The sequence below is a fragment of the Ambystoma mexicanum genome, chromosome 2p, assembly GCF_040938575.1.
Source record: "Ambystoma mexicanum isolate Mex_15411 chromosome 2p, UKY_AmexF1_1, whole genome shotgun sequence".
Lineage (NCBI taxonomy): Eukaryota > Metazoa > Chordata > Amphibia > Caudata > Ambystomatidae > Ambystoma > Ambystoma mexicanum.
The window spans coordinates 196,945,805-197,824,398 of NC_090923.1; the positions used below are offsets into that span (position 1 = coordinate 196,945,805).

At 46.6% G+C, this 878,594-nt stretch overlaps 1 protein-coding gene across 6 annotated transcripts; it reads left to right on the plus strand.

Annotated features, from left to right (window-relative positions):
* The first annotated feature begins 227,653 nt into the window (after positions 1-227,653).
* LOC138566340 (protein SSUH2 homolog) lies at positions 227,654-848,647 on the plus strand. Of its 6 annotated transcripts, none has more exons than XM_069643482.1 (14): positions 227,654-227,691; positions 501,361-501,428; positions 572,366-572,476; positions 614,949-615,030; positions 633,394-633,450; positions 642,992-643,121; positions 661,802-661,862; positions 668,988-669,112; positions 669,433-669,495; positions 739,733-739,812; positions 786,383-786,475; positions 788,692-788,797; positions 805,528-805,635; positions 829,854-832,840. In XM_069643482.1, exons 1-14 carry the CDS (start codon positions 227,669-227,671, stop codon positions 829,992-829,994), a joined length of 1,248 nt encoding a protein of 415 aa, XP_069499583.1. In that variant the 5' UTR covers positions 227,654-227,668; the 3' UTR covers positions 829,995-832,840. The 6 variants fall into 6 exon arrangements, with proteins under 6 accessions (XP_069499583.1, XP_069499584.1, XP_069499586.1 ...); XM_069643483.1 differs by lacking the exon at positions 227,654-227,691 and adding an exon at positions 238,819-238,868; XM_069643486.1 differs by lacking the exons at positions 227,654-227,691; positions 829,854-832,840 and adding exons at positions 249,878-249,997; positions 848,252-848,647.
* Positions 848,648-878,594: the final 29,947 nt, after the last annotated feature.

Genomic DNA, 878,594 nt, shown 5'->3' on the forward strand with positions numbered 1-878,594 from the left:
GCTCATGGTATAAGGCCATGGCTAGTGGTCCATTTATATGTTGGAATATATGGTGGGCACAGACAAAGATTGTGGCCTGTATTGTGCTCCAGTGCATGATTAGTGCCTAATCAATGTATATAATATACAGTGGACACGGTTGAAAGCTCTATCCACTGGTAAAGGACAAATATTTGGTTGGTAACCTGTTTGTGTTTTCAGTGCACATGGTTAAAGGTTGTGACCACGGTCCATAGCTGAAGGCCATGACTAGTACTAATTCACGTGTTAAAATATTTGGCCATTCACACTGTCCGTGGCTGAAGGCCATGCTTGATGCCAGTTAATGTTGTAATGCTATTAATGATGTCATCTGTGATGTTGTCATGATGGTCATAGGCTGCGCAGCAGAGGCATAAAGGTAAGGTGGCTTTAGTTGAATTTCAGGGGTTGTGTTGCATTAGGTTCTCACTCTAATGTCCCTGCAACAAGTGTTTTCCTTGAATTTCAAGTGTTTTGTTATTCCATAGATTTTTAGAATGCTTCCAGAACACTAGCATGGTCTTCAGCCATGGTCATTGGGCACTGCCTTTGCCTGTACCCACTTTACATTTTAAAACACCACTAACCATGGCTTTAGGATTGCAGGCTTTGAGAACTCGATGTTTTTAGGCAATGCGCAGAGAGTTTACATTATTTTCCATGGAGTGCACACTTTGGGCAAGCAGCATGCTCCAAGCGGTACACCCCTTTTCAGTGCCATCATTTTGGCTCAGGCTGATTTGACGCAGACATTCCGCTGCAGTGCCCATTTTGACACGCCCTTTTCGCCGTGAAAGCCATTCCGGCGCTGTTATTTTGGTTCAAGGGATGGTTGGACTTAGCTGGCATTGCAGTCCCGTCTAAATGCCCTCATGCCAAATTAGATGACAGGAATGTACTGCAATGAACCTAGTCACCTCCCAGTTGTGCTGCTTCTCTTTTAATTACATTTAAAAAAACCTACAACTTTGAGCCTTGGTCTACCAGCGTTTAAGGTTTAGCATTTAACCACTAGGCCTCAATTGCTTGGTACTTCATGGGGCATACATTTCCTACTTCGCCTATAATTTAATGTTCAATGATAAAAGGCTAGGTATGAAACTTGTGAAAATCCAAACAATAACCTCATTGTAGCATCATGGTTAAGTGCTGCGTCTCAAACCCCTTCAGGCCAGGCTTCAACGATTTTCAGCTTAAATGTGATTCTTTTTTTTTCTTATTTTATTTTTTTTTCCTGTTTTTTATGTTGCCCAGAGATGGTGTAGTCTTAATGTATGTGCAGTGTAAGGTGGAATGTGTGGTGTGAGGGTATGCATGTCATCTGAGAGGGTGTGCATGCAGTGTGTGTGTGTGTGTACATGGTGTGAAATTGTTGGAGGAATTGTGCATTCAGTGTGCATTTGCTCCGTGAAGGCTGTGCACCAGGACCCCAACCGGCCCATAAAGCTGGGCATTGTGCAATGGCACATTAAGATGGAATGGCAGCACCCGTGAGATGGATGGGGATGCAGATTCGTACTCTAGCATCAAATCAATAATGACAACTCAATAGTTTGGCAAAGGGAGTCCGTTTAATGACGAGTACAAAAAACCATGAGTTTCATGAATATCAGCGGTTGCTTGATCTTCCTTCTCGCTTCACAACTCCAACGAACTTCATAAAAAAACACAATTTATACTAAAAACTCATCACGGACGTATAATGCTTAAAATGTTGCATGCAATTCTATTGGTTCTAGGACAGTAACTGTAGTATATGTAACGGAGTGAGGGGATTGGGTAAACATTGTCGGATGGGGCATCTAAGCCATACCTTAAAAATGGCTACTGTAGACGTCCCATTGGTTCTACTAACTATAGGACACTAGATTACTTGGTCCACTATGATTGGGTTGGCACCAACCCCACTCATACTTTTCCACTTTGCCTATCAGCATGCAGAATGATTGACCAGGTGCAGGGTGCTTGTCGGCTCCCCCGGCCTTCACCCACTTATTGCTACAAAATATCAATATGGTGGTCATGTGGCAATTATTTCATTGTGGTTGGCCTTCAGACTGCATCGCTGTCTGGAGAAAGTTGATAGCTTTGCATGGCCCTCGCTGGTCACGTGATTCAGACACTGATTTCTGCCTCATTCTTCATGTAATTTATGTATTTGATGTTCGTTTTGCCCACCACCTGCCTTCTGCTTCTTATCTTGACCTTTTTGAGCAGGATATTCTGTTCTTTGCTTCATTAATTGTAGCTACTGTAAGTCTATTTCAGCTGAATGAGTATGAAACTCCTCATGCGGCCTCCAGTAACCTTTGGTTGATTCTTCCTTGTGCATAGTGAAAGTATGTCACAATCACACCTATTAGGGGAGTGAGTTTGACACCCTCTCCCGAACCACAGAAGCCAAATGAATCGACCCCTCCCATCGTGGTTGGCACAGGACACCATGCGGCAGCCAATGGGAGGGGGGGGGAGAGGGATTAGGGAGAGGTTGTGGATAGGGTAGGGGAATTGGGAACACCAGAAAAAGGAGTAGGGAGCACCTAGGTTGGATAGGAATGGGGAAGCACATGGTCAAAATCTAACCTACAAACCTCTAACACACAAATCCACACTTCCTTGCACTCTGGCGAGGCACATGAACCTACCCCCACACTGTTCCTGACTGATGTGGTTAGGTACACCTTAATACATGTACCACAGTTGATGACAGAGCGCACTAGACTTTCAAGCAAAATGCAACAAACAAGAGAATAATATCCCTGCATGAACAAACACACACATGAACCCTTTCTGGGCAAAGCAACAGAAGCACATTAACGTACATGAAGGTTAGCACACAGTAGACAGTCCCAGTTTACAGCACTAGAACCCATGCCCAACACTTGTTTCCTGTTCACTAAGATACTTATTCTCTTAGCTCCGAATTGTTTGCAATTCTAGTCATGTCAAGTTAATGCCCCTTATGAAAGAACAATCAAATTTTCCCATCCGGACTCAAAAGCGTTTTTCTTAGCATGTGTGATCCGATAGAAGGAAAAACTTGTTTTTTACAAACACATGCCGTGGTAATTGATTCCCCAACACTCTGGCAATGAGAGAACACTAGTAGGTCATAAATCAGTGCCCGCTCCCCGTAGTACTTAGCTTTAGTCCGGGAGCCCCTTGGGACTACCCGGACGAAGAAAGCGCTGCATCAAAGAAGACAGTCTGGCAGCGTGTCCCCTCAGACCTGCGTGTTCCTCTGGGTCATTAAATTGTCCAGCCGTCGGGCAGCGAAACCTCCTCCGTCCTCCAAGTCAAAATAATCTGCACCTGTCTTGCGCCGTTGCTGACTGATGAGCCTTACTGATTGCAATCAGCTGGCAGCGCGTGCGAAGACAGGACTACAAAAACGCCCAGGGGCTGCTGGGAGTTGAAGTCTCTGCCCCTGTAGCTGCCCAACCGTGTTCGCCTCATGTACTGCAGCACCCCACGTCTACCCCATCCTTTATTACTGACAGTATACTTGTATAACGTGCTTATTTTGAGGTAGATATGTATAGGTGGCGCTTGCCGCAATGTATCTTACTACTAAGCATAGCAAGCCTCACAATTTTCTTAGCTTTCTTGCGGTTCCCAGCATATGTACATGCGTAAACTAACTGAATATCTTCGCTGTGCTCATAGCATAAGCTTTTTACGTTTGACATCGTCCTTTCACTTCAGGTTCGCGATTTCCCTTATCCATGGTGTTTCGTCTCTTTTCGTCATTCACAGGTCGTCATATCTTCTACATGCAAGTCAGTCTGGGTTCTTGCGATGTCACCATTCATCTTCCATTGGGACCTTTTTTGGTTTCTTCAGGGACTGTACTCAGACGATCTTCATTCTGTTTCATTTGTTGATATGGTTTTCTCAATGGATACCTTACTGTCCAGGTTTTCTTGGGTGCAAGTACCTCAATGGGTGTGGTTTTTCTAATTGGTATTGGACAGAGCCCCACTGTGGCTCTCTGCTCATTTATTTGCTCCTCATACATCACATACTTCAGCATGGACGTTCCTGGTACTTCAAAATGGATGGTTTGCCTGCAGGCTGTACTTGGGACCTCCGCTACACTCCCCACCCCCTCTGGGTGATTCATCGACCACTTTCATTTCTTCTTTTGTATCCATCTTCTTTGGATCTTCTGTGTTCATTTTCACTTCACCTTCTGGGTCAATTTTTTTCTTTATCTTCTGGGTCTATACAAGACGGTCTAAAGAAATCTCTTTGGGGTCCATATTTGTATGACTCCTTTTAGACTTCCTGCTGTTCTTCCATGCTCATCTTTGTTCCATGTCATTAGTTGACACTGTCCATCTGGGCTATTATAGATCTTCCCACATCATTTCTATGCTTCCTGGGATATCAAAACTTTGTTACTTCTGATGCATGAATGCTGACCTTCACAAAGTCTCTTAAGTGAGGTCTTTGGGTTTCCATCCTGGTTAGACATCAGTCATGATCTTCATCCCTATGGCTTTTTTTTCTGCAGTCTTCTGACACTGAGATATTATCTTGATGACACACAATCAGAGCAATATAATCACTAGTAGGGCTCCTAGGAATTTGAATGTCTGCCATCCATTGCGGAACCCATGCGACTAGTGATCCAAACCAGCGGTTGTCATCCACTTCGTCAGTTTCATCAATAATTTGAGTCTGTAGGTTCGGCAGCATACCTATGGCCTCCGTTAGGGTTCCATTTTCTTCATCGTGAGAAGGTATACATGTGCAACATAATTCTCTGATTAGTGGTTTTGGCTGTGATCATGTCAAGGACATCTCTTTTGGAGAGTCATTAGTCGTATCGCTCTTAACTCTTCCCTGATTGCGTTGAATCCTTTTATGGTCGCGTTGATGGTCTGCAGCAACTCCCATCTGGTTATCTGCAACAATTTAGTATTTGCTCCAACTTGAATTCTTGGCATGAAGATTGTTGTGAACACTGAGGAAGTCTGACTAAACAACCTATGTTCATAAGGGATAGCATCAAAAACTTCTATGGATTTGGCAGAAAAGTAATTATCTCGCTATATTTGATTTATCTGTTCCACAGATCTCTTCTTACTCAGGTGAGCATCTGCTTTTGGGGAACTGTCAATATTCAGGTCACTTTTCTGAATCTCCAATGCTGGAACATAGACATTCACTATTGTGCATATACCTGCCCAGTTTCTCGGCAGCCTTCACTAGTTCAGCTGTCTTCATTTGGCCTTTAGCTTCACTTACAGTAGAGCTTCTCATTGTTGGCTGTCCAGCCTTCTCTTCTTTCACAGTAACCTTTCATTCTTACTCTGCCGACCCTGTCTCCGGCTTTTCAATTTGTTGGTTGCCATAAGTGTGTGTGTCATTGCTAATCACATCCATCTCAAGTTCACTCAACCCGCCATCAGACCTTCTAGGGACTGGAATGACTATATAGGGTCTGGATGCCTTTGTGGGCTTCATGTGTGCATCATTAGGTGGGTGCACTGGAATCGGAACACTTTGTGCACCAATAAAAAATGCAGTTCTAATTGCCAGTGACAGTAAAACAATGATGAATACAATGCAGAGGTACATGATACCCCTATAGGGTTCACAATCTTACATCTAAGTATCTTAATCGATGGATTTGATATGATCACTTCATAAGCAGAAGCTCTCTAAGATGTCAATGTGCCCTTTGGTTTCTCTAGAATAGCAAATAGCATATGCTCGATGTACAACGTCATGGAGCATCCCATCACAATAGTTGTAGCCTTCTCTATGGTGAACGCTCCAGCAGCTAAACTTTGTTCGCAGGGGAAGTGCCTCTCATCACTCGGTCCAAATTCCCACTAGTATGCCAGGGGCTTGTTCTCCAATGTGGTTCTCTGTGTGAGCACTGCCGTCATAACGCTGCCATTGGTTTGTGAAAACAAGTGGAATTCCTCTGCATAATTGGAAATCCCTAAAACTGGTGCTGTGCAAATGGCTCTCTTGAGTTCTGTAAACCCTTTCTCCATGGTCTGTCCATTCAATTTTTCCTTTAGTCACTTGTGCCTTCTTTAGAGCTTGTAACAAGGGCTTGGTATATGAGCTGTAGTCAATGACCCAAGCTCTGACATAATTGCAAAGAACTAAAAAGCTCTGCATCTGCTTTATCATGTGTGGCTTAGCTGTGTTCAGTATGGCTTCAGCCCTTTCAAAGGTAACCCTTTTCCCCCTCATGCGAGATCCGTTGGCCTATGTACAGCACTTCTTGCTGACAATATTGTAACTTTTCTTTGTCAACTTTATATCCTTTCTCAGCCAATATGGTCAACAGCTGGACAGAATCTCATCTGTATCCTTAATCTGTAGTGCTGCAAATCAGGATGTCATGCACATATTGCAAGACAACACTCTCTAATGCAATATTGGTTAAGTCCATCTGCAGGACTCTGTTAAAAATTAAAGGCGACTCACAATACCCCTGGGGTAACCTCAAGCTTTTCAGACGCATCTGTCTGAATGTAAATGACGTCAAATCTTGAGTCTGGGTGAAATGGGATTGAGAAAAATGCATTTTCAAGTCCATCACTGTGAAATAATTTGCCTCAACAGGTATATTGCATAGGATTGTGGCTGGGTTAGGGACTAAAGGGAACTCTGCCTCTATACAAAGAACCTTCCTTTGATTTTTTTGATAGGGTAAACTGTGGTATTGCATGATGACTGACGTCACCAAGATGCCCTGTTCCATCATAGGCAAAATTGTCTTGCAAATTCCTTCAGCTGCTTCCCTAGACATAGGATACTGTCGTACTTTGGGTAGAATTGCTCCTGGCTTCAACTTAATCCTTACTTCTCTGACTCCTTTCAACAAGCCGGTCCATACTGAGACAGGCAGCTGGGCCATGTCGTCCTCAAAATATTCAGGACAAGTCTGTGCCAACATCATTCTCTGAGGCACTTCTCTTGATCAGTCTCACCCAAAAAGTGAGATTTACCTGAACTGTTTTGTCGCCATCTGCTTGCTCGTCAAACAGATCATCAGTCAATCTGTATCCTTCAGTGACGATTACTGTGCACCATTGTTGGCCTTCGTCATCGCAACCATCGGCCAAAGCCGTTTTCCCCTTGCACTATAGCTGTGTGTATTGTCAAGGGAAATACTTGTCCCTTCTCCACGTGCATAGGTATTCTTGGCCTAAATAGAAATGCATCTGGGGTCCTCATAGTTTTGTCTGCGAGGCCTGGTAGCCCTGCCATTAGTACGCGTACTTCATATGCAAATGCTTTAATGGGATAGCTCTCATAGCTGTGTGTCTCGCGTATGCTGTAATCATCTCGCATACGTGCATTCCTGGAGTTGAACATATGCCCTTCTCTGTGAACGAGATTGACATGTTTAACTTTAGTATTCGGCCTTGTCCCAAGATATTTACCTCAGTTTGTCTAGAGTATAGCAGTGGTACATTCATATCACATTCTCCTATAGAGACTGGCAGTGTATCTGTAAAAGGAACACTACTTGTAGGTCCTGTGAAGCCCTGAGTATTTAAAGCATCGGCGGACAAGGAAATTTTGCCTTCACGTATACACGAGCATGTTGCACCTGTGTCAACTAAGTAACATTCTTTATCCCCTATAACGGCATCCACCCTTGGTTCCTGGTGAGGGTCTGGTGTCACTGATAGGATAGAACTCATCAGGGTTCCCAGTGAGCTGTCCTAGCCCATATACAACTTTGTCCCATTTTGTGTGAATTAACTTCCTCCATCACCAGTGTTGGCTCTTATTCCAGAGTTCGCAGCCTGTCCTGCACTTACTGTCTGTGACAGTTGCATCGGCGACTCTTGAGACTGTCCTTGTGTTAAACTCAAGTTCTGAGGTTGCAAGCTTTGCTGTGTTCCTGGCGTTTGCTGCTGCACCGTGTGATTTTTGTGCAACTCCATTTCCTCCCTGCTGTAAAAACACGGGCGGATTCACAATACCTGCTCCTGTTCCTTGGTCGTTTTGCACCATGCCTTGGCTTCTGCATTTGTGTGCTCGATGCCCTGTGATCCCACACGTTCAACATATTGGCGGTGGTCTGATTAATTGCCCGTTTGACATATCTTGATTGCCATTTTGCATGTTTTCAAAACCTCCCTGATTACTCTGCCATCCTCTTCCTCTAAATCCTCTCCCTTTGGGGTAAAACCCATTATTGCCCTGCTGTGGATTAATGACCTGCTGTGCGTTTGACACTACTTTGTTGGTGATCATTGCCTCTTCAATGGCATATTTTGACAATTTTTTCTCCACTAATTTTGCCTCTTCGGCTTTTCGTGCAGCCTCTTTTTTGTGATTCTTTTCCTTCAGCAGTCTGCAATAGTGCGCTATGGTGAACTGTATTTCAGACCACAGTTTGGCCTCGATTCCCACCAAAATTCTTGAGCTGTTTCTGTACCTGATCTAGCAGCCTTTGGCATAATATATGGTAAAACACGGTTATGGAATTCCCCCAAGATTCATGAGTCTCGAGCACCCATGCGTCTTGGAAATTCTGAATGTAAAGCAAAAGCTCCTCTGACTTTCATTTTATGCGTCATTATAGCTCCCATGTCGGAAAAATCTGGGTATAGCAATCGTAATGCTTTCCATACCACGGCTCTGCAGTTGTTGAATGATGATCCGTTGTGCGCTGTATTAACTGTAGTCAAGCCAGGGTAACCTGCACATGTCCACACATCGTCGGCTCTATCACGGAGTACAGCGATTTAAAAAAACCTTTGATGTCCCCTATAGCTAACTTGTTCCCTCCCGTCATTTTTCTCTAGCTCATGTATCCTTTTCTGGCTCCCGATGTCAACATTGGAAGCTTATTTTTCAGGTTTTCCAGATTCATGTGTGGCCATGGAATACTCATCGTTTTTCTGTCTAGTGCAGGAGTAATATTTCCACATCGTCGCCTACCTGGCAATGTCCTTAGTCGGCTCACATAGGGTGCTGGAGACACCCCCCCTCTGACCGTAAAATACTTCATATCGGTCCGACTGTATGGCTGACTCAGATGCCCTAGGTGCAGATCCACTAGAATCTAACCATTTTATCCCTTTTTCCCCCTCCAGAGAAGCGTTTTTTGCGTCTTCCCTCTTCCTCCTTTTCCTCTTGTTCCTCTCTTTCGGAGTCTGATACAGTCTGTGCCGAACTCGTGCCTATTGTCAACCTGTCTAGGGACAGTTCCCTATTTCTACTACTTCGGGAGTGGTCCTCAGTGTCCTACAACTGAGTGCTTTCCAGACGCTCGTCGTCGTCCCCCCCCTTCCCTTGGGGTACTTGTTCTAGTCCCATTTCATCATATATTCTATCGATCGTCTCTCCGATGCTTCAGGTATTGAAGTGATCCCCGATATTTGCCCTAGACATGCCTGGTACTAGATCGTACTCTGGGAAATAATTATTTGCTGTCTTCCCAATCTACTACTGGGTTGGGTTTCTTAACCTCTCTTTCCAGATATTCAAGATCGTGTGCTCTGTCTTCGCTTGTGTTCTATGTCATCATCGAATTCTCTGCGCTTGCTTCCTCTCTAACCCTATCTTTTTCCTGTTCCTTTGCATCTTTACCCTTCATATTTCCTCATCCCTTCGTCTCTTTATTTTCTCCCGTATCTTTTGCTCTTTTATTCTCTGCTCCTGCCTGTTCTGATCATTAGCCACTCTGCTTATGATCGCGTTCTCTTGCTCTTCACGATATAACTGCTCTCGTCTCGGCATATCTCTTTTCCTGAGCCTTTCGTCTCTCAATCCTTTTTCGTTTTCCTTCTCCTTTCTCTGTAAATCGTCTAGCTACCCTTTTTAGTTTCACGTCGTCGATGCCTTTACTATCAGATTTCAATAAAATCTGACCACCTATCCATTCATTCTGTGTGAGTGCTATCTCATCAGTTCTATCCTCATTTCCTTTCCATCTTTTGCCCTCTCTCTCTCTGTATCGAGAGATGTACTTGCTTGTGCCTCGTCTATCCTCTCGTTCTTGCGTCTCTCCGTGTCTCGCGGGACCTTGGAGGTGATATCTCTCTTTGTCTGGATTTTCGTCACTACTTTGCGTAGTTGACTCAAATGCCGGGTTGCTACAGCCTGTGGCTGCTTTAAGTTCCTTTAGCGAGTATAATCTTTCGTCTTTACTGACATTGCTTTTCATTTCAGATAGGGCGGGTGGTGCAGAAGGAGTCTCCCCCCCCCCCCCCTCTGTGCATACATTAAGTATCCAATCTAACGGCGGCTCCTCTGCCTTATCCTCTTGATACATCTTCCAAAGCTCTAAACTAGCTAGGCATTTGTCCAACTTCTTGCCAGTGTATGTGGCATGCAAATATGTCATCATGTGCTGCAGGACCATCTTAGACAGCGATCCACCCTGGGGCCATGGCATAAACATTTTGTTTGTGGTTCCTTTAACCCATTCTGCAGTGTACTTTTTCAGCTTGGGTGCGTGTTTTGGCAACTGCTTGCATAAGTGTTTTAATGGTGTCATGACTTCCATGCTTAAATCTGTTCACCTTCTCTTTATATAAAACTTGGTATGCCTTTCAGTTTCTTTAAACAACTTCAACAATATGAGCGAACACCAATCGTTGTAAGCTCCAATCCTGTTATTTCCTCAAAAAAATTAGACTTTCTTATTTGAACCATCAATTCGTATTCTACACTGTCTCAGCTAAATGATCGCATAATTTTTATGCTAATTTTCCAAAGGAAAAATGTCATTCTATGACGTCTTAAACACATAAGACAGACCTTGACAGACTAGACAAACACCAGCCGGCTACACAAATCTCTACCCCTAAATTATACCCCGACATGGGATGTAAGCCCATCCCTTTCGAGAAAAGCGTCTTTAACCGCTTCGGTTTCCTAGTTGTTCCTATTTTTTTTCAGGACTTTGGATGCAGGCTTCTTCTAACCGCTATATTAACTGTAGGAATTTGGGCGTATCCTCTTTGTCACCGCGTCTCCTGCCGTTCACCCGATCAGCTGCTTGTAGAAGTGGGAAAGGGTTTTGTGGGGGAAAACACAGGTTCCTTCAGACCTGGACCAGCAGTTTTTTTTTCTTCTAGCCACGGGGAGCTTCATGGTCTACTTAGTCGGATGGCAAAGGACTTGTGATATTGCTGAGGACCTAGAGTTACTATGTCGACGGTCAATGGGTGTCTTGTCTAATCGATAAACCATCCGCTGCTACCAAGTGTGTACCAGGACCCCAACGGGCCTATAAAGTTGGGGATTGTCCAATGGCACTTAAGATGGACTAGCAGCACCCGCGAGATGGATGGGGGTGCAGATTTGTACTCTAGCATCAAATCAATAATGACAACTCAATAGTTTGGCAAAGGTAGTCCGTTTAATGATGAGTACAAAAAACATGGAGTTTCATGAATATCAGCGGCTGCTTGATCTTCCTTCTCGCTTCACAACTCCAATGAACTTCAGAAAAAAGACATCATTTATACTAAAAACTCGTCATCACTGACGTATAATGCTTAAAATGTTGCATGCAATTCTATTGCTTCTAGGAAGGTAACTTTAGTATAGGTGCTATATCTGTATATGGTAACGGAGTGAGGGTATTGGGTAAACGTTGTCAGGTGGGGCATCTAAGCCCTACCTTAAACATGGCTACTGTAGACATCACTAAAAGTATGACGTCCCATTGGTTCTAACTATAGGACCCTAGATTACTTGGTCCACTATGATTGGGTTGGCACCAACCCCACTCATACTTTTCCACATGCCTAGCAGCATGCAGAATGGTCGGCCAGGTGCAGGTTGCTTGTCAGCTCCCCCGGCCTTCCTCCGATTATTGCTATAATTGATCATCACTGCGGTGGTCGTGTCAATTATTTCATTGTGGTTGGCCTTGAGACTGCATCTCTGTCTGGAGAAAGTTCTGATATCTTTGCATGTTCCACTGCCATGCGTAGGTGTGAAAGTCCTCTTTCTCCTTGCTCGACTGGTCACGTGATTCAGACACTGTTAAATCGCCTCATTCTTCATGTAATTGATATATTTGATTTTCGTTTTGCCCACCACCTGTCTTCTGCTTCTTATCTTGACCTTTCTGAGCATGATTTTCTGTTCTTTGCTTCATTAATTGTAGCTACTGTAAGTCTATTTCAGCTGATAAGACCTTTGCTTTTTGTCACGATGTCTCGGCTGAGTTTCGCTTTTGCCTTGTATTCTTAATTTGTTAAATATGAAGCTCTCCTCATGCGGCCTCCAGTAATCTTTGGTTGATTCTGCCTTGTGCATAGTGGAAGTATACTTATATAACGTGCTTATTTTGAGGTAGATATGTATAGGTGGCGCTTGCTGCAATCTATCTTACTACTTAGCATAGCAAGCCTCATGATTTTCTTAGCTTTCTTGCTGTTCCAAGCATATGTACCTGCGTAAACTAACTGAATATCTTCACCGTGCTCATGGCATAAGCTTTTTATATTTGACATCATCCTTTCACTTCAGGTTCGCAATGTCCCTGTACTACCTGTACCTGTCCCCCTCTCCATGTCCCGGTGACCTATCCCCAAACCCTCCAACAACATAAACGTGTCCATGGTGTTTCGTCTCTTTTCGTCATTGGCAGGTCCTCGTAGTTTCTACATGTGATCAGTCTGGGTTCTTGCAACGTAACCGTTCGTCTTCCATTAGGACCTTTTTTGCTTCTTCAGGGACTGTACTCGGACGATCTTCATTCTGTTTCATTTGTTGATATGGTTTTCTCAATGGATACATTACTGTCCAGGTTTTCTTAGGTGCAAGTACCTCAATGGGTGCAGTTCTTCTAATTGGTACTGGACAGAGCCCCACTGCGGCTCTCTGCTGGTTTATTTGCTCCTCGTATGTCACATACTTCAGCGTGAACATTCCTGGTACTTCGAAATGGACGGTTGGTGTGCGGGCTGTACTTGGTACCTCCGCTACAAGGCAGGTTAGTGTGTGCTCTATTCTCAAAACGGTTCTGAAACACAGGTAGGGATAAACAGACTTCTTGCTCTGTGAACATATATTTTCTATATACAAAAAGAAAGTCCTATTTTCTATTAGGTGTCACCTTTCACTCTTCCCACATCAAGTGGAACATCTTGATGATTATCACAAATTTTATTAGTCATAAATCAACAAATTTCATAAAATCATAAATGATCATAGTCTATAAAACAAATACAATATACTAAAAAAACAACACAAGTAGAAACACCATGAGTGAGTCGCAATACAGTAGTTCTTGAAGGATCAAAAATGTGTAACCAAATAACACTTTAATTCCAATCCCTCACTAATTTCAGCTTGTTTCTTATTGATATGTCTCAAAAAACCCAACTTGCACAAGTTGAGTACTAATAGGGTGTCATTTTCTTTAACGGGGTACTCTCCCCAACTAAAGAAGATTTTTAATTTCGGCACAAGACGCACTCCCCTGATGAATGTCCTACATTGTTGTACATAAAGGACAGAAACTTGTACAAGTCGTTTTTTTTTTTTAGACATACCAATAAGAAACAAGCTGAAATTAGTGAGGCATTGGAATTAGTGTTATTTGGTTACACATTTTTGATCCTTCAAGAACTACTGTATTGCAACTCACTCATGGTGTTTCTACTTGTGGTGTTCTTTAGTATATTATGTGTTTTATAAACTATGATCATTTTTATGATTGTTGTATGAAATTTGTTGATTTATGACTAATAAAATTTGTGATAATCATTAAGATGTTGCACTTGATGTGGGAAGAGTGAAAGGTGACACCTAATAGAAAATAGGACTTTCTTTTTGTATATAGAAAAAGGGTTAGTGTGTGCACCAGTGTTTTTTTGTGAGCATTGTGACACGTTGAGTTTGAGTTTTGCGTTTGTGTGTATGTCGCTTTGTAATTCGGAAGATGCCCATCCAGTTCTTGTGTTTTTTGTTGCATTTTGTGACTTGTAGTGTTTTGTCCATCAAGTGTCCTGTACTAAAATTCCCAAAATGCAAAGTAAAAAGGAAATCTGAATGATCATCTTCCAAATAACAAGGGACGTGTGGCATATAACAATATATACAAGACAAGTAACATGGCTATATTATTTTCTCCTGAACCTGTTTGGATTGAATGGCAATAGGTGAGATGAAAGTCACTAAAGGAGGTATGTAGTGTAGAATCGGAGGGGGTGGGGGGAGTTTAAAAAAAAATGTCAGCTGGTGAAAATGAAAATAAGGGGCTGGAGAGGATTGATGTCTACTTGCTCTCACCATTTTCAAAGTCTAAAAGTAGCGCAATATATTAAGGGTATAATGGGACTATGTGGCAAGCCCCCCTCCCCCCACCTCCCCCCCCTGGAGCTGCAAAGAAAGTCTGGTTTGCGCTGGCTCACATGCAATGGAAGACGCAAAACTATTTATTAACCCAATGGTAGTGCAGCTCAAAAGACCTTCTTAAAATAATACAGCGATTGGGTGAACATTTCTAAGGAGGCCACATGGATCAAAGGCATTCCTGTAAAAGTAGATAGTCCAGAATACAGAGGGATTACCAAAATCTACTTTTTTTTAAAATAATGTAATAAGTTCTTGATCCCTGGTTTGACAGTGTTCAAGGATGAGCATTCAACCACTATGATACAATGGCTTAGTGCTTCAAGGTGCATACATTTCTTTCTTGTCCTGCAATGTAATTTGTCCAATTGTAAAAGGACAAGAACGAAACGTGTGAGAATTCAAACAATAATGTCATTGTAGAATAATGTTTAAGTGCTGTATCTCTAACTCCTGCAGGCCAGGGTTCTAGAATGCAGCGTTCACCATTAATGGGTTTTTATTTCGTTTTTTCAGTTTTATAAAGTTGCAAAGAGACTGTTATGTTCCATTCTGTATTATAAAGTTGCAGTAAATGTTTTTCATGTTTAATCCATATTAAAAAATGCAAATTGCCTGCAGGTTTATGCCAATTGCAACCTCTTGCACAAAAACAACCTTGTGGAGAGAGGTACAAAATCCAAAGTGTCTACTGCTATGTGCAGCTACAATTTCAACCTCACGCCAAACATCCTTTCTCCGGGAGGTCGTTCTAATGGCTGTTTGGTCACCCATCCATACAGTAACTGGGACTGACCCTGCTTAGTTTCAAAGCATGGAAACTGCTTTCCCGTTCCTCTAAGTGGTCTTGTAAGTTTGGCTCATTTATCTGGCATCATGGTCTGAGGAGGCTGGCCCCTTCGGCACTATGAAACTACGCAGAGTCTGTCCTTGTTACTGCATGGATGGGAGATCTGGATGGTAATAGACTCACTGGCCACGGCCAGTGATTTTTCACCCCAGTCACTATAGCTGTACAAATCTTTCAAAAATATAAATTTAAAAAATGAACTACACATACCAGCAGTTATCCATAGTCCTTTGTATCCTTTATCTGTCTGTGCATATCGGCGAACAACCAGAAAGAAATGCCCCTCCTGCACCTCGCCAAGTCTTTCCCCCTTCCTCCCCCCCCATCTGTCCCAGCTCTTCCCACTCCCCAGATGGCCTTCTCCCCTGCCCTCTCCCCACAACACACCCTGTTTCTGTGACGGTTTGCTTTCAGATGTCCGCTATCTGCGGCTATAGCCGAGGCTATGGAAAGCTTTGTGCTGCAAACTCTGCCCCCCCTTCAACTCCAAAATTTAACTTGGTGCCCTCTCACCCCCACCTCTAGCATGATGGTTTTTCCATGATTTTTAACCTGCAAAAACCTTTTTACTGCACTTCATTTCTCCATATCTTCGACTATAGCTGCAAATAGTTTTTGTTCTGGGATGAATACATGGTGCAAATCTAACTTGTTTTCCAATCACAATCTCTAGTCTATAACATACACAACCCTTCTCTAAATCATTCTGTAGTAGCTACTTCAAGAATTTAATTCCCATTCATCAAATTGTAATGATTGCCAAGATAAGGATGTAATGTTTCTGATCACTTCTAAAGTCATGAAAAGCTTACATTTTCAAATTGTCACTCTTAAGGGTTGGCATAACATGCTGAATTAATGGTTGACGTTCACACATGTTCCTTCTCTAATGAAAGCTTAATGGGTGTATAAACGTGCCATTACTCTACTGAGATTCTTCACTTTAGTTGATTACTTAGTTTGTTCCTATTGAGTAGGAGAGGGTGCTGTTTCGCTACTAGAATAACTGGGCTCCCTGTCTTTAGGGGCACTTAACAGAATCCAAACCACCTCTGTGTGTTGTAAAGACAAGACCCCATGTCTTCCCAGAAAGCCCTTCTCTGCTTCACCTCTGCTCTGCTGAGTACCCATACATATTTTTCACTACTCTACACTGAAATCTATGCTGCCTCCTTGACCTAAGTGAGACTTCACTCGTCACAAACTCCTTAGTCCACTAGTTTTCTAAAAACGTAATCTGTAAAATGCATAACGCCATAATCGCTCTTGAGCTTGATTTCTAAAATCAACCCGGGGAGTGGTGGGGCGAGATTTGAGGTGCCACCTTCATAATTAATAGGGAGTCTTAAGAGTTTAGCAAAAACCCAATAAAAGGCATGCTGGAAGAGTAGTCCAGGTTTAATCTTGGGAGTGGTCTCAATGATTTCACACAACACAATAATTCAGCTTGGACCGTTTGTGTAAAAATACAATTCTTTATTAGGCCTTCAAGGACACACTAAGAAATAAAACTAGCCGGTAGAATTTCACAACCATATATAGCCGGTCAAGTGGCACAGCGAGTAGAGCGCTCGCTTTGACACCCGTGCAGAGCCTGCTAAGGCAGGTTCGAATCCCGGCGGGGCCAATGAGGGTTCGTAGCGCTATATAAATGCCAAATTATTATTATTATATCACAAATACCTACATTCACCAATAGGTTCACTTGCTCCTCAATTATTAAACCAGGTAAGTATTCCAATGTGGCTAAAATGAATGCAACCAACACAATCTCAATTCTTTCACTTAAAGGTGTTCTCTCTGGAATAGTACTGGCCCAATGAATAGGGCATGTATTTTTGAGCATATATCGAACAAATTATTTTTCCAATGAAGTCTTAACTTTGATTTTCTGACCTTTTTAGACATAACTTCACTGGTTGTAAACCACCATCTTGGGGATACTTACCTGATCAATCTCCCCAAGTTCAAGCGCCTTGGCGGCAGTAAATCTGATGTCTACATATGTTCTGCCTCTTGTCATGACATTGGTGCACAGCTTAGCCAAATGTCTGCTTTCATCAACTATGCAATCATGTTACCCAATGCAAAATGCAGAACATGCACATACAGTAAATGTTTACCAGCTTTTCACAAATTGTTAACTTGCACTTTTCGATAATTACTCGTAGTTTGGAATATGCAAAGTCTTATTTCTTAATGCGATGGAAACAGTTAAATTCATCCAACAGATCCTCTCGCACATAATCATTGAAAGAACAGATCAAGCCATTGTACTATACTTATCATTCATATAGTGACTTTTACTATTGTTAGTCTCAATGCTCTAGTAGTGGGAACGCCCTTGGTGAACCAAAGTCCAGAGTGTTGTAGGTAATGGAGTAAGATTAGAATGCATGTGTGCATTTGGAGAAATTAGGCTTGGTGCGGCTGGCCATCCTCCGGAAGATAGCAACTGTTAGAAGGGAATTAGCACATTTCTGAGAATTCTCCCAACCTTAGGGACCCCCATCTCTTTTGCTGGACTTCAGGACTTTTAATTTCTAACCTGGAGAGAGAGACCTTTTTCCCCACTCTCTCATGTATTCTTCTTTTGACTTTGGAGTCTGACAAACTGCATAGGCATCATCTTTGCATTGACATACAGCACCTTCGGTGCAGTGGCACAGGGAAGTCTTAGATTTCCCAAAGGTTCAAATACCTTCTCTTGGTGCAACTGTTTCCAAAAGCAGTGAAGTGAAATTGACTTTACTTATATTTTGTAACTTTCTAGACCCAGCACACACTCTTACAATAGAGTGCTGGAGGGTATCCCCTTTCTCTAGTTTCTCATGTATCATTTTTGTTACCCTTTCTACAATTAATGGCTTGTGGCAGTGGTTTACTCTTTACTACCATTGTGTGTGTGTGTATTACTGTGGGCTGTGTTCGCAGCCGCAGTAAGGCACCCATGGGTGCCCATTTCATCAAAATGGCCCTGGTCTTCTTTTTTCACCATTTCTTGGCAGAAAGGTCCTTGAGATTTACTCTGCGCACCAAACCAGCTTTGGTCCCTTTGTTCGTTTTGCCTTTGGCAGGATTCATGAGTGAACCATGCCTCTGGCTCCAGTATGTCTGGCAGGGACAGGAAGTAGGTGCCCAAAACTCGCTGTTCTTAAAGGATAGTTCCGGGACTTTTTTTTTATTGTCCCTACGGGTCGGCCATGTGTTTGTAAGCATAAATCGGTAGATCGTAGGAAACTTTCCTATGGACCTTACCCGACTTTTCGCCCATTATCGCACTCGAAATCAGCCTCCATTTTCTGATAATCCTATCATTTCGCCCCATCGACCTGGCTCACCTGCCTTTGCGGCACTAAATCAAATCCCCCGCCCCTGAAACAGACTTTATCAAAACATTCATATTCCCCGCCTCTATCCGGGACGTGACTGAGCTGCGTAGGCAAACGCGCCCAGGCGTCTTCTACGCGACTCCACACAGACCCCGGAAATCAACACAGATCAGCTCACAATACAGCGCGCCACAATTCGGAATATGAAACTGTACTTTGAAATCAAACCGCAAGATTGTAAATGTGGTAAAGTACATTTATTTGACATCAAATGTTTAGAGAATATTCAGCGATTTGCATTTTTATTTGCTCACGTTCCAAAAAGTTCGTATTGAGGAACGCGATGGTCCTTTGCTGTACACAGGGTCTTAGAGCATCTCACAATACAGCGCCACAATTCGGAATGTGAAACCGTGGTTTAAAAGCAAACGGCAAGATTGTACATTTGGCAAAGTACGTTTATTGGACATCAAATGTTTAGAGAATATTCAGCGATTTGCATTTTTCTTTGCTCTCGATCCAAATTAGTTCGTCTTGAGGGAAGCGATGTTCGTGTGCAGTACACAGGGTGTTGGTTTACGATAAAAATAAGCTCTTCGGTCGCACTGATAATCGCATGGCTGTTCCAACAACGAGGCACTAGGCCACCACAACGGTAGGTATGTTGCATCTAACCGTTAGTACCGCGTAAGGGCATACTTGTACTTGGCGATCGTCCCATAAAATGGTCAGGGTGGTAACGTTGTTCACGCGGAGAAGCAACTGGCGGCTGTAGAAGCCGTCCGCCGGTGTCTGGTACTCGTGACACAGACAGTAGTGAATGATGTACCTAAAAACATAAAAAATGAAATTAGTCTCACCATCAGATCCTTATTAAAATTATTCATTTCATAGCGAGGACAGCGCTACTGGGTGTACACAAGTGTTTAAAGGCGTGGCGAGGCATGGAGGGGGGGGGAGTGGAGTACAAGGTAAGTAGCATAAAATAATAAATAAATAGGGCCAGCTGGTGGCAAGTGCAAGGTAAGTGCAGAACAAGTGCTGGGAAGGGGGGGCTGTAGGATACTGAGACAGTCCCCCAGTGCAGGGGTTGACAGGGAGGCAGTGCAGGTGGAGAGTGGAAGGGCCCAGGACTGAGGTCGCAGACAGTGGACCAGTTGTAGCAGGGGAGAGGGAGGGAGAGAGAAAGCAGAAGCAAAGAGGAAGGTTTTGAGGTGCTTCAGTAAAAGCAGATGTTTCTCCTCAAGATAGTGCGCGGTAGAAAACAATATGCCACATAGAACGAACAAGTACAACTGAACCCGTCTTTAAAGCCACTGTATAGTAATGAAATTGCGGTATAAACTCATCAAAAGTTACTTACATTATATTTGCATTTTCCATTGTGTCTCTGTGTAGGGCAGACCCGAAACACCACTCCTTCTTTGCCGACGTTACTTCTTCTAATGAACGTGGCTCATCGTTTCGTTTCTGAAATTTTATTCATTATCTTTTCTTAGTCTTTCAGGATGGTCCCGGCCTGTCAAGGTCAAATCACAATAGAACCTTATATTGGGTCGTGGGCCGTTCCGCCACCCGAGCAAAACATCAAAGCAGCTGACCTTCACTTTGAGCGAGCACACATTTCTAGTTAGCTGCAGTTAGTTTTAGGGACATCTTGTCTGCGTGCCTTTTTTTTTATTGTCCCTATGGGTCGGCCATGTGTTTGTAATACGGAAACATTCTATAATTTTTGTAAAAATGATTTATATTACTGTTTGGTTTAATTGCAATGGGCCTGCAACATGAGGAGACTCGAGAGAACAGACAATCAAATTACAATCATTTAAACCGTGATGTGTATTTCTCAATGAGCTCTGCTTTAGGTGGACATGGAACAGAGGCAATGTTGGGTGGCAATGCAGTTGTCCCCTGCATAGGTTCGTTCACCACTCCATGTATGTGCCTATCGAGGACATCTACGATAAGTCTCTCAATAAACTCATATTGCATATCCTCAAACACTGGTTTGATCACCCATTGTTTACTTCTTTTAGTGAAGGCCTTATTGTAGCGAAGCGTCCCTAAAGTTCCGGTCGTCCTACTTTGTTGACGGCCAACATTATGGTTATGTGCCAAGACCGCTAAAAGAGTCCGATTTATCATGCCTTCCATGCCAAAATGCAATCTTTTGGGCCTGTACTTGAGGCACATATTGTGGAACACCTCCAAATCTCCTGTGTGGCAGAATTCGGTGAGTCCCCTCAAAGCTTTTGTTATAGTTTTATCAAATACAATCTTTTCAATGGCTTTGTGAGTGGGTGATGAAGGAATCAACCACTTCTTCTTCCGTGCCTCCTCTGTGGACAAATGGCCATGTTCACATTTGTGGAAATGTTCATTTGTCGACCATCGATGTACGTTGCTACAGTGCAACATTACTGACCGCCATTTTTCCAGTAGAATTTCCAACGACCCTTCACATGTTTTTGAGCTCCACCAAAGATGGTTGCTGATTGACTTGGACCACTGTGAAATACCTTGCAATTCTTTTTTTTTACCTGCAGCCGACAATTTTTTATTGATTGATTTTGCAAGATGCCAAACGTCAAATTGGTGATTTATATTTTTGTACTCTTCTCTCATTGTCTTGGCAATTGAAACGTGTCTGTCCGTGGCTATCAGGTCGATCACCATTCCCCGCGATTGTAGTTCTTGCAATGATGCTACAAAGCCAACTTTCTCCATGGCCACTGAGGATGTACTTTGTGACACCTGCACGACCACCGAACTCACAATTTTCTTACTTTCCATGTCCTGAAAGTGGTAGGTGCAGTACTTGGCTGAAAATCCTGGGCTGTCGCACTGTCCATCACCGGCTAGCCTGAAGCGTTTGCCCGCGAATGTACTTTCCATTGACATTTTTTCCATTCTCCAAGCTTCGCTGATGGCTGGAAATAGATAATCGGTTTGGTATTTGTAGAACTGACTTTTCGCAATGAAATGGATTCCCACAAACTGAAAGAAATACTGTAACTTTTTAAAACTTGAACCACTAAAAAGTGCGGCCGCTGCACAAAGTAGATTGCCTGCTGGCAGTTGCCCCAGCATGGGTTGTGCAGACCATGCGAACGGATGATATTGTGTACAGGTGGCATGTATTTTAAGGTTAGTGCCTCGAATTGCACGAGTCACATTAATCAATGGCTCCCCACATACTTCCCCACCAACCCAATGCCCACATTTCATCATCATAATAATATCCATCAAACAGCTATCGAATACAATGAATTTGGCCTCTTTCCTTATACTGTCACTCTGCATCCCAGCTGGTTCGGCCTGTAACGTTGAGGACATGTCACTCGCATGAAAGGTACAATCTCTGATATCGTCTTCCGCTATGCTGAGTGATATTGATGGTGTTTCATTGTCGTCCACTTCATTCTCTTCCATTGCAACATCTGTTCCTTGTCCGGAGATGGGAGAAAAAAACAATGTCTTCAACTTTCGCGCGCTCTTATTTTTTGCGGGTGTGGATTCTGTGAATTGATCTCCGACTGCATCCAAACTACCAGGAGGACATTCACTATCAATGGCTGGTGGTGGTATAGCTCCGTTGTCAATCACTTCATATTCTTCCCATTGGCACGATGCATCTCCAGTCTCAAGTCCCTGCCAAAAGGTTTGACAAGCAACATCTCTCGTTCGCTTCACTGTCTGTGTAGATCTAGTTCTTACACCCACTCGCAACTAGAGGACAGATTAGAAAAGGGATGTTCAGTTTAAACACAACTTACAGTATTGAACTATTGACAGTGAAAGACAACATAATATAGTGAACAGGACACTAACCTTCTTTTGCTTTCTTTTCTTTGAAACTTTCTTGCCTCGAACTTCAACATCTGGACGCTGTTGCTCCGACTCGTGTGTGCATGTCTCCACTTCCTCTCGCGCTGCAACGACTATATTTTCATGATAAGCACATCCATCACTCACTGAGGCTCCATCGACTCCCTGAAACATAGAACTTTCATTAGTATGTATAATAATATTGAAAACACAAAATGTACTTGGGGACCAATACCCATACGTACATCTCAATAGCAAAACACGAATGAACGCATTGTGTAGAACATTCAAACGACAATAGTTCACGCATTGTTGATCTAGTTAGATTGAACTGTCAAGATCCATACCTCGGGCTCCGCATAGACTTCCATTGATGATATTATTGAAGATGACGCTTCAGCAACTCCCTGAAACACAGTAATTGCATTAGTATGGTTTTCTATTTTGTTTAAAAGAACATAAACTTTCTGCAGGTGTCAACGGCTCATCTAAATAGACCTGCACAAATGATCAGTTGTCTAAAATAAATAATGGATATCTAAATATGATTCGATTTGCTCCATCGTTGGAAGTGTCACCACCCAGAGATCTGCATCAACTACTAGGGGTGATGTTCTTGTTGAAGAAGCTCCGTCAGCTCCCTGAAACATAGTACTTGCGTTAATAAAGAAGGAAGTATAGCGGATGTAATCACGTCATTTGATCTCGCATGATTGATCTGTCAGTATCCATACCTCGAAATGCATAAGAACATCAAGGGACGCTGTAACTGCGGTGCACACTTCTGCAAGCTGTTGCGCCGACCCGTAACTGCATGCTCCCCCTTCTTCTTGGACTAATGCTCCATCGACTCCCTGAAACATAGGACTTTCATTAGTAATGAACACAATATTGAAAAAAGAAGACACATAGGAGGGCGACGACAGAAGGACATACCAATGGCTAAAAACGAAAGAAACATTGTGTGTAACAATCACGCTACAAGAATGCAAGATCTGATGATCTCCATCGATGGAACTGTCCGGAAACGTACCTCGAGCATCTGAGTGACATCTACGGTTGTCGTCAATGCGTTGGACTCCTCAGCATCTCCCTGAAAGACAGTACTTGCATTATTTTGGATAACAATAATTATAACTGAAAACAAAGACTAGAGGACGAGTACTGTGGTGTACCATTAGGTAAAATAATTACACGATCAATTAAAACTATTGATTTACATGCCTAAAACAAGTCAGTGTCAGAGTAGCTAAGTAAGATTACCCGATAGGCGCTTGAAGTGGCTGATGACTGCAATAACGACACGGATGGAGAATCTTCCGCCTTCATATTGAGTGGATACATAAATGGGGAAATTATTGTTAGCTAATGCTACACACTACCGCAAGGCCGAGAGACAAATACGTAAACTTGACTCACCAGTGGAGGGATGTGGACGAATAGAGTGGGAATAGCGGTTGAGAGCAATTTTCGCCTCGCTCGCGGTGTTTTCTTCTTTATTAGCAATGATGTGGAGTACATGTCTGGGCTAAAGTGCCTGCTGCAGATGCGGTATCGATCACCCCTCTTGTCCGCAAAGACTTCTAGGACTCTACTTTCTAGCTCAGAGGCTGGATATCCGCAATATCGGACCCATTCTCTTATCTGATCTATTGTCTTAGGGAAAACATGCATTATAGTATCTTCAGATTTGTTATGGGTCTTCGAAGGGCAACCGCCAATGGAACAGGCAGGCATTATGGAAAGTTCTGAAAAGTAAAGATCAACAATTCTCTATGAATACCAATGTGTTAAAACATTAAATGACACATAAAAGGTTCAATGCAAGGTCCGTTTTGGTTCTTGGAACTATACACGTTATTCACATGCGGATAAGTATTTCAATAACTTTCAAAAAATAGAAAAAGTAATTTGACTAAACTCAGAACATGTGACTAGTTCCTTGCATGTACTGTCGTGAACGAAAAGAAAACATGGATGCAATTTGATGACTACTAGCAAATAGATATAAATTAAAAAATTGGACGCAAAATGATTATGGTACACGGACTTACCTTGACGAACAAACAGTTAGATGCAGGGATCAGAGTAGTTTCTTGTCGTAGAACAGGGAGCAGTTCACAGGTTGCAAACTGACGAGTATGCTCAAAGTGGTCACGGAAGTTCACAGAGACGAAGAGCAGATAACCAGCACCTTCACGGGTTGACTAGCAAAGCGCAAAGAAGTTCTCATTAGAAATATGAAGTGGGTTATAAAGAATTCGAAACAGGGGTGTGTTTGTGAATGAATGACGTGTATATGTCGTGGCATTATGCGGATTGCAGGGGGGCGTCCAGCGTGAGGGGGGATGCTTGGCAGGAGACACGGGGTCTGGAGGTAGACATGGGAACAACAACCCATGCTCTATAGACCACTTTGAAGTGTACATGGTCTTTGGCACCTCTTGGCCTTTATCGCTCCCTGACAGCTCCACTTGCCAGCAGCGCAAGTACCCTGGTGCGAACTGCCTTTGATAGGGCGGGGGGTGGATCGGGGCGGTGGTCGTGCAGACAAGACACAGGAAGACTTGTGAATGGAGACACACTTATGTGGATTGCAGGGGGGCGTCCATCGTGAGGGGGATGCTTGGCAGGAGACACGGGGTCTGGAGGTAGACATGGGAACAACAACCCATGCTCTATAGACCACTTTGAAGTGTACATGGTCTTTGGCACCTCTTGGCCTTTATCGCTCCCTGACAGCTCCACTTGCCAGCAGCGCAAGACCCTGGTGCGAACTGCCTTTGATAGGGCGGGGGGTGGATCGGGGCGGTGGTCGTGCAGACAAGACACAGGAAGACTTGTGAATGGAGACACACTTATGTGGATTGCAGGGGGGCGTCCATCGTGAGGGGGATGCTTGGCAGGAGACACGGGGTCTGGAGGTAGACATGGGAACAACAACCCATGCTCTATAGACCACTTTGAAGTGTACATGGTCTTTGGCACCTCTTGGCCTTTATCGCTCCCTGACAGCTCCACTTGCCAGCAGCGCAAGTACCCCGGTGCGAACTGCCTTTGATAGGGCGGGGGGTGGATTGGGGCGGTGGTCGTGCAGACAAGACCCGTTTGCCGCAGGGCCTCACCAAGGAGAGGCCATCTAACTGAATGTAAGAGGATGGCTGCAGGATCTACTACATGGAAGGCAGGGGGGTGAGTTTATAAATACCTCACCCTCCCAGGAGAATATATGGCGGTCATCTCTGTACCCGGTGCCCAAAAAGAGGATTTATTATGATCAACCATATTTATTATTTACCTATAACCATGTTTTGTATCAATAAAATCCAACAGCTTTTTATTGCCAACGCTTGATGCCAACCCACAAAATAATATATGTATGACTGCTGCATATATGGGTTCAACGGTTATGTGGATTGAAGGTGTGCGGCCAGCGTGAGGGAGGATGCTGGCCGGAGACATGTGGTGTGACAAGACAAGGCACTGGAAGGCTATTCAACGGAGACACACTAGATTCATTTAAAAAATCAAAACAACCATTGTTAAAATATATGTTGGGCTTTATTTTAGATTTTAATTAAACATAAATAATAAACATTACACATTGTAAAGTTGAGGTTGCAGCACATCGAGGGAAAATCCGCGGTATTGTCCACTGTCACTGGGGAAATGTTGTCTAATGGCAAGTACCGCACAGGCAGGTATTACTCTCCGAACGCGGTGTCCGAGCCTCCCGTGAAGCCACCAAGTGAAGCAACGATAGGCCACCAGCCTGTACCACTTGTGAAAAAAAAAGATGCAAACTGTATTAAACTGACCAAACTTTCTTATCAATGTCGATTCAGGTAACACATGTCATTTTTCTTAGAAAAAAATTATATCTAGAAAATGCACTATATGGAACCAATTTACATGCGTTCGAATGATATGTAAATGTAATTTTATATGTGGGAGACGACCATGAAATAGTGGTGGCATCACTGACATCACAAACAGAGTATACTTACTCGTTACTCGGATTACGCGGACGAACAGTGCCACGAAGTTCGTGCATAAGCACCATCATCATCCTCAACACTGTCCGTGAGAGGCAGGCTTCCCTGAACTCTGGCAGCTCGGTGATGCATTGCGGACTTTGCTCGCCTTCCTGCAGACTTTGCTCGCTTTCCGAAATGTAGGCCAAGCACCCGGAATTTTCACGGCAGCAGCAGTTCTCCTCCTCAGTTGGCATTAGCTCGCACCGATTGCACGTGCACCAGGTGGAGACGCCGTCCATGCGACATGGTCCAGGCTCTTCATCCGTTGACTGGTCCTCCCAACTGCCGTCCGAATCCCCATCGTTTTCGCGTGCTTGCCTTTCCAGTAGTTCCTCCTCGGTGTACTCGGGCTCGTACATATACGGCATTATTGTGGCCATTGTGCGGTAAAGATAGTAAAATAATTTACAGAGATGGTACAGGTGTTCACACGGGCTACAAGCGGCGAAGGTAGCTGACCAGAGCACTGAAACGAGTCACAGAATACTCAAAGTAACACAGAGAGAGGAATGGAATCGAAAATCTGCTGCTGTATGTTGTGAAACGGTCTGTTTATACTTATTGGGGAAAGAGGCGTCCTGCCATTTCCATGGCAACACGTCAATAGCTGAGGCACAGCGATTGTTGACACGAGACGTGCTTGAAATGGGCAGTACGCGTCTGCTGATGTCAGGCTCAGGGGCGGGGGATTTGATTTAGTGCCGCAAAGGCAGGTGAGCCAGGTCGATGGGGCGAAATGATAGGATTATCACAAAATGGAGGCTGATTTCGAGTGCGATAATGGGCGAAAAGTCGGGTAAGGTCCATAGGAAAGTTTCCTACGATCTACCGATTTATGCTTACAAACACATGGCCGACCCGTAGGGACAATAAAAAAAAAGTCCCGGAACTATCCTTTAATCCCCTTGATTACAGGAATGCACCTGTAGGTGATTGGCTGGCTGTCTGGCAAGGACAGCCACCCTGCTGTGTGATTGACAGCTAGGCTGGAATAAATGGGAGAAACCTGCATAAAAGGTGAGGTTTTTTGGCTTGGAAGGCCGAGTCGACCACTGGACGAAGGAATCCGAAGAAGAACTTAGAAGCAACGCTAGCTGCAACTCCTGCACAGTTGGTTTGCCAGGTGAAGCCCTGCTGCTGTGCTGAAGCTCCAAATTCGTTTCGACTAGAGCTGCCCTGCAAGGACGACTTCTCCCCTTGGGTTGGTGGGACCGATCAACCCCAAGTGATCTCGTTTGGACATCTTCTCCGAGATGGCTGCACTTCCACTGCTGAAACCGAAGTGCCAGGGAGAGGAACGCCAAACAGAGTGGATTGCTTTTAAGCCGGACCCAAGCGGCAGGAAGATCCTCTGGACTTCCCTGAAGCAGGACTGACCAAGCCTGAGCCACCTCAACAGAGTGCTGGACCCCAGATGTGAGGTAAGTCTGAAATGGTATCTGATAACCACAGTGTTGCTATTTGCTGTCAGACGCGAGGATCTGAAACTGTGAAGTGCCGATGAGTTAAAGTTTGCCCATTGCAGCTGCTGACCTTTCTATTGCCGTGCAGGAGTCCCCAGACATCCTCCCTCTTGTCCCCATGATTGAGGCCCAGGAACACCAGGATCTGCATGGCTGTATAGGAACAGAAGCCAGCTGGAGCCTTTTCTTCTAACCAAAGGTACTGTAAACCTAAGAGGACTTAACTTTTGTTGTGCAGCTTTAGTTGCTCTCAGTTGAGACTTGTCTTGGTTGCCCTTGCAGAGTTGCTTAGAGCTTTGCCCCTCACAAGCCTCCCATCTTGTGGTCCTTCAAGTGAATCTTAATTCTACAAACTTTTCTAAAAACATTGTGCAAGACTTTTACTTGCCTGCAAAGAAGATTGTCGCCTCATTTTAGACTTTGCTCAACTAACATTGGCTGTCCTGGCTTCCTGAGAGACTCTTCTTACCTCTGACTCTGTCCCTTTACCTTCCCCCTAGGAAAGGCTTACATTTTCTTGACATTGGAAGGTTTTAAAAGTACTTACCTTTTTATGAATTATTTGTTAACCTTTGTTTTATTCATCAATCTAACCTTTGCACCCAACTCAGCATTGCTCTAAATGTGCCAGTGATAAATCTGTGTCCACAGTGTCCTAGATATTTGTCACCTGAGGCTGTAGGAAGTGTGTGTGTGTGCGCGCGCCATCCCCAATGGGTTATCTGATTTAGAGAAAGTGCTTTTTGAAGTGTATTATGATTGTTACATGTTTTGCTCCCTTCTGAAGAAGGCTTATTTAACGGACTGTTAAATAAATTAATACTTGTTTAATCAAGAAACCTTGAGTGTAAGTGCTTATTTGAATAACTGTCACTGTGAAACTGTGTCGCAACACTACTGCTCGCATTGGCCCCTCTTGAGCCAAGCCTGGCTGCTCAGCCACACTACCAACCTGTTTAGTACAGACTTATACCAAAGGTTGGGTTCCTATTGCCAGGAGATCAAGGTTGCTGTAGTCTTCCAAAGGATACTGCACACAGTCTTGCCTAACCGCAACCCATGCGGTCAGGCAAGTGGATAGGTGCTGAGAAGAGTTGGATGATGTGAGTGCTGGAGACTCACTGTGTTCAGCGTGCCCAAATTTGTCATAGGTCTTAACTTCATGGAAGCTGTAGTAATCCTGTTTAGGTCAACTGTCACGTTCCAATCAATCTTTCTGATTCCGTCCTTCAATGTTTTCAACCTGCAAGTGTACTATGCAAGTGTTCTATAAATCTATGGAGTTCCATTATCCACTTTCTAAGCACAGTGCGTTTCATTTGGGAGAAAAAAGGTTTTCACATCTGCAATAAAACTTTGCTCTCCTCATGTCCTCATTGAAGAAATGCTGGCATTTTTGTCCAGATGGCTAGCGCTACAAATGGGCACATTGGTTTGGTGCGACTGTACCAGAATATCGAGATTATTCCGTTCATGATGGTGCTGCTACAGTTTTCTGAAGAACCCATCCACGGGCAGATGGTTGCCATGACATACACACATCTTTGATGGTATTATGTAGATGTAAGAAAGGAAAAATATATTTTAGGTCCCATTGTCTAAATAACGCTTCTAACTACATTTAAATAAAACGCAACTTTTTATGTTATATTTTAATTTTTTAAATGCTGTCTTTGCATCAACTTGAAGATGAATGTGGCACATTGTTTCGCTTCATGCACACATTTACATAAATATTTTTATACCGAAAACATTACTCGCAGGCATTGCTGAGTTTCCATTCTCGCAATGAAAAATGCAGGTTGTTCTCTTTCGACAGCTCTTCTGAATAGAAACTTGAATTTTGGCCTTTCTGTTTCTTTCAACTTCACCTTATCTTTTCCTTCAGCTTAGTTAATATATTTTCTCTTTGGAATAGTCACTATGAGGGAGCTAGGGCCAATTCGCAATGAGCGTCTTCTTTGAGTGTTCACAATTCCAAGGTCCCCTGGTCGTTAGGTTTCGCCTTTACTGCTGAAATTTGACTTGCATAAAAAAATAAGTGCGTTTTCCCTCTTCACAGAACATATTTAGTTCAAACGTTACTATTAATATTCATGTTCTTAATCAAACCATGTTAAATTATTAGCAAGACTACATTCACATGTGAGTTATTGCTGGTCTACCACTTTTAAATTACTTTTAATAACTCTCTAAAGAGAGCAAGCACAGAGCAGAAGGGGTATGCACTTCAGGGCTCAGACCTCGAGACCAATATAACGAGGCTGTTGAACCAGCGCTGCCCAACGCCTTTCAAAGCGGCTTGTTTGGGACCGAGTGTTGCCATCATCCTGCATGGGAGGCAGAGGCCAGGTGTGGGGCTTCTGTTATAGCTGGTAGGAGGGTAGGCTGCTGGGTATGGCAATCTTGTTGTTAAGGTGCAGGATGCCAGCAATATAGTTTGTGCTTTGGGAAGTGGGGGGGGTGGTACAGGATGCCAGCTATGTAGATTGTGCTATGGAGAACAGGATGCCAGCTATGGGATTGTCCTTGTGGGTGGACTGACCGTTAGTTATGGGTCTTGTGCTCTGGGTAGGTGTTTGGCCATTTGGGTTTGGATGTGTGGGGCTGTAACCTACATTTCTGTTGCTTGTGTAATCTGCTTAGATCACATGCTATGCACATGCTATGCATAGGCCGACATCTAGTGGAAGCTGCATAGTATTACAGTTGTAGTTTTCGAAATTCGAAAAGGGATGTCGACAGGGCGTGCCAGTAATACTATCCCTAGTTTGACGTCTGCTGTACCCATGATCCCTCCTGCATCGAGATCCCTCTGATGGGATTCTTTTCTGCCATCATGAGCGGTCGCGTATAAGCAGAGTGAATTTTTGGCCATGGCTTATGCCATTGATTTACAGTGTTTAATATTAGTTCATCTTTCTGTCCTTTATCAACGCCATGCATAGACGCGTCACTCGATGCAGCAAATACTTGAAGAAAGGACAGGACTGACCGTCAAACGGAGATCTCGACGGAACCTCCTCGCCTCAGAAGGCCCACTGGGCATAGGCCTTACAGTAGGGAGAGTGGGGCGTGGTCATAACATGCATTTTCCCACCCCTTCCCTGGGTGACACGGCTGCCTACTCCCAATATGGAACGTACGCCATTTAAATTCTGCCCGTCCTGCAGTAAAAAGTACACGTGGGTCGACGAGCACAGGGTGTGTAACCTTTGCTTGAATCGGGACCACAATGAGGCTCATTGTTGGGCCTGTAAACTGCTCCAACCCAAGACCCTCAAAGATAGAAAGACGAAACGTTGGGCCCATGACGCCATGCAGGCTGAGGCCGCCATGGATGTCGAAGTGGCTTCCAGCGATGGGGAACCTCTGCGTTTCCAAGAGCAAGCCCCTGACCCTAGCAGACAGGCCGGTGGTACTGTTGTTGGGATGACACCCGGGGCGGCAAAGTCACCATATTCCTCACCCCTCCACCACTCCCCCACAACAAGCACATACCCCGTAGCGATGTGAATGTTGCCCTTGGACGTCAGCTCTCGAGCTGACGTCTAAGGGCAAATCTTTGGATTCACGGTTATCTGGGCACCCCGAGCGGCTGCCTCATGACAAGCCTGCTAAACCAAAAGATGCTGGACATAAAACTCCCTCTCCCGGGCCTTCGAACGCTGCGCAAGCTGTTCCCGAAGTCGAAACTCGACCCACACCCGGGGGAAAGCCCAGGGAGTCGGGACTGACCCGTTCAGTGGAGAAACATGTCCCCAAGGCCCCTACTACGGTCTCTAGCTCTAAAAGGTCAGCTTCTAAGAGCAAAGATCATAGGGAGAGACATAAATCCAGGGATTTCTAACACAGACCAGCAATATAAAAGGCACAAACCTAGGGAAGAGCCGGAACCTGATAGGAATCCTACACAGGACATCCCTGATCTTATCATAGAGGAGGATGAGCCTGATCATGTCTTAGAGGAGGAGTTATACAGTAGCCTACCTCTCCCCTCTACCCCTGCCTCTGCTGAACAGGGGATAATCCCTAGGTAGGTAAACTGGTCTGCCCAGGTTATAGATAGGATAATGAAACGTATGAACTTTCTTGCAAATCTTTTCAAAGAACACCCACAGGCTCGTCAAAGCCTAGCAAACACGCTCCCACTGCCCAGGCGTCAGGCTCTAAGGCTTCACCTGTGGCCTCAGTCCTGTTTGTCTACACACCTGTCAGGAAAGAGCTCTCACCCCCACCCCCAGTGGAACTGTAAGAAGAACCAGTCCACATGGCACCATGCTTCTCCACTGGCCGTAGGAGCTGATGAGTACCCAGACGAAAATACCTAATATGATGTCAGGGTTGTCGATGTCGGTGAAGGGTATGATCAGGGTGACACTGAGTCAGTAATCTTTGCCATGGACTCTCCAGTCCTGCAAGACTCTCCCTTGCACGATTCCCTGGTAGACAACCAGACCTTGTTTAACAACCTACTTCTTAGAGCTGCTGAACATTTTGGTATCGAGACACAGGAAATCTAGCAAGATGAGGGTTTCGCTGACATCTTGGGAGACAAAAAAACCAGCAACTCAATTTATCCCCTTACTCGAGTCGGTACAGAGAAGGATTCAACCTTCTCTAGAAATGCCTAATCAGACTAGGGCGGTAAACCCTAGAAGCGAAAAAATGCTTCTCCGCCCTGTACCTTCTGACCCTTTTGTATAGGAGCCAACTTAAACTAGACTCTCTAGTAATTACCACTACCCGGAAGAGAGCGGGTACACCCTTAGCCGCCTCCGAAGCTCTTCTGGACAAGGAGAGTAAAAAACTACATACAATGGGAAGAAAAATATAATCTTCAGCGGCTTATCGGGCACAAATTGCTAATAACCTCACCTTGTTAGCAAGCTATGACTGTACTAAGTGGGAATCAGCGCTGGAACCACTCCAATCTAAGCTCTCCCTTGTGGCTGCTGAAGGCAGAGCAACGGCAAGCGTCCTACTCGAGAACAATTTCGATGCATTAGATGACGCTGGACGTGTTATTGCTGAGGCCACCATCCTCAAATGCCATGCCTGGCTTAGACAGTCTGTATTCAAATTAGAGACGCAGGCTACCCTGCTCAACATGCCTGTTGAGCCTAATGTTTTATTTGGAAAGGCAGTTGAGAACGTGCTGAAGTCCGCCAAGGACGAATACGAAACCCTCAAGTCCCTTGGCCAACAAACGAACGAGCCAAAGAAGAGGCAATAATTTCCGTCGTTTTCGTGGACAAAATGCACAGAGGCACCGTCTATAGTCAAAGCCAGGGTTCCTCATCAAACAATAACCAACCAGTATCCCAGTGTTATCCCAGGGGCCAGTGCTGAGGTCACGGAAAGGGGAGAGGTTCCTCCACCAGAGGTGGAGGAGCACCCTCCAAGCAATGACGCTCCACCGTTACTAGTCCCCTCCCGTGCCTCCCCAGTTGGGGGACGAATTTCACACTTCACCCACGCATGGGAGGGGATAACATCAGACAAGTGGGTGTTATCAACGGTAGCGGGAAGTTACTGCATAGAACTCCAGGGAATCCCATCAAACCTTCCCCACGCCAGAAAAGACCATCAAGAGAGGAACCTCTCATTTTCGTGGAGGAAGTAAAAGCTCTACTCCTCAAGGACACCATCAAAATCATGCCCTACAACGAGGTAAACATGGTATTTATTCAACATACTTCCTTGTTCCAAAGAAAGATCTGACCTTGCTCCTGGTATTAGATCTAAGCCCTGCAAACAAATTTGTCAAGCCACAAAAATTCTGCATGTCGACGCTACAGGAAGTAATCTCTCTGTTAAAATGGGGGGATTACATGGCAACATTGGACATGAAAGATGCTTATTTAATATTTCAATGTTCCCAGTGCACAGAACATTCTTGCGCTTCAAAGTAGCAGACCAGCACTACCAGTTCAAAGTGCTGCCCTTTGGGCTAGCCTCGGCTCCAAGGATGTTCACCAAGGTAATGGCAGTGGTGGCGGTGCATCTTTGCAGGGTGGCAATCCCAGTGTACCCCTACCTGATCATGGGAGAATCCTACCATCTTTGCAAGGTAAACGCGCAAAGAACCATAGCCCTTCTCTTTAAATTGGGCTTCTCAATAAATGAGAAAAAGTCAAGTCTGGTACCAAACACATCAAAACAGTTCCTATGAGCTGTGTTAAATACAAAGACAGACTTAGCCTTCCCCATCCATGGAAAGAGTACAAAACATGCTTTGGCAAATACCCCAGTATCAAGCCTGTCTCCAGATAAGTGTACGCAAAGCTTGTGTCTGCTAGGCATGATGGCATTGGGAATTTACCTGGTCCCCCATGCGTGCCTGCAACCAATGTAGGAATGGTTGGCGAAACGATGGTCTCAGGCAAGTGGTCCATGGGACGATCTAGTGGTTGTTTCGCCTACACTGGTTCAAAACCTACACTGGTGGTCAAGGGAAAATCTGCTCAAGGGGAAACCTTTCCATGAACCAGAAGCGCAAGAGGTCATCAGAACAGACGCGTCACTTTCCGGGTCGGGCCCCAATACCATTACCATCACCACACAGCACACAGCCTTTGTTCATAAGTTACTGCACAGAACCACATCAACCTGCTAGAGTTATTGCCGATCTTCAAAGCACTGCAAGCTTTCGAGAACCACTTAACAAATCAGTCAGTACAAGTCCTGACAGACAGCACCACTGCAATGTTCTATGTCAACAAACCGGAAGGTACACACTCTCCAAATCTGTCCAAACTGGCTCAGAGTATATGGAGGTGGGCACTCAAACAAGGGATGTCCCTGTCCTCTCAACATGTTCCACGGGTACTCCACACTCTAGCGGCGCGGACTCTCTCAGCAGAGATCCTCTGCCAGAAGAACATGAGTGGCAACTACACACGGACGTGGAAGACCACATCTTCTCTCTATGGGGCTACCCCTCCCTAGACTTCTTCGCTACAAGAGAAAACGAGCAATGCCCAGACTTGGTGCCCAGGTTCCCCCAACTAGACTCCAAGAGGAACACCCTATGGATGAGCTGGTCAGGGAAATTTGCTTACACTGCCTCCTAGCACTCCCCCCCCCCCCGACTCCATTAATCAGCAGAATAGTGAACAAGATATACAGGGGGTCAGATAACTCATCCTAGCTGCTCCTATGTGGGTGAAACAACTGTGGTATCCACATCTGCGCAAGCTGGCGATGTGCGATCCTGTACCAGGTCAACCTGTTGACTCAACTGGGGTGGACAGCGATACACACACAACCTCACTCTTTGAACTTGGCAGCATGGCTCCTGAAGTCATAGAGTTCGGAAACCTCAATTTTCCACAGCGGTGTATGAATATCCTTAAGGAAGCACTGAAACCAAACACCAGACACGATTATTTCCTCAAGTGGAAGAGATTAGTCATTTGGCGCCAATCTAAACAAATCAACCCAATAAAATGTAATCCATCACACATTCTAACATACATGCTCCACTTGTTGGTTTCAGGGTTGGTCTTTACTTCTTTAAAAGTCTACCTAGCAGCTTTGGAAAGTGCCAGTCATTAAAGCATTAATGGAGGGAGTAAAGAGGCTACGCCCTCCAATCTCTAATCCCCCGCAAGGCTGGGATCTCAATGTAGTGCTAGCAAAACTCATGGGCCCTCCTTTCGAGCCTTTGCATCAAGCTACTTTTAAACACATTACCTATAAAACTTCCTTCTTAGTGTCTATTGCCTCCATAAGAATAGTCAGCAAACTTCAAGCCTTGTCGGTGCAGGACCCTGTTTTTATCATCCATAAAGACAAATTGGTTTTACGGACTCGCCCTAGGTTCTCCTCTAAATTCATTTCCAAGTTCCATGTAAACCAATCAATTGAGCTTTCGGCCTTCTTTCAGAAGCCAACTCGCTCAGCTGAGGTCAAACTCCACACACTAGATGTGAGGTGGGCGGTTCTCTGCTACGTAGATAAAACAAAACTGCTTAGGAAGACTGATCAACTGTTTGTCTCCATGGCTACAGGCAGACAAGGAGAGCACGTTTCCAAAAGAGCAATTTCCAGATGGATGGTCAAATGTATACAATTATGCTATTCATTTTCAAACAAGACACTGCCTTCTACATCAAGAGCCCACTCCACATGGGGCACTGGAGCTACTTTGGCCTTTATTTCAAGCGTCCCCTTAGACAGCATTTGCAAAGCAGCTACATGGAGCTCAGTTCACACCTTCACTCAGCACTACTGCATTGACACACATTCCAAGACAGATACTCTGGTAGGACAAGCGGTTCTAAAACATCTATTTGCCGCTACTCCTTCTCACAACCCACCACCTTCTCATAACACTGCTCGCTAATCTGTGCATTGCATGTGATCTAAGCAGATTGCACAAGCAACAGAAGGAATACATTACTCACCGTAATCGTATTTCTGGTGCTTGTATCTGCTTAGATTCACATGCGCCCACCCTTCCTTCCCCTGAGAGAAGGTGCATAGATGTTATGAGCTTCTACATATCTGCTTGGATACAACTTTACTCATATAACACCTCATGTCAGAAGAAAAACAATCTGAGGGACCTCGGCGAGTGATGGATCATGGGTACAGCGGATGGCACACTAGGGATAGTATTACTGGCACGCCCTGTAGACATCCCTTTTTGAATTTTGAAAACTGTATTACTCCGCAGCTTCCACTAGATGTCGGCCTATGCATAGCATGTGATGCAAGCTCCAGAAATACGATTACAGTGAGTAATGTATTCCATTTTGACTCCACCAACAATAAAATGGCGTAATTGGGGCATTTGAGGCTGCACTTGGGATATTATAGCAGGCACACCATTACATATTGTTAAAAGACACAATACTTCAGACAACCAAGGGCAGACATACAGACTGAGGGTGGGGACGCCGGATATATCGAGTTACTGTGTTGTACAAAAATGTGCGTAGATCCAGAGCGATGTAGACGGCTGCATAGAGTGCGGGATAAAGATTTAGACAAGTATGCACAGATGTATACAGAGAAATAGAGGGTTATCGTGATGCATACAGGGAGATGAATAAATGGAATGGATAGTGATTAATGGATAGATTAAGATGCATGCAGTTAGATTTGCAGGGGGGATGAATAGAGGGCAATAGTGTAAAAAGATCTGCATTGAATAAAAATGCTAACTTAAGACACGTGGGGTGGCTTGTGCACAGCAGTTTAAGAATAAACACACATGCAACCAAATATGTAATGTTTTCCAGTCCCCAAAACCAAAGTTGACCAAGGCTGAGAAACATTGTAAGTACCAGATAATAGCCTACAACTTTTGTTAAAATGATGTGTCTAATTTGAGGAGAAGAAAAAAAATGTGCTGCTGTTTTTCTTATACAGGCAGTCAGGTTAAGGAAACCTATGGATGTTGAGAATATGAACTGTTGATCGGTGGGTAGGGCGAATTGAAAAGTCAATGCAATATGAACTCCGCTGTTCTATAAAAATGGGCAAACTTAAACACTGCAATTGTGATTGAAACCAACTTTAAATGGAACCAGCACTGAATTTTAAATTAAGGGAATCCTTTCAACTCACAAAGATCCCAACCCCAGCATACAGGATGGGAGGACAGATGAGTTTGCTTCCCAAGCTAACAAATTCACCTGCCCACTGCAGAGAAGGATCCTCTTTCAAACGGACAAAGCAAACCAGACTACGCTATAAAGTGTTGAGTTTTATTACTTGCCATGTATGTATGTTGAGGAGCAGCGCAAACTATTTAAATTCTGATTAATCCATGGTCTTTCTCTGTCAAATCTATTAACACCATCTTGCAGGATTTCCTGAATGGAAGAATGTAACACTTGACAGGACTAGAGGTCTGGAAACTTCTCAAGAGCAGTCTGGACAGAAATCGTAAAACCCCCAAGAACTGCAAATTACAAGGGATGTTACCATGTCCAGGACCCTGTAGCTGCTCGGCATTAACAGATACCAGACAGAGAAACCAAAGCAGCAAAGAGATTTTATATATTAAAAGCTGTGGGATTCAACATTTTGTCTTGTTGCAAGATGATTTATTTAGGGCTACCAAAAAGGATTGTGCTATTGTGAGTTTTAATTATGGCAATTGGTGAATTTGTATTTTGAGGCATAGAAATGGTGCACGCCAGGGAATTCTCATAGCATCCATAGGGTTGAGCCTGTCTAGTTGAGATGGGAAAATAATTTTAATATAAATGCAGAAGTGAGCTAAATGGAAAATATCCATAACTCAAAATTATTTGTGCTATGATAAAACTTGAATCAATTGATTACTTCTGGAGAGGAACTGGGTGGGCACATTATTAAAGTGGTGACATAGGTGGAATTTAATGTTTCAAGTTTCAAAGTGCGACTCACTTTAAGGGCAGAAACCTCCGAGATGACACCCTATTAACTGGAAGGAAACCTTGGTGTAGACTCCCATTGACTGCCACCTTCATTAATATGCCCAATACTGCGAGTCTACTGTGATGTCAATTTTGAATACTGTCCAATCACATACATTGACCATTTAGATTAGGGAAAGTTGAGGTTTTCTGTTCTAAAAAAGGTCAAACGCATGCGACATGCACTCATGTAAACTTAATGAAGAAACTCACTCACTGATGGGGAAGGAGGATTAATAACCAGAAGAAAATAGAATAGATTGCTCTCTTTTTGGGCCCATTTTGGCTTATCCCCAGAGCCCCGAAAGTGAATCCAAACCTTCTCACTGGAAGAGAAAGCAGACAGGCTGTAGAGAAAAGCTAGACCCCATCTTACTGACTGATGCTCCCCTGTTCCTGGAGGGGGAGAATGAAAGCGGTCGTTAAGATGGTGCTACCTGTCTTACTCAACCAAAGGAAGTCCTGATGCGACTATTATCTAAAAGGGATACTAAGAAGGGAATTAGATTAAATCCATGCCCTGCTTTCTGTTAGTACTGAGGGCGTGGAAATATATAAATCGTGAATCCTGAGAAGTTGGAGAACATTTCAGAAGTGTATGTGCTTCTGGAATGATATATTGGATTAGGCTCCATGGAGTGTACAGTGAGATTCACCTAATCCTCTTCTTTGACATCTAGCACAGAAGAACTATTAACAGGGTTCGAAAAGGTCATCTTAATGTGTGCATACCAAGAAAAAAAGAAGATAATTGAAGTTTTTCCTGGGTATACCATCAAGCAGAATATTAATGTGGGGTTGCTCAAGCGAGAAGAGAGAGGGTGATTATTTGCTATCATTTCTTTCCACTGTTCCAAGTGACCATTGAAAGGGAGAAGGGTACATTTTACACAGTATAGAAACATCACTGAAGGGACTTTTGCCATTACTGTGAAACATTTTCTTTTTTACAACCCTTTCACATACCCACAGGTCCAATAGTTGTTAAAATTGAGTTGAAACTCTACACCTCTATTGGACAAAAGGGAGGTGGTATCTATTTTGAATAAAGGGGAAGTAGCGAGAATTGGATATGCAGGGATATTTTAAATCATGTTTTTTTCACAAATGAGTTTCCTACTGGATCCTCGTGCACGTGTGCTCAGGGTGCATCAAATGTAGATATGCCCATGGTGATGTGCAGTTTACAAAAGCCTATCTCAAAAACGGTACCATTGGAAACTGAAGTGACTAGTGTTGATTAAGATGTTTTAGAGTCCAACTGGTGTGGGGCTTTACAAGACTTATCTGCTTGGTATTGGTGACCCAACTTTTAACATAGGCCTGTACTACACAATTCGTAGAGTGGCTGAACAGCCAGGCTTATCTTAGAAGGGGTACTGGGATTTATTTGTATATAAAGAATGCAAATGAATTGCACTAAATATGCAACAACTAATAGTAACATCCAGTAGAATTTCAGAATCAAGTTATTGAAGCAGCAATAATGCAGGTGAGTAATTTATTTTTGTACTGAAACTTTTCCAGCACAAAGTGACCTCAAGGTCGGTAGTAGCACTTGTGGTTCACCATACAAAATTGAGTTTGGAGGGGTCAGGGGGGGAGTGTTAGAGTAGAATAGAACACTGTAACAAGTCTTTTCTCCCAGAGCAATGTGGGAAGTAGTATTCCCATCAATAAGCATGTAAAACGATGAAAACCTTTATAGGGAACAAGTACTGCCAAAGCCAGTAGGGTTCAGAAGGGATGCCTTTAGTGAGCCAGGACTGCCAAAGTCAATGTGACAGTTCTAGTTCTGATGCCATCTTCTTAGAAAAAGTCATTTGAACAGTCAATAGTTAATTGAAGAAAAATCCAGGCTCTCAAAAGAGCCTACCTGATGTGCACAAGCTGTTAGGCCTGCACAAGTGAATAGAAGTAATTCAAAAGGATAGGAAGAAGCACTCCCCCAAGCTAGGAAGCACTAGATTTGGCTAAATGTGGTTCACGCGAAAGCCTCACAGTACCTTCGAGTTGAAGAGATGTTCCAGCTGACTTCCTTCCTGGACCTTGGTCATGGTGACGAAAGGGAGGTGGTTTACTGAGCTTCTGCATCAGCACTCTCGAGAGGGACTCTGCAGCAATGGATTGCGTTCATTTCAGCTGGGGTTTTGGAACCTTTTTCTCTGCGCCAAAGAACGAATATCCCTGGTCAGAATTTCCTCGTCTCCCGGTCCTGAACTCTGGTGAGGGGAGTCTGGACAAAGATTTCCTGCTTCTATAGACTCGCACTGATGCTTGCAAACTTTCTGCTTGATTCGTCCTTCGGAAGACGTTGCACTCGTCGATGGTCCAGGTATCCTGGGTTACAGCCCAGGAAAGTCGCAGCAACACAGTGGTTGGCCCAGAACAAAGCAGGTATTGAGTCTAGTTGGTCCCACCAGCCTAAGGAGTCCTCCTTTGCAGAGCTTCCCCGTCAATGGGACATGGTCAGCACAGCTGCAAGGCTTCAACGTTGCCTTCAAGTCCTGGTAGGTGCTGCTGGCTTCTGTGTTTTTCTCTTTGTATTTAATGTGCCAGTGGTCAACTATGCCTGTAGTCCCAAAACCCTTGCCTTATGTGCGAAATTGCATTCATTCACAGCACCAACCTGTTAATCTCACAGGGCAAGGTTGTTCTCTAGTATAGCCGACCGCCCAGTTGCCCAGGCATGCCTACAAAGGCCAGTGAAGGTTTGGGGCCTCCTCTCTCACGTCCTGCCTTCCCAGACACAATGGAGCCTGGGCAGGCTTCAGGGCTGAAGCCCGCCAAAGGAAAAACACACAATGGACTCCAACCTGATCTAAACAACAGAGTAAAAGACCAGAAAGAACTAACAAGAAATGTCAAAAAAGAAGTCTACAGCCATTGTGGTAAAATGGTCATCTTTGGGTGCTGTACTGCAGCTGAGAAATCAGCCTGCAGATACATTGCACAAAAGTAACTAAAAAGAAACCACTGCCACCAGCCAGTTAGTGTAATAAAACGTTATGTGAGAAGTGGGACAAGGAGTTATGTAATCCCCCAGCACTCCACATAAGGTGGTGTGTGCTGGACCCACAAAGGGAAAAGGTAAGTAAGACCAACATTGTCTTATTATTCTTGGAGACTGTAATTCACACAAGAAAATGTATTTAAACATTTAGGGGAGTTCAAGGGACTCCTCTGCGGCACTGCATACAGGGTGCTGTGTGTCACTATATTAAAAGTGGATGCCTATGGAGTTTACCAGACTCATTAAAACCAAAGGAACACAAAATCTTAGTCGGAGGGAAAAGTCATGAGTGGGTTGCAAAAATGGCCCGCTCACTCAGGAGGTTAAAATCAAAAAGGTCCCGTTTATTTATATTTGGTTAAAAACTATACACCTTCTCTGCAACCCTGTGTGTTTCTTGTCCCTAAAGGAGGGGGAAGCTGCAAGGAATCCATTCCACTACATGTGGGGTCCCAGAAGCAAAAAAATAACTTTATTAAATAAAGGAGAATTGTGTATACCTGGTTCGAGGTGGGTGGAAAATTCCCCTTGGAGATCGCACAGTTAAAATATCCTAGACTAGAGGAATGCATTTATTGATGTATAAAGGTATATAGATGGAGATGGCTTTGTAGATTGATAAAGAGAGAGTAACATGATAGAGATATGGATACACCGAGATGAATGCATAGATGGGGATGTACATAGATGTATAGTATGACAATTGAGTAAATATGAGCGATGCATTGAGGGTGCTGGATCTGGACCTGCATAGAAATGGATATAAATATATATTTCTGAGGTTTATGGATCTGCTTAGGTCACATGCTATGCATAGGCCGATATCTAGTGGTAGTAACGAAGCATAACATGATTTGTTTTCGAAACTCTAAGGGATGTCGACTGGGCGTGTCAATAATACAATCCCTAGTGTGACGTCTGTTGTACCCATGGTCCTTCATGCGTCAGGGTCCCTCAGATTGTTTTTTCCACCATTGTGGTCAGTCAATGGTTTGCAGAGTTCAGGCTAATGCCTTTTGATTAGATGAAGTTTAATTTGAGACTTAATTGCAATTCTTTCTACAACTGCCCATTGCCCGCCGCACTACCAACTGCTTCGGCGGCCTTGAATGGACGGCTACATCGTCAATGCTCAACTACCTCGATGAATGAAGTCTGCGGCCTACACGGGCCTTGGCCCTTCACAATAGGGAGAGTTGGGGATGGGGTCATACACTTTATGCCACACTAAACACATACCCCCACAGCCATTCAGAGCCATGCAGTGTTCAAGGAGGGGTCCACTACGTCCTCCCTGTTCTCTGGGGCATTGCATTCGCTGCACGACAGGTCTCAAACAGGTGCTGAAATCAATTTGAACTAACTGCTAAAAGGCCACGTTTGGATGCTACAGAGCTGATCACTTCCACTCAAACCCAGGCCACCTCACAGTACCGTGACCCTTTGCAGGATCTTTATATTATAGAGCCTTCTTGTTCTCAGGATCCTGGATCTCACAGAGATCAAGGGGACCAGTATGGCCAGGACAAATTATATAACTGAAGATGAGGACATCTCTGTCATCCAGTCACCAGACCATCAAGATCAGCCAGTGGCTGACTCCAGTTGAGAATCTGCTCTAGTATAATGAGCTACTTCTCTGGGCCACCCAACATTTTACAATTGACACTCTGGAAGCCCAAGTTGACAAGGATTTTGTGGAGGACATCCTTGGAGACAGGAAATCTGCCACACACTTTCTCCCTCTCCTACAATCTATCAAAAGGCATATTCAGCTTGCTCTTCTTACACCAAACCTTACAAGAGCGGTCAACCCCTGCATCGAGAAGCTATTCAGGCCAGCCCCCCCCCCCCAACCCGCTGGACATCAGAGGTCAGCTTAAACCAGATTCTGTGGCTGTCACCACTATAAGGAAAAGGTGGGCACACCTCTAGCCTCTGCGGAGGCCCCGCCCAATAAAGCAAAACAATCGTTACCTTTGGCGCAAAGTGGCTTTGTCCGCTGCCTAGCAAACTAGAATAGCCAACAATACCACCCTCCTGTCTAGCTATGGTTGCCATAAGTGGGACGAGCTGGAGCAACAAATTGAGTCAGTCCCCGATTTGCTAGCAAAGGAGAAATGCTGTCCTGAGACGATCAGACTGACCTATCGGATCCCCTTTTATACAATTGGTCCCCCTCAGCCATGCTCAGCCCAATTCCAGTTCATAGGCAATGAAAGACTTTCGAATGTGCACGGAATTCCACTTAATTCCACAAGATGTTTTTGTTTGTGGTTTGGAGTAACATGGTCACTTGAGGAGGATGTTGGATATATTGAAAGAGGGAAGCCTGACGATTGCTAGAGAAAAGCGTACCTTCAGGTAGAGCTAGGTGACCTATTTGGGTCAGATTTCTGGAGCGGGAGTAAGGCCCAAATGTCACACTGTGGAAGTGATCGGGGGCGTGTTTTGTCCCAAAAGCAAAAATTGCTGTCTTCTTTCCTGCACCTTGTGGACATTTATAGTAAATTCACTGAAAAATTATCTGACAAGACTAAGAACATGAGGAAACTCACCAAGTAGGGTACATTGTTTTGATGGGATGGTGCATGTTCCAATTAATTTGAAACAGTCAAACAATGCATTGTCAATGCTCCTGCGATATCAGGCTTTGTGGAAGAGCGGAAAACCATTATTTATGTGGACGCTAGTGACACTGGGTCGGGGGCTGTTTTGATGCAAGAATTGTGTGGAGAGTTGTTGACCTGTGCGTTTGCGTCCAGAACTTTTAAGGAGGCGGAAGTGAGATATTCAGTAGTGGAAAAAGTAGCTTTGGCATGTGTCTGGACTGTTAACATTTTCAAGAACATCAACTGATTCTTCAAGAAGAAAACCAAGCCGTTCTTTTTCTAAATGTTGTATTTTTTTTTATTGAATCAGCTGATATAAATCAACTTTATAATAAATCAAACAACTTTTAATAACATACGTGATGATATTTAAAAACACAATAAGGCCATTTCATTGAAATCACAGAATAGGAAAAAAGAAAAATCTATTCCAGTGATAGTAAAATAAGAATTCAATTGAACTTCATTCATGCTGATCTACATATTTGCTGCAATGGCTCCAAAGCCCATGATTGCATTCTTCCAAGAACAAACATTGATTGTTCACTGTCCCCTTCATCACAGTTCATGTGTGTTGGGAACCGACAACTTAGCACCACTTTATTGCTTAAAGGTCCTATGCAGCCTCAAAGTCAGAGTTGTTAAGCAATAGATTGGGCTTGGGGCATGACCTCTAGAGACTAGGATATGTTACAGAAATATGGTCACTTATTAAAGCAGATGAGCACAATCCTCAAGTTTCAAGCATTCTAGAATCTAGTTTAAGGGAGGTCATATGACCATAACATTTTAGCTGCCAGAGTAATTCCGGAGATAGATAGCTTCATATTTATGAACATGAATTGTGTAATATTGTATACGATTCGCTGTTACCTTCCCGCACTCAATCACTAAATGATACAAAGTTTCTGGTTGATCTTTACAGAATCAACAAAAATTATCTTGAGTCTGAATGCATTTCATCTGGCTTGAATATCTTTTGTTGGCCATAGATTGAATCTCACTCTCTTGAAGTTCAAACAGTGTGATAAGGAGGGTGATCGCTGTACACCTAATTCTGGCCAACTGAATCTCGTGTGCAAAAGTATTATTCTCAAAATCTCAATGCCGTTCTTCAAAAAGGAGAAGTAGAACTGGTCCTCCTCCAGAGGTAAACCAGGGTATTTATTCAACTTACTTGTTCCCAAAAAGGATTTAACGATGTGCCCTGAGTTAGACCTTTGTCAACCGCAAATGTTATGAATGACTATCCTTCAGGAGGTAATCTTGCTTTTAAAATGGGGGGGGGGTGGATTGCCTGGCAACACTGGATATGAATGATACGTACTTTCATATTACAATGTTGCCAGCCCACTGAATTTAGCTTGGGCTCAAAGTCGGCACAACTCATTAGCAGTACAAAGTGCTTCCCTTTGGCATATCATCACTGCAGTGGGTAAGTCGTCACACTGGCAGTTGTGCACACAGTTCATGCCAGTATACCCTTATCTCGACTGGCAAATAACAGGAGAGACACCAACAGTGTCAACCACGCACCCAAGAAACCATCAACCCGCTTTTCTATCTTGGTTTCTCAATCAACGTGAAAACATCAATTATCTTTCCAAGACAAACAAACGTTTCTTGGGGTCCAAATTCAAACAAAAGACTCTTTAGTCATACCCTCCAACTAAAAATCCCAGCAGCAAGAGCACAATGCCTCACGCACTTATTGTTGTGCACCACAAGAGGAAGATTTCGAGGGAAGAGCGCTACCTTGAGATGGATGTCCAAAAAGACTTTTCCATATGAAGATAACTATATCAAGATTCAAGAAATGAGGGATGATTACTGGAAAAAAGAATAGGCCATCGAATACATAAGAGGGTTCACAAAAAGGATAAAAAGAGGGTGGTGACTCAAAAGGAGTTGGCATGTCCCAAAAATGGACAAGTAGAAATAGGAGGAGAACAAGGTTGCTGGGAAAGACCACAGTTGCTGGTGTTCTTGGCAAATATACAAAGCTGATGGATGGAAATGAGGAGTGGTGGGGAGCAAGGCACATGCGCTTGATAGGCAGAATCCTGTGCAGTTCCCTTGGGGAACACTGCAAGAAGATTAAGACTACAGGAGTAAGCAATAAACCCATTTGGTAGCAGTCTGTACCACCCAGATTTACCTGGTAGCTGTGGCTGAGCAGTCAGACCTCTCTCAAGAAGAGTAGGGCAGTATACAGAGGATACACAATAGGGCTAAAACCACATTAGAGCAAGCAAACACTGACCAGAGCTTTGTATCAAAAGTATATAATTATTTATTTAACACAAACGTAAAGAAATACACTAGCACTATAAACCAAACCAAATTCAAACAGTCAGAAAAGTACAAACACCTCCCTTAAGAATTATTAGACAAGTCTAAGTCAAAACACCACTATTGTCAAAACAGATGTGAGTGTGTAACTTAGATGGCACTCCAATAAGTAAGTAAAAGGGAGAGAAAAAGGCAGGTCCTAAAAATAAAACAGTTCCCAACACTTTTATAAGACCAAAACAAGTTAGTGAAGGCAGAGTCTACTGTAGAGCCAAAGTTCATAGGCCAGACCCACTTTAAATGGAGCAAGGTGAAATGTGCCCAAGATCACACAGTTTAGAAATGCATTTAAGTCTTTGTAAAAATGTTCAAAAGAGGTTGGGTTGAAAGTAAAGTTAGGCCTGGGGGCCAACCCAGTTGGAAAGCCAAGGATTTAAGGGTCACCTTTAGCAAACCGTAGAAAGGGAGGCCAAATGGAACACAGTACCTTTTTACAGTTGAGGAAGCTTCAGCGGTGGAAGTTGTTCCTGGCAGCGGGTGCAGTTCGTGGTTTTGACCAGGGGAAGAGAGGATCTCGTTGAGGAGGAAACTTGGAGTCGTTGCACTGCCCAGGGAAGAGACCAGCTGCGGAGTTCGTCGGTTACAAGGTGCGTTCCTTTTATTCGCGGTCACAGTGGTGAAGCTTGGCTATCCGACCGCCGGGGTGCTTGGCACGGGCAATTCGACCAGGAGACGTCCTGGAAGGCGAAAATGGCGAACTGGTTGATCCCACCAGCTCAGAGGAAGAAGACTCTTTCAGCAGAAGATCTTCTCTTGTCGTCGGAGAAAGTGGTGAGGTCGTTGCAGATGGCTCAGCTTCTCCCCTCTTTGGATTTCTTAGGTCCTGTGGCGACTTCTGAAGTTCCAGTCCCAAAAGCCCTGCTTTTATGCAGAAAACCCCACATTCAACAGCCTAGCTGTCACTCGTACATGTTAAGTGGTGAGCCGGGCGGCTCTCCACTGGGCCAATCGGAACAGAGTGCGACTTGAGTTGCTAAGGCAACACAGTCTAGGGTGCCCATTCCCCCACCCACACATCCTCTGGAACCCAGAGAGAGTGGCACCAGTTGGAGAGCTTCTGTGGAGAAGCCCGCCAAAAAGTGGAACAAAGGGCTGACCTTGGTTGGAGTTACAGAGACGGACACGAACACCATTTTAGAAAAGGGTTCTGGCAAAAAGACCCAACCGGTGATTTTATATTAAATAAATAAACCAGCGGTATCTTTGACATTGCACCAAAAAGTGGTGCGTTTAAAATCAATGGGAAAATCCCATAGGAAATATTCTGGTGGAATATTTTGCGTGGTAACCAGTGCCACCAGCCAGAAACTCGACAAGGGAGGACTGGACAGTGCCCCCTTGGAAACAGACCCAGGGGCAATCGAATGAACCCTTTCCAGTACTTCCACAATATGATGGACTAGTAAAGTCAATGGTGACTTTACATGCCCTGGGAGATAGTAGTGATTCGGCAGGACGAAAGGAAGCGAACGTTCTTGCCCAATACTAGAATTTCTACTTTTCTTCTCCCTCCGCGAGCACCGCACTGGGCATGGAGATAGACGGCAGTTAGATTCCACATTTTGAAATCTGCGGTCTACAGTTCCCCGCGTTCGGCAGCAGAGTTGAAGCTGCAGTCAGTAGCAGTCCACCCTGAGTCCAGAGTCTCTCTACAGTGGCAGTCACCAGCATTTTCAGTGTGTGAGTGGGAGGTGCAAAAAACCCCACCACAACCGCGGAGCGGCCGCGGAGTTCGGCAGCAGAGTTGAAGCTGCAGTCAGTAGCAGTCCGTGGGCAGGACGAGCAGCCCAGCAGAATGGACCCCAAACCACCGGTGGGCCGGGAAGAAGAACGAAGACAGACAAGGAGTGTAAGTATTTCATTAAGCAAATTAGAGCCAGCTAGAAGTGCCTTATCCCGAGGCTGTCCGCCACACACTCTATTTCTCACCAAAGATTCTGGACTCAATCGTCATTCTAACCCGTCTGGTAATACCTTGGCGGCAGACAATTCATTCATACAACTCAGGTCCCCTACCTCAGCTAAAAAGCTTACTTTTGTGCAAACAACCTCACCTGGACCTGACGCCGGCAGCACCGGCGCAGAAATGGCATCGGTGGAAGTTCTTGCCCTTGCCCTTGCAGGGTCTCCGGCTTCTCCAGGCGTCAGAGCGGAGTGTCTGCAGCCATCTATGCCTGCGGAGACACTCATGTCCGGCTCGCCCCCAGTGCAGTCGGCCGAAGGGCGGAATGCGAGGGACTCGCAGGCCGGGTTGGGTCGCGCTGCAGAGGAAATGGACGATTGCCTTCGGAGTGGTGCGGGGGTTCCACTCGTTGAGCCCCGGCTGGGTCTCGAGGAGACGAGAGCTTCGACGGTGGAGGTGGTTTCCCCCGTGGCCGGCGCACCGCCGACGAGCTCGTTGGTGGAGCTGCGGGCGCGGGACACGGAGGAGGAGCCAAACTCTTCATCGGAGCGGCGGCGGATCGCTGTGCTTTTCCACGCCGCGGAAAACGACGCCCCGTTCCTAGGGGAAGGAGGAGTCAATACCCACTCAAATGAAGTGGAAAAAGAAAGAGAAAGAGAGAGAAAAAAAAACAAAAGGAAATTAATGGGTCAGCGCAGGAAGGGCGAAAGCCTTGCTCTCTGAACTTGGAGCCAAACATCCAAATAGATGACTCCATTGTCGAAATGAACACCACATAGGACTCTACCTCCTCCATTGCGACCCCTCCGCCAAAGAAAAAAATCATCAAAGGAAAGCAAGGGCCAAAAGTGCCTATTTCTGCAGCGCAAAGAAAATCAAAAAGCTTGCAGCAAAATGCACAAAAACAAAAATTCTGCAATACAAAAAAGAAATTGCCTGCTCTAAAGACTATGTCGAAAGCAGTGCTCTGCAACTCAGCCAAGGAAAAAGGAAATACGATGTCCTAAAAGAACTTACAGATGCAGAGATATTGGAAGTGTCTTGTGAGCATCTAACAGAACCATCTCAGAATGAGGAGGATTCGACTGGATTCAACAATTACAACAAAGTCCTTGGACCGTTTAATTTTTCAAGTGAGGTTGAGGTCCCCTTGATGGCCGTGTGCTCGATTACCTTACCGGCCCCGGCAAGTCCAGTACCTAAAGAAAACCGCAAGGCTGACACCAACGACAAAACCTGTGGTCCGGTATGCCTAACTGTTCTACCACAAAGCCCGTTACCATCATCCACTTCAACAATATTGCTGAATCCGCGATCCCTTTTGCCAAACACGGCTCACTCGGAAAGCGAGATGGATCCAGAAAACCCAATAGATCTTCAAAACGGATCCCCACTTCAAGGATTTGCATTGAGAAACCAGACCAGTTCCCCAAGAACCTGTTCCCCAAATCAAGGACATGAAGCCCTAACACCTAAGGCTTCGAGTTGGAAAGAGGGGAAAAAGAGTCAGAAGAATATCCCTCTGCTTCCACTATCTCCTCCTTTAGCAACATCAAGGAGGAAAAGTAAATCAGGAGACCAGCCTCAACAAGAAACTCAGAAAGATTTGCCTTCTAAGCGGCTGGACTTAGCAACGCTGATGTCAGCAATCACTATTGCCCTTGCCCCGTTTGGCAAACTTTACGAGGCAGTAAGTGACTCATTAAAAGACCACACTACTCTTTTAGCAATGATCCATACAAAATTGATTTACCTGGAAGGGTATATCGCAGCAAAGGAAAAATTGGACTCAGAACTCTTTAATAAAATCCTGCTGACATCCTCTAAAACGATCACGACGCCACAACAACCAAGACAGAGACCGATTGAAATTAAAGACTCTACAGACCAAGGATCTCAAACCGGACCTGTACTTCAGATGACGCACCTTCCTGAGGCCAAACCTCCTGCGTCCCAGTCCAAACACAAAAAGAACACGTCTTTCTTTCCGATGGCGGATACAACTAAGCCAACTTTGTCGACAAAAGAGGGGAGGGGTCTTTCCTCTATTCAACCACTGCCCAAAGAAGGTTCTGCTAAAACGCACATCCCTAAAAAACCTATGAATAGCCCGAATAGCCCGACTCGCCTGACAAAAAGGAGGGATTCAACAAAGGTCCTGGTACACAGAGAAAAAAATATAGACTCTCGAGAAGAAGAGTCCACTACCCCGAAATCACTTTTAACGGAACCTGTGACGCGGCCTAAAAATAACCACCTTAAGGCCAAAGAACATCCATTTCGAAATACGGTTTCTGAAAACCCAGAAACTCTACCCAATCAAAGAAAGTCCCCAATTACAACGGAAGATTTTATGAGAGAAGACCTTATCATGAATCTCTCCACCCATTCATCACTGATAAGGGATGAGGGACCACAAAACTGGTCACAGGAAAAACAGGTTCGGTCACCTGAAAAGAACAACCCTCCCTCTCCCCTACCGCCAAAACGAAGAAGACGGAGTGATACTTGTTTTGAAGACTCTGAGGATAATTCGAGAAGACTCCCAAGAGGGCCGAAGGCAGGCGGTCAAGTTTCATCCCCAATAAAACAGCGTCGGAAAGAACTAGATTTCAAGGACGACAACTATCGCAACTCATACAGGAGAAGATCTTCAACTAGTCCCAGAAGACACCGCACTTCGAAAAAACAAAACAGCCCAACTAGACAAAAAGTCTTTTCAAGAGTCCATAGAACTGAAAAAATACTCCCTCCATCGACAATCTTCAAAATTGAACAAATCCCGCAAAACTCAGAAAAAACGATACTGAACAGAGGCACAATCTTAAAAATTCTGAAGCATTCGAAATTCTTAAAACATCTAACAACGGCAGATTTAACCCTAGTGGAACCCTACCATAACGGAAACAAAGCTAAGGCTTTTTTTCATGTTAAACAGCAAGCGGCAAGGAGATGCAACAGTGACGATTCAAGCGATCTCCGCAAATGCGGGTACATCATAACGGAATGGTTAAGCACAGCAGACAAAGAAACCAAGCTTGGGCAGCACCGACGACACATTCAAGGCGAATCAGAAAGAGAACGAAATAGAAGTACCGACGACTACAGCAAACCTTCAGGTCAAGAGACACTCTTCAGATTAAATAATAATAAAAAGGGGGGAGGCACAAATGAGAAAACAAACCAAACATCTGCGACAGTAGCACGTGAAAAAAGAGTAGAAGACTACACAAGCACAATGCCAAAAGATTCATCGGCGATATCAAGATCTGAGAAACACATGACAACTGAAAAACCAAGGTCAAGGCCCCTCCAAGCAGAAAACTCCAAATTATCATTTGCCCCTATAAAACAACTGCTTGCGTGGCTTCCTCAGGCATCAAAGCCATCAATGAAAAAATAGCAATTATCACCAGTGGGTCCGAGAAATAACGACTCCATCTCTCACCGACTCACGAGAGACTCACAAGCCTCAACGCCCGATGAACGCTCTGATATTACGTTGATGTCCTGGAACACAAGAGGATTTAGCCACCTTACAAAACCTGGGGAGGTAAACCTTGCGGACTATGACATTATCACCCTGCAAGAAACATGGCTTACAGAAAAACCGGGTATCGACGGATTCTCAGTCATGGTAGCACCAGCGAGAAAGGGTCGTGTGGGACGCCCTTCTTCCGGTCTGCTGATAGCAGTACGGAACGGAGTAGGTCTCACAATTAAGAAGCGTCTGGGTGCCACTCAAAATCATCTAGCCGTGCTTGTTGAATGGTCAAAATCCTCGGTAAATAAAAACAGGAAAAAAAAAGAGACACAGTGGCTCGCTATTATCACGACGTACTGGAATCCACAGGCCATTACAGACGAGAAATTTCTGAACATCATTGAAGATGAGATAGATGGAATCTTAACAACTCAAGAAGACCCGCTGATCATAATAACGGGAGACCTGAACGCAAGATGCCCAAGAAAGGGCCAAGGCATCACCTCCACAAAAGAAAAAATCAGGACAGACTCTCGAGGCGATAAATGGCAGCAATTGATGAACACCAGAAACCTGCATAACATCGAGGAAGCACTCCTCCCAATGAACCCGATTCCATCATGGGAAAGAGGCACGCAAAAGGGGACAATAGACTACATTTTCTCTTCAGAGGGCCTGTTAGCCCGGTTGACCTCGTTTGAAACTTTGCGCTCTGGGGCAAGCGACCATAACATCTTAAAAACCAGCTGGCCATCCAAACGAGACGCTAGCCTCTTTCTATCAGAAGTCTCGGAACCTACCCTGCAAGGAAACCGACTCAAACTCACGAGCGAAAGGATCATAGAATTGACGGAGGCGTATGAAAGGCAGCAATACAGAGAAGTGAATCCTCTAAACCACCTAGCGGACTATCAACCGCTGCTAATTCCTTATTACTCTAAAACTCAACCAAAAAGAACTGCAATTAACCCCTTGCATGAGTACAACCGAGAACTGGTTCTTAAAAGACGAGAGCTCCGAAAATTGAAAAGACAGGCGACAACCTTAAGAACGCCCGACGCTGTGAAACTTTATAGCCAAGAACAAAAAACTTACAAAGCCTGGCTACGATTCCATCGATTCGCCTTCTACCAAAAAGACGCCGAAGAAATGCTCAAGAAATTAGCAGATAAAAATTCGGGAGCGTTTTGGCAACTGATAAACAAAAACGACGGTTCCAAAATGTCATCCACAACCTCTAACTGTGTTGGAGAGGCGGCATGGATATCCCACTTCTCGTCCATTTTTCAACCCCCTGAGATGAACGTGATGAACAGATTATCACCAGCTACAAACAGCGTCTGGGAGGATTTTTCTGACATTAACGACATCGGGCTAGCCATAAAAAGGTTAAAACCATCTAGAGCCCCGGGCCCCGACGGAATTACTAACATCGACCTAAAAAAGCATCCCGATGAATGGGCCTCGTTTATCAGCAAAGTGTTTAAGAACTGCACTCTGTCTAGATCAATTCCGGAGTCCTGGTCTACTTCAGTGGTGGCCCCGATATACAAGAAAGGGGATAGGTCGGCCCCGGTCAACTATCGCCCAATTGCACTGTTGGATACTATTGGAAAGATCTACGGGTCGCTTTTACAAAAAAGCTTTCAATCATGGTCAAAATCGGCAGAATGTCATGACCCCTTCCAAGCGGGTTTTACCAAAAACTGCGGAACCCAAGTCAACATATTGACTCTCAGTATTTTGAAGAGCAAAGTCATCGAAGGGTCCGGAAAGATCTTTTTAGCCTTCATAGACCTTACCCAAGCTTTCGACCAAGTTGATCGCGAGCTGTTATGGACCAAACTTTCTGCCTGGAACTGTCCGCAATCATTATTGGCACCGATCAAAGCACTACATACAGCAACTTCTATGAGAGTAAAATTGAATCGTCAAGGCTTACTGTCTGAAGCTATATCGACCTCCAGAGGGGTGAAGCAAGGCTGTCCCCTTGCCCCGGCCCTATTTATCTCCTTTCTGGGCGACTTCAAAGAAAGCGCAAGCCAAACAAGATCTTTTCCACCTAAAATCGGGCAAACACCTTTAGCCAGACTTCTCTACGCCGATGACATCATTCTTCTCGATCAAACTGAAATTGGCCTACAAAGGCAACTCAATAACTTGTCTTCGTATATTTTCACCAACAACTTGGAAATCAATAAGGAGAAGACAAAAATTTTGATAATAGAAAAATGCCAGGGGAAGAAACAAAGAAAAAAACCAAGCTGGTTCATTGACAAAGTACCTTTGGAGACCATCAAAACCTATAAGTACCTCGGCGTAACAATTGATAGCTCCAAATCTGAACTCGCCATGCAGCATCATCTGTGGGATAAAACCCGAAAACTAACAACTCAGGCAAGGATCATTGATAGGAAGTTTGGACGCTTCTCGTTGATGCCGGTGCTCAAATTCTACAAAGGTAAGGTAATCCCTTGCCTGGTCTACGGAGCCGACGCCCTTCCCAACCTCCCGATGGATTTATGGGGAAAAATGGAGGGGTATTTTTGGCGGAAGGTCCTTAATCTTCCAAACTCGACACCAATTGCAGGTATCAGAAGGGAGTTAGGTCTTCGATCGCTGAAAGCAGCTAAAGAGGCGGGTGAAATGTCACTATTCAGGAAAATACTTATGCCCGAATCACCTCCGCTATACAATCTGCTAAATACAGAAATGAGCAATAACACCTGTAAGATGTTGACGACATGGACGTCCAAACAAAGAGCTATTCTTGAGAAGATTGCATGCACAGAAGAAACATTGATTGGTAACCCAGTCAAAGTAAAAAAAAAAATGGACCAAGAGGACTGGATTGAAACCCACACTATGGCCGAAAAGATCAAACTTCTAAAACATCTCCCGTCTCTACCTAAAAAACTGGATGCGATCCCTGAAATAATCAAAAGATTTCCAGACAGAGCTCTCCGCTCAACCTTTTTAACGGCAAGATTAAACCTCTTGCCGACAAACGAAATTCGGTCCATAAGAGGCCTTTCGGACTCAAACCTCTGTCGACTGTGCAATTCACAATCAGAAAAGGAGACTGTGAAACATCTTCTTATGAGTTGCCCCAAGACTTTCAAATGGAGAAGAGCGTTTGTAGGTCCTCTATTGAAACCCTTTGCACAGTCAGAAAAGGAGACTGTGAAACATCTTCTTATGAGTTGCCCCAAGACTTTCAAATGGAGAAGAGCGTTTGTAGGTCCTCTATTGAAACCCTTTGCACAGTACGACGAAGACGTGTGGTGGTCCCGTTTAATAAGTGGTTCACGGACCACGTGGTCTATTGCAACAGCCAAAATTCTCAACGCAGCGTTGGAAGAATGCGCTAAGAAAGATGTGGCCATGTGAAAATGTGAAGATGTGAAAAAAATGAAATTAAACGTAGTAACAATATTGCAAAATCATAAAAATGATAAAAGCAATAATAAAATTAAAAAAAAAAAAAAAAAAGATAGTAGTCAGTCCCAGGGTATGGAGTCTATGTTTGGGGGTCACTATGACACCCCTGTGTTACTGCACTGAGGGTGCTGTGTAACACATACACAAAACAGATGATACCCTATGTAGTAAAAAAAAAACATAGCCCATAACACACAAAGTCAGACATTCCTCAAATCATGCCTAAGAGTGGGAGGAAAAGAGTCTCACTCTTAGCAGGAGAAAAAAACAAACCCCAAAAATCCAGCAAAGCTTCTGGGGGACTCACTAGGTTTGGGAAATTAGCCTTATAAGAGAATTCTCCCTAACAAGGCACATGTGCTCTTAACAGTTCCAGTTCAAGTAGTACAAGAGGAAAACAAATTCCTAAAAGAATGGAAAGTGCAAAATTACTAACATGAGTAGAGAACAAGGCTGGGCCAATGCCCATGGTACCGATCAAAGGAGCAGCATTCTGCTTCCAGAATGATGGTACAGAAAAGGTTGGAGAAAACAAGGAATGTAAGCAGACAGTGAAAGTTCCGGGTATGAAGGTTGGAACGGGAGTATTGATGGACCACTATTGGGCCTGCGGATGAAAAGCATGCGTGAAATTGCCAATTAACTGGGAGGGGGTGCTCACTGGTGCATCCAAACACACCAGCACTGGTAGTATCCCAGAAAGTTATCAAAGTAGACAGATTCCCCAAAATGGACTCTAACAAGAGAAAGAAGTGATCTGTAGAGCTGACCAGAGAAGAGGGGGGAAACTATGTATCGTCAACAATGTGGGACTCCCTCGATGCAATACCTCCAGAGCATAAACTGTTTAGCAGAACAGAACTATTCTTTGCATCCAATCGTTCCAGCACAAATGTAAATTTTCTCCAGATATCGAGGTGGGAGCAGATGCAGACAATAAATTTGACGGTCAAGGTGTTCAATGTAATCAAAGAATTGCTTCGGATAGCTAGTGCTAACATCTGGCGAGATGTAAGGAAGCAATACCAGGGGTGCAAGAGTCATAAAAATAACAGTTTTATTGCTTTTCTGAAGGTTATGTGCGAGTCAATACTAATGTGAGTGGCTAGAGAATTCCTGTGTGATGCGGCCATGGTAGGGAAGCTAGTGCCGCTTGCATAAACTGAGTCTTAGGAATGGACATTTTATTGGTGTAGGCCAGTCCAACGGGCCTGGCTAAGGTTGGCTTAGCTATTCCTTGCACCAAATAGGGTGTGCCAGGTCATAGACGCATTTGTGTGAGGGCAAGGGTTTTAAAGACAATCCTCTCTAACAGGGAGCCAGTAAACCTGCATCCTAACCTCAGAGATGTGGTCCCTTTTGAAGATACTGGTGTTAGCCCTAAGGGCATTATTTTGTATCATTTGGATTTTAGAGATATATGTATCTATAATGACAATGGCCTACAAATAGGGCATTACAGTAATCCAATCTTGATCCAATTATTGCTCTTGCAATGGTAAGGCAATACTTTTGAGATATAAAGGGTCTGGCTGAATAAGCAATTTGGAGTTGTATGCTGAGGAGGAGGCAATGGCATTGACCTGTCTGTTCATATTAAGGTTAGTGTCCAAATAGACACCCAGGCTCTTGACTGTTTGGGATAAATTGATGGGTATGTTGTCAATAGTGAAGGAAGTGTATTGTTTGTCCAGTTTACCCAGGGCGGCTGGGGATCCAATTAACAGAGGTTTGGTTTTCTCACTGTTGAGGCACAACCAGTTTTCTGCCATCCAGGTTTGGATAGTTGAGTATATGGAGTTGTGAGTGTTCATGTCAGACTTGTAATCGCCAGAAAGGGGGATAAGCACCTGGGTGTCATTAGCATAATTGGTGTATGAGATGCCCAGTGTGCCAAGTTAGTTGAACAATGGCCTTGTGAATAGGTTATGGAGAGTAGGCAAAATGCACAAGCTCCTGTGGGACTCCACATTTAATGTGACTTGGATGGGCACCGGCTGAGTCAGAGAAGACTTCCATAGCCCTTTCCTGAAGAAACAAGGTGATCCAAGCACAGGGCTTTGGGGGAGAAGTTTACGGAGAGATGATGGCAAAGCGTTTTATGAGCCACCAGATCAAATTCTGTGGATAAATCAAGGAGCAAACGGAGCGTAGGTTTGCCTGCGTCTCTAAGGTCATCCATTTGATTTTTAAGTTCTAATGCAGTTTCGGTGCCGTGTCCTGAACGGAAACCAGATTGCCGGAGGCCGAGAAGACTTATTTTCAAGGAATTTCTGGACTTGCAGGTAAGCTGCTTTGTCCAGGATTTTTTGTAAGAAAGGGACAGTAGTATTGGGTCTGTAGTTCCCTGGGACTGTTGGGTCAAGGGAGGGTTTCTTAAGGAGCGGGCGTACCCAAGAATCCTTAAGGCCAGTCGGGACATAGCCTTTATTAATGCATCCTTCCAGTCTGGCCATGAGGAAAGGGGCAAGAGACGGGGCACAGTCTTTAATGAGCTGAGTCTGGCAGGCATCCCTTTTACAGTAGGTTGGTTTAATGGATTTGAGAAGGGCAATGACTTCAGGTTCACTCATATCCTTGAAATCAAATGGCTGGGATTCACCAGAATTGGTTGCAACGGGCGGGTTGCTATGAAGGTTGGCTAATTGATGAGTAAGTGCCTGCTGATGAGCTAAGATTTTAGTTTGCAGAGTATTAAGTTTCTTGAGCAAAGCAGATTGAATGTCGTTACACCACTTTTCATCTTTCAAGAGTGTTGGATGCGGGTTGAAGGATTTTCCAGCTCGCTAAAGATGAAAACAATGTCTTTAGTCCCCGATGTTGAATTAGCTATCCTTGTATTGAAGGAAGCGGTTTTGCCCTTGATTATAGCAATTTTATATTCTTTAGAAATAGTCTTAAAGGCTCCCTTTAGAAGTGTCATCAGGATTTGCTTTCCATCATGCAAGATTCTATGGACACCTAGGAGGAGTGACAAAGATTTGGCTCCCAAAGCTGAACGTGAACAAAGCTGGAGGTGTGGTCGACAAGTCGACCAGAGAGTGGGGATTGAAGAGAGGGGTCCCTGGAATGGCCCTGATGACCCCTATTTGAATGTCCACTCGCAATATGAGGAATGAAAGATGTAACTTGCTGTTTATACCAATGTATCAAAGATATGATGAGCCTCCTAGTAAAAGGAAACCAGAGCAGACAAACAAAACCAGAGAGTACCGCCAGTGCAGTGCAGGAGTCCCCGACGGCCTCTCTCTTGTCCCCACGACTGAGACTCCGGAACAGCGAGATCTGCAGGAACTGCCAGGAACGGACGTCTTCAGCTGTATCTTTTTCTTCATTGTAAGGTACTGTGAAACCGAGAGAACTTACCTCTCACTGCGAAAGTGCATGAAACTTTGGCAACTTGCAGGTCTAGTCAGCTTGTGACCCAACATATGAATCTTTCTTTTACGAACTACTTCCGAGAACTTTGGCAAAGACTTTTCCGTTTAACTCCCAGAACTGCTTTATCCTATGCAAGACTTTAACCCATTGACTTTGGCCTAACATAAAGCATTGAATCAACTCCACTGGGGAACGTAAACTATTTGCACTGCTTAAGAGTAACTGTAATATTTGTTTTATTAACTTATGCCTTTTTGCTCCTACTTCAAATGCTCTGAATGCCATTGCTCTTCCTTCAAAGTAGTTTAAATGCCTCAGGACCTGATATTGCAAAGTACTGAAGTATATTTTTGTGTGATATAGATTGCCTCCTTCTAGTGAATGTTTTATAACTGACTGTGAAATAAATGAATACGTGTTTTACAAAGAAACCTTGAGTATAAGAGTCTATTTGAATACTTGTAATTATAGACCTCTGTGTAACATCCTTACAGATCACATTCCCTCTTGAGATGAGCCTGGCTGCTCCGCAGTGCTACCACACAACTGTGTAGTACGGACTTATACCAAAGGTTGGTTTTGCTTACACCTGTAGTCCTAGTTGTGTGTAGTGGCCCCAAAGGGTACTGCATACGAACTTTGCCTAACAGTATGCCACAGCAACAGGTCATTGAGCGGTACAATTGGAACCTCTGTCAACACACCCAGCATAGTGACTCCAAGCAGATGAGTGTTCGAGCCGGCCATTACAAGCAAAGCAATACTAATGAGAAAACAACCTGTGCCAGTAAAAAGGTCTTGGCAGACATCAGACTCCAAGGTGATGCGGTTATCTTGACTGCCAACGCGAGGACACTGCTAAGAACACCGTAAACACTTCATGTTTAATCATGGGCGGAATAAAATGCATGCCACCTATGTACTTATTGATTCGCAGTGTTTTCCCAGGCTGGTGTGGCCTAGACTGAATGGGCAAACCGCCCTCACAATTACTTCGAATCAGTCCCTAATAAAGGCAATTTTTTTTATAAGTCCGGAACCCTTCACAGAATTATCAAGGCCATCTACGTGCTTATGCTTCTGAATGGAGACTAAATAGACCTCGGATGCCTGGCTTGAGCACATGGTCGCAGGGTTTTTTTTTGTGTAAAGGTACTTAATGCTGTGGAGCGGAAAGAGGAACCATTTCACTGAAGCCAGAGGACCTCATGTGGCTGTCTGACCTGGCACTTGCAGCTGCAGCCTCTCGTAGTGAAGCCGCAGCTCAGGAGCTTGCAACTCAGGTAAAATGCATGTCGCGTTCACCATGCATTTGATGTTTAGTACATAGAAGAAACAAATTGGCTTTTATGTTTTTTTAAACAGTTGAGAAATTATGTCAGCAGCCCCATGCTACCTAAAACATTCCCTTCCAGTTATCTTCATGGCCTCAGTGAAAACTCGGATCACAACGTAAAGGATTGGCAAAGTCTATCCTTTTTTTTCTGTCACATGCCAAGTGCTTTTCCACATGCTCCCATAATGCCATTGTACGCCTGGCACAATCACCATACCTTAAGCAGTCACAGCATCAGGGCCTTTCAACTTTCATCATTATCATTACCTTTTTCAAATGAAAGGGGCCTTGAGCCTCAGGGGGTCCCCCAACAACTGCCTCCCCATGCTGCCAGTCAACGCTGTAATATATTTTATTTCTCTATTATTGTTCTAGGGCTTAAAATGAGCGCTTTGCGGCACTCATTACAAGCTGCATTTTCTCTTCCCATGGAATATACCAAAGTGTTTCATTGCCTTCTAGCACTGGTCCCTCCACATCAGCCACTTGTGGACAATGCAGGGTTTAGAGCTCTTCAGTAGGCATTTTGTGTTAAAGCTCCCCGACAGCAGTGTCAATAAGTTACTTTTTTAACACATAGGGCTCATTACAAGTGTGGTGGAGCAGTAAAAAATTGGCAGTAACGGAATTACTGCTACATTTGCCACACCGCCATACTAAGAGTATAGCCCTGGAGTGGGGGATGTACCTCCAGCATCATGCAGTAGGAAAATCCTCCCACTTTCTGCTGAAAAGCGCCAACATCGGTGGAATTACTGCAGTAGTAATTCCGCCGGAGGTAATTCCACCAAAAATGCCTCCTAGAGTCCAAAGGACTCTATAAAATGGGGATTAACTCGCCCACCAACACTTGTAATTTGGTGGTAATTCTGCTGGATCAAGTAACGGTACTTCCGTTGGGCGGTATTCCGGTATAGACTGTCACCTAGTAGCTAAAGTATACTTTTTCTATTGAATTTGTATTCCCATCTAGGTATTTATCGTGTGCCCTAGTTACAACATTTGTAACATAACATTTTTATCATTTTTGGGGGAGGGGGCGCCAATGATGCTTCTCGCCTGGGTGCAATCTGCTGTAAAACCGGCCATGGCACTGTCTGTCTTCTTAACAGGTCGCCTACACAAGTTAAAACAAAGGCAGCACCAGCCACGGCCTCTCTCAATCCATGATTAGACGACCTGACATACCCCTTTTTGCTTCTCACCTCTTACTACTTTATTGCACTCGCGCCCTCTTGAGGGAGAACCTGTCTTAAAAAAATAAATTAAAAAAAAAAAGCCGCGTAGCACAGCTACAAGCTTAAAAGCAGTGGAGACCGTCATGTTTAGCGGATCATCCAGGTGCTGCTTGATGCATGTTTTTTTTTTTTTTCTCCACTCATACTCATTGGTTTGTTAATGGGCGCATCCTAATCATGCATTAAATAATGTAAATATTTTTTTGTTTTGATCTCACTTCATTATGACTTTCAAACTCATGCAATTGCTGCACTTTTCTGTGAGTTACCGCTCTACCATGTGCACATCACGCCTTAAGTAGAGTTTGCAATACTGTTTGTAATCACACCTGGTTGACCCTGCGTAGGTCCCTTTTTGGTATTTTTGGATACGCTGAGGGTTTTCTTATTACTGGCCAAACAACCTTGTTCACAGTGCATGCGGTAAAAAACGCATATCCTGGTGTTTGTGAGTAAAACTCTGCCTTCTATTGAAGCATAGATGGCAAGGATTGCGAGCCTAGAAGTGCAAGTGTTTTGTTTACTCGCACGTAAAAATATTTGCCTAAAATTGATTGGGCCTCATTACAATACCAGCAGTAGCTGTGCCGGTATCATTCTTTTCCCGACGCCCAGGACTGGGCAATAACCAGGTCATTACGGCCATAGGGCTCAATCAGGAGGCGGGATGCACTGGCACCATTCAGAATGTTGCCGGTGCATCCAGCATGCTCTGCACGCGGGTGCCGGTCCGCCCAGCAGGCACCCGTGAGCAGAACTCCTAGTTTGCCGGAACGCTACCAGCAACCTTACCGGTAGAGTTGTTACTGTACCGGCAAACTTGGAATGAGGCCCATTGTCTTTTGTGTGTTTGCCTTGTTTGTTTATACCGGTTAGTACCCAACACGTACAATGATTTTGCAAATAATTCTAATCATGGGGGGTTTGCCACGGGATACCCGGTCACCTTTCGGCAGTGCCATGCTGGGCTGCATTAGCCTCACTAAGAAAGCTGCCAGGCCAAACTACTTGTAATCCCATTAGAAGTACTGTCTGGCTGCGTCACATCATGTGTGTTTGAAGTATCACTGGGCTGAATGAACATCATGTCTCAAACTGCCTCCAGCAAGCGGCATCCTATTACGACCATTAGTAGCTCTGCTCACCTTGAGTGTATACGTTTTCGCCAATTCACAAGTGACTTTATCAGTGTCGCCAATCATGAGCCAATGCTATCATTACACATCACTGATCTGCTAGGTGTGCATATCTGTGCTGTCCATATAGCTGGCTAATAAATATTTGTTCAGATGCTTGTTAATCTGTTTAGAATCACATGCTGTGCATATGGTCTGACATCCAGTGGTAACCGCGGAGTATTGCATCTTGTCTTTTCGGGGACCGAAAGGGGACGTCGGCATAGGCGCATCTGTAACACTATCCCTATCGTGACGTGTAGTGTACCCAAAATCCCTCACGTGCCGAGATCCCTCAGTGTTTTTTTTCTGTCCAGATAACTGGTCGCCCTATTGCGTGGCAAACAAGGTTTGCCTTCTTTGTTCACTGTCTTTTGGCGGGCTTCTGCCAAAAAGCCCTCCTCTGGGCGCCTGGGTGTCTAGGTGGGCTGAATGTGAGGGAGGGGTGTAGTCACCCCCTGTACAGAGTATCCTAGGAAACCCAAGTCGCACTTTGCCATGATTGGCTGAGATGGTTGTCCGCCAGGTGTGTGAATGGGGGATTTTCGCATAAAAGGCAGGACTCTTGGGCTAGAAGTCAGTCGCCTCTGGAACTACAAGGAACTGAAGAGAAGCGGAGAAGACGGCTGCTGAAACTACCCCGTCCCAGTGAAGCCCTGCTGCAGTCCTGAGCTATCTACCCTTCGACCAGAGAAGATCCAGTCCAGAGTCTTCTTTCCTTAAGCCTGGTGGGGTCAACCAGCTCATCTTCCTCAGAGGATCCTCTTCATGGTCAAAATCACTGCACACTGCAGTAGTGGTCCGGATAGCCATTCGAAGAACCTCGCCTGTTTTTAAAGGAGCGCACCTTTTATTCACTGTCGCGGCTGCTGGCTTCATCCCTGAGTGGTGCAGACCCCTCCAGACGTCCTTCTCGTCTCCACGACCGAAGCACCAGGAACCGTGGGTCTGCAGGAAACTACCAGGAACAACTGCCGTGGCACCAGCTTCTTCCTTGAATAAGGTACTGTGTTCTGCGGTGGGGAGTCATAATGTCGAAAAATAAATGTCGACAGACAAATGTCGACAAAATAATGTCGAAAAAAAAAATGTCGACTTTCGTTTTTTTTAATTATATATTTATTTTAGGGGTTCGGGAGTAAAAAAAAAGGGAAAAATTAAAAAAAAATTTAAAAAAAGGGGGACTGGGGGGGAACCCCCCCATTTCGAAAAAAAATGCATTGAAAAAAAAGTCAACATTTTTTTTTTCGACATTTTTTTTTCGACTTTTTGACTGTCGACATTTTTGTTGTCGACATTATGACTATAAACCGTGTTCTGCTTAGAGGAACTAGGGTGAATCCCTTTTCTCCTCCTCCAAGGCTTGCCCTGGTCTTCCTTCCCTCTTATAACTTTTGTTTCCTCCGACAATAGCCAAGTACTCCTGGCAACGTTGAATCTTGAACTGTCTGACTGTGTGATCCTCGACAACAGGAACCCGGTTCCACTTGACACTGGCTCCAGCCTATTGACTTTTGTATTTCTGTCAGCGAGTGTTCTCTGATTCTGTCTGCCTTGACAAAAGTATTGCCTATGATTTTTGCCCCCAACTCTCTCTGGTTAGCCCAGGTGCTAAGTGTGTTTTTGCCCCGGTAACATTTCTTACCGCGGATACGCGTTTCTTTAATACGACGAGCTGTCAAAAAGTGATTGCATATGTATTCCCGGTAACGTCTTTTGTTTCACAACACCGGTCCGCCAAAACATAAGGTACTTACCTTGAGTTATTCTGTGCCAAGAGAATTGGTTTTTGTAGTGTATTTTACGTGTGGTTTTGAATTTATAGAAGTGTTGTGTTTTCCAATGGTTTAAAAATAAATGTACTTATATATTTTTACCTGAAACCTTGAGTCAGTGTTTGCTTGAGTCACAGTAATTGTGGTCCCCTTTGTGTAATCTCTGCTACTGCTCATATACTCTTGAGATAAACCTGACTGCTCAGCTCCTGCTACCACTTTAACATAGTAGTTCAGGCTTGTACCAAAGGTGAACTTGTATTACCACTTGTAGTCCTAATTGTGTGTAGTGGTCCCTAAGTGCACTGCACAGGATTCTGCTTAACATCAGGTAAACAAGGGTATCTATTCAGTGTACTTCCTTGTACCCAAAAAGGACCTCACCATGCGCCATGTGTTAGACTTGCGCCAAGCGAACAAATTTGTCAAACCTCAAAGGTTTTGTATGGTAACCCTACAGGAAGTAATCCCACTGTTGAAATAGGGGGATTACATGGCGGCTTTGGACATGGAAGATGCATACTTTCATTTTTCAATGTTGCCAGCGCACAGAAAATATCTAAGGTTCATGATAGAGGACCGGCACTATCAAGGCAGTAGCAGCACACCTGTGCAGACTATCCGTCCCCATTTACCCTTCGCTCAACGACTGGTTTATAACAGGGGACTCTTATAAAACATGCCTAGGGAATACTCGGAGGACAATAGACCTCCTGTTCAGTCTGGGATTCTCCATCAACTAGAAGAAATCCAGCTTAGACCCCAATCAAGTCAAGTAGTTTCTAGGGGTCCTGATTTGGACAAAGGATGGCCTAGTCTTCCTCTCCAAAGAGAGGGTTCCGAACATGCTTTCTCAGATCCCTCAATAAGTAGCCAGTCGGGAAGTGACAGTACGCAGGGCCATGCGCTTGCTAGGTATGATAGCGTCATGCATTTACTTAGTTCGCCACGCGTGGCTGCGCATGCGTCCCATGCAAGAGTGGCTCAACAGCCAGTGGTGTCAGGCCAGAGGACAATAGGAAGATCTGTTGTCTCTCCAGCCCTCGTTCTCTCTCTGCAGTGGTGGTCGAGGGAAAACCTCTTGAAGGGGAAGACCTTCACCACCCCTGCAGTGGAAGCCACTCTCACGACAGACGCATCTCTCATGGGGTTGGGGGGCTCACCTACTTCAGCAGACAGCGCATGGAGTGTGGTCCCCACAGGTAGCATCCAACCATATAAATCTGTTAGAACTATTAGCGGTATTCAAAGCACTGAAGGCCTTTCAGACAGAGCTACAAGGGAAAACAGTGCTGGTCCTGACAGACGGCACCACAGCCATGTATTACCTAAACAAACGGGGCAAACACTCTCCAGGGTTATCCAAGCTGTCCCAAAACATTTGGATGTGGGCTCTCAAACCCAAGATGTTCCTGTTGTCCCAACCCATTCCAGGGGAACTCAATCTTCTAGTGGACGTGCTCAGCAGAGATTTCCCACTGCCCATAGAATACGAATGGCATCTACACAAAGACATCGTCTTCAATGTCTTCACAGAATGGGGCTTCCCAGAGATCCATGTGTTCGCAACTCAGAACGCCCAATGCCAAGACTACGCCTCCAGGTATCCTCAGAACCGCTCCAAGGGGAACGGACTGGATAGCATGGTCAGGGAAATTTGTCTATGCGTTTCCCCCCTGACTCCACTACTCAACAAGAACCAGTCACCATGATATTGGTGGCCCCATGTCCTTCTCCCCCCCCCTCACCCCCGTGAGACTACCCTGCCCACACATGTCTCAGGACAGGGGGGAGACACTACACCATGCCCGCAAACTCCGAACTTAGCAGCCTGGCTCCTGAGGTCATTGGACACCTTCAACTCCCTCAGAGATGCATGGACATACTCGGGGGAAGCTAGAAAACCTAATACTCGTTATTGCTAATCCAGTAAGTTGAAACGCTTTGTCATCTGCTGTAATACAAGTTGAAACGCTTTGTCATCTGCTGTAATACCAAGGGTGTCAATCCCATTGACTGCTCGCCTACACACATTGTGTTGTACCCAACTCATTTGTTAGACTCTGGACTGGTTTTTAATTCCCTAAAGGTACATCTAGCTGCTCTCTCAGCCTACACTACATCACAACAGAAAGTGTTGTGGTGGAAGATGCCTGTTATCAAGGCTTTTATGGAAGTGGTTAAGAGAATTCACCCCCGCCCCCATTTCTAACCCAGCTCCCGGATGGGATCTAAATGTGGTTTTAACCAGACACATGGGGTCCCCCTTTGAGCCAATGCTTAAAGCAAGTCTAAAAGACCTTACTTACAAGACGGCCTTCCTTGTAGCTATCACTTCTATTAGAAGGGTTAGCGAACTACAGGCCCTTTCAGTTCTAGACCCTTTTACAGTCCACAGGGATAAGGTGGTTATGCACACACATCCCAGATGTGTGCCTAAATTCATCTTGAAGTTCCATGTGAACCAGTCAAACTACCCACTTTCTTCCAGAATCCCACTAGCATGGCCGAAAGAAGCCTCCACACACTAGATGTGCGCAGGGCAGTCATGTTTTACCTGGAAAGAACGAAACCACTGAGGAAGACATTTTTTCTTTTCAGTAGCAGCTGGTAGAGAAGGGCATCCTGTCTCTAAATCGGCTATCTCAAGGTGGATTGTCAAATGCATCACACTGTTATACTCTTGCTAAGAGAGAACTGCTCTTCAAGCCTAGAGCACACACTACTCGGGGCACTGGGGTTCATAGCATTCATTGCAAATGTTCCCCTTGAGTCCATTTGCAAAGCGGCAACCTGGAGTTCTGTACATACCTTTACAAAACTCTATTGCCTAGACACTCATTCTAGATCTGATTCTCAGGTGGGACAAGCAGTATTAAGACATCTTTTCACTACTGTTCCTTCTCATAACCCACCACCAACTCTGGGTACTGCTCGCTAGTCTACGCACAGCATGTGAATTTAAGCAGATACAATCGTCAGAAATGCTTTTACGGTGAGTAATGCATGTCTTGGGGCATGTTTTTTCTTTTTGTGCATTTTTTACTTTCATTTACAAAACCTTTTGCACATTTATAAAATACATGTTAAAAAGACATTAATTAGTATAAAAAACATACCTAAAACTATAACAATCCATGCCAACATATCCAAATATACTAAATATCAAGGATATAAAAATATACAAGTCCAAAAGATAAAGAATATACATAATATCCCAATATACAAACCAAAATATGCAGTCCATTGCCGTTTATATACATCAGATTCCCAATTTCTTTACCATTTCCTTCCATATACAAAAGGCAGCGTTTGTAACCACATCTGATTGCGCACCATATAAAGTTGACCAGAAATGATTCTTCTGGATATTTTCAATTTTCCTACCACAAATGTGCATACCCTTTCGTATGAAATGTAACCAAGTAAGGGCAAGCTGTCAACACATGAGGTTTCTACCTCGCCATGACAGTCTGCAAAGCTTATCACTTCACCTGCAGATTCTTTACTTTGCCACGTTTCTATACATTCTTTTGTTGGGAGAAGGTTTAGTCTCAGGTACAGGATAAACCACTTCAATTCAATGGAGTAGATTTTGATCAGATAACTACAACACTTATAATAATAAGCAAAACTTTGGTAAGAAAATTCTTTATCATGTTTTTATGTAGTATATCAATGTTCAAAGATCTGTCCCATATTTTTGTCTTTGCATTTACTAGTTGTCCCATTTGCAACCCATTGTACAAGGATGTAAGCTCTACATACTGATCACCACTGGCTCAATCTTCATTCTCTTGGCATCTATTGGACACCACCAGCTGTCATGATCCTGCATCCTCAAACAGACAGAGGTCACAATTGCAAAACTGCTACATAGTGTGATGCATGGATCACAGGAGCAGTCGCTAGTGTCAAGGGGGTGGCCAACAACTACCCCTTGTCTCTGGTGACTCAACACATGTAGTGAAAGCAGTACAATGTATCTTCTTTCACTTGGCAAATGGTGTGTGCCTGCTCGGTGCAGGATCAAACCTGCCAATCCTTTGTGCCATTGCATTCACTCCAAAAAATGGTTACTCACATTTCCAATATGCAAGCCAAAGTCATTCGCCGAATATGCTTGAATACAGCCGATTCATAACATCTGCAGACACTTCGCCAGATGGCCTTTGGTATCAAGAAAAGGGATCAGAGGGCCATTATTTTATCAGGGCACAAGGCATTTACAAGTTGGTACAAAATTGTGACAATCGTATTGACGGGGAGTTTGACCAGATCATTGAGTGGGAGGTTGGGGCAGGAACATTTCTTTATTCAAAGCGACATAGGAGCTTGTTCATCACAATACTTTATTGGGATTTTGAGGGTGTTGCATTGGCTAGATGTCAAAGCCTGAAAGGTCCAACAAGTGTGAAGTTATACTACCAAATAACCAGGGGAAACCTAGGCAAGGATTTCAGGAAAGCCCAGGGACAGAATGGAATTGGTCACAGCAAACATCTTGGGAAGATGGCAAAAATGTAGAAGAGCATTTCAAATAGAGCAACAAGGGACACTTGGAGTATTTCAACTTAATGGTTGTTCAGAACATTTGCATTTTGTCAGAGTGAGCATTTGCATATTGTCAGGATTGACTGTATTTTCAAAGTGAGTGCCCTGTTCAGTACAGAGCTCGATTTCGACCTGGATGACATGTTCAGCATGTTGTCATTTTCTGTATAGAGGCAATTTCATCTTGGGCACCAGGTAGTTAGAACTTGGGCAGTCAGGCAGAATACCTTAGAGACCTCCTCAGACCGAGTTAAGAATGAGCAGAAAAATGAGAAGCATAATATAAAAGAACTCTGTAGACTCAAACGAAGTTCTCTTCTGTTTGGCGAACCTTAATTCAAGGACATTGAGTGAATGGAAGGTCAGCAAGCAGGGGCTCGCTCACGAGGGTGAAGTGGATCTTGGGACGGCTTCCTCAAACCTGATCTTGGGTAGAGGCATTTTGATATGGTTGCCTACCCGCCTTCAGCCAGCGCTGCGTGCAAACGCCTTTGTTTAGAAGATTTGCTCAGATTGAACATCTCTAGCGTCAACTGGTTTGGTTACACACCCATCTGCTCATTGCCTCATGGACCTGACTCAGATGTTTCAGAGTAGAAGAGGCTGAGAACTATAACGTAGGGAAAGATACATAGAAAGGGACACAGTGCGAAGAGAGAGACAAAAAGAACGGGACTACATCAATGGAGAACTACACAAAGAGAGAGGGATGCAAAGTGATAACATTAGAAATGGGGTGGGTAACCCTGGCAGCACGTGACATTTTTGGGCCCTGCCGGTGCTGAGCCCCACCCACTTATCAACTCCGTTTTTTTCTATTTCAACCACCGAGTACTGTGAGAGGAGGAGGTGTGGGGACGTCGGTTACCATTTCTTCTCAAATCGCTGCTGCTTTAGCTTGGGGATAACTTTTGCGACTGCATTTAAGAGATTTTGCAATCCACCTGTGTGAAAGTCTGAAAGTGTTAAAATTATCAATTCAGCCCTTCCTGTTTTGGGCAGTTAGCACATGTCTCTTTTCTGAACTAGAATGACCCTATTTTGAGCATCCTGGTGGCAGGAAGGATGCAGCGCTCTAGCGTTTTTCATAATGACACCGCTTCGTTCCGGTGCCTGGCGCTTCTAAGCACTGTAATAATGCCTGGTTGTATTGCTCACTGTTACGGTACGCAATTTGTCGACCTGGGAAGAATCGGAGGCTGAGTTGGCCCTGGTGCAGTGCTGGCTAACCTCGTTAAAGGCGTTCGACTCAATCGTGAGCTATTTCCCAAAACATGTCGGCGTGAATGTCATCACCCAGTACTGATTATGCTCTACTGAAATTTCCTTTAAAAAAACAAGCATTGGCAATGCCAATAGTTTGGGCGTTTACCGTCCTTCTTTGCATTATGCATTTATAGGCACCAGGCTGCAAAGAGGAGAGCCCAACGTTTGAAAGGAGGAAGTGATAAGGGGTGCAAATTAGGTTCTAACTTTAAAGTAACAAATCAAGCTAAATGAATTGCTTCCAATTCATAAAAAACGGTATATATCTACTGCCAACATTCAAAGCTACCAACTGATGCAGGCTTTAACACAGTTTGCATGTATAGGCACGAGGGTGCAAGGAGGAGAGTACAACGTTTCAAACGAGGATGTCATGAGGGGAGCAGGTGTGCAATAGGATGAGAAGGGGACGAAAGCAAGGGAGGGAGCTACAGATGAAGGGTGCCATAATAAGGAAGAGGAAATATGAGCGAGAAACAGTGGTAGCGATGGGGCAAGAAATAAAGCAAGTGTGAGAGAGGGGATAAGGTGGGTGGGAGAATAGAAGGGGTAAGGTGGGTGAGGGGAATGAAGAAGTAGGGTGGGTGGAGAAATAAAGTGTGGAAGGTGAGTGGGGCTAGCGATACGGGGCAGGAGCGTGGTGGGTGTAAGGAGGAGTAGGGTTGAGTATTGAAAGAGGGGGTTGGATGGGTGGCGGTAGAGAGACTGGGTAGGCTGTGTTGGGATAGAGGGACGGGCTAGAGTGGGTGGATGGGTTAGAACGGCGCAGTAGAGTGGGGGTAGAGAGGGTGAGGGCAGGGTAGGTGGGCGTAGAGAATTGTAAACTAGGTGGGTGGGGATAGAGTTGGGTTTTAGAGAGTTGAGTAGGGTGGGGGTAGAGATAGTGGGGTAGGATGGGCACTATTTTAGAGATAGTGGGGTTGGGTGAGGTGAGTGGGGGTAAGGTGAATGAGGATACAGAGAGTGGGGTTTGGTGGGTGTCGCGAGATTGGGGATAGGGTGGGGGTAGAGAGTGCAGTTTGGTGGGTGTAGAGAGATTGGAGGTAGGGTGAGGGTACAGGGAGTGGGAGGTAGGGTGGGTATGAGAAGAGGGAGCTGGGGGTAGTGTGGGTGGGAGTAAAGGGAGTGGGGTGTGGGGTAGTGAGAATGGGTGTAGAGAGTGGGGGCTCATCCTTTGTTTTATAGGCGCTGTTGGGTAAGAAGTAATGTAGTAACACTGTGTAAGACTACACAACACGTATCTGCTTGGTATTGGGTAACCCACCTTTTGGTATAGGCCTGTACTATGCAAGTTTGTAGTGTGACTGAGCGGCCAGGCCTATCTCAAGAGGGGTAAATGTGAGCTGTAGAGCTATAGCAATAAAATTCACAAATACAAGTAGCCAAGTAACACTTGCGCTCAAGTTTTCAGTTATAAATAGATATTTATTGAACATACATTTTTAAAGAAGCGTTCTTTAAAAAGGGCAAGGTAGGTCACAATCAAATATAATTTCAAATACTTTTCCAGAATCAGCACAAGTTAGTGGATACTCTTTAGAGATGCTTTTTACACACGTCCTACACCCGGAGGGGTCTTCATTCACAAGGACAGTAATGGCATTTATATATCACTAGTTATACTTTGCAGATTCTGAGGTTGTATAAAGGACAGGTTAAAGGAAGGAACAGGTTCTCTGGGCATGCAAGTATACTTCAATCTTCCCATGAAGTCTAGACCAGCCTTTACCAGCAATAACAGTTTATGACAAGTTACCACCTATGAGGGACAGAAATATTAAAGTCAGTGGACTAGAAGAGTCTGCATGGAACCAGGACGGCCAAAGTCAATTGGAGCAGTCACTTCATAGATCAAAAAAAAAGTCTTGCACAAAGTTGGAGAGTTTTGTAGAAATCACTTGTAGGGTCATAAGCTGTTAAACCTGTGAAAAGCAGAGTTGGAATCAACTTTAAGGTTAAGCCAATACAAGTCTCAACTGAGAAAAACAGCTCAAAAAGACACAGGGGTAAATATCCCAAGTCTAAACAGTACCTCTGCTTTGAAGAGAGGGGTCCATCTAGATTCTGTCATGTTGCAGTGGTGCAGATCCTGGGTTCCTGAGCCTCGGTCATGGGGACAAGAGGGAGGACATCTGGAGGACTCCTGCGGCAGCAATTTGGAGGTAGTCGGCAGCAATGGGCTCTTTTCGGATCAACATCACTTTTGCAGTTTCAGCGCTCGGTAAACCTTACGACTGCGGATCTGGGATACTGGTCGGGTTTCCTTCACTCCATGGCTCCTGCACTCTGGTGAGGGGACTCGAGCTCTGGTCGTCCTGCTTCTGGAGGGTCCTTAGACTCCTGGAGTTTCTGGCTGGATTGCAGAAGTTTCACTCGACTATGGATTTCTCGACGCCTGGCACTCGATTCTTGCAGCAGCGAAGAAGTACAGCCAAGCAGGGAAGATTGTCCAGTGGAGTTCATCTCAGGCTTAGTTGGTCCCACGAACCCAAGGGAAGAAGTCTGTCGGGGTGATTTCCCGGGGGCCGGCAGAGCCATCCGCTGACATCCGGGGCTGGGGAGCCCCCAACTCCTCCCACGTCCCAAAAGGAGTATGAGGCACACACCAGAGCAAGGTAGTTACTGCTGTTCATTATAGTAATGGCAGGGATTATTCTCAGCCCGTATGCATCCGGAGAGACTCTCAGCATTTGTGGGGCTCACAGGCCCTTTTTTACTGTAGTATGACGCGCTACTTGCGTCACCTGGGATAATTGTCCCAAAACCTAACGCCACTTTGGGTTGGCTCCCAGAGTGGTAGGGTCAGTATAGTTACCTATAGAAGAAAGGATTATTGGACAAGGACAGGTCAGGTGGTACACTTGGGTTGTCCCTAACAGTTGCTATACCAAATTGGTTACATGGAGACACTTGGTGATTGGCATTAGCATGAGCCCCTCATATTCTAATTGGTTCACCCGCGAGCCCCCAAGTCTGGGACCATCGTTGTTCCCAGCTCGCAGTATACCTGGTGCTGGCAATAATGTGCAACTGTGTGTCAGTGCTGGACAATGGACAGGTCTGGCTAGTGGCTGATGTGCATGTCTTTCCCATCGCTGTAGGTGTCCAACTTGTCACTTCATTGTTGCAAATCGTGTCCCAGACGTGGGACCCCAGTGACTTTCTGTCTCGCGAGCTTGGCATTTTGTCAGCTCGGCTTGGTCACGTGTGGAGAGACAGTGGCTGGAGCAGAATTATGAGCATTTGATTTGTATTTCGGCTGTGAGGAGCATTCAGCGTTGGCAGGTGTAACCTTGGCGCAGGGAGAGTGGCATGTGAATGGCAACATTGCGGCCTTGGCTGTGAGCTCTCGTTGGGGCTCGTTCTGCATGATCAGCGCTTTGCATTTTCGTCTGAGAGGATTTTCGTCTGAGCGGCTCCTGCCTGGAGACTCTTGCTTTGCGGCCTACCTTGGCCTAGTTTCTGGGTGGCGGTACATAATCCATAATATGGGGGTCGTGAGGGTGAAAGAGCGTCGCAAGCAACAGTAGATATATAGGGTGACGTCTTTACAGGGATAGGTAGCAAGAAAGCATCTGCCAGCATATATACACAAGCTCTTCAGGCGTCTTGCGTTTCTGCAGTGCTGTAGGAGGCCTATGTAAAAAATAACAATGATGCGTGTCTGTGGGTGTATCGGTCCTCTGTGTCATAGCACTGGGTATGTTCTTCATGTGGTTTGGTATGTGAGTGACCAGTGTGCATGGTGGCACGTGTGTTCTTGTCTGTTGGCTATGTCGTCATTGCATCTCTAACTATGATGGCGTTTGTGACTGTTGTCTAATCAAGTTGGTCCATGGGACTGACGTCGGCAGTTCCCGGACGTGGTAGTGGGCAGGCTCCCCGGGCGTGTGGGCTGCGGACACAGGGGACCTTTCTGTCTGGTGATGAAGTGAAGGGGCTGAACTCCTCTCACAGGGGGTGCTTGGGTCTTGATGTCCTGGGCCATGGTTTGGATGAGAATGGGGGGAAGTTGTTTTCCCATTTTCCCACTTCAGTCCCCCCTCTGGTCGAGATGTCGACCATGAAATTATCCACTCTTATCTCCGCGTACTCTCCATACGTTCGTTATTCCTGCCAGGTGTCCGTACTGGTTCACGTGATCTTCAAATGACCAGTACATGTATACGCATCCACCGCCAGGCTTGCAGTAGACCCACTTTCCAACATAATTCTTCGGGTACCTTGGGTCCCTACCTTCACTGATTATGGATCTAAGTCTGCTTCCATTATCTCATAGCGTAACCGTTCTCGTTCCTTTATGATGATGCCTGTGTGTTTGCCGTCTTCAGCCGGCATTAGGGCGTGCATGCCGATCATTTCCATCATCTCATCAGTAGTGTGCGCTGACCTTGCTTTCCATAACCTCATTCCCAACAGGGCAGCCATTCCCAATATTATGCATCCTGCTATAATTTTAAGACCATCTGACAGCCACGATGGCATCCATGACCACAAGTAGGAAAACCAGCTACCATCTTTATTCACTCCCTTTGCTGCTTCTTCCATCTTAGCAAGTTGTGATACTGCCTCCGAAAGCATGCCATTGTCTGCGTCGTTGGCCGGAATGAATGTGCTAAACGAGCTCCCAATTTTCGTACAAACTCCTCCTTCCATTGCTGTTAGGATTTCCAGCACAAATCTGTTCTGGAGTGCCACCATTCGTACTGCCCTCAGTTCTACCTTTATTGCATTGAATCCATTGACGGTGGAGTTGATTGTCATCATTAGTTCCCATCTGGTAATCTGGAGCCACTTCGCATTTGCATATGCCTGCATCCCTGGATATATTATGGAGTAGAAGAACATTTCTGCTCTGCTGAATGATCTGTGTTCTGGTGGGATGTCACTAAGAGCCGTTTCTGATCTTCCCCACAGGTAGTTCCCCGTCAGTGTTTCTCCTTGCCTCTTCACTCTCAACAGGCTTGCCGTGTTGTTCCTTTCCCTTCCTCCTCCTATCTTCACTGACCTTTTCTTCCTTTTGTTCCCCTTGTCCATCTTAGGGAAGTTCCCCAGGTTTACATGTTTCTGCGGTACTACCAGGGAGGGTACATTGATGTGTACCATAGTGCATATTCCATTCCATGATGGTGGCAAGCTGTGGTATGCTTTTTCTCCGCAGGCCCAATAGTGGTCCATCAGAACTGCTGTACCGGCACCCACCTCAGCTATCATTATTGTTCTTTTGCAGTCGCTGTTTCTTCCAACATCGACATTCCCATCGTGTTGATAACATAGTGTAGGTGCAGTTAGTGGAAGTATTGTTATTGGTTCCTTGTCCTTCTCTAGCCAGGTTACTAGTGCTGTGCTCCTTGTCCATCCATTGTAACATTTGTTGTTCTCTTCAGTTACTGTTACTACTGTTGCCTTTGTCAATGTTACCATATTGCTTCCCACAACCCCATCTACCCATCCTTCTTTCGTGTATACCTTTCCATATATTATCATTGGTCATTCCCAGCACCCTGGTATTCCAGGAGCTTCTCTTGCGTGCCATTCACATGGTAGGTAGTTCAATGTTACTTTGTTTCTCCTTTATCAGGTCCATCTGTCACATATTGGAGCCCTTGTGTATGCTGCCAGTAGTTGTCGTACATGGGTAGTGTTTTGATGAAGTTATTTTCATATGGGTACGTGTCCCTCGATTTCCATTTCAGCGTTGATAGTCTCCCTTGGAATCGTCCTCGTGTTTGGAACAAGGTCAGGTATAACAGGCACTCCGCTGATGTTGCAGGTGCCTCAGTCGCCACAAATGTTCTGGATGCGCTCATGGCATATGGGATCAATGAGCACACATAGCAGTTGTCCCCTTACCAATTTTGGACATTTGTTGGTACCACATTTTATTTGGGGCTTGTGCGGACTCTGTAAGGTATGTGTCTATTCGGTTGTTATCAATAGAAGCACTACGTTTATCACTCTTCCTGTTCTCTCTTGGGGTACTTGTCCCACCTGACACCATACCTGTTGCAGCCGTGGTGGGGGGGGTCTGTTAGTAGAGGGTGATGCCATAACATAGGAAGCATAGTGTGCTTGCCAGACAGTGGCAGCAAGTAGACCAGTGATGAAAACATATTGCTGTCATCTTTATTACAATGACTAATATCACTGGCATAGTTCTCTTATCTTTGCTGAGGTCTTGCAGCTTCTTTACCTTTGATGATATAGATGCCTGCCTGAACATTTCTCAAAATATGCGTTATTTTGTTAGTGTTTTTTCAAGCTCTCCCTATCATATAATCGTTCAAAGCCCAGGCGAAAAGCTGTTCCCATGCTTTCCTTAGGGTCCTATCCCTTGAGGCTGGTAAGTGCTCGTGGAGATGTGGGAAGGATTGCTCTATTATCAAAATGAACGTGTTGTAATACACATGTAATCTTCTTTTCTTTAAGTATTTGGGTCTTTTTATAACATACACAAATTGGTGTGACAATGCTTCTGGGGTGTTGTCATCCGTGGGCAGCATTTACCTCTGGGCACTGACATATGCGTTAGTAACTTAAATTCACTTCTTTCTATATATATATATATATATATCAGTACTGTGCGGTACCTGCATGTGCGAGACAAAAAGGAGAAAAGAACATGCCCGTGTCTACACATTGTGGTGTAAATTTGCATATTATTGGACAATTTCTTTATTAGGGATTGGCTGGGGGGCTGTTTGCTTTAGTCTGGGATCTCGTGACCATGGGGTGGGTATGGGTGATTGTTCACTTATGTCTTTAGGGGGGTTTGGTGTCTGGGCTGTGTCGCTATTGTCGTTGGTTGTCGTTGCTGGTGTGTTGCCCCTTCCGTCGACGCAAGGGGGGGGGCATGTGCTTTGTAGGGCTTGATGTCATGCAGGTGGGATCAAATGTTCTTGTCCCTCAGCTTTACAGCTCTGGGAGCTGTATTTTCCACTTGGTGGGGCCCAGTGAACCGGGGGCTGTTCCACCAGTGGTTAAAGTTCCTCAAAAGAAGTTGTCCCCCTCTTTTACTGTCCACTGTGCGGCTTGTTCCTGTTCTTCATTTGCTTTTTCTTCTTGTTGGGTGTTCTTCGACCCTGCCCGCGTTCGTTCAATCTGTTGAGAGATAAAGGCGACACTAGTAACCAAGGAAGAGACATATTCGTTCATTTTTTCACCAAAAACATGTTGCTAGGCATGGCAATCTGTTATAGCTCTTGATGGTGGTGTGAGTGGAAGGTGCATTTGGCATCCGGTCACCACCTCGTGGGGTGTGAGGTGGTGGTCCGACCCTGGCCTATTCCTTAATTCAAAAAGAGCCAAGGGGAGGCAGTAAAGCCAATTCTTTTTGGTTGTTTGCTGAATCTTTGCTATCTCTTCTTTTAGGAGGCCGTTGAGGCGTTCGCAGACGCCGTTTGCTTGTGCGTGGTACGCGCATGCAAACTTATGCTTTATACCAAGGAGGGCAGTTATGTGTTGGAACATTTAATTGGCAAAGCGTGGGCTGTTATCAGACCGCAACACTTCGCATACCCCCTAAACCCCCCACCTCGGGAACACCTCCCTTACCACGAACTTCACTGCTCTGAAGGCGTCTGCATGGGAGCATGGACCGGCCTCGAAAATAGGCATACTACTACAATCGTGTATCTGTATCCTTGACATACATTGATCATGTCAACATAGTCAATATGTAGGTGCAGAAAGGGCCCTTCTGGCCGGGGTATAGTACCTTTGATCACTTTCAGCGTGTGACCGCCCGTAAATTGTTGACAAGTGAGACAATTGCTAATAAAGTTTGCAACGTGTGAATTTAGCTCGGGACAGAACCGCGCCTCTTTTATTTGTGCTGCAATCACCTCTTTTCCTGTGTGTGCGGGGTGGTGTAGTTGTGCCAAAGCTGTTTTCAATAAGGCTAGGGGCATCATTATTTTGCCTGTATTATTCTGTCGCCATAATGCGTCTGTGGGAGACATGGTGCATCCTCTTTTGACCCATAGTTCTTTTTCTGCCACAGGTGCTGCTGCCTGTAGTTCCATTGAGTTTCAGGGATGTGTGTGTACCCATCCTTTATCAACATCTGTCTTGCCCCCGCCCCCTCTTATCTTTTTGTTTTTCTGGGAGGGTCCAAATCTCACCAAAATACGCAGCATATTTAGCATGTGCGTCTGCTTTTTAGTTGCCCTTCGAAATTGGACACTTTACCAGGGCTATTTCTCTAAGGTCTTCAATTACTTCAATTAGTTCAGCAAGTAGTGGAGCATGCTGCACCGGGGTGCTGTCTGCTCTTCTGAACCCTCATCGTTGCCACTTAATTAACCCTGAGTGCACTGTTGATGTGACGTATGTACTGTCAGAATATATTGTTACCCTTTTGTCATACTTTTCCTTTAGTGCCAAAATCGGGGCCGCTAGCTCTGCTGCTTGTGCTGAATAGTGTTGTGGTAAATGTACGCACTTTACTGGGACGTATGTCCAATCGTCCCTCAGTCGTACCACTGCTGCACCTGTTCTTCTTACCCCATCACTCTGATCAATTGCTGAGGACCCATCAATGTACATTACCTCTCCCCCATCTAGGGCATTTTCCTCAACTTTCCTTGTGCTTGAGTAAATTTCAATGGCCTGTGTGCAATCATGGGTGTAGGTGCCATCTTCTACTACCTCTGCAATAAATCTTGCTGGATTTACATTACTGCACTTCACAATTTTCAATTCTGGTCTGGATATAATAATTTCATAGCCTGTTGCCCTCTGAGTGGTCAATGTGGATTTGGGTTTATTTAATATTGCAAAGAGGGTGTGTTCCACATAGTGTGGTTGGGCGCCCATTGTTATTGATGATGATTTTTTACTGCAAATGCTGCTGCTGCTGGGCTCTGTTCGCACGAGAAGTGACGCATCATTACAGGATCTAGATGGCCACTGTAAAATGCTACTGGTTTGTGTCCCATGCTAGTTTTCTTGTGTCAGTACTGCTTTCATTATTGTTGAGTCACAATGTGAAAATATGTAGAATGGCTCTCCATAGTTTGGGGTTGCTAGTACTGGTGCAGTGGAGATGGCATGTTTTAGTTCACTGAAAGCCTCTCATTTCCTTTGTCCATCTCAACTTCTTCTCCACCCTCTGTGCTTCTCGGAGGGCCTCAAGCAGTGGTCCTATGTATGTGCTGTAGTCGAAAACCCATGCCCTGCAGTAGTTGCATAGACCCAAAAACTGCTGCAATTCTCTCACTGTCTGTGGCTGCAGTGTTTGTTATGGCCTGCACTCTTTGTGGTGCAATGTTCCTCCCTTTTTGTGAAATCAGTTGGCCTATGTACAGTACCTGTTCTTGGCAGTATTGCAATTTCTCCTTGTCTACTTTGTACGCTTTCCCGGCTAGTACTGTGAGCATCTTTACAGAGTCTTTTCTGCACTTTTCCTCTGTGATGCTGCAGATGATGTCATCTACATATTGCAGCAGTGTGCTTTCCATTTCAATGTTACTCAAATCCATTTGGATCACTCTGTTAAAGATGGATGCTGATTCGCAATACCCCTGTGGTAGCATTGTGTGTTTCCATTTTGTGTTGTGGTATATGAAGCTGGTCAGGTTTTGTGAGTCAGGTTGTAGGGGTATCGAGAAAAATGTGTTTTTGAGGTCAATCACAGTGAACCGGGATGCCTCTGCTGGTATCCCGCATAGTATAGTGGCTGGATTTTTTTTCGATAGGGTATTCTGCTTCTACAATGCGGTTGAGGGGTCTTAGATCTTGGATGAAATGCCAGGACCCGTCCTTTGCTTTGCGCACAGGGTACACAGCAGTGTTGCATGGGGACTAGGTTGGTACTAGTATACCTCTATCTATTAGTGCTGTTATTGTTTAATATATCCCCTCACCTGCTTCCTTTGCTAGTGGGTATTGCTTTTCTCTTGGCAGCATTGCTCCTTTTTTCAATTTTATTTTTACTCCTCCAATGCTTTTTATGCATCCTACGTCGTATGGACTGGTGGTCCGTAGAGATGCTGGTACTGCTGCTAGGTCATCCTCGTAAAATGGCACTGTTGTAGTGGCAGGTGCCTATACTGCCATTGCGATATTTTGTGCTACTTCTTTGTATGTCCCTCTCAACCAAATGTTAACGCTCATCTCAAACACCATCTCACCCTCTCCATTATTGTCGGAGAACAGCTACTCATCTGATACCTGTGTTAATCGGTATCCCTCAGCTAGTGCTATTACTTCTCTCCATGCTATCCCGTCCCTGGGCATGCACTGCAATGTAGTCTACTGTTGCCACAATACTCTCAATGCTCACTGGCATCATGGCCCCCTTCCTTTTCACTGGCTGGTGTTTCAGGTCTGAAAAGGTAAGCTGTTGGTCTCCTCCAAATTTTTCCTTCAATTCCTGGTAGCCATGCTATTGCCATTTCTGTTCCATACTGGAGTTGTCTCCATCTACTGGTTCTGCCCTGGCCACTGTTTTGCCACAATAAGCCTGCAGTATTTGTCGTGCTGTGAGCATGTTAATGCCAGGTGTGGAGCAAATCATCCCCTTCTCGGTAAAGGAGCTGGTCATATCCAGTCTGCTCATAATGTCTCTCCCTAGTATGTTTACTGGTGATTGCTTTGAATATAGCAGTGGGAGAGAAATATCGTGATCTCCTATAGATAAGGAGAAGTTATCAGAGAAAGGAACCATGTTACGCTCACCTGGCTCCCTCAGGGGCGTCGGTCGGACCCGGACAGCTGCGGTCTCCACCCACGTGATGCGTAGTGCAGCGATGACTGACTGTATCTGCCCTCCTAATCTTGTCTGCTTAACCCGTAGAAATATTCTCCTGCAAGTGGAGAGATGGATTTAGCCACTTGTGGATTCAAGTGATGGCACCCCCACAGTCCTCCCCAACTAATCACCTCCGAAATGCCCTCACAGCAATCTCGCCTTATATTCTTGAAAGATGAGCTCTCCATCCTGCGTGGATTTGCAGGGGTGCGTCGATTCCAGTTACTTCACTGGTTTGAAGGCTCGGGAGAGTTCCAGAGAGTATTGACTCTGAGGTTCCTGGTGAGGACCAGTAAGTATTAAGTTCATAGAGTTCAATATGTCCGATGTTCACTCTTGTTCCCCCCTTCCTTTCTTGTCTTGCAGCTGGCTCGTGAACAGATGCTCTTGTGGCAGCTGGTGGCGCTTAGGTAAGAGTCTGTATTACCCGACGCTGTCCGGTAAATGTTGCACGAGGAAAACTTGTTATTTTGTCTCTTTGCAGATGCGGCACGTGAAAATATTGAGTCACAAAAGGATGCCTCCGGTGGTAAATCGGGTAAGTCTATGGTGGTAAGAATTATATTTGTTGGTGCCCTCGGCTCACCTTGTGGTTTTGTTTTGTCTCCTAGGTGCCGAAGTTCGGCGAAGAACTGATGGAGGCATCGCTGACGCGAAGGATGCTGTGAAGACTGGTGAGTATGGCGCGGCGCTGCAGCTGGAGGTGCAGCGCATGTAGAAATGATGTTCTTTACAGGTCCGGAGACAAGATGGATCCAGAATCAATAGAAATAAGTTTGTTTTCTAACCTTGTCCCTTTCTTTCCTCTTTGTTTTAGGAGCTCCGGATTCAAGGCGGGCGTGGCAGAAGACTGGATGCAGGCTGCAGGCACGGTGAGTGTTACGCTGCTGGATGCAGAATAACACAAAGCGTGTGTTGCTGGTCGGGTGTGGTTTAAATAGCCTCAAAAGTAGTCGCAGGTAAGAAGTACCTAGAACCACACCCGAGTAAAAAATAGTCCCTTTCAGGCTTCATGTTGGATTGGAGTCATTTGCAGCATGGTCTGCCTGAGGTAAGTAATGACTATGAGCCTGGTGCCTTCGGCGCCAGGACTGATTCCTACTATGAGCCTGGCGCCTAAGGCACCAGGACTGAACCCAAATAGCCACTAGCTGGGGCTGCTGAGGTTTTATTAGATGTCTATATGCCTGCTCCCGGGGCTGATGGGCTTGGTCCGGATGCCTGGGGGTAGGCATCATGACAAACCAACCCTCTAGCCCCAGAGAATCCTTGAGTGTTCATAGCCTCTCCTGACAATTTAAACTTTCCCTCCCTTATGCAAGACCTAGTTGGTCCTGTGTCAACTAGAAAGGACATTTATTTGTCACCTATCGCCACCTGTATGCGTGGTTCCTCCGCAGTGTTAGGTGTTACTGATAGGATGGGACACATCAAGGACATCTGTGGGCTGTCCTATTGTGGGTAGAGTGACTGTCCACTCCCTGTGTAAGGGTTGTGACCCAATATTGTCACCCTCCCCAGCTGTGTGTTTTACACGTGTGTCAATCGATATTGTATTTGTGTGAGCTGCTGCGCTGTTTGGACCTGTTGTTGTTGTGTTGCAATCGCCTGCTGTTGTGGTTGGTGTTGTGTCTGTTGCTATGATGGTGTGTATGTTTGTATTTATAGCTGTGGTTGCTGTTGTGTTTGCTGTGCCTGTTGTTGTGGTTGTTGTATCTGTGGTTGTTGTATGTACCCCTGAAGTTGCGGCTGGGGCTGTTGCAGTGGTGCTTGTGGTTGTGGCAGTGGTCCATGTGTTTCTTGCTGTTGTTGGTAAAATTGCTGTTCCCCAATACGCCCTTGCTGTCCTTGCTCTCCCCAACCTGCTTGTCCCGGCCTCATTCTGCATGTGCGTGACATGTATCCTACCACTCCACATATCCAGCATATTGGTGGTTCCCGGGCTTGCCATGGGTATCCCCCTGTGTTATCTGAGTACCCCTGCTGTCCAGATTGGTTGTAACCCTGGAACGCTCCCCCTTTTTGTTGTGCATTTGTGCCAAATCCTCTCCCTCTCATTTGTCCGCCCCTCCCTCTGTAGTTGTTTGAGTATCCATTCCCCATTTGCATATAACACCCTCCCGCGTGTGCTGTGTATTATGGGGTGAAGGCATCTGTTGTGTCATAATTTGTGCTTGCTGTAACGGTGCTATCTGTTGTTGTGTTGCGTCTTGTGTTACAGTGACTTGTGTGGGCATGGGTGCTGTTATCAGTGCCCCTTCCATGGCATATTTAGATAGTTTCTTTTGGACCAATTTTGCTTCCTCTGTCTATCTTCCTCCTTTTTATTTCATCTTTTCTTGCCACCTCCTGCAGTAGTGCACTATTGTCAGTTGTATTTCTGGCCAAGCCTTTGCTTCCATTCCCACTAATTTCTTCAACTGCCTTTGTACTTCCTCCGGGAGCCCTTGTATTAGTATGTGGTAGAATATTGCTAGTGTCTTGTCCCACGTTTCTAGGCGCCACTTCTCCTGGATCCCCTGGATGTAAACAACAGGGTCCTCATTCTCGCGCATCTTGCGAGATGTTATTGCTCCTATGTCTGAGGTGTCTGGGTACTGGACCTGCCATAGAGCGTGCTTGCAGTTAGCAAATGGTGCTCCATCATGTGACCAGTCGTATACTGTTACCCCTGGGAATCCTGCATTCCTCCAGATGTCGTCTGCAGCATTCCCCAGGATTGAAATTAGTAACCCCTTTACATCACCCACTGCTAACTTTTGACCCGCAGTGTGTTTTTCCATTTCATATATCCATTTCCCAGCTCCTCCACTCAGAGATGGAAGTCTGCATTTAATATATTCTTTATCTGCATGTTTCCATGGGACATATTGTGGCCTTGATTCCCCCCCCCTCTCTCACTTCCCCTGGCGTTCGCCTGTGTGAGGACATGGTGTATTCATCACCTTCCATGCTAGGTAACTCCGCTATGCTGTCAATATTACAGTATTTCGCGCTATCACTTCCCATGCTCTTCCTTCCTCTCCCGTTACCCTCCTGTCCCATCATGGGTGTGTCTGCTCGCTCTTCCTGCCGGCGTCCTGGGAGGTCCCTAAGTCTGTTGACATATGGGGTGTGTACAGGTGTTGGTGTTAATGGTCGTGTTGTTCTATTCACTTCTCTCCTTCTCATTTCCTCTGTGTGGTGTTCCCTCCGCGTCTCACATACCCATGGTGACTCGCAGTTAGTGCGCGTTATGTATAGTTTATCTAAACTTTCTCTTTTTCTATCTCTTCTATCTTCGCAGGACCCTTCTTCCTTGCTGCAAAATGTATCTTGCAATGTCGATCTCCACTCTGTGCGTTCCCCCCCCCACTGTCACTGTCCTTAAATCTATTCGGCTATGTCTGTGTACTCACCTCCTTTGGCCGCAGCCCCCTGTGTTGATATTGTCACAACCTCCTTATCCTGGCGGGTGTACTTTTTCGCTCCATGCTCCACTCTCCTCTCTCCCTGTTCCTCATTTTTCTTATGTACTACCTCGCCACGTATTTCCATCTTTTTCCTGCAAAGTTCTTCCATTACTTCTTTGCTCACCTTTGCCAGTATCCTCTCCTCTCCTTCCTTTCTCCCCCGTATTTCGCCTTCCCTTTTTAATATGCTCTCTATTACCTTTCCCTCTTCATATTTCTGCGCACTTTCTGATATAATCTTCTTTTTCCACAGTCCCATTTCCCTGTCATTTTCTTCCCGCTCCTCCTCTTCCTTTCTCACCTCCCGTTGCTCCATGCGTGCCACTCTTTCAGCTATTGCCTGTATGCACGCTTCTTCCTTCTTCCTTTCTTCTGCCTGTTCCTTCATTCTCGACTCCTCTTCCTTATTTGCTTTCCTCTCTTCCTTTCTTTCCCGTGTTTCCTGCTCGAACTGCCTAATCAGTGCGCTTCGTACTTCCCTCAATTCTGCCAACTTTTCCTCCAGCATCTCTTCCTCTTTTTGTGAAAGTCGCCCTTCTCTCTCTTTACTTACCTCGCGCCTTGTCTGTACCTGGTCTATCTCTTCCCTTCTTACCTTCCTCACTGCGTCTTCCTCTTCCCCCGTTAGTGTCCCCCGGAGTTTCAGAAGCACCTGTGCTGCTATCCATTCATCTGGCCCTATGTTTGCGAATTCTCTCGGGACCCTCTTCCCACCCCCCCGTGCCTGCCTGCAATTTGCTTATATCTGCCAGGCCCGTTGTTACCACCCCCTTTTAGCAGCTGTAGAGGAGGTCCCAGACATGGCCTGCACCCCTTCCCCTCTTTTTGAGGTACCAGGAGCGTACTCGCCAAGGTATGTGACGTATGAAGAGCAAATTAACCTACAAAGAGCTGCACTGGGACTCTGCCCAGTAAACATCAGAAGATCCATACCGGTTGAAGCACCCATAACGAGACAACCCTGGGCATCACGGTGCCCTATCAGACAGCCATACCAGCCGCTGATACGAAATGAGGAATACCTACATACGGTCCACAAAGAGACCCCAAAAGCCTTAATGGAAGGCCAGTGGAAATGACACAAGGGCCTGAACAGACTCGTGAATGAACAAAAGCGGCTATCGAAGACAAGCACGCCAGTGCGAGTAACTACGAAAATAAATGTAATGGACACAGAGAAGAGAAAATCTTAAAACTTAAGGAAACGGTGCTACGAGACAGGATGGAAGCAACCGACCCGTTAAACGTGTGCAAATAGGCTTCAAACACAAGATGCTAAGAAATCGATATTGCTCGCAATGCTTAGTAGAAGATAGAGCGGCAAGCGCCACCCATATATCTACCTCAATAAGGCACATTATACACGTGCGACTCCATTTTGTAAAAGCAGGAATGTACCCAGGTGGCCAGAGGCCTGACAGGCCAAGTTTTGTAACCCAGCCAAAGGCAAGAGAAGGAGCGGAATCGCAACTCAACAAAGAGCGGCTCATGCCTAGGGAATTGAGGTCAACCAGAGAAGGGGAGGAGAGCGTCAGCTAACAAGACTCAAACTTCAGAGCATACCAGCCTGTCTCATGAAGGTCACGATAAGGGGGGACCATGCAGGTGGCGAGGCTGAAACAGAATTAAATGCACTAAAAGTTGGAAACTGAAGCAGATTCATGGTGAACTAACACGTGACCAGCCAGGCGCGAAGAAGTACCACCACCTGATGTCATCCAGGACCCGAGTATGCGATAACTTTTCCCGATAAGAGACTACAGTTTCGAGGCCATCCTTAGCCAACTAATTGACATATCACCCTAAAACACTGATTGATGGAAGGGAGGCAGGGTGAAACTTGGGACACCAGGCACAGGGGTGTCCATTCTGCATGCTGCTAATTAAAAGTGGAAATATATGTCTAAGGGCGTAACTTGCCCAATCACAATGGATCAAGTTATCTGGAGTCCTATAGATACTGTAACCAATAGGACGTCGTAGTTGTAGTGACATCTATCATGCGTGATGTACAGGGATGGGCGTAGACGCCCATCCGATAAGAATGATCCAATCTGCATGCCCTATTATCATATAAAGATATAACACCTATACTTAAGTTACCTTTCCTGACCAATTATATTGCATGATGATTTTTTGTAGAATTAGACGTCAGTGAGGATGAGTTTTGCCTATTACAATGACTGTTCGACTAAAGTTTGAGGAAGTCGGAGCGAGACAGTTGATCGCAATGCTGCTGATTTCCATTTGTTTCTCTGTTTGATGTACTTGTCATTAAACGGACTTCCGTTTTGCCAACTTATTGAGTCCTCATTATTGAGTCGTGTTGTAGTAAGTGAATCCTGCACCCGCCTTCCTCACATGGTGCACCTATCTTGTCTTACAAGTTCTAGAGGGTGAGTGCTGACCTATGGGCCCGTCAGTGATTTCCTCTCATCTGGAACACAACTATCTGTTGGTGCGTATGGTGGAGGGCTGTATGCAGGGTTTGAGTACCCCTCAGCGGCCGTTAGTTGTTGTTGGGCAGCTTCTCTTTGTTCTGTTATTGGATACAATCCGCCCTCCTCCTTCTTTACTACCTTAGCCATTTGCACGTCCCCGCCCCTTCCTTTTTCACCCTTGCCACTGCTACCGCAAATGATCCTCCTGCCTCCTCCTCACTTTCTTTCTTGGGATTTTGTGTGTCGTACCCCCACCCCCTCCTTTCACCTTCTCCTCTTTTACCTCCTTCTCTTCCCTTGTCCCCTTCTCCTCTTTTACCCCCTGTACTACGAACATTCCCTGCGCTCCCTGTGTACCTCCCTGGAACATCTTCCAAAGATCGAAAACCTCTAAATAGTTTGCTAACTTTTCCCCTTTGTAGGTATTATGTAGGTATGTCAGTAGGTAGTGTTGGGTAAACGTGTCGAAGTTGCTGTTGGGCGGCCATGGTACCCTTATTTTGTTGTCTGTTCCTTGTGTCCATTCGATGCTGTACTTTATAATTTTCTCTTTATGCGGTGACAATGTCATGCAGATGTGTTGGAGTGGTGTAGTTAAAGTGCTTGCTCTGAGCCCCAACCCTGCTCCTACCCCCGACCCATAGTATGTTGCCATGTTACAATTTCACCTTTCTCAACATCAACCTTTTACCTGGCCCCGTACGCTGGGGACTTCCGACAGTCCCCTGAAAAGAAAGGCAATTTCAATGTTAAAGTGCTTGCTCTTGCTCTCCTTCCTTCCTGATCTTACAACTATGGCTCCCTTCGGCCGTGGTACACGAAGCCCTCTGTGGCTGCGTGCCCTGTGTGGCGTGCCTCTGACCTGCCCCCCCCCACCTTCCTGTGCTGCCTTTACTTGGCACACCTTCAACTTAGCTCCTCCTCCCCGTCCTCACTGTCTGCTCAGTCCCCTCCCTCTTCTTGGCAACCCCCTTGTCGAGTGAGGCCGGCGTTCTCCATGCATGGCCACCTCTCCTCCTCCCCATCGAGCGCGGCCGGCGCTATCTGTGCACGACTGCATCTCCCCCTTCGCCTCTACCACTTCATACTGCTCTCGACTACCCTTGGATGAACACGAGATGGTCATTGTGTCCTATGCAAGCGCTATGGGTGACGTCACCAACCTCTACAAGATATCACAAGTGCGTACAATTTTATAACCAATGAACGCGCGCTATCCTTGACACTTTTATTCCCTGTTAACCCCACAGCTGTATTCCCACTACCTCTGCAGTGGAGTAATCAACAATCAATTACTTATTATAATCGGACTGCGCACGCTGTGTCGCCTTGCGTGTGATACGCCCCCTCTCCAGGAGAGCTTAACCAACCAATTATCTTCCGCACTCGGAAACTATCTAGCTACCTCCTGTGGGAAAACATCTACCCACCGAGCTAAAACGCTCAACTAGTTGGGATCCTCATCTACTCAGTGATCTATAACGTCAATTCATAGGAAAGCCACACCCCCCTATACAGGTGTCTGCGATCTAGACCAATCCGCACGATTTGCCCATCACACGTGGGCGCTCGAAGCTGCACCCAATCCACTTCGTGGCACTGTAGCGGACGGTCCTCGTGCCTGTCCCGCTACACCTTACACATCTACCGCCGCTTATTAACCGAAATCAGTTTCCACACACTAACAACCACCTGCCACCCTCGTTACAATTCCTCCCCCCCTCCTGCACAACATTACATTGATGGTTGGGTGTGCAATACTCACATCAAGTCCTCATTATCTGGGGCCGCTCGACTACGGGCACCCCTCCAAAAGCGGCTCGCCACCTCCCCTCGTCTGGACGAAGTCTGGACACTCGCCAACCGCGGGCGGGATACTTCTTAAGTCGGCTCCCGACGGCCAATGTCCGGATTGCTACAGTTGCTACACCAAATTGGTTACAAGGAGACACTTGGTGATTGGCTAGCTAAAATGGCACCAGTTATGAGCCCCTTGTATTCTGATTGGTTCACCAGCGAGCCCCAAGCCTGGGACCATTGTTGTTCCCAGCTTGCGGTGTACCTGGTGCTGGCAACAATGTGCAACTATGTGTTAGTGGTGGACAATGGACAGGTCTGGCTAGTGGCTGATGTGCATGTCTTTCCCATCGCTGTAGGTGTCCAACTTGTCACTTCGTTGTTGCAAATTGTGTCCCAGGCGTGGGACGCTGGCGACTTTCTGTCTCGCGAGCTTGGCATCTTGTCAGCTCGGCTTGGTCATGTGTGGAGAGGCCGTGGCTAGAGCAGAATTATGAGCATTTGATTGTATTTCGGCTCTGAGGAGCATTCAGCGTTGGCAGGTGTAACCTTGGCACGGGGAGCGCAGCATGTAAATGGCAGCATTGCGGCCTTGGCTGTGAGCTCTCGTTGGGGAACTTTCTGCGTGATCAGCGCTTTGCATTTTCGTCAGAGGATTTTCATCTGAGCGGCTCCTGCCTGGAGACTCTTGCTTTGCGGCCTACCTTGGCCTAGTTTCTGGGTGGTGGTACATAATCCATAATATGGGGGTCGTGAGGGTGAAAGAGTGTCACAAGCAGCAGTAGATATATAGGGTGACGTCTTTACAGGGATAGGTAGCGAGAAAGCATCTGCAAGCATATATACACAAGCTCTTTAGGCGACTTGCGTTTCTGCAGTGCTGTAGGAGTCCTACGTGAAAAATAATAACGATGCGTGTCTGTTGGTGTATCGGTCCTCTGTGTCATAGCACTGGGTATGTTCTTCGTGTGGGTTGGTATGTGAGTGACCAGTATGCATGGTGGCATGTGTGTTCTTGTCTGTCGGCTATGTCGTCATGGCATCTCTAACATTGATGGCGTTTGTGACTGTTGTCTAATCGAGTTGGTCCATGGGAATGACGTCGGCGGTTCCCGTACGTGGTAGTGGGCAGGCTCCCCAGGTATGTGGGGCGCGGACACAGGGGACCTGTCCGTGTGGTGATGAACTGAAGGGGTCGAACTCCTCTTGCGGGGGCTGCTTGGGTCTTGATGTCCTGGGCCATGGTTTTGATGAGAATGGGAGGAGGGTGTTTTCCAATTTTCCCACTTCAAGTCGTCCCTTCCGGAGCTTCTCTTGTCGGTCAGAAAAAGGAGTTTCAGCACAACAGCAGGGTTTACCAGGTATCTCAAAGGTCCAGGAGGATGCACCAAGCTTCGTTCACGGTTTCTTCGTTGGGTGTTTCTCCCAGTGGTCAACTTTGACTCTAGTCCGAAAACCCTTGCCTTTTAAGCAGGTTTCTCCCATTCATGCACAGCCAAGGCTGTCAATCTCACAGCAGGGTGGAAGGACAGCCAGCCAATCGGGACTGGTTGCAGTCAGGCATTCCTAGAGACAAAGGACAGGGGAGTTCCGGGAACCTCCTTCCCATCCTGCCTTTCCACACACACTGGAGCCAGAGGCTGGCTTCAGGGCTGAAGGCCGCCAAAGGCAAAACAAACAAATTGCAAATGGCAAACAAAGAAGACCGGGCCATTTTGACAAAATGGTCACCAATGGGTGCTATACTGCAGCTGAGTATTCAGCATGCGGTAGAAATGCACAATGGTAGGAAAACTAAACCACTGCCACCAGTAGTAGTGAGGGTAACGTAAAAAATGTTACATAAGAATGTAGGATAAGGGGCTACTAGGTAACCCCCCAGTGCTCCACATGAGATGGTGTGTGCTAGACCCACAAAGAAAAAAGATAAGTTAAGTCAATTTCACTTCACTGTTCTTGGGAACAGTAGTTCACACAAGAAAAGTTATTTTAATCTTATGAGAAATCTAAAGGATTTCTCTGTGACAGAGCACTAGAGGTTTGTTTATTTATAGTGCACGCCAGACCCGGAGGTATCAGGGCACAGAAACAAGGATAAAAGTTACATAATGTGACATACAGAATTTACAACGTTTACATATTACATACTTATTGCGTAAAGAGCATAGTTATATTAAAGAGCATAGCCTAGCATAGGTGGTAAAGTACACAGCTAGTAAAAATGACAGTGTGGGCGATATGGCAAATGACTAAAATATAGTGATCTCTATAGATGAAGATCAAGGGTCTGTTGGAGTGAGGGAGAAGTCAATGAGGAGAGGTCAGTTGGCCTTCTCTCTTTAGTCTGAGTTTTGTAGATAATTCAATTTAAGCCAGTTGATAATGCTGCACCTAAAGTGTTGATATGCTTGCTTTTTCCTTAGGCCTGGTGGCAGGGAGTTTCATAGTTGGGAAACTTTGGCAGGGAATCTATTTCCGCCAATGGTAGTTCGTTTGAATGGAGGAACTGTCAGACAGTTGATGTAGATTGTTCTGGTAGGTCGGCGTGTCGGTCTTTTGTTTAACCTCTCAGTGAGGTAAAGAGGTGCTGCGTTATTAAGTGATTTGAACGTTAAGGAGGCAGTTTTGAGTTTAATTTTGTCAAGGGTAGTTAGCCAGTTATTGTTTCTCCTCACTGTGGAGATGTCGGCGTTTTGTGATATTCCTAACGCCACTCTCAAGGCATTTTGGAGCATTTGAATTTTCTTTGTGATATACTTGTTAGCTCCAATGTAGCACGCATTTCAATAATCGAGCTTGGATAGTGCAAGTGCTCTTGCCAGAGTGGTGCAGCTACTTGCTGAGAGGAAGGGTTTAGATTATCTAATCAGTTTACATGTGTAGGCTGTGGCGGAGGCCATGGCATTTACTTGTTTTGTCAGGGTGAGACCAGAGTCTTTACCTCCTCCATCGCGTTGCCGTCTATGTTGAAGGAGGTATATTTATGGCCGAGTTTGTTAATATTAGGTGGGGTCCCCAGGATGATGAGCTGTCTTATCATCATTCAGTCATAGGCTGTGAAGTGCCATCCATGCCTGGATGATGAGGTATATCTTATTCACCAAGGCCAAATTCTGGTTTTAATCCCCTATAAGTGGGATGAGAATATGGGTGTCATCTGCATAGTTAGTGTGGATGACACCAAGAAAATCCAGATCATCAAAGAGGGGCTTGGTGAATATAATTAAACAGAGTAGGGGAGACGCAAGAGCCTTGGGGAGCACTAAATGAAATGGGGAGGGGATCAGCTGCTTCTGATGTGGAGAAGACTCTCCTTGTTCTTTCGCTCAACAAAGATTGAATCCATGCTATGGCGTGTTGTGAGAAGTGTGCCGCTGATACTAGGTGGTTACAGAGAACAGTGTGGACCACCAGGTCGAACGCTGCTGAGATCTAGGAGGATTAATAAGGCACATTTACTCTGATCGCTCAACACATCAACTTGGGCCTTGAGGTCAATGAGTGCCGTTTCTGTCCCATGCTGAGGTCTGAAGCCTGATTGCCGGGTACCTAGAAATTTGTTCTGTTCCAAGAAGCTCTGAATCTGTAAATACGCCACCCTGTCTAATATCTTAAGGAGGAATGGCACTGTTGTAATTGGTCTATAATTAGTGGGTATAGCAGGGTCGAGAGTTTTTCTTCAGAAGAGGGAGTACCCAGGATTCCTTAAGATTGCTTGGGTAAATGATACCTGAGGTAAATGATGCTTTAATAAGCTTAGCGATAAAGGGTGAGCGCTCTCTTGTGGCACATTTTATAAATCGGGCAGGACATTGGTCTCCTCATCAATTGGAAGGTTTGAGAGAGAGTATTCTTTTTTCAACTTCTAATATTATAATTTTGGTGGAATTGAAACGGAGGTCTGGTTTAGAAGAGTTCAGTACATTTCTAGGTTGTGTAGTGGATGTTGGTACGTTTCATTTGTTTGTGCAATTTTTACTTGGAGGGTGGTAATTTTTATCAGTGGGTGCTTTCTGTATACCAGAGCACCATGTCTTATGTTTGACGCAGTTATCAGGTACAGGGATGGGGTTTTACAATTCCTTTAGTATGATGAATAGTTCCTTGGTACCTGATTTAGCCTGTAGTATCCTATTGTCAAAGCTTTCTTTTTTTGCTCGTTGTATTTCATTTTTGTATTTGGGTGCTGTCACCATACAAAAGGTAGATACCTATGGGGTTTGTCAGACTCCAAAAACAGTGGAAACACATAATCCAAATCAGGTCTAAATACATGAGAGAGTGAGAAAAAAAGTCTCACCCACACCAGGGTTACAATTTAAAAGTCCTGAAGTCCAGCAAATGAGCTGGGTGTCTCTAAGGTTGAAGGGAATTTACGCAGAAATGAGAATTCCTTCTACGAGGCGCCATATAACTGCTCCATAAATAAATAGTATCTAAAAAAAAATGATAATAATAATAATAATAATAATCATAAATCCAAGCACCAAATCTCAGCCAAGTTAAATGCTTCTCACGCAGTTACTGCCGAGCGAACTGCTGCTCCTCGTGCAAACCTCCTGTTCTTGCCATCGTGACCGGTATTATACCTCTGCCTACATTTTTTCACACGGCCTCCCAAGCACGTAATGCCATACAAAACAACTTGCAGTTGTAACCATCACCAGCAATCCCATCCTTAGCGAGCAGCCCTCCTCCTTCCCTATGAATCCTCAAACCTGTGTCAACTTAATAAACTAAACACAAGAGGAAGGGTTTTTTATGTGAGCCCTGGAGTGTGGTGTGTGGCCCATTTAACTGTGGAAAGAGGGGTGTAGTGGCCACTACAAGTGTATCTAAAGGTTACTATAATTTCTTAAAGCATACTATTTTGAACATTCAAGTCTTTAAGTCGAATGAATCAACAATGTAAAAAGAGATTTCAGGTGCTAGAAAGTGGATCGTTTCTAGACCATAAGAGACTCAATACTATGACACACACAAAAGGCCCGATGTTGCCATCAGGGAAACCTTCCTGCACTCCTAATAGGGGGTGAACCCTGTTTGACAGTAAATTGAAATGGTTTTGAAAATAATTCACATCAATTCCAAATGAAAATAAAACAGGCTTGTGACGCCCAATAGTACCTTGATGATTCATACAAAAGTAATACTAATGTTCAGAGAGTAAGTAAGACAATGGGCCTCATCACAACTTGTCCGGTCCGGGCTGTGGTGATTCAGCGGCGGCGGAAATAAAGTTTCCGCGTCCGCAAGGTTGCGGAAAGACCAGCAGATTACGTGCTGTCAGTCGCGTGCACCACACGGACGCGGAAATGGTGTAACCGTCGCCACGGAAATACCCATGGAAATGGGCATAGCGGCGCCACAAGCAGCGAAAAACCGTGTCTGCCACCGTCGCCATGGACACGGAACCGTAAATACCATGATCTCCCAAACAGGAAACAGAGAGGCGGCCATCATATAAAGCACAATCCATTGCCATCCAGAGTCAGCACAAGCAGGATCCACACTGTGGGAAGCCCAAAAGGACCACCAGCATGTCTGCCAGGATTCCAGCACAGAGGCAACGGAAACAGCGCTCCAGAGAGGCGGAGCTAACTGTTTTGTTTGAACACATAGTGGAGCATGCTGAGATGCTGTTCAGTGCCGATCAACAGCGTGCTACACAGCAGCGCAGGAAGGAAGTGTGGGCGGAAGCAGCACGCAAGTGCACTGCTATGGCCGTGACTGTGAGGAGTGTAAAAGACTGCCACAAGAGGTGGGACGACCTCAGGCTGAGGGTGCAAACCTGATCTCCACACACCGCCAACACAGCGGTGGGACAGGTGGAGGGCCCCCTTCACCACTGAGGCTGCAAACATGGGAGGAGCACTGCAGCAGTGTCCACCACCATGAGGGCATCCATGGAATCGGGGATGCTGAGGCAGGAGTGAGCCCACCTGCAGATGCTGGTAAGTGCACAAATATGAATGCCATATGAGTACATGTTGGGGCCAGGAGTGGGCCAAAGGACCCATTAACAACTCCCCCAGCCAGTGCATGAGTGGCCAAAAGGACCCAATAACAACCCCCACCCCAGCCAGTGCATGAGTGGCCCAAAGGACCCAATAACAACCCCCCCCCAGCCAGTGCATGAGTGGTCCAAAGGACCCAATAACAACCCCCCCCCCCCCAGCCAGTGCATGAGTGTCCCAAAGGACCCAATAAACCCCCCAGCCAGTGCATGAGTGGCCCAAAGAACCCAATAACAACCCCCCCAGCCAATGCATGAGTGGCCCAAAGGACACAATCATGATCCAGATGATGAACCATATCACTACAATACATGCCTGACGTCAGGCATATGCATGTAAATTCTACTTTTAACTGATCAACCTGTATGATTATGTGATGCACCCATCAGGCACCACCATTCAACTAATTGCATGCCCTCTGTGTCCCCACAGCTGTATCAAGTGACAGTGATACTGCACAACAGCCCAGGCAATCGACTCATGCACATGTGCAAGCCAGTGCCCCTGCCCAGGAGGATGCTGCCAGCAGTTCGGCATCTCTGTCCCCAGTAGCATCTGCAACACATGAGACGGCCACCATCACCATCACCAACATCTCCCACGCTGCCTGATGCAACACAGGTACCACGGGCACCCATTGTGCCAATACAACCCACCACAGAAAGCATCTGCACTGAAGAGGAGGCAGCATGTAGCAACAACAGTGTCCTGGCAGTGCAGTCTGATGCAGGGCCACAGGGGGAGGTGCCCACCCTGGATGACTTGGAATCGTTCCATCGGCTGGAGTTCAGCCCCACATCACTCCACAGTCCTATGAGGTCACCTACCCCCTCAATGGCAGAGCTAAATTCCAGCATGCAGCGGATGGAGGAGCAGCAGGCTACCCTCACCCAGCTGGTGGAAAGGCAGCTTGAGGAATCCAGGCTGCAGAGAGAGTGCTACAACACATCAATACGTCGCTTCTCAAGGTCCATTGGGCGCTTTGCCAGCACTATAGTGACCCTGGCACGCCATGTGCGGGAGGGCAATGACAACACTTCGAGGATTCTTGAGTCCATGTTGATTGGCCAACAGGCAAATCTTGCACATTTGCCACCTATTCCAGATTCTGTGACATACACTACTACCACACCATCCAGCTCCACCACTGCCAGTCCACGGAGGCGCTCGAGTCGGCTAACGGGGCTCTCGAGCAAGGATGCACAAGCGCAGAAGCGCACACGGAAATGATGGGATGTGTGTCGGGCACTGCAGAACACATGGGGACTAGAAGGGTGTGAGGGGGTGGGTATGTTTGGGTGGTGGGGGAGGTCCATTAGGGGGTTTGTGTATTGGGGCCTGGTTGGGGGAGGGTATATTTGGGTGGTGGGTGGTCACGGGTGTACAGCTTCCCTAACCATTGCACCTCCTTCCTTGTTGTGATTTCATGAATATATCATCATTTGAAAAAAAAAACAACATTCATGAGTGGACATCCATCATTTCATTGGCAGTACAACAACTCATTTACTGGCATCACCATATCCATGCAATGCTGTGAATGTGCAGTCTCTCAAAAGTAAATGCGAATCAGTGCATCCCGTGCTTGTTGTCCATCTAGTGGACCCCCACAAGGAGGTTGAGCCATCCCCATCTCAGTCTCTGTCTCCATCCCCATCTTCATCATCTGCGTCTGGGGGCATTGGAATGTTCCTGTGCAGGCACAGATTGTGCAGCATGGCACAAACGAGCGTAATTTTTCCCGTCTTCACTGGGCTGTACAGCAGTGATCCGCCAGATCTGCTCAAACAGCGGAACCGGGTCTGCAATAGTCCAAATGTCCTCTCAATCATGCCACGTGTGCAGACATGTGCCCTGTTGTACGCCTCTTCATGCCTGTTCCTTAGCCTCCGTACAGGCGTCATCAGCCTTGTCGTGAGTGCATATCCAGCATTACCTACATGGGATGTAGATGTGGGGGACATATCAGTGTTTGTAGTATCATGTCTTCATCAGATGCAGTGCAATCTTGTGTCATTGTTCATTCATGCATATGTGGCATGCAGTGGTTGGACCGGTGGGTGGTTCTGTTCTTTGGTCATCGTAGAAGACGTTGGCAACTGGACATTGACCAACGCATTTGTGTGCATGTGTACTCTGCCCTGCGGGTGACATTGGCTTGTAAGTATGGCATTGTACAGTGATGTGCACACATGGCAGAGTCAGTCCACTGTGATGATGTAGTCGATGCAGGACGTCTCATGTACAGGCATCATGTGCATTGGGAGGGCAGTGTTGCATATTGTGGGTGGGGGTTTTCAGTGGCTCCAGGTGGAGGTGCCAGCTGCAGTTCAGGCTGTGTGTGTCATGTGGCAGGGTGTGTACGGGGACACTGTGGCAACCTGTCATGTGTTGCTTTGTGATGTTTGGGTTCTGCTGTCTATTCTGTTGATGGGCGGGGGGGTGATGCATGTGCACTCGCAGCGGCATACTCACATTGCTCATTGCCCTGGACACACACACACCACTTCCACAGGGCCAGTGCATTGGCAGCTGTACACCCCCCTGCCCCCCCCCCCAATAGCCATGTGCTTTGTCCAGCATAGCGTTCCATGTACCGTGGCAATGTGGAATTCCGCAGTACCATTGAGTCATGTGTTGAGCCCGGGAAACGTGTGCAGCAACTTGTGTGGCATCACATACCATCTGTACATTCAGTGAGTGGTACTGTTTCCTATTGCGGAACACCATCTCGATTGCACGTGGTACTGTCAGCTCAATGTGAGTGCAGTCGACTGCACCTATGCAATTTGGCATGCCTGCAATGGCATGGAAGGCCAACTTGGTGGAAATTACCTGGGGGAGGGTACGGGGTAGGGCAATCTGTTCAGACACATGGCGCAACAGGGCATCCAGTACTTGTACCATTATTTTGGAGAAACAGGGTTGTGATAGGCCGTGCAGCTCACCAACTGTGTGTTGATAGGTACTGGTGCCAAGAAAAGGCAGTACAGACACAACCTTCAGGACGGGGGGATGGCGGTGGGGGTGTCTATGTGGCTGCTGATGTTGTCCTCTATCATGGCGGTGATGTACAGGATTGTTGGGCGGTCCCGCCGGTATAATGTGTGGATCTGTCCTGGGGTAAGGTTACAGGGTGAGGCCCTGATCCGTGGTATTGCAGGCTGCCTGTGGGGTGGTGCCGGCTGGACAATGGGGTTTGCCATGGGTACAGGGTTAGCTGGTTGCCGCCTGCGCCTCCTATGCCACCGCCTCCTCCTCTGCAACATTACTGCCATCATGTGCAGTGCAGCCTGTTGGATGAGTAGGCCCAGTCCCATTGCTACTAGAGCTTCTGCCTGCATGGTTCTGTTTTGAGTTGGCCTGGGTGTAGCCCTTTTGTAGGCTCCCAGTGGCCTGCTGCGTCCAGCTGGGCTGATTTGGTGCATCTATGCCCTGATTCAGGTCACCAGGCACTGTTTAATGTCATGTTCGCGGTGGCGGCTGTTCTGCCACTGTGATCACGGTTTTAACACCATGTTTCTGGCGGTGTTTCTATGTCCGCGCTACTTGTGATGCTCGCAGTGTTTATTATTATAGTAACGGAGGAGTTTCCGTGCAGGCGGAGTTTACGGGAGCTTAAACTCCGTGGTGGCGGTTGAAGGTGGTGCTATTCCCGGGTCCGCAGGTCATGATTAGGCAGACGCGGAAACGGTGCCGGTATGGTTATACCAGTAGCGTTAAGTCCGGACCGGTGTACTTGTAATGAGGCCCAATGTATCTCCAATTTAATTGAGTTGGGACAAAAAAGGGATATTGTCCTGCACTATTGTTTAAATACATTATTGCAAAATGAATTCAAAGTAACAATTCAAAAACGATTGTTTTTTAAAACAAAAAAACAACTATTAGCAGAAATCACAGAAGACCGATTTCCTTGATGTACAGAGTTGTATATATCCTCTCACCAAAATAATTGACTTGTAGATGTAATAGAACAATGTGTCAACATTTCATAATTTCTTGCCAACATTGTAAATCAAGTTTCAGAGAAAACAACTCATTAAATGTCCACTTAAACTAAAAATGTTGTTAGACAACTAAAGCCGACACTTTTCAAACTGATTGTTCATCCTCACGGCATTCAAGCTAAATGTTCATAATCTGTTTGTTTTTCCTGTAAAAATAACAGGAATGTATATCAGTGCTAATTAATCAAGCAAGTTTGTGTAACCAATTAAATTCAGGGGCGGCCTATATCCAAAAGCGTGGCACTGAACTTTGTCTTTACATAAATGTTTCTTGTGCACCAACCTGTGGGAGAAGCTGTGTGAGAACTATGGGCCCATTGCCCCTTTAAGAAACTCATCAATGAAAGGGGCTCTGCTGGCACGTGAGGGGCAGTGCAGCAGAGCCGGGGAAGTGGCAACTCGTGTCTGTCGTTATTGGTTTCGGTTAGCCGTGTGAACACGGCCTATTGTCGCAGCCCCGGCCTGGGTGCCCCCAGAGCCGAGGATACCATCAGCTGAGTGCCCCCAGCCACGGTATGTCTGTCCGTTGTTGTGGACGCGGCAGGGTACCCCCTGCGTTCCACTCACTGCGAGCCTGCAGTGTACATTGGTAAGCCGGGTGCGGCCCGCCCTGGTGACTGGTGGCGGGCCGCTAACATGAGAGGTCAGGAGAACCAGTGGGCATGGCAGAGCCCATTCACCGAGGATCCCAGCCGTGCCGGAAGCTCTGCAAACACTTGTCAAGCGAGAAGGCTATGTTAGTCCTCAGTTGTAACCTGTGCTTCATGCCATAACCATGGGATTTGAAAAATTGCCATGGGTGTTATTATTGTTCACTGTCAAAGCTGATGAAGATGGCACCTTAAAATAACACGGCTTATGCTCCCCCTGTTGTGGCCTGCTTCCGGTCTCCGGGGCAGCCCACAGATGTTGTCGGGATCACCCGACAAGACAGATGCGAATCAAGGGTAGGGGTCCACCCTACGGCGCCCGGACCACTGGACGCGGTCTCACCAGTGCGGGGGGGGGGGTCACCCCCGGTTCTCAGCAGCCGTGGCTCCGAGGGCACTCGGGCCGCACTGCACACAAGGCCACTACCATGTGGCAGTTCCACAACACAAAAAGGCAGAGGCACGAGTTGCCACTTCCTGGGGCTCTGCTGCTCTGCCCTCGCAGCGCCAGCAGGTCCCCTTTTATTAAGTGAGCGTCATGACATAGTCATGACGCTCATGTCCGTACAAACACTAGACCACCACACAACATCCCTCCTTTATTATAACCAAACAAAATCACAAACCCCCCCCCCCGCAAACATCAACCACTTTACTGGGTTCCACTTGGTGCCTTCTAGTCCACGCACCAACTGTGCCACTACATCATCACAGCAAACATTGGGTGCATTCCAGTCCGCGCACCACCGAAACTACTAAAACCTCAAACATTTTAACACTGCAAAACCGAAACCGGTGTGTTCCAGTACGCACACCACGGGGCCCGACGACGGGCTCCTCTGACTTAGAAGATCCCGGGATCAAACTAGCCACCAGCGCCGCTGCAGGACAAGAATATATTCTCTTCATATTCCTCCTCCCCTATATCATAGGGTACTTCTCGAGGCCCTTCCACCACCTGGACCGCCGCCACCTTGGGGGTCCTTCTCCCCTTTTCCACATTCCCCCCTGATGCCCCCATCATGCTGGCTGAGGCTGGGGTGAGGCACACCTGTGCGAAATGGTCTCCTTTCCCGCACCTTCCACAGATCTGTCCTATCGCCGGGCAGTCCTGCGGGTGTGGAAGATCCCACCCACACTGATGGCATAGGTGTCTCTCCTCGGCCAGTCTCCCCTCCTCATCACTCTCCCTCCTGGCCACCTGCCGACAGCGGCCACCTCCTCAACCTTCACTCGCTGCATGGGAACCTCCATCTTGAGGTGGGGTCTAGAGGAGTCCATGACCGAGGCCCGCACCTCCGCCAGTTCCTGGGCCCGGCCAAGCTCTAATATTCAATCGAGGGTCAGCGCTGGGTCCCTCAGAACCTGCTTGCGCAGCTTGGTGGAGCTGCAGCTGTAGATGATCTGCGCCCGGATCTCTTCCTCCTCGAAATTCCCCAGGGCACAGGACAGTGAAATTCCACGCAGCTTCCCGTGGAATGCATCGAGGCTTTCCCCTTCCTCCTGCCTCAAACACCTCATCCTGAACCGTTCATAGTCCCTGTTGACCATGGGTCTGAAGTACTCATTCAGGGCTGTGATGCCTGCGTCGTAGGATTGATATTGGGGCCTTAATGTCTTGAACAGCCTCTGAATGGCCAGTCCGGCAGAGTACAGGAGTGTTGGGCGTTTGGCTGCTTCTTTGATATCCATTGCAGCGAAATACAACTCCAGGTTTTCCACCCAGGCCACCCACCGGGCCCCCAGACTTGCAGGCGCACCCAGGACATCGAAATGGGGTATTGGTGCCAGCTGACCCTGACATATCCCCTTGTCGTCCGACATGCTGACTATTGTTGGGGATGCCAGCCGCAATCACAGGTGTTGAGGGGTGCCTGCAGTTACTGGGCCTCGGGTAGCTTGACCACCTTGTGGGGAGGTCTCTTGGCAGCACCCAAACGCTCCCGGGGTAGTCGATTCCCTCTCTGGGGGTGTCGACGTTGGCAGACCGGGGCATCCCACTGCAATATATACCGCTCTGGACACCCACTTTCTTAGCACTGATGGCCACACCCTTTTTCCCGCCCCTTGGTTGATTCCAACAGGGCCTCCCAGTTTCCCTTGCCAGGGGAGCACGAGCACTCCAGGTGGAGTCGCAACCCCTAGGGCCCGGTTGGGTACAACTGTGGGGGTTAGATGACACCCCTCCTTCAGGCAGTTTATTTTATGTCCAGTCCTTGATCTCCACCCAGATGCAGCCCGGGGCTCAAGGGGTTCCCTCTTCTCACCCGCTGCTGGCGAACTCCGACAACTGGGTTCCGCCCCTTTCCTTTGTCCTCAGGGCCAGGCCAGCACTGGGGCCACACTCCTTTCCTTCGATGGACTGCCCCCGGGGTCGCTAGGGCCACGCCCCCTTCTTTGTCGGGCCGCCGCTGGGCCACACCCCTTTTCGGGGCAACCTCTGGTGTCCTCTCCACCCGAGGATTTGCTGTTAATATATATATATATATTTTTTTTTCTCACACAGAAATGTTTTCACCCTTCGGCTGCCTGGGGCTCAGCGGATGCGCTTCCCGCTCTGATGGAGGACACCGCTGCTGGCCGGATTTCCAGGCCCCGCCCCCTTCCTTTGTTCTAGGGCCTGGGCCTCCACGCGGCACACGCCGCAGTCCGAACCTCCCCGGCTCAGCGGATCAGTGCCCCCCCTCCGGGCAGGGCGGCCGCTCCACCTCAACGCCACCGCGGGCACAAGGCGACCCGTGTGGCAACACCCCCACAGGTCCCTGGGCCCCCACAATGCTGCCGCCACCACGTGGTTCTCCCCACACAGCCGCCATCTGCAGACACGTGCACAGATCCTTCTGTCTGCCCGCCGCGACTGTCAGCGGGCCGGCGCAACCCCTTCGTCGCCAGTGTTGTGAGCTGCCTCCAGTCTCCGGGGCAGCCCACAGATGTTGTTGGGATCACCCGACAAGACAGATACGCTGGTGGGCAACTGGCGAATCAAGGGTAGGGGTGCACCCTACGGCGCCCGGACCACTGGCTGCGGTCTCACCAGTACGGGGGGGTCACCCCCGGTTCTCAGCAGCCGCAGCTCCGAGGGCACTCGGGCCGCGCGGCACACAAGGCCACGACCACGTGCCAGTTCCACAACACAAAAAGGCACAGACACGAGTTGCCACTTCCTGGGTCTCTGCTGCTCTGCCCTCACAGTGCCAGCAGGGCCCCTTTTATTAAGTGAGCGTCATGACACAGTCATGACGCTCACGTCCATACAAACACTAGACCACCACACAACACCCACCCCCCCAAATAAAATGGCATGAAAGACCCAGATCCCTCGAGGGTGTGCAACCCCTCTCCCATGCAGGGCTCGATCCCAATGAACGATAGTTCAGACATGTTCCTCTAAACCCGGATAACGCACCATTATCCCCTTTGCACGTTTTTAAACCGACTTCCTTATGCAGTTGAAACGAGGGTTTACAGGCTTGTCGTTCTTTGTTTCACTACACTCGTCACATGTGGATGTGCCAACATTATCCATTCAGGAGCCGCTAGTCTAGTCCTGGTTTTAACTTTTCATTCTGGGACTTGTAGTCTCAGAAATTTAAATGAGTAAATCCAAAACTGCAAGTCCCAGGATGTAACGTTAAAACGAGGTCTCTGCTAGCAAGCCCCTTCTCAATGTAATGTGTTGGTGGCATGCAGACAATCATTACTATAGTGAATCATTATTTGACCCCTTGCCCCCACCTGCAGTATTCTCACGTATAGCTATCTTGAATGCGCCACCTGTTTATCTCATTTGTTTATAAAAACGCAGATTTAAATTCTTTTCAACTGAGAACATTTCATAAATATACCTAATGTTCTGAGTTTGCGGCTGAACGCCTCGCTAGAACATACTGTGTATGTGTAGTTCACCAAAAGCCCCATTTGATGCAAGTCAAGGAATAATTACTGCAAATCCAAAAATGCCATCCCGTGTTTCGCTTTGTATCTTGAGGAAGTAAGAATACGGTTTATGGTGTTGTGACCCTCCCACGTCTGTTGGCCTTTTTATGTGCTCTCTCCCTCCCATGTGTATTGCCCTTTTAACATGAGCCATGAATGTATCAGGGCCCAGGCTAATAAAAGGGGCCCCTGCAGGAACGTGTGGCAGAACGGCTGTAGACTCCCAAAGAAGAATGCCCGAGTCCTCTCTCGTTTAGGCCTGCAGGCCCACACCGGGAGAGCACGGGCCTACAGGCCATGCTGCCATGGGGCCCTCTTGCCATCAAGGTGTCTTGCCAGGAGGTGGCAATGGTCTGCATGTGCTGGGTGGGGCTTGCCCGGCAATCTTGTGCTGGGTCGGATTGGCCCGTCGGCTTTTCGGCACATGGCCGGACCGAAATCGTCCCTGGAGAATGGGGGCTGGTTTCTGGCCATGCCTGGGCCAGTTTGGAAAAAAAAGAATAGAAATTAAAAAAAAATCTATTTTTTTTTTCTTTTCAAAAAGCCTTTCATACTTAGATTGATAAATGAGTACCAACACAGGTTGGGTGATATTGCATGTATATTTGTTCTATAAAAAAAGAGTTTAAGCGTAAGTGCTATACAATAACATATTATCATTTGGCCTGGGACGTCTGCTTGGATTCACAATAATTTAGTCTACTTAGGGACAATGCTATTTGATGCCAATTCCTGTTTTGTCAAGGGGTGAAAGGTCATGTTTCATCGCTTCCTGGGATGTCACTTTGGGGTGGGGTCAAATGGCATCACTTCCGGTGATGTCATCAGAGGTCAAGGGTTATGAGGCGAGGGGTGGGCCACTTTTATTTTGGTGACCAGGCCTATTTCTTGTCCCAGTCTGACCCTGATCTTGTGAGGCACTGGGCCTCTGCGGTTGCTGGTGTCCCACAGCCCCCACAGGGGCCGGCATGGTGCCAATGGCTGGACCCCAGGGTTAGACTGGGCCATAAAATGGCCCTGGCATCAATGAAAAAGTGGCCCATAGGTGCAAATGGCTATTCATTCCTTTTGTGACATAGTTTAAATAAGTACCCAAGTGGGTGTTTTTTAAATAATATGTGATGTAAATTGTGCATTTTAAAGACTATTTATTCAGCAACACTGGTCAAAACTACTAACTGCATAGTGAACTAGCTCATCAAACTGGCCCACATTAGCATTTTGCGTTTTTGGTTCAGCCACGGGCCTATTGCCCTATTGGCCAGTCCGAGCCTGCTGGCCTCCCACAACACCGTTTAACCAAAATAAGAAATATTTTGGATGGCAGCTGCTTGTAAAATGAGCTCAGCACACCTATTTCCTTAGTCATGACAAGCTAGCGGTCCTTCATACGATTCTTCTTCCCCCGCATTAGAAGCGCTCATTGTGGAAAACATGGTTGGGGGCAGGCAAAAATCATTCATTCATTTTCATTACATTTCAAACGTGCTGCCAATGCATAGGGAACAAGGACGCATAACGTTTTACCGATTAACTAGCAGCTTTTGACCACAATCACCTATAAGTGTCTGAATGTTGCCATTGAAGGAGGAATGGAATGGAAATTACAATTGGCGCCCGCCTCTCACGTTCCCCTAAATCGGAGGGTGATCTCGGAGGGTGATCAGGGTAATGCAAAGGTGTATAATTAAACGTAAGTAAATGCGTTCTGCCCAGGCACAAAATATTTTTTTCCTCAATTTCCCGGTTCACAGAATGATCTTGCCCCAGGTAGTTATTTACTATAGAGGAAAAGGAGGGGAGCAAGATTTCAAAAAGGTTGCAGAGAAATGCTAAGCACCAGCAGCCAAGCTCAGCTCTCCTCTGTGTTGCAGGGTACCCTCACACACACACACACACACACACACACACACACATCCCACCCCTCTTGGTCAAGACAACCTGCGCTTCTACTGCCTCAGACTGCTCGACAATAGTATACAACTACACAAAGCACACCACACTTCCATTTAATAACCCTGCCATTGGATCGTGTAGCAGCCGAATGACAGGAAATGACGAGGACTCGCAGGCCTCCAGGCAAGGCCCATCAACTCTACAACAACCTTTTCACAACTACGTTCAGACTCCCCTCTGTTAGGGTGGGGAGCAGTGGCGTAACACAAGATGTGGGGGCCCCCTGCGAGCCATGCTGAGGGGGCCCCCCACCTCAGCAACAAATCAAGGGTCGCACCACACTCTGGGCCGGCCTAGATTATCACACTTGCGCAATACGCACAAACGTGCTGCTGAACGGATATGCTGCACACTGCACTAGGAGAAAGATATAAATATGTGTTTCAATATAACATACAGCACACTGTCTGAGAAAAATTGGCTAAAAAGCCAGAGCGTTTGCAATTGTTTTGTAGGGTAACACCAATCCAATAGATGCAAGTGACCAACAGTGCACAGGAACATTAATTCTTTGCTATTAAAAATTCCATGCCACAATGAAAACATGTCCAACTGGCTGCACAATGTAGACATGTAATAACAATATAGTAAAGCTTGCCAGGCCACATATAGACATATCTAGACTGGTTGCACCAAAATGGCAGTCGAAGCAATAACACTCATCAGGAATAGAACACACATTCAAGCCTGTGCCTCTGTGGCCTCTAACAACACGGCCAAACTTTGAAATCTGAAAAGAACTGGTCAATCCTGTTGAGGTCTTTACGTCTCCTGTTCCCTCCCAGGCCCTCTGTATGGCTCTGTCATCTCACTTCTACGCTAAAACTCAGGACATCCTGTCCTCCATCTCCTCTTCCTCTCCCTCTCTCGGCCCCCCCTTTTGCCATCTCTACCTCTCTTCCTCCTTCCTCCCCTTTCTCTCTGACAACACCTGACGAGGTTTCTAGACAAGTCCGATCTATGAAAGTGTGATCCAAACAGGTGCTCTCCTGCTCCACCAGAACCATGAAGAACCATATTGACACCCTCGCTCCAGCCTTGACCGATTTCTGTAATCACTCTTTCCCCTCTCCCGTTAAGCACTCCCTTATGCACCCACTCCTCAAGAAGCTTTCTGCTGATCCTGCCTGCCCGGCACACTATCGCCCAATCACCATCACCCCTTTCCTGGGCAAACTGTTGGAAAAGCTGGCCATCTCCCAGCTTACTCTCCACACGGAATCTGTTGGTTGTCTCCATGACCATCAGTCTGGCTTCAGAGCTGCCAGAGACACGGAAACTGCTCTCCTGAACACCTGTAAAGATCTGCTCTCTAACCTTGATTCCAGCATTCCTTCTGTCCTCATCCTCCTTGATCTTTCCTGTGCTTTCAACACAGTCAACCATGCCATCCTGATCAATCCTGATCAATCGACTCCATGACAACCTGGGCATCCCGGATCATGCCCTTGAGTGGCTGACCTCCTCCCTCTTGGACTGCCCCTCCCAGATCCAACTTGGTCCCTTTCTCCCCGCTCCATCCTCTCACTCTGGTTTTTCAACCTCTATGTGGGCCCTTTGATCCACCTGATCTCTACATTCTCCTCTAACCTTCAGTGCTATACGGATGACACTCCGCTTTCCTTCAGGCTCCCCTCAGTTTTCTCTCATCTCTCGCTCATTCCCGTCTGTCTATCTGCGATTTAGGATTGGTGTGCCTCCAACAATCTCTGCCTTAATGTCAGTAAGATGGAGATCCTTCTCATTTGGACTCCTGCCCCTGCTTTCCCCCTCTCACTCTGGCAGCCCACCTTGGGCCATCTTCCTTCGCCTTCCTGTGAGGCAAACTACACTGGTGTCATCTTTAACTCCACTCTCTCTTTCTCTCCTCACATCTCGGACGTCGCCATGAAGTCCCACTACCAGCTGCTCCTCCTCAAAGGGACTCTTCCCTTTCTCACTTTCCCCCAGAAGCTCACTATCTGCAGAGCCCTGGTTCTCTCTAGGCTGGACTACTGCAACAGCCTCTTTCTCAATCTGCCTTCCTCTACTATCCAGCCCCTGCAACTAATCCAGAACAGGACTGCAAGACTTATCCTTGGCCTCAAGCACAGGGATTGTATCTCTCCAGCCCTGAAATCTCTCCACTGGCTCCCAGATTGCTGCAAGTATCAAGTTCAAGACCCTTTGTATTGTCCATAAGGCTTTCTGGGCCCGGGGCCCGCACTACATCCAACGTTCTCTTCCAAAATATCTTCCTTCTCAAGCCCTTCGCTCAGCTACCTACAACTCTCTAAGGGTTAGACGCTTCTCCAGGAAAAGAGTGGGGGCACCTCTCCTCTACAGGTGCCACCCTCTGTAATAGCCTCCCTGCCCCTCTCAAGCTTTAGCAGACCACCTGAAGTTCTGGAAGCAGCTCAAAACGTTCCTCTTCTCCTCCGCTTTCTCTCGCTCCCTCCCCTGCTGGCCTACCTGACTTACCTGTCTGCTGTACCGACTGGTTGCTTGGCTACCCTCAGAGTCTCACTGAGTCGAGACTTTCTTGATCAGTCACCCTTGCGCTGCCTCTGGTTCTACCATGCACTTAGGGGCTGTAACTGTAACCCTACAGTCCCTTGTTCTCCTTGCACTACCCAGAGCTGTGCTGCCCTGACCGCACTTACTCAGAGCATTGCTGCCTTTTTTTCCCCTCCCCTCTCCCTTGCACTTCCCCCGTACCTTTTCCCTTGCGCTTTGCGTTATCGCACTTGCACGTTCTGAATGACACAAGGCCTAGTAAGATCGTTTGTCTTGTCCTGCCTCTATCTTCCATCCCTTGTCTTGTCGCACATAGAAACACTTGTGTGCAGGTGCGTTATAAATTACTTATATCATATCATTTGATCAGAGATGCCCAGAAAAATATACAATGCTGCAGTAAGAAATGGCTGACTGGCAGCACCCAAATGGCAGTCTAGCCAGGTAATTCACTTAGCAGGACTGCTTTATCATAAATGCCCCATTAAAAAAAGTCATACCAAACTGAGGAATGACTAGACTAGCTGCACCAAAATGCCTCTCTAGCCACTAATACCACATATCATGCCTGCTTAGCCTGGACATGGACCGCCATTATAATTTGTTGTATCGTGCCCCCCACACATCCCCTCTCCCTCCCACCCCAACCTCCAAAATCAGCTCCTTGGCCCAGAATTACCTCCACGTCCCTCACCTTGCCCCAGAGTTTACGGTTGAGGCTCCTTGCCTCATAGGTAAGTACTGGGATGAGGAAGAGTTGGACTAGGAGTAATGACGATTACAGGTAGCTAAATCAAACATTACCTCCATGTACCTCTACCTCATCCCAGTACTTGTGTATGAGGCAGAGTGCCTTATACACAAGTACTGTCTCATACACACTGGGATGAGGAAGAATAGGGCTAGGAGTATTGAAGATTACCTATAAGTAATCCAGGCATTAAACACAAGTATTGGTGCAACACCATTGAGTTGACTGGGATTCAGCACCCCCCCACCTGCCTCCCTTAAAATGTTGGGCTATGTTGACTAGACCTGGCTGACATTCAGAGCAGTTGCCAGACAGAAAATTACACAGATGTTAAACGGCACCTGGGTTTCTCTGTTAACAAGAACCCACTAATTACTAACATAAAGCAATTCACTGTTAGTACCTGCATTCAAATGCCACATTTTTTAGGCAATTGAAATTGTGATGTGGGTTTCATAGTTGCATGCCAGGGGAGTTGTTGGAAGGGTAGAGAGGGAACAGGAGACCACTCATTCTCACAGCAGTCCATAAGTGGGTGCTTTAAACCTTAAAGGAGAGCGTTAACTGCTTGTAACATTGAAGCTGCACTAGAATAGTCTCATAAAAATGCATAAAGAAATTAGATGACACAAACAAATAAGTTTTCCCCTCCCCACCGCCCCTGGAGTTGGCACCCCTCCCAACATTTGAAGGGTTATCCCCCGAAATATAGGTTTTGTTGCGCCCTGAACGCAAGCACCATTCACCATTCACCGTATACACACACCCATCCATCCATACATTTAAGTGTGCACCCTTTCACCATACAGGCACACCCAGGCAGCCACCCATATCATTACGTGTGCACCCTTTCACCATACACTCACACAAGCAGCCACCTATATATTTACGTGTGCACCCTTTCACCAGGCAGCCACCTATACATTTAAGTGTGCACCCTTTAACCATACATTCGCACAGGCAGCCAACTATACATTTAAGTGTGAACGCTTTCAACATACACTCACACACGCACACATCATGGGGTTGAGGGGAGCCCAAACGCTTAAAAAAGAAATTGGGCCTCATTACAACTATGCCGGACTGTAAATAAATGGTGCTGGTAAGCTCACCGGCACCGTTGTTTCCGGGCCGGCAGATTACAGCTCTGTGGGCGGTTGCCGTCCTGCCTGGCAGGTCCGACCTGCCGGGCAGCACGGCACCCACCGGCATGGATTTCACGGAAGCACTGGCACCGTTATTAACAGTGCTGGTGCTTCTGTGGTCCCCATTCCCATAGAGTCCGATAGAACTTTATGGAAATGGGGACTTACCATTTGCCGGCACCTGACTTCCCAGACCGCCGGGGTTGTAATCCCCGGTTTTACCCGTAAGTCGGGTGCGTGGGCCCTGTTATGCCAGTGCAGGAGGAGGTGGTCATGGACATCACACCAGCCCCCTGAGGTGCTAAGGGACACAAGCACCTCGCAGGCCCAGTGCCTCCCGGGATTGCTGGTGGGACACCCAGTCTTGGAGGGGCAGGGCAAGCCTTGCCAGCGCATGCGGGCCCTGGCTGCCATCCTGGCAGGGGGGCCCATGGCATCCTGGCCTGCAGGCCCTGCTTACACAGGGTGGGCCTGCAGGCCAATAAGAGACACACTCGGATCATTCCATTTGGGAGTCTGCAGCAGTTCTGTTGCACATGCCTGCAGGGCTCCCTTTTATTAGCTTGGGCCATGACTCAGTCATGGCCCATCTTAAAAGGGCAATGCACATGGGAGGGACACATCCCCTTAAAGGGGCAACACCCATGGGAGGGCCACTCTGTAACATCCCTTCTTTTTCATAAGGAACAAACAAGTGTGACCACAACATATCTGATTTCCCCCTCCCCGTTACAGAGCAACATTACTTCAGAGTAGTGGGATCAACTTCAAACAAGATGTGCTACTAACAAACATATGGTCTCACATTATTTTATACATATCATATACAGACCCATCACCCTCAGGTGACGGTCACAGGGGGCAAGCCTGTGATGCTGGAAATGCATCGGAGGGACAGGGCCTCTGTATCCTTGTCCTTTACTGTTTTTATCGTGTTCTGTCGTGTTTTCCGTGCAGGAGTTTGTGTGGGTCTCCTGGCGGTGCAGCTCTCTCTTGGTTTGGTGAACAGACCCATGGGATAACCTTACGGCACCCATGGGTAGGGGTGCAACTCCGTGCCCCTAGTGTATGTTTTTGGGCACCTGTGGGTGGCCCACAGAGCAGGGTACAGGCTGTTGGCAGCTCCGTGCTGAAATGACTGGTGCCCTGAGTGTCCTCCATTTTAGGATGCCCAGGTCCTGTCATTGGAACCTGTAGATTCCTGATGGCGACAAAATGGCCCCCATGGTCACTTGCCTTCCATCATCTGTTACCATGATCTTCCCGAAGTCCCGGGAAGCCCTGACACTATCCCTTCACCCTGACTGGCTGTTGGGTGGAAGTTCCATATATGGTAGTGTGGGGAAGTGCCGACCAGACTGGCTGGAGCCTTCTCAACGACCGTATGTTATGGGTACGCCTGTGGGTGGGACCTGGGTGAATGGAGTGTGTGACGAGTACGCATTCTATTTTGTGGGTGTCTAGTAACTGGTGGTTGACACAATGACTGAGACGGCCCTGCCCGAAACCGGTATGAATGCAGTATGAAGTGTTGAATGGCTCAGTACTTGTCCCAATACACATAACTTGTTGCGAGTGTCTGGAGGGAAGTGAATGGCCTGAATGCAGTGTGTGCCTGTTTGGTTGTCTGCCTGCATGAATGCCTTTCGTAGTGATTGGATGCTTCAGTGTGACACAGCAGAATGAATGGGAGATCAACAGTATATCTGGGGACCTCTCACTGCTAGGAATCGTGTTCAGAAGTGTTCAGAGCTGAAGTCCAAACTACGAAGAGTAACTGGAGTGAAACTGACGCTTGACCTTGAAGCCCTGCTGGAAGAGAAGAATTGCTGTTGCTCTCCTTCGCAATCTGAAAGCTGCTGTGTCTCCAAGGACTGACCCAGAGAGAACCTGGTAAGGCGCGCCCTTGTCCCAAGCTACGAGGGACCATCGTGCACAGCTGATCTTTGCCTAAGCTCCCTGGTAGACAGACCTTCTACAGGCTGCCGACCCGATGCGGGGACTGCTGCGGAACTCCAAAGAGAAGCACCCGGACTGTTGTCCGCCACTGTCGATGACCGCCATCGCCGACTGGAGCCACCATGCCCCCTTTTTTGCCTAAGAACTTCATTGATCCAATGACGCTCTCATCCGCATCGTCGCCGCTGTATCCTGCTGGAGAAGGCCTGAATGGCGACGCGCCGAGGAGCATCCACCGGTGGGTTTCCCGCCACCCAAAGACCACAGAGACGCTGACGACTCGATGCCCTTCCTGGCCACAGTTCTTCAAACTCTTTGCGGTCCAGAACTATCGACACCGAGGTGCCCCGCACGTCTCTTCCTTGTAGGACATTTACGCTTCTGCGTCAATGAGCACCACTAGGAATGACGCGGCCACTTCACTGTCGTAGCTCGACCTGTTCCCCATCGGACGTTAAATGACCCGTGACTCCTTGTCACGCTCACCTGATTCCCACGGAGGCGCAGGTCTGGCTTCGAGTGCTGATGCTTCTTCAATGGTGAAGCGTAGGACTCTGATGATGGACAGGAAAGGGCCCCTCTACTCTGGCTTTTCTGGCTCGCAGGAATATTCCCCTTAGGGTCTGGAAGGATGAGTTCTCCATCCTGCTTCTGATGCAGGGGCGCGTTGAAACCCAGTTACTTCACTGGATTGAGGTTTGATGGGAGTTCAAAATAAGCTTGACTATTCAGGTGAGGCGCTGTAAGAGTTCTGTTGCAAGTTCAAAAGTTCAAGCTTAATAATAATGTTCATTTGTCTTATTGCAGCAAGCGCTAATGCTTATGTCTTTTTCCCCATAGGGGCCGGGGTCCGGAATGCCAGGAAGCGGCAGGACCCGAAATGAAATGGGAATGACCCAACAGGTAAGTCTTAGAAGGAAACTGAGCTTTTTCTATTTCCCTTCCTTCTCTCACCTTGTTTTCTTGTCTTTTCTCTCTAGGCTCTGGGAAGTGGGTGCGGATCCGGATGATCGCTGCTGAAGATGGAGGCGCCCAGGAAAGGTGAGTGAAATGCAGCGCTGCAGCGATCGAAGCGAAATGCTTTTAAAATGAGGTCTTCCCTTTCAGGATCGTCGGTGTGATGTCTCCGTGATGCAGCGTTAGCAGGTAAGGTCTTCTTTCTCTCCCCAATTCTCTCTTATCTCCCTTTGCAGGCGACCCAGGATGCTGACAGGCTTGGCTGAAGTCCAGATGCAGGAGCTGACACGGTGAGCGTCCAGCTGCGAGGAGCAGAACAACGCGAAGCGTAAGTTGCTGATCGGGCGTGGTTTAAATAGCTTTGGAAGAAGTTCCAGGTATGTATCCTTCCACCGATCAGGTATGTATCCTTCCCTGACCACACCCAGGTGGAAAGTAGTCCCACAGGTAAAGTAGTTCCATTCAGGCCTCAAGAGGGCCTGGATGTAGCAGCATGGTCTGCATCAGGTAAGTGCACATTAAAACACTTGAACACATGTCTAGCTTTATGAGCCTGGCGCCTAAGGCGCCAGGACAGGGGTCCAACATGAGCCTGGCGCCAGGACTGTGTCCAAAGGGCCCCAGCTTGGGCCCACTGGCACGTCCCTGGGGGGGGAATGATGCCTGCCTCTGGGGTTGCTGGGTCGGACCTGGCTCCTTGGAGGTAGGCATCATGACACTCCTGCCTGAAAGGGAGGACACTCAAGAAAGGCCGTTGATTCCCCGACAAGGAACGCTACATCGCCAGGTACTTTGGAGTTGCAGAACTATTGGAAAGTCTAGTGTGAACTATATATGGACTGGGCTTGTGATACATCTTTGCTTTACAGGTTGCCCAGGTGGGGGGGATCTCCACACAGAACTGTGCCTAGGTAAAAGGGGCCAGTATTCTGCCAATTGCTCAACCATCTTGCTTTCCTTCCTCTCTCTACTGCTGGTTTCTTCTTTATTCTGATCTGTGTGTCATTCTAACCGTATGCACTTTAATGAGATCTAATAACGTTAGTGGTACCACTTTAGAACTGTATATATTGACCATTGCTGGTTTTTGGAGTACACAGTGAGTTATCGTGATATTGTATATACCTTTGAATATTAATTATATAAAGGCTGTGTTGTAACCGATACAGTGTGGGGACATTCCTTTGTGGGTGCTTGGGGACTACACTGTACTTAAGAACCAGCCCGCATCACCTCCTGAGAAGCTAGGCCTTGATCACTCGATCACGCACTAATAATAGAGAATATTGGCTGGGGTTCTCTGTGCCTCTCCTCTACCATATAGAGAGGGGAAGTACAGACGCCCCCCACCGGCGTCTTTACAAAGCCCATGATGGACGGTTGGCAGTTGGACTGTAAGTTACAAAGCATTTATTAAGCTGGGGCATGGAATTGCCACCATTGCACGACGCTCACGGATGGCCACTGGTACCATATAGAGCGCCCCTCCCACCTGCTGGAGCACAGGTTCACATCACTGTCCTTTACTGAGACCACTTTAAGCATGTAAATACTATGCAGGTTCACAGCATCAAACGCATGTTTACTGGGTCCCCTTAAAGCAATGGCAGGATTGCATGAGACCAGTTCACCCTCCATCCGCGTCCGTTCAGGAGTCACTTCCCCAGATCCAGGTCCATTGATGGTATAGTTCAATACCGGCAAAGCCCTACCTGGCATGTGCCAGTGGCCACATTGGCATAGTCCCTTGATGTTGAGGGCAGGGCTGCAAGATGCAGCTCGCTGGGCGTCCAGGCTGCTCCACGTACTGCTTACAGGGTACGGAGTGACGGGACATCTCTTACCCCCTTTTTTGGCAATGTTCCTCCAGTCAGGAGTATCTTTCCTTGAGGGGGGGCACAGGAGGGCGCACAAGCACTCGTAATGAGCTGCAACTCATTTCTTGGCCATCGCCCTGGTTTTTAGAGTTGGGTCCAGGACTGCATGGTTTGGTTGGTCGGACGCAAGTCTAGTTCGGCTCAGGGGGCTGCAGGTATCGCCCCCAAGCCCACATTGCCTGGTCATCAGATGGCATGGCATGCCGGGTGACACTATCGGCAGGCAGCCTGGGTGTCATCAGTGGCAGGCAGTCGGGGCCACTAGCTCCCTGGTCCTCAGACGGTACTGTAGGAGACGTTATAGGCATGGTATCGAGGCCACTTGTAGGGCAGGCAGGGTGGCTTATGTGGCAGGGGAACCTCCATGGCAGGGTGTCCTGTTGTCACCATGCCGGGAGATGAGATTGCTTCCAGTCTTGTTGGCCTTGCCTTTCGACTGCTGGTGCAGTGCACAGGTTCTTGTCCGGCTGGCACTGCGGGACTGGACTGGCATCCCAGGTGTGTGGTGTGGTTCAGTCTCTTGAATCACCTGGCCGTGCAGAGCACCTCTTCTCCCGTGCTTGAGGGTCTTCCCCTTGTCCAGTTCATTGCATGCAGTGTCTCAGGCATGTCACTGTTGGTGAGGCATACAGTGTGCAGAGCGCAGGATGATCACATCCCCTGAGCTTAGAGTTCAGATGAGCATGAAGGTGGATGTCCTGTATCAGAGTTAGTGGAGCCATTGTTGGTGCCTGCACAGTATTTCTGCTCTGTTGTGTGTGGTGACATGGACCACTTTATTATTCACTTTCCTTGCTTCCACCACCTGATTGCTCGGGTTCATTATAATGTGCCTCCCTTGTTGGTGCCTGCGGAGCAAACATGCCTCTTGCCTTCTGCTCTGGTTTGAAACACATTGTTTTCTGCCAGTAGATTGGTTCACTTCTGGTCAGTATCTGGACTGCTGTTAGGCTGGCAGTTGTTGCCCCTTCTCTGTGCGAACCTTCGGGAGTACAGGGGGAGCTGCGTTCCTCTGTGTATACTCACAGCCCCAGACAAACAGAGCTGCTTTTCACAGCAGGGCTTGGATTTCCAAAGGGGCCCATTTTCTTCCTTTACATCAGCTCCTGCAGGGATCATAAGTATATCAGATCCCGTCTCTTGGCCCTGGCCTCTTCTAACGGGCGTGTAACAACAAACAGGGTTACGTTGTTGCAGAACAAACAAAGGAGGGCACGGACAAGCCGTTGGTTTCCTTTTAACCGTTAAAGGGGTCAGACGTAATAGCACAAAAACAACGGTTTTATAGGAAAATATGTTTATTACTCAGAGTATCTGAAGCAAAAAACTGGAAGTTCATATCCTCGAACTCAAGTGCAAGGGGTGACAAAAGGGTGGCAAATCCAATGGGGTTGGTACATCGCTGTCCAGAACTGGAGATTAGATTCTGTAGCTGTGTGATGGTAATCTGACCTGGAGAAGGTCAACTGTTCGTATTCTGTTATCCTGTGTTGTTATTTTAATGATTCCCGTAGGTCACAGAGAATTAGGAATACTTGAGGTTCAACAATTGGAAATGCACAAATAAAAATAGCCAAAGGGCCAAAATGGTGAGGGAAGGCTCTTATAAAAATTGCACACTCTTTCCATCTGGGTGTGCGTAGGAACGGTTGTTCTCTCGCAATATCTTATTCCTTTCCGTGGAGATATTTGGTGCAGGACATGAGAGCCCTCATGACCTGTGGGGTCGACCGGTTTCAATGGCACTCATATTTGGGGCCATCTTCGTCAGGACCGTGATTCCAAGAGAGGGGGGATCAATCCGAAAAGTTTCAGAATTGTCTGAAACAGGGACAGGTTCCTCCTGTAGGGATACAGAAAGAGGGGAGGGGGGAAGAAGAAAGAATACAGGGGCTTGAAACATATGGCCTTGAGGAGAAGTATGGACTAAAACTTACCCCATGAGTAAGAGGATCAATGTGGATGAGAATTGCAATCTAATTGCAGTGAAAAATACAGGACTATTACTGGTGCCTGATCACCAGTGTCTGTTCATGCCTCATCGGAAAAGGGGGGGGGGAGTGGGAGGAGTGGTGGGGTGAGGTGACAAGGTCACAATGTGGAGCGTGCTAAGTGGCAATGTGAAAAAGGTGAAGGGAGCCGTGGGTACCTCTATTCACAGACTGTGTGCTGGAGGGGGTCTGTCACAGGCTAGCTGGTAACTCTGGAAGACAGGAAGGAAGGGCTATAAGCAAACAGGCTTGTAACACAGTTAGGCATGCAACTGAAATGCAGGCTGCTCTGTGGGGCTGGGGAGGCAGCAAGGGCAGTACCTGTTCTGCGTCTTCGAGGGAGGCGTCTGCATCGTTCGGTGAAGCCGCTCGGAATGAGCGCGATGCCGAAGAAAGGCCAAGCGCCTATAAAAACAAGGCTGCAGCGCGCGCCCGCCTAGCGTCAAGGTGACGTCGGCGGGCGTCTAGGCAACGTCCTGTGAAGTGCGGTATAGGTCCACACAGGGAAAACGTGCCCGAGCGCCCATAAAGGGAACATAAAAACACGTGTGGACAGCTGGGGGATTGTAGAGCTAAGTGGAGCTCGGAGGCTAAAAAGTGCCGAAGGAGGGGCATAACTTCTAATAGTGTGGGGAAAAAGGGGGGGGGAGGGGGTAAGGTGTGGGGAAAAGAAAGGAAAGAAAAAGGGGGGTGGAAGGGGAGGGAGGACAAGAGGGGGAGCCCAAGGAGTCAGAGAACTATGTCTGTGTCAATGCAGTGGGGAGGTGGGTCCCGGGAATAGAAGGGAGGCTCGCTCATGGGGGATGGTCACACAGTGGGAGGATCCAGTGAGGAAAGATGGTCACTTGGAAAAAAGGGGAGAGAAGGGCCAAGAGGCAAAGGGCAAATGGAGGGAGGACCGGACCAATGCTAGCAGCCGAGCGGCCTATGTTAGCACCGCTAGGTCGTGCCACTGGATATTTTCATTCAGTCCTTTGGAGCATGTGTTGAGCCTGTAGATCCACTGCTGTTCCCTTCTGAACAGAATGTTGTTGAAGTTACCCCCTCTCACAGGAGGTGTGACCCTTTCTATGATGGTCCATTTAAAAGAGTCTGCAGTATGTCCTTCGGTTACAAAATGTTGGACTAGGGGAGCAGTAAGTTTGTTGGTGCGGATGCATGACCGATGTTCGACCATACGTGTGCGGACTATCCTGGTTGTCATGCCAATATACTTAAGATCACAGGGGCATGTGATCATATAGATAACTCCTTTGGAGTTGCAATTAGTCAATGTCATTTGCCTCCATGGTGTCTGCCATCCTATGTCGATCTCTGTGGTGCGTGATGTCTGGGGGCACATAGAGCAATTGCCACAGGGGGCATGTCCTCTTGGTGGAGCTGTGTCCCAGAGAGTACGTTGGCTAGATCCTGTGATCGGGATATTGTGTGTTAGAGTTTTTACCACTTTATCTCGCAAATTTGATCGTCTTTTAAGAGCAAACCGTGGAACCGGGATGGTGGTATGCCCTGTGTTCAAGATCAGCCATAAAGTCTTGACTTCTTTCTTGATCTTGTTAAGGAGGGGCGAGTAACTAAATACTGCTGTAATTCCTGTAGTGATGGCTGGTTTTGTATGTTGTTGAAGGGTTACGGATCTAGGGATATTTCTAGCTCTTTTGTAAGTGTCCCTAATGATTTTCTGAGGGTACCCCCTGTCTGCCAGTTGTTCTCGTAGGAGGCTAGACTGTATGGTATAGGTGGGGGTCTGACTGCACAGCCTGCGGTATCGCAGGAATTGTCCGAAAGGGAGATTGTCTCTGAGTGTTTTTGGGTTGTAACTAGAATAGCATAGAAGGGAGTTTCTGTCGGTGGACTTTCTGTAGACACTTGAGACTAGTCTGCCGTTGTTAGTGGAGATTGCAAGGTCCAGAAAATGAGCAGAGTGTTTCTCTTTGTCTAGTGTGAACTGAGTGAGTTGAGCCAGGCATGGAAAGAAGCAAGGTCCTGTTCGGTCCCTTTAAAGATTATGAAAATGTCGTCTATGCATCTACGCCATATGCCTAGATTGGCAAGAAAAGGGTTGGTAGTAGGGTAGATATGTTGTTGTTCAAAGAGGTCGACATAGAGGTTGGCAAGGCTGGGGGCAAAAGTGGCTCCCATCGCGGTGCCTGATACCTGTTGGTAGAAGGTATTTTGGAATAAAAAATAGTTCTTGGTCAGTGCGATCTCTGCCAGTTGATAGATGAAGGTTGGTGACACACCATGTAGTTCAATCCCAGAATGTAATAGTCTGTACAGCATATTCAAGGTTTCTTGTTGGGGGATCCGAGTGTACAGAGACTCAATGTCAATAGTGACAAGCCATTCTTGTTGTGGATCGTACTGCAGGGTATCAAGTAGATTCAGCATATTGGTGGAGTCTTTGACATAGCTCGTCATTTTGGGAATTTGGTCCTTTATAAAAAAAGTCTACAAATTGAGAGAGGGGTTCCAAAATGGAACCAATGCCGGACACTATAGGGCATCCTGGTGGGGGAACAATGCCCTTGTGGATCTTAGGTAGGGCATACATCGCCGGAATGCGGGGATGAGGCGGGGACAGAAAAGCTGCCTCACGGGTGCTGATGTATCCTTCAGCCTCGGCTTCATAGATGATTGGAGCTATTATTTCTTGAAGAGCAGGTGTAGGGTCCGTGCGAAGCATTTTATAGCTGGTATTATCGCTCAGAAGGTTATTGACCATGTTGATATAATTAGTGGTGTCCATAATGACAATGGCTCCCCCCTTGTCGGCCGGTTTTATGGTAATGGCTGTATTTTTAGCTAGATCGGAAAGTGCTGTCAGTTGGGGTTTTGTGCAGTTGTTATTGATGAATGGAATGCTCCGCTCGAGCTCTGAGATTTTCTTAAGTAATGCTTGTTCAAAGGTGACTGATTCTGGAGTGTTCATACAGTGTGGAGGAAAAAACTGTGAAGGTGGGCGTAAGCCCGTCGCATCAGTGGTCTCGATTGTCTCATTGGTGAAGTACTGTTTCAGTCTTATTTTCCGCATCAGTTGTGTACATTCGACCCTCGTTTGGAACGGGTCGTACCGTGCTGTAGGGATGAAGGATAGACCCTTTTGCAGAATTTCTTGTTCAGCTGTAGTCAGTTTATGTGTCGACTGGTTGACGATCAATGAGGGAGCAGTGCTGGTATGTTTCCTTGGCCTCTGCTGCGGGTAACTACCGTAGGCGGCGGATGGTTCTGCCATCGTGCTCCGTGTTGTCCTCTCCCTCCTGGGCCTAAAAAAGGAACCGCAGGAGGGGTGCCTGGGTTGGGTCCGCTGAATTGTACGCGCCTCTTGTTCCAGTTGGCGTTACCCGAGCTATTGCTCGAGTTACTGCTCGAGCTGTTCCAGGAATGGTTAGCGTTGCCGCGTTGAAGGTTTTGGAAACGTAGCTGAGCGGCGTCCCGTCTGGATTGTTTTGCCTCTTCTGTGAAGTATTCTTCCCCTACGTAGGGGTACACTTTCACATGCATGAATGCTGCAAGGTCTTTTTTTAGTTTGATAATCTTTCTGCTGAGGTTGTTGTCCTTGAATTCTTTAAGTGTGGTGTCCAGCAGACTGAGTTTAGCTGTATAAATATCGATGGCTATTTTGGTTTTCAGATGGTCACTTTTCTCATTCAGCTCTCTTACTAGGTTGTCTGTGATTGTTTTGGCGGTATTGATGATAAGTACCAACCAGTCGCGTGTGCACTTGTTGGCGATGAAAGACCAGTCTTTTCTAAATTGCAAGTTGTCCAGAAAGATACGTGGTTCGATACGAATGATAAGACCGTTAGGTGCTGCATGTGCCCTTAGGTACTCTGTCATCAAAGCTCCATGCAATTCAGTGCGGATGATTTTCTTTCTCAAGATTTCAATCTCGTGCCATTCATCGTTGTTACTGATGTTCTGTGAGGTGAGATCGATACCTAGCAATGAGGGGTTGGCTAGGATCCCATCGACTAGTTCTTCTGCGAAGGCAAGGAAATGTCCATCGGCCATTGGGCTAAGGGGTGTGGGAAGGGGGGGGGGGGAGGAGGGGTGTTTGATGAGAGCAGAAACTCCAAAGGCGTAGGTGTAACAACTGGAAAGAGGGAGGGTGGCCTTCCTCTTATTAAATATGAGTAAATCTAACCCAGCAACCGGACCGGTTGCGCGAAGAGAATGTAACAACAAACAGGGTTACGTTGTTGTAGAAAAAACAAAGGAGGGCACGGACAAGCCGTTGGTTTCCTTTTAACCGTTAAAGGGGTCAGACGTAATAGCACAAAAACAACGGTTTTATAGGAAAATATGTTTAATTACTCAGAGTATCTGAAGCAAAAAACTGGAAGTTCATATCCTCGAACTCAAGTGCAAGGGGTGACAAAGGGGTGGCAAATCCAATGGGGTTGGTACATCGCTGTCCAGAACTGGAGATTAGATTCTGTAGCTGTGTGATGGTAATCTGACCTGGAGAAGGTCAACTGTTCGTATTCTGTTATCCTGTGTTGTTATTTTAATGATTCCCGTAGGTCACAGAGAATTAGGAATACTTGAGGTTCAACAATTGGAAATGCACAAATAAAAATAGCCAAAGGGCCAAAATGGTGAGGGAAGGCTCTTATAAAAATTGCACACTCTTTCCATCTGGGTGTGCGTAGGAACGGTTGTTCTGTCGCAATATCTTATTCCTTTCCGTGGAGATATTTGGTGCAGGACATGAGAGCCCTCATGACCTGTGGGGTCGACTGGTTTCAATGGCACTCATATTTGGGGCCATCTTCATCAGGACCGTGATTCCAAGAGAGGGGGGATCAATCCGAAAAGTTTCAGAATTGTCTGAAACGGGGACAGGTTCCTCCTGTAGGGATACAGAAAGAGGGGAGGGGGGAAGAAGAAAGAATGCAGGGGCTTGAAACATATGAAAGAGTGTGCAATTTTTATAAGAGCCTTCCCTCACCATTTTGGCCCTTTGGCTATTTTTTTCTCTTCTAACGGGCACCATTCTACTAACTTCATTCGCTCCTGACTGGCGCACAATATCTATTTCCCCACCAGGCCTGGGATCATGCTGAGGATTCTGACTATTTCTTCTGCTCTGACTGGAGCAGTGTGCCGGTGCTCCAGACAGGAGCGTCCCCGCCATTACACTGCTGCAGGGCCAGGGCTCATGCTGGGTGTCGGGTGGCCTCACCACGTAGGACCTGGTTGCTGCCTGTGAGGAAACCCACCTCCAGTCGTTCGCTTTGGACAGGAGCATGTCATCTAGTTCACCGCCGGGCCCGGGATCAGCGCGGGGGCCCTAGCGAGTCTTCTTATCAGCTCTGGCATATGCGCCGGGGGCTGCAGACGCAACACAGGCACTTCTCGTTGCTGGGGGCAGATGCCACCGGGGGATATTGGCTGGATCCTCTCCTGTCCTACGCTCCCAACTGGATCGCTTCTTTTGCTCAATCGCCAGGTCCAGGATCACTGTGGGGGCCCGGCAGTTCGAATTACCGCAGCGGTGGATGCCGCAGGGGGCTGCAGGCTGGATCCTACCCGGGCCGCACAAGCACCCTCCTCGCAGAGGGCCGCGGCTGGGGAGGACTCACAGCAAAGGGTGCCTCTTCTTTTTGCCTCTCACCTGGGTGCTGGGCTGCACCACTTGGCACAGCAGTCCTGTTGCCCTGGGCGAGAGACATTGTTCCTTTTGCGGCTAAGGCCGCTTCATGCCTTCTCCCCTATGGGCAGGGTGGACACCCTTTCTTCACGGCAGCGGACGCTTCATTTCTTCCAGCGGGGCTTTGTTTTCTCTCTGCGACAGCGGCTGCACCATTTTGCTCCCTCCTGCGGCTCTGGACGTTGCAGGGGGATTTTGCAGGCTGGCTCCCGCTTCTTGAGCACGGCAGGGGCTGCCACCTATACTCTTCTTTCTCTGTGGACGGACATCCACCCAGTCTCTCTCCATGCGGGAAGCGCTGCTCCAGTTGCGGCTGCTGCCTATCTTTTACACAGGGTGCACACTTCTTTTCTTTCCGGAGAGATGCTACAGGCCGTGCCTCACCGCAGGGTGGCCCGGGCCTACACAGCGACACGGGCAGTGAGGCGCTGGCCGATCCTGACCTGTGGTGGGGTCGGGCACTCTTCCCGCTCTCCCTCTTTCCTCTCACCAGCACAAGCTTTCTTACCGTATGCACTTTAATGAGAGCTAATAACGTTAGTGGTACCACTTTAGAACTGTATATATTTACCATTGCTGATTTCTGGAGTACAAAGTGAGTTATCGTGATATTGTATATACCTTTGAATATTAATTATATAAAGACTGTGTTGTAACCGATAGTGTGTGGACATTCCATTGTGGGTGCTTGGGAACTACACTGTACTTAAGAACCAGCCCGTATCACCTCCTGAGAAGCTAGGCCTTGATCACTCGATCACGCACCAATAATAGAGAATCTTGGCTGGGGTTCTCTGTGCCTCTGTTTGTTTGTTTGTTTGTTTTATTCACTTTTTATGCGCGCCAGACCCAAGGGTAGCAGGGCGCAGTGGCAAGAAAATGCAAAGCTTACAAGTTACATCGAAGCATAGCGTACAATATAAAATACAGTGAATACAAAGTATACGGATTTGAGAAAGGTCAATCCAATTACAGGTAACATCCTAGCAAATGTACAGTAGAGAAAACTGTGAAGTCATGGGGCACAAGTATTTACAAAATATAAGTGGGACACAGATAGTACAATATATACAAGGTTCGAGTGCGGGCAATCGGGTTGAAGGTGACAACAGTCGAGTGAGATCAGCTGAGGTTAGTCGAGGTGAGGAGTTGGATGACATTTTTTCTAAAATGAGGGTAGGGCCTCTCCTCTACCATATAGAGAGTCCTCTCACCAGCACAAGGGAGGGCCGGGAAAGTGCCTCGCGGGGGCCATCGTCTCCTTTCCTTGTATTTGAGAGAGATGAGGAGTTCCTCATCACCAATGTTACGGGGGGCTGGTCATGGACATGGCACCAGCCCCCTGAGGTACTTTAAGACACCAGCACCTTAGAGGCCCAGTGCCTCAAGGGAGTGCTGGGGACACAGTCTTGGAGGGGCAGAGCACGCCTTGCGAGCTCATGCAGGCTCTGGATGCCTTCCTGGCAGGGGCTCCCCATGACACCCTTGCCTGCAGGCCCGGCTTACACAGGGTGGGATTGCTGGCCAATAAGAGACACACTCGGATCATTCCATTTCAGAGTCTGCAGCCGTTCTGTTGCACGTGCCTGCAGGGCTCCCTTTTATTCACTTGGGCTATGACTCAGTCATGGCCCATCTTAAAAGGCCAATGCACATGGGAGGGACACATCCCCTTAAAGGGGCAACACACATGGGAGGGCCACTCTGTAACACACTGAACACCTGAGATGGAAGCAGCTAATGGCGGACTTGCAGTCATCTCCTCTCTAAAATACACTCTGCCACTGCTCTGAACTCATTAAAGCATGTCAAATGGATAAAAAACAAGGCCAAGGAAATGGAGAAACACGAGACCCAGCTGGTGCTTCGGTCATTTCATGGCCAAGTGTGGGCAAGTTGCCATGCCAACGCCATTCACTTCTCCTGAAATACCCTTTTCATATCCAGTATCAATGTTTTTGGTGGTATTTTGGTGGTTGCACCACCAAAATGCAACAAAACGACTATAGTTCGTTACCTAAAGGAAAACTAGAAATATGACTGAATACGATACATTCATGTGACATGCAGCCACCTGAGCACAGTGGTCAAGGTGCGCGAAAATAAGTAGTGGAACTGTGCTCTCTGCTGACCCACCCAGCTCCCCACAAACACTATCGCGACACCCCCTCCCACGCGCAATTCAAACCCCATACCTTGCCTCCATTCCACCCCACCACTGTGTAAAGGATGAAAGAAACGCTGTGAAAGAAAATATAAAATACATTTTAAACAACCCCATTACCTTTTATTTATTGTCCGGCCACAGCACGCAGCTTTATGCAACCTACCCTTTTAATCACCCACCGTTCTGGACTCTTATGGGGCATACTAAAGATTAATACCACACCTCCCACCTACATATTAACTGCCGCGCCTGCAGTATTTTCACCTTAAACCAGTCATATTATTGCGGGAGCAGGGTTATGATGGGGCTTGGGAATGGGCTTTGTTCCAAGCAGGCCACTGAAATAATATCAACCCAGCAGTTCTACGATCCAGTAGGATCCAGTGCCTGCTGTTTAAGGTAATTTAGTACAAGTTTCAATTTGGCCCTACATGTGTATTTTAAACGAAACCCTTCCGGAACCGTTTCTTTTTAAAATAAAATTTTTTGGAACTGTAAAACTTAATTTAAAAAAGTAAAAGAGCACCGCTCCCAACCTTTCCCGCCCACTCTGCGACTACTGCCTAAGAGCTCTGTGTGCCCTCTTTGCCTCCAGCAGATTAGTTTGAACTTTTATTTAACACACTTTTGGTATCAGACAAGAAATATGAATTCAGACTTAATAGATCCGTATCAATAAAATCAATTGGGAAGAAACAAGAAAAAAATAAGCAACTGCTTTCAAATCAGCTAACCATGAAAATCATATTGGAATCAATTGTAGGGATACTTGGTGGTGGCTGTAACAATTAACTTTCTATGCTGGGGCAGGGAGACTCGGCTTGAGCTCAGAATAATCTTGCCAAATTATTTCTATTTACCCCACAACCTGTGAGCAGACAGTCATTACTTTGCTTCATTCAGGAATATGGACTCCATTTCAGGTCACTCAGTCAGAGGGCTCTGATGCGTCATGTGTTGATAGGGATATTCCCAATCAAATTTTCTTTTCTTCATTATGGCCATTATTTCCACGCTTGATTTCACACAATTCCCGTTTCAATTTCATGTTCAAAATTGAGAAAGGTCCTGTACGAGGGAGTAAAATAGTGGTATCCAGGTGCTCGCTGAGATGATCCTTCGGGACGATAGCCAGATGTTCTTTCTTGAGTATGACCTCCCGTTCTGGGGCCATATCATCAGGGCGTTATATTTGAAATCGTGATAGATGGCAAGTTGAGCTTTCAGATCCGAGACCCCCCAGGTTTCTCGGCTGCAACCATGGCACCTGTGTCACGGGACAATAAGGTGGTTTACGGTTACTCTGCAGATGGAATGGTAACATAATAGCATAGGAAAAACAATTTAAAGGTCAGGCTGCCAGCTACTAGCCATACAGAAAGTCACCCACCTCCTCACCATTTCTTACTTGCCAAGAGTCCATTATCACTAGCCAATGTTGAGTTGGAATTCTGAGGCTTTATTGGAGGGATTATTATTCTTGTTAGTTTTCCCCATGCATGCTATCCTCACTGGATAGTTTACCTAGCTCGCTCCTAAGCCTGTCGATCAGAGGTGTTGCTACGTCTGGAAAAGTTCTGAGGCTACAATGTTTGAATTGTCGGGACCCAGGGCTAGCGGGCATTTTTGTTTTACCCCCTGAGCTTTTATCTGGGGCTACAACCAAGAGACCCAGCGCTATAGCCCCCGTAGCCTCCCCACCCCCTCCATCAACGCCTCTGCTGTCAATTAACTTTCGTGGACCATGCACTAAAATCTCAAGCTCTAAATATGTCAAGGTGGGTGGCGCAGCCACCTTTCAGGGCTAGACTGGTAGTGGGGCTTTTACTTGGATGCCCCCAAGATTTCCTTCTGTTAAGGACCTGACCTTTTCATCATAGCTATAATGTCGAATATTGGGTTCGTTTATACAAGGATTAGTTGGGTTTATTTTCTGTTCAAAATCTGCAGATGCCATGTCTGGGTGCACAGGTCAATGGGAGGATCCACCAAATCTTTCCATGAATTGCAGCAGGCTGCATTGACTAAGTAGCCCAGGTAGCGATGATCAGGGCTAATTGACTGAACACAGGATACTCTCGGGAGGATAGCCCAGCAGCTACGTGCTCGCCTTGCAAGCAAGATGACACTGAGCAACCATGGTTTGATCCCCGGGTCCGCGCTTAGAAACCTCTGGGTATTAAGCGCATAATAAATAACCTATCATATCATAGCTTAAGCCCGCTTGCGTGCTGGAATTGATGTATTCAGTCTCGTCTTTGTCTGCTTCGATTCACTTCTGTATCATTGACCTTCCAGACCAATGCAAGTCAATCGAATAGTTATTGCATGCATTTTCTCCAATAACGAGAGTGGGTCTGCATGATGAAACCTAGCAGGAATCTTCATTTTGAGATCAACCTCATTCTGAATTCTCGTTGGCCTCTTTTATTCAAGTGTGTGCCCCTGCATTCATCTTAGTATTGGATGTTATTTGAATTTCTGGACTTGGACCATTTTCTCTGTTAATTGACAGGCATGTTTTTGGCTCCTGGTTCCTTTTAGTAAGCAATATATCTGGCGTGAAGATTCTGAGGGCAGAATTCTCCCACTAAGGCCTTCAATCTTAGAGGTAAGGCTAAGGGGCACTATCCTAAGTAACATTAATTGCAGATACCACAAAAGATATGATATGTCATTTATAACGCGCCCGTACACAAGTGTTTCTTGGTGCGACAAGACAAGGGAGGGGAGACGGAGGGTGGACAAGACAAACGATTTTACTAGGCCTTGTGTCATTCAGATTGTGTATGTGCGAGAACGAGAAGTGCAAGGGGAAAGGGCGGGGGGAAGTGCAAGGGAGAGTGGAGGGGAACAGGGGAACAATGTTCTGAGTAAGTGCAGGCAGGGCGGCTCTGGGTAGTGCACAGAGCACAAGGGACTGTAGGGTTACAGTTACAGCCCCTAATTGCATGGTAGGCCCAGAGGCGGTGCAAGGGTGACTGATCAAAAATGAACCTGGTACCCGGTGATACTCTGAGGGAAGCCAAGCAACCAGTCGGAACAGCAGACTGATAGGTCAGCAGAGGAGGGACAGAGAGAAAGCAGAGAAGAGGAACGTTTTGAGCTGCTTCCGGAACATCAGGTGGTCCAGCTCTAGTTTGAGAGGGCAAGGGAGACCAGTCCAGAGGGAGGCACCTTCATAGGAGAGAGATCTACCCGCCACTCTGCCTGGAGAAGCGTTTAACCCTTGGAGAGTTGGAGGTAGCTGAGCAAAGGGCTTGAGAAGAAAGGTATTTCAGAAGAGAGTGTGGGATGTAGTGCGGGCTCCGGACCCAGAAAGTGAGGTTCCAATACATCTGAACTACAAAACTGCAATGTTCAGGCAGTGGGTCTGTATCACTGTTCTCATCTGTTCCTGGTATGGGCATTGTGGAAGCAGTGTTTGCCTTTTTATCCCTTGAATGGCTCTCAAGGCACCAAACAATTAAGTAGCTCCTCCCACATTTTTCCACTCTTTTCTGAGATTGTCCAATGAATATTTTGAAAGCATAGAGAGATGTCTTTCTGTCGTGGAGTTATTGCAACAATTGCTCACCCAACATGAAAGCACTGACTAACCAAAGAAAATTAGAAAGAACTCCTTTTAGGTGAACACCTGATGCTCAAATGCAATCCTTCCCTAAATATTATAACATACACCTCGAAAGTTGTAATTTGTTTCTCAGAACCTCAATCTCAAAAGAGAGACACCTAGGGAAGAAGAAAGGATAATGGACAATAACTATATGGTGGTGCGCAAGACAACTTAGATCTGACAAAGATGGCAGGCATGTGGGGTGGGTATATGTAGCAGAATAGGACAAACTCCTGGAAAATATCTGGTTACGAGAATACACTGTGAGAATACAGCAGTCAAAACACAAAGCAGTAGGGCATACTGCAATGTAATGCAAAGGGAATACTAGTATCTTGCTGAATATCAGAGTAGTATACCCTATTCCATGTGCATAATTTTGTTAAAAAAAAGTAATATTTGCAATGCTAAAATATTAGGGTCCATTAAAGTTATCTGATTGTGTATAAGCAAATTAAAAAGGGTTCATACTCTAGATAGTTGAGCAACAATCAATGTTTGAGATATAAGGATTTTTATAGTGATCAATGTGGGGGTCGGAAATGTGAGACGCATGGGTAAAGTTTTCCCAAGGTTTGCCATTTATATAAAGTAAAAAGGGTTCTAATAAACGCCTCACTTTCCCTAATCTAACAGAATGTGCCCCGCCTAGCAAACTAAAAGAAAAGTAAACCGACGTTGTGTCCAAAATCCTTCTAGCCCTCACACTAATGCATACAATCAAATTATACAAGGAAAATATGGCTTGCCTATGATTCAACAAAAAAAGACAGTTTAGCAATTCAAACTTAAATATATCTTAGAAACATTCACTGTGACCAGGGTTGTATGCCTGTGATGATGGAAATTCATCGGAGGGACAGGGCCTCTGAATCCTTGTCCTTTACTGTTTTTATCGTGTGTTCTGTCATGTTTTCTGCACAGGAGTTCATGTGGGACTCCTGGCGGTGCAGCTCTCTCCTTTGGTTTGGTGTAAAGACCCATTGGATACCCTTATGGCACCCATGGGTGGGGGTACAACCCTGTGCCCCTAGTGTGTTTTTGGACACGTCTGTGGCCCACAGCCAGGTTACGGCTGTAGGCAGCTTTGTGCTGAATTGACAGGTGCCCTGAGCGTCCTCCATTTTGGGATGCCCAGGCCCCGTCATTGGAATCAGTAGATTCCTGATGGAAACAAGATGGCACCCGTGGCCTCTTGCCTTCCATTGCCAGTTAACTTGTTTTCCCAAAGAAGAAATAACACATGTCCTTTTTGCCACAACTGGCTCATCGGTCAAACACAACATCTTCCACAATATCCCTTTTCACGGATGCTTGACTTTCTTTGAACACACAAGTACCAAAACTTAAATGCAGTTGTTCTGTTATCATAGAAAACTCTTGTCAAAATAACACGCTATTCTTTTTCAATACTTCATGAAAATAACATTCTTTCATCAGAAAGTACACAACTTGTTTCATTGATGCTATGATTTGTCAACATTGAATAAAGCATACATGTTCTCTTCATGCAACAAAGGTTCCTTCTACAACTCTTTCTGCTGGAAGATTAACAAATCACCAACTTCTTTTCTGGTCCATTCACCTGCCAGGACTAACTACTATAAGCCCTTTACTGGTATACTCGCCTGCCAGGAAGAGAATTGCTACCGCTAACTTACAACTTGTTGGTTTGGTTACAGTATTCCCCACACCAGTCTTCTGATGTGGTTTCACGGATTCTAGACTGCTGGCAATGCAAGATACAAGCTTTTCCAGAACTATATCTCTTAGAATGGAACTTATGCCTTGGTTGTATTATTAAGTGTATCATAACGGGCTGCTGTTGCGTGCACGACAAGATGGCAGTCGCTGTGTGAGCTCTGTGTGAGATGTGGGGTTCCTGACAAAACAATAGCATCTACCTAGGTGTGCTTGGCGTGGAAAACTGTGAGCAGCTGGGCAAAGGGTGTGGGCATAACTACCCTTGATGGTGAGCTGATTGCTTAGATATCTGAAGAGAAATCAAGTTGGTAAGTGCAGCGGCCCACACCGAGCAGTCCTACAGTGTGACGCACTGTTACGCAGTAGGAGACATCCCCTGCCGGGGAGGAACCTGCGGCAGATATCTGGTGGAGCACCGCTGCCAAAGACACTTGCGGGCTGGCGAACCGGGGCCGTGAGGAGGACAGGGTTGCTGGACTGCCCCCTGGATGGCTGGAAATTGCCGTCTGCTGAGGCAACACCCGCCGTGTTGTGGACAATCTGGGTGAGGGGGGGGTGTCACCTTACCCCGGCTGCGAATGTTCTGTGGCGGGTCACTGCGACTCCTGCCACATTTGTGAAATAGTTTGCTGGCTCCCCTGGTGCTGAGAATACTCTTCAGTGGGCCGTGGCAGCGCCAAATGCACCACCGACATATTGAAAGGAGGAGGAGCCTGCAGGCTTGGCCTGGCTAGGAAAACACCACACAGGGCTGTGTAAGTGTTCACTGTATTGCAGTAATCCTGTGTAAGGGAGAAGGTTGCTGGCACACCCCAAATCTGAGAACTGACCGCAGCGGGCAGTGATAATGTCCACTGCTTTGCAGGAGCACCATGTGAGAGGAGGTAAGTTGGATGAAGGTTGGCCCGACTGGTGCAGCTGGTTCATCGGCGGCCCGCCGTTGCAGTGCAAGGCAGTGATCTGTGTCTACAATCTGCGAGAGTGGGCTGTGGTGCTAGATAAACAGGAACAGTGAAGGTGATGGCATCAGCGGACCTCGAGATGGAATCCGGGGCTCCTTCCCATTGAGGCCACACTGGCAGATGATGAAGCAGGTGGGCTCTAACCCACGTTCTACAGACAAGGAAGTCTGCACTAACTGTTGTATGTCTGCCCCACCCCCCGCTTTGTTTAACACTGCTCTCTCCAGTGGTCAGTAACTGTGCCCACACCTAGACGCTGAGGTGGGGGGAGAAGGGGTTGCTGAATGTTATTGCTCCCATGCTGAGGATGATTAAGGCTGACTACTTAACAGTAACTCATCGTACAATCAAGTAGGAGGAAGACTGGTTGTCGCAGTGGGCAGCCCGAGACCCCACTGCTCTGGGATATCTAGTGAGTGGCGCCGGCTCCCCCTAGGTGGAAGAGCAACGCGCCCATTTCATCTGGGGATGTGTGGGTTTTGGCTGGGTGGTGTGGATTGAGCGGGAAGCATCATCAGGTCAGTCTGCCGCCTGCTTGGCTCATTCCTCCCCTAGCTGCCATTGTTGGGGCACATTTAGAAAGTGGCAACGTGCAGGCCTGATGACCACACGACCAAGGGCTTCCGTAAAACCCCAAATTAGCAGGGTCGTATTGATAGGGACTGGTTCTTGTGACATGCATAAAAAAGGCATGCAAGCACAGCAGGTGAACGGTTGTTAAGCCGCAGTGGGCTTTTGCGCTGGAGCCTGTGACAGTCAGAGTTCTTGGGGTGGCACACCGCTAATTAGATCTTCCCAAGGACATTGATCCTGTTGAGCTGTAAATTGGGGAGACAGACTGAAATACATAACACTATGCCTAAGGGTGCTGGCCACAAGAAGAGTGGTACGATGGACAACTTTACCAGCCCCACATCTAGGCAAGCGAAGCAGGTGGGCGAGGAGGCAAGCAATGCGGGGGCAGGTGGAAGTGGCGCCACTGGCGGAGCCCATGGGTCTACAGGGAGTCACAGCCACTATGCAGCGGGGATTTGCTTCCATCAACACCAAGTTAGATGGAATTACCATCAATGTCACCACAATCCATGCTCAGCTAGAAAAGGCCACCCAACGAATTACAGTGATGTAGACGTGGATCAGCCCAGCGGTGGATGCAATAACAGCACTGCAAGGAACGGTGACTGCTATGGCGAAAGACCTGGGCAGTGTCAAATTGAAGAGTGAGGATCTGGAGGGGAGATCAAGGCGCAACAATGTTCGCATCATAGGGGTCCCGGAAGATGCTCTGAAAGGACCTATGGAGACGGCAACAGAAGAACTACTGGGAGATCTGTTGGGGTATCCTGGCTGGTACCAAATGTTTGTAGTAGAGTGAGCCCACAGAGCGTTGATGGCGAAGCCCAAATCGGGTGCATTCCCGTGACCAATAATTGCACGCCTCATGAACTACCACAAAGGCTGCACGAGAGAAACAGGAGTTAAAGATAGGCTCCAGCGTGGTCTGTATATTCCCAGACTACACATTGGCAGTGCAACAGGAGAAACACTCATTTGCAGGAGTCAAAAAGCTACTGAGAGAACGCAAAATCCTGTACACCATGTTGTACCCTGCCAGGCTGCATCTACAATACAACAATAAGACTTATTTCTTCACATTCCCAGAGGAGGTGGCATGGTTTGTAGAGGCAAACATACCTCTGCTGGAAGGGCAAATATTGGTGGCAACTTGATTTCTGAAACTACCAGTGTTCCACACCCCTACTATATAAAATTGGATGTGTTTATGATAACGTATATTGAATCAATATGGTTATGGCTCTAATCTAGCCAAGGCGAGAATGCAGGAACAGGGATTTCCACTCACCGTGGAAGCAGTCGCCTCAATGCGAGTGCATGTTGTTGTTGGACATGGTTGGTTGTGGGAGAGTTCGGGTAAAGAGCACAGCATAGTGGAGGTTTGGGTACAGCAATTACAAAAAGCACAGATTAAGCATTGCATATTGTGGTTTGATCAAGAGTTGGCACATAGCAGAGTGAAGGACTGGAAATGCATAGAGTGATGGCAAGTCATGACCTGACTGATGTTAAGCGATTGAGCTGGAATGTGCGGGGTTTGGGCATCCCTATGAAGATGCGTAAAGTGATATTTGATGTTGTATGTAAATAGACAAGGTGCTAAGGTTCTATTTTTACAAGAAAAAGACCAGCTGCAATATCAGGCACGCAAGGTGGCCCCAAGTTGGGGAAGGGGGGGGATCAGCGTTATTACACTTCATATTCTACAAGAGCACATGGGGGTCATGATCCTGGTGCACCGGCCGCTGCCATTCACGCACTACGTGACTGAGTGTGACGACGCTGGCTGGTTTGTGATTGTTCATGGGGAAACTGGGTAGTGCGGAAATACTCGTGATAAACATATATGTCCCTAACGTAGATGACCTGGAATTCTATGAGGCCTTATTTCAAAATTGTGCTAGGTATTCCACTGCATTAGTAATTTTTGGCAGTGATTTCAACACAATACTTGATGTACAACATGACCGCACACCCACCACACCCCGAACCCTAACAAATGCAGCACACAATATACACACGCACATCGAAGACCTAGGGCTGAAGGATGTATGGCGCACACTGCAAGGCACGCAGGGCTTGTTCACGTTTAAACTCCTCAGTGCATGACATGCACTCGTGTATCGATTATTGGCTGACATCCCATAGCTTAGTAAATTGGGTGAATGAATGTTGCATACTGCCCAGAAGTCCGATCACTCCCCAGTGTTGCTCTCATTGAGCATTCCAGGAGACGCACTCCAGCAACCACAGTCTTCTGAGCTAGCATGGCACAGCATATAGATAGTTATTTTGAAAACGAGGAAACAGTGGATACACAGGCTATCCTCTGGCAAACATTTAAGTTGTATATGAGAGGGGTTGCAATGTCAACTGAATTTGGGGTATTGCGCGACATCAGGAAGGAATTAAAGAGGTGCAAGGAAGTATTGGTGAACCTGCAGACAGAATATGTTGAGAACCCTTCTCTGCACATTAGCAAAGAAATTAAGGCACAGTTAGACAGATATTGGGATGCAGCTACTTAGATAAGCCAGCAGCAGCGCGCCGGTATGGGGAGCAGGAGATGCCGAGGAAGCTCCTGGCACAGATAGTTTGCTGCGAAAGGGGTAGTACAAACATTCCGTGCATAACCAGAGCAGATGGAACGGTGGTCAACCGACCTGAAAAGGTGAGCAAGGTGTTTGATGTCTATGGGAGCCTGTACTCACCACAGAATGTGGCTACAGGAGATGAAATTGATGAGAATTTAGCCAGGATACCTAAGACGCTTCTTTTGGCAGAAGCTTGGAACGTGCTGAAGGAACCAATAACGCTGAGTGAAATCAAGGCAGCAATCAAAGGTCTTCAAGTTAGGAAAGCCCCAGGTTCAGATTGTCTAGGTGCAGAGTATTACAAAGAATGTATAGATGTGTTATCTCCCAGACTGTGATTGGTGTAGGTGGAGGCACTGGAGTCTGGTATCCTGCCAGAGTCGATGCGCGAAGCGATAATAACCCTGTTATTAAAGCCCCAGAAGACTGTGGGCCGTACCGTCCACTGTCCCTCATAAACACTGATGCCAAAGTATTTGCAAAAATACTAGCTTCTAGGCTCAATCCGTTAATGCCCCACATGGTGCACAAGGACCAGGCAGGGTTTGTACAGGGAAGATGGACAGCATCCAATATTCGTGGGTTATATAAGGTAATGGTGCAAATTCCACAGGATGTCGAGGGGATCGCTGTATCCCTAGACATGCAGAAAGCATTCAAAACAGTATATTGACCCTTCTTGTTTAGGGTCCTCCATAATTATGAGTTTGGACCGAATTTTGTAAAATGGGTGCCAATTTTATACTCGCAACCATATGCCAGGGTGTTCGTGAATGGGATGCGGTCATCGATAATAGCACTAGCAGGAGGTACTAGGTAGGGATGCCACCTATTGCCTTTGCTGTTTGCTCTGGTTATAGAGCCCCTGGCAGATTTTACGAGGTCTCAACATTCCCATACCGGCATTAATATCGCTGGGCAGATAGAGCTAATAACGTTGTATGCTGATGACCTCATGATGTATGTAAGATATCCTGTGAAATATTTGCAAAGGATATTGGATGCAGTTCATGAGCTCAGGAAATATTCCTGACTACGCCTGAATAGTAACAAGTCGGAGGTCTTCCCACTAACGGATAGTACACCTGAACCTAGAAACCTGTTCAGGTTGAGATGGACATCCCAATATATAAAATACCTCTGGGTCGAGATGGCCCGGTCAGCAACCCTTGTTCGGTCTCTCCACTATAGCCCGGTGTTCCAGGCAATGTGCTGAAATTGGAGCAGCAGAATCAGCTCCCCATTTTTTTGGTGGGATGTGTGGCTCTAATAACAATGATTATTTTGCCAACACTTTTTTACCTTTTTAGTAAAGTGCCGGTATGGCCTGGCAGAACCTCACATTGCTGTATGAGCAAGGAGGGCTGGTAGCCCCAGACTTCGAGCTATATTACTTAGCCGCTCAGGCTTTTATGCAGCACACTGGGTGGAGGTGGGTCCCCATGCATTCTATGTAGAACTGGAAAAGCGGGGGAGGGCAAAAGCAACTCTGCTGCACAATCTCGCTGTAGAAACGGAGGGGGGGAATGTGAACCAGCTTGATCCTGTATTAGTCACTCAGGAAGCATGGTCGAGACGGATTAAGCATCCCAGGAATACTGGATTGTATAGTCAGGCCATGCCAATTTGGGGAGCGCCCTTCTTGGGCCTGGCGAGGGACGTACTGCTGGCGATGCACTGGCGCAAGGTGGGCATATTGAATATGAGCGATTGGTTTCATGAAGGAGTTTTTGTAACCTGGGACATGATCAAGGAGCATGTAGGCGACGCCCCATTCAGGAAGCTTCAATGGTCGTAGGCTTTGCTCAGCTGTGGAATGAACATGGTTTGATTTTCCGCAGGAGCCATCTTCCTATCAAAGTCTTGATTACGTACTGTTCCCAGGGATAATAAAGTCTACTTCAGCAATATAAAGATTAGCACAAATATCCAGGGGAGCGCAAACACTGGATGTTAAAAAGGGTTGGGAAAGGGACTTGGATATCTCCTTCACTGAAGCACACTGGCTACAAATATGCAGGCTGACGAAGCAGATATCGTTCAACTCCAGGTGCAGGCTGATACACTATAAGATCCTGAGCAGAGTACACATTACCCCAGTCCGGCCCAAAGAAAATGTATCCCAATTCCAGGGGGCTATGCCCCAGATGTATTCAGGGTGATGCTGATATAATACATATGTTGGGGGCATGCAGGGTTTTGTCAAAATATTGGGAAGGGGTATGTCGAACGCTAGAGGAGATGGTGGACCAGCCCATAGAGTGCGATTGTACGGCATGTATATTGAGATACGTACATACTATTAATCCGATGAAGCGTAAATTGATAAATATTGGTCTGTTGTTGGCTAAAAGAGCTATATTGATGGGGTGGAAGAGTAAAATGAGCCCCACAATTGATGACTGGTTGGAAGACATGGTTTAGGCAAATGATAAGGCGGAATTATACACAAGCTTGCTAACTCCGGCAACCCAACCAAGAGATATATGGGAGGCTTTCGACAATATCTGATGAACAGAAGTGTAGAGTGAGAAGAAGAAGAAGAAGAAGAAGAAGCAAGTGTACTGTGTAAAATGAAATGGTTTATGTATGGACCTGCTCTCAATAATGCTATTGTAATGACTCTCTGTGCTATGTACTCTATGCAAAAGTATGGTTCTACAATGCAATGTCTCTGCAAGTTAAATAGTTTTTTTTTTTAAAGTGTCTATCATAACCGTTTGGCTGGTGGTAATGCTGGATATGAACCTTTGCCAGGGTTTGCCCTGATTTGCTAGACTTGTACTTTCTTGGTGATAGGCAATGGTAGTTATAAACTTCTCCCACTGGTACTTTGCCCAAAGTCTCTTGACAGCCTCTTGGCTGTAGGCAATACTGGTTCTCACCTTACTGGTTATCACCTTTCCCTTTGTAGTGTTTGTACAAAGTTTTACACCAGCCTTTTGGCTGCAGGCAATACTGCAGGCAATGCTGCTTCCAACTTTTCCTCTCTGGGGGTTTGCTGAAAGACTTTCTTCTTTGCCACTTATCTTCATTTGTTTTTATTAATTGTTAATATGTTCTGCTTGGATTCAATAAGTTCAAAAATATTGGTTCTGACAACTTTCTTTCATGGAACGCCCCAGTGTCAGTACTCACTCTCTGAACACTCAGTTTTTCATGGCGGCGGCTCCCTTTAGGTTTCCCATGGGGTGCTTCGGACGTCACTCAGTTCCTTCTACCACCACGCGGAACCTCACGTAGGGTTACGTGGTGGTCTCCGGGAGCAATAGAATCTCTGTTCTTCTGCTTCCCCAGTCTGCTTCATGTTGCTTCTGTAACACTTATTCCTTACAGCTGGGCTTCTCTTTAGTATGACGTCGTCTGCTGCGCATACTCTGCATTTTTTTCGGATTTTCACCAGTTTGGGTGACTTCTGCTGGCGGGCTTCTCTACTTGGCTGCATCTGCACTGTGGATGGCTTGTGCTTTCTCTGTTACGCCTCCCACATGGATCCTCACTGCTTCTTCCTCTGCTTAAACTTCATTACAACACAGCTATGACCTCTTCAGCTGGCTTTTTTCCTGAGCTTTAAGGGGGTAATTCATAGAATTCAGCGCACAAGTGGCGCACGCGGCTGGCGCACAGTGTGCGCGTGCGAATCCCTGCGCCAGCCGCGTGCACTAAAATACATTTCCGCGCACAGCGTATTCATGGATTCCAGCCACCAAAACCAGCCGTGGCGCACAGTGGCACAGCGACCCTGCAGCAGCGCCAGTTACGCCCCCAAGAACGCCCCTTGCGCAGGGAAAAGCCATCAAAATCCCCAATCCAGCGCAAAGGGCTGCGCTAACCCTGTACCAGCACGGCAAGCAGGCTACGAGTATCACTGGGGTGCGCGGGAAGTTTCACACGCGATTTCAGCAGGGTACGTGTATTTCAGGGGTGCGCGGGAAGTTCCACACGCAATTTCAGCAGGGTACGTGTATTTCAGGGGTGCGCGGGAAGTTCCACACGCAAATTCAGCAGGGTACGTGTATTTCAGGAGTGCGCGGGAAGTTCCACACGCGATTGGCCCTGTGCGAGCGGGGTACGTGTATTTCAGGGGTGCGCGGGAAGTTCCACACGCGATTGGCCCTGTGCGAGCAGGGTACGTGTATTACTGGGGTGCGCGAGAAGTTTCACACGCAATTTCAGCAGGGTACGTGTATTTCAGGGGTTCTGGGGAGTACTACACGTGAATTGGCCGTGTGGGTCCTCACAGGTGTTCGCTCTACAACCTCCATGGCCCTTGCAGGCAGCCCACACCACGGGGGACTACCCTGCACCCCTGCTCATGTCACGCAGGCAGCCCATCCACCATGGGCATGCCCCCCAGCCAAGCCACATGTCACCTTGCACTACTGATCAACAATGCATGTCTCCCAGCACCCCCACGCCCCAGCAGTGCAGGGCACCCTCCACCAGGCCCCCACCCCCCACCAGTCAGGGGCACCCTCCACCAGGCCCCCACTCCTGTCTCCCTGCACCCCCACCCCCCACCAGTCAGGGGCACCCTCCACCAGGCCCCCGCACATGTCTCCCAGCACCCCCACCCCCAGCAGTGCAGGGCACCTTCCACCAGGCCCCCACCCCCCACCAGTCAGGGGCACCCTCCACCAGGCTCCCACTCCTGTCTCCCTGCACCCCCACCCCCCCCACCAGTCAGGGGCACCCTCCACCAGGCCCCCACACATGTCTCCCAGCACCCCCAACCCCCAGCAATGCAGGGCACCCTCCACCAGGCCCCCACCCCCCCACCAGTCAGGGGCACCCTCCACCAGGCCCCCACTCCTGTCCCCCTGCACCCCCACCCCCCAGCATTGCGAGGCACCTGCCAGCAGGCCCCCACTCATGTCCCACTCATGTTCCCCTGCACACCCACCCCCAGCACTGTGGGGCACCTGCCAGCAGGCCTCCACTCATGTCCCACTCATGTCCCCCTGCACCCCCACCCCCCAGCACTGTGGGGCACCTGCCAGCAGGCCCCCACTCATGTCCCACTCATGTTCCCCTGCACCCGCACCCCCCAGCATTGCGAGGCACCTGCCAGCAGGCCCCCACTCATGTCCCACTCATGTTCCCCTGCACCCCCACCCCCCAGCACTGTGGGGCACCTGCCAGCAGGCCCCAACTCATGTTCCCCAGCCAGCATGTCATCACAATCTAGATCCCTGCTCCCTATGGTCAGCCTCCAAATGCAAAACACCCACCCGAGTATTGCATCCACCCACTTAGAAATGGCAATAACATGATAGAACACCAATTGCAAGTTTGGAAACGAACACATGTCCCTCACATACACCCAATGGGTGTCAGTGAATCTCAAAACCCATATCATGATATGCATGAAACCAATGAGATGATACTACACATTGAAGTTTGATCAAAAAATATGTATTAAAGGAAGCATGAATGGAATCAAAAATAAACAAACAGAAATGGGAATGTAAAAAAATAAAAAGAAGCATGTCCGTGAAAAAATGCAAAACCAAAAATCATAATCCAAAGGAATGGTGTCCAAAGTCACAGTCCACAAAAGAAAATCCAGTGGGAAATTATAATTGAAAGCCATTGCTCCATGGGTAAATTGTAAAATGAAAAGAAAATCCAACAGTGAACTATGTACAGATGAACAAGCCAGGGTCCATGATCCCAACAAAAGAAATGAAACCTATCTAACAACACTACCTAATAAAAAAAAAACTATATACAAAAATGTGGCCCATTGTCCAAAAGGTCCAAAAACAAAGGAAACCTAACACTAACTACATAACTATTTACAAGGGCAGCGGGCTAGTCCAACGGCTCACTGGATGTTGTCATGGGCCAGGGCATCATCGAACTCCTGTTCAATGGCTTGGAGGCGGGCATGTTCCCTGGCCCCGAGGTCTCGCAGGGATAAAGCAGTGTCCAGCTCCAACTCCCTGCGAAGAACCTCGAGGCACTCAGCCCGCCTCAGCGCCCTCCGCATGGAGTTCTCCACCCTGACCATTGTGAGCCGTTCCTCCTCTGCCCGCTGCCGCTCCGCACCTATCTGCTAGCCCAACCACTCCCACACGGAAGCCACTCCCATTCCAGGGTTCTCCTGCCCTCCGGCCGATGCCTGCACCCCTGATGTTGATGGCCCCGAGCCATGATGCCTCCCACGTCGAGCCTGCCGCTGCCTCCGACGCAACTGCCTGTGCCAGCACGACGGCATCCAGGCTGATGGAATCCACCGACGCCGTTGTGCACGTGCCCTGCCCGATGATACCGTCACATCCTCCATCTGCTGGGGTCCAGTTGCTGGTGTGTCCACCCCTGCTGGACCTCCGACTCCCGGACGGGCCTGGGATGGGGCATCCCTGCTGGTGCATGGTGGTGCAGTCACAGTGTCAGGGACAGTGACATGCACAGGCCCCTCCACGGCGACCTGTGCTGCCTCCTGCCCCTGCCCCTGGACTGCAACACTTGCACCAGCAGGGATGCCCCCACCAGGCCCCATGTGCGCCTCAGTAGCGGCCTCCTCCTCCTCTGTGGAAACCACCAACCTGGATGGCTCCACCCCGTCTTCCGCCGTTGCAAGCCCCTGTGGGGGCTCACCCACCCCTTCCGCTGCAGCCGTGGGGGCATCCCCGCCGCTTTGCTCCACAGCGCCGTCTCCGCCCTCTTCTTCACGTGGCGCTGTGTAGAGGGAGACATAGAACACAAGCATCAGGGTACTGTACAATGGTCCCCTAGACAGGAAGCAATAACAGATGAGTGGCACTGTCAAAGATCACTTCCATCATGTCCATCCACAACACATCGGTCAGTGCAGGTAAAACACATGTGGTAACAGGCATGGCGCATGCTATGGACATTAGCATACATGTCCAAGGGATTCTTGAAACATACAATGTTGTTTTGGAACTCACATGCATCATGGGCCATGCCTATAACATGCACACACTTCACCCTAGTTTCATCCATCTGGCCTCGTACACCACAGACACAGTGGGTACAAGGATGACTAGGCTGCATCAGTGAACCTGAACATTGCGACAGACATGTGTCATGCATCCCTGGCATTCCCAAGTCACAGACACGCAGGTCAGACACACAGACATGGACAGCATACATATACATGGCATCAGAACCCATCCCTCACCCCCACCCATGTCCAGGAACAGAGACTGGCATGTTTTCATGTGGCCATTCCGCATAGGGCAACCCATGTTGCATTTGAACACATGCACCAACCGTGTGGTTCACACATTACTGGTCTCACATGCATGACGTCCCTGCACACACACATGCATACATGGCCTATGTCACACATACAGGCAAGTATCAGACAACCAGCACACTGCGACATGCCCTGTCTCACACAGCAATGCTTGGCCACTTACCGCTCAACTCCAGACGGGTCTGCCTCTCAAGGATCTGGGCGTGGAGCGCTGGGCCTACGCGTTCCAGGACCCTCATCTGTATGGTACTCATGCGGCCCTGGCCCCCCTCCACGAGGCGCCGGGCCTTCAAGAGGGTCCTGGACCTGCAGTCATCCCAGCGCTTCTTGACATGTTGGTAGTCGCGGACTGCCACCCCCTCCGCGTTGATGGCAGTCACGATGTCCGTCCAGATCCGAGTCCGTCCTTCCTTGTTGGCGCGCTTACTTCCGAAGAGGGCATCATACTGCCCCAGGACTTGCTCCACCAGGACACCAACTTCGGTGGCAGTGAAGCTGATGCCCCTCTGCCTCTCTGGCCGGGGGTTGCCAGTGGTGCCAGATGTTGAAGTGCCCGACATGGCAACCCCAGAGGCAGGAGTGGGTGGGCAACTGGGTCCTGGGGCTGGGCTGTGGAGCGATGGTATCCCAGTCGGGAGTCTTCTGTTCCAGCAGGGGTGGACACAGCAAATGGACCCCTGCAGATGGCTGATGTGCAGGCACCAAATGGCAGGGCATGGTGGCAGCAGGCAGGCAGGCAGGCAGCAGCAGATGGCTCGTGGGAGGCTGCTCGGGGCTCTGGGGGGCAGTAATTCGGCCTTTTGGGCAGGAGCGTGGTCTTCCGTGTGCTTACACGTGGCCAGCTTGATACGGAGTGATTTGGCACGTGAAAATCTTGCACGTCTGCGTGTAAATCGAGGAAAGGCCCTTAGCGCGTAAGCGTGTCAGCACGCATACGTGATTTCATTGGACCAAAGGCCCTTAGCGCATAAGCGCGTCAGCACGCATACGCGATTTCATTGGACCAAAGGCCCTTAGTGCGTAAGCGCGTCTGTGACGTTTCGCGCACAGGCGTTTCCCTGGCAGCGCTTGTAGATCCCATGTGCCTTTACATTGCTCTGTACGTGCTTTTCGTGGGGTGCGGTGCGTGTGTTTTCCAGCCGTTGGGGTTCACACGCTATTACTTCACATCGGGTGTTGGCTACGCGTTCTTCTACACGCAAGGCAGACGGTGAGTGGTAGCCCGCTCCCCCAGGCCCGATCGCGTGAAAAACTTTACGCGAACCCCTGTAATACACGTAGCCCACTCCCCCAGGCCCGATCGCATGAAAAACTTCACGCGAACCCCAGGCACAATAGCAGTATGGGACATTCATCATTGCTGTATATTGGCGCTTTTGTGATGCGCAGGGACGCTACCGCCTGCCTTTGTGTGGCGGACGTGTTTAGGCCTGTGCGTGTCTTTGGCCGTGCGCGGCTTTGCCCTATTCGATTCCATGAATACGTGTGGTTCGCGTGTGTGTGGGCGTTCCGTCTGCTTCCCAGCAGTACATCCCAGTTACGCCCTTATTTTCGCGCGTTGTTCCCCATTCCGCGCGTTACGCCCCGTGTTCCGCCCCCTTTTTGGTGTGTGCGGCGAGGTTGTGCGCTTTCACTGTGCGCGTCGCGCACGCCGTTCGGGATGTTTCAGTGACGCGTGCGCCATGCACGGGTATGGCGCACATCCCGAGGAAAACACGCGCAGGGACTTCCATGAATCGCACGAGAGCGTGCGCCTGTTTTTTCGCGCTTGCGCCTGCTTGCGCATAGATTTTCGGCGCACGTTTGTTCCATGAATCGGCCCCTAAATATCTTGCTCAGCTGCTCTAATTGGCAATGACTAGACCGCACCTTTGATACTCGCAATTCTGAGTTCTTCTTCTTTGCCCCAGTCTTTCTGGTATTCTGGGAATTGGAGTTCTTAAGAGAATTAGTGATATTAAATTGTTCTTTTATATTCAATGACATTAGCATTTTCTATAGATTGAAAGTTACCAGAAAAGGGGGGATCGGGTTAGAGACTGCAATTTCACATTAGAGGGAGAGATTCGCCTTAGGGTAGAATCATGAAATTCAAATGGTTTTCTCTTGAATTACTGAGCGCCTAAATTACCACCTTGACTCTGTTTAACTGGTTCTTTATAACGGGTTTCTGGAACCTTGATGTCATGTTTGAAGAATTGGAGCATTGATAATATGCTATTCAATATCTGGGAATTATTTCCTCCTCATCTTCAGAAGATGAATACCACGTCTCTCCTAGTGGAGTCACCACTTCTCCTGAATATCCGTCTCCTCCCATGGTATCCCTCCCTCTGATACCACCCCCAGGGTTAGGATCAGGTAGCGGCTGCCTTCCCCACATCAATGAAAACACTTATCCTAACTGTATACTAAAATGTGATGCCCATGAGCCAACACGTGTGTTTCGACCTTGTTTCGGTCCTTATCAAGGTGGGCCTGCAACACCTAGTGAGCTTAAGTTGTTATCCTGCAATGTGGCAGGGTTGCCGGGGCTTTTGTCAGATATGGAGTGGGTAAGATTTGGTCACTCCTTTAATCTTGTCTGCTTGCCAGAAACTTGGGCTGTGACTGATCTTGAACTACAGGGTTTTAATTCTTTCTCTATTCCTTCAATAAAAGGTGCAGGAGGCAGACCCAAGGGTGGTCTAATAATCCTGGTGAGTCCATAACTTAATATTGATTTTAAAATGATCTGAACAGAATCTGATGATCTCCAGTGTTTGGAAGCTGTTCTCTTGAGTGGGAGGTTTGTTTTGTTTTAACATCTTCAATAGAGCTTGTGGCCCTGCTCCCCTTGAAAGCATTAAGGAAATGGTTGTCATTATTAAAGAATATGAAAGTAAGAATTGCATTGTCCCCTTAATCCTGGTAATGGGAGATTGTATCTCCAGTTTGAACGTATTGATGATTTAATTGGGTTTTGGGATGACAAGGACACTTCCTATGGGATACTACCTTTGGAGTCAGAAAAGTCTCCTAGGCTTCAACAGTATGCCATTGAGGCTGCTAAATTGTTGTATGAGGTTAGTTGGGTTTATAATGGCAGAATCTCCCCTGATAGGCCGGCAGCATATACATTTGCTGGGCACCACGGGAGCTCGACGATCGACTATGTTATGATTAGTATGCAAGACTGGGATAGTTTGTGTAGCCTGGAGGTACTTGAGCATGGGGATAGTGACCATAAGCCTCTAAGTGGTTTTCTGCACTATCAGTGGAGGGGACCGCACAATGACCCCCTGGAAGAGATGGCTACTCAGGTGGATATTAAGGGGCATGCAAGAAAAGTTGTGAAATGGTGTTCTATTGATCTGTGTGTTGCAAAACCAAACATCTATACAAACATTGAGCTATTTTCTGCAGGCATTTATATGGCTTCTGTCTTGGATTCTCACATCCTAGAGCTATTTAATAATGGTGAGGGCTTTGTATCCCTTCTTTACCAAACCAATCCGGAATATCAGAAATGCTGCCCTAGGAAATAGGGGTGGGTTTGATGAGGACTGTCGGTCTGTTAGATCTGAATTATTAACCAATTTGAGGAGCCCAACTGAGACTAATAAAGTCTGCATAAGTACTTTGAGAGCAAGATATAAGTTAGTCCTAAAAATGAAGAAAGCAGAGTATGCCAAAAATAAGTGGGATGTTCTGGCTAGTTGTTGTTTCGGGGGGGGGAGGGGAGGATCAAGTGAGCTTTTCGAAGCTGATCACTGGAAAAGGTCTGAACCTCTGGAGCCAATATGTTGTTGTATATCACCTGACTCATGTTTCCTCCATTTTAGGGCCTGTACAAAACCTCTTGCCCAGAACTGAATATGGATGTTTACCTTAATTATTCAATGGATACCCCCCTGAATCCTAATCAAAACAGTTGAGGAAAATCTTTCTCTTCGTGTTGGGAAAGCCCCAGGTCCAGACACAATACCTATTGATCTAGTGAAGGATGAAATTGGTATTTGGGCCCCTCTGTCGGCTTGGGTGTTTGATGCTGTTTCTATAACGAGTAATGTACCGAAATCATGGCACAAGGCAGTTATTATTCCTATTTTTAAGAAGGGGCACAAGAAGGTAACTGGTAATTATAGACCCACATCATTGTTGGATGTCATGGGCAAAGTGTACGCTACAGTTTTGACGACTCGCTTGCAGCAGTGGGTAGCTGAATCAATCATCTTTAAGCTGGTTTTCAGTGTGGCGTCAGCTCGGTTGACCAGTGTTCCCGGTTAGGACTGATCCTGGCAAAGTATGTTCCTTTAATGCACACCAAGGTTTATGCAACATTTTGTAGATTTACAAACTGCATTTGACTCTGTTTCTCGAGTTAAATGATGGTCCATTTTGAAAAGTAAAGGAGTCCCGGGCCATCTGCTAGCCTGTATTCAAGCACTGTATACCTCCAATAGCGCTTTGATCAGATGGGGACTGACGCAGGGGAAGGACCACAGCATTCTTTGAGGTTGAAAGTGGGGTGCACCAGGACTGTGTGCTGGCCCCCTTCTTATTCTGTCTATATATTGATGTGATTATAGAGGATTTATTGTTGCGTTGTCTTGGTCCTCCCAAATTGGGTGGTGCCCGGTTGCCTGTGTTGTTTTATGCTGATGACGCTGTGATCCTGTCAACCTCACCAATGGGTCTGAGGAATAACATGGCAGTCTTTCATGACAAATGTAAGGAACTTGACCTTGTCTTAAACACTCAAAAGACCAAGCTGATGGTGTTTGGCAATAGGGCAAGCAAGAAAACCAAGCTGAAGGTTTCAGCAGAAGGGAGCCTTCTAGAACAAGTTAGCTCCTATGAATATTTAGGGGTTAAATTGTCTGATGACATGTCATGGACGGCCCAACAACTCAAAGCCACTGTGACACTCGAAAAATACAGTGGGGGTACCTCCCGATTCTTTTGCAGTCATGGTAGAGAAGCAATTTCCACAGCATTCCAGCTATATAAAATGTAGGGCTTATATACGGCCATGTACGGGGCAGAGCTATGGGCCCACTGTAAGACTCCCTCTCTAAGTATAACTGAGAATAGTGTTTTGAGAGCCTTACCGATGCAACCCCGTGGAGCGCTGATGGCTATCCTTAGTTGGGAATGCGATTTTCTGCCTATGTCGCAGGTTTTAGCAAACAAACTTCTTATATATTGGATCAGGATTTGGAGTGCCCCCAAGTTGGTTAAATACAGAGAAGCCTTGAGTAATCTGCTGAATATGTCTGGTTCTGGCTCGATCCCCTGGTTCAAGTTTGTCAGTTCCAGGCTCATTGAGTTGGACCTAGCGCATATATGGCTAAACCCTGTAGTAAGGGTACTGGGGGCTAAGGCAGTGGTGAAAACGGCTTCTAATGAGGCTACGATCATTAGGATGAGGCAGGCCTGTAAGAACGGGCCGTCTGTTTTACCATTATAAACAGAATCTGGGTTATGAAATGTATCTTGCCTGTTTTAGTCTGGGTTATTGCGCTTTTTATACAGTGACGCACCCATATTCTGAGATTACTCATTTACCTCCTAATGGAAGCAAGATAATGTGCATTATGTCCGGCTTATAATGCTACCGAGGAAAGTACACGTATTGTCCTCCCGAGGTATGCCGACTTGAGGATTTGTTAATTAATCCTGCTTTTTAACTGAAAAATGTCAGACTGCCTCGTCCTGCTGTGGATCTTTGTATAAACACTGTCGACCTAGATTCTGTTTATTTTGTTTTGGAAATGTGTGTATCAGGCATGAATGAAACTATTTATAGTCTGATTAGTCAAATTTTATCATGGACTTTTATGCAGCATTCGTTTTTAATGTATGATGAAATGTTTTATCTTTTTGTTTTTCTCAAGTACTTTTAATGCTTTAACTGTTGTATTTGTTGTTTATGTTGTGCTTTTATGGTTTTAATGCCATATAAAGCTTTGTATACACACACCTAGTGATTACTACTGTGTAACAAAATATCTATATTTCTCTAGAAGTGTCTATTTCAAGTGGTGAAAGAAACCACGACACCCATTAAACCTGATGTAGTGGTTCCTAAAGAAAGAATGGCCTTTATTTAGGAAACCGCCTCATCAGGTTTAGTGTTAGTGATTTCTTCCACCACTCGAAATAGAGAAATGTATTGTTTATTGAACAAACATACAACTACTAAACTTTGTACAGGAAAGAAAACTGTTAGCTATTTTGTTACACAGTGGTAATCACTAGGTGTTGCAAGTACAGCCTTAATAAGGACAGAAACAAGGTCTAAACACGTGTCGGCTGATGGGCATTAAATCTTTAGTATACAGTTAAGATAAGCGTTTTTATTGACAATAAAAATCCTTATCTCAAATTGATTCTTGCTCTTCTATCTATAGCATGAACACTGTTTAAACTACTCATACACAATCCTATAACTCTAATTGACCCAAGTGTAGGAACATTGCAAAAATCACTTTATTTAAATATATTAAAAATAGAAAACCGGTTTGATGTAAAAGTAAGATTTAACCACAGATTTTAGTTGAGTGAGTAGAGGTTTTTTCTTCCCAATAAGAAAGATTTTTTCCTCTACAATAATATGATTAATAGTCACAACCTTAATTGGTTGAGTACTAAGAATACATTGGGCCTCATTACAACCTTGGTGCTAAGTGCACCAACTTTACCACCATGGTGTAAACTCCGTTTACACCATGGTGGATGGCGGATTTACCGCCCCATTCCAAGGTGAGTGGGGCGGTAAATCCCCATTTCCCATTTTCCCTTCCCCATTCCCATTTTTGCCCCATAGGGCATAATGGGAGTGGGGAAGGCGCTAATTACGCGTAATTAGCACCATAGCAGGTTAGTGCCATGGATTTTAACGCCTGCTAAAAGCAGGCGTTAAAATCAGAATCAGGCGTTAAGGGTTAACGGTGGCGTTAACCCTTAACGCCTGAGTTGTAATGAGGCCCATTCAGTATTCATACAGTACTATCATGAAGGAAAAAACGTTACTTCTGTTTTTTATACTTCTTTTGAGACATATATTCAATTTTCATTTAGTAAGCTCACAGAATGGAGGAAAAAATGAAAAAGTTATGTAAGACATTTTGACAACCTTAGTTTGGTTTGTGAATTCTTTATATTTGATTGTTTTGCACATTCTGCAGCAGCCTCTAACCAAGAAGGGCAGGAGCCCTCTCTCACCAGCCTGCCGCACCGAGGACGACAGGAACCACAAGGATCAGGAGCTCCGCTCCTTCTACCGGTCTCCTTTTCACGAGCCCAGGTGAAGCATCCACGCCCATCCGACTCCTGTTTTCATTAATTTTCTCATTTTGCCCTTGAAACATTTCTCCACTCTCACGGAGCAGCGTGGAGTCTGCGGCATGGGCAAAATGGCCGCCACAACAATGCTAAAATGTTGCTAGGCAACCCGTTCCTTGTCCCCTCTCTGATTGGCCCTGTGACCAGCATCTGTGCCACGACCCCACCGGAAGCCGAGAGCCGGCAAAGCAAGGGTTTGGCCTGTCTGCGCCTGTCTTTAGCCGGTCCGTGCAGTGTGCTGTGCCCAGACCTCTGGGCCGTGTAAGCCATCCCCAGCACAACACAAACTCTTCCACTTCCACCAGCTCACAGCTGCTGGAACATTTTCGAACGTTTTGCAGCCACGACAACTCAAAAGAAAACTAAGGAACCGCCCCCTCTGACCTAATCCTATTACTATCTCTGATTCTTTAACCTCGCATGTGGGGTTTGCAATAGTCTGCCTAACTGTCCCTTTCTGATCGATGCCTTATTAGTTTGGACTAATCTCTCCTTGAAGCCCTTCCGGTCATCTAAATGTTTTGCCTGCAGCTGCAGTGATTATTGAAATGTTTAATGGTATGTATACACTGTTGGTACGTATATAACTGCTGTCATGTGTAGCATTTTGCGACGACCTTATGTACAACGACTTGAATGATCTATCACCCATTCTGTATATGCAATGTATATCACCTTAACATGTCTCAACTATAGTGTGACAGTACATCCAAACTGCTTTCACTTTTTGTGCAGGCATTATACCCATTAGTGCAACTACCTGCCTAGCAAGTGTTTAGCTCCTGCTATACACAATGTCCCTTGCAACTAAACATTTATAGCAATCACCAACTCCTCCAAGCCTACACACACCACCCGCTGCAAAGCACTCAGTATCACTACTGTGACTGTGAGCAGTATGCAAGGCACCCTACCTGCATTGCAACAACCACTCACTATGCAAATCTGTTTTATCTTAATCATGTTCCGTATTGTATTATACAAGATAGTGTACTATGCCTTGGTAACCACTATGTAGCCAACAAAAATGGCCTTTCTAAACTTGCCTGCTCTCGGCATCACCCTATCACGTGCCCTACACCATTCATGCCTTCCATGCCACCATTTCCACTAGACACCAACCACTCTCACACAACCAGCTTAAATGACTTCACCTACGACACTAAAATATGCACCAAGCCACACATAACGGAGCATGCTCGGCTCCACTCTAACACTGGAAACAACCTTTCTCATCCCATCTCAGGCATGACCAGGGGTCACCGCCTAAGATCTCGCACACTATGTCATGCTCATGACACCATACCCAATCCTAATCATGGCACACCTATATTCGTACCCACTGCAATTAAGCTGCAAGTAGGCACACCTACCACCTACCCTGACATAACAGAGCGAAACCACAGAATAGGCACCAGACTTCCCATGAACATTAACCCACCAGTCAAACTCAACACTAAGACCACCAGTAAACTGCACATAGTTTCCAACAATCCCAATCACATGCGCAAAAACTCCCACTCTAATATTACAAAGAACCTAGTTGACAACAGCCCTAGCCACATCCAGAAGGGTACCCAAAAACACCCCATAAAAGGGGCACTACTAAATGTCCGGTCCCTTGTTGCCCACGCAACTGAAATCGCAGATGTCACATTGACGAACAACTTTGACATCCTGGCCGTTACAGAAACCTGGCTGCATGACGCAGCTGGTCCGTCTCTAACCTTAGCTGTCCCCGACAACTACTCCATCCTCAGAGCTGACAGACCCAACGCTTGAGGAGGAGGAACAGCTATCATCTACCCTAGGCATGAGACTAGCCACCTATTCTCCTCTGGCATCCTGTGAACTCCTCTCAGTCAAGCTCCAAACGTCCCCTAAAAATACTATCACTATCCTCCTAATATATAGGCCTCCCGGATCTTTCAAAGAAGACATTACGTCACTATTAACTGAGAATACTAAACCCATGGCGCAAAACATTATCCTAGGTAACTTCAACCTTAGCTATAATGACCCCAATGACTTTCCAGCCACCTCCTTAGCCAATGCACAAGGTTTCATACAAATAAGTACCCAACCCACTCATGAAAAAGGCAGGATAATTGATTGGGTAGCAGACCTCAACTGCAATGTTACCCTAACCGACTCCTCACCACTTTTATGGACTGATCATCATCTCCTATCCCTAGAAGTCAATGTCAATAACTCGGAGCCAAAGAAGCCCGCTACTGCACTACCTTGTCTGACCAGGATAAAACGCAATATCACAGCTAAAGCTATAATGCCTTTGGTAGTCCCCATACTCAATGCACTACCTGCCACAAATGAACTGAATCTGTTGGTTGACACCTATAATGACTCCATGACCAAAGCTATAGACATCATTGCCCCGCTAAAACTGCGCAAAGGCAAACCCAGATCACATCTGAACTCCTGGTTCACCCCTGAACTTAAACTATTACGTACAGAAAAAAGAAAACTTGAGACACTCTGAGAAATGACCCCCTCTACAGAAAATAAAGTTACCCTTACCAACATCACCGCCACATATAAAAGCGAGATAATCTGCACCAAAAAAGAAACCTTCAAGGTCTGAATCAACCAGGCAGGATACAGCACTCGAGAATTATTTAACATCTTAAAAGAATTAGAAAACCCTAATCCACCTGTAGATACCTGCACTAAGGATAAACCTTGGTGCACTAGCATTCAAAATGCTCTCTCCAACAAAAACACCGGACTCCAGGCCAAAATAGCTGACAAACGGCTCCAACTTACCTACGACAATCTCACCAGTCCAATCTTGCCATTGACCGCACACCTTAACTCAAGTTTCAAATTCAACAATGTATCCATAACTGAGATACAAACAATCATAGCATCACGGAAACCATCTAACTGTAAAGGTAACAGTTGCACAGCTCAGATCATAAAAGATGCAGCCAGAGATTTATCTCCTTTTATTACCAAACTAATAATCACTTCATTTGCCAGCAACTCAGTCCCAAGTAACCTGAAACAATCATGGGTTCTCCCATTACTCAAGAAACAAACATTAGACCCGTCTATACTTATCAATTAAAGACCGATCACCATTGTCCCTTTCTTACTGAAAATCTTAGAGTTGCATACTTGCAAATTCAAGACTATCTAGAGACAAACCTACTACTAGGAACACGTCAATCTAGCTTTAGACCCCAACATGGAACGGAGACCACCTCTGTTTACCTTAAAAGCCAGATCGACGAAATAAAAGACAAAGGCAGAGTTGCCATCCTACTTCTCTTAGACTTATCGGCAGCCTTTGATCTGGTTGACCATCTATTCTTATGCAACCACATGTCATCGCCAGCACACTTCTCTAACTCCGCTGTCACGTGGATTCAATCTTTCCTCGCAAACAGAACCATGCGCGTCTTCTCACCCACATGTGTGGCCAATCCAATCCCCATCACCTGCGGGGTGTCCCACAAGGCTCCTGCGTATCGGCCACTTGGTACAATATCTTTTAAAAGCCCCTATTCGACAAACTGGACCGTATGGGTGTCACCTACACCAACTATGCAGATGACACCCAGATACTCCTAACATTATCTGGCACCTATGACTTAGACGTTCGCCAGATTAACAAAGTCTACACCATCATTCAGGCATGGATGGCCACTCATGGCCTCTGCCTGAATGATAAGACTGAGCCGCTCCTAGTCGGCTCAACCAACAACCTTCTGAAACTTAGTCCCAACTACAGTAGCATCCGCATTGATGGGAACAACATACCCATTGCCAAAGATGTAAAAACTCTTGGTTTCTACCTTGATGCCAATACCAATCTAACCAAACCGGTAAATATGACTGCCTCAGCCACTGCCTACACTGGCAAGCTGATCAGGGCTTGCAGACCCCCTACTGTCTCCCAGCAGTTGCCTCATACTGGCCAGAGCATTCATGCAGTCCAAATTGGACTACTGCAATGGCCTATACTTAGGCGCCAACAAATCCATAATTAACAAACTGCAGGTTCTGCAAAATAACGCGCTCAGAGCTGCATTAAACATATCCAGAAGAGAGCACATCTTGGCAACGAGAAAGCTTTGCAAATAGCTTTCCATACAAGAAAGAATTGACTTAAAAACCATCTGCCTCACCTACAAAAGCTCTGAACCACCAAGCCCCACCATACCTCACGGACAAATTCACTCTCAAATTGTCAGCCAGAATAACAAGATCTAATAACACTTCTCGCCTGGTGGTGCCAGATACAACCTAAAAAGAGCTGGCAGAACCAGTTTCCCGGTTCTAGCCGCTCAATTATGGAACACACTTCCACAGGACATCAAAACCATTCAAACCTTTGAAAAATTCAGAAGTCGTGTTATCACATGGTTACTGAATCAAAACTAACACCACTTACCTTACACCTGACAGTACTCTGTTCTCCCATTCCCTAATGCATATATCTTTCCCCCTGTTTCGTATCACATACTGTTCTTGTTTCGTATCACATACTGTTCTATGCTCCCCACCTACCTTTGCCTTTCCTTTGTTATTTGAACTCATTATCTGTAATCTGTCTGTATAACTGTATCATATAACCACTTTCTTTACCTTAAGTGCCCAGATACCCCTGGGTCAGGCGTGCTATAGAAATAAAATAAACAAACAAACATTGTTTAATTCTTTAATTTATTTTTACTAAATATATAACAAAGGAAATATAGTCACTGTGGCATAACAAAGCCCTTTAAGTGAACACGAAAACCGTGTTGTCCTTTGTCCGAATGGCCTGTCAGCTGTGCATACCGAATTCCCTGGTTTGTGCTGCAGCTACCCAAATAACAGTATTAGGACCCTGGGGTGAAGGGGGCCCCAAGTATGGCAAACATTGTTGTAAAATGCATAGCAAGAGCACAGGGTTTAATGTCAATGAAATGGACAATAAATGTAAATGTTCTTCCCAGTCCACATTGCCATTCATTGTAATTCAAGGAGGAAGGCCCCAATGCATCGAGCTGTAGCACCCGCTGAGATTGCCCGGCTCACAAGCCACTATCGTGGTCTGTGCAGAACAGCATGTCTCCCAGTTCAGCTGCATAGTTTCTAGCGCCGCTCAGAATGACTTGCTTTCACCATTGAGAGAAAATAGTGTCTTTACATCTTAGTCGTGTTTAGCCTTTAAATTGTGTTCTGACATCCAGCGGCTGAGCTTGCCGGTTTCAGTTTTGGCAACCAATCAGGTGGTGATCTGTATCCTGAGGCTAGTGAGAGCCGCCATGTCGAAATGGAGGAGACGGTGTCAGCAGTCTAAGAAATGCTGTACTTAAGCCATGCCATAATTTGTCTCACAGCGCCAAACCACAGTTTGGTTGGTTTCTTCTACGAAATGTGTTTATTTTATAGCGATACAAACGTTTTAGGAAAGTTGTCTTGGACAGGATCGAAAATTTCAAAAGTTCATGTGCAGCAAACGACAGGTAGGACCGACCCCCCTCTTTATTTGCATGTGTATTAGTATCACCATTACATCACATAAAAGATCCTTGTTGGGATTATGGAAAGTAATTTTACAAGAAGTACAGCTAGAGACAAATCAACTAGGAAGATATGCAGTACCTGAATGTTGTAGGCAAGCCCCCCTAGACGCCCACAGCAGAAATAATATAACCCACTATGGGGAAAAAGGCCCAATACACCTGTTGCAAGGATAACACGTTTTATTTCCACAAAAATGGATGCGCCAACAAAGAATTCTGTTGCTGCCAAATGTTCTGCCAAAATCTGCATGAACAGAACCATATGAGGTTAGAGTACGTCATTACATACAGTGAAAACCCACATGCTGGCTGGTGAGACCCTATACATGGACAGCCTGCTCCATACGGGATGCCAGGCCATTGGGCCCAGCCCTGTCCGTCCATCTTCTTCAAAAGGCCCAAGTATGAGTGCCAGATGAACTAGGCATTGAGCCTCTAAAATTGGTAAATCTTGTGATAGTAATACCTTGGGTGCCACCAACGCGTGTGGCATCAACACACATAACCACTTCCATTCACCCTCTTTCTCCCTTCTGTTAGGCAGAATCCTGTGCAGTTCCCTTAGGGAGCACTACAGAAGATTAAGACTACAGGTATGAGCAATAAATCCCCTTTGGTATCAGTCCATACTACAAAGATTTAGTTGGTAGCTGTGGCTAAGCAGTCAGACTTATCTCAATAGGGAGATGAGCAGTATTCAGTGTTTACACAACAGGGCTATAATACCATGTTACAAGGAAACGCTGACCAAAGCTTTGTATTAAAAAGAATATATATATTTATTTTGCACACTCCTAAGTTAACACATTAATCACAGTTATTAAAGCAAATTAAAATCAATCAAGAAAAGTATACACAACTCCCTAGTTAAATTGTAGACAAGTTTGAGCAAGAGTGAAAACTGAGCAAAACGGCACAGTGAAAACCAAACACAAATGGCACTCTAGCAATTTCTCACAAGGGAGGGAAAGCACAAGTTATGCAGGAATATATTCTTAGACACCCTAGCAACACTTCCCATAAGTTTGTGAACAAGTTTAGGCAAGGCAGTACTTTAGCATGTATAATACTTAAATGAAAACCGAGCAAAATGGCACTTCACAAGTTTTAAAAGTGGAAAGGAAAAGGTGGTTATAAGAATTGGGTGCATCAACACAGTTCTAGTTGAGAAGCAATCTAGAGAAGGCAGTTCTAACAAATTCAGCCAGAGTCAATAGGCCTGTGCCAGATTCAGTGGTACAGGGCAAAGAGCCCAGGAGCAAAACATTTTCTTGTAGCTGCAGTCAAGTCTTTGTTAAACGATTCGAAAAGGTGGATGCAGAAGGTGAAAGACAATGTTAGAGGATCGGGGCGGCCAACCCAACAGGTAGGTAAAGGATTTAATACCCCTTTAGCACTACCACGCGAAAAGGAAGGCCTAGCGGAACAAAGTACCTTGAAATGTAGAAGAGGCTCCTGTGGTGGCGGTTGTTCCTGGCAGTTCCTGCAGTTTGGGAGATCTAGCAGAGGAAGAGAGACTCTCGTCGTGGATGAAGGTTCGAGTTACTGCACTGCCCAGAGATGAAACCAGCCGCGGTGCTGCCAAACGAATAAAAGGTACGCGCCTTTAAATCGTGGTCCGGGTGGACGGGTGCCTGGCTATCCAGTCTCCGAGTGCAGGGCACTGGCGTTTCGACCAAGGCAGGTCCAGGAAGACGACTGGCAAACTGGTTGGCCCCACCAGCTCAAGGGAAGAAGGCTCTTGCAGATGAAGATCTTCTCTCGTTGTGTGGAGAAAAGTGGTGAGATGCTGCAGCAGGGCTTCACCGGTGGTTCAGTCGTTGCAGATGTCTTTGGCTTCTCGCCTCTTCGGCTTCTTGGTTCCAGTGGCGACGTCTTGCTCTTCCAGTCCTCAGGAACGTGTCTTTATGCGAAAAGATCCCCATTCATACAGCCTAGCTGTCACTCACACAGTGGAGTGGTCATCCTGGCGGGAGACCCTCCAGCCTATCAGGGCAGAGTGCGACATGGGTTGCTGAGGCAACCCTGTCCAGGGATCCTACTCCCCCTCCCACATAATGGATCCACCCCAGTCTCAGTGGCGCCGAAAGGAGGGCTTCTTGGCAGAAGCCCGCCAAAAGGACGAACAAAGGATCCCCAACCTGGGTTAGGAGTTTAGAGAAAGACACGAGAAAGAATTTATATAAAAGTTCTGGCAAATAAAACCTACCGGAGTAAAGTTAATTTAAAAATAAACCAGCAGTATGTTAGAGGCTGTCAGTAAATGTGGTAGCCTCGAACAATGGGAAAATTCCATAGGGAAATATTTGCGGTCAAATATTTTTGGTAGTAACCACTGCCACCAGCCAGAAACTTTTGAGAGAGGGACTGTACGGTACCCTCTCGAAAATGAACATGAGGGAAAAACTATTAACCCCTGCCAGTACCTCCATAGTAAGATGGGTTCTACTGGTTCTTGTTCCTAAAGATTGACAATTAAAGTCAATGGGGACTTTACATGCCCTGGGAGACAGTAGTCAGTCCCAGGGAATGGAGTCTATGTTTGGGGGTCGCTACGACACCCCTGTGTCACTGCACGGAGGGTGCTGTGTAACACATGTGGATAAACATGGTTCCTATGGGGGGTGAGATAAACCCCATAGACATTAAACACAAAAAATAGCCTAGAACACACATAGCAACTATGCCTAAGAGTGGGAAAAAGAGTCACACTCTTAGCAGGAGAAAAAAACAAACCCTTCAAATCCAGCAAAGCTGCTGGGGAACTCTATAGGTAAGGGAAATTAGCCATAGAATGAGAATTCTCCCTAACACCTACTGAGCTCATGTCTGCGTACCAACTGTTCAACAGCTCTGGATGATGCACGTCTTCTATTGTATCTAAACCAAGTCCACGGTATTCATCATACTTGGGCCTTTTGAGTTGCCACTTCCTACATGCTAAAGCTATGCTGTGTACTTTATCAACAATGCCAACATATTCATATTAATTTAGTTTATTTACACCACTGTTACCTTTTAACCTGGTCACTAACATGGGGATACGTGGCCACAGTGTTGTGTTGAAATAAATGGGGACACATTTGGGGCTTTACCACTGGGAATTTAAATGCTTGATAGACCCATTACTTGTGGCATTTGTTATATTCCCCCACTCCTTTTTATATGTTGATTCCATATAAAAATATATCCCCATTAGATGCCTAATCCGAACCTTGATATAGTAAAAAAAATAGTGAATAATCCAGCAATGTAATGCAGAGCACATAAATAAGAGTAGGAAAACCTTGGAACGGGTATTGATTGATATTTTATTTCTATCGCGCTCGTACACAAGTGTTTCAGAGCGCGACAAGGCAAGGGAGGGGAACAGGGCAGAACAAAACGGCGATCTTACTAGGCCCAGTGACATTGAGAACGCGCAAGTGCATGGGAGAGGGGGGAGGGGAAAAGTGCATGGAAGGGGGAGAGGTGGAAAGTGTGAAGCAGAGGAGAAACAGATACATAACAATAAATAAATATTAAAGGCAACAAACAGTGGTAATGCAGCCAGCAATTTGCAAGTGCTAGGTTTAAGGCAGCAGACAGGGTAGGTCTGATAAGTGCAGGAAGAAAAAGGGGGTGCTGTATGGGTACAGATACAGACCCCAGTGCAAGGGGTGGCCCGGAGGCACTGCTGGAGGGTGGCAGGATGAGAAGGTACCTGGGCTCAAAAGACAGAGGGTGGCCAGGTGCACGGTGCCAAGAGAGAACAGATCAGCAGGGGAGAGGGGGAGTGAAGGCAGAAGAAAAGAGGAAGGTCTTGAGGTGCTTCCGGAACCGGAGATGGTTCTCCTCAAGTTTTAGAGTGGCAGTGAGGCTGTTCCAGAGGGAGGCCCCAGCTGATGACAGAGATCTACCCCTAGCTCGTTTCTTAGAAAAACGGCTGACCCTGAGTGAGTTGGAGGTAGAGGAGCGAAGAGCTCGAGAGGGGAGGTATTTGCGGAGGGATAGTTGAAGGTATTTTGGACCCAGGCCCCAGAAAGCCTTGCGGACAATGCAGAGGGTTTTGAATTTAATCCTTGCATCCACTGGAGAGATTTCAGAGCTGGAGAGATACGATCCCAGGGCTTGAGGTCAAGGACAAGTCTTGCAGTCCTGTTCTGGATTAGTTGCAGAGGGCGGAGAGTAGAGGCAGGTAGATTTAGAAAGAGGCTGTTACAATAGTCCAAGCTAGAGAGAACCAGAGCTTGAGATACCATGAGCTTCTGGGTGAAGGAGAGGGAAGGCAGAGTACCTCTGAGGAGGTGCAGTCAGAAATGTGACTTTTTAGAGACCTCAAAAATGTGGGCGGAGAAGGAAAGGGTGGAGTCAAATATGACCCCGGGGTTCTTAGCCTCGCAGGTGGGGGTAGGAGGAGGGCCAAGGGAGGCCGGCCAGTATCATAAACAGTATTCTTCCTAATGTGCATTGAATAGTTGGAGTCCATCACAAGAATCTCCTGTAAAGGAACTGTAACACAAAAGAACAAAGTGAGAGTGAGAGATGTGATAGGATAAAGTATGGAGAAGTGCGAGAATGCACTTCTTCTGCAAAAGCAATGCGTAGCAGCGTTGTTTAATTTGTACCTGGGTAGTTAGTAGCTGGGGACATCGGGCAATGTTTGTTTTAATCTGTTCCAACCGGGTGTATGGGTAATTTAACTTTCTACTTCATGCTCAGGCTGGGGTGCTTTGCGGATATCAGAAAGGTGTAACCAGTAACGCAGTTCCTTCACCTTTACAGCAAGGGGAGTGAAGTAGATAACTTGAAAAGGAATGTTATATGTGTATCCTGGCTACTGGCGGACAAAGTTTTTAATATAGGTCCCGTCACCGGAGAACAGTTGCACAGGGGTGGGTGACATTGCTTGCAAGTCTGTTGCAGCGCTGGTTGCTTCCTCTGTGTAAAGACTGGAGGAGGGGGGGGGTCTGTACTTCTGCTCTCTATATGGCAGAGGAGAGGCACAGAGGACCCCAGCCAAGATTGTCTATAGGGTAATGCTGGTCAAGCAATCAAGGCCTAGCTTCTCAGGTGGTGATGCAGGCTGGTCCTTAAGTACTTAAGTACAGTGTAGTCCCCAAGCACCCCACAAAGGAATGCCCACACACTGTATTAGTTAAAACACAGTCTTTATATAATTAATTTCAAGGTTATATACAATCACAATAACTCACTTTGTGCTTAGTTAATCTATAATGTCAAATATATACAGTTCTAAGTGGTACCACAATTATTATCAGAGCTCATTAAAATGCATCAACTATACTCTGGTCAAATGTCACACAGATCACTCAATAAAGGAAACCAACAATAGAAATAGGAGGAAAACAGTTGGTTAGAACAATTGGCAGAATACTGGCCCCTACCAACTAGGCACAATTCTGTGTGGAGATCCCCCCACTTGGGCAACCTGTAAATAAAGATATATCGTAGCCCAGTCCATATATTGTTCTAGAAGTCTTATTTCCTTTTAAACTACACCCCAATGTACCTGGAATAGCAGAGTTCATCGTCTGGTCGTTGACGGATCCTTCTTGAGCGGCTCCCTCTAAGACAGGAGCCACAGATCGTCGAGATCCCACGAGGAAAAGGGTTGAACGACAACCGTGAGGTGGCAGCTTCGTTCCTAGCAGTGCGTGTCGACGACGGAGAGTTGGCGTCCTGCAAGGAAGAGGCATGCGGGCACCTCAGTCACGATAGTTCAGGACCGCAAAGTGGTTGAACAACGTTTGCCCATCAAGGGCATCGGGTCGTTGGCGACTCTGCGGTCTTCAGGTGGTGGGAAACCCACTGGCGGATGCTCCTCTGCGCGTCAGCGGCCTAGACTTTCTCCGGCGGGACAAAGCGGTCAACGGTGCAGACGAGAGCGTCCTTGGATCAAATGTTACTTAGGCAAAGGGAGCACAGCGGCTCCGGTCAGCGACGGCGGTCTTCGACAGTGATGGACAACAGTGTCTGGGCGCTTCTCCTTGTGATTCAGCGGCGGTCCCCGTCTCCAGTCGGCAGCCTTTCATAGGTCTGTCTACTAGGGAGCACTGGCAAAGATTAGAAGTGCACGATGGTCCCTCATAGCTTGGGAAGAGGGCGCCTAACCAGGTCCTCTCTGGGTCAGTCCTTGGAGACACAGCAGCTTTCAGATCGAAGTAGAGCAGCAGCAAGACTTCTCTTCTAGCAGGGCTTCAAGGTTAAGCTTCAGTTTCAACTCCAATTTCTCTTCAGTATCTGAACATGAATTCTAGCAGTGAGAGTCCCCCAGATATACTAGTTGATCTCCCATTCATTCTGCTGGGTCACACTCAGGCAACCAAACTGTCAGAAGGGCATTCATGCAGGCAGGCAGCCAATCATGTGCATAGTGCATTCAGGCCATTCACTTCTCTCCAGACACTCACAAAAAGTTATGTGTATTGGGACAAGTACCCAGCCATTCAACACCCCACACTGCATTCATACCAGTTTCAGGCAGGGCTGTCTCAGTCATTGTGTCAAACACCAGAAACTAGACATCCCCAACAAGAAGTGCATATTCGTCACACACTCTATTCACCCAGGCCCCACCCACAGGGCGTACCCACAACATACAGTTGTTGGGAAGGCTCCAGCCAGTCTGGTCGGCACTTCCCCCACACTACCATATATGGAACTTCCACCCAACAGCCAGTCTGGGTGAAGGGGCAGAGTGTGGGCTTCCCGGAACTTTGGGAAGATCAAGGTAACAGGCGATGGAAGGCAAGAGGCCATGCGGGCCATCTTGTCTCCATCATGAATCTACCGATTCCAATGACAGGGCCTGGGCATCCCAAAAAACGAGGACACTCAGGGCACCAGTCAATTCAGCCCAGAGCTGCCACCAGCTCGTACCCTGCTCTGTGGGCCACACACAGGTGCCTAAAAACATACACTAGGGGCACAGGGTTGTACCCCCACCCATGGGTGCCATAAGGGTATCCCATGGATCTGTACACCAAACCAAAAGAGAGCTGCACCGCCAGGAGTACCACATGAACTGCTGCTCAGAAAACACGACAGAACACACGATAAAAAGCAGTAAAGGACAAGGATATGGAGGCCCTGTCCCTCCGATGCATCTCCAGCATCACACTCTGTCCGGGGCGCCGAAATCTGAGACAAATTTGATGGCCTTTGTTAGAGAGGACAGGTAGCTACTAAAGATGGATGCTGCCCTGTGAGCGTCTGACTCTCACCTAACAGGAGCGAGCAGCCAATGCATGCATTGCCCTGTTACCACCTCATGGGAAGATAATTGGTGGTCTTTGCAGGGATGTGTACGCCAACTGAATAATTTAAGTTTTTCTTTAATGTTGTGCAGCGTTTCAACAGCCTGCTTATCAACAGGTCATTGATCTGTTCCACAATGTCATTGGCCAGAGGATGGTACATCCGATGCTTAATGCCCAGTAATGCTGAAATGTCCATAAAAAGTTCATTGAAGAAATGCGTGCCATTATCTGACCTCAATACATTGCACACACCCCATCGAGCAAAAACTTTAAGCACTAAAGATTTTGCTGCACACTTTGCATCTGGATGCGCGCATGGTCCCACCTCCACCCATCATGAGAAGGGATACACATCCACAATGAGGTATCGCGATCCATTGCATCTCCCCCCCCCATACCCGCATATTCAATATGCAGTTCGCGGAACAGCCCAATATGGCGGGGCAAAGTACCTCTGATAGTTCTTATTGTGAGGCATGTATTGTAGCTCTGGCATGTAGGTTGGTGACGAACCATCCTCCTGTATGTCTGCTGCGATGTGCTGTTGTCGGGGGGAAATTCTGCCGGGGTCGGCCGGGCCGTCCGCAGACCTCCAGGCAGGGAGGCCCCAACTCCTCCCGTGTGTATCCCAGATAAGATGAGATAGAGTATGAGACGCACACAAGGAGCAAGGTGACTCTGCTGTTTATTAGACAAAACGGCAGGGATGGGTCAAGGAGCGCACGCGTTCGTCCTGACACACACACAATTGTGGGGCTCGCAGGCCCTTTTTACTGTACTATGACGCGCTACTTGCGTCACTTCAGAAAGTTAACAAAAAACCTATTGCCACTCTTAATTGGATGTTCGAGTGGTAGGATTAGTATAGCACACATATAGAGAAAGATATTAGTGGATAAGGTGTAGTCAGGTGGTATATCTGGGTTGTCCCTACAATAAGATACATGAAAATTGTTACATGAAGGCTCCTGAGGATTGGCTAAATGTGCTGGCGTCAGTGATAAGAGCCCCAAGTTCTGATTGGTGCACCCGTGAGCTCCCCAGCCTGGGACCACCGTCGTTCCCAGCTCTCGGTGTACCTGTAAGTTGCAACAATGTTTCACTATGGGTACATGCAGACAATGTGAGGACTTATTCATAGCTAGACGGGGTACCGTTCCCACCGTTGCAAATGTCCATTGAGCCTTTCAAGTGTATCTGCCAGTGTCTCGTAGCGAGGGATCCAGACGCCTCTGTTCTCCAGGGTTTGGCATCTCGTCAGGTTCGGCTTGATCACGTGGGGAGGGACCGTGAAAGAGGCATAATTCTGCACAATTAATATTGTTTTTCTACTGTGCGTCTGGTTTAATTTGTCGGTGTGACTTTAACGTTGGTGCGCGGAGTGCGAGATTGCAACATCGTGCCTTTGATGAGTTGCTCTTGGAACGTGGGTTTGCAACATTGCGACCTTGGCTGGTTGCTTTGCCAAGCTCATTCTGTAGGATCAGCAACTGACTTTTGTTTTGTTGATGTCCACGGGAGCTCTTGTTTGAGGCCTACTTTGGCCCGGTGCATAAGTTGTTCGTTTGGTGCACAGGTGCTTTAGGTTATAGGAGCATGTAATTCCATAATCGGTATTGTCTTTATCATATTTCTCATTGTTGTACCTGGTTTCAAAGAGAAGCGTGAGCAAGCTAATAAAAGTTCATGACGCGTCTTGCGTTTCTGCATTCTGAAAGCCTATATGAAAATAATAAAGATGCACGTCCGTGAATATGCCTGTCGCCTACGTCATAGCACTGAGTATATTCTTCGTGTAGGTTGGTGTGGGAATGTCCAGTGTATATTTGTACAGATGTGCTTCCCGTTGTCTAGGTCGTCATGGCATCTCTAACGACGTGTAGATTTTAGTCTAGTTGATCCGTGCCGCAGGTGTCGGCATGGCCAGTGCGGGCTGCTGGGCAAGCAGATGGACACATCCGTATGTTCCTGTACCAGGGTACCTGGTCGTCTGGTAAATGGGCAAACTCTTCTCGTGGCGGGTGTTTGGGTCGTGACCCTCTAGGCCAAGCGCGAGAGGTGAAGGACGGGAGCCTGGTTTTCCATTCTCCCACTTCAGTCCCCCCTCTGGTCGACTTGTCGACCACAAACATATCCTTCTCGTTATCTCCTCTTACTCGCCATATCTTGGTTATTCCTCCGAGATGTCCATAGTGGTTTACATGATCTTCAAATGACCAATACATATATTCACAGGTACCCCCAGGAGTACAATATACCCATCTTCCTATGTAGCTCCTGGGGTTTCTTGGGTTCTCGGTCTTTACTGACGGTGGGTCTAGATGGTTGGTAATTATTTGGGTGCGCAGCTTCTCCCTTTCCTGTATAATTACACCTGTATGCTGGCCGTCATCTGCTGGCATCAAGGGGTGCATTCCCACCATTTCCAGCAATTCGTCAGTATTGCGTGCCTTTCGTGCCTTCCAAAATCTAATTATGATCAGGGTAGCTCCAGCCAATATGGTGCAGCCCACTATTATTTTCAGTCCATCTGACAGCCAAGATGGCATCCATGACCATAATAGTGAAAACCAGCTCTCATCCTTGTTCACACCATTGCTTTCATCCGTCATTTTAGAGTGCATTTGGGCTAATTGTGAAACAGCTTCTGTCAGTGTACCATTGTCAGCATCATTGGCAGGTATGAACGTGCAGCATGATTGTCCTATCTTTGCACAAACTCCTCCTTCCATTGCTGTGAGAAGGTCCAATACATATCTGTTCTGTAGTGCTACCATCCTTACAGCTCGCAGCTCTTCTTTTATTGCGTTGAACCCATTTACTGTAGAATTGATGGTCATCATTAGTTCCCATCTAGTTATTTGGAGCCATTTTGCGTTTGCGTAAGCCTGTAATCCCGGGTGTATTATTGAGGAGAAGAACATTGCTGCTCTGCTGAATAGTCTGTGTTCTGGCGGTATTGATGTTAGTGCCGTTTCCGACCTTCCCCATAGGTAATTTCCTGTCAGCGGCTCTCCTTGTCTTTTTCTTCTAGTTAGGACAGTGTCATTGCTGTTGGTCCTGTTCCTTTGCTCCTCCTGGAGTGGTGCAGATCTCTTTCTTCTCTTATCCCCCTCATTCATTCTGGGAAATTTCGCCACATCGACGTGCTTCTTAGGTACCACTAGTGATGGTACATTGACGTGTACCATTGTGCACACACCATTCCACAGGGGAGGCAGTGTATGGTATGCCTTTTCTCCACAGGCCCAATAATGATCCATTATTACTGCTGTTCCTGCTCCCCCCTCAGGTAACTCCGTCACACTTGCGCAATTGGTGTTATATCCTACGTCCACCTCTCCTTTATGTTGGTAACATACCTTGGGCGCAGTCAACGGTAGTATCGTTATTGGGTCATCATCTTCTTCTACCCATGTGAGCATTGGTACATACTTGATCCACGTCGTCCAACATCGGTGATTGTGTGTCTCGATGGTTGAGATAGTTTCTTTTGTTACCATGTTGCTGCCAATCACTCCTATCTCCCAGCTGTTATCCAGATACACCTTTCCCGTTATCGTCAGTAGCGGCCTCTCCCAGCATCCTTGTTTACCCGGAATTTCAGTGGCGTACCAATCACATGGTAGATACTTCAGTGTTACTTTCTGTGTTTCTCCTTTTGCAGGGCCACTTGTTATATATTTGAATGCTTCAGCATGTAAACTGGTCTTGTGATAACTCAGGTAGGTCTTGAGGAAGTTGTTTTCATATGGGTATGAGTCTCGTGTTTTCCATGTCATGTGCACTACAGTTCCTTGAAATCTTCCTTTCGTCTGGAACAGTGCCAAGTATATTATGCACTGTGCTACCTTCTCATTTATTTCTGTAGCAACAAATGTTCGTGACGCACTCATGGCGTATGGTATTAATGAGCAGACGTAGCAGCTATCCTCAGTTGTCTGCTTACCAATGCGGGTCATGTGTTGGTACCATATATTGTTTGTGACGTGTGCTGAATCTTGTACATAATTATCAATACCTTTATTGTCTGAGTATGTGCTGCGTTTAACTCTATTTTTCTTTGGTGTAATGTTACTACTACCACCTGACGTAACACCTGTTGCAGCAAGGAACGGGGGTACATTAGGTTTGGGTGCAGCAACAAAATTGATAGCACAGCTATACTGCCATACAGAAGCAGCCACAAATCCGGTGATTATCAAAATCCCTATTATTTTTATTACAATTGCTAATCTCACCGGCATTTTGCTCCTACCTTGCTGCAGTCCTGGCAGCTTATTCTTGCGACGTTAAAGTTGCCCGCCTAAAAATTCTCAGAAATGCTCGTTTTAAATGTTAGTTTTGTTTTGTTTAAGCTCTCCCTATCAAATAGTCATTCAGTGCCCAGGCGAAGAGCTGCTCCCACGCTACTCTAAGTGATTGGTCTCTTAAGACCGGCAAGTATGGGCGGAGGTGGGGCATGTGATATTCTATGGCCAGGAGGAAGGCTGTGTAGTAAACACGTACCCTTCTTCTTTTTAGGTATGTTGGCCTTTTTATTTCGTATACAAATTGGTGTGACAATTCTTCTGGGTAGTTATCGTTTGGGAGTACCATCTACGCCTGGACAGTGGACGTTGTTAGTTATTTTTCTACTTAACAATACAATAATACGCAGTTCCTGTATGTGCGAGAGAGAAAGAGAACATTCACGTGTTTACATGTGTATTTGTGCGACCAAGTTCTTTTAGTTTATGTTACAACTGTCCTGGGGGGGGGATGGCGTAATTATTTTTATTCTTTGAACGTGTGACCATGGGGTGGGCAGTGCAGTGACCACCCCTTTCTTCGTCAGTTATAGTCTCTGGGGTGTCTGGGTAGTGGGAAGGTAAGGGAACAATTGGGTCGTTATCTGTGGTAGAACTTCCTTCCGCTGTCAGGGATGTTGTTGCTGTTGTTCCAATGGACCTGTCGTTGGCGCTGGGGCGGGTCTGCAGTTTGTATATCTTTACATCGTGTAGGTGGTTCCAAGCACGCTTATCCTTTAGTTTTACTGCTCTTGTTGATACGTCTTCTACCAGATGTGGACCGGTGAACCTTTTATTGTTCCATCTTCTATTGAAATTACGAAGTAGCACGTGGTCACCTTTGGCAATTTTGCACAAGTTCTCTTTTTCCAATTCTGTACTGGCGCCTTCTTCTTTATCTCTGGTGGACCCGCCCCGTGTGCGCTCGAGCTGTTGAGACACAAACACAACACTAGTAATCAAAGATGACACATATTGATACATTTCATCACCTAGTATATTCGCTGAACTTTCGTGGTCAGTGAATGCCCTTGACGTTGGCGTTAGAGGAAGGCGCATTTGACGTCCAGTAACCACCTCATGTGGAGTGAGGTGGTGGTCGGACCCTGGCCTGTTCCTCAGCTCAAACAATGCTAACGGAAGGCAATACAACCAACTTTTCTTTGTTGTTTGTTGTATCTTTGCAATTGCCTCCTTCAATAAGCCATTTAGGCGTTCACATACGCCATTAGCCTGTGGGTGATATGCACATGCAAATTTGTGCTTTATGCTTAGCAGGGCTGTGATATGTTGGAACATTTCGTTTGCGAAATGTGGGCCATTATCTGATCTTAATACTTCGCACACTCCCCACCTGGGGAAGACCTCTCTTACTATGAATTTGGCTGCTCTAAATGCATCTGGGTGTGAACAGGGCCCTGCTTCAATCCACCTAGAAAATGGGCATACTACTACAATCATGTATCTATTACCTTGACATAGGTTGATCATATCAACATAGTCAATGTGGAGGTGCCGAAAGGGTCCTTCTGGCCGGGGTATGGTACCTCTTATTACTTTTAGGGTGTGACCGGCCGTAAACTGTTGGCATGTGAGACAATTGCTGATAAAATTTGAAACATGAGAATTTAACTCGGGACAGAACCAATCATCTCTAATTCGTGCTGCAATTATTTCCTTGCCTGTATGGGCTGGGTGATGTAATTGGCTCAGGGCGGTATTTAAAAGTGCCAATGGTATTACAACTTTCCCAGTACCACTCTGGCGCCATAGTGCGTCGGTTGGTGACATTGTACATCCTCTTTTTACCCATATTTCCTTTTCGGCCATTGGTGCTGCTGCTTGTAATTCCATAATCTGTGTGGCTGGGAGATGGGTATACCCTTCTCTTATTAACATCTCCCTAGCCATTCCCCTCCCTCTCCCTCTCTGTGAGTCTGTGGGGTCCCATATCTCACCAAAGTATGCAGCATATTTCGCATGTGCGTCTGCTGCTGCATTCCCTTTTGAGACATGGTCTTCACCATTGGTGTGTGCGGTGCATTTTACTAGGGCTAGCTCTTGGGGGTCGTTTATTACTTCAATTAATTCAGCCAACAAGAGGGCATGTTGCACTGGAGTGCCGTCAGCTCTCCTAAACCCTCTTCTCCTCCATTTTGTTAACCCTGAGTGGACAGTGGATGTAACATATGCACTGTCGGAATATATTGTTACACGTTTGTTAAAACTTTCTTTCAATGCCAATATTAGTGCAACTAGTTCAGCGGCTTGAGCAGAGTAATGCTGTGGTAACTGTACACATTTCATAGCCACACACACCGGAGCCTCCATCATTTTTACCACTGCTGCCCCAGTTCTCCTTATCCCATCTCCTTGATCAATAGTTGATGACCCATCAATAAACAAAAGCTCACCTCCCTCTAGTGCATTCTCTTCAACTTTTCTAGTACATGAATACATTTCATTTAGTTGGGTGCAGTCGTGGGCGTAATCTCCCTCCTCAATTATTTCTGCTAGAAATCTTGCAGGGTTAACAGTGCTACATCTAACAATCGCTAGTTCAGCCCTAGACAAAATGATCTCATAACCTGAAGCCCTTTGTGTCGTTAGTGTGGACTTGGGTTTATTCAATATTGCAAATAATGCATGTTCCACAAACAGTGTAGTTGGACACCCCATGGTTATTGCTGATGCCTTTTCTACTGCAAAAGCAGCTGCAGCGAGGCCTTGTTCGCAAGGGAAGTGGCCTAACATCACGGGATCTAAGTGACCGCTATAAAACGCTACTGGTTTATAGCCCATGCTTGTTTTTTGGGCCAATACTGCTTTCATTACTGCTGAGTCGCAATGTGAAAATATAAAAAATCGTCGCTCATAGTCTGGGGTTGCCAGTACTGGAGCTGTTGATATCGCGTCCTTTAATTCGTCAAATGCCTCCCTCATTTCCATAGTCCACCCCAACCTTTTCTCCCCTTTATTTGCTTCCTTCAACCCCTCAAGCAGGGGTCCTATGTATGAGCTGTAATCAAACACCCATGCTCTACAGTAATTACATAGCCCCAAAAATTGCTGCAGTTCTCTCACAGTCTGTGGTATGGGAGTGCTTGATATGGCCTGTGCTCTTTGTGGTGCAATATTTCTTCCATGTTGGGATATCAGTTGGCCAATGTACAGTACCTGTTCCTGACAGTATTGTATTTTTTCCATGTCTACTTTATACCCTTTTTCAGCCAATATAGTCAACATTTTTAGAGAATCATCTCTGCATTTATTTTCATTTGTACTGCAAATTATTATGTCATCCACATATTGTAACACTGTGCTTTCCACCTCAACGTTACCCAAATCCATCTGTATAACTCTATTGAAAATTGAGGGTGATTCACAATACCCTTGTGGTAACCTGGTATGTTTCCATTTAGTATTTCGGTAAGTGAAACTTGTTAGATCTTGTGAGTCGGGGTGTAGTGGTATTGAGAAAAAAGCATTCTTAAGATCTATTACTGTAAATCGTGATGCCTCTGCTGGGATGCCACACAATATTGTGTTTGCTGTTACTGGATATTCTGCTTCCACTATGTTGTTCAAGGGCCTTAGGTCCTGTATGAAGCGCCAAGACCCCCCTTTAGCCTTGCGCACTGGGTACACAGCCGTGTTACATGGTGATTCTGAGGGGACCAATATGCCATTGTTTATAAGGGCCGTTATAGTTTCATATATGCCCTCATCTGCCTCTTTCGACAATGGGTACTGTTTTACTCTTGGTAGTATTGCACCTTTTTTCAATTTTATCCGTACACCCCCTATGCTTTTAATGCATCCTACGTCATAAGGGCTAATGGTCCATAATGATTTGGGCACCTTTGCCATATCCTCCTTAAAGAAGGGGACTGGGGTGCATGCAGGTGCCTCAAGTGCCATAGCAATTTTCTGCGCTATATGTTTGTGAGCCACTCGTAACCATATTTCTACACTCATCATGAACACCATTTCCCCCTCCTCTTTTTCTTCTGAAAACAGTTCCTCATCTGACACCTGGGTCAACCTACATCCTTCTGCTAGTGCAATCACTGCCCTCCATGCTCTTCCTTCTTTGTCTTGGGCGTGCACAGCAATATACTCAGCTGTTGTAATAATGCTTTCAATGTCTATTGCAAACACTTTTCCTTCCTGTTCATTAACAGGTGTTTCTGGTCGGAACAGGTAAGCTGCTGGCCTCCTCCATATTTTACCTTCTATCCCTGGCATCCATGCAATTGCCATGTCTGTCCCATACTGGAATATCGCGCCATCTATTGGTTCCGCCCTAATCGCTGTCTGCCCACAGTATGCTTGCATAATCTGTCGCGCTGCTAGCATGTTAATCCCAGGAGTAGAGCAAATTATACCATCCTCTGTAAAGGAGATTGTCATATTTAACCTATTCATTATGTCCCTCCCCAGTATATTTACTGGTGAGGCACTATAATACAATAGTGGAACTGACAGATCGTAATCTCCGATAGATAAGGGAACGTTATCAGTAAAAGGAACCAATCCTTTAGCCCCAGAAAATCCTTGGGTGTTCATGGCTTCGCCTGACATCTTAAATTTACCTTCCCTTATGCAAGACCGGGTTGCCCCGGTGTCAACAAGGAAAGATAATTTTTTGTCACCTATCGTTACCTCTATGCGTGGCTCCTCCGCACTATTAGGTGTTATTGACAGGATGGGACACACCAAGGCCGTCTGTGGGCTGTCCTATTGGGGGTACAATGATTGGCCATTTCCTGTGTAAGGGTTGTGTCCCAATACTGTCACCCTACCCAATTGTGTTTGTTCATTTTGGGGTTGTTGTGTTGTCACTATTTGTTGTTGTGGCAGTGGCTGTTGTTGTGTTAATTGCTGTTGCTGCAGTGGCTGTTGTTGTGTTAATTGCTGTTGCTGCAGTGGCTGTTGTTCTTGCGATGGCCTAGGTTGTGCCTGCTCATTCCATGCTGGTGTCCCTGGCCTGACCCTACACGTGCGTGACATGTGTCCTAGTATTCCACAACTCCAACACACGGGTGGTTCTCTGTTTTGCCATGGAAAGCTCCCTGTGTTGTCCTGGTATACCTGTTGCCCTGTGGGGTATGAACTTCCAACTCCCCCCACCTGCTGTTGGGTATTATATCCGTATCCTCTCCCTCTCATAAATCCACCTCTCCCTCTATTATACCCATAATACCCAGCTCCTTGCATCTGGTACCCTCCTCCCACGTTTTGTGCTTGTAATTGTAGTGGCGGCATTTGCTGTATTATACTTTGTCGAGGTGCTATTAGAGCTGGGTCTTGTGCAGCCACTATTTGCGTGGGGCTTTGGGCCACTGTTGTGGGCGCAGTTATTAGTGCCCCCTCCATTGTATATTTAGTTAATTTTTTCTGTACTAGTTTGGCCTCTTCCGTTTTCCTGTCCTCTTCCTTTTGTTTCATTTTTCCTTGCCATATCCTGCAGTGATGTACTATTGTCAGCTGTATTTCAGGCCATGGTTTTACTTCCATTCCCACTACTTTCTTTAGTTGTTTCTGTACTCCTTCTGGGAGCCCCTGTACTAGTATATGATAAAATATGGCTGGTGTTTTATCCCATTGTTCTCTCGTTTCCATGCGCCACTTTTCTTGAATATCCTGTATATAATCAACGGGATCTTCATTCTCACGCATCTTACGGGAAGTGATTGCTCCTATATCTGATGTGTCTGGGTACTGTACTCTCAGTGCCTGCCATAGCGCATGTCTGCAGTTTGCAAATGGCGCCCCATCATGCGATGTGTTTGTTATTGTTATCCCATGGAATCCCGCTCTCTTCCAAATGTCGTCCGCTCTATCTCCTAATATTGATATTAACAGGCCTTTCACATCTCCTACTGCTAGTTTCTGCCCTGCGGTGTGTTTTTCCATTTCATATATCCACTTACCCGCACCTCCACTTAGTGATGGGAGCCTACATTTTATATTTTCTTTATCCGTATGCTTCCATGGTACATACTGCGGCCTAACCCCTCCTCTCTCCAGCAGTGGCATTAAGTTGTGTCCTAAATCACCCTTTATGTTCCATAATATTGAGTCCTCACACCCCTCCTCCTCCCCTATTTCCCTTACCACATCAAATCCTTCCTTGCTACCCCTCCTCCTACCTACCTCTCCTTCCCTTCCCCTTTTTTCGTCATCCTCTGTGCTTAATATGGGTATGCTTATCTGTCTGTCTTGCCTGCGGCTAGGGAGGTCTCTAAGCCGGCACGCATAGGGAGTCACTTCGTCCATGAATGGCGCAAGCTTTATTTTGCGCAGCGTGCGTGTGGTCGTTGAACATGTAGGGTGCGATGGGGGAGGGCGTGATGGAGATGGCGATGGTGTGGTTTCATGGGTTTGTTTTTCCACTAGTTTTTGCACCCTCTCCTCACCTTGTTCCAGCTCCTCCCTTCTCTTACGGATCCATGGCGAGTCTATATTGGTTCTAGTGAGGTACAGCTTATCTAAGCTTTCCCTTTCACTCTTTCTTCCTACCCTTTCTACTCCTTCTTCCTCCTCACTGCAAAAATCATTCATAGATGTTATCCCCCACTCTGTTCTTTTCCCTTTTACTGTTACTGTTTCTAAGTCTATTCGCTCCATTTCTCCTCTTCCTTTGTTATCAACTGTTCCCCCGGGTGTTGATGTTGTCGCTACTTCTCTACTTCTATATACATCCCCCCATTTTTCACTCTCCTTATTTCTCCCTCCTCTTTCCCCATCACTCCTCTCCTCCATTTCCCTACTATTTTCCTCCCTTTTCCTTTTTAATTCCTCCATCATTTCGTTGCTCATCTGTTCCAATATTCTTTCATCTTCTTTCTTTCTTTCCCATTTCACCCTTTCTCTTTCTATTGCTTTCTCTTCTTCATATTTCTTAGCTGCCTCTGATACTACCCTCCTCCTCCATATTTCCAATTCCCTTTCCTTTTCCTCTTCTTCCTTCTTTTTTTCTCTCAATACTACTCTTGACACCCTTTCTGCTGCTACTCTTACCCTTCCATCTTCTATCCTTTGCTCCTCATTTTGTTCCCTTAATTTGTCCAATTCGTTTTTACCCTCTTTCCTTTTCCTCACTCTCTCCTTTTCCCCCCTCTCAAGCTGTGTTAGTAATTCATTCTGCTCATCCCTTAGTTTTGCCAATTTTTCCTCCAAAATCTCTTCTCTTTGTGTTAGTAGCTCCTCCCCCTTCATCTCACTCTCCCTTCTACTATCCTCGCCTGTTCTCTTTACAGCCTCCCTTTCTTCTCCCGTTAGTGAACCCCGTAATTTTAATAATATCTGTGCAGCTACCCACTCATCATGTCCTATCTCTACAATCTGTTCTTCTCCAATCCTCCCCTCCCCCACTATCTTCCTGTGAGCCACATATGGTGGAGGGCTGTAAGCCGGGTTCGAGTATCCTTCAGCCGCCCTTAACTGTCCTTCCATTTCTCCTAGTTCTCTTAAAGGGTACAACCCTTCTCTCTCAGTTTTCACTCCCGGTGTTATGGGTATCTCGTTGCTCGGTTCCTTTTTTATGTCTTTTAAAGTGTCAATCTTTTCTCTTCCCTCTCCTTCATTTTCCTCATTCTTTCTCCTTTCACACTCCTTTCCCCCATCCGTTCCCTCCTTTGTAATCTCCTTTACTTCCGGTGTTTCTCCCACAGAGAACATTCCATTTGGTCCTGGTCGGGATCCCTGGAACATCCTCCATAAGTTAAACACCTCCATATGGCTCGCCAACTTCTTCCCCTTGTATGTATTATGCAGATGGTTTAGCAATGAATGTTGGGCATATGGATCGAAACTACCATTGGGCGGCCATGGTGTTAACATTTTGTTATCCGTCCCCTGGGTCCACTCTATGCTGTACTTAATTAATTTCTCCCTATGGGGTGGCAGTGTTGTGCATATGTGTTGTAGTGGGGTAGTGAGGGTGTTCCCCCACCCTCCTGGCCCTTTCCCAGATGACATACTTGTGCCCTACTTGTTACTCCTCCTTTCGTTATCAGTTTACAATTTACAACCTTATATTGTTTACCTGGCCCCGTAAGTGTGGGGACTTACGACAATCCTTAAAAAAAAAAAATAATAAAAAAAAACAAGAAATAATAAAACACAAATATATATATATATGTATAATTTTGTATTGTATATTCCTTCCCCTATGGCCCCCTGCGGCCGAAGCGCACGCAGCCCCCTGTGGCTGCGTACCCCTTACGACGATCTTATACAGTCGTCCTTATTCCTCGTTCTCCTCCCCCTTTTACATTTGCCGTGGCTGGCGTTCTCCGTGCTCAGCCACGCCCCTCTCCCCTTCTCCTCTTCCAATCCACTCGTTTATTGTTTATCTTCTTATCCACTCCCTCATCATTTTTCTCTTCCCCACCGCCTTCAAAACTCAATCTTCCTTGTGCTCGTGATATCCTATAAAATCCCTACTGGTGACGTTACCGATGTCTCTACGCTACTAGTACAATCTCATTATTAGTTTCAAAATACACTTGCAATTTATCCCCGCTAACCCTACAGCTGTCTTCCTGTCTCTCCTGGAACAAGGTAATCTCATCAATAATATAATTGGACTGCACACGCTGCGTCGCCTCGCGTGTGATACGCCCCTCAACAGGAGGGCTTAACCAGCCAACTATCTTCCGTATTTGGCAACTATGCAACTAGCTACCCCCTACAGGGAAACGTCATCTACCTATCGAGTTTCTTGCTCGAACAATAGGAAACCTCATCTACCTATCGAGTTCTTGCTCGATCAATAGGAAACCTCATCTACCTATCGAGTTTCTTGCTCGAACAATAGGAAACCTCATCTACCTATCGAGTTTCTTGCTCGAACAATAGGGAACCTCATCTACTCATTGATCAATAAATGCCAAATCGTAGGAAACCACACACGCCCACCCCTACACGTTAGTCGCGATTTAGGCCAATTAGTGTCTACGAGCGACCACACGTGATGTTTTCGTGCTCCGCCCCCCTCTTTCACGTCACTGCTCTCGCACTCTTTTCACTCCCTTTCATTCCATTGCCAACACTATATTGTCAACCCTTCGCCGCGCACCTGTGCAACACCTCCCTCCTCCCTTATTTAATTCCTCCCCCCTCCCTCACAATTTCGCATTGCTCGTTGTGTGTGCCATGCTCACCAAGTTCTCTCGATGCAGGGCCGCTCGACTGCGTGCACCCCTCCAAGCGGCTCGCCACCTCCCCTCGTCTGGACCACGTCTGGACACTCGCCAACCGCGGGCGGGATACTTCTCAACCGGCTCCCGAGGGCCAATATCCGGATTGCGCTGTCCGGTCTTCTCGCAGCTCCGCGATGGTCCTGTAGTCCTCAGAAGGGGGCAACGGCAGAGGGGGCCGCGCCGCCGGGCCTCCTCGCAACGGGAGTGCCTGGAAAAAGTAAAAATAAAAGTCGATCTTAAACAGATCTCAGCAGTGCCTCCAACTTGTCGGGGGGAAATTCTGCCGGGGTCGGCCGGGCCGTCCGCAGACCTCCAGGCAGGGAGGCCCCAACTCCTCCCGTGTGTATCCCAGATAAGATGAGATAGAGTATGAGACGCACACAAGGAGCAAGGTGACTCTGCTGTTTATTAGACAAAACGGCAGGGATGGGTCAAGGAGCGCACGCGTTCGTCCTGACACACACACAATTGTGGGGCTCGCAGGCCCTTTTTACTGTACTATGACGCGCTACTTGCGTCACTTCAGAAAGTTAACAAAAAACCTATTGCCACTCTTAATTGGATGTTCGAGTGGTAGGATTAGTATAGCACACATATAGAGAAAGATATTAGTGGATAAGGTGTAGTCAGGTGGTATATCTGGGTTGTCCCTACAATAAGATACATGAAAATTGTTACATGAAGGCTCCTGAGGATTGGCTAAATGTGCTGGCGTCAGTGATAAGAGCCCCAAGTTCTGATTGGTGCACCCGTGAGCTCCCCAGCCTGGGACCACCGTCGTTCCCAGCTCTCGGTGTACCTGTAAGTTGCAACAATGTTTCACTATGGGTACATGCAGACAATGTGAGGACTTATTCATAGCTAGACGGGGTACCGTTCCCACCGTTGCAAATGTCCATTGAGCCTTTCAAGTGTATCTGCCAGTGTCTCGTAGCGAGGGATCCAGACGCCTCTGTTCTCCAGGGTTTGGCATCTCGTCAGGTTCGGCTTGATCACGTGGGGAGGGACCGTGAAAGAGGCATAATTCTGCACAATTAATATTGTTTTTCTACTGTGCGTCTGGTTTAATTTGTCGGTGTGACTTTAACGTTGGTGCGCGGAGTGCGAGATTGCAACATCGTGCCTTTGATGAGTTGCTCTTGGAACGTGGGTTTGCAACATTGCGACCTTGGCTGGTTGCTTTGCCAAGCTCATTCTGTAGGATCAGCAACTGACTTTTGTTTTGTTGATGTCCACGGGAGCTCTTGTTTGAGGCCTACTTTGGCCCGGTGCATAAGTTGTTCGTTTGGTGCACAGGTGCTTTAGGTTATAGGAGCATGTAATTCCATAATCGGTATTGTCTTTATCATATTTCTCATCGTTGTACCTGGTTTCAAAGAGAAGCGTGAGCAAGCTAATAAAAGTTCATGACGCGTCTTGCGTTTCTGCATTCTGAAAGCCTATATGAAAATAATAAAGATGCACGTCCGTGAATATGCCTGTCGCCTACGTCATAGCACTGAGTATATTCTTCGTGTAGGTTGGTGTGGGAATGTCCAGTGTATATTTGTACAGATGTGCTTCCCGTTGTCTAGGTCGTCATGGCATCTCTAACGACGTGTAGATTTTAGTCTAGTTGATCCGTGCCGCAGGTGTCGGCATGGCCAGTGCGGGCTGCTGGGCAAGCAGATGGACACATCCGTATGTTCCTGTACCAGGGTACCTGGTCGTCTGGTAAATGGGCAAACTCTTCTCGTGGCGGGTGTTTGGGTCGTGACCCTCTAGGCCAAGCGCGAGAGGTGAAGGACGGGAGCCTGGTTTTCCATTCTCCCACTTCACTGTTTAAAAACATGAGATGGATTATGCAACTGGTTGAATGAGACCAGTAATAGAATGTGTGGCATAACTGCTTACCTAATATTTATTGCCTTCTGTTGGGGAGGAGCTAGTGCCTTGGCTAGCGCCTTCCTGCACCCCCCAAGCGCTTTACAATTAGGCATGACTTCTCTAAGCACTATAGCACTGAGAATTATTTTCATGCAAAAATAATCACACACAGGCGTGGCCGGGCACTAAATGAAAATAGTTTATATTTAAATTTAAGGTGCAAATAACTATTAGTTGAATGAATTTGTAAAAATATTACATTGTATTTAGTTTTGTCAGAGCACGGTAAAGAACTCTGTTCCAAAAGGAATGCAGCATGTGCTAAAAATAGACTACAGGCATTGGTGGGGCTCGGCTAGCTCTGGCAGAACACACGAAGTGGCTGAGCAGTTGTTTCTGTCCATCAAAAACGCATGAAGACTAAAAACGTCAATGCACAACATACAGAGTACTATGGAAAACAGGGTTTTAAGCGTAATTACTGGACCAGATAAAATGTAAGTATATTGAGTGAAGTGTTGAGAGTATGGCGGGAAGGTGGGTTTATATATAAATGTTTATAACATAGCAAATGATAAACAGGAGCTACAATGTATTCTTGCCTGGGCAGTTTTGGATGAGCTATGCCAGTATCTAATAACCAAGTTGAACAGTATAGGCATCTTCTTGACATCAGTCTTGAGGAGCCAGCCACAGAAGAAGGACAAAATGCTGGTCCTGGAGCAGAGGCCTTTGCCTTCCCATCCTCATTTCTTTTTCAGATTAAATTGGTATCCTTGCAAGATAGACTCTTAGCCTTAACTCTGATATTTTGGGCACCGAAAGATAAGTAACCACCACTAGAGAAGGTTATGTTAGTGCATTAACGATTCTGTCCAATAATGCAGCATGTTGAACTGGAGATCCATCAGCTCTCCTGAACCCCCGCCTCTTCCATCGTGCAAGGTCTGCTTGCACTGTGGTGGTAACATACGCTGAATCTGAGTAAATGGTCACACAGAACCCCTAGGACACTTGCTTCAATAAGCGCTATGAGCACTGCTGCTTGTGCTGAAACATACATTGGTAATCTTTTCTGCACTAGCGTTTCATACTCTCCATCCACCAGGCGGATCACTGCTGCACCAGTGTTGCTGCAAGCCTGTGGCCCTCATTCCGAGATAGGAGGTAAGTTCTGTCCATTACTGGCATAGCACAAATAGTGTGTCCGAGCTGGCAATAGACTGCTAAAAGCGCACTATTACGAGTTCGCGGGCACAAGCTTTGCGCCATGCCGGTAAAGACCCTAGCGGCATGCCACAAAAACAGCTGGAAAACCCTCTACCGGCATGACCTGCACCGTAGCAAACACTCCCGCCTTATAGCAACGCGGCATTAGCGGTGATTGTAAATAGCGGTCACTGTTATTTATGGTCACCGTTAAAATGTGGAACGGAAACAGCGTCATCGCGCAGGAACTGGAAGGAGCACGGCGGCCATCTTTAAACACAATCCATTGCCCCCCCTGGCACACTTTCGACATACCGGGAAGATACCATCATCAAGGAGAATGCCCAAACCGCCAAGAAAGGGAGCTGCCCGCCTCCGAAAGGAGAGGTTCAGCCCTGACGAACTCCAAATGCTGGTGGATACCCTCCCCGAGCATGCTGACACTGTTTTCAGCAATGACAAGCGGAGGGTGGCAGTGATTTAAAAAAAAAAGAGAGATCTGGGCTCTAGTGGCGCAGAAGGTGAGCACCGTGGGCAACACCCCCCGCACCACAAAGGATTGCAAAAAAAGGTGGGATGACCTGCGGCTGAGGGTGCGGAGCATCCTCTCTGCTAATAGAAGCCAGGCCCTGGAGACAGGAGGAGGCTGATGGAAGTGAGTGTCCAAAGTCAATACTGCCAACGCCAATGTTTTGAAAGTCACTGCTAAGGTCTGGCCAAGTATGGTCGGCCACACCCCCACCCCTTTAAATCAGGCTGAAACAAGTGAGACCCAGGCTAGTGCCAGGTGCGAGGCCGTAACCTATATGACACATACCACACAAAGTGGCCCATTCCATGAGGCACACAGGGCAGTCGATGGAAACAGTGTGCATGTGAGCCAGCACAGTATCCGGCCAACATGAGTGACACAGACATATGCATGCATTTACCACCCAAGCTTAGAATTATGTGCCGTTCTCCACCCAAATGCCGATAACCCACTAATATCTGATTGTGATATTGTAGCCATGTCCAAATGCTGGCGCTCAAATCATCACTCATGCCGTCCCTCTCTTCCACCCCCACAGTCAGCGAGCATGACAGCGAGGAGCAGGCAAGCAACCGGCCCAGCACCTCCAGGGGCCAAAGCAGGGGCCGCCATCTACCTGCGAGAAAGAGAACACCTGGAGGCACACCACCGGCTCCAGCAAGGCCTGTGGAGGGTGCACCACCCCCACCCCACCCTGCACTGGCGGCAGACACATACCCTACGCCGCACTCTGAGGAGTCAACTGTGTCTGGGGAGGTTGCAGCCACGGCCCCCCTCGATGTTGCCGACAGCCCCATATCGATATGCAGAGCGACTGAGGATGACACATATGAAGTTGTCCACACCCCTGATGCCCAAACCAACCCCCAGGTCTCCTATAGTGACTCGGGTGAGAGTGACACACCTGAGCTTACTGGGCAAGGAGCAACACAGGGACATGCCAGTCCTGTGGCCAGTTCCTTTCGGAATCGCTGGAAACACATGTGAGCCCGAGTCCCAGCAGGGCCACAACATCAGCCATTGATGCAGAGTGGGCTGAGCAGCTCACAGGCCTGATCAGTGACTTCATGCAGGACAATCAGCAGGCCAGGGAGGAGTGGCGGGATGAACTGAGGGCACTGTGCCAGGTCATTATGGACAGCACCAACCGGCTCTGTGAGGTCCTTGGCCGGATAGCAGATGCTCTGGGCGCTGCACATCCTGCACAACAGCGCCAGCATGAGGACACACCATCTGCATGCTCCTCCACCCAGACTAACCCGCTCCGTCGGTCCCAACGTACAATGCGCCGCCAGGACATGCCTCCCCCTGGCTCTGGGAGCGCACAGTGACAATGCTGCCATCCACATGTGGCCTATGTGGTCCTTATGGGACTAGTGTGGGGTTGTTGTAGTGGGAGGGGGGGGTCAGGGTGTGTTTGGGAGTTCTAGTGGGAGGGGGAGGGGGTGAGGGTGTGTTTGGGAGTTGTGGTGGGAGGGGTAGGGGGAGGATGATGGAGGGTTTGTTTTTCACGTTTAAATCTTCAATTTTAATACACCGGTTTTCATCTAAAAAAAACAGAGTGGACATTCATCATTGCACATGTGTGATTTAATATTGCACAGTGCATAGTGTACATGTATCCCCACACCCAGTGCCCGATGTCCTGACATCCTCACACCCTATACTGACTTGTGTGTCAGAAATATTGTCCAATCAATGATTGCCGCACGGCACGTCCCTCCTGTGCATCAGCACCGTGATGCATTCTTGCCACTTCTTCCTCCTCCCCTTCATCATCATCAGGTGGTAGCTGCTCCATGTCAGGGGGCAGTGGCACGTTCAGACGGATGCACATATTGTGCAGCATTACACATGCTATGGTGATCTTGGACACCTTCTCATGGCTGTAGATGAGTGCCCCAACCGACCGGCTGAGGAAACGAAATCGTGCCTTCAACAGGCCAAACGTCTGCTCAATCACCACACTAGTACGGGTATGGGAACGATTTTAGTCCTCCTCGTGCCTGTTCTGTGGGTTTCGGACATTGGTCATGAGCCACGGCTTCAAGGGATAGCCACCATCACCTGCATGAGAGGGGAATGAAGGTAAGTGTTTGTACATTCATGGTGGACAACTGTACTAGTCTAACATGGTAGCAGGTGATCTATGCCCATACACGCATGTCCCTGGATGCATTGACCCCATTTCTGGCCCGCTATGTGTCCTGTGCAATGGAATGATGGAGGGGGTAGCTTCTTCAAGATGGGTTATGGTGTGCACTCACATCTTGTTGCACGTGCATTGTATATGCATGCAGCAGTGTTGCACTAAATTCATTGATGTGTTGTGTTCTGTGAGATTTGGTGGCAGGGAGTGTTGGCTGTAGTCAATAGCATATTCGTCATTCTGCACTGATCAGTACCATGGTGACTTGCAGCACTCCTATGGGTGTGCGGAACCAGTGACACGCTGTGGTAGCCCTGTTAAGCTCACTTCAATGCACTCCCAGGGATGACTGTCCTGTGTGGTGATATGCAGGAGGCTGCGACATAGTGCATATGCTTAGTGCAGGATGCCCTTATGGGGTGTGAGCGCCACCAATGAGTGGCACATGTGTTGTGGGATGTGGCCTGGTCACCTGCTAGTCATGTAGTGTTAGATGTTGGCTTTATTTCATCACTGTGTGATTCTGTAGTCATGTGCCGTATCACTTGCTTTGGGGCACAGTGTTTGGTGAGGTGCACATTGTGCACTGGCGTCAACATTCCCACACAGGTGGAGTATGCATCTCCCCCCCTTCCCACCCGGGTGGAGTATGCATCTCCCCCCCTTCCCACCCAGGTGGAGTATGCATCCCCCCTTCCCACCCAGGTGGAGTATGCATCTCCCCTGCCCACCATTCCCACCCAGGTAGAGTATGCATCTCCCCCCCTTCCCAACCAGGTGGAGTATGCTGCCACCCACCTCACAACCCAGATGCACTGCCATGGCCTAGTCAGGCAACTCACCAAGCAGCCAGGCATGTCGTCCAGCATGTCGCTCCATATAGTGTGGTAGCGTGGAGTTCCACAGGTCCAAGGAGTCATGAGTTGATCCTGGATATCGGGCACAGCAATGTGTGATGATCTTACTGGCATTACATACCATCTGCACGTTGATGGAGTGGTATTGCTTGCGGTTGCGATACGCCACCTCCATGGCATGCGGGACCACCAACTCCACGTGGGTGCAGTCGAGAGCACCTATGCAATTTGGCATGGTTGCCAGTGCATGGAAGTCAACTTTTGTATCGAATATCTCCTGGGGAGTCCGTGGTAGGGATATGTAGTCCCTTGTGTGCTTGAGGAGGGCATCCAGCACTTGGGTCAGTATCCGGGAAAATAAGGGTTGTGATATGCCATGCATGTGCCCCACTGTGTGCTGGTAGGTGCCTGTGGCAAGGAAGTGGAGCACAGACACTACCTTCAGTAGAGGGGGGATGGCGGTGCATATTTCTATGAGGCTCACTATGTCGTCATGTATCAGGTCCACTATGGTGGTGATGGTTTCCCGGTCAAGCCGGTACAGGGTGTGAATCTGCTCTGGTGTTAGGTTGAAGGGGTTGGCTCTGATGCAAGGGATTGGGGCCTGCCAGCGTGGTAATGGTGCCTGCACCGGTAGGGCATGCTGGGCCTGTCTCACCCTCCTTCTCCTCCTGTGTATCCTCTGTGGTGGGGGCTGTGGTTGTTGTTGTTGTTGTTGCTGTTGTTGTTGCTGCCTTGCAAGCAGGGCCTCCAGCTCCAGTAATGCTACTACTATTGGTATCATCTTGGTGTGGGAGGGGGTGTGGTGTGTGGGTGTGCTGCTTTTGTGCTGTGCCAGACTCCATTGCCTCCACCTGTGCTGATGGTGTGCACCTGTGGCTCTTGGAAACACTGCTCAGGGTTCTTAACACCTTCTCGGAGATGCCAGTATTTACTCCATGCCGGTAAGGTACTTTTCGGCCTTCAGTAGGCCGTTATTTGCATGTCTGCATGACTTGTGATCAGGTCCTGTTTATGGCATGCCGGTAATGCCGGCATGGTGTGTGGTGCGCGCGCGCCTGAATCGCTATTTATGGCGTTGTAAAATACGATACCGTAATTAGCGGTCTGGTTGGTCAGAATTGCCCGTAGGGGTAAGCGATGCCGGTAATCCTTTACCGGCATCGTTCTTACCTTGCCTCCAACCTCGGAATGACCCCCTGTGTCTTGATCGATTATTGCTGAACCATCAACAAAAAGGACCTCCCTCCCTCCAGCAGTTTATCATGTGTTTTTGTAATAGCATCTTACGCTCCTTCAAATGTTACACAGTCGTGATTTGCGGAGTCCTCGTCTGGGCACATTTCTGTCAGAAAGGTAGCCGGGTTTACTGTTTTGCATCGAACAATGTGAATGCTTGTGCTTGATAAGATAACCTTGTATGCAGATGCTCACTACATGGTCAGAGTGGATTTTCAACGCGCTAGAATTGAAAAAACTGCATGCTCAACGTACAATGTTACGGAGCATCTCATAACGATGGTAGAACATTTTTCAATTGCAAATGTAGCAGCAGCAAGTGCTTGTTCACATGTAAAATGGCCCTGCATTATGTAATCTAGCATACCACTGTAATAGGCCTGTGGCTTATAGCCAATGGAGCATTTTTGTGTCAGGACCGCGGTCATCAGCTGCACATTGCACATTGGAGTGGGAAAATAAATAGAACTCTTGTGTGTAATCTGGGGTTGCTAGCACTGGCATGGTCGATATGACCTATTTGATACCATTGAAATTTGTGAGCATGTCCGCCGTCCATTGTATTTTGGTGTCCGTCTTTTGTGCTTCCTTGAGGGCAAGTAGAAGGGGCCTGATGTATGCTGCATAATCAAGTATCCATGCCCTGCAATAATTGCAGAGATCCAAACATTTCTGCAATTCCTTCACTGTTTTAGACTGTAGGGTGGCATGCACAGAGGTGTTGCGATCAGAGACAATTATTTTGCCATTCACAGAGATCCGCTTACCCAAATGCAGTACTCCATTGTCGACCAAGATCTGCAGGAGTGTTTTGGAGTCTTTTCTGCACTGATTGTCACAGAATTCCCCCTTTCTCACCTGGGATCAATCCTTGCAGGATTTCTTGGAAGGAGTCTTCTTGCGCACGGATCGGGTTTTGTACAAGCCCACGTGGGCCTCCTCCGACTCCAGCGTGCGTTCAGCGTTCCAGGATACTCGGATGCTCAGGAAGTCCAGGAAGCGAGGAAGAGTACACGAAGATGGTACACGAAATCCGGGAAGCAAGGTAGAGAGAATAGGGAGGAAGGGAAAGGGAATTTAGAGGGTCCAGGAACCAGGAACAGGAGAATAGTTCAGCGAACTACGGCGCACACGTCTAGTCACTACCTGCGATAGCGTTGAGACGCGCGGGGGCGTGGTCTATTTGTAGAATGAGCTACGTCCGATGTGGAAGCTGGTGCAAAGCGTACCACGTTAGACGGCCATGTTGGGAGTACCAAAGAGTGCAAGCCCCTTTGTGACAAGGACCAGGAAGTCCAAAAGGGACACGTTCTGTGGATCATGACACTGATAATCAGTGACACTGGACACCAGTAAATCATCAACATATTATATAATAGTACTGGGACCTGGATATTTCCTAAATCAGCATGTAGTATCCTCTTAAAAATGCTTGGGGACTCGCAGTACCCTTGGAGCAGTCTTGTGTGTTCAAAACGCATCCCTCCATGTGTAAACGCAGTGAGGTACTGCGAGTCGGGGTACAAGGAAACAGAAAAGAAGGTATTCTTAAGATCTACCACAGTAAAGTGGGTTGCCTCTTTGCGGATGTTGCAAAGTATTGTTGCACGGTTCGGGAGCACTGGAAATTCTGTCTGTACGATGTCATTAAGAGGGCGCAAATCTGAAATCAACCTCCAGCTTCCCCCTTTAGCTTTCTTTATCAGATATATAGCTGTGTTACACGGAGAGGTGGATGGTAAAATGATCCCACGATTCAATAGGGCAACGATAGTGTCTCATATGCCCTCCTGTCTCGATAAAGGGTACTGTCTCACGAGGGGCAGCATGGCACCTGGCTTAAGTGTAATTTGTACTGGGGTCACTCCTTGTAGAAGCCCTATGTCATGTGCATTCGTTGTCCAGGGCCTTTCGGGAACATCCTCTAAGACTGTGTTAGTAAAATGTGGTGGGGCTATGAGAACCATTAAAGGGCATTGAACTTTTCAATACTACACCATAATGTCAAAAGGGATGGAAATCCCTAGCACAAGCTTGCCATCTTCTGGCTGGCCCTCAAACAAGTCTGCATCAGTAACTGTCTCTAAAAGGCACAGTTGGGTCAATACATCACACTGTGCGCCATTCGCACCCTTCTGAATCAGTCCATTTTACAACAATCCTCACAGCTGATACCACCAGGCCTTGTAAATCCATAGACCGTATTGTTCCTGCAACCAATTCAGGTGTTACCACAGGCCAGAAAATAAAGTCAGATGGCACTTGCCAACAAGCATTACCAATTTGGGGCACTGCCTCAAGGAGCACTGTTATGCCATACACAAGCATTTCCGGGTCCATGGGAATACTGCGAACCACGGCCTCTCCTCCCAGGCATCTATGATGATCATTGCTCTTATGGCACACATACCCATGGTGGCACTCTGTGAAGGAGATTGTCATGTTCAGTTTGCTCAACAGATCTCGGCCCAATAAAGAGTCCTAGGAGCTTTCGGAATACAGCAGGGGTGCATGTATCACCTTCCCTCCTATTTTAATATCCACTTCTTTTGTGTAGGGAACCATCGTGACACCCCAAAGAAGTGCGCCGTGTCAAGAATTTCACCTGATAGTGTTTTGCTCCCTCGCTGATCTCACCGGTTCCTTGTGAGGGTGGACGGTCATGGACAGGACTGGGCACGCAAGAGTTCTCTGTGGGCTGTCCTAGTCAGGGTATGTGTTGGTGCCAGGAAATGTGAAAGGGATGTTCCCCACCATGCTCACCCCTCGGTAGAGTATGACGGTGCCATTTGGCACTGCATCGGTCGTTGACCTGGTTCTTGTATCATCTGCAGGTTCTGTCCCTGCGCACATGGGGGTCGTGGCAGCAGTTAGGTGCCTGCCTGATGTATGTCATATGGTATTGAGGTTAGCCTTGCGAGCTGTACCTGCGGTTGGGAGTGGGTTGGTGGATAATAATTGGTATACCATCTGTAACCCACCCCCTGTCGGCTTCTGCATTCGCCAAGTCCCCACTTCCCACAGTGCCAACATTGCGAAGGACCCATGCCTGCGCCCGAAGTCCCATACCTCCAAATCCCGCCTTCCTCTTCAGGGCCCCCCTCTCCCATGCTACTGGCCTCCTTGCTGCCACTCTGGGAAAGGATACTGAGGTGCACCTCCCCACTGTCGTCCTAGCCAAAACGCTGCTATCCTCAACTCCAGAGGTGCTGATGTTTGCTCTGACCCCTCCATGTGTGTATTTGACAGTAACACCCCTTCAACTGCCATTTCTGCTGTACCAGTTTCGCATCCTCAGCCTGCAGCCTTTGGTCCGCTTCCTTTTCATGCTCCTTTTTTCTCTTAAAATGATGTATGATTATAGTTGGAATCTCAGCCCAGCCCTTCGCTTCAATGCCCATTATTTTGTCAAGCACCTACTACACTTCCTTGGGTAATCCTCCTTTAATAACGAAACAGAAAAGAGGAACTGATCTGTCTTACTGGTACCCCGTCTCTGCGCGTCACATCTCCTGAACCTTAATAATGTACTGCACAGGGTCTTAATCATCCCCCATGGTATACTGCATAATAGACTGCAAGTCTTCCAGTTTTACAGTTTTACTCCTGGGTATCCTGCTTTAACCCACACATCTCCGGCCTGATCCCCCACAATTGCGACATACGCTTTTCTTTCATGTCCCCTCACTGCTAAGGGAATCCCTGCCATCTGTTTTTCAAAGGTGTAGATCCATTTTCCGGCCCCAGAAGTAACGGGTTACTTTTGCCCGAGTTTGGTGACCAGCGGACCATGACAGGAATGAGTCCGCCGCGGATTGAAGAGCCTGTGTACTGTGAGGAAAATGGCGCCTACCAAGTACTACCGTGACAGCACTGCGCCTGCCTACCTGTACCATCGGGCCGGCGCCCAGCAGATCAGGAGGACTGGAGGCACGACAGCGGAGCTGCGGGCCGAACCCGTGTGCAGATCAGAGGAGGAAGACTGCTCTGTAGGGGCCAAGAAGATCGAAGCGACCTGCGATGCCGGCAGATCCCAGCGGACCGGCGACCCCGGGTCCCCATACACAGACCGCCCCCGAGCAGGTGGTGGTCGGCCAGGGGGCTGAGGTGCTGTGCCCAGGAGACGCGGGCCGAGGCTGGACGTGTGCCTGCCCCGAGAGCAGCGAGACGCGGACTGAGAGAGGGGAGACCCTCACTCCGCGCGACTGGAGGCCCTGGGTGAAGAACGAGCCCTGGAACCATACTTGGGGCCATAGACTGGTGTGTCCCACGCAAGGTGAGGTGCGGGCAAGGGGAGCGAACCAGCAAGGCAGGGCTGAACACCCCTGAGCGCCAAGGGCCGGGCTGCCTTTCCCCCGGGTGTCCCAGCCCTCCCGGCAGAGGTGAGGGACAACTTGACAACGGCCAGAGAAAGGACCTTGGTGATGCACGCATAGCGTGGGCGAGAGCATAAATCCAACCCCAGTAAGGCGCAGCCCGCCCTGAAACCCCGGGGTGAGGGGCGAGCCCAAGCAAACGAGGCCCCACGCCAGCGAGGACTGGAAACTCCCTCACATTCCTGTGGGGGCTGCAGGCCATAAAATAAAGGGAAGGACTGCGCCGTGGCAGGGCAGCCAACTGCGCCTAAGAGCCCGGCTGCCTAGCGCACACTAAGTGAAACTTGAACTTTTTGCCCAAGTGGAGCCTAACCGCCTGGCTGGTCACCGCAGGCCCATGATACCGCCCCAAATCACCCCGGCATGAACGTATTAAGCAACTCTGGGTGTCCCAGACCCAGAGCGTCCTCAGCTTCGTGCCAGCAACAACCATAACCCATCACACAGTCGATGGGCTGCGCACTGCCCGTGGGGCACACATAGCCCCCTCCTAGAACCGAAGTGCCCCTCGCCACATGGTCGGAATGTCCTCAAAGGGGGCGAAGGTGAAACAGAAGCAGACCACTATGGAAACTTACGCAGCTGGAGGATCCGCGAAGCCCGACACCTGCCCCAGGGGCACTGCAACAGCGCTCCCAGAGCCTCCTGCAAAGAAGGTAGAACCAGGCAACTCACAGATCCTAGAAGCCATACAAGTGCTCCAAGCGAAAATGGAGAGCAAAATAGACTCAGTGGCCATAGACTTGAGCCTACTCCGACAGGACGTTTGCAACATTGCTGGCAGGACTGAAGTACTCGAAACCCAGGTTCAGGAAAACACAGAGACCAAAACGCAGCTCCTAAAGGATGTTGATGAACTGGCGCAAAGGGTAAAACACCTTGAAGAAAGAGATGAAGAAGCTGAAGGGTGAGTACGCCGGAACAACATTAGAATTCTAGGCCTACCAGAGGGCATCGAGAGAACCGACCCTACAAACTATGTAGAAAACCTCCTAATACAAGAAATAGGCGCAGAGAAACTCTCACAAGGCTTCACCATCGAGCAAGCCCACCGATCCCTCACTAAGAAGCCTCCCCCGGGATCCCCGCACAGGCTGGTAATAGCAAAAGTGCTCAATTACAAAGACAGGGAGACAATTTTGGCTTTCTCAAGATCAGGAGGCCAGATCCAAAGAGATTCTGCGAAGATCGCTCTCTACCCTGACTATACCTTCCAGGTCCAAATGAAAAGAGCCCAATTCATCTATTCGAAAGCAAGATTGAAGAAAGCAGGCCTGCGCTACATGCTTCTATACCCTGCGCGTTTGAAGGTGCTACACAACAACAAAGCACTCTTGTTCGACACGCCGGCTGAGGCCAGGGACTAGATGGATAGGGAACTGCTTCCAGATCTCGACAAAACTGAGCGAAAGCAGCGCTGAACCTCACCCAGAACGACCACTCAAAAGGCTAACATCCGGCACTGAACACACAAACAGGCAACACTACCACTCGAGAGCAGCAAGATTGATCATCCTCAGGAGCCGAGCCGAGAGGGGACTGCTCCCGACGAGTAAACATCTGTAGCGGAACTTTCCGCCCCCAGTAGTTCTCACTTTTTTCTCTTTTTTGGGTTTGGTAAACCCGCCGGAAGGGCACCACGAGATCACTCCTTGATCGAATGGAGCGGAAACGGCAAAGTCACAGCGGGGGAAACCCCAATGGACAGTTTTGTTTACAGGGGACTATACAGTTGAGGGAGGGAGGGAACATGGGTGTTGGGGTTAAAGTTCTTTCTTTTAGGGGACAGACAAGACCACTAAGAACGTCAAAAACCACCAAGGCCAGAAGAGATGCCCCCAGAGGGGTCACCCTTGCGTTCACTTGGACAATCAAAACACATGGCTGACAAGATTAGAATTATGTCATTGAATGTCAGGGGAATGAACAGCTTTGTCAAACAACGCCGCATCCACGCTCTAATCAAAAGGAGCAAGGTCGGAATCGCTTTGCTACAGGAGACACATTTGGATGCGGGCAAGCTAGATACACTAGCCAAGTCCTGGAGAGGGACCCTGGTAGGCTCCACTTATTCCACTTATGCTAGAGTGATCTGGCTTGCTCTCACTATCCCCTTTAAACTAATAAACACAAAAACAGCCAATGAAGGCAGGATAGCCCTGGTTCATGGCACCATTGAAGGCAGGGAAATCTGCCTAATCAACACTTACGCTCCCAATCATGACGCCACGACCTATTTCCGCTCACTACACAGACGACTCAGCACTTACAGAGAAAACACCCTAATCTGGGTGGGGGTCACAACTGCACCCTGGATCCCCATACTGATAGATCGGACAATAAACCCATTCGCCCATCCCCGCCTGCAAAAATATTACATACCCTGATGCAACAACTAGGGCTGGCAGACCTTTGGCGCAAACAATACCCGGAAACACAGGAGTATTCCTTCTACTCCTCCCCCATGCTGTCTATACTAGGTTAGACTACATATTAGTTAGTGAGGAACGGCTAGCGCTGTTCGAGGATGCACATTACATAGCCAGAGTATTATCCGACCACTCCCCGCTGGTAAACAACTGGGTGGTGTTCCCACCCAGACCCCCTGTGCTCACGTGGAGGCTAAGAAGTGAAGCATTGCTAGATGCAGCTTTTCGCGAACAGATCAGAAGCAGCACACTCGACTTCTGGCAGGTAAACGAAAATAGTGTGCAGCACATAGGCACGGTGTGGGAGGCCTACAAAGTTGTCATGAGGGGCCAAATGCTGGCAACCATAGGGGGAACCCGGAGATCCATAGTAACCTCACTTGTAAACACAGAAAAAGAGTTCGCTGAATTGGAAGAGAGTGCCACCTTAGAGTCAGAACACATACAAAAGATGGTCGAGCTTAGACAAACTTGCTTAACTTACTGGGACAAGCTGGGGAAGCTCAGCTATATGAAACACATTGAGAGAAACCATGCCCTTGGTGACAAACCAGGGAAACTATCAGCATGGCTCTACAAACGGGAAATCCCCAGGACCCCTATCTGCCACGTCCGTGTGCCGGACGGCACTGCAGTACACACGCAGCTAGGTATAAACTTGGTGTTTGCCGGGTTTTACCAGGAACTGTACGCCAGCAGCCCATCTCCTACTGCCGTTGAAATTGATGACATCCTAGACATTATCAAACTACCCAAATTGGACGCACAGCTGGCCAAAGCCCTGGACGAACCAATTACCCCGGAGGAGGTGATGGTCACTATCAGGTCCTTATCATCTGGGAAAGCCCCAGGTAGTGACGGGCTCCCGGGGGAGTTTTATAAAGCATATGAGGACGTTCTGACACCTCTTCTAGCCTGAGTGTTCAATGAAGCATATGAAATGGGCACACTCCCAGACACCATGAAGGAAGCCATTATCATCCCCCTATTGAAACCAGGCAAGGATGAGAAAGAGTGTGGCTCATATAGGTCCCTGTCCATGTTGAACTCAGATAACAAGATCCTAACGGCATTACTAGCAAGGAGACTGCATAGAGCAGTCCCCCTTCTGATCCATCAGGACCAAACGGGCTATGTGCCTGGGCGATCCATCACGGAGAACCTACGTAGATTACATCATGTTATTTACAACACCAATGGCAGACCCGAGAAATGCGCAGTGGCGTCTTTAGATGCCACTAAGGCTTTCGACTCAGTCAGGTGGGAATGCCTATATGCGACCATGATGAAAACGGGGATAGGCCCGGCCTTCTTAAAGTGGACCAAACTCATACACCCCACGGCCAGAGTGCGCACGAACAATACATTCTCCGACAAATGGCACCTTCACAGGGGCACACGTCAGGGCTGTCCACTCTCCCCCATGCTGTACATCTTGGCAGTTGAACCTGTAGTGGCATACCTGCACCAGGAGTATGGTGACGGGCGCATAGTGATTGATGGGGTGACACACCTGGTGTCGATGTACGCCGATGACACACTCCTGTACCTAAACAACCCAGAACACATACTACTGTATATCCTGGAGATGATGGAGGGGTTTCACAGATACACAGAGATCCAAATTAACAATGAAAAATCATGCCTCTACCCCCTGGCCAGGGATACCCCAGACAGACTCCCTCCAATGGCCTTCCAATGGACAACCACATCTTTCAAATACTTGGGGATCACTATTCACCAGGACCCCATTATGGAATACACTTTAAACACAGTTAGAGCCAAGGAAAATCTAGAAAAGTCAAGGGTCTTTTGCGGAAAATTGCTGCTTTCTGTGGCGGGAAGAGCTGGACTCTTGAAAATGGTGGCGCTCCCCCGACTCCTGCATCATTTTACCAACGTTCCTTTCAACATTCCCCCACGTTTTTTTGCAGACCTAAACAAGCTCTGCAGGAGATTTCATTGGCAAGGAGGCAGACACAGAGTCGCGCTGGAAGTGCTACAAAGGCCCTACGACAGGGGAGGACTAAAAATCCCCAACTTTGAACTGTACTACTTTGCAGCCCAATTAAAACACATCATACAATGGATGGCTGATGAGACCACATTTGATACCCGACTTCTACAACCAACCGTCTCCCATATGCTACTTAGAGACTTATTCTGGGTCCCAGCGGATGTGACCCGGAACAGCCCCTACCTGGTGAAGCTGGGAATACTGATCTGGAAACGGGCCTGCAAGGTAGCGAAGATGGAAGACCCATACTCCACGCAGATCCCTATAGCGGCCATCATGGCGGGCAGGCCATGGGGTCAGAATGAGGTACGGCGAAGGTGGGAACCCTGCAGAGTGGCCACCCTGGGGGACTTGGTGGATGACCAAGGGATCCTAACATTCAAAGAGCTACAGGCAACCTCGGGGCTGCCATCGGGACAGTTCCTGCTTCCTGCTCCATGGAGCTTTGGTGCGTAGGCTCATAGACCAGTGGCCGGGTGAGGTAAGCTTAGAAACTGGGTATGAGATCATCGAAAATATGCTGACTGCAGCCGAAGGGGGACACGAAACCTCAAGGCTTTACGACACATTACTGAACAGCACAACTAATATAGACCTCAAGAGCAAAGTGAAGGGGGAACAAGAATGGAAAAAGGAAAAAGACTGGGAACACATCGCTCACTATACAAAAAAGTTTCCAGGAATGCCCGACTGCAACTCATACAATTCTACGTTCTTAATAGAGCGTACCTTACGCCAGAAGTGATCTCCAAATTCAAAGGGCGAGAATCATCGAATGCCCTAAGTGCCGCAAACCCCGCGCGGGAATGACGCACATATTTTGGGGATGCCAGGTGATACAAACATTTTGGGCACAGATTGCTGCAAAAGTGGCTGATGCAGACATTGAACTGGAAGTGCAAACACCTGCGGCATGCATCCTGGCAGTTACAAAAGAGGCAAAAAGAACAAACCCCTTAACAAACTTAAAGACTTGATGTACATCCTGGCAAAGAGATGCATTGCTTTGGGGTGGAAGAGTGCTAGGGATCCAAGCATAGCACTGTGGTGGGAGGACATTCACAAATGGGTGACAGCAGAAACCGGGGCATTGTAGAATGCGCTGCGTTAACAGAAACTGGACCCCAGTGAGGACTTACACCAATGGGTGGTCCTCACGGTGCCGTTACTAAGCCCCAAGGAGAAAGAAGATATTTCTAATGACGTGGGTATCTCATGATGGCAGTCTGGTGTGAGAAGAACTGATGTACAGAGAGTGGTCTTGGGGGGGGTGGGATGAGGGGTAAGAAGTCACAAGTGCAATTTATGAAACGCTATTATATTGTTGTTCCTTTGCAGTTTATGTTGAATAAAACCTAATAAATGTATATTTTTTAAAAAGGTTACGGAAAGTGAGGAGTTTTTCTCATCTTTTTATTATTTAATAAAAATTGCTATTTTTGAGAAACCTCTACCCACTTGTCCGCCTTGCATATGTGACCCCTCACATAACACACTGCAGATTCCACAAACAGACACATGCGCACTGAAACCGATGCAGGCAGGCCCAAGGGTGCTGAGGGTTGCAACTATAAAAGGGACATTCTGTTTTGACTCTAAGTGGGTGATAAGTTGGAGAGTGAAACATGGATTTTGCCCAAGGAGGGAGGATGTTGTGGAGAAGTAGAGAGGGAGGGGGCAGTGGAGTGGTAGAGGGAGGATGCTGAGGAAAAGTGGAGAGAAGAGCCAGAGGAGGAGCCAGCCAGGTGGAGGTTAGAATAGAGGAAGAAACATCAGGGAGGAGAGCAAGAGAAGGAGAATTGAGAAGGGGAGTTGGAAGTAACATTAGAGGGAAGTGAAAGAGTGAGGGAGATGGAAGGAACATCAGGAATTGGGAAGGTCAAGAACACATTGTGGGGGGAATACAGCAACATCAGGGATGAGGTTGGAGAGACTAAGAAAGATGAAGGAGGACAGCATATTGAGGAGAAGGTAAGGGGGAATCTTGGGGTGAAAGAGGAGAACGTTCATGAGCCAGGCCAAGAAAGTATTCAGAAGGAGGTGGAAACAGAAAAAGGGTGACAGAAGGCACTCTGGAGGCTGTGAGTGAGCAGAAGGTAAGCCAAAGGTCTCAACTGACGTAGGTGACTTCAACCAGTGGCTCAACAAAAGCCAGGACAAAGAGGCAGTTGCTTTAGTAGCCGGTGTGAACAACCTTGACTACTCTGTCGTTAACAGCGACCCAACCTCAGTGAAGGGTAACATTCTCGACTGGGTTGTGATTAGAAATTTAACAGCCCAGATAATTAACACTACTCCCTGCAACCCGTCGGACCATTTCATTATTGACTTCCACATTCAATTTCACGGTCCCCCAGCTAAAACCAATAATCTTTCTAGAAAGGTTGCCAGCTGTAACTAGAACAGAGTACATTCCGTCGACCTACAGGATTGTATGGACCACATCCTGGAGAATGATGACCCCCCACCCCCGAAACTATAATTAACATGTTTGAGTCTACACTTAGTTTTGGTCCTCATAGGGGAAAGCCTGTTAATCAGACAACTGTCAGGGACAACTTGAGCTGTCATAAATGTTTTACTGCAGACCTCAACTCTCTGAAAAAAAGAGAAAAGGAGGGCCGAATCTATTTGGCTCAAGCAGCAGTCTGAAACTAATAAGAGCAAATGGAAAGAATTTGAAACAATTTACAAATCCGCTATTGTTGACGCTAAAAAAAACTTTTTAACCAGCAATTATTTCAATTTCTAAAATCCCTGGATAACCCAGAAGCATTATGATCAGATTTCACCCCCTCTAACCAAGACTGTACAAGAGAAAACTAGGATATTTCCCCGTAGCAGGCAGGGGCGTGGTGGAAGGGTTAGAGAGCTCCGTGATAAGGTTCCTCTTAATCTTTTCCCGGGCTTTTTATACCTTTACCTTGAAAACCAATTGGGCAATTTTTCTCTTCTCTGCTATTACCCCCGAAATAATTAAAATCTTGGCCAACATACAGCCCTCTTTGTGCCCAAGTAACATATATCCACCCAAATTAATTCTCACGAACAAGGAGTATTTGCTCCTTTTGTTTGTTTTGTCAACTCCTCATTTAAATGGAAGCTGGTACCGACATCCATCAAGCGGTCTCTGTCACTTCCTTGGTGAAGAATCCTGGCCTGAACCCTATTGATACCAACAACTTAAGACCCATCACAAATTGTAACTAGATCTTGGACATGGATACAACCACCCAATATCAAGTATTTATTGCAGACGCAGGAATCCTACACTCAACACATTCAGATTTTAGAGCTTGTCACAGTACTGAGGCGGCCCTTATTGATTTACACTCACATGTTTGAAATTACTGACAAGGGCAAAGCAGGTCTTCTGGTCCTGTTGGACCTGTCAGGCGCTTTTGATCTTTTGGATCACAAACGCCTCTTTTCCACCCTCAGAAATGTAGGGCAATGCTGTGAAGACTCTATTACCTGGTTCCAGTCATTCCTGGCCCAATAAGTTTCTAGAGTATGTTTGGGCAAAGCCACGCCACCCCTTCACTCATTACCTTTGGTGTTCATCAGGGGGCTTGTATATCCCCATTTCTCTTTAACCTGTACATAAGACATCTCTGTGAAGCTCTGGAAAAAAACATTATTTTTTACAAACTACGCTGACGACACCCAGCTTGTCCTCAAACTGTCAGGATCCTATAAACTAGACTCTACAAATCTTCAACACACTTACGCCCAGATTGAGTATTGGATGAACCATTACTAGCTGTGCCTTAATGGCAATAAGACTGAACTCCTGATCTTTGGTACCCCTTACGCCAGAAGTAACCTGCAACCTATCGGTCCTTTGTCATCCAAAACTGTACTATCCCCGTCGTGGAAAATGTAAAGACTCTAGAGTCCTATCGGAACTAGGCTCTTAACACTGACACTAATGTTAGCCAGATCTACAGATCCTGCTCATATCATCTCTTCCTGCTCAGGAATATTCACCCAATTCTTTCAGAGACTAACTGTGCCATTATCGTTCGTGCCACCATTCTTTCACGCCTTGATTACTGAAAGGCACTGCTGTTTGGACTCGCAAGAATAATCTGGCTAATTTGCAATCACTCGGAATGATGTTGTATGTACCATCAAAGGTAAATCTAGGAAAGACCACATTTCTAGCAGCCGGAAATCCCTTCACTCGCTGCCCGTCTCTGCACGTATACAATTTAAAGCAGCCTCGCTGGTCCACAAATGTCTCTACAGGCATGTTCTCACATATTTTAAGAATATGTTGACTCCTTTTCTCCCTGTAAGAGCTCTTCACTCTTCTAACCAGGCACTAGTGACTCAACCCACCTTCAAACGTTTCAATGGCTGGGGGAAATCGTTCCCAGTCACCTCAGCCCGACTGCAGAATTCACCTCCGACCTTGAGAACTGAAACTAATCTATTCAGCTTTCATTGTCAAGTAAAACTCATCTATTTGAGTAATCTTGTCTTGACCATGGATCATCGTGCTGAACTGTCCTGTCTTTCTGTTTGTCGTATTGTTATTGTTTTCCCTCTCGCAGCACCCTGATGCCTGCGGGCTTCAGCTCTATAGAAATAAATAAACACAATATATAAATAAGCCTGGTTGGGATGGATGTAGGTGGATGTGGTGTGGTCTTGAGGGGGAAAGGTGTAGGAGTAACATCCTCCATCCAGAGACCGGCAAAGTTGTAAGCTACTACCGAGCACTAAAAGTAGCATGTCATCTCAATATTTTACATATAGACAGCACATTGACTTTCGGTGAGTAAGAAACAATTTGTCAATTATCATCAGTTTATTGCTTGTGTTGAATGCAGAGGTGCAGGAGCATCAGTGCAGGGCAGTGGTTGCAGAAGGGAAGAGAAGCTTGAAAAGCACTAAGTTTCACACAAAGATAATCAGCAGGACTCCTGGACCCTGCAGGAGCAACTGATATTAAGGTAAAATAAAAAAAAGGTTAAACTGGTCTTGAGTATCATTGATATACTCATTGTGCATGGCTCTGCAACAGAAGAGGGGAGGGGTTGTTAGTGGGGTAGCAACAAAGTCAGTTGTGAAAGTCATGTTGCATGCTGATATTTATTTATTTTAACATTTGTAGAGCACGCCAAACCATTAGGCATTAGGGCACTGGTTACATGAATATAAAACAGTATAGTACAACAATGGTCGGAGACAACAACAGAAGACCTTTATGTGGGGGAAGTGGGGACAGTCGTCAAGAGGGTGAGATGATCTTGGCGAGGGGCATCCTGTCTGCACAACAATGTCTTCAGGTGTTTGCGGAAAACCCAATATGATTGATCAGCTCTACGTTTGTGAGGGAGGGCATTCCAGTGTTCCGTGTCGATGGCCGGGAAGCTTGCATCTCCCGCTCTTTCAAGTCTGTATTTAGTGGTTATCAGGCGATTAGTGTAGAAAGACCATGTGGGTCTTGCTGATTGAGCCTTCAGTATTTTTTGTGTGAGTTATCTGGGTGCTGTGTTGGCTATGCATTTATGCGTTATGGCAAGAGTTTTGAATACAATGCACTGCCGAATGGTTAGCCAGTGTGCATTTCGCCTGGCCGCCGGAATATGTTCACGCCTGGGGATGTTCAGTGATGCACTGAGCGCGTTATTTTGAATGATGTGTAGTTTGCTGAGATTTCAGACAGACGTGCCTGCAAATCGAGCATTACAATATTCCAGTCTAGACTCTATGAGCACCCTTGCAATCATGAGGCAACTGTCTGGAGATAGAAACGGCCTGCAGGAATCGATCAGTTTTGTGGTATATGCCACGGATGAGGCAATTGTGTTGACCTGCCTATTCAAAGACAAGGTGGCATCTAGGTACACACCTGGAGTTTTTACCACCCTGAATACAGAGATAGACATTCCATCAATGTGAAGGCCTTGTAGTTAGGGTCATGTTTGTTGAGCGTAGTCTGGGAACCTGTTAGGAGGATTTTGTTTTTTCGTCATTAAGGCAAAGCATGTTGGATGCCATCCAGGCTTGCATCGTGAGGTAGATAGAGTTCAGGGCAATGGGTTCAGTAGTGTAGTTGTCTGTGATAGGAATGAGTATTTGTGTGTCGTCTACGTAGTTTGTGTATGAGATCCCACGGTTATCTCGAATGTCAAATAGAGGTTTTGTGAAAATATTATATAATGTCATTGAGACACAGGAGCCTTGGCGGACTCTGCATGAGATCGGAGTGGGTGGTGCTGAGGCTAGGTCAGAGGAGATTCTGAATGATCTGTTTGATAGGAAAGAGGAGATCCAGGAAGAGGCTTGTTCTGAGAATTACACCACTGATGTGAGATGTTGACAGAGTATATTGTGATCTATGAGGTCAAAGGCTGCTGACAAGTCCAATAGTAGTAGGAGGGATACGTTGCTAGACGTTTTGGCCTTGTCAATCTGGTTTTTAAGATCCAGAAGTGAGGATCCTATACAGTGGCCTGGTCTGAACCCTGATTGTCTAAGGACTAAGAGGCTATTGGTTGATAGGAAGGATTGAATTTGGATTTAAGCCGCTTTGCCTAGTATTTTAAGTAGAAACACAACAGTGGTGATTGGGCGGTAGTTGGTAGGGATATCTGGGTCTAGGAATGTTTTTTGTAGGAATTGAGGTTGGTGGGGACGTCACAGGAAGTGTAAGAGACATGGATCACTGAGGTAATGAATGGAGCCAGTGCTGGGGCTCAGTCCTTAATCACTGTAGCTGGGCAGATGTCTCCCTGGCATATAGAGGGTTTAAGGCCTTTGATAATGGTCAAGGTTTCAGATTCTGAGACTGGCTTTAAATGGAGCTCCCTGGTGGCAGGTTGAGGTGGGTCTGTTCTGGCCAAGATGGTCAGGATGATGGTCTTCCTTTTTAGTAAAATCTTTTTCTGTAGGGAGGTGAGTTTGTCAAGCAATGCGTTGTAGAGAAGGAGCGAAGTACCTCCACCTCAACCACTTCGCCCATATTGCCTATGTGTTGGGAACCAGAGTGCGAGACACGTGCGGTACCAGTGAAAATACTGATACCGAGGAGAATCCTGGAAGCAAGGTTCACATTGAGGAAGCCATACTTGCATACGAGACAGTATGATTGCCATTTGAATGAAATCCCAGAAGAAGCAGGACCAATGAATGACAAAGAAGAATGCTGACGTCACAGAGAGTCAAGCTGACGTACATTGAAGAGATGCAGAGACTAGAGAATGAGGATATTCTATAAGGCATCAAGAAAGTATCAAAGATAAGTGGCATCTTGGGATCAAGATGAAGAAACATATGCTGGAGAACTGATGAAGATATCAGGACATTTTACAGGTGTAGAGATGCAAAGAAACGCAAGCAAAGTATTTGAGGGTAGATTTATAGTGAATAGATTGCGGCATGTGCCAACATATATATATATATATATATCATTAAGACATGGAGGAAGGAAAAAACCGCACTCCAAGCATGAGGTCTGCAGGTCCCAGTAAACAAAGTAGCAAACTCGAATCCAAGTGCCAGAAAAACGAGTTTAATAGATTGTTAAAAATAGTAGGCAAAAGACACACAGCAAACAAAACAGAACGCCAGGGCAGTGTCCTTAACTATATATTGAAGCGAGTAAAGAATGGATGTTTCCCTATGTGTTATAGACCAGAGAAGGAGGGCCTCATTTACAGTGTGTAACAGTTAAAAAAGCAATTAAAGTACAGAAGCAGATCTGAGAAAGGCGAGACTGGAAGAGCCAAGAAGCCAAGGTCTTGTCCGGATGGGGTGACCAAACATTGGATACAAATCGTGCGAAAGAACCAAACTCTTGTTCAGAAGGCATGGACAAAAAAAAGGAAGAAGTCAGTCAGAGGTCTATTAGAAAAAAGTATTTTAAAGACACTAGGGCTCGATTTTGTGGTCTTTAGTCACATGGAAGGATGAAGTTGGATGAACAGAATGGTCACACCTATGCATGAGGGCAGAGCGTGCCTTTACTCCCCTGAATTCTCCAGAGCAAGAGAACACTCCCAAGGACAAGTTCAAAGCCTTAATTGACAGCAGACCACTGAGGTGATGATGGATGAATATGCTAATTGTTGGGAAGCTATGGTCGAAGACTAGCTCACCAGCTCGTACAATCTGCGTGCTGCTAACGTAGGTGGGTGATGTAGGCGAAAAGCACTGAAAGAGGTTAGAGTGCCAACCAATAGTAGGGAGCTGTGTGATTAAGGGTCCTATTGTTTGTGTAGCCAATGGGACGTTGTGTATTTAGTGACGTTTTTAGTGACCTGTTTAAGGGGAGGACTAAGTTGCCCTGTGTGATGATAAGAAAACTATCACTTTTCTTCACTCTCTTAGATGAGTATGGATCATATATTTAAATGTTCCCTCCAGTCCTATCACATTCTTCAATGGGTTTTTATAGTTTGCCATGTAGGATGACATTAGTAATATGTAGGTTGATGTCATCAATGATGATTTTTTGCTATAAAAGAATGCTTTTTTTAGATGCATTGAGAGATCTTACGCTGAGATGTCCGTTGATGTCCGTTGTACTCCCTGTTTAAGATAATTGATATTAAAACAGTTATCCTTTTGCCAACTACCTGAGTCGTTTAGATTATTGATGTTTGAGTAACTTCTGTATCCTCATTCATCTCAAGGGTATTGCTACCTCATCTTAAAGGGCTGGAAGCCGTCAGTTCACATGGATGGTAGCAGAGATGATGGTTAGATATCCATCGAGAATGTAAGCTTTGGGGTCCCGGAAATATCGCACAACCTCTGCCATTCGGCTGAAAAGACGTGAAGCTCCCTGTAGATAGCGGATATTAGTGTAAAGCAAGTCTTAAAAGCCAGGTTAGACGGGTCCCTTGTTTTCAGGCAGAAACCCATCCCAGCGTCTACAGGAAGCTGAAGGAATGGAAAGTTGAAGAGGCTACTGAAGAGGCATACGATCCTGAGAGTCAGAGTTGAAAACATGAATGGTGCGTAAAACTGAGTGAGGTGGCAAAAGTATGAATGGGCAGTGGGTGAAGAAAGTGATAAGGGGAGAACAAGTAACAGTGGGAGGCTGGGGTAGAGTAACTTGAGAATGATGAGTATTAAATATTAAGTAATTGACTTGAGGATAGGCCAAGCAATTGAGAAGTATCGTGAGGGAAGGTGCCACAATAAAGGATACGCCCAGGTTTCCTGCGTTTTAAAGAACAGAACAGAAGAAATCGCACCTAGCGCCCTATAGACAGGTGACGTAGGTGACAAACTCAGTTAAAGACATGTTTAAAGAGGGCGATTCACATCCCAAATGGGGTATTTTTAGGGTTAGGTAAACGTCCGTCTTTAGGAGAGGACTGAGATATATGTGGCCAGTCGAGTATGTCCGTTTGTTTGTTTTATGTGACTAAATATGGCGAAAAAATAACAGAGGAATTGATAGATGTGAAAAGAAAACACCTGATTTGAGAATTAATTATTCATTTGTTGGAATTGAACTGATGGTGTTTAGTGAAAACATAGATTAAAGTAAAAATCGTGATATAGAGGGTTTGGAGCCTGCGATGATTGGCGCAAGCTCATATTGTGTTGTTTTTCTCAAACGTATTTATTGAAATCTGCAAAATGTAAAGGTGAGTATTCACAGTCAAGAGTGACGTGTCAAAATGGAGGATATTACTCTGCTTATACATCTCTGCAGGCAGCTACCCAAGCACGCACCCAAACATAGACAGTATAGTGCAGAATGGGTTAAGGGCACAGCAGACAAAATGTTCATGCCATGGCCACAAGTGGGATCACTATCGAAGGCAGTTTTGCAGCATTTGACGAAATATTTGCATGCTGTATAAACGGGAAAAAGTTAGATAAGCGACTAGCGAACTTAGAGCTCTGGAAAATGTACCAGGAGGGGAGAGAAGAGCCTTGATGTGGGAGACTATCTTGGAGACTTGATGTGTTCGATACTATCTGTGACACCTAGTCCTCAAGAGAAACCAAGGGTTGACGTCAATATAGGAGGCAAATCTTTTTAGTTTTTAGTAGACACAGGTGCAACATGCTCATGTATACGAGAAGGGACATTTTCGATGTCTGGAAATGCCATGGATACTCAAGGTTTCACAAGATCTGCAAGCAGAGTTCCTTTTACTGACACATTGTCAGTCTCTATAGGAGGGTGTGGCATGTCTGTGCCATTGTTATATTCAAGGCAGACACCTGTCAATATATTAGGTTGAGATTTAATGACCAAGTTGAATATGATGATTTCGTTCAGTGATAAAGGCATAGTGTGTTCAACACCAGGAATGCATTATTTAAACGTGAGTGAATTTATTATGGCATTTGCAGGACAAGTGGTCATGCAAAGAGTACTGTTAGAACCAGATGTTTTTCACTACAGTGTACGCATATTTTGACATGGCTGCGAGGTTTAGTGGGCAGGACTATGAGAATACCTGAAATCTTATTTAGGCCAAAGATACCTATGGATGAAGGGTGGATCTTCCTTTAGAATTACAAGCTGCCAAAGTGCGAGGAGAAATGGCTTTTCTTGAAGGAAATGATCTAGACGGCAGACGATGGTGCACAGTGATTGCCATTGGGGAGGGGTACAGATTAACTGATGCCACTGATGTGGATATATTTGGAGATCATCCATCAGATGACGAAGTAATATTCGAGATGAGTATTAGTTATTGGATGAGAGCAATTAAACGTGAGGTTCCTCAGAAAATGATGTTAGCACAAAAACGTATTTTGACGATGACATAGCGAAAGTACCAGTTTCATTGCGAACAAAAGGCCCCTATGATGGCCTATTGAAGGGGATTGGAGAAGTGAAGATTAAATTGAAACCAGGAGCAATTTTACCTTGAGCCCGACATTATCCTTTGTCTCGAGAGGCAGATTAAGGTATTTTTAAGACTATATCTGCTATGATGGAACAGGGCATCCTAGTGAAGTCAGAGTCAGTGTAATACCGCAATTCATCCTGTGAAGAAAGGGAAAGGGGGTTTGTGGCATTTAATTCAGGATTTATGTCCGATTAACCAGATTGTAGAGGCAACGTTCCCTCTAGTTCCTAATCCTGCGATGATCTTATGTAATATCCCTGTTGAAGCACGATATTTCACTGTTATTGACTTGAAAAATGCATTTTTCTCAATCCCATTGCATAAAGACTTGTAAGATTTGACGTCATTTATGCTCAGACAAGGTCGTCTGAAAATTACTCATTTACACCAGGGATACTGTGAGTCTCCATCGATTTTAAATAGAGTCCTACAGATGGACTTAAGTAATATAGATTTGAAAAGTGTTGTGCTGCAATACGTGGATGACTTGATGGTCTGTGTCAGGATCGGTGGGTGGAAAGCGTGGGATTACTGGCGGCATTAATTCTCTTCTGGATAGCGCTCTAGTCCTCATCCAATATGGTGGCCTGCACTATAACTTCCGACTCCTCCCCTTCAGCCGGTGCGTTGTATCTTTGTTTCTCTTGCTACTTCGCTCGCACTCCGGTGCTACTCCTGTGCATTTATCTTACGATTATTCCTTTGAATCCCGGACCCTCCTGGGTCCATCTAATTCGGTATCTGTGTTTTCAATTCTTTTGTTGCCTTTTGTACGTACTTCTTCCTGTTCAACCGCTACCCTTATCTCTGTTGCTTCTGTCGCCTTTCTTTCTTCCGCCTTGCTGTCACTCACGGCGCCCTGCCATTCTAACCCTGCCGCTTTTAGTTTACATGCAAGCGGCAGTGTTCTTATTCTGGACGCGAACAGCTCTCGCGACTTCCATTTCATTTTTCTTACTTGCTTCCGGCAACTAGCCGTTCCTGCTTATCTTAGTATTTCTTCGGTATTGGGGAATTCTTTACCACAGTTTATACTTTTACATTTCCTGTCAGCTCCAGTACTTGTTCGGTTCATAATATTCTTCTGTGTGATTGAGCCATTCACATCTTGCAGTATTTGGAAACAACATTTACTTTCTTCTGCAAGACTTCAATACCAGGGTTTTTTCTGCCTTCGGGCTTTTTCCCTGGGGCGAGGCTGGCCCTCCTGGGGGCCTCTCTGGGCAGTTTCTCATCTCTGTCACGGTGGCCTCTGGAGGGGCCAGACCTTATTTACACGAAAGAAAAGGTCGGAAACTGAAGGATAACCCACCCAAGGAAAGGAAGAAGGACATTAAGAAGCCTGAAACTGTACGTAAGGATCGTTCCTCTGAGGACTCAGGTGAGGAGAAGGGGGAGTTTGAACCTGAACCTGACAGTCTGTAGCACCTCAGAGGAAGAGTGCAGATGCAATTCAGTTTCATTGATGATTATCCCTGCAGAGAAAGGATATAAAGTAGACAAGGAAAAATTGCAGTATTGTCAAGAGGACGTGCTATACATAGGCCAGCTAATTTCACATGAGGGAAATAAAGTTACTCCTGAGAGGGCTGAGGCTATTTTGAAAACAGTAAAGCCGCTCACGATAAAGCACATGCAAAGATATTTGGGATTGTGTAACTATGAAAGAGCATGGGACTTTGATTGCAGTTCATACATAAGGCCTTTGTTAAAAGTTCTGAAGAAAGCACAGGTAAATCATGAAAGAATTGTTTGGAATGAGGATATGGAAGAAGGGTTTGATGAATTGAAAAAGGCAATTTGCATAGCTCCAGTTTTAGGGATTCCCAATTATGCTGAGGAATTCTTTTTGTTCTTGCACACGAATGGCATTGTTATGACAGCAGTACTTATGCAGAGAACCACATTGGGGTACAGGCCCCTTGCATATTACAGTGGGCTTCTAGACCCAGCAATGAGTGGTCACTTTCTGTGCGAACAGTCTTTGGCTGCCGCCGCATTTGCCATTGAGAAGACTCCAGCATAGTGATGGGATGTCCCATGGCGTTATTTGTTGAACATGCATTGTTTGCCATTTTGGAAAAACCTAAAGGCACGTTGACATCTCAAAGGGCTTCTGCCTATGAGGTAGTCCTATCAAATCCGGCGATTAAAATAGTCAGATGCAGAATAGTGAACCCTGCCATGTTTGTAGCAGAACCCCTGGCAGAGGATGAGCATGCACATGATTGCTTGAAATATGAGACATTCTATGATGAACTCCAGAGGGTGAAGGAAAATGCGGTTGCAGCTGGGGAGATTATTTTTATTGATGGTTCTTCGAGATTCGATCAAAATGACGGTCAAGGACTAGGGCTAGCACGTTGGAAAATGAGGGGCTACCTCTGAGCTGACGGCACTCCAGTGCAACACGCAGCCTTATTGGACAGACTCATTAAAGCACTACAACTCCCAGTAGCCATCGCAGTAGTCAAGTGTACAACACACACTAAAAGGGCAGATTTTATCTTGCGAGGAAATCAAAAAGCAGATGAGGAAGCCAAGCGAGTTGCATGTTCAGAAACTATCATGTCATTTGATACGCCTGATTTGAATGAAAGCATGGTGGTGATGAGTGTTCCTGAGTGTTATAATAGTTTGTCTAAAGCTCAATTGGCAGAGATTCAGGGGGATGCGCCTCAAGATGAGAAAGTCTTGTGGACTCAGAGAGGGTTTTCTTTAAACCCCTCTGAAGCATTGTGGTGACAAGACAGCACTGGTAAACTGGTGATGCCTGTAGCCTTATTGCGGGTGGAGCTGGAACAGCTACACTACCCTGCTTGCATTACTAGAGAGAGCCTCGCTGCAACAAATGCAGAGGATTAGTTAGTTCCAAATATAGTAGAACACTATGCATTTTATGTAGTAAATTGTATTGTATGTCAAACGTTTTACTGCTGGGCACACATTGTACAATCAGAGGAGTTATTCCAAGACATAATGTACCCTTTCAGCCTTTGCATATCGACTCTGTCGACATGCTGCAAGTATGTAATGGATATAGATATATGATCGTAGTGGTATGTCCTTTCTCGTGGTGGATTGAGACTGGATAGTGTACACACCCAGACTTCACCTGTGCAGCAATATTTTTAGTACAAGAAGGGTTTCTTAGATGGGGAATATGTGAAGTATTAAGATCAGATAATGGCCCTCATTTTGTTAATGAAGTCTTTGAACAAATAAACTTGTTGCTTAGCATAAAGGACACGTTTTCATCAGCGTATCACCTGCAAGCGAGTGGGATCTGTGAGAGACTCAACGGCTTGCTTAAAGAGAGAATAGCCAAATTGAAGCTTACCCTGAAGAATGGATGGTTGCATTGTCTAACACTGGCATTGTATGCTTTGAGAAATCAGCCAGGTTCAGACCACCATCTTACCCCCCACGAGATAGTGACAGGGAGGCGAATGAAGACACTTCTCACACCTCCATCTAGAATTAGAAGTGATGCCCAGACAACAGAATTGTTAGGAAAGGAGTTACATGATTATCTTACATGTATGACTTCAAGTATCTGTCATTTCAGCTCAGCTCAAGCGAAAGAGGTGTGGGGCAGCGCATAACACAGAAGGAGATGCTACAACAACTGTAATTGAAATGTTATGCCTTCCCAAAATTTGCCCCGGAGATTTGGTCCTAATCCGCAACTTCACTAGAAGGTGGCACAAGCCTCGTTTTAACAGCCATTTCATAGTGGATGATGTGACACCGCCCTCAGTCAAAGTGCAAGGCAGACACGCTTGGATTTTCCTTGGAGACGTCAAAATCTATGCTGGAGTACCCCCTTCACCGCCACCCCCATCGAAGTAGGCATTGGGGACAAAACACAGCGACTAGGTCTATGACGAGGAAGAAGAATGCAGAAGCTGTTGAATAAAGATAAAGAGTACATTGGACTGTGGCTTATTTCAGGAAACTCTTTTCAGTCACTAAAAAAGGAGTTAAGGGAAGTTATTTGTTCTTGAGCCACAGGAATTTGTTGACATTGTACTGAGACATGCTTAAGTCTTGATCATCAGGGAGAGCATGCCAGATTTGGAGTTCCATTTCGAAGACTGGAAGAGGGAGCAGTTCCCTGATTCCTTTGTCAATGAATTTCTTTTCGGAGGTGCCTATGGTGGTGCCTAATGACAACATTTCATGGATTGTTCTTGCAGTTTTTCTGTTCATTTTGCGTGCATACCTGTGCTATTGGGGAGACTACTAGTGTTCATCTGTTCCTGCAAGATCCTAAGACTGGCCCAATCGTGAGGTGATTGCTTGCAGCTATCATTGAACATATCCTTCTGCTTCCCGAGTACAGTGGGGAAAACGCAAATGCCCCTATCAGGAGATGGTGCACATAGATTGGTCAGTGTGGTGTTTTACTATCTGATTGAGGAATTTCTGCAACTTGTTGGGAGACAAACTGATGTCAGAACCTGCCTGAGAGACCCAAGGAACAATGTAGCACTCAATGATTGAGACATTATAATACAAGTGAACAGATACTCTGAGAGAACACTGAGAACTGAATGAGACTTTCGAGGGAGAAGATCCAAAAAGTCTACTGGTTAAGGAACTTTGTTTCATGCTGCAGAAGAATCTTCATGTCTTCTGGTAAAAGGCCAATTCATGGCCTTCACTGAACTTTTGTTCATCGTCATATAACCAGCTGTAGCTGATTGAGGAACTTTTGGAGCCGACTCAGCAGCTTCTTGAAAGTAGTGCGTGATGTTACCCGATTAAAGTTTGTTTTTCCTTCCTTATAGAGTAAAAATGGGCAGCATCAATAACAACATTGTTATGACAGATCCTGAGAGACGTCCACGTTGTGCAATAAGTTATTGCTGCAAATGGACTTATCTGTATGTAAATTATTCTTACATTTTGTTGATAGTGATACTGCTCTCACAGTACGTACTGCTTACTACTAGACGTAAATGAGCAAAGACTCCTGTGCATCTTCCTGTACAGAAGGAAGGTACAGATGTGGCAACTACTAGGCATCCGAGACCTTATGTGAATGTTCCTACTCTAGAGATACACACAAGGGCACCTGGTCCTATGATCGATAAGCTTTGGTTACCTTTTAGAGGGAGGTCATGTATGGAGATTATGCAAGACCTCTTTATGCCCACATATTATGTGAATAGGATGAAGCTTCTGGAACTTTCTCCTGCACAGATAGTACATGTAAAAACACACAGTCCACTGACAAATGTTTCTATGGTTGGTCCAGTAAGGAGAAACTATGCTGACATATTGAATAAAATGGTTAAAGAAGCTCGTAAGAAAAGAATGAGATCCAAGAGAAGTGCTAGGGAGGATGATCATGAGCTGAATGATTACCTGGACAGAACAGCACACTTGGGGAATAACACATCGTATCAGCATATGAAAGTAGGTTCTCAAATGAGGAATGCTTTGTATGTGCTCTCCTGCCCTGTAGCAAGGGAAATCTAAGAGCTTCATAGCTATTGAAATAGACGTCCAGACAGCACATTATCTATCGCACATAGCACTCTGTCGCAAAAGAGGCCAGTTCATGGGCCGAGATGCCTATCTTAAATGGGCAACTGAATGGACAGATCCAGACAAAGACAACTGTATCCAAGATACGAAGACAAGGCTTAGAGCTCATACTAACAATCATGTGATCAGATGCGAAAAACCTGGAGTGAAAGGAGCTGGAATCAGATGGGAAGTAAACAAAAGACTTGAGAGCCCAGGAAAATCTGCAGAAGAAATTTGTAGATGGAAGAACAGAGGCCAGATGCAGATTTGGGGATGAGTGCTATCACCAGTTGGATGGGAAGAAGGGGTGGAGATCTGCAGAGCATGGGTAATAATTGGAGATTACAAACCAACCACTGACATTGTACAAAATGCATGCAAATCTCTATGGCCAAGACTTGCTAAACTACTGATCTGGGTCGAAGATAGAGGAGGACCCTTGCAGATAGTGCCTTTGGAGAGTGCAAAGCTGTGCTTCAGAAATAATGGCACAAGAAAAGTCAGAGAGAATCAGAACTGTAGTTGAATCTTTGATGTACAAGGAATGAAACTTGGAACAGCTGTGATCATGGATCACTATTGGGCTTGTGGATCCAGAGCATATATCAGGCTCCCCAAGGATTGGGGAGGACGATTCTCACTAGTGAATGTTCATGTTCCAGTGTTGGTGATACCTAAACGTGATTTGAACCTTGACAGTTTCCCAAAAGCAGATGCTCACCTGAGGAAGAAGAGATCTGTGGAGCTGATTAATCGGATAAAAAGGGAGAACTATTTCTCAGCTAAGTCAATAGAAGCATTTGACTCCATTCCTTATGAGCACAGACTGCTCAGCCATACTTCGTCGATATTCACATTGATCTTCATGCCGAGAATCCAGGTTGGAGCAAATACCAAATGGCTGCATATTTCCAGATGAGAATTGCTGCAATCAACACTACCATAAAGGGATTCAGTTCTATCGGAGAGGAGCTGAGAGCCATAGCACTGATTACTCTTCAGAATAGATATGTCCTGGACATGATCACAGCTATGGATGGAAGTGTTTGGTTAAAATATCGGAGAATAATGTTGTACGTTTATACCTTCTCACGACGAAAAGAATGGAACCTTAGCAGAAGCCATAGAGATGTTAACAAAGCTACACGTCCAGATGATAGACGAAGTGGAAGACATTGCTGAAGATAGTTGGTTTGGATCCCTCTTTTCTTGGGTTCCACAATGGATGGCAGACATGTTCAAATTCCTTGGAGCCCTGATTGTGTTGGTGTTGCTCGGATTTTGTGTGATCAAAATAATAATCACCCAATGCAAGAAGACTGCAAAGAAAGCCATAGGGATGAAAATCATGATTGATGTTGAATCAGGATGGAAGGCCAGAGATTTGACAGATGAAGAAATCAGAGACTTTGTGAAGGCCAGCATCCATGCACCTGAGGGAACAAAGTTCCTGTATCCAAAGAACCATAAGAAGTATTTGTGGAAGTGGATCTATTGCAGCCCAAGTGGACAGTGCATGCCCATGACTTGGAGCAAGGATGAGCATGTGAAATCAGCTGGATGCCTAAAGGCAGTCATAAAGATATGAATCCCAAAGAAGCATTCTTCAGACAAGGATGTCTAGATGTGAAGGATTATGGGAGAGTGGTCGATGAATCACCCAGAGGGGGGAGTGTAGAGAAGGAGCTAAGTACCCCACTTCAACCACTTTGCCCATATTGCCTATATGTTGGGAACCAGAGTGTGAGACTTGTGCGGTACCACTGAAAATACTGATATGGAGGAGAAACCTGGAAGCAAGGTTCCCATTGAGGAAGCCATACCTGCATACGAGACAGTATGATTGCCATTTGAATGAAATCCCAGAAGAAGCAGGACCAATGAATGACAAAGAAGAATGCTGACGTCACAGAGAGTCAAGCTGATGTACATAGAAGAGATGCAGAGACTAAAGAATGAAAATATTCTTTAAGGCATCAAGAAATTATCAAAGATAAGTGGCATCTTGGGATCAAGATGTAGAAACTTCTGCTACAGAACTGATGAAGATATCAAGACATTTTCCACATGCACTGATGCAAAGAAATGCAAGCATATGAAGTATTCTTGAGTCTAGCTTTATAGTGAATAGATTGCGGCATGCCCCAACATATACATATATATGTATATTGAAGCGAGTAAAGAATGGATGTTTCCACTACGTGTTATAGCAGAGCTGGACCAGAGAAGGAAGGCCTCTTTCTAGTGTGTCACAGTTAAAAAAGCAATTAAAGTACAGAAGCAGATCTCAGAAAGGTGAGGCTGGATGAGCCAAGAAGCCATGGTTTTATCAGGATGGGGTGAGCAGACATTGGAAACAAATCGTGTGAAAAGAATGAAACTCTTGTTCAGAAGACATGGACAAAAACAAGGAAGACATCAGAGGTCTATTAGAAAATAGTATTTTAAATACACTAGGGCTCGATTTTGTGGTCTTTAGTCATGTGGAAGGATGAAGTTGGGCGAACACAATGGTCACACCTACGCATGAGGGCAGAGCGTGCCTTCACTTCCCTGAATTCTATAGAGCAAAAGAACACTCCCAAGAACAAGTTCAAAACCTTAATTGACAGCAGACCACTGAGGTGATGATGGATGAATATGCTAATTGGTGGGAAGCTATGGTCGAAGACTAGCTCACCAACACCTGAAAGTAAAATCTGCGTGCTGCTAACGTAGGTGGAAAAGTACTGACAGAGGTTAGAGTGCCAACCAATAGAAAAGGGCCACGTGATTAGGGGTCCTATAGTTTGTGTAGCCAATGAGACGTTGTGTATTTAGTGACGTTCTTAGTGACCTGTTTAAGGGGAGGGCTTAGTTGCCCCACTTGATGTTAAGAAACCTATCACTTTTCTTCACTCTCTTAGACGAGTATGGATCATACACTTAGATGTTCCCTCCAGTCCTATCACTTTCTTCAATAGGTTTTTGTAGTTTGCCACATAGGATGACATCAGTAATACGTAGGTTGACTATTTTTTGCTATAAAAGAATGCTTTTTTTATAGTTGCATTGAGAGATCTTACGCTGAGATGTCCGTTGATGCCCGTTGTACTCCCTGTTTTAGATAATTGATATTATGACAGTTATCCTTTTGCCAACTACCTGAGGTGTTTCGATTATTGATGTTTGAGTAACTTCCGCATCCCCATTCATCTCAAGGGTATTGCTAACTCATCATAAGGGGCTGGAAGCCTCCAGTTCAGAATTTTGAATATTGACGCACCATGCGCTTTCTTTGTTGCAGCTGTCTTTAGGCGATGTGGGTGTTTCTAGTTTGAAAAGAATTGCAGAGTTCTCGCAAGCTAGAGCTAGAATTTGAGATCCTTAGGTTATAGGTAGCGTTTTTTGCAAGGAGGAGGGCATGGTTCTATGGGTTTATTGGGGACACTTTTGAATATGTCATTCGAATGATAGAACCCAAGATTTAATGCTAAAGTGCACTAGATAAGGATACCTGCTAGTGAGAGGGTCTTTGATGGGACTTGGAGGACAGTTTAGTTATTGCTAGATTAATGTTTAGATGGTATAGGCTAGCCAAGTGGCAGCTGTCTGTAGTTGATTTGTGTATGCTTTTCTAAGGTGGGAGACTTTGGTGGGGAGTAGGCTAGTTGGGGAGAGGAGTATAGCAATTCGAGCAGTCAGGGGTGCAACTAGACTAAAATTATGGGGTTGGAGCAAACTGTTCAAATGCTGAGAGATGTGCTTACTTCAGAGACTGTATAGGGAGGAGCAACAATACTTCTATGAGGGCATCTAACTTCTTTACATATTCTAAATAGATTCTTCTGGTGAAGCTTCAATGTTAAAAGCAGATAACTCTCCCCTTGATGTCTGAAACAGACCCTTAAGGACTGCTTTGCGAATGAGCTCTCTGCTGTCCACCTAACCCTTCCATTCACTCCCTTGATTTGCAAGTGTTAACATCCCATCACCTTTTCAATTGCCTACAAATGTATGCCTACGAACCAGTTGCTAACAATTAAATGCATTATGTTCGTAATTGCTGGGCCTTTGTTTACATTTTTTTTCTTTCTTCTTCTTGCTGACAGATATTATCCATCAGCTGTGATTATTGGTTACCAAGGCTTGAGCCTCATTACACCATCCTCTCGGGTTGAGTGTGTAGTCGTTGGTTTGATCTCGTCATGGTCTGTGTGGACCAGCAAGGCTGGTTTCACAGGGTCTTCGCTGTGATGTTAACAGGGCAGCCCCAATCCCTTTTTATAGTCTGTGTCCTGTATGCAATGGCCTTGTAGGTAAGGGCGTGGGGTGTGCTAAAGCCCCATTTGCTCAACTGGTTGTTGCGCCACTGGTTCGAGTAATGGGGCAAAACGGATGATGTTGGGTTCCTTCTGGAGTAAGGTAGTATGCGCCATCTGCCGGGGTCATTCCTTATGTGTTTGTAGTGGGGTTCACCAGATTCAGTTTCCATTGTGCTTGATTGATTGATTTGTTATTTATTAAGCGCCTATACATAAGTGTTTCAAGGCGCAACCAGGCATGGGAAGGGAACAAAGGGAGGGCAAGATAAAGAATGTTACTAGACCTAGTGTCATTTGGATTGTGCAAGTGTGCAACAAGAGGTGCAGGGGAGAGGGTACATGGAGTAGTGCACCCAGAGCAGCAGTGCCCTGAGTTAACTACAAGGGGCAATCCCAGCCCAGTAGTGCAAGGTTAGCTAGGAGGCAGTGCAAGGTGGGCCAGGCGGCAAGTGCAGGGGGACAGTTCAGGAGGGCGGGGGCCAGTGTCCTGTATGGCTCCGAGCAGTCAGTCAAGTAGACAGAGCAGGAGGAAGGGAGGATTAGCAGGGGAGTGGGAGCAAGAAAGAAGAGAAAAGGAAGGTCTTGAGGACCTTTTGGAACTTAAGGAGATACGGCTCATGACAGAGAGAGGCAGGGAGGCCATTCCAGAGGGAGGCAGCTGCAGAGGAGACAGATCTACCACCCATTCTCTGCTTGAAGAAGCGACTCAAACTGACCACAAAAGTGATGGGTGGAAGGTTTCAAATGAATCTAAACCACTGGCAATTGCTCTGGGCAACCTTCCACACCACCGTTTTTTAGCCCGTCTGCGCCATTGCAAAAGGGGACCAGCCATGTGCAAATCAGTCAGCAGCTGCCGCCACCGAAGGTAGCAGCCCAGCCCGAACTGCTAGGCCAGGTCCCCTCTGCACAGAAAACCAAGCAACCACAGACATGTTTCAGCCTTGTTGGACCTCCTCAGTGAGGTGCAGCCTGGTTGCCTGTGGCGCAGCGAGCAAGGGACCCACGTCTGGGCATACCCTCTCTCACAAGGAGAAACAAACTGACCACAAAAGTGATGGGTGGAAGGTTTTGAATGAATCTAAACCACTGGCAATTGCTCTGGGCAACCTTCCACACCACCGTTTTTTAGCCTGTCTGTGCCATTGCAAAAGGGGACCAGAAGAAGCGACTCACCCACAGAGAATTAGAAGTAGACAAGCGTAGGGCTCTAGGAGGAAGGAATTTAGGAAGAGGGTGTTGAAGGTAGCAAGGGCCACAGCCCAAGAAAGACTTGTGGATGATGCAGAGGCTCTTAAACGTGATCCTTGCAGCCATCAAAGAGATTTCAGGGCTGGAGAGATGCAGTGCCTGGGCTTGAGACCAAGGATAAGTCTTGCGGCCCTGTTTTGGATGAGTTGAAGCGGGCGAAGAGTAGAGTTAGGCAGAATGAGAAAGAGGCTGTTGCAGTAGTCCAGCCTAGAGAGAAACAGGGCTCTGGAGACAGTGAGATTCTGGGGCAAAAGGAGAAAAGGGAGAATACCTCTCAGGAGGTGCAGTTGGAAATGGGCCTTCCTCGCAAGGTCAGTGATGTGTGGAGAAAAGGCGAGAGTGGAGATGAAGATGAACCTAAGGTTTTTTGCCTCACAAGAGGGCGAGGGCAGAGAGCCCATGGAGGGTGGTCAAAGTGAGAGAGGAAATGCGGGAGCGGGGTCCCAATGAGAAGGATCTCAGTCTTACTGGCATTAAGGCAGAGATCGTTAGAGGTGCACCATGCCAGAATAGCAGATAGACATTCAGGGATGAGCGAGGAGGAGGCAGAGGGTAGCCTGAAAGAGAGCTGCGTCTCATCCGCATAACACTGAAAGTTAGTGGAAAAGGTAGAGATCGGGATGGCCAAAGGGGCCAGATAGAAATTGAATAGCCAGGGGAGAGGATAGAGCACTGGGGAACACCACATGTGGAGAGAGAGGTGGTGGAGAGAGAGGTGGTGGAGAGAAAGGTGGTGGAGAGAAAGGACCCAAACTGAACTTCAGAGGGTCGGTCCACTAGGAAGGAGGTAAGCCATGCTAGAACCTGATCCATGATGCCCAGGGTCTTGTGGAGAGAGGTGATCAGTATGTTGTGGTTGACCATGTCAAATGTAGAGGAATGATCAAAGAGAATGAGGACAGAGGGAGAGCTAGAGTCAAGATTAGAGAGCAGATCTTCACAGGTATCCAGGAGTGCAGTTTCCGTGCCTCTGGCTGCCCTGAAGCCAGTCTGATGGTCTTGGAGATAACCAACAGATTCAGTGTGGAGGGTTAGCTGGGAGATAGCCAACTTCTCTAGGAGTTTGTTCAGGAAAGGAGTGATAGAAATAGGTCGATAGTTTGCCGGAAAGGAGGGATCGGAAGTAGGCTTTTTAGTAAGGGGTGCACAAGAGAGTGCTTGAGAAGAAAGGGGAAAGATCCAGTGGTGGAGGAGTGATTACAGAAATCGGCCAAGGCTGGAACAATAGAACCAATATTGTCCTTAATGGTTCTGGAGGAGCAGGAGGGTCACCTGTGTGGATGAGACTTTGATAGACCGGACTCTTCTGGAAACATCATCAGGTATGACAGGAGATAGGGAGGAAGCGAGAAGGAGAGGAGGGGGCGGGGGCCAGGGCAGGCCCTGAGAGAGGTAGAGAGGAAGAGATCGAGGGGAGAAGAGGAGAGTGCAGACAGGATGTCCTGGTTTTTTATTAGTGAGGTGCCATGTATCCATTGTTGGTCTTTAAAGAAGGGTTTCATGTGGGCTCTCTTGGGGCCAGACAATAGCTCCAGAATTAAGCATGTGATAGGAGCCTCGCCCATGGGCATTATGCCCGGTCTGGGCAATAGGCGGGTCAGTCGAGCCTCAGGTGTTATGTCAGATCTGGGCAGTTAGCAGGTCCGACAACTGGTGGTCACACTCACCAGGCAGTTCCTCTTGTTGCCATTATGTGCCTGATTAATGATCACAGGAGAATATTTTTAGGTAACCTATTAAGTTAATCTCTTATGAGGTACTACATATTTCACTTCCCCTCTCACGTCCTTTATTTTTTTGTCTAAAATAAACTACAAGTCCCAGATTGCAAAGTAAAAAACAGGACTGGCAGAGCTCTGTTACGCTCACCTGGCTCCCACAGAGGCGTCGATCTGAACTGGACAGCTGCGGTCTCCACCAATGTGACGCGTAGGGCCGAGATGACGGACTGGACTGGCCCACCTAGCTTCGTTTGCTTGGCCCATAGGAATATTCTTCTGCAAATGGACAAAGGGAATTAACCACCCGTGGAGATGAGTGTAAATCCCCCCACCGCCGCTGTTCTCCCTACGGATCACCTTTGATGTCCCCTCTTATAGTCTCACCTGATGAGCTCTCCATCCTGCATTGAGCGCAGGGGCGCGTTGATAACCAGTTGCTTCACTGGCTCGAAGGAATTGGTGAGTTCCAGAACAATATTGACTTCGAAAAGTATGTAGTTCGTAAGAGTTCAAATGCCTGACTTTCACTCTTGTCCGATTCCTTGCAGATTGCAGCTTGACCCTAGTGAAGAGTTCCTCATGGCAACCGGTAATATTCTGGTAAGGATTTGTATTTCCAACACAGTTTGATAAATAATGTCAATATGTAACCTGTTGCTTTCTCCCTTATTCAGGCACTGGAAGAAAGTATGAAGTCTCGGGGAATAATACCTCCGGCGGTAAAATCAGGTAAGTCTAATGTGGTGAGGAGGGTTCCCCTTGATAGTCCCTTTGTTTCACCTTGCTGTCCTTTTGTTTCCCCTTCGGCGAAGATGCAGTGGAAGCTGCGCCGACCCGTGAAGAGGAATAGTACCCCCGGTGGTAAAATCAGGTAAGTCTAGGGGGGGGTTACTAATATTCCTCTGTGTATTCCCTTGGCTCACCTTGCTGTTCTTGTCTACTCCTTAGGTGCCGGAATGCGGCGGGAACATGCAGGAGGATGCGGTGGAATGTGAAGATGCTGCGGAGGCCGGTGAGTTCAGCGCGGCGCTGCAGCAGGCGAGGCGACACGCATAAAATAACTTCTCTCTTCCAGCTCGAAGGCGCGATGAATCGGGAATTCAGGTAAGGATCAAAGGTATTGCTCTTGTTCTAACCTTTTCTCCTTCTTTCTCCCTTTTTCTAGGAGCTCCAAACTCGAGGCGGGCGTGGCAGAATGCTGGATGCAGACTTGCAGGCACGGTGAGCGGTACGCTGCTGGATGCAGAACAACACGAAGCGCCTGCTGCTCTTCGGGCGTGGTTTAAATAGCCTTCCAAAGTAGTCCCAGGTAAGTATTCCTCCCCAGCCCCGCCCGAGTAAAAAAATAGTCCCTAGGTAATATAGTCCCTTCCAAGCCTCATTTGGCTTGGAGCTCTTGCAGCATGATCTGCATCAGGTAAGCTTGCAGCATGGTCTGCATCAGGTAAGTTCTACTCTATGAGCCTGGCCTGACTCTCCATATGAGCATGGCGCCATAGGCGCCAGGACCGCACCCAAACAGCCCCTAGCAGGGGTTTTTGGGCTTGCCCAAAATAACTTGATGCCTGCTTCTGGGGTTGCTGGACCTAGTCTGGGTCCCCGGGGGTAGGCATCATGATGGCTCCCAAGGTTCCCATGGCCATTCGCGAGAAGACCAACCAGTACTGGTTTTACTAGGAATTCTGGGACTTGTCTTTTTTTAATGGGGCAAGGGGTTACAAATGTCCCAGAATTTAATGGGAACAAAACAGGACCGTCCCATGGAACGGGATCTCTTCATTGTAATAGCATCTCCCCAATATAATGGGACATATTATCATGTAAACTTGCTGACATAACAGCTACCATGTCAACTGCTATAGGATTGAAAGTATTTGTGATCTTACCCTTCAAAAGGGTCTAAAATTTCCACTTTCTTCAAATGCACAATGTTGACATTTCTTTTTTTTTAAAGTTTGTACTTGACGACTATACTGTAACACAAAATGGGCGTAGTGCAGACCTCGCAGCGGAGTACTGTACAGAGTGTGGGTAGCCACCATTTGGACTGGCATCTTTTAATGGTACAACGTCCTTTCATGCCAGGGGATGAAATTGCAGGCAGTGAAATTACATAGAACCCTTTTAACAGCGTAGTATTGTGAGTTGAGGTCTATAAGTTGGTATGTGCATCAATTGGAATTAGTCCTTGGTCAGGAGTTAATGAAAACACCAGGTTTTGAAAGATTTGCAAAATTGGAGGGGCCATTCCAAGCCAACACAGAGATCGAGTTCCAGAAGGTGGGTGCTATTGTGAGGTCCACTCCAAGCCACTGGACTTGTGCGCTGTAAAGACTGGAGGGGGGTGTCTGTACTCGTGCTCTCTATATGGCAGAGGAGAGGCACAGAGGAACCCAGCCAAGATTTTCTATTCGGTAGATATAGTTGAGAAATCCGGCCTAGCTTCTCAGGAGGTGATGCGGGCTAGTTCTTAAGTACGGTGTGGTCCCTAAGCACCTACAAAGGAATATCCACACACTGTATTAGTGAAAACACAGTCTTTATATAATTAAGGTTCAAGGTTATATACACAATAACTCACTTTGTGCTCCGTTAATCTACAATGGCAAATATATACAGTTCTAAGTGGTACCACAATTATCAGATTTCATTAAACTGCATCAACTGTAGTCTGGTCAAATGCCACACAAATCAATTAATAAAGGCGACCAACAACAGACATAGGAGGAAAGCAGTTGGTTAGAACAATTGGCAGAATACTGGCCCCGTTTATCTAGATACAGTTCTGTGCGAGGATCCCCCCCATCTGGGCAACCTGTAAAATACAGATATACAACAAGCCTTGTCCATATATTGTTCAATGAGTCTTATTCCCTTCTAAAATGTTTCTACCACCCCAATGTACCTGGAATAGCAGAATTCCTCGAGGAGGTGTCCATGGATCCTTGTTGAGTGACTCCCTTTAAAGCGGGAGCCACGGATCGTCGATGGGCCTCGAAGAAAGTGAACTTGGCATCGTTGATCCTCCATGAAAAGTTTGGTGGCATCGAGGCAGCAACTTTGGTCCTGGCAGTGCTCATCGACGACGAGTCAAAGACGTCCTGCAAGGAAGAGATGTGTGGGGCACCTCGATGTTGCTAGTTCAGGACTGCCAAGAGTTTGTGAAGAACTTTGGGCCAGCAAGGACGTCGAGACGTCTGGCGTCTCTATGGTCTTTGGGTGGTGGGAAACCCACCGGTGGATGCTCCTCAGCGCGTCGACGGTCAGGCTATCTCCAGCGGGATACGGCGGTCGGCGGTGTGGACAAGCGCATCTGGGAATCCAATGTCTTAATGGAGTGTTGCGACCCCGGCTTCTGAGCAATACACCTTCGACGGGCCTCCAACTGTTATAGCAAACCTGCAAACCCTGGTCGACGACAGTGGATGGAATGTCCGGTGCTTCTCTTCGTTCTCCTCAGCGGTCTCCGTCTCCGGTCATCATCATGTCGCGGGTCAGACTTCCAGGGAGCTTCGGCGAAAGTTAGCGGTGCTCGATGGCTCCTCGTAGCTCAGGAAGAGGGTGCCTAACCAGGTCCTCTCTCGGATCAGTCCTCAGTGAACTAGACCGCTTTCGGATCGGGTCAAAACAAATGCAGCAGCAAATCTTCTTCTTCCAGCTGGATTCAAGGATAAGCTTCAAGTATCAACTTCAGCTTCTGAACGAATTCTAGCAGTGAGAGGCCCCCAGATATACTGTTGATCTCCCATTCATTCTGCTGGGTCACACTCAGGCAACCAATTACTCAGAAGGGCATTCAGCAGTCAGCCAATCAGACATACGGTGCATTCAGGTCATTCTCCTCCCTCTCAGACACTCAACAAGGAATGTGTATTGGGGCAAGTACCCAGCCATTCAACACTACACACAGAATTCATACCAATTTCAAGCAGGGCTGTCTCAGTCATTGTGTTTCATACCAGAAACCAGACATCCACAACAAGAAGTGCATATTGGTCACACACTCCATTCAACCAGGTCCAACCCACAGGGTGTACCCACAACATACAGTCACTGGGAAGGCTCCAGCCAGTCTGGCCTGGACTGCACTACAATGCCATATATGGAACTTCTACTCAACAGCCAGTCAGGGGGAAGGGACAGAGTCAGGGCTTCCCAGGTCTTTGGGAAAACAAGGTAACAGGCAATACAAAGCAAGAGGCCACAGGGGCTATCTTGTTTCCTATCAGGAATCAACTGATTCCAATGGCATGGCCTGAGTACCCCAAAATGGTGGATACTCAGAGCACCTGCCAAACTCAGCATGGAGCTGCCACCAGCCCATACCCTGCTCTGTGGGCCAGACACAGGTGCCCAAAAGATACACTAGGGGCAAAGGGTTGTACCCCCACCCATGGGTGCCATAAGGGTATCCCATGGGTCTGTACACCAAACCAGAAATAGGAAGATCTGCACTGCCAGGAGTCCCACGTGGACTCCTGGACAGAAAACAATACAGAATACAAATGAAAAAGGACTACAGGAAAAGGACAGGGAGCCCTGTCCCTCCAATGCATTTCCAGCATCACATGCGCTGTCACATGTTTGAGGTCACATGTGTTCCCTGTGACCTAGTTAATAAAAGGGCCATTGCAGCCAGACTACTTGACTGTTTGGTTATTGCAGCCCCTGGGCTGCCGGCTGCGCAATGGCCCAGACGGGCCTCCCTGCCTCCCAGGGCATCCTTCTACCATTTTGAACGGTCCCCTAACGACTGGCAACGAGAATGGGATCCACGAACTGCTGCCGATCTCCCTGGCGCACACATGTTGTCTCTTCCTGGGCGAGCCCGGTCCCACACAGTGTGGTTGCTGCAGCGGGACATTTATAGAGAAAAAACAAATAATGCTCCTGGATAGCAGAGCCAGGGTTGGCGCAGACTGTGTGCAGTTGCCAGAGTATGGCTCTCGGGCTCTGAGGCTCTCCAGCAGAGCCAGCTCTCCAGACTTGCCATGCGGGGCAAGGATGATGCGCGGCTCCTGCCCCATCAGTAGAAAAATAAAAATAATAAACTCCCACTTGGGGAGATGAGAGAAGTGGCACAGCAAGAACAGCCACCGCAGTGAAGTGACCGTCGGCCGCCTGGGGGAGAGGGAGCGGCACAGCCTCTTCCGTCTCTGCAAGAAAAAAAAAGAAGAATGGAAGAATGAAACTCCCACCTGGGGGGAAAGATACATGGTGTGCCGTCCACCGCTGCAGTGATTAAAAGAATTCCAGCCTTGGGGAGAGTTGGTGCAGCATCTGCCGCTCTACATAATATTACTTTTGCCTGGGGGAGTAGAGGCAAGGACTCCAACAATGCTGTCCAGCAAAGTCCACCAAGGGCAGCCATCCTGTCACCTGGACCACAATCATGCCAGCACAGTCCCTGTCGCTACCCTCCACTGAGAGGGTGTTTGTGCGGCTGGGCTGAAAAGAGGCTTGCCAACCCTCCTCCTTCAAGATGACGGCAAGTTCTGTTGCCTGCTCTTGCCTGGGGGAGCTGAGATGTGGTGTGGCCAGTAAACCGCTGCCCGCTACATCTCCCGCCTGGAGGAGACACTTCAGCCTGAGGGAGACACTCCAGGCCACACACCAAATTACTCCTGCCTGGGGGAGCCCACAGTTGGCGCAACCTGGACTGCAGCCGCAGAAAACTCCCGCCTGGGGGAGATGTCAAAGGTGCAGCCTTTGCCGCCACCACAGCAGCATGACCTTTTCCCACATGGGGGGTAGAGGACGCGGTGTGGCCATCGCTGCTGCCACGTTAGACAAATAAGGTGACCGCTGGGGCCGTCGATGTTCCAGCACCACAATTTTTTCCTGCCTGGGGGAGCCAGCATGTGGAGTGACCTGGACCGCAGTCACAGCAAGCTCCCACTTCGGGGAAGATGAGGGCCATGACCTGGACCATAGACACAGCGAACTCCCGCCTGGATGGAGGTGACAAGGGGGCAACAACGTTAGCCTGACCGTGGCTCTCCCCAGAGAGAGTGCTTGTGCAGTCTGGCAGAAGGTGAGCCTGGAAAGATGTCCTGGCCCGAATACGCTGCAGTCAGCCTTTACACAGTGATCAGGGACGCAAGGAGAGGATCCTCTGTACCCCCATCCTCGTTTAGGGGTACAAATGACTCCTAACTGACCGCTGCAAGAAATTACTATCCTAGCCCCTGCGGGAGCATCATTGAGCTACATTGGGAGTCATAGCAATGGTGGCTCCTAACACCCTCTACTGACTTCTGAACGGTGGTCTGTGAGCACAGCCCAGACTGAGCATTTACTTGCTTGCAAGATGGCAGCCAATGTGGCCCATGGTATTTGCGGGTGCGGCTTTTCTGGCTAGTGGAGCGCTCTTCACCTTTTCTGGATTACTAAAGAGGGACTCTACCGGTGACCAAACTGCCAATGTGGCCCCGGTGCAGCTTTGCCGGCTAGTAGGGTGCTTCCTAATCTTTTCGGGACTACTAAAATCATAGGAGTGTCAAGGTCCTGGATGTGTGTAGTATAAGCCCATGTATATACATTTCTAAGCTCCTACCATGACATTGAGCAATGAGGCGTGTTTAAGAAGCTCTGATCCCACGTATGACGCGTCTGCTTAAAGTAGGCCCAGTAAAATAGCATGTCATCAGTGTTTGCCAGAATCACCTGTGTCAAGTATTTACCACCATCACCCACGAGCTAATAACCAGAACCGCCCCCTGCAAATTGTATATGTGGTAAAATGACCCTTGAGTCCAATGTGGTATCTGATTGTTTATAATAACGGATGCTGTGTGATGTTGTCGTTATTGTGTGTTATGACCTGGTGGTGGCCCAACCACACAATGGGACAGACACAGAGCATGTCTGAACTGTCTTTATTACTTACATTAACTAACTCCCTCTTCCCCTTCCTTCCTCCTCCTTGCCCCTCCCCTTAGAGTCTTGGGGTTTGGTTTCCCTTAAAGGGCACGACACGATTTGGCTCATAACACCTCCCCTTACTTATCATGGAAGTCCATGGCCTACATTTCTTCGATGATGCGGGGGGGCCTCCGTGAGACCCGCTGGGGTCTGCCGGGCGGGTCTTCTGATGGATCATCTAGTGTCTTTGGAGGAGGGTCCACCGGGGGTTCCCCGGGTGCTTCTAGGGTTTCTGTTTCTTCTTCCTCCACATAGGCATCCTCTTCATGGTCCTCTTGAAACATCTTGCAGAAGAACGAAGCATTCCTGGTTATCTCTCCGTGGTCTCCCTGGGCAGTGATCATGGGTCCCTTGACTTCTGTTATCACCAATGGTTCTGGTCTGTATCGGGAGTCGGTTTTCCGTTGTTGCATCTGTCTGACCAGCACAATTTCGCCGACCAGGATTTGCGGTTCCCTGGCTTTCCGCTTCCAGTCAGCCCACTCTTTGGCTTTCCTTCTTTTCTCAGCCTCTCTTTTCCTGATTTGTGTAGTCTTCCAGCTGTGGCAGTCTGGTCCGTGGCTTGTACGTGATCATCAGTTCTGCTGGGGTCCGGCCAGTTGTCTCATGCGGCATGTTGCAGTAACTCTGCAGCATTTGGGAGATGGCTTGTGGCATGGAGGTCTGGTCGGCCGCGGCTTTCTGGCGTGTTCGCTTGATGTTGGCCATGAAGCGTTCTACCATGCCATTGGCTTGGAGCCACAGCGGTGTAATCCTCTGGTGGTGGAATCCTAGGTGGGCTTCAAACTTTGCAAATTCTTGCCCTTGGAAGGGCAGACCGTTGTTCGTTTTTACCACCTTGGGGACGCCCCATTCGCTGAACAGCTCATCCACCACGGCCACGACCAAGTGAAATGCTGTGGACAGCACATGTTTCACTAGTGGAAATCTGGAATATTCGTCGATTGCCACTAGGAGATGGCCTCCTTCTTCTAGCGGTCCGTAGAAATCTAGCAATACTCATTGCCATGGTCCCTCGGGTAAGGTCATGGTCTGGAGCGGGCACGGGGGCGGGCTTGCCGCGTTCACCTGACATGGCACGCAGTGCCTTAGTGTGTCTTCCACTATGGTGTCCATGTGGGGGAACCAGACTTGATTGCGTAGGATCTTCTTTGTGTTGTGTAAGTCTAGGGGCTTCCTTAGGCTTTTGGGAGCCATCAGGCGGTTTCCTGTCAGGAGCGTTCCCTGCTCCGTTGTGGCCAGTTCTCCTTGTATCTTGGCCATCCTTAGTAGGTCTCGCCTGTCCGCTTCCCCCCCTCTTCTGACTCAAATTGCTCCGTGGCTACCTGCCGCCACCTGTTGGTGTTCGAGAGTTGAACAGCGGCTCGTATTGTGGCATCAGATTTGCTTCGTTCCGCAAATTGCTCCTTTATGATCGCTGGGGGGAGTGCGTTGAGGGATAGGTAGACAATGTATGCTTCTGCTTCTCCTTGCATAGTGGCATCTGGGGCTTTGTCCGGGTGCCTCAACAGGTAGTCGGCCGAATTGGCCTCCCCTTCTGGCTTGTGCGTGATGGTGTAATCATACTCCTGGAGGCGGATCAATTATGTTCAATGCGGGGCGGCATCTTTATTTTGGGATTTCGAATAGGGATATGAGAGCTTGGTGATCCGTTATGAGTACGAAGGTCCTTCCTATGATGAAGTGGTAAAATTTCTCGCATGCCCAGACTGCCGCGAGGATTTTGTGCTTTGCCTGGGAGTAGGCTTGCTCGATGGGATTCAATGCCCTACTGGCGTACGCAACTATTTGTCTCTCGTTGTCCTGTTGTGGATTGGTCTGTGCTAGGATGGCTCCAAGGCCCACCGGGCTGGCGTCTACGGTAATTTATGTGTCCCATTGTGGGTTAAAGCATGCCAGCTGTCTGCTGTTCACCAATTTGTGCTTGATTGTGGAGAACGCATGCTGGCACTGTTTGTCCCATGTGAATGGTTGGTCTTTCTTGAGTACCAGTAGTAATGGGCTGGTGAGCGTCGTGGAGTAAGGAAGGTAACGCGCGCAGTACCCAGCCATGCCTAGGAATGATCGTAGCTCAGGCACACCTTTCGGGCTTGGCAAGTTTACGATTGTGCTGATTTTGTCGGGGTCTGCTCTGATGCCTTGGTCCGAAAAGATATGTCCAAAGAAACATAGGCTGTGTTTATTAATGTCACACTTTGCACCAGTGAGGGTGAGGCCCGCTTCCTGGAGAGTGTGGCAGACCTGCTTTAGTGCGTTGTCATGTTGGTTTTGGGTAACTCCAAAGACTAGTATGTCGTCGCTGTAGTTGAATGCGTTTGTGACTGGGCTTATCAGTCTGCGACGCTGACGAGATTCCAAATTTTAACCGTTTGTATCTGAAGAGGCCTTCATGTGTTGTGAAGGTTGTTATGGGGCGAGATTCGGGATCGATGACTAGCTGGTGGTAGCCTTGGTTTAGGTCCGGCTTCGAGAACCGGGTGGTTTGGTTGAGTCTCACCAGCATGTCCTCGATGTTCTGCCCTGGATGTCTCTCCCTTTGGATCGTCTGACTTGTGGACAACTTCTAGCGGCGACACCCAGTGGGTGGGTCCTACTGCTCTCTCGATGTTGTTGTCGAGTAACAATTGTAGCTTGTGGGTCACCTTGGCCTGTAGATGGAATACTATCCTCCTTGGCTGTTGCGGCACTGGATGTATCGAGAGGTCGATGTAAAGTTTGAACATGGTGTCTTGTAACATAGTTTTAGAAGAGCTTGGCTATGTTGGTCAGGTCTCACATGGCGACATCTTTAATGAGTAAAAAATGCTCTTTTCTCTGCAACAGATTCCCTGCGGTCGCGTCCCCTTGGGTGGTGGTTTAGCCAAGTGAAAACCACATATAAATGGTTAAGTAAAGAGAAAAGATCCCAAGTTGAGACTGCGCCCAGTTTTTTCAACAAGAGGGACCGAAACACGTGTCATCACAAAGGGCATCAATATAATAAAACACTTGTTGAAAAAACTGGGCGCAGCCTCAACTTGGGATCTTCGTGTCTTTTAACATGCCTGCGCCCTCAAACAGGCTGGGGAACATGGCTCATAGGGTCTCAAGTACCAGTTCCTTCTGGGAGGCGGCACGTATGGACTGGGCATTTGGTGGGAATCCTTTGATCGCCTCTGACTGATCGTACTGAATGTTTATCAGTTGTAGTGCGGTGGCTGTTTTGTAGCTTACAAGGCATCTCCATGGGCTATGATTGACGTGAATCGTGACTGGTCCTCGTCGTCCTGTGTGCACTAGGTCGCACAGGAATTGGCCTTTGGATGTTAGGGGTATGGTCGCGCCCCATTGAAAAATGTGAGCCTGAGATGGTCGGAGGGAGTATGCCTCGGTTAGTGCTTGGTATGTCTTGTCGTTCATCACATTGGCTGTGGCTCCTGTGTCTGTGAGGAACGGTGTGTTGAGCCCTGCTAGGTTTACTGTTACTCGTGCTGCTGCACTGTCGTCTGAGGAGTCGGATATGAGCCGTACATATTCTCTAATGTACCGGTCATATTCCTGGTATTGTTCTGTCCCTAGTTGTTCGTCTTCGATAGGCGGGTTCTCGTACGGGTCTCCAGTGGTGAATTCTCCTCTCTGGCCCTCATCCGGGGTGGGTTGCATGTGATCAGGTGCTCCGGGCTGTTATGTGTGCCACTCACTGGTTCCATCTGTAGGTTCTCCACGGCTCGTATGAATCTGGGGTGTGGTGTGCTTCTGAAGGGGTTGTTCCTGGTCTTACCCCTCTCTGGATACAGTCTTGGGTTGGGTGGCCTTAAGGTTTCATACATTCGGTTGGGCGTCATATGCATCGGCAGCCTGTAGGCCTGCAGTTGTGGTGCTCTTTCGCGACACATGCTCTGGAAATGGTTTTCCTGGCTGCACCTCATACACATCTGGCCGATTGCAGGACACTGACCTTTATGGGGAAACTCAAACCCGCAGTGATAGCACTGTCTTTCTGGTTGGGTCCGACAGACCGTGCTCCAGGTATCTTGGCGGGATGGGGGCCAAATTGACGGGATTGTCCTTGCAGGTTGTTGGTTATGGTAGCTACCACGTCTAGTTTCTTCGGGTTTTCAATGTTGGCAGCCTGAACATCGACGCGTTCGTAAACCCTGGCTAGTTCTGCGTCTGGTAGGAGAAGTGGTTTCTTCAACAGGTGTTTCCTAAACTGGGATGATAGGCACCCTTCTATTCCCTTTAGCCGGGTGGCTTAATCGTCGTTGAAGTTCGCAGAGTCACAGTATGTTATTTTTCTTTATAGACGTAGGATGCACTGGCCTATTGTTTCACGGGGTGCCTTGGTGCATTGGTCGAAAGGGTACCGGTCATAACCACCAGGCGACCATTGATTGCAGTGATTAGTAGCGGGTAGGTCTTTCTCTCTTGCACCATAATAGTTTTGATGTCCTTGCCCACTAAGTTAGTGAAGATGTCGAACTTATTCAGTGCGTCTTTATTTCCGACGGCTCTTATGAATTCTTCAAATTCATCCATCCATTCTTGCCATCTCTGGCCTTGGTTTTCTTGAGGCTCGAGCGTGAAGGGATTCGGTCGGCGTAGAAATGATATTGGGTTGGTGGGTGTTACTTCTGCTGAGGGTGGTGCTGCACCGTCCGCTGCAGCGCTTCCTGATTGTGACATCTTTGGGTTGGTGTGTCTGCGTTGTCTTTGCTAGTGCTGCACCTTCACTGGCGCGTGCCTCTGCGCTGTGTGTGTCCTGGTCTCTGTGTGGTGTTGTGGCTCCTTCCGTCAGGGCGTGTGGGCTGGTCCCGCTGTTCCACACTTGCTATTGGTGTTAGCTTGTGTGGGAGAGGCCTTCTTGTGGGAGATCGTCTGCGCCTTTGCAGCCTGGGTTTTGCCCTTTCCATGTGGGCTGTGCATGGGAATTCCTCGCTTTCCAGTTGGTTAATTGTTTGGTGAATGCCTTCCTTCTTGGGCAATCCTCATGTGATGTTCTGCTACGTGGACCGCCTCACGCTGTCATGTCACTCATGCAACACATCACTAAAGATGAACCGACACAGAGCTGGGGTGCAACACGTCTTTATTCATCAACTGCATATCCCGAACTAACTGTCGGGCGGTAACCCCGCCCCTTAACTTCCCGTGGGTCACAGCCCACTAATCAATGGCAACAGACAGAGGACTCGTCCTCCAAATGCAATGAGACTGGCGACACCACACCTCATAGTCCTTGCTCTCTAGTGGGTTAATAGTTGGTGGATGCCTTTGTGAGGGTACTCCTCGCTTTCTAGTGGTTTCTGTTGTCCAGGTGCTTATTAGGGGTACTCCTCGCTTTCTAGTGGCTTCTTTCATTCAGATTCATAATACGCGTGCCTTTCCCCTTTGGCGGGCTCCGCTTGTGTTCCCGCCCCTTTGGGCTGCCTCACTACCTCTTGCAGCTGTTGTCGGTCTGCGTCGCATGTGGTCCTGTAGTTCTCTGCTGCCTCCTCGTGGTGATTTCCCCGCCGGCGGTACTGGTGTCGGTCCTTTCCTGGGCCTGTCTTCGTTCGGGCTCTTCTGCTCCTCCGTTACCTTCTCTGCGGCACTCCTGCGGGGCGTTTGCTCTCATGTGACCCAGTTAATAACACTGCTCGGCAGTTGCGGTGTGGTATTGCAACCCCTGCTCTGACGGCTATGCAATGGCCCTGATGGGCCGCCCTGTCTCGCTGGGCATCCCCCACCATCGGGGTTGGACTCGCCGGCCTCCTAAAGTGCGTGACAAGAGAAGGATTGTTTGCAGGTTCTCTTTGAGACGGTTTGTTAGTCAAGCCGGTTGGTTGTTTGCTACGCGAGGAGGGTGTGGCACCTGGTTGAACAATTTGCTGCTCGCCTCCGTTTTTTTATGCTATTAGAGCTGTCCTAGATTTGACATAAAAACATTATTCTGCAGACATGCCAACATTCTTAAGCTCCGAGTGGGAGATTTCCCAACAGAAATCGGGATGGTAATTTTCCCATTGGATTACATTGGCGTTATAGTGATTTTAGACAGAAGACAGAAAAAGTGTTATTATTAGTTTAAAAAATCATGAGTCTCCCGCCTAAATCGCGAGGGTGAAGAGGCATGCGGTGTGAAATACCACAAAATAAAATGGGTCACATGCCAAGATGTCTAGGCACCTGGTATGACAACATTTAGTCTTTGACAGACAGAGGCACACACCACGCACTGGCTGTCCGTGTTTCCCTAGACATGCACTGTGACTGTAAAGGGCACTCGATGGGCTGCTTTCATTTCCTCTTTTTGTCGACACAGGGGGCGTTGCCAGAAGCACAGTTGGAAAGAGAATGTGGGATGATTGGAACCTCAGGTGAGTCGCTCTGCGGATTACACTTTCCCTTAAATATTCCTCACCGGTTCCCAGGAAGAGTGCACGCCGCGAAGTTAGTTGTGGGTATTGTGTTGCTGCAAGGTGCCATGTTGAGAGTACAGAAAACCCCGAACAATTTAAGATTGCATGCAGAACAGCAGAGATCATGTTCGGTCTTTGCTGATATTACTGTGTACGAGGACTGGGGTCGGCGGGGGTAGTTAATGGTTTACGTGTGGGGACGTCGGTTGTCATTCTTCATAATGCCCGAGGGTGTTTAACCTACCAGCGCTTTGAGATCATACCAGTGATACACAAGGCGCTATCGTTTGCCTTGGGATAACTTTTTGCAACTGTGCTTATAGAATAGATTTTGCACAAACTTTTTTTTGTAAACTAGAATGTGCAGGAACTTCCTGGTGGCAGGAAGCATGCAACGATTTACATAATGACACCGCTTAGTCCGGTGCCTTGCGCTTCCAAGCACTGTAACAATGCCTAGTTGTATTGCTCAATGTGACGGTACGTATTTTGTCGACCTGGGAAGAATCCGAGGCTGAATTGACCCTGGCACAGTGCTGGCTAACCTAGTTAAAGGGGATCGGTTCAACAGCGAGCTATTTCCCAGAACATGTCATGTGTGAATGTCATCACCCGGGTACTGATTATGCTCGAGTTGTGCAATTTCCTTTAGAAATGCAAGACTATAAATTACATAAATGAAAACAAGAAATATGACTGAATCAGCTACGTTCACGTGACATGGAGCCACCCAAGAGCTCTGTGTGCCCCCACTCCCTCCAGCAGATAGGTTTGAAGTTGTATTTAACACACTTAGGATATCAGCCTTTGGTAGCAGACAAGAAATATGCATTCAGACTAAACATATCCGTATCAATAAATCAATGGGGAAGAAACAAGAACAAATAAGCCACCGGTTTGTATTCAGCTAAACATGAAAATCCGATTCGAATATATTGGGGGCTCTTGGTGGTGGATTTAACACAGGGTCGCCTTGGGGCATAAAATTGTGTCGGGCAAGAATGAAAAAGTGGCCCACAGTTGCAAATGGCAATTCAGGGGGAGATTTTTTAAATAAAGTGTGATGCAAATTGTCCATTTTAAAGAATATTTATTCGCAACACTGGTCAAAACTACTAGCCACATAGTGAAGTAACTCATCAAACAGGCCCACATTGGCCAAAAAAGTGGCCCACTTTGACCAAAGAAACATCACACACAGGCTTTTTGCGTTTTTGGTTCGGCCATGGACCTATTAGACCAGCCCGAGCCTGCTGTAAACAATTACCTTTCCATGCTGGTGTGGGGGAATGTGGGCTTTAGTTTAGAATAATAGTATCACATTATTTATATTCACCCCACAACCTGTCATCAGACAGTTATTAATTTGCTTCATTCAGGAATTGGGACTCTATTTCAGGTCACAGTCAGATGCCTCTGGGGCAAACCTGTTTAGCCATGCTAAAACTTTAGTTTCGAAGGGCCTCCCGTGGTTCATGTCTCGATAGGGATATTCCTAATCACATTTTTTTCCCCTGCATTATGGCCATTATTTCCTTACTCTTAAATTTACATATTTCCCCTTTCAATTCCACGTTCAAAATTGAGAAAGGGCCTGTACGGGGGAGTAAAACCGTGGTATCCAGGTGCTCGCTGAGATGATCCTTTGGGGCGATCACCAGAAGTTCTTTCTAGAGTATGACTTCCCATTCCGGGGGCAGTTGGATGAGGTGGTTACATTCAAAATCATGATAGATGGCAAGTTGAGCTTCCAGATATGAGACCCTCCAAGTTTCTCAGCTGCAACCGTAGCATCTGTGTCACAGGCAAAAGGTGGGTTATGGTTACTCTGCAGACTGAATGGCAACGTAATAGTATTGGAGCAACAATAAAAAGTCAAGTTGCCAGCTACTAGCTCATGCAGAAAAAATCACCCACCCCCTCACCATTTCTTACTTGCCAAGAGTCCATTATCACTAGCCAATGTACACCGATATTGCTCTGCGTCGGAGCGGGCCCCATTGTTGATGATAGTGGAGGTGCGGCTTGACGTTTCTACGCTGCTTGGTCTGCACTTCACGTCCGTTCATGTTCACTCTCCATGTCTTCTGCAGCTGGCGTTCACCTCTCTAGACAGCTGGCGCCTCCATCTGTGGCTTGGGGCGGCTGGGTGCTGTGAGAAACCTGAAGGTGTCTCCATGACTAGTCCCCGGGATCTGTCATCTAGGTGGCCAGGACACAGCCATCGCTATTAGATCCTGTTCCTGGGGGTGAACCAGTGAGGGAGGACCACCTGCATGAGGGGTGCTCGGGGAGTGAAAGCGGGACACCGAGGGGTGGGATAGGGTATCTCCTTTCTTATAGCACCTTTTTCGTAGGATACTCAGACACTCTTCCCCCAACCCCCTTTTCCAACGCAAACACTTTCTTACACCACGACAGACAACAGACTAACACTAGAGCCGTTTACGTGACATGTCCCAACACAAGGGTCAGGCAGAGTCCGACAATCGACCAGAACCACACACGCCTGACGGCCCTTTCCCTTCCTGTCGGGGATAAAAGGTGGAGCACGAGAGCACACTACGAGCAAGGTAGACCGCACAATGAGACAGCTATCCAAGCACAGCAGTTCAAGGAGATGAGAAAGGCAGCGAGAAACAAAAGGGTGAGGAGAGAAGCGACCTTGCCCTTTCTGACCCAGACCAGCGAAGCCTCCCTGAAAGGAATCATAAGACCGGAAACAATAGCCAACGTGTGTTGCAGCAGATGTCAACGGTACATGAAGCACCCCTACACTTATAATCAGAACAGGGAGAGAAGCTTACTACCGTGGTACCGTCCTTAACTCCAGAGACAATAAACGCCAAGCGGTTCATCACAGCCGGTGAGTCGCAGCGAGAACCGATAAGAAATCGAACTGTGTTGAACGAGAGTCACAAATGCAAATTAAGGAAGGTTCAAACAACTGTTAACATTAAGGGAAAACGAGCTGCAGAGGGGTTCGGCACCACGTGGGTGCTTATTCGAGAAACTCTAGGTGATTCCACTTCTGTTGAAACTACTGATACAAGAAGGCCCTAGGAGAGCCGGAAGGAAAAGGTCCAAGTGGGCATACAGGGGTCTAGCAAAATCCCCTGTACAGTCGAATGGCTTTGACATGCACATAGTTGAAAAGCTAAGGGAGGTGAATCCTGCATAGTGAGAAAAGAGAAAGAACTGTATGATTGGCAAGAGTGAATCTGACGGAGGGATGCCGATGGAAAGAGGCGAAGTCTCAAGTCCTAATGAACAGTGTGTTGACAGGAGTGAACCCGACAGAGGGAAGTCCCCAGTGAACTGTTTAAAAAGACATTAAGACTTGTGAATACCACAGGTGAAATAGTTTTGAGAAAAAACCTGTCTCGACCCACGACCTGAAGACCCCTGGCCAACCTATGGGCCAGGGAGAGTCTTGATTCCTGCCCCCACTAAACCCAAGAAATTGCAGCATAGGCCTTCTTGGGGCCAGCGCTAGGCTCATGTTTGAATGTGTATATACTGAAGGGTGAAACCCCTACTCTGTGGGAGACTGGGGAAAGAATGCAACAAATATCACAAAATTGTGTCCTCACAGGGAATAAAGTAATGGTGATGCGGTATATCCATTACCGATGCTCACCTTATTTTCTCTAACCTCAGTTTGTGTGTTAAACTGTTTTAAGCAAGGGTTACCACAGACTAAATCTATTGCTCCTAAGTCATGTGTGTTAAACCTCTTCTTTCCATATAATTATGTCATTAATGTTATCAGAAGATCATTGCTTTGAAGATATACATTTGACACAATGCAGAATCTTGATCATACAAAAATTAGTATTTCTTGTTATTTTAATGAAAAACATAAAACAATCTTTTGTGCATGAGCCTCAATGTCATTTAACAAAATATTATCTGGAAGCAGGTTCAATTTTGAATACATAACATATTATAAACATGTTAACGGCATCAGAATAAATCATGCACCGTAAAAAAACAATAATAATAGGAAACAGGTAAAGAAAATATACAAAAAATTAAACAATTCAAAAGGACAAACCACTGAAAAAAAGACTACATTTAAACAAAACAATTCTAAATATCACAGGACATGAATTCTATTCTTATAGGCAGAAAAATATTATAAAGTTATTTAGTTTTCAGCCTGTTTTATTTATGGGAGTCCACCTGTGTACATTCCAAGGAAAACCAAGGAACGAAAGAAACAATTATAATTCCTAGTGGGGTGTGGAGATGTATGGCTAGTGTAAGCTTGGTTTATACATTCACACTTGCCAACCGCTTCTTACAGTGCTGCTCAGGTTAAAAAATAAATAAATAAATAACGTATGTGTGAACTGGCCTAATGCATATAGGCACAGTGGCCACCGCTGTCAGCCAAAGAGGTCAGTCAGGTGTGGTCAAATACGTTTCGGCGTAGAGGTCTAAACAGAAAACGCCTTCCTCAGGACCAAAAGTCAGATGTATACGGTTTTTAACCCCTATGAAAAAAACAGAAAAGGGTAAAGGGAAAGGGCAAAAAATTCAAGTTAAAAAGCCACCCGTAGATGGCTAATGAAAGATTAAAAACATTTCAATTCCTGTCGGAAATAAATGTAAAAAAAGAAGAGAAACTCAAGTCTTGAACAAAAGTGATCAAAACCTCCGCTAAGGATAGGGAATAAAAGCGGAGATTAACACCCAAAGCCAGAAAAAAAGTCAAGTTCTAGAGAGTAGTGCTTCTGGCAGAAGTGTGTGCCCATAATCCAAAAAATTAAAAAGTGCTTAAGTCTGTGTATAGTTAAATTGAGTCAGAGGAACAGATAGTATATATAGACCAAGACTTATTGATAGAAACAAGCAAAGAAACATAATGCGGTGTAATAACATCACCGGATCTGGGTAATGTGCCCCACACCATGGAGGGTAAATTTACCTCAGATGGAGTAATAGAAGAAGTGCCTGGAGACATTAGCCATCTAGCCATCTACGGGTGGCTTTTTAACTTGAATTTTTTGCCCTTTCCCTTTACCCTTTTCTGTTTTTTTCATAGGGGTTAAAAACCGTATACATCTGACTTTTGGTCCTGAGGAAGGCGTTTTCTGTTTAGACCTCTACGCCGAAACGTATTTGACCACACCTGACTGACCTCTTTGGCTGACAGCGGTGGCCACTGTGCCTATATGCATTAGGCCAGTTCACACATACGTAAATTATTATTTCTTTTTTGACCTGAGCAGCACTGTAAGAAGCGGTTGGCAAGTGTGAATGTATAAACCAAGCTTACACTAGCCATACATCTCCACACCCCACTAGGAATTATAATTGTTTCTTTCGTTCCTTGGTTTTCCTTGGAATGTACACAGGAGACTCCCATAAATAAAACAGGGTGAAAACTAAATAACTTTATAATATTTTTCTGCCTATAAGGATAGAATTCATGTCCTGTGATATTTAGAATTGTTTTGTTTAAATGTAGTTTTTTTTTCAGTGGTTTGTCCTTTTGAATTGTTTAATTTTTTGTATATTTTCTTTACTTTACCGGTTTCCAATTATTATTGTTTTTTTACGGTGCATGATTTATTCTGATGCCGTTAACATGATTATAATATGTTATGTATTCAAAATTGAACCTGCTTCCAGATAATATTTTGTTAAATGACATTGAGGCTCATGCACAAAAGATTGTTTTATGTTTTTCATTAAAATAACGAGAAGTACTAATTTTTGTATGATCAAGATTCCGCATTGTGTCAAATGTATATCTTCAAAGCAATGATCTTCTGATAACATTAATGACATAATTATATGCAAAGAAGAGGTTAAACACACATAATTTAGGAGCAATAGATTTAGTCTGTGGTAACCCTTGCTTAAAACAGTTTAACACACAAACTGAGGTTAGAGAAAATAAGGTGAGCATCGGTAATGGATATACCGCATCACCATTACTTTATTCCCTGTGGGGACACAATTTTGTGATTTTTGTTTCATGTTTGAATGTGGACTTGTGCTTGGGAACTACTTTTCATTAATGCCAGTCATGTGGAGGCATCCTCATAACCTGGCTCCTTGAAACCAGGCTTGCAGTGTAGTGTTTTTGGGTGTGGTACCATGGGGACTATTTTACCTGGACTTCTTTCTTGAAGCTATTTAAACCACACCCGAATAGACTGACGCGCTTCGCGTTCGTTTGCATTACTGCAACGTAACGCTCACCGTGTTCAGCTTCAGCCACGAACCTCGTAAGGACAGCACCTGCAAAGGAAAGGAGAAGACATCGTGAGAAAAAGGCAGCTGCTTACCTGAACTTCATTGCCAGCGGTCCGCAGCTCTTCCGACCATCATCCTGGAACCAGCGCTCCCCCGGATCGACGGACCTGTAAAAGAGAAGAAACAAGGCATTAGAAATTGTACAATTAACAAATTGTGCCGAAAGGCTTACCTCGCCGGCCGCTCCGCAATCAGCATTACGACAGAAATTCCATACTCCGGCCGAGTACCGCGACCTGTGGAGAGGAAAAGATAACAGGTTAGCAAAGGCAAGGCTTCTTAAGCGCAGTGCATAGCGCCTACTCACCGCATCAAGGCGCTCCAAAAACGTCCATACTTACCGGCGAAACACAGATTCCGCCTTGCCACATATTGGACTTCCGCGTACCTTTGAAGAAAAATACATTGTTTAAAAGGCATGCAAGAACAGCAATATTCACAGCAATAAGACCTACCTGAAAGACTCAACACGGGCTGGCATCAGTGAAGCAACTCGATCGCCATTGCCCACCAAGCTCAACGCGCCCCTGCCAAGACAGCAGGACGGAGAACCCGCCAACATCTAAAACAATGTGAGGAGAAGTCCAGAAGGGTCGCAGACCTACAGGGAGGTGGGAGGCTGTTTACCCCGGTTGCCCAGTCCTGAACATAGCTTACCTGTTTTCCAGGCAAAACTCTTCCGCTGGTCACATCTGGGCATCGCAAGGAGGGACATCTGAACCCCAACTGCTGGGTGGCGCCCCTGTGGAACCAGGGGAGCGTAACAAAGCCGTAGTGAACTTGTCGGAGGGAGGCTGCTATTTGAGAGGGGTCTGAGCACAGAAGAGGAGGACCCAGGGATGAAAAGTTATCACCCAACGTTAATTTGGAAAGTAACTTTTTGTTTGTTATTTTGAATACATCAGGTCCTCTCAGAGGCAAGAGACTTTTTGTAGGAAAGAGACTTGACCACCAAAGGTCCTAATAGCTGAAAACGGAACTGTCGCCTCGTGCTGGGAAAGCTCGAGAGTGTGCTGTGCTCAGGAGTCCTGCCTTGTCCCATGCTCAAAACGTGGGGAAGGGAGGCCGGCGGCTACCACATCCTGACTTATCATTTGTGAACACTTCTTTCTTTTTTTGTGAGTCTTATCCCACACTCTTTGTATTTAGTTGTGGGGATTGGCAATAGTTTTCCTTTAGTTTAGTCCCTTTTATTTGGCAAGACGCCACTAGGACTGCCTTATTATTATTTGATATTTGTAGCTTGCTCCCATTTTAGATTTAGGTTTAGATTAAGCATTTTTCCAACCTGCAAATACAGTTTAATAAACCCTTGAACTGTGATCGCTTGTGTCTGTCTTTACTGTTGCTTCCATGAGTTCCTTACAGTGCCATGCTGTGAGCAGTGCCGTGCCAGTGACATGGCTATCCTGCAATTCTGAGAGGCTACACGCAACACACCGACAATCTGCAGCACAAGAGTTAGAAGGGTAATGGGTGACCTGGTGGCCCTTACCCTGTTTTTGTTTTTTATTTAATTTTTATTTAATTCATTTTAGTAACGCAAGCTCCAGTATTGCTCGCCTCTCTGGAACACTTGAAACTTTTTAATTGAGGGTGGGGGAGGCTAATGCTGGAGCCAGTTCCTTCTGGGAGGCGGCACGTATGGACTGGGCATTTGGTGGGAATCCTTTGATCGCCTCTGACTGATCGTACTGAATGTTGATCAGTTGTAGTGCGGTGGCTGTTTTGTAGCTCACGAGGCATCTCCCTGGGCTATGATTGACGTGAATCGTGACTGGTCCTCGTCGTCCTGTGTGCACTAGGTCGCACAGGAATTGGCCTTTGGATGTTAGGGGTATGGTCGCGCCCCATTGAAAAATGTGAGCCTGAGATGGTCGGGGGGGAGTATGCCTCGGTTAGTGCTTGGTATGTTTTGTCGTTCATCACATTGACTGTGGCTCCTGTGTCTGTGAGGAACGGTGTGTTGAGCCCTGCTAGGTTTACTGTTACTCGTGCTGCTGCACTGTCGTCTGAGGAGTCGGATATGAGCCGGACATATTCTCTAATGTACCGGTCATATTCCTGGTATTGTTCTGTCCCTAGTTGTTCGTCTTCGATAGGCGGGTTCTCGTACGGGTCTCCAGTGGTGAATTCTCCTCTCTGGCCCTCATCCGGGGTGGGTTGCATGTGATCAGGTGCTCCGGGCTGTTATGTGTGCCACTCACTGGTTCCATCTGTAGGTTCTCCACGGCTCGTATGAATCTGGGGTGTGGTGTGCTTCTTAAGGGGTTGTTCCTGGTGTTACCCCTCTCTGGATACAGTCTTGGGTTGGGTGGCCTTAAGGTTTCATACATTCGGTTGGGCGTCATATGCATCAGCAGCCTGTAGGCCTGCAGTTGTGGTGCTCTTGCGCGACACATGCTCTGGAAATGGTTTTCCTGGCTGCACCTCATACACATCTGGCCGATTGCAGGACACTGACCTTTATGGGGAAACTCAAACCCGCAGTGATAGCACTGTCTTTCTGGTTGGGTCCGACAGACCGTGTTCCAGGTATCTTGGCGGGATGGGTGCCAAATTGACGGGATTGTCCCTGCAGGTTGTTGGTTATGGTAGCTACCACGTCTAGTTTCTTCGGGTTTTCAATATTGGCAGCCTGAACATCGACGCGTTCGTAAACCCTGGCTAGTTCTGCGTCTGGTAGGAGAAGTGGTTTCTTCAACAGGTGTTTCCTAAACTGGGATGATAGGCACCCTTCTATTCCCTTTAGCCGGGTGGCTTAATCGTCGTTGAAGTTCGCAGTGTCACAGTATGTTATTTTTCTTTATAGACGTAGGATGCACTGGCCTATTGTTTCACGGGGTGCCTTGGTGCATTGGTCGAAAGGGTACCGGTCATAACCACCAGGCGACCATTGATTGCAGTGATTAGTAGCGGGTAGGTCGTTCTCTCTTGCACCATAATAGTTTTGATGTCCTTGCCCACTAAGTTAGTGAAGATGTCGAACTTATTCAGTGCGTCTTTATTTCCGACGGCTCTTATGAAGTCTTCAAATTCATCCATCCATTCTTGCCATCTCTGGCCTTGGTTTTCTTGAGGCTCGAGCGTGAAGGGATTCGGTCGGCATAGAAATGATATTGGGTTGGTGGGTGTTACTTCTGCTGAGGGTGGTGCTGCACCGTCCGCTGCAGCGCTTCCTGATTGTGACATCTTTGGGTTGGTGTGTCTGCGTTGTCTTTGCTAGTGCTGCACCTTCACTGGCGCGTGCCTCTGCACTGTGTGTGTCCTGGTCTCTGTGTGGTGTTGTGGCTCCTTCCGTCAGGGCGTGTGGGCTGGTCCCGCTGTTCCACACTTGCTAGTGGTGTTAGCTTGTGTGGGGGAGGCCTTCTTGTGGGAGATCGTCGTTTCTTCTGCGCCTTTGCAGCCTGGGTTTTGCCCTTTCCATGTGGGCTGTGCATGGGAATTCCTCGCTTTCCAGTTGGTTAATTGTTTGGTGAATGCCTTCCTTCTTGGGCAATCCTCATGTGATGTTCTGCTACGTGGACCGCCTCACGCTGTCATGTCACTCATGCAACACATCACTAAAGATGAGCCGACACAGAGCTGGGGTGCAACACTTCTTTATTCATCAACTGCGTATCCCGAACTAACTGTCGGGCGGTAACCCCGCCCCTTAACTTCCCGTGGGTCACAGCCCACTAATCAATGGCAACAGACAGAGGACTCGTCCTCCAAATGCAATGAGACTGGCGACACCACACCTCATAGTCTTTGCTCTCTAGTGGGTTAATAGTTGGTGGTTGCCTTTGTGAGGGTACTCCTCGCTTTCTGGTGGTTTCTGTTGTCCAGGTGCTTATTAGGGGCACTCCTCGCTTTCTAGTGGCTTCTTTCATTCAGATTCATAATACGCGTGCCTTTCCCCTTTGGCGGGCTCCGCTTGTGTTCCCGCCCCTTTGGGCTGCCTCACTGCCTCTTGCAGCTGTTGTCGGTCTGCGTCGCTTGTGGTCCTGTAGTTCTCTGCTGCCTCCTCGTGGTGATTTCCCCGCCGGCAGTACTGGTGTCGGTCCTTTCCTGGGCCTGTCTTCGTTCCGGCTCTTCTGCTCCTCAGTTACCTTCTCTGCGGCACTCCTGCGGGCGTTTGCTCTGATGTGACCCAGTTAATAAGACTGCACGGCAGTTGCGGTGTGGTATTGCAGCCCCTGCTCTGACGGCTATGCAATGGCCCTGATGGGCCGCCCTGTCTCGCTGGGCATCCCCCACCATCGGGTTTGGACTCGCCGGCCTCCTAAAGTGCGTGACAAGAGAAGGATTGTTTGCAGGTTCTCTTTGAGACGGTTTGTTAGTCAAGCCCGTTGGTTGTTTGCTACGCGAGGAGGGTGTGGCACCTGGTTGAACAATTTGCTGCTCACCTCCGTTTTTTTATGCTATTAGAGCTGTCCTAGATTTGACATAAAAACATTATTCTGCAGACATGCCAACATTCTTAAGCTCCGAGTGGGAGATTTCCCAACAGAAATCGGGATGGTAATTTTCCCATTGGATTACATTGGCGTTATAGTGATTTTAGACAGAAGACAGAAAAAGTGTTATTATTAGTTTAAAAAATCGGGAGTCTCCCGCCTAAATCGCGAGGGTCAAGAGGCATGCGGTGTGAAATGCCACAAAATAAAATGGGTCACATGCCAAGATGTCTAGGCACCTGGTATGACAACATTTAGTCTTTGACAGACAGAGGCACGCACTGGCTGTCCGTGTTTCCCTAGACATGCACTGTGCCTGTAAAGGGCACTCGATGGGCTGCTTTCATTTCCTCTTTTTGTCGACACAGGGGGCGTTGCCAGAAGCACAGTTGGAAAGAGAATGTGGGATGATTGGAACCTCAGGTGAGTCGCTCTGCGGATTACACTTTCCCTTAAATATTCCTCACCGGTTCCCAGGAAGAGTGCACGCCGCGAAGTTAGTTGTGGGTATTGTGTTGCTGCAAGGTGCCATGTTGAGAGTACAGAAAACCCCGAACAATTTAAGATTGCATGCAGAACAGCAGAGATCATGTTCGGTCTTTGCTGATATTACTGTGTACGAGGACTGGGGTCGGCGGGGGTAGTTAATGGTTTACGTGTGGGGACGTCGGTTGTCATTCTTCATAATGCCCGAGGGTGTTTAACCTACCAGCGCTTTGAGATCATACCAGTGATACACAAGGCGCTATCGTTTGCCTGGGGATAACTTTTTGCAACTGTGCTTATAGAATAGATTTTGCACAAACTTTTTTTTGTAAACTAGAATGTGCAGGAACTTCCTGGTGGCAGGAAGCATGCAACGATTTACATAATGACACCGCTTAGTCCGGTGCCTTGCGCTTCCAAGCACTGTAACAATGCCTAGTTGTATTGCTCAATGTGACGGTACGCATTTTGTCGACCTGGGAAGAATCCGAGGCTGAATTGACCCTGGCACAGTGCTGGCTAACCTCGTTAAAGGGGATCGGTTCAACAGCGAGCTATTTCCCAGAACATGTCATGTGTGAATGTCATCACCCAGTACTGATTATGCTCGAGTTGTGCAATTTCCTTTAGAAATGCAAGACTATAAATTACATAAATGAAATAAGAAATATGACTGAATCAGCTACGTTCACGTGACATGGAGCCACCCAAGAGCTCTGTGTGCCCCCACTCCCTCCAGCAGATAGGTTTGAAGTTGTATTTAACACACTTAGGATATCAGCCTTTGGTAGCAGACAAGAAATATGCATTCAGACTAAACATATCCGTATCAATAAATCAATGGGGAAGAAACAAGAACAAATAAGCCACCGGTTTGTATTCAGCTAAACATGAAAATCCGATTCGAATATTTTGGGGGCTCTTGGTGGTGGATGTAACACAGGGTCGCCCTGGGGTATAAAATTGTGTCGGGCAAGAATGAAAAAGTGGCCCACAGTTGCAAATGGCAATTCAGGGGGAGATTTTTTAAATAAAGTGTGATGCGAATTGTCCATTTTAAAGAATATTTATTCGCAACGCTGGTCAAAACTGCTAGCCACATAGTGAAGTAACTCATCAAACAGGCCCACATTGGCCAAAAAAGTGGCCCACTTTGACCAAAGAAACATCACACACAGGCTTTTTGCGTTTTTGGTTCGGCCATGGACCTATTAGACCAGCCCGAGCCTGCTGTAAACAATTACCTTTTCATGCTGGTGTGGGGGAATGTGGGCTTTAGTTTAGAATAATAGTATCACATTATTTATATTCACCCCACAACCTGTCATCAGACAGTTATTAAATTGCTTCATTCAGGAATTGGGACTCTATTTCAGGTCACAGTCAGATGCCTCTGGGGCAAACCTGTTTAGCCATGCTAAAACTTTAGTTTCGAAGGGCCTCCCGTGGGTCATGTCTCGATAGGGATATTCCTAATCACATTTTTTCCCCTGCATTATGGCCATTATTTCCTTGCTCTTAAATTTACATATTTCCCCTTTCAATTCCACGTTCAAAATTGAGAAAGGGCCTGTACGGGGGAGTAAAACCGTGGTATCCAGGTGCTCGCTGAGATGATCCTTTGGGGCGCTCACCAGAAGTTCTTTCTGGAGTATGACTTCCCATTCCGGGGGCCGTTGGATGAGGTGGTTACATTCAAAATCATGATAGATGGCAAGTTGAGCTTCCAGATATGAGGCAAAAGGTGGGTTATGGTTACTCTGCAGACTGAATGGCAACGTAATAGTACTGGAGCAACAATAAAAAGTCAAGTTGCCAGCTACTAGCTCATGCAGAAAAAATCACCCACCCCCTCACCATTTCTTACTTGCCAAGAGTCCATTATCACTAGCCAATGTACACCGATATTGCTCTGCGTCGGAGGGGGCCCCATTGTTGATGATAGTGGAGGTGCGGCTTGACGTTTCTACGCTGCTTGGTCTGCACTTCACGTCCGTTCATGTTCACTCTCCATGTCTTCTGCAGCTGGCGTTCACCTCTCTAGACAGCTGGCGCCTCCATCTGTGGCTTGGGGCGGCTGGGTGCTGTGAGAAACCTGAAGGTGTCTCCATGACTAGTCCCCGGGATCTGTCATCTAGGTGGCCAGGACACAGCCATCGCTATTAGATCCAGTTCCTGGGGGTGAACCAGTGAGGGAGGACCACCTGCATGAGGGGTGCTCGGGGAGTGAAAGCGGGACACCGAGGGGTGGGACAGGGTATCTCCTTTCTTATAGCACCTTTTTCGTAGGATACTCAGACACTCTTCCCCCAACCCCCTTTTCCAACGCAAACACTTTCTTACACCACGACAGACAACAGACTAACACTAGAGCCGTTTACGTGACATGTCCCAACACAAGGGTCAGGCAGAGTCCGACAATCGACCAGAACCACACACGCCTGACGGCCCTTTCCCTTCCTGTCGGGGATAAAAGGTGGAGCACGAGAGCACACTACGAGCAAGGTAGACCGCACAATGAGACAGCTATCCAAGCACAGCAGTTCAAGGAGATGAGAAAGGCAGCGAGAAACAAAAGGGTGAGGAGAGAAGCGACCTTGCCCTTTCTGACCCAGACCAGCGAAGCCTCCCTGAAAGGAATCATAAGACCGGAAACAATAGCCAACGTGTGTTGCAGCAGATGTCAACGGTACATGAAGCACCCCTACGCTTATAATCAGAACAGGGAGAGAAGCTTACTACCGTGGTACCGTCCTTAACTCCAGAGACAATAAACGCCAAGCGGTTCATCACAGCCGGTGAGTCGCAGCGAGAACCGATAAGAAATCGAACTGTGTTGAACGAGAGTCACAAATGCAAATTAAGGAAGGTTCAAACAACTGTTAACATTAAGGGAAAACGAGCTGCAGAGGGGTTCGGCACCACGTGGGTGCTTATTCGAGAAACTCTAGGTGATTCCACTTCTGTTGAAACTACTGATACAAGAAGGCCCTAGGAGAGCCGGAAGGAAAAGGTCCAAGTGGGCATACAGGGGTCTAGCAAAATCCCCTGTACAGTCGAATGGCTTTGACATGCACATAGTTGGAAAGCTAAGGGAGGTGAATCCTGCATAGTGAGAAAAGAGAAAGAACTGTATGATTGGCAAGAGTAAATCTGACGGAGGGATGCCGATGGAAAGAGGCGAAGTCTCAAGTCCTAATGAACAGTGTGTTGACAGGAGTGAACCCGACAGAGGGAAGTCCCCAGTGAACTGTTTAAAAAGACATTAAGACTTGTGAATGCCACAGGTGAAATAGTTTTGAGAAAAAACCTGTCACGACCCATGACCTGAAGAACCCTGGCCAACCTATGGGCCAGGGAGAGTCTTGATTCCTGCCCCCACTAAACCCAAGAAATTGCAGCATAGGCCTTCTTGGGGCCAGCGCTAGGCTCATGTTTGAATGTGTATATACTGAAGGGTGAAACCCCTACTCTGTGGGAGACTGGGGAAAGAATGCAACAAATATCACAAAATTGTGTCCCCACAGGGAATAAAGTAATGGTGATGCGGTATATCCATTACCGATGCTCACCTTATTTTCTCTAACCTCAGTTTGTGTGTTAAACTGTTTTAAGCAAGGGTTACCACAGACTAAATCTATTGCTCCTAAGTTATGTGTGTTTAACCTCTTCTTTGCATATAATTATGTCATTAATGTTATCAGAAGATCATTGCTTTGAAGATATACATTTGACACAATGCAGAATCTTGATCATACAAAAATTAGTATTTCTTGTTATTTTAATGAAAAACATAAAACAATCTTTTGTGCATGAGCCTCAATGTCATTTAACAAAATATTATCTGGAAGCAGGTTCAATTTTGAATACATAACATATTATAAACATGTTAACGGCATCAGAATAAATCATGCACCGTAAAAAAACAATAATAATTGGAAACAGGTAAAGAAAATATACAAAAAATTAAACAATTCAAAAGGACAAACCACTGAAAAAAAGACTACATTTAAACAAAACAATTCTAAATATCACAGGACATGAATTCTATTCTTATAGGCAGAAAAATATTATAAAGTTATTTAGTTTTCACCCTGTTTTATTTATGGGAGTCTCCTGTGTACATTCCAAGGAAAACCAAGGAACGAAAGAAACAATTATAATTCCTAGTGGGGTGTGGAGATGTATGGCTAGTGTAAGCTTGGTTTATACATTCACACTTGCCAACCGCTTCTTACAGTGCTGCTCAGGTTAAAAAATAAATAAATAAATAACGTATGTGTGAACTGGCCTAATGCATATAGGCACAGTGGCCACCGCTGTCAGCCAAAGAGGTCAGTCAGGTGTGGTCAAATACGTTTCGGCGTAGAGGTCTAAACAGAAAACGCCTTCCTCAGGACCAAAAGTCAGATGTATACGGTTTTTAACCCCTATGAAAAAAACAGAAAAGGGTAAAGGGAAAGGGCAAAAAATTCAAGTTAAAAAGCCACCCGTAGATGGCTAATGAAAGATTAAAAACATTTCAATTCCTGTCGGAAATAAATGTAAAAAAAGAAGAGAAACTCAAGTCTTGAACAAAAGTGATCAAAACCTCCGCTAAGGATAGGGAATAAAAGCGGAGATTAACACCCAAAGCCAGAAAAAAAGTCAAGTTCTAGAGAGTAGTGCTTCTGGCAGAAGTGTGTGCCCATAATCCAAAAAATTAAAAAGTGCTTAAGTCTGTGTATAGTTAAATTGAGTCAGAGGAACAGATAGTATATATAGACCAAGACTTATTGATAGAAACAAGCAAAGAAACATAATGCGGTGTAATAACATCACCGGATCTGGGTAATGTGCCCCACACCATGGAGGGTAAATTTACCTCAGATGGAGTAATAGAAGAAGTGCCTGGAGACATTAGCCATCTAGCCATCTACGGGTGGCTTTTTAACTTGAATTTTTTGCCCTTTCCCTTTACCCTTTTCTGTTTTTTTCATAGGGGTTAAAAACCGTATACATCTGACTTTTGGTCCCGAGGAAGGCGTTTTCTGTTTAGACCTCTACGCCGAAACGTATTTGACCACACCTGACTGACCTCTTTGGCTGACAGCGGTGGCCACTGTGCCTATATGCATTGGGCCAGTTCACACATACGTAAATTATTATTTCTTTTTTGACCTGAGCAGCACTGTAAGAAGCGGTTGGCAAGTGTGAATGTATAAACCAAGCTTACACTAGCCATACATCTCCACACCCCACTAGGAATTATAATTGTTTCTTTCGTTCCTTGGTTTTCCTTGGAATGTACACGGGAGACTCCCATAAATAAAACAGGGTGAAAACTAAATAACTTTATAATATTTTTCTGCCTATAAGGATAGAATTCATGTCCTGTGATATTTAGAATTGTTTTGTTTAAATGTAGTTTTTTTTTCAGTGGTTTGTCCTTTTGAATTGTTTAATTTTTTGTATATTTTCTTTACTTTACCGGTTTCCAATTATTATTGTTTTTTTACGGTGCATGATTTATTCTGATGCCGTTAACATGATTATAATATGTTATGTATTCAAAATTGAACCTGCTTCCAGAGAATATTTTGTTAAATGACATTGAGGCTCATGCACAAAAGATTGTTTTATGTTTTTCATTAAAATAACGAGAAGTACTAATTTTTGTATGATCAAGATTCCGCATTGTGTCAAATGTATATCTTCAAAGCAATGATCTTCTGATAACATTAATGACATAATTATATGCAAAGAAGAGGTTAAACACACAGAACTTAGGAGCAATAGATTTAGTCTGTGGTAACCCTTGCTTAAAACAGTTTAACACACAAACTGAGGTTAGAGAAAATAAGGTGAGCATCGGTAATGGATATACCGCATCACCATTACTTTATTCCCTGTGGGGACACAATTTTGTGATTTTTGTTTCATGTTTGAATGTGGACTTGTGCTTGGGAACTACTTTTCATTAATGCCAGTCATGTGGAGGCATCCTCATAACCTGGCTCCTTGAAACCAGGCTTGCAGTGTAGTGTTTTTGGGTGTGGTACCATGGGGACTATTTTACCTGGACTTCTTTCTTGAAGCTATTTAAACCACACCCGAATAGACTGACGCGCTTCGCGTTCGTTTGCATTACTGCAACGTAACGCTCACCGTGTTCAGCTTCAGCCACGAACCTCGTAAGGACAGCACCTGCAAAGGAAAGGAGAAGACATCGTGAGAAAAAGGCAGCTGCTTACCTGAACTTCATTGCCAGCGGTCCGCAGCTCTTCCGACCATCATCCTGGAACCAGCGCTCCCCCGGATCGACGGACCTGTAAAAGAGAAGAAACAAGGCATTAGAAATTGTACAATTAACAAATTGTGCCGAAAGGCTTACCTCGCCGGCCGCTCCGCAATCAGCATTACGACAGAAATTCCATACTCCGGCCGAGTACCGCGACCTGTGGAGAGGAAAAGATAACAGGTTAGCAAAGGCAAGGCTTCTTAAGCGCAGTGCATAGCGCCTACTCACCGCATCAAGGCGCTCCAAAAACGTCCATACTTACCGGTGAAACACAGATTCCGCCTTGCCACATATTGGACTTCCGCGTACCTAGGAAGAAAAATACATTGTTTAAAAGGCATGCAAGAACAGCAATATTCACAGCAATAAGACCTACCTGAAAGACTCAACACGGGCTGGCATCAGTGAAGCAACTCGATCGCCATTGCCCACCAAGCTCAACGCGCCCCTGCCAAGACAGCAGGACGGAGAACCCGCCAACATCTAAAACAATGTGAGGAGAAGTCCAGAAGGGTCGCAGACCTACAGGGAGGTGGGAGGCTGTTTACCCCGGTTGCCCAGTCCTGAACATAGCTTACCTGTTTTCCAGGCAAAACTCTTCCGCTGGTCACATCTGGGCATCGCAAGGAGGGACATCTGAACCCCAACTGCTGGGTGGCGCCCCTGTGGAACCAGGTGAGCGTAACAAAGCCGTAGTGAACTTGTCGGAGGGAGGCTGCTATTTGAGAGGGGTCTGAGCACAGAAGAGGAGGACCCAGGGATGAAAAGTTATCACCCAACGTTAATTTGGAAAGTAACTTTTTGTTTGTTATTTTGAATACATCAGGTCCTCTCAGAGGCAAGAGACTTTTTGTAGGAAAGAGACTTGACCACCAAAGGTCCTAATAGCTGAAAACGGAACTGTCGCCTCGTGCTGGGAAAGCTCGAGAGTGTGCTGTGCTCAGGAGTCCTGCCTTGTCCCATGCTCAAAACGTGGGGAAGGGAGGCCGGCGGCTACCACATCCTGACTTATCATTTGTGAACACTTCTTTCTTTTTTTGTGAGTCTTATCCCACACTCTTTGTATTTAGTTGTGGGGATTAGCAATAGTTTTCCTTTAGTTTAGTCCCTTTTATTTGGCAAGACGCCACTAGGACTGCCTTATTATTATTTGATATTTGTAGCTTGCTCCCATTTTAGATTTAGGTTTAGATTAAGCATTTTTCCAACCTGCAAATACAGTTTAATAAACCCTTGAACTGTGATCGCTTGTGTCTGTCTTTACTGTTGCTTCCATGAGTTCCTTACAGTGCCATGCTGTGAGCAGTGCCGTGCCAGTGACATGGCTATCCTGCAATTCTGAGAGGCTACACGCAACACACCGACAATCTGCAGCACAAGAGTTAGAAGGGTAATGGGTGACCTGGTGGCCCTTACCCTGTTTTTGTTTTTTATTTAATTTTTATTTAATTCATTTTAGTAACGCAAGCTCCAGTATTGCTCGCCTCTCTGGAACACTTGAAACTTTTTAATTGAGGGTGGGGGAGGCTAATGCTGGAGCCAGTTCCTTCTGGGAGGCGGCACGTATGGACTGGGCATTTGGTGGGAATCCTTTGATCGCCTCTGACTGATCGTACTGAATGTTGATCAGTTGTAGTGCAGTGGCTGTTTTGTAGCTTACGAGGCATCTCCCTGGGCTATGATTGACGTGAATCGTGACTGGTCCTCGTCGTCCTGTGTGCACTAGGTCGCACAGGAATTGGCCTTTGGATGTTAGGGGTATGGTCGCGCCCCATTGAAAAATGTGAGCCTGAGATGGTCGGGGGGGAGTATGCCTCGGTTAGTGCTTGGTATGTTTTGTCGTTCATCACATTGACTGTGGCTCCTGTGTCTGTGAGGAACGGTGTGTTGAGCCCTGCTAGGTTTACTGTTACTCGTGCTGCTGCACTGTCGTCTGAGGAGTCGGATATGAGCCGGACATATTCTCTAATGTACCGGTCATATTCCTGGTATTGTTCTGTCCCTAGTTGTTCGTCTTCGATAGGCGGGTTCTCGTACGGGTCTCCAGTGGTGAATTCTCCTCTCTGGCCCTCATCCGGGGTGGGTTGCATGTGATCAGGTGCTCCGGGCTGTTATGTGTGCCACTCACTGGTTCCATCTGTAGGTTCTCCACGGCTCGTATGAATCTGGGGTGTGGTGTGCTTCTTAAGGGGTTGTTCCTGGTGTTACCCCTCTCTGGATACAGTCTTGGGTTGGGTGGCCTTAAGGTTTCATACATTCGGTTGGGCGTCATATGCATCAGCAGCCTGTAGGCCTGCAGTTGTGGTGCTCTTTCGCGACACATGCTCTGGAAATAGTTTTCCTGGCTGCACCTCATACACATCTGGCCGATTGCAGGACACTGACCTTTATGGGGAAACTCAAACCCGCAGTGATAGGACTGTCTTTCTGGTTGGGTCCGACAGACCGTGTTCCAGGTATCTTGGCGGGATGGGCGCCAAATTGACGGGATTGTCCCTGCAGGTTGTTGGTTATGGTAGCTACCACGTCTAGTTTCTTCGGGTTTTCAATATTGGCAGCCTGAACATCGACGCGTTCGTAAACCCTGGCTAGTTCTGCGTCTGGTAGGAGAAGTGGTTTCTTCAACAGGTGTTTCCTAAACTGGGATGATAGGCACCCTTCTATTCCCTTTAGCCGGGTGGCTTAATCGTCGTTGAAGTTCGCAGTGTCACAGTATGTTATTTTTCTTTATAGACGTAGGATGCACTGGCCTATTGTTTCACGGGGTGCCTTGGTGCATTGGTCGAAAGGGTACCGGTCATAACCACCAGGCGACCATTGATTGCAGTGATTAGTAGCGGGTAGGTCGTTCTCTCTTGCACCATAATAGTTTTGATGTCCTTGCCCACTAAGTTAGTGAAGATGTCGAACTTATTCAGTGCGTCTTTATTTCCGACGGCTCTTATGAAGTCTTCAAATTCATCCATCCATTCTTGCCATCTCTGGCCTTGGTTTTCTTGAGGCTCGAGCGTGAAGGGATTCGGTCGGCATAGAAATGATATTGGGTTGGTGGGTGTTACTTCTGCTGAGGGTGGTGCTGCACCGTCCGCTGCAGCGCTTCCTGATTGTGACATCTTTGGGTTGGTGTGTCTGCGTTGTCTTTGCTAGTGCTGCACCTTCACTGGCGCGTGCCTCTGCACTGTGTGTGTCCTGGTCTCTGTGTGGTGTTGTGGCTCCTTCCGTCAGGGCGTGTGGGCTGGTCCCGCTGTTCCACACTTGCTAGTGGTGTTAGCTTGTGTGGGGGAGGCCTTCTTGTGGGAGATCGTCGTTTCTTCTGCGCCTTTGCAGCCTGGGTTTTGCCCTTTCCATGTGGGCTGTGCATGGGAATTCCTCGCTTTCCAGTTGGTTAATTGTTTGGTGAATGCCTTCCTTCTTGGGCAATCCTCATGTGATGTTCTGCTACGTGGACCGCCTCACGCTGTCATGTCACTCATGCAACACATCACTAAAGATGAGCCGACACAGAGCTGGGGTGCAACACTTCTTTATTCATCAACTGCGTATCCCGAACTAACTGTCGGGCGGTAACCCCGCCCCTTAACTTCCCGTGGGTCACAGCCCACTAATCAATGGCAACAGACAGAGGACTCGTCCTCCAAATGCAATGAGACTGGCGACACCACACCTCATAGTCTTTGCTCTCTAGTGGGTTAATAGTTGGTGGTTGCCTTTGTGAGGGTACTCCTCGCTTTCTGGTGGTTTCTGTTGTCCAGGTGCTTATTAGGGGCACTCCTCGCTTTCTAGTGGCTTCTTTCATTCAGATTCATAATACGCGTGCCTTTCCCCTTTGGCGGGCTCCGCTTGTGTTCCCGCCCCTTTGGGCTGCCTCACTACCTCTTGCAGCTGTTGTCGGTCTGCGTCGCTTGTGGTCCTGTAGTTCTCTGCTGCCTCCTCGTGGTGATTTCCCCGCCGGCAGTACTGGTGTCGGTCCTTTCCTGGGCCTGTCTTCGTTCCGGCTCTTCTGCTCCTCAGTTACCTTCTCTGCGGCACTCCTGCGGGCGTTTGCTCTGATGTGACCCAGTTAATAAGACTGCACGGCAGTTGCGGTGTGGTATTGCAGCCCCTGCTCTGACGGCTATGCAATGGCCCTGATGGGCCGCCCTGTCTCGCTGGGCATCCCCCACCATCGGGTTTGGACTCGCCGGCCTCCTAAAGTGCGTGACAAGAGAAGGATTGTTTGCAGGTTCTCTTTGAGACGGTTTGTTAGTCAAGCCGGTTGGTTGTTTGCTACGCGAGGAGGGTGTGGCACCTGGTTGAACAATTTGCTGCTCACCTCCGTTTTTTTATGCTATTAGAGCTGTCCTAGATTTGACATAAAAACATTATTCTGCAGACATGCCAACATTCTTAAGCTCCGAGTGGGAGATTTCCCAACAGAAATCGGGATGGTAATTTTCCCATTGGATTACATTGGCGTTATAGTGATTTTAGACAGAAGACAGAAAAAGTGTTATTATTAGTTTAAAAAATCGGGAGTCTCCCGCCTAAATCGCGAGGGTCAAGAGGCATGCGGTGTGAAATGCCACAAAATAAAATGGGTCACATGCCAAGATGTCTAGGCACCTGGTATGACAACATTTAGTCTTTGACAGACAGAGGCACGCACTGGCTGTCCGTGTTTCCCTAGACATGCACTGTGCCTGTAAAGGGCACTCGATGGGCTGCTTTCATTTCCTCTTTTTGTCGACACAGGGGGCGTTGCCAGAAGAACAGTTGGAAAGAGAATGTGGGATGATTGGAACCTCAGGTGAGTCGCTCTGCGGATTACACTTTCCCTTAAATATTCCTCACCGGTTCCCAGGAAGAGTGCACGCCGCGAAGTTAGTTGTGGGTATTGTGTTGCTGCAAGGTGCCATGTTGAGAGTACAGAAAACCCCGAACAATTTAAGATTGCATGCAGAACAGCAGAGATCATGTTCGGTCTTTGCTGATATTACTGTGTACGAGGACTGGGGTCGGCGGGGGTAGTTAATGGTTTACGTGTGGGGACGTCGGTTGTCATTCTTCATAATGCCCGAGGGTGTTTAACCTACCAGCGCTTTGAGATCATACCAGTGATACACAAGGCGCTATCGTTTGCCTGGGGATAACTTTTTGCAACTGTGTTTATAGAATAGATTTTGCACAAACTTTTTTTTGTAAACTAGAATGTGCAGGAACTTCCTGGTGGCAGGAAGCATGCAACGATTTACATAATGACACCGCTTAGTCCGGTGCCTTGCGCTTCCAAGCACTGTAACAATGCCTAGTTGTATTGCTCAATGTGACGGTACGCATTTTGTCGACCTGGGAAGAATCCGAGGCTGAATTGACCCTGGCACAGTGCTGGCTAACCTCGTTAAAGGGGATCGGTTCAACAGCGAGCTATTTCCCAGAACATGTCATGTGTGAATGTCATCACCCAGTACTGATTATGCTCGAGTTGTGCAATTTCCTTTAGAAATGCAAGACTATAAATTACATAAATGAAACTAGAAATATGACTGAATCAGCTACGTTCACGTGACATGGAGCCACCCAAGAGCTCTGTGTGCCCCCACTCCCTCCTGCAGATAGGTTTGAAGTTGTATTTAACACACTTAGGATATCAGCCTTTGGTAGCAGACAAGAAATATGCATTTAGACTAAACATATCCGTATCAATAAATCAATGGGGAAGAAACAAGAACAAATAAGCCACCGGTTTGTTTTCAGCTAAACATGAAAATCCGATTCGAATATTTTGGGGGCTCTTGGTGGTGGATGTAACACAGGGTCGCCCTGGGGTATAAAATTGTGTCGGGCAAGAATGAAAAAGTGGCCCACAGTTGCAAATGGCAATTCAGGGGGAGATTTTTTAAATAAAGTGTGATGCGAATTGTCCATTTTAAAGAATATTTATTCGCAACGCTGGTCAAAACTGCTAGCCACATAGTGAAGTAACTCATCAAACAGGCCCACATTGGCCAAAAAAGTGGCCCACTTTGACCAAAGAAACATCACACACAGGCTTTTTGCGTTTTTGGTTCGGCCATGGACCTATTAGACCAGCCCGAGCCTGCTGTAAACAATTACCTTTTCATGCTGGTGTGGGGGAATGTGGGCTTTAGTTTAGAATAATAGTATCACATTATTTATATTCACCCCACAACCTGTCATCAGACAGTTATTAATTTGCTTCATTCAGGAATTGGGACTCTATTTCAGGTCACAGTCAGATGCCTCTGGGGCAAACCTGTTTAGCCATGCTAAAACTTTAGTTTCGAAGGGCCTCCCGTGGGTCATGTCTCGATAGGGATATTCCTAATCACATTTTTTCCCCTGCATTATGGCCATTATTTCCTTGCTCTTAAATTTACATATTTCCCCTTTCAATTCCACGTTCAAAATTGAGAAAGGGCCTGTACGGGGGAGTAAAACCGTGGTATCCAGGTGCTCGCTGAGATGATCCTTTGGGGCGTTCACCAGAAGTTCTTTCTGGAGTATGACTTCCCATTCCGGGGGCCGTTGGATGAGGTGGTTACATTCAAAATCATGATAGATGGCAAGTTGAGCTTCCAGATATGAGGCAAAAGGTGGGTTATGGTTACTCTGCAGACTGAATGGCAACGTAATAGTACTGGAGCAACAATAAAAAGTCAAGTTGCCAGCTACTAGCTCATGCAGAAAAAATCACCCACCCCCTCACCATTTCTTACTTGCCAAGAGTCCATTATCACTAGCCAATGTACACCGATATTGCTCTGCGTCGGAGGGGGCCCCATTGTTGATGATAGTGGAGGTGCGGCTTGACGTTTCTACGCTGCTTGGTCTGCACTTCACGTCCGTTCATGTTCACTCTCCATGTCTTCTGCAGCTGGCGTTCACCTCTCTAGACAGCTGGCGCCTCCATCTGTGGCTTGGGGCGGCTGGGTGCTGTGAGAAACCTGAAGGTGTCTCCATGACTAGTCCCCGGGATCTGTCATCTAGGTGGCCAGGACACAGCCATCGCTATTAGATCCAGTTCCTGGGGGTGAACCAGTGAGGGAGGACCACCTGCATGAGGGCTGCTCGGGGAGTGAAAGCGGGACACCGAGCGGTGGGACAGGGTATCTCCTTTCTTATAGCACCTTTTTCGTAGGATACTCAGACACTCTTCCCCCAACCCCCTTTTCCAACGCAAACACTTTCTTACACCACGACAGACAACAGACTAACACTAGAGCCGTTTACGTGACATGTCCCAACACAAGGGTCAGGCAGAGTCCGACAATCGACCAGAACCACACACGCCTGACGGCCCTTTCCCTTCCTGTTGGGGATAAAAGGTGGAGCACGAGAGCACACTACGAGCAAGGTAGACCGCACAATGAGACAGCTATCCAAGCACAGCAGTTCAAGGAGATGAGAAAGGCAGCGAGAAACAAAAGGGTGAGGAGAGAAGCGACCTTGCCCTTTCTGACCCAGACCAGCGAAGCCTCCCTGAAAGTAATCATAAGACCGGAAACAATAGCCAACGTGTGTTGCAGCAGATGTCAACGGTACATGAAGCACCCCTACACTTATAATCAGAACAGGGAGAGAAGCTTACTACCGTGGTACCGTCCTTAACTCCAGAGACAATAAACGCCAAGCGGTTCATCACAGCCGGTGAGTCGCAGCGAGAACCGATAAGAAATCGAACTGTGTTGAACGAGAGTCACAAATGCAAATTAAGGAAGGTTCAAACAACTGTTAACATTAAGGGAAAACGAGCTGCAGAGGGGTTCGGCACCACGTGGGTGCTTATTCGAGAAACTCTAGGTGATTCCACTTCTGTTGAAACTACTGATACAAGAAGGCCCTAGGAGAGCCGGAAGGAAAAGGTCCAAGTGGGCATACAGGGGTCTAGCAAAATCCCCTGTACAGTCGAATGGCTTTGACATGCACATAGTTGAAAAGCTAAGGGAGGTGAATCCTGCATAGTGAGAAAAGAGAAAGAACTGTATGATTGGCAAGAGTGAATCTGACGGAGGGATGCCGATGGAAAGAGGCGAAGTCTCAAGTCCTAATGAACAGTGTGTTGACAGGAGTGAACCCGACAGAGGGAAGTCCCCAGTGAACTGTTTAAAAAGACATTAAGACTTGTGAATGCCACAGGTGAAATAGTTTTGAGAAAAAACCTGTCTCGACCCACGACCTGAAGACCCCTGGCCAACCTATGGGCCAGGGAGAGTCTTGATTCCTGCCCCCACTAAACCCAAGAAATTGCAGCATAGGCCTTCTTGGGGCCAGCGCTAGGCTCATGTTTGAATGTGTATATACTGAAGGGTGAAACCCCTACTCTGTGGGAGACTGGGGAAAGAATGCAACAAATATCACAAAATTGTGTCCTCACAGGGAATAAAGTAATGGTGATGCGGTATATCCATTACCGATGCTCACCTTATTTTCTCTAACCTCAGTTTGTGTGTTAAACTGTTTTAAGCAAGGGTTACCACAGACTAAATCTATTGCTCCTAAGTCATGTGTGTTAAACCTCTTCTTTCCATATAATTATGTCATTAATGTTATCAGAAGATCATTGCTTTGAAGATATACATTTGACACAATGCAGAATCTTGATCATACAAAAATTAGTATTTCTTGTTATTTTAATGAAAAACATAAAACAATCTTTTGTGCATGAGCCTCAATGACATTTAACAAAATATTATCTGGAAGCAGGTTCAATTTTGAATACATAACATATTATAATCATGTTAACGGCATCAGAATAAATCATGCACCGTAAAAAAACAATAATAATTGGAAACCGGTAAAGTAAAGAAAATATACAAAAAATTAAACAATTCAAAAGGACAAACCACTGAAAAAAAGACTACATTTAAACAAAACAATTCTAAATATCACAGGACATGAATTCTATCCTTATAGGCAGAAAAATATTATAAAGTTATTTAGTTTTCACCCTGTTTTATTTATGGGAGTCCACCTGTGTACATTCCAAGGAAAACCAAGGAACGAAAGAAACAATTATAATTCCTAGTGGGGTGTGGAGATGTATGGCTAGTGTAAGCTTGGTTTATACATTCACACTTGCCAACCGAGTAAAAGATAACAGGTTAGCAAAGGCAAGGCTTCTTAAGCGCAGTGCATAGCGCCTACTCACCGCATCAAGGCGCTCATATTCCATATTCCCGTAGTCCCCTCCCCCCTTCTTTTAGATGGCCAGCCCAGATAAGACGCACCCCAATACATTCACATTACAAACATCATTACAGTAAACAAAATGGCCGTGAAATGAGGACCATAATTATAACTGTACATCCTAGTACTACTAATACTATTCCTATCACTATTCGAAAAATATCTCAGTGGTGTCATCTCCATCCTTGTTGCACCTGAACATGTTGAAAAAACGTAAAGGGAAAGAAAAAGGTAAGGGGCGAGGAAGAGAGAGAGATAGATAAAGAGATAGAGTTTTAATTTACGTAGCTTATGCTGTAGCAGCAATGCATGTTTTCTCACTCCCTCTACATGCACTTAGTATAGTCAGCATGAACCTATGTGATTTGAGGTAGTGTTGTTTTCTACATTTTGCACACTTTGTGTTGTGTCCATTGTGGCCCTTCGAACATCTGAGAGGTGTATCCAATATCTCAACCCCTTCACATTTACTGCAAGGGGTGTGGAAAACACAACCTCTTAGGGCCCATGGAACATGGGGTTGTTCCATTTTCCCACAAAGCCTCTGACATAGACCATTTCCCCTGGCAACAATGGTTGTGCAGGGGTGGTGTCAGCTTGTGGGGTAGATGTCGTTTGGGCATCCTCTGTGTGTGGCAGAGTAATTTCTTTTGCGATACACCTTATTGCACGTGTCAGCTGGGACAAGTATTGTTTAAACTCTACCCCTAGTGTTGCTGCTGCTCTATGAGCATCCGTAGGGGTGTTTGCATAGGCCTGCCAGTCACTATTTCGTGGGGGGGGACAGGTGGTGGTCCTTACTGAGTTGTATGCGCAGATGGTAATGGCCTTGGCAGAATAGGTTGTTACCGCCACCATACCATCCCTTGTCCAACACCATTCCTGCCCTCGACCCCACCTTTCCCAACCATCCAGGACTTCAAAAGCATTACAAATCCCACAGACACCATTACTAACCTAGAGTCAACCATTATCACCCTCCAGGATGACCCTAGAACAGGAACTTCCCAATATGGACTCCCGTGTCACTAACCCCATTCAGGGTAATATAAGACTGAGTAGACTAAGGTCATCTACCGAATACCTCCACCGAAGGTCCAACCTGCCTCCGGCCATGCAGAAACAGCAGAAACCTAATTCTCCTCTTATCATCCAACCAAATAATATACCACTTACAACCACGGCCAAACAACCCTTCAGTACGATAGTAGCTCAAACCACAACCCCATCACTCCCTCCCCTTCTAGAACCCTCACTCAATCTTTAATGTTCTCTCATAAATGTAGGGTCACTTGGAGCCCATGCCATCGAGATGCATGATCTCATCATCGACCAACAACTGGACCTTTTAGTCATCACAGAAACGTGGCTGCACCATGCATCTGGCCCACTACTAGCTCTTGCCATTCCAACAGGCTTTGACATTCTTAGGACTGATAGAACCAATGCACAGGGAGGTGGCGTGGCCATAATAGCCAAAACCAGTGTGCAAATTAGATCCTGCCCCCTAAAAGAAATAGATGGATACAAACTTCTCCTAGCCAAAATCACATCTAACCCAAAAACTACTACCAACATTTTAGTCTCGTGCAGATCACCTAATAACACCCACCCGGATCTAGATATCCCACTCTTACTCACCCCCTGTATCACAACTAACACCAGATTTATCATCCTTGGTGACATTAACTTAGGATTCAATGATAAACGGGATCATAAAGCAGACGCCTTCCATATCGCACTCAAAGATATGAACTTCACACAATTAGTGAATGCCCCTACCCACAACAAGGGTAGAATACTTGATTGGATACTCATGCTCAACTCCCAGCTAATTGTCAATTCTATTGTACCTCTTGACTGGATGGTTCACCATATGATCAACTTTACACTAATTAGTAATCAGAAATCCCCTCCAATGCCTAAGATACTGGACACAGATGAAGCAAGACCTATCCGAAAACTAACAGTAGAGAACCTCTTCCCCCATCCTTAATGAAGCCCTCTCAGATAATAATCTAATAAGTGACAACCCTGCCTTACTGGCAGATGTCTACCATAAGGGTCTCACAACCTCTATTGACTCTGTTGCACCCATCACAACTAAAACACAACGTGTTGACAAATGTACAAACTTCTGGTTTAATGATGAATTAGTATCGCCCAGGCGTACCAAAAGATCTCTGGAAAATATCCATAAGAAAACCCATACAACAGACTGGCCCAATTCATTTACAGCCGCCAATAAAATATACAAACAGCTATCGTAACTCATAAAGCCAATGCATTTAATACTCGCATTAGCAATGCCACTTCGAACTCCAAGGAGCTCTTTACCATTCTTAGAGAACTGGAAAATCCTATCACTGAATCCACACCGACCAATTCTAGTAAAGCATGGTGTACCACCATCCAAAACGCCCTAGTCTCAAAAATTGAACTATTACAAAAAAGATCATCACAAAAAGAAAGATCTTACCTGACAAAAACACACCCCCATCCACGCTCAATACTAATAATGACCATACCAAAGTACTCTTCCACTTTACTCCAGTGACCCAAGACCTAGTGTTAGGCACTATAGCGAAATTAAAAGCCTCCAATTGCGAAGGGGACAATTTCCCAGCACACCTAGTCAAACTTTGTGCCCCTACCCTCACTCCCATCATTACCAACTTTGTTAATGCCTCATTCATCACAAATACGGTCCCAGCCAGTATAAAACAAGCCTGGTTGACCCCATTGCTGAAAAAAAACATCCCTGGATTCGATAGTCCCCACAGACTACCGTCCAATAACAGTCCCATTCTTACTGAAGAGTATAGATAAAATAGCCTATACACAAATCCTGTCCCATCTTGAACAAAACCAGCTCCTGGGAGCTAGACAATCTGGATTTCGGCCTAACCACAGTACTGAAACTGCAATTCTGGATTTGAAAATCCAGATGGACACCATAAGGGATGCAGGTAAACTCTGTATATTCCTACTGTTAGATCTATCTGCCACGTTCGACTTAGTGTATCACGACAAACTTTGTGCTACACTGGCTAATGAGTTCAGATTCTCAAGGAAGGCCACCCTCTGGGTGAAATCCTTCTTAGCCGAGCGCACGTCTACAGTATCCATGGGCAAAGAGGCCGCAGACCCTATTCCAGTCCCCATAGGGGTACCTCAAGGGTCGTGTCTTTCACCTACCCACTACAATGCGTATACCAAGCTCCTATTTGCTGCATTGGATGCCATGGCTGTCATCTACACTAACTTCGAGGATGACACCCAGATCCTCCCAATCTCAGGTAACTATGATCAGGATACCATATTCATCAATGAAATGTATGCTATAATACAAAATTGGATGGCTATCAACAGTCTGTGCCTTAATGATGAGAAAACTGAGATTCTCATCGTGGGTTCCCCAACAAAAACTAAAACCCTCCACTTGGATTACACATCAATCAATATTGACGGTACATAAACAGGTAAAACCTTAAGATGTTTACTTAGATGCCAGTCTAACCATGACGAAACATGTAAATGCCTTATCCTCAACTACCTCATACACCGCTAAATTAATTGCGCTAAGCCGACAATTCCTCATGCCCAAAAACTGCACTACCCTAGCTAGGGCACTGATATTATCCAAGTTAGATTATTGCAATTTACTCCTACTAGGTACCTCTAACTCTAATCTGGCCAAAATACAATTTATGCAAAATAAAGCATTATGTTCAGCGCTAGGACTAAAAAAGTCAGACCATATATCCAATATTAGTTGAGAGACCCACTGATTACCCATCAAGGCCAGAATCATCTTCAACGCTCTGTGTATTACGCATAAATGCCTTGCCAATATAGCACCCATATACATCAATAAATCAATAGCTAAAAAAGAATCTAATAGAATGCTTAGAACATGCTCCTTCAGATCCTGCACTTCAAAAGCTCCAGAGCAGGGGGAAGTAGCTGCCCAGTTATGTCCCTAAACTCTGGAATACACTCCCCTTATACATCAAAAATGAAGACTCTTTACAGGGCTTCAAAAAGTCACTAAAAACCTGGCTCTTCACCAATATTAGCCGGCAGCTACACAGCCTATACAACCCCACCCCCTTATACAGAAACCAAAGTAATGAGGACCATTACTGATGCCAAAGAAATGAAGACCACTACCCTATGATGTAAATAAAGTAAATATACCCTATCCTAACGACAACAAAGTATATAAGTAAATATAACCAATATTTTCACACGATGTAATCACCCATATTACTGTCTTGCTTTTGCTGTATTATTGCACTGTTCTATATATGTACTGTGAATGTTTCTGAATCTACAATAAGATGTCTGTAACTACGCTGTGATACCCCAGGATTTGGACGTACAACAAATGCAATAAATAAATAAATAAAATAAATAAATGGAACAGGGCCAGAGGCAGGCAATACACCCAATTCTTTTTAAGGGTGTTGCATAACTTAGTCTGCATTTATGAGGCTGTTGATCCTCTCCACCACTCCATTTGCTTGTGGGTGGTAAAATGAGCTGTGAGGGGTTTTGGGGTGGCACACACTTTTGCAACCCAGTCAGGAATTATTCTTTTTTCCACCTACCACAGTTGCTCCTTGATATGTGGCCGCTGCTCCGTTGGGTGCAATAGCGAAAGGATGGCTGCTTTCTGTGGACTGCTGGTTGTGGCCGGGCTGATGTGGCTGCATTGCTAGCTGTTTGTGTGGTGGATGGTAAGGGCCTGGGATTTGGGGAGGTAACTGTGTGTAGGCCTGGTGAATCTCGTATGGTACTGATGACATTCCACGAGCGGGTCTCTGTGTGCTATCTGGGTGGGGATACTCCTACTGGGGTTGATTGTAGTTATAATTCCCTCCCTACATGTTGCACCATTCTCTCAAAGTGCCCCCATCTCCCACATGACCAGCACTGTCCTGGCCCGCTACCCCTTTGTCCTGGCCCTCCAAATCCCCCTCCCCTATGTCCTCGGAACCCACCTCATCCATGCTGCTGCTCTCCTAGACACTAGGGTCCTGAGAAGTGCTTGTTTCCTCCCTACTGTCCTTGTCTGCCGTCAGCCCAGACTGCTGCAATTCATGCCTGAGTCGCAATAGAGGCGCATCCCTCCTCTCCCATCTGCTCTGGGGGCTGCCCTGCAGATACTGCTGCTACCTTCACTAGTTTATTTTGGACTAGTTTTGCTTCCTCTGCCTGCCTCTAGGCATAAACTAGTTTTCGAAAATTGATTAGCAGAGATTGCTAATTAACATTTTTTTGGATTATCAAACAAATCGATTTGATTAGCAATGGTATACTAATATGTTTAATGTCACCAGAAGTTGTTTGTACCCAAGACATACAACGAGTAACAATACAGCATGCTTGTGTACCACTGGAGTAAGACATTAGTGAAAAAGAGTCAGGCCTTTCAAATTCTTTACAATTCTGCTAGTCCTGTGGGTCTAGTAACTAAGTTTACCCAGTCGACCTAAGGAAAATGCACTCAACACATGGCAAAATATGACAAAAAAAGTAAATGCGCTTTCTGTAAAATGGTGCAAGTCACCAAAAACCCACTTTATGTTTGGCACGCAGCTGCCACCCAGAGTCCAGCAATGCACAGTGAAATGTTTATTTGACATTTAATGCAAAAAATGTAAATATTAAATAAAAGTTTCAAACGCCCCTTGCAAATGGTACTCCCCCTTCATAAAGACTATTCGACTGTGCAAGTGGGCGAATAGACTTAGCGTACCCTGCATGAGGGTTTGTAAAAGGTTAGCTCCATTGATGGACACAAATAGAGATGATAAAGGCTCTGAAAACAGCTGGACACCTCTCAAATTTGTGCGTTTATACAAGGTAATCCTAATCATAGAGCAAAGGGCGCTCTGGAGGTTCAATACGGTGGATGGTATTGCAGACGATCTGTAGATGTACAGACTGGATGGAACTATTGATCACTACTTTGTGTACATATCTAGTTAGTTTTGTGTATTATGTAAGAGGAAGGACAGTAAGAGACTAAGCAGAGCGGATGGCAGGGGTAGCAGGCATAGAACTGGACAAACTAGGTGGACAATTGTTGTTTGTGTCCATCTCACGTTCAGGCTATCTAGCATAAAGCAGCAGGGGTGATAAGATAGATGTACAGGAGTATGGGTTCAGCTCATGGGTTAAGCACCAGTTGCAGAAGTATGTGACCAGTAGGTCACAGAACTAAGTTTGCCATCAAAAGTATTTGGCTGTGCAATCATGTACATTTTCAAAAGTGTTCACTCTTCTATATGATGCATCTTCCCCAATAAAATAAAATCTAGTTGACCCTGAGATTTAGATATACTAATCTAAACTTTACTGTAAAGCATGTAGCGTCTGCAGTGTTTTACGGTAGCAATACTGCAATTATGCAAGGAATGGAATTGCATGACTGTCTTTTAAAAAAATATAAAGTAAACACATACTGGTCTTTGCCAGACATGATCAGTTGGCTTAATAAGTGTCATCCTGATTACTTCTGGCTTGCAATAATTTGAATTTAAAAAAACCTTGACTGGCACTCCCACACAGGTCTTTGGCACTTAAGAGTGGAGGAGATGATTTCTGTAGTGAACAGAGGAAAAAGGGTGGAGAGTGATCTGAGGGCAGGAGAGGAATGCAGGGAGAGCTTTGCTTTCATTAAACAGGACAACTTAAATAGCTATTTTTGCTACACAAGTGTCAATTTAATGATCAAACCTACAGAAATGCATAGCAAATTGCTATACAACACTGCTTATTTTATGCCTTGCTGTCTCCTCTGAACAGTTTCTTTCTCTCACTCTTCGATCCTCCTACAATGGTTGACTATAGTGCTTTGAATCTCGGTCCACCCCTTTGCATCCACCCCAGCTATCTTATCGAGCGCTTTCTGCACTTCCTTGGGAAGCCCTCTTGTTTACAATGAAATAAAACAATGATGTTGATTGATCACAGGCCCTGCCTATTTCTGCTCTCCACATCTCTTGAACCCTGAGAATATATTGCACAGCATCTTCCTCATCCCCCATTAGCATTGACTGTAGTTCCGTGGTGTCTGTGAACGTTCATCGCAGCGCATCCCATACACATGCTCTGATCTTGTTAAATGATGTGCCATCATGAGCATCGATACTTAGTGCTACTCCCGGGTACCCAGCTTTAATCCACACCGTCTCTGCTTGATCTCCTACCGCTGCTACCAACAAGCTCTCAATGTCTCCTATAGCTAGGTTTACCCCTGCTGTGTTATTCTCAAATGCGTAAATCCATTTCCACGCCCCTGCTGTGAGTTGTGGGAGTGCCTTCAGATTATTTTTGGCCATTTGTGCCCAGGGTACGTAGTGTGTATTAGGGGCATTTGCAGCTTTGCCTTTCCTTTCCTGCCCTTGTTTGCACTTCCGATGTTCCTTGAAGGAAGAAATGTAGCATGTCCTGGAGGTAAGAGTAAACAATTAGTTGGTATTTACTCAACCATGTATGGCCAGTAAAAAATAAGTCCAGGCCACTATGCATTCTAGGATAGAGAATGTAATAGATCTTACAAAATCTTTTTTGCCCACTTTTGTAAACTCTCAGCCTTTATTCTTGTAAGTGGCAGAATCCCACACCAATGACAATATTACACCAATAGCCCAATTTCTAGGTTACCCACATTAAGGCACATCTTCGGTTTAATGGCTCCATTTGAAGGGGTCTATGAACTTAATGGAAAGCCATCATCTCGCCTACATTATTCAACATGTAGCTCCGCCCACACCACTGACAGTATCTCCCACACACTCTCCCCTCCACTGCATGTAAAGGTTGAGGGGTAGACTTCCCCCAGTATATTTGGCGCATTTCCAGCACTGCAGAAATGGGCTCAGGTATACCCATGCTTATGGGACTGATGCCATATGCAGTCCCAAATGCTTAGTTTTAATTGGCTGGCATAGTGTACACTTGCAGCGTAAGGCTCGACACGCAACACAGGAAAGGTTCCCCATCTCAAACTGGAACTGGAGAGGGTAATCATGTATAGAAAGAGTTGTTCCTGTCGGAAAATATTCATACACAAACTGTGGCATTTACAAATTAATAAAATGACCAATGTGAAAATGTTCCTGGCAATACAGGACCCATTAAATTGATTTATGGCTATTCAAAGGATTAATCACTGGCGTAACCCTTATTTTATTCAATAAAAAGGTCAAATAACCATTATTTTGTTACAGAAAAATGAGAAGTCATCACACATGATACCATCACATTAGATCGACAGCTATGCATGTTAAAGACATAAATGCACCCACTGCCCCTAAAGCTCAGAACCAAAAGTAATGTTACAAGAGAAATGGAGTGTGGGTAAATCTCAGTGAACTTGCTGACAACAAGGGGACGTTTTGGAAACTTCACAATAACTCTGTCTAGACATCAGTTTCTTTGTTTATTTATATAGCGCTCCACACCTGGAGGTATCTAGGTGCGTTATAGGTAATTTGAAGTTTACATTTTACATGAAAGGATCAAGTACAATGTGTAAAAAGTTACAGGATATTCTTACAATATTTACATGATCAGAATAAACCATGTTGTAAAAAAAAATCAGGTGTATACAGAATACATTTACATAGGACGGGATGGATGGATGGGACGGATTGATTAAAACTGATGGATGGGACGGATTGATGGATGAAACTGATGTATGGGACAGATGGGTGGATAGGTCAGATGGATGTATAGGTCGGATGGATGGATAGAACGGATGGAGGGATGGATTGATGGAACGGACGGACGGACGGACGTATGGAACGGATGGATGGATGGATAGAACAGATGGATGAATGGATAGAACAGATGGATCCTGTTCACGTGCCTGTTCTCGGGCACCTTAAAGATAACCCATCATCTCACATTGCTACTATTACTCTCTACTATACACCATAATTCAACTAGAACACAGCTCTACCCCTGATTATTTGGGCTAGCTGTTCACATACGAAAAGGCCCCATGAACACCTCAACACCCTAATAAAACACAGCTAGCCGAGCACATTCCGGCCTAGCTGCTCACATATGCATCCATCAGGCCTAACACAGCCAGAGCCCAGTCTGGGTGTCCACCCACCAGACTGCACACATCCAACTGATATCGTCAGCACCACACCTAACGCTAGGATGCAGCTACCATCCGGCAATTACATCAGCTGTACACATATATGGTGCACCCATGCACCCTAAAACACTAATTCTCTACTGACCAGAACTACGGTTCCCGAGGGCGTTCAACCTACCAGCGCTTTGAGGTCATACCAGTGATATGAGATATAGAGCGCTATATAAATGCCAAGTATCATAACATAACATAACTTCCCTTTTCCTGTGCCAATGCTATTCTGCAGAACCTTTCCCTTAATCTTCTGTCTGATAGGCTCTCTAATCTCGGTGTGGTCTGGGTGCCTGCTCGGTTCCTCCCTCTGCATCTTCCCCCGTGTCATCAAAGTCACTGCAATATTCCTCGTCCCTTCTTTCGGGACCCTATATTCTTGTATCCCAAGCTGTTTCCTGTTCCTGCTCTATGTGTACTGTTCTTATGGGTGCACCATCTATTCTGAACAGGAAGTGACCTGACTTCCATTCATCCCCCGGGCAGCTGTTGGGGTGCTCCCGTGGGCAACATAGGAACCTCTGCCACCTTTGATGCCTTACATGCTACCCGTAATCTTGCCAGTTCTGTGTGAGATGAGACGTATGGTGTGGGTGGGCCATATATGGTGCAGCCACCATACTGTCCGCCGCCGCCGCCACATATGTCGTGTTGGTGTATCCTTCTGCTGGGCGCGTTGCTAGCGTGTATATTCCCTTTTTCGTCTTCCCATTTTTCCCAGTCTCCTCTGTACTCGTCTTCTGATTACTGTCAGACGTTGCCCCCTCCCCTTTTGGGACCTCTGTTTCTTCCGACATTCTCCAGAGGGCTAATGTTTCCCTTCTATTCTGCAACGGTCTCCCCTTATACCTTGCGCGGTCAAGTAAGTGGACATGTGTTCCTGGTTGCATCTGTCAAAAGACCCATGATCTGTCAAGGAGGGGGTCTTTCCCTCCCCTTTTGTCTCAGTCACCCACTGATTGTGGTACTTTTTAATTTTATCACAGTATAGAAGCAATGCCTTACATATATGGTCTAGGGGTGTGTCTGTTCCCATGGTCGTGTCTGGAGAATGGCTTGTGTCGGGGCTATGCTTATACTGCTGCGCCACAGTTAAAACAGAACTTTGTCCAATACTAGTCAAAGCGTATACACCTTCCTTAATTGTGTCTTTAGTACAATAATTTCACAGAGAAATCATCAATTGCCTTTTACCCCTCCCAAGTTTCCCACTACAGCTTCTCCATACACACCCTCCACGCTTCCCTGATGCGCATATACACGTCACACATGCCCCTTCTGGGCCTCCTCTGTACACGTTAAAATTCACAAACAAAACAGACTAAAATAATATGCTAAAATAACCACTACTTTTTCCGAGCTCTCTACTTAAATGGAGCTCCTATATTTCTCTTAATATTTATCCCCCGCACTGGCCGAGACAGTGCAAGTGGCGCCACCCTGCCCCCTTACTCTGGGAAAAGGGGGGGTCTACTCCCGTATTCCTTCTTCCTCTCGCTTTCATTCACTGCGTGTTCACCCTTTTCACACTGCTCTATACTCCCAACCCTACTTTGTTGTCCCTTGCAGCCTATAGTCATGTGTCCACGTTCTTCCAAAAGCCTCCGTTCGTGGGGGATCCACAACAGGATTTCTGCAAAGACGGCACCCGCAAGGCCACTCGCCGTACGCGTTTTGGGACTGGTCACCATAGGTGGTCACGGCCCTTCCGGAGAGGCCACGTGGCTACCCCGCAGGTACGGGGATGATGGAATCACATTGCAAGGGTTACCATATCAAGGCAAGTCCCTTTTTATGCACACTCTAGAATAAAGATAACCCTCTAGGGAAATAGGCCAGGAAATAGCGTTGCAAGGATAACAAGGTTTAATTGTACAGAATACAAATATCAGCAAAGGAATCTGCAGCTCGAGAGCGCTCTGATTAATCTAATGACAAGCAGAAGCTTAAAAGGCCGTGTGGCATCATCACATATAGTAAGAACTGGTGCTACCAATTGACAGAACACTGTAGATGGCTCCATAGGGGATGCCAGGCTACAGTTGGTTAGTTCTTTTACTGTTGATCAGGATCCACGTGGGTCAGCTGGGCTCATCTCAGTCTTGTGTGTAGGTCAGGTTGCTCGTATAATACTTTATTACAGCTAAACTAACACGCTAAGCTCACTATTGCATCACTGTGGCATGCATCTGGGCGGCACGGAAACTGATGGCGGATCACTTTCCATGATGAGGGAGGATAAAATACAGTCCTGCTGACCCACACATTCAGGGCTTCGTTGATACCACATTTTCGGCACTCAAGGTCTCCACACTGGGTTTGATTGTTAATGTATCCCTCCCTTTACCTCATGTTACAAAAGGTTGTGTTTTATGCTGGAAGAAATGCAGTTGCGCTTGCTCTTATCTTTTATGGCCGCTTGATTTGTGTTGGGACAGGAGGGTCGCTTTCTTATCATAGAATGCAGATGAGTGGGGGTCGATCCAGTGGTGTGGGCTTAACTTTGGGCTCGCTGGGTGGGGGTTAGTGGCCTATTGGCAGTTTAGTGAAGATGAATGGCTGCTTCATAGTGCCTGGTGTTGTCTCATGCTCTTGCAGGGCACATTCCTTTGAAAGATACTAGATGTTTGAAACAGTTAATGGACAAGGGGGAAGTGAACTTCCGTGAGAACTGGCTGTGCAAATTCATCTTGTCTTACTGAGGTTGGGACTAGTGAACAGGGTTCGTGTAGTTTGGTGTGTGCAGCGCGATCATACAAGCCTGCGATTCATGGCCTACTACAAAATGGAGTTTTGTTCTATGTGTTTCCTAGTGCTGCTCATCTACTGTTGGCGCTACATTGCTTCTTCATTGTGTTTAATAGTGCGGTTTTCTCCCCCTTGCACACAATATCGCTTCATATGGGGTTCGCCTCACCTGAAAGCGCCTAGGGGGGTGGGATACACTCATTTCAATCCCAACATTGGGCATCTCAGGGCAGGGGTTTGAGGGAAGGGTTTTGAAATGTTTGGGGGCAGTGGGTGGATTGTGCCATGTTTTGTTGGTCAAACGTATGAGGTCACTGAGTGGATTATTAAGGCTGTGCCAGGAAAGGCAGCAGTTTGAGGTTTTGTTAGAATTTGATTGTAGAATTTGATTGTAGATGATGCTCTGGGTTTGGTTGTAGGCATCAGTAATACATGTCAGAAGTTCAGGTGGTAGAGGATGTAGGGATCAGAGGTCGTTAGGAGTCTTTGGATAAATATTAGACATGTTTAAATGTTGAAAAAGGCATAGCATAATAGGGTTTATTATAATGCTTGAGACTCAAAGGGGTTTCCCGTAGGCTTTGATGAGGACCTTCGCTTTGGGTTATTGAGGGGATGTGGAGTTATGGAAAGCATCCAAGGGATTTAGTGGCAGGCTTTGAATGGCAGTGCTGTCTAAAGAAAGTGTGGTGGATAGTTACTCCACTGGTCTGGTTTGGGGGTTTAGCTTTGGCAGAGGAAGGTCTGAAGAGTTTTGCCCAAGATAATCAGAGGGCTAAGCTGTTCAGGTTTTCATTGCACTGAACCCCAGTCCAACACACCTTTTTGAAGACCAAAATGACCAAACGTCTTAGTCTGGGCTTAAAAAAAGAAGGGTTTGCCTCAGGGTGCGTACCCTGCACACGATTCTTGAAAGAGCACTGACTTTGGGGGAGGATGACAGGGCTGGCTTTAGGGTACGTTTGAGGTTGGCATGGCTTGAAAGATATCCATGTGACTGCAGCCTAGCCTGAGCAGCCGTGGGCAACAGGGTTGAGAAGAACACATTTTTGGGGATTGATGTCTTGTATGTTATTTTGTCTAGTGTGTTTTTATTTCTGTCGTCTTCTTCACAACATTTGCTGATCAGGAACACCTGTACATGTGGCATTTCCCCACACGAAAAATAGCTCCTACTTGAACAAACAGATATTTTGAAATAATCGAACACAAACCAAGACCAAACCAAAGTGCAGAAATTAAGTTTAGAAAATTGATCACATGGGTAGTATAGAAATCGAATTAAATTTATACTATGCAGTAGTCTCCTTTCTTGTATCTGCAGCCTCAAAATGTATCATGTGAATCAAACCATATACAAAGGTTAATAAGTAGGTAGGTAAAAGGCAAAGCGAATACTACACCCATTCCAGGATCCTACAAAAAAACAATAAAGGCAAAATACTCTGCTTTCAGGGCGTGTTTAGAGTGTAGTGGGAGCTTTGATGGCCAGGCATGTTAGTCGCATTTTAGGAAGGACATATGTTAATTTTCTTTATTCATCCCATGATACATGTATTGCAAAAACGGCTTAGTGGGTTTCTACCCCCTCTGGAGATCTGCTAGTAAAGAAAAGGACACTTGTTTATTTCTTGAGTGATGATTCATTCTTAAAGGTACTTCTTATTCTACCAAGAAAGGTCAATTTCGGCTTGCTCGGTCGAAAAATTGAGACCGATTCCATAGTTTTCGAACTGATGTTTAATCTGAATTATAGTCTTTTTTTTCTTAAAGATCCACAATCTCTCGGACACAAGTCCTAATGACCCTATGCCGTGAGGCCAAGGGTTACACCTTGAACTCTGTTTTGTCCTAGGTGAGTAACCTCATTTAGTTGGTTCTGAGGTGCTCGTCTCAATGGGTGGGCATGTTTATCAACTTCACAACGTGCAGCGGAGTTGCACTCTGTAGCTCAGTCTACCTGCTAGCTCTTCCAAAATTCAGTTGTGGCACAGCATCTGAGCAGTCTTCCTGCCGACATAGGTGTGTGCTGCTAATGTGCCCTACCGTGGTCCTGAATCTCTTACTTTGGTTTGCTGGAGGGTTGTCCAACTCCAGGCCTCAAGGGCCGGATCCATGTCGGATTTTCAGGATACCCCACATTAATCTTCTAGAGATAAATTTGCATACAAGGATTATAAATGTATGCTGAAATCCCAGCAGGTTTCCCTCGGCCCTGGAGTTGGACAACCCTGGATGAACACCTCAACCATTATGCTCTCCTTAGCCCAGGAAATGGATGCCACCCGGAACTGATAGCAAGATGTACTGAAATTGAAAATGCCCAAAACCTGCAATTACCAGTAACTGGTAATCATGCTTGCCCGGTGACATCACTGTGGTACCTTTCTTTCTGGAAGTGTATTCTTACATGCTTTCCAGAGCAGGTGTCCACCTGCTGCACATCAAATCCCACCTACATCAGAATTGCACCTCTACTGTACAGGGAACGTTTGCAAGGTACCCCAGCTTTGCCAATCATTCCTTGAAGGCCAGTCAACCATGCTGACTTTGGAACAGACATCTTTGACCATTCAGCGAGCCGTAGGACTGAACCTCAACAATTCCTAGCGCAAATGTTCCAAGTGCTCGATTGCTTTAGTCAACCATTACCAAGATGCAGAGTACTGATTAAAACATTTGACATCTGTACCAGAGAGCTAAAGGGTTCTGACCACAAGTTACTAGCCTAGTCATTGTTACCTATGGACACTAACGTGGGGACTTTGTCAAAAAACTGACTATTGGCATCAGATCTTCACAGGAGAATGGTAAAGAATTTGGCATGTTAAGCCCCTGCGTCGAGAACCACATATTAGCTGGGAATCAGAGACGCATACCTAACGATAGATCTCCCCCAGCGTCGGGACGTACTCTTACTCAGCCAATGAGCCAGCTCCTGCCTTCCAGCTTGAAAAGCCAGCTAGCACAACGTAATGGTTGAGCAAAGTGCTGGCCTACATCCCCTGCGATACACATTAATCAAATATGGTCAATACTAGGTCCTTACCCTGTGACTCCATATTTAACAAACCATTGAATCTGTAGACTTGGAACTTTCTACAAATAACATTGCCTTACCATGAACCTGTTACATTTAACTGAATCTAAGAGAATCCTAAATCTGCCCGAATAGCCTTTTTTTCAATCTGGTAACCGTTTTACCTTGAATCGTGCCCACCCCACTATACCCCTGAGAGCGAGGACTAGACCACTGCCACCAATAGGTGAAGAAATGACATCTGAAAAAGCCCTGCTGGATTAAGGTGGGAAAGGGAGCTTCTCTAATCTAGAGCTTGGAGAAAAATTCTGGCAGTGCCATTGAGTTGGCTAATTTTAAGAGACTTTAGTTCCAGAGATATGAAATGTCAGATCCCACAATAGCAAGAGCTATATAGGCATGCTCGGACTGCCCGATAGGGCAATGACCGAACGCAAAATGCTAGTGTGGGTCCGTTTTTTTGGGTCAAAGTGGGCCACTTGTTTGACCGATATGGGCTAGTTTGATGAGTTACTTCAGCCTGCGGCTAGTAGTTTTGACCATTGATACTAAATACTATTCTTTAAAAAGCACAATTTGCATCACATTTTATCAAAAAACTCACCCTTGGGTACCACTCGAACAGCCTGTCATAAAAGGAATGAATTTCCATTTGCAAAAGTGTGCCACATTTAATTGGTGCCCAAGACCATTTTATGGCCCAGTCCGACCCTGTATATAGGAAAAACGTTTTGGGATTTTGGTGAGTTTTAAAGTGGTTGTGTCATTTTTGAGGATATTCGAGTGTCCTACATGCCCATTGGTGGAGGTTACTTAGCAATTGGAATGCTCTCTGCAGTTGGGTTTGGGTGAGCGTGCAGTGGGTATTGTAGGGCGTTGTCCTGCAGTGCTTACGCTACCACATGAAGGAAGGAATTCCTGTTTGTGTTGAAAGAGGTGGGCGAGCAGAATTCACAGCTGTGGATTAGTTGTCATTCAACCTTCGGAAGTGGCCAGGCTGGTCAAGCCTGTAAAACCAACTGTTTTCTTTGCCTGTGGTGGGATGGGCGTCGGAATGCAGAAGAACTCGAGTTCTTGGACTCCAGTAACCTTTGTTTCCTATTTTGCATCACTGTTCGATCTCCAACATCTGAAAGAAAGTATTGAAAAATTGTGGTAATTGTCATTCTACATCTCTAGTGTGTCCAGCAACGTTATAGTGCAACATTGTTTGGAGAGTGAATGTTTTAAGATGTGAGCGAAGATCTATATATATATATATATATATATTACATGGCCACGGTAGTGGCCATGTAGTTATGGTTAAGTTGGTGTTTCCATAGGAAGAACACTTTTTGGGCGGCTTATAACTTTGCTCCCCCTGGACGAATCCTCACCAAACTTTGCAAAAAAAGTATATGGCCCACTCTGAATTATTTTGCAAAGTTTGGTGAGGATTCGTCCAGGGGGGGAAAAGTTATAGGGGGGGGTCCCAAAACATTTTTTTTCCCATAGACTGAATGGGAAAAAACTTTGCGCACGGCTACAGCACGAACCGCTGGATGGATTTACACCAAATTTGCGGCAGGAGCGGCGGCCTGGTCCCGAAAGCGGTCCCGAAAGCGTGCTTTTGCAAATTTGGTGTAAATCCGTCCAGTAGTTTTTTTAAAAATGACCAAAATGTAAGGCAAAAAAATTAGTGATATCTGTGTTCGCTTCGCGGACGGACTTCCCTGTTCGTTCCGCGGACAGCACCCCGATTGCGTTAAGAACGTATAAGAATGTATATCAATGCATTGCTTAATGTACTAATTAGCTCATGATATTTATCCCAATGATCCTTGACAGTTTTTGGTCAGCATTATAAGAATCCCTTGTACAGAGTTTTTATGAAAAGTAAATGCACATGTGATGTCATCAGTGATGTCATCAATGACATTTGTGATGTCATCTTTGATGTCCTGGGTGTTAGTGTTAGCAGTGCACGGTGGCGCGAGTTATGGTTGCTTATCTTACCATAACTGCCGAATTTCAGGGGTTTTTCGGTTTTACTTTGAACCATAACGTCCCTTTAACAAAGTTTTTTCACTGAATATATATATATATATATATATATATATATATATATATATATATATATATATATATATATATACCATTGGGGCTAGAGAAATGGGACCTTTCTGCAAATGGCCAGGGAGTAGGAGTGCAGAGTTGCAGATTGCTTTTGCATTGTAAGCCCTACTCCTGTCTCCCCTAGCTAGTCCACTCACTGCTAAGATCTCCAAATACCTTACATTATATACACACAACCTTCCACAGATGGCCATATGATCCCAAGTTTCTCTGCCAAAACCTTAGAAAGCAGAACTGTACACAGTACCGGATGCTTCTGAGTTGCACCCATCAACACCAAAAGTTTCGCATCTGCCCCTCCCACTGTTCCACTACTTTTTTCTTGCAGAACCACACACAGCGAGGCTGCTAAAAGTGGCACAAGGGTGCTATAAAAGTCAACTTACATTACATTATTAAACTCTTGCTAGTGATCTTGACTTACAGATGCCACCCGCTCTCGTTTCGGGAACAGTGGTAGCCTTGCTTTGCACAAGTGTTGTGGCTTGTAGCCTACCTCATAAGGGGCATGGCCATCCTAATCCCTTGCAGTATTATGTTGCCCATAGTGAGTGGTATCAAAACAATTCTGCCTCTAGCCTTACCAGGGTCTGGTTCCACCACTTTCAAATTAATTGAGTTATTTGTTGTGGGCTGGACTTGTGGTCACAGAGGCCAACTCTGATCAGGGCTGGGGGCACCCAGCGGACACAGGTAGTGCTGTGGTCACATGGCATGTGGACAGTAGCAGGGATCACCATGATTGCAAAGGTCACACGGCTGGACAGCAGTTTCCAATGGCTCCAGGTATAGCAACTGTGCTGTGGTTACACAAAAGGACAGTGGCCTCCCAGGTTACACATGCTGATCTGGGGGCATTTCTATCAAGGAACGCTTCTATGTCCGAAGGCCCATTCGGCACCAACTGTGCAACCGCTAACGCAGCCTACGCATGACACAAAAATGTTCTACTCCAGCGGGCACTTCCTCTAAACCCATGGCCTCTGACGCGAGAGCGTCGAAAGACGCACCGAAACAGGTCCACTCGTCGAAAACACTTCCGAAACCTCAGGAGTAGGCCTTTTAAAACTGTGTCCATGTTTCAGACCCAAAGAAGTCCTCCCCTTTGTCTGAGGACTATTCTCCGTCCTCTCCTCCTCTTTCCAGGGCCCTGCTGCAAAACCCAGCTCAATCTACCCAGCTCTTTTCCCCACCTGATGCTTCAAGCCTGTATGGACAGAATGGCAGAGTTCATACATTACTTTGGCCAGTTTGATGATATTTTGAAAGACCATAGGTTCACAGAGTGCTCTGTCCCCAGCTGCTGAGTTTGCATCTCTGGAGGAAACCCCTCCTCAGGGCCCCCAGGCAGATATCTTTCTGGATGACCCAGTGTTAGGCAGAATCCTGTGCAGTGCCCTTAGGGACCACTACACACAATTAAGACCACAGGTGGCAATACAAGTTTTACCTTTGGTACAAGCCTGTACTACTAAGTTATAGTGGTAGCAGTAGCAGAGCTGCCAGGCTTATCTCGAGTATATGAGCAGTAGCAGAGATTACACAAAGGGACCACAATTACTGTGACTCAAGCAAACACTGACTCAAGGTTTCAGGTAAAAAATATAAGTACATTTATTTTTAAACCATCAGTTATAAACACAACACTTCTATTAAACTTTAAACAAAACCACACGTTAAATATACTTCAACTAACCAATTCACTTTGTACAGTGTGTCTCAAGGTAAGTACCCTGTCTTTAAATGAACCGGTGTTATGAACAAAACACGCTACCGTGAATACGGTTGCGATCACTTTTTGACAGTTCGGTCTACTCAATAAACGCGTATCCGTGACATGAAATGCTACCGGGGCATAAACACACTTAGCACCTGAGATACCCAGAGGGAGTTGGAGGCAAAAATCACAGGCAATATTTATGTTAGGCAGACAGTATCGAGAAACACTCAGAAACTGGAGTTCAAGAGTCAAAGGGTCGGAGCCAGGTTTGAGTGACACCGGAGACCTGTTGCCGAAGATCACACCGTTCACGATTCAGCGTAGCCCAAAAGTACTTGAATATTGTCAATGTTCGGTAGCAAAAGTTATAAGAAGGAGGGAAGACAAGGACGATTCTTGGAGATGAAGAAAAGGGATTCACCCAGTTTCCACGAGTAGAACACAGTACCTTATTCTCACGATGCAGCTGGAGCCCTGGCAGTTGTTCCTGTTGGTTTCCCGCAGACCCACGATTCCTGGAGCTTCGTTGTGAAGGAAGACGTCTGAAGGGGGTCTGCACCACACAGGGATGAAGCCGGCAGCAGCGACAACAAATAAAAGATGCGCTCCTTAAAAACAGGAGAGGCTCAGCAGGTGGCTATCCGACCACTACAGCAGTGTGCAGCGATTTCGACCACGGCGGAGATCTCTGGTTGAAGAAGATGAGCTGGTTATCCCAACCAGGCTCAAGGGAAGAAGACTCCAGACTGGATCTCCTCTTAGTCGTTGAAGGGTAGATAGCCCAGGACCAGAGGACATTAGATATCCTATTCAATCTAGGGTTCTCTATCAACATAAAAGAAATCAAGTGTGGTCTCCAGCCAAGTAAAACAGTTTATGGGAGCCCTAATTCAGACAGAAGATAGGCTTGTCTTCCCCTCCGAGAAGGTTTAAAACATGCTGTTTCTGATCCCTCATTATGTAGCCAGTCATTGGGTTACTGTATGCAAAGCCATGCCGCTGTTTGAGATGAGGGCATCCTGCGTCTTCCTAGTTCCATAGTCTCGTCTGCACATGCACCCCATGCAGGAGTGGCTCTCGAGCTAATGGTGTCAGGCCAGCGGTTGTCTCGACAGCCCTTGTTCAGTGTCTGCAGTGGTGGTCAAGGGAAAACATTCTGCAGAGGTAAGCCTTAACCACCCATGCAGTAGAGGCCACTCTCACCACAGAGCATCTCTGTCGGGGTGGGGAGTTCACCTCCTACAGACAGCGCACAGCGTGTGCTCCCCTTCAGTAGCATCCAATGACATCAATCTGTTGGAACTGCTTGCAGTGTTCAAAGCCCTCAAAGCCTTCCAAGCACATCTAAAGGGGTGACAGTTCTTGTCCTTACAGACAGTACCACGGCTATGTACTACCTGAACAAACAAGGGGGTACTCGCGCTCTAGGACTATGCAAACTGTCACAGAACATCTGGAAGTGGGCACTCAAACACCACATGTTCCTTCTCTCAAAACATTTTCCAGAGGGACCCAATCATCTGGCAGACATGTTCAGCAGAGACATACACCGACCCATAGAGCACGAGTGGCGTTTGCAAGAGCACATTCTACTCGAGGTCATCTTTGACTCCTCACTCTGCCTCCCTTGGCCCTCCTCCCTGCTCCCACCTGTGAGGCTAAGTACCTGAGGTCATCTTCGACTCCTCACTTTCCTTCTCTCCTCACATCTCTGACGTCTTTAAGAATGCAAACTACCAACTGCAGAGGTATTCTTCCTTTCCTCTCCTTCCACCAGAAGCTCTGTGTCTCCAGAGCTCTGGTTCTCTCTAGGCTTGACATCTTCAACAGCCTCTTTTTAAATCTGCCTGCCTCTACTCTGTCCTCTGCAACTCATCCAAAACAGGACTGCAAGACTTGTCCTTGGCCTAAAGCCAGGGATCATATCTCTCCAGCCATATCAATGTCTTTGCCGAGTGGGGTTTTCCAGACATCTGGAGAACGCCCAATGCCCAGATTATGCCTCCAGGTACAGAAGCGGTCCAAAGGGTACAGTCTCTGGATAACATGGTCCGGGAGATTTGCCGACACGCTCCCCCCCTCCCCCCCACCCTCTCCATCCTCTCCACCCGATTCCCTTTCTCAACAGGATAGTGCACAAGATGCACCAGGAGCAAGTCATGATGATCCTGGTGGCACCAATGTATGCTCGGCAGCTATGGTTCTCTTCTTCCATCTCATAGAATGTCAGTCTTTCCTCACAGGAAACTGCCCTACCTGTGCAAAATGCTGTCGCAAGACCGGGGGAAAACACTGCATCCGTGTCTCCAAACACTCAATTTAGCAGTTTGCCTCCTGAAGTCATAGAGTTTGGGCATCTCCAACTCCCTCAGAGATGTATGGACATACTTAGAGAAGCACGTAATACCTACCCCAGACATTGTTACTCCAACAAGTGGCAACTGTTTGTCATCTGGTGTCATTTTAAGAACGTCAATTCTAAGGATATAGTCCTTTATCTCACACACCTGTTACACTTGGGACTTAATTTCAATTCCTTAAAGGTCCATCTGGATGCTCTCTCTGCGTACACCACATCTCAGAGCAAGATCTCATGGTGGAAGATTCCTATGATTTAAAGCCTTCATGGAAGGGGTAAAAAGACTTCAGCCCCCCTATTTCCAATCCATCTCCTGGGTGGGACTTGAACGTTCTCATAATATTTCAAATCCATGCTCCAAGCTAGCCTTAAGGCCCTCACCTACAAGACTGCCTTTGTAGGGGCCATTACCTCGATAAGGAGAATTAGTGAACTGACTTCAGGCCCTCTCAGTTCAGGCCCCACCTTTACGCCTAGATCTCCCTCTGCTCGGGACACAGGGATTACCATAGAATTCATTGCAAATGTTCCTCTAGATTCCATTTGCAAAGCAGCAACTTATGTTCACACCTTCACTCAACATTACTTCTTAGACACACACTCCAAGTCTAATTCTCAGGTGGGACAAGCAGTGCTAAGACATCTCTTTGCTACTTCCTTCACACATCCCACCACCATCACCTGGTACTGCTTGCTAGTCTATGCACAGCATGTGATTCTAAGCTGATTCACAAGCATCCAAAGTCATACATGACTCACTGTAAACGTATTTCTGATGGTATCTGCTTAGATTCACATGCACCCACCCTTCCTCCCCCTTTTGGAGTAGAAGGATCATAGACCTCTTACACCTTCTTTCTTCTGTACTCACTGAGCATTCTGTAAGGTTCCCTCCCAACAGAAGAAATACAACCGGTGGGACCTTTACACGTGAAGTATTTTGGATACACTACACGTCACGTTAGGGATATTGTTAGTCACACCCATTTCGACGTTCCTTTTCAATCTTCTCAAAAAAGATGCACTACTCTGCGATTACCGCAAGACGTCGGCTATATGCACAGCATGTGAATCTAAGCAGATAAAATCATCAGAAATACGATTACGGTGAGTAATGTATGTCATACATTCCCTTTAAAGTATAATGAAACAAAGTTCCAAGTCATTATTTTTTGGACCCTTACCTAGGGCCATTAGTGAAAGGATTGGTGAGTTACACTAACATGTACGCTAATGTCTCGGACAAGAGAAACCTTCAAAGCCATTTCACATGGGCACGTGTAAAGTCACAGTTGAATATAAAATTTTAAAAAAAATAGCCAAACTCCCAGTTCAATTCGAATTTCCAACTCCAATCTCACGCCCCGATTTTGTGCTCGCGTTAAAAGTAGTGAGCAAAGCAGACATTCTTCCCTCCAGTTTCCAGCACCCCCATTCTAAGGTGGGTGGAAGCATTGGAGGGGAGCTGTTGTGCTTTCCAGCAGCAAAATCTGCTTAGATGTATCCTTTTCATAGAAACCTATGTACCAGTGGCACTGCAAGCATTTCTTAAGGCTGCTACTTTTCTAATTTAAGAACGTTTTTATGAGCTGAAAATAAAGTGGTGCTGCAGTCTAGAAAATGCTATAGTTTAACGGCGCCTCATTGGTGGCATATTTTAACTTCTTTTTTGTTGTGCTAAAGCAGTGCTTTTGAAAGGAGAATGCCCTCCCACAGCTGCCCTGCATACCTTATGGTTGCTAAGACTGTTGTCAAACAGTAAATCAGGCACATCAAAAGACGTGGCTTCGATACCAGCCTGCCACTTTAAAGGCTGCTTTTAAGGAAAGTGTTCATCCTTATGGAAGAACAATTTCCTATTTTTTGTATGCACTTCAGAATCGGGCACTGTTGTTTCTGCATCTGCTTCACCCCCATGCCTTCCAAAAAACGGATTTCGTAACAGAATGGGCCAGCAGCATCATGGACATTTGATAGTTAAGGGCTTCCGCCCTACATTTAAAGGTTGCATCCTCTGCTTCCATCTCAAGCCATCTCAAGCCAAGAGCAGCCAAAACAGAGACAAAACAATAAAAATCAAACATTAGGCTAACTAAAGGGCCAGTGAGATTTTCTACTGTACATCCCTCCAACGGTCATCAGTGTAAATAGATGGCAGCTCACTACTCATCTAGAGTTACACAAGTCATGCTCACTTGCAGGACTGATAGCTCATTGCATGCCGCTAATATCTCACACAGCTTATAACCTAGCCAAGTCAAGGAAAGGCCAAATCAGTTTTGAGTTGATAAAATGCGCACCATTAAATTGACTAATACTAACACTGGGGTAAGAAGCGCTATTTAAAACTAATGAAGACTTCTGTATCAGTTACTGCTTAAATATATGTCCCCATTTAATGGGTTGATGGCTTATTTCAAATACTTTGCGTGCTGTCTGACTCAGAGCAAAGGGGGCACAGGGCTTGATGAAAAGAACTATTTCATCATACCCTGTGGCTCTGCTGGCGCTTCATACTGACTGGGCTTAAATAATTGGTTAGCTAACGGAGCGAAGACTTATTTTTATCCTTGTAATGGGTGGGAGACGATTCTGGTGCAAAGACTATTTCACCTTAAATCTCTGGCGCTGCTTCCTTGCAAAAGAGGTTGTATTGAGGCCAGTGACTCAGTTTTGCTGTGCCAGGGTCTGATGTAACAGAGTGCAACCTTGCCAATTTATCGTTGCCAAAACCCTTTCCAAATGTCTCTTGCCAGGCCCAAGGGCAGTGAGATAACCCCCACTACACAAACGCAAACCAACTTGTCAGCGGTTGGGACAGGGCTGCCAGAGTGTGGGTCTTCAATGCTCGCAAGCACCATCTCCCTGCTGGCTGATTCTGCAGGACCTTTTTTGTACTGGCGGGACATCAGGGAGGCCCTGCAGAGCCTCAGCTCAACAGCACTTTTTGGATACTGCCAGGGCTAGCTCTTATAGCCCTTGCCCACTTAAAGCTGTGTCTGTTAGGGGAGTGGACGAAGTTGAGTCTGTGTGTAGGGTGTACAGTGAGACAGTGTTTCAGTGAAGCCCATGTACAATCTGGGAGTTGTAGTCATAGCTCTCAACTCACATGCTTTTGGCTGGTGTCACCCGCCTAGTCAAGAGCTGACTCACCCACAGAGCACTCTGCACGCCCATTCATTTCAATGGGTTCTCAACCGCTAAAAACAAAATCTGGTGTTTTCACCCGCCTTTGCGGCAGAAATGGTTGAGAGCTATGTGTCATTCAAAGCTTTTGGATAGATAAGGGGGGCACTGTTGCGCCGAAGCAAGATGGCTGCCTAGGTGTTGTGCTCCGGACGGGGAGAGCAAAGAACTTTCGCGTTCAGGCCCGCAACCCCACTGCATCCACCTGAAATCGACGCTGCATCCCTATAACCCTATCCTCTGTGGCCATGGGAGGTTTCGTGGAGAAACTCAGTGGCTCACAGCTGAATCTGGGATTGATTACTGGACTTCATCACCCATGGAATCGCTTGCAGGGGTTCGGTAAAGCTGAGGGAACACTGCTGTTCCGCAGATCCACACGCTCCTGGCTGGGGTTGGGCCATCCCTTGCCTCCAGGATTACCCTGCTTGCAGCGGCCCACAGTGACTGAGAAGATCCTTCGAGCCTCCAGAGGAATCGACCACCGCCTCGATATCCTCACCCCCAAATGACTCGCAAAAAATGCTGGAATACATGCGCGAATGCTTCACCATGCTGCATACTAAGTTAGACGATATGAATGGTACCATCTCGTCGATAAAGGCTCATATCGAGAGAACAGATAGCCAGGTTAATGAAATCAAAACAAGGGTTGGCACTACTGAAGATGACCTGGGCTCCCTCCGTGCGGCGGTTACCACTCTCACCAGTCGGGTCCTGGCAGTGGAGAAGAAAAATGACGATCTTGAATCCCGGTCCAGGCAAAATAACCTCTGCATTGTCGGCGTGCCCGAGGACGACAATGGTGAGCCCATGGAGGAATATGTGGAACGAACCCTTTTAACACTACTGGACCACCCTAAGCTGTCAGCACAATTTGCGGTGGAAAGGGCGCATCGCTCCCTAACCGCTTAACCCAGACCTGGCGCACCTCCCCGCCCCATCATTGCCAGGATACTGAATTTTGGTGATCGGGATGCCCTCTTACGAGCGGCCAGAGCTAAGGGGGAGCTGCTCCTTGGGGGGGGGCGAGGATACACCTATATCCAGACTTTTCCATGGCTGTGCAGCAGGAGCGTAAAACCTTTATAGCTGTAAAAAGAAGATTCCGAGACTTAGGGGTTAAATACTCTATGCTTTTTCCTGCAAAGCTGAGAATCGAACACTCCAACCAAACGTTCTTTTTCACTATCCCAGAGGAGGCCTCCAAATTTATAGACGAACACATCCCGGGCTGAGCCACTTACTGTCTAGATGGGATGTGTACCTATGCTGTGCCTAGGACACGCGGGGGACCCCTGTTGGCGTCTCCCCCTATGATGGCACCTTATCGTTGAAGTTTATTGGTTGCTGGTTTGTTCACGTTGCTCCTTTTATCCTATGCAATTGTGGCCCTGTGTGCCACGCTGACTCATTGTTTCCAGAGGCATCACTCCCTGACAAGACCCCATCTCGGGTGACTATTCTATGACTACTACCAGACCCCCGAGGGTGGGCCCTTGGACCCCTGTCCCGCCCTTACCACTCGGACTCCACATTTTGCTCCCCAGATGGTATATCGAGACCCATGGCTGCTTCCCACCGGCTTCACTGGTTTCACTTCCCATTGGCCATGGCCCCTCTATTACCTGTACATGCCTCGAACACAATGGTAAATACTATTAGATTGCATACTCTCCTCACGCTTTCCCTAGTCCGGTGCGCCACTGCCCGGGAGCTAACAGTCCCCCAGACGTTGATGCCTAGAAGTTCCTGGTTGATATGGGTTAATTTGGGTCTCGTCCCTCCGATTGGGGGAGGGATGTGGGTGGGGGAAGGGGGAGAGGACGTTATGGTTAAAGTCTTGACGTCCACTAGAGGCGCCCCATGCGCCGAGGCAATGCGTTTTGAGTACACAGACGGGGCTCCACGCACCGCCGGATCCACTAGCTCCCTGTGGCTCGTGCCCCCGTGGCAGGAATACAAGCAGTACCCAGGTGAGTGTGGCTAACACTGACCTGACCTTCATGAGCTGGAATATCCGGGGGTTACGCAATCACAGAAAGATGAGACCGGTACAGCTACATGCTGAACGTCATGGGGTGAAAATCCTATGTTTACAGGAAACCCATGCTCGTTCGGAGCAGTGTGAGTGGTTTGCGAGGCAATGGGGGGCCCCAGAGGTACTATACTAACTATTCTACGCAAAGCCGTGGCACCCTTACTCTGATACATAAGAGCCTGAAATTCACATGCCACCACTCGCATATCGACCCTCTGGGCAGATACGTGTTGATCACGGGCAAACTGCTCCACCAAGAGATAGCCATCCTGAATATATATGGTCCTAATATCGACGACCCTGAATTCTACCTACACTTAGCTGCCCTCCTTGAAAGTTACCGCCTGCTCCCAATATTATGGGGGGGGCGACAGTGCTTAAAGTGGCCCGGGGCCTGCCGGGCTGGGCCACAGCAGTCTCCAAAAAGTGGGACTGAGCCGGGGCCCTGCCGGGGCCCCGTCCTACAGCAATATTCGCGGGAATCGCGGGATGCATTATCCCGTCGCGGCCGCAGCCGCGACGGGAGATGCGCCTGCAATGAAGTCAGGCGAGCTGACTGAAGTGGCAGCCAGTCATAGTAACTGCGTCTGGTGACCCCTCGCGTGAGAGGTCACCAGAGGCAGTTACTGTCCCTTTGTTTCCCCAGGTCACCTTTAACGGCGAACCTGGGGATTTCTCGACATATTTCAAGGTTTATAAAAGATGGCTTTGAAAGTACACATTTCAAGCCATCTTTTATAAAGCTTTGCCGACGGACAATCAAAGCTTTATAAAAGATGGCTTGAATTGTGTACTTTCAAAGCCATCTTTTATAAACCCGAAATGTTTAAAAAAGATGGCCTGAAAACTAGTCAAACCGTAGGGTATGCACACAAATATATATCAATGTTATATATTTGTGTGCGTACCTTACTATGGTTTGTGTACTTTGCAAGCCATCTTTTATAAATGTAGAAATATGTTACATATTTCTATGTTTAGAAAAGATGGCTTGCATAGTACACAAACCATAGTAAGGTACGCTCACAAATATATAACATTTATATATATTTGTGTGTATACCCTACGATTTGCGTACTTTTTAGGCCACGCCCCTCCCACAAGCCACGCCCCCAAATGAGGGCCCCCCCTCGATTTCTTACCCCACTTAAAGCCCTGGGGGGCGATTTCAACACCATACTAGATGCCACCCTAGATAGGTCAGGCACCAGACCTCGCGAACTTTCCAAGGCAGCCTACACTATCCTTACATCCCTTCCCCATCTGGCACTTGTGGATGTATGCGCCTAATGAACCCTGATTCCCGCACATTCTCCTTCTACTCTTCGGTTCACGATTCCCATTCCAGGATAGACAGATGGCTTATAACGGACACACTGGTCAGATCCTTGTCTCACTTGGCTATCCTCCCTAGGACGATTTCGGACCATTCACCGGTACTCATTTCCCTAAACTGGGGTCAGGATGCCGGAAAAGCTAGGCAGTGGAGGCTGGGACCATATGCGCTTCTCGACCAGGCCTTTGCAGCCGAATTTGAATCCTCCATCGAGGAATTCTTTGAGATCAATACAGACTCAGTAACATCGCATGCTGTCCTGTGGGAATCGTTTAAAGAAATGTGAGGGGGATGACCATATCCAAGTGCTGCGGCATCCTTAAAGGAATCCGTTCTGACATTGCTGCTAGCGAATTGGCCCTGGCTATCCTTGAATCCCAATATGCCCACGACCACTCCCCAACCACTCTGGCTGTACTGGGTTCCCAGCTGGACAGGTTTCACGACCTCGCCCAGCGAGAGGTTAAATTCCTAGACTCCCCTCAGGCAGTGAGGAAATACGGAGAGAGTGAACGCCCAGGTCGTATGCTCGCCAGGCTATTGCACCGGGAGTTTGGTGCCCCCCATATCCCTGCGATAGTGAGACCTGATGGCTCACTCGCCACCTCCCCGCAGGACATCAACTCCCAGTTTCAGCTGTTCTACACCTCCTTGTACTCTGCTGCCGATGGTCCCCAGGTTCCGGAAATTGCTTCCTACTTAGAGGGCCTTCCCCTATCAGTACTGTCCACTGAATCCAGCCTTCTCCTGGAGAGACCGTTTACCTCCGAGGAACTTGACGAGGCCATTGCGTCGTTGTCATCAGGGAAGGCTCCTGGCCCCGACGTGCTCCCCATGGACTTTTATAAACGATATAAGTCAATCCTGATTCCGCAACTGTTGGCCTTGTGGGAGGAGTCGTGTGATAAGGGTATACTCCCTCCATCTCTCCGGGAGGCACTGATAACAGTGCTCCTCAAACCGGGTAAGCCCCCTACTCAGTGCGGCTCATACCGACCGCTGTCATTAACAGCGATGTTAAAATATACTCTAAACTGCTGGCCAACCGCCTAGCCCCATACATGCCGCACATCATCCACCCCGACCAGGCAGGATTTGTCCCGGGCAGGTCTACATCCCTGAATTTGAGGAGGCTCTTCAATGTAATCAGCACCAGTCCCACCACACAGGCGGTTGCAGCCACCCTAGACATGCAGAAGGCATTTGACTCAGTCTCGTGGAGGTATCTATGGCGAGTACTCGAGAGGTGCGGGTTCGGACCCAACTTCCATGCCTGGGTTAGGCTGCTTTACACTGCCCCCTCTGCCAGAGTTCGTACCGAGGACAGATGTTCCACTCTCTTCCAGATATCCAGAGGCACACGACAGGGTTGCCCCTTCTCCCCCCTTATATTCGCTATTGCTATGGAACCCTTTGTGGACATGGTACGCCAATCACATTCACATAGGTGCCTGCGCTCAGTCGGCCAATCCGATGTAGTTTCCCTATATGCAGACGACGCTCTTCTGTACATCTGGTCTCCCGACTCTAACCTTGCCCCCATACTAGCGGATGTGGCTCGCGTGGGGACATATCTGGCCTTAAATTAAATTGCTCCAAGTCCACCTTATTCCCACTTACGGATTCCACGCATCCCCCCTCAAATTTATGTGGATTTAACTGGTCGCCGTCCAGCATCATATACCTGGTGGTGGTGGTTTCCCGCCACGTGGCCAAGCTTTGCGAGGATAATTATCAGACTTACTTAACTAGCCTCGCGGTGAGGGCTTCCAGATGGTCCAAACTCCCCATTTCACTAGCAGGCAGGATTAGAATACTTAAAATGGTGGTATTACCCCAACTCCTGTACCGATTCACTAACCTCCCTGTGTGGCCTGGGGATGTTTTTTTCAGAACACTTCGCCAGATAAGCAACACCTTTCTGTGGCATTCGGGGGCTGTCCGCCTTTAAGCTGTCCACATTGACCGCTCCCAAGGAACTGGGTGGGTTCAACGCTCCAGATTTCATCAGATACTGGGTAGTAGCCCAATCGCAGTTTGCGTCAAATTGGTTTAATACCACTGATCCCCCCCCACACGTTCGGCTGGAAAAACTGGCAGTTTCGGACCGCGTGATAGGTTCCCTGATCCTCAAACCGGCACCCCCTGACCCAGACTCTGTGGACCCGGTTGCTGCCACGTCCTTAGCATTGTCCAAACTTTGGACAATGGTCGGCACACCTCACCCGTTCCACGGAGACCTGCCATTATGGAACTTTCTTCCCGATGTCCCGCATATCCCACAATCAGTCGTATCTCACTGGGCAGATGCTGGCTTCCTGGCACTCTGAGAAGCCTACGAACAGGAGAACTTTATTGAGTGGCCAGATCTTCCCTCACCCCTTAGACACCGGCCTTCAGTGTGGCTACAATACTCCTCACTACGGAAGAATCTCAAATCCAAATTCCCTGATTTCCCCGCCTTACCCCCTGACGAGCCTATAGTGGCAGAACTCTGCTCCTACCTCTCCTTTAGGGGCAAGGTGTCGAGACTGTACTCTTTACTGCAGAATGTGGCGGCGCCCTCCTTTACAGGGCTGAGACGCGCATGGGAGGAGGATCTTGGAGTTGAACTCGCTGACGAGAGATGGTCCCGAATGTGTGCCCGTACCCACAATGTATCCTTTAACACTAAATTTAAATTAATACAGTTCAAGGTGCTTCACAGATACCATCATACACCAGTAAGGCTACGTCGCATGTTCAGCAGCGTTCCTCCCAGCTGCCCCAGGTGTGGCATGGATCGAGCGTCCTACATTCATATGTTATGGCACTGCCCTGTTTTATGCAATTCTGGTTAGACGTCTGCTCCACACTATCGGATATCTTGGAACACACTATAGCCCCCACCGCGACTCTAAGAAACTTGCAGGCCTAGGCATGCTGTTGGCAGTCCACTGTATACTGTTGTGCTGGCTCCGTCCTAGGGCCCCTACCTATGCACAGTGGCTCAGGTCAATTACATGGGTTCATGATACTGAGGAATCCTGGAATGCATTGCAACACTCGCACTCGAGGCCAAGAGACATCTGGCGGAAGCTTCAGGACTATATGGCTGCCATGGCCTCACCCACAAACTCTGTCGTGTCCTCCCCTGAGGGCTCCCCGTAAATGATGTCTTCCCTGATACAGTTGTTAATGTCCAGTCTGCTGCCTCATTCGCTGTATACTGTAATTGATGCATGATGTGTTGCTCATTATGTATGTTGCTAGTTCCTTTGACTCATTGCTGGTGCCATGTGGCGCTTTGTTGGTTTCTTGTGTGTTGTCAAGATAAATAAAGAAAGTTTTTTTAAAAAAAAGCTTTTGGATAGGAAGGGAGGACCCTACACACAAGGGGTGTACTAACCACTTTTACCTCCAGGTAGACTGGCAAATATAAACAACAAATAAATAAAGGAAGTACAAATAATCGAAAGAAAACCTTGGAAACTATAGACCCTTTGGTTCCTACTTCTGTTTCCAGTCACAACTGACTATGGAAATGTTAGGGACAGGTACGAGCAGATCCGTGCTACAGGATGAGCTCTAATATTATTGCTGCCTGTTCTGAAGAGGAACTGTTAATCAAATTGGGAAGGATTTCTATCTGTTAGGGTGTAAAAGCTCTAGCATGTTTGATTTTTATTAAGTAATAACATCAAGCAGGTAATTCCATCTCTGAAAGGGGAGTCTGCTAATCAGATTTCCCTGTCATAAGCTTGCCAATAGCATGGTGTATACTTGCACCCTGTTGCGTCAGTATCCTGATTCACAGTACCTGCTCTACCAGTGGTACAGAGCAGGTTCAGAGGTCACAGGTGCCCTCTAGACAGCTGAAGTGACAGCCAAGTCTCTGCAATGCAGGTGCTGCATTTGAAATATGCACCCCTGTTCCAAAAATTGCATAACTCCGAGATCCTGCCCGGGTGGCACACTAAACAAAATATAAGCCATACTTGAGTTAGGGTATGGTGGTCAGCACCTCTGAGTTATCCCAGCCACATTAAGTTGATTTTGCACATGCCCGCCCTTTGGGCCCAGTTCAGCTGTGGAAGGTTTATGTATTCTTCCCAGACAAGGCCCAACCCTGTCCACTGACAGGACTGTAGCCTTGGTGGAGGAGGTGCAGGGAATGCTCCTCTTTGTTCTTTTGCAAGGGCAGGTAACACCCTTTCCCTCAGGACAGCCACTTCACAGGACGATGGCCTGGGAATAGAAACCAAGAGACACACCCATCCACAGAGAGCCAGTGTGCTGCATTTCGATAGGCCTTTTTTCTTAGAGAGAAGGGAAGGGGCAGAGTTAGAGTAGTCAGGGGATATCTGTTCAAGGAAGGAGACGTTCAGCATTTTGAATCTTTCTGCCTATCTTTCCTGTCCCCTCCACTTCCCCTGGAGCAAAGCACTTTGCGTGTGACATCAGAACGGCAAAGCTCACTCATTTCAAGATCACGTATTAGACCCCTAAAGCAGCCTAGCTTTAGTTCAATACCCTGGAGACTTTGTCTATAAAAGAAGGGGTCTCCAACCACTTATTTGAATCATCTTCGGATCATCACTTGAGAATATTTTGTTGGACCGTGCAGAGAGAACAGTCATTTTTTAAAGTCCACCGTTTGTGAAGTGAAGGCAGGTGTTCTAAAGGCAGAGGCAAGCGTTGTCCCCTTCCCATCCTCAGGGACCATTGGTTGAAGAGAGGGTCACTGGAATGCCCCTCTTTACCCCTATAAACATGACAGCCCAAAGAGTCAGAGATGCAAGATGCCAGTCACTGTTTGGACAGCCCCCAGGAGGGCCTGTGACAACTACATATGCAAACAGATATTCTCTCAGACAACAATTCAAATCCTATCCTGCTAACATCATCATGGATACAGGTGCCCCCACACTGGTCATGGATCCAGACGCCTCAATGGACATGATTCACTAATGACTACTATTCTGCGATGCTGACGTCATTGGGGACACCACGACATACTAACGTTAGCCATGTAGAATGCACTTACATGGACACAAACGTGCACGCACGAAGAACATGCTTACACAGTTCTGTAGATAGGACAGATACATATATATACTGTTGAAAGTCTCTGTTTTCTCTCATTGGCTAAATGCAGAAACGCAAGGCAACAAGAGATGCAGAGCAAGCTTGCAGCAGCTTATTGCAACTAACCATGTGGAACTACAGGATCGTATAAGGGACCTGGAAGAGCCAAGATATTAATAACCTATAAGAAGAATAGCACAATATAGACACATAGAAATCATAGTATAAACTATAGTAGAGTTACATGAGGCCACAGGCCGCAGAACGAAAGTCGAAGCAAAGCAGAATTAGGCCGCATGAAGCACCAGGCCAGGGCTCACAGCCAAGATCGGAGACAACCAGAACATTCCTAAGCCTTAGTGCCAAGGAGCCCCCTGTAAAATAGCAGAATAAATCCTCACTAATTGCAGACCAGAAAGCCCAATTTTGCGGTCTACTCCCACATGGTGCAGCCGAGCCGAACAATGGTTATGTACTCGTGGCGAGAAGAGGAGCAGTTCCCAGCGAGACAGACACGAATCGATACATGTGTCCTTTTACAACGTTGCATCCCTCTAAAAGGCAAAGTGGTAATGCTGAGGGCAACAATGGGAACACATAGTCTTTCTCATCACCATGAGAAGGTCCATGGAGCGCTGTGAATAGAGCGCAGTCCCAGTTCTGGGGTGATCCACTCCAGCCAATCGGGGAACACAAATCCAGGGATGGATGGCACACGGTAAGGGCCAATGGTAATCCTGAGACCCTGCAACAATGTAATAGATAGTTTCTGGGGAACGTTCAGGCAAACCCACCGGACATGCATGGTCCAATAAAATAACCTCTATATGTGACAGCTATAGGTGATACAACCCCAATGAACCAATCAGGCGGGAACTTAGGTTTTTGGGGAGAGCCCTGATTTGTGACCGGAACAAAAGCCCCTGACACGGGCTCAGGAGCTGTGATTGCGGGAGAATTTTGCCTTTCCTGTATGATCCCTGTCTGTTATGGAAAATAAAGGACAGTTCTAACTTGCGCTTGGCTGAGTCCTCTGTTTGTATGCCAGGAGAGGGTTTGTTGGGCCCTGGGTGTTCGGAACGGTGAATGCGTAGTGTGAACCCCAGTCCTCTCTTGCATACCTATACATGGTGGTGAACAATGCTGCTGGACCATAAGCCTGCCTCTCTGCCAGCTACCCTGTTGCCTAGGACCTTACCGCACTGCAGGTCCCCTGAAGTTGTGCAGCAGCCTCCCCCATGTTTGGGAGCCCAGGAAACAGACTGCCATTGGCCCTTGGGATCCTTTAGACTTGCAGCAACTGGAAGCCAGAACAGCCAAGGCCCCAGTTGTCAACAATGATCCACTCCGAGCTGTGACTCCAGCGTGCCTGATGCTGAACAATCCAGTTGGACCCTTCAATGCTGCCCTTTGGTGTCCATTGTTCTCGAGCCACCGTCCGCTGTTCCACTGTTCACCACTGTACTGCGCCAGCAAAAGTGTGCTGTTGCCTCGGCTCAAACCACGAAGTACCACTTCCTTGCCTTGTGCGAGCAACCATCCAAAAGACCAGCTTCTTCTTTGCTGCACCTGTAAGTCTATCGACCTGAGCTTTGTGTTCCTCGAACAACAACGTTTAGCCTTCACATAGAATACACTGTCCATCCTGGTACCAGCTCACTGTCATCGATCTGCGACTGGCGACTGTACCTGGAGGCCGCCCGATCCGAACAGCGTGAGTACACGGTTTGGGACTGCAGCCACCTTCTGTATGACCACGACTCAACAGCAGCTTGCCTCCGCTCCATCGTGACTGCTGCATCCCTGACCTGGGCCGACACTGTGATCAACACCAAGAATCCTAGTTCGGCACCATTGAGCCACCCAGACATTTGCAATGGTTCTCTTGCCCGATATCTGCCCCCCTGATCCATCTTTGAGCCCCGGAGACTGGCTAGGTCATTTTAATCCCTTTTGTAACCTCAAGGTACGTATCTTTTCAAAAGTGTGATCTTTAAATTGCCTTTTCTCTCCCCTGTCTCTTCCAGAGTGCTGCATATTCTGTGTTCTTCCTACAGTGGTGGGTATTTACAGTATTTTATAGAACCTTGATTGGACATTCCATTATTTAGGACTGTTACACTTGCTGTTTGGGTTGCTACTGAACGACATTCACACCCCTCTTAAGAATATATTCTTTCCTCAGCTCACGTTACCACAAACGGTAGAGAAGGTATATCTCTTGACTGGGCCCTTTTTACCTTTGATTGGGTTGGCTTTTGCTTTGTAGTAGTGTGAGGGCTGAGTGGGATTTTTAGCGTCTACTCATCATTGTACTCCTGCGTGAGAGTGCAGCAGTGGAGTTTTCAGGGAGTAGACAGATTGAGAGGGTGGCAAGGTGGGATTTTGGGAATGGCATATAGCCGACAGCCAGGTCTGCACTTATGCAGCTTGCAAATGTCTGGAAAGGTATATGAGAAGGCAAAGGAGGATAGTTTAGGTACACAATTTGCAGTTCTGATTGCGTTTGACAGTTTGAGAAGAGTAGGATAAGGCCTGTAAATAGAGTGAGCAATGTGTCTAAGTGTTTTGTAGTTAGAAACGGTGTGTCCCACGTCACCCTCAAAGTGTAGGTAGGTGTGCATAATTATACACAGTTAGACCCAGGTTTCTTGAGTTGTGCTAATGTGGCAATTTGCAAATTGAAAGAAAGGGGACATAAGTCATCCCTGGGGCACAACACAAGACAGAGACCTGTCCATTAAAGAGGATTCAATCTACTTCAGAGCATGATGGTGAATTTCCAATTTGTGCATCAAACAGAGAAGGGTGGTGTGGTCGATTGTTCTAACAGTGGCAAAGTAGGACATGGATGGTGTCGACCATTCTCCTGATTTCATCCATCATGGCTATCTGGATAGACTCTGTGCTGTAACCAGGGTGGAAGCTGGCCAGTTTTGTATCAAACGGATCAGTCTGTTTCACAATGGTCAAAATCCATTTGCACAATGTACACTCAATTTGCTTCCTTAAAAACTGCAGTTGCATGAATGACTATGATTACTGGGTTACCTGGGTACAAGAGAAGGTTTATTCAATTATGGAAGTAAGAATGTGTGTTTCATAATCTTTTGGATAACTCTGGTGGACAAGAAGTGAGACAAATTGACCTCTGCCCACAGGAGTACGAGAATTAGTAGAGGCTAACCGCTTACTCAGCCCTCACACTTCTCCAAAATAGGATTGAGCCCAATCATGTAGATAAAACAGACAAAGTTGAGAAATACACTTCCTTTGCCTTTTGTGATACCGTGGGCCGACGAGAAGGCTAAACACTCGAGCGGTGTGAATTTGAAACGTTAGCAAGCCAAACAGTAAAATAGTCAAAAATAAAGGAATGCCCAATCAAGGTTCTTTAAAAATATATATACTTGAATTAAACACACCATATGCAATAATACCTAAATAGAAAACCCTTCAAAAACCCACCCCTTTAGAAAGAACACAGAATATGCACGATATCAAGATGCAGCAAACTGGAGACTGGGGGAAAAGGCAATAAAAATCACAATGTTCTTTACAAATGGTAACGTCTTGAATGAAAAGGTGATTATAGTGACCTGGGCAGTCTCTAGGGCCCAGAAATGGACCAGGACAGTAATCGGGCAAGAATACCTTTTCTATTCTTGACTGTTCGATTATGGCAAACAAGGCTTTATAGCAATGTGCTGGCAGTTTGATTCAGGCTCGAATGCAGCAATTGTGCTAGTCCAGAAAGCAAGCAGCTATCGAGTTGTTGCCAAACTGAAGGCTGCTGTGATTACAGTGATGCTTGAGCAATGCGAATCGTTTAGCTCACCAGCTTTGATTTGACGGTTGAGGTTCGACAGCAGATTGGCGGATTTCAGGACGCGCAAGGCCAGTCAGTTCCAAGCTGTGCTCAAAGACTGTGTTTCAAGAAGAACACAAGTGTCAGTTCAACCGTCAACGTGATTGGCGAAGAAAAGGCTTGAGGTAAGAATGGCGGTTTGAGCGTTGCAGGTGCAGCAATTCTTCTTTGTTCGAGTTGAGGCAATGAAACGCTTTAGATGGCGTGTTGAAGCAGCAGACTTATTAAAACCTGCCTTATTGCGGTTCGAAGGTTGGCGAATGCCAAAGGCACCTTGCTGGGTCCTGTTTTATTAGAATGAGATAGAAGTCGCTCAAATAGCGGCTTGCAGTGTTTGCACTGTGGAAGTGCAGCAATCCTGGCTGTATTGGCTCTCAGGAGATGAGTCCCACTCTAGGGTCTCGGGGCCAAGAGTATTTCCTGATCTTAGGCCACTGGGCAGGCTGGCACTCACATCTGCAGGGATCCTTCAGCATAGTGAAGTCCTGGGTACCAGTGTGGCTGCCAGAGAAGCAGGTCTTACTCCAGCAGCGTGTCACACCCAATGTGCCCTGAGGATGTAAGGGAGAAGGTGGGAATCCCCTTCATTTAAAGGCAAACATCCCCATGGGAATGGACTAAATCAAGCCTGGATAAAGAGATTCAATCCCTGGCCATGAGACAAGTGGTCTTTGCCTATGGACACCATCCAAAAAGTGCTTTATGCTAAAGGAAGTGGAGGGAACAAGAAGAAAGAGTTAGAGAGTGAAAACAAGGTGGTGACACATTCCTCCAGCTGGTCTCAGCTCCCCCTGCCTACACTATAGGCTCACTTGCCTTGTCAATAGCATCAGACACTCTTTAGGTATAGCACCCATGTGTGTGGCTAGTTTTTTGTGATGGGTTTGCCCTTTTGATTTCTCAGGCCAGCTCCTGTTAGCAGTCCAGGTCACTGGAGAGAGGTGGTACCTGACCCCACAAAGGTTTAAAGGAGAGGCATAGCCATTCAGTTTCTTGCCCTGTCACCTGTCACAGCCAGGACCTCTGATCAGAATATGCATAACGCTTACACAGCTGAGTTGGGTTCACAGTGCAGACACTTATGATATCAAATATATATGTCTGTAATAAATATGAGTGACACTAGCCACCATGCATACATTCGGGCATGACTTCTATTTAAAGTTTACAACTGCTACCAGGATAGTAACTCTCATAGAGTATGTGGTTTTGGGAACCGGGGGGAATGTCTTCAATGGAGCCTCTGCGCTGCAGAGACTTGGCCGTCATTGCAGCTGTTAAGAGGGCACATGTGACCCCTGAAAGTGTGCCCTGGAGAGTAGGCGCTGCAGATCAGGGTACTGATTTATCAGGGCACAGGTGTATACTATGCTTTTGGCATGGAGTTTGGGGAAGGTGGACCTGGTTAAGCAGCTCATCCTTTCTGAGATGGAATTACCTGCATCGTTTTATTAATTAATACAATTCAAAATAGCCAGGGAGTTCATAACCCTGACAGATGGAAATTCTTCACAATGATGGATTAATACACTTTTTCAGATTATCCCCAAAATTAGCACCACATGCTTTAATTTCTTTTGCTGTTCTAGTATCTTTAGGTCTGCTTGGTGGACTTTGCATTAATATTTCATTAAAATTGGACTAGTGAGGCTTGATCAGTTGGTTTAAAACCAGAGAGGACTGTCTCATTACTGTCTGCCAAAATGTTTATTTGAACAACTAGTTCAGAGTAGGTGTATGTGATTAAGTCTTTTCCTATATCTTTGCAATTTCAGCCTGGAAAACATGTGCAAGGGATTCAGAGTTGATAAGGTTCAAGGGGGCTTGTCACTTGTGCAGGCTGACACACCATAAGTAATATGATATGGCATTTATAACGCGCCTATACACAAGTGTTTCAAGGCGCAACGAGGCGGGGGGGGAACAGAGGGAAGACAGAGACAATGATCTTACTAGGCCAGGTGACATTGAGATCGCCCAAGTGCAGGGGAGGGGGGAAGGGGAAAAGTGCAGGGGGAAGGGGGCAGGGAAGTGCAATACATAGGATAAACGTTAAGTAAATAAAAACAATCATTAAGAAGTGCGGCCAGCTGGTGGCAGGTGCAATGTTAAAGCAGACATCAGGTGTCAAGTGCTGGTAGGGGGGTGTAGGGATACAGAAACAGCCCAGAGTGCAAGGGTTGCCAGGGGGGCAGTGCAGGTGTGTAACTAGGGGGGAGGGGACCTGGGCCCATGAACAGAGGGTAGCCAGGTGACAAGTGCAGTTTCAGATTCAACCAGGAGTTCGGCAGGGGAGAGGAGGAGAGAAATCGGAAGCAAAGATGAAGGTCTTGAGGTTCTTCCGGAACCAGAAATGGTTCTCCTCAATTTTCAGAGAGGCAGGGAGGCTGTTCCTGATGGAGGCTGTTAGGCAGAAACCTGTGCAGTTCCCTCTGGGACCACTGCAAAAGATTTAAGACTACATGTGTTTGGCAGTAAACCTACTTGGTAGCAGTCTGTACCACACAGATTCACTTGGTAGCTGTGGCTGAGCAGTCAGACTTCCCTCAAGAAGAGTTAGGCAGTATACAGAGTATTCACAATAGGTCAAAAGAACACCATAGAACAAGTAAACACTGACCAGGGATTGGTGTAAAAGAGATATAATTATTTATTCAAAACCACATCTAGAAAAACAAACGGGCACTAATAGTAAGCAATTCAAAAACACGGTCACTAAAAGATATACACTCCCTTAGAAGAATATTAGACAAGTCTTAAGTAAAGCCCCACTTATTTTCAGACAGCGGTGAGCGCTTAACGTAGATGGCACTCTAATAATTCGTTTTAAAAGGGAGAGAAAAGCAGAGAATAAATTGAAACAGGTCCCAACACTTTTACAAGAACACAACAAGAGAGGAAGGCAAAGTAAAACTGTGAAGTTAGAGTTCAGTAGGCCGGATCCACTTTAAGAGGATCAAAACGAAATGTGTCCAAGGTCACACGGTTGCAGTGCACAAAAGTCTTGTAACGGTTCACAAAGGAGTTGGACCAAAGAAAGGGACCAGTTAGAAGGTCAAGGCGGCCAGCCCAGTCCAGAAGGTTAAGGGGTTATTATTACCTTGTAGCAATCTTTAGAAAGGGAGGCCTGGCGGACACGGTACCTTAAAGTGGTGAGAATACTCCAGCGGGGGCAGTTGTTCCTGGCAGCGGATGCAAGTCAGTGCTTCGTCCGGGGGAAGAGAGGATCTCGTCAGGGAGGAAGACAGGAGTCCGTTGCACTGCCTGGGAAGAAACCAGCCGCGAAGTTCTCAGTTAAAAGGAACGGTCCTTTAGTTCGCGGTCCAGTGGTAAGTGGCTATCCGGTTGCCGGGGTGCTTGGCACGGGCAATTCGACCACAAGCCGGTCTGGGGTGCGAAGAGAAGAAGGTAAACTGGTTGTGCCCACCAGTCAGGGGGAGAAGCCTCTCCAGCCGGGAGATCTTCTCTGCGTCGGGAAGTGGTGAGACGGTTCCGCAGGGCTCCACCGGTGGTGTCGTCGTGGTAGGTCGGCCCAGCTTCTCCCTCGTCGGATTCTCAGGTCCTGTGGCGACTTCTGAAGTTCCAGTCCTCAAAGCCCTGCTTTTATGCAGCACACCCCCATTCACTCAGCCTAGCTGCCAATCAAACATGCTAAGTGGTGAGCCGGCCGACTCATCACTTGGGCCAATCACACAAGAGTGCGACTTGAGTTACCAAGGTAACTCAGTCCAGGGTGCCTAAACCCCCTCCCACACCCCCTGTGGTACCCAGACAGAGTGGCACCACTTTTGGAGGCTTCTGTGGAGAAGCCCGCCAAAAAGTGGAACAAAGGGCTCGACTTGGGTTGGAGTCACAGAAGAGAACACAAACGCCATTTTAGAATCGAGTCCTGGCAAAAAATACCAACCGGCGAATTAATATTAAATAAATAAACCGGCGGTATGTTCGAGGCTATGAGAATTAAATAATTAAAGTTGGTAGCCTCGAACAATGGGAAAATCCCATAGGAATATATTCGCGGTCGAATATAAAAAGTAGTATCCACTGTCACCAGCCAAAAGTCGATCAGAGGGGACGGAGACGTGCCCCCTCGACTAACAGACCCCGTGGCAAACGAATTGCCCTGACCAGTACATTCCCAATATGATGGTTTGTACTGGTTTCTGTTAATAATTTGGGACTAGTAAAGCCAATGGTGACTTTACATGCCCTGGGAGACAGTAGTCGGTCCCAGGGTATGGAGTCTATGGTGGGGTGTCACTATGACACCCCTGTGTTACTGCACGGAGGGTGCTGTGTAACACACACAGAAAAAAAACATGAGACCCTACGGAGTAAAGGACCCCATAGCCAGCCCATAAAACACATAAGCAGTCAAAGGAACACCATAAATCATGTCCAAGAGTGGGAGAAAAAGAGTCTCACTCTTGGCAGGAGAAAAAAACAAACTCCAGAAATCCAGCAAAGCTAATGGGGGACTCACTAGGTTAGGAAATTCAGCCTAAAGAGAGGATTCTCCCTAACAGAGGCCCCAGCCAAAGAAAGAGGTCTACCACCAACTCATTGCTTGGAGAAGGGACAGACCCTGAGAGAGTTTGAGGTGGATGAGCGAAGAGCTCGAGAAGGAAGATATTTAGGAAGAGAGAGTTGAAGCTATTGAGGTCCCAGGCCCCAGAAAGCCTCGTGGACAATGCAGAGGGTTTTGAACTTAATCCTCGCAGCCACTGGGAGCCAGTGCAGAGATTTCAGTCCTTGAGAGATACGACCCCTGGGCTTGAGGCCAAGGACAAGTCTCGCAGTCCTGCTTTGAATGAGTTGCAGGGTGCAGATAGTTGAGGCAGGCAGATTTAGAATGAGGCTGTTGCAGCAGTCCAGCCTAGAGAGAACCAGAGCTCTGGCGACAGTGAGCTTCTGGGGGAAGGAGAGGAAAGGAACAATACCTCTGAGGAGGTAAAGCTGGTAGTGTGACTTCTTAGAGACGTCAGAGAAGCGAGGCGAGAAGGAGAGTGTGGAGTCAAAGATGCCCCAGAGGTTTTTAGACTCACAGGTGGGAGAAGGAAGAGGGCCAAGAGAGGCCAGTCAGAGAGTGACGGGAAAGACAGGAGCGGGTGTTTCGATGAGGCAAATCTCAGTCTTACTGGCATTAAGGCACAGATCATTTGACGTTACACCACTCCTGGATAGAAGGCAGACAGTAGAGATGAGAGAAGAGGTGGCTGAAGAGAGCCTGAAAATGAGCTGAGTGTCATCCGCATAGCACTGAAAGTTGGGGCAGAGAGCAGCAATGCGGTGGGCAAGAAGTGCCAGGTATTGGTTGATCAGCCAGGGAGAGAGGTTGGGCCCCTGGGGAATACCACAGGTAGATATAGAGATGGAGGAGAGGAAGGACCCAACTTGGACCTGGTAGGGTCGATCAGAGAGGAAAGAAGTCAGCCAAGCCAGGGCCAGACCAGTGATACCCAGGTTATCATGGAGAAGGTTTAGTATTTTAGTATTTATTTATTTATAGTGCGCACCTAACCCGGGAGTAGGAGGGCGCAAAGGCATCAAGAGGATTGCAAGGCTTGTTACATACAGAGGATGACGTCCAACTGAGGTTACATTGCTGGATCATCAAAAACACAGACACAGGTGAGGAATGAATTTACAAGAAGAATAGTATACAGGATAAGTTTATAGCAAGAGTTGTACTTACAAAGGTCAATAGACCGCCTGGGTGATCAGATTTACAGTCATGGTAGTGTAGCACATCGGGTATTATACATCATGTTCCTTGAGCCACTGAATGGTCTTAGATCTGAATTGGCAATAAGGGAGGTCTTCCCTACAGGGAGGTGGTAGGGAATTCCAAAATTGCGCTGCTTTAACGGGAAAGCTGTTCCCTCCAGCCATAGTGCGTTTAAATCTAGGCATGAGGAGGAGATGGGAGTTAACCATTCTGGTCGGTCTGGAGAGAGGTGGTCTAGTGAATTTAGCTATAAGGTATTGAGGGGCAGCTTGGTGTAGGCATTTGTGGGTCAAAGAGACAGAAGTAAGGAAGATTTTGTCTTTGGTGGATAGCCAGTTGACCGATCTTCTAGTCTCAGAGATATGAGCTTTTTTGGGGATGCTAACGGCCGCTCTTAGTGCATTGTTCTGTAAGATTTGGATTTTGTTTGTGATGTATTTGTTGCAGCCTACATATAGTGCATTGCAATAGTCCAGTTTGGACAGGATTAGAGCCCTGGCTAGGGTGATGCAGTTCGACGGTGAGAGGAATGGTTTGGCTGCTCTGATAAGTTTGCAGGTCTAGGATGTGGCTGATTCCATAGCGTTAACTTGCTTTTTGAAGGTAAGAGTGGAATCCAGGTAGAAGCCAAGGGTTTTGACCTCCTTGGCTACAGAAATATTGTTATTATCGATTGCAAAAGAGGAGTAGATTGGGTCTAGTTTGGTGATATTTTGGGAGGATCCTAGGATAAGGAGTTCTGTTTTGTCATCATTCAGGCATAGACCATGTAGGGCCATTCATGCCTGGATGATGAGGTAGATTTTGTTAACGAAGGCCAAATCCTTATCATAATCCCCCGTCAGCGGGATGAGGATCTGGGTATCATTGGCGTAGTTGGTGTAGGTGATACCCAGACCGTCTAGATCATCAAAAAGGGGCTTTGTGAAGATGTTGTATAAGGTCGGGGGGACGCACGATCCCTGGGGTACACCACAGGTAATAGGCGAAGGGTCGGCTGCTGCCAGAGTGGAGAAGACTCTCATTGTGCGGTTATTAAGGAAGGATTGGATCCAACCGATTGCCTCTTGAGAGAAGTGGGCTGCTTTTTGAAGGTGGTTACATAGGATCTCGTGGTCAACCAGATCAAAGGCGGCTGAGAGGTCAAGGAGTAGTAGTAGTAGTGCAGTCTTACCCTTGTCTCTCAGCTCATCTATCTGTGCCTTGAGGTCTATGAGTGCGGTTTCAGTACCGTGTTGAGGCCTGAAGCCTGATTGACGGACTCCAAGGAGGTGGAAGTGTTCAAGGTAATGTTGGATTTGTTGGTAAGCTATTTTGTCGAGGATTTTAAGTAGGAATGGTACTGTAGTGATGGGGCGATAGTTTGCAGGGGTGGCAGGGTCTAAATTGGGTTTTTTAAGAAGAGGAAGGACCCAGGATTGTTTCAGGTTGTTAGGTACGGTGCCTGAAGTGAATGACACATTTATTAGTTTGGTAATAAACGGTGCAAGATCTCGAGCAACATCCTTTATCAATTGTGCAGGGCATAGGTCACCATGGCAGTTCGAGGGCTTGAGGGTGAGGATGACATTTTGAACCTCTTTAGAAGTTACTTTGTGGAAGTTGAAATGGGGATTGGGCGCAGGAGTGTGCGACCCGGTGGGGTGTGTCATTTTAGGGATCAGGCTACTAGGCTTAGTGGACGCGAGAAGGGGATCTTTTTTAATACTAATCTTGGTCTTGTGGGATGTGATTTTGTTGGCTAAGGCGTTTTGTATACCTGTGCACCAATTCTTATCATTGAGGCACGAGTCAGGTACTTAGGTAGGTGATTCTACCTCTTTTAGTATTGTAAAGAGCTCCCTAGTGTTAGATTTAGCTTGTGAAATTCGAGTGCTGTAGGACATTTGTTTGGTCAAAATGATTTCTTTTTTGTATTGAGAGGCTAGTATACTCAAATTTTTCTTGTTGTTCTCTGAAGGATGGGATCTCCAGATTTTTTCACAGCGTCGTTTTTCCTGTCTGAGGGCTTTGAGGCGAGGGGAGAACCAGGTGTTAATGTGTTTTCGGGGTTTGCTCTTTCTCAACTTCAGGGGGGCTATGTCATCAAGAGAAGAGAGCATGACTTTATTGTATAAATCTAAAATCATGAAGGGATCAGTGGGATCTGGGATGGCATTCAAGGTTGGTAAGATCAGTGGGAGCAGGTTTTCAGGGGTGATGTTCTTTTTGTTTCTAGTCTGGACAGCGGGGGCTATGCTATCTGATTGCACTGATTTCGCCTCTACGGTGAACGAGATCAAGTAGTGGTCAGTCCAGAGCTGCGGTAGTATAGCTGAGACTAGGACTGGGCAGTTATGCACAGCTAACCAGTCCAGAGTTCTGGTTGAGCAGGATGGCATGGTTTACCGTATCAAAGGCAGAAGAGAAATCAAGGATGAGAACAAAGGGGGTGTTGTAGCATAGGTTGTAGAGGAGGTCTTCACAGATGTTCAGGAGATCAGTTTCTGTACTTCTGGAAGCTCTGAAGTCAGACTGATGGTCATGAAGACAACCAACAGATTCAGTGTGTAGATTAAGTTGATAAATGGCCAGCTTTTCCAGGAGTTTGCCCAGGAAAGGAGTGATGGAGATTGGGTGATAGTTAGCCGGGCAGGACGTGTCGGCAGAGGGTTTCTTAAGAAGAGGGCACACAAGGGTGTGCTTCAGGGGGGAAGGGAAGACATCTGTGGAGAAGGAGTGGTTGCAGAAATCAGCCAGAGCAGGAGCCAGGGTGTCAATGTGGTCCTTGATGGTTTTGTAGGAACAGGGATGAACCTGTTTTGATGAGACTTTCATAGATTAGACTTGTCTAGAAACCTTGTCTGAGGAGAACAGGGGAAAGGCAGAAAAGGAGGGAGGAGAGGTGGCCCCAGATGGGCCATAGGAAGAGCAGGGAGTAGAGGAAGGATGGGGAAAGGAAGAGATAGAGGACAGGATGTCCTGAGTTTTAGAGTCGTACCAAGAGTTGCACTTGGCTTTCGGTTTCAAGCGGATCCTCATGACCGGGGCAAGAACCTCGCGAGTATCAGATATAGCAGAGTGGAGCATCGAAAGGGCTGTGTCAGGGTGTGAGTCAGCCAAAGGGGGGCGGGGGGACTGAGAAAGTGGTGGCGAAAGCCTCAACTGACGCACGCTTCATGGGTCAGATAACCGAGAAGGTAGGTGGCAGTTCTGGAGTTGGCTTGGCCTGAGGGGTAGAGAGGGTGAGATGGGAGGAAAGGAGAAAGTGATAACTCCAGGAGAGAGGAGTGGTGAGAGGGATTGAAAGGGGGAGGTCTGAAGTAATCCGAACATCCAGAGTGTGCCCTGCAGAGTGAGTTGGGATGAGGAGAGAATAGAGAGTGAGAGAGAGTCGCAGAGGTCAAGAAAGAGTCCAGTGGAAGGACAGGAAGCATCCAGATGGATGTTGAAGTCTCCAAGAAGGAGGAGCTGAGCAGTAGTTGAGACCAGGAGGGAAGAGGAGAGCTCTGCCCACTCAGAGAGGAAGGAGGAGATCTGACCAGGAGGGAGGGGGAGGGGGGGGGGAGAGAGAGAGAGAGAGAGAGAGAGACACGAGGTATTCGATGGGGTCATTTATTGTAGCGATGTGGTGTCGGTTTTAGATCATGCAGGGTCATACCCCTGACAACGCTGCCTCTGTAAATAAACTTGCCCATATTGATCCAGCCGACCACATCCTTTGCAAGTTCCAACTTATGTAGCAATAGTTCCGCATTAGGTTTATAACACTGGTTAAGAGTGTTTATCACATCAGCCACAACCGGATCTGCCTCTGGTGAAGCCTTCATACCGCTAGATTATTCGAGCAGCATGTATAAAGTTAGTTTGTTTTTCTCTGTATCACTGTGTCAGGCATGGTTTAAGTATTTATGCAGAATATTCGACTATAAGGCTGCTTAATCATGATCTGTTGAAAACATCCTTAATTTCCATATCAAGACGCACGGTCGCAACATTTCGTATATCCCAATCAGGCGTGGGTGTGGGAGTCTGATGCTTTTCCACCAAATACATTTTGTGGGCGTGTTCCACTATTATCCCCCGAGCAAGCTGGTGATTAGTGGTTGGGCTATTTCTATCAGCAATCCTATGAACCAGCCAGCCTGCGAGACCACATTTCTTTTCGCCCTTAGCAATATTTGCTTATTGCTCAGTTTCTTGATGACCTTCTTTTTCAAAACACTTATTGATGGTTTCTCCAGCATGGGGTCTGGCATGGATTCACATGCTCATGAATATTCCCCGTCGTCAGGCTGGGAATCCTTGGTAAAGAAAAAATCAGTATCCGTTTAGTTTCTGATCTGTCTTTCTTAGTAACCAATCACTGGTCTCTGGGTCATACTGCCCCCAGCCAATGACTGCCCTCTCCCTAAGCCCCTCCCCTGGCAGCCATCCTCAGATTTTTACCGCATGTTCAAGTGTTTGGAGTCCTCGTGCTTTAGCTCTCAAACTTTTACTGCGTTTTGTGTTTTTCAAAGAGTTTAATCTAATTTTTTTGGTCAATCGAGCCTTAAGCTCCACCGTTTCTACTTCCGATCAACGGGGACCCGTTTTGGAATTTTCTACGCCCCTCAAGGGCAAAGTGTTCGTTGAGTTACGCTTCTTGGAGAATTCCAGAAGATCTGAGGCCTACCCCGTGGACATGGCCCAGGACAAGGGAAGCTCGACACCCGGATCAAAGCTGTTCAGGAACTGCCCTGGTTGCGGATTACAGAATGTTTTCAAGGAGGATGAGCATTCGAGATGTCTCTACTGCCTTCACGAAGACAAAACACACGTGGAAAAGGACTGTCGGAACAGACAATGAAAGATCGGCGTATCCGCCTCACCAACTGGGTGGAAGGAAAGAGCCCGGCAGGTGAGAAGAAGATGAGGTCCGAGCGGTCTTCTAAGTCCTTTGAGTGTGCTCCGGCGACGGGGGCCCAACAGAAGGCAAAGCACTGCGAGTCCGTGGGCACCGGGAGCGCCGAAGGGTCGGGCTCCTTGGCTGCCAGACAGGGCGCACTTTCACTGACGCCATCAACCACGAGCCAACGCTCTGGCTCGGGGAAGAGAAAATCCGAGAACCCGGGTAAGCTTCTGGAGAAGTCCCGGTCGATCTCGAAGGAGTCAGCCGAGGGGGAGCGAGGCAGTGACCCTCCCCCCAAGGTGAAGGCCTCAAGCGCGGCCAAGGTGGTGAAGGCCTTGATTCACCTGGCTAAGGCCTCTATTGAAGGAGTTGTGGCGGCCCTGGCGAAGCCTGTGGTGGCTACACCAGTGGAGGCGACCTCGGGGCCCAGAGTTTCCCTGTCACTGCGGAGGGAATCTTCTTTTCAGCCCATCGATAAGACCCCCGCGAAGACCCCAGTGGAAAAAGAGGGGGGGCGGTGACCGTTACGGACTCGGATACAGCCTCTGAGGAGGCGCTGGTTGAAGTCGTGAAGGGCCTCAACAAGAGGTTTGAGGAGGTCCGGTCCCACGGGAGGAATCTCGAGGAGGCGGACGGAGAGAGCTATGGTGGCACCGACGAGGCTCCCGTGGAGGAAGAGCAGCCATCGCGCCCGGCGCAACCAGTGCCCGAGCCTCAGGACAACTCAGTGGCCATTTTGATGGCAATCCAAACCTTATGCACGGAGATAAGGACGAGGTTGCCTCTACCCCCAACGGACGACCCAGCAGAACCGGGCCCGTCGGGAAGTCCTCCAAACAAGCGGATGAGAGTTCATCCCCCCGCCCTTCCAGCCCTTGCGGCCCGCTCAGTCTTCATCTCCTTCCCCTGATCCTAGGGAGGACACGGGAACAGATACGGCCACGACAGGGACGGATGATGACGGTGGTGACGACGGGATGGGCCTTCCATCACCACCCCCTCGGGCCTTCCCGCCCGACGAAATTGGCTTTTTCCATGCCATGATTGCCAGTGCATCCGAGCTTTTCCAGCTCTGACCCGAGGAACAGAAGAAGGAAGGCTTCCTTTATCAACGGCGCAAGGCCAAGAGGAAGATGGTCCTCGCGGTGCCATTGATTGATAACATCTGGCTGTCCTGAAGAACTCGTCCACGATGCCTGCCAAGAGGGATCGGTACGAGAAGAAGTACCGGGTGCCCGATTCTGCCCCTTTGTGCATTAGGGCACAGCCGACCCCGGATTCGGTCGTCTCGTCGGCGGCCAAGAAGAAAGCGGCAGGGGCGACGGCTTCAACTTCAACCTTCCCACCTGACGGTGAGGGAAAGAAACTGGATGCCATTGGACGACGAGTCATCTTGTCTGTGGCGACGACAATTAAGGCGGTCAACGCCCTACCGATTGTGGCCCGCTACGACAGGGAGTTGTGGTACAAGATCACTCCCCTGCTGGACTTCCTTCCGGACGACAAGAGGGCAGAGGCCCTGGAGATCCTGCAAGAAGGCGAGGTGGCATCGGACCACACCATAACGCTGGCCACGGACATCGCTGACATCGGGTTCTGCCATTTGGGCAACGGTGTTTGCCTTCGACGGCGTGGATGGCTCAAGGAAACAGATTTCCACCAGGACGTGCAAACCAGAGTTTTGGACATGCCCTTCGACGGGAACAACCTGTTTGGAAAAACAGTGGCTGAGTCACTTCAAGCCATCAAGGCTGACACGGAGACGGCTCGGGCATTGGGAGTTTTGCAGCAACGACGGCTGCCCTTTCGGAACTCCGGAGACAAGCAAGGGGCCTCCAAAGGAGTTGGCGGTGGCTCCTCTATGTACCGCCAGGCAGCCCGTTCCTCATGGCAAGAGGCCTACAGAGGGCGCGGCAAGTCAGGAGGAACTCGTCGCCGTCGGCAGGGAGCCCAGGGCGGCAAGGCCGCCTCTAAGCAGCACTGAACCGGCCGTTACGTCGGCCCCCCCCACCTGAGCACCCCGGTGGGAGGCCGGCTGGCGAAGTTCGTCAGCGTGTGGGAGTCCATCTCCACCGACCGTTGGGTGCTGGATGCCCTCGCCCATGGGCACACCCTCGAATTTCTAAAGAAGTGCCCCCGCATTCCTCCTGTGGCCAGGAAGGAAGATAACATCCCTCAACTGCTGTTAGAAGTAAGGGCGATGCTCAAGAAAGGTGCCATCGAGCTTGTCCCGAAGAGGCTCCGGGGCTCCTGAGTATACTCCAGATACTTCCTCGTCAGAAAGAAGACAGGCGGTTGGAGTCCCATCCTGGACCTGTGGCGGTTAAACAAATACATCAAGACAGAGAAGTTCCGGATGGTCACCCTCAAGCACGCTCTGGGACAGCTGGAGCAAGGCGACTTCCTATCGTAGCTGGACTTGGAGGATGCTTACTTCCACATCCCCATTCTAAAAAGTCACCGAGGTTTCTCAGATTTGTAGTCCAAGGACGGCACTACCAATTCAAGGCCCTGCCATTCGGATTGAAGTCGGCACCCAGGGTATTTACCAAGTGCCTAGCGCCGGTGGCGGCAGCGCCTGCAGGGGATCCACGTTTACCCCTACCTGGACGATTGGCTCATCCGAGCAAGGACAAGGGAGCTCGCCGTCGAGCACACAGCGAAGACCGTCAAACTGCTCACGGATCTGGGATTCTCCATCAACTTCCCCAAATCCCACCTGGTTCCGTCACAGGTCGCACTGTTTCTGGGAGCCAAGCTCGATGCAGTGGCACGATAGGCTTCTCCGTCGGAGGAAAGGACGAAGGCCATCCTGGGCAAGGTGCAGCGCCTGCTGGCCACAGACGTGCCCAGGGTGAGGTCCATCAAGTCCCTTCTCGGCATGATGTCCTCTTGCATCTACCTGGTGCGCCTAGGCAGGCTGCGGATGCGCCCTCTACAGGAGTTCCTCGACGCCTGTTGGATGCAAGCGGCGGGCAGCTTCGAAGACAAGATCCTGCTCAACGAGGTCTTCCGCCAAGCTATTTGCTGGTGGGTCACCCGCGCGCATCTCACGGCGGGCACAGACTTTCAGACCCCAGCACACCAGGAGACGGTGACGACGGATGCCTCCCTGGAAGGATGGGGAGTGCACACCGGAGATCTTCACGTGAGCGGCCTTTGGCTCCCGGAGGAGAGGTCACTCCACATCAACATCCTGGAGCTCCGAGCAGTGTTCTGGGCTCTCATGTCGTTCCTCCCGTTCCCTCAAGGGCAAGGTGGTAAGGATCTTCACCGACAACACCACCACAATGTTCTACATCCGGAAGCAGGGATTGAACCAGGTCCCCGGCCCTATCCAAGGAGGCCCAGGAACTGTGGCATTGGGCCGTTGCCCAGGTGATATTTCTGGTACCCTTCCACCTAGCAGGGATAAAGAACACCATCGCCGACTCGCTCAGCAAGGAGCTGCGCTCGTGCCACGGGTGGGAACTGCGTCAAGACCAAGTGGATCGGCTTTTCCGATGATGTGGCAAACCCCTGGTCGACCTGTTTGCAACGGCGGGGAACTCCAGTGCCAGAGGTTCGCCAGCAGGTTTCTCCAGCCGAGGATCATGGGCAATGCTTTCTCGTTCCCCTGGGACAGCCTGTTCCTGTATGCGTTCCCTCCGTTGCCGTTGCTACTGCGACTCGTCAACCAACTGAAAAGGTCCCAGTGCAGGATGATCCTCGTCGCACTGGCTTGGCCGAGACAGATCTGGTTCCCGGACCTTCTGGACTTGTCAGCGTCCCCCCCAGTCAAACTACCGACGGACGCAGATCTTCTCTCCAGAGAAGGAGGCGCCATCCTCCACCACGACCCAGGGAGGCTGAACTTGCAGGCCTGGCTCCTGCAACACTAGAGTTTGCAGAGTACGATATCCCGGCGCACTGCAAGGAAGTGCTTGCAAAGGCCAGGGCGTCCTCAACTCTCAAGTGCTATGGGCACAAATGGAAGAGGTTCTCTGTCTGGTGCCATGCACAGAAGATTAACCCTCTGCGAATTACGGCCCCTCAAGTGCTGCCATACCTGCGGTCACTGGCTAAGACGGGGCTGGCTCATGCCTCCATCAAAATCCATCTAGTGGCAATATCCCGCTACACCAGAACTACGGGACAATCATCTCTGTGGTCTCATCGCCTGGTGAAGGAGTTTATGAAGGGACTGTTCTGTTCATCCCAGCGTGGGAGCTCAACGTGGTGCTGACCAGGCTCATTGGGGCGCCCTTCGAGCCTCTACATTCGGCACTGTTGAAGTTCCTGACGTGGAAAACAGCATTCCTTGTGGCCATCACCTCCGCACAACGAGTGGGAGAGATCCAGGCCCTATCCTGCAAGCCTCCATACTTGACTTTTCACGAGACGAGGGTGGTGCTGAGGACGCACCCCTCTTTCATGCCCAAGGTGCCGTCAGACTTCCACCTCAACGAGCCCTTGGTGTTACCAGTTTTCTTCCCGTAGCCTTCGTCGCCGGCCGAAAGGACTTTGCACTCGCTGGATGTAGCTAGAGTGCTGACGTTCTACGTGGACCGCACAAAGAGTTTTCGGAAGACATCACAACTGTTTGTGAACTTTGGACCTGTGAATCAAGGGAAGGCTCTCTCGAAGGCTTCCATTTCCAGATGGCTTTCCAGCTGCATCATGCACTGTCACCGGTTGGCAAACCGAACGTTGCCCGGCCGTCCGAGAGCCCATTCGACCAGAGCGATCGCTGCTACCACGGCGTTCTTGTCTGGTGTACCCCTGCTGGACATCTGCTGTGCTGCTACGTGGAGGTCGACGCACACCTTCACGAGATTCTACTGCGTCGACCGTGATTCCAGGGAGGAGTCCAGAGTCGGCCAAGCAGTGCTGGGCAACCTGTTCGCCTGAAGGTGGGCTTGGTGAGGAGGTAAGAGATGCTTAATGTTGAGCCTTGCCACCTCCCGTGGCTGTGCATGTGTGTACTGCTATGTATTCTTATATTCATGAGCATGTGAATCCATGCCAGACCCCATGCTGGAGAAGGAACAAGTTACTTACCTGTAACTGTTGTTCTCCAGCATGGGTCTGGCATGGATTCACATGCGAACCCTCCCTCCTTCCCCTCTGCGGCTCTTCACTTGGTCATACTGCCACTTTACTTGCTACCAAATCTGAGGATGGCTGCCAGGGGAGGGGCTTAGGGAGAGGGCAGTCATTGGCTGGGGGCAGTATGACCCAGAGACCAGTGATTGGTTACTGCTAAGAAAGACAGATCAGAAACAAAACTGATACTGATTTTTTCTTTACCGAGGATTCCCAGCCTGACGACGGGGAATATTCATGAGCATGTGAATCCATGCCAGACCCATGCTGGAGAACAACAGTTACAGGTACGTAACTTGTTCCTTGTTAGGACGACATGTCCCTTTAAAGTGTTCTGGTGTTCTGAGCAATCTCTGCAACAGCGGCCACCAAATCGTCGGAAGCCACAGCTAGAATGGCATTGCGCTGTTGAGGGTTGTCATATACAAGCATTTTCATCAAATGCATGTCGACATGGTGAAAGCGCGACCGGCTACTGATGCGATATTGCGCTCAATGTTGTTTTTTTAGATAACTTTTTGGGGATATAAGCAATGGGTAGCTCCGGTGGAATTATATCGGTGCGCAATCTATAATCCTCTAGAGTGGTTGTTTTTAAATCAACAAAGAGATATCCATAGGGGTTACTGGTCACGTCTTCAAAAGCCTCCATGAAGAAATGTGTTTTGGTCGGATACATCTGGCAAGCTATCACGGCTAATTGTTGTTTATCACTGGTGTTTTTGAATAACACTATAGAACTAGCCTTTAGCATTATATATCTGTTGCTCTTTCCCTTGTTGAACAGGTTTGCACGATATAAAATATTTTCAGATTGCGGTGATGGGAATATTGAGTAAAGGCTCTTTCAAGTTCGGCTCGGGCATACCTTCTACAAACCGAAGGTGTTTAAATTGTTGTTGCAAGAGATTGCCAGCAACTCAAAAAACAAAAAATATGATCAGAGATATGTGATATTGCAGTGTGGGCATTTTCAAAATGTTTTTTGACAAAATATCTCTTGCCGCAGCTAGAAGGGCCAGCCAGTGCACACGCAAAGGGTGTTGTAGCCTGGTATCCATAATGACAAATACTTGCGCATTAACAAAACATGTACAGATATCTATGTGTGCTCTTCTCGAGCAAGGTTAAATCACAGTGGGTGGTTAGCTTTTCAGCCTTCTAGAAGTTAATAAAACAAACATTGCGTAATGTCCGCATCTATATCTGACATGTAGGCACTACGTGAATTCTTACAAATAAATGGTCATTCTTTACCTAACAAGTAAATAAAAAACATGATATGCTGCTTGAAAACTGTGTATAAAACACATGTAGTATATATCACACACAACATAGATTTAGAAGTTATAATAAATAATTCAGCATATAGCGACCCAACCATCACCCCTGCAAAAAAAGTTGGGTTGGCATTTGTTAGCAGTGTCATGACACGTTTCTAAAAAAATAATAGAACAACTCTGCTTGTTGGGGCCTTGGGCAATCCATCAACCCATTAATAAATAAGAACAACTTCGATCGTAGGCCCCCCCAGACATTCCTTGGGCCCTTTTGATCAACAGCCAAGAGGACCCTTCCTCGGGGCCTCACACTCTGTAGCGCCGATTGTCAAAACTCTGCACTTTATATCTTGGTAGCAGCAGCTCCTCTAGTGTATAACCCCTGTTTATCCATGCAAAACAGGCCCCATTCCAGCGCCTGCAAGAGATCTTGGAGAAGGGACAGACCCTGAGAGAGTTTGAGGTGGATGAGCGAAGAGCTCGAGAAGGAAGATATTTAGGAAGAGAGAGTTGAAGCTATTGAGGTCCCAGGCCCCAGAAAGCCTCGTGGACAATGCAGAGGGTTTTGAACTTAATCCTCGCAGCCACTGGGAGCCAGTGCAGAGATTTCAGTCCTTGAGAGATACGACCCCTGGGCTTGAGGCCAAGGACAAGTCTCGCAGTCCTGCTTTGAATGAGTTGCAGGGTGCAGATAGTTGAGGCAGGCAGATTTAGAATGAGGCTGTTGCAGCAGTCCAGCCTAGAGAGAACCAGAGCTCTGGCGACAGTGAGCTTCTGGGGGAAGGAGAGGAAAGGAACAATACCTCTGAGGAGGTAAAGCTGGTAGTGTGACTTCTTAGAGACGTCAGAGAAGCGAGGCGAGAAGGAGAGTGTGGAGTCAAAGATGCCCCAGAGGTTTTTAGACTCACAGGTGGGAGAAGGAAGAGGGCCAAGAGAGGCCAGTCAGAGAGTGACGGGAAAGACAGGAGCGGGTGTTTCGATGAGGCAAATCTCAGTCTTACTGGCATTAAGGCACAGATCATTTGACGTTACACCACTCCTGGATAGCAGGCAGACAGTAGAGATGAGAGAAGAGGTGGCTGAAGAGAGCCTGAAAATGAGCTGAGTGTCATCCGCATAGCACTGAAAGTTGGGGCAGAGAGCAGCAATGCGGTGGGCAAGAAGTGCCAGGTATTGGTTGATCAGCCAGGGAGAGAGGTTGGGCCCCTGGGGAATACCACAGGTAGATATAGAGATGGAGGAGAGGAAGGACCCAAGTTGGACCTGGTAGGGTCGATCAGAGAGGAAAGAAGTCAGCCAAGCCAGGGCCAGACCAGTGATACCCAGGTTATCATGGAGAAGGTTTAGTATTTTAGTATTTATTTATTTATAGTGCGCACCTAACCCGGGAGTAGCAGGGCGCAAAGGCATCAAGAGGATTGCAAGGCTTGTTACATACAGAGGATGACGTCCAACTGAGGTTACATTGCTGGATCATCAAAAACACAGACACAGGTGAGGAATGAATTTACAAGAAGAATAGTATACAGGATAAGTTTATAAGAAGAGTTGTACTTACAAAGGTCAATAGACCGCCTGGGTGATCTGATTTACAGTCATGGTAGTGTAGCGCATCGGGTATTATACATCATGTTCCTTGAGCCACTGAATGGTCTTAGATCTGAATTGGCAATAAGGGAGGTCTTCCCTGCAGGGAGGTGGTAGGGAATTCCAAAATTGCGCTGCTTTAACGGGAAAGCTGTTCCCTCCAGCCATAGTGCGTTTAAATCTAGGCATGAGGAGGAGATTGGAGTTAACCATTCTGGTCGGTCTGGAGAGAGGTGGTCTAGTGAATTTAGCTATAAGGTATTGAGGGGCAGCTTGGTGTAGGCATTTGTGGGTCAAAGAGACAGAAGTAAGGAAGATTTTGTCTTTGGTGGATAGCCAGTTGACCGATCTTCTAGTCTCAGAGATATGGGCTTTTTTGGGGATGCTAAGGGCCGCTCTTAGTGCATTGTTCTGTAAGATTTGGATTTTGTTTGTGATGTATTTGTTGCAGCCTACATATAGTTCATTGCAATAGTCCAGTTTGGACAGGATTAGAGCCCTGGCTAGGGTGATGCAGTTCGACGGTGAGAGGAATGGTTTGGCTGCTCTGATAAGTTTGCAGGTCTAGGATGTGGCTGATTCCATAGCGTTAACTTGCTTTTTGAAGGTAAGAGTGGAATCCAGGTAGAAGCCAAGGGTTTTGACCTCCTTGGCTACAGAAATATTGTTATTATCGATTGCAAAAGAGGAGTAGATTGGGTCTAGTTTGGTGATATTTTGGGAGGATCCTAGGATAAGGAGTTCTGTTTTGTCATCATTCAGGCATAGACCATGTAGGGCCATTCATGCCTGGATGATGAGATAGATTTTGTTAACGAAGGCCAAATCCTTATCATAATCCCCCGTCAGCGGGATGAGGATCTGGGTATCATCGGCGTAGTTGGTGTAGGTGATACCCAGACCGTCTAGATCATCAAAAAGGGGCTTTGTGAAGATGTTGTATAAGGTCGGGGGGACGCACGATCCCTGGGGTACACCACAGGTAATAGGCGAAGGGTCGGCTGCTGCCAGAGTGGAGAAGACTCTCATTGTGCGGTTATTAAGGAAGGATTGGATCCAACCGATTGCCTCTTGAGAGAAGTGGGCTGCTTTTTGAAGGTGGTTACATAGGATCTCGTGGTCAACCAGATCAAAGGCGGCTGAGAGGTCAAGGAGTAGTAGTAGTAGTGCAGTCTTACCCTTGTCTTTCAGCTCATCTATCTGTGCCTTGAGGTCTATGAGTGCGGTTTCAGTACCGTGTTGAGGCCTGAAGCCTGATTGACGGACTCCAAGGAGGTGGAAGTGTTCAAGGTAATGTTGGATTTGTTGGTAAGCTATTTTGTCGAGGATTTTAAGTAGGAATGGTACTGTAGTGATGGGGCGATAGTTTGCAGGGGTGGCAGGGTCTAAATTGGGTTTTTTAAGAAGAGGAAGGACCCAGGATTGTTTCAGGTTGTTAGGTACGGTGCCTGAAGTGAATGACACATTTATTAGTTTGGTAATAAACGGTGCAAGATCTCGAGCAACATCCTTTATCAATTGTGCAGGGCATAGGTCACCATGGCAGTTCGAGGGCTTGAGGGTGAGGATGACATTTTGAACCTCTTTAGAAGTTACTTTGTGGAAGTTGAAATGGGGATTGGGCGCAGGAGTGTGCGACCCGGTGGGGTGTGTCATTTTAGGGATCAGGCTACTAGGCTTGGTGGACGCGAGAAGGGGATCTTTTTTAATACTAATCTTGGTCTTGTGGGATGTGATTTTGTTGGCTAAGGCGTTTTGTATACCTGTGCACCAATTCTTATCATTGAGGCGCGAGTCAGGTACTTAGGTAGGTGATTCTACCTCTTTTAGTATTGTAAAGAGCTCCCTAGTGTTAGATTTAGCTTGTGAAATTCGAGTGCTGTAGGACATTTGTTTGGTCAAAATGATTTCTTTTTTGTATTGAGAGGCTAGTATACTCAAATTTTTCTTGTTGTTCTCTGAAGGATGGGATCTCCAGATTTTTTCACAGCGTCGTTTTTCCTGTCTGAGGGCTTTGAGGCGAGGGGAGAACCAGGTGTTAATGTGTTTTCGGGGTTTGCTCTTTCTCAACTTCAGGGGGGCTATGCCATCAAGAGAAGAGAGCATGACTTTATTGTATAAATCTAAAATCATGAAGGGATCAGTGTGATCTGGGATGGCATTCAAGGTTGGTAAGATCAGTGGGAGCAGGTTTTCAGGGGTGATGTTCTTTTTGTTTCTAGTCTGGACAGCTGGGGCTATGCTATCTGATTGCACTGATTTCGCCTCTACGGTGAACGAGATCAAGTAGTGGTCAGTCCAGAGCTGCGGTAGTATAGCTGAGACTAGGACTGGGCAGTTATGCACAGCTAACCAGTCCAGAGTTCTGGTTGAGCAGGATGGCATGGTTTACCGTATCAAAGGCAGAAGAGAGATCAAGGATGAGGACAAAGGGGGTGTTGTAGCATAGGTTGTAGAGGAGGTCTTCACAGATGTTCAGGAGATCAGTTTCTGTACTTCTGGAAGCTCTGAAGTCAGACTGATGGTCATGAAGACAACCAACAGATTCAGTGTGTAGATTAAGTTGATAAATGGCCAGCTTTTCCAGGAGTTTGCCCAGGAAAGGAGTGATGGAGATTGGGTGATAGTTAGCCGGGCAGGACGTGTCGGCAGAGGGTTTCTTAAGAAGAGGGCACACAAGGGTGTGCTTCAGGGGGGAAGGGAAGACATCTGTGGAGAAGGAGTGGTTGCAGAAATCAGCCAGAGCAGGAGCCAGGGTGTCAATGTGGTCCTTGATGGTTTTGTAGGAACAGGGATGAACCTGTTTTGATGAGACTTTCATAGATCAGACTTGTCTAGAAACCTTGTCTGAGGAGAACAGGGGAAAGGCAGAAAAGGAGGGAGGAGAGGTGGCGCCAGATGGGCCATAGGAAGAGCAGGGAGTAGAGGAAGGATGGGGAAAGGAAGAGATAGAGGACAGGATGTCCTGAGTTTTAGAGTCGTACCAAGAGTTGCACTTGGCTTTCGGTTTCAAGCGGATCCTCATGACCGGGGCAAGAACCTCGCGAGTATCAGATATAGCAGAGTGGAGCATCGAAAGGGCTGTGTCAGGGTGTGAGTCAGCCAAAGGAGGGCGGGGGGACTGAGAAAGTGGTGGCGAAAGCCTCAACTGACGCACGCTTCATGGGTCAGATAACAGAGAAGGTAGGTGGCAGTTCTGGAGTTGGCTTGGCCTGAGGGGTAGAGAGGGTGAGATGGGAGGAAAGGAGAAAGTGATAACTCCAGGAGAGAGGAGTGGTGAGAGGGATTGAAAGGGGGAGGTCTGAAGTAATCAGAACATCCAGAGTGTGCCCTGCAGAGTGAGTTGGGATGAGGAGAGAATAGAGAGTGAGAGAGAGTCGCAGAGGTCAAGAAAGAGTCCAGTGGAAGGACAGGAAGCATCCAGATGGATGTTGAAGTCTCAGAGAGGAAGGAGGAGATCTGACCAGGAGGGAGGGGAAGGGGGGGGGAGAGAGAGAGAGAGAGAGAGAGAGAGAGAGAGACACGAGGTATTCGATGGGGTCATTTATTGTAGCGATGTGGTGTCGGTTTTAGATCATGCAGGGTCATACCCCTGACAACGCTGCCTCTGTAAATAAACTTGCCCATATTGATCCAGCCGACCACATCCTTTGCAAGTTCCAACTTATGTAGCAATAGTTCCGCATTAGGTTTATAACACTGGTTAAGAGTGTTTATCACATCAGCCACAACCGGATCTGCCTCTGGTGAAGCCTTCATACCGCTAGATTATTCGAGCAGCATGTATAAAGTTAGTTTGTTTTTCTCTGTATCACTGTGTCAGGCATGGTTTAAGTATTTATGCAGAATATTCGACTATAAGGCTGCTTAATCATGATCTGTTGAAAACATCCTTAATTTCCATATCAAGACGCACGGTCGCAACTTTTCGTATATCCCAATCAGGCGTGGGTGTGGGAGTCTGATGCTTTTCCACCAAATACATTTTGTGGGCGTGTTCCACTATTATCCCCCGAGCAAGCTGGTGATTAGTGGTTGGGCTATTTCTATCAGCAATCCTATGAACCAGCCAGCCTGCGAGACCACATTTCTTTTCGCCCTTAGCAATATTTGCTTATTGCTCAGTTTCTTGATGACCTTCTTTTTCAAAACACTTATTGATGGTTTCTCCAGCATGGGGTCTGGCATGGATTCACATGCTCATGAATATTCCCCGTCGTCAGGCTGGGAATCCTTGGTAAAGAAAAAAATCAGTATCCATTTAGTTTCTGATCTGTCTTTCTTAGTAACCAATCGCTGGTCTCTGGGTCATACTGCCCCCAGCCAATGACTGCCCTCTCCCTAAGCCCCTCCCCTGGCAGCCATCCTCAGATTTTTACCGCATGTTCAAGTGTTTGGAGTCCTCGTGCTTTAGCTCTCAAACTTTTACTGCGTTTTGTGTTTTTCAAAGAGTTTAATCTATTTTTTTCGGTCAATCGAGCCTTAAGCTCCACCGTTTCTACTTCCGATCAACGGGGACCCGTTTTGGAATTTTCTACGCCCCTCAAGGGCAAAGTGTTCGTTGAGTTACGCTTCTTGGAGAATTCCAGAAGATCTGAGGCCTACCCCGTGGACATGGCCCAGGACAAGGGAAGCTCGACACCCGGATCAAAGCTGTTCAGGAACTGCCCTGGTTGCGGATTACAGAATGTTTTCAAGGAGGATGAGCATTCGAGATGTCTCTACTGCCTTCACGAAGACAAAACGCACGTGGAAAAGGACTGTCGGAACAGACAATGAAAGATCGGCGTATCCGCCTCACCAACTGGGTGGAAGGAAAGAGCCCGGCAGGTGAGAAGAAGATGAGGTCCGAGCGGTCTTCTAAGTCCTTTGAGGGTGCTCCGGCGACGGGGGCCCAACAGAAGGCAAAGCACTGCGAGTCCGTGGGCACCGGGAGCGCCGAAGGGTCGGGCTCCTTGGCTGCCAGACAGGGCGCACTTTCACTGACGCCATCAACCACGAGCCAACGCTCTGGCTCGGGGAAGAGAAAATCTGAGAACCCGGGTAAGCTTCTGGAGAAGTCCCGGTCGATCTCGAAGGAGTCAGCCGAGGGGGAGCGAGGCAGTGACCCTCCCCCCAAGGTGAAGGCCTCAAGCGCGGCCAAGGTGGTGAAGGCCTTGATTCACCTGGCTAAGGCCTCTATTGAAGGAGTTGTGGCGGCCCTGGCGAAGCCTGTGGTGGCTACACCAGTGGAGGCGACCTCGGGGCCCAGAGTTTCCCTGTCACTGCGGAGGGAATCTTCTTTTCAGCCCATCGATAAGACCCCCGCGAAGACCCCGGTGGAAAAAGAGGGGGGGCGGTGACCGTTACGGACTCGGATACAGCCTCTGAGGAGGCGCTGGTTGAAGTCGTGAAGGGCCTCAACAAGAGGTTTGAGGAGGTCCGGTCCCACGGGAGGAATCTCGAGGAGGCGGACGGAGAGAGCTATGGTGGCACCGACAAGGCTCCCGTGGAGGAAGAGCAGCCATCGCGCCCGGCGCAACCAGTGCCCGAGCCTCAGGACAACTCAGTGGCCATTTTGATGGCAATCCAAACCTTATGCACGGAGATAAGGACGAGGTTGCCTCTACCCCCAACGGACGACCCAGCAGAACCGGGCCCGTCGGGAAGTCCTCCAAACAAGCGGATGAGAGTTCATCCCCCCGCCCTTCCAGCCCTTGCGGCCCGCTCAGTCTTCATCTCCTTCCCCTGATCCTAGGGAGGACACGGGAACAGATACGGCCACGACAGGGACGGATGATGACGGTGGTGACGACGGGATGGGCCTTCCATCACCACCCCCTCGGGCCTTCCCGCCCGACGAAATTGGCTTTTTCCATGCCATGATTGCCAGTGCATCCGAGCTTTTCCAGCTCTGACCCGAGGAACAGAAGAAGGAAGGCTTCCTTTATCAACGGCGCAAGGCCAAGAGGAAGATGGTCCTCGCGGTGCCATTGATTGATAACATCTGGCTGTCCTGAAGAACTCGTCCACGATGCCTGCCAAGAGGGATCGGTACGAGAAGAAGTACCGGGTGCCCGATTCTGCCCCTTTGTGCATTAGGGCACAGCCGACCCCGGATTCGGTCGTCTCGTCGGCGGCCAAGAAGAAAGCGGCAGGGGCGACGGCTTCAACTTCAACCTTCCCACCTGACGGTGAGGGAAAGAAACTGGATGCCATTGGACGACGAGTCATCTTGTCTGTGGCGACGACAATTAAGGCGGTCAACGCCCTACCGATTGTGGCCCGCTACGACAGGGAGTTGTGGTACAAGATCACTCCCCTGCTGGACTTCCTTCCGGACGACAAGAGGGCAGAGGCCCTGGAGATCCTGCAAGAAGGCGAGGTGGCATCGGACCACACCATAACGGTGGCCACGGACATCGCTGACATCGGGTTCTGCCATTTGGGCAACGGTGTTTGCCTTCGACGGCGTGGATGGCTCAAGGAAACAGATTTCCACCAGGACGTGCAAACCAGAGTTTTGGACATGCCCTTCGACGGGAACAACCTGTTTGGAAAAACAGTGGCTGAGTCACTTCAAGCCATCAAGGCTGACATGGAGACGGCTCGGGCATTGGGAGTTTTGCAGCAACGACGGCTGCCCTTTCGGAACTCCGGAGACAAGCAAGGGGCCTCCAAAGGAGTTGGCGGTGGCTCCTCTATGTACCGCCAGGCAGCCCGTTCCTCGTGGCAAGAGGCCTACAGAGGGCGCGGCAAGTCAGGAGGAACTCGTCGCTGTCGGCAGGGAGCCCAGGGCGGCAAGGCCGCCTCTAAGCAGGACTGAACCGGCCGTTACGTCGGCCCCCAAGGCTGACATGGAGACGGCTCGGGCATTGGGAGTTTTGCAGCAACGACGGCTGCCCTTTCGGAACTCCGGAGACAAGCAAGGGGCCTCCAAAGGAGTTGGCGGTGGCTCCTCTATGTACCGCCAGGCAGCCCGTTCCTCGTGGCAAGAGGCCTACAGAGGGCGCGGCAAGTCAGGAGGAACTCGTCGCTGTCGGCAGGGAGCCCAGGGCGGCAAGGCCGCCTCTAAGCAGGACTGAACCGGCCGTTACGTCGGCCCCCCCACCTGAGCACCCCGGTGGGAGGCCGGCTGGCGAAGTTCGTCAGCGTGTGGGAGTCCATCTCCACCGACCGTTGGGTGCTGGATGCCCTCGCCCATGGGCACACCCTCGAATTTCTAAAGAAGTGCCCCCGCATTCCTCCTGTGGCCAGGAAGGAAGATAACATCCCTCAACTGCTGTTAGAAGTAAGGGCGATGCTCAAGAAAGGTGCCATCGAGCTTGTCCCGAAGAGGCTCCGGGGTTCCTGAGTATACTCCAGATACTTCCTCGTCAGAAAGAAGACAGGCGGTTGGAGTCCCATCCTGGACCTGTGTCGGTTAAACAAATACATCAAGACAGAGAAGTTCCGGATGGTCACCCTCAAGCACGCTCTGGGACAGCTGGAGCAAGGCGACTTCCTATCGTAGCTGGACTTGGAGGATGCTTACTTCCACATCCCCATTCTAAAAAGTCACCGAAGTTTCTCAGATTTGTAGTCCAAGGACGGCACTACCAATTCAAGGCCCTGCCATTCGGATTGAAGTCGGCACCCAGGGTATTTACCAAGTGCCTAGCGCCGGTGGCGGCAGCGCCTGCAGGGGATCCACGTTTACCCCTACCTGGACGATTGGCTCATCCGAGCAAGGACAAGGGAGCTCGCCGTCGAGCACACAGCGAAGACCGTCAAACTGCTCACGGATCTGGGATTCTCCATCAACTTCCCCAAATCCCACCTGGTTCCGTCACAGGTCGCACTGTTTCTGGGAGCCAAGCTCGATGCAGTGGCACGATAGGCTTCTCCGTCGGAGGAAAGGACGAAGGCCATCCTGGGCAAGGTGCAGCGCCTGCTGGCCACAGACGTGCCCAGGGTGAGGTCCATCAAGTCCCTTCTCGGCATGATGTCCTCTTGCATCTACCTGGTGCGCCTAGGCAGGCTGCGGATGCGCCCTCTACAGGAGTTCCTCGACGCCTGTTGGATGCAAGCGGCGGGCAGCTTCGAAGACAAGATCCTGCTCAACGAGGTCTTCCGCCAAGCTATTTGCTGGTGGGTCACCCGCGCGCATCTCACGGCGGGCACAGACTTTCAGACCCCAGCACACCAGGAGACGGTGACGACGGATGCCTCCCTGGAAGGATGGGGAGTGCACACCGGAGATCTTCACGTGAGCGGCCTTTGGCTCCCGGAGGAGAGGTCACTCCACATCAACATCCTGGAGCTCCGAGCAGTGTTCTGGGCTCTCATGTCGTTCCTCCCGTTCCCTCAAGGGCAAGGTGGTAAGGATCTTCACCGACAACACCACCACAATGTTCTACATCCGGAAGCAGGGATTGAACCAGGTCCCCGGCCCTATCCAAGGAGGCCCAGGAACTGTGGCATTGGGCCGTTGCCCAGGTGATATTTCTGGTACCCTTCCACCTAGCAGGGATAAAGAACACCATCGCCGACTCGCTCAGCAAGGAGCTGCGCTCGTGCCACGGGTGGGAACTGCGTCAAGACCAAGTGGATCGGCTTTTCCGATGATGTGGCAAACCCCTGGTCGACCTGTTTGCAACGGCGGGGAACTCCAGTGCCAGAGGTTCGCCAGCAGGTTTCTCCAGCCGAGGATCATGGGCAATGCTTTCTCGTTCCCCTGGGACAGCCTGTTCCTGTATGCGTTCCCTCCGTTGCCGTTGCTACTGCGACTCGTCAACCAACTGAAAAGGTCCCAGTGCAGGATGATCCTCGTCGCACTGGCTTGGCCGAGACAGATCTGGTTCCCGGACCTTCTGGACTTGTCAGCGTCCCCCCCAGTCAAACTACCGACGGACGCAGATCTTCTCTCCAGAGAAGGAGGCGCCATCCTCCACCACGACCCAGGGAGGCTGATCTTGCAGGCCTGGCTCCTGCAACACTAGAGTTTGCAGAGTACGATATCCCGGCGCACTGCAAGGAAGTGCTTGCAAAGGCCAGGGCGTCCTCAACTCTCAAGTGCTATGGGCACAAATGGAAGAGGTTCTCTGTCTGGTGCCATGCACAGAAGATTAACCCTCTGCGAATTACGGCCCCTCAAGTGCTGCCATACCTGCGGTCACTGGCTAAGACGGGGCTGGCTCATGCCTCCATCAAAATCCATCTAGTGGCAATATCCCGCTACACCAGAACTACGGGACAATCATCACTGTGGTCTCATCGCCTGGTGAAGGAGTTTATGAAGGGACTGTTCTGTTCATCCCAGCGTGGGAGCTCAACGTGGTGCTGACCAGGCTCATTGGGGCGCCCTTCGAGCCTCTACATTCGGCACTGTTGAAGTTCCTGACGTGGAAAACAGCATTCCTTGTGGCCATCACCTCCGCACAACGAGTGGGAGAGATCCAGGCCCTATCCTGCAAGCCTCCATACTTGACTTTTCACGAGACGAGGGTGGTGCTGAGGACGCACCCCTCTTTCATGCCCAAGGTGCCGTCAGACTTCCACCTCAACGAGCCCTTGGTGTTACCAGTTTTCTTCCCGTAGCCTTCGTCGCCGGCCGAAAGGACTTTGCACTCGCTGGATGTAGCTAGAGTGCTGACGTTCTACGTGGACCGCACAAAGAGTTTTCGGAAGACATCACAACTGTTTGTGAACTTTGGACCTGTGAATCAAGGGAAGGCTCTCTCGAAGGCTTCCATTTCCAGATGGCTTTCCAGCTGCATCATGCACTGTCACCGGTTGGCAAACCGAACGTTGCCCGGCCGTCCGAGAGCCCATTCGACCAGAGCGATCGCTGCTACCACGGCGTTCTTGTCTGGTGTACCCCTGCTGGACATCTGCTGGGCTGCTACGTGGAGGTCGACGCACACCTTCACGAGATTCTACTGCGTCGACCGTGATTCCAGGGAGGAGTCCAGAGTCGGCCAAGCAGTGCTGGGCAACCTGTTCGCCTGAAGGTGGGCTTGGTGAGGAGGTAAGAGATGCTTAATGTTGAGCCTTGCCACCTCCCGTGGCTGTGCATGTGTGTACTGCTATGTATTCTTATATTCATGAGCATGTGAATCCATGCCAGACCCCATGCTGGAGAAGGAACAAGTTACTTACCTGTAACTGTTGTTCTCCAGCATGGGTCTGGCATGGATTCACATGCGAACCCTCCCTCCTTCCCCTCTGCGGCTCTTCACTTGGTCATACTGCCACTTTACTTGCTACCAAATCTGAGGATGGCTGCCAGGGGAGGGGCTTAGGGAGAGGGCAGTCATTGGCTGGGGGCAGTATGACCCAGAGACCAGTGATTGGTTACTGCTAAGAAAGACAGATCAGAAACAAAACTGATACTGATTTTTTCTTTACCGAGGATTCCCAGCCTGACGACGGGGAATATTCATGAGCATGTGAATCCATGCCAGACCCATGCTGGAGAACAACAGTTACAGGTACGTAACTTGTTCCTTGTTAGGACGACATGTCCCTTTAAAGTGTTCTGGTGTTCTGAGCAATCTCTGCAACAGCGGCCACCAAATCGTCGGAAGCCACAGCTAGAATGGCATTGCGCTGTTGAGGGTTGTCATATACAAGCATTTTCATCAAATTCATGTCGACATGGTGAAAGCGCGACCGGCTACTGATGCGATATTGCGCTCAATGTTGTTTTTTTAGATAACTTTTTGGGGATATAAGCAATGGGTAGCTCCGGTGGAATTATATCGGTGCGCAATCTATAATCCTCTAGAGTGGTTGTTTTTAAATCAACAAAGAGATATCCATAGGGGTTACTGGTCACGTCTTCAAAAGCCTCCATGAAGAAATGTGTTTTGGTCGGATACATCTGGCAAGCTATCACGGCTAATTGTTGTTTATCACTGGTGTTTTTGAATAACACTATAGAACTAGCCTTTAGCATTATATATCTGTTGCTCTTTCCCTTGTTGAACAGGTTTGCACGATATAAAATATTTTCAGATTGCGGTGATGGGAATATTGAGTAAAGGCTCTTTCAAGTTCGGCTCGGGCATACCTTCTACAAACCGAAGGTGTTTAAATTGTTGTTGCAAGAGATTGCCAGCAACTCAAAAAACAAAAAATATGATCAGAGATATGTGATATTGCAGTGTGGGCATTTTCAAAATGTTTTTTGACAAAATATCTCTTGCCGCAGCTAGAAGGGCCAGCCAGTGCACACGCAAAGGGTGTTGTAGCCTGGTATCCATAATGACAAATACTTGCGCATTAACAAAACATGTACAGATATCTATGTGTGCTCTTCTCGAGCAAGGTTAAATCACAGTGGGTGGTTAGCTTTTCAGCCTTCTAGAAGTTAATAAAACAAACATTGCGTAATGTCCGCATCTATATCTGACATGTAGGCACTACGTGAATTCTTACAAATAAATGGTCATTCTTTACCTAACAAGTAAATAAAAAACATGATATGCTGCTTGAAAACTGTGTATAAAACACATGTAGTATATATCACACACAACATAGATTTAGAAGTTATAATAAATAATTCAGCATATAGCGACCCAACCCTCACCCCTGCAAAAAAAGTTGGGTTGGCATTTGTTAGCAGTGTCATGACACGTTTATAAAAAAATAATAGAACAACTCTGCTTGTTGGGGCCTTGGGCAATCCATCAACCCATTAATAAATAAGAACAACTTCGATCGTAGGCCCCCCCAGACATTCCTTGGGCCCTTTTGATCAACAGCCAAGAGGACCCTTCCTCGGGGCCTCACACTCTGTAGCGCCGATTGTCAAAACTCTGCACTTTATATCTTGGTAGCAGCAGCTCCTCTAGTGTATAACCCCTGTTTATCCATGCAAAACAGGCCCCATTCCAGCGCCTGCAAGAGATCTTGGAGAAGGGACAGACCCTGAGAGAGTTTGAGGTGGATGAGCGAAGAGCTCGAGAAGGAAGATATTTAGGAAGAGAGAGTTGAAGCTATTGAGGTCCCAGGCCCCAGAAAGCCTCGTGGACAATGCAGAGGGTTTTGAACTTAATCCTCGCAGCCACTGGGAGCCAGTGCAGAGATTTCAGTCCTTGAGAGATACGACCCCTGGGCTTGAGGCCAAGGACAAGTCTCGCAGTCCTGCTTTGAATGAGTTGCAGGGTGCAGATAGTTGAGGCAGGCAGATTTAGAATGAGGCTGTTGCAGCAGTCCAGCCTAGAGAGAACCAGAGCTCTGGCGACAGTGAGCTTCTGGGGGAAGGAGAGGAAAGGAACAATACCTCTGAGGAGGTAAAGCTGGTAGTGTGACTTCTTAGAGACGTCAGAGAAGCGAGGCGAGAAGGAGAGTGTGGAGTCAAAGATGCCCCAGAGGTTTTTAGACTCACAGGTGGGAGAAGGAAGAGGGCCAAGAGAGGCCAGTCAGAGAGTGACGGGAAAGACAGGAGCGGGTGTTTCGATGAGGCAAATCTCAGTCTTACTGGCATTAAGGCACAGATCATTTGACGTTACACCACTCCTGGATAGCAGGCAGACAGTAGAGATGAGAGAAGAGGTGGCTGAAGAGAGCCTGAAAATGAGCTGAGTGTCATCCGCATAGCACTGAAAGTTGGGGCAGAGAGCAGCAATGCGGTGGGCAAGAAGTGCCAGGTATTGGTTGATCAGCCAGGGAGAGAGGTTGGGCCCCTGGGGAATACCACAGGTAGATATAGAGATGGAGGAGAGGAAGGACCCAAGTTGGACCTGGTAGGGTCGATCAGAGAGGAAAGAAGTCAGCCAAGCCAGGGCCAGACCAGTGATACCCAGGTTATCATGGAGAAGGTTTAGTATTTTAGTATTTATTTATTTATAGTGCGCACCTAACCCGGGAGTAGCAGGGCGCAAAGGCATCAAGAGGATTGCAAGGCTTGTTACATACAGAGGATGACGTCCAACTGAGGTTACATTGCTGGATCATCAAAAACACAGACACAGGTGAGGAATGAATTTACAAGAAGAATAGTATACAGGATAAGTTTATAGCAAGAGTTGTACTTACAAAGGTCAATAGACCGCCTGGGTGATCAGATTTACAGTCATGGTAGTGTAGCGCATCGGGTATTATACATCATGTTCCTTGAGCCACTGAATGGTCTTAGATCTGAATTGGCAATAAGGGAGGTCTTCCCTACAGGGAGGTGGTAGGGAATTCCAAAATTGCGCTGCTTTAACGGGAAAGCTGTTCCCTCCAGCCATAGTGCGTTTAAATCTAGGCATGAGGAGGAGATTGGAGTTAACCATTCTGGTCGGTCTGGGGAGAGGTGGTCTAGTGAATTTAGCTATAAGGTATTGAGGGGCAGCTTGGTGTAGGCATTTGTGGGTCAAAGAGACAGAAGTAAGGAAGATTTTGTCTTTGGTGGATAGCCAGTTGACCGATCTTCTAGTCTCAGAGATATGGGCTTTTTTGGGGATGCTAAGGGCCGCTCTTAGTGCATTGTTCTGTAAGATTTGGATTTTGTTTGTGATGTATTTGTTGCAGCCTACATATAGTGCATTGCAATAGTCCAGTTTGGACAGGATTAGAGCCCTGGCTAGGGTGATGCAGTTCGACGGTGAGAGGAATGGTTTGGCTGCTCTGATAAGTTTGCAGGTCTAGGATGTGGCTGATTCCATAGCGTTAACTTGCTTTTTGAAGGTAAGAGTGGAATCCAGGTAGAAGCCAAGGGTTTTGACCTCCTTGGCTACAGAAATATTGTTATTATCGATTGCAAAAGAGGAGTAGATTGGGTCTAGTTTGGTGATATTTTGGGAGGATCCTAGGATAAGGAGTTCTGTTTTGTCATCATTCAGGCATAGACCATGTAGGGCCATTCATGCCTGGATGATGAGGTAGATTTTGTTAACGAAGGCCAAATCCTTATCATAATCCCCCGTCAGCGGGATGAGGATCTGGGTATCATCGGCGTAGTTGGTGTAGGTGATACCCAGACCGTCTAGATCATCAAAAAGGGGCTTTGTGAAGATGTTGTATAAGGTCGGGGGGACGCACGATCCCTGGGGTACACCACAGGTAATAGGCGAAGGGTCGGCTGCTGCCAGAGTGGAGAAGACTCTCATTGTGCGGTTATTAAGGAAGGATTGGATCCAACCGATTGCCTCTTGAGAGAAGTGGGCTGCTTTTTGAAGGTGGTTACATAGGATCTCGTGGTCAACCAGATCAAAGGCGGCTGAGAGGTCAAGGAGTAGTAGTAGTAGTGCAGTCTTACCCTTGTCTCTCAGCTCATCTATCTGTGCCTTGAGGTCTACGAGTGCGGTTTCAGTACCGTGTTGAGGCCTGAAGCCTGATTGACGGACTCCAAGGAGGTGGAAGTGTTCAAGGTAATGTTGGATTTGTTGGTAAGCTATTTTGTCGAGGATTTTAAGTAGGAATGGTACTGTAGTGATGGGGCGATAGTTTGCAGGGGTGGCAGGGTCTAAATTGGGTTTTTTAAGAAGAGGAAGGACCCAGGATTGTTTCAGGTTGTTAGGTACGGTGCCTGAAGTGAATGACACATTTATTAGTTTGGTAATAAACGGTGCAAGATCTCGAGCAACATCCTTTATCAATTGTGCAGGTCACCATGGCAGTTCGAGGGCTTGAGGGTGAGGATGACATTTTGAACCTCTTTAGAAGTTACTTTGTGGAAGTTGAAATGGGGATTGGGCGCAGGAGTGTGCGACCCGGTGGGGTGTGTCATTTTAGGGATCAGGCTACTAGGCTTGGTGGACGCGAGAAGGGGATCTTTTTTAATACTAATCTTGGTCTTGTGGGATGTGATTTTGTTGGCTAAGGCGTTTTGTATACCTGTGCACCAATTCTTATCATTGAGGCACGAGTCAGGTACTTAGGTAGGTGATTCTACCTCTTTTAGTATTGTCAAGAGCTCCCTAGTGTTAGATTTAGCTTGTGAAATTCGAGTGCTGTAGGACATTTGTTTGGTCAAAATGATTTCTTTTTTGTATTGAGAGGCTAGTATACTCAAATTTTTCTTGTTGTTCTCTGAAGGATGGGATCTCCAGATTTTTTCACAGCGTCGTTTTTCCTATCTGAGGGCTTTGAGGCGAGGGGAGAACCAGGTGTTAATGTGTTTTCGGGGTTTGCTCTTTCTCAACTTCAGGTGGGCTATGTCATCAAGAGAAGAGAGCATGACTTTATTGTATAAATCTAAAATCATGAAGGGATCAGTGTGATCTGGGATGGCATTCAAGGTTGGTAAGATCAGTGGGAGCAGGTTTTCAGGGGTGATGTTCTTTTTGTTTCTAGTCTGGACAGCTGGGGCTATGCTATCTGATTGCACTGATTTCGCCTCTACGGTGAACGAGATCAAGTAGTGGTCAGTCCAGAGCTGCGGTAGTATAGCTGAGACTAGGACTGGGCAGTTATGCACAGCTAACCAGTCCAGAGTTCTGGTTGAGCAGGATGGCATGGTTTACCGTATCAAAGGCAGAAGAGAGATCAAGGATGAGGACAAAGGGGGTGTTGTAGCATAGGTTGTAGAGGAGGTCTTCACAGATGTTCAGGAGATCAGTTTCTGTACTTCTGGAAGCTCTGAAGTCAGACTGATGGTCATGAAGACAACCAACAGATTCAGTGTGTAGATTAAGTTGATAAATGGCCAGCTTTTCCAGGAGTTTGCCCAGGAAAGGAGTGATGGAGATTGGGTGATAGTTAGCCGGGCAGGACGTGTCGGCAGAGGGTTTCTTAAGAAGAGGGCACACAAGGGTGTGCTTCAGGGGGGAAGGGAAGACATCTGTGGAGAAGGAGTGGTTGCAGAAATCAGCCAGAGCAGGAGCCAGGGTGTCAATGTGGTCCTTGATGGTTTTGTAGGAACAGGGATGAACCTGTTTTGATGAGACTTTCATAGATCAGACTTGTCTAGAAACCTTGTCTGAGGAGAACAGGGGAAAGGCAGAAAAGGAGGGAGGAGAGGTGGCCCCAGATGGGCCATAGGAAGAGCAGGGAGTAGAGGAAGGATGGGGAAAGGAAGAGATAGAGGACAGGATGTCCTGAGTTTTAGAGTCGTACCAAGAGTTGCACTTGGCTTTCGGTTTCAAGCGGATCCTCATGACCGGGGCAAGAACCTCGCGAGTATCAGATATAGCAGAGTGGAGCATCGAAAGGGCTGTGTCAGGGTGTGAGTCAGCCAAAGGGGGGCGGGGGGACTGAGAAAGTGGTGGCGAAAGCCTCAACTGACGCACGCTTCATGGGTCAGATAACCGAGAAGGTAGGTGGCAGTTCTGGAGTTGGCTTGGCCTGAGGGGTAGAGAGGGTGAGATGGGAGGAAAGGAGAAAGTGATAACTCCAGGAGAGAGGAGTGGTGAGAGGGATTGAAAGGGGGAGGTCTGAAGTAATCAGAACATCCAGAGTGTGCCCTGCAGAGTGAGTTGGGATGAGGAGAGAATAGAGAGTGAGAGAGAGTCGCAGAGGTCAAGAAAGAGTCCAGTGGAAGGACAGGAAGCATCCAGATGGATGTTGAAGTCTCCAAGAAGGAGGAGCTGAGCAGTTGAGACCAGGAGGGAAGAGGAGAGCTCTGCCCACTCAGAGAGGAAGGAGGAGATCTGACCAGGAGGGAGGGGAAGGGGGGGGGAAGAGAGAGAGAGAGAGAGAGAGAGAGAGAGAGAGAGAGAGACACGAGGTATTCGATGGGGTCATTTATTGTAGCGATGTGGTGTCGGTTTTAGATCATGCAGGGTCATACCCCTGACAACGCTGCCTCTGTAAATAAACTTGCCCATATTGATCCAGCCGACCACATCCTTTGCAAGTTCCAATTTATGTAGCAATAGTTCCGCATTAGGTTTATAACACTGGTTAAGAGTGTTTATCACATCAGCCACAACCGGATCTGCCTCTGGTGAAGCCTTCATACCGCTAGATTATTCGAGCAGCATGTATAAAGTTAGTTTGTTTTTCTCTGTATCACTGTGTCAGGCATGGTTTAAGTATTTATGCAGAATATTCGACTATAAGGCTGCTTAATCATGATCTGTTGAAAACATCCTTAATTTCCATATCAAGACGCACGGTCGCAACTTTTCGTATATCCCAATCAGGCGTGGGTGTGGGAGTCTGATGCTTTTCCACCAAATACATTTTGTGGGCGTGTTCCACTATTATCCCCCGAGCAAGCTGGTGATTAGTGGTTGGGCTATTTCTATCAGCAATCCTATGAACCAGCCAGCCTGCGAGACCACATTTCTTTTCGCCCTTAGCAATATTTGCTTATTGCTCAGTTTCTTGATGACCTTCTTTTTCAAAACACTTATTGATGGTTTCTCCAGCATGGGGTCTGGCATGGATTCACATGCTCATGAATATTCCCCGTCGTCAGGCTGGGAATCCTTGGTAAAGAAAAAATCAGTATCCGTTTAGTTTCTGATCTGTCTTTCTTAGTAACCAATCACTGGTCTCTGGGTCATACTGCCCCCAGCCAATGACTGCCCTCTCCCTAAGCCCCTCCCCTGGCAGCCATCCTCAGATTTTTACCGCATGTTCAAGTGTTTGGAGTCCTCGTGCTTTAGCTCTCAAACTTTTACTGCGTTTTGTGTTTTTCAAAGAGTTTAATCTAATTTTTTTGGTCAATCGAGCCTTAAGCTCCACCGTTTCTACTTCCGATCAACGGGGACCCGTTTTGGAATTTTCTATGCCCCTCAAGGGCAAAGTGTTCGTTGAGTTACGCTTCTTGGAGAATTCCAGAAGATCTGAGGCCTACCCCGTGGACATGGCCCAGGACAAGGGAAGCTCGACACCCGGATCAAAGCTGTTCAGGAACTGCCCTGGTTGCGGATTACAGAATGTTTTCAAGGAGGATGAGCATTCGAGATGTCTCTACTGCCTTCACGAAGACAAAACACACGTGGAAAAGGACTGTCGGAACAGACAATGAAAGATCGGCGTATCCGCCTCACCAACTGGGTGGAAGGAAAGAGCCCGGCAGGTGAGAAGAAGATGAGGTCCGAGCGGTCTTCTAAGTCCTTTGAGTGTGCTCCGGCGACGGGGGCCCAACAGAAGGCAAAGCACTGCGAGTCCGTGGGCACCGGGAGCGCCGAAGGGTCGGGCTCCTTGGCTGCCAGACAGGGCGCACTTTCACTGACGCCATCAACCACGAGCCAACGCTCTGGCTCGGGGAAGAGAAAATCCGAGAACCCGGGTAAGCTTCTGGAGAAGTCCCGGTCGATCTCGAAGGAGTCAGCCGAGGGGGAGCGAGGCAGTGACCCTCCCCCCAAGGTGAAGGCCTCAAGCGCGGCCAAGGTGGTGAAGGCCTTGATTCACCTGGCTAAGGCCTCTATTGAAGGAGTTGTGGCGGCCCTGGCGAAGCCTGTGGTGGCTACACCAGTGGAGGCGACCTCGGGGCCCAGAGTTTCCCTGTCACTGCGGAGGGAATCTTCTTTTCAGCCCATCGATAAGACCCCCGCGAAGACCCCGGTGGAAAAAGAGGGGGGGCGGTGACCGTTACGGACTCGGATACAGCCTCTGAGGAGGCGCTGGTTGAAGTCGTGAAGGGCCTCAACAAGAGGTTTGAGGAGGTCCGGTCCCACGGGAGGAATCTCGAGGAGGCGGACGGAGAGAGCTATGGTGGCACCGACGAGGCTCCCATGGAGGAAGAGCAGCCATCGCGCCCGGCGCAACCAGTGCCCGAGCCTCAGGACAACTCAGTGGCCATTTTGATGGCAATCCAAACCTTATGCACGGAGATAAGGACGAGGTTGCCTCTACCCCCAACGGACGACCCAGCAGAACCGGGCCCGTCGGGAAGTCCTCCAAACAAGCGGATGAGAGTTCATCCCCCCGCCCTTCCAGCCCTTGCGGCCCGCTCAGTCTTCATCTCCTTCCCCTGATCCTAGGGAGGACACGGGAACAGATACGGCCACGACAGGGACGGATGATGACGGTGGTGACGACGGGATGGGCCTTCCATCACCACCCCCTCGGGCCTTCCCGCCCGACGAAATTGGCTTTTTCCATGCCATGATTGCCAGTGCATCCGAGCTTTTCCAGCTCTGACCCGAGGGACAGAAGAAGGAAGGCTTCCTTTATCAACGGCGCAAGGCCAAGAGGAAGATGGTCCTCGCGGTGCCATTGATTGATAACATCTGGCTGTCCTGAAGAACTCGTCCACGATGCCTGCCAAGAGGGATCGGTACGAGAAGAAGTACCGGGTGCCCGATTCTGCCCCTTTGTGCATTAGGGCACAGCCGACCCCGGATTCGGTCGTCTCGTCGGCGGCCAAGAAGAAAGCGGCAGGGGCGACAGCTTCAACTTCAACCTTCCCACCTGACGGTGAGGGAAAGAAACTGGATGCCATTGGACGACGAGTCATCTTGTCTGTGGCGACGACAATTAAGGCGGTCAACGCCCTACCGATTGTGGCCCGCTACGACAGGGAGTTGTGGTACAAGATCACTCCCCTGCTGGACTTCCTTCCGGACGACAAGAGGGCAGAGGCCCTGGAGATCCTGCAAGAAGGCGAGGTGGCATCGGACCACACCATAACGCTGGCCACGGACATCGCTGACATCGGGTTCTGCCATTTGGGCAACGGTGTTTGCCTTCGACGGCGTGGATGGCTCAAGGAAACAGATTTCCACCAGGACGTGCAAACCAGAGTTTTGGACATGCCCTTCGACGGGAACAACCTGTTTGGAAAAACAGTGGCTGAGTTACTTCAAGCCATCAAGGCTGACACGGAGACGGCTCGGGCATTGGGAGTTTTGCAGCAACGACGGCTGCCCTTTCGGAACTCCGGAGACAAGCAAGGGGCCTCCAAAGGAGTTGGCGGTGGCTCCTCTATGTACCGCCAGGCAGCCCGTTCCTCATGGCAAGAGGCCTACAGAGGGCGCGGCAAGTCAGGAGGAACTCGTCGCCGTCGGCAGGGAGCCCAGGGCGGCAAGGCCGCCTCTAAGCAGGACTGAACCGGCCGTTACGTCGGCCCCCCCCACCTGAGCACCCCGGTGGGAGGCCGGCTGGCGAAGTTCGTCAGCGTGTGGGAGTCCATCTCCACCGACCGTTGGGTGCTGGATGCCCTCGCCCATGGGCACACCCTCGAATTTCTAAAGAAGTGCCCCCGCATTCCTCCTGTGGCCAGGAAGGAAGATAACATCCCTCAACTGCTGTTAGAAGTAAGGGCGATGCTCAAGAAAGGTGCCATCGAGCTTGTCCCGAAGAGGCTCCGGGGCTCCTGAGTATACTCCAGATACTTCCTCGTCAGAAAGAAGACAGGCGGTTGGAGTCCCATCCTGGACCTGTGTCGGTTAAACAAATACATCAAGACAGAGAAGTTCCGGATGGTCACCCTCAAGCACGCTCTGGGACAGCTGGAGCAAGGCGACTTCCTATCGTAGCTGGACTTGGAGGATGCTTACTTCCACATCCCCATTCTAAAAAGTCACCGAAGTTTCTCAGATTTGTAGTCCAAGGACGGCACTACCAATTCAAGGCCCTGCCATTCGGATTGAAGTCGGCACCCAGGGTATTTACCAAGTGCCTAGCGCCGGTGGCGGCAGCGCCTGCAGGGGATCCACGTTTACCCCTACCTGGACGATTGGCTCATCCGAGCAAGGACAAGGGAGCTCGCCGTCGAGCACACAGCGAAGACCGTCAAACTGCTCACGGATCTGGGATTCTCCATCAACTTCCCCAAATCCCACCTGGTTCCGTCACAGGTCGCACTGTTTCTGGGAGCCAAGCTCGATGCAGTGGCACGATAGGCTTCTCCGTCGGAGGAAAGGACAAAGGCCATCCTGGGCAAGGTGCAGCGCCTGCTGGCCACAGACGTGCCCAGGGTGAGGTCCATCAAGTCCCTTCTCGGCATGATGTCCTCTTGCATCTACCTGGTGCGCCTAGGCAGGCTGCGGATGCGCCCTCTACAGGAGTTCCTCGACGCCTGTTGGATGCAAGCGGCGGGCAGCTTCGAAGACAAGATCCTGCTCAACGAGGTCTTCCGCCAAGCTATTTGCTGGTGGGTCACCCGCGCGCATCTCACGGCGGGCACAGACTTTCAGACCCCAGCACACCAGGAGACGGTGACGACGGATGCCTCCCTGGAAGGATGGGGAGTGCACACCGGAGATCTTCACGTGAGCGGCCTTTGGCTCCCGGAGGAGAGGTCACTCCACATCAACATCCTGGAGCTCCGAGCAGTGTTCTGGGCTCTCATGTCGTTCCTCCCGTTCCCTCAAGGGCAAGGTGGTAAGGATCTTCACCGACAACACCACCACAATGTTCTACATCCGGAAGCAGGGATTGAACCAGGTCCCCGGCCCTATCCAAGGAGGCCCAGGAACTGTGGCATTGGGCCGTTGCCCAGGTGATATTTCTGGTACCCTTCCGCCTAGCAGGGATAAAGAACACCATCGCCGACTCGCTCAGCAAGGAGCTGCGCTCGTGCCACGGGTGGGAACTGCGTCAAGACCAAGTGGATCGGCTTTTCCGATGCTGTGGCAAACCCCTGGTCGACCTGTTTGCAACGGCGGGGAACTCCAGTGCCAGAGGTTCGCCAGCAGGTTTCCCCAGCCGAGGATCATGGGCAATGCTTTCTCGTTCCCCTGGGACAGCCTGTTCCTGTATGCGTTCCCTCCGTTGCCGTTGCTACTGCGACTCGTCAACCAACTGAAAAGGTCCCAGTGCAGGATGATCCTCGTCGCACTGGCTTGGCCGAGACAGATCTGGTTCCCGGACCTTCTGGACTTGTCAGCGTCCCCCCCCAGTCAAACTACCGACGGACGCAGATCTTCTCTCCAGAGAAGGAGGCGCCATCCTCCACCACGACCCAGGGAGGCTGAACTTGCAGGCCTGGCTCCTGCAACACTAGAGTTTGCAGAGTACGATATCCCGGCGCACTGCAAGGAAGTGCTTGCAAAGGCCAGGGCGTCCTCAACTCTCAAGTGCTATAGGCACAAATGGAAGAGGTTCTCTGTCTGGTGCCATGCACAGAAGATTAACCCTCTGCGAATTACGGCCCCTCAAGTGCTGCCATACCTGCGGTCACTGGCTAAGACGGGGCTGGCTCATGCCTCCATCAAAATCCATCTAGTGGCAATATCCCGCTACACCAGAACTACGGGACGATCATCACTGTGGTCTCATCGCCTGGTGAAGGAGTTTATGAAGGGACTGTTCTGTTCATCCCAGCGTGGGAGCTCAACGTGGTGCTGACCAGGCTCATTGGGGCGCCCTTCGAGCCTCTACATTCGGCACTGTTGAAGTTCCTGACGTGGAAAACAGCATTCCTTGTGGCCATCACCTCCGCACAACGAGTGGGAGAGATCCAGGCCCTATCCTGCAAGCCTCCATACTTGACTTTTCACGAGACGAGGGTGGTGCTGAGGACGCACCCCTCTTTCATGCCCAAGGTGCCGTCAGACTTCCACCTCAACGAGCCCTTGGTGTTACCAGTTTTCTTCCCGTAGCCTTCGTCGCCGGCCGAAAGGACTTTGCACTCGCTGGATGTAGCTAGAGTGCTGACGTTCTACGTGGACCGCACAAAGAGTTTTCGGAAGACATCACAACTGTTTGTGAACTTTGGACCTGTGAATCAAGGGAAGGCTCTCTCGAAGGCTTCCATTTCCAGATGGCTTTCCAGCTGCATCATGCACTGTCACCGGTTGGCAAACCGAACGTTGCCCGGCCGTCCGAGAGCCCATTCGACCAGAGCGATCGCTGCTACCACGGCGTTCTTGTCTGGTGTACCCCTGCTGGACATCTGCTGGGCTGCTACGTGGAGGTCGACGCACACCTTCACGAGATTCTACTGCGTCGACCGTGATTCCAGGGAGGAGTCCAGAGTCGGCCAAGCAGTGCTGGGCAACCTGTTCGCCTGAAGGTGGGCTTGGTGAGGAGGTAAGAGATGCTTAATGTTGAGCCTTGCCACCTCCCGTGGTTGTGCATGTGTGTACTGCTATGTATTCTTATATTCATGAGCATGTGAATCCATGCCAGACCCCATGCTGGAGAAGGAACAAGTTACTTACCTGTAACTGTTGTTCTCCAGCATGGGTCTGGCATGGATTCACATGCGAACCCTCCCTCCTTCCCCTCTGCGGCTCTTCACTTGGTCATACTGCCACTTTACTTGCTACCAAATCTGAGGATGGCTGCCAGGGGAGGGGCTTAGGGAGAGGGCAGTCATTGGCTGGGGGCAGTATGACCCAGAGACCAGTGATTGGTTACTGCTAAGAAAGACAGATCAGAAACAAAACTGATACTGATTTTTTCTTTACCGAGGATTCCCAGCCTGACGACGGGGAATATTCATGAGCATGTGAATCCATGCCAGACCCATGCTGGAGAACAACAGTTACAGGTACGTAACTTGTTCCTTGTTAGGACGACATGTCCCTTTAAAGTGTTCTGGTGTTCTGAGCAATCTCTGCAACAGCGGCCACCAAATCGTCGGAAGCCACAGCTAGAATGGCATTGCGCTGTTGAGGGTTGTCATATACAAGCATTTTCATCAAATGCATGTCGACATGGTGAAAGCGCGACCGGCTACTGATGCGATATTGCGCTCAATGTTGTTTTTTTAGATAACTTTTTGGGGATATAAGCAATGGGTAGCTCCGGTGGAATTATATCGGTGCGCAATCTATAATCCTCTAGAGTGGTTGTTTTTAAATCAACAAAGAGATATCCATAGGGGTTACTGGTCACGTCTTCAAAAGCCTCCATGAAGAAATGTGTTTTGGTCGGATACATCTGGCAAGCTATCACGGCTAATTGTTGTTTATCACTGGTGTTTTTGAATAACACTATAGAACTAGCCTTTAGCATTATATATCTGTTGCTCTTTCCCTTGTTGAACAGGTTTGCACGATATAAAATATTTTCAGATTGCGGTGATGGGAATATTGAGTAAAGGCTCTTTCAAGTTCGGCTCGGGCATACCTTCTACAAACCGAAGGTGTTTAAATTGTTGTTGCAAGAGATTGCCAGCAACACAAAAAACAAAAAATATGATCAGAGATATGTGATATTGCAGTGTGGGCATTTTCTAAATGTTTTTTGACAAAATATCTCTTGCCGCAGCTAGAAGGGCCAGCCAGTGCACACGCAAAGGGTGTTGTAGCCTGGTATCCATAATGACAAATACTTGCGCATTAACAAAACATGTACAGATATCTATGTGTGCTCTTCTCGAGCAAGGTTAAATCACAGTGGGTGGTTAGCTTTTCAGCCTTCTAGAAGTTAATAAAACAAACATTGCGTAATGTCCGCATCTATATCTGACATGTAGGCACTACGTGAATTCTTACAAATAAATGGTCATTCTTTACCTAACAAGTAAATAAAAAACATGATATGCTGCTTGAAAACTGTGTATAAAACACATGTAGTATATATCACACACAACATAGATTTAGAAGTTATAATAAATAATTCAGCATATAGCGACCCAACCATCACCCCTGCAAAAAAAGTTGGGTTGGCATTTGTTAGCAGTGTCATGACACGTTTATAAAAAAATAATAGAACAACTCTGCTTGTTGGGGCCTTGGGCAATCCATCAACCCATTAATAAATAAGAACAACTTCGATCGTAGGCCCCCCCAGACATTCCTTGGGCCCTTTTGATCAACAGCCAAGAGGACCCTTCCTCGGGGCCTCACACTCTGTAGCGCCGATTGTCAAAACTCTGCACTTTATATCTTGGTAGCAGCAGCTCCTCTAGTGTATAACCCCTGTTTATCCATGCAAAACAGGCCCCATTCCAGCGCCTGCAAGAGATCTTGGAGAAGGGACAGACCCTGAGAGAGTTTGAGGTGGATGAGCGAAGAGCTCGAGAAGGAAGATATTTAGGAAGAGAGAGTTGAAGCTATTGAGGTCCCAGGCCCCAGAAAGCCTCGTGGACAATGCAGAGGGTTTTGAACTTAATCCTCGCAGCCACTGGGAGCCAGTGCAGAGATTTCAGTCCTTGAGAGATACGACCCCTGGGCTTGAGGCCAAGGACAAGTCTCGCAGTCCTGCTTTGAATGAGTTGCAGGGTGCAGATAGTTGAGGCAGGCAGATTTAGAATGAGGCTGTTGCAGCAGTCCAGCCTAGAGAGAACCAGAGCTCTGGCGACAGTGAGCTTCTGGGGGAAGGAGAGGAAAGGAACAATACCTCTGAGGAGGTAAAGCTGGTAGTGTGACTTCTTAGAGACGTCAGAGAAGCGAGGCGAGAAGGAGAGTGTGGAGTCAAAGATGCCCCAGAGGTTTTTAGACTCACAGGTGGGAGAAGGAAGAGGGCCAAGAGAGGCCAGTCAGAGAGTGACGGGAAAGACAGGAGCGGGTGTTTCGATGAGGCAAATCTCAGTCTTACTGGCATTAAGGCACAGATCATTTGACGTTACACCACTCCTGGATAGCAGGCAGACAGTAGAGATGAGAGAAGAGGTGGCTGAAGAGAGCCTGAAAATGAGCTGAGTGTCATCCGCATAGCACTGAAAGTTGGGGCAGAGAGCAGCAATGCGGTGGGCAAGAAGTGTCAGGTATTGGTTGATCAGCCAGGGAGAGAGGTTGGGCCCCTGGGGAATACCACAGGTAGATATAGAGATGGAGGAGAGGAAGGACCCAAGTTGGACCTGGTAGGGTCGATCAGAGAGGAAAGAAGTCAGCCAAGCCAGGGCCAGACCAGTGATACCCAGGTTATCATGGAGAAGGTTTAGTATTTTAGTATTTATTTATTTATAGTGCGCACCTAACCCGGGAGTAGCAGGGCGCAAAGGCATCAAGAGGATTGCAAGGCTTGTTACATACAGAGGATGACGTCCAACTGAGGTTACATTGCTGGATCATCAAAAACACAGACACAGGTGAGGAATGAATTTACAAGAAGAATAGTATACAGGATAAGTTTATAGCAAGAGTTGTACTTACAAAGGTCAATAGACCGCCTGGGTGATCAGATTTACAGTCATGGTAGTGTAGCGCATCGGGTATTATACATCATGTTCCTTGAGCCACTGAATGGTCTTAGATCTGAATTGGCAATAAGGGAGGTCTTCCCTACAGGGAGGTGGTAGGGAATTCCAAAATTGCGCTGCTTTAACGGGAAAGCTGTTCCCTCCAGCCATAGTGCGTTTAAATCTAGGCATGAGGAGGAGATTGGAGTTAACCATTCTGGTCGGTCTGGGGAGAGGTGGTCTAGTGAATTTAGCTATAAGGTATTGAGGGGCAGCTTGGTGTAGGCATTTGTGGGTCAAAGAGACAGAAGTAAGGAAGATTTTGTCTTTGGTGGATAGCCAGTTGACCGATCTTCTAGTCTCAGAGATATGGGCTTTTTTGGGGATGCTAAGGGCCGCTCTTAGTGCATTGTTCTGTAAGATTTGGATTTTGTTTGTGATGTATTTGTTGCAGCCTACATATAGTGCATTGCAATAGTCCAGTTTGGACAGGATTAGAGCCCTGGCTAGGGTGATGCAGTTCGACGGTGAGAGGAATGGTTTGGCTGCTCTGATAAGTTTGCAGGTCTAGGATGTGGCTGATTCCATAGCGTTAACTTGCTTTTTGAAGGTAAGTGTGGAATCCAGGTAGAAGCCAAGGGTTTTGACCTCCTTGGCTACAGAAATATTGTTATTATCGATTGCAAAAGAGGAGTAGATTGGGTCTAGTTTGGTGATATTTTGGGAGGATCCTAGGATAAGGAGTTCTGTTTTGTCATCATTCAGGCATAGACCATGTAGGGCCATTCATGCCTGGATGATGAGGTAGATTTTGTTAACGAAGGCCAAATCCTTATCATAATCCCCCGTCAGCGGGATGAGGATCTGGGTATCATCGGCGTAGTTGGTGTAGGTGATACCCAGACCGTCTAGATCATCAAAAAGGGGCTTTGTGAAGATGTTGTATAAGGTCGGGGGGACGCACGATCCCTGGGGTACACCACAGGTAATAGGCGAAGGGTCGGCTGCTGCCAGAGTGGAGAAGACTCTCATTGTGCGGTTATTAAGGAAGGATTGGATCCAACCGATTGCCTCTTGAGGGAAGTGGGCTGCTTTTTGAAGGTGGTTACATAGGATCTCGTGGTCAACCAGATCAAAGGCGGCTGAGAGGTCAAGGAGTAGTAGTAGTAGTGCAGTCTTACCCTTGTCTCTCAGCTCATCTATCTGTGCCTTGAGGTCTATGAGTGCGGTTTCAGTACCGTGTTGAGGCCTGAAGCCTGATTGACGGACTCCAAGGAGGTGGAAGTGTTCAAGGTAATGTTGGATTTGTTGGTAAGCTATTTTGTCGAGGATTTTAAGTAGGAATGGTACTGTAGTGATGGGGCGATAGTTTGCAGGGGTGGCAGGGTCTAAATTGGGTTTTTTAAGAAGAGGAAGGACCCAGGATTGTTTCAGGTTGTTAGGTACGGTGCCTGAAGTGAATGACACATTTATTAGTTTGGTAATAAACGGTGCAAGATCTCGAGCAACATCCTTTATCAATTGTGCAGGTCACCATGGCAGTTCGAGGGCTTGAGGGTGAGGATGACATTTTGAACCTCTTTAGAAGTTACTTTGTGGAAGTTGAAATGGGGATTGGGCGCAGGAGTGTGCGACCCGGTGGGGTGTGTCATTTTAGGGATCAGGCTACTAGGCTTGGTGGACGCGAGAAGGGGATCTTTTTTAATACTAATCTTGGTCTTGTGGGATGTGATTTTGTTGGCTAAGGCGTTTTGTATACCTGTGCACCAATTCTTATCATTGAGGCACGAGTCAGGTACTTAGGTAGGTGATTCTACCTCTTTTAGTATTGTAAAGAGCTCCCTAGTGTTAGATTTAGCTTGTGAAATTCGAGTGCTGTAGGACATTTGTTTGGTCAAAATGATTTCTTTTTTGTATTGAGAGGCTAGTATACTCAAATTTTTCTTGTTGTTCTCTGAAGGATGGGATCTCCAGATTTTTTCACAGCGTCGTTTTTCCTGTCTGAGGGCTTTGAGGCGAGGGGAGAACCAGGTGTTAATGTGTTTTCGGGGTTTGCTCTTTCTCAACTTTAGGTGGGCTATGTCATCAAGAGAAGAGAGCATGACTTTATTGTATAAATCTAAAATCATGAAGGGATCAGTGTGATCTGGGATGGCATTCAAGGTTGGTAAGATCAGTGGGAGCAGGTTTTCAGGGGTGATGTTCTTTTTGTTTCTAGTCTGGACAGCTGGGGCTATGCTATCTGATTGCACTGATTTCGCCTCTACGGTGAACGAGATCAAGTAGTGGTCAGTCCAGAGCTGCGGTAGTATAGCTGAGACTAGGACTGGGCAGTTATGCACAGCTAACCAGTCCAGAGTTCTGGTTGAGCAGGATGGCATGGTTTACCGTATCAAAGGCAGAAGAGAGATCAAGGATGAGGACAAAGGGGGTGTTGTAGCATAGGTTGTAGAGGAGGTCTTCACAGATGTTCAGGAGATCAGTTTCTGTACTTCTGGAAGCTCTGAAGTCAGACTGATGGTCATGAAGACAACCAACAGATTCAGTGTGTAGATTAAGTTGATAAATGGCCAGCTTTTCCAGGAGTTTGCCCAGGAAAGGAGTGATGGAGATTGGGTGATAGTTAGCCGGGCAGGACGTGTCGGCAGAGGGTTTCTTAAGAAGAGGGCACACAAGGGTGTGCTTCAGGGGGGAAGGGAAGACATCTGTGGAGAAGGAGTGGTTGCAGAAATCAGCCAGAGCAGGAGCCAGGGTGTCAATGTGGTCCTTGATGGTTTTGTAGGAACAGGGATGAACCTGTTTTGATGAGACTTTCATAGATCAGACTTGTCTAGAAACCTTGTCTGAGGAGAACAGGGGAAAGGCAGAAAAGGAGGGAGGAGAGGTGGCCCCAGATGGGCCATAGGAAGAGCAGGGAGTAGAGGAAGGATGGGGAAAGGAAGAGATAGAGGACAGGATGTCCTGAGTTTTAGAGTCGTACCAAGAGTTGCACTTGGCTTTCGGTTTCAAGCGGATCCTCATGACCGGGGCAAGAACCTCGCGAGTATCAGATATAGCAGAGTGGAGCATCGAAAGGGCTGTGTCAGGGTGTGAGTCAGCCAAAGGGGGGCGGGGGGACTGAGAAAGTGGTGGCGAAAGCCTCAACTGACGCACGCTTCATGGGTCAGATAACCGAGAAGGTAGGTGGCAGTTCTGGAGTTGGCTTGGCCTGAGGGGTAGAGAGGGTGAGATGGGAGGAAAGGAGAAAGTGATAACTCCAGGAGAGAGGAGTGGTGAGAGGGATTGAAAGGGGGAGGTCTGAAGTAATCAGAACATCCAGAGTGTGCCCTGCAGAGTGAGTTGGGATGAGGAGAGAATAGAGAGTGAGAGAGAGTCGCAGAGGTCAAGAAAGAGTCCAGTGGAAGGACAGGAAGCATCCAGATGGATGTTGAAGTCTCCAAGAAGGAGGAGCTGAGCAGTTGAGACCAGGAGGGAAGAGGAGAGCTCTGCCCACTCAGAGAGGAAGGAGGAGATCTGACCAGGTGGGAGTGAGGGAGAGAGAGAGTGAGAGTGAGAGAGAGAGAGAGACGAGGTATTCGATGGGGTCATTTATTGTAGCGATGTGATGTCGGTTTTAACGACCCATACTAGATCATGCAGGGTCATACCCCTGACAACGCTGCCTCTGTAAATAAACTTGCCCATATTGATCCAGCCGACCACATCCTTTGCAAGTTCCAACTTATGTAGCAAGAGTTCCGCATTAGGTTTATAACACTGGTTAAGAGTGTTTATCACATCAGCCACAACCGGATCTGCCTCTGGTGAAGCCTTCATACCGCTAGATTATTCGAGCAGCATGTATAAAGTTAGTTTGTTTTTCTCTGTATCACTGTGTCAGGCATGGTTTAAGTATTTATGCAGAATATTCGACTATAAGGCTGCTTAATCATGATCTGTTGAAAACATCCTTAATTTCCATATCAAGACGCACGGTCGCAACTTTTCGTATATCCCAATCAGGCGTGGGAGTCTGATGCTTTTCCACCAAATACATTTTGTGGGCGTGTTCCACTATTATCCCCCGAGCAAGCTGGTGATTAGTGGTTGGGCTATTTCTATCAGCAATCCTATGAACCAGCCAGCCTGCGAGACCACATTTCTTTTCGCCCTTAGCAATATTTGCTTATTGCTCAGTTTCTTGATGACCTTCTTTTTCAAAACACTTATTGATGGTTTCTCCAGCATGGGGTCTGGCATGGATTCACATGCTCATGAATATTCCCCGTCGTCAGGCTGGGAATCCTTGGTAAAGAAATAATCAGTATCCGATTAGTTTCTGATCTGTCTTTCTTAGTAACCAATCACTGGTCTCTGGGTCATACTGCCCCCAGCCAATGACTGGCCTCTCCCTAAGCCCCTCCCCTGGCAGCCATCCTCAGATTTTTACCGCATGTTCAAGTGTTTGGTGTCCTCGTGCTTTAGCTCTCAAACTTTTACTGCGTTTTGTGTTTTTCAAAGAGTTTAATCTAATTTTTTCGGTCAATCGAGCCTTAAGCTCCACCGTTTCTACTTCCGATCAACGGGGACCCGTTTTGGAATTTTCTACGCCCCTCAAGGGCAAAGTGTTCGTTGAGTTACGCTTCTTGGAGAATTCCAGAAGATCTGAGGCCTACCCCGTGGACATGGCCCAGGACAAGGGAAGCTCGTCACCCGGATCAAAGCTGTTCAGGAACTGCCCTGGTTGCGGATTACAGAATGTTTTCAAGGAGGATGAGCATTCGAGATGTCTCTACTGCCTTCACGAAGACAAAACGCACGTGGAAAAGGACTGTCGGAACAGACAATGAAAGATCGGCGTATCCGCCTCACCAACTGGGTGGAAGGAAAGAGCCCGGCAGGTGAGAAGAAGATGAGGTCCGAGCGGTCTTCTAAGTCCTTTGAGTGTGCTCTGGCGACGGGGGCCCAACAGAAGGCAAAGCACTGCGAGTCCGTGGGCACCGGGAGCGCCGAAGGGTCGGGTTCCTTGGCTGCCAGACAGGGCGCACTTTCACTGACGCCATCAACCACGAGCCAACGCTCTGGCTCGGGTAAGAGAAAATCCGAGAACCCGGGTAAGCTTCTGGAGAAGTCCCGGTCGATCTCGAAGGAGTCAGCCGAGGGGGAGCGAGGCAGTGACCCTCCCCCCAAGGTGAAGGCCTCAAGCGCGGCCAAGGTGGTGAAGGCCTTGATTCACCTGGCTAAGGCCTCTATTGAAGGAGTTGTGGCGGCCCTGGCGAAGCCTGTGGTGGCTACACCAGTGGAGGCGACCTCGGGGCCCAGAGTTTCCCTGTCACTGCGGAGGGAATCTTCTTTTCAGCCCATCGATAAGACCCCCGCGAAGACCCCGGTGGAAAAAGAGGGGGGGCGGTGACCGTTACGGACTCAATACAGCCTCTGAGGAGGCGCTGGTTGAAGTCGTGAAGGGCCTCAACAAGAGGTTTGAGGAGGTCCGGTCCCACGGGAGGAATCTCGAGGAGGCGGACGGAGAGAGCTATGGTGGCACCGACGAGGCTCCCGTGGAGGAAGAGCAGCCATCGCGCCCGGCGCAATAAGTGCCCGAGCCTCAGGACAACTCAGTGGCCATTTTGATGGCAATCCAAACCTTATGCACGGAGATAAGGACGAGGTTGCCTCTACCCCCAACGGACGACCCAGCAGAACCGGGCCCGTCGGGAAGTCCTCCAAACAAGCGGATGAGAGTTCATCCCCCCGCCCTTCCAGCCCTTGCAGCCCGCTCAGTCTTCATCTCCTTCCCCTTATCCTAGGGAGGACACGGGAACAGATACGGCCACGACAGGGACGGATGATGACGGTGGTGACGACGGGATGGGCCTTCCATCACCACCCCCTCGGGCCTTCCCGCCCGACGAAATTGGCTTTTTCCATGCCATGATTGCCAGTGCATCCGAGCTTTTCCAGCTCTGACCCGAGGAACAGAAGAAGGAAGGCTTCCTTTATCAACGGCGCAAGGCCAAGAGGAAGATGGTCCTCGCGGTGCCATTGATTGATAACATCTGGCTGTCCTGAAGAACTCGTCCACGATGCCTGCCAAGAGGGATCGGTACGAGAAGAAGTACCGGGTGCCCGATTCTGCCCCTTTGTGCATTAGGGCACAGCCGACCCCGGATTCGGTCGTCTCGTCGGCGGCCAAGAAGAAAGCGGCAGGGGCGACGGCTTCAACTTCAACCTTCCCACCTGACGGTGAGGGAAAGAAACTGGATGCCATTGGACGACGAGTCATCTTGTCTGTGGCGACGACAATTAAGGCGGTCAACGCCCTACCGATTGTGGCCCGCTACAACAGGGAGTTGTGGTACAAGATCACTCCCCTGCTGGACTTCCTTCCGGACGACAAGAGGGCAGAGGCCCTGGAGATCCTGCAAGAAGGCGAGGTGGCATCGGACCACACCATAACGGTGGCCACGGACATCGCTGACATCGGGTTCTGCCATTTGGGCAACAGTGTTTGCCTTCGACGGCGTGGATGGCTCAAGGAAACAGATTTCCACCAGGACGTGCAAACCAGAGTTTTGGACATGCCCTTCGACGGGAACAACCTGTTTGGAAAAACAGTGGCTGAGTCACTTCAAGCCATCAAGGCTGACACGGAGACGGCTCGGGCATTGGGAGTTTTGCAGCAACGACGGCTGCCCTTTCGGAACTCCGGAGACAAGCAAGGGGCCTCCAAAGGAGTTGGCGGTGGCTCCTCTATGTACCGCCAGGCAGCCCGTTCCTCGTGGCAAGAGGCCTACAGAGGGCGCGGCAAGTCAGGAGGAACTCGTCGCCGTCGGCAGGGAGCCCAGGGCGGCAAGGCCGCCTCTAAGCAGGACTGAAACGGCCGTTACGTCGGCCCCCCCCACCTGAGCACCCCGGGGGGAGGCCGGCTGGCGAAGTTCGTCAGCGTGTGGGAGTCCATCTCCACCGACCGTTGGGTGCTGGATGCCCTCGCCCATGGGCACACCCTCGAATTTCTAAAGAAGTGCCCCCGCATTCCTCCTGTGGCCAGGAAGGAAGATAACATCCCTCAACTGCTGTTAGAAGTAAGGGCGATGCTCAAGAAAGGTGCCATCGAGCTTGTCCCGAAGAGGCTCCGGGGCTCCTGAGTATACTCCAGATACTTCCTCGTCAGAAAGAAGACAGGCGGTTGGAGTCCCATCCTGGACCTGTGTCGGTTAAACAAATACATCAAGACAGAGAAGTTCCGGATGGTCACCCTCAAGCACGCTCTGGGACAGCTGGAGCAAGGCGACTTCCTATCGTAGCTGGACTTGGAGGATGCTTACTTCCACATCCCCATTCTAAAAAGTCACCGAAGTTTCTCAGATTTGTAGTCCAAGGACGGCACTACCAATTCAAGGCCCTGCCATTCGGATTGAAGTCGGCACCCAGGGTATTTACCAAGTGCCTAGCGCCGGTGGCGGCAGCGCCTGCAGGGGATCCACGTTTACCCCTACCTGGACGATTGGCTCATCCGAGCAAGGACAAGGGAGCTCGCCGTCGAGCACACAGCGAAGACCGTCAAACTGCTCACGGATCTGGGATTCTCCATCAACTTCCCCAAATCCCACCTGGTTCCGTCACAGGTCGCACTGTTTCTGGGAGCCAAGCTCGATGCAGTGGCACGATAGGCTTCTCCGTCGGAGGAAAGGACAAAGGCCATCCTGGGCAAGGTGCAGCGCCTGCTGGCCACAGACGTGCCCAGGGTGAGGTCCATCAAGTCCCTTCTCGGCATGATGTCCTCTTGCATCTACCTGGTGCGCCTAGGCAGGCTGCGGATGCGCCCTCTACAGGAGTTCCTCGACGCCTGTTGGATGCAAGCGGCGGGCAGCTTCGAAGACAAGATCCTGCTCAACGAGGTCTTCCGCCAAGCTATTTGCTGGTGGGTCACCCGCGCGCATCTCACGGCGGGCACAGACTTTCAGACCCCAGCACACCAGGAGACGGTGACGACGGATGCCTCCCTGGAAGGATGGGGAGTGCACACCGGAGATCTTCACGTGAGCGGCCTTTGGCTCCCGGAGGAGAGGTCACTCCACATCAACATCCTGGAGCTCCGAGCAGTGTTCTGGGCTCTCATGTCGTTCCTCCCGTTCCCTCAAGGGCAAGGTGGTAAGGATCTTCACCGACAACACCACCACAATGTTCTACATCCGGAAGCAGGGATTGAACCAGGTCCCCGGCCCTATCCAAGGAGGCCCAGGAACTGTGGCATTGGGCCGTTGCCCAGGTGATATTTCTGGTACCCTTCCACCTAGCAGGGATAAAGAACACCATCGCCGACTCGCTCAGCAAGGAGCTGCGCTCGTGCCACGGGTGGGAACTGCGTCAAGACCAAGTGGATCGGCTTTTCCGATGCTGTGGCAAACCCCTGGTCGACCTGTTTGCAACGGCGGGGAACTCCAGTGCCAGAGGTTCGCCAGCAGGTTTCCCCAGCCGAGGATCATGGGCAATGCTTTCTCGTTCCCCTGGGACAGCCTGTTCCTGTATGCGTTCCCTCCGTTGCCGTTGCTACTGCGACTCGTCAACCAACTGAAAAGGTCCCAGTGCAGGATGATCCTCGTCGCACTGGCTTGGCCGAGACAGATCTGGTTCCCGGACCTTCTGGACTTGTCAGCGTCCCCCCCCAGTCAAACTACCGACGGACGCAGATCTTCTCTCCAGAGAAGGAGGCGCCATCCTCCACCACGACCCAGGGAGGCTGAACTTGCAGGCCTGGCTCCTGCAACACTAGAGTTTGCAGAGTACGATATCCCGGCGCACTGCAAGGAAGTGCTTGCAAAGGCCAGGGCGTCCTCAACTCTCAAGTGCTATGGGCACAAATGGAAGAGGTTCTCTGTCTGGTGCCATGCACAGAAGATTAACCCTCTGCGAATTACGGCCCCTCAAGTGCTGCCATACCTGCGGTCACTGGCTAAGACGGGGCTGGCTCATGCCTCCATCAAAATCCATCTAGTGGCAATATCCCGCTACACCAGAACTACGGGACGATCATCACTGTGGTCTCATCGCCTGGTGAAGGAGTTTATGAAGGGACTGTTCTGTTCATCCCAGCGTGGGAGCTCAACGTGGTGCTGACCAGGCTCATTGGGGCGCCCTTCGAGCCTCTACATTCGGCACTGTTGAAGTTCCTGACGTGGAAAACAGCATTCCTTGTGGCCATCACCTCCGCACAACGAGTGGGAGAGATCCAGGCCCTATCCTGCAAGCCTCCATACTTGACTTTTCACGAGACGAGGGTGGTGCTGAGGACGCACCCCTCTTTCATGCCCAAGGTGCCGTCAGACTTCCACCTCAACGAGCCCTTGGTGTTACCAGTTTTCTTCCCGTAGCCTTCGTCGCCGGCCGAAAGGACTTTGCACTCGCTGGATGTAGCTAGAGTGCTGACGTTCTACGTGGACCGCACAAAGAGTTTTCGGAAGACATCACAACTGTTTGTGAACTTTGGACCTGTGAATCAAGGGAAGGCTCTCTCGAAGGCTTCCATTTCCAGATGGCTTTCCAGCTGCATCATGCACTGTCACCGGTTGGCAAACCGAACGTTGCCCGGCCGTCCGAGAGCCCATTCGACCAGAGCGATCGCTGCTACCACGGCGTTCTTGTCTGGTGTACCCCTGCTGGACATCTGCTGGGCTGCTACGTGGAGGTCGACGCACACCTTCACGAGATTCTACTGCGTCGACCGTGATTCCAGGGAGGAGTCCAGAGTCGGCCAAGCAGTGCTGAGCAACCTGTTCGCCTGAAGGTGGGCTTGGTGAGGAGGTAAGAGATGCTTAATGTTGAGCCTTGCCACCTCCCGTGGTTGTGCATGTGTGTACTGCTATGTATTCTTATATTCATGAGCATGTGAATCCATGCCAGACCCCATGCTGGAGAAGGAACAAGTTACTTACCTGTAACTGTTGTTCTCCAGCATGGGTCTGGCATGGATTCACATGCGAACCCTCCCTCCTTCCCCTCTGCGGCTCTTCACTTGGTCATACTGCCACTTTACTTGCTACCAAATCTGAGGATGGCTGCCAGGGGAGGGGCTTAGGGAGAGGGCAGTCATTGGCTGGGGGCAGTATGACCCAGAGACCAGTGATTGGTTACTGCTAAGAAAGACAGATCAGAAACAAAACTGATACTGATTTTTTCTTTACCGAGGATTCCCAGCCTGACGACGGGGAATATTCATGAGCATGTGAATCCATGCCAGACCCATGCTGGAGAACAACAGTTACAGGTACGTAACTTGTTCCTTGTTAGGACGACATGTCCCTTTAAAGTGTTCTGGTGTTCTGAGCAATCTCTGCAACAGCGGCCACCAAATCGTCGGAAGCCACAGCTAGAATGGCATTGCGCTGTTGAGGGTTGTCATATACAAGCATTTTCATCAAATGCATGTCGACATGGTGAAAGCGCGACCGGCTACTGATGCGATATTGCGCTCAATGTTGTTTTTTTAGATAACTTTTTGGGGATATAAGCAATGGGTAGCTCCGGTGGAATTATATCGGTGCGCAATCTATAATCCTCTAGAGTGGTTGTTTTTAAATCAACAAAGAGATATCCATAGGGGTTACTGGTCACGTCTTCAAAAGCCTCCATGAAGAAATGTGTTTTGGTCGGATACATCTGGCAAGCTATCACGGCTAATTGTTGTTTATCACTGGTGTTTTTGAATAACACTATAGAACTAGCCTTTAGCATTATATATCTGTTGCTCTTTCCCTTGTTGAACAGGTTTGCACGATATAAAATATTTTCAGATTGCGGTGATGGGAATATTGAGTAAAGGCTCTTTCAAGTTCGGCTCGGGCATACCTTCTACAAACCGAAGGTGTTTAAATTGTTGTTACAAGAGATTGCCAGCAACTCAAAAAACAAAAAATATGATCAGAGATATGTGATATTGCAGTGTGGGCATTTTCTAAATGTTTTTTGACAAAATATCTCTTGCCGCAGCTAGAAGGGCCAGCCAGTGCACACGCAAAGGGTGTTGTAGCCTGGTATCCATAATGACAAATACTTGCGCATTAACAAAACATGTACAGATATCTATGTGTGCTCTTCTCGAGCAAGGTTAAATCACAGTGGGTGGTTAGCTTTTCAGCCTTCTAGAAGTTAATAAAACAAACATTGCGTAATGTCCGCATCTATATCTGACATGTAGGCACTACGTGAATTCTTACAAATAAATGGTCATTCTTTACCTAACAAGTAAATAAAAAACATGATATGCTGCTTGAAAACTGTGTATAAAACACATGTAGTATATATCACACACAACATAGATTTAGAAGTTATAATAAATAATTCAGCATATAGCGACCCAACCATCACCCCTGCAAAAAAAGTTGGGTTGGCATTTGTTAGCAGTGTCATGACACGTTTATAAAAAAATAATAGAACAACTCTGCTTGTTGGGGCCTTGGGCAATCCATCAACCCATTAATAAATAAGAACAACTTCGATCGTAGGCCCCCCCAGACATTCCTTGGGCCCTTTTGATCAACAGCCAAGAGGACCCTTCCTCGGGGCCTCACACTCTGTAGCGCCGATTGTCAAAACTCTGCACTTTATATCTTGGTAGCAGCAGCTCCTCTAGTGTATAACCCCTGTTTATCCATGCAAAACAGGCCCCATTCCAGCGCCTGCAAGAGATCTTGGAGAAGGGACAGACCCTGAGAGAGTTTGAGGTGGATGAGCGAAGAGCTCGAGAAGGAAGATATTTAGGAAGAGAGAGTTGAAGCTATTGAGGTCCCAGGCCCCAGAAAGCCTCGTGGACAATGCAGAGGGTTTTGAACTTAATCCTCGCAGCCACTGGGAGCCAGTGCAGAGATTTCAGTCCTTGAGAGATACGACCCCTGGGCTTGAGGCCAAGGACAAGTCTCGCAGTCCTGCTTTGAATGAGTTGCAGGGTGCAGATAGTTGAGGCAGGCAGATTTAGAATGAGGCTGTTGCAGCAGTCCAGCCTAGAGAGAACCAGAGCTCTGGCGACAGTGAGCTTCTGGGGGAAGGAGAGGAAAGGAACAATACCTCTGAGGAGGTAAAGCTGGTAGTGTGACTTCTTAGAGACGTCAGAGAAGCGAGGCGAGAAGGAGAGTGTGGAGTCAAAGATGCCCCAGAGGTTTTTAGACTCACAGGTGGGAGAAGGAAGAGGGCCAAGAGAGGCCAGTCAGAGAGTGACGGGAAAGACAGGAGCGGGTGTTTCGATGAGGCAAATCTCAGTCTTACTGGCATTAAGGCACAGATCATTTGACGTTACACCACTCCTGGATAGCAGGCAGACAGTAGAGATGAGAGAAGAGGTGGCTGAAGAGAGCCTGAAAATGAGCTGAGTGTCATCCGCATAGCACTGAAAGTTGGGACAGAGAGCAGCAATGCGGTGGGCAAGAAGTGCCAGGTATTGGTTGATCAGCCAGGGAGAGAGGTTGGGCCCCTGGGGAATACCACAGGTAGATATAGAGATGGAGGAGAGGAAGGACCCAAGTTGGACCTGGTAGGGTCGATCAGAGAGGAAAGAAGTCAGCCAAGCCAGGGCCAGACCAGTGATACCCAGGTTATCATGGAGAAGGTTTAGTATTTTAGTATTTATTTATTTATAGTGCGCACCTAACCCGGGAGTAGCAGGGCGCAAAGGCATCAAGAGGATTGCAAGGCTTGTTACATACAGAGGATGACGTCCAACTGAGGTTACATTGCTGGATCATCAAAAACACAGACACAGGTGAGGAATGAATTTACAAGAAGAATAGTATACAGGATAAGTTTATAGCAAGAGTTGTACTTACAAAGGTCAATAGACCGCCTGGGTGATCAGATTTACAGTCATGGTAGTGTAGCGCATCGGGTATTATACATCATGTTCCTTGAGCCACTGAATGGTCTTAGATCTGAATTGGCAATAAGGGAGGTCTTCCCTACAGGGAGGTGGTAGGGAATTCCAAAATTGCGCTGCTTTAATGGGAAAGCTGTTCCCTCCAGCCATAGTGCGTTTAAATCTAGGCATGAGGAGGAGATTGGAGTTAACCATTCTGGTCGGTCTGGAGAGAGGTGGTCTAGTGAATTTAGCTATAAGGTATTGAGGGGCAGCTTGGTGTAGGCATTTGTGGGTCAAAGAGACAGAAGTAAGGAAGATTTTGTCTTTGGTGGATAGCCAGTTGACCGATCTTCTAGTCTCAGAGATATGGGCTTTTTTGGGGATGCTAAGGGCCGCTCTTAGTGCATTGTTCTGTAAGATTTGGATTTTGTTTGTGATGTATTTGTTGCAGCCTACATATAGTGCATTGCAATAGTCCAGTTTGGACAGGATTAGAGCCCTGGCTAGGGTGATGCAGTTCGACGGTGAGAGGAATGCTCTGATAAGTTTGCAGGTCTAGGATGTGGCTGATTCCATAGCGTTAACTTGCTTTTTGAAGGTAAGAGTGGAATCCAGGTAGAAGCCAAGGGTTTTGACCTCCTTGGCTACAGAAATATTGTTATTATCGATTGCAAAAGAGGAGTAGATTGGGTCTAGTTTGGTGATATTTTGGGAGGATCCTAGGATAAGGAGTTCTGTTTTGTCATCATTCAGGCATAGACCATGTAGGGCCATTCATGCCTGGATGATGAGGTAGATTTTGTTAACGAAGGCCAAATCCTTATCATAATCCCCCGTCAGCGGGATGAGGATCTGGGTATCATCGGCGTAGTTGGTGTAGGTGATACCCAGACCGTCTAGATCATCAAAAAGGGGCTTTGTGAAGATGTTGTATAAGGTCGGGGGGACGCACGATCCCTGGGGTACACCACAGGTAATAGGCGAAGGGTCGGCTGCTGCCAGAGTGGAGAAGACTCTCATTGTGCGGTTATTAAGGAAGGATTGGATCCAACCGATTGCCTCTTGAGAGAAGTGGGCTGCTTTTTGAAGGTGGTTACATAGGATCTCGTGGTCAACCAGATCAAAGGCGGCTGAGAGGTCAAGGAGTAGTAGTAGTAGTGCAGTCTTACCCTTGTCTCTCAGCTCATCTATCTGTGCCTTGAGGTCTATGAGTGCGGTTTCAGTACCGTGTTGAGGCCTGAAGCCTGATTGACGGACTCCAAGGAGGTGGAAGTGTTCAAGGTAATGTTGGATTTGTTGGTAAGCTATTTTGTCGAGGATTTTAAGTAGGAATGGTACTGTAGTGATGGGGCGATAGTTTGCAGGGGTGGCAGGGTCTAAATTGGGTTTTTTAAGAAGAGGAAGGACCCAGGATTGTTTCAGGTTGTTAGGTACGGTGCCTGAAGTGAATGACACATTTATTAGTTTGGTAATAAACGGTGCAAGATCTCGAGCAACATCCTTTATCAATTGTGCAGGGCATAGGTCACCATGGCAGTTCGAGGGCTTGAGGGTGAGGATGACATTTTGAACCTCTTTAGAAGTTACTTTGTGGAAGTTGAAATGGGGATTGGGCGCAGGAGTGTGCGACCCGGTGGGGTGTGTCATTTTAGGGATCAGGCTACTAGGCTTGGTGGACGCGAGAAGGGGATCTTTTTTAATACTAATCTTGGTCTTGTGGGATGTGATTTTGTTGGCTAAGGCGTTTTGTATACCTGTGCACCAATTCTTATCATTGAGGCACGAGTCAGGTACTTAGGTAGGTGATTCTACCTCTTTTAGTATTGTAAAGAGCTCCCTAGTGTTAGATTTAGCTTGTGAAATTCGAGTGCTGTAGGACATTTGTTTGGTCAAAATGATTTCTTTTTTGTATTGAGAGGCTAGTATACTCAAATTTTTCTTGTTGTTCTCTGAAGGATGGGATCTCCAGATTTTTTCACAGCGTCGTTTTTCCTGTCTGAGGGCTTTGAGGCGAGGGGAGAACCAGGTGTTAATGTGTTTTCGGGGTTTGCTCTTTCTCAACTTCAGGGGGGCTATGTCATCAAGAGAAGAGAGCATGACTTTATTGTATAAATCTAAAATCATGAAGGGATCAGTGTGATCTGGGATGGCATTCAAGGTTGGTAAGATCAGTGGGAGCAGGTTTTCAGGGGTGATGTTCTTTTTGTTTCTAGTCTGGACAGCTGGGGCTATGCTATCTGATTGCACTGATTTCGCCTCTACGGTGAACGAGATCAAGTAGTGGTCAGTCCAGAGCTGCGGTAGTATAGCTGAGACTAGGACTGGGCAGTTATGCACAGCTAACCAGTCCAGAGTTCTGGTTGAGCAGGATGGCATGGTTTACCGTATCAAAGGCAGAAGAGAGATCAAGGATGAGGACAAAGGGGGTGTTGTAGCATAGGTTGTAGAGGAGGTCTTCACAGATGTTCAGGAGATCAGTTTCTGTACTTCTGGAAGCTCTGAAGTCAGACTGATGGTCATGAAGACAACCAACAGATTCAGTGTGTAGATTAAGTTGATAAATGGCCAGCTTTTCCAGGAGTTTGCCCAGGAAAGGAGTGATGGAGATTGGGTGATAGTTAGCCGGGCAGGACGTGTCGGCAGAGGGTTTCTTAAGAAGAGGGCACACAAGGGTGTGCTTCAGGGGGGAAGGGAAGACATCTGTGGAGAAGGAGTGGTTGCAGAAATCAGCCAGAGCAGGAGCCAGGGTGTCAATGTGGTCCTTGATGGTTTTGTAGGAACAGGGATGAACCTGTTTTGATGAGACTTTCATAGATCAGACTTGTCTAGAAACCTTGTCTGAGGAGAACAGGGGAAAGGCAGAAAAGGAGGGAGGAGAGGTGGCCCCAGATGGGCCATAGGAAGAGCAGGGACTAGAGGAAGGATGGGGAAAGGAAGAGATAGAGGACAGGATGTCCTGAGTTTTAGAGTCGTACCAAGAGTTGCACTTGGCTTTCGGTTTCAAGCGGATCCTCATGACCGGGGCAAGAACCTCGCGAGTATCAGATATAGCAGAGTGGAGCATCGAAAGGGCTGTGTCAGGGTGTGAGTCAGCCAAAGGGGGGCGGGGGGACTGAGAAAGTGGTGGCGAAAGCCTCAACTGACGCACGCTTCATGGGTCAGATAACCGAGAAGGTAGGTGGCAGTTCTGGAGTTGGCTTGGCCTGAGGGGTAGAGAGGGTGAGATGGGAGGAAAGGAGAAAGTGATAACTCCAGGAGAGAGGAGTGGTGAGAGGGATTGAAAGGGGGAGGTCTGAAGTAATCAGAACATCCAGAGTGTGCCCTGCAGAGTGAGTTGGGATGAGGAGAGAATAGAGAGTGAGAGAGAGTCGCAGAGGTCAAGAAAGAGTCCAGTGGAAGGACAGGAAGCATCCAGATGGATGTTGAAGTCTCCAAGAAGGAGGAGCTGAGCAGTTGAGACCAGGAGGGAAGAGGAGAGCTCTGCCCACTCAGAGAGGAAGGAGGAGATCTGACCAGGTGGGATGGAGGGAGGGAGGGAGGGAGAGAGGGAGGGAGGGAGGGAGGGAGAGAGGGAGGGAGAGAGGGAGGGAGAGAGGGAGGGAGAGAGGGAGGGAGAGAGGGAGGGAGAGAGGGAGGGAGAGAGAGAGGGAGAGAGAGAGGGAGAGAGAGAGGGAGAGAGAGAGGGAGAGAGAGAGAGAGAGAGAAAGAAAACACGAACACGAGGTATTCGATGGGGTCATTTATTGTAGCGATGTGGTGTCGGTTTTAACGACCCATACTAGATCATGCAGGGTCATACCCCTGACAACGCTGCCTCTGTAAATAAACTTGCCCATATTGATCCAGCCGACCACATCCTTTGCAAGTTCCAACTTATGTAGCAATAGTTCCGCATTAGGTTTATAACACTGGTTAAGAGTGTTTATCACATCAGCCACAACCGGATCTGCCTCTGGTGAAGCCTTCATACCGCTAGATTATTCGAGCAGCATGTATAAAGTTAGTTTGTTTTTCTCTGTATCACTGTGTCAGGCATGGTTTAAGTATTTATGCAGAATATTCGACTATAAGGCTGCTTAATCATGATCTGTTGAAAACATCCTTAATTTCCATATCAAGACGCACGGTCGCAACTTTTCGTATATCCCAATCAGGCGTGGGTGTGGGAGTCTGATGCTTTTCCACCAAATACATTTTGTGGGCGTGTTCCACTATTATCCCCCGAGCAAGCTGGTGATTAGTGGTTGGGCTATTTCTATCAGCAATCCTATGAACCAGCCAGCCTGCGAGACCACATTTCTTTTCGCCCTTAGCAATATTTGCTTATTGCTCAGTTTCTTGATGACCTTCTTTTTCAAAACACTTATTGATGGTTTCTCCAGCATGGGGTCTGGCATGGATTCACATGCTCATGAATATTCCCCGTCGTCAGGCTGGGAATCCTTGGTAAAGAAAAAATCAGTATCCGTTTAGTTTCTGATCTGTCTTTCTTAGTAACCAATCACTGGTCTCTGGGTCATACTGCCCCCAGCCAATGACTGCCCTCTCCCTAAGCCCCTCCCCTGGCAGCCATCCTCAGATTTTTACCGCATGTTCAAGTGTTTGGAGTCCTCGTGCTTTAGCTCTCAAACTTTTACTGCGTTTTTTGTTTTTCAAAGAGTTTAATCTAATTTTTTCGGTCAATCGAGCCTTAAGCTCCACCGTTTCTACTTCCGATCAACGGGGACCCGTTTTGGAATTTTCTACGCCCCTCAAGGGCAAAGTGTTCGTTGAGTTACGCTTCTTGGAGAATTCCAGAAGATCTGAGGCCTACCCCGTGGACATGGCCCAGGACAAGGGAAGCTCGACACCCGGATCAAAGCTGTTCAGGAACTGCCCTGGTTGCGGATTACAGAATGTTTTCAAGGAGGATGAGCATTCGAGATGTCTCTACTGCCTTCACGAAGACAAAACGCACGTGGAAAAGGACTGTCGGAACAGACAATGAAAGATCGGCGTATCCGCCTCACCAACTGGGTGGAAGGAAAGAGCCCGGCAGGTGAGAAGAAGATGAGGTCCGAGCGGTCTTCTAAGTCCTTTGAGTGTGCTCCGGCGACGGGGGCCCAACAGAAGGCAAAGCACTGCGAGTCCGTGGGCACCGGGAGCGCCGAAGGGTCGGGCTCCTTGGCTGCCAGACAGGGCGCACTTTCACTGACGCCATCAACCACGAGCCAACGCTCTGGCTCGGGGAAGAGAAAATCCGAGAACCCGGGTAAGCTTCTGGAGAAGTCCCGGTCGATCTCGAAGGAGTCAGCCGAGGGGGAGCGAGGCAGTGACCCTCCCCCCAAGGTGAAGGCCTCAAGCGCGGCCAAGGTGGTGAAGGCCTTGATTCACCTGGCTAAGGCCTCTATTGAAGGAGTTGTGGCGGCCCTGGCGAAGCCTGTGGTGGCTACACCAGTGGAGGCGACCTCGGGGCCCAGAGTTTCCCTGTCACTGCGGAGGGAATCTTCTTTTCAGCTCATCGATAAGACCCCCGCGAAGACCCCGGTGGAAAAAGAGGGGGGGCGGTGACCGTTACGGACTCGGATACAGCCTCTGAGGAGGCGCTGGTTGAAGTCGTGAAGGGCCTCAACAAGAGGTTTGAGGAGGTCCGGTCCCACGGGAGGAATCTCGAGGAGGCGGACGGAGAGAGCTATGGTGGCACCGACGAGGCTCCCGTGGAGGAAGAGCAGCCATCGCGCCCGGCGCAACCAGTGCCCGAGCCTCAGGACAACTCAGTGGCCATTTTGATGGCAATCCAAACCTTATGCACGGAGATAAGGACGAGGTTGCCTCTACCCCCAACGGACGACCCAGCAGAACCGGGCCCGTCGGGAAGTCCTCCAAACAAGCGGATGAGAGTTCATCCCCCCGCCCTTCCAGCCCTTGCGGCCCGCTCAGTCTTCATCTCCTTCCCCTGATCCTAGGGAGGACACGGGAACAGATACGGCCACGACAGGGACGGATGATGACGGTGGTGACGACGGGATGGGCCTTCCATCACCACCCCCTCGGGCCTTCCCGCCCGACGAAATTGGCTTTTTCCATGCCATGATTGCCAGTGCATCCGAGCTTTTCCAGCTCTGACCCGAGGAACAGAAGAAGGAAGGCTTCCTTTATCAACGGCGCAAGGCCAAGAGGAAGATGGTCCTCGCGGTGCCATTGATTGATAACATCTGGCTGTCCTGAAGAACTCGTCCACGATGCCTGCCAAGAGGGATCGGTACGAGAAGAAGTACCGGGTGCCCGATTCTGCCCCTTTGTGCATTAGGGCACAGCCGACCCCGGATTCGGTCGTCTCGTCGGCGGCCAAGAAGAAAGCGGCAGGGGCGACGGCTTCAACTTCAACCTTCCCACCTGACGGTGAGGGAAAGAAACTGGATGCCATTGGACGACGAGTCATCTTGTCTGTGGCGACGACAATTAAGGCGGTCAACGCCCTACCGATTGTGGCCCGCTACGACAGGGAGTTGTGGTACAAGATCACTCCCCTGCTGGACTTCCTTCCGGACGACAAGAGGGCAGAGGCCCTGGAGATCCTGCAAGAAGGCGAGGTGGCATCGGACCACACCATAACGGTGGCCACGGACATCGCTGACATCGGGTTCTGCCATTTGGGCAACAGTGTTTGCCTTCGACGGCGTGGATGGCTCAAGGAAACAGATTTCCACCAGGACGTGCAAACCAGAGTTTTGGACATGCCCTTCGACGGGAACAACCTGTTTGGAAAAACAGTGGCTGAGTCACTTCAAGCCATCAAGGCTGACACGGAGACGGCTCGGGCATTGGGAGTTTTGCAGCAACGACGGCTGCCCTTTCGGAACTCCGGAGACAAGCAAGGGGCCTCCAAAGGAGTTGGCGGTGGCTCCTCTATGTACCGCCAGGCAGCCCGTTCCTCGTGGCAAGAGGCCTACAGAGGGCGCGGCAAGTCAGGAGGAACTCGTCGCCGTCGGCAGGGAGCCCAGGGCGGCAAGGCCGCCTCTAAGCAGGACTGAACCGGCCGTTACGTCGGCCCCCCCCACCTGAGCACCCCGGTGGGAGGCCGGCTGGCGAAGTTCGTCAGCGTGTGGGAGTCCATCTCCACCGACCGTTGGGTGCTGGATGCCCTCGCCCATGGGCACACCCTCGAATTTCTAAAGAAGTGCCCCCGCATTCCTCCTGTGGCCAGGAAGGAAGATAACATCCCTCAACTGCTGTTAGAAGTAAGGGCGATGCTCAAGAAAGGTGCCATCGAGCTTGTCCCGAAGAGGCTCCGGGGCTCCTGAGTATACTCCAGATACTTCCTCGTCAGAAAGAAGACAGGCGGTTGGAGTCCCATCCTGGACCTGTGTCGGTTAAACAAATACATCAAGACAGAGAAGTTCCGGATGGTCACCCTCAAGCACGCTCTGGGACAGCTGGAGCAAGGCGACTTCCTATCGTAGCTGGACTTGGAGGATGCTTACTTCCACATCCCCATTCTAAAAAGTCACCGAAGTATTTGTAGTCCAAGGACGGCACTACCAATTCAAGGCCTTGCCATTCGGATTGAAGTCGGCACCCAGGGTATTTACCAAGTGCCTAGCGCCGGTGGCGGCAGCGCCTGCAGGGGATCCACGTTTACCCCTACCTGGACGATTGGCTCATCCGAGCAAGGACAAGGGAGCTCGCCGTCGAGCACACAGCGAAGACCGTCAAACTGCTCACGGATCTGGGATTCTCCATCAACTTCCCCAAATCCCACCTGGTTCCGTCACAGGTCGCACTGTTTCTGGGAGCCAAGCTCGATGCAGTGGCACGATAGGCTTCTCCGTCGGAGGAAAGGACAAAGGCCATCCTGGGCAAGGTGCAGCGCCTGCTGGCCACAGACGTGCCCAGGGTGAGGTCCATCAAGTCCCTTCTCGGCATGATGTCCTCTTGCATCTACCTGGTGCGCCTAGGCAGGCTGCGGATGCGCCCTCTACAGGAGTTCCTCGACGCCTGTTGGATGCAAGCGGCGGGCAGCTTCGAAGACAAGATCCTGCTCAACGAGGTCTTCCGCCAAGCTATTTGCTGGTGGGTCACCCGCGCGCATCTCACGGCGGGCACAGACTTTCAGACCCCAGCACACCAGGAGACGGTGACGACGGATGCCTCCCTGGAAGGATGGGGAGTGCACACCGGAGATCTTCACGTGAGCGGCCTTTGGCTCCCGGAGGAGAGGTCACTCCACATCAACATCCTGGAGCTCCGAGCAGTGTTCTGGGCTCTCATGTCGTTCCTCCCGTTCCCTCAAGGGCAAGGTGGTAAGGATCTTCACCGACAACACCACCACAATGTTCTACATCGGGAAGCAGGGATTGAACCAGGTCCCCGGCCCTATCCAAGGAGGCCCAGGAACTGTGGCATTGGGCCGTTGCCCAGGTGATATTTCTGGTACCCTTCCACCTAGCAGGGAAAGAACACCATCGCCGACTCGCTCAGCAAGGAGCTGCGCTCGTGCCACGGGTGGGAACTGCGTCAAGACCAAGTGGATCGGCTTTTCCGATGCTGTGGCAAACCCCTGGTCGACCTGTTTGCAACGGCGGGGAACTCCAGTGCCAGAGGTTCGCCAGCAGGTTTCCCCAGCCGAGGATCATGGGCAATGCTTTCTCGTTCCCCTGGGACAGCCTGTTCCTGTATGCGTTCCCTCCGTTGCCGTTGCTACTGCGACTCGTCAACCAACTGAAAAGGTCCCAGTGCAGGATGATCCTCGTCGCACTGGCTTGGCCGAGACAGATCTGGTTCCCGGACCTTCTGGACTTGTCAGCGTCCCCCCCCAGTCAAACTACCGACGGACGCAGATCTTCTCTCCAGAGAAGGAGGCGCCATCCTCCACCACGACCCAGGGAGGCTGAACTTGCAGGCCTGGCTCCTGCAACACTAGAGTTTGCAGAGTACGATATCCCGGCGCACTGCAAGGAAGTGCTTGCAAAGGCCAGGGCGTCCTCAACTCTCAAGTGCTATGGGCACAAATGGAAGAGGTTCTCTGTCTGGTGCCATGCACAGAAGATTAACCCTCTGCGAATTACGGCCCCTCAAGTGCTGCCATACCTGCGGTCACTGGCTAAGACGGGGCTGGCTCATGCCTCCATCAAAATCCATCTAGTGGCAATATCCCGCTACACCAGAACTACGGGACGATCATCACTGTGGTCTCATCGCCTGGTGAAGGAGTTTATGAAGGGACTGTTCTGTTCATCCCAGCGTGGGAGCTCAACGTGGTGCTGACCAGGCTCATTGGGGCGCCCTTCGAGCCTCTACATTCGGCACTGTTGAAGTTCCTGACGTGGAAAACAGCATTCCTTGTGGCCATCACCTCCGCACAACGAGTGGGAGAGATCCAGGCCCTATCCTGCAAGCCTCCATACTTGACTTTTCACGAGACGAGGGTGGTGCTGAGGACGCACCCCTCTTTCATGCCCAAGGTGCCGTCAGACTTCCACCTCAACGAGCCCTTGGTGTTACCAGTTTTCTTCCCGTAGCCTTCGTCGCCGGCCGAAAGGACTTTGCACTCGCTGGATGTAGCTAGAGTGCTGACGTTCTACGTGGACCGCACAAAGAGTTTTCGGAAGACATCACAACTGTTTGTGAACTTTGGACCTGTGAATCAAGGGAAGGCTCTCTCGAAGGCTTCCATTTCCAGATGGCTTTCCAGCTGCATCATGCACTGTCACCGGTTGGCAAACCGAACGTTGCCCGGCCGTCCGAGAGCCCATTCGACCAGAGCGATCGCTGCTACCACGGCGTTCTTGTCTGGTGTACCCCTGCTGGACATCTGCTGGGCTGCTACGTGGAGGTCGACGCACACCTTCACGAGATTCTACTGCGTCGACCGTGATTCCAGGGAGGAGTCCAGAGTCGGCCAAGCAGTGCTGGGCAACCTGTTCGCCTGAAGGTGGGCTTGGTGAGGAGGTAAGAGATGCTTAATGTTGAGCCTTGCCACCTCCCGTGGTTGTGCATGTGTGTACTGCTATGTATTCTTATATTCATGAGCATGTGAATCCATGCCAGACCCCATGCTGGAGAAGGAACAAGTTACTTACCTGTAACTGTTGTTCTCCAGCATGGGTCTGGCATGGATTCACATGCGAACCCTCCCTCCTTCCCCTCTGCGGCTCTTCACTTGGTCATACTGCCACTTTACTTGCTACCAAATCTGAGGATGGCTGCCAGGGGAGGGGCTTAGGGAGAGGGCAGTCATTGGCTGGGGGCAGTATGACCCAGAGACCAGTGATTGGTTACTGCTAAGAAAGACAGATCAGAAACAAAACTGATACTGATTTTTTCTTTACCGAGGATTCCCAGCCTGACGACGGGGAATATTCATGAGCATGTGAATCCATGCCAGACCCATGCTGGAGAACAACAGTTACAGGTACGTAACTTGTTCCTTGTTAGGACGACATGTCCCTTTAAAGTGTTCTGGTGTTCTGAGCAATCTCTGCAACAGCGGCCACCAAATCGTCGGAAGCCACAGCTAGAATGGCATTGCGCTGTTGAGGGTTGTCATATACAAGCATTTTCATCAAATGCATGTCGACATGGTGAAAGCGCGACCGGCTACTGATGCGATATTGCGCTCAATGTTGTTTTTTTAGATAACTTTTTGGGGATATAAGCAATGGGTAGCTCCGGTGGAATTATATCGGTGCGCAATCTATAATCCTCTAGAGTGGTTGTTTTTAAATCAACAAAGAGATATCCATAGGGGTTACTGGTCACGTCTTCAAAAGCCTCCATGAAGAAATGTGTTTTGGTCGGATACATCTGGCAAGCTATCACGGCTAATTGTTGTTTATCACTGGTGTTTTTGAATAACACTATAGAACTAGCCTTTAGCATTATATATCTGTTGCTCTTTCCCTTGTTGAACAGGTTTGCACGATATAAAATATTTTCAGATTGCGGTGATGGGAATATTGAGTAAAGGCTCTTTCAAGTTCGGCTCGGGCATACCTTCTACAAACCGAAGGTGTTTAAATTGTTGTTGCAAGAGATTGCCAGCAACTCAAAAAACAAAAAATATGATCAGAGATATGTGATATTGCAGTGTGGGCATTTTCTAAATGTTTTTTGACAAAATATCTCTTGCCGCAGCTAGAAGGGCCAGCCAGTGCACACGCAAAGGGTGTTGTAGCCTGGTATCCATAATGACAAATACTTGCGCATTAACAAAACATGTACAGATATCTATGTGTGCTCTTCTCGAGCAAGGTTAAATCACAGTGGGTGGTTAGCTTTTCAGCCTTCTAGAAGTTAATAAAACAAACATTGCGTAATGTCCGCATCTATATCTGACATGTAGGCACTACGTGAATTCTTACAAATAAATGGTCATTCTTTACCTAACAAGTAAATAAAAAACATGATATGCTGCTTGAAAACTGTGTATAAAACACATGTAGTATATATCACACACAACATAGATTTAGAAGTTATAATAAATAATTCAGCATATAGCGACCCAACCATCACCCCTGCAAAAAAAGTTGGGTTGGCATTTGTTAGCAGTGTCATGACACGTTTATAAAAAAATAATAGAACAACTCTGCTTGTTGGGGCCTTGGGCAATCCATCAACCCATTAATAAATAAGAACAACTTCGATCGTAGGCCCCCCCAGACATTCCTTGGGCCCTTTTGATCAACAGCCAAGAGGACCCTTCCTCGGGGCCTCACACTCTGTAGCGCCGATTGTCAAAACTCTGCACTTTATATCTTGGTAGCAGCAGCTCCTCTAGTGTATAACCCATGTTTATCCATGCAAAACAGGCCCCATTCCAGCGCCTGCAAGAGATCTTGGAGAAGGGACAGACCCTGAGAGAGTTTGAGGTGGATGAGCGAAGAGCTCGAGAAGGAAGATATTTAGGAAGAGAGAGTTGAAGCTATTGAGGTCCCAGGCCCCAGAAAGCCTCGTGGACAATGCAGAGGGTTTTGAACTTAATCCTCGCAGCCACTGGGAGCCAGTGCAGAGATTTCAGTCCTTGAGAGATACGACCCCTGGGCTTGAGGCCAAGGACAAGTCTCGCAGTCCTGCTTTGAATGAGTTGCAGGGTGCAGATAGTTGAGGCAGGCAGATTTAGAATGAGGCTGTTGCAGCAGTCCAGCCTAGAGAGAACCAGAGCTCTGGCGACAGTGAGCTTCTGGGGGAAGGAGAGGAAAGGAACAATACCTCTGAGGAGGTAAAGCTGGTAGTGTGACTTCTTAGAGACGTCAGAGAAGCGAGGCGAGAAGGAGAGTGTGGAGTCAAAGATGCCCCAGAGGTTTTTAGACTCACAGGTGGGAGAAGGAAGAGGGCCAAGAGAGGCCAGTCAGAGAGTGACGGGAAAGACAGGAGCGGGTGTTTCGATGAGGCAAATCTCAGTCTTACTGGCATTAAGGCACAGATCATTTGACGTTACACCACTCCTGGATAGCAGGCAGACAGTAGAGATGAGAGAAGAGGTGGCTGAAGAGAGCCTGAAAATGAGCTGAGTGTCATCCGCATAGCACTGAAAGTTGGGGCAGAGAGCAGCAATGCGGTGGGCAAGAAGTGCCAGGTATTGGTTGATCAGCCAGGGAGAGAGGTTGGGCCCCTGGGGAATACCACAGGTAGATATAGAGATGGAGGAGAGGAAGGACCCAAGTTGGACCTGGTAGGGTCGATCAGAGAGGAAAGAAGTCAGCCAAGCCAGGGCCAGACCAGTGATACCCAGGTTATCATGGAGAAGGTTTAGTATTTTAGTATTTATTTATTTATAGTGCGCACCTAACCCGGGAGTAGCAGGGCGCAAAGGCATCAAGAGGATTGCAAGGCTTGTTACATACAGAGGATGACGTCCAACTGAGGTTACATTGCTGGATTATCAAAAACACAGACACAGGTGAGGAATGAATTTACAAGAAGAATAGTATACAGGATAAGTTTATAGCAAGAGTTGTACTTACAAAGGTCAATAGACCGCCTGGGTGATCAGATTTACAGTCATGGTAGTGTAGCGCATCGGGTATTATACATCATGTTCCTTGAGCCACTGAATGGTCTTAGATCTGAATTGGCAATAAGGGAGGTCTTCCCTACAGGGAGGTGGTAGGGAATTCCAAAATTGCGCTGCTTTAACGGGAAAGCTGTTCCCTCCAGCCATAGTGCGTTTAAATCTAGGCATGAGGAGGAGATTGGAGTTAACCATTCTGGTCGGTCTGGAGAGAGGTGGTCTAGTGAATTTAGCTATAAGGTATTGAGGGGCAGCTTGGTGTAGGCATTTGTGGGTCAAAGAGACAGAAGTAAGGAAGATTTTGTCTTTGGTGGACAGCCAGTTGACCGATCTTCTAGTCTCAGAGATATGGGCTTTTTTGGGGATGCTAAGGGCCGCTCTTAGTGCATTGTTCTGTAAGATTTGGATTTTGTTTGTGATGTATTTGTTGCAGCCTACATATAGTGCATTGCAATAGTCCAGTTTGGACAGGATTAGAGCCCTGGCTGGGGTGATGCAGTTCGACGGTGAGAGGAATGGTTTGGCTGCTCTGATAAGTTTGCAGGTCTAGGATGTGGCTGATTCCATAGCGTTAACTTGCTTTTTGAAGGTAAGAGTGGAATCCAGGTAGAAGCCAAGGGTTTTGACCTCCTTGGCTACAGAAATATTGTTATTATCGATTGCAAAAGAGGAGTAGATTGGGTCTAGTTTGGTGATATTTTGGGAGGATCCTAGGATAAGGAGTTCTGTTTTGTCATCATTCAGGCATAGACCATGTAGGGCCATTCATGCCTGGATGATGAGGTAGATTTTGTTAACGAAGGCCAAATCCTTATCATAATCCCCCGTCAGCGGGATGAGGATCTGGGTATCATCGGCGTAGTTGGTGTAGGTGATACCCAGACCGTCTAGATCATCAAAAAGGGGCTTTGTGAAGATGTTGTATAAGGTCGGGGGACGCACGATCCCTGGGGTACACCACAGGTAATAGGCGAAGGGTCGGCTGCTGCCAGAGTGGAGAAGACTCTCATTGTGCGGTTATTAAGGAAGGATTGGATCCAACCGATTGCCTCTTGAGAGAAGTGGGCTGCTTTTTGAAGGTGGTTACATAGGATCTCGTGGTCAACCAGATCAAAGGCGGCTGAGAGGTCAAGGAGTAGTAGTAGTAGTGCAGTCTTACCCTTGTCTCTCAGCTCATCTATCTGTGCCTTGAGGTCTATGAGTGCGGTTTCAGTACCGTGTTGAGGCCTGAAGCCTGATTGACGGACTCCAAGGAGGTGGAAGTGTTCAAGGTAATGTTGGATTTGTTGGTAAGCTATTTTGTCGAGGATTTTAAGTAGGAATGGTACTGTAGTGATGGGGCGATAGTTTGCAGGGGTGGCAGGGTCTAAATTGGGTTTTTTAAGAAGAGGAAGGACCCAGGATTGTTTCAGGTTGTTAGGTACGGTGCCTGAAGTGAATGACACATTTATTAGTTTGGTAATAAACGGTGCAAGATCTCGAGCAACATCCTTTATCAATTGTGCAGGTCACCATGGCAGTTCGAGGGCTTGAGGGTGAGGATGACATTTTGAACCTCTTTAGAAGTTACTTTGTGGAAGTTGAAATGGGGATTGGGCGCAGGAGTGTGCGACCCGGTGGGGTGTGTCATTTTAGGGATCAGGCTACTAGGCTTGGTGGACGCGAGAAGGGGATCTTTTTTAATACTAATCTTGGTCTTGTGGGATGTGATTTTGTTGGCTAAGGCGTTTTGTATACCTGTGCACCAATTCTTATCATTGAGGCACGAGTCAGGTACTTAGGTAGGTGATTCTACCTCTTTTAGTATTGTAAAGAGCTCCCTAGTGTTAGATTTAGCTTGTGAAATTCGAGTGCTGTAGGACATTTGTTTGGTCAAAATGATTTCTTTTTTGTATTGAGAGACTAGTATACTCAAATTTTTCTTGTTGTTCTCTGAAGGATGGGATCTCCAGATTTTTTCACAGCGTCGTTTTTCCTGTCTGAGGGCTTTGAGGCGAGGGGAGAACCAGGTGTTAATGTGTTTTCGGGGTTTGCTCTTTCTCAACTTCAGGGGGGCTATGTCATCAAGAGAAGAGACCATGACTTTATTGTATAAATCTAAAATCATGAAGGGATCAGTGTGATCTGGGATGGCATTCAAGGTTGGTAAGATCAGTGGGAGCAGGTTTTCAGGGGTGATGTTCTTTTTGTTTCTAGTCTGGACAGCTGGGGCTATGCTATCTGATTGCACTGATTTCGCCTCTACGGTGAACGAGATCAAGTAGTGGTCAGTCCAGAGCTGCGGTAGTATAGCTGAGACTAGGACTGGGCAGTTATGCACAGCTAACCAGTCCAGAGTTCTGGTTGAGCAGGATGGCATGGTTTACCGTATCAAAGGCAGAAGAGAGATCAAGGATGAGGACAAAGGGGGTGTTGTAGCATAGGTTGTAGAGGAGGTCTTCACAGATGTTCAGGAGATCAGTTTCTGTACTTCTGGAAGCTCTGAAGTCAGACTGATGGTCATGAAGACAACCAACAGATTCAGTGTGTAGATTAAGTTGATAAATGGCCAGCTTTTCCAGGAGTTTGCCCAGGAAAGGAGTGATGGAGATTGGGTGATAGTTAGCCGGGCAGGACGTGTCGGCAGAGGGTTTCTTAAGAAGAGGGCACACAAGGGTGTGCTTCAGGGGGGAAGGGAAGACATCTGTGGAGAAGGAGTGGTTGCAGAAATCAGCCAGAGCAGGAGCCAGGGTGTCAATGTGGTCCTTGATGGTTTTGTAGGAACAGGGATGAACCTGTTTTGATGAGACTTTCATAGATCAGACTTGTCTAGAAACCTTGTCTGAGGAGAACAGGGGAAAGGCAGACAAGGAGGGAGGAGAGGTGGCCCCAGATGGGCCATAGGAAGAGCAGGGAGTAGAGGAAGGATGGGGAAAGGAAGAGATAGAGGACAGGATGTCCTGAGTTTTAGAGTCGTACCAAGAGTTGCACTTGGCTTTCGGTTTCAAGCGGATCCTCATGACCGGGGCAAGAACCTCGCGAGTATCAGATATAGCAGAGTGGAGCATCGAAAGGGCTGTGTCAGGGTGTGAGTCAGCCAAAGGGGGGCGGGGGGACTGAGAAAGTGGTGGCGAAAGCCTCAACTGACGCACGCTTCATGGGTCAGATAACCGAGAAGGTAGGTGGCAGTTCTGGAGTTGGCTTGGCCTGAGGGGTAGAGAGGGTGAGATGGGAGGAAAGGAGAAAGTGATAACTCCAGGAGAGAGAAGTGGTGAGAGGGATTGAAAGGGGGAGGTCTGAAGTAATCAGAACATCCAGAGTGTGCCCTGCAGAGTGAGTTGGGATGAGGAGAGAATAGAGAGTGAGAGAGAGTCGCAGAGGTCAAGAAAGAGTCCAGTGGAAGGACAGGAAGCATCCAGATGGATGTTGAAGTCTCCAAGAAGGAGGAGCTGAGCAGTTGAGACCAGGAGGGAAGAGGAGAGCTCTGCCCACTCAGAGAGGAAGGAGGAGATCTGACCAGGTGGGAGGGAGAGAGGGAGAGAGGGAGAGAGGGAGAGAGGGAGAGAGGGAGAGAGGGAGAGAGAGAGAGAGAGAGAGAGAGAGAGAGAGATAGAGAGAGACGAGGTATTCGATGGGGTCATTTATTGTAGCGATGTGGTGTCGGTTTTAACGACCCATACTAGATCATGCAGGGTCATACCCCTGACAACGCTGCCTCTGTAAATAAACTTGCCCATATTGATCCAGCCGACCACATCCTTTGCAAGTTCCAACTTATGTAGCAATAGTTCCGCATTAGGTTTATAACACTGGTTAAGAGTGTTTATCACATCAGCCACAACCGGATCTGCCTCTGGTGAAGCCTTCATACCGCTAGATTATTCGAGCAGCATGTATAAAGTTAGTTTGTTTTTCTCTGTATCACTGTGTCAGGCATGGTTTAAGTATTTATGCAGAATATTCGACTATAAGGCTGCTTAATCATGATCTGTTGAAAACATCCTTAATTTCCATATCAAGACGCACGGTCGCAACTTTTCGTATATCCCAATCAGGCGTGGGTGTGGGAGTCTGATGCTTTTCCACCAAATACATTTTGTGGGCGTGTTCCACTATTATCCCCCGAGCAAGCTGGTGATTAGTGGTTGGGCTATTTCTATCAGCAATCCTATGAACCAGCCAGCCTGCGAGACCACATTTCTTTTCGCCCTTAGCAATATTTGCTTATTGCTCAGTTTCTTGATGACCTTCTTTTTCAAAACACTTATTGATGGTTTCTCCAGCATGGGGTCTGGCATGGATTCACATGCTCATGAATATTCCCCGTCGTCAGGCTGGGAATCCTTGGTAAAGAAAAAATCAGTATCCGTTTAGTTTCTGATCTGTCTTTCTTAGTAACCAATCACTGGTCTCTGGGTCATACTGCCCCCAGCCAATGACTGCCCTCTCCCTAAGCCCCTCCCCTGGCAGCCATCCTCAGATTTTTACCGCATGTTCAAGTGTTTGGAGTCCTCGTGCTTTAGCTCTCAAACTTTTACTGCGTTTTTTGTTTTTCAAAGAGTTTAATCTAATTTTTTCGGTCAATCGAGCCTTAAGCTCCACCGTTTCTACTTCCGATCAACGGGGACCCGTTTTGGAATTTTCTACGCCCCTCAAGGGCAAAGTGTTCGTTGAGTTACGCTTCTTGGAGAATTCCAGAAGATCTGAGGCCTACCCCGTGGACATGGCCCAGGACAAGGGAAGCTCGACACCCGGATCAAAGCTGTTCAGGAACTGCCCTGGTTGCGGATTACAGAATGTTTTCAAGGAGGATGAGCATTCGAGATGTCTCTACTGCCTTCACGAAGACAAAACGCACGTGGAAAAGGACTGTCGGAACAGACAATGAAAGATCGGCGTATCCGCCTCACCAACTGGGTGGAAGGAAAGAGCCCGGCAGGTGAGAAGAAGATGAGGTCCGAGCGGTCTTCTAAGTCCTTTGAGTGTGCTCCGGCGACGGGGGCCCAACAGAAGGCAAAGCACTGCGAGTCCGTGGGCACCGGGAGCGCCGAAGGGTCGGGCTCCTTGGCTGCCAGACAGGGCGCACTTTCACTGACGCCATCAACCACGAGCCAACGCTCTGGCTCGGGGAAGAGAAAATCCGAGAACCCGGGTAAGCTTCTGGAGAAGTCCCGGTCGATCTCGAAGGAGTCAGCCGAGGGGGAGCGAGGCAGTGACCCTCCCCCCAAGGTGAAGGCCTCAAGCGCGGCCAAGGTGGTGAAGGCCTTGATTCACCTGGCTAAGGCCTCTATTGAAGGAGTTGTGGCGGCCCTGGCGAAGCCTGTGGTGGCTACACCAGTGGAGGCGACCTCGGGGCCCAGAGTTTCCCTGTCACTGCGGAGGGAATCTTCTTTTCAGCTCATCGATAAGACCCCCGCGAAGACCCCGGTGGAAAAAGAGGGGGGGCGGTGACCGTTACGGACTCGGATACAGCCTCTGAGGAGGCGCTGGTTGAAGTCGTGAAGGGCCTCAACAAGAGGTTTGAGGAGGTCCGGTCCCACGGGAGGAATCTCGAGGAGGCGGACGGAGAGAGCTATGGTGGCACCGACGAGGCTCCCGTGGAGGAAGAGCAGCCATCGCGCCCGGCGCAACCAGTGCCCGAGCCTCAGGACAACTCAGTGGCCATTTTGATGGCAATCCAAACCTTATGCACGGAGATAAGGACGAGGTTGCCTCTACCCCCAACGGACGACCCAGCAGAACCGGGCCCGTCGGGAAGTCCTCCAAACAAGCGGATGAGAGTTCATCCCCCCGCCCTTCCAGCCCTTGCGGCCCGCTCAGTCTTCATCTCCTTCCCCTGATCCTAGGGAGGACACGGGAACAGATACGGCCACGACAGGGACGGATGATGACGGTGGTGACGACGGGATGGGCCTTCCATCACCACCCCCTCGGGCCTTCCCGCCCAACGAAATTGGCTTTTTCCATGCCATGATTGCCAGTGCATCCGAGCTTTTCCAGCTCTGACCCGAGGAACAGAAGAAGGAAGGCTTCCTTTATCAACGGCGCAAGGCCAAGAGGAAGATGGTCCTCGCGGTGCCATTGATTGATAACATCTGGCTGTCCTGAAGAACTCGTCCACGATGCCTGCCAAGAGGGATCGGTACGAGAAGAAGTACCGGGTGCCCGATTCTGCCCCTTTGTGCATTAGGGCACAGCCGACCCCGGATTCGGTCGTCTCGTCGGCGGCCAAGAAGAAAGCGGCAGGGGCGACGGCTTCAACTTCAACCTTCCCACCTGACGGTGAGGGAAAGAAACTGGATGCCATTGGACGACGAGTCATCTTGTCTGTGGCGACGACAATTAAGGCGGTCAACGCCCTACCGATTGTGGCCCGCTACGACAGGGAGTTGTGGTACAAGATCACTCCCCTGCTGGACTTCCTTCCGGACGACAAGAGGGCAGAGGCCCTGGAGATCCTGCAAGAAGGCGAGGTGGCATCGGACCACACCATAACGGTGGCCACGGACATCGCTGACATCGGGTTCTGCCATTTGGGCAACAGTGTTTGCCTTCGACGGCGTGGATGGCTCAAGGAAACAGATTTCCACCAGGACGTGCAAACCAGAGTTTTGGACATGCCCTTCGACGGGAACAACCTGTTTGGAAAAACAGTGGCTGAGTCACTTCAAGCCATCAAGGCTGACACGGAGACGGCTCGGGCATTGGGAGTTTTGCAGCAACGACGGCTGCCCTTTCGGAACTCCGGAGACAAGCAAGGGGCCTCCAAAGGAGTTGGCGGTGGCTCCTCTATGTACCGCCAGGCAGCCCGTTCCTCGTGGCAAGAGGCCTACAGAGGGCGCGGCAAGTCAGGAGGAACTCGTCGCCGTCGGCAGGGAGCCCAGGGCGGCAAGGCCGCCTCTAAGCAGGACTGAACCGGCCGTTACGTCGGCCCCCCCCACCTGAGCACCCCGGTGGGAGGCCGGCTGGCGAAGTTCGTCAGCGTGTGGGAGTCCATCTCCACCGACCGTTGGGTGCTGGATGCCCTCGCCCATGGGCACACCCTCGAATTTCTAAAGAAGTGCCCCCGCATTCCTCCTGTGGCCAGGAAGGAAGATAACATCCCTCAACTGCTGTTAGAAGTAAGGGCGATGCTCAAGAAAGGTGCCATCGAGCTTGTCCCGAAGAGGCTCCGGGGCTCCTGAGTATACTCCAGATACTTCCTCGTCAGAAAGAAGACAGGCGGTTGGAGTCCCATCCTGGACCTGTGTCGGTTAAACAAATACATCAAGACAGAGAAGTTCCGGATGGTCACCCTCAAGCACGCTCTGGGACAGCTGGAGCAAGGCGACTTCCTATCGTAGCTGGACTTGGAGGATGCTTACTTCCACATCCCCATTCTAAAAAGTCACCGAAGTATTTGTAGTCCAAGGACGGCACTACCAATTCAAGGCCTTGCCATTCGGATTGAAGTCGGCACCCAGGGTATTTACCAAGTGCCTAGCGCCGGTGGCGGCAGCGCCTGCAGGGGATCCACGTTTACCCCTACCTGGACGATTGGCTCATCCGAGCAAGGACAAGGGAGCTCGCCGTCGAGCACACCGCGAAGACCGTCAAACTGCTCACGGATCTGGGATTCTCCATCAACTTCCCCAAATCCCACCTGGTTCCGTCACAGGTCGCACTGTTTCTGGGAGCCAAGCTCGATGCAGTGGCACGATAGGCTTCTCCGTCGGAGGAAAGGACAAAGGCCATCCTGGGCAAGGTGCAGCGCCTGCTGGCCACAGACGTGCCCAGGGTGAGGTCCATCAAGTCCCTTCTCGGCATGATGTCCTCTTGCATCTACCTGGTGCGCCTAGGCAGGCTGCGGATGCGCCCTCTACAGGAGTTCCTCGACGCCTGTTGGATGCAAGCGGCGGGCAGCTTCGAAGACAAGATCCTGCTCAACGAGGTCTTCCGCCAAGCTATTTGCTGGTGGGTCACCCGCGCGCATCTCACGGCGGGCACAGACTTTCAGACCCCAGCACACCAGGAGACGGTGACGACGGATGCCTCCCTGGAAGGATGGGGAGTGCACACCGGAGATCTTCACGTGAGCGGCCTTTGGCTCCCGGAGGAGAGGTCACTCCACATCAACATCCTGGAGCTCCGAGCAGTGTTCTGGGCTCTCATGTCGTTCCTCCCGTTCCCTCAAGGGCAAGGTGGTAAGGATCTTCACCGACAACACCACCACAATGTTCTACATCCGGAAGCAGGGATTGAACCAGGTCCCCGGCCCTATCCAAGGAGGCCCAGGAACTGTGGCATTGGGCCGTTGCCCAGGTGATATTTCTGGTACCCTTCCACCTAGCAGGGAAAGAACACCATCGCCGACTCGCTCAGCAAGGAGCTGCGCTCGTGCCACGGGTGGGAACTGCGTCAAGACCAAGTGGATCGGCTTTTCCGATGCTGTGGCAAACCCCTGGTCGACCTGTTTGCAACGGCGGGGAACTCCAGTGCCAGAGGTTCGCCAGCAGGTTTCCCCAGCCGAGGATCATGGGCAATGCTTTCTCGTTCCCCTGGGACAGCCTGTTCCTGTATGCGTTCCCTCCGTTGCCGTTGCTACTGCGACTCGTCAACCAACTGAAAAGGTCCCAGTGCAGGATGATCCTCGTCGCACTGGCTTGGCCGAGACAGATCTGGTTCCCGGACCTTCTGGACTTGTCAGCGTCCCCCCCCAGTCAAACTACCGACGGACGCAGATCTTCTCTCCAGAGAAGGAGGCGCCATCCTCCACCACGACCCAGGGAGGCTGAACTTGCAGGCCTGGCTCCTGCAACACTAGAGTTTGCAGAGTACGATATCCCGGCGCACTGCAAGGAAGTGCTTGCAAAGGCCAGGGCGTCCTCAACTCTCAAGTGCTATGGGCACAAATGGAAGAGGTTCTCTGTCTGGTGCCATGCACAGAAGATTAACCCTCTGCGAATTACGGCCCCTCAAGTGCTGCCATACCTGCGGTCACTGGCTAAGACGGGGCTGGCTCATGCCTCCATCAAAATCCATCTAGTGGCAATATCCCGCTACACCAGAACTACGGGACGATCATCACTGTGGTCTCATCGCCTGGTGAAGGAGTTTATGAAGGGACTGTTCTGTTCATCCCAGCGTGGGAGCTCAACGTGGTGCTGACCAGGCTCATTGGGGCGCCCTTCGAGCCTCTACATTCGGCACTGTTGAAGTTCCTGACGTGGAAAACAGCATTCCTTGTGGCCATCACCTCCGCACAACGAGTGGGAGAGATCCAGGCCCTATCCTGCAAGCCTCCATACTTGACTTTTCACGAGACGAGGGTGGTGCTGAGGACGCACCCCTCTTTCATGCCCAAGGTGCCGTCAGACTTCCACCTCAACGAGCCCTTGGTGTTACCAGTTTTCTTCCCGTAGCCTTCGTCGCCGGCCGAAAGGACTTTGCACTCGCTGGATGTAGCTAGAGTGCTGACGTTCTACGTGGACCGCACAAAGAGTTTTCGGAAGACATCACAACTGTTTGTGAACTTTGGACCTGTGAATCAAGGGAAGGCTCTCTCGAAGGCTTCCATTTCCAGATGGCTTTCCAGCTGCATCATGCACTGTCACCGGTTGGCAAACCGAACGTTGCCCGGCCGTCCGAGAGCCCATTCGACCAGAGCGATCGCTGCTACCACGGCGTTCTTGTCTGGTGTACCCCTGCTGGACATCTGCTGGGCTGTTACGTGGAGGTCGACGCACACCTTCACGAGATTCTACTGCGTCGACCGTGATTCCAGGGAGGAGTCCAGAGTCGGCCAAGCAGTGCTGGGCAACCTGTTCGCCTGAAGGTGGGCTTGGTGAGGAGGTAAGAGATGCTTAATGTTGAGCCTTGCCACCTCCCGTGGTTGTGCATGTGTGTACTGCTATGTATTCTTATATTCATGAGCATGTGAATCCATGCCAGACCCCATGCTGGAGAAGGAACAAGTTACTTACCTGTAACTGTTGTTCTCCAGCATGGGTCTGGCATGGATTCACATGCGAACCCTCCCTCCTTCCCCTCTGCGGCTCTTCACTTGGTCATACTGCCACTTTACTTGCTACCAAATCTGAGGATGGCTGCCAGGGGAGGGGCTTAGGGAGAGGGCAGTCATTGGCTGGGGGCAGTATGACCCAGAGACCAGTGATTGGTTACTGCTAAGAAAGACAGATCAGAAACAAAACTGATACTGATTTTTTCTTTACCGAGGATTCCCAGCCTGACGACGGGGAATATTCATGAGCATGTGAATCCATGCCAGACCCATGCTGGAGAACAACAGTTACAGGTACGTAACTTGTTCCTTGTTAGGACGACATGTCCCTTTAAAGTGTTCTGGTGTTCTGAGCAATCTCTGCAACAGCGGCCACCAAATCGTCGGAAGCCACAGCTAGAATGGCATTGCGCTGTTGAGGGTTGTCATATACAAGCATTTTCATCAAATGCATGTCGACATGGTGAAAGCGCGACCGGCTACTGATGCGATATTGCGCTCAATGTTGTTTTTTTAGATAACTTTTTGGGGATATAAGCAATGGGTAGCTCCGGTGGAATTATATCGGTGCGCAATCTATAATCCTCTAGAGTGGTTGTTTTTAAATCAACAAAGAGATATCCATAGGGGTTACTGGTCACGTCTTCAAAAGCCTCCATGAAGAAATGTGTTTTGGTCGGATACATCTGGCAAGCTATCACGGCTAATTGTTGTTTATCACTGGTGTTTTTGAATAACACTATAGAACTAGCCTTTAGCATTATATATCTGTTGCTCTTTCCCTTGTTGAACAGGTTTGCACGATATAAAATATTTTCAGATTGCGGTGATGGGAATATTGAGTAAAGGCTCTTTCAAGTTCGGCTCGGGCATACCTTCTACAAACCGAAGGTGTTTAAATTGTTGTTGCAAGAGATTGCCAGCAACTCAAAAAACAAAAAATATGATCAGAGATATGTGATATTGCAGTGTGGGCATTTTCTAAATGTTTTTTGACAAAATATCTCTTGCCGCAGCTAGAAGGGCCAGCCAGTGCACACGCAAAGGGTGTTGTAGCCTGGTATCCATAATGACAAATACTTGCGCATTAACAAAACATGTACAGATATCTATGTGTGCTCTTCTCGAGCAAGGTTAAATCACAGTGGGTGGTTAGCTTTTCAGCCTTCTAGAAGTTAATAAAACATACATTGCGTAATGTCCGCATCTATATCTGACATGTAGGCACTACGTGAATTCTTACAAATAAATGGTCATTCTTTACCTAACAAGTAAATAAAAAACATGATATGCTGCTTGAAAACTGTGTATAAAACACATGTAGTATATATCACACACAACATAGATTTAGAAGTTATAATAAATAATTCAGCATATAGCGACCCAACCATCACCCCTGCAAAAAAAGTTGGGTTGGCATTTGTTAGCAGTGTCATGACACGTTTATAAAAAAATAATAGAACAACTCTGCTTGTTGGGGCCTTGGGCAATCCATCAACCCATTAATAAATAAGAACAACTTCGATCGTAGGCCCCCCCAGACATTCCTTGGGCCCTTTTGATCAACAGCCAAGAGGACCCTTCCTCGGGGCCTCACACTCTGTAGCGCCGATTGTCAAAACTCTGCACTTTATATCTTGGTAGCAGCAGCTCCTCTAGTGTATAACCCATGTTTATCCATGCAAAACAGGCCCCATTCCAGCGCCTGCAAGAGATCTTGGAGAAGGGACAGACCCTGAGAGAGTTTGAGGTGGATGAGCGAAGAGCTCGAGAAGGAAGATATTTAGGAAGAGAGAGTTGAAGCTATTGAGGTCCCAGGCCCCAGAAAGCCTCGTGGACAATGCAGAGGGTTTTGAACTTAATCCTCGCAGCCACTGGGAGCCAGTGCAGAGATTTCAGTCCTTGAGAGATACGACCCCTGGGCTTGAGGCCAAGGACAAGTCTCGCAGTCCTGCTTTGAATGAGTTGCAGGGTGCAGATAGTTGAGGCAGGCAGATTTAGAATGAGGCTGTTGCAGCAGTCCAGCCTAGAGAGAACCAGAGCTCTGGCGACAGTGAGCTTCTGGGGGAAGGAGAGGAAAGGAACAATACCTCTGAGGAGGTAAAGCTGGTAGTGTGACTTCTTAGAGACGTCAGAGAAGCGAGGCGAGAAGGAGAGTGTGGAGTCAAAGATGCCCCAGAGGTTTTTAGACTCACAGGTGGGAGAAGGAAGAGGGCCAAGAGAGGCCAGTCAGAGAGTGACGGGAAAGACAGGAGCGGGTGTTTCGATGAGGCAAATCTCAGTCTTACTGGCATTAAGGCACAGATCATTTGACGTTACACCACTCCTGGATAGCAGGCAGACAGTAGAGATGAGAGAAGAGGTGGCTGAAGAGAGCCTGAAAATGAGCTGAGTGTCATCCGCATAGCACTGAAAGTTGGGGCAGAGAGCAGCAATGCGGTGGGCAAGAAGTGCCAGGTATTGGTTGATCAGCCAGGGAGAGAGGTTGGGCCCCTGGGGAATACCACAGGTAGATATAGAGATGGAGGAGAGGAAGGACCCAAGTTGGACCTGGTAGGGTCGATCAGAGAGGAAAGAAGTCAGCCAAGCCAGGGCCAGACCAGTGATACCCAGGTTATCATGGAGAAGGTTTAGTATTTTAGTATTTATTTATTTATAGTGCGCACCTAACCCGGGAGTAGCAGGGCGCAAAGGCATCAAGAGGATTGCAAGGCTTGTTACATACAGAGGATGACGTCCAACTGAGGTTACATTGCTGGATTATCAAAAACACAGACACAGGTGAGGAATGAATTTACAAGAAGAATAGTATACAGGATAAGTTTATAGCAAGAGTTGTACTTACAAAGGTCAATAGACCGCCTGGGTGATCAGATTTACAGTCATGGTAGTGTAGCGCATCGGGTATTATACATCATGTTCCTTGAGCCACTGAATGGTCTTAGATCTGAATTGGCAATAAGGGAGGTCTTCCCTACAGGGAGGTGGTAGGGAATTCCAAAATTGCGCTTCTTTAACGGGAAAGCTGTTCCCTCCAGCCATAGTGCGTTTAAATCTAGGCATGAGGAGGAGATTGGAGTTAACCATTCTGGTCGGTCTGGAGAGAGGTGGTCTAGTGAATTTAGCTATAAGGTATTGAGGGGCAGCTTGGTGTAGGCATTTGTGGGTCAAAGAGACAGAAGTAAGGAAGATTTTGTCTTTGGTGGACAGCCAGTTGACCGATCTTCTAGTCTCAGAGATATGGGCTTTTTTGGGGATGCTAAGGGCCGCTCTTAGTGCATTGTTCTGTAAGATTTGGATTTTGTTTGTGATGTATTTGTTGCAGCCTACATATAGTGCATTGCAATAGTCCAGTTTGGACAGGATTAGAGCCCTGGCTGGGGTGATGCAGTTCGACGGTGAGAGGAATGGTTTGGCTGCTCTGATAAGTTTGCAGGTCTAGGATGTGGCTGATTCCATAGCGTTAACTTGCTTTTTGAAGGTAAGAGTGGAATCCAGGTAGAAGCCAAGGGTTTTGACCTCCTTGGCTACAGAAATATTGTTATTATCGATTGCAAAAGAGGAGTAGATTGGGTCTAGTTTGGTGATATTTTGGGAGGATCCTAGGATAAGGAGTTCTGTTTTGTCATCATTCAGGCATAGACCATGTAGGGCCATTCATGCCTGGATGATGAGGTAGATTTTGTTAACGAAGGCCAAATCCTTATCATAATCCCCCGTCAGCGGGATGAGGATCTGGGTATCATCGGCGTAGTTGGTGTAGGTGATACCCAGACCGTCTAGATCATCAAAAAGGGGCTTTGTGAAGATGTTGTATAAGGTCGGGGGACGCACGATCCCTGGGGTACACCACAGGTAATAGGCGAAGGGTCGGCTGCTGCCAGAGTGGAGAAGACTCTCATTGTGCGGTTATTAAGGAAGGATTGGATCCAACCGATTGCCTCTTGAGAGAAGTGGGCTGCTTTTTGAAGGTGGTTACATAGGATCTCGTGGTCAACCAGATCAAAGGCGGCTGAGAGGTCAAGGAGTAGTAGTAGTAGTGCAGTCTTACCCTTGTCTCTCAGCTCATCTATCTGTGCCTTGAGGTCTATGAGTGCGGTTTCAGTACCGTGTTGAGGCCTGAAGCCTGATTGACGGACTCCAAGGAGGTGGAAGTGTTCAAGGTAATGTTGGATTTGTTGGTAAGCTATTTTGTCGAGGATTTTAAGTAGGAATGGTACTGTAGTGATGGGGCGATAGTTTGCAGGGGTGGCAGGGTCTAAATTGGGTTTTTTAAGAAGAGGAAGGACCCAGGATTGTTTCAGGTTGTTAGGTACGGTGCCTGAAGTGAATGACACATTTATTAGTTTGGTAATAAACGGTGCAAGATCTCGAGCAACATCCTTTATCAATTGTGCAGGTCACCATGGCAGTTCGAGGGCTTGAGGGTGAGGATGACATTTTGAACCTCTTTAGAAGTTACTTTGTGGAAGTTGAAATGGGGATTGGGCGCAGGAGTGTGCGACCCGGTGGGGTGTGTCATTTTAGGGATCAGGCTACTAGGCTTGGTGGACGCGAGAAGGGGATCTTTTTTAATACTAATCTTGGTCTTGTGGGATGTGATTTTGTTGGCTAAGGCGTTTTGTATACCTGTGCACCAATTCTTATCATTGAGGCACGAGTCAGGTACTTAGGTAGGTGATTCTACCTCTTTTAGTATTGTAAAGAGCTCCCTAGTGTTAGATTTAGCTTGTGAAATTCGAGTGCTGTAGGACATTTGTTTGGTCAAAATGATTTCTTTTTTGTATTGAGAGACTAGTATACTCAAATTTTTCTTGTTGTTCTCTGAAGGATGGGATCTCCAGATTTTTTCACAGCGTCGTTTTTCCTGTCTGAGGGCTTTGAGGCGAGGGGAGAACCAGGTGTTAATGTGTTTTCGGGGTTTGCTCTTTCTCAACTTCAGGGGGGCTATGTCATCAAGAGAAGAGACCATGACTTTATTGTATAAATCTAAAATCATGAAGGGATCAGTGTGATCTGGGATGGCATTCAAGGTTGGTAAGATCAGTGGGAGCAGGTTTTCAGGGGTGATGTTCTTTTTGTTTCTAGTCTGGACAGCTGGGGCTATGCTATCTGATTGCACTGATTTCGCCTCTACGGTGAACGAGATCAAGTAGTGGTCAGTCCAGAGCTGCGGTAGTATAGCTGAGACTAGGACTGGGCAGTTATGCACAGCTAACCAGTCCAGAGTTCTGGTTGAGCAGGATGGCATGGTTTACCGTATCAAAGGCAGAAGAGAGATCAAGGATGAGGACAAAGGGGGTGTTGTAGCATAGGTTGTAGAGGAGGTCTTCACAGATGTTCAGGAGATCAGTTTCTGTACTTCTGGAAGCTCTGAAGTCAGACTGATGGTCATGAAGACAACCAACAGATTCAGTGTGTAGATTAAGTTGATAAATGGCCAGCTTTTCCAGGAGTTTGCCCAGGAAAGGAGTGATGGAGATTGGGTGATAGTTAGCCGGGCAGGACGTGTCGGCAGAGGGTTTCTTAAGAAGAGGGCACACAAGGGTGTGCTTCAGGGGGGAAGGGAAGACATCTGTGGAGAAGGAGTGGTTGCAGAAATCAGCCAGAGCAGGAGCCAGGGTGTCAATGTGGTCCTTGATGGTTTTGTAGGAACAGGGATGAACCTGTTTTGATGAGACTTTCATAGATCAGACTTGTCTAGAAACCTTGTCTGAGGAGAACAGGGGAAAGGCAGACAAGGAGGGAGGAGAGGTGGCCCCAGATGGGCCATAGGAAGAGCAGGGAGTAGAGGAAGGATGGGGAAAGGAAGAGATAGAGGACAGGATGTCCTGAGTTTTAGAGTCGTACCAAGAGTTGCACTTGGCTTTCGGTTTCAAGCGGATCCTCATGACCGGGGCAAGAACCTCGCGAGTATCAGATATAGCAGAGTGGAGCATCGAAAGGGCTGTGTCAGGGTGTGAGTCAGCCAAAGGGGGGCGGGGGGACTGAGAAAGTGGTGGCGAAAGCCTCAACTGACGCACGCTTCATGGGTCAGATAACCGAGAAGGTAGGTGGCAGTTCTGGAGTTGGCTTGGCCTGAGGGGTAGAGAGGGTGAGATGGGAGGAAAGGAGAAAGTGATAACTCCAGGAGAGAGAAGTGGTGAGAGGGATTGAAAGGGGGAGGTCTGAAGTAATCAGAACATCCAGAGTGTGCCCTGCAGAGTGAGTTGGGATGAGGAGAGAATAGAGAGTGAGAGAGAGTCGCAGAGGTCAAGAAAGAGTCCAGTGGAAGGACAGGAAGCATCCAGATGGATGTTGAAGTCTCCAAGAAGGAGGAGCTGAGCAGTTGAGACCAGGAGGGAAGAGGAGAGCTCTGCCCACTCAGAGAGGAAGGAGGAGATCTGACCAGGTGGGAGGGAGAGAGGGAGAGAGGGAGAGAGGGAGAGAGGGAGAGAGGGAGAGAGGGAGAGAGGGAGAGAGAGAGAGAGGGAGAGAGAGAGAGAGAGATAGAGAGAGACGAGGTATTCGATGGGGTCATTTATTGTAGCGATGTGGTGTCGGTTTTAACGACCCATACTAGATCATGCAGGGTCATACCCCTGACAACGCTGCCTCTGTAAATAAACTTGCCCATATTGATCCAGCCGACCACATCCTTTGCAAGTTCCAACTTATGTAGCAATAGTTCCGCATTAGGTTTATAACACTGGTTAAGAGTGTTTATCACATCAGCCACAACCGGATCTGCCTCTGGTGAAGCCTTCATACCGCTAGATTATTCGAGCAGCATGTATAAAGTTAGTTTGTTTTTCTCTGTATCACTGTGTCAGGCATGGTTTAAGTATTTATGCAGAATATTCGACTATAAGGCTGCTTAATCATGATCTGTTGAAAACATCCTTAATTTCCATATCAAGACGCACGGTCGCAACTTTTCGTATATCCCAATCAGGCGTGGGTGTGGGAGTCTGATGCTTTTCCACCAAATACATTTTGTGGGCGTGTTCCACTATTATCCCCCGAGCAAGCTGGTGATTAGTGGTTGGGCTATTTCTATCAGCAATCCTATGAACCAGCCAGCCTGCGAGACCACATTTCTTTTCGCCCTTAGCAATATTTGCTTATTGCTCAGTTTCTTGATGACCTTCTTTTTCAAAACACTTATTGATGGTTTCTCCAGCATGGGGTCTGGCATGGATTCACATGCTCATGAATATTCCCCGTCGTCAGGCTGGGAATCCTTGGTAAAGAAAAAATCAGTATCCGTTTAGTTTCTGATCTGTCTTTCTTAGTAACCAATCACTGGTCTCTGGGTCATACTGCCCCCAGCCAATGACTGCCCTCTCCCTAAGCCCCTCCCCTGGCAGCCATCCTCAGATTTTTACCGCATGTTCAAGTGTTTGGAGTCCTCGTGCTTTAGCTCTCAAACTTTTACTGCGTTTTGTGTTTTTCAAAGAGTTTAATCTAATTTTTTCGGTCAATCGAGCCTTAAGCTCCACCGTTTCTACTTCCGATCAACGGGGACCCGTTTTGGAATTTTCTACGCCCCTCAAGGGCAAAGTGTTCGTTAAGTTACGCTTCTTGGAGAATTCCAGAAGATCTGAGGCCTACCCCGTGGACATGGCCCAGGACAAGGGAAGCTCGACACCCGGATCAAAGCTGTTCAGGAACTGCCCTGGTTGCGGATTACCGAATGTTTTCAAGGAGGATGAGCATTTGAGATGTCTCTACTGCCTTCACGAAGACAAAACGCACGTGGAAAAGGACTGTCGGAACAGACAATGAAAGATCGGCGTATCCGCCTCACCAACTGGGTGGAAGGAAAGAGCCCGGCAGGTGAGAAGAAGATGAGGTCCGAGCGGTCTTCTAAGTCCTTTGAGTGTGCTCCGGCGACGGGGGCCCAACAGAAGGCAAAGCACTGCGAGTCCGTGGGCACCGGGAGCGCCGAAGGGTCGGGCTCCTTGGCTGCCAGACAGGGCGCACTTTCACTGACGCCATCAACCACGAGCCAACGCTCTGGCTCGGGGAAGAGAAAATCCGAGAACCCGGGTAAGCTTCTGGAGAAGTCCCAGTCGATCTCGAAGGAGTCAGCCGAGGGGGAGCGAGGCAGTGACCCTCCCCCCAAGGAGGCCTCAAGCGCGGCCAAGGTGGTGAAGGCCTTGATTCACCTGGCTAAGCCCTCTATTGAAGGAGTTGTGGCGGCCCTGGCGAAGCCTGTGGTGGCTACACCAGTGGAGGCGACCTCGGGGCCCAGAGTTTCCCTGTCACTGCGGAGGGAATCTTCTTTTCAGCCCATCGATAAGACCCCCGCGAAGACCCCGGTGGAAAAAGAGTGGGGGGCGGTGACCGTTACGGACTCGGATACAGCCTCTGAGGAGGCGCTGGTTGAAGTCGTGAAGGGCCTCAACAAGAGGTTTGAGGAGGTCCGGTCCCACGGGAGGAATCTCGAGGAGGCGGACGGAGAGAGCTATGGTGGCACCGACGAGGCTCCCGTGGAGGAAGAGCAGCCATCGCGCCCGGCGCAACCAGTGCCCGAGCCTCAGGACAACTCAGTGGCCATTTTGATGGCAATCCAAACCTTATGCACGGAGATAAGGACGAGGTTGCCTCTACCCCCAACGGACGACCCAGCAGAACCGGGCCCGTCGGGAAGTCCTCCAAACAAGCGGATGAGAGTTCATCCCCCCGCCCTTCCAGCCCTTGCGGCCCGCTCAGTCTTCATCTCCTTCCCCTTATCCTAGGGAGGACACGGGAACAGATACGGCCACGACAGGGACGGATGATGACGGTGGTGACGACGGGATGGGCCTTCCATCACCACCCCCTCGGGCCTTCCCGCCCGACGAAATTGGCTTTTTCCATGCCATGATTGCCAGTGCATCCGAGCTTTTCCAGCTCTGACCCGAGGAACAGAAGAAGGAAGGCTTCCTTTATCAACGGCGCAAGGCCAAGAGGAAGATGGTCCTCGCGGTGCCATTGATTGATAACATCTGGCTGTCCTGAAGAACTCGTCCACGATGCCTGCCAAGAGGGATCGGTACGAGAAGAAGTACCGGGTGCCCGATTCTGCCTCTTTGTGCATTAGGGCACAGCCGACCCCGGATTTGGTCGTCTCGTCGGCGGCCAAGAAGAAAGCGGCAGGGGCGACGGCTTCAACTTCAACCTTCCCACCTGACGGTGAGGGAAAGAAACTGGATGCCATTGGACGACGAGTCATCTTGTCTGTGGCGACGACAATTAAGGCGGTCAACGCCCTACCGATTGTGGCCCGCTACGACAGGGAGTTGTGGTACAAGATCACTCCCCTGCTGGACTTCCTTCCGGACGACAAGAGGGCAGAGGCCCTGGAGATCCTGCAAGAAGGCGAGGTGGCATCGGACCACACCATAACGGTGGCCACGGACATCGCTGACATCGGGTTCTGCCATTTGGGCAACGGTGTTTGCCTTCGACGGCGTGGATGGCTCAAGGAAACAGATTTCCACCAGGACGTGCAAACCAGAGTTTTGGACATGCCCTTCGACGGGAACAACCTGTTTGGAAAAACAGTGGCTGAGTCACTTCAAGCCATCAAGGCTGACACGGAGACGGCTCGGGCATTGGGAGTTTTGCAGCAACGACGGCTGCCCTTTCGGAACTCCGGAGACAAGCAAGGGGCCTCCAAAGGAGTTGGCGGTGGCTCCTCTATGTACCGCCAGGCAGCCCGTTCCTCGTGGCAAGAGGCCTACAGAGGGCGCGGCAAGTCAGGAGGAACTCGTCGCCGTCGGCAGGGAGCCCAGGGCGGCAAGGCCGCCTCTAAGCAGGACTGAACCGGCCGTTACGTCGGCCCCCCCACCTGAGCACCCCGGTGGGAGGCCGGCTGGCGAAGTTCGTCAGCGTGTGGGAGTCCATCTCCACCGACCGTTTGGTGCTGGATGCCCTCGCCCATGGGCACACCCTCGAATTTCTAAAGAAGTGCCCCCGCATTCCTCCTGTGGCCAGGAAGGAAGATAACATCCCTCAACTGCTGTTAGAAGTAAGGGCGATGCTCAAGAAAGGTGCCATCGAGCTTGTCCCGAAGAGGCTCCGGGGCTCCTGAGTATACTCCAGATACTTCCTCGTCAGAAAGAAGACAGGCGGTTGGAGTCCCATCCTGGACCTGTGTCGGTTAAACAAATACATCAAGACAGAGAAGTTCCGGATGGTCACCCTCAAGCACGCTCTGGGACAGCTGGAGCAAGGCGACTTCCTATCGTAGCTGGACTTGGAGGATGCTTACTTCCACATCCCCATTCTAAAAAGTCACCGAAGTTTCTCAGATTTGTAGTCCAAGGACGGCACTACCAATTCAAGGCCCTGCCATTCGGATTGAAGTCGGCACCCAGGGTATTTACCAAGTGCCTAGCGCCGGTGGCGGCAGCGCCTGCAGGGGATCCACGTTTACCCCTACCTGGACGATTGGCTCATCCGAGCAAGGACAAGGGAGCTCGCCGTCGAGCACACAGCGAAGACCGTCAAACTGCTCACGGATCTGGGATTCTCCATCAACTTCCCCAAATCCCACCTGGTTCCGTCACAGGTCGCACTGTTTCTGGGAGCCAAGCTCGATGCAGTGGCACGATAGGCTTCTCCGTCGGAGGAAAGGACGAAGGCCATCCTGGGCAAGGTGCAGCGCCTGCTGGCCACAGACGTGCCCAGGGTGAGGTCCATCAAGTCCCTTCTCGGCATGATGTCCTCTTGCATCTACCTGGTGCGCCTAGGCAGGCTGCGGATGCGCCCTCTACAGGAGTTCCTCGACGCCTGTTGGATGCAAGCGGCGGGCAGCTTCGAAGACAAGATCCTGCTCAACGAGGTCTTCCGCCAAGCTATTTGCTGGTGGGTCACCCGCGCGCATCTCACGGCGGGCACAGACTTTCAGACCCCAGCACACCAGGAGACGGTGACGACGGATGCCTCCCTGGAAGGATGGGGAGTGCACACCGGAGATCTTCACGTGAGCGGCCTTTGGCTCCCGGAGGAGAGGTCACTCCACATCAACATCCTGGAGCTCCGAGCAGTGTTCTGGGCTCTCATGTCGTTCCTCCCGTTCCCTCAAGGGCAAGGTGGTAAGGATCTTCACCGACAACACCACCACAATGTTCTACATCCGGAAGCAGGGATTGAACCAGGTCCCCGGCCCTATCCAAGGAGGCCCAGGAACTGTGGCATTGGGCTGTTGCCCAGGTGATATTTCTGGTACCCTTCCACCTAGCAGGGATAAAGAACACCATCGCCGACTCGCTCAGCAAGGAGCTGCGCTCGTGCCACGGGTGGGAACTGCGTCAAGACCAAGTGGATCGGCTTTTCCGATGATGTGGCAAACCCCTGGTCGACCTGTTTGCAACGGCGGGGAACTCCAGTGCCAGAGGTTCGCCAGCAGGTTTCTCCAGCCGAGGATCATGGGCAATGCTTTCTCGTTCCCCTGGGACAGCCTGTTCCTGTATGCGTTCCCTCCGTTGCCGTTGCTACTGCGACTCGTCAACCAACTGAAAAGGTCCCAGTGCAGGATGATCCTCGTCGCACTGGCTTGGCCGAGACAGATCTGGTTCCCGGACCTTCTGGACTTGTCAGCGTCCCCCCCAGTCAAACTACCGACGGACGCAGATCTTCTCTCCAGAGAAGGAGGCGCCATCCTCCACCACGACCCAGGGAGGCTGAACTTGCAGGCCTGGCTCCTGCAACACTAGAGTTTGCAGAGTACGATATCCCGGCGCACTGCAAGGAAGTGCTTGCAAAGGCCAGGGCGTCCTCAACTCTCAAGTGCTATGGGCACAAATGGAAGAGGTTCTCTGTCTGGTGCCATGCACAGAAGATTAACCCTCTGCGAATTACCGCCCCTCAAGTGCTGCCATACCTGCGGTCACTGGCTAAGATGGGGCTGGCTCATGCCTCCATCAAAATCCATCTAGTGGCAATATCCCGCTACACCAGAACTACGGGACAATCATCACTGTGGTCTCATCGCCTGGTGAAGGAGTTTATGAAGGGACTGTTCTGTTCATCCCAGCGTGGGAGCTCAACGTGGTGCTGACCAGGCTCATTGGGGCGCCCTTCGAGCCTCTACATTCGGCACTGTTGAAGTTCCTGATGTGGAAAACAGCATTCCTTGTGGCCATCACCTCCGCATAACGAGTGGGAGAGATCCAGGCCCTATCCTGCAAGCCTCCATACTTGACTTTTCACGAGACGAGGGTGGTGCTGAGGACGCACCCCTCTTTCATGCCCAAGGTGCCGTCAGACTTCCACCTCAACGAGCCCTTGGTGTTACCAGTTTTCTTCCCGTAGCCTTCGTCGCCGGCCGAAAGGACTTTGCACTCGCTGGATGTAGCTAGAGTGCTGACGTTCTACGTGGACCGCACAAAGAGTTTTCGGAAGACATCACAACTGTTTGTGAACTTTGGACCTGTGAATCAAGGGAAGGCTCTCTCGAAGGCTTCCATTTCCAGATGGCTTTCCAGCTGCATCATGCACTGTCACCGGTTGGCAAACCGAACGTTGCCCGGCCGTCAGAGAGCCCATTCGACCAGAGCGATCGCTGCTACCACGGCGTTCTTGTCTGGTGTACCCCTACTGGACATCTGCTGGGCTGCTACGTGGAGGTCGACGCACACCTTCACGAGATTCTACTGCGTCGACCGTGATTCCAGGGAGGAGTCCAGAGTCGGCCAAGCAGTAATGGGCAACCTGTTCGCCTGAAGGTGGGCTTGGTGAGGAGGTAAGAGATGCTTAATGTTGAGCCTTGCCACCTCCCGTGGTTGTGCATGTGTGTACTGCTATGTATTCTTATATTCATGAGCATGTGAATCCATGCCAGACCCCATGCTGGAGAAGGAACAAGTTACTTACCTGTAACTGTTGTTCTCCAGCATGGGTCTGGCATGGATTCACATGCGAACCCTCCCTCCTTCCCCTCTGCGGCTCTTCACTTGGTCATACTGCCACTTTACTTGCTACCAAATCTGAGGATGGCTGCCAGGGGAGGGGCTTAGGGAGAGGGCAGTCATTGGCTGGGGGCAGTATGACCCAGAGACCAGTGATTGGTTACTGCTAAGAAAGACAGATCAGAAACAAAACTGATACTGATTTTTTTCTTTACCGAGGATTCCCAGCCTGACGACGGGGAATATTCATGAGCATGTGAATCCATGCCAGACCCATGCTGGAGAACAACAGTTACAGGTACGTAACTTGTTCCTTGTTAGGACGACATGTCCCTTTAAAGTGTTCTGGTGTTCTGAGCAATCTCTGCAACAGCGGCCACCAAATCGTCGGAAGCCACAGCTAGAATGGCATTGCGCTGTTGAGGGTTGTCATATACAAGCATTTTCATCAAATGCATGTCGACATGGTGAAAGCGCGACCGGCTACTGATGCGATATTGCGCTCAATGTTGTTTTTTTAGATAACTTTTTGGGGATATAAGCAATGGGTAGCTCCGGTGGAATTATATCGGTGCGCAATCTATAATCCTCTAGAGTGGTTGTTTTTAAATCAACAAAGAGATATCCATAGGGGTTACTGGTCACGTCTTCAAAAGCCTCCATGAAGAAATGTGTTTTGGTCGGATACATCTGGCAAGCTATCACGGCTAATTGTTGTTTATCACTGGTGTTTTTGAATAACACTATAGAACTAGCCTTTAGCATTATATATCTGTTGCTCTTTCCCTTGTTGAACAGGTTTGCACGATATAAAATATTTTCAGATTGCGGTGATGGGAATATTGAGTAAAGGCTCTTTCAAGTTCGGCTCGGGCATACCTTCTACAAACCGAAGGTGTTTAAATTGTTGTTGCAAGAGATTGCCAGCAACTCAAAAAACAAAAAATATGATCAGAGATATGTGATATTGCAGTGTGGGCATTTTCTAAATGTTTTTTGACAAAATATCTCTTGCCGCAGCTAGAAGGGCCAGCCAGTGCACACGCAAAGGGTGTTGTAGCCTGGTATCCATAATGACAAATACTTGCGCATTAACAAAACATGTACAGATATCTATGTGTGCTCTTCTCGAGCAAGGTTAAATCACAGTGGGTGGTTAGCTTTTCAGCCTTCTAGAAGTTAATAAAACAAACATTGCGTAATGTCCGCATCTATATCTGACATGTAGGCACTACGTGAATTCTTACAAATAAATGGTCATTCTTTACCTAACAAGTAAATAAAAAACATGATATGCTGCTTGAAAACTGTGTATAAAACACATGTAGCATATATCACACACAACATAGATTTAGAAGTTATAATAAATAATTCAGCATATAGCGACCCAACCATCACCCCTGCAAAAAAAGTTGGGTTGGCATTTGTTAGCAGTGTCATGACACGTTTATAAAAAAATAATAGAACAACTCTGCTTGTTGGGGCCTTGGGCAATCCATCAACCCATTAATAAATAAGAACAACTTCGATCGTAGGCCCCCCCAGACATTCCTTGGGCCCTTTTGATCAACAGCCAAGAGGACCCTTCCTCGGGGCCTCACACTCTGTAGCGCCGATTGTCAAAACTCTGCACTTTATATCTTGGTAGCAGCAGCTCCTCTAGTGTATAACCCCTGTTTATCCATGCAAAACAGGCCCCATTCCAGCGCCTGCAAGAGATCTTGGAGAAGGGACAGACCCTGAGAGAGTTTGAGGTGGATGAGCGAAAAACTCGAGAAGGAAGATATTTAGGAAGAGAGAGTTGAAGCTATTGAGGTCCCAGGCCCCAGAAAGCCTTGTGGACAATGCAGAGGGTTTTGAACTTAATCCTCGCAGCCACTGGGAGCCAGTGCAGAGATTTCAGTCCTTGAGAGATACGACCCCTGGGCTTGAGGCCAAGGACAAGTCTTGCAGTCCTGCTTTGAATGAGTTGCAGGGTGCAGATAGTTGAGGCAGGCAGATTTAGAATGAGGCTGTTGCAGCAGTCCAGCCTAGAGAGAACCAGAGCTCTGGCGACAGTGAGCTTCTGGGGGAAGGAGAGGAAAAGAACAATACCTCTGAGGAGGTAAAGCTGGTAGTGTGACTTCTTAGAGACGTCAGAGAAGCGAGGCGAGAAGGAGAGTGTGGAGTCAAAGATGCCCCAGAGGTTTTTAGACTCACAGGTGGGAGAAGGAAGAGGGCCAAGAGAGGCCAGTCAGAGAGTGACGGGAAAGACAGGAGCGGGTGTTTCGATGAGGCAAATCTCAGTCTTACTGGCATTAAGGCACAGATCATTTGACGTTACACCACTCCTGGATAGCAGGCAGACAGTAGAGATGAGAGAAGAGGTGGCTGAAGAGAGCCTGAAAATGAGCTGAGTGTCATCCGCATAGCACTGAAAGTTGGGGCAGAGAGCAGCAATGCGGTGGGCAAGAAGTGCCAGGTATTGGTTGATCAGCCAGGGAGAGAGGTTGGGCCCCTGGGGAATACCACAGGTAGATATAGAGATGGAGGAGAGGAAGGACCCAAGTTGGACCTGGTAGGGTCGATCAGAGAGGAAAGAAGTCAGCCAAGCCAGGGCCAGACCAGTGATACCCAGGTTATCATGGAGAAGGTTTAGTATTTTAGTATTTATTTATTTATAGTGCGCACCTAACCCGGGAGTAGCAGGGCGCAAAGGCATCAAGAGGATTGCAAGGCTTGTTACATACAGAGGATGACGTCCAACTGAGGTTACATTGCTGGATCATCAAAAACACAGACACAGGTGAGGAATGAATTTACAAGAAGAATAGTATACAGGATAAGTTTATAGCAAGAGTTGTACTTACAAAGGTCAATAGACCGCCTGGGTGATCAGATTTACAGTCATGGTAGTGTAGCGCATCGGGTATTATACATCATGTTCCTTGAGCCACTGAATGGTCTTAGATCTGAATTGGCAATAAGGGAGGTCTTCCCTACAGGGAGGTGGTAGGGAATTCCAAAATTGCGCTGCTTTAACGGGAAAGCTGGTCCCTCCAGCCATAGTGCGTTTAAATCTAGGCATGAGGAGGAGATTGGAGTTAACCATTCTGGTCGGTCTGGAGAGAGGTGGTCTAGTGAATTTAGCTATAAGGTATTGAGGGGCAGCTTGGTGTAGGCATTTGTGGGTCAAAGAGACAGAAGTAAGGAAGATTTTGTCTTTGGTGGATAGCCAGTTGACCGATATTCTAGTCTCAGAGATATGGGCTTTTTTGGGGATGCTAAGGGCCGCTCTTAGTGCATTGTTCTGTAAGATTTGGATTTTGTTTGTGATGTATTTGTTGCAGCCTACATATAGTGCATTGCAATAGTCCAGTTTGGACAGGATTAGAGCCCTGGCTAGGGTGATGCAGTTTGACGGTGAGAGGAATGGTTTGGCTGCTCTGATAAGTTTGCAGGTCTAGGATGTGGCTGATTCCATAGCATTAACTTGCTTTTTGAAGGTAAGAGTGGAATCCAGGTAGAAGCCAAGGGTTTTGACCTCCTTGGCTACAGAAATATTGTTATTATCGATTGCAAAAGAGGAGTAGATTGGGTCTAGTTTGGTGATATTTTGGGAGGATCCTAGGATAAGGAGTTCTGTTTTGTCATCATTCAGGCATAGACCATGTAGGGCCATTCATGCCTGGATGATGAGGTAGATTTTGTTAACGAAGGCCAAATCCTTATCATAATCCCCCGTCAGCGGGATGAGGATCTGGGTATCATCGGCGTAGTTGGTGTAGGTGATACCCAGACCGTCTAGATCATCAAAAAGGGGCTTTGTGAAGATGTTGTATAAGGTCGGGGGGACGCACGATCCCTGGGGTACACCACAGGTAATAGGCGAAGGGTCGGCTGCTGCCAGAGTGGAGAAGACTCTCATTGTGCGGTTATTAAGGAAGGATTGGATCCAACCGATTGCCTCTTGAGAGAAGTGGGCTGCTTTTTGAAAGTGGTTACATAGGATCTCGTGGTCAACCAGATCAAAGGCGGCTGAGAGGTCAAGGAGTAGTAGTAGTAGTGCAGTCTTACCCTTGTCTCTCAGCTCATCTATCTGTGCCTTGAGGTCTACGAGTGCGGTTTCAGTACCGTGTTGAGGCCTGAAGCCTGATTGACGGACTCCAAGGAGGTGGAAGTGTTCAAGGTAATGTTGGATTTGTTGGTAAGCTATTTTGTCGAGGATTTTAAGTAGGAATGGTACTGTAGTGATGGGGCGATAGTTTGCAGGGGTGGCAGGGTCTAAATTGAGTTTTTTAAGAAGAGGAAGGACCCAGGATTGTTTCAGGTTGTTAGGTACGGTGCCTGAAGTGAATGACACATTTATTAGTTTGGTAATAAACGGTGCAAGATCTCGAGCAACATCCTTTATCAATTGTGCAGGGCATAGGTCACCATGGCAGTTCGAGGGCTTGAGGGTGAGGATGACATTTTGAACCTCTTTAGAAGTTACTTTGTGGAAGTTGAAATGGGGATTGGGCGCAGGAGTGTGCGACCCGGTGGGGTGTGTCATTTTAGGGATCAGGCTACTAGGCTTGGTGGACGCGAGAAGGGGATCTTTTTTAATACTAATCTTGGTCTTGTGGGATGTGATTTTGTTGGCTAAGGCGTTTTGTATACCTGTGCACCAATTCTTATCATTGAGGCACGAGTCAGGTACTTAGGTAGGTGATTCTACCTCTTTTAGTATTGTAAAGAGCTCCCTAGTGTTAGATTTAGCTTGTGAAATTCGAGTGCTGTAGGACATTTGTTTGGTCAAAATGATTTCTTTTTTGTATTGAGAGGCTAGTATACTCAAATTTTTCTTGTTGTTCTCTGAAGGATGGGATCTCCAGATTTTTTCACAGCGTCGTTTTTCCTGTCTGAGGGCTTTGAGGCGAGGGGAGAACCAGGTGTTAATGTGTTTTCGGGGTTTGCTCTTTCTCAACTTCAGGGGGGCTATGTCATCAAGAGAAGAGAGCATGACTTTATTGTATAAATCTAAAATCATGAAGGGATCAGTGTGATCTGGGATGGCATTCAAGGTTGGTAAGATCAGTGGGAGCAGGTTTTCAGGGGTGATGTTCTTTTTGTTTCTAGTCTGGACAGCTGGGGCTATGCTATCTGATTGCACTGATTTCGCCTCTACGGTGAACGAGATCAAGTAGTGGTCAGTCCAGAGCTGCGGTAGTATAGCTGAGACTAGGACTGGGCAGTTATGCACAGCTAACCAGTCCAGAGTTCTGGTTGAGCAGGATGGCATGGTTTACCGTATCAAAGGCAGAAGAGAGATCAAGGATGAGGACAAAGGGGGTGTTGTAGCATAGGTTGTAGAGGAGGTCTTCACAGATGTTCAGGAGATCAGTTTCTGTACTTCTGGAAGCTCTGAAGTCAGACTGATGGTCATGAAGACAACCAACAGATTCAGTGTGTAGATTAAGTTGATAAATGGCCAGCTTTTCCAGGAGTTTGCCCAGGAAAGGAGTGATGGAGATTGGGTGATAGTTAGCCGGGCAGGACGTGTCGGCAGAGGGTTTCTTAAGAAGAGGGCACACAAGGGTGTGCTTCAGGGGGGAAGGGAAGACATCTGTGGAGAAGGAGTGGTTGCAGAAATCAGCCAGAGCAGGAGCCAGGGTGTCAATTAGCCTCATTACAAGTACTCCGGTCCGGAATTAACACTGCCGGTAAAACCATACCGGCACCGTTTGCATGTCCGCGCAATCATGACCCGCGGCCCCGGTAATAGCACCACCCTAAACCGCCACCGCGGAAATAGGGTTCCCCTTAATTCCGCCTGCACGGAAACCCCTCCGTTACCGGCAATACGAAACACCGTGAGCATCACAACTAGCGCGGACACGGAAATACCGGGAAAAAAATGGCGGAAATACCGTGATCACGGTGGCGGAACCGCCGCCACCGCGAACATGGCGTTATACACTGCCGGCTGAACTGAATCAGGGCACAGGTGCACCAAATCAGCCCAGCTGGACCTAGCAGGCCACTGGGAGCCTACAAAAGGGCCACACCCAGCCCAACACAACACAGAACCATGCAGGCAGCAGGGCTAGTAGCACTGGGACTGGGCCTACTCAACCAACAGGCAGTACTGCACATGGTGGCAGCAATGGCGCAGAGGAGGAGGCGTAGGCGGAGGAGGCGCAGGCGGCAACCAGCCAACCCTGCAGCTATGGCAAACCCCATTGCCCAGCCAGCCCGACCCCGCCGCCAGCCACCAATACCACGCATCAGGGCCTCACCCTGGAACCTCACCCCAGGACAGATCCACACCCTATACCGGCTGGACCGTGCAACAATCATGCACATCACCGCCATGATTGAGGACAACATCAGCAGCCTAATTGACACCCCCACTGCCATCCCCCCCCTCTTGAAGGTTGTCTCAGTTCTGCATTTCCTTGGCACTGGCACCTATCAACACACGGTTGGTGAGCTGCACGGCATATCACAACCGTGTTTCTCAAAAGTCCTGGTACAGGTACTGGATGCCATGTTGCGCCATGTGTCGGAACACATAGCCCTACCCCGCACCCTCCCCGGGGTCATTGCCACCAAGTTGGCCTTCCTTGCCATAGCAGGCATGCCAAATTGCATAGGCGCAGTTGACTGCACCCACGTCGAGCTGACAGTACCACATGCAATTGAGGCGGTGTTCCGCAATAGGAAACAGTATCACTCTTTGAATGTCCAGATGGTTTGTGATGCCATGCAACTGATTACACACTGCTGCGCACGTTTCCCAGGCTCATCACATGACTCAATGGTACTGCGGAATTCCACGTTGCCACGGTACATGGAACGCTATGCCGGACAAAGCACGTGGCTATTGGGTGAGTACAGCTGACGATGCTACAACCCTGTCGGAGTGGTGTGTGTGTGTCCAGGCAATGAGCATTGTGAGTGTGCCGCTGTGACCGCACATGCATCACCCCCCTTCCATCTACCAAATACACATCGGATGCCAAACATCATGAAGGAAGACATGACAGGGCACCACAATGTGCCCGTGCACACACTGCCACAGCCAATCCCGTCACTGTCCCATGAACCCTGTGCCACTGCAGACACCCACCCTCAATTGAAACACTGCCCCAAAAAGCACGAGAGGCGTGTAAATGATACGACGAGTATTTACTACTTCCGTACAGTGAAGTCACTCTGCCATGTGTGGACAGCACTGCACCATGACATGCACACAATCAAATGTCACCCGCAGGGCACAGCAAACATGCAAGTTAATGTGTAGGCCCATATGCAGTCAGCGACATTCCTCGTGATGGCCAAAACATACCTCCAGACACTGCATGGTTCATATGCATGAATGAATGATGATACAAGAATGCACAGCAGCAGATGAGGACATGATGCCACAAACACTGACATGTTCCCCCATCTACATCCCATGTAGGTGATGCGGGATATGCACTCACACCATGGTTGATGACACCTGTACGGAGACCAAGGAACAGGCATGAAGAGGCATACAATAGGGCACATATCCGCACACGTGGAATGATTGAGAGGACATTTGGACTGCTGAAGGCCCGTTTCCGCTGTCTGAGCAGATCTGGCGGATCACTGCTGTACAGCCCAGTGAAGACGGGCAAAATCACGCTGGTATGTGCCATGCTGCACAATATATGCCTGCGCAGGAACATCCCGATGCCACCAGACGCAGATGAGGAAGATGGGGATGGGGATGGAGATGGGGATGGGGATGGGGATGGGGATGGAGATGGGGATGGAGATGGGGATGGAGATGGAGATGTGGATGGGATGGCACCGCCTCCCCCTGGGGGTGCACATGATGGCCAGAGAGCACGGGATGCCCTGATTCGCATTTACTTTTGAGTCACAGCACATTCACAGTAATGCACAAACATGGTGACGACAATGAATTAATAGTTGCACTGCAAAATAAATGATCAATGTCCACACATGTATGTCTTGATTTGAAATGGTGATGTATTGATGTAATAACAACAGGGAAGAAGGTGCATTGGTTAGGGAAGCTGTACACCCGGGGCCACCCACCACCCAAACGTGCCCACCCCCACCCAGAGCCCATTGTCCAAACCCCCAAAACTACCTACCCCACCACCCAAACGTGACCACCCCTCTCACACCCTTGTAGTCCACATGTGTCCTGCACTGCCCCACACACATGCCATCACTTCCGTGTGCGCTTCTGTGCAACCTTGCCCAAGGAACCCGTTAGCCTACTCGAGCGCCTCCTTGGACTGGCAGTAGTGGAGCTGGATGGGGTGGTAGTGTTTGATTGGCCAGAATCAGGGATTGAGGGCATCCGTGCCAGATTTGCCTGTTGGCCAACCAACATGGCCTCCACAAGCCTGGAGGTGTGGTCATTGCCCTCCCGCACATGGCGTGCAAGGGTCACTATGGTGCTCGCAAAGCGTCCAATGGACCTCGACAGGCGACGCACTGAGGCGCTGTAGCTCTCCCTCTGCAGCCTGGATTCCTCTAGCTGCCTCTCCACCAGCTGGGTGAGGGTAGCCTGCTGGTCCTCCATCCGCTGCATGCGGGCATTCAGTTCGGCCATGGATGGGGTGGGCGACCTCATGGGACTCCCCAGTGAAGTGGGGCTGAACCCCAGCTCATGGAAGGAGCCCAGGTCTTCCAATGTGGGCATCTCCCCCTGTGGCCCCGTTTCCGAGTGCTCTTGCGGGGCACTGTTATCACTGCAGGCCGCCCCCTCTGCAGTGCTGCTGCCTTCGGTGTTTTGTTGGGTGGCCATGATAGGTTCCTGTGGCACCTGTCTGGACTCAGCCAGTGTGGAGATGGTGGGGATGTTGGTGGTGGTGGTGGTGTGATGCACATCTGTAGTGGCTGGTAATGTGGCCAGAGGTGCAGAACTGCCGGCAGCATCCTCCTGTGTGGTGGCGGTGGCTAGTGTACTTGCCGATGCTGATTGGCTGGCCTGTTGTGCAGTATCACTGTCACTTGAAACGGCTGTGGGGACACAAAGGGCATGCAATTAGTGTTGTTGTGGTGGCAGATGGGTGCATCACATGCGTCATTAAGATTGTACATTGAATAGTGTTAGTCACATGCATCTGATTGCTGGTGTCTGCATTCAGTGATATTGGTTGCCATACGGATCATAATGGGTCCTTTGGCCCACACATGCACTGCCTGGGGGGGGGGGGTTGTTAATGGGTCCTTTGGCCCACACATGCACTGCCTGGGGAGGGGGATTGTTAATGGGTCCTTTGGCCCACACATGCACTGCCTGGGGGGGGGGGGGTTGTTAATGGGTCCTTTGGCCCACACATGCACTGCCTGGGGGGGGGATTGTTAATGGGTCCTTTGGCCCACACATGCACTGCCTGGGGGGGGGGGGGTTGTTAATGGGTCCTTTGGCCCAGTACTCACAACTGCATATTTACATGTGGCATTCATGTTTGGGCACTTACCGGCATCTGCAGGTGGGCTCACTCCTGCCTCAGCCTGCCCAATCCCATGGATTCCCTCTAGGTGGAGGACGCTGCTGCAACGCTCCTCCCATGCTTGCAGCCTCAGTGGGGAAGGGGGTCCTCCGCCTGTCCCACTGCTGCGTTGGCGGTGCGTGGAAATGAGGTTGCGTACCCTCAGCCTCAGGTCGTCCCAACGCTTGTGGCAGTCCTTCACGCTCCTCACTGCCACGCCCACAGCGGTGCACTTGCGTGCAGCTTCGGCCCACACCTCCTTCCTCCGCTGCTGTGTGGCACGCCGTTGGTCGGCGCTGAACAGCATCTCAGCATTGTCCACAATGTGCTCCACCAAGACGGTTAGCTCCGCCTCGCTGAAGCGCTGTTTGCGCTGCCTCTGAGCAGGAATCCTGGCAGACATGCTGGTGGTCCCTTTTGGCTTCTCAGAGTCAGGATTGTGCTTGTGCTGGCTCTGGATGGCAATGGATTGTGCTTTTATATGATGGCCGCCTCTCTGTTTCCTGTTTTGGCGATCATGGTATTTCCGGTTCCGTGTCCGTGGCGGCGGAGGCGGAAACGGGTTTTGCGCCACTTGTGGCTTCGTTATTTCCATTTCCGTGGGGTATTCCGTGACGGCGGTAACAACGTTTCCGAGTCCGTGTGGTGCGCGCGACCGACAGCGTGTAATCGTGCGGTTTTTCCGCACCCTTGCGGACACGGAAACGTTTTTACCGCCATCACGGATTTTGCACGGTCCCGGACTGGCAGGTTGTAATGAGGCCCAATGTGGTCCTTGATGGTTTTGTAGGAACAGGGATGAACCTGTTTTGATGAGACTTTCATAGATCAGACTTGTCTAGAAACCTTGTCTGAGGAGAACAGGGGAAAGGCAGAAAAGGAGGGAGGAGAGGTGGCCCCAGATGGGCCATAGGAAGAGCAGGGAGTAGAGGAAGGATGGGGAAAGGAAGAGATAGAGGACAGGATGTCCTGAGTTTTAGAGTCGTACCAAGAGTTGCACTTGGCTTTCGGTTTCAAGCGGATCCTCATGACCGGGGCAAGAACCTCGCGAGTATCAGATATAGCAGAGTGGAGCATCGAAAGGGCTGTGTCAGGGTGTGAGTCAGCCAAAGGGGGACGGGGGGACTGAGAAAGTGGTGGCGAAAGCCTCAACTGACGCACGCTTCATGGGTCAGATAACCGAGAAGGTAGGTGGCAGTTCTGGAGTTGGCTTGGCCTGAGGGGTAGAGAGGGTGAGATGGGAGGAAAGGAGAAAGTGATAACTCCAGGAGAGAGGAGTGGTGAGAGGGATTGAAAGGGGGAGGTCTGAAGTAATCAGAACATCCAGAGTGTGCCCTGCAGAGTGAGTTGGGATGAGGAGAGAATAGAGAGTGAGAGAGAGTCGCAGAGGTCAAGAAAGAGTCCAGTGGAAGGACAGGAAGCATCCAGATGGATGTTGAAGTCTCCAAGAAGGAGGAGCTGAGCAGTTGAGACCAGGAGGGAAGAGGAGAGCTCTGCCCACTCAGAGAGGAAGGAGGAGATCTGACCAGGTGGGAGGGAGGGATGGAGGGAGAGAGGGAGAGAGAGAGGGAGGGAGAGAGGGAGAGAGGGAGGGAGAGAGGGAGAGAGAGAGGGAGAGAGAGGGGGAGAGAGAGGGAGAGAGAGAGAAGTGAGAGAGAGAGAGAGAGGGAGAGAGAGGGAGAGAGAGAGAGAGAGAGAGAGAGAGAGAGAGAGAGAGAGAGAGAGAATTCGATGGGGTCATTTATTGTAGCGATGTGGTGTCGGTTTTAACGACCCATACTAGATCATGCAGGGTCATACCCCTGACAACGCTGCCTCTGTAAATAAACTTGCCCATATTGATCCAGCCGACCACATCCTTTGCAAGTTCCAACTTATGTAGCAATAGTTCCGCATTAGGTTTATAACACTGGTTAAGAGTGTTTATCACATCAGCCACAACCGGATCTGCCTCTGGTGAAGCCTTCATACCGCTAGATTATTCGAGCAGCATGTATAAAGTTAGTTTGTTTTTCTCTGTATCACTGTGTCAGGCATGGTTTAAGTATTTATGCAGAATATTCGACTATAAGGCTGCTTAATCATGATCTGTTGAAAACATCCTTAATTTCCATATCAAGACGCACGGTCGCAACTTTTCGTATATCCCAATCAGGCGTGGGTGTGGGAGTCTGATGCTTTTCCACCAAATACATTTTGTGGGCGTGTTCCACTATTATCCCCCGAGCAAGCTGGTGATTAGTGGTTGGGCTATTTCTATCAGCAATCCTATGAACCAGCCAGCCTGCGAGACCACATTTCTTTTCGCCCTTAGCAATATTTGCTTATTGCTCAGTTTCTTGATGACCTTCTTTTTCAAAACACTTATTGATGGTTTCTCCAGCATGGGGTCTGGCATGGATTCACATGCTCATGAATATTCCCCGTCGTCAGGCTGGGAATCCTTGGTAAAGAAAAAATCAGTATCCGTTTAGTTTCTGATCTGTCTTTCTTAGTAACCAATCACTGGTCTCTGGGTCATACTGCCCCCAGCCAATGACTGCCCTCTCCCTAAGCCCCTCCCCTGGCAGCCATCCTCAGATTTTTACCGCATGTTCAAGTGTTTGGAGTCCTCGTGCTTTAGCTCTCAAACTTTTACTGCGTTTTGTGTTTTTCAAAGAGTTTAATCTAATTTTTTCGGTCAATCGAGCCTTAAGCTCCACCGTTTCTACTTCCGATCAACGGGGACCCGTTTTGGAATTTTCTACGCCCCTCAAGGGCAAAGTGTTCCCTACCCCGTGGACATGGCCCAGGACAAGGGAAGCTCGACACCCGGATCAAAGCTGTTCAGGAACTGCCCTGGTTGCGGATTACCGAATGTTTTCAAGGAGGATGAGCATTTGAGATGTCTCTACTGCCTTCACGAAGACAAAACGCACGTGGAAAAGGACTGTCGGAACAGACAATGAAAGATCGGCGTATCCGCCTCACCAACTGGGTGGAAGGAAAGAGCCCGGCAGGTGAGAAGAAGATGAGGTCCGAGCGGTCTTCTAAGTCCTTTGAGTGTGCTCCGGCGACGGGGGCCCAACAGAAGGCAAAGCACTGCGAGTCCGTGGGCACCGGGAGCGCCGAAGGGTCGGGCTCCTTGGCTGCCAGACAGGGCGCACTTTCACTGACGCCATCAACCACGAGCCAACGCTCTGGCTCGGGGAAGAGAAAATCCGAGAACCCGGGTAAGCTTCTGGAGAAGTCCCAGTCGATCTCGAAGGAGTCAGCCGAGGGGGAGCGAGGCAGTGACCCTCCCCCCAAGGAGGCCTCAAGCGCGGCCAAGGTGGTGAAGGCCTTGATTCACCTGGCTAAGCCCTCTATTGAAGGAGTTGTGGCGGCCCTGGCGAAGCCTGTGGTGGCTACACCAGTGGAGGCGACCTCGGGGCCCAGAGTTTCCCTGTCACTGCGGAGGGAATCTTCTTTTCAGCCCATCGATAAGACCCCCGCGAAGACCCCGGTGGAAAAAGAGTGGGGGGCGGTGACCGTTACGGACTCGGATACAGCCTCTGAGGAGGCGCTGGTTGAAGTCGTGAAGGGCCTCAACAAGAGGTTTGAGGAGGTCCGGTCCCACGGGAGGAATCTCGAGGAGGCGGACGGAGAGAGCTATGGTGGCACCGACGAGGCTCCCGTGGAGGAAGAGCAGCCATCGCGCCCGGCGCAACCAGTGCCCGAGCCTCAGGACAACTCAGTGGCCATTTTGATGGCAATCCAAACCTTATGCACGGAGATAAGGACGAGGTTGCCTCTACCCCCAACGGACGACCCAGCAGAACCGGGCCCGTCGGGAAGTCCTCCAAACAAGCGGATGAGAGTTCATCCCCCTGCCCTTCCAGCCCTTGCGGCCCGCTCAGTCTTCATCTCCTTCCCCTTATCCTAGGGAGGACACGGGAACAGATACGGCCACGACAGGGACGGATGATGACGGTGGTGACGACGGGATGGGCCTTCCATCACCACCCCCTCGGGCCTTCCCGCCCGACGAAATTGGCTTTTTCCATGCCATGATTGCCAGTGCATCCGAGCTTTTCCAGCTCTGACCCGAGGAACAGAAGAAGGAAGGCTTCCTTTATCAACGGCGCAAGGCCAAGAGGAAGATGGTCCTCGCGGTGCAATTGATTGATAACATCTGGCTGTCCTGAAGAACTCGTCCACGATGCCTGCCAAGAGGGATCGGTACGAGAAGAAGTACCGGGTGCCCGATTCTGCCTCTTTGTGCATTAGGGCACAGCCGACCCCGGATTTGGTCGTCTCGTCGGCGGCCAAGAAGAAAGCGGCAGGGGCGACGGCTTCAACTTCAACCTTCCCACCTGACGGTGAGGGAAAGAAACTGGATGCCATTGGACGACGAGTCATCTTGTCTGTGGCGACGACAATTAAGGCGGTCAACGCCCTACCGATTGTGGCCCGCTACGACAGGGAGTTGTGGTACAAGATCACTCCCCTGCTGGACTTCCTTCCGGACGACAAGAGGGCAGAGGCCCTGGAGATCCTGCAAGAAGGCGAGGTGGCATCGGACCACACCATAACGGTGGCCACGGATATCGCTGACATCGGGTTCTGCCATTTGGGCAACGGTGTTTGCCTTCGACGGCGTGGATGGCTCAAGGAAACAGATTTCCACCAGGACGTGCAAACCAGAGTTTTGGACATGCCCTTCGACGGGAACAACCTGTTTGGAAAAACAGTGGCTGAGTCACTTCAAGCCATCAAGGCTGACACGGAGACGGCTCGGGCATTGGGAGTTTTGCAGCAACGACGGCTGCCCTTTCGGAACTCCGGAGACAAGCAAGGGGCCTCCAAAGGAGTTGGCGGTGGCTCCTCTATGTACCGCCAGGCAGCCCGTTCCTCATGGCAAGAGGCCTACAGAGGGCGCGGCAAGTCAGGAGGAACTCGTCGCCGTCGGCAGGGAGCCCAGGGCGGCAAGGCCGCCTCTAAGCAGGACTGAACCGGCCGTTACGTCGGCCCCCCCACCTGAGCACCCCGGTGGGAGGCCGGCTGGCGAAGTTCGTCAGCGTGTGGGAGTCCATCTCCACCGACCGTTTGGTGCTGGATGCCCTCGCCCATGGGCACACCCTCGAATTTCTAAAGAAGTGCCCCCGCATTCCTCCTGTGGCCAGGAAGGAAGATAACATCCCTCAACTGCTGTTAGAAGTAAGGGCGATGCTCAAGAAAGGTGCCATCGAGCTTGTCCCGAAGAGGCTCCGGGGCTCCTGAGTATACTCCAGATACTTCCTCGTCAGAAAGAAGACAGGCGGTTGGAGTCCCATCCTGGACCTGTGTCGGTTAAACAAATACATCAAGACAGAGAAGTTCCGGATGGTCACCCTCAAGCACGCTCTGGGACAGCTGGAGCAAGGCGACTTCCTATCGTAGCTGGACTTGGAGGATGCTTACTTCCACATCCCCATTCTAAAAAGTCACCGAAGTTTCTCAGATTTGTAGTCCAAGGACGGCACTACCAATTCAAGGCCCTGCCATTCGGATTGAAGTCGGCACCCAGGGTATTTACCAAGTGCCTAGCGCCGGTGGCGGCAGCGCCTGCAGGGGATCCACGTTTACCCCTACCTGGACGATTGGCTCATCCGAGCAAGGACAAGGGAGCTCGCCGTCGAGCACACAGCGAAGACCGTCAAACTGCTCACGGATCTGGGATTCTCCATCAACTTCCCCAAATCCCACCTGGTTCCGTCACAGGTCGCACTGTTTCTGGGAGCCAAGCTCGATGCAGTGGCACGATAGGCTTCTCCGTCGGAGGAAAGGACGAAGGCCATCCTGGGCAAGGTGCAGCGCCTGCTGGCCACAGACGTGCCCAGGGTGAGGTCCATCAAGTCCCTTCTCGGCATGATGTCCTCTTGCATCTACCTGGTGCGCCTAGGCAGGCTGCGGATGCGCCCTCTACAGGAGTTCCTCGACGCCTGTTGGATGCAAGCGGCGGGCAGCTTCGAAGACAAGATCCTGCTCAACGAGGTCTTCCGCCAAGCTATTTGCTGGTGGGTCACCCGCGCGCATCTCACGGCGGGCACAGACTTTCAGACCCCAGCACACCAGGAGACGGTGACGACGGATGCCTCCCTGGAAGGATGGGGAGTGCACACCGGAGATCTTCACGTGAGCGGCCTTTGGCTCCCGGAGGAGAGGTCACTCCACATCAACATCCTGGAGCTCCGAGCAGTGTTCTGGGCTCTCATGTCGTTCCTCCCGTTCCCTCAAGGGCAAGGTGGTAAGGATCTTCACCGACAACACCACCACAATGTTCTACATCCGGAAGCAGGGATTGAACCAGGTCCCCGGCCCTATCCAAGGAGGCCCAGGAACTGTGGCATTGGGCTGTTGCCCAGGTGATATTTCTGGTACCCTTCCACCTAGCAGGGATAAAGAACACCATCGCCGACTCGCTCAGCAAGGAGCTGCGCTCGTGCCACGGGTGGGAACTGCGTCAAGACCAAGTGGATCGGCTTTTCCGATGATGTGGCAAACCCCTGGTCGACCTGTTTGCAACGGCGGGGAACTCCAGTGCCAGAGGTTCGCCAGCAGGTTTCTCCAGCCGAGGATCATGGGCAATGCTTTCTCGTTCCCCTGGGACAGCCTGTTCCTGTATGCGTTCCCTCCGTTGCCGTTGCTACTGCGACTCGTCAACCAACTGAAAAGGTCCCAGTGCAGGATGATCCTCGTCGCACTGGCTTGGCCGAGACAGATCTGGTTCCCGGACCTTCTGGACTTGTCAGCGTCCCCCCCAGTCAAACTACCGACGGACGCAGATCTTCTCTCCAGAGAAGGAGGCGCCATCCTCCACCACGACCCAGGGAGGCTGAACTTGCAGGCCTGGCTCCTGCAACACTAGAGTTTGCAGAGTACGATATCCCGGCGCACTGCAAGGAAGTGCTTGCAAAGGCCAGGGCGTCCTCAACTCTCAAGTGCTATGGGCACAAATGGAAGAGGTTCTCTGTCTGGTGCCATGCACAGAAGATTAACCCTCTGCGAATTACCGCCCCTCAAGTGCTGCCATACCTGCGGTCACTGGCTAAGATGGGGCTGGCTCATGCCTCCATCAAAATCCATCTAGTGGCAATATCCCGCTACACCAGAACTACGGGACAATCATCACTGTGGTCTCATCGCCTGGTGAAGGAGTTTATGAAGGGACTGTTCTGTTCATCCCAGCGTGGGAGCTCAACGTGGTGCTGACCAGGCTCATTGGGGCGCCCTTCGAGCCTCTACATTCGGCACTGTTGAAGTTCCTGATGTGGAAAACAGCATTCCTTGTGGCCATCACCTCCGCATAACGAGTGGGAGAGATCCAGGCCCTATCCTGCAAGCCTCCATACTTGACTTTTCACGAGACGAGGGTGGTGCTGAGGACGCACCCCTCTTTCATGCCCAAGGTGCCGTCAGACTTCCACCTCAACGAGCCCTTGGTGTTACCAGTTTTCTTCCCGTAGCCTTCGTCGCCGGCCGAAAGGACTTTGCACTCGCTGGATGTAGCTAGAGTGCTGACGTTCTACGTGGACCGCACAAAGAGTTTTCGGAAGACATCACAACTGTTTGTGAACTTTGGACCTGTGAATCAAGGGAAGGCTCTCTCGAAGGCTTCCATTTCCAGATGGCTTTCCAGCTGCATCATGCACTGTCACCGGTTGGCAAACCGAACGTTGCCCGGCCGTCAGAGAGCCCATTCGACCAGAGCGATCGCTGCTACCACGGCGTTCTTGTCTGGTGTACCCCTGCTGGACATCTGCTGGGCTGCTACGTGGAGGTCGACGCACACCTTCACGAGATTCTACTGCGTCGACCGTGATTCCAGGGAGGAGTCCAGAGTCGGCCAAGCAGTAATGGGCAACCTGTTCGCCTGAAGGTGGGCTTGGTGAGGAGGTAAGAGATGCTTAATGTTGAGCCTTGCCACCTCCCGTGGTTGTGCATGTGTGTACTGCTATGTATTCTTATATTCATGAGCATGTGAATCCATGCCAGACCCCATGCTGGAGAAGGAACAAGTTACTTACCTGTAACTGTTGTTCTCCAGCATGGGTCTGGCATGGATTCACATGCGAACCCTCCCTCCTTCCCCTCTGCGGCTCTTCACTTGGTCATACTGCCACTTTACTTGCTACCAAATCTGAGGATGGCTGCCAGGGGAGGGGCTTAGGGAGAGGGCAGTCATTGGCTGGGGGCAGTATGACCCAGAGACCAGTGATTGGTTACTGCTAAGAAAGACAGATCAGAAACAAAACTGATACTGATTTTTTTCTTTACCGAGGATTCCCAGCCTGACGACGGGGAATATTCATGAGCATGTGAATCCATGCCAGACCCATGCTGGAGAACAACAGTTACAGGTACGTAACTTGTTCCTTGTTAGGACGACATGTCCCTTTAAAGTGTTCTGGTGTTCTGAGCAATCTCTGCAACAGCGGCCACCAAATCGTCGGAAGCCACAGCTAGAATGGCATTGCGCTGTTGAGGGTTGTCATATACAAGCATTTTCATCAAATGCATGTCGACATGGTGAAAGCGCGACCGGCTACTGATGCGATATTGCGCTCAATGTTGTTTTTTTAGATAACTTTTTGGGGATATAAGCAATGGGTAGCTCCGGTGGAATTATATCGGTGCGCAATCTATAATCCTCTAGAGTGGTTGTTTTTAAATCAACAAAGAGATATCCATAGGGGTTACTGGTCACGTCTTCAAAAGCCTCCATGAAGAAATGTGTTTTGGTTGGATACATCTGGCAAGCTATCACGGCTAATTGTTGTTTATCACTGGTGTTTTTGAATAACACTATAGAACTAGCCTTTAGCATTATATATCTGTTGCTCTTTCCCTTGTTGAACAGGTTTGCACGATATAAAATATTTTCAGATTGCGGTGATGGGAATATTGAGTAAAGGCTCTTTCAAGTTCGGCTCGGGCATACCTTCTACAAACCGAAGGTGTTTAAATTGTTGTTGCAAGAGATTGCCAGCAACTCAAAAAACAAAAAATATGATCAGAGATATGTGATATTGCAGTGTGGGCATTTTCTAAATGTTTTTTGACAAAATATCTCTTGCCGCAGCTAGAAGGGCCAGCCAGTGCACACGCAAAGGGTGTTGTAGCCTGGTATCCATAATGACAAATACTTGCGCATTAACAAAACATGTACAGATATCTATGTGTGCTCTTCTCGAGCAAGGTTAAATCACAGTGGGTGGTTAGCTTTTCAGCCTTCTAGAAGTTAATAAAACAAACATTGCGTAATGTCCGCATCTATATCTGACATGTAGGCACTACGTGAATTCTTACAAATAAATGGTCATTCTTTACCTAACAAGTAAATAAAAAACATGATATGCTGCTTGAAAACTGTGTATAAAACACATGTAGTATATATCACACACAACATAGATTTAGAAGTTATAATAAATAATTCAGCATATAGCGACCCAACCATCACCCCTGCAAAAAAAGTTGGGTTGGCATTTGTTAGCAGTGTCATGACACGTTTCTAAAAAAATAATAGAACAACTCTGCTTGTTGGGGCCTTGGGCAATCCATCAACCCATTAATAAATAAGAACAACTTCGATCGTAGGCCCCCCCAGACATTCCTTGGGCCCTTTTGATCAACAGCCAAGAGGACCCTTCCTCGGGGCCTCACACTCTGTAGCGCCGATTGTCAAAACTCTGCACTTTATATCTTGGTAGCAGCAGCTCCTCTAGTGTATAACCCCTGTTTATCCATGCAAAACAGGCCCCATTCCAGCGCCTGCAAGAGATCCAGTAGAGGCAGGCAAACCCATCCTTGTGCCCTCAAAACATTCTGAATTTTTCGTTCCATACAAAGCAGCCTGCCCCTTGAAGACTTTTTCTATCACTTATTAGGCCCTGTACATTCCATTGGACATTGCAAAAACTCCAGAACCATGTGGCCCCGGTGATGATTTCACAAAAGACATCTGCGGCAGCAGGAGCTGCCTCAATCCATCGGCCCTTTCTGCTGTAACAAAAACGGCAGCCCCATTCATGGGTCGTTCAAACAGCCAAGGTTTGTTGATCCAGAAAACTGGCTGTGCCATTCCAACCTCCTCAGATTGTCCACCGCCGCAGGCTGTTTTTCCAGAAGCGGCCTGTTGCAACATCCAATTTTTGAGAGCCATTTCTACAAACAAACAAAATATAGAATCGGTACATTATAATATTAATATTTACATCCTGAACAAAAATATAACATCCTGAATCTCGACGGTCTTAAACATTTTCAACCATGCGTGTGATCTGTGACACACCGGAATAAGCCTCATTATTTTATAAAAGTTGCAATTATCTTCCCCATTCATAGCATACAGTGAATAAACCCACAGTGCAACTCTTACATGTTTAAAAATACTAACACTCTAATTCAGCCTTCACGTGTTTTACAAACACCCCGGCAGTGCTCCAGATAGGATTTTGAGGTGGGAGTATTTTACGCATGCTTTTTCAAATTAGAGAGTACATGCAATATCAAGAGAGTAAAAATGAGTTTTCTCCTCTGCAAGAGAGTAAAACGTATCCAACACATATTATCGAATTGTATATTTTAAAGCGCAATGTGCTGAGATGTGATGGAAGTCTTTCTTGAAAGTAACAGCGTTAAAGTTTTACTGTGTTTGTTCCAAGTACATTTTTCTAAACAAACACAGTAAATCTTTAACACCGCCAGTTTCGGCGAAAGGCTTCCCTCGCGCACATCCAGGGGTGCCTGCGACCAGAGTAGTGAGCTCTAGGCGTAAAGGGTCAATCTCTTTTGGCAAGAGTGAAACAGTGATGCAATTTACAATCCATTTGGAAACCCCTAATTCAGACACAGGGTATCCTTCTCTACCAGCTGCCAGATAGACAAAGAAGTGACTTGTGATCGATTCACATGCAACAGATAAATTAAGGAGCAATGCATGTGCGTGCGCAAAACTACCTTGTGAATAGTCACAAAGGGGTCTTGAACAGAAAGGGCCTGTAGTTCGTTGACTATTCTTAAAGAGGCGAACGCCACTAGGAAGGCAGGCTTATAGGTGCTTAATGCTAGTCTTGTGCATGGGTGGTTCTGAGGGGGGTCCCATTAACCTTGAAAGAACATTCAAGTCCCATCTGGGAGTTGGGTTGGAAATTGGGGTTTAATGACAGTGTGGATTGACTTTACACGTCGAGTGCTTTCCCTCTGTGCTCTGCGAGAAAGGCCGTTTGGTTTGTCCGGTGGCTGCGGCGATCGTGGTTGCGACAGGCGCTTATGTTGCAGGCTGTTTGGTTCAGTCCTCTGAAACCATTTGGGGTCCCTCCTTCGCCTCTCAAACATCAGAGGCGAATATGAGAGGGTGCGAGAGGCTTCGCTGCTTGACATTCTGGTGCACGGACTCCGGCAATTTCGAGAACTGCATAAACATATATAGCACTGCGGAGAGTCAGTAGAGTCTTTGGCAGTGTTTGGGTGATTTACAATGTCGGGTTGCAGCGCCTCTTAGCTCGTGTGGCTTAATCAACCACCCTGTTCCTTGGGAAAAATATCATCCTGAATATGGCTAAAAGATAAGGTATTGTCCAACCTGGTGCTTTCCCTCATGGCGGAGGAGTGATTTTGCAGGAAGGTGAGACTTCACCAGTGGTTATTTTGCCGTAGGAAGCTACCTGCCGGGGGCAGGCAAGCAATTAAACAACACGTTGCTCGGAATAAACGTATATTACTTTTCAACTGGTAGTGTGTTTCCTACCACAAAACACAGACAATTCCAGTGTTTTGGATGGATTGGGATATGGAAGTATTAGTCTTGTAAATCCAGGGACGCCAGTTAGTCGCCTGGTTGGACTGCCCGTATGAATTGCTGCGTCACCATTTTTCACCGTTTTATGATGGACATTTAATTCGCGCAAGTCGAGTATGGGATGCCACTTTCCATCTGGTTTCTTTACAACAAGGTATCAGGAGTAAACTCCTTTGTCTTGATGCTTCGGCACTTGCCAGCATTTGTTTCACTTCATGCTTGAACACATTTAGGTGCAGGGGTGACGTTTTGAATGGAGGCACATCATTTGGATGCTTAGTGAATTCCATCAGTGCCATTTGCTGAACCACTTGTAGCACCCACCCGTCCGTTATGTTGAGCCACTTATGAGCAAAGCGTGTTACCTGCCCTCCTATTCTTATGTTGCTGTTGTCATCATGCTGGAGGCTTCGCCTTACCCCTTTGGGTGCCGGAGGATCCTCTTCGGCATTGTGGTTGTCTTTTACTGTTTTGGATGCCAGAATCAGGACATTTATTTTCTAGCCCTGTGAATAATATTGCCGTTAGCAGAGGAATAGTTTCTTATAGATGCACCCCTGAAGGGACTGAAAATTCCTTCTCCTTTGCAATGATTTTAACGACCGAGCTGGTTTGTCGGTATTGGCTTTCATTGCCTAGTCTATCTTGGGAGCGAATAGATTTCTGCCCTAAAAAAAAGCATGTCTTCTACCTTAAGTTGCACTTCCTGGCGAAAATCGGGGCAACGGAGCCATCCTGGTCTACACATCACCACCCCATTGCCCATCTGTTTAAAGCCAGTCTCGGAAAGGAAACTTGCGTGTGGTGCTGTAGAGTTTAATGATGCAGACATTAGCGCCATCTAGTGGAGGAAAGAGGTATTTTTTAAAATTAATAAATAATGTGAAAACCTTCCGTAACCAATACGCAGTGGAACATGAAATGCTCAGTATTTGCAATAATTGGATGCGTAAAAGGGCAAGGTACGCACCTTATCTGGGGCACTGCACCCCGGTGTATAAATTAATATAATGTATTTCAAACAAAACAATGGGCAGAGGACTGCCACGGACAATGAGGCCTGACAGGCCCCCAGAATCAATAACACGGATGAGGCCCATTTATAAAACGCAATCTTCAACCATATACAATTAGTTATTATAATATTCAGCGTATCTCAACATTAATATTTACACTCTGAGCCAAAATATAACATCCTGAAACTTGGCGGCCTTAAAAAAAAGTAAACAGGCCGTGTGATCTGTGAAAAACTGGCAGTTTCACCCATATTTTAAATTTGTGATGCATAGTTAAGAAACTTTAAGGAAGGCATGGTATTGAAGCAAGACTGACACAAGTGACCACAGTTCAAGGTTGTTTATTAAACTCATGCAAAACATAGGTGATATAAACGCCTAATCTAAACCTAAATCTAAGATGGGAGCAAGCTACGACCATCAAATAATAACACAGTTCTAGTGGAGTGTAGTCAAATCAAATGGCCCTAAGAAAAACCTATTGCCAGTCCTTACCCTATATACAAAATAGTGTGGGACAATGTTCACAAAGAAAGAAAGAAGTTTTCTCTAAAGGATGTTATAGCCGGGGTCTCCCTTACCCACGTTTGAAGCACGGGACAAGGCGGGACTCTCGAGCACAACACACTTCTGGGGCTTATCCGGCCAGAGTTTACAGTTCCTTTTTCTCCTATCAGAGCCTTCTGTGCCCAAGTCTTTTTTTTAAAAAGATTCTTTTGGTTTTATTATAACAAACAACATACAACCAACTCCCTCATATCCCTCCCACCTCCCAACTGTTGCCAAGCTCCTTCACTGGATCTCGGGCACCCCCGCATCTAGCCCTTTTCTGGGCACTTGCCCTTACTCAAGGCACAGCCGGGTGATATCGCCCTAATGGTGCTCCAACTATTCTACCTTCTGGGGATAGGCCCTCTCCATCCTATGTCTCCTGTGTTAGCCATCTGGCGCAGCAAATCTGCTGTTCGTATCTACTTTATTACCGACTATATTCCAGTCCAGCCAGTTCAAACATTGTGTGTAACTGTTACTTAATGTTTGTGTTTTCACTATCCCCGCTATTTTCAATGCGATGTCCCAGCTATGTTCCCGTCACACCCAACAGTAACATGCATGGCCTTGTGTCACTTATCCTGTTTGTCTCGCTCCTGCTCGTCTCCATGCTTTGGGCAGCCGTGGGCATCCAGCCAGCTCGCCGCATCTTCTGGGGTGTTGAAAAAGTGTGCTTTGCCTTTATGTAGGAGCTTCAGCCTCGCAGGGTACAGGAGCATGTATTTGTATCCATTTGTGCAACGTCTCCTTTTTATCACCACATAGCTACAGCGCTGTCTCTGCACCCCCATGGTGTAATCCGGGTATGCAGTGATAGTCGCTGATGCCCTTGTTATTGTTCCTCCTTTCTGGAAAAATTCCAGGATCTTTTCCCTGTCTCTGTAATTCAGGATCTTTGCTATGATTGCGCGGGGGAGAGCTCCGGGTTGTGGCCTTCTCATCAGGGCCCTATGCGCTCGTTCAATCGCAAACCCCTGAGAGAGCTTGCTCGCTCCTATTTCCTGGATAATCATGTTCTCCACATAGTCCGTAGGGTCTTGGCCTTCTTCTCCTTCCGGTAGGCCAACCACACGTATGTTATTGCGTCTTCCACGCCCTTCGGCTTCTTCCGCCCGGTTTTCCAGGTTGGACACTTGCTATTTCAGTATGTGGACCTCTTTAGCATTACTTGTGCTGGCATCCTTGTTGATTTTTACAGCGCTCTCTAGTCCACTCGTTCTGTCTGCCAATGCTCTTACGTCCTGTCTTAGTAAGTTGACCTCTATCCCTACTGTGTCCATTTTGGTTTCCAGTGCTGCTTTCAGTTCCGCCATTGCTTTTCCCCACGAGAATTTTAGTTCCGTGAGAGCAGCTAGGATCCTCTGGTCGTCCCGAGGCGAGGAGGTGTCTGCGGGTGTGGTGGCCGTGTCCTGCGCTGGAGTGGCCGGGGACTGCTGCGATTTGGTAAAAATGTCCATCGTTGGCTATTTGCCTTTAAACTTGCCTCCTTTTTGTACCATTCCGCCTTCTGTACCAGCACAAGGGTGTAGCGCTTCAATGGTATTTAGGTCTGCCGTGTGCTTCTATGCCTAGTGTAATCGGCAGCTCCTGCCCATTGATCTTTCTGCGTAAATGATCAATGTGGGTCCTGCCGCTGTGAGAGTCCGTTGTTGGGGGCCCCGACTCCACCGTCTCAAGGCGTCCTCGCACACGTCCGTTTGTGCCCTTTCTTGGTAAATGGTATTGTGTGATGATTAGATGATTATTGGTATCTCATCTGGCCTTTTTTCTGGGCCAGGGTGGCGTTGTGACCGTGTGAGGCGGGTCAGCCTGTTAATATGAGGCAAGCTGCATGTGCCCTGTTTTCGCTCTGTGCGCCATCCAGCAACCTCCGTCCACTGCTTAGTTTCTTGCTTCACTCTACCTTGGTGCTTTGCAATAGGGCACAGTAGGACGATGCTTTTACTCCCTAGTCTGGATATATACGTTGTTAGGCCAGGTTGCTTGCGCTCCACTTTTGCAACTGTTCTGTATCAGGCTTGTCTCTGCACCTTCACACCGGGCTAGCCCCACGCGGGACCTGTGCCACAGTAGGCACTTTGTGTTTCTCAGTTACCCAGGCAGTCTTTCCATACCTAGCCCAGCATTTGTTGCACTCCTGCCTCCTGTCTAAGTGCAGGCAGGTTCCACACAGTGTTCTGTGTTAATCCTCCTCACAGGCAGTCATTCGAGTTGTGTTTTGCCTGCCACTGGGGCGCATCAATCTCTCTTTTGGAATGTTGGCCTCGAGTCATCCTCGTCGTGCAACTAGCTCACTCCCGGCTGCCTTAATGTGAGCAATATGCTGTGACTACCGGTTCCGTGTGCACAGTTCAAGATGAGTTACAACGGGTCCCGACCGCCGGCCTGGTCTCTTGTGTTTGCCCCGGTCGCGCAGCGCCGGCCCCAGTGTGGCTGCTCAGTTTCACTTTATCCTCCTCCTCCGTGCTCCGAAGTTCGGAGCTGCGGAGGCCGCTGCAGGCAACGGTGTGCTCCCTGCCGGGATCCCACCACCTCTCCAGTAAGCGGTCACGCTCCGCCGGTGGTCCGCCTTCTGTGCTCCGCCCACCACCAGGCGGCGGCGCGGTGTCTCGAGCGGGCCCCTCCAGCTCACGGGGCACCAGCTCAGACGCCCCCGCGCTTCACCGCCGGGTGTCATTACCCCGCGGCCGGAGGGTTATTTATTACAGCTGCGCCTCCACAATACAGCCTCCAAGCCGGAGCTGCTCGTCCTGCTACGGGCCAGTTTGGGCGCACAAAGCCGATCTCAGCCTCCCTCAGTATTTATAGTGAAGCTGCCGTGCCTCGCGCCCTGATGTTGCTCAATCCTTTGTTAGGAGGCGCCGGCCATTTTGTTCCGCCCGGGTTGCTCTGGGTCCGCAACTTCTTTAAATTTTTCAGGCACTGTTCAATCACGACCGCATCTCGGATCATCCACGGAGGTGCACCAGCGCTTTATGTGTCCTGCTTGTTGTAGCTGCTGCTTCTTGGTCAGATCATGTCGGATCGACAGGAGCCCATAGAGGAACGCGTCCTACTGCGTGGCAATGTAGCCACGCCCCCCTGTCCAAGTCTCTTCATGCAAAGTCTCTTGCTTTAGAGGGCCTGATGCATCACAAACAACAAACAAAAGTTCCTTCTGTTTCTCTTCACGTCGGGTGATTACTCTTTACACGAGGATCCACCTCAGCTGGGCTCCGTTCCCCATCACAATGTCAGCCTGCCTCAATCGGGCTCAGACCAACAACTCACTGTGGATATCCCTCAGTCGGTTTCACGTTTGTCACCAGAATGCAGTTCCCTTAGCTTTTCAATTCACCATGTGTCAAAGACTTTCGACTGTACAAGGGATTTTGACTCGACCCTTGTATGACACTTTGACATCTCTCGCTGGCCTCCCGGGGGGCCTATTGGTTCGTGTAGTTTTCTCAGTTCAATAAATCCTCCCTTTTCAGGAGCGGGGCATTCGTTGGAGTCTTTCGAATGAGTTCCCATGCGGCGCCGGACCACTCTAGCCTTAATGCCTCGGTCATTCACGAAAGACCTTTGTCTATTATCTTCTTTTCTTTACACAAATGTTGCCACTGTAACCATGAGGTTAACACAGTCTGGTTTACTATCAGTTTCTCCCGACTCACCGGCTGTAATGAACATGTTGGCCTTTCTTCTGCTAGAGTCAAGGACGGTACCACACTGGCAAGCTCTTTTCCCTGCCCTGGCTATCCATGCAGGAGGGCCCTGTATACCGTTGACATCTGCCACACCAATTGCCAGTTGCAATTCCCGGTCTTACTGTTCCTCTATCGAAGGCTTCTTGGGTCTGGGTTGAAAAGGGCAAGGGAAATTCCTTCCTTGTCCTTTCAGTTTCCTCTGCCGTTCTCCTTCATTTGAAATGCCTTCCCGAAGTAGCTGCTTCCTTGTGCTTTCACCTATGCTCAAAGTGTGCTCTCGTGCTATCCCTGTGGGGGAACAAAAAAGGCTGTCAAGTGTGCGTAGTTCTTTTTTTAAAACAAACCTATTTTAATTATTTTAACACCACAACCAAATAACAAAACAGTAACCATTTATCACAATGCGACAATAAAATAACTTCCATTTTATCCCAGATCTCCCCACCCCCCTTGAGCTTACACCATATCACCAAATCAACATCTACTCAGAGGGTTTAATTTGCGCTTCGCCTGTCAAAGAGTCGTTTTCTCCTGCTCCGGTCTGAGCTGGTTCAAACAGCGTTGCCACTAGTTGTCTCCAGGCCATCAGTGTCTCTCCTGTGTCATCACCCCCTTTGTTGGCTGTCTCACCCCACACCACCGTCTCAGCCTCCACCCATTTTTTAAGGCCATGCTACCACACCTCTACCATCGGCCTTCTGCTGGCTTTCCAACCTATGGCAATCCGGCGCTTAGCAAGAATGTAGGCCAGATCTTTGAGCTTGCATACATGTTTCAGCTTGCGTGGCCGGGGAAACCCTCCTATCATGCACGCCCATACAGATTCTATTTCCAGTTTAATATCTCTCCCCAACAGGCAATGTGCGACTTCCAGCCAAAACCTTCCTATTTCGGGGCAACCCCAGAACATGTGTATCAATCCCGCATTTACTTCTCCACATTTAGGACCTGTCTGTATTCCTGCACCCTTAAATCGTGCAATCCTCTGTGGGGTCATAAAAGCCCTATGGGTAATATACAACTGCATTTGTTGCAACCTCGCATTTCTAGATACTTTTTAATGATATCTTTGGGCTCTACCCCATAGCCCGTCACTCATAGCTTTGCCGGCTTCGTCCTCCCAGTCCCGTCTTAACTGGAGCACTTCTTTACCAACCCGAGACATGAGCAGCTCGTGAATCCGGGAGATCTCATGACCCCCATCGGACACATCATAGACAAAGAGCTTCCCTCACCAGTCGCCGGATGAGAATTGTGCTGACTGTGCTCATACTACGATTTACTACACAAGTAATTCCAGAGCTTGAAATACCCTGGAGTAATATCAAGTGATACGACACAGAAGTGTATGATGAGAATAGTCCACAGTTAACACAGTGTGTCATTTGAAAATATTGTACAAGAAGCAAAAATACACAAAGATTTGGCAGAACCTCACCCTGAGGAAGGACACAGTCCGAAATGCATCGGCAAGGGCTTCTGCCATAATAATTACAATAAAGAAAAGCTTGAAAATAAAGATGTATTCGTGATTGAAATACAAACAAATAAAACAGGAGTCGATCTAAGATTGATTGACCACGAACAAAGCATTATAAAAACTAGAAGTCTGTATGGTAATACATTGGAAGTAGTATTCATTACATAAGCAGGCGTCTCCAAAGCTCAGTGGAAGTGCCACTGAGCTATTTTTTCCTACCGTCCTGCGTTCCCACAGGTGTCCCAACAAAAACGGTACCTCACATGTGTGGGTGCACCTACCTGGTCGGAAAGGGAAAAGCCTAAAACACGGGTAACCCCAAGTCTTTTCACACAGAAGATTTTCAGGAATTTGGCTCATGTGTACAACATACAGATTTGGGCCTAGGGTGTCCAAGCCACCAAGGAAAACTGGGAACCCCATGCATTTCTGAAAAGAAGACACCTTGGTAATCCACAGAGGTCTGACTTGTGCAAATCGGGCCAGAATGTATTACCCAGAACCCCCTGGCAAAATCTGAAATGTGGTGAAAAAAATACAATTTGCTCACATTTCACTCGGCTCACCCACGGAAACACGGCGCCAACAACACATGACCTACCGTCCCGCGTTCCCACTGGTGTCCCGACGAAAACAGTACCTCACATGTGTGGGTGTACCTACATGGGCGGAAAGGGAAAAGCCTAAAACACGGGTAACCCCAAGTCTTTTCACACAGCAGATTTTCAGGAATTTGGCTCATGTGTACACCATCCAGATTTGGGCCTAGGGTGTCCAAGCCACCAAGTAAAACTGGGAACCCCATGCATTTCTGAAAATAAGGCACCTTGGGAATCCACAGAGGTCTGACTTGCGCAAATCAGGCCAGAATGTATTACCCAGAACCCCAAATCCGAAACGTGGTGACAAAAATACAATTTGCTCACATTTCACTCGGCTCACCCACGGATACACGGCGCCAACAACACATGGCCTACCGTCCCGCGTTCCCACTGGTGTCCCGACGAAAACAGTACCTCACATGTGTGGGTGCACCTACCTGGATGCAAAGGGAAAAGGCTAAACCACTGGTAACCCCCAATGGGGTTGGAGAAGACAACCTAAAGATTTGGGCCTAGGGTGTCGAAGCCAGCAAGGAAAACGGGCAACCCCATGCAGTTCCGAAAAGAAGACATCCGTGGGAATCCATAAAGGTCTGACTTGCGTGAATCGGCCCAGAATGTATTACTCACAAGCCCTGGCAAAGACCCACATGGGAGACGGGTGCTCAAGGCCAGGAACATTACCCCCGACTTTGCTTGAGCTCTGACTAGCCTGCGTTGCAGCTTCTCCCTCTGGGAAAGGACAGGGAATGTCCCGGGCCTCCCTGGAACCAACGCTGGGCATGGGGACGGTCAACCCATATGGGAGTCAGCCGCCCAAGGCCAGAGATATCACCCTCTACGATCCTGGAGCTCTGGGTTGCGTTACAGCTTCTTCCCTCTTTGATAGGACGGGGACCATGCTGAGGCTTCCTGGGACTGCGGCTGCACTTGGGGATGGTCATCCCACATGGGAGATGGGTGCCCAAGGCCAGGTACGTGATCCCCAACCATCTTGGTATTGTGGGGGGCTGCATGACATGCCTCCCGTCATTTTGTGTGGGGGAGAGGGCCACCCCCCTTTCCTTTACCATTTTCCCTGGTGTTTTAGGGTGCCCCTCAGTCCCCCCTCAACTGCGCCCCAAACATTTTGAATTTGTTTTGTTTACCCAACTTCCCTTGGGGCAGATGGGCAAATAGTGTGCCCATCTGCCCGCAGGGTGCCCAAACCTACTACCCCATCCATTTGGGGGCCTGTCCCACATCTTGTGGTGGCCCTCTCCACCCCAAATGGATGGGGGGCATCTTGTGCAGCCCTTGCTGCGGTCAGATGCCCCTTCCTAGGAGCAGAGATCTGCCCCCGGGGGGGCTGCATGAGATGCCCCTTCTCCATTTTGGGTGGGGGAGAGGGCCACCCCCCTTTCCTTTACCATTTTCCCTGGTGGTTTAGGGTGCCCCTCAGCCCACCACCCCCCCCCCAATCTGTGCCCAAACATTTTGAATTTTGTTTTTGTTTAGCCAACTTCCCTTGGGGCAGATGGGCACATTAGTGTGCCCATCTGTCCCCAGAGTGCCCTAAACCTACTGCCCCATCCATTGGGGGCTTGTCCCATATTTTGTGGTGGCCCTCTCCCCCACACCCCAAATGGATGGGGGGGGGCATCTCATGTAGCCCTCCCTCAGAGCAGATGCTCCTTCCTAGGGCCAGAAATCGGCCCCCAGGAAGGGAGGAGACCAGCAATATAAGAGACCAAACGAGCAGGGAAAGCTGTTTGCGAGGAGGCTGGCGATGTGCAACCTGCAGGAGTGACAGGCCACTGCCAGAAGGAGAATCCAATGGACTGTGGAGTCCAGGAGTTGATGGGCTGCAGGAGTACCACAATTGGGGAGGCCTCAATGGTCCAAAACGGGCCGGAGCGGCGAACATATTGAGAGGAAGGCAAGTGACCAACAGCATCTGCAGCAGAGAAGCAGAGCTGTCAGCCGTGTGCAGAGTGAATCCGAAGTGCGAGAATGGCTCGCAAACCAAGGAAGAGACCAACAGCTTCCAGTGCAGGGAAGAGGAGCTGCTGGTCATGTGCAGAGCGAAATCGAAGTGTGAGCGGGACTCGCAAGCGAAATAAAACATGTAGGAAAAAGCAGAAGCAAGGTGCACAGCTGCCCGGTGGAGTTGCAGAGGAACAGTGAGTGTAGAGTGAAGCCACTCGAGCCGGGGCACTCCTGGGGCTGTAAGAGAAACCTGAAATAGAAGCTGAATAAATGAAATGCATGCACATGAGAAACTGAACTGGAGAAAATATTAAGTCATTTAACCTGCAAGTGGCAGGGTGAAACATTTTGCAGATTCAATACTGAACCAAATGAAAGGTTTGGGCAAATATGTATGAACTACAAATGCTTCCCATTTGAAAGCCAAATATAAAAATGAATCTCGAAAGAAAGCAGAGATGGGAAATTGAAAGTGAGCACAAGAACAAAGTGATGAAGAAACACAATCACCATAAAGTAAAATATACGCAAGAATACAGTGCGACGAGGCCAAAGACTGGCAAAAGTGCTGTAAATACATTGTGTCACAGCCAAGAGGCTAACCAGGAGAACCTCCACCCCCCCCCCCTTTTGCACTACTCCCCCTTGCCTGTGTTTGCACAATCTGAATGACACAAGGCCTAGTAAGATCGTTGTTTAGTCCTCCCTCTGTTTCCCCCTGTTTGTCTTGTCGTGCCTAGAAACACTTGTGTACAGGCGCGTTATAAATGCCATATCATAACCTAGGGTTACTGGTTGCGCGACCTGTAGTGGGTGGACTGTGCAGTCCGACAACAGCGCCTAGACTAGGGTGTCCCAATTGTAAGAAGATAAGGTTAATTGTGAATCCTAATACAGATACAAATGCAGAAGAACCTGTGGGAACGAGAGCCTAGGGTTCATGGTTGTGTGACCTGTAGTGGGTGGACCGTGCGGTCCAACAACTGCACCTAGCCTAGGAATCCCAAATGTGAAACGCTAAGGATGTTGCTAAAGCAAACCAAAGGAAAGCAACCTGATGAACTGGTAAGAAAACCAAAGCTGTTTAAAGTTGATCTGGAACTAATCTTGAACTTTGATTGAGGAGAAGTACAAGGTTTTGTGGAACTGTCTAGAAATTGAGAAAGAAAAGCAATCCCAAGACTTGTGTGGAACTTTCTCGAACTTGGGCAAGGGGAGCTGAATAGAAAGCTTGGAGCTGGAAGAAGCTCAAAACTTGAACTTGAATTGGTCACCATTTCTTTCATTATTGACCTCCCTACACATTGCTTATCTTTAGCAAAAATAGGTTTTGGACACAGACAGACTTTTAAGTTGTACTTTCTGACTCAGAATTTTCTTAGCTTCATTCAGGTAGGGAATATCACCTTAGCATAGGGCAAGTTAGGCCTTCTACCATTCTGACATTTGAGGTAATAAAACTTTTTTGTTTGAATTTGAAGCCTATTGTCTGTGTCTTGCTTCAGGATTCCTTCACAGTACTTATGTACTTGGCAGCACTGAGCTTGTCAATGCGCTCATCTGCCCGGGGAGCCTGTTTGTGGATGGAAGGATGTAGCGAATGGGTAGGTCCCTCCACACTCTTCCCACATAGCCTTCACATATGCTGATATGAAGTTTGATCCCCTGTCAGAAACAACTTCCTTGGGGAATCCAACACGGGAGGATATCCCAATCAGAGCCTTTGCAAACCACAGGGGCTTTGATGCTCCTCAGAGGGACAGCCTAATGGTAACTTGTGGCCTGGCCTACCACCACCAAGATGTATCTGTTCCCTGAGGTTGTTTCAGGATCCAAAGCACCCAGAATATCCGTGCCTATTCTGTCGAAAGGCCACCCAACTACAGGTAGTGGAAAGAAGCAGGCCTTTGTGGCACCACTTGACTTACCAGAGGTCGGGCAGGACTGGACAAATTCCTTAACCATTAAGCCAAACTGGGGCCAGTAAGTGTGCCGACAACCGGTCGGATGTCTTAGTCACTCCCAGGTGACCCGCTAAAGGAATTTGGTGACCAAATCTAAAAGGAACTTTCTGTGGCATGGGGAATCACCAACCTTCTGTTGCTTTCACCCTCACTCAGGCTTTTGGCTCACTGTAAAGGAGTACATTCTCCCAGTACACTTTTAACGGGACATGGGCCTCGCCCTTAGGCTGCTCTTCTGCCTGCTTCTGCAAGCCTGCCAGAGTGGGACACTGTTTCTAGGCTTTAAAGAAGTCAATCTGATCTGGGCCTCAAGCTGATGCAAACTCATCCAGCTTGGCAGGTCATTCAGATCTGATCTCAATTGGCCTCCATTTCTGAAGTCACTGAGTCCCCTGCTACCGAAGTAGGGTCATCAGTGGCTAGTGGCTACTCTCCAGCAGGAGTAGACGACTCAGCAGTCTGTGGAACTGGACTAGGGGCTACCGGCTACGCCCGTCCAACAAGCCCACAGGAGTTATGTGTCTATTGATATACACATTTTCTAGATAGAGTTGAGTATTATTGGGAACTTGGTTCTCGTCTGGAGACCTGGTACTGTTCCTACTCAGTTTAACCAATCCACATCCGGCCACTCCTTGGCCTAGTGGGAAGTCCTCCTCTGGGAGGCCCACACTAAGGATGGCCTCCTCCACGAGTCCAACCTTCACTAAGCCTTGCTTGGGTAAAGCACTTGCCAGCAGGATCCCCTTTCATATGGCCCAGCTCCTTACACACAAAACAACCTTTTGGTGTTGAGAATGTTGGTGTCCCGTGTTAGGGATGCCTGTGCTCTTCTTTTCGATGGGTATAGCTGAACTAAAGTTTTGGGATTGCCTTTTGTCTTTTGGGGACCTGACTTCGAAGAGGAGTGGGTTGGACCTTTGTCCTTCCCATCCTTATTAACTTTTTGTCAGAAGATTTCTCTTCTGGTTTAGGTGTGCTCGCCTGAGCCTTTTTCTGGACTCGAGTACTTACAATTCTGACGGCAGCCTTTGCAAGCTCCCCAGGGTCTGTAATAGTCTTGTCCACAAGATGCTGGTGTAGGTCATCCTCACAATTCTTCAATACATGCTCACACGCAATAAAATTGTACATCCCTTTAAATGTGTCAACTTTGTTGCTAGACACCCACCGCTCAGATATTTCAGCGACAATTGTGTGAACGCTTCACATGTCTGCCCACTTTTCTTTCCGAGCTCTCTGGAGCTCTTGAGATACTGTTCTTGGACTTTACAGAACTTCCTGTGGAGGGCTGCCTTCATGCTCTCATAACCAGGCCTTTCATCGGGAGTTAACTGGAGAATTGCACCAGTCCCTGGTGTCGGTAAGTGGCTCATCAGGGCTGCATCCCACAGTACCTCATCCAGTTCCTGTAGCTGAAATGCAAGCTTTAGCGGTTCAAACCAGTCACAAATATCCTTCCTCCACCTCATAAACCTGCACTAGGTCTTTGGGGGTGTGGCACCATGGTTAAACCCGGGCACCCGGGTTTGAGCCACTACTGCTGCTTTCGCTTAAGGTGGATTTGTTGGCCTCATTCTCATTGAGAGTGCCAGTCTGTGCAGCTCTATGGCAGCCCTGTCCCACTCCATTGCGACCTTGTCCCACTGTTTTTGTACCTCAAGCTCTAGTCTCCTCTCCTCCAACAGGAGCATTCTAGCTGCTACATCGTTAACAGTCGAGACAATTACTGAGCCACTTAGAGACTGTGTTGAGGCCAGGGACCTTCGGGATGCCGCACTAGCTCCTGACCTCCGTGACACTCTAGAGTTTTGAGAAACCATGCATGAAGGCTGGCGAGAAACACTGCTGATGCTGTCTTCCTTGTCATCTTTCACTATTCCTTCCAGAAGGTCTTCTACATTCAGGTACACAGGGTCTAACTCATCCCCTGGGGTCGTCTACCCAAGTTTGGTGGTTGGTCAGCAAATCAGGTTTATTAAACATAGTGCTATGGGGAAGTCTCCTCTCTTGACATAGGACACAGGACATCCTTGCTCATGCCCCGAGCGGGTCCCTGCTTCCATCATACCCACTCAATCCACCTCCTCCTTTGAATGCATTGTCATCAAGCTTTGTATTTCTCCTCCCCTCACCCTTATGTCAGGCTAAAAACCTGGGATTCATCTTCAACGCCTCGCTCTCCCTCTCACCTCATATCGTTGACCTTGCCAAGAAGGCCCACTATCAGCTTCACCTCCTTAGGGGCATTCTACCTTTCCTCACCTTCCCCCAGAAGCTCAATGTCTCCAGAGCTCTGGTTCTCTCAGTGCTTGACTACTGCAATGGCCTCTTCCTTAATCTGCCTCTTTCGAAGGGATTGTGTCCTCCGACGTATTCCTTATCTTAGATAGAAATCCTTCAGCTTTGCTGGCCTCGGAAAATTTTTTCGCCAGAGGGCGCTGCGCGTCGATGATCGCCGAGTCGATGACCCTCGACGGCCTCCGTGCCGACGTCGACGTCATCCTGCCTATAAAGGCCGCGCGCAGCGTCCGTTGCTCAGTTCCGTTTTTCCGCGCTTCGTTGTGCCTCGGAACACCGTTGCTCAGTTCTCGTCAAGATAACGTATATAATAACTACTATTTACCTCGATATCGATGGCATCCTCCTCCGACCCGACGACCCCTCGGTCCGGTTTCAAAAAGTGCCGAGACTGCGGGAAGAAAATGTCGTTGACGGACCCTCACAGGGTCTGTTTGTGGTGTCTGGGAATCACGCACCAGAGTTCGGAGTGTGAGGAATGCCTTTCCATGACGGCGAAAGCCTTGAAGGAGCGTAGGGGGAAGCTCGAGAGAGGTAGGTCAACTTTAACTTCCTCGAAAGCTTCTTCGGTAGAGTCGAGACGTTCGTCTCCTCACCATAAAAAACACTCTCGATCTAGATCACGAAGTGGCTCCCACCACTCGTCGACATCGAGACACTCGAAGAAGAGACGTAGGAGATCCCCTTCGTCATCTTCGTCGAGTTCTCCTGAGAGAGTTCATTGCCCCACAAAACGCAGCTCGCAAGCTGAGTGGGAGGAATTCAGGAAAAAGATGCTAAGCGTCTTCGAGAAAGCGGCCTCGTCCCCCTCGAAGACAGCTGAGGGTGATACCCCGGGTAAAAAACCCAAAAAATCTAAACGCCGCGAGTCGCAGTACCCGGCGGAAAAGTCAACCCGAAAGCGCCTCGAGCCATCGGGAGATAAAGCATCATCGACGCCATCGTCGAAAACTCCTTCGAAACAGAGGTCGGCGCCATCGACGCCGTTGTCGAAGGATTCATCGGCGCATCAGTCGATCGAGTCGACGCCGACGTCGACGCCGATATCGACGCCGGTGAAGGAAATAACCACGGCTACTCCACAGCCAACGGTTAGACAAAAGACCTCCGACTCGACGCCGAGAACGTCGACGTCGTTCTCGAGCAGGACTCCGATCCTTTCGAGTTCTTCGAGGCCTAGTACACATTTCTCGACGCTTTTCACGGCGCCTTCGAGTACTTTCACGTCGGTGTCGACGACATCGACGTTTTCAAGGCCTGTGATGATGGCTCCTTCTGCATTGGAAATGGGGTTTATACCATTCCAAAAACCAATGTATCCCCCTTTAACCTCGATTTTTGAGGAAAGGGAGTATTCAGACCAAGATATTGATTTACAGAGGACCACATCACCAGAGCCAGAGACTTTCGCCTCTGAGGAAGGAAGATTAAAAAATCTTCAGGATGCACTTCAGGAAGCTAGTGGCTTGGACACTTCTCCTGAAGCAGAATTTATCAAACCAGACCCAGGAGAACATGCGGAGACTCCATATAGAGCTCTGATGTCTAGAATCATAGAATTTATGGGTTGGTCTGCACCTTCTCCTGCCTTTCAGCAGGATGACCTCACTGACATACTGGACAAGGGCCCACAGGAGGATCCTGTGGTTCCATTTCACTCTGCTCTACAGAGAAGGATTTTGACAAACTGGGAAACGCCAGAAATTATCCCGGCAGTAAATAAAAAACTGTCAACAAAATACAGGGTGGCTAGTTCTGACCCTGAATATTTGTCAAAACACCCTACTCCTGAGAGCTTGGTTGTACAGGCTGCAACCTCATCAGGCAGCACATCTGCATACCCCACTGCTCCGCAGGATAGGGATGACAAAAAGTATGATGCCATGGCTAAGAAGGTTTTTTCTGCCTGTAGCATGGCGTTAAAGTCTATTAACGCGACCTGTACGCTCGCTAGGTTCAGCCACACCCTTTGGGAGTGCGCTTCATCAGCGGCTGACTGCCTCCAAGAAGGAGAGGAAAGGGACGCATTTTTAAACATCATCAGGGATGGTAAAGATGCGATGTGCGAGACCCTACAAACTGGCCTAGATTCTGCTGACAGTATCAGCAGGGCCATGGCGGCAAGTACCACAATCCGCAGGCATGCGTGGTTGAGGAAGTCTGGTTTTGCCTCTGACGTGCAGACCAGGCTTTTGAATATGCCCTTTGACGGTTCTACCCTCTTTGGAAAGAAGGCGGATGACAGTTTGGAGAAACTGCAAACGTCCAAGGCAGCAGCCAAGTCATTGGGAGCTGCTATCCGTCAGAATACCTTTCGTCCTTCGGGATCATCGTGGAGAGGACGGTCCTTTCGTTACTATTCCTCATATGGAAGGGGCAGGGGACGACCGGCTCAAAGAGGCCAAGGAAGATTTACCCGTGGTGGACGGGGTAGGGGAAAGAAAGCCGCACCCGCAGGAGCAGGAGCCACTTTACCTTCGGCAACTGCATCAGCCGCTTCAAAACCACTCTGAGGTCTCCCCTCACAGAACACCAGTAGGGGGCAGGTTAACTCACCATCTGACGGAATGGCAGGCTATTACGTCAGATGCTTGGGCTCTGGAGACAGTGGCCCAAGGTTACTGCCTGCCCTTCCTACATATCCCTCAGAGTCATCCACCGGGGAACAACCCTTTGAAGCTTCCAGATCCGCTCCTCTTGCAGGAGGTTTTAGACCTGCTAGAGAAAGGTGCCATAGAACTGGTACCTGTAGCGGAAAGGAACAAGGGTTGGTACTCCCCCTACTTCATAATACCGAAGAAGGACGGAGGACTGAGACCCATCTTAGACTTACGGGAATTGAACAAATTCCTCCGAAAGGACAAGTTCAAGATGGTGACTCTCTCTCAGATCCTTCAGGCCCTCCAGCTTCAGGACTGGTTGGTATCTCTAGACCTCCAGGACGCTTATTTCCATGTGCCGATCCATCCCAGGCACAGGAGATACCTGAGGTTCGCAATTGGCAGCTCTCATTATCAATTTCGAGTTCTGCCATTTGGGCTAACCTCCGCCCCGAGGGTCTTTACCAAGCTAATGTCGGTTGTGGCTGCAAGTCTAAGGAGGGAAGGGATTCATGTCTACCCTTACCTAGACGATTGGTTGATCAGAGCTGTATCTTCGGAACAGGCTCAGAGACAACTAGATTATGTTTGCCACTTCCTTCACAAGCTGGGCTTCTCCCTCAATTTTAAGAAGTCACAGATGATACCATCACAGAGACTCCAATTCATTGGAGCAGTCCTGGACACTTCCCTGGGAAAAGCCTTGCCACCAGAGGTGAGGGCTCGAGATATTCTGCAGATGGTCATCAGATTTCAGAATGCCCAATATCTCCCAGCCTACGACTTTCTGAGGTTGCTAGGCCTCATGGCATCCTGCATATTCCTCGTGCCGGAGGCTCGCCTGAGAATGAGATCCCTCCAGTGGGCACTGAGAACTCAGTGGTCACAGTTCTCAGGAAGGATGACAGATCTCCTTCGGATCCCGGTCAAAGTAGCCCGAGACCTTCAGTGGTGGGCCTGTCGGGAGAACATCCTGAAAGGAGAAATGTTTTGGCAACCATGGCCGGAGATAACAGTAGTCACGGATGCCTCACTCACGGGGTGGGGAGCTCACGCCAACGACTTGACCATCAGCGGTCGTTGGTCTCCATCGGAGTCCAAACTACATATCAACCTGTTGGAGCTGAGAGCCATCAGACTAGCGCTGAAGGCTTTTCTGCCGTCTGTACGGGGAAGAAACGTCCTAATAATGACGGACAATACAGTGGCCATGCACTACCTCAACAAAAGAGGAGGCGTAGGCTCACTACCACTGTGCAGAGAGGCGATGCAGCTCTGGTTTTGGGCAATTCAGGAAGGAATCTCTCTATCGGCAATTCACCTAGCCGGAGAGAAGAACTTGACAGCGGACGCTCTGAGCAGGCAGAGCACAGTCTCTCACGAGTGGGAGATAGCTCAGGAAGTCCTTCAAGAGATCTTCGCCCTTTGGGGAACCCCTCAAGTGGATCTGTTCGCCACCAGTATCAACAGGAAGTGCGACAGATTTTGCTCAAGGGAATTTCCCCCGAGAGGAGCTCTAGGAGATGCGTTCGTAGTGGACTGGGAGTTCCCACTTCTGTACGCGTTCCCTCCGGTCCCTGTCATTCCTCAAATGATCAGGAGGTTGAGAAGGTTTCGGAAGACCATGATCCTAATTGCCCCGGATTGGGCCAGGAGAACGTGGTACCCGGACCTTCTAGACATGTCCATCTGCCCTCCAATTCGACTGCCATACAGAGAGGATCTTCTCTCGCAGAAGGAAGGTCAGGTTCTCCATCCAGCCATCAAGACCCTCAACCTTCACGCTTGGTGTCTGAAAGGTTGAGGTACAAGGATTGGGACCTTCCGGATGATGTTATGGAGGTGTTGCTTTCGGCCAGAAGGCCGGCAACTAAAACTCTATACCGCTGCCGTTGGAACAAATTTTGCAGCTGGTGCAGAGAAAAGAATATTGAACCCTTTTCTTGTGGTACACCTATGGTGTTGTCATTCTTACTTTACCTGGCTAATTCAGGCCTACAGGTTGGCACAATTAAGGGCTATCTCGCAGCGCTATCAATCTTTAAGCGCACTGCAGAGGAGCCTTCATACTTCAAAATTCCATTGGTAATACAATACCTAAAAGGATTAACTAATGTTTATCCCCCGAAACCTTTTCAAGTTCCCTTATGGGATTTAAACCTAATTTTAAACTTCCTAAAGGGTGCCCCTTTTGAACCACTACACTCTTGTTCATTGAAGCTTCTCACCCTCAAAACTGTTTTGCTAATAGCATTGACATCTGCTAGAAGGGTTAGCGAGTTGCAAGCCTTATCGTGTAAACCTCCACATACAATCTTTTACAAGGACAAAGTTGTTCTTCAGGTGAAGCCTAACTTCCTCCCGAAGGTAGTCTCGGAGTTTCACATCACTCAGAAGATTATATTACCTTCTTTCTACCCTCCTCCTCATCCGGGGAAGGAGGAAGAGAGACTGCACAGGCTGGACCCTAAGCGAGCCTTGAGCTTCTATATCAGCAGATTGGCTAAGATCAGACAAGCAGACCAACTCTTTGTAGGTTATGCAGGACATAAGTTGGGCCTTCCAATAACAAAACAAACCATCTCCAGATGGATTATTTTAGCCATTCTGGAGTGCTACAAATTGGCAGGAAAGGAGCCTCCTCAAAATCTAAGGGCTCATTCTACCAGGGGTATCGCAACATCCTCAGCCCTTCAAAGAGGGGTGCCAATTCGAGATATATGTGCGGCTGCCACATGGTCGTCCGCACATACATTTACCAAATTCTATAGCCTGGATTCCTCCTTTAGTCAAGAAACTAGATTCGGCAAGGCTGTGTTACACTCTGTCCATTCTGGAAGGGTAACATAACTTTTATTACTCCCGCCTCCAGTCACAATACCACTGCTATGGGAGTCTATCTAAGATAAGGAATACGTCGGAGGACACAATCCCTTCGAAGAACTAGTTACTCTTACCTTGTAACGTTCTTTCGATGGGATGTTCCTCCGACGTATTCCTTATCGACCCTCCCATCCATCCCCGCAGTATGACTTCCTGTGGGTTTGCAGCCTATGCTCCTTCAAGGTGATTAGTCTAATCCAAAAACATTACTGGGGACTACAAAACGGAACTGAGCAACGGACGCTGCGCGCGGCCTTTATAGGCAGGATGACGTCGACGTCGGCACGGAGGCCGTCGAGGGTCATCGACTCGGCGATCATCGACGCGCAGCGCCCTCTGGCGAAAAAATTTTCCGAGGCCAGCAAAGCTGAAGGATTTCTATCTAAGATAAGGAATACGTCGGAGGAACATCCCATCGAAAGAACGTTACAAGGTAAGAGTAACTAGTTCTTCTTCACTCTGCCCTCTTCAACTAATCTAGTATAGGACTGCAAGAATTATCCTTGGCCTCAAGCCCAGGGACCGCATCTCTCCAGCCCTAAAATGTCTCCACTGGCTCCCAGTGGGTGCAAGGATCGTGACCCTCTGCACCATCCACAAGGCTTTCTGTGGCTTGGGATCTCGCTACATTCAACTCTCTCTACCTAAATACCTCTCGGCTAGAGTCCTTCGGTTCTCTAGCTCAACTCTATGCGGATCAGACGTTTTTCCAAGCAGGGATTGGGGATAGATCTTTCTCTTCGGCAGGAGCCTCCCTCTGAAGCATCCTCCCTGCCCCTCGCCGACTTGAGTCGGATCTCCTTAAGTAACGGCAGTTTCTCAAGACTTTCCCTTTTCTCCTCCTCCCTCCCCCCCTGCCAGTCTCGTCCTGCCACTACAACTGGATGCCTTTGTCCCTTATGAGTCTCGCTTGGGTCAGGCCCTCCTTCATCCAGTCTTCCCCTCTCGCCCCTTCCTACCAGCACTTACCCTCAGGCACCCTTCTCAGACCAGCCTACTAGGCGGGTCCTCTAGCCCCACAATTGATCCCTACCCCTTGCTCCCCTTGGCACTGTCACTCCCAGGCACCCCTTATCACTTGCCCAGTCCTGGGCCTCCTCCCTCCAGCACTTCTCCCTCCTTCACCCTCCCCCATCCATTGTCCTCCTCTCCTCCCTCCCCCCTGCACTTCATGATACTGCACTTGTACCATCTGAATGTTACAAGGGCTAGTAGGACAGTTATTGTTGTTTTCTCCTCTCTCCCCAGAACCCCCTGTATTGTCTTGTGACGCCTGGAAACACTTTCTGCTGTGTAGGTGCCATACATATGCTCAATAAATAAAATGCCTTTCAGTCTCTGTCAAGGTACATGATTATTTAACAATACATAGCAGTCTCTAAACTTTGGCTGCAATAGTACTTTTATTGTTGGGTGACTAAGCTGTGCGCAAGGCTCCAACTCGATCCGACTGCCTGCCACCAATGTGACAAATACACTTCCGGGGCACCAATGTTCCAGTGATGAATATCGGTTTCCAAATCATCAATCAGCCCTAAACCCATAGTACACCATCTGAACAGATTGATACACAAGAAAATTATAAACCTCCTTGCCCAGTTTTGGTAACGTGGACAGAACGGCATTCTTATCGCCAAAAGATCGTGGATAGTTGGTTAGTTGCAACACAATTATTACCCAATGATTAAAGGGACCCTCCAGTCAAGGTTGTTCACAAATATCTACTTTATTATTATCACAGCAGACAGTTCTACCACACTACCAAATACAACCCACCCTGTAAAGGAATGCAGAGGACAGACAGACTGGTTCAGAAGCACTGGTCAAGCCACCTCGGATGGCTTTAGTGACAGCAGCGTAAAAGTCAGCAGTCCAGTTGGTTGCAGCTCGAGGGGCTTCAATGGCTCGAAAATGTCCTTTACGATGGACATTGGTAGATGCTTGTCGATGCACTTTCAGCTTCTTCCCAGGGCTTGCGTCATCCTTTAAGGCGGATGCCCAAAAGCTGAGGAGAGTGTTCCAGGCAGCTGCATTGTCCTTGGTTTGTTTCAGAGACTCCGGCACTTCCCACCTAGGAAGCTTGATGCAGAGCCTAGCAGGGCACGCTCTGTGCCGACTGTGTACCGGTTCTGGAGCTGCGGGGGGGAGGGGTCCTCTTGATTCAGTATCCTCCTCTGTTCCCTGGGAGATGTTAAGGGGAGGGATCCACTTCCCTCCTGGAGATCATGTCCTTCGTTCACTGGCGGATGATTAGGTAAGGTAAGGCAGAGACTGTACCTTCAGCCACGGTCCAATGCTGAGTTCTTCTTGCTACTCATTGCAAAGTCTTCAGATCTGCCCAAAAGAGGGCTCAACCCTCTTTTAAAGCCAAATGGACCACAGGGATTGGCATTTGTTAAGCCTACCTTAATGAACCAATCCTGGGTCCTCACCAACAATCTCCTGTATGCAAGAGGTCATAACTAGAGTGCTTTGTAACATAAAGGTAAAGGGTAAAAACATGTAATACTAAGTCCCACCCATCTTCCTGTCTGTTGGAATCAAATGGTCTTTCTGGTCAATGGAGTTCTCTGTGGTTCCTGATTAAAGTGGCAGGTCTCCCTTGAAGCTGTGGTGGGACCAGACTTTCTGGCACCGTCAATCCACATACTCGTACCTGTTTGATTGGGGCCCCCCTGCGGGGATGACTACTGTAATACACACAGTCCCAGACATGACATTTCACTGTCAATTGATACTAAGGGCAGGAGCTGCCTTCAGGTTGACACAGTGCATATCAAAGGTTGTTGGGTTTTTCTGTCTACTTTTTAACCTCTGCAGCCAGTCCCCATGTCGGCCAGTTTGAAGTACACACTAGTCATATGTTAATTGCTGCCACCATCCATAGGACTGACAAAAGAACAGGGTGGATCCATGGAGCCTTTGTTAGTTAATTCGGCTGGCCATGGCAGCATGCAGGTTTGGCCCTCTCCCTTCTTAGATGCATTGCATACTCCACCTGTCAGATCCCAACTAAATATGACAGGGGGGGACTCTGCCTGTAGACTGTGTCCACCCAAAGTACACAGGTCTATGTGGATGTTGTGCGGTGAGCATAGGAAAATGTGTGCGGATTAGCCCTACACATTTTCTGGAGGTTGATCTGCCATTATTCAATTTCATATAACATTTCAAACTACCGGATGGTTGATTTTCTAACACACGTAAGTACAAAAATACTCTATTAACATGGTACCCTTGAAGCAACCAGCTGATAAAGGTAAATAAGCACTATTAACCTATATGCCACAACCATTAGATAATACGGACCATCTACCGCTTTAGTAAGCACAAGTTATATAGTTGTATATGCTCTATTAATTCTAAAGTGGGGGAGGAGGTGTTACAGATCAAGCCACAAACTTTGTAATCTTATAAAGTACTCAAAACATTTATATTAATTCTTAGAAATTCGAGATCTAGCTATGCAGTGTCTAGGCGGGCTACAGATAAGCAAACCTTGTGGTTAAAGTTCTGTAGCTCGAAATGACGGTTGAAATAAATGATTTCCCCCACTTGAACTACAATGAGGCTATAGCCGCACCTGAATCTAAACCTAGTGTAAGGTATGACTTCACATTCTAAGTAGACTCCCTACTTGACATTGATAGTTACTCAGGAAATTAAACCACTGGGAATTTTGCTTTAAACGCACATCTTCACTGAAATCAAAAGGTGTAGCAGGTGTCAGAATAAACTTTAAACAATCTTCTTGAATTAGAATTCTATGAAATATTTTTTCCATGATCTGGTTGATTTAAATATAAAATGTTGACCACTATCAATAGTAAACTACTGGTTACTAGCGTGGGCATAGATGCTATTTGACATCCTCTTCTATGGTGTCGGTAATTATAATGGTGTTGGTTATTCAGGATTTCCTTTGCCTTTGGGCTACCGAGACAGTCTGACTACCCTCACTATTTCCAAGTAGCTGAGTTTATCCTTGAAACACACCAGCTTAATGTGTTCATTCAGGAATATATTTCATTTACTTTTACTAAGGGAGATGTTCAAAGGAGCTTGTATTCCACATTTGAATTTGAGATATCTAAAACTTGTGATCCCAAATTCCAGGATAATGTCTTACTACAATGAGAGTTTCTCATTTAATTATAAATTGCAAAACACATACATCATGAGCTAGATTTTCATTTTCATTTTCCGGCATCTACACCAGGCTCCCAAAATATTTTAAAATGCTATCTGGAATTAATTAATGCAGGTGGCGGAAACATCTGGGTCTTGCTTACTTTTTCTCTTTCTTTCAAAGGCCCAAGGTGGGAAAACGACTGACCACGGGCAGTTGCATCAAATGAGCTTTCCCTTCACACTGTAGACCTTGCAGTCTGTAGTCCACTTGCAGGCCTCAAAATGTCCACTCTCCATTATCAATTTGCTAGTGATAATCGACTCAGTGTGTAAGAAATGGTGTGCTGTGTACATGTGGAGAAGTGAGGGTGTGATTGAGGAGTTTTTGTGCCTGGCTAATAGCTTTCAAATTGACATGTTTTAGCCCTTCGCTTGAGCGTGTGCTGGTGATTCTTAGGGTTCACAGTATTCTCAGCCTTCGCAGTCTTTTAAATAGCTTGTCGGCTGCAACTTGAGGAGGGTAAAAGGGAGAAGGCTGAAGAGGCGGAGGAGAAGCAGGCGCCGGGGAAATAGGAGCTGCATTTCTCCTTGCAGAAGGGAGAGGATTTAAGCCGTATTCATTGAGGAGTGGGAGAATCTTGTGTTCTTTGTGGGTGCCGGTTCATGGTCTCAGGCCATAGAGCACTACAGAACTTCTGAGTTGATGGTGAATGTGGTGGCATTGGGAGAGTCCTCAGGAGTGTGGGTAGGAGGCCCTGTTCGAGAGAACCACGGTGACAGGGGTTGGAGGGTCTTGTGTGGATGCCCGACTAAGGCAGTGGAGGAACAGGCAGGCTTGTCCGTCATGTGGGAAGAAGGGATGGCTACAGCAAGCACCCTGGAGGGCATATCTGGATTGCACTCTGACCAGGTGGGGCACCTAGAGGTGAAAGTTGTCTCTACCCACCAGGGTGAGGGTACTGAATGAAGGGCTCAAGTGGAGAACCAGCCTGCAGATGTACCGTAGTAGGTGATGGGACCAGGGGGAGCATCAGGGAGCAATTTCCTCCAAACTCCTCTTCCTCCAACCCCTGCAACATCCCACAGGGTCCTGATTTGGGGACTATTGTTCCATGACATCAGGGAGTGAAGCCTAAGGTCTTCTGTACCTGGAGGCTTTTGGGAAGTGGCCACATGGAAAAGGGGGCGGGGGTGGAGGGTCATTGCCCTCGGACCATAGCAATAACACTACACCCGTGCTCTGAGGCCAGCAACCATGCAGTCACCACCACTGCTCCTTCCAATATTGGGGAGGATGAGGGGTCTAGCACGTCCCACGGAGTGCAGTGTGGAGACATCTCGCATGCTATTGCCAAACCCCTGCTCCCATTCATCCTGCTCCCTCACCAGTGGATAAAGTGGCCTGCAGCAGGCCCACTTTGCTTGCACCAACCGCAAAGTGATTGGGGTGCACCACCAGTGGCAGCACACATAATTCGGCATTAACCTCCTGGATGAGATCATGCAGCATGAGGCCACATACTGCATTTAATTCAGGCTGTATGTGAGCACTGGGGAGTGGACTGTACAGTGGTGGCAGGCAGCCTGTGGCAATATTTGGAGCTACACCACCCTTCAGTCTGGTAGGGCGTTGTGCAGGGGTGTAGGAATAAGGATGTTATGGGTGAGGTACTGGCCTCGCAGGGGGACTTCGCAACTGGCGAATTGGGCAGCAGTCTTTGCACAATCTTGGGATCTTTGTGCATGGCGGTGCGCTGAGAAAATACCCAAGAACCCTAGTGGGCAGTTGCCCCCTGTGAAAATACCTGAGAACCTTGAGGGGTGGCTGCACACTGTAGAATATGAACACTTAATCCATTGTGTGATGAGGATTCTGAAATATTACTTGCATATAGTAAATGCATTGGAATGTCCGAGGCAGAAAACTGGCTACTCCTGACACTCAGTCCCCTACACTACTGCATCTCTCCAATTCCTATCCACACTCCACTCCGTTCCACTTTTTATGTTTCTGGCATATGCAGCTAGGTAACAAATCACTGTCCTGCTCTCCACAGCTGGTTTGAAGGCCATAGGGTTTTTACATGCAGCATGGCAAGTCGTCTACAACAGTTGAAGACCAACCAGGGAGAGGGGGACAGCAACTTGCAGGGTTGCTAGCCAAATGGAATGCTTGATGTACCAGTACTGTAACAGGTCATCCCTTCCCACGGGTGTATTGTCCAGTTGATAGCCATCAAGCATCTGTACAGCTGATGTCTGTTCTTTGTTCTTGATGACCAGTTTGGATTCATGATGCTCGAGTAACTGAGCAGGGTGTATGACAGATTCTCCTCCTCGTAGTAGGCTGTGCTAACCATGGAGGTCACTGTCATTCATGAGATTGACATGCTCAGTTCACCTGGCTAAATTTGAATGGTCAATGTTCTTCCTGCTCCCTGTATTTCTTGCAACAGTGGATATTGCAAGAGCTATAGTAAAGCATCCTTGCACACTTGCACTCTGCCTCTTTCTTGCAATGCTTGATTTGACCTAATTTCCTGAGGCATACAGTTGAAAAGCAGCTACTTTTACTTTCAAATGTGGTTCCACAATAGAACACTATAGGTACATAATATTACCTTTAAATCTCACTACCTGTGGACCAGCACAAAGCGTTGAAAGAAGGCCCTTTGCCCGATGTGCTGCATCAGCATCACCTGACAAGGCATGGGCCCTTGCCATGTTTGTCAGGATGAGCTCAAGCAGAAAGTGGAGTGAGGTTCACCCTCTGGTCTGGGTGCAGTGTAATGTTTATCTACTTGGCCTCCTCGAGGGGTTGTGACACAGAGCAGACATACTAAAACATCTGCCGCTGACGTGGTGTTAAAAAGGCCTCATCTAGAGCTCAGCTATGGGTGTTGCAGTAATTGGTGATATTTCAATGCTTAGATAGCCTGTCTAACACCTGCAGAATAGAGGTCTAATGACTGACCACTGGCCCCCACCTCATTTAGGTTGTGCAGTAGGAATTTGTGTCACATTTGAAGTTGGTATACTTGATTTTTCTTGTCCACAGCGACCATGGACATTGTCTTGCTAATTCATAAGTCAACAAGGACATTTGAACCACTGTCTGCTTCCACAAATAAAAAATTCAAATTTCAAGGCCATAGCCACTCCGCTTCCACCTCCCAGTCTTCTATTAAATGTCAGCACCCCTGTGGCATCTCCCTTGAAACTATTGCAGGCACAAGGATGCGTGGTGCTGAATGTCACACACCTGCTGTCTTCTTGAAATACTGTGGTACCCCTCTTGACTGTTTGAGGAAGGAAAGATCACACAATGTGCTCCGACAGCCATTCAGTGAATGCTTTGACCACTGTTCAACATGTTCATTGTTAAGTGGCTTTTTGGCCCATGGACCTTTGTAGTGCTGATCCCACTGCCTTCTATAGTCAGCATAACAGCCAGGCTAGACTCAATCAGGAACGGTCTGTCCTTATTTCTGGCCAATGCGCAAATTCTTCTAAAACCCTGCCCTGAGGCAATGTTTGTTGGTTTTATATTGTAGAGAATATGTATTCTATGCCTGGCTTCCACAAACAACCAAAACATGGATTTTGGGCCCCTTACTTTAGGTCGTAGCTCCCCAGTTTCTTTACCTGATATATGTAAGAGTGCTTACAAATACACTAAACACCAATATGATGTGCAGCATTCATTACTAAATGCTAGAGTGGAGAGGAAAGTGGCAGATACAGCATAGCAGTGAAGTTGCCTACTGTAGAACGAGAAGAGCCAAGTTCTAAACCAGGTTCCTCCATTTGACCAACTGTTTTAACCATGGGCAAATCGCTGAACAACAGTGAAAGGAACAATAATACTTAAAATAGACTAGTGACGAGAGGTATGTTCTAGTGACCAAATCACTCACTTTCGAATTATATAATATGGCAGTTATAACATACTTGTACACAAGTGTTTCTAGGCACAACAAGACAAGGAGGGGAAATCAAAGGGAGGACAAAACAATGATCTTACTAGGCCTTGTGTCATTCAGATCGTGGAAGTGCTGGTGGGGAGGGTAAGGGAGAAGTGCAGGTAAATCAATAAGTGCAGCCAGCAGGTGGCTCATAAGTGCAGTGAGAAGGAACTGCAGGGTTGCAGGAACAGACCCTTAAGTGGTGGGGGAGCCCAGAGACAGTGCGAGGGCCACTGGACAAGCAGGAGCCTGGGCCCAAGTTCAGAGGGTATCCAGGTGGCCAGTGCTCGGAGCAGTCCGGTAAACCAGCAGGGGAGAGGAAGAGAGACAGCAGAAACAAAAAGGAAGTTCTTGATTTTCTTCCGGAAACTGGGGTGGTTCTGCTCAAGTTTGAGAGAGCTAGGGAGGCTGTTCCAGAGGGAGGCCCCAGTCGAGTAGAGAGATCGAGAAGGAAGATGTTTTGGAAGAGAAAGTTGGAGGTAGAATGTTCCCAGGCCCCAGAAAGCCTTGTGGACGATGAAGAGGGTTTTGAACTTCATCCTTGCAGCTACAGGGAGCCAGTGAAGCGATTTCAGTGCTGGAGAGATACAATCCCTGGGCTTGAGGTCAAGGACAAGTCTCGCAGTCCTGTTCTGGAAAAGTTATAAAGGTCAAAGAGTAGAGGCAGGTAGATTTAGAAAGAGTCTGTTGCAGTATTCCAGCCTAGAGAGGACCAGAGCTCTGGAGGCAGTGAGCTTCTGGGGGAAAGTAAGAAAAGGAAGAATACCTCTGAGGAGGTGCAGCTGATAGTTGGACTTCTTTGAGACGTCAGAAATGTGAGGAGAGAAGGAGACGGTGGAGTCTTAAAATGACACCAAGGTTTGTAGCTTCACAGGAAGGAACAGGAAGAGGGGGAGGTGGGGGGAGGTGAGGGGTTGAAGATAAGGAGGGGTGTGAGAGAGGAGAGAGGGGAGGGGGAGAGCGGGAGGAGAGGGAGTGAGAGGGAGAGAAAGCGAGAGATGAATGGCGACACTGTCTGTTTTAAGAGAAGGAGCAGAGGTAGCTGAAGGGAGCCTGACAGACAGCTGGGTGTCATTTGCATAACACTGAAAATTGGAGCAGAAAGTAGCAATGCTGTTGGCAAGAGGTGCCAGGTATTGGTTGAACAGCCAGCGAGAGAGGTTAGACCCCTGGGGAACACCACAAGTAGAGGGAGAGATAGAAGAGAGGACTGACTCCCGTTGGAACTGAGAGGGTTGTCAGTGAGAAAGGAGGTCAACCAGGCCAAGGCCTGGTTAGTCATACCCAAGTTGTCATGGAGGCGCTTGAGCAGGATGGCATGGTTGACTGTGTCAAAAGCAGATGATAGATCGAGGAGAATTAGGACAAAAGGGAGATTACAGTCCAGATTGGAGAGCAGGGCTTTTCAGGAGCACAGTTTCTGTGCTTCTGGCAGTTCTGAAGCCAGACTGGTGGTCGTGGAAGCAACCAACAGATTTAGTATGCAGATTAAGCTGGGTGATGGCCAGCTTTTTCAAGAGTTTGCCCAGGAAAGGAGTGATGGAGATAGGGCAATAGTTAGCTGGAAAGGAAGGATCGGCTGAGGGCTTCTTTAGAAGTGGGTGTTCAAGGAAGTGCTCAAGGGAGTTGGGGGGGGGGGAGTTCCAGTGGCAATGGAGTGATTGCAGAAATTGGCCAAGGCTGGAGTGTTAGGCAGAAACCTGTGCAGTTCCCTTAGGGACCACTGAAAACGATTTAAGACTACAGGTGTTTGGCAGTAAACCCACTTGGTAGCAGTCTGTACCACACAGATTCACTTGGTAGCTGTGGCCGAGCTGTCAGACTTCCCTCAAGAAGAGTTAAGTAGTATGCAGAGTATACACAATACAGAGACACAGTAGCACAAACAAACACTGACCAGAGCTTTGGTGTAAAAGTATATAATTATTTATTTAAAAACACACTTGTGATTTACACTAGCAAAAAGGAGGTAAGTAAATTCAGCACACAGTCACTATCATATATATATAATATATATAACCCTATTCACTTATTAGACAAGTCTTAGTGAGAAACCACTTATTTTCAGACAGAGGTGAGCACTTAACATAAGATGACACTCAATAAGTTGTAAAGAAAGGGAGGAAAAAAGGCAGAGTTAAGGAAGCACACAGTTTTCAAAACTTTTACAAAGAACCATAGTAAGGGAGGATAGGCAGAGTTCTACTGGAGAGCAAGGAAGCCAATTGCAAGGCCCATTCTTGGAGAGAGCAAGCAGAAGTGTCCAGGGTCACACAGTGGGGTTATGCCCAAAGAGTCTTGTAGATAGTTCGCACAAAAAGGATTAAATTAAAGTCAGGAAAAGTTAGCTAGGTTGTCCCAGGCTAGCCCAGGTTAGAAAGTCGAGGCTTTACTGTCACCCCGAACGATCTTTCGCAAGGGAAGCCAGGCGGGACACAGTACCTTAAGTGTGAAGGAAACTCCAGCGGGGGCAGTTGTTCCTGGCAGCAGGTGCAAGTCGGTGTTTCGTCCAGAGGAAGAAGAGGTCTCGCCGTGGAGGAAAGATGAAGGTTGTTGCACTGCCAGGGAAGAAACCAGCCGCGGAGTTCTTCGGTTAAAAGGTACTACCCTTCTCTTTGCAGTAGTGGTAAACCGTGGTATTCCGCTTGCCGGGGTGCTTGGCATGGGCAAGGCGGCCACGAGATGCTCCAGGAAGGTGAAAAGAAGGCAAAACTGGTTATCCCCACCAGTCAAAGGAAGAAGACTCTCCGGGCTGGAGATCTGTCGTCGGGAAAAGTGGTGAGACGGTTCAGCAGGGCTCCACCGGTGGAGTCATCGTTGCAGGTCGGCTCAGCTTCTCCCTCCTCGGATTCTTAGGTCATGTGGCGACTTCTGAAGTTCCAGTCCCCAAAGCCCTGCTTTTATGCAGCACACCCCCATTCACTCAGCCTAGCTGTCAATCAAACATGCTAAGTGGTGAGCCGGCCGGCTCACCACTTGGGCCAATCACACAAGAGTATGACTTGAGTTACCAAGGTAACTCAGTCCAGGGTGCCTAAACCCCCTCCCACACCCCAAGTGGTACCCAGACAGAGTGGCACCACTTTTGGAGGCTTCTGTGGAGAAGCCCGCCAAAAAGTGGAACAAAGGGCTCGACTTGGGATGGAGTCCCAGAAGAGAACACAAACGACATTTTAGAATTGAGTTCTGGCAAAAAATACCAAACGGTGAATTAATATTAAATAAATAAACCGGCGGTATGTTCGAGGCTATAAGAATTAAATAATTAAAGTTGGTAGCCTCGAACAATGGGAAAATCCCATAGAGATATATTCGCTAAAGTAGTATCCACTGCCACCAGCCAAAACTCGATCAGGGGGGACAGAGACGTGCCCCCTCGAACAACAGACCCCGGGGCAATCGAATTGCCCCGACCAGTACGTCCACAATATGATGGCTTGTACTGGTTTCTGTTCATAATTTGGGACTAGTAAAGCCAATGGTGACTTTACATGCCTTGGTAGACAGTAGTCAGTCCCAGGGTATGGAGTCTATGTTGGGGGGTCGCTACGACACCCCTGGGTTACGGCACGGAGGGTGCTGTGTAACCCACATAAAAACACATGAGACTCTATGGAGTAAAAGACCCCATAGCCCATAAAACACATTGAAAGATAAAGGAACACCTTAAATCATGTCTAAGAGTGGGAGTAAAAGAATCTCACTCGTAGCAGGAGAGAAAAAAATAAACCCCAAAAATCCAGCAAAGCTGCTGGGGGACTCACTAGGTTTGGGAAATTAGCCTTACAGAGAATTCTCCCTAACATGGAGCAAGGGTGTTGATGTGGTCCTTGATGGTTCTGGATGAGCAGGGGAGAACCTGATTTGACAAGACTTTCATAGATCTGACTTGTCTAGAAACATCGTCCGATGTGTCAGGGGAAAGGAGGAGAAAGGAGGAGGAGGAGAGATGGCATCAGATGGGCCAGGTGTGGTAGAGGAGGAGGAAGTGGTATGGGAAGAGAGGGTGTACAGGATGTCCTCAGTTTTAGTGGTGAAATGAGAAGCCAAGGCCGTGCAGAGGGCCTGGGATGGAACAGGAGAGGTAGAGACTGCAGCAGGATTGGCCAGCTCCTTAAATGAAAAGGTCTGGCTTATATGCGTGGAGATGATTTCATATTTGTGATGTTTACCCTTATGCCGGTGCTCGCAGACATTGTGAACTGCTTTGCAATGCCCCTCGATTTAACCACTCTGATTACGGACCTGTTAGGTCAGTTTGCCTTTTGCTTTTTTGTTTTGTTTTAACAGCTGGGTTTGGGTATCCTCCGAGTCATTGTTTATTAACTTGCTTTTGTCTGAGACATCTAATTGTTTCAAAAGCGTACACTGAGCAATCATTGGGGTTGAGCATCATTTCCTTGCCATTCTTATTCGTCACTGATCAGCTAAGATTTGTGTGATGGCTCGTCAGCGCCCTTTATAATGATGGTGACAATTGCCAATTTTGGTGTTGCACTTGTCCAAAATGATGTGATCTTGTACAAAAATTATTCCCCATGTGCTTCAGCATTCTGAAGTGATGAATGTGGCCAGTCTTATAAATCGAACAGTATGATGTTCTTTATCAAATGGAAATGATTGGCATAGAGGAAATATGGGGTGAACAATGAAGCGAAGTGCCTAATTGCAAACTTTGACCTTGGGCAAATAACTGCCATACAGTGCTTCTGCTCACTTTTCTGTTGGTTGCCTGATTTGTTCATGTCAGAATCAAATGTGGATAGTACTTATTAGTGGACAGCTGTATCTTCTCCAGGTTATTATTAGTTGTGAACTAGCCTGCCTCTCGTCTGTCACTGTCTAAGGAGGCACATGGACAACAAGTCTAGTTAATGCAACTGTTAGGCTGTCATTTATTTCATAACACTCATGTGAAGCATGATTTTCCCACGCCATGCTCATTTAAACCTTGTAATCCAAGGGAGGACAATCACAACCACACTGAATTATTTCCCATGATGTGTAAAAGTTACCAGGAAGCTGGCTCCCCTATTGGGAAATATTTTGCACACCTGCTGTCAGCCACCCCTCACTCTGCCTAACACTCCCTGACTGGTGTTCGGTAGGCTCTTTTTCGCCGGATCACCTCTTCCCTCGCGGACTTATCCCTCACTTTCTGCTGAATATGGTCTATGTGAATCCAAACCCTCTCCACATGACAGTCAATGAAGGATCTCTCTTTGCCTCACTCTTTGCCTTTCACACCTGCTTCCTTGGCAAACAGATCTCCTCCATTGGATTCCTCTGTTAAATGTTTGCCGGTGACTTGTATGTTTCTGTCACTGCATGCCACTTTGATGACTTAGATGAGCTCACTGGAGATAATTTCAAAAAGAGTGTTGGAGCCCTTCTCCTGAGAAGGAACATGGGTCAAATACCGTGTTCTATGAAATTTCCTCCACCCAGGAGGGTCTACAACCACGTTTTAGCTCACTGCACCCTTCCCAGAGGAGAAATATCAATTTGCATTTCAGTCTGGTCCCACCCACAAGGGCAGACCAGCACCGAAAAGAGTGCAATGGTGCAGTGAGCTAAAACGTGGTTGTAGACCCTCCTGAATGGGAGAAATTCCATGGAACACGGTATTTGACCCAATAACGCAACAAAAGTTCCTTTCCGTAATCTTTTAAGTTGGGAGACTTTTCACCCCCTGGATCTTCCTCAACTTGGCTCCGCTCCCTTTTCAATGATAGCCTCCCTCTGTCAGGTTCACTACAGCCTTTCACTCAAAATATTATCACCTGTAGTATTCAAGAGTCTCAGTGTCTTAAACATCATCCACTGTGGACATCCCTCAGTTGGGTTCACTCTTGTCAACACAATGTTCACAGGGTTTCTTCACTCCTGAATCTCCCTCAACCGGGCTCCGATTCTTCTTTAATCCTAGCCTCCTTTTGTCAGGTTCACTACGGCCATGGTCTTACGAATGAGTGCCCACCCGGCGCTGGACTACTCTGCAGTTATTCTTTCCCTGGGCTTTCGTAAGCGTTCAGTAACACACAAGTTCTTTGTTCATAAGTTCTTTCAATTCATATCATGTTGCCGTTTGCAACCTTTGCTTAATATAGTCCGGTGTACTATCGGTTCTCCCTCCGACTTGCCGGCTGTGTTGTGAGCTCCTTGGCGTTTCTTGTCTCTAGAGTCAATGACGGTACCCCGGTAGCAAGCATGTCTCCCCGCCTTGATTATCGGTGCGGGACGGCCCAGTGCATTGTTGACATTTGTTACACCACACGCCAGCTGTAGTTCCCGGTCTTATGATTCCTTTCACAGAGGTTTCGCAGGTCTGGGTCGAAAAGGGCAAGGGCACTTCCCTCCTTGCAGTTCTTTCAAGTCTCCCCGCCTTTCTCCTCCGTTTGAACCGCCATCCTGGAATAACTGCTTCCTCGTGCGGTTGCCCTTGCTCAAAGTGTGCTCACATGCTCCCTCTTTTATCACTATGGGGAAGGGAAAGGGCCATCATGTGTGAGTAGTTATTGTCAATTGCCTGACTCTGCTTGACCCTTGTGTTGGGACATGTCAGATAAACTGCTCTGGTGTTAGTATGTTGTCTTTCACAGTGTTATAAAGTGTTTGCGTCGGAAAAGGGGGATAAAGCTTCTGAATATCCTACGGAGTAGGATGGGGAAAAGGTGTTATACGGAAGGGATTACTGTGTCCCACCCATCAGTGTCCCACTTCTCCCCAAAGACCCCTCCCCCCGCCCCATCCAGCTAATCCTCCCCCACTGGTCCACCCCCAGGAACTGGATCCAATACCGATGGCTGTGTCCTGGCCACCGGGATGACAGATCTCCGGGGACTAGCGGATGTGACACCTTCAGGTTTCTAACAGCACTGAGGAGATAGTCTCAATTTTGAAACGTTTACCCTCCGGCTAAGCTGCAGGCCCAGATGGGATGTATTCTGATATTATTTAGGGCTTTTCAGATTGGTGGGGCCTGATTCTATTTAGACTTGTCAATGCAGTGAGTCTCTCTGGGGTATTACCTTGTTCAGGGTACCAGAGCATTATAGACACCATCTTTAAGAAGAGACTTTGATGACCCTAACTGCTACATGCCTATTTCAGGGTTGAGGAATGGGCTGGTTTCAGAAGAGTGTATTCCACGAGTGATTACTGTTTGGTGCTCTCTGCACTGATAAACAAATATTGTTCAGTTAGAGGTGGGAAGCTATATGTGGCTTTCATTGACCTGGAAAAGGCCTTTTATTCAATCACAAGGCATGTGATCTGGGGAAAGTTAGCAGCGCTAAAAATGCCGGTTGGACTCCTGAATCTGCTACAACTCTGCTATAGAGACATGCATGCCTCTGTATGGTGTAAGGGATCGAGAGTAAGACTAGGACAAAGTGGCATATTAGATGTTGGTTATTGACTAGGGTTTGGGAAAATCCTGTCTATCACTAACTCTACGAGGGGTTTCCCTGCCTCAACATAATTAAGAAAAGTCTGTGTCAGGATGTTAAATAAAGAAAGCTTCCTCAGTCCTCTCTCCACAACCCTAAACAGACCCTTGCTAAACTAAACACACAGTGGAAAAGAGGATTTCTCTGAGCTACAAACATATACCATATTCTTGAAGTTTCAAACATAACGTTTGAAGTGCAGAAACGAAAAGGGATAATGTTCTACCCGGAAAGGGGTTCTCCCTTGCCCTAGATTTCTTCTAGTGGCTTTAAATATTGTTTTACAGTTCTAATTTATCCAAGGGGGAAGGCTCTATTCTTGAATCTTCACCACAATATACAGTTCTTTTGAATTACACTTATCCTTAAAAGGATCTGGTTTCTCCCTTTTCCATTTTATCACTGTTCCACGATTCCGAAAAGGGGTTCTGACTTAGAGCTTTCTTTAGTTCTTCTTCTCTCCCTGGTATACTCTCCTGCCAGGGTATTGTAGCTTATCCTTACAGACAGGTATGGGTACTCCATTTTATCAACGTTTCATACTTTCAAGGTAGGGTTCTTAACCCCTTTGCTCACTTCTTCTTTCCCCTGCCTGGTTTACTCTCCTGCCAGGGCGTTGCACCTTTTAGATTTGGATGAGTCCCAGACTCACTGTTCGGTTCGCCTGCTTCACTATCCTGAGAGGGCTTCTTTGTTTTCTTTTCACTCTTTCTTGTATCCAGGACACAACAGTTCTCCAATATTGTATCACTGACCCTTTCTTCACAAGCTTTGTATCAATTGTATTGGCTTTGCTTGAGATTTCAACAATGGTCAGTTCTGTGTTATTGTTACTGTCTTCACTTGGGATTTTCCCAATTTTCCTATACTTTCTATTACTTTCACTTAGGCTTTTTGCAGTGTTACTATCCATGTCAATTATATTGCCTTCTCTTGGGCCTTTTGCAATGTTCGTCTCAATTCTATTGCTTTCACTTAGGCATTTTGCAATGTTCTTATCTGTATCAAATATATTGCCTTTTCATAAGCCCTTCGCAGTGCTTGTCTCTGTATTCATTATATTTCCTTCCTTGTTTGGGCTCTCTCGCATTGGGGCTGGCATCAGTATTCTAACTGATGTGCCCCGGTAACGCATGTGCTCTAGCTGTTCTTAGCGGTGTTACTCAAGTGTCTTAGGAGTTCATGTTGCTTCTCTGTCCTCTCTGCTTCTCGCCTGTTGACTGGCAATGTCTTCCATGAGCCGCTTGGCTGCCCTCTAAGTCTGGTAGCTCTGGCTGTCCGTGACAGGGAACAGCTAAGTTCTCCCGGCTTGTCTTAGCTGCATGCCATCTCCATTAGCGGTCAAGCTGCGTTCTGCTACCCACTCTCTTCCGGTGTCCCAAACAGCATTAAAACAAGTCGTATGCAGTGGAAAGCTCAGTCACGCTCTCTTTCTCTCTCTGGTTGCTAAGTTGTGTGCATTTTAAATGTCCCGGTCTTACTCAGTAGTTACCAACGACTTGAACGTGGCATTGGTTTACTGGGTGTGATTCTCCTCATTACTCCATCCATCTTCCTCATCTCAGTACTAGAAAGTTGGTGGGGGGTGCATACCGTTGTTGGCAAGGAAAGCCTGGGAATTCAGTGACATTACAATAAGCTATACAGGATGTGGTATTATTCCTTTGGTGTTACCAAGAGTTACCACTGAATTGTTGTTTACATCTAATATTCTCTTGGAGTTTGTCCTCTCCTATGTGGATGTGGTCCTCTCACAGATAACCACCCCAATGGTCAGTGTCGGGTAGCTTCTGCCTTTCCTTGGCCACGTAGGAGGAGCTTCCCTCCAGAGAATCGGTGACAATGTTGCTAGATTCGTCAAACCAGGTGTTTTCTGATGGTCGGTTGACAAACTAATTCCAAACTAATAAGGGTGTAAAGCAGGGTTGTGCCCTAGCTCCGATGTTATTTATTTTGTACTTGTCCAATTTTAACCATGAAACTATACCAACTAGGATCAATCCCTCCCCTTGGCATGCTGACGATAGCGCCTTGATTAATTTGACTCCTGGTGTGCTGCAACAGATCCTTTTTTATGCCAAAGAATATTGTTCTGCCCATGTCATTAAATTGAATAAGAAGACAAAGTTTTGGTTTTTAGGCAAGGGAAGAACTCATTCAACCTGGTCCCTTGATAGTGAAACGATAAAGGTAGCAAAATCATATTGCTACCTCGTATTACTTTTCACTAAAGATGGGAAATGGTCAGGGCACATCTCTGTGATTGCAGAGAAGGCTGCAGCAAGGTTGGGTGGTCTGCTCCGATTTTTATATTATATGTATGGCGGTCACATGTTAGATAAAGGCCTGCGGGTGTTCAAAGCCAAGCCAAGGTTTGCATCCTGATGACATACAGGAGCGAAGATGGAGAAGATCCAAAAAAGAAATTTTGAAGAAACTAGTGGGTCTCCCCCATGGTGCTGCAAATTGTGCCCAGCGAGAAGACTTGGAGATTACCACTATCGAGGTGCCTGCGCAAGTTATTTTTGAAAGCTATTTTTTTTTAAGTCTGTTTGGGTCAGTCAATCAACCCAAAATTAAATAAGGTTGTTTGGGAGATTAGGGGATCCCCTTCATTGTTAAAATAGTGGTATAATAAGGGGTGCAAATTATTGGCCATGTGAAGTATTCCATACATGGACTGCCCTTATTATCTTCCACTGCCCAATAGTGTGACCATGTGGAAGCAGAAAGCAATGCGGTGGGACCTGGAGAGGAATTTGAGGACGATGAGCACTCTATCTTCACTTGCCCTCTTTACCGCTTCACGTTATCCCATATTTTGGGGTGACGAAATATGCTCTATTCGATCTGGGGCATGTAGGAGGTTGGTACTCATGACCAGGTTAAATTTGCTACCTTTGAAAGACAGGATGAGGTGGGACAAACAACTGACTAGTACTAATTGCTACTGTAACAAAACAAAACGATTTCCAACCCTTGCGCTAAGTTATAAAATGGTGTGGGATAATGTTCACCAGAAAAGAAAAGTGTTCACAAAATGGTAAGTCAGGATGGTATGGCTGGGGTCTCCCTTTCCCACGTTTCTAGCACAGGACAAGGCAGGACTCTTGAGCATAGCACCCTCCTAGGCCTCCCCAGCACAAGCTAAAAGTTTGTTTCCAAAATATCAGGGCCTTCTGTGGCCAAGTCTCTTTCCACACAAAGGGCCTCATTACGACCCTGCCGGTCCGGAAAAAACGGTCGCGGTAAACCCGCCGCCACCGTTGTTTACGGACCGGCAAATTACGAGTTCTGCAGGCGGGTGGTGTAACTTCTGCCCGGTCTGACCTGGCGGGAGTAACGCCACCCGCCTCCAGGCGGAAATGAAAACACTGGCTCCGTCATTGATGGAACCAGTGTTTTCATTGTCCCCATCCCCATGGGGTCCTATGGAACTCCATGGGAATGGGGATTTATGGAATTCCGCCTCTGGAATTACCAGGTCACCAGGGTTGTAATGCCCTGGTGATTCCGGCAATCACAGAGGCGGTAATTCATTGCAAGTCCGGCAGCAACCTGCCGGTTTTTCCGGCTCGGTTACCGCCGGACTTCGAATGAGGCCCAAATTCTCTTGCCTCAGAGGACCTGGTGTATCATAACCAACAGAAATAAAGGTTCCTTCAATAAATCTTCCCGGGGTGATTACACTTCACCTTAGGATCCCCTTCTGATAGATGTGGATCCTTCGTGTAACATGGGCCTCCCTCTGGCGCGTTCACTAAGGCCTTTTTTTCAAAACATAACATTCAAGCGTCTCAATGTCTTTTCAAACAATCATTCACTTTGGGCATCCCTTAATCGGGTTCACTCTTTTCGACACAATGTTCACGGGTGTATTATGCTTCACCCCAATTCGCAGGCATCCCTCAGCCAGGTTCACGTTTGCCAAATACACAGTTCACTGTCCTTTATCACAATGCAGGATTCATTTTACTTTCCTTCTTATCAACATGTCAGACACTATCGATTGCACAAGGCGTTTGACTTGACCCTTATATGACCCCTCTGACTCCTCACGCCGGCCTCTCCCAGGGCCATCTGGTACTTATAGTTTCAACAAAGAAGACCAGCCAGAGTCCTTCAAATGAGCGCTCATGTGGCACCTGAGAACTCTGCAGCTGTTTCTTCAGTGGACTTTCTTTCCAGCTTAAACATACACAAGTTCTTTGTTCACAAGTTCATACAATGTCGATATTGGCAACCTTGGGCTCAACACAGTCCGGTTTGCTATCGGCTTTTTCCGACTCACCGGCTGTGCTGAACCTGTTGGCTCGTCTTGCTTCTGTAGTCAAGGACGGTACCACAGTGACAAGTGTGCCTCCATGCCTGGGTTATCAATGCGGGAGTCCCCCGTGCACCGTTGACATAGACTACGCCCCACGCGAGCTATAAATTCCGGTCTAAGTTTCCTTTTGAGGAGGCTTCGTGGTTCTACGTGGAAAAGGTTCAAGGGCGATTCCCTCCTTGTCTTCTCAGGTCTTGCCGCCTTTCTCCTCCATTTGAACTGCCGGTCCGAAATAGCTGCTTCCTCATGGGTTTGGCCTTGCTCGTCATGCGCTCTGCTTTTTCCCTGTGGGGAAGGGAAAGGGCCGGCAGGTGTGCGTAGTAATTGTCAATTGCCTGACTCTTGTATTGGGACATGTGCGGTAAACGGCTCTGGTGTTTGTCCATTGTCCTTCACGATATAAGAAAGTGTTTTTCAGAAAAGGAGGGGGGGTTAGAGTTTCTAAATATCCTATGGGGTAGGATGGGGAAAAGGGGTTACAAGGAAGGGGGTACCAAATCTCATCCTTCGACGTCCCACTTCCACTCCCCAAAGACCCCCTGTCCAGGTGATCATCCCCAGCAACTGGATCCAATAGTGATGGCCGTGTCCTGGCCACCTCTATGACAGATCTCTGGGGACTAGCGGGTGAAACACCTTCAGGTTTCTCACAGCCCCCATGTGGAGGGCCTCTATTTTGCACAGACCATCATTTTTATTGGTAAATTTTTACGTTTGTGTGATTATATTTATTGTTTGTTTTTAAGGAGAAATCCGAATTTGAATATACTAACAGTTGTGACAAAACCAAAGGTTACGTCTCTGTCTGCCAACACGGAAACACTGATCCAGCTCCTAAAACCCAAAGGTACCAAAAGATTTTCTACACTTTCCCTAAATATAACAGGTACATAATACATCAATCACAGTGTTCAGGAAAAGTAGCGTCAATATCAAGCATGTGATTGCAAAATAACAAATCAAATAGGCATAAGTGAAATAGGTGTGGAAAACCTGAGGGTGTTTCACTACTAAATTCCCGGGGATCCCTTATTAAGGTGGCCAGGGAAGGGCCATCACTATTGGATCGTGACCCTGGGGGTAGACATGCGAGGGAGGATCAACTGGTTAGGGCGTTCTTGGGGAGTGGGGAAGAAGCACCTGTAAGTGATTTCAATCTGGCACACACCCAAGTCACGCCCAGCACGTAGTGCACAAATGAAACCCTTATTTATTTTTATCTATAAGTTCAATATTCTGAACGATATACCACTCATATCACACCCTTCTCCTGAGAAACCCCCCGGTCACACTGAACCAGGAATCAGGCTAGTTTGCAAAGGTAAATATTTATTTATGTATATAGAATTTAATCACAATATATTTTAATAGGTAAACAACAATCACCAATGGGGTGACGTAACACTGAATGATATATTTAATACACTGAATCAAGTAATGAGCACAAAAACAAATGCAGCACAGAAAATAATACTTTTGAATTGGTTTAGAAGAGATAGCACTATGGTTAGAGGTTCCCCCTGCAACACCCCTCAACCCACCAATAGGCAATCAAATAGATGTGAGGAGAAAGCAGATATTCAGGAATAGCCCAAATCCAACAGAGTATCACTCCCACCTTCCCCCTTCAAACACAAGAGAAAAACGGAATTGACTTTTCAGCTGTCAGAATTGCTTTGAAATTGTCTTTTGAATTGACTTAGCAAAAACACCAAATGTGGTAAAAAATACTTAAATTCTTATAAATTTCTATGGGAGCCGCTTGGGACAGTTGCACACAATCCGAAACAATGATTTAGTCAAAAGAAAACATTTGAAATCTGAAAATCCAAGTAGGAAACAATTTAAAGCTATTTCACGCGTGTCAAACCTTTCAAAATTTCAAATAGCGGAACACTTTACCTTGCGCGATTTTTGTTATAACGGGTGACTCGCACGGTTTTTAATAGCTACGGATGTTAGGTACAAGTAGGAGTTGAAATTTCGTTTCTATCATAAAAACTGAGGGAGTTATAGAGGTTTTAGTAAAAGGTGTTTTTGCAAAATAGGCACGAGAATGGAAAACAGAAATTCAGGTTTAAAGATGACAGATAGGTTTTCTTACACTATGTTTATGACTACAGAAAAGAGAATGCCACACAGGAATCAGTCATTCACGGCTGCCCATAACACTATTCATGTGTGATACTCTAGTTTCCGTTTGGTTTGGGAATTACTTTTCTTAATCAAATCAAAAAAGAAGTTAGGGTTTAATAACGCAGATGAGAGAAGAGTCAGTGCAAAGATAGTTCTAGCAATACAATGGTTCTGAATTAAAGATGGGATGGGTTTGAGATTGGGACAATACAATGCAAATAGATTATGGGTCACTGTTCTTCCTTTTAATACTCACAGAATAAGTTATTAAATTGGACCGTCAGTTCTGGTCATGGATTGGTTCTGTCAAGGAAGGACAGCACATCAGGCACGGGACTGGATCAGCTAGGCCGGTCACCGGATTTTCACAGGATCTGTTCCTTTTGTTTGTGGGTATTTCAATCAGCTGGATAGCAAGTTCCTTAGGCAAGCCTTGTGGTAGCAAGCCAGAGAGTTTCAGGATATTAGTTCAAAAGGCCTTCCCGCCCAGCACTTCACTGGGTGGTGAGAATACATTTGAGGATTTTAGGCCTTGCTGGAAAATCAATAGTTCTCTATTGCTTTTGCTTTGCAAGAGTCTTGGCATCTGGATCTGAAAGGATGTTAAAGCTGGATGTAGAATGCTGGATCAGAGTGCTTCGCCGGAATCAGGAAAGTGAGTGAATCAGTGAGTCCCTATGTGTTGTCAGCTATCTCTATTTATCCTTTCAAATGACATCACAAAATGGGTGTATGGGCCGGCTTAACTAAGCTTGCCGCTGTGAGCAGGGATTGGATCAAAACCTCATCTCTGCCTTGCTTCTGAGGGATTGGATCAAAGCAGGATGATGTCACATTTTATGGTTTGCTTTACAGTCCTTCGAGACCTCCCTTTAGCCACTGGTCTCAAAATCGGATTTTATACTAAATACACATGTCTCCATTGGTCACCTCTACACAAATCATACACAAAGATTCCATATTTTATGTAGTAGCTGTTCCTCAAAATCCCGCAGCTGTGGGATCGTGTTACATTTTTCTATAGAATTTTGTCCTTTTTGCTATGAACACAATTTCCAAATTTTCAGCAAATTTCTACAAATGTGTGTGTTTAACATGGGGATGTGTTTGTAAAGTTTTACAATTTAGCATTAACACAGTTCACATAAAACCACATATATGGCCATTCCTGTCCACAATATGGTACACAGTTCTGTCGCCTCTTAAAACGTGCAGCCCAAAGTTAGACTAGCAGATCTGTCCTTTTTATTTTTTTCATCACTTTGAATAACAAGTTATGAGTCTTTCAAAATTGTTCATGCTTAACAGTAAATGGTCCGCCCATTGGTCTCCCCCTTCCCCCCAGTCCAGGACCCTCCCCCTTCCTTGGGGAGTTCCTTGCAGGAGCAATTTACGACCCCTTTCACACCTCCATTTCCTGGGCAGAAGGGTCTGCTATTGTTCATTCTCTTTCTGTAGACAAGAGTCTGGGCTAACCCACAATTTATCATCTATCAGTGAGTTTCTGCTGAGAGGATTTCTCCTCCCCTTGGAAGAAACCTGTTTTTCCACTTCCAAAGGGTTGCAGCTCAGTCAGGCTCATTTATTCTTAATTAAAAATCCAGCAGAAACCAAACGTCTTGCATCAAATAGCATAAATACATTACTTTCTTAGCTTTAAATCTGTGGGATCAAAAACGCAACTAAGATGTGTGTTCCTTTTTAGCAACAATCATTTTATGTTTGCTAATCAGGCAGACTTTTAGTTTAAATCTTTTAAATACTTTGAAGTTTCATCAGGAACTCATCTGACAGCTGTCATTCACAGGTAGCCCAGGGTACTGCACACAGATTCTGACAGAGGCTGTCAGTTTACAGACCATCCAGTTTATCTGAGGAAATGTTTCACTCTTTACACTTTAGGACTTTATATATACGCAATGATTCATTAGATTACATGAATTTTAACGCCAAGCAAGATTTTGAATGTTGAGAAGTGTTGTGTTATAGGCATTTTGGAGATTTTAGCAACAAAGCAAATGTCATTTATAGGCACATTTTGGAGTTTCATTTGCAAAGTGCTGCTTCTCTTTCTGTACTCTGTTTGCTGGTCATGAAGCCCACTGGCACCTTTTCTGCAGTGTGTACTCTATCCCAACACGCATACACCATGGGTGGCAGGTTGTGCATCCATCTTTTTCGTGTGTTAAAACACGCAGTTTTTGTAGGTTTTTGGCATGCACAAAAGTTTTGCCGCCATTGTTGCTGTTTCTTTCATCATAACTATCAGAGTGATGCCGCATAGCATAGTGGAGTGAGGCAATACATCCCACACACTGGAAGGATGCTACATCGCCCATAATTCTCCTCCTTTCTGTGTCAGCCCAACTACTGAGACAAGGAAGAGGAAGACTGAGATTGAGAATATTATCACTATATGCAATGTTCCTGTCCCAGTAATGAGACCAGGCTGGGTCAGGAACTCAGTCATAATCACGCACAACTGAAACACACTGACTGCTATCCAGATTATAAGAGGTGGAGCATAGAATCACACCATGAGTGAGTTGAAGCCCGGGAAGGAACACAAGTGCTGAGACGCTGAGGGCTTGAAAGGTGGAAAGGCTGCAGAAAGCTTGGCCAGTGAGCCTTGTCTCCAAAGAGACAGAAGGGGTTGCTTGAGGAAACAAACTCCAAAGAGAAATCCCTTGGGTGTCGAGAAGGCCCAGGAGTGTCAGAGGAGCAGCGAAGGAAACCCTGACCTCAAAACGCAACAAGTGATAAAGGGATACACAGTCAGTGAGTTCAAAGCAGAAGGGAGCCCACTTGTGAAAGGCGTGAGTGAAATACAATGTTGTAAAAAGAGGACACGCGTATGGCGAGAGACGCAATGAGGATAAAAGCTTAAATTGTCAGTTGTTGAAAGGGTGTGATAAGTAAAAAAGTGACAGCAAGGCCACATGTACATTTACACGAGTAAAGAGAGACTTTTTGAGATTGTGAATTACGCATGAAGGAAAGTGAAATAAAAACTGTTATGTTTCTGTAATCATCGAAGTGAGCCTGGGACCTGTAATGATAATTGAGAAGAGGATCTGGGGCCCACAATGAGAATTGTGAGACAGTGTGGGGTGCACGACCAAGTGAAGATTGTGAAAGATAGTGCCAGGGGCACGACCAAAAGAAGTACAACGCAAGGAGCACAAACTGTGTAGACGACCTTAGAGTGGTCCCGCACAGAGCCGACCAAGATACTGTGTGTTTTTGCGAAAGTCTCTGTTACTGTGTTATGAAGTAAAGAAGTGCCACTGACAGAGAGGTCCCGCACAGGGCTAGCAAATATTGTGCGTTTGCAAAGGTCTCTGTCACTTAAACCATTGAAGGATTGTTGGACTGTTGGGTAAGGGAACCCTCATTGCGAAACATTTTTGAGTTGATGCTGAACCAGGCGAGGGAAGCCTGAAAAAACTGTTTTGAGAAATGTATACCAAACCAGGCGGGGGAAGCATGAGTGAACTGTATGCTGTTGAACTGTGACTAGACTGACTCTGACTAATTACTTTTATTTAATGGTCAAGACTACTCTAATTATAGAGTTAGGGCCAGCTAGGAAGTCTCCAAAACCCATTGAAAAGCTTAATAAAGGTGTTGAAACTTGTATCTTTGTGTCTGTGTCTAACTTGTGATACCATGCCTGCCTCATTTAGGATAACTGTGCTGCGCTTGTAAAGTGAGAGCATACCCAAGGGCGGTATCAGGTAATAATATCCCTATATATATGGTTGCCGTATATAATGTCGCCGGGAAAAGGTTGTGGTGACATTAAATGGTTGACCATATATATAGGGATAGGGGCAGTGGGGGTTATGAGGGTGGCCCCCGCTCCCCAAGTGTCTGGGGGGTGCGTGGGTGTCCCTTGCATGTTCCATGTAATAATGTCCCCACAAAAAACTGCCATTTTCCGGCGATTATTTTGCATGGCGATATTTTTGAGGGGACATTATTACATGGCACTCTAAGGGCATCGGAATAATAAAAGGCAAGATTATTGTAGATCAGACTGCTGATCATCTGTACCCTATTCTTCCTCATCCCAGTGATTCTGGGAATAGCAATTGGCATATCTTGACAGACAAGGATATTAAGTCTGTCCAAAGGAGGGGAGAACCCTGACTATTACGTAAAGCATGAATTAGGCTATTACTTAGCAAAGGAAAGACCAGTGGTAGTGGATTCTCCCTCCTGGCTCTACAAGGTCCACTTCTCAGAGAAGCAGGCCACTTCCCCAAATAGTGGGTTAACCAACCAGTAACAGTTTTCTGGTAACTATGGTTGAACGTTATTTTGGGATTGCCAGTTAACAGGAAAGCAGCCAAATACATTTGATCCCCCCTTTAGTAGATTTAGTCCGATTCAGAGTGTGCAGGTCAGAATAGGTTTGGACACAGCAAGGTGAACTTTATTTTGATATCCTGACGACTGTGACATTAGTTAGTTTTGTTGAGGCAGGGACATCCCTCATAGAGCTAGGGAGGTGCGAGGCCTTTTTCCCCACCTCTTTTATTATTTGAATAAAAGTATATTGGCAAAACCATTACCTGTGTCAGTGTCTCCTTACTACAACCCCTCACACAATATTCTCAGCTTTGCCACTGGCACTCGTCGTACATTTTCCTGTTCTCTCCCACAGTCTCTCTTCAAATTTGTGATACTAGTCTTCAAATCTGTCCATGGATATTCCACCACCAACTTGGCTTCTCTGGTGGCTTGCCACTCTCCTCCATGCACCCTGCATCTCAACACCATTCCCGTTCTCTGCATCCCTAAACTGCCCTTTCCTCCTCCATGCATTTGCCCTATTCTCCTCCTTACCCCTCAACACTGCAGCTCTCTATTTTGGACATCAAAACCATTAGCAACACCAACCATTTAGTCTGCCCTCAAACTGTATCTCCTTCTTTTGGGAGCACCCTTCCTAACGAGAGATCTTCCACCCACCTCATTTACCAAAGGACCCCCGCTTTGTTCCAGCATCCGTCTTTTTTTGTTACTGTTTTTTTGTTTCTTCTCCCTCCCAATTCTGGGAGTCGGAGATTATCAGCCTGTGTTTTAATTTCATCCCATAGCGTCTGTAGAAGTTTTCCCCACCTCCTCTCGGGGACCCAAATGCACAGAGGATTCAACGGTTCCTTAAAACAAGGTTTCAAGAACATTGGTAGAAAGGGATCTGGTGCTGACATCATTGCTCACACTAGTAGTTTAGTTTATCTTTCTTGGTCACTGTTTTCTAAAGTTATTCCAAGTAGTTCATCCTATTTTGCTTTGTTATATTGCCATTACTCCTCTAGGCCTTCATACAACATATCCTACTGTGTAAAAAAAGTATTGAACCTACCCGTATTATTCCTTTTAGCCTTCTAACTGTGACTGGCATACACAGAACCTGCTCCACTATGTCCATGCTTTTAACCAGAGCCCTGTGGTCATAGGAGAGAACCACTGAGTCCACGAACAAAGTTCGATGACCTGGTCGATACACAAGCAGCCATGAACAATCTATTTAACTTACGTTTCCCTATTATTGAGAAAAAGAGAAAGACGTGGGTGCCTCCGGAATTCAATTCTTCACCCATTCCAAAAATGTTCTCGTTTAGGATATTGTTAGAGTGCATTAGTCTGGTCCTATTAAACGCAGGTAGCACTAAATGATGCAGAATGTTACCTGAAAGAATATGGTTCACTGCAAACCGATGCAGGAAAGCGTGTAACATTGTAAGCGTAAAGAGTCAATCACTTAAACACGGCAATGCAGCATTCCCTCTTGCCCTGCCTTTCACTAAGGGTCTGTGCCACATTGCGCAGTGACAGTGGTGGAGGGCTGACTCAGTATGCATACATGAAAATGGATGAGCAGTTCCATTCATGAGCCAGATTTCATCTACCTCAGCACTACCTATACTTGAAGGGAAACAATTCACATATCTATTTTGAGCATCAACACAACTGCTCAATCCAGGGGGAGGTGTTGGTGGCAATGTGGCCAAAACAGCCAGTGGCCCGACATACACTGTTCTCGAAAGCAGCAATCCTTACTTCCAAACACCTCACTAATGATCTGTCCTGTCAGGAACTTACAGAAAGGAGCCATTATGTCTGATGAAAGCCTGTAAATCTATGACAATGTTGCACTGTCCATACCACTTTTTAAGATGTTTATTCACTTTGTGGCACAGTAATTGTGTACTGTGTACAGGTGCATTATATTAATGCCACATCATATCATAAATCTAATGTAAGTTAATTTAGCCTCTTCTTTGGGTCATTAGTCCACACAGTATAACCATAGTGGTTGTTCAAATGCTGTATGCTAAAGCCATTCAGCTTGTAGCCTCGTTGTCTTGGTAATGCCACCTGGATTACTGCCAGCAGCCTTTTCCAGTGAGCTATTGTCTCTCTGGCCATAGTAAGCCTTACCTCCTGGGCCCATTTTGACCTTCAGCTTCTCACAGCTCTGTGCTCAGTCATCACACGGTCATTAAGCATTTTCTTTTTAAACCCTGTTGCAACGCCTCTCTTCCTCTGCACTGAAGCTGGCACTACTAATCCTGCCACACTCTTACACATTCTAAATATACATACAGCAATAGAAAATCATGTTTATGACTAGCAAGACAGATTTCCAAAATAGAGATCTTTCTATGTCGGTCTGGATCACCTAGACAAAAACATGATCCAGCAGGTTTCACTGTGGACAATACTGTCTGCTGCGAGGTAAATAACCTTTATTGTACCAAACCAGTGGTAGGACACATGTGTAGCTGTTGTGTCCTAATTACTTACAGGTCTCACTGAGCAATCCTCTGATATTGCTTCTTAAGAGAAGGCAGACTCCAAGCAGACTGACTCCAAGTCAGGTAGACTACTGGGTGCTCCATGCACATCTACCTCGTAGCTGCTGCAGAGAACCCCCCTGCCCCCCAATGGACTCCTTCATTAATAGGTGTTGTGACAAATCCAAGGTATTCGTCCCTTCTCCCCAAGGGAGACCGAGTCCCTTTGAGCCTAGGGATGTGAGCCCACTCCGCAAACCCTCTCTAGGAATTTGGGCAAGCAGGATTTCACTGGGAGTGACTACCCTTTTGGGGACAAGTACTCCTGAGGTAGGGTAAGAAACCCTATAAAATCTGTACTCTCTGCCTATTTGGTAACCACAGAAGCGATAAAAGAGATAACAGCTTTTTATTTGACTGACACCACACCTGAACCCTCTTAATACCCGACATGTTTGAATCAGTAGCCTGTTACCACTCTTTACCAAGACGACTATAACGATACTGAAGTCCTCACCTGGAGAAGGTGACTCCCTGACGCTGAGTAGAATGGCAGTGCTGGAGAAGCACAAAGTGCATGCTACTGCTGGAGCGCAGACACCGCCTGGAGGCGCAACCACGCAGAGGAAGTGGAAGGACCGTGGCCCACAAAATGCTATGAAATCCAGGGGTGCTTGGGGTGGATGCTCTCCAGCCTCTGTACTGAGAGCTAGAGCGAGCAAGCACTATGTATAGTCAAGGCCCTAGAAGGCTACAACACAACCAGTTGTAACAAATGGTTAAATGCTGTGAGAGGTGAATCCAAAACCCAAACCCCTTTTTTAATAAGGAGTCAGAGAGAGGAAGAAAGCCCTTGCATCTGTAAGGCCTCCACAATCGGAAGTGACCAAACAGCAGGCGGGGGCAAATGCGGGCGGTTGATTATTGTGAGAAGGGAATGCAAACCCTGAATCCTTTTATGGCAAAAGGACGGACACAGTCTAAATTTGGACCGGAAAGTCTCGAGTGATTCCAAAAAGTTAAGAGGTTGGAAAGTACAGATAAATGGGTTGTCAAGTCCCAAGAGGAGAACGGTACTCAGTGTCTAATAGAGAACAACGAACAAAGTCCAGGGGCTAATGGGCCCGTGCACAGCTTATAGCAGAACCAAGAGGACTCGATGGTCACAAGAACTGATAATGCTGAGAATCAAGAGAACAAGAATATTGAGTGACAAAGTGTAACGTCCAAGCTACCATGGAGTGGGAAATCTGAAGGCGGCGAGGTGGGCTTCAACTTAAGATGTTGATGGAGGGGGGATTAGTTGAATACACCCACTGAATAAAATAAATGAAGGCTTTGGTGAGTGAAAGGATCAAAGATTGAGTGACTTTTTGTGTTTTGATAAGAGAAACTGAGAAAGATTTGGATTTTCTTTGTAAGAACTGTTGCCCTGACCCAGGCAACAGAACCATGTCCCAGGGGGAATTCTTATATTTTTTTTCAAGTTGTCTGAAGCAGAGGGGGTCAGCTAAAAAGGGGATGATAAAGACCCAGAGTGAAAAGCAGTTTCTTTGTTTTGTTTGTGTCTCATCTAGTGGTAGAGCCAAATAGTTGGACAGGTTAGGACAGAGAACTGTTTTTTGGTTATTTGGACATTCATACGCGCACTTTAATTTTCGTTTCTTAGGAAGGGAATCCACTTTTAACAGTAGGGCCAGTGAAGCGTTTTCTTTTGATTTTAAACAAACTAAGATTGAACCATGTCCTCTGGTCTGAGTCTTCTGGTTCAGTTAAGAGTATTTTATTGCAGCAGTTACCGTTGAAGTGCATGGAATGCCGGGAAGCAGGCACCCCAGAGTTGCTAATGTTGGCACAAGGTAGGGGAAGATGCTGTCGGATCTACAACCCCAACCTAGGGCCCAGACCAGCAAGGAAGCAAGATAGGTGGAGTAGTGCCCCTGGCCTGCATGCAAACTGATCCTATGCTATCCCAAACAGTGATACAGTTTGATGGTAGGGACAGAAGAGGTCTGCGGATGAGACCACCCTTCCTGTTATACAGTAAAGCTAGAGCTGATGTACTGTAATTTCAGTATTCCGTGCTATCCATATTAATGGGCATGCCTTAAAAATAACGGGTGGGTTGCAGGATTGGCGAAGAACCAATGGCCACCAATTGGGAAATGTAGGGAGATCAATTGACCAGACACCTATTAAAGCAAATGCAGCACTGAACTGTTCAGAGTAATAACCATCTTAGAAAGACTTAGACACTTGCAGCCCAATGGTTTCTTAAGGCTAGGGTCAAGAGAGCACTAGGGTGTTTCTTGGGGCCCTGAGGAGCAGTACCAGGGGGCATTAAAGGGGGACGAAACAGTATCTGAGCTCAAAATGTCACCTGACCCTTTTGAAGCCTCTGTCAGCCATAGACTGAGCACACTAGCAGCCTATGAACAACAACCCTCATTATTCACTGCACAAGGGAGATCCCAGCATTTACTGGACACTGAGACAAGGAGTAGCCATGAAATCTGGAGAAGTGGAAAACATGGGGAGTAGGTTGAACCATTAACCATGGGCCCATTGAGCATCAAAGAACTAATGGGATAATAGAACTATGAGTTAGTATATTAGTTGGGACCGACAAAATATAAAAAATATTAAAAAAAGACATACTCCTCCTGATGTTGAGGGTGTTAGGATTGCGTTCCAGAGTGTGATGTTGCTGTAGATAAAGGAGGAGGAGAGGGAGAGAAGCTACCGTCCTGTAGAGGATGTAGGGGGATGGGGGAGGGAAGAAGAGCTTGAGAGCCAAAGCTTACATTGTCCAAGTCAAATAGGGCAACAGACTAAAAAACAGGAAAAGACTGTGTCAAGTAAGTCCCTTTATAGAACAGACCAGGTTAATTGGAAAGGTTAGACTAGAGAGCCTATACAATTCCTGGGCCCAAAATGAGATCAACCTTTCTAGGAGAATCCAGAGACTAGCCATCTAGGTTCTCTAGCCCAGATATTAGTGGCAGCTGCAAGTCCTTCAGCCTACATTAAGAGACATACAACCACAGAAAACCCTTCTCCGAAGCGCCCAGTTAGGAGGAGAGATTTCCTACCCAACGCCAATGAACCTTCGCGCATTGAAAGGGCTCCTAGTGAAAGAGGGGTCACTAACAGGTCTTGCCCCAGTAGCAGATCCATGGCTATGCCCTCTTAAGAGGGGACTGGGCATCCGGGGTGAGGGAAGGCCAAAGAGGTACGCTGTAGCATTACATTATCTTGAGACCATTAGTGCTTTTTGAAGGGGACTGTCGTAGGCACAGAGAACCCCAGGGGATTGAAATAGAATTCAGCTTGGAGTAGGGACATTGCGTGCTTGTAGACCAGTCTATTTTCACCTATTATTGTTACTCCCATTTCCCGAAATTGTTAACCAGAGTTTTTCCTTTGTGTGTTTTTGTTAATCTCATGTGCTTCTGTAGAATGTTGCCCAATCACATTCCTAGGGTTGAAGAACTTTGATAGAAAGGAGACCTTCTGCTGATACCTTTCCCCACACCAGTATTTTAGTTCACCCTTAGCGTTCTTATTTTCTAAAATGATGCTGCGTGTACTATCAAATTATGTTGTTATTGTGCTGTGATTCTAATCATCCCCATGATTGTGAAACCAGGTACTAAAATGAAGTAGTCAGGTCTTCACTGGTGCAGGCTTTTGTAAGGATACCAGCATCCTGCACTCTGTTATTGCTCCACCAGTCTATCTTACTAGACCTCTCTATTAACAAGGGAAGAGCAACACTTCACAGGGAGAGAGGTGCTGTGTTCCCACAACAAGGCATTCTTTGCGATACCTGTTGAAGAGGAGTGCAGGAGCCCTAAATTCTGACCCACCACCCTCCTTCCCAGGTCAGCTGCAAAAGCTAGGCTTTCAGGCAGTGCTGAAGGAGAATGCTCTCCCATCTGCATCTTCTCACTGGGTGGATGAGAGAAGGAATAGGGTGAGGAATAAAAGCCTACATCTCCTTCCTGACACAAGCAATATGAGTCTGTCGGTACTGTAGACCTCACTCTTGATGGTGTTGTTAAAAGCTGATGACTTGAAAAACGCAGGTTTCTAAGTAGCAGAATTAGAGAATTTCTAATTACCTCTTTGAATCGTTGCAAGTGGTGAGATATCTTCATCAATCTGTTGCAGAGCAGGAATGAAAGCACCTTGGTTTTGGAAGCCACTTGGCTTCTGCTTTTAGATTATAGTGGACACACACACTTGGATCTTGCCTTAAGCAGATAATCGCACAATGCTACACAGTCTTGGATGTAAATGATCTGACTTTATCCAAAATGTGGTTCACAGGCTTACTTATTTTAGTAGGATTAACAGAAACCTCTTCATGTAATTGAAGAACATTGATCTTGAAATGGGAGCATATGATCTGAAAGCACTTCTCATGCACTAGGAACTGTAGGTCTAACCAAGACAGGAGTTGTTCAGATATGATATCAAGCAAAGAATTGACATACAAGGGTGGTCACAGAGCCATGTGGTCAACCCTGTGTTCCATACAAATGTTACTCATTTTTGCAGGAAAGCAGACCACATCCACTCCCACAGCCAGAGGAAACATCATGGTTTACAAATCCCCCATATAATGGCACACTTATGCAGTCCATACTGTCCAGTACTCTGGACAACAACACCACCAACGGAGACAGGCAATTAGCTGCTCCACTCCCACTGAACCTTGGTACGAAAAGCAGTTCAGATCATCCCAATTTGTACAACTTGACTGACCGATTGCCCACTTGGTTGGTTGACTACCACTGCCAATCACACCACTTACTAGGGCTTCCCTGATCAAAACGGAGGTAATGACTCATAATGACCATTAATAGATAGACCAGAGTAGAACTGTTCGTTGTGTGGCCTGGGCTTCCATCATTTTGCCCGGAAATTCTTCTGCATGTATCAGGAATTTAAAATATGTCAAGAATATGTACAGACGCATTGTCTAGCTTTGTGGTACATAGCGTCTGCAAGCTGCATATCCCCGCTGGAGAATCGGCACCTCGAATGCAGTCCCTTAGACAATAACAAAAGAAATCCTGATTGTGTCTAGAAAAAAAAAAAAACCTCCGTAGCCCTAATTAATTAATAAGTTGCTGTTTAAAGTGCCCCTATCATGGTAAGAAATGTATAGGCTGTAAAGTACATTGGATTCAAATTGTAACTAATGACACATTCTAGTACTTTACTGGGTAGGTTGTAAGGGAGATAGTGGGCCTCATTACAACTTAGCTGGTCCGGATTTAACGGTACCGGTAAAACCGTACCAGCACCGCTTCCGAACCGGCAACCTACGAGTTCTGCAGGTGGGTGGTGTTACTCCCGCCAGGTCTGACTTGGCGGGAGTGACGCCACCAGCCTGCAGACGGAAATGGAAACCCTGGCACCATTAATTAGAGTGCCGGTGTTTCCATGGTCCCCATTCCCATGGAGTCCGGTTGGACTCCATGGGAATGGGGAGTAATGTTATTCCGCCTCCGGAATTACCGGACCACCGGGGCTGTAATGCCCCGGTAAGTCTGGCAAGTCCGGAGGTGGTAATTCATTCCGGGTGCCGCGGCAGCCTGCTGGTTTTTCTGGCACGGCTACCGCCGGACTCGAAATGAGGCCCATTATCTTTTTATCAAATGTCAAATTGTGGCTGGTGCAGCAAATCCACAGCTTCGAAGTCGTATTACTTTGAAACCTCAGTAGTATGGAAACTCAATCACTTTTAAAATGGGAGGTGTTAAGCGGCTTCACTTCAACACTACAGCTAAGTCAATGCCTAGTCTGGGATGCTGAGGAAAACCCTTATTGATGTATTTTTAGGTCCAGTTCATGTACTCTGGATGACAACCCTTATATAACACCCCTCTCTTAGAATCCCCCTGACCCCACTGAGCCAAGAAGTAGGTCGGTTTTGCAAATTTAAAAGGTTTATTTGAGAAATATAAACAATATATATATATGTAACGCTCACCTGATTCCCGTAGAGGCGCCGGTCTTGACTGGGCGTATACCGTATCTTCAAAGGTGATGTGTAACACACGGCTGGCTCTTTGGGCTGGACCTCTGTGCACTGTATGTCTGACTCGAAGGGTAAGATGTCTGCAGATAGAAAATATGGGATTAAGGAACTGGGTTATTGAATGTCTCTCTCTTCTTCCCTTTCTCTTCTCCTGTAGAACCCCAAAGGTTAACGCTCTCACCTTAGGTAAGTGAACGCTGTGCTCTCCATCTGCCTCGGGGCAGGGTGCTGTAACCAGTTTCTTCACTGGATAAGGGGAGCAGGCCTCTTGACTTCAGAGGACTGCTGTCCGTCGTTTACTGCACGAACGGTAAGTTTCGAGTAATTCTAATGTCTTTAAAGTCTTTAGTAATGATGTCTCTTGTTTTGCAGGGTTCCGGCGATGGCGGATGACGGGCTGAAGTGAGTTGAAGATGGAGCCCGTGTGATGAATAGAAGCGCCTGGAAGCACGTAAGTAAGCGCTTGTTGCCTGCTTCATGATGCGCTCTAACTGTCTTTTTATTTTGCAGGTACAAGTTTGGAGCAGCTGCAGGGTGCCGGAATACCCACTGGGTTCGATGTGGAAAGGAGTAATGGCACGTGAGTATTAAAGTTCCCCAATGTCTTTAAACGCACCTTGTTTTGTCTTTCAGATGCGGGATGCAGCGCCGAAGGCCTCCGGAGCGTGCGAAGAGTTGGTAAGCTTTTGTCTTTCAGATGCCGGAATGCAGTGTGAAGACCTCCGGAGCGCACGAAGAGTAGGTAAGCCTTTGTCTTTCAGATGCCGGAATGCAGCGCGAGGCGTTGGTGACAGCCGATGGACCAGGTAAGTGAAGAGCTGTCACTGAAGACCGTAATGCTAACCTGTTCTTTCTTGTCTTTATAGGTGTTGCTGAAGACTGGATTCAGGATGGTAAGCCTTTTTCCTTAGGCCCAGGATCAGATGCAGAAGACACGATGAGCGTTCTGCTGCAGAGGATGCAGAATAACGCAAAGCAAGATTCATCCATCGGGTGTGGTTTAAATAGCCTCCTGTAGTGCTTAGGTGTCTCCTTCCACAGCCACGCCTAGGTAAGAAAAGAGTTCCTGCTTTCCAGAAGAGTTCCAGTGTTCTGAATCTCGGGAGTGGCTTCTGCCCCACCCAACAGGAAAAGTAGTTCCAAACAGAAGAGGATCAGAGGCTCAACTGGCAGGCAAGTAAGCAGCATGGTCTGCTGCAGGTAAGTCCACCCAAGCATTATGAGCCCGGCGCTTCCAGCGCTGGGACTGGGCATATTTATGAGCCTGGTGCCACTGGCGCCAGGACTGGGTCCAAAAGGTCCCAATTGGGACTGGTTGGCACTCGGAACCTGGGTTATGGATCTGCTTCCAAGGGAGTTGGGAAAACCCTGACCTTTTGGAAGCAGAGATCATGACAGTACCCCCCCCTCAAGGCCCCTCCCAAACCGGGCTTCTCCGGGGGTTTTGGCTTGTCAGGAAATGTTCAGTGAAATCCTTTGATTAGGCGAGGAGCGTGGACATATTCAGCAGGTTCCCAGGATCTCTCTTGGGGGCCGTAGCCTTTCCAGTCAATTAGGTAAAATAGTTTAGATTTGGAGATCTTGGAGTCCAGAATGCTTTTGGCTTCAAACTCGAGTTCTCCATCAACTAGGATAGGTTTTGGAGATTTAGTTAGTCGGGTTTGAGGTTGCACGGGTTTTAATAGAGAGACGTGGAAGACCGGATGTATCTTCATGTGCGGGGGCAAGTCCAACTTGACCGCTACTGGGTTTACTATGGTAGTGATGGAATAGGGACCAAGGTATCTTGGGTTGAATGTGGTGGCCCTTTTAGAGGTAGATATTTGGTGGATAACCAGACTTGATCCCCTACTTGATATTGAGGGGCTTCCTTCCGATGTTGATCTGCTCCTTTCTTGTATTGTTCTTTAGCCCTTTGAAGGTGAGAAACAGCTTCCTTAAAGGCTTGGGTGATTGTAGAATGCAGGTAGTCTACTGCTGGTGTTTCAAGATCTTGGAGGGGATCCAACTCCGAGGTTCGAGGGTGACTGCCGTACAAAAGAAAAAACGGGGTTTTCCCAGTTCCCGAATGGACAGAGTTATTGTAGGCATATTCGGCTATCCAAAGGATGTCTTTCCAAGTTTTGTCAGTTTGTTGCAGCATGCAGCGTAAATACTGTTCCAGAGTTTGATTGGTCCTCTCGGTTTGTCCGTCGGTCTGAGGGTGGTGACTGGTCGATAGTCTCACATCAATTTGAGCCGACCGACAGCAACTTCGCCAAAAATTAGAAATAAATTGACTACCTCGATCCGAAATTAGAACCGAAGGAAAACCGTGCAGTCGGACGATGTTTTCGAGAAATTCTCGGGCCAGAGTTGCTGCTGTTGGCAAGCCTTTGAGCGGAATGAAATGCGCCATCTTGGAGAATAAGTCCACGATTACTAGAATCGTATTGTATCCGGAGCATGGAGGTAGATCGGTGATGAAGTCCATAGAAAGCGTATGCCAAGGGCGAGGTGGGATATCAATAGGGCGTAAGAGGCCTGCCGGTCTTTCCTTTTGACTCTTGTTTTGGGCGCATACTCCACAGGACATTATAAAGTCTCTGATATCTTTTTTCCAAGACGGCCACCAGAAGTAGCGCTTGATCTTTTCTGAGGTCTTGGCCATACCGGGATGTCCTTCCATTAAAGAATCGTGATAACAAGAGATTACTTTTTTCTGTAAATCTGTGCTGGGTAGGTATAATCGTTCTTGGAAATACAATAAGTTGTCCTTTACTGCAAAGTCCTTTCCCTGCAGATGCCAATTCTGTATGTCTGCTGGAGTTACAAGTTGCCTGGCTTTATCCTTAACTTCCTCTATGGATTCTGTGGCGATTACACCCAGAATTCTTTGTTCGGGAATGATTGGTACAGGTTTAGGGTTGATCAAGTGTTCTTCCACTCCCATCCGAGAAAGGGCATCAGCTTTACCGTTCTTTGTACCAGGTCGATAGGTAATTATGAAGTCAAACTCGGCAAAGAATAATGCCCAACGGAGTTGTCTAGAGGATTGGGCTTTTGCGGTTTTCAAATATTGCAGGTTTCGGTGATCCGTAATCACAGTAACGGTGTGTCGGGCCCCCAGCAGATAATGCCGCCAAGCCTTAAAGGCAGACTTGATAGCCAGAAGTTCCTTGTCAGTAATCGTGTAATTGATTTCAGCAGGCGAGAATTTGCGGGACCAAAATGCCACGGGATGCAACTGATTGGTTACCGGGTCCTTTTGTGATAGAACTGCCCCCATGGCAAGGCTTGAAGCATCAGTTTCCACGATGTAGGGGAGTTCGGGGCGAGGGTGTTTTAAGATTGGTGCAGAGATAAATTTAGTCTTCAAATCCTGGAAAGCTTGTTCCGCCTCGGTAGACCATTCAAAACGTTTGTTTTTCTTTAACAAGGCAGTGATGGGCTGGACTATTCGAGAGAATTCGGGGATAAACCTGCGGAAAAAAGTTAGCGAAGCCTAACATGTTTTGCACACCTTTTACGGAGGATGGTGATGGCCATTTGAGAACTGCATCGACCTTCTTTGAATCCATACGCACTCCGCCAGGTGATAATATGAATCCCAAGGATTCAACTTCAGTCACGTTGAAAACACATTTTTCCAACTTAGCGAAAAGTTTGTGTTGACGCAATCTTTCGAGGACCATTTTCACGTGTTTCCGATGTTCAGATTCCGATGAAGAATAAACGAGGATGTCGTCAATGTAAACAACAACACACACATCTATGAGCTCTCTGAGGACATCGTTCATAAAATATTGAAAGGCGGCCGGGGCATTGCAAAGTCCGAAGGGCATGACCTGATATTCAAATAGCCCATACTTGGTGCGGAAGGCCGTCTTCCATTCAACGCCCTCTTTTACTCGTACCAAGTGGTAAGCTCCTCTAAGATCCAGCTTTGTATATATGCATGCTTTTCTGACTTGGTCCAGGAGTAGAGGGATCAAAGGTAACGGATATCTATTCTTAACGGTGATCTGGTTCAGGGAGCGATAATCTATACAAGTTCTAAGGTCTCCTTCCTTTTTTGGAACGAAGAACAAAGCTGAAGAAGCAGGGGACTTGGAAGGACGAATAAACCCATTTGCCAGGTATTGATCCAGGTATTGTCGAAGGTGAAGGTTCTCAGGCTCGGTGAGGGCATAAATTCTACTACAAGGAGGAGTAGATCCAGGTATCAGGTCTATCTGGCAGTCATAAGACCTATGAGGAGGTAGAGAGTTAGCCTGATCCTTCCGGAAAACATCTTGGTATTCTAGGTATTCGGGTGGTAACTGGGGAGTCTCTGAAGAAATTGCTGCCAGTGCAACACCAGGTGGAGGGTGACAAGTAGAGACACATTCTGGAAACTGGACCGTTCTTGCTCGCCAATCGATCAGAGGATTGTGTTTCTCTAACCAAGGTATTCCTAGAATAATCTGAAACTGAGGGGCCTTGATCACATCGAACACGATCTTCTCATGGTGTCCATCTTGACTTACTAGCGTCACCTCTTGAGTGGTATGCGTTACTGGCCCGGAGGCTATCTCCGTACCATCCACCGTAGTAATGACGTCCTTTACAGCCTTGGGACAAAGAGTTAGATTCATCCTCAAAACCATTTCATGATCCACATAATTGCCGATGGCACCGCTGTCGACGTAAGCTTCAATTGCATGTAATCGATCCGGATTATCAGGGCTAATGAGGACCATAGGTATCACGAAATGCGAGGTCACGGAACTGGTTTTCACGCTCGGCAAGAGGAACTCTATTCTTGTCGGGCGAGGTCGTTTCCCTGCTCAGAGTTTGTAACTTTGGTAACTGCAGCTCCTACTGCCTTCTTGGCAGGTTTCACCGGACAGTCTCGAAGAAAGTGCCCTGAGTTTCCGCAATAGAGGCATAATTGCAACTGTTTTCTCCTTTCCCGCTCCTTTTGTGTTAGAGGACCTTTCAGGCCCCCTATTTGCATGGGTTCCCCGAAGTCTATTCCTTTGGAAGGAGTTGGCGGTTTGGAAAATACTCGAGCATCAAACTTGGAACGATCGGCCTTCCTGTTCTGCAGCCTGTGATCTATTTGAACGACTAAGTCTATATAGTCCGAACAATCTTGTGGGGGATTCACTACTTGGGCTAACACATCTTTGAGCTCTCCACGTAGACCTCTATAAAACAGCGTAATCCTTTTGTCCTCAGGCCATTGAGTTTCCACTATCAGTCTGTTGAAAGACGCAATATAAGCCAAAAGGTCTTGATTACCTTGTCGCAACGAAAGAAGCTCATTGTCCAAGGCCTGCCCCTGTGAATGTCTTGCGAACAGTTTTTCCATACTGAGCTGAAAAGCTTGAAAATCATGGAGGACCGGATCATCTTGATTTACTAGAGGGATCGACCAGTCTGCCGCATTGCCACTAAGGTACGAAAGCACGAAAGCTACTTTAGCTTGATCAGTTGGAAAGGCTGCTGGCCGGCATAAGAAATGCAACCGGCACTGATTGATAAATACTGCAAACCTCTTTGGGTCACCAGAAAATCGTTCGGGCGGAGCCAGAGGTACATTCCCAGGTAGGTTGATCTGCACTGGATTCATAGAGGATGTAGAAGGAAGATTTCCCCCAGATGCGGGTAACGGGGTCTGTCCGGCTTGTGACTGTAGCAATTGTCTAGCGAGATCATCTGTTCGCTCCTTGGAAATAATCAGTTCCCTTCTTAGAGCGTTCGTTTCCTGACGGCTGCATGCACTTCTGCCCTTAGTTCCCCAAGTAACTGGGCTAGCTGGTCGGTATCCGAGGTTTCCATAGCGCCTGGACGGGAGTTTTGTGGTAGGCTTTGCGTTCTGTAACGCTCACCTGATTCCCGTAGAGGCGCCGGTCTTGACTGGGCGTATACCGTATCTTCAAAGGTGATGTGTAACACACGGCTGGCTCTTTGGGCTGGACCTCTGTGCACTGTATGTCTGACTCGAAGGGTAAGATGTCTGCAGATAGAAAATATGGGATTAAGGAACTGGGTTATTGAATGTCTCTCTCTTCTTCCCTTTCTCTTCTCCTGTAGAACCCCAAAGGTTAACGCTCTCACCTTAGGTAAGTGAACGCTGTGCTTTCCATCTGCCTCGGGGCAGGGTGCTGTAACCAGTTTCTTCACTGGATAAGGGGAGCAGGCCTCTTGACTTCAGAGGACTGCTGTCCGTCGTTTACTGCACGAACGGTAAGTTTCGAGTAATTCTAATGTCTTTAAAGTCTTTAGTAATGATGTCTCTTGTTTTGCAGGGTTCCGGCGATGGCGGATGACGGGCTGAAGTGAGTTGAAGATGGAGCCCGTGTGATGAATAGAAGCGCCTGGAAGCACGTAAGTAAGCGCTTGTTGCCTGCTTCACGATGCGCTCTAACTGTCTCTTTATTTTGCAGGTACAAGTTCGGAGCAGCTGCAGGGTGCCGGAATACCCACTGGGTTAGATGTGGAAAGGAGTAATGGCACGTGAGTATTAAAGTTCCCCAATGTCTTTAAACGCACCTTGTTTTGTCTTTCAGATGCGGGATGCAGCGCCGAAGGCCTCCGGAGCGTGCGAAGAGTAGGTAAGCTTTTGTCTTTCAGATGCCGGAATGCAGTGTGAAGACCTCCGGAGCGCACGAAGAGTAGGTAAGCCTTTGTCTTTCAGATGCCGGAATGCAGCGCGAGGCGTTGGTGACAGCCGATGGACCAGGTAAGTGAAGAGCTGTCACTGAAGACCGTAATGCTAACCTGTTCTTTCTTGTCTTTATAGGTGTTGCTGAAGACTGGATTCAGGATGGTAAGCTTTTTTCCTTAGGCCCAGGATCAGATGCAGAAGACACGATGAGCGTTCTGCTGCAGAGGATGCAGAATAACGCAAAGCAAGATTCATCCATCGGGTGTGGTTTAAATAGCCTCCTGTAGTGCTTAGGTGTCTCCTTCCACAGCCACGCCTAGGTAAGAAAAGAGTTCCTGCTTTCCAGAAGAGTTCCAGTGTTCTGAATCTAGGGAGTGGCTTCTGCCCCACCCAACAGGAAAAGTAGTTCCAAACAGAAGAGGATCAGAGGCTCAACTGGCAGGCAAGTAAGCAGCATGGTCTGCTGCAGGTAAGTCCACCCAAGCATTATGAGCCCGGCGCTTCCAGCGCTGGGACTGGGCATATTTATGAGCCTGGTGCCACTGGCGCCAGGACTGGGTCCAAAAGGTCCCAATTGGGACTGGTTGGCACTCGGAACCTGGGTTATGGATCTGCTTCCAAGGGAGTTGGGAAAACCCTGACCTTTTGGAAGCAGAGATCATGACAATATATATATATCACACTTCTATAAATAAATTGATAATGGATATTACACTTGTGAATATGAGTAATCAGCAGAGGTAACTTATGAATAGGAACAGAAGAATAAGGTGGGAAAGAATGCTTTATATGGTTCAAGGAAACGCAATGATGAATGAAATGCAGTACAGAAAATAACTTGATATGGCTTCAACAAAAGACAATGTAATCACTTTTCCCCTGGTGGCAATTCACCCCCCCCCCCCTATATGCAATGCAAGGAGAGGGAAGTAACACACACAGTCTTCGGGAATACAATCAAATACAATACGGAATTCAGTCCCCCCCAGCAAGCTTAGAGGAAACAGGCAGAAGTTTGAAACACAGGCCCAAAATGCTTTTAAATGTGATGGCAATGGATGGGAAAATGTGCTAACTGATTTTAATTCCCTCTAGAGATTCAGGGTGAGTGAGAGATGCTTGTTGGTATTAGTTCAGGCTCACTTTAGCAATGCTCTATGAGTTATTACCAGGTTGCAAACGGATTTTTAACAAAGGAAAGAATGGAGCTGCTATTTTGACAAGTGGAGAAATTGAGCCAAAATCACAAATCGCGGTAAATTTCGCGAGTGCGTAAATCGCGATTGCGGAAAAAGTATAGGGACGATTTGATAAAGGTAGTTTTTCCGATTTAAAGTAAAACTCAAAATGACAGGTGACAGCTTGCAGCTGCAGAATTGACAGGTGACAGTTGTGCAGCTTTAAAAATGACAGATGACACGATTTCTAGGAGGCTGTTCTAATTAGGTTAAAATAGTTTGGATTAGATTATTTTAACTAAGAGATTGGTTCTGCACAGTTCTGCTAGGTACTCACAATATAAATTTGAAATAGGCCTTGTCACGGATCTGGTCAACACGTCCAGCGGCGGTTCTCTCTGCTCGGCGGGTCAATCAGGCACTGGTCCTGCTCACAGCGATCCGGATCTCTGGTTCTGCTCACAGCGGTCTGGGTCAGCTCTGCTCTGCTGGTCTAGCCTCTCTGGATACAGCGGCCTCTGGTTCTGGATACTGCTCTGCTTTCCGGTCCGGATCAAGTGGATTCTGGATGTAACACTGCTTTCTGGGTACTGGCAACAGTTCTTGGCAAAGAATTCAGACAGCTCGCCCGGCTGTGGAATAGTTTGCAAATGATTTTAAGGATGCTGAGGCCTGCTAAGAAGAGTTCTCAGTTTGTGGGTTTAGGCCCTTGCTTTAAGTTCTGAAGTAAATTTCTGGTCTCTGAAGATTGATGGATGTGAAGTCTGGAGTCTCCCGGCAGAGCGTCCCGCAGAAAATGGAATTGAATGTCTCTACCTGTCCCAGCAGTCTCTTTTTATGTGTTTTGGAAGTGGGTGTGTGGCATAACTGAGCCTGCCCCTCTCTACTTGTCATTGGCCCAATTCTCCCCTCTCCCATGATTGGGGGAAGGAAATGGATTCTCATCATGATGAGGTCTGTTTATGGGTCAGAGGATCCTCCCCTGGTCAATTTGCCCACAAATCTATATTTGATTCAAATACATATTTCCCAGTTACACAATTTGTTGAAATTACATGTACACATTATATATTCCTTATGGTCCATGCTTGTCCGCCTCTGATCTTGCATTCAAAAATGACAACATTTTGCGCTTTTTGACTGGTTTACCAATATCGGATATTTACCAAAAATTACACACATGTGTGCAAGGAGTATGGACATTAATTGATGAAGTGTCAGATTTTTAACATGCAGACATTCGGAGTGAGACCCTATTTTCCGCTACCAACCCCCCAGAATACACCACAGGGTCCTAACGCCTCTTAAAACATGCACAGAAAAATCACAAGAATAATGATATTACTTATATAATTTTGACCAGTCCGCACTATGAGTTATCTATCTTTTTAACTTATGCCCTGGTCAAAAAGGGGTGTGGCTTCCCACATCACATGGTGGAAGAACTGGTTTATCCACTTCCCCCAAGCTCAGCTGGCTCTCACATGCACTTCTCCTCCCACTTCTCCCAAGAGGAAGCCACTTTACGGCCTCCCCAATATAACATTTGCCTGAGTCCATTGTTCAGTTTCCTGCAGTCCCCAGGTAGGGAGGTGTCGCCTCCTTTTTGTGGGGGCAGCAGAATGCAGCCAGGCCTGGGAACACAGCTGTTGATCCAGTTTCAACTCCTGTCGGGGGTAGTTGTCAGGCAGAACCCAGTTTCATTAAGCCAGGTTTCAGCTAAATGTCACTTTTTGTTCCCAGTTTTCTACATTCAAATCAAACTGACAATTTTTACACATGCAGCTAGAGTGCTGATTCTAAGTTCAAAACTATGACATTTCAACAGTTACAAACTATGTGACACTCAAAAGTAGGTCCCTCATTTAATTTAAACATTTCGATTTTAGTGGTTTTCAGTTCAGTTTAACTTAAGATGCTGACCTCCACAGCTCAGCCAGTTTTGTTATTTTTCTTTCCAGATTTTGTATGCACACAAAACTTCATTCTGCCAAATGTCTGCTGGTGTTCAGTGAGATTTTTGAATATCCTGCAATGTTTGACATAGGCATTTTTAGCTTGCATTCAGAGAAACCAAGGTGATTTCAAAGGGCTTTTTAAGCTAACAGGCTGCTGCTGTTTTTCCTTTGGCACACATTCCACTCATGGCACCTCTGGCCCATCACGCTCGCACTGGTGGGTGGAAGGTTAGGTGACCATTTTGGTGTGCGCACAAACTGCGCGGTTCTCCTGGATTCTGGCGCACATGTGGGCTTTTTGGCCATCTTGGATTTTCTAAGCCCACAGCACCAAATGTTGCAGCTTAATGACTCAAACGTGGGTCAATACACCTGACAAAGCCCCCCCACCTGACTGCACTTTGAATTTGAGTCGAGGGGGAGTCGGGTGCGAAGAATGTTTTGACCCACGCACTGGTATGTCCGTATCATCTTCTTCCAATTCCACAAATGACACAGTTCTTCATCTTTTCCTCCGATTTCCGGTTGGATCGATCGGTTCTCCTCGCCGGTCCTGATGGGAATATTGGGCGGTACCCCGGGCCCCTTGGATCTTTGCCCCCGGTCCCCGGATCGCCCTCCTTGGCCAGTCTCCAGGTTTTCTTTCTCCTAGGACGACAAAGGAAAGCGGCAATACCTATTCGTAGACATTTCTTCCCCACCATTGATATAGTGGGGTGGCATATACATTTTATACTTTAATAGACATAGCATTCCAATTTTTAAAAACAAGATATAATTCAGAGACAGTGGCTTACAAGCGTCATAATATTTTAGAGACTATATATGGGATATTTTAGGGTTGGAACTGAATTACTCTGGAGCGGCCCCCTCTGGTATTGCAGAGGACTCCTCCAGTTGTTGCAGAGTGTGCCTGGGATGGCAACACTTCAGCTGATTAATGTGTACCCACTTGTCTTCCCCCTCTGCCGAACTGCCTTTGGGTATGCGGATCTTGTACGCTACCGGGGAGATCTTGTCTATAATTTCAAACGGTCCCTTCCATGTAGGCAAAAATTTTCGCTGTTTGGCCTGGTTCCTTTGGAAATTGTATAGATAGACCCGGTCCCCCACCTCGTATACTTTCCTGGTGGTTTTCGGGTCGTAGTGGGTCTAGCTGATCTTTCTAGATTCCGCTGAGGATACGCAAAAGCATGTTGGAGGTGTTTCCTCAAATTCTCCACATACTCATGAGTTGTGGAAGCATTTATCAATGTCTGCTCTTCGGTCCTGTAGAGCAAAGGTTGAGGAAGCACCATCTTGCGTCCAGTCATCAACTCAAATGGTGATTTTTTGGTTGCAGATGAAGGGGTAGATCTGATGGCCATTAGGACCAGAGGTAATCGGATATCCCAACTTGGCCCAGAATCTGCCACAAACTTTTTTAATATGCTCACAATGGTTCGGTTATATCTCTCCACTGCTCCAGAAGAAGCTGGCCTGTAAGCAATATGTAGCTTCCTTTTGACCCCCAGTATCTCCCACATCTTTGTCATTACTTCACTGGTGAAGTGGCTACCTCTGTCTGACTCAATCCTTTGAGGTAGACCAAAACGGGAAAAGATGTGGTTAATCATCAGGGCAGCTGCTGTTTCTGCCTTGCAGTTTGGGGCCGGGAGACATTCCACCCACTTGGTAAACAAGCATGTAACGGTCAACATGTACTTGTTTCCTCTAGACGAGCGAATTACAGGGCCTACAAAGCCGATTTGCAAATCTGACCATTGCAGTGTCATCCCCCTCTTTTGGAGAGGCGCACGGTGTGTGAGGGATGATGGCTGAAATTGTGCACACACAAGACACCCCTTCAAGTATTGGTCGAGGTCCTGCCCCATGTGTGGCCAGTATGCAACCTCTCTTAAGATTTCCAGTGTTGTGTGAAACCCCCTATGACTGGCGGTGGCCGCATCATGGGCATGACTTAACATCAGGCTTCGGAATGAGGTAGGGACCACCTACTGATCATGGCCAGCTTGGGATTTCCTTACCAACAAACCGTCTTGGATTCGGAACATTTTTGGACATTTCATCAACACTCTTAGGTCCTCTTTCCTAATGTAATCGGTATCCGTCAGGGGAAAGTTCTCAGGGTCCTCAATGTGTTGGTAAAACTTACCAATTATTGGATCCCCCTTCTGAGCTGTAATCAAATCAGCATCAGGGGGTCTCCTTACTCCATTGTGCAGTTGAAAGATCATTGTGAGCATTGGTCTGGGACCTAGTGATAGCAGTGACCTGTATTTCCCCCAACAGGGACTCTATTTCTATCATATCCCCTTGGATGGCCCCGGTTTTGGCCAGCTGATCAGCTAAGTCATCTCCAGCTTTGTCTGGTCCCTCTACTTTGGAATGACCCTTGATCTTTTTCCAGTAGATGGTCATCCCATTCGATGTGACCAGATCATCAATTTTTTGGATTAACCTCCCATGTTTCAGGGGTTTGTTATTAGTACATAACATCCCTCTGGTTTTCCAGTTAACCAGGTGCTCCACGAACCCGTTCCGTACATAATCCGAATCTGTGATTATGACCAGTTTGTGGAGTTGATGTTGGACAGCAGTGAGGATGGCCTGATGCACAGCCATCAATTCTGCCACCTGACTACTTCGGGGACCAATTTTGTATCCAGCGGAGGGTTCTGGAAACTCCTTCACCCATGCATTCCCTACGCCGGCCACCAGTTCTTTCTCCCCGTTGTTGTCAACATGGTACGAGCATCCATCCACATAGACAGTGGGCATTCCCTCACACTTGTCTTCTTCAAAGACTTTGTGTGGGGAATTATTGTATGCCTCCATGTTGTCCTTGATTTTTAGACTTTCGTCCTCGAGACAGTTTTTTCTGGCACAATCATGCAAGTCAGCCAGACCTTGCGCGAGGGGACTCTTCTTGTTTTGGCCATATATGACCTCTACAGGAAAGCCTTGCATTGACAGAATCCAGGAAGTAATTCGGGAATTACTCACATTTCCGGCCCGGATTCTGTCACTTTGGAGTTATTGCAGAGGCTGGTGTGGAGTCTCCACTATGGTGTGTTCCTCTGAGGATCCCTCTCCCTCAAATTGGAAGAACTGTACCTCCTCCACAAACTGGGCCTGTTTGGGTACTTTGTTTCTCTTACCCCCCCTCTGCTCCTTTGGAGGCAGACTTTCAGGGGCAGGAGATTTCGTTTCCGGTTCCTGGGTTTCCAGGGGCTGTTTACAAGTTGGGAAGGAAGCTTCCTCCAAGGCTTTACACCCCCCATTCCCTTGTGCCTCCTCCCTGGGAACCGGTGGGTTATCGGGGTGCTGCCCCCGTCATTGTTCTGGAGCACCAGGTCCAGAGTTTGGGGCATTCTGCAGTGGCATGCTCATCTGAGGGTTCTGTTGAGCCCTCAGTATGTGACCCAGATCCCGTGCCATATTTTGGACCTGGCGCTCAAGTTGTGAAACCCGCTCAGGCTGATACAGGGCTCTATTTTCTCCCCTGGGCTGATCCCGGGAAGGGTAGCTATCCCTTCTCTGGTAGTACCCCTGGTTGGGAAGATTTTGTTGCAGCTTAATGACTCAAACGTGGGTCAATACACCTGACAGAGGTAATTAACTGGTTGCCTAGAATAACGTGCGTTAGGAGGAGAAGCTAAAGACTGGTAACTGAGCGCCTGCCTTCACACCTTTAAACATTGTTCCAGGAGTCCCGGGCTCACAAGGCAGTAGCAGCAGGGCCATCATGCCTTACATTGGAGAGCCACAACCATGGCTTTCCCCCTCCCCCCATCAAGGGGTAGATTTGTGCTATGGAGGGAGTTGTTTCCAGTCACCTGCCAGCAAAAATACAAGTACCAGAATTCTCAGAGCTAATTAACTTGTCACACCTGAAACAGAAATGCAGACCCGCCTGTAAAAACTAAGAAACTCAGCCTCCCTGAAGATCGATGAAGTAATGAAAACGTGCGTTAGGAAGAGAAGCTAAAGACTGGCAACTGAGCGCCTGCCTTCACACCTTTAAACATTGCCTAGAATAATAACCTTTGGCAGATGCTCACATAGTCTTGGCCTCCTCCTGGGATGACTACAGAACAGCCACTGTTGGGTGGGGAAACGTTCCTGTGGGACATGCCTGGAGCAAAAGAGGCTGCTGCTTGGAAACGCCAACTAGATTTTAAAGGTGAGCCTGCAAGTGCCATGTCCCTTATGTGACATAATTTCCAGGAAATATTCCCCAGTGACTGGAAAGGGTGCACCGAGGGTGACAGTACGGCCATGCTGTGTGACCACTAGAGGCTCCCACTCTGTAGGTTGTTGGGTTGTCTTCAGAGGAGCCTGATTAGCCTAACACAAACTAATTTCTGTTTGATTCCACGACTCCCAGCGCCATACAATATGCACATGTGACATTCCACATGTGCTGTCCATTAGGCATCCCCATAATCCTAATCATATTTCTAATTGTTAATCATTTATTTTGTTAAATTGGGAACATTTGCAATATGATTAATGGGTGAAGGTATGTCGTTTTTTGGAAATTCATTATCTCAAACATAGGCTCCTTTTTTTAATCCATGCATAATGTTAAGACATGCATTAGACAATGTTACCGTCAATTTTACATTACTGCATTTGAGGAAATCTATAATGGGTCAATAATGTCATTATATTTACTCCACCCTATATATGTTAACAGATCCTTGTTCTCCAGATATAGCTATTGTTCACTGAGTGATGTCCCATAGCCATTAGATATCTTTAGTTAATACTTATGAATGCGTTAGTTCCAATCCTGCCATTGCACACAAGTGTCTGAGGAAGCCTTTGTTCCTTCTTGAATTAAATTTCCTACCTCGAAGACTGAAAGGACATTTTAAAATAAAGTCTTACGTGAATTTCACCAGCAAACGGGGCCATTGCACAAACCCAATGCCAGGACTGACCACCACCTGTACACTCTTGCACAGGGTCCATTTGAAAAATCTAGAAGATGAAATGCTGAAAAGTGCATTGGACATTTCCTGGCTACTCTAGGAATGGCATCTTACTGTAAACTCTTCTCTGTTCTCACCAAGATACTGTTTGATCATGACATCCTGCTGACTGTTGTGGCCTGCCCGTTGTGTGCGCTACTCTACACTGACCCTGGTCAAACTGTCTTTCCGAAACTCAACCATGTCACTTGCATTCAGCAATTTCCTGCATTGCAGAAGTAATTTAAAGCTCTATGCTTTAGCAACTCTGGTTAAAAAGGCTCTTCTTCTGCCAGCCTGGATTAAATTCATCAGACCCTCAACCATGGCAAATCATGCAGACACCCTGCCTATGCCCCAAGATTATGGAATCTCCTCCCCGTTGGCATCAAACTCGACCCAACACTTCTACAATTCAGAAAATAACTCTAGACCGACCTCTTCAAGGAGTCTCTCCTCCTCATCACCTAGGCCATCATGTTGCTCCCCGCGCCACCTGACTTGACTCGCTAGACGCCGCCCACCCCTCTTCTCCTCAGCACCCGGTACAGCTCTACCCCTCTTCTATGCCCCTCTGTATCCTACCCCCCGCTGTATATCTCTTCTGTTACCACTGAAAAGCGCTCTGTTATGCATTTGGATTGTTGTGCTCTGTAAAGCGCTCCGTTCTGTATCTGTATTGGTGTATACCTCTTTAAAGCATTCAGTTGCTTCTTGAAGCTAGTTCTGCACTCATTAAAGGGTAGCTCCAAAATACAGTCGTTGTGGGGGTCATGTGAAATTGACAAAAATATATAGCCCACGTTGTATACAAATTGCTTAAACATTCAATATACTTAAATTGTGAGGGGTGTGTATCAATTTGGATATGACGTTCGGTACACTGAGAGGCAAAAAGTACATTCACTTTTGGTTGTGTCAATACGCTCGCTTCTTTTATTGAAATGCTTTGTTTCAAAATTGAGTTTAAATTAAAACAGGAAATAACAGTATTGCAATTTACTGTAACATAAAGAGTGATGTAATACATACAAATATCAAAGAAAAGGAACAGCTTTTAGTGACCAATGACTTTGAATCACATACAGTCAAGGAAAAGGAAAAAAATAAAGGGATGAGAGCAATCATTTAGTTCAAGATCAAGATGAAAAAATAGTAAGAGCAATCAATGAATATAAATAGAAAGATTTGCTGTAGGATTACTTTAATCTGTTGTTCTAAGGGATCATATAACATAAAAGGATTCAGTATTTATGTGTCCATATTGGAGTCTGCCTACGTGTCCTGTACTACAGACGTGTTCTCCCATAACTACTGATTCAAGTTGAGATAATTTACTGAAATATTGTACCTAAAGTAAGTAATCCAAAATAATAGGAAGTAATCCTATGGAATCCAAAATAATGGTAGTATTATGTAATGCATTTAGGAAGGTTGTAAAATATACATCAGCAATAAGATCCTACCAAACATCTTTTTAAATGGTTACTGCTAGATCCAGTTTCTGGCATGTGTTTTTGTTTTTTTTACATCTCCAAAATGTCTGTGATAACACTTTCTGTTGACCTCAATCCTGAAAGATTCAAGCTTTCCCTCTCTCATCCATCTTAATCTCGCTACGCCCCACCACTCTCATCTTCTCAATAGCCGAACCTACTGCTGTTTGGAGGATGCTAAAAAGCTGCTCTCTGACGTTACAAACCTACAGACATGTATAATAATACTGTGAGATCAACAAGCATGCCCTCACAATTTAGTTGTTAGGCCAGCTGGCGAAGCAGATCTATTTCCTCCTCTGTGTTACTAGGGTCTAATATATAAATATGCTTTTTCTAGCGTGATGCCAGGCAGCATCGAAACACGGTACACAAGAGTGTCACCAAGGTAGCCGAGCCAATGGTTACCAAGGGAAGGTGTGTGCATGACGCCATCACGTCGCATACACGTGCAACGTAAAATTGAACCTTCTGTTATAAACCTCATTGTTTATCCTCCACTTGATAAATTTAATGTGGCTAGCATCTATTTCGAACTCAAACTGCATTTGTTAGCTAATTTGCAAGGTTTTGAATACAGAGCTCATGTACTGGGTCTGAGCAAACCTTATGAGTGTAAAATTCTTTAATTTATTTTGGTACATTAAAGAATCGACCAGTACCCACCTATACCTCATCACATCCCTCCAATTCCTTTATAGGTGGAGAGATCCCCGAACACCTTGTAGCTCTTTGAGGGTCTCTGTGTGCTGTGTGGCTAACATGACAGATGATGGCACTATATATAGTGCATGCAAGACTATGTAAGGCACAGGGAGGAAACCCTTATTATAAGGTGTTTGTTTATTTGATTGCTTGTGGCTCAAACCTAGTTGGAGAGCAGAGGAGCACTTGACAGCAGAAGGGTGTCCGCATTAGGCTTGACCTGTTATACAGTACTGGAGAACTGTTTGGGGAGGGAGGGTGATATTTTTATTCGTTCAGCAGGTATTGTTGACAGAGCCATATTTTTAATGATTTGTGACTATGGTGGGGGTATTTCAAGACTTTGCCGGGATTGAGTTTAAGACAGTTGGGGACATGGCAGAAGGACTGTTTCTCTTTTTGGGCTCGCTTGGACTCCAACGTTGGAATATTTCATTATTTCAGGCCCGAGAGCCACCAGAAGTGTGGAGTTTAGTCTCCAAGTATGTTGGTGTTCCATTCGAGATTGCTCTATACATGATGCATGCAGTTTTGAATAGTATCCTGATGGAACCGAGCCAGTGAAGTTCACACTGTGTAGTAGAGAGATGGTCGAGTTAGCATGTGCCTGCAATGAGGCGGGCTGTGGTGTGCTTCTTCAATAGGGAACAGGCGCATGTCTCAAAGCTCAGTAAGGGAGACTTCAATTTGTGATAGCATGAGTGTTTCGGCTGATGTGCAGAAATCATGCAGGAGGATGAAGGGTTTGATTCTGTAGCCATGTGGTTTTCACCTTTTTGGCTATTTGTGGAAGGAAAGGCTACTGTCAATGAATCAAAGGGATTTGGCTGAGTTTGACAGCTGTGGGCGAATTCTTCCAGGTGCATTTTGTCCAGCTGTTTTTGCATGTGTTGTTGTTTGGTGGGGGGACCGATGAGGACAAATTAGGTATCGGTGGGGTTCAGTTTAGGTAATTTATTTGACATCTATGTTTGGATGGTAGCTAGGCATTCACAGAAGTGAGTGATGTCCTGGGGGCCACTGACCTTAAGGTACAGCAGAGTGTCATCAACGTACTGATAGATGGCTATGTTGAAGTCATTTAGGAGAATTCCCAAGGGTTCCGTGTATAGATTGTAGATGATTGGGGAGAAGGTGCGACCTTGGGGGGCACTACATATAACTGGAAATCAGTTGAATCTGAAAGAGCCAATTTTTACAGCCTGGTATCAGCCAAATGGGTAGGGTGCAATCATTTTAGGATGGTTCTGGAGAAGCCCATCTTGACTGCGAGGAGGAGGAGGGGATGTGTTAGGTTGTCGATTGTGTTGAAGGATGCCAAGAGGTCTTAGAGGACTAGGATGCACATCCTATTGATGGTTGTAGTGTCGGTGCTGTGTTTGGGTCAGATGCCAGACTGCTGATCACACAGGAGGCCAAGCTCATCGATTTTGGCAAGTGATTGGGCTCCAAATATTTTCCAGATGAATGGAAAGCTATATTTGGCTAGACCTTTATTGCTACTTATCTTAACCAGTCAAGCAGTACACTAGCTATATTTCTTCATGAAATACATACTCACATGTATTAATTTTACTTGAATTCTTTTATTTGTTGGATTACAAAACATACCACACATCACATTCAGTTTTGTCAATTGGTCTCAGAGTGCATTGATACGATTTTTTCCTCTTTTAGTTGTTTATACTTATGCCATTCATCAATTGTTTTTTCATTCAATGATACGTTAATCCTTAGACACGTGTTTCTCCATGAATATATCTCCATGGTTCCTCATGAGGGAAACTGTCAAGGAAAAGCATGCATTTTGTCACATTTGCTGTTACACATGCATGTTATATCTAATTATATATTGTCAGTAGTGTTGCAGATCTTTATGCACTTACCCTGTTCAGTTGCTTTAAATTATGGTCTTATGATTTCCTTCTATCCGCTTTGTGCTATGGCACTAGTTCTCGTTCTTATGATCGGGATTACTCCTTCTTGTGATCAGATAGTTTCCTATAAGTAAATGTGTGGCCTTGAGTTCAGTGTCATTATATTATTTATTTTCTTGGTTAGATATGTAGATGCCATTATTTTTAGAGAGGATGGGATGGAGAGGTCTATTAGTGTCTATAACAATAGTCAGTATTTTTTTTTTTTTAAAACATCTTTTTAATAGTGGTCATAGCAGGTACAATAGCTTGCTCCCAACATCGTATCTAACATGTCATACAATGGCACATTATACAGTCTCATAGGTGGTACATATTTTACATAGAGGTTTCATTGTCCGAAAGCAGTTCGCATAGGTATACCTTGAACTGGCCCCAAATGTCCTTCGGCCGACTCGTTTTCGGTTGGGTCAATACATACTGTTCCTCATTTTCATTGACATATGTCAGTTCTCACAAAAAAGTGTTCATGCTTGGTGGTGTGGGGCTTTTCCAAGCCTGCAGGATACATTTTTTAGCAATGGCGCATGATACATTAAAAAGTCTAATCTTTTTGGAACATTTCCCAATATCCCAGAATAAATATTTTCAAGTATGGAGATATTTGTGTAATTTCCGGCAGCATTTCGGCCACCATCCCCCAGAACCGTAACAGTTCAGGGCAATCCCAGTACATATGGAAGGGTCCTGCTTGTGGGGCGCCACATTTAGGGCATTCGCTCGGGGAGTCTGGCGCAAATTTGGCTATTTTAGCTGGTGTGTAGTGTAATCTATTTAAATTTTTAAATTGTATCTGGCACAGCCCAGCATTGTGATATTTTTTTGGTAAGTGTACAATATTTCCTCCATTTCTCATCGGGCATCTGTAAATCAGTTTCCCATTTTTCTTTAACCTTATTTACCGTAGGGGTATGGGCTTGCACAGATGCATATAATTTGGAGATTCCCAGCCCTCCTTGAGTTGTGATCAATTGCAGACATGGGTGTGTAGGTGGCTCATCAGGGAAGAGCGGCCATCTCGCCTGAAATGCAGACCTCTTCCGATAATACTGGAGTGTCCGAAGTGGCCCCATTCCCATGGCTCTCGTGATTGTTTGTCAAAGTTGCGAATTTCCCCTCTATGAACATGTCACCCACCTTCATTTCCCCATTAGCGTCCCAGGTTTCCTGTATATCTGTGTCGAATGTGGGGGGATGCCGGGAAAATTCCATAAGGGAATCTGCGGGTTATAGGGTGTTTCCAGTGTCAGTCTCCTACATATTGCCCCCCATGCTCGAACAGTGCAACTGACAGGGTCATATTCACATATGTCTCTATGTCGTGGGTCAAAAATGACTGATCTTATATCAGTGGGTACAACTGTGTGTGTTTCTATCCATGTATGGGGCGTGTTGTCTACATCATCGTACTAATATCAAGCAAATTGTGCCTGTGCAACCAGATAGTAGAGCTCAAAGTCCGGGGCAGCTATGCCCCCGGAGCAATATGATTCCACCATCTTTCCCCACCCTATTCCTGGCCGTCTTCCCATTCCAAAGGAATGTGGTTACCATTGACCGAAGTCTGGAGAAGAAGTCCTTACCAGGCCATACAGGGATATTCACAAATAGATATAGTAGCTTAGGAAGGATGATCATTTTAAGTACTGCTATCCTGCCATGGAGTGAGATGGGGAGGTGTCTCCACACCTGTAGCTTTGTGTTGAGTGATTTTAGTGCCCGATAATGATTGTCCGCATACAGTGATTGTCTGCTCCTGGATACCAGTACCCCCAGGTATCTAATGTGCCCTTCGGACCACTTAAGTCCGCATGTTGTTTCCGGGCACTTTGTGGAAGGGGTGAGTGAGAACATTTCTGACTTGGCATTGTTCACTGTGTATCCGGATTAGTCGGCAAACTCGTGTATGTCTGCCATTATGGGTGCAATATTTTTATCAGGTTCACGGATATATAAGAGCGCGTCGTCTGCATACAGTGAAATTAATTGTGTAGAGCCTTTCATCACGATACCCTTGTCTTGGTGTCGTAATCTAACAGCAGCAGCCATGGGCTCTATAGTTAGGGCAAATAGAATTGGTGAAAACTGGCTTCCCTGTCTGGTGCCTCTGCCTAGTTCAAACATTCAGACATGATTCAGACATGGTTCTGTTGGTACATACTCCTGCCCCGGGTCTATTATACATTAACCAGACATATCCTATAAAGTTGGGTCCCACCCCGAACGCCTCCAGCACTGAGAAGAGGTATTCCCACAAGACCGAGTCAAATGCCTTCTCGGCATCGAGGGACACCGCAATCGCATGCCTATCTGGATCGATCTGTGCCATTATCCCAAACCGCCTGCATAGATTTAAGGCGGTGGGCCTTTGGGGGATAAGCCCACTTTGGTCTGAGTGGACACTAGGGTCGACATACGGTTCACCAAGACTTTTGCAAAAATATTTGCGTCCGCGTTTATAAGCGAAAGAGATCTGTAAGATGACATATCATGGGGCGGGCGCCGGGGCTTGGGCAGCACACTAATTATGGCTTCCCTCATTGTCGGGGACAATATGTGTTGTTCTAGGTCTTCCTCCCATGTTCTCAGCATTATAGGGACTAGCTCCTCATGGAACTCTTTATAAAATTCAGCCCCCAGTCCATCCGAACCCGGGGCCCTGCCCGATGAGAGATCTTTGATTGCCTCAGTGATTTCTTCTACCGTGACAGGCTGCTCCAGAACCATTCTGTTTTCGTTTGGGGCCAGGTATTCTTTTACTTCGGAGGAGGTTTTTCGGTCTTTGTTCGCATAGAGTGTTTTATAGAATTGGACAAATTCGATACCCTGCTCGTGATTATTGCAGTTTGCTTTGTTTGGATGGCAGCGATCAGGGTCAGTTGTCTTTCATGTCTAATCAAGTTGGCCAACATTTTCCCCGCCTTATTTTCCTCTCCATACCGCCGCGCCCATGTAGGGGCCGCAATGTATTGTATCTCTCTTATGGCTAAGCTGTCAAAGTTTCTAAGGAGTTTGTGGATTTCAGCAAGGGTGTCCCTGTCATGAGTGCGACTATAGGTCTCTTCCAGTGCTTTTAATTCCTTTTCCACCCCCTCAATCTCCTGTTTTACACCCTTCAAAAGGCCCGTGGATTTGGACATAAGGACCCCTCTGACCCAGACCTTGCAAGTTTCCCATACCGTGGAGACCCGATCCACCGTCCCCAAATCATCTGCAAAAAAGTTGGTTATTTCCACGTGTAGGGTCTCGAACACATTCGCATCTCCCAGCAAGCCCCCTGGCATTCTCCATCTTCTCGCTGGTCTACAGATATCTTTGAATACGAGGCCCAGTAGAACCGGGGAATGATCGGACAGTGTGCGGGGTAGGATTTCGTTTAGTGTATTTGAAATATCTGAGGATATGAACCAATAGTCTATGCGCAACTCGCTGTCATGCACGGAGGAGTAGTATGTGTATCGTCTATGATCCGGGTGCAGTACCCGCCATGCATCTATCAATGACAATTGTGAGAGGAGTTGACTTAGGGTTACCAGCGTTTTCATATGCGCCCTCATCACATTGGTTGACCTATCCAGTACAGGGTCGAGTGCCACATTAAAATCACAGCCCCATATGATGGTAGTCGTGTCTCGCTTGTTAAGGGCTTCAAATATTTTCAGATAAGTCTGGGTCGTCTATATTGGGACCATAGGTGTTCACCAGGGTTATGTGTTTGCCAACTATCTCCCCCATACCAGCACATATCTTCCCATTGGGTCTATTTCGTTTCCTTTGCTCTGAAACCCTAGTGTGGGGGGTATAAGTGTTATGACCCCCCTGGATTGCGAGGAATACTCTGTAGTAGCGCAATTTTCCCCATTTAGCCATTATGCTTGTTATAACAGACCCCTGAGCATGCGTTTCTTGGAGCATTAGAATCTAAGGTCCATGCCTGGCGACATAATTCCCCACCTTTCTTGCTTTCATCGGGTTGTTTAGTCCTTGGACATTGCAGGATAGTAAGGTTATCTTCACCCCAGATACCCGCAGCCAGCACCCGCCAGACTCGATTTCAACCAACCTGGATCTTTTATTCACCCAACCCTCCCCCCAGGAGCCCAACTTGCCCTGGTTACAACAACATTTTACAACTTCCCTATTTCCCTAGCCCATCCACAACCCACATCATCTTCCCCAACTTGAAGATGATCCCTCAAAACTTGTGGGAACTTTCCTGTGGGTGCCACGTTGCCATCACGAGACCACCAGAGCGGGCTCACGGCCTGCTTCAAACATTACTCGGAGCCCCCCAGCGGGAGCAGAGCTCTGTTACAGATCGATAAAGCAAAAACAAAGGATATGTGCGTGTCTTGGAGCAATCAGCAGGGTCTTGACCTCTTGCCGCCGGTGGAGATCTTCCATTTTGGTTCGGCCCACAGCCTCTAGGAGGTAGGGGTATGGTAGCTTCCCCATATGCCAAAGCAGCAGCAGGAGTTTCAAAAAAGTGTGCCCTCCCTCCATTTTGAATTTGCATCTTGGCCGGGAATATTAGTGCATATGGAACCTTTCGTGCCCCCAACAGTCGCTTGACCGGCTCATATGACCTTCTGCTGGTCTGCACTCCTGCGGCAAAATCCAGATAGATATGTATGCGGCTCTCCTCATATTGTAGTGTCCCGATTTCCCTTGCCATTCTGAGGATTCTGTCTCTATAATTTAAAAGCCTTGCAATGATCGTGCGCGGTGGAGCTCCAGGTCTCGGCGCGGGAGCCAGCGTGCGGTGGGCTCGTTCAACCAGAAATTGGTTTGAAAAGGAGTTTGTTCCAAAAAGGTTCTTGAGAAGATTTTCCACCTGTTGCTCCATTGCGCCCTTCCCAAACTTTTCCGAGACCCCTACAATTCGTATATTGTTTCTTCTGGATCGGGATTCTAGATCCTCACACTTATTTTGCAATTTATTCATGCCTTCCTTGAGCTGGGCTATATCTTAGTCATGCCCCACGATGGTGTCTTCGTTTGTGCCGATTCTGTTTTCTGCCTCAGTGAGTCTGAGGCTCTCCTTGTTGACTCTAGTTTTCAGTGCTCCAATAGTATTGACAATATCATCCAGCTTTACATTGATGGATAGGAAGCCATTTTGCACTATGGTGGTTAGGCGTTGAACTCTGTCACCACTATCCGCATCAGGGTCGGATGTTGATGTTGTTGGCGGGTCCTGTTCATGGCCAACTGCCTGGCTGCTGGTGAAGGAATCCATCAGGCCCTTTTTTCTGGCGCTCGCCCCTTCTGCCGCCTTTTCCTGTTTACGCGTGTTCCCCATGTCGGCCGTACCAGCTGGCATACCACCATAACCCGGCAGGGGTTATAGAGCTCGTGTGTCAGCAATTCAGTCCTGTCGGAGCAAGACACCCACAAGTGACCAGGATGTTGTCCGTCGACTGGGCTCAGCCAAGGGGGCGGCTGTACAAATGACGCATATGGGGGCGTCAGTACTCAGTCCTTCATTGCCAGTAAAATTCACAAGTATCTGTGGCCCCGGTGTTGGCAGGTCCAGTTGTTTATTCCCCCCACTCGCAATGGACTGTGGTAATTCAAATCAGTGTACAACTCGGAACATTTTTCACAGTGGGTGTTTACATGCGGCCACCCGGTGCACGTCCGCTCCCGGCACCGGGTCTAGCGCCCAAGGGTGATCAGTTAGTCAATCAACTTATTTATTAGGGCCAGCGGGCATCTCTGCTCAGTAGAGACCTCAAAGCAAGTCCCATCACATGTGTATCCAGTAATTTAATGGCACCGACCACTGCTCAGTACAGGAGCCCTCAGTTCGCCGTCAAACTGTCCATGCCTCTCCATCCCAACACGTATGCGTTTTAGTGCCAGCTCAGCGCTGTTCAAACAGTAATGGCATTGAGGGAGATGGGATTAGCACCCAGGCGATGCACTGCCAGACCCAATAAGCACCTATTAACATATATCTGACATGGATGGTTTTCTCTGACACTCACAATGCGGCCCTCGCACTGGTTAGCTGCATGTAACTCACTGTTCTGATGCGTGTTCCCATGTTCTTCACTTTTTGGCGTTGTCTCTGCTGCAACCCCACAGGAGTCGTCGCAGTGCCAGGCGCCACCCAGCCCCAGGGAGAAACGGACCGTTCTCTTCTCTTCACAGAGTCATCCCCTTAGCCCCGAACTGGGCTGGGTAAGGGTGTCCCACCGTCCGTCGCTGGTTCGTATCTTAGTGCCCGCTGCGCCCGAGCAGGGAGCACAAGCTTCGTCCAATCAGGTTCCCCTACCTCCTCAGTTGTCCAGGCGTAGCCAAGCCGAGTCCCTTCGGTGTAGCTTCTGACAGCCGGTCCGCTTTCAGTGTTGTTGTGTTCGGCACGTTCGTCTGCTATGACCCAGGTATGTGGCGCCAAGGGCGAGCCGCTCCCGCCAAGCCGCAGCGCTCAAGTTTAGGTGTTGTGCACTCTCACATGGCGGCCCCTCCTCTCTATGGCCTGCTAGCCTAGAGCTTCAGCGGCGTGGGGCGCTGAACATCCGGATGTCCACGGCGGCGCGTTCCCTTGTCTAGTCCCGCTCTATCTGTCTTTCGGCATATCTCGTCGCATATTTCACTGCCGTTCCCAGGATTTTTCACGAGTGTGCTCCAGATCTTAATACACCGCTCACTCGGTTCTGCTACCCGCGGGTGGCTCCAATGCGAGGATTAATTGACCTACGGATGACGATTGGGCCGGAGCTCTCACTTCAGGCGGCCATCTTAGCTGTGCGCAACAGCACCCCTCCAATAGTCAGTAGTTTTTTAACTCAATGCCAGTCAAAGTGAATTCTATATATTTTCACAATAAATCATAGTGTAGTTCATGACAGGTCCAAACCAGCGGACATGGGAACAAAAAACTCTATAAAAATACTTCACCAAAACAAAGAGGGGGAAGAGTGGAGGCTCAATCAAATGAAAGAGAAAATACAAGAGGAAAGCAAACAAGATCACAGGGAAAACCAAACAGGTGAACCTGGTTCTCAACCTCTCTGGCCTCCACATTGATACAAACCTGGTCTCAGCACTCAATAAAGGATTATCATTTAGTCCCACTAACAACGCCAACTATTTCCAAACACAAGTGGACTTATACAAATTCTGCAGGAAATTGAATTTGAAAAATATTTTGAAGACACAATTCAAAAAAAAGGAATCTCAAACAACACAGACCATATCAAACCTGTCCATGGAACTAGTAGAAAAAACAGTTGACCTGCTGAATGTTAATGAAGAAGATTGAATCTTCACAGTAGACAGCTTCACAGAAGAGCAACAGATAGACATTTATCAATCTGAAGAGACAACTTTGAAACAGAAATCAAGCTTCATGCCAGCTTTGGCAGAAAACAATGCAGTGGATATTTTCCATAAAGCTGTGAGTGAAGACTTAAGACACATTTGACAAATAGAAAAGTGAAAACGCATCACAACTTAACATTGAAAGAGAAAAAAGCCTTGACGAGCTAGCAAGAAACTGTTTCGTCACAAAGATGGCAGACAAAGAAGGGAATATAGTCCTCATGAACAGGACAGACTATGTGAATGAAGGGCTAAAACACCTAAGCCATAAAGACTGGTATCAAAGCTTGGGCAAAAAACATTGTTAGACAGACAAACTTGAAAAGGATGAGCCAAGAATGGCTACATGAGGGTTTGTTAAATGAAGAAGAAGCGACCTACATGGGCTCCATAACAACAATAATGGCTATAATATATTGTCTTCCTAAAGTTCATAAAGAGTATGATTCATTTCCAAAATGTAGACCAATAATAAACCGGATAGGATCCCTAACTGAAAGGATCTCGCAGTATATCGATATTCATTTGCAAACCCCAACAACAGGTCTAGCTTTATTTTTGAAAGACACAAGAAATGTAATTCAACAACTTGGGGAAATTCCATGGGAAGAGAACTACATCTTTGTCACCTTAGACGTAGTCTCGCTCTATACGAGCATTAAACACACAAAGGGAATTGAATGCACAGAATTTTTCCTAAAGGCAAGGTCAATCTCATACATGAAACAAAATGAAATGATCCTGAAAATGCCAAAATTCATATTGGAAAATAACATCTTCACTTTTGACTCGACCATCTATAAACAACTTCAAGGAACGGAGATGGGCGTGAAATTTGCGCCTTCTTATGCACGGACCTTTTGAGTTAAACCATGCCTGGACACAGAAATCATTCACGGAAAACAACAAAATTGTGTACTGGGGGAGACATATTGATAATGTGCTCATGATCTGGGATGGCAATGAGACAGACCTCATGGAGTACGTTAACTTTTTGAAAAATAATGAGTACAACATACAGTTGACACTTAACAAAAGTCGGACATCTATAGAACTCCTAGACTTGGAGCTCTATATAGAAGAAGGCATGATCCAAGATAGTAATCATCCAGCACACACGTAATACAAAACATCCCCTATGGAGAGCTTCTAAGAGTGAAAATAATTGTAGCTCACCAGAGAAATTTGAACACCGTGCAAAGCAACTAAAAAAAAATCCCTACAAAGGGGACACCAATCAAAGCATTTGAATCCAGCCTACTTAATATCACATAATCTAACAATAGAATATCTACTGAAGGATAAACCGATAAAACAAGACAATATGCGCAAGGTCAACGACATAGCTACATATAGTAGTGATTCCTCAAAAAACACTGGAACATTTTGAAAACAGATGCTAGTATTAAAAAATACATTGAAGAAGCACCATCCATGACATTCAGAAAAGCACCGATACTGAAAGACCTGATCAGTCCAAGCAATTTAAGATCAAAGACACCAAGCAACCTCAGTAGCTATCTTAATATCCCATCACCAACAGGCACGTATAAATGTGGGAACTCTAAAATGTGCCCTCAGATGCAAAATGGAACTAAAGAGCTAACACTCCTGAATGGTAAAAGCAGAAGACTCACGCAATTTATAAATAGCAATAGCAAATATGTGGTCTATGGGATTGTATGTGCATGTCAAAAAATGTACATAGGGAGTATGATAAGACAGTTAAAAATAAGACTCCTCTGAAGATCTACTTACTATCAAAAACAATGATTTACGATATCCACTTTTTATGCATTTCATTCTGGAACACACAGAACAAGATATGGATAAAATCAGACACCTTGGATTGGAAAAAGTGGACTTGCCACCGAGAGGTGGTAATAGAGAATTCCTACTAAGAAGGAAGGTGTCAGAATGGATATGCAATATGGGCACCTGTGCATCTGGCCTTAATTCGGAACATGAAATGGCGTATTGGCTTTAAAATAAGCAATACTGACATCTTCATTTAAAACATTGTTGCCATCTGCAAATTGATTGTTGACTTAGGTACTTATTTAGCTATTTAGGAAAATTTATGTTAAACAATGTGATGCATGTCTGCATGTAACTTTATAATTTTCTAAATACCCAATGCTCTTTTCCTTACAACTAAGACATCGCAGACAGTGCATTCTATTAACAAATCTACTGAATAACCTAGATGGTATTTGTTGATTTCTAAATAGTATTTCCCAAAATTAGTAACCCAAGTAACCATAGACCGAAATATCTCTAAAAAATATATGTCGAGAATAAAAAATCCAGCATAGAGATAAATTACTATTCTCCATTACATAATGAATCTTATTTAGAGAAGTATCACTGAGTGTAAAACAACCTCCAAAGGAAGCGTGACTGATGTAGAATAGAGCGAACTACTCCTGCAATAAGAAGCAATCTACGGATAATGAGCATTACAAATAAATGCTTTGTCCAAGCAAATGTTTTTTCTTAAATAATACGAGCACTTCTTTTTAGATGTAAGACCTTGAGGAGGCCGCATTATACGGTTACAAATAGTTTAACTAGCATTTAGCATTGATGCAAATGTAACCCCATGACTGGCCACACTCAAACATGGCCGCAGCATGCTGAAATGTGATGACGTCATCACGCAAACGTGCGCAGTGACATCAATTCCGCTGCTTTTTTTTTAAAAAACTTTTATTTTTGGTGGCAGAGGTTTGCAGTGAGCACATACATCATGGCAACAATTGTATATAACAAAAAAAAATAATAATTCTGGAGCAGTACAACATCATAGCACATTAGTCACAACAATGTCCGTACATCGTCACATGTGAGGAGAGGATACTAAAGATCATGGTGTAGAAGTAGGCCCTGATGGGGCAGGGGATAGGCCAGACCCAGGTGTACCCTCACTTTGATTGTTAAGATAAGTGTTGAATTCAACCCATATGTTCTTGGGACGAGATTGGGTCGGAAGCATGGCTAGGTATTCCTCCTCACAGTTTCGCGACCAAGTGAGCAAGCACAGCCATTTCTGATGGGCCGGTGGGGAAGAGCTTTTCCAATTCTGGAGTATGCATTTTTAACTATCATGCAGCTTATGGTCAAGAATTTAGCCAAACGTCTAGTGTCATCTGTTCTCCAGGCACCAAATAGAACTGCTAAAGGATCGGGATCAACCGCAGTTTCGGTGATTGTAGTGAGTGTTTCTAAAACGCTTTCCCAGAATTCAAACAGTTTATTGCAGGCCCAGAACATATGTAAGTGATCGGCTTCTTCCGCCCCGCAACGGGGGCAGGAGTGGAGTGTGGTGTGGTTGAACCTCGAGTTTCCTGTGCGGAGTATAATATAGCCTGTTTAGGAGTTTATATTGCATAGCGCGGTAGCGGAAATTAAGGGAGACCTTCTTGGTGTGTTGGCACATTTCCCCCCAGACCTCGTCGGATATTTCTAGGCCCAGTTCAGCAGCCCACCCATCGCGCGCCCTAAGAGATTGTATCGGGGTAGTGTCCTGCATGATCTTATATAATGAGGAGATGACTCCCCGGGCGCCGCCATAGTTAGCAATGTATGCGATAACTGGATTATCTGGGGGCTCATCTGGAAAGGACGGCCATTTAGTGCGAAATGTGGCCCGGAGTCGGTAATATTGGAGGGTCTCTAGAGCGGATCCGGTATGCCCTTGTTTCCATGTTTGGGGGTTGATGAACCTGCCTTCGGGGTAGAAGTCAGATAATGCCTGGTATCCCAGCGCCCCCCAATATCGGGCCAGAGCGGTGTCATGCGTAGGTACGGGGTACCAATGAGTGGCATGCTGGGCTTGGGCCGCGATCCAGTAATATGATAGATCCGGAGCCATGAGTCCCCCTTGTTTGTATGGAATCGCCATGTCAGTCCACTTCTTGCGGACCGCGCCAGAGTGCCATAGGAACTGTGCACATAGTGTATGTAGTTTGACTAAGTATTCCCTCCCAGGCCATACGGGTGCTGAAAGTGTGAAGCAGCTTAGGAAGTAGTATCATTTTAATGAGGGACAGCCGACCAGCCATGGATAATGGAAGAGTACGCCACAGTGAGATTTTAGACTCAACTATTTGTGCCACCACAGAGTAGTTATCAGTAAGCAAGGTGGATTTGGTAAGGGATATCCGAGCGCCCAAATATCTGACACCGTCCGGGGACCAGCGAAGAGGGTATTCGGTGGCAGGTTGTTGGGTAGATTTAGTGAACGGGAAGATCTCAGATTTTGAGTAGTTAATTGTGAACCCGGAGTGGGTGCCGATGCGAGTGATGTCTCTCAGTATAGGGTCAAGATGGGTTGCAGGGTCTCTGATGTACGTCGTCCGCATATAGGGATATGATTTCGGGATTATCTTTCAGTCTAATTCCCTTGCGGGCGTGGCGTGCAGGGACATGATCCGCCATCGGCTCTATTGCTAGGGCAAACAGGGGAGAAGGGGCATCCTTGTCGAGTACCCCTAAAGAGTGTGAAGAGATCGGATGTCAATGAATTAGCTCTTACTAGCGCCACAGGTGAGGTATATAGAAGTTTAATGAACCTAATCATGTTTGGGCCAACGCCCATTGTCTCCAGTACCAACCCAATATATCTCCAAGAGACCATATCGAAGGCCTTCTGGGCGTCCAGCGTGACCGCCACAGCCTGCACATCCTGGTCAATACGGGACATCCCTTAAACAATCTTCTAATATTGTGGGAGGTGGATCTTCCTGGGACGAAACCTGCCTGGTCCTCATGGACTAAGTATGTCATAATGGGCAGGAAGCGATTCGCTATGATTTTAGCGAAGATTTTTGTATCAAGATTCATGAGGGAGAGAGGTCTATAGGACCCACATAGGACCCACATTCATAGTCTGGTTTACCAGGCTTGAGCAGAACCGTGATGACAGCCTCACGCATGGAGGGGGGAAGGATAGAGACTCGGAATGATTCGTCCCACACCTCGAGTAATTTGGGGGCTAAGATGGCGATGTGTTCCTGGTAGAATTCGTTGGTGAGCCCGTCAGGGCTCGGCGCTTTACCTTTGGGCAGATCAGAGATGGCCGTTACGATTTCGTCTAATGTTATTGGGGAGTCAAGCTGGTCCCGTGTAGAGGGGGACATTTCTGTGGTGGATATCCGATCAAGAAGCTTGCGCATGTGTTGTTCGGTGTGCTCAGCAGGCTGGGAGTAAAGGGATTTGTAAAACTCAGTGAATATATTAGTATTTGTTGGTCCGCCCACTGTGCATCGCCGTGCTCGTCTTTGATAGAAGCAATCTGGGTCCGGCCAGATGCTCTTCTCACAAGTGCCGCTAATGTTTTCCCTGGTCTGTCACCCTCACCGTATTTCCTGGCAGCCTCTGGGCGGCTGAAGTACTGGACCTCATTGGTAGCAAATGTATTGTACGACTGGAGTTCATCACTAATTTGGGCGAGTATGGCGGGATCAGCACCAGTGGAGCTCTGCAGCTCCAGTTGCTTCAGTTTGGCTTCAGCGCGACCGAGGGCGGCCCTGATTGCTTTCAGCACCCCAGCCTCGCGGGAGATGGACATTCCCCTAATAAACACCTTGACGGCGTCCCACCTGATCGCAGCTGACGTGTCCTGAAGGGAATTGTGTTCAAAAAAGGATTCGATGTCAGCCAGTATTTCAGCCTTAAACACAATATCCTTGAGGGCCTCAGATTTAAAGCGCCAGGTGCTGAATGTCGGAATAGTTATTCCCAGCCCCATAGCTAGTGTAATTGGGGAATGGTCTGACAGTGTGCGGGGTAGGATCCGGGACTCCTCCACCCTGCCCATGATCTCGCTCGACACCAAGAACATGTCTATCCTGGATGAGCTGTCATGCACAGATGAGTAGTAAGTATACTCTCACTGCTGGGGGTGTAGCACTCTCCAAACATCACAGATATTGAGTGCCTTGATGTGGCCATGTAACCTACACGCCGCACTGGACAAGGCTCGGGAAGCAGTACCAGTTCGGTCCAGGACATTGTCCAGGATAAGATTCAAGTCTCCCCCCCATATAACCTGAACTCCAACGTAGCCCAACAGTATGGTGGATACAGTGTCAAAAAACTCGGGGGAGTCAAAATTGGGGCAGTAGGTGTTAACAAGTAGATATTCCCTATTGACCAGCATGCAGTGCAATATAACATAGCGTCCCTCAGGGTCTATGTAGCTTTTGTGAAGCACAAATTTAATAGTTTTATGGACCATCGTGAGGACGCCCCTGGATTGGGTAGAAAAGGAAGTGAAGTATCTAGCGGGGCCCAATGCTGGGGCCATTGTCCTTGGCATATATCCTTGAGAGTGTGTTTCTTGTAAATACAGTATTTTACAGCTATGCCTATTAGCATGGGCCATAATCTTGCGGGCTTTGGTGTGGTTGCTTAATCCCCGGACGTTGTGATATGATATGGCATTTGTAACGCACCTATACACAGGACGTTCCAGGACATTATGTTGGTAGACATTTCAATAACAAAAATCTAATCCCATAATATATGTTTAGTGAATGTCCCAGATCCAGCAATAATGTGAGCTCCCAGCATTGAAGTTGAGGATGAGCTCGTGGCCATTCAGTACGTATGCCGTGCAACCTCGTATGCCAATTTTTAGTAACACCCCATACCCTCCCACCTCCCTCACCACTAGCCCAAAAGTAGCAGTGTAACCGTCATCCACCCTCAACTGTACACGGCTGAGCCGCCACCAACATGGCTCAACCTGTATGAAAGCCCAACTGGGGCTTACCCATAACAAAGGTGTATCAAAGAACAGTGCAATCGCAATGGGGTGCGCCATTGCCGTGCACCAGCACGCCTAGAACCAAATGGTTCTGTTACAAAACAAGCAGTGTCTGCGGTCATTTAGTGCATGTCCCTGCATTTCTAGGTGGAGAGCAGGGATCTAAGTACGGAATTAGAGTGTAGCAGTTTAAACACAGATAAACAAAGATATGATCAGGGTAAACAATTCAGCATTGCGCAGATAAAGCAGTGTGTGTTCCAGATGAGGTAAGCGACATTTGCATAGTCAAGGCCGTGTAGCAAGGCAATCAAGGCAGAAAAGTCAGGTGAGAGTGAGGCCAATGTTCGGACAGACTCTCAGTACGCAAGTAAGCAGGGCACCTGGAAGACGTGGAACACAAGGCAGTAGAGCTTGGCAGTTAGTGAACTATAGGGATACTCAGGGGTATGGGCCAATGCAGCGTAAACCCAGCAGCCAGCACCCCAGGGGGTTTATGCGGTATGAACAACAGGATCAGGGAGGCGAGGTGCGGGGCGTAGCTGAGCCCGGCCGCTGGTTGGATGCCAGTGAAAAAATGACGTCCGGTCACCATGTGAGCAGAAGATTCAAAGTACGAGGGGAGAGAGGAGCTCAATCATTGTCCATGTGGTCGTCAGCAGGGGCATGCAAGGGGATATATGCCTCTCTGAATTTTAAAGCCTCTGCAGGTACCGTGAAAAAATAAACGTGCCGGGAACAGTATGGTGTAAGGAATATTCCTTTCTCTGAGCAATTGTTTGACCCCCAGAAATTGGCGGCGTTCCTGCTGCACTCCAGTAGAAAAGTCCAGGAATATCCTGATCACCTGCGACTCCAGTCTCAGCTCACCCTTCTCTCGCGCCAGCCGGAGGTTCTGGTCTCGGTCTCTGAAGCTTAGAATTTTCGCGATGATGGGCCGCGGGAAGTCCCCCGGTTTGGGGCGTGGGGCGAGTGCTCTATGAGCTCTCTCGACGGTGAAGAAGGGGGATAGGACGGGATTGCCCAGAAGTTCCTTCAGAAGATCTTCAGTTGCCAGTTCGATCCGGCCCTTGAGCGCATTTTCGGGAACACCAATAATGCGTATATTATTTCTGCAAGATCTAGATTTGAGATCGTCACATTTGGCTTTGACTGACTTCATGTCCTGCGCCAGTGTGGTCACCGTGTCTTGCAGCATGGCTATGCTGTCTTCGCTAGCGCCTATCCTGGTCTCAGCCTCAGTATCTCTCGAGCCATGATGATCCAGTTTGGCTTTGAGGGATGCGACATTTCCATTGATGTCATCCAATTTCTCATGGAAGGACGCAAAATTTCTGGCCATGGACTCCATCATTACAGTTAACTCTGAGGTTGATGTCTCAGCAGGGACTGCCTCGTCCGCCTGCTCGTCAGATGTTTGGGCTGCATCCAGCCTCGGGGTCGCCTTGGGAAATTTGTCCATTGCGCCAGACTTATTTACATTCCTGGATCTGTTCGACATCATGCAAGAATGCTTCTCTTGCTGCAGGGGTGAGGTGTCAGGCGGCAGAGTGGATGTGTGGCGCAGGGAGATGAAAGTAAGAATGGACCACTGATCTTTCAAGTGGGCAAGGGACCCTCTTCAGTGCCACAGGTAAGTTGCAAATGGTGAGGCAGGAAATTAATGCTTAGAGGGTTATCTCGAAGTGAAGAAGAGTGCTGTCAATGCAGTAGTTAATGGGGCCTCACAGCTCCACGAGTGTAGGTTGCCAGTAGTGGTGGTGAGTATGTCAGACGGCCAGTGCTGGCAGGCCAGGAAAGACAGCAGTCCAGCTGACTCTAGTCCGTTGTTGCAGCAGACACGGCACAACGTGAGTGGGAGTGTACAGGGCCTGAAGGACACCGGGGCCAGATGCCGTAGGGAGGCGAAGATGTAGTGCGGGGGGGCGGCGAAGTCCCTCCGTGTGCCCACCCCCTCACAAACTCCTCACCTAATGTGTGCTGGGCCCGGCCGGCCGCACGAGCATGGACGGCCCACAGGGTCCCTCCTCCGCGAGCGCAGCCTCTACCAGGGCTCGGATGCGCGCTCACCAGGGGGAAGGAGCGATCAGGGGCAGGCGAGCAGGAAGGCGGGGCGCCACAAACCAGAGTGGGCCCGCGGGCGCACAGCTGTCCGATACCGCCCAGAGCAAGAAGCTCCGGGCGCCCGCAGAAGCGCGAGCCGCTCCGGCCCAGGACGGCAGTCAGTGCGGGACGCAGGCCCCAGGCAGGCAGGCGAGCGAAGCAGCTGGTAGGCAGCAGCGGGATGCGCCCGGCCCCAGCTCTGACGTGAGCAGCACGGCAAAAGTCACTGTCCATATAGGGGGCGGCTCCCAGCAGCCCGCCGCACGTCCCCTCGGCAGCAAACAGCAATGGCAGGGCCGGCTAGGCCCAGGGGGAAGGCAGGATGGCCCGAGACACGGCTCCAGGGCACCGATTTCGGCCCAGATTGCACACGCAGGTAGCCCAGTATAATAGCTGTGCAGGGGGACTGGTGCAAATGCAGGATGATGTAGATTGCCGCAGATGCTAACAGATGAAGTGCGGCAGTGCACGGAGCAATTAAGCTAGGCAGCCATTTTGTCGGCTGCTCATCAGCGCCCCCCCCCCCCAATTCCGCTGCTTTTTTGCCGTGAATAAAAAGGAAACAGATTCGGGTTGTACTCAGCGCAGGAAGGACGCTGAGGACAATCACATCCTGGAGAAATACAAGAACAAAAGTAAGGAAACAGGGATGTTTTGCAGCAAAATCTAACACGTTCTCTTTAACTTTTATTTTACCTTTTCTTTGGGTAAAATGTGCCCTATAACCTACTGGTAATGGGGCATACTCTTTGAAATCTGCAAAACTATTTGGAGTAAATGGAAATAGAGCCAAAAATGACAAATAAACTAGTGATCAAATATTTTTCTTTACCATTACTGCAGTTAACTGGTTTGGACCTGCCATGAACTACACTATGATTTATTGTGAAAATATATAGAATTCACTTTGAACTGGCATTGAGTTAAACAACTACCGACTATTGTCATCGAAACTAATAGACCTCACCATCCTGTCCTCTCTAAAAATAATGACATTTACATGTCTAACCAAGAAAAGAATATAATGACAACTGAACTCATGGCCACACATTTACTTATAGGAAACTACCTGATCATAAGAAGGAGTAATCTAACTAGTGCCAGAGCACAAAGCGGATAGAAGGAAATCCTAAGACCATAATTTAAAGCAACTGAACAGGGTAAGTGCATAAAGATCTGCAACACTACTGACAATATATAATTAGATATAACATGCATGTGTAACAGCAAATGTGAAAAAATGCATGCTTTTCCTTGACAGTTTCTCTCTTGTGGAACCATGGAGATATATCCATGGAGAAACACGTGTCTAAAGATTAACAACTAAAAGAAAAAACATATCATTGAACTAGAACCTGAGAGAATAACCAATCAATGAAAATCCAATTGATTAATGGTATTAAGGACAAACAACTAAAAGAGGAACAAAAACTTATCAATGCACTCTGAGACCAATTGACAAAACTGAATGTGATGTGTGGTATGTTTTGTAATCCAACAAATAAAAGAATTCAAGTAAAATGAATAAATGCGAGTATGTATTTCATGAAGAAATATAGCTAGCGCACTGCTTGACTAGTTCAGATAAGGAGCAAAAAACTATTGTACGTTATTGTTGCGGTCACAATAAACTGAGCCTTAGCGTGCAGACAGCTCAACCTACACATGACCTAAAGGACTCGCCTGGAACAGATCCTGACTTGACCGGACGGTATTTGGCTAGACCCTCTGGGGCAAGCGTAGACCTTTTCAGAATGAGTTGTATGAGTTCTATCTTCAGTGTGCATTGGAATACACCTTCACTGAAGGAGATATTCGAGATACTAACAGGGTTTGAAATTGAGGGGAGCTGGGAGCTATTTAGCTCCTGAATGTAGCATAGAAGAGCCTGGTTAGCTCGACAGAAACAGCTAACATGAGCTACTGTTGCCTCCCAGGGCTAACTGATGCCAAACCAACACACCTATGTGAATTTACCTGTATGCATTTGGGACAATCTAAAAACTAACATCAGTAAGCATCTACACACCATTTAAAGCAAAAGGGGTCATACATAATGGACAAAATGATGTGTGCATCTTATGTGGAAGTTACATTTATGGAACTTATGTGACTGGTTGATGGTGGATACCCAGGAGCTGCTTTTATCTCCTGATTATTCAATCCTAATTTCGATGCCTGTACCAATGAGTGCATTGAGAGCTTGGCTGATGGGTTGTTTATTGAGGAAAGCCGGGAGGCAATCATCCATGTAAGCAGCAGGTTTAATGGTAGTGAGCATGCCTGAAAGATCCTTAAAGGGAGATGAGTTTGAAGTCGGTCCAGGTCGGCATTTAACGTGGGAGGATAGAGAGCTGGGCTCGTTCTAAAAATTACGCATCAATGAGACCCCTGATCCTATCAATTCTGTTACTGAAGAAGGTATTGATTCTACTGCATTTGAAGCTTGCACCCAGAGCACCTATTTGGACTTGATGCAGTGCTTGATGGTTGTAGGTCAAAGGATCGACAAGCAAAGAGTCGAATGGTCAAAGGATCGACACCAAAAACCAAAGGATCGAATTTTTATTTTTTTTTAACATTTTTTTTTTTTGGGGGGATTCCCCCCGAACCACCGTTTTTGTGGTAAAAAACACTTTTTTTCACTAAATGAAAACCCCCCAAAAAAATATAATTTAAAAAAAAATGTGATCCTTTGGTTTTCGATCATTTGGTGTTGATCCTTTGACCATTCGACCCTTTGTATTCGATCCTTTGACCAGACACCGTGCTTGACTACTTCGAATAAGGCTGTGCTATTGCTAGAGGCTGCCTCAGTGGTGGTGGTGTAGCAAGCCGACATAGCCCCGGAAATCATGTTCCTGCAATGGGTGTGCAGTGATTTGAGGGATGCTTATGGTTGCAGTCCTTTTGCCACCTTTATTCAATTGATCTGACTGAGCATCGGTTGGCAGCAAGCTCAGGTATTTACCTGAGTGTGCACTGTTTGACTTTGGCATGACTAGACCATAGAAGCACATGACATTCACTAGTTCTTTTGTGTAGTGGTTGAATGCATCCATAAGGGTTGAGGCATTCCCTGCGATTCGGTACGTTGCAAAGGATGCCTCCTGTGAGTCTATCAGGAAACTCTTGAAACAGCGGTGTGCAATTGTGTTGCCTTGCCTTTCTGGGACAGCTTTGCTTGTGATATGAGAAAGGGGATTACATTGTGATTGGTCCAGTCGACGAGGAGGGAATGTGAGCGCAAGAGCAGTGTAAAGATGGAGGTAAAGATGACAAGGTGGTAAAGATGAGATTGAGTGTGTGGCCTTTGCTATGCATGGAGGAAGAGTATGATCTGTTGAAGGTCTGTGGAGTCAGCCAGAGAGCTAGACAGTCACATACTTACTGGCTGGTGACAAGAGAACAAGTCAGGCATAGATGAACTCAGGAGGGAATTAATCCAACAAAGTAGCTCCTGTTACACAGCACACGTAGTAAGTCATTCAACTTTTTGGAAGTCAATCTAAAGTGGTGCTTAAAACTTTGGGAGTAAACGCATTGCTTGACAAAAAATGAAACTCAATTGTTGCATAAAAGGTAAGCAATTGGATATGTAAAACTACACTTCTGGCCACAGGGAATGGTTGGAAGGACTCTGGGGGAAGTTTAAGGACAATGGAAATACAGCATGTTTTTTTAATAGCTCTAAAGTTTCTGAAGTGAGAGCCACGTTTTAAACACTTTGCAACCTATGAACTGACTTTCTTGCTCATAAATTTTGGATTTTTGTTCAGCTTTTTCTGGACTTCAACTTATCTAAAAGGTTCTTAAATAAATCCCTGGATGCATCAAATGTGAAATGGGAGGGGGTTGGTTACTTTCCCAGACCTCACTGATAATGCACATTTGTGCTCTGCAGTACCAGGCAGGAAGCCCTTGCCACTCGCTGATGAAGAACATACTATACATGTGGACTACAACTTGTATGTTATGATGAAGTTCTTTTGTTCCACCAGTCTGTATGACAATTTTCTTCACACCAGACCGCCCTCCAATGTCCTGACTGAAAATTGCCCTATATAGTTTTTAGCGACATGATTCATGCTTTTGTAAATGTGTCTTGTTATAGCATTGATAATTTGTCAGAAACATTATTTTGCATCAATTTATGTATGGTGGAATTTATAAACCTGAATCCAAGAATGTGGCAGGCCTTGAAGCGCATGCAGTTTTGAGAAACGTATGCATTGCATGGGGTTTGAAAACCAAACATATTGTCCATAGCAGAGATGGTTAATGGCCTTCTGATGATGGGGCACAGATCTGGGAGAGGCAAACGATTGGGATGGGGCTTGGGGCTGGGCATTGAGGACGGAAGCTTGCTAAACACAGACACTGGCAGCAATATAGGTGGCACCCGTCAGATTCTGAGGGTGACAATGCAGCTCCATAGGCTCCAAGGTCAACTGCTTCAACAGCAGGCTCTGGACCGACTGATACAGGTTTATTGTGGGGAGCGAGAAACCAAAGTGGAGGCAAGGTCAACTTTCCTTTGAAGTACTGCACCATAGAGAGCACCTAAGAAATCTGGGGAAGTGCTAAGGACAATGAAACATGGCCACACACCTTTGACATATGGGCTCTTTTATTTGTTCATTCCTGACAATAAAAATGGTATGATGTATGGCTTTATATATCAAGAATCCACCGTGATAAAGCATATAAGCTGTAAATAAAGCCAAAAAAGATGACCAAATCCATCTCGCATGCTTTGTCCTCTGGTATGGTATCTGAAGTGAGGGGTTGGGGAGAAGGGGCAACTGCTTTAGAGCCGAGGGCCGGTGGAGTGGCTGGCTGTTGCAGCCACAGCACACACAGCCCCTCCCCTGGGGAAGGGGCAGATAGGTTACCCATGTTGAGCCTCAAAAGACATATGCAAATTGTTTTCATTCATACCTGGTTGATACCTGGTGTTAAGCCTTCTATTAGAAGACACTAAACTGAAACAAGTATTCTGAATAAGGAAGCTGACAAACCCATCATACTTTTAGCGGGAATGTAGTCTTTCGAGTAGTATGTCGGTCCTAAAGAAGGAACTGTAATGAGAAATGAGTGGCGATAAGTAATGAAAAGTTCTCCTAAATTGAATTTATGTTCGCAATTGTAGTTATCATTAATAGGAAATAGAAAATCCTCAAATTCTACACCAGTAAGTTAAAAAGTGAAGGACCTACTCGCAGATCTCACTGGGAGCTTTTAAGCTTTTAATATTGCAGTTTTAGTTGCGTTAATGCATTTCTTGACCACATCAGAGAGATTTATAGTTTTCTGCTAAAGAAATAAGGCAGGACGACGTTTCAGTTTTTTGCAATTTTAATCAATGTCTTCCCGATTTGGCATGCATTTCCCAATTACCCATTACTTTTGCAATTTGTGAATAGCACATTTGTTTTCATTTAAACTCTGTGTGCCATGCAAGGTTTTTGTTTCATCTTCTGGGATTTTTAAGGAGTAACAACGTCAAAAGATTTCATCATCATATTAAGATAGTTTTCTACACATGAATTTGCTGAGACTGATCCTAGAGCTATGTAGACATGAGGATTGATTCCTTCAGTTTCTCTAAAACCCAAGAGAAACGATGGCCATTTCCTAGCAGTGTACAACTCTGTAATATTGTAGCGTTAGCCATATTTAAATCTAATACTTTTCCTCCAACATGTTTAGGAGTGAAGGCATGATGCATTACTTCCAACATGTTTGGAGTTTGCAAAAGGGAATTCATTTTAGATGATAGACTATCATAAATTATAAGATTAAATTCACTCTAACCCTATCCTGTGCTCGGCTGACAGCCCATTGTGTATCGGATCATTTAGCCCAACCCTAACTCAAATACAAATATTTAGATACAGTCTAACCCTATCTCGAGCCAACCAGCTACTGCAAACTCTAATCTCATCCACTAAATGCCTCATAACCCTCCTATTACCCTCCCCCAATAGTCCTCCATGAGTGGGGTATCTTGTACTCTCTATGGTCTACAGTAAATTGTGTTCCAACATGTGCAAGTGGAGGATAATTTACAAAAGGCACACTAGCTTTACTGGTAATGCTTCTATGTCTCACAATGTTTTCAATGAAGCTTTTTCGAGGCCTGCATGTTGGTAAATACCTTTACATGGATATAGTATGCATCTAGTGGAGTACTAATATGATGCTGAATGTACCTTGCTCCATAGAAAGCAGCCACGTACACATCTGCCAGGGTTGAATATTTCAAAATAATGGTTCAATTGTATGCATGGCAACCCAAAAGGATTTGAAATGCGATAGAGAGATTTAGGATCCATTTTTGTTTCTGTGACAGGCCTTTTTCTCTGAGTGTCCACATTAAATGACAATGCATCCTGTTTTTATATCCTGTTCTGGCTGGAAGTTTTTTGCAGCTCTCTAAACCCTGTAGAACTTTCCTGATGATGGTGTATTAAAGTATCATGCCCTATACATTATATCCTTTTGTGCTATAGTTTAAGGTGCAGATGAGTAACATTTCCTTTTCACTCATTTAGTTCACTGCATGCCCAACACGCACCAATTTACTTAGGACTCACTGAATGACAAATGCACGGTTGGCTCGAAAGTAGCTAGCTTTGCATGTTGAGATTAAAATATAGGCTGTGCCCATCACCCCTAATGAAGTGTATTAGCTAGTATTTAATTTGGACGCAGAAGGAAAGTGTGTGAGAAAACGGTGCCTTTGATTTTCCAGAAAGTACTGTACCTATCAGAGTGGAACGGCTAGCAGTCATGGTCCAATGCTTTGCATACTACACCTGTACATGTTGATCATTGGAAGTGCTGAAGTCTCCTAGATGTGTTTTAAATACTGAACATCTCTGAATCCATTTATAGTATGTTTCTGTCTTAAAATATCTTTTGCTTTACCCATAGGAATGCTGCTGATCCAATCTATGGATCTACTAATCCGTTGCTTGGTGCGGACTTCCCTGGACATCCAGGTATGATAATGGATCTGTCTGCTTGGTGATGATGAAATCTCACATGTGCGTTTATCACTGTTGGTTTCAGTTCCAAATATCGAAAATCTGATTCAGAAGGAAACTCCAACCTGGCCAATTAGAATGACTCCATACAGCATTATTGCCAAGATGGCAAACATCTTAGAGGCCTTTTTAATGCGCTAGTGACAAACCAATTAGATGGTATGCATTTATTTCTATTTTTAACTGAATTAAAACATCTAAAACTCTCTACTACCAGCGTTGCCTACACCATGTGATCTTAAATTCTTCTGCATGCTCAGTACTGTGCCAATAGTCGCTTTCTTTCATGCATAGCTTCTTTCTATGTGCCTCCTGGTGCCCTCTTTTTTGCTGCTCTTTAAATTTTGCAGTGATTGTTATACATATGCTTACTTTAAGCCAGTAATTATATTAATTGAATACAGAAGAATAATTTCCATTGGCCCATGTGGATTAGTTCACAAAAACCTTTTAAGGAATGGTTTGGATCTTCCAACCGGGAAACACAAGACACCTGAGTGCCCCAGACCTTCCTCACAGCTTTAGAATCACACCATAACAATATTAGACCCTGAGCTGCCTGTGTTTGCGTTAGGAAAGATGTTCATTTTTGCTTCTTTCCTCCTATAGATTTCTATAAGACACCCTTTATGTTTGCTACCTCTTGAAACCTGTCTAGAGGTTAGTAAAGGCTTCTGCTTTACTTCCCTGCCCTTTTGCTCATTCCTGTGGGGAAACTGATCAGTCCATAAGACTATCAGTACTGAGAGACTATGTTTCTATGAATTTCTTCTATCATTACAATTTCACACATCACTTTGAAGTGAAGTGTGGTTAGGATCGTTTGTATCCGTATACCTTTTTCTGTAATGGCTTTTTGGTTACTTTTGCAATGTGCCTGAGATGAGCTGGTGGCAGCCGATATTTTTCTACCATGTTTTTGTAATTTTACTCATGCACTTTTGCATTTACCACAAAGGGCTACTAAGGATGGCTAGCACCCTTAAATGGCTCTGCCATGAGGTTTTTGCTGCTTGTCTTTTGGCTATGTTGTTGTTTGGCCTTCTTCCTGCCTTCTTACTTCAGGAAATGCCATATATGGGATGAACTTTACCGGTAAAAGCTGCTGCTTTCGCGGATAAATGGGGCGGTTTGTGTATAAGCACAGATGTGGCGGCTGGGACTGTCTAGTCGGTCAAATGCGGCCATTGGCTATCCAGGATTGGATTGCCACTTCCTGTTTGAATGGTGCAGATCCTTACCACTGGTCATGCTCCATTCCCAAATGTTGGGTGAAAGAAGGGCTCCTGCTGCCATTGAACAGATTGTTGGAGCCAAGTCCTCTACAAAGAAGAGCAGCATATCGATGACCCAAAGATGAACCCTGCATCTTTCTGGCATGAACTCCAGTGGAGTCCCGGTGAAGCCCTGCTCCTCTGCCTGATCTCAAGAAGACCTTCCTTGGTGCTTTGACTCCTGGTCCAGTGGGTACAATCAGTCTTAAGACCTGCTCGAGTGTCCATGCCTTCTGAGCCTTCAAAAGTTCCCAGTAACAACCGATAGACTGATCAGTTTGCGGGCTATCTTGCTTCAGCTGTCTCTGTTCCAAATGCATCTTTGGACCCTGGAAGCTCTTCAACTTGTATAACAAGACACCTGCTTCTGCATTCTCAGCCTTCTTGCATCAACGGACATCATGCTGCACCTGCTCTATTGTTAGTCCCTAGAAGATCGCCCATTGCTGCCTGACCATGGTGACTACTGTTGCAATCCAGCTTCGCATCCTAGCGGTGTCCTGCAGTAACCTGCATTGCAGAAGTGATCTTCTTTTCTTTGGATTGTGAGCTGTAAGGCGGCTTCAACCAGTTCCTAAGCACTGCAACCAAATATGACCTCTGCACCCGTGATCCCGGTGCCTCCATCGACTAGACCAAGTACAGACAACCCTGTCCCCAATGGATTCCGGAAACCTCAGCAGTTTTCTATTGAGAAATCTGAGTTAGAAGGGTAAGTTAACATACCTGTTCCTTTATCCCTGTTCTCGATAGAACATGGGCAAAAGTCTGAACTTTACTTACCTTTTTTACCATAACCACTGATATCTTCCAAATCTTTTAATAAATCTACCTGTGAAAAATAACTTTGGTGCTGGTGATTTTAGTGCACAAGGCCCCAAACCATCTTAGGGCTGGACTAATTATGTGAAATGGGAACTAGTCTGTGGTTATTTTAAAGGAATGGTTCGCCCAAAAAATGTTATTTCAAAAATAGGTAGGCAATATAAAAAAAAAAAGATTGGCATTTTTTTTTTTCGAAGTCCCTATGTAAAATTTTGAGCAATTCAAGCTCAAAGATAGCACATGGGGGCATCCATTTGTGAAATGGATGCCAGCCGCTGTGCTCGCTTTGGCTTTTGCAGCACTAATGAAGGAAAAGCCAGCCAGCTGTAGTAAACAAAAGCTACCACTGGGTGGCTTTTCCTTCATTGGTGCTGTACGCGGAGGACGGGGACCGGAGACTACAGGCAGAAAAGCTGCAGCTGCATCTCGGTAAGTGCTATTTTTTAAATAAAAATAAACACTAGCTGCGTTTTTTTTCTTAGTTTTCCGGGCTGGAGGAGCCTGGAAAACTTAGAAATAAAACCGCAGCTTTAAAAACGTTGTATTTATGTTTGCGGTAGCTTTTGAAGTGACCGCAAACATAAATACAACGTTATTGTGTTTGAAAACACTGCGGTTTTTCTTTGTAAGTTTCTCAGGCTCCTCCGAGGTGTCCTCCGAGGCCCGGCACTAATGAAGGAAAAACCACCCAGGGGTAGCTTTTGTTTACTACAGCTAGCTGGCTTTTCCTTCATTAGTGCCGCAAAAGCCAGCACAGGCGGGCAGCCATTTCACAAAATGTATGCGCCCATGTGCTTGCTTTTTCAATTTTTGAGCTTGAATTGCTCAAAATTTTACAAAGGGACTTCGAAAAAAAAAATGGCAATCGTTTTTTTTAATATTGCCTATCTCTTTTTGAAATAAACTTTTTTGGGCGAACCATTCCTTTAAGTGTCTGTTAAATACCTACTGTGACACTTTGGTGCGCCGAGGACTACAGAGAAGCACTCAGGGCCCAACAGGAGCCTGGACTGCCGTAGGGACAGTCCACATTCCAACAGAACCCCACAGAGGGCACACACCAGAATTAAATGCCTTGAGAAAGACCGTACGGGTCGAAACACGTGTCGGCTGACCTAACTTGCTTATCTAGGTTGAAACAGTGTTTCTCAAAAACAACTATGAGTATGTAATAACTCAATGCAAGTACAACCACCACTAATAAAAACGAACCAATTCGTATGGAACAAAGTGTCACAGTAATTACTTCACTAACTTCCAAGCGAGATAACCAGGAGATCACCATTTTTCTTATCCAACCAAACAGGGGCTTGGGCTAAACCCCTACAATTACTCCTGTGATCTTGCTCATGATCAATATAACTGGAGCTCAGCACTGGCAGGTTCCAACCCTAGAGCCTAAAACTACCTTATCTGTTAAATACCTATATGCATGAAATTCATAATAGTGTTTCACTGGTTATTTAAGTATATGCCTTCTTCTCGTAAGGGTGAAGTTTGAAGTTTGAAATCATAAAACTAACACATGATTATTTAATTCTTATTAAGTGGCACACCCTCAAAGGCCTCAGGGAGCACAATAAAAAAAGAAAAAACATATGAAAGAAATGGCTACAAAAACCGGAATACACAAGGTTACCTATCAAGGGAACACATACTAATGTTCTTAAACAGATAACTTTTAACAGCTTTCTTAAAGTCAGGGAAGCAAGGGATGGCACGTATTGAAACTGGCAAACTGTTCCAAACACACAAATCCCATGCATAAAATATTGTACCCCCACATTTCTGCTGTGGGACACGTGGCTGAATGAGTTTATCTCCATTAGGGCCTTCATTTAAAGGTCAGAGTGGGAATTTTATGAGACACCTCATCAGGAGTCTGGCGGTAACCCTTAAATGCGGCGGTAGCGCTATTACTGCCGCATTTAAGGGTCCGCCAGATCATGGCTTTGGAGGATTTCCCCTCAGCTCTGAGCTGGGGGGAAATACGCGGCAAGTTTGCCGACTTTCGGTAGCGCTATTACCGCCGGCGGGAAATCCGCCGGCAGTAATAACGTGAATTTTCCCCATTGGGCCCAATGGGGAATGAGGAATTCCCGAATGGGCCCAATGGGGAATGGGCAATAACCCTTCCGCCAAACCCGTGATTCGGCGCTAATAGCGCCATGGGGTTTGGCGGTAGGGCTATTAGCGCCGCCGCTAATAGCGCCGGCGTTACCGCCCAGCTCGTGATGAGGCCCATTCTCTCTGCTTGTCTGTAAGCCAATGAAGAGGCTCTCTGGCAGAGGCAACATGCTCCATCCTGCCAATGCCCTGAATGGTCCTCGCAGCACCGTTCTGAATAGCCTGAAGCTTTCGTGGATTTGTAATAGAGGTGCCTGCAAACAGACTATTACAATAATCCAATTTATTTGTATTAGTATTTTATGAAATTTTATATAGCGGTTTAATCCAAAGCGCTTCACATAAAACAACTTGAATACAATAGAAGCAGTAGGTACAAGTCATGAGTCAAATCTAGAATGTCTAATCAAATTTAGAATTTACTAGGGCACAGGCCAATAGTGATCTATTTTTCTCAGATAGATCAGGTCTAATCTGTCTCAACAATTTGAGAATATATGCACACGTAGACCTTAAGTTAAGTGTATGTTTCTGCATAGAAAGTTTGGAGTCCAGATACACTCCCAACATTTTAACAGACGAGGCCACTGATATGTGAAAATCCACAATCAAGAACTGATTAAAACAAGACTCCGACATTTTTAGCAGAGGACTGGATCCCAGGATCAAGAGTTACGTCTTGTTATTGTTCATGGTGAGTGAATTGACAGCCATACGTGATTGTAGAATTTAAAGACAGTGTTTGTCGATCCGCACCCAGCCAATAAGGTACCACATACACGGTGCCAGGGATTGAACCCAGTGACTTTCGATTCAATGAGAAAAGCATAGTGACAGGACTGACTACCAGTAAGTAACCGAGCAAGCAATCATTGACTATTATTTCAGTACTAACATTATTTCAGTACTAACATTTGGACCTTATTGGCTGTGCACAGTTCACCAAACAGTCTTAAAATTCAAATAATTGGGGTAGTTGGGTAATACCACCCAGTGATGGCAATGCAGCCAGCCTAAACAACAGTATCGAGGGCACAAGCACACCTATCCTACGGTCATACCCTACCTCTTTATTAATCGTCCATGATTGTATCATCAAGTAAATCTGATTAATAGCCTCCAAATCCCTGACACAATCACAGTTCAATGATGATCTGGGAATTGTTATCATAATTGGTATAACTGACACCAAGACCACCCTAAAGGTTAAACAAAGGACGGGTGTAGATGTTATACCATGTCAGTGACAGAAACAAGCCCTCTGGGATCCCACAAGGCAACAGAACTGGGCAAGCTTTAAAGTCGCTTACAAAAACCTTGACCGTATGATGGATGAGGAAGGACTCGATCCAGTCCACTGCACTACTTGATGCATTAGCAATCTCAACCAGCCTAATGACTTGCATGGTGTGACCTACCAAGTCAAAGGTTGCTGGGAGATACAATAACATCAATAAAGCAGAATGGCCATTCTCAATGATGCCAGAAATACTGGCCTTAAGATCTAATAGTGCCGTCTCGGTATCATGATTGGCTCGGAAGCCAGAATGCTGCTGGCCAATTAGATTGTTGGTTTCAAGAAACTCCTGCAGCTGAATATAGGCTATTCTGTCTAGCCCTTTTACCAAAAAGGAAGCATTTGTAATTGGACAACAGTTACTGGCGAAGGCAAGGGTCAAATAATTTTGTTTAAAGTAATGCTATGATCCATGCCTCTTTCAAGCCCACAGGTATACTAGAAAAGGAGGAATTCACAATTTGTGTGATTCGGAGAGTTAATGTATCTATAGAGTCCTTAATGATGGTTGCAGAGCAAATATCCCTTTACAACAAGTTGGCTTCATCTTCTTAACGATGTTAAAAACTCAACTACAGAGACCTGTTTAAAGGAAAACTTGGGATGGTCATTTTTATTGACAAAAAGGCCTGTTTCAATCTGAGGATATAAAGATATGATATGATAGGATATTTATAACGCGCTTAAGACCCAGAGTTTTCTAAATGCGGACCCGGGGATCGAACCTGTGTTGCTCCGTGTCATCTTGCTTCCAAGGTGAGCATGTTGCCCCTAGGCTATACTCCCGAGACAGATAGATACAGAAAAATACCAAGCATTGTTGCTTTTTAATAGCCTGGTGGTGATTTTCAATTTTCCTTGTTAGTTCATCTTCTATATTTTGGCACCATGAGTCACGATGAATGGCATAAATCGAGAGCATGATTAGCATGTAAATATACACAAAATGTTGTATCTCTCTTCCATATTTATACTATTTCTAGTGAGCAGATAAATACAAATATATTGGTTATGTTCACAATGGGACAATCAATTTAACTTCCAGAATGGTAAGTGTGTTTGTCAAAACAACTGGAACAAAGTAAGGGGAGCAGCCCTAGCCTCAGCTGAGTTATCTGTGTATACTATAAATACTGAAATTAATCAGTCGCAATACTCAATTTAGATGAGCCAAATGCCAGGTTTGTAGCAGATCCTTAGAAAGTGGGGGAGATTGCCTTTAGCACATCCCACGCCAATACAGTCTCTGTCGCCAAAGGAACACCATTCATCAATCTGTAACCTATAAAGACATTTGAAGTCATGTGATGTTATGAGCCCATTCCCCACTTTCTGGTGCAACCAAACTAGAACTTTATTTCGAATGGATTGTGTCCTCCCACATATTCCTCATCTTGTGATATTCGTATTCGCCAGCTTTGCTGCTTCGGAATTTATTTTGTTGGCAGAGGGCGCTGGCGTCGATGTCCCTCGACGGGCTCCATACCGCATCGACGTCACCGTCAGTATAAATAGCTTGTGCAGCGCCCTTTGGCTTCAGTTCCGTTTTTCCGATTGCTTCGCTCTCGAGAATGGTACGCTTCCAAATTTTCCTCAGAAAATGTTGTCTTCATCTACCCCTTTTACACCCAAGACGGGGTTCTAAAAATGTATTGACTGCAGTTCGAAGATGTCGATAACAGATCCTCACCGCATTTGTCTTTGGTGCCTGGGTTCAGATCATCAAACTGGCAACTGTGGCTCCTGTCAAGTCGGATTCCCCACGACAGTGGGAAGATTTTAGAAAAAAGATGATGGAGGTCTTTGAGAATGCGGCATCGACCCCCTCAAAGAAACCTCAAAAGAGCCAGATCCCGGTTGCTCCATCGGACGACACATGGAAGTCAGAAACTACTGTGGTAAAACTCAGTATTATGGGTGAAACTCGTAAGACTCGAGTCGACGTCAAGTCGTCGAGGAATCCTCGAGAGTCGAGTGTTTCCCCGATACCGCATAAAAAACAGAAGTCGTCGAAAACATCTGCGACTTCGTCGACGTCACCAGCGCCGACAGCTTAAACGTCGAAGACTCCATTGGTGTCGTTGAAGATTCCTTCAATACCATCGAAGGATCCTATCCTTCCATTCCCTCGATGAAAACTCATGAACAATACTGGAGATTTACTCCATTACCAAAATGAGACTTTTCTTAAGTCTATGGGCCTCGTTACAAATCGCCCTGTATGGAAACAACGGTGGTGGTAAACCCGCCGCCACCGTTGTTTCCATGCCGGGCGATCACAACTCCTGCAGGCGGGAGGTGATGTTCCCGCCAGGTATGACATTACGAGATGCTGCCGGTGTTTCCATGATCCCCATTTCCTTTGAGTCCCATGGGACTCAATGGGAATTGGGATTAACACCATTCCGCCTCCGTGATTCCCGGGAAACTGGGGTTGTAATGCCCCGGTAATTCCGGGAATCAAGGAGGCGGAATGGTAATACGAGTCCGGCGGTAACCAGGCAGTTTTACAGCCTCGGTTACTACCGGACTCGTAATGAGGCCTTATGTCTTCGATATTTGAAGAAAGTGGTTCTGAAGATGAGGAGGTTTCTCCTTTTGGAGTGCAATATGGCACTAGACAGGTTCCAAAGGAACTAATACATCCAGAATCAGAAATGAGAGACCTGTGTGAGACTCTTCACTCTGCTAGTGGCATTGATACGTCACCTGAGCTAGAGTTTGCGAGACTTGACCCTGCAGAACATGCAGATTCAGGGTACAGGAGTTTAATGAATAGAGTAGTGGAATATATGGGTTGGGATAGAGCCTCACCCACCTTTGATCAGGATGATATGACGGACATTCTAGATCGGGGCCCCCAGAAGGATCCAGTTCTCCCCTTCCATAGGGCACTTCAGAGAACAGTAGAAAAGAACTGGGAAGCTCCTGACAACATTGCTACAGTAAACAGTAATTTTCCTAAGAAGTATAGAACTTCAACTTCTGATCCTGAGTATTTGAACAGGCATCCCACTCCAGAAAGTCTGGTTATTCAGTCTGCAACTCCCTCAAGACAGACTGCATATCCGTCTATCCCTCTGGATAGAGAGGATAAGAAGGTAGATGTTTGGGCCTGTAAAGTTTTTGGGTAGCATGGCTTTAAAGTCAACTAATGTCACCTGTATCCTGGCCAGGTTCACACATACCCTGTGGGACTGTATTTTGGCGGTGGCAAAACATATTCCGGATTGCGAGGAAAGGGAAGGCTTTGAGAATTTTGTCAAAGACGGAAAGGAGGCAATGGGGGAATGTCTCTAGTCTGGACTGGACACTGCTGAAAGTATCAGCAGGTCCATGGCTACAAGCACAGTGCTACGCAGATTTGCGTGGTTGAGGAAGTCGGGGTTTGCAAGAGACATGCAGGCCAGACTTCTCAACATGCCTTTTGATGGCTTGAGGCTGTTTGGTAGCAAGGCTGATGAAAACCTAGAAAGACTCCAGACCTCAAAAGAAGCATCCAAATCTCTTAGCACCTCCATGTGACAGCCTCAGAAACCCTATTCGGGCTCATCTTCCTGGAGCGGTCGTCCTTTTGGGTACTAATCCTCTTTTGATAGAGGAAGAGGACAGGCCTTTCAAAGAGGCAAAAGAAATGTCACTCGTGGTGGACGAGGAAACACTGCAAAGCTATCCTCAGGAACGGCACCTTTGCCCCCAGCTGCTCCTGCAGCCGCCTCCAAATCACTCTGAGGCCTTATCACACAAAACCCCAGTGGGAGGCAGAATCTCTCAGCATCTGAAAGAATGGCAGGGCATTACTTCAGATGCTTGGGCACTGGAAACAGTAGCTCAAGGTTACTGCCTTCCCTTCCTAAAAAGGCCTCGAGACCATCCAACGGGAGCCAACTCTGCCAAAATTCCAGACCCGCTCCTGTTGCAGGGAATTTTAACCCTGAAAGGTGCAATAGAACATGTACCTGTAGCGGAGAGGAACAAGGGTTGGTACTCCCCTTACTTTCTCATCCCAAAGAAGGACGGAGGATTGAGACCCATCTTGGAGTTAAGAAACTTAAACAAGTTCCTCAGGAAGGACAAGTTCAAGATGGTAACCCTTTCTCAGATCCTTCAGGCTCCCCAACTCCAAGACTGGTTGTTATCAATGGGCCTTCAGGATGCTCACTTTCATGTGTCAATCCATCACAAGCACAGAAAGTACCTGAGGTTCGCAGTTGGCGGTTCTCACTTTCAGTTTCGAGTTCTGCCATTCGGGCTGACCTCCACCCCGAGGGTTTTCACCAAGCTGATGGCAGTGGTTGCACGAGTCTCAGGAGAGAGGGGATTCACATCTACCCCTACCTGGACGATTGGTTGATCAGAGTACCTTCTCCCGAACAAGCTCAAAAACATCTGTCGATCACCTGTCACTTCCTTCACAAACTGGACTTCTCCCTCAATTTCAAGAAGTCCCACATGATACCATCCCAAAAGCTCCAGTTTATCGGAGCAGTTTTGGACACTTCCTCGGGCAAAGCCTCGCCTCCCGAGATGAGACCTCTCCACATTCTGCAGATGGTAACAAATTCCAGAATGCCCAGGATCTGCCGGCCTTCGATTTTCTGAGGTTGCTCGGCCTCATGGCATCCTGCATCTTTCTGGTGCCAGAGGCCAGATTGAGAATGAGATCCCTTCAGTGGGCCCTCAGAACTCAGTCCCCATGATTACTTAAGTTATCGGGAGGGTGAGAAAGTTCAGGAAAACCATGATCATAATTGCACCGGATTGGGCCAGGAGGACGTGTTACCCGGACCTTCTGGACATGTCCATCTGCCCTCCAATACGTCTTCCGCAAAGAGAGGATCTTCTCGCGCAAGAGGAAGGTTGCGTTGTCCATCCAGAGGTCTAGACACTTAACCTTCACGCATGGTTTCTGAGAGGTTGAGATACAAGGATTGGGATCTTTCGGATGACGTAATGGAGATTTTGCTTTCGGCCAGAAGGCCAGCCACAAAATCCTTGTGTCGTTGGAACAAATTCAGTAACTGGTGCAAAGATAAGGATGCTGACCCTTTTCAATGTGGCACCCCAATGGTGCTCTCTTTCCTATTGCATCTAGCCAATCTGGGGCTCTAGATCAGAACAATTAAAGGATATCTTGCTGCGCTGTCCATTTTCAAGCGCTCCTTGGAAGAGCTTTCCTACTTCAAAATTTCATTGATCATTCAATTCCTGAAAGGGCTTACTAATGTATACCCTCCAGCGCCGTTTCATGTCCCAACTTGGGATTTAAATCTAGTACTTAAGTTTCTAACTTGTATACCATTTGAGCCTCTGCACTCCTGTCCCTTGAGGCTTCTAACACTAAAGACTGTCCTTCTTGTAGCCTTAACATCAGCCTGCAGGGTTAGGGAACTACAGGCTCTCTTATATAAACCCCCATATACTATGTTTTACAAGGACAAGGTAGTTCTTAAAGTTAAACCATCTTTCGTACCAAAAGTAGTTTCTGACTTCCATTTGTCACAAAAATCATTTTACCAACATTCTATCCTCCTCCTCATTTGGGCAAAGAAGAGGAGATACTGCATAGACTGAACCCCAAAAGGGCCCTCAGTTTTTACATTTCAAAAATGTCAAAGTTACGTCAAGATGACCAACTTTTTGTAGGTTATACAGATCATAAATTGGGATTAGCGGTGACAAAACAAACTATATCCTGCTGGATCATTCTAGCTATAATTGAGTGCTACAGATTAGCGGGAAAAGCCCCACCGGATGGGCTACAAGCCCATTCCACAAGGGGAATGGCTACTTCTGCAGCTTTGAAGAGGGGAGTCCCTGCAGAAGATATTTTTTTCAGCTACAACATGGGCATCAATGCATACCTTCATTGAGCATTACTGCTTAGATGCTTCTTCCTCCAATGAGGGTTTATTTGCCAAGGCGGTACTACATTCCATCCATGAGAACAAATAATTAGTACTCCCACCTCCAAAATGACCACTGCTATGGGAGTCTATCACAAGATGAGGAATACGTGGGAGGACATACTCCATTCGAAGAACAAGTTACTTACCAACTGTAACATTCTTTCGACTGGATGTTCCTCCCACGTATTCCTCATCAACCCTCCCATCCTACCCCGCAGTACAGTTTGCGTTTCTTACACTTTCCTCTCATGAAGTCTATCATTCACGGGGCACGCCTGGGTGTTCCTCGAATATTTCCTCGAAAAAACAGAACTGAAGCCAACGAGCGCGGCATGAGCTATTTATACTGAAGGTGACGTCGACACGGTACAGAGCCCGTCGAGGGACATCGATGCCACAACCTCGTGCACAGCGGCCTCTGCCAATAAAAGAAATTCCGAAGCAGCGAAGCAGGCGAATACGAATATCACAAGACGAGGAATACATGGGAGGAACATCCAGTTGAAAGGACGTTACAGTTGGTAAGTAACTTGTTCTACTCAAAGCTTCTATGGGATCTTTTCTGGACGGCCTCTCCACATTTGTGAAATTAGGTTCCTTTTATCCTGAATTAGTTCACTTATTTTGCTATTTGTAATCACTGGAGTTTGGGTTTTCGTTAAGCGGAGATCACTGGGCATAGAAGTTCTTTGCTTCTGACTAGCAATTCTGTCTAGCTTTTCATGAGGCTGTACAGGTCGATTATAGTTGGCCAGCCATATTTGGCGACACTACTAGCGAGGAAGACGGGAATAGAGGTTCTTGCTCTGCTTGACATTTGTCACCAATTTGTCCTCTCACATAATTTTTGCTCCAGGCTGCTTTTAAGGTACATACAGTGGTTTCTATGATTGACAGTCTTAACAGTCTCAAGCCTTTCCTGAAAATGCTTTAAATTTGCAGTCTGGTTGAGTTTATTTTAATCCGCTCCATTATGGATTGCCAATCAGAGGAATCTTTAAGCTCAGAGCCTGTCTTGTGTCTGGTGAAGTGGCGTAACACAGGGGTGACTGAGTTGAAGCTCCTTTGGCCACCTTTATTGTGTATTGTGTGGGGATATCTCTGTTGTTGGTGTAACAACTGATGCTCATACTACACCTGTTGTAACTCCTGATAATGTGACTCCCTTTGCTTCTTTTAGTTCCACAAATCTACCAACACTTTCATCATAGTTCTCAGGCTTCATCTTGGCTTTCCTAGATAGTTTCCTAGGGTTGCATGCCATTTCAACGACGGTAATTACTTCAAAGTAATTTTCTTCAAAGTGATTAGTTTGAAATTATTCTTTGATTTCTTTATTTATTTGTTTATATTTTGGGCCCCCTGTGATGATGGAAATGCATTGGAGGGACATTGCCTCCTTGTCCTTGTACTTTATGCTCCTTATACTGTATGTCCGGCTTATTTTCTGCACAGGAGTCCAGTCTAAACCCCTGGGAGTGCAACTCTTTATTTTGTTCTTGTTGAACCGTATGCATGGATACCCTTAGGGCTCAGATGGGTAGGGTTACCCCCTAGTGTATGCTTTTGGGCACATGTTTGTTGTCCACAGAGCTGGGCATGGGCTGGTGGCAGTTGCATGCTGATGTGACAGTGGCTCTAGGTATCCTCAATTTTTGGGATACCTTGGCCCTGCCATAGGAATCACCTCCCTTGAGTCTCAGTCTTGGTTGCTCGTCCATTGCTACCATATAGAGAACCTTGAATGGGGTGCTTTCTACCCTAACTGTATAGGGGGCAGAAATACAGATGCGCCCCTCCAGTCTTTACACCCCCATCTCCCTCTTTTTCTTCACTACTACCCCCTACCACAAGCCCCTCCACACCCCCTTTGTACCACTTAACCCACAACTTGATACTATTTGCTAAGTCATTTCACTTAGAAGTACATTATTTCAAAGTCATTTCAATCTTTGAAACCACGGAATACCATTGCTAGCCACAGGTTTGGGGGAAGCAGGCCAAATCCACTCCTGGGAAACTGCAGACTTTTCTGGGACAGAGGTAGGAGGGTTGCTTTAAGAACAGAAGCCACCTCCCATCTCTTGTATCCCACTATGACCTCGGGGGCTTGTCTCCTCTGCCCATATCACCCACTCTCGATTCTCTTAGATGTTTTATCTTCCTTGCGTTCCTCTCTAAAGCTTCTGAGAGCCGACTTGCTTTTGGTGATGAACGGGTGGATGAAGGAATATGTTCTAATGATGGCTGCTTGGCTTCTCCAGGATCTTGTGGGTGACACCCCTCCCCCAAATATTAGTAGGTCAGTGATCTTGGACGGGACCAAGGGTTTAATTTCGGCATTACTCATTGTGAATTAATCCCCCTAGCTCTCATCTCAGCATTTGTCTTAGATTTGATGGGATTTGTAGGCATTTCTGTTTTCATCAGTGGAATGATGGTATATATATATGCAAAATAACAAAGGCTCCAAAAAAAAAGTATGTATACAAATGTGGATACATACTCGCTCATCTGCTCACACGGCCCACATGTGCACTGTTGTAGTGCTTGTTGGGTATGAATTGGTGTAGTAACACTGTGTGAGACTGCACCACACTTATCTGCTTGGTATTAGGTAACCCACATTTTGGTATAGGTCTGTAGTACACACGTTGGTAGTATGACTGAGCAGCCAGGCCTATCTCAAGAGGGGTAAATGTGAGCTGTAGAGCTGTAGCAATGAAATTCCAAATGCAGGTAACCAAGTAATACTTAAACTACAGGTTTCACTTATAAATAGTTATTTAAAAATGTAAGTTAAATAAACAAGCGTTCTTTAAAAAGGGAAAGATTTGTAACACTGAATATACTTTAAAATACTTTTCAGATTCAAACAAGTTAGTGGATACTCTTTGGATATGCTTCTTACACACTTTCTACACCCTGAGGTTACTTATTTCACAAGGACAGTAATGGCATTTATATGTCACTAGTTATACTTTGCAGATTCTGAGGTTGCAGAATGGAAATGTGTAAGGAAGGAAAAGGTTAAACATGTTCTCAGTATAGGTGAGGGCAATTAAATCTTCCAATGAAATATAGACAAGCCTTTCCCAGCAATAACAGTCTAAAACAAGTTACTACCTATGAGGGACAGCAATAGTCTGCAGGGTGCCAGGACAGCCAAAGTCAATTGGAACAGTCTATGGAGCTGAGGCACCTCTTAGAATCAAAGTCTTGCACAAAGAAAAAATCACTTGTAGGGTCACAAGCTGTTAAGCCTGTGAAAAGCAGAGTCGGAATCAACTCCCCAAGTCACAACAGTACATCTGGTTTGAAGAAGAGTGGTCAGCTGGATTCTGTCCTGTTGCTGCTATGCAGATCCTGGGTTCCTGAGCCTCAGTCGGGGGGTGGGGGGCAAGAAGGACGTCTGGAGGACTACTGTGGCAGCAATTTGGAGGTCGGCGGCAGCTACAGGCTTTTTTCGGATCGGCTGCACTTTGTGGTTTCAGTGCGCGATAAACAGCACCACGTGGATCTCGGATACCGGTTGGGCTTTCTTCAGTCCTTGAGTCCTGCACGCTGGTAAGGGAATCAAGCTCTGGTTGTCCTGATTCTGGAGGGTCCTTTGGATACTCCTGGAGCTTCTGGCCGGATTTTAGACGTTGCACTCGACTACAGATTTCTCGACCCCTAGCACTCGCTTCCTGCAGCAGGAAAGAAGTACAGCCAGTCAGAGATGATGGTCCAGTGGTATTCATCTCTGGGTTAGTTGGTCCCTCTAACCCAAGGCAAGAAGTCGTCCCTTCCGGAGCTTCTCTGGCGAATCAAAAAAGGAGTTCAGCACAGCAGCAGGGCTTCACCGGGCAATTCAAAGGTCCAGGAGGATGCAGCACGCTTCATTCATGGTTTCTTCATCATGTGTTCCTCCCAGTGGTCGACTCAAGTCCCAAATCCCTCGCAGGTTTCTACCATTCATGCACAGCCTAGGCTGTCAATCACACAGCAGGGTGGCTGTCCTGACTGGACTGGTTGCATTCAAGCATTACTAGAGACAAACGACAGGGGAGTTTTGGGAACCTCCCTCACATCCTGCCTTTACAGACACACTGGAGCTAGAGGCAGGCTTCAGGGCTGAAGCCTGCCAAAGGCAAAACGAACAAGGAGCTCAAACCTGGCTCAATGCACAGAGTAACAGCCAAGAACGACCTGACAAACAGAAAATTAAAAAAAAAGACCGGGGCCATTTTGACAAAATGGTCACCCATTGGTGCTTTACTGCAGCTGAGGGTTCATCTTACGGTAGAAAAGCACAATGCTAGGAAAGATAAACCACTGTCACCAGCCATTTAAAGTAGTGAGGGTAACATAAACAAAATGTTACATGAGAATGTAGGATAAGGGGCTACTAGGTAACCCCCCAGCATTCCACATTAGTTAGTGTGCGCTGGACCTACAATGAGAAAAGGTAAGTAATGTCTATTTAACTTTACTATTCTTGGGAACAGTCGTTCACACAAGAAAAGGTATTTAAACCTCAGGAAAAATCTAAAGGATTCCTCTGTGGCACTGAACCGAAGGTGCAGTGTGTCACCATGCAAATAGTAGATGCCTATTTTTTTTTTAATTATTTAATCAGAAATGATTTTTACAAGATTCTTTGTCGTCGAGTATAAAAGTTCCATTGTATCTCTCCGTCCAGCTGAGATATTTAAAAATTCTTTGTGTGTATTTTTTATGTGTGTATTGTTCGAGCGGGAATTTGTTTGTTCGTTCGTCGTGGCGAGGTTGCGACCACCATCAAGCTCTAGAGTCTACTCCGGTTTTCTGCGCCCTCTTTCATGGGTTGGTTGATCTTTTTTAATGCTAAGTCTATTAGTTTGACAGTTGCCAAGGTCCATCTTGTGGTCCCCCCTGATATCAGTCTGTACCAGATGGAATCTTCAACTACCGTTGCAGCACCTGTAAGAAGGGGCTGCAGATAGATACGTCGGTTTTGTTTTGTCTTTGGGCAGGACATCACTAGATGTCTTAGTGTTTCTGGCTGGTCTGGATTTTTGCATAGGCGGCAGCTGTTTTCCGCCGATGGAGTTCTGATTGCCAGAATTTCATGTGTCATTAGCATGTTTAGTCTCGCTTTCATAAAGATATTCCGCATCAATTTGTTCGGAAATTTGACACAGTAGTTTTGAGGAACTTTGACTTTGTTAAATGTTGGTGGGAGGTGAGCCAACAATTTATTCGTTCTTGCTTTGTCGATTGTGTCGATCCAGTCCTTGCATTCCATTTTTCTTTTTACCCTTTGTGGGTTTTTTCTCAGATCTTCTTCTGTGCACGCCACCTCGATCAGTATTTCTTTTTGCTGAGCGACCCATCTGTTTAGTGCTTTGCATTTTTCACTTTTGACTTCTTCGGCAATGATGTTATAAATAGGCAGTGTGTCGGCAACAAGGATTTTTCTGTAGAGCTGTATTGCGCTTTTCTCCACTGATGCTGCCAAAGATACGAGGCCTAATTCGCATCTGATTGCTGCCATGAATGTTGACTTGGGAATTAGCAAAAACATGAGAATTCTCCATAAAATCCAGCTAGAAGCTCCAGTGGTCTCCCAAGGACCCTCCAGAAGCAGGACGACCAGAGCTCGAGTCCTCTCAACAGATTGCAGGACCCAAGGAGTGAAGGAAGCTCACCCGGTATCCGAGATCCACAACAGTGCAGTTTACTAAGCACTGAAACTGTAAAGTGCTGCTGAACCAAAAAGAGCCTGTAGCTGCCAATGACCTCCCAAGCACCACTGCTGGAGCCCTCCAGATGTCCCCACCTCTTGTCCTCAGGACTGGGCTCAGGAACACAGGAGGGACTTTTCTATAAGCAAAGAGAAGGCATGACAGTAGAAGGATCCACTTTCTTGTAAGGGGTTCCTCTAAAGCAACTATCATGCTCTTCATAGATTGGTTAAACATCTCCGCCAACCCATTGGTTTGGGGATGGTAGACTTTTGAGAACTTGTAAGTCACTACACAGTTCTTCCACATGGTCTGGATGTCGTGGGACATAATGTTTGATCCCCTGTCAGAGATGACTGCCTTAGGAAAACGTACCCTGGTAAAGATACCAAGGAGTGCCTTAGCCACTGCTTGAGCAGTAACAGATCTCATAGGTATAGCCTCAGGATACCTGGTAGCATGGTCTACCACAACCAATATAAATTGGTTGCCTGAGGAAGTTGGAGTGCCTAGGGAACCAACAATGTCAATCCCAACCCTCTCAAAAGGGACTCCCACCACAGGGAGGGACACTAAAGGTGCCACATTCTTGGACCCGCTCTTTCCAGAAGTCTGACAAGTCTGGCAGCTCCTACAGAATTTATCTACATCAGCCCCCATCTTGGGGAAGTAGTAGTACAGTGATAGCCTATCTTTGGTCCTCTTGAAACTCTAGTAACCAGCTAAAGGAATCTCAATGAATCTCATGTGCTAACTGTAGGAACTGTTGTCTCACCCCCTGGGGTACTACTAGTCTCCTGTAGTCCCCTGGGATAGACTCAATAGGTTCTCTGTAGAGGAGGCCATCCTCCGAGTAGAGCCTATGCTTCCCTGGCTCTTGCCCTTAAAGCTGGTAAGCTGTCTGCTGACGCCGACCTTCTAGAGAGGGACACTTTCTTTGTCCTCTGCTGAAGTCAGCCCTAGAGGGTCCACCTTCTGCAAGCAAAGCAAAGTCTGCAGCTCAGGGTGGTCTCTAGGATCCAGATCTTCAACACAGGGAAGGTTTTCTTCCAGGTCTGTGACACCAGTGGCTGTCTCCACAGTGTTTGGTCGGTCCTCCGACTCGGCCTCAGCTGGGGAAGGAGTCACTGGAGTGACCTGAGGCAGTCCTCTCGGGGTTGTCCTTGTCGTATCAACAGGTTTTAGGTTTGAGAACTTTCTTTCTCTCAGAGAGCTTGGATTTATCCTTTGTCTCTTTCTTTTTCTTGGAAATGGAAGGGTGGTCTGCCTGTGGATTGGAGGTATTGGGAATCTCCTCACCCTCAAACTGAGTCTCTCTTAAGGTTGCCTCTCTGGCCAATCTTGTTTGCTCCTGCTTATTTTTTCTGGGAGGCCTGGGGGCACTAGACACTACTGCTAGAGTTTTCAAGTCATTTCCCCACCGGACTCCCCCTGGCACTTCATTCTGTACACTAACAGGAATTCTAACAGTCATATTATTGCACTAGATGAGAGCTGGCAGAATAGGAACCATTTGGATAGAGCCTCCTGCAAGTTTAGTGGGACCTTTGGGTGCCTTAGCAACATCCTCAGGTTTGAAACAACGTTCATCAACCACTGTAATGCTTGCCCCATTGTCTCTGATGGCAGGGGTCTCCTGACCATTTACAAGAACACTGTCCTTATACTATTCTTTGTTGTTATCTGGAATGGTGTTATAAACATCCACATTCTGATGTTCCAACAGACCCCAGGACACTAAAGTCACACTGGCTTGAACTCCAATTGGGGTCTTCAGCCAGTAGTTGAAAGTGTTTGAGCCTGTAGTTGAAAGTGTGCCCTTGCCATTTGTGCTTCTCTGGGATGAAGGCTAAGGAGGCAGTGTGGACCCCCGAAGGTTTACCCGTACATCTGGGATCCCCTTTCACATGATCTACAGACCCACATACAAAACATTTCGGAAATGTTCTCTGGAATGGGAGTTTCGAGGGGATTGGGTCCTCCGACGTATTCCATATCTATGACATGTAATCACTACAGCTGTGCTGCTTCGGAAACTTTTTTCGGCGTCTGCGTCCTGCGTCGATGACGTCGATGCGCCGTCGTCGAGGACCTCCTCCAACGTCCGACGTCATCCCATGTGATAAGTAGGACGCACGACGCCCGTAGCCTCAGTTCCGTTTTTTCCGCGAACGTGTTGCTTCGTGAATCTCGGTTAACGCCTCGACTCTTTGGAGTTCTGTTCTTCTCGGTTCTTCGAACCTGTTCGTTTTGTGAGAATCCTTCGTGTGAAGATGTCTTCTACTTCGTCTTCGACCCCGCTTCCGGGTTTCAAGAAGTGCGGGGAGTGTGGGTCCAAGATGTCGTTGACAGACTCGCATGACGCCTGCCTCTGGTGCCTCGGGGAGGCCCACGACACGGATGACTGTATCGACTGCCAGTCGCTCACGTCCAAAGCCTTACGCGAACGTAAGAAGAAGTTGTCGGTAGGTCGGGTGTCCAAGCCCCGGAAGTCGAAGTCTGCGGGGCTTTCGACGGATGATTCGAGGGGTGACTCTCCGCGTCATCGTCGGAAGTCTCGTGGGTCTCCTTCTAGGAGTCGGTCTCGCCACCCCTCAGCCTCTTCGAGGCATTCTCAAAAGCGCCGACACCAGTCGTCTTCCAGGACCTCTTCGGAGGACTCTGCCCGGCACGTCGCTTACCCCACCAGCCGTGCGACGCCGGAGGAATGGGTTTCCTTCGGGAAGAAAATGCTGGCGATTCTTGAGTCGCAGGGTACTAAGCCGTCTGCGCCCCCGAGTGGGGTCGGTTGTGAGAGGTCGAGAGACACCGCTCGCAAGAGTGGTCGGCACGAGCCACGGGAGAGGTCCCGTTCGGACAAGGAGACTTGTTCTCGACGTACCCGTTCCAGGTCCCGGTCCTCGACGCGTTCGAGACCGTGTGCACCTGTGAGGTCTTCGAGGAAGACATCGGCGTCTGAGGCGTCGAGGGCGTCGACAGGCTTTCTCGAGGCTCCGGCTCTGAGGAAGTCGTCAAAGCCGTCGACGCTCAGGTCGTCGAGGGACACGCTCGGGGCTCCAGCTTCAAGGGCTGTGTCGACGCCGGCGATGCATCTGACGTCGACGCCGATTTCCTCGACGCCGATCCTCTCGGCGCCGATGCCTGTTCTCTCGACGTCGGCGCCGATTCGCTCAACGCCTTTCGTGTCGGAGGTACCCCGTGGCACGGGGGAACCCCCTAGGAAGGCTCTGGTTAAGAGCAAGCACTCTCGGGTGCCTTCTTTTCGCCACCTGGAATATATTTCAGAGGCGGATGAGGATTCTGATGGCCTGGCTCCTAGTCAGGTTCCAGATGAAATTGTCTCGGGCCATAGTCAGTTTGAGGATTTGAGGCAGTCACTGCATGATGCCAGTGGACTGGACACCTCTCCGGAGGTGGAGTTTTGTAGGCCTGAGCCTGGCTCTCATGCCGATTCCTCGTACCGGCGCCTTATGGCTAGGGTTTCTGAGTACTTGGGATGGTCTGCTCCCCCAGGGGAGTTTGTGCAGGATGATCTGACGGACATCCTTGATGTTGGTCCCCCAACTGACCCGGTACTGCCGTTCCATATGGCTTTACAGAGAAGGGTGGCGGCGGCTTGGACTGCTCCGGAGAGTCTCCCCGCGGTGGGCAGACCCTTGTCGCGAAAATACCGTCCAGCCAGTAGCGACCCCTGCTACTTGACCAGGCACCCCACTTCGGAGAGTTTGGTGGTGCAGGCGGCCACGGCCCGGCAAAGCAGGCGTCGTACCCTACCATCCCTCCTGATAGGGACGACAAACGTTTTGATGGCTGGGCGAAGAAAGTGTTTTCTTCTGGTGGTATGGCGCTTCAGGCGACCAACTCCATTTGTGCCTTGTCTCGTTTCACTCACACTCTGTGGAACTGTGTTGCGTTAGCGGCTGAACATATTCCCGAAGGGGACGAACGGGATGGTTTCCTTGCTATGGTCCAGGATGGTAAGGATGCCATGTGTGAGTCCGTTCAGTCGGGTTTGGATTTAGCTGAATGCGTCAGTAGGTCCATGGCGGCGAGCACCGTGATACGCAGGTTTGCGTGGTTGCGGAAGTCGGGGTTTGCTCCTGATGTGCAGTCCCGGCTCCTTAACATGCCCTTTGACGGTGAACACCTTTTTGGCAGCAAGGCTGACGAGAGCCTTGAGAGGTTGCAGACCTCAAAAGCTGCAGCAAAGTCGTTGGGCACTGCAGTTCGCCAACCTCTGCCTTTTCATCCTAGGGGACAGCAGTGGAGGGGTGGTTCCTTTCGCTATTACTCGTCCTTCAGTAAAGCGAGAGGAGCTGGCAGTCAAAGAGGCCAACGCAGGGGTACCAGAGGTGGACGACGGGGTACCCGTGGTGCCAAGGCCGCTCGGGCAGTTGCCTCTTTGCCCTCAGGTAACGCCGCAGCCGCTCCCACTCAGTCATGAGGCCATCTCCCATGGTTCGCCGGTTGGGGGAAGGCTGGCGCAGCATCTTGTAGAGTGGCAAGCCATTACTTCAGATGTGTGGGTTCTGGAGATCATAACCCACGGCTACTGTCTTCCCTTTCGGCACACGCCTCGCGACAATCCACCGGGGAACCTCTCTTTGCAGAGTCCGGATCCGCTCCTTGCGCAGGAAATTCAAGCCCTGCTGGAGGAAGGCGCCATAGAACTGGTGCCTGTAGCGGAGAGGAACAAGGGATGGTATTCCCCTTATTTTTTGATTTCGAAGAAAGACGGGGGATTGAGACCCATCATGGACTTGCGCGTTTTGAACAAACTCCTCAGGAAGGACAAGTTCAAGATGGTTACTCTCTCTCAAGTCCTCCAGGCCCTTCAGCTTCAGGACTGGTTGGTGTCACTCGACCTTAAGGATGCTTACTTCCATGTTACGATCCATCCCAAGCACAAGAAGTACCTGAGGTTCGCGGTTGGCGACTCGCACTTTCAGTTTCGGGTCGTGCCGTTCGGATTGACCTCCGCCCCGAGGGTTTTCACCAAGCTCATGGTGGTGGTGGCAGCGCATCTCAGGCAAGGGGGGATTTACGTCTACCCCTACCTGGACGATTGGTTGATCAGGGGGAGCTCTCCTGAGCAAGTCCTGGATCATCTGTCCGTCACCTGCCACTCCCTTCACAGGCTGGGCTTCTCCCTCAATTTAAAGAAGTCCCATTTGACGCCAACACAGCGGCTCCAGTACATCGGAACAGTGCTCGACACTTCCCTGGGGCAGTGTTTTCATCCCCAGGTGAGGGCTCTTCACATTCAGCAGATGGTGCCCAAGTTTCAGCATGCCCAGACGCTCCCAGCGTTCGAGTTCTTGAGGTTGCTCGGCCTCATGGCATCCTGCATTCTTCTGGTGCCAGAGGCTCGCCTGCAGATGAGATCTTTGCAGTGGGCACTCAAGTCGCAATGGTCGCAGTCCTCCGGCAGGATGTCGAACCCGGTTCAGGTGCCGCCCTCGGTCGCCCGGGACCTTCTGTGGTGGGCCGTCGAAGGCAACTTGATGAAGGGGACTCCATTTTGGCTTCCCTGGCCGGAGGTGACGATCGTGACGGATGCATCCCTCACGGGATGGGGAGCTCATGCCAACGGGCTGACAGTCAGCGGTCGTTGGTCTCCGTCGGAGTCCAGACTCCATATCAATCTGTTGGAGCTGAGGGCCGTCAGGCTAGCCCTGAAGGCTTTTCTGCCGACTGTGCGAGGAAAGAGTGTCCTGATCCTGATGGACAACACAGTGGCCATGCACTACCTCAACAAAAAGGGGGGGGCAGGGTCACTTCCTCTGTGCAGGGAGGCGATGCAGCTCGAGTTCTGGGCCATCCAGCAGGAAGTTTCGATCTCGGCAGTTCATCTGGCCGGAGACGAAAACGTGACGGCGGACGCTCTGAGCAGGCAGAGTGCTATCTCTCACGAGTGGGAGTTGGCTCAGGAGATTCTCCTGGAGATCCTCGCCCTTTGGGGGACCCCTCAAGTGGATCTCTTCGCCTCCAGTGTCAACCGTAATGCGTAAGGTTTTGCTCACGGGAATTTCCTCCAAAAGGAGCCTTAGGAGCCGCGTTTGTGGTGGGGTGGTCATTCCCGCTGCTGTACGCGTTTCCTCCAGTCCCGGTCATCCCGCAAGTGCTGCGGAGGTTACGGAAGTTCGGTTCCCGGATGATCCTCATTGCTCCGGCGTGGGCTCGGAGGACGTGGTACCCGGACCTTCTCGACTTGTCCATCTGCCCTCCACGTCGTCTTCCCTACCGAGACGATCTGCTCTCACGGGAGGGGGGTCAGGTTCTCCATCCAGAGGTCAGATCCCTCAACCTTCACGCTTGGCTTCTGAAAGGTTGAGGTATAAGGATTGGGACCTTCCTGAAGAGGTGATGGAGGTGTTGCTTTCGACCCGAAGGCCAGCAACAAAGTCTCTGTACCGTTGCCGTTGGCGTAAGTTCTGCGACTGGTGCAGAGTTCAGAATGTGGATCCTTTTGCATGTGACATCCCCATGGTTCTGTCCTTTTTACTTTCTTTGGCCCACAGGGGCTTGCAAGTGGGTACCATTAAAGGTTACCTGGCGGCGCTGTCCATCTTTAAGCGCTCGTCTGAAGAGTGTTCTTACTTTAAAATCCCTTTAATTTCACAGTTTCTGAAAGGGCTCACTAATGTGTTCCCTCCTTCACCTTTCCTGGTGCCCAGTTGGGATTTAAACCTTGTTCTTAAGTTTCTTATGGGTGCTCCGTTTGAGCCTTTACATTCTTGCCCTTTGAGGCTATTAACTCTGAAAACTGTGTTTTTTAGCGGTTACTTCCGCTCGCAGAGTGAGTGAGTTACAGGCACTTTCAGTTAAGCCACCCTTCACTGTATTTCACAAGGACAGGGTTGTCCTTAGAGTTTGTCTTTCTTTTCTTCCGAAGGTAGTGACGGAATTTCATTTGGCCCAGAAGGTTGTTCTTCCGGCATTCTATCCTCCTCCGCATCCTGGTAAGGAAGAGGAGAGGCTCCATAGGCTTGATCCTAGGAGAGCTTTAAGCTTTTATGTTTCACGCATGTCCCGGGTCAGAGTGGACAATCAACTCTTTATTGGTTACGCTGGAAAGCGTTTGGGGCAAGCTGTGACGAAACAGACTTTGTCTCGCTGGATTATTTTAGCCATCTCGGAGTGTTACCGCTTGGCGGGTAAGGACCCATCGGCTGGCTTGCGGGCCCATTCTACCAGGGGTGTGGCTGCATCTACTGCCCTGCAGAGGGGTGTTCCTATTCGCAACGTCTGTGATGCAGCCACCTGGGCTTCAGTACATACATTTGTACGTCACTATTCCCTCGATTCCATCCGAGGACAGGATCTGGCCTTTGGCAAGGCAGTCCTTTGCTCTGCTATTTGATTGGCTAGTCTAAATTTTGATTCTAAATTCTATCCCTCCTCCTTGCTCTGGTACTGCTTTGGGAGTCTGTCATAGATATGGAATACGTCGGAGGACCCAATCCCCTCGAAGAACAAGTTACTTTCTTACCTGGTAACGTTCTTTCGATGGGATAGTCCGACGACGTATTCCATATCGCTCCCGCCCTGCCTTCCCCGCTGCAGAATTTCTTTTGCGATTGCAGCTTACGTTCCGCAAGGCTTTGTGTCTGACTGGCAGTTGACTAATGTCACACGTTCTGGGGGAAAAAACTACAACTGAGGCTACGGGCGTGGTGCGTCCTACTTATCACATCGGATGACGTCAGACGTCGGAGGAGGTCCTCGACGACGGCGCATCGACGTCATTGACGCAGGACGCAGACGCCGAAAAAAGTTTCCGAAGCAGCACAGCTGTGGTGATTACATGTCATAGATATGGAATATGTCGTCGGACCATCCCATCGAAAGAACGTTACCAGGTAAGAAAGTAACCTGTTCTTCTGTTGACCTCCCTCTGGTTTGGCACCAGAGGATTCACTATACCTACCAGGTTTCCCATGGAATTTACCCTTGAAATGTTTGTGGTCCTCTTTTGCATGGTTGGAATTAGAATTCTCTTTACCCTCTTTCTTGTGCTGCTTCCTCTCTTCCTTCTTGTGAGTGGCCCCAGAGTCTGAGTGGCCCTGTTGGCTACCCACAAGTCGGCAACTTGTTCTAGCTTTTTAGGATCAATTTCTTTAGTCAGCCAAGTGCTGTCTCAGCTCAGGAGAGCAGGCATCACAAATAGATTCTAGCAAAAAATGATGTCTCATTTCTTCAAACGTGTGTACTCTGTACCCCTTAACTCAACCATATATGTTTTCCAAACATTCACATACCCAGATAGCCCAAAGGGACCTAAACCTCTTAAGTTACTGGGAAGGATTTTTCCCAAATCTGGCTATAAATGCCAGCTTAATTGACTCGTAATCTTTTCCATAACTGACACCCAATTCCATAACAGCATCACAGCCATTCAGGGGGAACCTAGACATGAGCCATGGAATCAAATCTTTCCAACCCATCCCTTGAAGACCATAGGTGTATTCAAACGTACCCAGCCAATCCAACATTTTAGGTTCATACGTACTCACTGCTTCTTTAGGCAGACGAGGCCTCTTGGGACTAGTAGACCTAGAAGACCCTGAAAGAGAAGCAGAATCAAGGGATATCTTTCTCATTTCCATTTCATGCTGCATTTCTCTTTCTCTTAGTTTCACCTCTTGATGTTTGGTTTCAGCTTGGACATCTAGTTTCAGCTTGGACATCTAGTTTCTTAAACTCCAACTCTAATCTTAGTCTTTCAAGTGAAAAAATCTCTGGGTTGAGATTTGGACCTTGTGGGGTCCCAATGGGAAGCGGCTGAGGTACAGGGGCAGGCTGTGGAAGAGGGCGGCTCCCTTCTGGAGACTCTTCTCCCTCCTCTGACTCCTCTTGCAGATTGGAGTTTGACTCTAAACTAGCATCCTCCTCATTATCTTCCACATTATTTGTGTTAGTTGGTGTTACAGGCCTAGTAGACAAGCTTTTGTGATTTAACAACCTTACAATCAATTCACATTTTTTTCCTTTTAGAGTTAGACCACTGGCTTTATGCAAATCTTTCAGTTGTTCTACTGTCAGGCAAGTCAGGCCTGACACCTGAAGGTTATCCATATTTGGCATGTAACAATTGGGTGGGCGTCCGTCTTCCAGAGAGATGATACTGGAGGTAAAAGACCAGAGAAACCCAAAAGAGCCACAGGGATCAATACGCAAATAGAGTGCCAATACATTGTTGGAGATAAACTCCAAGGTATGTTTGAGGGCTGCTAGGAGTTTGCAGACTCTTGAATAACCCAGACTCTTGGAAGGCCCAACACCTTCACCCCAAAAGGAACGTAGGCCCAGTGAGACAGCAAGTTCAAACTGCGGTTTATTACATCATAAACCAACATTGATCAGTACAACGATAGAAGAAATCCTGGGACATCTCAGCTTTTGCTGGCTTGCGGGCCAGTTTTGTCGCAAAATGACATCAGAGTGATGCTACAATCTGGGCCCTTCTCCAGAAAACCTATCGCTCTACTGGATTGGGTATTGAGTGATAGTCCACCTATAGTGGACCCTATACGTATTAGTCTACTGGCTCTTGCATGTCAGGTGGCTGGCCTGGCCCATCCCATCCCAAAAGGTTGCTACTTCTACAATGTTGTGGTGTGAGGGTCTTACCATTGGTTCGTGTCCATTGCTGCCCACCCCTAGGTGCCTGAACTGTGATTGGCTAGAGCTGATCTCCCCAGGCCTGTGATTCAAAATGTTTCTCTGCTTTTGGTGTACCTTTTCAAGTTAATAAGAATGACTATGTATCTGCATTGTAACTTGTGTTCACCGCCTTTGACTATGAGAGTGCTCGTTCACATCGTGCAGCACTTGTCTCACACTGTAACATCTTTGTTGCAAGCTTCTGTCTGGCGGCCTGAGATAGACTATCTTTCCCAGCTCTGGTTTCGATTTATCATCTGAGTCGGCCGGGTCACGTGTTCGGAGACCGCGATTTGGAGCTTCTGCAGCTCTGAATTACTCTGAATTATGGGGAATTATTTGCATTTATTGCAGCTGGTGTTACTGTTATTCGGCGAATGGAATGTCGTTTGTATCTGGTGGCCTTGGCAGCGGATCCTGTCTCACACGTTTGCTATCTTGTCCAGTCTGAATTCAGCTCAGCTCAGCTCTTACTTAGAGGCTTGTGGCCTGCTGTAATTTTCCTAAACCATAACATGGCTTCTATATGTTCATGCTATTCTGTATTCCCCATATGTTAGTCACACTTGGCTCTGTCAGGTGCCATAGGTGCTCCTGCATTTCCATAAGTTTAATTGCACATAAGCATCTGCAACCTTTATTCAGTATCTCTTGCTTCTTGTGGTTTCCTGCGTTGCTGCGTTAAGCTAATGACAAAATAATAAAAGCCATGATAGTATGTACGTTTATTCCTCCTCTAACTTATAGATCTGTACTGCCTTAATGCCAGTAAGACCGAGATTCTCCTCATCAGCACACCCGCTCCCTCCTTTCCTGTCAATCTCAGGCTGGCCTCTCTTGGCCCTCTTCCTGCTCCCACCTGTGAGGCTAAATACTCTGGGGTCATCTTTGACTCTGCACTTTCCTTCTCTCTTCACATCTCTGACATCTCTAAGAAGTCACACTAACAGCTGCACCTCCTCAGAGGCATTCTTCCTTTCCTCTCCTTCCCCCAGAAGCGCACTGTCTCCAGAGCTCTGGTTCTCTCTAGGTTGGACTACTGCAACAGCTCTTTCTAAATCTGCCTGCTTCTACTCTCCGCCCTCTGAAACTCATCCAGAACAGGACTGCAAGATTTGTCCTTGGCCTCAAGCCCAGGGATTGCATCTCTCCAGGACTGCAATCTCTGCACTGGCTCCTAGTGGCTGCGAGGATAAGTTCAAAACCCTCTGCATTGTCCACAAGGCCTTCTGTGGCCTGGGGCCTCAATAACTTTAACTCTCTCTTCCTAAATATCTTCCTTCTCGAGCTTGCCGCTCATCTGCCTCCAACTCCCTCAGGGTCAGTCGTTTCTCCAAGCAACGAGTTGGTGTTAGATCTCGTTTTTCGGCTGGGGCCTTGCTCTGGAACAGCCTCCCTGAAACTTGAGGAGAATCATCTCCAGTTCAGTAAGCACCTCAAAGCCCTCCTCTTTGCCTATGCTTTCTCTCCTCTCCCCTGCTAAACTCCTGGCTTGAAACTGAAACAGCATTGGTCACCTGGCTACACATTGATATCGGGCCTTGGGTCCCCTCCCCACCAGTTGCACACCTGCACTGCTTCCCTGGAAACCACCACACTTGAGGACTGTTTTCTCTATCCTTACAGTCCCCTACCAGCACTTGGCACTTGATTTCTGCACTTACCCTTGCCACCAGCTCGCCTCACCATTTAGTTATTGCTTTTATGTATTCTATTTATTTTTACGGTCGATCCCATGTACTGCACTGCCCTCTCCCCTCTGCACTTTTCCTCTTTCCCCTTTCCCTGCACTTGCGCAATCCCAATGTCAGCTGGCCTAGTAAGATTGTTGTCTGTCTTCCCTCTGTTCCCCCTCCATTGCCCCGTCGCGCCTTGACACACTTGTGTATAGGCGTGTTATAAATGCCATATCATATCATACGCATGTGTTCTTTAGGTGTTTGGGTGCGTGTTTGTGTCCCGATGAGCGGATGGCATGGGTGCTTCCTGTCTAACGCTGCGATGTTGTGGTGTCTCTAACAACGTCAGTGGCTTTGCTTTTTTGGCGCTATGGTCAATACTGTCAATTGTGGTCTCCTTAGTTGCAGACTGAGGGTCCTTGTCCATTCTTGGTAAGGTTTGGCCCGCACCTGGTCTGTAGGAGTGGCTGAGTGGGTACTTCTTGACATACCTATCGATTATTGCAGTACTAGGAATTGGTCCGAAATAGTATGGACTTTCACGGTATCTTTTCTTCTTCTTCTTCATCATGTACTTCATAGGTGGGGAAGGAAGGGGTGATTTTGACCATCCCCATCCCTCTTCAACATTTTATGGGGAGGGGTGGGGGGCACATGGAGACGTCCTGCCTCAGATCAGAAGGGATGGAGATGTAAAAGAGCAACGCAAGTGGTGGAGGTGTATCCGGGGAAAAAGCCCTCCATCTAAGGAACCTATGACCTTTTTTTTTGTTGAACTTGGGAAATTTGAGGAAGTTTTATAAACTGCCAAGAACTGTGAAATAAGGAGAACTGTTCAATTGCCAAATCCACAACCAGGAGTAATTCCTGGAACACCAGCAAAATATTCCGGGAAATATTCTAGTATCCAACTCGGAGTGCAGAGCACCTCACCTAATTTTTATTTTATTTTTCTCTAAGTTGTAGGGCCAGTCTAGTGGATGGGTTTGGAGAGAGTCATATTTTTCTTTTGACTATTTACAAGCACTTTAGTTCAGTTTGATAGGAAGGGGACACCCCTTTAGCAATGGGGCTAGTGAGGCATTTTGCTTTAAGTTGAATAAAGTTACTTGTAAAGTATGTCCTCTGATCGGAGTCCTTCTTCTGGCTTAACACAAGTGCTACAATTCTCTAAGCATGAGTGTGCATTGGGGACTCTGAATGCAATATGTATTACAATTCTTTGAGGTTCCCAAACACAGCAAGTCTCTTTTGTTATGCGAGAGACCACATTCCCTCCATAAAGGAAAGTAGGGCTCCAGTGAAGTGACAGATGCTGCAGCCATTTATTCTTGCATCCAAACCATGAGGCTGTTACAATCCGAATATGTGGTTGGTTGAATAAACTTCAATGTTTGGAGTAAGAGTTTTGACAATTTAAATGTGCACCAGACCCAGTGTACATTACGTGTTTGATTAAAGCATACAACGTTTTTATAACGTATTTATCAAATGCAAAGATTTGTAATCTGTTGGGTATTTTGTGTAGATTTGGAGCATAGCAGTATTTTCTTACCACCAAAAACAAAAATAGTTTAGTAAAAAATCACTCCTTGTATTTAGATTAGGTTTGGTATTATAGTGGAATTGTAGCTATGCATTATTTCAGTACACAGATACATTCAGTTGGTATACATTTCGTTGTGGTATAGTGATGAGCATAATTTCTTTGTTTTATTTGTGGCCCCAACATACAAAACCCCTTTCTTTTGTTTAGACTGTTCTTGTGATCTCTAGAGGCCTCAGGCTTCTACATTATTCAATAACATCACATTTTCATATGGAGTGCCACTTATGGCTGTTGTCACTGATTTATCTACACCAGCGAGCTATGCTTCCATAAAGTATTCACAATAACATGTGGTATTATCACTAATTTATTTACATTAGTGAGATTATGTTTCTATGGAGTATTCACAATAACATGTGGTATTATCATTAATTTATTTACATTAGTGAAACTATTTCCAGAGGCCTCTCTCTCTGTTGATTCATGTACGCCCAGCAGACTATCGGATTGTGTTCCACTCAGAAGCCACACACATATATACACTGAGTGGAACCACGCACACAGCTATTTGTAATTACTCATAACATAACTTTTTCCACATAGGATGCTTGGCATATATTACCTAATAACCTCCCCTTTTATCATGTGATATGGGCTAACTGCACCAGAGAAAACAGAAGCAAAAAGAAGCCTTTACACAGGTTGTGATTTACATCAGTTTCATTTAAAAAATAATACATTACCAGCTTTGCGAGGCAGTCTTTTCTAAAATAAACATAAGAGAAACAATTGCAACATACATGACATTTCATTAGATTCTTTGCAACAATAAAGAAAACAATGCATCAGTGGACTTGCATTTAGATGGCAACTTTAGAGTGTAGCATTTAAATACGGTGCTTCTTCAATGGAAGCTATCGCTACGCTGCCTGCCTGAAATAGATTTCATTCACACACCGCACTCTCACTTTGTATCAGATAATTACCAGCAACTTGTCGCTGTTCAGCACGTGAGAGCACTTTCTTGCCAAAGGCATCTTGGCGTCTCGCCTCGTTCTCAGGAGGAGTCGTGCACTTGTGCTGTGCCTTTGCCTTCCTCGCTGCTGCCGCCGACACCACCGAGTCCGGTGTTGGTTGGGAGGATAAACACTTGGGGGTAGACTCTGGAGCCTTAAACTTTTTTTCTAGGCGTCCTTTCACTGCTGGTTCTGAGAATGGGTGTCTCATTGTCTGCAACCCCTCTTTCCATACATGGTCCAGTATTGGTATCGAGAACACCAACCTCCTTCTCTTGCCCATGTGGTCGAACAAAAAACAATCCTTTTTCTGTTCTTCTTGGGACAGACCAAATTCTTTGCATGCCTTCTCCATCATAGAATGGAATGACGCGATGTCGTCCGGAGGGGACGGGTGAGCTGGGCTTCTGGGGTTTTCCAACTCCGCCTCTGACTCCCAGGTAGGATCCCTGGAGGGGGATAATGAGATATCCGACATGGCCCCCCTGTCAGACTCCGAATCTGGCAGCTCACCTTCCTCCTGTGCCAATGTTGAGATTGGCGTGTGTGGGTGCCTCGGTTGACGGGACGGGCCCGGCTCGTCGACGAGTGACTGTGTCAGGCTTGCCAGGGGTAGTCTGGTCCAACGACTGCAACAAGGACTGAAGCGTGGACAGAATATCCAACGACAAAACCGATTGAGGATTGAGGAGAGGGGCAGATACCGGTGTAACGGAGGCCCTCGTCGACGACTTGTCAGCCGCTCGTAGCCCTAGGTCTGCTGGGCCAGCAACTCTCTCGTTCTCGTCCTCCGAGGACAGCAACATAGCTTGTTCTTATAGCATAGGCTCCGGGGGGGTCGGGTCAAAGACTTCAGGCCTCCAGGCCTCCTGTAGGATCCCCGTCGACGAGGCCCTCGTCGACGCCATTGTCGACGGGACGGTGGATGCCCTCTGTGCAAGTGGCAGGGATGCGGTCGATGACTGGACCACCGTTGACGACGAAGACTTCGCAGGTGGTTTTGGCGGTCCCGCCTTCTCCACACTGTGCCCGCTTTTACTCGACTCTCGACTCGTGGTCGATCTGTGATGATCGCCAGAGGAGGATTTCCTTTCCTTCTCATGCTTTTTTGATGAGGATGATTTCTTTGCCGAGGAGTCTCTAGTGGAGTGACTTCCAGACGACTCTTTTTCCGACGGTCTAGATTTCTTCGCCGGTGGTTCCGACGAGGCAGCGCGGCGTGATGTTTTCGCCGACTGCGTGGAGCCCACCTCCGAGGAGGGTATGCCCCCGCTCCATCATTCAGCCATGCCACCAGGCGTCGGTTCCGGTCTTTGAGGGTTTTTTGAGAAAACCCCTTGCATATGTCGCAGGTATCCGCCGAATGGTGAGGGTGGAGGCAATATATGCAGTCCATATGTCCGTCCCCCTCGTAAACCTTTTTTAAGCCGCATGTCGCGCATGGACGGAACAGCGCTTTACCTGACACAGAGGACATTATTACTCGAAATCCAATGACGCAACCTAGTACAAAACAGTAGGACAACACGAGGAGATCCCACTACTTTGGAGACGGTTGAAATCTGAAGGGGAGCCGCGGGGGCGGGCCTCTTATACTAGCACGGCCTGCGGAGCATGCGTAGGCGGGTCCTAGAAGGACGTAGATAGGACACAAAAGTGTCGAAAGTTTTCCTTTGAAAAAGGCTATATATGTGTACCGAGGGGTCCCAGTCTGACGACGGGGAATATTCTAAGCATGTGAATCCATGAAAGATACCAATGCTGGAGAAATGGAGTTACAGGTAAGAAACTATTCCCTTCCAATCTGCAATCTTCTATTCTCAAGCCGGTGCTCATCGACTAGAATCCCCAGCCTGTGAAGGTCAACAGTGCACTGGAACGACGCCTCTCAGCCAGGCAACCCCACAGCCACTTCAGCCAAGTCCTCACCAAAGCTATGCAAAATGGACACTGCCTTTCTTCCTCCCCGAGGTACACCAAGAAACCTCTGTTACAGCCCCTAAAGTGATGCCAGGCCAATAAAAATCCATCATGTCATACCCTCCTTCTTCAAACAATAGCTCACTTTTACAGTAAGCAACTGTAACAAAATTGATTTCCTGCTTATTCGAGTTTTGTTTCCTAAGCAAGGACCGAGAAAAGCAAAGAGAAAAAGAGAGAAAAAAAAAATCTGAATGCACGTTTAAAGTGAGCCCCAGCCTGCCACATTTTGCACATGGAGAACACATTACGATATTAAGAAGTTAAAATCGTGTTAGTACTTGTTAATTATATTAGTTCATTAATTATCTAATGTGTCTCCTGCAATAGAGGCATTTCAGGTGAGAAAAGAAAAAAAATGGTGTGCTTTTTAAATGAGAAAATGGTTTGTTTTTGACCTGTGTAGCCTATCTTCATTTACATGTTCATATGTTACACCATTAAAAATGATGTGCTTTTACAATGTGTAACCTGTCTTCGTTTGCATGTCCATATGTTACACTGGCAACACATGGCTTGCTGTACCGCATTATAGCAATACATTGATCCCATGCAGTGGTGCTGCACTCCAAAAACACGCTATACATTGATCCCGTGTAGTGGCGCTGCACTCCAAAACACACTAAATAATCCTACATATCCTACTGTCCTACTACATATGGTTATTCAAGGTTTTGATGGTGCTTGTAAAATTAAAATGCCATTTTTCAATGGAAGAATAATAAAATATTGTCATTTTTTCCAAAATATTTTTTTTACAAGAATACAGAATATTTTGTCTCTGAAATGTGCTTTCCTGTGGGAAACCTTCGTTCATAATGAAACCAATGCTCTGTTTCTTCTATAAACACCAGGGTAATATTTAATTTTGCCTGCTGACCACTGTACCCGTGCATTTACTACAGTATGCACAGGCACAGTTAATTAACAAAAAGCTGAAAATAATTAACAAGATGGTAGACCCTGCACTCTTCTCTCCAAGATAGCTATATTTTTTATTCTTTTATATTATTTATAGCTGATATCAACTTTTACAAAACATATCATGATTACAAATACTTAACGTACATACATATTTTTAGGTAATCCTATTGACCTATAATTTGTAAACCTTCAATCTATTGATAAAGCTCACCACCACTGCTGCATTGGTAGGTGTGAGACTCAACAATCTACTCCACAAGATGTAATTGTTCAAGTACTGACCATTATACATAACTGATCTTTTATGCAAGATTGTATACAGTACCCTGTGGGAGACTGCACCAGCCTTGTCATCTTGGCAATAGTTATCCCAACCTTTGGTATAAGCATGTACTACACAAGTTGGTAGAGTGACTGAGCAGTCACGCTTATCTCAAGAGGGGTCAATGTGAGCTGTAGGGTTTCAACATGGAGTTTCGCAGTGACTAGTATCCAAATAACACTTCTACTCAAGGTTTCTTGATTAAACATGTATTAATGTAACAGGCAGTTTGAATAAGCCTTCTTTAGAAGGGAGCACATATGTAACACTTAAATATACTTAAAAAATAAACACTCTTAGTTTCAATAAATCAGTAGATACCCATTTGGGATGACACACACACTTCCTACACCCTCAGGTGACTTCAATAGCTAGGACACTATGGACATTGATATATGATATGCTATGGCATTTATAATGCGCCTATACACAAGTGTTTTCAAGGCACGATGAGGCAAGGGAGGGGGGACCAGAGGGAAGACAGAGACAACGATCTTACTAGTCCCGGGGACATTGAGATCGCGCAAGTGCATGGGAAATATCACTGGTACATTTAGAGCAATACTGAGTTTGGTGTCAAAAGGGAAAAGTTAGGGAAGGAAACAATGGTTAACACGTTTTCCAAACAGATAAGCACTTTTGAACCCCCAAATACAATGTAGATTAACCCTTTCACAGCTATGCAAGTAAAGAATGTATGACATTTTGGAGCGACAGGTCAGAACACAGAGTCAGAGATTAGAAGAGTCTTCAGGGAGCAAGGACAGCCAATGTCAATTGAGCAAAGTCTAGGTGAGCAGAGGCACTTCTTGCAGGTTTGTATAAAGTCTTGCACCATGTTATAGAGAACTTGTTGAAAAACAAATCACTGTTGGGCCACAAGCTGGGAGGCATGTGGAGGGCAAAGCTGCGAGCAACTCTGCAAAGGGCAGAAAATGCAAGTCTCAACTGGGAGCAAGCAAGCTGCACATCAAGAGGTAAGCACCTCTTAGTTTACAGTACCTTAGGTCTGAAGCAGTTGGTTCCAGTTGGCTTCTGTTCCTGTTGTAGTATGGCAGATCCTGTTGTTCCTGGGCCTCAAACGTGGGGACAAGAGGGAGGACGTTTGGGGACTCTTGCACTATGATTCGAAGGTCGATTGCAGCAATGGGCAAAGTTCAGATCAGCAGCACTTTATGGTTTCAGCTTCTCGCAAATAGCACAACCGTGGTTCTAAGACACCCTGTGGATTTCCCTTGCTTCTGGGGTCCAGCATTCTGTTGAGTTGGCTGAGGCTCGGTCAGTCCTGCTTCGAGGGAGTCTGAAGATCTTCCTGGAGCTTGGGTCCCACATAAGAAACAATGCACTTGTTTCTGGTGTTCCTCTTCCTGGCACTCGGTTCCTGCAGCAGCAAATGGAAGAACAGCCAGCTCCGAGAGGATTTCCAGATGAGTTTGTTTTGGGGTCAATTGGTTCCACCAACCTAAGGGGAGAAGTCGTCTTTTGAAGGGCTTCTCAAGTTGAGGCCAATTCAGAGCTTCAGCACTGCAGCAGGGCTTCACCGGGCAAACCAGCGGTCCAGGAGTTGCAGCAAACATCTCTTTCAAGTTCTTTTTTGGATTCCTTTATCCAGTGGTCGAGACTGCTTTCCTTGCAAAAGACCTCGCCTTTTATGCAAGTCTGTCTCATTGATTCGCAGCCTAGCTGTCAATCACACATCAGGGTGGCTGTCCTTAGAGGACAGCCAGCCGGCCAATCACCTTTTGGTGCATTCCTGTAACCAAGGAATCTAAACACAGGGAGTTTCGGGATCCTCCCTTGCTTCCGGCCCTGCCAGACATGCTGGTGCCAGAGGCATGTTTCACCAGTGAATACTGCCAAAGACAAAACGGACAAAGGGACCAAACCTGGTTTGGCACACATAGTAAATCTCAAGAAGGACCTTTCCAGCAAGAGATGGCAAAAAAAAGACTGGGGCCATTTTGACAAAATGGGCACCCATGGGTGTAATACTGCAGCTGCAAGGACAGCCTGCGGTAAAAACACACAATGGTAGGAAAAAGTAAACCACTGCCACCAGCCATTATTTGTAGAAAAATGTTACATGAGAAACTAGACAAAGGGGATACTAAGTAGCACTCCAGCACACCATTGTAAGATAGTGTGTGCTGGGTCTAGAAAGTTGCAAATGTAAGTAAAGTCAATTTCACTTCACTGCTCTTGGAAAAAGTAGTTATCCAAGAGAAGGTATTCAAACCTTAGAAATCCAAAGGACTTCTCTGTGACACTGCACTGAGGGTGCTGTGTGTCACGATGTAAATAGGTGATGCCTATTGAGTTTGTTAGACTCCAAAACTAAATGAAACACAGATAAAATCAAATAAAACTGCATGAGAGAGTGGTGGAAAAAGGTCTCACTCTCTCCAAGATAAAAATGTAAAGTCCTAAAGGCCAGCAAAAGAGCTGGGGGTCTCTAAGGTAGAAGGAAATTGGCACATTTCGGAGAATTCTCCCTAACACTAGTCCCCGCCAGACTAAGGGACAGGAGGATTTAATCCAATCCTGGATGAATCTCCTAATCCAGTCGGTCATACTTTCTGGAGAGGCCATCAGCATTTTGCTGATTACACCCTATCCTGTGTTCTATGGTAAAATCAAACCCTTGGATGCTGATTGACCATCCTAACAATTTGTTATTTTCCCCCTTCATCTGCATTAACCATCTAAAGGGTTTGTGATGTGTTTGAATTACAAAAGTAGATCCATAAAAGCTTGGTCTAAACTTCTTCAAAGACCACACAATTGCAAAACATTCTCTTTCAATGGTTGTCAACATTGTTTCATGATCCTTTAGTTTCCTACTGATGATGCAGATAGGGTGTTCCCTGCCTTTCTCATCCAGCTGACTCAGAACTACCCTATTCCTGTATTTGAAGTATCATTTTGTACTATACAGGATTGGTTGTAGCCAGAAGCTCTCAAGACTGGAGCTTGACAAAGGGCTTTCTTAAATCCTTCAAATGCTTGAGTGCACTCCTCATTCCACCTGACCTTTTTGGGGAATTTGGGTGAGGTCACATTCAAGGGAGAAGCTATTGTCCCATAGTTCTCAATGAAGTTCCTATAGTAACCTATGAGACCTAAAAAGGCTCTCACCTGGGTTTTAGTAGTAGGCATGGGCCAGTATTGTACAGCTCGTACTTTGCTAGGCAATGGCCTTATTTCACCTACTCATACCTCATGTCCAAGGTAGAACACTTTACTCTGACCAATTTGACATTTACTAACCTTTACGGTCAGATGGGCCTGTTCAAAAGCAAGCAAAACATATCCAAGGTGGTCAGGATGCTCTTCCCAAGTGGGCTGAACACTGCAATGTCATCAAGTATGCCATGCAGGAGTCCTCCATACCATTCAGAACATGATTCGCCATCCTCTGAAATGTAGCAGGTGCAGTCGAGTCCAAAAGGCATAACCTTAAACTGGTATAAGCCTCCTGGGGTGGAGAATGCAGTTTTCTCCTTGGCATGGTCTGTCAGACCAATTTGCTAATAGCCTTCAGTCAGGTCAAATGTACTGAGGAACTTGGCTGAACCAAGTTTGTCCACCAGCTCATCTGTCCTAGGTAAAGGATGGGCATCAGTCGTGGTGACTGCATTAAGAGCTCTATAGTACACACAGAATCTCAACTCCTTGGATCCTGCCTTTGGCACTAGTACAACAGGACTAGCCCTTTTACTTGTAGATGGCTTTATTATCCCAAGATCAAGCATCTTCTTGACCTCTTCCTTTATGTGGGTTCTTACATGGTCTGACATTCTGTAACCTCTGGTTTTGACAGGAAGATAGTCACCAGTGAGAATATCATGCTGGCCCCAAGGGATCAAGCCTGGTGTTAGTGAAAACAGGGAGGCAAACTGATTCAACAGAACTTTGCTCCTGTTGTTGCAGAGTCAGATCAGAAGAGTTTCACTCCTTCATTTGTTTCATCTGAAGGTTGTCCCCTGAGGAGATCAGGGAGAGGCTCTCTCGCCTCCTCTTAATCAAAGCTAGAAGCAGCGCTCCTAGTTCTGGTCTGGAAACATAAGCCTTCAGAAGGTTAGTGCGATAGACCCTAGGGGCTCCTTGGGGTTACCCAAGCCCGCTAAATAGTTGACCTCTCCAAGTTTGGCAAAAATCTTTAAGGGTCCAATCCGCTTTTCCTGTAAGGCCTTCTGCCTTGTAGGTACCATCACCAATACAAGCTGGTCTGGAGTAAACTCCACCATGTTGGCCTTCTGGTCATGCCAATGATTGACCAGAGCCTGGCCTGATTTTAGGTTTTCTGAAGCTTCAGTCATCATCAGTGCCATCCTCTTCCTGATGCCTAGCACATAGTCAATGACTCTCACTGGCTGTAGGGAAGGAACAATCTCCAACCCTTCCTTGATCAGGGCCAAAGGGCCTCTGAATAGATGACCATAAATAAGTTCAAAGGGGCTAAAACCAACGCCTGCTTGAAGGACATCTCTATAATCAAAGAGAAGTCATGGCAGTAGAAGGTCAATATTTAGTGTAAGGGTTCTTCTAAAGCACTGTCACAGTTTAGAAAAACTTTATAAAAGGATACAGCCGTGTAAAGGATACAGTCAGCATCCACTTTCGGGGAGCCCTTCCGCTCTGGGGTATCTTGAACGTGCAGCAAACCAGATTCTTCCGGGACACCTTGCGCGTGATGCTAAACAAGACTTCCCCCCCAAGAGCATAGCCTGTAGGAATTTAACTATAACTAACAGGCCAGGGGCTTGAGCGAAAAGGCAGGAGCAGCGACAACAGAGCTAAGGGAGCAAACAAAACAATGATTCAAAAGAGTAACTAAGGTTACCCAAAATGCAGCGACCAGCCACCCACAATTACCCTCTCTTACCTGCTTAGCCAGAAAGAAATCCCACAACCTTATGTAAGTTCAAACACACCACGGCAACCAGGTGATGCAGGAAGAAAGTCCCAGTTGGTAGAAGTTAGTGTAGAGATTCACCTAACCCGAACGGCACGAGGGCGCAGCTAGTGTCCAAAAAGCAATCCCTTATTCAATTCAGCAAAGCGTCCCTGAAGTGAAGGTAAGCAATCCAGGTAGTGACCAGTAGAATCAGGAGAGCGTTCATATAGTCACCTTGATGCGTGGAGTGATGTGTTTTGTGACAAAATGAAAAGTACCATTAAACAATCCAGAATGCGTAGAATAATGAAGGGGAATTAGGAAGTCCGTGAAGATAGCAGCCAGAGGGGACAAACAGAGCTTAATTGGAAGTTCAGTGATGGGAAAGCAAATCCGAAAGCGTCACAACAAACAGGAGCAGGAGAGAGCAATCCGTATACAAAGCCAGGAGTTCGATTACCAAAGGGAAAACAGTCGAGGGTTTTGGCACCAGAAATGGTAAGGGAGGAGACGTACGGAATAGTCCTTAAAGCATGAGCCGGGTCCAGGAGATTCAGAAAACAGGATAACGAGAATCGGGCACTTTAACTAACTGCTTAGTTTTAGGAGCACCCGTTGGACAAGCTGAGTTAAGTATGATTATCTTTCCCAGGACGTGAGACGCGTTGCCGGCGTGTCACGTGATCGCAAAAAGGGTAAATGCTGGGAAATGTAGTGCGGCGTGTCCCGCGACTTGGAAATAGTCGCCAAGGCAACTTCCACATGGAAACGGATGACCCTACTCGTCCGTGTGCAGGAACGCGGGGCATGACAAGCACATATCATGCTCTTCATAGTACATAGTAGGAATGCCGAGATAGCCTCTTTGTCCTCTTGAAACGCAAGTGACCAGCCAAAGGGATCTCATGTGCTAACTGTAGGAACTTTTGTCTCACCTCCTGAGGCACTACTAATCTCCTGTAGTCCCCCAGGATAGACTCAGTAGGTTAACCGTAGAGGAGGCCATCCTCCCAGTAAAGCCTATGCTTCCCTGGCTCTGGCCCTTCCAGCTGGGAAGCTGTTTGCTGGCGCAGACCTTCCAGAGAGGGACACTCTCTTTGTTTTCTGTTGAGGTGCGCCCTAGATGGTCCACCTTCTGCGAGTAAAGTATGCAGCTCAGGATGGTCTCTAGGATCCAGATCTCCATTGCAGGGAAGGTGTTCTTCCAGCTCTGTGTCATAAGAAGCTGATTCCACAGAATTTAGTTGGTCCTCCCACTCAGCATCAGCTTGGGACAGGGTCACTTGAGTGACCTGGGACAGTCCTCTCGGGGATGTCCTTTTCCTATGAACAGGTTTAGGTTTCAAACCTTTCTTTCTCCGAGAGATCTTGGATTTCTCCTTTGTCTCTTTCCTTCTTTTGGAAGTATCTGCCTTTCCAGACAAACTGCAGCCTGAGGTGGGCTTCAGGGCTGAAACCCGCCAAAGGCAAAACAAACCAAGGGCTCAAGTCTTCCTCGACACACAGAGTAAAACCCAAGAAAGACCTCACAAACAGAAAATGATGAAAAAGAAAGTCTGGGGCCATTTTGACCAAATAGTCACCATTGGGTGCTGTACTGCAGCTGAGGGTTCAGCCTGCGGTAGAAAAGCACAAGGGTTGGAAAAATTAAACCACTGCCAGCAGCCATTTAAAGTAGGGAGGGTAACATAATGTTACATGAGAATGTAGGATAAGGAGCTACTAGGTAACCCCCAGCACTCCACATAAGATGGTGTGTGCTGCACCTACAAAGGGAAAAGGTAAGTAAAGTGAATTTGACTTTACTATTCTTGTTATCAGTATTCCACACGTGAAAATGTACTTAAACCTTATGAGATGTCTCTGTGACACTGCACTGAATGTGATGTGTGTCACCATACAAAAAGTAGATGCCTATGGAGTTGGTCAGACTCCAAAAACAGTTGAAACACATAATCCAAATCAGGTCACAACACATGAGAGAGGGAGAGAAAGGTCTCACTCACTCCAGGGTTAAAATTAAAAGTCCTAAAGTCCAGCAAAAGAGCAGGGGGTCTCTAAGGTTGAAGGGAATTACCACAGAAATGAGAATTCTCCCTAATAGAGACCATTAATCCTTGTCCAATAAGGAATAGGATGTCAACAGAGACCCCAACTGTGAGATGAAAAAATTCCTTCTGTGACAAACTTTAACATTCTGAGATTGTCTCGAGATTAATTTGAGGATCAAGAACCCTTAAAAAAATATTCTACCCATTGGATCAGATATGTCAAATGTTGTCCATCAATTATTAATCAGATATTGTGGCCTGCAAACTGGTCCACACAACCTCTGGCCTGTCTGATTCCATTCAAATCTTTCTCTGGAGTTGAGACCCCCCTGACTGGATCTTCAATATCGACCATGTGATCATGCTCCTGGAGACATGGGCCATAGCGCTGGTTGAGTTACAAGGGTACCAGTCCTTTCAGATTTTTTCAAACAAGTGGCCCAGGGGAAGGCCGATTGGTGAGGTTGTAAACCAATTGTTCGAGTCACAATTGCTTGATTGACAATTGACCTTTTCACAATTTACCGAATTGTGAAGGTCAATTGTTACATATGTGCGGGAGGAAACCCTCCTGCAATCCCCCACCCAATGCAAACCCCCCCCACCAAAACCCCTTATATATATTACACAGCCACAATAGTGGCCGTTTAGTTATGGTTAAGTTGCTAAACCCATAGGAAGAGCACTTTTTGGGCGCCTTATGACTTCGCTCCACCTGGACGAATCCACAACTTTGCTAACAAGGTATATGGCCCACTCTGAATTTTTTTGCAAAGTTTGGTGAGGTTTGGTCCAGGGGGGGCAAAGTTATAGGGGGGTCCCAATATTTCTTTTTTTCCCATTAACTGAATGTATTGTTTGTACCAGCACAAGTGATGTAAGTCTTGAATTGTTAGCTAGTTATTACATGTTTAACATTACTCAAAACTCTGATACAGTAGCATTCATTATAGTACTATCCAAAATTACAAGATTATAAATAGTGTACTTCTGTGGTGCATGCTGCAGTCATTGCCTATGTTTATATATGATTAGGTTTCTGTATTAACAACAACACTTCAATACAATGATATTAGATGAGTACATTCTTTAATAGATTAAGTAGTTTGTGAGAGGTATCCCGATCACCTCTGACATCTTTTTACCAACAGCATAAACACATTTTACTTGAAACCTTAATGTCCCTTTAAAAAAACTTTGTTAAAGGGACGTTATGGTTTCAAGTAAAATTGAAAACCCCCAGAAATTCACCAGTTATGGTAAGCTAAACAACCATAACTTGCGCCACCACTGTGCACTGCTAAGACTTACACCCAGGGCATCAAAGATGACATCACAAATGTCATTGATGACATCACTGATGACATCACATGTGAAATACATTTTGATGAAAAGTCCCTATAAGGAGATGTGTTTATATTGTTGGTAACAAGATTTTTGAGGATTTTTCTTCCTACACCGGGACTCCTACGACGTCCCGGTGTAGGAAGGAAAATCCTTTTCCAAGATGGCCACCATGGAAAGGGAAGGCGAGGGTTCCATACAGGGCCCCTCTTCGCTTTCCATGGCAGCCTGCAGAAGGCAAAAAGAGAACCCTATGACCATATTACCACAAGCATATTTTTCTTCCCTTTCAGATCTATCCTAATTTCGAATAACTTTACCACAAAGCCAGTCCCAGGTGGACATGGTAATCCTATGTTTTGTCCCTTGTGGTCATGGCCATTAGCCAGATTGTCCGGATCATGACCTTATTCCATGACCCGGACAATCTGGCCACTGCCCATGGCCACAGGCTACCCCTCAGTCACTAAAGGTATACCGCTATTTTTTGTAGCTACATTATGACACTTTTCAAATAATAAAACACTGGCACATTTGCAAAACCATGCTTGTAGGTCCTTGCCAATGCTCCTTAGGCAAGTTTGCTGGAAATCCACCCAGGTTTTATTTTTTCGAAAGTGTCAAATGTATGCACATACAATCGTCATATAACCTAGATCTATAATCATTTTGCAAACCTTTGTGTAGATTTGTCAAATGGCACCACATTTAGAAGCCTTTATAATATTTTGGGATCCCCCCCTCTAATTTTGCTACCTCTTGAAAGAATCCCACCAAACCTTACAAAAACATGTATATATAGTATAATCAGTGTGCCAAATGAAGTGTACATTCATCAAATGGCACCTCATTTATACACCTTTACATTATTTTGGGACCCTCCCCTCTAATTTTGCCCCCTCTTCACAAAATCCCACCAAACTTTGCAAAAACATTGATATCTAAATGTATTATCGGTTTCCCAAATTAAGTGTAGATTCGTCAAATGGCACCTCATTAATAAGCCATTACATTATTTTGAGACCCCCCCTCTAATTTTGCCCCCTCATTACAGAATCCCACCAAACTTTGCATACTCACTCAGAATCAGGTCAGAAATATACATGCAAAATGTCATGCAGTTCCATTAAGTGGTGCCAAGTTATAAGGCATCCAAGAACTGCATTTCACCAACCCTGTAATGCTGAGGTTTTCGCGAACTTCATAGGACTGTTCGCGAACATCTGAACTGCTCATGGACTTTCGCGGCAAAAAACACCCGTTTATTTTGCTTTTTGCAGCCATATCTCATCCCATCCTCTCACCCCTCACCTCCCCAGAGATTATTTGATAAGTTTGACAAGTGCAATGTTGTGTTTTTTTAATATGTTTTTACTGCGATGTCCGCGGACACCGGCTGCTGTCCACGAATCCAAGATGGCGGGTGTTTCCAAAAATCTGACGCACTTCACCATCCAATCAGCGAACACGTCACATGTCCACGGACATGATGCAAGCCGATTAAGCAATCAGTGTCCTGTCCACGGAGCGAACAGGGAAGTGTGTCTGCGGACCGGACAAAGGGGGTCATTACGAGTCAGGCGGTAAGGGATACCGGGCACCGGTAAGGAGACCGGTGCCGGTAATCCAATCAGCGAACAGGTCACATGTCCACGGACATGATGCAAGCCGATTAACCAATCAGTGCCCTGTCCGCGGAGCGAACAGGGAAGTGTGTCTGCGGACCGGACAAAGGGGGTCATTACGAGTCAGGCGGTAAGGGATACCGGGCACCGGTAAGGAGACCGGTCCTGGTAATCCCTTACCGCCCGATTCCGAGGTCCCTTGGAGGGAACTGTAAGGAATGTGTGGTCAGACCACACGTCCCTTACGGGTCCCGCTAAGGGACCAGGGCGCTTGTAGCAGGCTTGCCATTTGCGAGCCCGTTATTAGCGCCCTCCCCATTTCCATTGAGCCCTATGGGGGCTCAAATGGGAATGGGGAATGGTTTGTTCAATGGGGACTTACCGGTCCCGCCAGGGTCGGAATGCAGCGGTTAGTCCCCATTGAACAAGACCGGACTCGGGCACGGTATGGGAGCCAGCCATGGTGCAAATAGCACCATGGCTACCGCCCATCTCGTAATGAGGCCCATAGATATCACACATTTTTTGTGACCTACTTTTTGGTCGTTTTAAAAAAAAACTACTGGACAGATTTTCACCAAATTTACAAAAGCATGCTTTCGGGACCAAGCTGCTGCTCCTACTGCAAATTTGGTGAGAATCCGTCCAGCTGTTTGGGCTGTAAGAGTGAGCAAAGATTTTTCCCCATTCAGTCAATGGGAAAAAATAAATGTTGGGACCCCCCTATAACTTTACCCCCCTGGACCAAACCTCACCAAACTTTGCAAAAAAATTCAGATTGAGCCATATACTTTTTTTGCGAAGTTTGGTGTGGATTCGTCCAGGGGGAGCGAAGTTATAAGCCGCCCAAAAAGTGCTCTTGCTATGGGTTTAGCAACTTAACCATAACTACACGGCCACTACTGTGGCCGTGTAATATATATATATTTCTGAGGCTTGTGGAATCTGCTTAGATCACATTCTGTGCATAAGCCGACATCTAGTAGAAGCTGCAGAGTATTACAGTTTGTTTTTCGAAACTCATAAATGGGCGTCGACACACGGCGTGCCAGTAATACTATCCCTAGTGTGACGTCCACTGTACCCATGAACCCTCACGCGTCTAGGACCCTCAGATAGTTTTTTTCAGCCATACTGGTCGGAAGCATTCCGCGGAGTTCCCTGGCTCTTAGCCATATTTTTGCAAATATTATAATATTTCCCTGTTTTCTCCATCCCCACGTCGAGTCACCGAATATCGAAGCTCGACGCCGGCCCGGAGAAGATAACAACCGTCGAGAGCTGCACAACAGACTTTGGGCCTCGGAAGGCCTCTGGCCTCGGCCCGGGCCTTGGAAGGCCTCGGTCCTACAAGTAGGGAGAGTGGGGGGTGGTACATACTCTACACTCACATATATTTATGTATATATTCTTACACACACTAGCCCGCTGCCACAGGGTGCGTATGGAGGGTACCCCTTTCCAATTTTTCCCCAAGTGTAACGGCAAGTATCCTTGGGTTGACAGACACGACACCTGTAACCTCTGCTTGCCGAGGGACCACCCCGTGGCGAACTGCAGAGCTTGTAGCCGGTTCAAGGCTAAGACTCTAAAGGACCGTTCGACCAAACATTCGGCCCACCACGCCAGGCAACGAGAGGCCATGGAAGCGGTGGGCACCTTCAGTGATCACAGTGACACCGTACTATCGGACGGTGAGGGCAACGTGGCGTCGAAAGACAGCCAAGCACAAGTCCCCGACCTCGGAAGGTTGTCCGTCAGGGCAGCTATGGGGAGCACACCCAGCGACGAGAGCGCTACCCACACCACTTCCACTAAACACTCGAAGTCCAATCGAGACTCGATGCGCGTGCCGAGTTCTCAGAAAGAGGCACGCAAAGAACGGTCTACCGAATCGGTGTCCTCTGGCCGTTCTCGGTCAAGATCGCCGCATGATACCAGGCGACCATCCACTGTTGCCAAGAGTGCCTCACTCACCAAAGTAATGGAGGTACGATCGTCGGAAGACAAGGCCGACCTCCATCCCCAGACCGCACTCCAGGAGTCGGCGTCAGCAGACCGCTCGACGGCGGTTCCCGTTTCCCAACGTCCTCACTCTAAGGAAAGGGACACTACCCCCGAATCTCAACGCCACATGTCGAAAACCTATGAGAAGGTGAAAATACCAGGGAAGCACTCTTCCACTCATGGGGAGAGGGGGAAACAGTAGAAGAAACCCTCTCAGCCTTCTTCTACTCCTCTGGTACATAAAGACAGTCCTAGGTCTTCTGATAAACAGCTAACCAAGTCCCCTGCACAAGCCCATAGGTCTAGTCAGGTTATAGCAGGGAAACACTCCCAGGAAAGGGTAATCCCCAGCTCCAAAGAATGGTCCAGTGAGGATATAGACAGGGTTATGTCTAGAATGTCATCCCTAGCGGACTTCTATGCCAAGAACCCAGATCACTTCCTCTCCTATACCCCTGACGGGGCTACTCCCTCAGGGTCTAGGGACCCGTTACCCCCTGGTAAGAAACCTTGTGTTGAGGCACCAACGCAAGGTTGGTCTTCTGACCCTTTCTACATACAGCCATACACTCAGTATAGTCTGGATCCACTACAAGAAGAGGATCCAGATTTGGTAACGTTGAATGACCAAACTGGAGTGGACTACTATGGGGATGAAGAGGACCAAGTGGAAGAGGAAGATGACCCAGCATTTTACAGAGTAGACTCCCCGGTAGGCAAAGAACCTCAGGTTACCGACTCTCCAGTCGACAACCAACCTCTCCTAAATGAGGTTTTGTCTAGAGCGGCTGAACACTTCCGCATAGACACCCAGGGAACACAGCAGGAGAGGGACTTTGCAGAGGAACTAGTAGGGGGAAAGAGAGCCATTGCTCAGGCCATCCCTATTCTCAAGTCTATACAGAGGAGAATTGATCCTTCCCTTATCAATCCTAACCTCACCAGGGCAGTAAACCCCAGAATCGAAAAAAATTTCAGGGCAGCCCAATCAGACCCGCTTTACATAACTCCCTGGTAGTGACTAATACCTGGAAGAGGGCGGGAACGCCCCTATCTTCGTCTGAGGCTCCCCCCAACAAAGAGAGCAAGAAGATCTATGGGTTGGGAAGGAAAGTAGACTCCACTTCCACCTACCAGGCAAGGATTGCCAACTCCACCACTCTGCTGGCTAGTTACAACTGCCACCAGTGGGAGCAAGTTGCTGCACTTATAGACTCTGCACCGGAACCTTTAAAGGGCCAGTTGGCACAGTTTGCGTCGGAGGGGAGAGCCGTGTCAGGTTGCATCCTTAAGGCAACCTTTGATGCCGCGGATAACGCCGGCAGGCTAATAGCAGAGAGCACTGTCATTAAGAGGCATGCTTGGTTAAGACAGTCAGGGTTTAAACCCGAGACACAAGCATCCTTAATCAACATGCCGGTGGAGCCTAATCTACTGTTTGGCAAGGCGGTAGAGGACGCATTGAAAAATGCCAAAGACGAGTATGAGACTCTGAAATCCCTGGGACAGTTGACCAACAAGCCCCCTAATCAAAGAGGGAATGGCAATTTTCGTCACCCATACGGCCAAAATTCACAAAGAGGCTCCAACTATTCTCAGGGGCAGGGTACACCATGGGGTAATAACCAGCAGTCTACCCAAAGTTATGACGGGGGAAACATGAGGGGCCGTGGTAAGGGAAGAGGCAGCCCCAGCAGAGGCGGCACGCCTCCCGCAAAACAGTGACGCCGAGATCAGGGTCCCTTCCCATGCATCTCCAGTAGGAGGACGCATTACCAACTTCAGCTTGGGAAGGGATCACATCAGACAGATGGGTGTTGTCCACAGTGTCTGCAGGATACTGCATAGAACTGCTCGAGCGTCCCCGGAATCACCCCCACGACAGAAAATACATTCCTTGGACCACCAGGAGATCCTCCTCGAGGAGATCGTCAGTCTCCTAGAAAAGGACGCGATAGAACTCGGCCCGGGTAAACAGGTAAACAAGGGGATTTATTCAACTTACTTCCTTGTGCCAAAACAAATCTAACAATGCCTGCAAACAAGTATGTCAAGCCCCAAAAGTTTTGCATGACTACTCTCCAAGAGGTAATCCCCCTCCTAAAAACGGGGGATTACATGACAACATTGGACATGAAAGATGCCTATTTTCATATTTCCATGTTTCCAGCACACAGAAGATTCTTGCGCTTCAAGGTGGACGGTCAGCACTACCAGTTCAAGGTGCTGCCCTTTGGTATAGCCTCGGCTCCAAGGGTATTCACCAAGGTTCTGGTGGTGGTTCTGGCACACCTACGCAGGGAGGCAATCCCAGTATACCCTTACCTGGACGACTGGCTCATCATGGGGGAGACCCCAGCAATTTGCAGTTTAAACATTCAAAGAACGATCAACCTCCTCTTCAAATTGGGTTTCTCTATAAACGAGAAGAAATCAAGCCTGATGCCAAGCACCTCCAAACAGTTCCTAGGAGCTGTACTAAACACTCAAGAGGGGTTGGCCTTTCCGTCAGAGGAAAGAATTCGGAATATACTACTGCAAATTCCTCAATATCAGTCAGGTCGCCAGATAACAGTGCGCAAAGCGGTGCGTTTGCTAGGCATGATGGTGTCATGTATTTACCTGGTCCTCCACGCGTGCCTGCGCATGCGTCCCATGCAAGAATGGTTGGCGAAACAGTGGTCTCAGGCAAGTGGTCAGTGGGACGATCTAGTGATCGTTTCGCCAACACTGGTACTAAGTCTTCACTGGTGGACAAGAGAGAACCTGTCAAAGGGGAAACCCTTTTACGATCCAGAAGTACAGGCTGTAGTCACTACAGATGCATCCCTGTCAGGGTGGGGAGCACACCTCCTTCACCACACAGCTCAGCGTCTCTGGTCTCACACAGTGACCAATAATCATATCAACCTGCTAGAGCTTCTGGCAGTATTCAGAGCGCTTCGAGCGCTTGAGCCCCACCTGTTAAACCTGTCAGTGCAGATCATAACAGACAGCACAACAGCGATGTTCTACATAAACAAGCAGGGAGGGACTCGTTCGCCAAATCTGTCCAAGCTTGCCCAACAAATTTGGATATGGGCACTCAGACGGATCATTTTCCTGTCATCTCAACATGTTCCAGGGGATCTCAATTCTCTAGCAGACGCTTTGAGCAGAGATCCTCTCCCAAGATAACACAAGTGGTCTCTACACAGAGAAGTCGTAGAAGACATCTTCTCACAGTGGGGTTTCCCCACTGTAGACCTTTTCGCCACAAGCGAAAACAGACAATGCCAAGACTTTGCATCCAGGTTTCCCCAGCCAGGCTCCAAGGGGAACGCCCTGTGGACGAACTGCTCAGGGATGTTTGCTTACGCTTTTCCACCAACTCCTCTGATGAGGAAAGTGGTCAACAAGATGCACAGGGAATCGATGACTCTCATCCTAGTTGCTCCCATGTGGGCGAGACAACCGTGGTTCCCACACCTGCGCAGGCTAGCAACGTGCGAACCAATCAGACTCCCGTGCTGGTACAACCTACTATCCCAGCACCAAGGTCAAACAGTGCATCCTCAACCCAGCTCAATGAACTTGGCAGCATTGCTCCTGAAGTCATAGAGTTTGGACACCTCAACTTACCACAGAGGTGCATGGACATCCTAAAGAAATCTAGGAAGCCTAACATGAGGCACTGTTATTTTGACAAATGGAAAAGATTTGTTATCTCGTGCCAGAATAAGCAAATCTACCCGGTTCATTGCACTCCTTCCACTATTGTCACCTACATGCTCCACCTGCTGGACGCAGGGTTGGTATTTAATTCACTAAAGGTACACCTGGCAGCTCTGTCAGCATACACCACCTCCCATAGCAAGGTATTGTGGTGGAAAGTACCAGTGGTTAAAGCCTTCATGGAAGGGGTAAAGAGACTCCACCCTCCAATATCTAACCCACCACCAGGATGGGACCTTCATGTGGTGCTGGCTAAACTCATGGGCCCCCCATTCGAGCCTATGCATAAAAGCAGTCTCAAACACCTGACATATAAAACTGCCTTCTTAGTAGCCATTACATCGATAGGAAGAGTCAGTGAAATTCAGGCTCTGTCAGTGCAGGATCCTTTCTTTACTGTTCATAAAGATAAACTGGTTTTACGAACACACCCTAGGTTTTCACCTAAGTTTATTTCTAAATTCCATGTAAACCAGTCTATCGAGCTTCCGGCTTTCTTCCAAGAACCCCAAAGCTCGGCTGAGGTGAAACCACACACCCTAGATGTGCGTAGGGAGGTCCAATACTATGTAGACAAGACCAGGGCGCTAAGAAAAACAGACCAACTGTTTGTGTCCGTAGCTACAGGCAAAGAGGGAGATTGCGTCTCTAAAGGTGCCATCTCTAAGTGGATTATAAATTGTATCCAGCTGTGTTACTCCCTTTCTGAAAAAACTCTTCTTTTCACGCCAAGAGCCCACTCTACAAGACGAATTGGGGCCACTCTGGCTTTCATTGCAAATGTACCCCTCGTCACCATTTGCAAAGCAGCTACTTGGAGCTCTATTCACACTTTTACTCAGCACTAGTGCATTGACACTCATTCCAAGACAGATACTCAAGTGGGACAAGCGGTTCTTAGACATTTATTTGCTCATGACCCTTCTCACATCCCACCTCCTTCTTCTAACACTGTTCGCTAATCTATGCACAGCATCTAAGCAGATTCCATAAGCCTCAGAAGGGATACATTACTCACCGTAATCGTATTTCTGATGCTTGTATCTGATTAGATTCACGTGCGACCCACCCCCACCTCTGAGAGAAGGCGCATGGATGCTTGTAGTCTTATCTTTCTATCTGCTTGGATAATCTGTGCTCACGCTACTCCTCATTCTACCTCTTGTCAGAAAAAATACAATCTGAGGGTCCTAGACGCATGAGGGATCATGGGTACAGTGGACGTCACACTAGGGACAGTATTACTGGCACGCCCTGTGTCGACGCCCATTTTCGAGTTTCGAAAAACAAACTGTAATACTCTGCAGCTTCCACTAGATGTCAGCCTATGCACAGCATGTGAATCTAAGCAGATACAAGCATCAGAAATACGTTTACGGTGAGTAATGTATCCCATATATATATATCACCAAACCGATACATTTCAGTCAATTGTGAAAAGGTCAATTCGAACCCTTGAAATTAGGTCAATTGTTCATTCAAACAATTGTATTCGAACAATTTGGGTAATACCAAGCGGTGGCCTAATAGCTTGGCTAGACTCGACCTTGAATTGGAAAGCAATTGCAAAACCAACGGGTATGGACGACGTGCAGTATTTGGTTGTGTATACCCCATGGGGCGAATGTATCTGTTTGTTTGGAATAAGCCAATTGATAAAAAAGCGATCAAATGGTACATTTGACTGATTTCGGCCAGTACCATTTGATTGATTTTTGGGTTTTGGGGGTGCGGCAGTGTCCCATGCTTCCTCAATTTAGGAGGCTGGGGGTGGATAAAAAAATAAAGAAAAGAAAAAGGGACCCTGCGGCGTCTGATCCGACCTGCATCAAAGGGACGAAACTGACGCCACAGGGTACAGGAGAGGTGGCCGGCAGAGAAATGTTTAGTAGTGGGCTGGGGGGATGTACTGGGGAATTGGGGGAACATGGGTTTCGGTTTGTTTGGCTGCTGTAAAATCACATTCGCAGCAATATTAACTACAATCAATTCCGCCGCAAACAATTCTACCATAGTCGCAACCCCAATCCGTTTGTTTAATGTGTACAACAGACCGGCTAGGTCATCAGGGCTGGCGTCTATAGAGCAAACGCACGACCTGGCGATGGGTGATGAATGGGTTAATCAGCTGACTTCATATATGATGGTGTGGGGCGATTTCAACCTACAGCCTGAGCCCATTACAGAATTATCTTGCTTATTTTTCAGGACATTGCAATGGACATTGCTTCCCTGGTGGCCAACAAACCGAGAAGGGCCCACTGTAAAGTTATCTATACGGTAGGAATTTTCGACCGACTAACTAGTATGACCTAGTATGGGCCTACTGGTTCATATACTATCTACTATATCCTAGTCTCAGCTAAAAACTGGAACAGGATAAGTGACTTCAAAGTGACCATGGGCCATTGGGAGTCATCTTTAGTCTTGATCAGGATCCTTCTCAGTATAGCTTGGTGTCGCCCAAAACAGTTACATGGTCCAAGATTATCGAACAGGATACAAAGCCACAAATCTACAATGCAGCCCTGGCCCATGCAGGTCTGCTTTGGTGTTATCAAAGAGCACCACATTTCCTTCATCAGTTAGGTGTATTCTCATGTCTATAAAGATAGGTCATGCAGAACTGTATGTTGTAGTCTCATATCCATAATTGTTTTTGGTCTCTGATGAAAGCTGAAACTATCTAAATTAACATTTCTACCTGATTTTTCCATTTTAGAAATAAATCAGGTGGTCCACTTCCATTTTTTCCTCTGAGTCAGATTGGAAAAGATAAAGATGGTGTGAGGCAAAAAAGTTCCATTAGTTTTTCGAAGTCCTGTTTAATCATTAAAGCAAGGGACATGCCTCGTACATTACCCAAATCATTGCCTCCACAATGAATCGGTATGATATCTGGCTGCATTGTACTTCTCAGACTGAACTTAGTACGAACCTGGAACCACTGCATTTCCCACACTCCAAACCATTTAATTCTAAAATCACTCAAACCCAAGTCCATGTTAATAGTTCATTTCTCAGAGAAAGTTAGTAACCAAAAGAGCCAATTATCTCCAATCAGTCACACAGTTTTACAACCAGCCATGATATCCTTTTTCCTTCTCAGTTTCTAGGAAAATGATTCTTAGTCTGAATTTGTACTAATAGTAGGAGTGGGGCATGCATGATGTGTGTGTATTGGTGTTTGCAGTTGGTTGATGTTACAGTTGGAATTGAGAATGTATCTGTGATAGGTTGCAGCAAAAATGTGTCTGCCACTTTAGTAGTTTGCTTTCTACAGTCTGGCTTTTGTGCTACCAACATTTGAAAAGTATGATAGCCCCCATTATGTAGATTTTTGTAGAGATGAGGTAGCTTATAAAGTGATCCTTTCAGAGTAGGGAAAATTAATTGACAATATATCACCTTTCACAACCAGGCTGGCAAGGAAGGTAAAAGAGAATGCTATTATAAAAGACAGCTGGTATGATAAAGAATGAAGAGAAGCAAAGTAAAAAGAGATCTGTATAGCCACGGGCAATGCTGTAGGTAAGGTTTCACTCCGCCTTCCGAGATACGATTATAAAAAGCTACTCTTGAAGGAAAAGGAGACCCATGTTAAGGCTAAGTGGACACAACTCACCCAAGCAAACCTAGATGGTGATGCTATAACATATGGGAAAATGATAGCAGGAAAATAATTATATGGAGACACTACCCTGCATTGTTATATCCCGACAGTGGCATGGCAGGGCTGTTTAGCAGGCTCCCAGATAATCGAACAAACCAGTACAATTTAGACAACCAGACCTGTGAAGAGTCCATTCTGGAGGGCCAATTTTAGCTCTAAATAGAAGAGGTCTGTAAAGGTAGGAGTTCCCAAAAAAAGTGGTAAGGCTCCAAGACCAGATGAGATACCGATTGATTTGTATAAAGATGAGATGGGTATCTGTGGAACAATTTTATGCAAACTTTTTAATGCTGTTATAGAGCTTAAAATGTCACCTACTACGTGGCACCATGCTGTAATAGTCCCTATCTAGAGAAAGGGGGGGGCAGGTACTCACTCGCCAATTACAGACTAATCTCAATCTTGCATAGTGCCGGGAAGGTATTCGCCAAAGCTATTCTATGCAACCTGCAAACTTGGGCAGATGGAAACGGCATTATAAGTAATTTACATGACGGATTCCAAAAGCATAAAAGTACCCAGGATCAGAGTTTCAGACTGTTTCTACTGATCCAAAAGTATACTGTACTCAAACCGGATGAATCTGTATGCTGTATTTGTGAACCTTAGGACCGCCTTGCCTTTGATGTGGTCCCCAGAAACACCCTCTGGCAAGTCATGCAAAAAATAAAAATTCCTTACCACTTAATTGCAACTATCTAGGAGATTTACCACAACAGCTAAGCAATGGTACGTCACGGGTTGGCCAGAGAGACAATTGCATGTTTCGATGTGGGTAGGGGCGTGAGACAAGGCTGCGTCCTTGCTCTGATCTTATTTTGTATATAGGTAGAGGACATTATCATCTCTTTAATCAAGAATAGTATGGATTGCCCAAGGATGGACCCAGTTACATACCTAGTACTTTTCTATGTGGATAACGCGTTACTGCTGTCCACAACCCCCACAAGGCCTAAAAACCTCACTGGCCATTTTACTGGCAAAATGTGATGAAGTGTGTGAACCTGAAGATCATGGTAATTGAACCGCAATTCGCAAAAACCTGTAAAGTGAATATCTCAGTGGCAGGGTGCACTCTAGAACAAGTTTCATTTTACGACTACTTAGGAATCAGATTTAGTGAAAGTGATCACTGGACTGCACAAATTGAAAAAGGCCTGCACCATTATGGGGAAGTATGGCGGAGCTGCAAGATTGTCTGCAACGGGGACTGGTGAGGGGCAGCTCCCCCGGAATTTAACTTTTTCGGAAGCAAGGGATTCCGGTTGCCCTTTATGGTGCTCAGCTTTGGGGGTATACCAACACATTAAGTTTAAACAGAGAAGAGAACAAATTCTTGAAGTTGCTTTTACAGCTCCCCACATGTAGACCTAATGTCCCACTACATTTGGCACTTGATCTACATCCAGTTGATGAACACGCTTCAATAGCCCCAATAGTATACTGGATAAGGCTATCGAGTACAGTAGGGCTGGGCAAATACAGAGACACACTAAAGCACTTCCTGAGCCTGTAGTGGGGTGAAAGCACTGCTTGGGTGAAGCATAATAAAACACCTTTTCTCAGTTTGAACCCAGCTTGCGAACAGCACTGCATAGAGAGCCTTAAATAGAACCAAGAAAGTAGCCACTGTCCTGATCAGGACAAAATGATGAGAGGTGCATAAACTGAAAATAGGACCAGATTACCTAGGTCATAAAAGGGTGTTCGGTACAGACAGCTACATCAACTTGGTACATTTCATCTCTGTACATCAGCTTTAGACTCGGGTCTTTGCAGCTGGCTGTTTCCACACAATTTTAGGAGCAGAGTGGTTTGCCTACGTGCCCATCATCATGTGCTTTGTGCGAGGAGTCATTAATTAATTTTATGTTTATTTTTCACAAGCTGAGAGTGCAACATCTTTGCCCTTTGCTGAGGGGGGTGGAGATTTGCACAACCACTGACACTCTGGAATTCTGTAAGGAGAGCACAAGTCCAAGCACAGTAACTTGCACTGCTCGTTATATTCACCAAGCGTGGCTTTGCAGAACGAAATAAACAGATTGTGTCAGTAACATGTACCTACCCGGCAGAAATAGACCATTTGGATGTGGCTGCGAGTATACTCTCCCCACCCAACATCTTTGAAAGTTAATTTGAGAATTTGACGCTGCTAGAATTTTATTTATATAGAATGTTGGTACTTTTGTATTACTCAAATTCGGCGCATGGGATTTTAAGATCATGCCATCTGGAAATTTTAATAACACGAAAAATGTTATTCTTTTTTTCTAGGAATCTGTTCACTGGGCAATGGTACTTGGTGGGGCTGCGATTGTACTCTTCCCCACTTGATGTTTTTGAATGTTTTCTTGAGAGTCTGATGCTGCTGGAATTGTATCTACATTGAATTCTGGCCCTTTCATATTTCTCAAAATTCTGTGTGTGGTTTTCTATGATCATCTTGCCTGGAATTTGAATAACGCACATAATGTTATCTTTTTCTTTGTTTGTAATCAAATTTGTATGTGCTGCTTTTTACCTAATTTCTTGAACTACTATGTATGCGTTGCCTTTTCTGAACATTTATGGCATTGCGCCAAATAAGGTTTTACTGACTGACAAACTGTCTAAAATACAACTTTCTAAAAAATAAAGTACAGGACAATATAAATATATATGTTCCTGTTTCCTTTTCTTCAACATTATTGCAGTGTCAATAATAGGCTAAATCCGGGGAAATGCATTTCCTTTTTGCCAAATCTTCCGTGTGGGTTTTAATTTTGATCGAAATCTCAGCAGCGTCCTCAGTACTTTATCATTAATAAAACGCACTACGTGCAGTGTTACACAGCCCAGGTTTTGAGTTAACAAACTATAACCGTGTGTAGCATTAATAGTGAAGGCCCAATCTGCTGGATATAGTGCTGTTTTTATACGCCCTGGATTTGAATCAAAATCGCTAACCTGAGAAGCCCAATTCCACCAGAATTCCCGCGCAGTATTCCGCTAACTGATTTTTAGTAGTAATACATTTTTTATTCAACAGGTTAGCTAGATCACTATACAATACAACAAATTCATAATTGGATCTTGTATTTTCAGCAGTAAGAAGAGCAATTTCCAATTAGCTCTAACTTCCTGTGATTTTAGGCCCAATTCATAGTGCAGAAAGCCAATGGGGGTACAATCTGGTAATCACAGAGCTCTCCTCCATATCTGCGCCTCCAGTTTCTCTAACCTTTCCAAGGCCCAGAAGTGCAACATCTCGATGCCATACAAAAGCTTGGGCATGTTTTACCCTCATAGTAGTTAACTAGTGATACAATTGAAAATTTCCCATATTTGTTATATATCTTCCTTAACTGTCCAGCCAATATAATAGCTTTGTTTTCAAGAAAATTCCATAGATTGGACCGTACGGGTTTGCTCCGCATTGGGAATCCTAAGTATATTAAATGATCAGCCTTGGTTAAACCTTCTTTCTTTATAATACAAGAAAAGCTAGTAATCTTGTTTTATAATTGTAAATCGTAATATCTTTGTTTTTTGAGCGTTTATTTTCAAACCATTCTCAGATGTAAAGGCTGTGAGCACTCTTTGTAGACCCATGCATGTGCAGTCTAGTAGCATGAAATGCTCTGAATAAGACATCAACCTAAGTCGCTGTTCTCCTAACTTAGGTGCTACGAGTGAGGAATGCAGAAGAAAATCATCTAAATCGGCCACATATAGATTAAAGAGGCATGGAGCAAGTACACACCCCTGCCTCAAACCCAACGTGGTCTTGATTTTGTTAGATAGCGTTCGAGCCAAATCCAATTTTACTTGAATATTAGAATTCAAGTGAAGGCTACTTATTACTTTCAATAATCCCTCTGGAATTCTCCATTCTACCAGTTTTTTCCTTAGTCGACCCCGATTCACGAGATCAAAAGCTGATGTGAGATCCACTGAAACTGCATATATTGACTCTTATTTTCGTCTCCAAGCAAGATCTTGATTGCATTTTATCACGAAACCATTCAACACTGTTCCATGTCCACGTTGGAATCCGGTTTGGTATCTTTTATTTATACCTTTTTCCAACTCCCATGTTTCTAAATGGGATAATGCTAAGGACGCAAAAATTTTACTTACTTCGTTCATTAGCATTATCGGACGATAGTTCTTGGGGTATGATCTCAGTCCTGTCTTACGTATCGGTAAAACATAGGAGGTTTGCCATGACTGTGGATAAATATTTGTCAACAAAATGTGCTTACAAAATATATCCAGTATGACGGCCCAAACCTCTGGGGCGGTTTTAAAGAGTTTGTCAGCATATTAGGACATATTGTTCTAGATGAGCTGGCCTTTTTAATTCTCATCATGACATCATTGTTGTCAAATATTCTGCCACAAGCTGACTGAGCAGGATCAATATTTGTTTGAGGTTCTTTAGTAATTTGACCTGAGTTGGACTTCCCTCTGCCCCCCCCCACACCAAAATATTGGGCCCACTCTTGTTCAGAAATAGCATTAGCCATTACTGTTCCCTAGTTACTTTCAAAGCCATCCACCAGTAGCCAGAATTTGGTGGTATTTATATTCTTAAGGATAGTTAACATATTTTCACTATCGTGCTGCACCAGATGCCGCCTGTAGTATTTACACAGTTTTGAAATTCTTAACAGCCATTGACCAAGACTCACAGTCCATTGGTAGCATCCCCAGTCTTCTGATCTCCCAAGAATTTTATTTTTCCTATCCTTTATTTGCTGATCATAGTAATGCACATCCCTCTTTATCTTATTTTGTATGGGCGGCACTAGCTCATCAATTTAATTATGGAAACGCCCTGGATCAAATGTTTGCTATTTCCATTGATAGCTATTATTGGCTAAGACATTCTGTAGCTGCCTTGCCACCTTTGACATCCTGTGGCCAGTCCATTTAATTCTATTCTTTCCCGGGTTGACAGTTATCTCACAGGGTAGCGTAGTATGTTGCTCTTCGATAACCGATGAGGATCTATTATTATGCAGAGTTTCTGCCATTTATCAGTCTCCTTCAATATTGCCATTTAGCTGATGCAAGCCTAAAGAAGACGTACTTGACAGCAAAAATCTCCCATCCAACAATGTGTGGCACTGGTTAAAATACATGCACAAACTCTCACCTTACTCATCCTCCCATTTTAGATACCCACAGATATAATCACCTGGATGTTGAATGCTTCATTCTTCAAAACATTTTTGCAAATGATCTAGAAATCTGGGCCAATCCCTTGATGTTAGTATATATTAATCACTAGCAATATTCGCTGCTTACCCTCAATACTGAGTTTTATTTCCATACCCAAAGCACCAAATTGGATCGCCTTGCTTTTTCCAATAGATATGGCAGGGTCAAATTTGACCGCTGATAATAGCAAACCTCAGGGTTGACCCCTCTAGTAGATCTAGCCGATTGAGATGCCATAGAGAAGACATCAATAACTGGTTCCTTCAACATCCATGATTCCTGTGACAAAACAATATCAAAGACATGTAAGCTTTTACTTATGTGTCAAGTGATTGCACCCTTGAGAGTTCTAGGCAACTAGGGACAGAAAGGACCTTATTCCGAGTCATGCGGTCTGGTAAAAAAGTGCCGGTATCCGAGGACACCGGCACTTTACCAGACCGCTCGACTATGGAAGTGTCAGTGGGGCACCTGGGTTACCTCCAGCTAAAAGCTGGAGACAAGCCAGAAACCCTACAGGGTAAAAAAGCCCTTGTTACCGGTAACAATGGCAAATCCCCTCATGGAGTCCTATCGGACTCCATGAATGGGGATTAACACTGCTCTGCTGGCACCCGTAAGGCCACTGGACCGGGTGCCAGTAAAGCTAAGTACCAGATGCCGGTATCCTACTGGCTCTACCGCCAGGATACCGGCATACTCAGAATGAGCCCCAATGGCCTGCTAAAAAGGCTGATTCCATTGCCCTCTCTATGTCCAGATACAAGGCTTTTGCAATGCACAACCAGTCCTGTGAGGCAGTTTTGAGCTGCTGCTCATTTGTTTTATGACACACCTCTGTTTGAATGTCATCCCCTTAGTGTAAAGCCATTAGTAGTTTCTTAGAATGGGTTAAATATTTTGTTGGCTAAACATCAGGGGCTTTGTTATGATGTTTTATAGGGGGTCATTTCATAGCTGAGTTGTCTGGCCAATGACACCTCCCTTAATATGACGTCCTACACAATTTTTAATTTTTAAGTCCAATGTAACCAGATCTATGTGAGTGTCATCGATAAATTCCACTTGGGAAATGTATTTTGTTGAAATTGCTCTTAGGTTTGGAATCTCGGGAAATAGCAAAGGAATGTTAAATCTGCATTCATGTTGTGGTCTATTCTGTTGATGACACGCGACACACCTTTCATTTCACAATTCGTAATTTTCCCACCTCAGATACCCAGGGGTTTAGAAGGTTTGTCAGGGAGTATATCTGAGTATATCTGAGGAGATAGCACATCTTAACACAATGTATACATGTTTACCTGATTTTCTTCGGCCACCCAAGGCCGACTCCGCCTCTGGAGCCATCATGGCACCATTTGTGTCATTACCGTAGCTAATTCCCATAAAAGTCTCTGGCGGACCACTACCTTTTGGTACAGTCCTGAGAATTTCCCATGGGGCCCGTTCTACATTGTCTTCAATAAAAACTGTTGCTCCTTGTGCTGATGCTGTACCATTAGGGCTAAATCCTTCTGGAGTTTTCGCCCTAGCTCTTCGACTAAGTTTTTTGTATTACTCCATGCTTTACTTGTGGATTCTACATTGGAGTCGTTATCAATTCCATCAACCGGTATGACACCATCGACCAGGGAGGACACATCTGGCTCCAGATATACTAATGGGGAAACCAGTGTCCTGACCTCCAGTAATGTATTGGCCTTATTTTTAGCATTTACCGGCTGCGATTGATCTTCTTTACTTAGGGACCTTACATTTGTACAATGTGTAGAAATTTGAGTCAAAATTCTGAGAAATGCCCCCGAGACGCGTCTATTGGCACCCTTTAGTTTCATGTTCTTAGTTTTCTTTTCCTGATGTTTGTCTGCCGTTTCATGCCCAGTAACTTGATTTAACATTTAGTGACTCTGGCTTTTGGAATATTCTCAGGACTATCACAAACAGAGGGTTCAATTATAATGGTATTAATGGGGGTTTCCCCTTCTTTTCCATGCTCTTTAAGGCCCGTTTCACTCAGATCTCCCACAGCCATACCAAAGTCATCCACACCCAATGTTATGTTCCTCTTAAATATGGGAGAGTTGGGGGTCCGAGGTAAGAACCTTTTCCCCACCCCATATGATTCTCTGATGTCTTACATGTAGGTTTAAATCGCTCAGAGTTCTTCCGCCTTGGAAATAATATCCAATTTCTTCGACACCGTTTCCGGGATCACTGTTTGTTTCTTCACCTCCATCTTGATGTTTTCATAAAGGCATACAAATGAGGATAATACGTAATACAATGTGTGCTGAACAGTTGAATTAGACCCTTAACTAGAAGTCATTTAATTTGCTCCTGCTAAAGGAGCCCGGTGTAGATCTTAAAGAGCTAAAACCGATCAGCAGACTCTTCCTCCGGCCAAGTAGGTGGCGTGTCCGGTGTTGGCTACCTCACATTGCCCTCAATCACATCATCGTGCATATGTTCCAGACTTAAAAGGTCCACATCTGAAATGGACTGCCTTCTTGCTGTACTTATGTGTAGATTCTCATTCGCTTTATTCAGAGTATTAAAGAAAGCTGTGATCTTGGTCTTCCTGTATTTTTTGTCTGGTTGTGCTGTCGTTAAAGCCTGGGGTGGGGCTAGTAAACCCACACCTGACAATGCAAGATAGTGAGACACCCCAGGAGAGTAGGAAACAGAGAGTGAGACTGAAAGTAAAACCGAGAAACTCTACATCTGCATGTGATATGCTGGGGACAACTAGTCCTGTAAAAGTGTGGTAATCAATGTTGTTCTTCTGATGACAGGAAGCTGGGTATTTTGTTTCTTAGCTTTTTGTTAAAATGAGCATACCCATTGTATAACACTTACATGTCTCAGGACTTGAGGATCTAATTGAATCCTAGCCTACTGAGCACTCGACTTCTAGCAAGTGTCCCCTGCTCTTGATAAGTTGGTACTGGATGATAGTTTAGTGTTGATGACAAGAAATACACTCTTCAGGTTTGGATTTGTTTGACTGCTTGCTGCTTCTGTCTTCATTAAGTAAAAGTAATGGAATACCTTACTCTTTAATTGTGGACTAGTACGACCGTTTCTTAGAATCTTGTTAGGGAGATGTTTGCACAACCCTCCGATGAGCGTTGTGGAACCATCAAAGAGAAGGGAGAATAGTATTCCCCACCAAAAGGAAATGCCATATTCTCTAATGGAGTAGCTATGGCAGAGTGTTCAGGCTTAACTCAAGAGAGGGAAAAGGCTTGTAGTGAGGTACATTTATTCCACACAGTTAAACCAAAGAAAACACAATGCTGGTATACTGAAAAATATACACTTTTGATAAATCCCAGATATATATGTATAGATATGGTCAAATAAGTATGTAGGTTAAAACATAACACACATAGTAAGACATTGGCCCTCATTACGAGCATGGCGGTTTGGGAAGTACGGTACCGGTAAGCATGCCGGTACCGTACTTCCCGGACCACCATACTGTGGGCTCTGCTCGCGGGAACCGTCTCACCCGCCAGGTTTTTCCTGGCGGGTGTAACGGCACCTGCGAGCAGAGCACGTCGGATGCACCAGCACATGCAGAGTTGTGCCGGTCAATCGAGGTCCCCATCCCCATTAAGCCCTATGGGGCAGAATGGGGATGAGGAGGCCCTTGATTCCGGCACCCGCAAATGGGCAAGTACGGGGTCCGCCTAACTCGGTTCTTGCCCATTCACGGGTGCCGGAAACAAATGCAACTGCCGTTTTTAAAAGCATGGCTACCGCCAGAGTTGTAATGAGGGCCATTGTGCATGTATAAAATCAGTAGTAGTCAACTATCAAAACTACATGTGCTGCCCACTGCCTGGCGGTAGTCATAACCCAGGACTAACGAGTTGGAAGAAAATGGGAACTCTAGAAAATTAATTACAGATTAGTACCTTCATCTGCAGACCTCTGTATGCCAACATAGTCCCGTTAATTACTAACTCTTTAGTACAGGGTAACATAATGATACAAATGCACACTGTACTTGAAATATAGTACCTCGATGGAAGAAACAGGTTAGTACTTTAGAATGACACCCAGCAATATGCTTAGATATCTTACAGTTAGCCGTCAGTTAAGATGGATTTCCAAAATCATTCCTGGTGGTAAGATGTTGTGAGGCCACCCTATTTATGCTAAACAGTGAATTTATTACAGGTATGCCGTTGCAGAAATAACATGCCAGTCATTCTGTTTACTGGCATGTTTCCACACGGCATACCACAAGTTTGCCAGTGGGGGCCCTAATTTACCTCCAGCCAAGAGCTGGAAGTCAGAACCCCAGCGGCAAAAAAACAGATGGTATTAATGGTGCCGGTAATACTGGCAATTCCCCCACGGAGTCCTATTCGACTCCATGAAATGGGGATTAACCACCCTTATTGACACTTGGAATCTGCTGGTAATTCCAAAAGTGCTGGTAACGGTAATTGTGTTTGGTGGTATCCTGCCGGATTTTCAGGCGGGATACCACCAAACATGTAATGAGGCCCACTGAGGGGTTAGCCTGCAATGATGCAGTGGGCTGTAGTGTTACTTTGGAAAGTTTTTAAAAGTGAAAACAATATTTACCTACATTCAGGTAAGGACCCACCTCGATCTTATTCACCAGGTAAGAACTAGTAAAGGATCTCTGGTTCGACAACGAGAGGCTAGGTCAGAGGGAGTTGGGAGTTGAGCACTTTATGCCCAATGTTACCCTAAGCAGGACTGGGGGACAGAAACGCGTATATTAACTTACCCCGCTGACTCCAATTCTTAAAATACCACTGCAAGTCTTCCAGAATCTGCCAGGTACACAATCCTCTGCGCTTTATTCTGATGAGGAAGTCCCAGGGGTTGCGTGTGCAAAGGTCACTTTACATTTCGGGAGTCGGTTCCGTTGCATGGAAAAGGGTTCCAGCCAGCATCCAGAAGAAGACCCAAAATGAAGAAAGTTAAAGACTTATGAATTGCAAACCCTCTCAGTGCACCTCATAGGACTGAAGGAGTGTTCCAATGAAGGTCACCACGGACAGGTGATCGTACATCGGCGAAAACAGAAGCAGCCCCAGCATAGCTTCCCTTGGAGTGTGACAGCTGAAAATGGAGGGGCAGGAGACTTCTAGCACAAGCTGAAGATCCGCCAAGTTCCAAGAGACATAGGGCGTTACCGCCCAACTATCCAGCGATATTACCCCTGTATCACGGGTTGGGTGGTAACTGTAATTCCCCACTCGGTCCATTGGACCCAATGGAGAATTTTCGGCACAATTAGTGCGCGCTTATAGCAACCGAAAATCGGCTTTAAGTCGGCGCATTCACCACCAGCTTGGAGCTGGGCGTAAAAGCAGCCAGACTCATGTTTTGGCGTACCCTTAAATTTAGTGGTAACAGTGTTACCGCCACATTTAAGGGATACCGTCAAACTTGTGATGGAAAATGTGCAAGGGAAGTAAATCATAAGGCTTTACTGACCTCCCAAAAAATCAGAACATAGTTAAAAACAAGCAAAAAGAAAGGGGCTCGTAAATTTCTATGCAAGGAAAAGCTGAAAGAAAATCTTTCCTAATGACTTTTATCACCAGACTCATTTTACTCCTACACAAATCGGTACGCTAATAATTTAGAGTTAATTAATGTAACAGGGTACTTTTCATAGAGAGGGATGTAATGTAAGAATGTAAGAATACAGATACAATCAGAGGCGCTTGCTAACATTCTGGTCTTTGGCCTGAAACTCCCTGGAACCAAGAGAGGCGCAGGAAATACTTCAGAATCACTTATGATAAGATATGGCATTTATAACACGCCTATACATCAGTGTTTCAAGGTGCGACACAGCAAAGGGGGATATGGACAGGGGAAGGGGTAAAGTACGGGGTGTGATAGATATAATAAATAAAGGTTTATACTCAATCCGTCGGGAAAAAAACATCAACATACCAAACAATCTAATGCAAACCATCGTGTGCCAAAGCATCGACATGCTATCTTTAACATGTAAAAGTGCATTCCCATCGAAACCAGTCCATAGAAATAATAAATGGACTTGTTTCAATGGAAATGCACTTTTACATGTAAGAAATAGCATTTAAATGTTTTTTTTGTAACCTTAAAACGTTACATGGATCTGTCCAGTGCTGACATTTCAGCACTGGCCAGCTCCTTGTAACGTGTTTATGTTTTTATGTATATTGAGGGGGTTCCCCCCAGTCTCCCTCCAACCCCCACACCCACCTCCCATCCCTAACCCTAATGTAATCCTTAATCTAGCCCTAGCCCCAACCCTAGCTCAAACCCTAACCCTAATCTAACTCTTAACCTAACCCTAGGCCCAACCCTAAACCTAACCCTAATCTAACCTTACCCTAACCCCTAACCCTAACCCTAAATCTAAACCTGGCCCCAACCCTAACCCTAATCTAACCATAGCCCCAACTCTAACCCTAATCTAACCCTTAATCTAACCCTAACCCCTAACCCTAATCCAATATAACATATTTCGATGGATCCATCGAATTATAGACAACGAAATGGTCATTCGATGGAATGGCATTTCGATGCTTATAATTTGATGGTTTGGTGTTAGATGCAATAGCATTCGACGGATTGACCAGATACCATAAATAAACAATAAGAGAAGTACGGCCAGCTGGTGGCAAGTGCAAGGGTAAGTGCAAACATCAGGTGTCAAGCGCTGGTAGGGGTCTGTAGGGATACAGAAAACAGTCCCCAGGTACGGGGTTGCCAGGAAGGCAGTGCAGGTGTGCAACTGGCGGGGGAGGGGACCAGGGCCCGAGATCAGAGGGTGGCCAGGTAACCAGTGCAGTTTCAGCCAGGTGTTCAGCAGGGGAGAGGAGAGGAGGGGAGAAAGCAGAATCAAAGAGGAAGGTTTTGAGATGCTTCCAGAACCGGAGATGGTTCTCCTCAAGTTTCAAGGAGGCAGGGAGGCTGTTCCAGAGGGAGGCTGCAGCCGAAGAAAGAGATCTGCCACCAACTTCTTGATTGGAGAAGCGACTGACCCTGAGGAAGTTGGAAGCCGATGAGCGAAGAGCTCGAGAGGGAAGATATTTACAAAGAGGGAGTAGAAGGTATTGAGGCCCCAGGCCCCAGAATGCCTTGTGGACAATGCAGAGGGTTTTTAACCTAATCCTCACAGCCAATGGGAGCCAGTGCAGAGATTTCAGTCCTGGAAATATACGATCCCTGGGCTTGAGGCCATGGACAAGTCTTGCAGTCCTGTTCTGGATAAATTGCACAGGGTGGAGAGAAGAAGCAGGAAGATTTAGAAAGAGGCTGTTGCAGTAGTCCAGCCTAGAGAGAACGAGAGCTCTGGAGACAGTGAGCTTCTGGGGGAAGGAGAGGAAGGGAATAATACCTCGGAGAAGGTGAGACTTCTTAGAGATGTCAGAGACGTGAGGAGAGAAGAAGAGTGTGGAGTTGAAGATGACCCCAAGGTTTTTAGCCTTGCGGGGGACTCAGGGAGAGGGCCAAGAGAGGCCGGCCAGAGTGACAGGAAAGGAGGCAGCAGGTGTACCGATGAGGAGAATCTCGGTCTTACTGGCATTGAGGCAGAGATCATTGGCGGCACACCACTCCTGGGTGGCAGACAGACAGTCAGAGTCGAGAGACAGGGAAGAGGTTGCTGAGGGTAGTCTGAAAATGAGCTGAGTGTCATCCGCATAGCACTGAAAGTTGGGGCAGAGAGCGGCAATGCGGTGTGCAAGAAGTGCCAGGTATTGATTGAACAGCCAGGGAGAGATGGTAGACCACTGGGGGACACCACAGGTAGAGATGGAGATAGAGGAATGGAAGGACCCAAGTTGGACCTCGGAGGGTCGATCAGAAAGAAATTAATTCAGACATGCCAGGGCCTGACCGGTGATACCCTGGCTATCACAGAGACGGTTGAGCAGGAAGGGATGGGTGACCATGTCAAAGGCAGAAGAGAGATCAAGTAAGAGGAGGACACAGGGGTTGTTGGAATCAAGGTTGGAGAGCAGGTCTTCATGGATGTTCAGGAGAGCAGTTTCCGTGCTTCTGGCAGCTCTGAATCCAGACTGATGGTCATGAAGACAACCAACAGATTCAGTGTGAAGATGGTCATGAAGACAACCAACAGATTCAGTGTGAAGATTAAGCTGGGAGATGGCCAGCTTTTCCAGGAGTTTGCCCAGGAATGGAGTGATGGAGGTTGGGCGATAGTTAGATGGGCAGGACGGTTCGGCAGAGGGTTTCTTAAGAAGAGGGTGTACAAGAGAGTGCTTCAGGGGGATGGGAAGACTCCCTTAGTGAAGGAGTGGTTGCAGAAATCAGCCAGAGCTGGAGCCAGGGAGTCAATGTGGTCCATGGTGGTTTTGGAGGAGCAGGGATAAACCTGTTTTGATGCGACTTTCATAGATCAGACTTGTCTAGAAACCTTGTCAGGGGAGAACAGCGGAAAAGCAGAGAAGGAGGGAGGAAGGGTGGCCGAAGAAGGGCCAGGGGAAGAGCAGGGGGAGTAGAGTGGGAAGGGTGAGAGGAAGAGCAAGAGGACAAGATGTCCTGAGTCTTGGAGATGAAATGAGAATCCCGAGCCGTACAGAGGGCCTGGGATGGGACAGGAGAGATAGAGACTGCAGCAGGATTGGCCAGTTCCTTGCAGATTTTAAAGAGTTCTGCCGAGTTGTTAGATGCCGAAGACATGTGGGCTTGGATGTGAGCTCTCTTCTTGTTGCGGACATTGCCGGTATTGCCTTTGGAGAAGGTAGCAGGCCAGTTTGTCAGAGGATGGGATGAACCAGACGCACGCCATTTCTGTTCAGCCACCTGCACTTGCGTTTGAGGGTGACGAGGTCAGAGTCATACCCGGAATTGCACTTGGCGTTGGGCTTCAAGCAGATCCTCATGATAGGGGCAAGAACACCAAGAGTATCAGATATTGCAGAGTGGAGCATGGAAAGGGCTGTGTCAGGGTGTGAGTCAGCCAAAGGGGAGGGCTGGGGGGTGAGAAAGTGGCGGCGAAACCCTCAACTGACACACACTTCATGGGTCTGATAACCGAGAAGCTGGGTGGTAGTTCTGGCGTTGGCTTGGCCTGGGGGGTAGAGAGGGTGAGCTGGGAGGAAAGGAGAAGGGGATCACTCCAGGAGAGAGGAGTGGTGAGAGGGATGGAAAGGGGAAGCTCAGCACAGATTAGAACATCCAGTGTGTGCCCTGCAGAGTGAGTCGAGCCAGAGGGGAGAATAGAGAGTGAGAGATAGTTGCAGAGGTCGCAAAAGATACCAGAGGAAGGACAGGAAGCATCCAGGTGGATGTTAAAGTCTCCAAGAAGGAGGAGTTGAGTGGTTGAGACCAGGAGGGAAGAGGAAAGGTCCGCCCATTCAGAGAAGGAGATCAGATCAGGTGGCCGATGGATAGTAACCACAGTAAGGGAATGGTGAGGAGAGAGCAGACGAGGCATTCGAAAGAGGAGTAGGCCTGCGTGGGAATGACAGAGGCAGGAATACACTCGGGGGGGGGGGGGGGGGGGGAGATCAGGGCTACACCCCCTCCAAGACGGTTGGACCTGGGCGCAGAGAGGATCTTGCAGCCGTCAGGGAGGAGAGTGTCAAGGCTCGTGACAGAGCTGGCCGTGAACCATGTCTCAGTGAGAGCGAGGACATCGAGGTCTAGCTCCTCCAGGAGGTGGCAGATGTCAGAGGAGTGTTTGCTGGCTGAGCGAGAGTTGAGAGTGGCAATATGGAGGAGGTTGTCGTCCTTGAAAGACTTACGGAGAGGGGTGCAAATCAGAGGTGCCCCCTGCGGAGGTGTAGATGAGGAAGGAGGAGAGGGCAAGGTAACCAAGGAGGAGACAGCAGGGGAAAGTGAGAGGGAAGCCGTGGAGGGAAGAGAAGGGACGGCAGGAGAAGAAGGAAATTGATAAGGGGCGGGAAGCGTCTATTAAAGAGAAGATTGGCCTGAGGGCCTTGGACCAAGATGGTACCATTCAAGTAGACATTAATGATTACCTTAGAGGCGTGGAAGGAGACCAGGAGGGCCTCCCACCGGGTGCCACCATTAATGGGAGAGGAAGAGAAAGGAGAAAGCACAAAGACCAAATGAAGAGTCCATAGGACTGGCGAGAGAACGACAAAGAGAAAGTCGGGGAAGGTTTGCCTAGAGGCGGCACTGGTATAGGTGTCGGCGATAGTGAGGCCTGGGTTTGAGACCAGGAAATTAATTTTAAACTTCTTCCTATCAGATTTAGTGAGGAGAGAGGGATAGTCAATAGAGAAGCAGTTAGAAAAGGTAGGAGAGACAGAGAGCACCATAGAGTAGGTGGAGAAAGGAAAGAAGAAAAGGGAGGGTTGCGGGGAGAACACTAGGGATGGACACAGGGAGGGGCGCAGGCGGATGAGACGGGGAGAGATGAGACAATAGCGGGCAGTTGGACAAGACAGCGGTGCTCAGACAATGTAGATAGCTTGAAGAATGCTTACCTAAGAAGTCGAACCGCAAGATGGCACTACTATCAGTGTTTTAAAGAGGTTAGTTCAAATATTTCTCATACGAATTAATTGGACCCCTGATGTTAAGTATCTTGAATAACCCACCACCCCATGGCTTAGAGGCAAGTACCCACTGTAGTAATTCTTCTTTTCTAAGGTGGTTTAAAAGACGCTATCTCACAGGGACTTTGATCTGGATCAACAACAACCCAGACCACAAAGAGGAAGAATTTATCATCCATGGAGTGGACTCACGAGCCAGGAGATGTAGCAGGTAGCGAAGATGGATCCAGAAAGACGAGAAAACTTGGCCCAAGAAGTTGCTGTTGTCTTGACTGGCAAAATGTGACAGCATGCCAGCAGAAAGCTATCACAAAGAAGACAACAGTGGATGTGACCCAGAATAGCCCAGAGGAACAATAGAGGTAAAGAGTAGTGGTGTCCTGCAATCACTAAGGATAATGCAGTATCCTACAGCCAGGTACATGACTAAAGAAGTACTCTGGGAAGAAGATGGTAAAATGGCCTACTGCAGGGTTCCCAGCCCACCCAGTGTGAAGTAGGATGAGGACAGCCCACATCAAACATCCAGCAGCAGAAACGAACACCGGAAGACAGGGATGGGCACATGGACAGCCAGTACGGCGGGACCCTATTCTAAAATTGCAGCAACAAATGAATGGCAAAATTATCCAGCAGGTAAGTAAACCTACAGAAAACAGGATTTAAAGCAGGTTCGGGTATACCCTTGATACATCCAAAAGCTCATTAAGCAATCCACAGTCGCTCAATAAAGGGTTTGGTGGCACGCCAATTAGGTTGGCCAACAAAACCACCAAACACCCATGTCAGTCCACCCATCCTGCATGTGCATGGGTCAGTGACTAGTCTAAACCATCCCAACTGACTAAAGAGGGCAAAATCCATGTGTGCACAACCACCATTTGAGGGATGCCACATGGGTTTCCTAAACTAAATAATGCTCAAAATCAAAATGACCAAGAGCAGGACTTAAAAAGAAAAATCTATTAGTTACCCCAGTGGATAGCAATAAGGTACATTGGACTACTAATGTGGTAAATGGTCCTGACCCCTATGGATACCACAGGTACATTTCTGACTACCAGCCTACTCCCTAAAACACAGGTAGGTGATACAATCACCTGGGTCTAAATAGGCTTCTTAAAAAGCACCCCTCTCCTTCAAGCCACAAGCTCTCATAGGACTGTATACTAAAGGTTTGCAGTGGCAGGGGGCATTCAGTGGATTTCCCTTAGATGGCACAAGAGGTGAGAGTCCTTAAACCACAGGGGAAAAAGCAAACATTTTAGCAGATCCATAAAATGGAAAGTGGACCCAAAATGGAATTCTGCATTACATCCTGATTCACAATGTTAAACCATAGACAATGTGCCTTTAAGGTCTGCTGTAGTTGAATACCTTTTTGTTTAGCATGATGAGGATGAAGGTTTTAATTGAGAGGACGATGTTGGCTTCGGATTGACACTGTTTTTGATTCCTGGAATGATAAACCATTGCATTGGATAGGAACTGCTTGTGTGGCTCCCATATTCAATTAGAAGATGACCAATGGATTGCTTCCTCTTTGTTTTTAGGAGCACCAGGCCCATATCCGCCCCCTGTTGAGGGGAGCGGTGCCACAGCGCCACCGTCTCATTTGATGGATAAAGTGTCCGGATATGAAGGGATATCAACAGGAGGTAATGGTAAGTGCACATATGTAAATATGATTTATGTATGAGATTGGAAAGCACAGATTCTGCAACCATGAAACCAGGTCTGGCAACCATGAAACCACAAGTGCATTCTCCCTTCTTTCTGTCTATACCCACCCCCTGTAATGACTAAAATTGTCCATCTTTTGTATTTATTGGTTAAGATTAAATATTAAACAAGATAATGTTCTAATAAAATGATGTTTTAAAGATGATGTTCTAATAAAATGATGGTTTAAGTTCTCACTTGAAGATGCTATTATTCAGAATGCTTACTTTGGCTCAAGTCAATAATGTATAGCATTGTGAGGTCTTTTTACAGATGTTGTCTCTTTATGCACAGGTGAATAATGAAGCTTCCCAATATATTGGATTGCTTGACTTCCATCTGCTTTTTTCATTTGCGTATTGAAACTCTTTGGTTTGTGCGTGTTTGGATCATGGCCAAATGCCTTTTCTTTAAACTACCAATTACTTCCATTTAGGGTCCAAGGTTAATTATTGAATGTGAAGCTCTATGGACACAATGCAAGCAGTATTGATGTCAATGCATGGATGCCAGCTTCAGCTAGTGCCAATTAAGGAGCGTTTTAAGGTTGTATTTTATGTTCTGAATTTCTGCCTGACACAGAAGTCTCAAACCTGAAAAGTTCTCCATATTTCTAGCCCCACGTTTTCTCCAAGCAGCTTTTTTTGAAAAGTAAATAGTGGCAAAGGGTTTCTTTAGCAGACACAGGTAAATAATAACTAAATATATCACAGGGGAATGCCACCTTACACTGGCACTAGAAGAGTTGAGTGGCTCTGGCTCAGCACCAAGAGACACTGGCAACTAAAAGAGCTCTGAAGACCCAAAGCTACTTAATGTTGAACTACAAACAGAACAACCACTGAAACGGCTTGCACTACGCAGAGGGCTCTGCTGACAGCAAGTGCCCTTATGGAGTCCTGCAATCTTCTGTCACCGGCATAGGCGCAGAGGGCCTATAGCCCCATGGCCCAAGGGCTCCCCAGGCTTCAAAAAGAAACTATTTCTTTTTTAAATCTGAAGGGGCCCCCCCAGGTCATTGATGGAGGCCTCCCGCTCCTCTGATCTGCGCATGACGGGAACCAGAGCTGGTTCCTGCTGCATGGCGCACAGAGCTGAGGCCTGCCTGCAGAGGCGACTCTCATAGCAACGAATTGCAGAAAAAGGTAAGAACATTTTATTTTTTGTAAATGAGTGTGTATACGTGCATGCAAGGGTGCATATTAGGTTGTGTCTGTGAATAAATGAGTGTATGATATAGGTGTAGCTTGGTGTAGCACAAAATGTGGGTGCCATCTGTGAGCCATGCTGAGGGGCCCCCCACATCGACAACAAAGCAGGGGCCGCGTCACACTGCGGGACAGCCGGGACCACCACACATGCGCAATACGCAAGATGATCGTGCTGCTGCATTGGCATGCAGCGCACTGCACTAGGTGAAAGATATAAGTATGTGTTTTAATCAAACCCTAAATCGTAGAAAGAAGGGGCTGTGCCTGGCTCCAGGTACCCAAATGTGCCAGCCAACTGCTTCCATGCCAGTAATGATACCATGAGAAAATATGTTCATGCTGGCTCTGCCAGTATCCCCATGTACAAACATTGGGCCTCATTCCGAGTATGGCGGTAGGGGGTTAACCGTACCGGTAAGGATGCCAGTGCCGTTAACCCCCTACTGCCACATTCCGAGGTCCCTTAGCGGGTCCCACCAGGAAGGCTATTCTGACCAGCCATACTTAGCGACCCGTTAAGGGACCATGTAGCTAATAACGGGCCCCTTCCCCATTCCCATTGAGGGCTCAAATGGGAATGGGGAATGGTTTTCTGAATGGGGACTTACCGGGTCCTCCAAGGTTGGAATGGCCTGGTAAGTCCCCATTCAGAGACACCGGACGTGGATTTGGAGGCAGCCATGGTGCTAACAACAACATGGCTTTCTCCAAACCATGGTAAGAATGAAACCAATTGAAAACTGAGTCTCGAAAGCCAAGTTCAGCAAGAGAAGATAGAAGAATAGCATGTTCGACCGGGTCAAACGAGGCTGAGAAATTAAAGTACAAGAAGAGAAGAAAGTTTAGAGTAGCGAGAAGTGAGAAGTGAATTAGTGACACATGAGAGCAGTTTCTATAGCCTGTCATGGCCTGAAGGCCCACTGGAGAGGCAGTAGGATTGAGTGCAGCTTTATAAAAGGGAATAAACTATACCCTCTAGAAGCTTTGAGAGAAAAGGGAGAGGCTTTTTCAAAATATCAATTTATGAGGAATGCTTGAAGTGAGAGGGAACAGTGGAAGAGGAGAGGGATATTGACGAGGACAGTAAGAAAGGAAATAAGTGTTGATATATATTGTCTAAGATTGTGGGGTGCATTTAAAGGCCCTAAACAGAAATCTCTTTCACCTGAAAAGCCGCATTTAAACACTGCAATCCAAAAATGGCCTTGCTTTACTTTTATTTCACATAATGGGCACGTATTCCAACACTCCAACCACTTTGTTTTCCCTTTCATTTGGACAGCAGCCCTTTGAACACTGCAGATGAAAAACAGCTTGGCTTTTTCTATTGTTCATGTCAAATACTTGCTCAAAAAGGGGAAATCAAAGAATCCTGTGACCTGCAAAGACAGGATGTTAAACATTATAAGAAAAAAGCCTGCACACGTGTGAAAAGGAAAAAAAAACAGCTTTAAAAGCCACAGTGAAAAGCTAGCACTGCTCACACAGAAAATGTCAGGGAAATATCTTGTGGGGGGGTTGACTAAAGCAATGTACATTATGTTTCCACCCACAAGACTGCAGTCCCCTTTGGAGAGACAATTCAGGAAAAATCTCTTTTTGGCTGGAGGCAGGAACTTCACAAGGACAGCTTCACTTTCAGCTGGAGATCGCAACTCCCAGCTAACCACACTGCAGTAAAATTAGATCCTGAGTGTGTGATAATTCCCTGCTCTGCCAGACTTGAAGGCAGGCACTCAGAAAGCTCAAAGAAGCCAAAGTGTGGCAGCAGCATGACTAGGGAGTGTGAGCCCTTCCTGCACCCACTTTAAAGAACACACTGACAACTTCAAAAGGAGTCATACAAATCTCTGGTCACCGGCTGTGGGGGATGAAGCGCCCCTCCCACAGAAGGGGACAGATCCTCCTAATTGACATTATATGACTGATTTCATTTTAGGCCTTTTCACAGTAATTAGAATGAGAAGTAATTTCCTTTAATGCCATTTGTTCATGTCAGTTCCAGGCAGTTTTTAAAATGTTAATTGCATTTTCCTAGGACTTTGGGGACTGAAATGGCCCGTTAAAACTAGTTTCTGGCTGATCTAAAAATGGGACAAATATGACAGTTGATGAACGGATGGGAAATGAAATTAGGAACATGCTTGATCATTTGCAAATTCATGACTGTTGTATATTTTATGAAAAGTACAAAAATGCACCAAAGGGCCATACTATCTCGTACGGAGTTGGCAATCAGCTTACCCAATTCCCTATGACTAACTGAAACCACCTATCTGTTTCTTATGGTGGTGGATAGTATAAATATGAAGTTGTGAGACATTACTAGTTTTTGTGAAAAAGTGGCCAGGAGAACAAAGAACTGTAATAAATGCAAATCAGACAGATGGTGCACTCTACCCTTAAACCAATTATGCCAGGGGGTGGAGAGAGGAATGGTAAACTGTCCTAGACGAGCGGTAGGGAGAATTAGAGTACTCCTCCTAGATTGTAAAGTTGGTGATGTCATTTGTCCTATAAAAGGGGGGAGTGTACTAGGTTGAAGGACAAAAGAATCCAGGGAGACAGGAGAAGGAGGACGGAGAGAAGGCAGCCGAACCTTACCATCTTGGAGAGTGCAGTGACCAGACACCTTGCCCTAGCTGTCTAGAGTGTCCTTAGATCCAGCTGGCCTTCCAGAAACCCAAACCAAGGCTTACCTTGTAAGTAACAAATAACCCCAGCCCTAAGTTGCATAAGCCCTTCCTTTTTGTAGCATTGCATCCAATATTTACCCCATTGAAAGTCCCAAATTGTCGGTGTCATTCAGTCATCTTCCCATAGAAGAATCTGTTGTTAGCCTGTGTATGTTAGCATATCTCCCTTTGGTAAACCTCTCAGTTGTCTGCATACATCCTTAGTATTTGTCTTAAGTAAATCAATTAATTCCCCTATTTTGAAATTCACAGTTCAAGAGTGTTACAATTCGAAATTAACCCTCTTGTCCCCGGTGTCTTTAATTATTATAGTCATTAAAGTTTTGCCTCAAAAGTATTAGTCTCCTTGTAACTGAAAACCGAATGTGTCTGTGCATTGTATGCATTACTAAACAAATTCACATTTGCATCTGTCCTATTAAAACCCCAAACCTGTTATGTGCCCCTGTCCTTGTCATTGAAAACCGATTTCCTATTTTAAAGCTAAACCCCTTCCCTGAGTTGCCTGCCATTGTAAACCCCAGTGTAAAACAAATTTCCATTTGCCACTGTATTTTTCTCTTTTGCATCTGCTTTCTCCCAAAACCGATTTTCCCATTTCATTTCTACTGTGCCCTGGTGTGTGATTAGAGTTCTTTAACTTTCCCGATCTCCTAAAATGTAAGCAATATACATTTCCTTTCATTCTGTCCCCTAGCAGTTCTGAGTAATAATCAAAATCCCATTCTACCATTTTGCTCCACAAACAGGTTTTCACTTTCTTTGCTGAATTCCCATCTTGTGGTGGTTGGCTTTACCCCAGATCTGATTTTCTCTCTCTATTCCTACTCTGTGCACTGCCTTCCATTCTAAGGAATCAAGTTTAGCTGATGTTTGGCGGTGAGTGTTGCAGGGGGGATTGCTAAACCATTTGTGCTACTAAGTAGTAAACATTTTGCTTTCTCTTGTTTTGCCATGAAAGATTGTGTGAATTGTAATAGGTTATCTTAACCCAATTGTTTTGTAGAGATTAGTGCATTTGGTATTGCCACAACACTGCTGGCTGTGAAATTGTTTGATTTTCCCTTTTCATTAAACAATACATTAATAAATATCTTGATACACACAAACCTGGTTCCTAGTCCGTTGTGACACGGGGTGTTTGTGAACGTTGGGTGTGAGACTGGCTGGAGGACATCTCATAAAGAATCCGTAGTATATTAAAGATAAACCGCGTTTTTAGTGTGCGCCACATTCATTGTCGGGAAGGAGTCCCTGGCTGGAGTGTGCCGTGTAATAAAACCGTGACAAAGTGGGGGCTTGTGTCGTGATTGAGGTTAGAGTGTACAACCGTGACAGTCCAACACAGCAAGATGTAATTGTGTTTAAGGTTTGTATTAAACAAATGCACAAAGGAATTTTAGAAAAGTGTTGAAGAAACCAGCATGATTAGAAGAGGATCGTCCGGGGAGGAGCTGGGATGAGCCCTAGCCAAGGCAGAGGAGATGTCATCATCTAAAGAAGAGGAATAGAAGAGCTAAGGGGAGAAGATGAAGCAGGATTGGGAGGAACAGGGGAAAGAATACTGTTTAAGGTCTTAAAAAGACGGATGAGAGGCTAATGAGGTGAAAAGAGAGTGGAAGTATTGTTGCTTGGTGGAGAGAAGCAGAGAGTCTTAGCTAGAGACGAGAGTAGATAGAAGTGACAAGTCAGTTGCTTTCACGGATTTGCGTGAACACATTTTCCCACCACCCTCTGCCAGTCTTCTGCCTCACAGTATGGGTAAAATGGGCACTCTCTCTTTTCCCCAAGTTTCTCAATCTCATCGTATTCCCCATAACCTCGTCAACCATCGTGGGCCTTGGTATTTTTATGCACGTTTGTTCATGTGCCTTCCTAATCTCACTTTCACTATGGTTCCTTTTGGCATGCACACATCAACCACACAATTCTTCCTATCATATCTCTCTTTTGCCACACTCTAGATATCCATCATCCTCTTTACTTCCTCCTCTCAAACCACTATATTTGTATATGTTCAGCCATCCAGCACTCAAACTGGTTTTCTTCTTTGCAAAATCTCAAAAGGAGACACACCTAGTGTTTGATGGGGAGCTAACATATATTGAAAAATTCTCTCCATTACTGCACAATCCCAATCCCCTCCTGTTGCCACTGTTATCCTGACAGCATCCATAAGTGTCCTGTTAAATCTTTCCACCGTGGCATTCCGGTTGGGATTATACAACACTGTGGTGAAATGCTGCACCCCTTTCTCTCTCAGAAATTCATCCATCAACTTTGCCACAAACGGAGGGTCATCAGCAGAGACAACCTTTCTTTCCAAAATATTGACTCCAAAAACCACACCACTCTGTGTGCGCTGTGTGAGGGGTTCAACACGAGGTAATTCAAACAGGCCCACCGGGGTGTGGTCGTAGGACTAACAAAGGACAGGAAAACCCCAACAACCTTTGATATGCACTGTGTCAACTTGAAGCCAGCTCCTGCCTCTCGGTATCAAGTGCAGTGACCATTCATGTCTGGGACAGCTGTTTACAGTAGTCCTCCCCGCATGAGGACCTCATTCAGAAGGTACAAGTATGTGGTTTGGCGGCAAATGAAAGTCTGGTCTCGCTGCAGCTTCAAGGGAGATTTGCCACTTTAATCAGGAACAAGTGAAAGCTCAATTAACTGGAGAGACTCTGTGATCCACATCCGACAGGAAGATTGGTTGAACTTAGTATTACATATTTTCACCCCTTTACCATTTCTGTTGCAAAGCACTCTGGTTATGACCTCATGCATACAGGAGATTGTTGGTTGGGATCCATGATTGGTTCATTAAGGTAGGCTTAGCCTACACCAATCACTGGGGCCCATTTATCTTTAAAAGAGGGTTAAGCCCCTCTTTTGTGCAGATCACCTGAAGACTTTGCAAGGAGTAATAAGAACTCATTTGGATCCTGACTGAAGGTACAGTCTGCTTTACAGCTTCTGCCATCGAAGCAAGGTAAGGATTTCCAAGAGGGAAGCAAGATCCCTTCCTAAACATCTCCCAGGGAACAGAGGGAGATATTGAATCCAGAGGACCCCCCAGCAGCTCCAGAACTGGTACCAATCCAGCACACAGGGCGCACAACTAGGCTCTGCACACATGCTTCCTAGGTAGGAAGTGCCAGAGAGTCTAAGCCACACCATGGACAGCCTCACACAGCTTCCTTAACACTCCCTTCAATCTTACATCATGCTTGGTCTTGTCCTTTCCCCACACCAGAATGTCATCTTGATAACGGTGCACACCTTCTAATCCACTAAAAAGTCTACTCATGATTCTTTGAAAAACTCTAGAAGCAGAAATCAAACCAAAGGGCGTTCTCTTTTACCTCTATAAACAAAGATGCGTTATAAACCATTTTGCCCACATTACGTATATGTTGGGAACCAGAGTGTGAGACATGTGCAGTACCAGTGAGAATACCGGTACCAAGGATAATCCTGGAAGCAAGGTTCCCTTTCAGAAAACCATACCTGCATACGGGAAAGTATGATGGCCTTTTGAATGAAATTCCGGAAGAAGCAGAGGGAATGAATGGCAAAGATGAGTGGTGACGTCACAGAGTTGAGCTGACGTACATAGAAGATGCAGAGACAAGAGAATGAATATATTCTTTAAGACATCAAGAAAGTATCAAAGATAAGTGACATTTTGGGATCAAGGTGAAGAAGCTTATGTTACAGAATGGATGAAGATATCAAGTAATTTTATACGTGTACAGATGCATAGAAACGCAAGCAGATGAAGTATTGTTGAAGTTAGCTTTATAGTGAATAAGATTGCAGCAAGCGCCAATGTATATATATGTGTATATGAACGAAGTAAAGGATGGATATTTCCACTACGTATCATAGCAGTGCTGGACTAAAGAAAGAAGGCTTTTTCCAGTGTGTCGCAGTTAAAAACAATTGAATTACAAAGTGAATCTTAGAAAGGGGAGGCTGGATGAGCCCAGGAAGCCAATGTCTTATCAGGATGGGGTGAGCTGACATTGGATACAAATAATGTGAAAGAACAGAAGTCATGGACAAAACAGGGAAGACCTCAGAGGTCTATTGGAAAATAGTATTTTAATGCACTAGAGGCTCGGAATCATGGTCTTCAGTCACGTGGAAGGATGAAATTGGATGAACAATACTACCACACCTATGCATGAGGGCAGAGTGTGCCTTCACTTCCCTGAATTCTCCAGAGCAAAGACCACCCCCAAGGACAAGTTCAAAACCCTAATTGACGGCAGACCACTGAGGTGATGATGGATGAGTATATTAATTGGTGGGAAGCTATGGTTAAGACGATCTCACCAGCACCTGGAATCCCAGCCTGCGTGCTGATAACGTAGTTGGAAAAGTACTGACGGAGGTTAGAGTGCCATCCAATTGTAGCGGGCCACATAATTAAGGGTCCTATAGTTTGTGTAGCCAATGAAACTTCATATATTTAGTGACGTTCGTAGTGACCATTTTGAGGGGAGGGCTTAGTTGCCCCACCGGATGATATGAAACCCATCACTTATTCTCATTGCCTTAAACTAGTATGGAACGTAAACTTAGATGTTCACATAGACCCTATCACAATCACCACTAGGTTTTTGTAGTTTGCTACGTAGGATGACATTAGTAAATACGTAGGTTGACATCAATGATGAAGAGTTTTTAGTATATAAGCTATGTTTTTTATAAAATGCGTTGAGGAACAGGATTGAGCATTTTTTTCGTTGATGTTCGCTGTACTCCCTGTTTTAGATAATTAATATTAAAACAGTTATCTATTTTGCCAACTACCTGAGTCGATTCGATTATTGATGTATGAATACATTCTGCATCCCATCCATCTGAAGGGTATTGCTACTCATCTTAAAGAGCTGGGGTCATCCAGTTCAGTAATTAAATCAACCAATGACGGGTGCAGTCGAACCTGATGTTAGGCTGCTCTCAGATCTATAATGGAAAATATTCCTGCACCAGATATCTCCATCAACATCTCACTTATCTTTTGCAAAGGAAACCTATCTGGTACCACACTCTTGTTAAGCACACTCAAATCTATGCAAAGCCTGACCCCTCCACTAGGCTTGGGCACTAACACAAGGGAACTAATTCACTCTGCTGCCTCCACTTCCTCGATAATGCTTTTGCTCATCATGCGGCTAAATTCCCCTTCTATCTCTGATCTTAATGCCACTGTTATCGTTCTTGCCTTGGCCCTAAAGGACACCACACCGCCTTCAGCGTTATGCAGTGCACAAATCGCTTGAGGCACCCATTCATCTACTTAAACAAACTGGGATATCAAGCCCTTATATCCTGTTATCACCACACAGCGTCCTTCTCCAGATGTATGTGATTTCTTCGAAAATATTTTACCTAATGTGAAGGGTGTTCTAATTCCAACCTTATGCCCAAATCTGCTTGAGTGTCCCATGACAACAGTTTTCCTCCCTTGCTGGTAACACTCACTACACCCATCACCTTTCGTCCCTTGAAACCAAATTGTGTCTTAAACTCCCCCACAATGTCAGTTGATACCACACCATACATGTGTGCTGCCACTGCCATCTCCTGAAGAGTGCAACAGTCAAATCTGTTCTTCCAGGTATTCACATTCATGAGAGTATAGTCTGCCCTGCTGTCAACCAACAAATTCACAGCCAGATCATTTATCTTAAACATGGCATGAGACTTCAGCCGCTTTGGTCTAGCATCCACAGCATTCACCATGCACACCTCATCTGGATCATACCACCCACTCAGCAACGAGGTTACATCCTGAACAGACTTCACTGTCCCATTCTTTATCTATTGTCTGGAGCACCATGCCAAAAGTCCTTTTCTTTCCCACTGTTGGCCAATAACGTGCTGAGCGTCATACGCCTTGTTGTTCGCAAAGTGTTCGTATTCCCACAACAAAAACATTGCCTTCAACTATGCCTCTCTTCAGATCTTTGCTTCAGCTCCATATGCATCCTAGACTGTTGCTTACTCTCCTCCTTCTGCTTCATGTCCTTATTCTCAGCACAACCTGATTCATGTCATGTGCTGCCCTTTCTCAGCATCTGCATACAGTTCCTTCATGCTAGGCTTGGTATGTTCAGCCATCTTTGCAGCTATAATGGCTTTCTCTAGCCCTATGTCACCCTCCCTCCACATGGCTTCCTGCACCTCGTGGTTGCTGCAATGTATTGTCAGCTGGTCATGCAGGTGCTTGTCTTTACAGTGCTCAAAACCACATTTACTGGCTAGTCATCGTACGACGGTCATGAATTATTCAATGCTCTCATTCTTCCATTGATCCCTCGTGGTGAAGTGATCCCTGTCCAGAATTGGATTCTCTTTTACAATAAAATGTTCATCCAGCTTTTCAATGCTCAGTTCAAATGCATTCAGACCCTCTGCCAAAGGAGGTGCTAGCAACCTCTGATATACTGACTGGCCCTCCTACCCCTCCTACCCCAAACAGTGGCACACGAGCAAGTCCTTCCTATCAGCTGTGAAATTTGAGCCATAGACACTGAGCAGGTACGGGAGAAAAACATAATTGTCTTCTTTCCAATCTCGCCACTTTATTGGTGGTTCACCTGGGAAGGTCAGAAAGCGAGGGCAGCCTGCGATATTTGCCATTGCACCTTACTTGTGCTTTGTGAGGCACTTCTGATGGTGAACAGTTTCTACACTGTCCTCTGTTCCTGGCCATACCACAAGGTACAGACGCTGTTCGCCTTCCTAAGCAGCGTCCCTGTTGCCATCTGGATGTGGACTTTCACGTTTCCAGGTCACTGCCGTGCCCCGGCATTATGTACTTCTGGTTGCTGGGCGCCCACCACTATTGGTGCATGCGCACCCTTGACGCGTCGCATGGTGCCATCCTCGCACACCTGCAGCGCTCCACACATAGGTCTGTGTGCTCTTGTGCCTTCAGTGCTCGTGCCTATTTTGGCCCACACCCTTGGACTATGGAGAATGGAACCGGGGTGCCGCTGGCTTTTGTCCGCCCCTCACCTTTGTTGAAGGGGCTCCTCGGGAGCCACAGCATTGCGTACCTTGACTGCACTGTCTTGCTGAGCTGATGGTTATGCTTGGGGCGGCCTTGGCGGAGTGAATTGCACACCAGCAGTAGGATCCAATGCGCAACAAAGCATGGCTGGGGCTGTTGACAGCATCCTCATCGCCAGAATTATGTTGGAAGGATCACTCTTTACTCAGGTGAGCCATATATCAACTTCTTTATTAAGTTCTTCCTTCAGTGGCCTCCTCCTCCCAGATGCATCGTCTCTCTCTCCTTCAAACAAACACTCTCCACTCTCTCCCCCACATTCCAACTGGGGTTGTTCCATTCCACTCTACATACACACCATTCTGAAACACCTCACCTTCCAATCCATACACAACACCTACCATGCCACCTTGCTCCCTCCCACCATAGCTCACTCCTGCTCCACATTCTAGCTAATCCCCGAAATCACCATATTACTTTAAATGTTCCACACATTTCTGCAAGTTGGTGTTTGCTGACACATATTAGTAATAGAAATTGTTAAATGACTTTGAAACACCACAGTGACGAGAAGTATATAACTAATTTCATGTGCCTTCAAACAATAACTTGCAGACCTGTCTGACATTACGGGTTAAGTAGAGCGCATGTATTTAGCATTCTTACTTATAAATGTAAATGCTTGTTTTGTTTGTACCTGCCCTCTTTATTATCCCTAATGTTTTGAGCCTTTTCTCTTCCCCACCTGTATACATGCAAACCTAGGGACACTACATTCTTAACTGCTTAACTACCTATATAAATAAATGCTTAAGCAGTATGTTGTGTTTCAGGTTATTTGGAATGTGTCACTGCAAAGCTAAAATGAACATAATCTAACCTGGAATTTTGCAGTTCCTTGACAATAGTGCAACTACCTAGGCATTGGATGCTAACTTTGGCAGTGCCTGGCCTTCTTTTTTTTATTTGTATTTTTTTTTTTTAGCATTTTCTGGTATGTAATTTCAGTATTCTGCACATAGCTGGCAATTGGTGTGAGTACCTGGTCCAGTCTATATGATTCCAGCGCCTAATTACTGCTAATTACTGCTTATAAGTTTGTGAACCCCAATATATGAATTCTATATTTTTGCCATGATGGCCTTATTCAAGCAAAACACGTTTTTCATAAATATCTGATTCCTTTTTATTATTATCAAATTTAATATTTTTTTTAAACAAAATTTGATAAAATAAATTAGACAAACAAATGCAAAATTATGTGAAATCTTACATTCATTCACTGAATCAAGAGGATAATCATAATCCGGTTTCAAACAATTAGGTAGATCTTAAAAGGTGCTTTTCAAATGCCCACCCTAAATAAAGATCAGAAAATGCTTGTATTTGGTCTTCACTCCACAGCTCGTGCCATTATTAGAAGAAATTTTTGGGGACCTCAGAAAGAAGGTTGGCAACATTCACCCATCTAGAAAGGGCTACAACACAGTTTCTAATGATGAGGTGTTACAACAGTCCACAGTGTCTCTAGATACTCTATTCCTTTCTGGATTGCATTTATGCGATTGTGACCACTTCAACTAGGCCACCTGGTGAGTTTAGCTAGAACTGTGCGGTGCAGCCACTCTTCTTGCATTCCTCAACTATCCTCTGCCGCCCCTATGGCTCTCCATCTCTCCTATTTTCTCTAACCGCTGCAATATCACCTACCCCCCCTCTCTCACAAAGTCCGGTAGAAAAAAGCAGATAAAGACATCTTGAGTGCATACCCTGGACTTCCCATCGCAGACCTCAACGTCGGCGCTTCCTCCAGAGAGGTTTTCAATGATATCCTATTCTCTGTCCACTGTCCAGATCTCTGGACCCCCCCATCTCATCTCCACTCTCTCTCCTTCCACATCCTCTATCCTTAAAGGTGGCACAAAGTGGGAAGTTCTCTTGGCTGGCTTCTCATCCTCATGTTGCTTCGTTAATGTGTATCACACAGGCACTATCCTGATTCAGTGCCCACAACCCAACTTCCACCTCTTTGACCGGATTCTGCCTTCTCTCATTATCTGCCTTCCTTCTCCTGCATCTCCCCCTACCACTCTCCCTCTTGTGACTGGTGTACCACGCCCCTGTACACAACTCAGAAAGCGTTCAAAGGTAGGGACCTCCTCCATCTGGTGACTCTTAACCCCCGCTCAGCCAACAAACACTCTGCTGACGTCTGCCTCTTTCTTGAAAACATTGACCTCGACATTCTCGCACTTACCGAGACATGGTTCAATGCCAGCTCAGTCACTGCTTTTGACTGCCTCCTCCCAGATTGCTTCAAAATCATCTCCAAGCCTTGATCTCACCGCACTGGTGGGGGAATTGCCTTAATCTTTGCTCAGTTGGTTCATGCTTCCATCTTACCCACCCAGTACTACCCTTCCTTTGAAAGCCTGGTTTGCAAGTTGGTCATCTCTCTCATCTCCATCTTGACCATTGCTACCATTTACCGGCCTCCAGGCACCACCACCCTGTTCCTCTCTGAATGGGCTAATTACTTCTCTTCCTTACTTTTATCCACCTCCAATCTCCTCCTCCTGGGTGATTTCAACATCCAACATGGACTCCCCTGGCTCTGCATCCACTCTCTTCACTGACCACTGCACCTCTTTCCGTTTCCATTCTCCCTTCTGGGCCTACCCACTCAGCTTGACACTCTCTGGACGCCCTCATACACTGTGACCTCTCTATCTCACCCCTCCACTAGTCACTCCTCTCTGCTGGTCGGACCATTCTCTCCTCTTCTCCCACCTGGGTCCCCTTGGCCATCTGACCCCCACCTTCTCAATAAGCCCTGCTAACCTCGTTGACTAACATGCCTGATGAAACGAGTGTCGGATGCTGCCTTCACTTCCTCCTTCATTCTCCTTCACACCCCTACCTTTGATACTACCTCTGCTCTCAGCAACCTCCACCTTTCCATTACCTACTCTTGACATTCTTGCTCCAGTCATGTGGATCGCCTGAACCTGCCTCTAAGCGTAACACCTGGTACAACTCCAAACTTGCGGCCCTGAAACGAAAGTGCAGGGCGGTGGAACGGAAGTGGGAACCTTCAGGCTAACCCTCTGATAAACTAGCCTGCTGCCTGCTCCAAAGGCAATACAGACTCTCCATCCGTGCCAAGAAAAGAGCCCACATACAGGTACAGGTTTCAGGTACATCCAACAACACGGCTGAAACATTCAAGATCTACAGGGAACTATTCAACCCTTCCGCAGTCTCCTCCTTCTCCCCTGTCACACCTGAAGAAGTTACCTGAGTTGTCCGGTCCATGAAGGTCTCTTCTAAACAGGTTTCCCCTTGCTTATCTTGAACCATCAAGGATAAAATTGGCTCCCTCTCCCTTGCACTCGCTGATTACTGCAATCACTCTTTTGGTACTGGATCTTTCCTCTTCTCCCTTAAGCACTCCCTTGTGCGCCCACTCCTGAAAGAACCTTCAGCAAGCCTTACCTACCCTGCCAGCTACCGTCCTATTTCCATCACCCTCTTCCTGGGAAGCAGATGGAGAAGTTGCCATTGCCCCAACTCAACTCACAAGCTGAACTTGTTGATTGTCTCCACGACCATCAATCTGTATTTCACGCATCTAGAGGCACGGAAACTGCTCTTCTGAATGCCCGTGAAGAACTGCTCCCATCTATGAACTCCAACTCCCCTGCTGTCCTCATCCTTCTTGATTGTCATGATTCCTGCCCCTCATGTCCCCAGCCCTCCAAAATGTCAGGCTGGAGCCAGGCCACGATCACCTAAATGGCCCTCAAGGGCCTCTCCATCCCTCCAAAGACCCACTTGGAGTCAGACTTGGCGCTTGTGGCACCAGACTTACTCACTCCCATAGGATAACATTGGGGATTGGACTTGTAATGCATTGATGGGAACAAGATGGATGCCCCCACATATTTCAGTTCCAGAACTGCATGGGCAGTCTAGTCTTTTGGGTGTGTTTCAGCCCAGAGACACCTTGGATACCCAGAGACTATTTAATCCACGCCCAGGCTGAGAAACATGCTTTGCGTTTTCTGCACCTGCAGCATGACACTCACCGTGTTCGGATCGGTCTCCAGTAGGCCTGCATCTTTCTTCTGCGCTCAGCTCCTGCAAGAACAAGAACACCGTTAGGAACAGCCTTACCTTGCGGCGTTTCTGCCCATCATTCATCGCCCCTTCTGTTCTGAGGGCATCTTCGGCGGTATCATTCCCATCCCGGCATGTCGCTTCATAAGGAAAAGGGCCAAAAAGGCATTAGTAAGCATTCAGCAAATCTTCGCTTATTTTTAAAGACTGTACGAGCTTCAAACGCTTACCTAAATCCCAGCCACTCTGGGGGAACTATGTCTCCGGAACTTCTCAAATTAACAAGGGGGTCCTGGGAGTCTCTCTGCCAGACATTAGTCCTGGTTACGAGAGACTTACCCAGAGTCTTTAGCTCACTATCTTTCACAGAGAAGAAATATCCCAAACATATCAGTTTTTGTCCTGCCCTGGGGCAGACCAGCACCGAAATGGTAGGCAATTCTCCTCTGAACAAGAGTACCAACAGAAACCCTGGACACGTGTTTCGGTCTGGTTGGACCTCATCAGTAGGGTGGATCTGTGCCTCTCTAAGAATAGTGAGCAAGGGGTCCACGTCCGGATTCCCCTAGTAACTTAGGGTGAGGCCCAAAGTTACTTACATATGCAAATTAACAAGGGGGTCCTCGGAGTCTCTCTGCCAGACATTAGTCCTGGTTACGAGAGACTTACCCAGAGTCTTTAGCTCACTATCTTTCACAGAGAAGAAATATCCCAAACATATCAGTTTTTGTCCTGCCCTGGGGCAGACCAGCACCGAAATGGTAGGCAATTCTCCTCTGAACAAGAGTACCAACAGAAACCCTGGACACGTGTTTCGGTCTGGTTGGACCTCATCAGTAGGGTGGATCTGTGCCTCTCTAAGAATAGTGAGCAAGGGGTCCACGTCCGGATTCCCCTAGTAACTTAGGGTGAGGCCCAAAGTTACTTACATATGCAAATTAACAAGGGGGTCCTCGGAGTCTCTCTGCCAGACATTAGTCCTGGTTACGAGAGACTTACCCAGAGTCTTTAGCTCACTATCTTTCACAGAGAAGAAATATCCCAAACATATCAGTTTTTGTCCTGCCCTGGGGCAGTCCAGCACCGAAATGCTAGGCAATTCTCCTCTGAACAAGAGTACCAACAGAAACCCTAGACACGTGTTTCGGTCTGGTTGGACCTCATCAGTAGGGTGGATCTGTGCCTCTCTAAGAATAGTGAGCAAGGGGTCCATGTCTGGATTCCCCTTGTAACTTAGGGTGAGACCCAAAGTTACTTACATATGCAAATTAACAAGGGGGTCCTGGGAGTCTCTCTGCCAGACATTAGTCCTGGTTACGAGAGACTTACCCAGAGTCTTTAGCTCACTATCTTTCACAGAGAAGAAATATCCCAAACATATCAGTTTTTGTCCTGCCCTGGGGCAGTCCAGCACCGAAATGCTAGGCAACTCTCCTCTGAACAAGAGTACCAACTGAAACCCTAGACATGTGTTTCGGTCTGGTTGGACCTCATCAGTAGGGTGGATATGTGCCTCTCTAAGAATAGTGAGCAAGGGGTCCACGTCTGGATTCCCCTAGTAATTTAGGGTGAGACCCAAAGTTACTTACATATGCAAAGTAACAAGGGGGTCCTGGGAGTATCTCTGCCAGACATTAGCCCTGGTTACGAGAGACTTACCCAGAGTCTTTAGCTCACTATCTTTCACAGAGAAGAAATATCCCAAACATATCAGTTTTTGTCCTGCCCTGGGGCAGTCCAGCACCGAAATGCTAGGCAATTCTCCTCTGAACAAGAGTACCAACAGAAACCCTAGACACGTGTTTCGGTCTGGTTGGACCTCATCAGTAGGGTGGATCTTTGCCTCTCTAAGAATAGTGAGCAAGGGGTCCACGTCTGGATTCCCCTAGTAACTTAGGGTGAGACCCAAAGTTACTTACATATGCAAATTAACAAGGGGGTCCTGGGAGTCTCTCTGCCAGACATTAGTCCTGGTTACGACAGACTTACCCAGAGTCTTTAGCTCACTATCTGTCACAGAGAAGAAATATCCCAAACATATCAGTTTTTGTCCTGCCCTGGGGCAGTCCAGCACCGAAATGCTGGGCAATTCTCTGGAACTTCTCATCCATCTGCAAGAGGGAAAAGACACTCCAGGTTAGCGTGGAAACATCTAGTGGCGCCGCATACCACGCTTACTCACCGCATTTCTTCTCCATAACCGGCATCCACACTGAAAACGTTGCGGCACCTAAAAGACACAGAAAAAGAACTCAGTTCAATACAAAAACTAAAGGGTTGCATCGCGCTCTCACTCGCCTTCCGCGCTACTCATCTCAGCAGCACGTCGCCATCCCCGGACGCCGGCCATCATCTAAGGAAGGAAAAGAACAAAGTTAGAGAACTGTTTTAAAGACTCATTATACTTACCTGTCGGACTCTTGCCAGTGAAGTAACTAGGCAGCAACAAGCCTGCTTCAATCACCACGCCCCTGCGCTGAAAGCAGTATGGAGAGCACACTTTCCAAGAAAACAAGGTGAGCTGTGGATCAAAGGGAACAGTTGGACCCCGGGGAAGAAGGGGTTCAAGCACACAGAGACAATAGGGAGTTAAACTCTACCAATCCTGTGTTTCACTCTGACCTTCCTCCTTGGGCTCTTCCCCATGTTCCTTCTACTGAAACCAGAAACCTTGGAGTCATCTTCAACTCCTCTCTCTCCCCTTCCTCCCTCACACTCAGTACATGGCATACAAGTCTCACTTTCAGATCTTCCTTCTCAAAGGAATTCACCCTTTTCTCACTTTCTCCCAGAGGCTCAATGTTACCCAAAACCTGGTTCTCTCTTGGCTTGACTATTGCAATAGCCTCCTCCTGAATCTACCTTCTTCCATTCTGTGACCCCTCCAGCTAATCCAGAATTGGGCAGCAAGTCTTATCCTTGGCCTTAAGCCCAGAGACCGCATCTCTCCTGCCCTAAAAAATCTTCATTGGCTCCCGGTTGCTGCATGGATTAAATTCAAATGCCTCTGCATCATCCACAAGGCTGTCTGGGCTCGGGGACCACACTATCTTTAACTTTATCTTACTAAATGCTCCCCCTCTAGACCACTACGTTCTTATGACACCAACTCTATGTGTGTAAAGCGTTTTGCTAAACAGAGGTCCTGTTACCTGAGTGCCAGAACAAAGTTTTTAATTTTAGCCTTCTTTTATTTTGCCTGTTGAATTTTAAACCTATTTCATTGTACTATTAATCGCACTTTAGAGTTCTTTACCTTATCCTTCTATTTCTCCTCTCTGCGATTTAAGGAAGTCCTTGTCGGCACGCACATAGCCTTTTTTACAAAAAGCTACAATTCCCATCGGTCTTGTAGTCCTTCATGCTCTTCAGTTCAAACTGACGTGCCGGCGCGAAGGAGCAAGCTGGTCTGTGCCAGTCCGTGGCCGGGCGTACGACTGACTGCTTGTCTTTTGCTAGCCATGGGGTTGCCAGAAGTTCTAGCTGCCATAGAAACAGCCAGAAACATTTTTAATTGCCCGTCTCCTTCACCAACTAAAATCACAATGGTAAGTCCCTCATCTACTGCTTCTACTGCAGTAATTCCTTTGCCTTCCCTCCTTGACATACGATCGCCTGCAGATGGCATTAATAACACAGAGGTTGGCTTACCTGCTCTAAATTCAGCGACTCATCCAGATCACTCAATGGGCCCTTATTGTTCCTTCTAATATTCCCTCCTGTGAAGAGGCTCTTCAGCCTGCTTTACAATCAGTTAGCAATTTCCTAATAAGTGCTCTTCCACTGGCCCTCGTAGATACCCTGCGCTGTGTGCTTCTTAATACCAGATCACTGGTAAAACACTTTGCATGAGGTTGCAGATTACATAGAACATCATAATTTAGACATCTGTTTGTTGATGGAAACTTGGGGTTCAAGTTCCACCAGTTCATCTCTTAATCTCTCCATCCCTGTGGAATATACCATGCTATAACAAGATAGACTCACAGGTCGGGTAGGAGGTGTCACAATGATATTTAAAGATACTTTATCAGCTTGGGAAATACAAGGACACATAATGGAGGGCATTGAATTTATGCATGTCAAAGTAGGCATGAACACGGAAGCTACGGTTAACCTCTTGCTGATCTATCACCTCCCATCCTTATCAGATATTTCTATCTACTCCCACGCCTAAAGCCAACCTCTCGCTTTATATTGCTTGGCATCTCAACTATTGGCTAGGCCACCCTGATGACGCAGCAGCCGCTGAGTTAGAAAGTCGCTCACAGATCTGGGGCTGATCCAAATTATCCATGCTCCAACCCATATATTGGGTCACACTTTGGATTGGATCTCAACCACTAACGTGCACTGTCATGATATTCAGACTTCTCTCAGCTCATGCCTTTGTGCATTTTTCTTTTACAGTACCGTTCCCAATTAACAACAAGCTTAAGAGCTCCCAAGTCTTCCTGGCACAGAACTTGAAACAGTTGACTTTAGAGAAAATTAAACCTCTCCTTGATCACATTGCTGCTTTTGCAGAACTAGGCTAGCCAGATTTCATGTCCTCTGATCTTACAGCCACTCTTGAACATGTAGAAAACTCGCTGGCTCCCCTTAAGTAAAAAAAGAAACCACTCGAGGGAAGAATAAGCAAATCCTGGTTTTACCCCAAACTTCAAAACATGAAATCCTTCCTGATTAAATTATTTTATGCCTGGGAAGCAAACCCAAATCCCATAGCCCTGGTGGATTATAAAATGGCCTCTAAAGTGTATAAATCGGCCATAGTAGTAGCAAAAAAGAACTTCCGCAATCTAAGGATCTCCCACGTAATCTCAGATTCAAAAGAGTTGTTTAAAATCCTGAAAGAGCAAGAGATCACCCCCCAGCCCCTGGCCTCTGCATTCATAAATGACTAAAATTGGTGTGAGCAAATCCAAAATGCCATGCTAAAAAAACTTACGGACATTCGAGATGGCATCACCTCTAAAAAAGCCCACCTTGCCGAAAACATCAGCACTGGTGAGCATAAATCTTTTGTCAGAGACCCTTCCATCCCTGTCTTGAATTTTAGACCTCTCTCAGTGGAGGAATTTAAGAAGGTAATCACACATCTCAAAGCCACTAAATGCAGGAGTGATCCATGCTCTTCTCTTATCATTAAGACCTGTCCACCTACTCTTTTGGATACAATAGGTACATTCATTAATTCATCCCTCGACACAGGTATCGTACCAGATGACTTGAAGCAGGCATGGATTACCCCCAATCTGAAAAAACCAGGACATGCTCATGATAACCCATTAAACTACAGGCCCATAACGAATACCCCTTTCCTCCTCAATATTTTAAACCGGATTGCCTATATTCAGATAGCCCATTATCTGAATCAATTCCCCATCCTGAACCCCCTTCAATCTGGATATAGACAGGGTTTCGGCACGGAAACCTCTTTGCTGGAGTTGAAGTCCAGGTTATTGGGTCGATTGGATAAAGGCCTCTCATCTCTTCTCATCTCTTTGGGCCAATCTGCTGCATTTGATTTGGTGGATCACGCCATACTTGCAGATCGACTCGAGGAAGTGGCAAACTTTTTTCCCTCCGCAGTTTGCTGGGTCAGTTCCTTCCTGGCAAACAGGGTAAGCAGGGTTTGTGTTGATGATGCAATGGCCCCTCCTTTTCCAGTACAGTACGGGGTACCGTATGGAGCCAGCACCTCACCATGCATTTATAATATTTTTATGGCCCCTTTTTTCACACATCTGATACAGGAAGGAATCCGATTTTCCAATTATGCTGACGATACTCTGTTATCCCCCTCACAGGCTCCCATTCTCAAGACGAACTTGAACTCAACAGAATTGTTACCATCATAGAGATCTGGATGATGCGCAACAACCTTCCATTAAATAGAGAGAAAACAGAGCTCATGATTGTTGGCTCGCCAGTGACCCTAGCTAAGTTGGATCCTACCTACCATCACTTTCATATAGGGGAGGTGAACATTGCACCTCAACCTAAAGTAAAAGTTCTCAGCGTAATCCTTGACCAGCTGCTAAATAGGGAATCCCCCGTGGGGAATACGGTATCAGCAGCTATTTACTACGACAAACTACTGGCCCACCTCAGACCATATCACAAGCTAACGCAGAATCAATTGCACAAGTAATTATAGGAGCGAAAATTGACTACTGCAGAAGCCTTCTTGTAGGAGTCGGTAAAGCAGTTATCAACAATCTCTAAGTGGTACAAAATGGTGCAGTAAGACTAGTTATCGGGCTTACTCATCGTGCCCACGTCTCAGAGGCTAGACGCTCACTGCACTGGCTCCCAGTGGAGGCACGCAATACCTTTAGACTTGCAGTTATAACTTTTAAATGCAGATTGAGGATTAGGCCCTCCTACATGCAAGAACATATTAGGGAAAAACCTAATTGTAGAATTTTGATGGTCGAGTAATCGGAATTCTCTTCTTGCTGAGATGTAGAACCAGTAAGGCACAGACGGGAGCTTTTTTTAGTGCTGCTCCCTTAACATGGAACTCGCTGCCGCCTGTATTGCGAGAACACTCCTCACTTCCCCTCTTCAGGAACGATATTAAGACTATTATTTCACTGACCAGTCCATGGAGTCCTAACCTGCTTCCCTTAGCTCTCAGCCATTCTCTCAGAGGCGTCCTCTTATTCTAAGTTTCTTGTTTTTGTTGCTCTCTGTCTACACCCTCACACGTCAGGGTACATGGATGCGCATTACAAATAAACTAAAGTAAAGGGTAGATGGTTGATCACTTTCCTCAGCTGGCTCCCTCATATGGAATAGCCTCCCCCTGCCTCTGTGCCTTGAGCAGGGCTTTCCGGAAGATCCTCAAGACCTTCCTCTTCACCTCCTCCTTCCCTTCTTCTTGTCTCTGCTAATCCCACAGTTGCTGTGATTGGTGTCCGGGGCCCTGATGAATCCTCGGGACGCCTTACCTCCCGCACCTAATCGGTATTCCCTTAGCACTTTCCTGGCACACCCTCCGCACTGGAGGATCGTATTTACTCCTAACATGGCCGTTGGCCATGTAGCACTCAACAGCCAAGCACTTCATCTGTGACTCACCCATGAGCCCTGTGGGGTACATTGACCTACTCCGCAGAAAAAATCTCATAGTTTTGCTTTTAAAGAATTCACAATTATATTTTTTTAACAGTGTGCTTGCTGATCACGTGCCAGTACTTGTTTTAACCTTGCGCAGTTTGACTGCAACCTGATTGTTTCCCTACTCGTGCTACCTGGGTAGTGGAACTACACTTCCCAGCAGCCTTGTAGTTTTCGGCTGCCTTATCTGTTTAAACCCGGCGCGAACGCGCCGGCGCGAAGGGGGCAAGCCGGTCTGTGCCGGTCTGGCCGGACTATAAAGTCCACTCTGAACTACCTCCTCTTTTTAAAGGAACTCTATTTTAAACGCTGCCGTAATTCGCCGCATCTGGTAATTTTAGCTTTGCTTTTAAGAAGTCTCACATAGAAAAATCTCATAGTTTTGCTTTTAAAGAATTCACAATTATATTTTTTTAACAGTGTGCTTGCTGATCACGTGCCAGTACTTGTTTTAACCTTGCGCAGTTTGACTGCAACCTGATTGTTTCCCTACTCGTGCTACCTGGGTAGTGGAACTACACTTCCCAGCAGCCTTGTAGTTTTCGGCTGCCTTATCTGTTTAAACCCGGCGCGAACGCGCCGGCGCGAAGGGGCAAAGCCGGTCTATGCCGGTCCGTGGCCGGACGTGTCGGCGCTCGGTGCAATTCCGAGTTGGGACCATAATCTTCCTCTACCCGACCCACGGGCTTCTCGAGCTCACCTGGTGCCCTAGTGCTTTGGTAAGCGGGGGCGAGAGACATGCATGCACCAGTTGTAGACACACAAGTGAGCCGGAGGGACGGGGAGGAGGCCATTAGCCATGAGAGGGAGGGGAACTCGTCTGTTGACACCCCTAGGGATGGTATGGAGAAGTGGATGTGCCTGAACATTGGTCTTCTCAATACACGCTCCCTAACCAAACACGCCATCAACATCAAAGACATGATATCCTCCAACAATTTCGACATTCTCTGCATAACAGAAACCTGGCTCAAAGACCCAGTAGGGCCTACATGTGAGCAGGCCATTCCAGAAGATTACACTATTTACTACGACAACAGAGTACAGGGTAGGGGGGGTGGGGTAGCAATTATTGCCAAGAACAGCCTCAAACTTTTTAAGGTATCTGTAGGTTTTAGCGGGTGCGAAGCACTACACCTCAAACTGATTTTCTCCCCCAACAATTGTCTCAACTTGATAGCTATCTATAGACCACCATCATTGGTCTCAGATTTCTCACTGGAACGTTGCTCTCACTTAAACACTTTGAGATCCGTCAACGCGTCTTTGGTTGCTATGGGAGACTGGAACCTCTGGCGAGGCAATAAGAGGGACAAAGGGGCTATAGCATTGGAAAAAGCTCTGAATAATCTCGATTTCAAAGTCCTTAATAAAGATCCCACTACCCCCCAGGGAAACCAGTTGGACTGGCTGTGTTGTCACAACATCTTCTTACAAAACTGTAGCACCACTCCATGCATTTGGAGTGATCATCATTTGATATCGGCCAACCTAAAGCTGCCCTGCTATGCACATAAGCAAAATCCTCACATTAACACAGAAATCAGAAATTTTAAAAATCTAAATGAACTCCAGCTAAAGCCTTGCTTGGAGAAAATTCTGTGCTCTTTTCAGGATCAGGACTCATGTGCCGAATTGCTAGACAAATATAACAAACACTTACACGAGTTAGTAGAAACCGTGTCGCCGCTCACCACCAAACTAACTAGGAGGAACAGTAACAACCAAAAATGGTACACACCAGAGCTTCTTCTATTGAAGAAGGAAAAACAGACTTTGGAAAGAAAATGGATCACAGATAAATCGGCGGATAGTAAAGCGAGCTGGAAAAGGAAGGATAGGGAATATAAAGAGAAAATTAAGTCAGCCAAGGCTAATTTCTTTAACACAGAAATCGAGCATGTTGATAACAATACAAGCAAACTCTTCAATATTTTGAAGAGTGTAGAAAAACCTGCATCTCTTACTCCCCCATTTACGCCATCTAAGGAGAACTGTAATATGGTGCTCAATGCATTCCAAGCCAAAACGGAAAAAAGGCGAGACAAAACATTATTAAGGCCAGAACTTCCTCAAATCAGGAGATCTGCCCCACCGAAGGGAATGTATCTGTCAGAGAACAACTCTTTAAATTTGACCCTATCTCAGAAGCAGATATGCTAGAGGTGATGAATAATATGAAACCTACTACCTGCGCAGAAAATATCCTGCCCCCTGGTATTATTCTTCAACACAAGGATATATTTGCTCCCATCCTCCGGAGAATAGTGAAAGCTTCATTTCATGAGGGCACGGTGCCTAAAGATCTGAAGAGAGTCACTATCACCCCACTTGTTAAAAAAGTGGGACTAGATCCCAAGGATCCCGCAAATCTTCGTCCCATAACCAACTCGAATTTTGTTCTCAAACTGTTGGATAAGGTAGCCACACAGCAACTCCAACACTTTGTTGAGAACCAGGAGATTCTGCACCAGCAACAATCCGGCTTTAGAGCATCCCACAGCACTGAAACAGCTATGCTAGACTTGCAGAATCAGATGTTGACTATGCTGGACGATAACAAATTGGGGATGCTGATGCTTTTAGACCTTAGTGCAGCGTTTGATTTGGTGGATCACCACCTTCTCATCAAGGCGCGTAGGGAGAACGTTGGTTGCTCGGAGGGAGCTATCGATTGGCTCCTATCCTTTCTTTCCAACCGCCAAGCGAGAGTACATTGGGGTAGCAGTTTCTCCGACCCATGTGACATCATATTTGGAGTGCCTCAAGGGGCTAGCTTATCCCCAATGCTTTTCAACATATATATGCGCACTTTGTGCAGCCTTCTGGTGAAAGCCGGAGTGTCATTTACAAATTACGCAGATGACACCCAACTCATATTGGAGTTGGGGGGTAGGAATCATGCCACGGACAGTGAAGTGCTCACCAAGGTTTAAAAATTAATTGACGACTGGATGCAGGCAAACTGGATGTGCCTGAACGACTCTAAAACCGATTGATGTTGTTTGGCTCCAGTCGTCAGTTGGAAAAACTAGGGGCAGAGTACAACTTTTTTCAAATTAAAAACGCCATTATCCAGGTGGTTCCCAAGGTGAAGACTCTGGGTATGATGGTCGATTCAGTCGTCGACTCTCACGCCCAGACTAACTTCCTCCAAAAAAACTCAGCATACTATCTCGAAAGCAATCAAACCACTGCTTAATGAAGTAAACAGGGCAACGATAGCCAGAGCCATTATTCTCTCACGGCTCGACTATGGGAACGCCCTGTTGTTGGGGGCCGCATCCAAGGATCTATCTAGTTGTCAGGTGATCCAGAACAACGCGGTCAGATTAGTGAAAAATCTGAAAAGGAAAGACCATGTTACTGAAGAGAGGCTTGCTCTGCACTGGCTCAGAGTAGAAGAGCGCATCAAGTTCAAAGCTCTCTGCCTGGTACACAAGTGCCTTTATGGCACAGCGCCTGCCTACTTGAAAACACACATAGTGCCCTACAACCCCAGCAGAAACCTACGCTCGGGTGGAAAATGCCTCCAGCACGTGCCCAAGTTTAAGCTAAAAACAGGGCTGGGCAGATCCTTTCTTGTGCTGGCTCCTAAACTGTGGAACAGCGTCCCCGAATCCCTTAGGTCTGAAGTTAATCACTCTGCTTTTAGGAAGATGCTGAAGACACACCTCTTTAGATGAGATCTTGGGCGTAGGACTTCTCTTAGAGACCTCGTTACGCAATAGCTATTTGTACCCATCGTCCGTCTCATACGTGTTGTCCGTCTTGTAGTACCAGTGTTTTATGTACAAGCGCCCTGATGCCCTCGGGCTACCGGCGCTATATAAAAATTAAATACATACATACATACATACAGAATTCCCATCCATGATCAAGCTGCATTTCAGCAGTCAACAGCAAAATGGCTGCGCTGGCTCCTTGCAGTTTTGCAGCTACAAAAGGATGGCTGCACCATCTTGCCAAACACCTATTGGGTGAGTTGGAACAGGGAGCACACTGAGAAAGGGGCCAGTGTGTATTCTTGTGTGCACCAAAAGAAGTGAATTGAAAAGCAGTGCTGCTCTGCTGCTTGCTTCCCATTGAAAAGGGAATATTTTACCTGAAAAAGGATGCTGCCCTGACGCTATTTTCATCTCTTCATCATCACACTACTTTTACTCAGTGAGACTCTGCCATGCACACCCATATGCAGATTGTGCTTCAGCAGAAGAGAGCATTATCTGTGAATGACAGTCCTTGTCAGGCCAAATCTGAGAAATCAAAAGAAGCTTACTTTCCGCTGCACAGGAAAATGCTTGACTTTTGAGTTACAAAATGTCAAAAATCAATGCTGCAAAAGAGACCCTGGCTCTCTGAGCCTATGTCAATTTCAGTGGATCTGCATCTTAAACAGATTGCTGCAAAAGACAAACTGACTGGGGCTGCAGAACAATGTGGGAAATTCCTATGGAACCTTTTGAAAGGAACATGCCAGCGGGCTTCATTACGTGTTTAAATGTACTTTTGCAAATAAGAAATATACCTGTTTTAAAAGTGTTTGTTGGATAAGGCCCTGTCCTGGCCTAGCAATGTAAAGAGATTTGTGCTGGGAAAGACATATGGGATGTTTTATTCAACAGGCTTGCTTCTGATGCAAAACAAAATAAAATAAAATCAAGAAATAATGGCATTGGCTACAGTCAGGAAATCTGCCAAACAGGTTTTTCTGCATTGGCTCAAGGGACATTTGGCTGACAACAGGAGTGGCCTAACCCCCGAAAGAAGGAGCCACAATAGATTCTAGGACATATGCATGTTAATTGCTACCTTTGGAACACTTTGAATGGACCAGAAGGCCGCATATCACAGGCTCGTCAGACTTTTGTCTGTGTTCCACGCTGAGACAATAGATTCTGGGACACCTACCTGTGAATTGGGGAAGTGGCAAAAACATTCAATCAAATTGGGAAACCCCCCATGGTCACCCTGGACTAAATTTACAGTTGGTGGTAGCTGAGAAAAAAAAATGGGCAAGGTTGAAGAACAAAAGTCAGCCCCATTTGGCTCAAGATACCATTTGATGAATAAACTTTTCAGACTGTTAATACTATAACCGGGCAGCTCAGAAATGTAAAAGTTGGGCAGTTTAAATGTGATTTCCGTTGTTTTCCAACAAGATATCGTGACTGTCCATAGCATGTATGGGACACAAACGCCAAAAAAATGTGAATCATTGGGAAAGGACATATGATGGAATGTTAATAATTAATGGAAAGATGCCTTATGATAATCTATACACATGTCTAAAGTTGTAGAATTTTAGGTTGAATATTTCTCACTAAAAATCTCAGAAAATTATTAAACGGGCGAAACAAAGTCCTACAAACATGAGAATTGGACTGCCATGCTCTGCATAAAATATGCAATCTGCCTATGCAATTTGTTAAAATGCCACAACTGTAAAAACGTGCCATTTATGTGAATACTGGGTTGGGGCAAAATTAACTGTAGGAGGTTCTGGACATAGTAAACCCACATCATAAAGCTGATGTCATGTCCCTAAAAGTCCAACCAGCTGACAGGAAGGTAACAATCACCCCTGTCCGATCCAGTTGTTGGAGGCGTGCCTAGCATAAGCCTGCCCCACCATATAATCCTATAATGTCACCATGCCTTATAAATAAGGAAGCCTGACAGAACTCTGGACACTCTCTTCTGAATTTTCCAGCACCTGCATATCCAGATATTCCAACTTCACTCTGCAGGATTGCAGACCCCACTGCCAGAAAAGGGATAATTGACCCAGGCCTTCCTATTTAGGCAGAACCACCCTTCAGCACTAAAACCCCATAACAAAATCCCACTAACTTCAGGGAGAAAGGGGAAAGGTGGCTGAGCCAGCTTTGGGATTCTCCAGTGCCGCCTGCTTGCACTGCTTACCTGCTCCATCCAACTGAGGCGTCGCTGTGCCGTGACCAGACCTTTGCCCAGCTGCCATTCACCAGGAGAGCCCGCTATCCAGTGACCAGAACCTTTTGAGTACAAAATTCGGGTGGCTGTCCCAAATTTCAAACTCCAGCACTGATTGTGAGTATTTCCCCATCCCATAACAACATATAGCATACCCCATCTTGACCCCTTTGTCTTTGCCCTATTTTCTAAGTAATCCTATCCATTCCCTGATAACTTGTCTAAACTGTTCTAATTCTCTGTGCACCCTGCCCTTGTTTTTCTAGTGTTGGCTCCATTCTTTCATTCACCCCATCTTGTAACTCCTTAGCAATATTTTGATTAAATACATTTATTTCCCCTAGAAAAGGGGTGCACTGCATGAAGGGTTACAACTGCAGTATAACTTTTATGTTCATGGGTGGCATTCCTCTTTTCTAGCCATTAATTCTCGTGTAAGTAAAATTTTTCCTTTTCTTCCAAACCGATTTTCATTTTTAACTGCTTTATTTTTTAAAATCGAACCTCATTCCACCTTGAAAGTCTCAATCAATTCTTCAGCTGTAGCCATCCTTTCACTTCTATATTGTCCGTGTGGTGTGCCTCTATCCCCAGCCCAAAAACCGCATTCCAATTCAGAGTATTTCACCCATTTTACTGTAAAAACGTTTTTGACATTTAAAACTGCAAACTAGAAAAATGCAACTTTTGCATGTGTGATTTGACTGCACTGTGTTTTCATTATCAGCCAGCTTTGTGAACTGTATGCCTTTGGTGATACCTTAACTTGTAGTTGCTAGTGATATGACATCCCTGAGACTGTGATAAAACATATGTACATCATTATTTAATTACACATATAATTCATTATTTGTTAAAATCCGAGTGTCATTTTAGGCCATTGCAAAGGGTTTAAAATCTGTTTAGCCTCTTATTTTGTCTAATCTTGATTCTGTTTGCTGCCACATATCCCTGACTGCCTGCTGCTTATTTCTATCAACTGAGAATTAGATCAATTGTGGGTTGAGGGAACATTGCAGGGGGAAATCGTAACTCTGGTGCTAACTATTTTAATTGAAAAAGTGCTCCTATTCATTTGTCCTTTGGATATGTTCTTGTAGAAGGTTATCCAGGTGTATTTCAGTGGTTTTCATTGTAATTTTCACCCTATTGGTGATTGCTGCCCAATATAAAAATTGTGTGATTTTCTTTGAAACTAAAATAAATATTGTGTTAACGCCCAACGGCCTGGTTCATGGTCCTTTGTGACCAGGGTATTTGTAAAAGGTGGTGTGAGACGGTCGGGTATCGGCTCAATTCGAATTCGTTGAAATTAAAGAAAAAGCATTCTAATTGCACGCTACATCTAAGGCTGAGGGCGAAGGTCCTGGTCCGGGGTGTGACGCCTGGTTAGAATCCTTCACAGCCCGCACCCTGCTGCATTTACTCCCTCTGCTCTTTTCCTTGCTGCACTTGCACGTTCTCAATGCTCTACTCACAAGGTATAGTAGGTTCGTCCTTAACTCCTTTACCTTGTGCGAAACATGAAGGCGTCTCACCCGCTAGTCCCCGGGGATCTGTCATCCAGGTGGCCAGGACACGGCCATCGCTTTTGGATCAAGTTCCTGGGGGTGGACCAGTAGGGGGGTGATCACCTGGATGAGGGGCCCTCTCGGAGTGGTAGGCGGACACCGGAAGGGTGAGACGCGGTATCCCCTTCCCAATAACACCTTTTCCCCCATAGGAATTCAACCTCCCCATCCCTATTCAACACAAACTCTTTCTCAGGGACAGTTCACTGTGAGCTAACACCAGACCCGTATACCTGACATGTCCCAACACCATGGACAGGCAAGGTCAGCCAATTATGGGTTATTACATACACCTGACTTCCATCACGCTTCACCAGACGGATAAAAGGAGGAGCACGAAAGCACACTATGAGCGAGGCAAACCACACGAGGAAACAGCAGTTCCAAGATGGCAGTTTAGTACATGGAGAAAGAGAGAGCGACCAGAGAGAGTCGCAAGGAGGGAAGTACCTGTGAACTCTAAAGACCGTGGGCCTCATTACAAATCGCCCGGTATGTAAACAACGGTGGCGGTAAACCCACCGCCACCGTTGTTTCCATGCCGGGCGATCACAACTCCTGCAGGCGGAGGCGTCAAACCCACCAGGTCTGGCCTGGCGGGTTTAACACCACCCGCCTGCAGGCGCACGTGGGAACACCAGCACCATAACGAGATGGTGCCGGTGTTTCCATGATCCCGTTCCCATTGAGCCCTATGGGATTAACACCATTCCGCCTCCGGAATTCCCGGGACACCAGGGTTGTAATGCCCTGGTATTTCCGGGAGTCACGGAGGCGGAATGATAATACGAGTCTGGCGTTAACCAGCATGTTTTACCGCCGGACTCGTAATGAGGCCCTGTTACTTTCATGTGCCTTGGAAAGTAAGAAACCGAAGACCAGGAACTAAGGCTGATCAAACCTGCAAACTGTGTTGTAGGTACGTGGGGCTCTCCCGCGTCGCTAACCCAGGTGGGGAGGAGCGATTGCCGTTATTGTATTGTCCTTGGTTCCTACAACAAAGCGGCATCAGAGAAGACAGCACCACCGATGAGCCGGAGACACTGAAATCAAATCATCTTGTGTTTTGAACCAGGGTTGCAAGCACCAACATTGTACAAAGGGAACAGTGTGAAAGGCATTTGCAAAGAGGGACGCAGAGATAATTTGAACTTCGCAATTGAATTTTGGGAGGCGAGCAAAAGATACCATACACATAGTGGTCCAGCGCCATGTGGGTGCTCATTCGAAAGTCTCTGTTAGGTATCCAACTGATGCAGAGTGTGAGTAAAAAGGAATAAGATCAAAGTGGTCACGCAACGGGTCAAGCTAAATCCTGTGCACATTCGAAAGTCTGCGATAGTTTAAAGTGCTCAATTGGTCCGAGCCCGGCTGAGAGAGACTAATCGAGTGAAAGAGAGGGATCCGAGCCCAGCTGAGGTGGATCCGAGGTGAACCGTGAGTCACCCAAGAAAGAATTATCTGACGTACTTGGAAAGGGATCTGAGCCAGACTGAGGGGGATCCAATCTTAAGCTTTTGTTGTGTAAAGGAATCTGAGCCCGGCTGAAGGGGATCCTGGGTGAACACCCAGAATTGAATACTGAGTAGAGGAAAAGAACATTTTCGTTTTGTTTTGTGTAACAGGCCATTTGAGTCGGGACTTGCGAGAAGAGAAGAGACTTGAACCCAGAAGGTTTTGAACTGTGTAAATGCAACTGTATCCTCGCGCCCCAGAAGCCAGAGTGTGTGATTTGCTCAAGTGAACCTTGCCTGGTGCTGAAAACGTTGGAGGCCAACGACCAGAACATCCCGACTTATCATTTTGTGAACACTTCTTTCTTTTTCATGAGCATTCCCCCACATTGTTTGCATATTAGTAGTAAGGTTTGGCTACAGGTTTTTGAGTATAGGCCCTTTTAACTGGACAAGATTGCAGTATGACTGCATTATTATTATGTGACTGTCGGCGCTTGCTCGCATCTGTAGATTTAGGTTTAAATAGGCATTTATCTCACCCTTGTGAAAGTTCAATAAACACCCTTGAACTGTGGCCACTTGTGTCTGTCTTACTGTTGATTCCATGCCTTCCTTACACCCTCCACTGCTCTTATTAATTATTGTGTTATGTAATGTATTTCACTCCCCTGTCATGTCAACCCCCCCTTGCCCTGTGGGCGTTTTGAAACTGTATTTTAGTTAAAGGCATACTCTAGTAAAAAATGTTATTGTCCCTATGGGTCGGCCATGTTTTTTTAAGGCTAAGTGGCTCGATTTTAGAAAACTTTCCTATGGACCTTACCCGGGTTTTCGTCCATTAAACGCACGCGAAAACAAGCACCTGGGAGCCGCCATTTTCTGATAATCCTATCTTTTCCCCGATCGCCCTGGCTCACCTGCTTTTGCGGCACTAAATCAATTCCACCGCCCCTGAGCCTGACATTATCAAAACATTCATATTCCCCGCCTCTCCCCGTGACGTTACTGTGCTGCGTAGGCAAACGCGCCCAGTCGTCTTCTGCGCGACTCCACACAGAACCCGGAAACCAACACAGATCAACTCACAACACAGCGCGCCACAATTCGGAATATGAAACTGTACTTTACAATGAAACAGCAACACGGTACATTTGGTAAAGTACATTTATTTGGCATCAAATGTTTAGAGAATATTCATATGAACTCCGGAAGACATTTATTTTCTTTTATCTGTATCCGCAATAACTGTTCCGTTTCATCTTGGGTCACGCGCTGTTCCATTATGGCACACAGGGTGTTCATTTTCGTAAAAAGAATCACTTTGGAAGCACGGTGAACCGCAAGGCTGTTCCATCAACTAGGCACTAGTCCAGCCTAAAGTTTGTTATGTTACTTCTAGCCACTAGTACAGCATAAGGGCATGTGGGCCCTTGGCGATCGTCCCATAATATGGTGATCGTGCTCCAGTTGTTGACACGAAGCTGCAGGTGTCTGCTGAAGAATCCGTCCGCCGGTGTCTCAAACAGGTGGCAGTTGCAGAACGGGATCAAATACCTGTTAAGAAAACAAATAAATGATAATTAGTCTCACTAGCCGAACTTCATTAATATTACTCATTTCATTCATTACGGCCGATCAGAAACTATTTGCTTGCAAGGGTAGTTCAATGGAGTATGTTCTTCTCTAACATAAATGCGAAAAGTAACGAGATAAATCTAGGGCAACACACAATGATAAACGACACTCTACATGCATGAGGAATGATATGATATATGATATGGCATTTGTAACGCGCGTATACTCAAGTGTTTCTAGGCGTGACGAGGCAGGTGGGGAACAAGGGCAGACAGACAACGATCCTACTAGGCCAGGTGTTTTTTTCTGATCGCGCATGGGGATGGGCTGTACAAGGATAGTTGAATACAAATTAAATAATAGGGCCAGCTGGTGGCAAGTGCAAGGTAAATGCCGGGACAAGGGGCTGAAGGATACAGAGACAGTCCCGTAGTGCAGGGAAAAGTGGCTGGGCCAGGGAGCCAGATCGGTGACACCAGTGAACCTGCATGCCCATGTGCCCACTACAAACAGTTTCAACATCTTTTACAGTCATCATTCATTCATTTATTCATGCATCCATTCACTAAATCTTTATACCGGTATAATAGCGTGTAAAGATTTACTTACATTATATTTGAAATTTCCATTGTGTCTCTTCGTAATGCAGTCTGTAAAGCGGACCATGCTCTTAACAATGATTTTTCGTATACTGACCTAAAACTGAAACTCGGTCTAGTTTCTGAATTTTCTGCCTTATCGTCTCTTACGTTATTGCGCACTCCCTTCAAATGTAGTTCTTTCTGCATGGTCCCTGTCTCAAGGTCAAAAAACAATAGACCCTTATACTTCCAGTGCGACTTGTGGGCCTCATCTGTGCACTGTCCTTCGCATTCTTTATTTGCAACATCACATAGTATAGGCATCTGTGAGAACTTGAAGTTTAGAATCCGTCTATGTAGTGCGCCTCAATGTGCAAATGCGAACTGGCTTCTCTCCCAAATGCCACGGCCTGCTTGGCTGGCGTGTTCTAAGTGCCCCAATTTTGTCCCCGTTGTCTGCGAGCTTTGCAGCCTAAATTGAAACATTTAATTTTTTGCGGAAGGTCAGGGAAAGTATAAAGTACCACAGGAGTTGAGTTAAAAGTGAGATTTATTGTTTGTTTGTTTGTTTTATTTTTTGCAATACGCAAGCCTCCCCTCTGTTAACAGTGCGCAGCATTTACATTTACATGAGATGAGACATGAGAAAAATATATACATACACATATGTGAGGTGAATAGAGAGAATTCAAAGATGACACCCAGCTTCTTCGCCACCCATGATGGTGAAGTTGGGGGTTTGGTTTACTGGTACACTGTACAATAACATTTATTTACAAAAATACAATCCTATTGCAATTATTTAAACCGCGATTTGTACTTTACAATCAGCTGTGCATCGGGTGGGCATGGCACAGTCGCAATGTTTGGTGGCAATGGATCACTGCTCTGTACAGAAACGTCCAAAATTCCATATCTGTGCTTCTCTAACACAGCAACAATAAGGCCTTTCACAAAGTCGAACTGCATTTCATCATAGACTGGTTTGATCACCCATTGCTTACTTCGTTTTGAAAACACCTTGGTGTAGCGAGGCATCCTTACTTTGCCCCTAGTCCTAGATTGTTCACGTCCAACATTGCTGTTATGGGCCAAGACGGCTAGTAGAGTGCGATGTTTCATGCCCCGAAAGCTAAAATGCAAGCGTTTTGGCCTGTACTTTAGGCACATATTGTGGAACACCTCCAAATCTCCTGTGTGACAGAATTCTGTCAGTCCTCTCAAATCTCTTGATAGAGTTTTGTCGAAAACAATCTTCTCAATGGCTTTGTGTGTCGGTGATGATGGAATCAACCACTTCTTCTTCCGTGCCTCCTCTGGGGACAAAGGGCCATGTTCACATTGGTGGAAATGTTCATTTGCTGTCCAGCGGTAAACGTTGGTACAGTGGTGCATCAGTGACCGCCATTTTTCAAGTAGTATTTCCACTGACCCCTCGCAAGTTTTTGAGCTCCACCAAAGATGGTTGGTGATAGAATGTGACCACTGCAAAATACTTTCAAAACCTTTTTTTTTTTCCTGCAGCCGAGATTTTCTTATTGATTGATTTAGCAAGATGCCATACGTCAAATTGATGTTTAATATGTGGGAACTGCTCTCTCATTGTCTTGGCAATTGAAACGTGTCTATCCGTGGCTATGAGCTCGATGTCCATCCCCCTCGATTGTAGATGTTCCACTGATTTTATAAATCCTAGTTTCTCCATGGCCACTGAGGATGTACATTGTGTTACCTGCACGACCTCCGAACTCACAATTTTCTTACTATCCATGTCCTGAAAGTGGTAGTTGCAGTACTTGGCAGAAAACCCAGGGCTATCGCACTGTCCATCGCCGGCTAGCCTGAATCGTTTGCCTTCGAATGTACTTGCTAGAATCAATTGTTCAATTCTCCAAGCATCACTAATGGCCGGAAACAGATAATCACGTTGGTATGTGTAGTACAGCGCACTAGAAATGAAATGGAGTCCCACAAACTGAAAAAAAGCCTCTAACTTTCTAAAACTGGAGCCACTAAAAAGTGATGCAGCTGCACACAGTAGATTGCCTTCTGGCAGTTTCCCCAGCATTGGTTGTGCAGACCATGAGAACCTATGATTTAATCTACAGGCGGCTTTTATTTTGACGTTAGTGCCTTTCATTTTACGAGTCACATTAATCAATGGCTTCCCACATACTTTCCCTCTAACGGAATGCACACATTTCAGCATACTTATAATTTCCATCAAGCAACTGTCGAATACAATGTATTTGCTCTCTTTCATTAGACTGTCATCCTGCGTCAACGTTGTTTCAGCTTTTGACGCTGTGGAGATGTCAACACATTGGAAAGTAATATCGCTGCTATCAAGTATTGTTGCGTCTATGGATGCTGCGGCTGGTTCATTCTCTCTCATTTCAACATCTGCTAATTCAACATTGATGGGAGAACACAACAATGTCGACGTATTTTTTGGTGGCAATTTTTTGGCTGGTGTAAATTGATCTGCAACTACTTCAGAGCTATCTCCAATACATTCAATAACATCTTCTTGTAGTGGTCCGGTCGCACAGTAGCTATGGTCCAATGCAACTTTGCTGTAGTCTCCAAACAGAGCTAATTCATGTTCTGGCCATTGGACATGAGCATCTCGAGCCTGAACACGCCTCGCCTCAATTAATAGTTCCTCCATAGTGTACATGGTCTGGCAAGCCACATCTCTCATTCGCTTCAATGTCTGTGTGTGTATAGTTCTGATGCCCACGGGTAACTGGAGGAGAGATTGGAAAAGGGATGTTCAGTTTAAACACAAGATGGAGTGTAGTAGAATTGACTAGAAAAAAAACATAAAATAGTCCCCACCACAAAAAATTTTTTAAAGTTATTAACTGTTTGTAACTAACCTTTTTTTGTTTTTTTTTCTTTGCAACTTTTTTGACTCGACCTTCAACATCTGCACGCTGTAGCTCCGATTCGTTTCCGCATGTCCTCCCTTCCTCTTGCGCTGCAACGGGTATATTTTCTGTATCCGCATAGACAGCAAGGAATGAGGCTCCATCGTCTCCTTGAAACATAGTACTTTCATTACTATGTATCAAAATATTGTTAGCATAAAACACGTGAGGACGAACACACAGGTACATCTCAATAGCCAAATACGATTTAAACATTGTGTGCAACAATCAAACGACAAGTATTCGACCAGTGATGATCTATTTCGATGGAACTGTCAGTATCCATACCTCCGGCTCTGCATGGACAGCCATGAATGGTTGTATTGGAGAGGAGGCATCCGCATCTCTCTGAAACACAATACTTGCATTAGTATGCTTTTCAATATTGGAAACATAACACACACTTGGGGTCGACGGCACAGGTACATATAAAGAGATAACTGCAAATGATGCATTGTCCAAAAGAATCAAGGAAAATCCAAATATGATCACATTTCATCGACTTATTTCAACGATTCCTTTACATCTGCATCATCTCAATGAGATGTTGTGATTGAGGTGGAAGCTCCGTCGTCTCCCTGAAACACAGTACTTGGATTAGTATGGTTTTCAATATTGGAAACATAACACCCACTTGGGGTCGAACGCACAGGTACATATAAAGAGATAACCGCGAAAGATGCATTGTCCAAAAGAATCAAGGAAAATCCAAATATGATCACATTTCATCGACTTATTTCAACGATTCCTTTACATCTGCATCATCTCAATGAGATGTTGTGATTGAGGTGGAAGCTCCGTCGTCTCCCTGAAACACAGCACTTGCGTTTATAGGGAAGAAAGTATAGCAAATGGAATCACGTTATATGATCACGCATGATGGAGCTGTCAGTATCCATACCTCGTGCTGCTGAAGAATATCTATGGATGTTGCAAATGTAGTGCGCACTTCCGAAAGCTGTTGCGCCGATTCGTATACTTGAATGTCAGGCTCTGCATCAAGTGTAGGGGTTGACGCTCCATCGACTGCCTGAAACATAGTACTTGCATTAGTGAGGATTACAATTGTGAAAACATAACATACACCTGGGGTCGACAGCACAGGTACATATCAACGGCTAACCACGAATGAAACATTGTGTAGAACAATCAAACGACAAGAATTCCAGCTCTGATGATGATGCTCGATGGAGCTGTCAGTATCCATACCTCCTGATGTTGAAAAACATCTAGAAATGTTGTAGATGTGGTGGACGCTTCAGCATCTCCCTGAAAGACAGTACTTGCATTAGTATGGATAACACTAATTATAACTGAAAACAAACACCAGTGGACGATAACTAAGGTGTATATCAATTGGAAAGCAGTAACCAAACATTCGGTAAAATAATTACACGATAGAATAAAACTATTACTTGACATGCATAAAACAAGTATGTAGCGGATTAGCCTAATAAGATTACCTGATACGCGCTAGAAGTGGTTGATAGCTGCGACCACGTCAAGGATGTAGAATGTTCTTGCTTCAGATTCAAGGGATAGTCAAGAAGTTGTAAAGGTCAATTAATGATTGATAATGAAATGCCAATATTGAAAATAGCCATGTAAGCCGACAGAATACTTGAAAAATGCTCAATACAGCACAGTTCCCTGTCCCCATATATATATACATTGCGTTTGTGGGTTATGAAATCGAAAAAGAATATATTGATAAATGTCATTATTCAAAAAACTATGCACTCATATCAATATCGAAATTATTACAAGGGATAGAACACTTACAATATCAATTAATCCATTCGGCTACACACTACCGCAAGGCCGAAAGCTAAATCCGGACACTTGACTCACCGGTGGCGGAATGTGGACGAATAGAGTGGGAATAGCGTTTTCGAGCAATTTCCGTGTAGTTCGCCGTTTATTCTTCTTTGTTACCCAAGAAGTTGTGTACATGTCCAAGGAAAAGTGCCGGCTGCAGATGCGGTATCGATCGCCCCTCTTGTCCTCTAAGACTTGTTGGACTCTACTTTCCAGCTCATCCAGTGGATATCCGCAATGTCTGACCCATTCTCTTATTCGATCGACAGTTTTCGGGAATACATGCATTGTAGTTCCTTCAGATTTCGCATGGGTCTTCGAAGGGCAACCGCTTATCGAACAGGCAGGCATTGTTGATAAATCTGAAAAGTAAATATCGACATTATTATACAATCTTCAAGAATAAAGATTTGATACAAAAGTAAATGAATCATACAATGATCAATGCAAGGTTTGTTTTGGTCGCAGGAACTGTACCAGTTCATTATGTGCAGCTTAGTATTTGCATAAATTGCAGAAATGTATAAATGATGTGACTAAAATCTGAACATGTGACTCATCCCTTGGATGTTCTGTATTGCACGAGAAGGAAACATGCTTACATCATAGACTGGATCCCCGAAGGATGCAATTCCATGACCATAGACACAGATGAAAATAAATAGATCTATTGATAGCATAGCAATGGAAACTCTAGTCAATAGCAATGAGACCAATGAACATAGCACTATTGTGTACTCTACTCGCAAATAGATAGAAATTTAAAAATCTGCGAAATATGACTAGGATACATGGCCTTACCTTGACCAACAGTCGGATTCAGCAAGCAGAGTAGTATGTTGCAGGAGAATAGGTGGGTGGCCACAGGTAGCACACTGATGGGTTTGCTCTAAGCGGTCACAGAAGTTCACGGATAGCACGACGACGACCAGATTAGCGTAGATCTCGGTGGTTGCCAGGTAACACGTTCAGGAGTTGACTTGCAAAGCACAAAGATTTCTCATGAGACATATCAAGTGGTTTATAAAGTATTTGGAAGATGGGTGTGTTTGTGAATGAATGACGTATGTATGTCGTGGTCTTAGGGGGGCGGCCTGCTTCAAGGGGAGGCCTGGCTGGAGACACGGGGTCTGGGGAGGCCATGTGACCGATGGCCCCTTGGCGTGGGACACCTTTTGAAGTGTACATGTAGTTTGGCACCTTGGCCTTTCGCGCCCCGGACAGCCCCCCCATGCCAGCGAGCATCCACCGGCGCGAACCGCCTTTGATACAGGGGGGTGGGATGGATGGGCCTGGGGCGTGCAGATAAGGCACGGGAAGACTGCTGAATGGAGACACACTTATGTGGATTGCAGGGGGGCGGCCTGCTTCAAGGGGAGGCCTGGCTGGAGACACAGAGTCTGAGGAGGCCATGTGACCGATGGCCCCTTGGCGTGGGACACCTTTTGAAGTGTACATGTAGTTTGGCACCTTGGCCTTTTGCGCCCCTGACAGCCCCCCATGCCAGCGCTCATCCACTGGCGCGAACCGCCTTTATATCAATATACAGTATATCGCCTTTATATCAATGATAGTATATCGTTGCTTATCAATAACAAATGCCACATACCGGAGATTCTTGTGAGCACAGACCCACACTTCAACCGGTGTATTATAGTGGTCAAGACCCTAAGGCCTGTATAATCCAATGGTAATTGTTAGGATAGATATATGTGTGACTTTCATAGAGACATAACCTACTGAAAGACTTTGAACAAGTGTTATTTAGTGCATGCATTATCGAGAATATGTTATGTTAGCTTAGATAGATAGTGACCACCCTGCTTCACAGCGACCAGACCTTCACCCATTCGGAGCACAGATGTCTGACGTCCATCCTTGAATGGAGACACACTTGATTCATTTAAAAAATCGAGACAACCGTTGTTAAAATATATGTGGTGCTTTATTTTGTATCTTATTTTCATGACACAAAAATACACGACTTTAAAGATTATACAGGTCAGGTTGCAGCACAGCGAGAGAAAATCCCCTGTACTGACCCCTGTCACTCGGGAACGTTTCTCTAATGGCACGAACGGCACAGGCGGGTATCACTCTTCGAACGCGGTGTCCAAGCCTCCCGTGAAGCCACCATGTAAAGGAACGATAGGCCACCAGCCTGTACCACCTGTGAAAAGGAATGAAACAAACTGTTTTTAAATGACCCAGATAAGTTTAATAAACGTTTGTTGTCAATGACAATTCTTGTAACTAATGGCATTTTACACGGACAAATGCTATCTAGACAATGCACACTATTCAACGCCTTACATGCGTTACAATGATATGTAGATGTAATTTTGGATATAGTAGAAGAACATGAAATAGGAGTGGCATGACGAGCAGAGTATACTTACTCGTTACTCGGATTACGAGGACGAACAGTTGCTCGAAGTTCGTGCATAAGCACCATCAAGATTCTCAACACGGCCCGTGTGAGGCAGGCTGCCCTGAAGTCTGGCAGCTCGGTGATGCATTGCGGTCGTGGCTCGCCTTCCGAAATGTAGGCCAGGCATCCCGAGTTTTCTCGGCAGCAGCAGTTCTCGTCCTCGGTTGGCATTAGCTCGCACCGATTGCATGTGCACCAGGTGGAGACGCCGTCCATGCGACTAGGCCCAGGCTCTTCATCTGTTGAATCGTCCTCCCAACTGCCGTCCGAATCCCCATCGTTTTCACGTGCTTCCCTTTCCAGTAGTTCCTCCTCGGTATACTCAGGCTCGTACATGTAGGGCATTATTATAGCCATTGTGTGGTAAACAGAGTAAAATAATTTACCGAGATGGTACAGGTGTTCACACGGGCTACAAGCGGCGAAGGTAGCTGTCCAGAGCACTGAAACGAGTCACAGAATACTCAAAGTAACACAGAGAGAGGAATGGAATCGAAAACCTGCTGCTGTGTGTTGTGAAACGGTCTGTTTATACTTATTGAGGAAAGAGGCGTCCTGCCATTTCCATGGCGACACGTCATTAGCTGAAGCGAAGCGAATGTTGACACGAGACGTGCTTTGGCGTTGGGAAATGGGCGGTACGAGTCTGCTGATGACAGGCTCAGGGGCGGTGGAATTGATTTAGTGCCGCAAAAGCAGGTGAGCCAGGGCGATCGGGGAAAAGATAGGATTATCAGAAAATGGCGGCTCCCAGGTGCTTGTTTTCGCGTGCGTTTAATGGACGAAAACTCGGGTAAGGTCCATAGGAAAGTTTTCTAAAATCGAGCCACTTAGCCTTAAAAAAACATGGCCGACCCATAGGGACAATAACATTTTTTACTAGAGTATGCCTTTAATGTATAAGCGCCTAACAAGCCAACAATACATAAGTAAATAAATAAATAGTCCATACATGGTGAAAGTTCAGGACCACAGCCAGTCTACCCACGAGTGGTCCTCGTACTGAAATCTCCCCAATAATGAACCAGCAAATCCTCTAGAGATCCACAAAGATCCCGAGAATAACAGCCAAGGAAGGGACGGCTGGTATGGCCTTACCTAATGCGAGTGTTCATGGCAAAAATAGAAGTTAAAAACTAAAGTAAAATCGCGCATATTTCTCCCAGAGAAAATGACTGCTCTCGAAACATGTCTGCAACAATGTACTCTGGACAGAGGATGCAATGCTAGAATGTTTTGTCCTCAAGGAGAAACAGTACATGTGTCCAAAACCAAACATTGCATTGCACAGAGGTCATGTGTATTCCATGTAGGAGGACCCCGTTCCACCCATCAAGCATGGTGGTGGCAGTGTTGATGGCTTCTGGCTGTTTTAATGTCTTAGAACTGGGCAGCTTGCCACCACACAACAGTGAATTCTGCCTTATAGCAGAGGATTCGAGTGGAGAATGAGAGAATGTTAGGCTATCGGTCAGTGAGCAGAAGCTGATCTGAAAGTGATCCCAAACATACAAGCACATATTCAAAAGAATGACTGCAGAATAATTATCCCTGCTTTTAGAATAGCCTAGTGGATGTGTAGCAGTAAACTCCATCCATTGTTGTCAGAACGTGAAGCGAATAGTCCACTCAAATGTCAGCAAGTTGAAGTTCTACAAGGAGGAATACACCGCAATTCCTCAAAACCAATGTGGGAGACCTGGCAACAGCCACATTTACTTGGCATACATTTTCCCACATGGATGTTGAGTTTTAAAACCTTTTTGGACAAATAAACGTTGCAATGTTTAATGTCGCGATTGTTTTAAATGCGTAATCTATATCTATGTTATGATCTTGGTGCTTGTTTTGAATCGGATGGATGATTGGCGATTATTGCTATCTGTTTTTTCTTTTCCTATTTGTGCAGATGGAAGATATCTGCCTCCTCCACCACCGTATCCTGGGTCTGGTCCTGGGGATGCTGCCCCACGTCCTAATGTACAGTGGAAGTAAGAGAACAACTTGCTTTTGTAATCACTGTTTAATTAAATGCATGTGTTTTTTTTCAAGCCGATGATTTTCAGGGTTTTAATGTGAACGTTGTCTGCTGCCGGGAACGTTGCACTGCAGGAAAGTCAATTCCTCTTAGAACAGCAGTACTGTATATAAAGCTGGGAACAGCAGACCCTGCTTGGACACAGTCGTTGATCCCGTGATGCTAAGCATGTTTTCTGTCGATATTAACGGAATAGGCAGGCAAGCAAAGCATCAGCGACCTAAATGCCCTACCCACACACATTTTCTATCAGGAAAGCACCGGTCCATCTATTTTGGAGGCCTTTGACTTCAAAGCCTAAGCCGGTACCTTTCAACTGCCCTGGTGCGCAGCAAAACCTCTTCCCACCTATCCAGAGAGATTGTTTTACTTGATTTTTCAATCCAAACAAATGCTGAGGCTGCAATGAAATATGCAGTCATGAAACAATGCGTTTACATAATTCGAGACACCCACCTGCATGGCAGACTATAATTCGAGATACCCACCTGCATGGCAGACTGAGTGAGTGCAATCTACCAGATTTGCACCAACTACCACTATATTTAACTACAGTGTTCAATCAACTGGATAACCTTTTGCGACATGCATTTTATTTTTAATCCAAGCCACCAATACCCTCTTTGCACACCTCGACGTGTGTGCTGTAGTTTTAGATTGTGTTGTGTTTTGTGTTTTTGTACCGATATTCTATCACTCTCATTCAGTTAATTGCATTCCATTGTAGCCTCTCCGAGTCCATTTGCAGTGATGTCTTTTAGAATGTCATGGGACGTGTGCAATCCATTTTCTTTTATGGGATTGAATGCACCTCTCTTTATTCTTAGTATGCAGAGTTGATCATATGTTTATATTTATTGTCTTTGCACTTCATATTGCTATGCTTCTTGGTCTTTATTGAAGAGTACATTTTGTATTAAAACTGTTCTATTACTATTGACGAACTGCATCTGGGAATCTGTAATTAGACTCTTGTTTGCAGAATGCATCGGCTCCAACCATGTCTTCTAGCTGTAATGGCTTTAAACTCCAGCTACATTAAATATGATAAGTGCATTCTCCCTTTAAAGATTGAGATGAATAAAAATACACTTTGATGCTCTATTTGTCTATTGCTCCCTAGTCGCTTAGATTGGAGCCTTACAGTATACCTTCTTGCTTATTGCATTCCCCGATGTTGGGATAAAGGATCACATGTTGTGTACAGCCCATTGACGCTCATGTTGATCCTTTCCATAATTTGACAGCAGGGACACAGTACGTTTGCACTCAGCGGTAGCCAGGACCACTCCAGCAAATATTTCATCATTCGCACGGTGGAGTACAAATGTGCAGGGCAACACGTGTATGCCACCTTTTGCCCTACACTTTGGCACTCTGCATTGCAAAGTGAGTAAACGTTGCCTGACATGCTTGCATACCAGGCAGCATTTACTTTTAATTGTGAGCACCGCTTTCCATGCTTGCATGGCAAGTGGCCCTCACAATGCTTCTCGACATCAGAGCATGTCGGGCAGCGTTTAATTGTAATTATACATGCTGCCTGCCATGCATTCATGGCGGCCAGTGCGTACAGTGAATCCCAATGAGGTCTTCCTGCTGTTTGCTGGTACATAAAGCAGGAAGACCTCATAGGGATCTCCAGCATTTGAGCAGGCATGAAAATCCTTGTTGGTGCAAATACTGGAGCATTTGTATGGTGCAGAGGAAGGAAGTAAAATTATTGAAAATGTGGCCTGGTGTGAATGTCCAAAGTTAAAATCCTGCAATTGAACATGATCTCCATTGAGTACAGATCTATGAAGCTGGGAAAGCAGATCAGTGATATGCTTGATCTGGCGGCAGGAACGTCTATTCACAAAAATGTGGCTGGCAGTGTAACATGTACCTGCTGACATCACAAAGCCCTTGACCCTGACAACATCACAGGAAGCAATACCATATGGCCTTTGGCCCTTGTGACATCAAAGTGACTTTGCACAATTTTAAAAAAATATAATAAAATTATATTTTCAACCATGTATTAAGTATAATGCTGCCCTAACATTTAATGGGTACAGATATGATATGTCTGCGACGCACCCAGCAGAAGCATCCTAAACTAGGATCACTGCTTTTTTATGGCAGTACAGATTCATAAAGATAATCACTGCCATCTTATAACTGTTAAAGCCTCAAATGCCAGGTATAACCATAGTATCCGAAACCCTGCAAAATATGATAAGCACAACCTCACATACCGTAATAGCACCATCTTATGCCATGTTACGCCTCATACAAAACATATTGTCATCGTATGCAAACTGCAGCCTCACAAGCCCAACTACTATGAGCATTCCCAGTGCAGTCTTTGTCACCCAAATACCACCATTGTTTAGGTAAAGCCTAAAAGGCAAGATACATGATTCAGCATATTTGATTTTTATAGTGCAAACTAAACTGAATCACTTTGGGTGATCTCAGTTTGAGAAGTTAAGGGAAATGAAGCCCTGTGAAGTAAAGTGATTTGCCAAGAATTGATTATATTGGTAAAGCAGAGGAGATGGGATTTGTGCCCGTTTCACTTTCTCCAATTTACTCACATCTTTCATCTTGGCTGTAATTTAACGCCAACATACTAAGATTTCAGCTATGTGTTCTTTCAGGAGCAGCAACAATTTTTTGCGCTTAATAAAGTCGACGTGTGAAGCACCAAACCACATTCTAAATCAATCAAAAAATGTAAAACAAAAGTTTATCCATACCTGTTGGGGCCAAAACAGACATTTTATTGTGATTGGATGCAGGCGGAACACATTAACTAGTGGTATTCACTCAATTCACTGAGCTATCCCCACCTATTTCTAAGTCCAGTCTATGATATTACAACCTGTAGAGTACAGTTGCTTTCTAGTTAGGAGCGCACCTATCCCTGTATATAAGTTTAAACAAGTGATAAGGCTTGCCTTTTTTGTCGTTTTCCAAATGGAAGTTGGAGAGGCAGAGATGACCCTGATCAAGATTCTTCTAGGAATTACGTCCAATTTTAAGGCAATACCAGATTGAATCTAAGTCAACCTTCTCTAGTAACATTTTAGATCAGATCACATTGGAAGATTGTCTTAAAGGGATAATGCTATGAAAAATGTTATTGGCTAAAAAGATGGCCATAATCAAAAATATATATAAAAAATATCTTTAAACAAAGTTCTTATGTAGAGTTTTGAGCAAATGAGGCTCAAACTCAAAAATTTCAAACACTAGGAGGCATCCATTTTGTGAAAAGGATGAGCCGCCTTTGCTTGTGTTAATTTCTGCCCTTGTGGCGCTAATGAAGCAAAAGCTAGCCAGCTGTAATACACACATGCTACCAGCAGATGGATTTTGCTTCATTATTGCCAGAGAGCACAGGTTAACACAACCTGCTGCTGGTAAGTGCTTTACATTTAAATCTTTTTTGAAAGCACTGCAAAATAAATGCTGCTGTTTTCTTTCTAATTTAGAAAGAAAACCGCAGCATTTATAACGTTGTATGTATGTTTGCAATGCTTCAGCTTTGAGTCTCCTGGGCTTCCCCGACCCGGGTCGGGGGAGCCCAGGAGACTCAAAGCTGAAGCCACAGCATTTAGAAATACAACAAAGTTGTATTTCTGACTGCGCAGCGTCGGCTTTGAGTCTCCTGGGCTCCCCTGGGTCCCATTTTCTGTTAGTGAGGTCGTTCTTGGGTTTTACTCTGTGCGTTGAGACAGGTTTGAGCCCTTTGTTTTGCCCTTGGCAAGCTTCAGCCCTGAAGCTTCCCCCTGGCTCCAGTGTGTCTGGAAGGGCAGGATCTGAGGGAGGATCTCGAAACTCCCCTGTCCTTTGTTTCTATGAATGCCTGAATGCAAATAGTCCTGATTGGCTGTCTGGCTGTCCTTTTAGGACAACCACCCTGCTGTGTGATTGACAGCATAGGCTGTGCGTGAATGGGTGAAACCTGCTTAAAAGGCGAGGGTTTTGGGACTACGGGCAGGGTCGACCACTGGGAGAAACACCCAATGAAGAAACTGTGAACAATGCTTGCTGCTACCTCCTGGACCTTTGATTTGCCCGGTGACAACCTTCTGCTGTGCTGAAACTCTTTTTTCACCTTGACAGAGTAGCTCCGGACAGAACAACTTCTCCCCTTGGGTTAGTGGGACCAATTAACCCTGAGACGACCTCCATGGACCACCATCCCGACTTGCTGTGCCTCTCTGTTGCTTCGGAAGCCAAATGCCATGGGTCGAGTGTCCGAAGTCGAGTGAAACGTGAGCAGCAGTAACAAATCCAGCTAGAAGCTCTAGTAGTCTCTTAAGGACCCTCCAGAATGCAGGAGCTCCAGATCCAGAGTCACCTCGCCAGAGTGCAGGACCGAGGGAGTGAAGGAAGTCCAGCTGATGTCCAAACATCCGCATCAGTGTTGTTTGTTATGCGTTGAAACCGTGAATTTGCCGGTGAACCGAAAAGAGCCCGTAGCTGCTGACAACCTCCCAAGTACCACCGCAGGAGCCCTCTAGACGTCCTCCCTCTTGTCCCCATGACTGAGGCTCAGGAACAAAGGTTTGCAATGCTGTAGCAAGACAGAATCCAGCTGGACCACTCTTCTTCTAACCAGAGGTACTGTTTAGGCCTGAGGTTCTTACCTTATTGCCTTTAGCCACACTCTTCTCATTTGAGAATTGCATTGGCTTACATTTTACAAGTTGATTCCAACTCTCTTCTCACAGGCTTAACAGCTTGTGACCCTCCTAGTGATTTTTCTAAGACGCTCTAACTTTGATCTAAGAGGTGCATCAGATCCATAGACTGTGTCCCAAATGACTTTGGTTGTCCTGGTTCCCAGGAGACTCTTATAACTCCATTGACTTTGATATTGTTTGCCCCTCATAGGTGTTAGCTTGTTGTGTACTGGTACAGCTGGGAAAGGCTTATCTATATTTCTTTGGAAGACTTAGTTTTCCTCACATTTACAGAGAAACTGTCATGATATGATATGATATAGCATTAATAACGCGCCTATGCACAAGTGTTACAAGGCGCGACGAGGCAAGAGAGGGGGAACAGAGGGAAGACAAAGATAGCGATATTACTAGGCCAAGTGAAATTGAGATCACGCAAGTGTGGGGGAGAGGAGAGAGTTTACGTGCAGGGGCAAGAGGGAGGGGCACTGCAATACATAAGATCAAAAGTAAGAATAAATAAAATAAGTAAAACAATAGGTAAAGGTGCGGCCAGCTAGTGGCAAGTGCAGGGTTAAGTGCAGACCTCAAGTCTTGAGAGCTTGTGGGGACTAACCCTTTTGCTTCCCTAACCCTTTTTTTCTACAACATCAGAATCTGCAAAGTTTAATAGTTTAATATATAAATGCCATTACTGTCCTTGTGATTGAAGTCACCTGCGGGTGTAGGAATTGTGTAAGAAGCATATCCAAAGATTATCTTGATTCTGAAAAGTAATTTTAAAGTATATTTACATTGTTACAACAAATTGCCTTTTATAGTAAGCATATTTAAAAATTGATGTTAATTAAATAAATAACTATTTATAACAGAAACCTTGAGTGTAAGTGGTACTTGGCTGCTTGTATTTACGGATTTCATTTGTACAGCTCTACAGCTCACATTTAGCCCACTTGAGATAGGCCTGGCTGTTCAGTCACACTACCAATGTGTGTAGTACAGACCTTTACCAAAAGGTGGGTTACCTAATACCAAGCAGACAAGTGGTGTGTAGTCTCACACAGTGTGACTGCACCAAATCTTACCCAACAGAGTGCATGTTTGCTTTGTGGCTAATGCATACACTTGTTACTGCTACAATGTTAGTTTTGCTGCTTTTGCTATCTTCAGCTTAGATTTTCTCCATGTCTTGCTGTATTTTCTGTGGTACCGCTGTCTCGGTGAGTAACGTTTGTCACCTGCGCAGTATTTGGCTGGGGAGGGGCAGAAACTATGGATGATTTATTCATCCGCCTCCCAACACTGATGTGACATTGAGCTTGTAGGTACTGGCTTTCGGTCAGTGAGAATGTTTCTAAATGACTCTTCACAATGCATAGTCTTGGCTATGTTAGGTAAGATTTTCATAGCAATGATACATCTTCCTGACCTTTGCCAACCTCAGTACCTGTTGCTTTTACTGGTGGATTATTTTTCCTTATACCTCTGTGAGTAGGAACCTTTTTCTACTCTCACAGAATCCTTTGACAACTTTTGGGCAATAAGTACCTATTGTTGCTGAGATGTGCCCTAGGGGCTCCCCTTTTAACTTTCTTTGGCTAACCTTGTGATTCTTTGGCTAACCTTGTGAGGACAACAGTTTGGATCCCTTTTTCATTTCATTAGGTGAGACCAGCACCTCCCACCCTATATTGAGTGCTGGGGAGATACTGAGTATCCCCTTTTTCATTTAAAATGTAACATTTATGTTACAAGGACAAACTTACATTCTAATGGCTGGTGGCAGTGAACCTTTTTATTAATTCAGTGCACCTTAACCGTGGGCTGTTTGCACAGTCCCCAGTAAAGGCACCCATGGCTGCTCATTTGAGAAAAATGGCCCCTGTCTAGTTTCTTTTCGCCATTTTAGTGTTCCTTGTCCTTTCCTGTTCCTTTCCCTGACATCCAGGGTGGGAAATTCCTTTGTGGGATTTTTATCTTCTGTGGGAGACCTGTGGACACCCCGGCCAGGCTCCAGAGTGTCTGTGAAGGCAGGAAGCTAGGGAGGAGTTAAAAGTAATTTGTCTTCCAGCCTAAGTGTGCAAATCTAGTTCAAACTGGGAGGCTGGCTGTCCTCGAAGGATTGCCAACCCCCCCAAGTTTGAATGTTGCAAGGCTGTTTGATTAGCTGGGTTACTGCATAAAAGTCAGATCCTGAAAGCTGAAGAGGTAATCGACCACTGGAACCAAAACCAAAGAGGAAGATGAAGATGTTGCCGCTGTAACGATTTCCATTGACCAGAGAGCCTGCTGTGTAACCGGAGCCTGCTGTAGCCCTTCCTTCCAATCGACCTGGGGACTCCGAAAACGACAAACCTGACCCAGAGCCTTGTGAAACCACCAGACACACGAAGACCAGCATTCTTAACCAACCCATGCCATGCTGCGACCTTGAGGGGCTGCAATACACCAATACTCTGGTACCTCGAGCCATTGTGCGGTGCACAGTCTTACGAATTCTGAATCTCACTGAAACTTCGTGGGCATCCTGCTGGATTTCTAGAGGCACAAATTTAGTCCGAAAAGTCCCTTCACCGGAGTGCCGGACCTTGCAAACAACGAGAATCTGACCAGCAATGTTCTGTTTTCTTCTGTGCTCCTGAAAAAGGCGTCAAATCCACATAACCGCATCCAGCCACGAGGAAAACCTTCCCTAGAGCCTTCCCTGAGATCCTTGCTGCAAAAGTCTTTCCAGTGTTCAGTGTTCTTAATGAAGGAATTCAACAACCAGGTTTTTGACTGCAGATCCTGACGTCCTTCTGCTGCAAAATCATCTGTGCTGAGGCACTGTGCTGGCTTGGGTATTTACTTACCTTAAGTCTTGTAATTCCTGTGTAGTTTTGGGATGTTTTCTGTGATTGGGAGTGCCCTCGTCCAGTGCCCCCAGGCCCCTGCTCGAATCCTCGTAGGGTGTCTTCTGTGAAGCCCCTGGAGCCCTGTCAAGCCCCTGGACCCTCAACTAACTCTAAAGTAAACTACGTACTTGTTCTAACATTCTTCCTTAGGAACTCTGACCTTTGCTACTTAAGAACCTATCCTGACTTGCCTGTTGGACACTGGACCCTAGTGACCCCCCATCTGCCACTGAGAACACTCATGCTCCAAGCATAAGGGTAAGACTTCCAAGGATTGGGCCTTATGCCTAGAAAAGAAGTTGGTTGGTAACTGTAATCTGAGAGTGAACAGTTAGAAAAGTTATTACTTAGCTTAGAAATGTTCTGCCAACATCTTTTTTTCCTTAGAAACTGTTTTACCATTCTAATAGAAAGTGGATGCAAGGTTATTTTACTCACTGGTAAATTGGCTGGGCGTCTTTCCCAAAAGTAATGTTGTTCGCTTCACTGACTATTTCTTTCAGAGAATAGGTGTATAGGTTTCCCAACTGGGTCTTGCTTCCCCTGACTTGTTGTTCACCTGTCCAGAATAAATCTGCATTACTTTTTACTTACCTAGAATAACCTTCAGTCATTTCATGAAGTGTAACACTGGGTTTTTCTTTCCCTGGTCTGTTGTAGACGGACACAAAAACAGTCTGGGGTGTATCCCTGCGTTTAAGTTGCTGATGGCTCCTTTAAAAAGTGCATAGGTTTTACTTTGAGTACAATTGTGTTATCCTAAATTAAGTTAGTTATTGCTTCCCTTAGTCTGTGAACTGAAAAGCAACTGTAATTGAATAGTACACACCAAGGTCCAACTCCCCTAGATTAACTGTGTTATCCTGAATCAGAGTTATAGGATTATACTGTTCCTAGAATCTGCGTTTCAATATATCATAAACGTATATTGTCCAAGTGACTTACCATGTGATTTCTTGCTGAGCATCACGGTTTAACTGACAGGGTCTACTACCCTTGAATTACTTTAAAGTAATATGAAATTAATTTATGGTCTTACTCCCCAAGAATAGGTGTGACCTATACTGAATGTGTTGGATAAGGTCTGACTTCCCTAGCAATACTGCTATTTTCTAAATAAGTGTACTTTAAAGCATATTGCTGTTTTTTATAATTGTGGTTATATAAAATGTGATAGTACTTCTTTCCCCCAAGATTTACCTGGGCCTACTTGTATTTTAATAAACCATTTATTTTTACAATACAGAGGCCCTCATTAGGACCCTGGCGTTAAGGGGTTAACGGCGCCGTAAAAGGTGTTGGCGCCGTTAAACCCTTAACGCCTGATTACGAGGTCCCTTTGCGGGACCCGACCTTAACGGCTGGTCTAGACCTGCCGTTAAAGTAGGGGCCCGCAAAGGGACTCTCGAGGTAAGTAGGGTACCGCAATTTGCCCAATGGGGCATGAATGTGAATGGGGAAGGGCCATGATGGCATGGGGAATTACCGCCCTTCCCCATTCCGCCATGGCGGACCCCGGCATCGATCATGGTGCTAATAGCACCATGGTTTTCCGCCGGAGTTCTAATGAGGGCCATAGTGTTTCAGTGTTTCTTTGGACCATTTGTCGTAGAATCGTTGTGCTGATTCTACAGCCCTCTCTCCCTCCTAAGATAAGCTGCTCTGTCTATGCTACCATTAACTCAGGTGGTACAGCTTTATACTAAGAGTGGAGTCTTGTACTGCCTCAGTTGAATGGTTTTACTAAGTGTGGGATATATTTACCCACTCAGCAGTACTTCCCCCAAATCACTAAGCTGCATTTCAGCAGAAACAGCAAAATGGCTGCGCTAGCTCCTGGGAGCACCATTGACTCCCACCAAAATTGCGTTTTGCAATGACGAAAAGATGGCTGCACCACCTTCCAAGCACTTATTGGCCAGGATGGAACAAGGAGGCACACTGAAAAAGCCTGTCAGTGTGTTGCTTACATGTACAAAATAAGGGGAGTGAAAAAGCAGCACTGCTTGCTGCAAGGCCAAAGTTCGCAGCGAAAAAGGGAATATTTCATCTTCAAAATGATGCCGCTCTGATGCTATTTTCCCCTGTTCTTCATCACACTACCTTTATCAAAAAGACCCTGTCATGCCTAGCCATATCCACATTGTGCTTCAGCAGAAGAAAACATGATTCCTGAATGACAGGCTCTGTGCCAGCCAAATCTGAGAAAATCGACTAAAACGTTACTTCAGCTGCATGGAAAAACGCTTAAAGGTTTGCTACAAAATGTCAAAAATCACTGCTTCAAAAGAAATGTTAGCTTTCTGTGCACATGTCAATTTCATGCAGACCTTTGCCTTGTACAGACTGTTGCGTTAAAGAAGCTGGCTACAGCTACAGAACAGTATTGGGAAGTCAGATGGAAAAACCGAATTTGAAAGGAGATGCTAGCAGCTGTCACCACATGTGTCAAAAATGCCTGTTTTAAAAGTACTATGTTGAACAAAAACTTATCCTTGCCTAGCAATGTGAAAGAGGATTGTGCTGTAAAATACATGTATGAGATGTCAACCTGGGAGAAATCGGCTCAAAACATGTTTCTGCTTGGGGGGGATGCTAGCAACAGGCGGCCATTCACAGTAGATCCTAGGACACAAGTGATAATTTCTACCTTCGCAGACTTTGGTCTGTTACCCAAGCCCTTACAATGGCACTCCTGCAACACCAACCTGTGAAGTCATAAACCTTCAATCAAACTGCGAAACCCCCATCCTCCCTCTAGGGGCAATGACAGTTGGGCAATGACAGTTGGTGGTAGCTGAAGAGAAAAAAAAGGGCCCAGGGAAGGAACAAGGATGCCCATTTGTGTCAAAGACTATTTTTTAAATAAAACTTGTAAGACTTTTATCTTTGCAACAGGACTTTACAAAAATTTAAAAAGTTTTACAGTTTAAATATGATTTTCGTGGCTTTCAAAGAAGATATCTTGGCTGTCAATAGCATGTATGGGACACAAACGCCAGAAGAATGTGAGTCATGGGGAAAGGACATATGATGGAACGTTAAAAATGATTAGAAATAGGCCTATGATAGTATGTACACACACCTAAAGTTATAGAATTTTAGGCCAAATGTTTCACATTAAAAATGACCAAAGATTATTAGAAGGGCGAAACATTGGTTACAGACTGCAAAGTTGGACTGGCATGTTCTGCATAAAATATGTAACCTGCTTATGTAATTTGTTAAGATGCCCCAACTATATAGTCTTGGAGGTAGGCTTAGCTCAGTTCTGCCCACCAATAATTCTGTAATGTCACCAGGCTCTATATAAGAGGTGGTTGACAGAAGTCTGGACACACTTTTTCCTGAATTTCCTGCGCTTGCATTCCTGATCTTCCACATTCATCTTGCCAGACTCCAGATCCCACAGAAAAGCCAGAGCATAGTTGTATCCTATCGCAGCAAGGCCAAAGCATTGCTTACCATTCCAGCAAGGCCTCAATCCTGAAACCCCACCAAAAATCCCAATACTATACAATAATAGGGAGAAGCTGTGGTATTTTTTTTGGGAAGCATCCTGAAACCAGCCTGGCTTTTGCCCACTAACTGCATGCCCGCTGCTACCCTGCCATTCAGTGACCCGAATTGCCCAGCTGTACTTGCCACCCGGTTGCCAGAATTGCCCAGCTGTTTGCTGTAAGGCTCGACTGCTGTGTGGTGACCAGACCCAGTTGGCTGTTCCAAAATTCCAAACCCAAGCGTGGAATGTATCTCCTCATCCCAGAGAAACACATCGGGCCTCATTACGAGGTTGGAGGTAGCCATGGAGCGATTAGCTCCATGGCTGCCTCCAAAACCCTACCGACTCCGCCCTGGTGAATGGAGCAATTACCGGTCCATTCGAAGGTTGGCGGGACCGGTAATTCCCCATTCACCAGGGCCCTTCCCCATTCCCATTGAGCCCCGAAAGGGCTCAATGGGAATTGGGAAGGCGCTAATAACGGTACTGCAAATTGCGGTACCGTTATTAGCTCCAGAGTCCCTTTGCGGGTCCCGTCCTTAACACCTGGAAAAACCAGGCGTTAAGGGAGGACCCGCAAAGGGAACTCGTAGTAGGGCGGTAAGGGATTACCGGCACCAGTGCCCTTACCGGTGCCAGTGATCCCTTACCGCCCACCGTGTAATGAGGCCCATAGTCTCCCCATCTTGACCCTTTTGTTTTTGTTTCCCTCGCTAAGCAATCATATCCATATAACTTGTTAAAACTGTTAGAATTGTCTGTGCACCCTGCCCTTGATTTTTCTAAGTGCAAACGGCATCTCTCTTTTAATTTCTGTCTGGTGTAAATCATAAGCCGTTAGTCATATTTTGAGTAATCAAACTAATTTCCAGTTAAAGTTGAGCGCTGGGGTGACAAGCGATTAGCTCCATGGCTGCCTCCAAAACCCTACCGACTCCGCCCTGGTGAATGGAGCAATTACCGGTCCATTCCAAGGTTGGTGGGACCGGTAATTCCCCATTCACCAGGGCCCTTCCCCATTCCCATTGAGCCCCGAAAGGGCTCAATGGGAATTGGGAAGGCGCTAATAACAGTACTGCAAATTGCGGTACCGTTATTAGCTCCAGAGTCCCTTTGCGGGTCCCGTCCTTAACACCTGGAAAAACCAGGCGTTAAGGGAGGACCCGCAAAGGGAACTCGTAGTAGGGCGGTAAGGGATTACCGGCACCAGTGCCCTTACCAGTGCCAGTGATCCCTTACCGCCCACCGTGTAATGAGGCCCATAGTCTCCCCATCTTGACCCTTTTGTTTTTGTTTCCCTCGCTAAGCAATCATATCCATATAACTTGTTAAAACTGTTAGAATTGTCTGTGCACCCTGCCCTTGATTTTTCTAAGTGCAAACGGCATCTCTCTTTTAATTTCTGTCTGGTGTAAATCATAAGCCGTTAGTCATATTTTGAGTAATCAAACTAATTTCCAGTTAAAGTTGAGCGCTGGGGTGACAAGGTTGGTTTCTCGAATCAACCTTACAGCTTACTGTGTCCCTCTTTAACAATATAGTCTAGATAATTTAGTTTAAGTCAAATTTGCCTTTCTCTCAAAACCGATTTTTCTTATTTTTAACTGCTCTATTTTCCTAAATAATCCATCCATAGATCTACAAATCCAACAAATGAAACGTAGTGATCACTGTATTTTGAAATTTGCTTGTATGATGGATGTGACCACATCTGACACCACCTACAAATTGCCTATAGAAGTGAATGCTGGGGGGAACCGTCTTCGAGTAAACGGAAACCAAATACACAACCTTGGCACTAAGCTTATGAATATCCTAGCTGGACAGGGAATTGACTACATTCCGCTGTTGACTGATTACATCATTGATGGCAATTCTTCCATGTGTTATGGACGATTACATAAACATCTATACAGCAAAGCCTTTCATGAAGAAAAAAAGTGCAGAGAGATCTGAGAGCAATAAAAAAAGGTATGCTGAGGAAAGATGTGCAAGAAGCGGTTAAGGCTAGACATGTGCAATATCGAAATTGGGCAAAATCTCACTCCATTATCATTGATCAAGACCGGGCGGAATTAATGCTAAACCTACTTGTTACTAAGAACACACGAGAAATTTGGCAGATCCTGAACAAGGACTGTTCGAAACATACACCTACGCCAACAAACAGAATCTCAGGAGATGCTTGGGTATTGCATTTTTCAACGATTTTTAAGAAACCATCATTCCAGACAACGAATATAAGAAATGTGGAGGAAACCCAATGGGCCGTCAAAATGTCACTGGATGAGATTGTGAGAGCAATAACGGCACTAAAAAACTCACGTGCCGCTGGACCTGATTTGATCTCAAACGTGGCGCTTAAAAAACATCCTCATGATTGGGCTCGCTTAATTGAAAAGTTGTACTAAAATATTGCAGTGTCAATGAAACTACCTGAATCATGGACCACTGCAATAGTGGTTCCAATTCACAAGAAGGGCAACCAAAACGATCCTAACAACTATCGTCCAATTACCCTCCTTGATACGATTGGAAAATTTTTCGGATCGAACCTACGCAAACAACTTGCAAAATGGGCTGAGGACTCCCAGATTATAGACATCCGCCAAACTGGATTCACGAAAGGTGTTGGGGTAGATGTTAATCCCCTAATCCTTACCATCTTGAAATTGGAAACGCTGAAGGCAAATGGCAAAAGTCATCTTGCCTTTGTAGATATGAAACAGGCTTTTGACAGTGTAAATCGCGGTTTACTTTGGGTAAAATTGGCAAAATGGTAATGTCCGGCAAAACTCCTTGAACCAATTATAGCACTTCATACTCAAAACTCTATGAAAGTAAGATTAAATATTGGCGGGGATCTATCAGATACGATTGCAACGCAAAAGGGAGACAAACAAGGGTGCCCTCTTGCTGCTGAGCTCTTCAAGCGCTTCCTAGCCGACCTGCCGAACCACCTTGCACAAGTTCATTGTTTTCCACCAATGGTTAATCGGATCCCAATCAGATGCATTATATATGCAGATGATCTTGTATTGGTGGACAGAACTCAAATAGGCCTACAGCAATTACTTGCATCCCTACACGAGTACATGGTTAGCAATGAGCTAACAATTAATACAGCAAAAACAAAAATTGTGTCAATTGGGAATGTAAAAAATAAGAAAGACAAATCATTTAGGTGGACGGTTGCTGGCGAATTTATTGCCTCTGTAGACTCCATCAGATATTAGGCAATCCAATTTAACAACTCGGTTTGCGAATACCATTGGGTGATAGAATTGAAAAATAAAATGCAGATGCTTGCGTTGCAAGGAGCAAAAATCAATAGAAGATACAGAAAGTTTTCATTGGAACCCGTCCTCAAATTTTACCTACAAAAAGTTATGCCAATCATAAGCTTTGGTGCTGAGGCGGGGTGGAATGTCAATGAGCAAATCTGGCATTCGTTGGAAGGGCGGTTCTGGCGATATGTGTTGAGACTGCCACAATCGACATCTATGACGGTACTGAGACATGAACTGTCAATAAACTTGTTACATACAAGAGTAATATGGAACTCTATTGCGGCAATGCGAAAGATGTCTCTAGAGTTTCCGTCGCCAGCATATCAAATATTTGGAAACGAGTATGATCCAAACAGCAAAAACCTACTCAGTCTTTGGTTCCACCGATTAAGGTCATTCTTGAAGGCAGCATATATTAATAATCAAGAGCTACTAAATCGCCCGCAACATGCCAAGAAGAGATTTGAAAATTGGGCATGGATCATAAATCAAAAATCTCGAAACAAGATGGACTCAATTAAATTCTTGGGATATGACTACAAAAAACTAAATATATACCCATGATATTTGATCCAATGTCCTTCTCGTCACCATCGAGATCAATTTCTGAGGCTCAGGACAAACAACTTGAAAACAAACGAAATGCTCTGGAAAAGAAAGGACAAGTCAATAAAAGATAATGTCTGTCGGTTTTGTGGAATGGCTATTGAAACTTCAAAACACTTGCTAATCGAGTGTGAACAGACTGTAATCCAACGATCACTACATCTTGGAAAGTTTGCTCCATTAGATGACGACATGAATGGGTGGTGGGCCAGATGCATCTCAGGGAAAAATATAAAACTTGTATATGCAACTGTAAACTATATGGACATGATCTTAAAAGTAGCTGTCTAATCAACTTCTAATTTGTGCTCGATTGAAAGATTGCAACATGTTAGAACAGAGTGGGATGCGTATCATTATGTTGGGATACTTGAAAGCAAATGCAGAGAACTTAGCTTTTTCTTTTTTCTTTCTTCTTGTCTCTTTTCTGTATTGTCCTTGCACTTGTCTCTTGTATATTTTGGATGTTATCATTATTATTAGATGATGTACAGATTTTTTTTTCTGTCTTTCTTTTTGAAACAAACGTTTTTGCCTGGTGTTTAAACTGTAGTTTCTTTCAAATAAAAAAAAAATACATATTTCTTTTCCTAAAACTGAACCCCATTCCACCCCGAAAATCTCATCCAAATCTTCCGCTACCCCCATCCTTTCACTATGATATTGTCCCTGTGATATACATCTGTTCCCCAGCCCAAAACCCGCATTCGAATTCAGTGTTTTTCACCTGTTTTATTTAAAAACGTTTTTGCATTTAAAAATGCTTCTGTGAAAAAATGCAAATTTCCAACGTGTGATTTGGCTGCACTGGGTTTTCAATTTCAATTGAACTGTATGCTTTTGTGATACCTTACCTTATGGTTGCTAGTGATATAACATCCCTGATACTGTGATAAAAAATATGCACAGCATTATTTCAAAACATATATAATTAATTATTTATCAAAATCTGAGTATCATTTTAGGCCTTTGCAAAGGGTTTAAAATCCGTTTTTCCCTCTTATTTTGTGAGGGAAGGTCGGATTTTGATTCTGTTCGCTGCCTCTTATCCCTAACTGCCTGCTGATTATTTGTGGGTTGCGGGAAAATTGCGGGAGAAAACCTTAACTTGGGTGCTATCTATCCTAATTCAAAAAGTGCTCCTATTCAATTGTGCTTTGGATATGTTCATGTAGAAGGTTAACCAAGTGTAGTTCAGTCGTTTTTATTGTAATTATCACCCCATTGGTGATTTCTGCCCAATATAAAAATGTGTGTTATTTTTGTGAATTCTAAAAATAAATAAATATAGTATTTTCACCAACCGGCTTGGTTCAGGTTCCATTGTGAACCAGGGTATTTGTAAAAGGGGGTATGAGACAGGTCGGGTATCGGCGCAATTTGAATTCATTGAAAGTAAAGAAAAAGCATTCCTATTGACCTCCACATCACAGGATAAGACCAAGTGTCCTGGTCCGGTGTGAGACGCCCGATTGATATCCTTAACATAAGCCCTTAGTTGGACTTCAGAAAAACTGTCCTAGCAGGCTACTGGTTGAATATATGCTTGTTCCTAAGTATAAATGACCAGACCTTTTTCACTTTTTCCATATTATAACATTTTGTGAATAACACTCTTTTTCTTCCCTTTTCATCCACAAAAGGAGTGGAATACAGAGCTGAACACATTATGCGTCAAAAATGTCACACTTTTAACAATTCTGCTTGGTCTGCTACATGCTGGTAGTGTGATTTCTGATCTCAACTTTTTGAAACCAGATAAAGCTAAAATCCAGTACAGGAGAGAAGCGCCTAATTGTGCTGTAATTAGAGTCAGCTGCACAATTATTGATCTGTGCGTGCAACACGCGCAGAATTTGATGGCCACTTCTAAATTGTTTTCTGCAGCATAACACTAGCTGCTGCGTCTGGCACATCCTGTTCCCAAGGCAGATTTCAAACTTTTTGGGGGGGATGATGTGCTTTTTTCCCCTGTTTTATGCCACTCTCCAAGATGGCCGCACCAGCATTCGGGCTGGGATCATTGTCTTGTCTGGCCCCAGGCCCACTGTGATGAGCTACTCTTTTCCTACATCTGCCAATCCGGGCCACCGGGAGGTGGGAGCCGGCACCAGCAAACGAAGGCCCATAACTTTAAACCCTGTCTGTTCCTGGCGGGATCGCCCCCCCCCCCCCAAGAACATCTCATGAACCATCATGCATCAGGAGGACAGCACGACATCCATGTGCCCCTGGCCTACGTGACCCCATTGCCAATCCTGCTGCTTGCCGGCATGCAAGACTTCCATGACTCACATGTTTCACTAACGGCACCGCTCCCAGTGTCTAGGCCCAATCTCAAACTAACTCTTCCTTCCTACCATGCAACTCCACTGCCTACACCTCTGACTATCCCTACTCTAATACATGTTACACACAAAAAGTGCTCTCTGGTGTGCATTTGGTGTGTGCACATCCTGCACTGTTGCTACCATTTTAAAATCGTTTATTTGTGTGCCCATCCTGCATTGTTCTACCATTTTAAAACGGTTTTGGTGTGTGCACATCTTGCGTTGTTCTACCATTTTAAAATCGTTTTGGTGTGTGCACATCCTGCATTGTTGAACAACATTGTCTGTTTTTATCTGCTCCCTCACCCTACCAAGTTCCCAGTGTTTTTTTCCAGCCCCGTACTGTCTCCACCCGTTCCCATTCCTAGTCGCCTCAACCTGGTTAAGTGTACCTCACTCTCTGACACTCTCTATATTGCCTATCTTATCAAACTGCTTCTTTATCTCCTATCCTTCACCTCTTACTAAGTCTGGCAAGAGGAAACGCAAGAAGGACATACTGGGCTCCAATCCAGGCCTTCCTATTGATAACACCTATGTCACTGTTTCTGCCAGAGAGACGCTCACCGACATCCTTTTTGTCTGTCTTCCCCTCTCCTTATCTATGGACCCTCCATATGATTGCACTTCTCTCTCCTTTCTCTTCCTCACTCATTAATGGCGGCACCCCCTGGGAGGTTCTTCTTGCTTTTCTCTCTACCTCCAAGGTCATCATCAATGTTTATCGGAATGGGACCATCATGGTACAGGGTCCTCAACCCAACCTCCTACTCTTTGATAAGCTCTTCCCGTTGCCTTATCAAACTTTCGTCTTCCTCTGCCTCCTGCTCCTTTAGCATCCCTGGCTCCCTTGCCAACCGTTCCAATCTTGGCTTCCTTGCCACCAACCAACAACCTTCCTGCCCTCTCTTCAGCTTTCTTGCTGACACACCCATCATTGACAACCTTGTCTTCCTCCTCTTCTGTGGTGCACCTGCCACCTATTAACTCTGCACCATCTACCTCTATCCCCCAGGCACTTTCGCCGCTTATGCGGAAGACCTCGGTTCCATGATCTCCCTGCCTCCCCTCCGTAAGTAATTCAAAGAGGGCAATCTGTTTCACATTGCCACACTCAACTCTCGCTCTGCTGTCAAACCGTCCTGTGACATCTGCAACCTCCTTGAACTCCTGGATCTCAATGTCCTTGCCCTCACTGGTTCAAGGACAGCACTGGCGCGAGTTTTGACACATTACTCCCTGAAGGCTACAAGATACTCTCTGCACCTAGAACAAAGAAGCCATGGGGGCAGGGAGTAGCTGTGATCTTCCCTGAGTGGATTACGGTGACTGTCATTCCAACTCAAACCTACACCTCCTTTGAGTGTCTGGTCTGCAGGCTCTCCCTCTCCCCTAGCTCCTCTCTCCTCCTGGCCACCTTCTATCGCCAAACAGGTCAGTTGACCCAGTTACTCTCGGAGTGGGCTGACATGGCCTCTTCTCTACCCTCCTCCTGCTCTCAACTCCTCCTACTGGGTGATCTCAACATCCACCTATACTCACCTGAATCCTCTGGACCTTTCCGCAATCTTTGTGACTCTCTCTCCGTCTCCATCCTACCCTCTGGCTCAACGCACATCGCTGGCCACACCTTGGACGCTCTCATCTCAACAGACATTCCTCTATCCCTCTGACTACTACTCTGTCCTGGACTGACCTCTCTCTCCTCTTCTCTCACCTGATGCTCTCTTCTCCTCTCACATCGTTTACCTCCCGCCTACAAAGTCATCCGGCCCATGAAAAGAGTGTCAGTTTCTGCCTTTGCCTCTACTTACTCCCCACCTCCCACTCCTGTTGCTGACTCTCACCCTGACACAACCCTCTCCAATCTCAACCTCTCCATCTCTTAACACTCAACACTCTTGCCCCTGTCATGAGGGATCGACTGAAGCCTACAAAAAAGTGCAACTCTTGGTACAACTTCGAGCTGGCCTCTCTTAAAAGCAAGTGCAGGGCAGCTGAACGGAAATGGGATCCTTCAGGCACACCCTCAGACAAACTGGCCTGTCGCCTCTATCAAAGGCAATATAGCTCCATCTGCATATGCTCCAAGAAAATAATCTTTTTCAAGCCTGCTTCTCTGCAGCATCTAATAACACTGACAAACTTTTGAAAGTCTGCAAGGAACTAGCCAATCCGACCACAGCATCCTCCACCATTGCACTGGCTGCACACTTCACCGCAAAAGCACAGGGCATCCTAGCCTCGCTCTCCTCCCAACTACCTCAGCCACCAACATCTCTCGTGCCTCCCTTGGGTTCCACCACCCCTCACACTCTTCTCTCTCCCCTGTCACACCTGAGGAGGTCGCCAAACTAGTCTATGAAAGCCTCCACCAAACAGGTGGACCCCTGCCCTTCCAAAACCATCAAGGACAAAACATTGACTCTCTTGCTCCAGCCTTCACAGATTTCTGCAACCTATCCTTTGCCACTGGAGTCTTCCCCACTGCTCTCAAGCACTCCCTTGTGTTTCCTCTGCACAAAAAACCTTCTGCTGACCCCTCCATTCGGGCAAACTATCGCCCCATCTCCATCCCTCCTTCCTGGGCAAACTCCTAGAGAAGTTGGCGATATCTGAGCTCACCCTCCACACCGAATCGGTCGGCTGCTTCCATGACCACCAGTCTGGCTTTAGAGCATCCAGAGGCACGGAAAATGCTCTTCTGAACACATGTGAAAACCTGCTCTCAAACCTTGATTCTAATTTGCCCTCTATTCTCATTCTACTTGACCTCTCCTCCGCCTTCAACACAGTAAACCACAACACCCTGTTCCCATGTCTCCATGATACCCTGGGCACCACTGATCAGGCCCTGGCGTGGCTAAACTCCTTTCTTCTGACCGCCCATCCCAGGTGGAACTGGGGCCCTTCCTCTCGTCTATCACTTTCTCTACTTTGGTGTTCCCCAGGGATCTAACCTATCCCCCTGGTTTTAATGTCTATATGGCTTATGCGGATGACAGCCAGCTCTCTTTCGGGCTACCCCCAGCCTCTTCCTTGCTCATTCCTGACTGTTTGCCCGCTATCCAGTCGTGGTGTGCTGCAAACGCAAAAACAAAGAGGTGATGGCTGGAAGGTTTAGAATTAATCTTAACCACTGGCATTGCTCTGGGCAACCCTCCAGTCCATCGTTCTTCGCCTGCCAAGCCATTACAGAAGGGGAACGACCATATGCAAATCAGGCTTAGCCCCACCCCAAAAGGGGCAGTCCAGCCCGAACTGCTAGGTCACATCCCTTCTGCACGAGACCACAAGCATCCCCAAACATGTTTTGGCCTTGTTGGGCCTCATCAGTGAGGAGTAGCTTTGGTTTTTAGGCCCAGCAGGCATGGGACCCACGTCTGGGCATACCCGTCCCACTCAGGGTTATAAAGCAAAAACAAAGAGGTGATGGCTGGAAGGTTTAACGACTGCCTCAATGCCAGTAAGACAGAGAACGTCCTTATTGGGACCCCGGCTTCCGCTTTCTCTCTTTCTCTATAGCCGGCCTCTCCGGGCAAAAAACCTGGGGGTTATCTTTAACTCAACTCTCTCCTTATCTTCTCACATCTCAGACATCTCTAAAAAGTCCCACTACCTGACTGCACCTTCTCAGAGGTATTCTACCTTCGAATGGATTGTGTCATCCAACATATTCCTCATCTATGACATGTAATGTCCACAGCTGTTCTCCTTCGGAAACTTTTTCAGCAGAGGGCGTCCTTGCATCGATGGCGCTGGGTCGATATCCCTCAAAGGCCTCCATCGAGGGTGATGTCATTGGATGTTATAAGTAGCACGCACGGCGCTCATAGCCTCAGTTCCGTTTTTTCCGCAAACGTGTTTGCTTTGAGAACTTGGCGCACCTCGTATCTTCTACTTCGTATTGTGCGATTGTCTTCTTCTTCCACCCCGACGACCCTGCGGTCTGGCATTAAGAAGTGTCGGGACTGTTGGTCCAAGATGTCCATCACAGACATGCACTGGATCTGCTTGTGGTGCTTTGGTGAGGACCATGCCACGGACAAATGCTCGAAATGGCAGTCGTTGACTGCCAAGGTCTTGCAGGAGCGTAAGGGGAAATTGAAGGTAGGCCATTTTTCCAAGCCCTGTAAATCCAAATCTGCTGGTATGTCGACCGACAAGTCGAGGGAGTCGCCTCGTCGGGAAGACGTCGAGGAGGTCTAGGTCCCAGAGTGGTTCATGCCGCTCTTCCTGTTTGTTGAGCCGGTCCTGGAAGCGCCATCACCGTTCGCCTTCCCCGTCCTCGTCGAAAGACGACTATCCGAAGAAAATGTCATGCCCCACCAAATCCTCTACCCCCGAGGAATGGGAGTCTTTTTGGGAGCAAATGTTGAAAATATTTCAATCTCACGGCACTGTTCCGTCCACGCCTTCAGTTGAAGCTGGCAAGGAATGGTCTCGGTCCGATGTTCGTGCGCCCTCGGGCCCGGGTAGTCGGCGCGATAAACATCGGGAGCCATTGAGGTCCCTTTCGGACAAGGCTTCAGGGGATCGCCAGAGACGTGCCAGGTCCAGGTCGCAGTCTTCGTCTCCAAATAAAACCATCCAGCCTGTGATGTTTGTCGAAGAAGGTGTCAACGCCATCGGCGCCGAGTCCATCGAGTGAGTCTATCGGATCCTTACCCCCGGTGAGGCCTTCAACGCCTACGATGTCTTTATTGACGCTGATGCCGTCGGAGCGGTTGACACCATCCACGCCTATTGGGCAGAATTTACCGGGGGAAACCCCCTGTGGCTGTTGCACCTCTGAGGAAGGCTACGCCTAAATCTGTGAAGCCTGTCCCTGATAAGAGGTGTACTCCTCTCCCTAGGAAGGAGTTCATTCAGTCCCGCCAGAATATTTTTGAAGAGGGGTCTGAGGAGGAGCATGTGCCTTTTGGTCTTCCTTATGGGACACCTGGGATTTCCGAGGAAAGTCTCATTGAGGATCTGCGCCAATCTTTGCATGATGCCAGTGGCCTAGACACGTCTCCTGAGATGGAGTTTGGGAAGCCCGAGCCTCGTGATCATGCCGAATCTTCTTATCAGAGGCTGATATTGAAGGTTGTAGAGTACCTGGGTTGGTCCAGGCCTCCGGTTGCTTATGATCAGGGTGACCTTACCGACATCTTGGAGCAGGGTCTGTCTACTGTTGCCATTTCATGTGGCTCTGCAAAAGAGGGTGGCTGCTATTTGGAATGCCCCGCGTCTATTTCGGCTGTTAACAAGTCATTGTCAAAGAAATACCACCCATCCAGTAGCGACCCCGGCTACCTATCCACACACTCTACTCCCGAGAGTTTGGTGGTCCAGGCAGCTACGGCCACCTCGAAGCAGGCAGCGTACTCTGATAGGGACGATAAATGCATGGATGGGTGTCCAAGGTTTTTTCTGCTGGGAGTATGGCACTGAAATTGGCCAACTCCACCTGTGACTTGGCAAATGTTTCGCACACTCTGTGGAATTGTTTCGCTTGCGGCTGAGCATATTCCCAAAGGGGAAGAAAGGGATGACTTTCTAGCTATTGTGCAGGATGGCAAGGATGCCATGTGTGAATCCCTTCAGTCTGGGTTGGACTCTGCGGATAGTGTTGCAAGGTACATGGCTACGAGCACCATGATGCAAAGGTTTGCGTAGTTGCGGAAGTCAGGTTTTGCACCCGATATACAAGCCCTTCTTCTCAACATGTGCTTTGATGTGTCGTATCTTTTTGGCAGCAAGGCTTACAAGAGCCTTGAGAAGTTGCAGACCTCCAAATCTTTGGGGCAGCTGTCAGACAACCTCTGCCTTTTCGTCCTAGGGGACAGCAATGGAGGGGTGGTTCCTTTCGCTATTGCTCCTCATTTGGAAAGGCAAAACGGAGGCCAGTCAAAGGGGCCAATGTAGATTCACTCATGGTGGACGAGGTAGAAGTGCCAAAGCCACTCAGGCTGCTGCCTCTTTGCCATCAGGCCAGATCTCATTGTACTCCGTTGGGGAGCAGGCTGTCACAGCATATCGAAGAATGGCGAGCCATTACTTCAGATGCGTGGGCTTTGGATACAATAGGCTCTGGTTACTGCTTCTCTTTTCTCCAACGGCCTCACGACAATAGACCGGGGAAACACTCTGACGGTTCCGGATCCACTCCTTGTGCAGGAGATTTTAGCCCTGCTGGAGAAAGGCGTTATAGAACCAGTGCCTGTGGCGGACTGGAACAAGGGTTGGTGTTCCTCTTATTTTTTGATACCCAAAAAGGACAGAGGACTGAGACCCATCTTGGACTTCCGTTACTTGAACAAGTTCCTCATGCAGGACAAGTTCAAGATGGTCACTCTTTCTCAGATCCTTCAGGCCCTCCAACTTCAGGATTGGTTGGTGTCATTGGACCTGCAGGATGCTTATTTTCATGTGCCGATGCATCTCAAACACAGGAAATAGCTCAGGTTTGCAGTGGACGGATCCCACTATCAGTTTCGGGTCCTGCCGTTCGGGCTCACCTACGCCCTGAGGGTTTTCACCAAGCTCATATTGGTGGTGGAAGCCCATCTCAGGAGAGTGGGGATTCACATCTACCCCTACCTGGACGATTGGCTGATCAGGGTGCATTCTCCCGAACAAGCCTTGGATCATCTCAGCATCACCTGCCACTCCCTTCACAAGCTGGGCTTCTCTCTAAACTTTAAGAAGTCGCATATGACACCATGCCAACAGCTCCATTAAATAGGGGCAGTTTTGGCCACGTCCTTGGGGTTGTGCTCGCCACCCAAGGTGAGGGCTCATCACATTCTTCGGATGGTCACAAAATTTCAGCAAGCCCAGAGTCTTCTGGCTTTAGAATTCTTAAGGTTGCTCGACCTCATGGCCTCCTGCATTATTTCGGTGCCAGAGGCCCGCTTGAGGATGAGATCCCTTCAGTGGGCTCTACGGACTCAATGGTCCCATTTCTCGGGTAGGATGTCGGATCTCCGTCATGTTCCGCTCGCGGTCTGCAGGAGCTTCTGTGGTGGGCCGACGTGAAGAATCTCATGAAGGGAGAGCCTTTTTGGCAACCATGGCGGTGACGGTCTCTACCCTGATAGGGTGGGGAGCTCATGCCGACGATCTGTCCATCAGCGGTTGTTGGTCTCCATCGGAGTCCAGACTTTAAATCAATCTTTTGGAGCTATGAGCTGTCAGACTGGTGCTGAAGGCTTTCCTGCCATGTGTATGGGGGATTAATGTCCTGATAATGAAAGACAACACACTAGCAATGCATTACCTCAAAATGAAAGGGGGTGTGGGGTCACTGCCTTTGTGCAGGGAGGCAATGCGGATCTGGTTCTGGGCAATACCAGAGGGAATGTTCCTGTCAGCGGTTCATCTAGCTGTCGAGGAGAACATGGCGGCGGACGCTCTGAGCAGGCAGAGCGCGGTCTCCCACGAGTGGGAACTAGCTCAGGAAGTCCTTCAGGATATCTTCGCCCTTTGGGGAACCCCAAAGGTGGACCTGTTCGCGGCTTGTGCCAACTGAAAGTGCGAAAGGTACTGCTCGAGGGAATTCTTCTCCGAGAGGAGCTCTAGGAGACGCGTTCGTCGTGGAGTGGCTCTTTCCTCTACTGTACGCGTTTCCTCCTATCCCCGACATCCCTCAAGTTCTCAGGAGGTTGAGAAGGTTTGGGACCCGCATGATCCTCATTGCTCTGGGTTGTGCCAGGAGAGTGTGGTATCCGGACCTTCTAGACATGTCCATCTGTCCTCCAATGCGTCTTCCCCAGCGAGAGGATCTTCTCTCACGAGAGGGAGGTCGGGTTCTCCATCCAGAGGTCAAGACTCTCAACCTTCACGCATGGTTTCTGAGAGGTTGAGACACAGGGATTGGGACCTCCCAGATGACGTGATGGAGGTGTTGCTTTTGGCTAGGCGGCTGGCAACAAAGTCCCTGTACCGTTGCCATTGGCACAAGTTTTGAGACTGGTGCAGAGGAAAGAATGTGGATCCTTTTCAGTGCTTGATTCCTGAGGTTCTCTCCTTCTTGCTTTCTTTGGCCCACAAGGGTCTTCAAGTGGGTGCCATTAAAGGTTATTTGGCAGCGCTGCCTATATTTAAGCGCTCTTCAGAGGAATGCTCTTATTTTAAAATTCCACTGATCACTCAGCTTTTTAAAGGGCACACAAATGTGTTCCTTCCGTCGGCATTTCAGGTGCTGGTCTGGGACCTTAATTTGGTTTTTAAATTTCGGATGGGTGCTCCATTTCTTCTAAGCCACCCTTTACTTTGTTCTACATGGACAGGGTTGTTTTGAGAGTACGTCCGTCCTTTCTACCGAAGGGTGTGTCTGAATTTCATTTGAGTCAGAAAGTGGTACTCCCCGCTTTCTATCATCTTCCTCATCCTAGTAAGGAAGAGGAAAGGCTCCATGTGTTTGATCCTAGAAGGGCCTTGATCTTTTATCTCTCCTGGATGGCTAAACTCAGAGTGGATGACCAGCTTTTGTGGGGTATAATGGACACCGTTTAGGACAGGCTGTTTCTAAGCAGACCTTGTCTAGGTGGATTATCCTCACTATTTCAGAATGCTACCGGTTGGCTGGTAAGGACCCTCCTGAGGGTCTGAAGGCTCATTCCACCAGGGGCATCGCTACTTCAACAGCCCTCCAGAGAGGAGTCCCTGTAAAAAAAAATCTGTGATGCTGCAACATGGTTTTCTATACACAGGTTTGTTAAGCATTACTCCCTGGATACTTCCCATGCTCCGGATGTTGCCTTTGGTAAGGCAGTGCTTTACTCTGCCATTTAATTGGATGTGTCTAAATTCTTTTCCCTCCTTCAATCATTATTACTGCTTTGGGAGTCTATCATAGATGAGAATACGTTGGAGGACACAATCAATTCAAAGAACAAGTTACTTACCAAACTGGTAACGTTCTTTCGACTGGATGTTCCTCCAACGTATTCCTCATCGCCCTCCCGCCTACCCCTCTCAAGAATTTCCCATGCCATTACAACTTATCTCCTGTCGATGCTGGGTTTTGGGCATGCGTGTCACATGTTGTGAGGGAGGGAAAAAACATGAACTGAGGCTACGGGTGTCGTGCGTGCTACTTATAACATCCGATGATGTCGTCAGAGCCCTTCGAGGGACATCGACTCGACGCAAGGACGCCCTCTGCCGAAAAAACTTCTGAAGCAGCACAGCTGTAAACATTTCATGCCATAGATGAGGAATACGTTGGAGGACCCTGGTCCTCTCTATGCTGGACTACTGCAACAGCCTCTTTCTCAACCTCCATGCCTCTACTCTCCATCCTCTTCAACTCACCTAGAACAGAACCGCAAGACTTATCCTTAGCCTCAAAGCCCAGGGATTGCATCTCTCCGGTGCTGAAATCCCTCCAATGGCTCCCCGTGGCTGCAAGGACCAAAGACCCTTTGCATTGTCCACAAGGCTTTCTGGGGTCTGAACCCACTCTACCTGCAACACTCACTTCCTAAATACTCTCCCTCCCGAGCCCTCTGCTCGTCTTCTGCCAACGCTGTATGAGTGAGCGGAAACTCCTCAAGACCTTCCTCTTCGCTGCCTCCTTCTATCTCTCTCTTTCTCCCCTGCTAACCACCTCCCCCTGCTTTCTTTCCCTCTAGCCGCTACTCTCTGCTCAGTTTGCTGACTACCTGCTTGGTGCACCTTCAGAGCCTCAAAGGTCCCAAGCTTCCTCACCAGTCTTCTGCACTCTTGGTTAGGACCCATGAGATTGGTACTTTTTAGCACTTAACCTATGTTTTGGCTGGACATGTCCTGGGTCTATACTTAATAGGGAAAATGAAACTACAAATACCAGAATCCAATGGGAAAACAATGAGGACTGACTCAACGTGTCAACTGGGAAACTTGGCAGCCATTGCTTCTAGCCTATCGTTGATCCTTTCTACCCGAATTTCCCCCTTTTGTGCTCACTGCCACAGCTGCTTCAGCTATCCATCTCAGCCCTTTTATTACCCTTGCACTATTATGTGTAAAACCCTCTGGGTGCATCTCCTATGTACAGCGCTCCATTGCTTCCCACCTAGGACCACGCTTTATAAATCTCATACATACATGCACTGCATATTCAGCTCAACACACAATCTCATCTCATACACACATGCACTGCATATTCAGCTCAACACCCAATCCCCCGCATCCATGCACTGCATATTCAGCTCAACACCCAATCCCACACATCCATGCACTGCACATTCAGCTCAAGGCCCGATCCCCCACATCCATGATCTGCATATTCAGCTCAACACTCAATCCCACACATCCATGCACATTCAGCTCAACACCCAATCCCACACATCCATGCACATTCAGCTGAACACCCAATCCCACACTTCCATGCACATTCAGCTCAACACCCAATCCCACACATCCATGCACATTCAGCTCAACACCCAATGCCCCACATCCATGCACTGCATATTCAGCTCAACACACAATCCCACACATCCATGCACTGCATATTCAGCTCAAAGCCCAATCCCCCACATCCATGCACTGCGTATTCAGCTCAACACACAAAGGCTTCTTACTATTCATCAGGGCACGTTTTTCATCGTTTGATCGTCCTAATGTTCTGTTTCTATTTCCAGTATTCCTTCCATTACTGAAGAGACTGCAAAGCACGCCTTCGTACAGTATGCAGAGAGCAAGTGCTGCTACAAAAGTGCTCCGGCCAAAGAGATGGTGTTTCGGGACTTCCAGCCTTTCAACACTTACAGAGTATGTACCACAGGGGGACCTGACTGAGGAACTCTCCCAAAATGCAAGTCTGCGAGCAGACGGTCTCTGGGGAATTCAACCTGGCACAACCAGTTTTTGAAAAGACTGTTTGTTGAGCAAACTGTGTCTTTGTGTATTGACCTTTCATTTCTTTATGTTGTTGCAGTACAGACTTTCTCCGGATCTCTATGCAAGGGTGTTCTCTTTGACAGCCGGCACCGCCCCCATCTACCTGGGGAATGGATCTCTGTTAACCTTTATAGCTTACCCCAGGATCTCTGTTAACCTTTATAGCTTACGGGTTGTTTTCTTTTTAAATTCAAAACGCAGATAGTTTACGGGTTAAGCACTCGCCTCCACCCAGCACGTTGCAGTTTTCAATCCTGGTATAGCCGGTTTAGTGCTGTGTCCTTCTAAAGTGAAAGTACTGCATACCTTTGGGGGAAAGCAGCTATCATTGCAGGGCTTGAATGCTTCAGGAGTCTGGCATTAAGCACTATGTACCTACATATTGTAATATTTGCTACCAGAAAATACTTTATTTCTCTTAAAGTGATTATAGAAGTTCAGGGATGTCAAACTCAAATAGACACTGGAGATGTTTGCACCTCTGGTGGGCTGCATCGTTTAGGGCAGAGAAACTAGGATAGTAGTTGGTGCATTTTGAAAGTGGTGTGTGTTAGGTTAGATTTTCATATCAGATCACCTTCACCTGTGAGATCCCCAGCTTTTTTTGCTGGACTTGTGGATTCTGTATTTATTTGTTTTAAGTGCCATTGCACTTTATAATACATAAACTCAAGATAAACAATACATCATGTTGCAATTGCAATAAATCTAAAGTTGAGGTCCAACAATTTAAAACTCACGTTCTAAAATCACGATACTTAATCACATCATTGAAATACAAAAAGGAGTCTAAATCGAGATAAAAATATCATTATAGCTTTAACTTCAATAACGCCTCCGTCCATAAACAAGCAACTGCTTCACTAATTACTAAAGACTGGGCGGAATATATTGTGCTCCAAAACGGATCCGTGGATAAACGATCTAAACAATAGATGCCATTGTGATAGCCTCTACGATGCTGCTCCCTTAATGTGTAGCACTCCAATAAAAGATGTCTACTAGTCTCAATCGCCTCTCTATAAAGTCGGCATCTGCTTTCCAAGGGGACGCCCTGCCATGCGCCAACATACTCCTAGGTTGGCAGGATGTTAAAACTCAAATAAATAATAAAACGCCTAATGAATGAGGCACAAGGCTTTAAAAGATATGGACAGGGAAAACCAGATTTAACATATTCGGAATATCGTTTTTCCCCACACAATTTAGATATGTTCATAACACGATCCCAACACTTTGTTTTGACCTTAAGAAGATTGAGATAAGTGGGACAATATTCTGCGAGGTGATGACAGTCCTATATTGTGAGGGGGGAGAGCTCAGGGGCAACGCGTTTGTCTTGGAAGCAAAACACAGCGCAACACAGGTTCGATTCCCGAGACATGCTTGGAAACCAATCTCTGATATTAAGCACGTTATAAATAAACAATTGTACAATGATATTATTAAGGTGTATCGTTCATTTATGTGCTCTCCAGATCATTATAAAATCGATTTTGGGCGTTAGCTTTAGTATCATGAGACAACAGACTGGGGAGGGCCGAATCCCCAGCTTGAGCCCATATGAATTTAATAAAAAACCTGCTATGGGGAATCAGCCACAACCCAAAAAGTGAAGGTACAGCTAGTTTACACCTAAGTGCTTCTACAGGGACAGCCTGGGGAACCCCCCCTTATAGATCTCAATGATTTACTTTCCATGCAATTGAACCATTTGAAAAAACGTAACAGTATAAATTCAGTGCCTTATCCAAATAGCTCGTTGAATACTAACTTTATGGATTCACCCTTTCTAATAATGAATCGACGTATAATAACCGATTTTTTATAAATTATTTGGGAGATATGTCTCATAAAAGGACAAATAGGGACTACAGCTGATGCATACCCCCAAATAAACACCTCTACAATCTCAAGGGTTCCTCATCAATTCTCCAGTTAAACCACTTCTTACTTTTTGGCCGTGTTCCAATAATCATAATCTTCATTTTCCTGTAATGAAATCTTCATATTATTATTAGCAGCATAGATTGCAAGGGCTTGTAAACTGCACTGTAGGCCAATGGACGTAAAATCCAACAATATGGTATCATCAGCATATGCCAGGAAGGGTATACATACGTGGTCCCCAATGCGTGGTGGAAAATTCTGACATACATGTAGTTCCTGATTCATATCGCAACATAGATTTGAAAAAGCGGGGGTGTGAGAACGCATCCCTAATTCAAACCTTGGTTATTTGGGACCGTACTGGTAACTTGACTGGTTTGATGGACCAGAACTACCACTGATGTATCAGTGTATAAAGATTTAATGAAGTTCAATAGAGACGGGTCAGTACACCAACTGGTCAGTTTTTTCCATAACAAAATATGTGATACAGAGTCGAACACGCTAGCATAGCGGACATACCATATTTACAAGCACCTATTCGGATGCCTAAGTTTGTCAGCCATTAAAAAGTGTAGGGTCCCTTATGTTGTTAGAGGTACTGTTGCCGCGCCTGAAGACTGTTTGCATTTTACTTAGTAATCCACATAGATCAATCTACATCTACAATTTCCACAGAAGGAGAGAAAAGGAGAGAAGATCTTGCCACTTGAATCGAGCATGGCTAGAAGGCAGTAATTTACCAGATCAGAGCGACAACCCTTCTTAAACATCATAATCAGTATTGGCTCTCTCCAGCTAGTCAATACAATTCCGTTTTCAATAACATGATGAAAAAGAGAAGCAAACATACCTGCCCACATAACAGAGTTACCCTTAAACAGTGCATTGGAAAGGCCGTACACCTATTAATTGCAAGTAGCACATTGTCTCAAAACCATTTAGATAGCCTCCTCCTGGCTGGAGGCCACCATATTTCCACGCCGGGGATTGAGATAAGTGCTCCGCTCCCCCTACTCCTCCCCTCCACTCAAACATGCCACCACACACTTACCTTCTTTTCGGGAGCGGACACGCTGGGAACACTTATGTCCCCAGCGTGTCCACTCGTGTAGTCCCTTCTCCCTTTCGTGTAGACCCTTCTCCCTTTCCATGGCTGCCATTTTCTTTCCATTTTTATTTTTACTATTTACACTAGTCGCCATGGAAAGGAAGAACTGACTATGTGCAACTGAAAAAATGCTTTTAGTGCCCCAGTTTTACGAGCCGGAGCACTAATGGCAGTAAGCCCCTCAACCGGGGGGGGCATTACCGAGTCAGTTAATGCACTGGGGCCTTTGTTAAGGCTCTCGCTTTGCTTTGGCCTGTAACTATGAGCCCAGGGGCATTGCCTGACTCAGCAATGCCCCTCCCCCCCCAGAGAGGGGCTTATTGCTTAAATATCGGTTAGTAATATGATACACCCAACAAGATTCCGAAAGGGGGTTCAGTTTGGAAGGAGAACCTTCAGCCATAAACTTCGGATTTATTTTTACATATGTAGAAGTGCGTAAAGCCCTAGTCCTCTAGGCTCTGGTTACAGACATTAGCCATTCGATGGGTACATACAGCATACGGTTAGTTGAACAAGTAGGTTTTGAGCTTTTTTCTCGACACAGGCTAAGAGCTCCAGAACCTTTTACTAAAATTGCTCCGAAGCATTGATAACAAAAAGCGGCAATTAACATTATTCAAGTTAGACTTATAATTACAAAGCCTATTCTTATATTGCGTATGAAGGGATTCACTAAAAGCCCTCCTTTCTTTCCAAGTGTGACTGATACTTCTTTAAACTTTCCGAAGTGCATTACATAGCACTTTTACTTTACTTTACTTTATTCCATTTATACCGCGCACCATAAACCCGAAGGTGTGAGGGCGCATACAAAACCAACAACCATAAAACATAAAGTGCACAGCATATGAAGGGGAGTGAAAATACACATAATGGAAAGAAGCAATATAGGACAATTTTCTGGAGAGGAGGGCTAAGAGGAACAGCAGACAAGATACTAGGGCCGTAAACTATGTACACCTCCCTATTACAATATCAGATCAAAACTCGACGATCCTCTAGGAATATATTTAGAGCATTTTAGAAAGGCAGGAAGAGAGCTACCCCAACAGCCCACTAATATACAGTCACAATTAGGTTGAGTACACCAATCCTTAATGTCCAATCTGTGAAGAGTCACCAAAACGGAGCGTCGGACTGCGCCCTGTCCTGTGTAACCAGGCAAGTACTTTGTTGTGTAGTGATTGTTTAGACTCTTTACCATCTATCTTTGGGATATTAGTTATGACACAGTTCCTATTATCCATGATAAAGTCAGAGGTGTTCTGGTTGTTTATTCTGGGCCATTGTGACTTTCAGGACTGTAAATTCCGCAAAGAGATCTTCTTCCGTTCATCAAACCCCACTGAAGGTCGTTTGGTTACTTGTTGACCAGATCCAGGAACCAGGGGCGGTAGAGAAATGTCCTGTGTCTCACCTTTGTAAATTACTCTGGAAGGCTTAGCTTCCTCATTAAAAACTAGAGTTTGCCCTTTGGTTGTTATGGTCTTTACTTTAGGGAATGTATTTTGTGAGGCAAAATCTGTTGACTCCCTTTGCAGGGCAACTTGGCAGGCAAAATCTGATTTAATTTGCTGCAACAGGGCGGATGTAGTCAGGGGCATGTCTGTATGAGAGACCGTGCACCCACTGGCCTGCTGTAAATCCACCACCCAAGCACTCAGGGCATCCACCGTAACGCTGAGATCGAATGGACTAGTGCATAGTAGCAGCTCTTTGGCAATACTAGCCGTAAGCAGGGGCCATTGTTCTCCCTGAGGCAGCGCAGATTCCGCTGAATCCAGGTTCCCAGCCATTGGAGCCATCATGCCACCCTTCTCGCACATGGCCGACCCCTCTAAGATAAACCACATGTACAGGATCGGACACTGGGGGCACTATATACAGTAGGATGACCGTAGTATCCCTGCACAGAATACTGCTGCCCTAATGGCGATGTTAACCCTAAGATATAACTGTGGCTACAGCCACCTGGATAACAGACACACTGCAGCGCATAAATTACACAGTCGCTTGCATCCAGGCTTACCAGCCGTTGGTTCAGTTAAGGGATAGTGCACTCCCGGACTTCCCAGCGGACCGCCTTAACTCTGCCTGCCAGCGTCCCTCTGCATGAAGTGAGGCATCAAGGCCGCTGGAAAAACCACAGTGAGCCCCAAGTTGAGGGCTAGCCCGTAACGCGGATTACCGCAACGGGTCCGCAGCAGGACCCCTCGTGATTTCAAGGGAACACTGGAGCCATGGGCCGGCGTTCAACTCGCACACCAACAGTAACACTAGAGGAAAGGACCCACTCAAAGCATCAAGCCGCACAGCCACAGAGGGTTGCCGCCGCTTCCGACGCTAGCCAAAATACACCAAAGTGTTACTCCTCTTAGACTAGCATGTCCTGCTAGTAATATTAATGTCATGCAATGCTTTTTTTAAAGGTAAATAAGTACGCCCAGGGCACACCCTGGTCAATGACTAATCCAACATTTACCGAATAACCCAGTCATACTTGTCCAGGAGAATTTCAGCTGTACCCATATGCTCACTGAGCCAGATATTATATTTCCTGACATTAAAATCTGTCCAAATTATGTGATTGCCCTGAGATTTGCCTGAGGTAACAAATAAATACCTATTAATTGATTTTGGGCTATCAAAATTAATAGTCGAAGATATTCTAGCATGATTGCAAAGTTCAGTAAACTCAGACTACACATTTTTGGGTCTGCAAATACGTATGTTCCTGAATGAGTGGGAACCTTTTTCCCCCCTCAACCTTTCTTTTACAATTTTTATGGGTGTCATTTTTAAGACTCTCCCTACTTTATTTTTGAATCTACACTTTCCTATAACATTTTGGGCATCTACATTTTACTATTGCATTACTTTCTGTGCAGTGTTGCCGGGGTGCCACTTGTGCTCCCCTTTTTATTTTCTCTTGGTTTACTTGTTTGAACTAATGTTCCTAAGGGTACTTTTGATGGTTTTTACAATCCCTATTCTGAGATCAGCACAGCCCACCTCATGTGGAGTGCTGAGGAGATGCATATTATCCCCTTTCTCACTGTTGCTGTAATGTTTCTGTTCCAGTTACTTATTGTATTGTAGAGATACCTTCTCTCTTCCTCTCCCCTGCTGATTTCCTTTCTGATACTGCACTGGTCACCTGGCTACCCTCCTGATTTCGGTCCCAGGTCCCTGCCCGCCCAGTTGTACGCCTGTACTTCCTCCCGGCAACCCTTGCACTTGGGTCTGTATCTGTAACCCTGCTGTCCCCCTACCTGTACTTTTGGACACCTGCTGCCTGCACTTACCCTTGCACCTGCCACCTGCTGGCCGCACTTCTAGTCATTGCTTTGACCCCATGCTGTACAGCACTGCCCCCTTCCCTTTCCCCAGGCACTTTCCCCCTCCTCCCTCCCCTGCACTTGCACAATCTCAATGTCACTTGGCCTAGTAAGATCGTTGTCTCTGTCCTCCCTCTGTTCCCCAAAAAGACAAGACTAGAACAGATAGGTTTTTAAAGTTTTTCGGAAGGGAAGATACTCAGAAAGATTTAGAAGATCAGATGGTAAGGCATTACAAAGCATAGGGACAAGCACCGTAAAGGACCCCCCGCTCTGGCACGACGGAACCTAGGAACACACAGCAGAGATTGATTTGAGAGCGAAGTGCTCTGTTAGGGATGTAGGGCACAAGTTTAGAATGTAAGAATTCTGCCCCGGTGCCATGAGTAGCACAGTGAACGAGACAGAGCACTTGAACTTGACTGGACTCCTAATGGGAAGCCAATGCAGTTGATAAAGTAGTTCTCAAGCGTGAGTTAGTCTATGGGCTCCCAGAGCGAGGCGCGCCACAGTGTTCTGGAGAGTTTGAAGGCGTTGTAATTATAATTTTTTTTATTAAAGCTTTTATTGGTTTCAAACTAAAAAAAGATTGAATCAACATATACAATTTCTAGTAACAACGAAACCTTTAACAGTTACTTCCTAAAAAAAGAAAATACAAAGTAGCAACATCCAAAGATTCCACCTTCTCTCCTCCACTTTTTTGCCAACTATCAACACAATCAACATACTCATTATCTGGGTCCAATCCCCATGGGTAGCAGGTTTCCAGACTTATCTTCCCATTTTACATTCATCATCTTTTCAGTTTAGCATTTATACATTTCATCATTGCCAGAGTCGGGCCTTATGGTGCCCAATCAAAATCCAGTCCCAATAATCTTCTGAACTTAGGGTTCCCCTCTCAAACCCTCCCATGTAGGCAGCTCTTTCAACAGTTAGATTTTCACAAACCATTGCTATATGGTATAAGGTTTCTGCCACTTCATTTTTGTTGTAGAATCAACAGTTATTATTAACTATCCCTGGTTGTTTGCGCTTGAATTGGGTTACTCTTGTTGGCATAATATCCATTCTGCAGCAGAGAAGTTGCTCTCTATAATAAGAACATGGGAACTTACATAAGTATTCTGGTGGTTCATTTAAACCTCTCTTCTTCTTCCACCATTTAAAGGTGTCAAGCAAAATGGGCCTTGCTTCAATGGTTTGAATCCAGTCTGCTGTTTCCAGGCGATATTTCACCTTTACCGGATTTTCCTTTGACATCACCACATCAACCTCCAAGCATTTCAGGATATCTGTCATTTCATCATACCAATTTACCAACAGTTTTTCCCTACAACTGCCTGCTAGGCTTAGTATGGAATAAGAGCTGGCTGGTTCTTGCATGATACATTTCCTGAAGAAGGAAATTTCCTTCCACAGGACAATAGCTGCCATCGACGATAATCCTAATTTCTGGCAAATTTTTGCTGTCGAAAGGCAAGTAGGTAACCTTAAAGTTTTCTGCCAAAAATGGCCTTCCATTTGGGGCCAAATTTCCTTTTTCATACTTGGTAGGGTTTCTGCTCCATAAGTAAGAACTTGTACAACTTTTTGGCGGTAAAACCTTAAGAGCGGTAATATGGAAAAGACCCAATGGCGTCTGTGGAAGGCGATTCCTTGGTTCGTAAGGGCTAAAAGTTTTATTTTTAGCCTCGATACGTGGGTACTTTCGTTAGTATTTCTATTGATTTTCACACCCAAGTATGTGATTGCATCTACCACTTCCATACGCTGGTTACCAACCCTCCAAGAGAAGGCTTTGATCTTCCTTTTCCTTGCTGCTGTCATAACCATAACCTGGGACTTTCCTACATTAATTTTCATGTCATTGGTATTTAGATAATCCTCAAAGGTTACTATTCTCCTTTGCAGACCGATTTCAGTTAAGTCAAAGAAGTCAGTATCATCGGCATATAGTAACCATGCCAGCTACCTTCCATTCATTTTTGGGGGAAAGCACGTATACTGTTTTGCAAAATACCCAGATCGGATACGTATAAACAGAATAAAATAGGGGCCAGGGCACACCCTTGTTTTATTCCCCTAAAAGTCCAGATTTTCTTAGACAGTCGAGCATCACTTCCCAATCTGACCCTGATAGATGTCCTGGTATATAATGCTTGAATTGCCTCTACAATATCTATTGGGCAGTCCCATGTTTTCAATTTCTCCCATAGGCGATCACGATCGACTCCATCGAAAGCTTGGTGCAGATCCAAAAAGGCAATATAGATTGTAGTATTGTTGGCTAGAGCCCTCTGGTTACGTAGATTTAGAATAAAAAGATTCAGCTGCGTCCCCACCCCCTTTAGGAAACCCGTCTGTCTGGGATCTAAAATTCCCTTGGCAAGGACCCATTTATTTAGGGTCTGGAGTATTAATGAGACAAAAAGCTTCCCAAGGGAATCCAGGAGGGTGATAGGCCGATAGTTCATTGTATCCGTCCTATCACCCTTCTTTAATATGGGGACTACCCATCCTTCACACCAGGATCTGGGGATGTTATGATTTGACATTATCTTAGTAAATAGAATAAAGGCAAAATTTGCCCATGCTTCCGGGTTTTTTTATCTCACTATTTGAAACCCCATCAGGGCCTGCCACTCTGGATGTACTGAAATTCTTAATCATATTTACTAGATATTCTTTATCAAATTAAAATCTCCAGCCTTTTAACCTCTCTCTCTCTCCACTTTTTGAGGGCTTACACCCAGAGCCCTAAACAAGTTGTTATAATGTTCTACCCATCGATCTTCAGACACTCCCCCAAATAGATGGTGTTTTACTGCCGCCAATATTATTAATTAGATCCTATAAATTACGGGAGTTATTGCTACAAATTATGCGTAGCATTTTTTCCACCTCTCTTTGCTTGAATGTCACCCTGTGGCTCTTGACCCAATTTTTATACCTTTGCTGGCCTTTCCTGAGTAGAGCCTTTAATTGCAGGCCATTATTTTGTTTTAATTTCCTGACCTCGGGTCAATGGGCCTTACAGCATTTTACTAGGTCCATATCATATATATGTACTGGACCATTGACCGGCTTTCCATTAGGACCCATTTTTTTTTTAAAGCTTGTCAGGGTCCAAGCATATTCTACCAGATTTTTATCTTTAAGAATTTCTATTCAGCCAGAAGCGGAGTAGCAGCCGTTGGTATTTCTACTCTATTCATACCTTCATTAATTTCAATGGGCGGCATCAAAGTTTTTCTGTCCCTACTCAAGGCGGTTTTAATGCTCATAGCCAGTAAATCGTGGTCGCTCTGGTGCATCGGAGTCACCTTAAATTTTGTTATCGCCTGTCCCAAGATAGAGGAAACGAAACAGTAATCCAGGCACGCAGCCTGAGTTCCTCTTCTCCAGGTGTTTCTCCCTGGCCGATCTCCCACATATGAGCCATTCACCAATTCCATACCATGAGTTCCCATCTCATTCATCCATTTCATAGCTAGCCCCTGCAGATTTTCACGACAAATGGGAATACCTTTCTTTGATAGGAGGCGGAAGTTGAGATCTCCACAAATTAAGATTTTGCAATTCCCTCCCTCTACTAAAAATAAATCTATTTTCTCCATTATTGTTTTCAACCAGCTCTCAATCGCTAGACCTTTCATTCCTCTGTATACATTAATCAATAGCAGTTTAAAAACATCCGATTTAGAATGTCTTTCCAATACCAAGATTTGAGTGTAGGGATTTGGCGTGGAATGAGAAATCACTTTTAGACCCCCTTCCACCTTCATCAAGGTCAATAACCCAGAGAAAGGCCTCCCACGGCTGCCCTTCAAAGCCGGATTCCAGTACACCTCATAGCCATCACAAGCAGGTTTCGTTCTCAACCATGTCTTCTGAAGGCATATAATGTTAAATAATACAAGAATGAGCTCCTTGTCGACAAACAAAAATTCAAAGGCTAGGTATTCCAGCAGCACACTTTTAGCTCCTCTCCCCCTACAGGATCAAGATTCTATACATTTCCTTACACTAGACTTTCAGCAATCCACGACCAATCTTGTGACTCTGTAGTCGATTTCCTCTTTTTATTGGAGTTTGACTGACCAATTTTTTGGCAGTCTTCATTCCTAATTGTAAAATTGCCCAATTTAGATATTTCCTTTTTAGAAATTGGGAGACTCACTGCTTTTGCCATGTAGTCTTCTTTATCTATTTTTTTCAACTGTGGGTGTACACTTGGGGCTACTTTAGAGGGTTTGCTCTCAGCAAATCATTTGGTTGTGTCTTTCTTTTTGCTTCAACAAGGCCTCTTTGATGTCAAACAATCTTAAGTGCAGGATTACTCTGTCTCCCCTATCTTCCGAGACAAATTCCACCACTCTTATATCCTCTGAGGATATGTGTCGCATTGCTGGCACATGTCTAATTACTTTCATCACTGTACTTCTACTCAGAATTAGTGATCTATCAATCGATCTTCTGACCAGTATTAGCTTTAAGTTGTAGTTTCGATCAATCCTGGTGCTTGAATTTTGCTTTCTGTCCAGCATAGGACAATAGGTTGGTTTAGGACCTTTTATTCTGGTTGCTGTTTCCTCTTTTATCCCCATCTCTATTCTCATTTGCATTCAATCTCTCTCTATTAGGCTTAATTTTGCCATGGACATGGTTCTTTTCCACCCAGGCAGGTCTTTCTATGTTTCCTAAAGACCAGTTCACGACTTCTTGTTTGGTCTATCGACATCCTTTTAGTTTTCATTGTTTGGAAGAGTGATTCTGGTTTCTCCATTTCTTGCAATTTACCTGTTTTTTTTTCCCTTCGGTCGACTGATTTCTTCTTGCTCATCTATCGCCTGCCAATCGGAAGCACTTAAGCTGTTCCATTGTGCATCTTCCTCTTCTTCAATCAGTTCCACCAGATCACTAAGTCCACCCTCTGTTTCAAATTATACATTATAGACATTGGGGGTCATTACAAGGTTGGCGGTAAGGGGTTAACGGCGTCGGTAAAAGGTGCCGGAACCGTCAATCCCTTACCGCCCCATTACGAGTCTGCTAGCGGGACCCGCTAAGGGTGCCTGGTAAAAACAGGCGCCCTTAGCGGGTCCCGCTAGCAGACGAGGATGCGAACAACGGGCCAATTGTTAGCATCATCCCCATTGCCATTGAACCCTATGGGGGCTCGAATGGGAATGGGGATGTAACGAGTCCGGGTTCCTTGAATGAGGAATTACCGGGCCCTCCAAGGTCTGAATGGCCCGGTAATTCCTCATTCCAGGAACCCGGACCCGGTACCCAGTAAGGGGGTAGCCATGCCACTAATAGCGACATGGTTACCTCCTACCTTGTAATGACCCTCCTTGTCTTCTATGTTTTCACTTGCATCTGTATTTGGGTCCCGTGCATCTGTTACAACGTGATTCAGATTCAATTCTTTTCTAGCTTTTTTTGCAGCCACTAGAGGTGGTCCCGATAACGGATTTGGAATATTCCGTAAGAAAACTCTCGAGCCGACCATTTTTTTTTTTTTTTTGGTACAGCTTTCATCTTTTTTTACTTTTTTTCCAACATCGCCTCACTTTTCCTTTTCTTTCCCCTATTACCCTCTTTTTTTCTGTTCCTGTTAGAGGTATCTTGAAGATTGAAAATGCATTCTTTTCCTTTTGACTTTCCACTGATTTATCCGTTAAGTCAATTGAGAGTGTAGGCGCCACAGTAACCACTTCTTCTATATTATCAACAGAAATGACCCTAAGATCCCTATGGGTTTGTTCAGACCCTTTCAGATAAGCTCTCATCCACTTTCCATCTTCTACAAGGGCCGTCATAAGGAGCGTTTTATCATTTGATTCGCTCCTGGCTAGATCGCAAAGTCTTCTTTGCCACTGGTTGTAGTGCTCTGCTTCTGTGTCCAGTCGTTCTTCCAATTCTTTTGTTAAGGCCTCCATACTATTCCATTTCATCTGGCACACTTGGATTAGTGTGACTTGCTCCTGCATTGTTGAATGAATGGCCTCATATAATTTACAGAGTGGCGCTGGCAAGATTGTTAATGCTGCCATTACTGTATCTGTATTTTGCAGGTTGGCACAGTCTTCAATTGACAGGCCCCCAACCTTTATCTGAATACGTATCAGATGAATCTTGGCTTCAGCCCATCACTGAGGAGGCGTTCCTAGAGTCCATGGTATTATTCATAGGATCCTCCTCCCTACTCAGATCGAACACTGCAGGAATCTCAACAAGATGGTCACTCACCCCTAATCTAAATACTTTCTCTGATCCTAGGGTCAATGGAGCCCTTGTTAAAATGGACTCTTTGCTGGGGCATTCCAGCTCAGGAGTCTTCATTTCCTCCCCCACCATCATTTTAATTATTTATCTGCGGGGAATTGTCCAGTGCCTCTAATTTGTCTATTATGAATGACAGGCTTTTTCTTCTTTGTTTCTTCTGATAATGCTGACAAATCTCCAGATAATTTTGCCGCTAATTCCAAGTTTGAAAGTGCAGGCAGTTAATTTACATCCATGGAGTCTGTGTTCGCTGTACTTCACCACTTGCACTGTCATTCAAGTTTGCATTGACAGGCAGCCGCTCTCCTATCAACGTTTCAGGTTGTGTAGGCACCCCTGGGTTCTCCTCACCGCCAAGGGCGTATGTTTGATCCGCCTGATCTGTACTTAGTTTGGGGCTCCCTTTTTTTGATTGGAGCAGAGTGCGGGCCCGCAATTTGTTTGCGGATTCCATGGCTAATTCCACTACCCGTGCTAAGTTTGTTCAGCCTTCAATGATTACAAGTCCTAATACGAACTTACAAGGATGGAAAAGAGCTTTGCACTGAGCTAGTTAGCAGAGCTCCAGCCCCCCTGCTAGGATCACTTCCCCGGCGTATCGTAATCAGCTGCTAGCCCCTATGCAGCAACACTGCACAAATCTAATCAGAGTGTCACAGTTCTGGAAAGAGGGCTACAAGTCTCTTACCTTTCCTTTCTTTAGATGAGAAACTCTTGTGCCTCCCTGCTTGCAGCCACCTGGGAGGACCGCTATATCCCGTCGTCCACTGACCACCCGAAACAGCCAAACAGTGCATCAGCACTTTACTCTCCGGGCTTTATGCCGCAAGCGCAGTGCTCTGGTCCTTTTCAAGTAGCACATAAGCAGACGTGCTCGATCAGCTGGTCACAGTGAAACTTCACAGATCCTTAAAGGTGCAGCGCGCTCCAGCCACAACCTTTGTCCTGTAATGCAGGGAAGACAATAGTAAAGTATACAAATCCACACTGCCACACAGCCAAACAGTGCCACTAACCCTTTACTCTGCAGGGTTGTAATAGCGCTTCTAGTTGTCCCAGATAAGTGCCATTGCAATAGTCCAGGGAACTCATGATAGAAGCAGTCATGATTTTGGGCCTAGAAGCAATCGGTAGGAATACATTTTTGTGTAGCCTAATTGAAGACCGCAGAGATCTGGGCTCCTCTAGAGCCCGTAGCCATTAGTTTGATCCCTAGGCTCTTCACTATTGGAGTCGGCTCCGGGCATGGAACCAGGGAGGAAGGCCAATAATGACAAGTCTAGGGCTGTCCCACAATATTTGATCCAACCAGGAGGACCTCTGTTTTATCTCTGTTAAGTTTAAGCCAATTATTGGCCATCCAGTCCCCAACCGCAGCAAGACAGTTTTGCATTTTTTTAAGGGGATCGTATGATGGCACATTGAGGCAAAAGAGGATCTGAGTTTCATCTGCATAGGAGTATAAATGTACTCCATATTTGGCAATTAGACAAATTAAACAAAATAGGAGACAGAGCAGAACCCTGGGGGACTACAGTAGGCGTGGATGTGAAATGAAGAAGAGAGACTGTTTGAACCCGTTCAGACAGAAATGAGGCGAAACATTTTAGCGTAGTGCCTGAGATTCATGCCACCTGGAGACATTGAATCAAATTCTGATGATCAACAGTGTCAAAGGCCGCAGGGGGGTCAAGGAGAATCAGAGCTCCCACCTCTCTGCAGTCCTGAAGCAGAGCAATGTCATCCATAAGAGCAACCATCAGAGACTCCGTCCTCATACCGGGGCAGTATCTGGACTGAAAAGGATGGAGAAGGTGATTGGATTCCAGAAATGCAGAGAGTTGAAGGGTCACAATAGAGGGGGTCACAATAGATTCCATAATACATGTTGACAAGGGTAGGGAGAGATATTTCTACATTGAATATTGTGAGTCCTGCACACCCCATTTTATGTGGAGTGCTGAAGGGTTATTCTGTATCCCCTTTATCCCTGCTCCTGTAACATTTCTGCTACAGTGACAAGCTTACATTTAGGGATGGTGGCACTGGACGTGTTCTACCGGCTTGTATGCAATTTTTATTCGCTGGCTGTCGCACCAGCCGTGCTAATGCTCAGAAGGGTCACCATTCATCTGGAATGGTTGCTGTATTCTTTTGTCCCCATATTTAGTGTACTTGTCCTTAATCGGTCCTTCTGCTGTCCTCGGAGGGGAATGTCCTGGTTTGATTTTTGTCTTCGGCGGGTACACTTTGTGTAACCCGCCGAGGCTCCATACTGTCTGTGAAGGCAGGAAATGAGGGAGGAATCTGAAACTGCACAGCCCTTTGTCTTCTGGCATGCCTGCCTGGAACCAGTACTAACTGGGAGGCTGGCTGTCCTAAAAGAACACCCACCCCCCCAAAGTTTGAATGTAGCATGTATACGAACTGGCTCGGTTCCTGGATACATGGCTTGGATCTGTAAACTGAAGAAACAGTCTACCACTGGAGCTGAAGCCGATGAGGAAGAAGAGAAGACTGCTGTAGCTGATTCCAGAGCTTATTCTATGCGACAGAGGTGTCCTGAAGATGATGAATGCAACCTCAGACTGGTGGGGTCAATCAGACTTCAGAAGAACTGCATTTTGAGCCATCCCACGATCAGCTGTGACCTTCCTGGGCTGCAAACCGCTGAAATGCTGGCACTTTGTGGCTGAGTGCTGTGCAACGTTTTCCTGTGAACGAATCTCACTGAAACTTCAATGGACTCCTGTTGGACCTCTAGAGGCAAGATTCCACTCCTTGAAGTCCTGGTAGCGAGGCAAATATCGATCAGACGATGACCGTTCCACATCTGGTATCTTGAAAAGGCACGAAATACACAGAGCCGTAATAAGCACCAGAGCATACTTTGTTGGGAGCCTTTCCTGTCGACTGCTGCAGCAAGTTCCCATCCAGTGTCCTTTCTTTCATCAACACGACCAAGAATCCAGAGACCGGGTCCTGTACTGTTGCATCATGATGGCATCCATCTGCAGGCTCTTCACTGCTGAACTACTTTGTGGCTGAGGGTAATACCTACCTAAAGCCTTGTGTTGCTCCTCTGTGGCTAGGGTGGTGATTTGTGTAGTTGAAGTTTGCCGATACTGTTCGCCCAGGCCCAACACTGGATCATATATAGTGAGCCTTCTATGAAGCACATGAACACTTCCACTATCTCTAAATTATGTACTTACTTGTTTGACAGGAAATCCTCTGGAACTCTAACTTTCCTGCATTTGTGCATTATCCTGGCCTGCCTACGGTTGGCCCCTGGACCACCAGGATCCCACTTCTGCCTCTGAGAACACTCATGCCCTAGAATAGGCCTCTGCCTAGTAAATATAACAAGTGTTCCAATGTACTTACTTGCTATATGTTAGTGTTGTAACTGTATATTTTCGAAACAGAATAAGTTACAAAGTATTATGTTCTTACTTACCTGTGAATTCCTTACTGCCATTCTGAAAAGTATGCAAAGTTATGTACTTACTTACCTTTGAATTGTGTTCCACTCTTCTAAAAAGTAATGTTGGTGTGTCTACATATTCCTGAAACAGAAGAAGTGTAAGGGTTTACTACCAATATGGTTTTACTCGCCTTGAATAGCATACTGTCTTCAAAATGTGTAATACTGAGTTGTTACTTATCTTTGACTCTCTTTGACTCTGAAAAATAATTCATAAGTTATTGCTTACTTTTGAATTGTGTACCAATCTTCCAAAATGTAATATTGTTAGTAGAACTGTACTATTCCTGAAACTGAATAAGTAACATAGTTCACTACCAATAGGGTCTGCTTATCTTGAATTACATACCGTAATTCTAAAAGTCTAATTATGTGGTTGTACTCCCCTTCAATAGCATACTGCCATTCTAAATGTGTAACACTGTTTTTTACTCACCTTCAACTGCAAACTGCTATTTTGATGTGGGTATATACTTTGGTTTTTCTTACCATAAATATTGTGTTGGTTTTTATGTTGTGTTTATGACTTATAATAGTACTTACCTTAGTAAAGAATTCTTTTTGCCTGTGTATATATAAAATGAACTATTATTTTTACAATTCCCCTGTGTATGCGCGTTTCTTTGGACCATATGTATGCTACAAGTTCTTTGTACTTTCCCACAGCCCTCTCTCCCTTTTAATATAAGCCTGTCTGCTCTGTTATTGCTACCAATATACCAGGTGGTACAGCCTTATACTAAAAGTTGGAGTTTCTGTATTGTCCAAGGTATAGTTTTATAAAGTCCCTTTGGATGGATTTTAGAAAAATAATTCCTTAAAGTGTGGCATGAATATTTTCTACCAAATTAATGCAAGTAAGTGAATCCACTGGAGAGGATTAGTGAGATTCCCCTCAACCGCTCGACGAGATGGGAGATGTTTTATTTAAAGTTCTATATTTTATGCATTTTGTGGAACAGGACAAAATGTCTGTATAAAAATTACCGACCCCACCAAAAGTCCTAAAACACACACCACGAAAAGTTCTAACTACCAACAGTTCGAACTTTTCGTGGTATGTGTTTAGGTGTTTTGGTGGGGTCAGTATGAAAAAATGTTTTTAAAAGGCTGCGGGGCATTGGGGGGGTGTCCACCGCAACACCCCGCTCACTACAGTGAGCAGGAGTTGTGGGGGACACACCCGAGGTATCCCCAAAGAACATAAAAAATAAAAATAATAATAAAAAAAATAAAATAAAAGGAGTGCTGCGGGGTTATCCCCCCGCAACATTCCGCTCACCATACTAAACAGTATAGTGAGCGGGGGCTGGGGGGGAAACCCCCGCTCACCATACTAAACAGTATAGTGAGCGGGGGCTGCGGGGGAAACCCCTACATGTTCACATGGGAAATGTACGAACATTTTGGGTTCGTGCATTTCCCATGCGAACATTTCCGTTGCGGGAAATGCAGCCTCAGTAATATCACGTAGATTTTACATCTCTAAATTCAGGAGAGGAAGTATAAAAAACAAACATAGGATTTACAAACAGTGCTGTGTGCGAATCACATTGAATATGCACAAATATGTATTTCTGCCACGCCATCATTAAAGCAGCTTCTGATATATTGTCCGCTACCACACTTGGGAAACAGGAAATTGGTCAATTGCATGCCAGTAGAAGTGCCGGTTTAAAATATTGAAAGATTTTGAAGTGCTATATCTTCGACTGCTGCTTTTGTTTAATTGCCATGTATGCTTACGATTTGAGATGTTCATGCAGTTCTGTTTTTAATTTGACATGTGTAGACATATACACCAGTTATACGACTTGCCAGTGATCCATCCCGCATCTCCCACTCTTTTCCTTCCCATCCATTACTCTCTCATTGGAGTTTTCCACAGAGTCTTCACCCTTCTTACAAAGCAAATATGGTTCCATCATTAATATTTTGCATCTTTGAAATTCCGAATGCAGTGTCGGCATGTGTGTTTCTTAGACCTGTAATGTTGAAAAAGATATCAATAACGTTTCTATTAACGCAAAAAAGAAACGTTGCCTGATTTCAGACCCAGCTTGGGGCGTTCCTCTGCACAATTTCACACATAAATGGGACACCATGCCCTAGTCCGTTGCTGGCATAGGGTGGACTGCGTGTACTCTCCAAAGATGTTGCGAGGTGGGAAGCACAGACGTGCCATGGACTTTCAGTTCCCCGAAGGGTTATGGTTGGAGACTGGTAGTTTGTCTTGACTCCATTCAGGCTGTACATTCTCTCTTGGTAGACTTGACTGACATTCAATCTTTATACATTCTCTTTGATATCTGTATTTTATTGTTCCAAATATACGTAATTGCTGTTCAAGTTCTTGTTCTCTTTTTAATGTATTACATTCATGTATGTGTGTATACATATATATATATATATATTGTCTTCCTAGTATCGTCTTGAAACATTCACAGAATCCAGATCCTCGGAGTGGAAAAGTGTCCCTTATAATGGTAAGCTGCAATGTTGGCCTCTAACTTGTGTGATGGTAATGCAAAACAATGCATGACATTTCAGTGTGCTCTATTGTAAAGCAGGATAGCAGTATGAGAAGGCTGGACTGTGACTGCTTGTTGACCCATCGATATCTTACAATAAAATTAATGGGATTTTTGGGCAATGAAGGGAATTTTTGGCCTCAGAGCTGTCACAAGGTCTGGTGAGGCACGGGGGAAAAAATGTGGTGAGGTTCCCTTATGATATTTTGCACTACGCCACAGCCAACAGGAGAAATGAGAAATCTCCCCTTGAGTTTGTGCGGATTAACCCTACTATGGTTTATTATGATGATAGCAAATCACTGAATAAAGGTTTATTCCAGACTAACTTTTGTATCATATGAATGAATAAGCATAGGACGCAATGACAGTGTGTGGTGCGTAACACCATAATTAAGGAGACCCTGCACCTGGGTGCGTATTAAAACACATATCGTACACAGTGACAGGTAGATGATGTTCAGTGGCGGCTGGTGAATTTTTTAACTGGAGGGGCTTAAACGTTTACACCAATTAAGCTGGATCGACAGAGCGCAGTGACAGAGCCCAAACCAAACATGGGGTGTTTGAGAGGGTATTCTCATCTCCAAGAAGATTTTTGAAACATTCATTTATAATTGTTCATTTTACAGGACTTTCTTTGAAAAATTGGGTAAAAAGCCATAAAGTTTGCAATTGATTTTGTACGGTAGCAATGCATTTTCATGCCGCCTGTGCCCACAACATATGCCAGTATAAATCAATGTCATGCTGGCTGTTCCCATAGATGCCCATGCCGGTCACACCAATATATGCCTATATTGCCATATAAGGGCACCCAGCCAGCTAAAAATGCCATGCCACAGAAAGTCTATATGGACTGGCTACACCAACGTAGGCCATTGTACCACGTTCTTGCTTTTACTCCAAATGCCCGATGTAAAGATGTTCTGCGTTAGGTAGAATTTTAATTTCTTTGCCAAATCCCTTTAACCTTAGAGACCACCAGCTCTTTTGCTGGACTCACGACATTTTAATCTTAACTTCTGAGTGAGTGGGACTTTTTTCCTCACTCTCATGTGTTTTTTTCTGACTAGGATTTTTGTGTTTCTTACTCTTTCATGGAGGCTGGTAAACTCCATAGGCATCTGCTTTTTACATTTTGACACACAGCACCTTTTGTGGAGTGCCACTGAGAGGTCCCTTGGACTTCTCTTAATCTTTAACTGCATTTTCTTGGGTGAACTACTGTTCCAAAGAATAGTAAGATGACCCCTGTCTCACTAACCTTTTCCTTTGTGGGTCCAGCACACACCACCCTATGTGGAGTGCTGGGGGGGGGGGCTACATAGTAACTTCTTCTTCTCATGTAACATTGTGTTACACTAACTCACTTGAATGGCTGGTGGCAGTGGTTTCCTTTTTACTACCTTGTGCCATGTATCTGCAGGTTGAACCTCAGCTGCAATACAGCACCCAAGGATGACCAAAATCGTCCCTGTCTTCTTCGTTCGCCATTGTTTGTCAGTTAGTTTCTTCGGGGCTTTTATTCTATTGTTTGAATCGGGTTTGAGTCCTTTGTGAGTTTTGCCTTTGGGAGGCTTCAACCCTGAATCCTGCCCAGGCTCTAGTGTGTCTGCAAAGGCAGGAAGCAAGGGAGGGTGCCGAAACTTCCATGTCCTTTGTCTCTAGGTGTGCCTGAGTGAAACCAGTTCTGATTGGCCGGCTGGCTGTCCTCGAGGACAGCCACCCTGATGGGTGATTAACAGCCTAGTGCTGTGAATGAGTGAATGAATGGGAATTTGCTTAAAAGGCAATGTTTTTGGGACTAGAGGCAGAGACGACCACTAGAGGACTAAGTCCAATGAAGAAGACGTGACGAGACGCCAGCAGCACCCTCCTGGACCGCAAAGTGCCCGGTGAAGCCCTGCTGCTGTGCAGACCCTTTTTTCGTTTCGACTGGGAAGACCCGTACAGGATGACTTCCTCCCTTAGGCTGGTGGGACCAACTAGCCTCAAGACAAACTCCATGTTGGCGCAATGTCAAGTGACTCCAATCAAGCAATCCCTCTAAGTCAGTGCCTCGTCTGGGAGTCGGGGATCACATGTCTCTCCTTTCAGGCAGAGCTCTGTTTACAGTCCACACCCAAAATCAGCATACTCCATTCAATTGAAAGGGTCTGTTGTGTTGGGTCCAGCAGGCTGCAGGGAAGTCCCCTCCCTCTCAATCAACAGGGCCATGTGATATCCTGCCTCCTGGTGTGGGTCTCTGGGGTGTTAAGAGTTCTCAGGAAAGGCATGTCTTTTGAACTTTTAATTACATAAGACCCCCTTCTGTTCACTGCACAGTTCTGCAAGACAGCTCTCCTGTCAGGATTTATAGAGCGCCAGCGCCGGTCAGTGCCCTGCACCTATTTTTGACAGCTGTCTTGAATTAATACATTTCAAAAGGAAAGGATTTTACTTGATAATATATGATCCTTGCTTGACATGGCATTGATGTGGATCTGTAGCAGAGTAAAGTAAAACACTCAACCATAGTTGGATTTTTGTTTGGTGGTTCCGGGCCCATGATCTTAGCAATTTTTGACATTAATAAAAACGGGTTTTGAACAGAACCATCTTTCTTTGCACTGGTGGGTGGCAGGTTAGGGGACCATTTTGGTGTGTGCAAAACTGCACGGTTCTCCTGGATTCTGGCGCAAATGTGGGCTTTTCCTCCATCTTGGATTTCCTAAACCCACAGCACCAAATGTTGCAGCATAATAGTCCAAATGTGGGTCAGGACACCCAACAGCAACCCTGAACTTGCTGCCACTTTCCAAGGCTGCTGGTGTGGGTCTCTGGGGTGTTAAGAGTTCTCAGGAAAGGCATGTCTTTTGAACTTTTAATTACATAAGACCCCCTTCTGTTCACTGCACAGTTCTGCAAGACAGCTCTCCTGTCAGGATTTATAGAGCGCCAGCGCCGGTCAGTGCACTGCACCTATTTTTGACAGCTGTCTTGAATTAATACATTTCAAAAGGAAAGGATTTTACTTGATAATATATGATCCTTGCTTGACATGGCATTGATGTGGATCTGTAGCAGAGTAAAGTAAAACACTCAACCATAGTTGGATTTTTGTTTGGTGGTTCCGGGCCCATGATCTTAGCAATTTTTGACATTAATAAAAACGGGTTTTGAACAGAACCATCTTTCTTTGCACTGGTGGGTGGCAGGTTAGGGGACCATTTTGGTGTGTGCAAAACTGCACGGTTCTCCTGGATTCTGGCGCAAATGTGGGCTTTTCCTCCATCTTGGATTTCCTAAACCCACAGCACCAAATGTTGCAGCATAATAGTCCAAATGTGGGTCAGGACACCCAACAGCAACCCTGAACTTGCTGCCACTTTCCAAGGCTGCAGAATCCCAATACCCAGGAACCCCTGACCATCTTCGAGTGCATTATCTTCCTAAGTGTGAAACCGGCCAAAACATTGTGGGCATCCCGAGGACCCAACACATGCAGGAAATCTTCATCCAGAGTCCCATCACCAGAGTCCAGGACCGAGGGATCAAGTAACTTCTAACCAGAGCTGTTCGTTCTTCTTTGGCGCTGAGAGAAAGGCGCCAAATCCACAAAGAGCCGCTGAATCAAAGAGAATCCATTGCTGCCAATTCCCCTTCACGAGTGCTGCCGCAGGAGCCCTACAGACGTCCTCCCTTTTGTCACCACAACCAAGGACCAGGAACAAGGGTCTGCTGCAATGCAACCAGAAGGCACCCAGCTAGAACAAATTCTTCAGTTCACAGGTACTTTGGGGCTTGGTGTACCTCAACGTGTTGCCATTTGGGACACTTCCTACCTTGGGGAGTGCTATTTTACCCTCTTTAGAGTTGACCTCAACTCACTTGCACTGGCCTTTCAGCTTGTGACTCCTCTTGAGTTGCTGTGATTTTCTATTCAAATACTCAAATAGAAGAGATCACAGACAAAGGTAATTTTGCTCTCCTCCTACTTCTCGATCTGTCTGCAGCATTCGACTTAGTAGACCACAATATGCTCATCTCAGGACCTCAGCTCATTTCTCTCATAAAGCCACAACGTGGATCCAATCCTTTCTAGACAATAGGATGATGAGAGTATTCTCGCAAACAGCATTAGCTAACCCTGAACCAGTCACATGCAGCGTCCCTCAAGGCTCCTGCGTGTCCCCCACCCTCTATAATGTATTCACCAAGCCACTGTTCGATGATCTTGACACTAACTATGCAGATGACACCTAGATACTCATACCCGTAACTGGCGACTATGACACCAACACCAAACAGCTCCATGAGATCTACAGCATCATCAAAGCCTGTAGGGCAAAACATGAACTCTGTCTCAATGACGAGAAGACAGAGCTCCTCGTCCTAGGCTCGAAACTCAAACCCAACAAACTCAGCAAGCAGTTTGACACCTTCACCATCAACAGCATTCCCATCAATGTCTCCAAAGAGGTGAAAACTCTTGGCATATCCAGTGACTCCTTGCTAAATCTAACGATACAGGTCAATGCAGTAGCCTCATTTACTGCCTACATGTGCAAGTTAATTACAGCCAGCAAACCATTTCTCACTACACCCAACTGCATTACCATAGCCAGAGCGCTATTACTGTCCAAGTTAGACTACTGCAACGCTCTCTCTTGAAACTAATCAACAAAACTTGAAAAAAATGTCCTTCAAAATAACACCATAAGGGCAGTCCTAAATATTCCCAGATCCCACCACATCTCGGATGTGAGCCGGAATCTCAACTGGCTTTCAATCAAGCAAAGGATAGCCCACAAAACTCTCTCTCTGACACACAAATGCCTGGCCAATTTAGCTCCTCTATACCCAACAAAAAAACATTGCACGGAATACCTCAGACCGACCCATGAGATCGGCCCAGGCACATTCCCTCAAAATCCCAAACTTCAAACGACAAAAGGTTGGAGAGAATAGTTTCCCAGTACTTGCAGCCAAGTTATGGCATTCACAACCACTCTCACTAAGATCCGAACCAGCCTTTCACCTATTCAAAAGAAACACCAAAAACTGGCTTTCAACCCTGGAACCTTAACTCATCCGGTAACCAGCCTGCAACCTGCAAACTATTGCAATACCTCACCTCACCCACACTGTGTAAAGCCTGATCATTTGGCTAAATGCAGCATCCCATAGCTTTGCTCACTGTATACCTTTTGTAAATACTGTAACTATAAAAGAGCTGTAACTTATGTTTTCACACACATTGTAACGTGTGTAACACTCTGTAAAATATTGTAGCTGCTGTATATTTATAAGAATCTCCTGTAATTTATGTAACCTGTATATTTCAGTACCTTTTGTAACTATGTTGTAAGAAATGCACCTAGATGCCTCTGGGCTGGGAGGGCAATACAAATAAACAAACTAAACTACTGACTATTTAAAGACATTTTCTAAGAAGAGAGGATCAGAACTTCAAACTTTACCATTGACTTTGACTGTCCTGACTCCCTAACACCCCCCTTCTGAACCTATTGGCTTTGGCAATCCGTGTTCCCTTACAGATTTTAATTGTTGAACACTATTATTGCTGGGATAAAAAACTGCCTGCATCCCTTTGGGAGAATCTTTTTTTGTAGAATACCAGTATGTTCTGATCTAACCCTAACCTTTCCCACCTTTATAGCTCCATAGTGCAAAGGTGATACAAAATAAGTGTTATTACTGACCTCAAATGATATCACCCTTGGTGCTGGAAAATGTATAACATATGAAAGAATTAATCACCTGCTTTATTGTTCACTTTTTGAATTGAATCCTAATTTGGGATTAATGTTACTATTAGCAAGCAATGTTATGTCGCTTTTGTTATGGAACTTCAGAAACATTAAAGCACTTGATGCTAAAATGTCCACACTTCCAAGCAAAAAGGGAGTACTTCTTTGGTATGTACGTATATGATGTTGATTCCTTGAATTCTGATGCTTTTTGGAGCTATCCTTTAAGAGGACAGCCTACGTTTGATTGCCTTTTTTAATTTGATGAAACGGATTGATGCATTTAAAATAATGGTTGTTGTTGTGGATTGTATTAACACTGTTTTATTAGTGTATTTGAAATATGATTTTTTGGTTTCAATTGATGTATTTGATATTTGTAACAAGCCTACATGCAAACCACTCCCACCCCCGAAAAATATGAACCTTAAACCAACTCTTTATTCCAAATGGTCATTAACTGATAACTGTTTTACTCTTGAATGTATGATGTTAACACTGTTCTTGGTTAGATATATTAATACTATGACTGGAATAATGAATCAGACTGAAAATTAAACATGAAATACCTAACCCTGATTTTTTTGTCCACCATTTGTTATGTTTCTTTGTTTGTACTACTGATTTATTTTTTATTGATGATTTTTCTGCTGCAGACTGCATGGCCTCTCACACAACCCAGTGTTAGCCTGCACACCCAACTCCCCCACCTCTGCAAGCTCATGATCCCATTTGCCTTCTATTTTTTTCCATATATATATATATATATATATATATATATATATATATATATATATATATATATATATTCCTTTTGTTTCACTGCAATGAATATAATGTGAGGTGCATATTCTGCAATAAAATCCCCAAATACCATGTACACGAAGAAAGGGACAATTCTTATTTTTATCTTTTCATTTTTTTTTAAAGAAGTCATTACATCAATATATATATTTGTTTAAAAAATGTGTTTTTGGTGATTGAGTTGTTAGTATGGTCAGAATCTCCCCCACAGTCCAATCCAACACCCCTTCATTTGCACGTCTCTATTCCTTTTAATGTACGCTTTCAATATTGGGTGTGAATAACTGGTAAAGCCAAGAACCCTTCCAAATTTCTTCCACTCTCTTCACCTGCTCACCTACAATGCTACTGGCCAGAAGTGTTTTTTGATTTTTCCTTTAAATATTGACCCTGTGATGTTTCTGCTTTCTCCTTTGTTAACTTGGATGTTTCCGGTGTTGTTCATTTTTGAGGAGTTTCCTTTTTTTGTATATGCCCTTCTCTCAGTTCAATTGGGTAATTTCCTTTTGTTTTGATCAAGGTGAAGTTATACATGCGTATGGCACTGCTCCAGCACCCCTCCCGTGGGATATAGCAGTCAAGGTACCCACCCTGTTCAAAGACGGAGAAGAAAAGGTCAAAGTTCCTTACACATCATCTGTCAAGGTAGTTCTGCTGAAAGGCATTCTACTATACTTCTTTCCCACAATAATCCAAGGATTGGATTGGCGAAAGACAGGTTTCCCATGGGGCAACTCTGCCTGGAGAATCCAGATGTACTTTTATGGTTTGCTGAAATTGATTTTTCTTAAAAGCCAGGAATGGAAGAGGACAGTTCGTAATAACAAGTAGTTCTGATAGCGGAAGCATGGAAATCTCGCAACTTACACCTTTATTATCTTTTTTTGTATATAATGCACTGTTGACAAGGTAATGTGTTGAAGGCTGCTAAATCTGTTCTTACATCGTTTCACTTTCATTTACAGCCCTGTCAAACATGCTTGAGCATGGGTCAGACCATCTGCCAAAAATGTCATGGATCCGGCCGGGTGAGTGACGGGAGCATTTATTTGGATTTCTCTCCCCTTTCTGACCGGTAAACAGATAATCACAGCATTAACCCTTATTGGTTGGAATTGCATGGTGACTTATGGCCATCATTTTAAATTCATATTGGAGGAGTATCTTAAAGCCAAACATTGCCATTGAGTGCTGCCGATCAGTAACTTTGCAGGTCTACTACATTCACAAAAGCATCTGGAGGCTGGTGCATACAGATCTGCACTATCAACATTGGCAGCTATAATATTCTATAAAATGTGTTGGACTTGATATTAAGATGTGTCAATGCTTACTGGCCAAACACTCCACCAAACAGCCATTTGAGCAGAGTGTTGTAGGAGAGGTTATGATCGTAAGGATTTGTGCCATATATTTTGTGTGTAGTTCTGTTGCATTGATACTAACACTTAGTATTGGGGGCAATAAGAGGGGTAGCATTGGGGAAGGCGGTAGCTGTCGTTTTTCTAAAGTCCATCTGGGGTTAGACGTCATGAGACTTATCTCTTGATATTAGGACCCCAAATCTTAATATAGGCCTGTACTACACAAGTCAGTAGAATGGCTGAGCAGCCAGGCTTATTTTAGGAGGGAGGAATGTGAGCTGTAGAGCAGTACAATGAAATCAACACATACACAGATCCAAGGAAACACGTACTCACTTAAAGTTATATCAAAATTAATTATTTATTTAAATATACACGAGGCCCATAAGCAACTCTAAAATGCAGCAACTACTAATAACATTCAATTAAAATTGGAATAAGATTGCAAAATGAACAATAATGCAGGTTAGTAACTTATCATATACTTTTCATATACTTTTCATATCCAGTACACTTCAGTTAAGGTCAGTAAAAGCACTTCTATGTAGCACCTTATATTGAGTATCAAGGGCAAGTAAAAGTTATACAAAACACAGCTTGCAACTGGTAAGTACAATGTAACTCTCCAAGAGTGGGTCAGGCAGTCTGTTTCCTAACTAGAAATGAGTTCACAGTTCAGGTTGTGGAGGAACATGTATTACCCAAGCCAATAGGATCAGGAGGATGGAACTTTGACAAACCAGTAAAGCCAAAGTCAAATGGACAGCACCAGTTCTGATGATAATCTTTAGAGAAAAGTCAAGTAACCAGTCACATGTTCTTGTAGAAAGCACAAGAGCTCAAAGGTGTGCCTTCCTGTAGGAGGACAGGTTGCAAGACATGCACAGGGGAGTTGAGGTCAATGCTAAATGTGGAAAACAGCACTCCTAAAGCAAAGGAGCACCGAGAATGGCCTAAGGTAAGTAAAACCCAAGAGCCCCACAGTACCTGAAGAGAGAAGTTCAAAAGTTAGCTGTTTGCCTTCTGGATGCAACGATGAAGACCCTGATTCCTGCTCCTTGGTTGTGGTGATGGAAGGGGGTACATTCGGTGGGCTTATGCAGCAGTCGAGAGAAGGGGTCGGCAGAAAAGGTTTCAGCTCACTCCAGCGGCTGTTTGGGGTTTTGGCGCCTTTTTTTTTAGCATCAAGAAGAAACGAACAAATATTACGATTTTTATTCTTTTCTATTACTCTGTCCTGAACTCTTATGGGGAGACTTTTGGTGAAGAATTCCTGCATCTACAGGACCAACACGGATGTCTGCAAAGTTTCAGCGAGATTCGATTTTTGCAAGACGATTCACTCGCAAATGGTCTAAGTACCCCCGGGTATTGGTGTTCTGCAGCCCAGGAAAGTTGCAGGATGTCGGGAGGGGTCGGGGGGTCGCCCAAATTGAAGAAGGTCTTGAGACTGGTTGGTCCCACTAGCCCAAGGGAGGAATTTGTCCTGGGCGGAGCTTCCCTGTCGAGTTAAAAACGGGGTCAGCACAGCAGCAGTGCTTCATCGGTACTCCCGCGCTATTGAAGGTGCTTCTGGCGTCTCTGCTCATCTTCTGCTTTGGATTTCCAGTTCCATTGGTCGAATCCTCCTCTTATGCTGTAACCCATTCATTCACTCCCATGGAGCTGGCAATCAACTAGGGGTTGACTGTCGTGTAGGACAGCCAGCCAGCTGCCTAGTTTGAATTGGTTTCAGCCAGGCACAGGGACAAACAAAGGACAGTGAAGTTTCTGAGCCCTCCTCACTTCTTAACTTGCCAGACACACTGAAGCATGGACGGGCTTCCCACTAGAATCCTGCCAAAGGCAACACTCACAAAGGACCCAATCCTACCTGGAATGATAGAAGACAAGCCCAGAAGGAACTTACAAATGAGAAATGGTGAAAAAAGAAAACTAAGTCAATTTTGAGAAACTGGTCACCCATGGGTGCTGTACTGGAGCTGAGAAATCGGCCTGCTAGTAACCTGCACAAAAAGGTAGTAAAAGTAACCACTGCCACCAGCCATTTAGTTTTGTTAGTTACTGTAACAAAAGGTTACGGGAGCAGTGGGAGAGGAGTTACAATGTAACCCCCAGCACTCCACATAAGGTGGTATGTGCTGGTCCCACAAAAGAAAAGGTAAGTAAGATGAAAGTTATCTTACTACTCTGGGGAAGTACAGTTCACACAAGAGAATACAATAAAGAGGGAAGTCCAAGGGACTCCACAGTGACGCTGCACAGAGGGTGTTGTGTGTCACAAAAGTCAATCAGATGCCTGCATTGAAATACATGAAGGAAAACATACTCAAAAGCAGTAAAAATAAGATTCCCAGTCGGAGCAAAAGAATGTGTGAGTGGCAAAAAGTTCCACTCACACAGGCGAATAAAATAAAAAAAAGTCCAGAGTCCAGCAAAAGTGCTGGGGGTCTCTCAGGTTAAAGGGAATTGGCACAGAAACTGAATATTCTCCCCAACAGTAGCATTGGCCACTAACACTTAGGGCCTCATTACGAGCATGCTGGTCTAGTAACAACATTGGATTGGCCGGATTGGCTGGCTGGCTGTCCTAAAGGGACAGCCACCCTGCTGTGTGATTGACAGCCTAGGATGTGCATGAATGGGAAATCTTGCTTAAAAGTCGAGGTACTTGACTACAGGCAGAGTCGACCACTGGAAGAAATATCCGAAGAGGAAACATGAAAAGAATCCTGCTGCAACCTCCTGGACCTTCAATTGCCTGGTGAAGTCCTGCTGCTATGCTGACCTCCTCTTTCACCTCGACAGAGAAGCTCTAACAGAACAACTTCTCCCCTTGGGTTAGTGGGACGAACTAATCCCGAGACAAACTTCACTTAGGCGCAATCCCCAACTTGCTGTGCCTCTCCGTTGCTGCAGAAGCCCAATGCCAGGGGTTGAGTGTCCATAATCGAGTGCAACGTCTTCCGCCGAATGAATCTGGTCAAAAGCTCCGGGAGCCTCCTAAGGACACCCTAGAAGCAGGAAATCCCGCTCCAGAGTCCCCTCACCAGAGTGCAGGACTGAGGGAGCAACGAAAGTCCAGCCGGTGTCCTTCGTCCTGCATCAGGGATGTTTGCGAAGTGCTGAAACCACGAAGTGCCGCTGAAATGAACAAAACCCGTAGCTGCCGACGACCTTCCCGACTACTGCTGCAGGAGCCCTCCAGATGTCCATCCCTCTTGTGCCCACGACTGAGGCTCAGGAACCAGGGTCTGCTTGGCTGCAGCCAGACGGAATCCAGCCCTTTCTTCTGACCAAAGGTACTTTTTCAGGCCTAGGGGTACTTACCTTCTTGCCTTAAGACGTTCTGTCTCACTTGAGACTTGCACCTGCTTAGTTGATTTTAACTCCCTTTGCACAGACTTAACAGCTTGTGTCCCTTCATGTAATATTTCTGAACTCTCTAACTTTGTGCAAGACTTTAATCCAAGAAGTGCATCAGAACTATAGACTGTGTCCAAATGACTTTGGCTGTCCTCTAAAGGCACTCTTCTAAATCCATTGACTTTGGTATTGCTTATCCCGCCATAGGCTGTGGCTTGTTAATCACTGCTACTGCTGGGAAAGGCTTATCTAGACTGCATTGGAAGAATTCAGTTGTCCACACATTTTCTGAGAAACTGTTCTAACCTTTTCACTTCCCTTAACCTTTCCTTTCTGCAACTCAGAATCCACAAAGTATATTAGTGTGATATATAAATGCAAATACTATCCTTGTGATTGAAGTCTCTCCAGCTGTAGGAGAAATGTATTAAGCATATCCAAAGATTATTCACTGACTATTGATTCTGAAAAGTAATTTCAAAGTTTATTCATATTGTTACAATCTTTTGCCTTTTTAAAGAATGTTTATTTAAAACTGATGTTAAATAAATAACTATTTATAACTGAAACCTTGAATGTGAGTGTTATTTGGCTACTTCTATTTTCGGATTTCAATTGTACAGCTATACAGCTCACATTTACCCCTCTTGAGATAGGCCTGGCTGCTCAGTCACACTACCAACTTGTGTAGTACAGACCTATACCAAAAGGTGAGTTACCTAATACTAAGCAGATAAGTATTGTGTAGTCTCACACAGTGTGCCTGCACCAATTCTTAACTAACAGAAGTGCACTAAGCAATTCAGGTAAAGCAAACCCCAATTACAATTTAAGAAGGGCAAGAGCTATTCAAGGTCAGTATGACCTATTGGTCCATGAACTTTCCGCTAATAACTAGTCATACCAAGGATACTTTTCAGAAGTGAAGGATACAATTCTCAGGTAAGTAAGAACGTTACCATCTCCAAAACCCAATAACACCCAGATAGATGATCACACAGCTAATCAAGGTCGGTAAATCCTCTTGGAAGGCTTTACACTCATTCACTTTAGAAATGATACAACTCTACCATCAATATTACTTTTTTTTTTAGAAAAATGAAACAATTAAAAGCTAGTAAAATAGCTTCTGTACTTTTAAAGGAGCAACAAGCAACTTAAAGGTAAATCTTAATTTTTGGGCACTTTGGTTCTGTAATAGAATAAGTTACAAAGTTATTCAACAACTCATTTACAAGTAAGTGCTTTCAACACTTGTTACAGATTTTAAGAAAGAAGCCTTATCAAAGTCCTTCCTATTCTATAGCATGAGTTTCTCAGTGGCAGAAGAGGGACCTTATTTATTTATTTTATTTGTAGTGCGCATTGACAAGGCCCGTAGGCATACGAGTGCAAGGACACAGATAGAGAAACAAACAGATTAGGACGAGAAGGCAGGGCAGCTGTGGGCAGGGGTAGCTATCAGAAAAGGAGTGTCTTAAGTACCTGGTTGAATTTCAGAAATTCTAGCTCTAGGAGCCAGCTGTAGGCAGGTCAGGATAGGTTTCAGTTGCAGGAAAGTCAGGGTTACAGAGGATACTCTTCAGACAAGTATCACTTTAGAGTTAGTTGAAAAGTTGTTGGGGACTTCACAGAAGACCTCCTATATGCGTTACAGCATTAGGCCTGGGTGAATGGTATGGGCAAACTCCAAACCACACAAATGATTCACTCATCCTCGCAGGATTCACACCAGACTTAAGGTAAGTATTACCCAAGCCAACACAGTACCTCAGCATAAAAGAAGAGCTTCTGGGTGGATGCCTTCAGGATGCAGCAGCACAGGATCCGGGCTTTTGCTTCTTGGTCTGGAGACTGAAGAAATGGACACTGAAGGGGAAACTGGTGCAGCCATCAAAAGGGGAGGCTTCCAACAAAGGATTATTCTCGGCTCTTGTTGTTCTGTGGATTTGGTGCACTTTCACCTCTACTTGATGAAGAACGAGTATTGCTGGTCGGATTCTCTTCACTAATCTGGTCCTGCACTCTGCCTTCAAGAATTGGAATCGTGTCTCTGGAGGTCCAGCAGGAGTCCATCAAAGATTTGGACAAAATCGCCTTCGGAAGACCATGCACCGCACACTGGCTCCATGTCTTGGGTATTGGCAGTTTGCAGCCCAGCAAGGTTACAGCATGTCAAGGGATGGCTCATTTTGCAGGGCTTCTCAAGCCTAGTGGATTCCACTAGCGTCTGGGTAGGAGTTGTTACATTTGGGACCACAGGTCAATTGGAAGGTAGAGTTACATCAGGCTCTGGTTACGTAGCAGGCTCTCTGGTCACTGGAAAGGGTGTTAGGTAAAGATTTGGGGTAGTACGCTCAGGGTGCACTATAACAACCACAGCCTCCTGGCAATAGGACCCAACCTTTGGTGTAAGTCTGAACTACACAGATTGGTAGTACGGTAGAGTAGCCAGGCCTATCTCAAGAGTGGTCAATGGGAGCTGTAGAGTGGTCACACAAAGATTCACAGTGACGCATATTCAAATAAACACTTAGACTCAAGGTTTCTTGATAAAACAATTATTTATTTACCAGTCATTTGTATAAGCCTTCTTTAGAAGGGAGCAATATAATAGCAACACACAAATATCTTCAAAATACACACTCTTAGTTCCTAAATAAGTAACACCCATTTGGCATGCCACACACTTCCTACACCCTCAGGTGACATCAATAGTTAGGACACTGTGGACATTGATAAATTACTGTTAGCATTTAAAATAGTACTGAGATGAGTGTCAAAGAAAAGGTTATTAGAACAAACAAGAGATCACAAATATTCTTTAACAGTAAAATACTTTTCAGCCCTCCCCAAAGTCAGAGGAGAGAAGTGTCTTTCAGAGAAACCGGCTAAGCCTAAGTCAATGTGCAAAAGTATATGGAGCCAAAGCACTTGTTGCAGGTAAGTAAGAAAAGTCTTTGCACAATGTTTAGAAGTCTTTGAAGAAAAAGAATCAATGTAGGGCCACAAGCTGTTAGACCTGTGGGCAGTAGAAGTGAATCTACAACAAGAGGTAAGTTCTCTTAGACTTTCACAGTACCTTTAGTTAGAAGAAAATGCAGCAGATGACTTCTGTTCCTGTCATGATTCCTGCCCCTCATGTCCCCAGCCATCCAAGATGTCAGGCTGGAGCCAGGCCACGATCACCTACATGGCCCTCAAGGGCCTCTCCATCCCTCCAAAGACCCACTTGGAGTCAGACTTGGCGCTTGTGGCACCAGACTCACTCACTCCCATAGGATAACATTGGGGATTGGACTTGTAGTGCATTGATGGGGACAAGATGGATGCCCCCACATATTTCGGTTCCCAGAACTGCATGTGTGGTCTAGTCTTTTGGGTGTGGTTCAGCCCAGAGGCACCTGGGATACCCAGAGACTATTTAAGCCACACCCAGGCTGAGAAACATGCTTTGCGTTTTCTGCATCTGCAGTGTGACACTCACCGTGTTCGGATCAGTCTCCAGTAGGCCTGCATCTTTCTTCTGTGCTCAGCTCCTGCAAGAACAAGAACACCGTTAGGAGCAGCCTTACCTTGCGGCGCCTCTGCCCATCAGTCATCGCTCCTTCTGTTCTGTGGGCATCTTCGGCGGTGTCATTCCCATCCCGGCACACCGCTTCCTAAGGGAAAAGAACAGAAAAAAGGCATTGGTAAGCATTCTGCAAATCTTCTCTTATTTTTAAATACTGTACGAGCTTCAAACGCTTACCTGAGTCCCAGCCGCTCTGAGGGAACTCTATCTCCGTAACTTCTCATCCATCTGCAAGAGGGAAAAGACGCTCCAGGTTAGCGTGGAAAGATCTAGAGGCGCCGTATACCGCGCTTATCCACCGCATTTGTTCTTCATAACCGGCATCCACGCTGAAAACGTCGCGGCACCTAAAAGACACAGAAAAAGAACTCAGTTTAATGCAAATACGAACGGGGTGCTTCGTGCATCGCGCTCTCACTCACCTTCAGCGCTACTCATCTCAGCAGCACGCCGCCATCCCTGGACACCGGCCATCATCTAAGGAAGGAAAGGAACGAAGTTAGAGAACTGTTCAAAAGACTCATTATACTTACCTGTCGGACTCTTGCCAGTGAAGTAATTAGGCAGCAACAAGCCCGCATCAATCAACGCGCCCCTGCGCTGAAGGCAGGACGGAGAGCACACTATCCAAGAAAACAAGGTGAGCTGTGGATCAAAGGGAAGGGTTGGACCCCGGGGAAGAAGGGGTTCAAGCACACAGAGACAATAGGGAGTTAAACTCTACCAATCCTGTGTTACAGGCCCAGTCTCCAGTCGAATAGCCTCCAGGGAAGGGTTTGAGGTCATAAGAGGTCAGAACAGGCTGAGTGACGTCCCCGTGGATACCAGGTGAGCGTTACAGAACGCAGAGCCTCACATCAAAATCCACCTAGGCGTCATGGAAACGTCAGAAACCGACCAGTTAGCCCACATGTTGGGGCAGCTACGTTCCGAAGTACATGCAGCCAGGCAGGAGACCTACACCCTGAGGAGAGAGCTGATAGTAGCCAAAGAACACACTGATGATTTAAGCCGGCAACTTCTCCAGTCACAAGCAGGGCATGCACCATTGCCGGGAAGCGTGCCCTCGATGCCAGCGCCATCAGCCAATCCTGTTCAAATAACCCTTCCTGGGGTAGTTCCCTTAGCCCCGCCCGAACGATTTACGGAGGATCCCAAGAGGTTTGCAACGTTCATGAACCAGTGCCACCTGCACTTCCTTTGTAGGCCAGGGGCCTTTCCGAATGACCGATCACAGGTCGCTTTTGTGCTATCCTACCTGAGTGGTAGCGCCGCAGACTGGTCTGTACCCTTTGTGGCCTAAGACGATCCTTTGCTGCATGACTTCAGGGGCTTTCGGCAGGAGATGGAAAAGCTGTTCGCCCATTGTACTCATGGGCAGGCATTAGACAACGAACTTCTGTCCCTACGCCAAGGGACTCAAGACCTATTAACATACATAGCCACGTTCAATAGACTCGTAGTTGAATCAGAATGGCCAGTGGAGAAGAGAACCACGTTATTTCATCAGGGGTTGCGGGGGGAGCTCAAGGATGTTCTCGCACAAGTAGTGAACCCCCCGAAAGACTGCTCAGAATTAATTGACCTTGTTGTTCAACTGGATCATAGGTTGCAGGACCGAAGAGCAGATCGAACCAGACCGGACCTTCGCCGTATGTATGTGCGTTCAAAGGACAATACTGCCCGAATAACGGAAGGTTCAGGAGAACCAATACAAATCGGGGGGGGGTCAGATTCCCCTTGACTAAAGCGGAAAGGGATAAAAGGAGACAGCAGCAGTTATGTCTGTACTGTGGAAGGTCAGGTCCTTTCCTTAAAGAGTGCCCTGTGAAGCCACTGAGGAGGACGGTAGGGGCCACGGACAAGGAAGATAACATCAAGGAATCGGAAAACTCCCCAGCCCGGCAAGTGTAGGGGTCCACTTGACGAGCAAAGACCTCCCATTTTGCACTATCTGTGGTCTTGATCAATCACCAACAACCATCTCAGATGCACGCAGTAAGAGCGTACATAGATAGTGGAACCGTTGGGAATTACATCGACCAGGATCTTGCGGCAAAGATGGGGCTCCCGTTACGCCCTAAATCAACCACCGACACTGTTACCACTGTTGATGGCACGGAAATAGCTTCTGGTCCAGTATCCCAATGCACTGCAGCTTTAACCCTTCTGTGCCAGGATGGACACCAAGAATCTATCGTTTTCGACTTCATTAAGGCACCACAGTTCCGGTTGATTTTGGGAATGCCATGGTTGGTAGCTCACAATCCTCGAATCGATTGGCGAGCAAAAGAATTGGCCTTTCCCGAGACTTGCGCCCACACATGTTATCGCCAAGAGAAACAACCAATAGACACCAGAACCTCCACGCTTGCGACTGTGGCAATCCACACCCTACCAAGTGAATACCAGGTCTTTCAAGATGTCTTTCAGAAAGAACAGGCTAATACTCTGCCATCGCATAGACCATACGATTGCCAAATCGACCTGATACCCGGCGCACAAATCCCTTGTGGGCGAATTTACGCACTCACAGAACCAGAAAACCAGCACCTGAAGGCCTATCTTGACCAATACCTGGCCAACGGGTTCATCCGTCCCTCGAAGTCTCCAGCAGCCAGTCCTCTATTCTTCGTACCGAAAAAGGAGCGGGACTTGAGAACGTGCATCGACTATCGCGCACTGAACCAGATTACTGTAAAAGATCGCTACCCCCTGCCACTGATCCCTGAATTGCTTGATCAAGTCACAGATGCCCAAATCTACAAAAAACTAGACCTGACGGGGGCATATCACCTTGTTCGCGTAAAATAGGGGGACGAATGGAAAACCGCTTTTCACATCAAATATGGCTTGTACGAATATCAAGTAATGCCCTTTGGCCTTTGCAACGCGCCTGCTGCATTTCAATACTTCATGAACGATGTCCTACGGTAATTGATTGATGTCTGTGCTCTAGTGTACATCGACGATATCCTAATATATTCCTCATCAAAGCAGGACCAGGTTAAACACGTCTGATCCGTATTGGAGAAACTCGGTCAACACCAGCTCTACGCCAAGCTCAAAAAGTGCTCATTCCACGTCTCCGAGGTGGAATTCCTGGGCTTTATTCTCAGCCCGAATGGAATCCGAATGGATGTACACAAGGTAGATGCTATCCTGAACTAGCCATCCACAAATTCATTCAAGGGGGTTCAAAGTATGCTGGGTTTTGCAAACTTCTACCGCCGGTTCATCCCAGGACTTTCGCAAATCGTGCATCCCATCACGTCATTACTAAGAAAAAGCAACAAAAAGTTCCAGTGGACAACAGAAGCCGAGGAGGCTTTCTAGGAACTCAAAGCAAGATTCACATCTGCCCCAATCTTACGCCACCCTCGCCCTGATCTCCAATACTTGGTGGAAAAGGACGCCTCAAGCATGGCTATGCGAGCCGTCCTCTCACAAAAGGATCCTGAAACGGCCAGTTACACCTTGTTGCCTTCTGGTCGCGTAAATTCACACCCCCTGAACTCAATTACGCTATCACAGACAAAGAACTCCTGGCCATTAAGTCAGCCTTTAAGGCATAGCGGCACTACCTCTTGGGCGCCAGACACACAATCACCGTAATAACTGACCACCAGAACCTCCAGTACCTAAAAACGGCAAAGACCCAATCCTCAAGACAACTGCGTTGGGCTCTTTTTTTGGCTGAATATGACTGTGATTACATTTCGACCAGGGGTGAAAAAAGGGAAGGCCAATGCCCTTTCCCGTACGGGGGTGGAAGAGCAAGGGTATCAGACCCCTGACCCAATAGCAATCATCCCGAGTGACAAGCTCCTAGGAATCACAGCAACCATAACTCAGAAATAATTACATGAAGAAGTGGAGTGCACACGGAGAACATTACATGATAAAAGATCAGTTGCCCTACTTCAGGAATCGCTTATTCATACCAAACCAAGAACTACGAGAACAAGTCATGTCCGGTTATCATGATTCCTTGATCGAGGGCCACCCCGGAATCACTAAAACCCTAGCTAAGGTAAAACGAAATTATTGGTGGCCCACGTGCCGTAAAGACATTATCCAATTCATCCTATCTTGTGGAGTGTGTGCTCAAAACAAGTCATCCAAGCAGAAGCCGGCTGGGCTATTACAAGCATTGGAAATCCCACCAGCACCCTGGCACACGTTGTCCCTCGATTTTATTACTGACTTACCACCCAGTGAAGGGTTTAACACTATTCTTGTGGTTGTGGACCTATTTTCAAAAATGGCACATTCCATTCCTCTTAGGGGACTCCCAAATGCGTCCACTCTGGCAAAGGTATTTCTTGAAGGCATTGTACGGCTCCATGGGTTTCCTTCAGTTTTGGTCTCAGACCGAGGTACTCAATTCATATCTAACTTCTGGAGAAAATGCTGCTCTATGGCTCAGATCGACATCCGGGTATCCACCAGTCACCATCCCCAAACGGATGGTCAAACTGAGAGGACAAATCAGACGCTCGAGCAGTATCTGCGTTGCATGTTACACCAAGCTGAAGGAAGCTGGTTCGACCTATTATGGATAGCTGAATATGCTTATAATAATTCCCTACACACCAGCACTGGGCAGACACCCTTTTATACCATGTATGGCAGGCACCCACGTACTTCTGCGTTGGACGTTCCTACAACCCTGGAAATGCCAGCAGTCAAAACCTTGCACACAATCATTTCTCAAACCTTTAAAAGGGCAGCTGAACACCTACTTCAAGCTAAGAATCACCAAATGAAGTTTGCTGATCAACACCAAGCAATGGCCCCCAACTACCAAGTGGGACACAAAGTCTGGCTGGTGTCTAAACACGTGTCCATTAAAGGAGCCCAAACTTTCCGTCCAAGATACCTGGGTCCATTCACCGTCACCTCCGTGATAAATCCTGTGGCAGTCAGACTAGCTTTGCCGTCAAACATGCAGATTCATCCTGTGTTCCACGTGTTTCTCCTTAAACCTGTTCAACCTGGGACCCGGGTAGCAACGCCACCAGAGCCAGTAGTAGTCGCTGGGGAGCCAGAATTTGAAGTCAAGGATATCCTAGATTCAAAGTACGTCAGATTCAAATTATACTACTTAGTAGACTGGAAGGGGTATGGTCCACAAGACAGGACATGGGAGCCTTGTGAGTACATTCATGCACCTCGCTTGCTTAGACGATTTCATCAAAACCATCCAACCAAACCAGGACCAGACAGAAGAGCCACCTTGAGAGGGGCCTTGGGGGGGTGGGAGGAGTGCTGTCATGATTCCTGCCCCTCATATCCCCAGCCCTCCAAGATGTCAGGCTGGAGCCAGGCCACGATCACCTACATGGCCCTCAAGGGCCTCTCCATCCCTCCAAAGACCCACTTGGAGTCAGACTTGGCGCTTGTGGCACCAGACTCACTCACTCCCATAGGATAACATTGGGGATTGGACTTGTAGTGCATTGATGGGGACAAGATGGATGCCCCCACATATTTCGGTTCCCAGAACTGCATGTGTGGTCTAGTCTTTTGGGTGTGGTTCAGCCCAGAGGCACCTGGGATACCGAGAGACTATTTAAGCCACACCCAGGCTGAGAAACATGCTTTGCGTTTTCTGCACCTGCAGCGTGACACTCACCGTGTTCGGATCGGTCTCCAGTAGGCCTGCATCTTTCTTCTGCACTCAGCTCCTGCAAGAACAAGAACACCGTTAGGAACAGCCTTACCTTGCGGTGCTTCTGCCCATCAGTCATCGCTCCTTCTGTTCTGCGGGCATCTTTGGCAGTGTCATTCCTATCCCGGCACGCCACTTCCTAAGGAAAAGGGAAAAGAACAGAAAAAAGGCATTACTAAGCATTCTGAAAATCTTTGCTTATTTTTAAATACTGTACGAGCTTCAAACGCTTTCCTGAATCACAGCCGCTCTGGGGGGAACTCTGTCTCTGGAGCGTCTCATCCATCTGCAAGAGGGAAAAGACACTCCAGGTTAGCGTGGAAACATCTAGAGGCGACGTATACCCCGCTTTTGTTCTTCATAACCGGCATCCACGCTGAAAATGTCGCGGCACCTAAAAGACACAGAAAAAGAACTAAGTTCAATGCAAATAGCTAAAGGGGTACATCGCGCATCGCGCTCTCACTCACCTTCAGCGCTACTCATCTCAGCAGCATGCTGCCATCCCCGGACGCCGGCCATCATCTAAGGAAGGAAAGGAACGAAGTTTGAGAACTGTTCAAAAGACTCATTATACTTACCTGTTGGACTCTTGCCAGTGAAGTAACTAGGCAGCAACGAGTCTGCATCAATCAACGCGCCCCTGCAGGACGGAGAGCACATTATCCAAAAAAACAAGGTGAGCTGTGGGTCAAAGGGAAGGGTCGGACCTCGGGGAAGAAGGGGTTCAAGCACACAGAGACAATAGGGAGTTAAACTCTACCAATCCTGTGTTTCAGGCCCAGTCTTCAGTCGAATAGCCTCCAGGGAAGGGTTTGAGGTCGTAAGAGGTCACAACACGCTGAGTGACGTCCCCATGGAAACGAGGTGAGCGTTACAGTTCCTGTGCAGCTCTGCATATCCTGTATTCCTGGAGCTAATTCGTGGGCACAAGAGGGAGGACTTTTGGGGACTCCTGCACTACAGTAGGACGGTTACCGACAGCACCCGGCACTCGTCAAACAAGTGGCACTTCAGTGTTTCAGCTCCTCGAGTCTACCGCACACAGCAACACTGCATTCTTCGCTGTTGAGGTGGACCTTCCTTGCTTCTGTGGTACCGTACTCTGTTGAGGGGGCTCAGGCTCAGTCAGTCCTACTTCCTGGGAGTCCGGAGAGCTCTTGGCCACCTTAAAAGCAACGCACACAAACTGGTGTTCCTCTCCCTGGCTATTCGGTTCCAGCAGCGACTGCAATGGAAATACAACAAGCTCTGAGAAGGATGTCCAGGTGGCTTACTTTGGAGTTGATTGGTCCCACCAACTCAAGGGGAGAAGTCGTCCTTGCAGTGGCTTCTCGGTCGATATATGAATTTGGAGTTTCAGCACAGCAGTAGGGCTTCACCGGGCAAACCAATGGCCCAGGAGTTGCAGCAGGCGTCCTCTTCAAGTTCTTCTTCGGATTCCTTCGTCCAGTGGTCGACTCTGCCTTCCAAGCCAAAAGCCTCACCTTTTATGCAGGATTCATCCATTCATTCCAGCCTAGCTGTCAGTCACCCAGCAGGGTGGCTGTCTTTGCCGGACAGCCAGCTGGCCAATCATCTAGAAGTGCATTCCCATCTCCTAGGAGACTAAGCACAGGGAGTTTTGGGCACCTCCCTCACTTCCTGCCCCCACCAGACACCCTGGAGTCAGAGGCGGGCTTCACTCGTGAATCCCGCCAAAGGCAAAACAAACAAAGGGACCAAGCCTGGTTTGGCGCGCAGAGTAAATCTCAAGAAGGACCTTTCTACAGAGAAATGGCGAAAATAGAAAACCGGTGCGTTTTTGACAAAAATGGCACCCAAGGGTGCTTTACTGCAGCTGTGAATGCAGCCCGCTGTAAAGACACACCATGGTAGTAAAAAAGTAAACCACTACCACCAGCCATTAATCGCAGAAAGGGTAACATAAAATCGTTACATTAGAAGTTAGACAAAGGGGATACTAAGTAAATTTCACTTTACTGCTCTTGGAAACAGTAGTTTGTCCAAGAGAAAGGTATTTAAACCTCCGGGGAAATCTGAAAGACTTACCTGTAGCAATACACTGAAGGTGCCGTGTGCTACAATGTAAACAGGTGCCTAGGGAGTTTGTCAGATTCCAAAACCGAAAGGAACACACAGTTAAAATCACATTAATATACATGAGAGAGTGGGAAAAAAGGGTCTTACTCTCTCCAGGTAAACATGAAAAAGTCCTAGAGTCCAGCAAAAGAGCTGGGGGTCTCTAAGGTAGAGAGTATCCAGGATCGCAGCATTTATCAGGAACTACAGCAGAACTTCTGCAAACTCTCCCTGCAGTTTACAGAAAGGAGTGGTCTGGCAATCCAATTGGTTCCTTTGAGGCAAGGTGGAAGACCAAGGTCTGCTGAGATTTGGACTCCTCTCTCGCTTCCTGCCTCCTCAGACACTCAGGAGCTTTAGTGAGGAATACAAAGGATTCCCGCCAAAGACAAAACTTCAACCAAGATCTTTCCCAGCTTGGATAGCAGAAGACAACCTCAGAAACATCAAGCAAATGAGAAATGGCAAAAAAGAAGCCCTCCATTCTGGCAAAATGGGAACCCTCCTGTGCATTGCCGCGGCCTATTTGACAGCCTTTGAGTAATAATCACTAAAAGTCATAAAAGTAGTTTGTTTCACTGCCACCAGCCATTCAGGTTAACTTGTAATTGTAACACAAATGTTACCAGGTAAGTGAGAACAGGGATACAGTGTATCTCCCCATTGCTCCACATAAGGTGAGGTGTCCTGGCTCACTATATCCCATGTAAAGTGGATGGAGATCCCACTTTACTTCTTGGGAACAGTAGTCCACCCAAGAGGTAATACGAGAAATTAAAAAGGGAAGCCCAAAGGGGCAACCCAGCCTAAGCCTAAAAGTTATAGGGAACTATAGGTCCAACCACACACTATGGAGAGACTTACAAAGGTCACTCATAGAAAGAGTAAAAGACTAGGTGAGAGGGGAAAAAGATGCCCACTCACCTAGGGACAAGGAAAAATAATTATCAAGTTTCAGCATAAAGTTCTCAGGTCAGGAAGATTTATCACAAATATGAAAATCTTACCTAACATAATTCTGAAAGTAATCACTGTTTACAAAGAACAGGTCACACAAATGAATGGTTTAATCATAAAACAGAGAAAATAACAGTCAGAATTTGACACATTTCATGATGAGACGCAGATATTGCATACACAGTTTAGAGAATTAAGGCAGCAGAACTCAGATTTAAGGCGGTTTGCATTTACAGAATTGTGAGTTGCACATTTTGGTACTTAGTGGTCCTGCGGCAAGCCATAGTCTGGGAACTGGGCCAGACGAGGCACGCTTGCGAAGAACTGGACATCTTCCAGTATTCGCAGAGACAAATAATGTGGAGAGAGAGACACGCCATGTGTGAGAAACTGAGGCCTTTTGCACTGCAATGAGAGAGGCGATAGATGGGGAGCAGGTGCAAGTGGATCAAGGTCACCTGGCCTAAGCCCCGCCCACCTGGTACCTTTCTGGTTGCCGCACTTTGTCACCACTTAGCAAGCCCCACCCACCTGGTGCCTTCCTGCTTGCCGCTCTGTTTCCCCTTTGCAGATGGGGAGCATGTGCAAGTAGATCTAGGTCACCTGGCCTATTCACCAACCACCTGCTGCCTTCCTGGTTGCCGCTCTTTTTCACTACTTAGCAACCCCCGCCCACCTGGTGCCTTCCTGCTTGCCACTCTTTTTACCTACTTAAGGAGACCTCCAGCCTCTTTTCCTTTGCAGATGGGGAGCAAGTGCAAGTGGATCTAGGTCACCTGGCCTAAGCACCACCCACCTTCTTAGCCCTGCCTCCTCCTTCCTGCTCTTAACTCTTAGATCAAGGGTGTCTCTCGCCCGGGTGTCTGAAGTGAAGGACAGACCAAGGAAATGGCAATTCCTGTTCGGACCTGTTCGAACCAGGAGGACCCAGGGCCCGGCCCCCTGCTCAGACAGCAGGTAAGCATACACCAACATGTGTTTCCTCTGTCTGTCCCCACAGGCCAACCCCACCCGCTCTGATCCCCTGTGATGTTCCCTTGTGCCCCCCTTCTCGCACATAGGTGTTTCCTGTTTTGCTTGAATCTACCCTGCCCCCCGTACCCTTCCAGCCTACTTCTGCAGGAGTCTCTCCTGATACATTCTGGTTTCACCATCACCGTCTTGTGGCCAATGCTGGATTTGAAAGTGTTGTTCCTTCATTGATTCACAGTGCGTCACCCTTTCTCAGCTCTCATGCTGGACTTCCTTTGCATCTTGTACTCATTGTGTCCCTGAATCATGCTGTTCCCATCTTCATCTTGTATCCTGGCTTGCAACATTATGTGTTACTACTGACTTGTGCAATTGTATTTGCTCTTCCCTCTTGCTTCTTCACTCTTTTTGACTGCTTACTCTCTGTACTCTCCTCCTCTCCCTTTCCTATCTCCTCCCCTTACATTATTCTATGCACTTACTCAATCAGAATGGTCCCTGGACCTAGTATGATAGCAACCTTGTCTGTCTACTCCCCCTCCCTTTACCGTTTTCCCCCCAGCACTATCTGAAATGTCGTGAGGCCTAGTATGATAGTCGCTTGTTTTAATCCTCCCCTCCCTTTCTGTACCCCTCTCCCTCACCTTTTGTTTTTCTCTGGCTCTACCAGAAATGTCGTCAGGCCTAGTATAGTAGTCGCCTGTCTGTTTTCATTTCCTTCCCCCTGCCCCCTCCCTTCCTTATCTATGTCTTAGCTCTTGCACTATCTGAAATATCGTCAGGCCGAGTATGATAGTTAATTTCACATCCTTACTGTTCATGGCCTGTAAGAATGTCAATGGGCCTCATTCCGAGTATGGCGGTAAGGGATAGCGGCCACCGCTAACGAGACCGGTGGCGGTAATCCCTTACCGCCATACTCCGAGGTTCCCTTTGCGCCCTCGCCCTTAACGCCTGCTTTGAGCAGGTGTTAAAGTCGAGGGCGCAAAGGGGCCTCCAAGCCAATAACGGTGACCGTAATGAACGGTCACCATTATTTGCATCTTCCCCATTCCCATTGAGCCCTATGGGGGCTCATTTGGGAATGGGGAAGAGCCTTGGTGAATGGGGAATTACCGCCCCGCCAACCTTGGAATGGGGCGGTAATTCCGCCATCCACCAAGGCGCTGCCGGTCCGGGTACGGCGTCAACCAAGGCGTTAATAGCGCCATTGGTTAGCGCCGTACTCGGAATGAGGCCCAATGTATTTTCCCTTGTTGTCTCACTTACCTTGAAGCGCTTTGAAACACATTGTGTGTAGGCACTATATAAATAAACTATCATATCATATCACACAAAATTATGATCGTTCATGAGGAAATTAGGTGTTTTTTGACCCCCTTAAGATCATGAAATTGCTTCAAGGACTGGCAAAGCCTTTTAAAAAGGATTCAAATGTATCAATAGAAGAACATATAGAAGAGGTTATTCAAATACACCAGACATAAAAAATTCAAAATGAACAGTATATCCGTTTCTTTCATTTAACAATTGACCAAGCGCATACTTTTTTTTCTGCGTATTCTCAGTGAGAAAAACATTTTAGTATGGTCAGTACTCTACGTGCTCGTAGGCAGTGCGCCTTGACGGACTTGCTGGCTTGGTAGGACTCAATGGTACGTTGGTACGCATCTGTGGGTCCTTTACTCTAATTGGAACGCAAGCTCGCGCGAGCGACAAGCGTTTGCTGCCTTGCTACCCTGGAATTCGTGTGCCGTGCCTGGACAACGCAGGGATACTTGAGGGAGTGAAGATTGGTACTCACCCCCCCTCCCAGCTGGGCTATTTTTCCAACCGGAGACGCGCGGTGTAGAGCGGCGCTGAGAGGTACACAGGGACTTTATTAGGTAAAGTCCCACGAGGGCCAGGGTAAGCGTGAGGTCAGTACTTGGCCTGTGAGTTGTACCTCAGTACGAATTTTGGCCTGACCCATTGGGGTGTATTGGGTCTTGGCTGACTTGGGCTGTAATTACATCCTATACCTTTAAACCTTGCCCCACGGGAAGCCTGTTTTGGGTTTGTAGACCCTATTAATGCTGTGACTGGGAAATTTCGCTTGCAGAGGAAATCGAGGCAGAGAGTGGTGTGGGGGGAGAGTGTGGGGGGCCATAAATCGCCCCTTATTTACCATACCCATACTCCTACCTTATCATTGCCCCTCCTACCCCCTTTTGTAATGCTGGAAAAGCTGCAAGCTGTGGTAAAGCAGTGGGCAATCGGGGTAAGAAACCTTATGGACTGCTTTCTGCTAAACAGCACATTGAAGTCAGTACTGAAAAACAGAACAATGATAAGGAGGGGGACAATGGGTCAATAGCTCAAGAGAAATTGAACCATAAAAAAGGTCAATTGGATGCCTTTTTTTTGCCAAAAAACAACCCCAGGAGTCATCTCCATCCTCATTGGACACAATACCTCCGTTAGTTGAGGCCGACTGTGGTTATCTACCGCTGGACTTGGACAATGATTCATTACTACAGTTATGCTATGTCTTACGGACCGGACGTCTCCCTCTGTGGGTGGGAGGAAAGAAGTGGCCACGGAAAATGTTCTGCCCCAGTTGCAACCATCGTCTACAGTAAAGGAATACAAATCCCTCCTTCATCAGGGGAAGAGACAACTCCGGGATTAGTGCCTCTTACAGGGGTGGTGGGGGCCACCCCTCCTGCCATTGAAATAGAGGACACTCCTCCTGCTGGAGGGGAGGCAGACAGATTATCTGCCAGCCCAAACATGTTTTATGGTACTGCACTACCTTCAAGTACACTTACAGAGGATATGTATAGTACACACAAGGCTTCTGTAAACCATAATAATGGTATTTTAAATTTTGCGGTCAAAATGTTATTAAAATTGTGCGGTACAATACATGAAGACTTGAAGTTACAAACGATTGCAATAGCAAACATATACGTGAACACCTAATAACTCTAAATTTACCTAAAGAAAGGGCAATTACTCCCTATTGGGAGACCGCCCTCCAAAACCCATGTATTGTAAAAGGGCTGTTCCAGGAATGTGCCGTAAAAGGGCTGTCTCAAGATGGTGCCATTCTGGAACCAAGTGTAGGGTGTTTGGATTTGGCACCAACACCTTCCCTTGCTGACTTAATAAAGGGCTCACTAGATATAGGGCCTGAAGTCAATACCCAGGGAAAGCATTCCAAGCAGAAATCATTAATGGTCTCTAATAAGAACACCAGCGCTCAGCCGACGTTGGGTGATAAACAGGAAGTGAATCATCCTACACTAAACTCAACATTGCGTCCTGGTAGCGCTAACATGTCAAAAAAACAACATAAAAGACCTGCAAGACGCAAAAGACGGTCAGCACAGACCGGGGATACACTTACTAGCTGGTTGATTGAGGAAGGATCGGCCTGTGATGTGTCCATTCGGGAGGAGGCCTTGTCTACAAAACAGGAGCACATGGTTTGTTACCATGTAACTGAGCCTAACACTCCTCCACAGGCAACCCAGCCCCCACGGGCCGATATTAACATGGCGCCTAGTAAAGTGGATGCCCTTCCTGTTGATCCACTCCATGCTCACTCCCCCTTACCCCATACTACGGTGGTGTTACCACAAAGAACTTTGACTATCACCCCGAAGGTAGCCACAAATGGTCAGCGGCTGAATCGTGCTTCACTTCTGCTATTGTTCAGCAAGGTTCCTTCCCTTAGGATACTCAACTCGGTAGACTTTGATTGTGTAGAACCGTTGCGTAAATTGAACATTAAGACCACCAGAGTTCATTGTAGTTTACCAGAGACTATAGCACTTATCAGATCACACTCGGCATCCTTGGGTCACTTGGGTTATGATTTCGATATTCCACTAAGGATGCAAACTGTTGAGGAAGGATGGGTTAAATGTAATTGCCCTAAACTTAACCCAGTGGGTCCCAAGGGTGAACTGAAGCCAGTTGCTAAATACAATGATAAACAAGGTTGGGAATGGTTAAAGAATATGATTGCCACAAATATATGTTCAGATTGAAATTGGTCAGTTGTGAGTTGGCATACTAGGGGGTTCAGCCATTGGCTTAATGGAGGCAGTGCCCAGGAAATCCTGTTCTCCCATGAGGTCATTGTGTTACAAGAGACCTGGATTACTTTTAGGGTGGAGTTCAATGGGTATGTGACTTTTCAAGCAGAGGCCACCAAGGGGGGATTTGGGATGTCCCAATGGTGGTCTCTTAATAAGCATAAAGTCCATTTATAACCCCAGACTGGTAAATAACCCTAAACCTGGTGATAATGTGTTAGCTGTGGCAGTGACCATAAAAGCGAAAGGAGGAAAGGACCAGGACTTGTTAATCATAGACATATATGATCCCCCAGGAACTTTGAAGACGGAGTCTATTTTTGAGCAACTGGACATTGTTCTAACGAACTGGGTCTCAGATGATGAAAGTAAACCTTATTATTCTGTGTGGGGATCTGAATGCGAGATGTGTAGACCTAGAAGGACGTGGCAAATATGAGAATGTAACTGATTATTGTTGTATGCCACAAGCAACTTCTAATACCAAAGGTAAGGCATGGGTAGATTACCTGAACGAATGGAGGTGCATTATCTTGAATGGTCGTGCTACTGGTGACAATCCTGGCCGGTGCACATGGGTAATGGGGTCCAAGAAGGCGTTCCTAGACTACATGGTGGTCTCTGAATGTATTTTGGATAACGTTATTGGCATCCACATTACACCGAATACCTATAGTGATCATGCACCAGTTACACTGACCCTGAGCGAGGGTGGGAACAAGGGTTTGGGGAATGTTTGTAGTAATGTGTCTATAAATAAGCAAGGGAATCGGATAAGGTGGTCTCAGTTTAATATCGAAAGAATGAGGTCCCTGATCTTTCCTGAGGGATGCTGTACGAAGAGTGAATTAAGGGGGAAATCACCAGAGGAGATAGAGGTGTGGATACAATCTCTTACTGAGTTCCTCTTTAAGCGCCCACATGCTCCCAAAATTAGATGGAAAGCTGTGGAAAGGGGCAAGTTTGACATCAGGATTCGGGACTCTAAACGATTAATGCGTCAAGAAATTCGTGCTTGCAGGCTGGTTTCTAGTAACAACAGGTCCCAGCAGGAGAGGCAGATTGAGATTAAATATATCAAGCGGCAGTACCACTCATGGCTCTATCACTATCGTAAGTCCCAACAACGCGTGAAATGGGAAAACTTCATACAGATTCTTATGAGTAGAAATACTCAAAGAATCTGGCAAACATTAGGAGAGGCAGGAGGAGACCAGGGATCGAGAATAGTGAATCCCATTGGTGAGGAGCAGTGGGTAGAACACATTAAAAACAAGTTCTATGATGTAAATATACCCGCGCCAGTTGTTACACTAAGTATAAATATATGGCCTTTACCTTTAAGTCATAACAAGATAAGGCAGGTCACAATAGCACTTAAATCCTCCAACGCCCCAGGCCCAAATGGGCTAGCAAATTCAGTACTGAAAAGTGACCCGGACACATGGGCACATATCCTTCTGACACTCTTCTCGCGCATTTGTAAGTCCGCTGTGATTCCGTCCTCATGGAGAAGGTCCGTGGTTATAGCAGTACACAAAAAGGGCAATTGCTGTAATGCTGGTAATTACCGACTCCTCTCCATGTTCGACGTTACCAGCAAAATATTTATGACACTTGTCCTCAGGGGTTGTAACAAACAAAATCTTGAACTATGCACAGACGTGTTTCAGACCTGGGACAACCCATAACATCAGGGTCTTGGACCTATTGATTAATAATACCTTGAGTAATGAAAATGCTACTCTATACATAATGTTTGTGGACTTTTGTAGTGCATTTGATCAAGTTATAAGGGAGACCCTGTGGGACAAGTTAAGAGAGCTAAAATGCCCGGGCTGGATAATACACGTATTGATGAGCCTGCATAGTAATAACAATGCCAGGGTCAGGCTCAATAATGAGGGAGAGGCTACTGATCCCATCTCTATCAACATGGGAGTTAAACAGGGCTGTGTGGGGGTACCTATGTGCTATAATTTGTATATTGCCGATTTGTTACTACGGATGGCTGCCAAGGCTAACTGCCCACCAAGGTTGGGGGATACCCCCATTGTAGGCATGCTCTATGCTGGCGATTTGATACTGTTTGATCTTACACTGTCGGGAGCAAAGAGCATGCTAGAGGAGTTATCCCTGTATTTGGCACAATTGGGGCTTACCATCAATCTAAGAAAGACAAAAATCCTGGCTATAATCAAAAGTGGCCCCCGTCGTTCAGGGGTCGAAACTAGCCTGGGCAGAATAGGCATTGAACAATCTTACCCATATCTGGGGTTAGAATTTGATACTCGACCTAACTATGACCTGATTATTCTTCAGAAGAAGAGGCGAGCTAAACTCCTTACTTTGCCGGCATGTAAATTTGTCAAAAGCACTGCAGGGTATAGTATTGCGGGTATCATGAAACTTTATCAGCAGTGCTTCGCTCCGGCAATCCTGTATGGCCTAGAGGCATTAGCCATACAGGATTTGAACTGGCTCAATGTGTTAGAGGGCCAGTATTGGCGCGCAGTACTGGGTATGGGTCCTGCCTGTTCTGTCCAGTATTTGAGGTTGGAACTAGGCTTAACCTCATTGAAAGGTATGGCCTTGCGAGCCCGAGGTGTGTTCTACTTGAAAACTGTTTTTACTTCTAAATGTAGATTACTTTTCTTGGCCAGTATTAATCTTGATAATGAAAAGTCGCCCCAGGGTAACAGTTATAAGCAGCTAAATGAGTCTTTTTTTACCGAAATAGACTGGTCTTATAACAAGAAGTGCCTAACGACATTCATACATTTAAAAAAAATCCTTTATACACAAAATCAACAGATGGGATTGGACCCAGAATTACATCCATTTGTCCACCCTGAAGGGGTATGAAGCGGTAACACATGTAATACATAGATACAGAAAGCCCCAACAATACCTGTTACTATGCCCAGACCCGGAGGTACGGCAATTCATACTAAAGTTAAGGACAAACCAACTCCAAGTACTAGTGGTTACGGGGCCTCGGCTGTATGAAGGAGGAACATCTTGAAACCACCAGGCATGTTTTAACATTGCTGTGCCCTCAATTAGGGCCATTATATATGTGCCTGTTGGGAAAGTTGGTAAGCAACTATGACACCATCAAGAGAGAGTCCCTCTGGGATTACTGTTTAAATTCAGACTCTATTGGGACCCAACTGGCATTATATAGGGTCTGGGGCAGAGTCAAAAGTCTATTTACAAACCAACTGGCCATAGTGGACACTAGAGTGGTCTCCTAGGGCCTGGTTTACATGCCCGTTGCTTGATGCTATTTCTTGTGGCCTCAGGTACCTCAATGTACGCATGGCTTGCATGGGATGTATAATAAGTGAGACCTGTATCACTGATTCAGGCAGTCATGTATTGCATTGCATTCAAAATGTTTATGTTATATGTTTAAATTTTATGTTTACCTAAAAGTGTAATGTGTAGTTTGAATTTAGGTATTAATTTAATTTATTAGGTGCATGCTGTATTTTATATTGTTTGTGTAAAGTTCAATTTGAACTAATTCACAATAAATGTACACAATAAATGTATTATTATTATTATTTAGTATGGGAATATTATCAGCAGGAGGTGGGGAGATTCTTTTTGCCCTAGAAGTTGGTGCCAGATGCTAAAATGGCAGCCTATGCATTAGCTGCAGGCACAGATGAGTCACCTAGACAATGCCTATAAATATTAAAAAGGGCATTCTTGAGGCTTGATGTGAGTTGTGATGTTACCTCAGTCGAGTTCAAAAGCACATTCTTTCATGGTCTTCATAAAGAGATAATAGCCCAGTTAGCCCATGAATTCACAAATGGAAGGAGTATACATTAGATTCTGGACCAAGCCATGAAAATATGGGAAGTTGTTTCTCACACTGAAAATGAATGCAAGGAGTCAAAGCATAAAGCAAAAAAGACAACACAGTTTCCTGCAGTTTCAGAAATTAGGTCAGGGAAAAACTTGGCACTGAAGACAGGCTGAAAAAAAATGACAAAATGCAGAATCAGAAAAGTGTGGCAAAACAAACTTGCGACCTTGATTGAGTGACAGAGCAGTCAGGCTTATCTTAAGAGGAAGATGTGAGCTGTAGGTAAGTACAATGAACCTTAGCTAGACATGCACATCAAAGAAACTCTTACACTTATAATTTATATAAAATTATGTATGTATTATATTTACACCAGAACCACTTTAAATACTTTAGACGTTTACACTAGAACACGTCAGAATACTTGAGAATACACTTTAAAGGGCACTTTCACTTTTGTGTATGTTCACGGTTACATTTATAGCAACTTTTAGAAAGGGAAAAGATAATCAGTACTGCCAGACCCCCAGTGGGAGCTGGTCCTATTCAGGCACTCCGGTAGAAAAAGGACAGGGGGGGGGTGGAAAACTTCTCCCTCACTCTCTGCCTTCCCAGACACTCTGGCGTCTAGGTGGGGCTACCCAAGGGTTCCCGCCATAGGCAATAAAAACACACAGTGAACTCCCCCTCTCGGTATTGAAGAAATAGGGCTAACAAAGAACAACCATGCTAGTAATGCCGAAAAAAGACAGGAGGCCCCATGTCATGTTGGTGCTTGTGTGCCCCTATTGTGCACTACTGAGGCTATGGTCATAGCCTGCGGTAAACTACACAATAGTTGGTAGAACACGTCCACTGACATCAGCCGTAACTAAGAGATTGTCTGTGTCTAATAAGTCACAGGAGCAGAGAGAAGGGGGATACGAGGTATCCCCGTGGCACTCCACTGAATGTGGTGTGTGCCAGACTCTCAGACTATAGAGTTTTGGGGAGAGATACTAAGTATCTTTAAGAATGGTAGTTACTTGAGGATATAGGAAAAGGAGTCTTAAAGGAGGACGCTAAGGGTCCCCAGCAATTCTGCCCATAAGGAGCTGTGGGCTACAGTAGTAAAAACACAGATGCCTTTAAGGGCTAGTATGCAGACAGACTCCATAGTACAGGTAGAATACAAAGAATAGGGTTCCAAAAGACAGAGCCCTAAGAATGAATGAGTTGAAAAAGGCTCCACTCATTCAGGATTAAAAGAAAAAGGTCTAGCAGTCCAACAAAAAGTGCTTGGTGTCTCACTGACAGAGGGGATGAAGCATAAAAATGATAAATCTCCCTAACACAGTATCCTGTCTTCAGTCTTCATGACAAGGAATTAATCGGCCAGGTTTTTGGCTGCAGACCCTTAAGTCTCCTGCTGCAAACTCTTCTTCTGTACTGAGCTACTGTGTTGGCTGGGGTATGTACTTACCATAAGCCTGTGTGATTTCTGTATAGCTTTGAGGTGTTTCTTATGATTGGGAGTCCTTTCATCCAGTTTACCCAGGCCCACTTCTGAAATCTTCTTAGGGTATCTTCAAATAAGTCTGTTTGGTTTAAATGAAGTGAATGAAACTTTAGAGAACATCAAGTGGATTTAATAAAGAAAAACACATTCATAAGTGTTGTTTGTAAGTTCAACAAGACTTAATAACAGAACAGTGCATTGCATAATAACAGCAAGTTAAATTATCACAATAATGTATGCATGGTTCTATAATGGTCATTAAAGGTTAGAGAACATGATTTCAGTATTTAGATGTTACAGAAGTAAATACAGAGTTATAAAAACTGCTGTCTCCTATAAGGGGCAGGAGGCACTGACAGAAATCTATAAGGTACAGTGCTGCTCCTCGTGTATACTATACGTTTCGGGCAAGGTGGCCCTTCATCAGGTATGGGCAAAAAATGGATACCATATTGTATGGGATATGGATTAAATTAGAGTATTTCATCAACCTAAAGATGAGTGATCAAGCTAAGAAATGACTGACCTGTGTGTCACAATTTGTTCCAAATCAACAAGGTTAGTATTCAATGGGTATTTGACATCCGTCAGAGAGACGTATTTAGTCAGCAATGTGGATAGTGGAAAGAAAAGATGTATGGTTTGTATCACTGAGTATTGTATGACTGGGAGTGGGAACAGTCGCTCTGGAAAAGCGCTGGGTCCAACACAGCGGTCATATAGTTAATGTTTGCTGAAGGACAGATAATAGAGGTGCAAATGAACTCACCAGCGTATCTGCATCGATTGACTTCACTATAACTTGCGCCGGGGGCCCGGTGCAGCAACTTGACAGACGGGAAGATTTCATACAGTTTTGCAATACTGCATGTCCTGCGAATAAGGAGAGCGGATTTGAGTGAATGGAGTGAACATTTGAATAGCAACGGCTCGTGGATAGCCTCAATTACCAGAGTACGTGTGGGTGTAATGGTTGCATAAAGCAGAATTGGCATAAATGGACTCACCATATAATGTTTGTGCGATTAGTGTCCTATATTAAATGTGTTTGATAAGGTCTGACTTCCCCAGAAATACTGTTCGTTTTCTAAATAAGGTATATTCTTTGGTCTGTGTCCCTCAAAGCATTGTGATAGTTTTTCTAATTGTGTATATAACTAATGTAATAGTACTTATTTTCCCAAAATTCATCTTTGCCTACTTGTATTTAAGTAAACAATTTATTTTTTACAATCCATAGTGTTTCAATGTTTCTTTGTACCATACATATATGCATCCTACAATTTCTTTGTACCAAGCTACAGCCCTCTCCCGCTACTAAAATAAGCCTGACTGCTCTGCCTATGCTACCAAATACTCAGGTGGTACAGCCTTATACTAAGAGTGGAGTTTTGTACTGTCTAAGTTGTATGGCTTTACTAAGTCCTTAGTTGGACTTCAGAAATATTCTCTTAACAGTTTACCTTTGAAGGGATACAGTATGCATGGAAAAGAACCCCATTTGACTTTATCAATAGTGGGAGTGAGTTTGGAGTTTTTCTGAGTGATGCACTTCTGGATGCAGCAGATAGAGGAACTGTGGTTTATGTTGATGCTATTCTGGGGATATAAAAAGCCATTTCAGTGAAATAAGACGTACTCAGCCAGTTGTAAAAGCCTGGGGCAAAGGTATCCTTGCAGAAGGTGCAGTGGTGCAGAAAAACAGTAAATATCTTGGGGCATGAAGTTACGGTCCAGGGATTGAACCCACAGAAGAAAAGGGTAGAAGCTAATCAAAAGTTGCAGGATCCCACAAATCTGAAGTATTTGAAGAGCTTGTTAGAGATGACAAGTTACAATAGAAAGTTCTTTGAAGACTATGCAGAAATCACACGACCATTGACTAAATTACTGAAACAGGGTGTGTCCTGGAAATGGGGACCGGAACAACGTGAGGAAGTAGCCAAATTGAATGATTGTTTAGTAAGGGTCCCATGTTTGGCCTTTCCAAAGAAGTATCAGGATTTCTTCCTAGAAATAGGGTTCACAGACCTATGCATGTCAGCGGTCTTGTATCAAAAGCATGATTCAAATCACAAAACCATTGCATATGCCAGCAAAGCATTGTCACAAGTGGAAACTAACTTTAATGAATGGGAAAATTGAAAACTGTTAGGGTGTTGCAACATTTCCGCCCTATTATTCAAGCAAAGAGGGTGATTGTTGAGACTGCTCCTCAACACTTTGTATAGCAATTTTTACAAAGAGAATCAGATCAGTAAATGTAGCCCAATCCAGAATTACATCATAGACATTGGCATTACAGGGATTGCCTGTAGAAGTGACATATGGGCAGAATAAAAGAAGTCCAAATCTGAGGACTGTCATTGGATGGGGGCAGTATGACCCAGAGGACAGTGATTGCTTTAGAGGAGAAATGCAGTTTTCAAGCTAAAGTTAAACTGTTTTTCTTTTACCGATGATTCCCAGCCTCACAATGGGGAACATCCATGAGCATGTGAATCCATGCCAAACCCATGCAGGAGAACAATAGTTACAGATAACTTAAACCTTGCTTTGTTGTGCCCCTGGCACACTCTTTTCACTTTGCTGCGCATCCTTGCACCTTCTTTTCTTACTTTCGGGTTGCTCGCACCCTCTCTTTGCCCCGCAGTTCTTTCAAAAGCACTCTTTCTGTCCTTCGGGTCGCTTGCACCCTCTCTTCTGCTTTCTAGTTGCTCGCACCCTTTATTGGCTGTGCCTCTTGCACACTCCTCTTGCTTTGGAATGCCCCTGGTACACTCCTTACACATTGCTGTGCACCCTTGCACCTTCTTTTCTTACTTTCGGGTTGCTCGCACCCTCTCTTTGCCCTCCAGTTCTTTCAAAAGCACTCTTTCTGTCCTTCGGGTCGCTTGCACCCTCTCTTCTGCTTTCGAGTTGCTCACGCCCTCACTTTGCTTTCCTTCAACTTCCAAATACACTCTTTATGTCTTTTGGGTCGCTCACACCCTCTCTTCTGCCGTCTGTATTTGTCTATCTTTGCGCTCCTCGCGCACCTTTTTTTCCTTGCTTTCCTTTTTCCGTGCCGCTTTTCACTTTCAAATCTCTGCTCCCGCTGTAGCCACACGCATGCCACTGGGATTCTCTCTCTCCTGCTACGAAATTCACCAGATAGCACAGCGCTAGCGGCAGCTCCTTGGAATCTGTGGGCTGAAGTCAGCGTCTCACCAACTGCCTCTCAACCACCCCTGGGACCAGCACACATCCCAGGGGAAAGAGCACTGTCCTGGACACAGCCAATAATTAGCAACTCGCCTCACTCTGGCTCCATGGAGGCGGGGCTCCCTCAACATGCTGCAACTCTCAAGCTACACACGGACAGCGTCTCGGCATCCCGCTCTCCTCTGGACTTTCCAGGCTTCTTGTACTACAGCCTCCATATTCCAACCAGCAACTCCAGCTCGCTCAACTTCTTGGGCAGAACCACACCTTTTATACCCTAACTGGGAGTCAAAGTGGAGTCAGGTGTGAATGATAAAAGTAAAGTGATTGACCTTGCCTGACTCTATTAGTGGGATAGCCTAGTGGTGTAATGTTGTAGGCCTCTCTCTGATTCTTACTATTATGTCTATAGGTAATCTTCACTGCTCCCAGTCACCTCTTCTTCCTCCCAGTACTTGTTGGAAAAAGGAGGCGAGAACGAATGGGATTGTAAATATCCCATAAAAGCTGAGGGAGAGCGTTTTAAGGTGTAAAGGGAAAATGCCATGTCTCACCTTGGGGCATTCTCCTCCCAATCCCCTGTGACCCTCCACTCAGGTGATCCTCCCTTGCTTGTCCACCCCTAGGGTCAGGATCCAAAAGTGATGACCCCTATCCTAGCCACCTGAATAGAGAATCCTGGGGGAATACGTGTGAGACGACTGTTGGGTTTCTCACACCATCTAGATCCTCACTAGGGCATCCACTAACCAGAGACGTCAGTGAAGAGCACCCCAATGGGGAAAAATAGGGAAGGATAATTCACACGTCCACAACCCAAGTGCAATAGAGGAATGTACTCTTATTTATACCTATAGTTGAACAATGAGGTAGTGAATACAGCTACCTCAGCACTCCTATCTAGACAATCTCTGTTATGATTGGACAGCCAGCTTCCCCTTTCTGTAAACTGCAGGGAGAGTTTGTAGAAGGTATGCTATGGTTGAAGTAACAATGGCTGTAACTGATTCCAGTGACCGCAGGGCCTGCTGTATAACCTCAGCCTGATGTAACCCTTCCTTCCAATCGACCTTGGGGTTCCGAATGCAGGATCCCCAGATCCTACCCAGAGGTTGGTGAGATCCACTAGCCATTCCTTGACGTGCCGTGACCTTGCTGCCGCCAATGCCAGGAGATTTCAAGCCTGAGTGCAGTACAACGTCTTATGAAGTCCAATTCCATCCCAAACTTTAAGGACTCCTGCTGGACCTCCAGAGACACTATTCGAATCCCTGAAGTCCCCTCTCCAGAATGCAGGATCAAGATAGTGAAGAGAATCCGACCCGCGATATTCATCCTTCATCTCGTTCCTGTAAAAGGCTGTCGAATCCACAGAGCCACGAGAAGCTGTGAAGAATCTTTTGTTGGATGCCTCCTCTGGTGACTATTGCTGCAAATTCCCATTCAGTGTTCGTTTCTTTCATCTTCAGACCAAGAATCCCGGGACCGGGTCCTGTGCTGCTGCACCCTGTACGCATGTGTTGGTCTCGGTAATACTTACCTTAATTCTTGTGTGAATCCTGTGTGACTGAGTGGGTGATTTGAGTGTTTGGGTGTTTGCCCATACAATTCGCTTAGGCCTAATGCTGGATGTATATAGGAAGCCTTCTTTAAAGTCCCTCAACACAAACTTACTCTGAAGCTAATACTTACTTGTTGAAGAAGATATCCTCTGGAACTCGGAGTTTCCTCAATTTAACCCTATCCTGCCTGCCTACAGCTGGCTCCTAGACCACTAGGGTCACTCTTCTGCCTCTGAGAAAGCTCATACTATATTCTGCGGAAGTACTGTAAAAGGTAAGGCTACTGTCTTGGGAATGTAACAAGTGTAAAAGTACTTACTTGTAAATGAGTTATTGTAACTGTATCTCTGAAATAGAATATGTTTTTGTAACATGGTTGTTTCTTTGCATGTCTTTCTTTAACATTCATTGTTAATGGGTAAACCTCTTATCTTTACTGTATACAAACAAAATGTTTATTTACTTCACTGTTGATTCTGTGATTCTTCACTATTCAGGAACTGTCAACAATTCAGCCCTACCTGTACGAGCCCGGATATCCAGAAGAGGAAATCTTTGAAAGAGAAAAAACTTGAGACCAGGTGGAATCGGATGAAAGTCATGAGGATCAATCACCAGAAGCTGAACCCAGTCGCATGGAACACATTTCCACCTGGTGTAGCTGCCATTGTTGTGAGCTTATCCCTTCTGTGGTGGAGAACTGCTGTTGCTGAGAAAACTCTGGCTGCTTTGCCTACATTGCCGAAGAAGACACACCACTGCAATGTGTTAGCGAGCTGCATGGCTTCAGGGCTGCCTGCCTTACAAGGTCTGTGTTGCAAATGATGATGAGCCTTATGCACGAATTTTGAACTACAGTTCGCCCACTTAATCCAAGTAACGAGTACGTTCACTCTATATATGTTGTGTGTTTGATGACCGGGACCACAAACATAATATGTTGTTCCCGTACATCAATATAACTTCGATGGATCACTGACAAAATAATTTTTTTGCAAACTGAATAAATTACTCATTCTAATTTGAAACCAAAGTGTTCATCTTTTACGTTTATCATCCAAACAATTACATTTATTTCACTTGGAAGTATCTCCCAAACTGTTTTGCTGGAATGTGAGTTCACATTTCTAATTGATCCCTACTTGAAATCACAAGTACTACCAGTACTTGGGAAAGGTATTTTTTAAAGTATACCAATGCCTTACATTTTACAAGGTAGTGCAATGATTGGGTTTATTCAATTCTATTTCTGTATCTCTTACACAGGTAGTACAGACTTGTGGCATATCGTGCCTTTACATGGAAGATTGGGATTTTGCGTTCGACGAGTAATACCTGCCTGTGTGGTTCGAGCCATTCGTTACAAATTCCGCAGTGACCATGGACAAGACCATGGATTTAAATAGAGAGTACAGTGACCGCAGCAGTATAATTTGTAGTGTCATTGCCATCCACTTTTCCAAACTAAATACAAAATGAGTTATTCTGAACAGTTGTTAGTTGTTAGACACATTTTGTAAATCCACAACATGTCCAAACATCTAAGAGTAACGTGAACTATTGGTGTGCTTTAACAAGTTTACTGAACTATCGCGCTCCCCTCATCCACATCCATCCCCCTCCGCTATCAATGGCTGTTCGCACCTGTGGGCGTGCGCTCGCAAGGGGCTGGGAGGATGTGAACGCTCTAGGTGCCGAAAACCATGTGCACCACAAAGGGTGGTCTTTCGCATGGGCACCCTTATCCACATGGCCACCCCAGACCCGGTGTCTCCAGACTCCCCTTTGAAGACCCTGTCCCTGCAATCAACATATGTCTGTGTCCTTTGACTGTGCTCCGGGCCTATTGCACTCAACTCATCCACATCCATCCCCCATCGCTAGCTATGGCTGTTCGCACCTGTGTGCGTTTGATCGCAAGGAGGCTGCACTGGTGGGATTGCTTGCGTAGGTCAAACATTGTCAAAGAGGCCTGGTGGATATGAACGAACATGTCAGACATTCACATAAACACCCACTTCTGTAATCCTTTATAAGCACCTTGAAACATTTGTTGTGCTAGATGGAAAATACTTTGGACCCAAAAACCGGACAGACTCAAAGGAGATGATAAAATACTGCTTTAATCTCAAGAAGTAAAGCAGGGTGAATAAACACTCATCAATCCGACTCATGCAAGATTGCACTGTTTTATCAGTCTTGTGTAGTTTACATAATGCTAGATGCGTCCACTATTTTTTTTTTTATTTGCATTTAAAGGGATCGAACCTGTGTTGCTTCGTGTTGTCTTGTTTTCAAAGCGAGCACGTTGGCGCTGAGCTATCTTCCCGGGACCTATGATGTCATCCTAGGTGGCAAACTTCAAAAACCTATCAAGGGGTGTGATTAGGGGATCATCTCTACATATGGAAATGGTGCTTGTTAGTCCCACATCACATGGTATAAGGTAATTGTCATAGCAGAAAATGTGGCAGCGGACTCATATTTTGCAACATTTGTATTAAAACGTGCATGGCAGTCTATTCTAATTGGTTGGTAACCCAAATCCAACCTTGGACATTTGGCAGCACGTACATAGAAACGAAACCCAGGTGGTCGGAGCTACGTCAGCTCTTCCTCTGTTTCCCAATTAGACAACCCTCTCTCATCGGTAGGCCTCATGCCAGTGTCTTCTGTTTGAAGGTTGACCTTGCCAGTCTAGGAACATTTGAGGGAGTGTAGGTACACAGGTATCTTAGCTCCAGGCCTAATGAATAGCCCTTGTTTGTGAGCTCTTCATCACATGTTGCACGATCATGAATTTGGCCATATCGACGGTGCTTTTAACCTTATTTGATTCAGCTTTTGCTGAGTGCAGTTCTCTTTTTGGCCTTCAGAGACTTGCTCACTCTATCCCATATTTACTTTATGCCTTTTAATTTTGCAATATTTAGAATCAGTAAATGTTCCTGTTCTTCCTAATCTTTGGAAAATATGTCCTTGCGCATGGGCTGCTCATAGACTCCCTTCTTGCTTCTTCTTCATCTCTCGAAATAGCATCCCTGGTCCAAGCCAATACAAACCCCTATTCTGCAAGAAAAACAGCTTCTTCGTCTTTCCATATTAAACTCTGGGCTCCCATTTTGAGGTAACTGGGTTGATTGACATGAGCCGTCGTCCATCTTGTTCTGATGGTAGCCCTACCTAAACGTTGAATATATACGGTAAGCAAGCCTCTGTGTTTTCTTTCTACCTTGCATTTCAGCATATTTACAATTATTGATCAGGGGGTCACTTCATTCTTTGTTGTATTCGTAAATACTGCATCATGGAGTACATGTTTCTTTTACTGCTTCAGTTACATCGTCATTTATTCATATTGTTTCAGCATAGGGTCATACATCTTCTTTCAGATATTCTTTTGCTGTTATAAGACTTTGGCCTCATTCCGGGTTTGGAGCTAACCATGGAGTAATTAGCTCCATGGTTGCCTCCGAAACCGTCCCAAATCCGGCATGGTGAATGGAGTAATTACCGGTCCATTCCAGGGTTGGAGGGACCGGTAATTCCCCATTCACCTTTTGCCCTTCCCCATTCCCATTTCTGCTCCATAGGGCTCAATGGGAATGGGGAAGGAGGTAATTACGGCACCGTAAATTACGGTACCGTAATTACCTCTGAAGTATCTTTGCGGGTCCCGTACTTTACTCCTGCTAAAAGCAGGAGGTAAGGAAGGACCCGCAAAGGGACCTCGGAATACGGAGGTAAGGGATTACTGGCATCGGCACCCTTACCGGTGCCGGTAATTCCTTACCTCCAACCTCGGAATGAACCCCTTTGTTTTATGTACGTCCATGTCACACACCATTTTATTCATTGCTGCTTTTCGACAACTCAGCAAAGGACATTCTTCTTGGTAGGTTTCCTCCACTGCTTCAACGTTAGGGTATCTTCTGAATGGCTGCCTGGGTGCATATTGTTTTTCATACAATCGAAGTGGTATGGACATGTCGTATAAACTTGTACATTGGTTCCCAATTGTAGCTCCTCATCTGTTAATGAAATAGGGTGGGGGTGAGGGCAGTTGACTAGGGAGAATGAGTCAACTTGCTCCTCTACGAAAACATCTGTGAGATCGACATCGCATAGCGCCAGCTCTACACCTTTAACTGTGCTTGCTGAGTCGGCGTATCTGTTCTTCTAACGGCTAGTCCATTTTTACTATTGTTTTCTGTGTCAATGTTGTCCGATAGGCCACTTTCTATTGCTTTATACTCAATGTACACCCTATTCACATTTCGTTTTATTCAAAAAGTCTACACCATTATCAACCGTCCTATGCAATTTTAGCTCTGTAATTAGCACATAACATTATAGAGTATTTTTTCCAAATGTAATCTTTAGTAGTGTATGTTTTCGATGGATGTTTGCTTTAGGTGCCATTTATTATAAAGTACATTTCTTTTTATCATCAAAGGAGTATGATGTTTGATTTACTCACTGTGATACTTTTTTAATAGTAATATTTATGTATATTGATTTAACAGATCATACGGACAATCCAACAATGTATTTTATTTTTTTACAATTTTTAATTTTTTTTATAAACCTTCTCAATTTACAGACATTGCATAAACATTTATAGTACATGACATTTAGATTCCTAGGCGTCTCTTCCCCTCCTCCCACGCCGTCCCCCTTACATTTATTGTGGTACACCATTGCTCTAGTTCACATTGCGTCTGACATGGGTTCCTGTAAGTCTGCCTCCCAGTTAAGCTTTGTGAACCCTAACTCTTTACCCGCTTTGGACATCGATAGCTGATATATTCGAAAGACTTTGTGCCTGTCATGATCTCTGCTTCCAAAAGGTCAGGGTTTTCCCAACTCCCTTGGAAGCAGATCCATAACCCAGGTTCCGAGTGCCAACCAGTCCCAATTGGGACCTTTTGGACCCAGTCCTGGCGCCAGTGGCACCAGGCTCTCAAATATGCCCAGTCCCAGCGCTGGAAGCGCCGGGCTCATAATGCTTGGGTGGACTTACCTGCAGCAGACCATGCTGCTTACTTGCCTGCCAGTTGAGCCTCTGATCCTCTTCTGTTTGGAACTACTTTTCCTGTTGGGTGGGGCAGGAGCCACTCTCTAGGTTCAGAACACTGGAACTCTTCTGGAAAGCAGGAACTCTTTTCTTACCTAGGCGTGGCTGTGGAAGGAGACACCTAAGCACTACAGGAGGCTATTTAAACCACACCCGATGGATGAATCTTGCTTTGCGTTATTCTGCATCCTCTGCAGCAGAACGCTCATCGTGTCTTCTGCATCTGATCCTGGGCCTAAGGAAAAAGGCTTACCATCCTGAATCCAGTCTTCAGCAACACCTAGAAAGACAAGAAAGAACAGGTTAGCATTACGGTCTTCAGTGACAGCGCTTCACTTACCTGGTCCATCGGCTGTCACCAACTCCTCGCGCTGCATTCCGGCATCTGAAAGACAAAGGCTTACCTACTCTTCGTGCGCTCCGGAGGTCTTCGCACTGCATTCCGGCATCTGAAAGACAAAAGCTTACCAACTCTTCGCACGCTCCGGAGGCCTTCGGCGCTGCATCCCGCATCTGAAAGACAAAACAAGGTGCGTTTAAAGACATTGGGGAACTTTAATACTCACGTGCCATTACTCCTTTCCACATCTAACCCAGTGGGTATTCCGGCACCCTGCAGCCACTCCGAACTTGTACCTGCAAAATAAAAAGACAGTTAGAGCGCATCGTGAAGCAGGCAACAAGCGCTTACTTACGTGCTTCCAGGCGCTTCTATTCATCACACGGGCTCCATCTTCAACTCACTTCAGCCCGTCATCCGCCATCGCCGGAACCCTGCAAAACAAGAGACATCATTACTAAAGACTTTTAAAGACATTAGAATTACTCGAAACTTACCGTTCGTGCAGTAAACGACGGACATCAGTCCTCTGAAGTCAAGAGGCCTGCTCCCCTTATCCAGTGAAGAAACTGGTTACAGCACCCTGCCCCGAGGCAGATGGAGAGCACGGCGTTCACTTACCTAAGACATCTTACCCTTCGAGTCAGACATACAGTGCACAGAGGTCCAGCCCAAAGAGCCAGCCGTGTGTTACACATCACCTTTGAAGATACGGTATACGCCCAGTCAAGACTGGCGCCTCTACGGGAATCAGGTGAGCGTTACAGAACGCAAAGCCTACCGCAAAACTCCCGTCCAGGCGCTATGGAAACCTCGGATACCGACCAGCTAGCCCAGTTACTTGGGGAACTAAGGGCAGAAGTACATGCAGCCCGTCAGGAAACGAACGCTCTAAGAAGGGAACTGATTATTTCCAAGGAGCGAACAGATGATCTCGCTAGACAATTGCTACAGTCACAAGCCGGACAGACCCCGTTATCCGCATCTGGGGGAAATCTTCCTTCTACATCCTCTATGAATCCAGTGCAGATCAACCTACCTGGGAATGTACCTCTGGCTCCGCCCGAACGATTTTCTGGTGACCCAAAGAGGTTTGCAGTATTTATCAATCAGTGCCGGTTGCATTTCTTATGCCGGCCAGTGGCCTTTCCAACTGATCAAGCTAAAGTAGCTTTTGTGCTTTCGTACCTTAGTGGCAATGCAGCAGACTGGTCGATCCCTCTAGTAAATCAAGATGATCCGGTCCTCCATGATTTTCAAGCTTTTCAGCTCAGTGTGGAAAAACTGTTCGCAAGACATTCACAGGGGCAGGCCTTGGACAATGAGCTTCTTTCGTTGCGACAAGGTAATCAAGACCTTTTGGCTCATATTGCGTCTTTCAACAGACTGATAGTGGAAACTCAATGGCCTGAGGACAAACGGATTACGCTGTTTTATAGAGGTCTACGTGGAGAGCTCAAAGATGTGTTAGCCCAAGTAGTGAATCCCCCACAAGATTGTTCGGACTATATAGACTTAGTCGTTCAAATAGATCACAGACTGCAGAACAGGAAGGCCGATCGTTCCAAGTTTGATGCTCGAGTATTTTCCAAACCGCCAACTCCTTCCAAAGGAGTAGACTCCGGGGAACCCATGCAAATAGGGGGCCTGAAAGGTCCTCTAACACAAAAGGAGCGGGAAAGGAGAAAACAGTTGCAATTATGCCTCTATTGCGGAAACTCAGGGCACTTTCTTCGAGACTGTCCGGTGAAACCTGCCAAGAAGGCAGTAGGAGCTGCAGTTACCAAAGTTACAAACTCTGAGCAGGGAAACGACCTCGCCCGACAAGAATAGAGGTCCTCTTGCCGAGCGTGTAAACCAGTTCCGTGACCTCGCATTTCGTGATACCTATGGTCCTCATTAGCCCTGATAATCCGGATCGATTACATGCAATTGAAGCTTACGTCGACAGCGGTGCCATCGGCAATTATGTGCATCATGAAATGGTTTTGAGGATGAATCTAACTCTTTGTCCCAAGGCTGTAAAGGACGTCATTACTACGGTGGATGGAACGGAGATAGCCTCCGGACCAGTAACGCATACCACTCAAGAAGTGACGCTAGTAAGTCAAGATGGACACCATGAGAAGATCGTGTTCGATGTGATCAAGGCTCCTCAGTTTCAGATTATTCTAGGAATACCTTGGTTAGAGAAACACAATCCTCTGATCGATTGGCGAGCAAGAACGGTCCAGTTTCCAGAATGTGTCTCTACTTGTCACCCTCCACCTGGTGTTGCACTGGCAGCAATTTCTTCAGAGACTCCCCAGTTACCTCCCGAATACCTAGAATACCAAGATGTTTTCCGGAAGGATCAGGCTAACTCTCTACCTCCTCATAGGTCTTATGACTGCCAGATAGACCTGATACCTGGATCTACTCCTCCTTGTAGTAGAATTTATGCCCTCACCGAGCCTGAGAACCTTCACCTTCGACAATACCTGGATCAATACCTGGCAAATGGGTTTATTCGTCCTTCCATGTCCCCTGCTTCTTCAGCTTTGTTCTTCGTTCCAAAAAAGGAAGGAGACCTTAGAACTTGTATAGATTATCGCTCCCTGAACCAGATCACCGTCAAGAATAGATATCCGTTACCTTTGATCCCTGAACTCCTGGACCAAGTCAGAAAAGCATGCATATATACAAAGCTGGATCTTAGAGGAGCCTACCACTTGGTACGAGTAATAGAGGGCGATGAATGGAAGACGGCCTTCCGCACCAAATATGGGCTATTTGAATATCAGGTCATGCCTTTCGGACTTTGCAATGCCCCGGCCGCCTTTCAATATTTTATGAACGATGTCCTCAGAGAGCTCATAGATGTGTGTGTTGTTGTTTACATTGACGACATCCTCGTTTATTCTTCATCGGAATCTGAACATCGGAAACACGTGAAAATGGTCCTCGAAAGATTGCGTCAACACAAACTTTTCGATAAGTTGGAAAAATGTGTTTTCAACGTGACTGAAGTTGAATTCTTGGGATTCATATTATCACCTAGCGGAGTGCGTATGGATTCAAAGAAGGTCGATGCAGTTCTCAAATGGCCATCACCATCCTCCGTAAAAGGTGTGCAAAGCATGTTAGGCTTCGCTAACTTTTACCGCAGGTTTATCCCTGAATTTTCTCGAATAGTCCAGCCCATCACTGCCTTGTTAAAGAAAAACAAACGTTTTGAATGGTCTACCGAGGCGGAACAAGCTTTCCAGGATTTGAAGACTAAATTTATCTCTGCACCAATCTTAAAACACCCTCGCCCCGAACTCCCCTACATCGTGGAAACTGATGCTTCAAGCCTTGCCATGGGGGCAGTTCTATCACAAAAGGACCCGGTAACCAATCAGTTGCATCCCGTGGCATTTTGGTCCCGCACATTCTCGCCTCCTGAAATCAATTACACGATTACTGACAAGGAACTTCTGGCTATCAAGTCTGCCTTTAAGGCTTGGCAGCATTATCTGCTGGGGGCCCGACACACCGTTACTGTGATTACAGATCACCGAAACCTGCAATATTTGAAAACCGCAAAAGCCCAATCCTCTAGACAACTCCGTTGGGCATTATTCTTTGCCGAGTTTGACTTCATAATTACCTATCGACCTGGTACAAAAAACGGTAAAGCTGATGCCCTTTCTCGGATGGGAGTGGAAGAACACTTGATCAACCCTAAACCTGTACCAATCATTCCCGAACAAAGAATTCTGGGTGTAATCGCCACACAATCCATAGAGGAAGTTAAGGATAAAGCCAGGCAACTTGTAACTCCAGCAGACATACAGAATTGGCATCTGCAGGGAAAGGACTTTGCAGTAAAGGACAACTTATTGTATTTCCAAGAACGATTATACCTGCCCAGCACAGATTTACAGAAAAAAGTAATCTCTTGTTATCACGATTCTTTAATGGAAGGACATCCCGGTATGGCCAAGACCTCAGAAAAGATCAAGCGCTACTTCTGGTGGCCGTCTTGGAAAAAAGATATCAGAGACTTTATAATGTCCTGTGGAGTATGCGCCCAAAACAAGAGTCAAAAGGAAAGACCAGCAGGCCTCTTACGCCCTATTGACATCCCACCTCGCCCTTGGCATACGCTTTCTATGGACTTCATCACCGATCTACCTCCATGCTCCGGATACAATACGATTCTAGTAATCGTGGACTTATTCTCCAAGATGGCGCATTTCATTCCGCTCAAAGGCTTGCCAACAGCAGCAACTCTGGCCCGAGAATTTCTCGAAAACATCGTCCGACTGCACGGTTTTCCTTCGGTTCTAATTTCGGATCGAGGTAGTCAATTTATTTCTCATTTTTGGCGAAGTTGCTGTCGGTCGGCTCAAATTGATGTGAGACTATCGACCAGTCACCACCCTCAGACCGACGGACAAACCGAGAGGACCAACCTGGAACAGTATTTACGCTGCATGCTGCAACAAACTGAAAAAACTTGGAAAGACATCCTTTGGATAGCCGAATATGCCTACAATAACTCTGTCCATTCGGGAACTGGGAAAACCCCGTTTTTTCTTTTATACGGCAGTCACCCTCGAACCTCGGAGTTGGATCCCCTCCAAGATCTTGAAACACCAGCAGTAGACTACCTGCATTCTACAATCACCCAAGCCTTTAAGGAAGCTGTTTCTCACCTTCAAAGGGCTAAAGAACAATACAAGAAAGGAGCAGATCAACATCGGAAGGAAGCCCCTCAATATCAAGTAGGGGATCAAGTCTGGTTATCCACCAAATATCTACCTCTAAAAGGGCCACGCACATTCAACCCAAGATACCTTGGTCCCTGTTCCATCACTACCATAGTAAACCCAGTAGCGGTCAAGTTGGACTTGCCCCCGCACATGAAGATACATCAGGTCTTCCACGTCTCTCTATTAAAACCCGTGCAACCTCAAACCCGACTAACTAAATCTCCAAAACCCGTCCTAGTTGATGGAGAACTCGAGTTTGAAGTCAAAAGCATTCTGGACTCCAAGATCTCCAAATCTAAACTATTTTACCTAATTGACTGGAAAGGCTACGGCCCCCAAGAGAGATCCTGGGAACCTGCTGAATATGTCCACGCTCCTCGCCTAATCAAAAGATTTCACCGAACATTTCCTGACCAGCCAAAACCCCCGGAGAAGCCCGGTTTGGGAGGGGCCTTGAGGGGGGGTACTGTCATGATCTCTGCTTCCAAAAGGTCAGGGTTTTCCCAACTCCCTTGGAAGCAGATCCATAACCCAGGTTCCGAGTGCCAACCAGTCCCAATTGGGACCTTTTGGACCCAGTCCTGGCGCCAGTGGCACCAGGCTCATAAATATGCCCAGTCCCAGCGCTGGAAGCGCCGGGCTCATAATGCTTGGGTGGACTTACCTGCAGCAGACCATGCTGCTTACTTGCCTGCCAGTTGAGCCTCTGATCCTCTTCTGTTTGGAACTACTTTTCCTGTTGGGTGGGGCATGAGCCACTCCCTAGGTTCAGAACACTGGAACTCTTCTGGAAAGCAGGAACCCTTTTCTTACCTAGGCGTGGCTGTCGAAGGAGACACCTAAGCACTACAGGAGGCTATTTAAACCACACCCGATGGATGAATCTTGCTTTGCGTTATTCTGCATCCTCTGCAGCAGAACGCTCATCGTGTCTTCTGCATCTGATCCTGGGCCTAAGGAAAAAGGCTTACCATCCTGAATCCAGTCTTCAGCAACACCTAGAAAGACAAGAAAGAACAGGTTAGCATTACGGTCTTCAGTGACAGCGCTTCACTTACCTGGTCCATCGGCTGTCACCAACTCCTCGCGCTGCATTCCGGCATCTGAAAGACAAAAGCTTACCAACTCTTCACACGCTCCGGGGGCCTTCGGCGCTGCATCCCGCATCTGAAAGACAAAACAAGGTGCGTTTAAAGACATTGGGGAACTTTAATACTCACGTGCCATTACTCCTTTCCACATCTAACCCAGTGGGTATTCCGGCACCCTGCAGCCACTCGGAACTCCTACCTGCAAAATAAAAAGACAGTTAGAGCGCATCGTGAAGCAGGCAACAAGCGCTTACTTACGTGCTTCCAGGCGCTTCTATTCATCACACGGGCTCCATCTTCAACTCACTTCAGCCCGTCATCCGCCATCGCCGGAACCCTGCAAAACAAGAGACATCATTACTAAAGACTTTTAAAGACATTAGAATTACTCGAAACTTACCGTTCGTGCAGTAAACGACGGACAGCAGTCCTCTGAAGTCAAGAGGCCTGCTCCCCTTATCCAGTGAAGAAACTGGTTACAGCACCCTGCCCCGAGGCAGATGGAGAGCACGGCGTTCACTTACCTAAGACATCTTACCCTTCGAGTCAGACATACAGTGCACAGAGGTCCAGCCCAAAGAGCCAGCCGTGTGTTACACATCACCTTTGAAGATACGGTATACGCCCAGTCAAGACCGGCGCCTCTACGGGAATCAGGTGAGCGTTACAGTGCCCCCCTTCTGACACATCATAGAATGTTTCTATCGTCTCATCTGGTTGCAGGGGTGTTTCGGTCTCCGGCCAAGATCCCTCTGAAGGCGGGAATATGCCTGGAACTGCGCTTGGTGTACCCCTGTGATTTCCACCAGTTCCCCGAACTCCCTGGGTACCCCTTCTTGCATTACATCTCCCACCGTCGCTACCCCCCTTGGTTCCCAGTACTTCCTTACAATCAACCTCATTTGTTCTCCTACTCCTTCCAGAGCAACCAACGGGATCTGCAGGGAATACGGTGTTGTGTATCCCATCATATGGAAAGCCCTGCGCCACATCTCCCACCCCAGTCGCAACATCCACACTTCGTTCAGGAAGAATCGAGTGCACGTTGTACGCAATAGCAGTGAGTCAGGCGTTTGTTCATCCGACAGCCATCTAGTTACAAATTGCAACTGGCGACAAAATATACCTCCAAAATTGGGCAATCTTAACCTCTTTGTTCGTATGGGTTCTGGAGCTTCCACAATGCCACCCTACGCCTTGAGTTGTGCCACAGGAAGCTCCTGCATATACTGTGCAATTTCTTGAAAAACAGTTTCGGTATCGAAAACGGGACAATTGCAAAATAATGCTGTTGCCTCGGCAGCACCACCATCTTTAGCAATGCTATGCACCCCACCATGGATAACAGCAATCTGGCCCAAAAAGACATGGAGTTTTCAATTTTGTCTACAGCTCTTACCGTGTTCTTTACGTGCTCTATCTTGGGATCGTGGTAAATGTCCACCCTCAGGTACTGCAATGTACCTATCACCCATTTGATTGACAGCACCGGCAGCGTGCTCACTGGCTTCCCAACATATCCTCCCAAAGGGAACAAACTCAACTTCTGTGGGTTAATTGTTATGCCCGATAAGGCAGCATACCGATCCATTACGTCTAGAATGTATTGCAAATTTGTGTCTGGGTGTTGCTAGTACAAGAGCATGTCATCTGCATACAATGTGGTCAAATGCCTCCCCCCACGGAGTGACTATGCCCGCCTCCCCGTATTCCCCATGTAGATAGGCTTGCTCACCTCTTAGATGCTGCGGACCGTCTGTGGGTGGTGGAGGCACACTGGCCATTCACTGTGTCCCTTCTGCAGCGATGTGTCCAGGGCACTTTGTATGTGTATCGTGGTGCACTCGCCAAGGCTGCAACACTTCTTGCTGCCCCTTTTCGATGTACTAGGTTCCCGCATCCGCCCTGTGCTAGCCTGCTCCGTCCGGGGTTGTCTGCTCCCCCAACTACAATGTTCCCATTCCGTCCTTCCACTGCCCTGCTTTCTCTATTGTGGGCTGCATGGGGCCAGTGTGAAGGAACAGTCTGGTTGCGTTGCAATAGTTTCTGGGCTTTTCGTCGTCTCTTCCCCGGCCGCGAGGGAAGCAAAAGCTTGTTATCCCAGCTACAGTCGGTCACAGCTCCCCATTACCTCAGCATGGGACTGGCGCTGCCCTACTGCCTAGGTGTCCTTGCTGTGTGTCCAAGCATTTGTTAACATTTACTAATGCCCATTGCCTCTTTCATCCGTGTGTCCGTGACTCCTCATCTGCAATTTCCCTAGGCATTCTGCTCAATGTATGCTTCTGAAGAGTGTTGCATCTATTCTTTTCCGCGGGATAGATCTGCCTCTTCCTTTGGGGAATCCGGCCCGTTCTTAGCTGTTGGTGGCCTTATTCCCTTCTGCACCGTACCTTGTGGTCGCTGTTCCTTCCTTTATGGTCGTATCCTGTCTAGTCCTCGGTAGCCTGGTGTATTGGGTGTATTAAAGTTCCAACGGCCATAACTTGCTACAAATGTAGCTTCCGAACTCCGCGGCCCAACGTTCCACAAGACTTTCTCTTCGCCTCTTGATGTTATTTCTAATCCCCCGCCTCAGCCCGTGATCCCTGGGGCTCCGGCGCAGGATCACACCACTCCGGCTTGTTCGGGACCTTCTCTCAGCCTGCGGTCCACACTCAGGTCTCTGCGGGGGCGCACATTGTAGCTGTGCCGTCTTGTCAGCCTGCTTTACGCCTCCTCCTCCAGAAGGGTTTTGATCCTCCCTCCCTCTGAGAGACGCTTCAGCTGCTTACTGTCGATGGTCTGTCCGAAAATTCCTTTGTTGCTGTCAGGATGCCAGCTTGCTTTTCTTTCTGCAGCGACACTTCACACCTTCTTTGTTCTGCATCTCTCGGGCTGTGCAGTGAATCCATTCATCCATTTGCATGCCTGCATCTCCATTTATATATGTTGGCTCTTCTTGTGGACACAGCTTTTGTACAAGATCATTAAGGGTCCATGGGAGCACCCAGAGTCACGTCCTATTGCATGGCTCTTAAGCCACGCCCCCTCAACAATGCCTTTTTGTATCATTTTGGGTTGCACTAATAACAGTCTTGCTAAAAGTCAGAGTACAGTCCTGCATGTATTTCCGAAGGATTTAAATTTAATAAGAAAATGGTTCTTTAGCTGCCGATTTCCTTTGTCTGAAATTGAAAGCAGAGTCAAGGATGTCTTGGATGATGTGAGGTGCAATAGATTCCGTGTCTGCAGCATGCACTTCTCAGAAGATATGTACAAACAATTACAGTGCACAAAAAAAAGCGATGCCAAGACTCCTTTCCAAATTACCTCCCAATGCAGTTACAACTGAATTTCAGCACATGCTGATCCAGGTGAGAATTTTTAAATGTATTTTACCATTTTCAAAATGTGCCTGTATAGTATGTCCTATAAATGACCACTGAATATATTGAAATAGTCTGTGGACTGGCAAAATAAGGAACGGTTTTCAGTTTTTGGGAGATAATTCCATTGATAATGTATCACACAAATTTCCTTTTTTGGACACGATGTACTGTGGTTTGTACATTTTGAACTTTAGATTACTTTGTATATCCTTACTTGAGAGTGCTCAAATAGTTCAGAGCCTTTCCAAACACACACTCATATCTCGTCCTTTAAAAATAGGAATTTCTTTAAAATTACCATGTCTGTCTTTACGTCGACCGCACTGATGGAATTAGACTGTTACCATGGAGGAAACCACATACACGTCAAACATTCTAATGGTGAGGTCAAGAACTTGCACACAAACCTATTTTATTGTTTTTCGATATGGTCTAAATTATAATACTAATGTCCATTTTCTATTGAACAATGGTATGAATATATACATCGATTAAAGAACGGTGGTGCTACAGTGACCAGTGTAAACGAGGACTGAGTGACCTCTGACGGGCCCATGGAATCAGAGCTCGCCCTCAAATACCTTAAGACAAGATAGCTGCACCTCAAGGAGGTTAGGGTGCATAATTCACATACTCCAACACAATTCAATAAGGACAAATCAAGGATTTGGCAAAGAGACTGTTAAGTTCATAGAGATTTATTTCATGTCACTGCTGACACAGAGCAGCCTTCGTGCCGTGGTTGAGCTCCCAGCCTCAACCCCCTTCAGCATCACACAGAGCTCATTTTTATAGCCAAATGTGAGGGAGCAATCCACCCCCACCGTTCCTGCACAGTCTTAAGCATCTTCATCGTCAAACATTAGCTCATTGGGCAATTATTTTTAATTAAACTAAACCTTCAGAATGAAATACGCTCTAGCATGCATTCCTGACTCTTCTTTGGTGCTCTGCTCAATTGTAATTGGTGCAGGTGGATTCTTCAGATAAGGTTCCAGACAGGGCCTAATTAAGAGTCTGGGTTCTGCCCATTTGTCAAGTTTCTGACTGCATGCTCCCCTTGAATGTCTCAACTTTAAAATTACCTCATCTGAGCACTACTCAGTTTCTTCTCATTTTAGCCACATTTTCAATTACATGCATTTTCATTAAAGGCATTAGGCAGCGCTATTTTCTGTCTGTATAAAGAAAATCTTATTATCCATTCTGTGCCTTGCCACCATACCACATCATGATAAGGACATTTTCGACATTATAACCATGATGCTTTTTGACTACTTGTATATACTAACATTATGAATACCATTTTCACATAATTACAACACCACATTAGTCCATATGAATTTCTCCGCTTAGGTTTAACTGGGGGGGGGTGCCCTCCACTTCATTCAGCTGTTGATTCAATATATTTCTAATTTGGTTCCTCCAGTACACCGGTATTCCGGAGTCAACAGCAATCTCGCTCCTCTTTCAAGGCAATTTTTTTAGAATAGTCCTTCAGATGCACCTATACAAAATATGTATTTGTTCAAGTTCAACTGAAAACATATTGATTATTGTAATGTGTAATATTAGCTTTTGATACAAACTGGCTTGTAGACTTATTTGTCAAAATCAACCATCTTTTACGTGTACTTTTGTTGTTGTTGATGTTATATCAATATTATTACAGTTACTGTTTTATAGGTGAAGCATGGCAATTCAACAAAGTACTATTGTACTGCAACCGGTCTGGAGGATGAGGTATGAGAAGTGATGATTTATTGATTTATACTAATAGTGATTAACATTATCTTATTCACATTTATGATAACTTAATTTTTGATAATTTCCAATACTATCAGCAAATTGCAAAGCATTAGATCAACAACCTTGATGTATTTATCACAGAAACACATGCAACAATGAAAGTAAACCTTCAGAAAAATGTACTTTGTCCCTGAATAACCTGAAACCTTTCACTATATGAATGGTGTATGCTTTTGTTTATAAACTTTAGCTGCTTAGCAAAAAATGGAATCGTTGAAACAAAAAAAACATTACAAGGTATTAATTAATTTTTATAATTTTATTGTGATATAATCCAAAATTTTGACTTTACACAAACACGAACATAGAACATACAGCATATTGTGCCATGATGATACATACTGAAACACAAATGAAGATAAATAAAATAGATAAAAACACATAGTTAAGAAACATAGAGATATGGTGACAATAAAAGTAGAAAATTCAATTCCAGATACAATAAGTGCAGTGCCTAAATTCTATCCACGCACAGGCTCATCAAACTATGCATCTCGTTTTTCATTTGAGCAGATACAAATGAATATACAGGAAGAATATGTTAGGACCCCAGTATTTGGTGGAACCTGAGACTTTCTAGGATATCACAGGTCATTGAACCGACGGATGCTTCCAATGGGTAAGAATCCTGTGGTCAATTAGTCAAGGAAATGGGCCTTGGCTTTTATATATACCCTGAATAGGGCAAGTTGTACGAAATGGAGTTGGAATTAAGGCAGTAGTCCCAAAAGGAGTCCCAGTGATAGCCTAATGCCTATGAACCCATTTGTCATACGTACACATGTACACCGGCCGCAGTTTGTCGCATTGGGTAAGGACATGCCGGGCTGACTCTGTGGATGCTACCCTGCCACATATACGACAAGACCTGTATTCAGGTATCACCCCCAAACAGGGGCCCACGTAACTGCAAGAACCGGAAGTTGATTTATGCGCAACCTTAAAATGAATTGCCTTACTTCAGGAGCCGGGCATAATAACAGATAAGGTTGGGTCTTCCTTCCGATATCTATGCACAACGTGAAACACCGCTTCATAGCCCTTTAAGTTAGACAAATGGGCATAATTCCCACACCAATCCCATCTATCTATTACAAGGTATTAAAGGAGCCACAATTTAATCAATATGTTTTGCAGGATGATCTCACCACCAAATCCCTGCAATATCTCTAAAGGTTATCAGGTACAGTTTTCAAATATCTTTTTTTAAATGTCAAATCTACAGTGTTCAACTTTGTCAATACTAATTTAAAAATTTTAATCAGACGATTAACCATATCTTTTTACATAGTTTATATTAAAATCATTAAATCAACTTTCTCAAGATGTTCTTTGCAAAATCAAAGATTTTAAATTGTTTAACAATTTAATAAATGTTCTTTGAATTTTTTATGTACAAGGAATGTACTACTGAAGCAGTCGAAATTGAAGAGACTCATGGACAAGGGTTATACATGAGATATTGTAAAATATCAGTTATCCATTGTAACTGTGATGTAATATTTAATGTTTTAATGGTTTCCATAGTAACATTTTGTTATAGATGTATATATGATTCTGGAAGAGCACATTTCAAGGATTATACAATTTCAAAAAAATGCTGTTTTTCATCTTGGTCTGGTGGTCGGCAAATCCAGTTTGACTGTTTCAAGGAACATTCGGAAAACAAGGGTACATAACACAATGGTTTTTAAAAAGAATAAGTTGTTTATCAGTTATTTTATTGATATTGCATTTTCATGTTGTAATTCATATATTCTGTATGTATGCTATATAATAAGCCTTTTTTTTCTCTTCGTTTAGAGGCCTAGGAATAAAAGGAGCATAAAGACTCAGACAACTACACAAACTAATGATGTTGCTTGCCAAACCGTGGTCAGTTGGGAGCAGCTACATTTTGAGGCTCAGCATGGTTCTCGCATGATTCAATGTCTTGATGCAGATGTCCAGTGGCCGGAATTCTAATTGAATGTCAGCAGTGACCCATGCAAGGTAACCCTGGATCATTGTTACAGCACACAACGTCACCTAGAAGAAACCGACAATGCAGAAGATGTTGCAGAATTTCTACCAGAACCTCTTGCACAATCCACACCATCTAAATCTAAGAAAGAGAGAATGTTCTCTGTTTCCCCAATACTTGGACAAATCGGAAATGTCACACAGAGAAAGAAATGAAACATCTTCACTACTGATTGAGGATTGTGCTTGTGATGTGGACTTCACTCTTCCTAGTGTTGAGGACACCACCATGGAATCTCAAACCAGTATACTTCTGGACAATTGAGTATTAAAGGAACCAAAATGCATTGTACTCGACTGCTGCATGATCAAGATTATGAAAATAATTAAATGTGATCATAAATTACGTAGGAGGATTTGTGGGGAGCCATTGGTGAAGTTTACTCGTGTAGCCAAAGGCACCAACCTGAAGATCAAGGGTAGCTGTGTACACCAACATAACTCATTTTCATGGTCTGCTCAACCTATATTTGGAAAAGTGCCTGCTGGAAATGTACTTTGTTTGTTAGGCAGAATTATATGCAGTACACTTTGGGAACACCACACGCAATTAAGACTACAAGTGACAGTACAAATTCACCTTTGGTACAAGCCTGTACTACACAGGTGGTAGCGATGGCTGAGCAGCCAGACTTATCTTAAAAGCAAGTGAGCAGTATCAATAGTTACACAAAGGACAGCAATTACTATGATTCAAACAAACACTGACTCAAGGCTTCTGAGTAAAAGAATATACATTTATTTACACATCAGTTGTATAACATTTCACTAAAGTAAAGCAGTTTAAAAATCACACTCGTAATACACCACACCACTCCCAATAGGTGCCAGACAAGTTAAGCTCACAAATGAAGTGGGAGCAAAATGGCACTCCAGAAATTAAAAAGGGAGGGAAAGACAAGACAAAGTTAGGCAGAAATTTAGCAGCACCAACAGGTAAGTAAGCAGGGCAATCTAGAAAGAGGAACTACAGTGATAGAATCAAATCAAAAAGGCTTAGGGCCAAATTCAATAGGACAAAAGTCTTTTGCTCAAGATCACACAGTTCAGGGTAGTTTGCGGTTAAGTCTTTGCCAAGAGTTCCGGACGAAGTTGGTCAGCAGGAAAGTTAGTTCAAAGAGTAGAGAAGGAAAAGCCCTCGGATTGGAGAAAGATTTCACACACTTTCACCGCAGCTGAACTAAACGAACAACCAGATTTGCACAGTACCTTTAAATGGAGAAGAAGCTGTAGTTGAGGCGGACGTTCCTGGTAGTTCCTGCAGGCTCACGGTTCCTGATGCGACTGTCGGACTGACTCAAAGTCGGAAGTCTTGAGGGTCCGGCACTACCCAGGGAAGAATCCAGCAGCAGAGCAAAACAACTAATAAAAGGTGCGCTTCTTAAAACCCAAGCAGGGTCTGACCTTCCTGGCTATGCGGCCCACTGTAGCTCTGTACAGCGAATTTGACCAGAGGAGGGAGTCCTGGCTTGTAGTTTGGGCGAACTGTTTGGTCCCTCCAGCTCAGGGGTAGAAGATTCCTGGAGGATCTTCTCTGTCGTTGGAGTTAGAGGATTCAGACCTGCAGCAGGGCTTCACAGGGCTGTTCAGTCATGATAGGGGTCCGATTGCATCAGCTCCTCGTCGGTTTTTTCGTTCCAGTGGCGACTCTGCCTTTCCAGACCCAGAGACCTGTTTTTTATGCAGTTTTCCCCCATTCACACAGCCTGGCTGTCAATCACACAGCAGGGTGGCTGTCCCGCCGGGACATTCACCACAGCCAATCATTTCAGTGTCCTAAACCCCTCCCTCACATCCTGTCCCCCAGACATACAGGTGCCTAGGGAGGGCTTCCGTGTAGAAGCTGGTGAAAGACGGTGAACAGAGGAATGAACCCCGGTTTGGCGTGCAGAGTAAAACACGAGAAAGACTTTTACAACAAGAAATGGCGAATAAACCCTGGCAGAACCGTAATAAAACATATATGGTCTAGCGGGTTTAAGTTCGAGGCTACCAAGATAGCCTAAAACAATACCAAGGTTATTTAAGATAACCGCGGTAGGAAAAATAGAGTAGTTACCACTGCCATCAGCCAAGTCTTGATGAAAAGGGAGCAAAACAATGCTCCAAGAGAAACAGACAAAATGGGATAAGTATTATCCCTTTCCAGTACTCCATGTAAAATGTGGTGTACTGGGTCTGTGGTTTTACAGAGGCTAATAAAGTTAATGGTAACTTTATATGTTCTGGGAGACAGTAGTCGGTCCCAGAAAATGGCGTCAGAGTTGGGAAGTCTAAAAGACAACTCTGTGTCACTGCACTGAAGGTGCTGTGTAACACACAGTAAAAAGATGATGCCTGTGGAATAGGTGAGGCTCCACAGTCTATGAACACAAAAATGTTAAACACACACAGCAAAAACACATGTAAGAGTGGGAAAAAAGGCTCACACTCTTACCAGGTGAAAAAATACATCTTAGAAATCCAGCAAAGTGGCTGAGGGACTCATTAGGTAAGGGAAATTAGCCATTCTAGAGAATTCTCCCTAACATTGTTCATCTGCTTTGTTGTTTAGCGGATCAACGTACAGTACAAGTTCACGTTTTTCTACCTTTGTGAGACTCAAGTTCCTTTTAAAAACCCAGTACTACAAATATCAGAAGGATTTCTTGTTCCCTGCTATTAGCCAGACATGGACACTCAAACAGATGTCAATGGCAAAAGGCTCTGGCTTGCTGGTGATGGACAGTATGACAGTCCAAGGTTTTCTGTTAAATACTGCACTTACCACTTCCAAGACATGGAAGCCAAAAAAATAATGACTTACGTTGTCGTGAAAGTATCTCAATGTACATCTTCTGCTGCCATGGAAAAATATGGTTCCATTAAATCTATTCAACTTTTCCATTCCAGAGGAATGCAAATCGACCTGATAGCCACTGACAGCACGTTTCAATAGCAAAGGACATGCGAGAGCCATTCCCAGACATACAGCATCAATATGATGTATGCTTGTCGCATAATCAATTTTGCAATAATTTACAGTTGCTGGAAAATAAAAGGCTACAGAAAACATTTTAAATTGGTCATAATCTATCTTTGGTCGAGCTCAGAATCTTGTGATGGATCTGTAGATATTTTTCTTGAAAATGGAGTTCGTTGGTGCATCATTGCTCTAACATACACTCTTGGAAAGAAAACTAACATTTCCACGAATGTGCACATGGACAAAGCGCTTTCAACAGACATGAGGGGACTCTCCGAGTTTTGCCACACTGGAGGTGTCCATAAGATGTGCCTAAAGTACAAGCCTAAAAGGTTGCATTTTGGCATAGGCTGTATTGAGGCCAGAACAAGACTGGCTGTACTTGCACATAACAAGAATATTGGAAGGGAACAAGCAAAAACTGCAGGAATTTTCGGGGTGCCTTGTTAGAACAAGGAGTTCAGAAAAATAAACAAATTGTTGGAGGCAAAGGCAATCTTCCAACTGATGGATTTTGAATTTGTGAAAGATCTGACATTGAATGTGCTGGCCATGCAAACGCATGGAATTGATCCAGATTATGCTAGGGCCCAGTATATGCCACGGAACGTTGCAAAAGAGGTTTTCACTCCCAAAGTTGAACTTTTTGAAAGGTTGACTTCAGGATTTAATGACATGTAGCTCTCTTCACAATGTTTGACAAATTCAGTTTCAAGCTGTGGCACAGTGTTTGGAAACTGTTTCCATTGTGCAATAAATGGAATAGTATGTCACTTGAGATGTAATTGTTACATTTTTTTATTTAAATGAATTACTGTTTGTGAAGTGAGATACTAGATAGGCCTTAACATTTCAATTTTTCTTAGATATTTGTATTTATTACCATCCATATAATTGATTTATATTACAGCAATAAATGTTGCTATGACTATTTCAAGTATGTGACTCAAATCAAATGTCGAAGAGACTAAGCTTAAATCCAACAGTTACCAGGTGCTACTTTTGGCTCCCTAGGCCTCCAACAGTTACCAGGTGCTACTTTTGGCTCCCTAGGCCAACTAATGTAACGCTATAAACTAGCTACTTGTTCTATAATGGTTGCTCCTGGTGACTGGTTACTGCTGTATACCCAGGCACTGCTTGTAATTCCTGCTTATCCAATCCTAATTTGAGTTTGTAATGAACTCGCAATAGTTGACAAATCTAAGCAGAAAATTTGAGCAGCAGACGAGCTCTGGTCCTCTCCAGGCTGGACTACTGCAACAGCCTCTTCCTCAATCTGGCTAAATCCTCCTTTTGCCCCCTTCAACTAATCCAGAATAGAACCGCAAGTCTTATCCTTGGCCTCAAGCCCAGAGACCGCATCTCTCAAGCCCAAAAATATCTCCACTGGCTCCCAGTGGCTGTTAGGATCAAGTTCAAGAACCTCTGCATCATCCACAAGGCCTTCTGGGGCCAGGGACCCCACTACATCCGACTCTTTCCTAAATACCTTCCTCTTCGAGTCTTACGGTCATCTACCTGCAATTATTTGCAGATCAGAGACTATTCCAATCATAGAGTGTGGGATAGATCTCTTTCCTCAGAAGGAGCTCTCCCTCTGTAACGGCCTCCCTGCCCCTCTCAGACTTCTGCCTGATCTGCTTAAGTTCCGGAAGATTCACAAGACCCAACTTTACTCTTCATTCCCCCCCCAGCTAATGTCCCGCTCTGTCGCATTGGCTACCTGGTCCCTACTGAGCTCCACAGGGTACCAGGCCCTCCTTGCCCAGTATACCCCAGCACCCTGTCTTCCTGCCCCCCCCCCAAACAACCTGCACTTGCCCTTCCGGGCCACTTTCCGCTGACAATACTAGCGGGTGTGCATTCCTAACCAGCATGGTCCACCCCTATCCTTGTGCTTCACATGTGGTCCTTACTCTCTGCTTTCCCTGGCACTTGTCCACCTGGCCTCCCCTTAGAACTTGCCTAGCCCCATTGGCCCTCTCCTCCCCCCCAACTTGTATACCTCCTCTTGCCCTGCACCTCCCTCCCACGCTAGCTTTTTCCCTTCCGCCCAGACTTACACCTCCCTTCTGCACTTCTTGTTATTGCTCTCGCACAACCCGAATCACACAAGTCCTAGTAGGACCGTATTGGTTTCTTCTTCCATCATGATAAGTGGCTGAAGATTGCAATAGGCCAAAGGTTTATGTGCCACAGGATAAGCCAACATTGAAATAACGATAGAAGGAATATGGCTTGCCAAAGTGCACTATGAATATGCGCCTGTGGCCTTTGCACATTCACATCTTGCTGTGGAGGCACACATGTGGAGGACAACCAGGTGTGCCTGCATCAATGCAGAAATCAATATGATTGATGGAATGGACAGAAGCCAGTAAGACTTTCAAAACTGTACTCATTCAAGGAATGCTGGAATTTCTAGTGAAGTAAACTTTTTTGTAATTTCTTTTTATTGTTGCTTATTTCACATGTTGCCCTGGGTGCAGCAGTCCACCCAGCCGGGTGCCATATTGGGCCCTCCCTCCCCGGTCCGTCCATGTTGTCTCTATATGTTAAACCACCGCTTTTTATTCTATATCCATGAATCTGTATTTCATGCTGTAACCATCTCAGGTCTGATTATTGAAACGAGTTTGTACGTTTTTAATCTGCAGTGATAGTGGGTAGCGATTAGCTACTTAGCTAACAGCAATATACACTTATCAGGTGTTGGGTACTAGATTCATAGAGTACTGTTGAAATAGGTTGCACAGCCCCAACAGTGAGCCTAACCAATTGACGGAATTGCTGAGGTCGTCGTATTGGGCTCAAGATAGAAAAGCATGTTTTCCTGATCACTATTCAAATTCTGTTTATTTCAGAAAAGAAGTGGCCCACTTTGGCACAAAAAACTGCCCCACACTATTCATTTGGCTTTTTTTTCAGGCATTGCCCTACTGACGCATAGGGAAATCCGAGCGTGTCTGCACCTAGGGTCATTTTTGAAAGAATACGTACGTACGTAAATCTTGTGGGAACGTGCGCATTGATACTGTTAAAATGGAAGTAAACATTGTCATATGTGGGAAATATTTTGTTGTTTTTCAGTGCACAGCTTGCCATTAATATTGTTCATTTTTGTGGCATATGTTCTCAAAAACAAAACTCACTCTGGCACGCTGTGAACACTGGATGAAGGGTCCCATTGTTATGTGTCCTTGAATTCACTGCACTAACGATTTGAAGGACCAAATGTATCGAAAATCCACCAAGAATTGATCAGGTTCACTATATAGAAAGCTTACGTTGGAAAGTTAAGATCTTTCAAAACGCTTGGTCATCCATCATGTGGGGAGAATGGAAACTCAAGACATAATGTAAGGAAAGTTTTAAATCATATTTATGCATATGAGGATGGAAATTGTACTGTATGCAACATGATTAACCTTGTGACGGATGAATGTTCAATTTGACACAAAGAATAGGCCATTTCTAAGAAATTCTAAAATCAATTGGGGAGGCCATTCCACCTCTCCCAAACCAGTAGATTGCGGCGTTCCTCAGGGAGCTAGTTTCTCCCCTTTACTTTTCAACTTATATATCCGCTGCCTCTGCAACATTCTATCACAACTCGGAATCTTTTACACCAATTTCGCTGATGATACACAGCTCATCCTGGAATTGAGTGGAAATCATTCCTTAGACAACGACAAGCTATCGGTTATCTATAACACCATTGAAAACTGGATGCTAACACACTGGATGTGTCTTAATAGTTCCAAAATGGAACTTATGACCTTTGGAAATGCCAAAGCCTTAAACAATCTTGGCCCGGATTACTCCAAATTCACCATAAAAGACTCTACCATCAATGTATCAAGTAAGGTTAAAACCCTAGGTATTTACCTTCAATCCTCCCTAGGTGCAGAAGCCCAAACCGCTTATCTTAAGCGAAATTGCCATTACTATCAAAGGCTCCTCTGCCGAATCAGACCATTCCTAAACATCAAGAATATTGCTACGATAGGGAGAGCTACTATTCTGTCTCGCTTGGATTATGGCAATGCATTAATGCTTGGCACTAGTAACAACTGCCTGAAACAATGCCAAATCGTTCAAAATAATGCCGGCAGGTCCATCGTAAATAAATCTAAGCGCGAACACATCACCAAGGACAGAAACGATCTTCATTGGCTGGCAGTGAAGGAACGGATCCTGTTTAAATCACTGACCTTGACCCATCGTTGCCTCTACGGCACGGCTCCAGCATATTTAAGAAGAACATTCAGCTGGTATGAGCCGAGTCTCTGCTTAAGATCCACCAAACAAGGACTAATCAACCCCAGTCTCCCAGGCAAAGCCACCGGCCTTGGTCGAGCATTCCCTAACCTGGCGATCTCCCATTGGAATAAACTGCCTTGCAGCCTTAGACTGGAAAGCAATATCCAACTCTTCAGGAAGCAATTGAAGACCTTTCTCTTCAAATAACTAGGCTTCTACTACATCACATTGGGTCGCTACTTTTGCTTCCCCTCTCCTTTCTTTTGTGTTGTCTCGTGAATCTCTGGTCCCGGAGTCTTTTTGTCGCGCCCTGATGCTTGCGAGCTTCGGCGCGCAATAAATAAATAAATAAATTTACATGTTAATTATAACTTAAATTGATAGTTAACATAAATATGTACTGTGAATATTCAATTATAAAGTGGGTACTGGAATATACTTTCGACGGATTGGGTCCTCCGACGTATTCCATATCTATGACAGTAATCACCACAGCTGTGCCGCTTCGGAAAATCTTTCGGCGTCTGCGTCGATGACATCAATACGCCGTCCTCGAGGGCCTCCGTCGAGCCGACGTCACCGGATGTTATAAGTAGGACGCACGACGCCCGTAGCCTCAGTTCCGTTTTTTCCGCGAACGTGTTCACTTCGGAGATCTCGGCACGCCTCGGTTCTACTGAATCCTGTTCTTTCGGTTCTTCGAACCTGTTTCTTCATTATATATTGTATGATGTCTTCGGCTTCTTCCACCCCGTGGTCCGGGTTTAAGAAGTGTCGGGTGTGCGGGTCCAAGATGTCACTGACAGACACACACGACGCTTGCCTCTGGTGCCTCGGGGAGGACCATGATACGGATGACTGCGTTGACTGCCAATCGCTCACATCGAAGGCCTTGCGGGAGCGTAAGAAGAAGCTGTCAGTCTGTAAGGTGGCTAAGCCCCGGAAGTCGCGTTCCACTGGTCTTTTGACGGATGATTCGAGGGGGGACTCTGCATCGTCGTCGTGAGTCCGGGGGTTCTCGGTCTGGGAGTCGGTCCTGCCATTCCTCTGCCGCTTCGAGTAACTCCAGGAAGCGCTGTCACAGGTCGCCTTCCCCGTCCTCGTCAGAGGACTTCGCCCGTCGGTGGGTTGCTTATCCCAACAAGCACTCCACTCCTGAGGAATGTGATTCCTTCTGAAAGGAGATGTTGGCGATTTTTCAATCGCAGGGCTCCGGTCCGTCCGTGCCGTCTGAGGACGCCGGCCGTGGCCATACTAGAGACACCGCTCGTCCGCCTTCGGGCTCGAGCAGTCGTCGCGACCACCGGGCGCCTTCGAGTTCCCGAGGATGGTCGCTCTAGGCATGCCCGTTCCAGGTCCCGGTCCTCAAGACCACGAGAACCTGTGAAGTCTTTGAAGAAGACATCGACGCCGGCGGCGCCGAGGTCGTTGACGGACTCTCTCGAGGCTCCGCCTCTGAGGAAGTCATCGGCGCCCAGGCTGTCGAGAGACACGCTCGGGGCTCGGCCCTCGAGGCCTGTGTCGACGCCGCCAAAGCTGTCGGCGCCGCGATCGACGTCAATGCCCTCAACGCCTTTCAAAGCGGCTTTGTCGGGCGTACCCCGTGGCACGGTGGAACCCCCCAGAAAGGCTCTGGCCAAGGCTAAACATGTCTTTGTTCCTTTTTCTGTACCCTCTTTCCAGCCTTTGGATTATATTTCTGAGGTGGATGAGGGGTCTGAGGAAGGTGAGGTTCCTGTAGAGGTTCCTGATGGCCTCCTTTCTGGTCATAGCCAACTTGAGGACCAGCGCCAGTGGGCTGGACACCTCTCCAGAGGTGGAGTTTGGTAGGCTTTAGCCTGGCACGCATGCCGACTCCTCTTACCAGCGCCTGATGTCGAGGGTCACGGATTACCTGGGGTGGTCTGCCCCCTCAGGGGATTTTCAGCAGGATGATCTGACTGATATCCTCGACCAAGGTCCACCAACTGACCAGGTACTGCCATTCCATATGGCCTTGCAGAGAAGGTTGGCTGCGGCTTGGACTTCTCCGGAGAGTCTCCTGGCAGTGAGCAAGTCCTTGCCGAAGAAATATCGCCCAGCCAGTGACGACCCCTGCTACTTGACCACGCACCCCACTCCGGAGAGTTTGGTGGTGCAGGCGGCTACGACCCCCGCAAAGCAGGCGTCGTACCCTACCATCCCTCCTGATAGGGACGACAAACGTTTTGACGGCTGGGCGAAGAAGGTGTTTTCTTCTGGGGGTATGGCGCTTCAGGCTGCCAACTCCGTTTGTGCCTTGTCTCGTTTCACGCACATTCTGTGGAACTGTATCTCCTTAGCGGCTGATCATATTCCCAAAGGGGAGGAATGGGATGGTTTTCTTGCTATTGTGCAGGATGGCAAGGACGCCATGTATGGGACCGTTCAGTCAGGTCTGGACATGGTTGATTGCATCAGCCGGTCCATGGCAGCGAGCACCGTAATACGCAGGTTTGCGTGGTTGCAGAAGTCGGGGTTTGCTCCTGATGTGCAGGCTCGGCTCCTCAACATGCCCTTTGATGGTGAACATCTTTTTGGCAGCAAGGCTGACGAGAGCCTTGAGAGGTTGCAGACCTCCAAAGCTGCAGCAAAGTCGTTGGGCACTGCAGTTCGCCAACCTCCGCTTTTTCGTCCTAGGGGACAACAATGGAGGGGGAGGTTCCTTTCAATATTACTCGTCCTTTAGTACATCGAGGGGAGTTGCTAGTCAAAGGGGCCAACGTAGGAGTACTAGAGGTGGGAAACAGGGTACTCGAGGTGCCAAGGCCTCTCGGGCAGTTGCCTCTTTGCCCTCAGGCACTGCCGCAGCCGCTTCAGCTCAGTCATGAGACCATGTCCCATGGTTCACCGGTTAGGGGAAGGCTGGCGCAGCATCTTGTAGAGTGGCGTGCCATTACTTCAGATGTGTGGGTTCTGGAGATCATAGCCCACGGCTACTGTCTTCCTTTCCGGCAGAGGCCTCACGACAATCCACCAGGGAATCTCTCTTTGAAGAGTCGGATCCACTCCTTGCGCAGGAAATTCAATCCCTGCTGGAGAAAGGTGCCATAGAACTGGTGCCTGTGGCGGAGAGCGACAAGGGATGGTATTCCCCTTATTTTTTGATTTGGAAGAAAGACGGGTGATTGAGACCCATCATGGACTTGCGCGGTTTGAACAAACTCCTCAGGAAGGACAAGTTCAAGATGGTTACTCTTTCTCAAGTCCTCCAGGCCCTTCAACTTCAGGACTGGTTGGTGTCTCTCGAGCTCAAGGACGCTTATTTTCATGTGCCGATCCATCCAAAGCACAAGAAAGACCTGAGGTTCGCAGGTGGCAACTCGCACTTTGTTTCGGGTCCTGCCGTTCGGATTGACCTCCGCCCGAGGGTCTTCACCAAGCTCATGGTGGTGGTGGCAGCGTATCTCAGGAAAGGGGGGATTCACGTCTACCCCTACCTGGACGATTGGTTTATCAGGGCGCGCTCACCCGAGCAGATTCTGGATCATCTGTCCGTCACCTGCCACTCCCTTCACAAGCTGGGCTTCTCCCCCAACTTAAAGAAGTCCCACTTGACGCCAACACAGCGGCTCCAGTACATCGGAGCAGTGCTCGACACATCCCTGGGGCAGTGTTTCCCTCCCCAGGTGAGGGCTCTTCACATTCAACAGATGGTGCACAAGTTTCAACTTGCCCAGACGCTCCCGGCGTTCGAGTTCTTGAGGTTGCTTGGCCTCGTGGCATCCTGCATTCTTCTGGTGCCAGAGGCCAGGTTGCGGATGAGATCTCTGCAATGGGCCCTCAAGCTCCAGTGGTCACAGTCCTCCGGCAGGATGTCGGACCACATTCAGGTGCCGCCCTCGGTCGCCCAGGACCTTCTGTGGTGGGCCGTTGAAGGCAATCTGATGAGGGGGGCTGCATTTTGGCTGCCCTGGCCTGAGGTGACGATCGTGATGGACGCATCCCTCACGGGATGGGGAGCTCATGCCAACGAGTTGACAGTCAGCGGTCGTTGGTCTCCGTAGGAGTCCAGACTCCATATCAATCTGTTGGAGCTGCGGGCCGTCAGGCTTGCCCTGAAGGCTTTTCTGCCGACTGTGCGAGGGAAGAATGTCCTGATTCTGACGGACAACACAGTGGCCATGCACTACCTCAACAAAAGGGGGGAGAGAGTCACTTCGCCCTTTGGGGGGACCCCTCAAGTGGATCTCTTCGCCTCCAGTGTCAACCGGAAGTGTGAAAGGTTCTGCTCGCTGGAATTTCCTCCAAAAGGAGCCTTAGGAGACGTATTTGTGGTGGAGTGGTCCTTCCCACTGCTGTACGTGTTTCCTCCAGTCCCCGTCATCCCGCAAGTGCTGTGGAGGCTACGGAGATTTGGTTCCCGGATGATCCTCATTGCTCCGGCATGGGCCCGGAGGACGTGGTACCCGGACCTTCTCGACTTGTCCATCTTCCCTCCACGTCGTCTTCCCTACCGAGACAATCTGCTCTCACGGGAGTGGGCTCAGGTTCTCCATCCAGAGGTCAGATCCCTCAACCTTCATGCTTGGCTTCTGAAAGGTTGAGGTACAAGGATTGGGACCTCCCTGAAGACGTGATGGAGGTGTTGCTTTCGGCCAGACGGCCGGCGACTAAGTCCCTGTACCGTTGCCATTGGAGAAAGTTCTGCGACTGTTGTAGGGGTCAGAATGTGGATCCTTTTTCATGTGACATTCCTGTGGTTCTGTCTTTTTTGCTTTCGTTGGCCCACAGGGGCCTGCAAGGGGGTACTGTTAAAGGTTACCTGGCAGTGCTGTCTATATTTAAGCGCTCGTCTGAGGAGTGTTCCTATTTCAAAATTCCTTTAATTTCTCAGTTTCTCAAAGGACTCACTAATGTGTTTCCGCCGTCACCTTTCCAGGTGCCTGGTTGGGATTTGAACCTTGTTCTGAAATTCCTTATGGGTGCTTTGTTTGAGCCTTTACATTCTTGTCCTTTGAGGCTGTTAACCCTTAAAACTGTGTTTTTAGTTGCGGTCACTTCCGCTCGCAGAGTGAGTGAGTTGCAGGCACTTTCAGTTAAGCCACCCTTCACTCTGTTTCATAAGGACAGGGTTGTCCTTCGAGTTTGTCCTTCCTTTCTTCCGAAGGTGGTGTTGGAATTTCATTTAAGCCAGAAGGTTGTTCTTCCGGCATTTTATCCTCCTCCACATCCTGGTAAGGAAGAGGAGAGGCTCCGTAGGTTGGATCCTAGGAGAGCTTTAAGTTTCTACATTTCACGCATGTCCAGGGTCAGAGTGGACGATCAGCTCTTTATTGGTTATGCTGGAAGGCGTTTGGGACAAGCTGTGACTAAGCAGACTTTGTCTAGATGGATTATCTTGGCAATTTCTGAATGTTACCGCCTGGCGGGTAAGGACCCTCTGGTAGGCTTACGGGCCCATTCTACTAGGGGTATAGCTGCCTCTACTGCCCTGCAGAGGGGTGTTCCTATTCGTAACGTCTGTGAAGCAGCCACATGGGCTTCGGTCCATACTTTTGTACGACACTACTCCCTGTATTCTATCCATGAGCAGGATCTGGCCTTTGGCAAGGTGGTCCTTTACTATGCAATTTGATTGGGCATTCTAAATTTCTATATTCTAAATTCTTTTTCCCTCCTCCATACGTTGGTACTGCTTTAGGAGTCTGTCATAGATATGGAATACGTCGGAGGACCCAATCCCCTCGAAGAACAAGTTACTCTCTTACCTGGTAACGTTCTTTCGATGGGATGGTCCGACGACGTATTCCATATCGCTCCCTCCCACCCTGCCCCGCTACAGAATTTCTTATGCAATTGCAGCTTACGTTTCTGCAAGGCTTTCTGTGGTCATACTGGCAGTGGTTTGGTGCCACACGTTCTGGGGAAAAAACGACAGCTGAGGCTACGGGCGTTGTGCGTCCTACTTATAACATCCGGTGACGTCGGCTCGACGGAGGCCCTCGAGGACGGCGTATCGCCGTCATCGACGCAGGACACAGACGCCGAAAGATTTTCCGAAGCAGCACAGCTGTGGTGATTACTGTCATAGATATGGAATATGTCGTCGGACCATCTCATCGAAAGAACGTTACCAGCTAAGAGAGTAACTTGTTCTTTACATTCTCAATTTTACATAGTTATAATATACTGATGTGTGACTGTCATGGGTACAGTTGACTGATTTAACCGTAATTGGACAATAATCATCAACAACGCATCTGTGATAACCATTATCTGGGACGATCGCAAGACATCAATCTGTCCTTTTGCTGTTGCAGTATTACGGAGCAACATGGCAGCCTATAGGTTCTGAAAATGTGCGGATGAGAAAATGTTGCATTTGAAATTGAAAGCACTTGTTTCTTCTCTGTAATGGAACGCCATGTGCCTCGATCAGAAATCGGTGATGGAAGATAATAACTTTCTGAGAAGAAAGTAAAGAGTGGGATTAAACGATCGATGAACGGAATCAGCATTATAAGATCACTGTTCACAGTTAAACAAAAAATGAGAACCATGCGATGTTCGCTAGCTATAATCTCTTTTGATAAACGTTACCCATGTTTTGGTGAACTTAATTACTGATTTTCAGCATTATGCCTAAATTAAAAGTACTTGCTATGCTCCAGACTATTGCTGTTTCCTTCAAAATAAATAGTTTTTTTTATCATTTTTGTGAAAAAGAATCAAACGTGTTGCGTCTTTTGTGGATGTGTGTGTTTATGTTCTGCATTAGATGACGTTGGTGATGACATGGTACGTTTGGCTACGCTGCCCACTAATGTCCTTAAAATAGGTGGAGCTCATCGTGAGGGTTTAGTGATGTCAGCGTTAGGAGCGGGTGATCTGAATTAGTGCCACAAGGGCACTTGATCTTCGGGCAATGGATCAACGGATAAGATTAGCACAAGATGGTGAATACCCGACATGTCATTTTTGCATGTGTTAAAGTGAGAAAAGTGCGGGAAAGTTATATTTGAATTATGTTTAAGAATGATCGATGTATGATCTAAAATACATGCCCGATCAATTTGGCCAATAACATTTCTGACCGAACTACCCCTTTAAGTTGCTGGTTGCTCCTTTAATATTAAGTATATACGTTGTTTTACTTACTTAATTGTGTTGGTACTGTTGTATTATTCTTAACTGAATGAGTGTAAAAGCTTACCAATAGTATTTACCTAACTTGAATAACTGTCTGTTTTTTTTAAAGTGGACCTTTGGGTATTGCTTCCCCTGATCTGCTTCAGTGCATTTCTAAAACAGTCTTGGAGTTAATACTTGTCTTTGAGTTGCTTGTAGCCCCTCTGAAAAGTAGATGGGACCTTACCCTGAACTGCTTATTGCCTTTCTTAAAAGTCTGCTAAGAGATTTTACTTACCTTAGAATTCTAATCTACACTTCTGCAAAGTATCTATCGTTAAACTGTCTATTCCTATGAAATAAATAGTTAATACGTTTATATACCAATAGGTTACAGTGACCTTGAATAGCTATTGCTCGTCTTAAACTGTAATGTTGGGTTGTGCTCCCTGAATTGCTTTAGTGCATTTCTAAAATAGTTTCACTCAGTTCTTTCTTGTCCAGGAGTCTCTTAAGGCCCCTCTAGAATGTGTACAAGGTAAGTTACTCCCTCTAAACTGTGTTCTTAAAAGTAACATCTGTGTTGTAACTGTATCCATTGAAGAGAGGGTCCCAGGAAAGCATCTGCTCACCATGACGGCCCAAAGAGTCAAGAACGCCGAAAGTCACATGTTATTCAGACAACCCACAAGTGCACCACCGACGGACACGTATGCAGAGAGGTATTCTCTCAGAAAACCATTCCAACCTTAGCCAGTGAATGTCTTTATGGATATGGGTGACTCAACAGTGATCATGGATCCAAACACCATAATGGACGACATTGACTAAATGCTGAGAAACCACTGTGCTGACGTCATTAGTGACGCCACGACATAGATGCGTTAGTCATGAAGTACACTTGCAACCATGCACAGTTTACACAAACACACACTTGTATACAAGAAGAACATGCTTAGACAGTTCTGTAGATAGAGGACCGATACATAAACATACTGTCAAAGCTTTTATTTTCTTCATTAGCCTAGTGCAGCAACATCAGCGAAACGATCCAGAGCAAGCTTGTGAATGCTTATGAACAATTAACCCTATGGAACTACAGGAGTAAATAAGGAGTCTGGTAGGACTGCATACAACTAACATATAGGAAACAGCACAATGTAAGTGTGTAGAAATAATATTATAAGTCTAATGAAAATCACAGAATGCCTCAAGCTGCAGGACACCAGACGAGGGAAGCACTCAGGCTGCACAAAGCAGGAAGGACCAGCTCACAGCCAAGGTCAGAGATAAACAAGCACATTCCAAACTTTAAACGACAAGGGGGCCAGCTGCAGAGTAACTGAATAAATCCTCATAATTGTGGTCCACAGCCATGCGATGCGGCAAAGCTAGGCAATGGGTATTCTCCCACAGTGGGAAGACTAACAGTTCTCAGCAACCCATACGAGAAGTGAAACAATATTCCATGTTCAATTTTGCAACGTGGAGAACACTCTCCTAGGCAAAAGTGGTGTTGCTATCAGATAAATTGGGTTCCCATAGTCATTTAACATCACCTTGAAGAGGTGTGCATACGGCTGAGAACCGAACCGGGTCCCAGCCTTGGGGAGACCAGTTCTAACCAATCAGGTGACAGAAACCCAGGGGTGGATGGCAGAGGGCACGTGGCAATGGTAAGTCTACGACCCTGCACCAATGTAATAGATAGTTCCTTGGGGACGGGGGAGGACAGTCACCTGACATTAAAGGTCCAGTAGAATTAGACGTATACTGACCCTTTATAGTGTCTACCACTCTGAGCACCCAATAGATGTAAGCGATAGTTTTTTGGGGGAGGGGCCCAGGTGATAATGCAATCTGGTATCGATACGAGGAGACTTGTCTTGTGGAATTGAAGCTTCTGGAGAATTGTGATTGTCCTGTATGATCCCTGATAGTTTTTGCAATAAACGACAGTTCTAACTTGGCTTTGGCTAAATTCTCAGTTTATTCTGGGGAAAGGGTTGTTGGGCCCTTGGAAGCTGGACGGGTACGCTCGTAGCAGTCCCCAAACCTCTGGCATACCGGTTTTCCTTCCAAAACCCATTCATAACAGAAGGAAGTTACAGATGTTGAAAGAGATACTTGTAACACATGTTGGTATATCTAAGTGATTCGGAAAGTGAGTAACACTGTATGTTATGTCCAATAGGTCCTTCTGCCCTTGAATTACTTTTTGTATTCTGAAAGTATATGTAACCTTTGTATAGGCGTGTTATAAATGCCATATCATATCATATATCTTATTCCCCAAGAATAGCTTAGTGCCATTCTGAATGTATAACTATTGGTTTGGCTCACCTTGGCTTGCTTAATGCTCCTCTAGGTTTTACTGTGGTTTGAATCCCATAAATATTGAGTTGGTTTTTAATGATTGTGTTTATGTAATATGTATACACAGAGAAGAGACTGGGATGACAAGTTTTAGCAATCTCAGTGACTATCTCAAAATCCTTCCCTAAGTAGTCCTAAAGAAATGGACCCAATAGCAAGACGTACAATTACAACACCAATTTTATTACAATTTCATATTCAATTTCAACATAGTATCAATCTAAAACATTTATATAAAAAACAATAATTTAATATCATCCCAAAAACATTAGTAAATAAACAAAATCATTAAACATACAATACATACACATTATACGAACAATAGAATCCTAAAACCAGTACGTCAACTACAATAGGACACAACATTGAATTTTAATTGGTCCAGTTTGTATCTTCAAGAATCATAGGCCCAACATGTTTCTGTCCCTAGCACCAGATTGGTCAGACATTCATCAGGGGCTGTGCACTGAGATCTTTTAGTAGAGCTTTTGATTCTTGTATCATGGATATAGTCAATCATGATAAGCAAACCTTCTGGCGTTTACCCCCAATACATACAGGCAAAACAAAAACAGGGAAAGAAAAGGGAAACGTCACAACACATTCTAAGAGGATATTAATTCATCTATAAATCCCAGCAATGATCAATTCATGTTTCGTTTTGGTAAAAGTTTGTCCTACCACAAACTTAACAAAAGAAAGGGGTACCTGCTCTTTATACATGGTAATGCCCATACACTGGAGAATACATTTCTCAATCCTACTTCATAGGAGTTGTTATTCATATCATAGCCATCATTGGCTCTTGCACACCACTGTAAAATACACAACACACATATAAGCCGGTCAAACTATGGGGACAAAGTTCAACATATATCTCCACCCCATCATTGTATGCCATACTATTCATGTCCAGCTCTAAATCCATAGCTCACATACCTTCAACAAGAAATACTGTGTTCTGAGCTGCTCCTGTGAGTCATCGATTAACAAGAAAAGTTGTCTCAAATTGCCCATAAACAGTGTAGAAAAATCCATCATCCATCCTTCTATGAATTGAAAAAATCTAAAGGTAATAATGTATATCTTCTACCCTTATTGGCACAGCATCACAAGCAGAGAAACACACTGTCACCTCAGTGCCTTTAAAAACCTTTATCACCATGGTTCACATGCCATTCTTAACAAAGAAGTATAGCTATGCACCTCACAATAGTACATCTTGTGTCCATGATAAAGAAGTATCAACCGAAAGTATGTGCATATCAGTACGGTGTGAGGTACCCAAACATCAACAGGCATCTATAAACAGGTCACCACAACTGCACCTCATCTAAGTACTCAAAATCCATTTGACTGATTAACAAAAGCATTTATTGCATTCAAGTCACGAGCAATTTAGAGATGTGTCCAAATTGCGGCTCTCGCATTCACAACAAAATGAATGAAAACCAGACTCGTAAGGAAACTCCTCCACGAACGCTGGGACCAAAACATGCTCCACACGTGCGTCGAAACAAATTCGGGTCACTACAAATATCAACTATTTACATGGTGTACATCTTACAAAGGAGTATTGGAAGGCATGAGTGACCCGCAGCCAGAGTATCCAAGTCAAACAGGCTCACTCCATATGTTCAAACAATATACCATGTGTGGTTTATCATTCCTGTTGTTAAATAAATGTTTTGTTCAAAAACCACAACCTAAAAACTAATCATCAGGCATCATTGTGTTAACGTATGACACAAACATAGGAAAACATGTTAAGGCCACAGACAACCAACAACACCCCCATTATCATGTGGAGCGCGCACACTTAGAAAACAAACGTGTTTCCTTAAGTATTGCCCAGCACATTTCTTTGTTACTCACAATCGCTTCATGCTGTATACCCTGATAGAATCTACACGTTACTGGTTAGCCTTTTAACACAATTTGTTAACATAAACGTATTTAGTTCAACTGTAGGAGAAGTAACACTCTTAGTATAAATGTTTGACATACATGCATGTGTCAAACACCTATGATCGAACAATTGAATGAAAAACAATTGATTGAAAAACAGGACTAGACAAATCTAGCACCTTCGCTTGGAGATGGTATATTTAAGATAAATTGACATTGTGGCACTCCACCTCTTCATTTAATCCAAACACGTGGCTTTGGGTTTTGAAAATTGATTGATTGATTTCCTCCTTATTAGAAACATGGATTATTTAAAGTATGACCCACTTGAAGTCTTCATGGCTGTGGCCCTTTTCAATAAACTGTCTCACCATAGGAGCCTAAATGATTTTACTTTTGATACAGCTTTGATGCTCAATGAGTCTGATCTTACACTTTCTATTATTCTTGCCTATGTAGTGTACCCCACATGGTAATATGTAACAGTACTTACCTTTCCCAAGATTTATCTTGACCTACATGTATTTATAATAAATCTCATTTTTACAATACATGGTGTTTCATTATTTCTTTGGACCACATGTATGCTACAATTTCTTTGTACCAAGCTACAGCCTTCTTTCCCACCTTAGATAAGCCTGGCTGCTCTGCCCATGCTACCCACATTCTCAGGTGTTACAGCCTTATATTAAGAGTGGAGTGTTTGTACTGCCTCAGATATGGTTTTATGAAGCCCTTAGTTGGACTTTACGAAAAACTGTCCCAACACAAAGGCAAATAGGTTCTCAGACCAGCCTGTTTCTTTGAGTTCTGGTAAGATGGGCAACACTCCTTCCTCGGGGTTTGCTGACTATGTGATTTCTTGCCCAGGTATCCTCTGTGTTTTAGGCTGGAAACCTCTAATCTTGGAGCCATTAGGACTTTTTATCAAATTCTTCTCAACATGTTTGCTGTGTATTGCACCATTTCAAGCCACCGGTTTAAAAAATGTATTTGGGACGAACTGCCCTGAGCATTCTTATTTTACTTACGGCTCAGTCTCTATGCTTGCTTGGGTGAAATATTAATGCCCCTCCTCCTGAAAATGTTCACCAGCCACCAATGACCTTGAACCATTTACATGCCTTCTGAGGAGCCACCTGCTACTTTTACTAGTGTGTGGCTTGGTCACAACAGTGTCCACTGCGTATGTCCTAGGACAAGGCTGTTGGAAAAGTGATCAGCTGAAGACCTCTTCACAAATTTAAACTGTGGAAACTGGGATGCTAGGCTACTGCTGGTGAACTACCTTCATATATGCTGTTGTGTTTTGGGCTTTCATTAAGTTGGTCCAGTCTCAAATTTCCTGACTGTAACAGTGGAGTCCTATAACAAGAACTTGTTGTGTGAATTCCCCTTCTGCTGTAAAACTTGATTTGAGCATCCTCCATATGATTGTGCAAGGATGTTTGATTGTGTGATCATCTGTACAGACATCGTCACACAATCATATGCCCGTAAACTTCAATTCATTCATCTATTTTCAAAAACCTTCCATCTAGCAGCATATGTTTAACCGTTCATCTATCCTCATAACCACTCCTTAGCGCAACCAGTCATCAAATTCATCTTCATTCATCCTGCCCTTTGTCTATTTTCCCTTTGACATATCCCCATCCATCTAAGAGTGTCTGTGCAAGAACTCGGAACTTGTTTTGACCATACAACAGCCAAAACTATAGACTTTGTCAATGCATGTTCTGTTTTCCATGCTAACCTTTGTGGCACATTTGGATTTTTAACAGTGACAAGAAAATGCCATAACTTTCCCCAGTAGCGTTAATGCTCTTAGGGTAAGATCCTGCTTTTCCAAGACATGACTTTCTGAACCTGAGCATCAAATTATATCTTTAGGCTGCTTTCTGAAAATGGACGTCTATTGGTTGACCTGTAGCTGTGATGTTGATCTAGAGATTAAGTATAGAGATGTTTTATTAGAAGTGCAGTGAGGGCAGTTGTGGAATGCTACAGTAGGTGAAGTGCTCAAATTGAAGGTATTCCTTTTGTTTGTACAGGTGCAGTGTTGGGTGTGCAATGGAGTAGGGCGTCGCATGAATGACAGGTGCTCACACTGCAATGGCATGGGAAATGAGAGGTAAGGCACTTACTAAGAAATGATGTTGTGTTGAGGCTGCTGGGGGACACATTCCTTCAGTAAAGTGAAACATTTCAGAAGGTATGACTCGTCATTAGTACATTTGATGGACAAACCACAGTAAAGCATGGAGAAACTGTGGTTTGTCATGGATCATAAAACTGGGCTTTTGCTTTGCTGCATATACCCTAGCACTGACTCGTCTCACTGCCTCTGTTTTCAAAATAAAGAAAGGAGCCTGCTGTATCGCTGCATGATCCTTGGCCACTAGAGTAATGCAATACCAAGTATACCATAATAGAGACTTGTGCATCTATTAAGCAATAGGGCACCTGCCTGTTTGAACGATGCCTATTATAGGTACACTCTCTGATAACAGGGCACTTGCCTATTGACGATTTGGCTGCGGCCGTTGTGCTCGTAGTCCTTGGCTTGCAAACACTGGCCCTATGTGGGGGCGTATGTCTGAGAGCGGCCATCTGAGCTGGTTTCAGTCATCTAATTATGAACAGGCACACTTGTGCTCATTTGTTACACATTTGACAATAATATTTTAAACAAGCAGTTTAGAGCGTCTCCATGGTGTAGTTCACATTGAGGCAGCTAACAAAGGTGTTAAGTGATTACCTTGCACGTAACTTTTACGCAATTTGCCATCATATATACCTTATTTATAGGACTTTGACCATTCCAATATGGAGGTCACCGCATGTGACAGATTTCACTATTGTTTTCTTGTCGCGGTCACATGATCGTTTTTTCACGTGATGTGACACGAGTGGGGACGCTCTGTAACTGCTTTTCTTTTTAAATTGTATGATGTGCATGCCGCATTTAGATTTTATAGGTCTGAGGAAGCCTCAGCATACAGGTGGAACGCGTGACCATCTTCCACCCGTGGGGTGAGTGTTTTGTTCAACCTTACGGCTGTCACAGGGGCGAATGATTTCACCTCTGTTTTTTGTAAAGTGCTGTATTTAGCAACAATAAATATGATATTTTAAATAGCTAGGTCTTGTGTGCTGGAGTACTTTCTACGCATGCCCACTGGGTGGTTTTTTGCAGTGTTACAACCGCGCAGGGGCTTGTGTGTTTTTTTCATATATATATATATATATTACATGGACGCAGTAGCGTCCATGTAGTTATGGTTAAGTTGGTGTTTCCATAGGAAGAGCATTTTTTGGGTGGCTTATAACTTCGCTCCCTCTGGACGAATCCTCACCAAATTTTGCAAAAAAAGTATATGGCCCCATATGGGCAAAGTTATAGGGGGGGTCCCAAAACTTTTGTTTTTTCCCATAGACATAATGGGGAAAATCTTTGCGCACGCCTACAGCCCAAAACGCTGGACGGATTTACACCAAATTTGCGGCAGGAGCAGGGGCTTGGTCCCGAAAGCATGCTTTTGCAAATTTGGTGTAAATCCGTCCAGTATTTTTTTTTAAAATGACCAAAATGTAAGGCAACAAAAATTAGTGATATCTCCGTTCGCTCCGCGGACGGACTTCCCGGTTCGCTCCGCGGACAGTGCCCTGATTGGCCGAGCGGCTTGCGTGATGTCCGCAGACATGCGATGTGTCCGCTGATTGGATGGCGTGGTGCGTGAAGCGCCTCAGATTTTCTGTTGCGCCCGCCATCTTGCATTCGCGGACGACCGCAGACAGCGCGGTGAAACTTGGATTCAAAATTGTATTTAATGGAGTGTGTTGGTGTGTAAGAGTGTTTGGGGAGGGTGGGGGAGTCTGAGATAGGTTCAATGTTATGTTTTTTTTAAGTGCTAGATACTTTTGTTGTGTTCGATTTGTCTGCGGACAACACGGCTGTTCTGAAATGTTTTATATAAACTAAATGGTGGGGTGTTCTGAGGACGGAGTATGTGTCCGTTTTGTTCGCAAGCAAGCTAAAATTGAGCTAAGAACACTCGCGGTGTCCTTAAATGTTCGTACATAAACAAAATGGGGATGTCCTGAGGACGCTGTCCGTAATGTACTCTGGCAAGTTGAATGTGTTCTAAGAACACTAGCGGTGTCCTGAAATGCTCTGATTACTTACCGGTAATCTCCATTAATCCTAGTCCTACTGTTCCTCGTCACAGTACTGACGACCCTCCTCACCCTCCCTGCGGGGAAGGTCCCATGCTCCGGCTTGGTAATATGAAACTGAGTGATGTGGATGTGGTGGAGGAGTTATAGGAATTTAAAGAAATCGAAGAAGGTCCTGTGTCGGAGGCAGGGGCCTCATGAAGTAAGTACTGGGACGAGGAAGAGTGGATGTGGAGGTAATGTTTGCAATTAAACAAAATGGGGGTGGTCTGAGAACGCTGTTCGTATTGTTTGTTGTCAGGTTGAAAGTGTTCTAAGAACCCTCCTTTTGTCCGGTGACATTACAATTTCCTATGGTCCTTACCCGACTTTTTGTCCACTAAACAAACAATAAATCAGGCTGCTGTGCGCCGACATTATGTGATAATCCTATCACTTGCCCCATCGACCTGGCTGACCTGCTTTTGCGACACTAAATCATATCTCCCGCCCCTAAGCCTGACATTATCAAAGCATTCATATTCCCTGTCTCTCTCCGTGACGTTACAGGGTGCGTAGCCAAACGCGCCCAGTCGTCTCCAGTCCTACGCGACTTTACACAGAATCCGGAAAACAACACAGATCATCTCACAACACAGTGCGCCACAATTCGGAATATGAAACTGTGATTTAAAAGCAAACAGCAAGATTGTACATTTCGTAAAGTACTTTTATTTGACATCAAATGTTTAGAGAATATTCAGCGATTTGCATTTGTCTTTGCTGTCGATCTGCAAAAGTTCATCTTGAGTCACGCGCTGTTCTTTTGTGGTGTTGGTTTATGATAAAAGAAGCACTATGGTTGCACTGATAATCAGAAGACTGTTCCAACAACGAGGCATTAGACCACCATAATGGTTGGTATGTTGCTTCTAGCCGCTAGTACCGCGTAAGGTTGGCGATGGTCCAATAAGATGGTGAGGGTCATGAAGTTGTTTAGAAGTAGCTGCACCTGGCAGTTGAAGAATCCGTCGGCTGGGGTCTGAAAATCGTGGCATTGACAGTAGGGACGGATGTACCTGTTTTAAAAACATAAATTAGTCTCACGAGCCGATCTTCATGAAAAATATTAATTTGATTTATTAGGGCGTGAAACTATTTGCTAGCGAGGATAGTGCAACGGAGTATGTTAACTTATTCCCACTAACCTACCGTCTCTCCTCTGACTTTTTCAGAGCCGCTGAGCGCCAGGGGACCACTTCAGCGGTGATAGTGCGCGGTACAAAACAATATGCCACATTGAACGAACAAGTACAACTTAACCGGGTTTAACACCACGCTATTGTTATTATATTCCGGCATAAAATAATCTAAAGGGTTACTTACATTATATTGGCATTTTCCATTGTCTACGCGTAATGCAGTCCCTAAATACGACTCAGTCTGTGCCAACGATCTTTCTCATAGTGATATAATATATAAAAGCGGTTTAGTTTCAGAAATTTCATCCTTATCGTCTCTTATGTTTTTGCACCCCTCCTTCAAAAGAAGTCTTTTGGCACAATCCCTGTCTGTCAAGGTCAAAAAACAATAGAACCTTATAGTGCGAGTCGTGGGCCACTCCGGCCCGCGAGCAAAAAATGGAAGCAGCTGACCTTCACTGTGAACGAGCATAAATTCTTACTTTGCAACATTCTGTGTAAAGCCATCCCTGAGAAATTGCTTTTTACACTCCATCTTTGTATATTGTCTGTGTGCTAATGAAAAAAGTTTGTTAAAGGGAGTTTATGGTTAACTTGCGCTGCTAAAAACCTATGAAATTCAGTAAAAAAACGTTGTTAACGGGATGTTATGGTTAAGTTGCGCAACTAAAAACCTATGAAATTCAGTGAAAAAACTTTGTTAAAGGGACGCTATGGTTCCAAGTAAAACCGAAAACCCCCTGAAATTCGCCAGTTATGGTAAGCTAAGCAACCATAACTCGCGCCACCACCGTGCACTGCTAAGCCTAACACCCAGGACATCAAAGATTACATCACCTTTTCTCAATCCATAGGAATTCTCCTTTGTGGAACTGCAGGTGGCCATTTTGGAGTGTGTTGAATATCATTCTCACTATGGTCGATGTTATGAAAATAACAGGTTTATGGTAAACCGGCAGTTTTTGAAGTGTTATAACGCTAGTATTATATACATACAATATAATATAGCAGACATCAGTCTGCCTTGTTGACTAACTTTCAAAAGAGCAGCCTGGATTTCCCAATCTGTTTTGGCCATGAAATTAATAATCCACTGTATCAGATTCAATGAGAGATCTTCTTTAACAAATTGTCTCATAAGTATAAGGAAAGAGAGGAAACATGATACTTGACTCCTCGAACATTTTCGAGATTGTCATTAAAGTGCACAGTGCTGTAAACATTAATCATCAATAAAACCAAAACATTCTAAAGTGCATAGTGCTCATCATTGTTCCTCACATGCGGACAATTGATTAATTGTCAGTAAGCTCATTAATTGTATAGACGGAAAATGGATTCATAAAGTGCATAGTGCTGTAAACATATATTGATGCTGGCAATCAGTATACAATATGAATTATGATAAAACCAGAATTTAGGGAAATAGAGGCCGACGTTTAGACAAAGGAGAAAGGAAAGTACAAAAGGGAAAGAGATCAGAGAAAATAGAGCTAAAAAGGCTGCGCAATTTTCACTAAAAAAGACAATACACATAAAAGATTTTTGAATTTTGAAAAATATTAAAATATGCTCAGATATCAACAAATTAAGCAAAGCACTGACTTTTGTGTCATTTTTACTCGCAGGCTGTACCCACAACCGCGGTTGTTAGGTAAGATTTGCATATCAATGATAAATCTTCCTGACCTGTGTCAACCCCAGACCTTTTTGCTTTGACTAGGTCGTTATTTTGCCTTGTCCCTCAGTGAAGGGGAATCCTTTTTCCCTCTCACCTAGTCTTTTACTCTTTTACTCTTTTTATGGGTGACCCTTTAATTTATTTATTGTTCACTTGTTAGGTGCTTATACGGGAAGAAAATTCAAAGCACCAACATTGCAACAGGGAGGGGACATGGGATGATATACATGTCTCTCCATAGTGTATGGTTGAAGTTATACTTCCCTACAACTTTTTTGCTTAGGCTGGGTTGGCCCTTTGGACTCGCTGTTCATTTTTCTTTGATTTACTTGGGTGAAAAGTGGGATTTTCATCCACCTTTAAAATGTATATAGTGAGCCAGCACACCCCACCTACGAAGTATCCTCTTTCTTATTTACCTGGTAACATTTTGTTACAATTGCGAGTTTTACATGAATGGCTGGTGACCGTGATTTTACCTTTGTGACTTTTATAGTCTTTATTACTCGCAGGCTGTTAATTCAGCCTCGGTAATGCACAGAAGTGCCCCAATTTTTCCAAAATGGTGGGCTCCTTCTTTTTTCACCATTTCTTTCCCTGCCAGTCTATGTGGAAACAATCTCGGTGGAAGTTTTGTCTTCGGCGTGAATCCTTTGGATTCCCCTCCCAGGCTGCAGAGTGTCTGGGAAGGCAGGACGCGAGGCAGTCTTTTGCCTTTCACCTGGCCTCAAAGGACTACCCTTCCAGTGGGGGCCTGGCTGTGCTGATTGCACAGCCAGACTACCTCTTTCTGTAAAATGCAGGGAGATAATGCAGAAGTTGTGCTGTAGTTCCTGATAAAAACTCTGAACTTGGAAGCTGCTGACAAGTTGACCACTGGAGCTGAAACCAAAGAGGAAGATGAAGAAACAACGGGCGTAGCGATTTCCAGCGACTGGAGAGCCTGTGTGTAACCGGAGCCTGCTGTTACCCTTCATTCCAATCGACCTGGGGACTCCAAAAATGACGACCCAGAACCTGGTGAGATCCACTAGACGTTTGTATTTATTTTTTTATTTTTATATAGTGCCATACACCATATATTACACACAAATTCAACATAAACATAAATAACAAAAATGACAAAAACATACAAAAACTTGGATTAAGCTAATACAGAATTGATCTAAAAGAGATTATTTTCTTAAACTGGCAGACCATAACAGATTTCCCGGATTATTGCAGTGACTCAAAAAATATGGAAGGTTACTGCCACCACAGCCAGTGACAATACAATCTGTATCATTTGTCAAGTCTCGGTATTTACATTTTTACTGCATTCAAGCCAGGACTTTGTTCCGAAATGCTTCTCTCAGCTCAGGTCTTTCCTGCTTATTAACATTTGTAATAATGATATTTCTTCGATCTGCCACAAGTCCTTTTAAATATATCTGTGGCATTAGAGACTTTTTGATCCATAGATCTTTCTTCAAGGAGCAGAAACAGTTATTGGTGTCAGGGTACCTGGGTGTAACCAAATTTACAGGATTAGGGATAACACTGCTGGCAGGGGCAATGGGTCTAGATAGCGGAGTTGTGTCAAGGTCTGACCTCCGCAATTTACCATGGTCTTTTGGAGAGCCTTAGTGTCCATTATAGGGCTGCTCAGTCCTTTCAGCTCAGGGTCAGGGACTGCCTGGATAGGGCGGAAGGTCCATTTGACAGCATTTGTTCATCCTATCCAGCTGAGGTATTGTCCTCTCAAAGGAGTCTACCCATCTGTGGAAGTCCATAATGTTGGTACATTGGTTCAGGTCAATAATCCTTTCCTTGATGATATTCCATTTACCACTGGCACTCATTCCCTTCTCTCCCGTGTGGGAGATTACAAGAGATTCAACAATGACTTCATCCATATTCTTGGATGGGGATTGCATTGCCTTACTTGCTGCTAAAACTAGACGTTCCATTTTTCCAGTTAGTGTCGGGAATCCCCACCTCATGTCGTAGTTGCCTGATCCAGCGCAGAAGTAGCACGAACTGTTACCTCCCCTTAACAGTTTTGGCGCCTGGGACTTAATGCACACAGGACACCGCAACCACCACAGGGAAAGAGGGTTAGGGTCCACGGATTGGATGGGTACGGGGTAGTAGGACCTCCGGGTGGAGGTTTAAGAAGAAGTTATGGATAGGTAGATGGGCATTAGGGAAAACATGCTCCTGGTTTCTTGTTGTTTGTTGGTTGGTTACACTGAGGCACCTTCTATGCAACACTTTCATGCATACACACAGAATCACTCTTAGGGGATCACACTCAGTTAAGCTTCACTGAGTTAAAAATACGTGCTGGGCTTCTTGGCACAGATTCAAAAGCTTGCACTCCAAGACACTTGATTCAGCGTCTTCACCACAGTATGACACTTACTTCAGTGTTTACTACACAGTATAACCTGGGCACCTACTGCAGTGCCTTCTGCTTAAACTCACAACCTAGTGCTTACTACACAATTGGAACATGAGAGCATATGTGCACAAGTAGTCTGGTTTTGTACTGGCCCAGCCCCAGGCAATTGCACAATGCAGATCGTAACAATAAAGAAACAGTAAAGGCACTTAGCTTCGGTCATTGCCTGAAGTCTGGTTTTGTCTCAGGCCCCCAGCGGTGCCTTGGAAACCGTGAGCTGCGTCTGCCAAATGAGAAAGTATTAGTTTGCGTGTTTAAAGTGACGCGGTTTCACCAATAATTCACTCGCACACACTCTTCCATGCGATTAGTAACATGCAGTATTCCCTGCGCCTGGTGCCCAAATGCGCTTCAGGGTTTCCTCAATGATCGGGTGCCTCCCGGGCCTCAACCCCCCCATACTGTCATGCAGTTAGTAGTTCTGGAACTGCGTGTTCGAGTTTGAGTTCCATGAAAGGAAAAGAAAAGTACTTAGCTTTCATGCCGCAGTGATTAGATCTGGGCAAGGGATGACCCCGCATAGGAGTTTGCCTTCTCAGAGCTCTTCTAAATGCGTCCGCCTGTGAGGAAGTCGAGCGCGAACAGAGTTTTGTTGTCTGCGCATGCGCAATCCCGGCTTGCGCATGCGCAGTAGTTTGGGCGTTGTCCGCGTGGTTTTCAGGCCCTGTGTGCCTGTTCCTTGATATGCTGCTCCCGGGGCTGCTGGGTATTGTAGTCCTGGAGCTGTTACATGCTCCTGTTGCCGCATTCGTCCAGCAGATGCCATCCTTCCCCATCTGGTGTTTCTGCAAGAGGGACAGAGATGGCACCTGCTGGGTAAATAGGTCCCCATACAGGTGGCAGCCACACTAGGTCCCTGCTGTGCCCTGACAACTCATTCCGATTAGGACTGTCAGTCTGAGGAGACTCAAGTGGCTCTTCCAGACTACTTAGTTGTTCCAGAGGGCTCTTGTTTTGTTTTATCAAATCCTGGCTGATGGGGAGGGAGTCCATAAATGAACAATAATCATTTGCAAGTTCCTTTCTCTCCTTTTGAATCCGCTTTTTCCTTCGCGAGAATCTAGCCAGAACCTCCACATGCGACAATCACCCGGGGATAGAGGCCCACTAGCCAATTCCAAGGTGGCTTGTTCTGGGATCCTCTCTTACAATCAACAGGTTGTGACTCTTTAATTGTCCCATGGCTCGTAGTTGTAGGTGTTAGTAGTGTGTCTCACTGCTAGTCCCCGGGGGTCTCTCTCTCTCAGGTGGCCAGGGCACGGCCATCACCTTTGGAACCAGGCCCGGCGAGGGGTATGGGGGGGGGGCAGTGCGGGAGGATCACCTGGGTGAGAGGTCCTCGGGTGTGGGGTTGGGACACCTTCTGGTGAGACATGGTATCCCCCCTATAATCGCTTTGACCCTTTCTACCAGGTAGGATATCTGGAGACTGTAACTCCCCCCTTCCCTTCACAAACACTGCTACACAGACAGCCCGCTCTGGGAGAAAACAGGCTAGTATCTGAACAGTGTGCCGGACATGTTCCATTACGATGGTCAGGCAGAGTCAGACAATCACTGTTAACAACTCGCACCTGATCTCCATTGAACTTCCCCACACAGATAAAAGGCAGAGCACACTTTGAGCGAGGCAAAGCACACGAAGGAGCAGCTTCCTCCAGGCCACAGCTGAATCGATGGAGAAAGACGACAGGTCGAGAAGAGAGAGAAAAGGAAGGAGATGCCTTGAGCTGAGTGATCGTTATACTCTTGAGGATTTGAAACCCGCACGTGTAAAGCTTGGAAGCGAAACAAGAGAATCCTATTCTTTGTGTCTGAGATACCCGGGGCCCTCCTGCATGACTGGCCAAGTCAGGGAGCAACAGCAGCTGCTGTGGTATCGTCCTTGGCTCCCGGATCAAAGCCGAAAACAGAACCTTCAACACAGCCAGTGAGTCGGGAGAAACTGTACGAGGCCGGTCTGTAATTAACTGAAGTTTACGAGCAGCGACAATGTATCCTCAGAGAGCGAACGTTGAAGCATTTGATGAAAGACACGAGTAAAAAATGGAAAACTGACAAGTGTTTTGAACATTTTATGAGAGAAAAAAAAGATACAGGTTTGCAGAGTGGTCCGGCACTGCGCGGTGGCTCAATCAAAGGTCTCTTGCGAAAGGTGTCTTACTAAGAAACAAAGGAGCGAAACTTTGATAATTGAATAGCGACATTGCAAATGAAAATCCGATATGAGAAAATCGAAGTGGTCATGCAGGGGTCTGAGAAAAATCCTTTGCACAATCGAATGTCTTCGATATAAGTTAACTACTCATTAAAGTGAAGCCTACCAAGGCCCGAACCCGGCTGAGGGAGGCCTATTGGGGTTGCAAGTTACAAGTGGTCCAAGCCCGGTTTAGGGAGACCTATTGTGCCTTTGAGTTTTCAAAAGGGGTCCAAGCCCGATCGAGGGAGGCCAGGTTGAGACATTGTGTAAGAATAGGGTCTGAGCCCAGCTGAGGGAGACCCAAAGCCAATGTTTTACCTGAAAACAAAGGACAGTGAACGTTTGAGGAGAGAGCACTTTAGGCGTTGTTTCCAAGCTCAAGTGTGACGGCTTGTCCCATGCTGAAACGTGGGGAAGGCGAGCTTATCACTCATCTGTCCTGACATATTGTCTCTTTAACACTCTTTCTTTTGTATGCTTCATTTTCCGACACCATTTGTATTTAGAAGTAAGGATTGCAATAGGTTTATTAGTATATGCCCTTTTTATTCCAACAAGACTCCACTAGTACTGTTATTTTTACTTTGGTGGTTGTAGTTTGCTCCCATCCTTAGATTTAGGGTTAGATAGGCGTTCATCCAACCCATTGAAGTTCAATAAACACCCTTCAACTGTGATCACTTGTGTATGTCTTCACTGTTTGATACCATGCCTTTCTTACAGTAGGGAGCAAATATCAGGACCACCCCAAGTAGATTTTAATGTTCCTGCTCTAGTGACAGGCATTATGTCAGGAGGGACCAATCTACAGCGGGGGAGACACAGGTAAGTACCCCAGCTCACCTCCTAACAGGGGGCTGGAGGGCTGTATGGCTGATACAGGGAGAAATGTGCAGAGCAATAAAGCTCAACTTCTCAATTAATTATAGCAGGGAACTACAACTTGCAGCACATAAATTTCGCCTGCAGGCAACCTCATGTGCACGCCCGGCAGGAAAGTTCAATACAGTGTGCCATTATTGAACAAAGCGCAAACGTCTTGTTCATTCTCCAGCAGTACGGACGCACAAACACTCTGCTCCCGCTGAACTCTGTAATACTCTATTTTTTCCTCTGCTATATTCGAAATGTTCCTCTCGCTCGCCTCGCTCCTAACCAAATGCAAGCCACCCAGTCGAGGGTGGCTTGCCTAGAGCCTTCCCTGTGATACCTTCTGTAAAAGCCCTTCCAGTGTCCTGTCTTTGTGATAAAGGAATTCAACGACCGGGTTTTTGGCTGCAGATCATGGAGTCTACTAGCTGCAACTCTTCTTCATGCTAAGGTACTATGTTGGCTGGGGTATTTACTTACCTTAAGCCTTTGTGATGTCTGTTAAGCTTTGGTGAGTCCTTTTATCCAGTTTACACAGGCCCACTGCTGGAATCCTCCTAGGGTGTCTTCTCAGAAGTCACTGAATACTAACTATACATTGAACTACTTACTTGTTTGAACAGTCTTCCACAGGAACTCTGACATTTGCTGCAATTTACTCACATGTGAATTGGTTGTGCCTCTTTCCGAAAAGTAATGCTGTAGGCTTCACTGACGATTTCTTTCAGAGAATAGGTGTATAGGTTCCCCAACTGGGTCTTGCTTCCCCATACCTGCTAAATAGCCTGTTTAGAATAAGTCTGCCGTAGGTTTTCCTACCTAGAATAAGATTGAGTCATTCATAAAGAGTAACATTGGGTTTTGCTTTCCCTTGTCTGTCCTATGCATATGCTAAAACAGTCTTAGGTTTATACCTACCTTTAGGTTGCTGATAGCTCCTTTAAAATGTATATAGGTTGTCCTTACCTTGAGTTAGGTGTGTGCCATCCTCAAATAAGTTAAAGAGTTATTGTTTACCTCAATCTCTGTTCCACTCATCTGAAAAGTAACTGTAATAGTATATTACAACAGTAGGTTTGAATAGCTGCCTTGAATAGCTGTGTGCCATTCTTTAAAGGTGTTCTTTAGATGTAGCTGACCCTAGTCTGCCTAGTGAAATCCTAAATTAGTAAAAGAGTTCTTGCTCATCTTAGTCTGTGTTCCACTGATATAAAAAGCAACTGTAATTGAATATTACACCAAAAAGTCTTACTCACTAAGTAACTGTGTGTTATCATAAATGTAGTTATAGATATATACTGTTCCTTGAATCGGTGTTCCACTATTCAGAAAAGTATCCTGGTAACAGGGTTGGTTGATTATGTGATTGCTTTACCGAGTGTCACTGCATAACTGACAGGGTCTACTACCCTTGTATTACTGAAAGTAATCAGAAAGTAACATATTGTTTTACTCCCCATGAATAGGCCTATACTAAATGTGTATGATAAGGTCTGACTCCCCTAGAATTACTGCTAGGTTTTCTGAACAACGTCTATGTTTTGGTCGGTGCATAGTGTTGTGTTTTTATAATTGTGGGTATATATAATGTGATGGTACTTATTTACCCAAGATGCATCTTGGCCTACTTAAATAAACTCTTTATTTTTACAATACATAGTGTTTCGGTGTTTCTTTGGACCATATGTATGCTACAATTTCTTTGTACCAAGCTACAGCTCTCGCTCCCTCCTAAAATAAGCCTGGCTGCTCTGTCTACGCTTCCATATACTCAGGTGGTACAGCCATATACTAAGAGTGGAGTATTGTACTGTATCAGTTGAATGGTTTTACTAAGCCCTTAGTTGGACTTTAGAAAAACTGTCCTAACAGCGGTAATGAACAGAAGGGTCACCATTGACCCAAAATGGTGACTATTTTCTTTTTTCACCTTTTCGTGGTGGCTTGTCCTTTCTTGGTGGTACTTCTGCTTTGCAGGGTGGGGGAGATCCTTCTAGTACTTTTGTCTTCAGCAGGAATCCTTTGAGAAGCCTGCCAAGGCGCCAGTGTGTCTGTGAGTACCGGAAACCGGGGAGGATCCTGAAACCTTTTTTGGTCTTTGTCTCCTGGCATGTCTGCTAGGAATCAATTCCAACTGGGAGGCTGGCTGTCCTGGAAGGATAACCACCACCCAAACTTTGAATGTAGCTTGCATAGTGATTGGGTGGGTTCCTGGATAAAAGGCAAGGATCCTGAGGCTTATGTAGAGTCGACCACTGGAATTGAAGATCCAAAGAAGATGACCAGAGATGCCTGCAGCTCCTTCCAGCAACCTGCTGAAGTGACTGCTGCTGTCCTGACCCCGTTTTTCAAATTGACAGGGAAGCTCCAAATAGAACAAATTCCTCCCTTGCACTAGTAGGCATAATCAGTCCTAAGACAATCTACAATTTGTCCCATCCCTCAACGTACTACGACCTTCCTGTGCTGCAAACCGCCAATACCTGGGCACCTGCAACCACTTTGAGGTACATCGTCCTCCCATGAAGGACTCCTCCCAAAACTTTGGTGGACTCCTTCCACACCTCCAGAGTTCCCTCCTCAAAGTCCCCTCACCAGAGTGCAGGACTGAGCAAGCACGGCAAATTGACTGGGCAGTAACCATTCTTCATTGGTGTTTGTAAAAAGATGCCAAAACCTCAGAACCATGTTGGAGCATGACAAATCCTTTACTGGGGGTCCTCTCTCTGGACTGCCGCCGCTTAATCCTTTCAAGAGTGCCTCCTTATATCACCATGACCAAGGACAGGCGACTGGGTCTGCAGCTGCGGCATCTTGAAGGCTTCCTGCTTGATCATGTTCATAGCTCCTAGGTACTGTGGGGCTCTTGGTAATAACTTGAGTCGTTCTGTCCCTCCTTTTTTTCTGGAGTGCTGATTCGAGTGTTCACACGTTCGCCCCAGCCTAATGCTTGTGCATATTCAGGGACCCTTCCCCAAAGTCCCTGAACCCTTTTTATCAACAAAAGAGTGCTTCTTACTTGTAACTAAAGAATCCTCTGGAACTTTTGCCTTTAGTGCATCTGTGCGTTAGCTGCTTTTCCCTCATCTGACTTTGAAGAACTTTTACCTATATAGGGATGGACTGCTTAAGCCATAAATCCTCTGAAAAGCATGTTGTTCATTCATTGTATTCCTACAACAGAACATTGTGGGTTACTATAACAGTGGTTTTACTTACCTTGCATTGGTTTTCTCTTGTATTTACTAGCTTTGAAATAGTACTTACTTTTCTGAAGATTTATCTTTGCCTTGTGTATATATAAAATAAATAACTATCTTTCTATATCTCCAAGTGTGTAAGTGTTTCTTTGGGCCTGCGCATATTCTAGCTTCTTTGTGCTGGTCTACAGCTAACATCTCCCTCCTAAGATTGGCCTGGCTGCTCTGCCAAACTACCAACACCTTCAGTGGTACAGGCCTGGACTAGTGTTAGGGAGGTTTTCCTAAAGTCCTACTTTAGGTAAGACTTCACAAAACAATCCCAATGGTTTTTAGATCCCCAACTCATAGTAACTGTCTGTACTCATCATGAAACCTTGGTAGAGGGGCAGAGCAGTCAGGCTTATCAAAAGAGGAAGATGTGAGCTGTAGGTAAGTACACTGAACCTAGTCAGTAATGCAATTCAAAGAAACACACATAAGTGTATATTAAAATATAGATGTATTATATCTACACAATATATCTTTAAATACTTAGTACATTGAACCAAAACGCATAGAAATACTTTTAGATACCTTTCAAAGGCTACTGCTTATTTTGTAGTTGCTCGCTGTTACAATTGTTACAGCGTATGACACTAATGACAGTTGTACTGTAGTGTCGATACTACCGCACACTCGCGTAAGACACAAGAAATACAGTAATTGCATTTAGTTAGCAAAACCACATAAGATAAAGGGCCTCATTACATGGTAGGCGGTGGACCAAGGTGCTATTAGCTCCTTGGTCCATGCCGGTAAAATAAAGGCACTGCCTTGGAGGAAAGGGGAATTACCGCCCTATTCCAAGGTTGGCGGGGCGGTAATTCCCCTTTCCCCCATTGCCCTTCCCCATTCCCATTTTTGCCCCATAGCGCATAATGGGAATGGGGAAGGTGCTAATTACGGTACCGCAAATTGCGGTACCGTAATTAGCACCCTGGTCCCTTTGCGGGTCGGTTTTTAACACCTGCTAAAAAGCAGGCGTTAAAGTACCAACCCGCAAAGGGACCTCGTAATCAGGCGGTAAGGGTTAACGGTCACTGGTACCATTACCGGTGACCGTTAACCCTTACCGCCTTCCGTGTAATGAGGCCCAAAGTCTTTAAGGAAGGAAAGCAGCTGGTTAGTCAAATACTAGCAGAGCTTAAGGTTATGGAGGCAGTTTCTTCACACAGCAAGGCTTTTAAGGTCCAAATTCGAAACCCTAGCGAGAGACAGTTTGGGGAGGTCTCAAAGTCTTGTGAAGCAGCAGAATAACAAATGTTCCTGTGGATACTTTCTAGTCTCTACTCTTTAAGATACCAGAAGATTAACATAACTGAGACCCTGTTAAAGGACTAGCTAAAGGGTAACAAGCAGCAGCCTGGGTCAGAGGTAAGAGGGTGCACCCTGCACACCTCTACCTGCACTCCAATGCTCTAGAGAGGCTTCTCGGATTAAGGTAAGCAATACCTTTCTCCCCACAGTACCTTAGGTTTGAAGAAATGTTCGTGTCTGAATTCTCCTCAGTGGCAGCGCTGGACCCGAACTACGGATTCCTTGATATGGTGATGAAAGGCAGAACAATGAATGGGATCTCTCAGTAGCAGTCTCGAGGGGGCACCTCTGGCATGGATTTCATCAGCTTCACTGGTCAGTCTGCGGTTCTGGTCTCTTTTAAGCAGCACCAACAAATGACACGATTCGCCCGGTCAATATTTTTCAATTCCTGGAGTCCAGCACTCTGAGGGGACTTGGATGAGTTGGATTATGTTTCGGGGCTTTCACCTGGAGCTCAGCAAAGACTTGGATGGATTCTGCCCTTTTAAGACAATGCACTTCAATTGGCTCGGAGGTCTCCTGGTATTCGGGTTCTGCAGCTCTGGAAAGTCACAGGACCCTGGGAGAGGCTCAGATTGGAGTTTGTCTCGGGTCTGGTTGTTACGACCAGTCAAAAGGAAGGAGTCGTCCTTCTCAGAGTACCTTTGTCTCACAGAACACGGGGTTAGGACAGCAGTGGTTGCTTCACAGTGTCTGCAGGCATCTCTGGTCATCTTCTTCTTCGGTTACTACAGTTTCCAGTGGTCGAATTGCCTTTCACCTCAGGAACCTCAACTTTTATTTAGTTTCAGCACACAACCCTCTGCAATCTCTCACAGCAGTTTACAGAAAGGGGCAAGTTGCTGCCCAATCAGGACAGTCAAACCCCCAGTGGCCACTGATTACATTCAGACACTCAGGCAGACAAAGGGCAGTCAAGTGAAGGGGAGTGAATAACACCTCCCCAACTTCCTGCCTACCCAGACATGCTGGATCCTAGGCGCAGACACCTAAGGGTTCCTGCCAAAGGCAAAACACACACACAGACCTTCCCCTCCCAGAATGGTAGAGGAAGGGCTAACAAGGAAAAAAACATGCTAGAAATGAAAAAGGAAGGAACCACTGAGTTAGTACTTAGGTGACTCTATTCTGCCTGATACTGTGAACACAGTCTGCGGTAAACAATAACACAATAGTAGGTAGAACATGTCCACTGCCACCAGCCATAACTAGAGGGTTGTCTATGTGACTAAAAAGACACAGGAGCAGACAGAAGGGGGATACTAAGTATACCCTTGGCACTCCACATAAGGTGGCGTGTGCCAATCTCTCCGAATATAAAGTTTTAGGAGAGGTACAAAGTATCTTGCTATCCCAACAGTAGAAAGTAAGGATAAAGAAACAATCTCAAAGGAGAACCCAAAGGATTCTCAGCAACACTACTCATAAGGAGCAGTGTGCTGCAAAAGTAAAATACAGATGCTTTAAAAGCGATATGGAGGAAAGTAGACTGCATAGTACAGGTAAAGCACAGAGAACAGAGTTCCAAAAGACAGAGCCCATAAGAATGAATGAGTGGAAAAAGGCTCCACTCATTCAGGATATAAGGATAAAGATCTAGAAGTCCAGCAAAAAGTGCTGGGGGCCTCACTTGGAGAGGGAATAAAGCATGAAATGATAAATCTCCCTAACAACTAGAAGTTGGAGCACTGTATGCCAAAGGTACAGTTTTATAAAGTCCTACTGCAGTTGTCCACCCCAATGTATCTCTGTGGGAGCCCTGGAGGGGTGTGAGATACAGCTATCTGCAGCCTCCAGGAATACAGAATCAACAAGCAAAGCTCCAGGTAAGTTTTACAGGGAGCAGGACAGTACCTTAAAGTGAAGAACTTGTTGCTGCAGGACGGTTCCCGTGGAGAAGCGTCAGAAGAAGGGGACTTTGATATATCTGGTGACAGCTCTCATACAGATGGACCACCAGCAATGGATCTTCTCGGTTCTGGCTTGTTGGTGCCTTTTCCATGCTCGGGTGAAGGACAGATACCATGATGGTCGACTCTTCTCTTTTTCTTGATTCTCGTCTCGTGTTTGGTGACTTTGGGGAGCTGGATCGAGTCTCTGTAGGTAAAGAACGATGCTGTACAGCCTGTAAGTACATAGTAAAAAACCACTGCCACCAGCCATTCAGATGAGCTTGTCACTGTAACCAAAATGTTACAGAAGTAGTGAGTAAGGGAATACCGTGTAGTGTGAAGGCATCATGAAGGAAGACACATAGAAGTGATTCAAAGTTCAAATAAAACAGTTTTTTTTAACTTAAATGTCAGGATGGTTGAAGGTCTAACTTGCCCTATGCTAAGGTGGGAATTCCCTATCTAAAGAAAATAAGGATAGTCTGAGTCAGTAAGTTTAATTTAAAAGGCTGTCTGTGTCCAAAAAGCATCAAAAGAAGTAGTATTCCAAATAAAGTTATGAGCTTCTTCCAGCTCTGGGCTTATTTTCCAGCCCTCTTTCCCCAAGTTCAAGACAGTTCCACAAAGTCTCAAAAACGGAATCTCAGGGGTTCCCTTCCCCAAGAAGACAACACAGTTCAAAATGAGTCCCAGGATTCTCCATCCCCAAGACACCAGCTTGCTCAGCTTGCCAACTTGCTAGCTTGACTGTAACGCTGTGTACCGATTGAGTGCTTTTATTTCGTAGCTGATTTTTAATTACTATTTTATTTACTACTGTGTGTCTCCCTGCTCCCCAAACTTCCTGTGTGTGCGGCTTGCTTTATTTTACCACAGCACTGGGGGGGGGGGGTGAATTTGTAGTATATTTACTACGCTGATAGACTACACTATGTAGTCTTTCATTGCTGCCCACGTAGCTCACGGTCATGTAGCCCTCCCTGCTCCGCATTGAAATTGCCAGCGGAGAGCAGGTCAGTCTTGACTGTAACGCTGTGTACCGATTGAGTGCTTTTATTTCGTAGCTGATTTTTAATTACTATTTTATTTAGTACTGTGTGTCTCCCTGCTCCCCAAAGTTCCTGTGTGTGCGATTTACTTTATTTTACCTCGGCACTGGGGGGGGATGAATTTGTAGTATTTTTACTACGCTGATAGACTACACTTTGTAGTCTTTCTTTGCTGGCCACGTAGCTCGCGGTTACGTGGTTTCTGTTCCTCACCACTTATATGCTTTCCTGTCCGTCGGCGCAGCGGACGGCGCAGCGGGCACGCCTGATGCATGCCGATGGCCCGCTTAAGGCAAGCCTGTCTGTGCCTGTCCGGGACCCGGCTGGGTGGCTTGGCCGGATTACATCTTCTGCTGGCACTAATAAGGCTTTGTCACTTAGGAAATGAAAGGAACTTATTGATTTAGCCCCTCTGGATACCGACTGGCCGGCGGGCTTCACAGGTAAACGTTCAATTACCGTGGTGGAATCTGGGCAAATTTATTTCACCTGAACTGTTTACTATGTAATGCAAGTCTTTGGTTGCTCATGCAACAGACTGCTATGATCTTCTATCTGACTATCAACCTGACTGCCTATTTGTCAGTGACACCTGGCTCTCTGAGTCTTCGGGGCCAGCAGTATTTGCTTTGCTTCCCGCTGGCTATAACATCGTGAGATCTGACCGAACATTCAGCTGTCCTGGTGGTGGTGTTGCCCTCATTGGTAAATCCTTACTCTCTACTACTGTAAACCACCTGCCCATCTTTCTTGGGTTTAAGGCACTTTTTGTACGTCTGACTTTATCAGCTTCTAAGACTGTCCATGTTTTAATAGTCTATTGCCCCCTGGCTATGATTCAATGTTTATTGTTATTTTTACTGATTTTGTGGCATCATTACAACTACAGTATTCTAACTTCACTGTCGTTGGTGATTTCAACTACAAGTGTAATGATCCATCTGACAAAATGGCTGCTAAGTTCATTGCTGCAATGGAAGACCTCTCTCTGTGGCAGTCTGTTACTGAACCTACCCATAATCTGGGTAATCAGTTAGATTTAGTATTTGCTAAGCATGACCTGCTTATGGTATCTTACCCTTTTCATATTACGTGGTCTGATCATTTTGTTATACCCTTTCTATTTGACTGCTCTGATCCCCTTTGACCTCTGTCAAACTGAGGGTAAAGTGGCGGAACTGGCGGGTGGTTGACTTGTCTGTGCTTGCCGCTCATATTACTACTGGCTGCAGCATGGCAGCCTCTACTGGTTTTGGCACGTTGTCTGAAATGTTTTCCACCACTGCCGATTTTGTTTTCACCATTGACTTAGACTTTGGTCCGTAGACGGCATTCTGAACCTTGGTTTAATGAGGACCTGAAGTCCCTTCACCTCAAACGGAGACAAGCAGAACACAAATGGCGTTCTTCCTATACGGCGGAGGATCGGACGTCCTTCTGTGCTGCTACCTTACTCTATCATGCGGCTATTATGGTGGCTAAGCGAAACTATTATACCCTTCAAATTGAAAACTCAATTTCTCAGCCTAAAGAGCTTTTTAGGGTTGCTCACTCTCTTTCTACCAGGGATCCCCCTGACAACTCTATGCCCCCTTCCCAAGAGCATTGTGACTCTTAGGCTAAGATTTTCATTCATAAAATTGAGAATATACGTGAGCATATTCTGTTGGATCATGATTCTTTTGTGATCCAGTCTGGTTCCTCCCCTTCCTTAGTCCTCTGATGCCTGCTGGGATTCTTTCCCGGTATTTACGACGGCAGATCTGTCCTTAGCAGTTCCAAGTATGAAGTCAGCCTCTCCTTCTGATGCTTTTCCTTTGTCTGTGGTGAAAGACATTCTTCCACTGCTCTTGCTTCAGATTACGGCCGCGGTCAACCTTTTGTTTTCATCTGGGATTATTCCTGCTGCTCTGAAGTGTGCCACAGTGATTCCCCTTTTGAAGAAGCCGACTTTGGACCCTCTCCTTCCTGCTAATTTTCACCCCATTTCTCTTTTACGATTTTCATAAAGTTTCTTGAATCCCTGCTGTCTCCTTTATTGGTGAAGTTTTGCGAGTCCATGTCTGTGCTCAACGCCTTCCAGTCCGGCTTTAGACCAGCCGGGGCACTGAGACTGTTTTGGTCTCAGTGCTTGATGATCTGACACGTATTGCTGATCAGGGTGATGTGGTATCATTGATCCTTTTGGACCTGTCGGCCTCATTTGATACCATCAATCACGCCATCCTGATCGGTCGCTTGTCAGCTGGTGGTATGTCGGGCCCTATTCTTGCATGGTTTTGCTCTTTTTTTTATCCGACCGGTCTCAGCATCCGCTACTACAACCTTTCCTCTCTGCAGTTGCGACTCTGCTGTGTGGGATTCATCAGGGCTCAGCCTTGTCTCCCACGTTGTTCAATATCTACATTCAGCCTCGTATTGCTCTGATCCGCTCCCACGGCTTTAGATGCTACTCGTATGCTGACGATACACAGATTTTGGTTCAGTTTGATTTACTTTATCCTGCCAATGCCACTCAGCTACGAAATTGCTTATTTGCCGTAGGATGCTGGATGAGCAAGAATTGGCTGAAACGATAAGACCGAGGTCATGGTGGTGGGTGCTGACACTGTTCCGTCTCTCTGGACGCGGTCCGTTTGACTGTCTTCATTGGGTACTTTTCCTGTAGCGGTCCAGACATTCAAAGATCTGGGTGTCACACTGTCAGCCTCTCTTTCTATGGCCTCTCAGATTAGGTTGGTCTGTCAGACTGCCCATTTTCAATTGAAAATCCTTAGGAAGGTTTTGCCTTTCATTCCATTTCATCTGCGCGCCCCAGTGGTTTCTGCTTTGGTTCGCAGCAGAATTGATTACAGCAACTCTTTATATCTCGCACAACTAGATTACTTATTACATCGTCTGCAGGTCCTTCAAAATGCTGCTGCCCGCCTTGCCACTGGTACTCTGTATCGGGAGCATGTCTCACCTGTTCTCGGTTCTCTACATTGGCTTCCAGTGGCTAAACGTGTGTTTTTTAAATCCCTCTGCCTAGTGCATAGGACTTTCTATGCTGTTGGTCCAGGCTATCTGAAATTTCGACCTCATGCACTGTGCACTGCGGACCGCTCCCTACTGGCTGTCCCCAGAGTTTGCTGTGCAAGAATTGGAGGCTGCTCTTTTTCGGTCAGAGCTGCTATGCTGTGGAATGCCCTTCCTGCTGCCCTTTGTTCCTGTTCTATTCATATTCACTTCAGGAAAGCTTTGAAGACTCTACTCTTCTAGTTTCCTTCCTCCTTCTATATCCATGTTTTCAATCATAGCGCAAGGTTGCCTTTTGGTGTTGGTTGCACTGTTCTTCGGTATGAAAAACTTTAACATAACATAACTTGTACTTAAGGTCAGTCTCTCAATATTCAAAACTAGTTCCAGGTCCACTTTATACTTCTTCTAGTTATTGATAGATCATACAGATTGCTTTCTTCTGTTTCACTTTCAGGCACTTGTAGTTACTTTCTGTATATTTCTTTGGCTTTCACAAATAGGTTATACCTGGTCTAGGCGCAGTTGTTGGACCACACGTTCCACCCATCACAGGTCACGCAATCGGTCACCCTAGGCTTGATTGCCCACACTGGTTCTTCTGTAGCTGCAACTGTGTTCTGATTCACATTCACTCAGCTCTCTATTTGCCAGTCTCTGAACTTTGCCACCACGAGTTTAGTTATACAGTTCAATTTGTGGTACTCTTTTCCTTTAACCACGTTGCTCTCACACTCCTTAACAATGTTCCATATTTGCTTTATATTGCATTTCACCAGATTCGCTCTTAAATTGCAATATATGGTATTCATTCTTCATACCAATTTGTCATTTGCACATTGGTTTATTAAAATCATTCCTATACTCATCAAAAGCTTTAATTCAGTTCGGTATTCAATAGTTTCCAGTTCCTTTTTGTTCACACTTTTGATTAATCATCAACACCATTTACTCTGGTTCCCTGTATCTTGCACTTTACTTCTCGTTCATTTGGCAATCCCTTTTTGCCACATAACAGCCCAAGGAGCGGCCCGGTTTGAGTGATCTCTTTTCCTCACTCACCAGTCTTCGGCATCTCCTCTGGGCGGCTGTAACCCGCCCCGGTCCACGTATACGCCCACGGTGGACGGCGAGCCCTGCTCGCAGTCCGCTCCTCTCTCTCTCTTGGTTGCTGGCAGCTCCACTCAAGTCCTGCGGATGCTGATTGTGACTTACGATTGGATTTCTTCTATGGCCCGCAGTGAGGCTGCGGGCTACAGCAGGCACCGGACAGTGAGGCTGCCAATACAGTGGCCTTCGTACAGCCCTTCTTGGCCCTGGCACCAGAGTTTCTTCCAGTTCTTGCCGGGCATCCTAGTTTCCCGACAGGACAACTGTTAGGTAAGATTATGTAAAGTCCAACTGGTGTGGGACTTTACAAGACTTATCTCTTGGTATTAGGCAGACCCAACTCATACTATAGACCCGTACCACAAAAGTTGGTAGAGCGACTGAGCAGCCATGCGATGTGAGCTGTAGAGTAGCGCAATGAAATCAGTAAACACAAGGCACCAAGTAAACACTTGCACACTTCGTTATCTTACATTATTTATTTATATATACACAAGGCAAATTAACCATTCTTTAAAAAGCAGCAACTAATAGTAATGTTCAAAGGAAGGTAGAATTTATTTAAACAAGAACCAATAGTGCAGGTGAATAATTATTTTCTATGCTGAACATGTTTCAGCACACAGAGTGACAGCAATCAAGGTCAGTATTAGCCCTTATTTCTGTTTACCATTACAAAATTGGGTTGAGGAGTGAAAATAGTTACAGTTAAAGTAGAACACACTTTCAGCTGCTTCAATAGTGAGTTTCTCCCAGAGGGATGTAGTCAGTCTTTTATCCCAGCAATAATAGTGTCAACAATTAAAACCTGTAAGGGAACAAGCACTGCAACAGCCAATAGGGTTCAGAAGAGGATCCTTTAGGAAACCAAGACAGCCAAAGTCAATGGGACAGTTCCAGTTCTGATGCAGCTTTCTTAGGAAAATGTTATCAAACAGTCAGGAGTTCTTTGACAAATCACAGGAGCTCAAGGGGACCCCACTTGATGGAGCAAAAGCTGGAAGGCCTGCACAGGTGAGTTGAGGTCAACTCCAAAAGGGTTAAATAGTTCTTCCCAAGCCAGTGAGCACTACAAATGGCAAAAGGTAGTTATAGCCCAAGCCCCACAGTACCTTAGAATTTAAGAAGAGGTTCCAGCTGGGCGCCTGCCTGATGCAGTGATGCAGACCCTTGTTCCTGGTCCTTGGTCGTGGTGACGAAAGGGAGGACGTCTGGCAGGTATCTGCAGCAGCACTCTGAAGAGGGACTCGGCAGCAATGTATTCCACACAATTCAGCAGCTCATTGTGGTTTTGGTACTTTTTTCTCAGTGCCAAAGAGAAACAAATATCTACGGTTGGAGTTTCCTTGTTTCCCTCGGTCCTGGACTCTGGTGAGGGGACCCTGGATGAGGAATTCCTGCTTCTGGAGCTCCTTGAAGGTGCCCACAAGGTTTTGGCCTCATTCGATCTCTGCAAGACGATGCACTTGATAATGGTCAGGGGTCCCCGGGCATTGGAATTCTGCAGCCTAGGAAAGTCGCAGCAAGTCGAGGGATGAGCCAAAATTAAGCAGGTCTCGATGCTATTTAGTTCCACCAGTCCAAGGGAGGAAGCCATCCTGCATGGATCTTCCCTGTCGAAACGAAAATGGTTCAGCAGAGCTGCAAGGCTTAACCGGCGGTCGTGGAAGGTGCTGCTGGTGTTTCTGCTCATCCTCTTCGTCGGATATGATGTTCCAGTAGTTAACTCTACCTGTAGTCCCAAAAGCATCGCCTTTTATGGCCTTTCACATAGGGGTGGGGGGATCGTCCTCTAGAACAGGCACCCACCCAGTTGGAACTGGTTTCAGTCAGGCTTGCCTACAAACAAAGGCCAGTGAAGTTTCGGACTCCTCCCTCACTTCCTGCCTTCCCAGACACACTGGAGCCTGGGCGGGATTCAGGGCTGAAGCCTGCCAAAGGCAAACACACACAAAGGACTCAAGCCTAGTTTAAACAATAGAGCAAAAGCCCAGAAAGAAATGACAAACAAGAAATGGCAAAAAAAGAAGACCAGTGACATTTTGAAAAAAATGGTCACCCATGGGTGCTGCACTGCAGCTGAGAAATCAGCCTGCAAGTATCCTGCACAAAATGTAGTAAAAAGTAACCACTGCCACCAGCCATTCAAGTTAGTGCAACCAAAGTTACATGAGAACTGGGATAAGGAGTTATTATGTAACCCTCCAGCATTCCACTTAGGGTGGTGTGTGCTGGACCCACAAAGGAAAAGGTAAGTAAGATAAAAGCTTTCTCACTATTCTTGGGAACGGTAGTTCACCCAAGAAAATGTATTTAAACATTAAGAGAAGTCCAAGGGACTTCTCAGTGGCACTGCAAGGAGGGTGCTGTGTGTCACTTTGCTAAAAGCAGATGCCCATGGAGTTTACCAGACTCCCTTAAACAGTGAAAAATCCAAGTCAGAGAAAAACACATGAGTGGCAAAAAGTACTACTCACTCAGGAGGTTGAAAAACAAAAAAGATCCCAGATTCTAGGAAAAGAGCTGAGGGTCTCTAAGGTTAAAGGGAATTAGCACAAACTGAAAAGTCTCCCTTTCAACCACCCTTGGCTGCCTCGTACTCTGCAGGATGTATCCCTCTGATGGCCTCCCTGCTTGTCTCTCTCTGTTCTCTCCAACTCCACTTTTTATACACCTGCACTGTTTAACAGGTTGCAGGTGTGAGTATTCATGCACAAATGCCTGACCTCAATTTGTGAAGCATTCTGGACATGCCTGACCCTTACACCAGTATGTAGGCCTCTTCCTCGTCGCAGTACGAGAATGGTGAAAGGATCTGTTAGTGTGCATTACTCCTAGATGCCGCTTCTTCGTCCTAGTACTATAGTAGAATGAATGAGATGAATTTTGAGGAGAGGGTTTACAACAGCCTATAAAGGCAGTTGGAGGGTGATGTTGGTTCTCATTTGGAGAAGGGGGATGTACATATGGGCCAGCTGGAGTGTGTAGAAATGGGGAGGATTGATACTACCCTACTGAAGTAAATGGAGAGCAGAGGGTATTCTGATAACCTCCTGTTTTTACCAGGTGGTTTGAATGTGGGACAAATTCTTTGAGGGGTTCTTGATGGGGTTTTCTTCTTCTTGATATTGGGGTTTGATTTGAAAAGAAGAACAGGAGGGGTTTTGACAGTGTGCTATAAAGGTTGCATGGAAACATGGAGTACTGTGCCTCACCTGATGACATTCTCATTCCACACCCCCAGGACTCTCAACCCAGGTGAACCTCCCTTGCATGTCCACCCCCAAAAGCGGATCCAAAAGCGATGGCCCTTCCCTGGCTACCTGAGAGGAAGACCCAATGGGGGTAGATGGGAGGACACTCTCAGGTTCCTCATCAAGAAATCCCAAGGTCTTAACTTTCATTTGGACAGTGATAGTATTGTCTGCAATAAGGAAGTTGGCATAGTCAGAATCAAGTTTGTTCCGGGTGTTCTTAGAGGACAGAATCATGAGCTCAATTTTTTTGTTGTTAAGAGCTAGGGAGTTGCAGGCCATCCAGTCCTGTATGGCTTTGTAGATGCTGTTGACAGTTTCAACATCATTCTTATACAAGTCACTTAGTTGTATGACGACCTGGGTGTCATCTGCATAGGTTGTATATTGAACTCCAAGCTTACTAAGAAGATCAAGGAGGGGACGCTCCCTCTGCCTTCTCTCTCCTCAAGACTCCATCTCCTCTTCTCTCGCCTCTCTAGGTTGGCTCCCATTTCACTCCCAGCTTAAATTCAAGTTCCTCTGTTTAGTCTTCAAATCCCTCTATGGTCTTGCCCCCCCCTTACCTTTCCTCCCTCCTCACTTTCTATACTCCTTCTCGTTCTCTCCACTCTGCCGATCTCTTCCTACTCTCTCCTCCTCCACTCCCCAGTGCCCCTTCCCTCTTCCACTCTTTCCGACTGCTCGCTCTTTTCCACTGGAACCGCCTCCCCCTGACCATCCGCTCTACTACCTCCTTCCCTAACTTTCGCAGCTCTCTAAAATCCTATCTCTTCCATTCACCTCCCTAACACCATTTGCTTCTTCTCTCACTTCTGCTACTACTTCTACCCTCTCCTCCTACTCCCTTTCTTACTTCTGTTCCACCGCACCCTCTCCTTTCCTTATACTCCCTCCTACCCAACTTCCTGCACTTTTGTAATCCTCATCCCTTCTATTCTTCTCTCTTCACCCTCTGTTTCCTCTCTTACTCCTACTCTTACCACTGTTCATGCCTCCCACTTCCTCTAACACCTTGGCCCCTCTCTACTCTCCAATCCTCTTCCATAATGTAAATATTTTGTGTACTGTTTTCTGGTTTAATTCAATTGTTATTTATGCTTGTTGTATTTGCTTGTTCCTCATGTAAAGCGTTTTGGATTAAAACGCTATATAAATTCAATAAAATACAAATACAAAAGTATCCCACAAATAGGGTATAAGAATGAGTGAGTGTGGGAAAAGCTTCCCACTCACTCAGGGGAACAGAACAAAAATCCAGTAGTCCAACCAAATGTGCTTGGGGACTCGCATGTAGAGGTGATTGTGCATAAAAATGAAAATCTACCTAACAACTATGAAAGTACTAGGACAAGGAGGCCAAACTGAGCAATGAAGAGTCCTAATGTGAATTGGAAGCAACGTTCTAGTTGTTTTTGCACATTAGAAATAAAAAGGTAAGAAGTACTTTTCCTTTTGTGAAGTCTGCCGATTGGCCGCATAGAGTCCATCTAGTCCTGGAGAACCTTGAGGGGAAACCGGTGAACCCAGGGAGCTAAACCTGAGGAACTGAAGCGGGTGCTTCAAACTGAGCCAGCAGACCTGCGACGAGGAACGACTAGGAACACTGGCAGTACGGGCATGTATGCTCTCTGCTAACCTGACAGAAGCAGGTCAGGGCACGGGGACTAGATCGAGCTGTAGCAGGAGACTGCAGACGTGCTGCAATGAGAACGTAGGGGAACCTAACCCACGTTGTCGAAGTGACGAATAGAGGTGGCATTGTCCTGGCAGGTCTGATTGATGCAATACAGACCTGTGAGGGAGAGCAAGTGGTATCGGGACTCATATATCATGGAGAGGCGAGTGCAGACCGCTGACCGCAGCCGAAGAAGTAATGCACACAGGTGGAGACAAAGGGCCTCATTATAACTCGCACGGTATGGAAACAACGGAGGCGGTAAACCCGCCGCCACCATCATTTCCATGCCGGGCGATCACAACACCTGCAGGCGGAGACGGCAAAACCGCCTGGTCTGACCTGGCGGGTTTAACACCGCCCGCCTGCAGGCGGACGAGGAAACACCGGCACCATCACGAGACAGTGCCGGTGTTTCCATGATCCCCATCCCCATTGAGATGATTGGGAGCAGATTTATACAAACAGAAGTGTTTTGACCGCTTTCCTAAATGCTGTGTGCGATTCCATGCTTCTCAGGAGGGGAGGTAACGAGTTCCAATTGGTAGCTGCAATGACCGCTGGGAAACTGGACCCTCCTGCCCGAGCCCTGAGGGTTTTAGGAATAGTGATGCGGTTTGTGTAGGTGGTTCTTGTGGGTCTGACTGGGGGGGGGGTAAGTTAACTCACTGAGAGAGGTAGAGGGTGGCAGTGTTATGGAGACATTTGTGGGTGAAGGCGAGGGTCTTGAAAATGATACTTACCCTGATATGGAGCCAGTGGACCGATTTCCTGGTTGCTGAGATGTGATCCCTCTTGGAAATGCCGCTGGGGCACCCTCAGTACTTTGTTTTGTACAGTCTGCAGTTTCCTGATGTTTTTTGCAGAGGTGCCTGCCAGGAGGGCATTGCAGTAATCAAGCCGAGACCCAATTATTCACCTAGCTATGGTGAGGCAGTTCTGTTGTGTCAGGAAGGGTCTTGCTCCAGTGATCAATTTTGAGTGGTAGGCCGAGGCAGACGCAATGGCTTTCACATGTCTCACCATTGAAAGGTTTGCGTCTAAGTAGACCGCTGCGGTTTTTACCGCCTGTGATACAGCGATGGAGGTGTTATCAATCAGGAATGAAGTGTACTTTACATCAAGTTTCTTGAAGGTTCCTGGTGTGCTGATAAGTAGAAGTTCAGTTTTTTCACTGTTAAGGCACAGCCAATTTTCAGCCATCCACGTTTGGATTGTGGTGTATATGGAGTTTAGCAATTCCATATCGACCTCGTAGTCACCAGTTAGGGGGATGAGGACCTGCGTATCATAATAATTGGTATATGTGATGCCTAGTGCGTCAAAGCAGTTGAATAGGGACCTCATGAACAGGTTGTAGAGGGTGGGTGAAATCCAGAATCCTTGTGGGTCTCCACATTTGATCAGTTTGGGGCTGGCACAGGCCTGGCCCGAAAAAACTTTAATGCCTCTTTCTTTAAGGAAGGAAGGGAGGAGATGAGATCCAGGCTATAGCGCTGGGAGAAAAGTTGGCAGCGGTAGAGAGGTGGTGGCATAGGGTATCATGGACAACCACGTCAAAAGCTGCGGATAAGTCGAGGAGTAGCAGAAGTGCGGGTTTGCCAGCAACTCTGAGATCATCAATCTGTTTTTTAAGGTCCAATAAAGCAGTTTCAGTCCCATGGCCGGGACAGAAGCCAGACTGTCAGAGACCAAGCAAGTTATTTGTCTCTTGGTATTTGTGGACCTGCTCGTATGTTGCTTTATGAAGAATTTTCAACAGGAAAGGGACCGTTGTGATAGGTCTGTAATTCCCTGGAATTGTTGGGTCAAGCGTGGGTTTTTTCAAAAATGGCCGCACCCATGCTTCTTTGAGGCAGGCAGGGACATGATCTGATTTGAAGGAGGCGTTGATAAAGGCAGTGATGAAAGGAGTGAGGGTGGAAGCACTCTTTGATGAGCTGCACTGGACCGACATCTTCTTTGCAGTTGGAGGGTTTAATGGATTTAAGGAGTGCAGTGACTTCCTGTTCGTTTATTTCCTTGAACGAAAAGGCCGGGGCGTCACAGGAGGTCTTAAGGTGGACGTTAGATAGTTGTTTTAGTGCCTGTTGGTGGTTGATGATTTTGTCATGGAGGATGTTCAGTTTATCCAGCATAGCATCCTGGATACTATTACACCAGTCCTTGTCCTTGGTGAGGGATGGCGTGGTGGAAGAAGGTGTTTCTAACTCCCTGAAGATGGCAAAAATCTCTCTGGAGCCTGACTTAGCGTTTGCTATCCTAGTGTTGAAGGAATTCGACTTTGCTTTAATAATGGCAGCTTTGTATTCTTTTGAGATGGTCTTGAAGGCTAGTTTAGTGGAGTCACTTGGTTTGGCTACCCAGGTTGAGAGAGCTGTTCTTTTCCTGGCACGTATTTCGAGAAGCTCAGAGGTGAACCAGGCATTTGTGCGTTTCGTACGCTTGGCTTTCCTTAGGGTGAGTGGGGCTATGGCATCCACTGCTTGTGAGATGATGGAGTTGTAGGTGGAAGCAAGGGTGTCTGGGTCATTAGAGAAGGGGGGGCTCGAGGACAGGAACCAGGAGGTGGGGTAGGAGCTTTTCCTTGGTAAGTTGTTGGGAGTTTCTGGAGAGCGCAGGTGGGAGCGGCCTGATGGAGGTGATGGAGGGAGGGCAGTTATGGTGGGCGATCCAGTCAAGGGTGGGTCCTTTGATGTGAGTCAGCTTTGTCACAGCTTGTTTGAAGCCTAGAGTGGAGAGGGCTGAGTTGAATGAGGCTGCATGAGAGTCGGCCAGGTCGTTTAGGCCTAGGTTCATGTCTTCCAAGAGGATCGCTTTGGTGGTTTTCTTTAGATTGTCGGCAATGGCGTGTAAGAGGGCATCCTGGAAGTCGTTGACTGGCCCTGGAGGACGGTACAGAATGTGGAGGGTAATAGGAGAATTGGGGGATGGATTGACTTTGAGGAGCAGGTAGTCGCTGTGGAATCCTAGTTCTCCTTGTACCGTTCTGATGGGGATGGACTCTTTAGCTATGAGGGCTACCCCCATCCCCCTTCTGAGAGATGCGCTCTTGCCTAAAAATGGTGTAGCCCTGGGGGAGGGCCAAGGCAAGAGCAGGGCCCGATGCTTCATGGAGCCATGTTTCATAGATGACAAGTAGATCAAGTTTGGATCTGGTGATAAGGTTGTGAATGTCCAAGGCATGGGCGGGGAGCGACCGGGCGTTGATGAGTGCGCACCTGAGTGGGCTTGGGAGGGGCCTTTGGGCTGAATGTGAGGGTACAGTGGGAACAGCAGCAACATCTGTTTGTGAGGGCACAATAGGCACAATGTGAACAGCAGCAGCAACTGAATGTGTTTGCGAAACAATGGGAACAACAGCAACGTCTGAGTGTTATGGCACAGTGGGCACAACAGCAACATCTGGGTGTGACAGCACAGTGGTAGCAGCAAGGTCTGAGTATGAGGGCACATTGTGAACAACAGCAACATGTGACTCTGAATTTGGTTGCACAATGGGAACAGTAGCAGCAACTGAATTTGATTGTACGATGGGAACAACAGCAACTTCTTGGTGTGATGGCACAGTGGGCACAGTGGGAGAAGCAGCACGGTCTGAGTATGAGGGCACATTGTGAACAACAGCAATACCTGAATTTGATTGCACAATGGGAACAACAGCAACCTCTGACTGTGAGGGCACAATGGCAGCAGCATCAAGGACTGAACTAGAGGGCACAATATGAACATTCTCTTGGCATTTCGAGAAGCCTAAGAAAGGCCAGGGGAAGGGAGTAATTCCATGTATTCACAGGATCACCTCACTTAGTAGCACAACATGTGAGCCAGCCAAACGACTGGCATATGAAATTTCTTTTTTTCCATTAATATATATTTTTTTCATAAAAATGTTACAAAAAGACTCCTGTCTGGACACATTCACCCGTTCGTACTGGATTCAATGTCAACCAAAATGTAAAGACACCACATTACCAAGAATGTGTATAACACAATGCACTGAAAACATTTAGATAACCACTGCACAAAGACTCACATAAATCTTATGAAAATATATAAAACATGCATGCAACATTGAAAGAAAATGATATACCCGAAACCTCACTCTGACAATGTTGGTGACTCTAACCGAATAACAGTTTAAACCAAAGATACAAATTCGTGAATGAAGCGTAGTATTATGGAATATATGCTACTGCTTTACACAACTCCTGGAGTTTGTGGAAATTGTGATAACGGCCAGGGGAAGGGAGTCATTCTCTTGCCATGGAACATTTATTTATTTGTATATTTATTTGTTTATTTGTTTATTTATATATTTATAGTGCGCCAGAACCCGCGGGCATCAAGGCGCGAAAGGCCGGACAAAAACAGTTCTGCATCAAGAGTCAAAAATAATGTATTCAAAAAGAACTGTTTTCAAATGTTTTCTAAAGGACGTATGATTTCTATCTATGCAAAGGTCTTTTGGGAGGTTATTCCATAGACAAACCGCCTGCGCTTGGAAGGACCTTCCCAGACCCTTCACTCGTTTGCTCTTTGGGGTGACCAAATGAGTGGAGTCACTGGATCTTGTTACGCTCTTAGGACAAGAGACACTTAGGGGCTGATTCATGGAATTAGGTGCGCCGGAAAAAAATGGCTTTGTGCGCCATTCTGCTCGCAAATCCCCATTTGGCACGCAAAGCCCGTTTTACAGCGCACATAATTCCATGAATCAGCCCCTTAGAGTTTTTCAGGTAAAGTAGGTGCATTGCCGTTAAGGCAATTGTGCACCATAGTGCATACCTTAAAACAAATCGTGGCTTCTACAGAAAGCCAGTGTAGGTGTTTACGATGCCTTGAAATGTGTTCTCTCCTGGGGATGTGTGTTATGATGCGCACAGCATCGTTTTGCAAGATTTGGAGTTTCTGATTACAGCCCTTACCTGCACCAGCCAGTAGAGCACTACAATAATCTATGCATGACAAAATCAATGCACGAAATGTGGTGGTGCAGTTTGCCTCTGAGACAAAGGGTTTAACTAGACTAAGTAGTCTCAGGTGATATTGTGCCTTGCTAGTGATGTGATGAATCTGTGCATCTGCATTGTGCAAGGTCTCAAGCACGACACCCAAGGTCTTAACCTTCGTGACAGTACTAACTTGATGGATTTGTCATCAAGTTTTGAGCATGCCTGAGCTGAGCCAAAAATAAGTAGCTCTGTTTTAGCCGTATTAAGGCACATGCCATTGTTGGTCATGTTAAATGACTCCAGTCAAGCAATCCCACTAAGTCAGTGCCTTGTCTGGGATTGCTCAAAGGAAGCCCTTATTTATATATTTTTATGTCCATTTCGTGTACTCTGGATGACAACCCTTATATAACACCCCTCTCTTAGAATCCCCCTGACCCCACTGAGCTAAGAAGTAAGTTTGTTTTGCAAATTTAAAAGGTTTATTTGAGAATTAAACAATATATATATATCGCACTTTTATAATAAATTAATAATTGATATCACATTTAGACATATGACAGTGAGTGATCAACAATGGATGATGTGATACTAGCACACTGGGTAATTACTTAGGAGTAGTATAGAGGATAAGGTAGCTGAGAATGCTTTATATGGTACAAGGAAATGCAAGGTGGAAAAGAAGCAACACAGGAATAAACTTGATATGATTTCAGCAACACATAATATAATCACTTTTCCCCTTTTGGCAATTCACCCCCCCTCTATGCAATGTAAGGGGGTGGAAGTGACACACACAGTCTTCAGGAATACAATCACAGTACAATACGAATTCAGTTCCCCCCCTAGCAAGCTTAGAGAAACAGGGATGATTTTAAACACAGGCAAAGTACTTTAAAGGTGGTATGCAAAGAAGGGAAACATATGCTAAAATTATTTTTATTCCCTCTAGAGGTTCAGGGTTAGTGATAGCTACTTTAAATTAGTTAAGGATCACTTTAGCAATGCTCTATGAATGATTGTCAGGTTGCAAACGAATTTCAGCAAAGGAAAGCAAGGACAAATATTTTTAAACGTGGCTGAAATGAAGCAAAATGTCCAATCGCAGCAATTTAGTCGCGTGCGTTGAGCGCAATTACGGAGGAAGTATAAGGAGTAGCAAGTCGGTTTAGAGCTTGTTGGAAAGCTTAGAAACTCAGCTTCACAAACGGTTCAAGAGATACGGACGATTTTGTGGAGGTAGATTTTCAGAAATGAAATTTTAAAGTTTCAGAATGACAGATGACAGTTTTGCAGCTTTAAAGTCACAGAAGGACACACAATGCTATGGTGTAGTTCTAGATAGGTTAAAATAGTTTGAATTAGATTGGTTTAGCACAGTTCTGGCTGGGTACTCACACTATATGTTGGACAGGAATGCGACTTTGTCACGGGTCGGGTCAGGATTGGCTGCGGTTCTCTCGCCACGGACGGTCTTTAGTACCGGTTCTCTGGTTACAGCGGTCTGGGTCAGCTCTGCTCTGCTGGTCTGGTCTGGCACTCGGCGCTTCACAAAGGTCTGGTCTCTGGTTCCGGGTACAGCTCTACTTTCTGGGTGTTTCTGGCACAGGGTTTTAGGCCAGAATCAAACAGCTCAGCCCGGCTGTTTTACTCTGATGTGCCCCTTGGAAGTCTGGGGTGAATCAGTTTGCAAAAGATTTTGAGGCCTGCTGACAAATTCTGAAGTCTGAATTCAAAATTCTGGTCTCTGTCTGGATTTGAAGTCTAAGTGCTGGATCTGGTGTCTTCTGGCAAAACGCTCCGCAAGAAATCAGCTTGAAGTGGGAAGTGAATGTCCCTACCTGTCCTGCACAGTCTCCTTTTATGTGTTTAGAAAGTGGGAGGGTCGGCTTATCTTCTATGCCCAACCCTCTCAACTTATCATTGGCCAGTTCCTCCTCTCTCTCTTGATTGGGGGAACTGGGTTGTGAGTCAGAGTGATGAGGTAGGTTTATGGTCAGAGGATCCTCCCCTTGTCAAATTGCACACAAATCTATTTCTGCTCCAAATACATATTTATCTATGTACCATTTTTCTAATAGTATACGTCCAGTTAACATATTTTCTGTAGCACCAAACCATCCGATCCCTGTCTTTGTAAGATGTCGTGTCCACTTATGACAGAATTGTGCCCTTTTCATCCAGATAACGACCTCTAAACCTTTCCATATTTTACACAAATGTGCACCAGGGATATGGGTTTCAGATGATAAAGTGTCAGATTTTTAACATGCATACATTTGGAGTAACAACCTTTTTTCCGCTACTATCCCCAAGAACATACCACAGGGTCCTAACACCTCTTAAAATGTGCACAGAAAAATCACAAGAATCATGATATTTATATAATTTTTACAAGTCCGCACTATGAATTATCCATCTTTTTAAAATTATGCTCTGGCCCCAAAGGGGTGTGGTTTTCCAAAGCACATGGTGGAATTTCTGGTTTATCCACTTCCCCCAAGCTCAGCTGGCTCACAGATGCAGTGCCCCTCCCCGATCCCTTCCAAGAGGAAGCCATTTACGACCCCCCTAATTTAACATTTGCCTGGGCCAAGGACAGTGCTTTGTTTAGTTTCCTGTAGTCCCCAGGTGCTCCTCCCCTAATTCAATCGGAGAGGTGTCATCTCCTTTTGGCAGGGGCAGCAGAATGCAGCCAGGCCTGGGAACACAGCTGCTGATCAAGTTTCAACTCCTGTCGGGGGTGGTTGGTTGTCAGGCAGAATTCAATCTCTTTAAGCCAGGCTTCAGCTAAATGTCACTTTAGTTCCCATTTTTACACATGCAGCTAGAACGCTGATTCTAAGTTCAAAACGATGGCATTTAACTGTTGAAAACTATGTGCCACTCAACAGTAGGTCTCTCATTTATTTTAAACATTTAGATTTTAGTGTCTTTCAGTCCAATTTCACTTCAGCTGCTGTGCTGACATCCACACCTCAGCCAGTTTTGTTATGAACATTGTTTTGGGCTCTTTCTCTTTCCAGATTTTGTATGCACACAAGTCTACCTTCAGCTTGCATTTCAGAGAAACAAAGGTGATCTCAAAGCGCTTTTTTTTTTTTTTAGCCACCGGTACTGCTGTTTTTCCTTTGGCATACATTTCACTCATGGCACTCGTGGCCTATCATGCTCGCACTGGTGGGTGGCAGGTCAGGCGACCATTTTGGTGTGCGCAAAACTGCGCGGTTCTCCTGGTTCTGGGATAGAATGATGGGCGGTGACAGCTCATCCCCACATCTACCCAGTCTAATAATTCATCATGGGTCAAAACCCTTGACAGTCATCCAGCTTTGGATAATGCTATATATCCTCATGATTTGGTAAAAGTCTTTTTCATAGTCACCACTAATATTTATGATCAGCTCGGTGTCATCAGCATAGTTAGAAAAACGAACTCCCAATGTGGCTAGGAGATCGCATAACGGGCGACAGAATACATTAAAAAGGGCTGGTGACAGACAGGCGCCCTGTGGCACACCATACTCTAACCTCTCTGTTTTGGAGCGAGCGTCGCCCCCAAATAATTTTAGATACACTATTTTGTAAGAAAGATTCAATCCAGAGAGTTGCCTCATTGAAGCAAACAGCAAGATTCTTCAGCCCATCTATAAGACTTCCATGGCCAACAAGGTTGAAGGCTGCTGAGGGATCTAATAACATCAGCAGCCCGACCTTGCTTTTGTCCATAATTTTGATCATTTCTCTCTGAAGGTCCAGCAGGGCATTTTCCGTGCCATAGTGAGACCTAAACCCAGTATGTCTGGGGTGGAAGACCTGGGATTTCTCCAGGTGCTCTTGTAACTGGAGGGTAGCGACTTTATTAACTACCTTCATTAGAAACAGCACGTTAGTAATAGGTCTATAATTAGTGTGGACCTTATGGTCCAGCCCTGGTTTTTTAATAGCCGTGGCAGAGTCACTGCCATTTTTTTAGAGAGTCAGGGATGTAGCTATCCCTGAAGTTTGCTTAAATAAAACGGACCATGAACGGGAAGAAGATGCTAAGATGTTCCAGGATTTATTTTGGAGGGGAGAATCTCACCCTCACAGGTTGTAGGCTTTATTTTACTTAGTGCCTTGGCCAGAAATTCTTCCGAGATCATTTGAAAAGGTGAAGACATAATTGCATTCTTGGTTAACCACAGGAGATAAACAGGAGATAAACACGTAGGATTCGTCAAGTTTTCCTTAATTTGGACATGTGCGGCCACGATTTTATGCCTTCTGCACTGCTTCACAATCCTCAGTATTAGGGGAAAGTTGGTGAAGCTTCGATTTAGGTTTTTCTAGGTCTCTTGAGTATTTCAAATTACTTTCTGGAGTAATTTTTAGAGGCTAGTACCTGTGAGTCAAAGAAAGTTTTCTTTGCTGGCAAAATGTCCTTATGATATAATTTATCCAGGGTCTTCCAAACCTCCCTGTGTTTCTGTGACTCATCTTTTTGCCACATTATCTCTGCTTTCTGCTTTTCTTGTTTACGGGCAGACAGTGCTGGCCTAAGCCATTTCTTATTATTGAACTTTTCTTGAATGAGCTTACTTTTTACGGGCGCTACATTATCCAAATATTTTAGTAGAGCCTTTTCGTATTCAACGGTGGGGGGAAGTCATCCTTGCTGGTGGAATTCATGAGTTCTGTGAGACACTGCTCCAGACCAACACTATTCACTCTGTTGAAATTTCTACTCACTACCCTTTTAGTGAGGGTAGTTTTCTGGACTAATGTAAATGGAAGAGTCATGGTAAAATTCACCAAAAAATGGTCGGACCAAATGCAGGGATCAACACAGGTCGGGTTGTGCGTCAGATTTCTTGTTGCAACCCAATCAAGAACATTGCCTAATTTATGGGTTGGGTCCCTTCTATGTATAATGAATTCATTGTCCCTAAATAGCTGTTCCAGGTGAAGCGTTTCCGGTCCATGCAGATTATTTAGCCACCTATTGAAGTCCCCCAGCACCAGCGTGGAGTTATCGGGGTTTATGTAAAGGAGGCTAGAATACCTGCTATCTCCTCATAAAAGAGGGGCATGTCTGAAGGCGGACGGTAGAGAAGTACAATATTCACGCAGTTGTTAGGGTTAGGTTTAGTCTTCAGAAGGATCATCTCACAACCTGAACAAGTACTGGGTACTTGAACGAATTTCAGTTCCTCTTGTATCAGACATGCCACTCCTCCCCCCTCCAATGTCCCTATTTTTGCCAAAGAAAGTATAGCTGGCAGGTATTGCCAGATGGATGTTAGGGCCACAAGAGTCCTGTAGCCATGTTTCCGCAAGGAACATAATATTGATCTTTTGTTCTAATATAAAATCCCTGACATCTGTAGCATGTTTATCCAATGACCTGGTGTTCAGTAATGCTGTTTTAACATATTTATGATTGTCTTCAGCAGTCTTATAAGCATCAGGCTCTATATTATGTTCCAGGGGCATGATGTATTTATAAGTCAATATATTTAGATAGCAAGAGGACACCCACCGTTGACAACTAACCATTTCTGGCAATCAGCATTGAGAGAGGCGATCAGCGCTGCCACGTCAGGTGCAGACTTGCTAGTCCCTAACGCGCCGGCGCTGACGCACCTGAACATATATTAAGAAAAGCGCGCGGACTACAAAGCTACTCAGTAATGTAGTTCCAGCGTGTATGTTCGCAAGCAGGGACCAGCTGTGTCTCCCGAGGTAAGGAATCCTCGTTGCACACAGGGTGTCACAAGCGGAATGAGATACAATATGGAATGAGCTAAAAAACCTATTAAATCAATGCAATTTAAAATACAGAAAATTGACTAAAAATACATATTCAAATCTAGCTAAGGCGGACTTCCTATTTGAATAAAACAAATGATTTACACAACTGATCTAAGAGTAAAAGCAAACAGTAACATAATCAATTACACAAAAGTATGTGGCGTGGGAAGAACAGGGATTTTTAAGATAGCAGATTTACTAGTCCATGAAGCACTGGCAGTGACTCGTCTGGAAATCTAACAAGGAAGGTGCGCAGACTACAAGGCTGCTGGGTGATGTAGTTAAAGCGCGTATGCTCGCAAGCAGAGACCAGCTGTGTCTCCCAAGGTAAGGAAGTCTCGTTACACGCAGGGGGTCACAAGGGGAACGAGATACAATATGGAATGAGCTAAAAAACGAAAATTAATGCAATTTAAAAATGGATACAATTGACTAAAAATACAAATTCGGATCTAGCTAAGGCGGACTTTCTATCTGAATAAAATAACTTATTTATGCAACTGATCTAAGAGCAACAGAAAATAGTAACATAATCAATTACACAAAGGTACGTGGTGTGGGAAAAACAGGGATATTTATACTAGTAGACTTGCAAGTCCCCGACGCTGACGCGCCTGAAAATATATTACATTGCTTTATCTGTGCATTGTGTGAGAAGCTTGAGAAAGACCAAGAGAAAGGAGTAATTCTCTTGGCACCATGGTTTTGAGTTGGAACTTTCTTTTTATTTGAGAATTGCGACTTTTCAATCTGGAACTTTGTGTACTGCCTTTGGAAAGAATTGCAACCTGGGGAAGGGAGTCGTTCCCCCAGGAAGTAGTCCCTCCAGACTACTAGTGTGGTAGTCCACTCTACAGAAAAAGTGAGCCATTCTTCTGCAATAAGAAGACTCACCAAACCTTTTGATTTAGTTGAGTGTAAGAGATGGAAATAGGCTTTTGACAAAGGATGGTGGACTATATAGTTTCATCTGACTTTGACAGAATCCATAGTGTCTAGTTGAGGCAGGGAACCCCTCTTAGTGCTAGGGATAGTTAGGGGTTTCCTCCTTTATTTTCACTGAATAAATGTTTATAGTCACACCAATGCCACTTGTGTCAGTCTCCTCCTTCCACACCCTTACAACACCCAAATGAAGGAAAGATGAACACGCAGAGCAGGTAACATTCTGCAGAGCAGTTAACCTCAGGAGACACCTCTAGGATGCAAAGAACATGGTTTGCAATCCGAGTCACCATGATCAGGCAGCGACAAGCAATCTTCTAAGGATGAACAAAGGAGCAAGTCCTGCATGGATTAGATTCATGCAAGAAGGCTGAACATGCAGGAACAGTTACTTTGTAGTACAAGATGTAGATTCCCCCAGTTCCAATGATGCACTTGGAATGAAAGCTCAGTGAGGTAGTCCAGGAGAGAGCTGGTCATTCATGGATAGCCAGTTGCCACAACATCTGCCCAGCAACAGCCATTCAGCACCTGGATGTGTACTGGGACACATGTGGGAACACTCACAAACCGTTTCTTTTGAAGGAACGGAATTTCCATATATTACAGTTCCAGACCCGACAAGGCAGGACGAAGGCCAAAGAAAAATATGGCCAATTCCTTTCTGGTATCTGAGACAGTTTCCCACACTGTCCTATGGACGAACATGACATTTATCAGCTCTTATCAGAGTCCATGGCCCTCATTACAAGTCAGGCGGTGGACCATGGTGCTATTAGCATAGGGCATAATGGGGATGGGGAAGGTGCTAATTACGGCACCGTAAATTACGGTGCCGTAATTAGCACCAAGGTCGCTTAGCGCCTTGGACTTTAATGCCTGCAAAAGCAGGCGTTAAAGTGTGAATCAGGCGTTAAGGGTTAACGGCGCCGACGGCGCCGTTAAACCCTTAACGCCTGACTTGTAATGAGGGCTCATCACTGCTTTGCTAAATCACTGATAAATTACACAAAATATAAGGCCTTTTCCCCCATTTGAGATGACCTAATGTGCAAGTCCAATGCAACAACAAGAAGCTTACAGACTTGCTCACGCTGCATAAACATCACATTTCTGCACAGTAATACTGTTAATACTGTGATACCTTACACACAGTGTACCAGATCCACTGAAACTAGACAATCCCCTTTTCCAAGCACACCATGACCCACCACTTCGGTCAGGACAACGCCTCTAGTGGTGATTCGGTGTAGGGCTACACTAGACAAGGACCCTCGTTCTATTAATCTGAACAAGAAGACAAAAGAATTGAAATTGACCGATCCCCTGCTACTCTTCCTTCCTCCAGAACAGGGTACCAAATAATTAATTGGTGTGGGAGAAACCATTGAAATAGCCTCGTCTGACCCTCCAACCAGTGCTAGCTCTCCTTGTGGTGGCATGCTCCCTCTAGGTTGAAGTGGTGAGCCGCCTATCTATGGTGAGGGAAAATAAAAGAGACGGATCCTCTTCTGGCTATTGCTTGGTAGATTGGAATGACCAATTTGTTGAGAACTGAGTATGTATCATGTGTTAAAAATCCAGAGGAAAAAACAAGAAAAAGTGTCTGGATTGTGAGTCGAAGCAGAATACAAATCTGTGCTTTAATGAGATATTAAAAAAGAAGTTGGAAAGGGTGGCCAGTTGGTAGTTGATCATCCAATAATCTGTCTGGTCGACCTCTTTCAGTGGGATTGTGCGAGCGTATCCAATTTCATCAGGACTGATGAGGTTAAAATTGAACTAGACAGAGAATACCACCAGTACGCATGAATTCTGCTGTGTTGGTTGTTTATTCTTTCCATAACCGCAGACCATTGGATCTCTGTGGAGGAACAGAAAATACAAATAGGGGGTTACATTTCTCATGCTCAGGCTTACATTCTGTGCAGATTTCTGGCATGTCTGTGTCAATCTTCATGAGTCTGATGGATTCATATGCTCACCCTATTACCAATTGTCTGCTTTCAGGATAGACAGAAGGGTCAGCCTTACAGGTTTCAGATGTGGTTGTGATACCTGAACCTAATCATAAATTGTATGTCAGGGTGGTTGGGGATCATATTACAGAATAAATCATGCATTCACAGCCAGCGCCCTGTAGAGCAAATATTAGTTAATCCCTGTTAAGTAAACTCAATGGGACCGGTGTGTTTGCTGCCAGTTCCATGGTTGCTTGTGCCCAAAGGCACTTCTTACCTTAAATTGATATCTATATTCGTCCAAAGGGCCGCTGGCTGTGTTCTGTGCCACTGCATGGTTATCTACCGGTTTCTGTTGCAGAACATTGTTAAGATGTAAAACAGTCAGGGTTCAGGAGTTATCATGGGACCAAGAGTGCACTTCTGGACTTAGAGACGCACATGCTTTCGCAGCTGGAACATAACAAGTCAGGGATGCTGTGTTGTTAGATCTATCGGCAGCCTTTGACTTGCTAGATCATAAAATACTGCTTGATCGGATGACAACTGTCGGAGGTCTCTCTATGGATGCTATTACTTGGCTTAGATCTTTCCTAGAGGGCCGCCAGTCGCGAGTACATTGGGGCGACAGTTCTTCTGAGTCACAAATCATAACATGTGGAGTACCCCAGGGGGGCGTGCCTTTCTCCCTTGTTATTCAACATTTACATCCTCCCTTTGTGTGGTGACCTAGAACTGCTGGAGATATTTTCCTGCAATTTTGAGATGATTTCTAGCTGGTCCTGGATATTACCGGAGATCATGAGAAGGATCAACGGAGGCTGGACGTCGTATACCACATTTTAAAATGCTGGATGTCCATTAACTGGCTCTGTCTGAATGTGGCTAAGACCGAACTTATGTTATTCGGTCCTCGACATGCCCAAACCAATTTAGGTCAGAGGTATGCCAGCTTCATCATTGACGATAGCCAGATTAAGGTAGTACAGAAGATAAAGACGCTTGGCACCTACATGGAAGAAAGCTTGGACTGTGAAGTTCACGTAACAGCCATTACCACCAGTACCAACTATCATCTCAAGGTACTTAGGCAAGTAGCGCGATTGGTCTCGATAGAAAATCGCATCAAACTCATGAGAGCAGTGATCCTCTCACGTGTAGATTATTGTAACGCATTATAATAAGGCCGATATCCAACAATTGCAGAAAAATCAGAATGCTGCTATACGTATCATCTTTGAGATGAAAAGTTCGGAGCCAACAACTGCAGCAAGAAAAAAGCTAAACTGGCTCCCAGTGGCAGCCCGTATTCAGTTTAAATTGTTATCTTCATGCCTTAAGTGCATTTTTGGTAACGCCCCAGCTTATTTGAAAGATAGGTTCAACATTTACCATCTTAGAAAAACCTGAGATCAGCAGAGGGCTCCCTGTTGGAATTACATCGGGTAAAACGAGCCTGTGGCCTTGGCTGGGCGTTCCATGTTCAGGGAGCTAAGGCATGGAATGCCTTACCATTACAGCTGCGTAAAACAGAGAACCACCTTGCTTTCCGGAAGTAGTTGAAAACTACCCTCTTCAAAGAGTATGAATGATTCCTGTGCAATCTTACTCATCCATCTATCTGTCTCTCCGCTTCTGGATGCCCACGGTCTTTGGCGCGGTATAAGTATAATAACATAAAAGTGTGAATCTGCTGAGACAAGAAAGTCTGTGAGCGCATGTGCGCTCGTTGTTGCACTGTACGGTAAAAAACAGACATCATTACTAAGAGAAAGAACCTACATGGATTAAGGTGGCACGCAACCTCAAACAGCTCTTAGAAATCCTTCAAGCGGTTGCTTGCGCGTTTGACCCAATAGAATATACATGTTTATGTCATGGGTAGTTTTGTGGTGGAGTCACGTATGCTCTGTGACTTAGCCTCATGAGGGGGCACAAAAAAACTTAAACGCGCTTATAAAAATATATATATATTTTTTTTATTTTATTTTTTATTTGTAATTTACAGTTTTGTTTTACAAACTTTTATTACAAAATCCTCAAAAGAATCACGTCTCCTTGTTGAGTTCATCTTTGTCATCAGAGGTCCAACAGCATCCCATCAAAAAGAGATGACAAAGGAATTTACATGATTAAACACGCAAGAAGAGTGGAGAACAAGAAGATTAACAAGAAAAGCGTAACAGAGCAGCCTCCATTCTATTCACTAATCGGCTTCTCTGTTTTAGATATAACACTGTCCAACAGGTTTATAGTCGCACAAATTAAATGAACTGAGTTCCCACTTAGGATTCGCATCCATAGGTCTTCTGGGTTTCCGGTCAATGGTGCAAATTGGCCCATAAGTAGGGATCTACTTTCTTTTAGAGATTGACATTCTGTTAATAAGTTTTACAAAGGTAGCGGGCGCCCCTCTCTCGCAAGAACAGACATGATAACCTGTTCAGTGGTTATTAACCACTTGAGAGTTCGCAGCCACTGCTTTTACTCACTGTGCCTTTCACAGATGGGAAATATCCATTTGCATATCAGTCTTTGTCCTGCCCAGGGGCAGTCCAGCACCGAAATACAATGGCAATTCCAATCTGAACGAGAGTACCACCAGCAACCCCATACACGTGTTTCACCCTTGTTGGGGATCATCAGTGAGGTGAAGCTGATGCCTCTCTAAGCACAGTGAGAGGGAGACCACGTCTGGTTGCCCCCAGGAGACCTAGGGTTACTGGTGGTTGCTGGTGGTACTCTCGTTCAGGTTGGAATTGCCATTGCATTTCGGTGCTGGACTGCCCCTGGGCAGGACAAAGACTGATATGCAAATGGATATTTCCCATCTGTGGAAGGCACAGTGAGTAAAAGCAGTGGCTGCGAACTCTCAAGTGGTTAATAACCACTGAACAGGTTATCAGGCCTTGTTCTGTCGAGAGAGGGGCGCCCGCTACCTTTGCAAACTAAATTTCAAGGAACCTGGGATTGGTAACCCTAGGTCTCCTGGGGGCAACCAGACGTGGTCTCCCTCTCACTGTGCTTAGAGAGGCATCAGCTTCACCTCACTGATGATCCCCAACAAGGGTGAAACACGTGTATGGGGTTGCTGGTGGTAATCTCGTTCAGGTTGGAATTGCCATTGCATTTCGGTGCTGGACTGCCCCTGGGCAGGACAAAGACTGATATGCAAATGGATATTTCCCATCTGTGGAAGGCACAGTGAGTAAAAGCAGTGGCTGCGAACTCTCAAGTGGTTAATAACCACTGAACAGGTTATCAGGCCTTGTTCTGTCGAGAGAGGGGTGCCCGCTACCTTTGCAAACTAAATTTCAAGGAACCTGGGATTGGTAACCCTAGGTCTCCTGGGGGCAACCAGACGTGGTCTCCCTCTCACTGTGCTTAGAGAGGCATAAGCTTCACCTCACTGATGATCCCCAACAAGGGTGAAACACGTGTATGGGGTTGCTGGTGGTACTCTCGTTCAGGTTGGAATTGCCATTGCATTTCGGTGCTGGACTGCCCCTGGGCAGGACAAAGACTGATATGCAAATGGATATTTCCCATCTGTGGAAGGCACAGTGAGTAAAAGCAGTGGCTGCGAACTCTCAAGTGGTTAATAACCACTGAACAGGTTATCAGGCCTTGTTCTGTCGAGAGAGGGGCGCCCGCTACCTTTGCAAACTAAATTTCAAGGAACCTGGGATTGGTAACCCTAGGTCTCCTGGGGGCAACCAGACGTGGTCTCCCTCTCACTGTGCTTAGAGAGGAATCAGCTTCACCTCACTGATGATCCCCAACAAGGGTGAAACACGTGTATGGGGTTGCTGGTGGTACTCTCGTTCAGGTTGGAATTGCCATTGCATTTCGGTGCTGGACTGCCCCTGGGCAGGACAAAGACTGATATGCAAATGGATATTTCCCATCTGTGGAAGGCACAGTGAGAAAAGGCAGTGGCTGCGAACTCTCAAGTGGTTAATAACCACTGAACAGGTTATCAGGCCTTGTTCTGTCGAGAGAGGGGCGCCCGCTACCTTTGCAAACTACATTCTGTTAATAAGTGTTTTACTGTTTCAGTGTTAAGCCCACAGAGCCTACATGCATCGTCTTTGATGTTTTCCATATGTCTTACAAGCAACATGTTACGTGTCTTGTAGATATTAGTTCGTAGACGGAAAAAGCGGTCTCTATGGAGTCGAGATGGAAATTGACAAAGATATTTTGGTGGGTTGTCTAATTTGTTAATATATGTTCCTGCTGGTGTTCAGCATAGGAGTTTCATGTGGCAATATCATTGGTATGTTGCAAAGGCTGCTCGTCATGATGGTGAGCATGCTCGGACCCACTGGGCAGAGCTTGTTGCCATGGTGATACCGTTTGCTTGTAAACCCTGAGGTGGCGCAGTAGCATATGGGAAAACAAGGCTTATCCTATAAAGTTTGAGTTCCTTAAAGTGATGCTGCAGTCATTGTGCATTTAAAAACTTGGCACCGTTCCTCAAAGAGGGAGACATGCATACATTTGGGTTACATACGACCGCCAATGGTTCTTTTTAATGCTATTAGCAGTTTTGTAGTGGGGTCTCATACATGATATGACTTACCCCCTTGGTTGAGTGCAAGCAGGCTTATACATTGGAATTCAACATCGTGGTTTTGTTTGCCACTCAAAACACTCATCATTGTGCTGTGGTCACACAATCCCAATGGCGTTGTGTGTTTAAACGATGTGTTTGAAGGACCTGGAATGCAAAGGTAGAAAAGTGGTTTAGAGCAAAGCCAAGCTTGTCCTTTGAGGTGGAAGTTTCTTACAGTGGTGCATGCTGCTATTCAGAGTGTGTCTCTGCACGTGCATAGGTACCGTGGCTTGAGTACATAGGTGCTGGAAGATGTCATCCACCCACAGGCATGTTGCCTTTCAGTTTGATAGTCAGGGAAATTCACACTGTGGCTAGAGTCATTCGGACCTCTAGTATCAGTTTTGAGTCTGAAAATACATAGCTGTTCTCTTCTTAACAGTGTGGCAACCAGGTCACCTCCACGTTGTGGCATATTTATTTTTTCCAACACTCTCCACATGAAGTGCGAATGTTTTTGTAATAAAAAATGTTCCATCATGGGGGCAGTTAATTTCTTGCTGCGGATGATTGCGAGTTTGACCCAAAAGTTCTTTGTTTTTACCGGTTGGGTGGTCGTGCTCTGTATCTCAAGCCAGAGGGACATGTGATTAGGTACATAACATTGCTGCTATTGGTGAAATGTTTGTGTCCATGGGGAGTGCCAGCCTATATCGATGGATGTGCTCCTTTGTGTTTGGGGTCTGGAATTATTCCATAGAATCTGTTGGGAGTCCCCGTCTTTATCTCTATATATGCACGCTAGAGAATATCTAAGATTATCGACTGCGTTTTAGAGCACATCAGGGGCTGACAAGTGGAATAGGGGCCGACATTTAATATCAGACATAATTTCACAATTTCCAGTTTGTTTGTTGGTTAACAGAGAATAACTAAGGACAGCTTTGATGTTGTCCTGATTGTCTCCTCTTTTTGCATGTTGTTCCAATGTGGTTTCTCATGTAATGTGTCTAGCTCTTTCCCTCGCGTGTCAGACTATTTTCTTAGGATAGCCGCACATCTGTAATGTTTGCACCAGGTCTTCAGCTTGTCCATCGTAGTCCAGTAGTGATGAACATTTCATTTGGTAATTGCCAGGTGGTCAAGGGTATTGTAGTGCACCCAAAAGGCACTGCTACAATCTTGCCTATCAGCTGGTATTTAGCACGTTATAAAATAACAATTTTATAATGATTTAACATTTCTTTGTAGGTGATTCTATGTCACTGAATTCGCCCATGACTGTAATATAATTGATTTTATAAATCTTGTTTTTAATTCTGTTATTTTTAGATTTTTTGATTTTTGTTTGTCATTTTTAATTTTTCTTTTTTAGATGCACAACCTGTCATGGCAATGGGCGCGTAACCTGTACTGGCTGCAATGGAAAGAGGCAGCTGCTGTTCTACATTGAGCTGAAAGTTACATGGTATGTTCGTATCAATCGGGTCAAGTCTGCCTGGTCCTAGAGCCTGTGCTGATCTCATAGACTGTCGCCATGTGTACAATGTTTGCAAGAATTCAGGCTCCGGCCAGGCCAGTGTGACTTTACACTTAACCCCATCCAACATTCCGAGGAACTAAGTTGATATTCAGACTTCTAAGATATTTTTAAAGCATCCATTCTTTGTTGTCAGTAAAGCTTTCAATTAATTTCTGAGTTCTGCTGATTATCCAGCCATTTTGCGAAGATACAGTCCTTTCCAGATCTGTTAGGGGAGGCCCTCTGTCGAAAGTCCTGAGCTGTTGGAAGAACCTATATACCGCAGATGTCGGTGTATTGCAATCAGGGGACAGCTCCAGGCTGTGAGCTGTTAGTTCTTATGTTCTTTGCTCTGTTTGAGTTCCCAAGCATTTGTGGAAGGTGTACTCATACAGCTCTCTCTCTCTCTCTCTCTCTCTCTCTCTCTCTCTCTCTCTCTCTCTCTCTCTCTCTCTCTCTCTCTCTCTCTCCCTCTCTCTCGCTCTCTTTCTCTTTCTCTTTCTCTCTCTCTAGTTGAGGTCCATTATTAGCTTGGGTCTCTTTTATTAGTAGGCTTGCTCACATTTGTGTGTCTCTGAACTGTCCCAAAGAGCATCCAGCATGTTCCAGAATTGTCACACTGTGTCGATTTCCTAACTCTGAGCTGTTAAGTACTGAACCAGTGTCTGGTTCTGAGTGGTCACCTTAAATTTCCAAGCTGTTAGTGAGTTCTGATAATTGAATACAACTAGAAAACTATAGTTCTGAATCTAAATTCTGGCAGGGTAAGTGTTCAACATAACCTTTAAACCTGCTAAAGTGAGGGCACATATTGGTGTCTAAGGTTTTATGTCTAGTGCGAAGCCCAGGTCTTTGAGTTGTTTGTGTGTCTAGACTGAAATGCACACTTGCAGAATGACTGTTAATTCTGAAGATGAGAGATGATGTGATGTTAACCCAAACATTGTTTGAAAATGAAACGCTCTGGATCAGCATTTTCAAACATCTCAACAAAAGCCTGAAACTCTCTCCTCATAGCATTGCGCACAATAGAGGTACTCCTGACCACTGGGAAAGCCGTAAAAACATGGCTGGTGAATAATAAGTGGAGCTATGGCATTGCCCAAGAGAGACCATACATTGCTGACCACGGCACACTGGGTTTGTCACCAAACAAGCTACCTGTGTGACTGCAATGTAACACTAATGCCATGAGAATCACTTTCTTATTTCCCCACCTAACCCACACTAAAACCCTCTACACGTCTTTAAACAAAAACACACGCAAATCATCCATGTCACACGTACACAGCCCTTTTAACTCCCACCGCCCTGTCCCACAGTGACACCAAACCACAGAACTCCACAGATCCTCCAAAAACTCACACAATCCGAACACGGCCAATGCATCCTTGCGTCATGAGCACACAAGGCCTACCATATGGGCACTGATACCCTGCATCCCCACCAACCCAGACCACCTAGAAGCAAACCGACATGCAGTGACCTGTTTTTCTGAAGTTGTACCAACACCATAGCAAAAGCACTTGTGTGCTCTCCCGCTCCTCCCTCTAACAAACTGATCCAGCCCTTTTTTTGGGATCCACCAGAGTTCCTGGAGACAATGTAAATGACAGCAGTGTGTGGTATAAGGTCACTAACCCATAACATGTGAATGTAGGCTAGGGTCGCAGTACTGAGCGATCAATATCAATGCACAGCTTGAGACTGTGACATGTTAGGATGGGTACTCATAGGTTTCTGAACTGTGTGTGCAGGTGACGCTCTGGGCTTGTAGGATGATTACATACCAGCCAAGGCTCTGATCTGAGTCTTGGAACTATTACTAGTGCATGCTGAGCCAAAGCTTTGTACAAGTTGTGTGGGCTGCAGAGGTTCTTAACTATTGTAATGCATGCTGTGTCTTTGACTACACATTTTTGTTACACTTTTACCCAGACTTGCATCCTCGCTGAATTATCTTTGTACTTCTGAGTCCTTACTTATGCAAAGTCTCTTAAAGTGCTAAGATACAGAAGGTTAAAAGATGGGTGAAAAAGGCAATCATTCTTAAATAAGTCCCACGGTCTTGCCCATATGCGAGCCCACCTGATTTAGGTGTTCAAATTTGCTTCTGAGTTGATATGACTTTTGTTCACTTTTATGTGTTTTGTGTGCAACAGGAAGAACAATGCCCAGGTATTTTTGGCTGACAAGACATCTGCATTTCCTTCTGACCTCTTTAAGAAGGTCACCGGCAAGCAGCTCTTTACCGATGAACAATTTCTGGTACATCTCTAGATTATAATTCCATACGCCAATATTTCATTTCCATCAGCATGTACTCTATCTACTGCTTTAAAAAAAAGTATTTTAATGTATTTATTGTTTTAAACGTAAACAATAATCAGCAGTCCACTGCATATATCAGCATTTGCAATATACCAATTCAACGTAATTGAAAAATATCAGTGATTAGAACAATAAAATGTACTTCTAGGCAACACATCCACTCTAATTCATTTCACCTGAGGTCATTCAGCATCACGGTCTATCAGACCTCACCCTTTTATCTGTCACCCTTCTGGTTAGTTTGGATCCCTTGTACTTCATCGATTTCGATATAGATAGTGTTGGGTTGTAGATGAGTCATCTTATATCCTATATTTTCCCTATTCAAGTGGGCCTTAAATCTGATGGGGCTTGCAGCAAATCCCATACCTCGTGCCATATACTGTAATGCTTGGCATACCTTTGGGATGTGCCTGTTGCCCTGAAATATCAATTTCAGCCTCGACCCACTTCTTGGCATCCATCATCCAGCTACCATAGGTGGGTCCCTCAGATGCCCTCCATGCCAATACTATACAGCGTTTAGCTAGGACCAGCCCGTGTGAACACACTTTATTCACCATCTTGTATCAACTACCTTTTTAGGAGGCAACAGGCCTAGTATATATTGCGGTAAAGAGAATTGGGTTCTCCCTGATTTTTTGTTTTCGGGGGATCAATCTTGAAAAGGAGAGAGGGAATCTAGATAAAAGAAAAACACTTCAAGATTGTGTATCAACTGTCTCGCTCCTTGAAACACTTGTGTATAGGCGCGTTACAAATACCTTATCATATCATATCTATTGTTTTATTGTGTGTTATATTAATTGTTTTTAGATGATTTCTCATGTATTAATGAAATTACTAGTATTGTGAGAGTTTAACTTGTGTGGAGATCCTGTCTTTCGCTGAATGAGCGGATAGCAGAAAGCGTACATTGTCCTGTTGAGCGACTTGGGATAAAGAGAGGGGTAATCAATCTTGAGGTGTTTTTCTCTTACCCAGTATGTATCGTCTCACTGTCGACTGTACATGGGCACCTATCAGCTCATATAGCTTCTCTATCACATGAACCTAATACGTCTTCACTTTATTACAGTCCAACCACATATGGAGCTATGCCTCCCAATTCCTTCTTGCACTGCTAGCAGTGCGGGTCCATATCCTGTGACCATTTTGCGTTAACAACCATTGTAATATATGCCTGCATGATGCACTTATAGTGTATGTATTGGAACCAGGCATTTCTGGATTTATGTTTCCTGTGCATCAATTCTCTGTTCCATTCACCATCTGTGTGTTGCCTCCCCCGCGCCCCACAAAGTAATTATTCTATTTATCCCTTGGTTTTACCCCACCAGTGTTGGGTAAGATTTTCATATAAATGATAAATCTTCCTGACCTGTGTCAACCCCAGAACCTTTTGCTTTGACTAGATAACTATTTTACCTTGTCCCTAGGTGAAGGGGAATCTTTTTCCATCTCTCCCCTAGTCTTTTACTCTTTTTATGGGTGACCTTTTTATGTCTCTCCATAGTGAATGGTTGAAGTTATACTTTCCTACAACTTTTGGGCTTCGGCTGGGTTGCCCCTATGGGCTCCTCTGTTCATTTTGCTTTGATGTACTTGGGTGAACTACAGTTCCCAAGTAGTTAAGAGGTATTTTCATCCCCCTTTACATTTTATATAGAGAGCTAGCACTTTATGTGGAGGGCTGGGGGGGATGCATGCATGCAATGGATGGGATGCAGAATAACTCTGATACCAAATAATCGAACCTACTCTGGAAGATGGCAACGATTTCTGTTTTCTTATCAATTGTCTAAAACAGGGAGTTACAACGGACATCAACGGACGTTTGCTCGAGCTCTCATACATTTCATAAAAAATGACAGTTGTATAGTAAAAATTTGTCATATGTGACGTCACACTACGGGGCAAATAAGAGAAACCTACGAGGGGTGTGATGCGCTCAAGGGTAACATCTAAGTATACTTTGTATACTGGGTGGGTTGTGATTGGATCTCTACTTTCAGGTGGACAACTTGTGCCCACCTCTAGTGCTAGTCATCTTCAACATTATTAAGTGCACAGTACATCATTGGCTCTCAAACTTTAATGCCCTCCGTTATATGGCCCTCTACAATTGGTTGGCACGCTCGTGCCATGTCTGGAACATTCGCTTCACTTAGCAGCATGTAAGCTCATACCCAGGTGCCTGGAGGTGGACATGACTTTACCTCCCCACTCAATTAGCCCAACATCACATCACCCATGCCTTCTGCCATGAAGATTGTCTTTGAACTTGGCCTTGCAGTGTATTGTCTCTGGGAATATAAGGAAGTGCAAGCACGCACTATCGTTATTCTAGGACTCCATACTCAACTCTATTTGCATCCTTGTCTCATGTGACAGGAGACCACAATATGGACCATTTTGCAACAATTAACTTTCTTACATGAATAAGACGTGGCATGCTTGTTATTCTTTCTTAGCACCTTAACAGGGGATGATTCAGCTTGCATGTTCACAGCCTTCAAGAATAGATAACCAGTCTTGGCTGCCTTCAGCCTCGACACCAGGCCAGACAGCTTCACCATTCAAGTCCGCAATCTCAGCTAATTCTTACTCACAGCTCTCAGCCTTTCTTCTCCATGGGTCTGAGCTTACAAAATGTATGATACTGATGTCCAGCTTCTATATAATGGCGGCTCTTCCTGCAGTCGATTCACTACTCATAGCCAGCTTCTATGATCACTTAGTCTACTTGCGTTGCTGCATCTGTACAGTTATTGAACGGCTTGCATTTTTTTGTATTGCTCTTCGTACGTGCACTCTTCTTTTCACAAATGAAAGGTTACTCGATTATTTACTTCGTCATCAGTTTCTATAAGGGTCATGCATCATCTTCTTCAGCCAGTCTTCTGTGTGTCATGCTCGTCTTTTGTGACGTCAACAACTCCTTTTCTTGCCCTTTTCCATATTCCTTTGGGGATTTCCTCCATTAGATTGTCATCTCTTCGGGAGTACATCTGATAGGGTTTTCTCTGAGGGTATCTTCATTTGAATATTCTGTGGAATGGCCACGACTAACGGTTTCAAGCATGGCACAATCTCAGGCCCCCAACATACAGGTGGGAGGTGGGCGGGACTTACTGCAGAGGCATTCGGCTTCTCCTCTAAACTAACATGGCTACCGGAGTTGGGAATCTTTTAAGTTCCATCTTCCTAGCCCTAACTAGTTCAAGCAATTTAAATGGTTTACAAGCTGCTGCTATCATCTTAATGACTGCGTCTGCATGCAGATGGACAAACCAGTCCACCACATTAAGCAGCATTGCCACCCAGTAGTAAGAATTAAGATTCTGTATACTGCATTTACCCTCTGGCCGCTGTAGTCTGGTCATCGCTATCCTGGGGTTACTTTACTTCCACACTAATTTCCGAAGGATCGTGTAAAGTTCATTCTAGAATTCAGTCACAATGTTCACTAGCATTGCTTGAAAGATATACAACAGTTGAAGGAGCACAATCATTTTCGTCAAAGCTACTCTTCCCATTACATACAATGGGAGTTTCACCCGAAACACTGCAGCTCTACCAAAGGTGACCAGGGCGTGTTCCAGATTAACACCTCAGGAATTGGAAGCTCCTAGGTGGGGTGTCCATTTACAAGTGATTGAATCTACTACCCATGGATTAAGTAGCAGATTTTGAATGGTTTCTCACCAGTCCGGACAGCAGCTGGAAGACCTTTACGGTATCCAGTACATGTTCCAGTGTATGTTCCGGTCCCGCATGTAGACTAGTACAACATCTGTATGCGGTGCATCATTCCACCCATTTTAACACCTTCTTCCTCATGCCTTTTTCAAACTACTTTTGTTAGTTCCTCAATCACCAGCGCAAAGACTAATGGCAAAAGCGGGCAGCCCTGCCGGGTGCACCTGTATATCTGCAAGGGATGGGATATAGCTTTGCTTACCCTAACTCTAGATGTTGAGCCTTCATACAAAAGTTGCCCTCATCTTATAAATTGGGATCCTGGTACCATCTTTTCCAGTACCATCCTTTTGAAATCCTGAAATCCAGGTTTATTGTGTCAAATGTTTTATACGATTCTAAACTGTCCACCTCCAGATTTTGGGATGGCTTTCTGTACCCAAATAAATCATCTTAGTTCCTTAAATTGAGGATAAATCCTGTCTGGTCCAGGTGAACTCATTTTTGTATCTTGTGGCTCAACCTGCCAACTAAGATTTTACACCTGTTATGGGTGACAAAACCACTTGCGCCTACAACATAGCGCCTGACCATAACCCTTGTCCAAGCCTCCTCATATACTTCCAGGAGTTTAGGAGCTAGTAGGTCTTAGTATATTATATACACTTCGACTGTCAGAATCTCTATCCCAGGGGTTTTACCTCAGCCCAGATTCTCAATTTCCCAATCCACATTGACTAATACAATGAGTGCACCCAGAACCTCGCTCCCTTCAGCTGTCAGGGTATCTCATTCTGCTTCCTCCAGTCATGCACTAGCCTGCTCGCTCTCAAGTGTACTTGTTCTGCATATATTTCCTCATAGTAGTCCTGAAATACTTCACAGATGTCATCCTGATCTGTCATCATAGCACCATGTCCTGTTTATCACCAATGCCCACAAACATCTGTTTTGATTTTTCTCTTTACCAACCAGGTAAGGAGCCTGCCGGCCCTATTTCTTCAGCATGCCACTTAGCCACTTGACTAGCTTATTCATGCATGTTCAATCTCTCTTGCGCATCTACTAATTTATTCTTTGTTTAACATGTGTGTCCTTCCACAGCTTCCCCTTACCTTTGTTCCAAATATGCAATTTCCGGTTCTAGTCTGAATGCAGTACCAGCTAACATCTTACACACTTCAACTCAAGTAGATATGCAAAATCCCCAAATCTATACTTTCGAGACGTCCCATTCCATAAATCTATGTTTCCCAATTTAGCTCTAAGAAATGTTGATCTCATCCCTCAATGAGACTATTTTGATTAAATCTCCACATCAGTATAGGGGTGACTATGCACCTCTTTTTCATTTCTAAGTACAGTGGGGCATGGTCAGACGATCTCCTATCCAGGTATTCTACCTTTACAATTAGATCCAGATCTTCCTCCCTGTGAATGCATAATATATGTGAGTATATGAGCAATGCAATCCAGAGTAAAATTAATAACCGTGTTCTGCACCATGTTTCACTCTCCACAGATTGCACATATTTAGGTTGACATTAAGCAAAGTCTTAGATGCTGGGCCCAGTGTGTGTTTACTCTTATTGTGCACCAACGTCTTTATTCAGAATGCAAATTAAAATCTCCTAACCAGAGTACCCAGTCATGTCTGTGCTTGATTATCAAATCACCCATGGTTTCTAAAAAAACAGCCTTATTGATTATTGGTGCTTACATACCCAGCATTAGGATGGCTCTCCCCATTAATTTACCCAGAATCCCTAAATATCTTCTATCAGGATCTACAAACGTTCGCTGTAACATAAGGGTCACAGAGACTCTGATCCATGGTAATACCCCTCTCGCATAAGTGGCGAGGGTAGAGCTCACCACTTGACCCTTCCATTGAACACCAATCTTATTCAACTCAGACATATAAAGGTGCGTTTCCTGCAATACAGGCAAATCAGCATTGTGATTGACCAGATATAAATGCATCTTGCACATTATTAATTCCTCTGACTTTTCAGCTAATTATATTCAGCCTCCCCATACAACATTTTTATTTTTAAATAAATGTTAAGTAACCTCCTCATAGTACTGTTAAAGATGATTCCTCCGAACCTATTGCCTTCTGTCACAACAACAATTTAAAATTTGTCAGGGATTGTCAACAATGCAACCAAATATTTGACTGCTCTGCTATGTCCCACAATCTCTTTTTAGCTCTGTTCTTTCCCTCATTGAGCAACAGTTCCATCTACCCTCACCCAGGGACTGCATGCACCTCGACAGTCTTTAGCACCAGAAGCATACTCCTGTATGCTAACAGTTAGTCCGCTAATGTAGGCTTCTTCCTGTGTGCTATCTATGTGATATCTATTTAAGAACATGTTCCGCTTTATCGACCAACATTCATTAACATGCACATTCTTAGTCCATTTTCCACTGTTTGCCTTGGCGTCTGTCCATGGGACTCGCCAGACACCCACACCAGGCACTTCTCTGTTCACTATTCTCTATGCAGGACTTCCTTGGGCCATGCCATCCAGCCAGTCCCATGCTTCTTTTGCTGTACCAAAGAAGAAGGATTTGCCACTTGCTAATACCTTAAGCTTGGTTGCATAGAACTTCATATTTTTGTAACTTTGATCCCTTAATCTCCCCTTTACCGCCTCAAAAGATTATTTTTGCTGTTACACCTCCTGGGTAACGTCTTGGAAGATGATAATCATTGAGCTGCCAGCCATATAGTTAAAGCTTCATCTACTGTCTTTCTGGCGCGCATCTCTATCTCATAAATTAAAGAATTTTGCAATAATGGTGCGCAGCGTGGCATCCACTGGTATTATCCTCCCCGGCACTCTGCGTCCCTTTTAATTGTAAACCACTTTGATGGTCCTTTGATACGTAATGTCTCCATTAGGAATATTGTAAAAAAGTAAATTTGCGATCATCCTATGGCATCTTCTTGAGTGACCTTACATATCTTCAGCTATAAATATATGAGTACTTGTGGCTGCGGTGAGGGCATTGATCCTAGCTTGCAACAGTCACTGAGTCTGCAACATCACTAATTCTTTGTCCGGCCTCAGCTACCCGCTCATCTACTTTCTTCAGGTCCACTCTCACCAAGGTCGTCTCTGTGCCTACTGATTGCACCTTGCTTTTCAGCAGTGATCTGGAGTCATGTATGGCTTCCAGTAACTTCTCCTGTGTAATCACTCCTTACTCAGTTGTGTTCATACACACATCTTCAGCAGCCTGCCTTACTTGTTTGGTCTGCTTGACTCTAATTCATTTCAATTCATCTTTTATAATGCTCTTAATACCGGAGACCAGTCTCTAAGCACACAGGGCTGGGATTTGAATCTGTGTTGCTCTGCGTTGGCTTGCTTCTAACACACATGCCTTGCCCCTGAGCTGTCCTCGTGGTCCCTTTACTCCCAATATACTTATCCAGCTGTTGTTGTTGCGCCTTCACCATTTTATGACTTTTGGTCAGCACTTCTGCCAGTGTCCTTTTCGATGTCCACCTCTGCTACCAAGGGTGACCGCATATTTCAATTTTTTTCCCTTACTTTCCTCATCGCTTGCTGCCAACTCTTCAGCTGGTCTAGATATTAAACATGGTGGCGGACAATGGTACATTAATCAGCACAGGACCCTGCCGCGATTGCGTTGGTGCACAGCGAAATCTCCCGCTGTTGTTTTCGACTTAATTCACGGTGCAGCTCCATTCATGTGGTTGTATCTGCTGCAGCCGTTCTACTCATTCATTGCCACATGGTGCACAGGGATGGTACCGAGTTGTTCCCCCTTTTCCTTAGTATTGGTACCTCCCCCTGTGCCACTTATATTTAGATCGCATCCGTGGCCACATTTCTGTCTCCATCTGTGAGGATAGATTTCTCTTTCAGGCAACTTTTCTGCCATATTCTATGGACCCCCAAACTGTGTGCTTTTATTTTACACCTTGTCCTGACTTTTTACAGAGAAGTGAAGTCTTCAGATTCACTTCACTGGCCTTTTGCTAATTTGTAATGGGGATACTGACTAGTCCTTCAGACTGTCAGTACTGGAAACTGTTTCCCTTTTGTCTTTTTTGACATGTTACCTATTTGGGTAACTTTTTCTTATTGCACACATCATCTTTCAAGGCAGTGCAAAGGGGATACTTTTGTATCACCATAGACATTTACCAAAGGGATTCTTGGTTACTTTTAAATGCGCCTAAAGACAAGTTGGTGGCAGCAGTTATACTTTTACAATTGTTGCTATATTTTTATCATGCCAATTCGCATTTACCACATTTGGCTACTAACAGTGGCTAGTGGCCAAAGAGGACTGTGCCATGAGATTATTTGCTTGTTCTTTGGCCATTTTGTTCTTTGGCCTTCTCCCTGCCTTCTCAGGCCAGGAATTCCCTTTTATGGTCATGCATTTGCCTGGGAAAGCAGTTGTTTTCGTGGGCTAGTGCATGCCATGTGTGCATGGACCTAGGAAGTGGGCTGGGATTGTCTGTGAGTATGGTGTGCATGCATGTGTCTGCCCCATAGTGTTCCCTGATTGGACCACTTCTGGTGTGCATGAGTATTGCAGACTGTAAGGAACGCATGGTATCAAAGTAAGACGGACACAAGTGACCACAGTTGAAGGGTGTTTATTGAACGTTATCAAGGGTGTGATAAACACCTATCTAAATCTAAAGATGGGAGCAAGCTACAACAATCAAATAATAATAACGCAGTCCTAGTGGAGTCTTGTCAAAATAAAAGGGCCTATACTAAAAAACCTATTGCCAATCCTTACCGCTAATTTACAAATAATGTGGGGAAATGTTCAAGAAAAAGAAAGAAATGTTCACAAAATGATAAGTCAGGATGTTCATACCGTCGGCCTCCATTCCCCTTGTTTTCAGCATGGGACAAAGAGGTTCACTCGAGCAGAGCACACTCTTGGGCTTCTTTGGCAAGAGGACACAGTTCCATCACCAACATCAAGGCCTTCTGTGCCAAAGTCTCTTAAGTTATCAAAGTCTCTTGATTCATAGGGCCTGATGTACCAAAACAACAAAAAGTTCCTTTACAGACATTCAAGTCGGGTAATTCACTTTTCACCCTGGATCCCCCTCAGCCAGGCTCAGATCCCTTTTCTACCACAATCCTTAGTTTGGATCCCCCTCTTCCGGGCTCAGATCCTCTTCTCCAATGTTTACAGAATATGTTCTCAGATGACTCACGGTTCACCCCAGATCCCTCTCAGCCAGGCTCAGACCCCTTTTACACAATTAGTCTCCCTCAGCTGGGCTCGGACTAATTACAGTTCATATTAGCTATCAAAGACTTTCGATTGTGCACAGGGTTTAGCTTGACCCGTTGCTGGCCACTTCGATTTCCCAGTTCACAATTTTACACTCTCAGTTGGATGCCTAACAGAGACCTTTGAATGAGCACCCACGTGTCGTCGGACCACTCTGTATATGGCATCTACCTTGGTTTCAAAAGTATAGTCACTCCTTGGAAATTCAGTTATATTGGCGTTACTCATCACATACACCTTACAGTATGTGTTTTGCAGATTTCTTCATAGAGTATTAACGCTTGCAACCTTGGTTCTAACACAGACCGGTCTGCTATCAGTCTCCCCAATTCACCGGCTGTGCAGACTTTACTAGAGCGGCTTTGTTGTAGGAGCCAAGGACAGTACCACGGCGGCAATTGCTCCTACAGCCTCGGCTATCGATGCGAGGGAGTCCCGGGTACCTTAGACACACAATGCTCCTTTCTTCAACTTTAATTACCGTTTTTATGTTTCTTTTTGTCAAGGACCCGGGAAATTAGTGTTTTTCGTCCGCTGAAAAGGCCAATGGCAATTTCGTCCTTGCAACCCTTCCTGGTCTTGCCGCCTTTCTCCTCGTGTTAAACTGCCATCTCGGAACTGATGCTTCTCATGTGTTTTGCCTTGCTCAGAGTGTGCTTTCGTGCTTCACCTTTTATCCTTGCGGGGAAGTGTGATGGAAGTCAAGTGCATGTAATTATCAGTAATTCCCTGACTCTGCCTGACCTTTGTGTTGCGAAATTTCAGGTATATGGCTCTGGCGTTAGTCCGTTTTCTCTCACAGTGAGATGTCTGTGAAAAAGTGTTCATGTCGGGAAAGGGGGTGGGGTGGAGGGTTGGGTTCCTAGGTATCTTGGTAGGTTGGGGAAAAGGTGTTACAAGTAAGGGGAAACTGCATCCCATCCGCCTGTGTCCCACTTCAACTCCCAGAGAACCCCTCATCCAGTTAATCCTCCCACATTGACCCACCTCCAGGAACTGGATCGAAAAGTGGTGGCCGTATACTGGCCACCTGGATGAAAGATCCCCGGGGACTGGCGGGTGAGACACCTTCAGGTTTCTCACGAAACCCTTGCTATTGGAGGGCTGAGTTTGATCCCTCACCTGAATTTAGAATAAGAATAGGAGTCCTGCAGTCATTCCAGCAGATCAGAAGTGTAGCCACGTATCCTGTGTAGCTGTGCAGACAACGAAAGACCTGAGGACAAATCCTGAAGAGGGCTGGCCGGTCTTACTTCTGTCCTGGTGAAGCCCTTCTGGACTAACTGATCTGAGAAGACCCCTGCTGGTTCTTTGACCATTTGGACTGCTGGGACCAACCAGTCTCGATGTCGTTTCACTATCCTTCATCCTGGAGCCTTCGCGAGTGTCTTTGGACCACCCAGTGAACGGACCAGCTCTGTTTCCTGGCCACTGTGCCAGAAGCGTTGCCATTCCGCATTTCTGCCCACAACTTTGGTAGTCACTAGCTAGTCCTACAAGTCCCCTTCCTGCCAAGTTTCAGCATCCTAGTATCCAGGTAACCGGTTCTAAAGGGCTTCCTTTGTTCGTGACTGGAGAGACATCTGCTGTCGCCCGTGTGCAGTGACTGTTGCTGAAACTGGCCATCGCCCATCGGGTAGAGTGTCCTGAAGAGTCCTACATCGGTGCATGCTGCATTTCTTTGCTGGAAAGGGTTGCACTCAGCTCCTGGACTCGACTGGAAACGTCCTTGCACCCGCATCTCCTGGGCATCTTCTACTGGATCCAATAGTGGGAAACCCTACTTCCATTGACCGCCATTCGAACAGCCAAGTCCTTTGGGAAAGTATGTTGCGATACTTACCGGTGCCCTATCTCCTCCATTATAAAGTCTGTTTAGATTTTGTTTTATATTCCATTCCTTTACTTTCTAAACATTTATTAAAAAAGCTATTCTAAAAGATAGTAAAAGTAGTGTGACGAATTGAGGGAACAAGTTACTTCTCCCCAAGGGAGAGCTCCCCAACCCCTAGAGAGGGAGGTGAGCCCACACCACAACAACTTCCTTAGGGGTTGAAGCAAGTGGGACCTTTGGGGAGAAGGACTCCCGTTCCCGTGAGGACCTCCCTGAGGCCCTCCTCGTGATGGCTTGTACAGACTTTTATATTACACTAGAGTGGTATAAGTTTCATGAAGATAAAGCAAACCATTATCGTCAGCACCACGAAACTGAGCATATCCCTTGAAATCATACTCGCTAATGGACTGTTCTAAGGAAGCAGATAAGGGATGATATGCCAGAAAACCAACGAGAGAGGGCGGAGAATTGAGAGGGAGCCGAACACAGAGAGAACCAAGGGAAGCCCCATGTACATAAAGAGAACAGAATACGACATGGTTGCGGTAGAACTTGGATCCTGTGTAAGCCAGAGCAGCTCTGATGCAGAGTGAGAAATGCTGAGAGACCAGTGTGTCACAGCGAATGAAATCCAAGTCCTGTGGAACAGAGAGTTTGTTGGTAGTGTGTACACAAAACAGTTGTGGTGGGCAGTCCGTTGGTACAACACGACACCGCCAGCTGGAGGAAGTCACTCCGATCTGAGTCATGCCCCAGTGACTTTTAGAAGATGAGATTGAGACAAAGAAGAGAGACACAGTGAAAGTAAGCCACTGAGCTACATAGCAGACCCCTGTCACTGTTGACGCTGAACACAGAAGGTTGTACAGAGAACGGGAATACTGTAAGGGCAAGAGGGTCTCAATGTAAAGCAAATGAAACTCATCCGAGTATTAGTGGGAAGGTAATTGGAAATTAAGTAAAAACCAGAACTGTGTTAAAGAAATAGAAACAAACACAAATACTACAAAGTGGGACGAAAGAAAAGTTGGAAACTTCTCACGTTGGGAAAAGAGAAAAGACAACCCATAGCTCGAAGGTAAAAGGGAGAATATAAAAGGAAAGGACACTTGGCGAATACAATCTTCTGATGGCAAGACGATAACGCTCTTTCATGAAGCAGCACTCTGGGAAAGGGTGAATTATAATTGGAAATTGAGTATTCACATTATACAAGACGAGAACAGTATACAAGGGGACCTGGAACACTGCAAGAGAGAGTGAACGAACTTCCATTGAACTAAGATAATTAAAGAGAAAGAGAAAAAGGAGGCTACCAGTCCTCTAAGGGAGTTACAGAACTTAACTAAATAGATATGAAAAGACTATTTGCATTTAGTTACTGAGTGGGACAGAAGAATCAAAACGGAAATCCCAGGGAAGAACACAGTAACCAGGAGAAGGGAGTCATTCTCCTGGTCTTAGTTATATTGGTGGTATGGTCAGATAGGTTCGATTTGGACAGTGGACAGACTTGTTTTGGACATTTATACTGACCGATGAGCACCTTAGTTAATAAAATAGGTAGGGAGAACCCCATAGTCCTAGGGAAAGATGGGCCTTATTTTACTATAAATAAACCTCACAGTAAAGATTTCTTTACTGCGTTCATCTGATCTGCCACAGCACTTTACTTAACTGTAAGAGTTCTGAGAAGTCTTCTGGAACACTGTTCACCCCCACTGGCACATTTTATAACTTTGTCCCATCTACTAAAGGAACTTTGAACTTTTTGGCAAAAGTCTCCTTTCAAATTATGGTTGGACGGATAGTGAGGGCTTCTAATCCTGTGGACTGGTTATCCAATTGCTTAACTGATTACCTTTGCTTTCAAGTATTTAGGTAAATTGTGTGCATTGTAATAACCAAAGGTGACTGTATATATGTTTTATATTTAGAGTGTTGTGTGATATTACTACCCGCTTGATTAATGTTCTAGTGTGTTTTTGGGCCTAAAATAAATAGAGTATTTCTATACTTTGCTGTCTAAATGTAATCATTGTATATTTCACTGTGCGGACTCATTTGCCTCATTACGAACCTGGCGCTCCTATAATGACGGTAAGGGCCCGGCACCGTTCATTACGGGATGCCCTATTACGAGATCAGACCAGACGTCCTTAGCAGGTCCCGCAGGGGGACCAGAGAGCTAATAACGGACCTGTTATTAACAGGCTCGTTATTAGCTCCCTCCCCATTCCCATTGAGCCCTATGTGGGCTCAATGGGGATGGGGATGGGTTTTTTCAATGAGGAATTACCGGGTCCTCCGAGGTTGGAATGGCCCGGTAATTCCTCATTGAAGGAACCCGGACCTGGAATCCGGTATGGAGGCAGCCATGCCCTTATTAAGGGTATGGCTGCCTCCATACATGTAATGAGGCCCATTGTCCTTGATTGGGTTAGCTAAACTCCCCAAGCTCCCCCGTTCACTATAACTAGGGTGGCATTTTGAAATCAATCTACCAGGCAAGATTTTAGAAATCCATCTTAGTACCACACATCAGGGCAGGACAGTGCAGCAGATGGAGCCGGTGCACCCACTACAGTATGCCTTCATTTTACCAGTTCCACAGCTCTCCTGTGGATAGTGGTTGCTCTCGCTGATCTGTTCCTTTGATGTTGCACAGCGATGTATTCCATCTGCTGTTTAAGCGACGAGTACATCATCTCAGGGTGCCTGTACATTCTAGCAGCATTCCTTTTTCAGCATCAAAGATGGCTTTCAACAGGACTTCTGTGGCTCTATGGACAGAGCTCTGAGCAATCATATCTTCTAGGCTCGGCTCTAGGCATCTAGTGCTTTTTGCTTGTACATTGAGTAATCTGTAAGGAATCATTTTTCCGCAAAATATGCGGTCTGTATCAGATCATCACATCTTCATGTACCACCATGGCTCTTATTGTAGTGTAGCTATGATGCCGGTCACGAATAATGCTCTGTTATCCTGCCTACACAATCTGGGAAGGCATCATGAAGTAAGCACATACAACTGAATTTAGGTTTTGGGCTATAGATTTTTATTCAACAAAAAGCAGGTTGGAAAAATGCCTAACTTGCCCTATGTTAAGGTGGTATTTCCCTACCTAAATAAAAAAGGATGGTCTGTGTCGGGAAGTCCAAAGTAAAAGTCTCTCTGTGTCCAAAACCTAAGCGTGCCCTCACAGATATTTGTATACAATGTGCAGGGATGTCAACATCAAAACAAGAAGTGTTCAAATAAAAGTTCAGAGCTTCTTCCAGCTCGTAGTTTGGAAAGGGCTTTCCCTTCCCCAAGGTTCAAGATAGTTCACTATGCAAATGGGTTCCATTCTCCAAGCTTCAAGATAGTTCACAATGCAAAGGGGTTCCCTTCCCCACACTTTCGAGTCTTTCAGCTTTTCCAAAACATACTTCTTTGTGATACTTTCCAGCTCATCAAATTTCCTGTATATTCAATTACAAGCTTCTTAGCAGTTATTTTAAGTGGCTTTCACATAAGTAGGTGTCCTCAGTCTAGGCGCAGTTGTCAGACCACACGGTCCACTCATTTCAGGTCACAGAACCGAGACACCTGTCTTCCCTCTTCTTCCTTGTATACATGTTGCCACTGTTTCAGCTCTACAGTGGTACTTGGGTTCTTCCCATTTCACATCTTGTTGATGCTTTACCATTTGCTTGTTTTGCCACTATTCACTTGTTGCACTTCCGTATCTTTCTATGGCTCTTGCTAATGCTTGTTCTCTCAATTCACACAGTTCCTTTATGACGTAGGAATTCACAAAACTGCTTTCATTCAGATCAGTTTTCAACAGTATTTGTTTTCACTCAAATTAGTATTCAATAAAATGCTTATTTTCTTGCTTTCATTCTCTTACTCTTGGCAAGGCTTGCAATCTCCTCTGGCCACTTTCCTAAAGCTCGCTTAAACTCACATTTTCCTGTAATTTACCCTGGGGATTCGCTCAGCTCCAGGTTAGCCTTTCTTTCATCTCTGTTGCCGTTCCATATTCACGAAACCTTTCCCATCGGTTTTCTTAGCAGTTTTATATCATCATTATTATAAAAGGTATTCAGCAATTTGACTGAGGTCAAACTTTACTGGCATTCATATCGCCCAAACAGTCTCTAGCTCATTTGTGAGCGACCCGACCTGCACCAGCCACGTGTCTATACCTCAGTGTCCCAGAGTCACTCAGGCTTCTCTTACTCACTGGATAGACTGTCTCCGGGTGCTCCCCCACGGCTGCACAGAGAGGTATGCAGACCAGCTCTGCTACCAGTGACATGTTGAAAGCTCCTGCCACGATCAGCTTCCGCTGCAATGACTCTGCAGCTCGTAGGCGCTTCAGGCATGCGTCTCTGTGGCTTCACCTCCAGCTTCTCCGGCAAGCGTTCCACAAGTGATCGCCCTAGCCTCACATGTGCATGCCATTTATAGTGTCCACTTGGCTTTAAGTGTAGGCAATGTTGATTCATTACATAACGATCTTGGTACTCGGCCTGGGAAATGGTGGACTTATTGTGAAAGGGAAATATGGCATACCGTGTCTCATCCAGGTGTTCCTCCTCCCCACTCCGCAGGTCTCGTCCACCTTCCCTCGCATATCCCACCCAGGTTCAGGATCCGAAAGCGACGGCCTTTCTCTGGCCACCTGGGGGTAGAATATATTGGGGAAAGAAGTGAGGATTCCCTCAGATTCCTCACATATTATCTAAACTCCAGGAAAGAAGCATTTAGTGTGTAGGAGAGAGGGTGAAGGTCACACAGCATTCAAAATCTACTTTACAACCTACAAAATATCATCAAACCACAGCATATTATTGCATGATCATAGCCCCCCCCACTCATAATTTTTTTCAGACGTTAATCTTATTACGAAAGTACTATACAAGCCACCGAACTTCCACCAGTGGGTTACTCCTGCCATTCACACCCACATCAAATTTATGATACTGGCTCCAATTAATGCTTGAGTAATTTCAAGACCCTTGCCCATGTCCAATAAAACAAAAATCCTAGGGAGTAAAATTAACATTTCATGTCTGGTGTGTTCTCTCCTTGACCAAACAAAATGGAATCTCATCACAAGAACAACAGGAAACTCCATTGTGGACAATAATGCACAGTTCAGAAACTATTCATCATGTTCCTAGGTAAGAGCAGTTCCAAGCCGGATCGTAAAGAAAATGAAAACCCACCTCTTCCAACCCTCACACCACGCTTTCTTCAGTCAGGAAGTGCCTAGAGCCGAGCCATTTCTATGTTGTGTGTTATAAAACTATCCTGTTTCATTAAACCATTCATTCATTTTTTCATTCATATACAAAGGGACTCCTCTCAATTGTTTGCATCTTATGTTTTTATATGTTGCCTCTGACAGCTTCTGTAGAGTGCTTTTCATGACGCCATGTGTGTTATAGTCATATTTCAGAATGCTTCTGAATGGGGAGAATGGTTATTTTCAAAAGGTACAAATGAAATATTAACTAGCCTAAAATACAAACTTGGCTGCAAACATTTTTGACAAGGAATCATTCCTAGCCAAATGGATCTGTGCCCAATAATCTTGCCACAAAGCAGGTAGAAACCCTATATGTGCCTTGACTGTTTGTGTAGTTCAGGGAGCATACAACTCACCATGAATATAACTGCTGCACATTTTCTGCTTGGGTGAGAAACCTGAAGCGTGATTACCTTTTTTGATTCTCCCAAATATTACATGCTGTCATTACTTCATAACAGAACTGGGAGGATATCTAAAGCAGACCATTTACCATTGAATCTCTTTTCCTTTTCAAGGTATATCCACTGATGACTTTCCCTGATGCTTCCATTAATCAGGCTTCCCAGATTGCTATTCAGCAACACAACACCCAATTTGCATCAACATCTCGCATTCTGAGACAGGTGAGCTGCATCAGATTCATATAATTTCATGGATCAGCGAACATTGAGCAATTTGTATCCACTTGTGCATATGAGCAGGGGTTAACATCCCACAGTTACCTGGGCAGGAGATAGGTTACATGCATCTGGCAAATACCGGTTCTACATGGATTTATGTGCAGAATGGTTGCTGTTCGGACAGGTTTGCAGTACCTGTGCTGGCCATAAATGGCAAGGAGGAGAGGAAGGGGATCTTGCGTATTCTTGTTGTAAGAGGTGCCATACAGATCTCTAACCTGAGCAGATATTAGTTTAAGACACTAGGTCAGGAAGTGGCACTGGATAAAGATGCTCTGCAATATGATTTGGGGCCTGTCGTTTGGGTTAAGATACAAAATGCTGCTTAGCCCAGGGAATGCAGCCACTTTCCCTGGGAAAGGGCTTCCAATATATGGCAATTCTGGGCCTGATACACAAGAAATAAGGACAAAGAACAATGTTGGCCGCCTTTAATAGTCATTTGCAGTACATTCAAAAGTGTATGAGTAAAAATACTAAAATGTGGTAGAATGGCCCTCCTAGGCACATTATAAAAGTAACCAAAAAGTCATTTTAGGAAAAGATATAAGGCCACAAAGTACTATAACCTCGCCTCACTTTTTAGGTGATGTATGCAATTGTAACAATACAAGAAATTCACAAGGAGACACACCGGTAGTTTTATGGTCTAATCATTCTCCCCATAAGAGTGAGCAAGAGGATAATGGACGTAAAGTCGACGTCTGTACTTGCTTCCAAAAAGTCAGGACAGGATTCTAAACAAAGCCAAAAGGAAGCGTGTGCTATAGAAGCTTATGGGATGAAAGCTGCAAAAAGAAAATCTTTACTAACACTTTCTCCTCCCCTCCTGCTCCCCCAGCCTAGGGGTCCGATTCGTGTTCAAGTCTGTTATTCATCCTGTTGGGTAGGATTTTCATATTTGTGATAAATCTTCCTGACCTGTGTCAACCCTAGAAAGTTTTGCTTGGAATTGGGGATTATTTCTCTTCGTCCCTAGGTGTGTGGGAATGTTTTTCCCCTCTCACCTAGTCCTATACTCTTTTTATGGGTGACCTTTTTATGTCTCGCCATAATGTGTGGTTGGGTTTATGTTGAATCTGGGAGTTTTGCATTGCTGCTGTTTTTGAAACTAGGCCTTTTTTCTATTTTTAGAAAAGTTGAATCTGGGTGTTTTTCATTGCTGCTGTGTATGAACACTAGGCTATTTTCTCCTTGTGAGTCCCCTTTTCTCCTCTTGTGTCTCCCCTAATCTAAGTGCCACATCAACTTAATTGTCTGTTGTCTATTGTTTCTCCTGAATTGTCACTCTGTCTGCTTGATCCCCACCTCCTGTGTCCCAACCCTAGTGTCCCCCCCACTCTTCTCACCACCCTTCTACCCACCCTCTCTGTTGAATCCTCTATGGTGCTCTCTGTCTCTCCCATCTTCTCCAACTGCTTTTCTATTGACTAACCTGTCCTTCTCACTACGTCTGGGAGGAAGAAGTTCTAAAGGGATATCCTAGTCTCCAAACCAGGCCTCCCCATTGCTGATGCCTACACCAGCGCTTACTCTAGACAGACCCTCACCGACATCCTCTTTGTTGTTCCCTCTCCAAGCCTGTGGACCCTCCATATTGTCTCTGTGTTCTCTCCTTTCTCATCTTCACCCATTAATGGTGGCACCTGGTGGGGGGCCCTCTTGGCCCCCCTTCCACTCCTCCAAGACCATCACAAATGTTTATCTAAATGACACCGTCTTGCTCCAAGGCCCTCACGCCAACCTCCACCTTTTTGATAGACTCTTCTCAACTTCCTTCCTTCTCCCACAGTCCCTTCTTTCCCTTCTCAGGCTCCTCTGCCTCCTCCGTCCTCTCTTCAGCACACTCTACTGCTTTTTAGGCTGTCCTGTTGCCTCCCTCTTCCGCCACCCATCTGGAATCTTCCTCTTCCTTGGTTACCTTGCCCTCTCCTTCTTCCTCCGCTGCCCATCCTTTGGCTCTTTCTACACTTCCTCAGGGTGTACCTCAGATCTGTACCCTACCATGGAAGTCCTTCAAAGATGGCAACCTGCTCCACACTGCCACTCTCAACTCTCGATCAGCTGTCAAACACTCCTCTGACATCTGGCGTCTCCTTGAAGAACTCGACCTGGATGTTCTCGGTCTGACCGAGATGTGGTTCACGGCCAGATCTGTCACAGGTTTTCACACTCTCCTCCCTGATGGCTACAAGATCCTCTCCCGCCCAGATCCAACCATCCCATTGGGAGTGTAGCCTTGATCTTCCTGGAGTGGATCCCTGCCTCTATAATTCCTATGCAGGACTACTCTTCTTTTAAATGCCTGGTCTGCAGGCTCTCTTTCTCCTGGCCTCTCTCTCACTGTCACCACTATCTATCGCTACCTGGCCAGGTAATCTCCTTCCTCTCTGAGAGGGCGGACGTTGCCTCCTCTCTCCTTTCCTCTACCTCCCACCTTCTCCTACTTGGATGCTTCATGTCCTTCTTCTGGACTCTTTCGCAACCTCTGTGACTCTCTCTCTTTATATTCACCCCTCTGGCTAGACTCACTCTGCAGGGCACCTCTTAGATGTTCTGATCTCCTCAGACCTCTCCCTCTCTAACCCTATCACCACTCCTCTCTCCTGGAGTGATCACTTTCTCATTTCGTCTCATCTCTCTCTCTCTACCCCTCAGGCCAAGCCTGCTCCAGCTCTCCTACCCACCTTCTCGGTCATCCAACCCATGAAGTGTGTGTCAGTTGAGACTTTCGCCACCACTTTCTCTACTCCCTCTGCATCTTTGGCTGACTCACACACTGAAACAGCCCTCTCTAAACTTCACTGCTTTATCAAGTACACTCTTGTTGTACTTGCCCCTGTCATGAGGATCCGCCGGAGAACTAATTCCAAGTGCAACTCTTGGTACGACTCAGACCTCGTCACCCTTAAACACAATTGAAGGGTTGTTGAGAGGAAGTGGAGGGCAACAGGTACACTCTCTAATAAACTGGCCTGCCGCCTTATCCAAAGGTAAAACAGACTCTCTGACCGTGCCAAAAAGAGAGCGCACATCAAAGCTCGCGTCTCTGCGGCATCAAATAACTCTGAATGTTTTAAAATCTGCAAGGAACTGACCAATCCTGCTCTAGTCTCTACTTCTCCTGTCCCCTCCCAGGCACTCTGCACGGATCTGGCTTCTCATTTCATCACAAACACTCAGGACATCCTGTCTACCCTCTCCTCCTCTCCATCATCCTCCCTTCCCCCCTTTGTTCACCCCTGACGACGTTTCTAGACAAGTCCGATCTATGAAAGTCTCATCCAAACAGGTTCTTCCCTGTTCTTCCAAAACCATCAAGGACCACATTGACACCCCCGCTCCAGCCTTGGCCGATTTCTGCAATCACTCTTTCGCCACTGGCACCTTGCCCTCTGAAGCACTCCCTTGTGCACCCCCTTCTTAAGAAACCTTCTGCTGCTCCCTCCTGTCCAGCCGACTACAGCCCGATCTCTATTACTCCTTTCCTGGGAAAACTCTTGGAAAAGCTGGCTATCTCCCAGCTTAACCTTCACACGGAATCTATTGGTTGTCTTCATAACCATCAGTTGTCTTCAGAGCTGCCAGAAGCACGGAAACTGCTCTCCTGAATATCCGTGAAGACCTGCTCTCAAACCTTGATTTTAACCTTCCTTCTGTCCTCATTCTCCTCGATCTGTCCTCTGCTTTCGATACTGTCAACCATGAAATCCTGCTGTGGTAACCTGGGCATCACTGATCAGGCCCTGGCATGGCTGACCTCCTTTCTCACTGATTGACCCACCAGGTCCAACTTGGGTCCTTCCTCTCCTCTATCACTCTCTCCACCAGTGGTGTTCCCCAGGGGTCTATCTCGTGGCTGTTCAACCAATACCTGGCACCTCTTGCCCACCGCATGCCGCACTCTGGTCCAACTTCCAGTGCTATGCGGATGACACTCTGCTCTCCTTCAGGCCCCCCTCAGCCGCCTCTACTATTCCTCTCAGTCCAGACTGTCTATCTGCAATTCAGGAGTGGTGTGCCGCCAATTATCTCTTCCTTAATGCCAGTAAGACTGAGATCTGCCTCATCGGAACACCAGCTCCCTCCTTTCCTCTCACTCTATGGCTGCCCACCCTGGGACCCCTTTCCTCTCCTAACTGTGAGGCTAAGAACCTCAGGGTCATCTTCGACTCCACACTCTCTTTCTCTCCTCATATCTCTGGCATCTCCAAGAAGTCAAATTACCAGTTGCACCTCCTCAGAGGTATTCCTCCCTTCCTTACTTTCCCCCAGAAGCTCACTGTCTCCAGAGCTCTGGTTCTCTTTAGGCTGGACTACTGCAAAAGCCTCTTTTCAAATCTTCCTGCCTCTTCAAATCATCCAGAACAGAACTGCGAGACTTGTCCTTTGCCTCAAGCACAGGGATCATATCTCTCCAGCTCTGAAATCCCTTCACTGGCTCGCAAGTACAAGACTCTTTGCATTGTCCACATGGCTTTCTGGGTTCGGGGACCACACTACCTCCAACTCCCTATTCCTAAATATCTGCCTTCTCAAGCTCTCCGCTCTTCCACCACCTCTCTGAGGGTCAGGCGCTTATCCAAGCAAAGAGTTGGAGGCAGATTTCTATCTTCGGTTGGGGCCGCCCTCTGGAGCAGCCTCCCTGTTACTTGAGCAGCACAATCTCCGGTTAAGGAAGCAACTCAAGACCTTTCTCTTTGCTTCTGCCTTCTCTCTTCCCGGTCACCCTCTGAATTCTGGCCAAGGTCCCTGCCTGTCCAACTGCAATCCTGCACTGCCCTCTGTCTCCCCTGCACTGGTGGTCTGTATCTGTAGCCCTACAGTCCCCTCCGTTGCACTTATTGCCACCCGCTGGCTGCATTTAGGAGTACCTGCACTTGCCACCCGCTAGCTGCATTCTTGTTTTTTCTTCTTCCTCCTCCTACCGCCTGCACTTTTTCCTTCCCCCCTTTCTCTGCTCTTGCATGATCTGAATGACACAAGGCCTATTAAAATCGCTGTTTTGTCCTCCAATTTGTGTCCCCCTCCTTGTCTTGTCGCACCTAGAAACACTTGTGTACAGGCATGTTATAAATGCCACATCATATCATATCATATATACATAGTGGGCCTGCACACCCCACCTTATGTGGAGTTCTGGGGGGATACAATGTATCTCTTTTACTTATCTGGTAACATTTCTGTTGCAATTGCAAGTTTACTTGAATGACTGATGGCAGTGGTTTTACCTTAGTGACTTTTTAGTCTTATTACTCGCAGGCTGTTAAATCAGCCTTGGTAATGCAGAGAAGGGCCTCCATTCTGCTAGAATGGCAGGCTTCTTCTTCTTCCTCCCCATTTGTCGTGTGCTTTTTCTTTCTGAGGTCTTCCCCTGCCATTATAGGTGGGAACGATCTCAGTGTAAGTTTTGTCTTCGGCAGGAATCCTTTTTCCCAGCCTTAGCTCCACAGTGTCTGAGAAGGCAGGAAGTGAGGGAGGAGTCCAAAACTCTGCAGCCCTCTGTCTTTGTCTTTCACCTTGCCTGGAAGAAACCATTCCCAGTAGGAGGCTGGCTGTCCTGGTTGGACAATCAGACATCCCTTTCAGAAGTTGTGCTGTAGTTCCTGAGAAATACTCTGAACCTGGAATCTGTTGACAAGTTAACCACTGGTGCTGAAACCAAAGAGGATTATGAAGAAAAGGCATCTGCAGCGATTTCTGCGTAACCGGAGTCTGATGCAGCACTTCCCTCCAATCGACCTGGGGGTCCCAAAATGACTCCGACCCAGAGCCTGGTGCGATCCACTAGTCTAAAAAATACCTGCATTTTGAGCCATCCCACAACATACTGCGCCCCTGCTGGGGGTCCCAATAACGACTCCTACCCAGAGCCTGGTGCGATCCACTAGTGTCAAGAATACCTGCATTTTGAGGCATCCCACAACATACTGCGCCCTTGCTGGGCTGCAAATCGCCAATACACTCGGACCTCGTGCCTGGGTGCAGTGCATGGTCTTCCGAAGTCCGAATCCGTCCGAAACTTTGGTGTACTCCTCTTGGATCTCCATAGATACAGTTTGAATCCCTGAACTCCCCTCACCAGAGTGCAGTACCAAGAGAGTGAAGGGCATTGGGCTAGTGATATTTGTTCTTCATCTGGCTGCTGTAAAAAGATGCCAAATCCACAGACCCGTGAGAATCCATGAAGAAACCTTTGCTGGAAGCCTCCTCTGACGACTGCTGCTGTAAGTTCCCATCCAGTGTCCAGTTCTTTAGTCTCCAAACCAAGAATCCAGGGACCGGGTGCTGTGCCGCTGCATCCTGAAGGCATCGTCTCGGAAGCTCTTCTTTTCTCCTAAGGTACTCTGAGGGCTTAGGTAATACTTACCTTAAGTCTGGTGTGCATCCTGCGAGGCTGGGTGATTTGTGTGGTTGGGATTTTGCCCATACCACTTGCCCAGGCCAAATGCTGGAACACATATAGGAAGCCTTGTCAGAAGTACCTGAACACTTTAACTAACTAAAGTGAATACTTGTTTAAGAATATCTCCTATGGAACTTTGACTTTCCTGCAACTGAACCCTATCTCAACCTGCCTACAGCTGGCACCTAGATCACTAGAGTCACTCTCCTGCCTGTGAGTGAACTCATGCAATAGACTAGGGAAGAACTGGATAAGAAAACGATTCTGCTTCGAAAGTCCAACATGTGTAAAAGTACTTACTTGCTAAAGAAGGTAGTGTGGTAACTGTATCTCTGTGAAAGAAGTTATAAAATGTCATTAAGTTTATGCTTACCTTTGAGTTGCATTCTGCCCATCTAACAAGTTTATAAGTAAATTTGAATGGGGGTTTCCCCCTTCTAAACAGTAATAAGTATTGTTTGTTTTATTATTCTTAACTGAATGAGTGTAAAAGCTTACCAATATGGTTTACCTTCCTTGAATAACTGTGTGTCATTCTTAAAATGTAACATTGGGTTTTGCTTTCCCTGGTTTGCTTTATACAGATCTAAAACGGTCTTATATTGTATACCTACCTTCAAGTAGCTGGAGGCTCCTTTAAAAAGTCTATAGGCCATACTCACCTTGATTAGCTGCTGCTCTTCAAAACTTGTAACCCTGGGTTGTGCTTCCACGAATCGCTTTGGTGCTATTGTAAAATAGTCTCATAAAGTTCTTATGTACCTTAGAAACTGTATTATACACTTCATAAAAGTATACTGGGTATAACTAGCTATTAGGCAGTGGATAGTTATGTACCAATAGGTCAATAACGTACTTTGAAATACATTGGGCCTCCTTACCAGTGTGGCGGTCAGGAATTTTGGGTGCCGGTCGCACCGTATTGGCACCCATTTCCAGAACGCTGCACTACAACTCTGTGGGTGGGGTCTGTTGCGCCCAGCAGATTTGACTTGCCCGGGCGCAATGGCATTCGTCCGCAGGGTTTGCAAAGAAGTACTGGCACCGTTCGCAACAGTGCCGCTGCTTCTGTCTCCCCACTCCCATGACGTCCTATGGGGCTCCATGGGAATGGGGATTAACTTTTACCAGTGCCTGACCTCCCGATCCGCTGGGACTTGTAATGTCCTGGTGGTACTGGAATGCACCGGCAGGGTTACCGCCGGACTCGTAATGCGGCCCATTGTGTCTTTCTTAAAGTGTAAAAGAGTTTTACTTTCCCTAATTTGCTTAGTGCATTCTAAAATAGTTGAGTATTCAAACTTATCATTGAGTATCTTAAGCCCCACCCAGAAAGAATGAGTTGTTATACTAGCCCTGAAATGAGTTCTGAAAGTAATGTTGAAAGGAGTATACTTGTAACAGGGTTGGTTTATTATGTGATTTCTATACAGAGTGACACTGCATGAATGACAGGGTCTACTGCCCTTGGATTACTGATTATATTAAAAAAGTATATTTAACCTAGTTTTACTCCCCAATAATAGCTGACTGTCATTCTGAATGTGTTGTAGGTTTGACACACCTTGACTACATAGTGTATTCTTAATAAGTTTATACTTTGGGTTGTAACTATCGAGTTGGTTTTTATAATTGTGTTTATATATGATGTTATTGTACTTATATACCCAAGCATTATCTTGGTCAAACCCTTTATTTTTTCAATACATAGTGTTTCAGTGTTTCTTTGGACCTTGTGTATGCTACAATTTCTTTGTACCAAGCTACATCCCTCTCTCCCTCCTAAGATAAGCCTGGCTTATTTGTCCATGCTACCACATTCTCAGGTGATACAGCCTTATACTAAGAATGCCTCAGATGTATGGTTTTATGAAGCCCTTAGTGGGACTTTAGATTAACTGGCCTATGCTCAATGGTAAAATCAAAGCCTGTCAACTTATGGAACAACTGAACATTTTTAGATGTTCATCCTTCATGTTCATTAGTCATTTTAAGGGCTTACGGTCAGTTTATATAGTGAAGCGAGTACCACAAGGTAGGATCTCAACTTCTTTAGGGCCCACACAATGGCAAAACACTCTTTTTCCACTTGACTCCCTGTTGTTAAGCCGAGTGCTGATAAAACACAGGGAACTCCCTGCCTTTGTTATCTAACTGAGAGAGAGCTGCTCCTTAACCGGTGTCAGTGGCATCAGTCTGTACTGGCTCTGGTAGTCGGGTACCCTGAGAACAGGAGCCTGGCAAATGACATCTTTTAAGCCCTGAAAGGGCTTTTCACACTCCACTTACCAACTATCATTTTTTGGTTTCTTTGCAGTGATAAGAACAATCAAATGGTGAACTATGATTAGATAATCTGCCTTGAAACCCCTGTAATATTCAGTGAGGCCCAGAAAAGATCTCACCAGGATTTGGGTTGTGGGGGTTGCTCACTCTTGTACAGTTTGCACTTTACTGGGAAGAGCCTGAATATTTAATCCCCCCACCCCCCACTGCACAAACCACTTGCTCAAAGTAGGTGATGGATCCATGACAGATTTGGCATTTGGTAGCATTTATGGTCAAGTGGGCCTGCAGGAGAGCCTGCAACACAATCCCATGTTTGACATATTCCTCCCAAGTAGGGCGGAAAACTGCAATATCATTCAGATATAGCATGCATAAATAATCGAACCCTTTCAGGAAATGGTTCACCAACTATTGGGAAGTGGCAGGTGCATTTCCAAAGCTGAAGCACTTTACCCAGAACTGGCAGAGACCCTCAGGCATTCTCCTGGACATTTCCTTTCAGGGATATTTGCCAGTACTAAACAGTAAGGTCAAATGTACTGGGAAACCTTGCAGCGCCCAGTTTAAACACTAACCCATCAGTTTGTAGAAGGAGATGAGCATCTGTCTTGGTGACAGCATTAGGAGCACTGTAGTCCACACAGAACCTCAAATCTGTGGTGCCTGCTGTTAGTACCGATAACAATGGATTGGACCATGGACTATTTGAGGGCTTTATCACCCCTAGATCAAATAGCTTAGTGGACTTACCTTGTTCAACATTCTGTAACTCCTACCTTTGGTTGGCACACTATCTACAGTATCTATATAATGCTGACGCCAAGGTGCCAGGCATAGGGTTGGTGAAAACATGGGGGGAAATTGAAGAAGCATGTGCACCTCAACATTTTGTTGCAGAGCCAGCTGTGGGAACAATGTACCACCTTTAATGGAGCCATCTGAAGGGCTGCCTTCGACCCAATCAGGGCGATGTTCAGATTCCTCTTCTCTCTTCAGAAATAGGACTCCCATTTCAAGTCGTGCAAAGAAAGCCTTACATCTAATTAAGAGACTGATCAGGTCTTCCAAAGTCCACTAAACAGTTTACCATGCCTAGTCTTACAACTATCCGTTAAGGACCTGTCCACTTGTCCTATAAAGCTGTATGCCTTATACTATTCAGGATTAGGATTTACTGGGCCTGGGGTAAAATGAACAAGAGAAACTTTCTGTTCATGCCAATGTTTCACCAGTGTTCGTCCAGCCTTCTACTTGTCATTCGCCTGACCCATAAGAAGGGACATCCTCTTCCTTAGTCCTAGCACATAGTCCACCTCATCCAAGGTTACAGGAGGAGTGGGGGACTCACATCCTCCCTTCACTATGACTCAGGGCTCCCTGATGGGGGTTTCAAAGGGGCTAAAAGCAACCCCTTTCTAGAGGCACTTCTTTGTAGGAAAAAAGTAAGTGTGGAAGAAGAAGGCCCCACTTCCTTCTCTGGTGCTCCTTAAATGCTCCATTCATACATTTGAGAGTTCTGTTGAATCTCTCTACTAGGCCATTAGTTTGTGGTTGGTGTTAGAAAAGATTTACTTGTTGCAGCTTTCCCTGCATATTTTTCTGTGGAACCCCATTCTTTTTGCTTTGTTTTAGGCCCTGTCCTGACTTATTGAAGGGAAGTAAAAACTTCACCTTTTGCTCGTTTATTATGAGGAAAGTGACTAGTCCTTTAGACTACCAGTACTGAAAAACGTGTTTTCCCCTTTGAAATCTTGTATTTTCACATTGCACACAGCACCTTACAGGGAAGTGCAGTAGGGATATATTTGTACCACCCTATCTTGTTACACTTGGGATTTTTGGTTAAATGTATATGTGCCGTAAGACAAGCTGGTGGCAGCAGTTACATTATCACTTTTCCTTTTCTTATGCATATTCACGTTTAATGCATATGGCTACTAAACATAGCTAGTGCCCTAAAATGGCTGTGCCACAAGATGTTTCCTTGTTCTTAGGCCATATTTTAGTTTGGCCTTCTTCATGCATTTACAGGTTGGGAAATCTCTTATAAGGTCATGCACTTGTCCGGAAAACTGCTGCGTCTGCAGGCTAGTGAGTGTGCGTGTGTGTGTGTTTGTGTCTCTGTCTGTGTGTGTCTGTGTCTCCAGGAAGTGCGCTGGGACTGTCTAGTCCCAGTCCACATTCCTGGTGCCAGAAAGCCTGCTACTAGGGTGGATGTGCAGCCAGTAGTTGTCCCTGATTGGACAACTACTAGCTATTTGAATGGTTCAGATCCCTTCCATTGGTGGGCTTGGACCTGCCTTCAGCTCTAGTTTTGGATAAGAGGAGGACTCCTGCAGCCGTTATCTTCATTGGAGCCAAGAATCCTTCGAAGAATAGCAGCCTGTTGATGACCCAAGGATTACTTCTCCAGCATCTCCCCAGCAATTGTCCCAGCAATTGTCCCAGGGAAGCGTCTCACCCTCTTCTCAAGGCTGCATGCCCTTGGAGCCTTCAGAAGTGTCCCTGGACTGCCCAGTGGACTGACAAGCTCTCTCATGGACTACTTAGCCAAAGTTGTTGCAGTGTTGCGTTCAAGCCCGGAACTTCCGTGGTAGCCACCTTGGGCCATACGTTCTGAATGGCCAGCTTCCTTGCATCAAGGGAACTGCCTGATGCTAGGAGATGCTTCTTGACTGTGGCTGGAATGGTGCTTGTTGTCGCATGCAAACTGTGATCGTCCCTGGAACACGACTTCCTTCATCCAGTAGAGTGTACTGAAGAGGTCTGCATTGTAAAAGTCTACATTTCTTCATTTACTGTGCTTGTATCTTGCATTTGCACATAAATGGAAGATGCCTCAAACTCCTGGGCACCTCTGAGTTGAACAAAGGATGAAAGAGTGCACTCGCAATGACCCCCATATGATCCATCATGACCCCTAAAAAATCTGAGTCAGGGGGTAAGTAAGCTTACCTGTGCCTATTCCCATGTCCTCTAAAAGATAACATTGGCTGAAAAGCCCTTTGTATCCCGTCTCCCTTTTACTTAAGTTTTGGTTGTCGAACCAGGATCAAGTGTCCTGCCCTTGGGTTAGCCTTGGGTCTGGATGAGAGAGAACATACCTGACTTCAAGTTTTTGATGAAATTTGAAATAGTTTGAAACTATTCTGAATACCATCACAAATCCATGCATCTCTTTAGAGAAAACCTTCCTGTCAGAAACCATGCGTGGTACCTGTGACCTTTGGGTAATAGGCCCCATACATCTTAGGGTTGGACTAATAAAGTATAGGGAATTGAACAGTGACTGATTCTGATAATTTTACCTGCATCTGCAATACTTACATGTTTCACCTGGTTAGTTATTTAGTGATGTATTGTAATTGAACCTACTGGTGAATGTATATACTTCGTGGGGGCTTAATAGTCAATGGCCCTCATTACGACCCTGGCGGAAATCGAAAAACGATGGCGGAAATGCAATACCGCCATCGAATAGCGCTCGGTGCGATTATGACCCGTCACCGTAAAGTACGATGCCATTAGCGACACTGTAGTGAACGCCAACGCTAACTGCACCAAGTACGCGCACCATGCAAAACCGTAATTACCACCATGGCGCAACGGTACGCGAATTCTGACCCTAGTGGACATTTACCTAACGCCATCAAGCATGGCGGAAAGTACCATTCCGCCATGGTGAGAAGTACGGCAACGCGAACCAACCGTAAATGGCCCTACTGAGTGCCTGTACACCACTCCCTGGCCACATTGCACAACTCCTCGTAGGTGCAATGAAGTCACACAATGCAACCAGTGAAATGTACAAGTCACCCATGCATGCCAACGAACAAATGAATGTAGGGGCTCCAAGTGCCTTGTGAGTGGCCATCCATATTTGCCATGTCACCATTGCCGTACTGATGCAGCACAGGCATGTGAAGGGTCAAGTACAGCAATATGAACTGAAATATGAGACAAAACAACAACAGGCCCCCATCGCTTGACACCAGTGTAAGGCAACATTCAAAGCAGTAACCTGAGGGAGACTGCACCAGCCCTGTACTCTTGCCAGTAAACAAACCAACCATCAGCATAAGCATGTACCACACAAGTTGGCAGAGTGACTGAGCAGCCAGGCCCATCTCAAGAGGGGCCAATGGGAGCTGCAGGGCACAGATGGCACGAATACAGAAGCTATTCCAATGGACATGACCTCAGTCTCCCTCCAAGAAACGCACGCAAACACAGGCACCTGTGACCAGCCATATTCTGATAATCACATCATTCCACCAATCCACCTGGCTGACCGGCATCTGTTACACAAAAGCTAATCCCCCGCCCCTGAGCATGACATCATTAAAACAGTCATAATGGCAGCCCCTATCCCTGACCTCACTGGGCTTCGTAGGCAAACGCGCCCAGTACAGTACCAGGCAACTATAACCAGAAGCCGGATCCCAATGCAGATCTACTCACAATACATCGCTCCACAAATAGGAATATGCTACATTACTTGCAAAGAATGTACACGGTTAATATCATAATAGAAATTTAATGCACTACAAAATCACCAAGCCCATACAGCCATTAGGTCATGAACTGCAAAATACATTTCAGTATTGTGGGCTGCATCCGCAATAAATGACCAGCTTCTGCTTGTGTGACGCCCTGTTCCTTCATGGTACACAGGGGCTACATACACGTTCAAAAAGGCAACATGGAAGCGCCTAGAACCGCAGGGCCGTCCCATTAGGTAGGCACTAGTCCAGCTGAAAGGTCGATATGTTGCTCCTAGCCACTAGTACTGCGTAAGGGCATGTGGCCCATTGGCGATCGTCCCATAAGATCGTAATGGTGCTCCACTGATTAACACGAAGCAGCAGGTGTCGGGAGTAAAAGCCATCTGCAGGAGTGGCATACAGATGGCAGCGGCAAAAGGGGAGGAGATACCTGTCACCCAAATGAAATGAAAAAGAATAGTATGGGCATCAGAACTTAATTTGAATTACTCACTTCAATGATCACACTAAATCTACAGCCATATGCATGTTAGCCCACTCAAAAGGATTATTCCCACCCAAAAATCACTTGCGAATCATAACTATATAAATCGAGGTGAATACACTATTACAAACGAGTCTTTGTGTGCATGCGTCTGTTAAAACAGAATCCATTAGATGGGATTAGTAACGTGCATAGACACAAGTGTTTGAAGGCGCGTCGAGACAGGGAGGGTTCAACAAGGGCAGATAGACGATGGTCCCACTATGGCAGCTCTGCATCACATAGCGCAGGGGAAGTGGATAGATTCCAAAAAGCCATGTACATGGTAAACTCTCAATTAAATCATCTGTCCATGCATCCATACATCATACCCTCATCCCGGTATGAAAACGCCTGATTATTTACTCACATAACATGTGAAATTTCCATTGAGTCTGTGCGTAATGCAGTCTGCAAAATCCACTGTGCTCCAGCCCGGAATTCTAGTGTTGTGAAGTAACATGTATTTGGGAACGTCCTGCCTTATCGTCCACTACGCTATTGCGCATCCCATACTATTCATATCAATCATTGCATTCTCGCCATGGCCCCTGTCCCAAGGACATTAAACAATAGAACTTAATATCTGCAGTCAGACCTGTGGGCGTCTCCTCGCCGCTAGCTGAAAACCGAAAGCGCTGTCCTTCGAATTCCACATTTGCAACATCACGTCGAAAAGGCATCTGTGACCGCTTGAAATCACAAATTCATCCATGTAGTGCGGCAGTGTGTGAAAATGGCAACTGGCTTCACTCACAAATGGGACGCCCCGCCCGTCGGTGAACCTCGGTACAGTGCTGCATGAGGGTCCAGCGTTAATCGAGTACTACATTCCACTGACCCTTCACAAGTTTGTTCGCGAATGTAAAGATAGTATGTGAAACAATGGGACCATAGCAGAATGAACATATGAACCAATATTCCACTGCCATCGGGATTACATACATGATTGTAATAGCAAGATGCCATGCGTCGAATTGCAGCGTTGTGTGCGGGACGTGCTCGCCCAAAGGGGATTGCAGCTTGCACAGGTGGAATGAATCACCACAGGTGGAGGCTATACAGCCTGAAAACACATAAATTGCACACCCAACCCCCTCCCACAACCACACCCACTCCAAAATGCTACCGGCAGGACTAGCGATGTTGGCCCTGGGGGACCTGATAGCACTGCAAGTACTCCAACTTCAAGAAGAAGACGAACACCAACTACTACAACAACCGGCCGCACAGAGGAGACGGAGGAGGAGGGCAAGGCAGGGCCAGCAAGGCCCACCAGCACAGCCACTACCACCACGCAGGCAGCCCGCAATCCCACGCCTCCGAGCTCATCCGTTCAACCTCACTGATGAGCAGATCCACACCCTCTACCGTTTGGACCGGGACACCATAACCGCCATTGTGGAAATGACACACGCTGACCTTGCCAGCATGATAGATAGCCCAACCGCCATCCCACCCCTACTGAAGGTGGTGTCTGTACTACACTTCCTGGCCACAGGCACCTACCAGCACACAGTCGGACAGTTGCATGGCATTTCACAGCCACTGTTGTCACGGACACTATCGCAAGTGCTCGATGCCCTCCTGAAGCACGCAGACGACTACATCTCTCTACCACGCTCGGAGCAGGAAATTACGAACACAAAAGTGGGATTCCATGCACTTGCCGGCATACCGGGTTGCATTGGTGCCATCGACTGCACCCATGTGGAATTGGTTGTGCCACATGCCATGGAGGCCCAGTACCGCAACCGAAAACAATATCATTCTCTTAATGTACAAATGGTGTGTGACTCCAACAGGATCATTACACATTGTTGTGCCCGATTTCCTGGATCAACCCATGATTCTATGGTCTTGAGGAACTCTACAATACCACGCTACATGGAGCGACACGCAGGGAACAGATCCTGGCTACTCGGTGAGTCTCATTTCATGCATGATAATGTGGGGTATGTGATGCGGCAATGACCTGGCAGGAAGGGGGGGGCATGCGTACGTAGCTATGTCATTCCACAAACATCCTTTATTGTCCACATACAGGTGATGCCGGGTATCCACTGAAGAGATGGCTCCTTACACCACTCCGGAACCCACAGAACCAGCATGAGGAGGACTACAACCATGCCCACTCACGTACCCGTGTAGTCATAGAACAGGCATTCGGCCTACTGAAGACTCGTTTCCGCTGCCTCAGCAGGTCTGGCGGGGCACTCCTGTACCGCCATGAGAAGGTTGCAAAGATGGTCATGGCATGTGTCATGCTACACAACATGTGCGTACGTAGAAATGTGCCCATGCCCCCTGACGCAGGACTGCAAGCACCTGAAGATGGTCATGATGAGGGTGGGGATGTGGCAGCACCTCAAGGAGTCCGCGAGGCACAGGAGGGCCGTGAAATTCGTCAGATTCTCATAGATTCATGCTTCTAGCACTCACGCCTGGTGGCTGATACATGGACACGGGACTTGTGGCACTGTGTGTGTCTGGAACATGCACAATATGGACTGTACGCCTATAAAGGCCTCGTACACAAAGATCAATGTCCACACATCTCATTGGATGATTGTGAAATGTTTATAGCATATGTGAAATTATGTTACACACCCCATCGACCCGCCACCCAAGAAAGCCCAACACACCCCCTACACCCTCCTACCTCCCCCCCGAACACCAGTGTCCAAAGATGCTCATTGTCAGTGGGCAGACGCTATTGCAAGCCCCTTCTCCGGGTATCAGGGGCACCCCTGCCTGTGGAGCGCAGGTTCCTCCCAGATCTACGTTGGGGGCTGCCCTGGACGGAACTTGCAACGGATGATGTCTCTGCCTGCTCACGTCCATGCATGTCCCTAAGGGTTTGTGAGAGCTCAGTGAGCACACGGCGCACAGCGGCAAGTTCAGCACATACGTCTTTGGACGTCGCATGCAGTTCCCCCCTCAGGCTCTCGGTGCTTCTCTCCATTTGTACCCTCAGGCTCTCGGTGCTTCTCTCCATTTGTGCCCTTAGTGTCTCTGTGCTTCTCTCCATTTGTGCCCTTAGTGTCTCTGTGCTTCTCTCCATTTCTGACCTAAGTGTCTCAGTTGATGTTTCTATGGCTGCCTTAGTACCCCCAAATTCATCAGCATGCTCCTTGAGGAGCGTGGCCAGTTGCTGCTGTTGCACGATCACCTGGTCGAGGGACTGTTGCCTCTGCTGTGCCATGGCCATTTGCGGTGGTGTCACAGAGGGTCTGATCACCTCATGTTGCCTTGCCACAGGGCTTGTGGGGGATGGCCAGTCGTCTTGTGGGTGCCCCTGCGTGGTATCCTCATGGTGTACGGGATGAAACAAACAGGGGGATTGAGACAGGTCATGGATGGATCCTACATCGACAGCACCGTTTTCTGTGTCGGAGCATGCTGCCATTAATGCAGTGTCACCTATGGTGCTGCTGCCACCAGAAGCAGTGCCTTCTGTGGCATCCATTGGGGGGACCTGTGGTGCTGCTGTTGTGGGCATGCTGGCTGCTGGGGTGCCTGTTGAAGTCCCCTCCTGTGTGCTGCCACTTGATTTGTGCTGCTGCCGTGTCTTGATACGTGCAGCTGAGGTGGAGGGTCTTTGGCCGTTGGTCTTGGCCCTCTTTGCAGGTGTGCTGGTAGGGGTGTCCTGAAGCTCGTCGTTTGAATCGGACCCTGTGGTGGAGTAAAGGAGGGCGAGCGTTATTTATGGGTCTGTGGAAATTGGAATGGCAATGTATCACATGCATTGGGGTGGTACCTGAGGGTGATTTGGGTCAGGGCCTTGGAGGTGGTTTCATTTTTGTGTGGATTGAGGATGCAGTTGTTTTGCAGCCTGCAGTTAGGGTGTGCATGCTGCACGTGTAGAGGGTGTTTTTAGGATTTTTAATTATTTATGTATTTAATGTGAGTTTTAAAGTGCGCTATCAGGCCAATGTATGTGGACGTTCTCCTGGACATGTGTTTCTGTTGCACTATGTGGACACATGGTACTTCACATGATTGGACATTGTGGATTTAGCATTGTTTTATTTGGCCCACCTACCTGATTCTTCGGATGTCTGCACTCCTTTCTCCATCCCTCCGACTCCCTCTATACTCTCCATTCCAATGGTGGAGGCACAGATTTCGCAACTTTTCCCATTTTTATTGTTTTCACTAGGGTGGCTAACGGGTTGGGATGTGTCTCAGGGTAGGATTTTTGATGCTTGTGTTGGGATTCTGATTTTATAGGTGTATGGCGTGCTGTTTCCCGTTCCGGGACCATGTTTTTACTTCCGTTTCCGTATATTTACGGTCACCGTATTTTGCGATTACCGCTCATTACGGTGACCGCTATGATGGGTGGCGGAATTGCACCTAGGGCGCCGTACGACGGCGGTGAGGGGCGTTTTGGGGACATTTCCGCCATCGCGGACTTTGCACTTCCGCCATGGCGTAGTGCTCGTGCCCGATGGGTCAGAATTAGCCGCACTTTACTCCGTCGTGCAATGGCGGAAACGCTATTTACGCTATGGCGGTCAGGTCAGTTACTTTCCGCCAGGGTCGTAATGAGGGCCAATGGGAAGTGTCTTCCTGTGGGGCGTCTGAGTGGTGCAGACAATGGATGCCTCCTCTGAACTACGACTGGTGCCCCTGGAAGGCAGCGGGCCAACTCCATAGGTGGTCACGGGCCCCAATACAGGAGGGTTGCAACATTCTTTAGTGCTGGGCAAGGCTGGCAGCTCAGGCCCAGGTGGGACCGTGGGTCCAGTGGGAGTCCCACAGGAGAGCTACCAGGGCTCTGCAAGGCAGTTTGGGGGCCCCCTGAGTTGGCATCCCAGAGCATGGGGCCTTAACTGACCGGCCCCAGAGGGCCAGAGCAGAATGAGAGTACCAGAAAAACACAGCAGCTGAACACACAGGCATATGGGAAGACAGTCAGGGGTGGGTCCTGGTCAGGGTTCGCCGAGGCCAGCCTGGGTGTTCTGGGTCAGCACCCCGCAAGAACTGAACCTGAGGGTTCACCATCCACCCAGCCTGGCTGAGATCATCGTGCACCCCGGCCGGGGCCCTTCTGGAGGGAACATCTCTAACATGTCTTGCCTGTCCAGGGCTGCTGCCCCTGCCCTCAGGCAGCCCAAAGGGGCCGCTGGCTTCTACCATGGGCTAAGCTTCATGCCAGAGCACCACAGGCCCCTGTCTGCTGCAACCCTCTTCCCCTGGCCATGGGTGCCCACCAGCCAAAGTGGGCACGAAGGCCACCTGTCCCTCCTTGCTAAGTTTCCCAGTTCCATGCATGACAGTTTGAGCCAGTCCTGGTTTTTCCTTCCAATTGCATGCTGGAACTTGTAGTTTTGTTGTTCCTTTTGCAAGGGTGGGCCTATAAGTCCCAGCTTGTAGTGCGAGAAAAAAAAACAAGACTGGATCAAAGATTCTGCATAGAACTGGGAAACTTGGCAGGTATGGGGACCCCACTGGGGAGCTCTGGGACTGCGGCTGGATAGGAGGACAGTCAACCCCCGTGGGAGATAGGTTCCCAAGGGAGGAGGCAGAACTCCCGGACGTCCTGGAGCTCTGGCTGGGGAGCAAACAAGCATTTACCTCCAGGCCAGGAACAGGACCCCACTGGGCACCCCAGGAAAGCTGCTGGGCAGAGGACAATAGACCTCTGTGGGAAACAGGTGCCCAAGGGTGGGGACCGCAACCCTGGCTTTCCTGGAGCTCTGCCTGGTGCGTGTTAGAGCTTTTCACTCCAGGGAGGGCCCGGCCCATTGCCAGGAAACTCTGGGACCCCTGCAGGCCACGAGAAGGGGGGCCGACTAGCATGGTAGGCAGGTGCCCAATGGCGAGGGTAGCACCAACTGCCATCCTGATGCCCTGGCCACTGCGCAATAGAACTTTTCCCTCCGGTGAGGGACTGGGACCACATCAGGGTGAGCTGGGGCCTCTGATGGGCAGGACTATACATAGCTGCCAAGTTTTCCAGTTCCATGGAGAATCTGTGAGCCAGTCCTGTTTGTTTTTCTCGCACTGCATTCTGCGACTTGTAGGTCCACCCTTGCAATGGGAAAAACAAAACTACAACTATACACTTGGAAGCAAAAACCAGGACTGGCTCGAGGTCATACATGGAACTGGGAAAATTGGCAGGGAGGTGTGTCTCAATTCTCTCCGGCAGCATCCCCCTTCTGCAAGTAAACTCTGCAGTTCTGGGTGATCATGGGGATTTCATAAATATAAAAGACCCTTCTTCTTCGTCAGGTTTAAGGCTCGGGTCAGTTACCTTATCCTCAGTTGTAGGTAGTTCAGGGGAGGAAATCATCTTCCCCTTTTTAGAAACCTTTGACTCCTTCGCCTTGGGTTTCCGGTTGGACTTAGGCTTCCCCTTATGCTTGAGAAAGGTATTCTTCTTTGTCTGAGACCTTGTACAAGTTCTTTGTGCTTTATCACCTACACATCCTAAAACCTAGATATCATATCTCAGTAGAACTCTAACTGAACTTGACTCATACAACACTTACAGTAATTCTTACCACTCCTCCATTTACTTCTAGTGACATTACTGGGAAGCTAAGAGAGGCCCATCCGGCAACTTGATGGGCCTCATAGGAGCTCAGACCAGATCCTCTGAGTTTATCAGTGTTGAAGCCATGACTGTCATGGTGGCCTCAGTATCCCTGATCGTAGAGATGTCTACACTATCTACCAGTACACTATCCTTAAACTAGGTTTCTTGGATCCCAGGGATACTAGAACTACTTTTGATCCAATGCCACAGAGCAAGGAAACAGAAGAGAAGGATGGCCCTGTAATTATCTCTCTCTTCATAAGTGACTGGGACCCCCAAGGTTTTACACTTTCATCTGGGGTCCTCCTGCGCATGGTCACTTGCTCCGCATGTTACACAAGATCCTGAGAACATTTATATGTAGGGAGGTTTATTTTGGCCAAATTGGGTGGGTTGGTGAGTCCCTGAACCCTTTACATTCTTGCCATGTGACATAGTCCTCTTATGACATTTTTTGTGGAACTTTTTGGATGCAGGTTTTTCAGTAGACCCACCCTTTTTCTCTTTCTGCTTTTTCCCCTACTTAAAAGGAGCACTCATGTCCTTTTGGGACACTCTATGAGACACCCGTAGATTAGCAACAATGACACATTTCTTTTGGATCCAAATCCTTTGAATCTGCCAAATGCTCTTTCAGCTCAGGGGAAGAAGCAACCATATTTTCAAGTAAATAACATTTTTTTAATGCCTTCAAAAGTGGTTACGTTATGGCCTTCAACCAAGCCAAGATTTTAAAAGGATCATTTACCAGTCAATTTAATATTATTCGCGAATGTTAATCTTCTGTGTCACATACAATATCTCCACTCCTTCTGAAGAAAGTTGAGATACTGATATGCATTTGTTTTTACTGTGGATTACGTAATTTAAGATCATACATTTTTTCTCTTTTTGCTCGAAGCCAATCTGGAAGTGTGGATTTCACTATCTATTGAAGTACTTTCTGATATATCTACTACATCTATTCTACTTAATTGAGAATGAGAAATACTGAACCCATACTTTTTGAACTTTTGTACTTCTGTAAAAGATAGTCAAAGTATCTTTAATGCTCTGACAATTAGGTCTTAAACCAAAAAGCAAGTAATATGAAAATCACTTCATGTTGCTTTGCTTCTAGACACTATTGTTTACCATACCACTCAATCAGATGTTGATAATGTTAATATGCATTTATTGTCAGAACTGTTCCATTCAAAACGATTCATCTTGTATGTAGCAACCGTGCTTGAGAATGTTCATATTCATGTTCAATGTATATCTCTGTTGTAAAAGTTGAGATCATCAACTAAAACAACTTCTTAATAAAAAAATAATGTAAAAAAAGGATAATTTACATATGTTAGCCAAATAGTCTTCTCTTTTCTCCTGTGTTCTCTAAACTTCTTTAAGTATTGGGCAGGAATCTTGCCAAACTTTAAGAGCATAGCCTGCTTTAATTTATCAAAATCTTTTCTCTGAGGCTTTCGCAACTCCATAATAGCACTGCACGCATTCTTGTCAGACTCATTCAACTCTTGTACCTCACAGTCATACTCAAATGCAGTCAATCAATAAGATCATTATTCATATCGTAAACCTTCAACAAATGCTTTTGAAATCTTGGGTGAGAGGAAGGACCAGAAGCATGTCCAGCCCCAATAGAGACCCATTCAGTCTGGCAAGATCATGCTGGAATGCTCGGTTAATCTCTTTTTTGGCTCCATCTATGTTATATTTGGTCTCAATTTCTTTGAGCCACAACTCAGATCATATAAAACTTCAACTTCAGAGGTAGGGTTTGGTGGGAGGGAAGAATTACTATTTTGAACCAGTTGAGTTTTCAGTTTGGATTTGAAGGAGAGCTGCAGTGGGGATGGAACGAGAAGAATCTGTCCTCCCTGTGTTCCACTTTGAAAAAGAGACACAGTTTGGGATCTTCAGATCTCAGTGGGTTTGCTGGGTTGAAGTGGGAGACATACCATTGCACATATTTGGCGACACTGCCATGGAGACTTTTAGAGAAAAGGCTGCAGACTTTCAAGTGGGTCTGGAGCGAATTGGTAGCCAATGATGCTGTTTATTTAGGCACAGATGATAGCAGGTGGTATTATAATTCAGCATAGCTTGCACTGGCAAGTGCAAATGGAAATTGATCAAGGATCCCAACGCTATGAAGTGATTTTCCATGGGGATGAAATGGTGGGTTCTTACACAGCAGCCCAAGGGGAAAGCATGTTTAACCACCAAGCTGAGCTGAGTGTGTATGTTTTTCCTAGATAAATACATTTATTTTACTTGCTTTTTGATTTCAACATGCCGAGGTAGGGCAAATTGTTTCATTTTGTTTCTGCATGTGTTTAGGACCCCCATGACAAGAATTTGTCTTGGATGCATTAGGCTACGGGAATTTGATTGCACATCCAGCCTTTGGTTTTAAGGCCTTTGGACACTACATTGCTTGTTTTTCCCAGTGATGGATGTGTCATAGGCAGAGCAGTGAAACAGTTTGTGGGATATGAGCAAGTTCATGAAGGGTTTCATGTTCATATTAGGAGGTGGAACCTAGAGCGACAACACAGGATAAGAGTCTTGGAGAAGAGAAACGCTCACCAACTCTGACACTCTGAAGGCATTGATAAGAATACAAGGACAACCAATTTTTTCAGCACGGTCTAGAATTCCCACCAGGGATTGTAATCTTCTCGCACAATGTGGTCTAACGTGCTGACGGCGGCTGAAAGGTCAAGATGAATAAGTATAGGAGAGTGAGCAGTCATTAACATTTTCTAGTACGTCATTCCAGGCATTCACAAACATGCCTGGCCCTATGGAGATGGCGGTCATTGGCTGGGGGTGGTATAACCCAGAGTACAGTGATTGGTTTAAAGGAGAAGTACAGTTTGTAAGTGAAAGTGAAACTGTTTTTTCTTTTACTGAGTATTCCCGGCTTGACAACGGGGAATATTCATGAGCATGTGAATCCATGCCAGACCCATGCAGGAGAACAATAGTTACAGGTAAGTAACTTGTTCCATCCCTATTGTTATTTGATATTATCAGACTTTCACCTTGTTAGGGAGTTTTACAAAAGTCCACCTATGGTAGAACTAGAGAAGACTCACTTTTAGATGTACAAGTTGGTTCTGCTGGTTGCACATGAAGCACTCAAGTAAAAATATGGCTTGAAACGAAGATGTTCTTTTGTCTGATTTAGTACTATTTTTGTTTATTTATGATATGATTATTTAAATTGTTTTTACATTTAAAATGTATTTGTGGTTGTCACCAAAGGGTATGTGATTCATTACTGTGATGTCACTATGGTCAAATGTCATGTATTAACACTTCCTAATTCCCTGTGCGGGGAGACGATTGATATCACTTCCGCTAGCCTTGGCATTTTGGTGAAATGACACACCTTGCTCCTTATTTCCTAATGTTTCTTGTCCTTCTGAGTCACTTGGTAGGGATCAAAGCCTTTCCTTTGTATCTACCTGCACACACGCCCCATTCGGCTCATCTCACCCTTTATCATCACCTCAAAAGCCTTTAACTCCAGTTAGAATTTCTGAAAGTTTATTCAACCTGTCTAACAGATCATGACAACGGGGACTCTGTGACCTTTGGTTCTCCAGATTTTTTGGAATGCAACACCCATCAGACCTAGGAAGCATAGTCCATGATAAGGACTCTTGTAAATCGTAGTCCAAAACATCTGGAGAGCCACCAGTTGCAGTCTCCCGCGCCGCACTGTCATAGAACCAGTAATTAAGCATGCAGCTGGGAGTGTGATGCGCCTTTTAAAGGGTAGCCGACTTCAAAAGAGAACATTGTTACAACATGAATATAACAATCCATCAAAAAATGCAGAAAAAGATCTAAGGTCTTTTTTGCTTTCTTTTTCAGAGGCACACCATTGAGCTGATTCCGCTCACCAAGGTTGACTATATTTGGAAGGACATATCATACAACTATTTTGTGTATGGGGTAGAGAATCTGGTGTTCACAGAACAGTACCCAGCAAAGTGCTGCTGTTCCGTTATGTGACCAGCAAGTGACAGCATGGTCCTGATGAAGAATATGCCATGCATGATTGAAGACCCAAACAGTGGTGTGAGGTGTCTGGCCTCACCCTGGTTGAAAGCCTCTACATGCTATCCAACTAATCCCTGCACCTAATTTACTTCAAGTTCCATCTTAAATGATACATCATGATTGTCAATCATGCTTATGGCAGTGTGTCAATTTTCCTCTTCTTTTTTGTGGGTCGTATTCATACATGTCCACATTGGGGAAAATCCAAAAAGGATATTTTATGGCCGAAAGGAGGATAATTGGATTTCTCTAATGACTAGAACGTGTATTTGTGTAGGAGATCTCCTATGAATTTACTTGTGTTGGTCACCTGAATGTCTGGGGCAAAGCCAACTAACACAATCAGAGCATATATCCTAAATTCAGTGACACAGCTGCACGCACAATGTTAGACAAACACAGGGAATATAACACCAATCCAGAGTGAAAGTCATGCGTAGTAGTAGATTGTTACATTCCTAATTGTTCACTGCCATTACACTTTTTCAATCTGTCATCCTAACACAAAGATCTCGCAGCTTTGCGCAATCTAGAATCATGCGACACATTTCATATTGCTAATAGTCGTCTCACTGCAGCAGATCCAATCTCTGAATCTTGATACAGAGATTGCATTGTATCTCCGCCACCACCATGCGCTGCCTGGCTGTAATTCCAGCAGTATAGCTGAGATTATATCACACTTTACGTAGGGCAAGGATACATTCTTTTGTTTTCCTCTGTATCTTTTGGTTTGGTCCACTAAAGTTTGCAACATTTGGCAAGAAAATGACGAGGCCTCATGAATTTTAATGAAAGAATTGGTGTAGGAGCAACCTATTTAAAGAAAGGGTTTGTTTTTATGGTGGGTGTTCTGTTGGTCCCTAAATAAAGCACCAGAATACGTATATTTCTAAACTGTCATATCTGATGTTTGAACCTTAGAAAATAGGGTGTAGATTGTACGTATTTAGATGATATTTTTCAGTCCATATTTTTTCAATCAATATTATGACATAGAACCACATGTTTTTACACAGCCCAACATCACACGCATCGCACACAGCTGCAACGCCACAGAGCAAAGCGCAAACATTTACACTCGCTATCCCTTGCAGCTAACTCATTTTGTACAGGTTGGAAATGTGAAGTTGTTGTAGCCACATTGTCCAGCCATTCTTTTCTAAAGTTCAGATAAACGCCCCTAACTTACATGGACCTTACTCTTCACGCATGCATTTATTCCACCTGCTGCAAACACTAAGCAGGATCATGTCATCACACATTGTGACTCTTGCTCTGGTAATGTCGCAGCTGTCTCAGGCCGACATACTAACCATGTGGTGGAGTTTATGTTTGTGAATCTATCTCCTAGGACCAGGGATCTGCAACCTGTGACTCTCTAGATGTTTGATGAAGACTCCCATGAACCCGCAACAAGTGACTAATCTAGATATGGCTGATTGGAATTGTAGTACAAATCATCTGACGAGCGGACCCCTATTTTAGGAGGATCTGATGGGAAGGTGTTCCCATTGTGTCAGAGGGTTTCACAAGTAATGCCAGCAGGCAAATTCAAATAAAAAATGAGTTCAGATTTGTTTGCTGATTGTATTGAAATGTATTCACTTTATGATCATGCGATGTGTATCTCTTGTACTTATACCGATTGTAAAATAAGTTGAGTTGTTGCAGTCTTGAAAAAGCAAGCAGAGTGTTGATGTCATGGCTTCTAACTCCATCTTCTGCCCTAGTCAAAACCAAAAACATTCGCAAAGACCATGTGTTCATTTGTATACCTTTCCCTGCAATGTTACTTTCATTGTCGATCTGCATTTTGTTTGTGTATTGTTGTTCCACAAATCTAATGAAATGTTAATCAGAAGTGTCAATGTTTGCCACAGCATCCTTTAATCATAATACTCTTCAACTCTTCATTCAACGCAACCACAATTCTCCCTTCTGGACAATTTCACACAAGCTATCACCCTTCCTGTCCCCCCACCCCTGTTATCAGTCTCTACTCTTCCCATCTGCCCTTCTTTCTGATTTGTCTTCCTTCACTTCCTGCCTTTTGCTTTCTAAACGTCCTTATCTTCTGTTCTTCTGTTTCTCAGAGCATAGCTCTTTCTATCTCGGTGTGCATTTTCTTCAGCACAGGTGGTCGGTCACCTGTGAATGTAACCAAAAATATGAATTGTGTTAAGGACTTTGTAGAGGTCTGCTAATTAGGATATATAATGGCCCTGATTGCTGCAAAAGTAGCCACAGATCTACCATTGATTGATGGCTGGGCATTAGTGGGATCTTCTATGGAGTCGGGCACAAACACAAGAGCACCAATTTATCACTGATTCCTCTGCCGCGGATCAACAAATCAGCCTGGATTTCTTAGCACTCGAAGACTCTTCAAGGCACTGTAATCGGCAGTGCAAAATCCCCAGGTTGCTCTTACGACTTCCACATCCAGGGACTTCAACGTGGAGCTTTTTTCAAACAGCATATCCACAACATATCAACCCACTGAATTCTCCTAAGTTCCTTGTGGTGATGCAGCTGGCAGCATTTTTCCCACTCAGACACATCTGATACCAGTGGCCAAGTATGTAAAAATGTTATATGGGTAAAGAGTGTATAGCATTTAAATTCATATTAAGACAATTCTTCCCTCAAACATCTATCAACTCAATCTATTATTGCCAATGTATTTTAATTGATAAGCCTTTGCTCTCTTGTCTTGTAATGTTTTTTGATTATGCCATTTTCACAATCCTTTTACTATATGCACTACCAGTTTATAAATGCAATGTTTCTCTATATATTCGAAGTGAACGTTTTGCTTCCATTACATGCAATATTTTGCTCTAATGTATAGGATTTGTCTTATGACTGCCAGGAAGCAGTATTGTAAAAGATACAAAGATGGGTGCTTGGAACTGTAAATACAGTGGCTAATAAGGCCAGGAGATGATATAGAGTGCAGGCCAGGGAGAATAGGTGAGTTTCAAGGCCTCTTTAAAACTTCATGTAATCGGTTTACATGTTGATGGGAGGTGGGATGAGAGGTGACTGGTGAGAACCACTCAGTGTGCAACAATTCTCTGCAGAGCCACTTTTACTGAGTATTGTGTTGCTAGAACATATCCAAGAAAGGTTACATTAAGCATCTGGTCTAGTGGTAATGTTGAAAGAACCATTAACCGTAGCCTGGTGTCAGATGGGCAATGCTGTTGTTGGTACGGCACACTGCTTTCATCATCTCAATTTCATCATTACTTGATGGGTCGACAGAGCATGCATGTTTGGCTTTGAAAAAGTGTTTGGGATTTTTCCCCCATTGTTTCAGGGATGGCTGCGGTGGTGAAAAATGCAATTTGGCCGACTTCAGCTGCATTCTTCCTAGATTGCCATCCACCCAGACACATCCAGAGTGGATACAAATATATGCCAGGAGGAAACATGATCTTTTTTAAAAAAAAATAAATTTTATTTTTTTTGTTTCCATCCATGATGCTTTTGCAAAATAGGGACTTGGGTGAAAGTTTCAAAATATTTTTCGCTTGGTAAATGCAATTTTTGTGTTTGTTTAAATTCTGTAAAATAATGGCACTAAAAACGCGTAGCAAAATCTTCATCAGGGATTAGAAATGCCTAGAACCACCATGTTTCGTAATGTTTCAGCAATTCCTCCATTTTATCACTGTGAATAGTGGCTGCATGTAGAGAGTTGGAGTGTGCTGTCAGGAAAGGGAGGAAAGGCTTTTGTGTATGATTTAAAAGATTTCACAAAAAAATACCTAGATCATTTCTTACAATGGTACTTATAAAAATGAGTAAAAAACTCAAATTGGCTGCAATTTATAGGGTATGGAAGGAGGATCTACACTCTCTAGTCCCACCAGCATTTTCTAGCGGCAATGGTTCCATCCTATACTGCCACCAATTCAGCTGTTGAAAGCTACAACGTGTTAGATTTAAAATGTACTTCCCATGCTCAGTGTTGCAAATGCTCCTTGATAATGTGGGACTGGTGTGTGCTAACCAAAATGGCTTCAAACCATCCACCAGCTGGGTGGTGGAAGTCCTCCTCGTAGCCTAGGAAAAGTGCTGCCACAGCCAGGCCATTTACAGCACTCTATTCTTCAACTCCCTACAGCAGTGGTCTGCAACTTGCACGTCTGCGGGTGTGCTGGACTGTGACTCTTAATACCCCTCACCATTGAATATGATGGAAAATGCTGATGGGAGTTGTAGTCCGTGCATTTGTTAGAAGGAGATATTTTAAGCTGGGCTACTGTTTCTTTCCAAATGCTTTCAGTCATCACCTAACTGCACTGGTCACCTGGCTACCCTCGGATTTTGGGCCCAGGTCCCTGCCCGCCCAGTTGCACACCCCCACTGCCTCCCGGCAACCCTTGCACTTGGGTCTATATCTGTAACCCTACAGTCCCCCTACCTGCACATTTGGACACCTGCTGTCTGCACTTACCCTTGCACCTTCCACCTGCTGGCCACACTTCTTATTGTTTTGTTCCCATGTACAGCCCTGCCCCCTTTCCTTTCCCCTGGCACTTTTCCCCTCCCCCTCCCCCTCCCCTGAACGATCTCAATGTCACTTGGCCTAGTAAGATCGTTGTCTCTGTCCTCCCTCTGTTCCCCCTTCCTTGCCTCGTCGTGCCTTCAAACACTTGTGTATAAGTGCCTTACAAATGTCATATCATGTCAAATCATTCACGTACCTTCTATTTGTGCTTGGTGACAAAAACCTTCTCCATCTCTCAGCTAATTATTGTTTTGGTTCTTTTCTGAGATAAACTATATATGTGAGGTCCACTTGTGCACAGCCCCAGCGGGTTCCTGCGCACTCTAAATTGCTGTGCATTGTTACCCTTCAAAATCCCATGATTGCTACTGGTTCCTATTCCAGATTTTGCTGCCCCCTTCACCTACATCACATGATGACTAACGATGCATATTCAGATTTTCTGTGTATTTTTAATCTCCCCCATCCCATGATGTAATTCATTTCTAATTTTCTGTGTCTGGTTAACATTGTTTTAGCCCTTGAATACTTCTGTTTCATATAACAGCTAGCTGTACCCTCTGTGTTAGATGCTGATCTAGCTCTCTAGCTCTCCCTCCCTTTCTCTGTATCTCTCTCTCTCTGTCTCACTCTACTGGTGAGAGTCAATCCGTCATGTATGTTTTATAATGCCAGGCTAGCTTTTGCTGAGAGCTGCATAAGCAGAGGGGAAACGAAGCATATGACCTGATTGTGTTTTTTTTGGCAACAGACCTGTTTTTAATTGTACTTACATTGTAAACGTTCTCTTTTTAAAATGTTAAATATTAATTTCTAATTTTCACTTATAGTATATTCACAAGAGGAAGGTTACACTGGTCTGATCGATCAAATCTCATTATCAAATGTTAGATTAACCATACATATATTATTTTCCAGTATGTTAACCATCCAAATTCGACAGTCGGATATGATCCAGTTGTACCTGCACTAAAAACCCTTATGAGAAGGGGAAAGGGATAAATGACACCAGTGATGGTACCAGCCTGCTTTGCATAACATCAAATAACATTTTTAGAACATAGGAATAACCACAGATGTGTATTTGACTAAGTTTGTGAGAAAAGGATTGCATGATTGAATCACTGAGTGCATGTGCACACTGAACTGCATATTGAGGCAATTTTTCATAATACTCACCATGATAGTAGAATGTTTGCAAAATTGATCTAAACAGCCGCCTTAAGATGTGGATGTGATACATCAGGAACGCCACTGGGGTCCAAACGCTGTCTTGAATGAATATTCAATTCTCAAGTCTCTGCATTGAGAATTGAGCATGGAGACGGACATCCTCACCCCTAGACTCTGAAAAGATAACTATACAAAGAAAATCATATAGAATTGTCTAAGGTCATTATTGCAGCATATTGGAATTTCCTGTGTATTGTTAGCCTTCCATATAGCGCATGATAGTTGTTGCTGTGTAGTACAGTTGTCTATATACGGGTAGATCTGGGTCCTATTAACGTGGATTGCTATGGACAATAAACATACAGCGTTGGTAGAGAAAAGGTGCTACTATGAGGCAACAGATACAAGAACTGCTGGAACTATGAAAAATGCTGACTGCTAGGCGTATCTTGGTACCTATAAACTGAAGAGGGCTGACATTTTAAAACAAGATGCAGGACTTTCATATGTAGATGGAGAAGACCAGGATGCCATGCAACAGAGAAGGTCATATGTAGGTCTCAGGGTTAAATCTGAGACAGGACGTTCCTAGAAGGACTATGTCATGTCACCAGAAAAGTGGAAGGTGTAGAAAAGGGCTGATGGACAAGTGAGAGTTTACTTGCTAACGTGAGCACATTGTAATCCCAGGAGTTGTAGCTATGCTCAAGCCCGAGGGAAGTAGTTCTGATGACTGGCCAATCTTCAACATGGAAGTCTATACAAGACGATATTCTTTTCATTGGGAGGGAGGGGGTGTTGTCACTTTTACTTTAGTAGGGCACATGCTGCAGGTAATTGTATTGCATTGCAATGTAATAAAAGGGGTGTTGCTTGCTACATTTTACACATTTGTTGTGCAGATTTAGTTGTATACCACGCCGGCTTTCCTCTTGCTGTCTGCTGCCATAGACCTGCCTCCTCCCATTCAAACACACAAGCTTTAGTAAAATGAGCTTCAGAGTTGGGGGCATTGATTTGATGACCTGCTCCCATATGGTTCGCCTTTCAGATTCCAAGACAATTTTTGCAAAATGGTGCATAGCACAATTTTCTGTGAATGCTTAGCTATCCATATGCCAAAATCAGTATTGCAGCATACTTTAATTATTCAAGACGTTAATCTTGAATAGTCTAAAACCATTATTGCAGTATTCTGCAGTTTGTATATAGTAAGCCTTTCACAGTCAATTTGTGTTACTGCAGCATAGTCCAATTTTTATTGTATGTGTTTAGTCCTCCATCACCAAGGTTATCAGATGTTACAGTTGCATGAAACAAACAACCCGTAGCGACATCAGGCAGCGCTTACATGACAGAGTCTGGATATCTGCCAAATCTTTCAGAAATGCATGTAGGTGGTACGTAACTTATTATATGCAAATTAGTGGATATTTTGTGGTAGTCTATCTATTCTCCCCACAAACCTTGCGTATTCCATTTATTTTTTATAAGAGCTTAGGCTCTCCACAGTCTCTACCCAGTCCATGTTAAATAATTTGTTTTGTCTTTCCTGGGTTCTTGATCATCTTCTTTTGTCGAAGTAGCAAATTCCTAATTTGATCCCAAAATTAGTGAGAGACTATAATGATTTTTAATGATTTTGCTCAAGTCGATGTACAGGGAATTTGAAGGGGGGTTAAGCATTTTTGTGTAACTGGATAGCGTTCTCTACATTACTCTAGATTGGAGAGAGATCAACCCCAACTTGTGTCTAATGATAGTTAGGTATTGAGTTTGACAGTCCGAGAATCTCTTTCCATATGATACCTTGAAGAGTGTGTATGCTGTCATGGGTTTTGACCCATGTTGAATCAATAGACTGGGTAGATGTGGGGATGAGCTGTCGCCGCCCATTATTCTATCCCAGAACAAACTAAATCAATAGACTGGGTGGATGTGGGGATGAGCTATCGCCGCCCACATTCACGCCATAACAGGAGAACTGCGCAGTTGGCACGGGACCACTCCAAAGATACAACCTTCTTGTGGGGGGTTCCACATCACCACTCTACTGTGAGGATGCCATCAAAACAATGTTAAGCAAGGGTCCTATACTATCAAGCAAAAGAGCACTCTATTGAAATGCAGTAGTTCAAGACAACTCAAAAAAATGCATGCAGTACCCGCTTTGGACTCAAGGAGGCGCTAGCGGTCTAAACTCTGACAGGAGAACTGCTACTTCAGAAGCTAATCAGCCTTCTGTGACAATTGGGACTTCAAAGCTTGTAATGGAAGATCTAACCACCTGCTGTTCCCAGAGACAATCTGATTTGATTAACAGGCCAAAAGGCTGGGAAACCTTCTCACCTCAGAAAGCCCAGGATATCACATGGTCATGCTAACCAAATGCAAAGTGGCCCCCTGGTCTGTTGACCTCAGCTTGCTGGAGCCCACACAAAAGACCTTTTCCCTTGAATAGGATATGGTGATTTTGGCTGTTTCCTGTCAACAAAGATCTGCCAGCCAGGAGAGACATGTGATCACTGTCATCCCCAAACTTTGGGGGCGGACTCAAACACTGCAGTACTTTGAATTGAAAGCAAATATATATTTTACAGAAATACTAATAACTCTTGGTAACCAGATGACAGAAATGTGAAATTTGGGGATCCTTAAAATGAAAACTTTGCCCACAATTCAAGCCCAAACTCCAACTTGTGTGATATTCTGGGGCAAAACCCCGCTATTTATTGATACTATAGACTCTGTGTTTAAGCTAGAGACATGGGAATTTACTGGAGTATGTATGGACAGGCCGTGTATATGTGTATAATTTTTAATGAAAAACCAATGTTGCATAACCCACTAAAATCGAAAATAAGTTGCCATTTCTTTACCCAAGCTCCTAGAAACGCCAGAGTCGGAACAGTGCCTACCTCATGTGATATATGATGTGTGTAGGTGATGTAAAAGCAACTGTGTAGTTGGGAAAGATGTATTTGGATCAAATATAGATTTGTGTGTAAAGATGACAGGGGAGGGCCCTCTGGCCATAAAATCTACCTCATCACTCTGACTCACAACTCAGTTCCCCCAATCAAGGGAGAATGGAAAGCTTGGCCAATGATAAATTGAGAGAGGGGCTGGCTTAGTGATGCTGCGCACACAACCACTTTCTAAACACATAAAAGCAGACGGTGCAGGACAAGTGGAGATCCCTTTTTCACTTTCCGCGGGACGCTCTGCCGGGAGACTTCAGACTTCAATCCATCAATCTTCAGAGACCAAGACTTTACTTCCGAATTTGTAAAGAACAGGCCTAACCCACAAGCTGAGTTCTCTTCAGCAGGCCTCAAAATCATTTGCAGACTATTCACAGCCGGGCTGAGCGGTTGATTCTGGCCTGAAACCCTGCGCCAGAAAGATCCAGAAGCAGTGCTGTACCCAGAGAAAGCAGAGACATCCAGAAAGCAGACCAGAGATCCAGAGAACCACAGGCCGCTGTATCCGGGGAGCTGACCCAGATGCTGTGAGCAGAACGGGTGCCTGACAGACCCAGCAGAGCGGAGCTGACCCAGGCGCTGCGCGCAGAGACCGTCCGTGGCGAGGGAACCGCAGCCAATCCTGACCCGATCCGTGGCGAGGTCCAGTCCTTTCAAAGCTAGGAGTGAGTACTTAGATCAAATTGTGACAGAAATAAGCTCTTAGTTAAAATAATTTAATCCAACTATTTTAATCTGATTAGAACTGTCTCCTAGAAATCGTGTCACCTGTCATTTTCAAAGCTGTCACCTGTCAATTTGAGTTACTTTAAATCCGAAAAACGACCTTTACAAAATCGTTCATATCTCTGGAACCGTTTGTCCTAGGAACTTGCTACTCCTTATACTTTTGCCGTAATCGCGATCCACGCACTCGCGAATTTTGCCGTGATTTGCGATTTGGCCTGATTTCTTTACCTGTAAAAAGATAGCAGCTCTTTGCTTTCCTTTGCTAAAAATGTGTTTGCCTCTTAATAACCATCCCTGAATCATTGCTAAAGTGAGCCTGTGCTCATCCCAAGTATCTCTCACTCCCCCTGAACTTCCTAAAGGGAATTAAAAGCATTTTCAGCATATTTATCACTTCATTGCCACCACATTCAAAGCACTTGGGCCTGTGTTTTAAAACTCATACCTGTTTTCTCTAAGCTTGCTGGGGTGGGAATTGAATTTCATAATGTATTTGATTGCATTCCTGAGAACTGTGTGTGTTACTTCCATCTCCTTGCATTGCATATAGGGGGGGGGGGGGCGGTGAATTGCCACCAGGGGAAAAGTGAACATATGATATCTTGTGAAATTAGTTAGTTTCTGTACTGCATTTTCATTCAACATTGCATCCATTTGAAACCATAAAAGTATTTTCGCTGCCTTATCCATCCTACACCAACTCCTCATTGATTATAAAGAAGTGTACTAGTGTCAGATTACCCATTGTTGATTAACATTATATTTATAAGGGCGATATCGATTATTAATTTATTATAAAAGCGTGGTATCTATATTTTGTTTTGTTTCTCAAATAAACCTTTTAAACTTGCAAAACAGAACTACTTCTTGGCTCAGTGGGGTCAGGGGGATTCTAAGAGAGGGGTGTTATATAGGGGTAGTCATCCAGAACTCATGAACTGGACATAAAGATATATCAATAAGGGTTTCCATTCAGTATCCCAGACTAGGCATTGACTTAGCTGTAGTGTTGAATTGAATCCTCTTACAACGCATTGGCCAAAATCCAGCGGTGTAATGTCTAGACCATAAATCAGTGATGGTTCCACTTTGGTCATGTAAAACCTTATTAAAGGAAACAGTGAATACTTGCAGTTTGCTGTAGAGGCCTTTCAATTGATTGATTACAGGACAAGATTTGTCTCTCAAAGTTGTCCTCCATTCAATAGTTGAGCTGCAGTTTGTCAGGATATAACACTTTCCAATCTGCACTCTCCCACCACCCAATACATTGTTTTAGGTTTCCTTTTTTTAGAGAAGATAATGATTTTAGATTTCTCTCCATTCAACAAAAGGTTGTTTAAAATAGTGTATTAAAAAAAATGGGTGCAGCTTCCTCTGAAGGCACAAGGGGGTCTGATAGAAAAATATGTGGTTGTCGGCAAAGGCCATCCAGTTAAGTGTTAGATGGCCTAGTTTTACTGGATGGGACCTGTGAGAAGACCAACAATTTTCTAAATCGGTTATATGGAGGTTGAAGAGTGCAGCGGCCAGTACACACCCTTGCTTAAGGCTGACATGTGTCTGGATTGGTCTCAACACTGTGCCCTCTTTAGTTAGTCTTACTCTGAGGTATCACTATGGAGAGCTGCTATCAGTTGTACCAATTTTAAAGGCACTCACCAGTCCGACATTTTGGTCCAGAGCAGTTCCTTGCAAACTCTTTCAAACATGCTGCTCATATCTATTGATGTCATGTAGGCATTACCTATTGTACCTCTCTTTACAGTTGCCAACAAGTGAGACATGACAGGTGCATTCAAGGCTGTGCCCATTCAGGACCTAAATCTGACTTGAAAATTAGATAATGCCAGAAGATGATGAGCAGATGTTCAGATCTCTCAGTAGAAGGCTTGCAAAATTCTTACTTGAGCCATCTAATAGTGATATGGGTCTGTCTGTAGTTGGTTACATTTTTTACATCATCCTTTTTGTACATTGGCACTACAATAGATTCAGGCCGTGTAGGCGGAGGTTTGTGTGTTAGAAAAACAGTTTTGAATAGAGTCATCAACGGCCCTATTTAGGCCTCAGGATCGCTCTTGATGATGATGGGTGTGAGCCCGTCTGGGCCCGGTACTCTTGACGTCTTGGATTTATTAATGGCCCAGAGGATATCATTGTTGTCCCAGATTTAGTCAGCAACTTCTGAAGGCCCCTTTAGTATTGAATTCATCTGGGCAGCCTTTGACGGTTTAGAGTATTTAGTGGTGTCATACTTTGTCCAGGTTTCCTCTAGGATGGGGCACATCATATTCATAATTGGTCCTCCCTCTTTCCCATATTTAGAGAACAAACTTCAGCCGTATTGCTGAGGGTCTGTATTTCTAGTATCGATTGATTAGCTCTGTTCAAAATCAGGGCTCGTTGTGCCTTAATAAGAATTTTTATATCGCGGACGTGTGAGTTTCTTCTGTTGCTCATAAATATCAGATGCTAGTTGGTAGGTAACCAAGTCTCTTAATGCTTTCCTCTTGTTCCTCTTAGCTCCACTAATAATTTCATTGTAGGCATGCCTATGGATTTTAAAACCTAGTGGCTTCCCCCTGAGCGCAAAGGTTTGTAAGCATTGTCATATTGTGTGATTGAAGTTTGTAGTAGAAAAAAGGTTTGCTGTTTCCCCAACTTCCTAAGTCCTAAACATGTTGTTGTATTTCATTTTACTGAAAGACCACCTCCGGTGGGTGTTAACATTGCAATGATAGTTACAAGTTAGCGATTCTGTTTCAGAGACATTTCAAAGGTCATTATTGAATGGTCACTTAAGGTTGTGGTAGTAACCGTTATAGGTTTACACACTGGTTTTATGCTATGGAAGACATAAACATAATTGATCAATGATAAAGCTGCTCCTCGATTCCATGTGAATGTTGGCTTTGTCTGAAGTACTACCCCCATTACGCATAATTGCAGTCCCCAGTTGCGCATGTAGGAATCCCAAAGCTTTCCGTTTGATACATTGAGGAGCCACGTGTCAGAATAGTTTGATCCTCGTTCATCTTGTATCCAGCTCCCCAGTCTGTTAGTCACCCCCCATTATAATACAATGAGGGTGACCTGATTCTAGCGAGTTTTTAATCACAGTATCTATCTCAATTTGGAAAGTTGAGCAAGAGATCTTCCTCGGATTCTAATATGCATTGATTAGTAATATATCCATCGTCATAGATTCAGTGTTTGGAATTTCTGTTCTGAGAACTTTTAGGGAGTTGAGGCAAGTGCCTATCTACCCAGTGCTAATAAAGGGATGCTGTTATTTAATTGTGAGTCATATGTGAGGAGACCATGTTTTGAATTAGTTTGCCTGGCTTTTTCTCTGTATTTAAGTCATATATTATGGGTGCTAGTGCCCTCCCCTGCCTCTAGAGGCTTGGTCCAGCTATTCTAAATGTAATTTCAAGCTTTTATGTCTTGCGCTTGGGAACCGTTATCTTCTGTTCTACTTTTTAGCTGATCAACTTTTCTTGCAATGAACTTGGAATGGGTCTGAGTAGCTCCTCTCTGGTATGTGCAGATCGGAGTTCCAACTAATTCAGCATTCTCAATTTCTTTGCAGCTTTGAGGCAGCCTTGGATTCTCCATTCCCTCTAGCATGGTGTCACCGTCCATTTTCTACACACTGGCTGCTTGTTTCTGTTCCTTTTGTGAGAAGCAAGTGTCTTGTGTTTTGGTGTATAAATTGATTATGATATGTCTCGAATGTCTGTTGAATGCTGGTAATATTCTTCATGTCTAAATGCGAGTTTGGCCTACGAGTAACTTCATGATGAGTGTTTATCTGATTCATGTCTTGTGCGCCTGTATTAGTCTATCAGTAAGGCCACTTGCTCTCGTTCTCTTTGATTACAGTATGTTAATTTCTTCTTTAATGATTCCAGTATAAGTTTGGTAGGGTTGCCTTAGTAGCATCTGTCATACTTGCGATACTACTTCACTCGTTCCTGCGGTATGTAGGTAGGGGCAGGGCAGACGCAATTAATTTGTCTCTCAACATTCCCCCCTCTGGTCGAGTTCAGAAGCACCTCTCTTCCAGGGCTCTGTCCTGAGTATCGTACCTTAGGGCTCCATGTCTTAGACACCCCCCTCAGGTCACCTGTATACTTTATATGCTTATCCACACTCCAGGTCATATAGCAGCACTCCCCATCAGGTTTGCATAATATTCGACATCCCAGGTAATTATGAGGGTCTCAAGGATATTACAATTTTGAGCCTGGAGGGACAACATGACTTTGCTTTTGTCCATGTAAGGTAGATCAACAGGTTGTGTGTATACATGAATTTTAGTATTTAGGTCTATCACTATCTTCATCCTACCGCCTTTTAGCTGTTTTTTTGCATTGGCTTATGGCTATTCTCAGGACACAACATAACAACACCTACACTTAGCCAGGCAAGAGGGGATCCAGGAGAATGGGTATGAGAACCAATCGTCATCTGCTGCTTCTTCAACCTCCTCCACCATTTTGGTGTGGAGATAGGTCAGTAATGTTATGCCTTCTGTAATTTTCCTCATCGTGGGCAGTTGCGTATTTACGAGCCATTTTTTGCACATACGCCACCCTCCATTATTAGGTCGAGGACATACCGATTTTGAAATGTCATGAGCCTTATTATTCTCTGCTATTCCTTTATAGCATTAAAGCCTTTTACTGTTGAGTTATTCGATTATAGCAGCCCCCAAAGGTTATCTGGAGCCACCTGGCATTTGTAGTGGGTTGTATCCCAGGTAAAACAGAGGCAAAGAACATTGTGGTTCTGCTGAACAATTTATGTTCATCTGGCATGTTATCCATTTTGATGGAGATATAAATACTACCGCTTCTTGTCCATTAAAGGTTGGGCGATCATCTCTTCCTCATGTGCGTATTCATTTTTGGGAAATGCACAATACGCACATCACTTTCTGGCACTACCAACGTGGGTATGTTTATAAGTACAATGGAACTCGGCGCTCCCCAGTTCGGTGGCAGTTTCATGTATGATCTGGATCCTCAAGCCCAAATGTGGTCCATTAATACTGATGTTCCTGTTTTCATGCACGGTACATCAAAGATCTGCTTACATTCTGTATTTTTCCCAATGTTTATTGTCCCTTGACAGTGGCATTCTTCAAGGGTATTAGTATTATCTGTATGGGTCCCCCCCTATCTTCAAGTAGTTTTGTAATTTCAGACCAATGAACGATGCATTCATTGTTCGCATTTCCACAACCTCTTCCCATTGTCCCAGTAGTGCCAGTGCTTTGCACACTTCTAGTCCATTGGCCCATCCCTCAAGTGTAAGTACATGTCGCTTTATTTGTAATTGCCTGCATTCCCAGCATTTAGGAATTTCTTTTCCTGTCTAACCATTACACTGCAGCATTTTGTTGTCCTCTATTGCAATCCCTGCTCTATTTGTTCCAGGTTGCTCATACCTTATTACTTTGTTTCCTTTCAGGTTTTGCCATGGACTTCAAATCTTGTATATAATTATCTTCTCGTGGGATTTCGCTTTGTTTACCCATACTAATGAGGCAGTGTGCCTTGTCTGTGGCTATAAATACCCTGAAAGCGTCCATGTCTATGTGCTGGAAATCATCCTTTGCTCTTCTTTTTAGTCTTTTATTTTGCCTAGTAACAGCAGAGACATTGTGAGTTACTAATTCAGTTACTATAATGCTAGGAGTTTCATTACTATACATAGTTGTGGGAACATTGCAAAGAACCAATTCTCGTAGTGCAAACAGACCAAAAAAACCCCAAAAAATAAAAGAAACAAAATGTAAAAAATGTAATGACTAGCATGACTGCTACTGTGTCCACAAGTTGCACAAGGCCACGCCTTGCGGTGGTCCGCGGGCCAAAAGCTCATATCTCACAAAAACAAAAAATGTACAGGACCTTTTGCCTTATTGGTTGACTCCTAGAAGAAAAACTGCATAATAATAGCAAGGAGGACCCTTTTGAGATGAAGAAAGTCTTCGGGTTACCAAAAAGGGTAGCAAAAGTGATGTTTTGGGATCGCAGAGCAGGAATAGGAAAGGAATATGATAGGATAGGAATGTGCTATATCCGAGAAAATGGCGAATGACAATGTATTTGCGATCAACATTGGATGCCTTGTTTGAATGAGTGCCGTTGGTTTAGTTGTACTGTTAAAATCTTCACAGGAAAATATTGCCTTGTTTCTTGTCTTTCGTTGGTCTGTAGTTTGCTGCCTTGTTCTAGTGGCTGATCAGTTCTTCATCCGCGTCCTCTTCTCCAGATTCAGGGAGTTGTGGCAGGGGGGTCTCGCCTTTGTATGGTTTGATGTCACTGAGGTGGATCCAAGCTCACCTCCCATGCACTTGCAATGCAGTGGTTGAAACATCCTCAGCAAAGTCGGGTCCCTCGATCCGGGGATTGTCCCCCCAAAGCATTAAGTTATTTAGAAGTACAAAATCACTAGGATATAAGGAGGGGGCTCGATTAAGTCTTGGTGATTGAGCAGATTGCCATCTTCCTCATTTGCCTTCCACCTCCCCTGCCGGTCCAAAAGCTGCTGAGACATAAAAGAGACACTTGCAGTCATAGCTGCCAGGTAGTCCATGGGTGTCCGTTCACATTTGAGTGGGAGGAGAAAAAGATATGGCCATACAGCATCCCGTCACCAGCTCATGATGAGCCAGGTGATGCTCTGAGCCAGGCTTATAGCATAATGCAAATAGGGCTAATGGTAGGCAATGGAGCCATCATTTTTTTAGGGTCATTTTTAGCTTAGCAATTTGCTCTGCTCTTTGAGCAGGCCATTGAGGTGCTCACAAATCCCGTTTTGCCTGAGCTAAGCGGAAGCCTACTAATGCTTAATCCCCAGGAGGATTTAGTTGTGCTAAAAAAAACTCATTTACAACATGTTGTCCATTGTCAGACTGGAGGACTTCCCACGGTCCCCTTATCGGGAAGACCTCATGCACGAGGAATTTGCAGCACAGGTGGCATCAGGATGTGTGCATGGAACAGCTTCGATCCAGTGGGAAAAGAGACATACAAAATATATATATATTTCCATTGCAGTTTTGGAGCATACCTACATAATCGATGTAGGTATGCTCCAAAACTGCAAATGCTGGAAGGGTCCGGTAGGACGTGGCATTGCTCCTCTCACTGTTTGCAGTGTGTTCTCAGCTGTGAACTTCTGAATCATGCAATTAATTATAAATGTTGCAACATTTTCAGCCAGATTGGGCACAAACCACTCTTCTGGATCAGGGCTGCAAGACTTTCTTGTGTTGTGGGTGCTGGGTGGGGAAGCTGGTCTAATGCTACCTTAAGCAACGCATGGGGCATACTTGGTTTGCCAGTTCTGTCCTGTTGCCACAGTGCATCTGTGGAGGACAAGGAGAACCCTATGTCCTTTCACGAATCCTGTTCTGATGGCGCATGTCCCTGTAATTCCAAAATCTCTGCTCATTAACATATTGCACGCTCGCGTATGTTTATTAGTTGCTGTATCAAATTTAGATATTTCAGGAAAATTGCTGCTTTTTTGGCTTCTGTGTCACGGCTTCGTTTCCATGGGAAATTAAATCTGCTCCCTTAGTGTTGTCGGCGCACTTCACCACAGCGGTGGCCATTGGTAGTTGCAGTGCGTCAATGAGCCTGTCCAATAATGGCACATGCTGCACTGGTGTGTCGTCTGGGTATAGGAAGCCCTGCCTTTTGCAATATGTCAGTGCTGTGTGTACTGTTGACATCACGTAGGCAGAGTCTGAATATACTGTTACTTCCTCATCTTCATGCTTTTCAAGTGCCTCAATAAGCATTACTAGTTCTGCGCTTGCGCTGAAAAATGTAGAGGTAATCTCACATTCGCCACTGTCTCAAAAGTGCTATTCTATTTTAATTTTACCACTGCAGTCCCTGTACGCCATTCGCCCGTGCTCTGGTCAATCGTCAGAGAACCATCAATGAAAAGTATCTTTCCCCGCCTCTATAGCATTTTCTCTGACATAAGGCAAATCATTGTACTGATCAGTGTATTTGGTGCTATCATGCACATCATCATCTTTCTCTGTTGGGCCTGCTATGAATGTTGCTGGGTTCACTACTCTGGACCTGACAATTTTGATTGCTCGATTCAAAATTATCACATCATACCCAGATGCTCTCTGTGTAGTCAATGTGCTTTTGGGATTCTCAATAATGGAAAATGGGGCATGCTCTACATATAATGTGGGTGAATAGCCCATTGTGATACTGGCAGGATTCTCAATTGCAAAAGCTGCTGTGGCCAGTGATTGTTCACAAAGATAATGACCTCTCATGACTGGATCAAAGATCCCACTGTAGTATGCTAGGGATGTGTGTTCTAGTGTGGTCTTCTGTGTAAACACTGCTGTCATTACTACTCCATTCGAATATGAGAATAGATAGAATTCTGCACTGTAATCGGGGATCTCTAGGACGGGTGCTGTGCATGTTGCCACCACTCATCAAAAGCTTAGGTGATTTAACCTGTCCAGGCAACAGCACTGTCATATTTCTGAGCTTTTTTGAATCCTTTTAAAAAGGGCCTGATGTATGTACTGTAGTCGAAGACCCACGCCATGCAGTAGTTTCCAAGGCCCAGAAATAGTTGAATTTCCATCATCGTTTTCGATGTGGTGTTTTCGTGATTGCTTCTGCTCTTTCGGGGGTCTCTTTCCTGTCCTCTTGAGATATCAACTGTCCAATGTACAAGACCTCCTCCTGGCAGTATTGTAATTTCTCCTTGTCTACTTTGTATCCCTTGTCTTCCAGAACTGCTATCAACTGTAGCAAGTCTTTCCTGCACTGCCCTTCTGTTCAACTGCACACCAGAATTTCATCTACATACTGAATCACTGTGCTGTCAAGATGTACATTTCCCAGGTCGATCTGGAGGACCTTGTTGAATATCGAGAGGGACTCACAGTACCCCTGGGACAAACACTTGTGTTTACACTTTTTGTTTCTATACAAAAATAGGTCAAATATTGTGACTCCTCATGGCGGGGGATTGAAAAGAAAGCATTCTCTAAATCAAACACTGTGAAATACTTGGCTGTGGATGGAATATTGCACAGTATCATGGATGGGTTTGAGACCAATGGAAATTGTGCTTCAACAATATTGTTTGAAGGGCGTAAATACTGAATAAATTACTACAAATCTCCACATCCCCTAGATTTCATTTCAATGGGAACACTGCCTTATTACATGGGGACTCTGACAGTACTAGTATTCCCTGTTGCACAAATGTGCTAATTGTCTCACATATACCCTTGTCTGCATCTTTCGACATTGAATATTGTTTTACTCATGGCAAAGTTGCGCCTGGCTTCAGTTTGATCTTAACTGCACCTACTACTTTCAGTAGGCCAACGTCATTGAGACTGCTGGTACACAGTATAGTTGGTACTTGAGCTAAATCTTCCCTGAAGAATGATGGTGTCTTTTCTATCACTGCCATTCTTTGCAGTACTTTTCAACTTTCAACTTTCATCCAATAAGTGAGGCTTATAAAAAACACCATCTCATCATCTGAATCCTCATCTCTAAACTGTTCCTCATCTGTCAAATCAGTCAGTCTATGTACTTCATCAAGAGCTACTACTGCCCTTCATGCTTTGTGCCATGAAGAATCACCCTCTCTTCTCTCACTATAGCTTCCTCTATTTCCTATGGAATCACTCATCCCTTCTTGTCATCCATAGGTACTTTTGGCCCGAAATAAGTATTATGTGGGTATTCTCAATGTTTTCCCTGTGATCCCGGGCAGCCACGCTAACAAAAGGCTGACTCCATAATGGAACACCTCTGGGTCTACTGGTAAGCCCCAGTGTACTTTCTGACCACAAAATACTGATATGAATTCTTGTACGTACATGCAATGGATCTCAGGAGTGGAGTACACTATTCCTTGGTTGCCAAAAGTAAAGGTCATGTTGAGTTTTCTCATCATGTCCCTTCCCATTATATTGACTTGCGTCAATATAATAGTGGCATGGAGAGGTTGTGTTCACCTATAGTAATGGGTAGATCGTCAATAAATGGAACCAAACTTGTGTCCCCAGAGAAGCCTAGCGCATTCATGGTGGTGCCTGACATTGAGTATCTACCCGCCCTGAGACAGGACCTGGTTGCTCCATGTCTACAAGTAAGGAAAATGTGTTGCTACCTATGGTCACTCCGACTCGTGGTTCCTCTTGTGGGTCTGGTGTAACTGATAGTATTGAACGCATCAAGTCACTCTGGGCTTTTCTGTTGTGGATATAAATTAATTCCTGTCCAAGTGAAAGGGATTTTCTCCCACCACGGTCACATTCCCTATCCTGGGTTTAAGCGTCTGTGCTCCTGCATTTGCATTCCAGGTTGCTATGGCATTCTGTTGTACTGTTGTTTGTGGTAGCATCTGTGTTTGCTGTGTTTACATGATGGCTTACTGTGTCGGCACTGGTGCCTGTTGGGCAGGTTGGAGTTGTGGCGCATGTGTCGGATACTGTGTGTGATCTTGGGAATAATATTCAGGTGGTTATGTTCTATATGGTAGAGGATTTGTCATTCCCCCTCTTTGAGCCTGCAAGTTCTGTTTCATCCATCCTGAGCTTCTACATGCTTAGATGTGTCCCATTTTTCCACACATCCAACACTTCTAAGGCGGTCCTACAAGTCTGGGTTGCCCTCTGTTAAATCATCCTCTTTGTAGAGCCTGAAACCCACTCCTCTTCCTCTGAGGGCAAACCCTCCTCCTTGTTATTATATTCTCCTCTTCTCGCAAAGTTCCCTCCAGCCATTGGCTCTGCATACTACGCATTTGGTGTAACTACTCTTTACCCACTCGTCAACATGGCTCCCACTGAAAACTTCAATAGTTTTTTCTGTACTAATTTAGCTTCCTCTCATTTTCTTTCTTCAAGTTTGAATCTACAATGGTGGACTATAATTAGTTGAATTTCTGGCCACAGTTTCACTTGCATTCCTACCAATTATTTCAGCTGCCTTTGCACCAGGTGGGGTAATTGTAATTGGTTATTTATAACACACTTAATAACGAAGACGTTTCTATGTGCGGACCCAGGATTCTAACCTGTGTTGCTAGGAGTCATCTTGCTTCCAAGACAACCACATTGCCACTGAGCTATAACACCCGATCCATGACATAATATATGATAGTATATGGGTCTAGTCTTTTCCCATGGCTCCCTTGTCTCAAGACGCCAAGGGTCTTGATTATAAGCAATGGGATATTCATCATTGTATATCTTACGTGTCATATTTGCACTCATGTCGGAAGTATCTGGATATTTTACTCTGAGAGCTCACCACACATCTGCTCTACAGTTATTGAATGGTGCTCAATCATGAGCCGTATTCTGAGTTGTCACCCTGGAATGTCCTGCCCGTTTCCAGATGTTGTCTGCTCACTTCCCAATGGTGGCGGCGAGCAAGCTTTTTATGTCACCCACCACTAATCTCATCCTCTGTCAGTCTCTCTAGTTCGTAAATCCATTTACATGCCCCCGATGTTAAAGTTGACAATTATACTTATCCATTTGTGGCCATGGTATATATTGCGTCCGTCCTCCTCCTTTTTCTAGTAATGGGAATTTTATTACTTCTGCGATTTTGTCACATCTAGTTGTCTCTCTTTTAGCATTAGCATCTGCCATACTCATTTTATTTTGCCCTGGTAAATTCTCAACCTATTTATAAATGGGATTGTTTCTTCTAAACTTTGTAATTGCCCCTTTGAATGTTTGGGCTATGCCATGGGTTCTGGTTCTTCTAGAATAGAACACACTATCTCTTTTTCTGGTTTTGAAGTTGTGCAATGCCCTGGAGTGGCCACTTCTTCCTCTTCATTTCCACTTTCATGCCGTTTCTCATCTGAAAACATTGCCCCACAACTTTCATAGCTTCCTTCGTTTCTCCTGACTTCAACGTTTAATTTTGTCAGGGGGTTTTCTTCATACAAACCCCTCAATTACCTTTCTAGTAGCTCTCCTCTCCTACCTGTGGGGCTCCTACTACGCTCCTCTGTGTTTTTTGAGCTACACCAGTATCCCTTCAACTTCTGTACAGACTACCAATCCTCAATCATATTTATTCTCCATCATTTGGAGGAGTATAGTCTCTTAATATCTCCTCTACTTCCCTACCACATCTTTCCAAACTCTCATCTCTCTCTTGTTCTGTTTCTTTATTTTTTTCCTTTTCTCACAGCAAACGTTCCCTGAATATTCTGTCAGCTTCTTTCCACTGTCTCTCCTGGGTTAGTTCCATCACTCTCTCTACTTCCTCCTCTCTTTCTTCCTCCATTCTGTTTTCATGCTCTTTCTTCTCTATACTTCACCCTTCCATGTGCGACTTAACCCTTTCTCATTCTTTCATTCTCCTTTCTTTCTGTCTCTTTCCTCTAATTCCTTTCTCTTGTACTCTTTCCCTTTCCATCTATTCTTCAATTCCCCTCTTCCATTCTTTTTCTTCCTCTTCCTTTTTCTTTGTCATATCATTTCCTCTGGGTTCTTTCGTCATCTTTCTCCTCTTTCCTTAACTTCCCTTTCTTTGTCCTTAAAATCGCCCATATTTCTCCCATCCAATTTAAGTAGTATCCGTCCTCCCACCCACTAATTCAGAGTAATCGCAGTCTCTTCTGTGCTGCTCGGCCTGCCTCTCTGTCTCTGTATCTCTTGCTAAGCCTCTGTCACCATCGCTTGCAGTGCTTGCTATATTCATCGCGCATGGACACTGGCTTGCGTTCGCTCACCTTTGCTCCACTTACAGCATCTTCACTACTGTAAGCGGGGGGGTGCATGTACAGGATTGGTATACCTTGCTGCTTTTAATTCTTTCAATGGATAGACTCCCTGCCCTTCATCTGGCGAGTCAATGATCTAGGGAGGGGGAGGAGGAGCTGTGGGTGTTCAGCCCTCCCCGTCCTAATGATTAAGCATCCACTTCCTTGGGGGTGGCTCTTCCACCTCGTCCCTGAATATTTTCCATAATTCTAAAATGGCCAGCCTCTTCTGCAGCATGTTCCCTTTGTGCACAGCATGTAAATATGTTTTCATGTGTTACAACACTGACTTTGAAACAGTGCACTCGTGGGACCAAGGTAAAAACATTTTGCCTGCTGTGCCTAAAACCCATTCCGCGTGGTACTTCTGGATTTTACCCATCTACTTCGGGAGGGATTTGCACATGATGGCACATCACGCTCTTGACTGCTGATACTTACCGGGCCTTAAGAAAAACCTTCAGACTACCCATTCACTCCTCCTTTACTATCTCTTATCAATACTATTTTCTTTAATTTCCAGCACTTTCTACCCTCTTCAGCCTTTCAGCTACAACACCAACTGTTTTTGCAAGCACCACAATCACCGCCCATGCTCAGGATGCCGCCTTTGAACACGAACCAAAGCTCCACGATGTAAACAAATATCCACAAAGCTTTGTTTTTCTCAATTTGACCCACTTCTCACCTTCCTACTGCTGCAAGCAATCTCTACATAAATGGGTGCACCCTCAATATAACACAACAAATCAAAACCCCTACGGCTGTTTTCCTGCCCCTTCTCCGACAAACTATCCTCTTATATCTTAGAACTGCCCCACCTGAGTGTGGCACCCTCCTCCTTGACCTTGTCGCAGGTAATTTCTTTTACTTCTTAATAACATAGTGCTTCATCTTGAGGTTTAGTGTGCCACCTTCCATAACCCTGGTTACAGGTATCCTATCATAAACAAATCCTTTATCACTCTTCCCCAATATCATACAAACGACCCCCTCACACCTTCACTTGTCAATTCAATGCTCTATACTTACATCCATGGATCGGCCGAGGCCTTTGGTACCGATCCTCCCTCAATCGGCCACTTGCCTTTGCCCTGCAGGATCACCTATGGGGATGGGCCGGATTTTTTCCAAAGGGTCTGCTGTCGACCGATTTCAATACATGCATGATTCACTGATCTTCACAGATCACCTTTGCAATCCTTAGGTTTGCAGCTGGGGTATCAAAAATCTGAGGGCCTAGACTTTAACCATCTGAACCGCTACTAATTGAGGGGCTTAAGGCTACAGCCCCAAGTGTGGACAGATGGGACAGGATATTCCGCACCCAAAAATGGAAGAGCCCAGGTAATTGACAAAGGCCTGTTTTATTAACAATCTAGATAAAACGGGGACAGCAGTAAACGCAGAAATGTCTCCACGGTCTAAAAATGTTCCTGTTGAACATCACTTATAATTGAAAAATACATCATAATTAAAGTTGCATTCAGAAAAACATACTTGGGAGGTGGGTTTGGTGGTGGAATTTTGTCTACATATGTAATCTATACTGGCCAGTGTTTTAATTGGTTATTGAACTCTGATGGCCCCCCATCGAACCACCTCTAAAGTGATGAGGTAGCAAATGCATCAATGTCATAATAATTAATTGGCTTATGGAACAGTTGCGAGACAGCATTATCGGAGAGCAATGATTGATTGGTACTGACTCCACCAACCTTGCACCTTTGACCGGTCATCAGCACATAAGCAAAATATAGTGGTAGGGGGAGAGACACCAATGAGCCACTTTTTCCAGTTAGCTGAGATGCCATCCCTTATTCTGTAGTCCACAAGCCAGGGCTCCTACTTTGAACTTGGCCTTGTCTGGTATTTCTGTTCTGAGAACTTATAGGGAGTTAAAGGAATGGTTCGGTCAGAAATCTTTATTGTCCCTACGGGTCGGCCATGTGTTTTTAAGCCTAAGTCGCTCGATTTTAGAAAAATTTCCTATGGACCTTTTCGTCCATTAAATGCACACGAAAACAGGCACCAGGGCGCTGCCATTTTGTGATAATCCTATCACTTGCCCCATCGCTCTGGCTGACCTGCTTTTACGGCACTAAATCATATCCCCCGCCCCTGGGCCTGACATTATCAAAACATTCATATTCCCTGCCTCTCTCCGTGATGTTACTGTGCTGTGTAGGCAAACGCACCCAGTCGTCTTCTACGTGACTTCACACAGAACCCGGAAACCAACACAGATCAACTCACAACACAGCGCGCCACAATTCAGAATATGAAACTGTACTTTAAAATCAAACAGCAATACGGTACATTTGGTAAAGTACATTTATTTGACATTAAATGTTTAGAGAATATTCAGCAATTGGCATATTAAATCGGAAAGGAATTTATTTTCTTTGCTCTCGATCCGCAAATCCTCTAAAGTTTATCGTGAGTCACGCGCTGTTCCTTTATGGTACATAGGGTGTTGGTTTTTGTTAAAAGAAGCACTTTGGTCACACAGTGAACCGCAAGGCTGTTCCATCAACTAGGCACTAGGCCACCGTAAAGGTTGATATGTTGCTTCTAGCCGCTAGTGCTGCGTAAGGGCATATGGGCCCTTGGCGATCGTCCCATAAAATAGTCAACGTTGTGCAGTTGTTTACAAAAAGCTGCAGCTGGCAATTAAAAAATCCGTCAGCTGGGGTCTGGAATAGGTGGCAGGAGCAGTACGGTAGGATGTACCTGTTTAGAAAACATAAAAATTGAAATTAGTCTCACCAGCCGATCTTTATTACTATTATTCATTTTATTTATTACGGCCGAGCTGAAACTATTTGCTTGCGAGGATAGTGCGGAGTATGTTCGGCTCTAAAAGCAATGCGAAAACGAATGAAATAAATTGAGGTTAACACACAATGTAATGATTTTTTAGCGTTGAACCACTGAGAAATGACTGTCTACATGCGTGTCGAATGGGTACATGCATGCCCATGAGCCCGATAGAAAGACAATCCCACTAATGTTTTAATTGCTCTTCAATCATTCATTCGTTCATTCATTAATTCTTAATTCCGGTATAAAAGCTTCTAAAGAGTTACTTACATTATATTTGCCATTTCCATTGTGTCTCTGTGTAATGCAGTCCTTTAAATCCCACTGTTTTCGTGCCAACGATTTTTATATACTGAACTATCATGAAACTCGGTGTAGTTTCAGAATTTTCATCCTTATCGTATCTTACGTTATTGCACTCCTCCTTCAAATGAAGTGCATTCGGCATGGTCCCTGTCTCTCAAGGTCAAAAAACAATTGAACCTTATACTGCCAGTGCGAGCGCGGGCCTCTTCAGCCCGCGAGCAAAAAATCAAAGCCGCTGACCTTCACTCTGCATGAGCATACATTCTTACTTTGCAACATCCCATGTAACGCCATCTGTGAGAACTTGAATTTTCGACTCCATCTTTGTACTAGGCCTTAATGTGCAAATGCGAACTGGCTTCTCTCCCATCTGCAACGCCTCGCTTGGCGCGTTCCAAGGCCCCCAATTTTGTCCTCGTTGTCCGCGAGCTTTGCAGCCCTAGAGAACCATAACTATGGAGACATAGACTATTTGGGGGAAGGTCAGGGAAAGTATAAAGTACCCCAGGAGTTGAGTTGAAAGTGAGATTTATTGTTTGTTTGTTTTATTATTTGCAATGCGCAAACCTCCCCTCAGTTAACAGTGCGAAGCATTTACATGCGATTGCGAAAATTATTTACAGCAACAAAAATATATACATACACATATTCACAAGGTCAGCGATATGAGGTGAATAGAGAGAGAAGTCAAAGATGACACCCATGTTGTTCGCCACCCAGGATGGTGAAGGGAGGGGTTAGGGTTAGCATACTTTGTATGTACACTGTACAATAACATTTTTTTCAAAAAGACAATCAGATTACAATGTTTTAAACGGGGATTTGTACTTCTCAACGAGCTCTGCTTTGGGTGGACATGCACAGTGGCAATGTTTGTTGGCAATGCATCAGTGCTGTGCACAGAAACGCTCAAAATTCCTTGTCTGTGCTTCTCTAGTACAGTAAGAATAAGGCCGTTAACAAAGTCGAACTCCATTTCCTCATGTACTGGTTTCACCACCCATTTTTTACTTCTTTTTGCAAAGGCTGTAGTGTAGCGAGGCATCCCTACATTACCCGTAGTCCTAGATTGTTCACGGCACACATTCGTGTTATGGGCCAAGACCGCTAGTAGAGTCCTATGTTTCATGCCCTGTATGCCGAAATGCAATCTGGCCTGTACTTTAGGCACATATTGTGGACAACCTCCAAACCTCCTGTGTGACAGAATTCTATAAATCCCCTCAAATCTCTTGATAGAGTTTTATCGAAAACAATCTTCTCAATGGCTTTGTGTGTAAGTGAAGATGGAATGAACCACTTCTTCTTCCGTGCCTCCTCGGTGGACAAAGGGCCATGTTCACATTGGTGGAAATGTTGCTTTTCTGTCCAGCGGTGAACGTTGGTACAGTGGTGCATCAGTGACCACCATTTTCCAAGTAGGATTTCCACTGACCCTTCACAAGTTTTGGAGCTCTATCAAAGATGGTTGCTGATAAACTGGGACCACTGTGAAATACTTTCCAAAGCTTTTTTTTTTCCCTGCAGCCGAGATTTTCTTATTGATTGATTTAGCAAGATGCCATAAGTCAAATTGATGTTTAATATGTGGGAACTGCTCTCTCATTGCCTTGGCTATTGAAATGTGTCTGTCCGTGGCTATGAGGTCGATGTGCATTCCCCTCGATTGTAGATATTCCAATGATTTTATAAATCATAGTTTCTCCATGGCCATTGGGGATTTACATTGGGACACCTGCACGACCACCGAACTCACAATTTTCTTACTATCCGTGTCCTGAAAGTGGTAGGTGCAGTACTTGGCAGAAAATCCAGGGCTGTCGCACTATCCATCGCCGGCTAGCCTGAATCGTTTGCCTTCGAATGTACTTTCTAGAGACAATTGTTCAATTTTCTAAGCATCACTAATGGCCGGAAATAGATAATCATGTTGGAATTTGTAGTACTGCATTTTAGAAATGAAATGTAGTCCCACAAACTGAAAGAAAGACTCTAACTTTCTAAAACTGGATCCACTAAAAAGTGAGGCAGCTGCACACAGTAGATTGCCTGCTGGCAGTTTCCCCAGCATCGGTTGTGCAGACCATGAGAATGTATGATGTAATATACAGGCGGCATGTATTTTGATGTTACTGCCTTGTGTTTTACGAGTCACATGAATGGCTTCCCACATACTTCCCCTCTAACAGAATGCCCACATTTCAGCATACTTATAATATCCATCAAACAACTGTCGAATACTATGTATTTGCCCTCTTTCATTAGACTGTCATCCTGCATCACAGTTGTTTCGGACTGCATTGTTGCGGACATATCACCAGAATTGAAACTAATATCGCTGATATCAGGTTCTGATGCGTCAGTGAATAGTGCTGCTGGCTCATTATCTGTTACTTAAACATTGATGGGAGAATACAACAATGTCGACACCTTTTTGGGTGGCATTTTTTTTGCTGGTGTAGATTGTGTGAATTGATCTGCGACTACTTCCGAGCTATCTTCAATACATCCAGTATCATCATCTTGTGGTGGTGCAGTCGCACTGTAGCAATGGTCCAATAAAACTTTACTGGATCCTCCGGACACATTCAATTCATGTTCTGGCCATTGGACATGAGCATCTCGAGCCTGAACACACTGCGCCTCAATTAATAGTTCCTCCATAGTGTAAATGGTCTGTCAAGCAACATCTCTCATTTGCTTCACTGTCTGTGTATGTATATTTCGTACACCCACGGGTAACTGGAGGACAGATTAGAAAAGGGATGTTCAGTTTAAACACAAGATAAAGTATAGTACAATTGACAGAAAAAAACATAATATATTCCCCAGCACAAAACAATTTCTAAAAATATGAACTGTTTGTAACTAACCTTATTTTTGTCTCTTTTCTTTGCAACTTTCTTGACTCGGACTTCAACATCTGCACGCTGTTGCTCCGATTCGTTTCCGCATGTCTTCCCTTCCTCTTGCGCTGCAACGACTATATTTTCTGGATCCGCATAGACAGCACAGAATGATGCTCCATCGACTCCCTGAAACATAGTACTTTCATTACTATGTATCACAATATCGAAAAAATAAAACACACGTGAGGACGACCACACAGGTACATCTCAATAGCTAAACACGAATGAAACATTATGTAGAACAATCAAACTACAAGTATTCGAGCTCTGATGATCTAGTTCGATGGAACTGTCAGTATCCATACCTCTGGCTCCGCATAGACTGCCATGAATGATTTTATTGGAGAGGGCGCCTCAGCAACTCCCTGAAACACAGAACTTGCTTTAGTATGGTTTTCATTATTGTAAACATGGCACACACTTGGGGCGACGGCACAGGTACATATACATAGATAACCACAAATGATGCATTGTCTAAAAGAATCAATGGATATCTAAATATGATCAGATTTAATCGACTTATTTCTCCAATTTCTTTACATCTGCATCATCTAAATGGGATGTTGTGATTGTAGTGGAAGCTCTGTTGTCTCCCTGAAATGCAGTACTTGCGTTAATAGGGAAGAAAGTATAGCAAATGGAATCACGTTATATGATCACGCTCGATGGAGCTGTCAGTATCCATACCTCATGCTGCTGAAGAATATCTATGGATGTTGTAAATGTAGTGCGCACTTCCGAAAGCTGTTGCGCCGATTCGTATACGCATGGTCCCGCTTCCATTTCCCCTGGAATTACTTGAATGTCAGGCTCCGCATCAAGTGCAGGGGTTGACGCTCATCAACTGCCTGAAACATAATACTTGCATTAGTAAGAATTACAATATTGAAAACATAACACACACTTGGGGTCGACCGCACAGGTACATCTCAATGGCTAACCACGAATAAAACATTGTGTAGAACAATCAAATGACAAGTATTCCAGCTCTGATGATCTAGTTCGATGGAGCTGTCAGTATCCATACCTCGCGGAGCTAAAGAACATCTAGGGATGTTGTCAATGTGGTGGACGCAGCATGTCCCTGAAGGACAGTACTTGCATTAGTATGGATAACACTAATTATAACTGAAAACAAACACCAGGGGACGATAACTAAGGTGTATATCAATTGGAAAGCACTAACCAAAGATTCGGTAAAATAATTACACAATACATAAAAACTATTACTTGACATGCATAAAACAAGTCTGTAGCGGAATAGCCAAGAAAGCTTACCTGATACGCGCTAGAAGTGGTTGATGACTGCGAGCACGTCACGGATGTAGAATGTTCTTGCTTCAGATTCAGTGGATAGTCAAGCAGTTGTAAAGGTAAATTATTGTTTGATAATGAAATGCCATGTAAGGCGACAGAATAATGCTATTGAAAATGTGCAATATAGCAGTTCCCTGTGCCCATAAATAGATTTTGTTTGTGCGTTATGAAATTGAAAAAGAATATATTGATAAGTGTCATTATTCAAAAAGCTATACACTCATATCAATGTCGAAAGTATTACAAGGGACACAACACCTAAAATATCAATTAATCAATTCGGCTACCTACAAACTACCGCAAGGCCTAAAGCTAAATCCGGACACTTGACTCACCAGTGGCGGAATGTGGACGAATAGAGTGGGAATAGCGTTTGCGAGCAATTTTCGTGTTGTTCGCCGTTTATTCTTCTTTGTTACCCAAGATGTGGCGTACATGTTCGAGGAAAAGTGCCGGCTGCAGATGCGGTATCGATCACCCCTCTTGTCCTCTAAGACTTCTTGGACTCTACTTTCCAGCTCAACTAGTGGATATCCGCAATGTCTGACCCATTCTCTTATTCGATCAACAGTTTTTGGGAATACATGCATTGTAGTGCCTTCAGATTTAGCATGGGTCTTCGAAGGGTAACCGCCAATCGAACAGGCAGGCATTGTTGAAAATTCTGAAAGGTAAATATGGACATTATTATACAATCTTGATGAATAAAAATGTGATAAAAAATTAAATGAACCATACAATGTTCAAGGTTTGTTTTGGTCGCCGGAACTATACCAGTTCATCATGTGCGGCTTAGTATTTGCATAAGTTGCAGAAATGTATAAATGATGTGACTAAACTCTGAACATGTGACTCGTCCCTTGGATGTTCTGTCTTGCACGAGAAGGAAACATGCTTCTCCAGCATGGGGTCTGGCATGGATTCACATGCTCATGAATATTCCCCGTCGTCAGGCTGGGAATCCTCGGTAAAGAAAAAACCAGTATCAGTTTCGTTTCTGATCTGTCTTTCGTAGTAATAACCAATCACTGGTCTCTGCGTCATACTGACCACAGCCAATGACTGCCCTCTACCTAAGCACCGCCTCTGGCAGCCATCTTCAGATTTTTACCGCACGTTCATGTGTTGGGATCCTCGTGCTATTGCTCTCGAGCGTTAGTGCTATTTTTTCACGTTTTTTCTCAAAAACTTCGTTTTTTTCGGTCAAAAGAGCCTCAAGCTCCACCGACTCTCCATCCGATCAACGGGGACCCGTGTCGGATTCGTCTGCGCCCCTCAAGGGTGAAGACTTCGTCGAGCTACGTTTTTGGAGGACTCCAGAAGCTTCTCAGGCCCGGAAATGGCCCAGGAGAAGTGAAGCTCGATGCCCGGAAAGCTGTTCAGGGTCTGCCCTGGATGCCAGCTGCAGAACGTCTTTAAGGAGGACGAACACTCCTTTTGTCTCTACTGCTTACATGAGGACAAGACGCACGTGGAGAAGGACTGTGCATTTTGCGGCAATATGTCGGAGCGGACCATGAAGGACCGCCATCAACGCCTCGCCAACTGGCTGGAAGGGAAGAGCCCGTCAGGCGAGAAGAAGAGGAAGAAATCCGAGCGGTCTTCTAAGACCTTTGAGGACGCCCCGGCGACGGGGGTCCAACACAAGGCCAAGCACCGCGAGTCCGCTGGCACCGGGAGTGCCGAACGGTCGGGCTCTACGGGCGCCAGGCAGGGCGCACCCTCCCCGGCACCTTCAGCCATGAGCCAACGCTCTGGGTCGGGTAAGAGGAAGGGCGAGCACCCGGCGAAGCTCCTGGAGAGGCCCCGGTCGAGCTCGAAGGCCCCATCGGAGGGGGAGCGAGGCAGTGTCCCCCCCCTCAAGGATAAGGCGGTGAGCGCACCTAAGGTGGTGAAGGCCTTAATCCATCCGGCCAAGCCCTCTATCGATACTGTCGCGGCGGCCCTGGCTCAGCCTGTGGAGGCTACACCAGTGGTGGCGATCTCGGGGCTCAGAGTCTCCCTGCCACCTCGGAGGGAGTCCTCTTTTGTGCCCATCGATAGGACCCCCGTGAAATCCCCGGCGGGGAAGAAAAAGGGGGGGCAGGGCGTCGTCGTAGATTCGGCTTCAACCTCGGAGGAAGAGCTGATCGAGGTCTTAAGCCACGGCCTTGGCGTGGATGAAGACCGGCCCGTCGGGATGGATCCCGACACAGGTGACGACGACATCGTCGAGGGTGCTGACGGGGCCCCTGATCGCCCGTCGGATTTCCCTCTGCCAGCGCCGCAAGACAACTCGGCGGCCATTTTGTTGGCTATACAGTCCTTATGCTCAGAGATAAGGACGAGACTACCGTTGCCGACGGAGGAACCTCTCCCGTCGGGGGATCCTGAACCGGGACCTTCTGGTGTTCCCCCGCCCAAGAAAAGAAGGATTCACCCTCCACCTCCTTTTCAGCCGTCGCGCCCCGTCCAGCCCTCCTCCCCGTCCACCCGAGGGGATGATACAGGGACTGACACGGCAGCGACGGGTACGGACGACGAGGTATACGACGAGGATCTACCGTCGTCACCTCCCACCAGGGCTTCTCCGCCCCACGAGATTGGATCGTTCCACTCCATGATCGCCAGGGCATCCGAGCTTTTCCAACTCTGCCCTGAGGAGAAGAAAAAGGAAGGATTCCTTTATCAACGGTGCGAGGCCAAGAGGAAGACGGTCCTCGCGGTGCCTCTACTGGACGACATTTGGGATGAGGGCCTTGCCCTCCTCAGGAACCCTTCCACGACGCCAGCTAGAAGAGACCGGTACGAGAAGAAGTACCGGGTCCCGGACGCGGCCCCCCTGTGCCTCCGGGCGCAGCCTACCCCGGACTCCGTCGTCTCCGCGGCGGCCAGGAAGAAAGCGGGGGGGGGTGCGTCCTCCACATCGACTTCCCCACCGGACGGCGATGGAAAGAAATTGGACGCTATGGGACGCAGGGTCATCTCGTCTGCAGCGACGAGGATTAAAGCGGCCAACGCCTTGGCTATCGTGGCCCGCTACGACAGGGAGCTATGGTACAAACTGGCTCCCCTGCTGGACTTCCTACCGGACAACAAGAGGGCGGATGCCCTGGAGATCCTACAGGAAGGTGAGGTGGCGTCGGACCACGCCATCACTATTGAGACGGACATCGCCGACACTGGGTTTCGCCAGTTGGGCAACGGCGTGTGCCTTAGGCGGCGTGGATGGCTCAAGTCTACGGACTTCCGTCAAGACGTAGAGTCCTGGACATGCCGTTCGATGGGAACAACCTGTTTGGGAAAACAGTGGACGATTCCCTTCAGGCCATTAAAGCGGACACTGAGACGGCCCGGGCCCTTGGGGTTCTGCAGCAACGACGGACGCCCTTTCGGAGCAGCGGAGGCAAGGGCGCCTCCAAAGGTTCCGGCGGCGGTTTCTCCACCTACCGTCAAGCGGCCCGCTCGTCGTCTCAGGAGGCCTACAGAGGACGAGGCAAGTCTGGTGGACCCCGCCGTCGTCGCCAAGGAGGTCAAGGCGGCAAAGCCTCGTCGAAACAGGATTGAACCGGCCGTGGGGTTGGGCCCCCACCGAAGCACCCCGGTGGGAGGCCGGCTGGCGAGCTTCGTCAGCGTGTGGGAGTCCATCTCCACCGACCGTTGGGTGCTGGACGCCTTAGCCCGGGGCCACGCGCTCGAGTTTCAAAGAAGGTGCCTGCGCATCCCCCCCGTGGCCAGGAAAGAGCTTCACGTCCCTCAGCTTCTCCTGGAGGTAAAGGCGATGCTCAGGAAGGGCGCCATCGAACTCGTCCCAAAGAGGCTTCAGGGCTCCGGAGTTTACTCGAGATACTTCCTCGTGAAGAAGAAGACGGGAGGATGGCGCCCCATCCTAGACCTGCGACGTCTGAACAAGTTCATCAAGGCGCAGAAGTTCCGGATGGTCACCCTCCAGCACGTCCTGGGTCAGCTGGAGGAAGGAGACTTCCTGTCGTCGTTGGATTTGGAGGATGCCTACTTCCATATTCCCATCCTAAAGGGGCACCGAAAATTCCTCAGGTTTGTGGTCCAAGGGCGTCACTACCAGTTCAAGGCCCTCCCCTTCGGACTACGGTCGGCACCCAGGGTATTCACCAAGTGCCTTGCACCGGTGGCGGCGCAGCTGCGCCGCGAGGGGATCCACGTCTACCCCTACCTGGACGACTGGCTCATCCGAGCCAAGACGAGGGAGCTCGCTGTGGAGCACACGGCAAGGACCGTCCAACTTCTCACGGACCTGGGATTCTCCGTGAACTACGCCAAGTCCCACCTGGTACCCACGCAAAACGCACTCTTTCTGGGAGCGAAGCTCGACACAGTGTCCCTTCTGGCCTCCCCGTCTGAGGAAAGGACCAGGTCCATCCTGGGCAAGGTACAGCGGATGTTGGTTTCCGACGCGGCCAAGGTGAGGTCCATCAAGTCTCTCCTCGGAATGATGTCTTCTTGCATCTACCTCATTCCCATGTGCAGGCTCCGGATGCGCCCGTTGCAGGAGTTCCTGGATGCGCGCTGGATCCAAACGACGGGCGGCTTCGAGGAGAGGATCACACTCGACGAGAGTTTCCGCCGAGCGGTCCGGTGGTGGGGCACCCGCGCGCATCTGACGGCGGGCATGGACTTCCAGACCCCAGACCACCAGGAGACAGTGACCACGGATGCCTCCCTGGAAGGGTGGGGAGCGCACACCGAAAATCTGCACGCGAGAGGCCTTTGGCTCCCGACAGAGAAGTCCCTCCATATCAACGTCCTGGAGCTCCGTGCAGTGTTCTGGGCCCTCAGGTCCTTCCGTCCCTCAAGGGCAAGGTGGTGAGGATCTTCACCGACAACACCACCACCATGTTTTACATCAGGAAACAGGGCGGAACCAGGTCCCCAGCACTGTCCAAGGAGGCGCAGGACCTGTGGCATTGGGCCGTCGCCCAAAGGATGTTTCTGGTGCCGTTTCATCTGGCAGGGATAAAAAACACCATCGCCGACTCACTCAGCAGGGAGCTGCGCTCGTGCCACGAGTGGGAACTACGGCAGGATCTAGTGGATCGCCTCTTCCGACGGTGGGGCACACCCAAGATCGACCTGTTCGCGACGGCGACGAACTCCAAGTGCCGGAGGTTCGCCAGCAGGTTTCCCCAGGCGAGGAGCATGGGCGATGCTTTCTCGTTCCCCTGGGAGGGCCTGTTCCTCTACGCGTTCCCTCCTTTGCCACTGCTAATCCGGCTCGTCAACCAGCTCAAGAGGTCACGGTGCAGGATGATCCTCGTCGCACCTGCGTGGCCGAGGCAGATATGGTTCCCGGACCTTCTGGACTTGTCAGCGTCCCCGCCAATCAAGCTGCCGGTGGACGCGGATCTACTCTCCAGGGAAGGAGGCGCCATCCTCCACCACGACCCGAAATCGCTGAACTTGCAGGCCTGGCTCCTGCAGCGCTAGAGTTTGGAGGATACGACATACCGGCCGACTGCAGAGAGGTTCTTGCAAAGTCCAGGGCGTCCTCGACTCTTAAATGCTACGGACACAAATGGAAGAGGTTCTCTGTCTGGTGCCACGCACAGAAGATTAACCCTCTACGGATTACGGCTCCCCAGGTACTGCCGTACCTGCTGACGCTGGCCAAAGCTGGACTGGCACACGCGTCCATCAACTTGACTTTTCACGACACGAGGGTAGTGCTCAGGACGCACCCCTCCTTCATGCCCAAAGTACCGTCGGACTTCCATCTCAACGAACCCTTGGTGTTGCCTGTGTTCTTCCCGTCGCCTTCGTCGCCGGCTGAGAGGACTTTGCACTCGCTGGATGTGGCTAGAGCGCTGAAGTTCTACGTGGACCGCACGAAGTGTTTTCGGAAGACGTCACAACTCTTTGTGAACTTTGGACCTGTCAATCAGGGGAAGGCTCTCTCGAAGGCTTCCATTTCCAGATGGCTCTCCGGCTGTATCATGTACTGTCATCGGTTGGCAAACCGACCGCTGCCTGGCCGTCCGAGAGCCCATTCCACCAGAGCGATCGCAGCTACCACGGCGTTCCTTTCTGGTGTGCCCCTGCTGGACATATGCAGGGCTGCTACGTGGAGGTCGACGCACACCTTCACGAAATTCTACTGCGTCGATCGGGATTCCAGGGAGGAGTCCAGGGTCGGCCAAGCAGTGCTGCGCAACCTGTTCGCCTGAGGTGAGCCTGGTGAGGAGGTAAGATGCTTAATGTTGAGTTTGATGTAATGCTTAATGTTGAGCCTTTGCCACCTCCCGTGGTTGTGCATGTGTGTACTGCTATGTATTCTTTATTCATGAGCATGTGAATCCATGCCAGACCCCATGCTGGAGAAGGAACAAGTTACTTACCTGTAACTGTTGTTCTCCAGCATGGGTCTGGCATGGATTCACATGCGAACCCTCCCGCCTACCCCTCTGCGGCTCTTCACTTGGTCATACTGCCACTTCACGTGCTTCCAAATCTGAAGATGGCTGCCAGAGGCGGTGCTTAGGTAGAGGGCAGTCATTGGCTGTGGTCAGTATGACGCAGAGACCAGTGATTGGTTATTACTACGAAAGACAGATCAGAAACGAAACTGATACTGGTTTTTTCTTCACCGAGCATTCCCAGCCTGACGACGGGGAATATTCACGAGCATGTGAATCCATGCCAGACCCATGCTGGAGAACAACAGTTACAGGTAAGTAACTTGTTCCTTACATTATAGACAGGATCCGCGAAGGATGCCATTCGATGACAATTGACACAGATGAAAATAAATAGATCTATTTATAGCATAACAATTGAAACTCAAGTCAACAGCAATGAGACCAATGAACATAGCACTATTGAGTACTCTATTCGTAAATTGATAGAAATTTAAAAATCACTGAAATATGACTAGGATACATGGCCTTACCTTGACCAACAAACAGTTGGATTCAGCAAGCCGAGCAGTATGTTGCTGGAGAACAGGTAGATGGCCACAGGTAGCGCACTGACGAGTTTGCTCGAAGCGGTCACAGAAGCTCATGGATAGCACGACGACGAGCAGATTAGCATAGAACTCAGTGGTTCTCAGGTAGCATGTTCAGGAGTTGACTTGCAGAGCACAAAGATGTTCTCATGAGACATATCAAGTGGTTTATAAAGTATTTGAAACAGGGGTGTGCTTGTGAATGAATGACGTGTGTATGTCGTGGTATTATGTGGTTTTCCGGGGGCCGGCCAGCGTAAAGGGGGGGTCCTGGCCGGAGACACGGGGTCTGTGGAGGCCATGTGAGCAATGGCCCCTGGGCGTGGGATACCTTTTGAAGTGTACATGGTGTTTGGCACCTTGGCCGTTATCGCCCCTGACAGCACACCATGGCAGCGCTCATCCCCGGGTGTGAACCGCCTTTGATCGGGGGGGTGGATGGGCCGGTGGGCGTGCAGGCAAGGCACAGGAAGACTGCTGAATGGAGACACTTATGTGGATTGCAGGGGGGCGGCCTGCTTCAGGGGAGGCCTGCCTGGAGACACAGGGTCTGAGGAGGCCATGTGAGCAATTGCCCCTGGGCGTGGGATACCTTTTCAAGTGTACCTGCTGTTTGGCACCTTGGCTGTTTGCGCCCCTGACAGCCCCCATAGCAGCGCGCATCCACTGGCGCGAACCGCCTTTGATAGAGGGGGTGGGATGGATGGGCCGGTGGGCGTGCAGGCAAATCACAGGAAGACTGCTGAATGAAGACACACTTATGTGGCTTGCAGGGGGGCGGCCTGCTTCAGGGGAGGCCTGCCTGGAGACACAGGGTCTGAGGAGGCCATGTGAGCAATTGCCCCTGGGCGTGGGATACCTTTTCAAGTGTACATGTTGTTTGGCAACTTGGCCGTTTGCACCCCTGACAGCCCCCCATGGCAGCGCGCATCCACTGGCTCGAACCGCCTTTGATAGAGGGGGTTGGGATGGATGGGCCGGTGGGCGTGCAGGCAAGGCACAAGAAGACTCTTGAATGGAGACACATTTGATTAATTTAAAAAATTGAAACAACCGTTGTTAAAATATATGTGGTGTTTTATTTTGTTTCTTATTTTGATGGCACAAAAATACAAAACTTTACACATTGTACAGGTCAAGTTGCAGCACAGCGAGGGAAAATCCCCTTTACTGACCGCTGTCACTGGGGAAAGTTTGTCTTATGGCACGAACGGTACAGGCGGGTATTACTCTTCGAACGCGGTGTCCAAGCCTCCCGTGAAGCCACCATGTAAAGGAACGATAGGCCACCAGCCTGTACCACCTGTAAAAAAAAAATGATACAAACTGTTTTTAAATGACCAAGATAAGTTTATTAAACCTTTGTTGTAAATCACAATTCTTGTAACTAATGGCATTCTGCTCGGACAAATGCTATCTAGACACTGCACACTATTGAACGGCTTTCATGCGTTACAATGATATGTAGATGTACTTTTGGATATAGGAGACGACCATGAAATAGTAGTGGCATCACAACCAGAGTATACTTACTCGTTACTCGGAGTACGAGGACGAACAGTTGCGCGAAGTTCGTGCATAAGCACCATCATTATCCTCAACACGGACCGTGTGAGGCAGGCTGCCCTGAAGTCTGGCAGCTTGGTGATGCATTGCGGCTGTGGATCGCCTTCCGAAATGTAGGCCACGCATCCTGAGTTTTCACAGCAGCAGCAGTTCTCGTCCTCGGTTGGCATTATCTTGCACCGATTGCATGTGCACCAGGTGGAAACACCGTCCATGCAAGGTCTTCATCCATTGATTCGTCCTGCCAACTGCCGTCCGAAGCCCCATCGTTTTCGCATGTTTCCCTTTCCAGTAGTTCCTCCTCAGTATACTCGGGCTCGTACATGTAGGGCATTATTGAAGCCATTGTGTGGTAAACAAACTAAAATATTTTATAGCGATGGTACAGGTGTTCACACGGGCTACAAGCGAGGAAGGTAGCTGACCAGAGCACAGAAACGAGTCACAGAATACTCAAAGTAACACAGAGAGAGGAATGGAATAGAAAATCTGCTGTTGTGTGTTGTGAAACGGTCCGTTTATACTTATTGAGGAAAGAGGCGTCCTGCCATTTCCATGGTGACACGTCATTAGCTGAAGCGCAGCGATTGTTGACACGAGATGTGCTTTGGCATTGTGAAATAGGCGGTGCGCATCTGCTGATGACAGGCTCAGGGGCGGGGAATATGATTTAGTGCCGCAAAAGCAGGTCAGCCAGGGCGATCGGCCAAGTGATAGGATTATCACAAAATGGCAGCGCCCTGGTGCCTGTTTTCGCGTGCGTTTAATGGACGAAAACTCGGGTAAGGTTCATGGGAATTTTTTCTAAAATTGAGCAACTCAGGCTTAAAAACACATGCCCGACCCGTAGGGACAATAAACATTTCTGACCGAACCATTCCTTTAAGGCTGGTGCATATCTTTGTTGAGTGCTCATAAATGGACGCTCTTCTTCAATCGTTAGCCACTTGTGAGGAGACCATGTTTGGAATTATTTTTTCAGCTTTTACCCTGAATTTAACTCCTATTACTATGGCTGCTAGTACCCTCCTCGCATCTAAAAGACTTTGTCGAGCCATTCTTCATGTCATTTCAAGATTTTAATTAGTTGGAACCTGGCATTCGTAAGTTGTTTGTTCTTTTACTTAATCTAAGCGAAATCTGTCTTGCGCTTGGGAACTGTGTCTTCTGTTCTACTTTATGATTGATCGGCCCTCCCTTTCTTGAAATGAACTTGGAAGTGGGCTGCATAGTTCCTGTATGGTCTTTACAGATATGTGTTACAGCTAATTCAGCAACCTGAATTTCGATGCAGCTTTGAGACATCCTCGGAATCTCCATTCCCTCTAGCATGGTGGCACCGTCCTTTTTCTCCAAAATGGTCACTCGTTTCTATTATTTCTTTTGCGTTAAGCAATCTTTTATGTGTATTCTTTTTTTAATAACAAATTTTATTACATTTTGTGCAATAAAAAACAAGTTGCCAACAAAACCATAAGACTTTACATACAGTTGGCAGAGTAGCACGGGTGAGTATACTTAAAATATATGCAATCGCAGCGACACACATGATGTGAAGTATATGAGCAGTTAAGGCAGCAGGCAGTTTATGGATGATTATGATGTGCAAGCATCCCAAAGTATGGTGTTAGCAGATATAGGGCCTCATTACAACCTGCCAGTCCGGGACCGTGCAAAATCCGTGATGGCGGTAAAAACGTTTCTGTGTCCGCAAGGGTGCGGAAAAACCGCACGATTACATGCTGTCGGTCGCGCGCACCACACGGACTCGGAAACGTTGTTACCGCCGTCACGGAATACCCCACGGAAATGGAAATAACGAAGCCACAAGTGGCGCAAAACCCGTTTCCGCCTCCGCCGCCACGGACACGGAACCGGAAATACCATGATCGCCAAAACAGGAAACAGAGAGGCGGCCATCATATAAAAGCACAATCCATTGCCATCCAGAGCCAGCACAAGCACAATCCTGACTCTGAGAAGCCAAAAGGGACCACCAGCATGTCTGCCAGGATTCCTGCTCAGAGGCAGCGCAAACAGCGCTTCAGCGAGGCGGAGCTAACCGTCTTGGTGGAGCACATTGTGGACAATGCTGAGATGCTGTTCAGCGCCGACCAACGGCGTGCCACACAGCAGCGGAGGAAGGAGGTGTGGGCCGAAGCTGCACGCAAGTGCACCGCTGTGGGCGTGGCAGTGAGGAGCGTGAAGGACTGCCACAAGCGTTGGGACGACCTGAGGCTGAGGGTACGCAACCTCATTTCCACGCACCGCCAACGCAGCAGTGGGACAGGCGGAGGACCCCCTTCCCCACTGAGGCTGCAAGCATGGGAGGAGCGTTGCAGCAGCGTCCTCCACCTAGAGGGAATCCATGGGATTGGGCAGGCTGAGGCAGGAGTGAGCCCACCTGCAGATGCCGGTAAGTGCCCAAACATGAATGCCACATGTAAATATGCAGTTGTGAGTACTGGGCCAAAGGACCCATTAACAACCCCCCCCCCCAGGCAGTGCATGTGTGGGCCAAAGGACCCATTAACAATCCCCCCCCCCCAGGCAGTGCATGTGTGGGCCAAAGGACCCATTATGATCCGTATGGCAACCAATATCACTGAATGCAGACACCAGCAATCAGATGCATGTGACTAACACTATTCAATGTACAATCTTAATGACGCATGTGATGCACCCATCTGCCACCACAACAACACTAATTGCATGCCCTTTGTGTCCCCACAGCCGTTTCAAGTGACAGTGATACTGCACAACAGGCCAGCCAATCAGCATCGGCAAGTACACTAGCCACCGCCACCACACAGGAGGATGCTGCCGGCAGTTCTGCACCTCTGGCCACATTACCAGCCACTACAGATGTGCAGCACACCACCACCACCACCAACATCCCCACCATCTCCACACTGGCTGAGTCCAGACAGGTGCCACAGGAACCTATCATGGCCACCCAACAAAACACCGAAGGCAGCAGCACTGCAGAGGGGGCGGCCTGCAGTGATAACAGTGCCCCGCAAGAGCACTCGGAAACGGGGCCACAGGGGGAGATGCCCACATTGGAAGACCTGGGCTCCTTCCATGAGCTGGGGTTCAGCCCCACTTCACTGGGGAGTCCCATGAGGTCGCCCACCCCATCCATGGCCGAACTGAATGCCCGCATGCAGCGGATGGAGGACCAGCAGGCTACCCTCACCCAGCTGGTGGAGAGGCAGCTAGAGGAATCCAGGCTGCAGAGGGAGAGCTACAGCGCCTCAGTGCGTCGCCTGTCGAGGTCCATTGGACGCTTTGCGAGCACCATAGTGACCCTTGCACGCCATGTGCGGGAGGGCAATGACCACACCTCCAGGCTTGTGGAGGCCATGTTGGTTGGCCAACAGGCAAATCTGGCACGGATGCCCTCAATCCCTGATTCTGGCCAATCAAACACTACCACCCCATCCAGCTCCACTATTGCCAGTCCAAGGAGGCGCTCGAGTAGGCTAACGGGTCCCTTGGGCAAGGTTGCACAGAAGCGCACACGGAAGTGATGGCATGTGTGTGGGGCAGTGCAAGACACATGTGGACTACAAGGGTGTGAGAGGGGTGGTCACGTTTGGGTGGTGGGGTAGGTAGTTTTGGGGGTTTGGACAATGGGCTCTGGGTGGGGGTGGGCACGTTTGGGTGGTGGGTGGCCCCGGGTGTACAGCTTCCCTAACCAATGCACCTTCTTCCCTGTTGTTATTGCATCAATACATCACCATTTCAAATCAAGACATACATGTATGGACATTGATCATTTATTTTGCAGTGCAACTATTAATTCATTGTCGTCACCATGTTTGTGCATTACTGTGAATGTGCTGTGACTCAAAAGTAAATGCGAATCAGGGCATCCCGTGCTCTCTGGCCATCATGTGCACCCCCAGGGGGAGGCGGTGCCATCCCATCCCCATCTCCATCCCCATCTCCATCCCCATCCCCATCCCCATCTCCATCCCCATCCCCATCCCCATCTTCCTCATCTGCGTCTGGTGGCATTGGGATGTTCCTGCGCAGGCATATATTGTGCAGCATGGCACATACCAGCGTGATTTTGCCCGTCTTCACTGGGCTGTACAGCAGTGATCCGCCAGATCTGCTCAGACAGCGGAAACGGGCCTTCAGCAGTCCAAATGTCCTCTCAATCATTCCACGTGTGCGGATATGTGCCCTATTGTATGCCTCTTCATGCCTGTTCCTTGGTCTCCGTACAGGTGTCATCAACCATGGCGTGAGTGCATATCCCGCATCACCTACATGGGATGTAGATGGGGGAACATGTCAGTGTTTGTGGCATCATGTCCTCATCTGCTGCTGTGCATTCTTGTATCATCATTCATTCATGCATATGAACCATGCAGTGTCTGGAGGTATGTTTTGGCCATCACGAGGAATGTCGCTGACTGCATATGGGCCTACACATTAACTTGCATGTTTGCTGTGCCCTGCGGGTGACATTTGATTGTGTGCATGTCATGGTGCAGTGCTGTCCACACATGGCAGAGTGACTCCACTGTACGGAAGTAGTAAATACTCGTCGTATCATTTACACGCCTCTCGTGCTTTTTGGGGCAGTGTTTCAATTGAGGGTGGGTGTCTGCAGTGGCACAGGGTTCATGGGACAGTGACGGGATTGGCTGTGGCAGCGTGTGCACGGGCACATTGTGGTGCCCTGTCATGTCTTCCTTCATGATGTTTGGCATCCGCTGTGTATTTGGTAGATGGAAGGGGGGTGATGCATGTGCGGTCACAGCGGCACACTCACAATGCTCATTGCCTGGACACACACACACCACTCCGACAGGGTTGTAGCATCGTCAGCTGTACTCACCCAATAGCCACGTGCTTTGTCCGGCATAGCGTTCCATGTACCGTGGCAACGTGGAATTCCGCTGTACCATTGAGTCATGTGATGAGCCTGGGAAACGTGCGCAGCAGTGTGTAATCAGTTGCATGGCATCACAAACCATCTGGACATTCAAAGAGTGATACTGTTTCCTATTGCGGAACACCGCCTCAATTGCATGTGGTACTGTCAGCTCGACGTGGGTGCAGTCAACTGCGCCTATGCAATTTGGCATGCCTGCTATGGCCTGGAAGGCCAACTTGGTGGCAATGACCCCGGGGAGGGTGCGGGGTAGGGCTATGTGTTCCGACACATGGCGCAACAGGGCATCCAGTACCTGTACCAGGACTTTTGAGAAACACGGTTGTGATATGCCGTGCAGCTCACCAACCGTGTGTTGATAGGTGCCAGTGCCAAGGAAATGCAGAACTGAGACAACCTTCAAGAGGGGGGGGATGGCGGTGGGGGTGTCAATTAGGCTGCTGATGTTGTCCTCAATCATGGCGGTGATGTGCATGATTGTTGCACGGTCCAGCCGGTATAGGGTGTGGATCTGTCCTGGGGTGAGGTTCCAGGGTGAGGCCCTGATGCGTGGTATTGGTGGCTGGCGGCGGGGTCGGGCTGGCTGGGCAATGGGGTTTGCCATAGCTGCAGGGTTGGCTGGTTGCCGCCTGCGCCTCCTCCGCCTACGCCTCCTCCTCTGCGCCATTGCTGCCACCATGTGCAGTACTGCCTGTTGGTTGAGTAGGCCCAGTCCCAGTGCTACTAGCCCTGCTGCCTGCATGGTTCTGTGTTGTGTTGGGCTGGGTGTGGCCCTTTTGTAGGCTCCCAGTGGCCTGCTAGGTCCAGCTGGGCTGATTTGGTGCACCTGTGCCCTGATTCAGTTCAGCCGGCAGTGTATAACGCCATGTTCGCGGTGGCGGCGGTTCCGCCACCGTGATCACGGTATTTCCGCCATTTTTTTCCCGGTATTTCCGTGTCCGCGCTAGTTGTGATGCTCACGGTGTTTCGTGTTGCCGGTAACGGAGGGGTTTCCGTGCAGGCGGAATTAAGGGGAACCCTATTTCCGCGGTGGCGGTTTAGGGTGGTGCTATTACCGGGGCCGCGGGTCATGATTGCGCGGACATGCAAACGGTGCCGGTATGGTTTTACCGGCAGTGTTAATTCCGGACCGGAGTACTTGTAATGAGGCCCATAGTCTCTGTAGGACTGCGTGCCAATGCAGACTGCCAATATTACATCAGATTTATATTGTCTGTTCCTATCTTCCCCAAATCTTATCTGCTTTGCCCGGGCAGCCTCTAGCTTGGTAGACTCAGCGTTCCATTAAAATGACTGCATCCACATCCGATGTCCACTGATCGTATTTCGGGGTGTTTTCTGAACCCTACAATTGTGCAATGTTCCTTTTCGCAATTCCTGTGGAAGTTGAAACCAGTAGCTTTTCGAATCGTGACAGTTCTAGAGTGTCTACAATGCCCAAGAGCAGGAGTTTAGGATCCGTCGGAACTGGGCGGCATATGACCCTGGAAAGCCTCGCGCTACATTTATGCCAGAAGGGTTGTATGCGTGTACACTGCCAGAGGATGTGGTAGAAGGATCCTTCTTCTTGTTTGCAGCGTATGCATTTGGGGTTGGTCGATTTGCCCCAATTGTACAGGGTTATTTGGGGATAGTATATCCTATGTAGTATCTTAAATTGCACCAGCCGAATTCGTGCCGAAATTGCACATTCTCTAGGATACATCAGGATTTCAATCCAGTCTTCAGGTAATATGGGGCCAATATCATTTTCCCATTTCGTCTTCAAGGTCAGCAGCTCTTTCGTACCAAATGAGGAGACAGCATTGTACATGGTAGATGTGACCTTGTTGTTTACCTTATCCATTACTATGTTCCTTTCTATAGGTGTGCATTCCGGCATGTCCACGAGTTGCATAAGTGCATGCTGTAGTTGTCCGTGGTGATACTGTTCAGTCTCTAGCAAGCCATGTGTTGCAGCAAGCTCAGGGAACTGCATCAGCTGATCGTTCACTACTATCTGCTGAATCGTCTGTATGTTAGCTGCAGCCCAGGTTGGCCATTTCGGGAGGTTGGCAAGATTCGGGAGGTGAGCATTGTTCCAGATGGGTTGGACTGGGGTAATTTTGTTATCCCAACCTATGTGTTTATGTATTTCTTTCCACACCAAGGCTGTGTGTACTGCTATCGTGCGTTCAGGCGGGCGAGTCTGCTTACAGTAGAGGCTTTCGAGTGGGGACATACCGTGTCTCGCCGCTAGTTCGGCTCTTATGTGAGGGATGCTCGGGTCTCCATGCAGGATATCATTGATTGTTGCCATTTGAGCTGCCCAATAATAGATCTGGATGTTCGGGAGTCCTATTCCCCCTTCCCAGACTGAGCGTTGGAGAGTTTGGAGGGCAATTCTCGGGCATTTCCCACCCCATAGGAGTGTACGTGTTGTGCTATTTATACTGTGGAATTCTACAGCGGGGATGTGGAGGGGGGCATTCTGGAGAATGTATAGAAAACGGGGTAAGGTCAGCATCTTAAAGAGTGCTGCCCTGCCTAACAGTGTCAGTGGTAGTGCTTGCCAGTGGGCTACGTCTTGCTCATATCTTTTGATGAGTGGGTGTAGATTTTGTTTTACGTAGCTATTTAGCTCGTTGGCGATTAGAATACCTAGGTATCGGAACTGATTGGTTTCAACTTTGTATGGGGAACCCGATGTTGGAATGCAATCTATCCCTTTAACCGGGAACAGCACAGATTTGGACCAGTTTACTTTGAGTCCGCTAAAGGATCCGTACTCTATTAGGATTTGCGTGACTACAGGGCATGAAGATGCTGGGTCGCCCAGGTACACTAGGAGATCATCTGCATAGAGGGATACTCTATCTTCGCAGTTCGGACCCCATCTAAAGCCAGTCCATGTGGTAGTGTCCCTCAGGAGGACTGCCAGTGGCTCTATTATCAGTGCAAACACCATTGCCGAGAGTGGGCAACCTTGCCTGGTTCCCTTCCCTAGTCGGATGGTACGCGACGGCCACCCATTTACTTTAACCTCGGCTACTGGGTTATTGTATAGTAGTTGTACCCATTTTATGAACGGTTCTCCGAAGTGCATCCTGCGCATTATGGCCCATAGCGCCTCCCAATGAACAGAGTCAAATGCTTTCTCGAAGTCTATGGCCAACAGAGCTAGTGAATGCTGCAAGGCCGAGGCTCTCTCTAGTGCCAGATGCAGTCTGCGAATATTCATTCTGGTCGACCTCTGGGGCATAAAGCCACATTGGTCCGGGTGGATCAGGGACGTGATGACTAGTTGTAATCTATTGGCAAGAACCTTGGCCAGTATTTTGGCTTTGCTATTAATGAGGGATATGGGTCGATAGGATGTGCAGTCTTCAGGGGGTTTACCCTTTTTGGGAATTACTATAATGGTGGCTTTGCGGAGATCAGGTGGGAGCTCGCCTTGATTTAGGGAGTGCTCAAACACATTGAGCAAGTGTACGGGTATGTCCAGATGGTGTAGTTTTTTCCAGAAGTCTATTGGGAACCCGTTCGGGCCTGGGGTCTTACCAGCCTGGAGTTGTCCGATGGCAGTTGATATCTCTGTAGTAGTGATTTTGCTGTCTAGAGCGGTGATCTGGTCTATGGTGAGTGTTGGGAGGACAATATCAGTTAGTATGGTACTGTCTATAGCATTGGTGGGGGGTTCGTAGAGGTTCTCATAGAACCCAGCAAAGCGTTCAGCAATGTCTGCATCGATGTGGGCTAGATTTGCGTTTAGGGTTCTGATGCATTTCACCTTCGATTGACCCTCGTCTCGTTTTTCCAGCCACGCAAGCAGTTTACCTGCTTTGTCTCCCGTTTCATATACACGTGCCTTCATTGCAGCGTGTGCTTTCCTGGCACAGTCTAAGGATAAGTTATGCAACTTCTTCTGTGCCATTAGTAAGGCTCTATTCGACTCCGGGGTGTCACTGGCAATGTGTTCCAGTTCCATGGACATGACTTCAGTTTCGGCTTCCATGATTTTTTCGCGATGCATCCTCTTCTTATGGGATGTCCATGATATAATTACTCCGCGCAGAACTGGCTTGTATGCCTCCCACAGTGTATTGGGGTTATCAGTCGAATCTGTATTAAGTTCAAAGTAATCAGAGGTGGCGGTCTCTATCATCTCCTGAAATTCAGGGAATCCCAAGTAGTAGGTATTTAAACGCCATAAGGGGGGCGGTCGTGGTCTAGCTGTTTCCAGTTCTAGTAGCAGTGGAGAATGGTCAGAGATTCCTCGGGGAAGGAAGGATGCATTGCTTATTTGGTGACTACTTTGGTGTGGGAGGAAGAAATAATCTATCCTAGACATCGAGGCGTGGGCCCCCGAGTGGAAGGAATATTGTTGAGTCTGAGCAGGAAAAACTCTCCACGCATCACAGAGGCCCATTGCCGACACAAAGGAGGCCAGTTTAGTCGTAGTGGCGGGGTTTCTGGTTCTCAGGTGCGTGCGATCAAGCGTATAGTCCATGACCTCATTAAAGTCTCCTCCTATCACCATTGTGTCTGCATTTCTTGTTGCCAGGATGGGGGTAATTTCGTTTAGCAGGTCGTTGAGGAGAGCTGGTGGGGAGTACACTGCCATGAGTGCCAGTGTTTGGTTCCATAGTGTTGCTTGAATGTATGCATACCGGCCTCCTCTGTCCTGAAGAATGTTCGTGATCACCAGCGGAAGTCTCTTGTGGATTAGTATGAGGACTCCTCTCGCTCCCATAGAGAAGCCTGCGTGAACCGCAGTGCGGTAGTTTGATCTTTGGAAAAATTTGCATATGTTTCCGGCTAGATGTGTTTCGGTCAGCATGGCTATGTCTGGGGAATGTCTGTTTAGATGCTGCAGGACTAGCCGTCTTTTGATGCTGGCACCCAATCCGTTCACATTCCATGCCAGGAGTTTAAGCTTGCTTTGGGTTGAAGTGTACTCAGCTGCCATTGTCAGTGCGGGATCTGCTTACACAGTTGTATTTCCTTGGATGCATATGTAACAGTTCTGTGATATTTGGTCCGTATATCGTGCTCGTCGTGCCTCTGTATGATAAACATTGAATATATGTAACAACCCCAACTCCCCCCTCCCTATACTCCACCCACAACTGAAGCATCTGTCGACCCAATGTTAACTTCTGAACGATTTAACTGTTATCTACATCTGCCTGCCCCGTGACAATCCGTTTTCAGAGTGCGGATGTGCTAGATGTTGCGTCTCAGGGGGAAACACAAGGCAGGGTGGTGGAACTCCGCTATACGGTGTTCCGATTTCACTTAGTGTCCGGGGGCGGGATGGGGGGGGTGCTGTTTGGACGGCCGCCAGCCGGAATTGCCGTCATCGTCGCGTTTGCGGTGTACAGTACAGCACCTTTGCGGTATGTTAGTGGTGATCTGGATATCCGAGATATTGGTAATGCCTTCTAATCCTCCGCATGTTGTAGGATTCCGTTTTGTTGTTGTTGCTGCGGTTCCTGATCAGGTGGTCTGTCAGGGCGAGGTCTGTTCCGTTCTCCTCTTCGTCTTCCGTCAGC

Coding starts and splice junctions, on each gene's coding strand:
- LOC138566340 (XM_069643482.1), top strand. CDS start 227,669: ATGTGGGATGATTGGAACCTCAG. Junction 633,451..642,991: donor GATCTCCCTGCCTCCCCTCC/GTAAGTAATTCA, acceptor TTCTATTTCCAG/TATTCCTTCCATTACTGAAG. Junction 786,476..788,691: donor ATTGAGCTGAAAGTTACATG/GTATGTTCGTAT, acceptor TGTGTGCAACAG/GAAGAACAATGCCCAGGTAT.